The sequence below is a fragment of the Nesoenas mayeri genome (genome assembly GCF_963082525.1).
Source record: "Nesoenas mayeri genome assembly, chromosome: 6".
NCBI classification, from domain to species: Eukaryota; Metazoa; Chordata; class Aves; order Columbiformes; family Columbidae; genus Nesoenas; species Nesoenas mayeri.
Genome location: NC_137545.1, coordinates 38,622,178 through 39,775,610, shown reverse-complemented (window position 1 = coordinate 39,775,610; position 1,153,433 = coordinate 38,622,178). Strand labels below are relative to the sequence as shown.

The window sequence follows — 1,153,433 nt, the reverse complement described above, 5'->3', positions numbered from 1 at the left end:
TAATGGGTGGCATTGCAAAAAACAGTCCATCGGTCAATATATTTCAGTTTTTCACCGTCTAGATTCAGTGACTATAGATTTGTAAAATGGTGAGTGCGCAGCACAGTGTCTTACAGAAAGAACAAAACTACCTGGAATCTATAATTTCCACCTGTCAGAATTATGAAGTTGATTTTGCAGTGATTTTATACAATCATCTCTTTATCTGTAAGGAAAGTCACCAAACCAAAATGGGATAATTAGTCTCATTTTTACAGGTGCACATACACTCAGAGAGCTGGCATATTGTGTCATGCTGATTTTTAAAATGTCTGCTTATATTTTCTTGCAGGTTTAAGCATTTGTGTGCATGTGTGTGTTAAAGTGGAACAAAATGGAAGATAAATCCCTGTAAACTATAATTCCTTCAGTAATTTCTTACACATTGCCATAGAAACTAATTTGCAAACTACTTTCTACATAGCTCTAGAAATATCAAAATTTAAAAAATGCTCTGTATAAACATGAAATGTTCTAATGTCAGCATACCAAGGGCCATTCTCTTCCCAGCTCAAATATCCAAAATGCTTTAAATAGAGATCGACATTAAAAAAATCCTACTCCAGATTTTAAAATCATCAGATTTATTACACAAGCACACTCATGCACAGAGAGAGGTTGCTGTAAATGTTCAGAAAAATTAGTATAAAGGCACATGTAACTCTAATAGGTGCTTAAGTATAACCAGCGGGAAGTAGAAATGGTTGCTTGTGTATATATTACTGTGAGAATTCGTCTACTTATGGTGCAAATGCACACAGAAGAGTGTGATGTTGAATTTTCTCCCTAAACTTCATCGTTTTGCTAATTACCAAAAGATTAAGAGGTACTTAAATTGTATAGATGGACTTTCATTTCCTTAAAATTGCTCACATGTGCTTTGTAAGTGATATTTTTTCTGAGCCCAACACCCTCTGTTTTGTAGGTCACACGGATATCTACAGACTGTGCGGATACTGAAGGCGCTTGTCCTTTAGCCTTCTGCCTCACCACATGATTGAGCATCCATATACCTTACAACCATACACCCTGTCGAGTGTTATTCTCTTACATATCACAATTTACCTCGCTTGCTCCACTCAAACACGCAACCAAGCTGAGCAACAAGCTGCTTCAGCTGCCATGTCATTTCAGTTTTTACACATCTTCTCTTTTTATGTGTGCTCTACATCTCCTTGATGTCTCATCTCCCCGTTCTACCGCCATAGGCTACAAGTCAGGAACAAAGCTCAGGCTCAATGTCAAATAGAGTGAAAACGGGGAAAATATCATAGAAGATAAATTAATGGGCACAAACACAGCTCTAAAACTTCCATCCTTGTGGGCTTTGCAACTTTCCCCACATCTCTTGGTAAAAAATCTGAAGCAGAAGAGAGTAATAGTATTTCCGCAGAAAATGGCTTAAAATTATATTTAGCTAAGGAAAATACAAACCCAAAAATTCAAGGTGGAAGAGTTCTGTCTGCATATTAAGAAACAAATGATCCTGTGAAGCATGCAATCAGCCCTCCTCTATCTGAAGAATTAACCTTTTTCCACTCTCCACTGTTTTTCCTGATTTTTCCCTTTCCTTGCCTGACCACCGTGACTTGCAGACATCCACATTTCCAAAAACTCCTCAGCAATGGAGACTCCTGAGTCTAAGACACAGAATGGGACTCTGAGGCTGAAATCACAACTTCTCTGCCTATAATTCCTATAAGTCCCACGGCTTCCTGTAAGCGAGGCCTTTCTCTCATTTCAAACAGCAAAAATTCAAGATGAACCACATGTGAAATCTCCAGCCAACAGGTTCACTGGTTATGACTTTAAAATGAAAATGTTCAATTTCATCTTTTCTTATAGTTTTTTTTTCTGTAATAAAACATGGTTGATCCTATCCACACGGATGTGGCTGGCAAATACACAGATTTCCATCATATGGAGTCATGGTCTTGGATGTCATGAGCCATTCAGTTTACTATGAAATCTAATTAATGGCCTAAGACTTTTTAAAACATAAGGATTGTGTATTTCTATAAAAAAAAAACAGAGGTCCCAGGACCCACTAATATATAAGGAAAAGGGGATTACTTTGTTTTTATTCTCACACTATAGAATTCTCTGGTTCTAGAGAATATAACCTTGTTTAGAATCTCTCTCATCCCCAAATCAGTTTATTTTCAAAAAATAACACCACTCCTCTTTTTGTAGATCCTCAAAATCAAACACAAGAGTAAATACTAAGATGACAAATATTAACATTGCTATTTTATTTAAATCCAGATACTTGATTTATCAGTTGAATTATTTATTTAAGAGGTACTACCATTCTCGATGTGACTCGGTTTCTTATGGTGTGTAAACCTTACCTGAACACACTATATGTAAACCTAATACTCCCTTTCACTTTTAAATCTCAGTACTTCATCTTTTCGTGTTTCAAAACGTATAATTTATATTTTTGAACTAACATGACAGAAGTGAGTTAAATGCAAATCATATATATATATATATATATATTTTCAATGTTTTTCAGATGAGCAAACTAGAGTCGAAAAACATAATGCCTCCTTCTGGGGGTGTGTGCATTCATGATGCATTTTCAGTCTGTTTATTAAGTAATCATATCTGGGTACAAGTGTCAACACAATTTACGTTTTGAATAATGTGAAGCAGATAACCTCAATTAACAAGTAATTAGAGTCATTTTCCTATTAAGCAGTTCTGCTAATTGTTTTTGAAACCTGGAACTAAAATTGTAATAAATAATAAGCGGCCAAAACATGTCCCTGCATCAGCTTAATCCCAGCTCTTCCACTGGAGCCTGGGAAAAGCGAAGCAGGAGCAAGGATTGAATCCCCATGTGACACTGAGAGAAGAGGGACATGTTTTTAGCTGTGGACCTCTGCATAGTCTCCTCTTTTCTGATGTTGCTTTTGTTCGGGTTTTTTTGTTTGTTTAGATTTCTTTTTAGTGGTTTGTTTTTGTTTGGTTGATATTTTGTTATATTTTTTTCCTCAACATGATTCTCATTCCTTTCTCTTCCCTCTCACTTTTCACCCCCATGGGTTCTTATATGAACGTTTAACACATGAAGCATTTGACTTAATCATTACTGCAGATTGATTAGAGCTTATCAGGGAAAAGCCATCCCACAGTGAACACATAGGGTATCATCTTTGTTGAACTACAATTTACAACAATGCAAATTAATGTAATACCTTATATTCAACTTCGCCAGCATACTATACCTCTGTTTATGTAAAATAATAAACATGACCTGGTTTTCCCAGGGGTTTGCTGTTCGTCATCAAAAAAAAAAGTATCTATTCAAGACTTATATCAAAGCTAAGGGTATGTCAAGTATCAAGTATTCAGAGAACCTGAATTTTTGTATGTATTTCTCTGCTTACACTACATGACCTCATGGAAAACACCTATCTTACACTCTGCTGTAGACAAAAATGGGAGGGAAAAAAAAAAGTCTGGTTAAATAGAAAAAGAAATGCAGCAGCTGCTCTGCATCCTGGGCCAAAACAAACAAGCAAACTAAAAACTAACAGAAAACCCACCCAAAATCCCAGAAAAAAAGTGAAATAATATTCTCTTCACCCACAAACTCCAATCTAAGTCAAAGCCTCAGGTCTTGCAGACACATTTATCACAATTGCAACTGGAGAGCTGTACTGATAGGATATATCCATTTTGCCTTCAGGCAAGGAAAGAGAGATTTCTTATAGTCCATGAAGGAATCAAAGTACCTGTGACTAGTCAAAAAGGCTCTTAGTGTATCTAATTAGTCTTCCCCTTCCACCCTACAAATACACACTTTGCTGAGGTCCCTATGTGTACAGAAAATTTTGCCGGCCTTGGAAGAGTATAGGAATTATATTTTCTCAAAAAAAATCAATTAGGTAATAAATCAAAACCAGATCCCTGAAAATAAAAAGTGAAAACCCTACAAAGATACCCTGAGACATTCCAGGAAAGGCTCTGGCAGCTACAGGAGGACATGAGCTGTTCAGAAGAAATACAAACATTTAAATAATATATCTTGCTGGAAATGAGGCTTTGTGAGAAATCTCATTGATTTCTTTTAAGTCATTTTATTAAAAGGTCTATTAATGCTTGGCTTGCACTTTGTGGCTATGAGAGATGTCGGAACGAAGAGCTATCAAAGGTGGCTATCAAAGTTTTTTTTTCTTTTCCCTATTTAACTTTTTCTAACTATTAAGCTGCTCATTTTGTGGAGACAATCATTAGTGTCTTTAATGTGAAACAAAGCTTCTGGATAAGAGCTGCTAGCTGAAGATCAATATGAAAGATATCATTTCAGTTACAGCTTTAATAACTGTAACAAAAGGGAGCCTGGCATTGCCGGCTTTATGCATTAATGTAATTTAGAATCTACCAGGTACAAATCTTATCAAACATTAGCAGTGGCTGCACTGGGATTTTCTAGGTAAGGAAAATACATGATAAAGTATTTTAAAGGTAAACTTTCATGTAATCATGCTAATTTCCCATAAAACTGTTAAAGAATGTACATGAAAAAAATAAAATAAATTATTGTAAAACAGTGGTAGGTTTTAAGGAACTGATCATGCATGGACACATAATGTGCTCAGAGTATACTGGGATATCCCTCTTGTTTAGATCATTGTGAAAATCATCCAGCCCTCAAAGACTAAAGGATTAGGAGTTTCAGCCAAATTCAGTGTGATTAAAGATCATCTACAAACCACCATATGGAGAAGTCCACACCTACCTGGACGTGCATTGCGTAGCTTTGGGTTAAACCACAGAATTAATGAGGAGTCTTTTCCCAGGTCACCAACAAAGGACCAGCACTACAGACCAGGATTACAACCTTTTCTCCAGCCAGAGCCCACAGCCCCACACAGCTGCCCCAAATTCACCTCTCCCATCCCATTTCTCCCAGCCCACCTGCCTCCAAGTCCCACAGCTTCCTAATTATTCAATGTCTTTCACAATCACCAGCCTATTGCCCCCACCTTTCCCACGTTTTTGAGATTTGCACGGTAGTGTCAACCTTATTCTTCTGCAACAGTTTATCTGCAGTCATGTTATTTCTTTTCCCAGCTCTTCAGTTACTTGATTTAAAAAAAAAAAATCACTCAAAAAAAAAATCAGGCCTGGAAATGGTAAAACGCAATTTTTAGATCTTCCCTATTCTTAAAACCTGACGCAAGCAATTGGCAGTTTTTTAACAATTTGTTTAACTTGTGTCCAAATGTCTTCAGGTTTTAGTGCTTACAGGTGGCCACTTCAGATTTACACTTTAATTTTGAGAAAGACCTAAACTGGGAACACTGAATTTACAGTTTATCATTCGCTGATAAAAAATGGAAAGCTCAAAGTTGAAGTAGCCAACTACTGAAAAGAGTTGGCACCTGGCACTTTAATTTTTAAACATTGGTTTTCTGTGTGTGTAATGAGGTTATAAACTAAGAGTCTGACTTCAGGACCACAATCAAGAAGAATGAGCTCTTAAGGATGACAGAACTGCTGATGTGAAGCTCAGTTGCTCCAAACCTCAGGTTTGGTCCAAATAAACACACCAAAGTTTGGATGCTCATCTGGGTTTTCTACCTGCCTCAGGGCTAGAGATGTCATGAGAACAGATTCGCTCATCACAGCTGCAGCACTCCCAGTTCTGGCCATGGATGGAATATCCAGGAAGACAATTTTTCTTGCAGAGCTCTAGGGAGTGAGGGGAAGCAAGGGAAAATGGGATAGGGTATTTTACAATCTTTCAAATTTGATTCCAAAACTGCAGGAAGATTCAGACATTAGAAAAGAGAGCACTTTTTCTGGGTTTTTCTTTTGCTTTATATCTGGGTTTTGGCTGTACTCTTAAATGCAACTTTTTACTGTAACTGTCAGAATATGTGGCAGCTCAGGTGGTCAATAATCATGAAAAGAAAGGCATAATGGTTTCCAAAGTTCGGGCATATTCAGTCCTGTCCTAAAGTAAGAAAAATAAGTTAGTAGTGTTGCTCTCTGAAATACAAAGAAAAGGAAGATTGTTTTTTTCTACTGGCTGTATACTGAAAAATGAAGGTCCCTGTTTCTCCCAAATGTAGGGTCTTCGGCTCTTTGAAGGGGAAGGTTTGAATTCCAGTCTTGCCATGGCTGTGAGTTCATAGTGTGTGGATGCAAGGACACTCAGAAACACAGAATCATAGATGATCAAGACCTATTTCCATTAAGAAGTCAAACAGAGAACAAAATATTTCCATGTTAACATGACTGGATCAGATCCTGCACTTATTGCTCCTGCAAAAAAGAGAAAAAGCTGACTTCAAAGGGAATTTGATCTGATTTAGGGCAGGAGAATGCTGCTGTCAACTATTTGTCCAAGAACAGGCACATTGCCTAACAAGGACACTCTGCTGCTTGTTTTAAAATCTCTTCTCAGAGCGTTAAACAACATTAAGTAAGCATGTCCATATATAGTACAATAGCACATGTATTTAGGGCATGCACAAAATAATTTGTTTCCCATTTCACTGCATCGGTAGCATAATTATTTCACTGCAGCAATAAAACAAACAAAAACCACACTGGTTCTTTACCTCTCCTGTCAGGTTGCATTGGGTCACTCCACGTCACATGATGTGATATAATGCAACTCAATGCAAGGAGACACATGTCCCTTCTCATTGGAAATTTAAAGAAATGGAGCTTACTTTTCCCCTGTGGGAAACTATGCAGGTCAGGTGCCCAAGACTAGCTATGGGAAGTCTGCTATCATCTCAGTTTCAGTACCTACATATTTCACATCTTATGGCATTTTGAAAGGAAACGTGTTAGATGCCACAATTTAGCCGTAATGCAGTATTTAATAAAGATAACGTAAGAGGAATATAATTCTGCGGCTTATGTTCCTTGTCATGGTGTGCACTGACACATATTGCCACAAAGACTCTTTTAAACAATATTTTTAAGCATACTTTTTTGAAATATACACTATAAAGCATGAAAGCCCCCAGAGAAACCTAATGCCACTAAAAAGCACGTGGGTATAGAATCAAGGGAACAGAACTGATTAATGACAAAGCCAAAACAAGACTTTTTTTGATGAAAAATAGTGAAATAGTTAAGCATAGAGAATATAGATAAGGAAAATGTACAGGACCTGGGGCCAAGTTCCCCTCTCGGTTACACTAGCATAATTGTGGAATAATTCTATTTCAATTAATAGAGTTAATATGCTGAGAATAGAATTATCTACGTAATGAACATGATTGAAACATAACAGTCGACCCAGCTCTGAGGCAGAGTCTCTAGTGGGTGTGAATGAGATAGGCATCGTCCTCACTCCTTTTTTATGGGTAGAAAAACAGAAAAAAAGAATAAAAGTCTCTTGGCAGGCCAATGTCTAAGCTGGGACCAGGGAAACATGGCAAATTCCAGTCCAGCTCCTTCTCCACTTGGTTGCAATAAATAAATAGAACAGAAGGCTATCATGGGCGTCAAGTGAAATATTACATATATAAAATATTATCTCTGTAACACCTTGGCATGTCGCTGTCTCACTCATGAAGCAAAGAGGTGCAGCTTTACAGTGAGTTGGGACATTCAGCATCAGGGTGGTAACTTCAGTGTCATTAACATGTCTATATATTTCAGTGGCACCGTTTACGGCACAAAATAGCAGAAAAATTATAAGTCTGAGAAGCACATTCAGAACAGATGCAGGAAATATGTTTTTCATACAAGCAAAACAAAACACAAAGATGTGTGGAATGGACTAAGAAATAATGAAAATGTTACAAAGGGGCTGGGATCATATCAGTTTGAATTAGACATTAAAGAAAATGATACAATTCAAGGTGTTCTGTTTAGTTAAAATCTGATCCCTAAGTTTTCTTAGTCTGCTCAGTTTCCTTACCAGGACAGATCAAAGGTTTCATTTTGTAGAGTTTTAGAACAAGCATGTTGTGGGCAACAAGCACTTGATCCAACCCCGTGATTGTCCTTTAGCTTTGAATAACCTAAGGCAAAGGAGGGAAACTTTTGGAGTTCTTACAATTCACCTAATTTGCATTCAATTCATCATTTTTGTATGGTTTTGATTGAAAGAATGAAGGGCAGGTGTGTCTTTTTTTCCTTTCTCCTAAATTCTTGTTGGTTGCGGAGCCCCAGTCACCAGTTACCTCTGAGAAATGAAAACTCCTGTCTGCACCTGTACCCTGCTCTTAAACAAGCCACCACATCTTCTGTAATATGGCTAAAAAACTGATATAACTGTATGTTTTCACTGCTATTCCATAGATTACAATAAACCAAATAATTTCAAAAGAAACATGTACTTCTTGCATTTCCCTATGTTTTCTGAAGAACTACTAACACAACCCTAGCAGGTATTTTCTGAGCATTTCTTTATCTGCTTTTCTACCAGTTTGGAAATCCATGGTTTACTTCTCTAAATGTCTTGAGGAGATTCATTGGTGAAAAAAATGCAATAATATTTAGGCAGAAGAGCAGGGTCTGGACTGAACTGCCCAACATCACCTTTGCAGAAGGCACACATGCCTTGGTGTCACCAAATGAAGGTGAGAACTCTGGCCAGACAGCTGAAAGGGTGAGTACAGGGTTCCTGGTCCAGCCCAAAGGTCTCACACCTCTGGTGACACCCCAAAGCACTGGCCTCTCATGTCTCCACAGCTACTGCCAGCATCAGAGACAAAAAGGGCTGTTAAGAGGCAAGCACAGATGAAAAGCTGAAACAAAAGAAGTGGAGCATGGATTTTGGATGGTAAATTAAATAATATTTTCACGACCAAGTTTTCTTTTTTCCCCCTGAAGATATACATTACAACAGAGAGAACTGCCGCATCTGAAGATAAATAAAAACAACAAAAAAACACTTTTAATTTTTTACTCTTTTTTTAGTTTGTCCTATTAGCTTTAAAATAGTTTTTAAATATTTACACCATGCTTTCTATGAAACTCCAAGGGATTTGCAGGCTTTGATGAATGCACTGATCTCGTTAAGCACCCCCAAAATTGTAGACAACTCTGTTAATGATAATACAAACGTTTCATTCTTTCACTAAATACTGGGAAAACAACGAGGAGATATTCATAGAGAGGATGCAAAACTTCCTTAGCAATGCATTTGCTTAGGAAGGTATTTCAATATTAAGCATCGTTTCAAATAATTGTATTTTCAAGCGATGGGAGCGTCAACATTTTGGAGTCAGCGGCTCTTCTAGCTAGCGTCTCCTCTATTTTTAAAGGGGAAAATAAATAAAAAAATAATAATAATAAAACCAAAAGCCGAGCTGTTTGGCAGAGACTTGTGCTTGTGCAGCATCAGCTGCTCCACCTGTGATCTCCGGTGCTGCTCTGCCCCCTTGTGCTGCCGCTCCGCGGTGCGGGGACCGCAGCCTGCAGAGCCCCCGCTGTCACTTCTCACTTCTCCGGCAAGTTCAAGGTCAGTGCCTAGCTATTTTCAGCTCGTCTCTTCTTGATCCATGCAGAGAAATGACAAGGTAACGTGATTTGGGGGTCAGCTGTATTACAGGAACCGTTACATAAACGGAGAAAGTGGAAATCAATCCCAGCTGACAGTGTCTTCAGGATAATCAGCGCTCACTCCATGCCGCTGTCAGCTCTCCTGCATCAAACACCATGTTCCTTCTGTCAGATCTCTTTAACAAAACCGTATTCTCACTTTTGGCAAAGTAAATAAGTATTTCACTCGGGCTTGTATTTAATTCATTGTTTAGAGAACTTTAACACTTTGGACTTGCAAAGAGTCCCCGTTTATACAGGAAAAGACGTCTTAGCCTGTCATGTCCATTACTGCCTACAAAGGGCGTTGGCAAAGATACAGTCAAGTCTTACGAAATACTCCATTCTTCACATTTTGTGCTTGATTTCTTGCTGCACACGATTGTCCTCCAATTCTCCATTATTGAGCAGACTTCGGCTTCCCAAAATGCTTACCTAACCCACCGTCATCCTCATCTCAACCGGATCAAGGATTTTTCTCTAACGTTTCAGGACATCTTCCTCAATTTGTTTGATTATTATTACTTTATCTGAACCATTTCCTCCCCTAAGTAGACATCTTCCCTAACGCAGAATTATGAACATATCATTTCACAAGATGTGCCGCGTTAGCCGCGTCTTGATGACAGCACATGGTATGTCAGTTTAGGGAAAGAACAAGCAATTCTATCCCACCCACCTTGTGCTCCCATGAAACTGCCAAGCCCGCAGTACTCTGCCGAAGAACAATTTACCATAATATTAGCTGTCAGTAAATTCAAAGACGGAACTCCTAAAGCTATAAAATGGATTAGAAGCAATTTAAAAAAGAATTAACAAACTAGAGTAAGAGTATACTGTCAACAAACAAATGCTTCATCATAGCACTGTAATTTGGAATTTTAATTACCCCTCTGCTTCTGTAACAAAACAATGTCTGAACTGGCAGCCATTTGAATCTCTCACAGGTCATTGAGCATTCTAGTTAATTACTCTATGAATAGCCTGTTTTTCTCCCCTCTGGAAACACGTTTCTAATGGCAGTCAAGGTCTGACAAATGTGTCATCTACATAATTAGCTAGGAAGCAACACAAAACATTAAACATGCTTTGTGCCGACAACTATCAAAACATTTCATTTGTTGTCAATTATTCATTACTTTGTAGGTTCTGAAGGGGTTGTTATTATGGAAATAAGTCCAGATGCTAACAAGGTTAGAGTTTTTTATTCAAATTAGTAATCAGAGGACTAACTTTAAAAAATGTATCCCGTGTACGTTTATGGCAGCGTTCAATCAGTACTAAATTATAAACGAATTTAGTTAAGTTCACATTAAAATGGCCATGGCAGAGCACATACACTAATTTGTAGAGTTGCATCTCTCTTTGAAGTTTTAGGATCTAAGCTGAAGTAGCAAACTTTCAGAACCTTTGGCAAGACTAATTTGTGCTTGGTAAATAGAGTAAAGATTTTCACAGCATGAGATAATGTAAGACTGCAAAAAAACCTGGAGGTTTTTGAACCTTTTTTCTACCCTTCTGTCACACTGAGTAAAAGTCAAAATCAGCAATTCCGACTCATATAATATCTCTTCTGAACTTCAGTTTGGTTTAACAAGGAAGCCAAACCAGTTACATTCACCACTCCCTTAATAGAGCTGAAATGAATTTATCCTCGCTTTTAAGAAGAAATAGGTGCTGGTTATTTCTTTTTTCTACGACCTCATTATGATGCTGCCTATCAAGCTACGCAGCTGAAATGGTACAGTGAAAATGTTTGGAGGAGAAATAAATGGGGAGTTTAACAATAAAATTAACTTTCTACTTTTTAGCCAAGATTATTTCAGTTGAAGTGCTACAATACAAATATACGATAAAGAATACCTTCTCTCAGGACATATATAAGGAAAAAAACCAACAGGATGGGGGGGATGAATATTCAGAAAAACAAAAGGCTCATTCTGAGCCTGAAAAATGCCTTTACACTAAATGCCGATCCTGAGAAAAGGTTGGGAGGCAACTTGCGTTGAGCCATTGGGAAAAATTCTTTATTGAATGGGGTAAACTGAACCCTAAAATATTCTAACGCATTTATATTCTCCTTCCAGTCTCTAAGTCAAAGGGGTTTATGGTATATAGAACACTCAGGAGCATGTCGGGGCACGTCTGGGAGTGATGTCCAGCGCAGGCCGAGGTCTCTGTCCCGGAGCTGGAGCAGCACCTCAGGTGGGGACCAAGGGACACGTGTGTGAAACGCCAAGGGCCAAATGAGTCATTCTACAAACACAACACACACCAGAGATCCAGTGTAGGTTTTGAAAGCACAAAACTAGTTTGAATACAGTAAGGGGGCGTATGACACACTTCATTTTTCGTTCTCCTGCACTCAGAAGGAGAACTACTAATGCTACTCAACAGATTTTTTTATTTATCTTTGAGGGGGGACAATATTCATGTTCAAGAAGTAAAACTGGACTGTGTTTGTGCATTCACTGCTTTCATACCTACCTTGAAATATTTGGACCGAACAAGGTGTAAGCTCGCATTTATTAACAATTACCACATTTGTCATGGGAAGCTCCTATAGTTTTCTACTTCTGTCCCAATACTATTATATCTTCTGTGTAACACCTTGAAGGGAACACAGCTACTTCCTTACACTGATAGAAGTAGGTATAACTATAAAGGACTAGTATGTGATGATAAAATTTGCAGAGAATAAAGCCTAGGCAGTCACTATTAGGACACAATAAAGAGAATATTTTTCCCCTTCTGCCTCAAATGTACAAATCTAAGATAGAAGAAGGTTTTCTGCTTTTAGAAATGTTTTGTGAAGATTTGTTTTTACCTCCAGGAAAAAAAAGTAAACTGAGGAAAGAAAATGAACCCTCAACAACTTTCCCTAAATAAACTATACCATAAAAGAAGCTCTGATGATCTTTCAGAGATTGAAATAATCCATTTTCAGCTAAAACTACCCACAGCAATGAAACTGAAAATGCTCTAAAAGAGGGCTGGAGTCTGTCTTGTAATTAACATTAAACAGATAACATATTTATGAGGAAGTCAAAATATTTGGGAAGCCGATAATCCTGTAAGCCTTAACATGGTATAAAAACAACAAATAAATGCAAAGTGTTACTGTTACACATGCCTGCCTGATCAATGGTTTTCACATATTGATCTATAAATGGAGTTGACAGTCTGTGTTGGCTGCACATTTTCCAAGCAGCTCTATTTTTGTACAAAACCAATACGGGCAATTACCTTTGTTTGAGATGCCAAGTCTTATCAATTCAATGTGATTTAGTGTCATTTTAATTAAATATCAGGATCTACTTCAGGACAATCTATACAAACAAAGCCTCAAACTTGACTATAAGCTTGATTTGAAGTAAACATGTACAAGCCCTGCAATTTCAAAATATGGCTCAAAAACTCTGCTAAACAGAAGGCTTATATTTTTAGCAATTTTATTTCTGTCTTTTTGGCTAGCCATAACTTTGGCAAGTGTTCTATGATCACAGGAGTAAGAAACAAAAGAAGATTGCTTCCCATTTCCCTGATAATGTATTAGGGAGATAAATAAACATACCAGTTTGTTTAACCTAATCAGAAAAAGCTCTAATACATTAACATTTTGGAATGACTAAATAGGTTCTAATTCTTAATATAGACACCAATTAAAAAAAAAAATAATAATAATAAAAAAAAGACATTTCATTGTTTGAAGTTGTTCTGAATGAAGCAAAATGCACTTCCCTGGGGTCTAACAGACGAAAACAGCAAATATTCATTTACATTGCTAGTTCAGCCACTAACATTAAGCACAGAAAGAGCCCTTGCTTACCATAGTCTGTGTCCAGCTTCGTGATTTATGCTCTTTAAACTCTACATTTAATACCAATTTCAACCTTTGCACAAGCATTTCCACCCAAATAAATAATGTAAACCCCCAAGAATCTGTATTTAGCTTTTGCATCAATTAAGTTATGCATTCCATATTTGCATCTTCACTACTATAAAATGCACAAGTGCATACGGCCCCACTGATGTAATGATGCATCTCCTTTGTCACACTATAGAAAATAATCTGTCCACCTTCAAATGTATAGCCCCAGGTGTGCTTACAAGCATCACAGCAAATGCTTTGGAGTACAACATGTCCCTTAGAGAAAATTATGTATTTTCTTCTCTATCAATCACCAGTGATCTTTCTAGTTTTTTGCCTGGTTTTTGTCATTTATTGTTTGGAGTTGTTTGGGGTTTTTTTTCCAAATATGATTTAGAAAGATATATTTCTATTGATTATTCAGAATGTGCCAAATGCTGATTGCCTTAATCCACTGAATTCAGTAGGTTTTGCATAAGGTGGATAAAGAGAATTTGTCCCATTTATTAATAAAACATAAGGTATCAAGCACATGCCAAATATTGGCCACGGAAGAGTAGTATACAGTCCCTTATTCAGCTATTTCTAGTGTTTAAAAAGCTCTGATGATACAACAAAAATATTCAGTCAATGTAGGATAGAAAATAAAGATAATCAATGGACACCTTATAGATTTTATCTGTCATCTAACCAGAGGCAGACTGTGAAAAACAGAAAATTTCCAAACAGAGAAATCAGGATAGATCCTTTTTCTCTTCTAGCACAAAATAATTAGCTTTGCTTAACATACTGATAATATGTATTTTTTAGCAGGGCGCTGTGTGCCTTTAAAGGCAAAAGTGACAGCTGTGTATGTAAGGGCACTGGAATAGAGTGTCATGAATTTTAAAACACAATTACTGAATGTATATATATATATATATATATATACACACACATATATATGTATGTGCATGTACATCAGTTGGACCCAGCTTTTTCAAGACAGACAGAACCTCCTTGCCTCCATTACTTTCCCCAAAATCCTTCACAAGTCTCATGCACAGATTCAGGTATGTCAGGATGCATTGATATATGCAATTGATACTCCACTGGTCTTTTAACTTGAATCTTACCGCATTTCAAGCATGAATTATAAAATGATTGGATCCTTAGGAATTTTACTTTTGGTTTGGGTGTTAGCAAACAACTTTAAGAGGCTTATTGAAGGAAATACGCCAAAACACTTCCAGTCTGTCAATATCTAGTCAGAAAATTCTGCATGGCAGAAAGAGATGAAAAGAATCGAAATAGAAAGGAAATTAGTAGCATGGCAAGCTTTCAATCTATTATGTTGGAGCCAAGTTTGCTTGGTAAAATGACTTATACTCAGTAAAATTCCTCTTTTATATAATTAGCTACTAAACAAATGTAACACAAAGCAACTTTTCAGCTCTCAACCAATGAACATATATTGTACCTGCTACGATTATTGGAATACAGTGGTGCATATTTATGTCTAATTTAACTTTTTAGAGCCCTTGCCCTGTAACAGTCCAGCGTACTATCCCCAAAACTAAAGTTATGTAACAAGGTAATATCAACAATGAGAAACTGCATTATAAAATCCTGCCCAAAAGTGAAAAATGCTAATTTTGTCTCATTTAGCAGCTGGATACAGAAATGCTCATTAGTTTTAAGAGGGTTAATCCTTTTAACTTTTGCATATTGATATGCCAATTATGCCTAATTGTACAAGAGGCATCAGTCAAGGTAATAGTGCATAAACACATGAAAGTTATTAAGTACATCCCAACATGTAATAAAGTAGGTGTTAATTGGTAGCTGAGTTCTGCAGGCTATTGAGGTGGATAATTCATTGAGAGATGGATCACTTGTAATTTCTCTACATAATTCCTTTTGCAGGCTCATGCTGTGATGTTTTCATGCTTGTCAAAAACAACTGCAGCCTAGTGCCTTTTGTTAAACACAGCCAATAAAATATGTTAGGCATCATTAAATATACTTAACTTTTAAACTTTTTCAAAGGTACAGTTCTTCCTGATAATACATTATAGTATTCCCAGTAAATTACTGTAAGCATCATTTCAGGTTTGTAATGGAGAAACATTGCATGTCAGATAAAAAGGAAGAAACACGTACAGTTGTGTCTGAGGCAAACATTACCGTTTAAATGGAAGGTAAATTAGTATCTTATCAGCTGCTAAGATCTAAACAGATTTCTCTTCGCAGAAATAGAAGGTGAAATGAGTTAAGATATGCCAGACAAATTAATGATTAAAATAATGTATTTCTAAATAAGTTTGAATTTTGAGTTTGAATTTGGGTAAAAAGGGGATAAAATACAGCTGTTATTGTAGCCTTCCTCCATTTAATAACTTTGTTAGAAAGCTGCATATTTCATAGGAATCCATTACATCAACAAAACAAAAAAATGAATGGCTGGCATGGTTGTGTGAAGTGACTGAGACCTGGGACTCTGTCCCTAGCTAGCAGAGTTTTCACCCTCATTTGCATTCTCTGAGAACAAAATGGATCTGGAGTCCAAAAAGTGGCTAACATTGCATAAATAATTTTGTAACATCATATGGCCTCAGCTGCAACTTGCCACCATTATGGAAGAAAATTAACCAGGGGAGACTCATACCAATCAGTTTATTTAGTAGCTCAGAAGGAGTACAGGGGCAGGGATGCAACTGGCAATAGAGTTCATCACTAACTATTTAATTAAAAAAAAAAAATGTAATGGACGAAAAATGACTCAACTCTTTCAACTCTGTCAACTATTAAAATCATAAGATAACTTTAGTGCCTGAGTTTTACAATTAATTCATTCTTAGGGCAAGAATTATTTTTGTTACTGACAAAGTTGTCCTTTATTTACAGAGCTGTAATTTCAGTTTATTTTCTTTTGTCTGGTTTTAGCCTTTGCCTTTTGAGGAATCGTGGCATACATATGATACTATAAGTACTACTCTCTACAGCAGCCATACTTAAGTGCTGTAACGCTTGGTAGTTGCAATGCTGAGTAGATACTATGATCCTGGCCACCAAAGCCAAATTCCTTCACTTAAGGAAAATTGTTATTCCAGTGCTTAGGCATACTCCTAAAAATGTATATAGTGCAAATAAATCCCTCCCTGCAAGAGACGATCATGAAATTAATATCATAACCACACTTAAGTTAATTCTGTAGGCTTTAAAAAATGGGAAGAGTTAGAAAATATTAGTAGAACTTTACTTACAGGCTCAGTGACTTTCACATTCTCGGACAGAATCATGGATTTGCTTTGGCTCAATCTATCATGGTGACTGTTGGCATTTTTGATCCTCATTTGAACAGCCCCTGTACCGTGGTGGGAAGGATTAGGCTTTTCAGAGGCCGTATCAGGAGTTGTAGACCTTTCCATGGTTACTGGGTTGACCTGAAGAATATAAAATAAGAGTATTAATCTAGGGACCCTTCATACAAAAATGTATCAGTGCCAGCTATTTGCGGTCAGGAGAAGAAGCTGAGTTATCTTGCTGGCGAGATCTTGATCATCTTTGAACACCAGGATCAGCTGCGTCAGCCTGTAGTTTTGTTATTGTCCTTATCACTCACCCATCCAAACCGCCTTGGAAGAGTTAGTTTATGTAAAAGATTACCCTTATCTCAAAAGCCATTCTCCTCTACGGCGTAATCTCCCTGCAAGTCCCTGTCATGTCCAGCTGGCAGACACTACACTTTGTCTTTGGCCCTGCTCACACTACACATTTTTAAATCTTGCAAAGGAAAACGACAGGCTGTGAAGCCAATTAACATATCTTACCTCCACAGTCCCATATATGCATGTTACAAGTGCATTAGAGGACCACGCTGCAACCCTGCGGGTGTCTTAGACCCAAACCCAGGTCTAATAAAATTTCCCTGAATTTTTACAATTCTACTGACAGCACAGATGGGATTTTTATTTCTCTGTTAATTCTTAAAATTTGGAAATGGACAAATGGCTGAGCACGTCAGCTCTCGAACCCTTTGAAGGACCATGGGGAACTTGTACAGGGTGATCACCTTGTCTAGCGGTTCTGCTCTTCAACCTCCTGTCTTGGTGTTAGTGCAATTCAACAAACTCCTTTCTAGCTACTCAAATTCCCAAAACATTTTTCATCATCAGGACTTGCTCTATATTTCCTGTACAAAACATCAAGACAGTGATGTACAACACTTACTCTATTTTCCTCCTCCCTAGTTCACCCTGGTACTACTATATGTAGATTGTGGGTGAAGTAATATGGTAAGAATCACAAGGAAACTTGCTATTTATATTGCTATGTAACCGTATGAGAAAACGTTTGAGAAAGAGACACTGGAATTGCTCATTTCCCAGCTATGGAGCCAGGGAAGTGGAAATCCATTTAGGTGCAGTTATAATCTAAACTGCTGAAAATTAGCATTTTCAAAATGGTTTTGAAAAGCCCAGCTTTTTTTCTAGCAACATGTCCCCAGACTCTGAAGACACTAAAAGATTAAATTCCCAGATTTCAATAAGGTCTATTTCTCTGAAGGCATCAGAGCAGAGGGAGACACGGTACCAGTATGAAGGTGGGAGAGGGCGGTGAGAAGCCTTACTGCATATCTCTGGGCAGGACCGCAGCCATTGTGCTGGTAGAAGGACACAGCTCTTGTAATTTCACCCCCACCTGGCCCTGATAAATCAATTTGTTATGGGAAACTGCCTTAGATGTAGAGGATAATAACAAGAAGTCATGTAGTCACAGCGTGGCTGAGGTTGGAAGAGACCTCTAGAGATCATCTTGTTTAAACCCCCTGCTTAAGCAGGACCACCTAGAGGTGATTGCTCAGGACCACGTCCAGAAGGCTTTTGAATATTTTCAGGGAGTTTGAATATTTTCTCCCCCAAAATACCCCTCATCACCCTTGGCAGTAGTTGCCACTAAAACCCATGTCTCAGGGATGCTTTGCCATTTTGGCAGTAAGGTCTGCAGCAGCTCTAAGTAGGAAATGATTTTTTTCCTCCTTCTAAACTTGGAGAGTCAAACCATTTTGTATTCCATGTTGGTATCAAGTCAAAATTGCTTCTCAACAGATTTTCAGTAGGCTCCAGGCTGGAGAGCTGATCAGACTCGAGAGACGAGAGCAACACTGGCTCTGTCACCGATCCAAAGTTTGGCTGGAGAACATCTCTCACATTTTCTTCTGAAATCTCCCACCTATAAAACTCTGAAATATCTCTTCCCGGGAGTTTTAATCAGGTAGTCTCTGTCTGGTGTTGTCAGTTCATGACGTGGTTTAAAAAAGTTTAATGGTATGACAAAGCCATGTCCTGGATCTCAAGTAGGAATACAGTCAGTAAACGACAAGTCCCCAAAGACTTCTGGAAGTTTTTATTGCAATAGCTTTGAACGTTTGTTAATTTGCCCAAAAACTCGAACTATTTCACACATATCAGAGTATTACAAGGAGACTTTCTAAGGCAAAATTACAGGAACCTCCATAAAAGAAAAAAAAAACCCAAACCTCAACATTCGCACCATCAGATTTTATTTGTCTTAGTGCAGAGGATGGTGAGATCCTGCAGAATATGAAGGGAAAGAACAAGTCATAAAAGTTGCTCCCTTAGAATTTCCAGGTAGAAATCCTTTTCTGCACATAATCCATTAAGATTCCTGACAGCGTTATCAGCCGTACATGCCAGTAGATGGCACCCTGAATATGAGCTCCACAAACGTATCGGCCTCGCATTCGCTTTTGCAATAATTTTGTAATACTTATACCCTGCCCTCTTTTTTCCTTTGTTTTTAATTATTGTCTTAAACGTTTAAAAAACAGCAGAGGGGGAGACAGTCAGGAAACATATGAAATATTAACAGAAAAAGGATTGTATCTGATGCTTTTATGATTTGGTGCTTCCAAACTGTTATTGGCGGCATCAGGGCCAAGTTTGGGTTGGTTTTGCAGGGGAATTCATTTCCCTTACTTTGGAAGGCAGAGCTGCCAAGCCCTGTGCAACTGCTTGTGAGGCACGCCGTGTTCATTATATAATTAGCTAATTTGCCTTTTGGCAAATAGTTAGCATCTGGATATAAATTTCAGTTTTGAAACCTCCTATGGTTGATTTGCTGGAGAAAGGCATTAAACCAAGATAGACTTTCCAGCCGCCCCTCCCCTTCTAGTTGTTTATGGGGTTTCCGGACCAAAGGTGCAGCACAATTGTAAGGCGTTCAGCTACGAGAAGGGGGAAAGGGGAACACATTGAAAAATCCTCTTGGATGTACCTGTTTTGGGGCATTGCGGAACAGAAGCTGCCCGTTGGATAAGGGTGGGAAAAGTCAGGGAACGATGCGGTTACAAGAAAAATTCTTGACATAAGATTGGATGGATGATACAGGAAGGGAAAACTAATTCATAGAGTGGGGATAAATGGTTACAGTGGATATGAGAAAGGAGAATAATTCCTGGAGAGTGGGTAGATCAGCTTACTTATGGGGGAAGAAACACCCCTGAGCTGAAGGGACAAAACAATGTTTCTCTCTGGGACAGCAAAATCAATTCAGTCCTACATGGAGAGCCACTTTTGGAGACACCCTCAGGAGTTCCAAAGCTCTCACTGAAGGAAAAAGTGGTTCATACTTTAAATGAAATTTGCAGCCTAAATGGGTCAACACTTGCAATCATTTTTCCTACAAATCGGTCCATGACTTTGGGAACCTCGGAGAGGAGACAAACCTGCTCCAGCAAGTAGCACAGCATCACTGTGGTGAATCGAGTTGAATTGATGCCAGAGCTCGGGCACCAGCTACAGGTGTGAGGTGGCTGCTAAATAATCAAGTGGCATTTGACATGTCTGGCAGATCAAGTGTTGAGATCCTAAAACCCTGATTTCTACATAGTCCACTTTCAAACATGTGATGTTGAAGTAATGAGTATTATAAAGGTGAGAAATGGAAGGGTTATTATTTCGGATGCAAATCCACAGAGGGAGGAAAGCCATCCTGTTTCTGAGAATCAGGCCCAAGTTAAAAGAGTAACAGAACAAACTGCAGAGATCAGATCTTGGGCTTCGTCACAAGGCGCTGGGGCTTGGGAAAACTATTTTTAAGAACATTTTCTGTAACCTGCCTTTTAAAAACAGTGCTTTCACAAAACCTTGATGTTTGATAACAGCAGAAATACTTATCTCTCATTTTCCTTTGACGGGGAAATATTATTTTCTGCCTTTTCTCTTCAAAGAGAAAAAGGAGATGATAAAGGAAACAAAGTAACATTTTTAACTTCCCAATAAAAAACAAAACATAACAATCACTTCTTTTTGCTATTTATAATTTCCATGAAAAAAAAAAAATATATATATATATATATACTTCTTAGCTTTTTGAAAGAATTCAGAAAGTAAACTGTTCATCTCACTGCCATTCTTATATCTTTGGTAGCTTGATTATGGTTTCTGTCTCACAATGACAGTCAGAAAGTATTCCCTCCTACAGCAGCTGATGGAGCTAGAGGATGTTTCATACTGCATTTATCAGGTTTTTAATCCATATTGGCATGTCGCTTTGTCCAGAAAGTGATCAAATACTGAGAAGACTGACCAATATTACCCAAGAGCTTTATTTCATGAGTTTTGATACAGTACCAGAAAAGTTAGCATGTAGGTTTGCTACAATGCAAAGAGTTAGTTCTTCAAGAAACAAGAGGATAGCTGTATTCTTAAATTTTGACTTGAGCTATGCTTATGTCTCCTACAGCTACATACAGTGACAGGATGCAAATGTTAATTCATTAGCAACTTGCACCAAGCGGTTGTAACAAGTACTTTTATCCAAAAAAAAGGAAAAGCATCTATCCATTATTAATATAATTTATTGAATTTTTTATTCAGGATAATGAGATTTAAATGTTTTATATTTATTTTTGCTATTTATCAAAAAAGAAAGCTTTTTATTTTCACCAACTTCACTCTTGGTGACATATGCACCACTATCAAGTCAGAAGCATAATGAACATGAAAGTGCTCAACATAGTAGTGTGAAAACACTGCAAAATTAAAGCACATCATGTTACATTCACTAATTCCATTCTGCTAAAGAGCATACTGCACATGAAGAGGATCCACTAAAACCTAATGCAACAATATTAGAGAAGAATAAAACTCAGCACTAGATTCACCAGTAACACTTGATCTGTGAGCCTGAAGAACCATAAAAATGGAAGAGGAAGTGAAGAGTTAACAAATGAAAAACCAAGCTAATGCCACACACGTGGTGAGTCAGAACATTCTTGTAAAGGAGAAAACATATTGCTGTGTCTGTGAAGAAAAAAAAAAAAAGTGTTTAAAATCAACACACCTACGTAAATATTTCTGCTGTTGGGTTTTGCTCTTAGCCTTTGCTGCGGTGTTTGTTATCTCTGCTGAAGCACAGCACAGGGGCAGTAAGTGCTTAAACATACAACCGATGGAAATAAAGAGGGACAGAGGAAAAAACTATAGGTAAAGAGAGGGGATGACAAGTAAACTGCCACATGGCTTTTTTCAATTATTCTTATCTGCACTGTACTCTGCCTGTATTTTTTTTAACTGTCCCCACAGTGCTGCTCTCACAGCTGACACATCACACATCTGCACCCAGGGCATAGACACGAACAGCAAAGGCTGCTGAGGGATATGGTGTCCTGGGCTGGTGCCCAGAAGAGTCCTGAAGCCAGATTATCTGAGTACTAGAAAAACAGAGAAATCCATTGTAATGCGAATACAAAGCAGCTGTAACATTCCTATGCCTTTTCCTTTTCAGAAAGATGTCATCCAGCCTGGAATAATTTATACTTAGGAAGAAGCATTAATTTCAACCCTCAGTCATATTTCTAGTCAAAGCAGGAGATCAGAAATGACACTACATCACCACTGCCTGGATCCTTACTCCAGTTTTATCCTTTTATATCATACAGACAATAAAACAGAATTTTGTGCCAAGCTCAGCCTGCTGTAAAATGTTAAATGTCCTAAACTCAACAGTAGATTTTCCTTTATCAACCAAAGTTGCAATGTCACCAGTAAATATCACTGACTTAGTTGATACATCCTAAGTCCTACAAAAGCCATGCTCATCAGCCTTAATTATCACACCCCCTTTTAATTTTTTTACCTGTTGCAGGCATATTAGACTTTCAAAGGTGCCTCTCAGAACAGACAACACACTAATCAAGTATCATGGACGTCATCTTACCTCACCGGTCTAGTTGTTGGCTTTGTAGTCACTCTTTTCTAGCCCAGTATTTGAACTGTCTGCAAATAAAAGCAGAAATGGCCCACAGAGTTCTTCAGGCAACTGTAATTTACATGTAGAGTTACCCATGCCTCTCCTGTGGTCAAAGAGAAGACTAAATAGTCTTCTCTGTTTTCTTTGTAGAATTATCTCACTGCCCAGTATTTCTCTGTTACCACAGACAGAATATACTGCTCAGCATATTATTCATAATTTTATTTATGCTCTGAGATATATAACCCAGTCTTTGTGAGGGATGCACTTAAAGGTGAATTTCCTGACACCACTTGGCCTGAATCACAGCAGATTTCCAAGGCAGCAGTGCAATACAAGAAGTAAAGCATTTTCAGGCATTGTTATTAAACAGCTCTTAGACTACAGAATGTTTTATCCTTGAGATTTTAACTTGATCCTTGATATGATGGCCATTTCAACCTTTTTGGCTTATTCTATCAAGACAGGGTTGTATTTGACAAAAATTCTTGGTTAATAACTACTTAATTCTCATTATTAAAGTCTCACAGCTTAATGTCCCATAGGAACAAAGTGTGTTATGATTTAAAATAATGTCTTCCTAGTTTGTGCAGTACAGGACATGTGGTACAGACAAGTCCTAACAGCCTGATCCTGATCTCAGGTTCACAGTGAACCCACTGAAGTTAATGGGGTTACAAGCACACAAAAGTAACAGTAAGCACACCCAGGGAAGGAAGCCAAAGCATTTCCTGCATGGTGGAGTCAGGTATGGAAATATACTTTATAACAGGCTGCAAGAGGGAAGGACACATGGACTTGTACCATTGTACAGCAGTTACTGTGTTGTTTTAGTTGGGGTCTAAGAACACAGTCTAAGGTTGTTTTGATGACTGAGTTCCTAAGAATTAAATTGTTAAAATTCAGTACTTTATTTCTCATTCCCTATAGCCGCCACATGTATTAGGAATGTGATTCTCCACTTACAGTACGCCACAGACTCACATGGGTGCTGAGTCTACACCACACAATATCTTACTGACTACTACAGTTTAATACTTGGGTGATTTCCTGTGCATCTACCGCAGTGCTAAAAATATGCTTCATAGCTTATTGCTATGAAGATTGACTATAGGGTATTCTCTTCTATTTTTTCAACTAGTAATAGCACTTAACACAATTAAAAATTTAAAAGATAAAATAAAAGAATAGAAGGATGATAGGGTCCCACTTTCTAGCAGATGGCAGAAAAACATCTTAACTAAATACACAGTTTCAGTGGAAATAGTATTAACCTTTACAAACTATTGCTCTATTTGTCTGAAGGATTGGATAAAGAGAGACATGAAGACAGAAGATTCGAAGAGCTGTACAGTGGTTATCCATGAGCTAAGGTTCTCCTTTGTATCATTCTGAAATTTTGTAGAACAGCCCCAGGGTCTGTTCCCTGCAACACAAAAACCTTTAAAAATAGCAGAATCAGATGGCAAAGAAAAACAGGGATATGGAAAAGCTACTGGTACCCTATAGAGCAGAGATATGCCATCTCTGGAAATGTTTTCCTATTTGGATAGAAATGGTGTGAAAATTAGAAAGAGAGGAGAATGGGAGGCAGTTACTATTCCAAAGTTGGACATATACAATTACGAACTCTTCACATTCATATTTAATGACCACAGATCCAACTCTAATCCTGTAATCCTCCATGATCTGCTATCTACAGGACTTCCCTGCACAACTAAAAGCTTGCTAGGAAATACCCCTAGGATATTTCTGGAAATAAAAGCACATTCATCCAGGTAAAAGAGCTTCTTCCAATCAACAAGTGACTGCATATGGTCATGTCTCTTCTTGCATCACTTAAGTTTCTCAGATATATTACAAATGAAGGTCTCAGCAGAGGTAACAGTTGTTTCAAAAGTGTGTCTGTCCAAATGTATCATATGGAAGAGCATAATGGAATCTATTTTCACCTCCTATGCCAATTTAATATCTCAGTTTCAAGTAGACCTTGAAGCTAAAAGTATCCTTTGTGTACCGTTTGGCCTGTATGTATTCTAGGAACAGTTGTCCATAGTAGAAATTCAGTTGAATATATAAAAGAACATGCCTGGGAAAATTGCTACTTCTAGGTCTTCCTGCTGGCAGCACATCCCTTTTCTTTCTGGAGTGCATCTGATCTGCGACACCTGCCTCCATTTTCCATGTGTGCCAGCTAGACTACAATCTTTCAAATGATGAATATTGGTCATATATATATATATATAAACAAAACAGTATTTAAAAACAAACAAACAAACAAACTGTGAATATCATCCAATATGTAACACTTCTAATGCATCCTACAACACCGAGTAGCACAATGAGTATGGTTTAGTCATTAGACCAATGACAGCAAGTAGTTCCCAGCATCAAATAAATTCATAGCAATTTGATTGATTTAACACCAAATAAAACCCAAGGAGTTCTATAGGGCCTTCGTTATTCCTGTCCGACCCTCACCTACCCAGGTGAAGAAAAGATAATTTCCTTCCACCTCCTTCCTTTCTGCTATACATTTACATACTGTAAGTAAGTACAGATCAGATTCATGTCTTTCCAGCCACCACAGGTAAGACTGACCACCTGTAAATTCATTTTACACCTGTATATGATACCTGTCGCATATTAGCTTTTTAGTTTAAAGCTGTCTAATTCTGTATAAAAAGAATCCAATGTTTTCTCTAGGAAGATCACATAAGAATCACAAATTTTCTCTGGTGCTTGAAAGAAATCTGTTCCTATAGCCTAAATGTTCAGAAAAGTGTTGTTACTTTTAATGTTGCCAGATCTGAAGTGATGAGATACTATGGGAAAGGTTATTCTTGCAGTATTTACAGATACAAGCAGAAGTGACAGAAGCTTCAAAGTAAGACTGCTTGAAATACTTCCAGCTCAGTTTTGCAGAACTTCTCACAGAGATTCAGATATTCATCCAAAATTTACATGCTTACCTGAACTAGACATGTGGTGATGGTAATTTTGGAACAGCCCAAACTCTCTGGAAAAGTGGAAGAGTTAGTACCACAAGACAAGCTGATGTATTAGAAAAATATTTTTAAACGCCTGAAAGCTTGGTGCAAATAGACAAAGAAGCAAACTCCCTATAAGCTCTAAATTTGAGAGCTTTACCAACAGAAATTTTGGGTTCAATTTGACTGTGGCTGTAAAAAAAACTATCACAGGGCCAGCTTGGGTAGGATGTCAGAGTACGTTGGTGACCTTCAGCACATTCATGTACACGCAGGTGCTCCACTGACTGATCCACAACGGAGGAAACACCTCACACTCCTCAATGAGTAAGACTATACACTAGTTTTATTGCACTCTACCTCTAAATCAGTTATACACTACTGAACACTTGGAGCAGTTTTAAGTCATGCCTTGGTTTGCCTCCTGGTCCTTAGTTCCTGCAGCAGCAGCATCCCCTTCACTAGAAAAAATGCCTTCTAGAGCTCTCTTAAGCTTTTGGTGAAGCAGTGGCAGTTGTTTTAACTTCTGAAGAGTATCTTATGTTCCCTCAACTTAGTACTTTAAACGCACATTTCCCATGTCTTAATCCATTTTGCGGTTCCATGTATGCATCATCCTACAGAAGACATGTCTGTCAGAATGAAATGCTGAGATTATTGAATAGGAAAGGCTGTAAAACTTCTCAGACTTTGAAAACGAAGCAAAAGATAAAGTAAGCCTATAATAAAATTATTTCTTTCTGACACTATTCGCCTCAGTAGTGTCTACAAGAGGCTTGTCCCTTATTTGGACAGCAAGACCCCCTCCCTCCCAATTCCCTAGGATAATGTTTGGTTCCCTGCGCTGTGCATATGAAACAGTCCCTCCTACCCTCTCTCAATCTTCCTCCATATAAATCTGCAGCAGTTTCTGTGCTGTGATCCTGCAGCTGCTCCCTTACTTCTCACTGCTCCCACTTCCCATCTGAATGAGGGAAAAAAAAAAGCCCAGACGCTTTTAATCTGTTCCTACACGCCATCCCCACTTTCCTTTGCAGAGCTACCAGAGCTGCTCTTGTAAGCGACGCTGCTGTGAAATGCAGCAGAGCCAGCACCTACAGTTTTAGGAGAAAACTTTTAAGTTACAGCAGGAACTAGATGGGGAAATTCTTTGTGGCTTGCATCGAGCAAGCCCCTGTTCTGCATTTTGTGGGGCCCCTGGCTTGCTTTCTTCACCAGCCACCTCTGTTGTGGCCCGGACCGGAGCATAAGCCGATAGGAGAACCTGCCCCACCGTGCTGCTCCTCAGCACCACGAGGCAAAGCGGAGAGAAGACAAAGGCATTTGTTTTATGTGATTGTATCTGATACCACAGTTTGCAGCTAAGATGTCTGCTTTCAGCAATAGGGAAATACCAAGGGTGTCGTGGTGTCAAAATTGTAATTTCTTTGATTATGCAAGAAGTTTGAGCAGAGGCTCTGTTAATTATATCTAAAATTGTTACCACAAACGCACATTGTTTTGTAAAGGACCGATGAAAACTTTTTTTCACTAGGCTGGCTGAGGATAACTCCAGAAGCCTTGTACACACGCTTTCTGCAGGTTGGGAGACCAGAGCCCACCTGTACCACCTGTCCCACCACAGACATGCTGCATTTGGTAGGAGCAAAGTCAGCAGCAACAGCAAGAGTGCCATGGTACTGGATCCACCTGCGAACATCAGCAGTCATAGTGAGAAGAGTGGCAGCCATTCATCTGCCCTCAACATCATTAAGAGCAAAAATACTCAACAAGCATTACATCTGCTGTCGCTGTGGGTTTTTGAGGTAGCGAGGTAACAGGTGGTATGATGGACTCCTCAAATCCCTTGATGGGTGAAATTGCTGCACTCAGCTCAAGTGAGACCTTGCAGTCCTAAGTACTTGAGTTGAAATGTCCTTCCAGTGTATCAACACTATTTCCTATTGTCTGTATATTGGTGCATGATGTAAGTCTGGTAAGAAATCTCCGCATTTAATTTTTTCATTCTTTTATTTTATGCGCTTTTTGCTCCACATTTTAATAGATTTCCTCTCTTCACACTCCAGGAAAGATTTTACAAAAAGATTTAAACGTTAGATGAAAATTAAAACTAGAAAAGTTTTCTAGTTAAAATATCTGTGCAGCAATTCTGAACATCTCAGGTCAGTATAAATACATAATAATCCAGAACCAGTGCTAGACTGGCCAAAGGAAATTCCAAAATGGTTTGAAGAGGCCAGTTTCTCTAAACCTCTGCTAAGCCTGGAGATACTCCTTGGCTTTACCAGGACTTAGGCATTAATGAATGAGGAGGAAATGAGATGCTTTTGCTGGAGCTGTTTCTGCTTCCTTCGCCACTCCAAGAAGAGTAGATGGATTAGTGCCACCTCCTAGACCAAAAATCATCACATGAATTTGTTTACTCATTGTTACTAGTTGCTATACTTTGTTTTTTTGTTTTTTTGGCTGATAAAGTAACCAAGCATTCAATGTACTGCTGATAACAGAAACATTATCTTTCCAGATCAAGGCTCAGCACTACTCAGCCCAAAGTACAAAAAGCAGCACGTGTCAGAGCAACTCGGCCAGTTGGAAAGTCTGATGTAATGACTTCCTAGTGGAAAATATTTATTCATTTGAGTACAAAACCATTTACTAGAAATGCATTTTGTCTGAGAGAGCCCAGGAAGGCTTCTCTTGGCACTTGCTGTGGATGTTCATGGTGTTACTGGTCAGCATCACCATGTGGGCTGGGGATACCCCAACCAGTGGTACTTGCTGCCAGCATTGGGTCCGCTCCACCACCACGGCCTGCTCAGTTCCTCCAAATCCACCATCCCAAGGACACATCTGGGCACAGCTGCAGCAGACACCACCAGAAATGCTGAGAGCATCCTGACAGCCAGCAGGCTGGTGATGAACCCAACAGCCATGGAGGTGACTCTCTTGGAGAGAGAACTCCAGAGCTTCAGTTATCTTCACAAAAATTCTGTGTCATTTCCCTCCTCACCCACAAAGGAAGAGAGTTCAGTAACATCCTGAGCAGCAGACAAACAAGTCCAGGTGCTAAGCACAGCGCCTTGCCTAGGAGGAGCTTCGGTATCTGATTCAGCACCAAACACAGTGGTGGCTTTGCTCAGGGTGTGGCAGGAAAAGAAATAAGAAATAAAGAGCGAGTACATACTCAAAGCACATCCCTTCAGCTCTAAGCCACATTCACTTCTGTTTTTCCTTCCTCCCTTTCTCCCCTCGCTCCACCCCGCTCTTAACTTGTTGCAGTTGTACTGAAAATTGATGGATGTCTTGAAGGAATCAGAAGTCATTTTAAGTTCATTTGCTTGAGGACTGCACCTGTTTAGTATATCAGGCACAGGCTTTGGAAGGAGTATTCATGAAAAGCCACAGTACAAACCCACAATACCCAGCTTAACTACAAGTGAATGATTTAACACCTGTCAATCTCAAATGTCAGGAACTGTTGTATTGTCTCTTAAATAACCATTAACCACTAATCATGGCAATATCAAACTTGCTTAATTTATTGAAGAAATGTTTCAGTAGGTATCTGTGCACTGAGTTAGTATTTTACTATGTGACTTCCACATAACCCCATAAGTTTAGAAGCTAATTTGGAGAATACTGATATCTGTTAAATAATCCTTTGATATCTTTCCTACTTAATTACCAAAAACAGGTATTTCTCACGCTAAGTAAAGCAAACGAAAATATAGAGAAATTGAGAGAAAAAAACCAAAATTTTCAGGCATGAATGAATTTTATGCTATTAGTTTCTGGCAAACAGGACTCACTTTTACACATGCCAGACCTTGACACTTCTGGGTGACTTCAGCATGAACCAATAATGCACCAAAAATCTGTTCCAGAATGATCTGGCTGTGTCCACAGACTGAGCTCTAGCATGAGTAGATTTTCCCCATGGACAATTTGAAACACCCATCGCCAGAAAATAATTGTTTGCTTTTCTCATTCAGACAACCTTCTTAAAAATAAAAGTCCCAAACCATTTCTATTGCTTCTATTGCAGCAGACGGAGAAGTTTCTATGCAAAAGTTCTTCAAGTTCTAATAAAGATGATAGGAGTCCACAGACTCTGTAATAAGAGCTCTCACTCTTACGATGAAAATAGATCTGGATTGAGGAAGTCCATGTGCAAATGAGGAGCTAGCACTGTTTGTTTTGTAGTCAGTCTCCAAAACAACCTTCTTATAGTATTTCGCAAAGCTAGGAAGACTGATAGAGGCATGCAAAGTGTGTGAAGGCACAGTCTTGACATCCATCATAGCAAAAGAACAACCACCTCTGTCCTTCAGATGTCAGTAAGAGAGTTGTCAGCGAAATTAATTGTTGAAAGAGAGCAACCTTACGAGAACGTTTCAAAAGTAGGTAACATCAATGTCTCCTGACCTACACCAAGTTTCCAGGTACCCAAATGCACACCCAAATGTTTTGTGAAGCGAGCTGAAGACAGCAGGGCCTTCAGCCTCATCTGAAACTAAGAGGACATTACAGCAATTATTTTGATGCTGTCAAAAGCTGTTGGAAGCCACCAGAGGATGGAAGGAGGGACAGTTTTGTGCAGGTTGTGTAACCAGGTAAAGAAATCTGTTGTTTTGCTCTGAATGGTACTTGAATTATCAAGATGCACAGTCAAAAGCTGGGCCAAAATTTTATGCCATTTGTTTTCTTCAGGACTAATGCCATCAACAAATGAAACCAGGAAAACTATCAAAGCATCTTCATATAGATGGTATGCAGCATCTTTGTAGCACTAAGAAATAGGTTTGATGCATCCATGTGGAAGTCTTACTTAGGAGAAAAAAGAAACATAGAGACTTTAGCTAGAGCTCAGATGATGCTTTGTTTTGTCAGTTTTTTGCTTTAACAGCTCATTAAATTGCTAGCAGCTCACACTGTTTGAGCTGACATAGTAGAGGCATCTCAAAATAAAAAGGTTAAGCAAAATAGGCAACTAATAGAATTACACATTGTGAGCCCCCAAAAATTCAGAAGATGCTGCCTACGATGCACCAAGCCCCATGTGACTCAGTAGAAACAGGCCATGATACCACAGTTCCCATTGATAAAAGTCTGTGAGACTGCTTAGCAGAGAACCAAGCAGCACAGCAAAAGCCATCCCCACCACAGCACTAGAGACCACGATGGCTGCCCCGTCCCACTTGTGTGGGATGTTACTTTTTAGAGCCTGGTCTGAAACTCATCACTGCAAAGAAGTGATAACTTCTGGGGCGAGAAGTACAGAAATCCAAACCAGAGCCATTTCCAGCTGTTTCAGTGTGCCACTCAATTGGGAGAAGAATCAAACTGTGTCTCTGTCACCATTTTAGTTTGTGGTTCCTGCCTCGCTCCATGTGAGGAGGAACATGCCCGAGATCGTGGCCTGATACAGATCTCTCCTTTGCTGCCCTGCTCATCCCAGTCCTGGTGAGAGGGGCCACCAAGGGGGCCATACACACATGCTTGGTCAGAAGAAGAAGGAGTATCTCTTCCACACTAGGGCATCTCTTGTATCAAAGCAAAAGGCAGTTTCTACAACAAACGCTGCCAAAAAGGCAAAGGTTTTTTGTAAATTCAATAAAAATGTACAGCAGGAGCTTTAAAATACAGAGAGTGCTTCAGCTGTTCGCTCTATTTGGAAAAGAAAATGAACAAATGTACGTTACAGATGTAATTGGATTGAGAGGTAAAGTGAACAAGACATGCTGCTTTTAAATGAGTTTCCTTTGGACACAAAGAGGTAAGTTGTAGGGAAGGGAGAAAATAAAGAAAAATAACTCTGAGAATTCAAACTACTTTACCAAATCTCACAGCTCTGTGGAAAATGCATTTCAAACGACTTAAGACATTGCAGCAGTAACATAAAAACCACTACAAACACAGCCCAGGAAGAGAATATGTTCTTTTTATACAATTTCCCTGTCTGTGCTGATTTGTGTATGCAGGCAGGACAGCTTTATTTTCTCTAAAAAGTACTGAAAATTTGAAATGTAATCTTACAATGCTACACTAAAATCTGTCTGCAATTAGTATGCACAATTTCAAATGAGGTTCAAGCCACATGTGGTAACTTTCAACTCTGACCCATATTTCCAAAAGAAAAACAAGATGCTCCTGATACGGCTTTCAGTTACAAACACGAGTACATGTCACAAAGTTTGCAGCAAACTACATGTTACCAGGAAAACAAATCTTCACCAAAACAAACAAATCTTGCTAATTCTGGCCCACAGATTGTGGCCCACAAACAAAGCATTATATTGCATTATTTGGACATCTTCTTAAATTAGTAATTCCCTGTAAGGGTCTGAAGGCCAGAAAGAAGTGTTTGGCCACTGATGACAACATAAAGTGATTTTTTTCTGATAGAAAGCTTCAAGTGAGATAGGAACCCAGGGGACACAACCTTTTTCTGGCCAACTCCAAAGCAGAGGAGGAATAAGTCTGGATCGAAACCGTCTCATGCAGAAAACATGCTACCATGGCATCTCCCTTGAGCAGCTCCACGAGGAGCAGCACAGTGCCCGCAGACAAACCAAAGATAGTTTTTGTCCAATGTTCTTTATGCCACTCTGTTTCTTATTCCTATTAGCACCACTGATGAATAATGGAGTGGTACCAAACTTTTTGATACCGAGCAGAGCAAAGGATCCCTCTATCAATCTCTTCAGTCATTAGTGATATCGAGTATCACCGAGATAACTAGTCTTAGCACTCACTAAGTCTTAGACTGTCCACTGCTACTAATCATCTCAACACCAGCAAGGAAGCCAGTTAATCAAGCAATGCTAAATTACACCCAACAAAAGCAAATACTGCGAAATGTGATCTCATTTCCCAGCCGATGCCACCAGCCTTCTCTAACTTTTGGGGACAAATAGTTAGTACTGACAGAGATATGAGAAGTGATTGGTGGTTTGGGTCAGATACAGTTGCCTCTTGCATAGGATGCAACAGTTTTGCCAGATTCTGAATAGTAATTTTTCTTTTAAAACATCATTTCACATCTGTACTGTCTACGTTGCTACTCATTGCTTTCAAACACCAACAGAAAAAAATATTGAGTAGCTAACACAATCCGTATTGAATGCATATCGAATACATACAGTTATAATTATTTTTAAAATCATAGCAACAGGTTTCCTAAACTGCATTAAGATGAATTTAAGACTCCTTACCTACAGCCTCACAGATGTCGTTGTCTCATCTCAAACTGCCATCAACCAGCAACAGTGTTAACTATTTCAAAAAACGGAAAACATCTAGGTCACATGTCTATAGACAGCATTTGGGTTAATCTCCTGCAGCTCGTAAAGACAGAAAGAAAACAGGAAAAAAAAAGTAAAATAAAACCACTTCCTGCAACAGCAGAAGCCAACCATTTTACCAGTTAGAGACTTACACCCAGGTCTAATGCAAAACTCTTCCGCATTGGAGAAAAAAGCCAAATTTTAAGGTACGAAAGCAGTTCTGGTGTTAAAATTGCAACAAACAAGGAGGGTTAGTTTTTGCAGAAGGTAAACATGAGGTTTAAAAGGAAACGCTGAAAGGAATTACAATTCTAAGCCTCAAGACAACTTCCCTTTTCTTACCTACAATCAAACCCTCTGAGTACTGAAATAAATAGCTTGCAACAAATCTGCTTTGCTATTTTGAAATGTAGCTTTAGTAAACCTGAGACTTACCAAACTATGACTTTAGATTTATAAAAGAGCAAATTCTAGTCAGGGAGTTTGCTACTAAAGAAAAAAGAAAATCATTTGTGCCATTGCCTGGTGAAGGTCGCCCTGATAAACGTTTCTGTTTCTTTGATTTTCTGTTTCAACACTTCTCCATGAAGCAGCCCTTGGAGAAGCCTGGGCACACACAGCTGCTGCCTCACTTCCCTTCCCGCAGCATCTCTTACCGTATCGGTCCCTCTCAGGAAGGGGAACCCACCGAACCAGCAGGTCCAGACACAGATCTGTGCCTTCAGGCTCTAGAAAAGCCCCTTCCTTGCATACACTGTCACCAGCACCTTCCCTCATGGTCTATTTTTTCAGCAAGAAATTATATTATATTTCTGGTATTTCTAGATTGACTTACGAGGGCACATCTCCGCAGTGCAGCAGGGCAGGGTGGTTGTGCAAGGACCGCTACAGCGCTGGTCAGGCTACAGAGCCCTCTGTTGATGCTTTGGCAGAATTGGGGGAATTTGTCGTTGTTGTCTTCCAAAATAAAGTGAAGAACTGCCATACGACCTGAGAAAATCAAGACCATCCTGAAGTTTAAGGATTTGTTCTAACAGAGCAGTAGTACAAACACTACTGATGGGATTGCCACTGGAGCTCCTCAAGAAAATGTGCTACAACTGTGCAGATGTCCAGCAAGCAATTCATTGAGTGCCCTATAGAAGGATCAAGCAGAACATTCCAGTCTTTGAGGGGAGTTATCTGCCAGTTGGATTTGGGCAGAATATTATGTTGGCAGCTTAGTGTCAGTGGGAAAAGAGTGAGAAGGCACCGGGCTGGATCAGCAGTACAGGCTTCAGGGTGCAGCCCACGGGTACTTACTTCTAGTTTAACCTTTCCCATCATCTCCTCCTCCTTTTCAAGCAGGACTCATCCAGCAAGCTTTGTCACCCACCCTGTCTGTCCCCATTGTCTCCTTTGGTCTTTCTGGATCTTTTTGTCTCCATCTCCTTCTCTCCTTATGGAAAACTGGGACTGTGTCTATCTTACTTGGGAACCAAAAGAGAGGGACATGAAATGCCCAGGTGAATGGGGCAATTGCAAATTATCCTCAGCTGCACATCTTCTATCAGCACACTGGTAAATCTCCTATGCTGAGATGGCTTTTCTTAAGATGAAAGGAAGAAGCTTGAAGTGAAGAGCTAAATGCTTTCAAAGGCTGAATTAAGTATTTTGGATACAAAGATAACCAATGGCATTAAGAGGAAAGGTAGAGATAGTTAAGGAATGAAGGCTGAGGCTGGAGTAGAGCTTAGAAAGACCTAGAAAGGGATCATGACAAATTTTACAAGCATGCAAACACTGATTTGTAGGCAGATCATTTTGTATTGCAGAAAAACAAAAACCAAAAGGCAACAAACAAACAAACAAACAAAAGGCAGGAAAACTCCTGTAGAGAACAACCTTAGTGCATCATGCATTGAGCTTCAAGGATTCAAGAATACCAGAAAGAAAAAGGAGAAGCATAGGAATGTAGCACTGCTGAAGGAATGGCAAAGCTGTTAGGCTACAGACTGACCCTGACATTATTATTATTGATTTTGTAAGAACTTCTACAACCTTCATTTCATGGCCAAAGATCCAATTATGCTAAAGGCCGTACAAAGCCAGAACCAGGACTGTCCTCGTTCCCAAAAGCTTACAACATTGCCAAGAGGTATCACAGATGTACAGACAGGAGACTGAATTGAGCAGTGTGACAGCTTGTCTTTACTGTTCTAAACTAAAATATCATTTCTTTGTAGGCACTGCATTTTGGGGATTTTTTTTTATTTTAAAGGTGGACTTTTGGAAGGAAAACTTGGATGTTGCGTATGAATAACGATGAGGTGTTTCTGCCAGGTATGAGGAAGTGAGAAAGCAATACCATGCTTTCCTGTAAACTAACAACTGCTAGTGCTTGAAGAACCTGCAGCAGCACTAATTGCTAGCTCTTTTAAAAGCAGTATGTATTTCAACAAAATTTTTCATATAAAATACATTTTACAGAACCACGAATTGAAAAATCTATTGTAGCCATGTAAATCTTAGGATTTTCTTCAAACAAAACCATCAAAAGCATTGTTACAATTTGGAAATATTTATAAACAGTGTGGACAACAGAACTTCGTCACTACAATGTGAAAAAAACATTCATAAACTTGTAAGATGCTGCAGCAGAACTTCTCTATGTTACCCTGTCCAAAGCTGATTTACCGGGGACACAACATTTTTGATGAAAATGTCATTCACTGTACACCTAACATTTCAAGTCTAGTTGCATATTCGGTCTGATTTCCTTTGCATTTGACAGTATGTCAGTAGTGACAAAATTCTATAAAAGGATGGCAGCTTTGCATACTGCTTAAACTTATGCAGCACAAGTTTCCTGTGTGATCTCTGGAAGACTGAAAATACATCAGATGTGAAAAAAAAAAATAGCAAAATCTAAAAGCTCGCTCAATCTAAGTAAAACTAAACAGGAAACAGAAACTGCATAGATATTACCTGGAGCAGATTGCTGCTCGACAGGTTGGTCTTTGCGTGTTTGCTGTGCAAATTAAAGGTGGAGCATCATCGCCAAAGCTCAGATTTCTTGTCTCTATTTCAGTGATTCATGGCGTCATTGCTCATGAGACATGTCATCAAGCTGGTGAGCATCCAGTTTCCCACATCTCGTAACTGAGAGCACAGAACATTAGGGCTAAACCAGAAGTTTTAAAAATCACTATTGACTGAGGATGCTGAATACCAATTACCAACTCAGTTCTAGTAAGTTCAAAAAGTATCATAAATTTCATCAGGTGCTTGAAGGGTGATTCCAGGACTTGTTCTGAACCAGCAGACTCCTGATGGGGAAGAAAACTTGGATTTGTTTCTTTTCACCTAGTTCTCTGTTGAGATGACTGACAGGCAGCCCATAGTCCAGGTTGCATAGGAGAAATCCAGTGACAAATCTAATCCAGCAGGTAAATCAAGCCATAATAAACAATACAAGCCTGGAGAGCACGCAGGCACAGGAACAACTTGTGCATGCAATGGCTGGTTCCAGAAGAAAATCATTTTTTACTCATGAAGATGGAAAAAGTTCCAAAGCTTTGCAATTAACCAGGAAAAACCCTAGGAAACTATCAGACCACATGACAATGAAGAAAAAATGTATGATTTCCCATATTCTTCACCAGAGAAATGCTATCTTTAACAGCTGTAGTAGGTTTTAAAATATTTAAATTAAAAAGAACAAAGAATTATGTCTGTATGGACAATAATTCCTACTCTTGCTCACAACAGTTGTTTACTCAGAGAGATGATGTCCTTCAGTAGCCATTATTTTTTTTTGCTGTGAGAACTTTGAATGTTTAATCCCAGTAAAAACATTTCTAGGAACACATTCTTACATATCTAGAGAGCCATGCATATAGCCAGGCAACAGCTCCAATAATTTATATTCAAGTTAACAGCAGTCTCCAATACTACCTGATTGGGCAATAAATGCTTATTATGTAGGACCTTGTATGTAAATGTCAATGTAAATATACAGTAACGGTTAAACTCACACAACCCTCTCAACCATAACATGCATTAGAAAGATTCTGGTATCATCTTCCAAAATCTTTTACTCTGAGCTGATTTTTCCCCTAAACAATCCATGTTACTCACCCCAGTCTTAAAAGTGCAAAAGATATTTTTAAAAAAATTGTCACAGGTGGTAGAAAATAGATCTTGAAAGATTCTCCAGCAGTGTAACGTTGGCTATATGGAAGGAACATATGCACTGTGACTTCAGGTCTAAAACCCACACCACTCAAATTTTAGGAGACAAATGGTCTTGCTTTAAAACATGTCTTAATAACTAAGCTGCTAAGGTTTTGAAAACAGATATACATTACAAAGCAGCAGAGAAGTTTAGGACACAAGCCTCTGGACAGCTACTTCCTAATGAAGATCATTTTACATTATAATGAGGTTTTGATTTAGAAATATTAATAACTATGGAAATAACATATTTCTTCACTTTTACACTATTTTCCAAGCCCACCTAATGTAATTTTTCACTGTTTAAAAATAAATAAATAAATAAATAAATAACACTGAAGTTAATGAAAACTATTAGGTAAAAAAGTTCTATGTAAAACCAAGCTGGTCCTTTCCTCTCTCTTTCCCAGGTGTTTTACAGATTTTGACGCTTATTTTAAAGGCCAACCATGCCTAAAGCTATATTTAATAACACAGCAAAGCAACTCCAACCCATTGTATGTCTACACTGTACTGAAAAAGACATAAACCCAGCATATGTTGATGCATTATGTAAAGACTTGCCTTGACAGGATTTAGTTACATGCAAGCTTTAAATGCAGTGTAAATGCATTTTCTGGAGCGCTAGGCCTCTAAGCGTTTGAAGTGCTACAATACCAGACTGCCAAAAAGGTGGTTTTACACCACAGAATAACGGACCTTAAGAAGACAAATGACTCATGTATTTTGGGTGACAGTATCTTAATCTATGCACCTGTGATTGAGTCATTGTCACAAAGTGGTGCTGGCAAAATCTTCCACAAAGCCATTCTCTTCTTGGTGTTCACCACTGGCTCCAGGTGTGACCAAAACTCTCCACACCAAGAGCTTGTTGACTGGAGATGTTCAAAAAACTGTCTATGTCTCAACAGTGAAGGAAATATGAAGTGGCCATCCTTGATATAAAACTGATACTCTATGCCAGCCAATGTTGTTTCTATTAAAAAGCTTCAGCTGCATAGTGAATAACAGTGGGGAAAGTATCAAGCTCTGTAAATCATACATTGAGGATGAACGCAGAAGAAAGCTGAGATGTTCTGGGATATTCTCTTCTTTAGCTTCAGCCTTTGAGGAAGAAACAGCTCAAAAAATCTCACATTCACAAAAAGATAAAACACAAGCATACAGCAACTCGGAGCATTCACAAAAATAACGTGGCCCCCATCAAATCTAGCAGAAATAAGAATTGCTGAAGTCATCACTTGTCTCTTGCTAATACGGCTTCCTGTGATTTTATTTGCCCATTTAATACTAGGATGCTTCTAGTTTTTGTACATGTACTCTGCTGCCTTCTACCCCAGCTTCCTCCTGCTGAGAGGCAATTGCTCTTGTACATTATCATATGATCAGGGAGATGTCAGCAAATCTTACTGGTTATTGGTGAGCAGGGGTATCCAGATTTGGAAGAGGAAAAAGAAATAGTTGCACTGGTGGTGCATTTCTAAGAGCCGCCAGGTTGAGTATTAGGTATGTTGACTGTTTGCACTTCTTGGAAGACTTCTTCACAGCAGCCACCTAGAGAAAATAAGGAGGTCTTTACTCAGGCCACTCCAACACATCTTCACAAACAGATTTAATTTCAGCTTGCGTCAAGTAGGCGAAAATAGAAAACTGATAGCTTTAATTCTATAGCTTTTGAGATTGCTCCAGTTTTTCAGTTCCTTCTGGTCTCTATAGTCTGTGGTCTCTTAAGTCATACACTTCCTTTTCCCTTGTTTCTCAAGACCACTCTGTCCTTCCCTTTCCTCAGGTTCATGCTTGTACTCTTGCTGTTATGAGCCCCATTTCATTTTACATCTGCCAGATTTAACAGGGACTCTCCTAAAGCAGGTGCACAGCACTGTCATATTCCAATGCCGTAGTTACCCATGTAGGTTATCACAGAACAATCACCTTTACGCTGCAAGAGCAGGTGCCTCGTGCCACGTTTTACATCATCTCCACGCTTGCCTGATGTGGGGGTGTCTTTAGCAAAATGCTGATTTCTCATCAGCCAGAATTACACCTTCTGAGCAGTGAAAAGCATCCATTCAGATCCATTATTTCTATTAGTCCCGATAAGCTCTACAATAGGAGAAAGTGTAGCATTAGCAGTTCAAAAGGCACGTGGTATTTGGGGTTAAGGGAATGTTTTTAGGAGTATTTTGGATTTAGGAAAGAGGGAGAGAGGTAGTTAATTACATTAGTCATGGCACTGCGGGTAGCAGCCCCCACTCCTTGGTCATGTACACGGACAGGAGCATCAACAGAACCACATCTCTGCTACAGCCTCTATACATATAAATTATATAATTATAATTTAATTATAAATTATAATTATAAATACTCAATTAATTATAGTCCCTTTAGTCCACACCCTCACCTGTGTTATCAGTTCACCTTTATTTCAAGCTTCAGTTATCACCACCTTGCTAGTTCTTCTGAACAAAAAACTGATGAACATTAGGCCTGTTGGGAAAAACATATTCTCCATGAGACATTTTAATCCTGGTTTATTCTTTTCTTGGATGAGGGTCTGCAAAACCAACTTACACTTATTAGTCATTTATTCACAGAGCCAAGAGGGTGGGGTTTTTTATAACCTTTCATGGCAATAGTGTGATGGAGGTACCAGCCCTTCTCCTCTCATGCACAAGCTTGCAAATATAAAATAGGACCTTAATGAAAAAAAATTAAAGATTATAACTCTTCAGTGTATGCCATTAAGATAAGCTGAATACAAAACAGATGTTGCTAACAGATTTGGCATACAACAGGGGTAATGTAATTTTACACAAATCATTATGTTCACTATATTAAATTAATAGATCAAAAATAGTTAGAGATGTTTTTAAGACCATCTTACCCATAGATCCCTCTATCCTTATATTCTAAGGTTTTGAGTTTTTCCTTGATTTGTTTGTTTTGTTGTGTTTGTTGGTTGGCTGTCGTTTGTTTGTATGTCTCCTCAATATTTTGTGCAGAGAAGACAAATACTCAGATCTCTAGGAGCATAAACCACTATATTCATGGCTGTTGAGCCTCTTCCTGTATAAGCACCTGAAGGAAAGATATTTAAGGGAAATAGAAAATGACATAATTTTTTTTCCTGATCTTTTGAAGAATCAGGGGTTTTTTTCCCCATCCTACAGGAACAGATTCTGGACTAATTTTTCCCTACTAAAGGCTTTAAAGTCTAAAATTCATCAAACATCTTGTCCTCAGAGACAATGTCATCCAAGTTCAAAGGATCTACAGCCTCACAAAATCTATGTCTTATTTCAGAGCTAATGCCTTTGTTTTCCTTGAATGTTTGATTTCATCAAGTTAAACCACTTCTTTCACTTTCTATCTATGTGAAAAAAATAGAAGACAGAAGCAAACCTCTTGATGCTCTGAAGAGCACACATACACACACATGTAGATGTACATATACATATATAATATACATTGAAGTGGTATGTTTTTCTGTCTAATCTTTTTCCAAGATAGATTTATTGTAGATTATGGGTTATTTTCAGATGTTTTTGAAGAGCCTTTGAATTGAAAATAGTAGTCTTTCAGGGCATTTGTTTTAATGAACATCAGTATAATTAAGAACATGCTTTTCATAACTAAATGTAAAAGGGATTTTTTTTTTCAAGTAAAGTCTGGGTCTAATTACTGATGGAGGAGTTTCAAGATCTTTTTTTTTGCTAAGCTTTTCAATATTCATTCAGAAAAATGTCAAGATAACAGACTTTAGCATGTAATTTTGGTGATTCATACTTTTTCTGGTATTTTATCACTTCAATTTTAATATCTAGTTGAAGTAAGAAAGTTTGAATAAAATAAGAATTCTAATGAAAATGAAGCAGTCATATGCTACATCCATACTTCCACAGAATTTAGGATCTTCCAAAAATTGACTCATAGCATTATCTTTCATCCACATCTGATACAGAGCAATAGTCTTTGATTTACTAGTTAAATTTGAGAAGTTGAGAGTAATTTCTTTCCAAAATTCAGTGTACTTGCCACTCCTGCTTCAGCTGACAATGAGTTTACCTCATCTAACAAGTTCATTGCAAAACAGATGAAACTTTGGTGCTATAGAGAGGTTTATAAATTCATTGAATTAATCTGCCACTGAACTAAGTCCAAGCTAGAAGCCATAAACAATGGTAACAAATGGGATTTTCACATCAATTTAAGAGTCAAGTTCCACTACTTTTTAGTATGCCACTATACATGATATATGCTGTTATCTTAATAAGCCATTTTTGCACAAGTGTATATTAAACAGGACATGAACTAGGAAAGCAGGAAGCATAATCAACCATTAGATTCTAGAAACCAATGTGAAATCTCAAAACACACTTAACTAAGATTTTGTAATCAGTAAATCTGAGATACCTGACACCAGGATGGTGAACCATAGAAATCAAGTTGTGTCTTGAGGTTCTTTGCTGGGCTGGGAGGAGGTCAAGCATCCCAAAGGTGGCTGCACCACCAGTGAAGGGAAGTGGGTTTCAGCAGGGCTTCCCACAACCCCTGCACTGAGCAGAATTATCCTAAATTCAGCAGGGAAAAATGTCTCAATGTTTTTGCCAGTTCCTACTGGGCTCAATGGCTCTGGCACTCTTGGCAGCACACCTGGTTGAAGCTCATACGTTATCTGCCTGTCCTCGCTCACCACAGCTCTATGAAATGCTAAGACATTAAAACTGCTTCTATGTCCTATCTGAAGGATTAATATTTCTGAACATTTTCTTCCACCTCCCAGGTGGAAATTCATTTGGAACACTCACAGAATCACAGAACGTTAGGGATTGGAAGGGACCTGGAAAGCTCACCCAGTGCAATCCCCCCATGGAGCAGGAACACCCAGATGAGGTTACACAGGAAGGTGTCCAGGTGGGTTTGAATGTCTGCAGAGAAGGAGACTCCACAACCTCCCTGGGCAGCCTGGGCCAGGCTCTGGCACCCTCACTGAGAAGTTGTTTCTTCTCAAATTTAAGTGGAACCTTTTGCGTTCCAGTTTGAACCCATTGCCCCTTGTTCTACCATTGGTCGTCACTGAGAAGAACCTGGCTCCATCCTCCTCACACTCATCCATTACATATTTATAAACATTAATGAGGTCACCCCTCAGTCTCCTCTTCTCCAAGCTACAGAGCCCCAGCTCCCTCAGCCTTTCCTCACACGGGAGATGCTCCACTCCCTTCAGCATCTTTCTTGCCCTACGCTGGACTCTCTCCAGCAGTTCCCTGTCCTGCTGGAACTGAGGGGCTCAGAACTGGACACAATATTCCAGGTGTGGTCTCACTAGGGCAGAGTAGAGGGGCAGGAGAACCTCTCTTGACCTACTAACCACCCAAAAGCAGCACAGTATCAGTATACATGAAGTACATCAGACACACCTCTCTGCTAAAATAGAAAACATATTACAGACCTCTTCCTGTTGAGATTCATAAATGACATTTTAACAGCTCCCCATTCTTAGTACCTTGTACTCAATTATCACCATGAACTTCGCAGATGTTCACTCCCAGTTACACTTAAAATGACCACCTAACATCATGGTATCTACCAAGTAGTAAACCAAGCCATCAGGAAAATTTACCAAGGAGCAAAGTTGCAAGTTGGACCCATGAGGCTTAATTCGTACTCAATTACCACAAACACATGGTAACATCCACCTCACTAAAGACAATCTCCCCAGTAGCAGGGAACTTGCTCTGTGCTGCAATAGGTGAGACCATGAGCTGCACTCCAGTCTAGGGGGTTATCTACACAATCTATACTCCACCACACGGATGACATCCCAGAAGGCATCATTCCTTTCAAGCCGCAGTGGTATCTCACGCTCAGATGCTGTCTTTCATTCAGAACGGGCTTTGTTACCAATAAAAACCTGGAAAAGTTTTCATATATATTTTGATATTTATACCTGGTGCTGTGATGACAAGTTTGCCATCTGGTTTTATTTCAAATGAAGGGTTTTCAGTGCTGCTTGCCCCCCCCATGCTTATTTCAGAAGCCTGTATAAATCTTGTCCCACATGGGAGTCATTCTGAACGTATTAAATAATGATTTTTCTATGTCTCTCCCACTTTGATGTAGCCTCCTAGGAGAAAGAACTATCTTGGATATACCACTTGGTCATGTTTTAACAATTTGACGATCTCTTCAAAATCCTTCAATAAAATGTAAGTTAAAAAAAAAAAAAAGGACTGCATTTAGCTCAGTTGCTAAGAGGCCCTGTCTTCTGCAAATTATAATGTAGCAACTTTTTGAACATACGCTTTAAATTCACAATTCGTTTCTTATTTTTAAAGCTATTTTTTATCATTTGATTAATTGCTTAAAACTGTACATAAAGATAAAGGGAACTTTGAAATTCATACCTTGGAGTATTAACATGTACTCAGGACTAGATGTAAATGTCAGAGAGAAAAAAGATCTAATGAACTCTTTATTGGTGAAATACAGTATTGCAGCTGCCTAGAATGTTAAACGGTTTTGTAACCAGCTCCAAAGCAAAATAACTACAGAAGTTTACTTACAGCATGGACTCTCATTCAGCATTTCTAATGTCTTCTTCCATGGTAGATGGAAGCCATTTGTTTTGCTAGAAGTTGCAGCTACTTCATTTCGTTGAAGTTTGGTGTATCCTTTTAACATCAGTAAAATGTCAGGGGGGTGGGGAAGTGTAACCGCAGAAGTATTTTTCTGCCTAGAAAATTACATGACCATAAGTTTTTCTTTTCCCTGATGTCTTCTCTGCCATAATAATGGCTTCAGGATTTAAATCCTTTGCTGCTATTGTGACTTCAAAGCCTTTAAACTGCAATTGAATGAAGTAGTTCATCTGTCATTATTCAAATATGAAGCAATTATGATGAAATAAAGATAGAATTCCATTGAGAAATACCCCAATCAATTCTCACTTATATTTAACTAAAAAACTAAAATGGTGCTTAGAAGAGTAAGTTTAGGTAATAAAAACTTGGAATATAAAAAGTATGAATTACTGATCTGTAACTTATTCATTTCTGAATAAGCCTTCTAAATATATTTCATAAATATTGACAAAAGTTTAAACTTACAATGCAAAACTATCTCTCAGCCTGTCATAAAGAGTGACTTGCATTTCAGAAATGTATTTTCATCAGTTTGGGTGCCCGGAGGTTCAGATGGGAACCTGCTGAGATTTTTAAGGGTGTCTGAGCAGGTCAGCTCCCTCAGAAATATCTTAGATCATGACGTGTTCATCTCATCTAGAATTTAGAAGTGAGTATATGAAATAACACACCTACCTCGGCCACATCTTCATTAGATTGCTGTCAATGCTTTGATCCTGTAAGGCCCCTCTGGGGATTTAGCTCTAGATGCTTATTTCTGAACACAATCAAGACCCATCCCTACACCAGGGTTAGAATTCCACCTGGAATTCCCACCTGTACCCACTTTATTCGGGAACTTGATCACAACATAACGTGGCATCGCTTAAAAAGTTAATTATTTTCTTATCTTCCATGCTCTTTCTTTCTAGAACTGAACGTGCTACAGGGCTAGATTAGGTTGTGTCGTTTTCTCGCTTTCTTTCTCTTTTCATCTCTTTTTTCTTAATCTACTAATGTATAATATTCTTCTGATAAAACAAGAGCAAGGTGGATTCTGCAGTAGTCAAACCAAGGGCTCCCAAAGTTTTGTATCTTGAGTTCTTCAAATGGGTCATGTCCTTCCCATTCGCAATCAGGCAACCAGCAAAGGCGAGAGAATAACTATAAGTCATACCTTTCTTTTTCTTTTTCAACTTAGAGTGTACTATTTTTTTGGAAAAGATAAGCATCCTTTTATGCTTGTGGAAGAAGACTTCACCTGCTCTCTAAACTTTCCATGGCAAAACAGAATAAAAAATGCACCAATAGGTCCTATAGTGTTTTTCCCTCATGTTTCCAACAGTTGCAGTGAGTTTAAGAGACTTGTACAGTCTTAAATTGTCTTGCACTGAGCAAGATCACATACAATCAAGGATCTACATATTCATATTTATAGCCCTTCATTTTACAGGCATTTTATTACTCTACCTGGGTATCAATTTTCTGTCATCTACAGACACTCATGTCTTGCAGTTTAATTTGAAAAATGTAATTTCTTCAGACAATACAAGAACTAAATGTTATCACAATTAGAAAGCAGTAGTACTTAATACAGAATTTTAAATCAGAGATGTAACTAGCACGAAGCATTCGGGGTATATACAATTAATTATTTCACACATAATTATTCCTGATATTACTCTAACTGTGATAATTTAGAGCATTTGAAAAAGCAGACTGTAATACTATCTTTTATTTTTTTCACAGAAGCTCTTTCACTTGATATTCTCTCCCTAAATAATATGTAAAATACTGACACCTAATGTTAACTTTCAGTATTATTCATTTTGCAAAACTTACTACAAATAGGGAAAGAGCATGAAAAACTGGTGCTTATGCTGGACTTTTTTTCAGTAAACTGCAATATAGTCTTCCCTCACTTTTTAGAAATAGTTTTCTGACTATATATATATTTCTATAAGAGCAAGGAGCTTTCATGTTTATCTTCACCCCTTATAGGTTGAAGGTAGAGAGTAACACAGAAAAGTTGAAATAAGTGAAGTCTGACACACTGAATTTAATCAAATCCATCATATGGAACACAAATGCTTATTTATAAACTAAATACTTGTACCTGTAGCCTGAAGCGTTGCTGAATGACAAAATACTATTAAACGCGTATTATTAATCTATTATCTTTTGAAATCTGGACTGTATAGATTCAGTATCTACTTTACCTCCCCTATTTGGCTCACTTTCCCCAATCAGAAACACAAGGAATTGTTTTCACAATTTCTGAATTTAATGCAGATGCCAAACTGCCACCCCAAAATTCACCATTTACCTTCCTGTAACTTCCAAGACAGCTAATCCAAACCTGGTGTCCAGGAGCTATTTAATAAAAGATTTTGAGGTTTTTATTATTCCTGGGTTTGCCACATAACCAAGGTTCAGCTGATATCAAAATAAGGTATATTATAATATAAATCCAGATACTACACTAGGTTATAATAAGCTTGCCTAACTTTATAGGCAAGACATAAGTGACTGTTAGCCAGAGCTGTACAGCAACGCAAGTGCTTCAAAGGCACTGGCAGTGAATTAAAATCCTTTTCAGTTTTATATTCAGTGCTTTTTTCATCAACAGTCACTTTATAGAGAATGGTTCTTTTCTAAGACGGTGTCACTCAACAGATGAGAGTAGCTGCGCTGCAGACACAAGTATGAAAACAAAACCACAGCCACCAAAATACAGATAGCTGGTCTGCAATACAATGATACAGACTCAGCTGAATTAAAGAGCGATGATACCAACATAATCAAAACCTCTTGAGCAAGCCAGAGCTTTCCAGCTGCTCAAGACTCCTGTGCTACTCTTTATGACAATATTCTGCTTTAAGGAGCTGTTCTTACTCTTCACAGTTGTTAAAAATGCCAACAAATGCTTTATTGGTGGTTCTTCCAGCTTTCTCTTACACATTACAAGCAAAGAAATAGGTATTTCTGCAGAAGGCATTTTAAAACCACCCATTTTGGGAGAATTTTAGGGCACAAGTAAAAACTGCAAAGGCCCTTGGGTTTCCCTGTGCAGCAGGAGATGCTCAGAGAGTGTGAAAATTTCAACCAGCAAAAAATGCCCTTGAGCCAAAATGGAGTAGTCCTCACTTCTTCCCCGAAATCCTTTCCAACCCTTGAAGTGGAATAAAAAGAAGTACTACCAGAAGTAATTTTGTAAGTGTTTCATACAAAAAAATCAGACACATTGAGTATCATCAGAGATAAAGTTTCAGTTGGTTCCTGAAAAAAGGTGCCACTAAATAGCTACAGCCTTCACATCTTAGTTGCCATTTATGCCAAGGTGTTATTTATGTCTTAAAAGAACTCCAAGTAAAGTACTGGTTAAATGTAAGCAGTTTTTCTTCATTACTCTTAGCTGTCCTGGGCAAATCTCTGTAAAAATTTGGACCACACTAAGTTAACAATGAGATATTTTGCTGCTGCTTAAACAGTTCAGAGTTCATTTTGCCTAATCCAAAGCAAGTCTTGTTAAAACGGCAGTAAGTGCTCATACAGCCCTTCACATTGGCTTACACAAAATTAAAAATTGTCCTCAGCTTTCTCAAGCATATTATCTTCAAGATGACTACCTAGAAATATAAAAAGTATATGTTTTGTTTTAGCCAATTCTATCACACCAAGAAAGGTAACTGCAATGTAAATTCATTCTTCAATTAAATCATTAATTAAAGCAGAATTTCAAAATGTTGGGCCCTTTGAAGAAATCAGTATGCAGCAGATAACAGTTTTTAAAGAACTAATTGTTCAACTTCTACTTTTCAAGTATACCATGTACTTTAAATAGAATTGATAAATTAAAAATGTAAATTCAACTGTATCTTTTAACTGTTGGTGACTTGTCTATTTTCCACTTTTTATTATGCATCATTTTTATAATAAAGAAGGGATTCTTTTTTTCATTCCTGTTCTAGTTGACAGCAATTCTTCCATGCTTCTGAAAGCTAATGCAATAAAACTACATAAAATGTTTAAGAAAAGCCCCATTAAAATATACAAAGCATACTAATTCATGAAGTCAAAGTCAAAGCAGAGTGGAAATATGAGCTTTAATAAAACTATGTCTGTTGTAAATAACTATTCAAGCACAGTCATTTTTTTGCAAATTGCATGGGATATAGCTCAGTCTACTTGAAGCAAAGAATCGCTCGGCAGGATAAATGTATCTTAGTCAGGAATAGATTAAAAGATACAGCTGAGCCATCAATAAGAAGCAGATAGCGCAGTATTGTTTGCTGTTTGTTTTGAAGATGTAATTGCAGATCCCAGGATTTCAATAAATCTGTGCACATCACGGAAAGAATTGTAGAGAGGAACTGGGGCAACACGAAGAGCATTTGGTTCTCGCATGTCACACTGCAAAACAGAAAAGGGAACGCTTAGTAAATTCAGGTCACTCCATATTTATCTGTCAGGCTATATTTTTAAATTAATGTCATCCTTGTCTTCAAGGAAGAATGACCGGACCAACAAGGAGACACATGTAAAAACTTTGAGAGCCCCAATAAACTAGTGTGAGGAGCATTATTGCGAGGAACATAGCAAGAAGAGTAGTGTGTTGCCTAGAAAAGGATGTAAGCCTCGGGATGGGCAGGACTCTAGCAGCGCCACTGAGGGCCTCCAAACCAGCTACATATCCTCATAATTTACCTCAGTGACCCTAGCAACCTATAGTTGAAAAGACACATAGGTGATAAAAAAACCCACCACAAAACAGAATCATGGCAGTATGAAAGAGTCTCTTGTACTACAGGTACAGGTAACATCATAAGGCTTGCAGTACTTTTCTTCCTCCCCCTTGTGAATTTGAACTTTTTGCTGAATAGAATAATCTCTCATGTTTGAAGCATATTACTGCATCGGGAAGACAAGCCAACAGTGTAAGGCCCCGTGCCCTCTTAAAAGCAGCAGTTCCTGGAATTCCCTGGCAGCACCAAAACAGCAGCATATTTAGCCTAGAAGGGTTACCCTTTGGGGACACAAACCACCAGCAGAAATAAAACTCATCTATCATTTATATAGCATTACGCTATCAAACTCACCTCCCAGAACTTCTAAATCACCTAATGTATAGCCTTACTTTCAGCTTTTATTCTTTTTGAGCCATGTTCACTGGTAACCACATCGTTACACGGCACTGCCATTCAGTGCTGTCTTTTTGTGAGGGCTAAAACATATATCTAAGGAAATGACAGCATTTAATTCCTCACAAAGACCAAGGGCTTGGCCATTTGCAGGTCAAGAAAGGGACTGGTGGAGGTTCAGGTTTCCTATTGTTCCTGTTCAGACCATCAGCTTCAAAGCCCTAATGCCTCCCACTGTAATGCAGCTCTAATCTCAGTGGGGACTCCTGGGTGCTACTCTCAGAACTACTGGAAATAAATCAATCAGAAAGGACAATATGCAGACCTACAATTAATTTATAAAATAACTCTACTTATTTGATTATTGCATAAGTAAAGATGGAAGATGCTATGTAAACAATTTTCACCATTCTCAGTCTTTTTTGGCCCTATGTGCCACTATACTTGAATAAATGCAGAATCATTACTTTGTTATGGTATAGGCTTGCTAAACAGTGCATAAGATGATGAAGTTTGATTTACTCACAGCTACTCCTCTCTTCTCCAGCTCTTCAAACACAAATTTGATTGGAAGGGAAAAAGACAGTGTGAGTTGGCATCCTCTCTCCTCAATCTGAGATGGCGTGATTATTTTTACAAAGGGCTTCTCTGGATTTGTTTTATCCTCACTGAAGTAATGTTTTATCAGGTATTCCAAGTAACCAGTGAGTAGAACAGATTTCCTCCTCAATGCTTTCATTGTCGTTTGACCAAAAACCTATAATGATTTTAAATCGTTAGAAAGATAATGCATTACTACAGAAAATTAAAAGGAAGTAAAGACAACCAAAAGGGTAGCAGATTGCTCTACACATTATTGGTAGAATCAATTAGTAATATCAGACAGTCATTGAAAACACAGGTTAATGATATTACTTCAGATAATGAAAGACATTTCTGTCTACTCTTAGGAAGTTTTACACACATCCATGCCTGCGTAAATGAACTTGTGCACAAAAAGAGTTTGCTAAGAGAGCATTAATTTGCATATCTGAAAAAGGATCCATAAATACTCTATATAAGCAACAGGGCTGCATGAAACTCAAAATCTCATACATTTGTTTTCCTGGTATGTATATCAAGTAAGAAAAAACAAAGGTCAAGACTGAAACATCATGCCCCATCTACAAATTCTTGTATTCGAAAACACACAATTTATACTAACATATTGACTTTACTGCTTCAAGTCCTGTACAGGCTCTGTCCCTGCATGAAGAAAAGATATTCCCTTGATTCTGATTTAATAGATCTATGCTCTTACACAGCTACCAGGATTAATAAGCTGCAGAAATTCAAAAACACAATGAGATGTGCAAAAGTGATTGTTTAAAAATGGCAGCGCTACTTTGCTATACAAACAAGAACAAACAACGTGGCAGAATAGCTTGGGAGCAGGGAGACATGACAGCTTCTGCTTGTGCTCCGGAAAGGCTCAGTTACAAGGAATCATGGAAAATGTGACCCTAGAAACAACTTACCCCTGCCTTCCTCAAACCCTCCCTTTTCTTCTTCTCATGTAAGTAGCTCCAGGGAAAAATGACAAGATATAGACATGCAAGTACCCAATATAGTCACTTCAAATCATATTCTGGCACATAAATGCAATATTGCTGCTCGTGGACGATTATGCCTCCACAGACTGCAACTGCAAAATCAGAGGCAAGGTGGAGGTCCTGTATGAAAACCCATGATCTTTGCTCTCAAGAAATCACTGCTCCACACCGAAGGAGTAACACTTAACAACCTGGAAGAGTGTATAAAGAAGAAACAGAAATCCTACTCAAAATACAACAGTCTGGTTTCCAGCAGCACCTGGAAATCACTCTTTTGTAGAACATCCCAAGTATTGCGCCATGTTGATATCACAACCACGAGATGCTGCACAAACCTGAAAGCCTCTATGTTGGTTTTTTTTTTCCTATGAAACAAAACACAGCTGCTGTAGGACACACCTTGCACAGAGACAGCGCAGTCACAGAAATGAATGTGACAGGGGCCAGAGCCACCAGCACTCAGTACTTGCACAGGGCAACAAAAATCTGGAGGGGCTTCCCTCACCACGCAAGCGGGCAGAGCATGCACACGACTATATAGAACATGACTGGAGGTGAAACGGAGACCCACCTCCTGTTCCTCTGGGCTTTGCAGCAGCATGAGGGATGGATCTCCTCAGGCTGCATGCGAAAATCTGTTTGCTCAGGCTTTGCGCAAGGAATATTTGGCCTCCTGGGTGAAATTTTTGGAAAAGATCTTTTAAATGTGGCTGTAGAGCACTCTCCTTTTTTCCATAAAAGGGAGCAGCTACTGCCATAACAGCCACTTTAAGCATTATTGAGGAATAACGTGCATTAACACTTGCAGTTTTCATTGTTTCCATTGGAAACACTGCCTTCTGCTTAATGTGTCCCAGTGAAGGTGGCATGCAATTTCACTAGCCATCTCTTGCCAGACATGAAAACTATTCCGTTTCCCACTGTATTAGAGCAATTAGCACTGGGAAATCCTGGCTGTGCCAAAAGGTAATGCAGGCGCAGAAAGGGGAGGCGATGGAAACTGCTCAGCCCTCATTGTTCGAGGCTCCCTGCAGCGGACTAAATGACATCAACCCACACAAACCGGAGCACTGACAATCTGGGTCATAGCAGAATAGCTTTCAGCTTATCTCGAAGGTCATATAAAGTTTAAAAAAATATATTGGATGTTTAAGGGCTAACAAAATAAATTGTCAGGCGGAACAAGAAGCATTGCTGTGCCCTTTGCAGTCCTCCAGTGTTACATGTAAGCTGGAGAGAGCACAAATGGCAATTTTCTGACTTTGTTTGCTTAACATACTGTTTTTTCAGTAAATAAAGAGGGACTTAGAGTGTATGGACATTGCTCTTTGTTCCAGCATCAGCTTTGCCATTACGCTAACATTAATGGAATACTAGCAGAAATAAATTTCTCCCATTTATGCTAATGGCAAAACCTTACTAACCACGACTGGCTTGAAAATCAGCTTAGGAAAAAAAAGTAATATAGTAGCATATGTAGCATAAAGTAGGGAAATCTATGTAAAATGACCCTTTTCAGCTGCAAAGACCTAGAGTCTTGTATTTGAGGAGTGAACCATCCACAAGAGAAATGGAGCTATGTCTTTATATGAAAAGCAGTGTGATAAAAGGTGCTTGGAGAACAGCTGCACTCCTTCAGACAGGGCTGAACTACTTCAGACAGGGCTGAGCTGTGCTCTCCAAGGCTGACCAGAGGTCTTTTAGCACATGGGTCACCCCTTCCTAGCCAGGAAGGGATGAGCTGTGTACAGCAGGATGGCCCTTTCCACAGCAGTTCCTATAGGGATGGGGCTCTGCTCCTTTGCCTACCAAAAAACTAATGAAGAGATGAAACAAAACCCAGTCCAGAGCCATACCGCACTCACAAATTCCCTTATAAGAAAGGGACAAATACAACACTAGTAGTCAGGCTCGGAGGTGCAAACCTCATATATATCAAGTCCAATGGCAAAGTTTGTGAGAATGGTGAAGGGAGGAGTATATTTATTAAAAGCATTGGTCTCTCAGGGCTGTAAGGTTATTTTAGTTTTCATTCTTCCTCCCCTCCTTCACTTTTTAACTATTCTGCATTTTTTTTTAAGAGAGACAGCAATAATACACACAACATTCATTTAACATTTTTATACTCTTAAATTCAGGCTCAAAGTAAAGCAATTACTTACCTCTAAACTAGCTTGCAGAGCACAGACCAGTAAAATTGGAGGATTCGATAACCGAAATCCATTAATTCCTTTACTTAGTTGTAATTCTGGAAAATGAATGTTATATTAGTGTTTTTGATTTCTTCCTTTTAATGGATCAGACCTTATCTTGAAGTCCATCCTCACGCAATAAAATATTTCACTAATGTGGCCTGTAGGAATCAGTCATTAAAAAGCAATAGTAATCTACTCACAGCTAATACTTTTAACTTCGAGAGAAGCCCAATTTTATCCGGCAGAAGACCTCATTAGCAGCTTCATGGGAACTAGAGAAGTGCAATTAATTTGTTTAAATGGCGTGTGTTAAAACCACCTTTACACTTGAATCCCTTTTAACACTGGCACAAACCAGAAGAAATTCCAAGTCAGCAGAGGAACCGTCGTGCGGAGCCGCGACGCTGCCATGAGCAGAGAATCATGTTCCTTAACTTTATTAAACTGACGAGACACGTGGGAGGCTGCATATGCAGCTAAGTGTAGCTTCAGGCCACGCAGAGAAGTTGCATAGACTTTAGGCTGTGAAATTTCGCAAAAATCTATTTAATAAATCTATAAAGCCTCGCTGTACGTTCCGTGTCACCATTTATATTTCATGCTCCAGCACCAGAGCAAGAGGATGCTGCGGAGGAAAATGCTTTTCACACACAGACTGGCTAATTTCGTAAGGATTGTTGCTCAACTTCTCCCTTATCAACTGCTCATGGAAATGAATAAACCACGCTTTTCTTCTCCTAGCAGTATTTCAAGGCAATTTGTGTCTCCTTCTGGTTTGCCATAGTGCCATTCTTACATTTGATTGGAAAACAAAGAGCAGACTGAGGTTATTAGAGAGGCATTCTCCAGCCAAAGTCACATCGGTAGGGGCTGCCACAGAAAGTTAAAAATGTATTAAAAACAAAACAAAAAGCTTCTTTCACCTGCTGATCGCTCATAATACTCTCTCTGCCATACTTTAAAATGGAGCTGAACAGTTTATCTGTCAGATTTGGGAAGGAGACCTCATTTAATATTAGGACAATGAATATTTAGCTATTTCAGAGCAGGTTTGGTTTTGTCTTATAAATAGTCTTTTACTAGTGCAAGGGATTTGGAAAGGCTGAAACATTAGTGGCATTTCATGACTTATGTCAGGTTGCTGTACCTTCATTTATATAATTTTTCATTAATTCCAAGGAAACTAATCCTAAAGTAAGATTTCACCCAAATGAATGATAGCAGATCCTCGCTCCTCAGAGACTTATGAGTCTAATTCACTGAGATACTTTAAGAGTTTCATCCATATTCTACATCGGCACTTTGAAGGTATTTCAGCAAAGCAGAGTCAGACTCATATGCCCAGAGACCAAATTTATTCACACATTTATTTTAATTCCACTACCTTACATATTTGGACTGAGTTTAGCTTAATACCTTTAACATAAGTGAGGAAATGCTAAGTTCTATCTTTTGTACTCAAACTACTGTAAAAGAGGAAGTGGTTATATATAAATAAATCAAATAGGGTAACATTGAAAGTGTAAAATACGTACTGTTGTCCATGAGGAATCGTGTTTTGAATTCATGACCCCACCAGCCAATTAGCCTAAGATTTTGTAAAGAAAGTAAATTAACAGCAATGTTGGAATAATATCTTTTAATTTAGATTTGAGAGCTAAGAAATATATAAGATTAAGAAGTATATACATTTCTAATAACACTGTATTTCTTACAACGACATAAAAATGAACTAAATTCTATAAATAGCTAGCACTAAAAACTTATTATTACTAGAGAATTTCTTTTTAACTACTAATGATAAAATGTATCACATTTTTCCATCAACTAATGATTTCTCACAATACCTGTACTGTCTGAATTCATTTCATAAAACAAAAAATAGAATAGAAATATTTCCACTGTTTTTCTCAAGGCATTAAATTCTACCCCCTCTAAACTTAGTTTAATGAATATTGAAAGCTAAAAGATGTTATAAAATCTGACTTGGTTCCACTAAGCAAAGGAGTGGTGAAGGAAGGATTTCCTTTTCCTTACTGTGAGAAAGCAATGTGAATATGGAGTAAACTTTTCTTCTCCTAAACTGAGCTTATTATTAAAATAAACTTCCTTTAAAATAAAAACTAAACCAGTTTAATGAAAAAAAAAAAAAAACCACTTTTTTAGATCTAAACTTATCTAAGGCTTTAAATTAGGATTATATTACATTATTAACATTTTCATATGTGCTGAAAAAACATGGTCAAAGACATAGCTATAAAGAGTTTTCCACAGGAGCTAGGTGCACTGGATCACCTATCGTCCAAAGCACTGCACATAAAGTCAATATTAAGAAATCAAGGACCCTCTCCCCATCTCCCTTGGGTTCTGTACTTCTTAGTTCAATACATGGTAGTATCGGTGACTAACAATGTCAGTACTACTTTAAAATTCTCCTGTATCAATGCTATTATGATAGAATCATAGAATTATTTTGGTTGGAAGAGAACATTAAGATCAAGTCCAACCATAACCTAAATCTGGCACTAAACCATGTTCCTAAGAGCCTCATCTATACGTCTTCTAGTAAGAAGTCACCACGTTAGAAGGTCAGAAAAGAGCCTGTGGTTTCCAGGACTGGACATATTGGACACCATTTCTGCCAAGGCTTTGCTCAGCTTTCTCTGTGCCAGGTAGCAGAGCTGTTAGGAGCAAAGTCTAGCAAATATTCCAAATTTGTAATAGTGAAAAAAACCCTATAAGTAAACCTCATAGTGAACCAGCCTTCCTGGAAGTAAACAAGGAGAAAGAAAAGCATTGCCCCTCTCTAAAGAAGGGGCACTACTTTGCAGTACACTTAAAATAGCTTAGCTCTGCAGAATTAAGACCATATTTGTGTTAAGACTTGTTCTATTGGTACTATTACACCATGGTGTAAAATACAGTACTTCATATTCTTGTATAACAACATAGGTTTTATGTTTACTTCTGTGAAAGGCTCTGAGCTGCGTCCAAACACAGTGCATACGGAAAAAGCATGTTTTTTTCTTTATTGCTGTGTGATGTTTTTATTATTCTAAGACCTATGAAAATCAATAGTGCAATATATATGCATTTCAAATGAGATATTACATTGCTAAAATGAATATACCTCAAATAAAGTATAATGCATCTTCTGGCCAAGTGACTCCGTTACTGATGCTTTGAACCGTAAAAGATATTCCAGCTATTTAATATCAACTATATAATATATACAGAATGTTTTACTATAAACCCTGAATATTGTATGTTACTACTACAAACTACTAACGTCAGTGGCGCACACAATCCATGAATTCTGAAAGTTTTAAACAGAAAAAGATTCCACAGAAAACATACTATTTGTATGATTACTCTATAGCAAGGAAAAAAATAATACTATGTTTTATTTAGACCACAACTTAAAGCCAAAGGCAAAATAAACAACAATCAGAATATTACCCAGGAAGAGCCTGATGGAAGTTACTCTGGTTGAATTTTTGATGCTCAAACCTTGCTCACTCTGAAGCTGGCTGAAAACCAGGCCTCTGCTGCAGCGCCATGTTTGCAACTTGGAAACTGAAATTTCGGAACATTTCCAAAATGACAGAATGAAGGATTTTTTTTAAAAAAAAGACACTTTCAGCTATCTTTCCCTTCCCTACTATAACTTTGACAATTTGCTTTTTCCTTTTTTTATTTTTTGGCTGTTCTAGAACTTTAGAAGTGTCACTACAGGATGTGCACTTTGAGGCAGCTCTGGTCTTACACTCCCATTGATCTAATGGTCCATATGGATGTCATATTATCTGACATTTAAGTTGACAGGCTTCAAAGTGTGGAAATTCAAAAAAAAAAATCTTTACAAATTAGCAATTTGCTGTTTACAATTTTCTGTGAAAATTTTGAAGTGAGGGTTGCCACCGCTATGCCAAATTTCAACCTGTTATGATGGGAAATAGCTACGGTGTTAAACCTCAAACATAAGGCTTTATAAATGCTCACTAAAAATAATAGGCAATAAAACTGCACATTAAGATATCACAGTAAAATTTCTATTAAAGAGTTGTTACTCTGCATGCAAAATGAGTGTTTTGAAATGCAGTCACCATTTTGACTGTTCCTGCTTCAAAAAATAAGGCACCAAGATCTAAATTGATTTTGAATTACAAAGCATAATCTTTGCAAAATGCAGAACAGGGAAGGCTCTGAAAAGCCTTATATGATGTGCTTGTGTTTAAAAACACCTCAAACTTGTTAGTAACTGGACCTTGGATTTACATCCTTCTCAGTGCAAACAAAACCCATTTTGTGAAGAGTGTTAAAAAAATCTGTCTTGGGAGAAAAGGGTCTAATTTTGCAAGTCCCACTGTAAATCTTTGAGAACAATGTTTTACTGGTCGCTGTCCTTTACACATCAATGTATCCAACCTGAGCACTGCTCTTGTTTCCACACAGCACTAATCGAGCTGGTTACCCCAGAGATGGCCAGCTTGCAGTGTGTGCCCAGATGGCCTCATAGAATCGTTTTGGTTGGAAGAGACCCTCGTGATCATCAAGTCCAACTGTTAACCCAACACTGGCACTAAACCATGCCCCTAAGAACTTCATCTCTGCATCTGTTAAACCCCTCCAGGGATGGTGACTCCACCACTGCCCTGAGCAGCCTGTTCCAATATCCGACAGCCCCTTCCAGGAAGAAATTGTTCTCAATATCCAGTCTGAACCTTCCCTGGTGCAACTTAAGGCCATTTCTTCTCATCCTTTCACTTGTTTCTTGGGAGAAGACAACACCACCCTCTATGATACAACCTCCTTTCAGGCAGTTGCAGAGACTGATAAGTCTCCCCTCAGCTCCCCTTCTCCAGGCTGAACCCTCCCAGGTCCCTCAGCTGCTCCCATCACACTTGTGCTCCAGACCCCTCACCGGCTCCATTCCCTCCTCTGAGCTTGCGCCAGCACATCAAGGTCTTTCTTGTTGTGAGAGGCCCAGAACTGACCCCAGGATTCAAGGTGTTGCCGGTCCCAGAGACCAGCAGCCTCCCAGAGCTGCTCAGCAGAGATGCTCTTGGACCATCTCTATAGCCAACATCTCTCCATAAAGCAGCAAAATCAAACACAAAACTCATTGCCATGATGCCAAAAAGGGAGAGTAAATTAGTGCCGAATCAGCTATGTGTTTGTTTGTTTGTTTGTTTCTGTGAGATGCTCATGTTCTTACAAACCCACTTCTATAAGAATTTTTAAAATAGATAATGAATTGTTCTACTTCATACGTCAAATAAAACACGTGTCCTCGTGGTTTGATAACACTGAGACTTTCCCAGGGAATTCTGCAGCTTCACAGTCTATGCATAGAAGTAATTTTTAAACACGTCACACAAAATTTAAAGCAAACTGTTACCAGCTCAGTTTCATGAAACCAGTAGGCATATAATGAAATATTCCTGAAAGGTTTCCAAATTCCTTATTTTTACCTGAAAAAGTTCTCTTATTTTACAAATCAATAAACAAAGATTCACTGGGTTAGAAAGCAGCTCCATAAAGACAGTCTCCTCTCATTTAGTCATATTCTCTTTAAGTGCATTTACACCAGGGAACAATTCCTTCAATAAGTATTTTTACTTAGCTCATCTTCCACCTTCATATCTGCCTGCACTAGACTGAAGCGCTGATTGTTCATAACCTGAGTCATCTCGTTTGTAGTTACATTAACAATGCAAGAGTGCGGGATATAATGACCATGATGTATGTGCAGTGTAAACATCAAAGAAGAGTCAGTAAAAGAACAGAGGAAAAAATAAAATAGAAAAAATATAAATCCTTTGACCTTTGCTTCGAAGTTACAGATGATCATGCTACTAATTTATAACTTACAGCCTGAAGCAACATGAGTCTCTTTTCCCTTCTCGGCAAGAAAATAAGAATTATAAAAAAAAAAAGAACTCTTGAACAGTGACACAGAAAACATGGAAATACTAATAATGTGGCCCAATTTTTACAATCCGAGGCAATGCCCTGGAAATATCCTGTCATCATATTATGTGAGAAATCCTTTTACGTCTGTGAGAAAGTGTGTTGAAAAGCTACAATAAGAATGCAGTAAGAAATCAGTAATACTTTATATTACACTTGCCAACTTCACTGGGCATGGAACGGTTTGTCTTCTCTCAGTTATCAGGTCCCAATGCTATCTAGAAATTTCATGTTAATTACTTAGATTGTACCTATGTTAGGAGCTTATACCAGCAAAGTATGCTATGTTTACAAAACCATAGATTAAGCTAAATCATAAACAGGCAGTTTTGGGTCAGACTGTGCCTGCAAAGCAGCTGATGTAGCTGCTTGGTGGCAGCTAAGATCTTAATTCACACTTCACTTTATTTTTGCAAAAGCTACGAGATGTTGGCAAGGATTTGTTTGAGTTTTCATACTAGTGTTCTACCTATGAGGAAGAATCAGCTCTGAGAAATTAATGAGACTTCTCCCTGCTCCCAAAGTTTATTACACAGAACCGAAGCAGATATCACACTGTTTCTGCAAAGGCAACCTGGCACAGGAAAAGGAATGAAAGCGCCAACAATAATCATTAAGTTCAGTTTCTTGCAGTTGCATACATCCATGACATGACTGGTTGCTTGAAGAATACGTCCATAGCACATCCATTCCCTGTGTTTACATCTCACAAGAACCTTTAAGATCTTCAACAGACAACCAAAAAGCACAATGCGACGTGACACAAGCCTAGAGATCAGAGCTCAACTGTGTCTCCAGTATCACTCCATTAGCATGAAATGTGTTAAATGAACACACAAAGTTTTAGGAATTAGACTGCAAAAGAATACAGAAAGCCTGGAGGTTAGAGCCAGCTTGAAATTAGGGACAAACTACACCCGACGTTAGTCACTGTGGTTTGACCATGTTTGATCATCATCCTGCTGCCTAGGAGAACGTGGTGGTACCACATCACTGGTGCCACATCCAGAGTCCAGCTCCGATCAGCTTTCATGTTTCAAAAGGCAGCTTAAAACAATAATGCTACAGCCAGGTCCCAAAGACCAAAACTATTCCTTAACATACCTTACATCCATCTCCAAATCTCCAGCTCAACTGAGAATTCAGCTCCAAACCTAGAAGTGCACTTCTCAAGTGCCCTGAGCTCTACAAAGGACAACAGAGATAGAAACCGCAGCCAGGACTCAGGTTCTGAACAAGAATATCCCCTAATGCTGCTGCACTCAAAGGTCATTCACAGAAGCCAAACTCATATGAACAGTTGTATCACCTCCTCAAAGCCACCTTATCCTGACCCACACTTACTAACAGTTCCCCACAAACTGAGCAAAGGCTGCACAGCTAGGGCGCAGTCTTTGCATTCTACTCTGCATTAATTGTATTGTGGTTTTCTAATTGCAAGTTTTTGGTATGTTTTAATTTCATTTTTATTGCAAACACATAAACTGCTTTGGATTCCAAAATTCAGAATAAATATTAAAAATGACAACATCTTCCCCAGTGAGAAAATAGAAAAAAAATATTCATTGCTTTACATAGCATATTTTTGTCTCACTGACTAGAGTCCGAGAAGGAGTTTCAATTTTCTTTGCTATCACAAACTTGTCTGATCATGGATGAATCATTTAGTCTCTCCATGCCTCAAGCCCTCATGTCTAGAAAAGCTGTTCAGTACTGCCCTAACTCTCTGGTGAGTGGCGAGAATACATTTGTTAAAATATTTTCAGTTACTTAGTAATGAGGACCATGTTAGAATGGAGAAAAATATTTCCTTGGAGTATCTATACTGGATTTTTTTGAAATATAGGAAGGGAAAGGGGATTTGAAGGTAAAGGCTGATGCCATTTGCTCCTCTGAGCCTTTCCCCAAATCATCTTGTCAGGCTTAAAAGTCATTTCCAGTGTCAAGTTTCTGTTGAGATCAGAATTTGATATTTTCTTGATCCATGTCACCTAACCAGCTCTTAAGTCAAGAAAAAATAATAATAATAATAATAATAATTAAAAAAAAAAAAATATATATATATTCTTTAATTCCACACTGTGGTTTACAGCTGTGCTGAAAGAAAATTGAAGCCCAAGTGGATGGACAATGTTATTCCACTGCAACTCCATCCTCTCCATACTGGGCACCACATCAAGGTCCTGCCTGCCCCAGGGTTCCCCTGCTGACAGCTCACTGCAAGGGAGATAAAAATATGTATTTCAAACCATGGTCGGTGTGGTGATGAGGGGTCTGTTTAATCAAAACAAAGAATAATTGAAAAGTGACTCCCAGTTTCATCACGAACTGCAGAATTCAAAGATTTCAACCCTCCTGTGTAGGTGAAATTCTTCATATACAGTGAAGCTGTCAGTTATGAAGTGTACTTCATAGTGTATATATATGGCTAAGATTTACATGGGGGATTAAGGGTCTCAGTAGCCAGCTCTTGTTAGACTCTAGCAATATTTGAAAACCTAACTCTCAGTCTCCTTCAGAAAACCTTTCTAAGATTGCCAAAAGCTATATTTAAAGCCATTTTTTTCCCCTCCTTTATATCTTATTTAGATATCCTTTATCCCAAATGGTAACACTGGGCTTCTTTCATTATTTTCTTCTGTGCCATGTCTGTTATTAACTTTAAGTAGGATCTATTATTAGAATTTGAAAAGCTTTTGAAGCCCAGGTAATTATTAGCCTCAGACTTCTGTAGTTTTGGACTCTCCTTACCCTTTTCAGCTCGTTACAAATGTTTCCTAATTATTAAGCATATGTGACTTGTGAGCAATGCCATACATTATTAATGGACCAGTCTCTTAGAACTCAGTGGAAAAAAATCAAAACTCCTTATGAAAAGTTGCTACTGTGAAAGTAGAAACTTTTCATATTTAATATCAATGAGGCTTTACTTTGTCAAAAGACCAAAGTAATATGATTGTATTAGAGGCTAATAGCATGACATTTTTCTTCTGTTAAGTAGCTTGCATTTTCAGTACCATCTAAAGGGAGACATTTTTTCTCCTCTATTTTGAGAAGAAAGATAAATTCACTTTCTGCCTAGCAGCAAATTTTAGATGCAAAGACCAACATTCTGAAAAAGAGTTTCATAGTCTAAACAATGACACTTACTGAACTATGCAACTGTGGTGGGAGAAATTAAGAAATCTCTATATTTGAGTCATCATCCTTTCTCCAAAAGTGGCCAGGCAGCTCTCAGCTCCCTGAGCTTTGCTGTTCTTCAAGGTGGGAAATTTAACGTAACTGTTGCCACAATTAGAGAGACTGTAGGGTGAAAAACCGAGGCTGTTTGGTCAATCAAGTGCAAGGTGATTTACAGCTGATAGGTATCTGAAGATGGAAGGGTAGACACGCTTTTCTCGAATTGATTTTTTCCTTGTTACTCTTTTTAGACTCGACACAAGTGGGAATACACCAATTTCAACATGTCCCTCCATATTACCCCTCCAGGTCAAAACAAAAGGAGATTGAGTTCACTTCTGTAGCAGGAAACAAGTCGCTGTGATCGGGGCTTGAGGAAGAGAAATGGCTGCGATGCTGTGAATCCAATCAGGGCCTCTTGGAGCCACACAGAGCTCTCCAACAAACCTCTAAGGCGCTTGCAATGAGGAATGATAACTTCATTCACCACGATCGGGCAAAAGCAAGGTATGATCAAGCAGCAGACAAAATTGGAGGCTAAATTAAATCCTGGGAAAAGATCTTGCAAAACAACAATGCCTCTAAGGCTAATGAAGTTGAATTAAAAACTGTTAAATCAGCTTACGAACAGCTATTATCACAAAGTGCTCATATATCACTTCCACTAGCCAAATATCAACTATATGAAAAGGGGGAATATGGCCAACAGTATGTTAGCACATTTCGTAAAGGGAAATCAAATATGCTGCCTAGCACCAGAAATTAAAAATCAAGCAGGGAGCCAATTTACTGAGAGATATTAATAAATTTCTCAGTGATTTTTATGAAGTATTGAATAGTTCCCAAGCATATTACATTCTTTAAGAATTCAGTATTTTTTTCTAGGCTCTTTCAAACAGATTAAATTAAACAAGAAGCAAAAGCAACAGTCCCTCCTAGAGTTGCTTTTAAATGTGAATTCTGACTTAAAGGAGACTTGGATGGTTTTGATTATTATGATGCATTTACTGAACAGTACTGTCTCCTCAATCCCTTGAATTAAACTTTGAGGGGATGATATCTAGATAGATTTGTAAATAATACAATGAATGACTGAACTATAATATAAATTTTTTAAGATCTGGGAAGTTGCGCTTCCCCAGATCTTTGTTGTTTTTGAATACAGAAAACATAATAGTAATGCAAGATCTTTATCATACTAGAATCCTTATTTAGCTAAAATGTAAGAGTTATCACCTCTGCTCTTTGCCTGAAATAAGGAGTAAGCCACATAAGATGATTTTCTTTTTTAATGTCAGTGGCTGGAACTAATTGAATTAAAAGTTGTGTGAGCAGAGTTGCCACAGAATCCAGCAGCTGTGTTACGAAACATTTAGTGAAATTAAGTGATACTCAAGGAGAAAACACCTCAAACTGAGTTTGAGCTAAAGTCTAAGACATGTAATCATTAAGGGAAAACACCAAATTAGCATCTTTGGAGTTATCTTAAAGTGTCTCTCCTCAAAGAGCTGAAATTTCATGCATGACCAGAAAACGTGAGAGAAATTTGACTTGGGGAAACTTTCTTTAAAGAGCTGTAGATGCCCTAATTTCCAGCTGCATTTGAACTACCAGTATTTGGGGCCCTGAAATATGTTTGACACAAGGTCAAAAAGTTTGACAAGAGGTCAAATGTAATTATGTCAAATGTTTGACACTAGGTCCCACACTAGTTTTGGGAGGCCCCAAGATCCTCTCACTGCAGAAGCAGCTGAGAAGCCATCAGATAATTATGTTAATATGGGCAAGAAGATATATCATGAAGGTCTCTTAAGAAGTTCCTGACTCAAAGATCTGTGGTGACGAGCAAGAAGGACAGCAGGTTGTGGACTTACTTCACTGGACTTGCCAAGAAAGGAGCTGACATGGAGGCAAAATAGGTTATCTAGCTTACCCACAAAATTGGTGAAGATAATGGAGCCCAAGGAAAAAGAAAAATGTGAAGATGTATTCCCTGATGAGACCATCTTTTCATAGCTGAACACTAGAGACATGAAGGTTCAGCCAGGAGAAAGAGGGAGGACAAGGACCAGAAACCCCATGAAAAAGTGGAAACAAATAAGCACAGGTGGTACACCAAGCTAAAAAGAAAACCCCCATCAAATCCTCTCGGTGCGCACGCACACAGAATACCAACTTTGCAAGAAATAAAGAGGCTGAATTATTTCCTTAACCTGGGCAACGACCTTCCAATTACCTTTAAAAATGCTTATGGTTTGAATCAGGTTCTGGCTGTGATATGAATCATAATATGAGCTGTACGCATGATCCCAGAGCTGTGGCTAAAGCCAGAGAGCTATTCAGCCAGGACAGGAACAGGAATAGCTCTGGGAGACATCCAGTGCAGGAGAACCCATCTGAACCAGTAACTGACAGTTACAAGAATACACTCCAGAGGACACAAATGGGAAAAAAAGGTAACTGTATTAATGGCTCAAAAGCATAATGGCTATTGCTGGTACTTTCAGCTTAGAGCCATTTCGAGGCATACCATGATCTTGAAGCACATTCAGTAAGGAAGAAATAGAAAAAGTTCCCCACTGTGGGCTAATGAACTAATACAAAAGCATGAGCAACTCTCATTTTTAAAGGACATGTGTAGACTACAGCTTGAAATGAGAATCTTAAGAGGAAAGGGTCATAGAAAGTAACAAAAGTGGGAATCTGAAATGGGAAAAGTGAAAAACGATCAAATACCTAAAAGTGAGTCAACATCTCGTAGAAAATCCCAAATGCAAAATTGCATTAGTTCCAGCACATTTCTGCACAGATGTAGGAGAACCCTAGTGGAAACAGCAGATTTACTCGGTGCTTTTTGTTGCAAATAAAGTTTTTTTTTCCCTAAGAGAGAAAGATTCTGTGAGGTGGAAATGGAAATATACAAATTGGGGTAAACATAAGAGGGAAGACAACATCTCTGTGACTTATTAAAAAGGCAGGCGAAGAAGGTTTTCTTTCCATTTGGCTAGAGGTGCGTGACACCAGCTCAAATATCGCATCTCTGGAAGCTCATTCAGCAGGAAGGAAATAAACTCACTGTGTTTTCTTATTGGGGAAAAAACCAAGGCACAACAGGAAAGCGCTTTCAGAACTACTTGTCTCAAAGTGGAGAACTGAGGCACAAAGAGCAGGCAGCTAACAACACATGTCCTTTGAAGTAAGGGGTGAAAAAAAAAATCACAGTAACCATACAGACTCAGAGAAGAGCCTCAGGTTCTCTTCCTTGCTAGTTAATGGGGATGCAAGAGTTGCCCCCAGGCTACATTCACCTTTCCATCAGGCTAAGCCTGTTGGGTTCCTTTCATGTGTTCAAACAGTTGTGCCTTACACCATCTGAAGAGAAAAGCTAGAGGCAGCAGATGGGAAACTGCATTCACAAGGAACACATCCACCTCCCTCTGCTTCCCAGTGCTGGAAACAGGAAAGGGCTGCGTCCAACCAGACTGACTGGTGTATGTCCCAACAGCATCATCCAGAAGGTGGGATACATGAGAAATTTGGATCTGCTCAGATCTAACATGTAAACTCACTATTTTAATGACTGATTCCTGAAGAACAAATACAATTTAAGACCTGTTGCATTAAAACAAAAATAATATTTTTTAAAAAAACAAGGCTGTGACAAGCATCATGTTTTAAGTGACATTTCTTCATATTATTGGTGGAGTTTTGGACAAAAGAAAGAGCAAGTTTTCAGGTAGAGATTTAAATATACATAAAATCCACAAATCTGCCCCCAAGATATCTGCAGCCAAACACATCTATGCTATAAATACTATTTTGGGAAAGATATGATTCATAGAAGCCAAGTGCTTTTGTTTATTTGTTTATCTCCACTTATCCCAGTATTTTGATGCCTTGATATCAAGCACAAAAACTAGGAATCAGTTCAACACTATGCTTTTTAAAAACATTACTTTATATATTTGAGACGCTTTATAGGGACCATGCATCTGATTTTCCATATGCTCCACTTTAAGGTTTGAGTTTTCAAAACTGAAAGTGCATGCCTAGGTAGCATGGGAGTACACAAAGGGAATGAAAACAGCACATTACTTTCACACTCACTCCAACTATCCTATGAGGAATGCAAACTTGATATACAGCACATTTATTCGTACATAGTCCCCTGAGTTTACAAGGAGGCATTCAGCTCCTCTCCCAAACACCTTAAAATCTAGCAAGGGCAAAGACAACAAAACATAGGGGAGAACCTTCAGGGAGGAAAGAATGAGAAGATTATTTATAATGAGAAAAGAAGCAAGATTGCTTGAAGACATGGCTTAATTACAAGGGAGGATTTGAAGGAAGACAGAGTGAAAATGCTTGACAGAGAACAAGGAGACAATCATGGGAACCACATAAAAGGATGTACAGACCTGAAGAAATGAGAATGGGAATAGATTATGTGAATGTATGTTAACCTCTCTTACCTTTTTTTTTTTCCCCTCTTTTTTTTTTTTCTCCCCAAGACTCACTCCAAAGTTAAAAAATGCTCTTGGATATTTGCCACTCAGTTGGTGGATCAGAGAACACACCCCTGCAGGCCTATCATGGATCTAGATTGGCCTAATAAATCACTTGTCCCCAGACAACGCAATTAAGCCTAATTAGCCAATGCCTTTATTCCTAAACAGTCTCTTCCCAGGAGAGATTTTAACTTTTGGTTTCTAAATTAGCTCAAGGAGCTAAATTGCTCTCATCTCCTTGGCAAAGAAACAGCTCATCGCCACCTTAGTATGGGATACTTCATGCACTTGGGGGAGCACGTGTTGCACTCTATGAATAGTTTATCCATACGTTAAGTCCACAATTTGAGTCCACTAGGACCAGTGACAAACCCTTCTGCACAGGGCAGTGTGCACACTTCCATCTCTGACCACCAACATCCCACCTTGGAAAGCTGGAAATATCCTCCTGGAAATGTCTATATTGCTTCTCATTTTTTGGCCCGGACAGGCTGCTCTGTGCTGCTAAAACTTTCAGTAGTGCTTTGATGCTCAGAGCTGGTAGATTCCAAAGGTCAGTGAGAATCAGACCATCTTAGTCTATTATTCTTAGAAGCATTTTAAACAAGAGCAGCTTTAGGTCTTTCCACTGCAGAAGACACAATACAGACTTCCCAGCCTTTCTGCGACTCTCCTTTTCTCCCAACTCACATTGCTCCAAAGCTAGGTTATTTTACAGCATTTTCACTGAAGCTTCAGCTATTTCAGTTAAGGGTTATGTGGCTGTAATTCAAAAAGGAATGATGTGGTATCTCCTCATGTGTCAAGAAAATAACTAGAGAAAAACTCAGCTGGAGCTACCAACCCTGGAAGAGGTTGAGCAAACTCTTGCAAAACAGTTACTATGCAGAGAATATCTGCCCTGGAGCAGGATGGGGACACAGACCACTCGGGAAAAATGGGAAGGAGGAGATGTATGGAGCTGGAATAGCATATTTTTGTTTATCTTGTGCCAGGGTAAAAGTTCACATACTAAATAGCTGTGCAGGTCACCGTAAAGAAGTAGTGAGAAGCCATTTATGCTCTCACATTTTAGTTGGAATCAAGATGCTGAAAAGGAAAACAATCTAAGAGAAAAGGTTGATATCTCACCTCTGCCTATGAAGAAGTTGTCTGAAGATACCTTGTGTTTCTCAAAGCTGCTATGAAATAGTTACTTTTTTGTTTCTTGTTCTTTGATACTTTTTTATCCTATGGTAACAGCTGACATGTTCTTTGGGCATCGGCTGTTTCCTGCACATACAGCATTTCTTCACATCACACAAACTTTATATTTTGAAACTCTACCTGCTGCTAGTCTATGCTAAAGTTAAGTCTTGATAAATCCTTTCATTTTAAACACTAGAATGTGTACAATTTTCATTTAATCCTCTGCCAAGGCTTATCTATTATTCTCCTTGCTGCTTTACATACATTTATTTCCCTTTCATCTTTTAAATTGTGCCTTACTTTTTCTTACAGGGATTTGACTAGAACTTTTTTTTCTTCTCCTATCTTAGGACTCTGAATTTGTCTTCTCCTGTCCCTAATGCCAACTGACAACAGAGCTGAACTCACTGCACATTTACTTACAGTTGCAGATACTCTGCTGTGAACATGTCTCTTCTCCTGTACCTTCTACCCCAGGTCCTCACAAACATTCACATCTCCGCATACCTAACTTGCTTGGTAGATTTTAGTTATCCTTCTTTATCTAAATAAAGATTTATGGGGAAAAAAAAAAAAAATCTGAAGCCCAAAAAGCTAGTCAAGTGAAATCTCTGCATTAGTAGGTCACTCCATATCTTCGAAACCTCCCCTCCACAATATAACTGCATGTATGTGGAAACCTGATGGCACAGGATTAGCCTACACTAACCATACATTTTTGGTAGCATTTCATAGCTCTACTCTGTCCAGGTCTTGGTTTTATTTGAAACCTTCCCATAGAGAAATCACTCTAGCAGAATCGGCCAAGCGTATATTGCATTGTGATATATAGAGCAGGTATTAAAAAAAGCTATTTGAGCATTAAGAGAGACTTCAAAGGAGGTGAGATCATGAGAGAAGAGAGATATATTGGACCCATATATGTCAGACTGGTTCAGTTTTACTGCTCTGGGAAGAAAGGGGACTAGCAAAGGACTACCCAACACACTTGGGTACAGGTGTTAATTAGGATGGTTACAATATGTAACTTTTTAGACCCATGGCCCTTGCAGTGAATTAGAGAACTATGCCTAGCTATGCTAGGGAATGCAGGACTGTGTTTTCAGTGACACAAAACAAGAAGGGGACATACAAGTCCGTACTGTCCATAGGCTCTACCTGCAACCCATCAGACCTAAGGACCAAACCTTGCTCTTGGGCATAAACCTTTTGCCAAGCTAATGAATTGCCAACTTTTAAAACTCTTGCATAAACATAAAGGAGTGGGAATAACCTGATGAAATTTAACAAGGGAAAGTGTAGAGTCCTGCATCTGGGCAGGAACAACCCCAGGTTCCAGTATAGGTTGGGAAATTACATATTAGAGAGCAGTGTAGGGGAAAGGGACCTGGGGGTCCTGGTGGACAACAGGATGACCATGAGCCAGCACTGGGCCCTTGTGGCCAGGAAGGCCAATGGCATCCTGGGGCGTATTACAAGGGGGGTGGTTAGTAGATCGAGAGAGGTCCTCCTTCCCCTCTACTCTGCCCTGGTGAGACCACATCTGGAATATTCTGTCCAGTTCTGGGCCCCTCAGTTCCAGAAGGACAGGGAACTGCTGGAGAGGGTCCAGCGCAGGGCAACAAAGATGATTAAGAGAGTGGAGCACCTCCCTTATGAGGAAAGGCTGAGGGAGCTGGGTGTCTTTAGTTTGGAGAAGAGGCGACTGAGGGGTGACCTTATTAGTGTTTATAAATATATAAAGGGTGAGTGCCACGAGGATGGAGCCAGGCTCTTCTTGGTGACAAACAATGATAGGACAAGGGGTAGTGGGATCAAGCTGGAACACAAGAGATTCCACTTAAATTTGAGAAATAACTTCTTCTCAGTGAGGGTGGCAGAGCCTGGAACAGGCTGCCCAGGGGGGTTGTGGAGTCTCCTTCTCTGGAGACATTCAAAACCCACCTGGACATGTTCCTGTGCAACCTCACCTAGGTGTTCCTGCTCCAGCAGGGGGGTTGGACTAGATGATCTTTTGAGGTCCCTTCCAATCCCAAACATATCGTGATACTGTGATACTGTGACGTTGCCTTTGTCTGCCAGGATATGATGCAGCATTACTGAGTATCCCCAGTTCGGGGTTATGTGGGTTTGTGGTTGGGCTGCCACAACCTGGGTCTGCAGACTCCAAGCCGAAAGCAGTTTTGGCATGGCCCCAGCTGCTGGTGGTAAGGCTGTTAAATAAATTAATAGCTCCTTCTCAAGTTGTATTTTAAAAGAAAGCAGCAGCAAATCAGTGTTTTGTTGTCCAGAGGGCAGGCTCTGCATGGGGCAGCACCCATGGGGAGCAGCTGGAGGGGAACCCAGTTTCTATAACTATACATTGCTACAATGCAAGCGTCTATTTGCTTGCACTGCTCTTATTAACAAAACTCCAGGTATGGATAAAAGTATAGTCATGAAATTAAGGGAAGTTAAAACAAAATACCTAAATGCCTTAAATGATGGGAAATACCTGGTCTTGGGGGTTTTAAATTAAGATTTTGGACTGAGCTGTTTCAATAAGTACCTGAAGTCCTTTTTGCCCCAGTCTCAGTCAGGCAAGGGCACTTGGCAAATGTTCTGGGTGTGCCTCTCTGAATTACAGTCAGAACATAAACTTTTATATGAAAATACAACGCATGATTTCAATATAAAAATAACTACCTGGTCAATAGCTTGCAGAAAATATGAAGGATGTTAATTTAGGAAATCTATATAGGTGGTTAAAGTGACTTGCATAATATTGACCAAGAGTGAAAAACAATATTTCAGGCAGTTTAAATGACAAAAGGATATCAGCTGGATTGGAATTTAATTACCCGCTTATATGTGGGCTGAGGTGCCAAGTAACAAAAGCGTTTGATGCTTCTGTTTTTGAAAGAAGTTCTCTGGCCACTGGGTGTCATCCTTGATTCAGATGACAGCCAAAGACTTTTTAAATAGAACATAAAACTTGCAACTTCCAGAGCAGTTAAATTCCACTCTATTTGATTGTACAACATACAGCAAATTGCTCTGCATTTAAATCAGCTATAAAATTGAATACTTTGACATAGACAAATTCTCTTTTGTCTCACTGTCTTATTTAGAGACCAGAAATGGCTGGTTGATGTGGAAAAGAAAGAAAAGTAATGCAACCAGGGCATATTAACTACAAACAATTTGATGAGTGATTATCAAATCTCAGGAAATAAGAAATAACTATGATTGAATAATGTAAAGGGTCTATGCAGGAAGTTTGGAATTATATCCTTAATTGGGCCCCAGGCTGAAAAAGCCAATTTCATACAGGCAATTGTATTTAAGACATTCAGCATCCAGATTCAGTACACAAGTTAATGACTATGTATGAAGAAGCTGGTTCAGGAAAAACTAATTTAAGCTCTTACCTACAATATCAAGCTAGCACCCTCACAGAAGTTTCAAAATTTCATCAAGGAGGAAAAAACCTCGAAGTCCTTGAGATTTTATTCATTCTTCCTATTGCTATTCTGTGATTTTTAGCTGGCACACATTTTTTCACTGCTCAGCATCTCCCCAGCTCCCCATAACCAGAGTCGAGGGGTTTGGCCATGAGAGCAATGTCTGCACATGGTAAACGGGGCAGCGGAAAAAGAGCTTTCTGGAAGAAATACCCAGATATTCGGAATATTTTTGCCAGTGTTCACATGTGAGGATCAAATCAGCCCACAACAGGTCATATATCAGCCTAATGAGTTTTCTGTTATGGGTGACTGAGAAGAACTTATCAGCGTTATTTTGTTATCTCCTGAGAGTCTAGACAGTCTGAAACCAGCACATCGTGCAGTGAAGCTGCTTATTATGATATTATTTCTCTCCAAAACCTGATTCAGTTTGCCTTCTTCAAGCTAAAATAAAAATGCCAAAAATTTTTCCGAGCGTTATAGCTAGAAAGAAATGTTTACATTTGTCAGTGCATTGAAAGTATTAATCCTATTGTTCTTAGTATACATACATTTTAAATAACAGGTATTTTTTTTAATGCCTCTAACCTCAGTTGATAGCAGAGCTTTTCATGGATTATACAGTCTTTGAGAACACAGATCTCCATGTAATGCTTCCTAGCTTTACCAGTGGATATAATTTTAATGAAAACATGCCAGCATTAAAGAGCTATTAGAAACAGAGTTGAAATTGCCTTTGATTTTGTTCACCAATCAAAGACTTCAATGATTTCAAGTCTCCATTTTAAAAGGAATATGTTAAATATTCTCTTTACATTAAAGAATCTCATAGGCATGATTTAGGTTACTTGTTTTTAATATCATAATCATTCTCTTTTATGATAATATTTATTTTAGAAATGATAGCAGACTTCAAGGAGGAGATACATTTAAGATGTGCGCGTGTACATAAACAATTTCAAAATTTACTAAAATTAACATAAAACAATCCATCTGAGGTAAAAGACTCGGATAATCAAATTACCTAAAGTTGTGCTACAACTTTGAGCAATGCAATAAGTTAGTAACAAATATTAAACCAAGGAGGTTTTTTTGAAGCAGGGAATTTCTTCTGCATCTATATATACATATATACACGTCTGTAGTCCACAACTACAAATCTGTACACTTCCTCACTTTCAGATCTCAATTCAAAGGGAAGATATTTTCCCATTTAACATCCACAGCATCTTTAATTTGGGTATTAAAATATACTTACGCTGGTTTAATACTCTGGGAATGCTTCTCATGAATGTAGGCAGCAGCTAGGCCTCCTGCTCCAGAATTTAAATACTGCAAAGGATAAATCAACATATACATGCCATGCTCATTATCTGTATAGCTTTTCTCCCCTCCTCACTCTGTCAAACAGATCAATTTTAGTATTTCTGGAAGTTTCTAATTGGAGATCCTAGCATTTGTCTCAAAGTCCTGATGTAGGTAAAAGCAAATGTATTTTTTTTCAGATTAGTTCTAAAAATGTATTTCTTGGCTTACATATGATATTTTAAGTCTAGCAGACAAAAGGCTAGAAAATTGAAACACAGCTGAAACAGTCCCATGTCAAAATACATATGGCAAAGTCGTCAAACAATTCATCTAGCTGTGTCTGTCGATTCTTAATCTGAGGAGAAGTCATAGAAACTAAAGATACCTTGCTCTATGATTTGAAATTACTTAAGTTTAGGCAAGAATATTCTCTTATTTAGGGACCACTTAATAAAGTCCTGTAACTGCACGACTTTCTTGGTGTGGAAAATAAAAAAAACCCATCACTAGGATCCACCTCACATCCACAAGACCTTGCAGGTTGTTGCCATTATGATATTTTGGAACCTCACATAACGAAGCCACCGTCGAAGTCAGTGTCCATCTCCCTGTTGTGACTGGTTCAAAGATTAGCCAAGTCTTGACCAACAGTTCAGGTGCAGTTCTTATTCATCCAACCTGTTTGCTGACCCATCATATAAGTGGCATTATGAAAAACAGTCTCAACTAATAACTGTATTTTACCTTGTAGGAGCACCAGCAGGCAAAATCTACTCCCCAGTCATGCAAATGAAGCTCTACATTCCCAACAGCATGAGCCAAGTCAAATCCAACAAAGCAACCCTGCAAGAAAGAGATAATGAATATACTACTCATCAAGATAATCATCTCTACAAAATTATTCTGAAAAAACATATTTAGAGCTTTATTTGCTCTCTGTATAGGAATGTTATCAAGTCCCATCTGTTTTGAGTTACAACTAAGAACAAGTTTTCTACACAATAGATACATGTAGAACTCATTAATTGTTTCATGGGCTTGTCTTCAAGGACACTTGCATATGGTTCAGATTCTTAAGTTTTTTCTCATGTGGTAAGTTGGAATCACTTGAAATAAGTATTCAGAACAAATGCATCATTTCAAACTGTTGTATAGCATGACAAGCTCTAGGCATAGACAAAATAGCAATGCATATAATAATGTAACTCATAAACAATTACATTGCAGTATATACTTAAGGTGTGCCTGATACCTTGTTCTTTGGGAATCAAAATGGGCAAGATAGCAGCCTATTCAACACATTGACCTTTAAGAAATTTGATACTTGTCTTTAAAATTCACAAACGCCCTCTGTCATTTCTTTGTGAAGTGTGATGTATTTGTCATAACCACAATTTGCATAGGGCACTCAGGAAAAAGAAACCAAAAAAAAGACAGAAAGCAGCTTATAAGGACCTCAGATGTATAGATTGAAAAGGTAGCAGCTCTACACAAAATAACCACTGGATGGCAGCATTTTTAAACTAAAGAGTTCCACCAAGCTTCACTATTTATTTAACCGCAAAGAAATAAAACTGCTTTTTGTGCCTAGACTACAAATTAAATGGTGTTTTGCATTTTGCTTTTAAAACACTAACAGCCTGCTTGCAAGCAGCATGGTAGGAATAAGAGCGAGAGCATAGGCTTCAGAAAAATCAACGTCCAATAATAAAACAAAGGATTTTTTTAAGAATCTCTTGCTGTTTCTTGCACGAAGGGAGCCTCGGCTAAATTATTTAAACAGTACTTTGGTATATTTAATCTTCTGTATAAACTAGCTAACAATTTAAATGAAGCAGCATTTTAAGGAGATGTGACACACTAGTTCTAATGGAGGCACCAGTGAAGTTATCAGCTCGAGAAGTCGCTCCAAAATGATGGGAAGGAAACTTAGGGCTGTAGCATTTTCTCTTGAACAGAAACAGAGTTCCAATAAATAGTTTAGCTTTCACACCCTTGGTGGCTTCTCTTCACAGGGACACTCATAAGGGAGTTAAGACAAATAAGCTGAAATGGTGAAGGGAATGCAGAGAAGCTGCAGCACTTTGAATGCCCATGGGAATGCTCTCACAAATAAAATGGCCTTGGTTCAGTGAAATAACCTACAGCAAACTAAAGCAAACCTGCTCTTGAATGAGAAGGGTTTTATAGGGGTTTAAAGGCATGGACTTCAAAACTTCAGCTGACTGAGTTTAAGCATTTACAGGTATCCCTTCATACATACATCCCACACAAACTTTTTTGAAGAACTGCTATGAGAGATTCATCAGTTGCAGTGGAAACCAGGAACAACATGATACGCCGAGAGTCTTGAAGAATGTATGTGTCCAGCAGTAAATTAACAAAATTAAAACAAATGAAAGAATAGTAGTTGTCATTTTAAAAGCCTGTTAAACATTCAATTATATGTTAAGTCTTGTGTTAAACTCAGTTGTCCTTTCCCTGTCAATAAGAAGTAAACTCTATAAAAAAAATATATATTCAAATGCTAGATGACAAATTATGAAGAGACAGTAGATGGGAACAAGACTCCTTAGGACACCAGCAGAAGGGTGCCATCGCAGTCACAGTAGCATAACAAGGCTCTGTGGCCTTTCAGTACTTAAAAGGAGCCTATAAGATGGATGGGATAGACTTTTTAGAAGAGCATGTTATTACAGGATGAGAGGCAATGGTTTTAAACTAGAAGACTGGAAATTCAGGTTAGACATGGCAAAGAAATTGTTTACACTGAGGGTGCTGAGAGCCTGACCCAGGTTGGGCAGAGAGGTGGTGGATGAACCATCCCTGGAGACATCCCAGGCCAGGCTGGACGGGGCTCTGAGCAACCTGAGCTGGTGAAGATGTCCCTGCTCATGGCAGGAGGGGCATTGGATGAACATAGGAGGTCTCTTCCAACCCAAACTATTCTGTGATCTATACCTGTAACCTCAACATGCTCAAACTTCCTTGGGCACTGACACTGGATAGAACAGGTCAGGTTGCACCTACACCGTGTGCTCATAGCCCTCAAACAGGAGGGCCACTGGCATGCCACCCATGGGCCATCTTAATGAACTGCTTTAATTGCTCCCCAATGCTTTGAAATTGGTTGATAAATCCTACCGTGCACTATTTAACTTACTAATGAGTCACAGCCTGAAAATCTGGGTTTGATGCTGGCAGGTTTCTTGCATCATCTCGGAAACACCTACTCGTACCATTTTGTTCGAGTCGTCATCTGCGAGATGGGTGGTGCTGGTTTGCTTTCCCAGGGAGGCGTCTGGCACTCGAATCACACAAACAGCAAATGTTTAGCCACACAGATTTGCATGGGGAAAAAAAAAATTAAAATAAAACAAACTGAAGCAGCTCTCCTCGCACAAGAAGCCACGCAGAATGAGGACTGCGTGGGAACGTCGCTTCCCCATGCTGGGGGAAAACAGAGCTCTCCATCTGCTCTGGGAGACGAAGAGGACATGTGCTCTCCCCTGCCTCTTCTGCTTTATTCCGACATCTAAAAGTCATTTCTGCAAAGTGTCTGGGTAGCTGCTGATAACCAGCAGGTAACAACTCAGCATGGACAATGACATTTGGAGAGAGGGAGAGAAATGACAGCTTCACACCAGCAAAGCTGGGACATTCAGAAAGAGAGACAGGAAAAGAAATTAAGATGAAGGATCTTAAAGCTCTTCCTACTGGGACTCAAGAGATTAAAACACTTTACATATGGTACAGAGTCAGTGGAAAGTACGGTATAACTTATGAAATTAAAATTGTATTTGAAAGCTAGAGTGTCCTAAAAGTCAGCCGTTTCCTCACTTTTACAAGAATAAAACAACTCAACCTCCTCCATCCTCCAGAACAAGCACAAAAGTATGAAACAAGAAAAACTGTTACATCCTCTCCAGCCTGCTGATGAGTCTCTTGCACAATATGTAGTAATTTTGATTTATCTGAGAGACCTAAAATGGAAAAATAGCCTGAGGTAATTTTTCAAGCTTAATTTAGTTCATTTAATATTTAATGACTTAATGAAGCTGTCTATGTGCAGAGCTTTCACTCTGGGAGGAATCTTAACATACGTAGAGATCTTAGGAAATTGGCTTGAAAAAATGTAGAAGGAAATCAGTAACTTAATTCATAAATGATTGACCTCAAGGATCCTAGGACGCTTTCCAGACCTCATGAGCTTGCAGCTCAAATCTCCAGCCAAGCCCTGATAAGCTACAACACCGCAGGATTTTATTTAAATTGTACATTAAAAGAATTATAAAGACCATTCGCGTAGGACATTTCTCTCTGCTACACTGGCTGACAAGTGATATTTTTTCCTCCTCTTCTGAAATGACACTTCCTTCCACCTTGTATTTTCCCTTTCTGACTTTCTTGCTTGTCAGCTCTCCCCAACATATTTTCTATTCAAGAGCATGGGGTCATTCACCACCCTTCATCACCAGGACAAGAAGCCTTAGATTTTTGCTATGAACATATCTGCTCAGCCTTATCCTCTTTTAATGCATATTTTAAAGGACTTCCAGCCTTTCTGTGATATAATAATATGTTATGTATAAACCAATCATTCTAACCACTGCTGGTTTCATCAGGTCCAGAAGCTCTTGAAGGAAATACAGTCTTTTAAATCCACACACTGACTGTCCTGAAAGTTTCTCAGCCTGTGGACAGTGACTGGTCAGATGTCACCAAGCAGAAATTAAACCCACACCCATTACATAGATGCTAATGACTGGTTCAGTAGCTGTGAGTTTTGTTTCGGGTGTTGGGTTTTTTTCCCCCTCCCCTAGCCCAACAGCAGTTCCTGATGTCAATTCTGACCTGGGAACAGAAGAGAGGAGCCAATTGCTCTTGAAGATCCAAAATTTGAGGCTTTTTGGTAAGGAGAAGCCCTGAGACCAAGAGAAGCAGCGGGATGCAGGACTACCTCTTACCAATATTAAGACAGTAAACTCCTCAGAAATTCACTGATTTTGTAGCTGTTCAAGGAAATATTTGCCATATGCAGATATGTAAGTGTGGTATAACAGCATGTTAAATCATGTTTTTGTATAAACAGATACATATCACTTTGCCCAGGGGGTGGAATCCATAAGGACATTGAGCTGAGTGTATCTGACAGCAGGGAAACAAAAACAGGGCTGGCTCTTGCTCTTCAAGCATTATGGGTACTCTAGCACTTCTTCAGGCTGAATTGCTTTTTCTTTTTGAATACTCTAACAACATTTTTGATCATGAATTTACCTGGATCCCAATCCTATGTGCTCTAACCACAAAGAGGCTGATTTTTTAATTTTTTCTTTTTATCTTTTTCTCCTTTTGAAAGTTTTCTGGAAGAAGATATTCCCTTCTATGTCATGGCATTTCTAACAAGCATGCAGGTAGAAACGGGCCTTTGACATCTCTCTGTGCCTGCTGGAGTACTGAACTGCTGTCAGAAATTGCTCTCCTCTTCAGTAACAGGATATACAGTCTCTGTAAAAGTGTGCAGTGGTTTTGTGTATATCCACCATATGGAAGCATACACACCCGAGATAATATTATTATTTGCACTGCTTTATAGAAATGTTAAGCTCTCTCCACCAAGTCCTGGTTTTCTCCTCATATAATACAAACATCAAATCCATTTTTCTCCATATTATGAACTAGCGGTGAGTACTTTTCCCCAGAACACAGGTTCTCAGCCACTTTGGGGTAGTTTACAGCTTTTCAGTGAAACTCCATCACTTCTACCCATCCCAGCACATGTCCCACAGATCAGAGAGCATCTTTAGAGAGGCAGTAAAGGGGGAGGTTTTTCCCAGGTTGCTCATATTTACAGGAGAGAAGAAAGATTTCTCTCTCAGGCACCTTTCAGACACACCACAAAGCAGCTTTTGGGAAAGCAGCACTGTAGGCTCACGGGCATTGGCAGCTGAACAAAAGCTGTGCTGCCACCAAGAGTGAGAACGAGCAGAGCAGTGGGTGGCACCGTCCTGTTAATAACCCTCTCAAACATTTCAGCAGAGCCTTTTGATTATTTGTGGTCAGCAAAGTCCTGGAAGACCCTCAAGGAAGGCAGCGTGAAGGTGTTACTTTTAGAGCTGCATGGAGCTGATACACAGACCCATTTCCCCCTGCAGCAGACTCTCCCCATTTCTATTTTTCCTTGTTTTTACACCTCCACGTGACAAGTCAGTCTTGTTTTGTACTGCGTTCAGGACCAATTTTGTCGCCAGGTGCTGCTGTGTGAGAACATTCCCTTTTAATATCCCAGGGGCTCTGCACGAGCTCTCACACCTGCTGTGCTCTCCCAGGGGAGACTTTACCATCACTTTCCAGCAACATAACTTACTCCCTGACCTCCCGAAAAAATTCCACTGCCAAACCTACAGCAACAGAAGATGTAAAGCCTGTTGTGAGCCAGGAACCTCTCCAGAGAGTAAAAACATCAAATACAAATAGTTAGCTGGTTTGCCAAAATCCAGTGATACGAAATGAGTTTATCCTTGAGTGGTTTAATCTTAAATGAGATAAGGTACATCCAGTAAAAAACTGCCCCTACGGAAAAGTCTGGTGGCCTCCTGTTGATAAGAAGACTTAATTAAAAACTATTTTCTCCTGGATTCCTAAGGCAATTGAGATGGTTAAGGAAGTTTTGCAGCGATGTCCGCAGAGCACACTGTCTGCAAGCTCCGAAAGGCTGAGTCATCCCTAAAATACAGTCATCTTGTGATCTTGATGTGCTCCATGTTGTGCCTGTCTCTGGAAAACTGATCAGCCGAGTCCAAACGCTGCTGGCTCCATGGGGAGCTCACCTCACTGGGGGCAAAATCTGCCACAGCGTGGCTGCGGGAAAGGAGGAAAATAATGAAAGTCTGCCCAAAAAACCCAGAAATCTAATGCAAACTGACTTTTAAAGGGAGATTAGAGCTGTGATTACCTCCTCCTCTTTCCCCACTGAACCTCTTGAAATTCTGTCCTTCAAGACAAGCCCTGTAGAAGTTAATAGTTATGAATTATCTCACCGTATAGTTTAAGTCACACCTGCAAGATTGCTCTCGCAGGGCTATTTCTTCATGCAACACAAAGCCCCCAGAGGATCTGGGCACAGAGCGTTTTTACTTTTTATCGGAGCCCCACAGGTTTCCACATGTGCTCTGTTTTGTTCCACAAAAAGTAGAAATTAAAAACATTCCACAAGGAAAATTGATCTAAACTTGGTGTTAAAAAGATGGGTCTGGAGCAACCCTACCTTTTCTTGGCCAGCCTTCGTTATTCTAGGGATGTCAAACAGCTGCCCCGTGTAGTACTGCACCCCACTGAACAGAATGACAGCAACAGAGTCCCCTTCCTTCTCAATTACAGCAAGGATATCTTCAATCCTCAAGGTCTCCTCCCCCTAAAACAAAGTTAAAGCACACATTTTGTATCAACTTTGGCAGTAATGAAACTGTCATTTCTTATTTCATAATCTATACTTTACCATGAGCCGTGCTGCTTGCATAAGGAGATAAAAAGTAAATCCTTAGCACGGTAATGATATACAAAGGTAGTTCTATGAAGTAGCCTATAAGTAAGTTACTTCAAAAAAAAAAACCATTAGCAAACTGATCTTGAAAAAGTCTCTTCACTTCATATTCTAACATGCTTCATACTCTTCAATATTTCAGACAGTTTTAATTTACAGTAAAAAAGTCCTAGTGCAAACAGCATCTTTTTTATTTTTATGTGGCATCTGAAATTTGTGACACCCACAAGACCTGAAAGTTGTCTATCAGTTTTGCTCTGTACTTTTCTAATAAACTCCATATCCCACAGGAAGCTATTATAAACCTGCCATATTTATGTTTCAAAAACAATGAGCCTCACATCATCAAAAGTACAAAAATCCCCAAACTTGGGGTCATTAAATATAGAGGAATTTCAACCACAAAGAAAAAAAAACCCACACAACTGTTCTTGATTTTTTTTATAGGAAAATTGCTGCCCCATCCTCCTCCCATCTTCCTAGCAAGGGATCATGTAAAACATACCACCACCTAGGGATCAATTAAGCAGTGAAAACCTAGAATTAAATTAGACTCGTTACTGAAAAGAGTTTGGGCAAGATTGTTGAATTGCAAGTAACTGTTATTATCTCAACAATCTTTGCGAATCTATCAAGCGTTCAGGGTTGGGCTCTTTACTCACAAGATGACTCAGATTTCAGAAGCAAAAGGTCACCATCAGTTTATAGTTAGGAGGCAAAGTTCTTAATATCACAAAAGTGAAGCAAGGCAGTCTTTCAAATTAATCTGAATTGCATATTACTGAAAGCAGACTTTTCCCTTGGTCTGTGCTGATACAGACACAGTGTTGTTCGTGTTATGACAATCTTTTACCTTAGGACGTTAGAAGGACATTGGGGTTTATCAATGAGTTACTATATTTTGCAGTGGTCTGAGAGTGCTCTCAGTTTTTTGCCAATAGGAAAAATAGGGAAAATGACATCGCTTTGCTCTTCAAGGAAAATCAATTAACTGAATCAGACAATTATAAAATGGGTTCTAATACCAAAAAAATATATACAGAAACAGAACACATGCTTAAAAATTTTTACCTAGAGGTGTTAGTAGGAACATATCATAACTCCTGCAGGTAGATGCTAGAATATTTGAGAATATATGACTGCTTTCATATGAAATATGCTTCTGCCCTTAGCGACGGCAAGCAGAGCTAATGTATTTCTCACCAACCTCCCGTGGCTGTATCATGAGCATGGATTTCTCCACGTCGAGTCCGTGAAGTCGAAGTTGGGACTCAACTGCGTACTGGAAGATATATCCATGCAGAACATGTTAGTGCACTTGTATTATAAAAGAACTAAAAGAAAAATGGTCAAACGCACCAGAACTCCAGAAAAGGCATTCAGGTGCCTTGCCTTTCGCTAAAATTAACACTTGAAAGCCTAATCTAACTCCACGGAAAACTTCAGAGAATTCCTTTGATTTGAAAAAGATCAGAATTTAATTCACATCGTCAGACAGCAAGGATAAAGTCAAAGGCTAAATCCTACAGGATCAGTTCATGGAGGAGAATTAGGGTGAAAATGTGGTGGAGGATGGGTTTTAATAGATGTCAGCAAGCACAACCTGCATGAATAGCAGCCAAGGAGAAGACTGGACATTGCCTCTCCAGGGGCCCTGGATACCCGATTTGCTTTATAGAGCATGCTATTAATAAATCCCTGGCTATCTCATATGCACTGCTATCAATGCAAATGAGGTTTGACCAGCACATATGTGATGTCCCATGTTATTCTCACATCTTTGATTTGGTGCAGAACTAGGAGAGTTTAGAGTTCTCATTTCCTCAGGATATTTTGAAACTCCCACTCATTAATTTTATCAATAATTGGTCCGGAGATAGCATAAAAATAATCAAATAATAGCACAATATTGTTTAAAGTTATACCACAGGAACTAAAGTGATGGCAGTTGCACACATTATTACTCAAGGGCCATAGAAATCTAAGAAGATGGAGTCCAAATGCACCTGGAACAAACATGGGATTAATATGAACATTAATTAGAATAAAGATAATTTGAGGTTTATATATCTGTGCCGCCATCTTCATTACAAATAAGCCTGTCAGTAGCTTTAGTCATTTTTATTACACCTTAGAGATCAAATTTGTTATCAATTTCCACAAGTTTGCAGCACTGATGATGAAGCAGCAGTGGGCCACAAACCCAAAGATTAATATGGTCTAAGCTGTGATTCATGGGCTATTGTCTCCTATTTTATAGCAGACAAATTATGTTTGAACTAGTAATCTAAAGTGCTAAGAACAAACATTTCCATCTCTGTCTGGGGATATATAAGTGTTAATGTTGTGAGTTTGTATTGATTTGGTTTCATAAAGTAAAACAGCAACAAGAATTAATAAAACATTTACAGCTTCAGTTGATTTAGGCCAGTAGTTTGCTCAATGTCTTTAAAGAGACTAATGAATCAATGTACCCATTCAATCTTTTCCTCTTGTAACATTTTCTATTCGAACAAAAGGAATAAAGCTACGATCTGTAAAATATGCTGAGCTCAAAAGCTTCTGACAGATTTTTTTATTGTAACGTTACTTGGACAAGATGAGCTAATAAATATTCAAATCAGGCTAGTGATACTCTTTGGAAAAATATGATTAATAATACAAATACAGTGAAATATTAATTTCTTACATGGTCAGAGGGAAAGGGTCTGGCTTCTAGAAGAATTTTATAGCGTCTTGGAGTAGGCTTAAAGAAAGATAACTGTTAAGAACAAAATAAAAAAAAGTTGAAATGTAGCTAAGCAGAGATGAGAGAGATGCTCCCAGCATATAACTTAATAAAGACTGTTTTACTTTCATGCAGACTACAGAGAATTCCCCAGAAATTACAAATATTTCTTTGTCCATATAACATTTATCAAAGTAAGAAAGCGTTACCACACTGTATTTCATATATCCATAACAAAGGCCACGAAAATCCAGCAGTGAAAACTTGCACTTACAAGAATCAATGGCAAAGCTCTGACTGCAGCCAGGGAAGCCAGGATTTCTCCCAGCTCCATCCCACAAGCAAAAGCAGCAGTTGAAGAGCAAGTAGCAAACAGTGCAAATGAACTGGATTTCCATTCCTGCCCTCAAACATTGGTTATTAAGTCATCCCCACCTCTGAAACAAGCCTGATCAAAAGACTAAGCCTTCTGAAAAGACATCATCTCAGCACCTTTAGGTGAATGACCTTCTCAGCTCCTTGGGTGGAGGCAAGTTGGGCTTTTCACCATGCTGAGAGAATTAGGAGAAAACTTGCAAGTGCTCTTGCTCATATTGCCCCCAATTGGCTTGTATTCAGCCCCATCCTTCCCTGCCATAGATTTCTTAATTTAACAAAGGTCAGAGACATGTTACAGAGGAGCGGATCCAGGTGATAAATCTTTTTGTGGGAACTACACAAAAGGAAGCTTCGCATCTTCATTCAGTTAAACTGAATCTTCAGAAGTACTAGAGAACCAGAGACAGGCTGTATGTAACCACAGAAAGACTTGAGGAAACCACATTGATGGCCATTATGCCATAAGGATCAAATTTGGACACTTTTATCACATTTAAGGCATATATAACACAGCACAACTCAAAATGCCATCTCTTCTATGCAACTGCATTTTAACCTTGACTGAAACGACAGCTTTAACTTCCTCACAGTTGAGCTCTCATTTCTTAAACTTTGACATTTGCTGTGAAATTCAAATTTGAGAACTTATTTGTAAACATTTCTTAAATAATAACATTTCCTCTCTGAGGACAGACATGCAACACATGCAAGAACAGCTGAAGCTTCCCCCGCAGAGTCCTTGAAAATATTTATCTGCCTGGCTTTTCTGCGTAATATTAAGTGGAGCCAGGCCTTGCACAAGCCAAAGTATCATTCAAGTTACAACTCCCAATGCTGTCTTTGTGAGGTCCTCAGAAAGCACTTGCTTACATTTACAAAGAAAGGAAAATAAACATCATAAAGACGTACCATCAGGAGGTGCAAGTTAACAGTTAGCCCATTCATTAAAGCTACTTCATGCCTTTGAGCCCCTGGAATAAGAAAGAAATAAAAGTAAGTATTTTTGTAAAAACTGGTTAACGGTTTTCTTTATAATTTCAGAGAAATCTAGTACAGTGTTAAGAAGCAAAAGCATGCTTTCTGTCAAAATCTCTCTAAAGACTGGAAAGCAAACAAACGTTTGAGGTGTCATCACAGTGAAGTAAAAAGATTTCATGTCTGACTCACTACACCACAGTGGCAGGAAAATATTTATTTTTTCAGGTCAGCCACAGAAAACATAAACAATGAAGTATTTCTGTTTCCCTGCAAACCACCAGTGGATTTATTATCATTAATACCTCAGACAAAAATCAGGTCAGAAGACTGTGCATAAAGCAAGACTTGTAGGCTTATTTTTGTCATAAGTTTCTAAGTAAAGCCAGGCAGAAAACATACTGAGACAATCATCTATTTTAAGTGGTTACTGTAATGTGAAGCTAAATCTCATCCCTAATAAAAACCTAGCAAAAATGGACTATTGAATATAGCAGACTATTGTTAACGTTGCAATTTAGCAAGAAGCAGCCATACCAACATTGGTCCAAGGAGGCTTATAACAGATGCCTTTTGGCTACAGCTAATCACAGACCGAGCTAATGGAGTAAGAACTAATTGTTCTTACAAAGTATTTAGTAAGAAATTCCAGAGTCCTTATCAACCACTGGTGAAAGGTTCTAGGCAGGACGAGGGGCTATGCATTGGGCAGGGCACTACTGAGATATGGAAAATATCAATTCCTGTTTCTTTCCATTTTGCCTGATGTCTGTTGTTGAAAAGCAGTAATTCATCCTCGACACAAATCAGTGCTTTGAGTGTCTTCTTCAGCTGGAAGATGCGCTCGTGCACCTTGCCCTGGGCATCATCCCAGCAGTGGAGTTCTCCAAAGGTGGAAAGAGGCTGAAGACAGGGAGGAATGAAGACAATCGTAAGCAGACATGGGGAGTAATGGCCACCCTTGAGATCAATAAATAGGAAAGCAAAACAAGATGTTGGGGTAAAAAGGATGAGCCACAAGAAACAAGAGAGTGGAATCCTGGGCTTCTCCTGTTCTTGCCTTGGAGGGAACACAAGGTCCCAACCAACACAGGGGAAAGGCAGCAAGAGCACTTTTAATAAGAGAGGTTTATTCACGTATCCTGGCCAAGCAAGCGTCAGCTTCTGCCGCCAAAGGAAAAGCTAAGAACCATTCTGACAGAGGTATTTAAGGGTCTTTCTTTGTGTTGCTGAAATCTCCCTGTATCGGACAGAAAGATCTGTCAGTAACTGTCAGTGACGCAGGAGGACCTGTCCAGGGGGTGAGCCAGGAGGAAAAAGAGATGTCATGAATAAGTTCCATCCGTCAGACACCAGGAACATCATCAAGTTTGTGGGAAGAAATATAAACAGATCTAATTCTTCATAGTGGAAAATAAGCTCTTTTCCTCACTTAAACACCCCTCCTTTGCTCTCTTTTCTTCCGTCTGATAGCATTGCATCTGCAGGCTCCATGCTGCTCGAAGGGGTCACCTTGTGGTTGTTCTATTGCAGATACAGAAGACAGCTAGAGTGAGTGATTGCAGCTCAAAACAATATTATTTGCGGTCTTAATATTTCTATGGAATTCTTGAGGCTGAAAAAAGGGATAGCATCAAGAAATGGTATTGTTCTTATTTCTCCCTCTGCTCCTTCCGTGAAATCTGTGGCTTTCACAGCAAATTCTGCAGGAGCAATCCTCTGCCTGCTGTACCGATTCCGTATAGAACAAATGGTTAATCTGTAGATCACTTTTAGCTGCATGCTAGCATCCCAAATTAAATATGACACTACATTTGTCATGTAAGTCTTGGTCTTCCGTAAATTATATATTTATTAAAAGCATTCCATTATTGAATTTCATGCCCACAAAACAAACCTCATCCGTGTCATTGGAAAACTGTTATCCTTTATAACCTGCACTGCGTTTCAGAAAAACAACCTTTCTGTGATCCAATTAACCTATTACAATATTCAAAGACCCGGCACACAGGAGACAAAATTATGTTTGCTTTCTTTATTTCCTAACTTTATACCATATCTCCAAGACAGGCTAAAACCTGTATGTTCTGCTTGATAAATCTCCTCTTTAATAAAAGGAAGCAGCATTTGCAAAGTAGAACTTCAGAGACAATTATGATTGCGTTAGGCAGACACTGCCATCCTTCTCCTCTCTGACTGCAGTGGGAGCCTGATCCTCACCAGGGTAAGCAAAAAGCATTTTCTAAAATGATAGAAAAAAGGCCGAGGGCCTCGATTCTGAAAACAGTTTTGTTATTTCAAATAATCCTTATCACTCAACGTCACTGTAAATCTGCTCAGCATTCGGTCTTCCCTCAACAGAGACCATTGTACAGCAGCAGCCATATAGTTAATCTTGTTCCATCAGAAGGTGATCCTGCCAAGGTTGTAATGTTTTAATAAAGTCTGGTAGGAGAAGCCGAGGTTACCATCACCACATTATGCCCCTCGGTGTGAGCACAGAAAAAAAGGCTTTGGCCTCCACTGACCTTGACTTGGCATTTCACAATGTATTTACTACTGTAACTTTTATTGAACAAGAAAATGTGACAGCGTTTAATAAGCGAGGTGTTATAACACTATAAACCATTAAACAGACAATGATGTTTTACAGTCTTTAGTCCACTCCTGAATAAATCTCACTAAATAACTTTAACTTGCTATTACTAATTAGAATGAGAAACGACAACTCTTCCTCCTTTTCCACAACATATTAAGTATTGAATAAAAAACAGAGTAAAATTCTTTTGTGTTCTTACATCAAATTAACTAAAAAAGAAAATTCAGATTACACTCAACTCATGCATACTCAGTATTACACCTTGCTGGAAAACAGTGCTTAAAGATAAATAGCACGCTGCAAGAGAGCATTTTAGTATAACATTTTTCCTGCCTTTATTCTCTCAGCCTTTTCACTATTACCTACAATTTTAAAAATCATAATTATGATGCAGCCATTATTTGGGAAATATTAAATAGTTTGCACTCCAAGAATCCCACACTTGAGTCTTGAAAAATGCTATGAGGATACTGTATACATAAAACTCTGCTGGCATGCAAACCTGAGGGCCAGATTTGAGCCCAAACCCCATTTTACAGTTCAATTAAACAAAGTCCAAAAACTCTGGAGAACAAAACCCAAACTGATAATGTTGACATGCCTTTTACTGTTGAAGAAAATAGGGCTAAGAAACCCTTCCCCAAAAAATCTTAAAACCATAAGTAAGTTAATAGTAGGGTGACCTCAGTCATCATAATTGTTTTATTAAAAAGTTGAAAATATATGTTTAAAATTAACAAAGCAGTAGGTTCAGTGTAGTCTGGCCATTGTGATTAAGAAAGCACCAGTCTCATATGGAGATTGGAGAAGAAAAATAGAGAGACTGACAAGCAATTAGATGAAGTTTAAGCAAAGTTCTCATTTCTTTCTCCTTACAGCCAGAACACATCCTTTAGTTAAACAAATATTGTAATACACACAGAGCTGGCAGCCTCTACAAGACAGATGGCTAAGGGAAAAAAAAGTCTCAGTCTGAGTCCCTGCTTTCTGCAGTGAGTCTTAACCTAAGCCGAGACTAAACTAATCCCAGCACTGGCAGGAGGTCAGTGCTCAGCCTGCCCCATCACCCTGAGGATTGTTCATGGAGGCCCACGATTTGCGAACGTTCACCAGAAGATGATGCAGAGAAGGATGATAATTCAGGTGCTTCATCCTGCTCTTGCTTCTCTCTTATGGTTATATGAAGAGCATCAATGGTCTTACCTTGTTACTCAACTAATTTATGTGCATTAAAGTCTGTAGTGTGGCTATTCTCTCATTCCCATAAGACATAGGAGAAATTCTCCATCCTCCAGTTGATTAAATTCAAAGTTTCCAATTGAAAAGCCTTACTGGCCCACAGCTTACCAGTTATACCCTTCCAGAACAGGAACTTGCCAGAAACATTGGTCAACCCCTAAATCAGCTGCATTCAGCATTTCAACACCCTCCACCCCTTCATATTCTCAAATTTTTATATTATATGATAGTTAATGGATGGATGTATTGAACTTGCCCTTGAAGGTAATGAAAGCAAGAAAAGTTATTTCTTAACCTTCTGAGCAATACTGGGTACTACAGTATCAACTCTGAAAATCAAAACAACCAATCAGCATTTTGGTTTTTATTTCATTACACAGATGGGATCACCCCATCCAGCAATTCCCAGCATACCCACACTCCTGTTAACCTTGTGCTTACATCATGGATAGACCAACTATAACAATATTTTCTTATATTTGTTCTAGGCTATTTGGAAACTTCATGAAGAAGTCAGGAAGTAACTTTATTTATAAATATATAAATTAGCATTCCTTAATGTATGTTTCTAGTTGTTTGGACTCCACTTCTCTTGAAGGAGAAAAAAACCATAACTTTCTCCCTGAACACTTTATAGTTGGAGGAGAAATTACAAGACAATAGCTAGCATACAGTAGGTCAACTTATCTGCAGCGTTTTTCCTTAGTGAAGGTACAAATTAATATGTGATAATTCAGTTCAGACAGGCAGTATCGACAGCTGCCTTCAACAGCTAATTTGAAATACTGGCCAAATCCCACTAGCATCTACTAACCTAGCCTTGACAACAGCTGTAGGGTAGAAAAGGGGTCTGTGAGAAATCCTGCCAAGATCATTTCTCTTCCCCCTTCTTGCAGCAAGAACTCTGAAGAAAATCCCAGTGAAAGATTATTTCAGCAACTATACACAGGTTAGAGTAAGAGGCAATAGAGGACATTTGCATTCAGACTCAGACAACTGCTTTCATGGCTGGCAAACTCACCAGAAGTCTCCAGGGCCCCTTTTTAATCTCCAGAATAACCAGATGCATTTAGTGCTGAGGTCCCACAGCGCCGCAGGCTCCTCAAGGGGCACAGCAGGGTAATGGGAACCTACAAATAGCAGGTCCTGCCCCAATTATCTGCTTCATTGACATAAGCAGTTCTCAAATATGAGGCTGGATTTAGCGGCAGGGGAAGGAGGAAAAGCAGAAAACGTCTTGATAGAAATAGTTTTTCAAAGGGGAAAGTTCATTGGTTCGCTTCTAAGAGAGACTGAGAATCTGTAATGCCAAGTGCCCTTTAAAAGGGCTTCATACGTTGGACCAAGTGGTTTATGATGTTTCAAGAAACCTTTGCTGCAGTTAGTTTTGCGATATGCATATGCTTATACATTATCACATGCATTCATATCTTAAATCACTTGCAGCCTTAAAATAAAGTATTAGTCCACACACAGGGCATCCAGAGAAACTACTATTGAAACAAAAGAATACAAGAAACTAAATTCTGGTTACAGAGTTCTGGGACTTTCAGTCTTTAAAGAAACCAAATTTGTATTCATTTCTGGAGAAAGATTTTTTCCCCTCGCAGTTCACACCTACCAACCAGCTCAGCCATCAGGTCCACGAGGCACTCGTCTGCCAAAGCCCATGGGCGCTGACCATTGAAATGGCCGTGGACACCTCTGAAAAAAGAAGAAGTAAACAATTAAAACATCCACTATTCTCTTTGGATCAGTCCTAGGAAACATATCTGATTCGGAGATCCCACATTTGGAGGAGAAGGAAGAGAAAGGCACACCAGGAAAGGGCCCAGTGGTGGTGTTTTGCTAACCCTAGCTCACAAAAAACACACAGAAAGAAGAGACCACCCTGTAGAGCTACTCCATTTCTAGCTGAACATTGTACAGTGCAGAGGATGATAGACTTGAATACTGCCTTGCTCCCTGAAAGGAATATTTATTGTCAGAAACAATTTCTGTACTCCTGAATCTCCTGTCTGAACTCACCCTTCTGCATATACCAGCAGGTACTTAATGTATATGCAGGGAAGCACCTGCTCAAATATTGCTGCTTGCTAATTTTTATAGCTGCTCTTCTTCCTGCCAAATCATTCTAGATCTGAGTGTGCATAAAGCTTTTTAGTTTGACAGAGGACATTTAAAAACTTTATTTTGCAAAAGTGTTCCTGTCTGCAGTCGATCATACAGGCACCTTAAACCTGAATGTGTCACTACCCTGAAGTGACAGGTATGTACATTCAGTTCTGGATTAAGTGCTCTGCACTAATTTTTGCTTTAAATGTGACATAGAAGCAGATCTCTGAGGTAGTCACCGTGCGTACATAAAGTTGCAAAATTTCTCAAACATGCAAGATATAGCATACAGATTTAAATGCAAATTAAAGCAGATTGAGCAAAGTCATAATGGTGCTAATCCAGGGAAACATTGCTCTGGGCTTCCATCTCACACTGGATGATTTTCATATTTGCTGAGCACCACAGGGTACTTGTAGAGTCAGAAATGCCAGGCTGCATGTGGCTGAGGCAAACCAAGTATAAACCAGCTTCAAAACAGGGATAAAAACAATAGGATACTGGGTAGAGAAAAAAAATAAAATTTAAAAAAAAAAAGCGCCCTAAAAGCTGTGATGAGAGAAAAAAAAAAAAAGAAAAAAGAGCAAGTAATAAATCTGTCAAAGAAGAACAGGTACACAATGTCTACTCAAAATCATGAGAAGACCTGTGGCAGATTAATACATGAGAAAGGAGGGTGTACGAGACACTACCAGCTAGACCCCCATGCTTTAGGCTATTTAAAAGATTGGTTTTCCCTATCTACCTCCTACCTTCTCAAGTAGAATTTTGTTCTGTCTCCCACACAAATTACCTGGATGTTTTACACTCTGATCCTTTCTGATTGACGTGGGTCTAATCCACACCCCCTAGGAATATTTCCAAAAGAACCGTGGTCCTAAAGAAAAGAACTGCTGCATAAAGCACAATTTGTATTAACTATTTCAAGCCTCTTATCTTTACGAAATGCCATTTGCTTTTGGACTGGTTTAGGTCAACAGCTGAAAGAGGTCACGCTGGACTTCTCAGATAAAAATATCCTCCCTACGTTCAACAGGTCCAGCCCCACACAGACAATGAGATCCCCAATCTTTAGTTTACTTAAGGTCATGGTAGCCTATCTGACCACTTTTCTCCTCTTTAGAATTGCTCTCTGATGAGACCTTGATAGCAGAAAAGCGGGCAGTGTGAAATAGTACTCATTTTCAAGAACTATTCCTCATAGATGAGGAATAAAGGCAGTAGGTGGGTAGGGGAAAAGACGCAATAAGGGGCAGGATTAGTGCTAAAAGTTTCTTCCTTCTATCAGATCGTAACACAGCTGCTTTCCCTGAAGACAGTGGTAAGTGTTTCACAAACAGCAAGACATTTATTTCTAATTTTCCTTCTTATTCTTAACTGTAATATAGTCATCAAGAGACTTCTGGATAATACAGACTGTTAAAATAAATTAAAAAAAAAACCACAAAGATTTTCAGTGGCTCCCAGCCTGAGGGGATCTGTATTTCTGAAAGAGGACAGTGAGCGTAATAAGATGGGAAAAAGAAACCCTAACTACCTATGGGATTCTCTTTCATTAGCTTTTTCTGATTTTATAGCCATTAGTGTCCTTTCTAATGGGAATTTACTGATGAAAGCTTTCTCTACCAGCACACAGGACTAACAAAATTTCAGAATAAATTTCCAAGTTGTCATGAAAACAGATATGAGATTTTTGGGCACGAGAGTATTTTATTTTCAAAAGAAAACATAGAAATTTAAGCATATTGAAAGAGGGGAGAGCCAGTATTAATTATTATTCATATTATTATTATTATTATTATTATGGCACAGCTTACAGCTTGCCTCCCTCTTGATGGCCAATATAAATGCCAAGCGACAAAAATTATTGCTGCTAAAATGGTAGTTAAAGGCATATTCTTGGACCCTTTTTTTTAAATTTTAATCACATGAAACTCTGTAGCCTTTGCTGATGGCACAATACATCCTATTACACTTAGGTTGTAAAATTCTATGCTCTGCCTCAGAGAATTTATGTCTCTGTATATTATGCCACCCCTCTCTCAGCTCTGGTAGGCACGGGAGGTAATAAGCTTTAAGGACACAACTGCAGTGCTTCTGGCATTCCCCTCAGACACAGAGAACCTACGTCTCACTTTGTTTCCACTGCACCCTAGGTAGCAAGAGAGACTTAAATCAAGGCACCCAAATTAATGACTACAAAACATGGCCCATCAAATCATAAAGCATCATACAAACAGAACTACTTCTTAAACTACTGTGAGGCTTTCCCATCACACCAGCTAATTTCTTAGTCGGTTACCATTTTATTTTCAATTTGGCAAGAAATCACAATGCCACATTTTATTCACTGAGGTCTGGTTGATTTAAAGCTCACTAGGGGAGCTAGAAACACATTTTCCAATGTGATCCCAGGGTTTCAAAGGCGGTAACAAAAGGGATTTAAATTAATTGCCAGTTTCAGGAATCTTCTGCGCTCATCCAAATCTTCTTCAAGTAGAAATTTCCTTCTTGTTTCTTTGCCAAAAATGACGCAAGGTACTTAATGAGCCAATACAGACTCTTCAGTTTGATGATGGTTTCGAGCAAAGAAATAGCCAAAAGAAAGGGAGACATATTCAAAGAAAAAGAACTGTATAGAGCAGTAGATTGAAGGCAAAACTAAAAAACCCAGGGCATTAAACCAGACATTTACAGCTCTCACATACAACCTGCTGAAAGGCACAAATACTGAGATGACACCTGCCGAATGGCAGTAGAAGTGTGTCTGTCAAGCAGAATATAACCCAGCCTGCCAAGCTGCACTCCTGCTTACAGGACTGTTATATCTTGCAGGATTCGTTCAGCACATAGAACCAAAAGACACCTTTGGAATATCTGAAAACAGTCCTTTACTGCTGCAGGTGCCATATTATAAAGCCTGCCACAGACTTGGAATTTTTTGTCTACCACATTCATGTCAGAAGCTTTTTGTCACACTGCTTCAATGCTTAGAAGTTTCTATTTAGTATCTAGGCTAAGTTTATTCACTCCTTGTTTATATTTGCTGTGCCAACATGTTATTTCACATAAGTGGCTCCTTTTTTCCTCCCCTTTGTTTACCCCTTGACACACTCACAGAGAACAACCATGTTTCCTCTCTCAGTCTTCATTTTCCTCTACTCAACAGCTCTGATCCTCAAAACTTCCATCCAGCAGGTTCTCCACTCCCCAGTCACCCCACCAGCCTTTCAGCATAACAACTGGCTACATTAGACTCTCTTATGTTTTAATAGTTCCATTTTGATAAGTTACTTGGATGTGAGAGACATCACCCGCTGCAGCAAGTATGTTCACATGCAATAATGATTCTATAAAACACATTAACTGCTTAAATAGTTGTGGCAGGAGAAAGGGAAAACAAGACACTGCAAAACACCTATTGGCCTTTACCCAACCAAAAATTCACTTCAACCATGGTCTTCTAGATTCAAAAAAAAAAAGGATTATTGGCTACTCTAGGTTAAGCATAGAAGACATCACTCTTCATTCCTTTTGCCCCTTGTTCAATAAATATTGGATTTAGCTGAAAACAGAAAGAAAGATGAAGTCTCAAAGGCTCTTTTTTAATCCATGCAAAGAATGCCGGTGGCTTGAATTTGTAATTTTTATACATTAGCATAAAAAAAGAAGAACACGGAAGGAAAGAACACAAAGACAGAACAGGTATGTGGGAGGCAGATGTAAGAGCAGAAAACTGTAACCCACCATTTAAGTGAAGGAGTGAAAAGGGACAGTGACACTGTAAGAAGGAACACAACAAGAAAGAAATGCATGAAAAGAGTTCGTTCTCTCCAGGCCTTATAATGAGTTCCTGTCACCACACAGAGCTAAAGCTATGAGCTTCCCTGCCCTTGACAACAGACACTGTGTAATTGTCCTTTTCACTCTTGCCATCAGCTATATGCACTGAAAAACGTTTAAATAGACAAGTATAGCAGCTATTTGAGATGAGTCCCCAGATAGAGCAAACAGAAAATGCGATAAACCAATTTATAAGAGAGTCAGAATCTATATCATTGCTGACTTGAAGGATGTACCTAGTTTGCATGCCATTTCTTAGATTCTCGCTACTTATTTATCTAAGCCTTAGACACTAAATTCCAGACTGGCAACACATGAGCCATTGAACAGGCTTTGGCTGGTCATAACTACTACCTTAGACAGGATTTTGCTGAGCTGCCCTTGTTGACCGGAATAAAAGCATCTATTTGTGCATCTTCAATCATCTATTCCTTTGCAGCCACCAGCACCTTATATGTCAGCATCTTCAAACATGCATTACTCTGTTGAAAATTAACCTGACCTTATCCTGACTCTCAGTTGCCCGAGGCACATCCACAGCTAGCAGGATTTTGTGGTGGATTTTCATTGGGTTTAGTTTGGGGCTTGGGTTGTTTTGTTTTTAAACTTTCTGATTTATTCTGGGTAAGGTGTATGGGCCTGTGCTGTATTTTTAACAAACAGCCTTTCTAGATTTGCTACCTCTTTCCTCATGTCTTAAAAATCATGTTCAGCCACATTTTCCCCTTAGATACAGCTACTGAAGGCCGACTCCTTTCTTTTGGGTTTTTTATTATCATTGAGGAAAACAAACAAACAAACATCCTTCACTGTAGCAAAGACAAACGTAAGAATGGAAGTGAACCAGTGCAAAGGTACAGTGAAAGAGATGAGATATGTTTGCACTCCCAGTGCCTCACTCTAACAGATAAGAGCGCTATCTGACTTTTACCTTCTGAAAGAGCTCAGCTGTTTCCCTGATAAAGTACGATAATCAAACAGAAATGGACGGGGTTGCAATTTTTTCAAATGACTGGAGAAACTGTAGTGCCGTGCTGAATGAATAACCAGGAGGAACGAGTGCTTCCCAAAGTTCAGATTCATTCCCATTCATTCTCAACCTTCTCACTTTTAAAAATACGAGTAATAAATAGGAAACACTAAGCCATTTTTATTAACGCACAGCACTCATATATTAATAAGGGAATCAGCAGCTACAGAGTTTCCACATTTACATTGTGAAGCCTCCATCTAGACTGTTTCTACTGAAACAAGGCTGCCCAGTTAGCAGAATCAGTTTTGCCTCTTCTGCCTCCCTATATTTCCTCACAGCACATTATCACAGCTGGAAGTTTTCTGTTTGCTTTACTGCTCATACCTTTAAAGGAGATATAAATAGCAGTAGTGAAACACTGAACATGTTTTACTCTGGGGTTGTAGTGGTTTTAACACTCTATTCTTCTATTCCAGCATTTCCAAGATAGATCCCAAAATAAAATCAAAGCACAGGTTAGCATCTTGCATACCCTGCAGTGTACTCACGTTCGAGCCCATTTGTCCAGTTCTTCATCCAAGTAAGTTTTAACTTTTCTTGGCTGGAGCCCAAGAGAATTCCCAATGAAGTATATGCAGCTTTCCTCTCCATTCGCCAGGCTCAGATCAGCTGTGGAAGGAATCACAGAATCATTTTGGTTGGAAATGGCCCTCAAGATAATCGAGACCAGACATCAACCTAACACTGGCACTAACCCCTGTCCTTAAAAAGGCATCTATGCATCTTTGGAATACCTCCAGGGATAGTGACTCCACCGCTGCCCTGGGCAGCCTGTTCCAATGCCCAACAGCCCCTTCTGGGAAGAAATTGTTCCCAAGATCCAACCTGAACCTCCCCTGGCGCAACTTGAGGCCTGTTCTCCAGGCTGAACCCCCCAGTCTCTCCCTATCACACTTGTGCTCCAGACCCTTCAGCAGCTCCCTTCCCTTCTCTGAACTCACTCCAGCACATCAAGGTCTTTCTTGTCATGAAGGGTTCAAAACAGAACCCAGGATTTGAGCTGCAACCTCACCAGTGCCCAGTACAGTCTAAGGAGGAAGACATGCAATTTGCAAGTAGATATTTCCCCTTGCCCTCCTGCAATTTTTGGCTTAGCTCCTGTTCTGGAGCTAATGTGAGTTCAGGCATTATTAAATCTCCAGGTCTCTGGGGCTGTGTGTGAAGCAGCAGCTGGCACTGATTTTTGTCAGGTCTGTAACCAACAGTGAGTGAAGAGGAAGCATTTTCCTGACTAGGCTATCTACTTTTATTCCATCATTAATACATTCCTACTCTGAGTCATGAAACTACTTGAATCGCACATTTAATAAAAGCTAAGAATAAGTAAATCTGTGTCTTTCATATAAGGTCTTCCTGCATGGTTAAACCACTATTTAGAAAAAACGTAGTCATTGCAGTGAATATTTTAAGGCAGCCTCAAAAGTTCTTGTCTTGTCAGCATATATTGTGGGCTGCACTTCATGTCATCCTCTGAGGAGGGGTAAATCTATGTTGACAAATCCTTTCAATGATTAGGAGAAAAGCAAGGCAGTAGAAATTTATAAATAATAGCTCTAGTGAGGTTCTGAACAATCTAATTACCCCATGTCATCATCTATCAATCCAAATATTGCCTTTTTCTATTATTTTTCATGGTAGAGATTCTTGGAGGGACAAGTGATGGTGACCTTCTAGAAGTAGTAATATACAGTCATCTATACATATACTTACAATGTCCCAAAAGCTAACATTAAATATATTTTACTTAAATATAGTCAATATACCTCAGAAGACAGATCAAATTAATGAATATGTTAAGATACATCCTAGAAATGAATTATAAGATCGCATTGCCATCTGTGAAAATTTTCTGTTAGGGCTGTAGAAAAATAGATTAGATGCCTGGAAAAGGTCTCTTAATACCTTTTGCACTAACAATTGCCAACTTCATTGAACTTCATCAGAAACACATTTTTCAGACATATAGACAACGTGGGTAATTTCTTAATTAAAGTTTTAGAAGCTTTTAAAAAGCATAAGTCAAGAGAGCAATTTGAGCCTAATCTGTTTTACAGATACTATATCTGGTTTTCATCTCTATTCTAATATGAATGAAAACAGAGAGGCATAAATATTATCCATGCTCCTAAATTGGTTCTATTAACAGTTCTTTTCCTATCAAGAAACACAATAATACTGTCTCATTGGGAATAGCAAGTAGGACCTTTGTGCACAAATTTGAAAGCTCTAAATCTCACTAATACTCTTTATGCTCCAATCAAGCATTCATACAGGTAAGGAATTACAAGTTAGCTTTTTCTTGCACCACAATCCTCTCTAAATAAAAATGCCTCTTGGGTCACTCTTGGAGAGAGTGACATTACCTCTTCAATATGTTTTTTTTACCTTTACATGTGTTATTTTGGATATTTTTTTCTTTTTATTTTTGACGTGTTATCAACTCTGTATTGGGCTGTACTCTTGCCCTATTCACAAAAAGCCTTTTACTTCCCCCTCTCTGACATCAAGACTCATTTTGAACCACTGCTGCTTCAGAAAACAGGTTTGTTTCTTGCAGCATCTTTATCATTTCACAACTTCTGATCAGCACAACACATCCTTGTGCTCCAACACTTTCTCAGTCACAGTGATAATCTTTACAGTAAAGCCTTGGTCTTCTCTTCAGCCCTGCAATTGTCTTTCCCCAAATTACGCCACCTTCATCTCTCACAGTATTGGCCCTTTTTATTTCTGGAGGAGCTGCTGTTGACACTGAATACATATTGAAATATTCTAACAGGAAATAAGCACAATTGATGAAATAATGACTGGTGCAAAACAGGAGATAATTATTGAAAAGTATTCTTACAGTAGCCTGATTAAAAGCTTTAAAAAATATATTAAAAAAGGAACAACAATTTACATTAGGATTAATTAGATACATTATAATTTATTCTCACACCTACTCAGATTAGTCAGATCTTATAACATACATTAATTTGCATACTAAATATACCCATTCACCTACATTGAGGATGTATTTCTATACTTTTTAAACCTCAAAGAAAAAAGCAAGTTAATTTTAAGAAATATTCAGTCCAAACAGAAGGGAAAAACACAAAGTTTCTATTAACCAGAAAGGCAGGACTAAATCTGTTTATATGCTGAGTCCTATCCCTTGTTGAAGGATAAAAGTTCACCTCTTTCACACCTTCCTATGCCCCCTCACAAGCCCTCCAAACAAAGAACCAGATTCATGATTAACCACTACCTTTAACCATCTCTTCAGGGAAATACAGCTCAACACATTCAGTCTGGGACACCTTTTTATTCCCAAGAAACCCAAACAATGTTCTGTTCCTTTACAAGATGACAAAGCACAAGCCATAGCCTTAATCAGATTGGTGATTTGGTGCCCAGCTGCAATCCAGTCATTCCTAATTCCCCCCAGTGCACCAAAAAAGCATTAAAGCAGCTTTGTTGTCAGCGAGGAGATGCAAACACCTATTTAAATCTTCTGCTGTCATCTTTTCCTATTTGCTCACCTGAGCCTCGTCCCTCATGCTTGAACATAAAAATTCAAAGATTTACCAGAGAGTTAGTCTGCTAGTGGTTTCCACTTGATTGATATAACAAATAAACAGCTGTGACAGTTTATAACTTGATAACTAAATTAAACTATTATAATGACTTTCTAAATATTTTTATGTACGTCATCTTACAGTTGTCTCCTATGGATATTCACATCTGCTTCTTGTAAGGCTTCATTTTAAAACCTTATTGTAATGTTTCATGTAAATACATAAAGAATATTTGATGGCTAATATCTGTAATGACATTTATCTTCAGAAGCACGTTATCTGGGATCCGCTCCTGTGCTCAGATAAATGTCATGGGAGATCTGTCTCTACGGTATAGACACACAACGTAAATAAATATGTATATTTACACCCCTGCTGTGTTTCAGTGGGTAAGCTGTTCCTGATGACAGCTGAAGCACAGAGAACAGAGACAAGGGAAAAAGAGAAGGTAAAAAACCCTCAATTTGGCAACACAGGATTGATGGGTTCTCTGTGCTATTCAACTGGTACAACATTGTAGGCTGCTTATCTTCACTAAAACATATATATCCACAGTCTCAGCACTACATATTATAGTAACTGGGGGGAAAAAAAATAAATATCAGCAGTCTTTGGGTCTAAATATTATAGTTATGGAAAAACAAACAATAATGGAAGTTGGAAGGGAAGCAATGATAACTGCCACAGGGGTACCGCAACCTCTATATGCTTCTCAGAAGATAGATTCTTTAATCTGAAGCTGCTGGGACACCACACTGAAAAGTGACTTTTCCTATTCTTGAGAGACATTTGACACACTGGAACCACAGACACGGCTGGAGTCCAACTTCTCCCCAGCTTCTGAGAGATGTTCTGCATCTCCTGTACCTACACTGCACTGGGGATTGTGCACCAGCAACACAGTGGCAGCAGAACTGATTTTCAGGACAGAATAGTCATAAACAAACAGATGGGGTTTAAGAAACGCTTGTAAGCAACCAGGGAAAAAGAGAGAAAAAAAAACCCTTTTTTGGCAGACAGGCTGAGAAAACCTCCTTCGTGCAAAGGAAGCACCAATTTTAAATATTTGTAAAGTGTCCAGTTCCACTCTGAATAATATAAATAGCAAAACCCAAGGATTTAAATGCTAGGAAAGATAAGCCAATATCACTAGTCCATAGAGCACTAAGATTTATCACCCCCGTGTCCTAGGGGCATGAGCAGGCTGCGTTCCCAACATTCATCATTGCTAGGCAGAAACATATTGAAGACAAAGATACTTTCAAAAGATGTCCAGGAATTCAGACAATTGGTATCATTTTCTACCACAGATCTTTACTGGATATAACTTGGTCAATGTACCTGTAATTTTTCACGTACTACCACTACTGTTCTTTTCAGAAAAATATCTGCAAAAAATTGAATCTGCATTTATTAGAAGATGAAAACGTTTTGCAATAAGTTCTATGACTTTTTTTTTTCCCTTTAATTTTTAATAGATGCTTTCTCTCAAAGCAAAAAAAAAATATATATATAAAAGGAGAAAGACTATACATGCACCATCTAAGGCAATAATATGCCATTTCTTCAGCTTCCCGTGTGCTATGACCAGGGACTGCAGAGCAGGCACAGCTTTTGCTCCTCGTGTACTTGACATGTGAGCAGAAAATAAGCCCAGACAGGCCTTGGGAAGCTGGAGAAGATCCCAGGACCTTGCTGGCTCCACAGGTACTCCTAGCAGGTTTCTCTGCATAATTCTGACCAGACACACCAGCAGGTATAGAAAAAAACTACATGGAAATGTTTTGTAGTTTTTCTGGGCTGGGAGTGCACACCAGGTCCTCCCTAAATAAATCAAAGCTATCCCTGCACCTATGGCCAGACATGCCACCGCATCCTCAAAACAACCTACAGACCTTGAATGAGGGGGAAAATTTTGAGAGCCATTTCGCATGGCCACACTGAAGCTGTGTACAGTTATCTATTCATAGACAATTCATGAGGAAATTAGGAAAGATCTTCAACTAAAAGGTTTCAGTATTAATTACTTACTCAGATCAATTATTCATTCTAAGGCACAGTCTTCTATTCAGCCTCCAGAAGAAAATAAACTCTACTACTAACATTTATGCCTTATTACTAATATTGCGCATGTACCATCTCTTTCATTAACTAAAATAATTGTAACTAGATAGATAATATCAAACTATATTATACTGAGGAAGCAACTAGTTTGAACTATTGTAAGCTACATTGCTGTTTCACACCATTAGATAGAAAAGCTTCTGCCTGTAATTTTCAATCAGTCACTATATTGTTCAAAGCAGCTGACTGACAGCATAAGCACTGTGTAAGTACTGTATCCTCACATTTTATTCAGGATGGGAATGAGAGCATAAAGCTTCTGGTGCTAGAATAAGTTGATAGATTGATTTAGCAACATCAGGGACACACTGTGTTCAGATGCGACTGCAATTGCTCAATTATCTCATAAGTGACAATGATTTCCAAGGTTTTGTGATAAACACATGTGGAAGATGCAAAACCCCACCCTTTCTACCCACTTTCCCACTGTAATTACAATTCTTACTTGGAGGCAGATCCTTGACTTTTGGGATAAAGAAACATTGACGAAGATGCTTTAACTCATCTTCTTCATCTAAGTGAAAAGCAAGTTCCTTGTCTGTGGGACTGCATCCTAGCCGCAAGGCAGTTTGTTCTAAAATGTTTGCTGGTAACACAGGAGAAGATGGATCCATTTTCAGGTCGTTCAATTTCACCTTAAAAATGAAAAATGCCATAGTTCAGCTTCTGCAGTCTGCATATTCACCAGTGGCTGATAAACAGACACTAAAGCTGCATCATTCAAGACCCAAACTGACTTGATCTGAAGCTTTTAAAAAGTGAAGTATTTGAATAGAATGGCAAAACTGATCAATTCAAGTATTTCCAAGGCATCTTCCCCCCCACCCCCAGATACAATGCTGTTCCCATTTTAAGCTATATCAGCAGCTTTTAAGTTCTCCCACCAGCCCGGCAGCAGTTACAAACCCTGAAGTGTCATTCACAATTCTGAGATCTCAAAGCCAGAGGCGGCGCGATTGTTTCTGCAGTCTGTGCTCCTAAAACTAGCAGGTGCACAGATACACTGAAGTTGCTTGCAGGCTGTACAAGGTTCAGCATCTTTCAGCTTTTCTTTGAAATAGGATGAGTGTTTGTGTACAGCCATGCTCACATACCAGAGCAGAACAAACAAACATACCATTAAAATGGAGCTTTCAAGACCAGAACCTTGAATTAATATTTCCTTCTAGCTACAATGAATATCCTGGTGTTATAGCTCCATTTGTCTGGCAAAAAGAGAGAAGCCCAAGTCATGCAGCAAACACGACAGACCACAATTTCTAACAGAATATCCAAAAATGTATCTGCAAAATTTACAAGCTTGTTTATCTTTTTAAGAAGAATAGTCCTGTAACTGTAATGCTCAGAGACACAGGTACATTCAACACGGCATTTGTGCACCTGGCTTTACAGATCCATCAGCAAAGAAAATTTATGACACGTGCTCTGTACTTGAGGGCAAAACTTGGCCGGCACTGTCTGCTGCGATTTGTTGCAGGAGGCTCACCAGTCACTTGGTGGGAACCCTATAGTTAGACCACACAATATTATCTGCCTTTTTAACATCCCCAAGAGTTTTGGTGCAACAGAGAAACTCTAGGGTCATAGGTGGAAATAGGACAATTTAGCACATGATACACATAGAGTCACTAGAAAATATAGCGTTCTCCCTCTGAGAAAGAAAACTCTTAAAGTATGTACCCTCCATAAGTACCAGCTCTCTTTTCTTATAACCAATAGTATATTACTGATAGTTATCCAGAAATAAGCTGTGGAAAGAACAACACATGATTATGTGGGTTGCAGCCAGCTGAGCTTTACGTTCATTCCCACTTAACCAAGCTTATGCTTTTGTGGAAGAGCAGTTCTGAGAGTCAGCATCAGGGTATGTTCCCAGTTATAGACACTGTTAAAAATTAAATCCCTTATGACACTTTTGTCTTTATTCTTTATGGTACAAATGCATAAATACAGATTAGGTTTTTTTATCAATTTTTTTATACCAATGCCTGAAAACCATCCAGAAGAGCTTCGTCAACACATATGGGAAGGAAAAGTGATATTTAAATATAATCCCCTAGATAGCACAACCTCATTACAGCCAATTAATCCAAACCTGTTTATACTTTAGCCAAATGGCCAGCATGATGCTAGTTACCTGGTTTAATAGGCTGTCATTTAGTTTATGATAAGAACATTTTCTTTTTCCCTTTCAGACTTGATAGCTCACACAGTAACAATTTTTCCTCTCCCACCAGCATGTACAGGGGGTTTTTTTAAATAAATAAAATAAATAAATTGCCAGTAGGGCTTTTTAAGATACTTGTTCTCAATAGCTAATGTTCACCAACCCCTGGGAGGTACTGGAGATATCCTTGTTTTGTATTATCTCCACACAGAGTGGTCACACCTCCTCATTGTCACCAAATTTATCATTCCCACTCATTCATCCTAATCATCCCTTAGCTGGTAAAAAGGAAAATAAAAGGGCAAAAATAGTTGAAAAAATATACTTTAGCAGCTTGGTTCTCAGAGTGTTTTTCAAGGCTTCTAGAAGACAAAGGGCTTCACCTGGACAAGTAGTTGGGTGTGATGCTAAAGCAGCTGAGCTGGCTAGAATCATCACACCCAACTTAATCAGTAAATCAGGATTTATTTTCAAGCAGTACTGGGATCAACAGTTGAAAAGTGGAACACTTCTTGTTTCCAAAGGCTTATTTCTTTGATTTACAACACTAGCACAGGCGTCCCAATCCCAAAGGCGTTACCAAAGCATGTTCAGTACATACACACATAATCAAGATATAGTTCTCTATTGTTAATAATGAGCATTTAATGCAAATTATGGAAACAATCCTTGGAAAAGGAGTTGGAAATCAGGTCCTTATGACTGTCTCCTTCCAGATGTAAAGACGACAGGGTCTGTGTAATCTTTTCTACCCAGTCATGCTCCTTTCCTCTCACATTAATGCCTGGAATTTTTTTGCTCCCCAGTGACAAAGCTCCTGACCTAAGTGAAAGGGCCTTTTAATCTCTGTAAACAGATGACTCACTTGAGTCAGGGATATTTGTTCAGTGACGCTCAGCTCCCCCCGTCCCTAGAAGGGGGACAGTGCAGCATTTGGCATTGCCATCACCTGTGTTCTCTCCTGGATGCAGCCTGTGAGGAAGGTTTGGGAGCCTCTAGCCTTTGTCTCCTGTCACCCACTCAGGCAACACCAGCTAATTCCTTTGCAATTTATGATCAAGAGATGGATGACAAGGGTGCTTGAAGGACAGTTTGGTTTTATACACCAGATCCCTCTCATCTGGTCTGTAGCTTCTCTGCTTTATGCCAGACGAACGCAGTGCAGCATCCTCCCATTTGTCTTGCTAGTCACTATTTTTCAATAATGACACTGGGTTATTACAGTGGATTAATGGCTATGATATTCCAGGCCATTTTGTTTCCATTCAAGGCCTGACCCCAAATCCACTGAAGTCTATACTAGTCTCTATTACAGACAAAGACTTCTGGATCAGGCTTTTGGTTCCCTGTCATTGCTGTAGTTTGTTGTATATGATCAATGACTTACATTTATTGTGATTCTTATTTTTATTAAATTTTGACAGCAAATATAATATTAAATACAAAGATCTAGAAGCTAAAAATGATTAAGTGCTCAGAGGTATCTGATTTAATACAAACATTATGAAATAAGATAAAACTACTAAAATAGAATCAATCAAAATCCTATTGAGGAATGAAGTCCCAGAGATCCAATTCTGAGACCAGAATAAGAAAATACTTTTGTCCTTTGTATGGGAATTAGCATCATAGAGAGGGAACCCCAGAATTGCTTCACCTTTTTTTTTGGTTGGTTGGTTATCTTTTTGTGTTGTTTTTTTGTTTTGTTGTTGTTTTTTATTTGTTTGTGTTTGTTTTCTTTTTCTTTTCCACGCCAAGCGGCACTATTAAATTTTTTAATTGCTGGATAATAGAGTCCCATGCAATTACTTGACAATAATTTGTTACTTTCTATATGTATAAAAGAATACATTTGTATAAGAACAGCACATGTTTATTCCATTCAATTACCTTAATTTAACTCAAAACTATATTCTGTATCCTCTTCAAATTAAAATTCATGCCCATCAATGTAAAACGTAGTTCCCACTCCGATAAGCATGATTCCATACCAGGATTTTTTCATACAACTTAAAGTAAAAATAATCAGCATACCTAACAAATACTCTCTAATTAGAGTAAAAATAATGAAGATTTTAAGATAAATAACTTCCCTTCACCACCTACTCTGAAAAAAGCCTTCGGGTGTTTACTTCTACCCATCATTGAAACTTCCTTGCACTATTTGACTTCATTTGCCTCTACTGCATACTGTTTCAATGCAAAGAACTCACCATTGACTACTGGCAATCTTTCATTTTCAAAAAGAGCATATGCAACTTAAATTAAGAAAACAGTCATTATTACATATTTTATCAGCAGAGATATCAGCCCCACTACTTCATCTCCCATTTTAAAACTATAAAAGACAATGAATGAGAATTAAACACAAGTGACACAAATATCTGGGTGATTATTTCCGTTTTGTCCTTTATGCATAGTTACTGGCTAAATAGAAAAAGTTTTAACATTAACAAGCCATCTTATCAAACTTACACAGAAAGGTCCATTAGGCTTAATTATAGGAATGATAATTTATCCTATGTTTAGATCCACTTACAATATTTTTTTATAGATCTACCCTGCATCTATAGTTGTATCTTGATGTCTTTGTTAAAAAAAAAAAAGTCCCCTCGCCCCTTTAATCATTTTCTTAAAATATTCCAGGATGTTACTCACAAGTCTTTCTACCCAGCACAGTGCTGACAGGCACACAATGAATCGCTACTTTAAAAGCTGTATCAATATCCTCAGAAAAAAAAAGAGTTGAAGCATGGGAATAGCGTGTGCTGCACTTTTTGCCCTCCAATAGCTGTTTACCAGGTTGCTAAATGCTGCTCAACCCCTGGACCTTTGACGTTTCCAAGTTAGTGTCCAAATGAAATCTTTGGAAGGAAGGTTGAGTCAAAATACACCCACCCAAAGCACCAATAGCACTGTGAATTGAAGTTGTTTTAAAAACAAACAAAGAAAAAACTACAGAAATGCACAGCCTGTAAGGGCTGATTCTCCTTCCCGTCTTTACGCGAATGAAATTGCTTTTGTGAATATATTTTTGCAGAAGGAAGTTCCTAAAAAAAGCACAGCCCAAAGCAACACACGTTCTAGATTACTTCAGGTTAAATACACTTCAGTGAATTCGTTGAAATTACAGAACTGCAGAGAAAGAAAAATCTAAATATTCATAGCATTCCCAGCTACAGACACGCAGCAGCAAACACAAGTGTATAATTAAATAAGTTACACAGCACAGTGTCACAGCTGCAGCAAGGGAATGTGACAGAGAGGAATTATAATAAACTCAGTTACTTCAAGTAATTTAGGCACATATTGACCTCCATGTCAAGAAATGTTTCGGCGTTAAAAGTAATTTTACATATAAAACTCATCTCTTCCCCTCCAGAGTGAAACCACGTTACCCTGCGGTTGGCAGCTGCTCCTCAGGGGGGATGATGAAATTCTTGTGCAAATACTCGGTGTTGCATGAAGAAACAGCCACAGTCACGTGCTGGCTCCTCCAGACTCTGACCTGCACAGTGACTGAGCAAATGACCTCCCAGGGTTAACCAAAACCAGGTAGGTGTGTGTGTGTGTGTGTGTGTATATATATATATATCTATATATATAGATATGTTCACACACATATTCCCCCCTTTGCCACCATGGCAAAACTTAAAGCTCTGGCTCAATTAAGAAGGCACCTTTCTACCTTATAGGCAAAAAAAAAAATACACACATGATTACAATGAAAATGCTTTTAAACCAAACTTTTTACCAAAGGAGTAGATCAATAGCATAACAGGTAGAAGCCACCAATATCCACAGCCAGAGGGAGCGGTGGGGATTTACACAGAGCATGGATTTGCCAGGGTGGAAAGCAGAAGAATTAGAAGTGAAATTAGGGAAGAAAAGAGCTGATATCTCTCTTTGCTCTCCATAAACATTATCTCAGACCAGCCCACGTGTTAGCCCAGTCCTCTCCATTCAAGCTTGAACAACACCATCCCTACACATAGCTAGAACGTAGTCATCCGAAAGCAACAAAAATAGGTTCTTGCTGAAGTTTCAGGGGAAAAAAAACACCTGCAACACAACAACAACAACAGAACAGTGAGGAGAGACATAGGGACAAACAGTCAGAGCTGTGGACTAACAATATAATTTAGAAGTCCATCCCAATATTCTGTATGCACGACCCCTGCAGTAATGCATTTATTATCTAGATTTCCATTTTCAGTAAGCATCAATATATTTGACACTCTTGAACAGTAACACTTCATTTTCTTTGCTAGGAAGAACAAACAAAACCCCACAACCACACAAAGCACTTAATATTGACCCAAAAATAACACTAACCTCTATCCATCAGTTCTTACAGTATTTTTACCCTGTCAAATGATTTTTGGACTTCCCACTAAGCTGTCTCAATTACTCCACCAGCAAGACAACTGGACTGCCGTTCAAGAAATTTGCTCAGGAATTTGGGGCAAAAAGGAGAAGCAGGAGGTTGAGGCACTTCAGCTATTGAAGCAAGAGGGATCCCAGTGTTAAACTCACCCCCAAAAGGTACTTATTTCTGGTTTGGTTGGCCATTTATGTCAAATCAAGCTGAAATACACTGTAACTTTTCATCATGCTTTTGGAAATAAAACCATACGAATGGTACAGTGAAAATTTTCCCACTGTGTTTTCATTTGAAAAAAACATCTTTAGTTTTATCCTTGTCAATGGGGGTAGGAATGCAGCTGTGCTGGCAAAGACCATACATTTGTAGACTTTCATGAGAACAGGAATATTGACCCCTTCCCAACTCTTCAGTTGGAATGAAAAAAAAAATATACAAAAACCTTTGCCCTTAAATTCAAGGCTCAAAAATCAGCAAACATGTCTCCTTGGTACCTTTTTTAACTGTAGAACTAATCTAGTGGTCTGTATTTTTTTTATATAAAGGACATGCAGCTTTGTAGTAATACAAGCTCTGCCTGCCTGTAACTGAGCTATGGGGTACACAAGGCAGAGAAGAATTAAGGGGTGGACAGGCAAACGCATTTCTCATACCAGCAGCTTTCTCTGGCTTGTTCGGAGGTGCTTAAACTTGTTAAGCCGTGTGTCGCCAGACACATCTGTGAGCATGCTGATACTGCTTCATCTCATCCTTCACCCTAACCAGTTGCCATACCTGTCTGCCTTCCATCACTGCCAGCCCCAGGCTCACCAAAGCACGTTCAAGCCCTTGTCACAGGAGCTTTGTCCCTTGGCTGAAAGAAATGATGTAAGCTTTTCCACAGGAAGGCAAATAAAACATGTAATAAACACACAAAATGTGTGCCTTCTTCTCAAGACATATGACAACAACAAACAACCAAGGGTGCCTTGAAGCACACCAACCCCATGGCAGATGGAGTGCCAGGACACTTGGTCCATAAGGTCATTGCCTTGGTACTGCTAGCCCAGAGCAACCTCGATGTCAGAAGTGTAAAATGATCCAGCAAACAAAGGTTTCTGTCCAACAAAAAAAGGAAGGCAGGTCTTACCCAGGATGAGATGGCTTAGACGACCCTCGAGCAGGAAAACCCTGTGGTTTCTACATCCTGAAAAGGAGGAGCAAGGCCAAGCAGCACACACTGCAACTGCAGCAGAGCCCTGCTCAGCACACAGCTGCTTGGGAAAATCCAGCCTGGCTGTATTTACAAGGCTAGCCCCGCAGCTATTTTTTTAAAGCATGCCATCTGCACCTCACCATGGCATGATGCATTTCACCCCAGGCCCAACAGCAATGGCTTGGTAAACAACAGCATAAAACCTTCCTCTTTATTCTGCTGAGCTTGCTACACCAACTTTCTTATCAGTTTTGTTTTCTTTCCAACCCATCAACACTTTCAGGCTCTGCCTGAAAAGCTCAGGCCCTATTTAAACCCTCCTTGATGAGGATGCCCCACGCCTGCTCTTACCTTGATCTCCTCCGTCCCAAACACTAGAGAGTGATATTTTGCTTCTGAAATGATTTGGAGGCAAAAATGTACATTTGGTCTATTTGCAACATTGGATCACTCTGGCTGTGCAATTCTGAATTTCATCTCCTGGTCAAGACTGAAAAAACCCCTCACTCGGTCCATTAAGCTTTACGTTACAGAGAGTTAACCCTCTGTAATTATGATCTAGTTTTGTTGTGGAGCTTTGTTTTGTTTTGTTTGTCATTTTGGTTGTTTGTGGATTTTTTTTGTTTGGTTTGGGTTTTGTTGGTTTCTTTGGGTTGTGCTCTTGGTTTTGTTTTGGTGAGTTTTTTGATTGTTTTTCTTTTTTGTTTCCTTTTTGAATTAATGGACCAGTTATTAGTATTTCCTGCTAAATTGCTGGCTGCCTTTTGGGTGGACAAAGGAAGCTCCTGAAATCTTTTTGCTGATCTGAAGCACTTTCCCCCACTTTCTTTTCAGTTGATCTGTTAGGTATGCCTCCTTAAATACATATGGCTTTTTCCCTGTTATGTGACCTGCTCCTAATACTGGTTTTCTTCAGGCTCTGTATCAGCTATCACTTTCATTTCTTTCTTAGTCGTCGAACATAGTATTTGTACTTTGAAATCTATTCTTAAAATAGAGTCTCTGGGGGAAAAAAAGTTAAGAATAGAAATAAGACATTGTTTACTTTTTTGCAGTTACATTTAGGGAGAACTATTCCACAGCACTAATAATAGTAATTCCCAGAGAGGGACAATAAGGGAATCAGGGTCAAGTGGTCTCCATGTACAGAAAACCAAGAACAGTAACTGTCCCCACCTTTGATAATTCCATGGTAGTTGCAACAGCAAGAGAAAGTCTTTTGAATAGATGAAACTTCCTTGTATCTCTCCAAGTTAGCTCCTACTAAGAAAAATATTCTGATGCCCTCCCTCGTATTTCCAAGCACATACACGTATGTTTTAAAAGCCTCTTGCTATAAGGAATGGTTTATCGCTGTTGTTTATCTTAGTGTTTTCCAAAGGATAAGAGCTTTCCATCCCCCTGGTCAAATATTTGATGTTAACGTTTGCTTTGGACAGCGAGGACATTTTAAACTGTTTTTAACAAATGCAGGGACAGGAGGGGGGGATGTGTGTGTCCCTATCTGAGGGGTCACTATTAAAACAGCCAAGGGGGTATTTGAGAGACCTAAAGCAAAATGGGGGACATGGCACCCACTTCTCTCATGGCAGCTGCTTGCTATATTTTGCATAATCTTCTTAAAAATAAATGTGAGTGGTTTGGGAGTGGATTTATGGAAAATCGCCCAACTACTCTTTCTCCAAGGTCCTCCCAAAGAAAGGTAAAGGTGTTGGTATATCAGACACAGCATCTGTTCTCTATAGCGACCATTCCATCTGCAGGTCCTCACCTACCAAACGACCAGGTCTGTATATGGACTCTCACAGTATAGAACAGTTGCCAACTTCTTCATCTTCTAGTAGCGTGTTTCCTGCCTGTGGTCAAAGAGCTTCTGAGAAAGGAGGAATCAGAAACCAGCTACAGGCCAGATGCAAAGGGATTATAACAAGAAGACGTTATCAAGAGGCTTCCCACAATATGAGAGCTTTCCTTTTTTCTTAAATATTTGTGTACTATGTCTCTTATTATGCATTTCATACCATCACACAGCATAGTATTGATTAATAAGAAGCACCACAATGATCCAGACCCTCCAATAACTGAAACTGCAAAGGGCTATGCCTGATTTAAATAGCATAGCTGTTCTGGATGGCCTGGAAGCAGCAGAGGAAGCAATAGTACATAAAGGATCGTGACAGGCAGCAAAGCAGTGTGTGACACACCGGGGAGGCCACCATAAAGAACCAGCGGTGGCTTGGGAAGGGGATATATTCATGCACACTCTGTGATCAGAAGCCCATTCTGCAGCTTTCTATCAGAGGGGGTTTAGCAGCACGCATTCAAACAATGGTGGATATTTTGGCAAAGCTGAAAATTCCTGAAAAATACTCTAATATCTAATAACACAAGAAAACCACCAAGCTCCTGCATTAAGGCCACCGGGGCACAGCATCGCTCTTGCAAGAGGACAGGGGTGAGGACAAAACCTTGCCCTTTAGTCATAAGCCCAGCGGGTTCTGTGGGAATGACAGATAAGTACCAAACTCTTTCTAGAAGAACAAATACAAATTCTTGTGCCACTCAGAGCTTTTTAATATCCATACACCCACCCCTCCCCTCCCCGGCCCCAGATTTGAACCTACCAGTCCTTCCTAACCAAAGATTTTATCTTTCTTTGATTCACTAATAAACTGATAATGCAGCAAAACAGACCATGGACCAGACAGGCAAGCTCTAAATGAAGCTTTTGCCAATACCCGACTTCCTACAGCTATTTATAATCCCCAAATAACCCTTTGCTTGAACCCCTGGTTCCAGGCAGTGACTCAGCAGTCACAGGGCTCCTATTAGTATTCTCAGAGCATTTCCAGAGCGTTTTAAACTGACTGTCGCACTTGTGCTGTGATCAGACCTATCAGTTTGTGGTGAATTGCTCTGAGGAAGGTTACAAGTCTCCACAGGGACTGCACATGAACTTTGAAAAGTGCATTTCCCTCTGGCAAGTCGTAAATGCTCAGGAGAGTTGCTAAAGATCACTCAAAATATATTATTGCATACTTCGATGCCGTACGCTCATTCTGTGTTATCATATACTTAAAGTATATTAGAAAGTTCCCTAAATACCAAGCGCATTTGCGTGGAATACATTTGTGTTTTCCAAAGACAGAAGAAAATCGCTTGGTATCATTACAAGATATGTAACACTTTTTCTGCAATTTTGTAGAATGGATTATAAGCCTTTTATGGTGCCTTTTTTTCCTCCCAGCACCAATGAGTGTTGTGATAGACTTTAGTTAACTTCTTTGGATTGTTTTTTTCCTTGCTAACAGTCCACAGTCAAAATGAAAAATAAGAACCTTCTGGATCCTGTCTTGATAAGGTCAGATTGTAGAATTTTTCTTTCCAGCAAATTAGTCAGGATCTCTCCTTCCAGAATACATTTACTCAGTAATAAACATCTCCAGACAGCCGGGCTGTACAGACTGGAAACAATTAAGCCAAAATTGGAGAAAACAGCACACAAATAAACATTCCACTTTAATGAAATTAGTCTGAAAAATTCAGGAGTAAAGGGAAGAAAAAGCATTTTCAAACTGTATTAATTAGATATATTTATAAATATCTGTGCTCAAGCAAGCACCTTATGCATTTTTTCAATATCAAAATAGAAAATGTGCTGGGAAATTACAAGGCTTTGGTGCTGTAGTTCTATGGTCAAGCACCAAGCACACACCAATATCTGGGGTACATAATTTCATGTCTAGTAGGAAAAATTGAGAAGTTCAGACAAGCCTGCCAAGCAACAGATTAAAAGGTTTTGCCTTACTGAAATAGAATAAGGCTAAAAGCAGCTTATTACAGGAATGACTTAACAACTTGTGCTGTGAAGAAGCCTCATCTCTCAGTTAGGTAAGCAATTAAGTAAATATGTTTAGTTGTGCCAGCTTGTTAGAGATCCCAGTAAAATCCCTCTGAAACAAGCAGAAGTTTTCTATCATCACGAGCATTTCCCCAGATCCTAAATTCCGTACTTTTCCAATTTTTGCATAAATGCATTTACTACTTAGACAGCACACACTTAATTGCTAATCCATCAGCTGTTTACTTGCAGTAAGAGAACAAAAAACACCTGTGTCATTATTTTTAATTAAATTATCTTCCTACACCTGCTCTGTCCAGCATCTTCAAATAGTTTATAAATTCTGAAATAGTTTAGAATCGAATAATTACACATCATTTTTGTGACATCTCTTGGTGTGGTTTTCTCCAGAGACTCAAAACTGGTACAAAACAAAACTTGGTTTTATAAAGCATTATTTCAAATTGGAAAGTTCACAGCATTTTCAAGAGGAATTAATGAACATTGCTAATAGCTGTATCTGACTTATAAGGCATTAGGAGGACACAATCATGAGGAAAGGCAATATATAACCTTTAGATGGGACAATTAGAGATCAATTATTAGAGACAGAGAAGAGCATTCGAAAGCAGCTCCTTCATTAATCAAAGATTATCTCAAATTAGAATGTTTAATTATTCGCCAAGGTTCTTTGTATATTCTCCTGCACCACTAAAAAAAAAAAAAAGGGCTTCTGGAAAACTGATAGCTTTTTGGACATTTCATTTTAAAGTGGTTTTAGAGCTAAAATAGCAAATATTGTAAAGAACAGGTAACACAGTGAAGGTAAATTAAGTCAGAAAATTACATTGAAGCTGCCACAGCTGCTGTTTTTTAATATACTAAGGCTGGTGGGCATTGTTAACTATTTGGATGTTCATGGAAAAGGTGTTGTAGTAGAAATTGCAAGAAAGGAAAATATGTGAATAACCTACACACTGTAAGGATTTGGGGCAGGGTCCTAAGCTCTGATGTTAGATTTAGATCAAACTTGTAGGCACTTGAGTTTTAGGTCCCCGAACAATTGTGCTTATCTAGAATCTGGAGTGGGAGGCAGCATCACAACAGGCCCAGGAAGGGCGATTAGACCAGCTGGTGGGTAGAAAATGTTGGGCACCAGCACCTGCTACCCTGCCACCGTATGGAGAGCATCACCTTCTGTGTCAGAGGCAGGTCTCCAAACATGAGCTGAAAAACACACCAGAGGTTTGTTCAGCATTACCTTGTCTGGGCAAGAAGCCATCACTGACCAAATCATCATGTATATTTGTACATTCTGACAATTTAGATGATAGTGGGAGGAGATACACCTGGATTGCAGGAAAGGTCTTATGCAAACAGGAATTTTTGAGAAACACAAGGAGAGGAGAGCTTTACCGAAACCCATTTTGCATAGGCAGGTGCAAAGTACATGGCTTGGGAGGAATGGTAACACCTGCTCATCCTTGTAAGAGCTGAAGTGCTTGTGCAAGTCCCCTCTAAAACTGTCCTAAAAGCCACCAGCTTTAGGGAGCACATCTTGAGCCGTGACAACATGGACACAAGCAGGAGCAGCCAAGCTGTCCTGTGAAGGCATCGTGACCATCCCAGAGCACATTTCTCACGCACTAAGGAAATGCCATCTGTTCATGATGGAAAGCCTGTTAACCGGGGCTTGCACACTTGCCATTTGTCTCCTATGAAGGAGATAAATGTTTGGTGGGCACAACACGAGCTGTCCACAGGGCTGTGGGCATCTGAGTACCTGCCCATGGATCTTCTTAGGAAACAAGTCCCAGCACAGTGCCTGGGCAGTTATTCTTCGGTGACAGCAGAAACAGATATAGATGCACTCCGGGGAACCAAGCTGTTCCCATTGTGAGATACCTTTCTTACACAATAAAAGCCACAATAAAACTCTTTTATGTCTTTATTCCTCGGTAAGGTGTATCCTGAAAGTGGATACAGACTTTCTTCTTCTTGTAGGTGACATTCTCTCTTTGCAAGGCCTCATCCTTTGTGGGGTAGGTCAGGATGACCCCAGGCATGTTCAGATTCATTTGAACTAGATTTCCGCACAGGTTGCAGCCATAAACCTTTCGGTATAACTCTGCTTTAAACAGAAATGCCTCCTGCATAATAACTAACCCTGAGATATTCTGATTAAAACCTATCACTGCTTGTGAGAAAGTGTACTGGCAACCCGAGACAAACAAACAGCTCTAAGTCTTTTTCACCAACTCTGTCCCTTACTGTTCAGCAGTTTACCTGCTGTTATAATGACGACTTACCAAACATGCACACTTGGATGCAGCGATCTACTTCATCACCACTAAAGAATATGTCAGTGATACCTGTGGCACATGACAACCCCTGCTGGTTAGTGGATCTTGTGTAGTATGAACACAGCGAGGTGTGAATTTGGGCAATGGACTCCTACAGAGTGCTTAACAAGAGATCAGAGAGAGGTTTCCTCCACAGCTTGTCATAAGACAAGGCAATATGAGGGACACCAGGGTGATCCTCATTGATAGAAAGTGAGGTGAATGCAAAAAATGTAGGAAAATCCATGTGAGCACCTTGAACAGTCTAGAACTTGTGGAGACCAGAGCTGAGGGTCCTGCAACATGTGTTGGCACTGTCACCAGAACAAAACAAAATGTTTAACCCTTTCCGCACAAAATTGTGATGGGGAAGGGCTGCCAAGCATGCCATCACCCTTACATTTAATTGTTACCTTTCTTCCGCTTTGAATTTGTGACATTCTGCTGAATATAAATCAAAATGATGGATAACTAGTTATGCTGTGTGCTTTTTGCTGCAGTTAAAGTCAATTCTTGGAATTACTTCGTCTGCTTTTTCTGCAACACCAGGGAAAAGTTATTTTCACACTTCCCACAGTTTTCTTAATGTTTTAATCCTTACTGGTGTGAGGACATAACTGAACAGGGTGCTATTTAGAATTACTCAAATGTTTAGCTAATAACAGTGCATGACATAATTACTATATCGATTTTATCAGAAGATGTAGCCAAAATAGCTGTCTATGGGAATATCATGCAAACACATGTGAATATTCAGTGTAGTAAGTAGAATATTCCCACTTTGTTGTTGAGAATATTGTTTGGTTTGTCCCAGTTTTTCCCTCATTGTTCCTATTGTCTGCAGTAGGAAAAGCATTCAGGTCTGAGGAAATGGGACTGTGGCATGTCTTATACCTTCTCAATTCCTGGCTGCTTTCTCTGCCCTTTGAATCAACCACTAATTGACTCGGTGAGAGCAGATTTCAGGATGCTCAAGGTCAGTGCCATTCAACCCAACTGCGCCAGACTCAACTCCATTTGTTAATTATTTTTGCCTCTTTGCAGCAAAGTCACACCCACGATGGTGCCCTGCACTTCATTCACCATTCCATCAAGCATTATAGGTAAGATGCATCTCTCAGGTTGAAGAAAGGAGCTAAAAGGTGGAGGTTCCACAGTCACTTCCAATTGGTGCAAGACTTTGCTGCTGACAGGTCTGATCTCTGTCTAAACTGCATGTTAACGCTCACCCCATTTTTTTGCTAGCGCTAGCACTTCTACAACCAAATCACGAGCTGCAGCTATATATATTGAATTACTGGCTTAATTTTCAGCCATATATCTGCGGGGGTGCTAGAACTCACATGGAGAAAACTGCAAGAATGGATAGGTACTCTAAAGCAGGGTCATTCAGGTATCAGTTGTCTGTGGTATTGCAGCCTAAATTAAGCACTATAATGCCTAAGGGGTGGCTACCATCTCCATTTCTTGAACGCACAGACTTTAACCATGCAACACTAAGGCATAAGTAAATATCTGGCCTAATAAAGAGCAAATACAGCACAGTACAGGGACGTCCACATATTTAAAAATTCTTAAAAAAAACACCCTCATTTTTTTCACATGGTAAATTCCTATGGTTTTAGACTAGAGAAGCAAAATCTCAGGCTCCTTCATGGACTGTGGCAACTCAATGGAAGGAGTCTCAAGGAATGAGGCAGATTTAAGACACACACTGTTCTTAATGTTTTCTACAAGCAAATTTCATGGTGTTTCTTTCTCAGCATTCTGGATCTTAAAGAAAAACCTCTCACATATAATGTATAAAGACCTTAAAATTATTCTATAGACCAAATACTTACAGATGAAACATTTGGTGTGCTAAGTATATCCTCAATGGAAAAAACATTGGTATAGATTGAATTATGTAGCAATATCTCTGAAGTCTGAAAGAGTTTCTGATAGTAGATATCACTCAGTTCCCCAATACAGACTTAATTTTTGGCAGAAAAGCCAACTCTTAAAGCAGCCCTTTGACTTCAGACAGAATTTGAGCCAAAAGAGCAAAATCCAGTTGCAAGATTTTTGTTCTTATATCAGTGTGGGGAAAATTACTCGTCCCACACTTTAAGAAAGCACACAATTTACTGGTAAATTACAAAAAAGTACACCAATTCTACCATCTATTGCATGAAAATTGCTTGTTAACTTAAGGAAAATGCTAGAAATACTTTACATGAAATTACTGTGCTAAAACTAGAGTTTATAGCACTGAACTTTTGTGAAGAGTCATTAAAGGGAGGAGGTCAGTTTTATGATACAAAAGGATACAATAGGTTTTTAAAATGTTCTGCAGAAAAACTAAATGCAGAAGTTTGGGGGATTTTTAAATAAAACTATTTCTATGTAAGATATACAAATATAAAAAAGTATATATATTGCTGCTTCTAGCTCATTTTAATTCATATCAAAACAATGCTATCTGTATAGAAAAGCAGGGGTTTTTATTCAGAAAACACAATCACTCCTAACAATGTAATACATCAAATAAAACCATCGTAACAAACAGTTCAGAGGAAAGCATAAGCGCAAGTATTGCGTCTACGCTGTTGTACCACAGCAGTAGATCTCAACCCATTTAATCATTTCCATTCTCTGTAGCATAGAAATGTGTGAGAGGGGCCACAAGAGCCAGGAGGGAGCTGGTACTTGTGCACCAGTGTCCTCTCATCAGCGCTGAATGGAAGCGAGAGGCCTGCCTTGACTTTAAAGTCATTCTTCTAGGATTATTCACACACTTGAAAGACCCGCTTAAGCGTGGCTAGATCTAAGGCAGAGGTCCCACCAGTAACAAGCCTCTCCTGGTGGAAAATTTGTATTTCTGATTGAGCAAAGCACTTAAACACCCAGGCTGATCCATGTAAGTCCCTGTAAATCAACATAAATATACAAGCGCTTACAGTCAAGTATGTGCACAATTGCTTTGCTGGAACTAGACCTGTATCAACATGGGAGCTTCTTGCCTCTTTGTTAATCCTGGTTTATCGTATGTGAATCCTGCAGTGCCAAGACAGAGAGCAGGAAGGGAATTTGCAGATATTTGGGTTTTTAACAAAGCAAAGGCTTAACGTGCTTCCTACTGCTGTAAGCTGGAGAATTTTACACCAGCCAGAGATGGAGAAACAGAGCCCATAAAAATTATGTTACCTGACAGTGGTACAGGCTGCACATTTCTGACAGAAAACAAGTTTCACTTGACCTTGGAGGAAACAGTTCCCAAAAAATTTAGAACGAAGGATTCACCTACTTATGAGTTTCCACCAGCTTTATCTGTGAGCTCCCCACAATCCTTCTCCCATACAGTGTTGAAAAAATGAGGTCATGACTTCAGTCAGTTGCAAAACAAACTTTATCTTAAAGTTTTTGCAGCTGGGTGCATCTTTTCATTATGGATGTTCGGAGTGTGATATAAAAGGAACCCAATATCTGCCAGTAAGTAAGTAAGTAAGTAAGTAAGTAAATTAGTAAATATATATATATATATATGTATGTAAATAAATATATATATATATAAATATATATAAAAATATATATAAATATATAAAATTATTGTATTAACACAGGTGCTGGTGCTCTGGTCAGCATTTCAAACTGCCCCAGTCTGTTAAACATATTAACCTTTAAGAATAAAATACCTACCCAGAGCAATTCTCAATGCATTTCCCATTAAAAAGTAAAATCGCAGTTCAGCTACTTAAAAATTGATTGTATAGGTGCTGAAGTATTTCTACTGTATGTCAGACTTGACCCCAAAATGTCCCATTATTCCTCTACACTCTATTACAAATGCCTGGAAACAGGATTTAGTGCAGAAGAGCTTGATCACAGCTTTACAAAAGACAACGCCATAATTTTGATGTCTCAGAAACTGATTGGAAAAGCACCTCCTTGCAGGTTATCACGATTTCTTTTAGTCAATATCTAATTTTGTTGTGTATCACACATAAAATATTACTATTTTCAAGTCTCTCAGAGCAATGCTAAGACACAGGATCTGCCAGAGAAGGGCCAGTCCTCCCAGCCAAGCGCTCAGCCTCACTGCAGGTTTTTTCTATGGTTCCTATTGTGTAAAAGGTCTATAAATACCACCAATAAAACCTCTTACGCATCTTCCCACTGCAAGGCTTAGGGATTTCACTGCTGGAGTAGTAACCTTCCTCCCCTAGAAGGTTATCTTTATGGAAATAAAACAAATATACATATATATATACAGCTTAAAAACCTCAGTGCCATAACAAGCACTAGTCATGGAATCAGTCAGAAATTATGGAGAGCGATGGCAACACGGTTGGTGGTTGTGCTGAGGGTGAAGTGGCTGCTGAGCACAGAGCACGGCAGAGGTACAAAGCCAGGTGGCATCTCCTGCAGAAGATGGTGCCTTGCAGAGGGTCTGGTTCCCATCAGGAGTCAGCAGCACATCCAAAGCAATTGCAATCGTAACATGGGGTTCATTGGAAAATGAGTCCTGAAAAAGAATGCTAGCAATATCTAAGGAAATAGAAGAATTCTGGAAGGGTATTCATGGTAGGAACAGCCACATATATGTGCAGAGAAATAGAAGTTCTTGTTTCAAAATCAGTGTTTTAACACCATCACACTAACAAGTGGTGCTCAGTTTTAAAAGTCTGATATCACATGCTGGACTAATTAACAGCGTGTTGTAAAAAATGTCATTCCCTACTCCACTTTTTCCTCTGACTTTAGAAGGACAAATGTGATTAGCAGAGAACACATCCACCTGCATAAGAACATTTTCTAATTATTCATGTGGCTATAAATGACCTCTGGCAGCTCATAACATGATGAAAACTGAAGATGAACAGTACATGCCATTGGGAAAATAGTGCAGATCCTTCCACGTTTCCCTCAAAATGAAATTTTTGGCCTCACTATGGCAAAGAAATAAAATTGAACACACAGTTTTATTAAGGTTTAAGATCCTCAGTTGTCTCGGCCACACGCATCCAGCACCTCTCCTGTGCCAGCACCAATAATCATGTGGTTGAGAAATTATTTTCTTTATCCTTTTATTTTTTGCTTTTTAAAAAACGTATCTTAATTTTCAGCCACTGCAGCTCCTGATCCACGTCACTATAAGGTCATTCAACGGTAGGACCACTGGCTTATGTGGGAGGTGCCCAGATGTTTTGCACAGAACAAAGAGGGGATGAAGGGATGATATACTCAATGCTAACATGAATTGGACCTGTTCATACTAGTTGCAAACTTGCATCCTGATTCACCCGCATCTGAGGTAGCACAGATGTCCATATTACATTAAGACCTGTGCAATCTTTCATGTTGTGTTTGTAAGTGTTAACCGCAGCGCAAACACCGCACAACATAATAAAACAAATTGGTTCTGTCTGGAAAGGGGAGAGGCAAACTTGTTAGAGAAAATGAAAGTCTCTGCATTTCACTCAGAAACAAGCTTTACAGTTTACTCATAAATATCTAAAAATCTTGTTTTCTAATAGAAATGTGATACAAGTTAATATATTTCATTTCTGGGTGGCACACATAGTACTAGAAAACCCAATGTGTCTCCATGGCAAACCTATGATGCAATGTTAGTTTTTGGTACAGCTTACCTACAGCAACCAAGTTCAGTCTGGCCCTAGCAGAGAGGTAACTCACTCATAGTGTTTATTATAGCAGCTCAGAAAATAAATTACATCACACTTGTATTGCCATTAAATTTCAGCACATAGTTTTGAGGTAGCAATGCTAAATATTTATGAATTTCTTAGTGTACTGATCTTGAATAGTGCTTATTTCACAAGTTGTTTTGTCCAATAAGCAGATTAATTTGCAGATGGAAATATTAAACTTTTTTCCTATTATTTCTGTTTTCATAGAAGAATATCGTTATTGTCCTATTCTATTTCACAATAATTATGCTATGGTGAGAGAGCTTTAACAATTCAGTAGCTATTTAGAAAAAAAAATGCCAAAAAAGTATGCAGTTATTAAAGTAACATTAAGTGCTTTAATAATCATTTTTGGTCAGGGCACATACGTTATAAATAAATTCAAATGCCATATTAACCTTAAATTAAAAAATAGAAAAATTGCAGTCAGCAAGAAAATTAGATGTCTTACCAAACTTTGTATTGCAACTTTTAAATTCCCTGAGAAGATTTTACTGGAAGTGATACTTAACCTTTATAAGTCATGATCTTGGAATGGCAAGGTCTACACTTCTATGGCCAGGCCAATTATCTTCAATTAAGCAATAAATGTGCAAGACTTGTTCAGCACCAGTATAAATTCCCTAGTTTTATACTATACCTTCAGAAATATACTAACAGTTAAAAAACAGAATCACCTTCCAGTAACATTTTAATGAAACACACCTTTATATAACTTCGCCATTTAGTACCTTTCATTTAGATAAGGTTTTACCACAGCCTTAAAGAATAAAACTGCTTGGCTACTCTAATTTGAAATAGAAAGCATATTGACATAGTGTCTTATAGGGATCTCTTAACTATCTGACAGGGATATTTCTTCTGGACAATAACCATATAAAAGATTAACATGTTGAGTGTGTTCATTGTAAAGCGTGAAATTTACTGGAGCAGTTCATTTTTTAAAAATTTACTATAAAAGATTACAATCACCAACCCTGCAGGAACAATGGTAATATATCTGCAACACAGCTTACTCACATAGTCCTTCTGTTTTTTGGTATCGAAAAGGTATATCAAATACACCTATTGGAGACACATGCTGAGATGTTTTTTTCAAGATGCATCAAAAATGTTATTTAATTTTTCTCAGAAGTAACATGTTCTACTGAAGTGCTTTTATTAGACAAAATACATTAGTTACAAAGCTATAAAATAGAGTCAGAACAGGCTATTCTGGCATTACCAGGGCACAATAGAAGAGATCCAAATGGTAGGAGGAAAGTGAGATGCAGTGTTCCCCTGATTTTCACTGGATGTGTATGAGACACTTACATCACATTTTGCTTTATATCACAATCTCTGCTTGCACAGAACTTTTAGAATTCACAGAATGGCTGTTTTGCTTTCCCTGACCCCCAAAAATATCAGAGAATTTTTATTGTGTAAGAGAAAGCAATACAGTAAAAATAAACCACAAATGATTTTACAAAATGCAGCATGGCATTTACTACCATCTGATGTGCCTTTTAAGCACACTTATTCACCTATTCCTCCGATACGTGTTTCCCAAGGTGAGTTTTGCAAATAATAGTGAAATAAAAGGTCACAGTAACCATGTCCTTTCCTTACTAACTGATGAGACCACTCACTTTTTATACCACTTCTTATGCATAGCCAATTTTTTTTTCCCCCATCGATGCATTTCTTTACAAAATTACAGGACCAGATAAGTCTTACAACATTAATATCACATCCACTGGGCTTCACCTGGGTGATGCTTTCCAGCTCAAAGACACCAAGATAAATTACTAACAGGTTTGAGAGAAGAAGACTTTGAGGCAGGACTGGACACAACAGCACTGAGAAGGACACCAAGGACCCTCAGAGAAGCACAAAGAAGCTATTGGCTGCTAAATGATAAATATCTCCAACAAGGAGGCTGAGGATACCCTTGAGAAAATAAAAAGAGAAAAAGGAGAAGCAAAGCCCCAAGCAGGTCCAACCTCTGAGAAATTTCATCAGCTCTTGACAAGAGGCAGAGAAGAAATGCAAAACCACGACCCATGTACTGCTGGGATTCACTTGGTCACACTCAGAGCAAACTCATCTTTCTAAATTCACATTTCCAGTGCAATGGGTGGGTCTCACCAAAAGCGTGCTGAGAACTCCGATCTGCCAAATCTGCAGGAACCAAGGTTAAACTATCCAAAATATTTAATGCTACTCCTGCGTATAAGTCCTCTGCTGGTTCATACATTGTTTTCTGTGTTTTAAATTGCTATTTGTGTGTGAAATAAGTGCATGTTGGTTTACTGCACTGAGAAATCTGGGTTTAATCACGCCAAAAAGGCAGAAAGGACTCCAAAGTGCCAGACAGCTGGGCAAGGGATAACACAGATTGCTGGATGGAGCCTCTAGCCACGTTTCCCTACCCTCCAATTTACTGGCACAAGGGAACTCACTGGGCTTAACATTAACCAAAAAAAAAGCAAATAATAGCACCAGCTGCCAGGCAGCCTCAGAGAAAGTACTGAAAGTATTTACTGCAGCGAAATAATATTCAATTTGTCCTTAAGTATTTTCAAATGTTTTGGGATTCATTTTTTAAAATTTGTTAAATAAAGCTCCCAGGTTGTAAATCTTTGCTGTTCTGTATTTAAATAAAAACCTTTGCTGACATATATTTTTCTGCCAGGTTTCAAAGCGTATATGCATATTTCACATCTAGTATATTCATGTCGATTTATTATGATCATCCCACAGCACTGGGTTTTTAAATGACCCTAAAAGAGCCTATGTTTGTTAGCTGGATTCTCCATAACTCTTGTTTTCCCTCTGAGTCAGAATCCTGTCAGCAAATATTGAGAAGATGCTGTCAGATCCCTCACTTGCAATTGTCTCCCTGGTTTCCATGGGGAGAAGTGTTGTAATTCATACTCAAAGATACGCAGGGAAATGCACATATGAAGATGCAGCCTTCCCAGTGGATCATTGAAAAAGGAAGGGCTAACATCTCTACAACAGCTTTACTACACGGACTGTAACTCTCCTCCCACCTCCATTTCTGGCCAGTTCAGACGAGGAACCTGCGAGGCTGCTCTCCTCGGTGGAAACTTCTTGAAGAGTTTCAAAAGCAACTATTGAACGCATCTAAGAATCATCCTCCTCTCAGTGTCTTTGAATCCTTCTGATAAATTGCTTTGCCTGGCTCTCAGTAGAGATAAAAAGGATTCTGCTAAAGATCTATGATGTCTCACGCCTCCTCTTTCCTGTTGCTCTCTGTCTGCGGACTTCAAAAATGAAGTCAGTGCTGTAGCACGGGGCTGATTCTGGGATAGAAATGTGGTCGTTTACTTCCGAATGAAGGAAACGGAGGTGCTTCCTTTGGCATAACTTACGATCAATCACAATAGCTAATAAAGAAATCCCTTTCTCAGGTCTGCCCTTGTTTGGCTCTAGTCAAATTAATATGACGATATTTTTTCTTTAACTTTATAATGAGACTAGGACAGACATGCAAGAGAACGAAGATAAAATTGTACAGACAATTACACACTCGGAATTTCTTAATTCTAAAGTGCTTAAATTCACAATTAAAATACTGCTTAGCCAAGAGTTATTTTGTATGTATTATATGCTTTATGAATATATATGGAACTGCTGTACTAAAATCAATGCAAGCATCTCAAAAATACTTTTTGTTTTTCGTTAAATGAACCCAGTGGATCTGAGAATCCCTATGTGTAAATCCATTAATTTCAATGCTTATTTTTTATTTCTGTGTCCTGCTTTGATCAGGCTCATGACTGATCCCAAATTGTGAAAAGTGATGCCTGTGATGCGACGTACCGAGTCTATGTGTCTGAGAACAGTAATAAGGATTTGAAGTTTTTTGCACATATCCAAGGCAATCAAATCAGGATTATTTTCAGCAACTTGAAAACGAGTTTTTATTTCTGTGAGGAGCATCTATTTCTCTTTCAAGATGAGATTTCTTATAGAATACCTCAAACCGTAACACTTTTTATAAATATTATTGATGGCAAATTCCTATAAAATTCAAGGACATTTTAGAATTGTCAGCATGAGGCCACCAGTATTATATCACTCAAACTGAAGTCCTCCTTGACAACATAGCATTTTCCTCCAATATTACTGACAGATGTCTCAAGAGCAAGTCACCTGTTACCTTCAGCGGTCTGTAGCTGACACTTTTCTTATTTTACATGCTACAACATTACTGCACAATAATTTAAAATGATTTTGTTCTTCAATGGCTTTGAAATAGATAAAGCCATTCATAACACAAGCCAGACAATTTTTACACCGCAGCAGCACATCACACATCCCACATTTTTCTCTTCTGCAAGGGTTTCACTCACAGTGAGAACAAGGCACCTATTTAATATCATTCAGGGTAAAACTCACAATTTTTTTGTGTTCAATTTACCAAGAAATGCAATGAGGTTCTAAATATTTAAAGAAAAGGCACCCCATGTGGCTCCGTATCTTGCTGAACAGTCTGCCAATTCAAAGGGATGTCAGGAAAAAGCAACATTTAACCAGCTGAGATACACATTGATTTTATGAAAGATTAAGTTTTGCCAAATTGCAAGAAGAAAAAATTAGGCTGCAGAAATTTGCTTGACATAAAGGAATGAATGGGGGAGGTTCATTAATCTAAGTCTGTAAGGACTTTATTAATAAATTTACCTGTTAGTTATAAAGGAAAACAATTATATTCCAAAACATTTTAAACATTTAGGGTACCTGCAGGAATTGCCTTTGTTAGAAACTATGTTCATACTTAAGCTTCACTAATAAGATGAAAATTGCTGATTTCAGTTTGAGGAAAATATAAAAGAGTAATTTGAGCAAAGATGTGCTTGAAAGAATGCATAGTTAATGAAAGCATCTGAGAATAATTATTTGGAGCTTTCCCTGGGCTATAACTATTGACACAACAGCATCTCAACATACCAGACCACATTAAAAAGTTGTAAAAGTAAAAAAAGCAAAAGAGCCAATATTCATCTTGTTTGCTGTCTTCAATGACTTGGGGTTTAGTACATGGGGTGCAAACCAATTCTTTAGATTTTCTACAGCAAACCTGATAATTTTTGTAATTAGTCAATGAACTGTATGTAGTTAAGCCTGTCTGTCTCATCTGAACTAACCTTGACTCTGAACCAAATACTTCTGGGAGAATGACAGGTTTTCTGGGTAAAGATTAGTACTGGTCTAATTCTTAATGTACCAAAATGTTACTTAAAAAGCATTTGATAAAGGTCATTCCCAGCTATAAAAGGATTCAGGAAGAAAAAAGTCCAGAAGCAAATATACAACATCGATAATTGATTCATTCAGTTCCTCAATAACCTAAAGTTTGCATAGTAGAAGCCTCGTCCTGAACTTTGATGCATATAATCTAAAATTATTTTCACATTACATAAATAAAAAAATAAACAGACTTTTCATGAATGTTCAACAGAACTGAAAACATATGCTTTTCCAGTTTACATAATCCTTATTTTTTAGCTGCAAGATTATTCTGCACAGCATTTGATGATCTCCGCAAAGCATATCATCTAAAAACAAATAATATCCTCCATTTCAGTGCTTTTGTTCTAGTGAGTTTGTGTAGGTACCATTAACAAAATCTTGACTCTTTTTGGAAAGACCCTGATGTAGAACCACTGAATTACCTTTACTGTACTATAATACACCTCTATAACAGTATTCAATGAAAGCAATCAGGTCATATTTTCCACTCGTGTTTATTTAAATAACAAATATATCCTCATTTTTGGCTTCATTTCTTCAGGATTTAAGCTAAAATTTCCAACCCTGAGCAGCTTCAAACACCTGATCCTCTTTTCCACTGCATTTATCCCACTGTCTATCTCAGAGATGCCCTTTACGGACTGTCCCGTGAATCAGCAGGGCTGAGACAAAAGCCACAAGACATCATGCCACAGGGTTGAAGGGCAGCATCAAAAAACATCTTACATTTCTTGATGTCTTATTTATCTATTTGTAAAATATGGCAATCACACTCTGATATAAACTGTCTCTCCTTGTGGCTATTCTGAACATATTACATGACCAAGAAGAGACAAATAGACTGTCTGGGCTGGACAAGGGTAAAGTTTGTAGAGTTTTCCTACTTGGTGACAGTTAAATACACATTCATCCTTGTGCAGAGTGCATGCAAACATCAAAATCAAATTGAGTTTGTTCTCTATCAAATAAGACAGAGCATACTGTATTCTTCAAGCAATTAGTATTATCTACTCAAGCACTGATATTTCTGATCTCCTAAACTCTGTTAGCTTGGCCTTTGGAAGATCTTTCTCTGTGATTAGAGAGTGGATATAATGTGGTCAAATGAGCGGGTGTATCAGTTCACATACACAGCCGCCAGTGTCTGGGGATTGATACTGGGAAAACCAGATCCCTTCTGGTCTGCATCCCAAAAATCTAGGGAGAAGGCAGTGAGCTGTTAAAGTAACATCAAATTAGAGGGAACAGGCTTTGCTTTACCCCCTCTACTAAAATTACTCAGTACAAAAAGACATATGATATTGAATCTCACACATAAAATAAAATATTCCCCCCAGAACCTGCTGAATCATAGATTAATAGACGGAATTAAACCAAGTCATGTTTCCTTTTTTTTTCCTGTAGTATGGAACTTTCTGGGGAATAAAACACAATAGTTGTTTCAAAAAAGTATCTTCCAAAACTAATATTTCCTTTTAATAAAGCAGACGCATTAAGGTACCAAGGGCTTATTCAATCTAAGCAGTTAAATTACTTAATGGAATGTAAAACAGATGTAAGAAGATAAACGGATGGCTATCAGCAGTCCTGAGTCACCACAGGCTTAATCAGGTACTTTCTGGACACCATTCATCAGTCAAACCCAGCTTGCAGGGCTCCACACCTGAACTGCTGATGATAAATTCAATGCCCAGTGCAGAGCTGAGGTTCAGATCTAATGGTCCCACATAGCCTTCAGACCCTTTGCATTTAAGCACTTTATATGTTGCCCAGTGTAATTCCACACACTGTAACTGGTTTTGTGCTCCCTGTGCTGGATTCTGGTTTCCACAGATCACCTGTAAGCACATGGGAGCGTTTCACTGGACCTCGTGCAGAGCCAGGGCTTGACTGTCACTTCCACAACCATCAGCCTTTTCCTTTCACAAGTCTGGCTTAATTTAAAAGCCACCTCTTAGGGTCTACTGTCTGCCTTTATGATCAGATATTAGCATATTTGGTTTTTGTTATTAGACAGTAATATCTTCCAAAAAACAAACAAAAGCAACACCAAAAAACCAAAACTTTTCTAGGTTTCTTTATACAATTAATTATATTTTATTATATTTTTAAACAGATACAGCAGAGGCAAGCAATAGTGAGAGTTCAGCTATTCTTGAGTCCTGGAATCAGGAATCATTCAAGCAAGTAAACACAAAACAGCTGCAGTAATTGGCTGAAATTGCCACTTTTAATGACACAAATTATACCAGAGTGATGTTTAATGAAAGCTACAATTCCCAGCTTCTATATGCAAAATTTAAAACATTCTCCTAAATTGCATTGACCTCTCTTGTTTAATACCCTGCTAATCTTTGAAAATTGGAAACAAATGCTTCAATTAAGAGACAATTAATTGACAATTAATTCAACAATAAGCAGATGGCCAGAAAGAGCATCCTGCTATTAAATGAATCAAATGTGAGAGGGAGCATTTGACCTTTCTTGTGTAAAGCCTCCCCTGAAAAAAAAAGAACACAAAACAACACCTTCCTTAAAAAAAATTAAACTGTGTAGATTTTTTTTGTGTCACACTGTGCAGAGCTGTAACTTTGAAAAATGAAAATAAAAAGCTTATTTACATCAGTATTTTGGTCTAGGGGATAGGAAATGTGAATTAGGATATGACTAAAGAGAAATAGCATGCAAAAGTGCAAGAGGATTTACAATAGCTCTTGCACCCTAAGGCCTAATAGAAGAAAATAAAGCCACCATTATCATCAAAACTGCAGATGATCTCATAAAGGGCTCGTCTACACAGGGAGGTCAGCGCAGAACAAGCTCTGTTATGAATTTAAAATGCGGTTGCAAGTTCGCCTTACTTCCTGCACAGCTTTTCCATGGTTACAATGGATGAGGAGCACAAAGAGGCCCGGGGTAGAAGTGCCTGCTCTGATCCCCGTGCATTAACCAGAACTGGAGTAAAGGCACTGAAAGCACAAAGCCACGGTCAAGCATGTCACTTCCGCAGGGTGTAGCCAGGGAGGGAAAAGACTCTTTATATTCATGTTTCAACTCCTCCAATAACATCCCAATGTAGGCTAACCTAAGGCTTTATTTTCCTATTATATACACTCATAGAATAGTTCAGGTAGGAAGGGACCTCAAAGCTCATCCAGTTCAACCGCGCAACATCTTCACCAGCTCAGGGTGCTCAGAGCCCCGTCCAGCCTGGCCTGGGATGTCTCCAGGGATGGTTCATCCACCACCTCTCTGGCCAACCTGGGCCAGGCTCTCACCACCCTCAGTGTAAACAATTTCTTCCTTGTGTCTAACCTGAATCACCCTCCTTTGAGTTTAAAACCATGACCCCTTGTCCTGTCACAACAGGCCCTGCTAAAAAGTCCATCCCCATCTTTCTTGTAGGCCTCTTTTCAGTACTGAAAAGCTGCAATAAGGTCTTAGTACAGATCTAACCGTTTTGCAGGAGGTATGAAGAAAAGCCTTGAATTACATGGCAAACCCGTCTCAGCCAAGTCAGATCTCAAAAGACCAAATCCAGATTGATTCTCAGTGACACTGGGGATATTTTCAGATAAGTTCAGAAAGTGGTTCTTCTTCAGCACTTTGCTTCTTGTAGAAGATAAGTAAAATTCTCATTTTTCTCAGAACCGTCATATGTGCAAATATAAGATTAGGTTGAATTTGTAACGCAGCAGTGCATAAGACAAAGACACTCATCTCATGCAAAAAGAATTATGTTTACAGAACACTAAGAAATTAAATTTGTTAGAAAAAAACATATTTTCCTCAAATAAATTACAAAAGATAAATAAGTGAATAAAAGATGGGCTTGACCAAGGTGAGAGTTCCTGGCAAAGAACCTGACCTACTGATAAATCAATGTTGCTGTTCTCCACATTTTTATTTAACCTCTATGAAAAATATAATATGATTAATGATTGAGACACATAAATAAAACATTTCAGTCATCCTACACATACCACTGCAGGAGCTCTTATTATGTTTCATTTCTTAGTATGTTTTATGTAGTCTGGCTGTGATTCATGGGTAATTTATACTGCATAAACCTTGACATCTTGCACGGCAGAAGCAGTAAGCCTGGCTTTCTAGGGCGTTGGCATAGGGAAAGCAATTGGTGCTATCTGAATTATGTTAATATTAATCTGATACTCCTGCCCTTTTTTTTCAATGTATGTCTCTTAATCCCACCATGAGAACAACCTAATTCAAAAGGCGTAGCAGCAAGACCATTAAGCAAATTCATTAAGACTTTCCTCATAATACTCATCTTTCCTATGTCAACATAATACTGATGGTTTTTTTCCTTTAATATTAATAATACATTCATACGTAAAAAAAAATTATCTTGGATATTCTAGAAATTAAACAACCAAATAGAGATTACTGTATAAAATCAGATGTATTCTGTGACTTGGACACAGTGGTGTCTCCTGAAAAGTATGAAAAGTACCTTGTGAACTTGTGAGACTCTAGATAAAACTTTGTGTGCTTTAGGCAAGAAACGTGTAGACAAAAAATCATTAAGTTGTATTTCTCCAGGTAGTTCCTGAAAAGTACAAGAGATCAATGGAAATGTAAATGCATTTGAACAGAATCAGGGCAAATATGTTTGTATCTGTCGGAGATCTAGGGACTCCAAGTGCGTAATAACACAAGTACAATTTAGCACAAGTCAGACAGAAGCTTTGCTGACTATGATTGTACTGAGAGAATATTCCAACAGCATTTCCCCCTCTGTGGCCCTCGTGTCTCCCAAGTGATTGCAGAGACCCAGCCAAGATATTGTTTCAGGAAGAAGAAAGAGGTGAGCAAAAGCAATCATTTCAATGTAAAAGGAAAAAACACACTCCTTAAGTAGCTTGCTAACTGCCAAAATTCTGAGAAGGAATCAGACAGTCAAAAATGATACCAAGAAATGACTCTTGGTGGAGCCCACAGGAGTGGGAATCAAGAAGTTAAGTTGGAAACAGTTACAGTTTTTAGTTGAAAGGAATGTTCTTTTAGTTATTATAAACTCCTTAACCAGACCTCTCCAGTCTTGAATATTAATGGTTTTTAACCACCATAGATCTTTGATTCTAGTTCAGTTTTCTCCTGTTCAAGCTTAGGACTTGAGACTGGAAATAACAATGACAAATTTAAAAAAAAAAAAAATTATAGTGTTCAGAGCCATAGAGGAATATATTTTTTATAATTCTGTCTCACAGATTTATTTTTTTTTACACATGAATAGTGAAGATTTTGTTACCCAGTCATTACCTCGGTTGCTTTCTTTTTCAGAAAGAAAGGTCTTGTTACTGATTACTGAATTATCTTGACTTTTGCCAAACCTATCCACAAGCATTTAGTCAAAATTCACATTAGTGAACTCTACAAACTGGTTTAAAACTGCTTTAAAATTGTAGCATGGTTTCAGTTTCATTCCTCAATTCAACTTTTAAGTTGCCCAGCAGTTTTCCACCTGTGTTTCACTTGAAATATTTCCATCAGTTCCCAATCAGAATGCTGCAAAGTGCTGAGTCTGCACCCTCATTAGCAAATGCCAAATGAGGTGGAGAAAAGGCAAAACAAACCCTACAGAACGTGATTCAGGAAAATCCATACATAAGAATGCACTGAGTTTATCTTCACAGCTCATTAGAATTATTAAATACTTAAATTTTTTCTCCAATACGAGACATATCAAGGGGAAAACACTTATTGGAAATGAGTAAATTTTGATTAATTTCTTGATATAATTTACTATTAAACTTAAAATAAGGAAAAGAGTATATTTTTCCTCCTTACATTTACAGTTTTATATTTTCAAATGACTTGTCAAAATTTATGTTGTAACATGGGAATTTAAAAAGCCCAACTCACCCTCTCCCCAGAAAATCCCAAATAAATAGCTCAGAAGCATAACAGTAAAAAGTTTAGTTTAATAAGAAGTAAGTTTTCTTAACTCTTTTTAATTTTCATCTCAATGAGAAATGTGAAAAAATTATAGGTCAGCAAGAAAGAACAACCACTCATTAGTCATACTGTAGAACATGAATTTTAGGTAAACGCTCAAGTCCCATTTTCTGAAGTTCATGAAAATAACTTTTCTTCTGAGAGCTATTATTTTGTCTAATATTGCTAGGATAAAGATGTTCTTTAATTTCTTGAAAATTACACAGCAATGGTTTCATTTCTGTAGTAATCAAGATAATGTGAAAAAGAGGTGTTTTTATTAGTTCCACATTGGAATTTTTAAATGTCTGGCAAAGCAACTGACATAACCATTATGATATTAGTATAACATAGTATTAGAATAATCCAGAGATATTCCAAATGACCATAAGAAACCTGAACAAAAAACATCACGTCTATATTTTAGCAGAGTGCACAAGAGCATCTGTGTAATTCTGCTCCTTAGCCTTTGGTTCCAGGCTAAATCTACTTATCTAATACACCAAAATTGAGGGTTTAACTAATACAATACACCATCACTCTATAACAACCATTACCATGAGCAAAAAGTGCTCCTCAACACTACTCTGATAGCAAATAATTAGACTCATTAGACACTTAAACTGGGAAATTCAAGTATGTTTGATTTCCTTTGTCAGTGAGGGTATTTGAAATAATAAAATACAGAGATAAAGGGTTGTGTTTAATATTCCATCATTAGCAGTATCTAAAGGTGACTTATTTCACTACAGCTATTTCAAGAATTCACATAAAACTGGTACAATCCAAGGGTTAGACATAGGACCAGAGATCAAAAGGGACCCAACACTCGGTGATGGGCTGTGCTCAGTTTTGCAAGTTTAAAAAACAATAAAAGAAACAAATTAATAATTTTCTAGTCTTTTGCCCTCATTTTCTTTTCCTTTCCGTACTGGAACATAGGCTTAATGGGTTTTTGTAGCCCTTCATCAAGTTTTGGCAGCTTATCGCCAGCTCCAAGGCAGGATGCGGGTTAGCAGGGTATTAGCTCTGTGTAGTCTTCACTTGAGACCAAAAAAAACATCCAGTCAGCTAAGGAAAGATGTGGTAGACCTGGCAGTTTATTATAAATGCTGTGTGCTCATAAATGGTCCCAACAAGCAGGTACACTCCCGCAGCGCTCTGATCCTCAGTCAGGCATTTCAGGATAATGCTCCCTTTAGATCCAACCCTGTCCTTTGCTAATCTCCTGTCAGACAAATTCTCCTTGCTCCTCTCCATTTTGCATCCTCTTTCATTTTAGAAATCCTTAATTAGACGCCAAGGCAGGTTACAAAGGCATGACATCACTGCTGAGTCAGCATTTCAGCTAACAATTGACAAAGTTTTTGACTATTTATTTTTAAGTCCCAAACCCAAGAAGCGTTTGGCTCTGCAGCTCACTATCTGGGCCTTTGAAATGCAAATAAGTAAGGCCAATAGACTGAAACTCCATCTGAATTGCTCAGAAATGTCAGAACAAGAAAGGCTTTGCAAGTGCAATGCCCTATTTAACAAACCTTTTTAAAAAGATCATGGGGCAAATCGCGGTATTTGTCAGCTGAAAGCCTTTAAAGAGAGGTCTAATCACAGTTACCAGACCTTTCTGAGCGAAATTTTGAGCATACAGGTATAAAACTGTCTTTAACCAAAGTACACGGTTTACATCCAGTTCTTACTGGTTTCATATACCGTGTGGTGTAAGTGTGGTGGTGCAAAGGGTGATGAACCCAACAATCTAAGGGTGAAGTGCTCAAAAAGAGCTTTATTCAGCCTTAATTTCTGCAACTCACAATATGCTTCAGCGGTACCCCAGTTAAGTCCCACTTCTATGAGGACAAGTGAATAAATGCCAAAGAATTCCCTTGACTGGATGCTTCTCTGACAGACTGCTTCCTCCCATGCAATAATTAGTAGGAGTTAAGTCAACATAAGAATTTGTTGCTATAAGATTTTTTAGAAACATGGGCTTTCAAAGCCCACACCATCCAGAATTATCCTACACGGTCATTAACTGTATGATTCACCAGATTTAAATGTTACACAAAAATATCAACGTGGACAATCATTCCCAGACATGTGGCATCTGATCTCCTCCTCTTCCACAGTGTTTAAGCAGTAATATTAAGCAATAATTAATAATTGCTTAATAAGTAATAATTAAGCAATAATACCCTTATTTGCCATGCAGTTGCCTTGTTCCCTTGCAGATATGAGGCCACCTGCCCTTCTCCTGGTTGCTCCTGCTCATTCTCCCTCTCCAGCTCCCATATTCCTGAGCCTTCATGCAAGTTTGTCAGCTACAATGGTCTACAAATAAAACACACACAAGACAGACACCTTTCCTCAAGTGAACAGAAGAAAGGGGCAGAAAAGATGCACTGGTAACTGCATATAATTTACTCTTCTTTTACAAGGCAAATAGTCCAGATTGTGCTATGAAAGCTTTTCAGAACAGATATTGAGATTAAGCTCAAGGCGAATGCCTTGTAATACAACTGTAAAAGTCTGTATTTTAACTCACCAAATACTCCTGGAGAGTGAGGGTATGAAACATGGTGGTGAGTACCTTCAGGACTTGGAAGCTGCTTGCCAGAGCTCTGCATGACAGAGATGCCCCCCACCTAGAGAACACTACTCAGACAAAGAGCAGTTTGCTTTTCTAACAGGGCCCTTCTGTATTTCCATGTGGATTCACTCAAGAACACTCTATAAAAACCACCTGAAGGAGAACAGATGCAACACAAGCCCTGCAGTAGTTTCCTGCAGAGCCGAGTTGGTGTTGCCCACCAGGTTCTTCTACCTTACATGCCACAAATCAATAAAAGCTGATGGGTACCACCTAGTTTCCTACCTGATTGTACCCACTTGGGATCTCTAAACACAAGAATTTTCCTACTGACACAGCCAGGAACCCTTTTTCAGATTATGAGACCAACTCCCTGCTTTATGCTGAGGTGAAGTCTTAGGTCAGTGTTTTGTTGCTACGATACACAGATGAGCTCAGCAAAGGTCTTTAAGAAAACAGACCTTCCTGGACCTAATTTCAACCACCAGTGAGCAGTTTTGTGTCATCATTCTTTCTCACCAGTCAACACCTGTGATCTCAGCCATTTCGCATGACCCAGTAAGTTACTTCAGATCAGTGCTGTCAAGAATATAAATAACTTTTTTATTTCACCCCACTGGGGTTCCTCCTTCTTCAGCAGATTTGGAGACTGAGCATCCCACTGGAACAGCAGACAAGAAATTCATCCCCTTGAGTCCACACGCCTGTGCACCGTCTCACTTGCATTATGGTTGCTGCACTACTGCATTTTCTGTGTTATCTGACCATCTATAAACATAGCTGAGAAATTAATGCATGTATGTTGTATGGCTGCCTGTTTACGCCCAGCTTCTCTTTGGCATCTCCCATACATTTGAAGGAAAAAAAACACCAAACAAATTATAGGAATAATGAAAGACTATACAGTGAGATACCTGCCCAGAATAGAGTGATTAATTCAAATTAGCATAGGGACTTCAGTGGGCCACAGGGACACAATGATTAATGTGAAAAATACTTCATGCTAGAATAACGAAGTAGACTTACTCAGTTCAATATATTACAGCAATTAGAGGAAAAAAAAAATAGACTGTCCAATATTTCCACTGAGGTTAAGCTAAAGATACATCTATATCAGTCCTTAATGTGCATGTCTTTAGCCCAAAACCTTACCCTCTGTGCTTTCCAGCTCTTCCCAGTGGGGTCCCTGTCCTGCTGAACCCCCCAGTGCCTCATCCCTGCAGACACCAGCCAGCCTTCCCTCCATCCAGCAGTTGCACTTGGCTCTGTCTCACCTTTGTAAAGGAATGTAAAACAGCAGAGAAAAATGCAAACAAACAGGAGCTGCCACATATGTGCTCTGGAAGAGCTTATTCCTCTGTGGGAAGTGCTAGCGTGCACTAAAGAACTTTTGTATCTGTGCAAGCATTTCACCTTGGGATGGTGCCAGCAGTGCCAAAGGACAATTTCACATGCCTGGTTAATCGGACTATGAAAACTTTGGGCAGGGCAAAATTAGATTTTATAAACATTGTTAATTGCTTACAAAGCATGCCTGTGCATAACACCGAAATGGGAAGAAGAGTGTCCTATTCCCATTGCTTGAACTGATGAACAACTGAAATAGTAGTCTGCATGTGTGAATTTCCAGTTTTACCCTTCATGTGATGCATGAGAGTACCATGACCTGAGGTCTGGCGCTCCTTTATATCTGTAAAATGAATAAACACTCCACAAAAACTTCTGCTTTGGAAAGACTCTGATTTGAAGTACCATGTGCAATCTGTCTATTTTTCCATCCATTTTTAATCAATGGGGAAATGTTCTGACTAAAACCTATAAATTTATATTAGTAACGATCAATCAGTAAATAAAAGCATTTAAATGCAATGTTGTCCCCTGTGGTGAAAGACAATACCTTTTATTTGCCTTAATGTCATGAAGTCACTGAAGTGATAAATAAATGATAACAGCCACACTGAGGCCATCAATGATGTTATGCACCAAAAGAAAAAACACGCTACATTTGCCAAGAACAAAGACAAAAACAACACCTTGCATAATATGGTTTGCAAAGTAAAATTTAACTATGCTCTGAAGCAATTAGCAAATGCATGAAACATGTAAATGGAGAAAAAGGCTGTCAGCTACGGATTGGGAGTGTGGACCTGTTTGACAGTGACAAGGCAGCATCAGAAAGTGTGGCAGCGTTCGGCTGGCATGGTTTCCTAAAACCAGAGCTCTTTCAGAAGGGCAAATTAGCTGTTCTTGTTCTTCTTTCTGCTCCTCCTAAAATCTGCTGTCTGTGTCCAAATAGAGACATGGGGACTCAAGACAGCCAGGCTGCCAGGGATCCTGCTAACCCAGATCTGTCAAGGTGAACATGTGAAAGACTTCAATTTTCTGTAGACTGCTTGGAGCAGGGAAATGATGTGCTGTTTGTCTTAAGCTGCTGCCATCGGGGAGTCAGTACGGCTTTCAGCAACGCTCCATGGTGTTTGAATATATGAGATACTCAACTTTTTATGCACGGTGTGAGGACGCAGCCGTTCAGTGTCCACATGGAGGGGCTGCTGCTAACACAAGATATGGGGAAAATACCACGGCTTGGTTTATTTTGTTGACAGAAGAGCCAGGGTTGTTTTGAAGTTCACAGGTTTTCTTTACCTGTGGTTCAGGCATCCACCTTGATAGCAGCAGATTCCCCGAACTGAAATATTCCAGCAGCACTGACTCAGTTTTTACCTTTCTGTTGCAGAAATAACTTTAAGGCTGTGTGCTGTAAGTGCTGATGTCCTTTGGAGTGAAATGTTAAAATGGGGAATCACGTCTGTTCCCTTTGGATATTAAAAACCTGGTGGCATTTTGGTTACAAGCTGGAGGTCACCACAACCTTCCTGGCCTCTCCCATATGTGACTTCAAATTCTGCCAAAATTTTCTATGGTAAAACATTGAAATTAATTTTTTGCATAGTTTTCTAAGAATCAGGCACAGACAGAAGGACAGTGGTACATGCACCACCTTAGAAAATGTAATAATTTTACTAAATTAAGAATTACAGAACATCACTTGAAGAAAAGGCTACACTGGTAAAGTGGTATCCTGACAGCAGGCTCAGCAGATATCTTTTCCGGATAAACCTAGTCAATACTAGCATGAGTTAAGAGAATACTTAGAGAAAGCAATAGGTGTTTTCAAAATGGATGGGCCATTAACAGCAGATAATTGAATCCTTGTGGTTAAGAATTGCCACTGAATTCAATGGGAGCTGCACATACATCTGCAGCCAACACATGCTTTTGACAGACATCAAATAAGGTGACAGCGAAATAGCTCAATTCTGAGCAACAAAAAAAAGCATTAGGTTATAATAAAAATTGAAAATACAAATTGAGGCTCAAATACTTTTAGCATGGCCAAACTTTTCCCAAAGTAATAAAAAAGCTAGGGTGGAAATATGTGATTCTCTCCCTTTGTTGCTGCTTCATAAATAAACAAAATCTTCCTGCCCTCAGGTCTGGTCTGGGAAAAAACAAAGCACTAGGCTGTTTCTCCAGAGGTCTGCGATGGGGGAGTTGAAGTTGTGTGGGTCTGCCATAAATTTGCTTTGCCATCTACCACTTGTACTAAGGAATACATATACACAAAAACATATATACAGACACATATATATATATACTCACAAAGACTTCAGCATCCTTTAGGTCACTCAACTTGGCTACCCTACAGCAAGATATTCCTGCTTGTTCAAGAATTTTTACATTCTCCAGACCAATAAATGAGGTGTGTCAAGAGTTTTAAACCTATTAATAATATTCCATAGGGAAATACAATAATTCACGTGATAACCTGACTAAAGTAGTGGCTGGAAGACATACACCTCAGGCACATGCTGGCAGACAGATGGAGAAGATTACCTTCCAGCTGAATTTAAATCCAGCCAGGGTTATATGTCCTTTATTTATGCCTTGAGAGCATCTTATTGCATGTGAGCAACCTCCAGATAATGTCTTGATGGTATCTAAACACAGTAATTATCCATCTAGCTCTAATGAACCAGTACAGTGATGCATCACAGTAAACACAGAGCTTACATCAGACTCCCATTGATTTATAGGAAAACACTCAATTTGGTGGGTGCGTGTTTGTTCCTGTAAGATCACAGCAGTAGATAAAGTCAAAACCAAGACTTCATGGACTTCCTTCATATTTTGAGCCTTCACATCCCTATAACAGAGGTTCCAGAGGTGACCTGAACTCTTCGTCTGCTTCTCTTTGACCTTACCCTATCTGTTTGCTCTTTGCTACATTGCTAAATGCACATGATTATTTTCTTATTCTAGTTTTTTTCCTTGGGCTTCAGCTGCCATATGTTTGATTATCTCCCTGCTTAATTGTCCTGGAGGCAACCTCAAAGTCAATTTAGGCCAACAATATGCTCCAAACAAACTTTATTCTAATCTTTATTCTAATTCTGTTTAGTAGAAAACCAACTAGAAATGAGGATTATCCAGAATTATTCAGCGCTCCAACAATATTATAAAACACAGTTTCAGATACTGATTAGGAGATAATTACTACACAGCCGATCCAAACCCAAGAGATCAGATTCCAAAACTCCAGAATCATGAATCAAAATGTGAAAAGCGAGGACTTTCAAGGGTGCCCAGACCACGTACCAATTTGATGAGGTGCCTCAGTCCTCAAGGAACATTCCTGAGATGGTCAGTATAAAGAGGAGACTCTTAAACTGCAGACCCACAGCGCCATGAACACCAAATCCATGGGGATCTCTGGCAGCTTCATTTATACCCTGGTTGAATCTGAGCTGTGGTCACTTATGGTAGTGGTCTAACAAGGTCTCTCAACTGAGGCTTTTCATTGATCAAGAGCCCTGTCTGTCAACCAAGGGGCGTGTACATGAACGTAGTGGTCCATTGGTCTAGAAGCTTCGGTTGCATTTGGGGGGTCGGAAGGGAGGAGTGTATCTTCCATATCAATTAAAAATGACACTCCAAATATTCCTGGTGCCTCCGCTTTCACTTTGGAATTAATTATGCCCTGTTTTCATCTTTAATTTGGATTATGGCTGTACATTTGCAAAAACGCTTTGCTGGGAATGCATGCGGCAAATATTCCCAGCAACTTTTCTCAAAATAGGCCTTCTGAAGAAGCTTCTATGCCAGAAAAATATTTCAGAGATCAAAAGAGTTGCACAGAACTTATAAGACTTTCTCCTAGCTAAAACTTTACTATTTGTATTAAGAATTTGAAATACGAGGTGAAATTATGTAGCCTCAGAATATTATTTTCCTGTAAATTTTGTCAATCTGCAAAAGTGTTTCTGTGCTACTTCGCAGTATGTCTCTAGTATTTCCACTTATCTTTGTAGGCCTCTGTTGACTACAGTTGTAAAATACAAATTGGCTCACAATTCTCTTGAAGACAGTGTTAGGACTAAATCTATAATGCTCTTCCCCCTGCATTCGAAAAAGACAGAAATGAGGATATCAGAGACATAATGCATACTAATGCCTTCCTATGTGATACTTCACAGACATTTTTCCTGAAATAAAAGTGATTTAGTCAAATGTTGGATTTTGAATCTGGAATCACTTATGGGCGGATGTTCCCCTGATACAAAACTGCACTGTTCTATTGACATTGACGTAGAAGAAGCAAAAAGCTTTCTATTTCTTATCTTTGATTTTGCTTGAGCTATTTTGGTTTAAATAACTGCTTTCAAGAGCTAAAAAATCATAGATTGAGGCTGATTTTCAGTACATTTTTTAGATCAATCAGAAATCTTATATTTTTGCCAATGCATCTGGGACAGAAGAAGGGGGATTTATAGCTGGGCTCCAATGTACAAACTGTCACAGTAATATTAACAATTAAATATTTTGAGGCAATGCCAGAATGATGTATTGGTCTCCCAAAGGTGACTTAAGGTCATACTTTTATTTACAGATTATTCTTCTATAATTTATATTGTTTTATTACTAGTACTGTGCCCTAAAACTGGAGATGTGGTATTTTATCACTTGAAAGATGTTGAATATAAAATTGCAACCTGCATGGTTCTGCTTTTTGAGCAATCTACCAGCACCATGTATCTGTGGAAGGCTCTATTTTTATCTGATATTAAATGGGCAACAAGGAACATGATAACTTGAAAATAATTTGTCTCTCCCCCTCCCAGTCCTTTATTCACTCTTTTCCTAAAAAATCTTTAGCTATTGTGAAAAAATGCTCACAGAAATTCTGCACATTTTTTTAAAAAAAGAGAGAAAAGCACAGATTTTTGTCTTTGCAGCTGACAAGGAAGAAATTACTGTGAGCCATTATATTTTGGAGAATTGGGAATACCTTGTGCAAGGGTAATGGTGCCAGTGATGCTGCTGATCCTTTTGGGAGCAGTGACCTTTACGAAGAGCAGCAGCATACGACACCTTCCTCCCTCACCCAAAAGCACTAATCTGCAAAGCCAGAGGAGAGATGCACAGAGTCTATAAGCACCTGGGACTTGTGGCTAAGAAAGAAGCCCATGAATATGAAAATCCAGCACACAGAGCTCCAGGCCACTCTCTGGCAGGCAATGTCACCCAGAGCTATGCCCTTCCAGTACAGAGCATACATATATATATATATATATATATATATATATATATAATTTTTTGTTATTATTATTATTTTTCAGTCCATCAGAAACTTGTGCTTGTGCTCTGGGAATTCAGCAGCCAGCTATAAAGGCATAACAATAGCTGGTCAAGGACAGAGCATACAGTGCCTTTTCACACGGGGCAAAGGCAATCAAGAGATTTCACACATATTTGTGCTGCCTGAGAGACATCCTTAATGTGTGGGGACACAGACAAGGGTAAGAGCAAGAAAGATAAATTATCTTGCTCCTAGCTACAGTCAGCCTGCGGATAGAAGCAGATTGACACAGTTGAGTACAAGCAGCACGAGCCAGAGACTGTAAATACCTGTTAGAGTGCAAGCTGGGCTGAGCAAGGAAAAATGCCTTTCTCCTTCTTCCTAACCCTTCTGGTCATCTTTATCTGTCTCTCCTGGTAATTTTTAGCATCCTTCTCAGAGAGCAGAGAGGGGATGGAAAGGGTAAGTGGCATTTCTAACCCCGACTCTGGATATTAAGGGTGAGGTATTTAAATCTGTAAGATAGATTTAAGAGTCATCAGACCTTGGAGACAAGCTCTTAGATTAGCAGCTCTAAAAACTCCTTGGGAATTACAGCTAAAGCAACTCATACAAAGCCTCCCAGTAATCCCATTTTCGCACATTTGCAAAAATGGATTGAGGAGGCTGAGAAATATTCAGACCTTCTGAAATCTGGTAGCTTAAGTGGCTACTGCTGCAGACTTCAACTAATTACACTACCGGGTGCAGATCCTACAGAAAGATTAAGATCTGAGAAGAAATACATAAGAAAATGTTAAAAATTTCTTTGAAATATTGCTATCTGCCCTATTCCTAAATCCTTCCATATTCTGCATGTGTTTAAAACTGCTTTGTGATGGTAGAGCCCTTTATAGAGAATATTACATATTGGGACAACACCTCATTTGGTAGATTCAGGTCTGGCACTGCAGACATCGTTACTGAGAAGATTAAGGTACCAGGAACTGGCCAGATACAGCCCAGAAAATAAGGGCCAACCTTTAGGCTTTGTTTTATCCTTAGCATGTCTGTGTAGCATAAGTCTCTATTTTGGAGCTAACCTAGGACATAGCCCACCATGCTGCTTTTGGATGATGCAGATGACACCCCTTTATAGAGCACAGACAGCTTTAGCACTGGCTTGTGGGACCTCAGAACTAACAAAAGTCACTACCAAGGTGAGAGTGCTGCTGTGCCCTAGCATACCAGAAGATCTGTCTTTCCTCATCATTTAAACTATAGAGCAGGACACTCTTTTAATCGCCTCGTAAATGTGTGTGTAGGTTTCCCTCCATGGAAACTGGGTCAGGAGAAGGGAACCTGCTGAGTGTCTGAACCTTGTCCTACCATTTGTAGGACACAACTGGAAACTTGGGCACATTTCCACTGATTTATATGTCACTAGAGGTAGGTATAGCTGTAGCTATACCTAACCTAATCAGGGACTGTGCCTGGGAACATCTCAGAGGACTGTTGAGGAGAGAGCCTCAGCTCCACAAGAAGACATGGTCCAGAGCTCACCATAAATGTGTGTAACGGACAGGGAAAGTGGGAATCTTGCTCTAAGTCTTGCCTGTCACTTCATCTTCTTACCTTCCTGCACTGGAAAAGATAAAGGAGAGCAGTTCACACGGGGAAACTGATATCCTGAAATCCTGACTGTGTCCAAGCACAGCACAGAGATCATCTGGACATATGACCATATGGCAGGTCATATGTGCCAGGTGAAGGTCCCAGGAGAGGAGTTTCCACATTCAGAAGACGACTCTTAATAACTCTCCTCCAGATTGCGACAGGCGAAATGCACTGGACCCCATCAGACTCATACAGAGGTCTGTAAAAGAACTAACATGTTCTGTGCATAGAAAATTTAGTACAATATTGGAATACGGATAAAAGTAGAATACATTGGAATAATATTATCAATGTTTTTTTTTGAAATACAGTGGTAATACTGTTTGACGGTCTTCAATGTTTTTTGTTTCACTTCAACTTTCGCATTTGTTTTTCCGCTTTGATTTGGAGCTTATTTCATGTACAAAGAATTTACCACAAAACAGAAGAAAAAAAGTTGCTCATCAGTCAAAAGCAAACCCTTTGCATTTAACATGGAAACACAGCTCCTTAGAAGAGCATGAATCCCTGATCAAAAGAGAAACTTCATTGTTTTTCAAAATCAAATATTAGTGATTACTGTAAGGATCACTGTAAATACCATCTACATGAGTGCTCAAGGAGCCCATTAAACTCAGGATCTATTCACCAAAGCAGCTATGCTAATAAGCATAAATTAGACTAGAGTTTACTGAATGTTAAATTGCTGAATATTAAACAAGAAACTTGTAAATTCCAACACAGCTGATCATCCTCCAGACGAGCCAGTGAATAAAATCATCCCTGAAGTGTTCAAATTCATGTACTGTTGAACCACATTTTTCATCTCTGATTGAAAAGCAGAATGACTTCATGTTATCTTAGTTTTATCTCCATGGAGAGCTAAAGACAGCTACTGTCATCCTGTATGCCAGGTTTGTCACACTTGGGACATCTTGCATTGGGAGCCAAAGAGTATTGCAATTTTGACGTACAGTCTTCTCAAAAGCCAGCTACAAGCTCTAAAAAATTCTTAGCAAAAGAGGAAAGAATAAAATCATTCCTTAAGTTGCAAGTCAGATGGAAAGGCACACTTCTTTGCCTCTTCATTTCCAGAGAGAAGCAAAACAAAAACCGTAATCAAATGCAACAGTTCATGATTAAAAACACAATTCAACCAAAACATCACAAATAACGCCTGCTTTCTGCAATTAAAACGTAAGGCGCAGAACTGACTGCTTTTGAGGCAATTCTCATTGTCTGCTAGAATCCATATGCTTGCTTACATACTGTGTTGATAACTGCCTAAGAAACACTGGTAGATGTATATAGCTGAAATATTGGTGGCCTAACTGTAAAACAGCAATGTAAACATTTTACATATGAAAACAGATAAGTTAATGAATATACATATGTACACATGTATGTATATGGCTTTCGTTATTACAGTGAACTGCCACCTGGAGTCAAGGCCCATAAATGAGACAAATAAGAAATTCGTGGTATCGCAATCGCCCATCATCCCACCCTTCCTCTTCTTTTGTTGTCCTTTGTGAAGAGCAAAGTCCCCACAATCACCTTTAGGCTTTGAGAAAACAATTGCGTCAATTTAGGTGTAATTCCCCAGTAACCAGAATCTTCAGGATTTTCCCCAGCATCCAGGGACAGAGTTCAGGGTAGCTGGAGAAGGGCCATAAGGTGGCTTTTGTTTGTGTGATGTCCCAAAATAGCAAAACCACCAAAAATACCAAAATAAAGAGCTGGCAGCCTAACACAGAGCAAACTTGGGGGTACTGAATGAACCCATAAGCAAAAGGATTAGACCACTGAGATCTTCATTTTTATGCTGGAGGAGGTGTGAAAAAAACAATGCCTTTGCTATTAAAAATTAATTGCCTTAAGCAGTATATGATATTAAAATGTAAATTTAAAGCTCAATCTTTTAAGGTGCTGAACCATATGGCTTTAATCCACAGAGGCATTAATGCATGTACTTAAACTTTATACGTGTGTAGTCTTATTAATGTAAGAACTTCGCTAAAAGGGACCAGATTACAAAGCCTCTTTGAGGATCTAGCCCTCGACAGTGAAAAGAAGTAGTTTAGGCCAAAGACATCAGAGTGGGCTAGAGCCCACTTGTGTTATTTGCATTTTGAATGAAAGCGTTTTAATAATTTAATCACATTTGAAAACCTTTGTACAGAGACGATCCCTAGTCATTTTGAGGAACTAAGTCCTCTTAAATTCTAATTCTTACCCTTCCGCTTATTCACAAAATAGCTTTAAGAAATATCTTGCCGTGTCTCAGCTTTTCCATTTCTACAATACTTACCTCAAAGGGCTATTGTGCATGTCATTAAATAATGCTGGTAAAGCACTCCGAGGATCTGCACTGGTATATATATTCTAAGAGAAATCATTATTGTAGTGTTAGTACCATATGAAGTTTGATACAAATCCATGAACTATACCATTGGTTACAATTCTTTAAACACAATCTCCAGCATAAAGACATTAAGTGTAAGAAATAGTTGACTACTTCAGAACACAGTTCTGTAAAACCTTTATTCTTACAGCTATATTATATTCAAATGTCAGAATATATCCAAACCCTTATTTTTATTTTAAGCTTGGCTGATTTATTGATGGCTGTGCTTAATTTTTAAAATATTTTCTCCTTTAGAAATTAGTCTTCTGTCAACCTTTCTAATGTACACACAGTCTGGAGTCACAGCATTCATCTTAAGCAGCTTAGCATTAATGTTTAATTCTGCAGTCTTTACCCTGGCTGTGCAGAACAGCTTGATAGTTTATGTCTTTTACAATCAGTAGCTAACACGTATTCCTGTATTCTCAACTGTACTGATAGTAAGTTGCCCTTTTCTCCCACTCTATTTTGCCCATTTTTTTGGAAAGCCAGCAGTGGAAATGCTCTCTGCCTCCGCTTTGGATGTTGGAGTTCACAAGATGCTTTTGAATCAGATCGTCCAACACCTGTGGACACATTCTGCTTATTTGCTTCTGTGGGTTGTCCTTTGCCACCAAGGGCTTTAGTCCAATCAGTCCTGGGTGTTCTGAGCAGCTCCTTTCCCACAGAGCAGACCTTCACACAGGTATTGTTCTTGTTTTAACAAGCAGAAGCAATATGTTTACCCTTTCTCACGCTTCTTATAGGACAAAATAAAACATGGGTTGCCTTATGCACTGACTCACATTCCCCAGAATTTAATTTAGTTTAAATGCATCTCTTTTCTTTATTTTTCATATCCTCTAACTACATTTATATGTCACACACATACTTTTCTTATACACCCCAGGTTTTCCCACCTGCTGAAGCCCACACCTAAGCAAAAACCCTTTTTACTTGAGAAGAGTTTCAAGTCTGCTACTCTGAAGTATATGGAGACTGGGCAGGCCCTGATTCAGCAAAGTGTATGCTTAACATTAGTCCCTGCTTACCTTCTATTAAATCTAATAGGACTAGGCACTTGTTTAATGTTAATTATACACTTATGTGTTTTATGGATTGGGGCCTGGATTACTTATTTGATTACAATTAGGCCTGTGATTGCATGTTCACTGAGCTGAGACTATTCAGCAGAGAGCCTGAGTGCTTGCCTACTCCCCACCTACCCTCATTTTGAGTAACAGAACTTGCTATGTCTGCAGTGCTGAGGCTCTTCTATTAGGTTTATGGCAATGATGGATTCTGTTCTTTTCACGGATTCAACTAAAAAATAAATATAGATATAACTAAAAAATAAAAATACCATTACTTTTCTCAGAGCCTTGTGATAACGTACAGAGAACAAGCCTTCTCAACAAGAGGGTTAGCAAACTATCCTCAATATCCAAACCTTTTGCACCTTTAGTACATGAATATATACATACATTACTTTTATCCAGAGAAGCTGTAAACAAGATGAACTCTTCTAACCTTGCTCAAAGCTGTCAAAGTAACACCAAGAGAATAAATGCTCTAGGGGAAAAGAAGAGAGAAAGAAACCTTTAGCAAAGCAACAAGGAAATCTCACCCCTTCCACTGTAAAAGCAGAAACTTCAGGGGAGAAGCTGCTGCCCTGTGAAACACTAACAGGCTTAGAGCTTAGTGTGACTGCAGCGATTTAACAGCTGACCTTGCGGAGCCAAAAATGACCGTCAGCTGGAAACAATATTAATTACAGTGATACAAGAACGTTGCATTTAAAAATCATTTTATAGAGGGTAATGATTATAAAGTTTTTTAAATAGTTCATTTCTTTATGCAAAGTGTCTTCTCTAGACAAACACATTAAGAAAAGCTGATGTCCTCGTCAGAATGGTCTTGCGGTTGAGGTAACATATTGGGAGTCATTTCCAAGGTCTATGTCCTTTTCGTGTCTTATCTTGGAGAGACAGATTGTGAACCAGTTATTCTCATTGATGAGTAGCGCTCGCACTAGTTGTTCCATAGAAAATAATGATCCAGCTTGTGCAGGCAGTCATCCATCACTGCAAAAAAGAAATTCTCAATGTAACCTTTAGATTGCGTGAGGTGTTCAGGGAAGTTACTATCTCCTCCTGCATTTAGAACAAAGATCTCCATGCAGCTGGTGTGTCCAAGTATCTGAAATATAAGTAAAGACAGCCTCAACTGCAGGCAAAACGTATCTTTCTAGAACATTTAAGTAAAGATTATTACAGGCAAAATATTAAATTTTCAATGTTTTCCACTGTAAAATCATTATAGTCCACATCCCTACATCTATTTGAGGCCTCAAACCAAATTTGAGCCTGATGCTATAAAAGAAAAGGAATGGTTAAAGACGGATTCATATATAAAAGCTTGGTTTGTTTTTTTCATAAATGACAATCATTCAAACTATCAATCATCTGGAGAGGAAGAATCAGCAGGCAATCTAATTCAAGGAATTAGATTGTGATGCCTGATGTAGATCTTCCAGTTAATTTAAATAATGAGTCACCTGGTAGGCAATCAAATCTAGGTCAGGACATTTAGCAGGCTGAAAATAATGAGTCTAATAGCAACAGAGCTAACAAAACAATCCAGATAATAATGACAGCACAGAATGACAGTCCTAACATAATCAGACACTGTGCACAAACTGTAAATAGACAGAGTAAAGAGAATGAACTTGCATGGGGAAGCAAAACATCTTCTCCAGTGAAACTATTATAGAAGAATTATGTTTGGTTAAAGGGAAGCATAGTGACAATCACAGTGAGGACATACAATATTTATGCACTCTTACTGCATCTATGATATCTGTGAAAGCATTCTTTTCCAGCTATTTTTGATTTGGTTTGTTTGTTTGTTTTTACATAAAGCAAATATAGTTAAATTTGGTTGTTGTTTGTTTTAGAAAGTGAAGCAGAGAAGCAAAACTTTTCCTAGTGTCTTTTCCTGACTTTTGCTTGCATTGATTGATGATCTTGATTTTAGAGATTGCTTCTTGGTTCAAGAGACTAGTGGGCGAAAAGGAAGTAAATGTCCAAATGCAGGTCCCCCTGCAGTCCTCTTTGCCTCGGAGTGCAAATGGACAGGAATATTAGAAACACAGCTAATATAGACAGGCACCAGAAACAGTGAATTTCATGCCTGCATCCTCTGCTACCCCCTCACTAAACTGATGTCATGGAGCCTCCACTCTGCTCTCTGAGCAACCCAGAGCCTGTAACCAAATACAGACACTTCTGCTCCTTAATAGTATAAGCAGACAATTTGTTTAAGCAGAAAACACTAGATGTCAGCAGCCCTCCTCGCTCTCCAAAGTGTGCTCCCCGCTCAAGAACACAGCACTCATTTCAAGCTAACACAACGGTTCCTGGCCAGGGGCACAGTTACCATTTTATAGGGGTGTTTTCAATCTCCACATAGTCCTACCTGTGTCTGGCTGCCACAAGGCGTTATATTCTTCTGTTTGATTTCAGACATGTTCATTTGCAGGGACAGAGCGCAACTCATTTGGGGTTGGTGTGTCGGGATGCTGGGGTCTGAAAATTCTCTTACATATAGTCCACTGGGTAAAGCATCCCAGTCCTACCTTCCTTCCTTCCCCAGAGGCCTGGTGCAGCATTTTAAAATGCTTTTATTTTGTATTAAGAACAGCTTTGCCTTACCAATAGCATTACAAACTTACTCAGATAAAATGTGGAATGGTAACAGATTTACCTATTGAGAGGCATTTTATAATCCATTACCCATATGATGCTCCAGGCACCCGACGCTCTGTTGGCTTGTTACTAATGCTGGTCTGTTGAGTTTATTCAGCTTAAACTAATAGGGAAGCATATAGGAGATGACTACCAAATAAATATTCTTCAACTTTGGCATCTCATTATGCCTTCAACTTCGGCATCTCATTATGTCTTAGAATGAGCGATGGCACTTCTTTTCATGACTCCAGGTAGCTAGCTAATGTCGAACTGCACATTTCTTCCCCTTTGTGAGCTGGATTTTTTTAGTTTATGATTATAATTTCAATTTTAAAAGCATTGTTGAGCTACATCCAGAGATTTAAAAAAGGATAGGGCTTTGTAGCTCAGCATCCTGTTTCCAAAGTCGTCACTGACTTCTTTATTCCTTCAAGAGAACCTGTGGGAGCTCTGGTGATGCCTTACATTGTACGTTTTTTCTTTGCAAAGTCGAAAGGGAATGATCAGACTTTATTATATCAGTGTGAATTATATTTGCCTATGGACTGGATCTACTGTGGTGATAAAGCAATATCTAGTACTTCGTCAGGCTCCAGTAAAGCAAAATGGGGAGCACAGAACCTAAACTGGATTTTATAAAGATGTAAAAATTTCATCTTCTAAGGCAATCATTAGCTTAAGCATTAGCCTTAATATTTCAGTTTTGTTTACCTTTTCACTTCATTTTTACACACACAAAAACCAAGGAAAGCAATTTCTAAAGCATTCAGGATCAAAAGAGCAATAGCTCTGCATTCCTGCAGCAGCATAAGCTGAATCACGTCTGGGTCATAATATCCATGACCATGGGTGCCTGACAGTGCTCAGAGCAACAGATGCTGAATCAAGAGGTCCCAGCTATTCCTCCAGTTCTGCTAATGATCTATCCTTGCTGAAATAATTCTATGTTCTTGAGTTAATTCCTCTCTCACCCTCCATTTATATTTTAGATTTCCTTCAGGACTTCTGAGTTCTATTGCCATGCAAGCGGTAACGGGAGCAAGAGGTTGCAGGAACATAGTAGTCCATCTTCCCTGCTCTGTGCTAAAGTAATCTATTCACACTATTACAAACTCAGATGTCTTTGTAGTTGTTATTTAACTCTGTTTTGCATCAATCAGTTTAATGTGTTCTCGAAATTAACAAGAACTTCCTAATATATCAGAGAAGTAAGATCCATTGCACAAAGTGGTTCGTGGAGGGTTTTAAGGTCCACTTAAATGAAGGGAGCCTTGTAAATGAGGAATGATAACCAAAGAACAGGCTGAACATTTTAGAATATGCAAGAAGGCACCAGCCTGTCCATGGGCAAAAATCGAAATCACAACCTTATACCTAGTCCCTCTGTTTGATTTGTATGATTCTTGATTCACAAATACTGGAGCCTGTCACAACTAGAATGTTAGCCACAGTGTAGGAGAAGCACATTTAAGTTGTGTGTAATAAAAACATTTGTCTTGCTGACCTGCTAAAATGATAATCCTTGAAATACTGATTTTCCTCATTTCCCTCATATTTCACAGTTTATAGATGCCTGAAATAGTAATGCCATATGTAATTCTCTTTCTAGCCAAGCCTACTTAAAATGCTAGTTCAAAAGTAATAAGTGCAATATTTTTTCTAATCAGGTCCCCTTGGAGTGAAATCATGGAAAAAATGTTCCTGCCAGTTCATGCTGATTACCTGGGTGTCTTATTATTCTAAACCCTATCTGACAGCCACACAGTCATAACTGCCTTTCAACAAGAACTGCCACTGAATCTTTTAAAAATAGTTTTATTTCAATTTCTAGCTAGTCCTAGCTTAAACAGCACATATAATTGCCTAATAAGCAGTTCATAAGAGGAACATCATTTCAAAGTAAAATGTTGGACCTATCCGGTCTTTGACAGTAACAGAAATTAGAGATGCCTTTTAAGTTCTCTACTGCAAGTTATTCTGTAACAGAGGAATCAGCAACCTGGAAACTCATTAGAATACTGATTAAACTTTCAAATTGTGTACGGAACTTAAAAAAAAACAAAAACCAAAAAAAACCCAACAAGTTAATATTAAGCAACTACTGAACTTAAAATGTAAAATCTATCAACTGTTTCAGAAGTAGTAGTAAGCTCTAAAAAAAATTAAAAAACACAATAGGTTTTCTATGCGGACAAGGAAAACATTCCGCACTCCTGGAAAACATTGTTATTTCATTGTGGCATACAATATCTGTACAAATGTACAACAGACCACATACAGGGTTTAATTTTGTCTGATCTCCTGTGTAATAAAGGTCACATTGCTTAATCCATGTATTTTTAAATTTAGCTTGATTATGTGTGCCTGACTAACTCCCAGTTTCAAAAAGCTACATTACCTTGAAGACTCCAAGGAAATGATGGTCCAGACAAAGTCGTGTGAGGCCTTTGAGGTTCTTTGGGATATCACAGGTTGACTTGAGTCACCAGTGTCAGAATATTCCACCTCCGTTGCTTTGTCCATATGTGTGTCTGACTCTGTACATATGGAACGGATCCTCCTGGTCCTTCACTCCCCTCTTGACTTTTGCTATGTGTGGATTCCTCAAATAATTAAATGTTGAAGTCCAAAGCCTGAAACAGAGATAATGGCTAAGGAAGCCTCCCCTTACTTTTCCTTTGTGAACGATGGAGGTGCTGAGTAGTCTAGGTAATGCGTTTTTTGCCAGTGTGAATCATTCTAGGATGAATAAGAAATTTTGGCAGGTATCAAGAGATTCAAAGTGGCTAGAAGATCAGGTAGACTACCAACATGAGCATTTCTTGAACATCCAGGAGTGCTTTCTGCGTCCGAAATACAGTAAAACAGGTTAATACAGGGGATACACTATAAGAAGGCAGTAGAATCAGTTGAGATTTTTAATGAGAATGCTTTTGTGTTGAAAAAAGCTCAATTCTGGAAATTGTTACATTTTGTCAGAATGCCCAAATGTACAAACATAAGAAGAAAGAAAATAATTAAACCCCAGTGATGTTCATAAGGTCAAATGCACTGAAATATCTCTATCCATTATCTTATATAACTTTTTTTTTAATGATACCATTACAAATTGAATTCTAAGATTTCTTTTACATGAATCAAATGGGAGACTCTCAGCCTCATTTTAAAAGAATTGTGACGTTAAGATGCTGCAAATGTTTCATGAGATTACTCTTACTCTTAATTAAAAAAAAAAAATCAAGAAACTGTAGCTGTAAAGAACACGTGTCATACAAATTGAAATGAAATTGCATAATCAAAAAATAGAATACATTAGTTACTACAGGAAATACTTCCAAAGAAGAAATTTCCTTCTCTCATCAGCTCCAGATAGAACTGCTTGTGTTTTCACTGTCAGAAAATGAGAAAGTAATTTTGTCTATGAGAATGAAGAAAAAAACCAAACAAACAATAAATTAAAATTATAAACTATAAAATCATAAATCAAATAAAAGAAAAGTTTCAGAAGTGTTCAAATAATAATCTATTTTCTTCTATAGATCTGTCTGTAGCTATGTCTGTGAAATATTCCTTTAACTTGCTTTTTCCCATGATTTTGTGAAAGTATGGTATTTTCAGTTCCTCAACAAAATTCTTATTAGTTAAAGCATTAATCATTGGTTAATTGTAATTACTTGGCCTGTGGAAAATTTGGGAATGGAATTAGACTGTGACTACAAGTCAAATAAAGTTTGCTTTTACTATTGATTTAAACATTTTTGAGACAGATGTGCAATATGGTTTGCTTAGCATTTTTTTTGTAATTCTTAGTTAATGTGCTGAATAATAATTGAACTCAGTCTTTACACAAATATTTGTATCACATGTAAGTTACCTTGTAATCATCAGTATTCTTAATAGTAGACAACACATATATTGCTTTTCCAATATACCTGCACAAAATCACAAACCAAGATATTTTTGAACTTCTATACATTTTATTTTTTAATTGAATGTACCTGACAATGTTAAAAACTATTTAAAGCCTTCAGTATACACTTTGAGCACTTTCAAACATTTTCGGTGTCACTCTCCAATGTCCTGTTCTCAATCTCACAAAATTTTAGTTATGCTCAGAGGGCCAGATCCTCAAGAGGCTTTCAGTGTGGCAAAGCACCAGCTGAGGATGCGGCTGTGTCTGCATCTGACGCTGGATTTTCTTTAGTCATCCAGGGCAAGACTCTGAAAGTTAAGATCCAGGGCCTAAATTTTCCATCCTTGAAGTCAGTGTCTTTTTCTTTTTTTCCTCCTCTTTTTCTTATAATCTTTAGTGTTGATGACTTCAGCATTGAGTTTTTCACTAAATTTGTTGGGAACTGGATGAGGTTACATTCAGAGCGAGTCAATCTCCTCCCCTGTGTCCTTCCTTCTACACCACAGAGCTCCTGTTCAGCAAAAGGCTCCCATGGTTTCCTCTATCACTGGTAGATCATCCGTAGTGCAAGAAGGTCATGAGCACCTGAAGAAACAGATTTGTGTCTTGCAAGGAGTTGGCTTTGTAACTGAATTACATCAGTGGTTCACCTCTTGCTATGCCGGAGTCTGCAAGGGGAAAGACGTCAGGCTGCCTTACTGACAGACACAAATCAGTGCAAGTCACCAGGGAATGCAGGTGGGAAGAAATTGTAACTGAATGGTGGAGATGGTGTCTAAGAAGGTGTTTCACTATGTCTTTCTCCCTCATCCATCAGCCTATTTCACAAAACATGGGGGAAGTGCTTATTACTCAACACCTCTGTTGACATGGGATGAAATTACCCCAGTGGGTCTAAAAGTCTGTCCACTTGGAAAAATAAAGCAGCAAATGTGGATGTATATTTACCAAACGTATCATGATTTGAGCTGGCAAAGTTACACACACTTTCCAGGGGAAACTGGAATCCTCAAAAAGGTTAATTGACTTTCGCATGTAACAGAAAACTGAAATGTGTTACTTTTTAAAAGTGAGAAGTTTGAGATATTGATTCTTCCATTTTCTACTTCATTCCTTTTTTGTTGTTGCTGGTTTTTTAAAATATATTTATAAAAGGAAAAGGGAGAGGAATCAAGCTGAGGAAGGGAGAAATTGAAAAAGAAGAATTAAATCATCAATCAAAAGACATCAGCCTTCAGGGTAAAACTTTGCAAAGAAAATATTTTTTTGCAAACCTTTAAAATGACCCTTTCCTGTCATATCATAAGGTTATATATACATATGTATATATATATGTATGTATTTACAGCAAATAAGTAATTCATTAGTATTTAAAGTTACTAGGAAAATTTTTCATGGGCTTCTGAACCAATTACACATTTCCATTTCCAGTGCTAGATTATTTCACTTTCCTAAGTTCTATTTTCCTAAACTTAAGTCTGAATAATAACAGCATTAGTTTCTTTTTTCAATTCAGATTTCAAATATAAAGTTAATGACATCGTTATGACATATTACTTATTAATGCAGTTTGAATCTCTTGTAAAATACTTACCTTGAAAGGAGTATGTGAAAATATTCCCAAATGTGGGAAAAACATATTTATTTAGAATAATTTGTTTTATTTTAAATCCAATACTGAATTGATGCTGCTTCTTCAGTTCCCACCTTGACCGACCATAACAATAATTATATAAGATAGCTACATCTATTATTATGCAGCAAAAAGGTAGGAGGTGTTATTTTTCTCCAACACTTTTAGCTAACTTTTTCTACATTTCCAGAGAAAGCTAAGGTAATAATTTATTGTTTAGCAGAAAATTGCAAGAATTCCATAGTGTGTCATCTGTGTTGGTTGGGTTGCATGTGAAAACCAACGTACAGCTCATCTCTTTCCCACTCTTTTTAACCCACTTTATTCTCAGGTTTAAGATTTAGATACTTTTTAAATAACAAGATAGGTGACAAAATTAAAAGATTTTGACACATTAAAATTTTTAGGCTCTTCATCTCTGAGTTGTGACAGCAGGAACAGGCAAATAAAACGGGCTGAATTCCTGGCTTCACCCTCAACTCCACCTTCTCCAGAAACCTCTGCTGGCCATTGAGCTCAAGTCATATTTCCATTCCTTACACTGAAGAACCAGCATTTACAGCAACACCAAAAGACTGCATGCTTTTTCTTTCCTCCTTTTTTTTAATACAATGATAATACAGTGATAATGACACAATAATAATAATAATAATGATAATACAGTGATACAATAAAACTCACTAACAAGTAGGCAAAGTCCTTCTGATACTCAAAAAATTCTCTGTGTTATCCGAATCCCCAAGGAGGGGCTCAAATTCAAGTTGTGGTCCAAAATTCATCAAGCCATTCAGACCTTTACGTGTGAAGAAACACTCTTGTCATGAATAATATATGGATAAATAAAAATGTGTTGCCTTTCTCATGACCCTTTCCTACAAAAAGGGTAGTAATCATGAGTCAGTTCTTACTTACAAACATTTTTACATACACAAACTAAGTCAAAAATTCAAAGTAAAAACTTGAAGAGAGGATGAATACAGAGCAGCAGAAGTCAAGAGTTATAATATAATTATAAAGGGCAATATCAGCAAAACATTGCATTGACCTCTCTACATTTGGTCATGATATAATTAATCCAGTACAAATCCTTTTGTAAAAGAAATAACTAGTCAGATAATTTTAATGAGTTTTAAATTGCATGTTATGCTTCACATTCTCTCTAAATTTAAATATTGGCAATAATTCCTCCACCGAAATATTTTCTTCTATTATAATTTCAATAACTATAGGGTGTGTAAGCCAAGATATGTCTTAGTAGAAGCAAAAAAACTTTGGATAATATATCATTAACCTTAGACCATATTTTAATCTTCATTTCTAAAGGTTTCCCTTTCTGTACAGTTTGTTCATTACACATTGCCTGCTTACAACAAGCACATTCAGCAAACATTATTTATTGGGGTTCCTTTGTAGGCTAATGGCTGCCTGGGTTTCCTGTTGTTTTGTGAAGGACAAATCAAGGAGGCGGAGTCCACTGAAAATAAATGGTCGATGCCCAGGTTTGCACTCTATTTCTTTAAACATAGCGGGAACATCCTTCAGAGCTGCAAGGACACGAGGTAAAGTGTCCCAAAAGGAGACTAATTCATGCTCTGACCTTTTATACCAGTTTGGTTACAGCATATGTTCAATTACCCAACTTAAAAAAAAAAATAAAATAAAATTAAGAAAACAAGTATAATCCATAGCAATATCTTGATGCCTCTGATTCTTGATTTTTTTTCTGTTATATAATATCTGAATTTTCTGCCCGCTCCTTAAGTCCCCGTCTTCATAAACCTGGAAATAAAAAATAACTCCTTATTTGAAAGGAGGAGGAGATTCTTTACATCAAAGGGCAAACAAAACAGTGCACTTCTATCTTGGTAAATGAGGTCATCTTGTTATTACTCCACTGCTTTTTTCTTTCTTTCCCTGGATACTAAAGTCTGAACCCATATTATCTGTACTTCCTTTTCTGAGGAACTATAAAGGTAACTTTTGTGTACATCATAACATTTTTAATAACCACAGGGGTTTACATTTTTTAGTTTCTAGGCAAATGTAGCACTTCCTTTTCATTAAAAGAATATATTGTTCTTTTTCCAGTATTTCCTTGTGTTATTTAATTGCATTGTACATTCCATTTCTCAGATGTGTGAAAGTGGCAAAGCCACATGAATCATAACAAAATTTAATGAGTTTTTTCATTATACCCAAGGGATGTTGTCATAAACGTTAGCTACATACTAAGAACAATATATTAAAAATATCTACTTATTTTGGTTTATTTGGTCATTGAATGATTACTATAGCTGCTGGATCTGTGGAGGACATCCACAGGTCTTATTTAACATTCAAAGTGTTCATCAATTTTCAGAATCCAAACTCCTATAACAGGCTTTTTCTTGATGTCACTGATGTCAGTCTGAGTTCTGCTGATGGGTCAATGGTACCACGTTCACGTCTGTCAATTCCTGTGACATTGGGAAAGTTTAAGTTTCATCAATACCATCAATCATCAATACCGTGCAGTAACAAAAAGACTTTTCAAGGAGTTCTTATCCTGCCAGATTTTGTTGCAAAAGAAACACAAAAATCTTCATCAAATCCAAGACCAATGAGATATCGTCTCAAGAATTATTCATCTGACTAAAAAAAGTATGAAGAAGTGGCAGTAATATTTGTTACAATAATACCATTTCCTCCATAACTAAGAAAACATGGATCACTTTTATTTATGAAATAAATTATTGTATTTTTTCCAAAATTCCATCGTTAGTCTTTTTAAAGAATGGCTGAAGATAGAATAGAATTACAATACTCTTCTGTCAGGAAAAGAAAGATTAGATTACACCTCATATTTTATGTGAAGAAAATTGTGGCTATTTTGGCCATAAATATAGCCTGTAGGAAAAAAAAAAAACCTGAATTTGGATTGCCAGTGCAATGCGATTATGCCAGAGTAATATAATATCCACACAGATATGATAGGTGCTTTCAAAGAAGTAGAGATATGTAACATGATGCAGTACACTCTGTAGATGAAACATTCTCTCCTAATATATATCCTGCATAACGATTTCAGTATTATAAAAGGTGGGTGAGTTTCTTATTACTGATTTCACTGCCTCAGATGGTTAGAGGTCAGCATACATTTACACTGGACAAACTACAAATCCCAGTAGTCATAAGTACACTGTCTCAGCCTTTTTTTCTTTTTCTTCATATAGTTGGTACACCAGTAAACCAGTAATCCTTGGTGCTTAGCAATTTCTTTTATTGTCCTATATATTACATACAATCTTTTGGTGTGAAAGCCCTTAAGAGAAACAAAATCAATAGGACACTATGAAACTGTAATAGGAGTCCACAGAAATCACTCTAAGAACCATCAGATACAATAGAAAGTGATAATTTCTCCTTAGGTTTTTCTTTCTAGGGCACAGAAATTAATAATTATTTTTAAAAAGGTAAGAAGCTTGTTTGCTTTTTCCTAGTAGATTGTCTTATATCCTACAAGGGCTGATGGAGGAAAGCAATCGCTGCAGCTCTGAATGGAGCCTTCAAGGGTAAGTGCAGAGGAAAAGCTCAGCCCTCAGAGGAGGAATTCCCTCCTGAAGGACTCATTGAAGACGACTCTTCCAGAGTATCCATCACTCTTCAAAAGGGGAAATGATATCAAAATGATGGGAAAGACTAGAATGTTGAGGGGTTTATTTCTCCAGGTAGTTTGAGATCGTTGGGTGCTATATTTCCAAAGCAAGTTCTGAAAGTGCTATGCTGCCTCAAGCCCTTTCAGAGAATAAGCAGATGATACAGCTTCTTCATGGGGCCACCAGTGCTTCTCTATTTATTCCTTGGAAAGAAATCCCAGAGCAAAGTGGTTTAGGTTTTTCCACAACTTTTTTTTGCAGGTTTTCGGTATCAGACTGTACAATTCTATTACCATTTGAAACTTTAGCTGTGTAAGCTTCCTTCTGTAATGGCACATTCCGATGAGCTGATGACTCACAAAATATACAACACTAACAATGCTAAGAGCACCACAAAGTTATTCTTATTTAATTTCTATGTTTAGTGATATTCCTAAAACCTTTCAAGAAATGTGAGTGATGACGGCAGTGTAGGTCCTGATCCAGTCTTACCTACAATCAGTAAGAACCTAGACTTTGATTCATTTAATCCTGATTTAGCTAGATAATAAAGCCAGTGCTGAATTTTAAGTGTACAAATAGTTCTGTTAAATCTGATGAGCTTAACATTATGTACACAAATCCCTTTCCAGATTGGGGTATATGTTAATCTATAAAACACATATATAACTTCTCCAATAAGCTTCCTGTTTACTATTAATAAATTCACAATGGGAAGACTTGAAATGAGTACTTAGAAAATTATATTCAAAGATAAGTAAAAGCTTCGGCGATCTGCTGGGTTAGAGACTGGAATATTCACCGTCAGCTATGGTACTTTCGAAACCTGTAACTACGGTTTGACTTCTGGTATCTTGTGGAGGTATTTTGAAACACTATCTTCAGATAACTGTCTTTCATGTAGATCCTACTCAGGCTCCCAGCTTTGGGTTGCTAAAATATCTAAGTTCAATGCCTAGAGAATCTGAAATACATGGTGAATCCATTCTCAGTCAACAGCAAAACATCATGTCAAACTCCACACTCTTTCACATTGGTACAAATGTATTTAACTGAGTGGAGTTAAGACCCATTTGCACTACATCTCTATTTGTTTCTGTATTAATTCTCAAATCACTTGTGGAGCTATACAGTAATAGTAGAACCTTTTTTTGTGTGTGTGGCAGTATAGCTCTTTTTTTGTTGCTAAATACCTAAACTGATCCGGACCGAAGGCTGAGCTGATTCATAGCAAAGGTAATACCAAGCACATTAGGGTTCTATTTTTCCTCAGAAACACGAGTCAGCCCATATATTCATCAGAGTGTTTTAGCGTACCTTTTAAATTTTCATCATTCTCTTTGCTCCATTAATAGAACTATTTGCATGAAAGAAAGAACAAATTGTCTTCTAACTGGTCTATTACAAGGTACATTAATGAATATAGGGGAACTTTATTAGTACTTTTATGGTGTACTTGTTCACTTGAGATTGTCATTGGTGGTGTTGTTATAATGGGTTGCTTCACAGACATCTTAAAGTGCTTTTAGGTACAACAGTCTATTAGAAAACAACATTTCATTGTAAAACAAGTATTTCCAAAGCAGCATTTACAACCAGTCATTTGATGGCAACTGATACTTGGGCATCTGAAATGTATTTACCAAGCTAGGCACTTCAAATTTCATATGATTTTGTCCCTGCAAAGTGACTTTAAAAACAAAACAAAACCATTTGTATAATAAATTTTGAAGAGTAGAATATTAACTTAATGTTTTAACACATTAACTAAATGATGTCCTGTAAAACAACTTTACTATAAAATACTGCATTAAAGTAAATGCAAGAGTGAATATTATACATGAGCGTATTCAACTTAGATCCTCACTACGAGTAAGCTTCCATGGACACCTTTGAGAAACGGGCTTGACTGAACATGGGAAAATTAAACTTCACATTAAGGAGGAAAGTGACCTTCGAGCACATGAGTCATATATTTTTTTTAAGGTTGGCCATCACTATTGAATATTTGAAATGAAAAGGCAAATTTGAATGCATTGTTCCTTGTTACAGTTGTTATCCACAGATCAGCAAAGGCTATGGGCCACCATGGGACGGGCAGGATGTAAATGTTATATACAGAACATAAAAATGTGTTAATTCCATAGCAATTTCTCACAGTGTCCCAAAGCATCATCATAATAATTTCTTCTATTAGAAATACTTTTAGCCATTTCCTGATACGGGCAGCAAACTTTGTGCTTCAATAAAGTATTAGATAGAAGGTAAATATTATAAAAACACAATATTTACTTTGCAAATAAAAAAAGAAATTTGTTGTTGCTCACATGACTATTCTTTATATTTCCATGTTATAAATGCCATTTATATCTAAATTATACATATAGGTACATACCACATACCAAATAAAGCTGCAGTCATTTCATAAACAGTCCAAAATAAAGGGAACTGAAGTCAAAATCTTAAACTGATACTAAAGAGAGATAGTTTAAGGGGATTATATATATTTATATATATTAAAAACAATCTATTATTCACAATTCACATGTGACCTTTCTGTCATTTTAAATGGCACAATATCACTTTCCAATGACTTATGTTACACTTGTCACTACCGAAGTAATCCGAAGATATATTTTTCATAAATCACCACCTAAAACTCTAAATACTTTGTCCTCTTCTTTGTATCTGGAAGTAATACAGAAAGACTCATCTGTTGAAAAGGTGAAAAGACTTAACAAGATTATGTCCTGCACTTTATCTTGTTTAAAACAATGAACTGCAAGCGGAGGCAGGAAGACCTGGAGCCACTTTGTTCAGTGGGAGTTACCAGTGACAGTGCTGGGATTGTGATAAATATTTACAAATGTGCTTGGTACAGATATCTTTGACATGACCTATTTCACTCCATATTCATAATCTGTTCGTTCATAATAATTTATCAAATTGTGTGGTTTTTATTAGGTACTGTTTGTGAAAAAGGTTTGAAGACAACAACCTGGTAAAAGGGTTTAAATATCTAAGAAGTACAATGAGGTTGAATTTAGCATTAATGTTTATATTCATGAAAATCATTATTGCCTGAGCATTTTTATACTGCTTTTTTTCCAAGTTGGTAACATAGGCTGACATACCATGATGCATTTTTTATTAAGTGTTTGATTATTCAGTTTGATTTCCTGAAGGCTTTAGTATCTAATTTACCGAGGAGGGAGGGGATCAGCTTAAACTTTGTGCAGAAAAATGGGAATGACACATCTTATGCAAACCTGTTGTGGTTTGGCATGACTATACGAGACCAGTCTTGGCGAGGCTATAGAAATAATCTCACTTCATGATAAGAGCCAGCATGGCAAAGCATGTCAGGTTACAAGGAATATTTTAAAAATAATGAAAACTTTATGTAAAATCCTCAAAATTCAGAAAGTAGGAAAGAAGATATACTGCCACTAGATTTAGCCTTCCTTTTGGTGTTATTTTGCAACAACTACACTGTAAAGACTGAAATGTCTCCTAGTTGTAATGACGTAATTTTCTATTGCAGGGCTCAGCACTGTTCTACTGACATTTTCCAAGCTGGACAGAGGACTATGAATTAGTCCAATTTTACAACAGGTGAAATTGATCTAACTAACCCTTCTCTGATGCTGTTTAATATTTCTTTTAAAGGATTTTCCACCTTCTCAGGATTTATGAAGAGAAAATTTAGTCTAAGTGCTAGTGCCTAATGTTTCTCACTCTACTGCACCATACAGCACTGTAGACTGAATATAGTTTAAATGTTGCCTAGCATCATATTAAAATGTAAATGCAAAAACTGTAACAATGAAGTGCAGACCTGCCATTGAAAGATTCCTCCAGAAGTTAAGAGAAAGGTTATATAAAGGCAACAGCAGAAGCAAACCTTCAGGTGCTTTGACTAAATCTTGAATAATGTTCAGAAATTATGATATTCACTATCAGAAATGCAGAGACATCTTCCACTCAATTATTTTCTATCATTCACAGCATGGGTAAAATTCAACTTATCCAATTTTGGTTTTGAGGCGAGTAACCCATACACTGGAAGAGATGCAGCTAACTGCAGTGTCCATTCTCCTTTTTATTAATTTTTAAATATCAGGTATATTTGTTTTGATAGATAAACTTCTGGTTTTTTAGAGCTACTTAGAGTATCAAAGTGGAATGTACATTTCAAGTAGTGTATGTGTAAGAAAAAACAATACAATACAAAAGCAAAACTATCTGTATTCCAGTAGAAGGGTTTTATGGGGTTTTGAGTTGGAGTAACTTTTGTGCAAAGTAGCCAGAAATGAAGGTAAATTGCATCAACATAGATCAGTCTCTGTATTTAGCTCCAAGTTTTATAATACTGATAGAAATACTTTCACAGGTTATTTTGAAACACAAAGCACAGCAAACATGGACAGTAAGATAGAAAGACCTAAGCAATTTTTTTTCAGTTATTAAGCCTCTGACTTTCATAAATCACCAGGAAAGCTGACCAGATATTCTGAAGCCCATCCAATTTATCACTGAACTGATAGGTTATACTTTCTAAACTTCTTGTTCACTCTGATCATTATACTAATTTGAAATGGCAAGATAAATGCCTCTATTGATTTCATTAAGACAGTATTTTCTGCTATTAGAAGCACCGTTGAATTTTTTCTCCCTTCAGGTTTAGGCATCAGCTCAGGAAAGCATCTGTGCATAAGAGTTAAACACATACTTACCTTACTCTAAGTTTGAGCATCTACTGAAAGCATGAAAGCATTTAAATAATGCACTTAAATGCCTTCTGCTTAGAAACCCCAATATCAGCATTTTTTATAGAACTCTATCGATTGCAGCCGGCCTTGTTGTCACCCAGGGCTCCTGGCCAGGGTCAGCTCCCTCTTGCCTCATGAAAACACACATAATTTATGAAAAATGTATTTTTATTAGCTTCAATATTTTTCTTCATGCTATAGACTAAGATGCACTTGTAAAACAGAAGCTATATTTTGCAAAACAGAAAAATAATTGGAAAAATCCTAAACCTGATGTCAACTAAATGAACAGAATTTGTTGCTTTTGTGAAATCCACTAGTTTGTTGCATTTCACAAACACAGCAGAGCCTCTCCCCCAGGCTTAATGGATGGCATATGCCAGAAGCTATACATTAGAATAAATGGTGCTCCAAATGTTCTTTGTCTTAATTATACAGCTGTTCAAAGAATATATGGCATTTATAGAGATGTGACTTGTCAAAAGTTAGAAATGATGCCTCTTGGCAGGCTGGCACGCTCAGATGACACGTCAACCTACAGTGTACACCCATCTAAACATCACCATAAATAGCTGAGGGTAAGGGGAAAACTTTGCTGTTTACCAAGGGGTAAAGTTCGTTTAAATAATATTCTTGATTCACGCTGTTCTCCTTTCGGAGCTCTGCATTCTCTTTTTTACACTGTTCCTCTGGGATTCACAGACCTAACTGCTCCCAGTAAAATTCCTCAGCTAAGGAAAGGACTGCTCCAACAGTTCACCACCGAATTGGTGATAGCCCTCATTTTGATGTAACACTCTCTCTGCTTTTCCTGACTGAGCTCTGGAGTCAAAGTCATCACCATATCTTCACAGGTTTTCTTTTTTTCATAGTTGACTATGATTCCTGTCATTAAAATATTAAGGATGAATGGTCAGCATCCATCCAGTAGTGTTTCTAAGAGCCCTCTTGCCTTCCATTAGTAATGAAGAGATTGGAGCAAGTCTGACTAGGCTTGTGAAGAAGAAACTACAGGAAAACATGTCACAAGAGGGTTTAAATTGTTTATTTATAACCCAGGACTATCAGCCAAGAACCTGATTTTCATTGTGCTAGGAATTACACTGACACAAAATTAAGGATAGTTTTCCTACACAAAACTTTAAAGGTGGTTGGAAAAAATGAGTGAAATGCCTTTAAATAGCATTTAAGCATTTTTTCTGTGAGCTGATAGTTCGTTAATCATTTTGCTTTCCTAGGAAAATTCTTCAGCAAAAGCTTAATTTTAATATATTTGACTTGATTGGAATTAAGCTTGTACTTAATTACTTGAATCAGGTCCTATTAAATAGCTCTACAAATATTGATAAACTGTGTAATCTTGCTACGCAAGAAGTGTGATCATGGAAAACATACCAACAAATGAGAGACAACATTACACTGAGGCAAATACATTGGCTGTCCAGGTATCAGCTGCTCTCTAAACAGTGGTCCATCTAAAAGAGTCAGTATTTGAAAGACAGCGTCATTTAGTAAGTAAAGAGACAGTCCAAATACATTAATCTCAAAGGACTACAACCAGTACAAATGGAAACAAACTTTCTACCTCTTTCCTAAATTAAACAATTAACTCTAATATTCATATCCTCAGAGACATTCCAGTTGAGCTAGCATGTCTAATTTATAATCAATGATTAACAGAAGATGCAACTAATCTGTCTTTGTTATTTGATTTTGTCACAGTCAAATTTACTCAGTAAAATGGATTGAAACAATGTTCAAAAGACCAGTAAGCATTGAATTAGAAATCTGGTAGGTGGCTTCCTTGTAGACTAACATTTAACAGATGTAATACAGGACAATATCTCTTGCTTTAAGTAGTTTTAACAAATTAATTTTGACCCATGAGCTTAATAAAGTCTGTTAAGTAGGCCCAGCATTTCTGTTAAGTTAAATGGAGGCTTAATATTTAATTATTTTAATTGTCTGATAAATTTGAAATTGAGAAAGTAACAGCCCTGCAAATCTTAAAATATATTTTCAGCCCTGTGTGTCATTAAGCATTACTCTAGTGATTTTACTGCATTCAAGAGGTTACAAAGTCAAGCCCAGCCACCCCTGATTGAATGAGAATTGCACATTAGTTCAAGAAAAATAGTTTCCCAGAGGTTAAAGTACCAGTCCAAGCAAGCCAAGACACATTTGCACGAATATTTAGAGTGGCAATTAGGCAGTAGAAGAACTAACAAAGATGGGCAGCCTTAATTATGACAAAATACATTGCGCTAAAGTCAGTTGCAGTCATTCTTCTAGTAAAGGACAGGAAATGTTAGTAGTTTATGTGTGAAGAACTATCACTTTCATAGTCATCTTCTATGCTAAATATAGATATATAAACATTAAAAGAAGAGGCAGCTGCAGCAGAATTACTGTTAACCACATCAAAGCTGCATGTACCCTCTCAGCTCTCCCATTTCCAACTGACACACCATCTCTGCAGCAAGCTCCAGTCTGCTCCCACTTCTTTTTTTGGGTTTAAGAGCCCTTTTTAAGCAAACTTACCCTGATGTACATCAGTAAGTCATGCTTTCACTATGTCCTGCATCCCACATCCTTTGGTACCCAATTTGTGGCACCCACCCCCAAGGGATCCTGCTGAGCTGTGTCAGCAAATACCTGTATTGTTACAAAGCAAGAAGGTGCAAAGAATGGGGAAATATTGGGAGGCAGAAGTAAAGATGCACCTAAATCTTCAGATAGCAGTATCTGGGTATTTAACTACAGCTCAAATATTAAGTTTTTTAACAATCTGATTTCTGAGCAGCACCACTGAAGTCAGTAAGTCAGTGATAACTGAGACTCTGATATTTCCTAGAAAGAGCTCTGAGAGAACAAAAACCAACCAACCAAAAAAAAGTCTTAACAAGGGTCAGAAATGAACAGAAAAATGACTTTGCTATGGAATGTTGTATGGGATTTTTGTATGGAATTTTGTATGGAATTTTCAGAATGTAATATTTTGGAAGGCATTACTTTAGGAAGAAAAGTATTCCTTTCATGGGAAATAGCCTGTGCAAAGCTGTAGTTGTAGAGAGGAAGATTAACAGGACACCAAAGAGGAGGAATGTTGTGATGTGCTAGGATACACCATACATGCTGTACATGTACATCTGCATATTTCCAGAAATTATATGTCCAATACAACAGAATAACTCAAATATTATTACTGTGGAACATGCTAATCACAAAGAATTATTTATTCAGTTCACTGGCTCAACGTATTAACTCCTCCTTCAGATCAGTTGGTACATTGTTTTTCTCAAGCAGCTTTCTCACTTCTGTGAAGTATCTATCCTACAACCGGATATTTTCCAGTGAGATTTTTTTCAAAATGGTTTGAATTGAAATAATGTATAATTTATGGTCTCTTAGCGAAATCAGTATGTATATAATATCTTAATTTTCCATAACAATCCAGTGAGAACATAAGATGACTCAACTACAGTTATTATGTCCAATCTCTTCAAGTAATTATTTTACTAAAGAAAAAAGTGAAGTATTTCTGAAAGTGCTGTCTTCAAAGGATGGTTCTGCACTGGACATATAAGGACAGATACTAATCAGCAGCAGTAAAATAGAAAGGACAAAAAGCAATACAGTCAGTATGCTGAGAAGTCATCCACGTTAAAATCAATACTGTGATTAATGCTGAAACACAGGAGATCAGAATCCATCATGTAATATTTTTCCTGTCTGTACTGTTATTTTTATTGCTTTAACTTTGCTATACTGATCCGCTTTACCTCTGAATAATTGCTGGAAACCAGCTCCAGCCCTTTCATGAGAAAGAAAGTGATACTGAGGTTCATGCTTAGCAGAGAAGAAAGAGGAGGAAAAGGGAAAACAAAGTGAAAGGTGAAAGCAAATGTGTGCTATTTTTTTATTTCTCAGATGAACTTTGTAGAATAAACTAAACCATGCAATATGGTAGATATTTCCTGCTGAAATAGCTGCAAAAGTCTCTGAAGGGTTTCTGAGGGGGATTTAGTCCCTCCCTGCTGCAGATACCATCACTCCAGTGATCCTGGACCTCCCTGGTGAAGCGGTCACAGTATTTCTGCCCTTTCCCTTGCACTGGTCTTTTCTGGATTTATTTTCCACTGCAGGAAGAATCACATCCTCAATGTCTATCCCATGAAAAGCAAATACTGCAAACTATGATAAATTCGTATAGAATTTTAACAGAAACAATCGGGTTCATATAATTAAAAAGTATCTGTTCAGAATATTCCAGTCTTACGATTCTTTTTATTTGAAGTCTGATTGCTGCAATAAAGAATGACCTTGATACATAATAAATGTGTTGGTTGTCTGGTAGTTTAACAGGTAAGTTGCAATGTGGAGTGGAGTGCTTGAAAGAAAAGGCAGAAAATTATATTTGCCTGGATTCTTGACATAAAATAACCAGCAAAGTTTGTCTGGTGACATACCAATATTTACCGTGTGGAAACACACGACCAGGCATATCATGAAATAACACAACTTTTTCTACCGATAAAGCTGCAGTTTAGAAAGCAGTCATTAATTCCAGGTATTCCCTGTCCCCATACGCCTACAGAGCCTTAGCATGTCCTGGAATACCTTGAGAGCACGATGCTGGGGAGCAGACTGGTGAGTAACAGCAAACTCATAAGGAAGAAAAATTAACATTGGAACATCTTAGTTATGAACTTCAGAAATCCTGCCCAATACAGATAAACAGATTACTCGAGAGTCTAACAAGTACTAACATCCATTATCTATTAAAAAAATACCTATTAAATAGGTATTAAATATCTATTAAAAAATACTCTTCTACTCAAAACAAGTAATTTCACTGAAATTTACTGAATTACAGTGATATCAGGTGAACAGAATGAGACTGCTTGGCTGGACACTCTATAAATAGGCCCTAGAACCATGGCAGACTAATGCATTGTTCCCTTAATATTGTCCCTTTTCCACAATAGCCAATGATATGATTGGTTTCTAAACAATCTACATTTGCCTTATAACTGACATGGGCTGAACATGTTTTTAAAACCTGCACTGAACTTTTGGTCTCATAACACTAATATATGAAAACTGCAGAAGAGTTGTAAGTAAGTATTTCACAATTTTGCTGAAGATCATTATTTAACCATTTCTAATTATAACAATAAATGATTTAACATAATTATAAAGTCATATTGTAGAGAAAAGGTACATATATTTTATACACCTAGCAGATTTTATTAGACAGCTATATTGGGCTTTGCTTTTCATCATCTCACACAAGTTCTTACATCAAAGATTTTAGTTTGACACTTACTTTTTTTCCTCCTTCCATTTTATAGTATTATTGATGTATAATTTAATGATGGAAGATTCTGAATGTGTCTGTTGATAAATAGATGCAAAGCTTTGTTCTCCATAGGATCATTGCTTTTTATCTTTTCTTCATCGAATTGTCAAGACTGCATACTTAATCACAGGTAGGTGTTGGGCCTCATCTTGAGCGCCAGAAAGTCAACGAGAGTCTTGCAACTGATTTTTATTGGAATGGGACCGAGCACACTATTGGTAATGTGCAACTTATAAATGCCATTTGCACACATATCAATTTTATTAACTCTCTGAGTATGGAATTTTCAGAATGTAATAGTTTGAAAGGCATTACTTTAGATTTATAGTGCTCCAAGATGACACTATTAAGCCACATTGACACCTCTGAAAATTGCTATAGCAACAGGCTAGGACCAGTTCTGCCTCCACACTGGTGAGTGAGAATCATCTCAACAACTGAGGCTTCTTGCCATGTTTTGGGGATAGTCACTTAAGGAAAAGGTGCCTGTGTGAGATACATTCACCAACATATGTGCACACAAATAAATATAGACACTGATAGTACAAGCAGATGGCCACAAACTCAAAGGTAAACCACAGATAATATGGGAAGGCATGGGATGTGTGGGGCTATTTAATTTCTAGCTAAACTGGTACAATATAGTTCCCCTCTTTGGGAAGATGCCTTCTGAGTCCTTTTGTCTTCTATAGGCTTGGAACCTGGGACAACAACTAAAAAGAAATTTTGAGCATTTATTAAAATATCAGGAATTCCTTCAAAAAGAGAGATGACTGATTAGTCTGGTTCCCAGCACTGTCTCCAAAACTCTCTGCACAAAGCACGGTTGACCTTGCCAGATCCACTCTTTCTACCTTTGCAAAGGAAATATCCACCCACGTCATCCCTGTAAGGTTCCTGAAGGAAAAAGCAGTGAAATCATCAGGTTTCTGGGAACCCTCCAAGTCACTAACCATTGTATAGGACATGCAGAAGGGCTGAATAGGCAAGGAAAAGACCAAGTCAAGCTTCACTGAGGACACTGCTGGAGAGAAACCTCATGCCTGAAAACCCAGGTAGAAGAGCCAAGTCATCAGACTGATTTCTCTAGCAGAAGAATGGGGATTCTCCCTTTATCTGAAAGAGCAGTTAACAAAACCAAACCAACAACAAAATCAGGAGGAAAGGTCACCTCCTGTTGCTATTTCCTACACTTTGAGTTTAGCCTTGATCCTGGCTATGAAAATAACATCTTAAAATGTGAATTACTGATGGACTACTATTTGTCTATAATAATACTTTTAACTCTATCTTCGTACTGCTAGCTAAACCTTTACAATTTTATTTGACTGAAGAACAAAAAGTGGCTTTGACTCCAATGTCAGGTGAGGTTATTGCACATTTAAATGGTATTTCAGAGTTAGCATATGGGTCCATCTCCTCTGTAACTGGAATGCATGGTAGAGCCTGACTCATATATTTTGGCAATGGTGACACTCCTGACTAATGCTGATTCACGCTGGCAATGCTACTTAATAATTTTCTAGCAGAATAGCTACAAGCAGTCCCTTCACAAAACCATGAACTAAGATTAATTTTCTACAAAAAAAATAAACTCATTATATACTTGTGAGTTTGAGATGTTCTCTAAAGACTTACCTAATTTTGCATTAATGCCTTCTAAAGCATTTCTGAACAATGGCTTTTTGATAAGATTATAGAGATATAGGTAGTTAGCAGATAATCTTTTGAAATAAAGAGATTTAAAAGCCAGAAGAGTAATCTTCTCAGTGTCTGGAGATGGAGTATAACCATTGCAAAAAATCTCTTCACTTTTTGTTCTTTGAAAGATAAAAAGAACAAAACTGAGAATCAAATTAATGCAAAGGGGAAATGTTGGCAGAAAGCAGAGTAAGGAGGCTGTGGCTACTTCACAGGTCCAGCATTGGTGGGCAGGGAAGCAGTAGGAGATTCCCTCTTCCACAACAGCTCGTTGGAGGGCAGATGTCTGATTGCTTCAAACCAGATGCTTGAACATGGGTGGCCTGTATTCCCTCTGTTTTCTAACCACTGGGCAACAGATTCTCTATCTGCAGTAATATTAATTAGACAATACTCCAGCAGAAGACTCTTGTCCTCCAAGACATACAGAGATAAGAGCTGACGAAGGCATAAATCACATTATCTTAAATCAGCTGGGCTGAATCTGGCCCAAAACTCTTATGATTGATTGTGCTTAAAGGTTTTTACTAAAATGTCAAACCATTGCCATGGCCACTACCATTAGCTAAGTCACCCTTCTGGCTCCAGTGTGTTCTCTGGCTAGTCACTATGTCATGAGCACGGAATGGTGCCAGCAGACACTTCTTGAAGAGGACTTGAGAAGAAAAATAAAAGTAAAAAATTATTTCCCAATTAATAAGCAAAACAGTATTGTCCTTGCAAAACACCTGCTGCATCAAACCTGAGGATACAGCTGTTTCATCCCTACTTCACCGCATGTTTGCTTGTGCCTACACATCATTTGAATTCTCCTCCATGCACTAAGCTGCTGATACGTGGCTGTGCTTTCAATGGATGAATTTTGAAAAGGTGGTTTAGCTCATCAGCTAGGGAACTTATTCTTTCCTTTTTTTATTAAACTGAGCACTTCCTTATAGAGAATGCAGCCACTACACAACTTACATATACTTACATCTTCCTGAAAAATACATTATATTGATAATATGGTATAATTAGGTCTTATTTGTTAACAGGTCACTTGTGGTCCTGGAGGAGTAAAAGACTCCACACAGTAGAAACAGAAACAAAATCAGTCATTTTTAAAGACAGGGAAGCAACTTTTGAGGAGTATTTGAAAGTACTGAAAGTCTATGGGCAAAAATAGGAGCCTACCAACACTTTGTGAAAATAACTTTAAAACGCTTGCCATTTGGGGCAATAATTATCCATGCCAGTGTAAAGAATACACACTTTTCCAATGACCTTCAGCTCCTGCCAGCTCAGTTCTGCCTACCCATCTTCAACTTGCTTCGACTTGCCTATGGATCAAGGTCTCGAGCTTTACATGCCAGCTGTGCAAACTACATACTATAATCTGAGAAAACACTGTCAGTATGTTTTCTCATTTACCATTTCCTTTTCTTCTCTGATACATTGTTCAGACACACTTTCCCAAACTTGCTCACTGTTTTAGCTGGTCTCTGAAATCTTCTTGCTGTTTCCTGAAGACTGATCTCCTACAAAGCTCTTTCCTCTGACAGAACCTTTCCAAGGATTACTAAACTGCAAATTCCTATTGAAGGGAAACTAAGGTATTTCACACATAAAACTCGAAGTGTGCCAAACATGATTTATCTTTAAAAACTGAAAAAACAACAGTCTTAAGATAGACACAAGAAAACATTCAGCAAAAAGCACAATCATTCATTCAGAGGAAAGATAAATCTCTATTCAGATTATAAACACCAGATATTTGCACTTGAGTTTTCCCAGGCTGTATTGTTGGTGTTATTCATTTCATGCCTAAACTTAAGTCCCAACTCTTCAATGTGCAGACAGACTTGTAAAAATAGATGTTGTTAAATGCTACTGTCTTTATAAAGAGCTCTACAAAAAACACAAAGTAATGCAAGTGCAAAAGGTATTTATCTTTTCTATTTTTCTTCTAATGCATATCATCATCTGCTTTTCTCTCTTAGCAAACAGATTGCTTACTCAAAGGAAGGCTGAATATAAGCTATACTTTTTCACTCTAAAGTCAGAACCTGTTTCCTCATTTCTTTTAATCTATCTGTAAACTGTGAAGTCTGCCATGAAGTAGCTACGTGTTAGTTGTGGGAGTTGTAGCCTTTCGATCACAGAAGATTATTTAAATTGGTAGGTTTCTTAGACAGTGATTTTCTCCCAGATATCAAGTTCTTTCTTTCTTAAAATGATACAATAACTTCAAACACCAATGTGAAAAAGTCACATGACGCTCATGGAACTCGCGGATTTGCTCCCATGTATCATTTTGTGTCATTCTAAAATTCCACAAAAAGTCTTTATAAGAGTGATTTTCATCTTTGGTGATTAAAACTTCAAGACTACAGTTGCAGATTTTCTAGTAGAGAGAAAAGAATAAAAGAAGTGCATATACCACTCCATAATAAATTCTCTTCAACATGTGGAGTATAATCTCTGTTAATGGCAAAAAGAAGTTCCCTGCTCGGCGAGGTCCTTGGTCTGTCTACCCCAGCTGGGAGAGCCTGAATGACTTGCCATGATCCACAGCCTTCTCCAAGACCCACATTTCTCAGATTAGAGATATAAGTGCAGACATCTCTGCCTGAGCCCTTCCTTCAGTATATTTTCATGGGCTTGTTATCCATGGATTTATCTAATCCTTTTTTGAACAGATTGATGCTGTCTGTCTCCACAACCTCCTGAGACAGACAGTTCCAGAACTTCACTTCTACAGCAGAAAAGAAAAAAAGGTACTTTTCTCTGCTGGGTTTTGAACAGATTCTTCTACTTCCAATGAGTTTCAGAACGTGGCGGAGTTTGATATTAAAAAGCTCCTTTGGTCTATCCAAAGCTCAGACCTCAGAGAGCATAGAACAGCACATTTCTCTCTTTTCCCGTGGTTTTCCAGCACGCGACCGTGCCTGCAAAATCCACCATCCTGTGTCAGCGAGCACAGAGGTTCTTCCAGTCTTTTCAGCACTACCACATCACAGCTCACTGAATCCACAGATCTTTCCCTTTCAGTTAGTCGCTCCACTTCATTTACCTTCAGCCGCAGGGCAAAGAGTGTCCCTGTTGCACACTCTGCCCTCACTCCTTGCAGGGACATCAATGGCAGAGACCTGCGAAGCCACACGTGGTGTGGATCAGACTTTGGCACTTTGCCCTTGCTTGGATGCCAGCCGGGAGAATGGGACCCCCCCACAAAAGGAAAGGAAAACACAATTTCTGCAAATAGAGAGCAAACCTGGGGTGTGCTGTGTCAGTAAGCTTAATTTAGTCATAAAAATCAATCCAATGACCATTGCAAAGGTAGGAGGTAAAGACATTTCTCTAAGAACACTGATTTAGATTAAATACTCTTGTGGTTTCTTAATAACACACAGCACGTCCCATTAATTAGTAGACAAAATAAATGTGTATTATGGCATAAGGAATGAAATGGGTAAAGAGAAAAAAAAAAAAAAAAGGTAGAATTTGTCTAGCTTGTTTTTCCAAACTAATTCTGTAAGCATATTTCAACTTTTTCTTGGAAGTGGAATTTAGATAGGTGCCACTTGGAGGCACTCTTATACTATTATCACCCAAAGTTTGTTATAAGCATTTCAGGCAGGGAAACAGCTTTTTTTTTAAAAAAAAAAAAAAAATCCTCTTTTTTTTCTCCTAATAATCACCTAGAAATGGGTAATTAACAACGGTTTGGGTAGTTAAACTTGGACATTACTCCTATTTATTACCTTGTAATTTTGTCCGAGGTAAACAGTCCCTATGCTTTCAATAAAAGTGACTTGATTCCCTTGTGCAATGGATGATAAAACATTGTCTGTGATGCAATACTGCTTCAAAGAACTGGTTAGAAAGGATTGCAAACTCACACAAATTATTCACTTTAAAACTGTGTGGGGTTTTACCTCTTCAGATTTGAAATTAAACACCAAGCTTATAATTATATTCTATATATGTTAAATTATATATAATTATCTTTGAGTAGCAGAGAAAAGTATTTCTGTTTTATAGGCACATATAATCTCTTCAGTTTGATTGCATGTTAGATATGGAACTTTGGAATACATTTCATTGTATTTGGAGCACTATATTTCCTACACATATGCAAAACTCAAATAATTACTCTCAGACTAAGCAGAGATGACATTTTGCAAAGCATTTGTGCACCATAACAGTACTTTTAAATTTTAAATGTGATGCGTTAATTCTTCATAGACTACCAAAGAAAAAATTAATTGAGTCGAAAGAAGGCTTGTTCATCACTTGCAAGATAACATGTTGCACACCCAGGAAAGCCAAAAAAAAGGTGAAAAAAAAGGACTTGGACCATGGTGTTGTCCTTAGTAAAGCGTACACAAAGGGAACTGGTCTTATAACGGGGCGGGGGGAAAAACCCACATGATTCAGAACATCACAGTTTGGGCCCTTTTCACTCTAACCACTTTTGATCAACGCATATAATTCAGAGAGATGTACCTCATGCTCATCTTTACAAAGAAAACCTTGCATATGCTCCAGATATATATTAGGAATTCCTCAGAGTGCAGGAGATTAGCACGAACTATACTTGAGCTCAGTGTAAGTCTAAATACTGAGTGGTGAGAAATAATACCTGCCTAGGGAGCCATAAGGACAAAAGTGTACTTAAGGAGAGTGATGGGTTTCAGCAATGTCATAAAGGAGGTGACAAGTGGAAGCCACCTCACCGGGAGGAAGGGAAGGAGCTGAAAGCCAGAAAAGTCACATATCACAAGAAAAGCAAAGGGAAGATAGATATTAACCCTTTGGAAGTATTCTGGCTCTGCTTGCATCCTTTTTTTAGTCTGAAAACATTTCCTCACAGCATGCACTGATTGTCCCTTACTGCCAGCAGTGTTTTCTTTCCCCGCAGGGCCAGAGCAGCAGTGCCAGACCCCACGTCCTGCCTCTAACAGCAGGAAAAAGCCAAAGCCTGTACCTGCCCATCCCACTGCCCGCAGCTCAGCACCCACCAGACATGCTTTCCAAATAGCAACTTACCCCATTGGGGATTTTTTTTCTTCAATTAATGTGTCTAGCTTCCACCCAAACATAAAGTCTCTTTACTATGCCTTTCTATTCTCTCCACTAAAGACATCTAAGCTAAACATGTGCAGCATATTGAAGTAATATTGACTGCAAAAGCTATAGAGACAGAGTACAAATTTTCCCAGCATCCTGTGGCAGGGGTTTCAGAGCTTACCAACACACTTTATAGCTTGTTTGTTTTGAACTTGCCACCTCCTACTCATCCCTCTCTATCTTCAACCACTTGAAATATTTCTCTGTTTTGCCCTTTTCCCCCTCTCTTGTTATTTATTTACTGTTTCTCTTTTTTACTTTATCCTTGCTCTTTCCTTCTTGTTCTTCTCCCCGACTTTATTTTTCCCTCCAGTTTCTACAGCTCTTTCTTGTGTCAATCATGTATTATTGGCATAAAAGTATTCTCTGCAAAATTAAGCAGGAATTGGGAAACCACAACCCCTAAGACGCAGAATTTCTTATAGGTCTTATTCTGTTCAGAGAAGTCTTCTGGCACTATTCGCAATGCAGAATTGTACTGAGTAAATAAGCAAATAAATCTTTTTTTTTGCAGTGAACTGAAGTAGTTGGTTCACCACATCTTCCCCCACCACCCTCTCTACTAAAGACCTGCTACACACACAAAAAAAGAAGACCTAAACAGAACATCACCTAGGTCAAGCATTTTTTTTTACATGGAAGTCAAATTTCCTGAGAACGAAGTGATGGAGGCAGCACAAAGGATCTCATGTTTGTTAGACTTAATTAACTTATTCATACTTGACTACAAGATGTTATTTCACCACTCATGTCAGTTTAGTTAAACATGGCTTTCAGAACAGCCCTCCATTAAGGAGGGTCTGGACTCAACAACCCCAGCAGTAGTTGACTTATGGTATCATCAGACCCTGGCATTAAGGACCTGCAAACATCCTTTCTTAGCCCAGCCACTACTTCATGGTAAGAGCAGTAGGTGCCTCCATGACTTCAGCACAGAAGGACACAAGAGAGGTCAGCCCCAACTGATCAATCTCTGCTTGATGATGTTATCAGAGCAGAGCAAAGGCTTTTCTTCGAGTTAAAAGTTTCCATTTAGCTAATACTTCATCCACCCTCAGGTCACCCAATGATTTATGCTTGTGATTTTACACCCAAACTGGTCCCTGATGCTAATTTGACAAGCCAACTGGTGAATCCTTCGAACACTTTCCTGTTAAAGTGACTAGACAGAGTTGAAACTGTGCATTAGGGCGTCAATCACAGAAACCATCTGTTCTGACAGGGTTTTTTGTGCTTTCCAAATTCAAGCTTTCTGAATGAGATACTGACTGTTTTACAAAATACTGACAAGAATCAGTATACAAGAAATTAACTATTCAGCATCTCTTAAAGATGATAATTGACAGTAGTCACTTAACAAGTGAAGATGTTTTGAATGATTAGCATTAGGGAGGATGAGTTATATAGTCTCTTCATTAATTCTGTATTAAATTAACCTTCCTAACACTCAGAGTTTGAGAATCACTTTGCAAAACACCGCATACAAGCTTTAAGTGCAAGGTATTGTTTCCCATGACTAGTCACAACTGCCATAAAATAAATCTGTGATCTGGATGAGCTTTGTTGTCTTTCTTCAAGACAATATCTTCAGGTAATTTTATTTTTGGTCATGAATGACTCACTCTATCACCATCGTCTTTTCATTTATCACACAAATCTTTCAAAACTAAAGAAGAGTGATTCAGAGCAGATATGAGGAAAACCTTTTCCCCATGAGGGCAGTCAAGCAGGGCAGCAGCTTGCCAAGATATATCACAACATGTCCAGCCTCAGAGGTTTGCAGGACTCAAGTGGATCAGTCCCTGAGCAGATGGGTCAGACCTCAAAGCCAACCCTTCTGGGACAGGAGGTCTGATCAGAAACCTCCTGGGGCCCCTTCTCACCTGAGTTACTCTGCAACACTTGGATGCAAAAATAGTCCACTTGCACCCAATATTCCACCATTTAATTTTTTAGATGTTGGGCTGACTCTGCCTTGTCTTAGTTAGCCCAAGGCTCCCTGATCCTCAATAAGTTTAAGGCAGAGCTATATTCTTTGCATTCTCACCAAACTAACTACAACCCTGGCCTCTGCTCTCTCCCCCTCAGCACATCTTCTGATGACCTATCACACCAGGCTTTTCTAGAGAGAGAAAACAAATTTCCTAGAATTCCTTCTTTCCAGACATTCTACAAGTACTTTGATAGCAGAATGTCAGATGTGAAAATACACATATTTAAGATACAATTATTTCCAAATTGTATGCCCTTCTGCAGCTACATGGTCTTGCCATCCTGAACCTCTTACAACAAACTGTAACCAGTCTCTTTGTGGATATCTGCAGGTGGCTGGGGAGATACTTTCATATTCTGAGGACACAATTTATGAAGAAACGGGTAATACTGAGAATTCGAAAAGGACAGAACATAGTAACAGCAGGCTTGTGTCAATCTATAATAAAATTATGCTTCAGTTCATTTCGAAAGTAGCAGGCAAACTTCCTACAGGTCTTTCTCAAGACTCAATACAAATATATCCCTTTTGATATATTCCTTTTATTCTTCATGATTCCAGAACACTCTGCAAACAATACAACAATTCACCTGTTGATATGCAGCTACAGAAGGCACAATTCCTTGACAAGAAAAAAAATTACACGAGGGCCAAAGTGATTCTAAGAGAAAGCAATATATAAACTTTAGAAATGTCTACAAAGAGTGGGAAGAACCTCTTCATTAAGGTCTTCCTTTTATGTGCTGATATACAAAACAAGAAAACGGGAGAATGAACATGACGCTACATTTTTCTAAATTAAAAAAATAAAAAGGCCCAATATATATATATTACATTACAGCACAGCATTCCTTTCTGTCAGCAGCCTGTGAAGCTCACGATGCCCTAGGTGTTCTCGGTAGGGCTGCTGAACAGACTGCGGTGGTAGAACAGACCTTCGCTCTGTGAAATCCTGCTGACAGCTTGGAGCTGAACGCCGCAGTCTCTTGTACCCTTAAGATAACACAATCACTTGGATGCAGCAACATCTTACGCAGTTTATGAGGCAGTGATCAATCTCTGATTGACAATTCTAATTAGCAGCTCTGTTATGTGCAACATTATGGCATTTTATAGCAACTTTCTGTTGCCTATTAAATCTCCGCAGCCATCTTATATGAAATAGAGTACTTTATAGATCATTTGATACCCAACACTGTCAATTATGTTTGTTTATACTGAAAGGCTTTATTGGTATTGCAACATGCTGGTTTCCATATAAAAATTCATCTGTATAATACCTAGTGATATCTTCCAAGACTTCAGCATTTTTTCCTCTAAAGAGCTACTAGCATTTGAGGCCAACCCAGGAGGACTACAGTGTCCTGTTATTACGGTTTCCAGAACACAGTGTATTTCAGGTACAAGGTTTTGAACATTTAGAGATGGATTCTTTTCCCCCTCCAACAGAGGTGATTCATAATGGAATACAGTAATCATAAGAAAAATGACATCTGTTTAAAAATATGGTTCTCTGTTACAGTCACGATGACATATCACATTTTGCTTGGTTGAAAACACGCTAGAAAATGGTGTTCATTTGAGATGTGTTATGAAATGTCTAAACAGATTTTTCAGGGAATAACATCTTTCCCCAAAACCCACTGCAAACTAGGCAACAATTACACAGCAGGGTCATACCTTAGCATCCCCATTATAATTTGTAACTAGTAGACTGAGTTCCATCAGAAACACAGGAAATAATCTTGTCTCTCAGCCATGGAGTTTCTCACCTGTATTGAATATGAGTTTGTTTCAGGGTATTTTTTCTCCCTCATATTTCTTCGGGAAAACTAGGCTTTCCATCATACAGAAGGTGATAAATTACTGAGAAAAAACAGTATCTTTTCTTGTCATGTGTGTGGATTGTACCAGAGATCTTTTTTCCCTGGTGTTCTTGGAGGAAAAGGCAGTATATAAAATAAAGTTTTCCTCCCCACTGCCCAGAAATCCCAGAACAGCAATTTGAGCTTAAATGTTACCTTAAGCATACTCTAAATTAACCACTGAAGACTTCCAAAACTAAATCTAAAGATGAGTGATCAGCAAAAATTTTGTAACAACACTAAAAAAGAAAAAATAGATTGTAAAGTACAGATAAGGAGGTTGATGATATATGCACTTGAAATGCTAGATATCAGTCGACAGAATGTAAAGCACAGCAGGGCAGTTACAACTCGATGTGATTCATCTTTTAAATGATAAGGCTTTTCTAATTTTATGAAGTATGTGTCATATCAAATGCTTCCTAGTCGCATGAAAAATTTCTTTGTTTTCTATCCCTTAGGATTTTGGTGTACATTAGACTGCTGCTTTCATATAAGGATTAATGCTGGAATTATAAATAAACCACTCAATATTTAGGACTATTGATGGTGGTGACACCCTGAAAGTTGAATTCCCACACTTCACAGGAACTTTACACACAAAACTAGCTGTATAGGGAGGACATCTTCCATTTAGTTCAGAAGGGAGAGAGCCTGAAGATGCATCAAACTTATTTTGCAAGTTACCTTTTAAAAATATTATAAATCCTCCCTGGAAATTGAGAATTTTTTTTTTTCCTTGGGAAATGAGTCAGGAGGCAATATATATGCATACATCTAATACACAGGCACACATACATGTAAGAAATGTTAGAGAGTAAGATTGTATTGCATTGCATTAATAAAAGTGGGAGTTAAAGCATCCAAGATACCCCTGGCTTTCCCTGCCAGGTCACCCTCCTCCTGCATCCCAGGCACCTCCCATTTCTGGCACAGGGATTTTTCCTTTAGCTGCCAATCACTATTTGCATTGCCAGGTACTCTGTATATCCTCTGCTAACGAGTAATTTCTTCTGTTCTGCTGAAAAACTTTGTCTTTGGTTATTTTGGCAGGATTCCTTCTCTCCAAGCTCTTGCTTTGCACACTCATCCCCCTCCTTTCCTGCCAAAAACCACCTTCCTTGGACACTCTTTCTCCAGTTCACATCCATTGCCCAGTTGGGTCAATATAGGGCAATTCCCTGAACGAGTCGTCTAAATAACCCCAGTCCCCAAACATCAAAGAGGATCTTCTCTGTGGTGCAAACTCAGGGGTGGTATATTTTTGCTTTAAATTGAGTCTTCCCAAGACAGGAAAAAATTTGTGTCAAATATTTTCATGCAACCTATTAAAGAATGAGAGACCTTGTTAAAATTTAAATAGGACCCTCTCTCCTACACATTAAAAAACACTTACCAAATTTGTCTGGCATTTCAAACAACAATAATCAGAAGTGGTAAAGAATGTTAATACCAAATACCACTTGTACTTGGAGAGAGGGAAGAATCAGCATCAACCATCCCAAAACCACTGTTAGATTTGCCGTCACTAACCATGCCATAGACAAGGATAAATCTTCCTTCTCATCCATGTTCAAGTGCAGTTTGAATCTCTGCTATATGTTCTGCACCTCTGCTATTCTCTACAGATTTTCGGTAGAGAGATGCATAAAATATGCAACACAGACCTGTGGTGCAAGCTGAAGCATGTAAGTTTATTCCAGCTTTGATGAAGGGAAAATACACTTCTCTCTATTCCCCTTGGACCACATAGGCAGGAAAACGCAGTTCCATGGAACATCTTTGGAAAGCCCAAATAACTAAATCCAGTGGTAAAGTAAAGCCATAAAAAACTGCCGAAAAAACCCCAAAAACACTCAAACAAAAACTACCACAGTTCTAATAGTTGACTAAACTGTGTGATATGCCCAATGTAGTAGAAACATATCTTCAATTTTTAAGGTGTTGAACTTGTGGAGTTAGAGTTTACATTTTAACTGTATAATATAGCTAAGATCTCACCTAAGAATCAAATTTAATAAAAATGTATTTGAAAGCCTCAGGTATATTTTAAACAACATCCATTTTTTTTTATCCAGTATCTTGAGATCTATATCCAAAATGGAACTTCAATAATGTAGCATGTAAGCAACACTCATGCTGAGGATATTTACTTTCTTATAACTACCTTTTTTTGTAGATATTTTTCACACACACACACCATGAATCAACTTTTCTGGTATATCGCAATATTTTTCAACTTCTGCTCTTCGTTTTCTATTTTGTTTGTGTGGCTACCCAAAATAAAAGCATTTACATATAATGAACTATTAAGTATAAGATAATTTAGCAGTTTAAGATTAATTTTGTCTCAGATGCTTTATGCCACTATATAAAAGTTAAAGCTACTAGTTTTTAATTTAAAAGCTTAATTTATATTAAATTTTAGAGCTAGCCTTATTTAAAATTGACATTCTGTACAGTGGACTTTACCATTTAAAATGATGAAGCATATAGACAATGCAACTTGTGATATGCATGTCTCCTCTACCAGGTCAATCTACTGACGTGCTCTCAGAAATTGGTTTGCAAGGAAATTATTTTAAATGCTCCTTTATTTTTCTTTTTCATCATATTACTGGGAAATAGGTTAACAAAAAATTAACTTCCCCAAGATAGTCTAGACAATTATCTAGGTAAAGATGGGGTTTCAATATGCCTCTTTCAGTTCTTCTAATACCAATGCCTTCCCAACAGATTAAGTTATCTCCTATGTCATACACCTAAAAAAACCAAACATCTAGAAGATAAATAGCAGACAGGTCATACCACAACCCTGCCTGCTACTTTCCCTAGTTAGAAATGCAAACAATAATTGACCTGTACCACTTCTCCTGAGGTCAAACCAGATATCAGAGTGCATCTCCTCCAGAAGCCAGGCCAAGGGAACTCAAGTCAATGACCGTGGATAAAAGCTTTTCCGATAAACTCTCAAGACATTAAATCAAATGGAGACTTTAAATTGATGAAGATTATAATAAATTATTTCTTAATCCTGCTGTATCAATCTATCATACATGGTAGTACAATGCAATGAGAGGTAGCACTAAAAGCTTTATGAAAGTCATCTCATCTTTGCTCAGAGCCCAGTGGTGGCTGAGGGCAGGAGAGGAATTACAGTGGAGGGTGTAGGGAAGTGACAGGTCACAAATTCTGTGCAAGTGGGAAGGGAGGACCTCATGTGGGCATTCCACTGTGAAAAGTAGCACCCACAAACCAATGTCGGTATTCGTACAATCACAGAATAGAATCATAGGATGGTTTGGGTTGGAAGAGAATTTCAAAGCTCCCCCAGTGCCCCCCCTGCCATGAGCAGGGACATCTTTACCAGCTCAGGTTGCTCAGAGCCCCATCCAGCCTGGCCTGGGATGTTTCCAGGGATGGTTCACCCACCACTTTTCTGGGAAACCTGGGCCAGTGTTTTACCACCCTCATTGTAAAACACCTGTTCCTCATGTTCAGCCTCAGTCTACCCTCCTTTAGTTTAAAACCATCAGCCCTTGTCCTATCACAACAGGCCCTGCTAAAAAGTCTGTTCTCATCTTTCTCATAGTCCCCTTTCAAGTACTAGAAGACCACAATAAGGTCTCCATGGAGACTTCTCCAGGTTGAAGCGGCTTGCAAACCAGGCAAGCCACTTTTCTCCATGCACTTGTAGTGGCTTAAACACCTTTAATATTTACCAAAAGCTTCTCCTAAACTCTTCCCCACTCCCCAGCCAGGTTTCCAAGCCCTGTATTCATAAGGTCAACTCAGTGACAGTATTAAATATGCAGCAGGTAGACCAGCTAGTCCAGTAAGTCTAGAAGGAGTCCAACAAAGCCAAGTGAAGAATATCAGATTCACATGATGGTACAGAGGTTGACAGTGCCAGAGATCAGGCCAATCCATTCTGCTTGCTTTGGGGAGTGTAAGGAACAGGATGTTTTCCCCAAATTTAGGGAATATCTACAGTTATTAGCTATCCCTATACTATTATTATTAACAAGATTGTGAAGCCCAAAGCCTCATTAGTCTGCTGCTGACATATTAGTTGTTTTGAACTCTGTTTATGATTATCATATTAATTTAGGAAACTGCAATACTGTTAACTCATTTTTGATCATGCTAACAGATTTCTTTTTTTAAACAACAACTAAAAAATCCAAGTAGCAGCTGTTTTCAAAGCTCTTGGTACTAGTAAAATGAGGAAGCAGTAACTCTAAGGAAATTTTATTTATGTTTAAACAAAAACAGCTTGATCAAAGTCATATACCTTGAAAACACTCAGATATGGGCTATACTAATTGACTAACTCAACCTGGCTATTTTATTACTATTATACATTTCTATCTGAAGTATTTCTCACTTTGTACTTCTGGATTCAGAAGCTTGCCTCAACATCAACTAGTAAAATTCCATGTTGGCTTTGACCCGTTAAACTGGATGCTCATTATCTGAGATTGTTTTTCTACATCACCACCAGAAAGGAAAGAGTGCTAATGTCCCCAGGGAAGCACTTGAAGTGGGACAGCGTGAGGGGCTATACGGGTGGCCCTGTCCATATGTCTCAGGCTATGTCCTTGCTGCCTTTGGTTGGAAATGATAATGTGTGCTCATTAGGATGGTGGTCGCTCAGGGCTCTTGCACCCTATTGACTTTAACTCATGAGAACTTCCCAATGATTTGTATTTATCTGAGTACATATGGTTTTACATTAAGAGAAGGACATAATTACAAAACCCCCTTCCTTTCATTCTGAATGTTAGGTGCTTAAAAAGACCAAGAGTTTTCCTACGATTCTACAATTCCTGGTGAATTTGGTCCAATAAGTCCTCAGAAGATCTTTATAGTTCATGACTCACAGATCAGCTGAGTTCTCTATCTACCCGTCATATCTGCTCTGGGCTGCAATATCTGCAAGATTTAAAAACAAACCAAGTAATGTATGACTGAGTTACATTTCACTGCAGAAATTTTCTATGCACCACAGCACGCTAACAAAATGCAAATGTGATGAGAGTACTGCATGAAAGGGCATTGTCACTAGTTTGAGTCCAGTGTTGAAGACTCAAGACTTCAGACAAAAATCTGAAGTTTTGAAGTTCTCCTTGTAACAGTGTTTTATACTTACACATACAAGCAACTCAAAACATTTTATATTTCTTACAGTAATAAGCCTTACAACATCCCTGTGAGATAGAAATGTGGTACATTTTACAGATGAGGAAACCTAAGCACAGAGCAAAGTACATGACTATCAAATTGACATTTACTTTCAATAGCTAAAATGGACTTTCAGGCATCTAAATGATGCCTTAAGTATTCACATTGAGAAATGTGCATCTTATTCCAATTCAAAAACAGGAGTTTTCAAATATAGAATACTAAAAATAACTTACCATCTTAGGTTAATTAAAAGACTTCTAAATAGACAACAACTACTAGGTAGATTTTCAAACAGCAACCCTAGGGGAAAACTAGAGGTCTAGATATTAATAGCACTTCCTTTGCCACTGGAACTGGTAGTAGAGAAGCAATTATTTTTGGTTTAAGAGTGTGTGGTTGGGATGTTTATCACCTTGGTAAATTAAAAAAAAAAAAATAAATTAACAAATAGAAACACAGTTGGACAGTTAGCAACTCATATTGCCAAAAGTTGGTCCATCTTAATAGAAGAAAAAAATATGTCTCTCCTAGCTAAACACAGTTTTTGTAGTTTTCTGTAACAGGACATTCCTCAAGAAATTTTTCTATGTGAGGCAGCTTTATGTTTTCCCCAAAGTGTGAACCCAGGGCATGCATTTTATTTTGGGTGGTTTTTGTGCCTCCAGAGTGTGATGATGCCACCTTCACCCACCTGCCACTTCCCAAACCTTTTTTTTTTCTTCTCTATGAGCACAGAAGATGTCCCAGACAACACAGAAATCATTCGAATCACTTCACATCTCCAGCATCTGCTCTTCCGCACACACACTGGATCTGCTATGGCTTTCACTGCTTCTATCCCCTGCAATAAATTTTAATCAGATACTTTGTACCCAGTTGTACTCTTGTCTGAATCCATCCAAAGCGCTGTTGTTGCTAAGGAAACCACTTCCCCATTATCTTTGCACTCAGCTCTGCTGCCTCCATCCCTCCAACTCCCCTCCTTCTCCCTCTCCCCATTTTTCCTGGGCTCCAAGGGGCAACTCCGGTGCCACATTATGAGTGCTGAGCCACTTACCCCACTCCCTCTTGGAGCACAAACTCTCTTGAAACACAGAAGAAGTTGCTGCAAACAAAATTTGCAGTATTTAAATTATGACCATCCTTACCCAGGCCCATTATGTTTAATTAGTCCCCAAGCAGCAAGAGACAAGTTGATCCCAATGGGCTATGGGAGTGAGGAGCCATTCTAACCCTCTGAAAAAAAAGGCAAAAACTCCACTCTAGAGCAGAAATAAGAAATATATGGAAGAGAGCAGAGATGAGCTGGGTATGCGAGTGCTTGAGTATTTTTTCTTCCCTAAGCAATAAAGTTCCAGACCCCTTCACCCTCCTCTGCAGAGCATTCCCCTCCATGCCAGCACCACAGCAGGAAGAGTAGTTTATCTCTTCCAGAGAAACGAAGTCCCCTGAGCCATTTGCCTGCAGAATTGATTTCTGACCCTTTGCTTCCTCCCAGTCTCCTAATGTTTAAATTATGCAGCCGACAAGCAGACCACGGGAGCACCTCACATTTAGGGTATGTTTTCAAAGCTGTGAGCAGAGCACAGCTCCATCACCACAAGCACGTGGAAAATAAACAATAATAATAATAATAATAATAGGTAATTCAGCTTTCAACCATGTCTCTCCTGTGTGTCCAGACCCAGAAAAGAAAAATAAGCCAAGTTGTAACTGGAAAAGGCACAGTAAGGAAAGTCAACAAAACTAGAGCAATTTCTTCAATAGCAGTTTCTAAAAGAGCATTTGAATAAAACCTCAAGTTGAATTTTGTAGATTTTTTTTTTTTTAGCAAAAGGGGAATACATTGAACATACACAACTCCCTAATGAAAGGCCCTTTAACTGTCAGTTGTGCTTGTCAGTAATGGTAATTTTTACAAGTTTTAGTTTTTTTCTATGCTCATTACTCTTTTCCTCTGTTCGCTTCTGTTTTTTATTGCATTCACCTTTGTATAGTGGGATTTAGAAGGGACAAAATGCAAAATTCAAAACTGGAGTGCAAGTAAACTCTGATGTTAGAGAGGCTTCTCTGTGCTTTTGCTTTTCCAAACTAAGCCTTATTGCCATTAGTATTGAGTGTAAGGATCCTGCTGGGTCTGTTGCGGTTGTCCTATTGACTTTCTCTGGATGAATAAGTTCCTGTCAAGAGCACCACTAAATATCCACTTTAGAAAAGCACTTTTAGCCATAAAAAGCACATTTTCCCTTCCTTCCTAGAGTCAGAGCCAGTGCTGCAAAGCAAAATGAAAATGCAGTCTTTAGAGACAGATATAATTATAAGTAAATACTTCATAGGCATTAATTAGCAACATTTTTTCACCTGTGTTTTGTATGGGGAGTCAAACATCCCTTAACAGAATTTTCTTGTTGCTTCTGTACTTGCTGCTACCACATTACGAGTAATAATTACACCAAACACTTGTATTGCATCAAGATTCAGATACTTCATTAATATTAATCTAAATTCTTTAGTTTTAGATTTTTTTCTAGCCAAAAGAAGCTAGGGTACTGATTCAGAACCAGCTGTATGGCAGCTTTTTAGTGATCAAGAACCGAAGCAGGGATAGATCCATTGCACAAAACACTCACAAAACTCCATAATGTTTATTTGAGAATTCAGTTAATTATCTGAAAGTAAAAACTGAGAGGATCCAAGCAATGGGCTCATCTGCATTCAGCATCGGTGCCATAAGATGAAGGTTAAAGAAGAAAAAACAACCTACAGAAACAGGACAGCAGAAGAGACAAAAAAATAAAAGGTCACTTTATTATGCTTCAGACTTGTAGCAACAGCAGAGCAAATGCTCGCTAAGGAACATAAGCCATGGGTCTGCATTTGCCAGCAAAGAGAACAGCCAGTTTCCTTGGGCTGTTCATGTCCAAAGGCTATGCAGTTTTTTTTAATCAAAGGCTACTGCTCTCACTGACATAGGCAATAAATTAGCGATATTGTGAAGAGCCTTAAAGAACTTCTTAAATTATTTTCCGTGCAATAAGTTGAATAAGTCTTGACTCACTTAGAGTTCAGCCCTTTTCCTTATGCAGAAGGCACAAGAGGCGTCTGTTCCCTTGTTTTGTTGTGATGGTGTTCAGAGTTAGGGCTCCTATATCGAATGCAGAAGGACGAAAATCCCAGAGACACACATGTATTGCTAAATATCTACAAAGGTTTTATTCTGGTGAATATCATCATTAATAAACCTATGTGTTACAGAAAGTTCAGAGGCAGGGAGAAGAGAAAAGTCAATGTATTCAACTGAAAACTAACAAATACTAGAAAGACTGGAATTGTTTTGCAGAAGTCTCAAAATGCACGCCAGCAGTGTGTCCCTATGGCAGCTATAGGAAATGTTGGCATATAGAAAGCAGACTAAGGCAAAAACAGCACAGTCACTTATGGCTGTGACTCAGCATCAGGACCGTCTTCTGACATACAGTCTACTGCTATCACCTACCAAAGATGTCATTAACATCAAGTCACAGAACCTGGATTTTCATTCCTAAACACCTTTAGGTTTGCTTAACCTGGGGCTTGTGAATGCTCAGTTCACCTCATCCCTTAGCTGGGCAGAGGAGAATGTCCTTATAACTGTCTTCATATTTTAATCCAAGGTGTAGAATTTGCTGTTTGAACATATGAATATGCAGTTCGGAGCCAGCAGCTGTCAGAAAGTCATGCAGCTATTCACTGGAACAAACAAGAGAAGAGAAATGTCTTAATATCAGAGCTGCCTTGACCTTTCCCAGCATAACCAGATCTGGCTGTGGTCTGCAAGAAATCAATTCGCAGAGAAGCCACAAATATCAGCTAATGCCTTGATTCATAAACTTTTATCTGTGCTGGTATGAAAGTCCTATTAAAGTAAATAAGACTATAGTCTCATACACTCAGATTGCAGGAGCAGAGCAGATAAGAAGTCAAGCGGTTTGAAAGCTCCCTGGGGGTGAGGGTAGAGGTGGTGTTTGGAAACCAGCCCTCAACTTTTTTCCTTCATACGGATTCACGTTGTCCTCATTCTACCCACCCTGGACAGTCTAAGCTAATGAGATTGCTTAGCGCCTTCGTTTTGGTCAGGAGTACATAAATATTGATCACTGCTAGAAAGGTTCCAAAAACCTTTTATACTGACATTTTTGTTTCGCAGTAATTAATTATTATTCACATATTTTGGAAAGAAGAGTTCCTGGTTCCACTCACTTGACAAATGCTTTTATTGAGTATTGTGAATAAGAAGCTTTTATAGGACAAGGTAAATCGTTGGATGATTTTTGTTTTAAGGACTACAGTTCACTCCTTCCAATCTGTTATTTTTGACAAGAGGGAAGAAAGGTTAGAGTAGTGTACAGTATAGATAATTTTCAACTAATGACCTCAGACTTCAAGGTCAAGTCTTTTATGGGTTTATTATTAATCTCTTGACTTCAGATAACTTATGGTTTCATTTTAGGGAATTGTTTATATAGAAAATAAGGGTGTTTTTTTTTTTTTCTTATTTGAAAAAAATTGTTAGTTTTAGCTATTTTCTCTAAGTTTTCATTGATGGGTGTCTTATGATTTTCCCAAATGCATGGTGTGCTTCTGATGAAGAAGGGGACTTGAGGGTTATTTAGATGGTGACAGGATGTTAACATTAATTGGGGCTACACAAGGAATTATTCTTACAGGTATTACAATAGAATAGAAATAGCCAAGAGGACAGATACTTATTTAGTGGACAGATACATTAAATATAACTGTGCTCGCAATCATTAATATTTCAGAAACCTGTGAAAGTAAATTGGCAGTAAAGAGACGGAATTGCAGCTCAGATTTCCAAGTCTCTGCTCCAAAACTAAGCAAGGTCAGAGATGAAATTAATTTCTTCCACATAGCTTACAGTCTCCGTGGTTGTTTAAAAATTATACGAACATAAAAAAATACGACCGGTGCATGAGAAGAAGGTGGAAGGGTATTGTTTGTCCCCCAACTGATAAAAATCAAGGCCCATTGCAACTTTCTCCAAGGTTGTTGGATGAGGTATGGAGTACTGAGTTTCCAGGTAAGAAGAACTGTTTAAGCAATGGTCCTGAGATCCAGCAATGAGCCACACAAGTATATAGGTTACCTGTTACATGCATTTCAGTGCTCAATTACAAACACTGTACCAAGTGAGCTCTCAAAGTCCTGGTCCAGGATGGGGGTAATATCAATTCTAGGAGAAGTTCCTTCAGGAAAACCTCCTTTTATCTGTTTTTTTCTCTGAAGCACTACATAGAGTAGGTCAACTTTAGCTCTAACCTTTTTATTTTTTTTAATTTTTGGACAGTTCTTGATCAGCAGTCATACAAGCATGGACTGCAAAGCCTTACATCAGTGTTAAACATGCAACATCTAATCACAGAGCCAGTGTTTCTATACTAAACCAAAATATGACACTTTAGGAGACAAAGCCTTTTGAAAATAATGTCAGTAAAAGGTCTGACTTTGTAAAAGGTGCCCTTTACTTGTAATCCAGGTTAGTAAATAGCAGCAGTGGTTGAGAACAGCAAAGCTCCAGTTTCCAGACCAAGCGGGACCCCATCCCAAAGGGCAGAACGAACCAAGCTGAAGCAAGGGGCAACTCAGCAAGGAAAAAAAGCCATGTTCCCCCATCTGGTAGGAATCCAGGCCTGAAAAGCTGCACACACAGACCTCCAGCTTTTCTAACATCTCATCTGATGTTACCAGACTCACAGACATGTAATAGGAATTCCCATTCAGGTGAATAGCATTAATAACTGTTCTATATACATAGTTGAGGGGTTTTTTTAATATGCAGACAAGTTAAGCCATTCTGAAATCATCCTTTACAAATTTTGGGAAACACACACTCATGTGACTGCTGAAGCAACCATCTGGTTGGCTGAACTGGCCTGGATGTCCCCATAATGTTCTTTGCCACATGGAAAGAACCAGATGAACAAACCCCCCTGTACCCTGTAGGCAGAGTCTGCAGCTGATTACTCAGACACAAGCTTAAGCCTATTAATACATAGCTCTATTGCCATGGCAGCAGGTTAAAGTTAGAAGTAACTAGATTTGAATAATTTAAATATGCTAAAAATACCAACTTCTAGGCTTAAGTGGTTCTATTTGTCACTGCACTGTCACCCATAATGACAATTGCCACCTATGTTAGAAAGTCTCCTTAGAAAACTCAGTCACTGCACACGCATGCAGTTCGCCTGCCTCTGTATCCATACTCCAAAATTTATATTGTATAGTTCCACTTGCAGACACTGAACTCAGTAGTTTTGTTTACCACAGTGAATACATGCAGTTCAATTTCTATCATAAAGCAATAAACAGATACTGGAATAAGTCATAAGTTTCTTTTTTTCTACGTGTTTACTACTATGCAAAGACAAAAAATTTTAAAAAGTCATTTTGTAACGTAAATATATGATAAAAACATACAAAAGATGCAGAGAACACCAAACCATGTTGTCCTATAATATCAAAATATTATCCTTGCCTGAAGAAAAAAAAACATTAACACTGGATTTTAGAAGGGTGGTAGAAAATGTAGTTCCTCTACATCAGTTTGCCAAAGAGCAAACCCAATGTAAGCTAATATTTTTCCGGTTCCTAAGAACTCCTGAGTACTCCAGAGCCTCCAAATTAATCCAGTGCCAGTCCCAATCAATATAAACCACACTCACCTAGGTAAAATCATTCAGGTGCATTAGTGTTTCCAGGACAGTCTGTTTGACAGCAATGGGAAAGAGACACTGCTCACAGTTAACAAAAAATTCAAAAATAATTTCTATTTGAATCTCTACTTAGCACAGATGCGGTATTCAAGATCTTCCTGGCTTATCACATTCATTTCTTAATTTAAAAAAAATTAACAAGGAACATTAAACATATCCCCATTTCATCTTTCAATATGCAAATTATAGATAGAAGCCTACTAGTAGCAGCCTACTGAAAGATGTGGCTGTATGCCATGCAGGTGCAGAAAACAAGATAATTTCAACATCAAGTGATTGCATCTACAAATTTACCTATCAGTAACCCAGTTGGGAAGCTGGCCTAATGGACACTGGATTGAGGATTTTGAAAGAGAAGAGAAAAGAATGTATTGCATAATGCAGAAGAATATATGGTTTGCTCTATAATTTTATATACTTTGGGAAGAGAAGATTTTTTTTTTTGCCTTTCAAAGGAAGAAAAAAGTGGGTTTTTTTTTCCTTATTTCTGTGAAAAACCTATAGAGATTAAAACATTTTCACTCTCAATTTACAAGTGATTTCTCCTCCCCATCCATCTGGTCCAACTCTTCCCTGCTGGTCAGACCATAAAGCTATGGAAAGGCATAACTGCGTTTATTTCAATCTTGCACAGCTATTTTCTCCCCGTATACCAGCAGAATTGGCTACATGCTATTTGGACTGAGTTGTCTCTGAGTCAATGCACGCAAAGGTGGTCTTGCACAAGATGAGGAAGAGCATTTGTGCGCAAACACACGTGCGGAAATTGCTTTCATCTTCAGCACCTTCTCTTCCGTGAGACCCCAAAGACATAATAGCCCAGTATGACCAAAGGGAAATATGAGACTCCATCCACATTTCACTCCTGAGATAAAAAACGAGAGCCATGCAATCCATGCTGCCTTAGAAGAAGTTCTCCTTTCTGCATCTTGTGGAGCTCCACGCAAGTGAGGAAACAAAATATTTGTGTCGATTTGGTTTTTATGAAGGGAGAGAAAGGAAAGAGGCAGCATTATGACTTTGATGGAACAGAGCTGCTGGGAGACAACCTCAGCTAAGGACCAGTATGGAAGCATTTCTCCCAGATCCCCAGGGCAGAGCAACCCTATGGTGGTGGGATGACAAAGGACTGAGTGGCCCACAATGAAGTGACTGATTTGCCTCTGCCCGGCTGCCTGGAGTACAATTAGGGTGGGAAGCAGCTGAACTGTGGTCCTAGTAGGACAGAGAACATCCTTGACCATGACAAAAGTGGGGAAGCTCAGTCCCAGAGAGAGAAAAATAGAAAATGTGCTGAATTTTCCTAAAATGATGTTGCTGCACAGAACAAATTGGCAAATAGGGCTGCAGCAAGGAGCTTCTGGGAGGGATTTTAAAGAGGAAGAGAAGAGCCAGCTAAGCTTACAGAACAAGCTAATACTGATAACAGTGTGAAATGCAGATACAGGGAGACAGAAATGTTTTATATTCGAGCTGTTATTGCAACCGTGGGTTTCCAGCACTGCTTCAATTGCTGCCCCCACTAGACTGCCGCTCTGAATTTCTGTTAGATAAAACTATGCTGGGAGATCCTTCTCCAGGGATCATTAGGCATCTCTCAATTTAGTTTTCCAATAGAAATGTGAAAGTTACAATTTAGTGGCACAGCTGCAGTTACTGAAATAGCTCTGGCTGTGCTGGCTGAGGGCTCCGAGGTGGGGAAGAAAGGGATGAAGAACAGCTGCAGCATAAAGAACTTGTTTAGGGACAGGCAGAAAAGGCACAGGAAGGACTAGGACACTTCACATCAGCAGAAGCAGCCAGGAGAAGAGGTGGTGCATGTCAGCAGAGACTACTTCATTGTGCCCCTATTTCATACTTCAATGAATTAAGAAATCTTCTTCAGACCTGAGCCAAGAGTGAAAATTCACCTCCCTGTTTGATCTGTTCACAGTCCCCCACACATGTGCTGGGTATGACCTGCATATAACCAAGAGATTAAGTATCTTATTTACAAAAAAAAAAAACCAACATACATATATATATATATAAAAATCCATCCAATTCTACTCACAACTATATAGCATAACACCACACTGCACAGGCTGTCTTGTTTGCAGAACCCAAAGGGCAGCTTTTTATATGTTATTTATGCTGACCCATGTTAATATCTGTGTCAATTGTGGTTCTTGCACAGCCAGTTTAAACATCTGAAGTGATGCTTCTTTATTTATACCAATGAATAGGTATGACCAAACTGCAGATGGACTTGCCCATCAAAATAAGTCTTGAATGACACTGTTAGCACTCTCAGCTTCCACACTTTGAATTGGCAGCCCCAAGTCTTTTGGTTTTATTCATTTGCAGCAGCAAGAAAATGAAGGAACGAGAATAAGAGTTGTTGGCTGCAAATCTGAAGCAGAAGATGTAAACATTCACAGAACAATTACGTTCATAATTCCAACAGAACAGAAAAAGGAAAACATATATTGAAAGGAAATGTCAGCAAATTTGAAGGAATAATTAAGGTAGTTCTAAGGGTTTAAAAAGAAATATTAAAAAAAAATAATCAAAAAAACCCCACAACACACACAAAAGCACTCAAAGTGCAGGACAGCTGGTGTTAAAGCACAGCCTGTTAAGGACACAATACCAAATAATCCTGATGTAGAGAAAATGGAAGAAATAAAGACACAGAACATCTTCAACAATTCAAATAATCAAAAGTAAATTGTATTTAAAGTGGAATTATGCTGAAAATGGAAATATCATTAAGAATGAGTGTAAAAGGATACCACGCATATGTAGGCATAGAATTGAAAAGGCAAAGGCAAAGTAACTTATAACCTGCTATTAATGTGAATGAAAACAAGAAGGTCTATAAATGCATCATCCATAACAGAAGATAAAGAACCATCAATTTCCCTTATTTTAGTCAAACAAATAACAGCAAATGCAGGAAATCAAGTACCCAAAGTTTTCCTTTCTTTGGTTTTCACCGAGGTTAATTACAGCCAGATACTTGAACAATTAATTTTACCTGGGAGATAAAAGCATAGGACAGGAATACGAAAAGGACAGGTTGAAGAATATTTAAGTTAGACAAAGTCAAGTTTTAGGGACAAATGAAATGCACTTTCAGGTACTCAAGGAATTAATTTAAGCCATCTAAGAACCATTAGCAATTATCTTTGAGAACTCAGAGGACAGAGAAATCCTGGGAGACCGAGGAAGGGCAAACAGAGCACCAACTCTTAGAAGAGAAGACGGAAGAAGGTCCAAAGATTTAAAGATCAGTCAACCTTGCTTTTATACCTGGAAGTGTATTAGAACAGTGCTTAAAACGATGAGACAAAAACGTGAACAGAGACTGTATGAATATCTTGAGAACAAATTAACCCAGTCACCAAAAAGATACTCCTGATGTCTGATAAGCACATGGAAAGGTCCAGGCACATGGATAGCTAGAAGATTAGCTGTCACAAGATGAATAAGTAAACTTGGGAAATATAGCCTAAATTTTATTATTATGAAGTTTATAGACAGCTGGTTTAAAAACAGCACTTAAAGCTATTACCTTTGATCATCAGATAAAATGGAAGGATGTTTCCAGGGACTTTCCACAGGGGGCCTTTCCTGGACTTCATTCTGGTTTGTATTTTGTGAGGCGGTGGAATTGACTGCACTTCTTCATGGGTCTTTCTGAGAGATAATGTGCTCTTTAGCAAGAGAAGCATGTTTGCACAAATTTGATCATTTGAGTGGTCCTAAAGTAGTAAACAGATAACAGAGTAGCATTTTTGCTGGAGGACTGGGAACAGTTACATCATGTTGAAGATATTTCTGTAAAGACTGTCTTGCACGAAATGCTGTATGTAGTTACTGTGCTCAGCAAGTCTAAGATTGTCTCCTGTTTCTGAAAGAAATCTGGTAGCAGAGCCAAACACTCAAGTGACAGTGCTGAAGACAGATATAAGAGATGAGGATTTATCAGCCCAGATAAGGGGGTTTGGCTTCCTCATTAGTTACAGTCACTGTGGTTGAGCGACTGCACAGCCTCCTCCTCCAGACCAGAGGGGCAAAGCTACCTGCAAATTGCTTGGGATGCTGCTTTTATCATCAGCTCAAATCCACGTCCATTCTAAAAACTAACAATGCAGTTGCATTGATACCTCATTCGGGGGGGGAAGTAAAAAATAATCATAACAAGGAAACAACCGTTCTGCAGCAGTTGGATCCAAAACCCTGTTTCAGGCTTCGGGAATGCAAGCAGCTTACATTTCCCACCATAACTGACCAAGCAGTGCAACACTCCCCACACAAGGACATCTTTTCTTGAGAAACAGCCAACCTTTAGGACAAGTTAGCCCATCTTATCTAGGTAGCGCAATATTGCTCTTTGTACTTAAAACACACCTTGTTCAAGACTACAGAAATCAAAATATCGTAGCTTGTATTAGATTTCATTCACCATTTTCCACATAAAACAGATAAAGAACATGCTTTCCCTCGTGAAATCAAGGTGCCTCTTCAATATCTTAAACAAGTTTGAAAGTCACAAGTAGCAGATCATCAACCAGTCACAGTAACTGAAAAAAAGTACAGCAGACAAGCTCTACAACTGTCTTTTCTTGGGCAAACAAAACGAACGAATAAAAAAACCACCACACAACACTCTATGGTATTGACCTTTTTATAAAAAGAAATAAATAACACTGATGAACTCTGAATGGCTCAGTATTCAATATGATCTACAGAAAATTCTCCCTGTGGCTCTGTAGTGTTAAAGGCAGACTCTGCACCTCTTCATTCCAAAGTGCTTACAGATAGTTTTATGCATAATATGGCTTGACCCAGAAGAATACTCAATTCAAGGAATACATTCCTTGACAGCAGAACTGAAGATAAAACTAAGCATGATACAGTAAATTTAAATTGTTGATATGATAGTTGCATATCAAAAAGCTGCTGCAGTCTTGCATGTTGAGCTAAATGAGATTCAGATAGAGGGACATGAAGAACAGGATGAAAGGAATTCTTCCTCACCTGTGCGCTTGCAGATGCTTTGACTCTAAGCCTGAGGAACAGGAGTGATGCAACAGGACAACCAACCAAAAATAAAGTAACATAAAATAAATAATAAGGTTAAGGCTATTACTTTTCCACCTGTGGTCTTAGCAAGCCAGTGAGGGTATGAGCACATGATAGCTGGGAAAGAGAACAGCAATGGAGAAATCAGACTCTTGTCTCTTTGCTCCTCTGAAAGTATTTTCTGCAAGTTCTTTTCTTTATGTGGAATTAAGGTTAGTCTTCCCAAGTTTGACTGAATGATAAGGATATTTAGCATGAATGCTCTTGTCTTAAATAGATTGGTAGGTTAAGAGGTTAAAGTGTATTTTCCAGAAACTCATTGGATCTCTGACTCCACAGGAAAAGTTATTCCCCTAAAATACTCTATTTTTATGCCATCAGTGTTACCCCCTGAACTATTCATTTTGTCACTACAGGATCTTTTAACCTTAATAAGACCAGACTTATAATGTAAAACATAAGCAGAGTTCTACCCCACTTCTTCACAAATACTACAACTCTAATACAAAGTGGCAAGACAGGTCACCATCCTTTTTTGTCTAAGCAATAATGTGTTTCAAAGCCATGTCCCCCAGGCATTGTATACACAGACACACATGCACAGATCCCGCTGTGCACCAAGACTTGAAACTACAATACAGCATTAAAAGGAATATTTTTCCTTCAAAGTTCATTTATAATTCTCACCAACACTTATGGGAACTGTGCAAACCCATTAAGAAAAAGATGAATATACTTCCCTCCTGAGCACAGCCTTGAATTACAAACCAAGAAGAGCTACAGAGGTCTGATGCCTAAAAGAAAACCTTGAAAATCTATATTTCTAATGGAGATGCATCTGCTTCTCCACCAGTGCTACGGTACAGTGTGCTATACTCACCTCCGCTGCCATCATTATGCAGATATACTCTCAATGGTAAAAGTTAAAAAGTGCTAATGATATTTAAAATCCATTTCCAAATCAGCTTTCTGCATCTCCCTCCCCATCTGTATCTGTTTACTTGGCTGAAAATCTGGTTGCAGTACTCCGATATTTTTCTGTAGAAAAGTCATGTAGACATTTATTTATTCAGGGATCTTTAGTAGGTATTCAAGCTACTTTGGTATTTGTTATTTCCAAAGTGTTTTCTTGTTTTCCACTATAAACAATAGTCATAATGAAGCATACTTTGAAGGCAGGAAAATAAAAATCAGCTAACAGCTACATATTCCCTTCATCCACCTTCCCAGGAGCTCTCACTAGCTTTTTATAGATTCAAAGCTGTTATTAAAAGCACTTCTTGGTGGTCTTCCTCACCTTCAGAACTGCAGATCTCTCATCAAGGCCACATTTTGACACTCCTCAAACAGACTTTTAAAGCTCAGTCATGACAAACACCCACTGAAGCACAGGTGTGGGCACTCAATAGGATTAGTGATTTGTCCTTCACAGTTAATATGGGAAGAAATACATTGAAGTTGCTTTATACAGAAGGAGCATACGATTACATTGGTGTTCATATATGTGAGAAATGAATTTATCAACAGCAGCTCCCCATTTGTCTTTAATGGTGTAATAAACTAATTCTTGCCGCTGTCTCTTCCTGCACAATTTCATCCTATAGACTGAAACAAGCATAGATTGAATCAAATAGAGAATTAATTGTAATTTGTCCTACTCAAGGAAAAAAATATTTCCTGGACCAGCTCCAGAGAAACTCCAGTTCTTTTCCACCATGTTATTTACCCACTGACTGACTTGTTCATTATGTTTTGTCTCTGTATCTTATTTCTTTACTTGTAAGAGGAGGGTAATAACTTTAAACTTCAGTATTGCCAGATCGATTTGCCTTAAAAACAGTTGTATATGCATAACTACATAAGAATTTCCAAAATGCTAAAGACAATCTCCTGCCAACCTCCTGTTGCCCACCACTGAAGCTTCCCACTGGAAATCTTCCCCCTCTAAACTGGATTTAGTAACTAACCCCTAAGAAATTCCTTACACACAATAACTATTGTTTTCAGCACCTCACTGTCATTTATGGATAACTTCTCAAATTAACCCATTGCACAAGGCATGTCCACTTGCAGGTAGAAGATAATTGAAAACACACCCCGTAGTGATGGGGCTCATGCAATAATCAGAGAGGGTTGTGTCAGTCAAATGAGCCCAGGGTGCTCTCTGTTGTACAGCTGCCATAAGGATGGCTGGTGGCTGTTTCTGCCCTTTTGAAATATAGATTCTTTAGGTTCATCTGAGATGTCTGGACTGGGACTGCCCAGAAATCCTTTGCTTGCTCTCCACCATACACAGATCAGCCCCTCAGCACATGCTCACTGCCACTGAGGGGTGTCCAGCCTACTGCTTGCCTGCTTTAAAATTAATTTTTTAAATCCTGTAGTATTGAAAAGCCCCAATAGTACAGGATTTAGACATTTACATCACACCACAGATGCATTGGACACACTGCGCATGACTGACCATGCGTTTGAGCACATGCTTCTGTCCAGAAACTCTTAGAAATGCAACAGCTTCACCTTGCTACAAGTACATCCCAAGTACACTCCTGAATTTCTGCAGCTCTTCCTAGTCTGATGAGTCTGTTTTGCTCTTGCCACCAATGGATGCAGCAGCTGCAGTTCCAGTTCACGATAGTTTCAGATTTCATCCTAAATGTACTCAACTGCTAAAGGAAGAAGTGTTATCACTGGTGACTAGACACAGTAAGTTAAATACAAACAGGTGTCCTTTTCCACTGAAAAAATCTTCCAACAAATATGCCATGCCTGGGGTTTCAAGCCTTCTCATCAGAATTCAATGCAATCCCAGTACATCCAGATAGAACAAACATTGCACGGGAAAGCAAGCCTTGGTGAAGAAACTAGTGACACAAGGTGTTTTAGACACTGTACTGAATTCACTCTCCTTTTTTTCCCCTCTAACATACTTGCTTTCAACACCTCCACTCATTCCAGAGGAGCTCCTGCCCTATGGCTCTTCTGGAACAGGTTAAGCCATGCCTATGTACAGCTGTGCATGTCAGGGCACACGAGTCTCATGTTGTATTTGCTGGCAGCATTACAACAAAGTGGCTTTTTTAGAGGAAGACGGAAAAGAGTGAAGTGTGCTGGAACCTCATGGAATCACTCACAATTATTGCAAAGGAGAAACAAAGAGTTTACTGAAACAAATCCTGGTAGGTGCAGCAAACCGCTGCAGCCTGTTCGCAACTCCACTTGGGTTGATGAACCAGAAAAGTCTGTATATATAACGTCAGGAGAAAAGACCTTTTCAGCCAGCTCTCTTCTGCTATGTAGGAGTTCAACTTCTTGATTATTCCTGGTGGTTTAACGATGAACTTTGTTCTAAACTATTCATCCATGGCAATGGGGTAAGCAGGTGATCTTTCTAACAGGAAATTGATTACACAGCAGAGTTTGGTGCAAAACTGAAATAGTATGGATGTTAAATGGCTCTTAAGCAAGTGAAAATGATTGGTCATTGAAAGCTTTAACCAAGTTCTGATTTGAAATATAAGGTCAGTGTTTTCTAAAAAAATAATTTCAGCTTCATTGAAATATTGCTTTGACAGACACCTTTGAGGGTTTTGTGGGTTTTTTACAGAAAGGAAAAATTAGAAGTAAAAAGCATTTCCAAACGCACTTTAATCAAAGCACTGAAAATAAACCTTTCCTACTTTTTCTTAACATTTGCTTCACAAGAATTATGGAACACATATTCAAACATGCATGCTGTCAAAGCTGCAGTTTGTCAAAGACTCCATGGAGAAACCTCCGTAATAATGTTTTTAATCACCTTAATGGCTTTTACAGTATTTGAAGGGCTTAAAAAAAAAATTGAGGCTTACTCCTCAGCAGCATTCCAGGCCAATGCTGAAGTGTATGTGCCTTTACTCACATTGGCCACATTTCTGCTCTGGTCTGTTATCTTGGATAACTCCACTTCTCCAGGCTGACTCAGACACTTCTCTGTTACCTGAATTAAACCTGATATTGCTGCCAGTCAGGCTCCTCTGACAACATCCATCAGCACAGTTCAGTGAAACACTGCACTGAGTATGTGGAGTTTCCCTCCTGATCAGAGGTGCATAGAAAAATTTAGGTTTGTATCAGGTGTGAAACCTGCTCCACTTAGTGGCTGAATAAAAGGAGCTCAGTTTTCATCCATCTTATGTCTCACCTGGCCACTTCCACCAGTGAAAAGCAAAAAACCTGCCATTTAAGAAGATAGACTATACCTACTGCACACCTACTTTTCCCACATGTAATCATCCAGCAGAGACAGCTTTGCACACTCAACATCACTTAATTCAAAAGGGTCTCCAGTGGAGCTCAAAGGCAAGGTAGACTAATAGCTGAGGTGGGGAGAAAGTGAATAACAGGAAAGAGTAAGAAAGTATGTTGTTGAATATAACCTGGAAAAAGGAAAAGACTGAAAAAGGACTTCTCACAGATACTCATTCAATAAATGTAAATATAACAGCTATCCCAACATGCAAACAACATATCAGGTGGTAGCAAATATTTGCATCTTAAATATTCTTTAAGAGAGATTCATATTGTCCAATGCAGAGGGAAAAAACATCAAGCTCATGATGAAAACATTTCAGAGCTTTTGCTTGAAGAGACCGTAAAATTAAAAAACAATATGTACAAGCACATTCACACTCTGGGAGACAGGAGAAGATGAACTACATGGTAAGGCAACTTCCTGATCTTAGAGACAGAACTTCAATGTGTGTCATTTACTACAGGTAGCAGAGACCAGCAATGCCATCCAAAATACAACCTCATGTCCAACAGTATTTTGACACACTAAAGATATTTAATATTTGTCATTAAATTCATTATATCAGTGAAAGCCAGCTAAGCAACTGTAAACATTAGTAACTTTTGAGAATTACTGCATACCACAGAAATATGTGTTTTTTTCATTGGGGAAAACAAAGGGAAAACTAAAGAAATTCTGCAACCTATCAGCAGCTAAAACGAAAACAGCCTCCAAAACTCTCTTCATTAAGAGAGGAAGAAAAGAGCCAAGAGTGAGATGCAACCACTGGTCATTGGAGGAAAGTGAGCAAAACTGTTCAACTCATGTAGATGCGCCGAAGAACGAGCAACAACATCCTTCAAAGGAGACAAACTGAGCTCCCATTTTGTTTGAGAAGGTCTGACATGGCCAGCATTGGTAACAGGTTAAATAGCTGCATCTAAGGGCACTTTCCATCTGAATAAATGCAGTCTCAAAGAAGTCCCAATATCTCAGGAGGATCAACAAGTTCAAGAGGTACTGAAATACATCTCAAAAGAACTGAGTGCAACCAACTTGGCTAATGGTTTGGTAAGTGCTTGAAATGGTGCTCACTGTTGTTGTCATTAAGCTTAGATGCAAGAAGAGCAATCAAACAGCTTTATCTGGGAGAATTTGGGGGCAAATGGAACCAAGGCACTTTAGTGAATGCTAGTAAAACGTCTTTCCCAAACTACTCTGAAAATCCGTATGTACACCAGAAGTCCCTCTGAGCTTTTCTGCCTTGAAAAAGGAGCCAAGGAGTTAAAGTGTCATGAAATATATACTATTTATATTGAAAAAAAAACGTGAAACAGGGTCTAGGGAAAAGAGGAAAATATGTCCACTGCAAGACAGCTTCCAGACTTTGTGCTTAGGGGTTTGGAGAAGCAGAGACCACACACCTTTTTACAGACAAACAGGAGTGCCGAGAAGATTACTTGTTTCTGCAGCTTCAGAGACACTCTGCCTAATAGCTGTCAGTGTAGGTGAAAATGCCTTCTGAGGATGAGAAATCACTTCCACAGAAGTGCTTTTCCTCTTATTTCTGTCACCCCCGTATAAGACTTGTGTGCCCCCCCGAATGCTGGCTTTGGGAAACACAACCTGATGTGAACATTTTCCACATTCGCTCTTCCACCTGAGCTCACTAAATTGTGACTAATGACTCCAATACAACACCACAAATCTTAAGCCATGAAGAAAATGAGGAAAGCCTCACTTTGCTTGCCTTCGCCAGTATATTTCAGCCTCCTGCATAATCAGTGCTATACCTGGCTGTGGCCCAGGAGCCCTCTCGGAAAGGCCATACATTTCTGAAATCTCTGCCACCACCATTTAAAATGGGAAGTTTCAAACTGAGAAATAGTCAGTGTGGGTTTTATTTTTTTTTTAAGCATATTTACCTCCTACCATTAAACAGACAGTATCTTGGTAAAAATAGACTAAAATTACAGCCAATAATGTTCTTAAGCTTTCAGAAATCTTATAGAAGTCAAGGTGGAGAAACACTTAGTAAAAGGAGAAAAGGTAAGAAGTCATTTTTATATTCACCCTCACAGGTGGGGAAAAAATTTTATACACCTTGATCATTAGCAAACATATGTGTGCACTTAGTTACTTTTCTTATTCATAGGTCTCAAAGCCACACTGGTACAGGGAGAGTCAGTCATATTTTTAAAAAGACAATAGATTGTCCTATATAGCTTGGAAGGAGAAATTTTCATATGATATTATATGGTTAGTACCATGCAGTGAACATTATCCACTACTTCTTTATTGAGATAATAATACCTGCCAGCTTTTGTTATTGACTTTCCATTGCAGCCACAGTACTAAGCTGTCCAAGAGCTGTTTATTTTTTGTGCCACACAAGTTAAAGGGCCATCATCCACCACACGTTACTGGGACAAAAAAGTGCTTGAAGAAATAAAAAAAATATTAATTTTGCACTCTCACACGAATATAATTTTTATTTCACAATAAGTAAGTTGGTCTACTATTGCCTGTGTTCTCCTGAAAATAATTTGAGACAAACACAAGCTGCGACTCAATCACATATGGAGCTCAGGCACCTCACATTAGAGGTTCTTCAATGGTGTTTCTTCAGGTCTTGCTTTCTGATGTGTGACATTAATACAGCTCTCGATGTGCAAAAACTTTTAGCCTTTCACACATATGTAGATTGTCATGTCCTTTTATAGCTTGTGTATTCTCTCATTCAGAGGTTACCAGACAAACATTCCCTGTGGCTAAGTGCTTATAATTAAATACAGCACTGAAGAACCTAATTAAAAAAAGTGTTTTGATGATAGCTGCATGGTACTTAATAACCTTTGTAGTGGAACAGCTCTGCAGAAAATACTAGATTTGTTAACATTTTTAGGAGTGTCACATTAATGACACATTTACATGACTACAGGCACTAAGGACCAGGGGAAGACAAGCATTAGCTTGGGTGGCTTTGAGGCTAATTACAGAGGATAGGCATCACCACTGCTGAAGCATCATTTTAAATGCACATGTACCCTTATGGTAAACAGAGGCTTGGATAGCTTGGGTACAAAACTTACAGAAACACAGATATCCAGGCAAAATTCTGCTTACCATCTCCTGGTGAGAAGCTTCTCTTTTTAACAGGAGCGTTTTGGGGCTCACAGGAGTGTGTGCTCTCTCATATTTGCTCTATGGGAGACTTCAATGCAAAGTTCAGGATTTCTGCATGCCAGTCTGGGGCCAGGAACTAAGAGGTAGAGTATACAGCATATACAGTGAATTTTCTTACTCAAACTAGCTCACATACCCCAAATTCAGCTATTTTCTTTTGTACCAAATCATCACCCCTCAACTGGGACTCAGCTCACTGAAGTCAAGAGTGGTCTCATAATAAAAATTACTCTTTCCCGTGCCTCAACAGCACAATCAGCTTTCACAAAGCACAGAAGTCACAAACACATCACAGATTGCAAAGCAAATATTTCAACTCCGTATGCACATGGAAAAAAGGGGACAAAGCAGAATCGATAGCAATATGCTTACTAATATGCGCCTTCGCCACAGGCTGCAGCATGGAATGCAATATACATCAGGTAAACATTTTCAGTGTAACACAGTTCAATAAAATGATAGATATTCTAAAAATAAAGTGTCTTCAAAGAATAAGAAAACATAATATCTCCCCTAAAAAAATATAAATAAATAAAATCCTTGTAGGCTCAGCTATCAGTGTACAATAATATAGGCTAACTCTGCAGTGAAAAAACTTTTTGACAAAAAGTAAAGTTTCTCTTATGTTGCAGCCCTGCAGAGAGGCCAGGCAGCCCAGAAGGTGGTGATCAGCGGTGTTTGCACGGAGATATGTTTGTGTAGAGGGGCTGCGCTCAGGGCTGTGTTAGCCAGAGAGCTCAGAAGCCTCTGGTGCCCATAGGATCTGAACTGAGCCGCTCCTGTACTGTAGCAATGAGGTTTTGAAGGGGAATAAAGTCTTCCTCAAAGCACAATATCTTCCAAGAGTAAACAATGTGAGTGTAAAGTAAAAATTAACACTTAAAAAAAAAAAAAGCAGAATTTCCATTTCCAAGAACTTTAAGAGGTCCTTCTTCCTTCTGCACTTCTGACCTCTCATCACTGTCACTGGGGGGACTAGTTTCAAACAACACTGCCAAGGTTTCATCCCATTGCTGTACAGAAAGAAAATGCAAAACAATCTTCACTGTCTGTTTGGCAATCATCTGATTTTTAAAGCAATCCCCCAGTGCATGCGAATTGCAGGCAAGAATCAGAATTTAACAGCTGTGTCTCACAATATTGCACATAAATTAAAAACATATCATGGACTTAACAAACAAGATCCATGAAACACTTAGCTGGACTTGTTGCATAAGCAATGGTCAACTCCTTACCAAGTGTCTTCCTATCCAAAACTGATCTTCACCGGTTTTACAGCCATTTGGCAAGAGTCAGATATTGGGAGGATGACAGAGGAAGCACAGCTTTTTTTTTTTTCAACTATATAATTTATACTGAGCACCCTCAAAACATTGGGGTCCAGTTAAATGCAGGTGCTAACAGTTTGGTCTAATTGCTCCTTTTTTCATTTTGCTAGGTTATTTGCTTTAATCCCATCACCACAATCTAATAATTCTTTGGAGAACCAAGTAAAAAACCACTAAAAGAGAATGGTCAAGGCTTCTTGAACACTATCTTAAGTTATTCATAAAAATGAAAAATCATTTAAGGAAATAATAGCTCTCCAAGAAAAATGAAGAAATCTGATTCTTCATATGACTATTTCACAAGAATATTTTTGTGCCTGTAAGAGTGTTATTCCAAAATAATGTATTTTTGGATGGGAAAAGTTTCTTGAACCTTAAATGACTGAGTAACATTTTTCATTATGTTAATTTAAGTGGTAAAAGGGTTTCCTGACTGACACTAATTGATGGTCCCTCCTGGGGCTTAATTGACATGAGTTCGTCTCTATAAACCTGTACTGTTAATCAGCTCCTTACCCACTTTGAAAAATGTTTGCAGCTCAAGTGTCAGTGGGGGTTACAGACAGACAATATTGATTCTAAGTGAGGGTACTTTAGAGCACTCTCGTTGTGTTATTTCATTAAACTGATATTTTCCTAATCTCACTTTAAAGTAGAAAAATAGTGTCTTGGATTCATTTACTGCCGGAATTATTTTTTGTTGTTGTTTTGTAAGCATTTGATTTAGATGTTAAGTATCTATTGCAAATTGGTAGGTGTGGATAACTAGGTGTTAAAAAGTGTTTGAAAACATATAGAATTAGCTAAGGTATCAAGCCACGCTATTCCGCAGGGAAAGAGTTGGTTTATTTGATTGCTACACTCACAATATTCCCATAGGATACCATATTTAGGAGATGCAAGGAAAAAATTGTGTTACATTACAGTGTTTGGATAAATATCCTTTCTTCCATTACAAAACCAGCATGGAATATTTTCTGAAGTTTTAGCTACACTAAAAAAAAAAAAGAGCTATTGGAAGAATTAGTCTTCTTAAATCTTCCTGACATTATGAAAGTTATTTTTCCCAACATCTTAAAGGGATTTCTTCAAGGAAAGTTTGGTTTTGGAGTCTGTAATCCCCTGACACCACCATCATCACCATGCTTCATGCTCAGTTACCACAATCCTGTGCCGGTGCCTGTAGGCACAACAGTTCAGAGCATGAAAGATGTAAAATAACTTAAAAACATGCATTAATGTGTTCACATATTTGTGTCAGCTATTAAACTACACCGGTGTTGAATTAACCCAACAGCTCCGCCCTTTAGTTTAAGATCTTTCTATTTTGATTTAGAAAGTTCCTTTAAAAAAACATGTTTACTGTCCAAATTAGGCTATAGCCATAATCCTTTCTCTGATACCAGCTACCAGTGCTATTTTGAACTTCTTATTTTTAGAATATCTTTTACTCGCATCAGTTTTCTGATGTCATGAGAAATCCTATGTACTCGCAATATAACCCATTAGCCATTAATAGTAGGAGTACAGTTATCATAAGCATCTAAGATGGGTGATAAATCTCTAAGTCTGCATTTCTATCATGCATATAAATAAAAGAGGTGACTTCACAGTATTGTTTCTCAGTGTCAAGATACCACTCTGCATTTGATTTACTTTGCTGATTGCAGTCTTTGTTCACTAACAGCATCAGAAAAGTGGTTAAAACCAGTTTTGAATAATAAAAAAGGTGACTTATGAAGCATAACCAATTATTTTACTGCCCATTGCAGATGGTGGGGTGCTTGGCAGAAACAGGAACTGCTGAGCGATGGCATTGCAGGTCACTTACACAGAGAGCCCAGTATACATCTTAGAAGGAGTTTTTAAGAGTTTAATCCTCAAAAGATGTTTGAGAAGAGCTAATCCACAAGATATATTGGGGATGTGACTTCTCTTAAGGCCACAGTCCCAGCTCTTGGGCCTCAGGTACAGGCCCACCCTCCTGCAGCCCCAACAACAGCAATCCTGTTCCACTGACCTGCATTCACATCACTGATGTAAAGAGCATTTTACCAACTCAACATGCTGACTACACCGCTCCTTTTTCCTGATGCATCCCTCCCTAAAAGCACCAAACAAGCCATTTATCTATTTTCACAGCCCTTAGCAAGATAACATCTGCTCTAACATCCCTCCTCCATATCAACTCAGCCTTTCCCCATTCACTCCACAACACTGGTTTCCATCACTCAGGTTTTCCAAACAGGCTCCTTCATGCTGTCTCTTACTCTTGGGACAAACACTTATAGAAATACCTGTGAAGGTACTTCATTATTCCCCTTCAAAACTCTTCATAATTCATCTGCTATGAAGCACTTTGGAACAATAACTAGATTTTGCAGGGGGCTTTGCCATATTTTTGCACAATACTTGCTATAAGGTCATAGAAACTACAGACAAGCTGATAATAATGGTACTATTTGGTAGGTTCGCATAAATGCTGAACCACCTCCAATTTTATCATAGCTACCTGGGAGGAAACACACAGCAGTAAAGATGCTAAATCCATATTTATAGGCATATATTTAAATTATTGGGATAAACTCATCAGAAGCACAGCAGGTTAACTGGTATACCAAGTGAAAAAAATCTGATGATGTCCTAAAAACAGCAATACGAGTGTGGCCTTTAAATTGTTAAAATTTGAACAGGGAAAATTATGTACATAAAGATAAGCATAGGATGCATACTGAATAATTTATTTCAGTTCAGGTTTTTGTTTCCTAAGAAGTCAAAGCTTGTGGGTTGCTTTGAATTTACTAGTCATAATGGGCTGACCCAATTTAAATGAGCATATTGCAAATCTCCAGAACCATTTTTCACATCATTCATTTAACATCTTTTTCTTTTTGATGGCTGTATTATTCAACTGGTCAGATGTCAAAAGGTACTACATGCTGTCAGGATATTTCCTTCAAACTACACCAAGGAAAAGAACAATGAAAAAAAAGTTTAAGATGGGCTCATGAAAGCTTTCAGTCATATACTCTTCCACAATACATAAATCATACAGTTGTTCAGATACCAGCACTCAGTGCATTATTATGTACATCTGTTAGGCAAGTAACTATCAAAGTTATTACATATTCCTTTGGTTCTGCTACATTTGCCTGCTTGGTACTCTGTCCAGTGTGGTTTCTCTCTTCTCTTGCATGAAATGCAATGTATGAAATACAGAGATATGGTTCACTGGTACATTAACTCAATTTTGCGAATGTTAAACAACAAGCCTCTGAAAAATAGTCATTATTAATTGCTCTTAGGCACAAAACCAGTGGTTATAAAGCAAATTCCAGACTGGATACAGAAAGAGTGATGTGCTTACTCTAGCAAGTTGTAATCATATAGTGAAAGCTGACATTGTAACGTTTGCCTGGGAATAGCTTTTTTTTTAAAAAAGTTGTCTGTGTTTATTACTTACAATCCCCCAACACATTTTACCACAAAACAAACAACTTTTCCCTCCAAAGCATCCTCTGACATACCCTGCTCCTACTGCTCTCCAAGATGCTGAGTATCAATTTAACACCAGCCCACACTCATTGTATTTTACAGTAATTAAATACATTGATAGGCTCCAGCATAAACCTCTCTTGAAGAGGTCAGCAGGTGACTCCAGCCTTACAGAGTTGCACCTTGGCTGTGTTACCTGAGCTGAAACAGACATATCAAATCATTTAATCTAAAAATTCTGTGGCAAGCAGAACTGCCTGCAGCAACTGAGAATGTGTTATAGTTGAAAACAATGCTCTACAAGTCAACCCTGACAAATTCCATAATAAAATGCTTTTTCTAAGTAGATTATGTAAATTATTTATGGCTCTAGAAGAGTAGCTGTGTGGCATGTGTGTCAGCAATTAGCTTAGGAATTGAAGAGGGTTTTCTGAAGCCCCTTGGGAAGCTCAGAGCTCCAGCATTTTCCCCCTACTACCCTGATGCTCTTGAGTGTAAATATCTGTACACCAATCATTGGCAACCACTTCTTCCACTCCCACGTTTGTGCTTCCAGCTCCTGAAGCATCCTCACACTGAGAAGCAGCTCTTACAAGCCCTAGAGTTACACACTTGCCTCAGATATTTTGGTCCTTAATATCAAAATACTTGAACACTCCAAAATGTATTTGTTTCTACCTGAACAAGGCTGGGACAAAGGAAGACATCCTTTTTACAATATCCAAACAAAAACAAAGGCTTTGAAGGATGCGGATGGGGAATATGGCAAAGCTCATTTAATACACTTACCCAAAGGTTAAACATGAAAGACCTTTTCTGTTCTGAATCTAACAGCCAAGCTTTAGACTGATATTTAATCTAAGCAGGCAGAAATCTAGTTTTATCCACATCCTCAGGATCATTTTCACAGGCACAAATTTTGTGTTGAGGGTATAACCCTCAGCCAGATCTGCTGTCCACTTGTGGATTCACTCACACATCATCCGTTCTACCCTTGACTTGCTCAGACAGATATTTTTCCTTCAAAACTTCACCTATTTGGAAATATGAATTTGACTTTGGCAGGCCATTATTTTTTAGGTTTAAATGGCTGGAAAACTGAAAACCCATTGAGCCATAAGAGTCTCTTTCTCATCTGTTAACACCATATGCAAACTTAAGTGCTGAATGTTTCCAGACAGCCAGGGACATAATACATATTTATGTGCAAAAAGACTTTAGTATTTACTTACTATACTTTAAAACAGATTAACATTAATCCTGTTTATATAATAAATAATTCTTGATTAATCACTTTGGGGAAAAAAGGCTGATGTCTAACTCTTGTCTTTGGATGTTACCAAACCAAGTAATGTAATAGTTGTAAGAAAATCAGAATGTGTAAAAAAGTTCATGGCAGTAAGATATTAAGAATTTTGACAGAATGGGAGTGTTTGCTCATTTACATGCCATGAGCCACACTAGCGGGCTCCAGGGATCTTTTTATGCTAATAGCAATTGGGGCAGTCCACAATGGGATTCCAGATAAAAATATATATACAAGTCATAATCTAGTAACTGTCTGTAGTAAACATGACAAGGATAAAACTACATAGGTAAAGAGTAACACAAAATCCCTAAGCAAACTCTGGAGTATTACTACGGTATTTTATACAAAGCAAAAAACCCTGACTTCATGCATTTGTGTATTCATATCATAGGTCCTTCAAGCATGTATACAAGCTATTCCTTCTTGATACAGAATGGATTTCAGTAGGAAATTGAGCTCATTTCTGAAGACTCATGTTATCAAAACCAGAGAAATTGGTGGCTTAAATTTTAAGCAAGCCATTTCACCATGTAAGTCTAACATGAAATATGTTTTATTAAGCCTAGGAAAGTCTGCACATTGCCATTGGCTAATAGCTAGTTACAGATCTACTCTGCTTTTCTAGACATATTAGTTTCTGCTGGAAGAGTTAGTTTATCAGCTGGCTGGTTGAGTTAATTCGCTCTTTCTGCTCAGGTACAGTAGCTGTCACAGCTCAGTAATTAGGCATATGCAAACAGGCGTGTTCTAAGTCAGCGTTTTCTGAATCACAAGGAGTTGGTTCGACTATCAAAACTTTCTCAAGATGAACACTTAACACTTCTATCCAAGTTACTGGTCAAATATCCAGCCTTGTTTCACTGGGCATACTAGCAACTTGTAATTGTAGCCTTGTGGGGGCATTTCAAGCTTACCCTGACATAATCAATAAACTATTCTCCACAAAGAGCAAGTAGAGTATTGGAAATAAGCAGCTGTGTCACCAAGTCAGGTCCACGCTTTCTTCTCCATTTGCTGTGCTGCATACATTTCTACAAGGACTTACTGCCCCTGAAGTTACTCTAACAAGAGGCAAATAAACCCTTACTCTCCTGTCACCAACATGCTCAGAAAAAAACTTTGTTGTTCTGAAAAGGTGATGTTTTATTAGTCACAGACCGATGAAAAAAAAGTCAAGGAATGTTTTTCTCTATGCATTTTCCCAGGTACCCACTCAGGTTGTCCTTGTATCTCTTCTTCAAATTCCCCCTCACTGGATTTTCTTAGAATCAAACTAATAAATGGATTATTTAATAAAAATCAAATTAGATAATACTGCTCCTGATAAACTGTTTGACCCTTCAGAGTTAACATCTGTCTTCTTGTGGTCCTCTCTAGGAAACTGTCCTCGGTTTGGCTGGAGTAGAGTTAATTTTCTTCCTAGTAGCTAGTATAGGGCTGTATTTCAGATTTAATATGAGAATGATATTGATAACACACTGTTTTAGTCAAGGGCTTTTCAGCTTCTCATACTGGCCCAGGAACAAGAAGTCAGGGAGTGCACAAAATGTTGGGAGAGGGCACACAGCCAGGACAGCTGACCCCACCTGAAGGGACATTCCACACCATATGACATCATGCTCAGCATATAAAGCTGGGTGAAGAAGGAGGAAAAGGGGGAGACATCCCAAGTGATGGCATTTGTCTTCCCAAGCGACCCTTGATGGAGCCCTGTTTTCCTGAGGATGGCTGAACACCTGCCTGCCCATGGGAAGTGGCGGATGAATTTCTTGCTTTGCTTTGTGTGCACAACTTTTGCTTTACCTATTAAACTGTCTTTATCTCAACCCAGGAGGTTCCTCACTCTCACTCCTCTGCTTCTCTGCCCCATCCCACTGCAGGGGGAGTGAACGAGTGGCTGCATGGGACTTAGTTGCCAACTAGGGTTAAACCACAGCAGAAACTAATCTTTTGGGTAGAGTCAATGATAACGAGTAGGAACTCTTATCTATTTTGCCTCCTTCCTCCCTCTACGGTTTTATTTGCATTTACACACTGGTAAGGGAATGTTTAATACTTCAATAGGTATTGCATAGTTTCTGGTTGAAAAGAAATACCTTAAACTTAAAAACCAACAGAGAAAAGAAACAGAGGTAACATCAAGGGCTCTGCAGTAAGCTCTCCACACACAATTGCTATGAAGTGTTGTGGGAAAAAAAGAGAGCATCTTTGCTTTCAAACTGTCTCACTACATTATTTTACTATATTGCAGCTTTTAAAATATAAGGAGTAACCCTTAACCCCATATATTTTTGCCTTTCTCTTACACTTTTGAAAGTGACAGCTGCAATCAGCTGTCTTTTCTGATGACATTAGGAGTTGTCCATATAAAATGCTACCAAGGAAGATGCCTATACTTTATGGATTTTTTTTTTTTTGTTAAAGAAAGGGGCCCTTACTGTAGTTGAAAAAAAATAAATAGGAGAACTACTCCAAATGCACTAATAAAAGAAATACAACAGATCAAGGAGTTAAATTCTATCTGAGAGGGGAGTCTGTTTTCAACAAGAGTAGTTTATGAATCTGTCAAGTTTACACCAATGTGGATGGTTAGAGTAATTAAATCTACAAAAAAAAAAAAAGAACAGACACAGGGAAAGGAAGAAGGCATTTCTGACAATGCCATTCCATGCCTGTGCCTGGTAATCCAACTCTTCTCACCAGATATATTCAGCGCTTTTCTTATTCTGCATTGCTACATAGCAAGACTGACAACATAAATCAATCAAAAAACTAGTCCCCGCCCCCAAAGAAAAAAGTGTTATTTCTTCGTATCAGTGACATAAGCTAGTCTAGAACAGGCACAAGAGAAGACAGTGGTGGGTAGGAGTGCAGTCAATTCTTGACCCTTGTGGTAGACACACCGGCTGAGGTTGACCCCAGCTCTGCAAGAAACCACGTTCTGGTAAAAAAAACAGGTACAACTGTTCTGCAAAGTGGACATGAATAGATAGGCATTTTTTTTATTGTCAGACAGTTGAAAACCAAGAGAGGAAGGATCGCCTCTTGCAACCTGAAAGTTCACATGATGATATTTTGAAGCGAGCACTGAATAATACATTTTTGGACACATGGCAAAATGTACCTTAAATTAGCAATGATTCCTGTCATTACGTTTGCAGGAACCTCATTCATTAAAACATTATCCCTCTTTGGCACTATTGAAGAATGGATTAACATATTGGTTAATTATTGTTGCTTTTCCCCTATCTAAAAAAGTGGCTGCAAAGCCTTTTAAAACACAGATTAAAAACAAACCTAAAGAAACAGAGACTAGTTCACAAAACACACCAGGCTTGTGATTCCCATGGGAGGAGACCTTGGATGCTCTGTTTAAGCACGGAGTTGATTACATCTCACTCAAAAGGTGTTCACACTGGGGAAAAGTACTTCGCTTTAATATCAAGTTGCTGTTGGGCATCTCTATAATACCATACTGCATCTACAGTGCCTCCAATAAATATAATAAAAAGTAGCGATGCACTGCCATGCTACACTTTGGCCTCAGAAATGTAGCAAGTAGGTGCAAAAGCACCAAAATCTTAGAAATTGGGAAAGCAATGCAAGAAGAGGGGAAAAAATAAAGCAACTCTACTTTAAGCATGTCAAGGCAATGAAAGGAAATTACAGAGAGGAAAGGAAAAAAAAAAATCAATGTAGATTTAAAAAATACAAGAAGTTACTATTAGGGACACCTAGGCTGGGTGAAGAAAGGCAGGATTTAGGTGGCTGTTTTGAGCCCCCCTAAGGTGTTCTATATCTGGAAGGATATTGAAGAGCCAGAGCAGCTGAAATTAATCAATTGACTTTCAGTCACAAGCAGCCAGTGCAACGATGCTACAAGAGTGACATACGACCCAACTCTCTTAATCAAAGCTGGAGAAGTGACTCCTCATGCTGGGCAACATTACAAATTCTCCTCCCAAGTCTACCCAGTCCATTTTCCCACTTATTTAGTTTATGCTGTATTCATATGTGTATTAGCAGAGTGAGATTTTCATGGCACTAAGCTACAAATATTAGGGGGAAGAATTTCTGCCATATCTAAATAGGTGTCAAGGTTGCAATTTGAGTGAGTGTCAATAGCTGACACTGAATTGTGATAATAGAGGCAGAATTGCACAAGGGAAGTTCTCCTCACTCTTAAATTAGATTATTTCACCTTTGTCTTATCCAAGGTTTTCTTCTTTATGAAAAGGGAAAGCAAGCCTCAGCGTTCTGACTTGTTTGACAAGTGATGAGGAAAACATTAACATGTTGGACTGAGGAAAAGGCGGCTTGTAACTCTGGCTCTGTCCCAAAAACCTGTATGATCTGGAGTAGCCTCTGTTTCCCCTTGTGATTTTAGGGAGCTCACATGTGTCTCAGACCAAGCATCCATTAAAAAAGTATAGAAAAAAGCTTCAAACTCCTAGTCTGTAAATGCAGTATTTGGCAACACAAGTTATCACACATCACTATATTTTAAAAACAAACCAATACCAAACAAACAAAACTCATCGACAAACACCAACAACAACCAAGAATAAACCCCTGGGAGAGTATGAAAAATAGCGGCACTTATCTTAAAAAGGCACCAAACCTCTCAGAATAGAAACATCACTGGTGTTTTAAGTTCCCAGCATAAGACTTCTGCAGTTTAAAATGCTATTTTTTAAAAGTGATCAGACACTTTTTTTCCAGTAACAGCAACAGTAAAATACAACTTTCTGAAAAATAGGGAAATATTATAAAGTTTCTGTGTCTCCCCCCCCCCTTTTTTTTTTATGTGCACTTATAAAATATCACCCAGTAATTAAGCTTGTGGTGTTTCATATTTTCTATGTTGCTCAGCCTCCTTTGTATAAGCCAGGTGTCTACATGAAGGGAACAGATCTTCAAAGGCAGTTAAGACCTCCCAGCTTCACTTGATGAAGGTACTAGCATCTCTGAAAATCTGGTCTTCTTGTGGTTTAACTATTACTGTGTTAAAAAAGAAACCAATGCAAATACAAATAAAACATGCAGTCACAAGCTACTAAAACCAGCAGAAGACCCACTACTGTGACCAGGGACATCCTGGAGACTCTCCATGAAGAGAGACTCTCCTATTCTTCTTCAGCCCTGCCCCAAGCGGAATGTCACAGCTTATGAGAACCAGGCAGAAAACTCAGAAGAAAACCTGTGCCAAATGCTTTAAAGTGCCTCAGATCTTCTTAAGTGAGAGACCTGTAACTAAATGGATCGGCAAGAAAAAAAAAAAAAAAGAAATAGAAATATTCACGTTTCAGTTGGCAAGTTCATATCCATACACTAAGAAATAAATTTTGAACTCCTTAAAGGATTAATTGGGAATTCCAAAGGGTTCTTAAAGGGTTTAAGCATTCTTCCAGAACCACAAGAAAACCAATAATTAGCTTTTCTCGGCCAATCTGTACTTTTGAGCGCTGGAAAATGATGCAGTATGTTCCATGCACTTAACTCCACAGAGGAGGCAAAGTTTGTCCTTATCACTGTGAGCCAAGTCCAAGTTCAGCTGGCCAAGCTGCAAGTGGCTGGAGACTTCTGCTAATGTTAAGAAAGGAATAGGAATTCATTAGAGGAGAATTGACTGAGAGCCACGCAGACCAACTAATTCTTAAACTTGGATACTTTGCGGAACAATTAATTCATTCAAAATGACCTTATTATGTTGATCTAGCTAAACCAAGTTTTATAACAAGCAACCAGCTTCTCTGCTAAATAAAAACAATACATAGATGTACATTTTGAAAGATTTAAAAAAAAAAAAAAATAAATCTTTAAAAGTAATGACAGGTTCAGTGGGAGGCAACACAAGACACAAGCAAAGCAGTATCTGTAGAGGTTTGCTTGGGTGAACTCATAATCACTTGGCAAACTAAGCATTTTCCTCAGGAAAATTTTTGTCCTTTGGAGTTTTTGATTTAAACATACTTAGTTGATGCAGCTTCATCATAAGACTCTCTTTCTCAAAAGCACCTCTGGCAAAAAGTAGAGGATAAAGGCACAGCAGAGCCAAGTAACCAAGGATCTACATGCAGCTGATGCCTGTTTGCAACAGCCCAGTGAGTCCCAGCTGCACCCGGGAGCCAAGGACAGGATGAAGACAAACACAACCTTGACTGTAATGTCTTTGAGCAGCCACCATTTGGAGAAGAGCTTGCCTTACAGCAAAGGCAAAAACAATAAAGATGCTGTATAGCCAGTTTTCCTGAGTTAAAACAAAGTCTGTGCAGTTTTTCCAGGGGGGGGGCCCCCTATCCCGAACCCTGTGCATGGACCTACCTCCTGACCCCAGGTTTGTTCTGGTCTCTCCTCCCAGTAGCTTCCCCCATGTGTACTCCCTTGCTCATTTATGCTTTTTCTTGCAATTAGATATGTAATTTCTCCCACCTGTGCTACAAGGCAGCCTGGCCCACCCTCAGCCTCCATTATATGCTATGTTGCAAAAAGGTGGCATCTATCTCAGGCTGCCACTATTCACACACTGAGTACAGGCTCTATAGATGAGACAGACCAGATGAAAGCCATAAATATTTTCTATTATGAGTATCAAGTAATGAGTCTTGGGTCTTTTCTAAGAATATAGCTCACGGGGTAAGGAACCAAATACTGGAAATTTCTTAACTGTGTTACATAAATTGTGTAAATCCATCTTAGATGAAGAAGATGAGCTTTCTAACTTAGATATTTATGGAGCCAGGGTAGGCATGTAGGTGCCAGCACCTTATTAGTAGAGGAGACCTGGGTACTGGAGAAGAATAACTAGAATTATCCCAGCTGCCACATCGTGGGGTCCATCCAATGCACCAAGAAATTACGCAAATCATGGAGTTCCTGGCTGTTTGCCATGCAGTGTCTGAGTCTCTGTAGGTTTGCAAACAGAATCTGCATAGTAGGGGAAATCCCAGTGCTCCAAGTGGCACGTTCGAGGAACTTGGGCTCCTAATGGTGAAGGTCCTCAGGGCCATCCCTGCTGCCATCTATCCCTGCAGCTTCTCATGGGGATCTGGAGGAGCACCATGTCACCTTCCTGCTTATCAGGAGCAATTTTGAAGTCCACTGCAAGTCATGAATGGTATTTACATTGCCAAATCCTGGCAAGAGTCTCTGGAACATCCAATGTGCTCTTGGAGATGAAACAGGAGTTTTGTGCCAACTGTTGACTGTAAGAGCATCTTGCAGGTCACAGTCATGGGAAGTCCCTGTTCCTGGCCACTGCTTCAAGGGACAGAGAGCCTGAACCTCTGAACCCCATCGACTGAGAAAAAGCATGTTTGGTCCATCTGGACACCTGGCGCTGCAGCGCAGAACTACATAGGTCAGGTTGGGCAAAGAGCAGAGGAAAGAACAGAAAGGAAAAGAGTTTATGTGGCTTAGCTTAGTGTGAATACCAGAGAGGTTGAACCTAAATATCAATATAAGCTATTTCCTTCCAAGAATGTATTTCTTGGCTACCATCTGATCAGTTAAACCTCTTTTTTATTCTCCTCTCTTCAGTGAAACACCCATGCTATTACAGGTGGTGTCCAGGGACACAATATTCACAGTTCCACTGTAGTATATTTTACTGCTCCCAATAAAATTTGTGCAAACTTTACAGACTGAACTTGAATTCTGCCCTTACTGGAAGTAGTTTGAACCCCTGGGTTCTGCATTTTCTTCCCACAGGATGAAGATCATGGCCAGAACTATCTGAATGATAAATGAACCCTTTGCATCACTTCTCTTCCTTCTCCTTTTCATAACTTCTCTCTTATTTTTCTTCCTCAATGTCCTGAGCCTTGCTTTTTATCTATCTTTCGAAGTTCGTCATACATGTATATACCTCATTATGGGCCCATCTTGAATTGCTGATATCATATGGTAAACATGCTTCCCATCCTGCTGGAGTGAATGTGGTAAAAGAACAGAATGCGCTTTTCTGAGATGCCATGTAACATAAGCTATGCAAATTGTCTCTGATTGGGAAGAAGATATTATTTTTCCTGTCAAATACATATGCTTTATGTACACTGCTTGTTAGAACAACGTTCAACAAACATTCGATTTTTAAAAGCTAGAATGTTCCGAAAATGAGGTTTGCATGTGAAACCTTCATCTCTAAGAAGAAAAATGAAAGTACTACACAGCGCCTTCTGTTATCAGGACTAAACATGGGTAACTAAAAGGGTCTGAGGGAAAGCGAGCAATGGAGACTGCCAAGTTTGTCTACACAATGTTCGTTTTGTCCTTTTTTAAATTTCCTTGACCTGCATGATGGGGTAAGGCGGGGGAGGGAAAATGTACGGCCACGGTGCCAGCACTAAGAGGAGGGAGGAACCGTTGTCGGGACGCGGTGGCTCTGTGCAAGCTCTGTGATATCCATAGGATTTAGCCAATCTGTTCCTGCAGATGTCAGTTTTATGCATGATTTACCTGGCTTGATGTGGCTCCCGCTCCGGCGCCAGCGCTGCCAACTCGCGGGTTGCAAAAGCCACCGTCCTCAAAGCCATCACCATCTCAGCCCTCTGCTGCCCCGCCAAAGGGAGGATCTGTGGTTTTGATCTGCTTTGGTTTAGGGTTTTTCCTGAGCTTTTTTCTATAGCTCTAAATATTTACAGCAGAATTTTTGTCTTTTTTTTCCCCCCGCAGATGGGATTCTACTAAAGATTACAAGTAAACAAAGGAAAACAGATACACACACAAAATGCTTTTTGAGCCAGACACTGGGACAGCACATACACTTGTCATCCCTCCATAAAGTATTGCCTATTAAAGATGTAATATTTCCACTATATCTCTATTGCATTCTAACAAGACTGACTCTGAGCAAGTGTGTGCAGCTGACCTTCTGTGAGTGTTTTCAATACACTTCAAAATATCATATTATTTACCAGTTGTGGGAAAGTGTTCTTTAGTAAGTATTACAAAGCAATCACAGTGGCTTTGAAGATTTTAAAGATTTCCTAAGGAGCCACTAGTGTCAGTAAGATGCCCTTGGGGCGTCTGTTTTGCACTGTGATTGTGCGGTGGTTTATTTCTGTCATAAAATGCATACAACGGGAAAAGGGAAAGAAGTAATCTTCTGCAGTTGGAAACCAAATTACAGGACTCTCTTATAATAAGGAGAGATTTTCCCCAAAGTGACACAGTGGGACATTAAAGCTTTGAATTTGATCCTGCCTAAATGAACAGGAAAAAATTCCATTGACTTTAGAGGCAGAAAATCAAACTCCAAAGGAGCTGTTTAAAATGTTATGTAGGTGATTTATGCATGTGGTTCATTAAGGGTCTTTTTATCTCTACCCATCCCGGAAATACAGTAGAAATATTATCAAATTCTGTGATTAGAGCTGTGTGATGATGTGTCAATGGTATCTCTATGAACACAGATTCACAAATAAGGGTTTCTTATCTCTGCTGTCGGCAATTGTCAACAGAAACTAAAGCATTTATAACATTTGTGCAATCAGCAAATAAAATACTACACGTCAGTGCTGACCGTGTGTTGTTACATTCAGGATCCAAGCATTACGGGGAATTTGAGTTCCAGTTTCCTATCCAATCTACCTTTTAGCAGCACTAGCAGGAAAGAAAGAACAAAAACAGTGAGAACGCAGAATTTCTGAGGAGGAGTCTCTGGCATCGTAAATCCTCTAATTCTCTTTGGAGAAAAAAAATACATATGCATCAGTAAATTTAATGTTACATGCACAGTACTATACTGGTTTGGGTCACATTTAGGAAATACAGCTTCTGTGGCCAATTTTAGAGAAGTCAGTATGTCCTGTTTTGCTACTCCACAGATACTGTGTGGAACACCTAGAACTGGGTTTCACCTCAACTGGAGAGGAAATAGGAATTTTACAATGATCATTTTAAGTATGAAAATCAGTATATACAATATAATATAATGCTATGAGAAAGTAGTTGTAATCCGCCTAACTTAAGCTTTTTTGCCTGTGCTAAGCTGTGAAGTTGTTTGCAAGCCAGCTTCCCCTGCATTATTCTTAGAAGTCTATTGGAGGGAAGGAATTACAGCTTATGAGGTCCAGTATTTCAATCTCATTCCCATCAACCTCATGTCCTGAAAGGACTTGGATTTGGTTTTATATTTATTTATTAATAGGATAGTTAATAAATTGCTGAGTTCAGCTCCTTGGATTATTTTGGAAAGTCTCAACTGTTTCACTGCAAAGCCTGATCTAACAACTACTCATGTCCATCTTCCCATTCACTACAACAGACTTTAGAACAAGTTTAATAGAGTCATAAAGTGATATGAGAGCAATCATACATTTGGTTGTTAACTGCTGAAGAAGAAATAAGCTACAGCTGAGCTAGTGGCTTGCCTTGAGAGATTCTTATAGAATCAGATCATACTTAAATAAAAACTGTCAAAAATAGGTCTTCTAATTTTGTAGTAGTCACTCAAGTCAGTACACTAGCTTCACTTTTCCTGTAGAAAGTACTTTTATTTTTCAAACGTAGGGTATAAAATTGTAACATGGGGTAAAACAGGCAGCTTCAGGACAACAACAACTGATGAAGCTAACTAACTTTTGAAAGAAATTTTTAAAAACCTCTGCTTTTAAAAGCAGTGTATTGGACATTCAAAGAGGATAATGATTTTGCAATTCATTTTCTTAACAAAGTCCTTGCTAACACATTCCTGTAAGCTCAGAAGTGCAGCTTTCATATAGGCAAGCAAGTCCAGACTGCCCGAACTTGAGCTGAGTCTTCCCAAACACGAAGCAATTCAATAAAACCCATTAGGATCTGTAGTGAAAGCATCTGCAGTTACTGTTCATTTGACTCCTGGCAATTGCTTTATCACTCGCCTTGACTTTCTGTTGCTGCCTTTACGCTGCTGTGTGCACATCACTACCGGGTTGTGCTGGGCTCTCGGGTTTTTCCTCTCACTTATTTACCAATATTTTAGCTCAGTGCTTGGAATAACCATTTATGAGATCCTGTGTTATTTTTAAAAGAAACTAAGGGCTGCGGCTGCAGACAAACTAACACGCTGTGACGTTTTGCTGCTGCCAGGTGGGAGATCTTGTCTCCTCAGCCTTTCCTTCCTCAGTGGTCCCTCATCTCTTGCCAGCTCTGCCCTACCTGGGCTTCTCTGTGAGCCCGGTCATCTGTATCACCTAGCAGGAATGTATCTTTTTGCTGGGTGCATTTTCCACCAGCTTATGTAGTTGAATTAGCTCACGAAGGGGTCTGATGGGCAGCAAAGCTGGTGCAAAATACACAGTTGAAAAGCACGTAACAGGGATCATGGGGATGAGGAGAGTGGGGTCTCTCCCTTCCAGTGGAAATAAGCTCTTATGTCAGCTCACCACCTCATGGAAATGCACCCGCAGGCGTCTAATTGGTGCTGTAATAACTTTCAGGCTGCTCCTCTTTAAAGCAGTATTTTGTTAGGGTCGAAAACAGCCAGCACAAGAGAGCAGGCTAAAATTGATACCCTCAGACTAGAGCTGCCAAAAGGGAGAAGCGGCACATCCTGAGGGCTGGCACTCAGGGCTGCGTTCAGCAAGAGCCCCCTGTTTGGTATCATTAATGTCACACTTTTGCAGATGCCTCAGCTGGATTCCTTTGGGAACACAGCACAAAGCTCACATTATAATTTCCGTTAAAACCGCAGACTGAGGCTAGAATGACACATCGTCCTGAAGAGACCTGTGGCTACAGCACTTCCCCAAAATGTGGAAGACACATCCCGGTCCTGATGCCATTCAATCATTTTAATCACCTGCATGGCAGCATATTGCCAGGCCTCCACTTGGCTATTACAACTCTGTGTCCTAGTTTAGTTTTAGTCCTGACTGTGAATCTCTGCTTCAGGGGAACGATTATACAGTTTACATGCAACTCCACTGCACAAATAGCTGGTCTTTGAGGCAAGGACTACACTCCAAGGCCCGTTGCTCCTTAGCATCCAAACCACAAGCCTACAAAAGCTTTTTTGTGTGTTTTTTTTATCCTTCTCCCAGCATAATTTGAAGTACTTCATGCAGAGTGAGGCAGCTTGAGAAAGAGAGAAGAAAGGTGTCTTCAGCCTCCATAGTCTGTAGGCTGGTGGATGGTACGTGCTGCGCAAAGAGGCAGGTTCAGGTCTTCCCAGGCAAAGCTGGGAATTCAACAAGTTGCTTTCACCTCGGCCAAGTGGTCTCCATGATATGCAACAAGCAAGAAAGGACATATAGCCACCTACTCTGAAAGAAAACAGAGAATGTAGTCATATTTTGTGGGAAGTTCGGTTTTCCACGGGGCATTGCTGGCGATATTGAGGCACGAAGGGCACAAGCGAAGTCATAGCTCAGCTGAGATTAAAGAACTTTCTGCAGCCACTCCTGGTGTAAAAGGGGAAAGGGAAAAGGCTGTAAAGGTTGTACATTGCCACACGGTATTCTGGGGCAAATATCTTGCTGAAATAGCTACAGTGATTTCTGGAAAGCTACTGCATTCAGGTACTTTGTTAACAACTCCAGCTTTGATTGCCTGACATGTTTTCCATTCAGTAATTTGAAGCTGCGAATCACTGTTTAAGCCCCTAAAATTGAAGTGATCATTAAGTAATTAAGAGTATAGTACTCTGATCCTCTGAAACATGTGAAGAGTAACTTTCTTACATCACATAACATCTCTTTAACTGTCTCTTTGGAGACTGTAGGGAAGGAATTGACTGTTTTAAGCAGACCTTAGATTCAGAATTCCAGTAGTGCAAACTGGGAATACTGTGTTTACAAGAAGCGTGATGGTTTGCAATCCAAATAGCTTTTATCTAGAATTCCTATTTTATTTTATTTTATTTTATTTTATTTTATTTTATTTTATTTTATTTTATTTTTTATGAACACAAGCAGTATCAGTGGAAGTTTTCTGAATTGGACCACTGGTTTTATCCAGGAATGTTCAAAAAGCAGTCTTTTGAATATAAACAGCCTAGAAGTAGGAAGAGCAATCAATTGGTCAACAAGATTTGCCTGGACTAAGCAGTAGGTTAACCTTTCTGAAAAAGCATTATTTCAGTTTGAAAGCTGACTTCTCATCAGAGCAGACCAAGGTCTGTTTGCAAACAAGCTTTCTGATCCGAGTCAGATATCATAAGATGTAAGTTTAAAAAAAAAAAAAATAAAGAAATTAGCCTAAGAACACACTTTAAAACTAAAAAGAAGAATCAAAATGTGAGAGTTTATATATCTAAAGCACCTAAGAGTAATGCAATAAACTTTTGCATTGTGTGGGGCATTACTGGGAGCTAGCTATTAGGAAATGCTAAACACATAACTGTATTGGAAGTCTCAGTCCTCCCTGGAGATTAAATGCCAGGCTGAATCAGGTTGGAAAAAAGGAACTCCCGTTCCCTCCAGGCTCCACAGCCTGCAGTACATTCCCAAGGGTTTAAATCAAAAGTTTCAAAAGTTTAACTTTGCAAAAGTCTCAACTTGAGTGCAAAAGCCTAGTGTAAGTACCGTGACTCAATTCCCTGCTCTGGGTAAGCAGATAAAACATGCATTTTTCAGCTCAGGGAACATTACAGGTAGGCAGTGCTTGCACAGCTGTGGGGTCACTGCACAGCAAAGGATGCAGGAGTTCAGAAGTCAGAAAGAATTAGCAAGATGGGATGTAAAACTCGAGCTGTAGTGCATAGTCTGCCTGTCAAGGAGCAGGAAAACTGGGTTCAAGTCCACGCTTAGACAGTACTTTGTGCATTGCTCTTCATTATGATAACTGGATGCAGAAAGAAAACAATGCCGAGGGTTGGAGCACAGAATTGTCTCTGCTGAGCCTTTCTGCCTCTGAACATCTCTTCACGTCATGCATCATCTTACTGACTACAGAAACCAGGATTCAGAGCTAGAAGGTGCTTTGACCCAGATCAGCCCATAGTTTCAATTCTAGGTTGGGATTTCAGACATAAGGCATGTCTGAGAAATAAACTTAGTCTTCTAGAATGTCTTCTACAGCCAAGGATGTGGTCACCACCATCCACTGGTCACACTGGGGCCAGAAGACAAATGATGCTCAACAGACCACAGCAGGCCCAGCTCAAAGGTGTCTCACTTGGGGTCATAGGGTGGTACGGCAGCCCCTTTCCTGATAACCCAAACGTATTCCCTGGAACATGCAAATCTTCTATATTGCATTTCAGTCAACAAGGAAAAAAACAAAGAGGGGTGAGCGATTTTGATCTGGAAATGACATAAAAGCATAGTGGGATATTGTGTTTTGTTTTGTTTTTTACTTTAGGATGCCTTATTTAAATATATGGTCCTTGCTTTCTTTTTTGAAAGGGATGAGTTTCAGAACTCAGCTGTGCAGCTTTGAAGATTTGTCAGAAAACGGAAGATTTAGCTGGAAGCTTTTTTTCGGCTGTCCTTCGAAATTTTTAGTGAGGTTCGATTTCATGTATTCATAACAATTTTATTTGTTTCCTATTGAGTGACAGACTAGAGGTAAAAACATCTTTGAAGAACTGAGGTTTTTATTGGATATGAATGTAGGTCATTTTTTTCTTTGCGTTTCTTAGGCAGAGCCTAAAATTCAGACCATTCTAAGGTAAATTTCTAATGGTAGCATGATGAGATTGTGAGAGAACAACTATTCTTAAGGTAATTTCTGTTATGAACGACATGGACTTTTCCAGCAGAAAATGTACCTCTACTGTGTGCTGCAATTCTTGTGACAGATCTTGGATTTGCGCAAGTCAAAGGCACTATGAACATGGATGGTAAAGTACTAAACCCTCGTTAAGAAAGAACGTCTCAAAAATAGTTATCCAATGCTGCAAAAACTAAAAAATCATGGAAATGTAGCTACGTTTTTCCATATGTCCTATTGAATCAATCTCTGGTCTTATTAGGCAAGGAAAAAAAATGCACCTGTCTTTGATAAGGTGAAATGCTTCATCAGGAACAATTATCTCAGCTTTTTGGAATTGGCATGGAAGTTTTTAAGCAATGTGTTGCTTGATTTAATTTCTGGCACGGTAATCTCTCTCCCTTGGTGGATTTTCAGCTGCTTGAGAAGAAAGATGATGGATTTGATCTATGTGAGAAAACCTTCTCAACAAAGCAAAATGGCAATTTCATCTGAAGGAATGAACACCAGGGAGATGATAAGTAAAAGCAAAACAAAACAATGTTTCAATGGCATTTAAGTCTTACATTAATTTTCCTTGGCTAATAAAATACTTCACTGAAAAAGTATTAGGATCAGCAGACAGATTCATGTGCAGACTAGGGAGGAAATGCTTAGAAAACTTTCAGTTAGACTGAACCTTTAAGCTTATGTCTGCATATAGTTGGAGTCTGGACATACAGATGTTTAAGTCCTCCTCATTTATGGTTGAAACAACAAAATATTTTTTCTTAGAGCACAGCTCCACTAAGAGCATAGAGGAACTTCAAAATCTACCCGTGAGCCTGTTTTATATTCATTCTAGTTTCTCCTTGAACCTTCTGCTCCTTCACCTCTCTGCTACAGATTTGATCCATGGTTTTCTCTGCAACTCAAGTCCACAGGTCTGGGGGAGAAATTTGTATTTCTCTCAAGCCTTAGTGGATCTGCAGCCATTAATATGTGTATAAAACTTTCGTAACTTAAGACATACCCTGCTTTTCATCTTTGTCATTTGCACACAAGCTCTTTGGATAAACGGACAAGCCCCAAAACTACTCAGTTATCTAACTAAATATTAAATCAAGCTTTGGGCAAGCTGTGGCTGAAGAGGCTTAGCTGGCTGAAATGTCTGCCTCTTATACATATGGACTTTGAAAATTCTGTGCAAAAATTACAAATAGGGAGGGAGCGTAAATGGTGGGTTTGTCCATTAGGATGTACAACATGGAAAGCAAGTTTTTCTTTTTACCCCCTTCCATTTAGCAGCAAGATTGCTGCAGCTTATTATGTCTCAATATGTGTTTAGCAAAGTCAGCAAACAAGTTCAGCAACTGAATAACTACAGAGGAACACACACGTGTGAAACCATTCAGGAGGAATCAGAAGTACAGAATTACAAGCTAAAAATTTTTGTAGGAAGAAGCAGCTCTCAGTAAAGTTCTTCTGTGATCCTTAATCACGCAGACACAGCGACCGTCTGAATGAAGGAACTGCTATTCAGTAGGATAATTGAGTAATTATGGGAACAGTTGCCTCAATCTTCTACATGTTCTGCTGAATAAATTGGTGTCTCGACAGCTGAGCTTCTTGTGAAGCTGAGAGGCTGTGTCATCACAGGGCTGGGAGAGTGGCACCTTGGTGGCCTCAACGGTTCTCTTCTGCTTCAATAAACTTCTTGAAGATGCTAAAAAGTCAACTGAAAACAACGAATGAGCAGATAAAAGATAAATCTCTCCTCCCCTCACGCTGGATTCCAGGATTTCTGGTCTGTCTTTCACCTGTGATGCAAGTGCTGCCCATCCACCCAAACTCTTCTTGTTTTCATTCAAGCCATCCCGTATACGAAGAACAATTTCTCTCTTTTTACATTTTCAGCTGTTTTGCAGATAATTTTAAACATCAGTGTTTCATGCTTTCAAAGACAATATTTAGACATACTGTCTGTGGAAAATACTTTCCAGACAAATATCAATAAGGACAGGCAAGAAATAACAAAGATCAGTAAGTTGAATTTTGCTCTAAACTGATCTTTGTTCTATGTTGAACTTTAGCCAAAATCAAATGCCAAGTTCATTTCTTCCTTCCTCAGCTCCATTATCTGTACAGCTGGAATATCGGTCTGCAACTGATGGTTACAGTCTCTTTTCTAGACTGTTACAAAATCTTCCAATGCAAATATTAAAAATGTTTGATTACCAATCCATAAAAGTTCATGGAAACTCTTACTGGCTAAGTTGACTCTGCTGTTCAATGGCACCCCCAAGCGCTGCCCATCATTTGGCAGGATAGGCTGTGATACCAAACATCCCCAGGTGTCAAAGGTCGAGGTCACTCCTGGGGTGTTCTGTCTCTCTCTGCACTGCACTGAGACAGCACGCGATGCTTCAGGTATCATGCAACATTTTGGTACATGCTCCTTTAGATCCTTCTAGCCACTCTGCTGCAGGAGATCTTTCTGAACCGTGAAGAGTATGTGACCTACATCACCCCCTTTCCTCAAGAGACATGACATTAATGCTCTCCCTATTATGAGCTTCAGCATTAAATGAAGTCTCAGTTCCCAGATCCAATGTTTCTCTACATATTTGGAGGAGGAGATGAGGTGAGGTCAATGTGGCTTTTCCATAAGGTAAGTAAATGCACTTGAAACTGCAGATTGGGGTACTACTGGAGCAGCCACACTGCCACAGACACTGAGCAGGATTGTCCCTGGCCTACTGCACCTTGATTTGTCCACTTTGTCAGGTATTTTTCATTCACATATACAACATGATTGCTGAGGAGTCTTGCAAGTCAGTACACACCACATTCTTCTGCCTGGTATTCCCATCACCAGCCGGAGCACAAGCCACTGCAGAGCAATTCCCACTTGGGGAGCCCACGCTGCACCAGCTCAGCAGATGCTAATGCACATGCTCAGTGTGGTGGCCAGCATCTTCTCTGCCAGGGGAAGCCACACTAAATCACATCTGCACCAGGCTTGGGTACAGGAGACTCCCCAACCAGCAATGTGCTCCAGCAGCTTGTCTGCAGGTGGGCTCTTATGGAATCATAGAATAATTTTAGTTGGAAAAGACCCTCAAGATCATTGAGTCCAACAATGAACCCAACCCTGGGACTAAACCATGTCCCTGAGAACCTCATCTACACATCTTTTAAACACCTTCAGGGGTGGTGACTGTACCACTGCCCTTTCTCATACTTTACACCCCCGGCCTGGTGCCAAGTGGTGAGCAAGGAAGAACCAATATTGTTTACACTGACATGGTGCTGTGCAAAATATTCACAACTTGAAAGTATGTTTTCTCTCTCGTATTATGAGTGTGTACAGGTTATTTGTCATGAAAGAGCCATTATCAGCTTTATGGCCAGACTTCATGAAGCATATGGCATGGAAACACCCACCCAACCCATCTCCTGCCCTGGCAGCTGCAGAGGCCATGGTCCTTCCTGAAGCCCAGTGTGCTCGGGTCTGCTGGAGAACCCAAGGCTGATTTGTCTGGAGTGGCATGAGCAGGCCATGAGCAGTGTTACCCAGGCAGTAACACAAAAACGGGAGCAGGCTGTCAGCATTCAACAGCTGGATCTGGCAGTGATGTTCAGGCACTTACTGGGGCTTTTTCAGAAGATTTATTGCAAGCTTGTGCAGTTGGCAAAGATGGGTTTGGTAAGCCTTAGATCTCCCATGGTAGTTCCTGGCAGGCTTGAGGCACATCATATTTTAGGAGAACTCAATGTGTACATCTACTGGCACATCCTTGTGTTGGGTCCAGAGTTGCTCCTCTCAGCTGAAGGATGTGAATAATCTCTACCAACGCCATGGATGCCCTCACAAGTCAGGACAGGTACCTCATCTTAATGGTGTTAAAAATCTGTGGTTGTGTATGAACTGCAGAGGATACTTATTTACCTTAGGAACACCGGGTTATTAATGCACTTTTAGCATGTAAAGCATAGTTTCTACTAAGAAACCACAATGAATCTATAGAGCATCTGATAAAATCGATTATTGCATTAATGTTGGATTATCGCATTGAAAATGTGCAGCGGTTCCCCTCCAATTTTTAGGTGGTAAAAGCTCCCTAAGTTTTCAGAAAATAGGCAGAAATTTCCCTTGCTGTATGTTAGTTTTCAATGTATCATGATCCTACAATATTATGTTGAATGTAAGGTGGAAGATGCTTTTTCTTTTATCTATAATACTTTCTAAATTCTTTAGGACTGCTGTGTCTCATCTTGCATAACGCAGCAGATGGGAGAGAGAACAGAGTGGGGCAGAATCCAGTAACATCCTTTGGATGGTTGGACTGGCAGATTGCAGGAAACTGTGTTGATGGTACCTGCCAAGTCACCAATCAGTCTGAATCAATTAATTGTCAAACTGGCACAAAACTCCTAGCAGGAAGATCCGTGTCTCATTCCGGTTGGTCTTCTTTGTTTTTCTATTTTTATCAATCCAATGTCACATTTATTAAAAAAAAAAAAAAAAAAAAAAAAAAAAGCTTCATTCTTTTGCATGGAGGTTCATCTTTTTGTTTACTGACATCTTGAGTACCCATACTTTTTGTAAGTTTGTAGATAATGCATCAAAGTCAGTACAGGCTGATTTTGCAAGTGTTTAATGTTTTCTGGATGACAAATTGTTTTCAGAAAGTGAAAATATTATTCAAGGGAAGATATGTTTAAGATATCAGAAGTTAAAGCATCAGTGACAATACTGGAAAAGAAAATATGTTTTATTTCTTCATTAGCAACATCCTCTAGCCACTACACTTAAAGTTTTATTTTCCATTTTTGCATATGTCTTTCTCCAGCACTAATATTGCTGTTGGCTTCATATAAATGACCTTGTTTATATCTTCATATTTATTCATAGCACCAAGATATGATATAGTATACAAATGTATACTATACACATGACTAACAGCATTTAAAATAGATACGGTCTGTAGCAGAGGCAGCTCTTTATGTGGGGATAGTGAGGTCCACCCCCACCAAACTTATTCCTGTTGGTGGAATCTCTCTGAGTCTTGTTTCTCCCAGGGCAGAGGACACACCAGCCCCACACTGGCACTGGGTATTAGGAACTCATGGGGCAGGAGATGTCCCGTGCAGCCCTCCTGGACATCCCCATCACCTAGGAAGCATTATAGCTGCCCTTTATCTACATATTGTATTTTTCTGGTTTGTTTTCACACCAGATCTAGCTCTGTCTCATCTTGCTGCCTGCCCAAATGCCTGTAAAGATATGACGCTCCAACCCCAAAAACTCAGTGCTTTTTGTAAGTGGGTTGGGAGCTACAATGTGATATCTGTGCAAAGAACTGCTCCTCAATGGACTCACTTGGTAAAAAAAGTTTATTTTTCACAAGTGTAACTTTCTTTATGATGTTTTTTTGTCAGTGTGTGGAAGCGGGAGCCTGGTCTGTAGGAAGCAGGTGTTCCCTTCCAGTCCTGCATTGCCACCAACGGTCTCAAGACATATGTCATTGTGCAGGGAAAGGTAGTCTGAGCTGAATCAAAAATGCATATGTAACTAGATAAGTTTGTGTGGAATGAAAAAGAGTTGCAAATATTTCAGAAGAGAAATGAATGTGAAATTCTGCAGCCTGAGCAGCATCTAGGGGAACCTCATCACCTAAGATGGTCCCACAGGTTTGACTCTGGGTGGCAAGATAGATCCCTCAAGTGATGAAGGACTCTGAGTCCTGCCAAGCATAGACCTTCACCATTAATACCAGGTCTTTACACCAGATTTGACCTGCTGTCTCCATTTCTCTCCAAGTAACCAGTGCACACAAAAAGAATTTTATGTCAGTGTTATGACATTGAATCACAGAATCACAGGATGTCAGGGATTGGAAGGGACCTCGAAAGCTCATCCAGTCTAACCCCCCCACCGGAGCAGGAACACCCAGATGAGGTTACACAGGAAGGTGTCCAGGCGGGTTTGAATGTCTGCAGAGAAGGAGACCCCACAACCTCCCTGGGCAGCCTGGGCCAGGCTCTGCCACCCTCTCTGGGAAGAAGATTCTTCTCAAACTTATGTGGAATCTCTCGTGTTTCAGTTTGATCCCATTACCCCTTGTCTTATCATTGGTTGTTAAGAAAGACAAATATTGGATGTCCCAACATCCATTGATAATGATGAGCATGATGTCTCTTCAGACAAAGTTAACTCATCAAAAAACTCCTGAACACATTTGAATCAGTCGAGTAGGTTCAGACCAGGATTATGCTTTTTATCAGGTGGCCGCAGTGACTCTAGCCTGGTAGCAAAAGCCCTTCCAGATGATGACTGAGACGGTGGTTTGTCATATCCATGGTCTCAGCCTTCTCCTAGACTGCAAGCATTACTCCCATTCATGTCAGAATGGAACTGCGATGGGGCGATATCCACCCTGGATCTAGCAAGCCCCAGCACTAGGGAGATCGAATGGCCAAAAAGCAAGAATAATAGCTGACATGATCTTCAGAAATGCAGATCCTCCAAAAAGGATCAATGCAGAAGTGTACATCTGTCCTGGAGGTGAAATCACTGTCTGCACACACAACCAGAGAACTGAGTGCACAGCTTTTCCCAGAGCCAAACACTCACATGCCCGTATATAGAACTGAATATGAAATCTTAGTAATTTTTAATGGGTTTTAATCCAGCCCTTAGGGTTTATTTGGATACTTGCCACTCTCTTCCCACATCAATGCATAATTCAATAATAAGTTAAACCTATTAAAAAGTTGCTTTGTATTGGCTGAAGGATGGAGTTTGAATTGCTGTACAAAGGATTTTTCCACTGATGAACCCAGCGTATGGTGACTGACTCTTTCTCTCTCGACTTGTCCAATTAATTTTGTTTCTAAACTTGAAAAAAAACCAAACCAATATGTATCAGGATAGTTCCTGTTATACTTCAATGTGATTTTGATTACATTGCACTACAGAAGTAGCACTGGCCTTCCTTCAAGTCTAGGTGAGAAGCTAATTGGATTCAAACTGCTTTAAATATGCTGAAGTTATAGTTGTCAATTATTTTTCTGGAAAAATAATAATTTCTCAGATTGAACTCTGCTTTGTTAAAGAGCTTTAAAAGCTAAAATAATTACATAACTGACATTATTTTCCTTGTTTCCCTCTGGTTTCACATTTAGAATCCTTTGGTTTCTGACCTCCAGGCCCTGTTAATTTTGATCAGCTTTCATTCTGAATTTAAAGTGTGTGCTGTGTTCTCTTTTAAATTAGTATTGTGTTAATATATTTTACATTGCTTAAAGTTTCTTCAGCAACGGATGCCAAAGGAAATGTGGCAATATAATTTAATAAGCTTGATATTCATGCTTACTTTTAATGTCTTTTTACTGAACTAATCAATAATTTTAAAGCAGCATTGCACCATCTTTGTAGCCATCTCTCATCTAACCAGTTACAAATTATTTTTAATAGACATTCAAGGCTAACGTGTTGTTATAAAATTAAACTGTAGAGATGCAATAGTGCTGAATGCACACAGAACTGACTTCAATATTTCAGTTGAAAGTTAAACAAAATGATTATCTTGTTTCCAAAAAGAGAAATGCTTCTATAAGCATTGCATTAGATGTGTGTTTGTCGCAATACTGCATAAAACACGTCTGGTTACTCACAGATACAGCAGCCTTTTAGTATTCTCTGGTAGCATATTATTGTCACAGAACATTTGTCACTTTTGATACATAATTATTTGTAAAACAGGGATTAGGATTTTGTTGGGTAAGGCCCAGCCGTATGTGAAATCAGAACAAGGGTCATTACCTTTAATGTCTTTTTATCTCTTTGGATGCTGGAACAATTACTGTTTGAAAAGAGGGAGGAGCAGGAATGAGAGTGGGCATAGTCCAAGGTATTCGAGGCATCTGTTTGCCTGGATCAGTGTGCAAGAGAAAAAGGAAAATCAAGAGATTAGACCAAAATACCAGCTAAACCTTCTTCAAGGCACATAGCGAACCCCATTGCAGGGAGTGGAGCGTGTGCTAGAGACAGACGCGATGATGATGGAGCAGAGCATCTGGATTTCCTGATGGAAGAAGGAGGATTTCCTCAGCTGTGCATGGCCAGAGACATTTTGCCAGTTTTAGCATTCTGTTTTCAAACACAATTTAGGGATTAACAAATGGAAATGGATAGATTTCATATCGAAGCCTGAGGGAGTTCACTTTAGATTTAGAGGGTGTTTACATTAAAAGCCAATATTTATTTTATGAGTATTAGGAATATAGGCTTAGGAATATAGGATTCACCTTCCCAGATCACGTTAATCTAGCACAAGATCTCTCTATTAACAGTGGTCAATATTGATGTCTGATACCATTCAAACAGTTCCTGGATATGTCTATAGGACCTGTTCACCCTGACGCTGAGCAACCAGACAACTTCACCTGTGTGGGGATTTATGACCTTCATATATTTCCATTCTCTAAGTGTAACTGCAGATATTTTATTGGGGTATTTTTGTTTTATTTCAAATATTTTTTCTGATAGTCTTTGAATCTTACTAAGCTTACTACTTAGCAGCTGTAAGGCTGAGCTGGTGTCACTGCAGTTCAATATGTTTACCTAAAAGGATACATTAAAAAAGATGCTTATAAAGCATCTCTGAAAACTCCTCTGAAAACCTGGAGCACAGACATCTGATCCTGCTCCTGTTGACATCAGGGGAACTGCTGCCGGTGACATATGTGGGAAGAGGAGATCCTGCAGGTGTGGATTTTTACGGCTTTATACTAAGTGCCGTGAAGTCGTGATCAAAGCCGCGTACTCTGAGGTGTGCGCAGCAAGAGCAAGCGAGATCTGAGCGTTTGCTGGAGCCTCTCCGAGACAGCGGGCTGGAAACGGTGGGAACAGATGAGGAGAAGTTTTGCAGTAGCTCCAAATACCCTTTAAAGAACTGCTTGCTTCTCCTACCCGCTCCTGTTCGGTACGGCATGCTCGTCTTCCCACTTACCTGCCAGTTAAAGTGAAATAAGGCAGCAAGGAGACCCCCTGCTTGGCTCGTGGGAGAATGCTTTCTGGGGCACATGTAGAGAAAAGAGAATTCCATTTCCTTGTCCCCTGGTGACTTTATTCATGTAGAGAGACTCCTGTACAGTGTCATGGAGCCAGGATATATGTTATGAAAATGGACTAGGTGGTCACTGTAGGTCCCTTCCAACTGAAAATCTATTCTACACCTATTCTTCCCTTCCCTTCCCTTCCCTTCCCTTCCCTTCCCTTCCCTTCCCTTCCCTTCCCTTCCCCTATCCTATCCTATCCTATCCTATCCTATCCTATCCTATCCTACTCTATTCTAGTCTGGTCTAGTCTAGTCTGGTCTAGTCTAGTCTAGTCTAGTCTAGTCTAGTCTAGTCTGGTCTAATTACCAAACAACCCCAAAAGAACGATCTGACAGAAGGTACCCACTAACATAAGGTGTGCTGAACTTGGGTGGTGGGGGAAAGGCTGGTTTGGAACATATTTTCTGTTCAGTGGAAAATGAACTCAGTGACTTCAGAGATCAGGCTGCAAGACCCAGAAAACAATCCTTTCTCCAGATCGAAAGTACAAGCTGCAGCAGCAGGCTCTGCTTGTTCATTCTGCCAACGTGCCCCGTCTTGATGAGGAGCGGCCACATATTGAGAAGTGCAAGTAATTCGCTTTCCACACCAATTCATTTTTTGGCTCCTTCACTAAGATTAATTCTGCTCCTTTGTATTTAATAGCACCTTTAACTAGCACAATAAAAACAGCTTTATGAATATCAGCAAACAAATCTCGAGCCAGTTTGCCAGCTACTGCGGTGGGTTTGCAGGAGAGACATCTGTCCAATGGCAACGTGACCAAGGCCACCAGCAGAGCAGCGATCACGGTCCCATGTGCCGACTTCAAGCTGGTAACCTCCAAGGACTAAATGAAAAGTTGAGATTTTCTCAGTTCTGTTACCAGTGCTCTGAAACTTCCCGTCTGTTTCTAAAAAATGTTCTTTATTTTGTGCTTGGCGTAGGAAATGCCCCAGAATGCAGCACAAACCTTTAAAAGCAAAATAGCTTGCTCTACTTTCCATGGAGTCTATGCACAGGCTTTTCTCCAAGGCCTCGTTTTCATTATGCAAAAGGTACTCGGACAAATATCAGCCCTCATCATAGTCATAGACTGAATAAAATTTAAATTTAAATTTGTCTAAATAAAATAAAAACCCCGCTAAGTATATCCTAAAATTAGAACCTAGACCTGGCATGTAAATCCCTTGGATCAGAACACAACCACACTTCTAAGTCTAAAACCATGATGGACCTATTCCTCAGTTAAGGCATGGTCGTATTCACATGAGAAAAGCTATTTTTGTAAAACTTTGGCTTTTGATGGCAGGCACATTAGATCCAATTTCTACAATTGGAGGCTGAGCAGCTATGAAACATATGTTGTGAAATGCAGAACGGAGTGTCTGACCCTCCACTCCAGCACTTCTCAGCGTCCTGCTCCTTAGCAGGCTTTTCAAAGCCCCTGGGTCCTGGTTTGTGCACAAAGGGCCAGATTTTCCCTCCTTTCTGTGCCAACCCCAACCTCATGTCTGTTCTAAATTCATTTTTGGCAACGGTTTAAGCATTTGGTTGAAGCGTGTGTGTGTGTTTTAACCGGTACATTTTTTCCGCACAATTCCTTTACAGGAACACACCAGCCTGATTGGAAAGGGTTTGATACAGGAGTGCATTATTTGTCTTTCTACCAGGGAACTGGGATGCTCTTAAAAAGCACAGTTGCACTGGAATAACTGGACCTACACCAATATAGGTAAAGTGGTGCAACCTCTGGTCAATCCCAATGCTATTTTCCAGTTTGCAGCATCACTCCTTGCCATGACAACTCAATCTCTGCTTTTGCCACATTTAGCATCTCTCAGTCCCCATGTCACGCTGGACAGAGAACACTAATCCTCTGTTATAGTCTCCAGGGTTTTTTTAAAAGCAAATGTCATCGCTAGTCCAACTTTGAACTTCCAGCATGCCCTGAAGCTGGCTGAGCGCATTCTTCCATCTTCAGTTTCTAATGTGCTTGTGTTTGTCCTTGTTGTACAAGTAGTTCTTGGCTAGACATAACTGTCAACTTTGCTGGAGACACAGTGTAAATATTTTGCGCTTGTAGAGCGGTGCACTCACTGAAGGGATTGGTGCTGCATACCAGTCTGTGCTGGGTTAACAGAAAAAGCAAGTTTTCTCATCTCTTTGGAGCAGCTCAATCTGTAGTGTGGTGCATGATTTAGCAGCATTTGTGATGTTTCCCTGATTAATTCTTAAACAAGTCTCCTAGCAACAGATGAAGGGAGACCGCAATACTTTGCCATAGGAGAAACATCTCTGTGTTTTTGCGTGGTGTCAAGTATTAGGATTCTTACTTTCCCATTTATGAATGTGCACTGAGGTCTCTGGCATACAGTCACTTCACATCTATATTCCTGAGATAAGGCACCAGGTGACCAAGCTTCTGTAGTCATGATAGAAATAAGAAAAGTAAGTAATTTCTTGAAATTCTAGCAACTGGATTTGAAATTCACAGTAATTACTTGGTTAAAATATTTCTTAAAGGATGCCAGATTCAATTTTGGAGATTTTCAGGATATATTCTGTACCTTTCTAGGCAATTCACCAATGAAAATAGTGAGAAAAACAAGGTGAGACTCTTTTTTTAATGTATATTTCTGCACAGAGAACAGCTGTATATGCAATAATTTCCACTGTTAGAGAAAACTATGTGTAAATATGTGTTTGAGCTCCTGTCTGATATGATTAGAAATTTGAATACTAAAATGTCACCCTTATACTTTTTTTTTTTATATGTGAAACTGAAATAAGACCACAATGGAATAAATGCAACTTTTCATTGTACTTTCCATCATATAAAAGCCTATTTTTTTAAAAATAAGGCACAGTGCCTAACAAAGAAAGTATCGTTAGCAAAAAAGCAGCATATTTCCACGGAAACACAAGGTATCAGTAGAACTCATCTCTAATTTAAATTAAAATCATACCGAAAGACTGCAGCACTTGTGCATCCTTCTGGAAAAATAAAGGTGGGGCCCGAATGGCAGGTTTGTCTTTGCATCCAATGAAACGTCCCATTGGGTGTGCTAGGAGGACAAAAATGGGTATTTTCCTAAGGGAAACAAGACAACTAGTTAACTCAGGGAAAAGACAGTTGGATAATTGTAGGCTGTTAAATCCTTAATTAAAGGACAATAAAAGGAATCTCAGCAGACACACACATGGAAGGTATTTGTCTTCTCCTCATCATTGTTTCAATGGATTTATTAATTGACTTCAGGATCAAATGCTTTCCTTAGATGTGTCTTCATGATCTGGAAGTAAAATTAACATAACACCAGAATGTAGAAAAAGGAAAGGAGTTAAAGTGCTAAACAGTTTAGAAATAAGGATAAGAACTTAGTTGAGGGGCTAGACCTCTTTAGGAAGTGAAATCCAGCCAAACCAGTTTGTTTTCCTTTATGTGACTTTATGTGACATTGATCCCAATTTTAGAGTGAATATTCCACGCGGATGGATTATTGCTTGTGTAAAGATTTGCGTGATCGAGCTCTCGGCATACATTCCTGGGTCACTACCTTTAAATCAAGTCTTGAGAGATAAATATTGAGTTGCTATCGTTTCTGAAGACTGCACAGCGATTATTTGCACGAGTAGGAAGGTGGGATGGACAGCTGGACTGAGAGGTGGGTTTGGGTTCCCCTGTGCCAGGGAGGGATGGCGAGATCTGCAACCCCCAGATACTTTCAAAATCCCGCAGATACTTTCAAAAGTACGAAACCTCAGCTCCCCTATTTCCACTTCTCAGCTCTCCACACTGCAAGCAAACAGTTCTCTACATCGAGAAACAGCTTGACAATTTAAAGAAGCGGGTAAGACTATCCATCATTAACATGAAGCCTTAGAAGTATGTTTAATTTTGTTGTCTTCGGGGAAACAGCAGACTAAAATTCCAGCTGCTCAAAATATGTCAGCGTTAACTGCAACTGCAGGGCTCTGAGAGTAAATCATAGAACCATGTTGATTTAGACGTCTGCCTTCTTCCGCGGCGCAAAGCTCGCTCTTTCTTATCATTGGTTCATTACTGGTGCATCCCACTGTATTTGTTTGACTTTTATTCTCAAATTTTGCCTAGTTCAATATTCATGGCCAGTTCCTGAAGAAGCTACTGTCTTCAGAGAGGTTGAACTATGTCGGCACAACCCAGTTATGATTTTCTTTGTTGTGCTGGTAGGATACTCCCCACCAGAAACAGTGGGTGCAGGTTTTGCAGCCAAATCCATGTTGCAGCTTTAGCACCTCACTTCTCTCACAAAAAGATATTTCAGAAGATAAGCAGTAGCATAGTTTCCATATTATTTCAGTAGATGGCATCAATTAATCCACCTTGTAACTCAAAATGTTAATATTTTATAAGAAAGAGAGAACATTCATGTATTTTATTCCCCTTGCCACAGGCATATACTTTAAAAAATGATTCCTAACTTATCTTAATTCATATCTCCTATTTTGTAATTACCATTTTACTATGCTTCCTGCCCCTGCCATGGCGTAGTTGTGTTTTTTGAAATTTAATCAAATAATAATTAAATTCTGAGGGTAACACCTCTGGTTATCTCTCCATAATTAAACTTTACTTTTTTCTTCAGGAATACTTGAAAGGAAAAGGCAATTGCTTGTAAGAATGCATTCATATCATTTGTGTGCGAGTTTGATGACTGAAGTGACTTTGGCAGGGAATTTGGAGGAGATGTACTTACTGCATTCAGACACTTGGCTTTTTGGAATTTCTCTTTTCTTCATTTGGGATGGGTTCACTAGTTTCAAGAAGACCCAAAGACATGCCTAACACAAAACCCAAGAGGTTTGTAAGTCTGTGATCTTAAACCCTGCTTTTGCTCAGCAAGGTAGGCAACACAAATTGTTCTCTTTTTTACCTTCCCTCACAGGCAGACTAAATTACTCTACTGTTTAATGTAACTTGAAATGATTTTCTAGATGTGTTCGAGAAGGATCTGTCAGTATTTGCATAATAGGGCATTGGATTTTCCCTGAAAACCTAGGGCAAAACCTAAATCTCACTTTGCTGAAGAGGAGTGAGACAGAGTTAGGCCGTTATTAACACGGCAAGAGCCGTGTCTGGGCTACCATTCTGCTCTTTCTTCGCTTCAGGTAAGGGTTACTCGGCATTTGAGATTCACAATGGAAAAAAATATACCACACCATAACCCACTCAATATTTCAGAGTTTACACTGACAAAATAGTTCTTAATATTTTATTGGACTATCTCCTCACTAGATGGCTTGAGGCTATTTTCCTCAAAACAAATAATGGTCAAGAAGATCTAAAATAATAGGTTTTTATTCTCTGGTTATTTACAGTCCCATGATTAAGTCATGAAACTGCAGAATATGCAAAGAGGTGATTATAACACTGTCAGTGTCGAGCAAGGTGTCTGACAAGAGTTCGCTGGGCAAGTACATCCTCAGCTGTGACAGATGTGGCAGCCAGTGAGCAGAACATGGCTTTACTCTATCAGCAATAGAAAATGGGATTTGAAAAGCGCTGTCAGAGATTATGATGATAGAGAAAGGGAGGCAAGATTCCCCAAAGCTGAACTTACAGCATGGCAAAGAGGGGGAACAGTAAATAATAGCCAGTACATGTGCTGTGGGCAGAATTATGTTTGTTCTTGGTTAAGTGGAATAATTCTGCAGGTAAAATGGGCTGCTAAGTATTACACATCAGTGTTTCTTGCCTTATTAGATTACAAGGTTTTACCTCACTCCCTCAGAACCTGATAGCAGTTCCGAGTCCCTCTCCTTACACAAACCTTGACAACTACACAACGTTTTAAATTTAATTACTTTAGCTGAAGCTGTTCCTTGTACAAAGGTTGTTTTCAAAATTAATTAATCTGTTTCCTCCATATGTCGCAATTCTCTTTTGTATCCTTCATGATCTTTCAGACATGAACAAAACTCATCCAAGATCCATATGTCTATATATTTGCTGCTGTGCTGCATTTGTACCTCATTTTTTTGATTTAAACTTTCCTTGAAACGCTACTTTTAAAAATAATTTTAAAAAAAACTTTTCAGAATGTCAACTAATCATAGTATGCCTTTATTTTTTTTATTATGTGAGGACTGTTATCCCTTATACAAACACTAATCTTATTTATATAACAGCTACCTAAGGAAGCTACTGGGCATTTGGCCTTTTAATGCATTCCAAGAGCTGGAATAATTTAAGCCCATAGATAACCAGCAGGAATTCTGCAGATCACTGTCTAGTTATCCACAGACCATACAGCTAACTGCTAATATTCTAGAGCAGTTAGCACCTAATCTAATTAATTTCCTTGGGGAAAAAAAAAATAGAGAGCACTATCTCCCTGGGTTTATAACGTCTAGTTTTTAATCCTGTAATTAGCATTGCAGTGGCTTATCCTGGTAGCATGAGATATTCAAAGTTATCAGCTTTGCTACCCAAATTAGAACTCTTAGCCTCTCCCAGCTCAAACTATTTCAAAATAATTATTATAATTTTTTTTTTTTAAAGAAAAGGAATCTCATTGTTGTCTCATGTCCTCAAACGGTGCATTTGCTGACAAAAATGAGCACCTCATTATTTTCCAGTGGTTCTCTGAGGCTGGGCTGGCTGAGGACAATCCTCTGGTATCTTCACTTTTTTTTTGTACAAAATCACAATAAAAATGCTCTGGGTTTTGGAAACCTCTGCATCTCTTGATGGAGGAAGAGCTGCTGTGATCTCGGGAATGGGGATTATTTGAAGTACTGCAACTCCCAGCTGCAACAGTCCCAGCCATTCCCATTCTGGGAAGGTTTGGAGGTCACTGGACCAGCAAAATCTTCACTGCTAACAGTCACAAGTATTAGAAAACTATGAGTAGGTTCTCCCCAACTCTTCCCAATAGTGAGTTTTGGTTTTAGAAAGCTGAAAGAAAATGGATTATTTTCCTTCTTCTTAATTTTGTTACTCCTTAGGAATAAAAAAATTCCTTTGCCCAAATACTGACCTCTCATCTAGAGCCTTATGGAAATTTGGGGTTTTTTTAATTTTGTTTTTTATTTTATTTTTTTTTTAAAAAAGACTGGTAAAATCAGCAGTTAAGTGTGATGATTGTCATCATTGGTCCACCACAGGAAAGCCAAGAGATCTTAAACATTTTGCTGATCTTGTGCCTTCTGTGCCATCAATTCCCTTTATTTTTAGTGCAAAGCTGCATTTTGCTTCAGCTACATTTGCTAATATAATGGTGAAACTCTGGGAGTCAGCTGAAGTTTGAAAGGCTCTAGTTTTTAGAAGCTGGTGAGGAAGATAGAAGGGAGCTCTTATAATGACAATTTTGTAGGGGGTCAATACATGAAGTGTGGATTTTTCTGGATCCTGCTTAATCTTTTTCAGGGTTTGCCAAAACAGTGGAGCTCCATCTTCAGGGCATGCACTAGAGTATGGAAGAAGCTGAGTAGATATTAAGAGAAGATCTTGAGTTTAGTTAGATTGTTGAGAATCCACTGATAAAAAAATATTAATTGTGTAGATTAAAACAACATAGTAAACGCTATATAAAAGAAAGAATAAACCAGCAAATTTCTATGCCAACTTTTTTTTTTCACTTTTCATCTTTCTTTCGCCCTTTTTTCTTTCACCATAATAAAGACAGACCGAGAAAAGCACATGGTTTTCACTTCTGATTTTACAGTGTAATTCTGAGAACACCTTAAACCATGAAGGATGAGGCGTGGAATACCAAGAATTATCCATGCTGCAGGAAAAAAAAAGGCAAAGATACTAGCACAGTTTTGTCCACAGCTCTTCTTCACAATCGCCAGCAAACAGGGAGGAGGTTGGCAAAATGAGGAGACGGTGGTTTATTATTGGCTCCAAACCTGGAGAGCCTGACACAAGACTCAAAATGTGACAATTTAAATAGACGAAATTTCAGAGGATTAGGAGAACTACTCCAAATGTCTTATTGAAACACACTTCACAATCACCTGCCACTGAAGTGGAGCCATTTAATTTGAAGGCAATGTTAAAATCAGAGTGAACACATCTCTCACTTAAAGTGAGTGAGACTTGGCAGGTCCTTTACAGATGAGAAGAGTTAAGCCCTGGTGCAGACTGCAAAGTTCTGGTTCATAGATGCAGAAACTCCAGAAGGGAAGAAAAATCCTTAGCAACATCTATGATTGAGGGGAGAAGTGTGGTCCTGAAAATCAGGAGGGAAATCAGAAGAGTCATTATTGTGGGAATTTTTATCTCCAGATCAAAGGATTTGGAGCAATACAGGATGTTTATATAAGAAAAACATCTTTAGAGCAGGGAGAAGAAAAGAAGATAACAAGCACATGGGAGTATTTGCTCTAAGAAGTCAATGAAAAATAAGTATTCATTACTAGAGAAGAAACATTTGCACAGTTCAGCAAACAGCCGACGAGCAACAGAGGAAAAGGCAGAAAGCACAACAAATTTTGAGTGTGATCCCAAGAAATGAGTTTATTAATCTTAAACACACGTATGATTGAATGGGTTTGTAACTCGGTCTGGACCATCAATGTGAATGAGACAAATAATTTGATACACAGAAAGAAAACAGGCTAAACTCTGCAGAAGTGCCTAACAATCAAACCTATTAAGTTATTCAATTGACTAAACATGTACAGAACAATCAAAGTCGATTTTTCCACAGACCCTTGGCCCCAACTCAAGTTTTTGAAATGACCTAGGGTCAGCTTTGTGGAGTTATTCAACAGCCTAAAATATATACATAGGTACTAATGCGACCTACGTAATTGCTTAACGAATTCATTTTCTTGACTTCTGTTAAAAATTTCAATTAATATATTCCACTGGGCTTTGAAAAGAAATTATAAATGCTGAGAATTTATTCATTAAGTGTTCATCTTCATAATCCGGTGTGTAAAAATAACAATGTGAAATGCTCTTTGCTGGCATCAGTTCTATCATTTGACCACCAAAATCCAAGCAGTCTGAAGTTATTTTCTGTACTCCAGACTGCTCACTGTGAATTTATCAAACATGGCAAGGCAATTTCACTATTATTTCTCCTAGTATAGAAAGTCAAGCTTTATCTTCAGATGAATCGATGTGATTTTGGCTCCATCTGCACTTGCTAAGTAAAATTAATTGTAACCACACTTACCATGATCAAACTAAATTTAAGTAAGATATTAAACTGGAGATTTTTCTTTTCCTGGTTTTAGGTAGAGTTAAACAGAGACTTCCCTCATTCTCTCCTGGCTGTGCAATTTTTTCTGTTCACTCTTAAACTCAAAGAAACAGAAGAGAATTCAGCATAATACTCTGCTTTTTCTTTCCTTTATTACCATCTAGAAAACACTACCCATGCAGTCCTTTTCATTTTAGAACCCCAACAGGAGAATTATCGACTCTTCTATTTCTGAAAAAGGGTACAATTTTGAATATATACAGGGAAAATGATTAATAAAAACTGGAACACCAGCACTGATTGAACATTAGTGTATATGCTCAACCACTAAGCCCATCTGTGTAAGATGTACTTTATAATCAGAGCATTGTGTGCATTCAGAATGAGAAAATCAGTTTAAAACTATCCGAGAACTTCTGAACTGCAGATTAAGTTCCGTCATCCTCTACAGAAAGGGAAAGAAATTGTCATCCACTTGCTGCAAATACAATCCAGCAAAGAACTGCTTTGCCCTCTCTTCTTTATGTACATAGAAATGGCATGCAATTTTAACTTGTTTCTTGGTGAAGACCTGGGGGCTGTTTTCCCACATTACCTCTAACTGTTTATTTTGTGTCCACCGACAAGACAGGGAGAAGAAGAAAAATTGAGTAAGAAAACCTTAAAAATATGTCAACATTTAATCTGCAGATCATTTCTGCCCAGAGTGCCATTACCTAGCCTTTGATATCCTACTTTGAATTACACTTCTCATGGTTTTCTCTAACCTTGAGTTAAAGGTGCATCTCCACCCCTCCTCCTTTTAAGCAAATTTTTCAGGCTCAGCTCTCAAGACAGAACAAACAATTATTATTCTCCATTTAGGTTTTCAGAAGGCAATCATTTTCTGAAATACTTTCAATTAGTAGAACATGGCAAAGGGTGTCTAAGGCATATTTCATTTCTGAAAAGAACACAAGCTTTCATCACTAACTTGTCAATGAAATAAGTCATATTCTTGATCTGATGCATTTCTCCAAAGCACTACCCTTCTGTTTATTGTCAAGGACCACGTATCTATGACAAACCTTTCAAAATGAGTGAAAAGGTTAAAAACATCTCTGAGTTTGTGTTCAAATGTTCTGCACATTCCTAAACATCCCCCTCCCCAGCTGATTTTCTGAGGTCATGTTTTTCATTCTTACTCTGGTGCTGTGATTGTTATGCCTTCAGACATTGTGATACAGGATGAGAAAACCCTAAATAACAGTGCATTGTGAGTGCTGACTTAGTAACCAACAAAACAAGCACTTTACTGAACCACACAAAAGACCCATGTTTCCTTACATTTAACAAACTGCAGAAAGACCTGTAATTTAGATAGCAGAAACTAAGAAGTTCTGTGCTCTAAGTAGGGAAGAGATAAAGGGCTATAAGGCAGAGGAAGGGAAAAGATAAAGAGCACCATTGCAGGATCTATTTTTGATACTATCAATCCCTTTAAGCCATCCCTTTTAGCTAAAAGGTTTGTTTACGCCACCCTGGGTTTTTATTCCAAATGTCAAAGTGTCAGGAGTGATATGAAAAACATAGATTAGAAAGCAATTGTCCAAGTGCAATGTCCTCTGAGGCAGAGAGTTGCTTTGTGAAGCCTTGGACAGAGAGAACATGATGGTTCTTTCATACTCCAGATTGCAAGCCGGCTGACTACAACAGTAACACTAATACCCAGGATCTCCCTAAGTCTCTATTTGCATTAATCTGCAATTGCTGTCTATAATACACCACCCATGCTAGTTCCTGGAGTTCTCTTCAATGAAGGAAAAGGAAAATTACTTCTACCTGTCTTGGTAAACAATGTCAAGGACAGAGCCTTGACCTTCAGGTCAAAGCAGGTAGGTAACCTCATTCTAACAGTGTGCAGAGCTATTGCTCCTTGGAGCAGACTGGCCAGGTCTAAACTGTAGAGCACTTGGTTTGCATTCCCATGGATTGTGTATGTCTCCTATAGCTAGGGAGGGATCACGAGAAGAAACAAGGATGCTCATAATCTCTGTGCAGAGAGGAGGGCTTTGGAGTGAGTTGGGAAACAAGCCAACAAGTCAGTGTATGCTTGGATTTTTTGTAGGAGGGCAAATAAGTATTTGCATATGTTGTCCATATTGCCCAAAGCACCTGTACACACCGAACCAGTGTAAAACTGGGTCTGGTATATGGAATCATACAATCATTCCCGTTGCAAGAGACCTTCAGGATCATTGAGTCAAACCATAACCTAACCTAACTCTGGCACTAAACCATGTCCTTAAGAACCTTTTAAATGCCTTTTAAACCCCTCCAGGGATGGTGACTCCACCACTGCCCTGGGCAGCCTGTTCCAATGCCTGACAACCCATTCCATGAATAATTTTTTCCTAATATCCAATCTAAACCTCCCCTGGTGCAACTTGAGGCCATTTCCTCTTGTCCTATCACTTGCTACTTGGGAGAAGAGACCAACAACCTCCACGCTCCAAGCTTCTTTCAGTAGTTGTAGACAGCAATAAGGTCTCCCCTAATAATTATTTATACAAGGAAATGGGAGCTTGTTTCTTGATATGGAAATCCAATATTTAATGTTACTTTAAAATGAAAAAAAAAAAAAAAAGTAAAAAACAGCTTCTAAAATTTGTAGGACATTTTGAAGAAAGCAATAAAAACAGTACTTTGCATAGCTATATGACATATCTAAAATACACATAAAAACACCGACAAATTATTTTTCATTGTTTCAGTACTAGACTTTGCAGCAACCCTACCCACAAAATCCTGCTCACTTGGGAACACTAAACGATAATGATTGCATCTCTTTCAGAGGTGATGCTTGGCAACATATTGTTACAAATGGCTTTGACTGAGCCCCAAAAGAGTTCCTGCCTTATAGGAGGACTTAAGTGTCTATGAACCTTGACTGCTTCAGGGGGTGATTAAAGTAACCAAAGAGGTTGCATTCATAAGGCAAATTTAGCCGTGGCATGTCCACATAAGCATAGCGACCAGGTTTTATTGTGTCCAAGTCAGTACTTGACCTCACTGTGTGCATGTCTGCACAGTTCAAGAAATAACCTGAGCTGCAGAAGAGATGATAGGAGCAAAGCAGAGTGCTTGCAAGGTGGGTGATCAAGAGCCCAGGGCTTTGTGGTGAAATAGGAAGCCAGCAACTTCTAAGCTGTGTCTTGTATGCAAAAGAAAACATTGGACTGGATTATGAGGAGGAGGGTAATTAAGCTGGTCTCTATGTTGTTACATAGAGGGTCTAATGGCAGCTCTGAGATGTGTCCCAGTCTGGGCCGTGCCCTGAGCTCCCAAAGTTTCCAGCAGCAAAGCCATGATTGACTGTGTAAGTGACACTCAGTGCAAAGGTGAGCAGAGCAGTTTAAACCATTCTTCAGCCGTCATTTAAACTAAACTGGATTGAATTAGGAAGAGCCCTTTACAGTCTTGCCACCTACAGTTGAGGAGAGCTTTAAAAGGCTGTCCTTGACACCTCTTAGCTTTTAGGTATTCTTATCTCCTTGTTTCTTTATGACTCTGTCATTCAATCCGCTGTCCAAGCTGCATCTTGCTCAGAAACAGCTCAGGCCAATTCCCTGGTTTTTAAGAAAATAAAAGTGCAATAGCTAAAGAAGAGAGTCTGAGGGCAGGACCAAGGGGGAGCAAGGAGGGAGCAGGACCTCAAGAGTAGGAGCACAGCTGGATGAAATGCAGCTGTTCTTCTTCCTCCTGTCCCTCTGTACAGACAGGTGAGGTCTGAGCCTGATTCAGCATTGGAAAATGCCATCTCTTTGGTCCAAGACAGACAGACTAGTGCCTGGAGAGGGGTAGCAGCTGTGAAGAGTCTGATGTTACAGTGAAAATTATTAACAGCTCTCTTGGTAACAATTATAAGAATTAGATTGACACTTCTTCTAACTTTCGGTTGTTCACCCATTTTTGTATGAATTAAGCATCACGCAACCATCTTTTCTTTAGGAAACATCTACAACATTGTGGGTCTGCCTGAAATAGACTTTAGAATATTTTGCATGTATCCCGCCCCAAATTTAGATTTGGAGTTCTGTTTTAAATGTCTACAATCCCTTACACCCTTAATCAAGTTTTCACAAAACATAAATTCTTTCAAATATTTCACTGCAAATCACAGACACAATCCCTTGTTATCACTGCGGTGGATTACAAAAGGGCTTGGTCTGCTGGTCCCTGTTTTCCAGTGTCTCAGAAATGGTTCATGGGTGCCACGTTGCTGTCTACGGGTTGTGTTGGGTTTCTCTGTCTTCCGGTTACACACCGAGCATGTATATGCTTCACTACCTCCATGACCTACTCAGATTTACTCTGCAGTAATAAAATACAATTTTAAACAATTAAAATTTTGCCGTCACATATCATGAAGAATTGGATCCATTCTTGTCTCATCTTGGGCTGATTTGAGTGGAAGAGCGCTATATTTGGGACTGAAATAACTGTGTGGTGCCCATGTTCGTGCTCTTCTTGCTCAAGCAATGGCAAAGCACCATTGCAGCACAGATCAGAACAAGACCTGATGTTCCCAACGCACCCTCACACTGAAACATTCAAGAAACTGGAGTGGAATAAGTGAAAACAATACTCAAATACCCACTTTAATCAGGTGTTCCTCTCCAGCTTTCAAAGCCTGAATGGGGGAATACACAGCAGCACAAGGGATGCGGCCCGATGTGTGCATATAATTAAAAAACAGTAGCAGCATAATTAAAACGATAACGGAGGCAGAAAGGTAACCAATCTTCAGAGGTGATTTGAGAAAGCACCAAGACGAAATGGGATTTTTGCCATTAGCTTAACTAGGGCTGGGCTTTCCCTACAAATTTAATACCTTCCCAGGTGTCTGTCCTAATTTTTGTTATTATCATAGAATCATAGAATTAGGAGCTACAGGGCTAAAAATCAAGTAGATCATCTGCATTGCATCATACTTTCAAAAAATTGTAGTAGAAAGTTGTCCCCTAGAAAAATGATGTTTTAATGTTAGAGCATAATATTTACTTGATAGCTCAGTGCACTATTTCAGCATTTCCTTTTACATGAATTAATATGTATGCAGCACAGTGATACAGAATGGTATTATAAAAAACATCTCATAAAGTTCAATTGCATATAATGGTTTATATTGCCTATGCATATGTGCACACATAGTTTAAGTTTTATTTCAGGAAAAGAAAAAAAGAAGTGGAAATTTGCAGTATTTGTTACACTTATCAGACTAGAACACCTTTAAAACGTTTCTTTTGAAAGACGTTTCTTTGTGACAAAACGCAGTTAATAGTAGTTTCTTGCTGAAGACCTCAAGCTATCTTTCTATGAAAGATTGATACTGTAAAGTCCTGGATATCTCTTTGTGCTACAGTCTATGAAAATCCAGTTGCACCACTGCAAAAGCAGGAGCTGTACTCGTGCAGTTGGTTTTGTTCAGAAAGCCTATGCTATGCATCTTATCTGTGTTTTCACAACAATTCACTATTGCTTAACAACAATCCATAATGTTCTAAAAATAATAAGCCTAGGCGGTCTGGAAAAACAGAAAATGGAAATCCTGTCACGTTTTATCCAGGGGGAATGGATACATTTTGTTTTGCTCTGTTCCCTAAGGGACACAGCAGATGTACAGGTGCCAGGCTAGAAATTGTTATAATTACAAAACCTGTATTCAGGTCCTCGGAGAGCTTTGAAATTTTCAACATACAGTAGAAACTGGAGCTTTGAAGAGAAAGAAATAAAATCCATATGCCCAAAAAAACAATAGAGTACAGGATGATTTCCTGAATTATTTACTGCAGCAAGTCGATCATTGAGAAATACAGCACAACAAACAAAACTCACACGCAGCACTGTAAATCTAAACAATATCAAAACCACAATTGCTGGCCCACAAAGGGTATATGTATATGTATATATATCCACAACTTTTGTTTTACACTTTCTGCACCTACGGAGTGGTTATACAAGAATCTATAGAGACTGACTTCACTCTTCTCACATTGTCTCTGCCACCTGTGTGCTTGAATTGCAGCTATTTGTTTTCTATAAGGGGAAAAGTCCTTATTACTACTAAGCCAAGAAAATGAGTTGAATTCTGTACGTTCCTATACAGCTGCAAAAAAATGATGCTTCCTCTTTATTTGCAAAAGGTATATCATTGATGATGGCAATAAAGAAGGTCTTCAGGTCCTTGCTTATAGTTGTGTTGTGCTATCGGGTACCACATTTTTCTCAAGTCCAAGCAGCCGTGGGTGAACTTTCTGGTTTCTTGGGCAGCTCCAAAACTTACTGACATCAGTATGAGGCTCAGAGCCTTTCACCAGCACTGCTGGGACACTCACATGTTCCTTCTAAATCAAGATATATAATTTATGGATAACTTCTGGAGACTAGAACATTTTATGTAGATCTGGCCCAATTATTTGACTATCTGCATTGTTCAAATTTCATCCCTTCACTCATATCATTTGAAATTCATATGGAAATTGAAATGCACTGTAAGATGGTTTCAGATTTCTCCTGGGAGTTCGGCAAAAGTGGATTTTCCTGGTGTTTAGCATTTTAACCCGCTGTTATATTTACCTCCATCCAGTTTGCTGCAGGGGAATGCAGCAGCGATTTCGGGGATGAATGGGGAGAAGCTTCTTGTATTTGGCTCCTGGAGCATTTGGTGACTGGCACAGCATCAAATTATTAATACTGTGAGAACAGCTTTAAATCAGGTCCTATGATGAACATCCTTTTCCTTTTAATCACTGAGTGGTTTTCTGCTGGTCACTGTCACAGCTCTTATTTAACCTCTTATGTATAGGTTGTGCTTAGGTAGTAAGAGTGAGGTTATCATCACTAAAATGACTTTATAAGTAATCTGTTATACTAGATCTCCAGTTTCATTGGAAATCTGAAAGCTGTTATACAATGGATTTTTTACAGTCTCACCAGAGCTCACTAATAAAATCTATAGGCAAATCTCTCCCTGCATTGCTCTTCTTATTACATTGCTTTTTAAACAACAGGTTCGCTGTTGCTAAATAGAAAAGCTTTCCTGCTTTTCCTCCACACAAGAGCAAGTTTTTTCTTTGCTGTTTAAATAAAACAAAACCAAACACCAACTAATAAAGAAATTATCATTTAGCTATTGCTGTCACTTCTGAGGGACCTTATAGAGCAGGAACTTTCCATTCAGTCTCTGCAACCGAGAAGGAAAAGTCTTTGTTCTTCTGCTCACCTTAAAGATGTGTCATGTTGAGATGGACTTCACAAGCTCAGCTCCATCAGCAGACACAGAAGGAATGCAATGTCACAGTTATTTTTGTGTCTGTTTGTGTATAGCTGTTATGGAAATATGCCTTTCAAGTCTTCAAGATTTGTATTCTCCAATACAGAGTAGCATGAATTTAATAGCACTGATTGTTTCCTGAGATGCCGCAACTCGAGAAACAAAGCAGTAACCTGCCTCTTAGACTTTTACACACAAAATGTAGGAACTGGGAAACTGAAAAACTCCCTAAGTAGCATCATTCTATGAGCTTCATAGGTTTCTTAAGTATGTAGTAAATTGTGTCAGCATGGCTGATAAAAACATTTAAAAGAAGAGTATTTCATTTTTTTCAAACAAAAAAAATTTAAAACCAAACAACTGAAAAATAACCCTTAGAGAATATGCTGGCACTTACATTTCTTAAAATTAAGCTCCAAGCAAGGGATTTTTCTCTACTTTGAAGGAAACTTCTATAACAATCTTCCCAAATTTTAAAAAAAAATAAAGTGCTAGAATTGTATAGCATTTTATCTGGCATAGCTCTTCAATCTCTTCAATAATTTCTGGTGCCACAAAATGTCCCCACGTAACATAGCAACAGTTCCAGCAACTGTGCAGATTTAGAATCATCTAAAACATCATAGTTTTGTTTAAATCACACTGATCCCTTCCCTATTCTATACATTGCATAATGCGTAGGTATAATATTGACAAATAGCTGTCTCCCCTCCCAGAGCAAAAGAGAACAATGTGTGAAAGGATACTGCATCTGATGCTTGAAATCCCTACAAGGCACCTGAAACAGCTTGGAAAGGAAAAAACTTCCGACATAATGGAAAGATGCCTTGTTTCTTTCTGAATACTTAATAGCAACACACTGAAGACCACAATAACCGGATAGCAATTAATAAAATGCTAACACAAAGAAAGATCTATTGCTTGTGGAATGTGCTTTCTCATGCAATGCACTGAGCTTTAAAAGAGCTTTTAAATAAGATGCTCAGTGTACAACGTTATGTTAACAACAGGGTATGGACAAACCGATTGAATTCAGAGAATGTTGTGAAAAGTGCCAGAGCCTGGGACATCACAATTCATGGGCAATAACTTACATATCAAGTGTAGTTCAATCAGATTAAATAAACACTATAATAAGGCTTTAAGTATCATTGTAACATTACATAATCAAATAAGGAAATGTGTAGAATTAACTTGCTAAGGGTTTTCTGTTTGGGGTTTTGTTTTGTTTGTTGTTTTTTTGTTTTTCCTAAAGTCATAATACAGTGTTAGTATATTTTCCAGAAAGGAACACTGGAAATTAATATAAGATTTTTTTAAAACTAGATTGAATAAAATTCTAGGAACTCACGAGTTCCCCAGTAAGCCTAGAAAATACAGTTCTTCCACCAGTCAAAATGAAATGGCCTCCAATGATCTGGTAGATCTCTGAAAGTGTATAGGTTTATTCTTATTATACTGTGACTTATCAAGCATGGAATCACAACCCATATTTGCCTTGTGGAGCAGTGACAACTGGTGGTCAGTGAGGGATGTTAAGTGCTGTAGTTACACATATGTATATAAACACCTGAGTCAGGGGGTGTATAAAATATATGTGGATGAATATACCTTAAATATGGAAACTCTAATCTGAGGAGACTTCTTTCTCCCCATCTTTCTTGTCATCTTTCTGTTAATGTGCATGTAGGCTCCAAAATTATGACCACAGGGAGCTTTTCTTCATAGCAGACACTCCACAATCAGAGCCAGGGAAAGGAGCAGCTACATAGTGGGATGAGCCCCTCAGTGAGATGATGTGTTAAATGTCTTTTGATCAAATCAAGATTTCTAGAACATGAAATTAAGACCATGCTGGTCCGAAAACACTGAAGAATGTTATTAAAACACAAAACTCCCTCTTGCAATTGAGTTTAGTGGCCTGAAATTTAGAATGAGCACCCTTACATTCAATATATGAATAGCCACACATGTCTAGGTGGGACAGAGATGCCGCCAGGCTCTGCTCCCACTCCAGAGACAACACAACACCCAGCCAACGGGGAGGAAGAGCAGAGAGAACTGGTGCACTGCAAAAAACAACCTTTGATAACAACTGTGGAGCACTACACTGATGTTTTCACATAGCATCTCTGTCTGGAGCTGAGCTGCAGCTGAGATGGAACGTTTCACTCTTCAGTAGCCATTGAGATATTCAGAACATGAGCTGCTGGTTACCAGGTGAGCCCTGAGCTCATTCTTAATACACAGTTTCTGGAAATATCTCCATTTCCCTCTGGACAGTACATCCTAGCAAATAATGGTGAGCACAAAGATGGATATGAACATTACAAGAGTTACACACTGAACATTCACTGGTGGTGCCTGACTTCATCTTTAGCCATTAGCACACTTAAGAGTAGGAGAAAGTGTAACCCAAATAATCTCATTAAAAAACAAATATATAATATTAGGAGAAATCTTGTCTGTTAGGTCTTGCAATTAATCTCATTATAACCAGGATTTCATGCAAGCAGTTGCTAGCTCTATTAACACTGATAGTAACACTTGCCACAGCTGGAGGTCATAAGAACTTAAGGGCATTTTCCAGCCCTCTTCCCTGAGCACCACTTTCCCAAGGAATAATTATGCAGAGTGAAAGCTGATGGATTGTTCTGATATCAGTGAAGCCTTCATGTATTTTCACCAGATGTAAAGTGTAATCAGAATTTTACAGAAGTACTTCTGAATGTCATTTTTACAGTTTTCTTGGCAGCTTTTTAGAATCCATTTCCTGTCATAGACGGAGATAAAAAGAGGCAGAATTGTAAAAAAGCTGCATTTCTTTTCCTCCTTCTTCTTAAGCAGGGGAAAGCTAATGACAAGAAATAAAGGATCGAATCGATATCAGATGTGTAACACTGTGGGTACTTGAACAGTCCTGTAAGCAGACTGTCATTTTTTCCATAGTCTGATAGTGCCAGGTTGCCTATTATCTCAACTTTTGTTTTGTAATTAAAACCTCTTTAGTCAGAAGTATCGCAGGATTGCTTTGCTTACTGCCTGAAAATTTCAGATCATCAGCATCCCTTGCCAAACGCCTCGTGCACGCTGCGCCTTGCACCTGGAACGTGGGGTTTACAGCAGATTCCGATGCTGCAGAGAGGAAATATTTGGATTGTGATTTGGGACTTGAAATGGCAAAGCAGAGCCGATACCGGAGCATGGTGCTCTGCCAATGGCAACAGCAGATCGGAGCAGGGGAAGAGCTTAACAGAAGATTGCACAATTATTTTTATAGACAATCTACCTTCCCAGCCAAACGGTGGAGAAACCTGTGGCCAGTCACCAACTTGATATCATTACTGGACCTTTAACTAAAGTCTGTCACTTCTGATTGCTAATATTGCACAGCTAATTTAGTGTTGGTAGATCAACTGTATGGACTGTTGTCATGGGCACTTGGGAGTCCACAGTGCCAGGTCATAAAAAGACTGGCAGTGTGCAGCAATACTGAGAATCTTACATCTGTAAAGTTGTCAAACTGTAGATGATGTACATATTGTCTCACAAAACAAAGAGAAAAGGTTATCAACAGGAAAAGACTCTGACTGCCTGACTGCTGTATACTGAAAGGAAAGATCCATATTGGCAAGATCCTTATCAATTCAAGGCCGTTTTCTGGAATCAGCAAGGATAATTTTGCTTCTCAGTCTTCCTTCTGACTGCTGTCCTGAGAGATTCAGCTTAGTCTTTGCTTCTCTTCTCTGTTTTGCTTCTTGGTGAGCATGTGTACATTGTGAAATAGGCTCCTTCCCTTTAAACTGCACACATATGACAACTGGGGGCTGTTGCAGGAGACCTGAATGCATAGTGAGGGAACAAAACTTGAAAACTCTTATCATTCTTAGTGTTGTACAATAAGGTATATTGTAGTCCACATTTCTGAAAGATCAAGGGAGAAAATGTTGCCCAGAGAATAAAAAGTCCAGGCAGCTGATGTGAGACATCATGACTAGGTAGAGAAGGTACCTCTGGAAAACATTTTGGTTAAATGAGGCCAGGAAAGTTGTATTTGTTTTTTACTTGGATGGTATGACTTCAGTAGCAAGGATGTATTTGCAACTATGTTCGGTTTCCACCTTGTTAGAGGTTAAATCAAAGGGATGTTGACCAACTTCCAGGAGCTGTTCTGCTATGACATCTTTTACACAAGAACAAAAAAACCTGTTGTATTATGTATCGCTTGAGTAAACCCAGGAACAATGTAACTCAAAAACTGAACTACTGCACAATATCTTGACATATTATACTTGTTGGGCAGGAAAAGTTGGGCTTTGGTGAGGTCAATTAGCCCATTAAGGGCTTGCAAAGTTAGAGACTAAATGATGCTCTGCAGTTTTTGCTCAATCATCTGCATGATGTGGTTGGGCTGGGATATTATGCTTGAACTTGGAAACTAATGCAGTCTGAAACAGCTGTCTGCCTCTGCATCCCATACATAATGCAAGCTCCATGGGCTCTTTTCCATCACTAGTCACTTCTCTCCGAGCCTGCTGAATTGCCCTTCCTGTTCCTTCTCTCACTGCCCTGTTCTAAAACAGATTTGCCATTCCCTGAACCTTCTTATTTACCTTGTTCGGCTTTTCTCTCAGAGGCTTGGCAGCTTCCCACAGATAAGGTTGCTATTGAAGATGCAGTATTTCAATGACAATGTAGTCAGAAAGGAATTTAACTACTTACTATCCAAATATTAGTATCCATGCCAACAGCGATAATGTTGCTTTTATGACAAATTAGAATGCGTTTTCTAAATCTGCTTTCATATTTTCTTCAGAGTGGTGAGGTATCTTCCAATACACTGTGCCTTTGTACCAGACTGCTGCACCGGTGGCATGTGGCTGATGGGTAAACAGAGAATGTGTGAACAAGAAAGGTTAATAATTGAGCATAAATTACTGCAAGTTATATTTAACCTGTGAGATGTTGTAATCCCTGAGGCAAAGGACATATGACATAAGGGTCTTGTACCAGCTGACAATCGAGACATGAAATGCTGTTACCGGCATATAAGGAGGTTTACTTCTATTCCTGTAATTTCAAGTAGGTCTTAAGTAGAATGGAAGTATCTCTTATGTTTGTTATCTGCACAGCTGTGAATTTCATCGAGCTCTGATGTAGTTCTTATGCATTTAAAGAAAGAGCTTCTAAAACAACGAAGAGCTGGGCTCTATTCAGAAATACGGCAAAAACAGCTTCTCGAGGAATCACGTGTCTCTGACTCTGCTTCTTACAGCTTTGTGTGACACAGAGCATCATAACCTTTTCCCACACACGCAAAAGGGAGGATGGTTTCTTTTAAAGGAACCTTTTAACTTTTCTTTGCCATCCCCATGCTGCCTAAATATCACAGTCAAGTCATTCAACCTTGAAGCCTTGTTCAGCCTTGATTTTTCCAGACCCCCACACCGATATGAAAATAAATAGTCTCAAATTAAATAAGTTTATATATGAATTCTGTAAGATTTAAGTCTGTGTCAAACACAAGTATTTGCTTTCAGGTTTACCTGAGTTCACTCAAAACTCTTGTCAGATATGTCTTTAATTATTTTATTTTCTCCCCACGCTATTTCTACAGTAACATTTGTATACCCTGTGAGAACTGGTAATATCATTTTCCTCGCGGCATATTTACAATCCAACAAGCTTCTGCATCCGCAAATGCATCCAGAGACAGAGTGCATCAGTTGCCACCATTCCACTGCCAAGAGCCAAAACAGAAGAGAAAGGGCAAAGCTGTTAGTACATTTTTTTTCCAGCAAGCTGAAGAAAAAGAGTCAGTCATGAGAGCAAAATGATTACCTCTCTATGAGAGCGAAGGAGATTGCAGCTGCAGAATGCAAAAGAATTTCATTGACCGCTTGTTGGTTTGAAAAGATAAAAAGCTTTCTCTAGAAGTGCTTTAAAAATATACACACACACACACACATGCAAGGTTAATAGAAAGCTAAAAAATTTCAGCTGCAAAAAGTTATACCAGCGGGGCTATTATCTCTTTACATGACCACAGATGCACTGTAGCTGTCTCATTGCTTGTCAAGGAGTTTCTGAATGTCTGGAAAAAGAAGAGAAATCCCTGCTAATTAAAGCTGAGAATGGGAGAAATGAATCAGTAAGAAATAAAGGGATGGAGGTAATCAATGAGGAAGGAGGGTCCTGCTGGTAGGATGCAATTAGACTTCAAGGAAAAGGACGCAGTGCGATTGATCATGCAATAGCTCCATGGTTATTGGGAAATATTTTGCTCCACTCACTGTGAGGACACAAAAGTGGTAATTGTGTCAATCTTGCAGCCAAAGTTTTAAAACAATCGAAAGTTGATACAGATAATTGTATTGAATGAAAAACAAAAGCAAAATCAGAATGCTGACAAGTATTGAGAATCACAGCATCTTTCTGTTAGATATTGAGAAAGAGAGAAAAATAGAGTAACAAACTTATCGCACTGATGACAATTTGGTCTCAGTAATTTACCCTGATATGCAGAAATAAAAGCTGAATTTCTAGGGTGACCTCACAAAAAGCCCAGCAGCAGCATGGACAAATGCTTCTCTTTAGCAAGCCTGGTAGTAGCAGGAAGTGTTTTTGAATAAAAGAATGACTAACTATGTAAAATAAAGAAAATCTGATAAGGAGTGGAAAAGCAGGTGAGATTTCCTTTTCTGTAGGAACCACAAGACTGTAGGTGAGGTGGATGTCCCCCTTTGTGGCTGCGATCCTTTGAAACAGGTGTACCACGGAGTGAGGGGTGGACCACTCTGAAACTCTGCTTGAAGTATTTTGGACCCAAATCTCATTCTATTGTCCAAGTTCACATTTTAATATTGAATTCTATTTGGCTCTGGCAGGGGTCAGGACACCACTGTGGTAATGCATGTCAAATTCCTATTACATGGGATAGTCTCAGGAGCTCATAACTACTTGTCAGCTTAGTTGTTTATTAACAACTAATCCAAGTGTATATGTTTAATAGAAAATTGGATTCATCTTGTTTTCACCTTCCAACAGCCCAGTATGCTTTCTGGATTATTCTTCACATAGGCTCTAGATATTATTATTATTATTATTATTATTATTATTATTATTATTATTATTTCAAATCCTTCAACACCATGTGACAAACGACCCCAAAAGACAAACCATCAGGGGCACAGACTGGACTGGGGCAGGATATTAGAGGACATAAATAGAAAGAAGAAGCCGTAAATTCCTAATATGCTGATTGCCTTCCTTACCTTCACCACTGGGGCTCCCAGGATATATTGCTGCCATTGAGAAAGTCGCTTCTGAAACAGAACTGGAGAAATGGCAAGTGCTGTGTTCTTCCTGCAAGTTGTTTTCTCACAGGTGTTTATTTGTTTTCCCTTCCAGCCGGGAAGTCACAGACGTTCATCCTGCTTTTCTTCTTCTTGAAATTAATGTTGTGAGCAAATGAAAAAAGTCACACCTAAAATAATTTCCCATCTGTAAAAATGGGATTAATAACAGCTTCTTCACAGGGGTGTTGTGCATCCCAGGTAAGGGTTTGGCACTTTCTGAGCCATCTCCTCTCTGCATGGCTTGCTCAGCCCTTGGCTCCTTTCCCAAGCATCTGCCCATGAGCTGAACCTCAGCAACATCTTACATGCCTTGATTTTCTTTAAAATTAGTGGCCTGAAGCTCGTAGCTTACCCTCAAAATCTCTAGCCTAACCCATAGATCTTGAGCTTTCCTCTGATGCAGACTGCAGAAGAACACAATAAAATAAAATATAGGTTGGATGAAGACACTTTTTCTAATAATATGCTCTAAGCAATGTATAGCCTTTGGGTGCTGCTTGATATAATATCCCAGGACTGACCAAGCAGGAGGAGATGCGACTCGAACTGCTGGAGCTGAAAGACCACACGCAGGCCATGCCCTTCAACCTGTGCCGTCTGCGGGACTGCACTCGGAGAAACTTTATGGAAAATATTTGAAACTATACTTTTCTTTCCCTTCTACTTCCTCTAAGATTCAAGCTGATGTAAATTTGGATATGATTTGTTTTTTCAAGTTGGGCTCTTCCTTTCCTGCATGTAATGCGACATCTGTTGACAGCTGGGTGACAATGCTTTGACAGGAAGGGATTTTTTGGGGGGGGAGCTGGTGGGAATCAAATTTGGCAACCATGAAACGTTTAACAAATTTGCTTTGGTCTCTCTGAGGAGCTTGTGCTGAACAAATTTTATAAACAAGCAGTTAGATTTGTGTTGTACTTTGCAATGTAGAAACAATATCATAACATCTTAGTGAGCACTACTGTTGTGCAATGGAAGTGCACATGGCCAACAGATATTTAAAGAAAAGAGGTTTTAAGGTTTAAAAACCTTTCTTAAAGCACGCACCTGCTTCCCTAACAGAATTTTAATGTTAAAATATTCTCCGCCATCAAGGGCTAGAGTGAGCTGCAGTGCAGGTTGAAGACAATTGTTTTTCTTTAAAAATTAGAGGAGATTATTTCTCCTAAATTCACAAGCACATTGCAGCCATCCCAGGGCCCCACAGTGCAGGACAGGAGCGCTGCCTTCCGTCTGCCCTTCTATCCACGCAAGAAGGTAGAGACATGGGTTTCTTATTTTATAAACATCTTTCATTGGTGTGAATCACAGCTCAATACAAGGAGATGTTTTGGCATAAACCCAGTCTAAGAAAGAGAAGAATTAGACCCCTCTCTCTGAGGAGTTCCTGGTAACATGGTTGTGCCCGTAGCACAGTTTACTTTTGAGGTCACCTTTCTACAAAATATTCTTTCAACAACTTTATGCTGTTTTCCAAGTATTTGGAATATATTTGCAGCGGCTCAGGGGAGTCAGGAGTTTGAAACAGCAAGTGAGATACGCATACCGTCTTCGAACCTCACAGTTTAAATACTCTTTTTGTGCCCAACTGCAAGGGTACATGCACTTTAAACAGGATATAGTTATCACTAAACTTATGCAGTTTTCAAAAGGAAACATTAGACCCAGTTTCAGAATATACAGCCTAAAAGTGAGCAATATGAGCGTAAGGACATTTCACACTAGCCCACCATTCCCTCCCAGAAGGTCCCAGCTGCTGCCCCCCACAGCATTTCCTAATTGCTGCTACCAGCATCTCTTTGCTGCAGATTCCTCCTCCTAATAAATGCGAGAGCCTCAGTGAATGTCAGACCAGTCCTGTCGGGATGCAAATCCTGAGCAAAAAGATGATGATTACAGACTCATTAGGCAAACCTATAGCGAAAGTGCTGTGACCAAATGTTCAGTACTTACAGTGCCGTAAATTTTCCTAAATGGTAAAGCAGTGTTTTAAGCAGGCTCACACTTATTCTGGGTCAGGGGCACTAGAGAAGGATTTTCTCCTGCTTTAACTCATGTGGCAGAAACTGAGGTTGTATATTTTGGAATTGCTTCATTTTTACTTTTAAGAGATGGTCTCACGCCAAAAGCCTGGATCTGAACTCAAGCTCTGAATCCAGGTTGGCGTTATCAAAGCATCCCTGTAACAGGCAAGGGCAGTGGAACATGGAAAACGTTTCTTTTGGATTTGCTTTTCAAACTTCCATCTGAAAGATCCAGATCCTTGATTTTTGGTCCACTAAACATGAAAGTATTGGTATGCAAAGCAACAATTTTGGTGGTCAACTCTTTTATGTTTGGGGAGCACAGACTGTTTTATGAAGAAAAAGAAGGCTGATATATTCACAGCAGCAATTAATATTAAACATGCTGTGTATATAATTGATAGTGATGACGAATGAGTAAATTTGGGTTCTATTTTTCTTGGAGGACTTTGTGTGTTTCATCCAAAATTGATTAGTTGCCTTACTGTATCGCACCGTATTGAACTCACTGGCACTGAACCTGCTGCACCTGTGTCTTCGTGGGAATGAGTAATGCAACCTCCCCAAAGTGTCATATGAAGGAAATTGCAATCCGGACAGAGAAACAGAGATATTGATGTCTGTCTTGTAGTAAGCTAAAATGATACTCACTGCACCTTCCACTGGGTCCTCCAGTACTGGGGTGTGTTGAACATCACTCAGATATTTTATTGAAGGAACATGCAAATGGAAATTTTGGCTACCTACGAGTAATAAAAAAATTATAATTAGTGTTTGGGTGCAAGTCTACTTTGATTAATAGTAGAAATAGTGCAAGTATTTTTCCTAACAGTGTGACAATGTTACATTTGGCCCTGTTTTTTTCCTGTGTACTGCAGTTTTTTTCTGAGTTGTCTCAGGAGTTACGGTGTGGTCACTAAAGAGATAAGCAAAACAGCCAGATGAGCAATATTAGAGAAATTTATGTAATTTCAACCACTCTTGCATTTTCTTTTTTGAGTGACAAGTGGCAGGAAGCCAACTTTTAAGCTACTTGTTGGAAAGAAGGGACGAGGTCGTTGTACTCCTGCGCAAAGCATGCCCACAAGTAACCGAATGGAACAATTTATCACTGTTGAAAGGTTGAGAGGGGACATGATCTCCTTTCTGAATGCGGCATGGAGCTCAACACTGGGAAGGAAGAAGAGTTGCTTAATTTAAAAACAATATTGGCACAGAAGTGAAACAAAAAAAGGATAAAATGTTCATAAAGAAATGGAACTGGAAATTGGAAGGTTATTAACCATTACAGGAGCAAAGTTCCAGAAACATCTTGAGATTTAGGTCCATGTATCAGTAGAATCTCATTCCTAGAGATGATCCCACACTATTTATCTGAATTCTTTCATTCCTCTCTTGAAAATTAAGAACGACTCAAAGAAATGCTCTGTTGACATGATGTCATTCCCATGAGTCTGACGCATTCTGCAGAGAACCAGCTATAGCTCTACACTGATCCATCTGGACTTTACTCTTAGATCTGCACATTTGCTCTCTTTTTTTTTCCTTACTATATTCCTGTATGCAACATCTGCAACATCTTTCAAAGATTACATAAATTACTACTCAACATGCAACATTACAATTCTATTTATACTCCCAGGCTCTTCACTGAAAGTCAGTACTACAATGTAGTTTCTAAAATGAAAGAGTTTGGGTTTTTTGTAAAATATGTTAATATAGAAAGGCTTTTGAAGGAGAAGGAACTTGAAAGACTCTGTAATGCTCTGTTATTATCTAGTCCATAAAAAGGGCACCACTATAGCTTACCTTGCTGACAGTGCATACTATTTTTTAAGTTTAGGACATTTAGGGGGGGGAAGAATTAAACTATCAGTCATTACAAAAAATGGTTCTAGAGAAAGATGAAGCTTCACCTGAAAAGTTCACTGAAGTACAGTGATTTGTGTACATATGTGAAGCAAAATGCACTTCTATGATATCATCATATAGAACTGCTTTCCCTTAAATAAACACTCAGCAAACGGGCATTTTTGTACCTTTGCTGTGTGGTTCGTGGGGTTTTTTTACTGAAGGATCATCTTTGTCACTCTTCTTCATACCCTGTGAATTATTACTTGACTGAAGGACCTGGGAGGTTGCGTAGGCATTTCAGCTGGGGACGTTAAAAAGGAGTTCAGTGTCTTGCTGCTGCGTTGCTGTCACTACAGAGCTTTCTGAGTCTGCTTCAGTGAGCACAAAAGCCTAGAGCAGGATTTGGCCTCCCCAGTGGGTGCTGCTGGATTTATTAGACCCATACCCCTCCAGATTCTGGGCATCTCTGGGGGCTGGAGGAATAGGAGGGAGAGGAACCACAGAGAGGGGAGCAGTCTCAGCCCTCCCATATTTTGCCACTATATTCCCCTCAAAAAACAGAATATCTTTTACATACTTCAGTCACCAGGGATTTCTTCTTTAATGAACGACCTTTAAAGAAAAAGAGACTCAAACACATACACATATATATACTGATACCAATAGGGCAAAATACTGCATATGCTCCAAGCCATGGAAAGTTCTTAGTCTCCAAAGACAGTTATAGAAGCTGTAATCATCATTAAAGAAAAAAATAAAGAAAACAACAAGAATCTCAAACTGTCAAAATTTCAGAAGGAAGTTTATGAAGATTTCTGGAAGGCCATGAGGAGCACTGATTGAGAAAACCCAGAGCTCACGATGCTCCAATGGGGAGGTTACTCTGCGCCACGCTCATGGCAGCAAATGGCACCCAAAACCTTTTTCCACTGAATCTCAACTACTTCTTTGTTGTGAAATAAAGATATATGTTTAGAAATCTTTAGGGCTGCCTTTTCTCAGAGGGATATGGCACAATGCAGCCCTGGTGGATGCTCTCTGGTCTGTATTTAGTCTACAAGGCTGAAAGGAGTCAGTGTTTTGTACTGCAGGCGGTGCCTGATCTTCTTCATCTTGGGGCTCAGTCCTGGGCAGGAGAAGCATAAAACAAACTGAGGGGGAAAAAAGAATAAAAACAAAATCACCCCTTTTCAGTCCTCTCACTATGCCTTTATTTTAAGAAAACTGCACACTGCCAGAAATCAAAGTGTGAGAAACATCTGTTTCCTCATTTTTTGTAACAGTTGTTCTCTGATGCACATCCCACGCTTATTTTTTCATATTTTGCACGTTTTTTAATTAAAATATTTCTTCTATCATCTTTTAGGGTGTTAGAGGTTTTTTTTCCATTGTAACATTATTGAAATTTAGAGGAGAAAAAGCAGTAACCATGAGATCTTGAGGCAACTGGGTGAACTGAACCATAGAAAGAGCCTGTAACATGGTATTACAACAGGAGCAAGCGTCGGACAGGTGTATTATCCCTGCGAAGTCAGGGAAAGCAGAGAAATGACAGGACAAATTAGGTTCTATAAATTAAAATGTAAAGAAACTCTGACTAAGCATCTTGGATGTCTCACGAAACGAGAGGTCACTAAGAGATTGCTCTTGCTTGTGTCAACAATCCCTTCAAAAACAAGCGCCTGTCTTGTGCCACTATGATGATAGATCTATTCCTCCATTACCGACTTCCACATTTTTGCATCGCATCTCTGTCAAACATTGAACACAGCATCTTTACTCATTACCTTATAAATCTACTGAAGCAACCTAGAAGCCATAAAATTGCCAATGTGTATTTATGGAGGGGGTGTATTTTATTGGGGCTTTTTCTTCCATGTCTTTTAGTGGTAGTAGACTGATACCTATTGGAATTCAGAAACATTTCGTATAAATAGATGTTTATTTTGTTGTTATTTAAATATATGAGGCTGCGCTATATATGTGTGGCTCCTGATACTTACATGCAAATTTCTTTTAAAAAGATGACTAAGCCAATTTAAACTGCATGTAAAGAAAACATTTCTTTACCGAGACTTGCATGTCAAATTTCAGCCAAAGAGAATTTTAATACAGAACCTTAGACTTACAAAGCCCTCAGAAACAATATTTATAATGGAAATTTTGACAGCACCTCCAGTACAGCGGTGAAAATAACACCACCATAATGAAAAAGAAATGATGATAAATAGAATATATTATAAAGTAGGGTCTAACAAATTCATAGCCTTTACTTTTGTCAGCAAGCTGGCGACAGGCAGTGAAAAACAAAACAAGCCTTAGCTTTTAAATAAGAACAGCCTGAACAACAAAAGGGCTCCTCTAAAAAAAGATTAAAAAAATATAATACCATCCTTACTGCATGGAGTACTATTTTCATTAGGAACCATAATTTACAAATTAACACTAAGAGCACTTAGAACTGACGAGGTGAAAAATGTGACTATCTGTCATTTTGGTAGCATATTTTCTTCAAAAAGACATTCTTATTACATTTCCCAGGCAGGTTTGTTAATGCCTTTTGTTTAAATATTCATACGTGGGCTTTTGAGTCTGATTCCTGTGAGGAGAGACAGTGCCTGGGAGCTCCTGCTGAAGCTGCCCAGAGATGGGATCCACAGCACCATGGGGTGACAGGGTGACAGCCACGGGGAGACATTCTGTCCCACCTCAGAGCATCCATACATACCTACATACAAACAGGTTACTCAGGAGGTTGGCCCATAATAGAATCTGCAAAACGAGCACTGGGAACCTGTATTTTCCAACCACGTTTCTGCATCGCATCTTCCAAAGGCGGCAGCAGAGGGTCGGTTCCAGCACTGGTGTAACATCCTGGGGCTGGGGAAGATCTTCCCTTGCCTAATGTGACACCAAAGTGACATCTCCATATGGTTACAAGATGGTAACACTCCCATGGAAATAAACACGGCTTCTCATCCATTCTTTTTTTTGGCATGAAGACAACTATTAGCCTACACAATGAGCCTGCCTGTGCAATAATATGTTAAACATGGTATCAGCCATTCTTCTAGTGGTGGAAAAAGAAATATTTAGTAAAAATGTACATCTGCAAAAGAAGCTAGATTTTGTTAGAATGTTAAAAAGATACACCCAGACACTACATCGATTTCCATATTTAATCTAATGTAATGTAGTATTTAAGAAATAAAATGTTAGACAAGTATTTCAGAGCAATGATGCCCTACCTCTCTACTTGGCATGTTCTACGTACATCAGATACTCCTGAGTTTGCAGCGTGTTTCACTTTCCATTCAAGACAATTATCAAGATTAAACCACTAGAAATATATATTGTTTCAGCTCTATCACATCAATTCACTGCAAAGCATTAATATTTGTTGGCTAACGTGAGCTGAGTTCTTTAAAGCAAAGAAATCGGTAACAGCCTACACAATTTTCTTTGCAAGAAATGTGGTTCCTTACATGGGCACGCTCAGATACACAAGGATGTCTATTCATGCATATCTACTACTGCCCTTGATTCAATACACCATTCAAGAGGCCAAGGTGTCATTTATTCACTCTGCACAGGAGATGTCCTGCTTTTTAAAGGTTACCATGCACCGTCCCCACCTCCTCGCTAGTTTAGCCTTGTGTCTGTGCATCACTCCTTCCAGAATCGATCCAACAGATTTTCTTTCTGCACCCAGCACAGTCACATAGGGGAGATACTTACCACGTCACTTCACCTCCTAATGGGCACATGAGGATGACAATTACATGATAAAAACTATGATAATGAAATTACTTTATCCTGTGCATTACATGATTTCTCACAGTGAAAAGATTAAACTAGATGACAGGTTGTTTTCTTCTGTATCTGTCAAAGCTGGGCCTTAAGTCTTGACCGAGATCTTGGAACACTTTACATCCATTAAAAGAGTGATAAATGCTAATGGTTAATTAAATCTTGGTTTCTGCTGAGAAAGGATAGTATTTTGTGTTCTGTACTTGGAAAATCCTTTGCACAGCTATCCTGTGCAAGCCAGTTTTTTAGAAAATGGGATGCATAAGGTAAACTGAGAAACTTTATCACCCATGATTTTTACTTTGAAAAATAAAAAAATGACATTCACTTACCACTTGAAGTCAGACTATCTTGTATCTCAATTTCTACAGTGCCTCTCACAAGCAAGTTGGAAATATATATGGTAACCAGATAAGCCATCTTTACATCTCTCTGTTAATTTGCTTCTGAGAAACATCACTCAGAACTCTGTCCTTTGGATTATCTGCATTTCATGCATGCTACATACTATGTGGAATATCTGTGATCTATGGACTTGACCCCCAGTCTATAAGTCACTGCAACCTTGGCGAGGCACTCCTAGCTCTTCAAAGTGCTGCATCATCTGTCCTATCCATGGATTTAAATACGATCACCTGCATTGCTATTATTGGCCAAGACATGACAGCACAGAGGATGAGGCAACAGGGCAGTAATGCTGAGCCAATGTCACCTCCTGATTCCAGCCCCTCGACCGCTCTTACAGGGCAAGCAACCTCAACACCCAACAGAACAGGTGATAAACAGCAAAAACTGGGCTTATAAATTTCACTTTACACGCTCACCCTGTCAGCAGCTGCCAAATGCATCATCCATTCGTTAGGGTGTACCTGGAAAAAATACCACGCTCTTCGTATTTTGGTTGCTGACAATTTATTTTGGCATTAACCACATTAGCCACACATTATGTCCTGTCACTAATTTTCTATTAACACGTAACACTTTCTGGCCTCGTATGACCTACCCTGGACACACGCTTTGTTTTAATAAAAAGCTTTCTTCTCCATGAGCACCGTGCATGACACCACCATGCTGTCATTTCATCAGTTTCTAGCCCTTCTTCAGATAATATCTTGCAGATATTTTCTGCCCAGCCCATCTAGAACGCATAATTATAAATATCAAAACAGTCTGAAATTAACTCAGACTTTCTTCACTATTTCAGCTTCTGCAGTTCACTCCTCTTAAGGATTATCAATACACATTTGCCTCAAGCAGAACAGTGTTCTTAATACTCGTCTTGCTCATATTACTCCTCCTGCTCCCTCTGTCATGTCAAACACAAACTTCTTGTTTCCTTCTCCAAAGTCGTGTTGTATCCCCACCTCTGACCAGATTGTATTACTAAACTCCATTTTTAAAATGTTCATTTTTCAAGTTGGCACTTTCATGCCTTCTCCCATATTATCACTCCCTCTTTGCAGGAGCTTCCCATAAACATAAGAAAAAATAACTACTCCTCCTCCAGAACGCCCCTCAAAACTCTCTTTTCTTGAAATGACTTTGGTTTTCATTCGCTATGGGTACACTGAGATGTACTACATACCATGTTAATCAATATTACCTCATTGCTTTTTCATGTTCACTCATTCTTTTTTATTTATTTCTATATTCTTGCCTGTCTTACTTTGAGATTAGAAAATCATCTTTTAGTCCTGCATGCTCACCTTATTTAGACAGCTGCCCACCCCTATGATGAGGTTTCATAGGTAATACAGGGACAGTAAAAAGAAAGAGTTATAGGCATATAAATACGTGTGTGAATCGGAAGCATTCTCCTAAAGGGAGCAGAGTGGAAATTTACTGGTGAACATTAAATCTCAACCGTTCTTTGATTTTAAAAAGATGATGTACCCAGACTTGGATGAAGACATACTGGTGAGCAGCATGTGGTTCTTCATTAAGTACAGAGATATACTTTGAGTTACAGCCATGCCTTGGCTCATTTTTTTACAGGAGAAAAGTATAGATCCTTGATAAGATTTACCTCGAGGTAAATATGCCTGCTAGTCTCCATGATACCAGCATTTCACAGTCTGCCCCCAACAAGGGGTTGTGCTTCAATGCTTATTTCTGGAAGTACACAAGGAAACAAATTCCGACAATGATTTTTCTCCCTCTTCTTCAGGACACATGTATCCTGGTTCACTACTACATAAGGTGTAGCATATGTACTTGAATATGCAGGAACAAGTGATACAAGACTCCCCACCTTTTACCAGTCTCCGTCTGCAAACTTTATGATGAAAAATTGTAGTTGTTTTCCCATCTCACACCGTTCTTCATAATAACTAGCATTGGAGAAGTATGACAGGAGATGCGCAATACTTTTTAGAGACAAAACTTTACAATATATTATTGACTAAAATACTCTCGTTGAAACGATGATGGTATCACTTCTTCTTTTAAGGACAAAAAAGCAGTAAGCTCCAATATTTTTTAATACTTCTTTACATGTAGAGATGACAGAATGCCAAAGAAAATCATGCAAACAAAACCTTCATCAGCCTGTCCTGGAGGCCAGCCAGAGACTAGATAATTTGGACAAGATCATGATGGGGCAGATGAATGAGTGGGAACGAGGTGCCGCTTCCAGGCTTTGTAAAACTGCTGTAGACAGTCTGTCCCTGTTTAAAATGTGCTTCATTTCTTTTTTTTACAGAGTAAAAACAAAGCCCAATACTTTTGCCTTGTTCATTTGAAAATAAAAGTCCTGATAAGAAAAGGGAGAGAAACCACATTTTGCTGTAACCATGTTATTCGATTCAGTCATAATCTTACGGCACAAAACGTACAACACTTAAGAATCTACTTTTTAAGAGCTGCCAGAATTTTTAACCTCTTCTCAAAATACATGAAAGACCTCTTAAATGTATTGCCTTAGCACATTGCAAATCTATTCATTTAGCAGTTGTATCAGATATATTTCTTTGTCAGCTACCCATTTAAGAAGGGATCATCTTAAAAGGCACTGACATAAATTGTTGTGCAGAAGATCGATTAGTTTAAAAGGTTTTTCCTTTTAACAGATCAGATAGCTATTATATCTCACCATTTGCTATATGGAATTTTCATTGAACAATTTCAGTATTTAATCACTTCTTTAAACACATATTCATTTTAAATGATTTCACCCAAATTCCATAATCATGAGTTACTTAAATGAGATTTCCACTTGTGTGTTGTATTGACTGGATGTGACCAAACGGCCAGGAATTCTTCTGAAGAAACCAGTTTAATTAGCAAGGAGAGGTTTTTGGTGCATTGTTCAGCTGAGGCAAGTAAAAACAGCTTTTATGAGGTAGGTTATAAATTATCAACATTTTGCTAAGTATTAGGTGAACATTACACATCTCTAGCAGTCACAGCAGGGGCAGGTTGTTGGATCCCACCCTTCTCAGTGTAAATCGCTGAATTAATTCCTACAGGTGTGTAAAGGAGTGCACAGAAACTGTTGCTATTCACTGTTCTGGGGAAAAAAAAAATCACACTTTTTGACAGATATGTAATTGCTATTGTTTCTTGAAATTAGTTCATAAGCAAGATGCTGAAAACAGCAATCTGGTAAATAACTTTAATTGAATTCTAAGGGCAAAATTCTGCCAATCATTATTCCCATTGGGCAACACTTTTCTTTGCAATTAGTCTATCGATTTTGTTGAGATTACTGTTGAGGTTCACATTAGGTACCACACAAGTAAATGACAGAGCAGAACTTCACCTTAGCACTGAAATGGTGCAAGGTGTCTGTTTTCTTGGGGTCTCTCTATCTTGCTCAGGCTGATGGACTCCACCCCCTTTCCTGGGCCATCAGGTGTTTATTCTGTAGCCGAAATTAGGTTGGATGCAGTACTGTTGAGCATCTGTGCCAGTTGTTTTGTGCCCTTCCTATCTGGAGAGAGCCCACCAAGTAGAAGAAGAGTCCTCACATCCAGTGGTCATGGTCCATTTACCCTCTGGAAGATGAGCCTATAGTGTCCATACAGCATATAACAGAAACACGAAGTTTCAGTGAGAGACTTCAGTTATGTGGTTTCTTCTGTATGAATCCCAGCAATTTCTTTTTATCCTTGACCTGATTAAAAAAACATAAATTGACAGATCCACAAACTTCAGACTCGCTGAGAATTAAACAAACTAACTGTGGTAGAACTATGATCTCATCAGCCTCCCACACATTTACTTTTGTGTTGTACTCATTTATATCGCATGCCTAATTAATCGGGGGACTTGACAATTACAAAACTAAACTACCAATAGATTTTCTTATGTTCTTAAAGCTTTGGAAAAAGGAACTGAATCAAAAAGAAAGGATTATGAATCAGAAATTTGCTGGAAGTGCTATAACCACAATCCTTCATATTTAGAAACTGTTCAGCTATCTTTTCAAGCCCACCAATGACTCTTCAGGCAACGTCTCAGAGAAAACCCAGATTTATACCACTGCTGAGGGATTTTTTATTATTTATAGTTTGTTTTCTTGTGAAAGACATATAGAGGAAAAAAAAGGCATTCCCATCTTTATTCCTTTTTTTTAGCATACTTCCATTATCTCAACATGAACGAGAAGATGTCACGTTTCAGACGAGTTTATACAGATTCATAGGGGTTTGGAGGCAAGAATATCTCCATATGAATGGCATTTCAAAACCAAATTCAAACATTATGCTGTAATTCCCTCTGAAGATTCTCTTTCACATACTACACATTGAATAATAACCTGAAAAGACTCCATGTTTCTAAAACGAAATTATTTTTTTTATTGTGATCACTATTTACAGAGAAGCTGTGCACTCCACGTGCAACACAGAGTTTCCAGTTTTCCCTAAACCTCTTTTCTCTGCTAACTGATGCTTTTGCTAAAGCTCCCTGTTGGCTAATACAAATTTCTTGCTAATGTTTGCTGTTTGTATTTCACACAAAAGTTTGCTGGGGACAGAAGATCTATAACTCAACAAAGATTCATTTTCTAAAGCCACTGACCTCCCAGGTCACAGAAGGGACACCTGTGCCCAAGATTATTTGTTTCTTCACTCTTGAAAATTCATTTTTGTATCTCGTAACATTTTTCAGGTTGCATTATTACGTGCGTACAATTGTGTCTGTACCAAATCCATCTGGATAGTAGGAAGGAACCAGACTCCTTTCATGCTTTTGTCTATTTTCTAGATTCTCAGCACAGTCCTTTAGAAGTCAGTACATGTCCTGCATAGGAGACCTCTCTAAGAATTAAAGGAATTTGTTATTACATTTCTATGCTCTATTCTGTTCTCCTCGCAGGTAGAATGACACTAATTCTTAGACTACAAGGGAAGTAGAAGTCCTCCAAGGACAGAACTTCTGCAAGAGCTCCTGGACCCCACAGGCACACACGCCATAAGAGGCCTCTTCAAAGACACTGTCAAGTGGCTCCACGGCTCGAGAAGATCAATATGTCAGAAGTCACAAAGAGCAAATACATTTGTTCTGCGTAGGTCAGACAGTCTGCCCACCAAAACTGATAATGAATAATCATTTCTCTTTGCTCTTTGTTGAGCAATAGCGGATGAATTCAAAGACAACCTACCCAAAAAACTATAAGGTTTGCAAGACCTTCAATAGACATTTTACCTTGTCCTGAGGGTTTCCAGCTTCCCTCCTGCTGGATTTTACTAGAATTGGTAGAAATCTATACTTCAGTTGCGATTCAAGCTGCTCTTAGGATGTAAGTGAGGATGGAAGTTTGTTGAAGTCTTGCTTGGTCTCCAGGAGTCCTTACAATAGGTGTGTGCTTTAGGTAGGCTCAGCAAAGGGTGATGGTGCTCTCACATTGAGAGCTGTATGGTGTACATACGGTATATTCAATAAACCCCACAACTTCCATCATCCTACTGCCACACTGGTGAACGCAACAGCCACACGTTCAGATAAGCAATATATATTCCACTTGGATTTTTCTGAGTAGCCTCAATTTTCTCACTCATCTCAGAATATTTTTACTATACATCAGTACTACTTGCCTGTATTCACATTGCTTCTGGGTTTATATTGTTTCTTGCTCTCCAGTACAGCTGGAATTAAATTATTTGAGAATAAATAATTGCAGATAGTGCTTCCAAATGTCTAGCAACCTTTCTTCCTACATTGTACTTTCTACCTATGTCACTTATTACATTGTTTTTGTCAGTCATTGAATATGTTTTTTGGTTTTCATGTTGCTTTATGAAATGCATATACTTGACATGAGTATTTGTCAGTGTGTCTAGCTCTTCACTGAATATTCTAGCCATGAGCACAGAAACCAACTTGCTGAAATATTTTCTGAACATTCCCCTTCTGGTTTTCTCTTGAAGTACCACTTACAAAAAATTAGAAAGAAATGAAAGCAATCTGTCAGGAAAATGGACCAAATGTACTTGGACAAAAAAGCCTTACGATTGGAGACATTTGTGTCAGACTGTTGGGGCTTTAGTTATGTGCCCAGGCAGAGTACATGCCCTAATAAAGCAGACAAAGCAGTGAGAGTTTGAATTAGTTCATTCAGGTAACAATTCTTTATTGCCATGTGCAATGGGTTATGTGGCATTTCTTACGTACTAATGATGAACAGCACTTTCATGGATGTAAACAAGGTTCTTTTGCAAAAGACTCATGACACACATTGGGATTTGAGAATACAGTGTTAAGAGTTTCATCTCTAACCACACTAAATTTACATTTTAGGACACTTTTCCAAAATACGCATTAGTAGTGTGTCCTATATCCTCTCTGTGTACAAGCCGAAAGCAGGAAATAGTTCCCAGTCACATAGAAGGGAGAATCTCTTGAATAATCAAAGGATATGTGTGACTACTTAGTATTTCAGAGTTGTCTCTAACCTGGGGAGAGCACTAAGAGCCTCCCAGGAAAAGATGACAGATACACTGTAATACACAGGCAAGGTAAAGATTCATACCTGTTTTTAAGTATATATAAAAACAACTGCAGATAAAAAAATAATTCAAACATTCCATGTATTATGCTGGAGGGCATTCAAGCTCCCAGCCGATAGGTATAACGAGAAACTTCCCATTTAGCTATTGTATTGTTGTGCTGTATAGGTTTTTTCCACCTTTCTCTGAAGCATCTGCTATGGGTTGTCAAAACCCTACTTTAAGCATTGCTTTGGCTTAACATAATAATTTCTATGCTCCTGAAACTGGGACATTCTAATTATCTTTCAACATTACAGCACTGTGCTACTAAAACCACTTTATAATAATAACAGAAGAGAATTATAAGCCAAAAGACTGTTTACAAGTTGACACAAATGACCTAATCTTTGCGAAGAGCCATAGTGGAAAAAGTGTGAAAAATGTACTTCAGAGAAGCATCCTTGGCAGAGAAAGTGAATTCAGTGAAAAGGTTTAATACATTTCAACGAAAGCCTGAATTGGATGACAGAGCTATAAGTGTATCTTGTACCAAAAGAGTGGCCAGGAAAGATCTTGGAAAATATAGTACATATCTGCTATGTTATTGAACTCAGTTTAAAATAGCAAATATAATAAACAGACAAATGGCACAAAAACGCCTGAACACAACAAACTAGCCTCTGCAAGATTCTTCACATCTTTATCCCCTTGTATAAGACCTGTGATTTGAATGTATATCAATATTCTTCTAGCAGTTGTATGGATCCATTAGCCAAATGCTACTCTTCATAACAAAACCATTATAAATATATGGCCACAAAGTGCTCTTGGCCTGATTCCAGCTGATCCCATATTTCAGCGAGCCACTTCAACAGAAGGAAAAGAGAAAGAAAAAGGGAAATCTTTTTTTGAACATCTCATATCTCCAAATCTAATAACGTGTAGTGGGACAGATTGGGCAGATTTCTGCATTGTCCAAAAGTTACAAGAGAGACTGTTTAATGAAGCATGAGAGCTACCTGGCCTCAGCACAAGATGTTAACCTCAATACTGCTGTCTCAATGGCATTTAGTTTTCTCTATAGGAAGAGATTTGAAATTCCATACTTGGAGAAATGCTCAGTAATATTGCAAACTAGAAGAAGACAAAGAGCAATCATTATTCTATGAACTCTTATTGATAATATTATTTTATTTTTATTTTATTTAAGTAAGGGAACTGAGAAAAATTACTGTCATGTCACCCTGATGTAAACTGTGCTTACAACAGTGCTTAAAGCAAGCCAAACACAGTTCACCAGTGCTTTATCTCTTGAGAATTGATCTTTCCTAGTAAAATAAAGGGGAGGGTTGTCTCAGGCAGCAGCTCTTATGGCACAAGCATAACTTAAGTGCTGGAAGGAGAAAAGTTAATGTGGGTAAAGCAAAAGGCCAAGGCCACATTTTCTTGACTACCATTTCCCAGATTTATTGTTGAGCCCTGGTGCAGATTCCTTAATTTTTACTTTGTCTCAGCTTCCACATGTATAAACTGGGCATAATCTGCTTTAGCTGCCTTGTGTATCTATTCAGTCTAATTCACTTTCATCGAGTACCCAGGGTACAGAGACACAAATACTATCAGCAGAAGCCTTCTCTGCCTAGTTGACATTGGTTTGTCACTCACTGTTGACTTTTTTTTTCCCTCATTTCCATGGGAATTACATACAGTTGAGCTGATGAGCGAGTCTTCTCAGGAGCTGATCTGCAAGACAGAGTCAGCTTCTGCACACAGTGAGCAGGAGCCGACCACTTCTGGGGGCCCAATGGGTGTGAAAACCTTCTGCTACTTTGAAAGAAATCTGACAATCAGATCCGAGCAAGGGAAAACATTTATTTTCACGTGTTAGCTGACATATGTTAACATTCTATCACAAGCAGAATGCAATTCTAATTGCAGACTTGTGAAAGTAGAACAGATTTATATGGGTTTTGTTTGTTTGCTTGGTTTTTTTCTTAGAGCACAAGGTGCAATGTGAAATGAAGTCATTCCAGTAATGTTAATGGGATCATGAACAATTAGCTGATCAATATGATTTTCCCCACCCTGAGGGTGTCAGATGTAGTATGGATTAAGGCAGAAAAGTGCTAGCAAGATACAAGGTATAGGCAAAATGCATATAGACACCATGTAATATAACAATGAAGAGGTGTAAACAAACAATTCAAGATATGAGAAGATTAAAAATCAGGCATCCTTACATTTAGTGCAACAAAAAGAAGACTTCTAAAACCAGAGAAATTCTTGGAAACGTTTTGCCTTTCAAATTGCTTGAAAACTCCCTAATTCTTTGTCTCTTTCCTGAGCCCTATGTTTGCTGTCCCACCTCCCAAGAAAGCTGAAAAAAGACCAATACACTTATTTAAAAAGAATGAAAATCAAATAGCACATACAACAAAAATAACTCAAGGGATTGAAATTTATCTTAGATAGCTGGAGCAAAACACAAATTCCATGATTAAGTACAGCAACAACAGACAGGTATCAGCGGGGGCTTAGCTGCTCCATCCAAGACCAAGACACTTTAGCCAGAGGTCTCAGAATAATGAGAGATTCCACAAAAGCAATCACTGGGAGTAAACAGATATTTGAGCCGGTAGTAAAAGGGACTTTGCATACACACGTGACAAGAAATCCAATGAATAAACAAATTACATATAAACACTGCAAAAGCCCTCGGGTCTGCAGGAGAAGTTCTGAAGCAATTTGCTGTTACGAAACCATTTGGAGAGCAGAAGAAATTCAGGGCCAAGCCACCTTTGCCAGTCCCAGTTTGAAAGGTGGTTTGGTACTGGGAAATAAGGCTCAAGGGGGTTAATCACCCCCAGAGGCCACAGATCACTTTACAACTTGGTCACCTGCCAATTTAAGTTAACACCATGGAAAAACTAAACCACATAAGCCCTGAGTGTCAACACAGCAAGAAATTCCCTGGCACAGGCCCAAGCATGATGCTACTGGGCTTCATGCAATGGAGACCTGTCCCTTTCAAACCAAACACTGCAGCAAAAATAAAAATCAGGCATGCTGTCATAATTGTTCCAAACCACCCAGCACCAAACCCCCACCAAGCCTGAGAGGAAGCATCAGCGTTCCTGGTAAAAGCCTATTTTTGAATAATATATTTATTCCAAGTAAACCAAATTAAAAAACTCTGTTGCAAGTAAACCTAATCCACAAATAAACCCCAAGCAAGCTGAACGCCTTCTTAACTGTTCTGAGAATCACATATTTTAAAGAAAAGAGTACAATCTTAAGAAAAGTATCAGTCCTATTAAAAAAAAATACAGGGCTTTGGGACCCAAGTCCCACGCTCTGTTAGGGCATTAGGTACATTGGGAAATTGTATTAATGAACATAAGTTCAGGAAAGATACTGAAGTGCTGGAGCGGGTCCAGAGAAGAGCAACAATACTGGGGAAGGGACTTGAACACAAGCCCTATGGGGAGAGGCTGAGGAAGCTGGGCTTGTTTAGTCTGGAGAAGAGGAGGCTTAGAGGTGAGCTCAGCACTCTCTAGAACTGCCTGAAGGGCAGTTGTAGCCAGGTGGGGATTGGTCTCTTCTCCCAGGCAGTCAGCAATAGGACAAGGGGGCATGGGCTTCAACTCTGCCAGGGGAAATTTAGGCTGGAAATTAGAAAGCAATTCTGTGCAGAGAGAGTGGTCAGGCATTGGAATGGCTGCCCAGGGAGGTGATAGACTCACCAAACGGAGATTGGACGTGGCACTTAGTGCCATGATCTAGTCAATATGGACTGAAGTTGGACCAAGGGTTGGACTTGACGATCTCTGAGGTCTTTTCCAACCCAGTCGATTCTGTGATTCTGTGATTTATAGTGACTCAGCTGTGTTGCACCGAATGAGTGGACCTTTCCTCCAGCCGAAGATAAGGCTCAGTTCAAAAGACGTTTATTTTTTCCTTTAGAAACTCATGAAAACATGATACTTGATTGAGACACTCATCTTGAGAAACAGCTCTTTCTTTTCAAATCTGCAAAAGTTGTTTGGGCAGCATGTACTTTCTGGTCCTTCATACTTAATGGCCACAACACTTCCATTGTATGGTTGTCATGAAACATAACACAGCCCTACGACCTTTGAATCACCACTAGAAGCCACCATGAACAACTTATTTGCTAATCTTCATTCCCAAAGGAGGCTCAGGCACAATTTTTTGTAGCCTCTCCTTTTAAAATGTCCAGACACGCTTTGTATCAAAATAGAAAGTAATATACTTGCAAAGTATTTACCATCGATTACAAATATCTGTTGCAAAATTAAGCTGGTAGAAGGTTCTTGTATTCTCAGAAACTTTAAAGAATTGCCAAAAGCTGAGAGCTGTCAGATATTTTAAGTAGGTTTATAACAGAATACTGTATCTTTGACTTTGGTGCATAATGAGTATAAAGTTAAAATGACAGAATTAAAGCTATTCATACTGGAAAAACCTACAGCAGTTATCAGACTCCAGGAGTAAAATGCATAATGAAAAAAGTCTTAATAATCATAAGGGAATTAAAGAAAAAAGTTTGAGGAAAAACTCATTAAAGGACTGATCCTCAATGTTGATATGTTATTAGCACATGTGGCTGTTATGCACCTTCCCAGACCAAAGCCTAAAAGAATTAAATGCTTCAAATGCCTTCTGTAATCAGATAAGGGTATTCTGCATTTCACTATTGTGTATGAACCATTTGCTTTATGCAGGATTTTGATGGTGGCAATTGTTATGAATTATTTTAAATAATTAACCTTATTTTTTAAGCCTTTAAAATTGCTTTTGTACCATTTGTGAAGGGTTTTGTCTTTTTTCTTTTTTTTAGCATTTCTCCTCCCATCCACCTGCCAAACCACTTTAAATCCATTTATTCTAAAGAGCAAGGTAGTAATATCTTCTGTTTATATTAGCAAGCACGGATCTCTTGAGCATCCCAAGCTCTTGTACAGACTCCACATTTATTCACTGGGTACCAGAGAAGTGAGATGGGCATTGATGCATATACATTAACAACTACGTGCTGCTTGTAGGATCCCTTTCAAATTAGGGGACCAGGAGACAGTCCCCACGGGCCCGTGCTTTGAGAGAGCACTGCATATGAGCACGAGAATAAAGTAGTTAGAAGAGCCAAAATGCCACTGTGCTCTGCATATTTTATGTGGTTTAATTGTATTATATTGATTTGAGTCCATTATAGCCTGGTTTGTTACTCTAATAAATTACATTGTTCTTTGAAACAATGATGGCTGAAGATTGAAATATTATATTCAATCTTGAATGTGACTGGCATCCTTCAAATTTGATATTTACCACAAGTAATCCTTGAAAGGTTTTCACTTGTTGAATAAAACCTCTAAATAAGAAGTTTAAAAATGGTCCCCAAGCTTTGGTTAGAGTGGGAGGGGAACAGCGGCGGGAACAGCCATTTTGCAGGCTGAGATTTACTAACAGGATATGTAAGCAAAAGGAAAGGAATAATTTCTCATTTAGGCCTAAGGAACAGAAAAGTTTTAGCTTTTAAACCCCAAATAAAGCTTTATTATAACCATGGATCCCCAGTGCTAATGCCTTTTGGTATGTATCTTAAGCTGGAGCTTTGGAAGAGTTAATTAGTGAAAGAAAAACAAACTTATCTGAATTAAATATATCATTTATGATTGATTATATGCTTTACATGGCAGTTCATATGAAATCTGAAGCTAGAAGAATTTGTATAAGACAGCATAGAAAGATGAATGACTTTCATGACTGGGATTGATTTTTATTAAAAACAGAACCAAAAGTGAACATTTTCAAAGTAAATACCAAGACAAGACTGGGAATTCTTTCTTTTTCTTTTTTCTTTTTCTTTTTCTTTTTCTTTTTCTTTTTCTTTTTCTTTTTCTTTTTCTTTTTCTTTTTCTTTTTCTTTTTCTTTTTCTTTTTCTTTTTCTTTTTTCTTCTTTTTTCTTTTTCTTTTCTTCTTCTTCTTCTTCTTCTTCTTTTTCAAAAACCTGCTAGGTACCATACATTCTTCACATTCTATATGTTTAGCTGGAAGTACAGACTTATTCTAGGTGAAGTAAAAGGGAAATGGGGTAATGCTGGAATGATAAACAGTGTACACAAGATTTTAGAACAGATTGAAAAAAACCCACACAAATTTAATGACATCATAGGTACTGATACAGTGTGTTAAATAATGAAGGTGGGTCATCAACATGAGTACCTCATCTTTTAAACCCTGTGGGACTCCTCTTTGATGAGCAGTAGGTAGGTGCATGTTGAGAGGCAAAGTGCTGCACTGCGCTAATTTGCTTTGTCAGAAACACCCACCGCAGCACTGAGATGATTTTCTTGCGGATTTAGCTCCTGGGATGCAGCAAGTCTGGTGACGGGACCCTGCAGAAGTCGGTGTTCAGTGGCACAAGTGGAAGCTCTTACTGAACAAGGAAAGCACCTTCTTTCTATAACCCAGATAAATTACTGAACATGACCTTCAGACATACAGAATTTTAAACTTTATGTAAACTTATTCACAAAAATCAACTTCAGGCTGCCCAGGGAAGTGGTGGAGCCACCACCCCTGGGGATGTTTAAAGGGTGTTTAGACGAGGTTCTTAGGGACATGTTTTAGTGCTAGAGTTAGGTTATAGTTGGACTCAATGATCCTGAGGGTCTCTTCCAACTGAAATGATTCTATGGTTCTATGATTTAAAATACTCATACATTTTTTTTAAAAGTACCATGAAAAGGTGCAACTAAGAGAAATAGAATTTTTGTAATTGCGTTCAAATGTTTTCACATTTTGGTGCTTAGTTTGAAAATGCATATATTAATATAACCTACTTCACTGATGACTTATCTTGCCATCTGATGAGTCTGACAAATACCAGTATCACCTGATGGCAGGTGATAACAGCAGCTCAATGTGGTGTATGAGTTGAACAGAGGGACTGGATTCTTGCTCTTTGAACTGAAGCAGGACCAAAGCTGAGGAGTTCCAAGGAATTCCAATGATGTTCACAGTCCCTCCTGTCCCTCTCTCCAGCAAGTTCTGCAGACAACCAAGGATTTTGGGGGTTGTGCCGTTGCTGGAATTACCACTGGGACTGACATTACAGAATTGGTCATTCATCATGTTTGACACCGGGGCTATTTTGGAAAGTACTGCCTTGGCACATTCAGGAGTAATTATATCAAAGTTGGTGCTGTGTGTTGCTTCAGAGGGAGGTCATGCAGACGATAATAATGCATCACATTCTTTTTTCCCTCTATTGTAATGCTACCTATGTCTTGTACATGTCTCTTGCTATTCGTCTGTAGCCTTCCAGTGCTGTGTGCCAGAGCTATTTGCCTTCAGAGAGAGCCTGCATGCAGATATCAGTCAAACAGCAAAGCGGAGAACAATACAGATGAAAACAAGAAGAAACGAACAAAAAAATAGCATTTGGAAAAAAAGCAGCATTCTTATACCAAATAAAATATGTTAAATATATTCAAAAGAATCCATGAGAATAGTCAATGTGACTTACATAAATCTAAAACCTACAGAACAATATGCAAACTACCATTATGCGTTCAAAACAACATATTATGTTTCATTTATAAAGGCATATTTCACAGTCACAGGAATAGACACGACAAAATGATCTGATTTACACAAAGCAGAATACACACAAACTCAATTATAAATATAAACTAGAATATTTTAAATGTAATCAAAATGTCTATCTGTATAACTTTCGTACTAATAGCAAAATTGTGTTTCCAGTAGGCATAAGATTGCTTCATAATGGCCTAATCCCACCAATGTTACTTACCTTGGCATAGTCTGACGTCAGTCTTATGAATAATTCTACAGATGTCAGGAAAGATGCAGCTGCTAAAATGGTAAACCAGGCATGATCATTAGATTAGCCTGAAAACAGCGACTTAAAAAAAAATGGGAGTTCTCACAATTGACTTCTGTTGTCAAATCTTTAGGATCACAGAGATATCTTTCTCAAGCTTTTCTCCACCACAAGGTAAAATTAGGATTTCTACCTTTTTCTTTCTTATTCTCTTCCTTTTGAAGAGTTTCATCACTAGCCATAGCTCATAAGGGAGATTTAAGGGGAATATCAACTGAGACAAGATTAACAATAAACAGGAAAGGATCAGCAACATGGAGTTCGCAAGGGTTCTTTTCATTTACCCAGTACTGTCGTAAGGAGACACAAACTATTCAGTAATACAAAAATAAGAATATTACACCTTTTCATATTGGTACAAAGGAACTTTGTACTAATTAGTACTCAGGAAATTAGTACTCAGGAAATCTAGTTATATTATGTCCTGTTCACCAAGATTATTTACTTCACAATCCAACCAGAAGAATCGAGACGGTTCCAGTCCCTGCATGTTCTCAGCACCTTGGTTTTAACACTCAGTGTGAATCAGAACACCGTAAAACACAGTTAATTCTATCTACTGCTGCATACTACAGGTGACATCAAAATATAAATCTATTTATTGGGAAAGGCATTGGCACCTTGACCTACTGGCAGTTTATACTGAAAATAAAGGATCAAACAGCTCTCTAAACATTTAAAGACCAGTTTTTCTCATGTCAGGTAAGAGCAACATTGTAAGTGCTGGTTAATATTTATATTTTTACCTTCTTTATAATGATGATGAAAGCAGAATATGAAAGTAGTTCCAGAAGAAAACTTTAAGAAATATCCTTCTGCATTCTGATTTTACAGCTGTAGATCACATATTAAACATTTCAGCATTACTGTCCTGGATTTCTTATAAGCAAAGCACTCCGAGGAGTCAAACTGCATACAAAAACCTAATGACTGTACTTGCTTTCACTGCACTGGCAGGAATGCTTTAAGATTTTATTAAGGTTCTTTTTTTACCTTACAGAGTTACAGCTGAACATATCCCACTGCAGCATAAAGTTACGTTTTAACATTTTAACCGCAACCTGAATATTTCATTTCCGACAGAGGAGCCACACAAAACATCCCCCAAAAACACAGAGTAGCAGCAGATACTGAGGATAATTCTTTGAGTGGATCCAAAAGAGGAGTCACAAAGGAGCCAGGTGTGGGAGGAAGGATGATGTGTGAGGATGAGGAGAGAGGAGGTGATGCAGGAGGCCAGACAAGAACCAACCTCCAATATGCACACTCCTCCAGGACCCTATGGGCAAAAGGATAAGAGTTTGGTTTTAATATAATAGAATTGCCAAAAAAATCCAACATAGATAAAACATGACAATCTGTTTGAGACCCCGGTGAAGCTGAGCATGATTCAGTTTCCCAACTAGAAAACACAGGAAGTCAGAAGCATGACTCTACTTGGAGAAAACCATGAAGTTTAAACCAAGCATTTAAGACGAACAGAACAAGCTCTGTTCTACTTCTCAATTACTAACTGAAAAGTAATCTCATTTTTAAAAAGGCTCTTCTTCTCTGTTTCTGTTTCTGTTTCTATTTCTATTTCTGGTTTTGTTTGTTTGTTTGTTTTTCCTACCATTTCAATGCAAAATTTGAGGATAATTATCCTAGGATAAAGGAGATGTTAAATTCAAATCTGTTCTCCTGTTTTGAAACCTGATATATACTCTTGGGTATCAGCTGTGGAATCATCGCTACTGGGTGGCCACTCTAAAGTATATTATGCAATAAATGTTCAGCATAAGAGTGATTATACTTGGCAAGGATCAGATTTGCAGCTAAAGTTACACATCCCAGAGCTTCTTAGAACCATATAAAACTAAATCAGACAAAAGTCATTCAAGTGTTATGTAAAAACCCACCTAAATACTAAAACCCCTCCTGAAATGTTAAAAAATGTAGTATGCCAAATTTTCCTCTAAAATAATGATAATATTTTTGTCTCTTCGTACCTAGAGGGATAATCCAAAGTAGGCCCCAGATTTTCCCTTTTGAAAATAAGCCCATATCTTGAAGGGCAACTCTGAGGAAAATGTTAATTACTACTTAGCAAGACAAAGAGTCCCTTTTAGGTAAATTCTTTCTTCCCAATAGCTATTAAGAAAGGCAAATGAAAGCTTTTGCAACATAAAGGATACAAAACCTCATCACTTACACTACAAGTTTCCTTAGAACAGAAAATAATCTTTATGTTTGAAGATCACGAGGAGCTTCAATTTCTATATGGCATCATTATTTTCAACTCTCATGTCAAACAAACAAAAAAGAGGAGTTCTGGCATAAAATCCTGCAATAATTTAGTGTAACATTTTACACTTACTCAAGAGGTACCAGGTAGGGAACCAGTGACTTTGCTGAAACTAGAATAAATTAGTACATATATTGAGTGGTAATGCAAGAACTTCATTTGGACAAAATGCTAAAACTTTGATTAAACCCTGCCATATACAGAAAGGAATTTTTACAGATAGATTTGCTAACTTACACATTTGCCCAGAGTTACCATAAAGCACCCACAAAATTGCATCTGTAGCCTGGAATTACCCTGTTTTACCCATGATATTACACTTAAAATATTAGAATATAATTTAAGATTTCTTGCCCTTACACTAATTGAACTGACACAGCTCTATTAAAATGCATCCAATCTAATAATAGCATTTCAATGGACAGGAAATACATTTGCTTGTTTTTCTTAAAAGACAAGAAGGGATAAAAAGATATTTTTGGGTTGGCTAAGCATCTATTCCCAACCCATAATAAGGTTGTTATCAACCAGAAAAGCCTATTAAGCTGGAAAATGAATACTGAAAGCTTTCTAATTAAACACTTTCCACTTACATGATACTGGAAGAATAGAGTGGGAGATGGTGGTACTGATACGGTATTAGTCATTGTATCACTCGTATCATGATGTTGTAATCAGCTCTCGGGATAATGTACATGAACAACCCAGGTGCTCAAGCTGTGCTGCAAGTTGTAATTGGAAATATCTTTGGATAATAGGTGTCTCGTGAGCTGTTTTCTCTTCCTGTCATATTTTTTAATGTGATGTGACTTATAATTGAGTTTTTTATTAACTGTCATGGAATTGTTTTGGTTTTTTACTTAATGCTTCGAGTCTGATCCTGCCAAACTGCTCTGTGCAGATTTGTCCTGGACTGGAGTATCTCCATGGAAATGGAACAGTACAGGTCCTGGCCCTCTGAAACAGCTGCAGGATTACGGCTTGAAGCTTCTTTTTCATTATTTTCGTGTTTCTCCATAAAGATCCCTACAATTGGATGTATACTTAATATTGGTATTAAATTATTCTCGTAGTAACAGAGCTAAACCAACAGCAGCATTCCCCTTCTTCAGATGGACATCTCATACTTCTCTACCAAAATTTTATGCAGCAGGTGATGCGATGAGTTACAAAGATTTCATTACATTGAAAGAGTAATGCAATATTCCAAAATGTTACTAACAAGAAGTGTAACTTTCACCACAGCTGCCAATAAGTTAACGAGTCTATATATCTGGTTTGTTCAAAATGTAGTAATGGCTTTTGTTGTTACAAAACTTCCAAGAAAGGGGGATGATTTGGTGGCCATCCTGATTAAAGGAGCTCGAGAAATCCAGAAATTAAATTTGATCTGAATGGAAGGTTTAAAATCATACCATCTCGGCTACATGAAAACTGCTGGCACATTGCAGATTCAAAACAGCGTCACAGTGAAACCCATAATATTTCAATCTACATAATTTATTTCCTTCATATTTTTAATTAGGTATTTCCACAGATCTGCCACATACTCTTAATGGGCTTTACCAAGACACAGCACAAATCTGTGCAACAAATGATCTTGATTGAGACACAGAAATCATTTTTAGCTTTAAAGTTCTCAAGTGTAAACTGTTTCTAATAAAACTTCTTCCATGTAGTCTAGTTTAAAGTTTTTGAATTATGCAATAACAAGGGTACTGCAGGTACCACGATAACAGCGTGGTTGTGAGAGCCCTTAATGCAGTACTCTCACAGAGGCGAAACATTAAAAAGTTGGATATAAATACATAGTCCATCTATTAAATATATTAAACACTTAATGCTTAATGCTTTGTAAGAAGACCAGCACTCCTGCAGCACTATAAAGAGAGGATGATGTAGAGAAGTTCCTGTTTGTCGAGGTTCTTCCAGATCCCTTTCTGGGGCTGATTTTTCTCCAGTTTTAGGAACATGACTGTACTCGGTGGCTGTTTATTCTCTTGGCATTTCCCCATGGCCAGCGGTAATTCTCCAAGTACCCAGTGCAAGGATGAACAATAGTAGTGGCTCCTTTTTGGACACAGAAGAAGTGGACTTGGCTGTGGCAATATTGGATTATGGTGACTGTTGAAGTCTTTTCGAAATTTTAGGCTGCAGTTTGTTTCTGACCCAGGAGGAGAAGGCTGTTTATGTTTCCAGCCTCCCTTGGCTGATTCACTGCAGGGTGACATGTGAAAATTCAGTCCAGGTTTTAATTGTAATCTCCTTTGGAGGAGACGACTGCAGACAGTTGAATACAAGCCTCATGGCTTCCTCACCCATTTTGCCGGCCTGGCTCATTTGCTTCACACCCCTCTACGTCTGGTTACACACAGAGACACATCTAATACTGCCTTATGCTGTAGAGTGGCAGAGGCTGCCCAAAAAATTATCCTCACTAGCCAAATAATTTTTGCAAGGCAGTGTAACTAATTGTTCTTCTAAATCCTGTCATCATGACACCCAAGGTCACTTTCTCCATCCCTGTGTATCAATCTACAAGACAGGAACCGAAATATGTTGTGGTAGCCAAAAAGTTAAATTTAAATTGTAAATATGCAAGGAAAGCTCCAGCTCAGTTCTTTAGTTGTTGGTAAAATATAGAAACCTAAATTGTTTCCCTTAGATGCAAATTCTGCAGTGTTTGACAGTGCAAAAGGTTCCTTCCCCGGGAGTTTGGGAACTTAGTTAACCATGCAAACATGTGGTCATTTATTCTAATTAATGGGAATATATTTGCGTTTGCAGATCTATCAGCTTTTGCAAGCCCAGAAACAGCCCACAGTGGTTTTACACGGTGCACACAGATGTGCTAGTGGAGCACTGGACACACTGGTCAATGCAGAGTGGCTGTAGGTACCTGGTGCTGGAGGCCCCACATCTCCTCGCAGTGATTGTGGATCAGCTCTGATTCTACGGTACTGCAAAACAAATGGTCTTCAGATGCTTTGCAGTCATGTCATCTGGAGAATAGAAAAGTCTTGCACATGTGTAGTGCTCATCTGTTTGGTATACTGAAGAGCTTGGCAACACTATAGCTCACCGCTCATGCCAGTAGAGCGCTGGGCTGGGCATCTCACTGAAAATCACTAATCACAGCAGCAGAACTTGCATCTTTAGTGGCAATGAAACTGATGTGGCTTTTTACTAGTTCATTAATAGCTATATATATTTTGTTTCTGATCTGTTCATGGTGGAAAATAAAAATAAACAGATTTGAAGATGAGCTGAAAGAACAAATGATGGATTAAAAGGGTGGTGGAAGGACAAATGGTGGTGGATTTGAAGAGTGGCCATTGACTTGAAAGAAGCATTAGTGGGCAGAAGCTGTCGTCTCAGAAGTTGAGGGGGAAGATTTTGTGCAATGTAGAGGGTTGATATACCCTTCATAGGCAGCACACAAGAGCAACCATATGAACAGTCATCCTTAAAAATCACGAATCAGGACAGGCTGGTAGAAGAGGTGGTATGAATTTAGTAAAAAAATTAAATGTACTGTTATAGTATAGTGAGGCTTCCTATGTGCTTCTTATGTGCTCTGTTCTCAGGCTTTTTCCATCATCTTTGACCCATGAGAGCCTGAAGTAACTGCAGTAGTGGAAATATTCTATTCTGACAGAGACAGATATCAGAAACTTGAACTTAATTCTTCACATTAAAAAAGATCGAGCATGTAGATGAGCCTCCTTGAACCTGGATAAATTAAATCTGACCAATTCCTTTGTGCTTTGTTCACAATTCCTGTTACTTTCTTCTCCAGACAAGATTTTATTTTGGAAGTCACAAGTTCTTAGTTAAAACAGGTTTAACTATTTAGCATCAAATTCACCCACCTACATAAAACTCTCCAACTGTTGAAGTTGTTAAAGGGACACTGTCAATTTTAAAACTGCACGTCTGTTTAAAAATCTTTTACCTTCTGTTGTTAGGAGTGAGCCCTAAGGTTGTATACTTGAAAGGCATTAGAGAGAAAATGTGTCCTTTGACAGTATTTTGGGTATCATCCATTTCACTGGTTTTCTTCCTAACTCACCCAGGCCAGATCCCGCGATGACATGCACTGATGTCTCCACATGGGACTCAGGCTGCAGTGGAATCCTTTTAGCTTTAAACAGACTTTTTTTTCCCTAAGTGATTGCCTGTCAAGGTTCTACTCTTCTGCAATTTCGAATACAGGATAAACTATCGCACAGACATTCAATAGTGCCAGTTGAAAAGATCTAATTCAAGAGGCAAAGAGTTAACTTCAACATTGCACCCCTTGCCTGCCATCACATCCTCTCTGAGTCTCCATAGCTTGAACCCTACCCTTGATCAACAACTCCACACCTGCTGATACTTACCAGGAATTAATTCTTCCACTAGTACTGGGTGAGTTGCATTAGATATTAGAAAGGCAGACATCTAATGAGTGTTTGAGGTTATATGACAGTGTGAGAGGTGAGCAAATGTCCATGAGTTATTAGACGTGGTGAGACATGGGCTGTGGGATGGCAAGGTGGATGGAATGGAGATGGATGGGAGCATGGGAGAGGAGATTTTGGTGGTTTCAGGGATGTGGAAGAAATAAGGAGAGGAAAGTAGAGGTAAATGAAGAAGAAAGAAGATTTAAGGACAGGTGAGATAAGTCAAAGGGAGACATACTGTGAAGGAACGAGGGAGAGGTTTTGTGGAAAAAAGGTATAAAAAGCTGTTATTAAAGACGTGATTATTTTTTATATGCGGATGGAGGCTTAGTCTGAAGAGGAATGAGGTAGTGATGTTTTTTTATGGCATTTCCAAGCTTCTAAGTGTTTAATTTTGCTAACTTAACATTCTTCTAATGTATTTTTTATATGTAACATAGAGATTTGGGATGTTTTATTTTTTTGTGAATGTAATGTATAATTCTGACTGACTCAGCTCTTAATTCCATTTCCTCTTGATACATCAGATTAGAGGACTTCAACAGGGCTGCACAACACGGGCAAACTTCCTATACTTTAATGGCAAAGGCATGGGAGATTTGGGTAAGTAGAGCTTTTATACAGCTTTATATACAGAAAAATAACTGAAAGAAGTAGTGAGAAATGTTGAGGAGATGCTGGCAGGTGGTTGAGGAGCACCCCACACCCCTGATGCTGCAGCCTGTCTGGCCAGCACAGTGAGAAGCAGCCACTGGAGAAGCCAAAGGAACTCCCAGGATAAACTCACTCAATGGCTCATATCCATATTTTTGCAAACTAATGCAAGCTAAGGGGCAGAGAAAGTTTTGTTGCTGCCTTGAGAAGTAGAACTGGCTCCAAACGCATTTTAGATGTTGTGCAAACTACCTACATAAACCCACATTGTCCTCGTGTGATCCTTGGTGAGCTGCTAAAGAAGCAAATCAATGTGTCCCAACAGTGGCATTTTTTGGAGTCAAGTCTAAGTGGGCGCACCTCATTGTGCTCCTAATCTGTAAGGGAAGGCAGGATATGTATTCAATAGAAGGGGCAGAAGGAGAGTTTTGTTACTTTCTTATCTTTCTATGTGTTGTGTTTTTCTAAAATTTTAACCATTGTAAACTATAATAATGAAGACTAATGTCCTCTTCCACTTCCTAATTTTAAGTAAAGAATATATGAATAAACTAATATAGACTCTGATAGACAGATATAATGGCTATTTAGTAGGACAAGAGAAAGAAATAGACATAAATACATATTCACAATCACAGTTCACTATTTGTCAGTAAACAGCCTGAATAAATGCAAATATTGAATGGGACTCCTCTTCTGAGTAGAATTACTTTCTCTGTACAAATACCTGCAGAACAGGGATATCACTCACCTGATATTTCTCTTTAGGACCATAGCAAGGGATACTCATTCTGATTTCACTGTCCCGCTCTACAAGATAGTGGAATTTTTATCAATATCATGATGTTGTTCTAAAAGATTCGATTTTAAAGATGAACTATGCATACTAGAAATACAAGGAAAAGGAAGGTTTTATGTCTATGTGAAGAACTTTTGCTCAATTTGTAGCATAAGCAAGAACATTAACAAAATTTTTGAATAAAGGAAAGAAGTTCCGTATTAGATGGCATTCCTTTTTTCCAAAAGATATAACTTAATGCCTCATCTAAAGCCTTGTGAAATTTTACTCACTTCATTGTACTCCCATCTTCTCTGTGGAAGACATATTTGGTCAAACAGTAACCAATTAATTAAGTAAATTAAGTACTTTGGCCTCAACTTCTTTCCAGTAAGACCTGACTAATAATAATGATATCAGTGCGTGACATATATACAATGAAGTCAGCATTTGACATAATGCTTTTAAAGAAAATTTCAGTGAAGTATGTACCATTAATGATGATAAAGCTCACAGTAGGCTTAAAAATCACATCCTCTTACTTAGCAAATATGATCCCAATGATCACCAGGAGTCTGTCAGATATATGCTTGACTCCAAAACATATGTGCCTCAGAGCTGCTGAAAAGCAATAAAGAAAAATGCTTAATGCAATTTTTCATAGTATATTTTCTTAGAGACTTCAATGAGAATGAGGCAAGTTTATGGGAATGGGGAAGTAAAGGAGTTATTATCACTTAAATATGCTACAGTTTTAGTGCAAAGAGAAAAAAGAATCAAACAGAAAAAAATCCACAGAAGTCTCCAGGCATAACTGGAGTGACAGACATTGCAGATGAAAGAGGGAAAGAGATGGAGAAAAGTATCTTCTGAGCTGTAATATCAATGAGAAATATTCTAAATCGTCCAGAGATGCTTGGATAGAATTGTGTTGCTTTTGTCGTCGCTATTTTCACTCAAAGTAAGATTTGTGTATTTGTAAATTGAAATAGATTAAGTTAATTTGAACATTTTTCCCTGTTGTGGCTTTATGCTGTTAGCTGCTTTATTGGTGAAAAAACAGAACCTCCTCTGGAGGTTTGCTTAAGAGCCATTAGTGTATACAGTAATTTACAGCTACTCAAAGCTATACATTAAGTTACTAATTGATTGCTAATGTTGATGCACTTGATTGGATGTCAAGTTACGCATAAAATTTATTGAAAATAATTTTGTTTCTTTCCTCTCTTTCCAACTATAGTCATTAAATTGAGGTAGATATGGAGGGTAGTTACATCTGTCCCCTCTGGCCTCACCTCTTATAGAACCTCCAGCTACGTCCTTTCCAGACTATACAATCAGACTATCCTAAAATGTGTTACTAAAAATAAGCAAAATACAATATTCTCGTGACCTCTTTCCCCCGCACTGTTTCTCACAAAGAGATGCGAAATGTTGATAGCACCCAGTGCCAGAGAAACTATTCCAACATTTCAAATTATATTTGATTTAATAAAAGCATCATAATGAAAAGTCAACAGAATTATGAATTGTAGCATGACCATTTCATATTCATTTTCCTTTTTTTTTTTTTTTTTTTTTTTCTTTTTCTTCTTGGATTTTAAGTGAAAATAGAACAAATGTGCAGAGCATTTAATTCAAAGACCTGATGTGCCAGCAGGGATTAATGAAAGGTGTTTAAGGTCTCTGTGATAGGAGTTTCCACAGTGAAAAACCCAGCAAACAGTACAGCTTTTGATTTTCTAAACTTCCATTGACCTGTCTTCAAGCTGCTTCATTACCCATACAAGCAGGTTTAACCTCCTGTGCTTTGAAATCAGTTGGAACATTAACTGTGATACTTCTCCTTCCTCTGCGACCTGCTCCAAGTCCCCACGGTCTTTTAAACTGGGAGTTCCAGGTGCTGAATTACCTGTTGGAGGTTGAAGAGTGACAGGTCTGAACTCTGTCACCTGCTCAGGAGACAGAGAGGACGACACCCTCGGGAAAAAGCAAACCCAAGAAGTGTTGGCACTGGAGACATCACCATGTGCTACTGCCAGCGTCCTTCGCAATAGGATCTTGCACGATTTATTTTCTTCTCTTTTTTTCTCCTGGGTTTGTATGTGCTTCAGGACATGCTCAAAATGATCAACCGAGCAAAAGATTTTTCTAATCCCCAAAGAAATTGTAGCTATTAGTGCATATATATTGACTCAGCAGTTGGAAAGCTAGCTCAGGATCAAAACATCTGAAAGCTTCCTTTCTCTCTAACTGGAAGAGGGGATGAAAAGATCTTTTCAGACATTTTAGAATAATATTTGTTTCAGTTACTGAGCACTGAAATAGCAATAGTACCAGTCAAATAAAAGGAGTATTTCAAAAAAGGCTGGAATTCGTGCTCCCTGCCATGCTGAAAGGCGGGGAGGGTTGGAAGGGAGATAGGAAGGACCCAGTATGTGTGACAAAGTTGATGCATCAACAGCATCATTTGTGTTCAAGACCTTAGAAATACTTCCATGTTTGGATGCTTGTGGAACAGAGGAGGCAAAAGTAGAAGGAAAAATTGACAGTGTTTATAATACCTTTCTCCTTTCCTCTCCAAAGATGGACTAAACAGAAGAGAATGACTTGTAAGAAAGACAAGTTAGGAGGGGGAAGAACAGATTTGATCCAAGTGCCCTGTCTTGAAGAAGATGTGGGAAGATCTAATCAATACCTCTGTTTTAAAGATTAACTAAAAAAAACTTATTTTCAGAAGCATTAATATTACTAAGCAAAAAAATAAAGCATTTCTTCAAGTCTATGACCTGAAGATATTAATATTTCTATCAGGGACTTATTTACTGTCCCTCCTGAGACAGCATCAGGATTGGAGCACATATTCCCTGTTTTCAGAGTAATGTTACACTTTCCCATGCTGAAGGTCGTGCTAGATGTGCTGTGCAGATCTCTCCACAGCAGCGCAATGAGACAACAGCTCCATGGGGTAAATGGTGAAGAGGTCTTGGAACACCAACCTGCTTCCCAGGAGACCTCCCAAAGGAACAGCCAACCTAACCTTTGGAGCCCAATTCAAGACTTTCCATGAGTTTAAAACGTGTTTTGTTGAAGGGCTAAAAAATACACAATTCCATTGTGAAAGAGAGAAACTTTACAGAAGTAGGAGGTATGTCTGTAATTTATTCTTTTAAAACAAATCGCAATATTTCAGGTGGCTATTTTGAATGAAACATTTTACAGGTTATTGTTGCTGTGCTTTGCTGTCTAAACATCCTATTCTGTACTGTCATCCTATTCATTTTTCAGTTTTTAATGGCAAACACATGCAAATAGCAAAATAGCAGCACGTCCAAATTGGCTAGTATAATAATGAGTAGAGCAGACTAAATAATTTGATAGGAACTATGTATTTGGAAAATCTAACTTTATTTTCTTCTGTTAGGGGTACATTTGAAAGAAGTTTAGAATTTACATCAATTAATTCACATTCTGGTTTTGCATGGAGAATTTTCAGCTCACAGGCTCATCTTGAAGATCTTTTCATTAGGTTTTAATAACCCATGTCTGAAAAGACGTCTGTCCCAGCACCCAGTGCTGCTCATGGGAACTGGGAGAAGAGCATCACGTCTCGGAGGGATTTCACTTTAATTTCTCTGTACCTCTAATATCCACCTGAAACATGATGACGATTTCACAGTCTTTTCCAGAAGCACAAAGGAAACTTCTTCCCTTGCAAAACAAGGGAAAGCCTGTGAAAGTGACTGTCTATGCTTCATATTCTTGGGTACCACCTAGTGGCACCAATATGGTTAACAATGGATGTAACTAATGTATAGAGTTCTGGTTGCCATGATTCTGAGATGAAGTTCATATTCTTAATAACTGGTCTTTTTGGTGTATATAGAAAGTGACCAAAATAACTTCAGTGAGGTACTGAAAATAAACAGGGCAGGTATTTGCAGACATTACACAGCAATATTTATTTCAATCTAATCACAATGACCCATGTCCATCACTTCATCATAGTGGTTACTGTATTAGTCTAAGTCTTTTTCCTTAAATTGCAACTGATTTACTACCAGACAAATAACTTTAAGATAGTTTGTATTAGTTTGCCAGTGCAGACATATTATTATTCCCATGGAGAACAGCAGAAGAAGCTCACCAGACTCTTTCTGTGAGTTTGATGGTACATTCACCAGCAGTGTAAACTATTTGCAGACAATGCAAAACGCCTTCATTTTATAGATTCTCTCCCCAGTGTCCTGAATAAAATGCATATTGCTAACCTATTAAGTACAAATCACTTAAAGATGTAAATTTTTTATTACTTGCTAAATGTTAATGTATGACTTGTAAAATGTTAAAGTAGTAAATAGCTTCTTTGAGCTCATACACACTAAACTCCTTTTTGTAGCCCTAAGCATTTAAGGTAACAGTCACTGGGTATTAGTCAGAGGGATTTTCATAATCCTCATTGACATTAATTTATTATTGTGGAAAAAAAAAATATATATATATAATTAAGAGTTAATGTCAGTAGAATAGAAAAATAGGCCATTGTCAAAGGATAATGGTCTTCTACTAACATGAGACTGTTGAGACATTCACTGTGAATAAATGTTATGAAATATGAAACACACGATACAATACCACAATGTGGAATTATAGCCATTTTATGTCAGCTGTTCTGAATGACTCTAGAAGACGTTATCAAAGTCTGATTAATGTGCCCGCATTTGATACTTCTTGATTTATTGATGTAATAACCAGCTGAGAAGGACTCCTCACAAACCTGATTTATTTTAAGTTTGCCATAGAAGCTCATATACACCCTGCTTTCTACCTGCAAGAATATCTCCTATATTTAGTATAATATATGTATATAAATGAAAGCCACCAAGAAGAATTTGTTGTGGCTGAAAATATCAGAGGCTGATATGGTTATTTGTTGAGAAGGGACCAAGCCAGTTTCCAGAGAATATTGATGAATGGTCTCCAGATACACAGCAAAGAGCTAAATTCAGAGGTGTGAAATTAATGTGACTGCACCTGTGAAAAGTAGCCATGAATTTGATCTAAAATGATGTATTATGAATATGTGGAGATAGCAAAGAAATCCAGGGCCTCGGAAAAAATATTGTAGCAAATCATTAAGATCCTAGCATTAAAGTTATCTAGATATTTAATACCGAAGTTTGATTCTGTCATTCGTGGAATATTTTCATTTCCAGGGAATGTTTAGGAATTGATTCTTGCTATAAGTACAGGTTTTTTCCTTCAGGTCCCAAACGAGTAGCAGTGTTAAATACTTTCATCTTCTAGAATAAAGATCATTCTGTTTCAATTTTTAATAACATTTTTGAGATCTAATCCAAATGTGATTCATTTAAATAAAAATCAATAGGTTTAACCACTTCTTTTGAATCATTTAGGGCAACACTGTTTCCTTGGCTCTGCATCAGGGGCCAAATTCGGGCCTGATTTATGCTCTGATTTATACTGCAACCCATTGACTTTAGAGGATTTGCACATTGCACAAATTAGCACAGATTTGACTCCAGGGATCCTTGGTAAGTGGCATAAATTAAGAACGAGGAAATTCTGCTCTCTTTTAAAACCCCATAAAGGTCAATACAAAATTGAGAACAAGATACAGCCCCAAGTCTCCAAGTTAAAATGTATTAAAAGGTTTCACGGAGCCCTTTTATTCTCCCTGTCGCAATCTACCCTCATCCTCCTGTCCCATGATGTCTCATTTTGCACTCACCACGCAGGTACACCAAGAATAATATAAGCCAGATTTTGGCCCCCAGAGAAGCATATTTCACAGACTGTGTTGACTTCTAAATTGGATGATAGCACCTGGCATCAGCATAAGTAAAGGTGACTGTGGCTGGAACAATATTTTTAATCAGCTGCGATCCTGCCGGCTGAAACTTCCGTCTGTGGAAAAGATTCATGCAATTGTTAATCTGAGCATTTCATTACAAATATTAATATTTGAGGACATCTGCGACTTTTTCTGCAAGACAATTGAATAATAAATGTAGCAGTACCAAGGAGTCACATTCCTTTGGATTTTTTATTATTTTGTAGATAGACTCCCCTCTGGCAAGAGCACCTTCTCCCTCCTCTTCCCTATAGGAAAACAGATATTTGTGGCCAGTGCCTAATGTTGTGCTCTCTCTGGGTAATCAATCACATCCCCTTGGTCACCAGGATGGTCAGGGCAGTTTGCCCGCTGCCGTTTGCACTGACAGGGCATTTTGGCAGAGTCAGAAAGCTGCTAAAGTAGGTGAAATGTGGTCCTTCCAAACCACGCAGCACAGAAGCAGAACAAAAGAATTATTTAGGTTTTTCTTCGCAAGCTTCAGTGCTCTTTCCTTGTAAGACAATGGGTCTCTTTTACAAAGATCACCGATGGTCAAAGCGATGCTCAGCTGTAGACTATCCGCTATTTTTATGACAAAGACTGGCTAAAAGGATCACTCTGCAGTTGTAAATACACTGTAATCTCACACAGCCTGACTCACGACTGTGTCCCAAGTTTATGTGCCATTTGAAAATACGTCCTACTAGAACATCTAACACAAAGCTGTAGGTTGTGAATTACCTTCTTGTAAGATAAGCAATATCTTTCACCTTTTCTTTCTGAGTGTCGAAGCAGTGACTGCAGTGTATTTAATGAAATCCTGTCAATGGAATTAATGGGATGCAGCAAATATTTTGGCCATTGTAATCTACGACTCACATAAAACAAGAACTAGGGGTCCAGACATCGAATCTGAAATTAAAATCCAATTCACTCTCAAGGCTGCAGGAACCAGACTTGCTGGTGTGTGAACAAGCACAGCAAATAGTTCTGCCGGACCGGTCTGTTTAATGGATGGGGGCAGAGTTAATCAAAGTGAGGGGAGGATTTTTGTGCATGTGATGAATTCAGAGGCCGATGAATTCCTTTAAGTTTGCTAAGAGAACCCTAGTGTTGAGAGAAGTACAGGTCTTATTATTCACATGAGAAGTGATGCAAATTAATGCAAATATTTTGCATGGGCCTTTAATAGTGAGGATTTTACCCTTACAGAATAAGGTAAATTCCCGTTTAATCCCAGATATGCCGCTACGTTTAAGTATCCAAAACACTCAGTATATTGACAAGTTCACAAATGCGAGTCCACAGCAGTCCATGGAGTTCTCAAAAGCTATCTCCAAGCCTCCAAGGAAGGAAATTCTATTTTCAAATGGAATTGAGAATGTTGGTCCTCCCTGTCATGCTTAACATTTCACACTGTCTGGCTTTGCAGGATTTAGCCTTCAAAAATTATTGCCATGGGTGCAGAGACCCACTGTAGCTGTCGTTTCTAGCATTTGATACTCCAAGTACCTGGTTCTTCTGCAAAAAACTAGTTAACAGCAAGAACTGCAAACATTTTGCTGTAATACCTGAGTAGTGGATCTACGAAAACTGCATATTACATCTACATGTATAGCAAATGCATTTATAATGAGTGTTGTCATTGCAGTGAATAGTAAAACAACGAACTGTGATTAACCTCTTCTTGTGAAGTGTTGCCATTAATTTTGGCATTTACTGTGGAAATACTTTTGAAATTTTACAGGAGATTTGAATAATTCGATTGATATTTTCATGAGCTTTTTTGATTACTGAGAAATGAATTATCTGAACATTTTAAAGTCATTAATATACAAGAGATGAGAAAATATGACAATATATATCAAAATGTTCTATCTTCTTCATTAAAATCTACTTTAAGGCACAGGACATAGAAAATTAAAAAGCTAGTATATCTAAACTATTTGTGACTCTCTGATACTCCTTCTATCACTTCAGTTAACATTAGGCTGTTTTAACAAAGACATAAAATAAATCCTCATCACACTTAAATTCACTGACTTCAAAAGCATTAAGATTTCAACTATATTCTGATATCGTTAAGGAATAAAAATTGAGTGGAGGATAAATTAATTCATTCAAGTTCAACTATTCAAGTATAAAAAGACTTGTCTAGTTTCAGAAAGTTTCCCAAGCTTTCCATCTGGGTTCATTTTCTGAGGTGAAACTGGTTTCAATTGGAGTGGATTTTAGAAATCCCTCGCTTGGGTGAATTAGACATGCATAAAAATTGGCCAGTGGATGAACAGGATAAGGCTTGGGGCTCACATGTTTACAAAAGTCTGACAGCATTTCTTATCTGCACTTACAGATAGAATTAGGGGAAGAATTAATTGCTTACTTCTAATTTGGATCAGCACGAATTTCTAGAAAATTATTCCTTATGTATTTCAGAAAACAAAGAAGCAGTAAAAATAATCTTATCTAGTATAAAATTCAACGAAGACAGGAGATTCCAGTGTCAAAGAAGAATTTATTATAACACACAGCATTTTATTAAACTAAGGAAAATGCTGATTTGTTACTAGTACTTATAATTTATTTGTAAAAAGTAAAGGTCCTTTTGGCCTTATGAATTCAAACATATGTCAGATGGTTCAAATGGAGGGATGAGCCTTCTATCCTTCTGAGACAAAACACACAAAAAAAGACACTAAATAAATCACTTGGGAAGTAAAGAATCAAAAGCCATGAGCACATCTCCACAACACAAACAAAAATCAGGACAAAGTCATGCAGGAGGATTTCTGAACTGATTGCCAACACATTTTACAGTCAACTCGTGCTCTTCAGAGACCTGGTGACCTCTGTAGTTGAACTGGAGGTGTGGAAGGGACAAAGAGGTGACAGTTCCAGTGATGGGCCACCAGCCACAGTGCTACAGAGCAGGAGAAGGAGAGAGACCATCTCCACCAGGTTCTCAGAGACTCCAGTTTTTGGAGCTGTTCTGCCTCCAATTTGACAACCCAGAGCAGATCACCAGGGGGGTGGGAACAGCAGAGTAGGAGAATTCAGTTGATTCTCATAGATTAATCTCAGATTACATTTCTATATAAATTAAATGATAATATTAAAGATTAACTAGTTAAGGACAAGCAACTATTGATTTTGTCACTGAGTAACAGAAAGTCTAGTTGTACTGATGTACTAGCAACTTCTTTTAATAAATCATCCTAAATTTTATACAGTAGTTTTCAAATTAATATATAATATATAGAAAGTTGAGAAAAACTTTCTTTGAAGTTGCTAAAAGGGGAATCAAAGCCACAAAATATTTGCAGTAGACTGAGAGCATTAAAAAAAAAACAACCAAATAAACAAAACTCCACCTTTTTGATTTAAAGCAACCCCACAGCAAAAAACATCTTTAGACAGGTCAAAAAAAAATAGTAATCATACAGCTTAGTTAAAGAACACTGCACAGGAGTTAATTAGAAAGAATAAGAGATCCTTAATAAATAAAGGAAATAGAAAACAGTATGAGCTGTCAATTTAAATGTGAAAGCACGGTTGGGCAAACCTGAGCAACCTGAATGCTTTCTGCAAGGAAGGATTTCACAGTGCTGAGTAACAGAGCAATAAAATAGCTAAAGAAATCATAGGTGAATTACAGAATCACAGAATGGTTGGGGTTGGTAGGGACTTCTGGAGATCATCCAGTCCAACCCACCTGCTAAAGCAGGTTCACCAGAGCAGATCACACAGGAAGGTGTCCAGGTGGGTTTGAATGTCTCCAGAGAAGGAGACTCCACAGCCTCTCTGGGCAGGAAAGAAGAGAGGAAAGAAGAGATATGCAGCCAGACGAGGGGTTAGTGAGAGAGGATGGGACAGAGAACAGGATGGGAAGAAAATAAGGCAAGGCAAGGAGAGGTAAGGACAGGCAAGGCAAGGCTAGGCTGCAGGATGTTTTTTCCTTTATAGTTTCTAGCACATTCTTCTTCAGACAAAGAGGAAAGCCGTAAGACCTTATCGATTAGGTCCAAACAGAAACCCCAGCTAGTTGAGACACTTAGACTAAGCCTAAAAAACAATGATCTCTCCATAAGGATGGTTTTTATACTGTACTTTCACAATCTGCTGGCAGTACAAAAAAATAAGCTGCAGATCTCCTTAGGCTGAGTCATGGTGGTTTGGTGATGGGATCATGCATATCATGGGCATATTTCACCACTTCTGCTCTGGTTTTCAGTTTATTATAGCAATGTTCCAGGCTCTGGCACCTCACAGTAAAGAAGTTTCTCCTCATATTCAGATGGAACCTCCTGTGCTTCAGTCTGTGCCTGTTGCCCCTCATCCTGTCATCGGGCACCACTGACAGGAGTCTGGTCCATCCTCTTGACACCCACCCTTGAGATATTTATAAACATTGATGAGATCCCCTCTCAGCTTCTCCAGGCTGGACAGACCCAGCGCTCTCAGTACAAGTGTTATGGAAAGTCAGGATTCACTCAGAGACAGAAAAGCAAACAAAACACCAGGATGTGTCAGGGAAGGTGCAGAAAGTGAAACAGCAAAATCATGCAGCCTTGTGCAATGGCACAAATCCACAGTACACGCACATCCTGACCAAACACTGTAGCAGAATGGAAGAGTTCAAGGAAAATGACTAGAGATTTAAAAAAAAAAACGGGATGGTTCCTGTGGTCTGGCCAAAATTATTCTTTTGCTCTTCTTCTACTCATGGCAAAGGATGACAGCATGAGTCCAGTGTCATTTGGAGTATTGGCATTGTTAGTTAATATACTTATTTTTGTGTTTGTGATACAAATCAATTGATAACATATAAAGCAGATGTGATATGTGTGAATTTTCAGAAATCTATACCGTATCTTGAACAGAATTTAAATAGTCAGTTTGTCCGATTAATTATTTAAGGAGTGGCCTCTGTGGCCTGAATTTCTGTTTTTTCACACTTTCGCCTCACTAGTAAACAGGAAGATGTAGGTTTCCAACCTCTCTGCCTTGGTCACTTTGAGATTCGGTTCCCTTAAAGCAGGGGTGTCAAACTCATTTTTACGGGGGCCACATCAGCCTCACGGTTGCCTTCAAAGGGCCGAATGTAATTTTAGGACTGTGTAAATGTACCTATTCCTACATGAGTTTGACATCCCTGCCCTAAAGTGTTCCTCATGCAAATGCACCTTCAGTCTACTTGGTAATGGAGTTGTAGAAGGTACATGAGCTCCCAAATGATATAAGTGTTGTGCAAGATTTTCTAAGGGCTTCTGGCTTGGATCTGGGGTGGAATTTTGTCAGCGATGAATTCCTGAATTCCATCTAAAGGCTGCATTTCCTCCCAAGCAGCATCTCCTTGAGGGTAAAACCCTCCTCAAAAGTCACTTTAAGTGCTCACATTCAAATTAGAACATTCTAATAATTTCCATGTTTATTAACATTTAATGTACCTAGATATTACCCTTCGCAGGAAATAGCATGGCCTAACACTGATCCCCTTGATCGGTTTGTATTTGTCAAAGTAAGTGATGTCGATACCAGAAAGGTATTTTAGGGATGTTTAATTGTCTCCTTAATTTGCAAAGCAGGATAGTCATGACTAATGTAAATTAAATTGCAGGTTACTCTGAAAAGAAGATGAACGTCTAATAGACCAAATATTTTATTTAACACCATCTATTCACTGAAAGAATAAACTTTATAAAGCTAACCTCTAACCTGCCCTTTGCTTACACATTCCCAGGTCCCTGTCAGGCATTAATGAGAGTTACACTTGGACCGTATGTGACCCTTATACACAATATTGATGCACTGTCATTTCTTGCCATTTCAAACACAGAAGAGAAAAAAGCTGAATTTTAGCCTACCAGATAGTTATTTCGAACTAGCAAAAAATTAGTAAGCCCATCACTTTCTGAATAACATTAGGTAATCAAATGAGAAACAAAAATGATACAGTTTAGTCAGAGGAGGCAACACTTTGCAAGCCACAGGTTGTTTCATTTAATAGCTTTTAGAAGGCTTCACTTTAATTTTGTTTCCAAAAAGCAATAAAGCAGAAGTTGTTTTCACAAAGCAGACAGAAAATTGATTCACTAAATGTTCATTATTTTCCAGGGTTAGTTCAGAATTTCTAAAATATTGCATATTTAATAGTAGTTTTGTTTTTATTTTAAATAAAAATTTCAGTAAATAGATTAACAGTTAACTTGTTTACAATTTACACGTTGATATGTGTTATTGTTTCTGGTGCAATTATCCATTATGTTCTTCTGTTTGCTCATATTTAAACACCAGACTTGGAACATTTTTGTCCTTTTTTACATTGACTGCTCTTTTTGCTCACCTCAAGTAAACTACTGTATAGCTGAAAATAAGAATCTGAATATAAAAGCAAATTACAAGCAATTTACTGCTTGTGCTGCTCATTTCAACTTTTTGTTCAGTTCTTTGACGGGGATGCAATTTACATTTTCTTATTAATAAAAGCCGGACATTACAGTTATTGGAAACACAAGTCAATTTGCTTTGCCCTTCAAACAAAACACTCCTTTGTTACGAGATTTGGCAGCTCTGTGTTAAAAGATTGATAGGTCTGAATGCTGAAATCTTTGTAACCAAAAGGTTACCAGCAAAGACTATTTATACTAAACCTGAGATAGAACTTGATGCTCCCTGAAAGAAATGCTATATTTTACAAAGCTATGAATATGACTGCGTATTTTAATTCTAAGTATTTCTGAAACAAATGTGAATTTTAACCAGTGCACTCAGTGTGCAAGAGTGTCATCTCAAAGGACTTATTAGAGAGATGCTGAAACAGAAAGTATAAATGAATGAGCTACAAGAACAACACATAAAACCTGTTTAAGGGGATTTTTTTAATGCAGTTCAGATTATAGGTTTTTTATAGCCAAGGTCACATAACTTTATAGATAATGAAACTAGTGCCAAGCAGATAATAGGCTGCTGTGCTCAGAATGTTTGTTTTTCAGAAAAATTTAAAGAATAGTGGTTCTACTTCTCTTGCCAGGATACTGGATATTTTATTTGATCAATTTTGACAGAAAAGACCCTTTTTTTTCCCCTAAGAAGGCTTTCTTCTCAGTCCATATCTAAGGACATAACTTGATTCAGAAATAATAATTACTTATGCTTCTTAATGTTGTTCTTTTGGTTGTTTGGTTTTGTGTGTGTGTCTGTGGGGTTTTTGTTTGTTTTCTTTTAAATTGAAACTTTAAAGAATAATGTTTTTATGTCTAAAAAAAAAGCTGAAAGGGAAAAGGGAACAAAGAAAGGGATCACGAGAGAGAACAAGAGAAGAATGGAACTGACCACAAAAATAGTTTTCCTTTGTCCTCTCTTTTTATTTTCATTATGATTACTTCTCCCACCTCAAATTTAGATTCCTGAAATATTTACCTCAGAATAGAAGTCTCTTTGCCCTTTCAAAACAACCATCTGCTGCCCCATTCTCACTGCATGCTTTCCCTCCAGATACAAAAATGCACCCATTCTGCACTGTTTGTTCGTTGCGCTTTTTTCTGCTAACAAAGCAGGAGTAATAGAAACAGTGGTCTAAGCCCATTTCCACTAATAACACTGGGAGTTTTGCTGCTGAGTTTTCAGGATTCGTACTTTGCAAGACCATATGCACGAGCTGTTTTTCTCTCGGTTGGAAGTGTCACTCAGTGCAAGAGTCGGTGTGACAACTGAATCACTTGGGCTTTGCGCTTTCCTACAACTTATGAGCAGGTCGTCTGTTTGAGTTTAGCCTGGGCTGTACATCACCATACAGAGAATGCCTGTATTGATAAAGATATTCTTTGTATTTAGATGCATGCCCCTGGTGAATGACAAAACAAAAAGAGGAGACAGTACATAGTCCTTTGGTACTAAAATAGAGTTTGCTTCTCACTTTATAGAAACACATCAGGGCTTGGAGATCATATTACACCAATTTGATTTATATAAACTAGCTCCACTGTTTGCCTTTGTAGGTTGTACTAGACTTCAAGGACAGTTTTCATGTTGGAATGACAGAATAGCAGGATTCAAGTCAGGATTTTATTTTTCTTCTCCTATTTAATATAATTGCTAGTTTGTTTTTTTTTCCCTCATAGTGACCCTGAAAGTCACCCCAGTGGTAATGAAATCGAGCTGCATAAACAAAGCTGCCTGATTTGGAAAAAAAATAAGGTCCTGGTTTTTCACAGCTAAGGAGCCCTTCACAGACTGGCAATTTGTTTTTAAATTGACCATCTCCAACTGAATATATGCCTTTCTCACAAAAAGCACTTCTGTTTTCTTGATGAGTGGTTATAGAGGAGAGAAATATGTCTTGATCTACCATGTTAAGTTAATATATGATCTCTAACTCCACCACTCGCCCTCATTCTCCAAGCCAGGCAAATGTGCAGCTTCTCCCTCTCACAAAGTGGGGACTCTCAAGGGTACCAGGTCAGTGAGGTGTCTCAGTCCCTGAGGAACATTACCGAGATGGCCAGTCTGAGCAGGACAGTCTTCAACTGCAGACCCATTGCTCCGAGGACACCAAGAGGAGTCTCCAGCAGTTCCTTTTATATCCTGATTGATTCCAAGATGTGGTCCAGAAACTTCTCTCGACCAAGGCATTTCATTGGCCAAGGGTCCTCTCTGTTGACCAAGGGGTGCGTGCATGACCAGAGTGATCCGTCAACCCAGAAGTATCTGTTGCTTTCAGGGTGGGGGGCAGGAGGGAGTTCGTCTGCCACACGTATAAATGGTATAAGCTACTCATTACACCCCATTTTTCTGATTTTGGAAAGAAGGACTATATCTTCCCCCCACCTTGTCGCTGTTGACTCTTTATAACACCTCTGAACTATTCCTCATCTATTCTGACATTCTCATATCTGAAATGTAAGCAAAGAGAAAGTTTGATGCTGTTGATACTGAAGCCAAGGGATGCTTCGTCGAGACCATAAAAATCAGCAGTGGGTGAATTCGGCCAATTATTTGTAGATTTTTTTGCCTTGGCTCCCTTCTAGCATTAAGTTTTCATTAAGTTTTCTTAATGGAAGGCAGTCGAATTTAAGTAACAGCCAGTTTGGTTTTGGGCGACTTTTTCAAAATTCTGACAGTAGGTGCTACACATGCTGTCTCTTCAGCACAACACCATATCCACCAGTTACTTCTGCATTAAGTTTCATCTAGTAATGATTTTTTTCCAATATCAATCAGAACCATAAAGCAGAATGGATAGCTAGAAGTAGGAGTCAAGATTTTGATTGACAGTGAATAGCAAACAATATTTCCAGCTCAATAAATGTCAGTGAGCTTTTGATAAGCAAGATGAACTATAATAATCTCCAGAGTAGAACATGGTACAAGAATAGTAAAAAAAAAAAAGAAAGAATCTAAAAAATTTAGTTTAGGTGAAAGAAGCAAACCCAGCTATTTGAAATGTTGTGATCATTTCTTCAAAACGTGGTTCACAATTCCAATGAACAGATGTATTTGGAAAAAGGAAAAGTAAAGAGCTTGTTTTCATCAATTCTGTAGATATAATGAAATGACCTAAGAGAAAGGCAAGAATATAAAGGAAAAAAAGAGTTAGTTTTGTATTCGTGGAAATAATGGTCACTTCTTATACCCAAACTATTGAAAGAGTAAATTTAACCACTACATATAATACATCTAATATATTATACATCTAATAATATATCTAATATTATTTCTGATCTAAATAGAAGTGTAATAGAGAATGTAATAGGAATCTTTAAGGATCATTCTCAAAAGCAATACAGACAAAAACAAAATAAAAGAAAAAATAGAAAACATTAACAAACTTAGACTGAAAACCTTCTTTGTTTGTTTTGTGCAGTTGACTATGTTTATGGTTAAATATATTTGGGATCTCTGGCCATTTATTTCCATTGTGCATATATTATATGTCTCCAAAACTTGTTAGAGTTGAGTATTGTCATGTACATAATTTTCTTTCCTTTTGGGGCAGGAGAGAAGGGAAACAGAGAACATTGATTTCTTGTGCTTAGAAGTCATCATGACATCTTCTCATTAATCAGGGATATGTCCAATACTAGATGATTACAAATTTTGTAGTCCATCCTTATATTTTCAATCTCTAGAGATCTTTTTCAGGGAGCATGGCAAATCAGCAGTCAATATCTGGACTTAGGTAGACCTAGCTTAATAAACAGGATATCTCCTTGCTTTCAAAAACCTGTCATTCTGCACCATAACTTGCATCAATAATCCAGCACAAAAAATAGAACCACTTCAAAATTTTAAAGCAATTCTAAATCTTGAACTTCTACATGATTTTCCAAATTTATTTAGCAAATCCTTGATTTAAGTAGTGGATTCACACCTTATTCTCAGCTGAACAACTGTTTATATTTTTCCCCAACATGCCATTACAGATTGCAGACAGAATAGTTTTGGAGAAGGTTCTGTTCCTGTGAGGAGGTAAGAGGTAAAGTGCGTTTGACTGAGAACTAGTTTTTGATGTAGAGTAGCATGTATAGATGCTTTGGGAGTAAGAATACATTATTTATTTCCTGACAGAATCTTTTTGCACAGTGCAAATTATACTATGATTTATCTGCCTGGTCAAAGTCTAGTGGACATAAAAATCTATAATGAAACAATGTCGTTTAGGCTTCTAATGACATATTATTATTTTGGTAAATGCAGGATTGTGATGGATCTGGATCAAAGCTTAAAAAGGTGTTTTGGGTTTTTATGTGTGTGCCAAACATTTCATATTCTATAACAAAATGTCAGTACTTAGGAAGGAATTTTTTTCTGGGAGACACAGATTACAGCTATTTAGGAAGCTGAAGACATTCTGAGTCATGAATATCCTCCTAAAATCTCAGTACCTGTACATAATATTGACCCACGTAGGTTGATAATGTGCCTTAGAGTCATATCAGAGGCTCTTTGCAGCCTCATTTGATGCGTTGCTCTGGTCTGGTCCTTGTTTGTGTTTAATCCTGTCAGCATCTCTGTGAAACAATAGTGCATTAAAGCTTTTGTCAAAAAACAGACTACAAAAGAGAAGATATGCAACATTGCTAAGTGTTCACTGATTTGTAGTGCCTCCATTTTCTGGAAGGGGAGGGATAGGCACTCATCAGAGACATCTAAAACTTGTTCAGAGATATAAAAATTACTATAATCAGCCTCTACTTATAATCAGTTGCAGTGGGTAAGTATTCAGCTAATCTGAAAATTGATCTCAAGAGTGTCTCTGGCTACATGTTGCAATGGGACCCAGCAGGGGTGAGCACCCTGGGGACTCAGGGCTGGCCATGAGTCAGTAGCACTGGGATTAATCTGAACTAGTCCAGCCGCCTTCTGCACCAAACCCTCCACCTCAGTTTAGGTGGATTTACAGCTCCACTATGGAGACCTGCTCCTGGTCGTTGCTGCAGGTTAGCGTGGGTACAGCCACTAATGGAATGCATAAATCTGGGAGGGGTGCATTTACAATTGGGGTTCTGTGCCCAGCACCAGGTGTGTATCCTGTTCCTTTTTGTTTGGAGAGAATAGTATGAGCTAGAAGGTCTTTTCCTCAAATCAGCTCATAAGAGATCTGACAGTCTGACAAATGCCTGATATTTTTTTTCCCCACTTGTGGAAATGTCACAGTCTTAACATACATTTTTTACTAACCCAATTACCATATTTGGTCTCTTATTTATTCACTGTCACCAACTTACCTCAAAAGAAAATAAAGAAATCTGACAATTAGGATTCAGTGTCTGGGAACAATGTTGCCTTAACTGAGAGCCCTGGAAATGGCATTGTCACTTTACCACGAAGAATAGCAACAATTTGTTCAGTGACACTGAAAGGCCACCCAAACTCTTTTACCTCTCACAACATTGATTTGATGGGATCCATCTCAAAGAGAGAGAAAGTAATTTCAGCTATGAAATTCTTGCCTTTTCCCTTTCTGCAAGGCTGGACACCAGTGATTATTTGGTGTAAACACCTCTCCATCATAACACAGGCTGTGAACACCAGCAGTGAGCGTGGCGGATCAACTGGGATGGGGTAATGAAAGCTTCCTCTCAGCAACAGAGGTGACTAGATTTCAACAAGACCTTAAGTGAATTGTACCTATGTAGGATTGGACATGGGTATCCATTTGAGGCTACTATTAATTTTAAAAAGATAAGCATTGGAGTGACCAGAGTTTTGCCTTTCTTCTTGTAAGTCAGTCCAGTTGAGATTACCTAAAACCTTTCTCATAGCTGTCAATTTGGCAGATCTCGTCAATTTGGCAGATCTCTTCAATTTTAGGATATAGTCCATTGTAAATAAAAAGACGGGGACATCTGTTACAAGATTAAATACTACTTATCCTGTTACCTATCCCCTCAGCTACTAACTGCCTGCCCAGTTCCCTCACAAGTGTTTCATACTTGTGCTTTTCCCCTTACATACTGGATGACAGCCCTGTATTGATCTGGCAGAAAACCTCTCCTCATTTAAATCCCCTTCAAGCCTTTCCTCTGTTGAGACAACTTTGGGAAATCATCCAAAAAATAGAAAAGTATTTGGACGAGGAGAGGCATGAAAAAGTGTACCTTTAAAGATAAGAAGTGTATGTAAGCCCCGTGTTCCTCCTCTTTCCCAGCCTCATGCTGCAGCCAGCAGAACTGCACCGTTTTCAGAAGCCCGTTAGCCAAACGGGAGGGGAGGAGCTCTCTGGCCCCATCCACTGGGAAAAAAAGAAGAAATAGGGCTATGAACAGAATATAATTTTCATAGACTTTCTGCCCAGAGCCAGCAGTTCCCGCGCTGCAGTGCTGTGTCTGCTCCCTGGCCAGATGTTGCAACATCTGCAGCTCAGCACTGAGCCACAAGCTGCGGAGGGCACAGGGAGCAGAGTTCAGCTCATCAGCCATCCTCCTCTTCCCAGTAGCTGTTCCCTGGCTCCTGTCAGTCAAAAAGGGCAAGGTAAAAGGGATGTCCAGCCCGAGAACCCCAAGTGAGGCCAGCACTGGTACCCACAGTGCTAAACCTCTGAGCTGAATGCAATACGGTGCATTGATTGGACTGAATTAATAATTTCACAGATGCCTTCAGTGTCATCGTTCAATCAATTTGGAGTTTGTTTACATTTTTAATGACTCCTAAGTAATTGCCCAAGTTGTCTTGGGGACGGAGGTTCAGGTAAATAGGTTGGTGTGCATAGCTACTGGTGGGGGTGGGATGCTTCTCCTTTTCTGGAGCCTCTCACCATCTGGAGCTCTGAGAAAATGAAGATTCTTTGTTGTGCTGTAGAAGATATTTGGGTTCCACTGAAAAACACCCCCCAAAACAAAAAAAAAAGTGGGTTTTTTTCTTCTTTCTCCTCCTTCATTCTCTATCCCTGAAGATGCTGGAGGCATAGTTTTCTTAATAGAAAAGTTTTGGTTCCCTTGATCATAACATGCTTCTCTTGCTTTGCATGTTGTTGTTCTTAAGTAGACCATTAAGTGCTACTTTATTTTTCTTTTTCTTTTTTTATTGCTACCACAGTGACTCAAGCAAGACTCAGATTCTAGAGGAATTATTTTAAATCTGACTTTAAAGGACCTTGGAAATGATCCTGAATTTGAAGCACATCATTCTGCCATCTTAGAAGCACATTTTGGCACTCCCTGTGTGAAGATATCATAAACGGCATATATGATCTTTTATTCATAATCTACTGTTGCAGCTGATAGAGTTAGATCTAACTATGTTTTTTCTTCATAGATAAATGCATACTTTAAATCACTTTGAACCTTTTTAAAGTATGAATGTACTATACAATACGTTGTGACAACTGATTTCTCTTTTTTTGTTGTTATTTTGGAAGATTTCCTTTCATGTGCACATTAACCTGTGAATGATATTTACTTTCCAGCACCAGTGATACAAAAATCAGTTACCAAAAATTGCTGGTGATTTTTTTAATTGATTCTTGTGGGATTTTTTGTGGTATTTTGGTTTGTGGGGGGTGGTGTTTTGGTTGGTTGGTTGGTTGGTTGGGGAAGGGTGGTGTTTTGGCTTGGTTTGGTTTTTTAATTGGCTTGGCTACCGTTTCTGATATATTAAAGACAGAAATTTGTAACCGCACATAGCGAAGACATTCAACAAAACAGCTCGACTTGTGCTATCACATGTATTTGATCTTCCACGTGTATTTGATCTTCCACCTTTATTTGATCTTTGCTCTGCATTATGCAGCAAGTCAGGTCTCCCAGACTGGGGAAGTTGCCATCAATGCGACCCAGAGCTGAGCTGCTCAGCTCAAAGCCCGGTGGTGGATGGCAACAGCAGCCTGGGATCAGTATTTGTTGCTCCCTCCCTTCGCTGGTTTTCATGCTCTTTTCCATCCCCATATGTACATTCCTGCCCCTCTCAGACAATTTCTGGTGCTCACTGGAAACTACGATAAGGTCTGAGACGAGTTGCTGACTCTAAGTACAGCCGCAATAACATAGGCTGACGCTAAGTTGTTATGATAACTGTTATCCTTAAAATCTACGAGTTTGTGGGGAAAATTATGAGTTGTGAAAGGAGATACATGAATTAGACAATTCATTTGATCAATCCCAATTTTAGTGCTATTGACTGTGTATTCCTTTGGAACAAGAAAATCCATATATCAACAGTCGTAATCTCCAAAACCCACCAAATTGAATTAGTGTTAATTCACATTTCATTATAATACTGTTTTTATCTATCATCTAGAGCTTGTTATGTAACAAAGCCTACAGTGCACAAAAGAGTGCCAGGAAATTAAATCAGAAAAACGTACAAAATACATTATCTATATTAAAATTATGATTCTGCAGATATTTAAATTCAGCATAAAATCGTTCCACAATATTCCAGAAGGAAGAAGATTGCATCTTGGTCATAAAAGCACCCAGACTGGTCTCTTCTGTGTTATCACGCCAGCTCTTATCTTCCTCTCCTTGCAGGTGGGAGGCAGGAGAGATGACAGTAGATGTATATATACTTTCCATATCTTCCTGAATACCTTTCAAAAGCAGAAGTGTGTTACTCAAAATAATAAGGAATTTCATATATTCTCAGTACTTGTGTATTTTGAATACTAATTATATATCATTAAATCCTGAAGATCTTTGAGGTTTTCCTCAGTGTGTAGTCAAACTCCCACTCACTCAGCTCTCCACCAAGCCCAGGAACTAGTAGTTGCAATTTCTTGCCTTTGACATATGGATCCTGGAAAGGTCAATTGTAATCTGAATTTTTTAAAAAAGTTTCTATCTTCTTTTATGTATAGTGATTCCTATAGGTCAGAGTTACCACTTACACCTAAGATTAGCTCTCAAACGCTTCTGAAATTTTGAAAAATACGACCTTATGCACCTCGATTTTCTGAGAGTATATCAGCTATGAGTCATTTCACCCCTGGTAAACTTGAGGAGGACATGAGCAGTCCCCCATCTCCTCCTGTCTTCCTTGCTTCAGGAAAAAAACATATCTTGATGGGATTTCTGAGAACATCGTTTAGAGAGGTGGGTGTTGAACTCAGGTACCTCTAAATCCTGCTTTTATTTGAGTGGTCAGCTGTACAAATTAATTGTGCTCTTGAACGCTCCTTTTTAGGATGAAGTTTTGAGTTGGAAAACAAGCTCAGTGAATGCATTGGTGGATTCTGATGCCTTCATGCACCGAGCACCAGCCCTTAGGGGGATTCCATGTGCCGCCTCCATCTTGCAGGGATGCACATGTGGCAGCTTCATCTACCCACAAAAAGAGCTACAGAGAAGGAGGTTGCAAGGATATTTATTAATACTAAAAAAAATAGTCTTCTTCTTCTGTTTCCCCAAATATAATGAAATATTATTGTCTTGCTCAAATTATATTAAAAATCAAGCAGTTACAATGGGTTTTTTTCCTACAATACTGTTCTCTCAGCTCCCCACTGCATGCACACACATGCACACACACACACGTCCACTGCAAGGGATTTTTTTTGCTGAGAACTCCACCAGTTAAAAAGCATTAGAGCCACCACTGCTGTGCACACAATCGCACAAGGCTGAGTTATAGCAGTTGAACAGATTACACTTATTAGCTGAGTGACTGCGGCTGACTTTGTACATAGTTTGGGCTTTTTTTTTTACAATGACAAGCGTAACACTTTAGCTTAAATCTCTGTGGAGGTGATTTAAGTAAAGTCTACTGCTTTATGATTTCAGCTTTGAAAGTGCCTTTCTGTGGTCTTGGTCAAATAATTTAATTTTACCCCATGATGTCTCAACCACTTTCCTCTAAAACATGGTGAACACTTGCTTGACATAAAGGACCATAAAATTATTAAAGCTGTTTTGTTAACTGTTTGTTTAAAATGCTAAAAGGAGATCAATACAGTGATTTGTGTGAACAGATATTGATTTGCATGAGTAGATTTTTGAGAATGTGAGTAAAGTGTTAATGCTCTTTCCTAATTGATTAATACCTGCAGAATGCTAAAAAAAAGGGCCTACAATTCACTGAATATAGGAGTATTCAAGGCCTGAATTTCCCTGCAGTTTATTCAGGCAGTTACTGCCAAAAAGTTTTTCTAAAAAGGTATAAAAGCTTCATCACGATGGAGTCAATGCAGTTATCAGCCAGGACAACCTAAAAACTATTCAATAATGGTTCTCTGAATCCAATTTGAAAAGTAGCCCAAGACAGGAAGCAATTTCCTCATCCCATAAAACATTTTCAGATTACAAAAGTCCCATTCTGAGGTGAGGTATAACCAAGAGGTTTCAGAAGTTTTCACCATAAAGCAGAATTATAAAACCTCATTGTTGGAGGCATTCACTGAAGGTTTGTCCCAGCCAAGTTGAGCTGTCCCACCGTCTGGTTTGGGGACAGCAGTCTGGGGCTCCTCCTGGAGATGGTGCCTGCCAGCCCATTACATATCCCTGTGCTGTTCTTCTCCTGGATGAGCCTACTTTTCATGGATAAATAAATAGATTTTGAACAAGTAGATGTATAAGGGTGAGGAAAGGAGACCGACTAACTATTTGACTTGAAACAATGACATGATCCTTTTCCCAGGTGGGCACCATAACAAATTCTTCAGAATGTCTTTATCATAGTGGTTCCTCTTTGTATAAATGTTATTTTGGAATGGGAAAAAAACAGAACAAACCAGAGAATATACCCGAAGGATATCATATGATATTTGGGAGGTTCAAGTCTCTAGTTTGCATCAGACAAAAAGAGACAATATCTAGAGGTGTGTTTCTTTCTGTATTATCAGAATTTTCACCCTCATTCTCTAAAACATCTGAGGCAAAAGTTTTCTCAAAACTGGTACTTTCCCATGAAACACTTTACTAGAGTGAGTCAGAATTTCCTGATTAAAACATTCTGTTAAAAAAAAAAATCCTGTCTGACTATACTGTAAATTTTTCCTTCCATCAGTAATGCTGTTATTGGAATTTGGCACATGCTGGAATCAGGGTTAGAAGACTGTTGCCCATATGTAAAGTAAGGCATTAAAGTATAAATTCTGCTATACACTGAGGTCATGGTGGACTGACTTGACTTATCTTCACTGCAGAGAAGTAACAAACTATTGTTTTTCCCACCTTCTGCTCAGTCAGCCGTCTCAGTCCCTATTGATTTCAACAGAGATTCACTTCCTCTAAGCTTTGGTTTGTTAGTTATACATTTTGCATTTGACCTATTACCAAGATACATTTATACCCATTTTCTCCATTTCTATCCATGCATTTTAATCCAAACAAAATTTTACAAAGGAATCGAGACTCTCATTATTAAAAAAAAAAATCCTTCTCTTTGAAAGCCAAATTAGAAAACACGTAACTTTAAAATTGTTCATAAAGACCTCTCATTTTATTTGTCATATTCGTCTTTTCTGTATCACAGTCAGAAATAGAATGAAAATGGTTATCCTTGCCTTCGTAATTGAGGAGCATCTTTACAGAATGGTGTAGTCTTCTAATTTTCTTCTTTCACGTATGGCCTGATTTGGGAAATTATTCAGTGTGATTGTAGATGAGATGTAAAAACAATGCAAGTTCCTGAGGTGTGACTTAGGTGAAACTGGAGCATCTGTGTGAAAGGTTTTGCTTAAAATGTCTTCCTGGCTCCAGATACATTCCTGGGCATGTAGGGTTTGGCCTTCTCTGCTGCCCAAAGCTTCTCCCCTCTCGGCTGGGTGGTACCGACTTCAGGCTGATCCGGACTCTGAAATCAGCCTCTTTTTTCCCCTAAATCTCTTGAGGAATTTGATCTAATAGCTGTTCACAGATCACAGCCAACAAACATGTGAAGAATACAGATGAAGTCACTTTATTTTTAAAACTTGGCCCTCGAGAGCATGATTGGTAGTAGTGCTTATGTGTTATATATGCTGGCTGTTTCTTACAGCGTTCGCCTGAGAAATGGAGGATATATATTTAATTTCACCTTCTGCCAGGGGAAGTTCAAGCCCACATTTCCAGCCCCACAGTATAGTCCCTTAACCATTTCACTGCAAACTACTCGTGGGTTTCTGATCTCAGGACCAAAGATATTTTCCAAAGACAGTTTAATCTAGCAGCAGAGGAGTTTAATTGCTTCTGACGGGGAAGGGAGCTGCTCTCCAGGCTTCTGTGTCTGTACAAATGATCAACCCAGTTGGTTGTTTTGTTTGCTATCACCGGGCACCTCGTTGCCCTCACCAGCCTCCATTCCTGAGCAGCCTCTTGGAGACTTTCCACATGGTGTATTCACCATCCCAAAGATCTTTCATGCAAAACAAGTAGCCCTCAATACACTGTATTTGTGGAAACACTTCTCTCTGTTACTTTTTTTCTTAGTTATTTAAATAGTCCATTACTATAGCAACTAGTGCCTCACTATGTGTAATGTATTAAACTTCATTACACCCAATGAGGCAAAGGAACATTATTATTTTACTTCTCAAAGGTGGGAGCAAGATATAGATACTAAATGGGTGTTTACATGGGAAAGCTAAGTTAGGATTTCAGCAAAGAAGGTGTACTCAGGTTAACTCTATTTTAGCAGTCACTGGTGACAGGATCAAAGACAAACAATCCAGTGTGGATGAGTAACTGTTAGTCTGAACCTTCCAGTTCACACTGAAACCTACCCCACCATCTGCCCCTGCTGCCTGGCTGTGGGTCCACGTGTCAGACAGATGAAAAGCCAGAGGAAACCCACAGTCATGCAGATTTTGCACCCACAGATTATTTTACCTGAGCAATCAGGGGGCTGAGCATGATGGGCATGAGTTTTCCTTTCATGAGTCATTAATATGACATGTTGATCCATATATCTCTGCATATAGGAACTCGGTTCTGGACAAAGCCAGAGCGTCACTCAGCAAAGAGCCGCAGCCCCCATGCCTGGGTCAATACTGTATTGAGTAGGCAAGCACTATATCACACAGGGTTTTGTGTACATCGCGTATCATACAGCACTACACAATTTAAGACGTGTCACGTCTTGAAGTCAACAGTATTTAACCGAGAAAGCGCATGAATTGATAGCACTTTATTAGCATTGCTGGCACATCGTCCTGTAAAGCTGAGTGGCAAACGAGGTCGCTCCCTCATGTGAAGAAATGTGTTGTATTATTCCAATACTCATTTTGATCTTTAATTTATTTGCTTCATTTAAAAAATACCACTGACAGATATGTTGATTCAGAGCGTCTGCTAACACTAGTGCTCTGAGGCTTATCAAAGAAAGATATGTTTGAAAAGTAAGCTAAGAAAAGGAAAAATCAGAAATCAGATATAACACCATCATATTTTTTCTTAAAACCCTGTCTGAATATTAGCCTCAAAGTTTTAACAGCAGTTGTTGCTTCAAAGAGACCTTTTTTACTTTTTTGATGAAGGTGTTAGATGAAATAAGTTTAGACTTAGGTTTAACTTAACCAATGAGTCAATAATTATCAAATACTGCATATGATCAGGGGATCTAGGACTAACATGAGTAGGAGCTGGCCACTCATACATGTAGCTAATATATACATACTTGAGACACAGTCTGCAGAAGTCACCTGAAGTCTCCTTACTGACTTGAACAAGCTGCGAACACAAATATTGAGTAGAATACTGCAAAGCCTGACTGCACCCTGCACCAGAATTTGCATGGAAAACTGTTCTTTACTATGAAATAGTTTTCTGGAGTCTCACGTTATGGTTTTGAAATGCTCCACTGCTAACCGTGATGGTTACAAAGGATAGCTTGAAAAAGCTAGGCAAAGGTAAGATGCTACAGGAACATATCCCTGAGTTTTCAAAGTCTGAAATAGTGTTTGTGAAAAGCAGGAATGCAGCGTTCATCTGAAAGGCTTGTTAAATCCCAGACCCTGGAGTAAAAACAGGCAGAGAATTGAATGTGTGGGGACCTAAAGAAACAGTGAATTTCAAATCAATATAAAAATATATAACACAATTGTTACTGTAACTGAATGTTGTTCTTTTTTTCCCATTCAAACTCTGCTTCCCCTTTGGCCATATTCTGGTTATTATTAGACTAAACAGCAGTGATTTCATTAATTTCGCTACACCAGTAACTAATCTATAACCTGAACTGCTGTCACATACACGATGAAAACTTGTATTTAAAAATAAGTGCATATTACTGGGTTTACAAAAAAAAAATCAAATTATTATAATTTGCTTGAGCATTTCTTTCAGCACTGCGAAGGAAAAAAGAAAAACATAAGTAACAAGGGAGAGTCAATGCTGAATACGAGGAAAAGCCGACAGATGTGCCTTGCATTGCATCATGCCATAACACTGCCAGGGATTATTTGTCTTTCTAAGGATGCCTGTGTGTGTTTCCCTGAGAGACAAAATCTCCTTCCACAGGCATCAAGTCCTCTGCTGACAGCAAGGATGGAGGATGGAGGGGATTGCTGTGAGGTGGACAAATGCAGGGGGGTGTTCCCAACACTCGGCTGGGAGCTGAAAGAGATAAACCCTTGTACTGTTTCTCCTAAGGGAAAAACTCAACACTAGTGAGCCCTTATGTGAAAATACCTTAATTCTCTTCCGAAACCTGGGAATCATCTTGTGAGATGTCTGAGGGCAGCAGAAAAGAGCCCTGCTTGGAAGAAGCTCCTGAGGTTGCAAAAGTTGTTGCAGCTTTCTTCTTGTAATCTTAAAAGGTATAAGCTGAGGGTGTCTTATTGGTATGTTTGGGTTTTGGTTTGGTTTTGAGTTCTTAACACGATTTTTTTGAGTTTTTAACACATTCAGAAGATGTCTTGAAAATATAAATGGAATACAAAAACTCAGAACATCTGATTGCCAGGCTTGAAGTGGAATTGCTGTTGGCAGCGTGGTACAGCACAAGCAGAACCTGAGGAGCTGCCATCCTCCTCTCTCCTTCATTCACCTTATGACATGACCCAGCAGAGGCTGAGTGCTCGACCTTCCTCTCACACTCCTCTTCCTCTTCTTCCACCCTGCTCTGGCCCTTTGAAATAGTCCATTTACCTCTGTGCACTGCCTGGGTACACCTTGTCCACTATATCCATCTTTTGTTGCTTGTTATGAAAGTGATATGAACTCTCATAGTTGCTGGCTTAAAAGCCTCATTTTGGGGAAACATGTGGAAAGCATTTCTTTTAAAATGAAAAAAAGTGAACAAAACAGGTTTGGTTCATCATTTTTTCTTTTTTCTTTAGCATCAAGGCTATAGATAAGAGCATGGAAATATGAGAAAGTAACCAGCTTATTGGTTACTACTACTATTGATGTCTACTTTAAATGAATTATAAAATCCATCTTCAAATATTTCAAGGCACATTTTATAACTGACATTTGATGACTGAAATAATGGTAAAAGCAAAAATAATGGAATAACTTTTTTTAAAAAATCAAGTTCCTTCTTCAATCTGTAACAATATTCCAGTTAATGACTTGACCTTTTATATAGTTCTGTTACAGGTTAATAAATTTAATATAGTCCCATTTCAAAAGTGCTTTCTGAGATTATTGTATCAATTATTCTTATTAAAGTCTTCTGATGGTCCTGTTGGGTGGATTGTGCAAATTCAAGTGATGTTATTATTATGCCTCCCTAACCCTTTGAAACATGGCTAGCGTAGATGCTATGTTTTGAGCGTTATTACATCAACGTGTTGCTTTTGTGTATTAGCAAACCCTTTTGCAATAACACTGTCAAAGGAAAGTAATGCCCTGGTTAGCTGTACATTGAGCAAACTAATGGATCTGAAAGAAATCGCAATGTGGTAAATAATCTTCTGTCTACTATAATTAAGGATGCAGTTGAGGAGAGGAAGATTACTTATCTCCTAGCATGAAAGGAAAAGGCTGTGAATGAAAATAAATGGTGTGCAGCCCTCTCCAGCAAAGAGGACTGTCCCTTGGGGTGCACTCCGGGAGATTTACACATTTCTGTGATGTTCCTGTATCCGTCCCCTCTCCGGCCCGATCCTGCAGGGCTGGCAGGAGGATGGAGGGGAAACCTGCAACCCAATGGGTTCCACTTCTCCTCGTCCCCTCATGGTAGGAAAAGGTAACACCAACATCATTGTGGCACCAGCATCCTCACACTGCATGAGCGACCTACCACCTCATTACACGACATCAGCAAATTATTCTCCGTTCAGATGTTGCAAGTACTGACATGACATTTCTTTGGCGGATCTGACCTGGTGTATGCCAATGTATCGTGTCATATTGAACCACAGTAACTATGAGCTCCTGAAAACTAGGAAATCTTTAAATGATCCAATAGCAAGTGCCGTTTAACTACAACATGAACTATCCTACTCCTCCCCACCTTGCCTTTTAGGCGTGTTTATAGGATTTTCATTACGCAGACCTCTGCTCTCAGCACACATAAGGTTTGATAGCAAAACCAGCAGTCGGTGGAGAACTATTTCACCTGGGGATTATTTGCAGGGAATGTAGCATGATGTGTTCTGGAGAGCAGTGAATGACCCACCTACGCATCTGCAAGCCAAAGAGACTGTGTCGATACAGCACCACAACCAAACTCAAACAAACATCACATCATCTCCCCTTGATTTGTGGGTTTCCTCCTATCTGCAGAGAGAAGGTCCTGGCTACCTCCAGTGAGAGGTGAAACAGAAGACCTGAATTCCATGAAATACGAAATTATTAATATTCAAAGGGGTTCAGGGACACTGTGCAATTATGCTAATTACTTTAGATGTAGAAAAAAATCAAAATAACTGTTATTGTGCTGCAGGAGATGTTACAATCTCACTGTGGACCTTGGCATGATCAAAAAACCCGGAACTTTATCCTTCCTAGCACTTAAAGAAAGACTCAAGGACACCTCAGAAGGGACAACAAGGCTGCCCAGAGAGGTTTTTCCCTAACTCCAGTATGTGGTTGGCTGGTTCCATGAAGTGGAATGAGTTGTCACTACACATTTGATGGTGGATGCTCTTGATGTCTATACAAACCCTTATGACTAATATCGAGTTCCAGAGGTTAATAGTGTGAGAAGAAGGTGGCAGAGATGATGTATAATTTTATGTTTTCTTACTTGCTTTCAGTTTTATTGAATGTTTTATCCCTCTCACATTAGGAAAGTTTATATGATCTCAGAGTTTACTTACTGGTAAGTAATATAGAGCACTTAGTATTTTACTTACTGCTTCTTTTTTTATCATTTCTGCACAAGCTAAATCATCTTATTATTTTCCACCTATCCACATATAAAATCAAAATTATCTGAAGGTTTCTCTTTTTTACAGTTTGCATCTTAGCTCAGTGTATCCCTTTATTAGTGTTACACATTGTATGCAATAATCAAAATTGAAGACACAATTACAGGTGAGGCCACACCGTTGAGATGATTCGTTGATACTGTGACCTCTCCAGTAGTAAAAAATCCAGCAGAAAGATGTCCTAATATTTTGTTTGCCTTTCATTCTGCCATTATGGCCAAATAGAGTATTAGATATTCCACTACACTACTCAAAAATTCTGAGAGAATGAATTAAAATAGATACGTTTGCTTTCACCAGCAACTGTAATGCTTTTAAGAGGTACTTTATGGTTAAAAGGTGCAGACTTAGTGGTTCTTTTTGTTCTTTTGCAATCATAGAATCACCTAAGCTGATAAACATCCTGACTCTCACAGGCTGCAGGAGCAGAAATACTGGCTCATAATCATTGTGAAAGCTCCTGGAGCAATCCAGAGGCCACACTATATTACTCTGCATTGGTACGATATTGCTTCACAGGAGAATCTGGAGAAATGTAGTAATTTGAATGGATGGGAGTTCAAACGGAAGCTTTCATTGAACATATTTTATCCAGAAAAACCAAGTCTGTAAACTGTAAGTTTACTCCGTGAGCCTGTCTGGGGAACAAATGTTCTCTTTAATTGCAAAAGATAACTTCCAGCTTGGTTTTCTCAATATTGTATCTTCCTCTTCTCCTTACAGGTTTCCAGATGTCCTACAGAGTGTTCCCTCATGGCAACATTAAGAAAAACGAGGTGCAAGTTATTTTTCTGCCTCCAACTTCCCACATTAGTTTGGCCAAATTGGTCAAAAGTTGGATCTTGTTTCTTATTTAAGATAGCGCTGATAAGTTTTTCTGCAAAGCCCTGGCTGCACGAGGACCAAAAAGCTATATGTGTGTATATGTATATATATGTAGTGTCAGGTCCTCTGGTCACGCAAAAGCTACACAAATAGCCCAGAAAGTTTCCCAGGAAGGCGAGCTCTTATTTTATTGGAAGTATAAAACTTGAGTTTTCTGCCGTTATTTTTCTTTTCAGGGTAATTTCTAATTTTGTTTCCTTTCTTGATATGAGCACTGCCATCTGAGGAGACGAGATTGCTGACTGCAAACACACCTCTCTTTGGCAGAGTCATCCCAGTAATTTGTGCTGAGTGTATGAATATCTAGGTAGTTCATACAGCAAGGGAAGGTTTTATTTTTTCAAAGCGGGGAAAAAAGTATCTCTACATGAGTGTTGGGTGAAAATCTGGAATCTCCTCAAACAATTCAGTTGGGAAGTTCAAGTGAAAGATGCTTATTTTCAGTTACTCTAGTGTAGATTCGAAATTACTTTATTGAATGGAATTTATTTTTGCGATACCTTGAGCTAAATGCTCCGAATTTAGCCACGCTGCACCGGTATGCTCTTTTCCCCACTAAAAAGGCAGAATATCATAATTCACTTTGTAATGGTGAAGAAGGAGGCATTAGCGGCGTATTTGAAGGGGAAGTTTTTGCTCCTGGGTCACCCAGTTGCCAGGGAAATGTCACATATGAGCACAGGACTGCAGGCTGCCTACCTTGGGCAGTAATTACTTGCAGTAGTTTGCCTGTGGTGTATTTCATTTAAAAGAAAGTATTTTCCATATAAATTTGGAAATATATATATTACCTATACATATACATACATAAATGCATGTGTATGTATTCTTGCAATGAGAAAGAGCAGTGTAGGAGAAATGCAGCATAAGTCGTATCCCTCTAGTAAGGTCAAGAAGGAGATAGAAGTACATTGAAATAAACAAAAGCCCCCAAACAAACAAACAAAAAGCACCCCCAAAATCATTAGACTTTCAGTGTGTGAATTAATTAGCCTAAAGTCAGCGCAATTACTGCCTCTCCAGTGTTTATTCTAATTCCTTCTGGATATTTTTATTCATTTCCTTGAGCTTCCCTCAGGCTGATTTCTGAGGTTTTAAGCTAATTTTTAGATTTGGGGTTGTTTGTTTTGGAAACTTCAGAATATCTGTAGTTTTCATGTAGCAGACATCATGGCTTAATGGACTAGCTCCACAGCTCTCTATTTCACACTAAATGAAGGGAAAATAAAAATCTATTAACCACTTATTTTATGATAACTCCTAAATTGTGTGAATTATATTTTGGAGTAAAAATAGAAAGGCTTTAAAAATCAAAACTAAGGAAGCAATCTCCGTGTGTTGATAGTGGCTCTTAAATGATTGTTTTAGGTTTGCGTTTTTATTACTATTGTTAACATTTTCAAATAAAATGTTTGTAAAATAATCCAGTATTTCATTTCAAATTTGTTGAGTTTTATAGGAGGCAGCTTGTTACTGGAAATAAATTTGCTGTAATTCTGAATGTCCATGTGAACACAAAGTTATTAGCCTAGCTAGTATGATTATTTTGATTTGGAGTTTCTTCTAAACTCACTACAAACAGAAGGGAATGGTAAAAGAAAATGTCTTGAAATCTCTGCTTAATAGAGAGGAAAATCAAGAGGGGAAGAGGAAAGAAGAAGGATGAAGCTGATGGTAGATTAAAAACCCTATTGTCCTAACAGTCAACTTTTTAAAAGTTCAAAGAAACATAAAGCCTTTATAGAGAGAACTTTAAAGAGAAAGAGAACAAAAATGATCATTCTAAAATTGCTGATATATTCACTTGTGGCTCTATTACTCCAGCAAGACACCCACAGCTTCCCTTAATGCCAAATGGAATAGCGTACATGCATCAGCAGGTTGACAAGACAAACAACATTTTATGTAGGGAGCTATATTTGACATTGCTCAGTACCATCTTATAATTCAATAAAACCACAGTCATGGTTTCTCAAAATCACCGTTATTGTACCTATTTTTCCATTTGCACATATTCAACCTGTCCAGGGAAGTACTAAAAATGCGTGTAACAATTGTGGGTCATTTTTCCCTACCTCTAAATTTAACGTTTTTCTACCAATATAATCCCATAGTTTTGGTCTTGTCCTGAAACTCAGACTCATATGAATTTAATGTTACTATTAAGGGAAGACATCTATAAGGTCCATAGTAGCAAGACCTTGCATAAATTTAAAATATGTCAATAAAATTGAATCCATGCTAATGAAGTAATAATTTGCTAACCATTTTCAGGTTTTCTTAATGAGCAGAAGACAAAGGTGTAACTTGAATCATGACTGCATATCGCTTTTGCAATATTATTTCCTCTTACTCCTTTCAAAAATTTGAGCTACATGAGTCAAAATGAGATTGTATCAGAAATGGGATGGAAGGAGCAGCAGCAGCTATTTTTCTGCAGCATAATCTCTTGCAATATATTCTTGCTGATAACTTTGGGGTGGGTTCTTTTTGTGCCGATGCACACAGTTTAAGCTCTCACCTTGAAGTTAATTTTATACCGCAGTAGGCAGAGCAGCCATTATGTAGGAGCAGAATTAAATTCAGGGAAACTGGTTTCACATGCAAACACACAGGTCCTGTGAGTGCTCTTGAGCGCTGCCACAATGCAGAGGCCTGTTCTCCTGGGATGGAGAGGGCGGATGGACACCCCTCTACCACCTGTGGAAATGCAATTACATCTTGCTAAACATCCACAAGGTACTTAGGTCTAGAATTAAAATTGGTGAGAAACAGCAGAACCCAAGGTACCTGCCCATTGCTGCCCTTCCAGGTAGGGCCTTCTCCTTTTATAATCCAGTAGTGATGAGGTACTACTGACCCATGCACAACATCAGAGCTTCTGACCAAAAGACCCATTTCTAGACCAAACCTAAGGAGATGTGAACTCCTCTGCCCTTGTGTCAGAGGGTTCCTGGCTGCAGGGACACCCGCTAGGTCTCCTATTTCAATTTGCCAAAAGAGCAGAAGGGGGGTGGAACATGATTTTCTGAATTTAACATTTAGGACTCTCGGGTTAGACAATTTGACATTTAGGGTTCCATGTCTTGCTCCCATACGTCTTATTCTTCATACTATAAATAGCTATCGGATATACATTGAAATAACTCTGATTGACAGAGCGTTATCAGAAATAACAGAGGAGAACATAACCATAAGAGAAAAAAATACCAAAGATGACATTTTGAGATGTCTAGCAGACTTGTTTTCTTCAATAATACTTGGGTGCTTGCAAGGAAAGTCTATTAATTCTGCATGAATGGGCTAACTGATACCCGAGCACATTCTGCAGCACAGAACATACTGGATAAAATTGTGAGGAATTCAGATCTGAACTCGCAGTATTGGTTTTTTATTCTCCTCTCAATACTGTTATTTGTGAGGACAGGGAGGTGTTTAGGGGAGGGGAAAGTCAGGGCTGTGGTGACTCTAGTTTTTCACCTGGCGTTTCTCAGGTGAGAGGCAGGTGCTGGGAATAAATCAGAATTCCTATGCCAGGGTTGCCATTCTTCTTCAAATAAAGGTGCTTTTGCCAATATCCTCCTAACTCATGACGTTTACCTTCACCACAACCCACCTTCAGATCTAGTAATTCCTGGCTCATCAGGTCTAAAGAAACCTACCAAGCTAATTTGGACATATGCAAAGATGAACTCCAGTACTGGGCTTTAATAAGCCTTATCTGCAGGATCAGAGTTTTGACTGTAGAACCCGTGATTGGGATGTTCTTGGTACTTCTGGTAGGCAGAGCAGAAACCAGTATTTATGTATAGGTGCTTCCTGACTGTGTTCCCCCACCCACAGCCTTTTGCATAGTTTATTGCTTTTACTGGTATGGGAGTGAAGCAATACTATACTGGGTTGCTGCCAAGCTGAGGATGCTATTAAAACTGCATTTTAAGGTTTATATTTTGAGTGCTCTTTTATGCAACTTTAGATACTGGCTGAAATGTTGTAATGCTGAAGAAATGTCTAAAAATAATACTTTATAATTGCAATGTATAAATCTTATATAATGCTGCTTTTCGGCTGAGACAGGTACATTTGGGAAACCGAAGCCCTTGTTGCTTCTGGCTACAGCAGAGATTCAAATGGCAAAGTAAAAAAGAAAAAGCCTTGTTTTTTTGTTTTGTTTTGTTTTTCTGTAGACTGTTGTTCGTTATTACTGTCAGTATTTATGTCTACTACTACTGGCATCTGAAGACCTGAACAAGATGCTAACAGTGGCACAAATACAGAGTACATGAATTTACAGGAGGACATGGCAGACGAGACTGAGTAAGACATCAACGAATCTCTTAGGCTGCGATCTTTTTTCTCTAGGTTTGAGTAAGGGTTGATCTACGTGAATAATGGGGACAGGCTGGGGCAGCGATAGAAAAGTAGGAAAAGAGGTGCCAAGGTGAAGAGGCTGAAGGAAGTTGGCAGGATCCTTCAGTAGCAGGATGGGGTAAACAGGAAATTTGCACATCAGAGCAATATGCAATCAGTGCAAAGCATTTAGCAAGTGGCAGGTCCAAGTTTGGGACTCAGGATTTCTTTTTGCTCATATTTCTGTTCATACCTTCTATTAGTTCATTTGAATTGTAAAATATGTTTGAATAGAACTTAACTAATAATCATCAGACCCAAACTAAATAAGTTTTGCATGTAGGAAGCACAAAAATAAGCCAAGTATATCTCTGAATAGAAAAGAAATCTCAAAACACAGCTATTATTTAAGCATCTTTAGACTCTTAGCAGAAAAAACACTTTCCCTGTTTAATTTGGGTGAGGTGTGAGATCAAATTTTAGTCTTCTGGATCCACTTTTCAGGATATATGATTTTGTGGTTTGGTAAAGAAAAAGCATATAATTGGATCAGAACGTGCAAATTCTATCTTGACATTATTGCACATTTTAATCTTCTCATCTAAGGCCTTCAGTATATGATTGTACAGGTGTGTATTGAGTTCTTAGCACGGTCCAAAATGCAAATCCCTCTCAGTAAGCCATTTTTTATTCCGCAAAGAAGTAAAACACATAATTAAACCAATTTTTCTCTCACCATCAGTAGGTGGGAGAGGAGAGAACACTGGGCAACAATAAGACACCTGCTTATTGCATTGTAAGATATTTTCATATTCCCCTGTTGAGCACGTTATGAATAACGGCTTTTGATAAATTTCTCCAGCGTTATTCAAGGAAAAATTGTTGTCTTCATCAGTAGAGGCAAAAGAAATATATTTCTCTTTTTCCTTTAGCCCACATCTCATATTTCTGTGGTTGCTATAGAAAGCTATTACTGGAACTCATAACTAATAAGTTTTCTTCTCCATCACCAAATAACTCTCTAATACCCAGTATTCCTAGGTGTTTGGTTTAGATATTGCTCTCCATGATCTCTTTTCTTCCTTTTTTTCCAACCTGTAAAAGGGCCAAGGTTTTCATTTCTCTCCAGATACCTCCTACCTTCAAAATTTCTAAATTTAATGTAATCTCTCCATTGTCAAGCAACAGCCACCAATATATACAGCAAATCACTTGTGCTTGTTGTGCTTTTGTTTTCTTATAAGGCAGTGTTTCCAATGAGCACTGAGTGCTCATGGTTCCGACTGTAGGGGACAAGGACGAGCTTTGGTTGCCTGACATGTTCAGGTGGATTGATTTATGCAGGGTGGGAAATCTTTGCGTTCATCTTCCACAGCTGCAGGGATGCTGTTTGACTCTGCTGGGCCAGCGGGAGCCGGGATGGGAATGGGAAGTGGGGTAGGCAGGAAGAGCTAAAAGAAGCCAACCAACCAACCTACCAATCAAACAAAAAACCAAACAAAATAACTGGCAAAGCATGGAATTAGTGGTTTTTTTTCAATTTTCAGACAAAATAGCCATGTGTCCTGGTTTTGTTAAAAACAAGTTTCTCTTTCAGTGAATTTTTCCTGTCAGCTAAAGCCTTCATATTAGCTGCATTTTCCTGGAGAACCAGACACATGTTTTGGTAAACCGAGCAATGGAATGCAAACTTATTGATAAGCATGGATGGACATCTCGAGAGGCAACGAGAAACAAGTGACCAAGAAACTGACCAAGTGTGTATAACATTCCATTCACATGAATACTTCATATAAAACGGGAGATCACGAGGATCTCGCTCTCTTCTGCTTATGGCCGACATTAGGAGAGGACCTTGCTAGTCGTCCCTGCGAACTGAGGCCAGTGACAGACTGAATCCAGCTCTGGTTGGCTGTGGAGTCTAATCCAGGACTTTGGGTGACGGCTCTGCAGTTGCTGAGATTTTCAAGATTGGTTTTGTATATTTTGTATTATTTTCTCTATTCTTATTAGTAGCATTAGTAAAACATCTTTAATTTTTTCCAGCTCTCTTCTCTCTGTCCTTCTTTCCCTCCCAATCGCCTGTCCTTAGTGGAAAGGGGGGAGATGGAGGGGCAAAAGGGGGAAGTGGGGGGGAAGAGGGGGTTAACAATACATCTGCCAGGGTTTTATTGTCACCCCGCAATCTTACCTCTCAACACCATGGCAGCAGCCTTGCTTCTGAAAAGCAGATGTACGTGGGTGACAGGGAAAGGGTGAACTTAAAAAGTCTGGAGAGCAGCTCTTGCAAAACACACAGCGTCCATTTGCACGGGTGACTGGGAAAGCTGGAGTTCTGCCTGGGCCAGCAGAGCCCCTCCAGTCTGACCGTGTGGAGGGATGATTCAGGAAAGCTGCTTTTCCGTCAGTGTCAGGTATGTGCAGCAGAGGATGCATAACCTAACAATGCATCATTTATGCTATTGTCCTATGAGGGTTATGAATTCCATAATGTAAAAAGCACTGTATGACACACATCTACTTTTTTTTCCACATGCTTTAGTGGAATATAGGAATAAAGGCGTACTAAAAGCAGAAATGTTAGCTCAGTTATACCCCATCACGAGACTTTTATATATCAAACAAAAAAGATTCATACTTTTAATTACACAGAGCGAAATGCGATAGTAAACTCAAAGACTTCTTTTTTATCTTAATGCTTAAATGTTAAGCTAAATAAAAAAAAAAAAAGATGCATGAATAAATGATAAATTGTTGATTACTTTGAAAGCTTATTTGAAATTTGTGTCCTGCGTTACTGACAGTGAGTGTCCTGAATTGGCCTAATGGATACAACTTACTGTAGAAAATACCACCACAATATGTATACTTACCTGAGAGTGAAATGGGAGGATGGGTTGAGGTTCAAAGTCCTGAAGTAATTCTGTCCACGTGAAAATAAAGCCATTATGCAATCTGTTACAAGAAGTGTATGAGATTTCTCACAGAGGAACAGTGAAGGGAAAAAATAAGTCTGAATTCAGCCATTAAATGTAGCCTGGACTTGAAGAATGCATACAAAAAATAAGACCTTGATTTCCCTGTGTTAGGAATTTCAGTGTAGCATAAATCTATGTTTAGCTAGTTCCCCCACTCCCTGCTTTCATTTCTACCAAACGTTGCATTTGTACAGATGCATGCTCACACGCCACCATATGTACACTTATTCCACACCATGCCTGAAATTGGCGTAGCAAATGGCAGAGCATGGGTTTAATGGTTTGACTTCAAAATTATACCTATTCTTCATGCATTGTGCATTCACGCACTTCAGAAAGGGAGCTGCTACCCTTAATCAGTCCTTTTTTTTCAAGTTGTCATCATGTCTTCTTCAATCTGTCCTAGTGTTCTTGCTCAGGTGTTGGCATTTATAGGCTCCTGGCAAGCTCACAAATCCGCTCTCTACCACCCAGCGGGATGAGCATTGTCTTCAACAGTGGAGGGCATTGCAGGCAGGCGACAGCACGGTCCTTCTTTCTGCTGCCTGTGGACGGGTCATGTGTTTCTGAGAGTTAACACACCAAGGAGTGGGATGTGAAGCTGGCATCTGAATCTGTTTGCTTTTCTAACTCTCTCTGCTGTTTGATTAGAAAATCAGGGTTAGTCACTTCCCTTGGGAAACGTCGTTCTTCTCCAAGGAAATTGCTGTGCTCTGGAAGTTGACATGAATATTGGCTTGTGATGCCCTGCTGGGGGATATAGATATTGGGTAAAGTGGAAAAGGCTTTTGTGCATTGCACGGAAAAGCCAGAGGAACATACCACTGCAGCCCTTGCCCTCCACAGCTAATTTACAGAGCCACACAGGCACCAAAATCAGCTGCTCTTCAAGAAAGCTTGGACAAATGGAGAATATTTGATCCACTGATGCCTACTTTTCACTAGACTAATTTCATGCTATTTAGACCTCTCCTGGAGAAACTGGGAAATGAAGGGGGAAACCGAAGGCAATGCTTGGCGATTTTAGCATGAAACCAACATCCAGTGGAAGAGCAGGACCATGACCCATAGGTATCGCCCCATCTGCATGCCCTCTTGAATGACCTTATCACTGCCAGTTCAGTTCCATCTGTGCTACCGCCTTAGTGGGTTGTGTGCTTCCTATCAAGGCTCTGCAAAATTAGGAAGGCAGTTTTGCTTCTGTCTTGAACAGATGTAATTAAGACGCTTTTTGCATCCGATGCCTCTCTGTGTGCTGAACATAAACCTCGTTTCCTGGATTGTCCCCTCGCTTCTTCCCGTGCCATCCACCACCCACCTCTGCTTGTGCTGGCTGCAGTCCGCACAGCACAGGGAAACGCAACATATGCTCTGTCATCAGGAGCATCTCCCCTCCAAAATTTGGGATGGATGGGTGGCCAGCCACAGTATGACAAGTGACAGAACGCAGCTCATGCATAGGACCGAAGGGTGGGGAGAACAACACATGCCAAAATCTCCCGAGGTCTGGGTGTGATCCTGGTGGATTTTGCTGCTGGGCCAGACCTGTTTCCTACCTGTGGTCACTCCCCCAGGGAAAAATGCAATGGGGCTTTGTCTCTACAAAACTCAGATGAGCCTCAAAGCTGAGGGTTTCACCTTGCACCTCACCACCTCCTTGGACAGGAACACACGCTTCTTCCTGAGGTGGTAACGAGGAACATGGATCCCAGGAAAATGGGATCATGGTGCTGAATGCCAGGGCTGATGTCCTGCAGCCCTTGGGAGGAGGCCAGTGTGTCTCTTGAATCTGAATTTAAGGCTCTAGGCTGCCAGGATTTTGTTTAATAGATCTGATTCTCTATGCCCTGGACCAGATCTTACACTTTGAGCGTAACACTCGAGCTGCTGACAACAGGGTTCAGCGAGCTGAACCTGCAGGATCAGACTGCCCGGTATGTACAGTCTGAGCTCAGGCAGCAGGCTGGGCTTTAAAGGAAGGAAATCTCATATTTATTCATGATTTAATTATAAGAGATCAGGCTTTTCAGCCTGTTTGGAATATACATTAAAACAAATATATAGATAAGGCTATCATTCCTCACATCAGCCCGATGCTTCTAAACAAAACGTAGCAGTTCCAAGTGTTCTTGATAGAGTGATTTAATCCATCGCTGGGGTCAGACCCTTCTTTTCCTGTACAGGGATCTGGAGTGTGGTGCTACAGGTTTGAATCCTGAACCCCAAACAAAAGACACATGAAAAGCAAAAATCCCTCACTGAATTTTGTTCAAGCCTTGTTTGAACACAAACCTCCCTGTGCTCTAGGTTTTATTCATTAAAATAAAGCACACAAAATAACTCTCACCTGCTATTATTAATCATAAGGATTTGCTCAGGAAAACAAATATACTTGGGCTTTCAGAACAAATCAATTCGGAGAAAGGGAATATTTTGGCTGCCATGGCAGCCCAGAAGAGGGTAAAAACAAACATCTTTGCTGCTGCTAGTTCACAGCTGACTCTGAGACGGACTGTCGGTGATGTGTGATGCTATTTTTAAACAGCAATTGTTTAATCACTTCTGTTCCCCTGGGCTGAGACTAAAAATGATGCCTCCAGAGCACTTTGTCTACAAGCAGGTAGAAATAATTTGATCACGTCCTTTATGGCTGCAGAGGAGATGGAGCTGTATCAAGTATGGGCAACACGTTTCACGAAGAATCTAAATATTGAGCAGAAGTGAGAGTGTGTTGATCACGACATCTAAGTGGCATAATGTCACCAAGTGATCTGCTATGAAACATACCATAATCTCCAACAGAAAAGGGAATAGCTCTCTTTAAACTCTATATTCTTTCCTGGCTTGCTTTTTTTTTTGCTGCAGAGTTAACTCTTCCGGCCCATGTACCCACTTTACATGACAAGCATAGATTATTCTGAAGGACTTCTGTAATTTTACACAAGCATTTCAAGTGTGGCTATTTCTGAATTTGTTTATTGGACTTGCTGTTGTTTTGTAATAGTTGACAGCTCTATTGTGAACTTCTACCAGGGAAAGCAGAATTAGATACAGTTGGACTTGCCAGGAAGACAGTGTGACAGTGTCTCACCAACACAATCTGAACCGCAGGTTCCTCACAATTCATTAAAAAAACAAAGTGTTTCTGTATCTGGATTTTTACAGCGTACCTGGATCTTACTTGTAATACAGAAACAATTCCTATTATTACTGTTAGAAGCCGTGACTCCTGCAGAAAAACATTCATGTCAGCAAACTGGAGATATTTCCTTGGTCAAACTGTGATGTAACTCTGTAAATCAGCAGCATTATGCAAGCGAGAAACTTGACTTAATAGGTAGAGCAAACACTTAAACCTCGAGCACAGAGTAATAACCCGGCCTCAGAGATGTCAATGGGAATTTTAGTATTGACTTCCATAGGGCCAGGATCTCACCCACATCTGCATAGATGATTAATGGCTCCCCTGCCTTTCAATATCCTCTCTGGCTAACAATAAATTATCTTTGCCAGTGATTACTTTTAAGATGTAGCTCATAAAAATGCTTGTGAAAAGCAAATAGTTTTGCCTTTGGGACAGACTATATTAAAGTAAGTGTTGGATATTTCTGAAATCTTCCCCAGATGGATTGCCATAGGGCACTGTAAGATCTTCCTGCCTTCATTTCAAGTAATCCCAGCCACTCATCCTGCTATAGCATTGTCTTTGTAGACTTTTTCAGGAAGAAGGAATTAAGCTTTTTATCAAAGTGCATTTAATATGAGTGTTTTGCCTCTTGCCCTGTTTATGGTTTTGAAGAGATACTTATGTTTACTTCGAGAAAAGATACAAATACGGTCCCTGGCATCAGGTTTGTTGTTGTTGGGTTTTTTTGGTTGTTGGTTTGGTTTGGTTTGGAGTTTTTATTTCTGGTTTCATATGTGTGTGTGTTTGGTTTTTGTTTGTTTTTTTCACACACATATACCCCTAAGAAATACTGTTCAGTACAAGTTGATGGGGGAAATCTGTCATTGTAATTTTATTTTCATTGTCTTAAAGTATTGGCCAAGTGCCAGCCTCAGTATGCACAGTGCTACAAAGAAAAAGACTTACTGATAAAGAAGTAAGTAAGTTCTGATTTTGAAAGCTGCAGGACCCCTTCATTAAATATCTTCCTGCGGGTCACTGGCTGTTTAACAGTTCTTTCTGCCAGATAAGTCATTCCCATTCCTGCCTCTCCTTCCCTTTTTTCTTAATTTCAATAAGCTTTAACGATCAGCTGGAGAAGGCATCTAGCAGGCCCGCTACTCCCAACTGGTCCAGCTGCCAGCGAGTTTCTCTTTACTGTTCATTCTCTGGGTTACCCTTTCTGTCTTTTCTTGCTCCCTGTATCATTTACTCACTCTCCTTCAGTATCTCCCGCATTCTTATTCAGAGGAAGGGCACCGGGTCAGTGCTGTACACAAGGCTTCTGCATGTATTAAGATAGACAAAGTGTAAACCGCAATGTAAGTGATGTCTTCTCGGCTTGTACGTTTCGATATCACCTGCCCTCTTCTGCTGCTGTTCCAGTGTTGAACGAAAGTTTTGAAGCCCTTGAAGTTATTTTGCACACATAACCGGCATTAGATATTACCTAATATTGAGTGCCCTTTCATTTCTGTGTGAGCACACGGCCTGCTGCTGCTTTCTCTTTAGACAGGCATGTAGCACACGGCCATGAAAGGGCTTCTCCGGTTATTGAAGTGAGTACCAATATGAACCGGGATCACTGGAACAAGGGATCAGTTTGTCATAGCGGTCTTTCAGCTCTCTACTTGTCTCCTTTTCCTCTACTACCACTGCCTGTATCCTCAGGCCAGGTAAAGAACATGGCAGAGTTTGTACTGCCCGGAGGAGCAAGGTACCCACCCTTTATGGATTGAGGAAGAGGGGAAGAGGAGCAAATCAGCATTTTGAATTATGACCACATTTTTCAAGAGAAATTTATCTAAAGCCCTAAGCAGTGACTGGGAAACTCTTACCAATGAAGACCTACCTAGCAACTCATTTAAGGAACCTTCTTCCAGAACTACTCAGGGTTTGCTCCAGAGCTTGAGAAGGGAAATAAGCCATGTTCAAGTGAACACAAGTCCTCCCTGCGAGGGAAGGCTACCAGCAAATGAGTGGGCTTCAAACCCAGCAGAGTCAAAGCCATTCTATGCAAAGAGTCACTCTGCAGTTTTAGGACAGGGATTAAATGTAACAACCAGGACCATGCTATTCTCATTTGTGTGCTCGCACAGATAGCAGATCTATCTGCTTCTGCTCTAAGGAAGAAGAGTTACATAGAGATGAATGTGATCTTTGTTTAGAAGTTGAATTTGAATTTTCAATACCTTGTTGTTTCACTCAGCACCGCTCATTGTATTTTCTCATTTCGAACTCTCCTTCTTCTCCATGTAGCAATTTCTGAGTTTCATTGTTATTCTGTCTATTGACATGAAAGAGTAAATGCTGTGATTCCCTAACAGCAGTAGCCGAATAAGCCTGGGGGAGTTAACCCCTCGGAGGGTTTCCGTTCCATTGTGCAACGTTTCACACCACCTGCATCTCTTGAACTTCTTTGGCTTTATATCACAGTTGATTTCCCCCCCACCCCGGGACTTTTCTTTGTCCCTTCTGCCACCTTCCTTCTTCATGCTCTGTAAGTGCATTTATGCAGATGCAAGATGTTTCAAAGTTAGGCAGGTATTTGACAAGGAGTTATTTGACACCCCCAAGGTCATATCCGTGAAGTTTCATTAGCTACAAAGCGCAATTTTTAATATAACGTCAACCAGCACATAAAATGACAACATACAGGGTGTTTCAAAAAGATGGACACAATTTCAAAGTAATCTCTCTTTGAAATTGGGTCTGTCTTTTTGAAACACCCTGTATTTTAATATCCAGCCAAAGATAAGTGGAAGGCAGTTATAAAAAAGATAATATTAACATAACTTTAAAATTCCTACTTTTAAAGTACACATCATAATTAACTCTGTTTTTTTCTTGTCTAATAGGAAATATGAATTTATGTTAATTCTCTTATTTTGAGAACTTTATCATTGCAAGTTACATTATCTTTCTGCACTTTCTATTCTTATAAACCTTGAATTCTTTGTTAATGCTGTTGTAAAACTAACTATTCTGATTTTTAAAATACATCATAACTCTGAAGGAAGACAATTTGTCAATTTAAATAGCCACACTTCAATAGGTTATATTTAAAATTAACTGAAGTCTTAACTCCCCTGTACACACACAGCTCTCAAAAATAAAATATAGTGTAAAGAGTGACTGGCATTAGACCTACATCAGCCACTGTAGTTTTCCTTTGTGAGCTGTATCTTGACTGGGAGGAAGCTGTTTGCTTTTAAGATTTTAGGCTTCTTTTCCCCAAGATTGAAAGATTTTCCGTGTTATGCGTCGTTTAAAAGAATTATTCGAGCAGTAGCCTATGGGGGGCACTCAAGGACCGCAAACAGCTCCTGCTCCTCCCAAGCCAACGTGTGCTGCTCCGGAATGGGGCAGACCCGGGGGCACATTTTCCCATTACCTTTCTATATAGAGAACAAAAAGGAGTAAAATAAACCAAAACGTTTTTTTGTCGCAGCCTTCCTATTCCCTGATGAAAGACAAAGTGATATTAAAAGGTGCATTTAAATGACATTCAGAGCCTGATTGTGCTAAAAGCGTAAAAGCACGGTGAGCTTGTCTGCATTTTTAAAATTCTAAACAAAGTACCTTGTACATTATGTTTCAATGGTAGATACAATTATTATTCGCCTACTGAGTTTTTTGGGATTGCTTTAAACTTTAATGACAGTCACACACTCTGGTCTTGATTTTATGGAGCGAAACAATTATTTATTCAAATTACTTCTGAAAATATTAATTCTTTTTGCCGTGAAGGAAAATTTTGCCTACTGTTGTAGTTGTGGCTGTTTGCCACAGCAGTCATTTGGACTGCTACCGGAACGCCTTTATCTGATGGCAAAAACCTTGTACCAGATGTTCCTTTATTTGATCTGTTTTATGATTAATCAGATTTAGCCCAAAACCAGAATGAAACCCTCGCTATGGCACAATTTGCTTTGAAGCAGGGGAGGGGAGGCTCGTTTAGTCTTTAAAATGCTGCAGTGCAGACCCCTAAGTTTTTGTTCTGATAGATTCTGGGGGAAGATACTGTAAAAGTGAATATAATAGCTGTCGGCAGGGTAATTTTCCAAATATCTCGAACCAATAAATACAACTAATTTATCCTAAAGGAGACGTTAAAGGAAGTTTGGGTAGTAAACAGTTCTGCACATAAGCTCTCATGCCCGGCCAGGCGGCACTGACGCCGCTGCAAAGCAAGAGGTTGATACGATGCATCAGTAGCCATAGGGCAAAACCCCAGCTAAGTGGGAAAAATGCAGCTTTTCTGTAGAATAAAAAGTTGTGCTGGAAGGAAAGTGTTTACACAGGCTTCTTCAGTAATGCACATGCCCAACATTTATTAAGAAGGAGAAATTTTATGAGTATATAAAACTGATGAATCAGGCAATGTGGAGGTACGTTTGGGATGGAAGGGGAGCGCTTCCCCTGAGAAAAGCACCTGCTATATAAAATCAGGAAATGCAAAGTGATATCATTGCTTTGCTCCAAACTGAGATATTTTTTGCATGTGGAGCTGATATAGAACAGATGGCAGCAATGATATTTTTTAAATAATAAATGCATTTGTTATAATTGATCTTATTGTCATAAGGAGAAGTGATTTATGTATTTCCAGGGCATGTAAGATAACCATGAGCTTCCTAGGTTTTTCAGCAGAGACACATCTACTTGTGTGCTATACCAGCTTTGTCTTCCTGATATGCTGCATGATAGCGAACACACGATTGATATATGTCATAATGGAATCCATTTACAACTATTATTAAGTGGCACAAATTCTCTTTTACTTCAGTACCACCAGATGTAAGTCCTAAAAAACCCACTTGTTTTTCTGTAAATATTACTTCTAGTCTCTGCACTTCTGGCAAATAGCAAATATATGCTCCTGGAGAGCAGTAAAATATGGAAACCTAATAGAAGATTGTGGAAATGGATAATGACTTCTGTCGAATGACATTATGCATTATGTATTATTATTATTTTAATCATTCACTATCACTAAGAAAAGTCCCACTAGGCTATTCCTGATGCCGTCTTTAGGAAATAAAAGAGGTAGATAAAGCTCTACACTTTACTTCACAACATTTGCGGGATGAAATTGAAAATTTCATAAATTAGTTGCATTGAGATCTAATAAAAAAAAGATGAGTTCTCCCCTTGGGCAATTGTCCTGTAGATTCCTGAACAGGTCCTGCGTGAATGTTATAAAACTATGAAATTAATCCAAAGTTACTATTGGTAGGATCGGTTACCTCTGGCACCCCTTGTAGTACTGTAGAGGTACTTAAGTGTCCAAATCTCAACCATTTCAGTAACTGGACCTTCAGGACTAATGATGTAGAATAATTACATTTGTGCTTAACTTCAAGCATGTGCTCAAGGGTATTTGTGAGATGACCTCATAGTGTCCACAGTCTGCAAAATCACATTTTATTAAACAAAGGTAACTTTATTACGGCACTCAGAGCTACAGAGTATATTTATTTTGGGATAAACCGAAGAAAAAAGTAATTTGAACTGGTTAATATGCTCCGTGGTCTTGACGCAAATTTCACCATGGCAGTTTGAGACAGATTTAACCGGGTAATTTTCTCCCTTTTTTCTACTATTCATATTTTTTTTCTCAGCATTGGCCATAACCATTATTTTTTTTGACAAGTAGTTTCTGCTACAATTAATGGAAATAAATTTGACCTCTCCCTACATATTGGTGCAGCATCTCTGACCGCAGCAAGGTGTCAGATGAGAAAACTGGCCTGTTTTATAGAAGCAACTTAATTTATTGGTTAATAGAATAATTTGAAAGTTACTTTTGAAAGATTTTTTTTTTCTCAGAGTAGTCCTTTAAACAGGCTTCAAAAGGTGATGAGTCCTTTTCTGTTGTAATCACTTTTATGAGCCTATTTTTATCAGAAGCAAACATTGCAATTAGAATTAAGATCTCCCATTTACGTCTTTGCTAAAGTATATCCAGTTAACTGCGAAATGTCACTTGTCCCAAGCAGATGTCTGGGTACCAGAAGCTGACATTCAGCTGCCATGTCTGTAACAGACTTGTGTCAGTTCATTGCATTTCCCCCAAACTGGTGTATGGTCCAGCATCACCTCTCAAGTATTTACAAGCAAAATGATACAGCTGAATTTCTTTACCATAGTCAGAAGGTGGAGATTAGGGATAGCTCAAGATCTTGGTTTCCAGGTCTAGGACTTTGGGGTTTGCTTGCCCCATTTATTGTTGCAGTTGTGAGACAGATCTTCGCACTGATTCATTTTCATGTGTTTTTTGAATAGCTCGCAGTCTATGTATTAAAGCCATGCCAAAGCATCTCAAATGCCAGGCAGCAGTTTCCACCCGTGGCACTTGGTATGCAAATATACACATTACAGCTCACACATGAAGAACTTTTCCAGCTGCTGTCGAAGATGCACATTCAGAAAGTCTTTAATAATGAAACCACTGTTGCACTGCGGTAATGAAAAATTCCTTTAGGGATGTTTCCTCCAGGAGGGACAGCTTGTAATGCAAACCCCTGAATTCACATTACGGTGGGGTTTTTTTGTTCTTTTTTTTTTTTTAATCTTTGGTCTTTCTTCCTTTCTCGGTCCTCTCAAATATTTCCTTCCCTCTTTCTGCTCCTGTGTCAGCTGCTGCCTGGCAACTTTTCTCTATCTGGTGGGACAGGGCAGGGCACCCGACTGCCTTCAGACTGGCTGCCAGCACCATCCCCTAGCAACCCGGCCGGGTGCCCGCCATGCTCTCCAAAGGGCCGCACACATCGACAGAACCTTGGGACCTCCCGCCCCGCATCCAGAATGTCCCTTAACTCACCCCCTGTCACACTGGGCAGTGGGGGGAACCATCGATGTGACCATCCGTCCCTCCCTACGCGCCTACCTGAAGGCTATGCCTGATATATAACAAATAAGTAATGGCACAACCCAGCTTTCAGTGATGCAATCAAGGTGGTTTCACAGTCACTAATGACAGAATTACCTTTGGCTGATAATTAATATTCCTGTGTTGTGTTACACCAGCGAGTACAAATGATTGGTTCTCCTTTGTTTAATTTATCTCAATAAGAGATTTCATAATATTCTATAGCTTGATGAATTAATTTATTTAACCTGTCAGTGTTAATAACTCTGATTAGGAGGAAGAAGTTATAAAGCACCATAGGAGCAAAGCACAGCATTTTTAACTTTGAATTTTCTGTCCAGCGGTACTTACCTTAGTCTCCTACTTAATTACTTTTTTCTTTTCGTGTTGCAGTGAGGAAAAGATACTTCTATATGCTCAATTCTATATGCTCAGTTGTCTCTCTCTTCTGTATCCCCTCTCAGTTCAACACCCTGATGCTTCTGGCTCAGTTGTTTCCAATGGGAGTGGCTGGAGAATTCAGTAAATATTTGACAGACCGATCTGGTTCCTGATCTGTGAATCTGCCACCAGTTCTGCAGCTCTCGATGTTCACCCACCACACAGAAATGTGATGAAGTTGTGTGCACACCACAACAAAGTTGTGTGCACAAACAACAGCAGGGAGGCTGGAAGCACATTTTATATGACAGGAGATTGCTTAAAGAGTTTGAATTATAATATCCATATGGACGTCAGGTTGGCTTCCACTTCTGGTCACTCCAGCACACATTTTTAGGTTTATTCATAGCAGATGTACATTAAAACGTTCATACAGGTCTTGCCGCTGCCTTTCTTTGAGGTGGAAAGGAGATATGAGAACGCTGGTTACTCCTACATATTTTTACTGTATTGTTGAAGTCGTCCCATCCCATCATATAGAGACGTCCCATCATCCCATTACTTCATAGCAAGTGATGTTTAATGGAAATGAAGCTGACGTGAACGATGTATCAAAGGTCAACTTGTATTTGTTCAACAGCCTGTACTTTAAAACCAGGCTTCCATGGTAATTATCGCCTCATAGCGCTATCTTAAAGCCAGCTACATTTTTAGGCAGCAATTTGAGAAATGATTACTTACAGGTAATTGAATTTTTAGTCATAATTGTGACTGCGTACTTCATATTGACACTTTATTTCCTGTAAACAAGGAGGCCATCGACTTTTATTATAAATATTATTTAAGTATTTTAATAAGTTTAGGTGCACATGTGATCTGCAGTATTGAAAGCAAGATCAATTAATTCTTCAAAGACTCTTATAAATGCTAATGCTTAAAATGGGCAGCAAATTGCACCTTGTCATTAAAGGGAATTATTCAAGAGGAGCGATGAGGACTGTTGTTAAATAAGTATGGAATAAGACTGAAAAGGAGCAAATCAGAAATAAAGCATCAAATGGTTGAAAACAGGTGTTTTAGTCAAGGTGTTTTTGTGAGAAGGCATGAAAGGGCAGCACGCCAATTAACAGATAAATTTTGAGGGAAAAGCATGACCACGTGTCACCTTGCAGACCTTGAGGCTTTTGCAGAAGATGCAAGAAGTTGAAAGAAAACTATTCTGTAAAGATAGTTCCATGTCCCAGGAATACAGGGACCGCATGTTCACTTGCAAATGTGTGTTTCTTTATACCATGTGACAGTCCTGGCATGTGGGAAATGTCACTGATTTAAGCAGGAGTTCATCACAACTCGGAATTCCCTGGTTTTCCTTCACACATTTTCTCATTTGGCTTTGGCATCTACATATTTCCATATTGGAAATGTAAAAGGTTGCTCAAATAAAATGATAATTGATGTGTAAGAGGCATATAGTTGGCTCTGGTGGCTTGAGGAAAGACCCAAAGCGATCTCACCTGTACACGCGGTGGAATAATGTTTCAGTGTGACTTTCAGCATGACTTCATCTTGGTTATAAAAGCAACTGATTTCCAAGACAGTGGCCATGGCCAAATCTTTTCACCTTAATTCAGCTCTACCCATTTCTGTTTTCTACACTGGGATTTATAATTCTGCTCAGTTACGGCCACGTAAATAGGAATTGACTGCGGGAGAATTACATAGGTTTTATAGTCAGTAGGTGAATGCAGAATTTGATCCAACTGGATTTTTCCCCTCAGCTGTAAATTATTTGCAATAACAAAGCCACCAGCAACCTCCTGGGAGTCCTGCCAGCCCCCGACCACAGAGGAATCCTTGGGACCTTGACTGGGCTTTTCAGTTCATGGGCAAACCTTATTCCAGGATCTTTCTCCCACTTCAACAGAAATAACTAAATATTTCAGTTTTCTCCTAGGTTGTGAATTATTCTGTCCTTCAGCATCACCTGGTCCTTCTGCCCCTGGAAGTCTCTTGGCTGTAGCGCTTCAAATAAAAGGTATTGAGGTTTTGTGTTGGGGAATATAACCACGAACTTAAAAACGACTGAAGCTTTGCCCTTGAAATGTAAAGGTCTCAACAGTCAATTTTACCACCGTGCTGTCTCTGGGGAAAACCAATATCTGAGGGTGATGTAAAAGCGCTATCACCTTTTGTCTGCTAAAGGGCCTGGTTTTAAAAAATAACATGAAGATGAGACAAACACAAACCATGTTTGTGTTACGTGTCAATTTCAAGATAATGTTTATGTAAAAAAGTTACAATGTGTCTATGTAAAGTAAAAGTGACAATATGTTTATGTAAAGTAAAAGCAACAATTCAGCCACACAAGGCAGGAAACAAACACGAAACATGAGCCCGTTGCCTGCTTAGATGTACTTGAAGAAGCACCATTAACCCGAGCCAGGTTTGGCAGGGCGGTTTGGACGCCCGTGTTGTGTTTGCAGACACTAGCATTGTGTTGGTGTCTCATGGCACCTCCATCCCTGCACACTCATAACGTGTGAGGATTTGGTTTGTTTTTTTCATTTTAAGTCATTAATGTTAATAAATATGTAAAGGGTGAGTGTTAGGAGGATGGAGCCAGGCTCTTCTTGGTGACAACCAGTGGTAGGACAAGGGGCAATGGGTACAAACTGGAACACAGGAGGTTCCACTTAAATTTGAGAAGAATCTTCTTCTTGGTGAGGGTGGCAGAGCCTGGCCCAGGCTGCCCAGGGGGGTTGTGGAGTCTCCTACTCTGCAGACATTCCAACCCGCCTGGACACCTTCCTGTGTAACCCCATCTGGGTGTTCCTGCTCCATGGGGGGATTGCACTGGGTGAGCTTTTGAGGTCCCTTCCAACCCCTGACATTCTGTGAGGGATTTTGCTGACTCACCCACCGCACCACCCAAGCCTGCATGAGGTTTGCTTTACAATAATACCTAAAATTAAAAAACAAAACCAACCAAACCAAAAATCCCAAAAAACAAAAAGGCGCGCGCGGCGCGGAGGACACGGCCTCGCGCCTGTGGCGGGCCGGGGGCGGGGCGGGGCGGGCGGGGGGCGGAGCGCCGCTGTGCCGGCCGCCGGCGCCCCGCGCTGCCCGCTCGCTGCGTGAGCCGAGCGCAGCCGCGCTCCGCGTTGAAAAGTGAACGGCGCGGCGGCGGCTCCCGCAGAGGCTCCGCGCACACGGCGGCGCTGCCGCTCCGCATCCGCGGCCGGACCCACGCACGGACGGCAGACAGACAGACAAGCAGGCTCCTTCCGCGGCGCGTTCGCCGCGATGTCCGCGCTCCTCCTGGCCCTGGCGACGCTCTGGGGATTACCGCCCGTCGCGGAGGCGCTGGCAGCGGGAGCCCGCGGAGGTAAGGCGCGGCCGTGGAGCGTGGGGTGCCGGCGCTCGTCCTTGCGCGCCGCCCGCTGAACTTTCCACCGGTACCGGCTTCTCCCCGGGAAGTTTTGCGGTGCCTTACGCGCCTCCCTGCCCCTCCGCGCTGCGCGGCCGCGGAGCGCTCCCTGCGAACTTGGCTGCCGGGCGCGTCGCGCTGGGCTGCGGCGCTCGGCGGAACCAGAACGGGGCGAGCCCCGGAGCGGCGACAAGTCAGTCGGGGTGAGGGATGTGCCCTCCAAGTCAATGGGGATGTGGAGGGGGATGTGCCCCCGCCCCGGTGGTTCGCCTTGAACGACCCGGCTCTGAATTGCAGCTGCGCCCCAGGGAATTAACGCGGGCGGTAGTTGCGGGGTCCGGTGCCTCGGGCGCGTCCCGCGGAGCCGGGCGAGGGGTCTCCGAGCCAGCCCCGGCGATGTGCTGCAGGAACGGCGACCGCCCTCCGCTTTCCCGAGGATTGCAAAAGTTCCTTGGTTTAAATTTGCCTGAGTTGGCACCCGCTTAATAGCTGAACTTTGCATTTCGGCGGCGGGGTGGGTGCTGAGCTGGTGCAGCCGAGGAGGCAGCGGGAGCTCAGGACCCCTCAGCCAGGCTGTAGGAAACCTCACGAGTTGCAACTCTTTTCTTCTTAAAAAGTCTCTTATCAAAGAGGGCAGCGGTTCTTCTGCCGGAGTTAGTCTCGGCGTTTTTTTGTCGTGTTTTTTTGTGCGGTTGCCAGACCTCTTTCATTTCCCTGGGAAATCTTTAAATTGACTATTTCCTGAAGTATGGACCAAGCCTCCCTTCTGTTGTGCTCAGGTGCAGGGATGTCAGGGTGCTGCTCTGACTCAGGTTTTTACCGCTGTAGAAAACGCTGCTAGTCAGAAAATCGTCTGTCGGCTCGTCTGTAGCCCTTCAGTTTCAAAACTGCGTGGTCTCATGAATGAGACCGCACTGAATGTTGTTGTATCCAGTCTGCGAGGATTTTGCTAGATTTCAGTCGAAATGTAACTCTGTAAAGCATCAAATTTTCCTGTCTCCTCTCCATCACGTACCTGCTGCCTATTAAATTGTTTACTAACTGCTTACAACTCGTTTGGGTGAGGGCAGATGCCTCTAGGTTGTCTGGGGTACAGATTTCTGCTTCAGTCGAACTACCAAACCCCTCGGGTCCCTTTCCCACATAGCTGACAAAATTAGAGGTAATTCATGCTGTAAAAATGAGAAATAACTACCTATCAGGGAGAAAAGTATTGCTGCAGCATCACAAACTTACGTGTTTAAAACACTGTATCATAAGGTACAAGGATATTGCAAAGAAATGAGGGTAGTATTCAATGTAATGGCACCTGAACAGCCAGATGGGAAAGGTTCTTAGAAAAATTTTGCAGTTTTATGAAGGGTACATATGCTTTTACTTTGATACATGAACATTTGTGGTCGTGGTAGTGCTTGTTTGATGGAAAATATTTCAAGAACTTTCCATGGTATTCACAAAATGGTCAGATTACGTTTCAGCAGCTGTGGCGTGCATCTGATCTTACGAATCAAAATCAAACTTTCTAACATCTTGTGGAATTGTCTGGAAACTGATTTGTCACTCTGTCTCCCTTGATGGAGATAAGCAGATGCCAGTTATTAATGAATATTAATTTCTGGTGTTTAAATTTTGCTTCGTTTTCCCTTTGTTTTGTTTTCATAGTTACCTTGCTCTGATGTAGTGTTTCACACACAAAAAAATGTGCTGTCAGCTTACATTAAAATCAATCCCATCTTAAAAGGCAACATCCTTGTAAGTCATACCAGCCCAAAAAGTGGGATAAATCAAATTTACTTAGAATCAACTAACTCATCATATCATAATGTCATGTCTTATCAAAACCGAGCAGAGTACAAATTAGGACTTAAAAGGCATTTTGTTTAAAAAATGTCAAGTGGTCTGAAACTAAAAGGAATTCAGGATGAGGAATCTAGAAGGAGAATTACATTTGCACATCAGATAAACTTTATGATACACTGCAAAAATTATTGACCATACCAAGCTGATTTTCCTTTACAGGAGGAAAATTCTGAGTCACTGGAGCATGTTAAGCTTAATGTATGTGAAAAGGCACTGAAATTTGGAATGCACCGAGGCTCACCATTGGTAATAAGAGAATTGGGAAAATGTCATGGGTTGTGTTAATACCAGTGTTGTGGTAGCCATGTTAATATAAAATATTAGTAAGGTGCTGGAGGGAGAGTAACACCCTCTGTTAGACCAGTGGATAACATCAGGGGGGGAAAAAAGCCCAAGAGGGGTGGGGCGAACCTCCCTGAAGTTTGAGCTCTCTTAACCTTTTTACTGGGTTTGAAATACAGGGAAATTCTTCCAGTCTATCAAGTCTGCCCTCAGCCAGGTTACAACTCCTCTGATTGTATGTGTATATATAAAAAATGGGGAGGTTAAAATTGTATGGAGATGGTGAGGTGGAGAAGGGGATCCAGGCAGGAGGGTGGTGGATAAGGGAGGAGTCCTGTAGTTGAGGCTGTGCCATCAAACCCATGAAGAGGTACCGATTGCCTTTTCTTAGGCTTCAGTCTTCTGGTCCTGAGGATGCTCACAGACCCCAGTTCTCCTGTAGTTATCCTGTTGCAGTAAATGAATTTGGGAAACCTGAGGAAAACCTTGCTAACAGCTAAGAAGACCACATTTGTTACCTGCTCTCCCTGAAGATGTGCAGGGGAACTTCACAGGTCCTATTGCCACCTCCTGAGCGCTTGAGCAGAAGACGCTCTGCAGCCTCAAAACTCCACCTTGGCTTCATGCCTAAGCTCCTACACCCTTTTTTTTGTGATGCCTGTTTGTTTTTTGTGCCTCTGCTGCTGTGTACGTGAATGCACTGTACTAATTGGCATGGTTATCTAGTGGTTATCCAAATTACATGGATGCCCCAGATAACAGGAGCTGGATTTGGATAATCTTCACGGATGTGCGATGTTGTCAGTGCAATGTCTATTAGTGAGCTCACGGCTCGTTATTAATTGACTTGCTGTCCGCGGTGGGGCTGGCGGTGGGTTATGTTTGGCTTTGGCGGATCCCTCCTGTCGACAGCGCTGATATGCCGTCTCACTGCGGACTTTCACGTGTGGTTTTAGTGCTTTCGGGTTTGGTGTTCGATCGCTGGTGTGATGAAACAGCTTGTCAGCAAAGTCTTGCAAGGGGTCCTCCTGCAAAGGTAGATTTTATACCGAGTGAGAAGATGCTGTCAGGGAACTTAAAACTTGAGCTCCCTGAGTGATGGCACATCACATGTTTAATTTTTTTTTTATTTTTCCTGTAATTCTTAAGCCGTTGTAAAGACGGAAAGACAAATTTTCATGAACATTACTCTTCTCTGGAGTCACAAACACTTCAAAACTTCTGTCGTTATTCCACTTAGCAGATAATTTATTGTTTTCAGGGTCCTTTGACCATATTCAAGTGAAGGCTTGAAACAAATGACTTTGAAATAGAATTCTCAGGTTTAAGGTTCAGCTGATGAGAGTTTGGATTACTCACCCCAGTAGCAGAAACACAAACCAGGTGAAATAAATCAGTCTCCTTGTGATGACTGCTGGTGGCCTTCATTCCCTGGTAAGGCAGCCTAGCAGGTGACAGTGAGGAGGCTTTACAACTACCTCGTTATTAGCAGCTTAATGATTTGAAACCAGGTGTACTTGACCAGACTGAGCTCCAGCTTGGCCATTGTTGGAAAGTATTCTCAGAAAAAAAGGCAAACTATTTCTGTGATGTGCTACAGAGGTGTCTGTTCTTGTCCTTTACTCTGTTATGTCTCGGATAACAAATATTAGTGTCTTATATACAAAATAAATGCTTCTAAGGTCACAGTGGCATTGGCATTTATTTGTTTATTCCGAAGAACAATATTACTTAAGAACTTACCTATCATGGGAGTGGAAAAAATTACAGAGGAGGGTGGAATTTCAGACAGTAGTTAGAAGGATGCATGATAAGGGGTAATTAGAGACATATTGTGGGAGATGCCCACAAGTGCCATTTCAGTGGCTGGTTTTATAGGCAGTTGATATATGTGTGTCCTCAGTTCAGTATGTGATCCCGCGCACAAACCCCTGACACTTCTGGGGACTGAACAAACTGTGGTTTTTTTGTGGTGTGAGAAGACTGTATGTAAACTCGTTTTGTAGGAAACCTTTGGCTAATTTACCATAAAGTTTCTGCTGATACTCCTGCAGCTTGAGGTAGTTTTCCCCCAAGGACATGGAAAAAAGCTCTTAGTTCTGACAGTGGCTCTTTAAAGTGTTGACTGCTGCTATGTAAATCTGAGCGTATGTCATACTGTTAAGGTTCATATGGACCCAAGTTTTTTTTCCATTTGAAGGAAGTTGCAAAACTCACATTGACTTCTGTGAAACAAGTCTTGCTTGTTCCTCTAGTACCTTTTTACTGCTCCTTTTATCTGTTGTTTGGAGTTGAAGAAAATAGGTTTCTCTTTATCGTGTTGACTGTAAAGGATGTATGTAATTTGAATTTGTGAGTTTAGAATTATGGCTATCTGTAGAAATGCTACTAATTCCGATAGTGAATGTTGTTTTTGTTGCAGTGGCATACTTTGAATCCCAGCTTGTTGTTGCTTTTTTCCTAGTTTTTCTATATTAATCTGTTCTTTAATAGTCTCGATCCTTCAAATGCAATTAAATTTTTGCTTAGAGAACTCATTTTAATTGCACTTTCCCAAAACATTCTTAATGATGAACAGTGAAGATGAAAATATCACAACTTGGCTATTTTTATGCAAGTCATGCAGACTATTGAGTCTGTATTTAGTGTGAGTTTGGGCTAAGTGTAGACACTGCAGAACTAGATCCTAAATTTGTAAGTGCAATTAGGAACTAATTGGATTTTTAAAATATAATTACTCAAATAATGACTCTGCACCTTCTGTCCAACCTACTAGTTTGTTTTCTAATTAAAGTTGGGTGGGGGTTTTGTGCCCTTAAATTCTATCGAAAAGATCAAAATATTTGTAAATGTAGTTTTATTCCAGCTAGCTAGTCAGTTGTTGACTGTAATGCGAAGAATTCCCAAGATGTATCAAAGCTTCCCAGTGCTGGAAAGCGGAATGTTCCCATTTAGATACTTGGTAAAGTGAAGTAGATGAGCTATCGAACCTGTGTGTGATCCAAGGGCCCGGGATCCTTCTCTTTGTGCATCTGAGGATGCTCTGGGAAGGGCCGTTTCCCGCGGGTACCGGGTGTGTGAGAGCGAGACTGGACATTGGTAATGGAATTCCAATAAAACTCAGTCAATACCATTTAATTAGATTTAATGGGAACTGGGAAGGATCGTTAGAGAGACAAACACATAGTCTTACTAGTAATATGTATGCTATATTATTAATATGATTTGATTTGTAAGATCCTTGTAGCAAGAATAAGATCTCTCTGTGTACCTGGAAAGTGTTATGTGGGTCTATTATATTTTGTTATCTATGTCATTGCTTCCCAAGCAGTATGTAAATATAGATTTGGAATTGGGCTCTGTGTATGGTGTTTATAAACCCTACCCATCTGAGGATAGAATTGGATGCTAGAAATAAGGTTTGTATGTTTCTTTAGCAATCATGTTTTTATTGACCATTTTGTTGTAAACTTCAATTGTGTACTAATAACAAAACACTGCAATATATAGAGTGTACCACTGAGTAATTGGGCTTTTTAAAGATGCTGTAATGCCAGGCTGGAAGCAAGGTACACTTTGAGATTTTTATTCCCATTCAGTTAGAAATTCAGTGTAATTCTCCAAGGTGGAAAAATAGGGATTACAGTATTGAGTTCTGGATACAGTACATTGAATCATGAAATGTGCTTTCAACACCTGATGGATGTTCCTAAACATCTCGTGTACTGCTTGGAGTAGAATGATGTGGCCTTCCAGAGGAGCCAAGCTGTTGAAACTCTTCTTTCCTTCAGAAATACAAATGTATCTATTTCATTTTCTTCATAATATCAATGTATTTTGGACTATCTATTGCCTGATTGTCAGTAGGACATCCCTTGGTAGTTTTTGCTCATGACGCTATTAAGCAACTTGTGCTTCAGGTGTAATAGGACAAGTGCTGTAAGACAAAAGTTAAGCTTTGCGAATAAGAAGAATATGTGTAATTCCTCAAGGCTTTCACCACAATGGAGCTTTTTTTTTTTTAATAGCAGTTCATAAGCTACAAAATTGTTTTTCCTTGAATGAACAAAGGAAACTTGGAGAATGAGAAGGTGCAATATTGGTGTTTTTAGTGATAAATGTGCAGACAAATGCTGATGCAAAGCTTGGCAAGTGCCGTATTCTTTCATACGAAGTGTTCTGTCAAGGAGTTCTGTTTTGTTAACACACACTCCTGTAGGGAAAGAAAGATACCCATCCATCTTTTGTATAATGTTTTACCATTTTTATTCACCCACTTGCAAACTGCCAAAATACTCTTGTCACCAGTTTTTGACGTACAATTCTGATATTGTCAAATAGTTGGTGCTGCTACTTAACTATTCTCAGAGGTATGGTGGAGAGGATGGGTTTCTACCTGTAGGTCCCTTGACATGCAGGCAAGTATTTTTTCCTCAATCATGGACATTCTAATTAATTTCAAGGCACTGGAAGTACCACCATGTTACCATTTCTAATACATTCTTGTATAATATGCTTTTTTAGAGAAATGCTGTAATGTTGTGCAGTCATAAAAGTTTAAAGAAGTTGCACTAATGCAAGAAGATGGTGAAAAATCAGTGTCATTTTCTAGGTGATAGATAGATTTTTCCCAAACACCTGCTTCTTTTTCTTGCAAATACTGAGAAGAGAGAGGGATATGAGATCACAGCTACCTGCATGTTCTTTTTCTTACGCACACACTCTGATTTACCCAAAGTATATTGGTATTTCTGTCAAACCTTGTGTGCTTATGAAATAAAAGTATGTCATTTACCAATGAGACACTTCCTTCTCTGGAGAGGGATGGTTTTTGTTCATGTTTTACTGTGTTGACAGAATAGATCGGACCTGAGTCTACACCGCTGAAGTCAATGAGTTCTTCATTTTGTCCTTGGTGTTTATAGGGACAGTTTGTATATAAGTGTAAGGGACCTTTCGACCATTTTATTCAAATTTCACTGAGAAGTCTTAGAGGACCTTTTATTCAATTATGTTGTCTGTATTGTCCAGTGGCTTTTATGCAAGAGGTAGATATTTCTTGCAATACTTTTATTCCAAAGTTTGATTCAATTTTGCCTGACTTGTTTATATTGAATCTACTTTGATATTTCCGACATCTAATTTTAATATATATGGATCAAAGTCTTAGTTTCTTTTAGTTTCTCAGTTCGTAATAATCCTCTAGAAGATGAGCTGTTATATACATTGTTTATTTTTAACACATGATCAATTGATAATTTTTCATTTTCAAAAAATCAATTTGCTAAGATGTGTAGGGTCTACTACTTCCAAGTCCCTAGGTTAGCTAAACCTAGTTCTTTGTAATACAGATGAAGCTCCCAGCCTGTTTTCTAGATGAAGTATTGTATTTTTCATTGTGGAAAATTTGTCTTTCTTTTGGTGGGTTTTGGTGATTTGGAAGGGAAGTAAAGGTGATACCTTCTCATGCAGCACATTGGATCCCTGTGAATCTCTGCAGACATATCCAGGGATGAGTTCACTTGACTTTCTTTTGAGACCTATCTTAAAAGAACTGTTTTCCCCAGCTGTATTTTGTAAAGAATAACCAGGGCTGGGTCCAGCCTGTGTGTTTTACAGTACCGATGATACTCATTTACCACCTGGAGGGGAAACTGGGTTCACTTCCAAGTTCATCAGAAACACTTGGTTTACAATATGCTTATTTCATGTAACTCTATTGAAGTTGTTTTTTGCAGGGTGTTTGTAGGTAGCGGGAGTTAAGGACTGGAAGCAAGGGAAGAAGGCTGCAAAACTAAACTAATTATTCTTGGGTCCCACGTTCTAAGCCAAGTGGTTTATTGTTATATTCAGATTACAGAAGGAACAGGGAACAGTTTCTTCATAGTGTCTTGTTATCGTAGTCTTAGGCAAAACACTTGATGCTGCAGTATTAAATCATATACAAGGGAGATGAAGCAAGTCGAGCTACAAAAGTGTGAAAACTAAAGCACTGTCCCGTGCCTACAGCTTGTCAGGTTAAATTGCTTTTTATGCCTTGGATAGGAATGGAGCAAGGGTACATTGGAGCAAGAAGATATTTTGCGGGTGGTGTCTTGAAGGCTAAACCTAAGCTGCAGCAGCTGATGGTATAGGGCTGCTATAGGCCACTTCTATGAGAATGTATTGCACATACAGAGGTATATAAAACCCTGGATATGTATGGAGAGCCATGAAAAGTACTCTAAGTACAGCAAAGCCAGGAGTACTGGGGATTTTTTTAAGCAGACAAAATCTTACGCCCTGACCCAAGCGGCCCATTATCACATTTCTTCAAATTGGAGCGAGCTATTCAGGTCAGTGTGTGTCTGCAGACCCATCTGAATGAATTCCTGGGCTCACACTCACTATGTTACATTTCTTTCTGCGGGTTTTGAACGGCTGTGACTTGAACAGAGTTGACAGTACACAATATTACCCATTTACTCTGTAGATTATACTCCTCTGGAGAATTGGTGTCAGCTAATCTGCCACTTCTGTGTTTTCACAGAGACCTGCTAACTGCATCTCCGGTAATATCGCAGGAGAGTGTCAGATCTGGGTTTCTGTACTTTTCTTATTTATTTCCTTCAGATTTCCAGGCGTGTACATCCAGGTCTCCAGCCTTGGTCGTTTACTTTGTCCTGTGAATAGTTTCCTTTCTATGTAGAAATTCTGTCTGTCAATACCCAATTTTGGCCACTCTTAGGGCGGTGAGAAGTTTGAAGCAGGTGGTTGTCAACAGATGATGACAGAAATTGTGAAATTGTGCTCAAATGCAAACTGTGAGGTTCAGTATTTAAAGCACATTTGAGCATATAAAACCTGCTTATATTTCTACCTTGGCTGTGGAGTATTCTAGGTATAATTTATATGTTTCTGTGATAACAAATTGTTTCTTTTACTGGAAACGGCAGAACTCCCCTAACCAATTAGCGGTATTCAGTAATGAGTAAAACACTATCAATGATGTTATGATTTTTGTGTCAGTTAGAATTGTTAAATGCTCCTCGATGAAACCACGCTGATTTACATTAATTGATGGCTTGTCTTCTCACAGCAGCAAAAGTGCCTTGGAAATAGTTGCAATACACCTAAGCTGGCGGTGATTGCCTGTGATTGCCAATCTGTTGTTTGCTGGTGCTCCAAAGACCACCAGTGAAAGGCTTCAAAATTCAGGAGGATTTAATACATGGCTGTGAATTTTAGGAGTATAACTAAAAGCGTTCACATAAAATAAGGGCTAAAGAGCTGGTGGGTATGGCCCGGCTTGGGTTCTGCTTATGTATGATGCTTGACAATCCAGCAACTCAAGGTAATTTAAATGCGTTATAAACGGCTGTTTATGTGTCTATGAAAAGCATGATGCAAATATGCAAATTTAAGAGAGTGTCTTCTACAAGTTTATATATCTTAATGAAAAATGTCAAAGCGTAATAGATCAACAGGCTATTTAGCCCCACAGTAACCAGTTTTTTTCCTCCCTTTTTTTCTAAAGATAGCACATCACGTCCTTGGTGATCCTAGGAGTAAATTAACACTGCAGAGTGGTTGCTCCTGAAGCCAGCTAATGACTTTCTGATTTTTTGGGGGGGAAATACCTGTCTGTTGGGGTTGGTTGTATTGAAGTGGTCACCACTGCCTGATCGTGCACATGTACAAGTAATTTCCCTGTGCTGGTGTTAAAAATTCCTTTTATACTTTATTCCATTTGGTATCCTGTTCTGTGTTGTATGGAAAGGTTACCTGAGCTAAGTGGAAATCTTTGAATATCTGTATTTCATGTGACACCTGAGAAGCTTGTGCTGGCCATGGGCTTTGTGTTCGTACTGTGGGCAAGCAGAGCGGTAATCCTACTTTTGTTTGCTTCCGATTTCACATTGGCACCTCAAGTAGGATATCTTGGGTTTTTTTCTATCAAATATAAAGATCTCATGCCTGGAAAATCTTAGAACTTCAGGTGCTGCAGAGCTTATCAGGGAGTAGCAACTTTTAGTGTTATAGGTGCCTGTTCAATGTTGCTTTTGTTTGTGGTTGCAGCCTCAGGGAGACAAAGACTGGAAGTGGAAAATGGAAACAAAGAGAGATGGGGAGGGTTACTGGTTAAATTTTATTTGGTAGGGAGCAAGAAAGGCCATGTCCAGTACAAAAAAAAAAATAGAAAATCCCAACAGTTTCCACGGTTCTTCTGAACCAAAAAGAACTTGTATTTCTTAATAGGTGAAGAGATAAGTAGCAACACTTGGCATGTGCAAGTATTGTCTTTCATAAGCCATGGGGAAATCAACCTCCCTTCTTTCTTTCCTGAAAATACAGGAGCCTCCTTGAAGCGCTTGCTTTTGGGAATGGATGTATTAGTGAAGAATTCGTGGATGATCCCTATCTAATTTTTATAGAAATGAATGGTAGCATGCTGTGGGACTTCAGGTCTGCGTGGGTGTATTTTACATTCACCTGCCTCATTCTAGACTTAAAGAACTATATTTTTTTTGCAACTGATAAATAACTGGAGGTTTAAAGCAGCTCATCCCAATAGCAATTGCTGCCGCTGTAGGGAAAGAGAAAGTCAGCATAAGGCCGTGGTAATAACACAAAGTAATCTCCCTATACTTCAGTAATAAAGTTGCATGGGCTACAGTTTTCTTGTCAGCATCTTTCTGTTGACACCTTTCTGTCAAAGATGGAGTGAAGAGTAAAACCTAAGTCTGTTTTCTCTTATGTTAAATGTATTCTGCAAAGCTTTTGTAAAATACAAAGCATGTGGACTTTGCAGATAGTGTTTGCATTTGGGACTTGGGGGGAAGTTTATGTGAACTTTGTGCTTTGGAAATCATTGCCCTTTAAAATAACTGATCATATGAAATGTTAGTGCATCTCTCAAAACTGTGTTTTGTAGAGTAGTCTCATCTTTAGAGCTCTCTTGTGTGTGTGGTTCTTTATTTTAGGAGCAAGAGTGTATAATTATTGGTAAAAAATGAGTTTTCAAAATTGGCCATTTTGAATGCATACGACAACCTACCCTTTTTTTTGTCTGAGAAATCTGTTAGTGTTAAAAACCAACAGACAAAACCCAAACCCTGGCAAACTAAACCAGAATACTTTGCAGTTGTGGGCTGAAACTGTCTAATAACATAGTCCAAAAGCTCATTAATATTGATCTTCTTAATTCTCTCAATAACCTGAACATTAGTTCTAATTACAAGAGGAATAAAAAGCAGACTAATACGGTCTTAGCTGTCAAAGTCTGATGGACCACAAAACATCCAAAAGGATATCCTTCAAAAGCGGTTAGTAGGAGGTATGCACATGAATATCATTAGCTGGTAACAATATGCGTACCCATACTTGGGTGGGAAAAATAGCACTTAAAACATTTACTTTCTGCTAGACCAGTGGGGCTCATATACTTGCCAAGATTAGACCTTCTGCCTCCCCTTTCTGTTCTGCAGATGTGGCTGAGGCAAGCCCTTGCAAAATTAAATAGCATTTTTAAAGGAAAGCACCTGAACACTCGGGTAGATGAGGTTCTAGGGAACATGGTTTAGAGGTGAACTTGACAGTGCTAAGTGAGTGGTTGGACTCAATGTTAAAGGTCTTTCTCAGCCAAAACGATTCTATGACCAGGTAAATCATTGCAGGGAAGATCGGAGTTGGGCTTCTGCTGTGCTTGTGGTGGAACCTGGTTGCTCATGGGCATGTTCTTCAAGCTTATTGTGTTGAGTAGGCATCAGGAATGGCTTAGTTCTGTGTTCATCATCTGCATTTAAATACGTGCTCTTCAAGGAAGCATTTGCATTTTTCATGGCAGAGATAAGTGTTATAGAGTGGGGAAGAAAGTATCTCTCCCTTTTTCTTTCCCTTTTTGCTCTTAACAATGTTTTGATTGCCAGATAATCTGGTGCAGACTTGCCTTCTGTGCTAGTGATGCTGTGCCTGGAGTGTGTGGTCCGGGATGCGCCTCTGTGATGTCCCCACCTGGGCCATGTCCTGGCTCTTGCCCAGCAGAGGGTGCCCAACCTCAGACTTCTTGATCTGTCATGCCCAGGTGACCATCTTTGATTTATGTTTGCTTTGAACCAAACAATGAGTAAACCAGCGGAAACCTGAGCAGGCCTTGGAGGTGGTGATATAGCACTTGGGGCTGAGGATGCTCTTCTTTCCATGGTGGTGTTGGGTGGGCGATTGCAAAGCTTGAGATGGCTCTTAAATTTCAGTGGCAGAGATCTGGAGAGGGCTGGCTGGAATAGCCTGGGGAGGAGAAACTATGTCCCAGAAAAAGGCAAGTTGTTGCTGAAGAAGGAAAGAAAGCCCAAGGGATTTCCTTCCCTGGCTGCTCACAGCTGCGCTCTGCCCCATATAGAGGAACAAAAGGAAAGATTCCATCAATGTCCCCCTCATTAAATTGGCATGGCTAATATATTCTGCTAAGGTGCACCCATCATGCTGTTTAAAACAACCAGGTTAGAAATCTACTGACAATAAATGAAGATTTACTGCTTTTGATGTCACTGGGGCACCTAATGCAGGTTTGGAATACTAACTGGAATTTGTGAAAGGCGAAAAAAAATGTCCCAGTGCCATTTAATTAACTATCTGGCCAATATTTCTCTCTTTTTATTGAAAAATCTGTAAGTTGCAACTGGCTTCGAGCGCTCTCCTGTACAACTCTGCCAACAGTTAGCAAATAAACACTTTAAAATACAGAAAGCCTTGTTCAGCTCCATGTGCATCAGACAAAATCATACCTTAAACTGCAGAGATGGTTTGTTGTAACATTCCAGAATATAATAATTGCATTTTGTAATTAAAAGGAAGTGATTAGAAGAATGTTAGTATTTATTTTCTAACTATGTAGCACGGTAAGTGTGTCTGTGTGGGATAACTAGGACATCAGTGCAAATATAAGCAGTGTTTTCTTTTTAAGACATACTAGTAACCTGATGTAAATAACCTATTTTATGCAAGTAACACTGCACAGGGATTCTTATTACTTATTCTCTGGATTATCTTGTTATTCTAAGTGACTCCGCAAGCTGTGATCAAAATACAGGAGCTGCAAGTCTTAAAATTTCTACGAGAGTTTGGATCAAGTTTGTGGATTTAATGCCTTAGAATATTAATAAAAGAAATATACAGAGTTGTCCTGGTTTTATTAAAAAACAAGTTTCTCTTTTAGAGAATTTGCCTGTCAGCTAAAGCCTTCATATTAGCTGCATTTTCTTGGAGAACCAGATACATGTTTTGGTAAACATAGCAATGGAATGCAAAGTTATTGATAAGCATGGATGGACATCTCAAGAGAGGGGCAACGAGAAACAGGTGACCAAGAAACTGACCAACTGTGTATAACATTCCATTCACGTGAATACTTCATATAAAAGTGGGAGATCACGAGGATCTCGTCCCTTTTGCCCTCTTTACCCTTCTTCATCCCTTCTGCTTATGGCTGACATTAGGAGAGGATATTGCGTGTCCTCCCTGCGAACTGAGGCCTAGTGAGAGACTGAATCCAGCTCCAGTTGGCTGGAGTCCAGTCCAGGACTTAGGGTGCCAGCTCTGCAGTTGTTGAGACTTTCAAGATTGGTTTTGTATATTTTGTATTATTTTCTCTGTTCTTATTAGTAGCATTAGTAAAACATTTTTAATTTTCCAGCTCTCTTGTCTCTGTCCTTCTTTTCCTCCTGATCGCCTGTCCTGAGTGGGAAGTGGGGAGGAGAGGAGGTTAACAATATATCTGCCAGGGTTTTATTGTCACCCCACAATCCAAACCCTCGACAAGAGTGTACTGTCTTTTTGGAGACCTAATTTAAATAAGCTTTCATATAATTTGTCTAAGCAGTCCTGAAAGAGAACAGTATGAATTGAGTCCTCACTCCCTCTCTGGGATGCCCTAGAAGTTTAAACTAGGAGTTTCTGGTCTTTGCTGGGCATGGTCCCGCTACTGGGCTCTCTTGACTTCTGCCCCTTTTATAGATCCCACCCGCTGTTTGGAGAGCTGGTAGCATTAAAAAAACAAAATTGTGGGTTTGTCACTCAAGGTCAAAGCATCGGCATCAAGTGAACAGTTTGGTTTTTAGCTTAAAATGCTGCAGACAGCATTTTGTGGGCACAAAATTATGTCAAGCTCAGCTTTTCTGTAACATCTACCAAGCCGGGGGGGGGTAAATCTCGACCTGTCTGGTGACATATTAATGCCACGTCAAGTGATGTGTTTGAGAGATGGAGAAGGAGTTTGGAAGAGTTTAAAAGAAATGTAAAACTGCTGAGTTAACTTTGAGATGTGTTATATCTTGCTGGAGCTCTTGCAGTCCCTCTGGTCAGGCTTCCAGCAGTAGCTCTCGGGTTGAAAGGTTAACGACTCATTTACTAAGCGATGCAGTTTTCTTTCATTTCTCATTTACAGTTGTCTCTAGTCCTCTAAAAACTGAAAGAGCCTTCCAAAACATATTGTACTTATGTGCTATTGCTGTCAATTAAAGTTATTAAATCACAGATCCTTAAAAATGAAATCCAGATATACATTAATATATTCAGTTTCTGTGTAGCTGCTGTGTTACAGAAGTGACGAGTATAGTGTCAAGGCAGCTCTGGACATCAGCAAATATTTCTAAGGGCTGAAGTGTGCATTTGGATACCCCTTTTGTAAGGGTTCTGGGGGAAGGATGGACACCAAAGAAAGAACCTTGTGGATGGTGGAGTAGGGAGAGGAGCAGATCCAGCCCCATGGGATGTGGATTGGGGCTTGCTGGGGCAACACCTTGGTGTGAGAGCTGGAGAATATTGGGGTGAATAGATCAGATGCTGTTGCCTTGTATGTAGGGGTGATAAAAGAGCTGCATCTGTAGCCCTGGTCAGAGGGATGATGAGGAGGAAAGAGGAATTGCCAGGAACTTGCAAATCATGGGCCTAAAAGACTAAAATAGTGGTGGTGCTTTCAGGGAATGGAAGATGACGAGGGCAAAAGCCACGTTTTTCAGAGCCGTTTGATATGGTATTCATGTTCATGCTCCTTTGTGAATTCCTTAAATTAGCAATTTCACTTTTCCGTGAGTCTACTGTACTTTGACTCTTAAGTGAATTAAGTCCCATTATAAATGACATCTTTCCAACAGTTGGAATACAGGTTAGTGCTCCCGAGAGGGGAGCTTTAATGAGGTTGTTGCTATGACAGCTCAGCTTCAGGTGGCACATGTGCCATGTTGAAATACCCTCTCTCCCCTCAACTATTACAGTAACTTCTGTGAGCGGATTTTTAAAACTTCCCTTTTAATGGCATTTATGACCAGCACTTTGTATTTTTATTCTCCCAGTAGCGCAGCTGAGGTTTTGACAGTCTATGCTGTTTATTTTTACCTCTATTTCTGAAATGTTAATAGCAGTGCATGGTTTGACAAGTTAAAGAAACAATGAGTTAACTCCGTGACAGTTTCAAAGGATGCTCTAAGGACCGAGTCAAAAGATTTACAGAATGAACAAACACATACACTGCTGTGTTTACTGTGGAAATGTACAAGGCCTGTGTTTCTTAAGTTCACACCAGAGAACTTCTCAATGGGTAGACATAGTTTATACTGTGGGAACTGGTAGGAATATGAGTGTTCCCATGAAGATGCAGCTGAATAAGTGGGTGCAATGATTTGCCTCTTTGGAGGAGCTGACTGCAGTCTATGTGCCATGTATAACATCTATCTCAAAGATGTTAAATCATGCAGTGTTATTTTTCAGGGAGACTTCCAGTGTGAGCCTGAGAGGTCAATACAGAATCATGTCTCTTTCTTGTCTAATACCAACTTTTGCGTGGTTTAATGTGGGTAAGGTAGTCCCAAACCCAAGGTTCTGAACCTCAGTATGGTCCAGAATAATGCTGATGCTGGCATCTGTAGGAAGGATGGTGACAAAGCAAGCAGTCAGGATTGTTAATATTTTTTTTTCCTGTTATTGCTCACCTATGAAATAGTGAAATGTCATATTTAGACTCAAATGAGCAGCTCTGAAATGTATTTCTGCTGCCTCGGTGTTTTCTAGTTTCTTTGTGGACATGGGTAATGTCATTGTTCAATCTCCCCTTCCTGCCAGTCTTTGAAAGCGAGTTTCTAAATGTATGACTTTGACATACAGAAAGGAGTCGTACTCCCATCTAGCATGACCTATATAAATATTGCCTTAAACACTGGCCTGGATGAAAAGCCTTATTCCTTTCCCATAGGTGTTCAGTTTTGTTTGCTTGGCTGTGAATTGTTGCAGTCACTCGGCCACTTCACTACCTGATGGAAACAAATTCCTTTATCACCGTTCATCTCAGTGAAATTAAACCCAGGGAAATGCCCAGGAACTATCTATTCAACCCCAGAAAGCTTTGCCTTTTTAAAGCTAATTGGTTTAAAAGATTTTGTTTTTTTGTTTGCTGCTACTTTAGAAATGGTGTGCTATAAAGATCTGGATTTATTTTTTTGAGTGTTTTATTGTAAGCTAGAAAACCTTGGTACTAAAGAGTAAAAAGGCTGGCTATATAAATCAATGCTCCATTGTATTTATTGTGCTACTTACTAGGCCTCCAAGTATACTAAATTTTCATAAATGCAAAATCATTCAGCTGTATCCATATTGGTTCAAAAGATGCTGATGAGAACATTTAAGGTTTTTGCAGGTTCTGATAATACTGTTTGTTGTAAGTGTGCCTGTCCTGGTTTCTTTCTGTGACTGAATTGAAAGTGCAATTTCTGGATAATTTTAATGACCAGTAAATAGGTTCACATATTCCGCACTTTATTCATATTTTTGTTTGGCTTGCTTGGCCATTAGTGATGCTTATTCCCTGATATTGTGTTCAGTTCTGGGCCGCTCAGTTCAGGAAAGAGATTGAAGTGCTGGAGCAGGTTCAGAGAAGAGCAACAAGACTGGGGAAGGGACTTGAACACAAGAGCTATGGGGAGAGGCTGAGGGAGCTGGGCTTGTTTAGTCTGGAGAAGAGGAGGCTTAGAGGTGAGCTCAGCACTCTCTAGAACTGCCTGAAGGGCAGTTGTAGCCAGGTGGGGATTGGTCTCTTCTCCCAGGCATCAGCAATAGGACAAGGGGCCATGGGCTTCAACTCTGCCAGGGGAAATTTAGGCTGGCGATTAGAAAGCAATTCTGTGCAGAGAGAGTGGTCAGGCATTGGAATGGCTGCCCAGGGAGGTGCTGGACTCACCGGCCCTGGGGGTTTTTAAGCTGAGATTGGCCGTGGCACTTAGTGCCATGATCTAGTCAATGGACTGGAGTTGGACCAAGGGTTGGACTTGATGATCTCTGAGGTCTTTTCCAACCCAGTCAATTCTGTGATCATTTTGTCCCCTTTGTAACGAAGGTGAAACCAAAACTAAAAAGCTCCATCCCCCCCAAAATCAAAACAAACAAAAAAACCCCAAACAAAACATAAACTCCAAACGAACCAACCAACCAGAAATAACAGAAAACAAACAAGAAAAAACCAACCAAACAAAACCCCAAACAAAAACAAAGAAAAACCCCAACTTGTCAGAAAAAGCAAACTCAGCACCCAGGATGCATTGATAAAAGGAGACCAGATGCAGAGTGAAAGGCACATGGTGCAGATTCTGGTTTCTTGCTACAAAGATTGCTACAAGAACAGAAAACACGCTGTGATTTATTCTCGTGGCAAAAAAAACTCAACGAATGGAACAAGTAGTACAGAAATCTCAATATGTTGTTGCTAATACAATTTACATTTAGAACAGTGTGTCCTCCTTCGCCATTCTGCTCTGTTTAAACATGGCTAAATTAAACTAGTCTATAGGCAGAGCTTCTTGATCTGCACTCAGAACTTGCACTAAATGAACATCTAACACTTAATGGTAATTATACAGCTTCTCAAAAAATTTTTTTTCCCATGTATTATATTTGTTCAGTAGTTATCTCCATGTATAATAATATCAAATTATTATGCTGTCTCTCAAAGTTGTAAATCGTATCATTTTTACACAGACCAGAAAATTACTTGCACTTAAAGATATGTTTATCTGTATATATATGGTGGATTTTAAATTGAACAGTTCCAGACATAATTTTCCTAATATTGGTTAATCCATCTTTAATTAAAATGTTAATTGCTAATCCAGATATTACACATAGAAAATTCAGCCTACAGTAAACTGTGCTTTATTTGCACAAGGATGAAAAACGTGCAATTACATGGCAATCTGCTCATCTGAATTGTGATGTAGTCGTCTTGGATCTGTGATAACCACCCAGAAACATATTATTGAGTTCTTTTACCATGTACCCCCCCAGAAAAAGGCGAGGTGGGAAAAAAAGTTAATTTAGTGCTAGATAAAAGTTCCAACTTGTGTCAAAGTAGGGCCTGGAATATTCTTTTAGGGGAATTGTTGTGCATAATGGGTTTTGCCAGCGCTGCTGTGGCCAAAGTTGCCTCTGATGGTTCCTCGGCCGAAATCGTGTCTCTTACATCGTCCGGAACAAAACTCCCTCTGTGTTTGAGCAAAGGATTTCAGAAGTCAGACCCGGTCAGTCTTGTTTTCCAGCCAGGGGTTACAGAAGGTAAAGTCAGCTGGAGGAAGTTAGTTTTGTGCTTGTCATGTAAAAAGTGCATTAAGGCTGCAAACTTGCTGCAGAGAGGAAGACTTGCTTTTGCTTTTCATCATTCAGATACAGTTGTGTGTAGCTAAGTTTACAGATTATTTTTTTTATAATACTCTGTATTAAGCAAGTGAAGTTCCAGCCTTTCACACTTAGCAAATAATCCTATGATTCCTTGTGCAAAGTCACACATCTAAAAGTGGCCAATGAGTCTTTGTGGATGGGGCTTGAGTTAAATCATCTTGTTAACACAAGGTAATTACAATCCTAGTGGTTGAAAATTTGTTAATCGTGTAGAATATTAGGAAATACTTAATTGCTGAATGGAACGGCATATAGAGCTTGGTATCTCTGAAATTAGTTCATTCAGATCTCTTGGCTTGTATGTATTTTTTTCATCTGTCGTTAATGGCATTGTTAGAGACAACACAATTTAATAATGTTTCAGAGTAGTTATGTTCAAAGCACAGAAGATTTTTTTCAGTCAAAGCTGTGTATTAAATGTGGAAAACAGACTCATCTATAGAGTGCCATCTGTTGATTTTTATTTAATTAGAAAATAATTTCCATAAATCTGTCTCACTTATACAAAGTGTATACTAATAGCTAGGCTTTTAGAAACAGCCTCTTTTTTCCCTAAAACCTGAAAGGAAAACCAAAATACATGCAAAATATTAATTATCACTAAATAGTATTTAACAGAAAGCATGTCTCTTAATTCTAGAAGTCTTAACAATCTGTTCCTATTTGGAGTTCATCTGAAAACCATTGGAAAGGCTTGAGCTTTTGGGCTTTGGATGTTCTTTCTTCATGGTGTTTTTTTTTTTTTTAACCTGTTCATTTTTGCATCAAAGGAGGTCACCTCTTCACCTTTCTTTTAATCTTTCCTCCCTTTCATTCGCCTCATTCTAGTGTTCTTTCCAACTTGTGAAAGTCACTTAATCTCTGTTTGAAACTCTACCTGATTTGCTCCAGCAGCGCGGCTTCTCTTAGCGAGTTCATCCACGTGGATAAAGAGGACGATGCCTTTGACATTTCTGCTGCACCAGGAGGATGCAGCCGCTCCTTGGCTAAGAGCTACAAAAGAGACGTTATTTTAGGAGCAATATGGATTTGTATGTATCTTTTTTTGGCTTGGTTTACAGTCGCTCCGTCTTTGAGATGTGTTTGAGTATCTGCTATTGATGCATGAATAATACTGCTATTTATAACCTGTTTTTGGGCAAGAAAACTGGCCGGTGCCACCAGAAGAGGCATTCTGCCTGCTTGCCTGGAGATTGCGTTCGCTTTGGTTCCTTACAAGGCCAGAATAAATCTAAAAAAAAGTCCAAGCTTCACCATTTTTCAAGGTGAGGAGGTGTTCTTGATGTGTTACTGGGCCAAACAGAGCCTTCTTGGAAGAGCCTGGGCAAGCCCAAAGCCAGGCTCCTGGGGGAGCTCTTGCCTTTCCCTTTGAGTCCTTAAACAATCTCTAATAATAAATATGAACTTGTGCTTTCTGCTGAAAATGTGCCATCCTACCACCTTGTATCGTTATTTCTGCAACCTACTTGAAAGCTGCTGCTCTTGCCCATGGTCTCCTAATGTCTGGTCTACTCAACGCAGGTGGGGAGCTGGAGCTCTGCAGCAAGTTCACTTGTGCTTCAAATGTATTATTTTCTTCTTAGGTAGACAGAGCAGTTATTTTCTTTTCCTCTTGGATTTCACTCTAGGACTAACAAAATCTAAAGACATATCTGCTTTTTCAACATTTCTCCATGAGATAACAGGGTGAGTTGATAGGGTTCGGGATTGACAAGGGTGTATGAACTAATGGACATGTAAAACTGATCCTCACAAGATATTCCCGAAGTTGTTATTCAGTTGAATAATCTTACGAGGAGTTATATAATAATTGCTTTCTCAAGAATAGCAACATTTTTCATTTAATTTGGCTTTGCAAGCCTATTCTTCTTGAACCTGCAAAATTGAGTTCTTTCCAAAGTGGAGGATCAGTTACAAAAAATTATGAAATGCATATTGGATGTGTGTTGAGTCAAGGGTTATCTGGATGGGTTGAGGAAGAAAGTGTGCAGATAAATCCAAGTTTCTCTGCAAAATTGATCAGGGCATCCACTCCATGAGCCTGAGGAGCTGCCAGGCTTCAAATGCTACCTATTAGCTGGTGATGAAGTGGGAAGGGGGATAAAGGTGAACTGACTGGAAAACAGTTTGAGTAGGTGTTTTAAAAACAAAGGTGCTATTAGCATGATAAAAGGGAAGGATGGGCGATCTGACTCTGGTGCTTTTGCTGGGTAGAGTGATCATCAGAAGAATCCTTAAGATTTGAAGCAAAATAAAATTAGGGTGAGGTAGGTAGTTCAGTGGCAGAAAAGGACAAATGAAAGTAGGAGGTGTCCTTAATTTCTGAAGAATTGTTTTCTTTTTCCTTCTTTGTTCTACATAAGCAGATTCACTCTGGGCCTGGAACGCGCTCTCATTTATCTTGCAATAACCGTCCCCAGAGCTTCAACCTTTTCACTAAACTACCTTTAAAAAAAAACTAAGTGAAAGTTTAACAACCCCTCTCCTCCAATAAAGATCGTTCAATAAAATCATAACTGTGTATTTCTTGGCCCAAATCCACGTATCTGATTGTGCAGAGATGCAGGGCGCAGCCTGCTGCAAGACTGGGAAAACATCCATCGGATTTAGTCTATTTGTTTTTTCTTTGCTTATTTTATCTCTGCCTACCCCCTACTCCCCTCCACTTTTCCTTTATATGCTTTTGATACAGGAGAAGTTTGAGACAGTAAGAGATGTCTCAAGTATGAGCCCTATTTTCATGTTATCTTGCCATAGATATTTTAAAGTAGCTTTAAAAAGGATCCATTTCTAATTTAACATATATAGTTTTATGGCTGGAAAGCTCTGTGTGAACAAAACCCCATTTCTTACTGTTGTGCATTTGGTTCTGGACCATGGGGCTGTGTTGATGCACCTATTTTGTCCCATGTGGTTCTCTTTGTGCTTAGCTATTTATTTCCCATTATAAACCTTTATAATAATTTTGAATTGCCTTGCACAACCCTTGTTTTGCTCAGGCAGCACCTTAAGACCTAAAACTGAGTACAGTTGTAGGAAATCATATAGGAAAAAGGTCTCCCTTTAAAAATACATCTAATAACTGTGTTCCTGTTTCTTCAGTGGTATGGCAATAACTTCTAAGTGCCTTCCCACTGTGGTGATTTCTAGTTCACTTTCAGAAATTCAGTGTATTGAAAATGTCACTATTAATAGCCTTCTGCTGGTACAATAAAAGATAATTCAATAGGATATCCCAGTTAAGCAGGGTACCTTGTTTACGTTGAGTTTCTGCCCAGCAGCTGCTTAGGCTAAAGTTCTCCAAATAATACAGGAATTAATCAAGGTGTAACCATGGGGACAACTCTTGTGTTAATATTCACCCCATGCAAGTGTAGTCACTGTAATGTGACCTGTGAAGACAAATTACATAATTCATCTGCAATTTGGTATGATCATAGGTAATAAGGTACTGATTTCTTGACTGCCTTTGGGATATGGTAATGCTCTTGTTGCTGATGCTTCCCAAAAGAGTAGAAGAAAATGTGAAAGCGGTATTGAATTAGGACTCTGTTTTCTTAAAGATGTGTCTATAAGATGTGAAATTAGGTTCTAAATACACAGCAAATATACAAATATACAGCAGCAAATTACATGGTAACTTGTGTATGTTTTCTGAGTAAAACATGCAGGGAAAAACAACTGGTCAGTATTAGTTAGAATAAAGTAATTTAATTGGATTTTTTCATATTTATCTTTAGCTTGGAAGATAATTGCCTCATTATGGGTAGTAGATTCTGATTTTATTATATCAGTGTTTATCAGAACTCCACGCAGTTCCCGGAAGGCTGTAACCAGTCACCAAAGCCCTTTGGATGCTCAGAAATGGCTATTAAGAAAGGAAGAGTTCAAATATATAAAGATGGGATATCTAGTGAAACAGACATTTTTGGGGGGAGGGGGCAAGTATCATGATGTCGTTATGTTAAATTAGTAATACTATTTCAGTCGACTCGGTCCTACAATTAGAACACGTGAAGACACCCATGGGAATATAGAAAGTAGTTTTTTAACTGCATTATTTAATTTCATTGTTTAAATTGCCTTTCTATTTTTATATACAATCGTTTTCTAGCTGAAAACATTTTCTGCTTTGGCTTTGCGTGTGTGCTTGTTGTGTATGCTCACTACTTTGGTTCTCTTCCAAAGATCTTTTTCCCTTCAGAAAAATAGTGAGAATTAATGTGTTGGCAAAATCCAGCCATGACTTCAGAGAGAGTTGTGAATAATGAATGCAGGATCTTTCTCTTTCACTGCAATGGCAGTAAAACATTAGCCAGCTTTTTATTAAAAACGCTGCATTTGTTAATTATGGCCCAGAAGAGAACAATTCAAGTGCAGAAAGCTCTTAGGCCCTGATCTGCCAATATATCCTCTGTGAGCGGATAAATGGAGCCTGGTCTGGTGTAAACAGAGTTTTGTGCTGGTTTAAACAGTATGCACTGCTGGAGCCGGATTTAAATTTGCCTGAGGAAGAAGCAAAGTTGGGTTTTAACCAGCAAAATGTGGGGGGATGACCTGGGGAAACCTTTCTGGCTGCGTTTCCTTAGGCTTACAGTGCGATTCTTGATGCTGTTTTGTGTCAGTCTAAAACCCCAAATTTATCAGATGTAGCTGTTTAAACATCATTCTGGCAAAACCAGGTAAGAGTTTGGTTTGTGCAGCCCAAGGGAATTCCCCCTAAACCATCTTCTTGAAGTCAGTGGCAGCTTTGTCATTGACTTAATGATTAAAGGGTTCAGTTAGGTGAATTGACTTAAATCCAAGTGATTTAGCTCCGATTTAAACCAACAAGCAGAAAACTTCGACTTAAATAATTTATTTTAATCTTATTGTGAATTTATAGTGTTAGCTGTTTTCTTAGAGACAAATCAGTTTAAATGTACTGATTTGTGACCAAAGTGAAATTCAGCTGATATATTTTTGGCCAAACAGTGGAATGTGCCTCTCTTCCCATTTACATGGGTCTTTTCCTGACCAGGTCTGTATTCAACCTTAACTCTTCATAAATCTTTAGCTTCTGCTTGACATGTGAATGGATGAGATTTTATTCAGTGTCTGTTAATTCTCAAGCCATGTGTTAACTTCAACACGCTTTTATTTTAAAACTGGATATGACTTAGTACTGATTGCATCCACTTGAAGTGGATTTTTTGTGTGGACACTAGAGGGAGTACAGATTGTTCTAGGAACTTGGAAATTTTAGTTTTGTCAAACCAGGATGATCTAATCAGGCAACAATATTTAGCTATATATATATGTATGTATAAAAATACTATTAGTGTGTGTATATATATATATGACATTATTAGTGAAGTTTGCATATCTCAGGTCACTTTTCAAGGTGAAACAGAGGAAAAGATAAAGGCCATTTCTTTAAAAAAAACCCCTTCTCTAATAGAATATTTCTCACATTTTCTAGGATGCAAGAGTGGTACCTTGTCTTCTCCAGTGTAGTTCAAAATACAAATTGGGCACAAAGTGGCAAGGCAATACAGGCAGATTTGAGGCAAATACTGTTTTTCAGTCAGTATAGCCGTATGGTTGGATGTGGGAGAGAAGTACCAGCAACATCTGCCTGTTCTTGTGCTGAGCTGACGGTTCCCCCAGGGCTCAGTGTTTTCTTTGCCCCATCACAGAGAACCTCACAAACCCCACGGCATCCAGGCACTGCGGATAGGAACTGGAAGATTATTTCATGGAATTGCTAAAATACATAGTATTTTCTTAATTGATCTTTCTATTTTTTTTATGTTCTCCATCCTTTCTGTATTATTAAGGAAATCTATTGCCCGACTAAAATTAGATTGCTAAAATATCTTTTGGGCAGGGACATGGAGTTGTTGATGCTGCATTAAGTTGTATAAGTTGAATGAGGTTAAAGTGGTGATGAAGAAATAGAAATATTTTGTGTTTTCTGATACATAGCAAAGGTTGGAGCACTGGTACTATATTTTTTTTCCTCTTTAGTCTTTTAACCATGTTTATCTTAAAATTTCAAAGTCTCGATGTAGGTTTCAGTAATGTTACATACCTTGCAGGGGAAATGTATTGGTTACAATAAGAATATTTCATCTTAGATGTAATTTTATTGGCTTGTGTTAAAATGTATTGATTTTTTTGGCTGAAATATTTGGGCTTTGGGGTGGATGCATTTGTTCTGGTTAGGAGTGCGTTGGATTCAGCAGAGCTCTTGTGTTTCAGCAAATACATTTCTATTGAAAGGCAAATGTAACATTTGAAAAGATTCAATGGACATCAATGTGTCAGGCATCATACTTTCAAACATGTCGTTCTTTCTAATGTGTAAAACATTGTGATGCTTGAAGGAATGCTTTCTAATATTTCTCTATTAATCATATTTTTAGTGTATGTAGTTGTATATCTTTTGTGAAATGTGGTATTTGCCTTAATTGTGTTTGGTGATTTCTGTCTTAACTCGGAGATATTAAGGTTGGCTGCCTAATGCCTATTTAATTTCTTATCCCTGCGATGTGATTGAAGTGAGATGCAAACGCGGTGTCTTTAACCTATCATCAAACAAGAGCCTGCGAGTTCCTGGTCTGAAGCTGTGCTATCAGCATCATCCCTGATAGCAGGTAATCACTTGCACCTATTGATTTGACACGGATTTCCATCACTTCTACCAAGCGAGCTCTAACCCCTCCAAAGCCTCTGCTAGTCTGAAGTTATTGTTTTCTCTTCCGTGCCTCCTTTTCTGCATTTTAAAATGGGAATTCTTTCCCGTCTTGCATGCTGAAGAATAAATAGTCATGTTTTAAAAGCATTCCAAAGTTCTAGAGTAATTTGGTGCTGTGAGATTCTGAAACTTAGTCAACCAGTACACAGAGTGAAATTCACTGGTACCAGTACTGGAAACCAGTACCCCTTGCATGAGAAACCACCACCTTTGAACCACAATTGAGATCATATATAGAAGCTCACACCAATGACTGTGGTGCTTTTTCACGAAATTGATTTTCCTTGTATACCATTATGTAAACTGTTTACTGTGTTCCTTAGCAAATATATATACAGATATACAAAACCCATGTATATTAAATGCATGCGTAGACCCATATTTTTCCCTTCCCACTTTGAAATAAATGGAAAAGGCTTTGACTGATGTTTGGGGGGAGTCTTTCTCCCCCTGTTTTTTCCTTCTTTCCCCCCGTCCTTGTATTTCTCCACTGGTCATCTGCCATCAGGAAAAGTTTTAGTCCCTTCTCCATGACTAGTCACTAGCACAGATTTTTGACAGGTCCCTGCTAGAGATGAGAGATCCATGGCAATTATGGATGCGATAATTCCGGAGGAGCTTTGGCCGAGGTTGTTTGTCCGTGTCAGCAGATGGAGCTCCGATGGACCTCGGCTCCGTTGCCAACACAGAAATTGCGTCTCTGGCTGGGCAGCACGGTTGTTGCTCAACGCCTGGCAGTCTGGTCCCGGCTTCATAAAGAGAATGCATTATTTATGGGGGTTTTTGTGTTGTCCTTTTCCACAATGGGTGTGACCAGCTATAACACAGATGGAGCAAGCAGGGTATGGTGGAAATGGTTTATAAAGCCATTACTTCTGGAAGAGAAATCCACCTTTGTGGCTGTGGACTGTGCTGTCTGGCCAGGTTGAGGAGGGTCCTCCTGCCAAGTGCCCTTCCCCTGATAAATCTGTGCCTAGAGCATGAGAATGACATGACACTCAAAGGTTGCTTAAAATGCACATCATTAAGCCAACAACAATGTATTTATGAGAGTGTCTAATATTAAAGATGCAATGCCTGTGAATAACATGTGCAACATATACCTGTTATGGAATTGTTGTTTTACATATATCTGTTTCGTGAACTTAACTATTTTTCTTGCATCTGGCTGCTCAGCGATCCCTAAATCCTGTGCAAGTTAGATTTATACTCAAATTCTGTTAAGGCTGCCTTTAATTCATTTAAGAGTATCTTTTAAGTGCTGAAAGAATCTTGCTACATACAGAAGTCCTATCAACCGTAATGGTTGCTATTCCACATTAAACAGTCAAACAGACTTTTCTGTGTTTAAATCCAACTAGTAGGGCTATCGACAAATTAATGACTTACAAAACCAAAAGCAATTCCACTGCATTTAATATTCTGCAACTGCAACCCAGCATATTATATACATTAATCAATTTGTCATAAATGAACCCCTATTTTGTATACAAGCAAATAAAATAGGCATGCCACAACATATTTTATTCATAAACCAATATGTAACAAACAAATGGACCTAGGTTTAATCTATCACTTTTAAAATAAAATATGCATACATCAATCTGCTTGTTATACAAATTTATATAGCCTGTATGAATCAATAGGTGATACATATATAACGTACTTTTAACTCTGACGTGCTTGGTACTCCATAATTACCTCAATTTAATGAAAAGTTCCTGGTTTTAAGGCAGTCACAGAAGCAACTCAGATTTTAATTAAAAGTTTTACCTTGGTTTTAAAAAGGTCATTTTAGCCAAGGGGAGATAATGTCCTTTTATAGCAGCACATCATGCTTCTGTTCCTAACTGATGTTATTTGCTGTCTGCTGAAGAATAATTCATGCTGCTGGTAAGGAGAGGGGAAAAGAAAAAAAGCATAGAATTTCAGTTTCTTTAGAATGTTTTTCAGCATCAGAATATTTGTGCTTTTTCTTTGTCCTTGTAGGTAAATAGGGTTTAAAAAGAAATGCATAACGAAGTTCTTAATTGTTGGAAAAATGTGGTATTTTACTAATGAAGAAGTAGTGACTGCCAAGATGTGTTTACTGATGAGACAGCAGTGTGTGCTGTGGCCCGCTGGAAAACTCTATGTTGAAGCATGTACCTGTCCTTTAGCTTCCAGCCCAGTCCTGGCGTTTCTTATCTCATTTATTTTCATTTTGGTTGGGAAAGTCTGAGGTGTTCACTGCAGAGCGTTTGTTCCAACTCTGGATGTATGATTACAGAAAAAGGCTGCTAAGTACCTTTAAAAAAGTTATCAATTATGAAACTTAAAAAAAAATTGAACACAACATAACACTTCAAAGAGAATATGTAAAGCAAGAACTGAGAATCCTTCAGAAATAAAACTAGCTAGTCTTTAAATCCAATGCAATTCGTCTGACAAAAATCTTTGCAAAATAATTTGTTTAGAAGATTAAAAACTGAAGGGGCATGTGATGGGCGGTCAGTCAAACCAAGGGGAAGACAAATGATAGATTGATATAAGCAATCAAGGGAATGGTAAGCAAAATGAGAAAAATAAAGGGAGTGTTTTGACATCTTAATTGTGAAGAAGTCTCTTTCTAGTCATCCCAGTGCCTGTAAGAGCGGTCGGTTCTGTGGTTGTGGTGCCTGTTTAACTCAAGGGACCCCCAGGGCTGGAATGACCAGACTTGAAGCTGGAAGCTGATCCTGCTGATGCTGGACTCCACCAGCCGGACCAGAGCTGGCAAGAACTGAGATGTTATTTATCCTTTGCCATGTGCATGGTGATGTGATGCACAACCCAAAGATCCTGAGAAATATTTCAGTGTGATTCAAGGAGCTCATGCATATGGCTGAATTGATTTAATTTATTAACTCCATCATTGCTTCATTTAAATAAACTTCATGTTTAAGCCACTTCTTGGTCCTGAAATGATAAAAATAAAATTATTTTCATATTTATTGAAGAAATTGGGTGACTACCTAGCTATTTTCATGAGACTGCAATCAGAAGGATTGAGCACAACAGTGACAGATGTATGTGTAACTTTCTTGTATTTTGAAAACATAAGGGCTCAGACACCTTTTGTTAAGGCACTTACAGTTTAAGAGACAGATTTACAAATACTCGCTGTCTGCTTGCTTGGAGAATCAAGGATCCTGCTGAGCACTAAGAGTTATTGAAAATCAATGAATTCTTAGTATGCAGAAGGTCAGATGTGTTTCTAAAATACAGAGATGTACAATTAAAGTATTACAGTGCATATGCGCCTTGTTTAAAAGATTTCTGTACGACAGATTGCTACTCCCTTCAATCCATCAAGTGGTTAATTTTAAATCCTAAGGAAACACGTATCCTTATGTATGTTAGTGTGGAAAGTTATGATGCTTTGAGCATAATAATGCATATTTTTAATGTTGTTTGTGCTTCTGTTTTCATTTCAAATGGCTTTCAGAGCCATTGTTATCTTTTATGCTAATTGCAAAGTTATCTTTGCTGTTCTATAATATATCTCATGGAGTTTTAAATTTCAATTTTTTGTTTTCTAACCCTGGACAGAATAATGTTCTGTGTTTACACCCCAAGCCAGCCTGACTATTCCTGCATTAACCTAGATTACTTGATTTACTACCTGATTCACTAGTCCGGAGGCTGACCTGGAGCCTGGATTTTCAGAAAGCTATTCTAAAGCTTAGCATATGAATTCATGCTTGGGTACCAGAATAAGCAATTTGATCATCAGAGTTCCAAAGTTCTCTGGACAAAGTCAGATAAGAACTGCTTATTATTCAGGGAGATAGAATTTAGCAGCCTAGGGGTGGTTCTGATTTTAAAATCTTGGTCCAGATTCTCACTTAAGCCAAGTCAATAGAGTTAAGCAGTCTGTCTCTCTGGGAAGGTACCTGCAGTATCAGATGATGCTGCAGTATTTGGTCATGAATTGTCAATGTATCATGGACCCAACTGCTGGTACGAAGTACTAGAAATCCTGCAGAGTCTGTTCTTATTTTATGTTGGCATTGTTAACGGTCATTCTGCCACTGCATGTCAACACTCCTCAAATTATCTTCAGAAGTTCTGAATAATCAGTGTAATAATCAGTAAAAAGCTCATTAAAAAAAAAAAAAAAAGTATTAATTGAGTTAAGGGCTTTCCCAGTCTCCCTCAAAGAGAGCGGCAGGGGGAGATGGTTCATGCTGACCCTGGTATAACCACATTGGAGTTGGTAACATGTGCATGGTGTCATTTAGAAACAAACAAGCAAACCCCAGCCAACCAAACACAAAACTCCAAACCAACAAACCTTGTGAGATCTGTTCCAGCTTGTGGTGGTGTCTGATTTCCAAATTGGGAAGGTCCAAATAGGAATTTAGTCTTCCAAGATTTTGAGCCACCTTCCCAGTTAAGTACTTAAAAGGTGCCTTTATCATCACTTGGGGCTGTGGAAAACACCTTTAAAACTCACCTGAAATCTTTACCAAAATAGTAGGCTCCTTGAAGAGGCAGTCCCATAGGTGAGGCCATATATCCATGTATTTCCAGTTAGCTTCAATAATGGTTGATTTCAAAAAGATTTGTGAAAGCTGTGGTATTTGAGCAAGCCATTATTGTTAGCAGAACATATCAAAAGTTAAAGATGGAGCTCCTATGTAAATTTGCAAAGGAAATTTTCAGAATATAAAAGGCTTTTCTTTAGAAAAGATGTTTTGTCTGAGCAGGTGCTTCCAACCAGTGCAGTAACTGCTAAGGGATATGTAGGATACCTGATAATACAGTGATGGTGTTGTAGGTAATGTCAACCTCAGAGATGGGTTTTCAAGGAAAACCAGCTTTTGGATTGCAAAACTGGTTAAGATGGATATAATGAACAAGCTTGATAAAGCGCAGAAAGACAGGTTTTGCTTTGCACAGTGACACTGATCATACCTGGAAATCTCAGAAAGAACTCTGAGCCTTGCTGACATAAAACAGCTGGAAACAAGACTGACAGGGAAGGTTCAGCTTCAGAAAGTTGGCTTCAGCCTGACCGTGTCAAAAGTGGTGTCGATCCTTAGGTAAAGGCAGCCTTGACTTGGACTTGTCAAGACTGAATGTGAGGCAGAGGAGATGATGTTCTGGCTGCGTATTAAAGGCTTTGTAGCAGTCTTGTTGCGCTTGGACAACTGTTGAGTAGTTGAGCCAATGCAATAAAAGTCTTGTTTGGACAAGGCAACTGGAAATTTTCATACATAAGGGACCTCCTGAGTGGAAGATGGAGGTCTTCTGACTAATGCCAACTTGTGTTGGAAAGCCATCCTTCAGTATAAAAGTGCAAACAGCCTCTGAACTTATTCAGCAGCTCTGCAATGATTTGGAAGCCAGTGTTGGATGTGGTGGAGCAGAGCCAGTCCCAGAGGCTGCCCCCACACCAGCGGTCATTCCTCTGGGTGTTTGTCTTGCTCTGTGGGATGCAAACGTTCTGGGGAGAAACCTTTTTAAGTGGTGGCTTGTGTTTATGGAGCTCACTGGGTTAAGAAACAACCTCACTGGTTATGCTGCAGACAATATGTGCCATCAAATTTGTAAAACATCACTTCTAGAAGTTAGCCATGAGCAGAGCTGAGAGGCGTCGTGACTCTAGGTGGAATTTGAGGACTGAAATCCTCACCAAATGTTGTGGTGAGACGTAGAAATCCCTGTGTAGATGCACCGAAGAGACCATGTAAAGTCAAGTTACTCATGGGTTCCTTCTTACTTTAACTATGAAAGACACAGGTGTGGTGGGACAGAGTCTGTGAGGAGATAAAACTAGAATTAAAGTCAAGTCTCATAGATGCTGAGCTTTTGCAGTGGCTGTGAGTGATGAAGATTAAGAGAAGTATGAATTATGGTGGTTTAACACAGCAATGAGGTCAACAACCATGGGGGCTCGAATAGGTTCCGTGTCTGGATCCAGATGGCTTGTTTTAAAGGTTACAAATCCTGCCTGTTCTGGGGAAATCTGATTTACGGGTGTAGGACAAGGCTGTTTTGGTTACTATAGCAGTAATCAGAAACTGGTCAAAAAATGTGTGTTGGAGCTGCACAAGTACACCCAGTTTACATTGCTGGTGGAATAAATTATTGGAGTAACATGGAAAAATACAGGAAAAGTGAGTATTTAGAAGGCAGGAGTAGAAGGGAAAACTGAAAGGTCTCTCTGACTTTCTAGTTGGACCAGTGGTATTAATTGATTTGAGGTTTAATGGAGGGAAAATAAAAAGAGCAATTTGAGAGTAAAACCAAACTATTCTGAAATAGTGCTTGGGAGGCTCCATAAATCTTTGTAAGATACTGAAAAGCTGACAGGTGACAATTCTGCTTAGTTGCAGGGGCTGCTTTAGGAACCACAGGGTTTTGGAGGAGGAAACGCTTGTCTAGGAATGGAGAGTAATGTGGAAAAATGTCTGTAAATTACAGCACTCTTCCCAGGGCAAGACAGCTGGTAAGAGGGACAATTTTTAATGAATATTTCTTTCAAAGTCTGTAGAGGTTAAAGAATATCAGCTTTATGTTCTTCCCAAATAGCCTGGCTGTAGCAGCAACCTTGTTTTGACTTGTTTTCTTCTTTATGTTAAAAAGCAGTTGGGAATTCATTTATCTCCCAATTAATATTTCCAATCACAGAATTCATCCATTTGAAAGTGTTTTTCTTGCTTAGACATCCCTATCATAGTTATTCTAATAGCCACCGGAAAAATATTTAAATATAACCAGTAAATAGATAATCTTGGTAACATCTCTGATAATATAAAATAATTGTATTAAATTGTGCTGTTTAGTGAGTGATGGCCATACCCTGCCCATGGTTGCTCTGGTTTCCTCACTTTGGACCTGTGGTCTCCTATGAACAGGTTTTATTTTCTTTTTCTCTGTAAATGCGATACAGAAGCTCAGGAGAATGCTGCTTATCATTAAATTGGTATGTTCATCTAAAAGATCAAAGAAATTCAGGTTTTAAGTTTTTGACAGTATTTTAGGTCAATTCCTGTTTTTAGCTAAATTGGTTCAGTCTTCCCAAGCTACACTAATATGAATTCCTAGACGTAGAAAAAAGCTTTGTGAAGCATAACATGTCTATGGACTCTTCTATAAATGTAGCAAGGAAAGTCAGACAAGATGGGTACATCAAGGGGAAAAATACTGGCTACGCAGTCAAGTTGCAATAAAAATAAGAAAAGCGAAGACTGTGTAAATTGATTGCTGAAGTAGCACGGTATCCTTTTTGAAGGTGTAGAGGGAGAAGTGTGAAGGACAAGAGTCGCTCAGCTGAGATTTTATAAATTGCCAACTTTGGGCATTCAGTTTCTTTTCAGATTCTGACATGTGCAGTAATCCCAACCAAACCCCTGTTTGTTCAGTAGTCATGAATGAAAAGCCATTTTGTTCTTAAGTCTGCTTCAAAGAAAGCGTTCTTAGAACTGAGATAGCCTTTGGAAGCTGAAAATTTTGGATGAACCAGTGAGTTTTGAAAGATGGTAAAATAATAGAAAAATGAATAAATGTCAATGCCAAACAAACTGAAGCAGTTTCCATAGGAACACAAATGTGTGGTTCCTGTGTATGACATTATTGAGCAATTTGATTGCATGTTTATTCTGACTTTACAATTGAAAAAGGCCATTCAAGAATTGTAGCATTTGAGGATCCTAACAAGAGATTGTTACGCTAATGGCTCCTGAAATATCCCTAAACTCCTGTGTTAAAATTTGTAGCTGTAAATGGCTCACCAAGAATCTGAAGCATAAATCATTAAATGACTGAGTTCCGCTTTACCATCGGCAGAGTACTGACTGTTAGAAGGAAGAAAATGTACATGGAAATGCTCTTTAATGCTTGAAAGGGTTATCTTGAAAGCTTGAAGTAGAAGTAACGTTGAGCAGTAGCCTTTATCCAGTAAGTACCATGTTTTCGTAAGTTGCAATTAGGGTAATTTTACCTTAATGCTTGTGTTTTTTGGTAGCCCACCAGTAGTTGCACAAAGCCCATCTGGGGGTCTGCAGCCTCTCCTGCCTCTGATACACCTGTCCATACTGCACTGTACATTAAAATAAATCTCCCAAGGCAAAAGCTATATTTGCAGAGATGTGTAACTCTGCAGAGACCTTTAGAAATATAATTGATTACAGATAACTTGTTGATTAGTGTGAAACATTAAGTGTCCAATAACTTGGCCATTCAGGCTGAGCTTTGTAGAGCTTGCAAAATAAGTTGAGTCTACATTAAACTTCCTGCATAAATTTTTGCCTCTGCTGATTTGGATGCACAGAAATGTGAAAAGCTTTCGGTGTGAACTCATGTGCTTTGGCTTGTTTTTTTTTTGATGTGCAGATACGAAGTCCCAACCTGAGCGGTGGCCCCTCTGTTGTGGCACTGAGCCCCAGCAGGTGCCAGGGACACCAAATGGCCTTGAAGGCACCATGCCACAAATTCCTCGCTGGGAAACTCTGATTCCTGCTGTAGTTATAAGGGCTATCTAAATTGGAACATAAATTGTCTCTAGTTAATTATTCTATTAAATGAGCAATGTGGACTGCTAAGCATTATTATTCCCATTTTACAATTGTAAAAATGAAGTTAGCGATGTCTCAGCGATACGGATGTGAGTATTTAGTTGCATATCTGAACCCTCGTGAGTATCATAAATAAGATGAAAATCTGGCGTGTTTCAACTGTTCTGGTCATTGAAAGCAGACTGATAATGAAGACAAATTTGTGCATATGCTGTACTTGTTCTGAATGTACAATTGCTACTCATCTCTGCAAGAATCAAAGGCGAGGTCTGAACTCTGGCTACCGAGCGCTCCAGGATAATTAGCAAGCCCAAAAAATGAATCCCAGAATGGGATATAACATTACTGCCGATTTATTTGTTGTAGTAAACTCAGGTGCTCTAACAGCAATCTCTACAGTTAGATCCTCTCTTTCATCTGGCACTTGATTTTTCTGAAGATAAATATACACATTACAATCTGGTGGTATTTTTCACAGATTTTTCTATGATTTTTTTTTTTTTAACTCAAAAAAATGCTTTATTTTGTTGCAGATCACTTATTTTAGCAAGATGCATGCTACCTTTCCAAACAGTGAGAGTACGTGACCTGACTGGGTGCTTGTGAATATTTCCCAACATTCCCAGACATTTTCTTATTAAGTTTTGACAATATATGGGTTTCAGCACTTATTTCACTTAATCGGAGATGCCTGAATGGAGCATCAAGGTCACTTCCCCCTCAGGTGGGTCTGTGACTGCTCTTGGAGTACTTGAGTTTTTGAAGAAAGAAAATGATTCCCTGGCTTTAGCTTTCATGAGAAGACTTATTAAAATGCTTTATTTTGGCTCATCAAATCACCTTGCAGCGCAAAACCAGAATATGAATTACTAGTGCAAAATGAGACAGGTGTCAGCATTTTTTTTTGTGCCTAGTATGCCATAGTTTTCCAGCTCTGAATATTTTCTTAGGCGTATGAGGCTCGGATGGAACGGCGTTGCCAAAATGCCTACATGGGGTGTGCTTATCGTTTCCTTCTCTAGTACGGATGCAGCGAGCACAGGGTGTTGCATAGATTCAAATGACCATTTTCTCTCAAGGGTCATTGTCCATATAACATATTATTATTCACACCAAATATTATTATTCACACCAAATATTATTATTCACACCAAATATTATTATGCACCCAATGGTTATGTTATTACAATACTCAAGGAGTAAAGTATTTGCTTAGGGCTTTTAGGCATGTATAGACCTCAGTGTCGTAATGATGTAGCTGAGGGTTTCTTTATGTGACCTCATAGACAAATGTCAATGTGGTCGATTTGTGCAGAAGCGAGTTCCTGGGCAAGATGTATATTTGTGGGATCCTGCGGGGAGCCGAGGAAATCTGTGTTTCAAATACACCGTGCCCTGCAGAGAGAGTTTCCACATAGGCACTCGCCACACATCTCGGAGAAAACGCTGAACTTTTAAGTGCTCGCCAGTGTGTGTCTCATCTAACCCAAGGGAAATAATTGAGAAGTGTTTATAAAATACAGCCTTGCCATCAGCATTCAGGAGGGGATGGGAGAAAATGGGATCCTGTGTCGTGGCAACCGTACTCGGTGTTATAATAAAACAACTAAAAGGATTTGTTGTAGCTACAGAGGTCAGGAGCTGCCACGTCTGCAGGATTGTAGTGGAATGGATGAGGGATATTTTTATTTCTTATTTTATTATCATTATGTCAATCCTTTATGAACATTCCTGAAGAAGAGCAGCTCAGTCTCAGGAAGACTTACAACTTTTCTGTAGTCAGCTTGTAGGATGTTTATTTCACATTATTGAAATGTTTGTTGTTTTACCTTCAAATCAGATGCACCATGTATAGGTCTGCCTGATAACATATGACTTACAAAACAGCACATAAAACTGTGATGATTATTTTTCATAGTGAGGGTCACATTTGGTTACAGAAATCTGTCAGCACTTTGTGACCAGCGTGAGATGTTTTTGCTGTAAGGCAGTTGTGTTGTGTGGGGCAGATATAAATGAAAGCTCTCATTTAACTATCATTTGCAGGCACTGAATAAAGCTGCAAGCTCTGACTTTCAGCCTGGAAAGGAGGAGCAGGAGGCTAGAGGGGGTTGATCTGTGCCATTTTGGGGGGTGTTAATGCCAGAAGTAGCGTGAATCTTATATGTTCTTACACCTCTGATGTGAGAGCCAAGACAATTTCTACGGAGTGAATCCTGCTTCTTCCCTCAGTTCCCTAAGTGTAAATTAGGGGCAGCTCAAGGAAGCTGCGGGGTTTTACTGATGCAGAACGAGTGCTGCTTTCCTTGGAATCTTCAGAGTTCGCAGCTTCAGTAAAATTTTTCATGTAGCAATATTCACTTCTCTTCACGCTTCTGATATAGAAATAATCAGAGTCTGGTGCCCTTGGACCAGCTTTGCTGACCGTGCTCAGAGTTATGTTAATCACCGCGGGAAAGATGCTTTTCATGAGAGAATAGAAAACATTTTTTTCTTACCGTTTTTAGAACGCCTTTCAAGAAATACTTCTTCTTTTCAAGTGCTTGTGCTGTGTAATCTTGGGTATTGTTCAGTATCTGATGGATCCAAGAAGGGGTGCTGGGTGATGCCAAGAGCCTCAGAGGCGTCTGTATCTGAAATGTGCAGATCCCCACCCTGCCAGCCAAAGCCTGTGCTCTAGAAGCACCATTTCTAATGCAAAGTAAAGCAAACTCAGAAAAACAGCTTTCTGCTCTTGGCCTTGAACCGTGTGTCTAGCCTAAATAAGACACCTATGGTTAAGTGTATGCAGGTGAATGGTGGGATTTTTTTGGGTTTATGTTTCATCTGCAGCATCTATGGCCCACGCAAAAGTGTTTGACAATAAAAACATCCAAATGTACTATTGAGTTTCAAGGCCAGTTTGGTTAAACTCCATTACCAAAACAGCAGTGGCTTAATGCAACTCAAATTAGATGGGAAAAGGCAATTTTTAAATAACTGACTTTCACGTGCTCACACATTAGCAGTTTGATATACTGACCAAAATGGTCTTTCCAAGGCAGCTGAACCTCCTCTTGCTCATGGGATGTGAGGCGGAGGAGAAGGGGTCATGGCTGGTTTGGATGACATGAAGCATCTTTGGATTTCCCCAGGGCCAGAGGGACTGTCTTGCTGCTTCCCCAGATCTGTGATTGTCTGCTTCAATGTCAAACTTTGTATGAATAATATTTGAAAGTATTGTTCTCTAAAGAGAAAGGGTTGTGATGTATAAAAGGCAACAGTTTATGAACTCAAGAAGCTACATCTTAATCATAGCCTCAAAATCACTGACAGAAATGTGTTTGTTTTTTCTTTGCATACGGTTATGATAAGACAGAATTTCTTTGCAAGGTATTGGTATGAAATTCTGGAAAAGGAGGCAAAGGGGATTGTTCTGTGGCTCCATCAAAGTGTTTAAAGAACAGAAATTTGGCTTTCAGGGTGTTATCAACTCCTTGCTTTGGAGTTGTTGCTGCTACCCAAGTTTAAGTTTGAAGATGAAATCAGAAGGTCAAGATTTCACAGATGTTTCTCTTCAGGGCCCTTTTCTGTGCATATGGGTGTTTTTAATTCAAAGATGGATGGCTGGATTTTGAAAACTGTTTAGTACATAGCAACTGTGCATGATCTCCAAGGGAAGATTTTTAAAGCCCCAAACGGGCATGGAGCAGCTATACCCTGTAGCAGCTTTAAGAAAGTTAATTAAGCAAATGGGAATGGCTGTCTGGTCGGGTAACCTGCTACCCTGGGTATGTGCCTGGCTGTAAGCTAATGTGATTTCTTAATGTCGTGGCAAGAATAATGCTTTTGAAGTTAGTGAAACTCTCATTTGAGCATATTTGAAGTTATGAGCATGTGATAATTGTAAACATTTACCCATGTCATAGAAAGAAAAATCCACCTTTTTCAAAGAGAGAGCAGGGCACAGATTTTAAAAAAACACCCAAAACCAAACTTTTCTTTTCTCTGATGTCTCTTAGAGGTGCATTGTCATGGTGCTGTTCTTTATCCAGTTCCACATCCAGTTAAAAGGAATCTATTCTGTTTCATTATATTTTGTTTGAATGGCTTTTAGATCATTTATACTTTCGTCAACTCTTCAGTCTCGTAGTGAATGCAGTAGCAATATTTTTTTAAATTAATAGCATGGCATTAAATTGGCCTAGCGTAAACGAGTGCTCAGTTATTTATTGCTGTATTATGCAAAGTACTGCATGTTCCCAGAGTCATGGTTTGTACATGTCTAAAAAAAAGTGGATGTTATGCTACAATATCAACTGATACTTGACTGAAAATGCATTTGTTTTGTCTCAAATGAAATACCTTTCCTTCTGCAGCACAAAAGGATGATGATCTTCTCTTGCAGTCCCTTCCCATAACACTGGAATGTAAAACTCGCTCCCAGCTAATGCACAAAGCAGCTGGTACTGAACAGAAAAGACACAAAAGATTGACCAGAATTCAAACTATCACAAAATGAAATGGAAATAATCTCCTATCAGAAGTACCTCAGAGGTATAGTTTCCTTTGAACAATGGAAACTAGCGTTTAAATTACGTAACGGACCTGAACAGAACCACAGAGCATGAAAGGGAAATATATAACACTTGGGTCAGCTGAGCTCCTCTGAGCTTTTCTTGCCTGAAAGGAAGGCAATGAATGCACTCAAATTCTGTAAGAAATAATAATGCTTTCTGGTATTTAATGCCTCTCACCTGAAGATCTCCAGGTGTTTTTCCTTAAATAATTATTACACGTTGCAACTAATTATAATATTAAAGGAGGATTGATTATGTCCGTTTATGAGTGTTAGAAACAGGGTTCTGTCCTCATTTATCCCAGGCTAGAAACATGATGAATGGTTAAATCTAGGAATAAAATGGAGGTGTTGTAAGCAGAGCAACTGAATGTTTTCACTCTGATATGTGAAAATGGCAGAAATTAATTTTCTTTCCCTTCAAGTCCAAACACTGCAAATATCACAGACTGTCCGATATTAGATTTATCTTGTCATTTCCCAAAGGGGCTGTTGCCCTTCCCAGCAGGTTGGTGCCTGGGGGGCTGATCTTCATTTTGCAGAGGCCCAAATCACCCAAAGAGAAGTCATGCTGAAGTTTGCCCGAATATACAAATCAATGAGTTTGAAAAATGGCCGTAATCTGGGTAACCGGTACCTTTTAAAGTCATTAAACCACACAATAGGCAAAAGGAAATAAGAGCAAAATGAATTAGAAGTGGCGAAACTGGGTATTTTTTCACCTCTGATTTTTTAACAGGTGAATTTAATGCAGGATCAATATTGCTGGCTGGGGTCAGCTTTACTTGAGGAAGGTAATATATGCGGTTCTCAACACGGTCTTACACAGCATCTCAACCATGACCATCAATACCCTTTGCTTCCAGTAGTGCATCAGTTTGAAGCAAAAAAATGCCAATCATGCTGTCTTGTGCGCTGATGTATGAGGAAATCGATAATAATGGAATTTAGTCATCAAAGCATGTTACAAGATAGTATACAAACATTAATTAACCTTTAAAAATAAACACGAAAAAAGTAATGCTGTTACCATTCCAGAGCTTGGGCTAATTGGGATATAGGAAGATAAGCATGGTTGGGTTTTTCAAGAAATGCGAGGGTCTTGTTGAGGATGGAGGGGAGGACAAGTCCTCAGATCCTGGGGTGCAGTTTTTCCCTATAGGATGCCACTAGGAAATATCAAATTATCACTGAAGGCATTTTGCTTTCTCACTCCCGCTTAACACAGCACAAGTGGATGCAGAACCGGAGCTTTGGCTTCCCTGTGTTTGATGTTGGAGCAGATCTCAGCCAGCGGGCTCTACGTGAGGCGACGCGTTTTAAAGGTTTTGCTGGTAACGAGAGGGGGTTTTAGGTCATTTTGTATACACGTCGACAGTGTGGATTTATACTGGTGTCCAGTGAAAAAGCACAGTGATATAAATCCTGAAATAAACATTTTGGATGACCTATTAAAACGCGTTTTAAAAAACTGTGGGTGCGGATGCAACTTAGTTTGTCTGTCGCAGCGTCTCCTCTGGAACTGTGTGAACTCTTCCCTTTTTTTCCGAGTTTATAAAATGATATATCCTTGTGACATATTATAGGCTCTTTCATTAGATTTAATTTCTCCTCTTGTTTATTTTATTGCACTGACTTGAGAAAAATACGATATCATACTTGTCATTGCCTTAGGGTTTTTTTTTCTGTATAAATATTATCTTTTTGATGATTCCGAGAATTCTGAGGAAAAAAAATATTGATTTCTCTATGTCAAAAGGCTCTTCTGTATCTCATAAATATTCTTTTTGTCAAGATTTAATAATTCGTTGTCCAAGCCAGTGCTTAAGTGGAATAGATTTATGTTAATACAAACTTTCTTTGGTATTAAGGTGATCAATTTTTCAAGTGAGGAAAAAAGGGAAAGTGTCAGGAGCAACAAATGATCGCGTGTGCTACGGTTTACTTGTAACCTCAGGTTCAGACCAGATCATTTTGAGGAAGAGTTCATCGGGTAGATACTAAAATATGTATGGGGAAAGTAGTACTTTTTGCAGAGCTACCTATAGGGGAAACCACTAATGCTCATCCAAGTCAACAGGTATTGAATCAAAACGCTTGCCAAGATGGTTTTCCATGCTCATCTTGGGAATGTGAAAATTAGAGTTGATATTCAGATTTTGATTAAGCCTGAAAAACCCAATCCAGTGAGTTTAAGCAGCAGAGGAACGGTTTTCCTGTTGTTCGCTGGGCTCTTGTCCATGCAGGGCAGGAGGAGAATTCCCATGGTCTTCTCATTGCTACATGTAAGAGTAATCAGATTTTAAAGTATTTCATGTATCAGTGAAACCACAGTGATTCCAGTTAGAGTAGATGAAAATGAGACAAGATACTCAATTTTGCTAAGTGTGATAAAAGCCAGTTTGGGACTGAGGAAATAAAGGTGAGTGGTAGAGTATTAATCTTCGGGCTATTTGTGCCTGTTGAAGAAAAGCACTTGGTAAGTGATGACTACGTGCGTATTATGGCTGAAATGAACCCTACAACTTGTATAGGATCACCTCTGATTGGAAATGTTAAAAACCAACCAAATCGAAACAAGAAACCCCAAACAAACCAACAGAAACAAAATCCAAACAAGAAACTCCAAACAAACCAACAGAAACAAAATCCAAACAAGAAACTCCAAACAAACCAACAGAAACAAAATCCAAACAAGAAACTCCAAACAAACCAACAGAAACAAAATCCAAACAAGAAACTCCAAACAAACCAACAGAAACAAAATCCAAACAAGAAACTCCAAACAAACCAACAGAAACAAAATCCAAACAAGAAACCCCAAACAAACCAACAGAAACAAACAGAACAACAACCAATCAACCAAACCCACCAAAAAACCCCTCAGAACTGGGTCTATTGCCTACATTGACAGACCTGCTTTATTAATGTGCTTTTACTTATGGTCATTCCCTCTAAACATAGGCTGAGTTTTGTTGCTTTTAGTCATGAGGAATACAATTTAGAAAGAAATCCATTCTTAATTTAATTACCTGGGCTTTTTTAATTATGTGCTTCTACTGATTGAATAGCAAATTATGGAAAATTGGAAAGGGAAAAATAAATTTGCAGGATATTTTTCTTTGCAGTTCTGGTGAGTTACTATGTTATGAAATCATAACTTACCCACGAACTGAGTTGGGAAGGTAAACTAGAGCGTAGATATTTTGTTACCTGTGTATTGAGGTTTCATATTTTAATACAACTCAAAGTTTGACTTGCTGCCTGATAAAAATAAGAGGGTTATATTTCTTTCTGCTGCAGAGTTTCAGACCATTGAGTTTTCTGGCAGAGTGATCAAAGTTGAGTTTCAGCAATGGCTGTACAGATTGCCAGATTATATTGTATATAATTAGCATATGTTGTTCAGAATTCTTCTTGGTTATACCAGTGAGAAGCCAAAAGTACTCTCCTGAGATCAATGCATTTTCTCTGCTATTTACGCTGCTGAAATCACAGTTTAGCTCATTGTGTGTTTTTATAATATGTTGTACACAACTGTGAATACGTATTTGATGATAATAGAAATGTGATTAAATTTCAGCTTTGTTCGCTTCACCTGCTTTTGCTCGCTATCTCTCCGCTGACATTTATTCCATCGTTCAAAACTCTTGAACTGCTTCAGGTAGCTGCCAGGAAAATGAAAACAGCAAACAACAAACAAAATCCCTTCTGCCAAGACCTCTGTGCCTTTTCCTCCTACAAACAAGGGTTTCATCTCTGCCACTGTGGCAAATTTATATATTGGATATTTTCATTTTCTGTGACAAGAGAAACAAAGGCTTGCCCCCAAACTATAAAAAAGCAGGTCTTTGACTACTGACTTTAGCAATCTTTTTATGTAACAGATAAGCATAATTTTCTATATTTCATGTGCAGTGGCTTACTTTCCAAGAGGAAAACTTAGAATTATTCTGATAATTTCGCCAATGTTGCAATCTTTCCAAAGAGGCTGGTACTGGAGCATCTTATCGACACGTACACGGGCTGCTCGGCCCGCGTCTCAGCTTTGTCATTTATGAGACTTCTGCAATCCCAGCCACCGGTAGCTCTCAGGACAATAATACCAGTAAAGTTGTATTTATCATCTGTTTTTATACGTGAGAGGGAAGCTCTTGGGCTAAATCAGTGCTGCTGCTTTAATGCCTGTTGTCATAAGCCAGAGTTCTCTTGCTGCAATTTTTCCTTTACTACAACACCCAGTTCTATGAAGTAAGCTTGTGTGTATTATTGTCTTCTCTCCCTGCTTGAAGCAGAAAAATACAAGATATCTTTTCTGCAAAAGCAGGGCAGATGTGGTCATGGAACTTGCTTCTCTGTAGTGCCCTGAGTTTGCATGACATGGTTTTCCTTTTTTTTTGTTGGAAACAATGTGCCAGCCACTGACTGGATCAATGAAAATTGATTTTCGAATAGTGAGTAGAAGCAAACAATTGCATAAAAGGGATAATAATCTTGCACTGAAAGCAATTGGCTAATACACATTTTACCAGTAACTGATGGGTACATAGAGATAAAAAATAAAGCAGAGCATTTATGACCTGGGGGGGGAAAAAGTTAAATGAGGTTTTAATTCTGATTTATAATATTTTTATGACTGATATACAACACAGTATCTAATTTTATTCTAAGCAGGGTGGTTTGGGTTTTTTTGATTTCGTCTTTGCTGGCTTATTTCTGTTTAGTTGTGAGAGACGTGTGCTAAGTAGTCCCAGAAGGGCTTTCAAAGGATAGATTGCTATTGCTTTCTGTTGTACAAAAAGGTTAATTATGGAGGCTGGGAAAATGTTGCCTCTTTAATGATAAGAAACCTCTATACAGAAATGACTAAGTGAGCTAGTTTTCACGGTCATCTTAATTTTAAAATAAATGACAAAACATCAGGCTCCTTGATCATTCTGAGCGTTAAAAAGGAAAGGTCTGACACACAAGAGAAATACCTAATAACCAGAAAATCTAGGATAGGTAACAGAGGAAATCAACCAAAAAATAATTCATTAGAATTTCTATGTAACACGGTCTTTCTAAAAACTAATGAAAAAAAAAAATGTGCAAAAGCAAAGTTGTAGAATTTTTACCAGAGTTTATAGGCTGTTATAGAAAACAGACTTTTTAATAAATTAAACTGTAATTTACACCCCTATTTTTTATGCTTCTCTTCATGGATCTTATTTTGCCATTCAGGTCACTTAGGTACTACAGGATTTCAGAGGAGAACAGAATTTGAATTTTATTGTTGACATGCTGAAGTTGACATATTATCACTGTTTTTGCTGTAGTGCTGGTCTTCTCATAGGAATTTTGAAATAGAAAATGTGTGTTTCCCTGTTTTTGCACTAAGTGACCAAAAAAGGAAAAGGTCTATTTAAGGTTCGTGCAACATTTCTTTACCAAGAATATGAAGACCTGTGAATTACAGCATTTACTAAAAAATACAAGACAGACTGTACCTGTCAAATTAATGATTGCTTAAGAGCATCGTCCTTGAAAAGTGTTGAGACCAATGGTGGGTGAACCATAGGTACCAGAAGTTTACAAGTGTTCTTGTATGAATTCATTGAGTCAAAAAATCACTCTGAGCTGGGGAACCTCTATGAAATCTCTCAATAACTGGTCACCTTCTGAGGTTGTCCCAGCCTGGTGCCATTGAGTGTCACCTCTACCAAGCAGCTGTCTCATCAGTATTCCCCAGATACTTATTTAGGTTTTAATTCTTTGAAATCCATTACCCCAGTATTTAAAAAAATTATAAACTTAAGCTGTTGGTGTTGCAGTCAATGAAAAAATATATTCAAGTTAATGCAGAAGTGCTAATACAGTAGAAATTAGGAAAGGTAGATGTTTGGAAATCATTGCATTAATTTGTAATTCATAAAATTAATGAGTTTTGTGTAAAAGTTAATATCTAGAGATACTTAAAATGAAAACGGTTATTAGAAACATTATTAACACTGAAATGAAGAAACATTTTGCTTTTCATATTCATATTTTGTGCCTGTCTTTTGCAGTTCCAAAACATGTTTGTCTTCTAAATTGTGACAATGCGGGAAACGTAGTTGTGCAGTTTTAGTAGTACTGGGGCAGTGGTGATCTCAGCTTTATGAATTATTAATATTTGCATATTTTGCTGCTGTTTGTTCCTTTACAAACCCTAATCCTACAAAGAAAGAGCAAAACTGTTGCTTGTTACAGAGAGTTGTTACTGAGATCTTGGCAGAGGCATAATGTTGGGATGACGTGGAGTTAAAGAAAATAATTGCTGGTGAAATAATGGAGTAAAGTTGGTCAGAGAAGCTGATGCTCATTGTGAAGAGAGCAGGAGCTGGACCTGCATGGAGGAGCTGGGGTTGATAGAAAGGATAGAAGGGGCCATTGCAAACCAAAATAGATGGCATGGCAAACTAAAATAGCCAAAGGCCTGGAGGAGGAAAGCATTTAGTAGGAAAACAATGTGCTGAGCAGTGGTTTTAGTATCTTTTGGGTTTGTAGTTTATCCAAGAGAATCTTGGACGCTGAGAGCAATAAAAATTGCAGAGCATAGAAAATTAGAATTGCGGATATTGAGAGGCTAGAAAATGATGGGGATGAAAAAGACTGAAAGGAGAGATTGGGAGGAAAAGCAGTTTGGTGTGACCATGTTTGCAGTGAATAGATCGACCCATCGATGGAGACTCCCCAGGTTTGGTTGGGGCAGTGAATACCGGATAGCTCTGCGCTCAGGAGATCTCTTGGGCATTGGAGACCCCTGGCTTAAACTGGCACTTAGCTTCTTTCTCCTTGCCTACACTTAGCTTAATTTGTAAGTTTTTACACATGTAAAACGAAGTTTATACATGGCAAGTATAGAAAAAGTGTGTCTTTTACTGAGACACCTCCCCCAGTAAATCTATGAGCAGTTGGCTCTGTTTATTCTGAAACATGTAGTTTTGTTATGACAAATAACTCCATTTGCTTTTGTTTCACATAAATACAGGAAATAAATATTTTTATTTACGGTAGCTATTCATGACTAGTGTATGTTAGCTTGCAGCATAAGCAACATATATAGATTTGAGAGTTATCCAGGACTTAAGTGTAATTCCTTTTGAGCGTTTAGCTATTAACTTCATGCAAGTAAAACCACTGAGTTGCTTTTTAGTGGCTTATTTGTTTATATGGAAAATCAATTAGCACGGCCCCTGTAGTTTCCTTACCTTTTCTCTTCAAGGGTTCTCACCAGGAGAGGGACGGACGCAGCGTGATTTTGGCAGAGGCTCCCTTGGCACCAGGATGTGCCAAGTCAGCCCAGCAGAGCAGAGTAGGAGCTCGGGGAGTGAGACTTCAGGGCCTTTAAACCTCCTCTTAAGGCTGGAATTAATAAATACCAGCCTCAGGTGTTGGTTGGGAAGATGATGTTAATGCAAAGCGAAACACCATTGTGTTGTTTGAAGAACTGGTGGCTCAAGCAGTTCCAGCTTGTGCTGTGTGAGCAATTGCAGCTGGTTTTTATGCATGTATTTTCTTTCTTCTTTCTCCTCCTTTTGTTAAGAGCTGTATGTCCTTTAGGCCATGAAATTGTGTATGTACTGGGGAGGAACATGCTGGAATAGCACTATATGCATGTAGAAATGGAGATGAGACACGCTCGGCACATCTCTCTCATTTTCTGCCAATTCAGCTGGTTCTGGGCTGTGGTGGTTCCAGGTCTGGGTCTCCTTGGAGCAAGAGCTGCCAAGCTGTTTGCTGGGCCTTTCTGTCATTGCTTTGAAGCATCTCTCCCCTCAGGAGTCTCTCTGGAAGCTTTCAGCGTTTTTTACGGTGGTGACTATGCCCTAAATTGGCCCAGATTTATGAAGAGGTCCATATAGGCTTACTATGCTGAGATAAATGGGTCTTTTTTTCTTTCTTTTCATGGAAAGTTGATTGTATTCCCATTTAACTGCCTGCATGTGGTTATTTGATAGGAACCCTTGCACTCTAGGAGAACAAAAAGCAGGTGATGGGCAGTCAACCCCACAATTTTCCTCTGGCATTGAGATATTGAACAGGCACCAGCATGGACCATAATAGCATTGGAGAATGGGGCTGTTGACAGCAACACATACTTGTAACTACTAAATCCCGAATTAAAAGGAAATGGCAGTGACAACATGAGTGAGACATGCAATTAATAACATTATTTTGATATGTGAAGTAATGGCAGTTGGGTTCAGTGAATAAAACACATTCAAAGCACCCCCAAGGGCAGCGTTTTTCTGGTACAACGAACCCTCTTGGCCACATCACCCTGTTTTCAGTAGATATTCAAGAATGCTTGATTTTAATTGCAGGTTTCCCTAAATAATTACTGCAATTAATAAAGGGAACTCTGTAAATAAAACAGCAATACCTAATCTTCTAAACTCTTATTTTTTTTTAACCATTGGTATCACAGAGCTCCTTACAGACCAGCAGATATTTTAATGGTTCTATTTAGCTTATTTGGAGTCTATATCTGTATTCTTTTTTTTTAGTGTGCAAATGGAGAGAGAACACTGTTTTTTCAGAAGTCAGATGTTGAAATAGTCTGCTTTAGATAATTTCTAATAAGTTTGGTGACTTGGAAGACAAGTGAAAATTTAGGAATATTTTAACCTGGTTGGAAATACTACACCTCCAAGTGAATATTGATTTATTTAAATAATTGTGCTCAATCTCAAAACTAAGAATTTTAAAAGGCAAAGAGATTATTATTCATCTAAAGGATGTAATGAGTCATTTCACAGTTTATTAACCCATGCTGCTCAGCAGAGGGAAGGCGGAGGAAATATCGGGTCCCCGCTGAGTGGAGTTTGATCGTTGTGTTGGGTGTTGATGAACTGAAACCGCGACATCCAGCAAACAACTTTTAAGGCTTTTGTGGCAGATATGAAACGGAGAGTAAATATTCCTAGTGGACTGTATAAGCTTCTGCCATCAGCATCTCTGATTGCCTCAGTCAATCATAACCCTCCTGAGATAGCGCTGGAATGGGCCTTGTGTTACGCAGGCTCATTGGCTTTTATTGTGTAACGTATTTCATCCTCTGCAAGAAGAAGAGAGAGGGGCAGACATGGTCTTTGTGTTCAACTTTTTCTTAATTGCGAGTTTGTTGGGAAGGAAATGAGAACAGACGCTTGCTCTTGGTAGAGGAGGAGATGCTCAGACATATAGGAGATACCAGCCTGCAATCCAGTTAATTAATCATGTTTTTACAACACTTCACACATACTTTCAGGTGTTATATCTGTGCCCGGGGTGTCAACAATGTCATTTTTTTCCTACTTCTCTCAATTTTCACCTCTGCAGCTCCATGAGAGCCTGACACATGCAAAAGGCAGCCAGACTGAGACTTTGTTCCGCTGTCTGTCCTGATGGCAATATGAGCACAATGCCCATTAAAGTGAAGGGATTTCAGCACGGGAACAGTGGTTTGTGTGGACACAGCTGGAAAAACTGGAGCTTACAAATATTATTGCAGAGCAGCAACTGTGAAGCTGGTGGCTCACTGCAAAAAGTGCTGATGGTATCTTAGTATGCGTGTATTTTTAACATACATGGTAATACATGTATGAAATACAGTTAAAAATACAGAGCATTGGATTAGCGGGAAAAGAAAGTGCTGTAATTATGGAGCACAGAATTTCTCTAGGAAAATTTCAGGCTCTCAGAAGTCCCAGCAGACACATTCAATAGGTTTCATCACTAATTCATGTTTAAGCGGTGGAGATCGTGGGGTTGGAGATGGCTGCAAAAAGGTGAAGAAATAGACATTTTGAATGTACTTGAAAGGGGGAGATGGGACTAAGTGCTCAGATTTGGCACAGAATGGTCATTTGGAGTGCAAGACCAAGGGAAGCTGATGGGCTGGGGCAGAAGAAATTAATTATGGGGGAAGCCCTTTTTTAAGCGTTCTGTGAGAAGATTCTTTCTTTGTGGTGTTTGTTACAGAAAAGCAAAGTTACGCTTATAAACGAGTGTGTTTCACAGTGAAAATACCCAAATCTGTGTTCTCAGCCCCTATGCCAAATAGGAGCTAGACGTGCGAGGCCTGCTGGCTAAAGGATAACACATTTCCATTTAATGGAAATTAAATAATGCCACATTTAAGAAGTTGGGTACAGTTCGCCAAGAAGAGCAGAAGAAGTAAAAGATTATTTAGTGTTAAAGGCTATAAATCATCATGGTCAGATCTTGCCTCAGCTGGTTGGTTGTCATCCCTGGTGAGCAATAACCAAATAATGGCAGCTGTGGTAGGACAGATTGAACCCAAGGAGAATTTTGTAAGTGTTCCCACTTAATTAAGATATTATCAGTTCAGCAAAAAGAATAAAAACTTTAAAAATTGGAATGAGTGTAGATACAATTAGCACGTTATAATGGATTCATTCTTGGATCGTTTGTCTCCTGGTCAGCGTTACTTTCAAATACAATAAAAATGGAAGAGATGTGGAGTGTCAGTGGAAGAAGCGTGGTTGTGAACTTCTCTAGGAAAAGCTATAATGCTCTTGATTGCTACTCACACCTACACACTGACACCTAAACTGAAAACACTTGCAATTAAAAAAAAATGAACCCAGGTGCCTGTTGGTGTCAAGGAAAAGAGAGAGAGATGTTATATTTTCAAAATATCTGTAAACTTTAATATGACACATCTAGCAGCACATGGAAACGCTTGCTACTTGAATTGTAGGAAGAAAATCTGATTTATATTAACTCTCTTACCTTTCAGGTGGTTTTAACAAGGCTGAAATGTATAGCTCCAAGGAAAGGTTTCCTGCCTGAAGCTAGGAAAAAAACCCCAGGCCTGTTCCTCTTCGATCTTGCTACAATTAGAATAAACTGTAAACCATCTATTTCAAAAATTGTTTATGATTTGATAGGTCTGAACCAAATAACCATCTGTAAAATTTTAAAAATTAAAATCCCTTTAGGAGTGAGAGCTTAAATTGCTTATAAAATTCCAAAGGCTGAATTAGGATGGCGATGAACTAGATAAAAACTAGGTAAAAAAAAAATATATATATATACACACACACACATATATATATATATACACATACACACACACACATATATATATATATGTGTGTGTGTGTGTGTGTATATATATATATAAAAATTAAGCTGTTCTTCCCCATCAGTCCAAAGGACTTGAAGGAAAACCCAATTTCTTGCTGAGCTACCGGTCTGTGTTGTTTCTCCTGGTTTGCTTCTTATGGTATTTATGATCAGACCCCAGCAGCTTTAGCAAACGACTCGTGCAGTCAGTGCTGCCAATGGGATGGGGAAGGACAAATGTAAAATGGCATTTATACAACAGAAGAGTTTCTTGCAACCCGAAGGTCGAAGGCGGGTTACAGAAGTTGATCCATCCTGGTGAGCACTGGAGAGGTGCTGGGGCTCTTTGGTGTTTAGTTGTTTTCTGTGTAGAATTCAAGTCTAGATAAAAAGGAGGATGCTGAATGCAGAGTCTTGCAAACTCAGCTCCCTCAGAAGAGTGAAGGTGATGTTAAACCGACTCATCTGTGTGTTGCAGACCTTATACTCTTAGTAGTTACAGGGTGGTTGTCTTATCTCGGGTAGTGGTTATTTGCTGTGGTGAGAAAGGTCTCGCTCTGCTCTTTCTTCTCTACCTTCATGGCAAAGGTGATGGTCCCAAGGAAATTTTTGGTGGCAGTAGAAAAGTTCCCAGAGGCCTCTGGTTGTCAAATGTTATAGCTGTTTTATTACATGGTAAATAAGAAATGCTATGGAAGGAAAGGCATGAAGAGAGAGATCTTGGCCAAAACACCATGCTGCAAAACGGTCTATAAATTAACATGCTAGTTAAACACCAGCAGAAGCAAAGAAGTTTATACTGGCCATTATGGGGCACTTAGGGGTTTTTACAGCAGGCTGAACTTTCTGCCAGTTAATTTTTATGTTGTTTTTAAACTTGATCATCTTCAGTACTGTTGTCCAAATGCCATTAATTTAAAGAACTGTCAATCAAAGCTGATGATTAGTATGCAAGGGTTGAGTTTGCTGCCTGTATAGCAGAATTCATTGAAGGCTGAAATGCTTTGGTCCATTTTGCTTGTGTGCAGGATGGAGATCAAATATGACAGTGGCTGTTAACAAAATGATGGAGAATCTCACAAAGCGCGCAGTGTCTTTAAAAATAGTACTTTGAAGTTGGGTTTTAAAAATTCCGTTATTTAATGTTTAACCATTTAAAAAAAAAAGTACTTTCTAAAGACAAGGTAGTCAGCTTTTAAGAGCTCTTCTTTTAGATACAAACCAGAAGTTGCCAAATTAAGAGTTTAAATCTGAAATGGACAGATTTGTTGTTGTAGTGGTGCAAAAGGGAATAAAATGCTCTGTAGAAAACTGCAAATATAATGTTATTCTACTTGTTGAAAACTTTATCAGAGATCTGATGAATGACTGAATTGTGTTGGTTACAAGTTAGGCCTGTTGACTTTCTGCTCTTCATTATAGGAAGTGTCAGATTTGTACCTAAAACACGGCAAGAAACAGTAATAAAACTCGGATGTAACCAGCACAAAATCTCAATAGTGTACAAAATGTCACTTAGGAATCTCTTTGATGTTTGTGGAAACTGTGTATTAGCTTTATTTGTCAGTTCTTTCCATTTGCATTTCTGTGCTCTTTGCTTCCTGAGGAAATCTTTTTCCATTTAATTAGGAAGAAGAGCTAAGATACATACTTGTTAACAGGCTTAATTTGCAGTGCTATGCCAAAGGTTCTTTGCAAGTCTTTGTAGGGAGTGTGGAAAGAGAAGAGATTTTCATATTTTCCTACTAAGCCTGAACAATAATGGTTATTGCTGCTTTTGTTCCATTGTCTCCATCACATCTGCTGTCGAGTTCCACACTTCTTAATCAGATTTTTAAAAGATTGCATCTCACCTGCCTCACCACCTTATGCACTCGCAACTGTGTGTGTAACAACACTGATTCTGGGTACTGTTAAACCCGTGACTTTCAAGATCTTGTAACTTTAGTCAGGTACACGTATGATCAACATTTGGGCCATTATCTCATGAAAATGAAGTTTTAAGAAATTTTCTAAAATTATGGTCATCCTTTGCCTTTATTGGCTTTTATAACAACATAAAAAGTGTAAAATATTATTATATTAATTTCTCTTGTATGCAAAAATACGTACAATACAAACATCCTAATTTGCAGCTTTACGCACTTGGTATGTGGACTTTCTATACCAAATCATATAATGTTTGCAGTGTAATCTTTCATACCAAGTAGCTTTTTTGTTTTTGACAGTTCACATCTCCTGCCCTTTGCTGGTCTTTGTACAGATAGGTCACTTACTAGTATTTTGCAAATAAAGGTTAAAACATCCTTCTATCTATCAAGAAGGATTAGGGAAGATAGGGATTAACAATGACAAAGACAAAAGTGCATTCTCCTTTTTAAAAGACAAACAAAACAAACAAAAAACCCAAACCAAACCCAAAGAAAACCCCCAAACAGACACACACAACAAAACCCCCAGAAACAAGCAAAAAACCCAAACAAATTGAGTCCTGGACTTAATCAATGTATTGATTAATATTCTAAAAAATAGCAAATCATTGATGTAGAATGTTAATACCCATGGAGAAGCTGCCATATTGCTTTATATGTGCAGAATGTCTGAGCCTGAGGAAGCTGCCCCATGTAATTCACAATATTTTACCTAATGAAGGACTAACTCTCAAAAACCCCACAAATCTCCGCTATCACAGGCCTGACTGCCAGCAATGGTTATTCATAATGCCAAATACTGGTTGCCAAGCACATTTATTACTTTAAATTAATTACTATACTAAAACAACAGCAGTGTAATCCCAAAGGTAGCTTCCACATCATACAGATTTCGAAGCGCTGGCAAAAATGCAGCTGGGAATTTATTCACTTTGGGTGTTTTGTAATAGCAGAAGATGACTTAATTGTCAGAATGGAAACATGTAGCAGGAATAATTTGATTTCAACAAAACAGAGATGGAATTGAGACAGAATTGATTGTTTTCTGCTGGCTTGCTCACAGATTTCCTTGCAGATCAGCAGAAGAGCCCGGGCAGGTCCCCAGCATCACCCTTGATTTTTCTGGCTGCTGCATGTAGAGGTGCTTAGGAGAGGGAATAATTATTCAGATTTAGACAACAAGGTGATTAAATATCATAGTTTGTCTTCCAGCAAAAATTAATGGCTTGCCAACCTGTCTCTGAGTTTTCCTAAAACTTGTTTGTCATTGCCACACTAAAGGTTTGCAAAACAGCCCATTCCAAGTGTGAGGGTCAAGGCTGGTGGCTGTGGCAGCATCCAGCCCTGCAATTCTTGGTAGAATTAGCATCCAGGTGTAAATTAAGATGAACACATTTCTATTTTGCATAATCCCTGGCATTTTCAACACAATGGATACATGGGCTGTTTAGACTATATGTATAAGCTTGGAAGTGATGTACGTCTCTTTAATTGCACAATTCATGTAGTAGTGACTAAAGTATACGTAAGTGATTTACACATTGAGCATTATATTGCCCTCATCCACTCTTGTTTATAATTCTGTTCTTAAAACTGACATCTGCAAGTAACTTCTTTATAACCGAAATCCTCAGGTTTTCTAGGATTTCTTGCAAAACAAGATTTGTCTATTTTATTTAATCTCTTCAAGGGCTTACCACCATTTCATTCTCTTAAAGCAGTGATGTACACTACAATGCTAGAGACTAATTTCCCAATGGTCCACTGTACCCATGTTCCCACTGAAATTCCTTGCATTTGGTACATTTTTGCCCCTGGAAACAACTGCAAAATGGGGGGGGGCTTGGGTTTTCAGATCTTTAAATCATAGAATCATTTTGGCTGGAAAAAAACTTTAAAGTTTATCAAGTCCAACTGTCAACTCAACACTGCCAAGTTCACCTCTAACCCATGTCCCTGAGAACCTCACCTACATGTCTGTCCAACCCCTCCAGGGATGGTGACTCCACCACTGCCCTGGGCAGCCTGTTCCAATGCCCTACAGCCCTTTCCAGGAAGAAACCATTTCTAATATCCAATCTAAACCTCCTCTGGCACAACTTGAGGGCATTTCCTCTTGTCCTATCACTTGTTACTTGGGAGAAGAGACCAACACCCTCTATGTTCCAACCTCCTTTCAGGTGGTTGTAGACAGTGATCAGGTCTCCTCTCAGCCTCCTGTTCTCCAGGCTGAACCCCCCAGTTCCCTCAGCTGCTCCTCATCACACTTGTGCTCCAGACCTCTCACCAGGTAATAGTTTGTATATTGAAACACAGTGTATGTACACTTATAGTACTGTTTACATGGTACAGAACTTAGAATCCGTACTGCATGTCCTGGAATATGCTAAATGAGAAAAACTACCAAGCATTAAGAGCTGTAAAAAAATTAAACTCATATCCTGAATAATTGGTATAATTAATTCTACTTAATTTCACTCCACTGCTAAGAGCTACTCTGAAAGCAGGTTTTCTAGATACTAGGAGTGGAACAGTTGAATATATATATAGTGACCCTTGCACTGTGCACTGTTGTCTTGGGCAGCCTCAGCAAGACTTTAGGAAAGGTGCTCACACATGATTAACGTGCTGGTAGCTACAGAGAGAAGTTTAGGAGGCTGTTTCACAGCCAGGAGTTGTCATCTATTCCCTATAAAAAGCTAATGTAGCCTTCTTTTAGAAAAGGATTCTGGATTTTAATTTGAAATTATTCTTGTTAAGGGCTTTATTTTGCATTTACAAGATGAAATAACACAACAAGGACAGGCCTGATCTAAAATAAATTATTTTTTTTAGAATGTTCATTTATGGGCATTTTGAAAATTTATGGCTTGTCTAGAATTGGAACAAATGTAAGACTTCAAGGAACAAATGAAAGACTTCAGGTATCTAGGTTATTTAGGGTACTAGTTGAGTGCTTTGTATCTGATTTGGCTAAAATTAAACTATGCTGAATCCAAATGATACCATGCCCAAGCTATACCAAGGAAATCAATAAAACAATTTATTATATATTTGTAACATTGTACTGAATTTGCTATGTAAATTGAGTGGTTTTGATCAAGGAGAAAAATCATTGGTCATGTGTGACATACATCGACAGTCATTCTGTCATTTAGAGCTAGGATTGAATTACTACTTAATTGAAAAACTGAAATGGAGAGATCGTACATCTAACAACGTTTCTGAACCTTCCTGTATTTGAAGTAGGAATCAATTGTCTGCTTTATCAGGAAATATATGGTTTTAATTCCTACTGTCTTTTCAACCTATACTGTCACAAATTAGCTGTGATTTATGTGTGAAGCCACACATGATGAGTCATTGATGGTGGCAATAAATCCTATTATGTATGATATGTATACACTGTACATATAAAATACAAAAAAAATGCATATGTATACAAATGCACAGTTCTGATAGTGTATGCACAATGACTCCAGCTGGAAAAGAATGACCTTCTGCAGTACCAAATGAGCTACTACAAGTATATAGATCATATTCTTTGAGCACCCATAGAAGTCATAGTTAGTGTCAATTTGAGAAATTTTAGCTCAATGCTCCTGTTTCGCATTTGCTGTCACAGGGGAAGAGAAATCCTTCTTAGTGGAAGGACGGGATGTATGATGGGATCATACCTTGACAAATGACCTTTTCCTGGCTTTAATAGCCCTGGGAAGGGTTTCCTTGAAAAGAAATGGGTGTTTGCCATTGGAATGGAGGATCATTGCATGGTTTGCTTGGCCTCTTAGGCAACATGGGTGAAAACTGGCTTTTGATGTATTTATCCTATACATTTCTCCTGTGTTAAGGTGCAGCCTGAAACTTCTTATGCTGCTTTTGTTTAACTGAAGTCTTCAATTTCATTAAAATAGGTACTAAAAAATATCTTGAGGGTACGTATTCATGCAGTAATGCTTGTTGTAATATTGCATCGCTGCATTAAGTGGAAAAAGGGGCGTTATTGCGGCTTTTCACTAGGGAAGGACAAAATCCATCCTTCCCCATTCATTAGCCTCCTTCAGGCTGTGACCGTCCTGTCACTGCTGAGATGACAGGAGGCCCATCCATCACAGAGATGAGCATGTCAGCCCGTCCTCTTCTCAGCTGTCACCGTGTCATTATGTGTATGGCAGAGAAAACAATAAAAAAAAGGGTACAATTTGATGGATTTGTAAGGATCGTGGCTCAACAGATGTGATCCTTACATTTGAAATAGGAATGAAAATATGAATCAGCCTTTATTAAAATTTGCACAGCTGCCTCTTATTACCACTATGTTGGGTGAGAGGGGTTTTGTTTCTTCAGCTTTCCTGCACGAAACGCTTGCTTTCTGCTGCCATTCACTATTTGGTCACCCATAAAACAAGCTCCTCTGTTTTTGATAAGACTGCAGCTCTGTCTTACAGTGTTTGTAATGACAGATACAGCTCCTAGTCCTAACCCGCACAAATTGTAGTAGGAGTACTTAGTAAAGACTTTACTGAGCAGGTTGTCACCTGTCTGAAACTTCAGGGAGCAAAGCTTGGAGTTGGAGACGGTTGGAGGAATTGTGGTCTGGAAGGGGAACGCTGCTGTATGTCGTTGTGCTGAGCCCAATGTATAGCTTGCAGCAGGACCTTCAAGACTGAATCTTATGAATCTTTTAATAAGCACAGCCCAGATAAAGCAAATTTTATTTTTTTATGTAAATAATACAGAGCAGCTATACATTACAGTCTCTATTGCAGCTAGAAATCTATGTTATTCTTACAATTCTCTACATAGTGCTTTGGCCCAGATTGTTCATGTAGCTTCATAACTCTATGGCTGTCTAGAGAGAATAATGTAGATTTCACAACTGCCTGGTGTCTGAAGACATGATGTTGAAAGCCATTATATTTGAAGTCTGTTTCAGGAGGGGTTTTTGATGCAGCAAAATCATGCATTGAATATGCTGTTATTAAGTTATTTGAAAACATGATGATAATGTGACAGAAGAAGTAAATGTAAAAACATTGACTTGCGTAGAAAATAAACTGTTGAAGGGAAGTAAATCAGATGTAATGCCTCTGATGACCACATCAAACTATTTGACAATGTGATATATGAAGAGGAAACAACATCTAGATGAAGGGCAGAAGAAAGGAAGAACTGGAAGGAGTTTAGAAAATACTTATAATTCTGGCTTTACACTTTTAGATTAGAATGGTTAAGGAAATACAAAACCAAATCTATACTCATGACTCCTGAAAATCTCATAATGAATTTAGTCTGTTTTAAGATTCACTAGTGATAAAAAAAGCTTGCTGGAGGATCCAAGGGCTACCTGAGAAGAAGAAAAACAATGCAATTCAGTGTCCTGGCCTAAACTTGATCTCATTTACTCTAGTTACTGCAAATTAGCAGAAACTAATTTAAGCCTTACTTACTGCAGAGGTGCTACTCTGACCTAGAGAGTCAGGAGGGAAAAGTGAACTCTGCTATCAGCCATCTGTACGGTGCCTTTTGTTGAGGCCCTGAAAAAAAGCCCATACTCAGTACTTTTTAAACTTACATAATGTGTTCCAGTCCCAATTGCTCTATCTATTAACCTATATACATCTATACTGGGAAAAAAATATAGCAAATCTAAGATGCCATTTGCTATTTTGGTCTGTCCTTGAAACTTCAAATAAATTGGACAGAATAAGACCACTCTGATTTTCTACCAGCACCACACACAGGAGAGTTTCACAGGGAATAAGTAGCAGGGCTCTCACTGCAGTAACTCAATGTATTTACAGGCTTTTAAAAATTATTTTCAGATTAAAATGTAGCATTGGTGATAATGTACTTCCTTGTAACCGCAGTCTGGGCAATAACACATCTTTTGAAGTATGATCTGTATGCAAAGCTCCTTTTTTTTAAAAAGAGAAATAGAAATGCTGAATATCTATGAATAACTATGACATGCTTTTAAAATACTACCTTCCACTGTCACTAGACTTTAATAAGGGCAAACATCACACAATAAAATAAAAGGTCATTTATGACAAGAATGTAAATATATGGTAAATCCTTAGCAAAGATATGCCTTGAAGTTTGTTGGGCGAGTTTGTTCCAGTCTAGCTTTAGTAAGGGTAGAATATCTTAAGCTGTTTGTTTATCAACAAACATTTTTCTTCATAAATTTCATGCTATGTCTTAAGCCTTTCTTCCCTGTTTGCTTTGTCTGCAAAACCACACACAATCTGTGGCTTCTTTAAGCTGATCCTATGCAATCCCTAGCACAAGGGCAGCTGCTCTAGCTATGGGTTGTGTTTGAGGTGGGAGGTTGGGGTTTTATTATTATTTTTTTATAGGAACACTTATTTTGCTATATGAGCTATATTTGGGAAGGGAAAAAAATATACATATATATATATATATATATATATAAAAACTAGGATAACTTAAACTGCTGTGTAGAGGCTTTGCTATAATTGCTGCTGACAAGACTGAGTAGTGGGAGCTGGTCCAGCACAGGAGCTGCAAAGCCCTGAAAAGTTCCCTATAGAAAACTTCCCTATAGCTCCCTCCTGCTGCTGGGCTTGGGTACTTAGTGCTACCCCAGGAATTAATTACATAGATTGATAATTGACAGCACAAAACCAGATTGCAGATGTATTATTCCAGATTTAACAATTCCTGCCGTTAACTTAAAGGTCCATATTTCCTCTAAGGCTTGGAAAGTCATCTGAATCTCAGCTAAACAAGAGACAGGACTAAGAAAAACATTTGTCAAAAGTGAGAAAATCCTTGGCCTGAATCTGACCATTCAAAGATTTACTTTGTGCTTGATTTCTTACAGTTCCTATGTGCCCTGATTGAGGGCTTTGTTTTCTCTGTGCATGTTAATAACATCATGTAGGGACACTAATAAGATGCATTGAATTTTGGGGGGAAGCAGGTAGTGTTACTCTTTTAATACATTTCTACAGCAATTATTGTTTTCCTGCTTTTTTGGTTCTATTCTAAGACTCTTTTTATAGAAGCACTTAGATCTAGGTTTCATTTTTCACTTTTCTGCCATTCTCGTGAAATGATAGAGGTGTTTATTTAAGGACAAGTAAGAGGTGCTGGGAGGGGCGGGTGTCATGATTGAACTGTAGGCTCTATATTGAGAAGACTTTTAAAGTTGGGTGTTATTAAGGGCGCATTTAATCAGGGAAAGTGACAATTTGTTTTAAGACACATAAATACTAGTGGGAAACTAATTTCAGTGGCATAAAACCCAATCAACTCTTGCATATAAAGTAAATGGGAAAAGGGTACCCCTGCATGTTGTTGCTCCTGCTGTCTACCACGTTCATATACAACAATTACTTTCTTTTCGTGACCAAAAGAGCCCTTTTTTTAATCCACAGAATAATGTCAGGGCAGAAGAATATTCAGAAAACCCAGTAATATGCAAAACCATCTGCAGGATTTTCCTTTTTTCCTTCTTAGTTGGTCATATTTAATAATCATAAACTGCCTTGTTGCTTGAGAGCCTGACCTTCTCTGTTAGCAAAGCTCGCACCTAAAAATCCTGCAAAGTTTCAATTTCTAAATGTCACAAAATATCAAATGGGTGCAGAAGACAAGAAGCAAGTCAATAAATGTTTGTGTGCTTCTCTTGATGCTCTTTTGTATTTCATTTTATACGGAAAAAATTAACCCAAAGTTTAATCTCTCCTCCAAATAAAAGAAAGGAAGAGAGCAGAGCCTGCGGTAACAGTCAGTTAAAATATTGATTACAGTGCATAGCAATTTACTGAAAAATAAATAAATAAACCCCAAATGCCTTCAAACTCTTTAGGAGAAAGCGCGCTGTTTCCTATGGTGGGAAGAAGTATAATTAAAAAGCTATCAACAGTTTGGGATTGTCAAAAGTACTTTGTCACCTGAAGCACATTCCTTGTAATTATCTTTTGGGCTTTAAGCTAGATCACCATTAACCTCCAAAGAAGAAGGGTTACTATGCTTTCTGGTGTGAGAAATTGTATCATCATGTAAATTAAACCCTGTTAGGTAGTCAAATTGGATTTGGGAAACGATTGAGTATTAAACCTAGTCATGTATATTATCAAATGGCACAAAGCGTGAAATGCTAAGAGGGAAAGAAACAGAAAATTATTTTTTTTTCCTTCCTTAAAAATGTTAACATTGTGGTACATAAAATATTCTTCATGAAGGTAAAAGGAAAGCAGCATGTGCCTGTATTTACATTTTGATTACAGAAGAATTTTTCTTGCAATTCCCAAAGAATAGCAAACGAGACAAGCCAGTGCTAGCTGATAATAATATAGCAGTACTTGAAATCACACTTATCTCTTACTCAGGATCTCATGCATTGACACATAATTACTAGGGTTGATCAGCAACGGCTCCTTCTACCCATATGAATCCTGTTCCCCAAATTTCCTGTTGATGCATCTGTAGCAACGGTGGCTCAATGGACGGCAACTTTCTTCACGGCAACTCTGTCTGACTGGTATTATGGAACACATGAAAAAACTGTAACCACTGAAAAATTAATCATATTCTTTAGACCATAGAAAGTATATTTAGGAAAAAGTATAGCCAGTATATGCCTGAAGAGTTCATGTGTTGAATGCAAGTAGAATAATAAATGCCTTTTAAGTATAGATTTTTTTATTCTTATTAGGTTTTCTAGCTTTGTTTATGAAGCTGCAGTAATTCAGGTTAAAGGTTGTTTTCATCCTGCCTGATAACGAGTTCATACTTGGCAGTGCTAGAAGTGAGCCTGCAAAGATGCCAAGTCTGCGAAAAGGTTTAATGATTGCAGGTGTTTTAGATGGGAACTTCAAGGCCCATCCAGTGCCCCCCCTGCCATGAGCAGGGACATCTTCACCAGCTCAGGTTGCTCAGAGCCCCGTCCAGCCTGGCCTGGGATGTCTCCAGGGATGGTTCAGCCACCACCTCTCTGGCCAACCTGGGCCAGGCTCTCACCACCCCCAGTGCAAAGAAATTCTTCCTCATGTCTGGCCTGAATCTCCCCCACTTTAGTTTAAAACCATCACCCCTTGTCCTGTTGCAACAGGCCCTGCTCAAAAGTCTGTCCTCATCTTTCCATAGTCCCCTTTGAAGTACTAAAAGGCAGCAGGAATCTCAAGCTCCTCACAAACGTCTCTGAATTTCAATCCTCATGTGTCCATCACATCTCCCAGCTCCGGTGGCCAACGCCGTGTGTTCAACAAGCGCTGTTGAGCTGGGCTTGATGAGGCTCTGGCTTGACGTTGGCTTTTTAATATGCAAAAGAAAATCTTTTCCCTTTTGCAAAAACCAGTGTGCAGAAAGGAGAAGGCTGAACTTCAGGTACCAGCAAGGGGAGAGTGGATAATGTGTTTTTTGCAGAAACAGGAGTGAAACTGGGAGCTTTGCAAATTGCAGACACGCAGTTCCATCATCAAGGAGCACATGCTTCTTTGTAGTTGCTAAATATAAAAATAATTTGCCAACAATCTCCAAAGCTTTTCAATTTTTTTAATGTATTTTTTTAAATTTTATTTTGAAGAGAACTTTAAAAAAAATTCTGCCAAATTACTGCATGTTGACAATGGGCTGTATCCAGCTTTTATAGTCTCTCTGCTTTCAACGAGTGCAAAGTGGGTAATTGAAGTGGTGCGCACAATAAATGAGAACATCCATTGGTTCCATATAACCCTTTTAAAAGCCTCAGAATGGAAAGTAAGGCAGACTAATATGAATTGCAAAAGGACACAATTAATTTGTACATGAAAGAAGATTTTTAGTATGCCATTACCCTCTGTAACAGCCAAAAATAAAAGGGCAATCATGTATAACCTTGCCAAAAGTATGACAAACTGCTTGTCATGAAAAAGTTTTGTGTTTTAAGCAAATGCATAATGTTTTTATAAGAATTACTCTGTTAACTCTTACTTGTTGCCAATGAAATTAGATCTAAAAAATGATATTAAAAGGCACAACCATTTCAGAATAGTAAAAAGGAAAAAATAAGAGCACCTGCTAAAGCGAATGGAAGTGCTGTTGCTGTTTGGAAGACACTTGAATTTTCAGCAAACTGATTCTGTCTCTTTTCCTCTGAGTCCTTCCTCCTTTTCATCCGCCTTACTAATGAAGGCATCGATAAAAAAAAATCATAAGGAAATTATGAATCTCTATTCAACGTCCCATATCTTTAAGAAGCCAATCTTTTCCACTTTTTGTTTTTAAATCATAGTCTCTCCTCTTTGATTCCACTTTTTTCTCCGTAAGTTACTTAATCTTTTTCAGCATATATTATCTGCGTGTTATATAGCATATATTCTATTTTTAGAAAAAGCATGTAAATTCTAACAAATTATTAAGCAGTTTTATTCCTAGCTATAGCTAGCCAAGGTCATAAACTGCTCTTGAAGATACCTGTGAACAATGAAAGCTAAATTATGCTACAGATATTAAAAAGACAAGATTGTGTGACTGTTAAATTTTCTACATACTGTGAAAAAAATGAATCACGGGATTTCAGTTGCCTAATTTAATCAATAACTCTGTAATTCCTAGTCAATCATAGCTTACTTTTATCCGTCATTATAGGGATGCAGTAATTGTTAGTCCTCCATGAAAGTATCTGACAGCATTAAAAAATATATGTAGGATAGGATACTCTTAGGAAATGACAGGGAGCGGGTGTCTTCTCAGTGATTGTGAGCAACAATAATTTATGTTAGTATTTAAAATATCATTGTAGCCAGAGGAGAGAACCCTGAATCTTACAGCAAAAATAGGCATTACAAATTGTATCTACTGGAAAAAAGGTGGGGATTATTTGCTAGAAAAATGTATTACTCAAATATTGCACAGTTTGCAATGTTTAGTATGTATTTATTTGAAAAAAATCATTACGTTAATCCATGATACAATAAACTGTGGTATGAGTGAATTTTATAAGCCTTTTTCCTGTGCCCACTAAGGAAGAGTCTTATTGATTATCAGTCTGGCTTTTTCATCAGCAGAGCTCATTTGTAACTTCGTTCGGAAGGGTTTGGTGGAAGGAGAAGGGACAGAGGACAGTTCCTCAATGCCCACGGCAATTGAGACCATTTATCTCCAGACAGATGTCAGTGCCACACGCGTCGCAGGGCTCTGGTGGCAGCTCGGGAGCTCCTGGGCAATTGGATTCCCTTTCCCTGCCTCCTATTTACTCACTTTCATATTCTTCCTATGCAAAGGTTTTTTATATTTCTTTTGATATCTGTTTGGTTGCACATGTCTGCACAAAAGGCTTCTTAAAAAGATCCAATTTGTGTTGGGTAGATTTATGATTGCCTGGGATAATGCTTTAGTCTGGCATTTTTTTGCCATATACATATATACGTTTATATTAATCATATTACTCATGTCCTGGGTTTCCCTCTTTGTCTTTTCTACTTTGATGTTGTAAATCTGTGGAAAACAGAACTGATGCGAAACTTGGAGTTGGGGCGTGTTGTGTAGCAGAGAATCTGTTTCTCACCATCACACCCATGCTTTTCTTCTTCCTCTGTAATCCTTCTTTGTCATTTCTGACAAATTTCTCTGCTCCGCCGTGCTTTATTTCTCTCATTTTTCCTTCCTCTGGATAAATGCCGCCTTCTTCAGCCTCTCATATTTTCTCCGGTTCTGTACCACTCAAGGCTGTGCTTGGCCCTGGGCTGTATTTCTTCTGTCCCGCTCTCCACTACGATCCGCTCTCATCGCACCCGTGGTACAGATTTGCATTTTTACCTTTACAATAACTCACATTTTCTGCCGCTTTTCCAGCTGTGGAAAATTCTCCTCTTGATGAGCCAACCATTGCTATAAAGCAAGTAATGACGATTATAACCCCATTAAGGATTCCTGCTATACGTCGGCTCTGTATAGTGCTAACCCCAGGATGGGATCAAATGGCAAGGACAAAGATCTCCCAGCTGATCTGGTGTTGAAGTCAGCCCTTGTCCAGGCAGGAGGTTGGACTTCCTGAGCTCCTGACAAGCTAAATTATTGTATGGTTCCAAATATATTCTTTTCTTTTCCCCAAAGAATTTGTTAAAGAGGCGTGTAAGACTCCCTAAGGATGTGTGAAGCGTCTCCTCTTCTTCCCCATCTGGATTTCTGTGCTTCATTTTGTCTCCCAAAGAATCCGCACTTGAAAGCACAGCTGGGGTATTAGGCTTCATTCCAAAAGAGTTAATGAAATATCAAGTTTCAGTTAAAATTCTTGGATTTTTTTCTGCTTTAAGTTCCAAGATAAGGAAAATTAATGATGACTGCTCCCATATAGAAAACTGGGAATTCCATACAAAAGGGTGATGATGATGATGACAATAATAATAATAATAATAGTAATAATCCTGCATTTTATTTTACTGAATTTAGAACAAGAAGGTGAGGGATCGCAACATTTCCACTCTAACTTTTGAGAAGAAAGGTGGCATGGCAAAGAGTCAGACTCACCCTGACATAATGCGATCAGTTTTGGTGAAGTTACACCAGGGACTAATTTGGCCCGAGAAGCTGGTAATCATGTACCACAGATGTTAGAGTATTTGAAGGCAATGGTCCATAATAGCAGAAGGAACAATATTATGCCCCAAAGGACCTATCAAGTGAATGAGATGCTAGAGAGGTTTTTTACACAAACACTGAATCAATGCTGGTTGCAAGATCCAAGTGTGCCTAAGAAAATGAAACTTTACTTGATTTTAACATTTTAGATTAAACCTGCTGATGTTTGTTTTGAAGCAATAAGAGGGCATTTTGATATCATCTCCTAACTACCTCTATAGAAATGGACAGTTCAATATGCAAATGGTATTTTTGTTTCTTTACCAATAGTCTTAAAAATGTTGAAGTAATGTCTTCATGTATTGCTCAAAATCTTGCAAACACTTTCATCATAATACAAATGTTTAATGCAAGTTCTTACAGTATTTTCAAATATTTATTCTAAGTAAAAGTATGTGAAAATCTACAGACATTTATGTATTTTGAAAGCCAGTTGCGTGGTTTATCATCTGGAGGGCAGAGGTCAGAGACATATTCAAAGTAGAACAATTATGCTTTGTGCTCTGTGATTAAATATCAGAAGCATTAACCAGCCACAGCACTACAGTCATAATATTTGAATAAAAATGACAGTTACTCTTGTAAAAGGCTAATGAGGTTGTATGTGTATATAGCTCTTCTGTAATTTAAAATCTGATATAGACCTGTAGATACTGCTTCATTCCTCCCGCTCAAAATAAAAGAGGAGACTTTCCAAATCTTTTGTATGCCCCAAAGTTAATACTGAATCCTTTGTTATAGTCCAGCCAAACTCTGTATCACTGGTGGCTCGTTCCCAGCAAACCAGATATTTAGAACAGGCAGCCCAATAGCTCTGTATTTTTTGGGTTTCCTTCATTGGTCAAGTCAGAAGGGACAGGGATGATGAACCTCAAAAGAAACTTGGGGTTTCCTTACTGCTGCTTTACCTGACAGTGGAAAAAACTTCCCAGGTAGCTCCAAGTATCCAGTAGAGTCCATTTACTTCTCCTGGTGGCTGAATAACAAGGTGCTCTAGTCTGAGAAAACGTCTTATGCCCTTTCCAGTTTCTTAGGGTTTTATTTGCTGGTTTGTATGTTTTTTCAGAGTTGGTCCTGAAGGGTCACATGAATCTCAAACTCTGCTCGTCTTAGCATCAACTGTGGACTTCTCTGTTGTTTTGCTGTTTTGCTGAGCATGTGTTTTATTTAGATTAAAAGGCAAAGTACTTTCATTCAAGGCTTAGGCAGTTTAGCATAATTAATTGTACAGTACAAATAATTTAATTAAGTTTAGACATCGGTAAATTAAAGTCCTCAGAAACCACACTTGCTGGTTTTATACTGTCAGACATACGCTCTCCATCTTCACCGGAGATAAGTTTTTTCAGTGTGTTCAGTACAAGGAAGTGCCAGGGAGTAGGAACAGCCCCCCTTAAACCCCAAACCTCAGTGAGGGCCCCTTGTACTTATAAGAAGGGGTCGAGTGCTTTTACTGTAAGACAAGTGGTTGCCCTTAGCGGTTGGATGGCCATCACGTTGAAAAGGCTGAAATGATTCATGTCTCTCTCTACCTCTTCAATCCCTCTCCTGGAAAGGTTGCCCTTGCCCCATATAACAATGTGTGTTGTGATATTGCGTTTCGCACGTGTGTCCTACAAAAATGGGTTGAACGTGTCTGTGAGCCCCATGAGATCTCCAGACAGCTCTGATTTCTTCATTACTCTTCCCATGATTGCATGTCAATTAGAGACTTAAAAATAAAGTCTTCATCAAGGTCGCAATCCCTTGGGCTTGTGAGTCTCCCAACACCTCAGCTATTTTATCTAATTTGTTATACGTCTGGAAATGAAATGCTGCTCTCAGGTTGCACTGGGGAAAAGGAGCAATTGAGCTCCTGTGTCCTGAGAGGTCTTGGAGACCCAATCTCTGTCCAGAGGGACCGCAGTGCATCCTCCGAGAGACTCATGCTTAAACCACCTCACTCCTTTCTGCTTGGTGACTGTTTTCACCAGCGTAATATTAATATGAACCCTTCCAGATATGCCTAGCACTGCATATTTCTGCCTTTTTGCTACTCAAGAAAAAGGTTAAGAATGAAAATATCTGCCAACTAAGGTCTTTTCAGCTGATTTTTCAAGATAGAGTCCAGCCGAAAGATTTTTGTATTGACAGCTGTTAAAATGTTCATAGAAGTGACATCTGCCCATTAAAAATATCCCTCTTAGTTTTCCTTGTCCTCAGGGATCTCAAGACTGCAAATCATTGTCAGGAGAGATGTAACCTTAGATAAGTTATGTAAAAATATATCACTTCCATCAAGTGAAATAATCACGGTACGATACAGGAATACTAAACAACTGCCTTCCCGGATGGCGTTTTCAGAGATTTCCTCTAAGTGTCTTCGATTGTTATTTCGTATTGTGACACCTGTAATTGTATATAGCAATCTAGATTTTAAAAACCTGACAAGGCTTCTGTGAGTTCCACAGCATACATAAATCCATCACAGCATATCGGATAGATTTTAAATTGATGGTACCACACCAAGCACTGAAATAAAAGCACTGGCAGCACTTATCCTTGTAGACTAATAGCTGCAAATGATTTTATGAATCATTAGTTCAGATCCTATAGTCCTACCCATTTTAAACCATTTCTAGATTAATGCCTTTTTTGTCTGTGATACGATATTAATAGTCTGATGAAAAGCCTGTGGTTTCTAGCGGTGTGTCTCAGCAACATTTTAGTGATGGGAGTTTGTAGTATTGCAGTGACTGATGAATTGCTGTGATTTGGGTAGCCGCTGCTTTTTCTAAAGACTGTCTCCTGAGAGCTAGTATCCTGTGAACAGATCCAACTTCTGAGCACGGATTACCTGCTACTGAGTAGTTATGCTTGGATGATGATGTGGGACAGAACCTCAGATTTTATACCCCCAAAGTGCTTCCTTAAATAGCAATCTAGCAGGAGCCAGCACGTGGTATTTCAGTGTTCCTCTTATTTTGGGGTTATGTTGGCTTAGAAGCGAGCAATTTGAGCATCAAGTATTGCACGGGCTGTCATGGCTCCTCGTCCTCATGAGGTTCAGGGACATGGGGACAGCTTACGGCAAACACGGCATCCCAGAGCTGGGTTTTGGCTGTACCTGAGGGGTGGGAGCTGGGAAGGAGGGGCAGGACACGGACGGGTCTTGCTGCAGCAGGTCCCTGGGTTTTGCTCCTCTGCCCCCTCCAAAATGGGGTCATTCCCTTCTGACCATGTTCAGGACTTTCTGTAGGTGCCATGACAAAGAAGTGCCGAGAGACGTTTTCTTCTTCAGGTAGTAAATATGACCTTGAATTCTCAGTTCTGTGGAGGAAGCATCATCTCAGGCCTCTGCTCTTAAGTCTGTGAGCAAGATCCCATTATACAAAAGTGGACTTTTTTTCCTGTATGGTAACTGTGCGTTTGACCAGTCATTTTCTGGTTCAGTTTAACTAGTTTTTTTCCGGTATTTCTCTAAACATGGTGTGGTAAATGTCATCAGCGGTTTGCAGCAGTTAGCTGTGTAGCTCTCGCTAACGTGAGCTGTATCACATTGATAATCCTGATCCTGCTTTAAGTATCGAGCTCCTCTTTTCTCTCTTTTTCTCTCTCAAAGTGCAGTGAAATGTGCTTGCTCCGAGTAGTTTTTTTCACAACTGGTTTTTACTACTGATGACACAGACAAGATGTGTAGGGTTGTGCTGTAAGGATAAAATGAACGCGGGGAGGGCGTTGCATTCAGATGTCAGAGGTTCATTGCCTGGCTTTGGAAACCCTGGGTACATTTCCTTCCAGAGTGTTAGTTGCAAAATAATGGGTTAGACTTGAAAATTTAGAAAACCAGTGTTTACCACACTTTAATTTTTTCTGCTGATGAAGGGGATAGCTGGATGTCTTCCACCCTCCTTTTGGGTTTCCTTTCCTTGGCCAGAGCTGTGTGGGTTTATCTGCTTCCCATTATCATGGACAGTTTCAGCCCTTTAAGACAATGTGTGGAGTATGGAAAGGCTCCTTGTAAGCTTGATAATCACTGCAGTTTCAAATACAGCTCTGTAAGAGTAATTAAGAATTACACAGAATGAGCAAAACTTTGTAAGTGGTTGTTCTAAATGAAATGAGTCTCAGCTCCTACCGTTTAGTTTAATAGGTATTTATTATTAATGATACTAAAAAGGCGAAATGGAATTGGGTGGAAAAATAAAATCTGATCAGGTAGGTAGAACAACACTTGGATTTTCCACCTCCCTGTGATCCTCCCTGGAGGATTCGGTGTCACTGGCCTTTGGGGAAACTCTCTTCTCTCCAGTAAGCGTATAGGGCCAAGGAGATCAGATAATGATGGTGTGATGTCACGTCTTTAACGCGATGGCAGGGGAAAAAAAATCTATAGATCCGTTGTTACTTAATTGGCTTGATTTATTGTGCCGTTGAATCCTGGAGGATGAGAGGTTGGTAATAACAGGGTGATATAAGGACCTGGAGTGCTGGAGGGCTGACACTTGAAAGGAATGCACTTTCTGTAATGATAAGTTCTTGGAAACTGTTGCAGTTTTAATGTTGTTACTGCTGCATTTGATTTGCTTCTCCTCCTACAGTGGGTAGTAAATGATGTTGAATGTATCTTCTTCTGTACCCCAGATGAGAGACTGACATCCATCTGTACATCATTTAAAGCAAAAGTTAGAACTGTAACTTTTTTTTTCTTCTACTCTGTTCTAAATTCATAGGTTATAGTATCTGGTTTACCGTACTAAAAATAATTGTAGAAGTCTGTGCATTTTCCAGACATCTGTAAATAAAACGTGCAGGCATTGCCTGCATTTTTAAGTCGCAGCATGTAATGTTATCATTATAATAATAGGCGCAAAAGTCAGGTTCTGCTATCAACATGTTAACACTTATCTTTTTAGGTAGATAGATAGATAATTTCGTATTTAGATCATGTTAGCAGACACATTATTCAATCACTGCGCCGCAGACCTGGAACACACGCAGGCTGACATTGATAGCTACCGAACGTGCTGCGGAGGTTGCAGGAGAGTTATCTCTATCATTATGTGCCTCCGCGTTTTTTAAATAAGATGAAGGAATAAAAGAGGGAAGAAATTCAAGAGCAAGATTTCTAGAGGACGACTATGTAAACCTGAGAAGACAGATGGGTGTTAGATCCAACACACGCTCTCATGTAGGAGGCTCCTCCAGATCAATGCGACCCACGTTCTTGCTAGAGGAGGGGAGAACGGCCCAAAATCAATGTCACTCCTGCTCTTCCAAAGGTTTTGTTGTGTTTGCCCATTCAGGGTTAATCACAGAGGAGTCTCATGTTATATAAATTAGAATAACCCATCAACTTCATTAGCACTACCAGGATTTCTACCAGCTGAGGATCGGTCCTCCAGCCCTTCCAGAGGTTAACAGGGGGTGTCATGTACCTGCGGCCACATTATTCAGTTCCTGATCACTCTGCTCAAAAAATATCACGATATTAATCAAATTCCCTCTCCAAATAAGCGAGAAAAACTCCAGGAGGTTTTTCTGTCATTACTGATGTTCATAATGTTAGTGAGATTGATGGATTGCACTAAAATCCTCACTGTGGCAATGGCTCATTTTGAAATGCGTTGGAAAAGAAAACGGCTTTAGTGCAAAGTTATGCGAGAATATTTAAAGGTGTTTTGGTGAAATGTGCTGGATTTAGAACAGATATGGGAATATTAGGAAGAAGCATAAGTTTAAACAAATGTGTAGGTCATGGGATCAAAACTTGTTACTCAGCTTAAAAAAATATGCATTTTTGCAAAGGAATCCCTTTTACAGTTAAATTTTTGTAATTTTTAATTAAAAATGTGTTGTGGAACAGCGTTTTGGAAAAAACCTTAGTGGTTCTCTAACACAGAAAAGCGTTTGCAGGAGGTAGTTAAAGGGCTTGTAAGTAAATTTTAAAAAATAAGTTGCTTAGAAGTACATATAGTGAACATTATACATGCAGATGTTTTTGTAGGAAGGTAAATCAGTTTTCATGTACAATTTGTATCTAGAAATGAGAAAGGAACGAAGCACAGGATCAAAGTAAATGAGCTTTAGGTCATGCGGTATGTTGGCGGCAAATGTAACATTTACCAGTGTTATTGAGCTCCATCTATTAAGTAACATGTTTGTGAAAAATGTGCATGTAAACATATATTAAAAAAAAACCCTCAACATTTGATCCACAAATGACCCCTACGCAACTGTCTGGTTTGCCTATTTTTATCACTAAAAGCAAGCGTTTCTTCTACAGTAGATAAAAATCCTGTCTTTATGAAGATAGGAGGCATAGATACTAAACCCCAGCAAACATCACTTCCTAAAGTGACCTGCCACCTTCATCTGAGAAACAGCATTTCACCTTGAAAACTGTTTCTTGATCTTGAGCATGTGGCACTAATTCCAGATGGCTTGTGTGGTCGACAAAACCAAACTATCAGGGACTTTCATAGGAAAGGTCACACAAGGCTGTCAAGTCTGCTTTAGCCAAATCTGAACAATCGCAGCAAATCAAACTCCCGAATCTTGTATCAAAAACTTTAATTTCTGCCTCCAAGATCATATCTGCTGTATCTGATTTTTCTTCAAGAATGTATCAAGCTTCCTTTCAAATCAATTTGCCTTTACTGGCTTCTTTGGGAGGTCTGCAAATTGTCAGAAATCTCCTAAATTCCAGTCTAAATTTATTCATGAACAATTTATAGCCCCTTGGTCTTGTAGGAGTATCAGCCTTTAAAGTTAAATAATTCTTCTCTCTCCCTGCTGTTTACTTCCAAATGTACCTATAAAGAATAAATGTGTCCCCTCTCAGACTTCATTTTGCTAGGCTAAACAAACCAAGGTCTTTTTAATTTCCTCCTCCTTAATCATCCTACCAAGACTTAGCTGTACTTCTTCGAACCAAGGTATATAGAATGGTTCACAATATTCTGCATTGCCTCCTGCTAATGCTTTGTGTGGTGGTCCTGTCTCTCCTTAAAACTTAGCTTAACGAGTTATTTATTTTAATTCTGCAAATAAGCAAATGTACCCACAGTTAATTTCTTACTGGAGTCAGGAATGATCTGTTTGGCCATGGCTGTTACTGCCTAATTGCTTGGGTTGGACTCAGGCCTTTGCATTCAGACATGCAAAAGCTTCTCCAACCAGTTTTATTGTTATGTTTTCCAGGAAGAGGCATCTTCACGGTAGAGATGCGATTTTTAGGTTGAATCGTAACTGCTCTCAAGCCATCCTAAGCAGGCTTCCACTTGCTATAAACAGAATAAAAGCTCATGTCGCATCCTCCCTAATTTCATCAGCCATGGCACAGGACAAGTTTTTCAGCACGTGCTTCCAGTTTCACCTGGGTGTTGCTCATTTTGCAGTTTTGGCTCCTTTTGACACCTCCCCTGGTGCATCAAAGTAATTTAAATGCAATTTTTTGCTAATTGGGTGATTAGTCAACATGCACTGTAGTCCTGTCCTCTGAGGTTTTTGCCCAGTGCAAGGAAGCTCATCCTTTATGTTACTCCAAATTGTATAAATATTTGTGAATGTGTATTAAAAACCTTGGATGTCAAGTACAGTGCATAATATCAGAAATATGAATGACTGGACTCGTAAATCTCCCTCCGTGATCTCATTTTCTGGTCATTAGGTGACCTGCCAGATGGCCATTCCATGAGCTGATAATTTTATGTCTGCTCCGGAAAGACCGAGCAGATAAGAGTGGACTCTGTTCCCATGTCTGCCTTCCATGACCTGCCCAACCTCTCCATCACCATGGCCATAGATTTGGTAAATTACAGTGACCTGTCCCCTGGCAGGGACTGGGGACCTTGGTTATTAAGAATTATAAAGAGCAGAGAAATCTTGCAGGCAGTCAGTAGGAGAGCTGAGATGATAACTCAAGGTCTCTTCACCTGGACCTCGATGCCCTTTGTGATCAAGTCGAAGGTATTGTGGTGAGTGGCTTTTGGAGCGAATGTGTGGCGTTTTATCAGTTTCTGCAGAAGAACGTTCCAGGGTTATATAATTCATGTCACTCGCCTAGGACATGTGGCAGGTCTATAAATAAGTGTCTTCAGACTTCTAGCCCTGGCTATGCATCTTCTCGTGGCTCCATTCTGGCTAAGGTGAGGGTTTAAATGAGTGATTTCTGGGAGAAAAAGAGCAAGTTGGTACCTCTGTACACAGCATCATCCTGCCAAATGAGTGGGGTGATTATCTTTGTTAGAGATGGGCAGAGTTTTCTGTAAGGGTAGCACTCTTTTGTATTCACACTCTTACAGATAAGAAAACCTCTTGAAGTTGTTTGTATTTTTTCAAAGGCTAAATGCTGCTTTGTCAGAAATAAAATCTAAGGCCATTGCATTTCATATTGGACAAATACTTGTCAGTTAATGTCAATACAGTGAGTGGCCACAGAGGATTTTGTCCCTGGTCTGTCCACTGTTGGGAGCAGAGACATTCTCAACATCAGATCCGTGTTCCCCTTCTGCCTGGCTTGGACACCGGTGGCCACTTCTGTGTCTTTCCCCGTCGTCTCTGCTGTGCCCAGCGTTGGTGGAAGGATGCTCACTAATCTCAGGAGGCTTCAGCTCTTGTCTTAAATGATCAGAAAGCAGCCACTTGACTGTAATTCTTTTGTTGTAGGTGTTACGAAGAAATGGAATCCACTCTAGATTATGAATTTCCTCCCTAATTCACTAGCTGAACAGAAGATGTGAGGGTGCTTCTCTAAAACAGTGGATTTCTATTTTGATCGAGTTAGTTGTGCAGTGCATGCCTTAAAAATCCCCAAAACAGACATTCAAGAAGTCTGAATTTTGTAATGAATAATCAAACTAGTTTTGGGAACGCACACCTTGGTGGGTTTCTAAGATAGGAATTAGTATGTCCTGTGCCATGGCCCAGGGACTGACAGAGCAGTTCTGCTCTGGGGATGTTCTTTGTGCCCTTCGTGATGTGCTGCTGGGAGATTGTGACGTCCGTAGATGTCGAGATGATGTTCCCAGCTCTCATCCCACTGCACACTGGGCTTCTTCCCCAGGGTTTGTAAGAAGTTACCTGTGCAGGGATACCTGCTTTTCTATGTGCAGAAAACTTGACATTTGAAGACATTAGACGTCACCTCGTTTGCTATAAATGCTGTTTAGAATGGTGTTAGAGAAACATGCAGGGAATCAAGTGTTGGTTGAGCAAAGGCAGTTGGAAAGCTCCCTGTAAGAACACATACATGAAGGTGAAATACACAAGAGGTGGAAATTACCTTCTTCCAAAGTTGCCCCAGAGACTGGCAACTTGAGCCACTTGATGGGTCGCTCTGTTTTCTGCAATATGTGACATTCGTATGTGTGTGGGATACGAGAATAGCTATTGTAGGTAAACACGTGTCATTGTATTGTAGGTAAAGATTGTCATTTATTTAAAAAACAGTAAAATGTAGATTCCTACCCCCCAAGATCATAATTGTTGTCCCTTCCAGAAGGCAAGAGCTGGAATCAACTCCCCGCAGATGCGTGTAGATTAACGCGTGATTTATACGCGTGAAGGCTGCATTGTGGAACTATGATTGGAAAAAAATCTCCAGAAAAACACATACGCGTTAAGTGCCAGAGCCTTCAGTCTGAAAGCAGCCTTTGGAAGTGCTCTTTTGAAAGCCCATATTGACAGGCTGAGTTCTAAGCACAGTTACACTGATTATACGGAATTATAGCCTCCTTTGGACTAAAAAGCGTCGCTATTAGATGGATTTTTAGTCAGGTGTTATGCGAGCCTCAAAGAACGGCAACTGATATACTAGAGCAGTTAGGTTTTCTTTTCTATTATTAGTGGCAACTCGCTTTTGAATATTGGAAGAAGTGTGTGTTTTCCACTGAAAACCTCACAGATAAGTGACATCAGAAAGCAGGAGCTGGCGTGTCTGGATGATGACAGCCTGACAGCAGAGGAAAGTAGAGTCACCAGATACCAACTATTCATCTTTAAGGGGTTCTCCTACTGCCCATGTGCTGTTATTGTCTCTTTTTTGCCACCACCTATGTATTTAGTTATAGCTCATTACCTGGAAGGCTTACTCAGTTTTTCTTAAAGGAATTTTCCACTTATTTTGTGAGCTGTTCTGTAGAGCTTCTGCCACAGTGGGGCCTTCACACTCGGGTCCTTTCCTCACACTTGCCGCTGGTGCGGTATTTCCAGCCGTGGTTTGCCCGCTGTAGGTGCTGACTGTGGCATCCATCACCATTGTTTCACTGGCCTGGCGAGCGGCTTTGAGTTCTTGTTGTGCCCATCTGTTGTTTCTGCCTCACCTTATGCTTTGGTTGTGAAATGGGTGTTGTGGGGATTGTCTGTCTGGGATCATTGTTCATACAGCACTACGGTCCTAATCCTGAACCAGAGTTTTTAATTGTTGCTGCCATACAAATATATCGACAAGGTCAGGCTAGCTCTTATAACAATTAAAGCTCCCTTTTGACTGTCTTCCTCTATGCCTTTCACTTACAGAGAGAAACACTATTTCTGTGCCCTCCTCAGTTGCCCTCCATGTATCTCCAGTACTTCAGCTCTGTGGGCTTTTAACCACTTCTCTCTCCCATTTAGGTTATTCCTGTAGGTTATTTCTGGTCCCATGCATTGTGCAATGACATCTCAAAGCTGTGGAACATGGCTGAGATGAGGAGTGGTTCCCGCACAGCTCAGGAGACTCCTTGGGAACCACTTTGGGATTCTCATCCTAACTCTTCCATAGCTTTGGGAAGCCTCATGGAGATGTCTTGGGCAGGTACAGCTGTGATGATGGATAGTCCTTGAGCCAGTGATCATTCCCTTTCCCTTTGTGCGTCTGTGAGTACCTAGAGACTATTTTCCCCCGGGTTTTGAAGCATACTTTGCAGGCTACTGTAATTTAAAAGGTTAGTGAAATGGCTGGTGAATTTAAAGCTGATAGCATTGTCTCATGTAATTTCTTTATGCTTGTTAATGAGCCTTCATCTCCTTCTGTTCATGTTAGGGGGGTAAAACAGTAGTGGAAGTTGAGATACATAGAAAGGCTTTGACAAAAGCCAGTCTTCCATGAAATAGAATCTCAACTTTAGGGAAAAAATGACCCACTAATAAATTGTATTCCAAAATGTGTCTTCAAATAATGCATGAAGTCTGATTTACATAAAAAACATGTCTGGGAGCCCTTAAGCTCTTGTTGTTCTGCAGCGAGCCAGGATCTTTTTCAGAAAGACAAATGAGAAGTGTCCCCACTTGCCATCTTAGTGTAGAAAACGGATCATTTTCCTATGTTCCCCGTTCTGATGAAATTGTTTTTCTAAGCTTAGTCTGTTGACAGACCAATGCAGAGATTGCTTGGGAATGCTGGAGTCCAGACACTGTATTCGGCCCTCCAGTGCTTTAAAAAATCTTGTGCACCTCTTGATATATGTGATCACTGGTGGGGAGACTTCACCGGTGGGGACCACACAGGCAGGTTTGAGCCCTTCGAGAAAAGGAGATTTTCTTTTTCCCCAGAGGAAAAGACAGCAGAAGTAAGTAATGATGCTGACTAATGCTAATTGTGATTAGGGTTTGTAGGAGAGCACCCGTTATGGGATGAATCTCACCTCTCATCGGTGCTGCGAAGGACCTAGCCTGCCTTAAACCCCATGTCTTTTCACCCAATGTGTGCCTGGGTTTGGGCACACAGATGAACTCCGGGCGAGCTCATGAAGCCACCAATGGACAGAACAGTTGATTTTTGGAAAAGCAATAGTTTTGAGGATCTACAGGCAGTTCTGCTGAAGAGCAGCCTGGTACACGGCATTACGGATGCAATGAGAGGTCGTGTCCCACTTTCAGAGGGGCTCTTGTAGGGCTCTGCCTTGAGCAGGATTTCTCCCCGTGGGCTCCGTAATGTGTAAGCGGCACCGATTTCCCTCAAATCTCTGCTCCTGGCCAGGTTTCCATCAAGTCTGTATTTGCTGATTAGGGTCTATCTCCAGAAAAGAGTAGTTATAGCAGTTCTGCAAAACCATAACGTATGATAGTTAAGGAGTAATTAAATCAACAAAAATAAATGATTTCCTTTATTTTTCTTCATGATAGTGCTTTTTGGGGGAAAGATGCTTTAAGTGAGAGGAAGGACAGCAGCTTAAGCTGAGCAATTCAGATGAAACCTCAAACGAATTAGTATTCAGTCTTGGTATCAAGGATTTTTAAATCCTTTCTTAGCCCAACATCTCCCCAAAACAGCCTTATGAGAAAAGCAGACCAGGAAAAAAGGAGCTTTTAAAAGCCAGTTACAGGTTTTCTCGAAGGTTAATTAATTGCAATTAATTGTGAAGTACTGTGGCAATGAACAGTAGCTTTGAATTTGATAATGGAAACCAAAAAGTAAAAAAAAAAAAAAGGAAAGAAACAAGGAAAAACCCATATGGAACAATCCTGAGCTTGCAGATGTGTTTTTTAACTCCACTCTCGGTAGGTTCAGTTTGGAAACTTAACTCAGACAATTTACAGATATAATTGCAGCAGAGAATTAATTTAGGAGCTGTGTGGTGTGGTGGAAAGAACATAATGTTTTCATTAGGAAAGTTGAGGCCACCAATTCTGCAAAGGACATGGTGAATAAGACCGTACCCATGTGCTTCACAAAAAAAAAAACGTGACTTTAAATGAGTTTTTATCCTGATTTGGGGGAATTTCTCTTTAGGTTAAAATAGGTATTGAATCAGTGATAGAAAGAATGGAAGGCTCTTTTTTTAGCCTTCAGTTGCTCTAGAAGAAGTAGTATCTTGGAAAATGAGCTGGCTGGTTTGGGTGGTTCCTCAGAAGGGTCTGTGGTGTGGAGTACAGACACAGGACTGCGATAGTCACAGGGAGGGACTGGGATCACTTTTTTTGTCTTCTCTTCCTCTTTCCAACTCAGTCCTCTGAAGAGACTGTTGCTTATTAGCATTCAGGTAGCTCCAAGAAGCTCCAGCCACAACTGTTGTGGGCAAATGTTGAGATGGTTTCTAACCCGGGCCGCTCACCAGCATAAGAGGTGGGGGATGGAGATGATACGAGATGAGGAAACACTGAGAGCGCTCGGTCTGTTAAGCTGGAGAAGAGAAGCTGAGAGGAGATCTCATCAATGTTTATAGATATCTCCAGGGTGGATGTCAAGAGGATGGACCAGACTCCTGTCAGTGGTGCCCAATGACAGGATGAGGAGCAACAGGCACAGACTGAAGCACAGGAGGTTCCATCTGAATATGAGGAGAAATTTCTTTCCTATGAGGTGCCAGAGCCTGGACCAGGCTGCCCAGAGAGGCCGTTGAGTCTCCTTCTCTGGAAACATTCAAACCCACCTGGACACCTTCCTGTGTGATCTGCTCTGGTGGACCTGCTTTAGCAGGTGGGTTGGACTGGATGATCTCCAGAGGTCCATTCCAACCCCAACCAGTCTGTGATTCTGTGGTTTGTTCAAGGGTAAAGTCAGTGGCAGGACTAAAATCAAACCCAGAAGCCACTGCCTTCATATGGGTGTGCTGTTCTCTCCCTCATCTCTCTCTCCACCTCTTGTCTGGCATGATCAAAATGTTTGAGATGGTGGTTCAGCTCAAAGTCCTGACCTGGTTGCTTCAAAGCGGGTGGCCAGAAGCACCACGTCACTGTCACAGCCCCAGCGATGCCGCGGAGCCCATGTTGAACAGCTCTGGCACTGATGAGTCGGAGGAATTCACAGCACAGCCTCCCCGCTTACCTTGTCCCAAAACAAGAGTCTTGCCTTGCAGAGGAATTAATTTCACTTACTCTCTCATCTGCTGAACTAATAGGGTCAGATCAGTGAGGAAAGCAACAATGACTTCCAAGTTTCCCAGCTGCCGAAGAAGGCTGCACTCTGTATATGATGTAGTTACAGGTCCCAGACTGATAAAATTTACTTTGCAGCTGTAGCTCTGAGTGTGCAGGGCAGGGTTACAACCCAAAAAAATTTACAAAAATAGATACTAACCTAGAAAACCTCAAGCTAAAATAACAGCATGCAGGTACACCTGGAGATACGTGAGAGATAGCTGGTAGTGTTTGTTCCTAACAGACTCATCCTGTCATAATAAAGGATCCCTTGAGCCATCTCAAAGTCTTATTTCAAAATTTATTACGCTGTTTAGCATATACAAGGTTAAGAAAATCAGCGCCAGAGCCAGATGGCTGGGCAACTGTATCATCCCGTTGCTCTCTTCCCCACGGCCAATAAATCTGGTGGCCAAGGCAAGGCTCCAGATGTGAGATGCTGCCGGCAGGGCCAGCTGTGGGATCGAGGTCCTGGAGCTTCTCTGTTCTGCTGCCGGGCCCTGGGGACCACTGCTGTGGTTTGGCTGGATAATCCCAATCATGTATGAGGTTATTGCTGCAAGAGGAGAGCACAACACAGGGGAAGCCAGAGGAATTGCTGCTTTTTCCACCCATTAAGGAGAAGTAGTATTACCAGTGCCATGGGATTGTTATGAAATAAATTAGATAAAGAAGAAAAGTCATATTCAATTAAATCATGCCCTTTTTCCTCTTCTAGACAATGTGACACTGAGGCTATGCTTCACAGTTTATGGATTTGTATAGAAATTGGTGCTAATAGTTCAATTTTGTGTAATTATCGTGCTAGTAACATTGACAATAAAGAATCTGAGTAGAGAGAGGAGGAGACAATACTTCTATAAATAGTTAATATCCAACTGAGGTAGATGGGGTAAAATTACATTTAGAGATTAAACTGTCAGCAAAGAACCTTCACGATCTAATTCCAGCTCTGACCCAGAGTTTCTGTCCATCATGAGATGTCACTAAAGCTCTCTGGGTGTGGGTTTTTTAGTTTTGGGGTTTTTTTAATCTTTTACATGAAGATAATACCTTGCTGTCTCACTGGGGCTTTGTGACAATTCATGTCTGTGTAACGCTTTGAAGCAGAGCTTGTAAAGTGCCAAGTATTATTAAGATGAGATGAGGAGCATCTCTTATCTCAAACATCAGGTTTTTCGGGGATGGGGAAGGAGGCACTGATCTATTATCCCTAATACTTCTCTTCAGACTAAGTTTGATCAGCCTTAGTGTGATTCAACAAAACCCTGTTCAACTGTGGACAAATGGACATCTCTATTATAAGGGATGAAATGGAAAGGTGTATAAAGGCAGAAATCGCCTGACACCCTCTTTGATCATAATCTATCTGTGCCTCAAAGGAGAGCATAATAATACAAACATATTTGCAGGAGAAAGCCAAAAATAACTCCTACTGTTGTTCTGCCTACATAAAGCCATCAGGAACGTGTACAGACAGTTGTTGTTGTTGTCATCCTTGCGCGGTGTTACTGTGCCAGTTACAAACCCGCCAAGTCGCTCGCTGTCGGGACTGTGTTTTCTGATGTGATCCCTCTTTGCGAAATTTGTAAAGCGCTTACGCATCTTTCAGAAAGGAGATGAAGAATTATGATAAACTGTCACTTGTTAACGATGAACACCCGCTAGACCACCTCTGGGTTAATTTAGAAAAATAAATGAAGTCATGTTTTCAGGCAAAAGCTTATTGTAGAGAAAAAGAAGGGACAGACATGGCTATAGGGGCAGATGGTAGCAGGATGGATGTAAATAAGTATTAAGCAGTAGAACAAATTCTCATCAGGTCTTTGAGGAAGAACAAGAGGAACTAATTTTGCATGTAAAAATGCTCTTCTCTGTCAATAACTGTGTTATGAAGCAGCCCAGCGACATGCTCTAACATTCAGAGGTTATGCTTTGCTCTTTCAGCTATTTGAGCTTTCTGGACATTATTTCAAGGTCACACATCATTGTCGTCACTGTCGTCAATCACATAAGAAGCATCTGGCTTGCTCCTCCTCACTCTCTCTGCCTGATACTCCGTTCTGCATCCTCCTGCACAGGCTCAGCCTTTGCAGCCTTAATGCCTGTTACTTGAAGGATGTGGTGGTTCAAAATTAAATAAGACTTTGAATTCTGCTGATTTGCAACTCTTTGAGTGTTATGCTTCCCTTTTTAGAAAGAGTTTCCTTCAAGTAAAAGACATGGCAATAAACGCACATTCCTAAAGTAGCTGTTCTTCATTTGTTTTCCTTGTAGATCTGCAGCACTTTTCTGTGAGACATCACGCTTGATGAATATTGGCATGGAAATAATGACTGCCCATTGCTATGGTGCCACTTGTGTTATCTGTTGGAACTAAAGCCTTCACTTCTTAATAAAAATAAACTAATAAAATCTATTGTATCCATTTGCACAGTGACCTATGAATGTACCATGAATTCTTATCTGAAATAATCATGTATTTCAAAGAATGGATGTGCTGATGGGAATGGAGTTTTTAGAGTGTTTGTACTCCCTGAATGTCGTATTTCAACCAATTTTCATTAATAGTTAATCATGACATACTGGTTCTGGAAGGTTAACAAGAGCATAACAAGTATAATATTCCTAGAATTGCAAGCTTTGGGTGAACATGGCATGGTATCTTGGTATCCTTTTGCTGCTGTGGCCACTACTTGGGATGGGGATGAATAATGGACAAGTGTTTATTCTTTCTCCTTTCCTGCTGTGTGTCTCTTTCTTCCCAAAGACATTTTTCCATGTCACTAATGATGGACTCATGTATGTGTTCACTTGTGAATCTTTACTTTATAGATCAGTATATAGATATATATGGGAAATACTAGTAGGAGCATCTTTATTCGACTTTTTACTTTTAAAGTTTAATCTGCTCTCTTCAGAACCATCCATCTCTGCGAGAGATGGCATTTTTGTGTTTCCTACCAGCAAGTATTTATTCCAGGACTGTCCTAATTGTGTGTGTCAGGTTTTGCAGTGCAGCCTGCGCACTCCCCCATGCTCACTGCGTCATCCTTTCAGGATAGCGAGGATGCTCCTTGTTATTGATGTATTGTTTTTTCAATATGCACTTTGAACATTTCATCATGCTAGAAGGTAAAATTGTGTACCGTAGAAGCTCTTAAAAGTCAGATTTTGCCAACCATAGACTTGTCAAGCACAAGTATATAAGGCTAATGAAGGAAGAATAATGATACCTCGAATCTTAGTGCTTTATATTAATTGCTCACAAATGCTGACTACTGGCAACTATTCCACGCTCAAAGCATAATGGACTTGAGAGGCCAAACTTGCATTCCTGCAATGGAGCAAGTTTTCATAATGCAGTCAAAATAATTGCAGGGGATGTGGGTTGTGAGATCTGCATGGAGAGCAGCCTTCCTCCCAGGGCTGGAGGAGGAGGAGCAGGGGACGTTTAGCAGTTGTTCTGTGGGTGTCCTGCCGTGGTCTTGAAGACCAGCAATGGGATGCTCGCAGCTGGAGAAGCGGCTGGTTCTGCATGAGGTCCAAGGCTTTTTGTCCTGGTCCTCCCCTTGCTGCCGGTATTTTTCAGACACAACCGCACCAGCCGTCTCTCTCCTTTGGTACCCAGCAGCCACCGACTCCTACTTGTGCAGGTTTGGAGAGTGTGAATCCAATGTCGGCATGTGGTAGAGTCAAAAAGAGTTACATTCTTGGGAAGGTTTTAGTAGTTGAAGTTCCGAGCTGATAGAGTTTAGGTGAAGGAGAACCAGATAGACTGATGCTTTGTGCCAGATGGATAGACTAAGCAAACCCAGGTCCAGCTATTGCCCTATTGGCTTGCTATTCAAGACTTAAAACAGTGTTCGTGCTTATTTTCAAACAACAACTTAAAATAGTTCTGATGAGTAAAACAAATATTTCCCATGTTTTATATTTTTGGAAGAAGAGGAGGATTCATATGAAGAACATTTTTATTGCGTTAAAATTAAAGCTGTGTTACATTTATACAAACACAAGATCATACAGAGGGTACATTATAAAATCTAAAAAAACCCCCATTAAACAACAAATGCTTTTGATTTAATAATGATAGTAAAATACTTGTATAAAATGTAAATGCAACTTACCTAGCATGTTATGTACACTTAAATTACCTCTTGCCACATTTTCAGACGCACTCTGCAGAGACGCAGGATGTTGAAAAAGAAGGTCCAATATCCCAGCCCTTCTGTTGCCTGTTAAAGTAATTTGTCTCAATTTACCAGCATAGTCATAGATAATGCTCACACAAAATATATTAGTTCAAAAAACAGAGCAGACGAATGGAGTTAAAATTCTAGACTTTACCTACTCAAAATGTATCGTCTGTCTTTTTCAGAAGAAAAATAAAAGATATATTAAAGGCAGGGGAACATTGGTTATCTAGTCTGATAGATTAGAAATGGTTTGGAGATGTGGGAGGGAAAGGCATGGCTGGCACACAGAGTCTGTGAGAACAACAATTTAGCTTCATTTGCCTCCTTTTCTCTAAGATAGTTTCCTAATTTTCAACAGTCTTCATTAAACAGAGTTGTTTTATCTTGCTTTGCACATCCCACCCTACTTTAACTCTTTCTTACTCTTTTGTTTTGCCTTGAAAAGTGTGTTTTCTTGCCTGTATAAACAAAGTGAATATGCAGAAATGGAGTGGATGGCACAGTGTAACGTGTCTCTTTTGCCCTCCTGACTTCTTCCCAGCTCAAAATGTTTTAATGTTTTGTCTGCAGGGCCATGTTTGCAGTTTTTTTGCATATGAAGCCTCAGGAGTTTTTAAGAGCTGCTAATGGACAAGTTAAAAATAAAACAGCAAGCATTAAGACTTTAGGGAATATTCCATTTATGAAACATGCTTCCAGTATGTTCCTGTATTCACTGGGAAGCATTAGGACGTTGCTTATGCTTGTGTTCCGAAAAGCTGGTATTGTAGCCCTGCGCTGTGGAAATTATAATTACTGAACAATCGTGGCTTCTAATTAAAACACATGGGGAAAAAATATCAGGAGCAATGAGGTTTTAAGCAACAAAACTCCATTTTCTGGCATGTGTCGTTAGCAGCGGAAAAGAGGAGATGTTCATAATTACGATACATTACGTTAGGACCTCACGTCTCCCTTAGGTGTCAGCTCCCCATAATGGGGTGGGTTTGTTACTGAGATGACTCGCTGTGTTTTTGGGGTGCCAGCAGCACGTTGTTGGGGGATTGTCTGCGGTGTCCCTAGCGCAGGTCAACACAAGTTTTGCAGTTTGAACGGCGACTCGTTTGGCCAAAGCCGATCCCCTTTTGACCGGTGTCCTCTCCTGCAAATTGCGCTTGTGCGATGCGAGCATTTGATAACTCTGCACCCAGACTTGGGGAAGATGTACAGGCTTGGAGGCTGTTTGTGCAGCATTGCTCATGGCAGGTTTTCACCCATAAAAATCACTCTGTTGACATCAGAAGAGGTGTCCGTGTTAATCAGCTCATGCTCATCTTTACAGACGAGCTTGACAGAGCTGCGGGCTCAAGGTTCAAGGCACTGTTTCAATCAAAATAAGAGACCACAGTCATTTTTGTGGCCAGATCTGCACCCTGTGCTGTGACAGAGGAGCTGTCTCGACCTGTGGCATGGAGCATCCATAAAAGACCTTAAAAGCGTCCTGCAGACCAGGGCACAATGAATTGTGGCTCCTGCAGAACCAGCCAAAAGATGGATTGAGACAGTCCTGTGCTTTTCACTTTGCCCTGTGTATCCACACCATGGCGCTTAAATAACATGGGTGGACCCCAGGCCTACCTGAAATTTAAGTCTCCCCACAAATAACAGAAGCCTATTACAATAATCATTATTTTTTTAAACACTAGAGATGTTGCTTTCCAAAAATACTTAAAGGTTTTCTTAAAATTGCTAGAAAATCTATGTAAAGTTTTTTACTTATTTTAACAGTAAATCAGCTTGTAATTAACTTTGAAAAGACCTGAGCATTCCTAGAAACTTCCATGTTACTTTACCTCAAATACCTACACAAAAGCAAGAGTAAATGCCCCTTCCTTTTGTATTAGGATAGAAACCAGGTAGGCTTCCACGTTAGGCAGCAAAAAGTATAACTCTAGCAGAGCGATGGAGATAAGCTCATTCAACCCAACTAAAATGTCGTCATTTTCAATAACTTTTCTTATTCTGCATGAAGAAAATTATGTTGAAGTCTCAAAAAATTAAGCAAAATTACAGTTGCATAATGGAGCTAAGCGCTTTATGGCTGGTAATAGAGGAGCAAGAATTTAGAGTTTAGTAAATTCATAGTGGCTCAGAAATGTTATGACAGAAAGAGGGCAATGCAGATACAATAACAGAAGAACTTTCCATCCGATGACTTCATGCTTCCTGTGAGCAGATTGCGAGTCCTGGCACAATCTGTAGCAGAAAACATATCTATCTTTCATTTTGCAGTTATCAGAGAGATCAGCGGTTCCTATTTTTGTATGTTTTGCTGGGGGAATTTGGCCAAGTTGTTCAGAAGTGTTTTTATAAATCATGTGCACGTACGTGCACCTCGTCCTGGTAGCTCTTCGCTAATGCAGCCGCAGACTGAAATGCTCTGTGTTGATACTTATGCAGTCATTTCATCCCCTTTTTGTTCCAAATCAGGCTGGAAGGCATAAATAAAGATAATAACGTTAATAGGGCCTTTCTAAACAACAGGGTATATGTATGTTTGATTCTGGCAAAGAGTCATGGCTTGCGAGGTACAATTTGCCACGTTTATGTATTTGTTTCGATTTGCTTCTGCATAATCTTGTCAGACTGATTTTTTTTCCCTCTGTAAGGCTGTTGTACGAACGGGAGCTTCAACGTCAACAGTACAGAAAGTCAAACATGACTCGGTGTGTGCCAAGTCATCTATAAGCAGTAGCTCTTCCACACACAGAGGAGAGAACGAAAACAAATGAAAACATCCTTCAAAGACGGTGTTTCTTCTGCATCAAGATCACTGGCTGTGTGATGCAAGGGATGATTTCTGAGAGAAGTTCACAAAGAACAGCGAGAGCTTTGATACTGAATGTACATGGGCTACAGTGCTTTTAACACTGCAAGTGCGAAGGAAGCCATGTACTTGGATTGTTCTGTGTTGTTTTAAATTAAGGATTCATTATACTAATAAGCAAAACAGATGCATGGGAAAAGGTGCCTGTAATGCTTTGTTATACGTAACACAGCAGAGCATTAGAGATGCTCTTTGGCTTTCCCTTTGTGGATGCTCAGCTACTTAGTGTTGGGCATTTTTATACTCAGAAACCAAAGCGAGTTCTTCTGTGGTTCCTGTGGCGTTTAAGAGACTTGATGGAAGGTTTTACGCTTCTTACTTTTGTCTTAACCCATTTCTAGATGAACTAAGATTATCACAACTTGGGGACTACTCTTATTTGCATTGAGTGTCATCAGTCCCTGCTGAGAGGGCACCAGCCACTCCATCCATCTCCATCCTTTGTTCCACAAGCTCCACGGAGATGAGACAGCAGCTCCCGTATCCTCCCTCCGAGCAGAGGGAACAGGGGGTTGTCATAAGTATAAAGAGCACAGATCGTTTAGTTTTTAACATCTCAAGAACTTTTAATTTCATTTGGGCTTTTGGCAGAAATGATAATTGACCTTTCACCATTAGAAGAGTTTCCCTAAAAAGCTACACTATAGTTCAGGACAAGTAGGGAGAGGAAATTGCTTCACCTCCGTCAGTCCAAAAAGTATTTGTATTTGTGCTGAATGCAATGCACTATTTTTTTCATGTGCCCAGGCCTCTAGGTGGTTAAACTGTGGGAAGGATGTGGGGATTTTATTATTGCAAGGCACAGAGCATTTGCATGCAGCCTCTAGTAAGCAGATGATACCATCTCCAGTTACCTATCACCCATCCCTGGACCAAAATACCGAAGTGCAGTGTTGCTGATAGTCATTTCTCTTTTTTACTTTTTTCCTTTGTGCACGTTCAAACAGCATTTGCTGCTTCTCTGAAACAAGGTGCTTGTAGGAAATCTAAACCTCTGCTATGTTTTCTGCAGAGCATCAAACAATATCTGCAACAAACTTCAACGCTACCTGCCTGAAAGCTGGGAAACAAGTGGGCCTGGAGGCTGACAATACAATCACCACTCCTCCTGCCTGAAAATTTGTCTGTACCTGTTCTTCTGACTGGTCTGTGGTGGAGCTGCTCTCCAAGATTGCTTTTTCAGGTTAATTTTCAGCTCATGTCAGCTGGCGGATTCATAAGAAACAGCACAAGCAGTTCGGGAGTGAGCTGTTAACCCCACACAGGCAGGTAACCAGACAGAGGAAAACAGAAGGTGGCACGACACGATATTTCTCACCCAAAGCGTTCGATCATGCTACGTCTGACAGTCCCTTTCCTAATTCCCCCCATCCCAAAGCCAGAACCCTCACAGCCCTATGCTCCCACCCGTTTTGTGGTACCAACCTCTCTACCAACCTCACATTGCTGCCTATCGCAGCTCAGTGATGTTGAAGCACACCAAAGAGAAAAATGCTGTTATAAATATGAATGCCAAATATGACAAGGTATTTAAGAAATACATTACTTATGAGTAGAAGGTGTTGCAGCCCTGCATGATGCAGATAAAAACTGGTATTAGCGCCAAGCCCAGCTTGGAGCTTGTGACTTCTGAAAAAGTTTTGTCTAATGGGGAAAAAAGCTGAAGCAATCAGTGCTGCAAAGTGCTGACTGGAAGAATAAACATTAAAGAGATAGAGCAGACCAGAAGGCAAAAGCAATCAGATTTGTAGAAGAGAGCAGATTCTGATTTTATCTTATGGAAATAAATGCAATAAAAGCTTTCTAACTGGAGTTGTATAGAGTTGCAATTTTTTTTTATGCAATAGGAGAAAAATTTATGCTGGTGGTTGTTTTAATATTTTATGGAAATGCTTCAGCAAATAAATTGAAGTGTTTTTTATTTGCAAACAGAAGGTAAATTGCGGAATTGAAGCTTTTTGCTAAATATATTTTTTCTATTAGACGGTTTCACCCTATGGTTGGGTAGCTTTTGGAGATGGTTTTTAGATACCATTTAAACATCACGAACCAAACCATCTCTGAACGTCCAGAGCTGAAAGCATTAGGAGGTAGAAATACCTCTGTTTTACCACAATGCTGGATTTTTAGCCACAAAAGCCCATCCGGGCAGTTCACAAGGAGAGAAGTGCTGGGAAAATCAGGTGTTTTGCATGTTGGGTGCTGCACTCATGCTGGCACCCCGATAATTTCAGAGCCGCTCTGAGCACTCCGAGCACGGCTCATCAATCTGAGCTAATGGCCGGTGTTCAGCTCCTGTTGTGATGTTGCTGATGTAAAGCCTGTAGTATCATAAACCTGATGGCAAAACTGCAGCACATACAGACATATATGGCTTTTCCTTTGAAAAGTAAGGGAGCCAGCACAATGCATTAAAGCAGTCATTTCCTTTTATCTGATAGGAAGAAAAGAAAGAATTAGCCCGACTAAAAATAGTCAGGGTATTTTGCCCTATGATCTCTCTTCATCCTATGGATCAATATGTCCTGAGCTTGCATCCCATACATAAATAGTTTTCATAGGTGAGATGACCTTGGTATGAAATGGATGGATCTTTAATCAACAGAGCCGTGGTACGGTAGTGTTGAGTAGGGTGGAGGCTAACGTAGTTTATAAATAACTGAATTCAATTAAATTCAAACCAAGATAAATCAGAAAATATTCTCTTAAAACTTCAGGACTTAACGGTCATGGAGATGTCTTAATGCCATGGGGGACCTTGTTGATAGTAGCAGTGTATTACCAAAACCTGGCAGTGACTATGAAGTTTTTGGAGTTGGGGGCAACATAAAAACACACCCTCCTTTCCTAATTTACCTGTGACAGGTGGAGACAGGAGGGGCAGGAGGAGTGCATGGCACGCAGGGGTGCTGATGGAATAGGGATCTCAGGGCTGGTTGTGAAACGATCATCACACTAAATCCCTCTGTCATTTTAATGCACAAGGAAGGTTTGGTTTGCACGGTTTTCCTCACTAAATTTAGTAATACTTGATGACATCTTGATGACATGTCTTTCTTTTTGGAAAATGGTGGTTCTTTCATCAGTAGAGCGCTGAGCACAGTGGCCCTGATGAGCCACCAGAAGCACATTGAGGCTTACCTGTGTGATTTTGTACTTTGGTCATTTGATCGCATGCTAGGAGCACGGTATTTATTTTTAAAGTTAAATAATTATTTATTTTGAGTGTTTGTTACTAAAATGCAGGCTAGGCCCTAAATTAACAGAAAGAATAATGTCGTTTTAATATTATTTCTGTGTCATTTTTCTTTCTTTATAACTCGGAAATAATTTTCTTCGGCGACATAATTCAAGAAATTCATAGTAACTGTTAAGTTTTCTGTCTAAGAAGCACAGAGGGCAGACGGGATTGAAATGCTTGTGTGTGTGTGCAGCGTGTGAGGGTACAGACCGGGGACCTGCAGGAAAATAGCCCTTCATGCATTTATTCTTCCTCCCTGCAAGACTGCACCAAGTTAATGCGGCCGGCAGCGAGGCGAGTGAAAAAGCATTTCAAGTGGGGAAAACCTGAATGTAATAAATACAAAAACTCTGCAGCAAGTAATGTCAGACATGTTCAGTTCTAAATTACATCTGGAGTATGGCAGGGCTGCTCTGCGAGAAAATACAGCTGGTTTAAAGAGCATGATGTACTTCACACGTTCAGGCTGCAGCGAAGTGCGCTACAGAAATGGTCCAGGAGTCCGCAATTATGTTGGTGCTCTGGCATTCAGCACTGCCTTGAATTTTTATTATTTCCATGTGGTTTTTGAGTGTCAGACTTTTTGTTTCTGAGCATGGGAGCTGCCAGGGGACAGGGGGACCTGTCACTAAGCCGGGATAGGGGGACCCTTCACTAACCCAGGCCATGGGCACAGCCAAGTTCAGCCCCTCCTGACCTACGTTCTGTCACACCTGATTTATTTAATTTCTTCCTTGATTAATACGGACTTCTATTAAACCTTCAATTTACAATTTTCCTATCAGTTTTAAGCAAAGTTCAAGTAAAAGATGTAAAGAATTGGAACCAGGTGAAATCCTTCACGTCCTGATGTGATTTCTGCCAACAGGAGACTTGCAAAGGAGAAGGAACATCCGTGGAAGTACAGAATGCAAATTGCTCGGCACGCAGCGAGTCCTGACACAAGCTGGGTGTTAATTTATTTAAATCTCATGATATTGTAATGAATTCAGAGTTTGCTTGGCTTTGAGGGAGAAATCGTGCATATATCAGGTAGCAGTAGCATGTAATGCTCAGCCGGTTAATCTGGCCTGTGCTGATGGGGATAAAGCCCGAGCTGCCTCCTCCTTCACCCTTTGAAAGCAGCAGCACAGCTCCTTGGGAGTAGGATCAAATCCTTATAAAACCATGTCCTAGGAGAAAGGAAAGAAGGAAAAAAATTACATTACGTAGGTGGAACAACATCCTTTCAATGTCGGGCATACCATGTTTTTTTGTTCAGGTGAATCGCAAACTTGGAGGAGGAAGGGCTGGATCATTTAAATTTTATAGCCATATAAATTATAGATAGAAATCACTTCTGGAATAGGGTGAATTACAGTTGCCATGTTCAAACCGACCATTCAGATGGCAGCTGATGGTTAACTTTTGCGAGATGGTGATCATCGGTAATAGTCGCTAGTAATAATTTTATTTAAATCTCAGCAATGTCCAGAGACTTCAATTGAGCTCAGAGCCACTGTGGAAGTCTTTGCACAAACACCTGACAAGAGACCTTCACAGCGTTTCAGAGGAGGAGATAAGAATTATTATTATTCTCATTTTAGAGATTTAGAGAGATCGAGCAATTTGGGGAATGGCTCCCGGGCAGTCAGAGGCAGAGCTGTTAGCAAGCAAGGGAGAAATCCAGTCGATACTTTGTTGGTTGCAATTTAACTATTGTGCTTTTTTTAAGCTGTGCCTTTTCTGCCTTTGCCTTTTGGAAATATTTGGTGTTAGCATTCAACTAATGAAAAACTTTAAGTCCTTTGACTTTTTTTTTTCTCATTCCTTATATATTAGCCCTCAACCACTGTTCGAAGACAACTTTCTCTTACTGAATATGCCTGTATTATGGCTTTTATTCTAGTGTTATCTTTGAGTTCAGTACATCAATTTAGAAGTTTTCCACCCCAAGTCCATATAAGCAGAACAGGAGAATAATAAATGTAATGTTAAATTATGCATGGTGCAATAGCGTGTTAACCACTTTCATGTTCACCAAGTAAAATGGAGAAAAGCAATTTGTGTCTAAACAAGGGCAGCATTTTTGCGTTGTGGGGGTCACTGGAACACGTTGTACTCATTAGATGCAGAGCAACCTCAGTAAGAAGTGGAATCCTAGATAAGCACAAGCAAACCTCTAATGGATAGTGTGCGAATATATCAGCTGATTTGTAAAATGTAAATGTTTTATGAGTAATAGGGTTTTAAAGCTGATTTTGATTAATGAAATGCAATCTACTTATTCCTTCAGCAGTCAGCCTACAAGCATCTAACCAACTAATTAGTCTGTTTAGGTAAAGTATTAAATCTGCCTTTTGTTTAAAAACAGGAGAAAGAAAACCAAGTCAGACCTGCTCTGGAAGGTAGGTGCAGCAATGCAAAACTTCACTGGTGTGAAGAATCTAGTTTAAAAAGTACAATAATTACATAAAACTTTACAAGGCTTTGTAGTTATACATATAATGCCTATTTCAATCTCAAAAGTGAAATTTTTAAGTGGAAAAATGTGGGAAACAGAAATTACGTCCTAATTCTGGCAGACTTTTGCAGACTAAGGCCAAGATGGTTTTGTGAAATCAGAGGTGAGATCACAAATCTTCAGGCCATTAAGAAGGACAAATTCTGAAAGTCTAAGGAGCTTTTTCTCATGTATTATTTTAATTTCCGTCCATGCTGCAGAGGCCTGTAGTGCGATCAGTTGCGAGTATTGCACACTATGGCTTTTGTGAGTTGGATTCCATATATGATGCACTGGAGAAGACGCTTCCAAAAGCAACCTTGCTGAAAGCCATTGACACAGGTGTCATCTATGTGGTCCCCCTGGTTTTGGTGTTCATGATACTCCCAATGGGATGTATTAAAATGGATTTGGTGGATTTTGTTTGTTCCGGTTTTACCATTTGGACTAGTTTTGTTTGGCTGTTCCATGAAATTGAGATAACTAGTTGCAAATACCTTCAGTTCAAACGTATTCCTCTCATAGAGATCCAGTAACAAGACTGAAAACTGCAGCTGATTAACACCAGTGCCTGAATCAACCACCCACGCTGGGTTATATTGTTTATTTGCCCTAATAAAAAAAGTAGTCCAAGGCAAAAAGGTAGCACCAAACCTTCATCCTATAGCAATGTCCATCAGATATGGCAACTGGAGAGCAAAGACACTTCAAAAGGCAGCAAGATGACACTTGGACAGGGTAAGAGAAGAGAGAGTGGCAGAGACAGTTTGGAGAAGACAAATAAAGACTCATTCCCAAGAACTCTCTAGTTTTCTGACACAATGTGCTGGTTGGGCTCATCCATTGCAATTCATGATGATGTCCTTTCAAACAGAACTACTTCTAATGAAGGGTGAGATCAGGTGAGGCCAGATACCTGCATATTGCTGTTAATGTGATCATTACCTAACACTCAAACAGCATCAGAGCTGTTAAAACACTTCAGAAAGATTGTATTTTACTTTATACATGTTCGTCCAATAATGATAAGTAATCGCTCTCCTACTTCACTATCAGTCTTTGCATGATTCTTCTTTTACATTTATGTTTAGTTGCTACACCCACTGCTGCTAGGGAGAGATGTTAATTTTCAAGAGGCAATTAGAGTCATAGCAATATTAAACATCAATGAAATTGTGCTTTCTCGACTAACTAAAGTCTTGTTTGGGTGCAGCTTGAACAAATGTAAAAGCTCCGGTTTGTCTTCAGTCCGGTAAGTTTGTCTGTCTGAGTGACGGCTCCGCTGCTGCAGAAGGAAGGTTCCGTCCTTCATCAGTTCTTCATTTATTTCTGTTGCGAAATTCCTCTGATTCCATTTCACATCGTCTCAAAAATAATCAGATTTTCTTTTGTAACAGAATGTCTATTTTTTCTGTTAATATTTCTTTCAGATATATTTCAGATACATCTCCTTTCCTCTGCCTTCCCATTTCCCATTAGTTTTCACAATAACGTGCATTGATTCTTCTTTCCTTGTAGTGCCAAGATCACCCTGGCAGCACATCAGCTATTTCCCTTAGGAAATTCATTACTTCTTCCTGGAAGAGAGGAAAGTAGGAAAAAATTATATTTCCATTGTATTTCTAAACCAATCTAAATTATCTGCTTCAGTACGTGTGTAGACAGTACAGCAGGACAGTCAGTCAAACCTGTTTTCTCCTGTTGCAGAAATTTTCCATTGTTGCGTATCTTGATAATTTATTTAAGTGAAGGAACTTCTGCAAGAAACGTCACACAAAATCCCTCTATTTCTTCATTTTGTGCGATTGGAAAGATTTGATACACAAACACCATTTCATCCTGAAACTGTACTAATCCACATATTATTACTTTCAGTGTTTCCTCAATCCTACTTAGGATGACTTTGGTAAAGATCCTCTGGCTGTTATTCAACACGCTGATCCTACTAATATTTTCATGATTATTCCATTCTCTCTCTTTTGGATGAGAATTAGGATTTATTCCTCCACTACTCTGGAACCTTCTCACCCTTTCAGATCTCCCAGGGGGATCTTTCATAATACAGTTACTGTTACTCTGCAACTCTAGCTGTGAAATCTCAGGCAAAGCTGCTTAGCAAATAAGTGAGCTCACTTTAGGAAAAAAATGGCTGGATTCACCAGGCTTTAATGTTTGACATACCAATAACACGTGTGGTTTTACTGGCGTCTCCAGTTCCTTCACTTCTTTATAGCGTCTGCGTCAGCAAAAATGGGTCGTCAACCAAAAAGGGACGTCAGCTGCGTATCTTTGCTTTTTGTTAATATATTTGTGAAGTCTTTTAGTGCTCTTGTGTTGCATTTCCTGCAAATGCTTTTAGCACTTACCCTGTTTGGTATCCTCCAAGCATTCAGAATGCAACAACTTTACATCAGAAAAAGTTTATATCTAAGCCCGAGAAGTGAAATGTTGTGGTCTTTCCACAGCGGAGTGTCAAATCCTCGGACCAGGACGGTGTCTTGAAGTCGTTAGTGAGGATGGAAGTGGGAAAAGTGCTGGTTTTATTCTGAACTTTCTGTTACAATGATGTTTTATCCCTCTGACCGTTGCCCCAACAACCTACAGCATTTTGGTGATCTTTTAGTGTTTAAACAAGGCAGCTGATGCTGCCTGTGGAATCAGTGTCCTCCTCTGCAGATACAGAAGCAAAGGAATCCCAAGAATATCCGTGGAAACGCAGAACAGTTAAAGTCCATATGAAAACTGAATCCCGGCCAGCGCTCCTTGGTTGGTGGAGAGCCCGTCTGAAATGTGGGCATGAAAAAGCACTAAAAGGCCATCGTTAGTTCACGTCGCTGGTTCATCACTAAAATTACTAAACCCATTCGTCATCGGCGTACATTCTTTTTAAAAAAAGGGACAAATGCTTTTTGCCACGACGCCGATAGACCATTTACAAAAGTCAGGATGGTTGTACATTCTGTTAATGCGTTACTGGAATAAAATCATGCTGCACATTTAGCGCTGGATTACGTGGAGAGCAGCCAACACTTGCGGCATTGATTGCGAGGTCTATGCCTAAGTAGTTCTATCCCTGATTTATGAGCAATGCATTATCATTCATTGAGTGACAGAGTGAGCTACTAGATTGGTTAATTGGACAGTAAACCACACTTTCATTCTCATGTTCCAGCGTTTTTCATTAAAAAGCGACATATCTAACATTTAATGAAATGCTTAAATATATAAATGGATACCAAAGTGTTGAATGTAGACCGTGTGCTTGTTTCAGCAGATGGGAGTAGTGTACAGTGTATTTATTAATTAGTCTGGCAAAATGTAATTAAAGGGCTGTAAACTCTACAAGGAAGTTAACCAGCCTTGTAATAAACACCAATTTATAGGTACAGTAGGTCAGCTAGCATTAAGTAAAGAGGTAACCCGCATAGAAACTCGTTTTTAGCATGGAGATAGTATAAATAAGTTATCATCATGAAAAATACAGCTGACCTTGCAGATTCGAAGGCAGCAGATTGTGGTGTTTTCACAAGTTCATGTAGTTTTTTATCTCCTAGCAACTGTATGTCATTTACATATTTTACCACATCGAACATCCTAAAAGAGATTTTCTGATGACTGTTGTCGGAAAAAAGTCATTGTAGTGTAGTTCCTGGAAGACTGTTGTTTTTTATAACTGTGCCTAATGTCTTTATGGGAAGCTCTGAAGCTACATAAAAGATTTTGATGTAGGAATTTGATATTACAAGCACTTTCAGTTATTTTGTGGTGTTTACAAAAACACCGGGGTCTGAGTTCAAGAACTGGCACGGCTCCTGCCGTCATCAGTCTGAGATGCACCAGTATAAAGTATACATATATATATATATATAAAGTATATATTTATGTAGCTGTCTTTACACTTTATACACATATAATAATTTTGTTCATTCATATTTTTCTTCATTAGTTTATCAGCAGAGTTCTGCTCATTAATTACCTTGCAACTTTTGCAATAGCAGGGCTTTAATTAACACTGAGGGCTCCCAGCAATGGCAAGGGAAGGAGGCAAGGGCCATGGTCTGACACATGGAGTCGTGTTTCTGTCTGAAAGGTTAGACAGGAATTAGACTGTACATTTTTATTTGTGTAGGAAATCTTTCGTTCTTGACTTTCTGTTGGTAATAGATGGTGAAATTTCAGAAGACCGTGTAAAAATCTTGCTCTTTTCCATGCCGATGCTAGGAAAATTCCTGATCTAGATGCAGACTTCATCCGAAAACATGAGGAGAGCTGAAAGTTTGTTGCTGTATTGTCAATCCAGTCTTCTCATTCCTGTAACTGAGAAGCAGAAAGACTCTTTGCAGGGTTTGAGCTGCTGTGGGGAGATAATAAGGGCAGGATAGACCCTCTCTCAGTGTCGCATATGGAAAATCATTTGAGCTCATTTGAGCCTCATCACCTGAGCCCATGAAATCACAAGCACTCCGCTCAGTCTGAGACAAATCTGACAAGAGCGGAACTGGAAGGCTGAAAATCTCATGCACCCACAGGGAGCAATATTCGGGAATTTAAAAGCCAATCTTGAGTTTGCAGAAGTTTGTCCGATGATGGAGGGATGTTCCTCCCAAATGAAGTGGCATGGGGAGTTAAGAAGCTGGTATCAGGCCAGCATCGCTTGCAGAGGGCCGGGGAAGCATCTCGGATGCAGCTTCATGGCATGAAGTGCAGGAATTTCAGCACCAAGCTCCGACTTTTCCCTGCGATACACACTGGGGAGCTGTGCTGTCCCACTGGAAATCACCCTGGGCTGATCCGCTGGCACAGTGTATCCAGAATCAGTTCCAACGTGATCTGTAACTTAACAGGGAGCCCAGGACGTGAGTATTGTACCTGCCCCTGCCATTAGGAGTTTAGTTCTGGCTGCTGTAAATCGCTCTTCGGTCCCACCAATTTTCTATCAATGTAATTGATAGTGTGCTCATTTCTCTATGCTGGCAATTTTGTGTAATCAATTATAACACCCCAGTCAGAGCAGTTGCTTTGTGAGATTTGTGAGATGACACAGACCTCATGCAAGCTGTACAAAATTACCAATTATGGAACTACACAATCTTTTCTAGGATGCCATAAAGTGTCATTATTTACCCTAGAAAGAGAATGTCTAAACAGATCGGTTTCTCATCAGATGCCATTGCTCAGGGATCTGAAAAATATGGAAATGCCTGAGTTTAAATCATCTGTATGCCTGAAACAGCATAAGAAATTAGTTTCTTGAGCTATTTTTATGTTTTTCTAGCTTACAGCTAAATCATGTATTATGGTGAATCATTAACTACTGAATTTTATAGCTAATCCTTATATAGCCCATTTTTAGCTTCGATGATATTTTTGAAATACAAGTTTTTATAGACCACAAATATGCATCAGACAATGCAATTATCTGTTTTCAGCGTGTCTCCAAGTTTAGTGTTTCTCTGGAGAAGATATAGAGGGAGGCTGACCTTTATTTATAGTGTGCTTTGTACTGTACTTTGATTCCTTCTGCAGCCTCACCTTCATGGGGAGTGATTTTCCCATCATTTGGGAGAGATGTACAATTCAATTCCTGCAACACATAAAATCCCCGCCGATTTGCTGCGCAGACCGAAATAGCCGACATCTGCAATACCAAGTGCTCTGCATTCATTCCCTGTCACTAGGGAGGGGACAAATCAGTTCAAGCTGATTCCTGTCAGGATAAGATTGGAGGGACGTATCTGTTTGCCTGCTACATTTCAATTCAGAACAAGTCAGGCCTTTAAACTCAAATGCAAGTTCTCCCGTAATTTCTTTGTACGGAAATGCGGGTAATCAAATCTTTTTCTTGCCAGAGACAATGTAATTTTATGCTTTGATTTATTCTGAAGCATTTGATTTGTAGTTCTCCCTAGTCCCGAAGAGTCCTGTTGGAATTGAATAAAGCAGTGGGTAACATCCCAACGAGAGTTTTCTGCAGGGAAATAAATAAGGGAAGAGATCCTTGATGAAACCTGGGGCTCATAGGTGTCTTAGCACATGTAACTCTTGGTGACAGTGACAAAATACAGATAAAACGGAGGATGCAAATAGACAAAGTATGTGGATTTAACTCCATATGTGTTTAAACTCAAACTGTGGAGAGACGCAGGAGCCTTGGTCAGGTCCACATGAGGTCCATAGGGTGTGAGATCTGCTGCCAACAGAAAATACGTGGTGTGGCCAGAGGTTGAAGACCGGGTCTCCTGCTGAGAGCTGTTCTTTTACAAGGGTTAGTAAAATAAAATAGGAAAGGAATGTGGGAGAGCAGGAGCGAGACTGATGGTGTAGGTGACTTCTTCATCCCTGGGCATGGGGAGCAAGGACAGCTGGGGCACAACCTAGTCTGATGCTCCCAGAGCTCAGGGGACACTGAGACCTGTCTGAGCTGCAGGGGACACTTCATATCATATGAAAAATAATGGTAAGGTCCTTTGGGGAAAGAAGTTCATGCTAAAAATGGACAACGCAGCAATAGGGCAGGGAGCGAAAGCTGGCGGGGCCATCGGTACTTTGTGAGATACAGACATCAGAGAATTCAAGGGGATTTTAAAGAATTAATATTGGTCTGGCACATGTCAGACAGGTATCCAAATGCTGCTGAAATTTCTCTTTTGAATTTATCTTCCATATAAAAGAGTAAATGGACCTCTAGAAATATGCTGAAAAATGTAGCTGTGTTTTTAATTGCTCCCTTCTCAAGAACAGTATGACTCACACCTCAGTTCATTCTCTTCATCACATTTAGAAACGCTTCACAATATTTTATTTTTTAATGAAAATGGAAAGACCCCTTGGCGATTCAGGCAGGTGTACATTAATATTGAATGATTTGATTTAGATTGACAAATTGAGATGCTTTTGTTAAACTTGAGGCATCTGCAATGAAATTATTTGTTTCCATTTTTCAAGGAAAAGGTGGCAAAAAAATCGAACTCTATGTAAACTTTATTTACCTGGAAACTTCACAAGTAGCTCTGATTTGAGCTGAGTTTCTGGGGTTTGTTTAGGATTAATCTAAGTCTGTAGATAGATGAGATCTTTGTATCTCCTTCTCTGTGCCAGCACCACTATGGGCTCCTGAGGGGTGTTCAGGGAACTAAGGAATCAACCTGTTTGAATCAATCCAAAAAATAAAACGCATAAAAAAGAAAGGATCTACAGGGATCCAGGCTGGTGTGTGGTGAAGGTTAAACTGTGTCCCCAGCCTGGGAATGGGATGGTGGGCACAGGAGATGGGTGAGAGGTGCTGGATTCACACCACTCGTTGTGTGTGATGGTAGAGAAGTGTCAGCTCACCTGTGTGTTGGTGCCCAGCTCTCAAAAATGTAATAAATGGGCCCAGAAAAGAGAAAAAGATAAAGTGACTCATGCCGAAGCTGAGGTTTTAATCTTTTTTTGAGGCGGCGGATGTAAAACTAATAAAAAAGGAGAGTTTAGAGCTTAATTTAAAGATAAGCCTCATCATAAGCGCTTCTCTTGCCTCGTAAAGGTAAGGCAGGCGAATCGTTCTCATATGCAGATGCACCAGCAAGGCTGCGAGTATTATGCGGTAGACGGTGGGTAATGATGCTTTAAGGAAGAGAATATAACATTTCTGAATTTTTCACAGCTCTCTTATTTGTTCTCTGTGAATAGCAAAACAATTAGACATATAAAGCTCTCTGATTAGAAGGGGGATGTTTAATGGGTTGAGAGAGGTTCTCCTTGCCCTCTGCTCGGCCCTGGTGAGACCACACCTGGAATATTGTGTCCAGTTGTGGCCCCTCAGTTCCAGCAGGACAGGGAACTGCTGGAGAGAGTCCAGTGCAGCCACCAAGATGCTGAAGGGAGTGGAGCATCTCCTGTGTGAGGAAAGGCTGAGGGAGCTGGGGCTCTGGAGCTGGACAAGAGGAGACTGAGGGGGTGACCTTATTAATTGGTTATAAATCTGTAAAGGGTGAGTGTCAGGAGGATGGAGCCAGGCTCTTTTCAGTGACAACCAGTGATAGGACAAGGGGTAATGGGTTCAAACTGGAACACAGGAGATTTCACTTAAATTTGAGAAGAAACTTCTTCTCAGTGAGGGTGTCAGAGCCTGGCCCAGGCTGCCCAGGGGGGTTGTGGAGTCTCCTTCTCTGCAGACATTCCAACCCGCCTGGACACCTTCCTGTGTAACCGCATCTGGGTGTTCCTGCTCCAACCGGGGGATTGGACTGGATGAGCTTTCAAGGTCCCTTCTAATCCCTGACATTCTGGGATTCTGTGATTAGCACTGGGATAGGCAGCGACATATCGAATGCCTTTTCTCACGGGGAGGTTAAAGCATTGTGGGTAAACTTTTAAATAAACAGAAGATTTATTCACAGTAGTTGAGTGCCTTTCTGCCAAACTGAAGGCATCCTTGTAATAAAAAATATCCAGCTCCCTCTTCCCCCGTGGCCTCGGAGGGTGTCGCAGGCGCGGGGAGCGCGTCCCTGCTGCCTTTGGATGCCTCACAAGTCTTTCTGTGTGCGCCTTAATAGCCTTCCGAGGGAACTGAAGTCTCATTCTGTGCGACTGCGAATTTAAATCCAGGTCACAGAGATATTAAATAGCAAATGACACATTTGCTGTGCCACCCAGCTGCCTTTTGTAATGCAGCTTTCTGAGCGGGGACAGTGTGCCAATATTAACTTGCATACAGGTTGTTTTGTTGTGGATGTGAATGTTAAAAAATAAGGAAAAAAAAAAGAAAGAGATGCTGCTCACATTTAAATAGCTACTTATTCCATTTTCACCTTCACTCCTGAAGTGCTAATGCTCTTTCCTGACCGAAGAATTCCTAATACATTACTTCTTTTCAGTTCAGACCTTTACATTTATGTTTATTACACTAAAAAAACGATTCTGGTTTCCAGGTCACCAGAAATCAAGATGATACTGTCAATATGCTATTCTAACTCCCGTGCTTAGTTAAAAACCCGAATTACCTCTTTGGTTTATGATACTGTCCATAATATTCTCCTTTTGTAAAGGCACACACTTTATTTCTCAGGGAGGAAAGCGGTTTATCAGAGGCTGCTGCATTATTGCAGCCTTACGAGCAAATAATGAAGTTGGACACCTGCATTCTGTACAAAAAGGCTTTTATCAGGCAGATGGAGAATGTGCTCCAGGACATCAAAAAAGCTCATCACAAGATAAAAAAGATGGGGATATTGAGGTATTCGCTACACAGATGTCCTTTCTGCAGTACTTCTGCAAAATACATACCCAAACAGCAGCTAAATTGACTTTGGACCAAAATAGGTGGAGACGAAAAGTGGTTTTCTTCATTAACCTCTCTGGTTCATTCCTATTGAGCAGGTCACTTTACCTGCAGTTTCCCCTCTGGTAGCAATTGTGTTTGAAGCAGGTGGGTTTATATATATCTATCTATATATCTATATATCTATCTATATAGATGTGGTTTTATTTTTGTTTTTATTTTTTTCTCTTTTCCCCCCTCACAATAAATATGATGAGATGAGAGATTTAGCTCTGCTTCCTCGAGCACCACTGTTGGTTTTTCCTAAGTTTGTGATGATGTTCTGCTGCCATCGAACAGCTTTTCACATTCAGGATTTCACGTTTGCTCAAATTCTTTTCACCTCATCCAGACACCTACTGAAGTTCAAGTGTGGTAGTTTCTATCTTTGCTAACATTAGGAAATGTTCTTTTTGAACCCCAGGTCCCAAAGTGTGGATCTCTCTGAGAGAGGGGAACCCTTCAGTCTCTGGGACCTGCATGTGGCCTCCACAAATGTCACCCACCCTGGTGACATTTCCAGACCTCTGAGCTTTGGTCTCACAAGATGGATAGAAAACCATTTGATATGACTTTCATGGGTGTTTATTCCTAAATATGGAACAACTCAGCTGCTGAATCCAAGAACGTGCTTCTTGTTGTGGCTTAAGGCATTTCCAGTGACTGCAGTGGTGAAGCTCGGGTGGGCAGCTGGAAGCACAAATGTATAGATGTATGTGGTATGTGGATGTCTGTGTATTTATTTGTGAGATTTTAGCTGTTTCATATGACAGGGTTGAAGGTAGAAAATCTACTAGGTGCCAATCCAGCAGTATTGCCTGAGAAATGTGGCTTCATGATGGGACTGGGGAGAAGTACCGGCTGCAGCCTCGGCAGAGAGAGTTTTCTTCCAAAGATCTTTTCATTGTACACTTCTGCTACATTCCCTGAGTGAGGGAAGTGTGGACAAGAATCAGGCCTTGCTTCAGGTTTTTTCACTGTTTATTTGCCAGTGTTTTTAATTTGAAAGTCAGTCTCATATTGCGACATACCCTCTTCTGAATCTCCTGCCTGGGACTGAGTTACCCCCATATCTAAGAAGTTTCTTCTTCCAGTCACCATGTCCATGGGTTAACCTCTTTCTTCTTTCTTTTATGCTCTAATTGACACATTTTTAAACCACACACTTATTCATGAATCCTTATTAAGCTCTGACACTGTTGTCTTATAAATCTAATGTAGATAAATGTTAAGAAAAAAAACAACACAAAAACCCCCCAAACCCCAGTAGTGTTCTGCCATCTGTTGATTATGTTTTGATACGCTATAATGAATCCGTACATATTTCTGATCCATGAATCTATACATAATTTCAGTTTAGCTCTGATTTTCTTTAACTACAAACTACTATGTTTAATTTATAAATTGCTTCTTATATATTCTGCTCATGGCTGGTGAATATAATTAACATTTTCTTGCGAAAAACCTGTACCTATAAATATCAAGGCCGTGACACACATTATTAATTAAAAAAAATGATAGGGGTTGTTGGTTTTGCAAATATATAAATAGCTTTCCAAAAATGTATAATAAATGTTCGCATCCCCTTACTAATAAGTATAAATATATTTATTTTATGCTTATTAGGAAGGGGAGGTGAGAATACTGTAGTAGCATTTAAGTATCGCAACAGGATCAGATTAATAAGACCTGGAAACACTGTTGAGTATTGAACACCCTTTCCCATGCTTGCAGCTGACTTCAGTCTTGAAGCAGGTGTGTAAAAAGTTTGCATTAAAATATAATTTATAACATGGGATCAAGGTAATCTGACATCCACATCCTTTCACCATTGTTTATTCTCCTTTGCTCCGTTGCCCTTGATAAAATGTTTGTGTTTGGCGGCATTAGAAATATTCTTTAAACAAAGTTGGTCAGTGAAAAATTTGTTGGGAGTTTTGAATCTTTTGAATGACAGTTAAGTGTAAATCTTTTGGCCTTGGTCTATCTCAAACAAACCATCAGAAGATGGACTTTGATTAGAACTATACAAGCCAGAGTTTGAATTTCTGCGAAATCTTCTGGCTTTACACAGGTTGGAATATAAACCAAGTCACTTCAGTAAATTTGAGAAAGCCAGAAGTAACCTGTGCAAAATGTGTTGTAACCTGGACCATTTGAGTCAATTTGTCAAAAACTCTTTGCTGTCAGCACTGCTCTTCTCTTCCAGCTGCTCCTGGTTTCTTTGGGGTTTTTTTAGCATTATCTTCTTGCCCCTTTTTCAAATACTTTAATCTCACGGTCTATAGGAATTCCCTGGGCAGCTGATAGGGGAAGTTAAGCTCTTACTTCTCGTCTATTTTTAATGCAACAAACATATATGATTAAAGCGCAGAGACCCAATTTTGAAAACTTACGTACAGACAAGTGACAAAAGTCCCTTAAACACAACAGTGTTTTTAATTGCCCACTTACTGCTGATCTTCTCAGGCTTTGGTGGTGCTGCAGCATCATGGTTGCTCTTCTGCCACCTGAGGATGTAGGTTTGGGAGGATGAAACGGTATCAAGTGTCATTCAGACTCTTGCTCCTGGGGCTGCATTTTCCCCTTTCCTCCCTGGTGCAGAGACCTGAGAGATTTTCTTCTTTTCTTGGCTGGATGGCAGATCCTCGCGACCTTTATTTTCTGGCAGGCACAAATAAGGCTTTTCTTCTAGATGAAATATTCATGGAATAAAAGACCTAAGAAGATATTAAAGGACAAACAGCATCTAGTCCTGGTCCCAACCCTTCCACCAATTCATTTAACCCCATAAAGGTGAAATTCTGCTGGGACTTAACAGAGCTGTGACTCAGAAATCCGGTGATGCACTTCAGAACGGGTTGGAGCAACCACGCTGAGTATGAAGTTGCTTGTAATGTAGCACTAAGTATTTAAGGGGCTTATTTAAAAATGCATTTTGCTGCAGGTAAATGTGCTAAAGTAATGCAAAGTTTTAGCTCGTTTTCTAATGTACCCTGCACCCAATTTTCTGCGTGTTATTGTGCCAAACTATAATTTGGCCATGAACAAGCCCAGGTCAACTGGGGATTTGATTAGGACAACAAAATTAATTTTTACTGGGATTTAGAGTTTATTTGAGCCCACTAAAGAGAGGGTAGCCCTATATTTCACCTTGATTAAAGAAAAAAGAAAGTCTGGTATTATACAATTACAGCAGAAGTGACATTATGATTTATAGTGTCAAACCTTTCCTTCTTCTTACAGCACCACAAAGGTCAGTGACAGAACAAGGCTGCTGCAGAAGATTGAGAAAGAAACTGGTAGTGTGAATAAAAGCCAGGAATGTCATTTTTAATTTTCAATGTCCCTGCTTTTGTGGCAGGGAGCCAGACCATAAAATTTCACTTGCTTTTAAAAAAATTACACGCAATGCTTTTTTCAAAGGAGTCCAGTTGAGCTCCCTGGACAATTGGGGTCAATACTAGAAGTGTAGTTAAGGGGATGTTGGAAAAAATATTCACAAACTTTTTTTATGACATAACCTGCTGTGGTAGTATTCCTAGTGATTAATTTTTTATGTAGTTTTAGGGCAAAGGGGGAAAAGAGGTGGCTTAGAAAAACTTGCAGTGGAATACGTTGGCAGTGCCCTGTTATGTTATGCCAATTATTTCTAATTTTTCAGATTCATGCAATTAAAAAGTGGAAAGAACAGCAGGCACCTGAGCTGACAGATTTTGTAAATCAGTATTATTTATAAATTAAGAATATAAACAGCAGAGGAAATAAATGACAGTCATCCAGCAGTCCAAGATATTTGTGCATGCTGTGTAGGCTGCTGAGTTTCTTCTGAACTGAATTGCTCAGTCATTCTTAAGACTATCAGTAGTATGATTTTAATACAATCTTAGTGACACTTTACAAAGAATTACAGAAGACTTCTGATCATTAAATAAGTAACTCACTTTGATTGCTTTTTGCCCACCTGTAGCAGTAGATATTATTATCTTCAATGCAAAGACGCTGTCTTTGGGCTGGAGAGCAGCTCAGTTCTCGTACCTCTTTTTTTTCTAATCTTCCAAAGTGTTTTATAAAGTGACATCTTTACATGTCGGAAATTGGAACGCGGAGATCACACATGCAAAAGGTCACTGAGGTTAATAGCGATTTTTCAGCTGGCTACAATGGACTTTGATGAGGCTGGCAATATTTAACCATGTTTTCGAATGCTGTTGTTCCTGCAGGTTGGGTTCAGAAGCCGCAGTGCAGAAAGGCTGAAACCGGTCAAATAAACTGTTTGTTCTATAAAAATAAGCAATCAGCAAAGTGCTAGAAAATCCCATTTTGACAGCAAAACACTCCAGCTTTGTTCATCCGGTGTTGTGATGTTATGAAAAGTCCTCAACAGAGCTATAAATTCATAGTACATTAATGTTTATCTCATGACCTCTATGCATATAGTATATAATTTGCAACACTATCATGCTCTTTTCTTACCCATTTGTTGCTTTGCCTCTCCTGGTCTCTTTTTACAGGAGATCTCAATTGCATTCAGGCTTAGGTGATTCAGATAAATTAAAACAAGCGTCTCTACAGACAGTGTTATTTCAGTTTATATGACATATTCTACTTTACCGCAGATTGCCTGTGGTGCAGAAATGTGTTACTCATGGTAACGAGTTCCTATGTCCAAGACTTTAATCTTTTCTTAAAAAATTGATTTAAACCACAGTAAAAACGGTTTAAAAGGTTTACAAAGTCTTTTCACTAGTTTAGCTAGATTAATTTAAAATTGTGCTAAGTCAAATAACAACTTGGGGTAGATAAGCCCTCATTCTTTTCCTATCTTCCTCTTTCACATGTCCTTTGTTCTTATAATCTGTTATGACTATGTATATTATGGTACATGTTTTGGTATAATTTAACAAGAACTTTTGAGCTCTTTCCTGGGCACCTGCGGGAGATGACCAGGTTTTTGAAAGAAGATATTTGCAGTTTGCTGTAATAAAAATAGTTCTTATTATAATACCTAAAGATCATGGAAACTAACCACATGTCCCGTCAGCTAAAAGCCTAGGAAATACCTCAGTCTTTGGAATCCAAACTGCAGTGCTCTGAATTTTGTTCTTGTTTTGGTAACCGGCTGTAACTTGATTGTCTTCAGTAGTTACACATTTGGGAATGAAAATAGGTTGGCTCCATAATAATATTGCTGCACAGCTCCCATGGTCTGTGGATGGAAACTTGATATACAAAGTTCACATTTCTGGGGATATCTGCACATATATTTTATCAAGTCACTGCACGTGTGCTGGGAAAGAACATGACTGTGGTACAGATAATTATTGAATTGCTCATATAGTGAAAATAAATGGAGGGCCGCACCTCGAATTCTGTGTTCAGTTTTGGGCTGAATAATTAAGATTGGTGAACCTGCATTATATTAATTGTGTGTTAGGGGGAAGAGGGATGGATTAGTATCCCTGGATTAGCATCACTGGCTTCTTTTCGAGCTTCTAAAACTAAACTGTGATGCTCCTAGCAAAAATGAATACAGTGGTATTATTCAGACACTCCTGCTGGATCCAAACACTATTCAAGTTAATATCAAGAAAAAGAAGTTCAGAAGGATTCGGTTAAAAGAGTAGACTCTTTTCCAGAAAAAAAAAAGAAACAACAAAAACTTTTCAAAACTTCTTAAGGAGTGACTCAACTCCGGGCTCTTCTGGTGGGATTCAATACGAGACTAACTTAAATGTCAGTATCTACATGCAGCCAACGTGCCTCATCTGCCGTGCCAGCGGAGACCAGATCGATAAAGCCGATGAACCCTGGGGAGCAGCTCGGCTCTGGCTCCCATCGCCTGGCTCTGCAGATTCCTCTGCCTGCGTGAGCTGGGTCTCCAGTGGCGATGGGGTTTGAGGCATCTGCCTCGTACACAGACGTACGCATGCTGGTATGGAAATTTAATCTTCTTGTACTGCGGCTTTCTTAGCGTGACCTCAGACAGCCATGCTATTTTTGAGCTTATAAACTTTTAACTCGTCTTAATGAAGTTGAGCTAGTAGAAGGTCCCGTATAAATAATTTAATAATATGTCTGAATGAAATGACTGCTATCTAACTAGTAGAAATAACAGAAGTGATTAAATTAAATTCAATATACACATTAGCCACTGAACTACATGGCCATAAAAGAAAGAAGAGTGTGGTCTAAAGAGTTGTCTCTTTTCCTCCCACAGTTTTATAATTATATCTTCAGGGAAATGCCACAGCTCAGCATTTAACGATCTGCCATCAGGAGACATTTATGAGGAGATTTTCAGGGAAGGAGAGAGTTGACGGTATCTTTTTCACAAAAAAAGCAGTCGTTGAATAGTCTGGCAATCATCTGCTGAGAGGAGCAGTGATCTATGTATTTACATATCATGTGAAGTTAATAATTCTAAGTTTTTCCCCCAAGAAAATCAACAACAAGGTCATGATCTCCCAGGAATTGTTTGGAAAATAGAGCATAAATCTTGGACAATGTCGATCTATCACTCCCCTACAGCAGATTTGTGTGGTTTGAAAGGGCACAGCTGGTCAGTTCTGTGATTGAATGTTCTCCATAAGGGATGGCTCTGGCCAAACCCAGCCCCTCTGCAACGCCAAACCACGGGGCGTCCTGGAAAAGGGGGAGATACTTGCAATGTAGGAGGCAGTGGAATGAAGAATTCACGCAGAAGTAACAGACGGCACAGAGTAATTAAATGGAAAAATTAGTAAAGAACTTTTCCTGTTGCCAGGCTGTAAATCAAAGTGAAATACCCTTTGTAGCTGCAGCTGGTATGTATATGCAGATATTACTGTTACTTTTGAGGTGAAAACTAAAAGTCTGGTTGAAGACTGATCTATTAAGCGTGCAGCATGAGTAACTTCCTATTTAAATACATATGCAATTTCCCAAATAGGCAAGAAAAAGTCCAGGTTGTGGCTGTCAAGTGTTTCTTGGACATTCAAATATATGTCTTGTGTAACTGCTTATCTTGCTGAGCAGATTAGGTTGTCCAAAAAGATTCTGAGGTGCAGGAAAAGATCAAGTACCCTTAAGAAGACGAAGACAAACAGATCTGCGAGTGCATTTATTTGACTGACTGAAAGACTCAATAAGAGTTGAAGAAGGCTCTTTAATTAAGTTACATGTGCTCCTAATCTAGTGAGACAGGGATTTCCGAGACGAGATTGTCAGATTCCAAGTGAGGTGCTAACAACATGTACTGCTTTGTCATTTATAGTGGCCCTTTATCACTTGGATTTGCCCCAGCGTAGGCAGTCAAGTAGATAAATCACAAACATTTCTACTTAGAGCAGAAATCAAAATACTGTATACTATTAAGTTCTATCAATTTTTTAAGTGGTAGCTCCTACTGATCTCATTCATTGAGAGCCCATCATCAGTGCTGGGAATTTTCAAAGCAGCAAGTAACCAAAAAAGCCAGTTTAATTTCAGGCTTCATTAGACGTAATGTTTGCCAAATGAAAGAAGACCAAATTAGTTGGAAATCTTGTCCTGAGACCTCTTTGTTGGTATTAAAAATCAGAAAGAGTGGGTAGTAGTAAACAGAAATCGCATAATATATCATATGAATCATTTACTTCAAAATCACTTTCCCCCCCCTCATAGAAGTGTAAAATAATTACTCTGGGAATATTGATTGCGAAGATGTAGAATCAACCTGGGTTTCCCAGTACCAGGTTGTTGAGAGCAGTATTTGAATGACTTAATGATAATTAGACCATGTATATATATTTACATATATATATACAAACAACACCCTATACACACATACTTAAACTTTATCCTTCTTTTAAAATGTTGCAAATGTATGTGTAGCACTATATGAGTTGAACACTGTAATTAGAGGAAGAAAACAGTGTAAGTAATAAAGAGTAAAGCTGATTTGAATCCAATCTATTATTTTTTCAATGACGTTTAGTTTGAGTGGCGATATTTATTCCTTGTTCTGTATACTGAAGCGCTTGTTTTCATGCAGAACTTTTCCTGCAGGAAGCTATATGTTCAAGTCGCATTAGATGTGATGTTGGATTGTTGTTCTTCCACAAATGTTGTGTTATCTCATAGATAGAAGGGCTTGTGGGTTCCTGCCCTTGAATTGACATCCAGGTCTTGTTGAGGAGGGTGAATGCAAGCTTTTACAATTTCACATTTATGTTTAAAGGGTGAAGTCACACTCAAGTTTTTAAGGTCAAAGAAGCCACCAGAGTCCCCTAAAACAACATGTAGGAAAATACGGGCCACCGAAAGTCATCTGCACGTTTTGAGTCCAGTTCAGGTGTTTCTAGGGGAAGTTCAGTAATGTAAGAAATATCTCACTGACTTCTTGTTAAAGAAATGGGTCGTGCCTCTGCTCTGATGTATCGATTCAATTGATTCAGCAGCCAGAATGATTGATACAGAGGTATTCGAACCCGGTCCTGCAATTTAGGCTGACAGTCATTAGCCGGTGCCCGTGCCCTGACGGGTCATTTGTAGGCCTGCCAAGCCCACAAGTAGCTGTTGGGCATCTGAACTGTATGGCTCTAGTCTCCATTTTAAAATTTTTTCCCTTGAGAGCTATTTCCAGAGTTGCCAGCAGCAGGTGGTGTGAAATATTAAAGCTCTCCTTAGTTTGGAAAACAGGGACCCTCAAAAGATGCTGGCGATGCAGAATCTCAAGCCATGTCCCCATGACGGGGCTCAGGCTGGAGGTGCTGCCACAGGTTATGGCAGAAGAGCCGAGAAGCAGAATTAAACTAATTTGATGGAATTGATTGAAATTGAATCAGATTTAAAATGAGTGTATATTTGTGTGCTTGTTTGTTAGGAGGGATGGAATCGGTTCTCAAAGCCACCCTCAGGGGCTGTGTGCGGTGGCTCTGCTGGAGAGTCAATGTCAGCTCATTTTGTCTTTGTCAGCCTGCGCCTCCCTCGCTTCATCCTCTGAAAAGAAAGTTTAAAAGGATGCGTTTACATAAGCATTTTCGAGATTCGCTGGAGGAAGGAAAGTGTGCTTCTTGGTGTCTCCCTGGTTTAGTTTAACCTGTGACTCTCCAGACAAGTGATTTTAGAGTCGCCTCCAGTGCCAGTGCTGGAGTATTTAGTTCTTATTGAAGCTCATAACACAGTGATTGCTCTGTAACTGTGGAGGGAAATAGCTGTGTGTGTGCTGAGCACCGTTTATAAAGTTAGTGTTTACCAGGAGGTAGAAGATCCTGGGGCTTGCTGTAATTGGAGCTGGACCCATCCTTGTCTCTCACTCAAATATTATGTGTATATATATGTGTCCATGTGTATATATATACAGGGTGTTTCAAAAAGATGGGCCCAATTTCAAAGCAGTATATTTTATGATAGCAACATGTTACAATTACATAGAAATTTACAAATGGTGTCATGGTTTATCAAGGTTTAGTAACCTTTTTGTACATGCTCTAAGTTCCTTCCACCTGCTGTGTGGACAATATGGAGACAATAGCTGAATTCGTCCCAAACACCTCTTGAAGTTTCTTCCTCTGCTGAGATCTCCGCTGCTGTGGTTCTATCTTTGAGGTCATCCAGATTAGTCACTAATGGTGGCACAAAAACACAGTCTTTAACATATTTCCACAAAAAAAATTCGCAGAGTCTAATGTCTAGGGATATTGGAGGCCAAGAGTGTAGCACCAAGTCTTGGGGTCCTGTGCAACGTGTCCAACATTGAGGCAGCATGTCCATCTGTTTGAAACACGCGTTATATCTGTCTGTCTGTCTATCTATCTGTACGTATATATCAAGGTTGGTAAGGAAATAAATCAATATTGTCTCATATAAAGAACTATTTTAAATAAATCTTTTCACATCCAAGTTTCCTTTGAAGGAAGTGATTCTCTACACTTTCAGGCTCAGAGTTTTTTAAGATCTCGCTGGCCATTTTGAGAATGTGCTGAATACCTTGGCATGTTCGCTTTCATCGAATCCTTCGGATGCTCCTTGTCGCTGAGGGAGAACAGGAGACTTTTACAGCTGGGAAAGAGCAGCTCGTATAGTCTTTCCTACGAAGCCTCCTCTCCCATACCACGGATTTCAGCTTCCCAGGGAGCGGAAGACGACACACACTGCTTGGCTTTATTGCGAGGCACCGCACCAGCTGAAGAAATGGATCCACTCATTCAGGACAAGTAAGCAAATTCAGCTGGCTGATGAAAGGAAGCCCAGACAACGGTGTTCAAACACTGGCTCCCATTGCCTCCCAACCCCCCACCTCCCCCAGATGTCTGGTTTCAGTTTTAAAACATAATAACATTTCATTAAGGAGCCATAGCAACCCTTCACTAATTTGTGAAGAGTACATTGTGAGCTACATTCTGTACTTATCAACATTTGAGCACTTTAGATCTTGTTTCATCTCATTAGTGGATGTTTATGGGACCTGAGGGTTTCAGCACTCCCCGACTCATTAGTCAGCCTGTGGTGGTGCAGGTTATATACCACAGAAAATGATTTCACCAGCCTTTAAATGCTCACACAACCTTCAACAGAAGTTCACTTGGAAGCATTTTCTCACATTATACAGTCAGTTGGAAAGGAATGTGCAAAGGTGTGTTGCTTTATTTTGTTAAAGATACATATATATATATAGAAACACCACTTAGTATAACACCGTGTATATCAAAGTCATACTGTGCTTGGACACAGACAGCTGCATCCCAAAGAGATGTAATTTCAAAGGACTGGATAGTTAAATTGCTGCTCTGGAAAATTTAGCCACAGGATGGCATTTACAGGAAAGAGCAAATCAGACGAATGTGTTGCATTGGAAGGTGCTTGGTGTTAACATCAGAAAGAGTAGGAATCCTGTTTCCCCACTGGAATGGAGCCTGTTTTTTTTTCCCCAAACGCTGCAATTAATGTAGTTTCATTCATGATCTATGAGAATAAATGTTTTTTTTCCTCTACCAAATTTTTTAAGCAGTGTACCATTTAGTAAACTGTCAGTAGCATCTGTTGGAGAAAGACAAAGAAAATAGTGATGCAGGAGGAGGTAGTTTGTCCAGATTACAGGCAAGTAGTTCTGCATACTGTGAAAAACTCCCTGGGTGCATAATTTAATAGGAAATAATTCTCCAATCTGCTTTTTGTAGTTTCGTTTCGAATATTGCTTTTCTTCCCCATCACGATGTACAGTGTTCTCTGAAATGCACTAACAAATAGGAAAAACAAATACAAGTGTGAATTAACAGTGTGATGTAAATGATGGAGCAGGAAATGGCATCTTAAATTTGTTTATAATATGCTGCAAGTCAAAGCATAGGAAACTGCTTTATTAATAAAGAGCTGATAGTCATGTTAATTAGGAAATCACAGAAAAATGTGCTGCTTGCGTGATAATTGCCTTATTAACAGTGCATAGACTATCCATTTTTTCAAGAATTAATGTGGAAGTCAGAATCACATGTTGTGCTTTTGCAAGGATAGTAGGGATTTGCTTTGTTGTAGGTGGTGCTCTGGTACTGTAATTGGGAGAAGATAACTGGTGAGGTCCTTAAAAATATCTGCTATAATGGAAGTGTGGTGAAGATCAGTATCGGATCTTATCCGAATAAATATTTCTGAATTTTACAGTTTCTGCATGGCAAAATGTGCTTATGGAATAATAACTTTACAAATTGGAAATCTCTAGCCTCACTCATCAAGTATACCTACACAAGCGTTGCATGAGTTTACTACCCATCTTTTATGCATGAGTCACTGTGCACATTGTAGTTTCGATGGGAAATGAAGAACTAAGGGCTCATTGAGGTGACTTGTATTGAAAAGCAAAGAGGTGATATTTTATTTCAAAAGGCTGAAGTACAGATAGAAGCAACACCACAGAATCACAGAATGTCAGGGACTGGAAGGGACCTCAAAAGCTCATCCAGTCCAATCCCCCACTGGAGCAGGAACACCCAGATGAGGTTACACAGGAAGGTGTCCAGGGGGGTTGGAATGTCTGCACAGAAGGAGACTCCACAACCTCCCTGGGCAGCCTGGGCCAGTGTTCTGTTACCCTTACTGAGAAGTTTCTTCTCAAATTTAAGTGGAACCTCTTGTATTCCAGTTTGAACCCATTACCCCTTGTCCTACCATTGGTTGTCACTGAAAAGAGCCTGGCTCCATCCTCCTGACACTCCTCCTTTACATATTTATAACCATTAATAAGGTCACCCCTCAGTCTCCTCTTCTCCAGCTCCAGAGCCTCAGCTCCCTCAGCCTTTCCTCACACGGGAGATGCTCCACTCCCTTCAGCATCTTTGTTGCCCTGCGCTCGACTCTCTCCACCAGTTCCCTGTCCTGCTGGAACTGAGGGGCCCAGAACTGGATACCATTGCTTCTCCTTCACGCCAGCGATGCGGGCAAACATTTCGTATGACAACAAGCAGTTAAATTCCATTGCATCGTCCTCCGAGAGCCTGATGCTGCTGAACGTGTTGGAGAACCCGGCAGCTCGTCCACGGAACCCGCTGGTGCGGGGCAGAGGAGGCCGAGGCTGCAGCTCCAGCATTGGGGCAAAACGTGGGGGCAACACCAGCATTTGTGCACCTGCAGCCTCTCCCTCGCTTGTCTGGATCTGAACTATTTGGCAGCTGTGGGGTGATTTGCGAGAGGGTGAGAGGTAGTCTGCGTGTTACCGTTTTCAGCAATTTGTTGAAGATTATTCCGGTGGTTGTGAGGACCATGCAAATTGAAAACTGCCCAACGCGGTACCTGTGCACCCATCGGAGTGGCGGTGCTTAGAACCAGATGACACTCGAGAACATCTTCAACCTCTAGTGCTCATTCCATTTTATCCATATTTCTTCATTTATTTCTTCAGCTGCAGAAATTTCCATAATTACACAAAAGGTAAAAGCTGTGTTTGTAGAGCTGTCTGGTAGCACAGCTTTCCAAACTTTTTTTTCCCCTAATAATGTCACTTGAAGCAAAGTTCTTGCCTCTCTGCCATGCAAAACTGGTGCCTCTGTAGCAGGATGGCAATACCTGCACACACCTGAGCTCAGGCCATCACTATATCATCCATATACTGGTATCCAGGTGGTGGGCTTGAGATCAGTTTGAGAGGTCCATGAGGAGCCTTCTTGAATGGAAGCTGAAGGCTGAAGTCCTCTGGCAAGATTTGGGGATAAATGTGATTTTTTTTTATGGTCAGGATGTATGCTTGATAGGAGCAATTGCAGCTTTGCCTAAAAGCACAACCTCTTCTTCCCATGGCAGGCCTACAGCTTGATGGAGGGTCACAAGGCAAATGGGTCAAGGAAATAATGAGAGATAGGGTTGGCAGGCTAAGGAAGGTTTTGGGCACTGCTTTATCTTAAACGTTTGCCCTGGGTTGTTGCCTACAGATAGTGCTGTAGCGTTTTCTTCCAGCACAGGACAATTTTGTGACTCTGCCTTCATGGGCTGACATGAATCTTGTTTAGGTGATTGGCCTTGACGAGCCGAGGGAAGGTGCTCTTCTCTGAAGTGTTTAGGGGCAAGAGCATTTGCTGCAAGAACATGATTAAGCTGGAGGACTTAAAGGGACTCAACATTAAATGCTGTCTTGAGCTTGCTCTTGTCTTGTTAAGCTTCTTTCTCTGGGTCCTGATGACATAATCCTGGCTGTTTGTCAGGTATTTCCAGTAGTCCAGAACAAATTACTTCAGTTTTCTACTAACTTCTTATACGCCTTCGATTCCAGGGCACTGAGGCCCTGGAATTGCTGCTGTTTTGAGGCGTTTTCTATAGGCCAGTACCCTGTGTGAGTGGAGTCTTTAGTCCTGGGTAGCAGCCGCTCATTTTCGCTCTTCATGTTGATAAGTTGAGTCACCTGAAGGCTCAACAGGCATCTTCTCTCTTCATATGTGCTGGCTTCCTCATCTCCCCAAAATTATACCTGTCTCCCTCACCATCCTCTCCTGTGTTGCTCTTCTTGCTCTGCTGCTGGGCCTGCAGTGCTCTCCAGGGGCCAAGGAGATGTTGCCATCACATCCCTGGAGAATCACACTAGGAATGTGCGGGATGTTCTCCAGATCTGTCATCCTGGTGGCTGTTGGAAGGACAGGGGCTATCCTGTCACCTTGAGGTGTTCAGGCAGGAGAAGCCTTGGGCCATACTTGGCCATGCTGAACTGCACTGGACCATCCTGGTGGTCAGCACCATCTTCACAGAGAATTCCGCTGCTGGGCTTCCACTAGGAAAGATTCGTAACTCCTTCAAAAATATTATTAAGAAATTACCTTTGTAGGTAAATTTACAACAGATTTCCACAATAAAAGCATTACTTCTAATCTGAAATCAAATTTAAATGTGCTTTTGCGAACTCTGCCTTCTTATGGTGCACTTGTCCTTGGCCATGGTCCATTCAGATTTGATTAAGTAGATTATTTACATCTTCTTTACAATATAGTGATGCATCTGGACCAGAGCTCAGCAGACAAGGAAAAATTTTATTAAAGCCAGAGACATGTAAAAATGTGTCCCTGATCTGCCCCAGATAAGGTTCTTTGTTGAGCTGGAAGATGAAGAAGAAGAGTTTGCCGCAGGGGTCTGATTCACCGCTCCGCTATGACTCAGTGAAATTCCTGGAGTCATAGGGATGTCAGACCCGGTGTCACCAGGTGTCACGGCACTGAGACTGGTCCCGTGCTTTGCACTTAGAAACACGGGCTCTGCATTTTCCAGTTGCTTTATGATTTTACCATGTCAATGCTGAGCCAGGGGAACGGGCACAGATCTCATTTCCTGTTGTTATCAATAACGATGACAGTTCATAACTCCCCAGCGAGTTAGATAATATTTTTACTCATTTTTAACTTTTATATAAATGAAGAAAAAAGACTAGCAATAAGCACACGGTAATCAAGAGCATCCTGATGCTCACCACGTGCAAAATCTAGACAGCGATCACAGTGATAAAAACAAGTGAATATTCCAAATGCAATCCACTCTTTACTTTGGTCTGGTTCACCTACATTGCAAAAAATGCTTCTCCTAGCTATGAGACAGATGGCACTTTTTATAAAGACATGAGGAAAACCAGTAATTGTTCCAGTCAACAGTGACATTTGTCATATCCACTTTAGTGAACTCAATCTCTTTATGGTTCAAAGTGTTGTTTTGTGAAGCCCTGGATGTCTGACACATTGAATTGTTTGTGTAAAAACCAGAAATACTTCACATTTACCAAAGAACAAAGTTTCCCAGCAGTTGTCCAAGCTGGAGGTCATTATGGGCCACATGGTGAGAGTTTCTTTAACTGCAGCCCAGAGGATGCATTTTGGCCTCATCCTGCCACATCCATCCCAGAAACTGGGAACTGCTACCAGGCTCCTGCGTCTAAGCAAAACCTTGGAGATCATGTCTGCCGCTTTCAGCATCAGCTCCCACAGTCCCTTACTTACATAGACCATTGTTTATATAAGGCGCTGTCTCTCAGGTTAAACAAACAAACAAAAAGGCTAATATATAAATGTTGTTATTTTGATTTAATAACATAACTGACACATTTGCTGTTTAATATCCTATTCCACACTGAACAAAGACTCCAGACTCATCATGGACTGTTTATCTAAAGTAAAATAGATAGGTCTATAAAGCAGATATTAGCAGATTTTAAATACATGTACTTCATGCTGTTGTATAGAGAAATCATAGTCTTCCCAGTTCTGTTCAATTGCAATTCTACAGAACAATGTTTCTTTTGCTCAGATAATTTTTTTCCTGTGAATGTTGAATCTGGGGATGTGATTTGACTTCCTTCGCTGTTGAGGGCACTAGTACAAGTCATGCTGTGCAATGTGCATTTTACATGCTATTCTGCTCTCACAAAAAGCTAATGACCATGAGCATTTGGGATTTGTTGGAAACGGTCTGCTTAATGTGATGCTTCTGCAGCAGATATAGTACTTTCCAAAAGTTACTGCTTCTCCAGTCCTTGCAGCTATTCCTATCACATACACCAGGGACCACTAGCAAGGACACGGAGTACGCTAGCTTTTTTAGTGCCAGAATGACTCTAATCGATCTCAATTCTTATTTATTATTTGCACTAACATTCAACAGAAAGACAAGCTCCAAATTCTGACTTATGGCAGCGTCTTCATTGAGAGATGTGAGCAATTCAGGGAACTTCAGTGTTTGGGACACTTCTTAATAGACATTTCTGAGTATTTCCATGTCAACAGGAGTCTAACCCTGATCTTATTATTTCTGAAGCCACACAATGATTTTCTTATTAAATGCAGTGACTAAGCATTGGCTGGTAATAAAGGAAGAGGGTGATTGTCCTTAATAGTAAACCTTTCAGCCCAAATGATTGTAAAAGCAGTGTTAGTGTGATTAAGAAGGACCAGGCCAAGACTTTTTAACTGCTTAATCTTCGAAATGCGATAGCACAGATTGCAGTGCAAACACCTGGGCTGCAAGATCAGCACAAGATGTGCTTTTTAAAATATATATATATGTGAAATTGTCTGTCCGATCCATGAAAACACTGGATGGAGGTATTTGTCCCACCTCTGCTGCAAAGGCAGCAAGAACAATGGGAGCCTTATGCAGAGAGACCCAACCATCGGCTGGGAAGTTTTCTGGGTTCCTCTCAGAGGGGATTTAGGGAACAGGGGTGTAGCTCAGCAATTCTACAGCTGCTGTGCCATAGGAAGGGAGCCGAACACAAGCATTCCTCTGCCCTGTCAAACCCATCATTTGTGGAACCGGTTCAGATTTTAAGTTGGAGGCTTTGCTCACCCAGTCCCGATTTCCATCCACTTTAAATACCAAAGCTGTGTGCTGCCAGCTCCCTAGTGAGTCTCTTGTTCTTTAATGTATCAATCTGGATAATTCCTCTGTGAAGTTAGGAAAAGCACAGAAATTTTAATTGTGGCGTTAAAAGCCACCTAGATCCTTGTACTGAAATCCAAAGGTACCTGTGAGATTTTGAAAAAATCCCATTTTGGGAAATCTGACAGAGAACTGAATCTGCATCCTTTTCATTACAGACTGTTGCTGCAGTGATTCAAGCATCTTTTCCTCATCAGGGACTGCATATTTACTGTGCTATCCATTAGGGAGACAATCACTCCTGGAAGATAAGCCAAAATACCACTCTTTTTTTGGATGTGCGAATGTTCACAGTCACCTGTATAAATAGCAGTGGGCTGCTGGAGAAAACTGTATTGATGCTTTTGCCTTTACTTCTGGGATTTAGTTTATTTGCCTTTCATGATCAGTGAGAAATCTGTAGAATTGCTTCCTCAGAATAAGCCCTGTGTGGAATGGGGGGACAATGGGGCCTGGGGGGGCTGATCTGTCAATCAGAGCTGATATTTGTATGAAACTGGGAGCTTAATTTAAAAAATATTTGGCGTCTGCAACAGGTTTTGTTTGTACTTTGAGACAGAAGAGGGGCAAGGATCCGGGATCTGATAGGATTTATCTGTTATTGTTGCCTTGTGTGCTGCTGCACCAAAGCAGCAATAGATGCCAATAGATTTCTGGTAGATAATTCAAAGGTAACTTTCTTCTGAGTGCTGCAGTGTGGGAGCCTTTGAAAGAAAGAGGTTGAGACAAGTAAGTAGGACTGGAGTGCTATTATTACAGCTATTTTTTTTTCACTTCTATTGCACGTCGTCCTCTTTTATTAGGAACTGACTGTTGAACCAGGAAAATGGATGCCACGGTATAAAATGATACATAAGCAAGGAAGTATCATTGAGAAGTGATCTGAATGGTACTGACCTTTCAGAAAATTGAATAAAAATGTACATGCCTTGAGACTTTCAGAAGTAAAGGATCATCTGCATCTTCTCATTGTGAACAAGGAGCACGAATACTCTTGTACATTGTACACAGAGAGCAGGGACAAGGAAGACAAAGCCACTACCATCCCCACCGTCACCTCCCAGCTGCAGGAACCGGAACCTCAGGCACTGTGTATCACTCAAATCACAGCACTCATTGCACCAGGGAGCTGAAAAGAGAACTGAGAATACCGAAGATGTCAAATTTGAGTGAACGCTCCCTCAGTCCCACTTGTACAACTGTTACGCTCTCGGAATGCTATTCAAATATCAATTAATTAATGTTTGCTATTGTCTGTGATTTAACCATATATTCAAGGCTTCTTTGTTCACTTGGCAGCAATAAGATGTCACTGCAAGATCTACTGAAAGACGGAGGGGGAAAGTCAATTTTTAAGTGCAGCCTTGTGACCTTTCAGTGATTTCCTATAAATTTGTACTGGCGCTCTCCCAGATTCACACTCCCATCTTTCCTGTTTCTCTGTACCCACAGACACACACCCTTCCCGTTTCACATGAGATTACAGTGTTTGTCTTAAACATTAATTTTTCATAGGCTAGGTTTTGTGAATATCTTGCTTTATCTGCAAGCCTGCTTATTTATACACATTTGATGTGAAACTCGCCTACTTTGCTTTTCATCTCCATAAAGGAGGGTTGTGCATCCTGCCCTGCAGAGGCTGTTGCTGTCAGCCTTGCAGGACTCTGAACAAGGGCTTTTTGGCTAAGATGTCTTTTTGTGAGCTTCTGTTTGCCTGCAGCAAAGAAGTCTGGTGAAAAGGCATTAGCCAGCCAATAGCAACTCACTGCATCTCAGCTTTCTGGTACCTTATGAAAAAAATTATCTTTAGACAAGAACTTAGAGCAGTGGAGGCATCCTAGACCTGCTGAAAACAGCTTGGACAGAGGAGGTTTTAGTCATATGCATCCCATTCTCTGATGTACCCTAAACCTGTATATACAGAAAGAAAATGTAGGCAGTGAGTCTGGGGATGAGCACAACAAAGCTGCTTAAATTTCTTTGTGTGGACATTATGTGAGTATGCACTCAGAGATATATGGATCCATATAGACTGAGATGAGCCATACATGCTATTTGTGCTATTCCAGAACCACAAAACTTACATGAGTTGAGATCTTTTTTAGGAATGACAGGATGGTGCAGACTCTGGATTATGGACTATGGGTTGATCGCCAAACCTTTGTATGAAGCACAAGGGAATAAAACGTTCAAGTGGGGAAAGCCACAACGTGAGGCCTCCCAAAAGGCTGATTTGCTCAACCTCCGGAGATACTGCATGTACTTCTCCTCACTCTATGTGTATTTAGGCTAAGATAAAGCTAGGTTGTTAAGAGTATACTCGAACATGATGTGCTTGAACATCCTTTCAGGGACAGTTAACAAAACTGATTCATCCTTTCAGGAACATTTTGTAAAACTGGTTCTGTTACTAACAAACTCTCTCTTTGAAGGTGACCAGTTACTTTCTGCCCATGTGTTGGCACAGGGACACCTGCACCTCTGCTTGCATGGTGGAGACAAATAATTTACATGGGAAATGACATTCCTCAAGAAATAACAAAGTAATAATTAAAGAGCTCTGAATCATCCAAATATGGATTTTCTTCTTCTAGTGCTTGCTTAAGAACTTACAAAGAGCTGATTTCTAGAGAGTGTGCAATGTAGCATCCTGCCAGGTAACTTGGAGGTGCCTAATTGTTCTTAATTTCTTTTTTACACAAGTTACCCAAACAAATATTGAGATATGGGGAACGAGGAGAGAAAAAAATAGCCCCAGTATCACTTGTGAATTTGGCAATGCTATGGGCTTTGCGTTACGCTGATAAAAATATCAACCGACTGAAACGTTAAAAGATGGATTTTCTTTTAAATGAATTAGCTTGGATTTAGCTTGATGTTCCACATCGCAGAACTATCAGTCTTTCTTCTGTGAACCTGGAAGCTGTCGGTCATGTGGAAGTGAAGGCCATGTGTGTAAGGGTGGTGGTAATTTTCCCTTTGGACCTTCAGGAGTTGTCATCTGGATGACACAGAGGAGTGAGAGCATCCAGGCAGGTGCCTTATCTAGGTGTTCCAATAGCATGCTAAGAAATGGAGAGAAATAGTAAAACCCAGTTGTGTTTCTGGACACAGATGGTGTTATTTGGAATACAAAAGTTAGGAAAAATGTATATTTTTTGCTGGTATAGAGGAGACTATGTGACAGTTGGGACTGTTGCTCCAGTGCAAGTGCAAGATTTTGGTTCTCACCTCTTCCGAGTCAGCCACGCAAAAATGGGACTTGTTAATTCACTGTAGAGATCGTGGCGTAAAGCAGAGAAATCCAAGCCTTTAGGCCAAGTTTTAAAATATTCAGGTTCAATGGAAATTGTTGCTTAAAGTATGCAATGAAATAGTGTTACGTAAGTAATTAGCAAATTAATAGCTCACCACGTTGCGCAGAAATGTCAGCCCCTAGAAGTGTCATTGCTAGTTCTTTACTAGCTTAACTTTTCCTTTTTAGAGCAATAATTTTGTCTCTAGTGAGAACGTGCAGTCTTGCTGCTGAATAACGGAACAATATTTATAAGAAGGCTAGAATTTCAGCTTTTGAAAGCCGGCTTAATTGTGACGTTCTGTGCTCTGGGATGAAAAAACTGCTGATTGCTGTGGGAAACCAGTTGCAGGGCTGGAGCAAACTGGTGAGGGATGAGACCGTGGATCGTATCTTTCGTTTCTGTAGACATCTGCTTTAACTCTATTGCAAAACTCGCACTGGAATCTCGTAACTCAGCAAGGAATTCCACTCTGGTGCAAAAAAGCACAAGTGGGCAATGAAAATACTCTATTGTGTTGTATTATACCTACCAGAAAAAAATGCAACATGAGGTGTGATTTTCCATTTTGGTGCCTGCCGTTGAAAATCTGTCACCCCCGGTTAGCGTACATTTTTGTTTGGCTGGGTAATTAGATGGCTATTTTGTCTTGTTAGAGCAAGTGCAACAAATGGATCACATTATTTTCAAAATGTTTTGCTTTCTGAAAAGTAATTCAAAAGCTAGGACCAGAAAACCACCATCAATACCCTTATTTATCTGATTTAAAGTTTTACAGAAACTTTTCAGGAGGGGGAATATATATTAAGATGACTTTTTGAAGCTGATGGAAGTAAAACTAGAGTTTTGTGTGTTTTTTTTAAGCTAAACTTCTTTGTTACATGCTCTGCAGTAAGAAGTATTTGAAGGTTACTGTGAGATAAACATGAATGGTTGATAACTTCTTTTTCAGTTGTTTTATCCTAATTAAAATCCAGAATGTTGTTTACTGCATAATATTTATTTAATTGAGGTTTGCAAACCCCAAGTAACAATTTACTTTTATTGTTTCAGCAGTTCAGCTTAGTTTCATTGTGATCACAGAAGAGCTACCAAATAAACACTTCATCTGCATACCATAGATTATTTTCTTTTTTCTGGTGGGAATTTTTCCTAGTGGATTAACTCTTTCCACAGCGACTTTGACATTATTGTAATTACACCTCATGTATAACCTATCACATCAGTAGGAGGAAAAAATTAAGAGAAACAGCCATTAATTTTGTTCATTCAAATTGTGTTTGCTCGCAATAGGACAGGCTATTATTTCTTCTTACAAAAGCCATAATGAGAAATTTTCTGAGCTGATTGTTCGGATCAAGCAAAGGGCAATGTGCGTTTGATTAAAGTCTACCTTAACCCTCAAGCTCAGGCATATCAAATGGGAAAGCAAACTCGGTTTCTAAATCCTAGAATAGTTAGGTAGACCCCAGGCCAATGTCAATTTTATCAGAAAAAAAAAATATAGGGCTAGATTGGCTGGAAAGTTAAAAGCTAAGTGAGAAAAATAAACCCAAACCCAAGATCTATTGTGAGAACTTGATACCTTGAAAAGCGCTGTTGATAAGACCCAGTTAAAATCTTTTCTTGCCTGGGGTAAATGCCACTTAGTTTTCCTAAGTTCATTTTCTATTCACTTTTTAGAGATTATTTCCCTCCTGCTTTGTTAGTACCTCTGTTTCTCCACACGCAGCGCCAGGAAAATAACAAGCAATATGAAATTTGTAAAAATATCAGTCAGTCTGCTGCCCCGTACTTGGTTCTATCCATAATCTCCCCGGGCAGACATGCTGTTTCACAGGATCCAATCAATAAGGCGGCAGCAGCCGCCTGTGAGCTCCAGCCGTGTGTTAATAAATCCCACTTTTCCGGTGAGCTATAGATGAACTCGCGTTGAAGTCACTTGGAGTTTGGTGAGCTGATCAATGGTAGGATTGGAACTCAAAAGCCTAATGAAGAGGGAGAATAAAAGAAAGTGTTCTGCCGCTCCAAGTGTCGTCGCCACGAGGAAAATAAGAAACCTTATACTTGTGTCGTGTGACTTGCTGCATGAAGCAAAGTATTTAAGTACCAGCAGCAGAGTTTTGCTGATTCTGGGGACTATATGAAAGTTACAGAGAGGAAGTTAAGGTGACATCAATCCCAAATGTTTACTTCCAGTTACATTTGCAAAGAAAGGAGCAAAATGTTTCATGTACCAGTGTGCTCAGAGGAACCGCTTACCCCCGGTGTGTTACTGCCCGTGGTCCATCAAAGATGCTCTCACATGGATTTCTTCCCTAGGAAAGAGCTTTGCACAGAAGTTGAGGGAAAGGGGCAATAAGAACAGGACGGCTCTTCCATCCCACTCCTGTGGTCTCACAGTCTGCAGTTGTGTTATTAGTAAAACACCCTCCCTGCTCATCAATCTGGGCTGTCGGACAAGACTTGGGACGAAATCTCAAGAGGTAAATTGGTGCAACTCTGACAGCGGGATCGTGAGCACCATTAGCTGGCTTGGTACCCTTCTATTTCATTTGCTTTGCCGCCTTTGTCTTATCTGCCCCACTCAAGTTTACAATGATTAACCAATGTCATGATAAAAAAACAGTGTTGGAACTCACAGTAAGTGTGCTGGATGTGTTTCCTAAAGTAAAAAAAAAAGACGACCTTTGCAAGCCAGCTGAAGTATCAAATGGAGAACTGATAGGATTGTTCTGTTAGAAACTTCCCTGTCTATGAAAAAACTCAGAGGACTTTGCAAAATTTAGATTTCTGGTTTAAAAAGACGTTAGCATTCAGTGCGAGAAAAGCATCTATTGTAGCATCTGCTTCACCAGTGAGTACTTTATTTTTTGCGCCGGTTCCATTAGGTTAATCCATGTTGGGCCTGTTAGAGGTAAATCAGAAACCTCACCATGTTTTCTCTGCTCCTGAGCAGCATCTCAGATGGTTCGCAATTGCTCCGAGTCTCCGTATGAAAGCTGACAGCTGTTATTAGATCATGCAGTGCTGTAAAGGCTTAGGATCGAGCTACTGGGGTTGAAAAGGAACGATGGAAATGTCTCCTCTGAGGGACTCCTGTTGCAAAAAGAGGTGGGAGCGCTGAAGAGCTCAACTCAGTGGTTATAGTCACACAATGTGATGAATCTTGTTTTCTGGCTGGTCTGTATCCTGGTGGAAAAGTACATTCTTTTCAACCTGACCTGCCCGCAACTCTGGTATTTTGCTTGTGGTTAAATTAAAGGTGTTTTTTTAGCTGAGACTCTGTTTGGTGAAGACCAGAGTTTCATATTTCTGAAGCCAGCTGGATTCTTCTGGTACTTCCAGCTACTTCAGCACAAGCAATTTTGTGTGCATGAAAGGAAGTTTTAGAAATATTAATTAAAAAAGTGAAAATGTCAGGTTTCCTGACAATGTCTCTGGCCTGATCACCGAAGAAGAGGAAGGACACAAAGTGTTGTGTCTGGCTGTGATTTCAACACAGGGTTTTGCCTTCCAGCATTTGTTACCAACTTGGATATTTCCTTGTACACCACCAGAAAAGATGAGAATATATATGTGTAACTGCCTCATCTTTAATTTCTACCCTATGAGTTTAGTCATTAGTGTTCATTCCTGTATAGTCTTTTCCCAGGGATTTTTTGCAGAGGACAGGGAGTGTGTGAGAAATGTTGAGTGGTTTTGTAGCTTAATATTTGAAATATAAGCAGCGTTACTTGCATCATGGAATATGTTTTATTCTTTGGTTACGTGTCTACTGCCGTGCCCACTGAAGTCAATGAAAAGAACATCTATTGAACTGACAGACTTTATTATTAGGTTGAGATTATTATCAGGAGGTAGATGAGTGGAAAATAAATAATAATTATTTTTGCATAAACAAGATTATAAATTTAAAATTTTTGTCCTAATGATATTCCGTTCATGTTCTGGGATATTAATTTTAAATTCACTGCTCAATGATTAATCTTGCCTTAAACAAATGTGCTAGAATATTGAAAGCCAGGGAACACAAAAGGGCAAAAATGGAGTCAAAAGAAATTCTTTTAGCAACCTGGCTGTTTATAAAATGGTTACTGTTCTGGTACTTAGCACTGTGGTTTTTTCTTTGTAAGGTTTTGTTTTGGCTTGTCTTCATACTTGCTGGTTGATTCGTAAGTGAAGGCAATGGGAGTTTTTCCATTAACTGTTTGAATTATGAAACGGGCACCGCATGTCATTGCGTACATCAACCCATCGGTTTAGTCTTAGTGTCGTATTGTTTTTGAATGAAACAAAATAATAACTCTGCAGGGCAGCTGATCACCTTATTATTTTCCATAAATCTACATTACTGTCACACACAAGAAGTGCCTCTCTGCCAGGGAAGAGATTCAATTAAAAGGCTGCCAGAACTAATGTACCTGCCCTGCATCCCAAACTCAGACACATTTGGTTCCAGCCAAATGTCAGAACAGCGTTCTCAGATGAAGTCCCTCTGCTTGAAATGTATTACCTACGTTTTTACAGAGTTTACTTGAGGAATCAACAGCTGAATTGTCTTTTTACTGCCCTGGTGAATCTTAGCTCGCTTTTTCTCTATCTAGATGGACATCATATCATCATAAAATAGAGCTTTTCACTACAGGTGATAATGGGGCTTTTTCTTTGCCAAATTTGTTATCTCTTGTTGAGTGTAGAAGCTTTCTAGTCCCTCATTACAACCTATCTCAGTGCTAGACAGGATCATGGTAGAAGAATGCAATAATACCCCCCCAAAATATAGAAAGTAACTTAATTTTCAGGAGCCACCTTTAAATAGGGAGGACTTGTTCAAATGCCCTATGTCTTCAACAAGGGTCCATTTCCCATAAGTTTCTGGGTTTTTACTTGGAAATAGGACATCTAAATCAGAAATTCTCCTTAAGTGTTCCCTCTATTAGTGATGGGGGGATTTAGAATGTCCCCCATTTAGAGAGTCTTGTACATTGTAATTAGGTACTGGCAGTATAATAAAACTGTATCTAAGGCACATCTTTACAAGCTTGTATTTAAAAAGAATTTTTAACTTTCTATTTAATTACGTATATGAGTGTTAAATTTTTGCACTTCAAGTCAAAACTTAGAAGACTGACATGAGATCTGATCTTTTAAGTATTCTAGTTATTAATAATTTGGCTTTTCCAGGGTTACAGACACCGGTCACCTCTTTCAGCAGCCTTTTGTTTCTGATGTGCGGTATCTCACATTTCCTTTATCTCTTTGCTATTTTAGTAGGCTTTTCAATACCTAACTCTATTTTGCTGTCTTACAGCAACCAAGTCATCATCTGTCACCTACTTTTTCCACACTAAGAGCTCTCATAGTTTTAGATTCTACATCTTCTTGGCGATACGGATATGCACACGCGTTTTCTGCTAACATTTCTGTGATGCTATTAGCGACCTGCTTCACTCAGAGGTAGCATTATTATTCTCTTACTATTTCTTCTGGTATGAGTTCATTATTGATTCAAATTTGCTCATTTCTAAAGTTGTTGGTGACGTTGTCCAAGTAGTTTAGTTTCCTTTTGATACAATTACTTGTACTTCTCTTACTTTCCTGATTTAGTGAATGTTCTGGGTGCAGAGCCGTCACGTTTTTCCTGTTTGCTAGACGGTGTGGTTGGTAGGGAAATTAGTTGCATGCTGCTGTACCCTCCAGGTCATCAAATAAAGCTGCTGTTGAATAAGAAAATCTGCCTTTGCAGATTCATAGCAGATTCGTATCACTACAGAGCTCATTCTGCACCTGTTATTGGTGCAAGTGTCTGAGTACAAAAAATGACAGGGGCTGGGAGTGGTTGTGTAATTGAAATATAAAGAAAAACTGCAAGTAGATATTAAAAAAATATATATATATATTTGCATCAGATGCATCTAGAATTAAGATATTTAAAGGGAAAGTGTTCTGTAATGCCCTACTTTAAGGAAGAATTAAGCGAATCCTTCTGCAGCGATGCACATCAGCATACAACAGAGCTTAGCGTCGAGATGCCAGTAATTGTAACATCACCTGTGCGGCGTGACAGGCAATTTAAGAATAAGCCCACATATTGATGCGCTTTGCATGTGATATTCCCTTCTCTGGGTACCTTGGGGAGTGATGAAGATGTGAGAAATATCCCGTTGAGCTGCTTCCCTGAAAGACTCTCCTTCTTGGGAGCAGTTGAGTTTAGGGGGTGTAGGGAGGGGCAGGGACATTTCTGTCCCCTTGTCCACCCTCATGCACCCCCTGTATCCACGATTTCCCATTTGGAGACTGTATGTGCAGTGGAAGAATGATTTTGCCCTGATCAAAATAAGGAACCTGAGGAAGCCTGTGAGAGGTGGTGTTTCTAGCAGTGAAGTTGGCTTCAAGCCTTCCAGAAAGCCTGTGGACACAGCGGGTATTTTCTCATGTTTGCCAGTATCTCATTTCCAAAGTTACAGCGGAATTGGAGACACGGTTTGGGGGAAATCAGTTTGGTCCCAACAAGCCAATTTAAAATAATTTTAAGGATAAAAAGCAGTGAAGAGCCTGTATTGATCCTGTTGTAAAAAGGTGTATATGTCATACCTGCCATGAGCTCCACTAAGTTTTCATTTCTCTGAACTTTTGGAAGTAATTGTTATTACAGGTACAGTAAAAGAACAGAAAAGCTCCCCTCAAGCAATATGTTTTGTCACAGCAAATGACTAATGATATGAGGGTTTCTTTGATGACATGAAAGATTTATTTAAAACTGCTTTGTCTTTTGGTACCCCATCCAAAGAAAAGATACTGGTAGAGATATACTTCATTTGAAGTGGTTTTTTTTGTATCATAAATTACCATTGCTGGGTGTGTGCAGGGAGCTGTAGTGCTGCAACATGAGGTATGTGCTGGACCTCAGCTACAGGTAGAGGAGATGGGAGCAACCAGGGCGTAGTCCAGGAGTAAGTACTCCAAGTTCTCAGCTGTTTTTTACATCTTCCTATGATAATACAGAAAACAGGACGCTGTTATTTCAGAGAACAGCACAGAGTACACTAGGGTCTCTTTGGAGGATGATCTTCTTTATCGCTCTCTCTACAAGAAGACTGTGGAAAATAAGAATTCTGCATGAGCTTTGCCTCTACCCAAACTTCATCTCCTGCTCTGGGGTTTCTCAGCCAGCGAGCTGCAGCTCTGCCAACTGTGACAGAAACAAAAGCTCTTTCCAGTTTCACCCAGAAATAACCCGCTGTCTAAATCCCTCCCTAGCCCAGCTCTCTATTTTAACATCCCCCCATAATTCTGTGGGGAGGCTCATAAACCTTCAAGGTATTTTTTTTCGTGCAGGTCTGGCCTCGGATACCCCATGTGTTGGGCTGCAGGATGCTGGAGTTGGACTTGATGATCTAAAGGGTCTCTTCCAACCAAAATGATTCTGTGATGCTGTGCCACGGCCGCCTTTCAAGGCACAGGGCACAGAGGACGCTGCAGAGCGAGGTCAGAGCCCTTTGTGGCAGAAGATCCAAGGGAAATGCAGCTTCACACACTCTCAAAGACAAAACCTTGCAAAAGGCTATCAAGGAAACAGATATGTGATATCTCCATTCTGCTTTTAAAATAACACCGAATCCCTGGCCTGATAATCACATTCCAACTAGAAGGAGACTGAGGAAAAATGCTTTTATTTCTGGAGGAAAAAGTCTGATTATACTGATTGTACGCTGACATCCAGAAATCCTCAAAGAGCAGCCGATAGACACTAGAGGGCAAAATGTTAGATCACCCATTTAGTTTAGAAATAGCTGGATTTAGATCAAATAGTCATATGAAATTTTACACGCTGGTGTGCACACATAGCAGTGCACTGGCAGGTTTAACAAAGTGTATTTTGCAGCAAATAACTGGTGTGTATTATCATTGTCTTGTAGGCAGAACAGGGCGTCCCGTTCCTGGATTTCGATCAGTGAAATAGATGTAAGAGTTTTCTTTGTTCAGGCCCAAATTACTGGTGTAATCCCTATTATCTGCTTAAATTAGAGTTTGCAGAGCAGCTAATGGATTATTGATTGATAGGAAACAACAGATGAATTGCTGAAAGTTACTTGAAAGTTTGAAACATTAATTTATTTCAACCTCTCTGATCAGAAACAGAGCTTTGAGACTTTTTAATGCGTTTTCAAAGATACCTTTAAATCTTTTGGTTTAGCTTTAGCAACTAAACACATCAGTTCCACCAGCACAGAATATAGGTAGCGGATACACTGAACCTGAGCTCCCCTCCCTTGTACATTGCTGGGAAACTTCATGTCGGAAACTTGGAGATCACGTATGATGCTGTTCCAGCCACCTACATCAAAATTTCTTGATTGCTTTGCAGACTTGGCTTGCTTTGCAAATCCTGCAAGCACATTTCAATCAAGCCTGAATTTGACTTAAAAATAAAAATATTTCATCCAAGAAATTGGATTTTGCAATTTATTATAACTTTAAAAAAGATTCAGGCTGGTGTGGATGACCCAATATAGTATGACAAGGATGTTTTAAAAGTCATCAAAGCAATTCTTTCTTATCATGTGAATTTGCTTGCAAGTTTGACCTTACTTGCTACATTTTCCACATGTACTGCAGTGCTTTAACCACATGATTTCCAGTAATCTTTCATGGCTACAGCTCTGCCTAGAAAGTCAGATGGCTAATAGCATTTTAGTGATGTCACTTTTCCTTATATCAACTTAATCTGAAAATAAAATACATTGAAATTACAGGGGAATTGAGAGCGAAGCAGCAGCTCTTTTTTTCTTGTGGATATGATTTAAGATTTTTATGTAGTGCTCACAAGCCTCTTAAAAGCTGCACTAGGCAGAATGGCTTTCCTCCCTTCATCTGTGAAATTCAGGGAGCTAGAAATGATAGTTCTTGTGTGACAATGATTATTGCATGTGCTGTACATGTTGCCATTCTGCATTTCCCAGGCTGGTAAATCAAAATTAGGCTTTTCCCCACATTCAAATGAGACTTGGAAAAACAGATGACTGAACATATAAAGACTTGAATCAAGTTAGAAAGGGCTGTGATTCCACTGGCGTACAGAGGAGTGTTTTCTGAGGTTTCTAGGAAATTTTGCTGCTTGTTGATCAAAGCCCCAAAAACAAAGTAGAACAGACAAAAAAAATCTAATCTCCTATTTTTTTTTGCAAGTGTTTGAACTCCTTATCCTAAAATTATTCTTCTTAAGCTCCAGTCATTGTATAGGACCCCAACATGGTGGTGAGAATCCTCCACTGATCAAGGATCTTGCTTTTCAAAGCCAAAATAAAGAATAGTAAGGAGTGGGGCATCAGAAATTCAGTTTAACAAAGCCGTGATCACCTCCTCAGATATACTTCTCTCTTTTTCCTTTTACTGGCGCCGAGATACGAAAGTTTATGAATTGGGAAGCTTAAAACCATGAGCTCTAGCAACCAATCTCCTCTTCCTACAGTATTTTATACTTGCCGGTTTTACTTAATGCATAGTTTTGGTCTTCTGATTAGTTTTAAGTGTTATAATTACGACTCTGCCGAGTGCGTTGTGTTTAAGGCCACAGCCCTGGAGTCGTGGTACCTGTGAACCTGGTGTTTGCAGAGGGTTCGACCCCATGAGCTGGGCAAACCTGAGTGCGTTTGAGTCTCAGCCGTGCTTTGGGGAAATCTTCGTCTTATTCCAATATAATTAAGGAAATTCAGGCCACTGTGGTTCAATGTGGAGTGTTTTAGGCTCACTCAAGTAACATAACAGGGGACTGGTGAAGAGGTGTATGAAAATCTCCAGGATTCTGATCTGTGACTTCGATTGCCAAGCGAGACACTAAGAGGTATTTGTGAATGTTGCGTTTTTTCCGTTTGTAAAGATTATATTGTCAAACGAGTTAATTTAGGCTTCTGCAAAAGCAAGTTCTGTAAATGCAGTTTGTTTATAATATCTATTTAATGTATCAAATCTTCCTGTACTGCATTTTCTTGGCAGTATAGCTGGTGCTGCGTGTGATGTGCATGGGCATCCTGACTGGGAGAACACGCTGGTCTCAGTCCACATCATGAGCTGGAGTTTTTACTCTTTGGGTCTTTGTGCAGCAAGAAAAGAGTGAAATTTTGCATCGTTTGCATGTCTCAAAGGGCAGAATTGAGATTCCCGCTGGAACAAGGTCAGAATGATAAAAGCGACATGAAAGAGGGTCGTTTTAGAAGGATGCCATTGAAAAACTTGGGCTTTAGAAGGAAAAAATGTCTCAGGGAGTTGGTAATGGGGTGCGGATTGTATTTCCTATAGGCCACTGTCTCTGTTCCCGTATAGTTCAGAGGCAGTGGCTGAACATCATAACCAGCTAATAGCCGGGTTAGGCAGGCGATGTGAATGTACCAACTGTTTCGGGCTGTTTTCTTGTGTGATTATTCACATCTCAAAAATGCCGCCTTGACTCTGAGTGACTGCTGTCCCCATTAGCACTGTAAACAAGGAGGTCAAGGACCGAACTGCAACAAAGGCTGAGCTATTGCCTCTTTACAGGCTGGATTCAGCCTGGGAGCTCACAGGGAGGACACAGTCACTCTGTAGTGAGATTTCCATCTGCAAGAGGCTCTTAAAGTGCTAAAATGTCCAGCTGTATTTTTGCCCTGACATAAGGACTGGTTAGAAATGAAAACAATGCAATGAATAGTTTAAAATAGTTCAAAACAGAAAAATTTCGGCATTATTTTGAGGATGGTTTTCTGGCTCAGTCTTGTGAGTAACCTTTAAAAATTGTAATCGTATTTACGTTTCTAATTTTATACATTTCTAATCCCATGCATTTCAATGGACATTATGCACTGAAATATGTTTAATCCCATTCTCTCCTCCCCAAACAGAATCTCTGCTTCAGGGCCGAATGTTCCCCTGATGGAGAGTTGAGCAACACTTTGAGTGAGAACAAAAAAGAACCACCATCAATCTTCCAGTCTCTAAAGCTGTATTTTATTAGAACACAAACCTAATAATCTAGAGAAAGGTAAACTCTGGTTTGCTGGATGACACAAATTGCATGTTAAAATTTGGTAAAAAAGAAAAAAGTAGAGGGAATACCATCCCTTTTATTTCTAGCCCAGGGACACTCGTAGCCCTCCAGCCCATAGTGACTAAATGGAATGAGTAAGCAATAAGGGGCACCTCTTTTCTGCCCCCCAGTTTCACCCTGTTACTGGAACACAAAACAAATGCTGCTTATCCCCTCAGCTCCGAGCAAACAAATTAAATCCTTCTACTGTCCGTCCTGGACGTTAATATTATTTATCTCACGGGGATGCCGATGAAGACATTGAACACCACAAAGGACAAACTGTTAAGGGCTTTGAAAAGGACCTGAGAGCTGCAGAGCACCCCACCATCCTTCAGTATCCACAGTCCCCGGGAAAATGTTTAATGTCCTTATCGATTGCCCGAGGAGAGTTAAGAGCTGGAATGGAGCTGGTGATGCTCCCGCCTGCAGCTGCTGAGGAATAAATTGGTGCATGAAGGCGAAGGGGGCAGCAGGACCCTGCCATTTGCAGGTGTTTTACAGTAAAACAGGGCTGGGGGGCTGAGTGTGGGGATGCCCCCACCTCGCTCAGTAATGAATTCCACGATGGCAATTAGCGTTTTCTCTTCTTTACAGCAGATATCGCTTCTGTTCTCTGCTCTCCTCTCTGTGGGTTCCAGGCATTCTCTGAAAAGGCATGTCAGGTCTACCTCTGGAGACAAGAATTCAATTTTTTTAATGTGTGTAGCTATTTCTGATCATTTCTGTACTTACGCAGCTGCAGATATTTTGGGCAGTTTCATCGGAGAAATAAAAGGCTGGTTTAGGATTTATTCAGGCTCGTTTGTGTTGTGGTGATGGACAAAGCTGAGAGGGATGTGGGACAGGGGAGATCTACCTGGATCACGCCATGACCACATAATCTCTTTTATTAATTAATCAAACTCCTCTTTAAGCTGATTTGGTTTATGGTGTTGTTTTGTCTCTGCTCTCCTTCCTGGGAGGCTGTCCAAGATAACAGTGTCTTACAAGGACCTGTCAACTTCTTAACCTTTTCTACTCCTAGACAAAATATATAGTAACTTACTCCTTGGCAATGTCATCCTTAAACTTGAATATTTTTTTTCCTCCTGGTGTCTAGTCCTTTTTCTTCCTATCCCACCCAGCCTTACTTTGGTGTTTTGAGATAAACCTGTTTTGTTTTGTTTTGTTTTGTTTTGTTTTGTTTTGTTTTCCAGTGTAATTAGTAATATATTTGACCTATGTTTTTTAAAAGGAAACTTAGGTAAGGAGTGTAATATCAATATAAAGCCCAGTTTTTATGTCGGTGTTATTTTGGAGTGATCCAATGTATGTGTCTGCAATGTGACTAGAAGGTTGATAAAGTAATTACCGTTTTTATGAATCTTGAAGTTATTATTCCCCTAGTACAAGCCCTTGTAACTTGTCAGCTTCAGGGGGAACATTCATCACGATTTTTTTATGGTGACATGATATGAAAATGGCTTATGCAAGAAAATTCAGCTTACATGTTCTAATAACTGCTTTCAATTTGCTCTTCCCATCAGCACCATTAATATGGAAATATGATACAAAATTATGATGTCACATTGTAACCTATTCACTATGTTGTATATACACTACTTGCTATATGATGTTTGCTATTCGTCTGGAAAATTCAAAGTATATGGAAAAAATAACAATGACCCTAATCATTACTCACTGTAACCATGGCGAAAGAAAGATAGAGAAGGAAAAATGAATATTGGAAAAAGGAATTAGACCTCTGGGTCAGCCACTGCAGGCCTCCTATTTGGACAACTGAAATGTATCAGTAATGTCCCTGGAAAGCATTTGTTTATTGTATACTGGTTTTCTACTATATATTGCTTTTCTATCACGAGTGAGATCACGTTGACACTCAGATGTGTGAGTTTGTCTGATTTCCTCTGTTTTACTACTTCGCAATATATTTACATAAAATTGTTTTTAAGAGTAATATTCCCGTTTGCCTTCAGCGGTAGTACATAAATAGGCTGTTACGATATTTGTATTTATTTGTAAACTTTAACTTCTCAGTAAGTATGAAACTTTTAAGGTATTTAGATAGGTGCTAATTTAGAATCCATCTTTAATTAGTTAAAAGAAGTTTCAAGACAGCTGTACAGGATATTCACAGAATGAGTGTAGCCAGCACACAATTAGCGTGTGGAAGAAAACAGTATTTCCAACTCATCATTTGAGATGTGCATCCCTGGTCTCTATGAATCCACGGGCCGTGGTGTAAAAATAATGTGTTGGAAATACCAATAGCTGGTAAGTGGTGTTAAAAACAGTACTGGAAAACCAGTCTTTAACCAGGGGTTCTAGCAACCTGCTGCTCTTTAAATTTTCAGAACCATGCTACCCCATCCTGATGATGTGCAGCTTTGACATGTTACGTAAAAACGTTTTTCTTGGGGTAAGAAAAGCAGCACAGGAAGGACATTGCGTTAGGCAATGCTACACAAAAGTTGCATGGACTTAGAATCAATTTTGTTTTAAACCCATACATTAATATAATTTCCAGTTCTGTTTGTTTTGTTCTTTAACAGCCCCACTGGCAGGTGAGCCTGAACACATCTATCATTTTCTTGTAAGCTTCATCTGATGGCAGTGATTATAACTTTATAAACTCCATCACTGGATCCTCCCCACAAGACCTAGACACTAATGTGAGATTTATGAAGCATTTAAGTTCTCGGTCTAGAACCGAGATCCAACAGCCGCCCTTCATCTGCTGATTTTTTGGCTGAAGCTTCCCCAGACATCTAAAGATCTGCAGAAGCCTCTTACTATTCCTGAAAGATGTACCTGGCTTGAAGTGGAGATAAAACTCTCCCAACATTATGAAACACATAAAAATGGGATCACACCATTATAAAGCACACAGGTACTGGGATCTTGCCAGTAACTGTTTCATTTGCCCCTTCTCCTGCAAAAAGCAGTGATTTTCTCCAACAGTCCTGTAATCTAGAAACGGTTACATTTGAATTCATAGTTCAAGTTTTATTTATTCCATGTGTATCTATGTTATTTTACAGAGGTTTTAGGAGGCCATAGATAAAGCTGCATAGTCTCCTGCAGGATTGCAAAATTTTTTTAAGCTGGTAAAAATTCAGGTCAGGTGTGATTAAAGAGGAGCAGAGTTCAGGTCAGCTGTGATTAATCAGGTGCCTCCTTGTTGGACTTAATGGAAAACACCTGAGCCCTATAAGGATTCAGGAGGCAAAGGCTGAAAAGGCAAAGCAGCAGCTTTTGTGGTGTTATAAGAAGCAGCACATTCTGGGATCCAATGTGTGGGAAGAATGGATAATCAGAGATATGGAGCTGTGCAGAATGATCAGGGTGAGTAGCAGAAGCTTAATGATATTAGGTGAAAAGTGTAGATGAGGTTCTTAGGGATGTGTTTTAGTGACTGTGTTGGATTAGTGGTTGGACTTGATGTTCTTAAAGGTCTTTTCTAGCCAAAATGTTTCTGTGATTTAGATAAATATGTACAGTTTTGGGGGTGAAAGGAGCTGGCTGCTTTAACTAAGGGTAGCTTAGGGTCTGGTTAGAGAGTGTTGTTTTTTATGCTTGGTGAGGATCAGGCTGGTAAGTAAAAGTGGGAAAGGATACTTCTCTATGGAAGGATTGGGGCAGTGATTACACTGAAAAAACAGCATGTTTTTTGAAAATATGAAGGGTAAGAAAGGGAATGTTGTCTCTGGGGCAGGTCTCCAGCATTCCTGCCCTAGGGCCAAGGGGGCTCCGGTGATCTCAGGTGTGGAGGTTGTTCTGTGGAGAATTTAGTGTGCTGATACTGCCTATGTGATAAATTATTCTTGAAAATAGGTCCTGGGGAAGAACAAAGATTATTTTCAGTAGCTTGTTGTTCAGATCTGTGGGTAGGAGAAATTTGCTGACTCAAGGTCCAGAAGAGAGAAGATGCATGGAGGGGGTGAGATGGAGTGGAGGCACAAGGGAATGGTGTATTTTTATGGAAGACCTGTGCAAGCAAGTTTAGATACACAATGTGACTGTTTTGTAATATTAGCCATAGTTGATCTGTGACTTTTGAGTGCTGCACAGAAGCATAGCAGCACAGTAACAACTGGAGACACCTAAATATGCAAAAGGGAAAAGAAAAAGCCTGCCCAGATGTCATTGGGGAAACTTGGACTAGAGCTGGTGTTGATCCTGGCTTATGTAAGTGGCTTACAAAGCCTCGCAGAGCTGATTAGTTTTGCAACCTCAGAAATGCTTCTTGATGGTTCCTTTGAAGTCGGCTGTTAAAGCACGGTGGATTTTGTATGACATGGAACTGGCTCTGAAGTTTACTTGTGTATTGATAAGGCTGCTTATGGAAAAAAAAATGCTGTCTGTCACTTGAAACAAACTGTATAAAACATGATTTTTAGAGTGACTTATATTGAAAAATACCCGTGCGTGTTGTTCTGCTGTGTCAGAGCGTTTTTTCCAAGCCAGCCTATATCCCTGGTCAAAGCAGAGGAGAATCATTTATGTTCGTGGATGTAAATGGATAGAGAAATGTGATCGACTGTCTACTTGGGAGTGATTTGTGTGTCTGGGTTGTATCAATTCTCTGTTTCCTGAGGCTTCATGCAGCCGCTTTGAAAAGCAAAGATAGATTATTTCTTCAGGCACAGTACGCTGTATCTGCACACCTAGATAATAACTACACAAATTTCCAGCAAATGTCTAGCTCATATTTCCTTTTATTTTGGAGTAGAGGGAAAGTGGAAGGCAAAGAAGATGCTGAAATAGCATCATTTAGTCAATCTGGAACACACATTGGGCCTGATCCTGAATTTGGGAGTAAATCATGTTGACTCCCATGGCTGAATATTTTGGTTGACAGCTGAACTGCCTATATTTCCCTGCACTTCTGTGTATATCCCTGCATGCTGAGTCTATTTGTTGTGGAATTTTTTTTTTTTTCAAGGTCAAACTTAAATTTGCTCAGTTACTTACTCTGTTATATTAAAATAAACATCTTGGCAATGTCAACAAAACCAATCAGTCTAATCACCATCACGGGGTGGATCCCTTCTTAATACGAACAGAGAAGCACTGTCTGGTGTTTGGGGCTGACTGACAGCCACAGTGATAATGTGCAATTTAAAATCCCTGGGTTAATGTCTGAGGATGTTGTCACATTCCCTGGAGTCCCAGAACCGTCTAAATTGCTCTTCTCTTTTTCTACCTCTGCTATTCAGCGCTGAGCCTTGTAGGTTGGGGCTAATCAAAAATACGTTTGCCCAAGGGAGAAGGTGAGGTTTGTATTGAGCATTTCCTTCCTTTTAAGGAAGTTCAACTGTTTAAATATTGAGAGAGATATATATACACAGAAGTAATTGAGCGTTCCTTCACCAAAATATCTGAAAACCTGTAAACTGTTTTATTTTGTGCGCTGTTGACAAAGAAATATCCTTCAAATATAGTTGTATCTTTATTTCAAAAACAGAGTTAATTACACTTTCAAACCTCAGTTTTCAGTAGATGGAAACATAAATATTTAAATTTTAGTCAACCCCTCAATGTTTTCCATGTACTTTAGTTTGAAGTAGCCTGATTTCTTAGGCCACATCTGACTTTACTTAACTGATGTGATTAGTATAAGTGATGTGCCCAAGAAAACCAAGGTGGAGCACTAAAAGTGAAAAAGGATTGCTCCAATGTGTGCAAAAGCAGTTGTTGTGGAGGATGTCATAACCACCTTAGAGATACCTAGAGATTATTGGGAGTCTCCCAGAGAAGGCCCATGTCTCTAATTAGCTGTTAATTAAAATCCTGATTATCTGGTCTGTATCCAGTGGCATTTACAACCAGGATGATAACATGTAGTTCTGTTACGTTAGAAAGCTTTAACTAGATTTCCTACCAGCTAAACTGCTACAACAAGTTTTAAAAATTGGTTTTGTAAAAGACAGTTATGAAAAGGCCATGTGAGATATGGTTTAAAAAACCCCAAACAGAATGGGTAAAATGGTCCCAAGATCATTGTACCAATGCAATAGTTTTGCCTTTCCTTCTCTTGGAGTTGTTTCTTTCTTGTGTGTGTGCTAAGCCTATTAGCAAATGAAAAATATTAAGGTTTTGAATTCAGCATCCTGACACTTCAGCTGCAGAGCTCATGTAACAAGAGGCTGGTGGTGGGGAATAATCCAGACCTCCCTATACATTGGACTATATGATCTTGCTGTCATTTAAGATGCTGTTTCCCTCCTCAAAACCTTTGTCCCTGAGTTGCGGAGCTGTTGTGGAAGCTGCTTTAATTTTTTTTAATGTGCATACTGTATTTGTTGAGTTTTATTCTGTTACTGTTTGCTATTGCTAGTGTTTAACTCCTTTTAATGCCTGAAAGAACTAATCAAGTATCTCTTTTTGCAAAAAGTCCATAAATGTCATGCATAAGTGATTTGTTCCCTTCCATCTTTAACAGAAGATTATTTTTCGTGGCAATTAATTCTTGGTGATTTCTCCAGATAGGTTTCACAGGTTTATTAAACTTTTCCATTAACTTTTCTCAGGGAGGTGTGAGCATCCTCCTAGCAAGATGATAAAGAGGTGTAGCTGGAAAGCATGTGAGACTTTTCAATGTAGCTGTAGGGTCATTTTTATTGATATTCAGTAATTGTTCAAAGCAAAATTGTCTGAGCACCTCTAAACAGAGGCCAGAGCCCGGTCCTGGTAGTTGGTTTGGGGTCTGATGGGCTCCTTGGTGCATATGTTCCTTTTTCATACAGGGAAGCTGGTGTCACCAGTGATGTGGTTTCACAGGAGAGTTGAAGAGTCACTAGCCAAGAGTTGTAGTTTGGGTGCTGTCCTGGGAGATGGCAGTTTTGAGTTACGCATCCTCTTTAGTTGAAGAGTGTGAGATATGTCAGTGGCTTTGACACACCTCCCTTAGAGTATATACATCAAACTCATTTTCACCAGGGGCCACATTGGTTGCCTTCACAGGGCCTCCTCTAATTTTAGGACTGTAAGTACTCCTACATTTGCCAAGTAATTTTAGTCCTAAAATCACATATGGCAACCATGAGGCTGATGAAAAAGGTAATAGGTGGTGCTGGACAGAGCTACAACAGCTGATGTTTCCCCCAGTGAAAATGAGTTTGACAGTCCTGCTCTTGGTGTTTGACTTTATAGATATGTCCCTTCTGCGTGGTTTGAAAGAACAGCAGTAGAGCTTTTTTGTTACTTGTCTGATGGATATTGATATGTTGATGATGATGATCCTTGAGCAGAGGGCTCCATTCTGTGGCTCTTGTGCAGATGGAGGCCCATACCAGTGTGTTCAATCAGAAGGATTAGGACTTCAAGCCCACATGGGCAGTATTTCTCATGAACTGCCCTAGGCTGGTCTTTCTACAATGTGCAGACCTTTTGAGCACCAGTGTTGGAGCTGTTCTAGTGTCCCTGTATCTGGATCTCCACTGCTCTACACCCTTTTTGCAGTGCCCCTTGTATCACTAGCAGAGACTGAGATGGCAAAATGTCATCTTGAGCAAAGCTCTTTGCTTATTTTATGCTAATCCTATGCAAGTTTTATAAAAGTAATAACTCTGTGGTTCTTTTATGTGTAATTTTGCCAAGGGGAAGATCCCAGCCCTTTTGAAGTTGGTGGCAAAATGCCATTGACTTGTTCAGCCTTTAAATCTTCCGTGTATCAACAAGACCGTAGAAGTAAATAACCTTTTTCTGTGACTTTGACTAAACCTCACTACGCACACAAGTTTTGGGCAAAATGTAGCACATGTACTACTTATACGGTGAAGAATTCCAATTTTCTTCAGAGCCAGATCTTGTGCAGTATCATACAATTACTTTCACCTGCTTATACACTTTTACTTCCAGGACTTGCCTTAAATGTGTTTAAAAGATAGGAAGGAATTTCTACCAGGAGATAGCACGAAAGATCAAATGTTTTCCCTGTCTTCATTTTCTTTTATCTCTTTAGAAGGCTTAGAGACAGCAGCAGGTAATTTGGGGTCTACATTTTGAAGAACTTCAGCCCCTAGCTGTTCCCATTACCAAACTGAGCCTTCAGAAAAATGTGGTCACTTCATAAGGATGTCTAACAAGAGCTGGCTTTTTTGAAATAATAATAATAATAAAAACCCTTAGCCTCTATTTGAATAAAAACTGAAATAACCTAAAAAGAGGAAAAGCAAAAAGGGAATAATATTCAGCAAACATGGAATATGTATGATAAGGGAAGTAGCCCCTCTGGTAGGATTATATTAATAAAAGAGAGAGGAAAACATGTTTTTGCATGGCTTTGTCCTTGTGCACTTGAGTAATTAAAAGCGGGGGCAGGCTTGGGTTTGGCAAATGGGAGGAATGTGTGCTAGCAGCACTGTGGGGGTTTAATCCTTTTTTTATAGTTCATGAAAGTCCCTTCCTGAGTCTGCTCTGAGAAAATATTACGCGATCCCTTTGGTGGCTCATGACAAATGGCTGCAATCGCAAACAGGTCATCAGTTGTTTAAAAACAAGACATGAAGTTTGCGTGGGGCAAAAATAGCAAATGTCTGTTGGATTGTGAAAATTGAGTTTGGAAGGAAGTGAGGTTTTTCACTCTAAATGTGTTCTCACGCTGAATTTATCACATACCACGTTCCTCCTCTTCATCCTCCCCTTCGTCTTTTCTCTCAATGATGCTAAACAAAATGCCATCAACATTTCTTAGAACTAAAAATGTTTGCCACCACTCTAGCATTTTACTTAAACAAGAAAAGTGTTTTAATTTCTTTAGATGGAGGACTTGTTTCCTTGCATATAGCTCTTAAATTTTCTTGTATTTTTTTAAAACCTATTAAAAATTAAGTTGGCTTTTTAAAAAGGCAATTTAGCATTTCATAGCTGTGTTGCCTAAATCCATCCTCTTTGCTCAGCAGCCCCAGCCTTGCCTTGGTGGCCTCTGCTCCTGGGCTGTATGATGCTGTGTCCATTTGGAAAAGCAGAATAATAAATAGATTTAATTCTGATTCTCTCGCTTTGAGCTTATTTCTGTCTTTGTTATTTCCTCACATGGCTTTGCATAGTATCTGCCCCATGAAGTGTTGTCTAATAAAGCCATTATGTTCATTTATATTCACTGAGGATATTAAATGTCTAAGTTTGAAGCTGGTGAGAGGAAGAGTGAGTGAGGTTGAACTTTTCTCCTCTTCTTTCTGAAGTGGCACTGCTCACAATTTCCAGAAGGCTTAGGGAGGAAGTTAATGTTTTAATTGCCTTGTCTTTCTCCAGCTGAGATTAATAGTGCTGTCAGCGCATGAGATGATGCGAAGCTGAAATGTATGCAGTAAAATGCATGGCAAGAAATACAAAGCCTCACTGATTCACTCAAAAGGGCCAAATTCTGCTCCTTTGAGGACAACACTGGCTGTGCATCGCAGAGATTTAAGGCCAGCTGGTCGTGGTCTTGTTATGCTGCAGTTGGATGAGAGGATGTTTGTAGGTCCCTTCCAAATGAACTATGTCACCTCCCTCAGCTCTAATATAAATGTGTGTATATATGTAAATACAAGAACTTGCTCAGTAATTCCTAGTGGACAATCCATAACTCCTGTGGAAAGAAAACAGATTTATGAGTGGGTCTGTGTTGCTGAGTTGTCTGCCAGGGAACTGAGGAGATGGGGAGCTGCTGGCTCTGGAGCTTCACCTGGGGGTTTCAGGTGGATTTGGGGTGTCTTACTTGTAATCCTACAGCTGGTTTTAAAATCTGGTGCCTCCATTTCTTATAATGAATGGTTTCCCTGCCTCTAGTTGCTGGTCTGCACAGATATACATAGTTATGTTGTAAACCTGAAGGTCATCACAGCTAAATGGGAAGGTATGCTTAGGTATGCTTGCTTTCTTTTTCTCTGCTCTAATATGGGTACAAATTCTTCATGTTGACTCTTCAGCCTACACTGGGAATAAAAAAAACAAAACATAAACCTATTGTGAGGGAAGAAATATTAATAAGAGGGAAAGAAAGCATCAAAATTTGCTGTTTGCACCTCTGAGCATTTCTATGGTTTGTCAGCTGGGAGAGGGTGTTCAGCCCGAACAGATGTCCCTTTGCTCAACTGGAGACCGAAAGCGGAGGGACAAAATGGATTTTTTCATTGCTCATATTTCTCACGAGAGAGAAAGTGATGTGAAACTCAGTTTCTACATTACCAGGGAGAAAACAGCTGTTTCTGCGAGCTTTGAATGTGGCTTTCCAGCCTTTCTGCTTAGCGCTGGATCTGAGCCGTGCTGGTGGATTGTACAGCGCAGGGTACATGCAGAAGGACATGGCAGAGAAGTGAGGAGAAATGGCATTTGTGGGTCTCAACACAGGATATTAGACTTATTTGTGTAGTTAAGAGGTTTTGTAAATTGAACATACACTGGAGGCAGGGCTCATCTCCAGGTCTCTAGCAAATCTGTAAGAGTTGGAGGTTTTAATGATACATGCAATTAATTTGCATCTCTTATTCAAAGGGTTAAGCAGGCATAAGATATGGTACAAACATTTCCTATACTTGCTCTTGGAAATGGAATTTCTCAAAGATCTCTTGGAAAGAAAAGGAGGAAAACACAGGCTACTTAGAAATAATGAAATATAGCTATGTTTGTATTTTATTTGTCACTTTAAGAGATGAAAGGATGAATCTGCAGAATCATATACATTATTGTGAAGAAGTTCCAGTTACGATCTCTTGTTTTCTGCAGTAGGAAAGATGGATGTGAGCTCAGTCTCCCGGTTTTATTTACCCTGGTGAATTCCAGTTGTGATTCATTCTCTGATGAGATCAGAGCGTGAGAGTTCCTATTGCACTAACATGCTACCTCAAAGACATTAATTGCTTCTTCAAAAATATATACATATTTATGTGTTGGCAAACCCACGGAACTTAATTTTGTTTTTGCAGGTCCTTAACCAACCTTTGAGCTTGAAAAAAATACTATTTATTTTATTGCACTTCATACCAAATGAATGTATGAGAGATTACTCTCTGGCAATTACACTGGAGCAAACCCTGGCAGGAGATGGCTCTGCATGAGTGTAGCCAAAAATCAGTCCCAGGCTGGGCATATGAGCTGATATAGGAAATGCTGATAGAGATAAGGGTGAACTTTTATTTTCTATCTTGAGAAATCGATAGGGCAGTAGAGATGATGTTCTACGGGGGCTTAAATAGGATTGGCACTGAAAAAGTGTTGGCAACTTCTGGTGAATTCACATGTACCTTTGTGAGATGCCTTCCAGTTCATCTAAATTGGTTCTTGCTGTTACATAAATCAGAAGGGTTGACCTACAGGGCAATTATTTTCTTGAATTTAAGCAATCTGGATTGTGGATGATGTTGTACTCAAAATACAGAGGTGAAAAAAAAAGGCAGGCTGGTCTAGTTCATAATGCAAGTTAAATTCCAGCAGGTGTGTATTGCAGGTGTAGATGATCAGTGCTTTATGACAACCCTGTTTTTAATTTTCCTCTAATTTCCTTGATTACTTATGAGTTAATTGTGTGTGTGTAGTGAGAGAGACTTCAGAATGCTGCTTCATCAGTTAAGAATAAATAAACACATTTTTAAAAGGTGGTAAAATAGTTTTAGACTTCAGTTTTGTTGAGTGGTAACTGCTTTTTAGAATTTCTTCTGAACTCAGTACTCTGCTAACCTGATGTGTAATTGGCAATTGGCTACTGATTTGGAAGTTAGCATGCTAACAGTTGTTGAATCAGGTAATTAAGCGGTACTTTAATATTTTAAAATCCCTCAAACACCTTTGCACTACTTGTGTAAAGAATGCTGGGACTGAGTGATGCTCTGGTTTTAGTTCACTAAGGAATTTACATGAGTGTAAACATAATTGCACCTCTTTTTGCCAATTGCTTTTATTGCGGTGCTTAATGGTTTGTTGAATAGTTTATAGGATAATGAATGTCATTTCCTTGTATTATACTATAAATAACTTGGCAAATTTTTAATTAGGATAATCATGGTAGCTTTCTCTATTGCTGTAATCAAGCTTTGCTTTTTGCATCCAAGAACTAATGTACATCTATATCAAGTTAGACCAATTATGTTTTTCTAGAGAGTACAAGTTTTTGTTGACTGTATGTTTGGATTTTTTTAATAGCACTTTGCTTCTTGCATCTTGGCTCTGCTTCTGTTGAGATGATAATTACCTCCATTGGATGAGTTTTAATTACTTTAATATTCTGATCAGAAGGATGCAGAGGACAGAAATTTTGTCCCATGAAAGACTTTTGAAGTTTGACTTTCTGTACCACTTGAATAAAATCAGGCATTTCCTAGTTTAATGTATAAAGAAATATTTAAAAGCTCTGGTAAAGGTAAGTGCTTAGTTTGATTTCAGTTGTAGTCTTAAAGCCTATTAACAGTGCTAAAAAAAAATTATATATATATATATATAAAAAGAGAAGCAATTCAAGCAACAGTTTGCAACTTATTCAAGTACCGCATGGAGCCATCTCCTGCATGGGGGAACCCAATGACCAAGCCCATATCTCCAATACAGCTTAGGGATCCCTGAGAGTCCACAGCTCCAAAGGGTTGGCCAAACAGCATTCCAGGCCTACATGCCCCCCCACTTTGGGAAGCATTTCCATAGCCACAGCACTATATGTTGTAAGGGAATAGTTTTGTATGACCAGTCTTTACATAAAGGGTTTAGTACCAAGGTAGTTCTGAGGATCTTGACCTCAGGTTGAACCAGAGAAAGTTCATATTGGATATTAGGAAACATTTCTTGATGGAGAGGGTTGTCAGGCATTGGGACAGGCTGCCTAGGGAAGTGGTGGAGCCACTATCCCTGTGGAGGTTTAAAAGATGTACAGATGAGGTTCTTAGGGACATGGCTTAGTGCTAGAGTTAGGTTATGGTTGGACTTGGTGATCTTGAGGGTCTCTTCCAGCTGAAATGATTCTATGACCTTACACTGACATGAGAGTCACCCAGATGGGAGTCGTGCCCAAGTAAATTTTACTAATGTATACAGGCACTTCATTTTCATTACTTCATTTTTGTGTGGTATTGTGCACTGTTGGGTTCAGTGGGATCCCTCTTTGGTCAGGCCAGGATTTCAGCAGTGTGGCACCAGCAGATCTGAACTGAGCTGCTTCACGGGGAGTGGATGGAGCTTTGAAGTCAGTGGGAGATAATGTGCAGCTGCAGGAGAGGGTTTCACTTAGTGCCTCTGTTTTAGTTACTTTCTTCTGCTTTCATAGTTTGGAGATCAACCTGAAGAGGAAAGATGCTCAGGGTTTCTTCAGTGCCCTGAAAATACTAAATTTGCATCCTCAGCTGAGATTGTCAAGAGCAGAAATCTTTAGGAAGCTGTGTTGTGATTCAAGAGTGAAATATTGCCCTGTGTCTGACTTGTTATCTTCTGGAGCTCTTCTGAAGGGATGATTTAATGAGTTGCACATGAGACAGCAGGACAGATGCAGTTATTGTTAAATACCCCCTGCCCTGTGTCCATCTCATGCTGCTGCTCCTTGAGCATGTTCTCTTTTGAGTGTTTCAGAAATTGCTGCTTGGAAATCTTTTCAATTAAGTAGACTTAATCAGAAAAAAGCACTGTTGGTCAAAAAGTGAAATCTTGAATGTGTGTGGAAAGCTTACCACTTGTGGTGAAACTTTTAATGAAGAAGAGAGTCCTTGGGTTCATGGCGCAACTCTTAATGAGAAAAAAAGATTCTAACTCTGATTTCACTCTTTTGAGCAAGAAGTGGTTTTCTACCACCTACAACTTCATGAAACATTCATGAAGTTTCTCTTATCATATTGCTGTATTGTAAACGATGATAAGTCTACAGAAAGGCCAACTCGTCTTCTTTGCAGAAATCAGAATCTTAGATTCAAATTTACCATTTTCTCTAATACTTTTGTGAAAGTAATGGAGGGGGATCTTATATGAAGGGATGCCAGGTCTTAGGCTTCTACTGTAGCTAGCAATGTAAATACCCATTTTATTGCAAAGGTTTGGAAGTTGTTACTGTGGCTTTTACTGCATTGCAGAGGGTTTCTTCACCTCTGCGGCCACAGCACAGCGAACATGCAGAGCTCGAGCTGCTTGCTCGCTGCCGTTTTGCAATTATGTCATCAAATACAAATCTAAACATATGGTCATTTCTATAAAATACGGAGCCTGAGAAAACTGGAGAGAGCAATGATGAGTTGGAAAAAAGATCCAGTGGAAATACAGAGTTAAATGTCAATGTCTGCATTGTGCCTAGTTAGTATTTCACAGGAATGCCATCAACTTGTTATAGAGCCCAAAGGATTTCTACATTTTTCTGACAGATGATCATGATTCCCATCAGCACACTTAATGCCAACATCTGTAGGGCTCCACCTAATTTGTGAAACAAATATGTTCTGCCCTCGTCAGAAAAGAATACTTTGTGTGATCCAGGAAATGCTTATTACTTTGGGGTCATTGCACTTAAGTGTAGGACAGAGATTTTTAAAGGGGTACGGCATGGTAACATTACACTTTCTTTTTGGCTGCTGTTTTTACATGCCGGTTTATGGATATCAGCTTCTGGTGTTCATAACACTGAAAAAAAGCTATTGATAAAAGCTCTGAATAAACAAAATATAAATATGCTCACTAGTATGGACTATGGTGAGTATTGGTCATACTGTCTGGTTTATGGATTAATAATGTTGGGAATGTATCTTATATAACAGTGTTATATCCCATTCAGAACTTTCTTTAAGCTCTACTTTAAATTTTTTTTATATTTTTTACTTTTTACCTTTATTGGTCCCTATGGAAGGTCTCTCAAAATCTAGCTTTTCTAACCCTCTTTACATTAAATCATGTTCAGTCTAGATTCTAATGCAGAAGGACACCTGCATAAACATTCCTTTTTCCAGTGGTGGTTCTAACATCTTCATAGATGGTGAACGTATTCCCTCCAGCGTTTGTTTTGTTCTGCTGAATAAATACATTTCACTTGATCTCTTCTCTTGGTGATCTTTATTCCCCGGACTGTATTTCAGCAGGCTGGAATTCTTAATTATTTATGTGGGTGTACTAATACTCAAGGAGAAGGTTATACTTCATGTTGTGTATGAATTAGTTTTGTATATACGAATATATTTGTATGATACCAAACCAACATTACTGCACGGAGAAACAGAGCTTAGTGTTCTCATGTCCTTCTGTGGAAAGCACACCAGAAGACTCATGGAAAGTGTCTATCTAGGTTAATGATATAATTGCATGCCTAGAAGAGGAAAAGCCTGACCAAAAATTATAACCAAAGTTCTCATGAACTATTGAAAAATAATAAAAAATGCAGAAAGTAGAAGATGTTTGCTTGTATCCAGCAACACAAAAATAGAAATGTAACTTTATAGCAACAGGTTGTTACTTTTGGAACAGTCATAAAATGACTTCTCCTATGATCTGTGTAGTTCTGCAGATTTGTTTTATTCAGCACCTCTAAGTTATGTAAAGTAACTATCTAGGTTAAGTTCAGTGTTGTGTAATTTTAATTTATGCAGTGCTTAAAGCAGTTACCTTCAGGGATGGGGGGAAAATAGGAATTTTTCATGAAGTGGTCTCTTTTATGTTGGCGATGTTTGACCAAAAGATGACTAGAAAAACTTAAAAGGATTTTTACCTGCCATAGCATGCTAGTTGGGATATTTTTTTAAAGAAAATGTTTGCTTTTGAGTGATAAATGTTCTATTCTGTACTAAAATGTCAGCCTTGAGATTGTCTTTGTCCTGTGTTCTTTCGACAAGATGAGGAAGCACAACGGTGTCTATCAGTGAATCTGATTGGAATAAAAATGAGCTTGTAACCCAATAAAGTGAGTCTAAACCGCTTTATTAGAAGCAGCATTGAGTTAAACAACAGTGATACTGCATTTGGTTTTGAATGATGAACAGGACTTGAGTTTCAAAGGTTCTTTTTTCTGTCTATTTGATGCAAACTTTGTGTAGCACTGATGACAAGTTCCTTCTGACTCACCCAGTTCCTCTGTGGATTTTGGATGTACGGAGGTCCGGTTTCTAAGCGTACAGAAGATGTTTCACACAAATTAGTAACTCCTTGGGCTACCTTTTGTTTTGCCTTAATCCTGATGATGTTTTGTGTGTGTTTTTTGTTGTTGTTTGGTTGTGGTTTTTTTAGTTGTTTCTATTTTCATCTCTTTCTTGTCTTTGTCTCCAACATAATTTTATCTTGGTTTTGCTTCCTTAACAGCAGTCCCATGATACTGTTGGCCTTTTCTGTTTTCAAGTGAGACTCTTTTCCTCCTGGTGCCTTTTCTGGGGCATCATTAAGTCCCATCACTTGGTAGAAATGAGAGGGGAGATGGTGTCCAGTGACATGCTTGGGTCAATACAGAAAACCACAAGGACCAAACAGCATCTTTGTCCTTGCTGGGCTCAGGCATGGTGGAGGACTGAGAAGTGGTTCTCATCCAAGTGTCCAGTTAAAGCCTTAAAGAACTGTTTTTTCTGGGGTAAAATTAGCGGAGTTTGGAATCTCTGTGGAAGCATGGACTTGTAGCTTGTTCATCTTTGTGATAAGTGTGAGATTTAATTCTTCTTCCCTAGTTCTCATGAACACAAAAGTATTTCTGCTGCAGGCAGTGAAATACATTTGGAATGGCAAGTAAATCTCCGTGGGAGGTTAAACCCTCACATGTCTGCCAAAAGAGGGAAACCGTGGACCTGGCTCTACCTCCTTGTTCCTCAGACTGTGTTGTCGTGCCCCTTCTAGCTCAAATGGATTCTCAGTGTGATATTTCTGATTGAAGGAAGGTGAGGACAAGTGCTGCCCAAGCTCTGGGCTGAGGTAAACATACCAGGAGATGGAAAGAGGAGTGATCAGACTAGAAAATGTAGGCTCATGGCCAAGATGGTTTAAAGAACTATTTATTTTGTGAAGCCTAACATGGATAGTTAGCGTGATTGTGCATCGGTCTGTGAGGATTATGGGAATGGTGTGCAGAGATCTGAACAGAACCTTGAATCTTCAGGGACTTGGCTATGGGATGGAGATGACCTGGCACATCCTTGCTCTGTCCCCTCCAGCCACTGCTCAAAACACATTCATGTTCCCAGCTGAAGATTTTTGGGAAAGTCATGACCAATGATATTTGACTTACCATCTTCTCTGTTATATTCTAATAATAATGATTAAAGAAAATCCTAATTCTATATAATAAAGCATTGTACAACTAAGGCATTTTATCTTATTTTTAACCTGATTTTTATCCTGGGCTTCAAAATTATGTATGTTTTGATCAACTGTTTGCAGTATTATGGTGTCATCTTCTTTCTGCATCCTCCAATGGCAGATTTCCAAAATACTTCAGGTACCCAGTCATCTTAATGCATGTCTCAAGGGATCGTAAAAATAACTTTATACAGGTGGTGTGAGTTTAAAAAAATAACTTCCCTTGTGTATTCAGCTGCATTCATCATCTTAGGTCTTCAATATTCATGTCTCCTACCTGGAATACTGTTTTTATCCTTGGTGATAACATGTATTTTCTTCACAATGAAACATATGGTTTATTTCTCTTGTCAAATTGCCCTTAAAATCTCTTGGATTTTTTTTCTGATATTTGTACCTTCCAGGATTTGAACACTTGTTTTGGTTTCCTTATATTTGACAGTGATCATTACTAGGTAGCAAAAACCATAAAGAGTTTCTTTGTGCACTTGCACAAAGCAGCTTTCAAAGCATCCTGTGTATGTTATTGGATCTTACCTAATGTTTCCTGCTAATTTGTCATTTATTACTTCAGTCTCATAATGTGGTCTTCAGAAATATATTCAAAACCATTGCTTATTTTTTTCTTTAATACTGTTTTAAATGTGAAATTAAAAAAATTGCTTAAAAATGTGTGCTTGAAAGAGAGTGGGATTGGATGGAGGAAAAAAATAGTCCTGTATTGTTATCACTCAAATGGAAGGAAAAATATATATATATATATATAAAAGTTAATTTACTAATTCCTAAGACTCAGTTTAATTAGACTTGATTCAATCAATATCAGCCCTCTGGTATCTGAACTTGTTCGTATATAGTTTAAAGAAACTATTGCAATGTAATGATTGTTCTTTACACTAATCAGCCTACAGTGACTTAATGAGAAACATATTTGAATAACTTAAAACCGTCATTGGAACAAACATTGCAAGCCATGTGAGGGAAAGTATGGACTTCTGGTGAGAGGATTTAATTTCTCTACTGATATCATGGTGGAGATAGATGAAAATCGGGGCTGAGATGGGAAGGGAGGAGTTTGTTCCAGCCGTGATGGCCTGTAGGTGCCACCGTTCTGCTACAGGTGTGTTTGCTGTGAAATGACACTTTAAATCTACTTGAGCATCGTTATTGAGGAGACTCAAACAGTTTAGATCTTAATTGATATTAATAGGAATAACCCTCAATGATGTGAACTTGGCAAGCCAGGAATTGCAGCTGTTCTCAGCAGTAGTGGCAGTAACAAAGATAATTAATTGTTTTTCCCTGGGAGATATATTTAGATTGTACAATCTAAATATTCCATTCTATGAGCCCAAATTCAGGCTGGTATTTGTTCTGCAAATACAATAAGTGAAACTAAAACTAATATTTTTTGACTGCCGTACCATGATAGGAGCTATTGTGATTATTTTAAAGAAATAAATTATTTTAAATATTTATTACACAAGCCTTCAAATGATGGCTTAGAGCGTTAATACTGTACATGGTTTTATTAGCATAAAATGAGTACTGTTTAAAAAAATTTGTAAGAGCTGATTTATAAGAGCCAGTACTCGAACTGTCCCCAGTAGTAATGTACAAAGGGTGTCATACTGAATATATCAGAGCATGTGTACCTGAGCAGAGTTTTAGGCAAAAAAAGTGAACACACCTTAATTTGCTAAGAACTCTCAGTCAGTGTTATAATCCCTCTGGATTATTAAAGAACATGTCAAGGTTCAGTCCTGCAGCATCAAACTGTATAAGGATGCATTAATGGCCTTAAAATGGTGAGAACCATCGTGCAAGAGAGCTTTGCTTGGGATGTTGATTTCCAGGCTTCAAATTCTATATGTTTTGCCTAAAATGTTGTTCCGAGTGGTAAGGGATCTTCACGGATGCTTCCCCTGAAGATAACTCCAAACTCCAAGCCACTGAAGCTCCAGCAAACACCTCTTGTGTCCCCTTCATCATGGGTCTTCTTCTAGAATTGGTTGTGTGCTTGGGGGTGTTTACTTCTGGTCCTGGTTCTCAAAGCCATAACAGATACACCTGCAGGAGTGTATATTCGTGTGCTTTAAGTGTGTGGGTTTTATTAACGCTTATTTAATAGGGATTGTAAAACTCATGCATTTAGATGCTGCTCTGTATAGCGACATTGTTCTCAGTGAGGGTTTCTTTCACCAGTTATTTATTCCTGCAATACAAAGTCTCTAGTCTAGGTTTAATTTTGTCTACGCCAACAGCATCCAGCCTGAAAATGCAACATGCACAGGATGCTCTATTGCTTGCTACAACAGTAATTTCCTACTACAGGTTTAAAATCTTTATATCTTAAAAACTAGAGAGCAGCCCCTGGGTTGGAGCTGCCGTTGTCCTTGCTGGGTTGGTGCTGTGGTGGGTTCTTACTGAGGCAAAGCAGGTCCATAGACTTCTCCCTTCATAGTCAACATACAAGGCTTTATTTGCCCCATAACTAATACAGCACTAAACCACCAAACCAAACATTTACCTTTGTGATGTAAATATTTCCTAAGCTGAGGTTCTATCAGTTTCTGCATTTATTTGCACCGCTCAATGAGAGATACAGACTTTGCAGCAGGAAACTCTGTCATTTATAAATAAGATGAAGCTCTTTATTCACTTGCATTTAAACAAAATCGAAATTATACGTCATGCCTTGTGTACAGCAAAAGTGATAGGTATAATGAAAAAATGATCACGTGTGATCAATAGTAGTGGTGGTTTGAATGTTTTGTCCTGTATCTTTCCTTCAGCCTCATGCCCAGAAAAACTGCTTTGTTAGTGTATTGAATGAAGTTGAGTTCATCAGCCAAGATATTCCACATCCCCATTCATCTGGATCTCCCTGTGTTATTTTGACCACTATATGGCTGGAATATCAGTTGCTTAGGATGCTATTAAAAATATTGCACAATCAAGGTTGGCATTTAGTTCTGCATCTTTTCACAGCAGTGGATTCAAGAGGTAAAACTGCTTTTTCTGGTGTCCTGAAGTACCACGAGCTGCTCTTCGTGAATCTCCAGCTGGCAGAAACGTAGAAACATGTTGCACTGTTACTACTGTGATCATAGGTTAGGCCAAACCAGCTCTTTGTGCAGTGTGTGTAGATAGACATATGTTTCTGAGGAATCATAAGGATTGCGTCTACTTTGGTGGTTTAGCTCAATCGCTGAGGTTCTGTAGAGCATCTGCAAAGAGTAACTAGTGCAGCACCAGAAAAACAACCTTCTCAGTAATTCCCCGACTTGAAATCACTCGCAAGTGAAATTGTTCTGCTGTAAAGCTCCAAAGCGGCGTCTGTCTTCTGGGGAGAGTTGCCTGGTCGTACAGTTCTGCATCTCTTTCTTTCCTGCTGCTAGAATATAATTAAAGTTGCTAAAAATACATGCTTCCTAATATTGTTTATTTCTGTGTAGGCATCTGCTATTAATCTATCCTCAAGGGAGGAGATGGTCTAAAGGTGAATGCTGCTTAACTCTGTGAAGTGGTCCATGCTACACAACATAGGAGAGCTCCTGTTTAGGGCCTGATTCAAAGTCTCATGAAGTCTTTAAATAAATATATTCAGAGGAACCTGCTGGCTTTCTTAGTTTTACGGAGGTATTTGTACCCATCAGAGGAGAGGAGACTTCTGAACTGTGAATGACCAGTTTCATGTTGACCGGTGAGAGTTTACGTTTTTAGTGCTAAGGAAATTAGGAGAACAAATGGGGACGTAATTACTGTGCTTTTACAATCCTGACATCATACCTAATTATGGTTTAATCTACAGAACATACTGTTTGTTTAATAAGTCCCAGCAGAGAGAGTTCAAGCATATGTTTGCACATCACCTGGAGGTAGCTGGGAACGACTGTGGCGACACTGTCAAGAAAGTGGCAGGTTACAAGGCTTCAACTATTTTACAGTATACGGCACAGCTCCCCCTCGATATGCATTAAATCACTTAAGAAGTAATAAGGATCTAGAGCCGAAGTAGCTCAATGCAAAGGGAGTCTTTGTTCCCCATTCTGTGCAGTAAAACCAAGGCGTAATTTCCTTAGCGTGATCTCAGCAGCCAGCAAAGCTGGGAATAAAATCCTTGGCACCCCTCCTGCTGAAGCGAGATCTGATTGTTGCTAACAAAGGTTAAGCATTGATTGACCTGCTAAAATGATGAGGTTTCATCCTGTGCTTACTACCTGATCATGCATTTTGGTTTTTATATGAAGCTGCCCATGTTTTCCTGAATTTGAAGCTCTTGATTACTGCCTCCTCAGTCATCATTTGTATTGTAATTATTGTTCCCCACGTTTGGGAAGTCTCAAAAGTGACTTAAGGATTGTTTGGACAGAAGAGATTGGGGACAGAGAGGAGCTTGTGTTTATAATTGTGGTGGTTTCCTTGAGCCTGTTTTGTTGTTAGATCTTCCCCTGCAAAAGCTGTGGAATGTCGTATTTATTCAGGTGTCTACTAACTTCTTATTCAGCACATCACGTTTATGAGCCTGATTTCTGTGACTGCAGTGTAACTTCTTAAAGTTAGGATTGCCTTGGCCACCCTTCAGTCCTTAGATATCGGGACAGTTTGAATAAAGCAGTCATGTTAAAAATGAAATTATTTCATCCTTGGTTTTTGTACAACTAAAACCTTTTACATGTGTGTGGGATTCTGCATCCTGTTGTCATATTGATTCTTTTCTTGATGCTGTCTTTAGTTTTGTAGTTGACTGTTTCCATCCTCTTGACCATCTTGGGTGACACAAATAGCCCCAAGGATGGCAGGGATCTAAAAAAGCAAGAGCTGATGTGAGCCTTCACACAGGAACAGTGCCTTTGAGTTAGATGTTTCCTCCATAAGGATGGGGGGCTCTTTTTGCTCTTTTTGTTTGTGGAGTGTCTATATGTGGTGGCAACGAACTTTTAAAAAATTGTATCTCCAATGTTGCTTGATAATATTCTATCAAAAATTGTCTTTATATCCCCTTATATCTCTCTTGATATCTGTCTTTCTACATTTCTTTCTTTTTAATACAAACACTTAGGCATGACAATAGAATTTGACCTTAATAAGCTAACGAAATAATTATCTAGACTGATAGTTCTTTGGTTTTGGTTTGCCCTTAAATAATTCAATACTTATCTTATATAAACGATTGATGTAAAAAAAAAAAAAGTTAATATCCCAAAACATTCAATAAATAGATTCTTAGGAGTTTTTTTGGTATAACATAAGTAATTCAGAGTGACAGCACTTGTTTTTCCTTGCATGATTAACTGATGATGATCCTAGAATGCAACCCAAGACATGACCCTCTCGTCAGAGATGGGTGATTCTTTGCTTCCCTTTTATCCTGCTTAGATATTTACATTCAAGACATACTGACAGCAGCAGCCAAAGGCACAATATGTTGTTCTCTAGTGGTGTGAAAATTATTATTCAAAGAATACGTTTCAAAGTTATACCTTAAATTATCAGTCTTGGATCGTGCTATCAAGAAAAGTCAGACCTGAACTGCAGATGATCACAATTTGAACTACTTTCCAGACTGTTAAATTGCAATTAAGCCTATATAAGGTGACCCTTTGGTGTCCTATTGACTTAATTCTTACAGTTTAGCTTAGAACTGTTGATTGGATTTTATTTTAAATAAAGGCTGTGACTTCAGTGGGGTCTAGCATAAATATGGAGCCATTTGTAGAACTGGAGTCAATTTTATAATGATTTACATGTTGGTTTTTTAATTGTAAGTTGCTAGTGTTACTATCACATTTTTAGTATTTGTTTTGGGTTTTTTTTGGTATTGAAGTTATGCAGTATCCAATTTGAATTCAACACTTAACTCTGGTAATAAGACTCTCGCTCTAGCTGTTTATGTTGACTGTATTTAGAAAGGAGTTTTAGCTTGGTTTTCTCCAGTTCTTTCATCCTTCTAATCATTGAGTTTAGTATAAGGATTTCTTACAGTCTTTAACCCTGTTTCCCTGTAGATTAATTATTCCAATATAAAATGAACACATATTAAACATATGTAGTTGCTTACAGTAGCAGATTTAGCTGTTTCATTTCATATAAATCTCTCATTGCACAAAACAAAACCTTCGGGTTTTTTTAAGGCTTCTGTGGTCATTAAAGTTGAATTATGTAATAGACTTCCATCTGCTATGGAAACCTGTTCATCATCATTTCATGTCATTTTAAGCGGGATCGTTCTGAGATACGCTCAGTGACAGCAGGCTCGCCGCTCCTGATGATGGGAGCACGGCAGGACAAGGCTTCCTGCAAAAATACCTTAATGCTTATTGTCTTCTGATTAGATTTTCTCCAAGAGTTGGGTTCTCTCTCATGCCTTGTTGCCTTCTGTGTCATCAGGTACTTTATTTGTGAACTTAAATTGCGTGCAAGTCGTGGATTCTCCCTTAAGTCTTGCCCAGCCCGTCTCGTTAATCACCGTGTGATAGAAACCAGCTTTGTTATCCATCAGACTTGGCCCCATCTCCGTGACACCGATCGCGGTTTGCAGGGCAGTTAGTGCTAAATGATTGGCAATGTAACGATGGAGAAGATGCATAGCCCCATGTTCCTGCGCTCAAATGTGAGCCGTTTGGAGCTGGGTAAACATTATCTGGTTGCTGTAATGACAGCCGGGCTGCCTGTTAAGGGAAATATAAGAGGAGCTGAGGACTGGGATGGATGAGCTAAGGAGGACAGGAGTTTTGCTGCAGGATTTAAGAACTCCGTTGAGAACTCTGCTGGATGGGCATTGAGAACTCTGCTGGATGGGCACTGGGAAATGAGGCTGTGGTTTGCTGGGAAGGGGCTGGACGGGGTGATCTGGTGTGTTTGGAGGGTCTCCAAAGTCATTGGTGACTCCCCATTGCTCCTTAGGCTCATGGGTGGGAGGGGAGAAATGCCTACTAAATCCAGAAGTATATGAGTTCATGGGATTTCCCTTGAACAAACCATTTATTTGCTTGAAGACGGTACAGTTTCAGGATTAAACTTTCTGGTACAAGATTGTTCCTTTTGCCAAAAATTACGTTTTCACAATTTATCCTTGGTGGCTGATTTGTTTGATTTAAGACTCAATGATAATGTAGCCTTAACATCCTCCTCCAGGGAAATAAAAAGAAAGCAAAGATGATGGTTCAATCTAGTCCAGCTACTCTATAGTTTCTTCTGTACTGCTTCAGGTTTTTTTCATCCTTTAAGATAACTTATTGTTCTTCAAAGTATAACTTTCTTTTCCCGTTAGAGAGTCATCTGAATTAACTACATCTTACCTGGCCATAGCTTTCCTTCATGAAGGCACCTACTCTTTAAACGAAAATGTAAACTTTACTTTTATTCAAAGTGATGATAAACAGAGCAGGGGTTTTTTATTCCCACCATGTTCCCAGTATCATAAAATATTACCGCAGCTTAGTACGTGCTTTTCCTTCCTTGGTTGGGCAGATGTCATTCTATTAGAGTTTTAAAAATTGGAAGGAAATGGGTTTGTTATGGTAATAAAACTACTGAATTAAAACAATTATATCATTGATTACCCTTTGATATATTAAATTTATCTATATTAATCATCTTTCAGTATTTGCTAAAAATGTTAGCATGTGAAAATTCAGAGTCATAGAACATCTGTGCAACGGGGGACTTATCAGAGGTATTGTAATAAGCTAGGTAATGAATGTTTTCAGCTTTCAAAAGAGAAAACATTGTCTATGGCATTTATGTTAATAATTTGTCTCAAGTCAGGATCTCCATCCTACTTTAAGAAAAATAAGCAGTTTTGCCCTGAAAACATTACAATTTAATTTGGGAGCTTTACAGCTGGTGAAATTAGGAGTGCAACTTGGAAATGTATAAGTTGAAACAGCTAACACAGATAGTAGATGAAAAAGACTCATTTGAAGTCCTGCTTGGAGGCTCAGTAAGTGGCACATCGTGTCAAACTGGGTTTGAAATGGGCTCGGGGTGACTTATTCTCAGTCCCAATCCTTCTGCTCATTCCTTCTGATTTTCAGGAGTTTGTCTTTCAGACCTGTTTGAGATTTGATCCTGGGAGTAGCTGAAAGCCTTTGTCTTTGCTCCATTGATCTTCCTGAAGAAGCAGAAAGCATGAATGTGTACAGAAAATGTGTTCTGCAAGTTATCTCTCCTTGAATTTTTTTACATGTGAAAGTTTGTTGCTTATCAAGGCATATATTTGGACTAGGAAGGACATAGTGTATAAGGTGTCCTCTAAAGGTTCCTTCCAAGATCTTCACCATTACTTGTAAAGACCAATTTTTTATTTATGTACATTTTTAAAGTCTTCTCTTGCAACCGTTTCCTCTTGATGAGTAGATTTACACCAGAGCAAATTAAATGATAATATTATAAATACATTACAATAAACAGAACATGGTGGAGAGGCGCAGAGGTTTTCACATTCCATATAAATGGTTTCTTCAAAGATATTTTGTTCTGTAATGTGGCAAAGAGAGAAGACATGTTTCAGTGGAAACCTCTGAGGGTTTTCCACAATTGAGACTGGTTTTGCTCATGTTCACCCTGGTGCTGACTTGCTGTCAGCAGCTGAAAGAACACGATGTTGACTCTGTCACGGGGCTTGTCATTCCTCATCCATAGGGGAACAAGAGATGGTCACTTTGACCCTCCATCCTGACATTATCATTCAGTCGAAGACTGGCTGTTGGGAGAGAAGGACAGCTTCACCCTGCACAGCTTGGGTTGCATGTTCCCTCCAGTTTTCAAGGAGGTAAAAAAATAATTGTGAAGAACTAGCTCGTAGCAAGCTTGTTGGGACTTCAACTTGTGTTCTGTATAGGGCTACCAGGAGCAGGGGTTGGCAAATAACAAGATTACAGATAATGTTTTTCTATTAGGATATCTCTCTATTGTATTAGAGGCAGTACCTGGCTATTCTGTAGTATTTTTGTGTTATTAGAGAACATGGGTATCTGTGCAAACTATGAAATGACATGATACATATTATTGTATGACCCACCACTGATTAGGTAAAAATTCTCAGGAATATTTGGGTCTTTCTCATTATCTGAATATTTCTTAGACTTCTCTGTCCATAAAGTGTGGCAAATTAAGGCTGAATAACAATCTTCTCTGGTTCAAATCTACAGGAGAGGACTCCGGGTCAGCCCCCTTAATGGAAATACTTTTTTTGTCAAAGAACGAGTAAAAATGAAAAGAACAAGGCTGCCCCTGGACTTACCCCCTACCCACCTCCAAAAATACTTCTTAATTTGTACAAAGCATTGTGTGTTTCTAGTCTTCTTGTTAATATTCATCTCTAACAGTATTTACTCAGCCTAATCCATAAGTTATATTAGCGCTGAGGAAGTCTGAAAGATATGAAGAATTATTGTAGCTGTGTGATGTAAATAAGGAATTTGGCTGTGAATATTTATGGAGTGGATGATGGGCTGAGAAGTAGAATGTCTGATGTCAATCAAGAGACTGACCGGACTATAAACAAGTTGTCTGTGACCTTGCTGGGGAAAAGATGCGCAGACAGAGTGAAGATTTGCATGTGGTATTTAAGGATATGTAGCATAAACTGGACATATGGTGCTTTTAGTGACTGGTGCCTTTTCATGTGCTTTGTCTATGGATGAAGTAATTAGTTGATCAGTAACTGTGGAGTCAGCGATAATTAATACCCCAGGAACTGAATAAATGCACATAAACCATATAGATACCTGTTTAGGAATTCTATATACATTTGAACATATACACAACTGGTTAAGCCCCTTTGAACTGCAGAAGTGCAAATCAGGGTCTGGTAGATCTTGAAGAGAGATTATTGGATCCTGTGAAGAAAACTTTTCTCCCTGACTTAGAACACAGTGTTGTGTTGTACTAGGTAGGACAGAAAGAAAAGTTAGTTTATTTTTTATACTCTGAATGTAAAACTCTTGTTTTCTCTTTTCCAAGATGCGTTTCAAGGATTTTTGTCTGTAGTTTAGTGTGGCCAAAATGTAAATGTTATACGGTATGCTGGGCACTAAAAATGTAGATTTAACTCTAAACCTGTAAAAGATTGGAGAAGGATTATACGAAAGTCTGAAAAGTCATAAGTATGAAGAGCTGTGCGTGCTTTTTCTTCCCCATCTTCCTTTCAGTTACAGTAATTTAAATTTTAGCATATGATGAATTTTATCATAAGTTACTACTGGAATATATTTCTCAACTTTTGAGCAAATTTTGCAGACACTAATCTGCAAACCCTTCCATGTTTCAGTGAGAGATCAAAGAAAATCCCAAATGGGAAACATGCTTTTGAGAGGAGGGGGAAAAAAATTTCTGAATTTTTAAGCTCTTGTAATGAAGATAACTCAATTAAAATCAAAGCAAATCTAATTAAGAACTTTAAAGTAGAAGTTTTTAGTTGCATAATGTCCCTGAAACATGGCGGAATGGGTTTATCATTGCTAGAAGTTCCTGGTTGTGTGGACAGGTGATGCCATCACCAGTGGATCCAGATGGAAATGTTCAGCTCAATCACAGTTTTCTAATCACCTGTATTGGCCTTGCTGCTGTTTCTTAGTCTTCCTGCTATTTTGCTTTTGAGAAAATTGCAGTTTTGGCAGGAAATTCCCCTCTTTCCTGGGAGTTTTGCCTGGGTATGTAGTTGGGGACAAACCAGTTGAACATTTGTGTGTGTTTATATTTTCATGGTTCTTTCCTTGATCTTGCCATTCCCAAATTGAAAAGGAGAGCATATTTACACACCCCCACACTATTTTATGTATGCCTTTTCTTGCCCTTTTCCTTTCTTGAAAGGGGGAAGAAATTGAAAATTTCAAAGTTTTTGTTTCACTTGAACCATGGTAGTAATATCTCTTATTGAGTGCAAAGTTTAGTGAAATTGTGTAATGAAACATGATTTCTTCAAGTTATCTTAATCTACTTATAAGAGCTTTTAAAAATTGGTTGCAATGATCTTTTACCCCTAAACATTAATTCATATAGTGCTATATCACATTCAAAAGCCTCTGTTTGAATGAGTTTTTTTGCTTAGTTTGCACATGTGGTTTCTATGAATTTTTAGCGAAAGCCTAATGAGCACACTCCCTGCTACAACAGATCAAGACTTTATTAGACCAAGTTTTCTTCACTTTGAAGAGCATTGCCATATGGGAGGTTCATGTTTTGGGGCTCTCAGGTGCTCTCAGCAGATGGAGATGGAAGTTCTCTGAAGGTGGCACATGGAACAACTGCTGCGTGGGCCACTGGGTCACCTGGCAGATCCATTGAGAGCCCAAGCGATGGGCTTCTCAAAGTGAGGACAGTGCCCGTGTCTGCAGGTGAAAAACAAATCTAGAAGTACAACCGCTTCTCTGGGCACCTGGTTCCTTGATGAAGGCAGATATTAATTAGATTCACAGTGAATTATTTGCATTTTCATGATAGAACTGAAGAAGCACTCAGCTATATAAATGGCATCTCCTTTATCGTTCTTTTCAAGAACCCTGTTGACCTGCTTTTCATAACTGGCTTTGCTAAAATGGAGAGGGATTAGAAGGGATCTCATCAATGTTTATAAATATTTCAAGGGTGGGTGTCAAGAGGATGGACCAGATTCCTGTCAGTGGTGCCCAATGACAGGATGAGGGGCAACGGGCACAGACTGAAGCACAGGAGGTTCTATCTGAATATGAGGAGAAACTTCTTTACTTTGAGGTGCCAGAGCCTGGCCCAGGCTGCCGAGAGAGGCTGTGGAGTCTCCTTCTCTGGAGACATTCAAACCCGCCTGGACACCTTCCTGTGTGATCTGCTCTGGTGAACCTGCTTTAGCAGGTGGGTTGGACGGGATGATCTCCAGAGGTCCCTTCAACCCCAACCAGTCTGTGATTCTGTAAAAACAAGAAAGTTCCAGATACCTTTAGCCTCTACCCATCAATGTGGTGACGGACGGTCGCCTTTATCCCTCATCATTCAGGAGCTCGATGCGTGTTTGCAGTCACCTGCCTTATTAAACCAGGAGTATTCCTGTTGTAGGCGGACACTGATCACTGCCTTATACACCCTGGCTCCTTTCTTTTTTCTTGTTAGTAGTTTGCCTTTTATTTCTGCCTTGTCCTTTAACAGCAAAATGGAATTTTGTTTTTCCAAGTTCAGCATAGTTGCATAAATTATAATTGCATTTAGTTTTTTTAATGGAGATTTTGAGCTTTTTCCTCTTAAAAATATGCATTTTTGTTGTTGTTGTTGTTGGTTTTTTTTTTTTTTGAAAGAAAATAAAAAACCTTGGCTCTGGAAATGTTGCCTTTAAAACAAAGGCACCAGCTATTTTCTGAAACTTTCCTTCTAAGAGGCATTGCCAGGTGCTTGCAACACAGGGTGGGTTTGCTGTCCTTAGGGAGGCGAAGCTTTCATTTACCCATAGAGAGATGATTTCTAACTATCTGTTCTGTATCTCAAAGAACTGGTATGTTAAAAATGTGAGTTTTGTTATCTGCTGGGAGCCTGTGCAGCGCACATAATACAGAAGGAAGCAGCGTGTGGATAGGTGTCACTGGAATAAAAAACCCCACACTAATTAGTGTATGTTTATGATTAACTGGTCCAGTTCATTTTGTGGCGATAACAGCTGAAAATGAGAGATAATTCTATAGATACACAAAAGAAAACTGTTTGAAAAAGCAGTTTGAAGCAATAAAACCCTGAGCTAATATTAAGCTGCTTTATTCTGAACAAGATCTTTTTTCAAAGTGTTTTATAAGTAAGTGTTTTCTTCACTCTCTTAAGTTTTCCTTGAGAGAGGGGGTACAAAAAGCTTAGAGCTCCATAATTTCTGTATTGTTGCATAAAATAAAAATCAAGCTTTTAATTGCTTGGAAATAGGTAAATTATTTCACTTTAAAAAAAAAATGTAGTAGAAAACAAACCTGATATAGTGTGCTTGCTGCAGTACATCATTAGACTTGAAGCACTACATTTTAGCATAAATGGCAACATTGATTTCTCTTTTTATCCAATTATTGACAATACTTAGGAAAGAAACAAGATTTCTTTTTCTGTGGGTATTTTGCATGTAAGTGATTGAGTAGGTTCCTGTAGAACCAGTCACTTGTGTAAAATTGCCTGTGCAAGTGTTTTCACAACTTTACATTTTTATATTCAATTTTTATTTGCTTGATTGTCAGTTCAGAAATCTGTAAAAAAAAAAAATGACATTTAGAAAAAATCTAATTTGATACAGTTTAATCTTATGAACTTTAATTCAGGACATTAACCATTTCAACTGTTTTAATAATTCTTCAGTGTGATAAGTGGATGTGGTAGATAACTGGTTTTGTGCTCGTTTTAATATTCTCAAGTCTGTTACAAACATATGTCATACACAGAAAATCACAGTTCACACTGTTGTACAAGTTTTCCCTAAACAGCAATTTTTTTGTGGATTTCAAGAATGTTATAAAAACGAAGATTAAGCAGTTTTTGATGCAGCCTTTGCTCATCCTATTGTAGATATTTGAGATGCTGAAACTTGCCAAACTCCCTTGCTCTTTCTAACTTAAAGATGTTTTTGAGAAGCACTATCAAAGCAGGACCTTTAATCATCTCCATGAAAGATAAGAAAACCACTTGTGTGTGTGTGTCAACTTACACTTTAGGTTGCACAGTCACTCATTTTTTTACGAAGACAAACAGCTGAAATGACTGAGCGCTCTTGGCTGTTGTGGTAAATGCAAGGAATTGGAATATAACCAAAAGTGCTTTGATTCCTGCAATTATAGAAGCTGTGTTGTAGCTGCATTAAGCAATATGAAACATATCTACGTAATAGTTGTAACTTTGATTCATTAGGAACTTTAGTCATTAATAGCTTTAGCGGCTGATACTGAGGATGAGGTGTAAACATACAAAATGGTAGGTTAAATCATTTTAACAATGAGGTCCCATTGTTATATCCTAGATTAATAATTGTCACAAACTGTGCCATAAGAGTTTTGCTTGGAAACTCAAGTCAGCTTTACAAGCATGTCCAGAAACACATCTTAAAGTCGTTAAGCAATGCAATTTCTCTATAGTGTCTGTAAAACAGTTGTTTTGTTCAGAAGGGCAGTTGAGTTGTTTCAAGGGTCAGTGTGCTTTTGTTATAGTGCTAATTGCTTAAGGCTTATTTTTGACATATATGTTGCTCTCTTTCTCTGGTTCCAAGTACTTCCATTTTTAGATGTTTGTGCATTTGAATAATGAGAGTGACATTATTGGACCAAATTCAACCAATAAAAGCAGTTCTTTGAGGCTGTTGCCTCTGACGAGGTTTTTAGGGATGTGAGTTAATTCCTGTGTTAGGTTAGGGCTGGACTCGATCTGGAGGGTCTCTTCCAACCAAAGTGATTCTATGATTCCTATGATCGTATGACATATCAGACCAAGAAATTAATATTGTGCTTCTTGAAAAGCTCATGGTGATAAGGAAAAAAATTACAGTATCTGTTGGCTTTTGGTATGAACTAAACTGATGTGCAGGTCTACAAGTGCAACTGGGCTTAATTCTCTCCTTATTTATACCTGGTTTAATATCTTTGTGACAGTGTTGGCACCACTTATTTCTCACTTGTATCAGTGTAAAAATATTCAAGAAACTCAGCGATCTGCAGTGCAGCTTTATGGAAGGCACTAGTGTAATTTATATATTGATAAAATGAATCTAATATATTGCACAGAGGCTTTGTGAGCTTTAATTAATGCTAGAATAGTTTTACATTAATTAATGATGGAATAGTCTTGAGTTAATTAAGTCTGGATCTCAAGGACATCAGACTTTGGTAGTTGAATCCAGCAGATCATTGGGTGTGCCAGGCTTCAAAAATTGCCATAGTTTTAAGGCTGTTGTTTTCAAGGTACCTCACATAACAAAATAGTTTGTTTGCAACTTTGTCTCATGAAATATAAAAATTCTTAACCAAATCTTATCTCAGATTTATATACTTTTCTCTAGGCACATGTTTTTTTATATGTTTATTTAAAAAGACCTTTGACTGTTTATGAAAAGACATTCTTAGACAATCTAGTTACTTGAAACAACAATTTGAAAATACTTGCTGGGGCAGAAGAGGAGAATGGGGTATCTCCCTGCTGATAATATGAAATGAAAGCTTGTTCATTTCTATCTGGAAGATAAATTTACTTCATGGTCAAATAGTTGGACAAAACCAGAGTTTCTTAAAATTCTGTTTCGTAGAGGTAGTTAACGCTAATGCTGTTCATGTCTAGTTGGAACTGTTATGGGATGCTCCTGCTGAAACACAGCAGCTGTTGGGGCTTTAGGTATCATTAACTTATCACTTCTCATTGTTTCTATTGTTAGCTTTGATTCCGGATTTCAAAATCACTTTATTTCCCCATTTCATTTTCATTTTGCCACTTTATTTTCCTTCATTTTTTAATCACTTCATTCTAACCCATTCTCATTTTCAGAAGAACATCAGTTGTGTGATGTAGGAGAGTTTCTGTGCCGCAATGGCGTGAGTTGTGTCTCCCAGCGCTGGCTGTGCGATGGAGAGCCGGATTGTCCCGACGATTCAGATGAGTCCTTAGACACGTGTAAGTAAAGAAGGACACGTTCTTATTTTATCATCCTTTGAACTGTAACGTTTCTAGTTGTACTAACTATACAATCAAAAGGATGGAGTCTTGTCTTTTTTTAATATATATAAATCCTGAGTGAAACTTCATATCAAGGGAGACAGGTTATATTCCCTGCGTAGGTGAGAGACAAAAGAAATGGAAGAGATGGAAGGTGTTTTGTTCGTGTGCCACTTTGTAATGAACGCTGTCGCCAGAGCATCTGTTCCCTCTCTGGCGGAGCTGTCGATGAGCTGTGGAGGGCAGAGGCAAAGTCAGACGCAGGAAAAACTGTATTCCTCTGGAACAGGGGGAGGTGCGGTGGAAATGAATAGTGCGAAATGTGTTCAGTGGAAGTATGAAAAGCACACAAACATCAAAGGGAGCAAAGAAAGAAGATGTAAAAACTATGAGAGGGAAAGAAGCAAAGAAAGGAAAATGAGGGAAACCTTTAAAACATGTTCAAATATAATAAAAGACCTTGTTGGTGTGGTTTTTTTTTTTTTTGATGTGGCTAAGAGCTTCTGAAGACCAGAGTAGCAACCTTACAGACTTTTTCTTATCAGCCTTGCAGACTACTGATGAGGTGATATTAAATCTTAATGTTCCCTTGTTTCCTCCGTTCTGAGAAAAATGAGGGAATTTCCTGGTTTTTATCCCCGGGATAATCAATGTAAGAGAAGCACCATGTATTTTATATCAAAGCAATTCTGTCAATCAGAAGGCTAGAAATGTGGTTTACTGCTAATAGGAAATAAAATACCGAACATCAGACAGTATTTAGGAGTCTAATATTTAAAATGAGGGACAGAAAGTCGAGATGTCTGGAAAGCATTTCTGCCTGGGCAAACATTGCTCCGATGATTTCAGCTTTCCTGCTCCACTGTTTGTTCTCGGGAAGAGACAGGAAAGTTGCCTCCGGGGCTGTGGTGAGGGTGCTCTGATCAACCACCTTTGAAACACTTTAGGGTTCTCAAAAACAAAATACTGTAGTTGGGAAGCATCAAATACAGTAAAGATTTTATTATGGCACTAATGATTGATCACTGTCTTCTCTAATATAATATTTTCAAGCATATTGTTAGTATCTGCAGTTAAAAGTTTTTCGATTAACTAATGAATGTTGTGATAAGACCACAAAAAATGGTGACACCCAGAGGTTTTAATTTGCCTCCTGGTATTTAACACAGCAGCTTGCTGGATGCCTAGATATTTTCCTCCCAAGATCTCTGCATGTTTATGGTTCTGGACCAGACAATCTGTGTTCAGTAATGTCATTCAAAGTCACGGCATATTAAAAACATAACCTTTGAAATTGATCGATGGCTTGAAGAAAGAGGAATGGGGTGGGGAAGGAAGCCCATGCTTTTCTTGACATCAGCCAGCCTGGTCCTCTTGGAAACATCTTGCTCTATGCAAACGCAAATGGTTTCTGCAAGATGCATTGTTTAGGCTTGTCCTAAGTCAAAGGGATAAGCATTTTGTTGGGACTGATGTTGGGTCTGGTGCCCCATCTCATCCTTTCAGGTCAGCATGAAAACCAAGTGACAGTGCTGGGATGCTGGGTGCAACTTTCTTACGTATTTGCTTACGATTATGTTTTGATCTTGATGGTTCTGTGTATAGTCAACATAATGTGATGTCAAATATAGTATTTCTTGAAATATGTGTAGGAACTCCAGCTTCATCAGGTTGTGTCTTATTAGAGATGAATATAATGTTCCTGAATTTTCTTGCTGATGCTTTGCATCACAGTCTTTTTAAGGAATTATATATTGCCTTAAAAATACTCTTATGAAAGGAGTCTGTGGTTTTAATGTCAGGGATGCAGCACCTTCCAATTTTAGTGCACAGAATTGTCTGTAGATGAATGCAGCCTCTATTTGTGAGCTCTTTGCTGGACTTACGTAGGATGAATTATTTGGTGTAGCCTGACAGATATTGCCAGTTGTTCCTATAGCCATAAACAAATGAAGCTTGATTGATTTTTTTTCTGTGGATTTGTGCCTAGTAATAGGGTTTTCTGGGCTCTAATAACATGCAAGCATTGATCAAAACTTTTCCTGCAAGTAGAAGTTCTCTTCTGTGGGGAGTTCAAGGTGTGTAAAAGGAGAGAAACTCCCATTCTGCGGCTTTTCCCATGGTGAGAATATGGAAAGCGTTATTAGTCTCATCACTCAACCATCTGTTTGCAGAAAACTTCTAGGAACTTAAAATCTTTGTGGCCTCTCTCCTGGTGTCATTTTAACCAGGTTTTATGATAGAATTTGAAAGTTATTGACCTGTACAAACATGTATAATATGGCTGTTAGCAGCGAATTTCCTCAGGAATCCCCCTGAAACTGTACAGTCTAGGCCCTTTATTATGGAAGTGCCCTGTCACTGCCTGTTTTCTTCTGAGTGGACCAACAGCTTCCAGCACCAGCCTGTTCCCTTTTTACTTCCATCTTCCACTAAATGGTCTCACGAATCACTTTGTCAAACTAGAAGTGAATTCCTGTGGTGCCCATACCTGTGTTCTCTTGTTTCTTAGCAGCTGTAATTCTTTCTGCTCTCAGTGGAGCTGCTGCTTTTTATAGCACCAAAGAACTTGGCTTGGTAATTTGTGATGAATAATTTAGTGAACAAATTTTGTTGCTTTTCTGTTAGTGAGTTTTCTGAGAAAATTGATTTTTTTTTTATTTTTTTTATTTTTTTTTAATAAATAATAAACCCCTTGACCAAGTAATTTCTGCCCTTTCTTGGATTGTAAGTCTCTAGGTTGTTCATAAGGATTTGCAAATAGTCAGGATTCAAAAATCAATTTACTTAACCTAATCGGATGATGGTTGATTCTTCAGCAGGCTAAATCAGCAAGCTCACTTGGAATCAATAGAACTCTATTGGATGCCCCAAAATCTGGCCAGATATGTGTGACTTGTACAGATAGCTGCTGGTCAGGAGGTTGATGCAAATATTTAGAGGACTTCCTTATGTAAAAAGGAAAAAAAAAACCAACCAAACACAACTGTAGGCTCATCTGCCAAACTGTTTTGATGGGATAATTACAAAAGTTTAAACGTACTGCTGAAAAGCATAGAGTTTAAAAAACAAAAACAGTGGTAACCTTGTCTAACAACTAGTGTCTGTTCACTATTGCATGCTTTAGGGACTCAGTATTTGGAAGCATCTGATTAATACAGTTGTGTGTGTGGTGGATTTTTGTGTGTGTGTGTTGTTCTGGGTTTTTTGCTAATTTTGCCACTAGTATTGTTCTTGAGCTGTAAGCATTTACCTATCTCAGCAACTTTTATGGGTGTTTAAGTAGGGAATGTCACTAATTGTATCTCAAAGATCCAATTTAAAACGCTGTAATTTTGACATACCAGTGTGTGTTGTGTTCCACAGTTCTACCTCTGAATAACATATTCATCTAAATAAACCATGTGTTTGCCTAAGGAATATTGATGGCTTCTGGAATGTAGACATTTGATTTGATGTACTATTGTCCGGCTTCCTCCTCAACCTCCTCCTAAGAGGGTTGAGATCTAAAAGTTATATTGGCAAATGACTCCATCCATTTAGTACTTAGACTTCTTTTTTTCCATGTTTGCAGCCTCGGGATTTGTCTGGCTTGCATGTTGTTTGCTAATCTCAGTTGACAAACTCCTCTCTGTTGGAAAGGGTTGTGCTAAGGCAAGGTGAAACAGAGGAGGAGCAGGACAAGAAATGGCTTATTTTCTGTAGCTTCTTTCTGGACCTGCACACACTGATTCTGTTTGTTTTTTGCAATGCTTGGTGCAGCAGCACTTCCAGCAAGGGCTGATTTATTGTCTCTTTGCCACAAAATAGAGAAAGATGTGGTAACACTCCCTGATATTTCCCCTATGAAGAGACACTTGAGATCTGGCACAAGTAGACCCTGAGCTCTTTTTGTGCCATTCTGTGGGACATTGCAGGCAGCACAGCTTTGTCACAGCACACAGAACCATCTGTGACCATGAGTATTACTTGAATATCATAAATATCTTATGAAGGGAATAAAAAACGAAACCACAGTACGATTTGAGATCTCCTACAACCAAGATGTAAAAGCACTTGACATTTGGTTGTTTTAGCAGCATAAAGTTCTGAAAAGAAGTTACTTCACACTGCCAGGCTGCAGTTCTGTCTCATTGTCCACAACTGCACTTTTTGTGTTATCTTGGCGCTGTTTTTTCTTGTATTTGAACTTTCTTAAATGGCATCCAAACGACTGTTTGCTTACATGCCACACCACAATGTATTTGTAGCTGACTGGTCCTGAATGGAAAGAACTCTGGTTTCCCTTAGCAAATGATCAAATTTGCATGGTCCCTGTCTCTAAGTTTTAGTAGATGTCAGCTTATCATAACGTGCTGAAATTATCTCTGATGATAATATTTCTCTGGGATTTTGAGAGAATATTGTCTTCTAGAATCGTGATTAAATTCAAGTTGGAGGAGCAAAAGAAAGGCAGCAACCAGAAATAACTTGTTTAAAAGCTTGAGTCTCACTTTGTTTGCTAAAATAGCTTGTTTCATTCTGTGTGCTAATTATGTGAGACTAATTTCACAAGCTTAAAATTTGTTAATTGAGTACCTCAATTGTACTTCTTTTACCAGCAAAGGATAAGATAATTGGATGCTATCTTGCTCCTGTGTTATGAAACAATAAAGATAAAATTTTCTAAAGCTTGTAATTCTTTTAGGAGTAGATCCATTGAAATTCAGTAGAAGCTGGGTTTCCAAACACCTCCTAAGTATATTTGGAAAATCTCAGATCAATAAGTAACTTAGATACATCGAAGATGAGCTGCCATGAGGCTGTTGAAGGTGAATAATGAAAACTCTGGACATGAGGGAAAAATGTGGTCTCGTGTTTTCACTTGTTTATAATTTTGCTGTATGCAGTTACTAATGAATGAGGGATCTGCTAAAACAAAATAGCTCCTCACACCTATTCTTCAGCAAGACCTTGTTGGTGGTCATATTAATTTAAACTGATTTGAGGTGATGAATGTGTGGTCACTTTTTCTCTCTGAATCGGGATCTTTCACACCAGTGATGTAAAACTAACTTCTAAAGATCTAGTAGGAAATGAACCACAAGGAAATGATGAATGTCAAGAAATTTTATGAAACTGCTGCTGGTTTACATAATATTAAGTTAAATGCTTAATGCAGCAAAACAATATCGCCACACTTTTATGTTAGTTGGTGAAAAGAAGTGCCTTTGACAGAGCAAGATGTATATTTTGAAGGGGTTAATTTGCATGATATTGTTTTTTGCAGATGTGAAAGAAAACATGCTTCCCATTGAAGGATCTACTTGTGGTTTACCCTGGCTAAGATACTGTGTTTGGTAACGGCTGGTAAAGAAAAGATCTATAAATGTGTTTATTATACCTAGTGTTTTTGTTTTCTGGCTTATAGTCAGTCAGGTCTGCTGTGCTTGATCCCATTTTCTGTTCTCTGCCCTCTTTCCCCATGGAACATCTGCATGACTGCTACCTGGGCTTCACCTTCTCACCTCTGCTTTCTCCTTATGTCATTTGGGAAAACCACCATGGAAAGGTTGTTTTGCTCGGCTGATGGGCTTGCTGATGTTCTGGTAGTTAGCGGAATATTGGAGCAAACAGTCTGGAAAGGATGGATGTTGATGGTGCGCATACCCACCAAGCTGTTTGGAAAGGTTATGGAGTAGCACCCCATGGAGACCAACCCTGCGTTGCGGTTGATCTGGAGGAGTTCAGGTTGTTCCACTGTGGTGTTTGGAATGGGTATTGATGGGGCCCAGTTGTCTTCCTGAGCAGGTTTGTACTTTGGGGATGTTCCTGTGTTTCTCACCATTAATTCTGCTCTTCTACCTCTGGGCTGCCCCATCTTTGGGTGCAGGGGAGCATTTGTCTTGGAGCAGGGAATAACCTTTATGTTTTTGCACAGCCAGTAAATAAGCAACGTTATTGAGGCCCTAGAGAACATTTAGAGGCAATTCCTTTTTATAATTTCCCAACGGACAGTAATACTACTTCTGAGACATAAGCACATTGTCACATTACTGGAATACGTGCCTTATCCTTCTTTGAATAAAACTAGTCGGTTCATTTTGTGTGAATGACTTTTAATACGTGGTGTGATTAAACATCTGGCTGTGGCCCTGCCGTGAAGCTTCTTCCTAATGTTATTTGGACTTGTACGGGCTGGTGGTGATGCTGGTGGCACCTCTGGGAAAAGCATGTTTAAGGAAGGGTAAAACACTGCTGGGCATTGAGGAGTGAGGGGAGAAACAGCCCTCTGAACACCCAGGATGAAGGAGGAGGAGAAGCAGGTGGACATTTCCTGAGGGAACTGTGGCCCAAGCTGGAGCAGGTTCTTCTGACAGGTCCTGCAGTCTGGCTCTGAATTAGTCTGCCCAAATTGGAGTGTGTTTTGCCTGTAACTGGTGAGTCATCTTCTTGTGTTAATCTCGAGCGATGGGCTTTGCCATCTTATTTTGTCCCATGTGCTGTTGAGGAGGGCGAGCGGCTAGGTGGGCATCTGGCAACAGCCAACCCACCAAAGAACTGTATCTGACCCCAGTATTGTATGGGCTGTGTCTGTACAGCCCATATACAGCTCTAAGCTTGCAGGGGATGAAAACCAAGTAAAGTGCTGGTGTAACACTGAGTGCCGGTATAGTGCTGAACACAAGTCCCACCAGAAGGAGGTTCTAAGTCTCTTGCTTAGAGCTGCATTGCATTCTGTCATCTGAAATATGGAATGACTAAGCTTGGACCACCTTTTTAAAATTATTTTATATTTTTTTAGTAATAAAAGCTGACTCTGTGTCCATGATAACTGTGGGAACTGGAGTAAGACAGGAAGATCAGATCTACAAGAAGGAATAGAAAGGATAGGTAACAAAGTGCTTGAGCAATGCCATGGTACACAGAACACTTATTGTATGTTTTGTATACCCTGTCAGCTGGGTAACACTGCAGGAATTTAAAATCTGCACTGTACCGAACATAAGGATCTTGCAAGAGCAAGGTGTGAGTCTGTCCAGCTGTATCAGTGGTACAGTGAGTCTCATTCCTGGTGACTTTATCGGTGTTGCTGCTGGTCTATAAGGGGTTGGCAACAGGGGCTTGGCTTCCAGCACTGTTTGTTTTGTAGGGGGCTGCAATTTCAATTTTGTGAATAAAAAGTATGTTTTCCTAAGTGGTCAGTTATGCTACATGATGTGCTGCAGTCAGGTAAACATCAGAATTTGCTGGGGAATAGAATTATTTCTGCTATTTTTAAAAATTTTATTTAAATCATTTTAAAGATTTAAAAGCATTCAATAACTTGTGTTTGTTTTTAATAGTTTATTTTCTATTCTGTGTATTCATTTCTCCTCTGGGTTCTAGTCTGAATATTCTTTAACATTGTCCTTTAGATGGTCCATACACCCAATCCTGTTTGAGCCCAACATAATTGCCTTAAAAGGAACTTGAAGACTTTGTGATAGATTTTGATTATCATAATGAAGTCAGTGTAAGTATTATATATGCAGATATTTAAACAAGTATTTAGAAGTTACCAATATAAATAGTTACATTAACTTTTATTATAGATCAATAGGTTTTTGTAAGGCTCGCTCATTTCTGGTTTACTGGTAAAGATTCATTCCTTGTGCACAGAAAGTTTAAGAAAGTAGAATTACTTTGTTTTTTTAAAGTTGTAGAGCTCATAATATGAAAAGACATTTAGACAAGATTTTCCCTTTGCTCAGGAAAGCGCTACAGTGCATGTGACCATCTGAGTACATAAAAGGCAGCATTAAATTTCTTTTGCCTTTCCACATGGGGCAAAGTTTTCAAAATGTTTATTTATGAATTTGAGTTGGGGAGGGTGGTGTCAAAATTGCAGAGTTTCTGGTCTGTGTTGTTATTGGACAAACTCAGTATCCCTGGCAAGAGGTCCAGGTTCAAATTGGTGAAATATCCGTAGCTCTCTGGCTGTGTATTTTCTTTTGGAATAAAGTATGCAACAAGACATTCAGTATCAAAGGACTTAAAGGTCACTGTGTCTCTCAGTGACATGGTCATTAGAAATACTACCTTTTTTTTTTGGTCTATGACTGATCATCTTGTGCAGGATTTTTCCAAAAGTGGTTCATGGGGAATTCAATTAAATGATTGCTGACTAAATGACTCTTTTAAGGTCTGTGGAAACATGTAGGTATGATACAGGGCCAGGACAGAGCTTTTGAAGGATGATACCCAATACCTGAAACTCTGAAACAGCTCATTTATGGATTAATTGCTTGCTAAAATTGCATTTCCTACACAGAAGCAGATCTAATGGGATATATACTCATAAGACAAGAAAATGAAAAGATCAATCTTCTGAAAAACCTATAAGAGTAATTCATACTTTGACCAAGACTTTGTTTTCAAAACCCAAAGCAATTTTATTTTCATAGCTAAGCTATAAATTACTCTCAAAAAAAAAAAATGCACACGTGGCAAGAAGAGATGGAAGGACTTGGCACAGTTTCTCTTTCATGAGGTTTTGCTGCCTATTAAGCCTAACCTAATGACTTATTTTTTTCTAGCATTGACTTTCTTGATAGTATTTGACCACAAATAAGACACAGGTTTTTGTTTTGTTTTAGAAGCTCTTTATTTGGCTTGAGATGTACTTTATTTAGTTTGATGTATACTGATTTGAACGTTTTTCCATGATGTTTTTTGTTCTTATTTCCATGTGCATTTATTTGTAATCCATTTAATTTGCATTCTCTCTTACAACTTAGCAATTTTATTACTTATTCTATTTTCTTTCAAAGTCCTTTCAACTCTTTCAGGGCTTTCTGTACTTCAGTTGTCTCTTTCACTCCAGCTCTGCACTGTCACACTGTTTGTTTAGCCCTAATCCTCATTGTTGCTTTATTCATTATTTTCTCACTTTTTTTTTCTCTCGCCTTTTTCGTCTACTGACAAAACTAAAACTACTATGAAAAGTATTTTTCATCCCCTGTGTTCCTTTATTTTTTCCTCAGCCATCATCCTAAACAGATTCCCTTTCCCTTCTCATAGGTTTCATCCTTATCACTGATATCTGAATTCTTATTCCTTCATTTTCTCTCTTCTATTAATAGTCCTTGATCTCTTGCTGTCTTGTCATGCTACTGCTTTTCCATAGTCAACATCAGGGAAAGAGTATTTTGGGGAATGCACCTTAAGCAGGGTAATTCAGCTGAATATTAAGACGATTGTGAGAACAATTGTTAGGCTGTTGATGCACTTTCTACCAGGACTAGCTTTGCTAAAAGTGAGGAAATCACTGTATCTCAGCGTTGTGTATTGATTAGGCATTGATAAAAATTAAAAACATAATCAGAAAAAAGATGTGAGTACATAAAAGCATCGAAAGCCTCTTTGGCTTTGCTGGTATAAAAAGGTAAATTTTGATAATGCAGGTGTTTATAAATTACAGTGTTCTTATGTATGAAATTTCTTGTTAAAATATTTTTATCTGAGGTGATGCTACTTCACTGTCGGCCCAATTTCATGGAGACTCATTATGAATGTTTATAATTAGAATGTTACATCTGGCCTGTGGATCCTGTACGGTGAGAAACATAGTGTATTTCAATAGTGGGCTGGATGGTATTCTTTATTTGTCACTTAAAAAGTGCTAAAGTGTAATAACCATTTTTCTTCTCAAAATTACTGATGAAAACAACTCTCATTAGCAAGCAGATGGCTTTCTGGAGGAAAAGTAGAATTGCTCTTTTTGAAAGTAGGGCTGTGATTTAAAATAAGAATGTAGATGTATTATTAGCGATAAAATGCACGGTAGTTTTAGTCAGCAAAGAAGCCACTTTGCTATGGACGGAGAATTAACACAAGACAAAAACCACTGCTTGCAAAGAATAACGTGTGACTATGACAAAGGAGCGTAACTTGCCGGAGCCAGCAGTCTGGGTTCAGCTCTGCTACATTTGAGCCTTTTAATAAAGTAGAAAAGGAAATGATGGGAAAGATTTCATTTCCAAAAGTATCCTTCAGGATTTAGTTTAACTTACGGCTGTACAGATCTAATCTAGAAAGTCCATGTTTTGGCAGCTCTAACTCATGCCCGGTACTTCTGGGTGAACCTTCACTGTGCCCAATGAGACATTTTAAAGTCCGTGTTGCTCAACACCTTCATCTCGCATTACTCAAAGATGGATCAGCATCCGTGTGAGCTTTGTCCTCAAGAAGTAGGTCTTAAATTGTATGTAAAACTTGGATGTGCCCAGGATGAAATAATTCTGAGTCAGTTCTACTCATGAGAGCAGGCGTTTATAGGTTAGGACCCGAGTTTGTGTATATATTTCCTCACGGAGAATGCTAAATGAATTTTTACCATCTGACATTTATAACCTTATTAAAGGCACAGCATCTTGGAAGATATAGCTGTGAATGGTGTATTTGCAATAACATGAGTTACTTCAAAGTAAAGATGTGGTAAGCTGATTTTTCATTATGTAGGTGTTGAAACAAGATCTAGGTGGGTGGGGTTTTTTTTGTCATAATAAAATTACGCCTTCAGTGTTTCTTCTTTAGCATTCATAAGTATGTCAAGGCTACTAAGAGTGTCTCTTGCTGCCTTTACATTCAAGTTATAGAGAATATTGAGATGGCATTTTCTAACTCATTCGGACTTTTTCTGCTCTACTTCTATACTGGCCTATTTGATATTTTAGGGAGTTTTTTAAACTATTGCATATAAAGTTGTCTGAGGTAGATATCTGTGCTGCCGTCTCTGGTTTTCTAGCTTTTTGTTGTAAGAGGTAATTTAGTTTACAATTGTGCTTCATAACCTAAAGCCAACAGTAGATTCAAGTACAAAAACCGGGTACAAATAATGGATAGTATAAATAGATATGTGCTCGACTATTAAGAGAGAAGGATATGGTATAATACCTGTTCAGTACAATAACAAAGATACATTATTCTTACTGAACTCTATCTTCTAGGACTATATTTTCAGTAAAATAAATAGCATCTGTCTTGTCTTTCGTCTAAGTTGTCTCCACATTCCAGCAGCACACACGGTGAGCTGGGACCACAGAGACAGTGTAAAAAATTAATAAAGGAACCTCCACAGCCGTTGCTTTTTCCATAACAACAAAGACTTTGTTTCATTGCTTTGCAATTCCCTGTTCAAAATGAGACAGTTCAGGTTAATAACAGACTTACTTTCGCAGTTGGGTTTTTCTTCAGTAATGCAGTACTAAAATTCTCTATACAAGATAGTGAACTGTCTTCTCTCTTTCTACCTTACCTGAAGCTGGGTTTTTAGTTATTTTATTTATTTCCATGACCCACATGCAGATGTAAGTGTACTGAAGGCTGACAGTTTCACTCATTAGGCTCCTATAACATCAAATCTCATTTCACTTTGGCCACACCAGAGATGTCTCTGAGGTCAGCCAGGTCAAAGCCGCCGTTGCTGCAAGTAGCAATATAATTTCTTCCCTGCTAACAATCCTGGGGATTTGAGTGCATCTGAATAAGGTCAGTTGAACTGAACTGGTTTTGTATTTATGAAATTATTTAATTTGCCTTGTTCTTACCTTCCTTTGCAGTGACTTTGGCCTGGCCTTCCGCCCCAGTCACTTATTGGTGTGTAGTGGATTTCATGCATATCCTGACTATGGGACTTCATAGCAGGAGGAGGAAGTTACAAGATCATCATTACAGTGTGAAATTAAATTCTTAAAGATGAAACAACTAAAATAGCTAAAACATTACCCCCAAAACAAACAGTGCAATTGATCCTCCTTAATTACATGCCTAATAATTTTATACCCATGTAAAGCACATTGGTGATGTACTAATCCATTTCATATTCACTGCCGCCACAGATTTCCTCCTTCTTATTTGCTTTGGCTCTCATCATTATCATGCACATAAAACTAGTATTCTTAGAATTTTTATAGTATTATTTCCATATAAAATGAGGAAAAGTCTAATATGAGAATACTAAACAGCTCATTAACATGGTTTGTAATATATCTACTCATTATAAAAGCAGCTGAGAAACGCTGATATAAAATAGTACTTCAGTCCCTGAGTATATCTAAGATTAGAAGAATCATGCCTTGGATAATAAATACTTTGGGGAAAACAGGAAATCTTAAATACAAATAACATCAAAAAAAAACTTTGTATGCTTAATTAAACACATTAACAGATGCACTTATTTCATTTAAATAATTAATATATTACTAGTACTGTCAGCAAGGAATTTTTTGTGATTTAAAAAATAACCTGAAAAGGTTTTAATTTTGATAGAAAAAAATGCTGCCTTTAAAAGACATTAAGAACATTTTATCTGGGACTGCATGAAGGTTTGGTCCTTGAAGTTATTGTCTGTGGCACTTGAGCTGTGTAGGGGCCACAGGAACAGGCTGTTGTGAATTACCCATCCAAAACTGCCCCAAGGTTGTGTGAGACAGAAAAATTCTGCAATCATGGTGAGTGTTTGTTAGAGGTTGGAGCTGAAATTTTGGAGTGTATATTGCAGGATTAAATTATGTGTTTGGGGGTTAAGTTACCATTAATTTATACTTTGATATAGATTTAGTTATGTGCTTTGTCCCTTTCTGCAAGCTTTTTGTACTGACCAAAACCAGAGTTTTTTGCTACTGTTCTGTTGCACTTGTGCTGTAACAATTCAGCTTAAGTTTCATATTCAACCCCAGGATTCTAACTTATGAAGAAAAGTTGCTGACAGCTTAAAAAGGGGCCAGGCATGGTCTTTAACCTTTGTTCACATACCAAATCATACAAAATATAATTAAGATCAAGTAACAGCAATGTTTGGTCATCTGAGTTGTCAATAAATAACTATCCTACAAATTGTTTCTATTAGAAATGCTTCTACTATTGTTGGCAGAAAACATTATGCAGTGCATTTTCTACACTTTGAAATATTGACCCTCAAATTCTGTAAGTCCCACTGATTTTTTTAATTTTTTTTAAGATGAGAATTTCCCTTGCAGTTTCCAGCTTGGTTTATTGGGGACAAGTCACCAAAGCAGGAAAAATGGGAGATCGCTGAAAGGGAGAATGAATTCATATGTAAGCAAGGCAGAATGCATACTAGTGCAGAAGATGAGTACAAAGACCCTTCATAATGACTCTTTTGCTTGCGAAAGAACGAGCACAGTCCTGGTGCTGGGTTTGGGCACAGGGCTGCCTTCCAAGCATCACTTTCATTGTTCATGAGCATTGTTCACAATAATCGTACAGATAAGCAAGAATATTAAAAGAAGCTGTTTCATAGCACTATTATTTTCTGTCAGAAAAGGAGCTGAAAAGCGCTTAACAATATTCAGTGACTAAACATCTGGAAGAAGTGACTTGACTATTTCACTGTTTCTAAAAACTATGGTGATATTTGGTTCAAGTAAGTATATGGATTTAAACATTTTATTGAATATTTCCCTAGAAGTACTGGAAAGATGTGAATGAGATAAATGTTTCTCAATAAGTTAGAACAAGGTTAACTTCAACTAAGCTAAGCTTAAAGAAAAAAGGTTTTGGTTGTTGGCTTTTTTTTTGTTGTTGTTGAGCTGGTGATAGGTTGAAATGATTCATATAATATTCCTTGACCTTTAAGACCTGGTCTCTTTGGTTTTTGGCTTGTTGCTGTCAGAAATGGTTCCCAGAAAGATGAGATCACGCAGTAGCTGCACAGGCAGCATCTGTAACGCTCAGTACCATCGGCAGCACCGCTGATGCTGGTGCGAGGATCTGCTGCTGGTGTGAAAAATGGGACAAATGGCTGAGGAAAAGCCCTTGGCCTCGCGTGGGGAAGCTGTAGCTGGAGGAACAACAGGATCTAATCAGTTCCTGAGTCTTCCAGCAGCCTCCGCAGGTCAGGGCGAAGCGCCCGACCTTGACAGCTCAACCTGTATTTCGAAACAGTGACACACACACTTGTGATTCACCTGCCCTTACCCGATCTGCCAGACGCTTAGTCACTGAGTATTAAGCGCTTTTCAGCTCCTTTTCTTACGAAAAGCTTTATCTTGTGGTCCTGTTTGCATTGTACGCTTTTTTTAAGATTACTTTGTTTTTAAAGAAATAGCAATACTTTGTTCTAATTGGGAGCGATCCAAGCCTCGGAAAGAAGATAAAATTGCAGCGATCCAGGCAGCTCAGTTGCTTTTCTGTGGCAAATCATAAAACCATAAATCACGGCATGTTTATTCTGCTTTTCCATGACTCAGCTGTATTTGTGGCTGCATTTTAGTTGCCAGCAGGCTTAAAATTTTGAATGCATAAAAAGTACTCTGAGATTCTCTAAGAGAATTTGACTTTTTTTTTGAAATCTGATTTGTGTATGACAACAAATAGCTGAAGAACTTCATGCACAGTCAAGGGGAATATTCCTTTTCCATTGTGCAGAAGAATGCTGAGAGATGTATAAAACTGCAGCTGAAGAGTCAATTGTGTAGAAAAAGCAGTGAGGCAGCTCCCATAATTACCTCAAACTTATTTTTTTTAATCCAAATTTGGACTTCTTGTGTGTGTGATTCTCACTGGAAGGGCTTGGTAACTTACGAATAAAACTCCTAGTGCTTGAAAAAAATCAATGTAAAAGTTACTCAAAGCAGAAGGAGGTGTTGGATTCAAGGTGCTTCTCAATGGCTGTCTCTGCTGGGGACTGTTTTGTGATTGAACTCTTGTGTATTTCTCAGTGCGTGGGGGAGCACTACATCAGACATACTTTTATTTATGTTTGAATTGAAGTTTGCTTTCTGTTGGCAGAGCAGTGGGAAAGAACCTTCTCATAAATGTGTGTGTGGGTTGCGTGTTTATATAACATTCCTACTTTGTATATAGCACGTAAGCAGCTCTTTACTTGTAGATGCACAGTAAGCGCCTGGGTTCAGTCTAAGCCTGAAGAGCTGGACTGAAACTGAATCCCATCTCTCGGGAAGCACATCTTGGTTAAAGCTATATATGTACATGAACCATCTATAGCACTGCAGGTCAGTTGAGTACTAACCTGGTATGACTCTGATGTGGTGCTGTATGTACTTTTAAAGGCTTAGATCAGAGGGTTTGCTTGGGTAATGCTGTTTCAGTGCACAGGGGTGGGCAGGAATCCTTCTCGGGCACAGGCTTATTATTGGTATGATTTAATGACAGTGAGATGTTGAATGGATTTTGTCTTATACCAAATATATGCATCAAGTTGACAGTAAGATCTTTTTTAGCAACTGGAATTGCCAGAATGAAAAGTATATGCAAAACCACTAACCATTATCAGCATCAAAACAAGCCAAGCACCAAAGCTAATTCCCACCACCCTGTGATGGCCTTGGTAAACATATTACACCATGTGCCCCCTTTACTGTCACTTATTTATAATGAGAGATTAGTCTTAGCAAGATGTTTTTAGCTTGTTAAAACTGCATTAGTTAGTCTGCAGCTAGCAGTAATATTGGGACAATGATCCATGCCCACCCCAATGAAGTGCTCACAAGGTGTCGATCTTTGATGTGGGCCCCTGTGCACGACTGTGCTGACCCCATTAAGATGTCTTAGCCTTGTAGAAGGCATCATCTGTATTAAGTACGGAGTTCTGGCAATAAAACCAAATGCAGCATGGCATGGAAATACATTAACATCCCCTGGTTCACCGTAGCGTTGTGTTTTCAGGGAAACAAACAAAAGTGATGTAATAACCTGTGCTGGCATCAGCCCCAGTTACTCTCGGTGAGCTGTAATGGCTTTCACAGAGTTCAGGGTTGGGTCTTCTGCATCATTAATATTCCTCTAAAAGTGTGTGGGATCTTTGGTGTTGAAATAAGGGGTGAATAAAATAAAAATTAGAAATCCTTGAGGGCTGTCCAGGACCTTTTACTGGTGTATTTACTGAGAGATGTTTAAAGAAATAAAAAGCTCGGGAGCACCGGCAGCACAGCCTGTCACCGATGCCACCGCAGGGCTTACTGTGCTGCCGCTACTTGTTATTAATAACTGTTCAGACATGAGTTAAACCCAGTCACTTTTGCATGTCTGCTTTGCTCAATGCACAAGCTCCGAGTGCTCCCTGTGCCTCACTAATAAACTGTGTAGCAGTAGTTGTATGTGGCTGAAACATCCCAAATTAATAGTTCTTGGTCTCATATTTTGCTATGCAAATGCAGTGGTCATGGGACAAATGAGGAGCAGTGTGGCTTGTGCAAACTAATGATTTCTCATTAATCTACACGGCACCCTTCAGTGCCACCTGGGTGGCGGAACCATCCTCTGCAGCAGCTCCAGCCATCGCTGCCTGCTCTTCAGCTGGCATTGGAAAAGGTTTGGCATGAATGTGGACTCCATGAATCCTTTGTCCACAGAGCTCAAGTGCTCAATTTGGTGTTTTTGAAGTTAGGTTCCTAAATCTGCTGTGTCTTTGTTATTTTCCTCCCTCTCTCCTTTTCCAGAGGGGCTTTTGCAAGGCTGTTCTAGCACGGATGGTATGAGGCTGATTGTGAAGTGCAGCTAATTCTGGCATCTTGTAAATATCAAAACAACATATTTTGGTTTTTATGCTAATGTGCTGAGGTCAAAATTTCCTTTCTATTTGAAGAGATAAGCACTTCATCTTTGTTAATATCTGCAACTTAAAAGCTGCAGGAAGAAAACAGGAGTTTTTAATACTGATATGTTGATGTTTCAGCTTTCTCTCTGAGGAAAACTTCTGAAGACAAAAGTATAAAATGAAGATAGAGTATTCTGGTGTATGCCAGCTCAGTTCAACTGCTGTGTATGGAGGGATATATGCTGCTTTCTGCCTACGGTGCTGTATTAGGATGAGTCAGTGCTTTTTCTAGAGGTGTTCTCAGCTCTGTGCTTACTCTTGTTTCAGGATTGTTCTCTTTTAATTAAATCCCTTCAGTTTCCAAACTGTCTTTTGAGATTGGAGTCTGTCTGTTGGACGTTTCTGAACAGCAGCTTTTTCCCATTGCTGACTCAGTTGGCATTATTCCCCCAGCATCATCGTATCTTATTTACTTTGTGTGCATCTATTTAGATCTCCTGCTCCCTCAGGGCACACAAGACCACTAATCTAAGTCCTCAGTTGCAGCTCACTGTTCCTTATTCTTCCAGTTTGATGTGCAGTATAAATATCATTGTTGCTTGAGCACTAATGTACAATTTAAAAACAATAAATACCTCATTTGCTGAAGGCTAATAGTCTATTCATTTTGTGCTGTAATATCGTTACTTCTGTGAAGAATTTGTCTTCTGAGGAGGTGAGGCTGTGATCTTTACTGTGCCCTGCAAACTCCTGCAAAGCCAAACAATTTCAGTTATTTTCTTTTTTCTTTTTTAAACTATTTTTTGCAAAAAGGCTTTGGGCACACAGGCTTTGCCTTACGCTCAGCATAGCTTGATTTAACGTTATATCACCTCTAGTTAATCAGTGCTGTCTTAAATCATAAATAAATACAAAGAACTGTGAACTGTAGTCCCTAAGTTTGGCATAGTTTTATTTATATTTATTTGTTTATTTATGATTTAAGGGCTAATAAACTCATGAGGAGTGTGGTTCCTCATTTCAGTCGTGCATTACCTTGAATCTCTTCTATTCTAATACTTTCTTTTTGTATTCCACAAGACAGGAGAAATATAGCTCACTATTTTTTCATATCTAAGTAGAATGCAGCAGTCCTTGAGTTCCATGGTTTGTTTTTCTAATGTGAGTCACCTGGAAACTTTTTGCTGTTTTAACAGAATTTTCACGCTGTATTTGGAGACAGTATAGCCTGTAACAGACTCTATTTTAGCTCTCATTAAAAATAAGCAATACAGTGACAACTGTTGTTCTTTAATCACTCAGATGTTATGGTTCTGAAGAAAGGTTGGTCATGTGTGGCCATAAAAATGTGACCAGTATATTGCAATATTAGCTTTGGCAAAACATAACAACCACTTTCACACTCTTTCCAGAGACTTTCGAATACAGAGATTCTCACATGCTAAGGCCACTATGACACATGTTGTAACATGGGTAGGAAACAAGAAAGGTAAAAAGATGCAATAAAATAACTTTGGTTGATTTTAAAAATGCGAAGTGCACATCAAGAATACAAGTCTAGCTAGAAGGGAAATTTTTGAGAGATATGATAGTTTATTATTTCCAAGATTGTCTTCATTCAATCTTGTTGTTTGCATTTCTTGTTGGTTTTTCCTTGTTTTAAAGAGTAAGGTGAAATAAAGAATAACATCAGCTTTTGTGGGGAACAGTGAGATGATCAGTTTATCAGCATATCAACACTTGATAAATATCTATTGGAGAAGATACACATATATGAAAAGATTCTCACATTAAATAAAAACTATAGTTATATTAACCCCTGGAGTTCTGTCTGTCACAGATATCACATGGTAGATGTAGCTAAAAGGTAAAGAATTTTAACTGATTTTAAAGGCGATAATGCAGATGAAGATCAACATATATATGCACATATACACAGTGCTGTACATGTATATGTATATAAAAATAACTTTTGTAGTGGAAGGATGATTCTGCAGAAGGTTTATAATGGTACCACAAGTGAAGTACATAGTGTTGTGGGTAGAAGAATAAAATGTGCTTTGAGTGGTGTGAGAGCACAGTTGTGGTGGAACACCAGGAAGAAAGCGTGGAGTAAAACCCGTGCTGAGCTACCACTGAGGTTAAAGCAGCTCCTGAGCTTGAACCTGTGGACTAACAGCTTGGAGAACTCTATCTCTTGGTGAACAGTTATTTTGCAAGTAGGTCACAATCACTTAATTGTTTGAACAAATTAGATATTTGAGGATTTTAAGAGATGAAATTATTTGCCCATCCCCATAGCCTGGGTGAGCAGTGCAGCTCTGGGGGGAGCTCTGAGGGAACCCAGGCAGGGAAATCAGCAGTGAAAATGTGCCCTTGTCTCAACAAACAGGGATGATTTCCATTCCTTGTACAGGGTTCTTGTACAAAGGTATCTTGCTCCTATACTGTTGCTGTAAGCAGTGCCACCCTTTAAGGCTTTTTCCCTGAAAATTTAATAAATAGTCAATAAAACAGTTAGCCAGTGTTTTTCCTGTAAGTATTTTTATTTTACACTTTAATTTAAAAGGTTACAGTCATACCTTATAAAGTGTCCTATAAATCAGTATTCAAAATGTTCCAAACATGTGTAGGATGAGAACAAAGTATACTGAGTGCCAGAAGTAGTGGGCAGAAGTAGTGCCTGTGGTGAGTTCATATTTGTCAGGTGTCTATATCATCTATGTTTGTTTATAGGCTTATGTAAACATGTTGGGTTTCTTTTTCTGGGTATCAAATCTGTGTTGATTCTGGAACAGCAATTAGTTAGATGATGGCTTTGTGACTGCCAGGCTTCTGTCATGTTCATGACAGAATGATATGATGATTACACTTTTGATCATATTAGGAATTCAGTCACAATTTACTAGACTTTATTCACTAATATTCCAGTTAACATATTTCTTTTTCTTGTAATCGTTATGTACTTCAAGATTCACATGACAGTTCTTGGGATACGGGGTTGTTAAAACTGTCTACTAAGAATTGCTACTTTAATTAGATTGTTGGAAAACAGAGTCTGTACAAGGTAAGAAATTAGTTTCCCTACTAACCTGGACAACTCTTTCCTCTCTGTAAGAGAGCATGAGTGACCTACATGATATATTGTACAGACTCTATTGGAAGAGTTGACAAAACTTCTTTGTCATGATGCATGGTTGGTTAACATGGTATAGAGTATGAGGACCATTAATGATAATGATTTGATTGTAATGGTTATTACTGGTGCGCATAAATTGCTAATGAACCAGAGGGCACACACTTAAGCTTTCAGAAGCTCTTTAGAAAGTATTTTATTTACAAGGTAGCAAATATAGATGAATGCATTTTATGCTTCTGTGATCAGTGAAATTATTAAAAGAAGCTGTTGCAGTGTTTCTGGTGGCCTGCAGGCAAACTGATGCAAAAAGGTGCAAGACTCGTGCCGTAGTTATTGGCCAAAAGAGAAAGATGTGGAGGTGAGTTCTCATTTTGAAACCTACACAGGAAAAATATGATGGATTTGATTTTAGGAAAGGGAAGAGCAGACCAAAGCTTCGATGGTGTCCCTTGAATCTGACCATGGGACTCTTTGTGTTTGGGTATTTGGAGTGCTGGAGCAGCGTTGTGCAGGACACATTGAATTGGCTTTTTGGTACAGTTGTATATTTATCATAATTTCCCCTGGCATATGACAGCAAAGGACTTGTCTCCTCAGTGTCCCAGATGGAGACAGTAGTGTCCTTACTTGTGTGTTTCTCAGGTAGACAATCTATAAAAACATCTTCCAGAAAGGAAGCAAGGAAACTTTCGATAGTTATGGCATTACTTGGTGGTGGTAACAACACTGAGCTATCTTTAAAGGCTTTTCTAACACCTGAGATATTTTCCATGTAAAATACAGTTTTGCTGTTTGTTTGCCTTTTTTAATTGTGTTTTTCACACTAAACCTCTTAAGTGCCATTTTCAGCTTCTGTAAAATATAATGAATTAAGTTGGAGACTTAATCTACAAATCCCTTTATCATGTCGTGATAAAAAAGATGAGCAGAAGGTAGTTAAAGCTATTAATCACAGCATACTTGGCAAGTCTGGGATTTGTTAAGTTAGAAAAATTGGCAACTACTTTTTCTCCATTCTTTATCTTATAAGACAGAACAAAAGCCAACTGAAGCACAGAGCTTTCTTGCTGTAGGAAGATGCTGGAGGTTACTACTGTATTTTTTTACTATTATTTATTAAATTCAGGAACTATTAGAGAGAACATAGGAGATTATGGCTTTGCTTCTATCAAAAGTTATCTTCTGTATAGTACCTTTATTTAACAAGTATAATTTACCTTTCAAAGTGATTTTTTGTTTTTTTTTTTAACTGTCTGTAAGGAAATTAGTACTTAAACCTGGTCATTTCAACCACTTACAGTGTGTGCTAAATACACTCAACAAGCATTTCATTTAACATTAATGGAATAATTATTGTATATGAAATACTGATTTATGGTAAAAGACACATTTACCAGGATCTGACATTTGTTCAATTCGTTACTCCTGGTAGATAGCAATTAAACTTTACAAGGTTATTTTAAATTGATCGGTACAGAATTTTTGTAACAATAGTTACTATAATCCATGTGTAGTGATACATCATCTACAGCTACAGTGCCATGTTAACTAAACATTAATTTTGATTCATATCTAGACATTCATCTGCTAATTATAGCTTCTCATTGTTTACAATATGTTGTAGCATAGAAGGTGGTGTATTGTTATCAAGTATAATAGATACTTTGTCCAGTAATGGTTTTGAACTAAGTTCTATTGAAACCAGTGACATGGTGTGTTTGGATCTCTTAATTATGTAGCAAATTGTGCACAAAAGCTATGTAGTAGAATGGAAAATACACGAGAAATTTTGATTCTCTGAATAACTGTGCAGATAGACACAGAGCCTGCTGATTTTCCTGAAAGGCACCTTTAATACCTCCAGCTTTAGTCTTCTGTTTCCTCAATCTCCTCGACTTTTTGGAAGAGCCTTTAATTCTAAAATTCCTGTTAAATAATATGTCCCATGAAAAGTCAGAGGAAGTGAACACTAAGTTTCATTTCAAGAATAAGGATAGGAAGCTGACCTTGGTGTCCCATCACAGGGAATGTTCTCAGCATTCCCATAGAGAGGAGTAATATTGCATGGAGTGAGGGATATTGAGCTCGGACAAGGGAGGCAAATGCACAATTGTGTAGCTGGTATGTGGCTCCCCAGCTGCCTCTGTAGCTCCTGCCAAGCTTTAATGTCTGTGAGTGCCCTGTGGCTTCGAGCATCTCAAGAGAACGTGGAGCTTCGGGTTCCCCATCACCACCAGCTGCCCCGGCAAATTCTTGCTCTTCAAACCAACAGCAACAACAGTTGGTCCCGAGGAGCTGGGGAGCCAAATACTAAAACTCTTCCACTTTCAGCTTGTTGCTTGCTTTTTATTTCATGTGCTTAGTAACTGTTGAAGTTCCACTGCTGCCTTGCTTTATTTTTTTATTTTTCCTCCAAAAAATAGAGGTATTAAAAGAACAGGATGCTGAAATGGGAGGATATTCCGGAGCCTGGAAAAGAGAAAAAAGGGACCCAGCTTTGGGAGGGAGTTGAAAGAAAAAAATCTTCAGTGCAGCATGAAGTTAAGGCTGTGAATTCAGAAAACTGGTATTTCCAAGGCTTTGAAGTCTGTTTCCTACCAAGGATGACTTCCTTCTGCCAAGAGAATTGCTCTTTATTAGAGAATAAAAGCAGGAGGATTTACAGTATTTGGTTGAGGAGCCAAAAATGTATATTTGTGTGCAATGGTATGGATAACCTTTAGTTAGCTGGCAACTCTGGTATCTAAAGGAAATCACTCTTACATAAGCTGGTATTATGACTGATTAATAGCAATGGTATGAGCCTACAAATTGTTGCAGACTTGTGGAACACAGGAAAATAACAACAGGTACTTAACCATAATTAGCAGGTGATTTGAGGGGGGGAGAAGGTTTTTTTTGGGGCGACAGTAAATTGGAGGAATAAACTCGCCCATCAGCCCTGAGTATATAGAGAAGAACTGCGAAGTGCAGCATCTTTGTAAGAAGTGGGTCTGGTAGAGCATCTTTATGTAAAGCACCCAGATTAATTCTGCATGTGAAAAGGGAGGACTGGGAAGGAAAGTGGTTGTCATCAGAAAACTTGGATTTTGGGGTTAATTCCTTCAATCACGTTTCATTTTCAGATGTCCAATTAGAATAATTCAACAAAATACTTGGGACTAGATTCTTACATATGGTACGAATTCTTTACCATTACTATGGCTGACCCTTCATATTGCTGTGGGTCTTTAGTAACATTTGCCATCATACTTGGTGGCAATTTTTTTGTAGTCATGATGATATCTAATAGATTAAGATTAAAAAAGCCCAAACCAATCAAACAAACAAACAAACCAAAACAAAACAACAAACAAACAAACTGATCAAAATAAACCCTAAAAGGTGAAGGTGCATTTAACTCTGTGCACAATACATTCAAGGATAGTGCAAATAGTTACAAATTCTAAGCATTAGAAGGATTTTTTTAAGTGATGATTTTCTGAATGCTATGAAAGACTGTATGCCCATGGTTTAGTGTGCAATGGTGTGCTAACTTTCTTTTAATATTATAAGTTATTTGTCTTCTAAAATCTCCCGAGATTAAAAAAAGTCTTTAGTCAAAGGTGATTTCTCACAACTTTTATGTATTAGAAAACTCCATCTTTTCAAGCACTTGGCAATTGGGGAAAAAGTCTTGTAGAGAAGAACTCATCTCTTGCTCTGATTTATGTAACACATAAAATGTATCTGTTCTTTTTAAACTTCCAATTAAATAGATTCTCACTCATTGTTATGCTGTTCCAAGAAGGAAGAAATTGAAATCATATGGAAAAAGAAGAAAAACTTTTTTCAAAGAGAGACTTCTCACTGCTCTTAGAATTGGAAAGTTGGATTTCATGTAACAGCCAGTGACTGAAATGTCAATTCAGAAACTAAAACTCTTCTGTGTTTTTGAAATGTGTCATCAACTTCGCCATCATTTCTGGTTCAATGTTCTTGCAATTCCAGAAAGGGAAGAAAAGAGTTTATCACAAGAAGACCACTGTATATTTTTTTTTCTCTCTGATGCAAGCAGGCAACCCAAATTACCTGTGTTGATTAAGAAAATGAAACAAAGCACATTGTCAGCTTTTTATATTTGGTCCTTTTTTTAATGTTTAGTATGGAAAATGCTTAATGATACTTGAAAGTGACAACACAGAACACTTTGGATACAGCAACATGAAACATCTCAAGTGTTTGGAGCACCTGAAACCATTGAACTTGTGCATTGGATTCTACCTGGTGTTAACTCCAGACTGTGATTTTTTTCCTTTTTCCAAATAATTTTTGTCTGAAATTCCTTTCAGTTATCAAAGTAGAACTTGTTCTCATTATTTCTATCCCAGCAATATATTCTTCAGAAGAACAAGTATATGCAGGGTTTGTGCTGCTTAAGATTGGAAATAGGTGTCTGTCCTATGGCCATGTGATATCATAAGAGTAGATATATTTTGTTGTGGCTTTATATTAAGAATGAGCAGGTTTGGTGAACTAAAATGAAAAAAAAAACCAAGGCTGAGAAATCAGAGTAAAAAAGGGCAGATATCTACTTTTCTATCTTTTTTTTTCAGGTTTTCAGCACCTTGAGTAACTCTGTGTAGACCACATGATTCACTGGAATTTAAACGCAGCATTTCCTCCCTTATTTACATGTTTTTAGCTTTGAAATCTTATCTCGTATATCTGTAGAACTTTCTAACATAATATGCTCAGATGAATTTTTGTAGCTGTAGCATATTTGATTGCATAGTTACTTTTGGAATGATTAGACTCTAAGCAATTTCTAAAAAATGAAGCATTAGTTAAATTGGGAAAAAAAAGGGCGTAATTCTGACTTTCTATTAGCCAATCCATTTGTTTAACGAAGTGGAGAGAAATTAAATGCCCCAAAGTATGTCTTTTACAGAGGATTACTCCCACAACGTTATTTAATTTTGTCTGTTTGTATGTATCCTACTGAAATTGCCCTTTTTCTTTCTTTCTTTCTCTATTCATGTTCGCACATAAAGAATCATATTAGCACATCAGTAATTTGCAATCCAAATTCCCTTGAGGGACTGTATTTTTCCCTGCACTTTTTATCCAGATCTCCCAGGTGTTGGTGTTCAAAGTACAATGAAGAAACCTCAGGTTCACAAAATAAATTGGCCTGTATCATCAAGGCACTCACTCTTCTTCTACTGAAGAAAAACAAAGGCTAATGTAATTGAAAAGAAAGTTATTGCAGAAGTTGCCTTTTATTATGAGCTGTGTCCTGACTCCAGAATAGCAGATTGAAATGGGAAAAGCGATGTTTTGCTTGTAGCACGGGACCATAATGGGCTGTAGGATCAAGTGTCCTGACATGTTTGCATTCTGTACATTTACCTTCAGGTTTTTAGCACATTTCTCTTTCTTACACTGTGTTAATAAGTTCCTTATATCCCTAGCTATAAAAGGGGAGCAGTAGGGAGAGCATTATGTTCAGAGAAGAGCTGTTGGGTTTCTTTTCCTACCAGAATTGCAATTTGAGCTGTTCCCCTGCTTCTAGTAGAGACCATCCCACCTCCTGAGGGCACTGACAGGATTTGCTTTTTACGTTGTGTACAGCTTAACAATTGAAGCTGACACTGAAGTTCTCTGTTTCATGCTCGGCAAGCCGTGCTTCGCAATGTCATCCCTATCACCAGCTCCTCATGTACAGCTTGGCGTTTGGTGGCAACGTGCTGTGGTTGAGCAGGACGTTTACATGGCCCTTTTCGTGTCCGCTTGGGCTGCCAGGCAGCGGAACAATTAAAAGGCTGCATCCGCAGAGTTAAAACAGATGCCTGTCACTTAAGGAGCACAAGTCTGGGCTTTAGATGTTCAACAAGCAGCTCGGCTGCCACTCAATCTGGCAGCTTCCACCAGCCACTCATGCGTTCCAAGGAGTCTCGCTTTGCCGTGCGGGCTGTGTGTGACGGATCGGGTTAGGTGGGCAATCCTGGTGGCAGCTGTAGATTAAGTAGTTGGTGTTCGCTGGGGCAGGACTGCAAGTGAAGCAGTTTTTGTTGGCTCCACGTCCTGACCGGCTGGTTCTCGAATACAGTTTTTGACTCAAAATGTTCTTCTGACTCTGACCCAATGGATATTATATGTATAAAATGGAGCAGTGCTGGCCAGCAGAATGAGCTTGCCTGCTGCACCTGGCTCAAAGATGCTGTGTAAGGCAGTGCATGGAGTGGGAGAAATGGGAGATGCTTGTTTAGAGCCTTCTGAGATGGTCTGGGACCGTTTTTCAAAGAGAAGTCACTGTGGAGGTGTGGTTAGGGCACGGAATTGTGAATGAAAGCAGTAACACGATTTCATCTTAATCCCATAAAGTAAAGGACTGTATTTCATATCTGCTTTTTTTGTGTTTTAATTAACGACATAGAAAGATGAAAAATACAAGATCTTAATAATCGTAAATGGCCTTTCACCCGCTCCAGCACCTCGGTTCATTTTCTGTTGTTTTTCTTTCAGGCTATGACAGACTTAGCATCTTTTAACTTTAAATGAAGGTATTTTTTGATTCAGCCTTCCCCCTTCATCCTGCCAGGGTGAGGGGTTGGGAATGGACCAAAGGGAGATGTGAACTTCAGCTGCTCACAAATAGTTTGGGCAGCACAGCTGCCGCTTGGGGAGCCCCATGGAGGCTGCGGTGCTGCTGTGGACCCCGACAACATCTCTGCTGGGGGCAATTGCTGGTGGGCAGCAGGTCCCAGCAGCCTCTGAGCCTGAAAGCCCAATTCTGCTTTCCTAATGACTATGGGTCATATGGTTTGATTGTTGGATGTGGGAGGAAAAAAAAATGGAGAATAAAGTATAGCAGGTTCCACTTTCTGTTCTTTCTTAGCTGCTGTCCACAGAGGCCTGGGAAAGCTTTAATGCTGCTTGAAAACACTGGCTGCTGAAAGGCAAAGTAAAGCAGGGAAAGCTGTGGAATAGCAGTAGGAAGACTGATGCTGCTTTCAAACATAGAGATTTGATACACTGCACATTAGGAACAGCCACTCTCGTGTTGTAATGTATTCAGAATTTGTGATTCACTGAAGAGGAACACTGGAGAGACAGTGGTGGAAATAAGCAGATTGGAGTGAAATCTGTAAGATTTTTCTGGAAACAAAATCATTTTATTTGCCCCTTTGCCCTGGGGGTGAGACCAGCACCATGCTGGTTTGCTTGAGCCTTCCCAACCTGCTGCCAGTTGGCAACTCGTCTTGTGTTCAAGCGTCATTCAAGAGATGGTAGAATGGAATTGTTTTGCAAACAGTGGCTTTGCATGTGATGTTAATGATAAGTCTGCAACATCTGGCTGTGGTTTTGGAATCAGAGTTCATACATTTGCGTGCCTTGGTCCTTCTAGAAATTATTATGCTCTTGGAGGGTGAACAGTGGACCTTGTATAAACACGACATCCATGGTTCATATTTTCGCCTCTTTTGATTGTTCCGTAGCACCCCATACAGATATTTTGGAATTGCTTAGGAACATGTTAATTTTAAAATAGTTTGCTGGAAATTTCTTTACTTACTTGTGCATGAGGTTGGTGATTTTGCTGTTATTTTGCACCTGCTTCATCAGCTTCTTGTGATTGTTTCAATCAATTCTGTTCTACCAGCCCGTGGGGCACTGCAGTCTTTTCTGTGCAAACCTGGGATGCCAAGGGCTGTGCTGAACAGAGCTGACCTGAAATGTAGACACACACACACATCCCTTCCAACCCAAACTAGTCTATGATTCTATGATTGCACTTTTGGGAAGAGGCTGGAGACTGGTTGGGAATGGTTCAGCTTGGGATGGCTTTTGTGCAGTGCTGGCGTTTTATTGTTCGGTTGTTTGTCTTTTTCTTTTGAAATTGCACTTTCCCTGTTCTGAGTGTGGATCTGGAGTAGCCTTTATTGCAACTTCTTTCTGCAGTGACAGAAAATCAGAAACTGATAAAACACAATGATACAGTAAATATAATTTCCAAAGATGGATGGAGCACTGGTAGGTGTAGAACTCTCCTGTAATGACCAAGGGCTTCCAATGTCCCTTTGTGCAATGTGAAATACAGTTCTTGTCCAGTGCAGTGTTAACTTTATTGTCAGTGGGCAGTTCCTAAGAGTCTGTGCCCAGTTTGTTTCCCTTTGGAGTTTGAAATCTGGAGATGATCTTCTTTAGAAGTGCAAGGGCTGCCAGTCCTGTGGTGATGGTCCAAAACAGCTCCAGCTGCACCACTCAGGAATCAAGTAAGAGAATAAAGTGGATTCACTGAGAGAGGCAACAAAAGCAACAAGCTCATCCATATGGTTCATTTCAGTGGCAGCCATGTGTTCAGAAAATAACTGAGTCACAGTTGAACCAACACTTGTTCAAGGAAGGGCAAGAGATGGATTGTATAGTCATTATGCTGGGGGAAAAAAAGTGTAAGAGTTCTGGTAGTAGGGCTAGAAGGGACCAGTGGTTTCTTTATGAACAACACTAAACTAAGTCTTTCAAGAACATGCTAATGTATTGGAGATCCAGAATAAAAATAAATCCTCTAAAAGGCACTTCTTAAAATTGCCCATCTTGCATCAAAGATAACTTCTGAATTTTTGTGATAGATCATCAGATTGATGTCATTGATCACCGGGTCAATGAATCATTCCTTATTTACTGAATCACCTATTTTTATTTGTTTATGCTAGCACATGTAGTTTTGTTTTTAAATATTCTGTAGTTTCTTCATTTCAAACTACAACACGAGTGCCATATCCTGGATTTGACAGGACGTTTGCAGCTCACAGCTCTGTGATTTTTACTGAGTCAAACTACCAAGCATAAAGAACCACATGGTGTGATACATGAGGAGCATGTCATTTATGGTTGACTTTCCACCCCTGTCATCACTTCAGCCCTAAGAAACCCCCATTGCAGGCCTGGGAGCTTCGGTGTCTGACCAGCAGCTCCAACAGATAGATTTTGCAGTTTGCTGTCACTGTGATCCACGGTAGAGGGTTCATTGATTCCAGTGGACCAGCATCAATTAGTCTTCAATTAGAACATGACCTTCGTACTCCTCCTTTAATCAGCGTTTCCCTGTTATGCGGGTGCTGTTTGGCAGGGTCCTCACTCCAGCCTGAGTCATTTTTGTTTCGATGGATCCACATTGCTGCTTTTAGATTGAAGTCAAGTAAATTGAAGTGCATTTCTTCATTTGCTTTATGACTGTAGCAATGCAAATCTTTTATGTAAAGCAACCTTTTAGTTGTCGTTCTCATCTGTTATCCATGATTTTTTTTCTTTAATATAGAAGCTATAGATGTGTTTCATTAGTCTTTCAGTTTTGGTATAGCTCTGATAGTAATTCATTAAAGAAAAAAAAATATATATATATATATATAAAATGTACACAGGCAAATACACCAGTTGTTAATCCCATGAAATTTATTTATTGCCCTTTAAGAAGCAGAACTGCACATTTCCATAAACTCTTTAAATATTCTAGCTAATTGGTATGTGATCTTTCCTAAATGTGCCAGATCACTTAAGCCTGAGTGCCATTCACTGTTGTAAATTTTGTTTTCTGACTTTTAATCGTTAGCGGTTATTCCCCTGATGATCTTATTAGCCTTGAGTACAAATACTTCATATATCCCACTGAATAACTAAAAGTCTGTGGAACTCCTTAAATATGCATGTTTATCCAGAGATATTTTTGGTCGTCTTTGTTTTTTTCACAAGAAGGAAAATGAAGCGACACTGTCACTATATATTACATATATATTGTTTGTTACACTTTATAGATATTTTTATATACACGTGTAAACTATATATAAATATATAGTTTATTGCATTTCCCCCCCCAAATTATATTGACTAGTCCAGTAAAAGATACGGCATTTCCATACATATTTCGTGTCTCAAGTATTTAGAATGTACCACGTACCATTCCTTGTAAGTGCTGTTCTAGCACGGGCTGAGCATGGTCCAGGGACACTTTATTGATCTGTCATGACAGATAATGATACATAATAATGTATTATATAAAAATGATAAATTAGAACATGCAAGTGTTATGTGGATGGTGATACTTCTATATAGAGACTTGTCATTTGGAAAGCGAGGTGGCGAGCTAGAGTTTTGGTAGAACTTTTCTGTATTTCTTCTGTCTGCTCTCAGATGTTCATCATTTCTGTCTATGTGTGTGTATGTGAAAATGGTTTCATCCTCTAGTGATCTTTTTTTGTAGGTTTTTAATCCTAGTGTTCTAGATTCTGCCATTTACAGTGACTGTTAACTGCTAGTAACTTGATGGTAATGACAAATGTTAACTGACCTTAGAGTATGAGAGGAAATGTGAAATTTCTTTGGCATATCTATAAAAATATGGGGTTTTTAAAAATTTTATGAAGCTAGCCTATAAAGATTAAAGTATTTTCTGGCTTTAGATTTATGTTTTTCTTTTGCTGTTGTTTTGTGTTTTATTATTCCTCTATAACAGAGCAGAAAAATCACTGAATCTATGACCAATTTGAACACATCTGCTTCTAATGGGACGTGGGACAGAACGGAGGAGCTGGGACCTGAGACAAGAAAACAGCAGTAGGGATTTTATTAAAAGATTTAAGTGTAAGGTCACATCAGGGAAGGTGCCGGTTCCTGAGCTGTTTGTTTTAACTGCCAGCTGCTTTTTCTCTGGCTTTCTGAGGATTTCAAGGCACTGAAGTCTCCCAGTATACTTCAAAGTTTTATAAACACTTATTATCCTTGTTTTTTTCAGCTGATATGCTGAGGCACAACGGGGTTGTGTGGTTTCTCCAGTGAAAATGAGAATAATAGAGTATTGGAGTCTTGTTTTTTAGCGCTAAATAGATGTATAGTATGTATGTGTGTCTCTCTATATAGTGCTTATATATATGTATGGTAAAAATATATATTTTATACATATTATTTTTTCCCAATTGTCTTGTTTTCTTAATGACAAGTTTAAGTTGATTTCTTTTTAACCTACTTTAAACTCAGCCTTTCCTCAAATATTGCCAAATACTATGAAACATTTGTAGCTGTCCTAATTCTGACTCATAAGTCCTGCTAAAAATTCCTCCTTCAATTGACAGCTTTCTTTGCCAGATTACAGTATTCCCAGCTGATTAGTTATCTGAACCACAGGGCTTTTTCTGAAAAGTACAATTAGCAGGATTTGTTTCAAGCTACTCCGAGCAGTTTGCTGTAGAATGTAATTTCTTTAATGTTTTCTGAGCAATGGATGTTATTTATGTAATTTTTTTGGAAAAATCTCTTGCTAAGAATGTATTTTCATCCCTTTCATTTCTTTCTTCCTCCCCCAGTGCCAAGAAATAAAAATTGTGGGTAAATCCAGAATGAAGACCAACCCTGATATTTAACTGTGTGGGGTTCTGGATGCGCAGCAGCGCTTAGTGTTGAAATACAACTATTTGCAAAAATAACACCATGTGGAGAGGTAGCTGGGAGGGGAGGGGGAAAACAGGAGGATTAGGGGCTTTCAGGAGCATGGAGTTGGGGATTTCTGTGCCCTGAGCAGGTACTCACCGCTGGGATGGTTCAGAAGAGGTTTACACCTTGTAGTTGAGACAAGGGAGGTGAGAAGCGCAGGTTGTGCCCTTCGCCAACACGGCCATTTCATTTTCGTTCATTAGGAGATTCAGAGGCTGCGAGCAGTTGTTTTATACCTCTTTATTTATCAGCACTGATTGAAAAGGCAGACAGCAATCTGGGATGTAGCTTTTATAGAACTTTATGAAGATAAAAAGCCTATAATATATCCTTCAGTTCTCATACGGCAGCTGACATTTGCTGAATGTCTGCTGAAGTGTGATTAAATTCTTGGGGAAGAAAAAAAAAGTTACTGCAAAGAGCTGTTAAAAAAGCATAAAAAGAAATAAATGCTGAAGACTGGACGTGTCTGGTTGGCAGATAGAAGTAGAAAGAGGGTGCAGGATGAGAATAGAACTTGTCCCAAATTTCACACTGTTGTGGTCTGGCTCTTTTGCAAAGGTTTTTTTGGAAGTTGAACAAAAATTTGAAGAAGTGATATAAAAAACCCAACCAACCAAGCAAAACCCCACAAGTGTCTCAATGTGTATTATGCATCCCATGGGTTTTTAAATCAGAGCCATGGACTACTGTAGTGAGAAAGATACGGACAGGCTTTCTGCTGCTCAGAACTGGGAAAAACTGTCTACTTCTGTTTATATTTAATTCTTCTCACTTCTGTTTCATTCAAACAGTGCAAAGGCTGGAATTATACATGGGTACCTTGGAAAATGCTGTAGCTTACTCTTTTAGCTGCATAGAAAATCTAATTTTTTTAAAGATGTTGTTACATTATTAAGTTACATTATTAAAGGATCTGAATCTACTATTGTTGTAAACTTTCCATTTTACAAATCTCTTCCACAGGTTCATTGAATTTGAAGATATTGTAATAGACATTAAATGAGAAGCTGGGTTGAGTATTTACAAGACATAGATAGAATTTGCATAGAATAGGGAAATGTCAGTTGTGCACATAAGACCATTAATGATAATTTTCACCATTTTCACATTTACCAATTAGGGGAAGGCAATATAGCTATTTGAACTCAGGATACTATTTATATTCAGTTGAATGGTGATTTTCAAACTGAAGTAATAGGAGATTGCAGCCTGCTTCTCTCTTTGTTTCTTTCATTTCTTCCTTTTTGTTTGCTTTTAAAAAGAGATTTACATTGACCAGAGTTTAATTTGTATTGACATTTATATCTTACCTCTGAGGTTTAGAAAAAAAACGGAATCAAATTAGGTCAGACACATACAAATGAGAAGATATTGCTTAGAGCTGTGAGAGCACTGAAACACCTAAATCCGACTTAAACAAAAGTGAGCTGGAAACTCAGCCCAACGTGCGAGACGTGGTCTGGGCAGCTACAGAAATCGCTTTGTTTTACTGAGTTTTTACTGAAGGCATAAACCTCTGGGTTGGACAGAAAGAATTCAGAATAGCAAATGTCTTTTAATAATAATGTCATCAACAATATTTGCATAGAAAAAGAGTATCAGTTTGTCTGCCATCCTGTAGATGATAAGGAACATGCAAACTGGTTTGCAATAGCAGTTCTGCCGTTCTTGGTCATCCCACACAATTTAGCGCAGCATGTGATCACAGGGATTTTTTTATTACAAAAGAAACTTGGCTTTAGAGAGTTATAACTTGTATATAGGACAAACATGCTATATAAGGAAGTCGTAAGACCATACACTGAGTTCTTTACCTATTCTAAATTATGATTGATTTTTCTTCTTTAAGAAATTATTTGCATTTTATGAAAAATTAATCGTACTGGTCGATTATTATTGCAATTTATTTTGTAATGCTGCCTTACCTGATGTTTTGAACAGACCTTCATGAAACAAATGTTAAGGTAAAAGCAAAATGGATTTATTTATTTTGTTTGTAAAGTAGATGCATAGATATCCCAAGATTTCCTTTACTTTCACCTTGCTATCTGCTAGTTTATGGTATATGTTGAGTTTTCTCAAATGCTTTTTTATACTTGCTTTGTGATTGTGTATTTAGTACAGAAGCACTTATTTGCAGCATATGCTTAAAGTGGACCAAAGGGAGTATCAATTGAATTTTCAGTTATAGGGAGAAATTTCAGAACTCGGCTTTCTCTTAACTATAAATTTCCACATGGAGTCTTTTTATTCCTAAGAACTTTGTGTTCATATCAAGGGGGATAAGTGCTTTCCTGCTTACATATTAATAGTTCACTGATGCTTCGTGTTATTAACAAAAGCTGCATTTTAGATATTCTGTGGCAAGGATGTTGTTGATCATTGGGTAGCTGTTGTGATGATGCTACAGGGAACAGGGGAGTCATCTAGAGCCAAAGCAGCATAAGATGTTGGTCAAAGGAGATATTGTTGAAATAGCCCTGATGGTTGATGATGTTTTAAAATCACTATTGAAAAGCTGGTTGTGATAATAGGCGTTCTTGGCCAATGGACCCTGACCCTTCTGACCCAGGCTGTGCTACCTCCAGGTATTGGTTTTCTGTACAATGTACTGCTGGAAAATGTTGAATTTAGGTACAGTGTCGTTGAGATTTTTGGGACATGAAAAGGTGCTTAGAGATCTATTTAAATAACTTGGGCTTCTTTAATAGGATGTAGCTTGAATCAAATCCCTTACATTCCAGTATTAATGACCCTAAAAGTAAAATTACATTTTTTTTTATGAGCATTTATATCAATATAATAGAAAGCTCATCCAAAACTGCACAGCTGTGCAGTTTCCTGCACATCCAGGGAAACAACGTCAATGTAAAGCATCATAATGTGTGAGCATTTGTCCTCTCCCTCCTTCCAGTGATGTTTGAGTGTAATAAAATGTGGCAGTATGACAGATACCTTTTGGGAGCACTTAGCGCTTAAAATGGACTCTCTGCGTTGCAATGCTAAATTGTAGAGTTACTAGCATAAAACACCCCAATAGATTTACATTTAAATTGTAACAGAACAAGAGAGATAATGTCACAATGAGGCAACAAAATAGGAAAGCAAGTCCCAATGTACATCAGCTCCTTATTTCAGTCTCCAGTTAGTCGGGAAGTTAGGAACTTGGTTTTGAGTCGCACCTTGCCAAGAAATGAATAAATACATTAAATTGTTCATCCAACGCTCTTCAGCCTCACGGATCAACCATCTCTAATGGCAGCGTTGGCCCAGGGTCAGGGTTTAGGACAGATTTTGGTGGCTCAGTCTGGTCCCTCAAAGCTCTGTCTTCTCTGTTTCCACCTCATTTAGACTCTACTTTTTATAGTTTTCTATTATTCATTATTTCTTCAGGTTGCAGGAAGAATGCAAGTGCAGCCTGGCTCCCTTGGTACTGTGGGTGTATTAGTGTAAAAGTGGGGTGTAAAGAACTGGTTCTTGAGAATACGAAGTAGAAGATATCTAATTTTTCCTCTAGTCCATAGTACCACAGTGGATTAAGGCAACTCCTAATAGTGAATGGAGTGATAGTGATTTTTCGGCAGCTCATCATTGCGACGCAGCATAAATATTCAAAGGTATCAGTGGAACATTTTTTTGAGTTAACTGTATGAGTGGAGTGGGGGCTTGATCTCAGAAATGTGTTTTGTGGGGATGGATCTTCTCTTGCTTCTTAAACAACTTGTGTGTTAGTCAAACTTGTGCAGATAAATTCTGCTTTAGCAAAAAATCATGGCTTTCCTGCACTTGAAAAAACTCCCACATTTTCATTGCCTGAATCTGTGGGTTTTCCTGAAGTCTAGTTGATTCACTTAGAAAACTTCCTAGGTAGCTTGCGATTTATGAATGTACTGAATTTTGATTTTAATATAAGGGCTTTTTTTAATACTAAGAAAATAAAAGATATGTTTTAAAAGGAGCTAACCTGTAACAGTATTTTCTGTGACTTACATAAAAAGTATTTGTCTTAATAAAAACAACATTGATTTTTATAGCTCTTATAACTACAAAAATAATTAAGAGCATGTCACTGAACTAAAGACGGATGTTTCCTATTCACTTGAGAGTCAATTTAAATTACAAATGAAATAAGGAAAAAGTGCCCTAAAAACTGCTGTGTACATATTCGTAGCACAGTGAATAGCAATTAGTGATAAGTGATTTGCCTCAAAGTTGCTTTGAATAACAGATGATGCAAAGCTCAATACATAGCGAATAAGCTTAGTGTTGCTGGAGAGAAGACAGAGAAGTTAATCTTCCCCCCAGGGCAATAACGTTCCAGGTGATATATTTACAATGGATTTTGTCACATTGTGTTTTAACGCTCCCAAACAATAGGTTGTCACTTCTTTTATTCCTTAGGAGATTCTTTCACAGATGATACATTTAGCAAGGCTGAGACTTCCCTTGGAAGCGTGTGTGTTTTCTTTCCAAATGAGTCGATAGCATCAATTAGGATTGATTAGTAAGTCAAACTTGGTGTTGCACCAGAGGGAAATGTCACTAGAGAAGGTGGTGGCACCAGTGCCCGGTATTGACCTATTGAACTGTCTTAGTGGGCATTAAAAACAATTGCTGCATCCGGAGACAACCGAAATACACATTGCAGAGCGAAAATGTGTGGAAAAGCCAGGAAGTGACCCAGAATTCAGTCCATCTGAATTGGAGGCTCCTAAGAAAGAGTGTTCTTTTCACAGCTGATTGCTGATGAAATAAATAATTTTCTAACTGATAGCTGAAGGGCATTGTGGTGTCTGTAATGAAATCTCATTTATTTTGCTTCTCCTAGTATGTACAAATAACTAAATTTGTTTACTGACTATATACATTTTTTATATTGTTCTGTCAAATTAACCACCCTTAGTGGTGATAACTTAACTCTTTTAGGGATTAATATAGATGTCTAAACTTATACCACATTTTACTGAGCAACCTGTCTCAACTATATTTCATGGCAGAGAATTATTTCGTGTATATATATATTTTTTTCAATCTGTCGTGTTTTATCCTCTTTGGCGATTTCTTATTCTTGGTTTTGGTTTTGATTATTTGGTTTGCTTCCTGAAAATTACATAGTACAATTTGACATTACCCAGCAGAAATCTGTTTGAAGGCAGATCTTTTTTTCCTTTGCATTCTGGTTTGGCAGAAGTAGGAACACTGCACGTCTGAATTTCCCCGAATATGTTTATTTTCCTGATGAATATCTTCTCTGGCTGAGCTGGAAAACTTCAGACCAGACATCCTGTAGTGTTGTCAGAGCCAGTGCTTTGATTAGACTGGAAAAACCCAGGTCTGCTCTTGAACGACCGTGGGTCAACAGATCAGCTCTTGTGCTCCATGGTAAGCCCAGACAAATAAAATACACTCAATATGACATATGCAGGTGTGTATGTATTTGTGTTGAGGTAATCCAAGACAGAAATATGTGAGTCTTAATGACATGGTAAAAATAAAAATAGCCGGAGGCCTTAAAGGATTTATTTTCCACCAAGTCTCTCCTCAGGAGTAACTTTTATTCGCCCCATTATTTATATGACTGATTTCTTTGCTGCATTTCTTTCACACAGAGGAAGACAGGGTGGTGAAGATTCTTGGCAGGTGAATTTAAACGTTGTAGGTAATATAGGTGACTCTGTTGTGTGCCCTTAAATTGCTGGTTGCCTCTCAGAGGCTTCCATGTCTTCTCCAGTGTGGTTATGGCTTGGCGTTTTCAATCGATCCACCTGAAATCAATGGGGAAGTGCTGTGCAAAAAATCAGTGCCAAGGTCAGGTCTTCACACTGAATGGCAAATGTGAGAGAAACTTTACAAAAAGGCAGAAAACCAGAGTATGGCTTTATTCCAGTCTATGTCTTGGTACGGAAGGTCCTACAGGATGCTGAAGTAGTCACTTAGGCAGCCGCTGCCAGCTTGTTTGTAAATCAACACGGCAAATTTGGGCAACTTATAAATCCCCCTACCCCTTCAGGGTCTACCAACGGTATTTGCTGGATGCCAGATACGTACAGCCTCATTAAACCAGAAATTACTTGCGCTGATTGTTTATGATGTTGGGCTTCATTTCAAAAACTTGAGATGTTCCTCTGGTTTGGAAGTTGAATAAAAGGACTTCAAAATTATGAAGTAAAAACCCTGTAAAACTCCTGGAGTGCATTGGCAATCAGAAAATACTGGCAACTTTCCAGGATCTGTACTAGTATTGGAATAAATGCAAATCATCTTTGGGCTGAAATTTGCGCATGTGAAAATTTTTATTTTGTTAAAACGAATTACCTATAATTATCTATGTTAATACATAGAAGTAGACTGCTAAAATACATTGAATATTCACAGTAATTTGCCATTAATCAAGGAAAAAAAAAAACCACCTCGAAAGACAGGTTAAAATCGCATTACTGCAAAAACAGCTTACATCTTACATTAGTAATTTGTTGTGTAAAATTCAAAACAGAAATAGCAGTGTGTGAGACGTGTTTGTTGACAGGGTTTGTATGCAGGTGTTTCTTACAGCAATATGAGGTTAGAGAGGTACTTTGCGAGCAAGTGTAAGTCAAAAGAAATAATTGTCCCAAAATGTCCGTAATCCAACTGACGTATAAGAAAAATGGTTGTGCTAAGAGTTGTGCCCCTTCTCGGGGCTGCTCATTGTTCCCAAGGGGTTTGCAGGTTGTTTTTCCAGGAGGTTGATATAAATTACCTAGAGGTGCTGTGGCAAAAAGAGGGGCCCTGCATCCATCTTCCCTCTTTTTGGTGCCTTTCTTCCAAAAACAGGAGAGCAAACGTGAATCATGGGTGCATTACGGTATCATGGCCAACCGATCTTTCACTATAGGTTTAGTCTACACGTCATTTTTATTTACATTTCCCCCTTTCTTTGCCAGTGGATAGTCTGGACTTGGTCTGTGCTCTGCCTGGAGCTGCCTACTGGGAGCAATGTGGTGCTGGTGCTTTGAGTGTTGTTTGCTGCATATAATCAGGTTAACCTTGTTTTTTGAGCTATAATTATTACATAGAAGAGTGAAATTTTGCCAGAAAGGGTGACTTTATTCTAATGAGCACACTTCTGTAAATATTCTCATTATGTTTATATTCATTCTTGTGATTTATTAACAACACAAAGAGCAACTGTAGTAACCCTTACAGCTGTAATTACAACAAACATGTATCAAGTTTCCATGAAAAGCCAAAACTTCAGATTTGCTGTATTTCCAAACTGAGGCAACCTTTCCACTGGGTATCTTGAAAGTAACTCTGTCTTTACCTGCCTCTTTACATCTGTTTCTGCAAATGATGGTTGATACTGGTATTAACAGTAATCCCTTGGGAGTTACTTAGTGAACCCAGATGTACTTAAAGTTTTTCATGTGCTGAAATAGGTGTTTATTTTATTGTTTGTTTGTGTTGTTTTTTGGGTTTTGTTTTTTTTAATTAGGTTCACAGTGAAAAAGAGAAGCAAATTCTTTAAAGTCTGGTAAGCAAATTAAAACAACACGATGATCAGAGCACTGCTGCAGGAACGCAGGTGCATCCCATCATGGGTAGGTGTTCAATAAGCACATTAACACCGAAGATTTACCTGCTGGCATCACTAAAAAGCAAAGGCGTAGGCTCCTAAATCATTCTCGGGCTCCTATAGGCATTGCTGTATAAGCTGCTGTGACTTTTGATAGCCCCCTATCATTTTCCTCCACTTTATACGTTGCCGTTAAGCTTTGATGTTTGTATGAAGCTGACAAGCGATGAGAAGGTTTCTGGAGTCGTGGTCTATTACTGTGTGGTTTATCCTGTCAAGTTAGTAGCAAACCAACAAATACTCTGCTCAGTCGGATGGATTTCGCAGGTAGGATTTGGTTATTCTAGCAAATGCTGTTCTGTGATATCGCCGTAGCAGTTTCTCAAGTCCTTCAGTGTTTCTCATTGTGATTTTTTTTAAAAAAAACAACAAAAGCAGAAACACAGTTTTTAATCTGATAATGTGCAGGAATGTTTCATAAATTATATATGAATGTCAATGATATATGGATGTGCACACTAAACTGATGGAAGATCTTGAAATATTCCACATGTTAGCCTGTAACATTAATTTCTCATTTTTAGAGTTTCAGATTATGTGATCACTTATAATCAAAACTGATTTAAAAATATTGTCATGAAGATAACTTATGTTTTTATTCAGTATGAGTATATGGGAGCTGCCACTTACTATAACCTAATATATATGGGATTTCAGGTGCTGGCCTACTTCTCTTTCATCTGAAGTCATTAACATGTTTTCTTGTCAAACTCAGATCAATGCTGAGAGTTTATAAAAATTCTTACAATTTACAGTGTATCTAAAGGTAGACCATTGAAAAAATTCACTCATGGCAACTCTTTGGAAAGTGTTTCATCACTGTTACATGCCACTGCATTAGGGAGGGGCAATATCTACTAATTCACATACACATGCTCAAATTCGTTCACTCACACAGCCTGGTGTGTTATCTTTTCTGTCCATCAAAATGAAATATTTTGAGGCTTGATTAATCAAGTAAACTCATCCAAATGAGTTTAATTTACACAAAAATCTCTGTCAAGACGCATGTATCCATGTGATCTCACTGTTTTTTACCAGGAAGGGAAAATGTAGATGAAAATAGAAACTGCTGATTCTTGTCTTAAAGATCAGAACTGAAACCTAAATGTTTCTCTCTGTGGTCCCTGAAAGATGTGAAGCCAAATGGGTAACATGCTTCACAGTCAAAGGAGCAGAAGCGTTTTGGTTATTTATGCTCATTTTCCTTTTGCTTTCACTCTTCCAGATGTAATTTTTTCCCTCCAGGTTAGCATATTTCTCCTTATAAAAATACACTTTGTTAGAACATATGGGTTACGTGTACCACAGCATGGCCTAGGAAAATTCAAACGGACATAATTAATCAGAATGCTTGGAAACAGCATGTTCCCCAACCACAGTAAAATTTGATATAATCATTTTATCCTAATTTGTTTCAATGGTTTTGAAAGATAAAGTTGATTGTGAGAGCAGCTGGACCTTGAACTTTTATCCTTAAGACATTTTTGAGGATTTATTGTGGAAAATGAAAGAAGGAAAATATAAATCAGTTTTGTAGCTTAGGCTGTAGGAAATACATGCATCAAGGCTGAAAGCATTCACAGGTATTGCACTTTATATTCTGACTGCTTTATTGGCAAGCATTGAGTTGTGTTGCTTATACAGCTGACCATTCTGAGCAAACACACAGTTCAAATTTACTTCAAAGAACTTTATAATTATTTTATTATTTATTGTGCCACGTGGATATTTCATTTAAAATTTGCATTTCAATTAACTTTGTATTTAGATAGAGGAGAGGCCACACTCACACGGTGAAATTTGGTTGTGGGTTTTAAAACAGATTAATGTGGTGGTGTCTGTTTTATGCTAGCAGTGAATGTTTAGGAGTATCAGTGTTGTGTATCAATTTGGCTGGTTCTGAAGAATTTTCATTGTCTGTTCACAAATGTAATTGATGTTGAAGTACTTATTACCTTCTGTTGGACTCTGAATAAGAGGTTTATGTGAATCAGTGTATTGGTTCTGCTATTTTGCATCATGTTGCTAACCAGTAAGAAACAAACAGACAACAACAAAATTGCTCCACGTTTTTAAGGAGCAGTCTTCCAGGAAAGTTCGATCAAACTCCTCATTCTCAGAAATAATTCCTCTGATTCCTCACATCAGTCCAAATGAGATATGCCATGGTAGGGTAGATTTCCCCTTCCCTCAAATGCTGTTTCTTCTCTCTTTTACTGTCTCATCTTTAGTGCCAGAATTATCTGTTTCAAGGTAGAGGTCTTTTATTTCTTTTCACCATTCTTCTTGGTTTTGTTCTTTATCATTGATGCTGATAAAATGGTATCATTTTGTCCAAGTTGGAATAGTTACTCTCACCTGCAGGTTCACTTTATTGAAAGACATTTTTAGATCTAGACTATAAAACTTAACAATGCTGTTCTTAGATATTTATATGGAATACCATTAAAAAGAAAAGAAAAACAACAACAGAGAGTAATACCAGGGGCACAGGAAGAGGTTGTTTTTTTTCATAGGCTCTATCCTGCTCTAAAAGACTGACCTGTATTAAAAGTAGAAAAAAATTATATTTTGGATCTTGTATTCAGCTTAACACAACCGTTTTGTTCACAACATTTGATAGCTTGCAGCAAATAGAAAGGAAAGCTTTTGAAATGCATAAAAGGGGGAGTATTTTGAGTATCAGGAGTGCATTCCCTGAATGTCTTCAGTATTGGAATGTTTTTGAGTGGTATAAATCCAGTTCCTACACCTTTCTTACCAAACCTAATGGGAGAAGAGTTGAGTTTCGTGAGGGATTACAATGATTTACCCACATTCTTTTCTACAATGAGTCTTCAGCCTGCAGTAACATCTACGTTGACTAAATAAAGGGCTACAGGAAAGCTTCTACCACTCCTTTTTGGTCTGTTTTAACTAATTTTTTTTTTCCTTCAGTTGTAAGCAATGTCAAAAATTTTGTGTGATATAATGTCCATGAGCCAGGAACTGTTTCTACCATGCTGATGGTGACTCAGTGAGTTCTTAAAGTTGAGCTCTTAAAACTGACCTTTAAATCGGGAACCAGCTGGTATGAGAAAACGTGGCCCTAGGGTGACCTGCTCGCAAGACTGTGGAACTTTGACTGTCATAACTATATTTATAGTTATTGGTAACTTAATACGGGAAATGATTCACCTATCAAATCTATTAAGTAATTTCTTTGTGAGCTACTGGGTAGCGAGCTTGTTGGCATTAAAAAGCATCTGTTCCCATTCCTTAGTAATGTAAGTAAAAATGAGTTTGCCAAAACCTAATTTCTTTCTCTGTACTTTGTCATAATCCTTCTCAGGAGCCTTTTTGCTTTCTCAAGTAGAACTTTGAGAACCCTGAGCCCTTAGAGGGGTAAATGTGCCCCCTTCTCTGATCCTTGGAGGCTTAGGCAGTTTAGGACTTACATGTGTTAAAGCAAAATGCACCAGAGAATCATCAGGATTTCTAAGGCTTTTTTCATATGACTGATTTCTTGACTTTGACCATGACTCTGCCAAATGGCTTCAGAAATGGTATTTATTGTGTCAGCAAGTTTCCTATCTCAGTTCTCCACAAATGCTGCTTTTATTGCCTGGGAGAGTGCCATGCTGCTCATGAGCGCCCACGTGCCTGCATTTCAGAGCCCAACAGGACACGTCCTCCATGAACCTCCCATGGAAATCCACCAGACAGCAGCTTTTATCCAGAGCTGGACCCCACTCAGATTCCTTGGGACCAAAAGCCCCTTCTCCAAGCAAAGGTTGACCTACCCAGGACCATTTCCACCTTGTCCCTTGTTCACAATGCTGAGTTTCTTTTTACTTTTTCAGTAAAGATCTGGGACATAGCAACTCAAAGTAGCTACAGAGGAGGTGTGCTGGATCCTTTAATGGAAAAAAACAGCTCTCTTCTCAGTGAAGAAAACAGTTTGCTGAAAAGGATTATAAAATAAGGTTACTGGTTTCCTTACTCTCTCTGCCTTCTCCAGATTAAAATCTGATTAAAGGACTGAGGAGACATTGTCCCTTCATTACCTGGTCTGTGATGGGTTCAGGATGACTTTGGGATATGCCACTAGATAAAACTACTGCCACAGTACTTGGATAATGTTTCTTAAAGCAGCACAATTATGAGTAGGCAACAAGGCTTTCTGTCTAGAAAATATATTTTTGGTAAGCTATATATTATGAGCTGTTAAGTAAGAACAGTAGCTGGTGGCTGAGAAGTTGTTTTTCAGATGGTTATTGGCTAAAGCACAGTAACAGGCTCTGGCAGAAATGAGTGAACTCCCCACTTGAATTTCATTAGACCCAATTGAAATTAGAGACATTACAATTACCAACCTTGAATCAAGGGTTAGGAAAATGTCTACCTTTCTGGTCGTGCTTGTGAGGCAGGTTTTTGTAAACGTGAACTGTAGGTAGTAATGATGATTAATGAAGTCTTAGTTGGGGTAAAAGCAAGTACAAGGTGTCTTTCTGACCGCGGCTGACAAGCAGCCGAGGGCTCCGGAGTGATGAGGGATCTGTACGTTTAACTTCGTGCCAGGATGCTTAATCATGGGGTTAAGGGCTAACAGGGCAGGCCAGGCCCTTTGCAAGTGACTGATCTCACTTGGCAGCGGCTTTTCCTGCTGTTTTCTCCCTTCTCCAGAGCACAGGGTGTGCAGAAGGTCTTTTGATTTGCGGCTTTATCCATGGAGAGCTGCTGGTGAAGGGGGTCAGGGGGGCTCGGAGATGTCAGAGCAGCTGCTGCTCACTTGCTGCTCCTCTCTGCATTTTACTCTTGATGAGTGGGTGTATCAGACTCTATAAAATAGCAGCATATGCAAATGAACAAACAAGTCAATTATCAAGAACTATCAGTTGGGAACGGAAAAAAAATTCAAGTATCTTATCTTTCCTGGAGACATATGCTACGGCCAGATAAGCAGTTCATCTTCTCAGGTATGTTCCATAAAGTATATTATCCAATCAACTAGGATATATAAGACATATTGCAACTCTAATCTCCTCAGGCAAGTGGTATTCAATTATACTTACCATTTTAAAAAGAGAAATATCTTGAGTGTTTAGAGTGCTTGCATTTTTGGCACTTGGTCTTGTTATGTGAAGGCTAATAAAGGACATTCCAACTAAGAAGGCATAGGACAGGCAGATGAAATATTGAAGGAAGTAATATTATATAAGTTCTGAAGTGGAAACATTCACTGTTCCTCAAAGTGGTTTTCTGACATCTTATCTAATGTTTTGAAATTAGGTCAAGGATGGAGAATGAGAGAGAATTGCCATCCATTTATATGCCTATGGTGTATGTTTTGTGTATATAGTTATAATTAAAATAGACATGCTGCTGAATACTTTGTTTGCGAGTGCCCTTTCTGTTTTAAAAGTACATTCAATGATGTACTTTGTTTTGTTATGTAAATTGCTTTTTGGATGGAGTACTCTTCAGACAGACCAATTTTCCTGTTACTGTTCTAAGCAAAAATTAGAGATGTCAGAAGTGTCTGTCACAGCTCCTGCTCTGCTCTACCACATAAGATGCAGCACATCAGCAGATAAGTTCAGGCACAAACAGGTTCACAGTTTGCTAGGAGGCTACTACTTGTATTGGTTTGACTTTAAACTAATCTAACATAGTATATTGGGAGGGTTATGGGAAAAACTCTGCTTTGTTACTGGAAGAATTTGCAGTAGGGGTTACATTTGAGGTTGTTACTGCCTCCCCATATCAAAGCCGATTTTCAGTTGTTTATCTTCTGCTAAACTTTAAATGTATTGGCAGAAATTTCAATGTCAGTTATATAAGCTAAGCTAAATAATAGGATATTTCAGTCTACAAAATACGTCCAGTATTTAAGAGAAAGAGACTTTAAGGGAAAATAGATGGTTTGGCTGGGGGTTACATATAAATGGTATAGCCTTTCACTGGGATGCTCTAAAGACTCGATCAAGCAAAGACACATTTCCCAAATTCCTTTACCCTTCCATGGTTTTCTGAAGTGATCCGTGACCTTCTTTATTCAAGCTGCAATTAAGAAATGTTGTTGAGATGATATATATTCTTTTCTTGCTCCTGTCTATGAAATACACCAGTATCGTTGTTGTTCGTATCCGTATTTGGCGCAGCAGAAAAGGTGAGGCTGCTTGTGGCCAAACAGCTTCTCCCCAATGTCCCGTCCTCTAAATCCTTAATTTTGCTCCTTTCTGGGGATCTGAGCCAAATAAATTAGTTGAATTCTGGTCCAGCAGCAGCAATCTGAGATCCGATGTATTCAAGAGTATGGTGAGAAATCCAAGCAGAGTCTTATGTGTCATCCCAGGGAAGGTCACCTGGTAAATTGGTATTCTTAATCAAAATTGATATACATTAATCTGCTTATTAGATAAGCAGATTCTGCCTATAGATATGTAGTCTTCACATATGCCTTTCAGTGTAACTAGTCAGAGCTGAAACCTTGCAAAAGTAAAAAATCTTTAATTAGTCCTGCATGATTAGGAAGTGAGCAATGCACAATATATAGAAAAAGGTAATTGCACAAGAATTTCAGTGTTTGCAAGCATCGAGGGAAACTGAGATCTGTGGATATGCTCCAGAGGCTGAGTTTAGTTTTATAGACTCTTGAAATACCTGGTATAACATCCATTTACAGAAGAACTTAATTTGTTAAGATAAGTAGACAAGTTATTAAAGATATGTACTTATTAATGGGAAGAAATGTATGTACTTGAGCTGAAATTGGAAGTTTGTATCAGAGGAGTGATTTCCTTCTCCCTGCACCTCTCCATACCCTACACTTATTTTCTACTCCATTTATATTGTTCTCAGAGCAGTTCTAACCTAATCAAGTAGAATACTGCCCCCCCTGCGACTAGAGCAGAAGGCTATTTGTAAATTAAGGTTTTTGAACACTGACTTTTCCCTCTCGGTTAGTTTTTCAACACAAAACCAGAATGAAAGAAAAACCCTAATGAGGTAAATAGGGCTTATTACTTAGCAATGGTGCCTCCTGTTTCCAACCTCAGGTTCCCACTGGGTCTGTACACTTACCTCTCTCGCTAACTTTGCAATGAACTGTTCATCTCTTTCAAAGAGAAGCAGCTTTTCAGAAGATAAGCATTTAAGATAGCATTAATAAAAACCTCAGATGCAATACTTACCTTCTGGTGGCCGCTTGGGAAATGCCGCCTTCTTTTACATTACTTCTTTCCTGTGTTGTGCAGCGAAGAGAAGTGTTTGTCAGGTTGTCTCCATAGCTCTCGCAGTGTAAATCAGGCCAGTCACAGATACTTAGGTGATGCTACATGTTTCCTCCTGAATTCCAATTTTTAGAAAAGCTCAAGACTTCCAGTAGATCAGATTAATTGGGGAGTGAACTCTGAATCAGTTTCTTGACCTTCCTTCTCCCTTAGTCTTTGTTTCTTTTGTCCATACTGAAGAAATAGTTTGCAGCAATCCAAACATTCGGAATTTCAAGTTGCCAATTTATAAGTAAGCACCATACACTACCAGAAAACGCTATGCAAGGATTATTCCACTTTTTGTAGTAGTATGTTAGACCAAGAAACGTTAAAACCTCTAATCTGTCTGAAAGGGTTTTGTGGAAGAGTCTGTTAGGTTGCTTATAATGTGGCTGATGTTACTCAAACAAGAGAACTACTGAAGGAGCAGTGAGATTATTTGAAGTAAACAGATCTGATCTGGTTCTGTCACGATACCAAAAACTTTACTTAAATGTTCAGAACTCGATTTTGTTCTTTGTTTGCAGAATAGTATCTGTAATGATGAATCTCTAAGATGGAATCATTATTGAAAAATTACCTTACATTTTCTTTCTCCCTACATTTCTGTTGTAGCTTCATCATAAATACAGCAGAAAAAATACTGTATTGTATTGTTTGCCCTAGGGCTTTACTGACCAGAAAACATTTTCAGATGACCTATATATTATGTCGTTTGGTAAACGATTTCTGGTACTGAAGTAAAGCCCAGCTATTAATACGATATTCTGAATTTGACAGAGTTCGCACTTTGTACTAAGATCTGTGTGTTCAACAGATCCATACATTGTAGTGTGTAAGGAATATTGCTGTCAGGAAGAATAAACAGGCAGTAGCTAATAACGAGAGTCCAACACAAGCTTGGAGCTGAAGGAAACCATACTCTCTGCTGTGAGACTTGGTTACTTTATCAAGGGTATGTACCTGTCACTATTTTGGCTAATTACCGTGGCTGGAACTGAAGAAATGGCTGTTTTGCAGATAATAATGCCCCTTGATCACCTGCAGTACAGGTCTGGGGTTATCTTTGCCTGCCTGTGTAAAACCTCAGTATAATTGATTGTGACTAAATCTCCCATGACAAAATTTTCGAAATGATTTTTCATCTTGGCATTTCAGATGCATACTGTGCCTGCCAAATTTTCAAGCATTAGTTCAAAAATTGTCTAAGGATAGCTCATAGGGTCACTAATGCACCTGAATGACATTATTAGACATTTCATGAAAGATAAAAAATATCTTGATCTAATGAATATTTAACCAGAAGTACATGAAAGCTTTTTATTGTTTGTCGAAGTTCATCATCAAAGTAGTTTGTAAGATTAAATTGTACATAGAATGCAGTAAGCTACACTGTAGAGGCTTTTTGGTCAGTCACAGAATTTAGGAAATATTCAGTTACCTCTGCAGGAGATTTGCTGAGATTTGTTATTAACTGTCACTTTCAACTTGAATCTCTGGTCTTTGAGTTTAAGGAAAAGGGGCATGATCTTGCACAACACTTTTCTTCATTTCCATAGTGCCTTAGCTAAATATTACTGATGTGTGCCCTCAGCCTACCACTTGGTATTTTAAGGTCATGTAGGAAAATAAAGCATGGAATGGTTTTGATTTCACCAGCATCTGCTTTCTGCAGAGGGAGGTGCTGCTGTTGGTGGGTGATACCACATTCCTGTGCCACCAAACCAGCCTGTCGCACCTTCTTAGGTGTGATCAGTTCGAAGTTGCAGTTCCCTCCAAGTTTCTACCACTACTCAGAATGCAAATATGTGCCTAATTAAAGGTAGTGATAATGAGGATGTATTACCGATCAGTATTTAAAAAACAAAGTGGTAGCAGTGATAGTTTCAGGCTGATCACCGCTCCCAGCATTTCCATCATCTTAATGAAATCACCTTCTCAAGGACTGTCGCTCATTTTTGTATTCATATCTTACAGGCCCCCGAGGTGAAGGGAACAAATTGTAGTTTCTTGCTTTATGTAACTTCATACCAACAGCCTTCTCTTTCAGTTTTTATTGCATAAAAAATCAGGTGAATCTAATCCAGACTAAATACCTTTAATAGCAAAGGAAGAAAAATACAAAGGTGTCAAAAGTGTAATGTATATGAAAGCATTTGCTCTGTGTGGATTTTGCGTAGGTGCTCAGCAAGTGGAAGCTCCTAAACTTCTTGCCTAGGTTTCTCAGGTTCATGAAATAGATGTGGTTTGAAGAAGTAATGAAGAACACTGAGGAATGAAATTTGGTGTATTTTTTTCTCCTTTACTCTTTCAACAGCAGTTTTAATGAAACCAGCAAGCCTTTAGAAAATCTCTTTTTCTTTTTAGAGCAACAGAAAATCTTAACCTAAAGAATTCTGTGGAAATATTGCCTGGGGATATCAAATTTATTCTGCATTTTAATGAAGTCACAAATGAGTCAATTTAAAACTAGTATACCATAAACTATGCTTCCTTCCTACATCTGTTCATAAACATAGAAGGATGTCTACCTAGGGGAAACTTGGTTGCTCTTACATGCAAGGAGGAAAAACTCTAACTAGGAATACATCTTTCTTCATTCCCTGTGGGCAGACAACACAGAAGAAAACCTTGCTAAGTTTCATTTCTGAGACACAGAGCTTCTTGTCAATCATGGTTGTTAATAAGGTTTGGTGGAGACAGAAATGTGTTGCCATGTATATCTGTGTAGTGTTGCAATTTGTACTGGGTCAGTGGAGCGTTATTCTTGCCTAACAAACCATACAAACCATAATATCGAAATATAAGACTAAGAAAAGTCTTATTTACTAACAGCTTGTTTCAAAGAAAGTTTCCTGGATTCTGTAGCAAACAGCAGCTCTGTCTTTAGAGAAACCTTAAAAAGACCGAAACAAAGTTTGAAGATGTTTAGTTGTTACATGTAATTGAAATTTCTTGATCTTCTATATGGACATTTTTAGAAGTTAGAAGTGAAATGTGCAGAGAGATTTTAAACGAACTCTTGTGTAATTGTCTGCTTTTGGCAAAGCTGGATCCCCAAACCCTGCTGAATTGCATTGTGTATGTAAGTATTTCTAAAAGAGTATGTGTGCTAATTGACATAATCAGATAGCAGTGGTTCCAGCTGACATCTTGGTTGTCATCATTAGGTCACACAATGACATGCTGCTCAGCTTGACTCATTATCTTGATTAAAATGAGTGGGATATGAACAGGTGAATCCTCGTTTGGCAAAAACTTGGATCCTAAATCCATGTCTCTCTTGATAGCGATGACCTGTCATGGTTAGATTCAGTGAATAGAAAGTATGTTTTGACCTCTGACTTTTTTTGGTGACTCTTTGAGTACTATTGTTCTTACATTTCTCCTAAACCAACCATCCATGTGACTTCAGAGAAGTGAAACTTAGGGCAACAACTTCAGGTTTTTTGTTCAGGTTAAGCAGTTGCACCGTTAACTCTGTCAATTTAAATGGAACTGTAGGTGCATGTAATAGACGTGTATGGTATAACATGTGCTCTGAATAGTAGTTGAAAAATGTTCTTTTTATTCTCATTGATTCCAAACTGTTGCTTCATTGTATTATTAGGGGATTTCCTGGCTTTTTGTGCAGTTCTGGTCAGCATAGCAGGTAGTGCGTGGACTTCACATGCTCAAATTACATAAAGATGGTGCTTTATGAACCCGGCCACAAATAAAATACGCACTGGGGATTACGTTGCAGCAGCAATCTTGAATAATTCTTCATTTAGGTAATCAATCTTGAACAATCCTGAGTGATTCTTGAGTTAATTTTTGTTCCTAAATTGCTCAAAGGAGTGTAATTGTTTGAAGTGTAGAAGGAATATTCGGAGTATAAAGGTGGGCTTTAGTGCTTACTGTATTAATTGTGGAAGTTTTTTGTCCCGTGGACTTAATTGGCGCATGAAGATACTGCTGCATTTCTTGTTGCCATAAGTAGCAGCAGAGCAATTAAGAGATCTGCCATCTGAAGTGCTGACTCCACCACCATCACAATATGATCTCCAGAAGGTGTTTTACAAAAATTACCATGTAGTGGGAATGCTACAGTGATACATACTCTCCTTAGTTCCTGTAAATTAATATTTTCTTAGCATCTCTTAATTTGTGTACTGAATCAGTTAGAAATGGTCACAATATTTGAACAGCTTTTCTTCTAATATGGCGCTTCTGTTTGGAGGTGAAAGTTGTGCTCTCCTCCATCTCTAATTAATAGTGCCAGCAGCCATAACATTTTATTATGTGACTCATACAGCTTTTATTTGGCATGAAATAGAAGCAAGCTAGCTTTGGGGTATGAACTGTTTCAAGAACAGAGCCTTTTATTTAATTCTCTTTAACATCACCTCAGAAGATATTTAAAGATTCCTTTTAGTCTTGTTCAGGTATTTTTAGGGTTGTTGTTCTCTTCAGAAGTTGTTGGCTGGCGGTTCAAAGATCGGTGATCCTGGCTGCATCCATTTTCTTCTGCATTCTCTGTACATCTCCAGCCTTGCTGCATGGTTTTGCCAGTTGGTATCTGATCCCGGCTCACCACGGCATGATGCCTGCCAAAAGAGTTAAAAGTAAGTTTAAGCCCTAAACCAGTCACTTCTCATTCACCATTTCTCTTCTTTCAGCTCTAGGTGTATTCACATGTTGCAGACATTGGTTGTGGTCAAAATGCTTATCAAGGCATATAAACAGTAGAGAGGGAATAGCAGAGCATAGTGGAAGTGCCTCTGCCAGGCGTCACAGGAAAGAATATGTGCCAGATACAGATAAATAAAGAGCTTAAGGTTACACTCTGCTTTTTCCCTAGTGGTAGGAGAGTCATCATTAGTCAAACATAATCACACAACGCCTTAAATATTGGGTTTAATTTAGTTTAGTATTTTCCATGGCAGCAGCCTTTATCTCATCAGGATGGTAGAGTGAAGCGTTTTGGTTCTAGTGGTTGATTAGCAAAGGCTGGATCTATTTGGTTTGTACATTATATAAAGCAAGACAAAGGGGAGGAAAAAACTATTTACGATGGAATCATTTGATGTAGCTTCCTTATATATCTCTGCCTTCTACCGAATGTCACGTCAGTTCAATATTAAAACAATGAAAAGTTCACTGTAGTTGCTGAAACAAATGGACAAAAGTGGAATAGCAATGCAGCATTTTAGCATCCAGTAGAGCTGAGATCTTTCTGGTTCATGGCAAAGAATCAGGCAAAACCTGGGAGTCTGAGCTGGCAGTTTCAAGAACTCATCCGTCCTGCCCGTGCTCTTCTGTAGTAACCAAAGGGAAAGATTAATCTTTGGCTTCTGTGACATTTACACCTATATACAAAAAAATAATTTCATTGGAGAATAGTTACTATTCACCCCTGTGGCCATTACATGAGTATTTAGCATAAGATCAAAATGCTATAACCATGTTCTTGCTTCTGATTCAAAACACACTATCAGGAGTGATTTGCTGTTAATATTAGAGAGCCTCTAGGTGCCAACTGCCTCTCAGAAACCAGCCTTCATAAAATGGCATTCAAATGATTTGCAAATGCGTAACTCTCCAGGGTGTTCTATAGAATAACCTCGGATATTAAGTACGATTTTGTCTTCCCAGAAGTGGCTTTGTGAGATTGTGTGCTTGAAGTTGGTTTTACTTGTGTTTTGTGACTTACTGATGTAATTCTTCAAAGCAAGTTCCTTAGACTTTTTTATTTTTAAGATCTATTTATTTACCAAGAAAGAACTTCAGAGAAAAAAACCCACATCCAAAGTATTAAAAAATGGGTGGAAGACGGAAGAAAAGTCTGTTAAACATACTTTGGATCACAGTAAAACTTGCAAACTTATGAGCTTTGAGCCAAGCATAATCCAATTTATGTGTATACAATCAGTTTCTGATTCTTGTCTTTCTAGAAAGTTATGTAAAAAACCCCAAACCAAAATACAGACTTTACAGAAATCTTTGTCCTTCAGGAAATTCCAAAAGGTCAAAATTGTCATTTTGATATTTACAGGCTCCATTCACAACCATTAGCCAGACGTTGTGCTTGTTTTCCTCTCTTTGTATTTTCTCTTAAAAGCTGGTGATTATTGGGAGAATTAGGACTGACAGGACAACATGACTTCAATGTCAGTGTCTTTGGTAGGGGGCAGTAACTTTGTTTTGTTTTGTTTTTTCTAATCCAAACTTATTATCTCTCTAACATGCACACAAACATGTGAAGCAGAGTGTATCTTACAAGTTGCCTATTTTGCTTCAGGTGTTTCAGAGCCAAGAGAGTGAGTAGTGAATGCATTTAACCATTTAACTGATGGATGTTGAACCATATTCCAGTGAGGTTTGCGTTCTGGGATGGACTGCAGAAATAGAGCAAAATTCTAACGCTCCTTGTCAATCCAGAATATCTCATACTTTATGTTCTTCTGTGCACTTTCCTATCTGTATAGTTTATTTTCAAAGGTGCATGTGCTTTCAGGCTGATGCAGAAATGCGTAAGTGCTTTGTTGAATGGGGGTCAGTGGCCTGTGCTGAGTAGCGAAGGACTTGGGCACATCCTTAAATATAGTCATGCAGTTATGTGCTTTGCTCATTTGCTCTAAATACACTACATGGCTAAATATTACTTAGATTGCTAGGATAATGAGCCATAAATGGTGCCTTTCCCAAGGATATAATGTGCTTTATAAGATCTTTTAATGCATCTGTGTAAAGATACATAGCTTTTTGCTTATTACAGTACACTCACCTTTGCCTCTGACTTGAATGGAACGTGTGCTAAAGATGCGGTATATTTACACAGGGGTTAAAATAAGGGTGAAAATCTTGTCAGCAAACACTATAGATTGTTAAATGAACAATGAATGACTGCTGAAGTTTGTGGTCTATATAAAGGAATATGTAAACTCAAAAAAGAGTTATTCCACAGAACCAAGTATGATTTCTTATTCCAAATGAAGTATTACAAAACCTTCACTTTGGGTTGGGAATTGGTTTGGGTCAAAAGCTCACATTGAATTCTCTTTTCATACTAATTTCCAAAAAGACAGTTTCTAAGCACCCAAGGAGTTGGGTAAATGAACCCAGATTTCTGTACTATTTATTGTACTGAACTTGCCATTTTGGTTTGGAATAGAACCATGAATGAGAATCATAGAATCATTTTGGTTGGAAAAGACCTTTAAGGTCATGGAGTCCAACCATTAATCTAACACTGCCAAGTCCACCAGAAAGAGCTGAGATAGGCTCTTACCAGTATTTGTTTGCTTAATTTGTTTAGCAGCATTTTTGTTTACTTGTACTTGCACATGTTTAAGGTCAGCCTGTTCTTGTAAAAACTAAAATTCTTAAATATTTTTATTATAAGACAGATACCAAGAGTTGGGCCTCAATTTTTGTTCCGTTTCTTTTCCTCAGTACGAAATATCTATGTATTTGCTTTGTATCAGTCTTTTGTGATTCTATACATGGGCAGGTGACCTGCAGTCTGTTGTTATAAAGTAATGTAACTTACTGGTTTGTTGAGAGGACTTTTAAAATCAAAGTTATAATTAAATTACATGTAATTGATGTTTCAGTAAGAACACATTAAGTTTCTTAGTTAAAACTAAAAATTAATTATTTTCTAATTTTACCTAGTAGAATAATTTTAATATTATATCTTTTAGTTTCCAAAATAGAACTCGATTCCTTCCTCTGGACAAAATAAAGAGAGGAAGAAGCATAATGGTTCCTGATCTATTTTGATTTAAAAGCCCCAGTCATTTTCATTGGCAAACAAGTAGCTTAAAATAATCCTCCATATGCTTATTAGGGTGTTTGTCAATACTATATTGATACTACCATTTTTCAGATGTGCTTCAAATCTACTCTGTGGTGTGTTGGACTACGTACATGAAAATCTCAAAGAAGGATATCATAAAAGCAATTTGTGAAGGATGACTAGAGGATTGTTATGATCATGTAAAGCTTTAGTAATATTCTCTGCAGTATTTGGATTGCCAGCATCATGCTAGCGATATTGTGGTGGGATGCTTAGCAGTTGAAAAAATATAGAACTACAATTTCAGTGAAAGATGAACTTAAACAGAGACACATAATAAATACACATGTCAATACAGAGAAGCTTTATTTATATATTGGATCTGTAAGTGCTTTCTAACAGGTAATTAACCTTATTTCCAGCTAGATTGGCAAAGATAGATGTGAGCCCGCTGGCTCGCCATGGAGCCCGTTCAGAGGTTGGCCCCTTGTCACCTCTGTGTTATCCCTACAGCTGCACTTACCTATTGCAGCTTCTTTTATTTTCCAGCAATTCCTGACTAAACAGCAATTACCTTCAGTGCAGGACAGCAAGGGGTGTGCAGGGAAAGAAAGAGCATTTTATACTCCTTGTGTATTCTGTAGATTTGCGCTTTTATTTCACTTGACAGGGAGAAGCACAGAAGATCAAACAGGCAGCATTAGGTTTCGATTTTGGGTTTTTCTTCTTTTTTTAATGTCCTGAGACACTAACATGTTTCAGGCTGTGAGATTCAGATTTCAAACACTTTTATTTCAAGTGTCATTGCTTATCATTATGATAAAAAGACATTGCAACTGAGAGAAAGAAGATAGTCATCTGTGTGTATTTTCAGACCCTCTTTCCAGTGGATATTTTCAAACACAAGGTCCTGTTGAAATGGAAGTGCATGGAGGTTGATTGATGCTGTAATTGATTTAAAGCTGATTTCTCTCAGAACTGTCATAGGAAGACCAGAGGTGATAACACGGCTTTCATGATGAGCACTGCGTATGGTTTACTGATAAGGAAGTTGGAGGGGAAATACTATATTTAAAAACCTTCAGGATGGAAGGAAGAGAGAAGAAAAGTAAATATCTCTGACTATGTTAGTGTTTTTGCTGTATCCAAACCAGCACAGACTCCTGTATCAGGGCCAAAAGGATGCATACAAATCAAAGAACTGGAATCCAGGTCAAAGCAAAGCAGAAGACTTTTTCAGCAGCACTTATTTAAGGAAAAATATGTATAAAAAAGCCTCAACATAGTGATAGTTTTTATGACTTGAATATTCCTCAGAATACTGTGACAAATTCCTCTGATGTTACTCTCTAATTTACCTTCTGCGGTCACTTAAGCCCAGCTGACTTGAAACTGACGTACAGATTTATATCTACTTGTATGTGATTTTGCATTTTAAAAGGCTCATTATTTTAGACTTTGCTTTCTAGTTTTGATAGCTCTTCAGGTGCCTGAAAATGGCACTGTTCCCTAATTTTTTAATTCCTGTGGTTTGGAAGTTGCTCAAGCTCATTCACGCCTTGAGAACAGCTTGAAAAATTCTTACCAGTCTGTTCCTGAAATGTTTTTGATACCCAAAATGGAAAAAATGCAGTAAAACTGGCAGGTACTTTCAGAAATCTGAAGCCCATACATCATACCGTGATTAAGTGCAAAAAAAAGTAATAGTAAACAATTATGCAATTTGTTAATTTACTGTTATGATCTGTCTATGTGGAAGATGAATAACCGTCACAAGATTTGTGCCTTGATTCACAAATCTGTGTTTAAAAATGTGGTTTTAGCTGTGGCGTCTCTCTCTGAGGTGCATTTGGACATAAGTAATACCAGCAGGGGCTATTTGGCCTCCAAGGGTTTGGTTCTTTGTATGTCAGCCAATCCTTTGGAATCCATATATAGAAATACATGTGGTGAGCAAACGTTATTTATAGTATTTAATATGTGTGAGGGTTTTTCGTTACATTTTTTTAGTGCTGATATTTCTTGAATCTTCTTTGGCTATAAAATAAAAGAATAGTGATGATTAAGTCTATTTTATGCAAATGTAGGTGATGGTCCATTAATCCATGGTATCAAAGCTATTTTCACATTCATCATCCAGTGACCTTCTAATATGTGGAAAATAAATACAATTCCAGCCTGTTCTGTTGAACTGATTCATTTTCTAACAGTATAATAAGCTTGTAGTAAAATAACTTTGAATTACAGATGGGGAATGAGGAGCTTAGTGTTGGACACAGAACTTCCCCCCACCCAATGAAAAAACCCCACAACAACCAACAAAAAAGAAATTAACAAGGACCAACCAACAAAAAACAAACAAACAAACCCACAAACAAACCAAAATACCCAACAGCAACACTTTAGAAGTGAAATGTTTTACTTTTGGTTTTGGCACTTGGATGTCAGAGTGTAAAGAGCAGCAGTGAATAACAATTAACTGTAACAGTGATAAGAGAAAATCTGTTGCAAGCATAGTACATAGTATTAACAGGCAATTAAATCAGTTTTTTTGTTTTGTTTTTTAACATTTTCCTACCCATATGCCTATCTTCAGAATACTTGTGACTGAAAAAGGTACCTGTGTCTTCTGTTGTATCCATATGGTCCCATAGTAACAGATGCCTGAAGTGGCTTAGGAAAGGTGTGACTCATACTATCTGCTGGATTTTTCCTGGCATTTTTTCCCTTGATTTGTCAAAATATTGCACAAAAGAATGTTCATTTATAGGATTACAGACTAAAACCTACATTTAGAAATGCTGTCATAAATGCCTGCATGCAGTCTGGCTGTCTTTCTTGCCAAGGACTGTTAATGCTTAAATTAGCCACCTGATGGTCTGGTGCCTTGTTGTTCACAAATGTCAACTGCTCATGAAAGAAATAACAGGTTTTTTTCCATCAATTCACAGAATAACATTCGGAGCGAGTTCATAAACCTCACTAATTGCTGGCTGAAAGTTGTGTATACATCATTTTGCATGGTTTAGTGCTCCATTATAGGGTAAAAGGCAGCACGTGGAGCTGCCACCAAGACTGCAAGTAGTAGGTCTCTTCAAACTTTGTCTCTTTGAAAGAAAAAGTGGCTGAAGCAAGAGAACAGAAAACTTCATCTCAGCTTTGTTTCTCGTTTCTGGTTATAATTGTATATAATTATTAAGTAAAGAATTCAGATTACAGGCTTTTGCTCTACGCAGGGCTTATTCAGATAAAAGGCATATTAATTTTCTGTGATTTTCTTCCATTGAAGTGTACTTAGTGTTTAATAGGATTCATTTATGTTTTGTTTTCTCCATCTTGTCTTTGCTCTCTCCCCTCCAGCTCTGAATTCCCCAAAATACAGAACCTGTATCAGAGTCCAAATGAATAAGTACACCAACAAAACCCACCCATTTCTAATTTGGAAAGCAGTATTTAAGAAATTTCATTGTCTTAAAACTTTCTTCTTGGGTTGTCAAAAAAAACCTGAAATCAAACTGTGACGTGTTTCCTATAGTGCTATTTAATTACTAAAATCATGTTACCAAGTAGCTGTTTAATTTGTACTTTTTGTTAATTTTAAACTAGTCCTCTACTGTAGTCTTTAGCGACTGTTCCGTATAACACATTTTACTTCAGACATATAACTACCCTTTGAAACTCAGATGTCCTCAGTCTGATGGAAGATTTCTAAGAACCAATTAATCATTTTGGGTAGCTACAAATGTCCGGAATTCCCAGAGCTCACTAGCTGTTTATTTGGCAGTAAGTAAATGGAGATATTTTCGAAGAAATAGGGGCTTTAGTGGACAGACTGAGCAAACAGGGTGCCCAGATAGAACATTGTCACCATCAATGTGTTTGTAACAAGGTTGGCCTGTGCAGGTGTCTGGCAGAGCCTATGGAGATGTTCTTTACATCTCTCTACCTGTTCCAGAAAGGCTAGTCAGCATCTTCAGAAAATAACTTTCTTAGTTTAAAAGTTTAATATATCCAAACTTTCAAATAATCATAGCATGGTGAGAATATAGGCCTAAGAAAGAGGCAGCTGATGGGATGGAGGTGCTGAGGGGTCATGGTCACCTCGGAGCTGGGATGTGACCAACCTTGTCTTGGTTCCTACAGCACCTTCTCCTAATGGAGGGGAGGTAAAAGGGAAACTTTTCTTAAATCTCTGCTCTCTTGAACATCTTACCTTTCCAAAACTCGAGGCAAGTAAGAGAGTCTTCCTGATTCTTCCTCTCAGAGCACCATCCCTAGGTTTTGTTTTGTCCTGTTCTATTTACAGGTCACCAAGAAAGAGAAAGAACTGAGCGTGGCTGTTCCCAAGGTTTGTAGAGCAGGTGGCAATACAGTAAATTACTTGAGAAATAGCTATCTATATCTATATATTATATTTTTATTTATTTTATATATATATATATTTTTTTTTTCCTGTCAGTGATGGAGCATTAAAGAAGTTATTTTGGTTACCCAACCTCAATTTGACCGTGACAAACCATGCTTTTTAAAAAAGGGTAGGAGATCAATTAACAAAAGACAGCAATTAACTATTCTCTTTTATCTGCATGGCGGATGGTGAAGTATCTTGCTTTCAGGATGTGTGTGTGTGTGAGCCAGCATTTGGAAATGAAGATCAGGGCACAAAATGATCTGGTATTCACAGCAGGAACTTCAACCCTCACGTCTGGCACGCGCTACTTACTTTTAATAGCTTGTGCTCTGAAAATCTGTTACAAACCCGTTATGCTAGTTAAAACCAGGCAATAATGAGTCCACAAGTCACTGTTTGCTTTGGACCATAATGGAATATGGCCCTTGCCTGACTAGACTTGATGAAAATGTTCAAATATAGACGTTGTGAACACAGTGGGGTAGAAGCTGTGGGTTGGCAACGCGAGCGGTTCATCCATAGGAACCGGCCACAAAATGGCTGTAACAAAATGTGACCGATCAGAGAGGTTTGGAGCATCTTTAATGGGTGTTTGAGCTTTTTTTTCTTAAGCCGTATCAATTCCCAGAGCCTGTTAAAAGTTATAACTGATCATAATTAGCAGTAAGCTTCTAGGCTACTGTTGTAATAAGAGTACTTTCTTTTTAAAAAGCTACAGGATTTCATATATAAATTATATATAGGATTAGGTCAGGTAGGCTTGGTTAATTTAAACCACACCAATGTTTCTAAGGAATGTCTTATAGCTTTTTTGGCTTTATATGCATTCTACAAGAGGTTTTTGGAATAAGTCATTTTCTTCTCTTTTCACCCCTTTTTCTTTCCTGTATTTCTTTGTGGCTAAAAATCAATTGACTAGATGACTTTTTCTATTTCCCCCCCACCCCTTTTTTATTTTTTTTAAACCCCCAGCTCTACTTTCTAATCCTCTTAAATCATGTAATTGATTTTTTAAAAGAAGTATTATTTCTATGGGAGCAGTGTGGTCTAGACATGGCTTCAACTGGTCTCGGTTTGGAGGAAGGGTTGAGTTGTTCAAAAGATTTAGAAAGTATTTGTGGTTTGATATCACAGAGAAAAGAACTAATCCACTCCGTGTTGGCTTGTGAAAATCATCCTGTTTCTGGTACAGGACATGACTTTCCCTTTATTCAGATCAGCTGCTGTGCTCCAGCAAAGCACTCAGTGAGAAACCAGCCATTTTGTTGTGCATTAAGAATTAATAGAAAAAAACAGTTAACATGGGGTTTCTGTGGAGAATCTGGATATTGTGATCTTTTTTTATGTATTATTTATGTGTGTTTGTTGTAGCAGTGAGTGAAATGGACGAGCATTTGCCATTTTAACACCGCATGGAGCTCGCTAATGTAGAATTCATATGTTGTGCCACATATTCACTTAAATGCAAACATCTAATTGTCATTGTTAAATGGGGTGAATAAAAGGGTTGGAGACAATGCAGATTTTTCCGTTTTGGTAGACTACAGAGCATTTTTTAGAAAACAAACAGAGTGCTGTTACTTTGAAAGACATATCAGGGAGAGTTCCGACTCACTCGATGTTTCTTTGAGATTTTCTGAGGCAGAGTTGGAAAAAGTACAAGTTTCAAAGGTTCTATTTTTCTTGTGCGTTTTTTCACGTCGTTGAGAGTTATTATACTATTTTGCTACTGTTTTCAGTGAACTGTCAATAAAAGAATTAATTAAAAAATTAGACACAGATTAGCAGTAACTAAGAATATGGTTAAATTTAGTGGTGAAGTTAGAAAGGCAGTGAACAGAAACTGCTCCTGTGGGTATTGTGTACTCTGGTCTACTGGTGTTGCTGCTTCAAAAGGTTTGTAAAGAGAAAATCTGCTGGGTGCTATATAACAGAATGTCGTAAGCAAGTGATATTGCATATTTTGAACAACTTGCTGATAAAAGAATGATTGTAATTATGTCACTGATATTAACATTTTAGGGAAAAACAGTTTGATAACTTGCACTGATTTGAAATACTGTATTTTTTGTGGAAGGCAGCTTACCTCTCAGAAAGAAGTATTTTTGGGAAAAGAAAAAAGTAGCACAAGAGATATGAATAGTAAAGCAGTTACACCAATTTTCTTTACAATGTTTTTGACCTGAGTATGAACTTTTTTCAAGGTCTAAAACTAAATTATTAGCTCCTGTCTGTATCACTGATGTCTTCAGTTACAGTAGCTTTACGTATGCTCCTCATTTTGATTTGGTAGTGTCAAAACTTTTCATCTTGACATCTGCGACATTTCATTTCTTCTTCATAATTTTGATTCACTTATCCAGATGTATAAACTAAGCTAAATATATATTGTAACAACATCTGTTTTTTTAAAAAAGATACATGGGTGCTCATTCTGTGTAACACAGTGCAGTATAATATCCAGAAGGAAAATGAAATGACGTTTCATTTATTTTAGAATTTCCTACGCAATTTATGTTCTATAGGAATGTCAGTTTTTATTTCACTACAGTCTTTATTTTAAATATATAAATATATATGTGGGTTTGTGTATGAATATATGAATACATGAATATATATATATGAATGTAGGTATGCAAAAATAGTTTAAGAAATTCTAGGAACATTTTCCTTCTGGATGTTTTTAATTGATAGCTTTCTGTTGCTATGTGGTCTGCAATATTTTTTGGCAATATCTGACGCTGTGTTCCTCAATCAGTGCATGCCACCAAAACAGGGAATGGTGGGAGAAGCAGGAGATGCAGCCCTGCCCTCCACCCACGCTGCAGAGTCGGGTTTATTTTCCCCTCTTTTTAGCTCAGTGACTACAAACATAATCCTTGCAAAATTTGAGAGCAGAAACAGATGGAGTTCCATAATTCCCGACAGCGTAACAGTTGGGAACCCTCTGAGGAGGTGTGAAATGGGGATTAAAGTCTCCTCAGCTGGAGAAGGATATGGAGTGGGATCTCCCTGGGGAATGTTTTCTCAGCAGAGGAGACAGTAGTAGGCAAGGGGGCACCTTTTTTGTTTTGTTCTGGTTTTTTTTATTTCCTAAAATAATCAAGATTTACCTACACGATGAGCCCACAAAGTGAAAGAGCTGAATGTAGTCTTGCCCTGATGAGTCTTGACCGTAAAATTGAACATTTTCAGACCTTATTTTTGTGCTTGCTCTGTAAGAGAAGCTCTGGGTACCCATAAGTTCAAGAAAGTTTGATATAAGCTCTTTATGTGTTTAGATGCCTAAGGCTTCTTGAAAATGTATTCTAGAGTTTCATACCAAAAATGTCAAATTAAGTTACTTTGGCAATGGCATTTTTGTTGCTTTTATAGAACTGTTCCTTGCAATAACTAAAATAACTCATCTGGGGAAGATACAGATCCCAGACAGAAGGATAATGTTGTGCCAGTATTTAAAAAGACTAAATTCAGCAGTCCTGGTGATTGCTGGTCTGTTATCCTGATATTGATCTGGAGTAAAAGAATGTAGTAGTTAATACAAGATAGTGTAATAAAAATTTAAGGTAGGTAATGTAATTAATGGCTAACAACACCGGCTGATGGAAAATAGATCCTACCAAGCTACCTTGGTATTGGTTTTTACAAGATTAAAAGCTTGATGGATAAAACAAAGATGTTGAAATTAGTCCCGTGCCTTGGCAAAAATATCCATAGCAGATGATACCTTAAGAAGAACAGCAAAACAACATGGTGCAGTAAATTAAAAATAAGCAACGAGTGTATTTTAAAACAAATTTGTTAAAAACAATTTTGGTGTCACTGTTCAGATATGATTTGAGGTTCTTTTTCTGTGCTATTTAACATTTTTTATTGCATGTAATAAATATAAAAGGAGTAGTCATAAAATTTTCAGTTACACAGGGTTTGGGGATGCGGTTAATGATAATAGTGACTGGTCAGATTCAGAGGGACCACAATTTCTTGTGTACAAGCAAGCAGCATGCAAAAAGAGCCATACCTTTAATAAAGTCACACTTTCAGAAAGAAACATCCTACCTAGGAAGTCATTACTCTTGCAGGCTGTTATTTTGATGGAAATGAATTAAATATGAGTTCGTGCAATCTCCTCATGTGTGTACAAAAGATGTATCAGGTAGGAATGGAAAAAGGGTAACTCTGAATTTTGTTCATTTATAAACACTGTCAGAAAGTCATGTAGCTCTGTCTGCAGTTCAAGGCATGTGTTGACAACTTAAACAATACTCGTGAAAAGCTTATTTCCAGGAAAGATGACAAGTGTGTGTGCTTTCCCTGTTACGGAAAACTGGAAGAAACGAAAAGATCTTAATTTGTCCAAAATGTAGAAGTAAAAGTTAGAGCCTGTGTTTTTGCATGGAACAATAATTTGATAGGAAATTAGAGGGGAAGGGGTAGTTTTCATTCAAACCAATAACAATAGCTAAAGGCTGAAACCATAGGTGTATTCTTTTGGCTGAATTTTTAAGTTGTGGACAATTAAAACCTTTTTTTTTTAGCCTTAGTTACAGAACTATCTCACTGCAGCAATCCTTTCCATTTTACACTGAAGGATTGTCATCCTCCTCATCCTCCTCATCATCACAGTGTTGGTGTATTTGTGGGGCCAGCTGAGCTGTTGTCCAACAAAACATTCAAAAATGACAGAGCCAGGAGCTTTGTTCAGTGAGGACATTGGAACTGAATTGGAATTGGAATTTTGGTTCCACCAAAAATTTCCAAACACTGCAGTATGGGTAAATATGCAAGTCTCTCTTATAACATTTCTGTTGTAATTGTAATGATGTGGAATTTTCTGATAGCCAGAGACATATTACAAAGTTCCATGCGCAAATTTTGGCTGTGCTAGTGCTGCCTGTAAGATCAGGGAAAATCCTTATCAAGCTAAGGAAGTAGCAAGCGTCAAGAAAGACCAGTATATACCTTACTAGTGTATATATTTTCAGAAGCGTCAAGACAGAAATGACAGTAAGTGGATTTTGGGAAGGCAAGGAAGAGTAAAAGAAAGACAGAACAAGCCCTATTCCAGAGTTATGCAAGACAAATTCCCCATTTTATTTTTAGCAACGTAGAACAGTCATAGAGAAAAGAGCACTATGCTATAAATGAAGAGTGCTGACAACGCATATGTTGCTAAAAACTGAGGAAGGATAATGAAATAGGACAGAGAAGACTGAAATTTTGTCAGCATTCCATAATGCAAATGAAAAGAAGCCATTACAGTTGATCTTCCTTGAGGAAGTGGTCCATATATGTTCATTTCTTAAATCAAAAAGAGATTAAATGCTTCAATAAAAAATTCTCAACTTTCTACTTCAGTTTATTGTAAATATCCTGATAGAACTAGATTTAGAGTTCTACAGCTAGAAGAAATGAAATAGAAAATGATTCTCAAGGATTTTTTTTTTATTATTATTATTATCTTTTGTTATTTTTTGGTGTAGAATTAAGAGGTCCTTTTCAGTAAAGGGACGAATTAGTGGTTGATCATGTAGGGAGAAGATAAGAAACTGGCATTAGGAAATGAAGTGCTAATTTTGAATATAGAATTGACTTAGAAATTCTGTGCCAAATTTGGTTTTGTTTTAAGGGCTTAATTTATTAAAATACATATCTGAAAGGATCCTATACAATGTTCGAAGTCTAGTTTCTCAGCACATTTAAAATGTTATTTCTTCTCTGCTGCTGCCTTTGTGAGCACATAAAAATGAACAGAGTTTGCTCACTGTTCATATGCTTATAAATAATAAGTCTTATAAGTTTGATTTCAGATATGTGATCTTATGTCTAGTGCTCATCCTCAAGATGGTTGTGCTTTTGTTATATATGTTTTTAATTATCTTATTGTTTAGTGTGCATTACTCTATCAAACTAGATAAATTCTGATTGTCTGGAGAGTAGACAGGGTAGTAAAACAAGAGCATTAGTAAACCCCAGACTACAGTTTCAGGTAAGCCGGAAGCAAATACGGTTAAATGTTCCCAAATACCCATATGCTTAACATAGCGATAGTATATTTTGTTTATACAGACCCGTGTACTTTTGGTGCGTGACCTGATTTTAGGGTGAGGGGGAAATTGCTGAAAATAACATAAGGCAAGCTTTTCCTTGTGCTGTGCTTGGGAGTATGAGGAATGCTATAAATCTTTAATTTGAGGCAGTCTTCTGAGTTTCAAATCTCCTGTCTTAATAGAAGGTTCTGTCGAACATCTGAAACACCAAGGACCACCTCATAACTGAGCCTCAGGCTCAATTATCTTCATTTCTTAGTGCTATTGAACAAACATTCTTTTGAAAGCAGAAGTATTTTTCAATTTTTAACCATTCTTACTTAAAGAGATTTAAAAAAGTATGGAAAGTGCCTGGTGTTATCATACACTCCCTATATTAAATAGTTTTTTTTCCTATCCCTGTGGTGTAATTAATCATCAGTATGGCTTACACACAAACATGGATTCATCCTGCCTGGGCCTGGGATCCCTGTAATCCTCTGACCGAGGCTGGCTAGCTGAACAAAGGGAAACCTTAATTAAATTATTACATAAATTCCCTTTGGAGAAGTTAAATAGAATTCACTAGATGTAGGATATGAGCAGATGCAAAAGGAAATCTGGAAGCCTAGTGAACTGGCAAAGTAATCCCAAACCTCAGTTATTGAAATGTGATGCTTTGAGAGATGATTATTTTTTTTTAAAGAATTGCATCCTTTCTGAAGTGTTCTTGTTTTTTTTTTCCTCAGCCTCATTAGTATCTGGGAAGTGTTTTTTGGATTTGATTAATATATTGTATTTGTGACTGACAGTCTGGTTGATGCAAGAGAGGGGAGTATCTGGGTTTGCTGCCCTGTTGCTGTGCAGTGTACAGAAACAGATCTGCTGCTCTGCTACGACAGACAACAGCAAAGATTATACAGAGAACTTGCTGGCTTCATGAAGCCAAAATATTTTCAAGGGATCTGCCAGTTTGATATTTTGGGTGAAGAGGGGAATGGAAGGAGGGCTTTCCAAAATACTGTGTTAGCAAGAAGTGTGCTGATGACACTTAACTGTGTTTGAGTGTCCTGGATGAGCTGCTGGGAGAGGTGGAGAGCAGAACCCCAAGCATGGTCTGTCATGGATGTTTACTCCTCCCAAAGACTGTCTTAGATACACAGATGGTTCCTGAAAACAAGGGGTGCAAGTATAAGTTCGAAATGAGTCATTTCAGCCTCTTAGTACTGGGTAACCATTCAGGACACTTTTTATTTTACTCAACTTAGAACAACTGCAGGTTTTGAAATAGCAAAATTGCTGTGATAGGGTATTGCCACAGCCTTGCGAGAGTTTAACTGCCTGCCTGTGTTTGCAGCTTTCTGTAATTATTAAGTGAAGGGATTTAGGATGTTACTCTTCACTGTGGTATCCCATGGCTTGTCATGCATTTCAGTGAAGGGTCATCTCTTCCATTTCAGAATGGAGATCTATAGCTCAGTCTCAAATCGCTCAGTCTGAATCCCATCCCACCAAAACGTACCGTGGATGAAATGCATGAGGAGCAACCGCGTTACATCATATTTAGCTGTTGCATTGTATTTAGCTACCTAACAGCTGGGATGTTCCTTAACAAGAGGTAGTCTGGTAATAATGCTAACACTACAAAACCTGACGTGACACCTTCACAACAACGTGTTCCTGCGGTTCTCCTGTGCCCTCTTAATGCTGCTGCACAAGTAGCGGAGACAGTTGCTCGTTGACCAATTCAATCATTTTTATGTAGTTGAACATGTTGCTAATGCTAATCAGTTACGATCTCCGTGTACTACTGGAAGGTATTTTTTTACGGGACTGAAAGAATTTTAAATCTCTTCAGAAAAATATCTCTCTAGAGAGAAGCGAACAATCATCTGAAAAGATGAGGGGAAACTCCCACTTTTTCCTCTTTAGTAAGGACTTTTTTCATGGAAATGAGATGTTATGGAAGTACAGGCTCTTGTTTTCCACTGAACAATAATAATGATGATGATAAGAAACAGAGTGAATCAGACTATTTGCATATGGTTCCTCTAGCAGCCGTGTTTCTGTTGTTTCCTTCTTTGCTGTTCCTCTGCACAGTGAGCCCTGTTGGGAGCTGATCTGGCTGCAGAATATTCATTTTCTCGATCAACAGGGTGAGTTTTTGCACATTGCAGCTTTCTAAGCAGGGTTGGACTGTGCAGGCGCTGGTGTTGGTGCACAGGAGGGCACAGCTGAGCCCGGGTTAGAGCGGGAGATCAGGAGCAGGTATTTTAAACCACCACAGGACTGCAATCCTGATGTATTGTCTGACTGGTGCATGTCTCAAACGGGAGGAATTTAGCAATTTGTTGTTGTTTTAGAGAAAAATACTGGATAATACTCTCCAATGGCTCAGGCAGAATCTATTTCTGTTGATTTCAGTGCTTGACCTTTGCCATTAAGTTGTCTTCCACTTTTTGCAGCCCAGCAAATTTTGAGCAGATTTTCAGCTCTCGGTTAGCTAATAGTTGTGCATCAGTAGGATCGCACTGGGTTAAATGTTGTTTCACTCCTGACACTGCACAGGGTGCTCTCAGCACTCCTCCTTTGCACAGATACCAAGAGCCCAACCAATTCCATAAAGTCTTTTGAAAAGCGGCCACTAGGGAAACATAAAAGATAGAGGAAAAATGGGGACGTACCCAACCTTGGGATACCTCACAGGTTTTAACTGCTGACTTCAGGAGGAAAGAAAGGAACTTGGATTGGAAGCTGGAATTTGAATTGAATTTTAATTGCAGCTGGAATTTGTACCCGTGCCATCATAACTGATGATGGACTCTGCCCCTGACCTGGGTCTGAACCCACTGACTTCCATCAAATCCTACAACAGTGTGCTGCAAAACTGTGGTTTGAAATGGTGGCTTTACAACATTTTTTTTCTTTTAAAATTTATCTTCCTTGTTTTGTGTGATTTCTGTGATACACATGAAATAATATTGGTTGTTTTTTATTTTTTTTTCCAACTTCATAATATGATACATTATTTTATAGAATGTGGTCTTGTTTCTCTTCCTTTATCAGACTGAAATTTTACTCTGTGTTTTTTTTCAATTTATTTCTATTTAGAAACTTCTGTACAGTGTTTTGTGTTTGTTTTTTGGTTTTCTTTTTTTTTTTTTGTACTTTTCCATGGTTCTGGTCTAAGTCCTTTTTGAGGTAGCAAGTCTAGGATTGCATGGAAAATTTCTTGACATGGTATATATCATTAATTCATACAAAGGCATAACAGTGCTTTTGAGATATTCTTAATACTTTTCTATTTGCCTTTTTGAGTGCTAGTGAGCATTAAGCTGACACTCTTAGAGAACTGTCTGACATGACACAAGATGTCTTGTATACATGACAATGTGTTATCTGAGGCCTATTGTTGTGCTAGGCAGTGTTATTTTTACTGGTGTGCAGCTCATGGCCATTGGGCTCTATCTACCGTTTCATCACCAGACATTCTATATTGGCTGTGCCTTTTCAGTCAAACTTATGTACAAACACTCAAACTTCCCATGTGATTTACTTTAATGTTGAATATCACGGATCTGAGCATTGATCCTTGAAATAACCTACATCTCCTCTTATATCTAGGCATGGGTGTAAACTAATTTTACCATATCCTTTTTATCTTTTAGAGAATCTTTAATTCACAAGATGGCCCTCTCTCTTATGATGATATAGCGATTTTAAGATATTTAGGTAAAGGACACTAGCAGAAAACATTGTTGTATAGACAGAGTTTATATTAATTGTTGTTTTCCAGAAGCTTCTTGCTTTTACAATGGTCTCGTGTAGACTTGAGGGGTACTTAAACACTATTTTAACCATTTCTGTATGTATCCTATTAATTCTCTTATCTTATATGTCTCTTAGTTATTTTTTTTTATATACAATTTCTACCTGTTCTCTAAGATTAGAACTCTCATTTTGAATCTATACCAATTTATGTCTGGTTTATGTAGATACTAATAATATACTAATTGCTGTAATACTGCACCTACTAGTAATACTTCAAGGGACATGAGCGTGATCTGTCACATATAGGTTGTTCATCAGTCCAAAGAAGCAAAAGAAATGGAGTGAAATACTGTATTTTCTTATGGTGCGTTGATTTTGCTCTGAGAGTTGTAATTCCTTAGGAGGGATGGAGGAGTTTGTGTTTGCAATACAGGCACAGAGGTTTATTAAAGGCCAGTGGCATCCTGGGGTGGATTAGAATGGGCGTGGTCAGTAGGTCAGAGAGGTTCTCCTGCCCCTCTGCTCTGCCCTGGGGAGACCACACCTGGAATATTGTGTCCAGTTGTGGCCCCTCAGTTCCAGCAGGACAGGGAACTGCTGGAGAGAGTCCAGCGCAGGGCAACCAAGACGATGGAGTGGAGCATCTCCCGTGTGAGGAAAGGCGGAAGGAGCTGGGGCTCTGGAGCTGGAGAAGACTGAGGGGTGACTTTATTAATGTTTACAGATATATGAAGGGTGATTGTCATGAGGATGGAGCCAGGCTCTTCTTGGTGACAACTAATGATAGGACAAGGCGTAATGGGTACAAACTGGAACACAAAAGGTTCCACTTAAATTTGAGAAGAAACTTTTCAGTGAGGGTGGCAGAGCCTGGCCCAGGCTGCCCAGGGAGGTTGTGGAGTCTCCTTCTGTGCAGACATTCCAACCCGCCTGGACACCTTCCTGTGTAACCTCATCTGGGTGTTCCTGCTCCGATGAGGGGATTGCACTGGATGAGCTTTTGAGGTCCTTTCCAATCCCTGACATTCTGGGATTCTGTGACAGCTAAGAACAGATTAATGGTAGTATACAACATGAATATCTGAACAGTTTTATCTGCTCTTTCTATATATATATAATTTTATTTTTTTTTTTCCTCTTTTCTTAAGCAATAGTGACCAAGGTGATGATTCCTTTTAAGCACAAAACTAAGACAATTGAACTAAGACAATTATCTGTGCCTGAGCTGATGCTGTAAGAGTCTGTGTCCAAACCTGGATTCTCTGATTATTTTGATTATTCGTTTACATGAATGGGAAAAAAATAAAATAATTCCCTTAGCAATTTTTTTTAATCTGGATTTTTCCTAAGCTCACGTTATGAAATGACTTTCCTCTGAAGAGTTGTTCCATATAAATTTAGCCTTCATGATTAAATTTAGCAATATAGTCAAACAGAATTTTAACTCATTTAGAAAATCTCGATCCATCTCTTAATGAAGTTTCGATAATCAACTTATGTGGGGGGAAAGATGAAGAAAATTCAGTCTTTAGTAGTTAAATATAACACGTTGCAGACCTCATGAAAATGGGAAGAAGAAAGTCCTGCTGGGCTTTCCTTTAAAGAACTTTTTCCATTGGTGTTTCTAGGAGCTAATTTTCAAGTTTGCTTTCACCAGTGGAATAGTACCGTGTTTTGAATAGCAAAATTGGATGTTTTCTTTTATTACTGCTGGGAAACTTACTTAGCTTAAGCTAAAAAGTGTGTTTTGATACATTGTCTTTCTCAAATAAGTTCCCAGCAGTGAGAAATTACAGATTAGTGTCAAATGGTGACTTTCTGTCACTGAAACACATTCTAAAGCAGAAGCTCTGGTGACACAAACTGTCTGGAATGGCACCGTCTGCTTCCTCAAAGACACAGTTCTTTGTTCTTGAGTTGGTCATGGTGGGGGGAATTAAAAACCTGTACTGCTCTTGAAAATGTTTACATTTCCTCTTTTTTTATCCATGTAAGTTTTATAACGAATTAAAAAAAAAGATATTAATAATGTTTCTAACCTTCTGAATGATTAATATGTAGATGATGACTTAGTACAAATAAGATTTTTCAGTTCTTCTAATTATAAGACTTAATAGTGATAATGAACTCAAGGTTAAATAATGCTTATATAGCACTTTCCAGTGGGGGGAGTTCAAATGTTATATACACATAATTAATTATGCTTTCAAAGATTACTATTATAAGCTTATAAGTAATTTTAAGGAAAAGCTAAAGTTGGGAAAACCAGTATTTTATCTCAAGGTCATGTTGTGAGAGATGGGAGCAGCCCCAGGCAATCCTGAGTTTCAGGCCCTCCCTTAATCACTGGGCATATATACCTTATTAAAAACAAAGAAAATTACATTAAAAACATGGAAATAGCTACCTCTGCACTCAAATTACTCAAATTACTACTCTGTTAACTTCAGTTAGGTAAATGTTGGCGAGCAATGAGTAAATATGAGTAAAACTTTGGGGGATGCAGATTATTTTTATCAGGATGTCACTTTGGCCCTGTGCTGGGGTACATGCAATGGATACAGAGTCTAAGCAGCAGAGCACATGCAAGTGCCAACAAAAGGTGAGGTTGACATGCAGATAGGGCAAGGTGGCTGTTGAGGAGACCAAAACCAAGCTGCAACTTGGTGTTCCAGTACGGAAACAGGTCTCTTTGTTGGGCTCGGGTTCCCCTGCTGCCTTTGCAGTCAGCCAACCTTTAAATGTGAACAAAGAGGTAGGGTTTGGGGTTATTTTATTTTTATTTATTTTATTTTATTTTCCTCTTCAGAGCTTTGCTAGCAAACAGGATTTTCATTAGTCAAAACAGAAAAAATATAGGTGTAGAGTCCACAGTTTTCCGAAAAGCAACAATAAATCTGAATTATAAACTATTTTGAACTCTTTTACTATATGTTGACTTTTTGATTTGAATTTCCACCTTTTATTGTTGTGAGAAGTGGAATGGCGAAGGGTCAGGCATGGAAGACATTTGTCACCACACATTCCTGTGTGATCTGCTCTGGTGACCCTGCTTTAGCAGGTGGGTTGGACTGGATGATCTCCAGAGGTCCCTTCTAACCCCAACCATTCTGTGATTCTGGGACAATATCCAAAATAACGGAGAGTCCAGTCCCACTGCAGGTGTGTTTATGAAGCCAGTGCCACAAAATGTCACTTTTTACCATTTTTCCCCAGAAGGAGCTGTGAGGTGAGAAGTCATCCCCTGCCCATGCGGTCCTGGGACAGGATCTGTGAATCTATCAGGTTTTCCACCCTGGAGCTATGGGAGCTCCTGTCTCACATCTTCATGAATAGGTGACCTCAGGTGTGTCACGTCCAGAGGAGGATGGGGGATGTAGAAGGTCAAGGTCATGGTCACAGCAGCGCAGGAGGTCACCTGCTCTGGCCCCTCACCTCCCGGGGGCTCCATGGGGTGGGCAGGTTTTCTGCACTCCTGACTTAGCTGAGAAGCAGAACACGTTCTGCTCCGGCAATTCAAAATGAGCACAAATTAAGGTAAATTAGAAAATCATGAACTACTTAATATTCCTATTTCCACATTATTTATTCAGAAGGAATTTCTATTAACAGTGCATTGGACTCACAAAGCAATTAACTCCATCCCTTTCACAGATCCCTCTACAGATACACTGACAAGCTCTGCAAAACAAAGGATTTGCTCTTTGGGGACTAAGGTGCTTTTATTTTTATTCATTTGCTTATTGCCGTGTTTAACACGTGAGGGAAAATGACTAGTTACACCACTGCATTCTGCGAAGGTGTAGAAGGTCAGGAAGATGTATCTAGATCTACATCCACGTCAGAAATATTTTCCATTGCTAACACTCAGAGCATCCCTAATGATTGTCGCTTCTTCCTTCAACTCTACTTTGTCCTTGTCTCTGTGAGAAATAATGTCTGAGTACACAGGTTTTGATTTCTACATTTAGTCTGATGCCTGATGGAGACACAAACCACAGATAATGGTTCCTCTCAAAGAGGACAAGTGTTGTTAGATTAACTATCGAGTATTCATTAGTAGGAATGTACATTCTTTCTCAGTTCCATGGGGTTCAGGAGTCAGTTCTGGGATTGTGGATGCCTTTGGGCAAGATGGTTTATTTTCTACGTGGCTCTAGTAAGTACTGTAACACTGAAGTAAATGCACACTTTAATTATTCGAAAACATAATTTATACATTAGTTTCCATAGTAACTTGTCATTGCTGTGGCATGGTTGGAGCTAGGGGCATGTGTGAGTGTAGAAAGTCCATTTATGCAGTGATTTACAATGTAGCATTTGTTGTGGAGGGTTAAGATTGTGGGGTGACAATAAAACCCTGGCAGATGTATTGTTAACCCCCTCTCCCGCCCCACTTCCCCCTTTTGCCCCTCCCTCTCCCCTCTTCCCACTCAGGACAGGCGATCGGGAGGAAAAGAAGGACAGAGAGAAGAGAGTTGGAAAAATTAAAGATGTTTTACTAATGCTACTAATAGGAATAGAGAAAATAATACAAAATATACAAAACCAATCTTGAAAGTCTCAACAACTGCAGAGCCGGCACCCAAAGTCCTGGATTAGACTCCACAGCCAACCAGAGCTGGATTCAGTTTCTCACTGGCCTCAGTTTGCAGGGACGACTAGCAAGGTCCTCTCCTAATGTCGGCCATAGGGAAAAGGGCCGAGATCCTCGTGATCTCCCATTTTATATGAAGTATTCACGTGAATGGAATGTTATACACAGTTGGTCAGTTTCTTGGTCACTTGTTTCTCGTTGCCCCTCTCGTGAGATGTCCATCCGTGCTTATCAATAAGTTTGCATTCCATTGCTATGTTTACCAAAACATGTGTCTGATTCTCCAGGAAAATGCAGTTAATATGAAGGCTTTAGCTGACAGGCAAATTCACTAAAAAAGAAACTTGTTTTTAGCAAAACCAGGACACAAGTAAATAATGTTTTTGTTGGTTATGGCCAGCTGCATTTACATTGTCATTTTTGTATATTCTATAGATATAAACTAGATGAGAAAATTAGTCCATGAGGTCACTATTTTAAGCACTGAGAACTATAATTGAAATTTGGTTCTGCAGAAGGCTGTATTTTCAAAAATATACCACTTCGACACATGGGAATATTGTTCCTTTGGGGCTTGCTCCACTGTTAAATAAAGATTTAAGTGTTTAGCTCTGAAGGAATCATCACTTTCAACCAGGGACAATTTCACTGTGCCAATAAAAAGCTTGTGTACAATTTAGAAAGAGCAAGAAAACAATGTTCTTGACTTTAATTAGTTATCTTGATATATAAGGTAATATATTTTTCAGAAGGATACAAATGATACTAACGCTTTTATTTTGACATAATAAGCCTTCTAAAGAATTACTAAGTTCAAATGAAAAATACATACAGTACTTGCAACCCTGTTTTCCACTGTTAGGCTTGCAACTATTGTTGCGTGTATCTGTACATGGAGGAAGTCTGAACATGGATTAAACCATGAGCTATTGCTTCTGCAAACTTATTCTTTTTAATAGGCATCTTTAATAGATTATGGAAATCTGCAGCAGTAGAATGTCTTAGAGAAGAGCTAGTTCATCACAGAAGGTGTTTGCTAGTGTGGAAGAGAAGTGACATGCAAATCTTGCATATATTACATGTCTGATATCTGCAAAATCACAATTTACCCAAGAATGGTTTTACAAAGACCTCACGGTTGATGCAGATAAGGTTAGAATGCCAGATACCCATGATTTGATGCATATTTGACATTATTGTGAATATAACTTGAGCTTCTCTATACTGGTCTTAATGTCAAGGTACCATATGGTAATCAGTTTGATTCTTCAAAGTTTTAAAGGTTTCTTTTGTTAATAGGTTCACTAGGGTATATTGGAATAGTAGCTTCATACATGATTTTTTAATTATAATGTTAGTTTTAGAATGTAGATGACTAGTTATTCAGTTTGAGGCATAAGTACCAGATGAAGAATAAAGGCAAATGTGCCTTAAGAGCATTTAAGATAGATTAATACAAACTAAGGAGGGGATGAGTATTTCTCCTGTGCAGGCACCCTGCTGAAAAGGCCTCTGTGGAGTTACCAGTAATAGAGACAACACCATTGACACGTTAAAGGGTTTTGTGTGGTCCCAGAGGTGCCTTCACTCTTGTGTAGCTCCAGGCCTTGCATTTGCAGTTCTCCTGCCTGCATTTTGCTTTCAGCTGTACTGTCATGTGCAGCTTTTGTAACTGTTTCCTATCCCTTACTTTGTGCTTTCTGGCTTTCATTAGCAGAAAATAAAACTTTGCACATAATGAAGCAGATAGCAGCCATTTAAACAGCTGATAAGTAATACCTGTGCACAGAGGTGGGGTCCCTAATCACAAACCCAGGGTTGTGCCTGACCAAGCGCTCTGCAGTGGGCAGCAGCAGCATCGAAGCGGCAACAACTGTCAGGATGTTTGAGCCAGGTCTGGTGCAAAGTGCATCAAACGGGGGGAAAGCATAGCAAAAAGTCATTGCTACAATACAATCAGTACAATTAAATTGAACAGGATTCCCTGAAAGTAAAACAAACAGTTTCAGAGCATATATGAGGCCCTGGTGCTCATTATAAAAATGTTCTTTAAGCTTCAATGCTTGCTTGCTTGCTGCTGCCCTTACCTACAGTCATCACTTACCTGCTGCATTGCAGAAGCCCATCTAAGCATCTCTGTTGCATCTGTGCATCTGCATCTCTGCAACAGCTTAATGCTTAAACCAGCTCATCAGTAAGTTGCTACCTGAATTCCAGAGCGTAAGTATTGCAATTGTGATTGTGCCTGGGTCACAAACAGGTGCTGCATGTTACAGGTAGGTGGGAAGTGGGGATAGAGCAGAGCAGGTCACCAGAAAACATCCCTTTGCTCTCCAGCCTGCCTGAGAAACACTCAGTGTCCGCTAGGTCTGTTGTTGTTCTCCTTTTCCTTTGGAGGAGTAAGAAATAGATTTGTGCCTCTGAGGTCAGTTGGAACACTGATGGAGAAATAGATTTGGGTTGTGTTTCAGAGGAAGTTTTCCACAGCATTTGAATGTGGCTTTTCCTCCTTCATCCTTCCCTTCCCAAAAAAATAACTTGAAAAAGGCCAAGTATGGAAGACTATTGAAGACCGACCATATCTTGAAGTCTGTGGAAATAGAAAGGGCATATTAGAAATGAAGAAACTTTTTATCTATCATAATTTTGCTAATTTACTATAAAGTCTCAGTTATTTTATCTGTAAAATGAGTATAATAGGAAGTCTGGGTGGAGTGGTCAGAATAGGGACACGTAGAAAAATGGCAACAGTTCAGGAAGTTATTGCTTGTCAAATGAGCAGCAAAATATGTATGAGTATTCCATCTTGTTTCAAAATAAAATGTGATAACTTAACCCATGTGCATTATACTTGGGAAATGGAGTGTATTTTACATAGACACATACGTTCACACACAGAGGTAATGACTGTGACTTGATAGATAAACTATAATTTAACTGTCATCACGTGAACGTGACCAATGATTCGTATGCAGAGCTGTAATACTCCTCACCAGGTTTGTAATTCATGTTTTCTAAATATACAGACATACACCATATGTGGGTGTTCTTATGCCAGACGAGAGCGTATAGACCACAGTACACAGATGCCGTTGCTACTTAGTGGGTTTTATGCACATGCTTTTTTGCAATGGCAGTAATGCTGTTGGAATTGCAGCCATTTGTCTCAGTGACTAAAATGTTTTCACTTGTGGCTGGTTGCTTGGGATGTTTTACTCCTTTGCTTTGCTTTTGTTAATAGTGAACCTAAAGGAATCAAAATATTTTGCTAGTGTTTTGTCAATACTGCAAAAATACTTAGGTAAACTGATGCAATGTGCTTTTCCATACAGAAAATTCCTATCGGTGGCATGTATTTGAAGCAATAGGAGAAAAATTGCCATTTTCTGCACTAAAGCAAAGTTGATCATGCCATCATTAGCTGATCCCTGTGTGATCCGTTTCCAAGTGCCCCACTGAAGATGGAGGCCCTTGACATTTTTGGGGTTGTTCTCTTGTTAAGAGGAAAGCATACCAGGTTTTGCTTTTCTGTGCATCTGAAACACACCTTAGCTAGAGGAATTAGGGGCAAATTCTTATCTAAGCTTAGCAGATCTATTCCACAAGTAAGACATAGTGTGTTAATTAAAACTTCAGGGACACTTTTATTGACTTAGTGCTTGACGTACAAGAACTCGCGGTGTTCCTGCCATCCCACTCAGCTGTAATGGCCTAGAGGTCAGGGCACTTCTGTACCCTTTTCTTTCTGAAGGATTCAGACCCACCCCACAGGCTATGGACTAGGGGATTCAGTTTTGTTTCAGTCTTAGTTTCTGATTAAAAGATGTCTAGTACGTAGCCAATGTTGCTCCCTGTGCATGTGTTCAGAAAGTCCTTTGTGAGCATCATATTTTGCGTGATGGAGAGACTTCAGTGCTTAATTCTTGGTTGTGGATTCTGCTTTGCTGTTAGATTCAAGATTTGTTAGGAGGAGATTAAACTAAGCATGGCTGTAATGGGAGAGAAACAACCAGCACAGCTGGTATTGTCTCGTCTTCATCTCACTATCAGTGGGGAGAAGGACAATGAGAATTTCCTCTTTAGTTTCTCATCATTTCATATCCATGGTTGTAATATCTTACTCAGTTCCGAGTTGAACTCTGAATTGTTTGGGTTTGGACTTCATAAACTCTGGATTAGATTTTCATTTCAGTGAACTGCATTGGCATCAGTTTCCTTTACTGTGCAGTTCTGCTATATATACTTTGTCTCCATTTCTGTATAGGCAATGTGTTCTTCGAAGACATTATCTTTATCAAAAGCATCCATTTAGTTACTGAAAGACTTCTATATTTTAGACTTATATATTTCATTAATTTCTAGATATTATGTGAAATGCTGCACTATATAGCGTTCAGGGATCACTGGATACCATACAGAAGTTTGTAAAATATCTGTATTTCAGTTAATTATAGTGTTGTGAGTCTACATAGTTAGCTGAAAAAAGATGTAAAACAATGCATGGATGGTAGTTTAGCAAAGTATTTATTACACCGTGATCAATAAGATGAAAATAATATTAATACATGTTTAGATTTCCATTGAAAAATTGGTGCAGCTTTGAACTTTGAAATGTATGCACAACAGAAATTAGTAGGTCTTCATTCTTTTACATGATCTGTATATGCATTAAAAACATACGTAGTCATGAAAATCTATCAACTTTCACCATATATATCTTTACACTGCCATGCTTTGGTGGTTACTGCATCATTTTTTTTTTTTTTCGCTATGAAACAGTGTCATATGTAATTACAGGGGAAGGCACAATTACAAATTGCATGCAATTACAGCCAAACAAGTAAACAAAATAAAACTACATTCAGCAAGCTAAGGAATAGCTGAAAGCCTTTTAATGGAGATGCCAAAGATGAGCTTTTGCAGCTCTACAATTTGCCAGTCAAATTGTTGTCATTTGGGAGAACTTCCCCACAGAAGCTCAAAGTAGAGCAAATGATTGGCAAATTGTCTTTCTGAATTATTATATACTGTTCTGATTGGTTTCCCCCTACTATTCTTTGACAAGATCTTAATATTTTAAAAGTTGAAAACTTGCATGTTTTTCTTTAAAACTGAGCTTTATAATTCTGCATGTCTCATGAAGTGAGACACATTCACCATGAGGGACAAATCTCAGGGAAATCAGTAATATTTCAAAGGTGTGATTGTAATAAAAAAAGCTTTGATTTTGCAAAAAGATAGCACAAAATAGGATAAATACCACATCTGTATTGTTCAGAAGTTCATCACTGAAATAAGTTCTATCTTCTGGATCGAAATCAATTGGAAAAGCAAACAAAGCTGCAGAGATAAGGTCGTGTTCTTGAGTGTAGATAGATCCTACTCTAAAGAAACTCAAGTCTGGTTGTAACCGACTGCTGAGAGTTTCTTTGTTGTCTTATATACAGGAACTAGAAGCTGGGGTGTAATTAATGCTGGTTTGCACTGCAGGACACACTAATCAAATGAGTAGTTTCTCTCAGCTTTTGTACCGGGATATACAACTGCTGTTCATGTAGAGCTACAACTACTCCAGTGGAATTTGTTGTCCTTTCTTGTGAGAAGGGACAGATTCCCACATAGGGCACTTTTTGCTTCATCATTTTTTGAAAGATTAAAAGTTATTGAGGAGGTTGGATGAAAGGGAGAGCTGGCATAGTGATTCTTCCATATCCCTTTAATAAGAAAAGAATAATTTTTTTAAAAAGTGTTCCTCAACCTATCCAGACACAAATTATTTTATGGTTTCATGGAATGTTTACTGCAGCTGCATCCTCTTGACTAATACGACCCTCCTCTCCGCCCCCAGCGTACTTCAAAATAATTCGCTGGAATTTTCTTAGCGAATAATTATTTGACCAATTAAAGCTCTTAGTCTGCAATGTAATTAACTGTGAATGGATTGTTAATTCCTGGGAAATCCTGCATTTTTACAAATGGCGGGAAGATAAAGAATATCTTAAAGCTGTTGAACAAATAATTTTTTTGAGAACACTGACAAAGACGCAAAAGTTTTTCTTTCTGCAAACACTTATGGAAACCAAACACTATTTAGGTTAAGGGGAAAAAGTAATAAAATGAGGCATGAGTGCTGACATGTCAAATTTATAGAGTTTCTTTTAAATCTCTTTTTAATTCTATTGATCCAGAATGGTACAGTAAAGGTTTATCTGTAGAAGTCAAGACATATGTGCAAGGGCCTGTATTGTGAAGAATTTTCCATTGAACTCTTACGATGTTCAAGTTACTTTAAAATTTAATTCAATTAATAGATAATTAATAGAACTACATATCGCATATTTCTCCTGCACCCGTGTAACAAATAATAATGGAATTTATATCAATATTAGATTAACAGTCTGTGTTCAAGCTGTGGAGCGTGTCCCCAACTCAAAGCTTTGTCAACTCAGAAGAAACCAGCAATGGAGATTCTTTCAGATGGGAACATGTTTAAAAGGACCTTGTAATTAGACAGGGATAGCCCGATACCTGAAATATTTTCCTTTATGAGATTTAAGCTGAGTGTGCAAACTATTGTGATGACTTGGGTTAAAAATCGTACTGGATGCTAAGAAAAAGACAGTAAGAAGCAACCAGGAACTACAGTGAGAAATACAGCTTGCTTATGTATTAAAGAAAGCAGATAATTAATAAATGTAGGTGAAAAAAACCCATGAAATCTCAGAGTAGGTGACCAAACCAGGAAAATTTGAAACATAAATAAGGTAGTGGGCAAAAGAGTATTAGCAAAAGCATCAGGAGCTAAAGGCTGAGGCCAAAGTATTTTAAGTGCAAGAGTGGAAAAAGTAGCTGAAACATGAAACAACGGTACATTTGCACCATCATGTTCTGAAGTAATTTGCCTGTAGGACTGAAAAATATCTAGTTTTGAAATCTGATGGAAATTAAAATGCAGAACTGTATCCCAGGTTCTTGTTTTAGTTAAGCTTTTTGACAGCTACCGATGTCAGAAAGAGCTTCCTGTCTTAGTGTCTGTAATTTGGTTCCAGAAAAATAAGTGAGGCTTTGATGAATCTCATGTCAGTGTGTACATCTTTACCAATTTTGTTTTCCCTGTGTTAGTTTTCTGCCCACTTGGCTCAGTGGAGCCAGCAATGATTCTGCCAGGCTCTGTCTGCATTCATGTTTTAGTTCAGCCTTCAGTGAATAAAGGAGATCAAACGTCATTGATTAAATATTAGCAGTGTTTCAAAACTAGTTCTTTCAGTTCTGGGAAATTCATATCCTTCTCATGTGAGTTTGTTTAGATAGAGACAGACCATTTTGGAATAGTGCGAATTTTCTTATTTCCTCAATGATACTTTGTGATTATCATATGTAATACATTTTACAAAATTTAGGAGAAAAGAAAGGCAGCAGGGATGCAAGGAGGATAGATTTTTGTTGTTGTTGTTGTTCTTCTTTCATTTCTTCTGGTTAATTTGAATAGTAGTATATAGAATCTTTCTTCAGTCTCAAACTCAAGGTTAATGTTGGACTGGTTACCCCTGTTGTGGAATTACAGAGGTAAAAACAAACAGCACAGGGAAGTTTGAAAGCCAATTCATCCAGCAGTACAGTCTGTGTTTCACCCAGTTGGTACTCAGGGTTTACAGCTTTAATTAGAACTGCATGTAATCTTGATTTGATCTTTAGTTTAAGTAAAAATGTCATGATATATCAGCAATTAGACATAAGGAAATATTACAAATGGCCAGTCCAAGTTGCAAGAATATATATATTTTAAAAAAAATTCCTGAGACCTTTTTTCTCCTTGCAACATTAATAAAAAGGTACTTTTATTCATAACATTGTGCAAAGGAAGTGATACACCTGTGATACATCTATGGAATAGCTTTCGTAGCTGGCTTGGTTGAAGAGAAATCAAAGCAGGGAAGAAATGTCACTGGAATTCAGAAACCAAATGAGTAGTATCACAAGGTACATTAATAGTCGAATGGCTAGTAAGGAACTTATGCTGGCAAGTGTGTTGCATAAATGATTCATCTGATCTTGATTGATGACTAAATGTGATCATTCCTATCAGGTAAAGGGTTCTGTCTCTCTTGAGCATGGGGAATATTTCCCCCCATCATCAATCAATTCTTCCTACTTGAAAGGCAGCCATAATGAACATTTATTCTAATGGGGCAGGTCATCTTAACAGTCATCCACTTTATAGCCCTGTAATATCCTTGACTTCTGTGAACTTATTCTTGATTTATGTTGCTATAAACAAATAATGTAAAAATACTAACTAACATATCCACGCAATCTGCTTGTAATTATATAGATGTTAGCTGTGTTAGGCACTTAGAGTCATACTTGAAAGTCTGAAATAAAGAACATCAGCTGCCTTATTGAAAAGTCAGAGAGTATTACTATCTCCAAATAGAAGAAAAAGTTCAATTATAGGTCTAATAAACAAATTACTAAAAATGTATTGTGCTTACACTTAGCATGTAGTCAATTATGCATGATCTTGCATGCATTTTTTGCATTTCTTGTATATTTGATTACTTGAATTTGATAATTTACATACTGTCTCTCCATCAACATACCCTCGAGACCCTGATATGATGTTTTTCAAATTAAAGCCTCATTAGTTATTTTAAATGGAGCTAAATATGTCTTTCAGAAAAGTGAGGAGGACATATCAATATTGACAAATCTTCCTGGAATTCAGGGACTGGAATGAAAATCATCTTGAAATCTTGATCCAAACCTTTTTTGAAGATTTTATTTAAATCAATCTTTCACACTTTTACATTAATATTTCTTGATGATTTATATAAATATGTGTTTCTAGGGAATCACAGGGTCCCATAGTACAGTAAACCTTTTTTATTTGAAGTAAATGGTGACTGTGAAGATCATAATTATATTAGACTGCATTAATAGTTCTTATTTTTGTGTGAGGTTAGTATAGTGGGGTTATGTTATGTAGAGACTATTATAGGGTACCTGTTAGTTACACATACATACTACGCAATTAGTAGCAATATTTTATGTAAAGCTTTGTTTCTGTTAGTCTTCAGTACTTGTCTGTGTGTTCAACATGTGTACATTAATGCTTTGTCAAGTCATTAGGTATGTTTCTTCAAACTAGAGATTTTTAGATGTTTTTAAGTAGTTCTACTTGCAGCAGACCTGCATCAGATTATTGTGTAAGTTTTGGGGTTTTTTCCTATATTTTGTTGCCGTGTCTTCTCTTTGCTACCACTATGGCTTTTTTTGGATATTTCATCTGATTCTTCTTTTCCTTTCCCTTCTGCAGCTAGTGCCTCTTGTCAATTGATTACATTATCTACTTGCTCAGATTAAAGATTTTGTTTACTACCAAATACCCAGATCAGGGCATAAATATCTAACAAATATGTGAGGAGTGGCTTCTGCTGAGTGACTTGGTTTTCAGAAAGATTTCCTGACTAAAAGTTGGTAGCTCTTCATTAAAGGGTCAATAATATAAAAGCATCTGTTGCTCTTGAAGGTTGTATCCACTAAAAGAGTTATCAAACCCAGAGCTCGCAAAGCTTTTTTCTGTGATAAATGTAGTTACTGTTCTTCATCCTTCCTGCTTTTGCTGTTTGTCATCCTCTTAAAATGCTTTCACATCTATTATTTTATATCTTTTTTACTGACATTTGCCTTTTTCTTTTTGAAGGCTCTCTCTGTCACTGTAAAATGGTGTTTTCACATGCTTTCAGTTCGCCTCATCTAATGCAGGAAGAGAAAAATCAATGATGGGTACACTCCTCTATTCACTCTGTGCTCTCTCTTCCTTTCATAATGTCGGTTCTTCTGACATAAAATCAGATAATGTAACAAATAAGCAAAAATCTCCCATCTGTCTACCTACCTGCCTACCAATCTGCCCACCTATTTATCTGCTAACATAACGGAACGGACAAGATTCAGTCCATGTCCTGCAGACCAGTGCGACATCCTGGCCTTCACTTACACCCTGTAGTTTGGAAGGATTAACATTTGGTTTACTCATTTCATAGGAGGTGGAGAGACATTTTGATGACATTAGGATAATGAACTCAATCAGAATCAAACATTGTAGTTCTGGAGAGGATTACGACTTACTAAGAAGTTGGATAGAATGGGAGAATTGTGCCTTGCTGAGAAGTCAGATAGAATTTACTTTATCTATAGAGCTAATTTGTAGGTTTTTAGTTTACTTTTATTTATCTTTGTTTGGTCATTGATGAGAGTGTAGGTTTTAGATTGGAGAGGGGCAAGTATTTTTTTTCCCCTTTGCCTTTTCTTTTACATTTGTGTTTGTTTTAAGCACCAAAACAGGGTCAAACTCTGATTGCTGTGCTGGCCTAAAGAATAAATGTCAGTCAGCTCGTGTGCACTGAGGCACTTGTCCTCCTGAGATGATATCTCTGTTCAGCAGCTCACTGAAGCTCTACAAAAGGCCGATTACAGTCAGATCTGACAATCATTTGAATCTCTGTGCATCTCAACAACTGTCCTCAGATCAAGGGTGACAGAGAGATCTCTAGCTCTATGGAAACAGATGTCAAGTCGCTCAAGCAGTCTTCCTGGTTGTTGAATGTAGATAAGTTGAAAATCGCTTTAGGTCAAGGGGAAAAAAACACCAACACTTGGGAGAAAGCACAGGGAAGACGAGGTGAAAAAGTGAGATAACAGCTGGAAAAGCAGCTTGTAAAATCTTAAGTTCCTTCAAAGCATGAATGACTATAAAAACATTTGAATTTTCTACTTTAATTAATGCAGCTGCTTGTGACAACGCAGCCTTCAAACAAGCAGTCTGGCTTTAGAAAATTTCATCCGAGGGTTTAAACTAGTGGTTACAGCATTGCAACCAGAAAAAAGGTACAGGTAGGAAGGATGGCGTGCTTGGCTGAGTAGGTGACACTTACAAGAATCAGAAGTGATAATCCATTTCTACAACATGCAGCGCACTGTTGCGTTCAGGATGAACATGATCAAACTTTGCCACGCTCAAGGGATGAATGAGATTGCACTGACATCCCAGCAACACTAATGTTACTGGATTTTGGTCCTACAGAGTTTCTGGAAAATAAAACAGAAGGGTAGTCATAGTGCTTGCAAAATTGCAAACAGGAGGGAGAAGGGGGTTAATTATCTATGGCTTTCTACTGGGAAGCTCTTAGAAGACCTAAGGAGAAATGAGGTATTTGATTGCCAGCTCTGGGAGTGTGTACATGTGACTGTGCCTCCAACTTTCAAACAGTCTTTGATAGGAAGAACGATCCTTCCATAAAACCTGGAGGGATATGGCAGAATGAAAAAAAAAAAAAGGTGTTTTAAGTCATTTTCAAAACTTAAAAAAAAAAAATAATCTACTCCTTTCTTTATGAGGCAGTTTTGCCAAGTTCAATACAGGCACAAAATCAATTTTTCCCCACTGAAAACTGCTTTTCATTTCACTAAAGGTAACGTCTGCGTGACGAGCTGGGGGGTGGAGTTGTCTGTGAAGGCTGAAGTAGCTCTTGCTGCATCACTTGTGCTTGGTCTGAGTTGCCCACCTGGTGACACCACCCGCAGTCCAGATGAGAAGCGGTGGGAGGTAGCAGAAGGTTCTCAGCCTTTATGAAAACTGATGATTTGTTTTCTTCAGTTTGTGTTTAAAATAAATTGTAAAGTAGCCTGTTAAAAGAGGATAATTTCCTGCAAATATAAGTAAATATGGTTATGAACCAGGAAAGACTTGCAGTTTAAAAAAACCACAGAGGCAAGTGATGAATGTGGCAATAACAGCCGAGTCTCTTTCTGTAAGTGTTTGTCTGTCCATGGCATGTGTCCAGCACAAACCAGATGGTATTTGAAATGCTGAACAATTTAAGCTACAGGCTGAAGAAGTCTCAGCTTTCCCATTAAAAACAAAGCAAAGCAAAATTATTTTACTTACTGATCTCACTGATGTTGTTTGAGAGCTGCAGAAATAAACAGTGCAGACACTTGAGGTATCGTCACGAAAATATGAACTGATGCAAGACAATTATGCTGTTATGTGAAGAGGTATGTGGTTATGTTGGAATATATGGACTTGGTTGGTGAATGAGAGATGCTGAAAGTTGAAATACACTCACTGCATGAACAGTATCAGTTTTAAGTAGAAGTTATTGAGAAAGTTGTGAAATCAGAGAGCACAGAATTAATCCAGTGTTTTGAGTATTGATCAAAGATGTGGAAAACTTGAATTCATGTGTTTCTTCTGCTCCAGGTGAGAAATCTCAATGAGGTTACAACATTCTGGGGACCATTTTCAGAAAACAAAACCAATTTTCTTCTTCGTATTCCGTTTCTGTTCAGAAAGGAAAAAGTAAGCTGTAGCAAAACACCTAATGATTATTAACAATAGAAAACCTAGAGAAAATCTCTATTATAAAGGCAGATAAAGAAAAGCATAAACCTCTATAAGTGATGAAAGGGGTCATTCAAAAGTCTGCCTGCAGTTTTCAGAAATCTTTTTTGCTTTTATTGAGATCTGTTGGGAAATCTACTTCTCTAGAAGATAAAAGAAAGTTGGTAAAATATGGAGTCTCTATGGAATTGCTATGGCACAGGGACTAACTGAAACTAATGAAAACAAAAAAGATGCAAAAGCGTTCAGAAAAATCAAATCTTGGTGGTAAATACAGTTTTAGAAGTGAGATGAAATGCGAAGTCTGAAGGAAAAGAAAAAACCCTATTAGTAGTGTATGGCTGGTGGACTAATAAGACTGAGGTGCCATTGTGAAGGCACATCAAGAGGAAAAAATGCATTTAGTTAACATTAGGATTTCTTTCTTCAGATATAAAAGGACACTAATTGTATGAGTTGTAGTTGTGTTCAGAAAGGGAGGGGATTTCCTGTGAACTAAAAGTCGCTCTATGAACCGGCCGTGCAGGAGCATAATTGGCCCAATAGGCCAAGCGTGAATTCCATTCCCCCAATGGTTCTGACAGCAAAGCTCGCTGTACGCTGCACAAAAACTACAGGTTAAACTGTGGAACAGGAGAGAGGATGTTCTGTACAGCAATTAGTCATCAAATAATGGAACACCTCTGAAAAAGAAGCTGAATGATGAACGAAATGCTGCGCCTGACTCGAAATCTACTTGTTGAACCAGTTAAAATCCTGGCAGTGCGTGGACAGGATTACAATACTCTGATATTTTGTGCATGTAAAATTTAAACTTTGAATAATTCATTGAGAACAAAGGATTTTTGGAAACCCAGAATGTCTCAGACTTTAGGTATTAAAAAAAGAAACGGTTCCGGAGTTTAGGCACTAAAGTCTATGGACTTTGTTCAGAAACTGTGGCAATTTCTATATGAGCTTTCCTGGGGACTGAGTGGCTTCACTTAGAGCTCCAAGTGATAATCTTTCAGGTAATAGTTGTTTGTGTCTGCACACCAATAAATATTCCAGGGAAACAATGCAAGCAGTGATGAGGCTTTGGAACTCTTATGGAGCTCCACAAATGTTCCTCCTGTTTGTCTTTCTACACATAAAGGTTCCTCAATGAGAGTTAATAAAGTGAATATGTGTCTATTTGTAGACATGGAAATACATTTATTGAATCTATAGATACACACGTAAGACCTTATTTTTTCAACTCATTTAAATTAAGAAAAATTTATTTTCTTACTCATCAATTAAAGCTTTTCAGCAAACATTGTAGGTTTTGAAGTGCACAAAAATGTTATAGCAAATGTAGTTCTTGATTTTATTATTAATTTTGTTTCTTTCCCCATTTACTGCCTATTTCTGTTACCTAACTGATTGTCTCTGATCCTGGGTTATACTTCCAATGTTACTTTGACTATGCAGGTATATTTACACCAATACCATTTCTGTTGTTTATTTGTCTTCCATATCTATTTTTACTGCTGATTCTATAGCTGCTTTGTAGGCAGTGAGAGGGGAGAAACTTTTAAAACTAATATTCGTGTTCCAAGGCACACACTGGGAGCAAGGAGCCCCACAACTTCTTTTGGAGAATAAATGGGAAAAGCACTTCTGTTTAGCTGTTAAATAAAGTCCTTTAAATTTATTTGGATACTGCTGCACAGGCCAGGAGGTTTGTTGGGTATTTTTCTTGTGATAAAGGAGAATTACCTTCAAGCAAACCTGATACAAGTGAAGTTGAGGATTAAGATTCCAAAGAACAGATCTGAAAATTAGGCAGTATGTTTGCAAGGAAAAATGGGGCAAATATTTTTACATTGTGATCTCAGCTTCAATACCTTTCTTTTTTATGTGTAAAAAGGGTAAAACCAGAGAAAGGGAATCAGAGAAAGTAATGCGAATGGCAGAAAATGAGTCAGGTCTAAGAAAGCACTTGAAAGTGGTATTTTTTTAAAATAAAAACTCAAAACAAAGACCACCAGGAGGCAGAGATAACAAAAGATGGGAGAAAGGTCCCGCAAACAGCATGTTGAAATTTTTTTGCTTAAAAGCATCCACAGGACAATAGCAGAGAGAAAGGGAAACATCGCTTTTCAAGTATTTGTTGTACATAGTTAAGAAGTCCAGAGGCTGAGACTGGTCTTCGTGGTGTGGGCGTCTCTTTTTTTAATCATCTCTAGCATGAGAAAAAGCAAAAAGCTTCTGTGAGAAAGAGCAAGAATAGAAGTTACATTTAAAATACTTCCCTCCAACTCCATTGTTTACTTATACTCTTTATAATTGAGATGTAAAGGTCAAAGAGAAGGAAAAAAGAATTTTCCTCCATTCTTCTAAAATTGAACCAAATTTTAATAACGCAAGAATGAAACAACATTTTTTTTTTTTAAATAGCAAAATGGAAAACAGGGATAGAAAGTCATTCTAGCTACTGATCTTTATAACTGATCTTGGATTTAGAAGGACATCAACAAATTCTTGTGTAGAATGGGCAAGTCAACTACCACAAATTGACAGTAAAACAAACACCGTTGGATTTAATCTCTGCTTTTAGTCAGAGAACAAATGCAGGTTTCACCAGGGAGAGGTTCTGAAGTTCTTTTCTTTTTTTAAGCAAAACTAACAAAGTAAAAATGGGTAGTTTGGCACAATGTTGGATCCCTACAGGCTTTGTACTAAAATATTACGCGTGTTCAGACCGTGTACTCCTGCAGAGCATTTGTACAGTAAATGGACACCCCTCAAAAAGGCATCTAATGTACCTAACTCCATCTTTCTCCAGTAAAACACAAAAAGACAATACAAATTCTTCTGTCTACTATAGCAGCTCTAGTCCTTAACTTGCAATTCAGGTCTTTGGCTTGGAAATAAGAAAAAATATTCAGTTTGCCTTAGGGCTATAAGCACCAGCATTTGTTTAGTTGCAGCTCTGAAAGCCCAGGTTGATCCCAGCTGCAGTTAATCATCAAGGTAAATTAATTTAAATTGTTTTAAAGTTTGTTTTTCGCAGCTGAGCTTGCAACTCTATTGCCATGCTTCAGTGTGCTGTGCAAACACCCCTGCTTTGGGCTATCCCAGGTGTTTCTACATAGAGCTGCTTGGAAATGAAAATGGATATCAATGGATGGCACTCGCTGAAGTGACTTTTCCACTTAGTGGACTTTTCCAGTTCTCAAGATTGAATTTAGTTGTCTAAATTTTGCCTAATTTCACTCCACATGCCTTAGATGCTCTAGATGTAGACTTAGCACTTGTGGAGTCATAGGAGGTAGTGGACAGACAAAAAATTAAATGTTTGCAAAATGCTTTTAAAGCAAAATATCTGTGGACACCATTGATTGCTTTGCTTTGGAAGGAAATAGACACTGAGGTGTAAGAAACTGAAGATTAAAAATATGAATGCATGATAACTAAAATCCCATCCTGCTCTTGTGGAAGTTGATTAAGGTTAATAGGAGTTGAACAGGGATGAAAGCCAAGCAATGCTAAGAGAAGGAACACAATTATGGTACTTTTTTAGGTCCTAACCCAGAAATACACAGCACAAAGGGAAACTCTTGAGATTAATAGGATAACATTGTCATTGCAGCAGTCTGTAAATTAAAGCTTTAAGTATATATGTCCTAAATGTCCTTAGGAATGTATTCAGGTAAAATATGAATATCACGATCTTTTCTTTCTGAGCTGCTTTCATCAGAATAAAGTGACTTTTGTGCTTCACCAAATGCCAGAGGAAAGCAGACAAGTTCAGGAACCACAAAAGGAATTGCTTGAAATTGTGTTCCTGTAAATGAACTACTTCTTCAGTAATCTGACTGGAAAGAGTGTAAATAATTCTGACAGCACTCAAACTCACCCATACATCTTCTGTAGTTATCAGATATATACCTTCTTTCATTATTGTAGACTTAAACAAACAAAGAAACAAAACCCAACCATCCAAACAGGAACAGTGGTACCCCAACAATATCTGTTATGTGACATCACTTTCCTGGAAAATTTCCACTTTTTCTTTAAATTGAACAATAAATGTCCCTACTCAAAAGACACTTAAACTGCAGCACTTATTCAGAGCTGCAAGTCAACCTATTCATTTGATAGATACTGCTCATTCTCAGCCCAAATTACTGAACACTGATTCACTAGTAGTGTTAAAATGTTAAATGGTTAAAATGGTTTGTTTGTTTTTAATATAATAGAATAATAATTAATTTGATGTCATGAATATCACACCATTGTTCTTGAAGGGCAGGATTCTTTGCCTATGAATTTAAAGCTCAGTATAGACTTGAAAATACCATGTTTATACCAGAAAATGCATGCATACCAAAATGGCCTAGGTCTGTATTGTTGAAAGTAAATCAGTGGGAAGGATAATATTTCTCTACTCAAGACTTCATAAAGGATTTGCTATGTTTTTTTTAATCATCGTGAAATTACAAAGTCAATTGTATGCTTTCCTTGTCTAAGTGTGAAAGGATTTGTTTATAGATCTGTTCAAGAACTTTAGGTTGTTTGCTAAATATAGACCCAGTGTTAAATAATGTTTATTTCTATATTGAATCTTCCTGTAACTATTGAGTCACAATGTATTAAAGACAAAACAGTAAAAGAGTTCTGAACAAAAATTCCACATTGAATCTGATGGAGTAATAAGTTCTAAACTGTAGAAAATTATATATAACACCAGCATAACATTCATCATTACTACTAATTAAATGTTTCCTGTAAGTAATACAGGATTTCTTACCAGCTGTTCTAATTTTTGTGATATTTCTATATTTTTGTGATATTTTCTACATTTCTTTCTAAGAAAGTAAGGCCATGGATTTATTGTCAGAGATGGAAACTTTACTTTGATATCCACTAAAACATATATTGCTTTTTGTTTGGAATTGATAGCATTCCAAGTCAGTTTATAGTTACAGGCTAGTATGGAACCAAACAGGACCATCAGTGTCTATATGATACGAAACCTTGTGCTTTTTACCTTTTTGAAGCAGAGTGTACTCTAACAAACCTGATTAAATCTTTTGTAGTGTTAAATTTTGTACTTAGAACAATTAAAATTGGTTCTCAATCATTTCAGTGCATGACCGCGTAAGAAGAAACATGTCACAATTTATTTTAATTAGGTGTAGTTTACATTAATGTGTCTGTGTACAAAATAAAAATGAATAACTTTGTGATTGCAAAATACCTAGCTCAGTTTAAAAATGCATGAGATGTATTTCTAAGTTACTGCAGTAAAGTTGAATTAAACATATAAGTTAATCTTTAAAATAAGTAAGTAATGCAGATGTAATAACATTTTCTTTTTTTAAAAAAGCTCAAATATTTATAAAGTGTTGGCCCTCTAAGCTAAATTTTCATGGGGTTACAGAACACAGTTACGCATTTTAATGGTGAATTTCTACCCCAAACCCATAAATAACACATGATTTTAGTAGATGACGTTAGCATTGGAAAAGCTTTAATATATTGCAGACAAGCTGAAAACTTCATTTTTTTGCTATTTAAAATAAGAAGTCAAGGTATCAGTGTATGTTGTAGTCCTTTTTTGTTTTTAAAACACCTGTGTCTTACATTATGAATCTCATCAAACTCTGTGAACTTTCATGTTACTTGGGACTTTAGGACTATTTCTGGGTTTGAATTCCAGTTCTCCTGATGCAAACATGAACTGAGTAAATTCTGTCTCAACCCATAGTCATTTCTGAGGTTCTCTGTAGGTGCTACGGAAGGATTCCCATCAGAATGTCCGAAGCTTTCTTCAGATATGATCCAGTAAATAACTTCTTTATTCCCTTATTTTAATAGAATTTCTGCAGCCTAATGAAGAGCCAACTGGAAAATAATAGAATGAAATATACATAGATAGATGATGTGTGTAAATATAGTCAAATGCATTTTTATAATGTCTAATCGAGTGAACGTGCTGCAGAGATTCAGATCTCATTTTCTGTCTTCTATCCAGCCCCTTCTATTACACTACTTTTTTTTTTCTATAAAGAACTTCTACATGCATTTTTCCACTGACATTTATACACTTTGGATATGTAAGTACCTATAACATAAGTGTTGATGTGTTACGATATTGCTGGTATTAGATACTTTAATTGTGGAAGTAATTAACACTTCTTTTGTTCACCTAATTTATCATTTTTCTCACACTGAGAGTCTATTAGCAGCCCATTTTGTATTGCGTGTAGACATCGAGTCATTACAACAGTTGACACAAGACAGCCTTGAGATGTGTGACACTAATTAAGTAAAAATCTCCAAATTAAAAATAGGCTCCTTATAACTAATGAGGAACGGCCATCTACATGAGACAATATTCATGTTTTACTTCATTGATCGTGAAGTATTGCTATACTGTGTTATAGTAAATCACCAAAAAAAAACCATTAGCAAAGCTTTTCTCTCTCCGCAAGTACAAAGAATATTAATTATTTTTGCTTCCTGAAAACCAAGAGCTTTTTTTTTCCCTCTTCCTGTAGTATTCATTGACAAATGTTTGCAAATCCATTCTCCAAAAATAACCACGGAATATATATTTGCAAGTGTTTTGCTTGCGTATAAGTACATATAAGGATCTTCCTTTTTATTTTGATTTTCATACATCCTACAATGAAGAGATTAGTAAAACTGTGTTTTAGCTTTATAATTTTTAGGGACTGTAGCAAAGAACATAAATTCTCTTGTTGTCTATATAGTAAGTTTTGTTGCACAAGTTGAAACTGCGGTCATTGAGCACATGTATAAAAATACTACAAGTCATTGATGCGTAACTATATTATTCCGGGCAGTTGTGATGGAAGATTATAACGGTGAGAATTGTTTTATTGTTGTTTTTAATCAAACGCCACTGGCACATTGATTTTGTTTTTTCAAGATAAGAGGGAGACTTGATTTTTGAGAAAAGATCATGATATGTGTGTCCTCTTGTGGGATCTTAATTCTTCTTGCTTCCAAACACGAATCTGTTTTCTCTATAGCTATGTGTTTTATTAGTATTTTCTGACTGCAAAGAGGGGGATTTTGGTAGTTCATATGAGATAATGCATTTTTTTCTGTACTATATAATTTTGCAAGGTTAAGTTTCTCCATTTATGACAAACTTGAACCAAAACTCTAAGGGTGAAATTTAGGAATATTTAAGAAAAATCAGAGGTTTGAAAACTATGTGAGATCCATTTCCAATAATTATATTCACAACTCCAGGGTATTATAGAATGGGGAATTGGAAGTGTGATTTACCATATTAACACACTAGCTTATATATGTTCTTTTTAAGACATTATATGTATGTATGCATGTATTATAGAGTCCATAAAAAAAAGGAGAGTTATTAAATCTGAGACAGTGGAAGTCAGGTTATTTGTGCAGAAAAGATGAGATGGTAGCATCTAATGAAGCAGTGAGAGAATAGCAGATTTTAATTTAAGCAATAGGCAAAAATTAAGATATTTACCTTACCTTTAGTAAGGATCACAATTTTTTAATGTGATCTATAGGGATGGAAATGTCATAGAAATGTGTCATATGCAGAGTACACTCTTTTGCCTTCTTGCATAAAGATGCAGCCTTGCTGATGGTATCAGTAAAGACATTTTAACTGACATCTGAAAAAATGCAAATGCAAAGAAAAAAATCACATTAAAACATATCTGTCTTTTGGACTTTAGGTCCCTGTCAGTTCCTCTATAAAGTGCAGTTTTGTATCTGCGTTAACCCTCTGCCCTAAACTAATTTTCCTTTTGATACAGTGTGGCAGTCTTTAAGCACTATATATTTATTAATTGATTTATTACATCAATCTTCTGACACAGTGCATGAATTATTTGGAAAGAACATTGGAACACCTCAGGAAACTCTACTCTTGTTTCTTCTCTTTTCTTTGTGTCTGCCATCATTTGTACTTTGCTCTTTTTCTGTAACTAAAGAGGCTGCAGAAAAGTTGGTGGGCAAGTAAAATTTGGGTTTTCCTTTATGTCCATTGATGTCTTGGACCACCGTTGTTTAACAACAACAAATACATATATATATATATATATATATATATATATATATATATATATATATACACACACACACAGACAAAATCACGTTGTCATGCTGTTCAATCTAGAAATAGTTAAATTTAGATCCATTCAGTGAAAAATTACTCCAGTCTTGTAGAACTTTGACTGTGTGAATTAGAAAATTTGAGGTAATTTTTGGATGCAAAATGTCCAACTGCATTTAGGAATCTAGGTGGATTTTGCTGTTAGGAGCTGATTTTACTCTCATTAGCCTGATTACCGTAAGCTTTTACAACTTTAGTAAGTAGATTTATGTTGGATAAACCCCACTTTTAGTCCAGGTCCCCATCCTGGTGGCTGCTCTTGGGCTGATCACTCCAAGATCTGTGTCCTCACCCCAGCCTGTCTGTGCCCAGGGGGTTTTATTTTTGGATAATGATCCAAAACTGAGCTGTTTTAGAAAGGTTTGCTCTTTTTTTCCCTACCTTTTTTCTTCTCATTGGCAGCCTTTGTGCAACCATCAGCATAGTTTTTGTGCTTCTCTCCAGTGGCACCAGCTACATTACAATAGAAGAGATGAGTCCTGCGGCTCCGTTAATTATTTACATCTGTGTTGCGAAGATGAGCAAGTGTCTGACACACAGCAGCGATCGGGGAAAAAGATCGCCAAAGGGAGGGTGTTTGCTCAACCAGAGTCATTATAATGGTAGTATGCAAACAACTTTCATGCTTTTAAACAAAAAGAAGTATTTAAACAGTCAAAGTTATTGTATAATATTAGATTTGGGCTGTCTGCTGTTTGCTTTTCTCTAGTACTTATAAAAAACACGCGAAGAGGAATAGGCAGGCACCTGTGGAACATCAGACACCAATTTCCATATGCTCTGGTTTGCACCTGTGAGTTAATTTGGATATAGCGCTAGCGCCAATGCTAAAAACCTGGCACAGCAGCATAGAAATTGGAGTTTGTGTGACACTGTGAGGCCTGTTAAGCTGTACAGAGAGGTAACCTTGTGAACCATTTTGTCTGCAGTAACAGACAAAATTGGAAACCATCGTTCCGAAGTAAATCTCAATTTTCTTTATTTTTTTTAATTTTTAAGTTTCATTATGAGTTTTTGAGTGACTAAATTTACATATTGGCACTCTAAGCACCGACTTAGATCAATGCAAATACTTGGTTGGATTTGGGGAACTTTGGCTTGGAAAGCTGTGTTTCTTCTCCCTGTGCAGAGCCCAATGAGCCAAAGACTGTTCTAGGAAATGCAGGTAGATACCCCAGGGCTGATATTGTCTGCACTCCTCTGTTTATGAAAAGAGAGGAGAGATGAGACGCCAGACTCGTCAGGGCTGTGAATCAGTGCAGATGGCTGATTTTCAAACTGGTGACTCAAAGCCATATTTTGATTTCTAAAGTTCTTAATTTTCTCTTTTGTTTCTGTTTTTTTTTCAGTATTGTGTTCTTTAGCTCATCTCTTACATTTGCTCCTAAGTCACGAGGCCATACTAGAAGTATATTCCTTCATTCACATGCTCACAGACCTACTGGCTGCCATTAGTTTTATTCTTTCTAATGAAATAATATTTTGGAGACAATAAGCTGTGTCTTCATGGTCAGAGATTACAGCTTTTATTGTGCTGAGAACAGCACAATATCTCACCTGCTTTCTTTTTTTGCAGTTGACCACATCCTACCATGTTTATTATTCCTCTTCTTTCATGGGCAGGTGAATCCCTGATTTAATTGAAGGTGACTTCAAACTTACGTTCATTATCATTCCGTGTGGTGGAATAAAGCGTATGACTATAAGTAGCAATGAATAAGGGGTTACTTAAGACACATAAATCCTCATTAAATATGAAATCCTTTCTTTGCATATATATAAGATACCAAAGAGTAAAGATTTTAAGCAGTTTCCATAAATCTACCCAGTGATTAAAAGTCCTACTATTAAAAGTGTGCATCTAGTCTGTGTGGAAAAAATAGTTTTAAAGCAATTATGATACCATGAGATACCACATGTGCCTAGTTTACACTTTACATTAACCTGTAACTACAGAAATGAATATGTGGTATCCAACCTCATGGAAGTTTTTAAAGATTTAACATAAAAAGTATTAATCATAGAAGCATAATCTCTTATTTTTTTTACCATTAATCTCTCGTTTTCCCACATAAACAATCTATTCTAATGACCATAATTTAGTCCTAAAACTTAAATATCTTTATGGTACAGTATTACTCTGCTTGGCAGAGTCAGAAGCATTAAGATGTTGTGATTTCAAGTTTTATAAAAGATGAGCACTTTTAAAATCCCTGGTTATTGTCGATGAAATGGACAAAAAGTAAATTTCAAAAAACATATGTGAGTATGACTTCTCACACTTTAAAAACTGTATCAGCTATTTTTATGTTGCTTTGACTGCATGTGGCAGGTTGTTTCTTGTTGCCAGGAGCTATGTTAAAGAATAAATATTAAGTTCTTAAATCAGTTCTACAATCTTAAATATCCTATGCTGTGCTCTGAGTCTGCAGTGATGCTACAGGGCAGGGGGGGTTAATGGGGAGAAACAGGTCTCACAATCTTATATGTGATTTTGACAAGCCAGATACTGTATTGTACCGCAGTGGAATATTTTCATTTAAGCACATATTTATCCAGAGATATCCTAAAAGTTACATGGATTATTCTTTTTTAAACTATGGGCTATTTTGTCTTAGTTACAGTCATTAATGAATTTCATTGATAATACGACAGAGAAGACCTGGGTAGTTGCTGTACCAAACTTCTCTAGAGGAATTTGTGCTGCAGTCAGAACAGTAATACTTGTTTTTTGACAACACTGTTACTTGCATCAAAATTGCTGATTTTGGGTTAGATTCCATCCACTGCACTCTTGGTGCTTTTGTACCTGGTACAAAAAGGTACCAAATAACTTTTGCAGGTTTCTCACTCACGTGGAATTCAAAGTCCATTGAACCGGTGGAATGAGGTTTTGTTCAGGAAAACCACTCGCTGTGGCCAAGGTTGGGCACTTGGGAGAACAGACTCGATCTCTAAATCACTGATGTACAACACAAATGCGAATTTTGAAGGCATTTCAGAGTTTGGTATTATTGTTTCTTGTGCCTGGGGACAGCCCAGGATTAGGGCTGCTGGAAAATCGCTTGTCTTTGAGTAAATGGGATGCAGTGATGTAAAAGGGATGGTCCACGTTTCGCTGCCAAGTCTCTTATTTAAAAGTGCAAGCTACTGCCTTGCTTACCTGAGATGTTGAAAGAAAAACACTTTGCAAAAACAGCTGAGAAAGACAAAGGTGAAAAATGAACTCAGAAGTAGCAGCTTTGGAGTTTTTTTCGTAACAGTCATCAAATATGAGCATCTAAATGAATTTGCAAGAAGTAGGGGGGTGTGTTTTGCTGTACTTGAATAACTTTTTGTGTACCTTGGATTTATAGCATGTCTCCTTTTGTATGGCTATCTCCACAATCTTTGCAAATATTTTTATTTGTACTTTGTAACTCCTTAGTAAACTTAGCACACAAAGTTGTATCTTAATTTACATTAAATTAAGAGGAGTGTTTCTAGAAGAAGAAAACATACATAATGAAATAACATTGATCCACAAGTTTTGCTAATAAAGACTTATATATTGCTTATGATAACAAAACCTAATGGAAATAATGAGCTTGTGGAGTCTCAGTTGCATTCTGTAGTTAGAAATTTAGTATGGTATGAGCCTGAAGTGAGACAGGTACCATTTTGATTTAGTACAAATTTAAGACAGATAACGTTTCGAAAGTGCATGGTAAAATGTCTCTGCTAATTCTGAAAGTGGCCTTTAGTACTTTCTCATGACGTTCCTTTAGTGGGAAACCAGAGGTTGTGTTTGGATCCCATTGTCTCTTGCTGGAGGATATAATGAGGAATCTCTTTCCTCTTCTCAACCTCCACTCAAGTAAGGGCACTTTGGTTGAAGGGAGTTGAGCTGGATTAATTGCAAACTGCACGGCTATTGCTAAAACACGGTGAAGTTTTCTTCCATGCTTTCTCACATGCTGGGAAAGTCCAGTGAGTCTTGGCAGACACAGTGTGACCAAATCAGAAATGGCTGTCCTGGTCAGTTCAAAAACTAAAGAAATCTTCTGTCCTCCTGGTTTCAGCCTGTCTGCTCCTGGGCACAGCCTGTCTTCTGGAGGATTTGGTGAGATAATCATGGAACCATTTTGGTTGGAAGAGACCTTGAAGATCATACAGTCCAACCATGACCTGAGTCTAGCACTAAACCATGTCCCTAAGAGCCTAAGGAGCAGTGACCCATCCCTGTGGCCCTGCTTGGCCATCCCAGGGCTGCCTCTGACATTGGTACCCTCACCTGATCCTGACCCTCACCCATGGGTGGACATCAAGGCTCATCCCCATGGAGATGCCTGATGTCTCAGGCTGGGCCACCCATGTGGGCTGCCATCCCCAGGGGTTTCCCCCATGGCCTTTGCTCAGCTTTTTCTTCTTTTTTTTGTTTTTCCATTTCTCATTTATCCACCTGTTAGAGGTGCTTATCCCCAGGAGGTGCATAGAGACTCAGTTTCCTGAGCCAGTGTCTCTCGAGCCGCACAGTGCTTCATGAGCGACACTGCAGTGTCCCGGTGTGAGTGTTTGAAACATCAAGATGGTGTATTACCATAATTGCAACCAGCAGTTTTGACTATTTTTCCACCAACTGGCAAGGCTAGGAATTATTGTATCTTTTGAAGGGAAGAAAAGACACCATCCGTCTTCTATGTTCTTAGCATTCTTACGCTAAAGTAAAATACAGTGAGATTATTTTGAAAAGGAGGACTTTTAGAGTCCTTTTCCCAAAGTTCACTTGGTAGTGCTGCCAGAAGTGTCTCTCTGTTAAAGGGAGAAGGAGGAGGAATAAACAAGATAAGAAGCTCTTCATCTTTATTTGCATTAGACATTTCAGAAAGTGCAGCAGCTGGGTAGGATTCAGTGGGAAAAGCGTGTTCTGCTTCAAAGGCATCGTGACATGCAGCTTCATTTAGCTTAATTTTTTTATTTGATGAAGGAGGTAGCAACTGTGAGCAGGGAGTCTCTCACACATGCTGTCTTTTTCCACTGACATTGGATGATTGAGACCTGTTACCTTTTAGAATCATTTTGCAGTCAAAATAGGTCACAAGTCCTATAAAATAGGGCTTTTGTGGTCTGAAGTTCTTAAATTTCAAGTTGACTTCCAAAGCATCACGATAGTAAGGAAACAGAAAATACATATGAGTTTGTCTTAACCGTGTGAGTAAGTTAATTGCTTCTAATCATAACCCTTTTGTTTTCACAAGTGGTGCACAAAATTTCTCTTGAAAACAAAACAAAGTCATTAATATTTCTTGGAGAGTACTTCAGTTTTCCCTCATACACGGTTCCCAATCAAAGGAATCTAATTTATGAAGCTCCTCCACTAGTATTTTAAGTTAGATAACAAATTTAAAATTGAAGGATGTTTGTGTCCTGAAGCAGTCTTGCAATTTAAAAGCAAGAAGCATCAAATCAAAATTAAATCCCCAAATATTTAGACAGGAGTATATCAGACTAGTGCTATTGAGGTTGTAGATGTTAATCAAGAGAGTCAATCTTTTTGCTCATTGAATTTAGAAGGTGTATATATACATGCTTATATATTTTTAGTCACAGAGCTCCGTTTTCTGCTTGGCAAGTTGTGGATGCTGAAAGCTCTCTAGCAATCTTGGATTTATATGTAAGTAATGCAAGCACTGTCATTTACATGCTTCACAGATGTAAGGGTTTTTTTAATGTATGTCCTCTAATTTAGAAGAAAAATGCTTTTACTCTTCACACTCTATTCAGAGTTGTCCTAATGCAATGAATAAGCAAACTATAAATGGCAAGTCAGAAACTTAGCTTGGTTTTGTTAAATGTTAGGTGCTTTCAAGTTCTGATGCAACTGAAGTTGGAATCAAATGAATCCTCTCGGTTTTATATGGGCTACCTGACCCTGAGTGCTTGGCTATCCTAAGCTGCTTTATTTACATTCCTCTTTGGAAGCTCTTCAGAGTTAAACCCATCTTGGAGGAACACTTGGCACTCCCAGAGCTTTTAAGTACTGTTGTGAGCTTTGTGTGCATAGGACACTTCATGGGATGAAGTGTCTTACACCTCCCCCCCCAAAAAACACACCAAAAAACCACACACACTCACAAAAAAACACCACAAAACAAACAAACAAACAAAAAAAACCCCACACACAACAAAACAAAACAACCCCCCACCCAGTGCTCATGCTGTGTGGGAAGGGCATGGAGCCCCATTGCCCCCACCTCTGGTTTTCTTACATGGTGCAGTAACCTCTACAGGAGGTTACACTTCGCTGATTACCATTAGAATCATATAATTGTTTTAGTTAGAAAAGACCTTTAGGACTATTGAGTCCAACTGTTAACATGACACTGTCAAGTCAACCTCTAAACCATGTCCTTAAGAACCATTGTATTCAAATCCTAGTATCTAGGATAAGTTTTAACTATCTCTCAACTTCCTCTTGTTGATTTCCTTATATATTTTGCTGGAAAATACAGGAAAAATGTATTCTTTGTGAAGTGTTTGGGTGCCTTTACATTTGCTAAGCACTTATTTAATCTAGAGTATAGTGAGAAGAGTTGTTTCTTTTCTTTGAGTTCAAAGGTTATTTAGATCCTGCATCCTTAGCTTAGGAAATAAGTTTTCTTGAAAAACTGTATATACCATATCATCATAATAAAAAATGTGTTGTTTTTTTTTTTCTTATCCTGGAAGAACGTAAATTGTTTGAGACAGAATACATTTATCGCCATATTCATTGCCATTTTACCCCCATAGCACCAGTGTGCTATGTTTCTGTTATTTGGTGATACATCAAAGATATAATTGGTGTCACTCTATTGGTGCCAGGTGAGAAGCTGGAAGGGTCAGAGGTGGGACAAATACCTTCTACAGGCAGATGCATTGTGAACTGCTGAGAATTAGTAATTGTTGTGCCCATTCTGAGAGGTGGACAGTTCCCTGACATGTCTAATAACAAGGCAGTGGAAATTTGTAATTGAAGTTTTATAGTCAGGACAAGTTTTCTAAGTTAGTCGTTAGCACAGCCTGCTAAGTAAAAATACTATGTGTATTTGTTTAAAAGAGCCTTCCTGTGCTCTGTCCTGCTGACTTCAAGAGACAAGATCTTCCGAAGCGGAGATTTTCCCACTTATAAGGGAGCTACTGGTTGTGATTTCCATCCTTTGGCTTGGATTAGTGCCTTGAAGAAGGTGAAAGCAAGTCTCACATGAGCATAGTATGTCCTGGGGTGCGTCTCCCTTGAGGACTCTTACAAGCTGTCAGAGTTTAGCACAGACTCAGGCTCCAGTATGTGCAAACAAGGAGCTTCATGTACTGTCCATAAATTATCATTCATCCGCTAAATGAACTAAGCCCTTCAGACCTCTAGATGTTCTTAGCAGTGCATTAAAAATCTCAGTGTCTTTATCATGTGTATTATTTTTTTAATTTTTTATTGGTTAGAAATTTCTCTAAGAGAAACAAAAGTGATCCTCAAAAACCCCTAAACTTCCTCAAAAGTCCCTGTACGTGACACTTCAGAGATAAGGGGCCACAGAGCGATTGCAGCTGGGCTGGTACCCTAAAGGGAACAATCACAGCATCCTTGTCCGCTCCCTCCCATCATGTACTGCACAGATTCAGAGGCAGATTCCTGGGCTGGAGGAACAGTTTATCTGATCTTATGCAGCCCTACATATGTAATATTTATACGTAACCTCATAAATATCTAGAATTATCTACGTAGCACAACACTGAATGTAATATTGGTACTTGTTACTCTCAATATGTTATTCACAAGACAATTGAAAATCTTATGATAGCTTTTAATGTTTGCAAAGCTTAATTTTAACATCTGTAAAACACCTGTATTTTGGGGAAATAATCCTCTCTGCCCCATTGGTTTCCTTTTTATTGCACTAATAATTTCTTGATGATTTTAATTCTTCTAAATGCAATGACAATGCACTAAAAATCTGCAAAATGGACTAATACATGGAGTGTTGCTCTTAGCTTTGAAATGGAAATGCAACGTAGAACTTCCTTTGCCTTGTTGTAGATAGAAAAATACCTATAAGAAATTTTCTGTGTTTTTTAGGTCCTGAGGAAGTAGATGTCAAGTGCGCCCCGAATTACGTTAACTGCATCGGTACAAACAAGTGCATTCACTTGTCCCAGCTCTGCAATGGTGTTTATGACTGTTCTGATGGGTACGATGAAGGAGTTCATTGCCGGGGTAAGTCAATTTGCTTTAACCTGAAGTCTTTGGAGAGATATAGATAGATAGATATCTACATGTATATTTAGTTTAAAAAAACAGGGACTTTCTTATTCTTGGGAATACATATAAAACAAAAGTGGATTGATAGAGTCATATTTTTATGTGTGTTTCAAGTTCATTTTAAAAATGTTTTGTGTGAAGTGAATGGAAGTGAAAAGCCTGTACAGGTCTTTGGACTTTAACAATTACTAACCTTGTATGATGGAAAAGGTCATACCAAAAGATGAGAAAGCCTGTTCTTAGGGAGCAAAGATTGGGCAGCAGTGTGTAACAGAATATTTTTTATTTTTTCCTTATATCGTCTGTTTAAACAAAAAAGCCAAAGAATACCACTGAAAAATACATCAGATTTGCTATGAGCATTATTTTGCATTCGGGATTTGCATTTGTGAGGATTTTATTCTAGTAATTTACTCTTCAAGAGTGTAGTTACCACATTCTGGCCATGAGAAATCTTAGGCAGGAATTGGTGGTGGTGAAGGTTTTTAATATCTCAGCTGTACTACTCAGAAAATGTAACTATCCCCAAAGCAGAGGGTAATACAAGGTTGCCATAAGCCCAAGTCTTGGATACAATGAGTTATTAACATGTCAGTTAGTCTCAATTAGCAGACTATACTTGTAGGCAAATGATTGTTGATGATCCTCAACAGATCTCATGTTCAAAAGCAGAAACTCAGGAATAGCTCCTGGGGCTTCTGCTACAATCCAATTTGACAATATACAGTAAAAGATACAATTAATGGTAAGGTTCAGAAAGTAAAATTGGAATTTAAAAGTTCATGTGGACAGATTTCCAGACCTGTCATAGTCAAGTCTAAGCCCATACCAAAAATAAGCCATATGAAAAAAAAAATTAAATAAGGAAAAAAGTGCCAGCTGGAATTAATCAATGTTAATAGTGCTGACTTCACACAACTACAAATAGTTATTTTTATGTAACCAGGTGAGGATACAGGCTGTCTAAAATCTATGACAGTTGTTATTCACAGTGATAGGAATAATTTCTTTTCCTGAAGGCTCTACGTTTGTATAGCCCTTGTTCAGTGAGCATTACACAAAGTCAAAAATCGTGTCAGCAGATTGATTTTGATCCCAGCATCCAAAAAACCCCGAAAGTTCAACTGACCACAGCAGTTATTTGTCCCATACTGAAACTTCCTACAGTTGCAGAGGAGTCTTTTTCAGTGAATGATATGGATCCATTAAGCACTGTTTAAATGTATATTCCTCAATAATTAATAAATTTGGATAAATTACTCTGGAGTAAATGGCAGAGGATCAAAATTTTCAGTGCTGAATAATTATTGTATTATAACTCTCTTGTATTTTTATTTATTGTCATTTTAACTCTTTAAATGAGGAGATTTAATGGGATCAGAAAAAAACTAAATAGACTAAAAGTAAAATCGTATGTTAGTGTAAATTAAGTATGTTTGGTTTTCATCTGTAGCATTTTGTATATGTTGCCTGTACTTTGCAGTGTGATAGCACATGAAATACATGATCTTTATTCATGCCCATTTAATTTATACTCATATACACCTTGTAAGGCTCATGTTGATTCCAACTCCTTTATTATCATATATTAATATGAATATTCCCCTATGGTAAAATTAATGTCTAATCTAGTAAATTCCCATAGAATTTAGTAAAATATACTACAGCGAACATTTGGTCTAAACCACACAGGAAAAATGGATAATGAAGTTCTTCTATACTACAATAATAATTTATAGTTGTCTCCAAGTACCTCATCAAGTAAATGGTTAACAACTCATTAATATTGATTTTTGTAGCAATTGCATGTTCTGACTTGCTTATTAGAGGCAGTTCTTGATGTTATTATTGGGCACATTTCTATTAAGAAAGGAAAGAATATGAAAAAAAGTATCTTTGCATCACAATCATGTAGCTTCATACTAAGGTGTCATGATTAATTCATATGTATTGGATATTTGGTGTGAATGCAGTATAATTGTGATTATTCTCTCTATACATCTATATATCAGAGCAATGGATGGGTGACTGTGGAGTCATTTTGTTGTTGTCCTTTCTAAGTCCTGAATATACAGGTCCTGTATCTCCATCATCAGTGTGACCAAAAGCTGAAAAGTTGCTTCAGAAACCTATCCAAATAGCTACCTTTTTCTTGATATTAGTAATAAAAAGGGCATTCTAAGCATGTTCCTCTTTATACAACGTTTTTCAGATGAAATTTTTGATGGATCAAAGAGACAATATCAGTTTTCAATATTTAATTGTAAACAACTCAGTTGGTCACAGAGTTGACTGTGCTAAAATATCCCATTGCAAGCACCACTGGCAGCACTGTGTAAATAAGTCACTGTCTATGCACCAGGAAAATAAGTTGTGATATGAATTTTGGGGTGTGTGACCACATCAAAGAGCATTTCAGTGTATGGGTCACAACCTCACAGTGGTGAGAGCTTCTAATAATGCTTAAGAACTAATGGAGTATAAGCATTCAGTAACTGGAATTATTCTCATTTTAATTCTAAACCTCTAAATTTAACATTCTTATGTTACTTAATTGTATTATGATCTTTGAGAGATATATTCAGACCTCCACCTTTCCCTGGCAAGCAAAAATATGAGCACATCTGCAGTGTGAAATGGCACTATATGTGAGATTTCAAGGAAATAGTAGTAAATACAATGACATTCTTGTATCATCCTCTTTTATTTCAGGCACATATGCATATTTTGCTGGTGGATATAATGCATAAATTCAGGAGGGCTGTGACAATATGAAATAAAAAATTGTTTTATTATGTATGGTTGTTTCACATTATGTGTTTCAATGTCCTTCAGAGGAGAGGGGTGCATAGTTCACTGATTTGGAAACTCACAGTGTATAACAGTGATAAGACATCTGTATTTGGTCATTTTGGGTTCTTTGCTATTTTTTTTACTAAATAATGCTTTAGAGAGGCTGAATAAGCAAGGGATCAAAGTATATACTAACCTTTACAGGAAAGCATAGGCTAGGGCTGTTCAGCTTTTGGAGATTCATCAGATAATTTTGCCATGATCCAATCTTACTGAATAGGGCAGTTGGTGCCATCAACTATTTGGTGGCTTGATAAGGCTCAGGTAAGATTAACTAGTGCCAAAACTAAACCTAGCCTTGAGTAGTTCTGGTAGAAGACCAACACGGAGCTGCTCTGGACAGTTAAACTCCTTTCTTGAATGCAGTTCTTCAGGTTTGAGAGCCACGTCTTCCTTTCAGTTGCATTTTTGTAGCTCAGCCATGCGATAAGAAGTCTTCTGCCACAAGGCAGTTGATGAATTATTGCAAATTAAACTCTTTAGCTTTAAGTCTTTCCTTCCTGTAGTCCACCCCAGTCCCATATCGATGAGCATCACAGGTATAGGACTGGGATGGGCTGTGGTCAGTTAAAGCAGGTGCTCTGTGGCTACAGCCTGCTTCAGCTTCTGATCTTGTGGTCTTTTCAAGGTTAAAATACCTATTTTCTTTCTTTTTATTTTTTTTCTGGAGGGTTTAGGAACAGCTTACACAAATATCCGTCAAGGATTAGGTGGAGTAACCTGGCCTTGAGTAGGTAAAGGATTAGATATATCCTTAAGATAATTTCTGGAGAATTACAATCACATTCCCATGAATCTTAGAAAAGGTTGTTTTTTTATAGGGCTGCAGAGGTGATCTGCACAGTTTTGTAAATCAGAACTGTATATATATATATATATGGCAAAAATACAAATAGAATACTGAAAGAAAGTGCCAGTGCAAGTCCTCTGCATATCTTTGGCTTATCCTATTCTATCATAGAATGGAATATTTTTGGAATAATTACTGAGAAGCAAAACTGACACAGAATTAAAAGAGTCCCAGGTAAGAGCCCAGTGAAGCTGCTAATTATGCACTCATGCTCTGACTTTAAAGCTGGAGTATATTTTACATTATACGGCAGTATCCGTTGCATTGCTAAGGACTGTGTTGTATTATGCAGTGAGAATACAGCAGCAAGTTTATCCATCCTAGCTGACAAGGCAAAATCATATTATTAGTCTGCATGTACTCATCTTGAATGCACACATTAATGATAGGGTATGTTGAGGTCTTATTCCATAGTCTTCTGTACTAGCCTTGAGGTGGATTGTGCTTTGTGTTTCTTTGATTTGGGGTGAGACAAGCCACTGTGTTGGGAAGGGAAAACAGGAATGCCGTAGGGATTCTCTGGATGTCTGTACATGTGCTAAACTCCTGAAGTGCAAAGGAGCAAGCAGGTTTTTGAGGATGGTGTCTCTAATTCCAGTCGCTGCTACTATCAGTAGTATCTCACCAACATTCTGTCTCAGGAACGTGCAGGAGATGCAGGATGAGGCTCAGGGGAGCTCCAGGTGATGCTGTTCCTGGCTCTGAATCACAGCAGCCCCCAACTGAGGTCAGAGTTGCATGAAAAACATGACTCTTATCTTTTCCTATCTGAAAAACTGATTATTCAGATTGCTTATACTGTCTCATATTGCAATTAATAACAATAGCAAGGCTGCAACAGCAACTAAAGCCCTTTGCTATTAGGCGAGTCCCCATGCAGAAGGTAATTAAGTGCCTGTGTGTCTACCTGTCTGCTGATGTAGCGCTGGTGACAGGATGAGCCTGGATATACTGGAACATCTGCATTACCTTCAGAAGACTAAATATCTTAGGAAACCAACCTCAAATTTTTGATTGATGTATTAACCAGATGTAACCCAACATATTTTTAGGTTATGACTAAGAAAATCTAGGAGAGATCACAGAGGTTACTTGAGATATATATATATAGAGAGAGACTTTTTTTTTTTTAAATTAATATTAAAAGTTTCACTGAGTTCAACAAATATCATAGTAACCTGCCGAGCCTTTTGATTATGTGGATCTTTGTGAACCATGATCAGAGACATAATCTCTAGTCAATATAATATATAAAGGCAAATTTGGATGATTTAATATTAAAAAGCTGCAAAACACATGGAAGAGTTGACTGAATAGTTGTTATGTTTGTAGCAGCCTATAATCAGAGTATTATTTTTCTGTTTAGGCTTTTTGAATGAATTGTTATCATAAGGCAAAAATAAATGCTGGTACTACTCAATCATGTTTTTGTTCTGGCACTTCTACAGATGGAACACTGAGAAGTTTTAAGTAGTATTTACCAAGAGGGAAAATACAAATTTTGGAGTTATATGGAAACTTCAGGCCTTTCAAGAATGAGACAAAATTATAAAACTAAGAGTTATGGAGCTACATTTACATTCTAGTCTTAACTTCTTGTATTTCTTCCTCTCTTTTTCATGAAGTCATGTAACAAGGTAACAAAGGAAATAAAAAATAGTATAGAATTATACCTGTTCCCACCTTTTTCACACGAGACTGTTCCTGGAAGTAGTACCTACTTGCAAAAGAAATTGCTGTAAACTCATTTAGTTTATCCTGACTAGCTTTAAATTAGTCATTCTCTAAGCCTGTGATATGCAAAGTGTCACATCAGGTTATGGAAATCTCGAACCCCCAGGAAATATCACAGTGCTCCTGACGTACCAGTGGAGCTGCTGAAACCGTCAAGTAACATGGAAAATTATTCCCTCTGCAGCCGCTCTGTGTTCTGCATCAGGCTTTTTACTTAAAAGACACAAAAGAGAAAAAAGTGAGGGCACTAAAATAAGGGGATCATAGGTATTTTTGCTTTGGAACGGAACTGCTAGTAAATAACTATGTTTGTCTGGGTGAAGGCTTACTTTGGTTGTTTGTATTATTTATTATTATTATTATCATCATTATTATTATTATTCTATCTCCATCTCATTTCACCATCCAAATATCCAATTGCTTGTCTGTTATTCTCTTTCCTATCTTTTTGCCTTAATAGAACATGATGTGGCTCACTGAAATTAGCCAAGGTCATTTAGTCTATTCTGCTGTCAAGACGAAGAAGTCTTGGGCTTGGTGATTTAATAACTTTCTATCACAAAATCCTCTCGCAGTGAAGCAAATTAAAGGTGTCTGGCAGGGGGATAGAGCAGTGGAAGACGTTTGAGTGATGTGATTTCATCCCACCTTTTATGGGCTGTCGCTGAAGAGATTTTTTTAGGCCAGAATGCACAAAATGAACACCATTGTTAAGGTGTCAGCATTGTCTGCATGGCAAATTAAATGGAGAACTGTAATGTTTGACCATAGATGATGATAATATTTGATAACAGATCATTATGTAGTACATGGTTTGTATAGAGTGTTGTGATCTTATCCACTGCTGGGGCAATGTCTTGTCTGCTCCCAATCAGTGCTTCCATTTTGAGTTCATTTTCCTGAGAGAAAATGGTGAATAATGTTCCTTACTGGCAAAATCAAGTATTGGTCAGTTATGGCCTTCCCAAATACAAATACTGATTAGTTTTCCTATTTAGTGCAAGTGTTTTAAATAGATTCACTTTCTTCAAGGTCATGGAAACCATGTTTACTGTAGGAAGTGTAGTGTTGAATGGTTACACCATGGAGTTCTTTGCAGTCTTCCTGATGAGATAGAGGATTAAAGATTGTAACTCCAATATTTCATTTTTTCTATGATCCTGTTACCTAATAAAATGCAGAAAGTGTACCAGACATACTAGTATGTAATATTGAGAACAAGGTTATGGTAGTTAAGTGAGCCAGTTAGTCATGGTGATGGTTGAACTGGCTCCTGTTCAGGGCTACACAAAACTGATGGAAACAGCCACAGTCTGTGTGGTAGAGGGATGTGATGGAACGATCTGAGAAAGCTTTGTTGTACTTTCCAGGGATTTAGGTTAAATGGTATTTAATGTTGCCTGCTGTTGTTGTTGCCTGCTGTTACTGCTTTGAGACTGCCCTCTATTGAGAAAAGAAAACAAACATTTAAGCTCTTCCTGTGAACGTCCCCTCTTCAGTTTTATTCAACATTTTTTGTTCTCTTTCTGTTGATTAGGGTGTACAGTTACCTGATTATTTTTCCCTGTTACAGACAATAAAACTCCCTGAGGAATTTTATTATGTAAGAAATGAAAGATTATTTTTGACAAATAAATTTCGAAGTACTTTTATGAAGATAAATATTCTGGGCATAATCTCTGTGGCAGGAGTTCCAGATATATTCACTTGGCAAAAAACCCGACACTCATAAACTCACCCCACAAGCAGGAATTGTATCTGCTGCCTGAGTCTCATTAGTTCACATCACAGAGTATCTCTTAACTGCATTTTCAATATACAGGCATCGGAGGCAGCTTTTCAGTGAGGAGAGACCAGGGCCTGACACCAAATGCTTATGAAACACTTGTAACCTTGAGGAGTAGGGAGAACGACAGCACAAAGTTTATCTTCGGCTGTTGTCACTGATATTCAGGTGCAGGGGATCGCTTAGGTTTACTGAAGTCTTATTTAGGAGTAGTAATGCTCTTTGCAGTTTCCTTTTGAGCATTTTTTCCTTTTCAGACTATACAGGAACTTTCAAACTTAGACCTACAGGGTAAGAATTGAATTATTTCTTACGTTAACTAATAGTAAAATTATATACGATGAGGAAGAATGCATCCGAGGCACTTGTCCATCAGTAAAACACATGATTATTAGATTTCCATGGCCTCTTATTCCAGTGACGTTATTAGCATATTCATTGCTCATATCAACAGAGTTTTAAAATAACTAAGCAACCTGTTGTTTGAAGTGAGGCAGAAAATTATGTGAAAAGCATACATACAGAAAAACATGGTTTTGGTCCTTCTAAACCTATTTATAAGGTCGATGTAAATTATCAGAATGGCATCAAATTGAAGATGGAAAAGAAGAAAGAAAAGAGCAAATTCCAGGGCTAGCAGCACATAATTTGTCAGATGCGCAGTTGTCAGTTTTCTGCCCCAGGAGTCCTCAGCCAAGCTGAATTATGAGACTCGGTTTCAAGTTCTTTCACTCCCTGCCTGAGGGATTTGTCTTCCCCGCTCCTTCTCTTCCCAAGGTGAAAAAACAAACGAGCAAACTACCACATGTTCTGCTTGGGGGGTGCTTTTGCTCCTCCTGGTCCTCTTCTCTGTGGAATAAATAGCTAAACATTTATTAGAGCAAAAACTTGAAGCTCCAGGAGTGTTCATTGTAATCCTCATGGCAAAGAGTCAATTCTGGTCTCTCACTTGTTCCCATCTCAACAATTAATTTGTGTATTGTTAACTAAACTGGGTAAATTCTGGGAGTTGGGGAAGGTGTCATCCCTTCTGGAATACTTATATCTCTATACAACCTGGCCATGTAGTTAAGGGATAAACCTTATTCTGCCTTTTCACACAATATCCTTTATAGCCAGAAAAAAGAGAACTCCTAATTTTTTTCTTCTTGACCAGGACCTAAATTCCTCACCAACATCTCACTTCTTGCATTTTGCAGTTTTAAGTTCATGGAACTACACAATCAAAAGGTCTAAGTCATTTCTAGCCATGTAATATAATTTAAAAATTATAAATTACCATCATTTCTTAGACTATGATAAACAAGTCAAGATGTCACTGGCAATCTTAAGTGAGATTGATAATATTCAGTGGTGTGAAGAAGTTCACCTTGACATTTTGAGAAATAACTTTTGGTCTTCCACTCAGAAGCCAGAAGATGCACAGAGCATTTAAAAACTGATTTCCAGAATTCATTATATCGCCTCTGGAAGATTTCCATCATCTTTTCTTCCACAAAAATCTGTGCCAAGAAAGTGTGACTTAATCTTTAATTCACTGAAGTAATTCCTATAATTTGAGTTATCTGTGAAATGTACAGATTAAAATATCGTGAGGTGAAATGGAAAGAGTTAAAACTTGCAGGAGAAAGAAAAGAAGTGGTGCCATGGGAAAGTACAGACAGTAAATAGCAAGTAAAAAAAATGACTGGAAGCAATCAAGTAAGAATAAAAACTGGGAAAATATAGAAACCAGACAACAAAAATGTTTAGTATAATCCTTTATATGAGGGCTAGTGAAGCATACTTAATTTAAATCAGAGCCCTCTCTTTGGAAATACGCGTGTCAAAGTGTAGGAGTGTGTTTCCCCTGCACTGATTCATTTAAGAAAACAAGAGTCTACCAGGAGATTCCATAATCTAAGAATATTTTCTCTTTAGTGGAAACAGGTGTATTGAAAGGGTCGTTGCTGTGCATGCAGTAGGATCAGTTTTTATGGTTTATCATCATTTCTTAGTGGTGGTTACACCCTCGGCCCTTTTGTGTCTCTGACAGTTGGTCCTGGTCCTCCAGAACACCCCAGATTTTACCATAGTTGCTCCACATACCACTTGTCTTACCAGTATGCAAGATAATATACAACATAGGTTTAAATGGTCAGAAGTTCTGATTTGTCATTATGTTCTTGCAGATTTTGAATTGAAGAAACCCTGTACTTTCATACTACATACGACAAACTTCCATTCTCTAAAATTCGAAAAGGCCAAAAATCACCTGAAACTGAAGCTCAGAAAAGTTGCAATTGATATAAAATGATGCTGATATATACTTCAGTACTGATTGCTAAGTAAATGTAGTAAAATTGTAATTCATGTGAATAACATACTCTGCATTGTTGGCATGTAGCAGAATAGACAGATTAATAATTTCTAATAATATTGTTTTTTAAACCAAACACATGCCAAGGAAATATAGACCTAATTTTCTGTTCTCTGTGTAGTTAATGCCCTCTGAAGTTGAGTTCATTAACAACTTTTTCAAGTGTGAAGACACTTTTTAAAAAAAAGCAAAATAAAATAAGAAATGTGTAAGCATAAAAAAAATAGTTCAGATAAGACCTGAATCTTACTGGAATCAATTACAACATCCCCAGTATTGTAGACTTTTGGACTGGGCCTATCCAAACAAAAAATGCACTTAATTTTGTTAATCATTTGTATGCAGGTGCTCTTTGAGCATTTACATATGCAAAAGGACTTGGTTTGGGGTTGTGGGTTTGTTTGTTTGTTTCATTGTTGGTTGTGGTTTTTGTTGCTTGATTGGAGTTTTTTTAGAAACTCTAGGAAAAAATGGTGCCTTTGGAGAAGTGTGAGTCATATTTAAAGTTCAGGATGTGACCACGATCCACTATGTGCAAAACAATGGTTGCTGGTGTCTGAGCATCTCTGTGGGATATCATGTGGTAGAACATATTCTATGAAATCAAAATTTCTGAGACTGTATGTAACATCTTTCTAAAACATTTTTTGTCTATCCAGTCATCCTTAAAATCCATTTGCATGTAGTAAAGTATTAAAAATGCTGTTTGGAAAATATCTGATACATGGGATGGATTAATGGAACAACGGAGCATTGTCAGCCTTCCCATTTTCTCAAAGACGTGATGACCACTAAGATTAAAAAAGAGGAGAAATTAACGGCAGATCAGATTATGATTCCAAAAATAGGTTCATCTGAAGCACAGTGACACATTTCTGACCCCTTTGTGGTGCAGCTTGTTTTCCACACTCATGTGAGGTTCCAGAGGAGCTGATGTCACATTCCCAGAGCCAGATCAGCCAGAGAGAACATGTCTGTGTTTTAAAATAAAAGACTCATTTATAGTAATTTGAGCCCCAAACACATCTCTTCACCCTGCTATGGAAGGTCAGAATCCTTGCTCTCTGAGAACTAGATATGGTCTTTTAAACAAATGAACTTTTTAATTACCAGCAGCCAGTTCAGCACAATTTGTTGCTGTCTAAGTCACTTTTTTATTTTCTAATGGTCTTGCATATTTGATAACCTCTTTCAAAATTATGCATCAGGTATAGGACTTGCCACTTGTTTAATTGGCTTTTTCCTTCTTTTAATGATGTGCATCTCTTAGACTTTCAGCAGAAGTGAAGGCAGCTCTTTGTATCAGTTACGTACATTTGTAACACAACTACAGAGGTGGTGGGGTCCCAGTGGATTTTTTGGAGGGGGGACACTGGAGCTGTGACCTATGTGCTTTTCTGAAAGGCGTATTTTAGAGAAGAAATGCCCTCAGCTTGAAGGACAGGAGCTGTTGGTTGCTCTACCCCCTTTTTCTGGGAATCTGAACCATACTCTTCCTATCCAGAAACTCTTCCTTGCAGGTTTGTGTTTGGTTGGTTTTAGGTTTGTTTGTTTTTTTTTCCCTGTTTTTAGGGTAGAGCTCTAGTCATCATTTTTTTAATAGCTTGTTTAGTTGTGTTCTTTGTTATTGGCCCTTACAATTTATTGATTAAAAACAAGTATCTTCATTTAATGAGCATTCAGATCTTGATTTACTTGCTAAACTAAATTCTTGAACAAAGATAAAAATGATGTGTAGTCATTCTTATTTTCCATTTTAAAATATTTATGGGAGAACAGTTCCATCTGGGATCAAGGAATTATTGTTGAAGGTGACATAGACTTGTAGCTTAAAAAGAGAAGCAGCAAATTTAGTTTTTAGCGAATTTGAGCTTCTTTACTTCATTGAAAGACAAAGAAGTGATAGAAGGATGGCATGAAACATTTATGTGCAGATAATTTTTAGATGTAAGAGTTGTTTTTTACAGGAAAGCCGTGGATATAGTTTTAAATTCTCCAACTAATGGCACATGGTGGCATCAGGAGGATCCGACAGGATGGGAATAATTTCTGTTTTGCAAATCGTCACATAAAATGTGAAAAGTTGCATAAAACCAAAACTTTTCTGCCATCCTAAGTACCTGCATTTAAAGTATATTGCAATTAAAAATACTCTTACAAAGCACAACTGTTCTGCTTTCTGCCATGAACTGACACTAATGTTTTATGTTATAAAATAATCAGAGAATTACAAATTTAAGCTAACATGGTGTGGGGCCCATACTTATGCATTCCGGTAAATTGGAATGACCTGTGATGCATAAACATGTAAAGTTCCATTCTTGCCCTTCAGGAAAACCTGAGTTTTCTTCCTGCCCTTAACATGGGAGCTGGATGTTTCGATTTTTATAGAAGGGAAGAATACACATATTCAAACTGAATCTCATGTTGGTCATAATGCCTGGTGTTAGAGGAGAGGTTAAAACACAGTGATCTTCAAACTGTTAATTCCTCCACTTGAGCTTGATGGGAACATGCTTTAGATAGCAACCTATCTTTTAATGACAACATGGATTACTATTTGGATGAAGTAAATGGATGCTTCCTCTCCTACTGAAAAGGTTACTGGTTTCCACATATGTGTTCTGCTTGGGTTTACAAAAAAGAATGAGATGAAAGACAAAAAAATGCCATTACATGATCCTCACAGAAAATCAGGCTTTCTACTATTTGAAAACTTTTTGAAGTCCACCAACATGTGCCAAGTTTCTTGATGAAACTGTTGCAAAAACATGAATCATTCTAGTGCTAAAACTGCTGCATTTGTGGGATGTGAGGACTAACAAACATTTCCTGTTAAATGCAGAAATTTGCAGTCTTATGATTTACGTACCTTAAAAAGTCCATACATTATATTTAACTTTAAAAAAAATCATTCTGGCACTGTATGAAATCTTTCCCTCCTGCTGCCAAAGGTGTCTACAGCTGGGAGGAGCCACTTGCAAAATGCTTCAGATCTTCTAAGGCTCATCACAAAGTCAGAAAGAACCTTTGCTACATACGTATGGGTATCCATAATGCATATGACACCCACCTAAGGCTGGATGTAAAACACAGTTCCCAGCATACAGCAAGGGAGAGAACCTGTGTCTAATGTAAATTCACATAGGACTGCCCAGCACCTGGGCATTTTTGAATCGCAGCTCTATAAGTGTCAGTGTCAACCCCAACATGGTTGTAAAAGGAACTGTAGTACTTTCTAAGTATTTAGTTCTCCAGTACTTGCATAAAGTCGGTCTGTTGGTCTCAATAAAGCCACGATCGGTGTTCACCAGAAGATTCAGCAAGTTGTCCTCAATGTATGGACTGTAAATGAAAGTAGAAATTGCTGTTGGCTCACGTTGCAACCATCTTCCAAGTAAAAAGTGATGTGAATGAAATACAGTTCTTGTTAATGGAGACATCTGCAGAGCTTCGCTTCTGACTTCAGCTGTGAAAGTGCTTCTCACATCTTTCTTTTTCCCCCGTAATGAAGGCACAGCTGTGTGTTTAGGGACTTGACAAAGAGGGTGATTAGGAGTTCTAGACTTCCACAATTTATCTGCTGTCAAAAAAGAGTTGTTATTAACAACTAATTCTTGGTGAGATTTATTATTGTCTCATGTTGTGGGCGTTTTTGGTCATATAAGCACAGAAAAGGTGTAGCAATTTAGTAAATATTTGCACCTTCCAGAATTTATGTGACATTTCGATTTGATTTTGACGTCTGGATGAACAAGTCACAGACTCTGTAAAATGTGAAAACATTTAGTTCAACTAGGAATTACTGAAGTGTTTGTTTGTTTTTTGTCATTCCTCGTTCATTGCCACAAGTTTTAGTGCTCTCCGATTGCCATTACTGCCTCTTGCGGGACACATTTTTGGGGCTGGCTGGATGATTTCTGCAACTGAGAGAACATGAGCAGCTTTTAACTCTGCTCGTTCTCTCCCACTTTGTACACATCCAGCTGGAGCTTTCTCAGGGTCATTCCCTACTCCTGAAGATGGGGAAAGGTGAGGAGCCAGCACAGGCCAAATAGCTTTTCCCTCACCAGCTCTTCTTTAGCCCTGATACACGTTCTGTCCTGACTTTCTGTTCAAGAGCTTGTCTCCCTGTGTGAAAGGATTATTAATGTCGATGAGAAGTCTATTTTGGCTCCGTAAAATATGTCAGAGGTTTCCAGGGAGCTGACGATGCTGATGTTCAGCGCTATGAGTTCTGCTGGCAGGCAGCTAGCTCGGAAGTGTTGGTTGTAGTGCTGAACGTATATCGGGAACTTGTTTCATACTTTTCTATCCTTCACTGACCTGTGCATTAAAATGTAGTTTTAATTTTAAAAAGCCTCTAATCATTGCCTCTCACTCTGGGAAGTCCTGTCACACCTGAAAGTGTGGCCATTACTAAACCCAGTGTATTTAAAAGATGCATAGATGAGGGTCTCAGGGATATGGTTTAGAGGTGGACTTGGTGGTGTTAGGTTAACGATTGGTCTCAATAATATTAGCTTTTTAGTAAAATATCACAGAAACTCTGTCCTTTTAAATATTAAGACTATGGGGCTATTTTTTTCCCCATACGGATGCATTTTAAGAAGAGAGTTGAAGAAGCCTCCAATAACTCCATGCTGTTGTTTACTTCAGAGAGAGATCACACTATATATTATACAATTAGAACCTAGAAGTTTTGAAAAATAGATTCTGTTCATTGTGACAAAAATTTAAAATAGTCACTGGAAATTAAGATCTCACAAAATTCCAAGTATTTTAAGAATTCGAAGATTTCCTGAATTTGGATCAGGGATGTCTTGACTCTCTGAATTTATCACAGAACTTGCAAAGCACGGTTTGTTAATGAACTTGGGAAAACGTAACAGTTGATCAAGTACCTCAAATCCCTGGGTTCACATGAGGAATCTTCTACCTGGGGTATCATTGTTGTTCCTGGGGCATCTTCCCCTTGTTTGTTTTGGACATTCCATCCCATGGACAGGAAGGAGCCCCTAATGCTGATATATGAGCGTGGCTGGTAGGAATGTTTGAGAGCACATCTGATGCACCTGAAATAAATAGCCATGCCCTTGTAAAGAGGCTTGCAAATTCTTTTTACCTCAGTCTATATATGCTATTTTCAAAGAGATGTGTGTCACCAGCTGCAGTGTAATTTACTTTTAGAATATAGTGCTAAAATTTCTCTAGGCTCCTCAGAGAGTCATCTGGAGATGGATGTTTTCAGGGAGAAAAGAGGTACAAAATCCAAAACACCGCAGCATGAAGCTTTTATTACTCTTTAGAAGATAATTGGAATTCATAATGTTCATTCATATTTCTTGTCAAAATGGTTTACAAAAATAAAATGTGTTAATTATGGGAACTTGACATGTTTGAGAAAATCAAGAAATGTATTGATGTTCTGGAAAGATACAAAAAGGTCTAATCAGTCTGTATGAAATGGAGTCCTTGGCACATTAGATTATTGCCTCTCATACTGACCATTGTATTTTCTGTCAGTTATTGTTTCCCTTCGTATTTCCCTGCATAGCTGATTTGTCAAAGATTAGTTTTCTGTCACAGAGAAAACTCTGACTTGAAAGACAGTGTCTGCTCTGTGGCTTGAGCTCCGCGGTACTAAGGTAATAATTATTACCTTTTAATAATTATAACTAGTCACTCCAAATACAATTATCACATGCATAAGAACGCATATAAGGGAAAACCAGTTGGTTATTACATAGAGTCAGGATCAATGAGCCTGTAGGATACTATAGCATAAAATCCAAACAGTTTAACTGCTGTATTCAGAACACTCAACAGGCCCTTGTAATGAAAAGTACGTTAATAAGAGTAGAGAAAATGTTGGATGCTGTACCTCAATGAAACAAATAAACACACAAATCAGAAGAGTTTCTATGCAATTTGATTGATTTGCAAACTAAAAGAAAGCTAAAAGGGGAAAACATAGCACAGACTTCACAAAATTGCTAACAGTAGTTAGCATTTAAGTAAGAAGAATCACAAGTCAAGGAAGAGATTTTTAAGGAACAGTATAAATGTTTGCTTTTTTTCCTTCTTTTAACAGTTTGTGTAATAAGAATCAATGACTGTGTGCCTTTTAAGTTCCCGTAATCTCCTCATGGAATGAAAATTTCAGAATATGTTTCCCTGGTACAGTCAAATGCTTTGTGGATTTATATTGATGGAGATCTGTAGCCTATTTGCAGCACTGATATGTGCGCCTTTTAATCCATCCATCTTTCAACAGTCACAAAAGGTGGCTGTTCTCTTTTTAGTCATAAAGTTAACTTCAAAAAAGGAGATGTCAGTGAGTAAAAGAAAGTGATTTTCATCTTTTAATATCGCCACAAACCCATTTTTTATTGATAGGTGCCAAAAAAGGTTGCAATCATTTTGCATGGCTTTAAAGCAGTGATAGCTGTACTTTGAGCACATTAAATTGGTGCTGGTGACTTAAAGAAGGCAGCAATTACCATGTGGCTGGTACAGAGAAAAAATGAAGAAGTTTAAAAGTACGAGAGTTAGGTATTTTAATCATTGACAGGAATACTTGAATCTATTAATCATGTTGTTGTTGTTTGGCTAATGTTCTATTGTTCGGCTTGATTTGCCAATGCATTCATTTGTTGCTTGTTATTTTGTTGCTGAATTATAATTTCATTATTCGCTGACCTTCTTTGTCCTTTGCTCACGCAATTGCAATGTAAGGGCGGTTGAAACCATTTGGATAAAATACAGAAACAATCCAAACTTTTGTGGCACATAAATCTCAGTTAAGTTTAGCTGATTTTCTGCTGTGTTTGCAGCCGTGACTTCTGGCAAGGGACCAAACACAATGAGACAGTCCAACCTGGAGAGCTACCTGGGTAGGCCAGGAACATGGGGAACTAGACATCTCCAAAATGTCCATCATAAATCTGGGACTCTTGAATTTGAATTGTTTTAAAAGTAGTAAGCCAGGTATGTTGCATATCTGTATATATTATCGCTTCACGAGTTATTTACAGCAAAATGAATTGGCCTTTGTTTAACTGCAAAATTTCTGCAACACATTTCCTCTTCTAATTTGGTGCTACAGGTTCGAAGTACAAGATTATTTTTCTTTTAGAGCATTCCATGCACTAAAAAAAAAAAATAATACTATAAATTAGGTATTCACTGGGGGGATGGGAACATTTTTATGCCCTAGTTTCCAGTACTTAGGGAAAATGATGATGTAATGTTCTGAAAACAAGAATTTGGTGCACTCAAAAATGTTTGGATTCTAATCTTACACAGTGCTCAGGGTTACTCTGGTGAATTGATGTAATTTTCACCCACTATTCATATTTTACACTAGCGTGGAGCCAGAAGTACTGGAAAGCCTGCCTCGGAGGACTGCATCTTAGGTTGAAAATTCAATTTCCTAAGCATTTGTATATTAGCATGTGTTTCTAAACCGAGACCAAACTGATCAGTCTTTCTACCCCAAACTAATATTATGATAATGGTAGTGATAATAAGATAACGGGTCTAAATCTTGTGTGATTAACTTTTCTTTGGGATAATGCGACTGTAGGGGGGAAAAAAAAAAACAAAACAACAAAACCTTTTATTTCTGAGGGATTTTGTATCATTTAAACTGGAATCACATGAGGGGTAGGAGATGAGACTGTCCTTCCCTGTGCTGCGATAACATGTTTTTATGATGACAGAATTGACCTGCTCACCACAGTTAATAGCTCTTTGAAACAGTGGCTTCTCTTTGGTTTGTGTCCTGTACTGCCTGTTAATAAATGGTTCTGTCTAATAGCTCTGTCTGGGCTTAAAGGAGAGTCCATCCCCAACCGAAACATCTTGCATCGTGTGCTGAGGTTCTCATAGTATCACAGTATATTTGGGATTGGAAGGGACCTCAAAAGATCATCTAGTCCAATCCCCCTGCTGGAGCAGGAACGCCTGGGTGAGGTTGCACAGGAACATGTCCAGGTGGGTTTTGAATGTCTCCAGAGAAGGAGACTCCACAACCCCCCTGGGCAGCCTGTTCCAGTGTCTGTCACCCTCACCGAGAAGAAGTTTCTTCTCAAATTTAAGTGGAACCTCTTGTGTTCCAGCTTGATCCCATTACCCCCTGTCCTATCATTGTTTGCCACCGAGAAGAGCCTGGCTTCATCCTCGTGGCACTCACCCTTTATATATTTATAAACATTAATAAGGTCACCCCTCAGTCTCCTCTTCTCCAAACTAAAGAGACCCAGCTCCCTCAGCCTTTCATCACACAGGAGATGCTTCACTCTCTTAATCATCTTTGTTGCCCTACGCTGGACCCTCTCCAGCAGTTCCCTGTCCTGCTGGAACTGAGGGGCCCAGAAATGGACAGAATATTCCAGATGTGGTCTCACCAACTGTCAGGGCATGGATTCCATGCCTTAAATCTCTCACAGCTCCTCACCTTATATTTGGATTCAGCTCCAAGCCTGTCATGGAGGATGATTATTATTGTTGCTAGTTAACTGCCTTTTCCATCTGTGCATCAATTGAGGGGATATCCTCCCAAATGAAAACAGATCTGGTGGCTGCCTGGGAATTTCAAGCAGCTGTGTCCTATATAGGTGCGGTTTTGTGTGCGACTGCTGGGAGAGCTGCAAAATGCACCACTGCTGAGACGATTGCCTCGCTCGGGGTGGACTGGGAATGTGATCTGTTAAAGAGAAAATTAATTGCACAATGGAAGAAGAATGCTTGTTTTTAACAGCTTTTCTTTTATCTTCTTTTCGGAGCTTGTTTGTGCTTTATCTCCTTCATGTTATGGCAGAAGTGATGAATGTTGATGAGCCAATGCAGATCCTCGTGTGCTTAGTCTGGGAGCCATTTACCTATTTATACAGTGGAAGCTTTAGCCAGATTCAGTCCATTTTATACAATCTATTTCTAACTCTACGGAGAGTTTTGTGTCACACTGAGGGCAGTTTGCCTGGCACACGATCATGCATGTTCCAGTTTTAGCCTTGTGTAACTTGCATCAATGTCCTTGGTTTTCAAAAGGGGAACAAAATGCATGTGTTCCTGCACAGCCATGGGCTAAAAGTGAAAATGAAGGACAAATGAGTCAAACCAGAGAAGAATGGTCGTGCCAAAGGCCTCGGGAATAACCAAGTGATGGGCCTGGCACCCCTCCTGCCTCACAGGTACTCTGGATGTGTCGAAAACAGAACTAGACCTACATGTCTCAGGTTAGGAAAGCACTTGGTTCCTGGGGTATTTTATTCCAAAGTTCAGGTGTGTTGACTTTGTTATCTTGACTATATTCGTTCTCTGAGGTCTGTATAGGCTTAACTTTAAGTAGACCCTGTGTTTTATTTTATCCTGAGTTATCACTCTTAGAAGGACTAGGGCTGCTGTAACACATTCCTTGCCTTCCATCCCAGACGTGGATGAGTTCCACTTTGAGGTGGACTCTCAGTTTGCAATTACTTTATGATCCTTTTGCATGGAAGATTATTACTGTTCAGCACTGACCTGAATATTTTTCTTATGCATTAATAGAAGTGCTTGGCACTTTGAAGCAAAACAGGGAAAAAAAGCATAACCTCCCACACCAAAGTGCTGTGGTATGAAGTGGTTATGAGAAGGGGTTATGAAATCCTAATGTCCTGCTCATGCTTTGATTTTTGGGAGGCTGATACAGTGCTCCTGTGGATTTCTGTGTCATGAAGGTTGTTGTTCTCCTGCAGATCTCAGAGGTTGCTGTACATTTCCTTCTCAATGTCTGTTCAGTCCTTTTTCTCAAACCACATTTAAATCTTCCACATGGAAATGAAATAAATTACTTCCATTATGGTGGTTTTATTTGTTTTCTGACTTAGTCTAGTGCACAGGATTATTCTTGCCAAAATAAAGCAGTACAACAAAGGTATGTACTGTTTCAGTGGAAATAAGTTGATGTTGGCAAAAATGCATAAATACGAGAGAAGTCCAACTGTGCATGTTAAGAAGACAATGAATGAAAGTAGGCCGTTTTTACACAATTTTTAGACAAAATCGTTATTCATTACTGCGCTGTCTGTGCTTCTGTCCCTTCTCCTGCGTTCTCCTCCTCCTTGGTATTGACTTGTGGAAGAATAATAATGTTCTACGACAGAGGGGTTTGCAGTTTGTGGTTACAGTTCACGCGGTTCCCTAAGAACACTGCACCCTGCTAGAGTTTTGCCGCCCTGGCCTGGAGGTGGAATCGGACTTTCTTCTCTTGCACCCCATGGAGCTGCGTAATGAAGGCCGTGGAGAGCAGCCAAGGCATCAGAAGCAGCCACCGTCCACTCTGCTGTCAGATTGCCTGATTTTGTATTGTTTTTTTTTTTTTTAACTCCTTTTTAATGCAATACTCAGAAATAATCAAGTGTATTGTTGTAAATATCAGCGTGTTATTGCCATGGATAAGTTGCACTGAAGAAAATGTATATTTCATAGTCTAAATTGTGCTGAATATCCAGAGGTATTCACTAGCTACTTCTGGTGTTCCTGCTGGTTTTTTATGTACTTCAGGGAAGTCATTTATGCTGCTTGACTCACCAAAATTTAAGGTGACACGACAAACCGTAAAAACATTTCAGTCTCCCAGAGACACTTGCGTGCCATAAGAAAAGCCGTTAAGCAACTGAGGATCTTGATATTGATTTTGTCAATCTTCCTTGCTGTTTGCTTTCCAAAGGAAATTCTTAAATATTTCACACTGACTCCTCTTTGCCCCTGAGTGACCAACATACTTGTGGTGTTTGCCCTGGCGTGGTGACACCAGCCAGCAGCCACCGCCTGTCCTGCACAGGACCATTAACCTTGGGAGTGACCCCTCCAGCACAAAGGCAAGAACAAATGGAGAACGTGCTGCTCTAATATTCCATACTGCACAAAATTAGAATCAGTTTTAATGATGTTCCATTTTTCTTGCGTTCACCCCAACGCTTACTCATATCAGATGTTCTTTCTTTAAGGACAAGCTGCAGGGTCTTTTCTGTTACAGATTCTAACAGGTTAGTCGATAAAGCTGGAACTCTAGAAAGAAAATTATAACTGTTTTGCTACTGATTTTCCTCCTACATGGGAAGAATTGCAATCTGTTATCCATGCTAAGGGAAACCCATGGGAGGATGGACACTATCAAGAACGCTCATATGCCCATCTTCTTGAAGAGAGAACTATTCTGTTACTAGGCTATATATGTTGGGTTCATTGTCCAAAAGGAAGAGGTTTTCTTATTGCATGATCTCTAGTCTGAAACTGATTCTAGGTGTTACTTTCACATGTCCAGGTGGTGCCTGCTGGCTGCTGCCTATCCAGAAATTCTGATTTGAAGATTTTTGGCCATCCTGCCAAACAATGGCGGATAATGTGTTTCCTCACAGTGAAACATGCTTTGTAATACACTTTTTAAACTTTTCCAATTGCTTACAAGGCAGATTTGTGTACTTAAATCATAAGCAAATGCCAGTCTCTCTCCTAGTCATGCATTTGATCTGTGCTTTCTTGTCATGTTCAGAAGTGACTTGCTTTAGCCAGGTAGTGTAAGTGCATGTGTGGGAGTGCATACAACAACCTATAGAGCTGTTTTTAACTGGAGGTTGTAGTAGTTTCCTCAGCACTACCACTTAGGCACGTACACTGCCCTGAAACAGATAACTACTTTAAAGCATAATTTTTATTGTCAGTTAAATCCAAGTCCACATAAGACTCCTGATGTTCCCCTCAGTCTCTTAAACCCTTGAACTCCAAAGTGAATTTGAGTAAACAGAGACCATCTATATATACTCTCATTTAGTCCTGACTGCATCGCAGATAAACAGTCTGCCCTATCCTTTTTAGCATCATCTTAATTGCACTTCATGGCACTTGGAGTGTTCTTCAATGCTATAGTCACTGTGCTATACTTTTTTTTTTTTTTTTTAAAATAAGTTTTCTAACCTCTTACTGCAGCATCCTAAGACTCTGAGTGCTTCTTTTTACTTCTCATACATGAATTTTACCTCTCATACATTGGGTCTGTTCCTTTATCCAGTGTATTACCCATGCAATTACTGGTTCTGTAATCAGTCCTATTGCAAATATTAATACTTTACCTCTCCTTTTTGTTTATAGTGGTACTATTTGCTATGTATTGTTAAAAAAGAAAAAAGATAAGTCTGTATGACCCTTGCAGTATGTTCAAGCTGGCACTGAAATGGTATGTTTTCTAAAGAATGTCCCAACTTCAATACCTGCTAACCTGTTCTGTTCACTTTCTCCTCTTTTAAGTGTATCATCCTCTTATCTTACCACATTTTAAGTTGTCCTGTCTCTTTCCTGGTGAGCTCTAATGTTTCACAGTTTAGAAGCTTCCAGACTGTAATCCACTGAGGGTTAATGTAGATACATCTCTCTCCATTTAAACCTGTTTAGAGTCTTACTACTTCTTAGACCGTTCCTGGTAAGTCTCTCATTAACTACCACTGAAAACAGCAGAGTACTTGCTATAAACTGACCTTTAATGTCATGGCAATTTCTGAGTCTTTTCCTTTTGTCCGCTTTGCTCCATTCTCTAAAATCACCAATGGCCAGAAGTAGAATTCCAGTCATGTGAGACTTGTGATGATGTAAAGATGGAATTGAGAGACTTCTCATATTTTTTGTCTTTTCTCCTGGTCCTACCCAATGGTCTGGTTGCAAATTGCTTTTCCGAGTTGTGTGAATTAGGGGATAAAGTAGGTAAGCATCAAACAAGTCCCTGGAAAGGATGTGTTTCTTCTGTTCTTGTCATACATATGACAAGAGGACGTGTCACGTTAGTTTGTTGTGATAAACATCACCAGAAGCACCCAAGCACGTAGTTGCTCACAGGTATGGTTCTCAGCTCTTAAGCCTCCAGACGGTCAGTCAATGGGAAATCTGCTGGCTTGTGTGTGCACCTGTGTTCTGTAGTTTCTTATATCTGAGATCTGCTCAAAGAACTTCTGATCTTACTGCTGGGTAGATCAGACGGACCTGAAGAAAAGGCCATGGCTGTGTGCAGGGGTGCTGTGTCACGCCAAACCTTCAGTCTGGAAAAGCTGCTGGGTCCTGGCTCAGCTGTGCTCGCTTGAGCTGGGGGTAGGAGGAAGACATGGTGCTTTACCTTCCCATTTGAAATAAGTGATATTTTCAAGCTTGGCACAAAATTTCAAAGTCAAAGTTGTATTTGCTAGTGGTCTGTGTGTATATGAAGCGTGGGCATGATGCCTTGGCTAATAACCACCACTTGGGACACTTTTCCTACTGTTACTCTCAATTAAATTCAGGGTGTGAGAAAGACAAACATTTTCTTGCAGATTTGCCTTTTCCCTTATATTCCAGTGCCATTTTGTTCTTCTCGGTCTTCCTCCTCATATATTTAGAGTTTTGTTTTAATCAGCTTTCCTTCGTGTGCCAGAATTTTTCCTGTTCCACGATAACCAGTTTCTGACACTGGAAGGAGATAAGAGCCAATAGTAGCAGTAAATTCATTTAAGGGAGGCGACAAATATGTGTGTAATGCAGTTATTAACGTGAAATAACAGACTGCACAACTTTGGTTGTGGAACTAAGGCTGAGAGACCTGCAAAGTTTTCCATTTGAATTATTTTTTCATTCCCATTAGTGTGCAATAAATAAATACCACACGTGACAGTAAGGAAGCTCACTGAAGAAGAACAACAAAAGAATCCTGCATAGAAATTTTCTATTTTAGTATCTGAGGTTTCGGGTGTGTATGGGTTTTTGTTGGTTGGTTGGGTTTTTTGTTGCTGTTTTGTTTTGGTTGTTTGGTTGATTTTTTTCCCCCTAAATACCATTTACAGGCATACAAGCTAAATTTAGTTCATTTCCACAGCTTTAAGAGATGTTACACTTTTGACAAGTATTCCCCAGCCAAAAGTCTCTGCATTTTAGTTATTATAATGTCATTTAACTGACTAAAGATGCAGAGGAAAATAATACAGACATCTCCTTTGAATCAACAGATTAAAATAATATTCTGTCTTCCCAAGCTCCTCCTGCTTTCCTTTCCTTAGGTGTTAGTGTTTAGCCATGCATTGATTAAAATCAATCATACACAGGGAGACTGCAAGGGATAAAAGTTGAAGTGTAATGGTCTCAGTGATTCTTAAATTTTATCAGAATTTAAATTTGAATCAGTGTAGTACAATTGATATCAGTGAGATTATTTCAATTATCATTGTCAGAACTGGCTTCCGAACACAACCAAACAAGCTTTGGATGAGTTCTTTGGTAAAATACAATCCAGTATACAAACTTGTGTCCCCGGTTATGCAAAGAGAGAGGGACAGCAGGTACAACATGACCTACGGTATGCAAGATAGCAGGTATTTAGAAAATAAATGTGTAAATGTTTCAGACTGACAGCAGAGGCCTCTGAGCACCTTTAGTTTAAAGAACTGGACTTAAATGTTGTTCTTTTTCTGGACCAATTTCTGAAGCTTTATTTTGTGGTCAAATGTACTGTAATATTCAGTTGATTGTATTTGCTGTTTTTCTTCAAAGTATAATTCCAAACATAGGTAGACTAATTGTTCTAACAAATTTAAGTTTACAATGAAGGAAATATACTTTTTTTTTTTTCCCCCTGTTTTTCCCCAAAGAACGTCTGTGTTTTTATATAAAAGGAGACAGCAAGTTCCAGAATACGGAAGGTATTATGGTAATGTTATTTACTAATTCTATAGTCTAGAGGCATCAACAGTGCAAGAGGTCATGTTAATGTTCTGATGGTATTTTTAGAGATTTCAGAAGGGTTTCTGCTTTATGTTAGAAGGGATTAGAGGCTCTCAGTTCCTCTTCCCCACAAAAGACAGGAAAATAGTGCTACCCTAAAGACTCAAATGCCTGAATTATTCTCACTGGTATTGTGGTAAACTAGAATGAGATAATAGTCAGACTATAGTTTCAAAAGACAGCTAAAAAGGTGTCAGACAATATTGTTATTTCTATTTTACAGGTAAGGAGGAAAAGCAAAAGAGTTGAAGTGACTTATCAGGAAGTCTATTGCCTCACAAGAAAATAAAATTAAATTTCAAAGCACCTAAAATACATGGTTATAGGTCCTCTCTGTATTATTATGGTTCTGTAAAGTAGTGTGTTTGCTGACTTTCTTTTCAATTGGTGCCAATGAAATTAATCACTGGGTTAATTCTAAATACAATTTTGCTGACTCGCACAAACTGTGCTGTCATATATTATTATAACAATTTATACATGCTGACAGTTTTATACTCCTGAGGATGAAGTTTTAAAAATACGGTATTATTTATACTAACATGTTAAGTGACAAGAAAATTCACTAAATATAAAAGCGTGGTCTAAAATTCCTCAGAGCTTTCCCTGCCTGAGTGACCAGCCAGTGAGATTTTATGTATCGTTTTGGGTCCAGTTAGAGAACTTGTCTTCATAAATCTCTTCAGCTTCTAGCCAGATGATAAAATTCATGTCAAACATGACTATACTGTTTATCATTTCACGTGCAATTTTGTACACATTCCCACTCCTTCCACTGCTATTAGATCTAAGTAGACAATTATGATATATATATATCCTGTGCAGAATGCTGATCAATATATCTTCGAGTTCTTGAAAATAAAGATTTTAGGTTGACAAATTGATGGAACTCCACTGATCTTTGGGAAGAAGAAATCTTCATTGTTGAGTAGACTGTGAATTTCCCATGAGAGCAGGGTAATCCTGAGAGATTATGACTGTGTTTTTTCAGTATCAATTAGTAGAAACCATTGCGAAGAAGTTTCTGTCAGCCGTTATTACAAGAGATTCCCTAGTCACTCCAGAAAAAAATATGAGGACTTGTAAGTATGGAGAAAAGCAGAAGGCAATTTGTATTACGAACTGAGGGGACCTTCCCCACCTCCCCTTTCCAAAGTAAATAATAGTTTTCCCCTTCTTGACAATAGGTACCAAATATCAAAATTTTGTGGCTTGCTTCCAACCAAAAAGAATGAGTGCTCCACAACCAGAGCTTTATGCTTTTTGTGTGATTTTACCCTCTGTATGTTGGTCCTCAGAACAAAGAAGCCAGAAGCAGCCACATGGACAATTGCCTGTGGTCAGAGAACTTGGACCAGAGATCCCAGGAGGTCACTCGTCCTCCGTTATTGATTCTAGTCAGAGGAATCAAGATGGACGGAAAACTTCCTAATTAATTGTCAGAGCTTCCTCAACGATTCCCTGTCCCAGCAACAGCACAACAGCATTTTCTTTTAAGACTAAAACCTTGCTCATCTAAAAATAAATCTTTATCAGTTAAATCTTTAAATGTTTAACAGTGCCATCTGGTGACCTTTGCCATAACAACAGCAGAACGTTTCACAGCATCTTTCTGCTGAGGAGCTTGAAAGGGCAGCAGAAACAACTGTGTATTACCAATTGAAAGCCCTACTTAGGCAAAACTCGAGACATTTGTTATTTCTATTAGTCTTCTTTTACTCTCTTCAGCTTCCAAATTGGAGGTAAGCTGACTCATAAACTCATATTTTCTTCTTAATGATAACACAACTGCAATAATATATATGTAATATTTTATAGTTATAGACCTACCTGTAGAAAGACACATCTGATTATTGCTGGGTAACCAGACATCAACACAATTAGTTATCTCTTATTGAAAGATTCCTATGAACTATAGTAGGATTGCAGTCAGATCACTTAAATCACTGATGAGGACCCCATATCCACTGATGGACCTTAACTGCAACAGCTTCCCTTCTTTTCTTATTTATAAAATTATGGTTTATTGTACAACCCTTAAATATTCAATGCACTTTTCCCTCCACTGGCAAGATAGAAGTAATGTATATTCTTAATTCTTGCCTGTTTTATGCATTGAAATTTTAAGTGTTGCAGGACAGGGACTCTCTAAATGTGAGTTGGGGAATCCAGCTATTGATCTCTCTCTCTTACTACCAGTAAAATAAGCTGTTAGAGATATAATAATAATTTAAAAATAAGTTTTACTTTTGAGTTTAAATTTTGAAAATATCTGGGAAGAACAGTAATTGAAAATGCCACTAAATGCTGTTTTTCCTTCATGGTTACAAAATTACTGCAAGAATATTCCTCCTGTCAGAAGAGGAAATAAGGAAATTAAGTAATTTAAGTGGTTTAGAGAGTTGTCCTCAAGGATCTACAAACCGTGACATAAGGAAACTGTTCACTGGCTGTGGAGACCATGGGAATACCTTTCTCAGACAGACCTGGAACACCTGCTGAGCTCTGGGACTTTCCTCATCCATTTGCATGCAGCATGTTTGACATGCAGAATAGATACAGGTAAATGAACAGAAACCTACAGCTTAAAACTGATACACTTGTCTTCTGCCTTATAAAGATGCACTTGTCAGTTTGCTATTAACCTAATTAGAGGAAAAGTGAAAAATTGAAAACTCAGACCTATGCAATGGGAGACTTGGCGCTCCATGCTTGCCTTGATGCAAACCCTTTTTTTACCTCTATTTTAGTGATAATATTTCTTCATTTCCTTATTTCAGTTGACTCATCACTAAGTAATTGCCGCCTAACCTGCTCACTCCAACCATCAGTTCTTTGACACACGTTATTAAAAAATCAACTTTGACGTTTTATTCCCTTTCTGAATTTTGGATTGAATGTGTTGTTCGGGTTGCAGGCGTGTGTTTGTTTGCATACTCTATACTTGGCGGCTGCCTTGCAAAATGCACCATGTGAAAACATTACGTTCCTGCACACAAAGAGAAATGCTGTACGTTACTGAGTTGTGTAAAGGTCTGAAATGTTGTAGGGAATAAATCTACTGAGTTGATTTGAATTTGAAAAGATAGTGGGTTTTTTTCTGGAAAATAATGACTGGTAGTAGACTGGGATTCAGTGAATATTTTTTTAGGATTCAATGAATATTTTTGGTGACTTTTTAGTTACATTTTCAGGTTTTATGGAAAAATATGAAAGTGATGGTGAATTTTAAGCACATTTTCAGAACATATTATAATGAGAGAAACAGAATTTGGGGGGAAAGGCCCTTACTCTAACTAAAATATCTGTGTTTAAATCATTTCATCGAGAAGCAAGAGACACTTTGAAAGTCTGTCTGCTTGGGTCAACCCAAACTTCTCCCTGCTTGACTTAACACAGTTTACTCTGGATCAACATGCTGCAAGTTATTTTATGTGGGCAGCTCTCAATCTCTGTTGACACTTATTTATCATTAAATTACTGAGATATGCTTTAGTAAAAAAAAAGGAACCTAGGTGTATACTTTGGGAGGATGAACTCTGAATTCTAGAGTAATTTTATTTATTTATTTATTTAATATATATTTAACTTCTTAAAATGAAACATCCTAATCAAGATTTTTTTCCTGGGAAGACATAATTTCAAGTCAGGCAAGCGGGATCTCTGTTTCCGTCTCCCACAAACTGGTTATCAACAAGACTAGTTAGGGAATGAAAGACAGCTTCTTCATGTGTGGTTAATAATAAATGTCTAAATTTGTCCTTAAGTTTTGTTGGTTCATTTTGTTAAAAATGCCCAAGATAGAAATAAAATACTTGTAGGACTGGAGAGAAATTAGTGAAGGGCAACAAGTTGTTTTTTTTAATGAGAACGATGGAGTAACTCTTTAATTAGGAATAATGGAGCAAGCTAAGACTCTTCATCCTCAAAAATTATTGTCCATGTGGGAATATTTTAGGGGTCTATTGAAGCATGAGTGGTATGGATAGGGATTTTTGTTCAGAATGTCTTGTAGAACAAAAAATTATGGGGGTTCAGAGTAAAGCAATGGTTGGCAGGTTTCTGAACAATGAGTAGAAGGTATTTCTTCAACATGTTGGATAAGAAGCCTATGAAATTCTTCACCAAAGCATGTTGTAGATGAGTGAGTTTAGCTGGCTGGAAGGGCAAACTGGAGAAGTGTATTGAAGAAAAATCCACTGAGGGTTATTGAATATGTAACAAATAAAGATTCCTTAGAAAATCCCTGTCCTGAATATAGTTGAAGTCTGAGAGGCTGCTAAGGGGAGATGTCACATAAGTGACCTGTTCTTACTCTGCCCTGGACATCAGTTATGGTCATTGTTAGTGACTGAGCTGGAGCCACCACTGGCCAAATGCTTTGTTAATTCTGTATCAGAAATTATCTTGAGGAAAGCTGGTTCTGCCAAAAACAAGTGAATGAATACTTGAGAATATACATTTTTGGCTGACTCAGACATGTTTTTAATTCCTGTGTTTCAGTTTGCTCAAGGGATTAGGTGAAGGAAATACAGTTAAAATGTTATAGTCAGTTGCCTCATTTAAACTTGTTTACAGTCTTATTGATTCCACACACAGATGTGTATTAATGAATAAATAAGACATGTTGGTCACAAGAAAGACACATAATTTCCTATGTATTTTCTTTTAAGAGTGGTCAGATCTAGGCCTTATTCCAGCTGCTATACTGCTAGGTTCTATTGTGATTATTTTTGTATGTGTGGTTATTTCTTTGTTGTTGTGGGGGTTTTGTTTTCTTTTTGGTTTGTTTGTTTGTTTTATCATCCTTATTTTATCCTCAGATTAGCAATAAATCTCATTTCTAGAAAGAAAATAGAGCGTACTCCACCATTTATCATTCCTAAGCCACAAATGAAAAGATCTCTCATCTTCGAAGCTCAAAAACCCCACGCAGCGGAGCCAGAGTTTGATACAGACCTGTAGGAGCAATTATCTGTGTCCCAGAGGATCCCTCAGCTTGTGCACACACTGATGCCTGTTTTGCACACAGGTCATGAATGATCTAATGGCCACAACTCGTGTTGCCATCTAGAGACCAGGAGAACATGCTGTGCCCCCCCCTTGCTTTTACAAGACTTACTGACACAAATCAATCAGGGCAAAATCACAGGATGCATGAAGTTGTTTTTATCATATCAGCACACCTAATAATGCAATAATTAAACATGTGTATGCATTTTCACTGTAACTACAATGCTTGGCATTCAAGATCTCAGCTCTTAAAAATCCCAGTAGATAAAATATAGTGATTTCCACCTTGGTGAAAAAAATAAATAAAATCAACATCTATTTAAAATAGTAAATGTTAGTCTAACTTTCTTTCAAATGGGATAATGGAAAGTTTTAAATGTGCTAAGACACCTGATCAATGATCTTAAATGGTGAAGGTGTGTTATGTACTAATTTACACTGAAACATAAAAGCACACTTAGGACATCAGTTAGTTCAGCTTGAGCCAGGGGGTTTTGCTTGTAGAGTCGCTCTGGTTCCTGTTCAGGGAAGCTCTAACACACATGTCAAACATGATATAATCCATGGTTTTATGTGTCGATATATGCCTTGCTCTCTTCTTTTTTTTTCTGTATTTCCTGTAATTGCAGTGTTAGTGACAAAATTAGTGCTGAACTTGAGAGTAGTTTTAAATCTTCTCATTATAATACTGTTGTGTATTTTATCCCAAAATAAAGCACTGGGACCGTAATTATAACCATTATAGATTCTTCCTTCTTATTCATCCAAGCAGAATGAGTGTGTAGCTACTCTTTGCCAAGTGTGTAGCTACGTTAACTGCTTAGAGGATTGTGTGAGACTCTTACTAACAAATTAGAAAACAGCTCATAGGAAAGATTCCTATGAGCTGGTCATCATAAAGTGTGTTTTCCAGTCAATAATATTTATGTAAATGTACTTGCTCGATCTGAGCTTTGTAAAGCTTTGATAAAGTATAATGCAAAACACTAATTACTGAATATATCAAGAGTAGAACTGGGAAAGACTTCAGTGGATGAAGCTATTGATGACAGATGGGTCTTCTGAGGCGAGATAGTGACTGAAAGGATGTCTTCAGACAATGTGGTTTTCTTTTCTGCATTTAATTCCTAAAGAGAACAATGCATTGTGATGCTGAAGTTTGCTGAAGACATTAAACAGTTGGGAGAAGCCAGTTCAAAGGAAATGATAATGTTCCAAATTACACAGCGAGATTAAGGGAATACACAGAGATGTAATCAAGATACAGAAGAAAATTAATTCTGAAAATAAAACAATAGTCAAGCTCCAGCCAGAGTGTACAGTTATCCTATAAATATCTACATGCTGTAGCAACAAATTCGTGAGCTTGAGTGATTAGTTGGCTTCTTTCTTCTTATCCAGACTCCTCTAGAAACCTAACAATCTTAGATATTTAAAATACTGAGACAGGCTAAAGACTCAGACCTTGCAACTGCTTCTGCAGCTCTGAGAGTTTTGCTCGAGAAATGTTCCTTTGAGCCCAGAGCGTTGGCTCCTTTGCTCTTTTGAGCTGAAGTGGATCAGCTTCAGCTGTAGTATCAACCCCAGCCTGAGCATCAGCCGTACTGATGGAAATGAGCAGGAACCGAGTCATCAGTGCTAAGGAAACTTAATAAAATAAACGCTCTGTTAAAGCATAAGCTGCGAAGGAACTGAGATCGCCACCAGTTATTTTTCTTCTTAGCCATTTATTTATCCCTATGGATGACTGCGGGAATTCTAGAATAGGATTTTTCAAACATCTGGAAAAATGGTAAGGAATGTACAGCTTGTAGTGCACAGAGTTGATGAGACAACTACTAAGTTAGTTTTGTTCCTCTTTATTTGTTTTGCTTTTGATCATGAAAGATCTTGACCAGATCTTACATGATTATTAAGTCTCATATATATATATATATATAAAATTTGACAGAAATTCAGATTAAAACAGATTACACTAACATACTGTACCTGTTGCTTTGCCTAAATTGCAATGAAATAATAAATACTAATTCTGTGGTGTAGATTTGCATAGATGAGTTTGCCTTTTAACTAAAGTTATGCAAGACTGGAGTATTAGACCACTTTATTAAAGGCAAAACTCTATATCATTTTATGTGTATACACTGTGAACATTCTGTGGGCTCCCAGAGAATCCACACACCATTAAGAGAGAGACTTAAGGATTAAACGTGAGTATCTGACAGTTTTTACATGCTGTAGGAGACCCAGTCTTGAGCTGTTATTCCACATGGGCAGGAGCATCCCACAGATCCCTTGTCAGCTGTGCCCGCCCTACGCAAAGGCTGCAATTTGTTTTGGAGATATGTTGTTATTACAGGAATCATTTACCGTAAGGACCTGAAGTGCTTTATCTCTGTTGATCTGTAGCTTGTCTCTGTGGGATACTCATGTCCCTTCATCCGCTCATTAGTGTGTGTACCTCATTTATTTGTCGAAATATTTTTATATTTGTGATATTGCATGATTTATGTAATCCCCATTCAATTATATACATGCTATTTCTTTTTCTAAGAAAGAATAAACCTAAAAAAATAGGATACTAGGTGCTGGCACAAGCTATTTGAATAACTTGAACATATACAATATCCCTTGACTGGCTTCTGATTTTGGCAGATAAGGAGTTGAGTCTTCTTGTATTGGTAGCCCTTCTCCACCCTGAAAAATGCAAAGTATGTAAAATGAAGTAAGCTACACCTAAATATGTCACCACATCAAGAAAGTTAAGTGGGAGCAAGATTTTCTGTCTATCTTTTCCCCACATTTTCAATTTTTTTTGTAAATATCAAAATATGTGAAATATTTTTCTCTGCGGTATTCCTTAAAATCTTTAACAAAAATACTGGTCTGTTGTGACTGCACCTATTACGTTTTAGTGTTCCATCAATTTTTTGTCACAATAGATGACACATATGCATCGTAGATCACACAATTGATATATGGTCCCATTCATCTGATGTGCCACATAAATCACTCCAGAGAGTGATATAGTATTTTAAAGAATTGACAGAACCCATTCAGCCAGAATTGTTTTTCTTTTCTCTTGCTGAGATGATTTGATGGAAATAAGGAGTGGGAAGGTTCTTGGTAGGTCAAAATGGTATGGTTCTTAAGAGAAGAAAAAGGTGCAAGTAATCAGTGACCCTGCACTTAATTGACCTTGACATTAAAATCAGTGTACATACATAATCTATCAATAGAATCAATATAGAAAGACATGTTCATAGCACTGAAACAGAGAAACAAAGCTTAACCTAAAACTTCTGATGGCAAACAAAATAAGAATCACATAAATTGCATTATTGAGAACATTGTATGATTAAGTTGGGCAGGACTTATCACCAGTCTGAAGATACCTGAGAGATCCTATGAAATAACCAGCCAAACCTTTAAATAGACATTGAATAAGAAAGCATCAGACAACTGTCTGACTCTGAATGCAGAAATTTTCTAGGCTGATGATTTGACCTTTATGTTGTGTGAGAGAAGCACATAATTTTTCAAGAGTGCACAATATAAATGAAATGTGATCTCCTTTATAAAGTAGTATTTAGTCACCGGAACTCTCTTGAGAGCGTCACTGTATTAAATACATATTATAGGCCAGATATAACTGAACTTTGGGAGTAGATGTGTATGTGGTTAAGCATTTTGTTTTCTTTGTCCCGATGGAGCATATAACATCTGAACTTAATGCTTTCAACAGGTAGAATATCACCCACTAAATTAAATATCCATTGCAGGTGCTCACTGGCTTTGAATACTTACAGGGTCTACTGAGTCCTCCAAGGGAAACAAATACTATGTTTACTAGTAATAAATTTCCATCAGCTGTATTTTTTATTAATTTTTCATTTCTCCTTTTATTTGCCTTTTAAATATACTACACCTTTGCCTATTTTATTTTAAGATCCCAGCCTTTCTTAATTGACCTTTTCATCATGTTTGGATTTGGCAAGTGAGGCACTACTCATCATCCGAGTAGCGCTGGGAATATCATTGCGTTCAGCTGTTGCTGTGTATTTCTTAAAATTATTGAATATGGTCTTTTGGAAGAAAAAAAGTTTGGAATTTATAACCTTGCTGCATAACTTAGGAAAATAGTTGTAATAAACGCTGGGTATTGCTAAGCAATTCCCAGTTCAGCTTTACAATAGATGTTGAAATGGGTGAGATTTATGATGATCAGATCTTAGCTAAAAGATGTAGTTTAGTTGACCTCATCTTCCATTCACAGAGGTCTATGGAAACTGTCTTACCTGTGTAGTTTTAAAAATTTGCACTACTGTTGTACTGTACTCCATTGGGAATTATGATTCTGACAAAGCTTTGTATAGTTTTATGGCAAATTTTGTCATATTGTCAAAACTTTGCAGATTTTAAAATATAATTATTTTCAGCACGCATAATATATATATTATCTTAACCAAAACCACCAATAAATTGACAATATTTTCCTTTTTTTTTTTTTTGAAGAACAGAGTTGTTAACACTACCTCAGTGTCTGACCATGCACACCTCTACAGTGCCTCCATTTTCATTAATTGAGAGGAAATTCTCACTCATGGCTTATGCTCGCTGTGTAAATTATCCTTCTGCATAATTATTTGCCCATCTTTTCATACATTTCAAAGGTCTTAGCATGCAACAGAAAATAATCTCTCACCTAGTGTAACAGACGAACTGATGAGGCAGGTCAATGGCCTGTCACCACTATTGGCCTTTTCAACATGGTTCAAGGACCATGTTGTTAAGTTACGACAGGCCTTGGCTTTCTCTGCAAATAATCTCTCCCTCTCCTTCCGATCCACTTCCAGTTGCCAATTCCTTCCTTTTATGTTGTGTGGAAACACCAGTTGAACTTTCTATTGCATCTGGGATGTTAATGAATAAGAATCCTTTACAATGATGTTGACCCTATTGAGATTTTTAGCTCTGCAGAAATTCAAGCAGAGCAATTTGGGTGCTTGAGAGACATAGTTAATTAGGAGTTTTCCTGCGTGGTCTAAGTGGAACGAACTGCGGGAATGCTGATATAAACAAGTTATTGTATAACTCAGAAATGTTATTTAAACTTTTGGTCAGGAAATAAAACAAGTGTAAGAATTTATGCAGATAAATTAATAATACAAGAAGCATTGATTCTGATTTGGGACAGACTTTTTAGAAGGGCATGTTATGACAGGACAAGGGGTGATGGTTTTAAACTAGAAGAGGGGAGATTCAGGCTGGACATAAGGAAGGAATTTTTTACAATGAGAGTGATAAAACCCTGGCCTAGGTTGACCAAAGAGGTGGTAGATGAACCAACCCTGGAGACATCCCAGGCCAGGCTGGATGGGGCTCTGAGCACCCTGAGCTGGTGAAGATGTCCCTGCTCATGGCAGGGGTGGCACTCAATAGGATTCTAAGGTCTCTTCCAACCCAGACTATAAATGATATATATATATATGATATATAAATCATATATAAATGAATGACTCTTATACCAAATAAAAATTAGACACCATAATACATCAGTAAGTATAGGTAAAAGGTATTTAGATACATACAATTATTGAGATCAACGTATAACGTCTGCTCCCTTGGAGTGTATCCTGAGTGAGGACTGGGAGGGTTTTTGGAACCTGGTGGAAATTACAAAATGGTCCAAGCCTCTGTTATACCTTTGATAAATGGCCAAAGGGCCTGGAACGTTTCTTCCTTCTTTACTAATGGCTCAGGTAGAGCCCAATGGAATTACTTCTTCTGGTTTCTTCATGTTTCAGATTTTGATCGGACCAGTTAAGGTTGTTTTTATTGAACAGAGCGAATGCTATCCCGAATGGGAAAGTGTCCTGTAAATGGAGTTGCCCATTTGAAGGGAAGCGCTGCTGCCCTGTAATTTCTTCTATCTCAGTTCTTATTAGTGCTTCTGCTTCAGGTTTGCCCCAGTGTTTCTTTCTCTACCATTTTCTGCCATTTAGAGCATTCATCAGGCAAGGGTGGGTATGGCGTTCCTCCTCCACATCCACAAGAACTAGTAGCTAGTATTCCCCAGGCTATCTCAGCATGTCTGATCTGATAACTATTAAGACTCAGTAAATATCTACTATTCATGTGCATAATTGCATTACTAATGTTATTATTACTTTGCAGTAAGCAAAGAAAAACAGAGGTCCAGAGGTAAACAACACTTAGAGAGTGGAGCCTACAGGTTGTGTTGCCTCTTCTGGCAACAGGAAAGTGACTTTTAACTAATGTTTACTTTATTATTTTATGTTTGTTACATGGTCTGCAGTGTAACTGAGCTTCTTAATAGTTGTGGGGCATGTTGGGTTTTGTGATGATTCTCTTCACACCTTTTTTCCTCAGGACATAGTTAAATTATCCCAACAACTCAAAAAAAAAAAAATAGGTGAAGAAAAGAGATTATTCACATTCTTGGTACTAATATTGATCAGTCGCTAGTGTACCTGATACAGCCATCCATTTGAGATGTTCACTGGCCATTGGCTGTCAGTACTGGGAAGATAAACCAGAGGAAGGATGACTTTTCACATGTCTTGGTAGTTTATTTCCTTAAGCATTTGCTTCTGGCAATTTTCAGAAACAGGACAGTGAGCTGATGGATTTTGTGACTGAGCCAATATGGTATTACATGTATCTCCCTGAGCTACTTTCCTCCATTTTTTCCACTACTTTTTGTTTTTCTTATTTTACAAACTGATCATATTTGTTCAGGAATGTCATGGAGCAGATGAGAACCCTCTGTCCCATGGATATCGTAGACACCAGGATGTATTGGGGACAATTGCGAACAGCTTTCTCTCTCTGCCCTGGTAGATGCTTCAGCTCCTGTTTATCACTGCAAGTTCCATGACAAATTTCATAGGAGCTACAAAACAGATCATTTCTGGTTTATCCTAGGAGCAGTTAATTTGTTATGCCAAGAAGGCAAGTCTTCCATGGTCCTCGGTCAACTTGGGTAGAGTTTCTTTATATCTCCTTCAGCTTTCAGCTGTACCTTGCCCGTCTCTGACTAATGGCTGGAACAAAACCTTTTAAAAGGACCAGACACTAAACTGGGATAACCAAGTCACCTTAGTGAGTTAAGTTCTAAGTTCTTGAGCACCCTTGGTTGGTTGCTGGAAATAGGGTTGGGCTTTTTTCTCTGTCAGTATTCCAAACATTAGCAAATAAGGCCTCTGCAGTCTTTCCAGTCCTCTCTCAGGTGCTGAAGTCCTTGCTGTGGTTCTTTTCTGTTTAGAAATTGCAAGTTTCCTTTAACTTCTCTACCCTTTTACCATGAAAAATATTTTTGTCAGTAGTAATTGCATTACTAGTCACTTCGTCCTGATTTGTCTTACCATTGGGAGACAAATGGACTTCATAATCTGTCTAGACAGTCTGGTTGTTACTTTAACAGATGTTTGATCTCCAAAAGCAAGACATCCCTCAGCTGTTTTCTAGAAACCTCTCAGACACTACTTTAATTCATTTCTATGTGTCCAGCCCTTGTTTTAAATCATATTTTTCATTTTCTGAGACATCAACGAGCTATGAAAGTACCTACACTGTTCCATCATGGATCGTCATGAGGATCAATTCCTAGCTACTGTCCTGGGAAACTGAAGTCTATATGTAACATTTACATAGCAACATTTTCTTGAAGAAGTTAGCCAGATTCTGGCTCTTGCAGGGTTTTTCTTTATAGGAAGGAAGAAAAAAATGATGGTGTAAGTTTGTTTGTTTGTTTTTACACAATCCTATTTAGCCACAAAGAATATCTAGAGCTCTTTTCCATTGTCCAGGAGCTGTGACACAGATATCTCTGGTTCTCCAGCATTCCGCGCAGTAGCTTTCCTTCTTAGTTTTGGGGTTTGTGTGTTTGTTTGGGTTTTTTTTTAAGATAGAGCTTCCAGAACCTCTTTGGCAGTGCCCCAGGCTTATTTGCAGCCTTTTCTTTCTCTGCTTCACTGTCCTTCCTACTTGTCTCTCATTAACAGAAAAACGGTCACAGAATAATCCTCAGTGAAACTCTTGTTCCCAAGCGTCCTGTGCGTATCCTATAAAGGTGAATAGTGACGGTTGCCAGAGTCTTCAGGAAATCTCAAATTGTTTCAGCTACCTGGTTCCACAAAGGAACTTACGAGCTTCTCACCGGTATCTTTAATGACTTCACACAGCTAATTCTAAGATCTATCATCCACTCAAGAAGCAGAGCATAGAAAGCTTTTAATCAAAGCAGCTCACTTTTGGATTATGGAGTATTTAACTCCACTATAAATAGGCTGCAGAAGAGGAATTGTTCAAAGAAATTAGAGAATTCTTTAAAACAGAGTTATTTTTGAATGTTGAGAAGCCGAAAGAATTGCTGAGTTTCATTCTTAATGTATATTTACCACAGATTTTGTTCCCCTCTAATTTTAGCTGTAGAAATGGGGGGAAAAAAGCTTGTCTTAAAAAGGAAGACTTTTTTTGCTGTGCCTTTCTTTCTTAACACTGTTTATTCTCCAGAAGGATTTCAGTGTTTTTCCTTTGATGTCTTAGTATATCTTTTTATTTCTTGGTATTTTTCCCCTATGAAAAAATTGTATGCCTCCACATTTCTTTAGCGGGAGCTGTGTACGTGAATATTTTCCTAATTCTTTTCATAAGTGAATAGTTTTGTACAATTTCAGTTCTCTAGCAATATTCATAACATTTTATGTTAGAGAGAAATATGGTTTTTGGCAGTATTAGGATGAGTTCAGTATTGTTGAATTTGTAATTATACAGTTTGGAAAGAAGGATAGTCTCCAGGCAGCTGTTCTTTTAGCTATAGTTGCGATGTTTTAATAATTAAATATTGAGTTAATTAAGTATGGGTTAAATCTATTCATTAAATGTCTTGCTTTCTAAGTTGAAACCTCTCTGAATTTATATATGTGCATATTTTCGAACTTATACATGCCTTCATATCCACACCTTTATTTCCCTCTTATCTTCCTTGGTTTCTGGACAGACTGAAGGCTGGTGAAAAATATTAAAACCAGGAAGAATAATGTTTGAAACAGAGAGGTGCATGTTTTATTCATGTAGAGAGCTGTTTAGGTCCTGCAACAGAAACATTAAACATTCTACACTATGTTAGCAGAGGATATTTTCTTTCATTCCTTGTCAGTTCTATATCTTTCTTCTGTTCTTAACGTAGTTCCTCGCTCCTCCCTGCCAATTCCATCTCCGGTTACTTGCGTATTGAGATTTTTCCCCTTTTCCTTCCATTCCAGCTCCAGATCTGAGGCTGGTGTTTGACTCTCTTGCCCCTGAGGCTGGAGGAGTACAGAACAGACCCAACCCTCAGTAAGGCAGCAATACATCTATTTCACATCTTACTCTCCAATGGCATTGCAGAAAGATTTGCAAACCACCGTTACACACGTGATTTTAGTAGCTCAAATGGAACATGTTTATAGGTAGATTCAAACCGTCTAGTGGTTGTAGTGACAAAAATGCTAATAGAAACTCAGTTTTAAAAATAATATTGCATAAAATTTTGCTTTAGATGAGGGAATTTAATATTCACATCAGAAAATAATTATAGTTATTGCAGTCATCCCAATGCACGACAGAAACATAATATGTGGTCTGTGGTTTCAGACAATTATTTCAGCTTGTAAATGCTGAATGACAAATGCCCCAGAGGATCCCTAACAGACATAGAAATGACAGACCAAGAATTATTTGCAGAAATAATTCACAGGGTATTTCCAAAGGCAATAATAAAAATATTTGCAAAAAAAAATTGACCATCTACTTATGAGTAAAAGTCAAATCTTAAATCATCTAGTAAATTGTTAATTATTTATCTATCTCTGCTTGAGAGTTCAAGTAAGTGTAATTGGTTGGTCCCTAATGAGGCAGGATGAAGATTCACATTTTCCCTGTTGAGTTGATAAAAATCGAATTAGAAGCTCTAAAGATGTCTGTGGATGTTGTGTATATCTGTGGATACAGATGGGCTAATTTCAGCTGTGCTCGGCAAAGGTCTGTAAGGGCAGCAGGAGAGGAGAAGGAGGCTGGGAGCAGGAGGATCTGCTAAATTGCTGGCAGTGTTCTTGTCTTTTTGTATTTTGATAGAAATGCAAATTGGATGCTTACTATCTGAATTAATGGCTGGTCTCCAAACAAAGTGCCATTGATGTGTACTATCCAGTTTTCCAAAGTATCAGTAAGAAAAACAAAACAAAGCAAACTAGAGTTACTCATTTGTGGAATTGGGAATACAAAAGTGCATTTGTACAGAAAAATAAAATGTGACATGAAGTGGGAGCTATAATCCAAAGTCATCCGTAAGAATTCAGTGTTATATTCGTGCATACTCTTCTTTACGTTGCTGTGCTTTGAGTCAGTGCAAGTTATTTGCATGCTGTGCTATAGGAAAAACAAACAAAACAACTAGGATTTGAGGAGCCTCAGACGCATTCACTTTTTATTGCATTTGTATGTTTTTCATTGTAGCAAAATAGTGCAGTTTTAATGAATTTTAAAACCCCAAACTTTAAGGGCCTCGTGCCATTAATATTTTGCATTGTGTGCTAGACAAGTGCTATTTCATAGGGCAATGGTATCTGTATGTTTTCTTTACCTTCATTGATTTATTTCTCTGCCTTTATCTCTTAGTTTGTATTTCAGTGGCTGTTGCAGCCACAGTGACTACATAGCCTTTAGCGATACTTTCCTGTTTCAAGTTTGTACGTTTTTATTTCAAATGGAGATTAAAATAAGATATTCACGTAACCCCAAAGAAGTGAGATACGCATTTCTAAAAAGGCATTGCTGCAACGTACAGTATTGGGGTTGTACCGTGTCAGTTTGATGCCACAGACAGAAGTGGGGAGGAAGGGCTGGCCGTGCCTTTAAAATGTCTTTTAAAAAGATGTTCACAAAACCCAGCAGGTGTGATGACAGACTCATGGTGAAGTGGGAGGTAAAGCCTTTCTGTTCTTGAATCTGCTTGTAGGTTCTCCAGACCTGCCTCCATGCCCTGGGGTTACCTGGCCTGGGGTTACCTCCCCTGCTTGCCCACAGCCTGGGGTTACCTGCCCACCTGCTGCCCACTGTCTCTCGCTGCCCCTGCACCCACTGGAAATGCACCTCTAAGGGGTATTGGAGTGAACTGCCTAAAAATCCCATTTTTGGAACAGGGAGTAGCACCTTGAGCCACATTAACAGTGGAGTCAGGGGGAGCAGCACATCTCCTCACCTTTGCCCAGCTAGAACCGTCCTCAGCAAATTTTCACAATACTGATAGCATTAGTATTATTAGTATTATTAGTATTATTGTCATTATTATCATTATCATAATCATTATTATCATGATATTAAATAATTAATAATTATAATATAATTATAAAATTACTATATTATAGTATTTTATTTAAATAGTATAATAATAATAATAATAATATCATCATCATCATCATCTCTGCATTTGTAACATTATTTAAACTTTAGTTCAAGCAGCATGTCCTAGCGCAGATTCTCTGCCCTAAACACCCAGACAGAGCAGTTCAAGGGGGTGTGAAAATCTCGCTCCAGAGGTTTCGATTCCACTGGTGATGGGAGCTGCCAGATGTGAGAGATGGAACAGCCCGTTGTGATCAGACTGTTCCCTATGAAAAGCTTCTGTCCCAAACGCTGCCGGCTTGTGTATCTCAGCACACCTGGTGGCCATCTGACGAGGAGAGGGTTGAGCAATGCCAGATTGTTATCAGCACATTCAGCTAAAAATCTGAGTGTTTCATACAATTGCATAAGCTTTCTTCATTTTTTTTGTTACAGATCTATTAGCTGTACTTAACCATGCCATTTTCAAAAGACATTTTGAAGCATTCGGTAACAAACAATAAGGACCTTGATTTCCTTATTGTTTCATGGAAATGTTTTGTTCTGGAGATGTGTGTGGAAATGCTTATTAGCTCTGTACTAAATAATATAAATGACACGTAAAAGACTTGGACATGTACAATGGAGTCTAAATTAACTTCATTCAAGAGGCACATCATCAAAATATAAAGTATAAAACATATTTTTTTCTCTGTATTATGGTATAAATTCAAAGAATTAATCTTTATTTATATCAGCCTAAATTAATAGAATTTGACCCAAAGTCAGTGTCTTATTACAGTATTTGTTATTTTGTCCTTACTAAATGTTTTAGAAGATATTATCACTATGAAAGCTCTACTGTAACTAGTGTCAGATCCAAGTAAATAAAAGATTATCATTAACTGGCAATAACGAGATTTATTTAGTTTACCATGGCCTTAAATTAAAGCTGTATTAGCTCCCTGGCCTTGTAGAAAACAGCGATCAGATCTGCTGCATCTCAGAAAGATCACAGTCTACCTCATACATTTCTTTTAAAAAACAGATAAAATACAATCCTCAGAGAATAAATAGGATATCTATGGATGGAGAATTTGTCACTAAATTTTATTCTTTAACACAAACAGTTTTTTACTGAGGGCAAGAATATAGAGAGCAGATAATCATGTACCCAGCTATAGCTTCTCCTAAACCACACTCTTCTTCTTACATGATTGTTGAACGTAAAAATTACTAGCAATTCCTGCTGCTTTGTGTAATTAGTATAACTATACTTTTGGCTAGAAAAATAGGTTGTACTTAGGAATTTGTAACATGGTCAGTTCAAATCTGGATACTCATTCAATGGATCAAAATCCCAGTGCAAGTGGGGTGGGTGGTTGGTGGGTTGGTTTTGGTTGGTTTTTTCTTTGCACTTCATGTTTCATAGCATCTTTTCATCAAGTTGTCTGCTGTTGCATTATTTATTGTAGCATCAAAACTAGTGGAAATCAAGGCTTCAGAAGCTTTTAGGGAGAAATGTATGGTATTTTCCCCAAGTATTGCGAGTCGAAGTGGGTCGAATCCTGCACAACAGTAACTGTAATTTCCACTGATGAAAGCAGCTGGAAGAGCAAAGGGAACTTTGGTGAATTTTAAGAAGGTGCTGCAAGGCCTTTCAAAAGAGCTCTCATAGAGGAAAGGCATCTGGATGAAGTTATATTAAAGAAGAAAGGAAAATAGTTAGAAATTAGCTTTTTCTCTTCTGGAAAAGTCAGCAAAGGTCCACTTTTCCCCCCCCCTATATTCAAGAGAAATCCCTTCATTCTGCTAACCACTGAACAGGAAAATATCCCTCGAGTCTTTCCATCTGTAACTGCTAGCAGTCTAACAAAAGTCAGATGGAGATTCCATCTTATTCAGAATTTCCTTTCATTTTTGTAAAACTTCTACCTAACTGTGCTAATGTGTTTTGTTTTGTTTTGGTTTTTTTTGCAAGATAGCCATGCAGTTTTAATAGTCATAAGATAGTTATGTGAGATGCCAATTTAATAGTCATATAAGATACCAGTTTAATTAGTAGTGAAAGTATTCAGCTATGTCTCCTTTTACCCTGTGACTACAAGATCCACTGGCGATAACCTTTCTCTTCTTTGTTAGAACCAATCCTATATTGATACCTCTATTTCCTACTTTACTTTGGCAGTAAAGCATTTTCATCAGCTATTTTAAAGGGTACTAATGGTAGAGTCAACCTCATTCTCATCAAATCATGGGATTTTCGAAATATTGCTCAACAGTTCATCCATTAATAGTTCATCCATACGAAAAATGAATCTTGACCCTGCTCTGTATCAGAGATATCGGATACTTAATGCTTCCATTGTGTGACTGAGAGCTACAGATGGGAACATTATTTCCTCTCTTCTATAACCTCCAATTAGTTGTTTAGATACAACCCTTTCAGCTTCAAGAGATACCAGGCTACTGTCCATCTGTCAAGGCAGAGATTTATTTAACTGAAAATGCAGAAGATCTGAGCAACCAAATCATAATTACCCACATGACTTCCTTATCAATTAGCCACTCCTTTGATCAGCTGGGTGATCAGTTCTCTCTGTGCCACAGCCTTTCTGCTGCAATGCAGACAGACCCTGAGACCCCATCTTCATCTTCTTCATGTATAAACTCACTGGATGCACAGGATTATCTCTTTCCACTACTTGGCTGCTAACTTTGTTTGCTAATTTTGCTAAATATATGCTTATACATAGGCTGTAGCAGTCTGATTGCTAAATTCAAACAAAACAAAAAGCTTATTATTGTATTCCTCGATTAACGTACTAATTGATATAAGCAGCACCTTGACTGCTTCCCTGTTTCTTTTTTTCCTACCAGCTTTTTCAGATAGAGTTTCCATGGCTAAGACATAAGCCTGTACATCAGTTAGACAAAGATTCGGGTCTACATTTCGCATCGATTTAACATCTCTTGGGAATAAAATTCACTCTTTCTTGATTCAATTCAGCAGGTTTTTGCTGATCTGCGTTCTGCTATCTGGTATGCAATGAAGCTGAAATCTCTAATTGTTCTGTGTGCCTCAGAGGGAGATTTATGTTAGTTTTTAGTTGTTTGTGAAATATCATAGATGCATGTGATCAGAGAAGGGAGGTTTGGTTGGGCAGTGCGATTAGTATGTATGTAATGTTTTGTTATAGTTTGTTACTCTGCTTTTACATCTTCTTATTATGTGTTTTTAAACTACAACGAAAATACAATTCAAATAGGCAAATGGGCCAAAATGCTGTATTATGTAGTTTTAACTGCCATAAGAGGAATTCCCTACATTTAAGACTCTGCGAGTTAATAAAAAAATTAGTTATCAGATGTGAAACCTCTGCGGAGCCACAACACAAGAACTATGTGTTCTGATTGCTGAAGCCTCTGAAATACCACCAGCTGTAAAACCAGAACCATTTATTGGACTAACATGCTGGTTTAAGTGGTGGGGTGATGAGGTTATTTTGTTTAGTGCTGAAGATACGAGATGTCTTTCCTTGATGTGGTTTTGGATGCTGAAGATTGATCAGAAGTTGTTGGCTCTTAGGGAAGGTGCTGTGTTAGGAACAGCTCCTCAGAGATGAAAAATACTGTTTCTTATGGATGGCAATGCTGAAGCGAGGTGGCCACCAAGACAGGTTTTATATATTATCACAGCTAACTTTAGGGGTGATCGTACTTTGTCTTAATACATCAGGATTCTAACAAGACCTCACCATGTGAAACAACAACGTTCATAGCACACTATAAATCATTCTTAGCAGTACAATACGTTTTTGTAGGGCGTCCTGACGGGTGTCAGATCTCAGCAGAATACTTCATACATCTGAGAGGGAAAGACTTGACTACTCGGTTTCTTCTTGTCTGTTTATGTGAAATGATAAACGAAATGTAATATCGCTTTTTACCAGCTTATGTCACGCAGGATCCATGTGCTGAGTTTCAGCTTAAAGGCCTAGAATTAGCATTTTAATTGTAAACAATATTTGTACTTTGTAGTTATTTCTGAGTATTTTTTTGCCTTTAAAAATGTTGATAATAATCTCTCAACACAATTACCTTTTTTCTTTTAATTGGGGTTTGGATTTGTGCAGTACAACATGAGAGAGATAAGAATTAGCAGTTTTAAATAGGGAAAACCAGAAGCATTTGCTAAGAAGATTTTGTTAAAAGGGAGCTGGCAAATGGATAATAGGCTATCACAAGCAAGAAGTGATTGTAACTCTTTTATAGAAGATAATCTATGGGAGAAATTATGAATAGCTGAAAAGGAGGTTTTTGGCATAATTCCCACTGATTTTCATGATAGCAAGGTTAATTCTTAGCATTTCATTTTCAGAATTTTTACAAATGTTAATCGAGCTTCACAACATCCTGCTGGAGTATCTGGAAGTTAATAGCTTGTGCGAGCAGATATTGCAGGACTGCAGTTTAATCTCTGACATTCCTGATCTCATCTTGGACTAGAAAAACAGACTTTCTCCCTCACAGCTTGTATCTTCCCCAGGAGCACAGAGCCATTACCCTTCTACAAACTTCTCCTCACCTGTGTAGTTCGTTTAGTTTGATTTGCAGTTAATCTTTCTGCTCTGCTTCCCCTGTACATCGTGGCCATGGCGCTGCAAGAGGCAGCCGTCTAAGGTCTGTACAATTCGGCAACCTGACAGTCGTAATGGAAACGCAACAAACTGTCACTCTGTAATAGCACCGGGCCTATTACTACGATTGCAGCAGAGCCTGTTCATAAAACAAGCTGATTTTCTTTATATACTCATGGTTAATGCTGAGATATAAGTGCTGCCAGTTGAAACGCGGCTAATATTTTTAATGCTTCTTAGGTTTTTATCATGCTGCAACAGTCTACAAGCAGAGACATATAGATCCCTGAACAAAGACAGCCATCACAGACATCAAATACACATTTGCCTTTTGGTATAGAAGAGAAATAACTGATTCCAAGCCATCCAGGCTGAAGCACATTGTATTCACTTTAACACCTCCAGACATTTGTAAAAGCAGTTGAAAAACAGCCGCAGGGTATTCAAGAAGTTTGATGACCGGCAAAATGCTAGAGGTGGCTCTAAACTGCGGTTAGACAAAGAGATGGGGGCTCCATGTTGCTTCTGTCTTTATTTTCGTGCTATGGAAATAGAAAATAGATGGTGGGGAAGAGGCTGGAAAAGTGGATGCCTGGGCTTGGCGGCAGGTGAATGGGAAACACCTGGGCTGGGTATTGCAGGAGGATGGGGAGCCAGGACTCTGAAAACCAGGGAGAGGAGCATGGGATGTGAATCAAGGCTCTGTAGGAGGATTGGAGGGTTGCAAAGCTGGAGGCAGTGAGAAGAAATACAGGGTTCAACTGTTGGAAACAGTGCAAAGGTCAAGAAAGTAGTGAATCAGAGAGTGAAAAGATCCTTATTGACCAAGAGAAAAAGACTTAATTCATAAGCATAAATTATATGAAAAAAATGGAATAGTGTGTTGCATCTTAGAATAGTAGCATCACTTTGGTTGGAGGAGACCCTCAAGATCATTGAGTTTTCACCCATTCCCCTAAATGCTTCCCTGAAACACCCAAGTATATCATTCCCCATCCTACACCAACCCCAGCTTTCCTTCTAGACCTCCTTCTGCTGCTGTCCTTGTGTCCTCACCTCTGCTCTCCAGCTCCCTGCAGTGTCCCCAAACCCCCCCACATGTCCCCTCGCTGGTCACTCCATTGCCACCCCTGTGTGCTGTCCCTCCTCCGTGCTGTCCCACTTAGGGGAGGCAAGGAAATAAGTTTATTACCTGCTAAGCTATGGATTTTCACAGATCTTGTCAGAATTTAATACCTCTAAAATTCCCAACCTTCATTTTGGTTGAAAGAGGCCAACAGCTTCAAAAACTGTAAGCGGACTGTTCAAGTGGAAAAACACTTGAAAAATGTAGCTGTGTTTTGAAGAGGAATGCTCTTCTTTTTTAACTTTATTCCTAAATTCTTCATTATTGTGAGTGCATAACTTGCACATACAATGTGTTCCTTTGAGGTTGAATTCCCACTTTGAATTATACATGAACAAAAATGAGTGTCTGATGGCTTTGCCGTAAAACGATGTCATGCCAAGTCCCAGCATTTCTCTTGCATATTTTTATATATGCTTTCTGATTCTGGAGATTGTGAGACACACAACATTTGCTCTGATAGCTGTATTTTTAGAGAAGACAAGAGCATCTCTGCGGGACTCAGGGACGGGAGGTTGACCTGGACACATGGATGCAGACAAAGCTGATTTTATATCCAGTAGAGATCAGTGCAAGGTATAGGGCATATTTTTATATGAACCTATGTGTGTGTGTATGTGAATATGAATATATATTAATTCACTTACCACATAAAAGCTTGCCCAGCTGGACAATGCAGCTGGAGCCAATAAGCAAATTGAAGTCTGCATAGACTTTCTGTCTATTGACAGGTTATTTTTAAACCACCCCCTGTATTCCCACAGTGCAGTTTAATTTCACGGATACTTGCTGCACATGCTGACAGACACAGAGGAGCTGGGTGCCAGTTGTTTTGTTGCTCCTTCTCTTAAGCACCACAAATAATTATATTTTGGGGTTTTTTTTGTGGCTCCCATATCCTTTATCAGCACTGCTGCTGCTTTCTATGACGTGTTGGTGCCACCTGTTCCCGTGGCGAGGTGATAGACCTGCCTGACAGGAAAGGCAGGATGGAGAAGGTGATTGTGAAATAATATGGGGAAAAAAAAAAAGGCAGGAAGATAGCCACACATATATTTACAGTCTTATGGAGCATATTTGCATTACAGCCCAAAAGGATAATATAACCACTTTTCTCCTCTCTTGCTCCTTCTCAGGCAGTTTCTCCGGTGTCTTTCAAACCTGGTAAGAAGGGCAGGGAACAAGGTCACTTTTTCCTTGGCCGAGAGAAAAGCTGATGCACAGAACTTCTGGCTGGCTCTCGCCTGCAGACAGAGAGCTCCAAATCTGCAATGCATGCACTTTCCCAGGGACGGGAAACTTAACAGCTGCTTTGCATTTGCGGACTGTAATACAGGGCTTTAGCAAGATACACTGAATGTGACAATTCCAGAGCCCCGAATTATACAAAGGCATCTCAATTCCACATTCAGATCTATGTGTAAATGGAACTATACACTGAATTACTGCTGCCTACCTGTTTCCATACAGAATGACTAATGGAAAACAAAACAACAAAACCAAAAACAACAAAAGAACCACAAAAACAACAACCAACCAACCAACAAACCAAACACCACAATAATGTACTGAAGTACTGCTGCTTTATCTCAGAAAACATTGAAAAAACCTATTACTTTAAGTAGTCATTCCTGTTCAGCTGTTACAGAGAATGGATGGTCCTGGGGTTCTCTGCTGAAGGTGTTATTCCCTTGGGTGTAGATTCTGATACTGTACTATTTTATTTAGTTTATACTAGAAGAAAATAACATCCAGCACCCTGATCAACTGTAAATATGCAAAAGAAAAATGTTAAATTCCGAGTAATTGTTGTACAGAAAAACGTAAACCTTGTGCTAATAATGTCCCTGGGGCCCTTCTGTTTAGAAAGGCTCAGGGTGGGAATGGTTTAAGCCAAAGGTTGGGTTGTTTCTTTACTTTTGAAGAGCATGGACCAGAACTGAAACTGGAGACTTACAGTGACATTGCTGCTCTGTGAAGTTTTAGGATGTTTGTATTTCAAGTATCCTTCATGCTCTTCTGTTATGTTACTGGAAAAAAAAAGTGCTACTGAAAGGCATATGGGTTTTCCATGCATAGAAATGGATTTTTACTTTCACAGAGGACAGCATAAGTAACATTTGCTGTGCTTGAGCATCCCGGAATAAGCAATGGAAGAGCCTTTTTTCTCAACTCTGTGGTTTTGCAGTTGATATTACTTCATATTATTTTCTTCTGTTGCTGCACAACATGTTTTTGTTTATTAAGAATCAAGTGAGATAGCTGTTATGTTGCTGCTAATTGCAACCCACAGCTATTTATGTATTTATGTTTATGTCCTGTTTGGCTTTTATTCAGTCTTTCTAAGAACAAGCTTAATTATTCCTATAAGGAGATAAACATAAAAAGCAGTTTGCAAATACAAAACACATCTCTATGATAATCATTGTCATTCTGTTTTAATCCTTCGCACTGTGAATTTCCACCAGCACAGTCTGTAATGATATTGTTCTGAATTAGGTCTGTATTACTCACTAGATTATTAACAAAAATAGTGCTAGGTTAGGCCCATTGAGCTCTACATAGTATGAATCTGCAGTAGAATTTGAGAAACAAGAGTTAAGGTAATTTTCACTGTGTGATAAGGCATTTTAAGGGATGGCGGTAACACAGTTCGGGATAGCAGGGTTGTTAGATTACAAATTGCAGCATGCTGATGACTTTTTCAGATCATCAATAAAATATTGCACTTTCTCTCTGCTTCTCTGTCACACAAATATAAGTTATTTTGGTCTTTATAAGCCACCTGGGAGAATTGCTTGTAGATGAAAGAATTAAAATATACCTCATTTGTTAAGGTTTATAAGCCACAGTGCTCTTGTTAGAGAAGGTACTACCATGTGATGGTTGTATAGCCCTGTGCAGAAAGAAATCTGTGTTCAAATTGGCTGTAAACTTGCACAGAAAGCAGGACTGTAACCGTTTGTCATTCATGTGTCATTCTGTTGTCTTCCCCAGTATTGGAATTCAGCCGAAATTCTTGTACACGTGTTCTAAGGGCACATTAGGGAATTGCATGCACTAACTTGGCCTACTAGTGCAAATTATTTGGTGCAGAATAACCATTTTCAAATGTGAATTGTGACATCGGAAGCTCATTTAATGAATATAAGAATTTACTAGAAGAATAAAAGAAATACATAGTTACTGGTAAAACTAGAGAAGCCTTCCGTGTTCATGATTCTCTGAAAAATCCTACACAAGTCATTCAGTTATTTTAAGATTTTTTTTTTTCCCTAATAATTTTATTTACTTATGAATAAATGCATTTCTTAGATTGAAAATTTCAGAAGCATTTTAATACTGTGTTCACATATTGCATGTTATCTATTTTTGCTGAAGAAAGTATTACTATTTTTTTTTAAGCTGGTATGGTTGGTGTCTTTTCATCTAGGTACATCTGTTACTTTTTATAAATAAGCCTTTTCTCCCCTAAGAATTGAACAGAACTTCTTCCAAGCCTTCTATTCTCAAGTGTAACTTCAAAAGTGCAGAAATAATAGCTTTAATACTTGGCCTTTATTGGCTAATTCAATAGTTTTATGTACTGTGACTGAGAAAGGTAAATGTAAGGGGGATTAGAAGGTAAAGGAGAAACTTTTTCTTGTAATTCTGACCCCAAAATAACTTTTCTGCAGAGGTCCATCTGGCCTCTGCCAGGAGTCAGTGCTTGGGAAAAATATTAGAAGTAAAGAGACCAGGTGTGTGTGCCCTCAGTTTTGGGGAGAGGAGCATCTTCCCGAGTCATGTTGCATCTGGATCACCCTTTTCTGCCTGGGTTTATGAATTTATTTCACCTATTTTGAAATCGTTTATACTTTTCCCTTCGTAACAGTGTGGCCGTGATCTTGTCACTTAGCTCTTAGTTCCTTGTGATACAATCAATGATTATAACAAGAAGAGGCGTGGAGGAGATGAGTATTACAGGTCTTAAACTTCTTTGCAGCTGAAGAATCCAGCCTCCATCAGACTTTGTGTGTTAAGACTCAAGACCGCTCAACCTGATAGATGGAGTTTGGTGGGAGAGATCAACCGCTGGGCTCTGCCCTGGTGTCATCTCAGAAGTTGGGGACAATTTGTGGAAGGTGCAGAGGAGCCGAGAGCATCTCGCTCCAAACTCTCCTCCTCTGTTGGCCTTGGCTTTATGCGGGGTTGCTTGTGAAAAAGTGGATTTTAGCCGTCTTCAGAAGGTTATATCATAACTTATTGCCACTGTCTAATTCAGGGACTGACACAGGGTAGATCTGATTCTTTCCAATAAAGTAAGCAATAACTGACAGCTTTTTTTGACAAAGTCATCTATTTTGCTATATTTTTGTGAGTCTTAGCAATAATTAAAGCCTTCCTATGATAGCTTAACATACAGAAAAGTACATAGTTTATTAATTTTAATTTTCCACTTACTAATTACTCCTGAAGGCCATAAATTTCATTTATTTAGTGGCACACAACTGGAGTGTAGAGTAGATAGCAATATAAGTTCACTAGGATTACATTAAAAAAACATCTTTCATGAGTGAATGGTGGTTATTATCAGTGACCTGAATTCTATTATGATTTCAAACATAAACGTGTAATCTAACAAAACAATCATGTGCTAATAAATGCCAATGTATCAACATTTATTGCCTTCTTCAACAAGCGCATTTACTCTTCCTGAGTGCTGTTGATGACATCTACATAATGTAAAAGTTTTACGGTGAGATCATTGAAATTCGTCCGTCAAATTCAAGTCTTACTAACACAACATTCTGCAACGTACAAGTTTTGTTATTGGTTGTCAAAATCATTTTTCTCTAACTTCAGATAAAGTAATTTATTGAATGAAATAATCTAAGTCAGTTTTGAAAATACCTCTCTGCATTTCAAACTGCACAGAAAATATCTTTCTCTTGAAATATAAAGATAAATCAAAGAATAAAATATTCTAAGGAAAATCGATCTCCCATTCACCCTACAACTTGCTTTTTTCCTCAGCTGCTGTCGAATAACTCAATCACTCACGTGGGTAATGTAATCCTGGATTTGGAATATGCTGGTGGTTGGACATAGGTACAGCAATGGTGGGAGTCGTGCTACTGCTCTTGGCCCAAGAATTTGTTGTCTCTTTCTCGTCTTTGTTATTTTGCTTTCCTTTAAGATGGTGTGAGATGATGCTGATAGCAAATAAGCGTGAGCTTTTGAAGGAGTGTTTTATTTTTACCCAATAGAATCTTATGTAACCAGAGCTATGAAAGTGGCTGCAAAATGGGAGAGATTGTCACAACTAGAACAATACACTAAATTCTTGTGTGCATAAGAAGCCTCATATCAATAAGGAAAAATATAATTCTAACACCTGTGCATGCATTCTAAGGAGAAATCTACAGATTAGGAGGATTTTCCAAATCATGTGGTATGAAAAGTTAGAGTAAAAATCACATAATCACATTGGAGGGCAAATTTGCAAAATGTTTTGATTTTGGTTAGATCAATCCAAAAAGCTTCTATCATTAACTGCTAATAAAACTATGCTATTTTCTTGCAAATTATGCAGGGGAAGGAAAGTGTAAGTTGATATTGTGCATTAAAACAGATCTGTAAGGCTTTTAATTTATGATGATATATATATATTGATCTAAGAAATTTCTAATAGCTATCTTTCCTACACAAATCCCAACTTTGATCTGTACAGGTTTAGATAAGTCTGGCTTTTTTGAGGTTGTCTTTCATATTCCAAGTGAGTTCAAAAGGTGTATTTTTTATTAAAGTAGTACATCCTGTGCTTTGAAACTCCAGATGTATACTGAGCAACAGAGATAGCTATGTATTAATGGTTGCTTTCTTTATTAGTTGAAGCTTGATAGAATTTCAGAGAGCCAAAACAAAAATGGAGAATTAATATGCATAGAAGTTGTAAATTTAATTAGATGTTATTATCAATTAGGCACAGTCAGTGGAATTCCAGCATGAATTCCAATATAGTATATGTGCTGCAGACTTGGGCAAAATGCAAAATGAATATTCAATTAAAAATAAAATGGATCAAGTATTCTTTTTTTGTTTTTCATCCAGTAATTTCCTAGAACCAGTACAGAGGTCAATATTTATTCACTGGAACACTCTTAAGTGTTAATGACCAGTTTTGAACAAGTAGGATGTGATTCTGGAGTTCTCTCTATTAATTGCTATTAAGTGTAAACTAATTTCTAGGTTTTGATCTAAGGGTGGAGAGATTTTTACTCTTATATTATGGACACAATGCTAGTGAGCAGTCTATTTATCAATTTTAAAGCGCTCTTCTAGTAATTATTGTGATCAACTCACAGAGTTATCAGTGAATCTAAGAATGAGAGATGAAATATTATATCTTCTGGTCATCCCTGTTTTAGTTTAGGATTGCTCCCTGTATTACAGTTTTGATGAGCCTTCCACCACTTCCCTTTGAAAATGAAGTAACCGTCAATGGTATATTAAAAAATAAACACCACCACTTTTCCTTTAGATGGTAAAATATGAGCAGGAATTGTAGCAGTTGGAAAAATGAACTTGCTGAAATGGTTTCGCTTTCCACTGTTTATTATGGGCCAAAGGAAAAAACAAGATTATATATGTATTTCTACAATCTTTAGCAAAGTGTTTGGGTTTTGTGAGTTTGTTTGGTTTGGTTGGGATTTTGTTTGTTTTGGTTTTGTTTTGTGTTTTTGTTTGTGCATTTCTTTGTTTGTTTTGTGGTTTTCTTTGTTTATTTTTTAACATAAGACCTTCCTAAAGAGTGGCATTAGCCAGTCCTCTTCCAATACAATGAAACGAAATTGAAATGCAGTACATTTGCTTGTTTGACACAACTTTGTCTTATTACTCAGCAGTAATTAGTACTCTTTTCTTTGTTGTTATGATTTCTTTTTATGTCACAATGTTTTTTTGTGTGAATGGTAAGAAAGAAGAAAAGAAGGAAAAGATGCACCTTGGCCCCTTTCCTACTGGGTTTTCTTCTAGTTGTGTTTCTTTCTGTTTTACTCACTCATCTTTAGTTGTAATCATTTGGGGCTTTGGCCAAAGTTCTCAGTTTCCAGGGTCCAAACAGCAAATTAGGAAAGAACATTTAATGTAAGTAATGTTTCAAAGAATGTGAGTAAGAAGAGGATAAGAAATTGTTTTCTCACTGTAAGCTACTAATTAAGCTAGGATCAGACATCTAGGCAAGCGGAAGGGCAATTTTACAGTGTAGTTCTATGTAGTCCTGTCAAGCATGATCCAAAATTGATCTGAAAGTAATTTCCTTTATCACTAAGCCACTAGAATATTTATTTTTTCATTAACATTGCCTTTCTTAATTAACATTCTAATACTTCAGTTTTTGGCAGATCCAATATGCATCATCAGATAGCACCGACTTAAAAAGAGGGTTTGTTCTCAAATCTCAGTGTGTAAAAGTAGAATCTGATTACACATTAAATCTGCCACCTACCTGTGTTCAATACAGGCAAGAAAAAAATGGCTGCAGCTTTTTTTAATAGAGGCACATCTCTCCTATTTGTTCAGTGCGAACCAGAAAGAGAAACTGAGCTGTTCATGCATCACCAAGAAAATGGGTAAATTACAGTTATAAGGAATTCTCCCGTCAGTTACTGGCAAAAAATAATAATTTGTATAATAATGTTATATTTATGTTGAGTAGCCACAGGGTAGCACAGATTACACATTTTAAAATATTTACTCTACAGAATTAATTTTTGAAAGTGTTCATTAGTATCCAAGTGCAAACTAAAATCCAGAGAAATGTGGAAAACAAGTTAATAATATTCTTTGGTAGGAAAATACATTTTGTGCTGGTGCGGTTCCTACACTAACCACTACAGTATCTCAGACCTTAATGTGAGACCTTTGAACTCTATGACCAGCGTATCTCACATTTTATTAATTATTGAGTTTCAAACCAAAATACCATCTCATAACAAAAGGTAGTTGTCTCATTAGAAGATAATTCTAGTGACACTAGCAGGGAAAATATTCTACTGCGCGGAAAAATATAAGCAAAATATTTTGTAGTGAGAAAGAGTTCTAACATGATATAGTAGTGTTTTAAAGAATATTAAGAATATTTTTGTGGGGTTTTTTTAAGCTTAAATGCTATTTTAACACAGGGCTGTACAAAGCAAATATCACCTGACCTGGCTTAGCTTTGAAGTTCCCTATTATTATTGAGGCTTTTCTGTGTTAAATTATGTAATTTGGGCTAGCGGACTTCTATTCTACAAGTAAGAATTGGACCAACAGTCCATTTTTTGTTCCATCTGTATGGTGTGGTCCCTTTTTGTTCAGAGGAAGATTTTGAGCATGACCTTGGAAACGCTTTGGTCTAATTCCTGGTCCACTCTCTCAGGACGGCTGGTAGGACTAATCTCTTTGACTTACTGCTCTTAAACCCTGCAAACTGATTTCCAAATCCTACAAATTGTAGAGACAGAATTAAATAATCTGGAGATATATTTCCTAGTTTTATTATCCTCTAATTTTCTTATGTGTATCAAAATTAGACTTGAAAGAAACTGTTCTCCCTCTTCCCTGGATCAAAACATATATTTTGAACAACCTAGGAATAATAGGTGTGTTCAACCTGCTGCTTCTTGGGTAGGGCAGGTGTTTTTTGTTTGTTCCAGGATTTCATGTATCAAGCTGTGAAGTATGAATGTTCATATTTAAGAATTGTTACTCTGCAGAAAAAGGCACCAAATCAAAACTAAGCAAGTTGTTGGAAAAACAGGGCATGAGTCTGTGCTAGAGCCAGTTGCATCAATGAAGAAATGATGAAATGGGCAGAAAAACATAAAGTTTGGATAAGATCCTTAAAACAGCAGCTAGGCAGTAAAAGACTTGGCATTCAGCATGCTTGAAATACACAGCGAAAAAACAATAACAGCAATAACAGCTTGCAATGAAGAGCGTAGCAGTTCTCATCAGGATGAGTGACAATCAGCAGCAAGATACAGAAAAGAGCGACTCTGCAGGAATTGTGGGTTTTAGTTTAATTTGCATTATGCAACTTGTGTAGCTTTGCAGGTGGGCTCAGCACCAGGCTCCTGGCCATGCCAATTTGCTCGTCTCTCAAGGTTTTCCTTTTGCACAGCTCCCGGAGGAACAAAGCTGTCACACAGAGCACCCCTACTGTCCCAAACCTGAACATCAAAAGAATGGAGATTCCTGCGATCATTCTCAATGTTCTTTATGATACGCTCATATAATCGAGGCATTCGAACAACTATCAGTACAGCATAGTGTACACAGCCCTTACATCTACATATAAAATGTGTCCTTTGCCAGCTGCATTTTTTTTTAATTGTACAAGTTGACCTTTCTATCCCCTAAGTCCCTTTTTCTCCCAGTCCTAATCCATCTCTACCTCAGCCTCTTATTCCCATGTGTTTTCCATAGGCTTGTTCAACTTCTCATTTTTTTAGTGTTAACAATATTCTGACTCGCACGTGCAGCTGGATGGTAGCGTGTTCTGATAGAGAACAAAAAAAACCTACTGAAATCTCATTCTCATAATGAGAATGTTGAATTTACAGGTGTTTTGGAAAATACATGAGCTGTCTGCTTTGACTCATGAGATATTTTACAATGCAGGACCTTCAAAATCTCTGGTGTTAAAAGCTCAGGAGCCTGCAAACTTCCAAACAGAGGGAAGCTGCTGGCTGTGAAATTGGACCTTTTATACTTCTGATTTAAAAACTGCTCAATACTGGTCCTAGTTTGACTTTAATGAGTGAGTTGGACAAATATGATCAATTTACTTAAAAGTTTTCCTTGATTTAGATGCTTTTTTTTTTACCAGGTGCAGACATATTCTTCATCTTTAAAAGTATGTTCAAACCTATGTATCAGAGCTTGCATTTTTTTCCTCTAAATACTTTTCTTCATGTTGGCTTTCTCTACAATTTTTTCCTGATTTTCTTTGCTACTCACACAAAATTGTATGTGGATTGTTTGCAGTGAGATTCAGATGTTAGAGAACGTAAGTTCTTAACATTTAAAAGATATGGGTGTGCCAAGAGAGTTTCTTAGAGTTATCTAGTACCCTTAAAGATTTTTTATGAGCAATTATATCTCATTTTCAAAAAGACATTTTAACCTTGCAACCTGATAGTATATGTGGGTTTAGTTTGTTTTATTTACTCGTTCAGTTAAGGAAGAAGTTGTTGCAAATAGTTTAGAGCTGGCAATTAAATATTGAAGCACAGGTTGGAAGAGGTGAGGGTTTTTTTCTTTGTTTGATTTGTTGTTGTTTGTTGTTGTTTTTTTTTCTTTGAGGGTGAAATATGGATCATGGTAGTTCTGCTATCAAAGTGTTAGATATAAGTACCAGGTGTCTGCACCTTATCCATGCCCAGGTACCATAAATACTTTACCACCAGAGACTCAGGGATTCAGTTTAATCATAGCATTTTAATATAACACATTGCTTATATCAAGAAGAAATATTTTGCAGGTAGACTTTGTGTGATGACGTAGAAATATGCAGTAAGTAATATCCAACATTTAGTAGGTGAAATGGTGACTGTCAGTGAACTGTAGGACTCTACCAGTCAACCTGGGAATCGGTGATCTGGGGGCTGCTCTGGAGACTGAAAAGTACATGATAGAAATCTCACCATTTATATAGAAGCAAAAATTTTGAACCAGGTGAAAACTGGGTTGAAGTGGAAAAAAAAATACAGATTATTGCCCACAAAAATTCATCACAAAAAAATTAGAGGATATTAAAAGAAGGGGCATGCACAGAAGACAGCAGAATGTAATTCATGATACTGAAAAGAACAGTGGAACATAAAACCTATTTCTTCCACCTTGTTCTGTTGTGAGTCCATTGCTCAGGAAGCCTCTCGTGTGCTTTCTGTCTGAGATCTTACTGTGCCTGATCTCATCTGTTCTTGTTTGTTCTCTCCGCTTGCTTTTCTTTTCATAGATACTCAGTGGTGTTCTCCACTCAGTCTCTCATTCTCTTTTAATAGCTCATTTTGTTATTTCTTGGTCTTACTTAAGTGGATTTTGTTCATGTAACAGTTTGGTGTAGATTAACTCTGTAATTATTACAGCTCTTATTTGTTTGACATGTTGGGTTTTGGTTGTGTTTGCTTTGAGATGCACAAAACACTGAGTTGTAGATTTGTCAAGGCAGCATATTCAGTTAAAAAAAATATGTGAAAAAGCTTTAAAAAGCTTTAAAAACTCAGAAAAAAGACTTGACAATAAAAGACTAGTAGAAAGGCAAAAGACCAAGAAGACCTAGAAGTTATGTTAGTAACTACAAAGCACTGAAGGTTAAAAGGAAAGGGAAAAAAAGTACTGGAAGACAGAATTATGAAAGAAAGAAGCACTGAATTATAAAGCTGGAGAGAGAGGACATAGAAACTGGCCACAGGATTTTTATATTCCATTGGAAGTGGGAATAGAAAAGAAAATTAAGTTATTTAAGGCTAATATAACTAATTCTGAAAGCAGTTTTGTTTGGTTTGGGGTTTGGGTTTTGTTTGTTTATTAAAAAGAAAAGGCAGAAGATGTTCAGAGCTAAGAAAAAAGTGTCGCGGGGGGAAGTGAGTGGGAGATGTATTGGAAAGAGATAAAGACTCTGAAGTTGGAGACAGAAGCTTCCTTGGTGACATTGAAAACATTCCGTTAGGCATTTGGAAGTAATTCACTGTATTGATTCTGTGCTCGGTGTGGAAATGATTATCGTGTTTGTGCACCAGCTACTGAACATGCTAAGCTGTTTTATCAGCATCTTTTAGTTTTAATATTCGGAACGATGGCCTTTTGCCACCGTAGTCCCATGCAGAGAAAGGAATTCTAATCCTCGCTTGTACCTGCTTTGATTTTATTAACACATTTCCTCTCTGACAGGCTCCATCCATTAAATTATGAAATTCAAATTAACCCCAGGCTATGTGTTCTGTATTATTACTTGCCAGGGTCAAGGAAATGAGCTCAAATTATACCACTGGCTTTTTTTTTTTAATTTGCAAAAAAAAATTTAGAAAAAACAACACAAAACCGAACACTTTTGTTATTTAAAATATGGATTGCACTGCATCTCTCATCTGTTATGAAAGACTTCAGTTGTTTATTATAAACACCTTAACAGATTAAAATACAGGTCTATGAATACTCGCTGTAGAATTAGGAATGCCGGCCGGTTTGAGAAGAGCCTGTGGATATCCACGAGTATTTATTTCCCACAGAAGAGCTATCGAGTTCTCCTTCTTTTGCACAATAAAACCAATGTGGCTGTGAAGAGCATTAGTCAGCCCATTTTGCAGCCTTTTCTATTCATGAAGCAGGGGGTGGGGGGGAGGAAGAAAGCATCCAACTTCTAAATTCTCTAAATGAGGTCTAGCGGCCTTTCTTTGAGAGAAAATAGCGAGCTTGTTGCCAGGTAGAGCTCAGCTGGGGCCTGTTACCTGCGAGTGATTAGGAGAACATACTTTCTGCCCACTCTTTTCTCGGTCAGGGAGCTCTTCTCTCCTTTGGCAAAAAAAAAGACGAGAAAAAGAGATGGGACAAAGCTATTGTTGCTGACCAGCATTTTTCAATCGGGTCATCTTCTCCCTTTTAAAAAATCTAAAGGAGATATTGCAGCTGCTGCCAGTTGTTCTTCTTGAAGGGCTTTTTGAATGTCGTTTCATTAAAGAAAAGATTTTTATCTAGGGATGTAGTCATTCTTGCAAGAAATGGGAGATCATAAAAATACATTAGCTTTTTATTTTTCAGCTGTAATTGTCATCCCACTAGGTCTCTTAACTTGGGGTTTTTGGTGTTCTACTGTTAATTTTTTTCTGGTGATTTTTGGTGTTCTACTATTAATTTTTTTCTAGTTTTCAGTCGCTTTTCCACGGATTTTTATCGATATCCAGCTTTTATATTTTCTGTCTCCGTCTTTGAAGAATTAAATTAAATAATTTCATCTGAACTTAAATCACTTAAATACGGATTTAAATGGTAAATGTAGCTGATAGAGACCTGATTATCAATGTACACAGTACATGTCCAAGTAAATGTGGAAAATACACCCAAATGTGAAGTGACTGCCGAAAGTCCAGGAGACATTGGTATCTTAGATACAGACTTCATAAATTTCTGGATTATTTTTTCAGTTTTGAATCACGTTTTGCATATAAATAGATGTATTTTTATAGTCCATATGGTCCTGTAGTCCATTATATTAGTCCCTTGACCTGCCTGACGCAGCAATACTTGGAATGTTCTGCCTCCTGTCTTATTCTTTCAATTAAAACAGGAATATTGAGTTCAATATAGCCTTTCCTATATGATTATGCCCCCTTTGGTTAATTTACTCTGTGTGTGCCATTTTAAGTCAGTCATTTGCCATTTTTGGGAGCCCTGCTTTCCGACGCCCAGCACTAATGTGTCAGTGCCACTGAGAAGAGATGTTTTATGTGAGCTGCTTTATACAGAAAGTTGATAGTGAGTTCCTTGAATTTTTCAGAAACATTTTCGAGAGCGACTATAAATTTTTGATATGTAGAAGATAAACTACACAGCAGACAAGCATCCTGTAACAAATGGTACCATCTGAAAATGTGACATTATGATTGCCATGTTTTGAAGTGTGTGATTTTATGCCGAGTTGGAAGCTGCAGAAATCACGTGGATGCGGATACATGTTTGTGTGTGTGTGTGTGATATCTCAGGTTGCTCACGAAAAGTGGTGACACATTTTTTTCAGTTTCATTGCAATGGCTGCGGAATATACTGGAATATACTGCAGCTGCCTGGGTGGAGTGCGGGAGCGTTCAGGTTGTTTTAATAGTCTCCTACGCTCAATATATATTCTGCTAATGCAAAGACAGGGCGTTTGCGTGCTCGCTGCTTTCTAAACAATCTTTCTTCTTCTGATTTTACCCATGTGCCTAATGCTGCACAGACTTTGTGACCTTCCTGCGCCGCTTTCTTGATGTTTGACGACTGCCGGAATCGTGGAGCTGTGGTAGCAAAAGAACAACTCGACGCAGCGGTATCAGCCTCATTAGCAGCAATAATGGGCTCTTAGTGCACTCTTGATTCTTGTATGATTTTAATGGCACAGCTTTCTCACTCCGTTTTTTTTGTATGGAGAAAGCATGGAGTCAGAGAACTTTTGTAGCCAATAAAATATGGAGGGTTGCAGGTATGCATTTCTTATTCTCAAGGTGTAGCTCTCTTTGTTCTGAAGAGCAGGCCATTGTCAATAAAAAAATGTTTGATGGGAGATTTTCATTAGGAAACTCTGAATTTGAAATATTCAGGTCAGGAAGAGCACACTGTGATAGTCAGCATTTGGTTTGAACTTCTGAACGTTGGAAGGGTTTTTGGAGGTACTGCTTGAAAGAAAGTAAATCTCTGATCCTGGATGGTCTCTCAATTTATTAAAACCCTGAACGAACTAATAAAAGCACTTCAGAGAGCATTATACATTGTGAAAAGTCAGTAAAGATAATACTGGTCCCTTAAAAGTTCTCCATACGAATTTTTGGAAATAGTTTTGGATGTACTTGTATTTTTCTGATAGTTAAGCCTGGTAGACAGCTGGGGTCTGCAGAACAATTGGATTTCTTACTGGTTGATACGTTGCTGGATTTGGCTGGTATGATTTTAATTGGGAGTCTTCTAAGTAGTCCTTACATCAGAGTATAATCCCAGTTTTGTTCTCTTTTGTATTGAAATAAATATCTGGTTTTGCCTTTAAGGACAAAGTCTGAATTTTGGCACAGCTCTGCTGGATACTGCGCCTCATTCTCACAAGGAAATTGACTTTCTTTTCCATTTTATCCTTACTCCAAGGAGACAATATTGTTATAGTGATTAGCAATTTGTTTAAAATATATTCGAGTGAATCCTAGAAGCCAAGCAAGGTCCTTCCCTTATCAACCGAGCGGGTCAGAGCAGCACAGTAACAAGTTGTAGTAGGGATATAGTACTTCCCAAAGCCAGTTTCCGTGCTTGTGTAGTTATCAAACAACTTGCTATACTAATTAGAGACAGGGAGACCTCTATGAATAGAGAACTGTCGAAATATGTGAATATGTGCCTCTTCTCTAAAAATGGTGGGAACCCAAACCTTACATGTCCTTTACTGATCCTTCAGTAAACTGATGAAAGTGATAGTCTGTTCCTATATATATTTTCCAATAGAGAGTAGCTAACAACATCACATCCCCACACATACAAAGCATATAAACCATCGCAATCTAAGCTCAGGGTGAACAGAAATAATTTTAATACTGTAGCATATCAATAAAGTATAAGGACATATTAATTTGCTCAGTCAGCGGGTTGTTTCTCCCTTCATCACTGCAGTGCTTGGGTCCCCTCAGAACAATCCATACATTTTGTTTTTACACCAACCATGGCAAAAAACAAAGAGCTTGATTGTTTTTAATTAACTTTAATGTCAGAGTCAAGAGGATGTGGATAAATCCTCCTTCAGTCCTAGGTTATGAAGATATTGTTTTTATGCAAAAGGTAGCCATTCTGAACTTCACTGAACTTAAATCAGTGTAGGACAAAAAACTTGCTAGGTTTGACATTTTTAATCAATGTCCCATTATCTCAGAAAAAAAGAGAAAGAACTGTTTATTGGGGAGGGGAACTTCTAGGAGTATCGTAGTTATGTTGTATTGATACAGCAAATTGTTTGAAGGAAAGCTAGAATTTCTGTTTCTTCAGTATTTTGTTCAAGCTTCTTTTCTTAAATGTAATTTTTCTTAGGTTATAGTAAAAGCTATTAAAAAATCCTATTTCCCTCCCCACAAAAAGAGCAGGGTATGCTGATACTGCTTAATGTATACAACTCCTTTCTTATTGATTTAACAATTCAGGGTTGTTGTTTTTCCATGTTTTATAGTAATGATCATGAACATGAAATTAGTCTAAAGCATTATAGTAAAACCATGGAAATATTTCTCATACCAGTAGCTGAGATCCTGCAGCTCATCTGCATCCTGTGGCTGAATCATCTACTGCAGAGACAAGTAGAGCAAATGGAAGCGAAAGAAAATACAAAATGAAAGAAGCTATTTACTATAGTTGACAATATGACCTAAAATGAGCATCACTTCTAGGTCCCACACCAACCTTTAAGTCACCTGAATAGAATTATTATTTTTTCTATTCAACTATTCCATAGGATTTTACTGTTTTACCGCTGTCCAGATATGATAAGCCAAACTCTAAGCCAGGTCTAGAGCCTAAGTGGTACTAGGAAGAGCACAAATCGGTGCAGCAGCAGATGGTCTCTGTAGGGAAAAGCCTGTTCTCAGAAGATGCTGCACTGAAGTCTTGCAATGGGCTTGAGACTTTAAAAAAAACCCGCATTTCTAAGCTGCTTTCCAATGAGCTCGCTAATATGCTGATATTTGTGTTCCTGGGCAGGTTGTGGTGCTGGAGATGGGCTTTGCTTGGGCTGGGACAACCAGCAACCCCTGGGGAGTTTTCAAAAGGATTTGTCCTGGTCTGTGTTCACTTGCTCTTCTCTTTCAGCCAGTGCCTGGATGGTTTGGGGGAAGGCAGGCAGCTGGAGGGAGGTCAGTTCTGCACTCACCATCCAGTGACTATGTGCATGAGAACACATATAAATAGTCCTATGTATTGTTGACCTGTAAAACGTTCATAGAGGTGAAACCCTGTGCGTGAGCAGATGTGCTAACATCTGTTTTTACCTGCTATGTGGGAAATGGTTATATTTTTACTTCTTGTGTTAAATTATATTCTTGGTTAGAATATTTCCTTTCTTTGCCTTGTAATTTGTTTTTTTCTATGAAATAACAGTGTGATGTGCAACACTGGTCTCTTGCTCTTTGATTTCCAGATTCCCTTTTTTTTTGGATCAAAACCACTATTTTATAAATATGTTTCACAACCCTGTAATAATGAGATTTTTCAAGCATGCTCGATGCATAACTGCATGTACTTAAAAACATTCTCCCAACCCAAAAACACCTCATGTAAAATTGGAAAAGGAATATCAAATAGGAAAACATGCAATAAATGTGCAAATCGTAGTAGCACTGTAAATATGGCTTATATACTGATGCATCTTTCATGGAAGTGTCACCTTTAGGGGGCTATTTTTGGCAATGATGTTTCAGCACGGGATTTTAAGGGTAACAGTGGGTATTGGATATATTCTCAAGAGATCACCTTCACGTTTCCCTCAAAGATTTCTAGGCACATTAAAAAAGTGAGTAGCATATATTGCTGAATAGCTATGTACACTGTTTTTATTCTTTCTCATAAAACCAGATTCAGTAAAAACTTTGCCAATATTACGGTATATTTTTCGACAGGGTTCAAAGCCATTACTTCCTTTGGATAAACAGCAGTTAGTACAAATCTTAAAAATACATTTAGGAAAATCTTAGAGCTCTATAACACTTGTCACTTGCAGAACAGCTAAAGCAACAGAGATGCACAGCCTGAGCTAGAAACATGTTAATGTAAAGCTTTATACCCAGAGAGTCTGGAATTAGCCACCTTTTGATTTCTTTGGCCACAAATAGGCAGAAGAGCAGAAATTCATGAAACTGAACTGACTCTCAGTTTTTCTTGTTTCTTCAAAGGGTCGGAAAGCATTAGATGGCTTAGGAACCCCCACATTCTTAAGGGTTTGCTGCCTATGAGCTGCTCATCATTGCTCTGCAAACTTTGCCGGCAAGGCCTGGGCATTTTTGTGCCTTGAAGAGCGATCAGTCGTTACACAGAGGCTGCTAAATTACACAGGCAATTCCATGCTTACATTTCTTTCCTAATATTGCTTCCTGTAAACTTCAGGGACATTACAGTTGTTCATTTTGAGGCTGTTCACACATTTCTTACATTTCTGCACCGTTTTTGGCCACACCAGCTGATGGGTTGATCTCCAGCTCACTTAACAGCCAGTTCTAGGAGGATGCAGAGAAGAAAAACCCCTTCTTTTGTCTTTCCTCATGTCAAACCCATTTTTAGGCTTCCTTTCTGAGCTCGGCTGTCGTTGCAGTGCTCTCTGCACAGCCTCCAGTCATGGAGCAGATGAGAAAAGGAGGGGAGACAGAAAGAATTTTTTAAAATAGGGAGCAAATACTGTGACTTTCTGCTTTGCTGCTTGCTTGGTATGTTCCCCGTCGGAATTTGACTTAGTAAATAACTCTTTGAATCTCTATTTGGAATGGGAAATATTTGAGGGAGAAATAAGACTCAGCACAACCAAATCTATTTAAATGCAGTGTAATTGAAATGTCAACATAGTCAGGAAATGCCTCGAGGTGTTTCTTTGCTTGGAGCTCCTGTCCTGCTTTGCAGTACAGATCTTACACCTTCCCAGTGAGCCAGCGGGACGTGTTTTGGGGACCTTGTTTTTCTCAAAGGGATGGTTTATTTTCCATTCAACTGTTTGAAAGAAGACAGCACCATTCTAGACAAGCTCCCATCCTTCCCTTTTGGGAAGGAGCAGTTGTCCACTAAGAATGGAGAGTATAAAGTACCATTAGAGTACTCTAATTAATAGACCCCTGGATCAGCACATGCATTATTAACACATACTAAAGAAATTACGATTATGAATCCTTTATATATTAGGTACTTAAGTCTGCTTTATGGAGTAAGGTGCATTGGGATAAAGTGAAAACCCAAATACATTTAGAAATCCATTCAGTGATAGATAAACATATAGTGTTAAGAGACACTCAAGAACTGTGAGGAAAACACTTTGGAAAACAACAAAAAATACCTTTAAGTCTCTTTTTTTTCTTATGGATATTATGATATCAATAGATGTTTATGATCTATATCTAGATGTTATGAATCTTTAGATTATTGGCTATGAAATTATTGTGCTTCTTTTCTGACATAGTAGCATTTTTTCCATTCCTGAAATAGTCTCAGAGTTTGGTGGCCTTACAAAGTTCGGCACAGACAATCATTTCTTTGATGTCACAGGTTCTATAAATATATGCTCTGTATTACTCTACAATTTTCATATAAGTCACTTGGAACAAGACTTTTCATACTTTCACTTTCAAAAAATGAAGATTAGAGTACCATTAGAGTATAAAGTACCATAAAGTATAAAGCATTGTTTCGTCTTTCAATGGGCCACAGGCGCGGGGCTGTTGTCATTGTCATCCTACAGTGTTTCAATTGTCTGTCTGTCCTGGCCAGCATGCTGGCTTTAGGTTTCAGTCTGTCCGTGCGACATGTCTTTTTTTAGCATTTGATAGGCAGAGAAGACTAATCCATGCAACTCCTGCTTTATGAGGCAATACGGTTTCGTTTTGTTTTGTTTTTTAAAGAGGTTAAGTTCAGCAATATCTTTATCAGCAAACTGTGATTTCAGAAGGAAAATGAGCTTGACAACTGTTTTAACAACCTGCATGTTTATGTATGCCTTTGGTTAATGCCTAAAGTCAATATTTGTTAAGTCTGATTGATAAAAATATGTTGCTTTCATCAAGGTCAAATTAATTTGTGGAAATTTGCCTTTGCTTACCATGCTGCTTCTGCACAGAATCCCTGTCAGACTTTGTTAAAACTATGTAGGCATTTTCTCATTTAAATTATGATTATCTTCACTGCGAAGTTCCCTGTGAACACTGCTTCATTTCAATGTGTCTTTTTCTAAAGGATGCCTCAGATTGGATTCCAGTTCAGTCAGGTGATGAATTACCTGGCTTGACCTAATTCATTAATTTTAATGGTATTTGAAGTCTCTATTTTATTTGGGGCTCATCTGATAGACCCGTCTTATAGACCTCTTTATAATAATGTCCATTCATCAGCTACTTAAAGGACATAACTTGAAACTGGTTGTGACTGCCAGAGTGTTCACTGTCGTCTTGTTTGGGTCATGCTCTGCTTTAGGTTTTCTATGGACGTTGCAGGTTACATCAGGCAAACGTGAGGATGAGTTTGCGTTAGATGGTAAGGCTTGGAAAGGAGTTCTGAAACTGTGTGTTAAATATGTATGGATGAATATATGTATATTCAAATCTTCGTAAAATTAAACTCTGTTTAAACAGCTGTTTTTACACAGTACAACCAGACCATATGTTATACCACAGTTCTTAAATTACACCGTGTAGTGTAGGGCGAAGTAAACGGCATGATTTTGTAACTGGGATCGTCGAAGTATAGCTTTATGTTATACAGAGATGGAGATTGTTTTGTGATATTTTAGGCATTATTACAAATATAAAAGCCAAGGAAAAAAACAAACAAACAAAAAACCACATAACATTCTATTGCTGTCCTCTTAGTGCAAATTAATCTCATCATCTACTGTATTCTCCTGACGTTTGTGTCTGTTATCAGATGGCTCCTGTGGTATGTTTCTGGAGATGGTACGTGCCTGGATTCTAGGCATACAACTTACTTGTGTTTGCATGTAACTAACTGTGGGGAAAAAAGCAGGAAGGATGGAAGGTTCAGGGATGGGAAACGACAAGCTAAGTTGAAAATGTTAACATCAGGACTAGAGAAGAAAACCCTTTCGTTACCACCCAGAGAATTATTTTTCTCTTATTAAAAGAAAGACGCATCCAACAAATAGTTATCTCCTTCTGAGTTTGGTGAGAGAGTTCTGAAAACTCTTTTAAATGTGATAGTAGAAGTTGTTTTAGCAGTTGTATAAGTATTGCATATTATTTTTTGAGTTGGAGAGACTGTGTATGTCAGAGTCAATTGGACAGAAAAGCCTTTTGTTTCCAGTGTCTTTTGTTCTATATGTTGGGCTGAGGATGGTTAATCAGTTCAGGAGAAGTAGAAAATGGTGCTTTTTGGAGAACTATTGAATGTGATCAGAATGGAGAACCTTTGGTAGAGCACTGGGGAGACAGAACCCGGGGTCATGCAGCAAAATTAAGAACTTGGGAGATATCAGAAAGAGAGCAGGACTCGTTCTGTGCAAGGACAAGACCTGGTAGTCAGGGAAAATTATTGAAAAAACATATTCAGGTCCCTCAGTTAGGCCTGCAAGTTTTATTTTGCGTCTCGTTTGGCAACTAGCAGGTTGTTGCTGAACACAAGTAATAGCTGACTCCATATTAGAAATTGTGTTTGTAAGTTTTTAGACTCCATCTCCAATCCTTGGCTGAAAACAAGGCCTGTCTATTGTAACACACGCAGAAAAAGATTCAGCTGTGGTTCTAGAAAATCAATATATAATAGATAAAAGATTATAAATGTATGATAGTTGTATTATTTATATATATGTTATATATGTTACATATAATATTTGTCATGCAGTACTGCACTATCATGTTATTTAATGTTACTAATACAGACATAATCAAGCCATAATAACTCAATTACAAACACGTCTTCAGCAGCTGTCATGTGTAGGTGAAGGAAAATTTGACCCATAGCCAAAATAAACTGAAAGCAAAGGAGTCCAGGAGATACAAATGCACAGCAGGAATAATGAATTCAAGGAGCAGGGTTGAAACTCAAACTGCTTCAGAGCCAGTCTCCTACTCAGAAGCAGCATTATAAGGTCATGTTTCCTAGACATAAGAAACATCACGTTATCCAAATAAACTGGGTGTGTTTGGGGTTTCTTTGCTAAGCAAGCAAGCACAGAAATGCTGCTTTGCTGTTGACATAGAGCATCCCCTTCAGTTACCTGGCAGCAATGATGGACCGATGAATTCTAGTACTTTCTATATAGTATTAGGGCAGCCCAGCACTTCAGAACGGAAAAAAAAATACTTTGTGCAAATAGGCTTTACAAAATAAAGCAACACTTTTTCTCTATTTTAATAGAATTGTTATATCCTGTTTGTTAGGAAAAAATGGAGGTGAACTGTACACACTGAAATTAAGCTGCTGCTGAAAATGCTTTCCCAATTTAATTTTCATTTTCTGTTTTCTTCATGAAAAATTTAATTATACGGCAACTATTTTAAATCATCTCCTCTTTAATTGCCTTTTTATTTTCCTAGTCTTCATCTATTCAGGTTTTCTACTGTACAGATTGTACTGAAATTCATATACTTAATGGCTTCTATTAAAAGTCACTAAAATTTTCTGCTCATCCACTCCAATCTCATCTTTAACTTTGAGTAAAACCACTTTTGCACTATGCTTGGTAACAGGGAATAGCAAGACAGTACTTAGGAGCCATGTGTAATGGATCACATTTGTTTCACTGATATTTTATAAATACATTTGTGCATGTCTCTTCAGATACAGGCATAAGGACATAGCTGTCACCTATATGTAAACAGTAGAACTTTAAAGGCACAAGTAGTAATAACACAAATATATTGTGGGCAAGATGCTTGTTTCCCGTTTTGATTTTAATATTACTTTTCAAGTTAAAAAAAAAATAGGTGATTCTATAACGGTGAATTTCTTGTAATTGCTGTTGAAACTTATGGCGTGATGAGATTTTCTAGAAATTACGAGAGTAGTTATCTCTGTGTTGAAAAAGCTCTTGGGAAGTCTGAGCATCCTCTAAGAAGTTCTGCTACTAAGTCAAGCAAAAAAGACATCTAATCCCAACTAAAGACGTTCCACGGCTGTAAAAGGCTTCCTGCCTTCAGACAGCTCTGCCAGGAAGAGGATTTTGTTACTCTTGACAGTGATAAAAGCTGCTATATATTTCTTTGACCGCACAACTAGTAACCTACCAACAAACAACCAGGGTCCAGTAGAAAAGTTTGCTTCTTGTTGCTCAATCTGGGGAGGAATACAGAAAATGCATTAATAATGAGACATTTTGTCCAATTTCAAAACCGTATTTGATTACACCACTTGATCATATTACTCGAAATTAACCATATTACTCCTTATGAAAGTCTTCAAATGACATGCAGAATTTACAGCATGCTCAAAACAATCTCCTGTGAGAAGCATTTACAGAGAAGTAAATGAATATCTTCTTCATTTTTCCAAATGATAAAATGTTTTTCTTCTGATGTGTAACTTCCGATGATAATATTAGGTAGGAGAAACTTCTAAATTAGGTCTTCCAAAAATACTGTTACCTGTATATTATACAGTATTTATTCTGTATTTCATATGTGGAATATAATTAGATATATACATAATTAACAGTATTTTAGCAATATTTTACATTAAAAATTTGTTACAAATAGTTACTTAGAATGATTGACTGCAAATGTTAGTTTTACTTATATACAATACAGAGAGAATAGTATTGCAGTAATGCTAATGTTATACTGTCATGTTGAATAATTTTATTTCTGAGTAATCCAGTCTTGCAAAAACCCATTCTTACGATGTTGAGATGCAGAAAATAGCTACAAACATAAACCAAGGTCACGGATTTATTTATGAACTTCCTAATTTGGGTGTAGGTGGCTCTGCTTACTGAGTCCTCCATAGCTGGAGCATAATAGTTCTCTAATGAGAAAACAGTCAGGTTCTCTGCCAAGCTTGGAACGAGCCAAGAGCAACTGGAGTTACATCCATCTCCTGTGTTTCTACTTGAAGACGTTGTGAAAAGCTACACTGAGAGATACTAGAATTTTGCTGTGCTTTGTGGAGGGAATATATCAAAACAGAGTATGAGAAAAGCAGCAGTCCCCACCAAACCTGTCACAATATTCATTGTCTCAAGCCAAGCACTTGGCACAGGTTGGACTGTTCTCTGAAATAAAAAAATCAGACACTTTAGACAAGGAAACCGGAGGAAAAAATAAACAGATGCTTCTTTTTCTCCTCCTTTTTGCTTTCTTCCCTCCCTCCAGAAGCCAGGGAAGCGCCAGGTTAATTTCTGACGTGCCAGAATGTGGTAGCCAAATGTTGAAGTAATACCTGCAGCCCTCGTGTAAATACCATGGCAATTCTTTATTTGTTCTCGGCAGCTCGAAATAGGGCTGATCTTTGTAGTAGGGTTTGACCTCTAAAGCACATCACCTGAGTCGCTCATTTTCGGTGTTATCCTTTGCAGCTGTGCCCTTTATAACCTCAGGCTCTGGCACGCTGAGAGTGGCATTGAGGATTTTTACATCATGTTTTATTAACTTATTTATCAGCCTTTTTTGCTTATGCCCTAGAGAATGAAGTTAAAGGGGCAGGGTACAAGGATGACATTTATTCACACTATCCCCGCTAATAAAATGTGACAGTGACATCTCCTGTGAAAAACTGCATTTTTTTAATACATGCAAAGGTACATAGAGCTGCACAAATATATAACTGTTACCAAGCCATAAAAACTACGTGTGGTTGAAAATATTAATCACTGGAGTATGCGACTTACCAGTTGTTTGATTTATAGGATGGACTCAGGGAAGGGGTTTTTTTTGGGATCTAGAACCTCGAAGTGCTTTTAATAAAAATACTGAATCAACAGCTGGGGAACTCACAATGAGAAATAATGTCATTGTTCTATGGAAAATATTCAGTGAAAATTAAGCTTTCCTTTGTGTTATTTGTGCCTGTGACAATAGCACGTATGGGCATTAACAATGCTGCTGCTCTGGATAGGTCACTGACTTACAACTAAATGCAGCAATGACTGAAAAGCGATTCTTGTGCTTCTGACGCTTTCAAACTCAGCAATACTGAATCAGTTACACATTGCCAAAGGCTAAAGTTTCCTTATTTTGGTAAAATAGAAGAAAAGCAATGAGGAAAGATGAGTCATGGTAAAATGGCAGCAAATATTACCAGTCTTCACAGTGTTACTGCTGATCATGTTTTCAGCTGGTGCTCTAAGTGTATTTAGTTCTGCCAGCAAAGTCGCTGCTGGATGCAAGGTGGGATGGCGACAAATCACCAAGTGTACAGTCAGGTGCGTCCTCCCAGACATCAGGAGAGAATCACAGTGATGTTCTAGGCTTTGGGATTTGAAGGGTCATATTTTTTAGCTGCTCTGAACGCCTGCATTCACACACACTGACATCTGAGACAACGCTCTGATTCCCTAACACACTGATAAGCGAGCTGTTAAGAAAATCACTTGCAACAGTAGTTTAAGAATTGGCAATTGTGAGTCTTCTGAGGCACCAGCAGCAATATACAACTCTAAGTGGAATTTGTCATGAATTGTGCACCCCCAATGGGGCAAACATGCTGCAGAAGCCAACTTGCAATCCAGCCCATGTTGCTGCAGGGAATGATTTAAACGTTCAGCCTCTTTAGTCTGCAGACACTGTAAATGCTGCTTGTGAAAAAATGTATCACCTGGTTTAGACCCTGCCACAGTTCAGAAGTCTTACATGTCTGTCTACCAGGAAAAAAACTCAAGCAATTGAATAATAATTTTATTTCTCCAGTATAATTTTTCCTTTTTACCAGTTTTTAATTCTCTTCTACTGTAAAGTCCTTTCTCTTATCCTTCACTGGGTTTAGTTGCAGATGTGAAAAAAGTTCAATTACTGAATCACACGTTTGGTTCTCTGCGATCCCTTGTTATTCAAACCCTTTTATATAATTGATTCCAAGTTGTTGGCTGAGTTTCCAGGAAGGCACTGCCTTGTGAGCCTGAGGTTTCTGCTTGGCAATTTTTTAGAGGATTTTTATCTGTCAAGTGAAGTTGTATTCATGAAGAGAAGCAATTTCTGAGGTACTATTTCCATGAAGAGGCATGAAATTGGACGTTGGAAAAAGCTATTATCGGTATCTTTTATGATTTCAAAATGATTTAATTATGTTTTTCCCACATAACTGAGAACTAAGCAAAGTAAATAAAGATGCTAGTTCTTTTTATTATTTGTTTATTTATTTTCCCAATATCAGGAAAAGGAAAGTAGACATCATTTGGCCTCTGTGGAATGTTTTAAAACTCTTGCATCTTTCCCAGCTCTATTGGGATTGAGAGTGGCCCTGCAGAGAATGACTTGGGGGTCCTGGTGGATGAGAGGTTGGCCATGAGCTGGCAATGGGCAAATCATATCTTGGGCTGCATCACAAGGAGCATGGCCAGCAGGTGGTGGGAGGTGATCCTGCCCCCCTGCTCCGCTTTGGTGAGACCCCACCTGGAGTCCTGTGTCCAGCTCTGGTGTCCTCAGCACAGGACAGACATGGACCTGCTGGAGAGGGGCCAGAGGAGCCACCAAGATGATCACCTGTTCTATGAGAGAGAGTTGGGGTTGTTCAGCCTGGAGATGAGAAGGCTCTGAGGAGACCTTTCTGTACTTAAAAGGAACCTGTAAGAAAGATGGGGACAAACTTTATAGAAGGGCTTGTTACGACAGGACAAGGGGTGATGATTTTAAACTACAAGAGAGGAGATTCAGGCTGGACGCAAGGAACAAGTTTTTTACAATTAGTGATGAAACCCTGGCCCAGGTTGGCCAGAGAGGTGGTGGATGAACCAACCCTTGAGACATCCCAGGCCAGGCTGGATGGGGCTCTGAGCAACCTGAGCTGGTGAAGATGTCACTGCTCATGGCAGGGGTGGCACTGGGGGAGCTTTGAAGGTCCCTTACAACCCAAACTGTTCTATGGTTCTATTGTGCCAATAGCCATGTAGCACTAGTTGAGGCAGCAAAACAAAGACAGAGGCTAAACTTGTCATTTATCTCTGCAAACTGTCATTCCAGAAGAGGACCAAGACATCTTGCTGTGCTGCATAAGGGAACATGACATTGCAGCTGCCAGGCTGGAGCTGCCTGAGGCACAACAGAGTTTATCAGATGAACGTCCTGGGCCCTTGGTCTGGACACTTGGCATACATCACTGTATGAAAACACACAAATTCTTTGCTTTACATTGTCAGATGGCCCAGGGGCTTCTGCATGTGCCAGCTCCTACACTCCACACAGCACTTGTGACCACGCACTATGTTCCCCAACATTATTAAAGCCGGTGTGAAATGTCCTTTGGATCCTGCTTTGCTCATGTAAGAGTCAGTCTGGCAGAACTGCCATCACTTTCTTGCAGTAGTGGATTTAAGTGCCAAGTAATAGCCCTCTACTCCTTGCATGCACCTTCTCCCAAATCCGGGACTCTTACCGAGAAGGAGCGCAGGTCAATACCACCATTTCACAGCAGTCTGTGTTCTGGAGCAGTCTCACTGTTTGTATTTTTAATAGAGGCTTGATATTTTATAATATTTTTATTCTGATTCAGAATATAAAGACTGAACGGCAATTTACTGTGAACAGAGAACAGAGGTTTAGGAGATGGGAGCAGAATATCTCCTCTTGTCCAGATGGATTTATTGCATGATCATATCTGAACTGGACATATATGTTTGTAAGAGCTGATTCAGAGCTCTTGGGCTCCGCTGTTCAAAAGCACATGGATGCAGAATAACCTGGGGTATTAGCATTTTTTGCATTTCTGAATTATCTTGGTCACTTAGAAGCCAGTACACTGTAGTTAGATTTAAAAAAATATATATATATATTTTTTTTTTTTCCTTAAAATATGTTGCTTAATGGATACTTAATCTTTTTGCTTAAGCTGAGTACCCAAGCCAACTAAGTGCCCCATAGCATGAATATGTAACAGTCTTCAAGACATGCCACTATTATCCATATAGACTGTACTTCTGTAAATTGTATCCATGTAAAATAATATACGACCTAGTCTACCACTGTCTCCCAGTGTCTTGGCACAGGTGATCAAAATGTGATCAGTGGTGGCTGAAAGGCTAAAAAGAAGCCAAGGAGTATGAAGCAATTACCTGTGCCTGATTTGGGGGAAATCGATATGCATTAATGACCACTAATGATGATGTTTCTATAATGTAGGCAAAGATGAGCCAATTGAAACCTAAGAAGATTCGTGTGACTTATAGTGACCTCATACGGGGCTCCCAGGTTGTAGAAAATGAAATGTTAATGCCTGTAGAGATGGTGTAAGGTCCAGGCCTAACAGCCACTAGGACTGAAAGAAGCACTTTGAATTGCTTTGATTAGATATAGATTGCAATACTGAAAATTGCATTCTTAATAGTTTCAGCTGAAGCATTTTATGCAAGTAAATGGGCTGAGGCTGGACTGAGCACTCTCGTGATGGTCTGGGCCTGTGGTGTAGCAGGTATAATATGTCATTTTATACAACAGATTCATGTGAACTTTATATTGCTTGATGTAGATAGACTTTAATTGCAAATGTCTTTGAATGAGAAGATCTGCATGAAGCAGTCAGATGTTTCAGTCGTCTACAAGAGCCTCTTTTAAGAGAGACATTGAACAGTGATGATGACATACTGTGAGCTGGCTTCCCATTAAATAGAGCTGGAAAACATGTCTAAAACTATGGTAACAGTCACACTTCTTCCCCAAGAAGTCCTTGATGTCCAGTGGCTGAATGAGCTGTGGAGTCATATACAAGAGGGTGCATCACGGGTGAATTTACACTAATTATGTGGTGGGTAACTCTTACAACAGAACACTCTGGGGCTTCAGTTATGACTTAATGTTTCCAGAGCACTCGGAGATTCAGTAGCTTTTAGTTGGAGGTTGTTGTATTAAAAAATGCTTAAAGTGTTACTTCTGAGATGACTTCAGTAAATGTTTGAAGTTACTGACATGTAGGTATGTGTGCACATGCGCATATCTTTTTACAAACAAAAAAGCCCAAAGTATAAAGCATTAATAAAAAATGAATGTTGTAGAGGTTCAACGGCGATACATTTGAGCACATTTAAAAATACTGTCAGCAGAATGTGTAATAAGGCTGACTATATAAATATGAGAGTGAACAAGGTCATTGAAATACTTGATGGTCAAAGTAAGGGATATTTAAGAAGCTGAAGTGGAAGATGTTGTTTCCTCAGAGAGAAAGCTTATGTGTTACCTCTTCTAAAATTCATAACTTCACTTTTTTAGACAGAAGTCTCTGGAACTTAATTTGGTTGACCTCTCACCAAAGCACATGAGGAGCACTTGTACAGCCCATTACGATGTCCAGACCTTCCAATTACTTTCAGTTTTAAAAAACAGCCAGTGCAAGGGCTGTCCTGTCAGTGTGTTATTTCTCCTCCACAACTGCTTGCTATTTTTCACATCCAAAGGTTAACCGTACAGAGTCTTACAACAGCACTTGTCCGATAGTGTAGAACAGCAGCAGATGGGAATTTACATTCGTGTGCCTGTCAATGATGAAATTTCAATCCCTTTTTCCCTTCATTTGGTGAACATAGCATGCGGTTCCTATTCCCTACTGTGTGACTTTGCTTTTTGTTGAATTAAGATACAGGAGCTGGCTTTATTTATTGCCTAAGTAGATAGCTGACTAGTGCAAAAGTCTCGAAGGTGACATGCTGTATGCTTTGCCTGAAGAAATGGAGATTTACTGTGCAAGGAGGAGCAGCCTCCTGTGTCCTGCCAGCCCTCTGCAGCTTTCACTGATGGAGTTAGAAGAGATGTGAGAGAGGGAGGCGCTAGCAGCTTCCACAGGGAGCAGTCACTGCCTGATCTACCTTCCCACCAGTGTCTTGCCTGCAGGAGAAGGGAGAGACATCTATTCCCCAGATCTCCATCTTGACCTTATTATCTTCCTGTCGCCACCTGCCCTCTGCAGATGACATTTAATTGTGCCCCTTCCCCATCATGCATTTCCAGGTGCTATGGGATGAAGTGATGGTGGCAGGTCTTTGCAAGGAAGGGACAGCGTAGGGTCCACAGATTCCCTGAAGCTGGCAGGGACATATGGAGACTATCTAGCTGATGAACTCTCTGCTGAAAGTATGGTCACCTAGATCAAGTTGCCCAGTACCGTGTCCAGTCAGGTTTTGAGTATCTCCAAGGATGGAGGCTCCACACCCTCCCTGGGCAACCGTCACAGAATCATAGGCTGGTTGGGGTTGAAGGGACCTCTGGAGATCATCCAGTCCAACCCACCTGCTAAAGCAGGTTCACCAGAGCAGATCACACAGGAAGGTGTCCAGGCGGGTTTGAATGTCTCCAGAGAGGGAGACTCCACAGCCTCTCTGGGCAGCCTGGTCCAGGGCTCTGGCACCTCAAAGTAGTTTCTCCTCATATTCAGATGGAACCTCCTGTGCTTCAGTCTGTGTCCGTTGCCCCTCATCCTGTCATTGGGCACCACTGACAGGAGTCTGGTTCCATGCTCTTGATATCCACCCTTCAGGTATTTGTAAGCATTGATAAGATCCTCATGGTGAAAAAGTGTTGTCTTCTGTTCAGGTGGAAGTCCCAGGAAGATTTTTTTGGTGGGGTGGGATAATGGAGTTCATACCTCTGGAATGTGACTAATTAAGGACAAGTCTTAGTAAAAGGACAGCCCAGAAGAGAAGACAGACTCCTCAGCTCCTCAACTGTATTTAGATTTCCAGAGCTCTACCTGAGAGTCTTCCCAACATCCTTTACCCCCTCACCAAAACATGACTGAACCTTATTCATACCAGACCCTGCTCTGCTCCTGCCACCACATTACATTTTTCCTCTCTAATCATTCCTCAGGCACTGAAATGCAATTTACTTATGAGCCTGAGAAATCATGAGCTAACTCTGCAGATGCATTTTGTATTACTAGATCCAGGCTACTCAGCAGCCCAGGTGTTCTATTCCTGTTGACTGCCGGTCTTCTCTCTAGTTTATCCATTCTGCCAGTCTTCATCACCATTCACAGACTTTATTAGTCACTGATCTCACTTCTGGATTATTAAAAACATGTTCAGCATTGTCAGGCTTCATATTTCATTAGACACAATTTAACGCTGACTCCCTCTGACTCAGTGAACCTGCTTCAGGATGGATTCTATACTGTGAAAATACCTAAAACTATAAACTGGTTAATATAAAGTTGAATAAACATGTGCGTTCTTCTCATATGAAGGATATTTGTTCTTTTAAATCTATATCTTGTATCCAGATTAATAACCAGATAAATGACTCTCTTCAGCCATGAAATCACTTACTCAGTTTAAATTTTCCCATGTGAACCTCTCTTTAGTTTATGCTTATGCTTGTATATGGCAGCCAGGGTATAACTAAAACAGCTAAAGGTCAAAATAATGAGCCATTTCCACTGGTGAAGCTAATATTTTACTACATGCCTACTACCTGCTGATCTCGTCTTTTTAAGTGTTTTGTGATGCTATGGTTGAGGACACCACATAAAACAAATTGTTTTGAAGCTCAGCCAAATATTGTAGGTCAAGATTTGGGCAGGAAGAAATTTCAATAGTACATCCTTGAAAAATAAATTTATCCATGAACATGTTAGGGAGATACTGTTATGTAATATCTTGAAAATGGATATGCTTGCATCTGAAAAGGAGTGCTGACTGGGGTGTGGATTTGGAATATTTGGTTTGCTTATTTAAGCTTGTTTTTCCTGCAACATTAATTCTTTCTGACTTCATTAGATTGAACAGGGAAAAAAAAAGATAGAAAACCACACAGAACACACATAGGAAAAAAAAAAAAAAGTCTTTTTAAAAATAATATCTTGTTAATCACAGCCAGCCTGAACTTACTCAGCAAGACGTGCCCATATTCACTGAACAGTAATCACAGTGAGACACTTCTGGTTCTGAGCAGACTGACAGGTACATTAAACAAGATGTGTAATTTCCTTGTAATCATAAAATAGACAAATACATTTTAATGTCTGTTTAAAATATTAAGTTGTTCAGTAACTGATTGCCAACACATAGACAGTGATGTTTAGAAAGATCCAGCAGAGGGTTGAGATACATGGGGTGTAATTTATGAAGTACAATCCGTGTGCCTTTGTGCTGAGAAGTGCTTACCTCGAGAAGACACTTTTACTATTGCAAATAAAACTTGGTGTTAGGGATCCAGGTTTCCCAGTGTGGAAACACCTACTTTATTGCTTGTTGTTTTTGTTTTAAAATTTGACTCCTGCTTCTCTGCTGAATTTTGACAGAGGTCACCCATAGCAGGAGTATGCAGTTATGAATCTGGTCTCTGATTTCCATATCTCCTTTTTTGGGGGGTATATCTACCATAACAGAGTTATGGTCCGAGGTGTGTGACAAAGATAATTAGATTTTTTATCTTTTTTTATGGTATGATAGTCAAAACTGATCAAATGACCAACAAATGTAAGATAAAATCATGCTGCAGTATTTCAATCCAGCAATTGAATTTTGTCCATCAAGCTACCCTTTTCTATCATAGAAGCAAACCGTAGAGCTTTATATTGCGGATGTAACATCGACGATAACAAACAAACAAAAAACTTAGGGTAGATTACATTAAGGAGTCTAATCTGTAAAATAATTGTACTTCAAAAAGTCAGAAAATGAACTAGAAAAGAAAAATAAGGCTTACAGCATATGTGTGATAAGAGTAGTCTAGACATCAGTGTATGAATATTGAATCACAAAAACTAAATGAATAATACAGTGATAAGATCAAGTAAATTCATGACACACAAAGATCCCAGAAAGAATACAAATATTTAAGGGAAATAAGAATATGTATGGAGTACAATTAGAAAACTAGTTCAGTAACAAGCCCCCCCAAGTTTTCCTTTGAGTATGTTCCAGAGACAAGGAAAAACTATTAATCTTATTTCCATAATGAAAAATTATGTGTTTTAGCATAAGAGAGTGTGTTGCTTGAGGAATATAGTAGTAGAAGGAACCTTGTGGGTCATGAACACAGTTTCTGGTATTTTAGGGACCTTTCCATATGCTGTCGAATGTGAATATATCATGATCCATGTCAAAAGCATTTATTTATTTTCTGTCCCTACTGTTGCCATTCAAAGAAGAGTTCCAGAACCTGATTACTGTAATAGCTAAGAACCTTCTCATTTTCAGCCAGAATTTATTAATGGGCAATTTATACCCATTTGTACTTCTGCCAATAGCCCTTTAGCTTAAATTGTCTCTCTCTTTGCTGTTGATCCTCTGATATATTCATAGACAGCGGTCATAATTCCTCTTAATTTGCCTCTCCTGGCACTAATCAACACAAAAACTTACAGTGTCCCCTCCAATTGCAGCTTTCTGTTCCCCTGCTAATCCGAGGCCATTCTTTGATCCTGGAAGACAAGGACTCCCGAGCATCTTGGGCCTTGATACCAACACTTTCTGCGTTGGAAATACTTATCCCAGTGCTCCCAGTGATGCATTTCCCTATTTCCCAGGCAACGTTACACTGGTAGCTCATGGGCATTCTCTGATGAACTATTTGACAAGGAACTTTTGTTGTTTCAAATTGTGAAATCCCAAGCTGCCAGCAGAAGCTTTGCTATTATTCCCTATTATCTTGCACTCTGAACAGTTAAACTTCATCCAGTTTCTTTTATTTATGCCAGCTTTCTATCATTGGTGATTATGTATTCTGTAAATTTTACTTTACAGAGTACCATAAAGTTGTCTGTACTCTCCAGCATATAGTATCATTACAAAAAGAACTGTATGGGGTTTACAGATGTACTTAAGAAACATAATTGGGAACTCACTGTGGCCAAAAGGCCTTCTTGTCATCCAAGTGGCTCAAACAGAATTGCACCTAAATGCTTTTTGCTGAGTGGGAATCTATTCCTCTTTCATCCTCTCAGGAAAGGTGAAGCAAACTGAGGTATCTTCATAAATCCACTCGACAGCTCAACAGTCCCCAAGAGCAAAAAAAAATTATGATATTAAGAAACTGCAAGCTGAACTGCTTTTTTTGTTAAGAGAAATAGGCAAAACATCTGAGCTTGAGAACCTGTGTGAACCTTTGATGAACTTCATGTCAGCTCAGGAGGAACTGACAAAAAAGATAGTCAGATCAATTGGTTAATCCTTTCATTAAAAAGCCATTCAAGAGATGATAATTCCTTATATCGTTCATCTTGGATGAACTATGATAAGCATTGTATTTCCTTGAACACAGCAGGAATAAATGAAGTCAGGATTTTATGGCTATGAAGTCCTGTGGGAGCAGTTTGTCCAAGAAGCTTACAACTCCTCCGAGGCCCTGTTGAAGGTATATCAGTGTAGGGGAGATGAGATCAGCAGCATCTTTGCCTGATGGACAACCCTCCTTTGGGACCACACACCTGGGAGTTAGAGGCACAGGAAAGTCGGGAAGCATAAGATTGCCATGTGTGTCTTGGAGAAGGCAGGGGGCTTTTGTGGCAGAGCTAGAACACAACTTTAGAGAGGCTGATTCATCGGGGTATAGGGGAGAAAAAACCATTACCCCTCCTGTCTCCTGTGGTGGAAAGAAAACACTGAACAAAATGACCTAAATCAGAGCTGGATGAATTGTTAGTACTCCCTGGGCTTGGAGAAAATAGATCATCCTAAAGGCACTCACAGCTACTTCTGCTGCCCTGTATTTCTGCAGATCTCATGGCTTGCTCAGCAACTCTGTGTCTTCAATTGTGACTTTCCTTGTGAGCTATAAAGCCCTCTCCTGTTGCTTTCCCTCAATGCAGCTTCTTTCTTTAAATCTTGCAGCAGAAATACCACGCTTTGGCAAATTCAGAGGTTCTGTAGCTGTGATAAAAGTGGAAAGCTGAGTGATGCTCATTCCTCACTGCCTATGTACTTTGTAAACCCATTCATGCTGAGAAAGGGAGACTAAAGTGGGTGCAGCATTTTACTCCAAAAGCAAGGTAGGAAGGAGAATAAATGAGGGTCGCTGACTTCCATCTCTTTAAATTTCCCATCTGCAGCATAACAAATATTAGTGTTCATTCCTTGATGATTCTTCTTCTTCGCTTCTTCCCACGTAGCCTGTTATAAATCTAATCAATCCATAAATGTATACACTGCTTTCCATAGTGTGTCCTGCGATATGTCAAACATTTCCAGAGACAAGCAAACTCGATTTTCTTCCAAAGGTTTTCAGGATCTGTTACTGAAAAATAAAGAAAACAATATAGCTTAGTAAAATAGAAAATACGTTTTCTATTTTAATATTTTTCTATTTATTAAGGGTATCTGACAATGCCCTTAATAACATGCTTTAACTTTTGTTCAGCCCTGAAGTGTCCAGGGAGTTGGACTAGATGGTCATTGTAGGTCCCTTCTAACTGAATAACTGAACTATTCTATTCTATTCTGTTCTGTTCTGTTCTATTCTATAATTCTAATTCTATCCTATCCTATCCTGTCCTATCCTATCCTATTCATTTGCTTACCCTCAACATTGTTGCTGTATTTTGTGCTTTTCCACCTGTGGATTCCCCTGACAGGTTTAGCAGATCAGCAACAGAGCAAAAATGGTCTGGGGCATGAAGGTGTCTCTCTCGCAGGCAATAACAAAGCTCTTCACTGGTGCTGTGAATGGAGCCAATTACTGTTGTGATTATCTAACGGATAATTTAGTGGGGGGAAATGGTTAGTTTGAAGTCAGAAGCATATGGCGGGCAGCAGTGCTGCTTAAATGGATTTGTGGGACAGGCTGGTGTGTTTGAAGGATTCCCAGCTGGCTGCCTGGCCAGCCATCTCCTCAAGGGAAACGGGGAAAAGTACTTTTAGTGTAAATCTTGAGGCAAGCAGTAAGTTACTTCTTTACCTAACTGGCTAGAATAAGAGAAGATATTTTTGTTTTTCTCACTGGTCCAGTTTTAACTGTCTCAAACCATTCTTGACAGTGGACCATAAAATATGTCTTTTGAGAAAACAAATTTGAAATTAATTCTTTAATTGATCAACAGGATAGGACTATTCATAATGAACTTAGTGTATGGACATGCATAAGAGAAGGAAGTATAAGTAGAATACCTCCTCGGAGAGGCCCTTCCTAAAAGCGTAGCAGATGGGATGAGAACACCAACAAAGTTGTATGAGTTGTATGAGACAGCGTAAAAAAATAAGGAACTGTGGAAAGAATAAGGGTTGAGATGTGTGGCAAGAAATATTTTTGGCAGAAATGGTCTGTCCGCATCACTTCAGTTGTACTCACTGTAAGGAAAATGCAACCGTTTAGTTGTTGAAAGCCACCCACACGATACTGCAATGATTTAAAATCAATGCACACAACACTTCTTGTAAAAAATATGAGCAGATAGGCTTCTTTTATTAATTTTCCCTTGGATCTCACTTGCTAATTTATTGTTGCTGTTCTCCAGCAGCCTTTCCTGGCTGTGTGCAGGTCCCGCTATTCTGGTTTGAGCTGCTGGCTGCTCCATTAGGGAAAGTGTGCGAATAAGCCAAATCCTGCTTGAGAGTCAAATAGTTACCACCCGGTGAAAGCTCCTGGCTCTATAGCATCAGACAAATATTTGAGGAAGGAAATTAGGGGTTGTAAAGGATGGTTGATCCATGTTTGCCTAGAAAATGAAATGTATATGTTGGTTTTGTTTAGAGAGAAGTATTAAATAAACGGATAACACCTAATGAGTGGGACTTGTTCTTGTAAAGGTGTAATAGATTTAAGGACTGGACTAGGGACAAGAAACCAAAAAAGCAAGATATGGCCAAAAAATGTGTTATTTTCCTATTCACAAGGGTACAAAAGCAGATAAATAACTCACAAACCACTCAGAAAATGGGCAGATTCAGACAGTGGGTGGTTAATCAGCCTCTAGTCAGTCTGTAGACTGTGTGGATTACAGAGTTCTAGGAAATGCCCTGAGGTAATTGTGTAACGTCTTTCACTTTAAAATGGTTTCACTATAGCAAGTAGTAAGTTTGGATGCCAACCACATCCACTTTTCTCCCAGAATTTCAGTTTTGACACTGGCAAACATTCCAGAATTGGATCTCCAGTGCTCTGATGCTGATACAGACTCTTCTTCATTTTCATTTTCGTTCTACCCCAGACACTTTCAGCCGGCCCTGTAACAGAACCTTTCTCTGTCCATTTGTGGTTTATTTTCTGATCCTTCTGCATATAGGTTTGAAAAATAGCCTCATATCAACACTTCAGGCTGTTTTCCTCGCTCCTTTTCTTATTTTCCTGGAGGAAAAAAGTCATGTTGTTCATTAAAATACTAATTTTTGGATCAGCAAAATTATTGATACACGTCATACAGCTTGAGGCTGGGAAGTGTTTGAGAGTTTTTAGTTTGTTTTCATGCTGAAAATCGTTGCAGTGTATGCTTCTACAATATTTCCTCTCGTTGTTAGCATCATATGTTGTACTGATGGTATGTATTCAAACAGTAGATTCTATGAGGGACTTCAGTAGTAATGATACATACTATGTCCACTGTTTATCCAACATAATGTGTCTAACATTAAATTATTGAGGCAGAATGTATTCCCATTGATTGCTGAGAAGGTTAAATGTGTATCAGTAAATCAAAACAAGCTTTAAAAGATAGAAACTCAACTGTTATGAGGAATAGGAAAGACATAGAGGTTGAAATCTTCCTCATAACCTTGGCTGCTTTTTATAACTATGTTCTAACTGAGATTTTTTTTTTCCCCCAAAACCATTGCTTTGACTGAAAATGACTGATGTGCAAAGAATGGATGGCGAAGCAGAGCAATAGTATACCGTGATAATAAACTTCTGAACAACGTTTGATAGAAATAAAATGCTGATTTCTGTTTATTAACTTGCTGAAATGCAATTTTCAAAGCAAGCTTTTTGCAATGTATTACAAGTCATAAGTGTATTTCCAAAACCAGCTCACGTAAATAGTGGTGGTGTTTCCTTCCTGAGACATGCATTTACAAATATATATTAGTTTCTAAAGTTTGCAATTCGGGAATAATACAGATATTTAGTGACATTTTGCTCTAACTAATATCATTTTCAGAATTGCTCCCCAAATGCCAACAGATGAGTTGCCACTACAAATGCGCCATTACCAGGAACGGCACCAGGTGTTACTGCGGCGATGGGTACGAAACCAGCAGCGACGGAAGGAGCTGCACAGGTAAACAAGAAAAATGCTGTAACGCTACAAGCCAGATATCCTGCTGGTTCCCTAGTGGATGGTGGGGCTGGTGTTGGGCTCGCTGTCGTGTTCCCCAGCAGTGACCATTGGTCAGATACTGGAAGGGATCAGATACTGGGATACAGCAGCATCCTTAGCCAGACTGGAGCAGGTGGGAGCGTTTCGCGGTGCTCAGAACAGCTCACAGCCCATTCCTGTGGCCGTTCTCCAGACCTCGCTGCCAGGAGACCCTGGAGAACTTGTGGCGTGTTGCCTCATGCTCATAAGGATAAGAATTTGATAAATGAACACTCCAGATCACACAACTTAGCTGGGAATGTTATTTCGGATTAATTAATTGCCGACTGAAATTGGTGTTCTTTTCCATTTTTGAAGTAGATGCCTTGTTATTCTCTGTCCAGGTATTTGTTTCTTGTTTTATTTTTTCTCTTTTTACAAGCGGATTGAAGTTCTGTTGCCTCACGTATGTGTTCAGTACTCCTCTCTCAATATAATAGTGCTAAGTCAGATTCTTTGTAAATATAATTTAAGTTCTTTTGCTCTATGGTTGTCATGTTTTGTGATTGAATATATATCTGAGGAAATAATTTCAATAGCAATTTTTTAAAATGTCAATTTATTACTTAAACTCTCTACCACTGTTAAATAGCATATCTTGGCTTTATGGTATTATGCCTATATACCCTAGCTGAGAAAATTGTTCTTTAAATTTATTAGAGAAATACATAGGTTTTGATGTAGTGGATGATGGTTTAATGTAGAAGATGTGACAGTTCATTTAAGGAGCCGTAAGACATTGCCACCATAAATAGGTTGAGGATAATCAGGATAATCAGTTAGTTCCTGTCTTGAAATGTTGCTTCCTTCATCGAACCTGATAACTAGTGGTCTCTGGTACTAACAAGAACCCAAATGTCCCCCTAACGTCATGTAGACATTGGATACTACTTGAAAAAATGAACGCGTCATCTTTCAAAATGAATAGCTATTAAACTTGAAAACTCCTGGCCTTCTCTGTGGTTATTGGAGTAACTTCAACATCCAACTTGTATGATAAGGTCATGGCTTGAGAAGGGAGAAAACATAAAGCATCATACCATAATGACTTTGGGCCTTTAATTTTTCTCTTAGAATTCTGATTTTTGTTTAATTTCTTTGTTGTTTTTTTTTTTTTTCCTAATCCTTAACCATGCTCTCATTTATCTCCCTTCAGATTTGAATGAATGTAATACGTATGGAAGCTGTAGCCAGATGTGTGTAAATACAGATGGATCATACACATGCAGCTGCGTGGAGGGTTATGTGCTGCAGTCTGATAACAAGTCCTGCAAGGCCAAAAATGGTAAGTTTTAACATCTTTTAACCTTAATTTAAATATCTTGTGTTTTGGTCACGTATAGAGGGTAGATACAAAGAGATAGGCAGAGACAAACACAAGAGAGATGGTTTTTCCTTCACTTTACTGAAAAAAAAACCCAGAACAATCATAGAACAACTTTTCACGTATTACAACAATACTCCAAGGAAAATATTAGAAGTTATTATATTATTATTATTAATTAAAGTGAAATACTCAGTTCAACCAAGATGAGAACAGTTCCCAGTTTCCCTTTTCATAAATAAATCAAAGATTTTCCTCACACAAACAAAACAGGCTGAATACTCAGGGAAGACAAATGGAGATGGTGAGAAGACAGAGGAAATAATCGTGAGGTAATTGTACCCTTAGGATAAAAAAAGACATGAGATTGCTTTGTCCTTGCAATATCCCAAGAGGTGGATTTTATTATGCACATATTCACACTAGGCTTTTGTTACTTAGTGCATGTTTTCATTAGTACTAGTAAATTGGGTATTTGAGGAAATTAGTGAATTGTGTTTAATGAAGCGATATTGTACACAGTATTTTCCTACTCAGCGTATTAAATTAACAATGCTTTTATATGAAAAAAATCCCCAAAGTTTCTTAAGCAATTAGTCAACATCCACAATGGCTCAACACCCAAGTATAAAGCTGTGTTTGTTATATATTTTTGATCCTTCCTTTTAGTAGTTATTTTGCCATCAGAAAACAGGAAGGTCTGCTATTTTTTTTTTGTGACTTCCTCACATAAAAGAACATTGCTAAATATGTTCTGACTTAAGCACCAGTAAGAGTTACAGGGTTTTTGCTGCTTGTACCAGGTTTTTTATTGATCCACACAACAGAGATGAGCAATTTTTAAAAAATCCACAGCAAAATATTGTGAGACAAGAAAGTCCATACACAGTAAAAATATTTTAATATTCTTCTTCCTCCACTACAGGAAAATCAATAATGCAATTTTAGATCAGAAAATCCTCATATTGCCAGTACTGGGCTTGAGATAAGCCTTTGAGTTTCTCTTCTTGGATCCAGCAGACTGTGTAACAACTGTGTTGTAGTGAGCTGCCAGTGTCCTGGAGGTGGTGAAGAGATGAATCAGATTAACGGAGAAGAAATACTCTTCCATGTTTCTTAACACTTCATCATGTTTATTGTACAGTAGTTTTCATCTTTTCTGTTATTTTCAGAAGGGAATCAGTAGTCATTAATCAGAGATGTCACTGCAGGACAGTACAAGTCAAGATCATGGTGCTGCAAATAAATCAGTGTTGCTCATTACATTTTCTTCTGTGTAAACACAATTTTACTGGAATTAATGCTGGAATTAAATTATCAATATGATGAATATTTGCGCCAAATACTTCATAGAGCACAGAGGTCGAAAAGATGCCTGGCAGAGAAATGAAGGTGCTTTTATGGCAGCGCTCTGCGAGAGCTGCAGTGACCTGCAATGGCTTTTGTTGCTTCACTGAATCTGACTTACAGTGTGGAAAATAGTGACGTTTCCCCATACCAGCAAGTTGCTTTCCTGCACCCTTACCTTTACGTTCGTAGCTTCACTGATAATACAAGCTGCTTTTCACAGGCTTCTGCCTCGTAGGATAAGGTTTGAGCATGGAGAAAAGCAAAGTGTGGCCCTGCACATATAGACTGGTGAAAAGCATCTAAAATGTGTAGTGGGTCACAAGTCAAAAATGAGTCCATGTCATCCCGTTGCACAGGAGGAGAGGTACTACCCTGGTACGCATAGGTAGGATTGTTACTTCCAAAACACATTAAGTAGTCCTGGTACTTAGTCTACACTGGAAAGTTTTCAGATGGGATACAACATCCAGTGAGGGGCATCACACAAGGCAGATGTGGAGCAGTAGAACAGAATCCAGGATAAACAGGGGCCTTCAAGGAAAAAACTTAGAAAAATTATCAACAATTTTTACCTTGAAAAGTGTAAAGAAAATGAGGATGCAAAGAGTGAGCTCACCGCTTTGTCTACATTTGACAAAAGTAGTCATCAAATAAATAAAGAAAGTGATCTAAGGAATATTCTATTCTATGTGTAAAAGCTATGAAAGAAAGAAGCAGCAGTAGAGGTTTAGGTTAGGTTAGGCATTATGTAAATCTTTGAATGTTAATAACAGGAGATCTGCTGAGACTATGAATTGCTGTCCACGTAGAGATCCTAGATAGGGTACAGTATGCAAGACCAACATCTTAGTTGTCTCTGCCAATTGAGTGAGAGGTTTCTGAATATTTACAAGTTTAGCAGCGCCTGTTGCGATAGGACAAGGGGTGATGGTTTATAAATGAAAGAGGGAAGATTCAGACTGGACATGAAAAAGACATTTTTTACAGTGAGGGTGGTGAGAGCCTGGCCCAGGTTGGCCAGAGAGGTGGTGGATGCCCCATGCCTGGAGACATCCCAGGCCAGGCTGGACGGGGCTCTGAGCAACCTGATCTGGTGAAGATGTCCCTGTTTATGGCAGAGGTGGCACTGGATGAGCTTTGAAGGTCCCTTCAACCCAAACTGTTCTATGATTCTATTAAGTAGAGGACATGATGGAGGCCCCAGCTATGAAAGGGTCCGAGCAGGTGACATGTCTTTGAGCAGGGTGTGGAGGAGCCCTCCCATGGGGCAGGGGATGTGTGTGGTGACCGCTGGAGATGACCAGAAGCTCTTGTACAGCCTCGGAGCCCATCACACACAACCAGCTTTCCGCACATGGAATGGTACAATTAGCAGAGAAGTTCACAGAAGCGACTCTTTTCCCGCCCTTCAGGCAGGCACATGCTTGGCTGTGAAGGTGCTAAGGTGGATCCCTCATTAAATCCTGCATTTTCTTCCACAGCTCATTTAAATACCTTTGGAGCTGGAAACTTTGAGCTGCACAGCACCTTCGGGAGGGATGTTAAAATAAGTATCAAAACAGCTGGGGGCACAGCATGGGGTTTTTTAACTCACTTTTTAACCACACTTTCTTCTGTGAGTAAAGCAGCAGTTAATGCCTTCTTCTGAGGTGAAAATGAAACAAAATACTCCTCTGCTGAACAGAGTTTAGAACTTTGTTTACCAGCTTGCTATGCCTATATTGCAAGGCCTGCATTTGATGAAAAGAATATTTAAGGAAATGAAATGACAGCATTGGAAATCTTTAGCTGAGGAATAAACAAGCGTCCGGTATGTTTTATATCTGCATAGCCTCTCTGGAGAGAAATGCCACGTGACAAGAAACATTTGTCATGTAGATCAAGCAGGATAAACTGATAATGATTAAAGCAAAAAGCTTTTTCTGATATTTATAAAACATTCATCACTCTTAAATTGATTTCACAACACGGTTTTCTTGCAAAAATCTCACAGAAATAAATTTTGAGGCTTTAGCAATAAAGCAGCGAATTTCTGGGGTGTATTGTGGACAAACATCAACAAATAATTTTCAAAATAAAATTAGACTACATTTTATTCAATACTACTAAATATTGTTCAGACTGTTCCACAATACATGTATCAGTAAGAGCAAAATACTTGTAATTTACAATTCATACTGTAGGAGAAGGTTGTTTAAACTGCTTGTAAACACTGAATTCGGTTTTTTATCCTTTTTATATCATTGCTGAAGCGTTTGTTCCAGAGGAGGAGCAGAGCAAAACACCTTCGTTTCTGATTTGTTGTGACATCCCTTATTGATCTGTATTTTAGACAAGATCAGGGAGGGGGGAAGTGCACAAGCCTTTCATCTTTTCCACTCCTCTAGCTTAAACATAATTCAAAGGAAGATGCTTTCGTTTTAGTCAAGAGGGATGAATCATAAAACTTTCCTGGATTAGAGAGCTCTTCACTTCCTATCTTTCCTATAAAATGAGGGAAAAAAAAAATGGAAAAAGAAAGAAAACTCCTGAAAAAATAACACATGTGATGTCCAGCTATTTGAAAAGCTGCTGTCAGCTCGCTGTAATTCATCTTAGATCTGCCCACTAAACTTTGAAGCTTTGTAGATTTTTTTCTTGAGAAACAGAAGCAGTTTTTGTGAGGGAGTAAGTGTGATTTTTTTTTTCAGCATCTTCTTTGTTTTTCATCTGCATTATACAATACAGTAAGATGCTTTAAGTATATTTTTATAGGAACTTTTTTTATAGTTTTATCATTAAAATACTAATAATAATTTTACTTTTTTTTTTTTAATAAGTAGTTAAGAAATCAGCCTTTGTCTGAGCCACACTGAACTAAGCAGGTTACCTACACTACTGTGAAAAAACATGATTAACTAATTCAATCCATTGAATTATTTCATGTATGGGCTGCTTGAAAAATACAATTTCAAGCTCAGTAATCTAATTTCTGGATAAATTCTGCCAGAACACAGACATATTTTTAATGTTTAATTGTGCCTGCTGAGCAGAACCTCTTAGCGGTGCCGCGGGTCCCTCCTGTGTTTGCAGCCAGGTTTGATTACAACTGCTGCTCAGGAGGTTCGACACTAATTCTTTTTCAGAATTCCCTTATGTCTATTAGATATTAATACTGAAATACCACCTTTCTCCAGAGCTTAGTGAGGTATTAAATCCTCATTACAGTTTTCAATAGGTCAGTTCAAAGCAGTGCAAGAAAGCATTTGGTTCTCTATTGCAACCTGGGACAATGGAACAACCGTGGTAGGTTTGGAACTGCAAACATCTCCTGTTGAGCTGCCTCCTCTTGAAGGCTTTATAGATTGCAGAGAGTAGAAATATCTTGCTTAACACAAAATATAAGAGTAGAAATAACAATAAAGGATTTTTCACACTGCTGCTGTTTGGGAAAGAAGGGTTGAATCCTGATTTAAGCAGTGATATTATTTTGTGGGAAGGGAGAAGCTGAGCACAGAGCTGTTATTAATAGATGGAAGAAAAAAATCCCCAAACTGAGGAGGATGCAGATGGAAACACCTTTTGTACCAGTCTGGAAACTCTCTGGGGTGAGAGAGTGATAGAGGTAGAAGTTCTCAGTCTGGCTCTGTTCTCAGAAGTTTATAAGAAAGGGAGGAAAGGGTTATTTACATACACCAGCCACTTATTGACTGCGAGTGAACCTACCCAGCAGATTTCAAATAAAATCGCCTAGTAAGAGCCTCACCACCTTCTCTTTTGGAGAAAGCAAGACTAGGAAGCTTCACTCATGGCTTACACACAAGAGGATGTTTCACAAATAAGTTCAATCCCTTCAGTTGTTAGATATCTTCTGAAACTGATGTATTGGTGGAAGAGAAGATGGGGATAGTCAGTGAGTCAGGAAAGTGATGTTACAGAAGCGTAGGTTTGCAGATGTCAGAATGGGGTGTATTGAGGAGGGAAAAAGTATGTTACAAGGTAGAATATACACTATGGAATAAGAAACAATGGGAAAAGAATAAACAAAATCAATTTTAGAAAGAATACATGATGATCCTTTTTTTTTTTAGCAGCATCCACTCCTCAGGTTTTGTCCTATTTTACACACTGTAATATGAAAAGTACTTCACCATTTCATCTGTATTCATAAGTTTTGCAGGTTTTCCTAGCCTTCATTCTTTTAGAAATGGATAGAAATAATTTGCATAACTTGTATTTCATTTTATGACTTAGGCATGAAAAATGTTGCAATAATGATACTTGGAATTAAACAGAAGCTGTGGGGCTAGGGTAATTAATTTTCTTTAATGATGTGAACCATTAGAACAGCAGGATAAAATAGACTAGTAATTTGGAATATATGATAGTTATGAAAATAAAAACAAAACCAATTTATTATATCTCTTAAAACAGGCAGGTGAAAATGTTAAAAACTACATTAAAAATGAGCAGATAAATATGGTATACACAGTCTGTTAAGCATTTAAATTTTCTTTACTTTGTTTTTAGAGCCTGCTGACAGACCTCCTGTTCTTCTGGTTGCAAGCTCTGAAACAATTGAGGTATTATATCTTAATGGAAGCAGAATGTCTACCCGAACTCCTGTAAAGGGATCTTCAATCTTGACGCTGGACTACAGCTACAAAGAGGACACAGTTTGTTGGATCGAATCAAGAGATCTTTCGAGTCAGCTCAAGTGTACCAAGATAACGAAAACTGGGGAGTTAACAGATGAGTGGATAATCAACATTGCTCAGTACCTTCACAGTAAGTGTTTGACAGGGTTTCAGCAAAACACTGGTGTCTGGAGCCTTCAGAAGTATTTTGGGGCTAAGTGTTGAAAACAGTCTTAAGGCATTAAATATTGCAACTCATACTGGAGCACTTTTATGTTTCTCACTCCTATCTATCTAATCTATCTATCTATCTATCTTCAGTATGAATTACAATATTTATATCTATGCAAATTTTTAAAAGTTGTGCATGTTTATAGACTAAATATAAGTGTGGAAGTTACAAAAACAGAGTAGTGCAGCCGAAGAAGGGATGTAAAATGCTTCTTTTCTCTGTCATAGTGCTACATAAAACTCAAAGATGGTTCTCTGGTACTGGAACAATATTAGTGATTAATTAAAGAGACAGACACTTAACCACATTTGAGGGTTTTTTTGAATGTTCTGTTTTAGAGGACTTTTCATACTTTGGATATCTAAGAGCTCTAAAAATCTTCGTGGCAGTATTTGATTGTGGTTTTTTAATTCATTCTGTTATTGATATTTTATTTTCTTTTCCTTTTAGTAAGACCAATCAAATTAACTACAGCCCTTAGCAAAATTTCTTTTGTATCGAACTGTATGTGTGATTGTTCTGTCACTTATCTTCATCATCAGAGTGGATCTTAGCACTGCGTTTTGTAGTTCTCCACCAGTTCTCTCTCGCGTTCCTTTCCCTCTGGTCTCTGCATGTGATGAGAATTGCCAATCTCTGTGGTGTTCTGATCTTCATTAGTTCATCTGTTTGCAAAATTAAGGCTTGTGTGATGGGTTTGAAATGAAAACGGGGCCTGGAATTAATAAGCTACCCATTTTTCATAGTGCTAGTACACCTCGGCCTGTTGGTCTCTAATATTCTTCACTGTAATCATTCAGTCTTGTCTAAATGAAGAATAGAAATTCCCATGGACGTGAATCAACTGTTTACACTCGTTCCAACTTCTTGTTTAGTTTTCATTTTGGAAATAGTGCTTGAAGACTTTAGAAACATTGCTTGGAGTCATGTTTGGAGCTCTGACTAACACAGTCTAGCAGATTTAGCTCTGGGGATGGTTTTTCCAGACACACACATCAACAGACGCTCTCCTTGGGTTGCTGCAGTGGAGCAGTGGCCATCACCATTGACCGAGTGTCACAGCTCAGATTGGATATTAGGAAGAATTTCTTCACGGAAAGGGTTGTCAGGCATTGGAACAGGCTGCCCAGGGCAGTGATGGAGTCACCATCCCTGAAGGGGTTTAAAAGACTTGTAGATGATATTCTTAAGAATATGGTTTAGTGCCAGAGTTGGGTTATAGTTGGACTTGATGATGTTAACCATCTCTTCCAACCAAAATAATTCTATGATTCTGTGATTCCAGACATATATCTGGAGTTAGGTCTGCAAGGTCATGGCAGAAGTCTGGTGTATCTAGTATATATGCCTGCACACATGTACAGGTCATTTTGTGGCTATTGCAAAACTGAGTCAATTCTTTCTTCCCTCGACCTTCTGTTAACTCTCTGGTGACTTCTGCTATCTCTCTTCATTATATCACACCTACATGTGATGAGGCAAATGCATTTGTTTTAAATCTCTGTCAGGAATTTCAGCCTGAGCATTTTCAAGTGTGCAAGTGCATTCTCTGGCAGCTCAAGCCAAATAAATGGTTGTGTAATGGAGTTATTCACATAAAAATGGAATATTCCTAAAAGAATTAGGGGGGGAAAAAAAAAGTTTTCTTAGCAGTGTTTGTGTAATTTTCAATTTTTCCATCCCAGTCTTTTAATCTGTTCTTTTTTGTTAGTTACTTGAAGTGTTTGTTTTAGTGAAGGCAAGTTTTGTCTTTAGAAACAAAGAATGTTGATTGTATTTTAAGATGAAAGATTACATTTAGGAAAGCAGGTACTATGAAGATTACATCAGACCAACTCTACATAGTGAGCATAAGCTTTGGATTCGCACGGGAAAATAAATTACAGTCATAGAATTATAGAAACATAGAATATCTATTTGGAAAGGGCCACAGGATCATCTGGTCCAACCTTTCTTGGCAAAACCACAGCCTAGACAAGATGACCCAGTACCCAGTCCAGCTGAACCTTTGAAAGTGTCCAATGTTGGTGAATCTGCCACTTCCCTGGATTTTTTTTTTACTTCAGTATCTAGCATTCTCCCTCAAAAGACAGTTCAATATTCCTTCATTTTGGGGTGTATGTGTCCCAGGTGGCTCCAAGCCAGATGCCTTTGAGGAGCATCCCTGCCTTCTTCTGCCGAATGGTGAAGAAGGTGGAGAGGCTGATCCTGCACTCAGGTGTTGCTTGCCACAGAAGAACAGGGTGCAACTCCAGTTATGGCATTCCATGTGCTTAGTTCTTAAGCTAGTTTCAGGTTCATAATATTTATTGTATCATGGACAGTTTTTTGTTTGATGGGTTTATCATTTAAGGGAAGGATGGGTTTCTGTAGGCACGGAAATGTCAACACAAGCATTCTTGTCTTAGCCAAGGCCAGGCATAGGCATGTTGTTTAATCATTGTCTTTATAAGACCAGGAAGTTTTTGGAAGAGCAGCTGGAAAATTTCCTTTTGGAAAGATTTATGCAGACAGTGTCAGAGCCAAATAGGCTTTCAGGGAAGATTCTCATGTAAGGCAGGTTTGTGTAATCACTGCCCGTAATAACAGGCATGTGCCTTGACACTTCATAGCGGCTCACGGTTCACTTCCAGTTAGTACAGCAAGACTTCCAGGAACCGTAATTTATGTAAAGTGCTACCTCTGGGAACAAACCGGCAAAAATTCTCTTTAATGGCATGAAGGTGGAAAATATCCAACAATTTTCTGCCCTTCCAAAGCCATGATGTGCAATCCTATACTACTGCTTTTGTGTGCTGGACTGAGGAGTTGGCAAGAGCAGCATCTTCTGGATGACAGAATCTCCTTCTTCCTCATTTTAATAAACATTTTGCATCTTCATCACTACAAGTACCAAGCACCTTATGTGCTCTCCAAACAAGCACCAGGCAGCACAGCCGGGGTTTTAGCCACTAGTCTTCTGCAGAATATAACAAAATCTCTTTTGGGATGATGCTTCACAGCATGATATTTTCTGCTTGGCTGGTATTTGAGTCAGGTTCTCTTGGCATTCAGTTATCACAGTACACCAGTACAAATCCTGCCATGCTTGTGTTTGGCTTTGCCACCTCGTGGTGTTTCATACCTCCAGACAGTCAATCACACCTCACCTTGGAAGGCACACAGGCTTTTCTGTTGGCAGACGTACGAGACCGATCTGGATGAAAAGAAACATGTTGCTTCCCCTGTACTGATTCAATTTTAAACTCCCTGCCCTACCATAGCACGGGCGACAGTCACCCCAAGGTTGGAAATAGGTGATGGACATGTATGGTTGATACTCTCCAGTGGGGAGACGTATTGGCCTCTCTGCTCATGGAACCCAACACCATTCTACTTGCCCTCACAAGCATGAGCTAAAGCCGACGTTTTGGCTCTCTCACTTTTTGGATATGGTTGGTGTGAAGATCATCAGACAGGGAGCCTAGGGAATTTGGCCAAGATCATACAATGTCTGCTTACATTCCAGTTTTCCCCTGTTTTTTGTCCACTTAATTGCCCCCGCACTACATCTCCTTGAACTAAAACACTTCCTAGCAGTGATTAACCACAACTGCTGGTGCTCTGCCCTTCAGAATAGCTACAGCCATTTAGCTTGGCATTGGTGAGGCTCAATGACTGAGGGAAACACTAAGCACTGGGGATGAGGCTTCTGTCAGCAACCTTTCTGTGAAGTTCTGGTGAATATTCATGAGAAATCAAAGCACCATTTGGCTTACTCAGGAGGAGAGCAACTGTGAAGTTCTGGGGGAAGGCATTTATTCCTGCATAGAGTCTGCCCCAAGCTTGTCTCCAGACAGGCGTTATAAGCTGTCATATAGTTGTAGAATGTGATTTTTGTTTTTATTCTGTGACAGGCAGCTCATGCTTACAGACCTAGAAGATGAACAGAAATGAGAAGGTTTCATGACAAAGGCTTTTTACACCTCAAATGCCACTTTAGGAGCATTCAGAGCATCTGATACAGGAATGGGAGCCAGAATAAGATGTGAGAAAAGTATCCTAAGGAAATATCACAGGATACTTGTCCTGTACCTGGAATCTTGGCAGTCTTAGAGCCTGGCTGATCTTACATTGCTGTTCTTGCATTTCTGAGAAGGCTGGAAAATACTGTTTCTGGGATAGTGACCTTTCTTTGTCCAAAGGTGGGGGTTTTTATAGTCTCAATATCTCGTTCTTAAGTGCTCTAGACAAAGCCATCATTAAATACACAAAACTAGGACACTTTTCTCATAAATTTCATGTTTATTCATTTTGAATTTCCTATCTCCTTTTAGGGCACAGTCACTCAGTCTCCTGAGATCCCGCAGTTCTTCACATCTGACCATTCTCTTTACTGTTCTGGAAACTTTAATTTTATAACTGGACTTTATCGCCTTGTTATTTTTGTCACCTTCCAGGTGACTTGTGAACATTATCTTGTAGAGCTTCCAGCTCAGAGCAGTGCTGTGGGACTTGGTGATGCCTAACGGGGAACCAGATTTGGCCCCCATCATAGGTGGTTACTTGAGTCTGTCACTGTCATCTTTCCTGAGTCTTCCCTCATGACTTCCTGAACGGCTCTTGGGATTTTCATGTTTTTCCATGTTTCTATTTTGTTTTAATTTCCATGTGCTTTAAGATATTCCTCTTCAGAGCAAGCACAAGCCACAAGATGTGCTTCATACACCATGGCCTGGTATGGGAAATGTTTTATTTGCATTATCTTTGCATCAGCCCATACATTCATTCCTCGTTCTGGTGTAGCTGGACGTACAGAACTTTTTATTCAGTATATGATACAGCCTTGATAATGTGTTTTCTTGGGGAAGTATGGACTTTTTTTTAGTGCAGAAAACAACTCTATCTGATAATTGTACAGTTTTTCTGCCCCCTGTAATGACAAGACTCCTTTGGAGACTCAAGGCTGAACAGAAACTTCTTTTTATTAGTATGGTCCTATTTTTAGCTCCTGGATACTCTTTTCTGATTACTATTTATGCACAGCCTTGTTGATGATTATCAGGTTTACTAAGAATAAGGGTCATATCTTTCCATTCAACCTTTCTGTTCCAACAAGCATGATCAGCTGGACCTCATCCTTTGACCATGGTGAGTATTGCAAATCCATTATCTTTTTTTATGAATAGTATTCATATATTTGGGTGTATATCTCCATGCTTGATGTTATCTACACAAAAATTAAGATATAATCTTTATATCAGAGATCCTAAGAGGACCTTCGCTATAGTAGAAGCTTCTAAATGTTACCCGTGGAGGATCTGTCTGCTTTTGGTGCATCTTGTGGATACAGTCCATTCAATCTGACTTGGAGGATTGTGCTACTGCCTTGAGTAGCATCCCTGTAATGCCGCATTATGGCATTTTGAGGCACAAGCCTCCAAGGCAGATGCTCTGAATTGGTGGCATTTCCCTTCAAAGTGAGGTTACCTGCACTTAATAATCTCTGACACGAGAGCTATTTATTAACTACTTGTTAATTGCCGAGAGTAGAATTTTTCAGTCATTCAAAGATACAATACTCTTGTTTCTTCAAGCTCTGTTACTCATCCACTCTCCACAACTGATCTTTAATTGACATCCGTCAAAGCCCTGCTTCAGTTCTTTGCAAAGCTGGCGTGCTATTTTCTTCTTATATGCTTTCCAGTAGTCATGCCTGGGCCAGTTAATTCTCAGACTGAGTACAGAAAATAAAATGTCTTATCTCAGCAGCATTTCTTAGTGCAAATTTTTGGTTGCCCCCCTCTGCCTGGGGCAGAATTCCCGAATGTTCTCTCTGCAAAGCTGATGCCTCTTCACATCCTCACTGTTCCGCATTGTCGGATTCCCAGTTTGTCAGCTTCCTAACTGACCATTTTTAGACTTCCATCTTAATTAGCTTCATTATTGTCCGAACAGTGGGGCATGACGTTATCTTTTGTGCATCTTCCTTACATTCCAGCCCCTCCAAAGCTAATGTAGCAGGGAGGAAACCCAAGAGCAAACAGGGAACCTCCCACAGCAGCAGCAGCATTTTGTAACTAAAAACATGGGCACTTTGCCATAGTATCAGTAACAATGTAAATTTATCTTCCTCAGGCATAATGCTGAGGGACTCTTCCTCTCTGTTAAATTAAATTACTATACCCCTTGTAAAACAGTAACATTTGCGTTTCGTTAACAAGATTTTGAAGATAGAATAAAGTAATCGTGGGGGCTGTAAAGATCTAATGTATAGATAACTAGGTGGCTGCAAATATAAAATTTACAGGTTTGTAGTGAATATTTTACAAATGCGTTTACATCCCCAGATAGGGGAATAAGGAAATATTAGCCAAAAAAAAAAAAATAATTTCTTATTTTTTTTTCTGAAACATGGAATTAACTAATGCATGTTTTATGGGGTTAGATACACATTTTCCCATAAGACTTTGACATCCAAATGCACCATGTTGGCTTCATTTCCAGCACCCGCTGGAACTGTTCTTGTAATATGGTTTTAGTTTTAGATACCACCAACTAATGATATATGTATGGTTTTTATTTTCTACTGTATTATTTATAACTGTCACGTTTGTTATGATGTAGCTAATGGTTTTCTTCCTAAGTGGAGGTATTTCTTTGCAAATTCATGTCACATACAATGCTAATCGAGTTTGCTTCAATTAGACTAATTGACAGCCACTTACTTCCAGATATTACTTTATTGATGCAAAGATTTCATTCAGACTTCATCCGAAAAACATGGGGATGTCAAGTGAAGGCAACCTTTCTTTTTGCACAATTTACTTTGAATTGTGTTATTAAAATTAAGACTAAAGACTCTTCTCTGAGATCATAGAACGCAAGTTGCATCAATATTGCGATAAAATTTAAAAAGTCTGTGGATTCTTGAAAAGTGGTTTTGTCTTTATAGGAAAGAAGGGAACATAAGAAAAACTATAAAGCCAAAATACTGTTCATCCGATAGTGAATTAGCACAACCCCTTTAGATTAGCAGGCACTTAATCACATCCTCTGTGACTTTGTATCAGATGCACAGTAATGCAAAAACTGCCTGTTGTCTGGTGTTGAGGAAGCAGCAGGAATAAAAACAAACCTGCTTACATATCTTATGCAAGGAAAAGAGTACTGTAATAAAAAACACAAGTATTGCAAGTTGCGATCTTGCCAGCGGCCTTTACTAATTGTGTTTCGCAACACGTATTCTGATCTAATTCCTTGTACAGGGTAAAGGGCAAATGAAGGTAATGCTTTTTATAAATGTCTAAGAAACTGCATCAATCCACATAAAGCTGAAATCAGAAGTTATGTACCTGTTAAAATAGAAAAAAACAAACTATTTCAGTATCTTTATCAGCGCTTTTTAAGCAATTGGATGAGCTGTGTCCTGTGGGCTCTGAGCTGGTCTGCTCTCGGTGCTCACTGTTCCCCGCGTGTTTCTGTGCTGTGTCAGTGATGGGGACACACTTAAAAGAGTTTGTCTGCATCAGAATAAAAGAAGAGGCTTGTTCTGCACTTGGTACTTTGTCAGCAGCTCTTATGGAAAGAGGAATTGCATGTTTGCAGTAGCTGGTGAAATCGTGATTATTATTTGCACTGCGGTGGATGTGGCAAATTAAAACCACCATCTGATTTAGGAGTTTAACATATTGTCGAGGGTTTAGATTGCGAGGTGACAATAAAACCCTGGCAGATGTATTGTTAACCTCCTCTCCCCCCTACTTCCCCCATTTGCCCCTCCCTCTCCCCCCTTCCCACTCAGGACAGGTGATTGGGAAGGAAAGAAGGATGGAGAGAAGAGAGTTGGAAAAAATTAAAGATGTTTTACTAATGCTACTAATAAGAATAGAGAAAATAATACAAAATATACAAAACCAATCTTGAAAGTCTCAGCAACGGCAGAGCTGGCAACCAAAGTCCTGGATTAGACTCCACAGCCAACTGGAGCTGGATTCAGTCTGTCACTGGCCTCAGTTCGCAGGGACGACTAGCAAGGTCCTCTCCTAATGTCGGCCATAAGCAGAAGGGAAAAGGCAAAAAGGGACGAGATCCTCGTGATCTCCCACTTTTATATGAAGTATTCACATGAATGGAATGTTATACACAGTTGGTCAGTTTCTTGGTCACTTGTTTCTCGTCGCCCCTCTCACGAGATGTCCATCCATGCTTATCAATAAGTTTGCATTCCATTGCTAGGTTTTACCAAAACATGTGTCTGGCTCTCCAGGAAAATGCAGTTAATATGAAGGCTTTAGCTGACAGGCAAATTCACTGAAAGAGAAACTTGTTTTTTAACAAAACCAGGACACATATAATTACTCTTTTCAGTTTTTAACTTCTTTGAATGGCAGGAGCAATGGCCAGCTTGAAAAGTATTATCTCCAGTTCATAGGAATACTTTTGTCTTCTCAAAACACAAAATTTGATTGTGGATTTCTATTCAGAATGAAGCAAATTTGATTTAAAACTTTCTTTTGACTTCAGCTTTGGAGCAGAACTTTAAATGCTCAAAACCTTGTGGATCCTGTCAGTCTTATGAAATAAATAAAATGGAAGAACAAATCCTGTGCTTCTCACTATTTGTCAGTTAGCTGCAAGAAAATAAAATCTTGGGTTTGCTTTACAATTTTTGATGGTTCTAGTGACGCACTTATTCTGAAATTGAAAAATTACATGTGTCAAATCGTTTAAGCAGTGCAACTCACTTTTGCTAAAGTCAGGCTTAGGGTATATCAATTTCTTAGTTCTGGAAAAAAAGCATTTTAATCATATGAGGAGAGAATATGCAAAAAGCGTTGGTCTGTTTGCGCAAAGCTGAAGCCCTGCATTTTATCAACATGTCACAGAACAGCTGCGGTTTGATGTGTTGGGTTCAGCATTCAGCATGACAGCTCTTGAGCTGATGATAAAGTTTGGATACTCTTTGCATGTGTAATTGCCTAAAATCTCTGTCACACTATATAAGCAAAAATAATGAGCTGATTGGAGAGTGTGTGGGGATACCAGCCACAATGTGCAGTTCCAGAGACCCTCGGTCTTTTTGTTGTTTTTGGACTTGCTTGCATGTCATTTGTTTTTATTTTATATAAGTATATTATTCCATTTTTTAATGTGAGGTAATTTTATATTTATATATAAGGACATAAGTATAATGTGTTTAAAAAGGTCGGTGCTGTTTCTCTCCTAATTATGAATATACTGAAAATATGTGGTTTCATTTTAAGACTTTGAAGGATAGGTTGGTTATTCATTGAGTCTCTTCAACGGGTTGCAAAATGCAGATTTGTTTCAAGCAGTCATAAACACCACATTAGCTTCAGAAATGAACCCGTGGGGAAAAGGCGCCTCAAGTAAGATGGAAGCAGTGGGAAAACATGTTTTATAACAGTCTGCGAATCCATACACTGCAATCCACGTTCTGTATCTTCCAAAATAATGGGTCACAGTTGGAGTTTTTTGGGTTTTTCCTTTTGCAAACAGATGCTTGGACATACAGTTATTCTTTTATAAAGTAGACTGAGAAGAAAAATACTTGAAGATAACTGCCATGAAAAGAATCGAGATACACTTCTGTGTGAGCTGTCAGATTATCTGGGAGCCTCATGCGGGTCAGAGTCAATCGCGGGCTGGAGAGATCAACACATTGTGTCTTGCTGCCTGTGATCCACACAGAAGTATTATAATTTAACATTAGGGTAGGCAAAAAGTATTACTACAAGGAAAAGAAGAGCATACATAGCAGAGGGGACATGGAGGAGGAATCCCATGCATCTCTCCTGTATTTCTTTGCAAGTGTTGGGACAAATTCTTTTTCCTGTTTACATGAAAGCAGGAGTGGTTTTGGAAGGAAGGCGAGGTGCTGGTAGTCAGGAGACCACTGCTTTTCCCGAGACTTACAGGGTGACATTTAGCAAGTAATCTCATCTTTTCCCCTCTAAATGTAAAATGAGAATAACAGTATTTTCATGCAGCGCAGGGATGCTGTGAGGTTTATAAAACAAAATGTTAAGGTGATGGGGGATACACAAGGTAGGGTTAGTTAGTGCAAAGTACACGAGACTTCTGTAGTTGGCAAGAGCTGGGATTATGGCCTCATATCTTTCTGAAGTGGCTGGTTTTAGAAAGGGACGGAAGCTTTCTGAAAGCAAAGTGCAAGTTCTGCAAATACAACAGCATTGCAACAGATGTTTGGCAGGTTTATGAGAATTTTTAATGGTGGTATTTCATTTTAAGATACTACTCGTGTAGAACAATATCTGGATCCCACCACTCTAGTGATGGGAATAAATAAACAAAAAGACAACCAGTGTCCTGATACCTGATCACAAATGGGTAGAGAAATAATTAATGCATAACTCTAAACCCATGTTTTATTGTTATTTCTTGCTTTACTGGATGTAAGTTCACAAGAAAAAATAACTTTTGTTTAAAGTGCATCAATGATGTTTGTATTTTAACTCTGGGCAGTTATCTGCTTTGTTGATCTGGTTAAATATAATAAATAGTGGTCTTCTCAAACACTATTTTGATACTGAAAAGATGTCATAAATGGTTAAAAAAACAGGAGAGAGAGGAAGAAAGGGAGGATGAAGCAATGATTATATGGGAATGCATTTGTTATAGTCAGTCGGCTGTCAGCATTCGTAGATGTGAAGGGTTTTGTTTGTTTGTTTTGCTCAAACTACAATACGAGGCGTGTGACATTAGTGGGTGCTGAGCGGTGGGTTGGAGTGTTTTGCAGAAGTGGGAGCATGATGATGGCATCAGGTGGTGACAGTGATTCCTCTGTTAGAGGCAGGGAAAACATGAAGAAAACATCTTCATATCCTTTAATATAAGAAGCAATTCATTTTTCTTTCCTTAGCAACCCTAAAAACAAGCTATCTCATTGAGTAAGGAACATGATACGGTTCTGTTTTACAGATATTATGTGGAACAATGAGGTGTATTTTTTCTAGCTGTGGAGATTATATTTTTTATAATTGAAAATATTTTTTTCAATTTTCTAGTGTTCTCTAAGTCCCGATTTTCAAAGTGGGTTTAATTTAGACTCCTTATGCAGATTTTAATTACAGTATAAACAAGTTCTGTAATAAAACCTATTTTAGTAAGTGTTTTGGGTTTTTTTTTTGAAAAGCATAATGTCTTCTCCTTTTCCCCTAATATGTTTGAGATGAAGATAAAGATTTTTGTGACCAGTATGAATATATCTATATATCAGGATGAAATATTCAATGGTCAGTATTGCCATCTGATTAAAACTGAATGAAATAATGCCCTTTGGGGAAAAGAAACTGATTGATTTATAGCACTAGGTCATGTCATGTACTGCATATTCATATTGTCTAGAACATATATTGCTAATAGCAACTACAGTGGGCTCAAAATTAAATTATCCTACAAAATTACGACCTGCATTTTACCTGCAAGAAACTGCAGTATACAGAGCTGACAAAGATAATTTACTTCTACATTATCCCCCAAAAATTGTTCCTTTAAGCACCACTGCCTACCTCTGGTATTAAACTGTTCAAAATTTCTCTGGAAGTCATTTTCCTTAATTATTTTTTATTGCAAAAGTAACTCCATATTTTTTTGATGCATCTTGAAAACTCTAATAATCTACTACTTGGTGTCTTTGTGGGTAAATGTTTAACTGTCCTTATTTTTGTGCAATGATGGTTTATCAAGTTTATAATACATGCGTCAGGCAGTCTGAGGAAGGTGGAAGCTTGTAGACTTTTGCTTTTGATGGAAAGTGGTTACACGAGGCAAGTGTTGGAGCCTTATAGAGCCACCTCGTTTTCCCCATTCTCTCAGTCCACTTGCGTGATGGGAGACGCCTATTGTGGCTGAATTATGCTTTAATTTTAACAGTGGATGGCTTAACTGCTTTGAAGTAAATAACTGGGCTTGATTTACAGTCTCAACTGATTTATAAGAAGCTTTTGAACGTGCAGATAAAAAAAAATAAATAGGCTGTTAAGCTATGTACCTCTATAAATCTGTCCGTATTGTTCAAGATGTATGCAGGCTACTGGGACCCCATTACAAGTTTACAATCACTGGGCAATGTGTTTGAAACTCAGTAATGCAGGAATTAGAAACTTTATGGTTTTCAACTCTTCCTACTGGTTTCTGACATGAGATTGATGTCAGAAAAATCCCTCCTTACAAAAATCTTAACACTCAGGATTAAAAGATAGGGCCATTCATAAGGCCGTTATTTCATTGTTTCACACTGTTTCCTTCTTTGTTTAATCTGTTGTCATCCCAGCTGTGACTCAAGGCCCGGTAACAGAAAATTTCATTCATTTTACTAATTCCAGAAACTCAGGTGGTAGATGCATCGTGTGGTAGAATCATTAACATGAGTAAAAGACAAAGTACGCTAAAAAAATTAGGACCAGATCTTGCTACCCTGCTTTAAAACCCCTGGAAAAGGCACAGACCCAAGCATACCTGGGCTCCACCATCATCACCTTTCCTCTGAACGCCCTGTAAATTTTTTTAGGAGAGGAAGATGTGGGGTTTTTTTAATTATTATTGATCTATAGATCCCAAGGTTCTCAGTGGGACAAAGAAGTTCATCCTTAAATCTCCATTTCTCTTGTAGTCCCTGCTCAATGTCCAATCTCAGCCGAGGTGCTATGGCATCTCTGGCTTAAAAATACAGCTCATAACGGCCTAAGAAACTAAGCCATGAAAAACTTGAAAAAGTCTTGCTAAGGTTGTATTTTGAGCTGAGCAGCAGACTTAGTTGGCTGTCTGCTGAGCAGAGCTTTAGAGGCCCCAGAACCAGCCTGTGTGACCAGATCTTATGGTCAGTGCTGACATATCAATTCATAGATGTGGGGACTGGCAGGGATCTTGTAGGCCAGACTGTGTCATGGTCTTTCTGGAGTCCTTTGAAGTGTGTGGAACTGCTCATTTCAGAAGTTCCTAAATGGCATGATGTTTCAGATGGTGGATCTTCTCTTGTTCTTCTTGTTCTTGTTCTTCTTGCCCTTGTTCTTCTTCTTCTTGTTCTTCCTCTTGTTATCCTTCTTCTCCTTCTCCTTCCTCCTCTTCTCCTTCTCTCCTCCTTCTTCTCTTCTTCTCCATAAGCTGGCTGCATCCAATTGAAGGATAAAAATCTGTCTTTAAACAGAACAATGAATACCCATAAAGGATAAATGTCTAGAGGAATTCTCTTCTGTATCTAGTTGGAAGCTGAATTCTTGAATCTCTGAGTGATTGGATAGAAAACGTCTTTGAGAGACTGGGTGTCTTCGTGAGCCTTCAGGATGCTTTCATTAAGTATTAATAATATGTAGATTAGGCTCATATTTTTGAAAACTCCTCAGCTTGGGGAAACTGCTATTGGTGAAATGTTCACAGTTACGGGTTTTTAAAGCAGTATCTTCTAACAGCCTGTAGGGTTGGAAGAATACCAACTGTATTTTCGACAGTAACCCATTTTATGGAAATTTAGATTACGTTACTCAGCAAACAAGAGGAAAAGCTTTCTTTTCTTTTGAGGAACTTGAAGTCTGGATGCTTTAAAGTACTTATTTAAATTTAGTATGTTTTAGGCTTTCCATTATTCTCTTTACAAACAGTATCTGAGAAGGCTGTTTTAATTCAAAGTAATATAGGTATCTGAGTATGAGTCATTTGGAAAAGATAGATGGATAGTTTTCATTTGATTTTCCACTTTTAAACATATGCAATAATCACTCAGGACACGGCTCTTCAAAGTTTAGACAGCAGCGTATCCAACATATGGAATGCTGACATTTTTAATAAAAATCATGTTTTACAAATGGCATTGCAGACATAATTAAGGCAAATTGCTATCAGTAGAAGGGGCACAGGAAAATCTATGGCAGCTTAACTTTCTCAGGCCACAGTGTTAGTATCTGGTTGTCTGGGCTGCTAATTAGGACCATGACTCTCAGAAGTGATGCACAGCAAAGGCCATGCGGCTGCAGCATCTCAGAGCCTGACACTTAAGCAAGTTTTACCCACTGTTTACCTGGTCTCACTATTATTGGCTATTTTAGAAAAAAACGGCTTGCTGCCGTTTGTCTTGTTATTCAAAACTTGGCTGTTTACTCAAGTGGAGGCAAAATGCCTATGCCCAAGCTGCTTGTTCTTGTTCTTTGGAATAAAATTCATTGTTTTCTTTGCAAATACATATTTTTTCTTTTTAAACCCTAAATAGATAATAAAATAAACTAATCAGGACTATCCATTCCTGGCACTTTTACCCTTTACCTGTCTTCCACAATCCCCAAAGCCTCACTGACTAAAATCTCAGCTTTCAGCCAAAAAATTAAAGAAGCTTTCTAGTCATGCAGAAGTAAAGTGCCTATCTAGGGAAAAAAATACAACTTCAACATTGAGAAAACTTTGGGAAAAACAGTACGTCTCCACTATATTATCCTATTTTTACTTATTTTTCATTATATCCCATTTTTCCTTTCTGTCTCACCTCTTTTGACTCGGCAAGAAGCAGGAGCTGCTTTCTTGGCCAAAATACAGAGAAGCAAACTCTTATTTACTGCAGGGTGGTTTGCGAACGCGATCCCTGGAGACAAACACTTTCATAGAAGGCTGAGGAGTAAGCGGGTATGAACATGCCCAGGAGATGTGCAGATCTGTTCTCCTGGCCTCTGCAGGCAGAGGGACCAGAAGGTGACGTGTCCTGACACGGGGCACTTGGGCAGTGCCACACTTGTCCTTTTGTATCGTGCTGCCGGCGGGGACTTTGCTAACACCTTCCATGTGTTAGGATGCTCATGACAGAAGAGTGAAGCTCCTGAAAGTTTTATTACAACGATCCTCTCTTGCTTCTCCAAAGTGTTTATTCCCTCAGCATATGGCCAACTGTTGCACAATCCTCAAAACCACCGTGCTGGTGTAATCAAATAAATTAAGCAAGTGCCTCTCAGCAGACCTGACTGCATGTGACGATGCTGAGCTGCTCTTTGCAAAGTGGAAATATTTCTATAAAATAAGCACTTGATGATTTGATGCAGTAAAAGGAGAAAACACTTCAAGGTTTCGAGGCTGAAATCGTGGGGTATCAGGGCACTACTTTGTAAATCATTTCCATTTCTCTCAGCTCCCCAAGGAAGCCCAGAAGACATTCTGTGTGGAGGTCTGGATGTTGTAGTCATTCAGAAGAGATGCATATGGGCTATGGAAGAAAAATGAGTACCAAAAGAGCGAGAACGAGTCATGGTTCTGATTTCTGATACTAATTGCCGATGGAATTGTTGGTCCTTGAATCTTGAGTGGATTTCCAAGTCCATTTGCTCATTGCAATCATGTTCAGTGCAAGGAAAATTTTAAGCATGTAAGGCACGAGAAGCTAAGTTATTTCCCTTAAAATAGAGAGAGGTTTTTTCTTTCTTTCATTATTAACTAGAAGCATATGGAGAGTGCACTGAGCATTTTTAATTTTAATTATATTTCATCTGAAATCATTCTCCAGTTCACTCAGAAGTTTCTAAAAGACTCCAACTACCATGAGTTTCACTGAGTAATTTGCTTAGATCATTTCTCACATTAAAAACAAGGGATGCTTTTACTGAAGTGGATAAATGGAGAAAGCTTGCTATTTTTTCTGTTTCTAATATTTCTTCAATATCTGGAAGAAAGGAAATCTGTTAATATAATGTTGATTTTCATAGGCAGTGCATGTGCTGAATCCTCGATTGTAACAGTAGTATAAACAAGAATATGGCACTGCTTGTCCCTCTCTTCTGTGAACCGAAATCTTATTGCAAGTCTTGATTTGAAGTTCAAATAAATATAGTGATGCATACAGCACAAGATAGGTGTTTGAAAATTAAAGTGAAAGAAGGCAGTCATACAAAATGGCACTGATTTTTATAGGCTATGTTTTAGCCACAAGACATATGTTTCCAGTATCCTTTGAAGGTTTATCCACCCTCATATAAAATTTATATTTTCTCTAAAAGTATAATAATATTTGTATGCTTAAAGAAATAGAAAAAGTATGCTTCTAGCCACACTTTTGCTAGTCCCCGTGGTCTACATAATATCATTAACTACAGGAGAATTTAGACTATATGATGTCTTAACTATTCTTTATGAAGTCCTTAAGAGGAAATCCTAGTTTTGAGAAAGTAATAAAGGAAAGATGATCACATTTGGCAGAAATGCTCCAAGGAAACTGTTATTAAAATAGGAAAAACCTTCAAAAATATATACGAGATAGCTCAGAGTAAATATATGTGTTTTCAAGGGAAGTCCTAGAGACTTCAGAGACTTGAGAAAGTGTGTGAATGAAAGAAAAAAGAGATTAATTACTTTAGAGATGTAAGTGGAGTAGACATCTATACATACTGGGTTTTAATATATGAATCCAGAAATAGGCATGAAATGAATTCAGTAACTTCTTGAGTACAATAATATATATTTTAGAAGTCCCCAGTGCAACCGAACCCTTATCTCTGTGGTATACAGTGCATTCCATTGTGTGATAACTGGGGAGCCATTCAGAACAGCTTAATTAATAGCTGCTAGTGAAACCATGGAGATTAAAAATTTGATTCATAAAAACTGTTATCTGCTAGCTAAGTGTATTTTTTTCATGTAGAATATAATTTTATGGAGGAGTAGACGTGAACAATTCTTTATAAACTACTTCTCTTGTGAGAAATGGGATGTGTCCAATTCACTGCAGAGCGCACGGTGCAAAGTAGACACAACTCAAACCAGATCAATGGTATCTACAGTACACAACGTGTTTGCAACTGTTAACTGCAAATGCTACTGTGGGTTAATTGTCCAGGCTAATTACAAGATTACAGTGAGGTACAGCCCTATTTTTGCGAGAAGTGTTCTTTGCATCGTGGGAGATCTCTCCTCCATTTCACGCAGTAGCTTGTGAGGAGAGATGTGAATTAATGTGCCTCTTTTTCTGGAAGTGTGATTAAGTCTGCTATGCTTTGTAGTGACTAGCTTTACAAGGAACCACTGTAATGAGACTCCTCTTGCCAACAGCCTCTGCCCTTCCCAAATACAACCTACCTGTGAATGGCAATCAGGCAAATAGGAGTTAAGAGCTATCAGTGCTTTTTGAAGCCTTTGACACAATGGTCATGGTGTGAAATCACTTCGCAATGTCTCGCTTTTGCTGAGCAACCTCAGTTTTAACTGTTTGATGCAAATGATTATCTCTAATATGCTCTTCAACTATCCTTGTTTTCCGTATAAAATAACCTATTTAGTGCCATTTCTTGTGATCTCTTAATGAATAACTAAGGAAAAAAAATATTAATGCAAGTATTGTTATGTCAACAGATCTAATAATCCCTATGTGTCGTGCCTTTCAGGTATATATTGCATTTATATAAAAATAGATACTTTTCCCACAGGTAAAGAACAAACCAGCACCTTCTTCCAGCAGGTCTCTACTTAAGCTTGTTCCCTTTCCTGCACTTCCCAATGTGTAGCAGATTTCCAGAGCTCTCACTGCAGGAATTTAATTACTGGTTTCATTTCTACATTTATTTAAAATTGAATCCCTTTTGCAACTTCCATTCTTTATGAATAATATTTTGAGCGATGCTTTTCTTCCATGGAAGCCTGTTTTCCATTTTCAAAGGGCTCATTGAATCAGTGAGCTGTAAACGTTTGATTTCATTAATCCGACTGAAAATGGAAAGCAGACACATTGAAAATGCTTGAACTGATTTCCAGAGAGACAGAGTTTTTTCTGATATATTTTTAAAAAGACGTCCTATATTTTGTTTGGATGATGAAGAAAACCTCATTTTCCTGCTTGTTTATTGTCTAGAAACCATTAGTGCTTTCATATGGCTCGTAGTGCACCTGACATTGACCTCCTTGGGAGGTTGGACACTGGACTAAATGGAGTATTTCTTTATCCTGGCTCAGCGTATCTTTGTAACAGGAGCTATTGGAAAAGAAGAGGCATAATATTCACTTTGAATTAAAAGGAAAATAAGTAGCGGAAGGGGAGAAACCTGGGACAGAGGCGATGGCAGTGAACTGTGTAATAGCAATAGCTGGTAGCTATTCCTGATGTGTTATGGAGTAAATCTTGTTTATGATACCTGCACTTTGAAGGGTGACGCATGAGTCTCGATGTCTGTTTTAAGTATTTAACAAATGCATGAGCCCTCAGTTATTTTAAAAAACTTAAATGAATTCAACGACCCCAGTTTTTTTCTGAATCACTTTTACTTTACTTGCAGTTCTGAATCAGGTTTACTTTACTTAAAGTTCTTTAATTGGGTTTACTCTACTTACAGTTTGAACCAGGTTTACTTTACTTTACAGGTTTTTTTCTGAATCAGGAACGTGGAAAAAAAACCCTAAAAATGCAAATTCTGAAGCATGATAGAAATGCAGAAAACTGAAAGTAACCAAAAAAACCCTACTGTGTGAAGTATCACATCTGGCTTCTCTCATCATGAAAGAATTGCAACTCATGTTAGGAGTATTTTGAAACCACTGTAATACAATGAATACATATTGAAAAATATTTAACATTGAAAACATTTGACATGAAATATTGCAACAGAAATTGAGTTATTCTTACTTTAAGAATATTTAATACTGTCTTTCAGGGTGGTATCATGACACTTCTGTCAAAATGAATAGGAAATAAAGAAATCTTTGTTAAATTAAATTGATAAACTTACGTTCTTTGCACTTTATACTTTTGCTCACTGTAACTGTAAGACTGTGTATGGACAGGTGGGTTGACTTATAAGAAAAATGCAGGATATAGAAGACAATAACAAAAAGGGGCTCCAGGGTCCCACAACAAAAAGAACGGACTGTTTTAGAACAGCTGTGTTACGTAGTTGTGAAGCTACCTTAGCATCCCGAGAAGGAAAACTCCCATCATCATTGTAAGAAACGCATCTATATAAAGTATTACAGAGACAGGTACTTCAGTGCTGCTTATTGTGGCAGTTGAGTCAGAAATCGAATTTTCCAGAACTATGAGAAAAAAAGTAATTTAAATATAAATGAATGCGTGCACATGCGTGTTTTTTCTATTACATACAGTGGTTTTGGACATGCATATCTACACAGAGTTCTAAACATTTCTGTGAAGTGTTTATTACCTGGTTTTAGTCCCCTGTAAACGTAGCTAATAAACTTTTATGAGCTTTATCCATATAGCATCCCCACAGTGTGACAGGCATCCCAGAGCAGGAACTGCAGAGGCTGTGGTCCCCCCGCCATCTGCCACCCCCAGCTCACAGATGCCCCAACATCCAGTGATACTGCTTCGGAATATACAACTTAAAAAGTTCACAGTGACGGTATTTAAGAGAACCACAAACGTGTATCTTTCACACCCTTGAAGTTGCAATCGGACTTCTGTACTTAAAAAGGAAAAATTCCCTCCAACTAGTATTGTTGTGTTGAGAATTGGATTCCTTATTTTGTACCACATTATACATATAAAACCAGCTTCAGCTCTTTAACTGGGTAGAGCATCTGCTTGGTGAAGCAGCTCGCAGGTCAGTTATTTGTATTACAATTCAACTTCTGTGATTTTGTTGTTCTTTCCTTTTTTGGCAGACGTGCAGCAAATAGCAATTGATTGGATCACCGGGAATTTTTACTTTGTGGATCACGTCAGTGACAGGATCTTCGTTTGCAGCCAGAACGGATCAGTGTGCATTACCCTCATCGAGCTGGATCTTAACAACCCTAAGGCCATAGCTGTTGATCCAACATCAGGGTAAGATTATTTATCTGCATTAGGATTTATTTTATATGATGTGTGCTTGTCTGTGACTCCATATTATACATCTGCTTCATTCAAGTGATCAAAAAACTACTTTTTCAAGGCTGAATTGAGTTGTTTGCATAGTCTCCATAACAAAACAGTAACGGGTAATGAACTTGTGGTGACCAGTTAACTATATTAATTGCAACATGTGCCTTGTAACTTCTCGAAATGGAACCAGAAATGAAAAAAACACAATTTTATCCTTACTTGTCATAAGGTTTTCTTTTGCCTCTGCTTTTCTGTAAGCTGTGGAAAAGGAACTTCTGAGGTGTTTTGTAATTCTGTGTCCCCTCAGTTGCGGGAGCATTGGAAATGGCTTTAACAAGTTTAATTACACAAAAAAAGTGGAAGAAATTTTACTCTGCCTTAAAGGGTCAGCTATAATGGTCAAATTACATTGTATTTGCATTTTCTTTTCCATATATACATTCAGTGTCACTTGGGAATAAAGCCTTGCTTAAAATACTGGGTACTAAAGCTCTGCATTCTATAACAGCCACCAGCTGGGAAAAGTCTTCAAGTAAATGATGAAGTTAAAACTTAATTAAATAGAAACAGGAATAGGATCAAGTTAACTTAAAATCTAAATTTTGGTGAGGATTTTGAACGGGGTTTTTATCTTGTTTTCGTTAGCATGTAAGTAGTTTAGACTGAAATGCCTAGTGGAAACTGCCATAAGCCCCTTCTCAAAAAATACAAAAATATTTACCGTAGAACAGATTGCCATCCATATGTGGACTTTTGTCACTCTTTATTTAAAGCCTGGTTGAATATTAAGATGCATTATCACTATGACTTTAATTCTGACAAGAACAGCTTGCATGTAAAGTTTACAAGAAGTTTTATAATGTGATTCTTGAATATAGCTGTATTTCTGTCTGCAGCAGATGGTAAGCTTAACTTGATCTGACTGAAGAGTTGTTTTAAAAGAAAAATAAGAATTCTTGCATAAATTGATTTTCTGCAAGCTCTGATCTGAAACAACTTGAAGCTTTCAAACTTGCCAACAGCAGCCTTTTTTTCTATGCCTCTGCTTGTGTATTCTTTGCTGGATTTACTAGATGAATCCAAAGCTTGTTGTGAGCAAATCCTCTCTGTTGGGGATGGAAGAGTTGTACCCAACCCTTGATTCCCTGGGGGGAGGTAGAACAGAAAAAGAGAGGTTGATTTTCCTTCGGTTGGGATCTGCTGCCTACAAACTGTTCTCATTGAGACAGTCGCTGTTTCCAGTGCGTCTGTGAGAGGAACATTGTCTGGTTTAGTGGAGCTCTAAGTGCAGGAGAGACCACAAGTGTTTATGGTATTTCAGAGTGTGATTCTTCACAGCAATACCAATTTATTTCAGGATTGGAATTTTTCTCAGAATGCGTGCTTTGCATTTCATCAGTTATTTCTTGACTGGGTTTATTGGCAATTTTATTAATAATCTGACATATGTTGTTTTGTTAAAAGGATATCTAGCGTACATTTGAACTGATAAGCCCCCCCCTTATATATTAGTTCTTCTTGTTTGTGCCTGGGTTGTAGTACAGAATGCAAACAGATAATCAAAACACATTCTGGCTGCTTCAAAATGGTTTGTTCTTTTTTTTTGGTGTTGTGTTTTGTTTTGTTTTTTTCCATTTCTTGCTCATACTAGTTGAGACATATTTCTAAGTCGAAGTATGATATTGCTTTCTAGGTAACTTGCTGGTTTTATGTTATTTAAAGAATCACAAAAAACAGTTGGACTCTATCTTAAGGGTCTTTTTCCAACTGAAACAGTTCGATGACTCTCTGATTCTGTATAAAGAAAATGTTGCCAGTTGAGCACTGAATGAGTTGCACAAAAGTCAGTGTGCAATGCTTCTTAAGTAGCTTAAGTCAGTGATGTTTATATACTGTAAGCATATGATTATAAATCACATTTTGAATTTTGCTGTGGTTTTAGTTTTGTTTGGTTGGCAGTTTTTTTTTTTGGGGGGGTGGGTTTGGTTGGTTGTTTTTTCTTAGGGTTTTGTTTTGTTGATTTGGTTTTTGTTTTTTGGTTGTTGTTGTTGTTGTTCTTAATATAAATATGAAACCCAGACTGCTCTTGGAGGTTTTATCTCCTGTAAGAATTAGATATTCAGGCATTAAATGTAATTACATTGTAAGGTATTTGCTCCTGTTGTGTGTTGCTGTGGTAGTATGTTCCTCGGCCCCAGCGTTCTCCAAGCTGAAGTTACAGTCTCCCAGAGTAGACCATTCCCTGTGCTACAGAATTCTGAGCTTGATCACAAGTCCTCAGTGTCTATGATAAAGTTCCTGTATGAGCACAGGGTCAAGCCCTGTTATTCTTGCATGTTCATGTCTGTGCTGTTATACGTTTAGTTCTTCTGTGAACCAGAACTTCTGCATTTATCAATAGAACAACTAAAAGCACCAGTGGAAAATTTCTTAATTCTCAATGGTTCCCCTCACTGCACTCAGGAATATATTTTGAGTGTGATTAATTTTACATCTCTGTGCCTGCAAGTTTTATTAGGTGTTTAGTGGTGATGTTTTATGTTTTCTTCTATGAGCTGACAATGGAATGTGAATGACTAAGTTTGTTTTGTATCATACAATGAACAGAAGAACTTTGGTTATGTTTTTAAAACTGAACTTGAAATTGAGCGGAGAAAGATTCTGCTATTCAAAACCCGCTTGATCAAGCATGCTTTTTATGTTTCTAATCTAATCATGTTACTTTGGTTTAGGATTTCAGCACTTTTATCAATCTGACCTGAGTTTCAATTTCTAAGTATTCCAGACTATGTCTAATAGAAGCCCACCTTAAAATCAGTGAAAAAATCAAACTCACATCCGCTGCAAAAAAATTAACTAATAATTTGCCTAGTTAGAGGTCTTGCAGTACTAATCCTCATTCCTTACGTCAAATAGTTTTCAGTGAGGAGGAGCCCAGTGTAAGTATTGGAGCTGTGGTAGGGAGTCATTGCCAGCAGGACTAACTATGTCTCCTCTGATGCTTTGAGTACTTCAGAGTCCAGACGTGTTAGCGAAGCATCTATTGAAGATAAAGCTAGAACAGTGTTAGTAGGAAATAAAATGTCAATCAGAAACAGAGGGAGATTGAATAGTTTTGCCATAATATATTACCTATCAAATCCCTTTGAAGTGAGATGTTTGGCTTCTCATGTCTGCAGTTCATTGTTTTGATAAATTTTTGTATGGGACTTCTTTTCTCCAGTGGTCAAGAAGCAGAACGTATTAGTCCTACTGGTCCTTGAAACTGGTGTAAAATTGATGACGGCGCTGGGGACTGTTACAGGAAACAAATACGGGCTGAGTTAGAATGATTTTCTCTCTGCTGCACTCGTGGGGAATGACTTTTTAAAGGATTCCAACCAGTTTGGAAACCAGCACACATATTCATGAGACTTTGATCACCATACATATATAATAGGGAAGGCAATACATTTAAAACTCACAGGAGAATAGATCTGCCACAAACCAGCTAAATGTCCATAGACAAAGCATTTTATTTTCTTTGTGTCTCCGCATCCTCTTGTATTTACTAGGGAGCATAAAATGCGTGTTGTTTCAGTTATCTGATACTTGGATGCGTTCAGGAACATTAGGAATTGATATTGTAGAATGCACTGCTAACTGTATACATCTGCATATTTATATTCTAAATATCTATACTTAATTACCTCCAGTGTTGAAGGTAAATTGTTGCCTTCCACTGTGCCACAGTGGGAACGGAGAATGTATAGTGACATTGTACAAAGGAAAAATGCGTGGGAGTAGGGAGATACTGCAGTTCCCTCCCAACAGGAGCACTGGAAACGTTCAATCCTGACCATGCTGCTTAGACACCTTCCATGCATTGAGTAATATAAATATCAGAGTGTCTTAATTTCTCCTGGAACCCATTTTCCAGTTTCTTTGGGAACACCAGGAAGTGAGGAAAGGCAGGAACAGCAGGTAGGGCTGTTGGCTCAGGGCTGCTCCTGGTTCCTGTGATGTGTGACTTGGAACGATGGCTCTGATCCCAGTTGGGCTGCCGATCGTAATTCTCTACTGCCTTTCATAGACTTATGGAAAGAGATGAATTCTAAGGTGTTTGTAACGCAGCGGGTACTGAACTAGAACCCACTTTAAAAATTCTTCCAAACGTAAGGAGAAGTGGAGAAAAAGGGTGTGTAGAGCGGGATTATAAAAAGGATGCGCAGAGCAAAGGGAGGCTGCGCGGAGAAGAGGGCAGAGAAGTCCTGGAGCGAGGAGATGGGTTGGACACGTCCTCCCTGGATCACCAGCCAGGCCAGGATGGGGAGAAAAGGAGGAAGGAGAGCAGAATTGGAGAAGGTGCCCAATTAGAGGCTGAAGTCGTCAAAACAGGAGCTTGTAACTACCATTGAAAGTTGTATTAGTAACAATGGGGAGAAAAGATTTCCCGCTGAAGAGATTTGTAAAAGGAGCAAGCTCACACTTTCATACTGCAACAGTGTGTGTCATGTAAATATTTGAATAAATCTTTTAATCGGCTTTTCTTTCTACTATGTTATAGAAATTTAAAAAGAAAGGAAAAACACAAGCTCTGCTTTTTCCTTTCACACAATACTTGTAAAAGCGTATAGGAAGAGATTGTGGTATGAAAATGTTAAAAGAACAATATCTGTTAATGTGTTATGGTGTTATGTACCATTTCTCGGCAATGTTAATAAGATAGGGGGAAAAAAAGGTGTCAACTGCACAACAGCAAAAAAAGTACAAAATTTTCTATTGCATTTTAAGTCTGTAATAACAGTCAGTTGATCCCTTTCTGATCCCCAGAGGTGAACAAGGGAAGAATTAATAGCCTAACTTACCTCCTTCCTTATCTCAGAAATTTATTCTGAGGAAAAAATAGAAAAATATTATTCCATTAAATTTCTCTTTGATTCTAAGGATTCTAAGCACAGCTTTTTCTCTGGCTAAAATCAAAGCCACAGTATGAAAATAATAATAATTAAAACCACATAATGATATTTTCGAAACACAGCAGGGAAATTTGCCTCAGTTCAAAATTTCAGAAAACCAGAGAAAGCAAACGGGAAGATGACGCATTGAAATGCCGTCTTCTCTATAAGGACAGAGCTAAACAGCATCTTTAAAACACCATTATTCATGAGAAAATATAGAAAAATAATAAGAATCAAGTGCTTCTGCCTCTTGAAGTTTTCATTTCTTTTTTACTTTATTTGATATATGTAATAATTCTGATAGGTGCAAGCAGAAGAAGTTGGAGTTTGGTGATGAGAACCCAGTTATCACCCAGAGCTGCTGTTTCTTACATTCTCAGTCAGGCTGCGGATGATTATCCTCCTGGGATATTCACGTTTGCTGGCCAGACTGAAATGCATCGTCAGATCCATGGAGCAGTTCACATTAAAAAGCCAAGGGAATGGGAAAGGTTTTACACATCATTGAACCAAAATTTTTCGTTTCTAGAGAGCTGTGCGCAGGAGAGGGTGCCTGGGGTATGGAAAAGCCATCCCTGAGCATGGAAAACAACCTTTGAGAGGTTATATAGACAATTCAAACTGTTTGACAGCATGGGCAGCCTTGTAAGCCAGCCAGAGCTATCCTGCTTGGCAGGATCTTAGAAAAAGGCAAAGAGAAACTTTTACATTGTAAAGTCTTTGATGGAACATCTGACTAGACAGAGCCTGAGGCCAAGCCTAAAATCCTTTATTTTTAAACCTGCGGTAGCCAGAAAAGAGCGAGTCAGCTCACGGGGAGGTAGAGGGAGACCTTTCCCAATCAGCTTTACTGGAAGTAATTTAGTTTTTCTTCTTTCTGTACCTGTGTCTTGAAAAAAGATGATAAAAAGCCAAACAAAAACAAAACACAAAACCAAAATCAAAAACTGTCTTTTAGACATGAAGAATAGTGGGGGTTTTGACTTTTTATTTGCCTTGAGCTAAGCATGACAGTAAGTGAATGGATGGGTTACAAAACACAGGTACAGAGTAAAGCGCGATCCTGGGCTGCACCAGGAGATGTTTTGGCTTCCTTATAGATCCCCATCCCATCTAGACAGCAAGAGATTGTATTTTAAACCTTTTTTTTTAAATTATTTTTTTAATTAGAACCACTTTGATTAGAATTGTTTCTCCCATTCATCCTGACTAGTGAAAGGGTTGGAGGGGGACGTGGCCTTTTGCATCTTTGACAGGAGCTGGAGACATCGTGATGCCCGAGGGGCTGCTCCGTAGGCACAGAGAAAGAAAAAACATCTTCAGCCTAACCTGCCAGCCTTCCCTGACACTGCAGTAAATGGCAATTGGATTTTGAGTGATTTCTTGGACAACGAAAAGGGAGAGGAAGTCGAGGGATTTGTTATCAGCAAGGAGGTCGAATTTCTTACAGGGGAGGAAAAGAGCAGAAACCCAAAAAGCAAGGGAGGTCAAACCAGTATATATTTTTCTTTATTTGCTTCATTGTTATTTAGGCAGGGAAGTCTTTCAGGATAAAAATAAAACATCTGCACTTGTTGTCTGCTGCTTTTTTTATCTTCTTTTTTACTCTCTTGTTTCTGAGCTTTTACAGCAGTCACAAGGCTTGGGAGAGATCTCTGAGTCTTCAGCCTTTGGTTTTGTTTCCTCTCAGATTAGCCACCAATTTCTGCTGATCAAAGAGGAGTGTTATAATCATTAAAGCTCACTTTTAAACAACAAAATCATTAGTACTTTAATAACATGCCATTATTAAAAGAGCTCAGTTCCTTTTTGTGTCGCAAAGCAGTTTCAAAGAGCCGTAAGATACATATAAGACACACTTCTAGAAAGTTTTAAAGGTAACCCCAAAAAGAATCTTCTTCATTAAAAAAGAAAAAAAAGCATTTCATGAAAAAATTTGTAATAACTCATCATAATATGGAAGTTTGCATTAAGAATTCAGATTTTGTTATTAATCCTTCCCCTCCACAGCCTCTTTCATTGTGTACAGTTGGAAATGTTGTAACAGTAGAGCCAAAACAACTCAGAGGAGAAAAGGTACTTAATCAGACCAAAATATTCCTTATTTTAATTGTTACTAACTAAACAGAGACATAAAACTTTGTCACCTTTATGTTTTCCCCTGGAACTAATCTCCTTTGAAACCTTATTTCTCATGTAGCAGGACAGAGCTGCTCACTAGGAACCCTTGATACTGCTGCTGCTTATAAACTAAACAGATGTAAAGATCCCTTCATCTGCTCTGTCTCTCCTAAAATAACATGATATGGGTCACTGATAAAATTGAAGGAATCAAAATATCAAGAATTTGCTTAATTTGTGTTAATAGGGAACTCATTACCACCATCAGGTTATAGAGTTGGATCAAAGTGTCTAGTAAAATAAAGACAATAAAACAGAATAGACTTGAACAGGCTTGGTACACACATGTTTTCAAGTAGTTCCATGAATGCATTTGCTGCTGTGCATGCCTTTTTATTAATCAAACATTCCTGAAATTAATAATAGATAACTACCGTTAATATCCAATCTATTGTGTATATGTGAAGATGGACTGTACTGAGTACCCAAAGGAAAAAAAAAACAACTAATAGCAATGATAATCTGTGAGTGATGAGGAATATTTTCTTCCAATGATCATAAAACTTTGTGAAAGAGTTGGTGAAACAAACACTGGCAGCGTTACTAGAATAGGCCGCTGATGTTCTTGGTGATTATATTACCTAATAATCAGGGCTACTGTCCAGAGAATAAAAAGCTAACTAGTGTAATACTGATGAAATGCCTCTCACAACACGAACTTAAATAAGCTTTTTTCCATTGTAGCGTGTGCCCAGTAATGGATTTTTTGCTATGTTGCTACTAGTGGGAAGAATATTTGAGTAGCCTCAATAATTGTAGAAAAAAATTCCGTGGAAATACAATGCTTCAATAGATGAGCTCTTTAAAAAGCACTTATGAAATTACAAAATAGCTGTAGTTTGTAACAAACTTGCAAAAATTAAAATAGCTGATAAGTCAGTAAAAATCTTTTCACTTGTGATTTAGTTACAGAATCACAGAATGTCAAGGGTTGGAAGGGACCTGGAAAGCTCATCCAGTGCAATCCCCCCATGGAGCAGGAACACCCAGATGAGGTTACACAGGAAGGTGTCCAGGCGGGTCTTGAATGCCTGCAGAGTCGGAGACTCCACAACCCCCTGGGCAGCCTGTTCCAGGCTCTGTCACCCTTACTGAGAGGATTGGTCCAGAGGACGTTAAATGCAGCATCATAGGTCCCTCACCGGGGCAGGTTCTCTGAACCCACCTGAAGAGCTCAGCTGGTATCTGACTAGAGACTCTTCCTTACCCAAATCTGCTTTTCGATGGTGCTTTTGGTTTGTAACTGTTTGAACTGTCTCCACAAACCAAGCTGAGCACATGCACAGCAGCAACACTAATAAAACTCTATGAGTTTGATTGCTCGGAGCAGTTCACAGCTGATGCATCACGTGTCCTCACACTTGCTTTTCAACTCTCTCTCTACGTAATTAGTGTAGTTACTCCTATGCCTGTCCTCAAATCCCTGCCCGTCAGTCCACAGCTCATTAAGCCTGTGATCAAAACACTCATCTTTTACTGAAATTTCTCTGAATCTGAGAATTACAGTTTGTAATTTGTGAAGGACATGGAAAATCGGCATGTTATTCTGCCTAGTTTGGAAGTCTTGATGTATTCTTTTTTTAAATAACTGAAATGTCCAGGCAAAAGCAACGTGATTTAAATGACTCTATGATTTTCTTCAAGATGAAAGCAATTAAGCTAGAGAGAATTGAGGCCACTTTGTTTCTGAATGAGAATATAAATGGGATTTTAAAGGTCTATAATGCATGTACATTATGTTAATGTCCATCTGAATTCCCCTTTTATTTTATTTTTTATTACCTGATTGTCTTATTATCTAATGAGCTTCTGTAAGGTCATTTATGTTGAAGACAGGTTGTAATATGAATTAGAGTATGGCATGAGTAGAAACACAGAAAAATACCTTAAAACATAGCTGTTTAGAACCCATCTTTTTAAAGTTGTACTTGCATTATTATGGACTTAGAGACTGTGTCTATATATGTCTGCATATTTATTTAGTGAGAGAGAAAGGGTTTAAGGGTTTTTTTTTCCTATAAAATGAACAAAATTTCTTTAACACAGATATTGTATTATTTTACAAAGTTCCCCAAACCTTTTTTTCTAGTGATGACTACACATTTTTTGTGTTTTGTTTGGTTTTTTTTACATCAGTCTTTATATTGTAGCAGTACAAAATTCTGTAAGCCACAGGTTTTCTGATAAGCTATGGTCATACTACTCATTTCCTTCCTCACTGACAGTAGACCAGGGTTTGAAGTATAAAGCTTTGGCTTTACTCTTCTGGATTAACCAGAACCAGCCAAACTCACACAAATGATGAAACCCATTCAGTTAATTCCTTGGCAGTAGGATGATCTCATCCTGATAGAAACTCCTGTTCTCTTGGGGCTGCTTACATGGGAACACCAGAGGAAATCTAGAGATAATAATAAAAATTAAAGATGTAAAAAAACCATGGCCTGTGTAAAATTTGCAGGAGCTGTGGTTGTCTCATCTAGAAAAGAGAAGGTTGAGAAAATCTGTATCTATTTCCTATAAAAGACCGGTTAAATTGAAAGGTGGTTTATTATTCTCCTTGTTAAAGAAAGGACAGGAAAAATGATTTTAATTAGTAGAGGCTTTGATAGATACAGGAAAAATTTACAAGGCTGAGATGTTAGCACATGATCCATGTAAAATTTTAAACTCCATCATTAGGAACTCTTAAGGCTGAGTCTATCTGGTAGAGGCTGTATATTTATACAGGTCTACAAGCTTATAATGTCAAAGAATGAGATACTAGACGAATGAAGGTGAATTCATTTATTAAATAACATTTCAGTGTTGCTATTTAAAAAGTACGGCTGAAACATTACCCAAGTAATGATTTATTTCTCCACTTGAAGGGATTGGGGAGATTTTAAGGAAAAAGGAAAAACAAATACGTTTTTTTAAATTTTATTTTTCTTTTAGAGATGGTAGGATTTACTGCAAATGAAACCAAAAAGTGGGTCTTAAGAGTATTTTGATACCCAAATAAAAAATATACAGTGGAACATCTGCAAAAGTTCCTGTCCACAGGCTGCATCCTTGCCTTTTAAGTATTGCCTTATTTTAACAGAGACTGTGATTGAATTGTAAGTCTAAAACTTTATTTAAAACTTTATTTTTGCATCCATAAAACAGTTTGAACAGGTTTCTCCTGCTGTGGCTGAGAAGGCCAATTACAGCCTTGGGCAGAAGGTTTTGGATGTGATGGGTGATGAGCAGCTTTTCTTTAAAGATCGGTATTTCCAATTTGCCGACAAGTTTCTCTTTCTCCCATTTGATCAGTTAAATAAATTATCTGAAGTTATCTATCAAAATTCACAACTATGTCAACCCGTGGTGGAAGGAGAATCAATCACTGCTTTATCATATTGAAAAATACAGGAAAATAACTGAAAGTCAGGGAGCACTTGTTTTCTTTAGGTTTTGAAATGAACATGGTCTGCCGCTATAAATGTGGGGTTTTTTGGTTTTAAGTTTGCTTATTACCGTTACTTTGAGCTATTTAATTCATTTTTGGAGGTAAGATGACACGCACACACACAAACACACAGAAAATGTGGCCCAAGTTTGCAGTTGGCCTCAGGCTCAGTTTCTAAGCTACAGAATTTATGAGTTTGGACAGTGTCCAGACTGGCACTTGAAAACAGGTTTACCTTCAATCAATGGGTAATTAGCTCATTGAAGATGTAAACTTTTAACGCAGAGGAGTCTAGAAGAAGGCTATCAAGAAGAAAAGTGGTCTCATTGACTCTGCTTCAGCTTGATTTAGATCATTTTTATTCATTAGGATTTGACAGCAGATCTACAAACCTCAAACCAAAATACTCAGGGATTCATATTTAACAGGTTTTAAATGATAACATTATATTAATAGTAGGTTGTTTGTGAATCGCTGTCTTTTTTTACCTGCTGAAAAAGAACCACTTAATATCTGACAGTTTTCTAAGTTTTAAAAATGTACAATTTTGCTTATAGACTCCTTCAGAGACAAAAATTGTACAGCCCCAGCTCTTGGCTGATTTTACGCAGCAAAATGATGATAAATGGGACTTTCTGCTGTCTCGGCTCATTTGTCTGAGCATAAGGAGAAGAGAATAAGCAAACGGCTTTTCCAAGAGGGATTATACTGACTTCAACAGAAAATCAGACCTCTAACCAAAATATTTAAATTGGAACAGAAATTGGTTGACTACACCAAGCCAAGCTCTCGTTTGTATTCCTGAGTGCTTGACGTGGTTTACTGATGTGAAAGCGTTACATCTTCTGAAAGTTCAAGGATTTGTTTGTTTCTTTGTTTGCTTATGTATTACTTTCCCTATAAAATTATTGTTTTGTTATTTGTCATGCAGACAGTTTTCTGAACATAGTAGTATTTTAGTGTATCACAATACCGTAGCGTATGCAGCTCACACTGCAAAAATTGATACACATTCTAACATTTCCAGAAGTGAAGTCTTAATATTGGCACTTAAATGCATGTTTAAGCATTCAATACACTTTGTTTTGAAATATTTGAATGCCAGCAGGTCATACCCAAGTCTGTTCTCAGCAGAGACTGTTCAGAGTCATTACAGATAAGTTGGTGATGTAGGATGTGTGTGTATGATGTACATGTACAACCCACATGCATGGACATTCATTGTTCTCCCTGCAGATTTCTTGCGCATTGAAGACCACAGTAACTCTCAGATTTAACGAAGCTTTCCTCATTTGTTCTCTCTGTTTCATAGGAAGGACGTGAATTAAGTAGGGACAGGCTGATTTCTCCTTAGGACTTTGTCCAATGTTTTAGGAGAGGATTCCTCCTGTTGCTGGTGATTTATTTTAGCCAAATGTTCTACAAAGCACTACTGATTATGTATATTATCTGATATGAATAGCCAGTGTGAGCCACCTGCATCCTTGGAATGCAGCAATTTTAACTGTGTTCAACTGTCTGTGATTTGGAATAAGGTTTAGAGAAAATAATGTCTCCATATCAAAGACAAAAATCAGACTGTACAATATCCAGCATAACATGTTTTAAGTTGAGCAGTCGTAATTAGTGGATAGGCTTGAAATTCTGGGTTTAAGTTTTATGGGAGATTATTTCATTTAAGCTTGGGAGGATTTTGTGAAGACGAATTCATTAATATATGGGAAGCGGTAGGAGATAGAGGTGCGAACGCTGGTAAAGTGCCCATTTGGAAATGAACAGCTTTGTATTCAGAGCAGGGTTTCAACAAAATGCATTTGTGTCGTAGGGCACGAGGCTGCACATAATGAGAGAAAGCAACAGTCACTCTTCAGGGCATGAGGTAGGGTATTTTGAAAGAATAATAAGCACGGATGTAATCAAAGAATTTTGATTGAGCATATCGTGGGATAATTTAAGACTACGCAGGAATTGTAATACTTGCCAACATTTGAATGCGTGAATTTGTGCTTGTAACACTTTTGATGCAAGTCCTTATTTTGTTCTTACTTATCTCACAGTGTGGAGAGAAGTTACATAAATCCACACCTGCTCTACCTTTTCCTGTTTGAGAGGAAAAAGAACAGAGATTAGAGTTAGGGGTTAAGGGGTCACGTATTTTATCACCTTCTTTGGAGGCAGAACAAACTAGTGTGCAACATTCCTTGAGGAGGTTTTGTCTAACAGTTTTGTAATATTCAGAGAAGAGATTCCATGAGCCTATGTGTTCATCCCTCTTACAACTCCAGCCTTTAATCGTGCTGTGAGCTGACATGAGCAGCAGTTTGTTTCTCTCCTCTTGTAGTGACTTTTTAGATACTTTGGAACAATTAACAGACCCTCTTTTAATCTAGACCAAGAAAAGTCACTTCTTGAAAGACTCTTCCATATATTCCCCACCACTAGCACCTCCTTCATCCATACTTCTGATTATTTAATGGCTGTTCTTTGTACAGTGTCTGTTCGGTCTCCATTTTCCTAGGAAGTGAATGTTTCCTCTTGAAAACACTTCAGTATAATACATGCTATTTTTTTATTGAGTTTTTCCGTAGCACTGTCTTGGGGCTGGATTCTGGGTTAGGTGTTACCTTGGTAGAAGTGATTTAGTCATTCTGATTTCCCTCTTCCAGCTACACTTTTCTGCTCTTACTTGTTTATTCCACCCCCTTCCAGCTGTCACTCCCTCAGCCGAGGGAAGTAGAGCAGAGAGCAGTTTGTGTTGCCACACTCTAAACCAGAGCTGTGAAAGAATCCAGATAAACAAAAAACAGTTTAAAAACAGTGTTTGAACGTAGTCAAAGCAGGAAGTGACTTTGCAAACAGAGTGGGAAGGCATCTGCCAGAGAAGATGCAATGGGCTCAGTGTGGGAGCGACACCAACTCAAGCTGTATCTGCTGCTGTCAAGACCAACAGGACTGGGAGCTTTGGGTTTGCCTTGAGATCCAAGGTTCCAGTATAAGCTGGGAAATGACCTATTAGAGAGCAGCACAGGGGAAAGGGACCTGGGGGTCCTGGGGGACAGCAGGGTGACCATGAGCCAGCACTGTGTCTTTGTGGCCAGGAAGCCAATGGCATCCTGGGGTGGATTAGAAAGGGGGTGGTCAGTAGGTCAGAGAGGTTCTCCTGCCCCTCTGCTCTGCCCTGGGGAGACAACACCTGGAATATTGTGTCCAGTTCTGGGCCCCTCAGTTCCAGCAGGACAGGGAACTGCTGGAGAGAGTCCAGCGCAGGGCAGCAAAGATCCTGAAGGGAGTGGAGCATCTCCCGTGTGAGGAAAGGCTGAGGGAGCTGGGGCTCTGGAGCTGGACAAGAGGAGACTGAGGGGTGACCTCTTTAATGATTACAAATATGTAAAGGGTGAGTGTCAGGAGGATGGAGCCAGGCTCTTCTCGGTGACAACCAACGGTAGGACAAGGGGCAATGGGTGCAAACGGGAACATAGGAGGTTCCACTTAAATATGAGAAGAAACTTATTCTCAATGAGGGTGGCAGAGCCTGGACCGGGATGCCCAGGGGGGTTGTGGAGTCTCCTTCTCTGCAGACATTCCAACCTGCCTGGACACCTTCCTGTGTAACCTCATCTGGGTGTTCCTGCTCCATGGGGAGATTGCACTGGATGAGCTTTTGAGGTCCTTTCCAATCCCTGACATTCTGTGACTTTCCTACCCTTTAGATCCTTTCCTGCAGACCTCTTGCTGAGCTTGGTGCTCCATAGTGTGTACCTGTGCAGATGATTCACTAATCATTGAAAAGAGAGTCTAGGGGATTTTGCACAGTGTGAGCCCTTGGGTTGGTGCAGCTTCTCTTGAAATCGAAGTGGATGTGCAGATTTTCCTACACATCATTACTCAACTCTATCCTGTTTCAGTTGGAACAGTCTGATGTCTAATTCTCTTCTCTGTATTGCTTGTCATCTCTTCCATTTTCATGCTGGTTTTTGTTTTTTAAACAAGATATATTCTATAGTCTGTTCTCTACTGTTCATTATTCTTAAAGACAAGTTTTCTTCTGCCCAGCAGAACTTCAGAAAATTATTTCTACCTTCTTTTCACTTCCATTTTTGTAACTGATGTTGGAAGGTACAGAGAGGCACAGCTGCCAGTGTGGGGAGTGAGAACTCTTGCTTGTCATCACCTTAACGTTCCACGGCTTACAGAAGAGCGGAGTTGGCAGCGGTTGCTGATGAGCACGATGGTGTGTGAGCCGGCTTTTGACCCTTCTGTGAAAAGGAAAAAAATAAATGCAGCATACAGGATAATGCTGGTTTTAGTAGGAGTATGGATGCTGAGAGATACAATGCAAAAGCTTTTCGACAAGAGATTTGTTACTGTGAATATCCACACATAAACCAGGAGACTGGATAAGGATATTCATATCTTTCATCTCATGTACTCCTTAGAGATATGGCTGTATTATCTCCTTCCCTGTTGCCTGTTAGTAGCAGGAAATATTACTTGACTAAATTCTGTTAATAGTTTTCAGAAACATTAGCTTGGGAAATATTTCCATTTAGTCTGTAGCTAGTTAATCAAGTCTGTGTTCATCTGTCCATACAAGCTATAAAGTTCTGCAATGAACATCTAATTGTAATTAACATCATTGACCAGTTACAGCGCGTAAGCAGTAATGAATCCACGAGTGAGTGCTCTGTGCTTGCTGACAATACAAGTTACAGCAGATGGGGCCCTCGGTGCCTCCTGTGCCCCATGGCGGTTTCTGTGCTGGCTGTGTCAGATGGTGCTTTTGCTTTCTGTGAGATCATTATTTCAAAATGTTTTGGGGTTTTTTATTTTCCAAAGACCAACTAGCTATATCACCTTGAAGGCATCAGCTTTAACAGATGAAGGCAGTAAGTGATACTGCATATGAAATACTTTAATGGAAAGTTTTGCTTGCATTCTAGGATAGCAAGAATATAATTAAAAATGGCAGCAGCAAAGAGACTTGTGCACTCACTGCAGGCACCCATAGGCAAGCCCCAGTCATCTCTCAGAATGTACTGGGGTCTTTTTCTCAATTTCATTGAAAAAGTATGCCAAATCATTAACATCACTTTAAATATGGAGTGAATAGATGTTGTGGTATTAATTTTAAGGCATATTGTTTAGCCCTAACAAACTCCTGAGTTAATAGGGTTGCAGGAGACTGTAAGACCTGAAGCCAGGGGCTGAAGTACCGCAGCTGTGTTTGAGTCACTGACATCAAGGCAGCGATCTTGTGGGGCAAACATTGTCATGGAGACCACAAACATGTCTGGTGCTGCCTGAATTTGTACATATATCACATCTCCAGTATACATTCTGCTCCACTTTTGCATCCAGAGGTTTGACCTTTAGGCTCCTGCAAAACAGAGCTCTCAGTTCCATAAAGTTTAGGTACCCTTAGCCACACACAAGGTCAAACTGCTGTTTCAATAAGCTGACAGTTTTCTTTCTTTTTCTTTAGAGAAATGCAATACTGATGTGTATATTAACACTTCTTTTACTTTTGCCTCAGTTGCGTCCAACATCAGCTAGTTAAAAAAATGCACACAAACAAGTTTGGGCATTTGCATTCAAGTAAATGTATGGATAAAGGAGCTGTAGAACTGACTGTAATGCATAATAAGCTACATAAAGCAAAACAGAGAAACAGCTGCAGTCAAAATCTCCAGAAAATTCTGCTGTCGGCTTCTGCAACCGATTGAGAACATTGCAGAATAAACATTCCTGGGTTTTTATGTTCCAAGTAGCACAACTAAACAAATACAATGTGGATTATCCTCTAATATATTAGTGGCGAACATTATCTTGCAGAAAGTTTGGGTATCCTGCAGAGAAGGATTAGAATTCAAGGCAGAAATACAAACTTCCTTGCTTACACATACAAAAGGTAGTATACCTGTGCAGCTGTTCAACATCTGTCCCCTGAAGATAATGATATATGATAAATAACATGTAAATATCTGGCAGTTGAATCATAGGGTGAGAGGGGACAAATCTGAAGGCACGTCACTGGAGCTGGGCCACAGGTACCTGACAGTATAAAGCTGCAAAAATGACTAAAAAATTTAAATGTGTAGTATAATCACAAATATATTCTGAGTCAGTGCCTGACCTTGGGGGTTTGTGTTTGTTGCACTGGCTTTCAACCAGTGATCTGCAGACATTTTTTTATTGCCTCTCAGGGTTTGTAAAAGGTGAATAAGCAAGCTCCTATATAGACTATTGTACCAAACATAGATGGGATTTCGTAAGACAGCTGCCTTAGAGCTCCAGTTTTCTAGTGGGAGAAGAAAATATTATACCTACACATAAAACCCTAGAGCTATTGCTATTAGTATCCTTCATAATAACACCCCCTCTCCCCCCAATTCTCTTTGTATTAAATTTCATTTTAATAATTCCTAGCCCTAGAATAGCATGCAGTTTGATTGCAGTTTGTGTAACTCCTTTCTATTTATCATTCACACATTTAAATGCACCCTCAATGCTCAACTGAATAAATACAATGCAGATTACCACTTAATATATTAAATGCCAAATATTATCTTGCCAAAAGCCAAATAAGCTATCTATTTCTGTTTTGGCTTACCTCCATATTCACGCATCCTGGGGCTTAATGATGGGTACTTTATTCTATCATGTTATTTCTTTGCAGAGATGTTTCAGGGGAAAACAGGCTGTAATAAAGATGTGAGCTACACAATTACAGTGTCTTCTCCATGATCAAGTTTAAATGTATGGTTTTTAGTGTCTCTAGGCCATTGATTCTTCAGTTTTGAAACATCACTTTTGAAAGCTCCAATTCCTTTCTTTTATCATGTATTGTAGAAAAGAAAGGAAAATTTAGTGCATAAAATGAGTATGGACAGATGTGGAAAAGACAACACAAAATGACAGGTTGTAGGCAGTGCAGTAAAAATAATCTGAGATCAGGCAGACTGATACAAGCGAAAATGGGAAAGGAGCAAACTGGGTGAGATGGGACAAAAGTATTTGAGGAACCTTATTTGGAGAAGAAAATAAGGGCAACAGTCAAAGGAAAGAAGGAAGAAAGTGAAGAAATCTTGAGGATGAGTGCTAGGATGGTGCAGATGGAAGCGACGCGGGTAGGTATTAGAAAAAAGAACAAAACATGATCCCACACATTCATACAAAATCATGCAATTTGCGCATTGTTCCCAGGGCACAGGTTTTGGGTTGATTTGCAGGTTTTTAGGATGAGTCGGCCACAGTTTGAACCCAGACTGTCTGCTGTGGAGAGTCCCACTCTTGGGATGGCTGCCCGGTCACCTCCCAGGGTGAACAATTTTATTTCTCTGTGCTTTTTTTACTCGGATTTTACTCATTAACCGTAAAGTACCACTGTAAAATCAGATAATGAAGTCTTACAGACCTCTTAGAAGGAAAAACCATGACAGCTAGTAATAACCGGGGCACCTGGGCTGTATTTTTTCCTCAGCATGTGGTGGGTTTGAGAGCTCATATTAACAGTTCGCCGTGGATGAGAAAGGTAATTTGGCCATTTTTTACCTGCTGAAAGAGAATATGGTAGATACAAAAGCTATGACAGTAACTTTCCTACGTTTATGAAGTTGTAAGTTCTGCCTTACTGTCATGTAATTACATGTAGTTATAAAACGTGCGTGTATTAAATAATCCTTGGTGATATTTTCAGTCTTCCAAGCAGCTAGAAAGCAACTGTGATCTTACGTAAATGACACGTTTACCTGATGTCTTCCTAGATACGGTCACGCAGACAGTTTATATGTTCCTAAATGGGTGCCTATCCATACCCCCAAAGGAAAATGACAGAAATATATTTCTCTGGTGGGAAAATATCTTATCTAGTGCTGTGACAGAAATATCCATTTGTTAATAATTTTGATTGAACTACATATAAATTTAACCAATTTCTGTTAAAGAGATAATAAGAACGTTGAATGGGCCCCTTCATGTAAAACCGAGTTTAAAAAACTGTAGAAGCTCTGTTTTTCCCTCACCCTTGGATGGGACTCAAATCTTTTTTGATGAGCCAAATCCCAGCTTTTTCACATCTGGTGTCCTGCTGGTATTTTATTTTGCTGCTGTGATACCACAGAGAAATAGAGCTCCTAATTTGCAATTTGAAATCCACAGGTGTTGATAGGAAGCTTTTGCCACTGTAATATAGTGTAGATTTCTCCAAGTGGTAAGAAAACCTCGAGATGGAGATTGCAGAAAGTGGCTTTTCTAAGTGGAGATCTTATGAGTTTTGGAGATGATACTGTATTTCAGTATTAAGTGTAATGACTGTCGCTGTCAGTGCCAAATGTCTGGGAAAATATATTTCTATTTGGGCTAGGAAAGATTGGGGAGAAAAGCAAGCATACGTATCGCTTCTCAGTCACACTTGTTTGCAGCCAAAATGAATAAAATGAGAGCTGTTCAAGCACTTTTTTTTAACAATAAAATGCTTTACCTGACTCCTGGAATTGGTACCATCACGGAATAGGTTTTTTTCTGGGAAGCTGCAAGCTGGGTAATGCCAGCGACTGAGAATTATGGAAGAGAAGGGAAGGTAAATGAGCTCTTTTTGTGTTCAGCAACCCCTTTAGCCTGGGTAGAACTGGCACTTAGGCTGGCTCTAATGGCATTATGTATACATTGCCAAACTCATTCTGATAGTTTCCATCTTTTGTTTGCCTCTCTGTGAAAGTAAATAGTATCATTATAAACCCGGTACCATCGCGTCCAATCTATTGAAGTGCTAAACAGACGTAGTGCTGCAAATGTTAGAGCTCACCCTCGAGCTTTGAGATATATGGATAGACCATATTTTCTGCTTCTTCCATTCCCCTAATCTAATTGCCAGGCAAACTGTACTTCAAATTTCAGATTCTCTGTAGAATTAGGTGTTCTTGGAAGCTGCTTTGACAGGAATTAAGCTATAAAACCAGGGAAAAAAGGTAAGACGCTAAATTTTTATCTGGGAGGTCACACTTACTAACCTTTCTGATATCCTGGAGATACATATTTTATCTTGTCTGTGGCTACAAATATAATTTCTTAACTGGGAAATGTCATGAAATTCAGACATCCGTTCATAGCCCTATTACTTCATTTGTTTATAGCAAAAAGTAGACTTGAAGAAACCTGGACAATTCACTGTGGAGAAGCCTGCAGGTGTTGCTGCTGGGTCTAGACATGACCGAGAAGGTTGTTCCAGTTCTGATTTATGTTATTTTTTACTACTATTTTCTGTTTCTAACACCGTTCTCCCGAATGAGATACATAAAGCAAAGGTCAGGCTGCAGTTCTGTTATAACCGGGGATGTTTTGCAGAGCATTTGTCAGAGGTCATTGCCTGACCATGCCCTGGCCTCTATAGGTGAAATTCTCTATGTGACATGTGTATTTGCATATATAGTGTAGTTTAAAGAAAAAAATTAATCCATGGAATTTGTTATAAGATTGACATCTTCTCTAATTGTATTTTAAATCATAAGATTGGTGACATTTACCTTTCACTGTGTCATTTTATTTTTCATTTTGTGCTTCAAGCCAGTGTTCTGCAAACTCAGTGCTGCTTAAAAGTGCTTAATCGAATAAAAATGCTTATTTTCCATCAGTGGATTTATAGCTACAGTCATGATAGATTAAAGAAAAAAAAATTAAACAGCTTTGTGACAGAAATGAAGAAATATTATTAATCATTATATGCATTTTAAAATTCATTGTGTGTTTAAAATACAGTGAATTTATCTATGTGCAACATGAGCTCCTTTCAAGAATATGCAATTACTCTATGTTGAATGCCAAACTCAAAATCTTAAAAACAAGCTGGAAGAATTGAGCCTTTTATCTCCCAAATGGAGACAGCTGAGGCTGCTCAACCTTCATGGCTTTCAGTACTTTAAAACAGCCTGTTAAGGACCAGAGTAAGTCAGTGTTAGTAGGAAAGTATAGGTGGATAGAGAGACTTTGAAAGAGTTGGGAATTTGGGCCAAAAGAAAAATTAAGTGCATCTCATTTTATACTGGGAGTAGATATAAAGAGATAATATAAAGAAACCCCATGATTTTGAAAAGGAGCCTCAGGTAGGTGATGTAATCTCAGTCTTTAAGTTAAGCCTACAAGTGTTCAGCACTCAGGTGGGAGCTGTGGTACCCCTGAATATTTATTGTTGGCAGTGATGGAAAAATTGATTAGTGGGAGAACCCACAGAGAGTATGTGCATCTTTTGTTTTGTTAGGTGCATGTCCTTGAAAGCTGAGCTATGAATCCAGCATGCAAAATGCAACTGGATCTCAGCAAAAATGAATTTAGGGGCTGGTGAGTATGAGGTAGTTTAGCTGCAAAATCTCAGTCCCTTGAAGTGAATCTTCTGCACAGAAATAACGTCTGGGAAATGAGGAAACCGAAGAACATACATTCCCCTTTTTGATAAAACTGAGCATCTTGTTGTAATTACAGCAGCTGCCATTGTGATTATGCAGTGTTGCTTGTGGAAGAGGCTGAAAACCTTTACCAAAAAGGTAGAGAAGATCTTAGTGAAACCTTAGCAAAACTGAGTTGTTACCAAGTTTTGTAGCTGTGTGTTCAAGGGAAGGCAGAACTGAGCACTTAGTTTATGTTGATAAATTTTTGGCATGTGTCATGGCCATGAAGAGTCCTCTCTTCTTCTGTAGCACATCAAATTAATTTTGCATGAGCCAAATCATACAATTCTGAGGTTTTATACACAATAGATTTATAAATTATTTTACAGCAATGCAGGGATGGGGAAATGAAAGCAAATATTTGCTATAGCTAGCAAACAAGGTAATGTGAATACATCTCTGTCATTGATGATGTATTTAAGGTCTAGGCAGGCTGCCTGATCGGTGTTTTGTAAAGACTGAACTGTAAACAGATGGATAAAGCTAAAAAAGAAAAAAGCCCTGAGTTTTTTCGCTGTTTTAATACTTGCCGATTGTGTGAGCACACTGCTGTACACCTCAACCTTGCCACTTCTAAAAATACCTTAGTTTCTCTAAGTGCTCTGGGAAGGATGAAAATTAATGAGTATTTGTTATGAATGACTGATTAGGGGCAGTATTTTTATTAGGAAGACTTGAAAAGAGGCTTAATAAATATCATCCTTTTCAGTCCTTTTATACTGTGATTTTTCTTAGTTTTCTTGGATCACTGACTTCATTATATGACATTAGAGGATGCATTCCGAAAACAACTGCTAATAAAACACATGTGTATTCTGCTCTTATTGCTTCCATTTCTACACTTCAAACAGAATACATTCCCATTCCAATTGAAACAGAGATTAATGAATACCTCACTAATGTCCAGTGATCTGTTATGAGCATTGAACAGCTTTATGTCTAATTATTTTTTTCTATAAATAGCTAATGTTTTCATAAATCCGTGGTGGTGGTGTGCAGTCTTAAGAACACCGAGCATTGATTTGGAACAGCTTATGTCTTCCAGTATATGAGAATTGTTGGATACCCTTAACAGAGCAGGGAAACAAAATGTGTCAAGCAGCACACCTGCCCTTCTGAGCTTCTTTGTTCAGTTTAGGCTATAAGTATGATTCCACGGAGAGTATTTAAGAATACCTTGGTATCTGATTTCTAGCATCAAGATGGTTTGGAATTTCTTGTGTGTTTGTGTTTTTTATTTTACATTTTAATTGTATTAACTGCTTCCATGGCACTTGCTGTGAAATGGATGAGAAAATATAAAACGTGATTTCATTACTTCTTCAGACACATGATTGTAAAGATTTAAACTTCTATACTTTGATACATTTTGGTTTTCAGTAATGTAAACATATGTAAAGAAAGCCTAATGATTTTTATAGTTTAGTGTTTCAAAAGTAGAGCTACTGCGGAAAACTTTTTCTGTGCTGTGTTCTATATTGAGGTGAATCTGTGAACTTCTAAAGTTCCTTTGAAAGAGGAAACATCTTGGGACAGCCACAGCCACAGGAGATACTTGTATAATGGCTGGGACTTCCAGGTTCAGGTATCTCAACTCCTCTAATACACCAGACAAGTGTTCAGTCACCAGATATTCTCTCATTGAAGCTTTTTTTATCAATGCATAATTAAATAGTTTGAATGAGAGGATAGATGAGAATTATTTTTGTCTCTCATGCACGTTCTCATTGTGTTTGCTCTCTGTGTTTAATTAGCAATAGCACAAAAGCTTCATGAGGAGGTGTTGGTATGCGTTCTCAGGTATTGAAATAGGTGCATACAAATTTGAAAAACCCATCTAGTCAGCAGCAGATTTAATGCAGCCTGTGGGGTATCTGTTACACTGCGGTGCATCTTAAGCAGAAAATTTGTGTGATGCCAAAATCACTGCTTGATAAAACGTTAAGCAAAAATTCCTAATGAGGAATAATGTAACAAATAAACAAAAGACATGTCCTGCCCTCCCCGATGTCCACTTTCTTTTGATTGAATTTTTCCTCATCCTTGGAATTGTTCTCAGATTCTCAACTGTTATGTAGATACTGAAATGAGTGCTGCTTTTTCCAAAACGTATTTAACAGCATGATGCTCAGGTGGTAATCTCTTTCGTGTTTACAGCTGTCTGATGCTTGCAGATTAGATGTTCAAGGTTGGATTTTGAGTGGCAGAGTTTCGAGAGCATGTTTTCAACATACCCTGGCATATTTAATTGAGTTCAGCATATAGGACAGCCTCAATTACCAGTTTAATTAAAAAAAAAATATACACAACAATAACAGAAAGGATGTGGTTTTGCATTGTAATTGAATAGTGCTACTGTGCATGCTAGTTCAAGTGCTTCACTCCTTCAGTCGCTGTGCAGGGACTTGGGGTTCATAACTCGTGTTGTGAATGCTTGTTTGAATTTGACCTCCCAGGGATGAAGACTAGATTTTAGAGATGTTTAGACATGAGAAGAAAGCAATTGGAATTCTCAAAATCGTCTGTACAACTAAGTCTTATCCTTTATGTTGTGCGTTTCATTGGGATTTGAGCACCGTATGCTCTGTGCTGGTTGTCACTGCTGCTCCCTCTCCATTATGCCTTGGCAAGTAAGCACATCCCTTGCCAGGTCCCATCAAGCAATTACTGGTTGCTGAACACAGGAACACCTTTAAAGAATATAAAGTAGTATCTTTACTGCTCTTCTCTTTTCCCTCTTTTGGAATAAAAAGTGAAAAGACCAGCAACACATCTTTTAATAAGATAAGAAATGAAATAACTGTTCTGCAGCAGGAGGTGTCTTGTACATCCCAACCCAGGCTATCTTCCGCCTTGTCACAGAGAACAGTGAAGAACTTGAGTGATTAAAATACTGCTGGAGATTGTAAGATTATTCATGTCAGAGAAGGACAATTATGTTGAAACCAAGTGGGGGAAAAAAAAGCCTCAAGTTAATCTGTGCTCCCTTCACCTCAGGCTGATTAGAGTAAATTAACTGCTATTGCAATTAATATGCAAAGTAGATATTCATTATTTTTCTGACAGCAAATAGAATAATGTATAACAAAAATAGTCTTGAAATATATTTTGTTAATTTAGCCTGTAGACAATTCAATTCATTTTGTAAAGCAAACAAACATCCCCCTGCCCCCCCACTCCAAAACCCACAAGGCTGTGTTCTGATCAACACTCAGTGTGTATCAATTTTCTTTTAAAATAAAGAAGTTAAACCTTCCTAACACATAGACACACCATGAAATGCTTTCAGGCTGGAAGGGTTGTCTATCAGAAAGATTATCTTCTCCTCAAACAGTATCAGTTGCTTTAATAAGAGATATCTCCATTGATAAATCTTGTTCTGGTGCATGTGGCTCCTTGCGCAGCGTGAGGTGTTTACCTCCTTTTCTGCTGCCACCGCTGCACATGTGACGTGATGTGGTGTACTCAGCATTATTGTTTTGCTTTAATATCGTTTCTTCTTTTCCTAAAATTAAATAGTTGATCAGTTAATAAAACTAATTAATTAGCTTTAAAATGCAATGCTGCTTGGAGAGGGGGAAGAGTGACTTAGTGACCACTTACACATGTTGGGCATATGAAAACCTGTCAGACTAGGTGAGGGGCATCATAAATGGAATCCCATTTTTCATCTGTTTTTAATGACATGAGCCATATCTAACTTCCTTGGGTGTGAAAATTGTCCTGGAACTGATATTAAAAATTGTGAGGTATCTTGTAGAGCTCAGCTGTCAATGCATCAGTTCATACTGGCATAATCTAATTATTTGCACATAAGTATGATCCTGTCCTTGGCCAGCCAGAAAAGTATTTTGTTTCCTTTTTCTACAATTCTTTCATTTTGGTCATTTTCAGAAATTGTCTTCCTATCTAATTCTACATAGGTAGGTTTGTGTTTAAAAGAATTGTTACAGGAGTGGTGTAGGCAGGTATCACTGGGATGTACTGAGGTCCTCCAGACCTCCTGCCTTTTTCTCTTTGTTCTCGGGAGTCAGGGCTGCAGATCCATCTCTACATTTTTGGTGTTTCAGAAGTAATGGAAAAGTAGATTTGTGTGCTCGCTTCAGACTTGCTTCTGAGATTTCTTACTTGAGTTGGCAATCTGGGGACTGGATCACTGCAGATTAGGAGGTGAAATGTGGGATGAAGAGGGACCACGTAGCCCCATTCCTGGGTAACGTGCTCAGCCTGGGGCAGACCCCTCAGTTGGGTGATTTTTAACCTGTGGCTGTGGTTAAAATGGGGGCAGGTCCTCCATTTCCCTCACTACAAGACAGGCAGTGAATTGCTGGAGTGTGTCCAAGGAACAGCAATGGAGCTGGTGAAGGGTCTGGAGCACAAGTGTGATGAGGAGCAGCTGAGGGACCTGGGGGATTCAGCCTGGAGAAAAGGAGGCTGAAGGGAGACCTGACCACTGTCTACAACTACCTGAAAGGAGGTTGTAGCATGAAGGGGGTTGGTCACTTCTCCCATGTAGCAAGTGATAGAGGAAATGGCCTCAGGTTGTGCCACAGGAGGTTAAATGGGATATTAGGAAAAATTTCTTTCCAGAAGAGGTTGTGAGGCATTGGAACAGGCTGTCCAGGGCAGCAGTGGAGTCACCGTCCCTGGTGGGGTTTAAAAGACACGTAGATGAGGTTCTTAGAGACATGGTTAGAGGTGGACGTGGCAGTGTTAGGTTAACCATTGGGACTCGATTATCTTAAAGGTCTTTCCCAACCTAAATGATTCTATGATTCTCCATGAGGCCTTCTGGGTGTGGGCAGGGGCCAGGCCCAGCAGTGGACAAGATCAAGAGGAGAAGGGAAGCAGTAAAATGGCCTTTAGTTTTCTGTTTCATTAGGTCTGTAATTGTTTGTGACTTTCTGTTGTTCTTTCCATGCCGAACATGTTATCACACACTGTGCTTTGCCCCCAAAGAACAAGCAGGTGTGGAGCAGGAGTCACAGCCTCATAGCTGAAAGTGTCTGCCAGATATAAATAGATAGTAGTGCTCTCGTTACTTCTCCCAATATTCCCCTGAAATAGTCTTTTTTCGGTCATTACATAACTTGGGGAAAATTATTTGGCTGATTGTTTCATGCATTCTTTAGGGGAGAGAGGGAGGAGGGCTCTTTTTGTGAGTCTTTGTTTATTTCTTGAATCATTTCTGTGAACAAAGAAAATGTATAACTTTGCACTAATGCTTTTTGCCCACATCTTAGAAATAAATTAAATGGTGTGTTTGGGCAGAAGTGGATGTTGTGCCTCTGGATCAGCTGATCAAGCCTCTTTAATCCTGTGATTTCCAGGTTGCTTCCCATAGTGTCTTGTTTAATTCAGTGCTTATGTTCAAAATTCTCTAACAGGTATCTAACAGCTATGGCTTTTCTATAAAGAACATTTTCCTGACAAGACAGGTTTTCAGTGTTCTTGAAACAAGACCAGCTTTGTGTGGAAAATAGCAGCAGATGATTTAGTAAATATATATTAGTGTGATCCACTCAAGTGAAATGGGAAATTTCAACTACCAAAGTGTACATATAAGCAAAATTTCAGTCGTCTTACAGATCTTTGAAGTTTTGGACATGCCTTGCGTTCATGGCAATTAACAGCTCCCAGAAAATCTCAAACCAAATTCATTAATACTGGATACTAATTGTTTGTCAAGCAAAATATACAAGGAAAAAGGCAGTATTTGTAATCCTTATGAAGGGCGAGATAAAACAGGATTAGAAGTTCCCTATGAATACTATGGGAATAGAAGCCACCAATCTGCTTTGCCGATATTGTAAAACCACAGTATGTATTTCTTAGCAATATCTTAAGTTGTAGATTGTGATTGAAGTTAGTTTTGCACGAATTATTTTGGAGTAATTGCTAAGACTGTATATTTCAAGACTATTTTAAGATAGAAGTACTGTTACAGCAGTTTGTAAAACATTCATCTTTGGAACAGTTGTGAATGTTTTTGAATAAATAGGAGATAGGAAAGGCCAGTAAAAGATGTAAAATGGGTTAATCCGTGTCCCTGTTTGTCACAAACAGTAACAGTTCTTTATCAGTTTTCAAACTACTATAACAATACAATTTGATTGTCCACATGCTGTTCATTGAACAGCTATGAACACCAACAAAAATATATTAAAAAAAAAAATGGAGTTGACTGTCAGGTTCTATGCCTGTGGTTTGTCAATATTGGATCTTAATCAGCATTGTACTAAGAAAAGTCAGATTTTGTTTTCTTCCAGAGGGGAAATCACCTTATTAAGCTTCTCATACTTTCCGTTGATTCTCTGAGTGAATTAAATTTAACTCTAATTGACGTTAATACGAGTCTTGTGATAAGGTGTAATTTTGGATAAGGATTTAATACCCCCTGACCATATTTTACTTATAGATAAATAAAGTTTATATAAATGAGGGATAATAACTGTTTGTCATTCTTCCTATGATATAATAAGAATTCTGCAGGACTGGAAGCTGTTATACTTTTCAAACGCTAAGGTAAACATCACAGCTTAGTATTTACAAATCTATGAGTGAAACATGAATATTCAAATCTTTGTTTATCAAATCTTTGTTCACACTAAAAAGAATGAAAAGCAGTTCCCCTGATGTGTCTAATTCATGTAAGGGGTCATTAGGGAAAGAGCCTTGCTGTAGAGTCCTTCAATAACACGTGCCAGAATACAGTTTATGTAATTGGTACCAACATACTAGCGTTCTGAATATGGGACTCAACAAATATTAATCAAGAATCAATTAATGTCTACTGAAAATTATCAGGGAAGACAAGGCAGTACGCTGTTGAAAGCAAACTTTATGTGTCCGTAGACTTCCAGGAAAAAGTACTTTTGATGGTCACTGGCATAGGCAAAAAAGTTCTTTTTAATAAGAGGATAATGCAGCTTTAAGAAGTTATGTCTATTTAGTCATTGCTATGAATTCAAAAGTATCAGAAAGCCTCAGAACCAAAAAATAACATCTTAAAAATAACCTCCTATCATAGCTTGGCTGAGCAAAACTGACAATATCCCAGATTCCAAACAGCTGTGTGAACTGCTGACTTATGCCTTAAATTTATGATTACATGATGGTAAGTGGTAGTGAAACAAAAAGATGTCACAATATGTTCAATTTCCCCCTTAGAAGCACCATAACCGCTTCCTTTCTGATCTCCTGAGCCAGGGAATCCACCTTGGTGTCGATTCTCAACCAGGGGAAGCTGTTATTTTATATCTTATCACTTGCCATAAAAAATGTCAGAGTAACGTGATTGTTCCATCATTTCACTAATGTAGGTGCATGAGGGTGTTGGTCTCTTCTCCCAAGTAGAAAGTGATAGGACAAGAGTAAATGGCCTCAAGTTGCACCAGGGAAGGTTCCGATTGAATATTAGGAAAAAAATCTTCATGGAAAGGGCTGTCAGGTGTTGGAACAGGCTGCCCAGGGCAGTGGTGGAGTCACCATCCCTGGAGGGGTTCAAAAGACATAAAGATGAGGCTCTTAGGGACATGGTTTAGTGCCAGAATTAGGTTATGATTGGACTTGATGATCATGAGAGTCTCTTCCAACCAAAATGATTCTATGATTTTATGTGTGATACCAAGTTTCCATGTCTCAGCTCAATTAAAATCACTTTGAGCATCAAAAGTCAGAACCTCCACTGTTGCACTTCCATCGGTATCTGCTTATTATTAGATACCACCATGTATAGAAATGTTGTTTTTCTGCTCTTGACAACGTTCACTAAACCAGACAATATTTGCTAACTAAAGCAGCACGCATGAATGTTTTTGAGTGATTACTATTTGTATAAATTCTCTGCCACAGTGGAACTATAACCAGTAATGTCACAAGTCATCAGTGGAGTCTCAGTTGTGGCAACTTTTAGAAGTAAAAATTGAAATTCCATTGTTGATATGTTTGTGGGTTGTTTTGGTTTGTTTGTTTTTCCAAATCTGCTTTCATTTGCTTTAAATTCTGCATAGATACACAGTTTTCCAGCAGTTTCTTATTAGGCACTAATTATTAGTAGTATTGTGAATAATTCTGTCTTCCCATGGGGACTAGCTGCTGGAAATTAAAGGTTAGAAGATCAAGGACAGAATAGCAACAGCAAAACCACTAAGGCCTTCTCAGTGTTGGAATACAACCAATTTAGTTGTCACTTTAGTTGAGTTCTGTTTTGCAACACCTTAAGAAAAAATATCACGAAGATTTAAAGTCTTTGATCTCAGAAGAGCTAAAATACTGCAAGTACAATACTTCAAATCTAATTCTAAATATTATGATTCTGTACAAGCATACTTTTTTTTTTTCTATTAACATGATAATTCATTGTCTATGATATTTTTGTTTGTTTGTTTCTTAATTTAACTTGCAAGTACAATTGGGCAGCTGAAGGGTCTGGTTTTCTTTACTTGTTGTCAAATGCCAAAGTGAGGCATGGCATCAAATAATTCAGCTGTTGCTGAGATTGGCTGGGCAGATGATGGGCTCTACAGACCTGCATGAAGATGTGCCATTAACAAGCCCTGCACGGAGCAGCAGCATCTGAACTGATCTCCCTAGCAGGAGATATTTGATCAGAAGCTCAGGATGTAGGGCAAGTTCTAGTATTCACGTCGGAATTTATTACCTTACAAAAAAAACATTAAAGAAAGAAGGTTTCTAAAGAGGAACATGGAAGCATTGCGTGAGAATCTGGTTTTATTTCATTTTGCACAGTTGTTATAGTTTGAGTAGATACATTCTTTTTATTTTTTTCCTTGGTGAGCCCTGAGTAGCTCCTTGTTGCATTTCACAGATGCGAATCATCAATGAGATTGTAGTAATTCCCAACCTGCGGAGTTTACCGCTTCATACCAAAGGAAAGCCGCGTGTTGAGATGAAGATCAGCTGTGTCCATTGCTGTCAAATACAGGCTGTCCCTTTTCTGTTCTACACTGCGCTTAATAGTCATATGCACAATTTAAACTAGAGTAAGGATTTATTGTGTTAGCAGTGTTTGCTTGTGTGGATCAAAATGAAATGGATTTGCTCCTCTTTGGCATATGGGAAAATCATAAGCATGTGTAAATTTTTCTTTAAAGTATATTTTTGTATAAATGAAAATTATATATATTAAATATAAATATAAACTGTAATTTTTGACAAATTAATTATTGTGCAGCAGAGCCTTTGTCTTCATACAAGTAAGGGTATCAGAACACTGGCCCAGGCTGCCCAGGGAGGTTGTGGAGTCTCCTTCTCTGCAGACATTCAAACCCACCTGGACACCTTCCTGTGTAACCTCATCTGGGTGTTCCTGCTCCATGGGGGGATTGCACTGGATGAGCTTTCAAGGTCCCTTCCAATCCCTGACATTCTGTGATTCTGTGAATGCACTAACACAGTCTCTTGGCATAGCAACCCATATGGGACTTCTCATAGCTGTGGCAAAATTCAACACTTAGATGAGAAAGTAAGAACAAAAATGATACTACAGGAGTGGTTCCCACAGCAAACCAGCTTCCAGTGGTATACAGTATTGTCATTTTCCAAGTTAGACACCTTGTTGCTTTTAATGGCCACTGATATATTCTTCTTCTATGAATCCGCTGGAGAGGAGAAATCCCTGTCTGTGCTGTCCACTGCTAATTCATCCTGACTTTAAATCATCATTTCTCAGAATAGGGGGCTGAAGCTTTGGGGAATTAAAGAGTACACCTCTAATTGTAATCCTAGCTTTTCATCAGGTCAACCGGCGAAGGAGGAGCCCTGAGATTCCTCAAGCTTCCAAACTGTGGATTTTAGATTAATTTAATATAATCCTATATAATGATGAGTATTGTAGCATTTTCTGTGTAAGATGGATGAGACAGGTTCTCAAATGCCAGCTATTACTGACATTTAATCTGGTATAGGTCGTAAAATACCAAGGCGGAAGAACTGTTATAATTTATTTTTCACGTTAACAATAAATTTTAAATAAATTAATATGGCAAAAATGCTTCCGTTTTCATTCTCTGTAACTCTAAATAGAAAAAGCTGATCAACAAATCATAAATTTCAAGATAAAACATACATCTTTTAAAGTTGATGTCTGTATAGTGGTAGATGTAGGTGATGTAGAAAACATAATTTTAAATCTGAAAACTGAGCGGGTAGAATTTTTGCATTTCATAGAGCCAAAACAGTCCATAAAGCTGCTGTGTCTCAGGCTGGTTTGAAAGGACCATGTCTCACATTCTGGGAAAGAAAAGCCACTGGAGAAGTGGGATTTTGTTTGGGAAATAAAAGCCTTCTGTGTTTAGACAGTCATTTGTAAAAAAGCCACTTAGTGCTGGTGCCGTCCTGATTTGCTCCGGAGCTGAACTTGGCTTTAGGACAGAAGTTAAACCCACCAAGTTCTGGGCTTTTTCCTCATCAGGCTGCAAGTCAGACACACTTTCAGGGGTTGTTTTTTTTCCTTACAGGTGCTAAACAATAATGAAAACTTCCCCTCTGCCCCCAGAATCCTATTCTTAAAAAGTAATTTCAGAAATTGTCTCTGTTCAACTAAAGGAAAAGGTTGTTTATTAAGTAGAAGAAAAAAATAGGGTCTGACTGCATATAATAATATATTGTGAAAATTAAATAGCTTCAGGAAAAGTACTGTGTTTATTTTTTCTGTGAAAGAGCTTCAGTACAATTCTAATTAAATCTTTGAAAATAAGTATTTGGGTATGCTTATTCTGCTATGTACTTTGGTTTCTGTAAATATTATAAAGGGTCAAGTGGCACCATCTTGTTGTTTCAGAAATAATTCAAAACAGAATAATACAAAAAAAATTACATGAAAAATACAGATGTCTAGTTGAGTTTGACAGATGTCAGACCTGTTTTCCAATGATTGCATCTTGTATATTGATAAAATATACAGCAGTTGAAATTAGCCATCTAATCCTCAGAAATAATTACTCAGGATAATCTAAGAACTCTATTCATCATCATGTTCTCTCCAGGCTCAGAGTTATATATAAAGTGTAGCTAAAAGCAATATGTGTGGTTTCCATGTAAACACACATTTTATAAATATATAAATGTCTGTTTAGGTAATAGTTTGGGGTTTATATATATTACTTTTAAAATATTACAAAGAGTTCTTGCTACTATTTAACTGTCATGTTAAAAGTCTACTTAAGTGACGGTATAAACCATTTTACATGCCAGTTTGAGAGTCTTTAAAACACTTGAGTTTTATCTGTGCATCATCACAGTGATTTGACGCAGCTGGTTTGTGATAAACTGGGAATAATCAATGTTTCTTCATTCTTATTTGAACTGATGAGCTGGTAGTAACACATGGGCAAGTACATGTACAGTCTGAAAGGACTCCCAGATTTCTGCATCTGATTTAAATCCGAATCTACGCAGTTTCAGATGAATGGCAATAACTTGACAAATGAAATACTAATGATCAGGGCCCGTAATGAATCCATGAATACATCTGCAATGCCTTTCAATTAAAAATAGCAGCTATTAAAACTGTGCATGTATTTATGGAAAAGTGACATAAAAGGTAAAGTTTGACTTAGTAAAATTCTATATTGAGAATAAATTTCCAAAACTGAGGCATTTGTTTGTTCAGAAGAGATACAATGAAAATGTGTAATTGCTGCACAAAATTAGTGAAGGTAATTATATGGCTTTAATGAAAGGATATGGAATTGTATTCAGATAGAAAGCAGATTAAGCAAATATAAATCTTATATATATTAAGGGATGCATTTTTTCCAAGTGTACATCTCACAGCTGTAATCTTCTTGTGCAATAGGGGAAAAAATACAGACTTCACTATGACAAGAATGAGTGCAAGGCAAACTTTTAAATCTTTTTAAGAATATTTTTCTTTGTTATTAATATGTTCTGGCAAAACCTGTGAATTGAATTTTCATTTCTGTGGGTGTCCATCTTTGATTTATTGGTGTTATATTCCAGCCGTGCATTTTTTTAGCATGTACAGAAACTCGCACCTATTCATAAGTGAAGCAAGACAGACAATATGGTAGGGCTGATATGGGTTTTCTGCATGTTTACTCGGAGTGTGAAGAAGTTTAGATTGCGAGAGAAAATTGAAACTGTGAAAAGACATCATAAGACAGAAAGTTTGCCGTACATCTCACTATCATATATCATTTCTGCTGCACCCAGTGATGGTAGATGGGCGCTCTGGAGAGTCATTTGCAGTTCCCTCCCTGCAGAGAAAGCAGATTTGGGTGGAAAACAGAAGGGACAGAATATTTCAAGGTTCATTATGACCTTTAAAAAGCTTTATTTTGTATGTATTTGGTTGCCATTCCTCAGCCAAAAGAAAGTGAAGGCTTTATCCCCTCAGGATTAATCCTGAAAAACTCTACGAGGGTTTTAGTTTTAATAAGCTAAAACAATAGTAGAACATTGTAACAATGTAACAAATCACAGTCTTGTATTATCATATTACATTCACTTTAACATCTCTGAAAATATGTATTTCTGTGTGTGTAAGGAAATTATTTTTGGGGGGTCCTGTTGATGGCAAGCTGAGCTTTATACTATGTATATTTTTGTACAGGGACAGTTTTAGTAGGAAGAAAAAAGAAGAAAAACAGTTGCAGGATTTTTCTCTTTTTCCCCCATATTGTGCTGTTCCATTCAATAAGAACACCACAAATCATGACAATTTATAGCTACTTTACCAGTGAACCAGATTTGCTCTTTTTTTAAATTCGTCCCCAAATTCACAGCCGCTCGCCCTGTTTGCTGCCCAGGCTGCCATCCCCGGTACTGCAAATAACAAAACCTTTGTCTGAGCTGGTGGTTTCTGTGTACAGAGAAAGATATTTCATTGCAGATGTCCTCCCTGAGGCATTTGAGTTGAGCTTTTGCTGATTTTTGCCTGTGTTCTGTTGTGCAACCAGCAGCGATTTGCGCTCGGCTGAAAATGAGTTGTCTAACTGGGTTTTACTTTACTTGCAGCTCAGCTCTGTGCTGCTTCCCGTGTGGCACTAAATCTGCAGCTCTCTCTGGGGAGAAACCATTATTACTTTACTTTTACGTACTCATTGCTAGGGTTCCAACATACCGGGAACATTGGGAACATCTGCCCTCCCTTACATTGCAGAAATCACGGAGGAGCTTTTATGCAATTTTACTCCTATGTAGTACAAAAAATGTCTGTCCAGTATTTCCTTCCAAAATCGGTTACAATTAAGACATGTTACTAGAGAGCCTGATGTTTTCTATATGCCCTAAAATGTTGTGAATTGCAATGGGAAATTATCCTCAAGGTGATGGATGCTGCATTGTGCGAGAAAGAAGGTGGGGGGAACCCAAATGCCCAAATCCAATGACTTTTATGTTCCTGCCCTGAGGAGAATTTTCCCTTTGCCCCAAATGTGCCAATTGCTTTACAGCAAGTAGTGCTGTTCATGTACCTAAAATCTGTCTGGTTCACTAAGGGCCGTGGCTCATTTAGTACCAACAATGGGCTTGGTCCAAGTGTGGCTGATTTTTTTTATTTGTTTGTTTTTTGTTTTGCTTTAGATGAAGATGAAAAAGAAAAATATTGAACCTAGAAATCAACTTAGAAGTCAATAGAGGGGAAAATCTTCCAGGACTAGGCTATAAAGCATACTGTTAATTAAAGGCAGTGTAAATTAAATTAAATCAAATGACGTTCATTTTGATTAAATGTGGTAGAAATCAGATACAGAACTGCATGGCAGTCTCCTTTTGGTAATCCAATATGTAGATCACCTGATACTATAATCTTTAATTTTACAAGTGAAGAATCTCACAGGTATTTTCACATAGTCCTTTTAATTAGGTCTTTTGATCACCTCTGAAGAAGGTTCCCCATTTGCCACAGTGCCCATGATTTTAGTTATTCTGCCGTGCATCTTTCTGTGATCACAGTTTGTCCTATAGCCCATCTGGCTGGTGCCACTCAGTGCCAATGGTCTTCTTGTTAGGTTTTAAAGTGATTGAATTGCACCCCATTTCTGTTACTGCAATTCAGAAATTTTTTTTTCTCACAGTGTATTATTCCCTCTTCCAAATTAGAAAAAAAGCTCTAACTTGTTGTCACTCATCCATTTTCCAAAGATCAGCAGAACAGTTTTAGTAGATTTCTGTCTTGATAATGATCATTTCAGTGTAATTTCTGAAAATTAATCACTGCTCTTTCTACTCTTAGCTCCTGTTACTTAAATCTGGATAGGTCTTGTCCATGGCAGTAACTTTATCTAAGCCTTCTTTCTATATGTACTATAATAATTTATCTCGGATAATATTGCGTTGCAGTTGACTCTGCTCTAAGAACTGCCAAGTTCTGTCATTCTTCCCTTCAAAATCTGCCCCAGCAGTTCCCACCTTCTCGAGATGAAGCTACTGGACTTGTGGTTGCGCCAGAAGAACATCTCTTCTGGTTCTTCAGCTTAAGTAGAAGGTGCTACCCTTTAAATGTCTCTGCGTTTGTAATCTTTATCTTTTTCCTACCAAGTAGTGCTTACACTAACTCATCTTTATCTCTGATAAGAGAAGACCAGAGGCATTGCCTGGCATTGCCGTTTCATTACTGTGTGGCAGCTGGCACTGGTTGGGACACATTGACAGTAGTGTTAACATATGAGCTTTAGGTAAGTCTATAGGATTCTACATCTTCCCTCCCATAGAATGGGGGGAGGGTGTGTAATTTGGACACACCTGTGATTGAAGTGTTTTGATACCTGAGTCCATTTAGCCTTCACTTTTGCATTTGGACTCACATCACACGACACTGTCAGATGTATGAAGGTTTATTTTTCTGTACCTCTCTTCTATTTGGGCATCCCTGACACTGGGTTTTGCTTTTCCTCATAAGGGATTGAGGTTACTGTGCAATAACATTCCTCTTCCATAGCTCCACTGAAGGAGCACTTGATTTCATGATACCTTATAATACTGTTCCATACATGAGTGGTGGGATTTTTTTTGGCAGAGAGTTGTGAAATTTGCTCCCCTAAACATCTGAGTGTGCTATATAGTATTTGGCTTCTTAGGTGCATTAGAAGTTAACAGTTTTCAGTTGCCCAAATGCCAAACATAGCTTTACAAAGAAAGCGTATTTCTTTCTTTGCTAGTTAAATAAGTGGATTATGAGTGCGGTGACAAGAGGCTTGAAAAACTAAAGCAAGTGATGAGAGAGAAGTTGCTGGACAAAACCAATGTTGATAAGGGAGGTGTATAGTGTTTGGCAGCTGAACTATGACAGTAACTGCAATATCTGAGTCAGAAAGGAAGTGTCTATCCAGGACAGATGTCATTGCTGGGGATGAACAGCAGACCTTTTGAGGCCCTCCTGTCTTTTGGGGGCCTAATAATAAAGGAAAGATCATCTCTGACCACTGATACGAGAACAGGGACTGGGAAGTTCACTGTCACTTCTGTCTCGTGATGGCATTCTTCTCTGGAATTAGTTCTATTTGGAAACATGACTTTATTGGTATTTGTAGTCAGTAGGTTCGTCAGTGAGGGTGTCTTAAAATGTTATAGAGATTTTTGTTGCTCAGATGCGGAGGGAATGTTTCCTCTGTTTTCCTAGCTGAAACCAAACTCCTGTTGGAAAAACTCCAAGTGTAACTTTTGAAGTCTTAAGTTGGTAAGTTATGAAGCGGGTTGTATTTTGTAGACTGGAGAAAGTCAGCTAAACCCTGGGAAACCAGCAGAGGGAGGAGGATGTGTGTAATAGCTGTTGAGAGGGTGGCTGTAAATCAGGAGTGTAATAGAGCTGTGAAAATAGCCAATGTCATCCAGTGATGGCTGAATCGCCAGCTGATGCGGGGAAGTTACAGTGTTGTTGTACAGACACCGGCGAACTCCTCTCTGGAACAGCGCGTCCAGTGCTGACCACACATGTTCAATAACATGACCTAAAATTGGAATAGCTGCACGGAAGGGCAACATAAAGAGCCTGTGTTATCAGGTGAGAAAGATTGACTTTCTTTGCCTATCCTTAGCTACGAGGAAGAGTGAACGAATTTGATTGCCATCGAGAAATACTTTTGGGGTGAAGACAGGTGAAAAGAACTATTGAATACAAAGAAGTGTGCTGCAGAGTTCGCTAGATATACTTTAGCCTTAACGATACCATCATTAGTTATTAGATGTAGATTCCTAACTGTTGGGACAATAAAGACATTCTGGGAGAGCTTCTCTATGAACATAAGATCAAAACAATGAAGTACTTTTGTGAGTTTAAGAAGCTGGAAAAAAAGAGCAGTACAGGATGCCTGCAAAGCACCTGAACTTGATGAAGAAGATGGTCCTTGGTTAGCAATGGGCAGAACATGAGGTTTGTAGAGTTTCGAAGACCTAAAAGAATATTCAGGATTTCTATGCATGAAGAAGTCTATAGTGCCAAATTTTTCCTCTTATAGCAGCCTCAGTGTACCTCCTCATCGATAGTCTCATTAAATAAATGCTGTGATGAGCACAGCTCTGTCCCTGACCGAGCTGGTCCCTCGAGGTCAATACTAATGCACAGTGCTTGGGCTGGTCAGGGAATGCACGTGGCCACTATTCCTCAGAAAACTGCTCTGTGAATTGAGAAAATATTTCACTATTCTCTGCTTAAAATGGATAGGCAAATTCAGCACCATTTGTGAGCAGGAATATTAATCTTGAGCTGAAATGAATACTACTGCAGTGTATCCTTGAGAACTCCCAAAGCAAAGGAAATACAGCTTAATTGTGGGTCAGCTTCATGTGTTATAAATGCATTTCTGATTTAAACCTCATTCTAAGAAATCTGCATTAGTCGTTAAATGCAGAATTGCATTTCAAGATTACATGGCAGAGCATTTAATTTTCTTGATTTAATTTCCAGAATGCTTTGATCATATGGCAGCCGTTAGGCAACTACTTTCTTGTTCTGTCTCTTACCTCTACATTAAAAGATAAAATTTTATTATTGTCAGGAGAAGGGTAATGATTTTTAAAATGAAAAGAATCATTTGCAGGTGAAGACATGCTATCTTCCTAGCACAAATGATGTTAATATAAAACAGATATTAAGAAAACAAAGAATTGATGCCATATCCCTGAAAGCTGGAGAAGCATTTTAAATTAGATTCTCTTTACTGTATCTGTTTGTTATTGGCATACAGAATTATTTTTTAGTCTTTTTTTGTGATTGCGTAGAAATCTTGAATCTTGTATAAGAAAAGTGCATTAAGGAATGAAGTAAAGAGTCAGTATGAAGTCAAGCATCAGGCCTTTGTAGTCACTGTATGTATATTTATATAAACACACACGTGTGCATGTGCCTGATCACAGGAAACCCACTTGGTTCTGTGACTGCAAAATCAGCTTTATTGGAATTATTTGAATTAATGAGTATTGAGATACAAAATTCCATTAAATAACCTAATTCAAATATCCAGGAGTACAGATAGTAGACTAGAGTATATGTAATATTTCAACAACCTACAGGTGTTGTCATTGTTTTTGCTGATGAAATACATATATACACATATGTATATGTGTATATTGTATATATGTGTATATATATGTATGTATATATGTATATATGTGTACACATATGTATATGTGTATATACATATATATACACACAGTTTGTGTATCTTTTCATTCCAAATTAAACATTTGCTTTGCAGACATTTGTGCATCATCTGTAGTGTGAACATTTTGATTTATATGGACCTGAATGTCAAGCATGTGCTTTTTTAAAATGTTCTTAAAGTACAGCTGGGATGCAGAGTTACAATAAAGGACAAGACAGGAATTCAAAATGATTTTGATAAATAGAAATCCCTGTCAGGAATGGAGTTATCCCTCAGGAATGTTATAGGTAAAGTTTATTCTGCCTTATGGCCTGATGATGGATTACATGACCTTTCAAATTCTCCTCAAGTCCTGTTTTATGATTCTGTGATCAATTCATTTTGGCATTTGACAGCTGCTGTACATATACTATCGATAATTCTACTGTCTTTAATACTTTTAATGCATTTTAATTTACATATTTGGCACATGAAACACTTTAACTACATGTAAAATATATTCTTATTTATTTGAAGGTGGTAATAATAAAGCATATGGGTCTCATTTGGCTCTTTAGCAAATATTTATTCTTTCCAGCCTAGAACATACTACAATGCTGAATTTCTATGAGAGGTTACAAGGCTATAAATTATTACTGGTTAACACAAAGATATCTTAAAGTTTATATGCTGTTGATCCAATGTTATTCCTATTAGTGGTAATAACCAGGAGATAATTCACTTCATTTAGAAAATGAAATCCTGATTCTCGGAGTAGTTGTAGTAATATTCAGTCTGGAATCAGATTATTCTTTACAGCATGTTAAAGTCATGGCAAGGCGGTCTTCAGCTTGCAAGTATAATTTAGTCTCTCAAATAGGTAATCTTGTTAAAATATTGTCAGGTTAATCAAAATTGATTTGTGTGTATTAAACCTGGTGAATGCTAATCAAGTATCAGGTTAGGAAGCTTAAGTAGCAATTTGAAGTCTTTGATAGTTTCCCATTATTCTTGGATGGAATGACTCCTTGGATTTGTGGAAACATAGCCTGGGTACCAATGCACTACAGACTAAAGCATCTCCTTTAGAAATGTATTTTCCAAAAACCTGACAGTGTGGGTCATGGTATTTATTATACCTTATGTGCAATGAACTATTCTCGAAACCGTGTAAGTGCTTTGTGGTTTGGCCACTCTGCTTTTTGTAACTATCTTGCCATTTTGTACAAATAATACTTAAAGAGATATTTGAGATTGCAGTGTATTCTCTGGATGTATGAATACCATCCATTTAAAAGGCAATTATTAAATTATGTATCTGTGGTGTAAGGAAATATATTTAGAACTTCTGTACGTTCTGTTTGAAAGAAAATTCTGTGTAATTGCAAATTTGGTAGAAGATATAGTGATTGTTTTTTTTTTCTAGTTATATGATTATCAATATGGGTTTTATGGGTCATTGAGAGATGAACACTCTGAAATTATGAAAAACACAAAGTTACTTTGCCCAGAGCCACCAGGAGCTTTACACTCTGCTCACACCCTTTGCAACTTACATCATCTTGTTTTCTTTCAACAGAAAGCTTTTCTTTACAGACTACGGGAATGCTGCCAAGATTGAGAGATGTGACATGGATGGAATGAACAGGACGTGGATAGTAGACTCTAAAATTGAACAGCCGACTGCTCTTGCACTAGACCTCATCAATAAATATGTGTACTGGGTTGACGTATATCTGGATAGTGTGGAAGTTGTTGACTATCAAGGGAGGAAGAGGCACACAATAATTAAAGGCAGACAAGTAGGTATTTATTTGAAAATTAGTAAAAGTAATTATATCAATAAATGAATGTGTGGAATGCTGTACATGATGCCAACAGTTACAGTAATTTCAGATTTTTTTTTAGTCTTTTTAGTTCAAATGCATTAGACATTAAAAGGTCCATCTGCATGTTTTGCTTTATTTGCAATTTAGCCCGTTTTGCAACCTATGGACAAGGTTCCATGCAGTGTCTCATGGACAATGCGACACCTGAGTCACATTCCCACTGTAAAAGACTTCAGGAGAGAAAATAGGGGGTGATGGAAAGATAACCGGGGAATAAATTATTAGTGACAAGAATTATTATTTGGTGACCAATAAATTATTAGTGACATGGCCTTGCCAATTCATGAAGAAAAGACTAACAGGTGCAAGAATGTTAAAGAAACAGAGTAGCAAAAGCTATTCACCTGTTCAGACCAACCTGGATGCCCTTAAATCATATTTTGTTGATGCTTTTCTACGTTGATGCAGATGTTTGGAGTCATAAATACAAATGCTGAGACTGTATGAGCCTTGTGGCAGGAGTATATAAATCAATTATTGTTGCTGTGACTTGGAGAGCCGGGTAGTGGGTAGCGGGAAAGGAATAATTCCCTGACAGTTTTGGGGCTTATGTAAATAGACAGAAAATTAGCAACCTGTTCTGGTTGCTACTTGGACTCTGCGAGCTCGTGTGGGTACCATGTGCACATCTGCATCTGCCTGGGGTTAAACAGTGTGTAAAAAATGTACAGAGAGAACAAACATTTTACCTGTTCTGCTGGGATACAAAATTATATTTTAGTCTTTTTTTCCTTGCTTCCAAGTATTACCAAGAGACAGGTGGTTAGCATAACCTACCATTTAAAAATAGACGGAAAATGTGACAACAAACAGTCTAGGTCAACTGGCTAAGTAGCAAACACCCTCAGGTTTTTTACCAAATTACTGTCAGTCTTTAGCCACTTGTTCTGGAATAACAGATCTTGTAAACTTTGTAAACAGGTAACATTTTGGAATAGATACTTTAAAAAAGAAAGCCATTTTCAGAAGTGGCTAGCAGATACTTTTGCAGGCTTGTAACTCAGTTATGCTGGTGTCATAGGAGACACATTCTTGTTCGTTCTCTTCTTTCTGAAATTTAGATGCAAAAGATCACAGGGTTTCTTTTTCTCTAAACTTGCTAAGGAAGGAGAAGGATGTTTCTTTCTTTCAATGTAGGTGATGAGTATTAAAAAGTTTGGCCTCTGAATGTCTCGCTGCCATCACGAAAGGAGCAGCACACTGGTTGTCTTTCCACTCACATGAAAAGTTAGTAATTACACTGGGTTTTGTGCCAGCATTTGCCAGGATTTAGAATGGCTGTTACTCCAGGTTACTCCTCATTAGTCCAAGGAAACAGTAGACAAGAAAACTATTTTAAACAAATTTTAAGGATTGAAGTTTATTTCATTAGTGCAAGTATATCAAAAGACCTGCTTTCCAAGTGACACATACAGGCTTCTATGATCGATAGTCTTCGTTGTAGAAAGCAACATTTCCATTTGTGTATAGGATAGCAGTAAAGCTTCATGAGACACAAAAACCAACACATGCATGAATTAAATGCAAAGAATTAAGTCATTATAAAACACATTGTAAAATAGTCACATAGCTTTAATAGTGTAAATACAGAAAAGCTCTTACAGGAGTTGAATAATAAAGCTTTAAACTGAGTGCAAATGGAAATAGACAATAAAGGATTATAATGCAGAGGAGAATTCAACAATTTGCTACAGATGCATCATTATTTTCGAAGCTCTTTTATTTTCTGTCTTAATATAATTGGATTGAATTTCTGTGGGGTCTTAAATACTTCCATTGTTCTCAAGTTATGGTTTTTTTCCCTGGGTAAGGGCAGAACACAATGTCAAAATTTGGCCACCCGCAGGGTCATTTCCAAAAAGGACTGAAATATTGTTTGATTTATGACAGGCTTTGCCTATGGTTTTTTTTTTTTGGTTGTTTTGTTGGTTTTATGTCTGAATTTGTGCATAAAAAAACCTAAGTAAATACTTTGTGGTGAACAGTTTATTGATTAAACTAGTGAGACATTCAGCCTGTGGGTATCTGAACATCTGCCAACAGATTCTCCCTAATTTGTTCAGCTTTCAAAATCATCTGTGAGATATTTTATGTTTTCTCAGTGTATAAATCAAGTACAACCACTAGATTATTGAACACATCATGTTTGAGCTGTGATTCGCTGACTAAGTTACATTGGGTAATTTTTGCTTAATGTACCCAGACACACCACAGATTAATGCAGTTTCAGAATTCACTTTTTGAGAAACAAGTCGCAAGTGTTTTTTGACCATAAACATATTCAGAGACTTGAACACAAATATAGCTGAGATAATTTGTTTATTTATTCCTTTATTTACTTAATAAAATATTCAGTGATTATATCCTGCACTATTCGCCTTGTTTTGATTATAGCATAATCAAAAATATGTCAATTCCACCTATAAACTGTGTTTTTAAAATCTATATTTCTAGTTAATGCTAGTTAATATTAATTTATCTTATTATGAGTTAATACTAAAATAAGTTGTTGCACATAACAAAATATGCAGGAGTTTTTGTTTTAAAAGATAGAGAAACGGGGAAATTAAGAGGATAAATTAATTTGGATTGCTAAATATTGTGAATTTTCTGCCTTTCTTTTACAAAGGTATTCTAATTATACACTTCCAACTACAGGAATGTGAACGATATTTGTGGTGTAGTTTGTGTTAATATGTACAAATATGTATGGACATATTCAGAAATCCTTTTGTACAGTTTAGTATGTACACAGTGGTGTTTGATATTTACAAATCATAGATACATCTAAAATATTCCGCTAAAATAATATAATTTTTTTCTGTTCCAGATTAGGCATCTTCGTGGTTTGGCGGTATTTGAAAACTATTTATATACTGTTAATTCAGATAACTTCAGCATTTTACAAATAAACAGATATAATGGAACTGACGTTCAGTCTCTGGCGAGACTGGACAATGCTAAAGAGATCCGCGTGTACCAGAAGAGAACTCAAACAGCGGGTAAGATCCAAATTCCTCTTTCTAGGAAACATAAGACTAGCTCTTAGGTGGATATCTAGTTAAAAAGGTTCTTCCACAACGATGTATTGGAAAATGCAGTGAAAATTTGTCGTTGTGGCAAAACTCTGTTGCTTCTTCACCTGGTTTGGGACGTGCTTTCTGACAGTTCTCCTGCATCTCCTGAGCATTCAGCTTGGAGAACCACCAAGGAGCCCTGGTCTGCAGGTGTTCTGGCTCCGCGCACTCAATGCATTCAGAATTTAACACCCTCTGAAATTGCGAGACGCTCAGTACCATCCACATGCTCAGGTCTCTGACCTCAGAGATTCCTGGTTTCTCTGGGCGTCATTTAAGACAGAAGACAAACTCCCAGAGAGGCTCCTCCGTCTGCGAGGTTTCCAAAAAGGCACTGAGATGTGGGCAGCTGGCCTTGCCTGGCTGCCACACCGCAATCGCTGAAGTTTTCCTTGATTTGTTTAAATACCATTTTCTACTTCTGCGAATGAAATCTTCATTTTTGTGTAGAATGAAAAACCGTTTTATCAGTTCAGAATTTTTGGTAAAATAGCAATTTTTGAGGTCTGTAGAGCTGTGTGACTCTGATCATGGCTCTGATCGGATACTTTCTGCATTCAGAACAGCCGTGTGATTGGTGGAACTTTATGCAAAGATGGCAAGATCCTAAATGATTACAACAATACTCTATGGGATTTTGTTTATATGGCTGATAGCAATGAATTGTTGCAGTGACTGCTTGGACAGAGGAGCTAACGCATCAATTCTACTGATCAACGTCAGTGTTATTAAACAGACAGGCTGCTTTTAGAGAAGTTTCTGAAGTGGGAACAAACTCGAGCTTGATGTAGAACTAATTTTTCACCTTATAGCTGAAGGCGTTGATTTGCAGGTGTCGGTGTCAGGAGGAGGCTGCAAAGCCTCTTTCCTTGCTCTGGGCTCCCTCTTGTACCCCTGAGGGAGTTGTAGAGGTGTAGTAGAGGAGAGACATGAGCACAGTGTAATCTTTTATTACATCCTGTGATTACTCTGTTCTTCTTGCCCTTTGTTCGCTCCGCTACTACTTTTGTTTTGAATGGACATGTTTGCTGCTTGTCAATATTCGCTGTAATAGTTGTCTCAGCTTGGTTGAGCTTCTGTATACCTTTAACAATATCGACCTTCAACCACTTGATTACTTTCTTTTTTGACACAACTGAGAAGCTTAAGGGAAAAGAGAAAGAAGAGAAAAACCTTTTTAGAGCTAAAATACTGCTGGCCTGTTGTAAGCCAGCTTAGTAAATGTAGGATAGCAAGGTAGATTTTGTTTTCTCATCAGATATAAGTTAAAGAGAATTAAAAGTTGAATCTGCTATATTAGTCTGCTAATCTACAATGGTGCATTTGAAAATATGAAGTCAAGGGAAAGGAATTATTTGGTCTCTGCAGCTGGATTTATGTCCCAACTGTGCAAATATGGAAAAAATACTACAAGGCTTGTTCTGTTTTTTAGTTTCTGCACAGGTATCTGCCCCAGAAATGTGCCGTCTAATGGAGTTGAATAAATAGCAAACTGTGTTGCCACAGGCTTCACTCAGTTCTCAAAAAGCCAACAAACCAAATGAACCAAAGACATAAGTAAAGGGGAAAAGCACCAGCTACCCCAGGGCAGTGCTGCCCGGCAGACCATGTGCACAAACGTGTTTAAAAAGGGGCGATTACATATAACAATGTGTATGGCTTGATAGCCACAAAATGGCTTTTTTCTCCTATCTAAGCTTTATACATGCTGATGCATCTAATTATCTTGTTTTAAATGGATTTCAATCGTGCTGTTTTTTCACTGGCCGTAGTCAGAAGCCACGCGTGTGAAGTGGACCCGTATGGAATGCCGGGGGGATGTTCGCACATCTGTCTGCTCAGCAGCAACTACAAAGCACGGACTTGTCGCTGCAGGACTGGCTTCATCTTGGGGAGTGATGGCAGGTCATGCAAAAGTATGTTATTTAAATCAAAGAGTTTGCCAGCCGATAATATTTTAGGGTATGGTTCTAGGTGTTTTTTGACATGCTCATCTATAACAATAAAGAACACGTGGACTGTTTGGGGGTAATAGTTGCCTGCAACATGTACCTGACACTTTGTATATTCCTTTCATTCCCTTAAAATGATTTGATTTGGCTTAATTCATAGAAGTGAGAAATTCAACCTGGGATGATGATGAAAGAATTCTAAAAATCATCACAAGTTTTAAGTTAATCATTCTTACTCTTTCTTCATATACTATGCATTCTCTTGTACATAGATACTGAAATGCCGTTAAATAATTTGTCACATCTAATTTCTACCCCCTCAATCAACTTGTAAGTTGGAAGCGGACCATTCATATGCATTGAGCAAGGTATTTCTCAAAATAGTTTGTGAGACCACGTTTGATTTGTATAATTATGGCTATACCTAACAGTAGGTATGCACAATCTGTTGGTCATCTACAGCCCACAGGACAGTCCTGAAAGTTTGGGAGAACACCTGTTTTTGTCTGGTTTCTTGATCAAACAATGAAAAACATGCAATTAGATGGATATATGTGACCTCAGTCAAACCTCACATGGTTTTCACTAACAATTCCAAGAAAAAACCCTGAGAGGCATTAGCGAAAGTCTGTATCTTACAGAATTTTTGGAGGTATAGTGACAGTATTAAGGTTCTAAGGATATTTATAAGTATCTTTAAGGAAACAAAATCACCTTATTAAGCTTTTTTATTCATAATTAACCTCTTGGATTAAATTGTAAAAATCTCCTCAGAAATAGGAAATATTGGTATCCATGTTTTGTATCTCAGTATGAAAGAACAGTGTGTGTTGTTTTGTTGTTTTTCTTCCCATTTGAAATAAATTTATTGTAATGTTTCATCTTGTTTGTTTCTTGGAAACTTCAGGTGAAAAAAAACCTGGTGTTTTTTTGTCTGCTGGAGTTTATGGTCATGTTGGATTTAATGATTACTTCAGTCATGGTCTGCATTACCCTGATAGATCCTAATGAATTGTAAAATTAAATGTCTATGAAGCTATATATGTCCATTTGACAGTAGGTGCAAAGTTATTGTGTGATGTAGGATTGCTTTTCAGCGTGGACTTTTATGGAAAAAAAATAATTAGATGTAAGCAGTTCACTGAAGTAATTCGTGTTTTAATTAAGGTAATATAATTAGCTGGATTTCTTGAGTTTAGATACCTTTGGAATATGTGAAAGTTTAATTTTTGGTATTGAGTAACACTCCCACTCCACCACTAATTGTGCTAGTTAATTAAACAGTGACATTATGCACTGTAAAGAAGATTAGGCAGCATCAGGTGTTTATGTTTGTAATCTTTCTTTTGCAGGACCAAAGAATGAATTGTTTCTTTTTTATGGGAAGGGACGCCCAGGAATAATACGGGGAATGGACCTGAATACCAAAGTATCTGATGAATACATGATCCCTATAGAAAACCTGGTGAATCCTCGTGCTCTGGACTTCCACGCCGAAACCAATTACATTTACTTTGCTGATACTACCAGTTTCCTAATTGGACGACAGAAAATTGATGGCACAGAGCGAGAAACAATCCTCAAAGATGGTAGGCAATGCTAACTGATAGTGACAATCAGAGAATCTCAGTAAGGAGCAGTTGAACTGACATTTACAGATGATATAAAGCTTTATTTAAATCGCCCATGGAAAATAATCCCAAGCTAGACCTTGAACAGAGTTGGAAAAATTTCTTTTTGTACAACTTCATGTTTATTTTTATTTTCACTGCAGAAAGTTAAAGTTTGGTTTAGTTGCTCTGTTGTGAATTCTTCCTTTGTCCGTTGAAGGTTATACCCACCAGTAACTCTACATCTCCACTCTATTCTTTCAGTAGTTTGTTACAAGTATCCATAATGTGGTTGGGTTTTAATCATTCACTGAGCCATCCCATATCCTTGTGGACTCTATATTCTCCACTCCAGCCTGTATCACAATGTGGATTCTGGAGCTTCTTTAAGAAGTTTGGCAGAGTGAGATTTCCTGTAGCACTTGCAAATACGTTAGAAAAAAACTTTGTGTTTCCTGATACATTTTCCATTGTATATGTGCGAGTAACAGGAAGACTTAAACGTTTTTTAGAACCTGAATTGAGATGTTTGTACCATTTATTATAACAATGAGAGAAAATACCAGCAGTTCTCTGGTTTCCACCTCTCCCACCACACTTCATAGAATCTCCCTGGTCTACAGTCGTCTCTCGTATTAGATGCTGTTTCAATGATAAAACCTCCAGTTTGTCAACGCATATTTTCTTTTATGGGCCCTTTTCATGAGGACAGGGGGTAACAACTGCCTCAGTTGTAATCCATTCTATAGTAATTATTTTCTAGTACTCAAGAAAATAAGCAGTGTGAATATTCATCTTGGCCTTCAGAGAGCTTAATACCTTTACTTGTAAATGGAAACTCAAGACAATGAAAATAACTACCTTTGGTTAAGCACAGGGTTAAGCACTCCCTGTCATTCATAACCCATGTTTTAATCCACCTGTCTCAGAGAAGTTATCTCCAGTTTGCAGTGATACAGTGATGTTTTGGTACAAGGTCTCTCCACTGACCTCAGATTCTGCACAAAGATCCCTTCAGCAGGATTGCAAGCAATAGGTGTATCAGTGATTGCTTAATAAAAGACAGCTGTCTGAGTAAATAACGAATACTCAGCTGTCAATCTGGTAATTCTTGGTTTCACTGCTAATATGGAAATGGATAAAATACATTAGGGAACTTCCATTGCTGACCTTCTTTTACTAAACATCACGTTTTATTTTACAAAGAAGTAATCCAAATGGGCAGTAGAGGAAGGGACAGGACAATATGCAGATTTAAAAATTGTAATACTAAGGAGCATCCTTGGTGAAAGCTGTCAAACGGGAGCAGTCTAATCAAACATGAACAAACTTTGTATACCAAACTAGCAAATTGAATACACTCTTTTAAATCATATTCAACTGGAATTCCTACTCTTTATAAATACAACATAGCAAAAATACCAATGCAATAACAAAAGAGTTATGGATTATCAGATGATGTAATATTAGTGGTCCTAATACTTACAAAGACCAAAAAAAAAGTCACTGCCATTCTCCCCCCCACTACTTCCCCAGGAGTTTACATTACTAGTTAGAACTTGGTGTAGTTTCATAACTTTAAAGTGTGCCTAAAGAACACTTGTAAATGTATTTTTCATGATTTAAAAAATTAATATGGCCTCCAGCCATACCACCTTAGCTTTTATTCTTGTCAGCTCTCAGGAACTCAGCAGGGACAGATTAAATCATTCCGTGGTGGAAGGCTACTGGAGAAAATCAGGTGTGTCAGGAGGTGGTGTAATATTTGCTCTGAACAGCATGGTGCTGAGGAATTCTGTCTGTGGTAGGTGTCACTTCTCAGATTAGAAGTTGTCATTTTTTGTGACTGTCAGGTTTTGCGAGAACAGATATGCTGGCTCAAACAACACTGTAACTCAGATAATTACAGTTTGCCTACACGAGAGCCTGATCCTACAAGCTGTTGACTGTGAGTTGAGAACGCTGAGCACCTCACACTGCTGGAGGTTGATTTTCCCATATAGTTTCAGCTGTGATTTCTTATTCTTCACTTTGGGAAACAAACTGCTGGGTAGTATTGATAACTATTTGACAGCCCGCAGCACAGCCAAACCTAGAGCTGGCGGCACAAATGCAATAGTAGCATACTTACACCAGCAAAAGAAATTGCTGTAATTACAGTTTCAAACTTGCATTTGAGATCAGCTTTTTAAATAAAAAAATTGAACAAGCCAGGCATTTTAAAGGTACTTGAATATTGTTCAGTTGAAGTAACATAAACACAAACTCTGGGTTTGTTTGTTTGGTTTGGTTTGGTTTTTACTTGGCTTTGTCCCCTCATGTTGTTTGAGGTTGCTGTGAGCCTTAAAGTCTTATATTATTCAGTTGTAAATGTTAGCAAAGATGGATAAGGGCTAACATTGTGCTTAAACAATGTCAAAGTAAGTCTGTAAATATGTTTGGAAGCTGTTTAGCTGGTTGGTATTTAGAAGAATGGGGTTTTTTTAAATTAATTTTCATGTTAATCTAGTATTTTAGCCACTATTAGTGTACATTACTGTACTATTATATATTGGTGTACTATTGGTGTACTATTAGTGTATTAACTGATGTTAAGCTGGGCCATTCTGTACCAAATTACACACTGTGCTTAGTATCTCTTGCATACTTAAAACCAGTATGGCAAATTATTGCCTCTTGAAAGATGAGTTTTTAAAAATCTTATACCTATATTCAGTATAGTTGGAGCCCACATACTCCTGTTGATTGTAAAATGCTGGTAATATTTCTAGAATTACAGATGTTAATTTTTCAATTATCAAGTGAACTATGATCAAAACGGTATTTTATTCACCTCATCCTTCTTATGTTGAATGGGCTTCATTGAAAAAAGCCTCACTGTAGTCATATCATTCTTCTTAACCAGAATGGCCATTATTTTGTTCCTGTTTACTTCCTGATGTGAAGCTCATCTAAAAAGTGAGGAATGTATTTAAAGCTTTAAGACAGTCAGATGAAAGTGAACTTTAAATGATAACTTTTCAAAAAGAATATAAACTGTGTCTACAGGATTGTGCTGTAGAATTCTCCTTTATTTTAAAACTTTCAGATATATTTAATATCTAATTACTGTGGGGTATTTTGACTTAAATTGTATTTGATTTACCTCTGGGCAGTGAATTTTGATACCATTGGTTCCTTCAAGCTTCTTAGATCACAAGTTAAAATAAGTCCATAAAACTATAGTGATGTTTACGTTGATCAGAAATATGGATAAAAATGTTAAACAGAAAACCCCTCAGCATATGCCACTTTTGGTTTTTTTGGTAGGTGTCCTGATGTTACAAATGTTAGTAAGACCTTTCCATTAGTACCTAGTGATTGTATTATGGGGAGGCATGTTGGTAGAGAAATCAGAAGGAAGGATTAGATGATGGCAACACAGCACAACTGCATAATGCTGTTTCAGTAAAAATGATTCTGGTAACAACCTGAAACGTCCCAAAACAGCTCTTCAGGAGTTCATGTGAAGTTGTTGTCTGGAAAGCTGACAGTTGAATTACATGTAGATGGCATTACCAATGTGAATGTGAACATAAAAAGCAATTTGCTTTCTTTTTTTTCAAGTCTTGATGATTCATGTCATTGGCATTGTACTGTAGAATTGTATATCCAGTTATGACATGTAATACAATACATATTGTCAAGAAGCATCATAGTAAGGAGAGGGTTTCTTTAGTGTTTTTGGTTGTGTTTTTTTGTGGTGGTGGTGTTGTTTGGGTTGTGTTTTTTTGTTATAGTGGTGGTGGTGGTTGTTTCTTACCTTTTCAGCTGTACTAACCTCATTTTTATCACAGCAAAGGGATGCACCAGTTTGGTGCTGTGAATTCTCAGGCTCTGTGAACTCTGCTGGAGTCACAGCTATTATGCTGTTACCCCATTGTCTTTTTTAATCCAGGTGACAAGATAAACAAGGTAATACTAAAATTCATGTTTCCACCCCACATTTGATCTCAGAAAGGATACTAAAGCAAGCAAAGGCAGTAGGAGGCAGCAGCCACCTGCTCCTCAGCCCTGTCAGGCGCTGCCACCGGGCGCCATGTTTTGGCGCCAACCAGTCAGGGTCATGGCCGCCTCTGAGGAAAGAGCCAAAGGGCTGGTGAATGTGTCAGGGAGGTTTATGGGCACCGTGGGGCTGCCTGGGAAGTGGAATGGAGAAGTGGCCAAAACAGGCTCTCCAGGAACGGTTGGGGCCGCTGAGCTGAGCTGGGGGGTCAACCCAGAGGGCTCAGCCATGGTAATGGCCGCCTCAGAGGGGGCTCGGGGTGATTTGGGCATGTCTCACTTGCAAACTCTGCCCTGCCTCAGGATGGCTCCTGTGTTGTCTGGTGGAGGAGTCAATGGAGCAGCAGCTCCGTTCTGCCCAGCAAAATGTGCTGTGGAGGGACGGAGGAAACGGGGGTAGCAAGTAGCAGGTGCTTGGGCAACTGGAGAGGGAGCAGAAGAGGTGGTGGTCACTGATGTTGAGACCATCGCTCCCCTCAGTATTGACGAGGCTCTGGTATCACCTGAGAAATGGCGGGATCGTCCTGTAGATGGGGAGTGACCACACCAGGAGGAACATGCCAGAGGGCTGGTGTGAGATCAGCTCTGTTATTAAAGTCGGGTAGTGCCTCAACCTTCACAACACTACAAGGGACAGGAAAGAATAACTGGAAATCCTCCATATCCCACCCCGCCCACTCAGACTTTGAGATCTGTCTGAAAGAAAAGAGAAAGGGTATCATGAAGAGAGATGGGAAAGCTTTTAGAGACCTTACGGTGTCAGTTAAGGAATTGGGATCACATGGGAGAGAGCAGGGCTCAGTTACTGTGTGGGGTAAGTTTAGGCGGAAAACTTGCTGCTCGGGGAATTGTTTCACTACTTCTCAAATTGGGAAACCTCCACACTGTACTGACTCATTTTGTTTCTGGACGGAGCCCATTTTGCTTATTTTTTAATAAGAATGAGACTTATTATTTCAGTAAAAGATAATTTAGACTATTAGAGCTGATTCTGGAAGCTTTCCTTGACTTGAGTGATATTGCTATTTAGGATTAAAGTTAAGTAGGGTTTTGTTAAATGATGATTTGCCCAGGGCCAGCTATGGTTAACATATGATGGCTTATGGTTTAATACACAAGTTTTATAACCCGTCTTTGTCTTTTGTAGGGTGTTTTCAGCAAATACTAATTCAGAAAGATACATATAATTCAGGTTTAAGGAAATAAACTAATTTAGCTATTATATATGGGCCATATATTGTCTATTGGTTATACTAATGGATAGTGTTAAAACATGAGTGTATAATATTAATCTCTTATTATCGTCTTTTCTCTCTCAACAGATCTTGATAATGTAGAAGGCATAGCAGTGGACTGGATTGGAAATAATCTTTATTGGACAAACGATGGCCACAGGAAAACCATTGCTGTAGCCAGACTGGAAAAAGCTGCTCAGACCAGAAAAACTTTGTTGGAGGGAGACATGTCCCACCCTAGAGGAATTGTTGTTGATCCTGTCAATGGGTATGAAGTAAACTAACTCATGTTGTTTAACAGTTGTCTTTTACAGTATAAATATGGGATTGAATTTTTCTTAGGATTGGCTTTGTAGAGTCATGTGCTCATCTCTAATTCTACAGTAGCCTATAATATCTGTAATTCCTGGCCAGTATTCTTGCCTGAAGCCTTCAGAAGAATATGTATGCCCAGTCACTGCTGAACCTCTATCTGGTTAATCTGAATATGATTCACCTTTTTTCTCAAACAAATTGAGTTTATCAAACCTGTATGTATTTTTAATAGTAAGTGAACTTTATAATACTCTCCTTTATTTCTCTCTTTGTAAGTCTCAATTTCTGTAGGTAATTATGACCACAGCCTTGTACACATTCGTGTACAAAACTAAATGAGACAGATGCTTTTATTACTTAGTAGCAGAATTAATTTTGATAGGCTGCATACTAAAAAGAACATTACTTTAGTGTGGTATAGATGTCGTTTATGTAAAAATCCACTGTTACATTTATTCAGGGAATTGTTGCTAGAGAATGATGTAGGCAGGTAATTCTAGTGTGGCTGGATTGATGGCTGTTTTTCTCATACTAGAATGTATTTACACTATCAGGTTTTCACTTCTGAGCTTGTCCTTTGAGGAATGGCAGTGACTACGGAAAGGCTACAATTAATTAAGGTCAGATAGTGAAGATGTAAAATCAGACTACAAACCATAACCATACCTACAATTACTTTGCTAAATTTTCCAGCTCAGTAAATGCATGACACAGGAAATAGTGTATGAAGATGTATTGTCTTAAAAGGGCTATTATATAAAACACTTTTCTAATAAAATAGCATGTCCTTCATGATTATTCTTCTCATGGAAGCTTTTCCTGAGGGATAGCATTTATTATAGCATTTTGTGTTCATTTATACATAAACATATTGTGTAATTATGTTTAGAAAATATTAGTCTTGATTTAACCCATACAGGAGCATTAACTGCATTTTGAGATACAATTAAAGCACATTAATGTAAATGTCTGTTCCTGCAAGCATGTTTTAGCTTATGACATGATAACTAGAATAAGTTCAGACAAAAAGTTAATGGAGAAAAGCTCAGTAATTGCTATCGAACAGTCATGTAAATATTTGTAACATATGTTTTATCTTCCAGTAAAATATATACCACACTGACCTGCATCTCTGTCTGAGCTTTAGGATGTTAGCAGGTTTTATAATTCTGTGGTTAAACCTAGTCTTGTTTGACTCAAATGTGCAATGAAGTTTATAAGCCTCATGGATCAAAAATTAGTTTATTTTCTTAGCATGTATTTACAAAACATGTTAAAAGAACCCTAAACAACCTTCTGGCAAGTGACTTGAAAGTGACAGAAAAGAAACAAAAAAGGTACATTTGGATATCTGTAAACCTCTGTAATGATGGTGCAATTTTTTTCTTTCTCTTTTCCAATTTCTTATATTAAAAAATCAAATTATGCTTATACTTGAAAGTGGTTTTGAATAAAATTTTTGACCAGTAGATTTGGCATCATTTACATAGATTTGATAACAAAACTGTTTTTCACTTCAGTGCTTCATTCCTTTGTCAATTCAGAGTTTAAATTCCAGGGCTTTATTCTTAAAGTACAGACAGGTTAAATGGGTTTGGTGACACAAGTTATCCCAGAAACATAAATCTAGTGAAATCAAAAGTGAGGCACATAAATATAAATTACATCATGGCAGCTTTAACTGGTAGGATCCATTTAAGATCCATATAATGTTTTTCCTCTCTATTTAATACTTAATAATTGAAATTCTATATTTGAATTTAAAAGTAAACATCTACTATCTAGTAAATGTTTTCAGCATATTGATGTCACTGTGCATCATGTGATCTGAACTATGGTTTAGACGCTTCATAAATTACATACAGGCTTCTATGTATTTCTTCCCATGAATGTGTTTTTCCTTTGAGGAAATTAAAAAAGGAAAAAGGAGCGAGAGAAAAAAGTGATGGCATAAGTACTACCCCCTGCTTTTGTATAAGTTCAAGTTGTATAGTTTAAATTGTTGAAATCAGAGTTGTCACCAGCAAATTCTGTAACATAATATGATAATTAGATTTATTGAATGAGGAAAAAAAAAAAACCTGCATAGGTTGTGTTCTGTAGTATCCAATAGAGAACAGTACAAAGAACTCAGATGAGCTGATGCTTTTAGATGACTTATTACAATGCTTGCTTAATTTTTCTACAGTAGCATAAGTACTTATTTTTTCAGCATTATTATGGTTACATTGCTATACTATAAACCATAAAACTAAGCTAAAATTGCCTATGAGCTATTTTTCAAATAATATTTATGACCGTCTAGCTTTCTGAACATTTATGTGAAGTACAGAGTAGTCATAATAGTTTTTTGAGTAATTTAGCTGCTTTCATGGGGGGTGTGAAGTTCACAGAATGTCAAGGTTATCCTGTAGCTGTTAGATTAGAGTGCAATTAATTAATGCATTGCAGCTTTTTGGATAGTATTAAGCATAATGAAGAGATTTGCATCATGAAGGCAAAGTAGACATGGCCAAAACAAACAAACAAAGTTTGAACTTTGTGATGAAATTACTGGTTTAAAAAGTTAATCATAATTCTGCTGTGATTAACTATAGTCTTAATTCTTTCACTTCTCATGTCAGCCCATCTGGTATTCATGTAATTCATTTCAATATAAGCAAAACACCCTAAAACCGTCATTTCAGCAGCGTCCAGTACTCAGGGAATGTAAATACAGTCGTAGAAATAGCAGCAGAAAGAAACGGGCAAAAGCCAAATCACTCTGGCTTGTGGATATACCATTGTGAACTGCTGCTAGAAGTCTACAGTATAATTCACGTGATAAAAATGTTATCTGAATGTTCATTTTTCTAATTTCGTAGCTGGATGTATTGGACAGACTGGGAAGAAGATGAAATAGATGACAGTGTGGGAAGAATTGAGAAGGCCTGGATGGATGGCTACAGTCGGCAGATTTTTGTCACTTCAAAGATGCTCTGGCCAAATGGTTTAACTCTGGACTATCATGCCAATGTATTATATTGGTGTGACGCCTATTATGATCATATTGAAAGGATATTTTTGAATGGAACTGACAGAAAGGTAAAAGAAAAATACTGCTGTTTTGCCACAGGCATGCTCTTTCTCTGGATTTCAATGTGTTATGTTTAAAAAGCTTGAAAAGTGTTTTTAAGTCTGCATAACCCTGCAGCATGTCCAGTGTAATCCCTGTTGAAACAAGCGATTTTGGCAGCCTCCTGTGGGAGACTATAATACAGCTTAAAATTTTTATCTTTAGCAAGTGACACAAAAGCTGATTCTTAATTTTTTTTTACATCCATTTTTCTCATGTGACTGCGAGTTACATTTTGCTTGAGCCACAAAGCTACAAAGAGATTTTCGGGAGGGAAAAAAAAATGGTTATTCCAGAGAGAGGCTTTTATTTAACTTCACTAGAAAAGCAACTGTTGATGGATCTCAGTGCCCCATTTAAGCATCTGTGTTAACATGCAGAGGGTGAGCACTCAACAAGTGCTAAGATGGAGAGAGATTGTTTTAGTTGTTACTAATGGCTATACTAGCTAGATACGCAGTCCTCCCTGGAACTCATCCCTGTGCAAGCTCATATTGCTTTAATATTGCTTTTAAAAGCCTTTATATTGAGGAATCTGTTTTTAAGCCTATACTAATGCTGTAGTGTTGCAGTTTCTCATAGTGGTTAAGTCAGGCTTTACATTTAGTGCTTCTGCTTTTGCTCCAAACCCATTATGGCCCCATAATGGAGGGAGGAGGAAGCCAAATGCATTGGCAGAAAGACATTTTTTAATTAGAGATCCTTGTCTACTAGCAATGCTAGACATCCTGTGAATTCCTGGACAGAACATATCTAGGAAAGTTAAATGTCATGGATTACTAGTGAGAATTGCTGGTTTTGCCTCCCATTAGAACTGGTGAATAATAAGCAGCACCTGTCTTTACAGGTTTTATTTCGAAGTGTGTCACAGAATGATTCTGGCTTTTTTGAAAAGTGTTTCTCAATAATCCTGTAACTAAATAAAATGCATAACTATTTGAGTAAAATGAATGTAGCCAGAAATAACTGGAAGGCACTTTTGATGTTGAATTATTTGTTGTTAATTGTAGGATATTTTGGCCAAAATGTAACTGGGTCAATAGTGTCATTAATTCCACGTCAATATAGGAAAGATTTTGTAGGGTGAGCAAATCCTACAAGAATTCCATCAGTAACTGATGGATAACTGACTGATGGATTAGTTTTGCTCAAAAGCAATTAATTGTGATGAGGAGTTTTGACCAAAAAAATTCCAAGCCCAAGTAGAAAATTTTAAGAGCAAAAGGGGGTGATGTTTGTCACCTCAAAGTAGTTGCATTTTAATGGGCTTTATCTACCTGCTCTCTTGGGTTTGTATCTCTAAACAGAGATACAGTAGGACATCTGATAGACCGCTTCCTTCTTTCAAGGCAAGATGGAAATATAGCATTGGGTGTAATTTGTAGTTTTATGTTTGAGTCAATAAACCAGAAGTAGAAGGTGCGTGGAAGAAAGTTTGTATTATTTGGGGAACAAACTATGGCATGTTTTGTTTTTTAGAGTTATCACAACCTAAAGTAGAGAGGAATCTCACAGAAATAAATAAGCAATCTCTGCACACACTTCACACTTCAACTGAAATAAGCAACTCATACACACTTATTATTTGCTTTAAAAGAAGCAGATATTTGATATACTTGACAGATACTCAAAGTTATGTAAACAACCACGCTTCCTTGGTAGGGAATAAGGTAGATATTTACTGAACAAAATGGTTGCATGGTTACCTGCATTCCTCTGCGTTGTCTGACAGGGGACACTTAAAATGAATTTATATGAAGTTTTGAAGTTAGATATTGATCCTGGTGTATAGAACGGCTTTATGTTCTTTGTTTGATTTTATTGCATTGTTACGTTTGGGCCAGTACTTACGTCAGTTTTTCCATTTCCTCTCTTATGTTCTCTGCAGTGTTCGCTAAGAAAAATTAGGAATTATTTTAACCTTGCTAATGCTCATCTACCACTAATTAATTGCAGGTAGTGTATAATGGAAAAGATTTGAATCATCCTTTTGGACTATCGCATCACGGAAACTATATTTACTGGACAGATTATATGAATGGTTCGATTTTCCAGTTGGATCTGGTTACAAGAAATGTGACACTGTTAAGAAGTGAGAGACCACCTTTGTTTGGGCTCCAGATTTATGATCCACGTAAACAGCAAGGTATTCATAACATACTATTTCTCCAAAGGTTTGTTATAAAAGGATATTTACAGTCTCCTGGTATTTCCGAGGTGACTAGGTGAACAAAAATAGAAAAGAGAATATGACTTGTGGCCTGAGAAGGATACTTTCCAAAGTTTCAAACCATTGATGTTGAGATTGATCATCTCATAGTTACTTAACAGTGAATCATGGTATTATACCTGGCTGAATTTCTTCTGTGTATTTACACTACCTTTATTGACACTGTGTGAGCATAAAATATAATAAATAATATATACACATTGGCTCATAGACATAAAATAGAACAGGTAATATATACACATTGGCTCACAGACATGGATGGAGTTTAGAAAATGCAATTGCTACTATACAGGTAAGTTTACAAATGTGTTTTACTGAAGAAAACTTTGGGATCCATTTAGTGCTTACAGCATTCAGATGAGTTGTTGAATACTTACTCTCTTTAATTAAAACATAGTTCTGGTTAACGTCTGCTACTAAACATAAAACTGAACATCAGGAATTTTTGTAAATAAAATACTACTCAGAAGATGACCATATGAAATATGGATGTCTGTAGATCTTGCTGATATCTATAGGTCATAATTTTTGACAGGTAGAAGTAGAATGTTTACAGTTCAACAGTTCCTATACAAAACCAGAGACACTAAGGGGCTGGCAGTCCTGCTACATTTGATTCTGTACCTAAACTAAAAAAGTAACAGAATGTAAATTTCACCATTTATCTGAATGCTACTTAGTACAGATACAACATTAAAATGTGCTTGTTGAAATGTTGATTTAAAGTTTACAGGACCTATTATGAGTACGTTGTGCATAAAGCCCAATTTTATTTTCACGGTATCGTCACCTTGAGATCTGGAAGTGGGTACAGTGTGTTGCCCGTAGCGCTTGGAAAATTTGGCTGTGTCTGTCATTTGTAGTCAATGAATGGCTTAGAGAGCAACTGATAAAACTAGTACAGAGTAGATAAAATCAAAATATTCGAAAAAATATTTGACACTCAAAGATACAGAGAAATATTTAGCCCCTATATTTGTTATAGTCATGTATTTATATGCCAAATGTGTAGATATATATTTCTCTGTGTGTATACAAAAATGATAGATGTATATATGAAAATAAAGTATAGTGAATATTTTGCATATATATACTGGGTTAATATTTTGCATAGGTTTATTTCAGAGTACGTATATACCATACATACTAAATATTTTTTATTGCTTTTCTTCCATCTAGTCTTACCTTTTTTTTTTTTTCCATGCAGCAAAAAGCAACTGGTGATTTACAAAGGGAAGAAGCAGTTTAGTTTTCAAAATGGTGCTAAAGTATAAAACAGGAAGGGCATATGCGTATAGGCAAGATACTTGGCATGTAGCATCTGCATGTATAGAACTGTTTTATTTTAAAATATATTTGAGGAGTTAGATATGTACTTAATATTCTTTGGCGAAGACAAACACTTCTCTATCTAAAAGTTGATTTTCCAATTTGTTTTTCCTTGGGAAAACCAGTTTTTACCATGTCTCACTCAGCCATCAGAGACCCTACTGAAAAGTGTAGTGATTTTCTTTACACCAGGTTAATACAAAGTCTTCTCTTTCCTGCTGAATAATATTTTTATATGTCCATCTTGGCTTTCTTAGGGAAAGCTTTTGAGATTAATACTTGATTATGGAGTGCTGAGGTCCAGGCAGCCAACTTATTATTGCTTTCATGAGTATGGAGGCAATGCTGGAATTTTCTGCTTTCTCATGTTTTAACATCTAAATTTTCAATACTTGAACCAAGCTGCAATATGTGGAGGTCATTGTAATAGCACGTCTCTTATTGCAGATGATTTTCAGGTACTCTCTCATACTTCACAAATAATGGAAAAACAGTGTGTTTAGAGTTAGTTGTTGTGGTTTGGGTTTTTTTAGGCCAAAAATCTGTCCCCAAATCTACCCTCAAGTTGGTCCAATTTCAGAATACTTCGAGCTGGGTCTGCTAAGAGAGGGATGTGGTGATCGCCTTAAACACTCCTGCTGCGTTATTTGGTACTCAGAGAAGAAATTTGAATGCAAGTGCTATTAGGTTCCAAGTAAATTAACAGCAGAGGCATAAAACTAAAATATTACCTTTTAGACATTTTTAGCTGAATGAGCTTAAATCTTGAGAAAGATAGTATGGCTTATCAATGCATTCTTTGTTTAAAATTGCGATTGGGATTTTGTAAGCTAACTGTATCCTTCTGCATCTTCACTTTTTGTCATGCTCAGTGAGGCTGATCTTGCATTGTCCCCAAAAGAGCATAAGCATTTATTTTAAAGAAAGTGAAGCTACTGTTTTGTTTTAGTTTTTGATGTGTTTCTTCTAAAAGAACAAGATCAAGACTGAATCACTTGGTACAGAGAAAACCAGAGTAGTTTGTTTTGTGGTATGAGTGATATTGTATAGATTATGCACACATACATTGGAAACATTTGTCTCTGGTATTTTGAGATTACTGTTTCAATGCTGCTGTTATTGTCCATGTCTACACAAGCAGAAACCATGTCAATTCATGTTGGCATAGTTGAGTTAGGACTGGCACTTTTTAGGAGGTCTTTTACAGGATACTTGGCTGTGCCAATCCTGCTTGGTTTAGTACTATGGGTAGTGACATTAAGCTTCTTTGGGTGTCTCCCTAATAAGAGGTGATTTTCACTGTCTTTGTATCCCACGGGGCATGATATTTTTGTGGAAGTATTTTTTTTCTTACTTTCAGATATTAGAATTCATCTTTCTTAGGTTAATCTTTGAGTCTCTATGTACCAGGAATACCTTAAAAATGGGGAGGTGATGGGAAACATGGTAATGATAGGAGTTGGATCTTTAGTTGGCATATGAACCTGCCGATGCCCGCAGGTGTTTCCACTGCTATGTAAGGGAAGATTGCTATTCATGTGGAAGTAATTCTTGTGTAAGTCCATTTACAGCAACTAAAAATCACCTCGTTTGAAATCAGTTGATATTTTAACCCCTCAGATTGTTCTAGAATAATTATTGAGGGGGTAGATTATTGAAACTAATTGTTGTAGGTACACTTATTGAGAATAAAGTTATATCCACAGCCTCGCCATGTAAGGCAGCTGCTCGTCATGCAAGGAATCTGCTCTGCATGGTTCCTCCCACCCAACCTGGCCTGTATTCTTGGATTTTAGTGCATGGGGGGAGCTTGGTGTGCTGGAACCAAGGAGAAAAGAGGCTAGAGCAGCATGGAAATACCATGGCCAGGCTCTGTGTATGAGGCCGGTACAGAACTAGATGGTACTGTGCACAAGGCTGCTGTCAAATAAGAGAGAAATACTCCATTCCATCCAAAATGCTGGTTGTTAAGCTAGCAGTTGCGGCAAAATTTGTCCTGCGGATGAACTTTGCTCATTATAATCTCATTATATTACCAAAACACATCTCCATCCCAAAAGTTACCCGCCTCCGTACTCCCTTGATCATACTCTCTGAACTCTTTTAAGTCTATACCTTTAAAACCAAGCAAGAGGATTTTACACCAATCAATAAGAATGGTATGGTATAACTAGAGTCACTCAAGATCCATCTAAACATAGAAAATAGTATGAAATACCCTAAGAATAGAGGAACATTAGGGAAGACACCATCACTGAGAAATTGAGGAAACAGCATTGCAGACTTCTGAGATCAGTCAATGAGCTGAGCCCATCTTCTCCCCCAAAAGGATGCTTTTGGGTAAGATTTGCACACTTGGTTATACCAATTGTTCCCCCAGGAAACATAGACTTCAAGCTTGTATTTGTAATCGCATTAGAAGCGCTATAGTTGTCTTAGAATATGTATATTTGGTAAAAAAGTGTCAAGTAAAATGTATTTTTACAACTAAAGTGTGTTTTTTCAGGCAGCGTATTTTATCAATGGCAAGCTAAAGAACTTGTACCTGTTGTTTTAATAAACCTCATTATTTGTGAATCTTGTAGCAAGAATTTCTCATTGGATGCACTCAGGCATATATTATACTATTTGTGAATCTGTGCAAGCGCATAAATTCAATGACCACGACCTGACCATGCACTATTAGCAGATCCATGGTTGTGTGAGTTCAACGTAATGCCGGACTGGCTGTTGAGCATGATCGGACTTATAGTTCCGACTTAAGGTCGTTGGGGTGTAATTCTCATTGGGCATCATTCAGAAGCCACGCTCAGCCACCCCTGGCCCCCAGCAATATACTGAGGACAAGCTGGAGCACAGGAGGGGGTAGTTTCTGCCAAATTAAACTTTCTAATGCAACAATTGTAAAGAAGAGCTGCTCAAGCCCCAGGCTACTACTCTTCATATGTGTAGTATGATCCTAGAAGGAGGCTTACGCAGCTTTAGCAGGACTTGAGGTCAGGTTTCCGGGTATTTACAAACATAAATGAATACACATGAAAACGTGTGTACACTGATGGCTAAGCAGCAATAAATAGAGTATATTTTAAATTACAAGATTAAAGCAGTGTATATGGTTGCCTTATTTTGGTGGTGGTGTGTTTGTTTTGGTTTGTTTTTTTTTTCTGAGAATGATGACAGATGCAGATACATTGTTGTTTTAGCTCTGGCTTAATTTTTTGAGCAAATTAAAATGGAATCAGCCTAATATAATCATTTGCAAGTGGCAGGGCAGCAGCTGTTTTAAAAATTGGCAAAATATGAAAAATGCGATTGTATCTTTGCAAGTAGTTTTAGAATAATGGCAATATTTTAAGAGCACTCATATAAAATAGCTGTTATGAACAGCAGTCGAGGAAATTTAATTTCATAAATGCTTGGTAGCTAAATGAGTTCCACAGCTTACTCAATAAAAAGACTTAACCTGTTTGTTGTACTGCATTTCAGGGACATTTTAGCCTTGGAGTCTCTTCAGCAAGACTGATGGGACTGAAGGTTTCATTGCACCTTCAGGTTGAAGGCTCCCTTAAAGCATACTTCATAAACATTTTTATCTGGAATCTTGTTGCCTTAAGTCTGGGTACTTGTATTTTCCTTGTCGTCATCCTCTCACTTACTTAGCGAGTAACCTACTGTGCTGTTGTTTGTCATCCCAATTATGAGGTTAAGTAACTTTATGAGTTAAGTTAACTTTTCATCTTCAAGATGGACCAGTTGACTTTGATCTAGTATTTTAATTTTGATTTTATTTATTTTAAGCTTGCACTGGGCTTCAGAATCATTGCAGGGTTTCAAAGTGTTTTCTATAGTTGTCTTAAATAGTCTTTTATTCTAAAGCCTGATTATTTTATTAGTGATCTGACAAACTCACATATATTCTTTAATTAAATCACTGCAAATTTCCTTGACCTTGTGGTCTATAATTTCGGATTCACTTTTTAAGATTATATTTTGGTTTGTTTGTTTTGGCAGTTTCTGGTATCTTCTCGAATGTCTTCTGTGTTACTGACATCCTTTCATTTGTATAATGGGTAGCCCTGTAAAGATACAGCGAGTTTCAAGGCCAGTTTTTCTGAGGTAGTGTTGTACTTGAGTTTTTCCAGTATTACAGATGCAAATGCATCTCTTATTCTTTTGATGTTTCATTCATATTATTTGGGTTTTGGTGAGCAAAGATGTAAAAAAGGAGTTGATTTTTGTACAGTGTTTTAGGTCATAGTCTAAAATATGAAGTCAAGATCCAATGAAGTAGTTTAAATGGCCAGTCCAAGCTGGAGCTGCTCTATCTAAACTTGTGATCCAGCCCTCATGCTTTGTAGAGATTTCCACTTTTCCCTGTTTATACAACTCTGTTCTTGTCATCTCCCTCACACACTGCCTATTGAAAGTACAATTACCACAGCATTCTGTATTAATTGTTTTACACAAATTCATTTGAAAGTACAGTGGAGTTTTAATGGACTGTAGACACATTTGCTTCTAAGAAATGATGTATGGTGTGTCAAAAAACAGTCTGTGAGTAGACTATTATGAAACTCTCAAGATCTATATTGTAAGATGTATGACCTATGTCTTAAAATTTGAAAAGTTTCAAAATCTTAATTTATTTGCTAGTTATCTGATGTTCATTTGATAATTTCAAAATGTTTCCTCGCTAATGCAAGTATGACTCTGGCAGGACAGTTTAATATATATGTTTGCAGCTACATCTATGGGAACTTAATATATTTTCTATGAAAGAGATGTAGTAGTGCTTTGAGGAGAGGGAATTGGGTGGAGCCTGTTTTAAGCCAGGAACGTGATGAATATTTTGTACACCTAAGAAGGAGGAGCAGAGGAAAGAACACCTGCTTGAAAAAAGGAGTTTTAATCTAAAGTTTCAGCAGACATGAAGTTTGATAGCTTGCCTGATGGTAGTCAGTTACCACCAACACCTGAAATTAAGAGAGTTTTTATCATGAGAAGTTAGATGTCCTCAGCAGGGCATATCTACACAATTGGGTCGTGACCAAAGTGACACAAACAGAAATGGTAAAATTTGCTTCTAGTTGGCTTTTAAGGCTGCTTGCCTAAGGAATGAGGTAGTGAGGGTGCAGCAGCCCTTGGGAGGTGGTTTAAAACTCCTGACAGCTGTCGGTATCTTCAGTGAACAGCGTGCGGCTTCTAGAAGGAAACTGTAACACAGAAAAGAAGGTAGAGGAACAGCAGATGTGTTCAGAAAAGAGCAGTGGAATATCTGCCTTGTAATCTATCTGCCACAGATCTCATTGTACTTCTAATTTGTTTCCTTTCTCTTCTTACTTAGTCTGTGTTTGTAGTCACATTGTTTTAACGCCTATATACTTTGGAACTTTCCTTTATATATGGTTTAATTTCTTAAAACTACTGCATGCACATAGCTGAGTCCTATTAAATATTTTGTAGTATTTGTAGTATTTGTTTCCTTCATAAAAAAGAGAGAGACAAAGTTGGGAGGTGATGGTGTAGTTGTTTTTTTTTATTCTTACAGGTTATTACAACCTATAACAAAAATTGTTTACGTATTATAACCAGTAGTGGCCAAAGTAATAAGAATAACGTGTCCCTAAAATGAGAGGAAATTCATCACAAAAAATTCTTCATGTGCTTACGTTCTAAATATAATGTTCTAGTTGTAGCATGGCTGTTAGTTTTAAAGTTGCTCTTTTTTTATCTTCACAGGTGATAATGCATGCCGTGTTAATAACGGAGGCTGCAGCACTCTTTGTTTAGCCATTCCTGGAGGCAGAGTTTGTGCCTGTGCTGATAATCAGCTTTTGGAGGAAAACAGTACAACCTGCATGAGTAAGACTTTTCTTAAAGAATATCTGAGTTGGTGCTACTGTTAAGGGATCAAGTCAAATCTGAAAATAAAACAAGATAGTGTGGTCTCCTAGAGGCTTTTTGTAGTTCTATAAGACAAATAAATATTCCTTGAATAGAGATTGTAATGAAATACAGTTTATTAATCATGATAAAGATTTTCAAAAAAGACAAAATACTAAGTACACAATATTTGAGGATAAAATGCATTGGGAAAGATTTCAGAATGTCCGATATGATAAAGCACTTAAATATTTCACTAACCTCTTTTAAAGAATATCAGAAATACCAGAAGTTAATCTATAAAATTATTATATTACATCTATTAGAAACTGGTTGAAGATGGTTGTATGAACTAATTACCTTAAATTGAAATCTGGCATAGAAAATGTCAAGCAGATATAATTATATATAATAATAGGTCATGACAGACTTTTTCTGCTGCCTTTCTTTTCATCTCTTCCTTGGATATCTTCATTGAAACATCAATGAAACAAATAGTGTTAATAATAAATTGTGGAATTTTCAATTAAAAATTATAACTCATCAGATAATACAGGTATTTTTTATGTTTAGACCTGATATTTGCAACTTACTCAAAATTCTCTTTTAATTTTTTTAATCTCATCAATCTATTTCTTGCCATGTCGTCTGTTAAACTTTACATAGATCTCCAGCAATAACCCTTGTAGAGATGAGTAACACAAAAGGATTATTTAGTAATGTAATGAACATTTTGGAGCATGCAGTTACCTTGAATTTGACCCAAACGCATGGCTGGCAAAGCCATCACTGTTGCTAAAGAAAACTAGTTTTCTTTTCAGCAGAAAATACTGGAAGGTGTGCTTCTCCCTGGTAAGATGGAATGTAAGCATTGGGAAGAGAGATCAGACACTTTCAGAGCCAAACGAAGCAGATTTCCTGCTTTTTTCCCCCAACACATTTCATTGCCCGGCTTTTCCAAGGACTTTGGTGATCCTCAGAGGGTCACAGAGTGATGTGTGGTGCTGACACATTCAGCATTCTGAACCTTATGTTGGGAAATGTATCTGTCTGGATTTGTCAATAACCTTGTAGCTTGCTATGTAATTCTACCTCAGCAGAATTTTATCCTTTCTTCTTTGCCAAGTCTGTACCAGTGCATAATGCAGGTGTTTGAGTTGTTGCTTGGATACAAGGATCAGCTTTTCAGTAATCATTTTCCAGCCCCTTAATGTGCACCAGAATTTGGTCTGTGCCTGTAAGAATATTTTCTTTTCACTGTTCATGAGGCATAGCAATATTTTAAACTGATATTTTTACACCATCATCTAAGCACCAATTGAAAAACCAGTCTGAGTGCCATTCTGTTCTGAATTCTTTCATTTATTAAAAATATGTTACCTCAACCATATGCATGCTACTACAGGCTTCAGGTGGAATCAGCTCTGATAAGCAAAGTTTACTTAAAATGTTCTGAAGAGTGACAAAAAGGCTTCATATCTATTTATGTAGAGTTAGGATTGTGTTCTGTATGTATCAAGCTGATAAAATAGATGTGCTGCTTTGAAATATTTCCTAGTTAAACATGGAGAAGTGCTCCCGCAGTTGTGCAAAGCTGAACAGTTTCAGTGTAACAACAAGCGCTGTATCCAGGATCGCTGGCGCTGTGATGGGGACGATGACTGTCTGGACGGCAGCGATGAGCACTCTGAAATTTGCTGTATGTATGCTCTTACATTTTAACCCACAATTCATACTTTATTTTTAAAATTGGAATCAAAATTATGTAAGTCTGAGGGGAGCTGGTGGGAGGGGATGGAGAACAGGGACCCAGGTTCTTCTTAGTAGTGCGCACTAGCAGGACATGAGGAAATGGACACAAACTGGAGAGCGTGAAATTTTATCTGAACACAAGAAAACACTTTTCCTTTTTTCCTTTTCTTTTTCTTTTTTTCTCCTTTTCCTCTGTTCTTTTCTCTCCTCTGTTCTTTTCTCTCCTCTGTTCTTTTCTCTCCTCTGTTCTTTTCTCTCCTCTGTTCTTTTCTTTTCTCTCCTCTTTCTGTTTTCTCTCCTTTCTTTTCTCTCCTCTTTCTTTTCTTTTCTCTCCTCTTTCTTTTCTTTTCTCTCCTCTTTCTTTTCTTTTCTTTTCTCTCTTCTTTCTTTTCTTTTTTTCTGTGAGTGTAGTCAAACACTGGAGTAGATTGTCCAGAGAGGCTATGGCAGAGTTGGCTTGATTCTCATTGAAATTAGTGTAATATAGACCAATTCATTGATAAAAGCTTGTAATTCTCGGATGGTTTATACAGATATAAATGAAATCATGGTCTGGTCCTGAATCTGTATGTGATAAACAGTTTAGGTGACCAGTGTAACATTAATCTTTTTAGCAGTCACTGTTGTAACTTCAATAGTTCTTTTTTAGCTAGTCTGAAATATTTGCAATTACAAACAGAGTATGTTAGTAAATACATATGAGCAAATGCTTTACTGCCATTTGAAACAGTATCTGTCTCTAGTAGATTTATTTTAAATAAAGTCTTCAATTCTTTATTTTATTATGTCGATGATAACAGTTTTTCTTCACTAGTCACATTGCAAACCAGGTTGTTTCATAAGTATTATGAGACTTGGAATAGCTTTCTGATCAGATCATTAATTAATCTTTACTTCCAATGTTCTTGCGCCCTCCACACAAACTACTCATGAAGGGTTCATGTACTATTGATATCACACTCGCTCTATGTTGTTTTCAATAGAAGAATAGGTAGAAAGGTCAAAGATAAAAGCTACTGAAATGTCAAGGATAAGCCTGCAAGACATCCTTTCATTTTAAATACCATTTGTTTCCAGATATATGTTAAACTTTAAAAAAGAGACCATGGATGGCTGAGGAGGTGGAAAACAGCTTGAGATTATTTTTAACCAAGCATTTGAAACTGTGTATAGTTTCCTGCTGTTGTATAGATAGAGTAGCAAAATCGGCTAATAATAGATTATGTTATTATCATAAAAGTAGCAGAACACATATACTTAACTACAGCTCTAAGAGGAGGCCAATAGGATTTACATCTTTTCTGTGCATTCAGTCTTCATTCTTTCCATGAGACTTGGAAGCCAGCAAAACCACATTTGTGAGATGCCTTGTTCGCTCTTGAATACCAGTTCTTTTTGTCAGTTTTACAGTGTTGCATATTTCACTTTTTGACACCTAAAATTTCATGGTAAGTAAACAACAGATCTATATGTGGCCACCGACAATAATGTGCATCATTTTAGAAGCATTTTATAACATGCCCAAATCCCTGCTCACTGTGTATAATATTTTGGATATGCACCTAGCAACTTGCATCTGTTCCCTGTGGTGTTTTGTTTTGTTTATGTGCACTTCAGTTTTTAAACCTCATCACGTTGATAGAATGTGATCGAGGACATTTTTCTTCAAGGAAATAGCAACATTGTAAAATGCTGCTACCTTTTATCACTTAGTTAACAGAAGAGGATCTCATTGACACTAGTATAATAGGAGAATTTATGTATTGTTTAATTTATGATTTAAGTACAGCAATATTTAAAAATTGAGTTGTTTGCTGAGCAGTTTTTATATTGTGTTGATTATATACACAGGATAACCATGCTAACCGCATCATCAGGAAATACCATTTAATGTATTATTTTCATTATTTTCAATGTATTGTTTTGGTTTGGTTTTGTTTTTTTCTCTTCAGTCAACCACAGTTGTCCTGATGATCAGTTTAAGTGCCAAAACAATCGGTGCATTCCCAAGAGGTGGCTTTGTGATGGAGCTAATGATTGTGGTAATAATGAAGATGAATCAAACAAAACCTGTGCAGGTAAAAGTTTTACTTGATTGTGCATACAGTTCTCTAACTCACGTTCCATCAAAAGTTCAAGGCTGCTCGGAACTGAACCACTCTGCTACTAGTAATCTGATTATTGACACTTCAAAAATTAATTCAAATTTTGATGCCACTAAGGCTGGAATACAAATTAAGTTTTACTTAATCCTTATGCTTGGCTGTGCTTTCCAAAGCAATCCAGCACTTAATCTATCCATATGGGTTGACTGTCAAAGCACTGCTTAGGTACAAACTTCTCCCTGCTAAATCTTTTTTGGCAGTTTGAATTTTGTTTGTGCTGTGATGAGTGCCAAGTCACTAGTGAATTTTATTTTATGCTGATAAAAGCATAATTATTTATTCAGTTTCCCTTTGCTGCCTTGAAATTGTTTTCACTTGTAAGTTATTAACTGTAGAGTGGAATTTTAAAGAAATATCAAGATGAAGATTCTTTACTGATTCCACTGCTGTAAATCATGGAGTTCCATATCTGTCCTTTGCTTCTATGAAAATGATATTTAGTGCTTGTCAGCAGAGTACACTAAACAAGCGTTTAGTGATTAGACATTTTAATGCTCTGTTTTTTCTCTAGCACTAATGTTATTTTATTAAACATTAATGCTCTTCCAACTACCTGGTTTTGTATAATCACATATAAAGTTCCACGTTCTCATATATTGAAGAAACCACTAAGAATTCTATGTAACAGAGGTACAACACAGTCCTACAGATGATCTCAGTTTTCACTGAAATCACAGGAGGTGGAGGGTGTTTAGTCTGATCAAGTAAAACGTGCAGCAGGCGAGGACATGGCCCCCAAACTTGCAATGTCTGCATGTAGACACGCACCAAAAGACCTACAGATTCAGTCCATTTCCCTGGCATTTTTGGAGTGTTTTGTCTTGACAGCAAGAACGTGTCAGGCTGACCAATTTTCTTGTGGGAATGGGCGCTGTATTCCGACATCATGGCTGTGCGACAGGGAGGATGACTGCGGAGATGCAACCGATGAAATGACATCCTGTGGTAAGTGTATTTTATTTGGGAAAAGACGTAAAATTGTTTTATAAAAAGGCAAACATATTAGGATCTCTTTTCTTGTGAGCCGATGGATAGAAAAAGTATGAGGGTCCTTTTTGTTTTTATGTGAACTGATAACAGTTTCTGAAATGGCAAATGTAGTTTATTTGATTAAGAGATAAACCCAAAGCCTGCGTTCTCTATTAATGAGTTTTAACTACAATACGAACTATGCAGAACAATCAAGTTAACACTTTTCTAATTCACACCCCATTATCAAACACTGTCAACCCCAAAAATTGTTTTTCATCTGGGACGCTTACCTCTTCACATGGGCCCTCTCAGCGTATTCCAGATGTTAATGAAATCAGATGGTTTCAAGTCTGAACTGAAGGTGTTGTATTTTGCAGAAAAAAATTGTCTTTCTTGGGCATATGATGAATACCAGCAGCTGTGCTGACTGGTGCTTTACCGGGGGATTGCAGAGCCAGGTGCACTCTCTTTAATCAACTCCTTCCAAACAATTAAGGTTTTGCTGAGTTCACCTGTTGGGCAGGTCACAGGGAACCGCCGGGAGTCTGAGAGCAACAGGGTCTCAGTGAGCTGCCTGCAGATTATTGTCAGGGCGTTTCTTGTTCACAAGGTAATATTTGTGATATTTGACTTACTAATATGAATTGCTAAGTGTGTCACAATATAATAGAATATGTTTCTGAAATGATTTTTCAAGAAAGAATGCTGACTGATGATTTTATTAGTATCAATTGTGTAAACATGAGGTGAGAGGTTGTGCACAAAGAAATTAAAATGTCAAGTGTACTTTTTAAGATACTTAGTAGTTAGTCTGTATTCTTCTCAGATATAGCTGATATTCTAACTTGATTCACTGTTATAAAAATATACAGCTGCTTAAACGAAGTCAGACTATATAAGTGTAGTCGGTAAAACATTGCTTTTTCTTTTTTGAAGCTTTTTACTGCTGTAAACCTTTTCAGTAGAGTTATTAGAGTTCTATTACTGAGAACAGTGGGGGTTTTTTTCTGCAAAATCTCAATACCTCCATATGTGAGTCTCAGCATCTCCTTTTTCCATAACTGCATTCAAGATTTTTTCACATTTTTTTAGAAATTTGTCATGTAAATAGTTGTTATGTTTCCTAGAATAATCACCTGCTTTCTCTTGCCTTATTTCTTACTACTTTCCTCCTTTTTTTCTTTTAATAGTGATATAAACCAGAAGAAAAGCAAGCTAATTTTATATTGACAGTAATTGATATCTGAGCAGTTAGTTCAAAATAGATGACACTTGATAAAGTAAAAATAAAATCATTGTGAGTAAAAGTATTAGTAAGGTAGATTTCTAATTGTCATGTTTCAAGTCAAGTAAGTTCTGTTGTGCACAGAGATAGAACAGGTGATCCCTGTTTATCTGATTAGCTGCACCTTGTGTTCTCAGACACTTCAATGATACACAGATGTTAATGTCATCTTTGTAATTTCTTCCCATGTGTTTTGTTTGGTTCCCTGTCAGCTGATCTGGAATATTTATTCAGATAATTTAATCAGTATTTATCTCACCTGCTGTTTTTCAGTTTGGCCAGACTTTACATATGTGCAGCGTTTTTAGAATCTTGTTTCTTTCTCCTCAAGCACTATAATTGTACAGATGTGTCAAGTATTTAATTTTTAATTCTGCCTTATAATTTGATGTCTAATGGTCATGCTAATGGCATTTATTTAGCTATGCAATTTACTGGTAGATTTTTTTTTTTCTATGAAACAGTTTAAAAGTGCTCTCGTATTCACAAGATTTTATATTAAAAGTAAAATCATGGTTTGTTTTTTGTTACTATCCAATATTGCTGATTGTTAACTGTACCAGTCTTCAGCAATTAATAACTTTTGGCTCCTATTGATTGAAGAACTTAAACATAGCTATATAGGCATATAGCTGGGGTGAGCAGAACTGGAAGGTTGATGCCAGTATCATAATGAATCCGCTTTTTCTTAAGATGCGTACCACCAGATTACCAGATTTCCAAAGAACCATGGCATTCCTGAAGAAAATTCAAAGAGACCCTCCTTATTTTTCCCCTGGTTTTCTAAAGGAAACAAGATTTGTCAGTTTTTGTGTCCATCTGTTTATAAATTTACTTTCATACCATTTACACTCAATAAGAGAAGAATGAAAGAAGTATCAAAGACCTGGAGGATAATCACAGTCCAATTTGCTTCTCTCTATATAGATCTTGGGTAGAGAGAAGAACATAAAGAAAATGAAGTCATGAAGGCATTCATGTGTGGAAAGGGGGGAAATACATTTAATATATGAGTTAAATTTGTGGAAAAATTATTGAACAGCTAAAAAGCAAAATTAAAAATTGCTTTCTGCTTTGCTTGAAGCACATAAGGCAAATATTGTACCTAGGTACCATCATAGTTGCACATCTCCATTATTTGTCTTGGAACAGTTTTTTGTTGTCACTGTAATGTTTCCTCCCCAAGGAAAACAGCTTTGCTTTATTTATTTATTAAACCCACCTTTCTAGGAGTAATTGACTAAGTGGTTTATCAGTGTTATCTTCTTCCCACCCTTTCTGTGTTGAAGCCAAATAATCACTTCAGTCTTATGATGTTCTTGGTTAACTCTTCCATACTAATTGCATTGCCATTTGTGAAGTTTAGCATTGTCATATCAGTTGTAACGACATTAGAACAACCCAATGAATTAGTAGCTAGAGCAATGTAATGAGAATGCCCTTGGAGATTTCTTCAGCTCTTGGGCAGCTTTGCTGCTGACAGGACAATGCACCATTTTGGACGTTTCTTTCTGTTGCATTTAGGATCTACTATGGAGGAACTTCCCACCAGAAAGTGGACAAAGTGACCTTCAAATAGCAGTTCAGGCAGATTGGTCACGTTGTCATCTTTGGTTTGCATTAGGTCCCAGTTACTGAGAAGTGCCGTCTTCTCTCGATGGTCTGGATGGAGAATTTAGGTTCCTCTGTATTTGTTTTGAATCAAGTTAGATTTTCAGATTGTTTCCTATGAATTGCCAGGTATTGTAAAATAGATCTTGTATTTTCCAAACCAAATGGGTCAAAGCGCTGTTTAACATGTCAATGGTATGAATGCATGTAGTTGGGTTCAGAGGAAAAATGAGTCTGAAAAAATTCAAGTTGCTCTGTGCAGAAGCATATTAGAAAATTCTAGAAACAAATCTCTGTATGTACTCTAGATGAGTCTCTATAAATGATATTGCCTCTGTTTTCTACTACTTTTACTGGAATGCTTGGGGAAATTATTGTAAATACATTTTAATTTTGGATTTTATTATGTCAGTGAACGGTAACTATTTCTTGACTAGTCTTTTGCTTGGTACTTAACCATCTAATTTTATAGTCTTCCATTTCTTGTCTTTTACTGGCAGTGCTGTTGCAATTCAACAACCCTTTTATATCAATAAATACACAGAATAAAACAGTTTATATCAGTCATCAAGCTATAATTAGTCGTAAATATTAGCATGCTTGGTGGCAAAGACAGCCCTGGTCCAATGGGAATATGGGGCCATGTTATATGACACAGAATAATGCATTTCACTGGTCCATGTTGAGGAGTGACAGGATTTGGTCCAGCATTTACAGTTAAAAGCCTCGTTATCCTCTGGTTTTGGTGTTTCACCTTTTTCTCCTCTCCATATTAAGTACCTATCAGGTGCAAATATCTGATACAATACATTTATGTAATTTATGCATACAGGAAGGTGGAAGAATATTACAAAAGAGGATATACCTGAAATATTTTTTATTTCTTTTTGAACACTTTCACAGAATTCCCAACGTGTGAGCCACTGACTCAATTTATATGCAGAAATGGAAGATGCATTAGCAGCAAATGGCTCTGTGATTCAGGCAAGTATCAAGTGTTCTATATCTGAAATGAAGATGGTAGGTAATACATAAATATTGCTTTGATATCCACTCTTTTGAGACTGATTTTGCCAGTTTGGCTTGTAAATGGTCAGAGGATAAATCTAGTACTTTTAAATTACTGACCTGACCTGGAAAGCAGCAATATTGAACCTTCGTATAACAAATAATGCAGTGGATATTGTGATAGTTACAAATAGTATATTTGGTAGAATGAAGTGTGATGTCAACATTCATTATTAAAAAAAAAAGAGCTAAGCTGTCACTTATGAAGGTATTTTCTGCTTTTAGAAAACCAAATAGTTCCAGTGACCAAAATATCTAAATTTTTGTTGCTTGTGGGTAAGTTCATTTTAATAAATAGCAATACTTAACAGGGAAGACTAGGAAGACATTACAATGTAGTTATTTATTTTGTCTGAAAGAGCAAATATTTGAATGACAACTGTTGAAATGAATCTTCTCTCAGAACTTGGGGCGGTGGAGCGTTGTCATCCTGTCCTAATGCCATTGGGTTGGTTCTTCATCCTCCATAGCATTGTATATTACTACAGCTGGCAGGGATTCATAGCTGTAAATGGACAGATTCCCCAAATTTTCACAGTGTGCTTACTGAAGTTCTGTGCAAAGACACCCTTTAGTGCTTACCTAATATATTTACCATTTCCCTCCCTTGGCAATCATATTATGGGAATTGCCTTAAGATCACTGTAATGACTACAGCATCAAATTAATGAGAAAAATCATTCCACCCTTGTTTATGTGCTGTTGTCTTTCTCCACCTTGCAATGTTGCAAGTACATGGAAAAGCATCGGTAATGCTATTGAGAAGAAATTCTACCATCAGATTTTCGTTTGTGTTTTTTTTTTTAAACTCCTTGTGAGTGTGCTTAACTGTATAACTTAACAAATCGCTTGGAATAAAGTAAAACCGCTGTGTTTGAAAGCCTGTGTAGTTACACACAACTAAAGAAAGGAAGAAAATCTGCATCCTTCTCATGCTTGCTGGTGTTTGGAGTAGCTGTAAGTGTAAGGGGTTAGACTCTCCAAAATGATGGAGAGTCAAATACTGTTGCTAAATTAGATTTAAGGAGTTACTCACATTAGAAATAATTTTGTCATATGCCTGTGGGCAGTAAACATACTGTTTTATTTGCTGCATGTCATTTTTTTCTTGACTTTCTGGAAATAGTTTTTTTTTTCATCACATCTCTTATTCACATTATTTTTATCTTCTAATAATAATAACAAAATAAATTAATATTTGCAGATGACGACTGTGGTGATGGAAGTGATGAACTAGGCTGTGTTCACTCGTGTTCTTCTGATCAGTTCAGATGTTACAATGGCAGATGTATCCCAAGTCATTGGGCGTGCGATGGTGACAATGACTGTGGCGATTTCAGTGACGAAACCAAAACAAACTGCAGCAAAGAAGGTTAGTTTGTTTTATTTTTTTCTTCCCACATTTTAATGCTGATAAACACAGAGAATACTTCATGATAAACACAGAGGACCTGTCTTCAGTCAGTGGAAAAAGAGAAGATGCTTTTAACCTTGGTACAGCTTGGAATGGAAAATATGTCAAGTGTAATATGATAATACAGAAATGTACCACAGAAGAAGAATGCGTTTAAAAACAGAATGGGCATTACACTGAGATAAGTTTTGTAGTTTTACTTTACTGAATTATGCTAAATGTGATGTTTGTCCTTTTACAGAGATACATGCTGCCTAGATAAGAGGCAGTAAGCAGCATTCCTTAAGTTACCATCAATATTTTCTGGGTTTTTAATGCAGTAGCACTCTCATTTTTGCATGATCCAAGTTGGGTTTGTTGTTTTGATTTGTCATTTGTGTGACTTGGGGTTTTTTTGTTTGGTTGGTTTTGGTTTTTTTTTGGTGGGGTGAGGAGGTGGTGGTTTGCTTTTTTTGATTTCCCCCCCCCAAATAGTGTTTCTGAAGCATAACATGGTTTTAAGAAACTACAGTCCCATTTAAATCACATACATTGTATTTTTTGGATGGGGACTGCAAGGGAGCCTGCTTGTAGCAAAGAATGAAGAACAATGAGATAAGGATGGGGTAATATTTTTCTCTCATATTTTTCTCATAGTGACTTTTCCACAACAAAGTGTAGACCATTTTATTTATTCACTTTCATGAGTTTATATTCTAAATCTAGATGCAGACCTAATACAAATGGATGAATTAGCAGAATGCGCTGCATAACTAGTGTACAGTCCTTAATTTTTATATATTTATAAAAATAATAATTATTTATCTTTATCAAAAGAATTGGTCTGGATCTGAACTACTCACTTTCCCCTCTGTTTACATCTCAGAGCTTAAAGTCCTACTCTACTTTTTTATACAGTACCATGTCAGTTGGAAATCGTGCTGTAATTATGTAATTACACATCTGCTCTGTGATGCAAGAATGCAGATTACTTAGGTAAAAACAAGGAAACTTTTAATAAAGTAAACCACATATTTATAGACAGTGCTTTAAGAATGTGTTCAAATAATGCTTTTGTGTACAAACAGTAATGTATAATTTATCTTGTCACTGTCTTTAGTATGTTGTGAAATACTAGCAATATTCACAGTGGTAAGAGTTTGTGAAAAAGAGGGCAAGGATAAAATTGACAAAGCTATACTTGAGAATTAAGTATATGCTGAATAATTAAAATCACATATTTATTATGCTTTGAAGTATTCAAGATTGGTTCTGAACTGAAGTTCATTGACGTGGAATTCGGAAAGGCTACAACCTATCTGGCAGTGCTGTGATAGCAGGAGCCGGGCAGGTGTCAGAGCAGAGCTGTGACCTTCGTGTTTTGGGAACTCGGAGATGGACCTTGTTGGAAAAAAGAGAAGAATGAAGGAGGAGGAGGGAACGTAGCTTGAGGATGAGAGGCAGGGCTTGTGAAGCACCCAGAAAACTTCATCAGCCTTGGCGTTCCTTACATCTCCAAATTTGTTCTTGCCTGACAGCTGTGCAAAAAAAGGCTTATATTTACCTTGAGTGCTGAATGGGGGGTGAAGGAAGTGGGCAGGATAAGAGCGAACTTGTCTGAAGCTTGAGCTAGGAAGGAATAGTGAGTTTTGAGTTTTAACTTAGGGACTCTGATTTTGGCTTTGGTTGGGAAGGGGAAGTCTAAGTCATCATAGAATTGGTGCAGAAAAAGCTTAGGAGACCAAGTCCTTCAATGTAATTCTTATTTTTCTAAGAAACTCCCTCTCTTGGAAGATGCAATGGGAAGGAATTCCAGTGCAGTCCTGATGGGAATTGTGTTCCTGAGTTGTGGCGCTGTGATGGAGAAAAAGACTGTGAAGATGGTAGTGATGAAAAGGGCTGTAATGGAACTATACGACTATGTGATGAAAAAACAAAGTTCTCCTGCAAGACTACAGGTATGTGCCTGCAGATATGTTTTACTCTCATTTACTCATTGTGTGTCTGTCTGTGTGATTTGATCACGTATCTACTATTTGAATATTGTTTTTAATGTTTTTTACTACCAAGGTGTTTTTACTTATCATACTCATACCAGGAAAACAATATTAACATACTTCTCCTAACCTGTTTTCTGATTTACAATATAAAATGGATGGATTTTGAGATTACTTAAAGCTGAAAATGTTCTGTATGATAGTACATCAAACCAAATATTTAAACATAGCATTTAATAATTCTTCAAAGTCCATGTATTTTCTTCTATTTTTCGTCTTTGGCCCTAGAAGTAAGTTGATTTAATTGTCTAGAAGACTTAAAAGAATTAGAAGTACAGCAATGGAAATTTGAACCCCAATATTGGAAGAAAAGCACAGTCTCTGAGAATGTTTAAAATCCAGTTTGGCTAAGTATCCTTCATTAAAAAATGAATCTGACAATCTTCACATGAGGATATTTTGCAAAATAATGCTTAGGTGGAACATTTTCTTAAGGGACAGTCCTGTTAAGGAAGAAATTAATATATGTCGGCATTGTATTATTCTTTTTAAATTTGTCTTTCAAAGCCTAATGAAATATTGGGAATAAAGTAACTTTTAAAAGCAAAATTCAATTGAGGATATAATAAGTAACAATATTTTTGCCAATAGGCAACTATAATTATTACAGAAAAGGAGAACCCATTCTAATGCCTGTATTATAGCTAAGCATGATAAATGTTGCAGTCTAGTTGTGTGAGCTCTGTCCAAAAGTATTTGTGAATGTGTATGGATGCAGCGAGATAATTTAATCAATTCTACAGTGTGAAGAGAGAGTTTATTTTGAATATGTGAACTACTGTAGGAAGTCTTAGAAATGCTTGGAGGTTTGCTGCTACTTGGATTTTAAACTTACAGAAATCTTAATATCTGGGTAAATAAATATAAAAAATACTAAATTTTGTCAAAAAACAAACATTTCATTTTGTGTTCTTGCAGTTTCCATAAAGATGTCTAGAACAAGTACCTGTTAAATGAAATAGCTTCGATAAGTTAAAAAAAAAAGATTGTTCACTTTAAATAGAATGGTCTGCTCCCTGAACGAGGCTGATAGAAACCCTGGCACAGGAAATACGCTTAATCCTGATTCTGTCTTTTTCCTAATGCTTAAATGGGGAAAAGTTCTCTCACTACACTGCACTTACCTGTGTTTGCAGTCATGCAAAAGGAAGGCAACATCTCAGTCACTTTGCAGAGTGATGGATGAAATGTGACTTCTCCACCTGTCACATAGAAATACAGCAAAAAAATACTTACCTCGAACATTTGCTAAATTCAAGGGTACATGCTTTTGATTTAGAGGAAAATGCAATCATGCTTGTTGGTTGTGTGGAAATATCACTTTAAGAGTCAGTTGTGACAGTTTCATCCTTATTTTTTTTTTATTTCATCATTTTCCTTCCATCCATCCTGGAAGAAGCAAAACTGCTGTTGTGGAGGAGACATGGAACACAAAATGGGAAAAGCAAATTTTTGTTTAGTTCCATATCGGGGGACAAATGAGTAGTAAAGGTTTTATGAGAAATAGTATATCAGATTTCAGAATAAACATCATTTTCTCTGTAGATTACTGGAAAGAAATAATAATCTGGCTTCCACCTTTATAAGGATTGTTTGTATGAGGAGAAACTGCCTAATTCTTCCCTTACAGGCTGCGAGGTGGTGGCATCTGATTTCCTAATACAGAATATGATGGATCTGGGTAGGAACATGTGTGGAGGGGGACGTGACACAGCCAAGGCATTCTGAGCAAAATGATGTTTGGGGGAAAACAGTGATAGTGAAATGTTACTGCTCACTTTTTTGCTTATATCTGTTTTGGTTTATGGCTGTAAATAGTAGCTTCAGAGTCTTTCATACTGTAGTTTTTGTTGGCTCTGGTTAATTTGACACAACACCACAGGCATGAGAATCGCGTTGTGATTGCAGCGTTTGTCAGCCTTCAGCCAAATGTGATTTTTATGCTTGGAGTAATGGTGGTCACAAGACCCCATCATGCCCAGTCCCTTTTCTGATATGCACTTAAAACTATCCAATAAAGGGTATTCAGACTTATATAGATAGCCTTTAATTAATATACCTCTAATAGTTAAGCATTTTTTCTTAATATGACTTCTGGATATTTGCTGCAAGCTTAGTTGTCTTAATGTTTTCTCTAGTGTAAAACTTTTCTGAATATTGAAAGACTTCTGTCATATGTCTCCTTTAAACACAACTTTTGTTGAATAAACAAATAGTTTTTCACACCCCCCCTTGCATGACTTCTGTTTTTATGTGTGTATATGTATATTTCTATAAACTTTTATGATTTTTGTTGCTGTCCCTGGAATTGTCCTATCTGTGCAGTTCTTGAGCTGCAGTATCCAAAGTCAGCCACAATGCTGCAGGGCACCTGAGTTCACAGACTTCAGAATGATTTTTCAGAGTTTTTCAAGAATATCACGTGGGTTTTTTTGTGATGATATGTGATGAAAAATATACTAGCATTTGCACAGCAGTAGGATGCGAGATTCAGTAACTACCTGATTTGAGATCAACTACTATTGGGCTGCTTCTAGCCAGTTATTTTCTCCTTTTAAATAAGATCAGATTTCTTTTATAATTAGACTAGACTAAATTAGATTAGATCCAACTTCCAAATTTAAATTCTGATTCTGTCTTCCAAAAATTACAATGTACTTCATAAATCTCTGCTTTTTATTCCATCTTCCTACATTACACTTAGTAGTACTGGACCAAGAGCAAAATCTGTGCAATCTTACTTAAAAATCCATGTAATTACTCTAATTATCATAATCAAGTACTTCTTGGTTTGCAAGACAGCCATGAATACTTTAGTTTAGTAAGCTGTAGATCGTAACTGTATTGTATATTTGTCATACTTATTGCTTTTTATATTTCTTTCAAGAAGCTGTTTGTTTTGTATCATACCATTTTTAATGCTGCTCTGTGGGCTATTATTTTGTACCTTTTTTCTCACATGTTAATAATATACTAGAGGAAAACAAAACAATATGAGAACAAGTAGGATTTCTTTGAAATGGAAAGTAATGTGCATAGGAAATAAAGTCAAGGGACAATCATCACAGTGATGTGTGAGCAACAGGGATAGTACTGTCTGAATAGGGAGTGTTAGGCAAGATATGAGTATGTGAGGTAATAAGCTTTTTGAACATAATGATGGTTCAGAATGATGAAATTTCTGACTGGAGGGATGGATTCAGTTGACATTAAGAATTTAAATAGAAACCACCACAGCAAGTAAACTATAAAATTATATATGTTGTTCCAATACTGGTTTTATGCTCAGTTTAAGGTATCATTGTTTTCTGTGATAACAGCTGTCTTCTTCGGGGCCTGAATTTTCTTCTTCTGTCTCATTCAGGAGACATTTATCAACATCTGCTTTCTACAAAAAGCTTTTAAATACCAGAAAGGACCATATTCTTGAAACAAAGTAGTTCAGTCTAAGTTTCAGGTGTGTTCTACAAGACAAGCGAGGTCATTGACTGTCACAACATTTTGGTAAATATGTCAGATTAGAACATTCTTTAATTTTGATGGGAATGAGATTGAGTCCATTCTGTGGGTTAGCAATGCATTACAGCTTTAGGCAGTAAGAAGTAACTGTAAGAGGAAACCGAACGCAATTAATGTTCCACCAAAGTAGTTTTCCTAATGCTGAATATGTAAACGGTTTAGAAGCTTCATGGGCTCAGTATCCCAACAAAGACTGAATGGTATATAGACCCTTAATTCTGAAGAGTTTACTAATAGTGGTAGGAAATAAAAAATATTGGAGAATTATTTGGATTGGACTTTCTCACATATCTATTGCTTCACAACTGCTGATTGACTAGTTCACATGTGTTTCTTCTGTATTACACAAAAGAGCTATGGAAAAGAACAGATATATCCATTGAGGCAATTAATTTATGATGGACTTTTACTAAAAAGGTTCCTGGAAACCAAAAATGTAAATTTCAATAAGGGGCAATAAAGCAAAAATACTTCAGTGAATTTCAAGTAGTGATTTCAAGGTAGTCATAATACTTCATTAAGTCTGTCTCTTTAGAATTCTGCCATAGATTAATTCCTTGGAAAGTATATTCTACTTAACAACATGTCGTAGCTATCATAGTGAAAGATGAATCTTTCATTATGAAATATATCTTCATTAAGGTAAGAGAAAGGCAGGAAAACTAATTTGCTCTCTAAACATTTGTATGTATAAAGCATTAAAAAACAGATTAGAACCTCCACTGAAAGCAACGTCAATTTATTCTGGGATCTGGTTAGTTTGCCTGAGGTTGATATTTTCCATTAACTTTCATTCTACTGCTGTGTCGTATATAAAATCAATGATCATTTGAAGATAGTAATGAATATGGACACTTTTAAAAACACTTGTGATTGCATTTAACAGTAAGCTGCATACATATCATGCACACAAGTTTGGTTTTTGTGCGGTCCTGTCTTATCAGTGTAGGACATCTGGGACTTGGACCACTATAGAAAATGGTGGAAGCTTTTCATTCTAATGGACACCACTCCCTGTTTGAGTTTTTCGGGTGATTTAGCACTGGTAAAATTATGTTCTGTTGTTTGAAACCACACTCACTGTGTATGATCCTGAAGTTTCATCTTTTGCTTTTCTTCACCAAAAGTTAAAACAGTCTCACACTTGCCCTGTGAGGTGCTGCAGAAACATACTGTATCTGTTGTTCTATTTTCACCATGTTTTATGCCATTGTCATTCTGTGGGAACGATGGCACCCTTCCCATAAAAGAAGTTAAAAATATCAAATGGGAAGCATTGTGCTAATCTTAAGCCTTATATTTTTTCTTTTTTTAAGGATATTGAATCTGCTACTGTACTGTGGCAGTTACATTTAGGGACAGTTGCTCTAATACGTTGTGTGGATCTTCCTTTCACATTCCAGCCTGATTTTCTCTAGCTAAATAGTTTGTGGGCAGAAACACAGTGCAAGATCAGCTTCCTAACCCATAGTTCTACCTCTTGTGTCTTTATCAATTGGCAGATAAAATGCATGCCACTTCTGTTCAGTCTGGATGTTATCAAAATTTATAACTGGTGCCTACTAGTTGTAGCTAACAAGTCACAAGTTTATGCTTGGAGGTTGAAATATAGTTTCAGATATAAGCATGCACACACACACACACACCAGTGGTTGCATTCACAATCTTAGTTAACTTTTTTCCCTGTTAAAATCTCTGGCTTAAAATCCCTGGCTTGGGCAATTCTAATTTAATGCGTGCATGGTGATTTTAAAGCTCACAACTGCTTTCTCAATCAAGAGACTCTCTTGAATCTCTAAATGTTGATGATCAGCCCAAAAGTGGGATTTCCCCTCCCCCTTTTGAGAACTGAAGGACTCTGTACCCTGGTTTGGTAAAACCAAAATAACGTAAGAAATTTCATCTGCTAGATTTATTTTGCCTAAAAAAATAGTCATATATCTGACATAATCTGCAAATATAGTGTGTATACTTCCTAGAAAGACATTTGTTTCTCAAAACCATGCCAATAGCATGTCTTACTTTGAAAACATTGGTCCTGTGGAAGGCTGTTGGAGTAGAAAATAAAGGAGGTGATGAAGTGAAATAAGAGTTAAAAAAAAATAGTATAATTTGGTATATTCAACTTAGATTCTAAAGACGTGTCCTGCCTTTATGTGGTTCTGTTCAGCATAAAAATAATTGGAATTGGTTGTGTTTGGAAAATTAGGCTGTCAACAGTGATTTGGACGATGCTTCAGAGCGTAAGTTCAAGTTGGTTTCTTTCTGCTCATCTAAAAAAGTCCTATTAATAGAAAAGCATAATTTAAAAAGAAAAAAAATCTGTGTAATGTTGCTGAAGGTTTTTTTCCCAAGTTTGCTTCCAGTCTGATTTCCTTTGTTTATTGTCTCTTCTCTCCAAGGGAGATGCATTAGCAAAGCGTGGCTATGTGATGGCGATATTGATTGTGAGGATCAGTCTGATGAGGATAATTGCGAGGGCTATATGTGTGGACCACCAAAATACCCTTGTGCTAATGATACCTCCATCTGCCTACAGCCTGAGAAGCTCTGCAATGGGAGAAGAGATTGTCCTGATGGATCTGATGAAGGCGATCTTTGTGGTACTTCTTTTAGACACATTTTCCTGCTTATTCTTGCTGTTGTGTGTCACAATACTTGCTGTTGAAAAGTCATTCTTGCGTTAATTTTACTGAAATTTTGTCATAGTACCCTGTGTGAGGATTTATTTATATTTTAAATGACACTGGGTTGGTGCTTGAAGTATTAGTTTTCTTCAAATAAGGGAAAATATAGTTGCTTAGGCATGTCTTTAATTTCATGACCCCTTAAAATACTCCTGGCGGTAAACAGGTTAAAAGGCTCTGGTATATATGAAAGCATTTAAGCTAATTTGCAGTTCTCAAATTACAATAGCTTGAGTTGATAGAGTCCTGTCAGTAGCTGTGTTCATGAAGAAATGCACTGGAATGACTAGGAGGGGTTAACATGTCTCCTTGATGGTGGCGGTGAAAGGATTTCATGGCACATCATACAGTGTGGATTATATTCAGTGAAAAATGTATGGAAATAATCTTATAAATCTGACAGAAGTATAACAGATAATCTAATTGCATTCTTATAAAATATATGCAAAGATAAAATTAGTAGATTTTAAAAGAACTTACAATACTAGAGCGGTAGTGTTGTACTATAGGGATGGTTTAGGGATACAAAATGAAACATGGTTTATAGGAAAAACTTAGTTAATTAACCAAGTTAATTAGCCAAGTCACCTGCATTGCTGAGCGCAGGAGGTCACTGCTGCAGGATGTGGCAAAGAGATCTTTACACTGTGGTCCTCTTGAATTCAGTGTTCCTCTGGAATGTGTTATAAGTTGTAGCTCAAAGACAGAGGACCCCCTCTGAGAGCTACCTGTGGATCCCATGCTGTCTAGACTCTAGGTGAAAGAAATTATAGCATAAGGTAATTTATTGTATTTCTATGCTATTTCTGTGTATGGACAATGAGCTTCCTACTAGTAGTAGCCCATTGTGACACCTGTATCCTGTTGGATACTGTGTAGGGCCAAGCTTGGTTTTTAACAGTTTTTACAACTTTTAGATCGTGTGTTATTACTCAACAGGTATTTCAGCAGTCATTAATTTGTTTAGTTTTAAAATATGCCTAAGCATAAAGCGAAGGAAAAATATGGGATGTTGGGCAACACATTTGCATGTTAGAGGGGAGGAAATAATTCTGCTGTAGAAAAGTATTGTTTTATAAATCTTATCATAAATGAGCAGGTCAAACAAAACAACTAAAAGACACAAATAGATTAAAAAAAAGTGAAGCCTAGTTTCCAGTGCAATGGACTAGTTTGGCCTTCCCAGTGATATCAATAGTACTATGAGGTAAGAAGTAGTTCTGTGCTTTTTTTGCCCCGAGGTCACAGAATTTCTTAGACACAATTATCATGTTTTAATTCAGCTGCTTTAAAGGTTTCACGAATCACCTTCAGTTCATTTAGCCAGAGCTTTGCAAATCCTCCGTTGCCTGCAGAATATAATGTAGGAGCAGTAACACAGAGAATGCAGAAGCAGTATTCTATGGTAACTGTTATTGGGAAAGGAGGAGAAATAAATCCTAATTTTTAGATCTTTATTTGTGCCTGTTTGTTTGGCAAGTTGCTTGGGGTATACATACAAAATCTCAAGTGGCTGGATGCAAAGGAAGTATTTTGGTCGCCACTCGAGGTGGTTGATATACCATGGTCTTTGGGCTATGGACACTCTTTAATTCTTAAGTGAATGAAATAACATGCATCAAAGTCTGTAAAAACATATATACATTGTACGTCTGGCATTCTAAAATCCTGAGAGATTGGCATAAAGCTACCATGCTGAATACTAACAAATGAGATAATTCTAAAAATAACTACAGAAAGCTGTTTAACAAATGTAAGATTTAGTTTCTGCTTCTTAGGGACCTGTTGTGTGTTTTAGTTGACCTGGTGACTTTAAGAATATGCAACATGACTGACAGCCCTTGTGGCCCTTAATGTTGTTGGTTTTGTTTCATTTTGTTTTCCTGTGTTATTTCAGATGAATGTTCACTTAACAATGGTGGATGTAGCCATCAATGTTCAGTGGTTCCTGGAGGAAGAATTATGTGCTCTTGCCCAGCAGGATTCAGTCTGAGTATAGACAACAAAACTTGTGAGATTATGGATTACTGTACCAAGCACCTTAAGTGTAGTCAAGTATGTGAACAGCATAAAAATACCATCAAGTGCTCATGTTATGAAGGCTGGAAGCTCAGTAAGGATGGAGAAAATTGCGTTAGTACTGGTAAGCTGAAATTCAGTGTATTTTCCATACTCCAGATGTTAATAGTTGTTATGTCCAGTTAGTAAAAGGTTATTTCTGTTTTTTGTAATTAGTATAGACTTGGATTATCCAAACGTGGTGCTGATAGCAATCTGAAGAACTTACTAAAGCTGTCCCTATTCTTGGTGCAGGATGAAGGGGTATTGCAGGATTAGTTTTTTACTTGTAAGACTTTCTAAGAACGTAAATACCAAATAATTTATAAGTTATTTGAATATATAGAGCACATGCATTATATATATATATGGAATATGAGAGATTTGCTATGTATTTTGAAGAAGTGGATCAATCTGTGACATCATGATACTCATCAGTATTACTTAAGGGTTCAGAAGTTGAATTCTGGATGTGGATGCACGCACATGTAGTCAATTATCTGCTGACTGTTAGAATTCACACTTTAAGCTGTTTTTTCACCTATGACATTCTGGTACTTGTTTTTTGACATCAGTGAATCCCGTTCAGCTCACTAATCAAGAAGAAAACAAACACAAGCCAAAAGGGGAGAGAGGAATCCCCTCGTTGTTCCCTATTGATAAGTACTGAAGCATGTTTTAGAAACTGTGTTAGGGGTGTCTTTGTCAAGTGCAGCATGAACATGTGTGTGAAATACAAACACGTATGTGCAATATAAACTGTCATAGCGCCTTTAACCCTCCTGTAGGGAGTTAAAAATAGCATTGCTTTTGCTGTCTTAGATTTTCAAACTTTCTGTTTGGGATTATTGATATTTTTATTCTTTATTATCTGTATTCTTTGAATAGTATCTTATAAATTCTGAATAGAAATATCTCCTGAACTGTCTATTATTTATTTGGATATTTCATAATTCCACAGATATAATTATTAAGATAGTCTTCATTTATTCCTGATACTCAGCATTTCCTGACTTGGATCACATGAAAAAAAGTCTGAATCAGTAAGGTGGAAATAAAAGCCCAGGTTTGCTGTTGCTAGTCACCTGAAGTAATTTAGTAGTTAGCCAACTTAATGGTCCATCTTTTAGAAAAGGCAAATTCTAATCCTTCCGCTTTGACAATGTTTGATCTCGTTTACACAGAATTTTAACACTTTGTTCCAATAGTAATTGAGCCCGTGATTTACTTATGGCCAAAATATCTATTGTGTGTAATAAAAAAATGATGTTTCTTTTTGCCAAAATAATGAATAATTAAGATGTAGTTTCATGTCATAGATGTTATCTTAATTTACATTTCTTGCCTTTTTTTTTTAAATTCATTAAGAATATGCTGTGCATTCATCAGGCTGGAATAACTCGAATATCTCCAGATTGAGTCTTTGTGTCTCCATGATTGTTACTGTCATATGTGAATAGTTACTGCTACAGTATGAGATCAGGAGCGTATGTTGTTCATATGTTCCTGAGCTACGCTGATAGTAGACTCAAAACGTGCTTCACTTGCATATCACTCTAGTTCTGTATATCTGAATGGTATTTTATTGCTGTTAAAATTCTTACTTTATGACACTACCTTGGTCTTACTCTCATGGACTTTTGATCAATCAAATTTGTTTTAGTATGGACATTTCCAATAACTGAAAAACTGTATTCCTACTGGGTTGCAGAAGTGAAAGGATTAAAAGCATTTAAGACAGTGTTAGTAACTTTGTGGAGGAAAGCTTGAAACAAACTTTAAATTAAAGCAAATAGAAATGGATAGTATTTGGAAGCTAAGGGAGAAAACCCCAAAGTGAAATATATTCCTGATGAGAAGTAAGAAAAGTGACACTGTGGTTTCTCATTTTTTCCAAAGTCCACGAGCTATTTCTAAGTGTTTACTGGTGTTGATGAGAGTCTGAAGTTACAAATTGAACTTCACGGATTTCCTCAAATAATGTAATATTAAATATATGATCTCATACATGTGATTTCAGCTGGTATAAAGAAAAAGGATAACTCTCTTTATAAGTTGTGAAGATACCATCCTAATGCCTAAAGCAGCAACAAAATTATTCCATATTAAATATGACATATGCTTTTATAGTCAATAATAATCTTGGCCCCTTTCAGTTTATTTCATTTGAAAGGCATGATAAATAGTCTGAAAGACAGATCCCCTGATACTTGAGTTGTTGACTGTGTGAACAGCATTTTAGTCAAGTGAGCACAATTTTAGTCTCATTTGTGAATCTTTTAGCCTCAAAATGTCCACAGCATTTACATCTCTGTGCATGAGATCTTAAATTAACATAAAGAAAAAGCTTTCAGATAATACTATTACAAGTAGAGTTCAAATTGATCTTGCAAAGATAAATAGTCCCCCAAATGCCAAACTACTTCTATACCAGTTGGTATAAAGTAATTCTTAAAATAGCCATAGTGATTTAAAATGCCTTGAACCAGAGGTAGATATGTATTATATTAGAGCAGTAATTCATAATCCCTTTTCCAGGAGAGAAAAATTAGTCAGATGATAATTATTACCTTGCCCTTAGCTACATCTTTTTGCACTTTCCCATATATAGTCAAACGCTTTACTAGTACATAGCAATAACGTGTAAAGTTAGTACACAGGACTTCACTTTTTCAAAATATTATAAAAACATTTACATGAGTCTCCATCAGAAATCTAATGGGAATATGAATACTGAAAATGTAATATATGTGATTTTTTTTCTTGTGGATCGCATATCAGAATCAGTGTTTTTGTCAGAGGAATCTAATGAATTACCAGAGAAGTATGAGTCATGGAATAATAAATATATAGAAATACATTTCTTGAATTGAACAGTTCTTTTCTTCTTAGTTTCTCTTCCCATGTCCCTTTCAATGTCTTCCCTTAGTTTCTCCTGTTTGCCCTTATTTCTCTTCATTTCTTGAAGGTTTTAAGTGTCATGTTTTTCTCCTTCAGAGTTTCTCCACTTTCCATATCTCTTGTTTTCATCTAGTTTGCTTTTTGCTCTTTCGACATATTTATTGTTACATTACTGACTTCCCAAAGACTAAATGTTGCATTCACGTTTAAATTTATATTGATTGAACTGAACGTATGCTACAGAGCTCTGTTATTCAGATAGAAAGTCAATATAAATTGTATATTTTCGTACTCTTCTTCATAGTTTCTCTTGAAAGACATTTCAAAATAATTTGTGCTGATATATTGCACTTGAAGTCTTTTAGATTATAGTAAGCATACAGAAGAATTTGTTCTTGTAAGATATTTAGATTTCATGTTTATGTTCAGCCTTTCGGAATTCAGAAAGTTTAATTCTATGCAAAACAAAAACCTCTGTATTGCTTGTGTTTCAGTCTAGGAGAAAGAACTGAGTGTGTGTGGGGGAACCAAAACAGTTTCTTTCCCACAAAAAAGAACTGGTGTGAAAAAATTTCTTTATTAAAGTAGATATAATGAGTTGATTCAACAGTTTACACAATCCAATTTTTGTCTTTCTTTTTTGCTTTATTAGCAGAGCTACTTGTTTGAAAAACTTTTCCTAATCTAGAATATGTAAGAATTATAATAAAAAAGCCAGTATTGTTGACCTATGTAGAGAACACTTACAGTTATTTATATACAACTTATATACAATTTGATATAACATCACGGGCACAGATAATCTAGCATTAATTGAATAAGGAAAAAGAACTTTTAGTGGTAGTTGGATTTGTGATGGGGTCTATCAATAAGCATATAAAATGTTAATTTTCTTGCTTAGTAGTTTGGGGTGAGGTATTTTTGTTCACTTCAATTGAAAACAAGAGATACATTATATATGTTCAAAAGGTACATAGTTAATTGTTTCAACTAACTGGCATTTGGAAAAACATAATTTAATTGATTCATGCTGAAACTTTCGAGAACACATTTTAATTTTGATAACACGAGACCATTTAAAGCTCTAATTATGTACTCCTTGTGGTGGAACTACAAAATACGGTTCAATAGTTAAGTCTGGTATTCTCGACTTTAATGTTTAATATCTCTAGTTATGATCAAAGATAATGCTGGAAGGGAGAAGTGAGAGGTCTGTGGGACTAAAAGTATATTTGAAAGACTACTTATCAGAAAATGGATTGTTTCAATCATCTGTTTCTCCTGACAGAGTCTTCTGTTGTTCTTATTCCACCTGCCATTTATATCAATATGTAACAATATCTTTTTTTAATGTATAATCTTCTCCAGATCCATTTGAGGCATTCATAATTTTTTCTATTCGACATGAGATCAGAAAAATTGACCTTCACAAACGTGACTACAGCCTCTTAGTTCCTGGTTTAAGAAACACAATAGCACTTGATTTTCACTTCAGTCAGAGTTTACTGTACTGGACGGATGTGGTAGAGGACAAAATTTTCAGAGGCAAGCTCTCTGATACTGGAGGTATGAATTTCATCTTCAATTTCCTAACAATAAGAACAACTGCGGTTGCAAGTGTTAGACCCGATAAATTATAACATATCATTCACAGAAACAGAAGTTAGGGTGGCATTCTGCTTTTGATACGGTGCCATGTCTAGTTTGTACATGTTGTAGAGCTAGAAAAATACTTTTAATTGTAGAAGTTTCCTTTTGCAACAGGCTACAGAGGGAGGAAGATGGCAAATGCAAAGGGCTGTTATTTCTTCCTGGTCCAATGACTGCAATATTATTTTTTTCATTTTGTTGTAATTTACCTTAACCTTATTAAAAAAAGAATTTATCAGGCATCTGATAAATTATCTGCTATCACTAGGTGAAAGATTTTTCACCATAATTGTATAGCGTTTAGGTGCTTTCATTCCTGTATGAGCTAACAGTCATAAGCATGTATAATTTACTTTTTGTAAAAGTTGACATGCATTTGTGTATATGTTCCCCAATGTGTTTTTTTGGTTCGTTTTCTGGATTTTTTTCTTCTCCTTCGTAGATGGCATTTGTGAGTAATTTTATATCCACAGATCTAGAGCAGGAAAGAAATATCCTACACTGCTAAGTATATAAAGACAGCCAAAGACTTGCTACTTTTCATTAATGGTTGTGGTGTTTGCAAGAAACTAGTAAGACAGTGCTTTGTGGTCATGTTGTGTTGTAAGCACACTGTACCAGAATCCGAGTTCTGTACTGTATTAAAAAGAGAAATAATTTACTCCCTCAGTCTTGTAGCTGTCAAGAACTGATGAGCATCTGCAAAAAGCACCATGCCTTCCTGGAAGTCCTGAGGGCTAACAGGGTATTTTTGTAGTTGCCATTTGTGTGAAAAATGTGTAGTTGCCATTTGTGTCCCTCCAGAGGAAGTATTAGCTAGGGGAGAACTGTTTGTAGACAGTGATGATATAAATTATCCATGTGAATTTGAAGAAATGAAGTAAGGCTATTTACTATAGAGCTTTTCAAAATGTGGAGTCCAAACAGATTCTCCCTGCCATTTCTGTCTTTTGATTTTTCTCTTTTTCTGATTGAGAAAGAACTGAGATAGAGCTGCGTGGGTTTTCTGTATTATTTCTAGTCACTGTGAGGTGAAGAATGCTGCAGAAGAGGTTCCTGGTATTAGGGCACATGTACATCTCCTGTGTTACTCTGCGTGTCATGTCTGACCTTTAGTGAAGGTTTCAGAGCTTAACTTACTAAAGGATCAGAGAACTGTAAATTTCTGTTACTGTGGAATGAAGTTTATCAGTACATTGCTGAAAGTATACTTACTTACAGCAATTCTGTTGCATTTGTAAAGAAAAAATGTCATGTGGAACGAAGTATTATCATCCATTAGATTAACCAAAAACTCACTGCAAGAGCATATGGTTAGGGTTGGAAGGGACCTCTGGAGGTCATCTATGATAGACCATTATATCCAGGTTCATTATATCAGACTATATTAGTTCTTTAAGAATCTTTTTTTTTCCTTATTTCTTATTTTCAAGGTGTTAGTGCCATTGAGGTGGTGGTACAACATGGCCTGGCCACGCCTGAGGGCCTTACTGTGGATTGGATTGCAGGAAACATATACTGGATAGACAGTAATTTGGACCAAATTGAAGTAGCAAAACTGGATGGCACTTTGAGAGCAACGCTAATAGCAGGAGCTATGGAACATCCAAGGGCTATTGCGTTGGATCCCAGATATGGGTAATTATGAAAACATAACGTGTTTTGTTGCAAAGTATTTTAAAGTGCATGTTTCAGTGTGAGATTGATTTCCTTTGTTGTGAACTATAGTTCCTAACTTATTTTTAGTAGTTCTTGAAAATAGGCTTTGTGTGAAATACAATCTGTTATTAATGTGTTTTGCCCCAACAAACAGGATTAAGAAAAAGTGAGTTGGGGGGAGTCTGTTTGTTGCCAAATTGTGATTGTTCCATTTGATTTTTCTATTAATGTGGATGATAGTAACTGGAACCTTTGGTCTAACCCTCCTGTGTGGTTAATGGACAAGTTTACCTAGTGCCAGGGTGATTCATCTCAATTAGAGACAGAGTTTCTGGTGGGACTATAAAAATATACCTTACATGTTACTGGAAGACTAAAAGCTGAGTGAGGTATACCCATCTTTTGTGTTCGGTTCTCCATCTGAAAATAGAGCTAATGCTTGCCAACTTCAGCCAGTATTTTTTCTACCCATTTGTAAGGCATATTCTATAAACTGGAATATTATTAATCACAATTGAGTTGTAGGAGATTCAGCTTACTACCATGAATATGTGTTTTATCTAATGTAACTTGTCAAAAGTTTTGTCGCAGTCTGACTCTCTTCTGTTAGCTCTTCACAATTAATTAAAAGTTTTCATATCACTGGTATTCTTTTGCTTTAACAAATAATAATAATAAAAAAGTGTATTATCAAAAACTTAGTAAGCTAAGAGCAGTTAGAGTATATTTTTGGCCCTTTGGTGACACTGCTTTTATTACTTAATAAAAAGGTGTTTAGACGAGGCTCTTAGGGACATGGTTTAGTGTTAGAGTTAGGTTAGGTTAAGGTTGGACTCGATCCTAAGAGTCTCTTCCAACTGAAATGATTCTATGATTCTATAACTGAGAGAACGTATCATACATCACAACTTTTCTATTTCTTAGCAAGATTAGTCTGTATAGGATTTGTTAGTGGGGTACCAAAATCTAGGGGTCTTCACTGGACCACTCTTAATTAGAAATGGAAATCTCTAGTTCAGCACATTCCTTAATCCTTGCTACCTCAAAACACATTTCTTCCTTTTCTCCCTCCCCATCCTCCTCATCTGTAGATTGCTTTCAAAGGCTTTCATTATATATTTTTTTTAATGAGCTGTGTTTCTAATTATAGAAGGAAGACAAGAGAAGCTGCTATTAGTATTAATGGACGTGAAAAAAGGGATGCTACTTAACTTCTAGTTTTTAAAAAGCTTAGTATGTCTCCTGATTGCTCTAAGACTAAAAACGAAGTATTACCTCCATGTTATCCTGTTATTTCGAGGAATTTATATAGTTACCCAAATTCATCTATGTTTTTTCCTATGTGAATTTATTAACTTTTTCCCAACTATTGTCTTATTGAACCACTTGAAATTATTTGCATGCTTTAATGTTTTCTTATAATTATTTTCCTTTCCTCTCACCAGAATTCTGTTTTGGACAGACTGGGATGCGAATTTTCCTCGCATTGAATCTGCTTCCATGAGTGGAGCAGAAAGAAAGATCATATATAAAGATATGGATACTGGAGCCTGGCCTAATGGCCTTACTGTAGATCACTTTGAAAAAAGAATAGTATGGACAGATGCCAGGTAAAGTGTTCACACTATTCTTTTCACCTGTTTATAAATCCTTGTTCTTATGTACAGAAATGTCAACTACATTGTAAGTGGAATGTAGTTATGTACACTACATACATAGAGAGTCTTATGTACATAGTCTTGTGTGCAAATGTAAAGTATGGATATTTCTTTTATTGCATTACTGTTACACATAGTTTTTCATGGTACGTACCAGCAGATTGTAATGGCCCTGACCAGACTTCTCAGGGAGCTTTCCCATCCTGCCCTTGGTCACAGGAGCCCAGTTCACTGTTTTTGCCATAAATTCATCTGAATGGAAACTGATTTTCCTGCTGTATTTCCTGCTGGAGGTAAATTTGAATTTAAAAACAGTATAGAAACAAAACAGTATTTCATATCCCTAGGTAAATTAATAATGTGAACTAAATCATCTTTGAACATAATGATGGCACTGTAAACATCTTTTAGTCTTACCAGTATGTAAGAGTAATGTTTTTATACATTTTACACCGATGTTGTAATACTTGTAAGATTTTTTTATTGTATTTTTGTGTAATCATAAAATTGGGGTTATCTTGTAGATCAGATGCCATTTATTCTGCGTTATATGATGGAACCAGCATGATAGAGATTATACGTGGTCATGAATATCTTTCACACCCTTTTGCTGTTTCTTTGTATGGGAGTGAAGTATATTGGACAGACTGGCGGACCAATACACTTGCAAAAGCCAATAAATGGACTGGACAAAATGTCAGTGTAATACAAAAAACAAGTGCTCAGCCATTTGATCTTCAGATATATCATCCAAGCCGTCAACCACAAGGTAACTATAGAATAATATAACAGAAGACGGTGACTTTATTTGTACGTATAATATAGGAAAGTAACGAATACCACTGGAGAATCACGACCAAGTAGTTGCAGAATGTTCTGTGATCTCTGGCAGAAAAGCGGAAATTTATTCAAAAAGCTGATGGTAATGGAAACGGCTTTAAAATTTGTATCATGTGTGCTTTTTAAAAATATATATTAAGAAATGTTATTTTATTTTTCTTCTCACATAGGCTTTTTAGTGCACAGTATGTTAGTAGGTCCTGAGCAATCTTTACTTGAAAACATTAAATCCTGACAATTCGGTGCGGCTTTGTAAATATCTCAGAACCCAGTTCTGCATTAGTTATACATAGAAGACTATGGATATAGCTTTAATGTAAATGAGTACCAGCAAGTAAAACTCACCCTGTCACCACATTTGAAGAATGCTCTCAATAGCGTGCGTTGGAAAAGGCAGAGTAATGAATGCAACTCACTGTTAGTTTGGGAGTCTAAACATGATGACAACTGTGATAAGGACTCACGGTGAACATCTCCTAATCTGCCTTGCAGTATGTGACATGCTGTCAGGATACATTTTTATTAAAAAAATAATTAACTTACTTTAAAGAAGAATGTTGCTGGTTTGCAGTGGATGTCAAGTTCCTTGGGCTTCTTCTGTACATTTACGTTTTAGGCCACTGCACTATTCTAAAAAAAAAAAGCACCTGTCTGACTTCTGGACAAAAGAAGGATCTTAAAATACAGGCGAAGTAAATATGCATTTCTGAACAACTGTTTCAAGTAACAGGGTTTGGGTGGTTTTGTTTAGTTTTCTTTTTTTGTTATTTTATTTTTATAATTAGTCACTTCCTGAACTTTGGGATTTGAGGAGCTGTGTTTGGTACTTGGTGTTTCACAGGAGCAGCGGAGTTCTCATTAGCCGTTTCTTGCTGTCAGAAAACACAACTATTTTCTGTTTTGACTGGGGCCAGGCAACATCTTTAGAGGGAAACTGTAGCCTAGGGAGACAGGAATCAGTGTTCCATACTCACAGATACCTTGGCCTCAAGACACGGGATAAGTTGTAAAAGAATTTTCAGTACTTATTTGCCACAATCAAGAAGTTCAAATATCAAGTTGTGTAATTGCAGCTTTTGTTTTATGATGTGGAAAACACCAAAATCCGACTTAGGACTGGCTTTCTGGGTTTGCTTTAAATTATTCTCTTCCAATGGAAGCAATTTCTTTCTACAAATGTCCCTTATGTAGCTTTATTGGAACTAGAGAAAAATGGCGATACTATGTAATTTCTTCTTAATTTTTCCTTTGATTTTGTAGCAATTTTGCAATAAGTGAAACAAGATAAAATATAGTTTAGAATCCCGAGGTGAAGTTAATGGTAGATTTCCACTGCAAAATGTCAGTATAAATACAGTACCAAAGGACAAACATTGTGTAGTCTCGGCTCTGTAGGTGTACATCTGGGTCACCTATGTAGGTGAAAGGCTATTAGCTTTTGAAGTATTTTATGCAACTCATCTTGATTGAAATAAAGTAGAGCAGAGCTAAATAAATACCTGCAGCCTAAAGCAACGTCATTTCAGTTAATCTAGGACAGATGCTAATTTAAGGTAGTAAAGATACAGCAAGGTGTGCTTGTGGATGGTAGGTTCTTCTGTTAGTAAAGCACAGGGGATTTTTGACGGCTTCATGATCTAATGCCACATCTCAGGAATGTGAGTTTGACACCTACTCATCTTCACAGAATCAAAGCTGTGTGTCGGGAGTGCTATTAACATAGCAAACACAGGTTTTCTAGGGAGAATATTTTCTCAACTACCGTTATATTTTAGAATTCCACTTGCTGCAAAGAATAAGGTCTTCTGTTGTAGGCACAAGAAGTTGTACTACTGAGGACAGTGATGAGAGGAGTAAATATAGTGCATTGGAAGGATCACAGTTAGAAGCTGTGAATTCCTCACACATTCCTCAGTTTTTTGTGTATGTCAAGTATATTACTTTGAATTTAAAAAAAGAAAAAAAACAAACACACAGATGGTCATGGCATTATTTTGCTTTTTGCAGATTGAATTTTTATAGACTGAAAATTAGGACAAGAAGTATGACTGCTGAATGTAAAGTATATTGGTACCACTGGGCTCTTTTCTAAGTAAAACATGAAAAGATATTAACTTCATGGCACTGTTTGGTTGCAGTATTCTGCTGAGGCCTGGATAGCTGGCTGTTAAAAATAAGTAACTTTTTATGGAAATGTAGCTTAAAGATGCACATGAGCAAAGTTTTGGATGTTTTATTTTGATTAGATTGGATTTTTTTAAAAAATATTACTTTGAGATTTTATCACAAGCTGCTTGTGTACTTCAAAACCAACAGCAAGATTGGTATATGTATTGTAAATTATGCAAAATATATACAGCCTCTCTGAACTTTAAATTGGATTCCTTTATGCCTTATGAAGGTTCTGGGTTTGTTTCAGGAATTAGAAAAGCAGCCTTTCCTACCTTTTCTTAACTCAACAACCTGTCTCTGACAATGGAATACATTGTCAGAGGGTGCCTACAGGGATATATGGCCATGGGGGAAGATAAAACAGCCATGCTCCTCCTGGATAGACCGTCAGCTTCCAGGAACCTGGAACTCGATGATTTTTGAATCTGAAATAATGTCTTTGTGCTTCAAAGGCTTTGAAGCCTTTGACTGAATCTTTTTGCATGGACTTTTCTAGTTGACTTTTGAACTTAGACAAACTCTCCATGTCTACAGCCTCTTGGGCAGATGCCTCTGGTGCGTAACTCTGCCCTGTGTGCCAAAGTACCTCGTCGTGCTTGGTTTTGACCGTAACACTTGATAGTTCTGTTCAGTGTTTCCTGGCTTTTGTAGTAAGAGGAGTATTAGACAGTGATTTCATAAGTATAATCTGTTCCTTTAGAAAAGGATCTTTTAGATATGGATATTATTTCAGTGCTTATCCTTGTGTATGTAACTTGAGATTGTTTATTTTCTCGTATATTACTACACATGTATTGAATTTTATCAGATGTTTTATTTCTTAGCCCCTCATGTACCTCTTGTGTAGCTTTTCAAGCTTCAATTTAATTTAATCCTTTATTACTGTTTTTTTGCTACTTACTTCAAGAGTAAATTCCTGATTTTTTTGCCAGTTTCCTATGAAGTATAGCACCCATTCCTAAAAGTACTATTGCCTTTGGCCTTTCCTCATGGCAATAACCTAGCATTACAACATCTGTTATTCTTTCACATCTGTGTTTGTTATCTGCCTGTTGTGTAAGTATGCTTTTTTAAGGTCAGTCATTCCAGGTAGTACCTTCTTAGTTTCGGGTTTATATCATTAATTACATTTTTCTTACCTTTTTCTCACATTTTTCTCAGTTGTTTTTTTGTGGGTGTTTGTTTTGTGGTTGTATTTGTGTGTGTGTTTGTTGTTGTGGTTTGTTGGTTTTGGGGGGGGATTTTTTTAGCATCCTTTCCTCTCAAACTGTACACTGGAAGGGGTGGGAAACAGAGACATTCATTAAAAAGAGGTGAAGATGGGAAATAGATATTTATTTTAGGACTAATGCATTATCTGACCAGTCTTAGCTTGCAAATTTCAAAGATTAATGGTAAAATAATCAGATATCATCAGGTAGCATCAAGGTTTTAACTTGACTGAGATGACGGAAGGATCTTTGGCCTTACGAAAAGCGATACTACAGAAAGTATTGACAGCGAGCAGAGGATTAGATCTATAACTGGGTTTAAATAGGAGTGGGAGTAGATCATCAGCAATTTAAAGGTATCCTTTTGATTTAACTGCAGTGCATATATTTGAAGGTGTAGGCAGAGTTTAATCATGGTGCATGGCATTAAAGTGTGAAATTAAAATTTTGCCTAGCTAAACCTGATACCGAGAAGGGACAGGTTCAATATGAAGCTACTATGAAGGGGAAAGATGGTCCATAGTGAGAGCATATTCTGAGATTGTAAGAGTAACTGCTCATTTATCAACTGGTGAGAGAATGTCTATGGGTTGTTTTATTTAAGGGTTACTGGTCCAGAAAAATAAACATTTTGTTTAAATACTGTCTTAGAGAGCAGTCAAGAAGAAATATGATGACAAAGAGTGACATGTGTGTCTGTGCTCAGTACTGGAAGAGAAATAGATTGACAGGCAATCAGCAGTGGAAATCAATTAAATAATGCGAAAGGCTGGCCAGTTGGTGAAAATGCCGGTTCTGTGGGTTGTTGTGATCAAGGGGAAAATAGATTGGTGGAAATGATTAGGAAAGAAATAAATAACCAAAGCTCATGAACTGTGCTGTATAAATCCATATCACCCCTGTATCTTGAATGCTGCACCGGATCATATAAAAGATAGTGAGAAACCTTGACAGGCCGATCAAGAGTATGGGGAGAGTTTTTTGAAGGCAGACAGGTAAGCTGGTGCTTATTGAAGTACAGCTTATAGACAGACGTCTGTGTGATGGCAATCTGTGAAATCAGAAGTGGCACGGAAAGGTGAATAAGGAAACGTTCTGTGGTTATTCACAGTAGAAATAAAGCATTAGAACTAGTACAAGTAAATTTAAAAACCCAAATTTTTGAGAGTCAAAGCAATAGCATATTTATTTGCCTTTGAGGGAATTATTAGGAATTAAAGAATGGGATTAGCTGTTATTCAGTGAAATCAGTGTGAATATGGAAGGAATATATACGCAAGTGCTGGTATAAGTAATTTTTAGATTATGGTAGTTTACTCCTCCAGTTGTGCATACACATGGAAATGAATGTGTCTGCTTTGTCACACTTCTTTTTTCACTAATTTTGTATTCCATGATATATGAAGGGAATTGAGATGTGTACAGATAGTACAGAACTTGTACCATCTCCTCTTTGTAGCACACTTTAACCACAACTCTCTCTTTAACGTGATCATTAACCAGTACACCTTTTATTTTTGCTTCTCTATGTTCTTCTCTTTGAATTCTACACTGAAGCAGCAGCTTTGGTAGGGAAAAACATAATGTGCCACTTGCACAGAAAGAAAAGTTGGGGGTTATTATTCTTAGGCCCTACGTAGATCCTTGCCACAGATGGTTTTATGCATGCGAAGAAGTTGAGGTTCCACTGAAGTTACTGCTTTTGATTAACAAATAAATTAAAGGAGATGCTGTTTTAGAAAACATATATGATTGAATTTGAAATCTTTGCAGCAGTGTTAAGAATGCTAAAAAATGTGGGAAGTTGAATCACTAGATTTCAGCACATCTTGTTCAATCCGTGATCTATAGGAAGCTACTTGAAAAAAAGCTATAATATACTTAGGAAATACTTTGGCATGTATTTCCAAATTATTTTTGCATGTGAGATTTCCAACTAATATTCAAGTAGGTAGATAAAATTGAGAGGGAACTTTGATTTTGCCAAAATTCATTGCGTAATCCAAGCTTTAATTCTTCACAACTACAATTTGCTTGTCGGGTCCTCATCATATTAACATTTTTGTGCCGTTTGTCCTGGTTATAACTGTTCAATTCTTCAGAAATTGTTGGGAAAATTTTGTTCAGTGGCTTCATGAAGTTGCAATGATAAAATTTGTGGCTGTACTAACAACAACAAAATCTATTAAAAAATAGGTGCTTGGACAAGAGTTGAATATTAGCCTAGAAAAAGTGATTAGAATTCAAGCTCAATCAATGAGGCACTAGGTTTGTCTTCAAACAGAATTTTCACCACTCTCTCCCCAGTATAGTTTGCAATAGTTCAACAACCCTTAGTTCCAAAAGGTGGTTTGATATTTTGTGTATTTCATTACTCATTTTTAGCTTCTAATCCGTGCGCTGCTAATGAAGGCCGAGGTCCATGTTCTCACATGTGTCTGATCAATCACAACAGAAGTGCTGCGTGTGCCTGTCCACATCTGATGAAATTGGCTTTAGACAAGAAAACATGTTATGGTAAGTTTTCCTCCTAAAGCTTGACAGTTGTATTTGGTTTAGGATTTTGAACCGGACACATTAAAATACATAATCTTCAAACCAGTCTCTAAAGTGCATTTTAATGATACGTTTTAAAGGAGAATCTATTTTTTGAGAATTGAAAAATTGTTCTACTATACAATATGTGGGATATTTATTACTACGCCCATTTTTTCCTGTTGTTTATGTGCATGATATGTTAGTAAAGCATCTCTACAAAACAGAAAGATTTACAATGTACAGTGTGTCATCAGAAAATGATTAGTCTGGGCAGCTGAATAACAAAAAGGTACTTAATAGTTTAAATCTCTACCTGTGCTTCTAAAATTGTCTTAGTTTCATTTTCAAGGATTAAGAAAATGAAATGAAGAGCAAATATTAGGCATGCATTCTCAAAGGCAAGTTTTATAAAAAATAAAATAAAACTTTTTAAGCTAGAATAGCCCTCAAAATGTCAAATACTTGTCTGTTGTCTGTAAAACCTTGTAATACATTAATCTTTTCAGTGTTGATTAATAATGTTTAAGAAATAAAAAAATAATGGTTTTTTGTAGCAAGGATATTGCATGGAAAAAGTTACCTTTACTGTTCATTCACAGATGTTCGCTCCCACAATTTGGACTTTTGAGTTAAAAAAATAGAGTTCCGGTTTGCTTTTATCACCCCATTTTAGCTATGATTTTCTAAATTAGAACAATCAATAGGTTATTTTTCTTCTGCCTGTTTCGCTTTCACCACTTACACATACATTGTGAAATTCCTCCTGGCTTTTATTTGCAAAACAAACCCTGTTACAGTGATACCCTGTTGCCCTGAGACACCAATGTTAACTTCTGTTATGATGTACAAATGAAACAATATTTTTTAAGCTGAGATTAGTAATTTTTTTTTTAAATATCATTTAACTGTCTTCCTTAGACTTGCACAAGATCAGATTGTTATAGTGGTGTAGTCACTTATTGTCCAGTGTCCAGAAGGAATGTCTTTTCCCCGTGATCTTCTTGCTCTGTAACATACTTTATTTCTCGGTGTCACTACGCTGCAGATTTTCTGGAGATGTTAATTCACTCATACAAACTTTATTTACACATTTGTAAAGTGATCTCAAATGAATGACTTGGATTTCTATTACCAATATTGTGAAGAGGATGTGGAGTGATGTTTTCCTTTTTTGTAACAGAAAGGAAGAAATTTCTTCTGTATGCAAGGCGTTCAGAAATAAGAGGGGTGGACATAGAAAACCCGTACTTCAACTTCATCACAGCCTTCACTGTTCCTGACATTGACGATGTGACCGTCATAGATTTTGATGCTGTTGAAGAACGCTTATACTGGACCGATGTGAAAACACAGACCATCAAGCGTGCCTTCATTAATGGGACTGGCTTAGAAACCATTATTTCAAGAGGTAAATAGCATAACATTGAAGTAAAAATACTTCTTGTAGGTAAATGTGTGTTATAATAAAGTATGAGTGTTGCAAGTTGTTACATATACACAGAATCATAGAATGTTAGAGATTGGAAGGGACCTCAAAAGCTCATCCAGTCCAATCTCCCTGCCAGGGCAGGAACACCCAGATGAGGTTACACAGGAAGGTGTCCAGGCAGGTTTTGAATGTCTCCAGAGTAGGAGACTCCACAACCCCCCTGGGCAGCCTGTTCCAGTGTTCTGTTACCCTTACTGAAAAGAAGTTTCTTCTCAAATTTAAGTGGAACCTCTTCTGTGCCAGTTTGGACCCATTGCCCCTTGTCCTACCATTGGTTGTCACCGAGAAGAGCCTGGCTCCAACCTCGTGACACTCACCCTTTATATATCTGTAAACATTAATGAGGTCACCTCTCAGTCTCCTCTTCTCCAGCTCCACACCCCCAGCTCCCTCAGCCTTTCCTCATACGGAAGATGCTCCACTCCCTTCAGCATCTTTGTTGCCCTGCGCTGGACTCTCTCCAGCAGTCCCCTGTCCTGCTGGAACTGAGGGGCCACAACTGGACACAATATTCCAGGTGTGGTCTCACCAAGGCAGAGTAGAGGGGAAGGAGATCCTCTCTCAACCTACTAACCACCCCCCTTCTAATGCACCTCAGGTACCATTGGCCTTCCTGGCCACAAGGGCCCAGTGCTGGCTCGTGGTCATCCTGCTGTCCACCAGGACCCCCAGGTCCCTTTCCCCTATGCTGCTAATAGGTCATTCCCCAACTTATACTGGAATCTGGGGTTTTCTTTCACTGGTGTTGATATAAACAATAAGAAAGCACAATTTTGTTTAGGTTTCTAGTTAATTTTACAGATTCATAATTCATTTTTATTTAAGTGAATTTGGATGTCATTGGTACATTGCTTTTATACAAAAAGATGAAAAGAAGAAAAACAACAGCATCTTGACATATCTTGGCATTGAAAAATTTCATGTAGGTTTCCTGTCCTTTGGCTATCTCTGTTGACCTCACAAAGTAATTAGGTCCATCGGAGTTGTTTTTCCTTTCCAGTCCATGTAGCACTTTTGGCTTTGGCACCACTGGTGAAACACACAGTGTTTGTAATTTTGGTGATACCAGTGTTATGCGTTTAGCTGGTGTCTTCTTGCAAGTTGTGTCGTGTTCAAACTGATTGTGGTCAGGATGTTTATTGTACTTGAATGCCATGAAGAAGTGGAATCTTGATTCTGTGTCTTTGAATCGTTTATAGGTTTGTTCTGTCATTGCTTCTTCAGTTACTTAAAATACTAAAATTCAGCTTTTCCTTTTTACTGAGCTTTTTCGTTGTAGGTATGTCACTTAGAGCAATAAAAGGAAACTTAAAATATTGCAAATGGAAAATCATGACTGGCAGTTTTTTCTGCCATTAACATCTTCATTGTTTTGACATTTTTGCTCTGCACTTTGAACACAGAAACTTAATGCACTGTAAAGTCTGTACCTGATTGCTTTAACTCTATGGCAGTAGCTCTGGTATTCAAGTGATATTGATACCATTTGTTGTCCTTGCTAGTGGTGGGGTTTTTGTGTTTGTTGTTTTTTTTCCTGACCGCTGTCAGTCCCTCTCCTGCCAGCACATGATGTTCTTCTGTTTCGTAATAAAACTATCTGCTTGGAAAGAGGAAAACTGTTAGGGACTATGTGGAGGAATGGCTGCCCAGGGAGGTGCTGGACTCACTGTCCCTGGAGGTTTTTAAACTGAGATTGGACATGGCACTTAGTGCCATGATCTAGTCAATGGACTGAAGTTGGACCAAGGGTTGGACTTGATGATCTCTGAGGTCTTTTCCAACCCCATCAATTCTGCGTGTGATACTGTGTGAGGCATATTTTGAAAACTCTAGTTCCTCACCTGTTAAATATATGTTTGGAGGGAAAGAGGAGAAAATAAATAACTCATTTCTGTAAGGTCAGACCTTTTCTGATCTTGAAAAGAAATTTTTAAAAACCTGAGAATACTTCTGTAGTTGATTATTTTGGAACTCCAGAAAACGAATTAAAGCTCTGCCCCAGGTGTCACTATAGAATAAATTTGTTCTGGAGTACCATGTTTTGGGAAGTCATTGCACAAATATGGCAATATCTCCACTTGGCTGTTCATGGTGATAAAGTAGTTTATTTTATGTGGTTATCTATTTATTTTCCCTACTATCTCAGAGATAACTTCATTAAAAATTGGAGAAGTTTATCAATATCAGTAACGATGAGTACCTCTTAGAGCTGCTCTTTACATCATGAATTTATATATACGTCATGAATTGAGATGCCCAAAAAAGAAAGAGTTGGGGTTTTTTTTAATGGTAGTAGAAATAAAACCCATTGTTTTAATATATAAAATATGTATTGAAAAATGGCAAAACTTGTCAAGAAACTTAATGAAACATAGTATATGTGAGTGCTCCTGTTTTTCAGGCATTCTTTCATATCCTTTTTATTACGATAGCTTCTGTGGTGAGAGGTTGATTGGTTATTGTTGATCTGTTGTTTTTTTTTTCTGCTGATTACATATAAAATTTACAAAATTACCATGTTCTGTCACATCAAAACATTATAAAGACTACTTATTATGTGTAAATGATTCCATTTGTTCACAGTTATATTTTTAAACTCTTTGTAAGAACATAAGAAGCTTTGTAAGCACATACTAGTGGGATTCTCACTGAATGAAGTCTTATACCAATGTCACAAATATGCCAAAGTCATACGTTAATCTTTTTAAGAGTATGAAGTGCTTGTTTTCTAGTTCCTCCAACCAAAAAGACAGGGGATCCGTTTAAAATGGGTCAAGGCTGTGTATTCAGTGTCCTTTGTTACGTTCTCGAAAGCTGGAAAATTCCTAATGCCCAGTCATTGTTAGATCTTATGTATATGCAAGAAAGTCCACAACCATATCCATGTTCATTTGTCAATGACAATAATTCTGTCAGTGGAAGTAAGCACATTAAGTTGACAAAGAGGTAGTGTACAAACTAGGAACTAAAATGGAATCATTAAAACACCCTTGGCCTGTTTCCTCATCTACAAAGGTGCTGGCTGGTATGAACCATTGCTGTGCCAAGGCAGAGTGGAATGTTGGTGCTTAGATTGTGAGCAGTGACTTTATACTCTGCATTTAAGTCAGATATAAATGTATACTAACTTTTTGTTTAGTCAGTACCTTGCTACAGAAGGCTATCACACACAAAGATGCTGGTGAAGCTACCAAATTAATCATATCTTACTGTTAGTTTGGTACCTTAAGTAATACTGGTGGTATGGGTTAACCCCAAAAGGCAGCTAAGCCCCATGCAGCCTCACTCATTCACTCCCCACCTGGGGAAGAGACTCAGAAGGGTAAAAGTGTTACAGCTCCTGAGTTGATACAAATAAAGAGGATTGTAAGCAAAACAGAGGATTCATTCGCTACTTCCCACCGGCTGACAGATGTATAACCATTTCCAGGAAAGCAGGGGATTAACTTGCAGTCTTCAAATTCTTCAGAAATAAAACCAAAAAAGTGCTTCAATGATGTTGCTACTTACCTACTTCTGTGCTATAGAACGATGCTGTAGACCAGTGGTTTTAATTCAGCTATTCTGTACTGAGTCTTTCCAGTGCTGAAGAAGGAAGTGGGCTTTTAAACTCAGCATAGTTTTGTTTCTGAAAGCCACTTAATATTCAATATGTACACTGTAACTCACAACTAAAAAAGTATGAACTTTCCTCTTATGTCATGAGTAATGTTAATGATTATTAAAAGTTATTGTTAAACTTCCTAGAGGAGGGTAACTCGTTCTAAATCTTCATCTCAAAGAAAAAAAAACACACAACAAACCACACTTTTTAACAGTGCCCTGAGTAATAAATGCTTGCCTAAGTAGAAAAATACACTCCAAAAACACAGCATCTGTCTGATTATTATATTTGGCCAATGGATTTTATGCTAATTTTTAAAGAAGTATTTATGGAGTATTTCCTGAATATTCAGTGCAGTTTTCATTTTCTTATTGCAAGCGTATCAGGCTCAAGAATAAAAATAATGATTGGTAATTCTTGACAACTAGTCTATAAATATATCTCAATATAATATTGAACTATATTTAACAAACTGTAGAAAAAATTGGTTTTTTTTCAGAATAACTGAGGGTAATCTATAAATAAAAATCAAAGGAACAATTGCTTTCATTTCTTGCAGATATTCAGAGTATCAGAGGTCTTGCAGTGGATTGGATATCACGTAATTTATATTGGATTAGCTCAGAATTTGATGAAACGCAAATTAATGTGGCACATTTGGACGGTTCATTGAAAACCTCAGTCATCCATGGAATAGATAGACCCCAATGTCTTGCAGTCCACCCAGTGAAAGGGTAAGATATTTGCAGTTTTGATAAATAAACTATAATAAAGCTTATCACAAGATTTCTTCTTTGTTCAGATTTTGAGTTTGCTCATTCTGTTTTCTTTCAAACTTCAAGTAAATGCATGGATTTGAAATATTTTATTGAGAGTTTCTTAACTGAGTTCTGCTTCTTTACCAAAGTTACTATCAATTTTTATAATATAATTGTTAGTTGTGTATTTTGCCTGCTTCTAAACTTACTAATGTTTTCACAACTGATGCATTAAAAATACTATGTTCACAAAGCAACATTACAAATATAATTGTTTTCTTCTTCAGTAAGCTCTACTGGACGGATGGAAACACGATTAACATGGCAAACATGGATGGCAGCAACAGCAAAATACTCTTTCAGAATCAAAAAGATCCTGTTGGTAAATACATTTTTCCTGTTTCTTTTTTATTTGGTAGTGGTTTAATATGGGTATTATCTTGACATGCTATTTAGGTATACCATGATGGGTTTTTTTAATATCCTATACAACTGTGATAAGAACATGTATTAAGACATTAAAAACACTGATGCACTTTTGTGTTTCATATTTTAAGATATTTTTAGCCCAATCTAATTGGAATCTACTGTAGTGGGTTAAGCAGAGTAGCATTAACTTCCAGGGTTACAGTAGCTGTGAAGACTGAAGGTGAAGAAGAACCCATCTGTACTTTGCAAGATTTAGAATGGGTAAAAAAAACATAGAGAGCAGGGTTTTATTAAGTTCTGGATATATGTGAGAGGATACTTGTGAGAGCATATATGTGAGAGGACTAGAAATGCAGAACTTCCTCACCAGATTCTCAGCTGCATGATCAAAAAATAATTTGGGTCTTGACTTTTTGTGTAAAGAAAAGAGCAACACTCAAAGAATGTTTTGTATAATGACTTAGCCTTAGTTTTAGTATTTGATAAGTAATTAGTTGATGATAAGTTATGCCACTTCCTAGGGTAAAAAAAACCCCTCTCAGTATATGAACTGTTTATATATTTTTAGTTCAGATCTCTTTGTAGTTTCACTTTTTAGAGAGTTAAACTGGTTGTGTCAATTGTTGTTACCTTATTAATGTCCTATCAATAATGTGATTACATTTTTAAAGCATTTATGAGTTTTCCTAACTGTAGGTGTTAAGCAAGCCAAAGCAAAATGACTTAGGTAACTAGTTCAATAAAATGGACATTAGAGCATTTTGGACCCTAAATTTCAAAGGGTGGTTTTTTTTGTTTTTTGGGTCTTTTTTTTAGAAATTATTTGGTAGCTGGTTTATTGTTGATTTGATTTTCTGTCTATCCACTTGGAGAGTTATCTGGTGAAAACAGAGTAGTAAATGCACTAATTTTAAGGTGAAGCATAAATACATTTAACCATATTACAAAAATATGAAGAAGTAAGGCTGTGTGCAACATTTTTCACTGAATATCCTGTGGTCATAGGGCACAAGGTCCTAAATTGCAGTCATTATGTTTTCTGTCATTGAGTTTGCTCTGAGCAGCAGCAAAGCCACTGAACCAAATACATGGTAAAACAGTAAGTATTCCTTGTTTTGTTTCTCCTCTAAGTCTATCAGTTCTCTCAGAGGCTACATGTGCAAATCTATGTGGGTTTTGTGGCATTTTACTTCCTGGACATGTGTGGTCTCACTGGTATCAGATGGACTGTTCATGCAGTTAAACATTCCTGTAACCCTTCCAGGAATGACAGTTGTGACTTAAGTTTTTTTACTTCACTACAGAGCTGCAAATTAGATAATTTGTTTTCTTTCCATAGTATTGGATTAATTTTTAACATCTTTGAGATCAGGTAAGAATAACTTGAAATAAGTTATATTCCAGATTGAACATGCTTACTCGATAATAATGAGGCATATCACATAATAAGATGACCATGGAGATTTAATTGGTTTCTCTTCTTGGCAGTCTGAAAGTATGCTAAATCATCAGCTATGTGAAGCATAGGATATGTAACATGTAAGGAGTGTAGTTATATATGTATGTGTATATAAGGCAAAATAAAGCTTGCAGCTGTCTATTGCTGAAAAAAATTTTAATTGGTAGATATCTTCACAGAATGTCAGGGATTGGAAGGGACCTCAAAAGCTCATCTAGTACAATCCCCCTGCTGGAGCAGGAACACCCAGATGAGGTTACACAGGAAGGTGTCCAGACGGGATTTGAATGTCTGCAGAGAAGGACACTCCACAACCTCCTTGGGCAGCCTGTTCCAGGCTCTGGCACCCTCACTGAGAAGAAGTTTCTTCTCAAATTTAAGTGGAACCTCTTGTGTTCTAGTTTGAACCCATTACCCCTTGTCCTACCATTGGTTGTCACCAAGAAGAGCCTGGCTCCATCCTCATGACACTCACCCTTTATATATTTATAAACATTAAAGAGGTCACCCCTCAGTCTCCTCTTCTCCAAGCTCCAGAGCCCCAGCTCCCTCAGCCTTTCCTCACACGGGAGATGCTCCACTCCCTTCATCAACTTTCTTGCCCTGTGCTGGACTCTCTCCAGCAGTTCCCTGTCCTTCTGGAACTGAGGGGCCACAACTGGATAGAGTAGAGGGGCAGGAGAACCTCTCTGACCTACTGACCACCCCCTTCTAATCCACCCCAGGTACCATTGGCCTTCCTGGCCACAAGGCCCCAGTGCTGGCTCATGGTCATCGTGCTGTCCCCAGGACCCCCAGGTCCCTTTCCCCTACGCTGCTCTCTAATAGGTCATTCCCCAACTTACACTGGAACCTGGGGTTGTTCCTATCCAGATACAAGACTCTACAGTTTCCCTTGTTATATTTAATTAGATTTTTCCCTGCCCAACTCTCCAGCCTGTCCAGGTCTCTGGATGGCAGCACAGCTTCCAGTGTCAGCCACTCCTCCCAGCTTGGTGTCATCAGCAGACTTGCTGATAGTACACTCTATTCCCTTATCCAAATCATTGATGAATATATTGAATAATACCAGCCCCAGTACTGGCCCCTGAGGCACCCCACTAGATACTGGACTCTGCCCCATTGACCACGACTCTCTGGCTTCTTTCCTTCAGCCAGTTCGCAGTCCACCTTGGCTCAACTTTATTGTCAGTTAGGGTGGACATGAAAACAGATTCTCTTGCATGTCTAAGGAAAAATGATCAGATACACTGTAGAAAAAAACAAGTATTGAATTCCCAATATCAAACTCTAAATTAAAATATACGCAAACCACCTGTTTTAATGGTTTAAATTATTCTTGGCATTAGCATAAGACCTTCTCATGCTAAGAACAAGAAATCAGTGCTGATGAACCAGAGAGCAGCAGTCTTAAGACCTTAATTTAATATTTCATTTCTAACTGAGAACCTGTCTTTCTCCGTAAGTGAAACTCTAGTTCAAGCAGTGCTAATTTTGAGCATTTGGGGAGTGAGGTGAATGATCTAATAAGTGACTTCACAGGTGGATTACTGGAAAAGACAAATATATGGCTTGTTAGAGTTGGATGTCATGATAATTGATGGGGTTTTCTTAGTTTTCTTGAGACATAATTTCAGAATATGAAGAATGAGGGAAAGTTGGGCTTTTTTTTTGGTCAATTTGAGTTCTATCAAAAGGAGGAGACTATTCCAATTAAAATATTTTGTATTAAAACGAAGACTATGTAATTTGATTATTTTGGAAACTGATAATATTGGGATGACAGATTGTGTCTGTTATTTTAATCTTAGGTATTGTTAGTCCATTCTGCAGTTCTAAAAAACTCAAAGACTGACACATATAGATCAGTCGAAAAAAAGGACTAGTCACTGGAATTGCATTAAACTGCGCTCTTAGGGATTCAGAATTAGTGCTTAACTTGATACTTTGTGAGGCAGATCACTTGATTATTGGTGTCTTGAACTTATTTTCAGTTAAGCAGTTGTTTGTTATAATACTATAAAAATACAGACCATGCATCTGTGTTTTTAAGGAAATGGCTATTCAGTTGTAGAGTATTGTATTCTGAGTAAGTGTTTAAAAACTTTCTGGATCACTCTCTCAGCTGTATTCAAATGACTCCATAATTACAGGTAGGGGAGGTGTTGTTTAGGGTTTTTTTTTGGTTTTCCTTTGGCTTTTTGTGGGTTTGTTGGTTTGGTTTTGTTTGTTTTTAATAAGTTTCAATCCTTTCTTCTGAACAAACTTGGAGTTTCTGCTTTGCTCATGATTATAGTGTAGCCCTATTTACTGTTTTACCTGTTCTTGTTTCATTTTCTTGGCTGACTCTACTTGAATATCACTTGCCAATTTGTTCTTTCTTTTGAATATATAACAGCCTACAAACAACATTGTTGTAGATGAGAACCAAGTATCTTGAGACTGGCTCTTGAAATTTTTATCTTAAATTTATTTTGTTTTGTTTAAAAAAGTCATTTCTTAAGCATGCATGTGCTTTTAGCAAACAAATAAAATTTAGGTTTTTCTAATTTTAGGCACTGTTTTTTCACCTGAAATGTAATCAGCTGTAAACAGTTAAAGGCTGTTCCTATAATTCATCTGAGCTTTAATAGAGTGTCCAACATTTAATTGATCTCGCTAGTAAGAATTAAACCCATTTTAATGTTCTCGGAACACACTGTTTCCTTAAGCTTCCACTGCTTTTTAAAGAACAAGTCCACAGGTAAAAAACAAATGTAGAGGAAAATACATCATTTAAACAGTAAGTATACAAAAAATGCTGTCAAGAGTCAGTTCCTTGAACTTCAGGAATGTACCAAGTTAAAATATCTAACTCGATTTTTCTGGTAGTGGAAGCTAAGATCTCATTACATATATAACTTAAAAATTGGAACCTCTGTGTATGCATTGCTGGAATAACCTTTGTGATATACTTTTTAAATTGTAGCGTATTTCTGGAATTTAAGTAAGGAAATTGGAAAATGCATATCAAAACAGTGATAGCCCAAGTCATGGTAATATTTGTTTTTAAAAAACACAACAGAATTCACAGAAACCAATATTTTACAATCCACACGTTCAGGTTGACTTTGGCAACTGAGTGCATTATGGTTACCTGTGATATTTATGGCTAGTGAATCATCTCTTTTTATTCGTAAAAACAGAACAATTCCTTAAAAAAAATCAAAATAAACATGGCCTGTGTACTTTAGAAATAATATCTTTTCATAAAGGTTAGTAATAGGTGAAATAACACAACAGGGAAATACTTAGGGAAGAAAAATGTGCTTGACTTGGGTAGAAGGAGATGGAATGTTATTTGTTTCAGTTGCTGCTGTGTAATTGGAATACCCACGTGTAGAAACACCAGTTTAATATCTGAAGAAGTAGGAAACCTGACAAGATAACATTGAAATTGCCGTGCAGATTGCATTCACAGCAACCTCATAAATAGATCTGTAGGTGGAATGGGTGAGCAGCTGACTGGCAGCAGTGGAGAGCTACGGGGAATAGCAAACGCTCATGTGCTTCACACTTGTGTGTTACCTTTGGAACCCATAGCAAGGTGCAGCCATATTCCTGGTTTCCCATGGAAGGTCTGTTAATACATCCTACAAGTTCTGCTTGTCTCCTAGATCAGGGGAGTTCTCTTTTTGCTCTGAGCAATGCTTGTTGTACAAGCATGAAAATCCATATGTGCAGAAATTCTGCGAGATCAATCTCTCCTGAAGCAACTACTCAGTATCCTGATCCTCTCTTGAGCTTGAAAGTTGTTTTTCTTCTGGGTGATACACTTGCAGAGAGGGGAATAAAGTATCATAACTGCAAAGGAACAGGAAAGCTCGTTTTGAAAAGCTTAGAAAGTGGCCGCATTTTGGCCTACTATGTCAAATGTGGGTGAAGAAGTGGTGGCACGAAGTGTGGCAGCACATGGCTCTGCTCGCCTGTCAGGACCATGAAAATAGATCTGACTGTCCGCAGAGAAGCAGTTTACAGGATGGAATAACATTACTGTACGATACCAAGAGGTTGACCTATGGAGTGAAGTGTAGTGATTTTTGGCAGCTTGCTGCTGGATACAGAGTATGAGTTCTGAGAAAAAGTCTGTTACCGAAGCAAATTATTATGGCATGTGTCGTCACCATGCCAAGCGTATTTCACTGGGGAAAATATCCTGCTATGATTACTTGGGAATTTTAAAAGGATTTTAGAAGTCTGAAATACATTATGTCTTTGCTCTTACTTCCAGAAAATTATATACTTTGTTAATTTAGTAGGTTATTTTGCAAGTATTTTTATTTCTGCAGTTCTCTTGCTTCTAACTCCAACGAACTGATCATGAGGTCAGTTCATTATGAAGTGAGTTTAAAATTAATACTATAAATTTATTGAATTACTGCTAGGGTTTGGTATTTCAGCATTCTAAGCAGAGGGCTGTGCATGTAGGAAGAGAACGGGCTTTCTGTAGTTCTGAATCACAGAAAGTAGCTTGTTCTCTGTGTCTTTGTGTATTCATAATTTTATAATGTAAATGATAGCTTCCGATTTGCATTTACTAGTAGTTAATGACCTTACTTAGGACCTTAGTTCATTCAAATAATTGTTCCTTGCTAGAAAAAGCTTTTTCATCAGTCAGACACTGATTTCTGTAGATGTTGGGAGAAATAAAAGGTCAAAGTCTATTTAAAAGTATGGTTTTCTTTCAATGTGAATGGCCAGGTTTGTTTGGTTTTCCTGATTTTTTTAAGTTTGAGTGGATAGATAACATAATTGTGTGTGTATATATATTTCTGAAGTATGGTCTTATTATGACAATATCTTAACACAAAATGTATATTCTCTATTCAAGCCACAGCTGAAGTTGTATGCATTAATTACAGGTTTATCAATAGATTATGGAGAGAACAAACTTTACTGGATCAGCTCAGGCAATGGAACCATAAATAGATGCAACTTGGATGGTGGTAATCTTGAAATAATAGAGTCAATGAAGGAAGACTTAACTAAAGCCACAGCTTTAACCATCATGGGTAAGTCCAGGGCTAATAACTTAGTTATTTAAATGATTGCAAGCTAGTTAATTATGAAATAGCAAAAGTTTGGAGAAGCTATTGTTGTTTTAATGTAAATAATAGATATGGTACCTTCACTAGTGAGACGGTTTTATTTGTGAAAAACATTTGTATATTTCATTGAACAGAGAATTTACAATCTGTAATGCAAGCGTATGTTTCTAGATGTAGTCTTGCATTTATGTACACAGGATGAAGGTAACAGACTTAGTTTGTTGGATTGGCTTGCACTTTCTGAAGGCTTCTTATGAAGTGATGCAATGATTTGGATAAATTGATGATTTGGATTTTCAGATGTCTGCTAATATTTTGTGTATTAAATTGGTTTTAAAAAAAAAAGTTCTGTTTGTTATACTTGGCATATAAGAAATGTTTAGAATGTTTAAAAGCATCTAAATTCTTTTTAAAAAATTAAAAAGAAAGGTAACATAAGGAAAAAATCCTTGAAACAAAAATCAACAAGTCTTTAAGTTGCAGATTGTTTAATATCATGAGAATACTATTTCAAATTTACTGTTTCTCATATACATCTTAATTTCTTGGCCCTTGATAGAGGGCTGCCACATTTTTTTTATAAAGGATTGTGTTTGAGTAAAGAATTACATAATGTTGGTTTAAATGGCGTGCTTGTGAAAATTATGCTAAATGAAGTCCGAACACTTTATGCACATGGTGTAAATTAAGTCCTATTTTAAAGTAGTAGGTGCTACGGTAGTTTATTATATGTGTTTTTGACCAGTATCGTGTCTGAAGGAGTCATGAATGTTAATATAGAAAAATTGCCTTTTATTGATTTGGTTGTGACTAGAAATAGAACGAATAGATGACCTTTGCTTCAGGAAGCTCTTGGAAGTGTTTAATGAGAGATGTTGTAAAGAGTATTTGTCCATAGTGTCACTGAGATCTCTGTGGAATCGAGTCTTCGTCTGTGATTCACAGAAGCTACAGTGGTGATGCATCTGGGATATGGAATAAAGAGTTCATCTCTATCATTTAAAGAAGGGTGTTCTTTGCTTGTTTGCATGACAGTAGTTGAACCTTTGCAGATGTGGAGATGCGAGTATTTCTGCTGTGTAGTTTTTAAATATATATACATCTAATATTGCTAGTTGGGGATGCTTTGTTTTTATGAGCAATGACAATTCTTCCTACTCAAATTTGTAAACAAAACTTAGTGTGTTTGGGTTTCTGTGCTTGTTTTACTTTTGGGATTTGTCTTTGTTTTGGAGCCATGATTGTGATAAACTGCAACATGACATTGCGGTATGATTCTGTATATAAATAAATCTGTTGGAGAAAAATGCAAACATACAGTTTTATAAACAGTAATGTGCTGACTGAAAAACATGCAAGTTTCTCTGTTCATTTCTCCTGTATGTTTTTATATTGTGGAACATAAATGTCATCTATTTTCCTCAAGTGCTGATGGCTTTACATCAGGCTTCCGTGTGTATAAAATGGATCCAAACAGATAATCCAATGTGATAAAAAAACAAAATAAGAGATGTGTAATTGAGAAATGATCATAACAAATAACACATAGAAGGAGAATTAATAATTTGTTCTAATGTAAGATTTTACATGATAATATGTGAAAATTTAGTTACCCTTTTTGATCTGTTTGCCTACAGGTTTATAAGGAAATTTTAGCAGGTGAATCACAGTAATTACGACGTTTATTGCATTACTTTTGGTCCATTTCATAAATTTCCTTGACTGCTTTTATCTAAAAAGGTGGTAAGCATATTAAAACCAGCATAAGCTGGATTGTTTCTTCTCTGTGTATATACTAAGCTAACTTTTTTTAGCCTTTGATTTCATCATTACTGAAACAAATATATGACATCTGTTCCGATACTCTTAACTCTTTTGTAGCATTTGGGTTCCACTCAGTGTTAGTGTCCTGTAGGCTTTTGCTGTCTTTACATTTAGTATCTCCACAGGTAAAAGCAGTTTTTTTGGATACTTTATAACCTTTTTTAAAGTATATGATCATGTTATATTTTGGGGTTGTGTTTCCACAGAGGCAGAAAGAGGAGACGGACCTGGGTATTTTGAGACTCCCTTTGTACAGGAGTCTCACCAGGTCACACACTGGTCAGTTGTTGTTGATCATCAGAACCTTTCTAGGTCTAAAGAGCTAAAACATTGGAGAGAATCTCAGTGGGTTGAGTGGGTTGCTAAATAGTGGAGTTTTGTAGTTATTGTTTACTACTATAAAACAGAGTAACTTCATATAGTGAATGATTCTGTGTGAAGTGCTATTTCTGTTGAAATACATGTCCAAAAATTTCAATCACCAATACAACAAAATCGGACAGATACAATAGCATTTCAATGGGAGTGCAGATATTAGAACAATGTCTCTTGCACACAATCTGTATATAACAAAGACACCAAGGTGTATTATCAAACAATCAAAATAGACAGTAATAATTACAGTATTTCATTTTAGACAGAGAATATGGGTTCATATTACCAAAATGTAATCATGCTGCCATTTACTTTCATTGTGTGGTTAAATGATGTTTTATTGGTGATTTGATTTTTGGTTTATCCTAGATAAAGTTTCAAAAATAACACTGGAATACATTTCTGGTGACTCAAGTGGTGGGAGCTGTGACTTTCGATGTAATTGCAAAGTGAAAGAGGCTGCTTAGATCAGGAAACTTCAAATACACACACCTTAATTTTCCAAGTCATCAGTCTTCTAATTGCCATAACACCATTCATTACATTAGCATTAATATATGAAATATATCTAGGCAATTTGCCCAGTACTAAGTACAGTGCATAGTTGTCTTCCATAAATACTCAAACCACCATTAATGAAAACTAATGGCCCATCAAAATTTGCATTCAGAGTACTGCTTGAAATCTCCAAAGGACTGTCCACAATGCTAGTGTAGCAATTTTTGGCATTTGAAATTGCTGTTTTCCAATACGTTGCTGTGTTTAATGCTAATTATCCAGCAGAAAGGGTAAATACAACAATTTTAATGTATATTATAACCCAGTTTCAGCAACAAGGTTGCAATTAGTGATCAAACAACACTCTTGTTAGCATAATCAAGTAAATAAATCATTTCACCTTAGTTTGATATTTAAACGTTTCAAATAGTGTTGTTTCTTCCCTAGCTTGTGAAAGAAGTTGCCTTTATGCTGAAGTCAAGTGGGTTTTTTAAATAATTTTGTTTATTTTAAATTGAGTATAGAAATAGATAAATTCATCCTAATGCTAAAAATCACAGATGAGTTATCTACGGAGAGAATATATTCATAACGCAGAGATGCATAATCCAAACTTCTGCTTAGAATCATAGTCAAAAATACCTGTGTAACATGTTGGGGTTTTTTTGGTTTGAGACTGTGTTGTGATGTATATCGGTCACCCAGTAGTTTCTGAGCAATTAGGGTGTAGCTCTTAGGGTGTAACTGGCCAGCTGTGACCAGTTCATGGTTTTTGGCAGTTCGGCATGAGAAGTTTCCCCTCAAGATGTTTCTACTTTAGAATTCGTGATTTTGTTGGTTTTGTTTCATTTTGGGGTTGTTTGTTTTCTGTTTGGGGTTGGTTTTGTGTTGGGTTTTGGTTGATTTTTGTTGTTGTTGTTTGTTTTATTTGGTTTAGTTTTATATATATATATATATATGTACCTTAAATGTCAGGATTTTCATGAGCCTCACCTTACTGAAGTTTTCAGGTTGTCTTTCTCATTTAACTCCCCATTCTATATCCGTACATCTTCCTAAAACTTGTAGTACACCACATAAAGCCTCCACGTAAAAGGAAAATAAATACTAGTTCAGTAAGGTTTTTTAAAGTTATATTTTTAATTAAATGTTTATCCAGGTGTCATGTTAGCGAAGATGGAAGAGGAAGACAAAAGAGCTATTATGAAGTGTATTTTGAGTTTTCACTTGTGATTTGTTCTTTTTTTTAATGGAATGGATGGCATAGGAGACTACTCAAACTCTGTGTTCACAGTCAGGTACTCAAGGGCTACTAATGAGTTTATGCTCTGATGATTCTTGTGTCGTGGAGGGAGGGAAAGAAGAACTCGGTGATCTGATGTGTCTGACACCACTGATGGAAATTCTCTAGATACCGTTAACCGTACGTGAAAGCAGCACCAGTATCATTCAGTAGCTTGGTGCGCAAAAGAGGCACGATGGAGCATTCTGTTGTTGATGTAGAAATGGTTTGGCCCTACACTGACACTGAATGGGAGAAGGGAAACTATTCGTGGTCTAAGTAATTATTGGTAATTGATATTCTTGATTAAGCACGTGCCATGCTTTCATCTCTCAGTAAGAGAATATGCAAAGTTGGTTATTTGTTTGTTATTTTTTATTTATTTCCTTTCCCTAAAGAGACAGGCAAGTCCTGAAACCATAGCCAAGCGTGAATTTTTACACAAAATACTGAAGAAATGCCTTAATGAGTTTAATTGCTGCTTTGAAGTAAATGATGCAAAACAACAAAGCTCTGTGCTTTGCATCTTCCTGTACTCCAGTCTTTAACATATATAGATATATATATATATTTGATGGATGGGTATGGGTAAGTTCTCGTACACTAGAACTAGATGGCCATCATTACCAAAATTATTTAATGGACCATTCTGATTCGTGGTCAAATAGAGGATTTCAAGACTGAAATCACTTCTTCACAACAGATTGCTTCATTGAAAAAGTTAGCCTAAACCTTTAGGATAGATAATTCGTTATTGTGGGTTTCACAGAAAAAATAAAAAAATCAAATTTCCATTATTTCACATATGGATTGTATCACATAATGACTTTTATGTTTTGATCTCTGATCTATCTTTTTGTTACAATTCACACTACCAAAATTGAGCACAAAGATGTTGTGTTCTAAGGATGGTCTGATAAAATAATAATCAGATTCAAGCTGCTATTAATTTGACAGGCTGGTATCACAGGACGATCTTTTCATTCAGTCAATTCTAGCAGTTTTAAATGCATGAGATGGTAGATTTCCTTTAAATTTTACTCGGATTTCACTGGAGAACTTCATTTGTGTCTCTGAGTCTTCAGAATATTTCCATTCTGTATATTGTTGTCTTGTTACTGTAAAGACTGAGTAACTGCCTTTTTTCCTTGATATTTTCACAGCTTCTTTTCTTTTTTTGCAGTAACTTTCTACAGTTACCACAATGGAAATTATTTTTAAAATCTGCAGCTTTCATCATGAAACACTCAACTGTCTCTATAAATTAGTTATTTAAATATTAAAATTGCAGCGTAGGCAACAATTCATTTAACTGAAAAGAAAATGAACTAGAAATGAAGTTAATACACAGTATTTGTTGAAAAGGCAGTGTTCCTCAAGTTTTAAAGTTTTTTTTCTATCTAGGGTTTTACTTCTGGTTCATCTACACTAATAACTTTTTCTGTGCGAAATTAAATGAAAATGCTGATGATGTTAAACTCGCCATTATAAAGACTTGCCCCATTTAATTATTTCATTTAAGATGTTTAAAAGATACAGAACTGTTTGAAGAAGAAAAGGAAATGTTTGTACTTTTTTCTTCTTCATATAGAACATTGCTGCGAGATTGTATTTCACAGTAATTAATACTTTAAATGCGGTCATGAGTGAGAAGTTAACTCACTGCAGAGCAGTGGTGTTAGTAACCTCAGCAAGTGGCACTGTCCACACACTGTCATTTGAATTGTTCCAGTTTAAAAAAACACTTGACAAACTGAAGATAAAGTTGAATTCAAATTGCCACTGTAATTTCTTTTCTTTTTTCTGTTTTCCCTTTCATGGTTAAATTTAACATTCACATGGAAACTGTGTTGCCTTTGAGATTGTTGGTCAAGTCTAAGTCTGAGATAATATGGTATTAAAATGTTAACTAGTTCTGTTTGTTAAAAATAGCTACTTTGAGGGAATAGAGTGTACTATCAGCAAGTTTGCTGCTGACACCAAGCTGGGAGGAGTGGCTGACACGCCAGAGGCTGTGCTGCCATCAGAGACCTGGACAGACTGGAGAGTTGGGTGGGGAAAAATTTAATGAAATAGAACAAGGGCAAGTGTAGAGTCTTGAATCTGGGTAGGAACAACCCCAAGTTCCAGTATAAGTTGGGGAATGACCAATTAGAGAAAAGTGTAGGGGAAAGGGACCTGGGGGTCCTGGGGACAGCAGGGTGACCATGAGCCAGCACTGGGCCCTTGTGGCCAGGAAGGCCAATGGTACCTGGTGCGGATTAGAAAGGGGATGGTCAGTAGGTCCACAGAGAGGTTCTTCTTCCCCTCTGCTCTGCCCTGGTGAGACCACACCTGGAATATTGTGTCCAGTTGTGGCCCCTCAGTTCCAGCAGGACAGGGAACTGCTGGAGAGAGTCCAGCGCAGCCACCAAGATGCTGAAGGGAGTGGAGCATCTCCCGTGTGAGGAAAGGCTGAGGGAGCTGGGGCTCTGGAGCTTGGAGAAGAGGAGACTGAGGGGTGACCTCGTTCATGTTTACAGATATTTAAAGGGTGAGTGTCAGGAGGATGGAGCCAGGCTCTTCTCAGTGACAACCAGTGGAAAGACAAGGGATAGTGGGTTCAAACTGGAACACAAAAGGTTCCATTTAAATTTGAGAAGAAACTTCTTCTCAGTGAGGGTGGCAGAGCCTGGAACAGGCTGCCCAGGGGGGCTGTGGAGTCTCCTTCTCTGCAGACATTCAAACCTGCCTGGACGCCTTCCTGTGTAACCTCATCTGGGTGTTCCTGCTCCAGCAGGGGGATTGCACTGGATGAGCTTTTGAGGTCCCTTCCAAACCCTGACATTCTGTGATTCCAAAAAGCTGAGAGCAGAGGGGAGTTGCTTGCACTTATTTTTGTACTGTTTCGTTAGCTCAGAGAGTGCAGCAGAGATGGGACAATGAAACTTTGTTTCTTTGCTGAGACTTCCTGGAAAACTAGTACCAGAACTACATTTTATTTGGTTGATTAAATTTTACTAACAAAATAGCTTAAGTTATTTATAATGTAGGACAAATATAGGTTCTGGATCTTCAGAAGTACAATTTTAAATTTAAATTAAATTTAAAATCCGTAACTTCTTTTCTGAAGGTGTGAGCCACAGGGTGTTTAGCTGGTCCCTGAGGTGAACGACTTGACTAAATTGGGAGCAACTGAACCCACAATGAGCTGGAAAGAGGTCGTCATACTATTTAAGTCTTGTGAAGGGAGTACGGGCTCAGGGTGTTCTGCCTGGGACACTGAGGTCATCTCATCATACATCTGTGTGTCCTCCAGAGCCAGGGAGAACTCGTGTTAAGGACTTGAAATCGGAAGATTGGCTGTGACTTCAGTGTTAAAGTTTGGTATCAAAGTGGTTTAAAATTATATTCTGATGCACTGGGAGGTAGAGCCTGCTTTTCATTTTTTGATGATTTCTTAGTTGTTGATTGTAATTAGTTTTTAATGAAGAGTGCATTTTAGCATTACAAGCAATTTTTTTTTTCACTTGTGAGAATGAATTTCTTTCCTAAAGTGAGTAGAATTTCCATATATAACTAGGCATTTTCAATTTAGGACTTTCTATGGAAGTAGCCTCAAATCAGAAGTTGTTGCAGCAAAAGTGTAACTGGTGAAGATGGTTGTTATGTCTCCTGAATCTTAATGATGCGGTACCTTCAGCTTCTCTCTGTAGCCTCCTCTCCATAATATTCCACTGCAACACTCCACGTCTTTTATCCTGAGACCTCATCCCAGTTTCTCTCCTGCTCTCCTGCACAGCAGACGTCTCTGCTGAAGACATTGTAGAGCCTTTCCCCATTCACAATTCCACAATTTGCTATCACGATACGCCATTTTTCTCATGTATTCCTTAAATTTTTGCCCTTTTTTCTCTCAATTCCCCACAAAGCACAGGCTGCTACCTCTCTGGTTTTAAATAGTTACCAAAACCAAGCAGAAATATCTCATGCCTCTACTGTGAAAAGTAAAATACAGGATGTTGTGGTTGTTACACTTGATGGAAGGAGCTGACGATGCTTTTGCATTGGATTTGTTTGTCTCCAGCTTGAATTGTCAGGAAGTCCTTCACTGAAACAACATTTTATGCAGTGTCTGAAGGATGACATGAAGCGTTAGCATTGGCCACGTGGTTTCTGTATGTTTGTTATGCTCTGTGTTGCAGTCTAACCCAGACAGGAAAGGCTCATTTGCTTTGCTTCCAGGAAGCATTGAGACTGATGAATAATGGGAATAATCTGTCTGAAATTAATTATGATAAAAATGAAAATCTTAGAAACAGCTGAAGGACTTGGTATTGGTTGGGTAAGAAGCTCTTCACTGTGAACATTCAGTCACTATGAGTTGGCTGAGTCCTTGATTTGGAAGCTCATTTAAGTTCTCAAGTGTTTAGTCTGTTAAAATTAGACAATAAACATCATGACTACATTTATTTTCTTTTGAAGCTAACAAAAGTTTGTTTGCCTTTCAGAAATACGCTTTCAAAATGTCAGTGCATTCTTTAGTTTGTTCTAAGCTCAACTGTCACCATGTACCTCATGGAAGATATTTATGCACAATATGTTAGTTTGCATTAAACAAATGATTCTGCCCTGGGTGTGCGGTGCTGGTGCCTGCATATGTGGAATTTAAGTGTTGGGGTTCCTTCTCACTTGGCACATGGCAAGTCACAAGTACGGAGCTTTTCCAGCATCAACCCAGTGTCTTCCCTGAACTGGTATAGAAAGCAATGCTATGGTCTTAATGTTATTGTTCAGAGCTACAATAAAGTTAATAAGTGTGTGCATGAGGTATAAAGAAATACAAAGAGTGAAGGGCATTTCTGGCTTTCTTCTGATTTCCCCTAATTTTAACCTATTCTTTCTTCCAAGCCTTAGCGGTAAAAAACAGAAATTTTCTATGAAAGCTGCTGGGAAGGTTTTCAAAAATATATATAAATCATATTATTTTCTTCTGCTTGCATTATTTGTTCTTGCTTTGTTTCCTGATAGGTTGTCTCTGTTTTTTTCTTCATGCTTGTTGTGACTGACTTTATAGCCCATTTGCATGGTTTCAAGCGATGGTGTGAAACATGAAATATTCAAAACTTGGTAGGAATACCACCCCAATACTGGTTTGAGGAATAGTAGTAAAGTTTATTGCCTTAAAGAAATTAGATTGACATTGAGGCACCTTACTCGCTTTTGCTAGATGAATAAAAGACTAACAAGCTCTTTAACTGAACAGGCTCTTTCATTAATTCCTGCAGGTAATGGTCAAAGTCTCAAAATTATGAACTGGTAACACTGAACAAAACTAAAGCAATTTCTACTGTTGCTATTTAAATTATGTGAATAGGTCTTCAAAAATAACATTTTCCTGGAAGTGGAGGATATACATCTCATGTATACCTTTCAGTTTATTGAAATTTCTTTTAAATTGCTTGTCATCATACACCGTTGTTTAAATGGTTATGAAGAGTGTCTTTCCATTGATGCTGGTATTTGTATCTCAATTTCTTTTTAAATTAGAATTTACATTCTACAGTAACCAATATGGCCACAGCATAACAATCAAACTTAGTGTTTATATTCTCCTGTCAGTTAGAATTCTGTCTGGATTTAAGTGAAATCTTCATGACTAAAGTCACCTGAAATCCAGCCCTTGAAAAACAGTTATTTACACTACAATTCAGCATCAAGTGAGAATTCTCTGTCATAAATTTGTGACAAATCCTGCATGCTATGATTCAAGTATTCTACATGTATGGATTGATGAGGATGGTTTGAAGTTTTATGCTAGTATGTGCATAATATGCCTTATTTTTCTGTTATTTTAAAATCTTGTGTAAATTGTGATGAAAAAGTTACTGTCAATGTAGGTTTGTAATTTCAATAATTTCTTTAAGACAGTAACAAGAATCTTAGTTAATGTTATGGTAATTGTCATAGTTATTTTAACATTCAGGTCAAGAAATAGAAACTTAGAGCCCGAATTCCTGTCATCTTCACCTACATAATGAATGGATATAGCAAAGCTCGAGAACAAACCCTGTGTTATAGTAGTATATGATATATCATTCAAGTTTTGTAACTTTCAGTTATAACTTTCATTTTTTTCCACTTAATAATATGTGAAAACCTCTCACCTAAAGAGAGAAAAGTCAATTTATAAATCCAAAAAATTTTTTAAAATTTAAAAAAATATATTATTTATTATTTTCCTTAAAATTGATCTGAGAAATCAGAGAATTAATCTCAAAAGCTTTTTTCCACCTTAAGTTTTAAACATATATAATACGCTAATGGCCCTCTTAATTTTTAAACTTGAAAATTTTGCAGATAAAAAGCTTTGGTGGGCAGACCAGAACTTAGCTCAGATTGGTACCTGTAACAAGAAAGACGGAAGAAACCCAACTGTCCTGCGAAACAAAACTTCAGGTGTTGTACATATGAAAGTGTATGATAAAGCAGCACAGCAAGGTATGTTAAATTTTAGGCACGTTTAACCAGCTTTTAGACTTTTCCCATGTTAGAGCAAAATAATATGTACTTCATTGTAATTCGGTGATAAAATACTATAAAATGTTTTATTATTTAATAAATTACTGAATAGAATAGGATAATTTATTTAGAATATCTGCTTGATATAATTTATCAGATGTTTTCTGAAGTTTGACGTTTGCACCGGAGTGAAGTTTGAAGTTCTTTTAGAGAATCTACAATTAACATGTCAAGTCAAGTCAAGAAAAAACACTTCATGTATGAATGTCATCTCAACTGAAATTTTAAGTGAAGTATTATGGGAGAATTCATTAATATCCTTAATTATCTATTTGTTTTGAGACAGTTTAATTCATGAAAAGTCACAGAAGTGATGGTAGCATAAATCAAGTGAGGCAGCAGAAAAATGGGGAGAATATTGCTAACACTGCTAAAACTTAGTTGCCAAAGGGGGAAGTAAGATAAAATGAAGAAGTGCAGTTTGGGATCCTGCACACAGTTTTATGAATTGGGAGATCAGAGATTAAAAACTTGGGAGATTCTTTAGAAAGAGATTATTTCTGATTCCAGCTACTTTCAAAGTGTCGATGGTCTCACTGAAAAGGATAAGGATGAGATATACATTAAACAAGTATTTTGTTTTGCGGAGAAGCTTCCAGAAGAACCCAGGATGGAGCTGAGCTGCCTGATATCTGATGGACAATAAGTAGTTCTTGTGCAAAGGACATTAATTCAGTTCCATACTGAGCGCTTCTGGGAACACTTCCCTTTTTACCTAATCTAGGAAAAAACCAAAGGTGTTTTCCAGTCATGCCCTTAGTTTTAAATGTGGTGGAACAGTAACTAATAAAAATTTAGGCACTCAGTAATGTCTCTGACTTTTTAAAATGCTTGAACTCCCTGCCATGGAGAAATACAGATAGCATCCTGAGTGCCCAAATTTCCACGATATCTGGTGTCTGTGGCATTAATATACATCTTGCTTTGTATACAAGTCAAGAAAAGTAACAGTTTTGTCATTCTATACTATGAACTTTAACCACAACAAGAGCAATGAAGTTGTATAGTCGTATATGCTGGTCTATATTTTGACATGAATGTCAGGGTTTTGCATACAATAATTAAATAGTGTAGATGGGATACAGCTTTACATTTGTTTTTTTGTTTGTTTTTAAAAGAATCTCGGCATATTTTGTATGCATCTTACATTTCATTAAATCAAAGTCACATGAGAGCAGATGTGATGTGAGGGCGCTTAGAGATTTCAGAAAACATCTGTGATTTTAGATGAAGTACTTTCTACTTCCAAATTAGGAATGCAAGAATGAATGTGACAAGTAGCTCTCTGATTCATAGGTGCTTGGTAACTCATAATCAACTAATTCCTTGAATGTCTTAGTAGACTCATATGTTTCTTCATGAAGCTTCACATTTCGGAGATGTGTTTACTGTACTGTGCATAATGTTTATAATTTATCTTATTAAGAAAATTTCATCTAGTACTTAAAAGTAAATATTGTTTTAATTAAGTAGGAGCATAGATCTGTGAGATCAAATTGGAATGTATCTTACATACACGAAATAAATAGTGGTTTATGAAGATATGAGGTTAATATAACATCTGATGAATGACTAAACTATGATTGGTGATGTGCTCATGGTCTAGAATAAGATATACCTTTTAGAATAATGTCAATGATATTTCAGCATTACTACTCACAAACTCAATGTATTATAGTATTTTCAGTTTTGTCATATGCTTTTTCTTTAAAACAGGCAAATTCTTTTTCAGAAAACTATTATTTAAAAAAATTCTAAGGAAAAAAATATTTTAAGTGTGCAGGTAAAATACTGTAAGAGTGAAGCATAGAGTAGTATATCAATAGTAGCATAGCTTGAAATATTTTATGCATATCTCAATTTTTCTATGAAGCTAGCTGAACACAATTTGGTTTTGGCAATATTAATAAATCAATGTCAGGATTGCACTGTTCAGATTTTGTTTCCTCTTCTCTCATCATGCTATAGGTAGCAATTCCTGCCAGTTAAACAACGGTGGGTGCTCCCAGCTCTGTTTGCCAACATCAGAAACCACCAGAACTTGTGTGTGTACAGTAGGCTACAACCTTCAAAAAAACCGCATGGCGTGCAAGGGTAAAATGGATTTCAATATTTATTTTAACTAACTTCAGGGTCATGAGAACACTGTGATGATTAAATAAACTTTCTTATTAATTTTACGTTAAATAACAATATTTAATATGCATGAACAAAGCAGTAAGAGAGAAATGTCTATTGTGGTAAGGACAGAATTTCAATTTAGCTTTTAATTTCTTTATTTAGTTCTGCATAGTAATTTGTGGAAACTCTCTTTTTTTTTTTTTTTTTAGTTTCTTTTTAAATCTAGGCAGAAAAACAGTCTATTTGAGCCACATTAATAGCAGTATGTATATTTCCAGGGTCATGTACCTTACCTTATAGGCTACAGTATTGAAAGGCTAAGTATCTCATCTTACTGTGTTGTCGTTAATATAAAGTAAGGCCTGATTTTTATTTTATTTTTAAAATTTTTTTGTCTATTCGAGCAGGAATGAATTCAAAGCCTAGCTTACATCCAAAGTTTTAATTTTTCCCTGAATAATATGGAACAACCAGATGCCTTATAGTCATATAAACTTAATATTATTTATTCCTATGAGGAACTGTTACCTCCTCTAGTTAGCAGAGTATACATAAAAGTAGAATTAAGCAACATAAATGTGTTTTTTCTGCTTCTTCAGTGTTTTCTGTATGTGACAACACTGCGTTCTTAACTTTTTTTTTACGTAGTATTTTTTACTTTTACGATTACTTCTTCAGACATTTATAATTTTCAGTTATGCGTCAGGGTAAGACCGGTGGATGTTGTGTATTTGAGATGTATTCCTCCTTCATGCTAGATATACTGTTTTCTGGATCATAACAGCTTGTCATTATTAAATTTTTCTTCACTTAAAAAGATCACGAGTAAAAACATTTTTATTCTGTCTTGAATATTCATGGAGAAAATTTGACAGATACTGTTCTGTGCACATATACTTGTTTAGCATTGCTCTTTTCATCTGCCAGCTTGCTTAGAAGAAAATTTTGTAATGATCTAAAAATGTTTAGTCCACATTTTCAGGGTCTTCTACTAGCTAGCTATTTACAAAGAAAGAAGTTTTCAAAGAACTGATGTGAAGAAAAAGGAACTTTTTGTTTATAGTAGTTAATATACTTCAAGAATATGAGTTATGTGTCATCATGCTGCATGATTTCCTTTAACTTATAAGTGATCTGATATATTAAGGCAACAAAATATTTGTTCTGGTTTTGGTTGTCAACACTTAGTCATGATTCATCTTAGCTGCAAATGACTACCTAACGAGACCCCTACACAGTCAAATTTCTTCCTTCTTAGTAGAAATAGGTTTATTTGGAGTGTGATTAACACAAAAGTAGACATTTCAAATGCATCAGCTGCATTATTCACTAAAACTATGTATTTCTCTCCACTGTCTAAAGCAGGTGTGCGTGACTAAATGAGGCGAGATGAATCCCTGCCTCAGACAGATAATTGAGAGTCTTGAGTCCTGCTTTCTACAAGTTCTTTAAAATTATCTGTTGCTGGATATATACAGAAAGTGCAGATATGCACTGAAAATATTCTTAAATTCTTCATGATTCTAAAACATTTTCTTCTTAAGTTTCCATTTTAATTACTGCTAATTACTTTAAGGTGATGCTTGAAATGGATATTGATTCCTTTCTCTTTATAAGACTGTATTTGCCATTTTCTAGAAATATACCATAACAATTCATGTATGTTTTTTTCAGAGAGATGGAGTTATCATTCTGGAAGACAATGGAGCAGTACTGGAAAACTGTCTATTCTTGTTAATTCCTGAAGTGTTGTTAATTGTGAAAGTCTCCACTTTGCTCTCATTGGTTGTTTTATTTTTACCATAGGTATTGAATCATTTCTTATGTATTCTGTTCATGAAGGAATTAGAGGAATTCCTCTTGATCCAAATGATAAAATGGATGCTCTAATGCCTATATCTGGAACTTCGTTTGCTGTGGGCATAGACTTCCATGCAGGTGAATATTATGTATAGTTTATTGTAAGTATGGTAAATATTGTATACTATTCTTATAAATGAAATAAGAACCCAGTTTTTAAACCTTCTAAATAAATACATCTATAGCTGAAGGAATTGGTAGTTGATTGTTTGTTACAGTGTTAACCTCTAGCTATTTATTTTTTATAATAAATATAAAAACATGTATTATGTATATGTAGATTTCACTAGCAATACTGCTGGTTTTTAGTAGACATCACTGAGAACTTGAATAGGACACTGTTGGTTTTAGAGCAAGTGGTCATAAATCTGTAGGAAAGCAAGTGCCTCTCCACCACAGTGTATAAATAGAAAACAATTTTTAGTTAAGTTATCCTCATAGATTTCCTGTGAAATTAGGTTTCGCATTTGCCTACATGCGAAAGAAGGTGGGAAGACTTTAAGGATCAGATCCTGAAAAGTAGTTGGATCCATATCCCGCTGATAGTAAAAAGTGTCTGAAGATCTTCAAAGGCATTAGGAAGTTCTAGTTAATTTACAGACAGTAAGAAATCTGTGACCAAGTAATGACCTGAAAATATCTCATGTCTCCACATTTTTAACTCATTAACTCTTTGACCAACCTTCCTTCTAAACCAATTTTCTCATGAGCTATTCCTGTTACTCATTGAGTTTACAAGCTATCAGTCTAGAAATAAAATTTGAAGTTACCTATGTTATATATTGGCTTCCTGAAACATACAATTATTTTGTCATACTCCATTGATTTTCATTTTTAAATAAATTCTACCTGGGAATCCATTAAGAGACCCTAAGTTATGGCTTTAGTATATGTTAATATATGCCTTCATATTAAAACTGAATTTTTTTCTGCTTGTTCTATTTGACTACTTCATCACACAAATATCACTAATCTTTTGTTAACAGATTAGGAGTTAAATGCATTAAATCCTTCTCTTCTGGCCTGCCTTCTTCACTGATGCTCTTGTACCTCTTCCTAGTAAAAATCCAAGTTCACTTGACATTTTACAGTGCCCTCATAATTTGCTTTCATATCAGTTCACAGCTAATGTTCAGAGCTTGCGTTGTATCATAGGTGTAGTATGGTTGCAGTGTACTGGGACAGAAAAATCACTTAAAAGACAGTGCCTTTATACACATATCTTAGACGGGAAATACTATGATACAGCTGATTTCATCTATTTCTGGAAAGATACAGGATGATAGAGAAGTGGTATCAATGCATGTGCTTGACAGAGGGGACTAAGACAATGCAATTGGGTTGTCCGAGAATTATATTTTTTATTGCAGTAAACGTACCTTACAAAATACCATTTTTGAATTGCGGTCTTACAAGCTTTACAAAACTATGTTGTGTAATACAGGAATCTGGCCTTTGATCTTTTCATTCTAAAATACTGATACTGGGATTTTATTGAGGATTTTGCATCTTGTGTTTTCTTTGGTTTGGGTATTATTTTTTAGCATAGTCTGCTTACAAGATACGCTAGCTCCTGCTTTAGAGAGCTTTGTTTCGACTTCCCTAGTCAATATCTAATTAATATTTTGGAAGAATAAGGTGCATGTACTGAATTTTAGCTTTTTGGAAAAATTGAGATTTGATAAAATTGAGTGATGTTCTCCAGTTTCTGTGATGATCAGTTACAGCACGGGGAACGTAAATACGATTGACAGTGACAAATGCATTGCTAAATATAAATGTAAATCTTCTGTAGCAGTGAAATCACAAGGGGAAACTCTCTCATAAAAAGTTACAGTAGGGCTTTCAATGTTTTTTTTCAGCTTAAAAACCAATTGCTTCTCTCATTTTCCTATCTTACCTTGAATTTTCTGATTTCCTTCCTAAAAACTTTGTACATCACATATGATTCAGAAGGCAAGTGGACGTACTTTCAGATTTCATCTTGTTTTGTTTTTCCACTCAGTGACTATGGCTTGTATTTCATTCTAAATCATGAAACATTCCCAAATTCTGATCTATTCTCAGTAATGTTTAGGTATTCAGAGTGACAAAAAGATATTAACATATGCTAGCAGTATAGCATATTATAGTTAAAAGACTTATGGCAATATTTTTTGTAGGGATAAAAGGGATAGAAGATAAATACACCTTTTTTGTCCCTATGTCTTGATACTTCCAAATTTTCATGAAAGAACTGAAAGAGTACTTTTGACCTTTGGACTTCTTTAGAGGTCATTGGGGAGTGGGATTCCATTGTTGTTTAAGACATAGGTTTACCAAACTGAATGTGAGCTGTTTTTATTCCTCTTGATGTTATTCAGTTCACTGTATTTTTACCTTAGTATCTGGTTTTCATTAGTTGAAAATATGATTTCACATGGTGGGAGGTACGCTGTACTTAAGCTTGGTCTGGTTGGAGGAGAATCTGCAGGGCAGAGAATCGCTACTGTATTTGAGATATCAAGGGCATTCTAGGAATTGAAGAAGTGAGAACATGATGTTTATTGGCAGAATTATGGTCTTGAAGTTGATGGGTAGAACTATGTCTCCAAGAAATGATCCTGTTCCCCAGGAGACACTATCTTAATTCCCACTGACTTAGAGGGCATAAACTACTTCATGAGTAGTAGCATTTCTGGTTTTTTAAAGCACAACACTGCAGAGTGGTTAAATTAATATTTTCATTAATGCTGAAAAGCCTCTGTAAAGGCAAAGTAATAGTTAAAATTGTTGATAGTTTTGAAAGAATACAGTGTTATTGTCGAACCTCTTTCAACTCTGCAGTACTTCATCTCAGAAACAGTTTAAGATTTGCGAGTTTTTGCCTCTTTGAAAAGCAGAGTCTTCCCAGTCCCTTGTTGAGTTTTGCTGAACTTAGTGGGAGTTGGGAACCCAGAGGCATTGTCACATGTTTTTCCCCACTTTTATGTTCATTTTCTGTCCCGCTCTTACTCATGCTATCATTGTGCTTCCAGGCATTTGTATCTGTAATGTACACACAGGTGTGTGTAGGTAGCAGGAGAATAGATTTTATTCTCTGTTCAGATAAGCATTTTGAACATTCATGGGCTAAACTGACAAGGCCTAGCAAAAGGGCTGATATTCAACAAATACTTTGTAAGTGAATTTTGAGTTACAGTATTTTATTGGCAGAATACTAATGCGTTAAATGGAATTAATTTTCAGTGTTTGCTGATAAGCTGCCTGTGGACTGTAGGAGTCAATGGGAGGCCATGGTTACTAATGTTCACCACTTAGCAAAATGCTTGTACCGGCTGTGTAAAGCTGCAGATAGTCATTTCCCATTTTGTGGTGCCTGTCATTTTCAGGTAGTAATTCTCTTCAGATAGTTAAATAGATACTGAAGGTCCCAAATTGAGTACAGGCCTTCTTTCCGTGTGTCTGAAGCCAGAACTGACTTTAGGCCAGACATGAGGGAGGGTAGTGAGAGCCTGGCCCAGGTTGCCCAGAGAGGTGGTGGATGAACCATCCCTGGAGACATCTCAGGCCAGGCTGGACAGGGCTCTGAGCAACCTGAGCTGGTGAAGATGTCCCTGCTCATGGCAGGGGTGGCACTGGGGGAGCTGTGAAAGGTCCCTTCCCACCCAAACTATTCTGTGATTCAGGAAGCAGATGCTGAAGGGAGTTTTCATCTCTGTTATTTATCAGAACACTAGGGAAAATAATAAAGGTTTGTGCAATTATAATATTAATAGTGCTACTTGGCAGAGACACCATTGAGACACAGATCTGTGAAAACTTCATCTACTTTTATAAGTGAACAGGCTACAACAAAATAAAGGCCAGTTGTTTAATGTGAGTTCCTATTAGCTTGTTCTGCATGGCATGGGTCTTCAGTGGTTGAGTCCTACAGAGAATATTACATTTTATTGAGATGTAGGGAACTTTATTAGCAGTAAGGAAACCATAAAAATTGCTTTCTCTGTAAAATGAGAGGGATTTGTCACGTGCATCATACCATCTGTATCCAAATGCAAGCTGAAACTCAGCAAATGTTGTAGTATTATCAGTATTTAAAACCCACAGGGATCTTTAAGAGTTTAATGAAAATTAATTCCATGGATATTTTCACACCACAGAGCATGAGAGTATAGCTTGCTTCTTTTCTTAAGCTGTCATGAAATACCTGAAAATTAAAAAATATTCTCCAATGTAATCTATAGAAGATAGAGACTGAAAAGTTTTGTATTATTATGAATAAATGCCTTGAAGCATCTTTGAACAGTTATATCAAAATGTTACAGTGAATGCATTTTACAGCTATATTTATTGGAGGTTTAATTTAGGATACATAATGTAGGCAAGTAAGGTGAAGGACTGTAATAGAATATGAGAATTTTAAAGCAAGTATGTGTCAGCCGAGATTCAATATCATTGTATGGTTGAGCAATTATTATTTTTGTGTACTCAAGCTGTTAGCATTTACATGTAAGGATACTTTCTAGAAGCATTGAACTGCATGTGCTTCCTGAACTTCCTCCAACACAGCAAATATTACTTGAGTTTCCCTGATTAGTTCTAGTCCCAAAACTACTTACGTAATTTTTGTTTGTAGAACAGATTCGTTCTGTTTAAAATTTCTGATCACTTTACAGGAACTCTACCAACTAAATGAAAATCCAGTTTGACAGATGTTAAATAGTATTCTCTATAATATTTATCTTGGGAATGTGTTTTCCTTTATTACTGGAAAGTATTTTTATATCCCTGAAGTTACATTTACAAACCTCTGTGATTCTGCATGTCCTTACCCTCCCTGTTTGTACATGTACAGTAACCATTAGTTGTTTCTGTCTCTTTATATTCTGGTCAGGTATATTGTGTATTAAGGAAATACGTTGATCATTAACAATACAAAGCTGTGTCGTAAAATGCTGCATTTTACAGGAAGTAATTTTGTAATTCAGGGAGACTTTTAATGGTTTTGTGTAATGATATTTTAAAGAGAAGTATGATTTTGTTTTTAATTAGTTTTCTCTCTTTAACATGTTGTTATCTGGAAGCAAATCCAGGTAATTCAGTTGTTTAGGTTTTTGGATTACTGAAAAACACTGTTTTAAGAAATAGTCATTTCAAGTCTTTTCTATGGGAAAACAGCGCTACTAAGTCACTTGTGCTGTACACGTTAACATTTATTCATGGAATTGAAACCACAGAGATCTCAGTTTTCTCATAACTGAGCTTTGTAGAAGTTCTGTGGGTAGAGTTGCTCACATGGCCGACTTAAATGGCCATAGTATGAACATAAAGTGGTGTGTTTTTATGCAGAGGAATTAAACTAGAATATGAAATGCATCAGTTTCCATTGTAGAATGTCTTATCCAGTTACTAAATACAGTATATAGTTGCTTTTTTTTTTTTTTGTTAAACTATGAGCTTTCAGATAAGACTTCATATTAATTCTGTATATCTCACACTCCACTCAAGGGCATTTGGCATATCCCTGCACATAATTGTAGACCAGTATCTCATTGCTGAATCTGTGTGCAGTTAGTATTAAGATCTGTGTAATTTTCTTACTCGTTTGAAATAGCTAGCAAGAACATGGCCCCTGGATGTGATTGTCAAATGATATGTTTGGGATACTTGAAGTTAGAATTTGTCATTTGTTTTATTGCATACCATTTCGCCCAGATATAATTTGCCAAAATATGAAGCGGTGTGGTTAGAGTTCTTGAGCATACCAAAGTGGTTTGTTCTTGGAATTGGCTGTTATCTGTGTAAATTTTGCCTTCTTTTTCCTTTCTTTGAGATATATATGGATATATATAAAAAGTTGTCTATCTTCTATTTATATATATATATGTATTATATTAAAATATATATGCAAGCACACTAGAAAACTTAGAACTCTGATTTATTTTTTTAAATATTGTTTTTAAGGGAAAAGGAATGAGGAATTAAAGATGACAGTTTTCATACCATTCTTCTTTTTATTCCGAGACATATTAATTAAATTACAGGTGGCAGTTTTTTTACTGTTACTGATGTAGGTAGTTGAACTGCAGGAACTAAAATAATCCAAGAATGTTTTGCCATGTATTTTATAGGAAATGATACAATCTACTGGACAGACATGGGTTTCAACAAAATTAGCAGATCTAAACGAGACCAAACGTGGAAGGAAGACATTGTTACAAATGGTTTGGGAAGAGTTGAAGGCATTGCAGTGGACTGGATAGCAGGTAGGTCTCCACCTGCCTCAGGAATTGTCACGTTTTCTGACACTATCCTCTTGCATCTTCAGCTCAAGACTGAATAACTTGGTTTGCTTTCAGCTCTTAATTCTAATATTCCAAATGTCTAGATCTTCTTGGAAGATACCACCACTGCTTTTTTTCAGTTTTGCTACAGACAGAAAAATTGTTTAAATATCTTGGATATATCTTAGATGGACAGTCTCAGTGGTGACAACCACTAATACAAGTTTATACTTTAAAATGGAAGGCTGAATAGGACTAGAAATTACAAATATATGATACATATAAGTTAAAATGCAGCCGTTATTTTCTAGTCCTAACTTAAGATCTAAACTCTTTTCAAGCAGTCTTTTCTTTTTCCAGTAACCTCAAGGTATTTTTCCTAGGTAACATATATTGGACGGATCATGGCTTCAACTTAATTGAAGTTGCCAGGCTCAACGGCTCATTCCGATATGTAATTATATCCCAGGGTTTGGACCAGCCAAGATCTATTGCGGTACACCCAGAAAAAGGGTAACATGACCATGGCTACTTGCGTTTCTTTGAAAGCTTGCATGTTAGCACTGAAGCTCGAGGCCTTTGTTCTACTAGAGAACCATTTAATAAAACCCAAAAGAACTGTATTGGAACCTGTTGTACTGTAACTAAACACAGGTGAAAGGAAGTGTTATCATATGCTGAGTTTTTTCACTCGTCTCCGTATACGTCATTACAGTCGTGTTCATACTTTACTTTCTTTGCAAACCAGTTTTTATTTTCTAAGACAACTGTTTCAGCTGAAGTTTAGACTTTGCTTGGATCTTTGGACCATCTTTGCTCCATCTTTGGACCGACTCTTACAACGGTGTATAATGTGTTTGCTGTACACATATATGGATAAGTTTTCACCCCTTACATCAAAGGAAAAGCTCCCATTAATTCTGTGGGGACTAAGTGCAGCAGATTCAGTTTCTCTGGAGTATCCTTAGATGTTACAATTAATTATATAAATAAAATCCATGATATTTTTTTTTAATTTTAATGACAATATTCTCACACGATGCTTTCTGACTCAACACTTCATAGTTTTATTTTACAAAAATAACGTGTGCATATAAGCCAACAATATTAACAGGAATCTTTGGAAATAAACAGTTCCTGTTTTTAAGTTAATCAGTATCTAGAGATACTACTGAACAATCTTCTTAGATTTTAAAATAGAAGCTTCTCTTGAAGCTTCAGTTGACAGCTATAAGAACAGAGAGGAAAATAGCAGTTATTATACCTCTTTGAATCTGCCAGTTATTCCAAGACTTAAAGCGGCCAGCATTCAGCTGGGTGGTAACGTTATTTATTATTACTAGGGAAAAATTTAAGAATGTGTAACCCTACAAAGAAATGTCTTTGTCCTTCGTCAGGTATATTGTTTTTCCCAGTTAAACAGTGTTTTCTGATCAAGCTCAGAATTTTGAGTTAAGCTCATACTAAAATAATTCCTAGACTTTGAAGATACATCCTTCAAATTAATTTGGGGAATTTCATTTGTGTTGAAAGGAGAAGGGGGAACTTAAACTCTGATTTAATTTTTTTCAAAGAAGTTTTTTAGAAAGTTGATTCTAGACCAGCATCAAATTTCTGTCACTTGTATCTTCTTGTCGGCTGTGTAAGTTATATATTGGATAGTTCTATAATAAGTTGTCATAGTAATTCTAACATTGCAGTATATACTCCAAATGCATTGGTAGTGTATTGCTACCTACAGAAGTCCAGGAAACAAGTATTTTAGATGGTGCTTCCAAGAACTTTGTGGAAGACATGGGAAGATCAGTGTTTTCTGTACTAGATAATAGTTTATTTACGTTTATATACCAACATATTCATAATCATTAATGCTAAAAGAGACTATTAAGTATTGGCAGCTTGTCAGGATTTTCTTTGGAGGATTCTAGATTCATTTAACATATTGTTATGGTTTGGGTTAGTGTTTGGTTTTTTGTTTGGATTTTTTTGGTGGGTTTTTGTTTTTCCTCAGAGTGACTAATCTAAGGAAAGAGCAGGGAATGTTTAATTCAGGTAGACTGAATGCCCACCTTTCTGTAGTCAACATTTAGTTGATGTCCTGGGTTAAGACAGTACCTCTGACTTAGAAGAGCTGTAAGTAATCTAGTTAAAGTTCTAGTAAAGCTTAAGTAGTGTTTGTTGGTATCCAGCTGCTTAGTACTATCTATTTTAAAAGTTCTAAAACATATATTTAATTTAGCTAATGTAGAAGTTCATTTTCCTAATGCAGTATAAGTGCTACAGTTGCTGTTCATATTACTATTTGTTATGTAAAGAAGTATGAGAACAAATGCATTTTTTTTATAGCCAGAAAGCCCTACAATTAGAGCTGAAGTAAGGTGGACATTGTTTCAGAAGCTAAACTTGATGAGCTCGTTATAGGACTCTTTCCTGTTTTTATCCATCTTTATTTCTTGTATCTGCAGTCATCCAAATATAGCTTTATAACAACAGGTTAGTATAATCACATCACCAGACTCAGACTCATGGGTAGAATTGTTTAGTAATGGTACAGAACAATTCTGTAATCTTTAGAAACAGACTGATACATACATTCCACACAGAAAAAAATGATGCAGAATCGTTTTATATGTTCTGTTTATTTTGTGTACAGAATATTACCAAACAATGTTTTAGTGTGTTCTTATGAATATTTGCTATGAAAAATGCTTATTTTCAGGCAATTAGTGACATACTGGACCTCAGCTAGGTTATCTTAGGTTTCTTGCTCAGAATATGTATTTTTTTACGTGTGTATTTATAATATGTTTTAACACAAATACATATATATTTTTCTAGACACATAGATATTTACTTAAAACTGTTCCGTAGGTTACTGTTCAATAAAGGAGTAGTTTTGTATAGATTAACTGACCTCATTTTGCTATACCTAAAGCAACAGACTGAAAAATAGGAGGTCAAGGCAGAAGTTTAACCTAGAATTTTATTCTGAAACAGTGATGTTATTGGACCAGTAAGCGTACAGTATATAAAAATAGGTAAGAAAGATGCAGATTCTTCCTGTGAGCATTAGGGAGAATATGAAAAATATTTTCTTCTGCAATAAAATCCCTTTGCTCTACATTTCCCACAGTGCTCCTCATTGCTTCATATTTAAGGCATTTCTAATTAGAAATACATCTCTTGCATTATCACAACATTTATTAGTAATTAGATGTGAAAGCTTCTGTACCAGTAGCTTGGTTTTTTTTGTAATTTACTTTTATTTTCCCAAACACAGAGCTAAATTACTTTAGGCACAGAGTTGCATATGGATCAATTACAGTTTTAAGAATTGCTTCATATATATCATTTGAAAAAAATCTCTGAAGTGTTCTGTGAAAAAAGTATTATGATATGTTTAACCTCTTAAGATTATTTAGAGACATCAGCCTTATGTTTTTTAAATATTTAACGGTAATGATGCCTTTTGTTTTCAGCTAAAGTACAGTATTATGTATTTTCAACTCTTATTGTGATGCTAAATTTTAATTGGTAATTTTTACACCATTTTAGGTATTTGTTTTGGACAGAGTGGGGACAGACTCCTTGCATAGGCAAGGCACATTTAGATGGGTCTGAGAAAGTTGTTCTTGTGAGCCTGGGGATTGCATGGCCTAATGGGATTTCCATCGACTATGAGGTTAGTTCCTCTGTCTTCCAGTATATATTAAAATCTACAGTATTTATTATGTTTCATTAAAGCCACTGGTTTTCCACTTTGATGTGATCTTAATACGACTTAATTAAATACTTGGACAAGACTGTTGATATTTCCTTTAAAATTAATCTTTAGGAAAATAAATTATATTGGTGTGATGCTCGTACCGACAAGATAGAAAGAATTGACCTTGAGAGTGGAGGGAATCGGGAGATTGTGCTGTCAGGGAGCAATGTGGATATGTTTTCAGTCGCGGTGTTCGGAGCTTACATCTACTGGTCTGACAGGTAATTTATTTTTCATAAGTATTTGAGTCTCAAAAGTGTTATTTCAGTGCCAGGTGCTTCACCTTTGTAGGATTAGCCATTCCTTAGCAAGGTCACCGAATAGATGGCAGAAACATATGCAATTTCCAAAGAAAGGGCGTTTCTGATGCTGAAAGCTCAAGCGTATCAGTGTCATAGATGAGAACAGGTTTCTTCACCCTCTGTTGGGTGAACTCTCCACTGCCCTTCAGTCATTGGTTTGGTGTGGATTAGTTGAGGATTGTTGATGAGACATCTTCAACTTTTTTGGCAGAGCACATGCAAATGGCTCTATTAGAAGAGGCCACAAGAATGAGGCCACGGATGCTGTGACCATGAGGACTGGCCTGGGAATAAACCTGAAGGAAGTGAAAATCTTTAATAGAGCACGAGAGAAAGGTTGGCTGTTCTTAAGGATGCTATTAATTGTTTTAATATCACCTGCTGCTTTTTATGTATATTAAAGCATACCAAAATTAAGTAATCGCTGATTTTATCTCCAGTTTTTGCTCTTGAAGTAGTCTTAGGAATGAGAAGGACCTTGAACTGTGCTTTAAAGAGCAGTAATCTCAGGCAGTTTCAGATTTCTATTGGAAAGCAAACCAGAATTTTTTTTCACAAATAGAAAATTCCCAGTCTGTGTCTCAAATATTTATTTCCTGAAATTACTTGGTTTTGAGTCCTAGTTTTATTGTGTGGGAAAAGACCTTGCGCATAATTGGATTTCCTTTAAATTCAATTTTTTTACTGAATTCAGAAGACAAAAGTTATCATATACTCCTTGTGATTTATGGTATCAATGGTTAAATTTTATCCTCCACTAAATGACTAAGAATAATCTTGCTTTTAGTTGTCTTTACCCCCCTAAAATTATGGTTTGGAAGAGACCTTGAAAAACTTGTTTCAGTGAGCAATGGTGCTTATAAGTCTACAAAAAATGATGATGATTTCCTCAGAACAAACTACCAGCAGGCAATCCAGAATAAATTTTCTACAAATATATTCAAAGAGAAAGAGAGAGAGAAAAATGTTACTATAATACAATATAAACTTTTTAATACAAATGTTATCTGTTGTGTTTGTAGCTCACAAGACTTGGGTAAATCACAGCATTATGTATCCAAAGACCCTTTTACTTTTATGTACATCTTTCCTAAATAACTGCATTAAATATGACGTGTAAAACACATCTTCATTTTGAAAGAAAACATATTTTACAGTCAATAAGAAAAACTGTCTTTTTCTTTTTCCAAAGGGAATTTTAAATAACCATGACTTTGCAAACTTGAACATATTAATTTTACCAAGAATTTCTGCATGTAATTTCAGAATAAAGTGGGCATCATATTTTGTGGATAAAAATAAAAACCACAGAAAAAAATATCATTTTTTTAATCTAGGCTAAAAATAGTTAATGTCTGCTTGCTTGGAAGGGCCGCTTTATCTTATAGTCTTAGGAAAACAAAACAGTTGGATTTTAAAAATGCTTCTTTACATGTAATAATTTTTGTTGATAGCTTTAAAGACTTGATTATATTAGGAATAGGAAAAGTGGTTACTGAGGCTAAAAATCTTTTGTTATTAGTTTGAAAAACATAACTGAATGATTTTTTTTTTTTTTAATACATTTTTCAAATTTTACTAGGGTACAAATGGTTAATGTCTTTGGGAGGGGCTGTCAGTGAGCCAGGAGGACAAAAGGGAAAAAACAGGTGAAAAATGTTTTTCAAATGTTGTTCTGTATCACACTATTACATATAACTTTTAAGTTCATTGAACTAGAAATAGTTAACGCTATTAAAAAATAATTAAAGAAATAAAAATAATTAGCTAGCTTCCTGACCTTCTATTATTAAAACAAAAACACCAAATGAACCAGAAGATAACACCAGACCCCCACCACCACCAACAAATTGTCCCTTTCCAATGAGCCAGTCATGCAGTTCCGTTCACAAGCAGATTCCGATCCTTCAGTGCTGTTTTCCATGTGTGCAAGGACATGCCTGAACTACACTGATTTCAGAATTGGCCATTTTTTAAAAGACTTTGTAGCCAGTGAACTGTGGGAGCATTGAAGTTTTCAAAGAGAGGTTTTAGAAGCCTCAGGATCTTTTTCTTTTAGTTTCCTTTCTCTTCTCAACTTCTCATCCTTCCAAACAGATATTAACTTTTCTAGCCTAGTAAAACTTTAAAAGAATATTTAAAACAAACCAAATGTAAAAACGTGTACAGCTAAATCTCCAAATGTTTTTAGATAACTATAGAGAAGTACGTCTCATGTAATTTTGCCTAGGAACACAAAATTCAATGCTTCTAATTTTAGGAGAAAATAAACTCTCTTCCTCCGTTATTTTTTTTAAAGTATCTTCAGTTAAAATGTAGCAGTTAGATAAAACAATCAACAGCACTTTGAGACATTACGTATTCCCTGACAATTATTATAGTTGTCTATCTGAAAACAGTCTATTTAAAATGTTTTCTTCTCTTCACCATGCAGAAAACCTTCAGAAATGGGAAAATGACTATATTGAAGGAGTTGAGTTGTTATATGGAAAGTACTGTCGGAAACAGAAACTGAATTATCTAAACTAACTATAACAGTAATTCATACATAGTCCAAAAAAGACAAAGGAAAAGAGCTCCTAATTATTGACAATTACTGTAATCTTAAATATTGCTTGCAACACATGTAGTTAAAGTCATTGAAGCTACTAATTTGACAATGATTTCTTAATGGTATGCATCTGTCAGAAAGTAAGTTTTTAAAGTCAAAAGGAGATTAGAACAAAATGTTAGGAAATGTCTTTATTTAAAACAGGAAACTGGATTGACACAGTTTAGCACCTGTCAATATATATGGTTTCATTTTGGCAGCAATTGGCTAAAAATAGTACTACACTGCTGTATTCTGATGGTATCTCCATTTGACTTTTTGCCGGTAACAGGTGTTTTAAAAAAAATAAAAGAGACATCTTTCAAAGCACTTGAAAGAGTCTATAAGTCTTCAGCTGATTATGGAGGAATAACCCATTTTATCATTGTCTATTAATAAAATATATATTCTTGTGAATTGAAAAGAACATAAATTATATTTTATTAATTCTATTATCTAAAGTTGTCTTGAGGTTGTGATTAAAGTTACTTTCTTTAATATTTTGACCTGTGACTATTTTGACTTGCGAATATTGTAGAACCTATTTTAAGAGAAGAATTCTTAAAATACAGTACATTTGATTTCAGTATTTCAGGTTGCTAATTGTAATATTATAAAGGATAGATTTCTAATATATATACATATATATTTATTTTTATTTTTTACAGGTACTAATGTTTGTGCCAAGAACAATGGTGGATGCCATCAACTTTGCCTTTACCGGGGAAATGCACGAAGAACATGTGCTTGTGCGCATGGCTATCTTGCAGAAGATGGAATTACGTGCCTGAGACATGAAGGTTACTTGTTGTATTCAGGAAGAACAATATTAAAAAGTATACATCTTTCAGATGAAACCAACCTAAATTCACCAGTAAGGCCATATGAAAATCCAGAGTACTTCAAAAATGTGATAGCTCTTGCGTTTGACTATAGCCTGAAAGGAAGAGGTACAAATCGCATATTCTTCAGTGATGCACACTTTGGAAATATACAAGTTATTAAAGACAACTGGTCTGGCAGAAAAGTGCTAATTGAAAGTAAGTAAAAAACTATTTCCTAAAAATACGTATTTTATTTCAATAAACTTGATTAAATGAAAAGTTGATAATCACTTGGCTTTACAGAGTAAAAATACTCAACGATGTTCTACCATACTGAAGGATATAACACAGTTATTGTAGTTTTTCCCTATAAGATACATTTAAATCTTTAGAATTACAACTTATTCTATTATTCATTCTATAACAGTCTTACAACACATGAAGCATTTTACTGGAAAACAGAAGTGGTAATGACAGAGCTTAATTTGTATTACTGAGATTTTAAGGAGCTTTACTGTTGAAACAAAACCTCATTGTGCAATACTTGGAAATGAAAGAATTCCACTTACCACAGGAACCTATTGGTTGGTTGTTTATTTTTCTAGGTAGTGGGGGTGAAGTACTGTAAGATACCTCTTCCCCAGTATAAAATACTAGGACCAGTGTGTCGAGTTGACTCACCCTTCTTGTAGTGAGCCCCAAAACAGTGACTTGTGTCAGTGAGAATCAGAGGCAAATTCCAACCTGCAAATTTTTTCCTTTTTCAGTAGAGGCTTACTCAGTAGCTTTGCATGTTTACTATGCCTTTGCTCACCACACTAGTAGGAGTTGTATGAAACCTGGCACTTTTTTAGCCTCTGAATACTTGAAGCCTGACACTGCTATCAAGGAATTGACACCATCATCAAAGTCTTCACAACAAGACAGAAAACATAATTTTCAGCCAAGATCTCAGTAAAATCTTCCGAGCAACTGGCACTGAACTATTTATCAACAAAGTCTAATGTAACTTTAATACAAGGTGTACATAAAAAGTTATTGTGGTTTGTCCAAATGCGGCTGTGTAAGAAATATATCCTTAATGCTAAATGCCTATGCTGGTTTGACCAAAAGCAAGTTAATTTTCTTCATGCACTTATTAATTTCTCTTTTTCGTAGCTAGTACAGTCGTTGTTTGGATTTAGTTTGAGAACAAGAAGATAAAAGCCGGGACAGAATTAATATTTTTCTTCAAGTAACTTTTTAAAGTGATTTTGAGTTGGAATGGAGAGAATGTCAGAACTTACTGATATCTCAGCCTTTGTCTGGGAACCAAGGTCCTTCTGGGCTTTCTGTCTGCAGATGCAAAACATTGAGGAGGGGGGGACATGTGTGGGACAAACCCTGACTGACAGCCATCCTGATCAATATACGTATTCCATACCATTAGTGTCATGCCTCGTACTTAATGGGATTGGGGCTCTCTGGCTTGGGGAAACCCATTTTAGTTGAGTTTCGTTAGGGAGTTCCTTTAGTTCTGGTTTTTGCCATCCCGCCATTTTTCAAAGGCCTCTGGGCCTTTGTGCCTTTTTCTCCGATTTAATTGTTCTAAAATATGCAGGAAACCTCATTCATCTGTAGTCAGTTATCAGATACGTATATTTACTGTGTTTCTTCTCTTCCTTGTCATTTTTGAGTACTGCCTGGTTTTTTGTAGGCCTTAGTTCATTTTGCTAAGCATTTTCTAAAATGTCTCAAACGTTGCATAGTTTTTGCTACTTATTTTGTGGATAATTCCCATCTGAATTTTGTGATGTCATATGTTACGTTGCCTGTGGTGCTGCTACGTTTAGCTGTTTGTTTAGGTCAGGCGGTTTAATAACAAGAAAGCGATTAGGAAAAATGAAAGTACATTTGATGTGGAACATATTGCCCTTTGCTGATGGATATTAATGAAACTATTTTTAGAAAACAAAGAAATTAAACAGTTCTAATTTGATGAAATATTATTCTGCAACTGCTATTGGATATTCTATCACCATGTACCTCTTCACTGAACTTGTGTTCATGAAAACTGTTGACCCTAGTGAACGGAAAAGTATCTTTCAAATATAACACAAAGCCTTCTTTTTACTTTGAGTTTTTACGTCTGCATGTTTTAAAGGAATTAATGATATCTATATTAAGATATGATAAAGAGAAACTAAGAAATATTGTCGGGCTGTTCTTGTTACTCCCAGGAAAGCGTTAAAACCTATGGATTCAGAGGTGGGGTTAACTATACAAGAGACATGAACAGATCACAGAAATGTGCAGTGGTGACATAGAAGGACTGTTTTAACTCTGGTATTATAGGAAGAGATTGAAAGTATTACATGAAAAGCAACTGCAAGTTATACATTTAAAACAGACAAAGAGGAGAAAAAGATACTGGTGCAGCACCGATGCTGGTACAAATTGGGTTTTTTTTAAAGAACAATAACATATTCCACATTACTTTATAATAGGTTGTTGTACAAGAGATAAAGATGTTTCATAAAGCATAGCTGAGAATTATAGTTTTAAGAAATTGTTAGGAAGTGTTTCTACTTGTAATCTTAATATGCCTGATTTCATTTTTCATTAGCAGAGTCAGCACTCTGAATAATTGAATGTCGGATGAAATTTTGTATTCTTGCAAAATATTTACTGTATATGCTTGGGATGTATTTGTGAACTGTGGTGTTTGTTTTCTAGAAACGTTTCAGTTATTTTTTCATTGAAAATTAGTAGAGATATCACATCTCTGTATATGTTAGTTTGTTGTTCTCCTTCATGTATTTTCAACTCATTTTGTTGAGTCATTCATTGGTATTTTTGTACCACGTAGCCTTCCTTTCCACAGTCTGTGCGTGCTTTTTTCTTGCTGTGAAAAGAAAACAGTTCATGAGGCTGCTTTATATAGTGGAAGCATTTGACCAACAGTGATACCTATGTAGAAAAAAGCAGTGGTTAAGACCAGTTGATACCAGTGGTTCCCTTCATGGGAAGACATAAAAATCTAAAATTTACCAATTTCCCTGTTATCTGAATGTGAATACTTAGAACTTACTAAATCGAATCCAGCTGAGAGATGTTAGTAATGATATTTCAGTGCAGGATTAAAAAATAACATATTTGACATTCATTTTGCTGTCTTTTTGCTCCAAACTTACTAGTACACATCTCTAGCAAATTTTACTTTATTAGTAAGAGATTCAGAACCACATTGGAAATTTCTAGTGCGGTGCTAACAACCCCTTTCTACCTCGTTAAATTGAAGTCTACAAATCATGCAAACCTTTACTCAGTATTTGACTTAAATAGAGAAAATAAAGTACATTATATACAAGATACTGTTGTCCCAGATTTTTAGTTCACTGAATGCAGATCTGCTCATAAAGAGTCCATTAGGTGATGGTTTTCTACCTCACGGAAATCAGATACGCCACTCAAATTTAACACATTCCTGAACTTTTCTGCACACTAAAACTGGAGTTAAGATATATAAAGAGCCCTTTATTAAACAGGTTTCCAGCTCACTAAAAACAGATTTACTACTCACGAGCAACCCATTATCTAATATGTTTTTAGCTCACTAGAACAGATTTACTACCCAGAAACAACCCATTATCTAACATGTTTCCAGTTCACTGAAAACAGATTTACAACCCTTACGCAAGCTATTATCTAACATAGTTCCGACTCACTGAATATTGATTTAGAATTCATAAACAACCCATTATCTGACAAATTTTCACCTCGCTGAACAGATTTGCAACTCATAAACAACCCATTAGCTAACACATTTTCGGCTTGGGGAAAGTAGATTTACAGCATATAAACAACTTTATCTAACTTGTTCCGGTTCACTAAAATCAGATTCAAAACTCACCGAGAACCCAGCACCTCATAGGGTTCTGTCTTCAGCAGGAAGAAACAACGGTGTAGCACGTGCATAGTATGCCATACCCTAACACGTTGATTTTTTTGTGCAGCATAGGTTTTTGGAGCAGATTCTTTCCTATCTCTGAGCTCTTCTGACAAAATGAGCATTATTTCCTTTGGTCAGTCAGTAGGGACTTTTTGTTTCTTATTTTTATAACTAACTTTATAGGTTGAGTGTGTGTTGATTGCCAGTTTTAAAAAATTTGACTGTGATTTCCTACAATTACTCTTTTGGGTGATGATTTATCTAACGATTCAGCATCACTCATGCTTTCATTCCAGTGGCATCATGTACAGTTTAAATGCACACAACACCACAAATTGCATTTGGAAAATCTATGCCAATGTATACTTTCATAGTTCTTCCAGTTTGAGGAATCGTGCAGGATTCATTCTGCAAAAAAGGAGTATTTTTTCATTTCGTGTACACTTTCTGAAGCTTTTGATTGTGAAAACCAGTGCCTCAGCAAATCAAATCCTAACTCAGCTGGTAGTCAGACAAGATCCAACTTTGAAAGTTGTTTTTCATTTAATTTTAACCACCAATGGACTGTATGCTTTGTAGAAAATTGAAAGAAGGCATTAAATACAAAAGGAGGTAGAAAAGCTAACAAATTTACCCGAAAGTGACAATGAGTTTAAATCCATATATTGGAGTAGCCATCTCTGAATAAAATTTAAAAAAGGTTTCTGTTCTGTCATATCAGAAGCAGACCTTCGAGCTGTTGCCCGTCTCTCTGGGACGATTTGTTACTGAAAATCTAAGTTAAACTGAGGTAATGGAGCAGTTTGCAGAAAGGAAGAACAGAAATCAGTAGCAGTTAAAGGCACAGAGTTATGTTAGAGGGTATTTGGAAATCTGACTTGTTCAAAATTGCTGCATGTTATCAGTTTCATTTGGAGCAATAAGGTCTATTCTCCTCTCAAAGGGAGCCCAGTGAAGAGTTTTACTCTTATTTTCTTTGTCGTTAATCAATTCTAGACAGAACTACTGTATTATTTCAAACTTCTGAACCAGTTTCTGTAGCATTCAAACTGGAAGCCATTTCAAAAGCACTCCAATAAACATATATGAAGTACTTTAAATCTTTATACATCTAAATAGACTTATCTTCCATGCAGGTAGATTGAAATGACTAAAGATGAAAATGTTTCAACAGAAGCAAGCATCTATTTGATATATAAAGTTTTTGGTAGCATGTGCTTATCCCCTCTCATAGCACATCTCCATTGACTGTTGTTTCTTCTGTCAACCAATAAACAGAAAGTTGACTTTATTTTTAGTGATGCGATGGTCTGAATAGAAATTTCTTCTATATGGAATTAGAGGTCTCATTCTGACCCAGAGAAAGTCAGGGAAAGACAGTATATTGTTCACAAAGTAGATTCTTTGAACTGGGGAGAAAACACCTAATGGGAGCCTTAATTAAATAAGAATCATGAGGATCAGCGTGATGAACTTTTTCTCTCATATTACGCATAAGATGACTACCACTGTGGATTGACCCATTAAGCCAAAAAATACATTCTATTGAATGAGATAAACATATGTGTGGGGTTTTTTTCTTTTATCATATCCACGATTAAGCCCTGATTTGCAAACCATCTGCTAAACTTCTCTACTTCGCCATCCGTCCTACTCTGCCTGCCTAGCAGCAGAGTGCCAGAGAAGCGTCTGTTTGCCGTCTTCTGTCCCTGGTGAACACGACATCGCGTATCATCAGCTCTGAAAAAGTCTGAAATATCTAGCAACTGAGAACAGTGAAGAGACCACCTTAAACCGTCTCTCTGATAAACCGTCTGTGTGAGCCAACTTCCAGTAAAAACAGAGATTAAGAATTAAGATTTAGACAGTAGGTGACATGTTGCTTAATGACTAAGTTGAGAAGCTCCCTCATAGCATTTCTGGAGACTGCTTTTGGTTGCTTTAAGTTGTTTATACAAGGAATACCTTTATTTATTTGTTTATTTTAAATTCATAGGTAGAGATAATATTTTCATTAACCAAAGCCTGCCTCAATGCGTCTGTAGAAAAGCAGTGCAGCATTCAAGTAGGTTAAATGTAGTGGTACAACATTAGACAGAAGACCAATGAAAAAAGCTAAAGAGAGAGGAGAAAAGGTGAAGGAAAGGCAAAAAAAAAAGCAAATGAAAAAGAGGAAAAAGTATGAAGATGAGCTGAATGAGCTGTGTAAACAACGGCACTGAGACTTTTGCCGGTGTAACATCTTTCACAGCATAAAAGGAAGTGTTATGTGAAAAAAAAATGGTGCTTCTGTTTTGAACTTGAGGCACTAGTGTCTGTAAAGGCAAAAGTCTTTTCACTGCTAACATAAAGTGTCAGATCCTGTGATGTATTGTAAGGCTTTTTACAATCTGAATCTTTTAAAGGTGTTCCAATGTGTGCTACTATTCTTTCTAACTAAATGGGTCCAATTTAACTGTCAAAAAGGCATTTATGTTCCCATTTCTCTTACAGAGCATTAAATTTGGTACATTGTATGACGTCTCTTTAGTTTTGGAGCTTTCTTCTCCAGGAAAGAAGTTTTTTGTCTGTTAAAAATTAATACTTTAATAGTTTTGCTTTTCATTACATGAATGAATTGGATTCCTAATTGTATACATTGGAATATAGGTCTAGTGATTTTCACTTTTTAAAGGAGTAAAAGTGAGAGGTGGCTGTTAAGTCTAGGACACTTATATGGCAAAACCTAAAATCTGTTATTAACACTGCAGCCTTGTTAGTGAAAACCATAGTGTCTAGATTCTGACTACATATTGTTTCTGGATGTATCTTGATACTGTCATTAATGGTAAGGTCTATGAGCTGTACAGTAAATAACTTACTGGAGGTGGATAAAGTTTACTGACTCTTTTTTAAGAAGTTGTTATTCTAGAAATACGTATTTCTGCACATTTCCTGCTTTGTTGAGCTGTTCCTGGTCTGAAACTCTGAAATGTATTTGTGATGGACGCTGCCATACACGGATCTTTGAGTTCCACGTGTCCCAACTGTTCCCTACCTCGGTATTCTAAAAGGTGCTTCTGCGTATTAAACTTGAGGTTATTTGTGAAGAATTGATATTTTTTGTGATTGCTTCAACTTTCCATATTGCCTTTCGTTTTTTATTGATGGAAATATTTGCTGATAGAAACTTTTACATAACAGCCGTGGCTTAGTTGCATAAAATGCAAAACTGTATTTGGTGAATTGTCAGAAAAAGCTCTACAGAGGAACAGCTCTTGACATTTCTCCTTTGTTTTATTCTAAGGAGCAATGGGATCCAGCAAATATTATTAAGTTATTAGGCTATTCGGCTGTTAATGTTTCTAATATCCTGCACTGTTTGGTTTTACTTCAACAGTAACAAGAAAGATCTGTGATTATGTGTATTTATTAGGAGACTTATTAGTCTTAGGGTAGTCATTCTCATGGAAATGTTAATTTTTATTGATTTGAAGGTGGTGAGGCTGAGTGGTATAAAAAGATAATGTGAGCTCTCGTAATTAGGAACAAAAATCTTCCATAACAATCATGGATTTTTTAAAAAACTAAGTAAAATACTTCATATCTATATCTTAGCTTTCCACTGCTTTTAAAGCCTCTTTTACATGGATACTTCAACTATTTTGAAGTTACGATGTAATTTTTTTACCTAGTAATGACATATTGAACTATTAATATACTGGAAGGGTTATATTTTACAGTTATACAAAATACTATTGTATTTCTAAATTGAGTTCTGTATATTTCCTTAAGCATGTGATGCATCCTTATTCCTTTGCTACATATTTCCTGCTGACCCTGAGACAGTCCCTAAACATAATCAAGGAGTAAGTTATATGTAGGATAACGGAGGACAGAATTTTGCAGGTTTACATCTTTGTTGACGTGGTTTTTGTCAGTAAGCTGGCAGGGAACAACTATGGAATGGTTATATCCATTGCTTGTGCGGAGTTCTTTTCACCTCAGATCAAATGATGACCACCTGTTATCTAGTACCGTAATCTTAACAAACAAGCTGAGACCAGAAAGCAGCAGCATCTCCTGTGACCAGTCTGGTATCACAATTGTCAGGCTGGATCCTGAAAGGTAAATTGTGAAAACCGATTCAGAGAATAAAGTTCGAGCAGATGTTTCATGTTAAGTACTGAACATTAAAGCCTTCTCCAAAGTTCTGATATTAAAGTGCTGTTTTTTCTCAATTTTATTACGATGATGGCTTTTCAGTATTCAAAATTTGATGTTGACAGTTGTTTTTGTTTTACGACTTCACTAAAGAAAAGGAGTTGGTAAAAATATGAGATTAAAGGAAAAATGTAATTGAACTGGTACAACTGGAAAAGTTTTGACTGTAAACTTTCTGGAGAATTTTAAAAGTTGAAGGTAGGAGATAAAAATCTAGGAAACTGAGAAATAGTATATACATTACCAAAAGTCAGTGGCAAAAACTATTGGATAATTAAAGCTTTGTGTCCTTTAGTATTTTTATTTTCTGTTTGCAATAATGAGGGAGCTTTAATCTGGATTCTTCAGTTATTGATTTGTTGCTTGTCTGTTCCCTGGGAAAGTCAGATGAAGATCAGCGTGACAATATTTATAGGCTGCGTCTCAGCTGTGGGATGCAATCCATCTTCGTTAAGCTCAGTAAAAGTGATAGATAGCGTTTGGCAACGTAATGATGTGATCACTCTACCATTGCCTTTGTAAATCATAAGCTGTTGCATTCTCTTGTGTAGATATTTAATCAGTTATACACCCCATTACTGATTTAATTCAGAATGTCAGTGGCAGGTGAATAATGTGAGTATTTGTATATTAATATCATATTGTATTAATGTTCCTTTCATTTAAGTATGCTATTCATGTGAAAATCACAAACTGTTGCTTCATGGCTAGAATAAATTTAATCAGTGCTGTAGGCATCTAATGCCATCAGTGTTTTAATTCAATATGTCAGTGAAACAAATGTGTTTCTTTTCATTTCCAGTTTCTTTATGCTTTACTAATTCAGAATATTACATGATGCTGTGAAAATATGCGGCTGAGAGTAAACAAATTGCTGATTTTGGTTATTTCAGTAGATTTTGGAACTGAATCCCCCAACTGTAGCACCAGATAGGAGGAGTACATTTTTCTCATACATTTATAGTAACTGAATATCCAATGATAGATTAACTTCTTTTTAAAAAAAGGCACTGTTCTTTAAGGAAGTCTGAAATAAGTACGAATTAATATCAGTGCAAACTGCTGGTAGTGATATAATACTAGAATGCAGTTGCTTGGGAATCTTCTGTGGAAATATGGAGTTGTGAGGACGTTTTAGTTTTAAGGAACCACCTGAAAGTGGCTACAGCACCGTTTCTAGGTCTGTTTCTCTCCTCAGTTCCCACCGGTTTTATCATTGGGAAAAGGATTTATAGGAATTTGGGGATTCTTCACTAACCAATATAAAATCAAAACATATAGTATTAGCACAAATAACTTATTACGCTGAAGATTTGCCTGAGTAGCGTACTGATGATATTTCGTCCAACTTGTACTACGTACAAGAGAACCATGGAACCATTTCAGTTGGAAGAGACCCTCAGGATCATCGAGTCCAACCATAACCTAACTCTAGCACTAAACCTTGTCCCTAAGAACCTCATCTAAACGCCCTTTAAAAGCCTGCAGGGACGGTGACTCCTTAGTACATGCTAATAGGAACAAACTTAGTTGTATTTTCTGTTGTAAGAATTTACGTAAATCTTGGATTGCTTTAGCACCTACTCTCTAGGTGTTACGCCATTGACTTTCAAACCACGTTACTTACAGGTTTCTAAAAATTTTCATTTATTCTCTTCCGCATTAGTAGAGTTTTCAATTCCATAGGTAAGGATCATGATCAAAGCTTATTGGCAAAAAGAGAGTGCTTGGTATAAATCCTTCAAAATGGATACTTTGGGTGGAGCAAAGCAAATTCACACAGCATGTGTTTGCAGCAGACAGTTTTATACTTAATTAGTGGGTTTTTTTCTTGTCATATAAGGCAATTGACGTCCTCTGAATGATTTTTTTTTTTTTTTTCCTGTTTTAGTAAAAAAAAGTTACTGTGATCTTTTTCTGTGTGTGGTATTTATGAAGGCCTTCTCATCCACAGGCTAGGCAGCTGAACTTTTCTGATAGTTTCAGACTTAATTTGCTCAAAGATGTGATCATCTATTAAGGAGCCCTCTCTTCTTCTTTAAAAGCACATGTACATATACCAGGTCCTGAAGTTTTATTTGTGATAAAACGTTTTGGTAAACGGATATCAGATATATGATTTTAGGCAGCTTTCACAACCTGATTCTGTTGCTGGGTTATTTTCAGATTTATCTATTTTTTTCAGTCACAGTGTTTATAATTGAAATTCCCATTATGATCGAGATTTCTTGTGGTTTCATTTTTTTAGGGTCTTTTTGTTTATTTGGTTTTTTTTTAACCTTTGCTTCTTTCTTTTCTTTTAAAGTTGTTGCTGCTGTTCTATTTCAAATAATATGCTTTGTTGAATGCTTTGGTTTAGTTCTGCTTCAGTCAGAACATATATATATATATGGCAAGGTTTTTCAAAACTGCACATTTTAGATATTTTATTAAAACAAGAGGAAGATGCATTTTTTTGATCCATATGCTAGAAGTTTGCTTGCCTCCATATATGGCATAATTTTCAATGATTCTGTTTTCTGAAAATTTATAAATTACTATTTATAAATAGTAATGTTGAATTAAACGTTCTTCTGTCACTATTTACAGACCTCGATTTGGAGTTTGCAGTGTGATGTGTTGGTCCAGTTTAGGTACATGAAGCTGTATTTTCTGATTACTGCAGAAAAATGGAGTTCTTGCGAGCATAGAAATTACGAGTAAACCTATGCATCTTGTATTAATATTTGAAGAGCACAGTTATCATTCTAGTTGTGTTCTAGTTCCTCACATTTAGCTGTGGCAGGAACAACATCATTATCTGTCGTCTACTACAGAAGAGTTTTAGGCTATGTTTTATAAACAGTTTGCTTTCAAATTTCTTGACAGATTCAGACAAGGAACAAAGCTCAAGTTCATAGAAATTCATGAGATTACATAATAAAGATGAGGCAATACTTGCCATTCACAGCTGTGAAAGGTAAAAGTAGTGCTATAAACGCTCTGATGATTTGTTCATTAGAAATAAAGTGCAGAATTGCTCAGAAAATGTCCATACATCTTCTGTAATTTTTTTTCTGTCATTAATCCAGAATATCCCAAGTTGGGAGGGACCCACAAGGATTGTTGAGACCAAATCCTGACTCCACACAGAGAAACTTAAGGGTTAAACCATCTATCTAAGAGCGTCATCCAAATTATACCTAAGAGTGTGATTTTTAATTTAGAGAATTTTAAGTAGTGGTAGATTGGGATTTAGAATATCATTTTAGTGGAAATTAGTAGATTAAGTTAGAATTGTATTCCTCGTTTATCACACTAAACTTTCATTTCAGTTAGTGAAGATTTGCAAGAGGTGACCAATATTATTTGTTTAGTTTTTCTGGCTTATGCTACCTAAAGTTGTGTGCTGGCTGTATATCAGTCCTAAGATGGATATTTTGATATTATGATGTAAGGAATATTTTTTACATGTCCTGAAGCTTAGCGTGAGAAAGTTAAGGTGTGTTTGACGTGTAGAGATTGTAGAGTGTCTGTAGGCAAAAGGAACAAAACCTGGTGTGGTCTTGTTTATACTCCCAAAAGAGATTTTGTTTTTCAGAAGGAGAAGCGAATTTTTGCCAGAAGAATTACTTGGGTTATGTTTTGGAAGGAATTAGTTGTTTCATTTCAGAAGGTTCCCCTGGTATAAAGTGATGTGGGGGCTGAGGGGTGCGAGACCCAAGACTGAAGCAACTGAGTCTCAGTTCACAATACAGACAGACATACCCAGAAACGACATAAACCATAGTTCCTAATAAACCTGCATTCAGACGTATTCCAAACAGTTTTAAACTACTTCAGTAGGTGTTTGCACATCTCTGTCATGATGTTTGAAATAACTGATTATCTTTGACTTCAGTAGGTGATTTCTGGAGCAAAAATTAAAACCATTGCGGCATCTCATGTTCTTAATGTTTAAAATTGACAGTAAATTAATAAGACAACTAAATATTGTATTTGAAGAATGAATACTTGTAACCTCCTTATATTTCAGAAAACCAGAATTCTTATCTAAAGGTTGTCTCTGCAATGATCAGAAGTGTTTTTTGTAATTTTCAAGTTGCCTTCAATACAGTTTTTAAAGTTACACTCGGTCACTCTTTTGAGTTACTCGGAAGTGTGCTGAATATATCTTCTCATAAATTCTCCTTCATAAGTAGGAAAGCTGTTTTTATGTATATTCACCTCCCTTTAAGGAGCGTCATTCATTTTTTCTATTCTTTCTTCTTTAAGACAAGTCACTGACACTTCAGATAAGTCATGAAAATGTAGTCGGAGATTAACCAAGTGTTTTAGGATGAGAAACATAAAAGAACTGATATGTAATTGTTTGTTCCACAGTTTTGATTTATTTGCCTCATAGTTTTGATTTAGGGTTAGCACTTCCAGTGTGATCAAGCTTATTTTGGGACTTTCTGTGCTGTGTATATGAATTGCATGGTAAAAGTTATATCTCCCAGCAAACCGAATGTAAGTTGTAGTAACCAGCATAATTTAATCCTTATTATATTTCTAGATTTTTGCCTTCTGTAGCTCATTAATAAGCTGTATGAACCTTCTGATCTAAAATTATTTTTTTTTCTAACAAAATAATAAGTGAAGTAATCAACGAACGTTTCTGTAGTAATTCAAAAGTAATGGTAGGAAATAATTATTCCTATTTCTCACAGCCTGTCACTTTTATATATTGGAAGCAGATACAATTTATCTTTTCTGGACATTAAATATATGCTTTACCTGCTTATTAATATTTGCTTTTGTTTCTAGCTCACAGGGTTTTTTATGTAGAATGAATGTGTTAGTGTGGCTTATTGAAATGATGTATTGCTGCTCAGACTTTCAGAGTTGGTCTTTTTTCAGTATTTTTCAGGTGGTTCAAAAAAGCTTCTACAGTTAATAACAACAGGATACTTTGATCCCTATTAATGTAATGTGTATCTGTGTTAGAAAATACATAGAATGATAATGCTAAATAATACAAGTAATTAATGGACAAGATTTGGCTTAAATGATGTTTGAAGTTGTGACTAAATTAATACTGTCTTGAATAAATGCTTATTACTTCTAATGTACTATCTGGGGACACTGTACTAATATTAATTTAATGAGTGTTAGAATTGAGAAATATATTACAGGGATATTAATAGTGATTTTGTACACTATGTTTGTTTATTTAAATTTATTAGTAAAGTAAAAATACTTTGATTCCAATAAAAAAATAAACAGGTGAAACGATAAAAGAATTGACAGTCAATAGGCTGAAATAGTTGAACTCTGTGATTCTACAGGATCATCTTCAAGGAAAAAGAAAAACGTCTTGTTAGAAGGAGTTTTATTTGCTCTGTCTGTAACTATGTTTGCAGATGTTGGGTCAGTGGAGGGACTTGCGTATCACAGGGCTTGGGACACTCTCTATTGGACCAGTTCAACCACATCCTCCATCACAAGACACACTGTTGATCAAAGACGTCGAGGAGCTTTCAACCGGGAAGCAGTGATTACAATGTCTGAAGATGATCATCCGCACGTATTAGCTCTAGACGAATGTCAAAAGTATGTATTATATCTTTCTTACCAGGTTTAAATTTTTGCCTAATGTCAAGGACACAGAAATGCTTCTCTGCTTCATAGTCAGCTAATACTGCTGAACCCTATGAAGGTTAAGTAGATTTTTGAGTTTAGGAGACAGATGTTCGTATTATTTTTTGTTAAAGCAACTGCATAGTTAAGATGCAACATTTTCTCTGTTTTTATGTTTCAGAGCAAATGTTACATTTTCTTGGAATATTAAAAAAATTCAAGCTGTTTTTAAGGAAAGTGAACTAAATGCAAATTATCAAGACTGATCATTTTACTGATTTATTTTGTAAGATGTTACTTTCATTGCTTAAATAAGAAAAAAAATAAGCATTTACCAAAAGGAATCTGAGTTTCTTGTGTGGCACATTGATAGGCCCATGTGTATATTTTGAAGATCAGTGTTGTATAACATCGTATGACAAGAGATGTACATTTACAGTGCTTGTGGACAACATCCTGGAAAGAGGTCTAACTTAGTTCCCTTCCTGCCACTTTCAGGAAGACTTTGTTTCCTAGTAAGATAATAGGAGGCTTTGTATTTGTACTTCACCCTTTTGCTAATAAGTGTCTTAAAAATCTTGAGTTGCTTTCATCTTCCTTGTTAATTCTGGAAGAAAGGCAAACTGTTTTTTTCTGTTTCTTGTAACTGACTCCCCTTTGGGGAGGCTCAGCTACATTTCTGCTTTATTATGTTCTATTTTTAATTTGTGATAGCTGAAAGTACAGTGTTGCGTGGGGTAGTTAAGGAGGTTATTTCCATGTGTGACTTCACGTAGTGTTCAAACAAATTAAGAGTTTATGCTGTATTGTAAGATACAATTTATTTAGGTATCATAAATAAACCAACTAAATATCGATGGAGATTAAAATGAGAAGATGCACAGGTTCTGATTAGCGTATAAATTACATCCACATGTCTTTCCGTAACATTTTGTCCAACACTATTTTAACAGGAGCAAGAGCTGATTGTGTCTCCTGCAGAGCAGATTAAGGTCACTTGATTGCCCATTATCAACTTTCTGCGTACCAGTCCTTCAGTCTGTATGACAGTTTTAATATGGAAAAAGCTGCAGATTAATTTCACTGTTAGAAATTACTAATATATACATTAGCAGAATTAAGTTTATATTGTTAAACAGCTTATATCTATCTGTAGTGGTATATTAGCATAGAGATGTGATCAGAATTGAATAGACCCATGAAGAGAAAAAAAATCTGTACTCGTAAACAAGTTAATGAACTAGGAAACTACTATAATTTCTAGGATATTGGCAATCATGTTTCCTTATTCACCTTATCACAATTATTTATAGATACCATTCATAATTGTCTATGAAAGTATATGTTTTTTCTGTTGCTCATTTCATAGAGAATTAAATTATAAAATGTATCTTATGGTTTTATTTGTTATTTTGATTTTAATACAGCTTAATGTTTTGGACTAACTGGAATGAGCAGCTCCCAAGCATCATGAGATCTACCCTCTCAGGCAAAAATGCACAGGTTATCATTAGTACAGATATTCTGACACCAAATGGACTTACCATTGATCATAGGGCAGAGAAACTTTACTTTTCAGATGGAAGCTTGGGAAAAATTGAGAGGTGTGAATATGATGGATCGCAAAGATATGTAAGTAAAACAAAACTCCCAAACATACTCATTGTAAATCTATTTGTTTGCATTTGTTAGCATCTTTAAAATGGAAATGTTACAGAAAGGTCACTAGTTGCTTAAGTTTCTCTTAATATTAGTTGTATATTAGATTTAAAACTGAAAATGCTTCTGTACTACAAGTAATGCTCTGTTTACTCAACACATTCCAGTTTCTGGATGACCTTCTGGAGATGCAGAACCTCACCACAAAATCTATTTGCTTTGGTATTGAGCTTGAAACATCACTGTCCTAAAAGATCTGTATCAGCTTGAAAAAAAATAAGTAGAAGTAACTTCAGTAGAAGAGGTAGAGATATGATCAGCTTTACGGAGGATGGTTATGATTGTCCTTCCACTGCCAAACTTTCCTGAATGCACTAGAATTTCTTTTGCCTAATGCTTGAGTTTTAGTCTATAAATATTTTTTTTATTTATTTTTTATCTCTTCATTTTCAGATATATTCAACCACAGTCCATTACTCTTTTATTATAATACATTTTGGTCCTTCAACAATCTATTAGTTTCAGCTCAAGTAGACCTTTTACTTGGACTATACTGGTGGTAGTTGATTTGTGCTCACAATTTTGTTGCATGTTTAGCTCTACATTTCTTGTATTTCATGAAGTCTTCCTTTCAGAAACCGTGACCAAATCCTACCATTTTATCAAACCTCTGGCTTTCACTTTGCATCACGAGGACAAACTGGTTACTCAATTTTCTCAGCCGTTGAACATTGAACTTTCTAGCTTTCTTAGTATATTGTCTCTTGGTTTGGCTTTGTCACGTAAACTCTCTTCCCCAATATATTAAAGAAAAAAAGTTCCTGAAAACAATAAGCTGAGCCCAGTGTGTTCTTCTGAAGGCTTTTTGGGACCTTGAGCATGTTACCTATACAAGGCTGTACTGCTCTTAGTTTTCCTACACCAATACCTGTAGAGGGAGAACCAAGTAACTCTGTTGTCAAAAATACTGATCTGAGTTGAGTTCTCACCTGCTGTGAGCTTTGAAACAGAATTGTGTGTGTTTCTGGGGTTCTGAAGGCACTTTTTTTCTTGCATTAGTTAGATGGGGATTGTCGTACTAAAAAAATGAAGTTGCTCTGGTTTCTGTAACATTAGAATAAAACAAGTAATAATCATTCCAATGTTTTGGTGATCGGAGATTCTTTAGGGTGTTTCAGCAATGTCCATCAAACACCTCTCAAAAACAGTTTAAATAGATGAACCTTTTCCTCACTGTCTATGCTCCCTTGTTTTCAACAAAAGTAGAAATTGTATAGTAGAAAATGAATTGCTAATGTAATATAATGTATTTTATTCCAGGTGGCAGCTTCTTTCTTTGTTCTACTCACTGCAATAATGTAGTACAATGAATGGGTAGAAAATAATTTAGCAATATTGAATTGACTCGCTTAAGTGGATTGTAAGAGTTTATTGATTTTGTGTTAAGCTGGTATTTTAATACTAGCATTTAGTTGTTGGAGTACTCTTTTCGGTTTGGAATAAAGTTTTTGTTACTTTTGTTAAGATATAGTCTTTGTTCTGCTCTGTGAGATCTTCCTGTTGGTTTTTGTTTTTTGGTTTTTTAATAGGCAATTGTTAATTCACAATCCATCCCTCTTTTTCTTCCATTTTTCCTCCTGCCCTTAGTTGGACTTAATATTTTGGGTACAGCTGGTTCTAGCTGCTGAGTGCTTTTGTTATAATATTTTGCTCATGAACACAGAGTCTGGGTCATCATCAAATGAAGCTGATTTTGTGTTTTGGATTTATTTTTCCAATAAATGGTGAGCTATTTATTTATTTTTTTTCCCTTTTCTTCTTCAGTGTTGGAGTGTTCTGTAACATTTTGCTTGTGGAGAAGCCAGAAATATAGTTAATTTCCTGTAAACAGAAGTCCAGTAATTTTCTAACATCAAGGTTGGAATGTTTTGGTGTCAGTTACAGTTTTGTGAGCCTACAGGTTAAAATGAGTATAGGTTTAGGGGTGTCTCCAGTAATTATATTATTTGAGTAATTGCAACTTTCCAGTAGTTATAACTTTCCATTTCTAGAATACATGACTTGATTCTGTTGGAATTCTGTATTTAAGCAATCAAACAAGTTCCGGAGTTGGTGTTCAGCTTGTGTTATCATTTTATCGGATCTGTTCTTCAGTCTAGTAAATGCAGAAGTGGAAGTTAAAAGGTTTGGCTGTGCATATATGATCGCATATATGATTGACACCTAAAATTACTTTTCAGACATATCATTATTTTATTTGTAGTACAAGTATGACTGAGGACAGCAAACTGATTTTTGGTCTATTCTTGGATAATATTAATGATTACATCATTTTACCTTGAGAAGTGCCTGAATAACTCACTATGGCAGGATAGAAGTGAGATTGGCCATGGTAACCAGAAGAGAGAGAAATCGTGCAAGATATTAACAATTAGAAATGTTGCATGTCTAACCCCATTAAAATCAGAATGTACTAATAAGTTTTAGAAAAGATTCTCACTAAGGTCTGAACATGAGTGGTTACAAAAAGATGCAGGTCCCGAATGCAATTCTGAGTTGACGAACCAAATTGCTGTACTCTCTATATGTTAATACTAATAAATAATCAGATGTGAAAACTGACCCGAAGGAAAATACTGTCAGCTAGAAGACAGATGTTTTAGTAAGCTTGGATGGTTGTCTACAAATAAAACAAAATTGAGCCTACTCTCCATACAGATATTATTTCATCAGTTTCTACTGCTTCCCTGTGATGTTGTTAAATAAGACTAGAAGAAGTAGTAGTAGAGAAACAAGAAATGCTAGTAAAAATTGATATTGTTAGCACAACACACACAGTTTACCACCTAAACATTTAATTTAATCATGTTTTGCCTCTTCTGTTCCCCCTATTATGATATTAACTGTGACAATAGTTTAATTTTAGGTTCAAGGCTTTTAACCAATTCATTCTTTCTGTGTTTAAAAAGCAGATAGAATAGTGTGGATAATCTTGGAAATTAATGATACTAAAAGGGAAGTTGTGGTGGATTTTTTAATTTTCTCTGTTCAGCAATACAAATACGTTAGTTGTAGCAGGAGCGTTCTGGTTTTTGTTGTGGGGTTTTGTTTGTTTGTTTTCTTCTTGCAAGTCTGATCAAAAAGAATCTTTGTTTCCTGTGAACATTTGCCTGGAAAAGACCAGAACCAGAAGAGTGAAATATCCCTCTGCATAATCATTGTATTTTCTAAGGAGTTCACTCCATTGACATTGAGTGGCTTTCTTTTTAGGATTTCCCAAATCAGTGAAAATAATATCCTCACATTTGTGTGAGCTGAGCAGGTAACTGACACTGATACAACACGTGGTTTGGGACTGTTTGCTGAGTTATTTTGGTGTCCGGCCTTGGTTGCCTAGGTGGAACTTATTCTTGGTGCCATATCAAGTTGGCAGGGAAAAAATTAATGAAATATAACAAGTGTAGAGTCTTGTATCTGGGTAGGAACAACCCCAGGTTCTAGTATAAGTTGGGGAATGACCTATTAGAGAGCAGTGTAGGGGAAAGGGACCTGGGGGTCCTGGTGGACAGCAGGATGACCATGGCACTGTGCCCTTGTGGCACAATGATACCGGGGGTGGATTAGAAGCGAGGTGGTTATTAGGTCCAGAGAGGTTCTCCTGCCCCTCTACTCTGCCCTGGTGAGACCACACCTGGAATATTGTGTCCAGTTGTGGCCCCTCAGTTCCAGAAGGACAGGGAACTGCTGGAGAGGGTCCAGTGCAGCCATGAAGATGATGGAGTGAAGCATCTCTCGTGTGAGGAAAGGCTGAGGGAGCTGGGTCTCTTGAGCTTGGAGGAGACTGAGGGGTGACCTTATTAATGTTTATAAATATGTAAAGGGTGAGTGTCAGGAGGATGGAGCCAGGCAGATGTTTTAGTAAGCTTGGATGGTTGTAATGGGGTTCAAGGGGTAATGGGTTCAGACTGGAACACAAGAGGTTCCACTTAAATTTGAGAAGAAACTTCTTGCCAGTGAGGGTGACAGACACTGGCCCAGGCTGCCCAGGGGGGTTATGGAGTCTCCTACTCTGGAGACATTCCAACCCGCCTGGACACCTTCCTGTGTAACCTCATCTGGGTGTTCCTGCTCCGGCAGGGGGACTGGACTGAATGAGCTTTCGAGGTCCATTCCAATCCCTGACATTCTGTGATTCTGTGAATTGAAAGAAGGAATTAATGAAAAGATAAAAATTATCTCCAAGGCTGTGGAGAACAAGATTATTTATAAATTCTCAAGATCCCACGAAATTCTAGGAGATGGACATAAATGTAACATTAGCTGAAGTTGGTCATCATCATTTATGATGTTGAAAATAAGTATTGTGCAATTAATAGACATGTAGTTGCAAAGAACCTGGTTAATATACTCATAATTTACAGAGATGCATGCTTTCCGTTTGAGTGGCACTGAAAAGTACAGGCCTGTTAAGAAGTTGCTTAATACATTATTCAGCTGAACTGCAAATCTTAGTAGCAGCTGGAACACTGCAAATTTAGCATTGCAATTTGATTTTCAATATCTTAATGGAGAAATAAAAATGAAATCTTGACGAGGAAGCACTTCTGATTTTGTTGCATCTCACTTTGACAGTTCTCTGGAAATAGGAACTTACTGTTCTCTGTAACTATGGTATTCTTGTATGTCCTTGGTATCTTTTGCTATGTGATTGCAATCCAAGTTATTCTGAAGGTATTTTTGAAAGATACAGTAAACAAAAAGCAAATTCATGCATTAGTGATATGACAGTGATGGAAAAACAGTCTTTATTCAGGATAATTGTGACATTTAATATCAACCAAAAAAAAGCATTATTATTTTTAGTAGGGTATAGCAGTAATTGTCATTGTTCTTCCACAAAACCCAACTTAAAACTAGACTAGAAATTATTGTCATTTATTTTGTAGAAACAGCAATGGGGAATCAGTAAACTCACAAGTGTCCTCAAGGACCCAATTTATTTCTTCTTCTGTCTTTAACCTCTTCCCCTGCCCCCAATTGTTTTTTCTAGTTGTCATAAGATTTTTCTCTTAATAACACCACATTGTTGGAAGGGTAAAATTTGAATACTCCGGATCAAGGTTGATAGATTTGTTTATGAAAAAAGAAATGCATTTTTGCTTTTTATTAAAGCAGCCACATCAATGACGAGCAGAACTTAGAGCACATGCCATAACTGAATGTTGGTATCATTCAGTGTTAAAACAAGTCTGACTTCTACTGGTTCAGGCAGAAGGGATGGTAGAGATATCTTCTTCAGATTTCCTTAATTTTTTAAAATTTTTACATATATTCTTAAAATTTTTGTATCAGTTTAGACATGATAAAATAGGTCAAGACAGGGTCTTTATATGGTTGCTTTTGTTTCACACCAAATGCTCTTCAGTTCAGAAACATGCTTCTTACTTTGATTCACAAAGACAGAATTTTTAGACTTTCAGCCACGCTACAGTCAGTACCTCTTGTTCTCTTTTCTGTTCAGGCTATTAGGAAGGTACTGTGTTGAGTCAGTATTTTCACAAGCACATTTAGATAAACCCTGCTTTTTTACTTACAGATTTTTGAAATTTGGAGCCTTCTAGCATCCTTTTAACCAATTTAAATGCTGTTATCTCATTTTTTTCAGATGGTGTAAGTATAGCAGAATTAAATGTTTTGTCTCAAACTATGAAGCGATGCAAGTCACAGTTTGTGTTACACTTTTAAACTTCTTATTCAGCAGCAACATTCCTTCTCATGTTGCTCTTCTGTACTTACGTATTTTAGGTAATTGTTAAATCTGGACCAGGTACGTTTCTCAGCCTGGCTGTATATGATGATTATATCTTCTGGTCGGATGGAGTGAGGAGAGCTATTCTGCGTTCCAGTAAATACACAGGAGGAGATACCAAAGTTCTTCGTTCTGATATCCCGCATCAGCCAATGGGCATTATTGCTGTTGCCAATGATACTAACAGTTGTAAGTTAAAAAGAAAGATACACTATTTTATTAACTCCAGTATCATTCATTTCAAGAGTTTTACTTGCTTTTACATAAGTTTAAAACATTTTATGGTGTTTCATAAGTTATTTTTATTGTAGGAACTGTTAACAAAAGATGGGATATAACCTCTTCCACAAGTATATAAATGTTATTGAATTGTCATTTTCTGCTATGGACTTGATGCATATTTGATAGGAGTTAAATCGTTTCCTGTAAAGTATCAGCAGTTTAGAGTGTTGTGGGGTTTAAAAATTATTATATTCAAGGTAACTCCATTTGTTTATCTTCAGTGTGCTAACATCTGAGGCATGCTGACATTTTCATCTGACTGATAAAACTTGAATCAATTGCCCATGAATCCAAGATACGGTGATCTTTGCTCTCTCAAAGACATCGTCCATTGAAGCAAATTTAATAAAGCAGAGTTCATCTTTTATCATTTGTTTTTCAGGCGAGTTATCTCCTTGTGCACAAATGAATGGAGGTTGTCATGATTTATGCCTTCTGACTCCTGACGGACGAGTGAACTGTTCATGTCGAGGGGACAGAGTGCTGATAGATGATAACAGATGTGTGAGTAAGTAATACTAGCTGAGACAGTGCTTTTCTATGGTGCGATGCAGTTGGCTATCATAAGCAAAGAAAATTGGCTCAAGCCATTAATTTTATTGCTTCTATATACTGTAAAAATTGATCTGGCGATTCAGCACATACCAGGCTTTTAATTATTTTATGTCTTATATGGCTTTTGGGGGGATTAAAAAGCATTAATACTTATATTCTTCTTAAATTCCAGCTTGGATAGTTGTGTTCTAGTGAGCACGTTGTATTTGCAGTTTGTTGAGTACAAATATTTTCATTTCATGTCCTTAGACATACAAAACAATTGTAACTTAGTAACCAGCTTTTGTGTTTAATCATGTAAAGCTGGTGTTTTAGTAACTGGGGCATGTATCACTTTAAGTTGGTAGACTCCTTGGAGACTGGTTTTGTTGGAGAATGTTCTGTATTACATTATGATAAGTTGTCATGTCACAGGACATGATAAAAAAAATGAGAACTATTTCTTCATAGTTCAAAAGTGGTTCAGAATGTATGATCACCCATTGCAGCCCCTTTAGATCACAGTGTCCCTGTGCAGAATTGACATTTACAAACATGTGAATATGTGTTGGTATTTTGGAAAGATGTGATATATAAACACACCCTGCACATCTCCAGCTTTTCTAATAATTTCAGTAAATCTCAGTTGCTTTGCTAATGCTGCACCTTAGCGGGAGAGAATTAACTGGAAAGTTTTGGGCTGTTTCCCCAGAGATGACCCACATTCATAGTGTGGAATGGGACTTTGTGCTCCTCCCCTCAACAAGTGTAGCTGGCTGGATTTGGAATGGAAGGAAAGCTGGGGAGGAAGCTTGTGGTTCCTTATGTCTTTGTTAACATGTCTTGTGGCTCTTCTGTAACAGCTAGAGAGCCCTTCCAAACTCCAGTGGTTTATTGGACCTTTACCCCTGTGGGGCAGAAATCCCATCTTTCAGATGTTTTCCACTTCCATATCTATCTGGCAACTATGCTTGTTCTGCTGCTTTAGTTTCATAGCTTTGACCCACCTGCCTTGTTTAAATCAAAATTTTTGATCATAAGAGTAGAGTCACTGTAACGTTCAAGAAAAATTGTATTTAAGTTTTGGATATGATTTAGCAAGATTTACCATCCTGCTAGAAGCTTAGACAGTTTGCCCGCTTCAGGCTCTTCTGCAGCACTCTGTTGCTCCTGGACAGCCTAACAAGTCTTTTCTCTCCTACTGATAGAGTCACTTTTAAACCACTGGGCTGTATTGGCAGGGCTGTGTTGGTGTGGGATATGAAGACATGTAGTCCTTCACTGATACACCTGTACTGCTTATTTTGCAAACCTACTTCTGTGCTAACAGAGCTTATTCTGGTCGTGCTACTGTTTTTTTCATGCTAGAATGATATTAGACTTTCCTGGGACATCTGAGTCAATAGTAATTTCATATCAGTATTTTTCATAACAGGAAAAAGTACTGTTGTTTAGTGATCAGTTGAAGAGGACCAAGGAGCGTACTTCTGCTAAGGACAGTCTTATTCTCCCTTCTGCCGAATGCCTTTCATCAGCAATGGCAGCTGTGTGGCTGAATGATGGCTTAACTAACTTGACTGCAGTCGGGATTTTGGGAGGTTTTAGACCTAGTTTTAGTTGGATCAGTGAGCAGATCTCACTCAGCTTGACACTACGAGATCACTAGAGCCAGTTTACTAGGTCACCAATCTATAGAAGGTTTTATGTTCTGATATTGTGGTGTGGTTTTTTTGTACTTAGGTTTTCAAAAATGGTGTAGGAGATATTGTAAATACACTAAAAGTCAAAACTATTAAAAATTACATGTTAATACGGTTTATTTTCAGCTAAAAATTCTACTTGCAACATTTATTCTGAATTTGAATGTGGAAATGGTGAATGCATTGATTATCAGCTGACTTGTGATGGCATCGCTCATTGTAAGGACAAGTCTGATGAGAAACTTTTCTACTGTGGTAAGTATTTCCAGACATTTCACCTTCATGTTGTTATTTTGGTTATAAAGGCTTATATTGGTTGCTTTGTGACTTTTCTGCTTATGCATACAAACTGCTTGCCAAGATTCACAAGAAAATGGCAACTTGTATGTTAAAAAAAAACCCTGACAGTATAGATGGAATTATTTAAACCTATTTTCCTCACAAACTTCATGTATTTGCTTAATTATATTTTTAAAAAGAATCTCAAATGCTTTCATATTTCTGTCTCTAAAACAAAAATAAGGAAAACCACAGCTAGATAATTTTTTGAAGATGAAAAATGAAGTATTTTCAGCTTTAATTTAGAAATTTTTATTTAGTTTTCCATATTTAATGGGATTTTCTCTGATTGCGAATAGAAAACACTAAAATGTAAGTATTATAAAATACAAAAACAGTTGTGTAAGAAATCTTTCCACCCAATTTCTGTTTAAGTTCATAATACCATTATTCTTCACACTAATCAGTTTTCATCTTGCAACAAGTTAGATGCCAGGCTGTCTACACTTTACTTTCATAATTTTCCCGAGGGATTCTGTCTTTCTCTCTTTTATCTTTTTTCCTCTTGTAAACACTAACTGAATCACTTTCAGGTGTTTTGTGTCCAACTGAGCTGGCCTGCTGCAGTGTCTAAAACACAACTGTTGCAATAACTCTCATAAATCACTGCTGCCTTAGTGAATTCCTGTATCCTGCATGTTCAGTGAAATCTCCTTGTTACCTGTGTGCCTGTGACTCTTGGCTTTTACCTTGTTCGGTTTATCTATTATCACAGCCTTGGTATTCCTTCTATTTCCCATATGAACAATCCCACGTTGTTTCAAACCCACCCATTGTGTTTATACATTCCATATCTATAGTTTTATTAAAATATCTGCTTTAATTCCTGGAGTTCATCTCTGCTATTTTCATAGAATCATAGAATATCTCAAGTTGGAAGAGACCCATAAGGATCCATGAGTCCAGCTCCAAGACTGATACTGGAATAATAGCCAAGGGTGATACTGGAATAAAAAAGAAATGGAATAGCTTTCTTCTCATTTTTTTACCTTAAAAAAATCAACACCAACATCCGAGAATAGCAACTGCTACTACGTATTCTTTTTTCTTCTTTCATCTTCAGTTTGTGCCCCGATAGCTTTCACACTTCTATGTGATAATTGCTTTGATCATGACATGTAAAACGAATAGAAACATTCCATTAAATCATCTACATGAAGATAACTAACGAGGTTTGAATCTGAAAAAGAAGAAAACACATCCGACAAGGAAATAAGTATCTGGAATACACAAAACGCTTCTAGTTACCAGGGGAAATCGCCCTTGAATTATAAGTGACAGCTTCAGATTACTGAAAAGGAAAGGACCTATGTCTGTGAATGCCTTCTTAGGTTTTCTTGCTAAGTGTTTGTATATATATTTGTATTTATGTATGCATCTTGCTTAGACATAAGAAGTAATTAAAAAAAAAATTACACCACCACCAAAAAACGCAATCAATTAATATTGTTATATGGATTAAACCTCTTTGGCTCTACTATTAACTGCAGTCATTCATTTCATTCACAGTTCATGGAAGAACCATTAAAGTTTCATAGTTTCTTACTTTGTTAGGAGAGTAGGTTGAAAGAATAGAGAGAAGATCACCTGGGAATAAATAAGAAAGTTGTAGCTGGTGAGGAATCTCAAAATACTCTTTCTTATCATTCCGGAGAAGTTTTCTTGTATGTCAGTAGTCTGAGGTTTACTGAGCTGCTGAAACTATTCTATACTCTGCAATACTGAAAAAAATGGAAATGCAACATCCAATTTGTCTTTACATCGATTTGCTTCATTATATTAATTTGTAGTGTGACAACATACATTTTGCCTCAGTTAAACCAGCCATACTGAACTTTTTGCTACACATTGGAAAAAGGAGGAAGAACTGTGGTTCTGTCATGGACTAGGTCATTTATTTATTACTGTGGCATGATTTCTGCAATGATTAGGGCTTTAGTAAATAATTCCTGATTTTTCAAACATATCAACATACGTAAAATTCATATGTTCTTCAATAGTGTACCTACTTGAGCAGAGCACTTGCAGTATCGGTGTTCATAAATCCAGAAACTTTTCTACTAATATTTATTTGTGATGTTTTACTCTCCATTTGTTCCCAGTTTGGTTTAGGGCAGTTTTTTTTATGTTCCATTCTCTTATGATAGAATTACTGATGCTATATGCAAACGTTGTCACATGCCTGACAAAAGTGTGTCTAAACAAATGCATTTAAGGCAGATGGGCTTTTTATACCACGAGATAATAAAAATTTGGAATCAGGCTTTCCTTTTTCCTTTTTTTATCATTCTTTCATTCTTCCTCATTGTGCTTTCCTTTATTATTCCTTATCTGTTTATCAGTCTATGTTCTTTTGCTGGACGATAAATGAACAATTTCTGAAATTTTTCCAGTAGTTTCAAATGCATTTTAATTTAAAATATTTTTCTGAAAAGTTTTTCTGGTATGAATGTAAGGCTATTTTTATTATATATTGTGTCTAAATAAAATTATGTGTTTGTACTTAACTTTGCAGAAAACAGAGGCTGTCGGAAAGGTTTCACGCCATGTTCTAATCGTCGCTGTGTTCCAAGTAACAAAGTATGTGATGGTGCAAATAACTGTGGTGACAACTCTGATGAATTTGACTGTAAAGGTAAATGACAGTTACTTTCAAGGTGATTTCAGAATATTCACAGAATCACAGAATGTCAGGGATTGGAAGAGACCTCGAAAGCTCATCCAGTCCAATCCCCCCATGGAGCAGGAACACCCAGATGAGGTTACACAGGAAGGTGTCCAGGCGGGTTGGAATGTCTGCAGAGAAGGAGACTTCACAACCCCCCTGGGCAGCCTGTTCCAGTGTTCTGATACCCTCACCATGAAGAAAATTCTTCTCAAATTTAAGTGGAACCTCTTGTGTTCCAGGTTGAACCCATTACCCCTTGTCCTATCACTGGTTGTCACTGAGAAGAGCCTGGCTCCATCCTCCTGACACTCACCCTTTATATATTTATAAACATTAATGAGGTCACCCCTCAGTCTCCTCTTCTCCAAGCTCTAGAGCCCCAGCTCCCTCAGCCTTTCCTCATAAGGGAGATGCTCCACTCCCTTCAGCATCTTTGTTGCCCTATGCTGGCCTGCTCTGTAAATACTCAGTATGTACACAAAAGTAGCTAGAAAATGCACATAACTTTATTGGAACTACAAGTGCATTTTGTTAGAATTCCAAACTGCGCAGCACATTGGTGTGTTTGAAACAGCACCTGTTGGGACTGATACGAAGATCGACTTTGGTTTACACCTGCAGTCCTCTAGAAGGAGAGTGGGTTTTGGCACTAGAAAACTCAGAACACACAGCTGCTGCTGCTGCTTCTGTGAAGTAATAAATGAGAGTGACTTTACCACAGGCGAAAACGTTGGAAGATGAGTGATTTCTTCTCTGCATCTGCTGCGCTGATTCTTCTTTGAAGTTGCTAGTGTTCTATTTCTTTGCTTCTCAGATGCACAATGATATCTATGTCCTTTGCAAAATTGCCAGAATTTTTCTCCTTTTTATATCAGAATTGTTTTTCTTTTTGTCTTAAAACATGAATATTTATATCTGTGCATCTGCCAATTAATACAGACTAGCTACCAGACAATACAAATCCTTAGATACCATTCAGAAAGATTGGAGTGGAAATTATATCAGAATATATGGCTAAAACCTGGGTAGCTGTACTAAAAAGCAATTTTTTTGAAAGCACTGCATGGTTTTTAATCATTTAGCTGAATATGAGTAGGGAGAAAAGCACACAGGCAAAAACACCAACCTGGCATTACCTGAAAGAATTCTGAGAGGTTGATAGATAGTCCTCAAAATGCTTCTTCCTTCCTCACATGGTGATTATCTCAAATTGAGTCAAACTATCTAGAGAGACAGACTTTTAGGCTCAAAAATAAACTTAAAAATTAGAAACTTATGCTTTCAAGGTTAGTAGACCTTACATTTCTACTGAATTTTTGGCTATGCAAGGTACAGTCTGAATGCCTCATCCTAAAAGGTAGAAGGTTTGAACACAATACATATAATATGCACCTCAAGAGTCTGTTTAGCACCGCAATTTACATCTTTTATCAACATATGTTACAGATTCAACGTGTGCTTCAACAGAATTCCGTTGTTCAGATGGGATTTGCATTGGAAAATCAGCGCAGTGCAACCAGATCATTGATTGTGCAGATGCTTCAGATGAAAAGAACTGTAGTAAGTTTGTGTTTCTCTGTGTTTTGTAGCATCTGTTCCATGGTTATTCCTTGTTACGTAGCAGTTAATTCATAGTCATTTCTAGTTGGATACCAGCAGCTGCATGGTCTGAGCAAACTTGAGTAAACCTGGAAACCAAACTATAAGGCTTTCAATCTCTATTAGGTGTGATATAGTAATTTGCTCTCTTTGCAGATAATACAAACTGTGCTTACTTCTATAAACTTGGAATAAAATCTTCAGGATTTATTAGCTGTAATTCAACTTCACTTTGTATACTGCCAGAATGGATATGTGATGGATCTAATGACTGTGGAGATTATACAGATGAACTAAAATGTCCAGGTAACTGTAAATAAGAAAAAAATTATTTACATTTTGAAAAATATTTTCCTATACATATATAATATATATATTCCTATATTTTTTCTAATTGTATTGCAAAATGTTTATTCAGTCAATACTTTTAGCTAATACCAAGATTAATATAATGCTGAATGCAGTTTTTTCACCAGTCTTTATTTTGTGTTTCATTAGATTATGCAAATTATTACATATTACTAATGCATTTCTCTGAAGAAATCTCTAACGTCTGTTTTTCTATTTCCTCAAGGTTACGTCTGTCATTAATCATTTTTGTTTAAGTAAAACATCAGTCATTAAAATGTCAGACTCATCAAGCTTCAACACGATCACTCAGGAACTTTTATTAGCTACTACTTTCGTTGATGATATTTCTTTTATTATTTACTTTTTAAACTTTCTCCTTTATTTTACTGAGGTATTTTGGCTTGGCTGCCAGGGTAGATTCCAGGGTTATTGCTTTTGTGGTTGCTCTGCTTTTCAGCCCGTACAAAGAGATCATGGTACACTTGAGGCCCAGTCCCAGAGCTGAGATTGCAGTTTGCAGAAGAGCTATTTACAGCTGGAGATTGTGTTACTTCTCTAGGGTTTTCCTGTCTTTTTCTGCTCTCCTAGGGAAAGACATTGCACCCTATGACATGTAGGGGAAAAAAAAAAATCATATACTTAGTGTCTTGGGAAGTGAATCATATGAAAAACTTATTAATAGAGATGAGCAAAGAACCAATAACAACGAGAACTGAGGTAAATATCGTGTGTGGAAGAAACAAGAAGCAAACTTGATGTTTTGAAGCAGGGGCAACATCATCCTCACGGTTGCCTTCAAAGGGCCAAATGTAATTTTAAGACTGTATGAATGTAGGGGCAATGTGGCCTCTGGTGAAAATTAGTTTGACACCCCCATTTTGAAGTCTTATTTTTTTCTCATCTGACAGTTTTTCATGAGAAGACAGAATACTAACACAATAGAAACACATTTTTCAAGATATATGCTTATACAAATTTGAAGGAAAGACTCTACTTCCATGAGACTTTATGATGCAGTCTTCATCAGAATGACTGGAGTGTTAATGAACTTCAGAAATTAGCATGAAGTTTTTAATGTTTATATAGTGTTGCCCTCTGAGCCTATCTAATAGCGATGGAGGGAAAGATCCCTCGTGCAGGAGTATAATAGTTTTGTGTAAGTCTCTTCTACAGTCTTGAGAAATTCTCATTATCCCATAATCACAGTTTTAGCATCTGCTTTCTATTCTTTCTTAGGTTATTTGGATTATCCTAAATTCTGAAGTGTTGTACAAATGAAATTCTTAATGATGAATAAGTATAAATATCTAGCTATCAATTCTTAACCGCGAGTGTTGAGACATTTAATACTATATTTAATGCTAACCAGTGAATTATTCACAATATTTAATTAACCTAATGAAGGATAGCATTGATATGTTCGCTCCTTTATTATTCAGAAGCCCTCATTTAAGTTTGAGAATATTAAATACAATATGAAACACACCGATAAATAAATAAGTGATAATCTGTATTTAGAGTGAGAATACTTTAAGGGACACAGGCTTGTTGATACATACTTGTAGGATTAGGCCCATCCTAAGAAATTCTGATCAAACTGAAGACAGTGCTCTGGCAAAAAAACTCTTGGGATGTGAAGTCTATGTCTCTTCTTCTGCACCTTGAGCTTTTGTACAAAGATCTATAGAATTAAAAATAAGTAGAGCTTTTTGCTCGTAGTACTCTATTACTATCATCTTCCAGAAGCTCATTCACTTTTTAATTTCTAGTCTACACGTATTCCGGTTTATAGCTGTTGTAATGCTGAGAAGGATCTTGTAGTCCTTCAGTTTTCATATTCTTACTCTTTATATGCAATGACAAATAAGCCAAAGCATTTAGAATTCCTGCTTTCACAACAGGGATATGTGTCTGTGTCATCTTAGTCATCTCAACCTGCATCTCCCTAGCATATACCAGACCAGCATCCGGTAGAGCAAATGAAGTCCAACTTTTGCCTTGTATCAACAAAAACACATTTTAAATTTTTGTTTGTTTGTTTTCATAATTGACTCATGCCAGATTGTAATTGTCTTCCTTTGACCATTACTTCTCTTTCTTTGAAGAATTATTATTTAGTAAAAATACTTACTATTTAATAAATGTTATTAGTTAGTAAAGACAAAACGTTTGATTTTATGTTGTTAATTAGAATCCAAATTTGCTGGACTATCAATTAACATCATTTGATTATTCCCATTTAATATTCTGGTTTTCTGCGTGTTGAGCCCATTTGGTCACCAAGTCTCTGTCAGAATTCTCATATATTTTGTGCTAACTTTATTGCTGAAAGTATTACCAAGATGTAGAAGGAACCTAGACCTTCATCACTAATGTCAATTAACCTGATATTAAGAACTTTCATCCTCCCTATAAAACCAGATGCATATTAAATTATAGATTTTGTTCTAATCTCCATAGTCCCCAGATCATCTAATAATTCTTTAGAATTTGCTGTATGTCTGTTTCACTGAGTTTGAATTATCTTAGTTTTACTTTATTTCCTTTGTGTATATTATTTTTTGCATACCAAAGAAGATTTTGAAGGAAGTATGCTATGGCTTCAGTAAACTAATATCACATAAGTGAACTAATGTTGCATTTTATTCCATCGTCTGTTTATTTGTATTACTTTTCTTCTGACTTTCAAATGTGTGCCAAGTGTTCCATCATTTTAGTGTGTGGCTAATTGCCTGAATCCTTCTTCCCTTTACTTGGAAGCAATACCATTCCAGTTCAACCTACCTGTTATTTCCTTTGCCATTTCATTCTAAACTGACCAACTTTTTGGGCACATTAAGTTTTTGAGTGTTGTTTCTATTGCAAATATGATAATTCCCATTAACAGTCTTTGCTCAGTGTCATTGTTCTTACAGAAAATTAAGGCAAAATATTCATTTAGGGGTGGATATACTTAGAAAATCTTTAATATTTACCCAGTCACCACAGGCATCCCTTTTCTTTCTTTATCATTTTTTTTAATTTTCTATCCGTATAGCTGTAGAAGCCATAAATATGATAACTTTAACTTTCTTATTGAGAGAGAAAAGAGGGGGAAAAATAAAATCAGTATCAATAGCTCAAATACTTTAAAGGAGTAATAGGAACCTTGGCAGAGCTTCAGTGATCTCCAGTATTGGAACTAGTGTATATTGACTGGATTTTCCCAGGCAAAGACCTTGCTTGAGATTTTGCAAAAAGCTTGCGCCATTCATTAGACTAGTATTTGTGCTTACATCATGAAACTAAATATATGGTATGTTTTCTTTTCTCATATCTGTTTTCTAAGCATGCATAAATGTAGAACTTTAAATGACTTTCATATTCTACAATGAAAAAAGGCTAAGAAGAACTTTTTAATATGTGACAAAGTACCTCTCTGGCTCCAACATCAGTGATACAACTCCAGTCAGCGCATGCATCAGATCTGTAGCATATCACAGTGAATGTGACAAAAATACTGCCACAATTAGGTTACCTTGTTGATGCTGGCAGACAGATCAGAAGGACAGTTTCTTCAGTTGATGTAAAAGAATAAGCCGTGTTGATCTACCTGGGCTCAAAACGCAGAAACTGAACTACTTTCCTCTATAGGTCCTTTTAATTTAGGTTGAAGCTGTGCTTTGATTCTTTTCTACATAAATAATTTCAGCTCACTAAACTATTTAGCTATCACTATTTTCTAGTTTGTTTAAATAAAATTAAAATAAATAGATCTTTCTTCATTTTTAGACATAAACACTTTGTCCATTAGTATTCAGAAATTTAGCAGAAATGTGTTAGGCTCCTAATCATACTAGTAGAGACCATTTTACATTACATTCTTTATTTTATCACAGTTCAAAACAAACCCACATGTGAAGAAAATTATTTTGGTTGTCCTAGTGGAAGATGTATTCTGACCACCTGGCTTTGTGATGGGCAGAAAGACTGTGAGGATGGAGTAGATGAACTGCACTGTGGTGAGCATTTTCTCTTATTTGTAGTTCTGTAATCAGTAATGCACTTTGAAAACAGAAAGAAGTACGCGTTTTTATCTTAGAGATTGAATCCAGAGCTATACAAAAAGGTCTTCAATACTACATTTTCAGATTCAACTCTTTAATACTTCATGCTGCCAATATTTTTAACCCTATCTCATGCGAGAATGAGAACCCTATCAAATGATTTGTTCTCCTAAAGGTGTATCTGTATACAGACTTTTCTCTTGCTTTAGTATATCACAATTTAATTAATTCTTCATAATTCCTTATTAGGACAATTTTATAGATATAACCAGTTCATATCAACATCTTGTGACTCCCAACAGTGAGTAACAAAAGTAGACCTTTATGAAACAATAATACGCATTTATTTGCCTCAGAAGCTATAGAAATATAATTATTTAAAGTAAAAAGAAAACTGATGTGAATAAAATACAGAATAAACTGTGACTTGGGTTAATGGTCTGTTTTGTCTTGGATCTTTCAAGATTCTTCGACACTACCTCATTGTGGAGCAGTGCAAGTTGATTTGCCATATGAGAGCTGTCTTTTAACTTAAATTTGTACAGATTACCTGAACAGAGTATTCTATAATTGAATTGTAGCAGCAACCAGCAAAAGCAGTGTCAACTTTTCTCATTCCCCACTTAAATAAAAAATTGTGGGTTTTTTTTTTTATTTTATTTTAATTTTTTTTGCTCTGGTACCTACCATGACTGAATTATATGTTACTGTCTTCGTGACCCAGTTCGCACTAATGTGCTTCCATGTTTGGTTTGCAGTTTACATGGTATATATAATTCTGATAACTTCAAAATTAGGGACTCTGTGCAGTTTTGGGTTGACCACATTCTTCAGGTGTAACACTATGTTCACGTTTCCAGGTTTTATTACACATACATACTTATATGCAATACTTTAAAACATATTAGTCAATTTTTGTGGGAGAGAGGGAAGGGGCTTTAGTACATTCTTTTTCTCCTTATTGCTTTTACCCCTTTTGAGGTAGTTGTTACTCTACTTCTAAATTCAGACTGTATTACCTAAAATTATTTTACTGTTAATATTGATTTATTTTGTCATCAAATAAAACAAAATAAATTTTATTCTTAAAGAAAGAAGTCTGGGAAAAGCGGATGATTTGAAGTTTTCAGGAAAGGTCATAATAGCAGCATTTATTAAGAACAGTTGTGCAGACTGATTTTGAAATGCAGAAGCATGCTGTTATTTTCAGTGTCTACAAAAGTGTCAATGGGACAACAGAATACAAATACACAGCAGTTTTCTTGTGAGAGAAAAGAACATGAAATCTTTTAAAGATGCATTTAAATACCGCAGTACCAAGAGGAAGGCAGTGTCATCTCTGCCCTACTACCACAATAAAGCAATTAATTATAGTTATAACATCCGAATATGCAATCAAGACTAATGTTTTTAAAGTGTTTGTCCTCATCCAACTAGCAAAATGGTTAAAAATATTTGAATGTAAACATTTTGAATGTTTTACTATTTATTTGTTATTTATTTTTATATTGATGAATGCAAACTCTTAGACAAACTGATAGCATCCTGAATACCAAGATTATGATTATACCATGTTTCAATACATTAAAGTTGGGAGGACAGAGAGGAGCGGTGTGGAGATTCCTAAACTTTGCTAGAAAATACAGGGGTGTCATTGGGACCCTGACAAATGCAGTGACTGATGTCATTCCTAGATTCGTCTTGTTCATGGAATCAATTTGCTTGCTCTGCAAACAAATGCATCTCTAAGCAATGGACTTGTGATGGTGAGGATGACTGTGGAGATGGTTTAGATGAGAGCGATGCTGTTTGTGGTAAGTAGAATAATTTTTGTTCTGTATTGTGTGTCAGATCAAGGGTACGGAAAGAGACCAAGTGATCCAAGAAAGTGGTGGAAGGGGAGCAAGTACAGCATCTCCAAAGAGAATATGCTTTAAGGACAGGATATTAGAGGATATCTTCCATCAGCCCCCTCCAAACAACAGCTAGATACCTTTTTACAGGGACTCTATGATTTGTGTGTGGTCTGTCAGTGAAGATGTGAATGACACACCAGCATGGGCAAAAGGAGAACCAAACTTTTCTCCAGTTCCCATCCTTGAGGTAAAACCCCTGCTGTTTGAGTTTTACATTTCAGTAGTAGGTGCCTGAACACTCTGAAGTTGCTTTTTTTCCTCTTTTTTTTTTTCTCCAGTTCCCTTTAAATTTTTTGTATATAAAGCCATAAGCATTATTGTAAAATATTCCTCTCAAATTCCCAAACCCTTCAAATTGCATAAGGGATTGAAAATTTTACTTTCATTCTGGGGTTCAGTTGAATGGAAATGTGTCAGTGAATTCTTTCTAAAAGAAAAATCACATTGTTTCAAGGCATACTGTCACGATTTAATGATATTTTATTCTTTGATTCCAACCCTTCCTGTGCTGTATTTTAAGATTTTCTATTTAGAAATTTCAGATTTTACCTCTTAAATATTTGTTCCTTTTCAAAAATGCTCTTACTTAAAGTCCATTAAACAGAGAGTATTTTATTCAATATTTCATGTGTGATACCACAGGAAAAATGTTGTTGATAACTTAACTGGAAGTGTCAAGTAGACTGAGAAGAAATCTCCTCAACTGATGTTCAGCATTGTGGTTTGTTAAAGTAGTTTCTTAATCCAACACAGATGTGGAAATGCCAACCAATGAAATGGATGAGGGTCAAAATTATACTGTTCTAATATAGCAAACTATGAATGAATTACTACATCAACCTCGAGCTGACATCAATCTACAAATTATTTTGTCCTAGTATTCAAGTCATGCTGAGGACTGGGGAGTTGGAGGCAAAGTCTGTTTGAAAGGGAAGATTTCTCTCTGCTTCCCTCCCCTAGGAGAAGGTGTGAAATGAGAAGAAAAGCACCTCGTCTGGGACTATTAAAGAGCAACGTCAAATCTTAAGAAACATCAAGGCCTGAAGCTTATTAGGAAACTTAGGGCAGAAAGTAGAAAAAGAGAGGGGAAAACAAAGGCCAGTAAATTGCAAAGTGTTGCGACAGCATATTTATTTACTTACTTACTTATTGATTGATTGATTGATTGTTCAGGATTACTTATTTTGATATCTTGACTTGCAATACATTGTAGATCTCTTATTACAAGAAGGTCCACCCATTAAATTGTAGGCCTGAAGAGGGAAAATTCCATCCTAGGTAAAAAGAGGGGGGAGTTAGGGCTGTATTTCTCCTTAGGAGCAGGAGGCAGACTTGATTTGCAAGAATAAGAGAGGTCAAGATGACTTCAGATTTTTCAGTCTCACAAGATGAGTGTTTATTGAACATGAGTTTAACCCCGGAAGTATCAAAAAATAGCAAATAAGGATAAGTGAACAGAGTTGTCTTTCTCCTGCATAAATAGTACCAAAAAAAAGAATTTGTTATACTGTTTTATTAATTTCTAATTAAATTACTAGAAAATACAATGTCTGCTTTTTTAACTTATCTAGGAGAATACATTAAGTGATGTATAGCACCAAAGTTTACTTCCAAACAGAGTAAAAGTAATCCTAGCATATAATATTCTTAACTGGAGAAAAGCCTGTTGAAAAAGAAATCATGGTCAAATAGACAGTGAGTTCCTTGCATTAGAACTGTCAGATATTTTCTTACTCCCACTACTGTTGTACTTGGTACACATTGTTCTCTTCTACATGGGGCTGACACATGCAAGTTTTGAATACCTTTAGCTTCCTGAGATAGAATATAGTGATGAGAGGATTATGTCGTTTACAAGATAAGTTCCTTTGTTTGGTCACTCCAAACACGCAGCCAAACATAAAGACCAAATTGGTTTGAAAAGTTATTCTGTTTATTTCTTCCTTGCAGAAAATGAGGAAGCTGAAAAAATTGACAGAACAGAAGAAATAGTAGATTGTAAAAATTGTATGGTATATAATACAGTCTTAGCCAGCAGGTTTTTCATACTGCGAAGAACAAAATCTTCTTTCAGCTTTATTTTAATATAAAAAAAACCTACCCAGTCATTACCCATTACCTTGAAGAGATCAGTTAGAACACCTTCAAGGCTCACATATTGTTTTTTCAGGTTCAGTGACCTGTGCAGCAGACACGTTCAGTTGTTTGGGCTCCCACGCCTGCGTTCCCCGGCACTGGCTTTGTGATGGTGAGAGAGACTGTCCGAATGGCAGCGATGAGCTCTCCACAGCAGGCTGCGGTATGCTGACATGTTAAAAATGTATAATATTTCTTTTACTGGAAGTTTTCCCTTTGCAGTATCCAGATGTTTTTTATGGCTGTAATATTTTACCTTTATACTGTCAAGATTATCAGTAAAGATGGATAGGTGACATGTGAGTACACATACCAGGATCCTTAGATGTTTTAACCAGACTAACATCTTCAGGTTTTGTTTATATATACCGAGGCACACCAGCTGAAGATCGGTGTCTGTGTCACATCACAGACATTATACAACTTATCTACTGATGAAAATTAGCATGTTATTGACTATGTAGGTTTATTCCTTTACCCAAAGAAAAGGTTACTGTGTGACAGGGAGGTTATGTATCAAAAATCACAGAATGGATTGGAGTGGACCTCAAAAGATCAATCCCCCTGCCAGAACATGAACACCCAGATGAGGTTACACAGGAAGGTGTCCAGGTGGGATTTGAATGTCTGCAGAGTAGGAGACTCCACAACCTCCCTGGGCAGCCTGTTCCAGTGTTCTGATACCCTCACCGTGAAGAAGTTTCTTCTCAAATTTAAGTGGAACCTCTTGTGTTCCAGTTTGTACCCGTTGCCCCTTGTCCTACCATTGGTTGTCACCGAGAAGAGCCTGGCTCCATCCTCCTGACACTCACCCTTTATATATCTGTAAACATTAATGAGGTCACCTCTCGGTCTCCTCCAGCTCCAGAGCCCCAGCTCCCTCAGCCTTTCCTCACACGGGAGATGCTCCACTCCCTTCAGCATCTTTGTTGCCCTACGCTGGACTCTCTCCAGCAGTTCCCTGTCCTGCTGGAACTGAGGGGCCACAACTGGACACAATATTTCAGGTGTGGTCTCACCAGGGCAGAGTAGAGGGGCAGGAGAATCTCTCTGACCTACTAACCACCCCCCTTGTAATCCACCTCAGGTACCATTGGCTTCCTGGCCACAAGGGCACAGTGCTGTCTCATGGTCATCCTGCTGTCCACCAGGACCCCCAGGTCCCTTTCCCCTACGCTGCTCTCTAATAGGTCATTCCCCAACTTATACTGGAACCTGGGGTTGTTCCTGCCCAGATGCCCTTGTTATATTTAATTAGATTTTTCCCTACCCAACTCTCCAGCCTGTCCAGGTCTCTGGATGGCAGCACAGCCTTCTGGTGTGTCAGCCACTCCTCCCAGCTTGGTGTCATCAGCAAACTTGCTGATAGTACACTCTATTCCCTCATCCAAATCATTGATGAATATATTGAATAATACCAGCCCCAGTACTGATCTCTGAGGCACCCCACTAGATACTGGACTCTGCCCCATTGACCACGACTCTCTGGCTTCTTTCCTTCAGCCAGTTTGCAGTTCACCTCACTACCCGATCGTCCAGACCGCACTCCCTCGGTTTACTTGTAAAGATGCTGTGGGAGACTGTGTCAAGTGCCTTACTGAAGTCAAGGGAGATATACTTCTGTTTTCGATTTATTCCAGCTAATTGTTCAGATCTTGACATCTCTTTCCCTATGAACTATTACTTCCAGTCTTCTGAGATACATTTCTTTTAAAAGTGTTGGGAGTTCAATAGTAGTTTCATTAGGGGGTTTATTTTATACTATTATTATATATAATAATGTTATATGTTAAAAATATTGAAATCTATTCTCTCCACTGAATGCATGTTCTATCACTTAGCATTTCTAGACTGAGTTATATATATTGAGTATTTATGGATTTTAAAGAACCTTTCTTCAAGGCATAGTGACATAGTAAGCACACCTGTACTTCGCAAATGTTCTTGTCCTCAGAGGCAGACCTTCAGCTGGTTGTAGACAGTGTCAGCTTCTGAGGCCTTTCTGTCCTGGATTACCTGAGATTTTAGCTATCCTTACTTTTTTAGCTATCTTTGTCGTGATGAGTAGCTTTTTCTGCTATTGAATTTTGTGGTGATCTTTGTATGACTCAAAATCTATGGTTATTTCCATTGAATCCCACTGTTCTCAATTTCATTTATTTTTATGTGCTGTATTTTCCTTAGCTCCTAATAACACTTGTGATGAGAATGCTTTCATGTGCCATAACAAAGTCTGCATTCCCAAACAGTTTGTGTGTGACCATGATGATGACTGTGGAGATGGATCAGATGAATCTCTGGAATGTGGCAAGTATAACAAAAGTAGAGTAAACCGAAAAATTTCAGACTGTTAACTCTAAGGCACTTACTTTCAGTCACTATTGAAAAAGAAAGCCCTTCAATTTTTAGCATAGTTGTAATGTTAACTTTTAAATAATGCATTAATGAATACAACTTGGTATTAACTTGGAACTGGAGCTACAATGACAAATTATTTGCTATAGTAGTGACTTAAAGTTGATTGCTTACAACATGTAATAGAATTTAAGATGCACAGTCTATGATTTCTAGTTTTTTACATATGTATTTTCCCAAGAAACAAGCAGTAGGATGAGAGGAAATGGCCTCAAGTTGTGCCAGGAGAGGTTTATATTAGCTATTAGGAAAAATTCCTGACAGAAAAGGTTGTCAGGCATTGGAACAGGTTGCCCAGGGCAGTGGTGGAGTCACCATCCCTGGAGGGGTTGAACAGGCATTTAGACGAGGTTCTTAGGGACATGGTTTAGTGCTAGAGTTAGGTTATGGTTGGACTCCATGATCTTAAGGGTCTCTTCCAACCAAAATGATTCTATGATACACTTCAGCCAGTAGCGGGCGTGAAGTCCACAAGAGCAGAGGAATGCTCGTGTGAAACAAAATTCTGAAGTGCATCTACTGAGGGTGTTGGGTTCTCCTTACCAGCCACTTCATTCTACTGCTCCTCCCTCGTCACACCGCTCACCAGCATAGACTTCTAGATCCTTGAAGAAAGATGGGAACAAACACACCTTCCATTTGCTTTTGGGTTATGTAAATGGTATGGAGTTTTGAAAGGGGCAGTTTGTTACAATAAGCTGTTGTAGGGAAAAACTGCTTAGTTCAAGTGGTTTAAACCAAGACAGGATCAAAGCAAGTTATTGATTTATTAATGACAGATAACCAATTGGAAACCGGTGAACTACACATTCAGTATCAATAGCAGCAATGCAATGGGTCAGTCACACCTGCAAAATATTGATATATACATGCATGGTCCCTTAAAATACTGACAGATAAATAGTGATGGTTTAACAGAGTTTAAAAGAGACAGAAGGAAGAAACTCCCAACAGAAGCAGAGGATGCACAAATTCCTGATCTAATTGTAGTATGGACCTGCCTTTTGGGCACTGGCTCTATTTAATTTCTACTGAGTAAACTGAAATCTACAGCAACATTTGTGTGTTGCACAGCTGCAATGCAATTTTCTGTTAGCTTGTAATCAAATACACACCTTAATGTGTAACTAGTATGGTAAAGTTGTTATAGCATAATTTTAGGAAAGGGTTACATTCTTTTCTGAGAAAGGGAACTGCTCCTAGAGAGTAGGAATCAAATTCCAAACCAGACTTTTCAAGGTGTTGTCAGGATGTTAAAATTAATGGCCTAATTCATCAAGATTTCAAACGTGAGATTTCTTATTTGACTGCAAACTTTACTTTTATCTTTTTTTATATCTTTTAAAAAATATTTTATTTTTGATTATAATAATACTTTATTTTTTATTTTACTTACATTGCCTTGCATATGGAAAATTTTATGTTTGAATTATGAAGCTAAGTATGAAGTTATTGGTTGCTGTGTCTCTAGGGTATCGTCACTGTCGTCCTGGAGAGTTCACTTGTGCTGATGGAAGATGCCTGTTAAATTCCCAGTGGCAATGTGATGGTGATTTTGACTGCCCAGACCATTCTGATGAAGCACCTATAAACATAAAATGCAAAAGTTCAGGTTTGTGTTTAATTTTTTTGGTAACATGTGGCCTTTCCTTTTGGAAGGCAATGGATTAGAATTGTAGACTAGCAGATGTAAAACCTCATAGCTTAAATCTCCAGTGCTTTCATGGTGATATTCCTTATGTCTGCAAGGAGAATGTCTGTCAGTTCTCAGCATCCAAAACCTCAGCTGACAAAATTCAAGCTATCAGTTCCTCTGGCATAAGATGGCTGCTAATTCATGAATGCATAAATGTTCAATATACTCATCACACTGAAGTAGATCATACAAAAGTGGATGTTAGGTTGTTCTTTGTATATTAAAAAATGGTCTGTTTTTATTAGCAAATTACTGACCAAATGTGATTTGTTGATATTGGTATTTTCTAATGGCATAACTTAGCTGAGCCCTGGCTCATCTTTGAGTGGAAAATGAGTCATGGTGTGGATATCATGTGCTATTCTGTGGCTTTTTGAAAGACCAGTTCTTCTGTCTAGATCTTACCACTTTATTGTACAGTAGCCCAGTCCTTTATACCAATCTTGATGGAAATCACTCATTTGCTTTGAGGTAAGGCAACGATCTTCCTTTAACAATAAATGCTCTGATTCTGATATGAAGAACCTGAAAGTAGCTGGGCTGACATAATCAAGTTTTTCCCAACAGGAAAAAAAAAAGACATGTATGCGTGTCCTCAGACAAGGAATGTGTCAGAATTCAGTCAGTCACGTTACTAAACACCCAAGCGGCCACAGGGGAGAGAAGCCACAATTTGCAAGTTTTGCAAACTATAGAACTGTATTTTGTGTAGAGATAAGGTAGAAGATTCTCAATTAAATGAAAACAAATGTGTGGGAAGGAGTAAGTTGAAGTATTCATACATTTTCCAGGAGAGGAATAAACCTTTAAAGAGACTGAAATATAAAAGGTATAATTAAACTATCAATAAAAAATGAATACTCAATTGTTTCATCTCCCATGCACGCATTGCAGCCGGTCCATGAGAAAATCCATTCCCAGTACTAACAGACTACACAAAGTTGTGTTCTCTTTTTCTGTTTTTCAGAGCAGTCATGTAACAGCTCTTTTTTCATGTGCAAAAATGGCAAGTGTGTTCCTCAGACTGCTGTTTGTGATAACAAAGAAGATTGTAGTGACGGATCTGATGAGAAAAGCTGCCACATTAATGAATGCCTCAGTAAGAAAGTTAGTGGCTGTTCTCAAGATTGTCAGGATCTTCCTGTTGGATACAAGGTGAATAATTACAAAATGTGGTGTAATGTAATGCAAATTCTTAATTATTAACTACTGTGTGGTTATAATAGAACTCGTGCTGTACTTCATTGTAATGAAACAGCTTACCTGTCATAGTAAGGACATTCAGATTTTTTTTTCCAGTAAGCAAATAATTGCCAATTGTATTAAAAAAAAAAAAGTAAAATACATATTTTATACCTATGGAAAAGAACGTACAATGTTTTAAATACAGCAAATCATACTGATGTGTACAGAGCACTGAAAACCAGATGTGAAAAAGAAAAAGACATAGGAGTGAATAGTTGTCTCCATATTTTTTCTAAGCCGAAGACACAGAAATGTATAAACAAAGTATAATCGCCTAAGTCGCAGAATAAAATCATTAGTTGTCTGCATGTGATGGTGTTTTCTGAATCGCCTACATCTGCTCTTTGGTCTGGAGGCGTGCAGAGGAATACTTGTGGGTGGTAGGTAAACTCTGGCCACTGACTGCACTAAGCTGTAAGTGGAAGCCGAGAGTAGACAAGAGATTTTTTCACAGTTGTAACTCTGAAGTAACCCTGACTTCACCCCTAATCATTTCATCTTTTTAATAGAATGTTGACCTGCTGAGAAGTAAATAACATTTGTCCAACATGAGTTAGCTCTGAAGGTGTTCAAACCTCTGAAGCCATGTCAGGAGGCCATAGACTACAGAGCTGAAGGCTTGGTTAGGTACAGCAAAAACCTTGTTGAAGTAGCATCATCGGAGAGAAAACATCATGGGTCTCTGCGGAGAATTATGTAGAGGATACAGGGAGGAATATGACACAAAGTTTTCTGTGGTTGAAAATATGCCCCTGTTTCCAAACCTCTCTACCCATTTGTATTTTCCATCACTCACGTTGCATGTGACAAGCTTTGCCATGGTGATCAGCAGACCTCATAAAAATCACCTTCAAGATTCTCATTCATACTACTGTACCTGTTACACAGAATGCTAGATGTTATCAGTACTTCAAGAAAAATTATTAAAACTTGTATATCTTTACCAAAAAGCACGTGTATACTTGAAAAGAAAGAACTGCAGAGGGTTCATCCATCATTATTTTCATGAAAGAATCCTTTCCACATTTGTCAGATGTTATTTTACTTTTTCTTCATTTAAAGAAGAAAGAATAATTACTCATTTTGCAGGGTTATTTTGGAAGGATTGGTACTTAGGATCACACCAGCAATAGCTGAAAAGAAATATAGGTATGTCTGCCTGTAAGCAGGATAAAAAGCAATGTAAGAAAGATGTTACTTGAAAAACCGAGGCTACATGAAAAAAGTTATAATGCTATCATATTCAGAAGAAAGTCCTTAAGAAAACAAGCAGAATCAATCAGTAATTCAAAATGAATCTATTTGTATTTGTTTCCCAGTGCAAATGCTGGCCTGGATTTCGGCTGAAGGATGATGGCAAAACCTGCGTAGATATTGATGAGTGTTCATCGGGATTTCCCTGTAGCCAGCAATGCATCAATACATACGGGACTTACAAATGCTTGTGTGCGGATGGGTATGAAATACAGCCTGATAACCTACATGGCTGCAAATCCCTTTCAGGTATCGCTTTTTTTTTTAATTCATTGCTGTATCCAAAATAATTTGTGTATTACCTTATCCTCAAGGTCTGTGTTACCCTTTATGAAAGGTAAACTGAGTTATTTCGAAGCACACTACTTTAATGAACAATAAGAATGTGATTCAATGTCTGAATGTAATAACAAGTTCTATTTTTAGCATGTATTATGCTCAAATAATTTTCAGTGAAGAGTCACAGTGGATTATGGAAGTTTGAATTAGTAACTTTATTAGAAAAAGTATTAGAAAAGTTAAAATACATCACTTAATTTTACTTCTGAGTCATATGATAATAGTATGTTTATGATAAGTGTTTAAAAGACTTCTGCTGGTTTATGTCTTCAACATTAGATAATTAGAATATACGTCAAGCTCCCTGGTATGAAAAAGAAGAACAGGAAAAAAATAATAGAAATTGCAAAATCCATTATTCCTATAACATATGAAATCCTGCAGTCTTACATGTAATACACAGTAAAGTTCAAGATATATAAGAACACTGGTTATTTCCTCACACCCACGTCCATGGCACTGATGTTATTTTTATGTGCTTCAGTGAGTAGGGTTCACTAGATGAGTGAAAGGAAGAGTAAAATGTCAACGGGGGGGAAAAACATTAAAAAAACATTTTAAAAACCCACATTTCTACATTCTGCTGGATTTCCTTCAACCTTCATATTGAGCAGACTCCTTATTCCAGTCTTGCACAAAGTCCTTTGTGTTTTGTTTTTTAAATATCAATGAACTTCTATTTTCTTTCTAAATGACGAGAAACCTGGAAACTCTGTCTGCCTCATGTTCCTGTCTCAGGGGCTTCCCTGGGGAAGCACAGGAGAGGGCAGAAAATACAGTCTGGATTTTGCTTTACTCCTGCCTCACGCCTTGCAAGCTACTCATCTATTTAGAAGCCATAGATCACTCAAACGAGGAGGGGAGCTGGAGCACATCACAGTGCACTTTATTGGACTTGTCATATATCAAACCTCAACAGTTGGAGTTGTTGTATATCAAACTTCAAAAGTGATCATGACAAAGCTGTTTGTGCTGTGGCGAGGATGGTTGTGCTGTGAGGAGGTGCCAACACACCTGATGCTTGATTTCTTGCAAAATTTGCCTTGAACTCTTTACAACAGAGCCCAGCATCACAACCATTCTCCACAAACCACGGACAGCCGGTGCTGAGGATGATGCTCAGGTCATTTCAGAACTGGAGAACGTCTTAGAGTTGAACATAAAATGCAAGCAAGGTGGTACAAGGTATTCAGTACAAGAGTAGGTTGGACAACACATTACATTCCAGAGCATATGAGCAGTAGATACAAATCTTAAATACATTTTTAAATATTAGCGAGGTTTTTTATTTATTTTAGCTAAAGTCCCTCTTAATAGAGCTAAAATAAAGACAACTTTAAATATATATTATATATAATTTATTTTTTTTTTTTTACTATTATGTATATCAGCATCAGAGATCTTACAAAGTAAGTTGTGGCATGAATGATTATCTGAAGGAACATTTTTTGATAAACTGGAAAGCCAAGGGTAAAAAAGCCAAATGTGGCTTCAGTTCAGAATTAGAGAATCAAGCTTTGTCCGAATAGCTGTTTCTTTATCTGTAATTTTCAGAGGATTGAAATCTCAAAAAGCAATGGTCAAAGCAAGCTGGATTTGCAACTGTGACAAATAATAGTCTTAGTAATTTGAAAGTGGATGTTGAAATTAAAACAAGTCATATTTCAAATTTAATCTCTGACAATAAATTAGCATAAAATACAGTATGGTTCCCATATTACAAAGGCAAAAAATTAAATTACATTGAAAGATATACTAATTAATTGTTTTGTTCATTTTTATACTGCATCATTGATCTTTCTTGGAACATTTGAATGTCTTAAATATTTCTTTCATCCATAACATTGATCAGAGCATGTAACATTTATTTTTCAAGCCATCTGTATTTCAGCATTGTATTCCTGATTTTCCATAAATTAACGTAAAAGCTAGTCTAATATATTCTTTCTCCCGGGGTTTAGATGAGGAACCTTTCTTAATTCTGGCTGATCATCATGAAATAAGAAAAATTAGCACTGATGGATCCAACTACACTTTGTTGAAACAGGTATAATCATAGTACCGTGCTCTAAGTTTAACTCAATACTTTTATTCTTTTCTAAAGTGTGCAGCTGACAGACACATCATCCTACAATTGGCATTGTATGCACCGCAGAACAACTGCAGTACCTCCACAGTTTTTAGAATATCTAAAATTGCCTAATTTATCTGAGTTTGACATGACTAAAGCTCAGGCAGTTGTTTTGTCAGTCATTCTGATGTACTAAAAAAATACATTTGTGATCTTCTTCCATCACAATATGTCTTGAACAACATGTATATTTCAGTTTGCAAAAAGAACCCCAAAAAGTATTTGGCCATGTATTATTTGAGCTACTTACTGTCATAACCCAAATATATTTTTATTGATGTAGACACAGAAGTTCAAGATTTATGGTATTAAAATACATGAACAAATATCTTCAGTTAAATCTAACTTTTTACGTAATTACTGCAAATTATTTTGAAGGAATAACACTTTATTTGAAAAACTACAAAAGTAGAAAGTCACCCAGTAAGTACAGAGCTATAATTGTAGCAGTTTCTGCTCTGCTTCTATGCTTCACCTAAGTGTAGTTACTTACCATAGATTAGACTTTCAAAATATGTTTTAATAAAAACATCTTTTACCTTGAGTACTAATTAGAAAGACGAGAAAAATCTGTTATGCCAGTCAATAGCATTAGGCTTTTTCTGACTTCTTGTGTCAGTACTCTGTGCATCTTAATGTCACGCGAGAGGTGTTCAGGTCTTCACAACAGTAATTACAAAATTAACCATCTTGCATTAAACATTGATTTTATTTAAGCATAGCAAGCATTGCATTCAAGTCTGTTATTTCTTCTGAAATCCTTCTGACTGCCTCTTGTTTACATCTCACTGCCTCTCTCCTCTTTTGCTGGTATATTTAGTAATAGCAGCCTGTTAAAAGAGGGGAGCAACAGTTAATTTTCTTTATGGTTGGTGAGGACAGATTGGCTCAGAGCTTCGTCAGTCTTGAATTTAATGGACTTCAGTGCTTTACAGACTGTGTAGCTCCAGCCGTTGAAGAGAATCTGTGTTTTCCATATCACATTAATCAACTAGGCTACTAAATATCCCTGTTACTGAACCTACTGGCCTTTGATCCTATAAATATGGCATTTTTAAAAGCATCCAGATTTGAAAGCAGAAGAGGGAGCTATACCAGCAGAAGAGGTGGGCTGTCTTCCTCATAAGGACACCTTTTTCTCCTCATCGTGTTATGATGGATCGACTCTTCCTTACACATCTACCAAATGAAGGCAAATACCAGAGCTGCTCTGGCAAAGGAGCAAAACCACCCTTCTCTGTGTATTTGATCTGTGCTTTGCCATTCTAACACCTGTTCACATAAACTCAGAGTAAAGGAGCTGAAAGTAGGAGCTCGTTCGGTGTTCTCTGAGTTGTTACATGCCAGCTCTTTTGTCTCTATTTTTGTTGTTTGGTTTGTTTGGGTTTTTTTGGTTTTGGTTGATTGGTTTTTTTTGCATACAGTGCAACTCTTCAAATTGTGTCTCATGTATGTTCTTTGCCTATCATTTCGTTCACTCCTACTCATCAAAATCCTTAGGGTTTCCATAGACAGAGCAGACAGAGAGAACAGAACCTTCCTCCTCATTATTTGTGGGGTTTACCTGCATTCTTTTAATTGGGGCACCAAGGGACAGCAATTGATGGCCTAGGACACCATGTGCTATGTGTAACAGCAGCAACCAAAACCATGGGAGACTAATGCAGCTGATGCCATCTGAAAGCGACCCTGTTCCTTCTAAAAGCAGATTACATGAGAAGTGACAAAGAATTATGCTAGGGGGACCTAAAAGGGACATGTAGATTACAGAAACCATAGTGGAAAAGAACAGAAATAATTTTACCTGTTGATCTTCTGATAAATATTGGAACTAAACTGACCCAAAATAAAACACTTGAAGCCAAAAACTTACAGTGAGTCAATTCTATTTATTAGTCTGGATACTTAAAAAACATACAGTGTTATAGAATATGTCGGTGTATGGCTAATTTTTATACAAATTACTGACCTTGATTTCTAGAACATTATAAATTTGTCGTAGTCTTTTATATTCATGCACTTGTCTCCTTTGTTAAGAATTTGGGGTGGGGATTTATCTGCAGATGCGTTTACACTACTAGTAGAAAAAAGAGACAGGAAAAATGTTTTGCGGCACAGTTATGACTGTGAGAACTGCAGCTGGTTTTGTTAAAAACCTGTGTGCATGGATATGGGATTTTTGAAAATAAGAGTGGCCCTCCAACACTGGATTGTTTAAGGCTTTCTTTAATGATGGTTTATGCAGCTTTCTACATTTTGATTAAAAGATAGATTTACAGTATTATACTCTAGTAGCTGGCAGAAATGCCATGTATCACTTTCTGTACAATTAAATATTGTTGCTCTTAGTATTTTAGAGTTGGTTAGTCCAGCACATCCCCTCCACAACTCTGAATTACATTAACAAGGGAGGTTGCTGATCTACCTGAGAGTAGAATGTCGTTGGGCTGATAACAGAACTGATTATCCGATCCTGCGATTTTGCACGGAGTGCAAATTGCATTCATTCCTTTTACCACTGCTGCTCCGTATTTGATTGATAACAACATCTTTGTATTAATATATTAAGAATAATTGTTATTTTGCTACGTGGCAGAATGTTCAGCAGATTATGGGACAAGGCTTTCCTGTTCTCAGATAAGGAAATAAAAGCCATCATCTGAATGGAATCCCTCTCTTATCTGCCATTTGGGATGAAAAGCCATTATTATATGACTGTTCTTTCCAGCCTATAGGAGTATGTCGAATTTGATCAGTGCTCCTTCTTACAATGTATTGGCTTAGTAATTGGAGACATAGGAGACTTCCAGATGCCTACTACATCTCTTCACTTTCACACTTAATGTTTATACTACCTATGTGTGTATACACATACATATCCACACAGTACCTATAATATCTGAGAATTGAAAACCTTCTTATTCAGGAATTAAAATTAATGCTTTTTTGAACATCACAGTTTTGGATTCCTGCTTAAGTCATATTAATAATGAAATTATTTCATTAAATAAAGAGAATAAATTTTATGCTATTTCCAAGTTTACTGTTATAAAATGAATATTAAAGTGATGCCAAAGGTAGTAATTAGCAGAGGAATTGAGCAAGAGGATTGAGCAAGAGTTATAATACTTACTGTTAAAGTTCATTGTAGTAATAGGAATGAAAAAAGCAGAAGCATCATTTAGTTTTATATGTCACCTGCATTTTTGAAGTGAGATAGTTCTTTTTTACCAGGTTTATTTCTGTTACAATTTTTATCTTATTCTGATTGCTTACAAGTAGTGTATGGAAAAATGAGAGAAATAGTGCAAATATATGCAGTTGGTAAAATAAAACATCTTGAATATTATATGCAATGTATTTAGCATTCTGAATGCTATCAAATGGTTTGTGTTCAAACACTTGAATAAACAAACTTTTTTCTTCCATTTTTAGGGGCTGAACAATGTGATTGCAATAGACTTTGACTATAGGGAAGAGTTCATCTATTGGATTGATTCCAGCAGACCAAATGGTAGTCGCATAAACAGAATGTGTTTAAATGGAAGTGACATCAAGGTAAGTGGGATGAATGGTGTCACTACCGGAATTACATTTTTGAGTGTCTTGGGAAATGCTCCTTCATGGATTTAACCCAGATTTTGCTATAAGAATAGTAACACAGAAAGATGTAGCAAGTCCTAGTAAAATGTAATTGCATTTCGATCTTATTTGACATAGAGGTAGGAACTAAGAGGACTATATTTATGAGCTGTATTCCTTTTGACTTAATTGCCAGTTGACTGAATTGGCAGCTGAGTATGGTGTACAGGAGGCCAAAGGAAAAATGAGGTATAATTCTGTGTAAGTTGTGTAAATAGACTGGTATACTCTTTCTTCATATACAGTGTTCTGTGGTCTTCAGTTTGTTTTTTGTCGCACCTCCACTACACCGATAATGAAAATAACTCAGTGTCTTTGCTGTGAATAATCCAGGGTAAAAGTTCACTCCCATTTCTGCACGTTCTGTTTTGCCTCTTTAGTGGAATAAGTTCACAAATCCACTATTAAGGACATTTGTTGACTTACCTGAACGTTTTTCCAGAATTTTTGATAAGCAGTAAAGAATTCTTCTTTGCTTATTCTCTTATGTGTGCCAGGCAGGAGAGTACAGAAAAAAATCCTATTGCTTTCTGGGAATGTAATAGTTATTCCAGTTTTTAAGTAAAATTTCAGGAATTTGAACAAACATTAGAAGGAAATTAGGTTGGGGGCATGGTGGGTATTTCTTCTTTTCTTCATTAATATTGTGCAAATTAAAGAATAAGTGTCATCTTGATTGAGATTTTACTCAAATAATATGTCAAATTCAAAATAAAAATTGTGAAAATAAACTCATTAGATTTTTGTAATATTTTTCACTTAAAAACTTGGCCCAGATTTGGCCTTTGAAAGCTGAAAATGTGTGCAAGAGATTGTCAAGAATGATATATTGTAGTTGTCTCTCTGTAATCTTTTATCCAGTGCCAAATGGTAACTTTGTCTCCTTGACTTAGATTTTAATACCTTACGCATTTAATAATTGATGTTAAAAATAATTAGTTTCCCAGTAAACCTGTGTAAGTTTTTATTATGAGTTTTTATGGTTGACACCCTTTTCCCTTGAAGTATGCATTTCTTCTTTTATTTGCTTCATACTTCTTGTTTTATTATTTACTATAGATTAATATACTCATAGTGTAAATGATATTGTTTGATATATTACCCAGGATTTCTGATATAGGACGTAGCATCTTTCTAGCATGCCAGCTCTAGCTTTCTTGATTGGAGAAATCTGATGGCATCTCATTTTTCTTTTGCATCTGATCTTGGAAGAGATATTTATACAATGCAACTTTTTCACATGAAGGTGTTCAAACATTAGCACAGAGTTTTATGTATAGTATTGTAAATTCAAATGAAATTTGTTATAGGAAAATGCTGTAGTGAGCTGGATTGTGTCCTTTAAATGTCACATTGATGATCTCAGTGACTGGAATAAGCTTAAAGTGACCCTCCAAAGGACAAGTAATCAGAAAAGAGCCTAATTATTTGGGCTGATGTGTAGCTAAACCATTATATAAAGTTTGCAGGCTATCCATTTCTGCATGAAATGTCCCATGTTACAGTGCAACTGTTGCTGCTGTTACACATTTATAAAACAGTGAAGCTGGTAGTGCTAAGATATTAGAAAATAAAGTATTTTATTAGTGTTTAAAAAAAATGGTGCATGCCTGGATTTAATTTTAAAAAGATTTTATGAGGTGATAAATAAGGTAATAACCTGGAAGAGTACTTTTACATATTCATAACCATAATATTGGTTTAAATTATCTTGCAGTATTCCTTATCTTGAAGGCTTTTCAGTATCTTCAAATGGTAAATAAATAAAAAATAATACATTCAGTTATACATAATCTGGTTTATGTGTAAAGTTTATATTCTAGTGCACATGCTTTTAGTGATGAAGTTGGCAATAAATTAGAATGCACACTATAGTAATAAACCCATTATTAGTACTTAGAAATCTCGATTATTTTGAAGTATTGCTCCATCTGATTTTTTTTTTTTCCTTAAGTTCAGTTGCACAGACCTAATCAGGACCTAATCAGGAATAGAATAGGTCAGAATAGACCTTATCAGGAATAGAATTTATAAACCTAGAAGAAGTTGGACTCTGATGACTGGGAATATTCAAATGTCACTGAACACTTAACATGAAGTACTCCCAGTGAAGCAAGATTGAGTCCTACAATCATGATGAATTTGTAATCATGTATTTCTAGAGACGTTTGTTCAAGTCTCAGAAATATTCAAGTCATCAAAAACTTTGAGTATAACATGTCCCTGTCAGTAGAACACAGATTTTCTAGTAGGTCAGTAAATTGCTTATGTCTCTTATTTTATTCCTTAATAATTTAGTCCTTTTGAAATTTAACTAGTTCTTAGAAAGTTCCTCTCTTTTTCTGCCACATGAATATTGGAAATAAGAGCCCGGTGTTTGCTTTCCAACTAAGTAATCTTTTTCTGTTTGCCTGAGTTGGGTGCCCTTATGGTCTCTCTCTCATGATGACACATGGCACCGCTGCAATATTAAAATGAAATATATGCTGATGTAGACTGGAGAGAGAGCTGGTGAGCTAATCAGCAGACGTGTTTGAGGGCACACTATGAGGAGAGGGCCTCATCTCCATCCTGTGGAAAATAAACAGAGTAGGAAAGGGGAAAGAGTCTCCTCTTTTTTAAGTAAGACAAACAGAATATTAGAATCTTACGATGAAAAATTCTTAAAGGCAGTGCATAATACAGGGAAGTTGGAAATTTGGTATTTACTATATCAGGGCATTTTCCATTCTCCCTTACTATAAGGAAAGCGTCACATTATCTTAGTCACCTAAAAAGTGTCATTACTTCAGAAGTGCCATTGTTTAACAGGGAATGCCTATTTTTCACGTGTTATATGTCATTGTGTCATACATACACCCTCTTAATAGTCTGGTACTGTTAACTCTTGAATTGTCGTTCCTTTTCCCAGTATTTAGATGAATAATTTATGTGATTTTTTATTTTCTAGGTAGTCCATAATACAGCTGTTCCCAATGCGCTGGCTGTTGATTGGATTGGGAAGAATCTCTATTGGTCTGATACGGAAAAGCGAGTTATCGAGGTGTCTAAACTCAGTGGCTTATACCCTACGGTCCTCGTGAGCAAAAGAGTGAAGTTTCCTAGAGATCTCTCCGTAGATCCTCAAGCTGGGTATGAAGCAACCATTTTGCAGTAATTCATTTTTAATTCTAATTTTATATTTAAATATTTTCTATGAATAAAAGATAGGAAGCACTAATTAGTTTTTTATTATCTGACTTTCAGCTACAGTGGATATCAGTAGTCTAAAATGCATTACCAATGCTTATTATATCATCGTTACATGTCAAATTGGTATAATAGAAAGATGAATGAAGGTACTAAACCATGTTTTGTTATATTTACTACTCCATAAATGTTATTCTAGTAGGAGAAAAGCAGATATTTGAAGAAATATCCCTATTTTTCTTAAAGAAGTATGTTGCAAAATAGCAAAAAGTTCATATTTATATGAAAGATAATTCTTACATTTTGCTTCATTTATTCACTGAAGTGAACTGTGCTGTTAGCGCTTTTCTGTGTTTACCAGTTTTGAAAATAGGTTGGGCCATTCAGTTGCCACATATTTGAAGCCTTTTTTTCTGATAGTTTTTGCATGTTCATCAAACAGAGAAAAAATTTAATCCTGCATAATTTGAAGATAGCTTTTGCCTTTTATATCTATACAATTAAGGCTTTTATTTTCACACCATTCTAATAACTGGACTTATTACTTACTAGGATACATTCAGTTAAGGAGTTTATTTAAGGAGACTTAGTTTGTAACTTTAATTTTCTTTTTTTTTAATGTATTTATTTTCTCATTCATTTATTTTAATGTTTGTTTTAATATGAAAAGCTGCTTGAAAGAAAACCTGTGTTTTGCAATTCAAATTCAGACTTATTGTTTGAAGTTGTATTCATCATAGTTTTTTTTCTCACAAATGAGAAATGCTAAATCAATTATAATGTTGATGCCATACAATAGTAATGATATGTTTCCAAAGAGAAAGTTTTCTGTTGGAATCAATGCAGAAACTTCCCTTTCTCTACTACTTCTTTCGAGCAGGCTCTGTGCCAATGTATCGCACCTGTGTTTTTCGGATACCTGTAGCTGGTTTTAGGGCCACCATTTTCTCTTGCACACAAATACTACACAAGGTGGCTATTAAGAATATGAACTGCATCTGGGTTTTTGAGAGCCAGTCCAAAGCCTGTAGAGAGATATCAGTTACCCAGCTGGAAAGATGTGTCCTGAGGTTCTAAGTGATGGCACTTCTTTTTCTTTCTTTTTTTAAAAACAAAACAAAATAAAACAAACAAAAATAAAACATGCTCTGTATTTTGGCAAAATAGCATATGGAGGAGAAAATTGCTACTCAGCTTTCTAACAGTCTTTCTCATTGCTTTAGCCATTTTTAAGCCCTTTATGTCAAACTATTTTAATGTAGCATAGTATTTGCCATAAGTTTAGTAGAGATGGCGTTTTTGTAGGCTGTGAGGTTCATGAAGTCCAACCTGGCTGGTATTTCAAATTCTAAGGGATCCAACCTAAGCAATTTAAATGCATTTTTTACTAATCTATAACGAATTAGATAAAATCACAACATGAAGACTCTGCTGTTCAACCTCTTTACATTTCCCTCTCATTTACAGACAGGTCTGGACGAATCCGAAAAGCCGTCTGAAAGATGTAAACTTTAAAGGATAATTACTGATTTATTCTTGAGATCAACTAAACACATGAATTATTTATTGTTATTATTTTTGCATCTCCAAATGAAGCAATCATTGTATTTTGTTTTATAGATACTTGTACTGGATTGATTGCTGTGAGTATCCTCACATTGGCCGTGTTGGTATGGATGGCTCCAGTCAAACAGTTGTCATAGAAACACAGATATCCAGACCTATGGCTCTGACGATAGATTATGTCAACCACAGACTGTATTGGGCTGATGAAAATCACATTGAGTTCTCCAACATGGATGGATCTCATAGACATAAAGGTTAGCCAACAGCTTTTTGAATTTTTTTCTTATTTTTGGAAAATTTTCAAATTGAATGTGCTTTACATGTTATGTGTTATTGTGTGAAAACTGTACTTTGAAACGTTTTTTGCAACTTTGATACATTTTTTCCTTTTTATCAGAATTTTAAAAGATGCTTTTCACATTCCTTTTCTGTTATGAATAGGAGTACTTTTTAAACATGCAGTAAGATGCATGGAAAAACTGTCAAATGAAAACAGAAGCTCTAGGAACAGACTCAGCCCCTTTAATTCTATACTCGAGTGTATATTTGCCACACACATTCTTGACCAAGTTACAAAGCCAGGGTAACATGGCTGTTAAAAGCGGAAGGGATACGTCCTTTGTGCCCTGAGTCAGGATGTGGCTAAAAGTGGCATTTTTTCTGGGCTAAGAAAGCCTGGAAATGCCCATTAGTCTGCTCAGCATGAGTCAATAAGGACACCAGTATTGTGAATGTAATTTGGGTCTTTCCTGATAGACGCAAAGTAATAACTTTTGAAATACTTATATAACGAAGTAATCTTTATCCCCATGTCCTGCCTCTCACCTGACAGATAATTAAAATGCTAATATCTTTTATCTATTAAGCATTAAAAAAAAAAGTTTTACACTATGATGAATAGTTCTCATATTCCAAAAGGTATAATTAAAGATCTTTCACTTTAATTCAAATATATGAAATACTCAGTATTGGTGTGCTGTTGTTGTTTTTTGGGGTGTTTTTTGAGATGAAATAGTTATACTTGAGCTCGCCTCCAGAAGCTTTACCCAAACCTCAGAACTGCTGCTCTCCTGGTGAAACTTCATGCCTTTGGGCTTTTTCTCATACTAGATGCCTTCAGGTTTTCTCCAAACCAGAGTTCATGAAATAACTACTTTATTTTTAGACTGAAGCTTCACCATAAAAGAAAACAAACAAAAAAGTTTTCGAACCTTTGTATTCATGAATAGTAAGTTATAGATAGATAATGAACAATACAGTGACATTTATTTGACGTGGCAGATTGGAGAGACAACAGCAATAGTTGTGAGAGCTGTAAACATCCCTGTTAATCTCAGCATTAACTTCCATAGATTTTGTAATGACCACAGGACAATTGTAACCTGCTTGCCTAAGCAATGCTTGCCCAGACAGACCCCCCCAGTGCCCGCTGGATTCCTGCTGATGCTCTATTTTTTTTACAGAAGAAGCAAAGCTCCATATTCCTCTTGATGTTATTCCCGGTGCTATTTTGTTCTCCTATAATTATCCTCTTAAACTTCTTTATGAATCTTTCAAAGGAAAGAAGTAAATAACAGCCAGCATGTCTCTCTTAGCCCTAACCTGACGGAAACGGTCAAACCTTTCTCAGTTTTCTCTTTCAACCTGAAAGCTGCAGAATCGATCTTTCTCAGCAAGTGTCCTACTGCCGCTCAATTTCAGAAGATATCTGTGAAATTCCAATCATTCTGTCTTTGGTGTCCATTGCCTCAGTCTCCAGCCTGTGGATTTCTCATGCTCAAGTGGGTAAAATCAGCTTCAAATGCTTTTATCTTCCTGAAGCTAATGTCTTCCCCTGAGCATATGTGAACCTAGAGAAGAAGGAAATTTGTCACACAACCACAGCTGGAACCAGTGAGGAGCAGGTTTTCATGGAACAAAATTCACAGAATCACACAGAATCACAGAATTGACTGGGTTGGAGAAGACCTCAGAGATCATCAAGTCCAACCCTTGGTTCAACTCCAGTCCATTGACTAGATCATGGCACTAAGTGCCATGGCCAATCTCAGTTTAAAAACCTCCAGGGATGGTGAGTCCAGCACCTCCCTGGGCAGCCATTCTAATGCCTGACCACTCTGTCTGCAAAGAATTGCTTTCTAATCTCCAGCCTAAATTTCCCCTGGCAGAGTTGAAGCCCATGGCCCCTTGTCCTATTGCTGACTGCCTGGGAGAAGAGACCAGTCCCCACTGGGCTACAACTGCCCTTCAGGTAGTTCTAGAGAGTGCTGAGCTCAGCTCTAAGCCTCCTCTTCTCCAGACTAAACAAGCCCAGCTCCCTCAGCCTCTCCCCGTAAGGCTTGTGTTCAAGTCCCTTCACCAGTCTTGTTGCTCTTCTCTGGACCTGCTCCAGCACTTCAATCTCTTTCCTGAACTGAGGGGCCCAGAACTGAACTCCTTCTCATTCAACAGAGCACCACCACTGCTGGCTTTAGACAGCTGAATGTGTTCGTGGCTGTTCAAGGAACACATGTGACTCTCCAGCTATTACAGTGAAAGTATTAAAGTCAAATGTTACTCGCCATTCTGTAAGGTTTCATGCCTGATATTAATAGCTTTACTATTTCCATTTGTTAATGAAATATCCTAAAAATTTGCTACCAGTCAAGTATTTGATCCAAGTGCCAAAAGTTGCCAGTGACTTTGTATGATACCACCTGGTATCATACTACTTTTGAGGACATGTCTGTTTTAAGTAGAGGTGACATATAAATATTGAAGCAATAAGAAACATGCTTTGGAAGAAAGATCCTGAGGTACTTAAATTATGGGGAAGGAAGATTTTCTCCTTAGCTAATACTGTTTGTCACTTTCTGTTGTCAGGAGCCTCACTCAAAATGTGATTATCAAACCAAAATCAAGTTGTAGAAAAGTTTCTGTGGATTTAACAAAGAAGAGATAGGATTTGTGGTGTCTGAAACAGATGAAACATGCCTCTAGGTGCTCCAAAGGGTGCTTTGAGAATTTTGCAAAGCTCCTACATAGTGATCAATTTGTCTTCAATCAGAACCTTTTCCCTGCATCCCTCCTTCTCCTGGAGCAAACTACAAAATAAATTCTGCATGTCTTCATGTTTCAGCACAAGACTAGAAATACTTCTGGAAGATAAAATGTAGCTATTGCAAATTAATTGTCTTAATAAGGGAAACTCAGGGAAATTCAGTGATGGGGGTTTAGAGGAGGTGAAACTGTGATCACTTGTAGCTTTCGGATATAAGAAACTGTAATCCATGTTGATAAGCACTTAAATGAGAAAGGTCTGTTTTATATCTTGTGATAACTGTGTTTCTTGAAGACGTATTGTTCACGTGGATTTCATGGACACTTTATGTTGTCAAAGTTAACTAAGGGATGGTTGATTTTATTCTATCCTTTGTGTTTTCCAATGGCAAAGGATAAAGGCACAGATATGATGACAATAAAAAAGATACTAATGGGAAAAAGCCCAATTGGCATCGTGTGATTGACGCAATCTGAAGTGCCCGTTATTGTAAGCTAAGTATTTGTTCACCTGTTCTGTGACCTTTGAGGACAAGGGTAGCTTGCTGTGTGCTTTTTCTGAGAATACGTTTTTTGTATCTTAAAATGACATGTTGCAAAAGGTATCAGAAAACGCCACAGAGATTTCACAAGACCCAGCAAATTAGTATTTTGTCAGAAGGGGCAGATTTTCTATCATAAAGAGATAATGTTGTATGAGATGGACTGCAGTGTTCTGTTCTTTGCACTAAATATTTCTTGAGGACAGACAGAACAATCTTAGGCTAATTATTGACATGCTGTGTGTTAAACCAACGAGTGTTTATTCCATGCAATGGAAGTTTACAAGAGTTCAGATCTTAGTGTTAACACTTTTTGTAAGGAGGGTTTTGTTATGGTGGTTGTTGTTGTTTTTTCTTTCTTAACACGTCTTAAAGATTTTTCAGGAAATGAGAACAACTGCTTTTCTCTTGCAAAGTTCATGCACATTTCAATACAGAAACGGGCTTTTATAATTATCAAGAGAGTCCTAGAAAGAACTTTGAAAACATTCTAATGAGGCCAGAAATCTTACAGTACTTGGGAGCTCTTCTTGGCACTAGGGGCAGCAATGACCTTGCTTATCTACTTGAAGTTTAACGCTTGATTATGTAAACTGTCTTTAGAGCTTAGCCAGTTTAGCACTGCAGCATTCACAAATGTTATGCATAGTAAATGATTAAGCAAGCATTGAAGCACTAATCTGGCTAAGCACTAAGCTGGTTTACTTCTGTGAGCTTTAAAAAAAATACATTTAAGAATTTGTCAGACTTAACTGCTGCTTTTGGTTCCTGTTGCCCAGAGGAGATGCAAGCTTCGCAGTTCCCCAGGTATCTGCTTGTCTTATGCAGATTTTCCTGTCCTTCAGAGCTCTTAAAACCCAGAGCTACCCACCATTTCCTATTTCGCTCTTTGAAGATGAGAATTTCAGCATAATGAAACTATGAAAGTGGAATCTTGATAGTCCAGTTTAGGAAGTACAGAAGCTTCTCTGAGCTGAGATTAGTCCTTAACTCTGTCGAGGTCTTTGATGTTTTATACTGTAGAAACAAAAGTTGGGCACTTCGTTGGTTCATCTTACAGGGGCATGAAAATGAAGCAATGAAAAAGTGTTGAACCTTAAATATATTACGTCAGGATTAGTGTACATATATGCAAGTTTTAAAGTATCAACTATAAGATTTTTGGAGATTATAACCTTTTTTTTTATTTATTTTAGCACTTGTAATTTCAAAATTTGCTAATTGTAAAGGCTTCGTAGGTAGAAAGTGTGTCTAATTCTGATTCTAGTACCAGAGTTTTATAAAAGGGTCAATACAATTATTTATGAAAATGTCCTAATGTAAAAGTAACCTAGGAGATGACAGAAACCAATTCCTTCCAGATTTGTGCTGCTGTTTTCATAGCTCAAAAATCAGAGAAATCTGAAAAGAGGGTTTCTCAAAGCACATGAATAATAAACAGTAGGTCTAATATTAGAGTAATTTTTGCCCAACTTTGGAGGAGTCTATAGAATTACTCATTATAACCACAACTGATAGCAAAAACTGATAATTCCTTCAGCTCCACTCTTGCATCCTACATTTAGTTTTCATAATTGTTCAGATAAAATTCTCCAATTCATATGTCTTCCTAAATCTGATTATTTTATTATATTGTATTCTGTCTCTTTTAAAGGATAATATTCAGGAAAAATACAAAGATTCATGTCTATTAAAGGCAATTCACACACTTTATTTTAAGGTTCTACAGTGTCCAACTTAATGGAGCTCAGTTTATGAAGCTTGCCAACAGGTTCGTTTCTGTATCTTCCACTGTTCTTGTGATGAGATTATAAACTTCTGAACATAATTTTCCTACATACTCGTTCAGAACTTAGCAGACATTCACTGTATATTAGCAGACATTCACTATATATTTCTGTGTGAGCTGGACATGCGCCATCACAAATTTCAAAGAACAGACATTGCTTTCTGTGAAGTTGTTCCTGTCAGAAAGCAACCAAACAGATAACATAAAATACAGGATTTTTTGTGTCACCGAGTCTCCCTTGTTCATATCAACACAATCAAAAATGGGAGATTTTTAATGAAGAAAGTTGCAGTACAATAAACAGCTCCTCTTGCTGTGGTAGAAGATAAAGGAAATAATGCATTTTTAAACAAAGTGCCATTTTAATAGAAGTAATAGTGATTATAAAATATATTTTAAAAATCAGTGTTTTAATGTAACATACTTAAATTTAATTACATCCGTCAAAATTACATACTTTTTCACAAGCTTAATAGACATAATCTTGTTGTCATTATTCATTATAATTTCATTGACTAAGCTCTTCAAATTCTTTATCAAAAGGAGCAAGTACCAGTAGGAAGTACTATAAAGAAATAAAGTACTGGCTGTGTTTCAAAGAGGGTATAAGTTGAATGTAAAATGAGGCAAAAAAGGTTACGAGGGAGTTCAAATGGAAAGAGGAAAATATGGGCCAGTGGTTGCAGCACAAGTGAACATCAGCAATTTCAAAGTTTATTTGGGTTTTTATGTATAATGGCTATTTGCTTGTTAAGTGGTGTTCTTGCGTGATGCAGTTTGTCTTTGGAGGATTGTTTCTTCTTGCTAAGAATGTATCATTGGTTCCATTTGGGTCAAGATGTCGATAGGCTTTTTGGTTTTATTTTATCGCAGTTCAGAAAATCAAGAGTTTCAGAGAGTGGAAGGCAAAATATCATAACCGTTTTTAAAAGTTTGATCCCCAATGTAGATTTTATGTCTTTTCAGTGCCAAAATTCTTAAAAAGAAGCTGCTCTAATGCCACTGGAGTTTATTGGTTAGAAGAAGTCAGCATTTGTCCTTTTTAAGGACACTTTTTCTTGGCACATGGAATTTACCAGCTGACAGTGAGACTTTGTTGTAGTTGTAATTCATTTTCATTAGAGTATTTGTTTTGCTTTTGAAAATAGTTGCATTTCAGTAAGAGCTGAGTGACACTGAGCTTCGGGTCTTCGATAGGGATATTTTGTAGTTAAGAAATCCTACACAGTGTGATTTTTATCCCTGAAATCAAATGAATATTTTTTTATGCTTAAGTAGACGTATACAGAAAATATAAGGGAAACAGAGTTCACACAAGAGAAAAGTAGAAATTTTTATCACAGATATGACTTACAGCATGTGAATTTATATTCTTGGATCAAAATTAGTACAAAAAGCAGGAAAGAGATGTACATTTTAAGTCTGCATACATTTCTCTTGTCTACATAATCATGTTCCCTCTTATGGAGATATGTGGCTCTTCTTCCCTCTTCATGCAGCACTTTATCTCCCTTTAGCATGTTATGTACTGTCATTTGTATTTGCGTTCAAGTATCTAATAATTTATATATTCCACTGATCTATTGCAAGCCTCCCCTTTTTTCCCTTTTACTACCCATTGTATTTATTCCTCCTGTTTTCTGCAGCTTTCTGAAATAGAATCACAGAAAGTCAGCTATTGGAAGGGACCTGGAAAGCTCATCCAGTGCAATCCCCCCATGGAGCAGGAACACCCAGATGAGGTTACACAGGAAGGTGTCCAGGCGGGTTGGAATGTCTGCAGAGAAGAGACTCCACAACCCCCCTGGGCAGCCTGTTCCAGGCTCTGCCACCCTCACTGAGAAGAAGTTTCTTCTCAAATTTAAGTGGAACCTTTTGTGTTCCAGTTTGTACCCATTTCCCCTTGTCCTGTCATTGGTTGTCACCGAGAAGAGCCTGGCTCCATCCTCCTGACACTCACCCTTTATATATTTATAACCATTAATGAGGTCACCCCTCAGTCTCCTCTTCTCCAAGCTCCAGAGCCCCAGCTCCCTCAGCCTTTCCTCACACGGGAGATGCTCCACTCCCTTCAGCATCTTTGTTGCCCTGCGCTGGACTCTCTGCAGCAGTTCCCTGTCCTGCTGGAACTGAGGGGCCGCAACTGGACACAATATTCCAGGTGTGGTCTCACCAGGGTAGAGTAGAGGGGCAGGAAACCTCTCTGACCTACTGACCACCCACCTTCTAGTACACCCCAGGGTGATAGAACTATTGATCAAACAGTAAACAAAATGAGAGTTAGCTGCCATTGAATGCCTGTTTTTGGAAACTTCACTCAGTTTTTACACTTGTACCAGCTGGAAGAAAATATGTTGAGTTGTATGGTCAGTTTAGCATAATTTTTATGATAAATACTTGCATCCATTGACATTATACATATTTTCTCTGTGTGTTAATTTATGTATATTGATTTACATGTACTTATTTCTACTACTCTGTTTAACACAGTCTATTCATTGCTTCCTTGATTGATTTTTTTGTTTGTTTTAGTATAACTTTCTCTAAGTTTCATAGTCACAACAGAATACCTTTAACTTTTACAGCTTTAAATGATGGAAACACCTGAAAGAATTTTGCTCAAATTTGCATTGAAAATTACTTAATGATAAGTTTACTGTGACTCAGAAGCCTATTACAATTGTAAAGTTACTGAAACGTCATTCTGGAGAATGAACTTTATCTAGAGGTCAGAAATAGTGGCAAAACAAACTACAGCCCTAATCTGCGACTGTTTTAATCACTGACATTTTCAATTTTTGACCAATACATGGCAATAATGGAAAATCCACTTTTTAGAAACAGATACACTCTGTCATAGTTAAAAAAGATGATGTAATATAATATTTGTTACATTGTGTTGTATATTGTAGTTTTGCTTTTAAGGTAGTTGGAAGAAGTAAGATTCTAAACCTGGTGCTTACAAAAGTAGCTTTAAAAAAAAGATGTACTTGATGAGTCATCAGCTGTTTCCTGAAACACAGCTCTCTAAGTGCAGTATTTAACGTTTTAAGCCACGCATTAAACTGAACTTCCTTATTAATAAGGTGTGATGAGAGAACCCAGACAGTACATGTTATTCTTCTGAATAATTTTTAGTTAATGAATATAAAGTTTCATCTGGAATCTGGTATATGCATGATCCGTCAAAGCTGTGATGAATTTTATGACAACCCACAAACATACATAGAAACAAAAGTGAACAGTTACTCATACATCTGTATGCAGGATTTGGTGTTTACTTGTAAGCCCTGGATGGCCAAAAAGTGACAGCTGGGCATATTTTTCATTGGTGGGGAAGAATAAAAACAAACAAATCAAAATATTTTTCCTCTGTAAATAATCTTCATGTCCATTAAGGCTTTTACAAGCCCATTTATTCTGATTTTAATCTTACCTGCGATCAGAATAAGAAAAAAGAAAAAAAGAAAAAAGCACATTTAGTTTATTTAGAAAGTAGTGTCTTTGACATCTTTAATTTGATGTCAAAAGTTAGCAGCAAGGGTCATAATTTACATTAATTTACATAATTTACATAATTTACATTAGCGGTTATTTTTCAGAACTCAAGCAAAAATAAAACAAATAGCTTTATGGGTAGGTTCAGGGTTTCATTCAGAGTAGCAGTTTCTCTTTCTGCTGTTTTTGCTGCTTCTGTCAGTGCAGTTTGTATTTCTCATTAGAAACTGCCCTTTAAGATCAGTGGGGAATTTCCTGGAGTTTTGCAGATGTACCTAAAATTCCTGCTTGTCTTTTAATTTTTGTGCTATGACACAATCACATGACATAGAAGTTACAAGAAAACTTTCAATAGCAAATGTTTATAATCTATCTAAAATAAAAAGTTAATTCAATATGCCTAAATCTCAGTATGTAAAGCGAGCACAATGGATTCTGCCCAGATGTACACAAAACTCCATGGTAAATATAACAGCACAGCAAAGTAATTCAGTGGCTTAAATTCAGTGAAGCCATGAACTAGGGAGAGTGACAACAGTGGAAGTCTGAGAGAGTCCAGTTTTTGAGGGATCTGCTGAAATATTGAATAATGATTCAGACCAAAAGTGTTTCTTTTACAGAGCGCATGCTCACTCATTTAAATGAACTAACGTTTCTGAAATAATTCAGAATTATAATTTCCTTCTTTCTGAATGACATGAATGTGTAAGTTCTATGCCTCCTTAATTAATTTCAGAAATCTGGTAGTAAGCATAGGATATGATTATTAGTATTCCCAATTAATAATTACGCTAAAGCATTTTAAAGATCGTTGACTCCTTAAAATTAAAATCAGAGGTACATGCCTTTTCTGAAGCAGTACTGTTGAATTCATCATTATCAAAGATCTATGCAGAACTTAAGGAAATATCTCAAGAAGATTCATGGAAAATCACACATGTTAAATAAAAGAATATTAAAAAAAGAAGAAAAGACATAATAAGTGGGATTTGACAGCTTAAGCTCAGTTGTGACGAGATACAGGGTTCATTTCACTGTTTGCAGGACCAGATACCCCCTACACTCCATAGAACATCCAGGGTGAGGATGGGTACTATTGTATCATCTACAGCTTATTTTCCCCACCAAGGGAATTATTTACCTCCCTCCAGAGCAGAGTCGGGATAAAATTAATGTGCAAGTAGATGATCTAGTTAGGTGATAAGGCATATAGGTCTTCCAGTGGACAGACAAACCCTGCTCTAGCATTTGGGTGTTTTCCCATACCTGTGAAGTTTTTCTTGAAATTTATTCTGATAAAACCAGTGGTGAGAAAATAAGAAAAAAAAACAGGAAAAAGAATCAGTAGAATGGAAATTCTTGTAATTGTAGTTAGGGTATTCTTGTTTTGTTACACTTGGTTTGTTATTTTGACGGCAAAGCTAAAAGAGATGGTACTTCAAGAACTCTTCCCTTCATTGCTCAGAGGAACAGGATGGGAACCATCGCTGTCGGGAGCGATTCAGTTGTAGTTTGTAGACCCTCTTTTCATTAAGTGATTCTACCAATAGGGGAAATTATAAGCTTTTCCTGGGGCTACACGCCAAAGTTACCTGTGTAATAAGTGCCAAAATCAAGACTTCTTTACCCTTTGATTAATTTTTCAGAAATGTTACGAAGCTCTTCAAAACAATATCATCCTGTTATTTCAGTCTGGTGGCTATGGCATATGTAAACATAAGGGAAAATAATTTCAGGTCTAAGAAGCAAGGTTCCCTTGGCCAGAAGGCAACACAGGCTGCACTGGAGTTCACTAATGGCAAGACTATTGTATATGGAAGTGCATTTGCTATGTTGTCATTTCATGTTCTCAGTATTGGTCATGAGTGTCAATAAACTGTTAAATGTTCCAAGATTTCCCAACTCTATTTAAGTATATTCCACATAGCAAGATGAAGCTATTTCTATCTAAGAAATCAAGATAAAGATTAAAAATGGCAGACTTAGCTGCTCTGATCTGCCTTTTCAGCTCTATCAGTAATTAGAGTGATTCAGAGATGAAAGATGGTAATTTAGAAATTGAACATTGTGGTCATATATTCTCCTGTGACATGATAACAGCTGCATACATTAAAAACAAACAAACAAAACCCTAGAGTTCAGTTTATGCTTATCAAGAACAAATAGTTCAAGATTAAAGAGTGTACAACACAATCATAGTGTGTCCTGAGTTGGAAGGGACACGCAAGGATCGTCGAGTCCAACTCCTGAATAGGATAAAGGAGATTACAAAGCTTTTTCTCCCTTTTGTCCTTCCATCATTTTTAAATGATGCTGATTCATAAGCTTGTGATATTATAACAATGGAGTATTATCATCACTTGGTGTATTTTTTTTTTAATTGTATGATTGCTTATGCTAGCAATAAGCCCTCATACTGTTATGTTTATTTTAATGAAAAACTTTGTTTGCCTGTCTCATCAGTATATTTTGCCAAAATAAAATACTAGTAATTGCCCTAAAGGTTGTTAATACAGTGCATCTGAACATGTATAGCTTGCATTTTGGATATTTTCTAATAACCTTTATTCCCCTAAGACAGCAAATTAATATTGGCCTTCTGTAAAGAGTAGTTTAAGTTATATTTACGCTATATACTGCTTTAAAACTTAACATGTCATTGGTTTACAACGTGGAGGTGATTTTTGTGAACAGAAGTTCTTTCATTTCCTTGACAATGATTGGACCAACTAATTCTAGGCAAGCAAAGCTCATACCCCATCCATCTTTATCATAACTGGTAATAAAGAACCCTCTAGACTTGACATATTGTCATGACAATTATTCTCAAGACATTATATAGCAGTTGTATCTGTCAGCCCTTGCAGTATGGAATATTTTAACTGGCAGTCTTTCAAGAATGAGCGTTAATCCCAGCATCTCTTTTTACAGTCCCTAATCAAGATATTCCAGGGGTGATTGCACTGACGTTGTTTGAAGACTATATCTACTGGACAGACGGGAAAACCAAATCTCTCAGCCGTGCCCACAAAACCTCTGGATCAGACAGACTGTCGCTGATTAACTCATGGCACACCATAACGGACATCCAGGTGTACCATTCCTACAGGCAACCTGATGGTAATTATTCTGCCTGTGCTTTCCCTACAACACATTGATGTATTTCACTTGGTAGCCAGTTGCTGAGTTAATAGGAGCTCGTCCATCTGCAGTGATTTGGTTTTATTTCTGTTTTGTTATAAATTGTGGAAGTTTTCAAATTAGTGTTTTTAAACATAAATCCGTGATTAATGTTGTAAGTATATCTGGTATTAAAGATAACGTGTCTTGTTCAGTGGCAAAATATCAATTTGGGTGCTTAAAAATTAACCCAAAATACTGACTTGAAGCACAGAACCGTTACGTTGCATTACAGTCCAATTTTCCACTTATCAAGATAGGAACAATAATATGTTATGAAAATATTTAATCTTCTTATGTGAAAAGAGAGTGTTAATTTTACAGAAGTGTACTGTTGTTTAGGAACTTGTTTGGCTGAGGGAATATCTGAAAACGTAGGTGTTACAATTGTGTCTGATCTCCCTGTGTCTGAATTGTAACTGAATGCAATTTGGCACTTGACCTAGAAAAGCTAATTTTTTGTCTCATTTTAAAACAGACAAACAAAAATCCACTAGTGCTTTTTTCTTCCTCTCATCCTTGCAGTTTTTAATCTACATCCATAGCAATAATTCATTTTCGCATACAACAGATAATAGCTTAAAGGCAAAAGAAAAGGTGGCCTCTTACAGGTTTTTCATTTGAGACATTCCGTTGTAAAAATACTGTGTGTACGTTTTTCTTCCTCTATAAAGCAGATATCCTGAAGTATATTGAAATAATAGGCTCTGATATTCTTTTCCTATTCTGCCCACAGTGTCTAAACATCAATGTACACTAAACAATGGTGGTTGCAGTCATTTATGCCTTCTGGCCCCTGACAAGATGTTCACCTGTGCCTGTCCCACGAACTTCTACCTCGCTGCAGACAACAAGACGTGCTTATCCAACTGTACTGCCAGTCAGGTAAGTGCAGACGTATGGGAGAAGGGGGAGTGGAGAGTATATTTTACTGTGTTTCCACCAGCTTTTAAATAGTGAATGCTGGTGCCCATGAAATGTGGGAGCATCAGTCAAAGGAGCTGAAGACTGGGTTACTCAGGGGTGCACTTGAAGTGTTTCATCTTCCAGACAATTAGTTGAAAATAGACTTGCAAATGCCTTTTTCCAGAGAATGGAAAAGTTGTTCCCTTTCAAATGTGGATGTTTCTGCCAGTCACTAGAACAAATAGAGCTACTAAACCCATAGAAATGCTTGGAAAAAAGCATTTCTATAAAATATGAAACGCAAAAATACAAAGCATATATAACAAAGATTTGAGGGTATTAATGCATGAATGAACTTAACATTGATTCAAGAAAATGAACCCAGTCCTGTTAGCTAGATGAGGTTACATTAAAAACAATCAAGTAGCTGAAATGCAACTCATAGAATCATTTAGGTTGGAAAAGACCTTTAAGATCAATGAGTCCAACTGTAAACCTAACACTGCCAAGTCCACCTCTAAACCGTGTCCCTAAGTGCCACATCTACACGTCTTTTAAACCCCTCCAGGGATGGTGACTCCACCACTGCCCTGGGCAGCCTGTTCCAATGCCCAACAACCCTTTGCATGAATGCACAACTAATTAATACAATTAATTAACAATTGCATCAGTTAAAACATTGGATTCATTATGGGAGTTGGATTCTGCAGTACTTGAAATAAATACTTGGTGATTATTTTCTTAAAATATAAAATAGATTGAGTAGCACATATTGATTTCTTATAGGAGAACCACTTTGATAAAAGTCTTTGGACTGTTCTAGCCTGACAATAAGTCAGTTGAGAGTAAAAATGCATATGGCCTTAAAATCTTTCTAGTAGTTCAGTTTTTCTCAAAGGCTGTCTATTATGTGTGTGCTAATGACCTCTTACAGAGTTCTACATCATGATGCATTTTGTCTATTCTCATTAAGGAACCGGTTTTACTCTTAATTTTTAGGGAACAGTGGTCATTTTAATAAATGATGTACAGTTTTGTTTAAGTAATACTGTTACTTAAGCAACTGTCCCACTGTCTTCCTCTGTTCCCTTGAGGTAGTGTTTGGTGTGATATTGCTTCGTTCATCAAATCTTTTCTGTTTAGATTGTTTACTTGTTACTTCCCATTAAGTGATGAACAAAAAGAAAGTGAAAAGCACTTGTGAAATGTGGAATTTCTTACCTATATTCTGCCATATCTAACTGCTCAATTTTGTTTGGTTTAAGAAAAAAACAACTTTTTCTTTCTAAAAATTTTCGTTATATGGCAGTACAAACTTATTCATGGTGAATGTATATGCTGACAGTTGATTGAATGGCTCTGTTCCTTTCCAAATAATTCTTCAGTAGCCTGAACTGAAGGATAGCATCACATCTTGGATCCTCCAGGAGCAATATTTTGTCATTTCTGGATAGTTCTGTAGGAGGGAGAGCTGGGTTAAATCGAAGCTGCTTCAGACAGTTACAAGTTGACATTAGTCGCTAGTCATTTTCTTCCAATTTTGAAATCTGTTTATTGTTTGATAATTTGTCAGTCTGATGGCATAAGATGCAGAGCTCGGTGCCAAAAATATACTTTGCTACTTCAGATTCTTCTGTGAAATCTTAACTGTTCCTACGATGCTTTTGACAACACTTTGACTGTTAACCATTTCAGAAGAAAAACAGTTGCTGGTAGCCTGTCCAAATTTTTTGCCTACCTTCAACCACATAATGAAGCCTGATTTTATATTTAGACCTGGAAAATTATATCAGATCATTTCTACCCGTTGTTTTGTTTGCATTCCTCTTTCAGTGAGAACAAAGGTACAGTGTTGCCTGAGCTCTGAGAAGGGCACTGCCAAGGTCTTACAAAGGATTTTCCTTTTTTTTGTACAAATGTTTTATCCCTTTGAAAGGTTGGAAGACCTAGCTTCTGTTTTTCTCATTTAATTCAAACAATAGAAGCAATGCTGTACAGAAGTACAACTGCACATTAAGGCCCTTTTCTGAAACTGGGTGTTTTAATTTACATGGAAAAATGATCCAAAGTCTGCTTTAGCAGCCTACAAAGACTGTTTAAGAATTGAGGTGGTTGTTCTGAATAAGATCTCAAAGGATCAAATTATAGAATGCAGCAAAATACAATGAGTGCTACATATCGTAGAGTCTTGCATCTGGGTAGGAACAACCCCAGGTTCCAGTATAAGTTGGGGAATGACCTATTAGAGAGCAGTGTAGGGGAAAGGGACCTGGGGGTCCTGGGGACAGCAGGGTGACCGTGAGACAGCACCGTCCCTTGTGGCCAGGAAAGGCCACACGATTATTAGAAGGGGATGGTTTGTAGGTCAGAGAAGTTCTCCTGCCCCTCTAGTCTGCCCCGGTGAGACCACACCTGGAATATTGTGTCCAGTTGTGGCCCCTCAGTTCCAGCAGGACAGGGAACTGCTGGAGAGAGTCCAGCGCAGCCACCAAGATGCTGAAGGGAGCGGAGCATCTCCCGTGTGAGGAAAGGCTGAGGGAGCTGGGGCTCTGGAGCTTGGAGAAGACTGAGTGGTGACCTCATTCATGTTTACAAATATACCAAGGGTGACTGTTAGGAGGATGGAGCCAGGCTCTTCTCAGTGACAACCAATGATAGAACAAGGGGCAGTGGGTTCAAACTGGAACACAAGAGGTTCCACTTAAATTTGAGAAGAAACTTCTTCTCAGTGAGGGTGTCAGAGCCTGGCCCAGGCTGCCCAGGGAGGTTGTGGAGTCTCATACTCTGGAGACATTCAAAACCCGCCTGGACACCTTCCTGTGTAACCTCATCTGGGTGTTCCTGCTCCAGTGGGGGACTGGACTGGATGAGCTTTCGAGGTCCCTTCCAATCCCTGCCTGACTTTCTGTGATTCTGTGATACCAGGGCACTGTAACGTGGTGTAGCAATGTCGTTGAAACTACAATGATTTGTATCAGTAGAAGTCTCAGTGCAAAACGTCTCCAAAAAAAGAATATTTTAAAAATAAATTTTATAAAAAATAACAGTCGGAGTAGGTTAATGGAATAATGACTTAAGCAGTGAATCTAATTTTTCATATACTGTACGATTTCTGTTTAAAGTTAAATATAGAAATATTAATATCAAAGTTTTTCTTCTGTCTTTCCTTTCTTTTACAGTTCCGTTGCAAAACTGACAAATGTATTCCGTTTTGGTGGAAATGTGACACTGTCGATGACTGTGGAGATGGCTCTGACGAGCCTGAAGAATGCCGTAAGTGCTTTCTAATTTTGGAACTTGGTTTTGTCAGTAGATCCCAGGTCAAATATAATGTTTTGTAGTTGTTAGGAAGAGGTGTTGTTGGTTGGTTGGTTGTTTTTTTAAAGCTTTTGTTTGCAGCACTGTTTTCTTTGGTTGTTGGCAGATTTACAATGGGTGCAGGCTCTTGTTTGTAAGCCTGTAAAATATTTTTATTAACTCCTGTGTACTGAGGGTCTTTTAAGGCCTTTGGAAAAACATAAGAACATGTTTTTCAAGTTTTAAACCTTTATTTGATGCCAGTTACTTTTTTTTTTTTTGGCTAGAGATTTTTTATTTTATACCTAATTTCTGAGGTTTCTGATTTTTATACATAAATAAAAAATTCTGCCAGTTTAGCATACTTTTGTATATAATAGAAATGTGAAATTCTAATCTCTTTCTTACGTATCATTGCAATTATACAAGTTTAGCTGCACATTATTATTCATGCAATTTTCTGAACAACGAGAATGGTCTCCATGTGATTCCTACTAAAATTCTGTGTATTTTTCACGATACGTTTTATATAAATATTTTTGTTTTATAAATATTGTCAAAGGAAAGTTTGGAGAGCTAAATCTCACCTCTCCAGCATGAACAATTTTATGCAATGAACATTTTTGTCACATCCTATGTAACTTCGACACACTATCCCAAATCTCACCTCTCCAGCATGAACAATTTTATGCAATGAACATTTTTGTCACATCCTATGTAACTTTGACATACTATCCCAAAGGTGATGCATATAAGCATGTTTCTCCATAGCCTCCCTTTGCCCACGTAGTAGGTTACTGTAGTAGCTTACTGTAGTATTCCCCTATTGAATTGTAGACAACTGGAAGTCAGTTATGATGATGCTTTCAGCATCCCAAAGGATGGCGTCTGTGGTAGCTGACTGTAAGTTTATTTACGTAGAAAAGTACTGGATTCGTAAGCAGTAAATCTGTTCATGATACTATTTTTCAGTCTTAGTCACTAATACTATTATATTAATCTACATAAATCAAATGGTTCTTGTCTTCTTCCCTCAAACTTATAAAATGCATCCACTGTCTGTTTTACAATCTTCCAGTTAAGTAGCTGTTCATTTGATTCTTTTTTAATTGAAATCTCTCACCCATGTGTTTACAATTTTGTAATTAGTTCTCTTTTTCTGCTGCAGAGGCCTTTGAAGCAAGCTTTAACATACACAATCATTCTACATAAGAGTATATGTTAAGCTACACTATGTTTATATAAAATATTACTATAGAGGTGCATAATTGCTCATTCACTCAAATGGCAGGAACATTGTTGGGCCTTTCATGGGAAACAGAATTAGGGTGGGGTAGTGAGTTTCTTAAATGCAGACTCCAGCTCTAGTGTTTAGATCATAAATTGTAAGTCTCTGAGCTAACAGTAAGCATCAGCCTGTGGAGCGTTGCACTCTGTATCATTAATAAAGTAGAACTATAGTTATACAATTTTTAAATCTCAGATTTTGAAATTGATCTTGCAGCAGTACGTGCACGTTTTAGCTACTCATATCTACTCAGATTGAGACTCTATATAGGCAGATAGAAGGGTTTCTAATCAAAATATGTTTGATTAGTCCATAGAGGAAGAACAACACTATAGATACTTTAACCATTCCTCTAATAATAGTGATAAGCAGTTTGTTTTGGTTTGTATTTTTTCCTCAGCTGAATTCAGATGTCAACCAGGACGTTTTCAGTGCGGAACTGGACTTTGTGCACTTCCAGCCTTTATCTGTGATGGAGAGAATGATTGTGGAGACAATTCTGATGAACTGAACTGTGGTAGGTGATTATATGTATTGTAGACTTCAGAAACATGCTGAACTGACTTAAATGTCATCCTTTAAATTTTGACATATTTTTAAATGTTTTAGTCTTTTAATCTTTTCACCTTATGTTTTTTTTTCTTTTAACATACAGACACACATGTGTGTCTGTCAGGTCAGTTCAAGTGCACAAAGAATCAGAAGTGTATTCCAATAAATCTGAGATGCAATGGACAGGATGACTGTGGTGATGAAGAAGATGAAAGAGACTGTCGTAAGTTATATTTAGAGAAGTTAGATTTTTCTGGTTTTAAAAAAGGAACTGAAGTAATATATTTGTAATACTGTAAATGTCCTTTCTGTAAGATAATTTGAGGAACATGTAAACCACTTAATTCACAAGATAGTTTGATGTACCTTGCTTTGTTTATAAGAGCACAAATTAAAATGTCATTTACTAACTTCATTTTTTAAAGTCATTGCAAAGAAGAGGGGTGTGTAAGCAATTAATTTCAAGCATTTAATTGGGTTTCTGATTTAGACTGAAATTTTACTCTTAACCACCTCACAAATGACTCATCCTGATGCTTTCATCTGCCATGCCTTGCAGCAATGCATTTCAATGGGAAAATATATTTTTCTGTGTCTTTTATTTGAAATTATGTAGATCCAAAGCTCATTCTATATATTTTTTTCTTGGATTGAGTTTTCTACCTTTGCTATTCCCTTTCGTCTGGAGACTTCTTCATTGATTTGTATATGTGACTAGATTTCCGTTTACTCGGCTTTTAATACATCTTTTCATAAATTTATTTTCACTCCATATTTCTTAGATATATGCAGAGAAAACGTTTTCAGATTTAGAATGAAAATGTATTGAATATCTTGTTTCTTTGGTCATTTTGTAATTAAAATGATGACGTCTTGAAATACATCTCTGTCCTTCACTCAGTTCATTATTCAGATCTACTGCTGATCTAAAGTGCTTATTCCTATTTTCTGAATTGGCTTTCTCAGGGTTTGCATATGCTGCATTTTTGCAAAGAACGTGACCTTCTCCAAGGGAAGGGTTGCTAAGGATACAAAGGCTTTGTTCATGATCATGTTTAATGGCCATCTTCCAAACAGCTCAGCAGAGTTGTAGCCTCTGACAAACAGTATTACATGTTGGCTTGCTGTTGCATGTATTGAAAAACTGATTAAGTAGGGTCAAGTAAACTCCTGCGCAAGATAGGGGAGATGGCTTTTATTGTTCTAAAGAATTGCACGTGGTATATGGAAGGTTCCCAGAACCTTGAGGTGTAGCTGACAGAAATTAAATCAGAGCAGCAGAGTCTACAGCGCAGCTGCGCTCAGGGACTGTGGGAAGAACAGGGTCAGGATCAGCGGTGACAGAGTTGAAAACATCCTAGGGATTAGTGGGAAGAGGACAGTCTGCTGTGACATCCAGCAAGCTTTTGAGTTGGCTGAAACTCAGACGTCAACCCACCCGCAAAGACACAGCAGGGACTGGGGGACATTAATTATATACATTATTAATTCCTGTTGTGTTTTACCTGGACTTTATTAGCTTCTCTCTTCAGAAAGTTAAGTGTGCTAGTTTATAGTTTAATTTAAAAAAAATAATAAATAAAAAAAACAACTAGCTTATGGCTTCTGAAAACTCTTCAGTTGCCTTTGTGGAGCTTATGAAAAGGGGAGGTTTTAAGCAGGTCTACCATGAAGTTCATATTGATTTGGCCCTGTCACAAGACAGATAACAGATGACAATATCTATTTCATTCTAATTGCACGGGACTAGGATTTGTAAAATAAAGACCTTTTTTCAGCTTTACCACCATTTTGTTTTATGTATCAGGTGACCTTGAAAAGGTCGTATTTCATACTGAAGGCTTTCCATAAGTAAAACAGAGGCAATTATGCTGGTGTTCTTTGTAAAGCACTTTGAAATCCCCTGGTGATGTGTCCTAGCTGAGAATCAGTATTATTTTTTTATAAATATAGTTAGAAGCATAGCACTGTAAATTTATATATGGAAACATGACACTGAAAGAAATAACACACCAGCTTTTAACAAACTTGAAATATTTCATCTTGCCAAACCCAAGAAACAAGAATTATATCAAGGAGCAAATTGCTTTTCAACAGGGACAGGAAAGTTTGTTAAAAACCTTATGGAGTTCCCCAGGTAAACTGGGACAAACATTAATACGGGAAAACATTATCAGAGAACAGATCAAACTGTTCTCTACCTATGTTCAGTTCAGTTTTGAAGAATCTGAAGGTTCTCATACATATACTTATCTCTAAAGAAATCCTTAAGCTTCTGATCACAAACAGATTGCTCACAGACCAGGTAGAAATTCTGTATTGATCTTGCCTCTATGCTCTCAGTTATAAGAGTTTAAGAAATAATAAGATCTGGCATAGATGGTTGGGGGGGAGTCGATGTAGAATCACCTGAGTCCACTGAGGATCTTTCTTGTTGTCAAGTGGCTGTTCTAAAACTGAAGCAGTTAAAGCTTTAACTTCAAGCATCCTGAAAGAACAGGATGAAAGTTAGCTGCGTCTTTACATCTTTATCATGCTGCAGGATTCATTAAATTATTTTTCTGCTAAACTGATAAAGTGAAATAATTTTCAAACTTTTCTCACCATTTCCCCATGGTCTCTTTTAACACAGAGCACAGAATCTCACCAAAATTCTTACATAATTTTGATTACCTTTTTGATCAAAGCATAGAAAGCTCTCTTAGTCCTTCAAACTAGCTGATTTTCAGAACGGATAACATGTTTTAAGAAGTTAGAAACAAAAATTAAAAATCTGACTGCTTTTCACTGAAGTGGTTTATCGCATCGATGTTAAGTCTCTTTGTTGTTAAAAGAATATCACAATGACCACTTCATTTATTAGAGTTGTTCAACCTTGCTGTTATATAAAAAATTATGTAAAACAGAAGACAAAATGATAAACAATATAAATCCGAATGCCATTTTCTTGGAGATGTTACGTAAGTGATGCTAGAGATATCCGATTTCCGAATTTTGAGTCCTTTTTTTTTCTTTAAAACAGATGTTTTTAATATCAGCAGAAATTTCTAGTTTTAATTTGGAATCCTTTTATTTAAAGCTGAAAACAGTTGTTCTCCAGACCATTTCCAGTGTAAAACAACGAAACACTGCATTTCGAAACTGTGGGTATGCGATGAAGACCCAGATTGTGCTGATGGATCAGATGAAGCCAACTGTGGTGAGTATGCCAGTGCTTTTCAGTATATTACTGTAGCTGGACATTTTTGAGAAAAGTAGCAAAAGGAAATAATCCCACTTAATATGGCCTCTTTCAATGTATGACAATACGTATCTGATAGGGTAGCTGTCTGTAGCTCATGCCGTTCTTGATGAATCGTGATCTTTATATGGGTAGTCTATAAACTTCATATTATACTACTACTTTATTGGCAGAAACTGTAATGAGTATTGGAATAATGAGTAAATGAGAATATAGTGACATTCTTGATTTTTCTCATACTATTAGCCAGTTTCCCTCAATGTATTCTGTGTCCTTTTTGCTGCTGTAGTTAATAAATAGTGGAAAATATAATAATTTGCAAATCATGTTAGTTAAGAATCCAGAGCAGATTCCAACTTGACATGACCAACCTCTGCCTGAGAGCTCCAGGGGTTGTGCCCTAACACACCACTCCACAAACTTGGCAGCCCCTTAGGTTCTTCTCCAAGAACCCTTGATACTTATGAAATGTTTGTATTTAAATCTGATGGTTTGAGGAGGCAGATCCTCTAGAGGATCAAGGATAGAATAGCACTATTGCCAAACCAAACCCTAATTTCTGTTAGATTTTACACAGTATCCAGAACCATGCTGTTCTCCCCCGCTGAGGCAGATTTTTTAGAACATAAGTACTAGCTTTGAATTCAAGAATTTTTAATTACTTTTTTTAAGATATGTTTTTGGATCACAACTATAACTCTACAGTTTTTAGCATGTTTTTCACTGACAGAATAGATTGATTGTTTGTATTTCTGCAGAAACAGTTAAAATTATTAAGACAATACTCATAGAAAGTCAAAAATATCTAAGCAGTTTTCACATTGGTGTGTATGTGATATTGTTGTGTATGCCTGCTATTCATTATCACTTGGAAAAAAAATTCACACTATATATTAATAGTAGTTGTTCTCAGTCATTGCTTCCATTGTTGGAAAGTACCGAGTCAACTCTTCTGTTTTAAATGAAAGAAAGTAATCACTACGTTATTCCACGAGAAATGGATTACAAATAATCAAAGTCAAAATAAGTGGATCAGAATTATTGGAAAATCCTTGGACATGGATGTCAATTGAAGAGCTACACTAGCCAAGTGCAGAAAAACTTGTGGAAATCTCGAGACAGGTCTACAAAGGAAAAGGTGAAAGAATGTTCTGAGATGGAAGAAAACAGGACAAAGATTTTTACAGAACATTCAAAGCTGACTATTACTCATCAACACATCAGTAAATGTTTTGATGAATTGCATGAGTCTGGACACTATGTGAAAATATTGGAGCTGGTGAATATGTCTAGGAAATTGAATTCTTCCTTCACACTGAAAATGCAAGACCATCATTTGAATTGTCAAGAAGGGGAAACTAATTAATCGTATCAAGTGAAGTTACAGTCCAAAAGCTTGAAGAAACTGTGCCTGCAAAGCTTAGAAGAAGAGATGAATCACCGCCATCGAGACTCTATATCCTGTTCTGAGCTCTTCTGGGAATGTCCCTGCACTGCTCACCTTCTGTTCCACTTCATAAGTGTTTTCTCCTGCACTGTCCCTCATCACCTTGATCTCCAACAAGACGTTGTCTTCCAATCTGGACAGCATGCCACTCTTCCAGACTGTGGATTCATATTCTGAGTAACCCATGCAAGGCCAACTTATATAACACAAAGGGTCTTAGAACAATTCATCTAATAATATTCTCAAGACACGAAGTTTAAAAGCAAAGGGGGAAAATAAAACCTTGACACTGAACAGGAAAAAATGGATTTATGAAGGGAGGAATTGGATTTATAAAAGGTACTTCACTGTGATTCATCATTCTAGTGAACAGAAAGAACAAAGTCCAAATTGCTCAAGTAATTAAATAGTATAGAGGTGCAATGCATGCAATCCCAAATTAAATTGTTGTTTTCAGGCACAATATATATAACTGATTAGGCTGGTTCATACCTAAGACTCATCTTACCTTTTATTCTGTCTCTGGCAGTAACTGAAAGGCAGTGTCTAGGGAAGAATATGTGATCGAAGCAAGGTGTAATGAACCTTCCCTGGGGTACTCTTCCAGCCTCTAACAATTTGAGGCTCGGAGATATTGTGAGTCAAATATGTCTCTGTGTGCAATAGCCCTTGATGGGTTTCAGTCTCCTTTAACCTTTGTAAATCTTTCACAACATGCTGCAACAATGAGTTCCACAGCTTAACTACACGCCTCCCTGAAAAAACACTTAGTTCTTATTTTAAACCTGCTGGCTGAGTATAATGCTCTTAGTGTTTGTGTTGGAGGAGACAGAACAATCTCTATACCACGTGTAGTACGAACACTCAGAGAACAATTAAACCTTAAGAACAGGATGGGTTTAATCACATCTCAAAGTTATCCATAATTTTAGCATTTGAAATGACCTTATTATAGCAGTAGTTTGAACACAGTTTGGTTTTCCGCGTTGTTCTGTTTTTAATTTAAACATGGTTATTTTTATGAACAAAATTTAGTAGAATTAAAGTATAAAGTTGAAAGCCAAGTATAATAAAGATCTGCATATGTTGATACTAAGACTAACATGTTATCATTTATAGTTCATATCTAAAATGCTTACAATGCAAAACTTGTGTAAAGGATAATCCCTTTCTTGCTGAAGTGCTCCATAATCATATGTTTTTGCTTAGTCAACATTTGTTACTATATGTTATTGGAGATATATTGAGTAAATGTGTTAGAAGTAGTCTGAATGTATTTAGTTTCAGACTCAGACAATTGAAGCAGAACTAGGAAATGTACACTTATTAATGAGCGTATGGTGTTTTTCAAAGAACAGGAGGTAGAGTTAATTCATGCTTTCTGTCCAGGCAATTAAAAGAACACATTAGATTATGGAAATCCTTGCTCACAACTGTAATACTTAACATCACAAAGGGCCTGTTCAAGTTAGAATCTGAAGAAAGCTGTGTGCTGTTTTGGAAAATTATTAAAATCTGCTTTAAAGGTCATATGTATTTCAGGTGTTTGTGAATATAATGTGTCAACAGTAGTTTGACTGCTTTCTGCTTCCTCACTTTCTTTAATATTAATGTCATTTTTAGCCTAGAGTCAAAATGTTTGGGTTTTTTTTCTGATGACTGTGTTTCTGGAGGCATTTGAAGGATGCACATGCACACACAAATGCACAAAAATGTACATATATGGAATTAAAATCCCCAAACAGCAATGTAGTAGAATTAGTGGCAAAATAGTGTTTTGCTTCATAGGGATTGATGCTTGAATGAAAATGCTTTTAGGGTGCATATGTAGTATTTTGGGGTTTCTTTTGTTTTGTTTTCCATTTATGACTTCATCCTATTTTCTTCATGCTCATTTAGACTTCTAAAATAAAATCCTAGTTTGCTGTGCATCAGAGAGGAACCCCAACAACCAGCTGCTACCTCAAATGGCCCTTTGCCTGTTACAGAAGACCAATGGATCTCTTAATAAGAATTTGAGGAGAGAAAAATGATGATGGAGTTGTCATTACTAACTTTTTTGTCTTTGTACGATTCTTATCTGAACTTTTACATTTTAACGTGGTCTCATTTTAATAAAAATGGAAAGCAAATTAGTGCTGAAAACAGCAATGACAAATGTGTGTGGGTCCATGCATTGTTTTCTTAGTTTCAAAAATTAAGGCCTTGCACTATTTTCTTTGAGTAAATCAATCTTTCTCAAAGATCAGATATTTGTTACACAACTTCCCCAAACCTTCATCTGTTATACCTCAGTTCTAGTATCCTAATGTTTTCTTCATCTCTCATTAACGTGAAGAAGGAAATACAAGACAAGCAAATCTGGTTTCAAAAGGCATTGTCAGCTATAAGCTGCTGTGAGAGATCAGAGTCAACCCAAGGGAAAAGTAAAGATTTCAGAAGTGGAGTGAACAAGAGCGAGCCTTACAAACATGCAAAATATTTTATATAAAGAATTCACTGCTTCGATGTGTTTGGTAAAAATAAAGTAAGAAGATAAAGGTTAATATTCAAATGGTAATCATAAGGTTAGACTATACATGGATAAATTATAAAAAAAAATCCAACCTTTCTTCACAACTATAAAGAAGCAATGCTAGAAAATGGATTTAGCATCCCTGAGAAGTAGATAATCCTTCATGAAGAATAAGAAGTTCTCTTCATCCTAGCAGGTAGCTGAAATGAAGGGATGTCAACTCTGGTGTTTATGTATTACTGATTAGATCTTGGTATGTCTATTGAATAGGATAAATAGAATGTAATCTGTCATTATTCTTTAGGTCTTATTTTGTGGGCAAATATGTTAATGGAGATTGGAGACTTTAGTAGAAGCACTTCAATAAACATAGGATGAATTTCTGATTTGAATCTTCGCCTTTTGCAAAGATACAGAAACAAAATACAAGAGCATCTTTGTTTTCAGGGGAGGGAGTTATTTTTAAATGCTTTTAAGTGCTTGCAAGTGCAATTATTTGAAATGTCATGATTGAAATGTCATACACTGTCATCTTGAGAAATATTGTAGGAAAAAGTGTTTGGGGAGAAAACTACTTACAATCATATTGACAGAGAATAAAGAACAAATGCAAAAGGCAGTATCGTATAATAATTACCAAATTTTTGAGTGTATGCAACTGAGCTGCAACACCATCTAACTTTGCTGTCTTGGTATTCAAATGTAGTTTTGATTTATCACTCTAGTTCCAGAACCACACCTAAAACAAAGCACAAAAAGCAGCAGTTTGGCTGTAGCATCCAATCTAATACCTCTAATTTGTCAGCCTTTCCATTTTACAGGCAAAGTGGATTGATTTAAGCTAGTGTTTCAGTCCTTCTTCATTCTGTCAGTTATTAGAAATCAGAGAGTTGTCATGATAGCAATATGAAGTCTGAACTGACATGCTATGAAATAGCCTAATGGAAATTTTAAAAATTTCTATTGAAATATCATCGCAGTGACATGTAATTTTAAATATGTCATTGAAGCTTTCACAAAGCAAACTTCATTTTTTTCTCAAAGAAAATGTCACTGATATCTTTTTAATTTACTTCATTTCATCTCAGTCCTTAGAACCTGAAAAAATTACTTGAGAAATAAAAGACAGAAAGGAAACACAGAGGCAGCTCCTTCCTGCTGGAGTTCAGGATGTTCGTGCATCTCCAAGAGGCTTTGCCTAAGATGCTACTCTGTAAACAGAAACGCTCACTGAATGTCTACTGTATGAAGAAAACAAATCTCAGTTTAGCATTATATGCTTAATACTGTTTCACTTTGTATAAGTAAAATTCCAGTCCAAGACATCAGAATGTGAAAATATAAATCAAAATGTATGTTTTCTGTCAAGTATTAGTCATAAGTTATTCTATGCAAACATAGCTTTTGAGAAATATATGTTTTGTACATTTGACAATAGATTCTTGTGATATGATCTCTTGTAAAGCAACCTTACAGTTACATTCAAGGAAAAGTCAATGCAGTTTTTGAGATTATGTGCAATAACCTTTACTCAAGCTAATTCATGATCACTTCTGAATTCCACATATTTTACTTTGAATGACAGTATTTACAGTCTGTATTTTAATTTTTCATTTTATCAGCGTTATTTGTTTTGATGTGTTTGGTGACAGTTTTCCAGGTTTGCCTCTTTGTCTCCAATGATATAAATTATATTTGTCTTAATTGCAGATAAAAAAACTTGTGGGCCTCATGAATTCCAGTGCAAAAACAACAACTGTATTCCAGACCATTGGAAATGTGACAGCCAAAACGACTGTGGTGACAACTCTGATGAAGAAAACTGTAGTAAGTAACTTTTACCTAAGTATGTGTTACAAGGAGTGGAGTCAGTTTAGCAACATGTAAGAGGAAACCTTTTAGTTCTGTTAAATTGCATGTGTATGTTTTTATACAGCACCATCTGATCTGTTGAAAATCAGCTGGACCAGAATTTAAATTGTTCCTTGCTGAAATTCTCCAGTTTTATTGATTCTTATAAAGTGCTGTAATTCTGTATCAGCTATGCAAAAATGCCTGACCTATGAATTCTCAATATTCTGATGGATTAAAAAAATATTACAATTAGTTTACCTTTACCAATAAGTTACATATTGTGTTTCTTATCTCTAGATAAGAGTCATAAAAGCTACTCGGTGATAAAGCGATAAGCATTTGTTAACAAAGAATCAAACACTGTCTGCCCATTATATTCAGTATATTCCTGAGATGATTTTCCTTGTTTGGTATCTTGAAAAGTCTATTCCTATAATAATTAATCACATTAAAAAGTATAAGTTGTTATTGGAATTAGCTCAGTTAACCTTGTACTCCTCTACCTATGAGGAACCTGAATGCCTAATAAATCTCTATAAACCACTTTCAGTGAGTTAATGTAGGTCTGGTTCTCAGGAAGAAATGACAAATTCTTAATGATTTTATCTCATAATCATTCTCTTTATATAATACTTCAAGAGGGAAACTCCACAAATAGTTCTGAAGTGCTTTCTCATCAGTTGGCAATTTCTGTTCTTTTTTTTTCTTAGAAATCTAATAAATTAATACCTTGTTGTGTACATGATCTTGAATGCATATTCCTGACTTTGTATCATGAACATATATTTAGTATCTTCAAGCTAATACCTTAGAAAGCTTAATAAGTTAAGCATTCTCATGCTACATAAGTGCTGTCTTTCTCCCATTTGAGACGTGGTGTCCATAGGAACAGGATGTCTGGATTTGGCTGCCTTTAGGTTACTATCTACATTTGAAAATGTGAGTTACTGCAAGCAGGAGTGCTGTCATTTTCATATGCAAGTGTCCCATCTAAAGGGGAAAATGTCATGAGCTCAGTAATCCCTAAGAGCTGTTTATTGTTATACCTTGGGGTGAAGGGTCAACACACAAAAGCTTTCTTAACTTTTTGGGTGAATTTAGCGAAAAATTGATTCTCGGTGCCAGTGAGACTTTTTCCACATACATTTATATTAAAAATAACAAGAAATTAATTATGTTGTTATCCTCATGTAAAAATCAAAGAAAGACATACCGTTTCCATAAAACATTATTGCTATTTATGAAATGTGTCAAGCATCGTATATGGAATTTGCCATGTGTGAAGTGGGATCTTTTTATCACCTAGTATTCAGAAATTTGTTCCCTGAAGTTTAGGTTATCATAGTACAAAGTGATAAAGAAATCAAAAAAAATCTAGGAGCAATCATCCATCAGGTTTTTCTTTTAATTATTTATTAAGCTTGCCATCTTTGTGTTCACATCAATAATTGATTTATATATTCCATTCTTGGCATTTCTCTAGACTTTCAGATAAAGAAATATGTACTTAATTGTAACAGATGGAATTAGTGAGTTGAGAATATCCAGACACAACCAGTGCATCCAATGTAAGGCTGGAGGGGTGAACTGTAGTTGGTGATTCCTTTTTGTTTTCATCTTCCTTTGCTTGTCAAATGTCTGTTTCACTCCTAACTGTTGAGTTCCATATTCTGCTGTTTAAATTAAATACAGCAGGCTGACACAGTTGTGAAATTCAAAATCTTGGAAGCACTGGGAAAATATAGAATATTGCGCAGTTGTTTGAAATAGATGTGTAAAATTCTTTGTAGACTGTCAAGCCACTTACAGAATAAAGTGTAATGAAACAAATATACACGAAATTAGAACTTCAAAAGCATTTGACAAAATATATTACATTGCACGTTATGATAAGTTGTTCATAGCACACATGAATTTACAAAGGGCCTGTCAGGCAACTGTATCAGAAAATGAGATGTTTCTCAAGAATGCAGAATGGATTCATTGAATTACAGAAATGCAGCTCAGGTATTCACATTTCTCTAGGTAGTTTCTTTGCATTCACACTCAGCATCCTGGTGAAGTTATCAGAAGTGAAGCAGAATGTGTGTTAGAAAATACCATATATGGATGTGAAAAATCATTAGTGGTACAATACAAATAGTTGTGCCTGTTATAACTATGTTATTTAACTGTGTTTGTCTTACAATCTATTGTTCTTTAACTGTATTTGGACCCTTCCAAATAAGTAAGAGTTATTATGAAGATTATAGGTCTGTACTGAGATAGCACTAAGCAAATCAAATGCATTTTTAACTCTTCTGAGTTAATATCTCTTGGGAGGGGTAATTTGCTTTCAGAGTTTATTTGGATTTTTAAAAACAAATTTGAGCAAAATAGTATTTTCTCTTTCAGGGAATTTCAAAAAAAGGAAAATTTCATAGTAATGACTGTCTTATTCCTGCTGAAAAGAAGGCACCAGTGATGTTTTATTGAATGTAATTAAAGAAAATTTAATACACTGTAAACATTGAAGCAAAGCAAATGTAATAATGCTGTAGAAAGACATGAATTCAATCAGTGTAAAAAATATTACTGTTGCTAGACAATCTTTTCAAAGCTGTTTTATTGCTCTTACAAGTTGTCAAGAAAACAAATTAGTTAATTTTGTGCTGGGATAAGTTTGTATCCCAAATGCAGTGAGAACTACCAGTTATTTAATATTTAAGTGAAAACGTTTTAAACCAGTCTATCGAAAGAAATTAAGCTTGAGTAAGTTTGGAGTGGACAGTGCTGTAAATTCACATCCTTTCTATTGCTTAAGTCTCAGCTGATGTGGTGCATGTCAGACAATGCCCAGGTGTCAATACCAGCCAAAGGCAACTATGCTACTTGGTCTGGTAAAGTGACTTGTACCAAAGGTTTCTGCTCTTATGTATACCTACCAGTCCTGTGCCTGGAGTAACAAGGAACAAGTGTCTTCTTTGCTAAAATACAATGCTAGGTTATTGGAAATAAATAAGAAAATTTGCATTTAATGCCACATAAAATATGTTAGAAAGACTCCCAACTATGACCAGTTTAATTATCTCACGCTCACAGGCATTCGTTCTTCAGGATTGCCCATGTCATTGGTTTTAGCAGTATTGTAATGGAGAATTATAGGAAGGGTGGGGTTTTTTTTCATCCTCTTCCATTTTCTCAAGTGAACTTATTTGGTTGGGCTAGATTTAATTTTCTTCACAGTTGCTTATATGGTGCTGTGTTCTGGATTTGTGACCAAGACAGGGTTGGTGGCACGCTGATGTTGAGCTGTTGCTGAGCGGTGCTGGCACATTGTTCAAGCCTCTCCTGTTCCTCATGCTGCCCCAGCAGCCAGAAGGGGACACAGTGGGGACAACTGACCCCAGCTGACCAAAGGGGGTATCTCTTACCATTGATGTCATGCTCAGCATGTAAAAAGCTGGGGAGAAGGTGGGGTTCAGAGTTATGGTGTTTGTCTTCCCAAGGCTGTCACATGTGATGGAAGCAGCCAAGCACCAGTTTGCCAATGGGAGGTAGTGAATGAATTATTATTTTGCTTTGCTGTACATGCAGCTTTTCCTTTACCTATTTAACTGTCTTTATCTCAACCCACAAGTTTTCAAACTTTTACCCTTCTGAGTACAAATATATGAAAAAGAACACTTTAAGTTTGAACTTCATATCCTATTTTAAGAAAAAAGCTATGGTTCTTCCTTCTGACTTCAAAGAATCACCGAATGGTTGGGGTTGGAAGGGACCTCTGGAGATCATCCAGTCCAACCCACCTGCTAAAGCAGGTTCACCAGAGCAGATCACACAGGAAGGTGTCCAGGTGGGTTTGAATGTCTTCAGAGAAGGAGACTCCACAGCCTCTCTGGGCAGCCTGGTCCAGGCTCTGGCACCTCAAAGTAAAGAAGTTTCTCCTCATATTCAGATGGAACCTCCTGTGCTTCAGTCTGTGCCCGTTGCCCCATATCCTGTCATTGGGCACCACTGACAGGAGTCTGGTCCATCCTCTTGACACCCACCCTGGAGTTATTTATAAACATTGATGAGATCCCCTCTCAGCTTCTCTTCTCCAGGCTGAACAGACCCAGCTCTCTGTCTCTCCTCCTCTCTCTTTGTGTATAAGTAATCGGTCTCCCAAAAAATCTTCATGACTTAGTACAGTATCTATGATAATTAAACGTAAAAATGAACCCAAATATGAAATAATTTTAAATGTTTCTCATTGCATCCTTTCCTTGCTACCATTTATGTTGATGACAAATGATGACTCTACAGATTATTTTCAGAGAAATATATGAAAGAAGTAGATCATCTTACGTGCTGTGTTTCAAATAAAATTCTTTCTAATAATTCAGAAATCCTTTTCTCCATTGTTTTTGTAAAGCAGAAGCTGAAAGCTGCTGTCCTTCATTGGTTATACAGAAGTCTATTAATACTTACTCCTTTCACTAGCAGTCTGAGCACTGATGGGAAAGTACTCTCCTCTGTTCAAATGTAAATCAAAGCAATATATTCCAGCAACAGAAGAAATATTTCTTGCAAACAGAGAATTGATAAGTTAGCTTATTGTGTACATTTTGCAGAATTGAATCTCTACTTATAAATAATTCATTAGCAGTATAGAAAATATATTTGCTTATATTTTGCAAATCAATATGGAAACATGACAAACGTTTATTTGCATGTGAATTATTTTTTCCACAAATTATTTCCTTTATGTAATTATCATATCTTGAACTTCCTCTTCCTGACCTGTTTCCAAAAAAAAAAGAATCAAATGTCAGTGATTTGCTAACATTTTCTCAATGTGCTTATACTTTGAAAAAAATGCAAACTAGTATGTGTATAATCTAAGAATCTATATAAATGCTAACCTATTGTTTGCTTAAATATAGCATAGCTGGAGAACTGATGCAATTGCTGTAGATCTGCTTTTATTATAACTTTCCTACAGCTTCAAAATGAAAAGTTATGCCTATCTGAAAAAACAAAATTTCTCTTAAAAACTTTCAAACAGGATCATTTTGACTTTTTTTTTTTTTTGTCAAAAACAGCTAAAAGGTTCATTAAAACTATTCATTTCTTGAAAGAGTTTTTGATTTTTATAAATCCAGGGAGAAAAACTAAGTTAAACTTTACCTTAGACCTGTGCAACTCATGTATTGTCATGCTGGTATTTGACCGATTTCTTGTCAATTGGACGCCTCTAATTTTGTGTTTGCTTTCCTTGATCACTATGGAATGTTTTTAAAGGCATTCATGCTTCCACGTTCTGTAACTAGCTAAAGGACCCTTTATCATTACGCAGTCCATTACTCTCCATTGCTACGTTCTGCTCTCAGTCTCTCCTTTTTCTTTTTGACCCTTTGTTGATTTATGCACTGTCATTTACCATTTGCCTGAATTCTTTTCCCATCTCTCTGTTGAAAAGCTCTTACTAATTAATCTTTATTTTTTTATTTTACATTATTTACATAATGCAATGTTTATTGTGATGGAAATAATCCCACAAATAATCCTTGTTTGTTTTTTCAGTTCTACTTTCCCAATGCTCTCTGACTGGCAGTCTAAATTGCATGGAAAGCCTTGCTTAAATTCCCCTCAACACCCTTCTCTACCTTTGTTTGTGTCCAAAGTCCAGGCACTAACTTTTTTTCCATCCAATCTCCTTTGTATTGGTCCTGCTTTTCAGGAGGAAAGCACATAGTGTTCTGCTGGGGAATCTTCCAGTCTGGTCCCCCGGCCAGGGTTTTTGCAGCAGCAATAGGGGAAACACAGAGCTGTGCAGACAGTGAAGTAAATAGGCTGGAACAGCCAATCTCACCTTCTCAGGATTACTCCATCACTCCCTGTTTCCCCTCTTTGCTTTACCTGTGCCTTGAATTAATTTTGTGTCTACTCTTCTCCTTTATTGTGTCCACCTTTAATAATGATTTCAGACCTCTCTGCGTTTTTGTTTCTTCCCAGAGAGTAGAGCAACATACCCATTTATCACAAAACATCCCACTTACCTTCCGACCATTCCTGTCTCCTATCTGTAAGCTCCTTAGATTCTTTTTATCTAACGTCTCCCTTTGTTTTCCTTAAAATTACTTGAAAATTCTATCCCTGTCCTTCTCTTTTATTTTCTGTGTTTTCCAGCAAATTGACAATTTTGTCAGTATTTAAGTTGGTGGATTATTATCATACTTCCATATTTAATTTCTGGAAAAATTGATTTTTCTTGAAACACCAAACCTTGCCTCATAGGCATTCCATTTACCATCTCAATACTGTTTCCTTGAATGCTTTACCCCCCTTAGTGCAGGGTGAGCTGACTCTTGATGTGCACACGTTAAAAGGTGTGTGATAAATGGTATGCTACTGTGTGATGGAAAGTCAAAGATCTGGTTAGTTCTAATTACATTGGCTATTAACAGGTGGAAAAGTGATTTTTAGTCTGTGGTACATAGCTCATAAAACTTGTAAGAACATATGTGCATTGAGATAAATAATATTTATATAGTCAGCATCACCTAATTTTGTAAAGAAATTTGATAGAACTGAAATTATTTTCATTACTATCTTGCTGTATGTAAATGAAATATAGTTATAAAATGTCATGAAACAAAATCTTACAGAAAAAAAAATCTATAGTTTACAAGTTAGTGGTTTTGACTCTGTTACAGTCATTCACTGATTGATTGGAGGGGTTTATGTGTAAAATATTTTATGGAAATGCTAATAATCCCAGGGCTGCTACTTTTCTTTATTCAGAGCCTCAGACGTGCACTTTGAAAGACTTTCTTTGTGCAAACGGAGACTGTGTTTCAGCAAGATTCTGGTGTGATGGAGACTATGACTGTGCAGATGGCTCAGACGAGGTAGGCTTCTTCCAGAAAAAAATATTTCTTTAGGAAATTGATAGTTTTATATTGCTGGAGAATGGATTCCCATATAGCAATATTTTTGAAAAGCAGCAATGGGAATTCTACATGTTAATGCACATATGAAAATATATTTACCAAATTAAAGCTAAACCGATTAAAATTGTTATCTTAAAAGGAGAACATGCATATAAAATCAAGCCATGTTTAACAATAGTCTATGTCTTTTTGTCCCAGCAATGATCTGGACCTCTTCCCATTCTGGAAATATGTTGTGTCCTGGTTGGGGAATCACTCTTTCTAAACACAAGAGTGGTTTGCATTGGTTTGTGGTTTTTTTGAGAAAACAATATAGACTGTTGCATAGCAAAGGCTCATTGAATGATGCTTTGCTCTTTTTCTGTTCTTTCGGGTCCCTTTTGTCCCTTCTCCTTTCTTGCCAGTGCGGGACCTCAGGTGCTTCCACCTACTAAGAGGGTACCAGCCACCTTTCATGAATCGTATCTATAAATATATTCTATTTCACAAGGCATTGCTGTATTTCATAGTGTGCAGGAGTACAGCCTGTAACTTCTGTGATCAGCTGTGTATTTATCACTGTTTACATTAATCTCTTAATCTCGTTTATGCATTGTTTTTATTGCACCAGAGGTATTGTGAAACAGACTGTTCAAGAGATCAGTTCCAGTGTTCCAATGGTCAGTGCATATCAGCAAAATGGAAATGTGATGGTCATGAAGATTGCAAACTTGGGGATGATGAGAAAAATTGTGAACCAGGTATTGTTTTAAATAATGCTGAGAAATAAAGTGACGCTTGTTAGAGGAATTGTATTTAATTTTAATTTATTGAAGTATAATTTGATAATACATACTCAGTTTATAAAATTCTTTTCTGAAAAAAGCTGTAATTCTTGGCATTTTACTAAAGTGTCTCTAAGGCTTTTTGGCTTTGTGGTATTCATTCAATTTTTATTAGACCTTATGCAAAGTTTTTCTCTAGCAAATTATTATTTTTGTTGTTATTATTTCCATATTGCTGTCTTGGAAAATACAGTTATTTATTTTTGCAGGAATTTTGTTAATTTTTTGTAAGCTTCATCTAGATGGGTGCAACTGATAGATGCCTATGACAAAAATCCCCTGATTTCAAGTGTGACAATAATATCCATCAGTATTTTAACTGAAACGGATTAATATGTATTTTTTTAAAGTGTAATAACTTATACTTTCTAAAACCATGGTTTCTTATAGATTTAGCTTATTTAATTATAGGTACTTACATAGCTTTAGCTAAACTCTAAGCCTATTTTAAAGAAAACAATTTTTTAAATATACTTGTTCTATGAATATTTGTATAAGTGTATTTACCATTGTAACCAAGCATGAGGAAAACACAAGAAGAAATTTCTCAGAGGTAAAACACAAATATCCTTTCACTGTCATTATACAATTCACTTAGGATGCAACATTTCTGTTTTGTCAAATATTTCATCAAAGGTTACAAACGTTGGGAAAAGCTCTGATCAGCTTCAAATACATGTTCGCTCACAATGTTAACCAGGTGAAAACATTAAATTATAAAGCAACTTATTTATAAATTGTCTCTTTTTTTATGCTAAAATATGTGTTTGTAACCAGCATCACCAACCTGCTCTTCAAGTGAGTACGTGTGTGCAAGTGGAGGATGCATTTCAGCATCTTTGAGATGTAATGGAGAGTATGACTGTGCTGATGGATCTGATGAGGTAGCCAACAAATTTCTGTTGTTTTTGTGTTTTTTTTTCTTTTCCCAGTGTCTGACATGAAATTCGTAACAGTTTTAGATCTGAAAATAATTAAAAGAGCAAATGTTTGGGGGTTTTTGCATCCATTGAACACTGGCAGATAATTAGCCCACATGATTTCGGTTCCCTGGTAGTTACACTGCGTTATGTTTGTTTGCTCCATGGCCACCTTTTGGAGTAGACAAACTTGTGTCCCGTAAGTCAAAACCTGAGCATGGTTCTGGTGGAATTTCCTTCAGGAACCGCTCCATACTGTCAGTGTGGGCAAGTTTGTGTCACATTTGGCTCCCTTTGTCCTCTAGATTCACCTAATACAATCCTAGTAGGCACCTCACCATCTGTGGGCCTTCATGCCATGATCTTTTATGTGTTGCACTGTTGGTATCTTTTTAAAAAAATATTAACCTTCATGTATAACTTCAAGAAAAAAGACTGAAAATAAGTGTTATTTCTCAGAGCGATGAAGGTGCCAGTTAGAGCCTGAAGGCTCCCTGAGCCAAATGCCACCATCCACTCTGGAGGTTTCCAGGGCTGGTTCTCTTAGGGCAGTTGACTTCAGAATGTCAGTCTAGTCATTGTTTCCATTGTTAATACTAAATGACATAAAGAAGTAACATCAGAATATATGTACCGTGTATTTACGATTTCATTTAGACTTCAGAAACTATTTAATTGCGCATCGTCAGGAACAACTTTATTGTATTAAATACTCAGGGCAATGAAAAACAGTGTTGGTAAATTTTGTTAGGTTTGTATTTAAGTGTGTTGTTATTCTCTTTCAGTAATACTTAGTTCATATCTCTATCTGCACAGATGGATTGTGTAACAGAATGTAAAGAAGATCAGTTTCGATGCAAAAATAAGGCCTACTGTATCCCGGTCAGATGGCTTTGTGATGGCATCCATGACTGCGTGGATGGCAGTGACGAAGAAAACTGTGACCAAGGCAAGAGATGCTTTTCTTTAAAAGTCTTCCTTTATTGTTTTTTTTTTGTATCAACACACATTGTAAGTTAGTGATACCCTGGCAATGCATTCTGAGTGATGAAATGAAAGCTCTATGACCTTTTTTGATGAAGACAGTACAGTAGCTTCACAAGCAATTTGCAGGATGAAACAAAACATATTGTTTGTATGAAAGTTTGTATTATTACTGGAAGCAAATTCTGTCTCATCAGAGGAATCTGTAATAAGTCTACTTAATTTACAGTTTTATAAGCAACAAGAAATTACAAAGCTATAGCCTATAATGAAAAATTCCTAAATAATTAATCCTAAAACCCCAGTTTTCTATTTATTTTTCTGGACCTGAAATGTTGCAACTAACCAGAACCTACGAAAAGGTATTTTGAATTCATGCTCTCCTTAGAGAGCATAACTGTGCACATTAGTTGATTCACATGAAGCTAAACACTGTGCTCAGACTTTCATGCTTATGATTAAGCTTCCAAATGTGTTTTTGAGAAATACATCTCTTGATCGTATTCTCATAGTTGCTGAGGATTTTTTTGAACTGAACGTGTCTTCAGCTACCAGGCAGTAGCAGTGTAACTGTACAAAATTCTTAGAAGTGAAGTAATTCCATAATTGTGACAAACGCAGATATTCTCACTCAAATTAAATAATATTTTCTCAACTTCTTGGGTTTTTTTCCTATTTTCCTCCTTTCCTTTTCTTTAAAATGAGTCGTTCTGTATATTAGTCATCTACAGCCACCTGATACGTGTGCAACTTCAGAAGTAAAATACGGTACAGTAAGAAATAATAATAATCAGAGATGAAGCAAGCGATTATGGGGTAAAATCTCCTTCCCTTACTTTGTTGTAACTCTACTGATCAACACTTACCACTATGGAAAAGAAAAAGAAGAAGTTATGTGGGCTGATTAAGTTTGAAATAGAGACAAGAATATGAAGAAAACGGGAAAATGTTCCAGATATTTAGATGCAAAGAGAAAAAACCCATCATATTTGGAAGTGTTGAAGAATGACTTAAGAGGACTGAGATAACAAAGTTTTTAAGAACTCCTAGTCCATTTTACAACTGCTTTTAAAATAGCTGGACTGTGTCTCTTTAAAACCCGATGAAGTGTAAGTAAGAAGTAACACGCTTTTTTATCTGAAGCCCACATTATTCTTTGGATAGTGTAATGGAGCTTCTGTGAACTGCAAATTGCTTATAATGCAATAAGAAGCCTTTTGCCTAGTTTGTTATTGCTATAATACTTCGTATTTATGTCACAATTATGATTTCTGTTATAAAAATCTACTCTGTAAAGGAATTACGACAGGCAGAGCAATCACATGAAACAAATACCGGTTTATCTCACTGAGAACTAATATTTTCCTCTTTGAAAATCTGGCAAACACAAATGGAGTTTTATTTTACAGCATTCTAAAACAATCTCTGTAATATTTATCTGTATCCCACTGCGCATATTTATAAACATAGCTCTTTTCAATCTTATTGTACAACTAGAATTATGGTTATATTGTGATTACACACACAATTATTTATATTCACGTCTTTCATAATGAAGAATACTTGAATTTTATGTCCTTTTCCTTGGATAATAAAAAAGAATATTTCTGTTAATGTTCACAAGTTATATTTGCAATGAGAGAGAATTTTAGTTGATAACATAGTGTGAGAGTTCCCAATATCCTCTTACACAGTGGGTATTTCATGCAAGTTAATTTTCTGGAAAAAAATAAATTCAAACCATTCAGAACCCTTTATAGCAAAAGAAAACCTTCTGTTGATTTTAATGTGGTGTGAACAGGGCACTGAATAATCAGTAAAAAGCCATTGGAGCCTGACCTAACTCTTAGGGTGGGTGTAATGCACTGAGGGAAGCCACAGTGAGAGTTCTGGTGTTATCATATAAAATTTCATTGTTTCCTCCTCTGCAGGTACACAGCTTTGTTTATTTTACACTCTACTCCTCTCAGGAAACTGAGAAACCAGTTACCATAAAAATGTGTTATGTTAATTTCAAGAAGTTTCCATAACTTTGTTGATTGGTAAAATTTAGTCATAATTTTGAAACAAAATACATTCTTACTGCCACGCATGTTAAAACTGTATCCAACTTGAACCACTTTTTAAAACTTGAGCACTCCAGCTTAAAACGTTTTCTCTCACCCTCTGTTCCATTTTGTTAAATGATTCAGAGCTCAATCAATACTGAAGTTACATGGAAGGATTTGTTCTTGCTGCATTCTGCGTTCAGTAAACAGCCTAATGAGAAATTTCAGGAGTTACAACAAGAGAGAGACTGTTAGAGGTCACCTAGTCTCATCTACTCTGTGCCTACATGGCATGATCTGCCCTAATTACTGAGTTTATAGTTGATGTGGAAGTTACAAGCCTGGCTCAGCCTATTACTCCTCAGGAGAAGACGTAGATGTTACCTCATGGTGAAGGGACTGCAATCGCTTTGTCTGTTCTGATCATGATGTGGCTCAGAGTGGGAGTAGGAAGAGGTGGAAGATCAGACATGTATGTGAAGCAAACCTGAAGCAAAGATGCCTTTCACAAGTCTGACTGTATTTCTGTCGGCTGGTTTGTACCGGTCTCTGAGAGCACAAATTACTGGTTTTCCCAGCCAGGTCTGTTCTGAACGGCAGCATCATCAAAGCAGGTTACGGACAGAAAGGTAGTTTAGGCGTCTCCTGGCTAAATGCAAGGGGAACATATCTAGATGGTGAGTTTTCAGTGTCTTTCCTTGATAACCACTCTTTCTAATCAGGCCAAATAGCTAACAAATGGCTAACAGTCATGAAAAGGAAGTGAAAAAAGTGTATGGGCAAGGAAGGGATGTTTAAATGAATATTTCCCTCTGCCTTTCCAACCTTTTCATTTGTTTTTTTCTCATTTAGTTGTACTACCTCTGTCATTCTCTTCAGATAGTGTGTGATAAGTGGTTGTACTGGTTTTATCAAGAATTGACATTCATTCTTTTGTCTTTCTGTTTTCCTTCTTTCGGTTTTTCTTCATCCTCCCAGGGGGAAATATATGTAGAGCTGATGAATTTTTGTGCAACAATTCCCTCTGCAAACTACATTTTTGGGTTTGTGATGGCGAGGATGACTGTGGAGATAACTCTGATGAAGTTGCCGAAATGTGCGGTATGACGTGAATTTTTTTCAGTGCTCATGTAGTAAAGCAAGAAATTACGTGTAACATACAGAAATGTATTAAGGACAAGTGCATCGAAGTTTTCTTTGAGTTTTAAAATATTAGCATGAAACATGGCATATAGTTTTCTGTTATTACTGCCAGTCACGTAATTTCAGATAACATACGGTGAGAAATTAATAGGAAATGCACAGATGGGAAAAAGTCCCTTCTACATTGAAATACTGATTATCATTAAATTTGCTACTTCCTTTCTTTTATTTCTGTCATATTTACTGATTCTCAAACAGAACTGTAATTACCCTTATCACACAAAATAATTTTGTTCCCTAAATGAAGAACTTCTACTGTAAATGTTGTTGAAGTGTTGTTCTATTAGGTACCAGAAGTTAAAATAATGTACCATTTATATGTCAACTACAGCTGTCTCCCCATGCCTGCTTATTGCTTGGATAAGGAGACGTTAAAGAAAGTTTGAGAATACTAGCTGGGTAATAGCCAATTCTTTTTTTAATACACAGTAAAGTTTCCGTGCCCTCCAACAAGGCCGTACAGATGTAGAAACAACAGGGTTTGTCTGCGACCCGAGCAGATTTGCAATGAGGTTGATGACTGTGGTGATAACTCGGATGAAGATCACTGCGGTAGGTGATATTACCTTTCAAGGCATTCAGATCAAAGAAAACAACTTGAAGGCAAACTTTGTTACAGAAATCTGCTTGGCCTTCAGTAAAGCTTAACTGGAGGTTAGTAGATCAGAATTTGAAACTGAAAGAAATTAAGCTTGAAATGATTTCCAGTTGCTTAATGCTTCATGGTCACTCCAATTTGTATGTGTCTAAAATAATCTAAGAATCTTAAATACTGATTTATTTTTCTCTTATTGATTTGTAATTATACAGATAAAATCACATATAAAGCAAGACCGTGTAAAAAAGATGAGTTTGCTTGTAATGATAAGAAATGTATTCCAATGGAGCTCCAGTGTGATTGGTTTGATGACTGTGGAGATGGTTCGGATGAGCAAGACTGCAAAATAAGTGAGTTTGGCTGACAAGATATGCTTTTATGATTGTAGCAGAAAAGAAATAATTGAGACTTTCATCCATGCAAAACCTACTGAGCAACACAGAATTTAATTAAACAAGGGTGTTTTTTTTAGTTAAAATAAGTTAATTCTATTTGATGTACCACAGGACAAAGGCAGATTTTGTAGCAATTCAGCTTGTAGTAGCTTTTAGAGTAGTTCTTGAGTTTTTGAAGTAGTTTAGCTATATGTTGATTGCATTTTATTTCATATTTGCAACAAGATAAATTTTAGTATTAAATTCTTGATATGAAATGAAGTATCTCAGTTAAATATTGTCAGTTTATATGCATATGTAGGTAAATACTGCAATGTCATATGTTTGTTTAAAATGTACCTGTTACTCTTTTAACATTAGGATGAATCTGTTATTTGTTATTATTTTAGATCTCATTTTTAACAGTTCAAACATATTTTGTCAGCAGTTTTTAGACATTTTGTTTATATTTAGGTGTCACCGAATATACATGTGAAGATAGTGTGAATCCTTGTGGAGATGATGCATACTGTAATCAAACAAAAACATCCATACTGTGTCAGTGTAAACCTGGATTTCAGAGGAACAGGAGGAATAGGCAGTGTGAAGGTACAGATCTTCTCCATCATCCCTTGCTAGAAAGTGTTAAAAGTCAACTGTGTAGTCAGTTTTCTGTGCTGGAGAGATACGTATTACATATATACATTACATATTGCATAGTTTCTTCTGCAGAATAAAAACTGTTTCATAGCTATGGGATTAGGAAATCAAGAAAAGAAACTGAAAGGATTTACAGGATGTAGATTTATGCATTTTACCTGGAGAGGGTATCAAAGATTAACATTGATTGTGAATGTCAAAACTTCCAGGTCAGAGCATTCAGTCATTTTGTAATTTAAGGGATAAATGGGTGACTTAAGGTCTAGTAGATTATTTAACTGAGCAATTGAGATTGGTGTTTAGATTGAGATATGAGAATATTTTGGGATGCTTAAAGTAACGAAGATGAATAAAGCGACAAATTGAAATTAAAATAAACAGATTGAAAATAAAATATCTTAGAAAATGTAGTCTTAATATATACAATGCCACACAGGTCAAGAAAAAAAAAAAGGATGACATAGTTGTTAGAATGAAAGAGTTGATGAGAAAGATAAATCTAGTTTCCCAAAGAATAGGTTGTGAATTCATTTTCTTACTGGTGAGCAGTAACTTACAGAAAAAGTGGAGATCACATCAGTGGGACTATCAAAGTGAATAGATAGTTGCACACAAAAACTTCATTGTTCAGCTCTTAAGCAAAAGGTTTACACAGGAGCCTTTCCAGTAAGGGGTAATGACGTAGTTTTGGCTGTAACAGGAGTAGGAATGTTGGAGATCACTGTAAGGAACATTTGCATTCTTAAAGCTCTATTTCAAGCTCTGATTATAATAGTTTGATATAAGAAAGATGGAGAAATAATTTCCAGCAGAAATAACAGTAGCGATAATTGCAGGAGGCTTCCTTTTGCTGTTGCGAGATATATCAATGCTTGCGAGTTCCTTTTGTTCATCTGCATTGTTCCATGACGTTCTGAACATGTTAAATAATAGTGTATTAAGCTCCAGGTATATAAATTACCATTCTCTTCCTCCTAGATATCAATGAGTGTATGGTATTTGGTGCCTGCTCCCAACACTGCAATAATATTAAGGGGTCATACAAATGTGCATGTGAGAAAAATTATAAGGAGAGGAATAACAGTTGCATAGCAAAAGGTAAGGCTATAAAAATCGAAATAGACTGGCAGTACAAAATCGTTTGTTATGTGCGTGGTTGGCACCACAAATGTGTTCCATATACAGTTTATTTTTAGATAAATGTTTCTTGAATAGTGCACGGAACTAATTCCCCAAACTGCTCAGATTTACCATTCGTTCCCTTTAGCAGGAAATTCTTATCACTTCCATGTAAATGAATGTACTTAATATGAAAGTCCATTTCTAGCTCCAGCTTTCTCTATTTACAAACAGAGACACACAAATAAGAAAAACAGAGATTCTATATAAAGTAGCATGTAAGCATTCTGGTGAAGCTATAGAAGCTTGAGGGAAGAATTAACTCTTTCATAGAAGCACGGTTTAGACCTCTAGGAGAAATTAAGTAATATCTGGAGTTAACATGTTTTGCTTTGTCTTGTTGAGAAATCTTACGTAAGTCATTTAAGTGAAGTTTTTCTTAGTTACCTAAGAATATACTCCTCATATAAATCAGCTGCCTAGATCATGGTCCAGTGAAGGTAAAGAAACATGCACGTATAGATGTTATTTCTGTCTTGTCTGATCCTAGAATCACCCCTGTGATTTTGTGAGATTTTAGTGTGAATTTGACTTACACCTATACTTGGAGTCTTCAGTGCAGACCCAGGGTTGAAGTTACAAAGTGTGGCTCCTTCTACATCTCTGTGTGTATCTGATGCCCAAGAATGAGCAGTACCCGATCTGAACCGTATGGCCAGCAGGCACATGTTGTGGACATACATCCTAGAACCATAACGGCTTCTATCACGTTGATCTCAATTCTTCCTTCTTTGTAGCACATCAGTCAGTAATGCAGGTACACGTGTGCTGGGTAGCTAGATGGTCATAGTCGGGTATCTACACATTTCTTTCATATTTTGAAGCAAACTTACAGAAAGGTCATATTAATGACTCATTAGTAATGTCCTCTATAAGTAATGTGGACTCTACCAAGATTTAGCATCATTACCTATTACTGAAGAAACAATCAGATTATGACATGGGAAAGAACAAGGTTCTTAATTGTGGATAGTGGCTCGTTATTATAGAAACAGACACAATTCTGAGGGCTTATAATTCAAAAATGTGGGAATTGTTATTCTACATCTGAATTTTCCACGAACTTCATTTCCATTGTAATACATGTAATGGTTCCTTCTTTCCTCATTGATATGTGCTTTAATAGAACTCCTCTTTCTTCTTGTATTTAGCAGGAGTGAGGGAACAAATTATTTTTGGTATTTCATACTCATAAGGAGGAAATATATTGGACAGATGGTATTTTAAGTTGGTTCTCTATGAAAAATTGGATATAAATTGGAAATCTAAACAATTTCACGTGCCTTCTATTGTATCCAACAAATCTGAAACTTTCTCAGAACTTAACGAATAGATACCAGACACATTTTCTTATAAGTAATATATTTTACAACTGTAACGAGGTATCCCTAAGTATCACCCATTCACAGGTATCCATAAATGTTAACTATCTGAAATGCGGAGATAGAAGGCACAACTGCACATATTCTGTAGCAGCTTTGTTCTAGTTTGCTGGTGTCGTAACTTCAAATCTTCACTGCCTTCAATAAAGATAGGATCATTCCACTTCTAATTTCCAATTAAGCAATTTGAAATAATGCATATTGGCAGTTTGCATTCCTTTAATATATACATTTAGGACCCTCTAGACACAACACACATATAAAAATACGCACAGTGATTCATATGTCTTTAATACATAATATAATCTATTTTTATGTACTCCTTTAAGTTTTCACATTCTTCTATTACATACTCCTGAATTATAGTCCCCCGTGTCATAATGTGAGCTTGGAGAGGATTGAAGTAATATATATTGGTATCAGAGCATGAAGAGTTGCGTTTATTGCCTGGAGTGTGTGTGTTTTTGCAGTCTTCAACAATCAGAAAACATTTTCAATATAAGAAATTATATCAGATAAACACCAAAAAGCTACTTGAGTGAAAAATGCTGATTTTTGCATTAGTTGACATTTACCTTATTTTTGTTTCATTATAATAATCCCTAGGCTCTGAAGATCAAGTTCTCTATGTTGCTAATGACACTGACATCCTGGGTTTTGCATATCCATTCAACTACAGTGATGTTCATCATCAAGTATCACATATCGAACATAATTCAAGGATAACTGGATTGGATGCGTATTTTCAAGGGGACATGATTGTTTGGAGCACTCAATTTAATCCAGGAGGGATTTTCTACAGAAAACTTAATGACAGAGAGAGAAGGCAAAGTAACAGCGGCTTGATAGTAAGTGAGCAAAATTAAAGATTATAAGATCCAAGTTTCTTTCAAGATACTTTCCTATTCTGATTGTCTATAATGTGCTGATTTAGTAAATTAAAAGCTCTAGCTGGTAATGATTTTATTCAAATGGTATGTATGTCTATTAATGCCTTTCCATTCAAGGCTGTGGCAGACTTGGTTGAGTGTCCACAAGTTTAAAATTATAGTATTTTAAAAAATTTTCCACAGAGAAATAAGCAGTACACTGGAGGCTTGGAAAAGACTATGTACTATGAAGATTTTTTTATTTTAAGAGATAAGAGAGGATATAATAGACATATATAAGCAACACCTAGTTTAAAGTAAAGCATGAACTTCAAATACTTGCAAAACAGGAAGAGTAGGTAGGCCAAAGACCGGCCTAATTTCTATAATGACCATGTAAACAATAATACTAGCAATGTTCTGACAAAGATTTTAAAATTAGAATAATAAATATTTATTCCTCTGTATGTTGAACTGCATGGTATCTTCTTTTGAATAAACATAAATGTCATTTTGCACTTTACAGCAAACATGGATTTTTATAGCCTTGAGTAATTTCAAGTAGTCTTTACTTGAAAATAAAATAAATGCCGTTTGATAGTCATTTTGCCTAATATATGTCTACAAAATTCTCAAGGAAGCGTTAGTGCTGAAGATAGCAATGTGATCTTTACACTGATTTTTCTATTATCCTGTAAATTTACTTTTTTATTTTCTTTTTATTAAATGATGTGGCTGAGGAGAGCTTTTTATGTTTTCTTGGCCAATAATAGATCAGGCTAGAAATAACAGCTCTCTGGCTGTTTTCTTAAACTTTGGAGAGGTAACAAGGGTGACCTTACCTCACATGAATGCTTTTATATACCCAGTAGAATAAACAGCCTTAGCAACAATAGACTCATCTCTCATTTATCATTCAACTCTTACACATCTGTGACCACTTCTAAGTACCTTTCATCCAAGGATACTTCCTTTGCAAACAAGTGACATTCCTGACCTTTGATGCCAGCAGGGCAAAAAGCCTGGGGATGTAGACACCAATGGACACTAAGTATACCTTGTGTCTGTCATGGCATATATATGGGAAAAGGCGGTAAAAAACACCACTTCCATCTGCACCGCAGAACGGAGTCATCTAGATTTTGTTGACAGAAAGTGTATGTAAAGTAGATCTAAAGTAGAAGATTATTCCTAGCATTTCTAGCAGGTCAGGTGTGTCATGTTTTGGGGAAGGATACTTTGAGAACCAAAGTATGTCTTGAAGATGCGGAGTCATTCTTCTGTGACTTTTTTTCTCATTGAAATGTGGCAGGTACCTGTGCCTAAGAAATCCTGATAGACACATCTCTGTACCATCATTACAAAATAACAAATCTGTAAAGTCTTGTGAATTTAAAGTATGGAGGCTTTTTTCACAGAATCACAAAATGTCAGGGATTGGAAGGGACCTCTAAAGATCATCCAGTCCAGTCCCCCCATTGGAACAGGAACAGCCAGATGAGGTTACACAGGAAGGTGTCCAGGCAGGTGATGAGGTTGGTCAAGCACGACTTCCCCTTGGTGAAGCCAAGTTGACTGCCCCTAATGAGCGTTTTAGCCTTGATATGTCGTAATTTCTCTATTTTATTTCTTTTTGGTTAATATGCAGATGCCTTCTGTAAGGAATAAGTGTAGTCTGCTGACCCACAACATCTCTGATGGATATATACATTCTTACAGGTCCATAAAACTGAATATAAGCTTCCTTGAGACCTCTTCAAAGTCCAGGGTTGAAAATTTCCTGGCTGATTTGATGTTGTCTCCCTATTTTAACTAAAATGAAAAGATGTTATTAGAATTACTGTTATGTTTTCTGAAGTACTGAAGTATTTTTACCTTCTTATATCTCTGTTTCACCTTTATGCAAGAATACTTTCTAGTCACTTCCTCTTAATTCAAGGTTGTTGAAAAACTCGTATTTTTCTTTATACATCATTTTCCTCTCACTCTTCAGTGCAGGTCGGTGCTCATGAAGATGCTTGAGCCAAGCCTTACAAAGCTATTTTATAAATCTGTATGTGGAAAATGCAGATTGTATCTGAATATATCTTAGGCACATTTCATTTATATTTGTAAAGCATTTACTTCTCACTGTGCTAAACTACTCAGAATATTTTCCCAGCATTACCTCATTAATACTCAAATATTATTGCCTTATATGTAACTGGTGAGTAGGTTAATTGGTTTTATAGTGTTGCTTTAATATTGTCACTTAAATTTGGTTTTGAAAACCTTGAGAATTCCTTAATTTTAACCTAAGTTTTTTAACGGATAAGTTTTCGAAAGTTACATTATAAGTTTTGTATCTAGACTTTGATATGTAAATCAAGACAGTAAACTTGAACAAAGTCACCTGCATTTTCAGGTAATTACATTAATGCAAAAATCTATCTCAACTAAAATTGCTCCATGGAATTAGCATATCAAGAGCCTTCCTCAGAGAATAGTGTTAAGTATCTCTTGTATTTTTCTGCAAAAGGAGTTTTAAGCTTGGTACAGATTGAAGCATTAAAGGAAATAGTAAATATCAACTCTTCAGAGTGTATTGACAGATGCAGAAGAGGATTGCTTTCTACTGAGTTGAGACCGTGTAAGTGAATTGGTGATAACGGGGCAGCTGTTTACTGGCATAATCCTTTGAGAGCGATGTAGAAGTTGTCTGAGGTGAATATTCAACACAGAGTGACTTGCCACTCAAACTCATGTTTTTCATGGAAGAGGAAACAAAGCTGAACATTTAAAATAATTGTACGATATAACAGGAAGAAAAAAACCCACAGGTTTTACGAGTATATTTGCAGCTTGCTCCAGCCCCACTGTTCTGATAGCTTAACAAGGGCCCTTAACCAATTGTGTGATTTATCCAGGAATATACTCCAAATGTTTGCCCCCCAGGGCCCAGTGAAATTCAGTGTTTTGCTGTGAATAGAAACAATTTCTAGATTGTTTTCTTTAAATATGCCTTTTTTGCAACAATGTCTGTAATTTACTAAAAATATGAGGTTTCATATTTGAAAACCATGCCTTATAAGAGGTGACCAAACTTAAAATTTCTACAAACTTCAGGTAAAAGAGATCATAGCCTAAATGTGTTCTGTTAATACACATTATATGAATTAGGTAGGTAATTTAGTATTTAACTGATGTTGTAGACACTAATTTGAAATCTATAAAATGTAAGGTGTGGTTTACAAACTTTTTCCAGCTTACTCTTAGAAATGTTTTGTGTCACTCCCCTGTTCTGTTAATCTAACCAACCTGGGTATTTTTTGCCTCGTGCTGTTAATTATAGAGAAGATTTTTTCCAAGGGCAATGAGTTATTATTTGTAAGAATTTCCTGCTCAGTTCCAAACTTTGGGATGTCTAGATACACCCCATGATTCCATTATCACAGGAGAGCTCCTCTATAGTGCTCAGTGATGATAACAGGTATTCAGGCCCAGGAATATTTAAGGAACATCTGTACTGCTCCTTTCAGCTGTTCACTGATTTAAACATTTAGGCTTCCAAAAGGTTAAGCGCTCTGTATGGATAAGGTTTAATTATGTACTTAGGAGACTCTCTCGGTCTCAATCATCTAGCTGGAATTTTTAAATGTCCCTATGTATGTAATAGAAACGATGGTTTGGTGAATCATTGCACCTACTGGGGTTCTTGTCTATCAATGAAAAATTTCTGTTTCTGAGAGTAGAAGTCTAGAAGTCTTTTAGTATTTTTGTTTCTCATTTATTTTTACTGTTATAATAATATATCATTAGACAACGTATTATTTTTAATGAAGGTATTTTAAGGAACACCAAATTATTGGTTTACAGTATTCCACAGCAATGTTACACCAAAACCATCTGTAAAATAAATAGAGAAAATATTGCTTCCCATGTGCTTATGATATAAATTAGATTTGTAATTTAGTTTTCCTGTGTTAAAACGCTGTGTATTGCAAGATGATAGGTGCCTGCTGTGCATTTGTAACATATTTTCTCCGAACTCAACTCTAGGGATTGAAAATCTTTTCTGAAATGTACCCTTATATCAAAATGATTTCCAAATCCAACTTGTTACTGCAGCTCTCCTCTTCTCCTCTTCTCCTCTTCTCCTCTTCTCCTCTTCTCCTCTTCTCCTCTTCTCCTCTTCTCCTCTTCTCCTCTTCTCCTCTTCTCCTCTTCTCCTCTTCTCCTCTTCTCCTCTCTCTCTCCTTTTATTTTCTTCTTATTTAATTGTGTGTGGTTTGTTTGATTTTGTTTGGGTTTTTTTTTTTTGTGTGGTGGTGCCAGTGCCTTTTGTTTGGTTGGGTTTTTTTCTTAATTCTTTACCTTATAAACAGATTTTACAGCAGGCAGCTGTTCTGATCAAAAGTTGGCGGCTGACGTGGTCAGTAGTTGTGCAGAAACTATCACACGCTAGAAAGCGATTAGGCTTCAAAGCTCATTTTTTCTACTAAGTTGTACATATTTAGCATCAAAGTGGGCTAAAATAACTGTAGAAAATATTGATGTGATTTTGTTCCTGTATTTTCATGCTTATTCTGTATGCAAAATTATTCTTTAAAATTAGCATAATCCAAATAAGCTATTAGGTAAAAGCTCATTTACAGTAAGTAAATTTCTTAGACAGTATGAGGAGGTGCATAAGACATCAGAAATATGATGTACCTAGGCTGGAACTTAATGAACATGAGAATTACATGGCCATGGCATCAGCTAGTGTTTTTTTATTCTCTTTTTTTAATCTCTCACTCTACACAGCTGCTTTTCATTTCTTCTGGTAATGTCCTTGTGTCTTTGATCTTTAACATGGTGGAATCTCACTTCTTTTAATTCTTCTCAACTATAGAGGAGAAGTTTGGATTAAAAATACAATGATGCCTATCAGCAAATACCCACATTTTAGGGTATCATGTCCTTTACATGAATGTTGCTTGGATAATGTAACAAAGGAAAAAAACATTGCATGCAAAAGCTGCCAATATCATCATTTTATAACAAAGAATTATGATACATTATTTTGTTTAACTTTTAAAAAATTACTATCACCTAGTTTTAAAGAAATACTGTTTTGTAAATGCAGTGATTGATTTTGCTGCTTTAATACTCATCAAAATAGAAAGTCAGGGTTCTGTATATTTCTAGAACATGCATTCCATGATATTTTTTCAGAATTAAAGGTTTGTGAGCAATGAATTGTCTAAATTCACCCTTACAGTCCTATTATTTCACCTAGAGAATGAAATGACCTTCATTTTATGATGAAAATAGCCTACAAATGTCTTGTGGTATTAGGGAACTCAGACACCTGAGGAAAACAAGTTATTTTAGCATTTTCTTTCCTGATTTTTAGTTATGTAGTTTGTTAGCATTTTGTTACTGCATTCGTCACAGAACAGACTTTTTTGTTCATAATTTAACTTGCTATCATTATAGGTAAACAAACAAACTATTGTATATGTATTTAGCTCATGCAAGTCTTGCATTTTTCATTATATGCTAAATTAAGGCAAGAAATAGTTGAGTCGCCCTTATTTACAAATTTTAATCCTTTCTGCACTCATTACAGTAAAATTTAGTGAAACATTTTCATCTCCTATATGCAATGTGAACTTCTATCCCTAAGACCATTTTTGGGGATCTAGGCCTTAATGATAACTGTGAAATTGTAATAGAGATGTTATAGTTTATAATTTTGAACTTGTAATCAGACAAACCTCATATATATGAAGCTGAATATTGGACAAATTCTGTTTTTAATCAGTGATGGAACACAGTAGCAGGTAACAGCATGGGATGAGGAACACTGAAAATTTCCCTACCATTGCATACTAGTATTGGTCAGAATACAGTGGCAATTTTATGTATTTTTCTAAATGCAGTGACTTTATTTATCCTTGGCAGACTGCAGAGCAGGCATAAACATATGGATGGTCTCAAACACTGTTTTCAATGAGGGCTTTGGGATGGGCCATCATACCAGAGTTCTGTGTATTCTGCATAGAGTATAAGAGCTGTATAATGACTCTTCCTTCTCCTTTCCCTTTTCATTACAGTGTGTAACATTTATTTGCTTCAGTATCAATAGTTGAAGTAATTCATGCCTAAGAGCCTATTTTTTAACGTAGGTAACCTTAGGCTTGAGTTTTGAAGCACTGACTTGTTCTTCTACATTGAATAGAACTGTCAGCAAATCACTTAGAGTTTACCCCCTACAGGTGGAATTTGTCTTCCTAATGCAGTCTTTTTACATGTTTCACTGTATTACAGGTGAAAGTTACTTAACTCTAAAAAGTTACATCAATGATCTGTGAAGAAACTTGCATAAATCTGCTATGAGAGTTCATTTCCATAAAATCTAACTTGAACATCTGTTCTTTTTAGTGTCCAGAATTCAAAAGACCAAGAGGCATTGCTGTTGACTGGGTTGCTGGGAATATTTACTGGACTGATCATTCCAGGATGCACTGGTTCAGCTACTATACAACTCATTGGACTAGTCTGAGATACTCCATTAATGTAGGTCAATTGAACGGACCAAACTGTACACGACTCCTTACAAGCATGGCAGGAGAACCATATGCAATTGCTGTAAATCCTAAAAAGGGGTGTGTATGTTTCAACATTACTCTGTTTTGGTAATTCAAACAAAAATACAAAGTAGAGTAAGAGAAGTAAAATTATATCTACAGATGTCTAACTTTTTCCAAGTCACTTGCTTAACTTCCATGCTCGCTTTATCTGTATGTAAATCAGGATCAGTTATATGCCATCTTTCATGCAGGCTGAAAGCCCCATAATAATTTAATATCCGTGAAGTGTTTTGAGGTTCTTTATAGGCATCCAGTTTATGTTTTATGTTTAATACTTTTAGGATGATGTACTGGACAGTTATTGGAGATCGCTCTCACATAGAGGAATCATCTATGGATGGTACTCTGAGAAGGATATTGGTTCAAAAGAATTTACAAAGACCTACAGGTATACAGCTTATCCATTTTTCCTCAGTGTAGATTTATTGGTGAATTCCAGTTTCTCAGTTTGGAAAACAAATAAAATATGTATTCTGGTTATTCATATGCAGTTACTAAACAAAATTCTTAGTCCTTTTTTCAAATTATACATCTTAATTCGACTTCTGTACAAAGCTTAACATGATGATTTGACAAAGCAGTACCAAAGGACTATATATAATCAGTTAAAATGTGATTTGTCCAATAGCACTGAACAAGCAAAATCAATTAAGGGAACACCAGTTAGTGGTGAGATACATTTTTTTATTAAGAACACATATGAAATCTCACAGCCTATTCAAGTTACTTTGCTTAATACACTGCAAAATAGTGTAAAACAAGGTTTAGGTATTCAAAGAAGCAACAACTTATTTATCTCAGTATTTTACAGAACTATTTTGAAGCTCGATAGTACATGTTGAGGTCTTATGAATTACCATTACGACTCCATTGCCAGGATAAAAGTAATTTTTATGACAAAAGAAACTGTAAATCCAGGATGAAATGTGTCTCTCTTAAATAGCAGCATCCTGTCTTGAAACCACAGATGATTTGTTTATGGCCCCTTTTCTCATGCAATATTTGATGTTTCTCGAGGCTTACAATGATGATTTGTTACTATTGCATTGCAAATTAGGGGTGGTCCAACTTTGGTACGCCGATCTATTGAAACAGAGGCTTCTTCCAAGAGGATGCTGTCTCAAAATCTGAGTGTCTCAGAATCCACCACTATCGCAGACACAAGTAATAATATTTTACTGTTAAGTCCCACACTAAGGTGGGCTTATGGTGTTGTGTATGCAGATTTACGCTCATCCCTTAGAGGAAACACTCTTTGTTGACATGATTAGATTGAAATACAGCAACTTAAGCAATTATATACGTGATAAGGAAAGCTTTGAGGAGAGGAAGCTTATGCACCGTAGGTAAGAACAGCAAAGATAATACATACAAAGGTAAATACATAGTAAATAGTAAATTAAGTAAGAAGCTTCTGATTATTCAGGCTGAAAGAGAACAGATATCAGAATTCTTTCATATTCTTTGCTGAACTTCTTATGTAAAATAGGATGGACATACTGAATATACAAATAATTATATTTAGTTCTAATTGCCTGAATTATGCTTTTTTGTCTCTTATTGTCAGTCTGTCTGCCACGTTTATGTCCTGTTCCGCCAGTCACCACTTCCTTGGTCATTAAAGGGAATTTAAACCCTGTTTTTTCCCCATCAGTATTAGATTATTGAATTAATTGAATTTTATGGGTAATAATGATATAAAATTTAGCTGAAAATGCAAGTATTTACTTCTTCCCTGGCCAGAAGCACAACTGCAAGAGCTTTTCTTAATAAAATTTTCCTTGATATGTTTTATATAGAAAAGTTTCATGTAAACATTTAAGCAGATCTCTGTCTCCTTACAAGGATATGAATCAAATGAAAATTAAGAAAAATAGCAGAATTACCAGTAACAAGAAGGAATTTCCCAAATGCCTTGCCACAGTATTGCATTCTCCTTTACGTGTATTGCATTCTCCTTTACGTGCTGCCTGAAAACACTTCTATGGCATCTTTCAGTGCTTCTCTTCCTTTGCTTCATGCTAGAAAGTAGGCAACTTTGGAGTCTTTTAATTTTTTGCCAGATATTTCATACAGATCCATGTCTTTGTAGAGGAAACGCAAAAGAAGACTCTGAGCCATTTTTCCTGTTTTCTCCCACGTGATGCTTTATGACTGTTCTTTAGATGAAGTTTAAGATTTTGCTGAACATCTGTGTTCACTGCTCTTAAATTTATTACTAAATATACCTTTCCTATTTCAAGCAAAGGAGAGTGAGAATTTGGGCATTTGGGCTTGACTTCACAGGATTTGCATACAAATGACTACCACAGGAGGGCTATGTGTATAAAACAAAACCAAGTACCTTTTCACATTGTGTTATCTCTGATACCACGGAAGATACATTGAGAATGTAATTTATTTATTATTTGATATTTAAATATTCTTATTCAAATGCAAATAATTTAAAACTTGAGACTGGGGACTGTTTCTAGAATATTCCCCCTTTCAGGCACTACGTAGCACACAAGGTTGACACATTGCGATTATATTTTACCAGAATTCATTCTCTTTAGCTGTATGCCTGCACGCCAATGTTTCTTTACAGGAAGTTCTTTTCTTTAATGGAGTTGCAAATGTAAACATATTTCACCGGTCTGTGCGTCAGACTTCCTCCACTTCCTCTCATCTATCTGTAGCTGATTAATTTATGACCTTAAGAGGAGAATTTCTTCTGTTATGTATAATTTCTTTTGATGTATTTTTTTTTCTGGCTTACCTACTTACATAAATAGGAAGAAAAATACTTTTTCCCATTCTTATTAAAAACACACCACTACTTCAAAAGCTCAGAATTAAATTATTTCATGGTTCAAATATTTTTTTCAGGCTGAAGATTTTGACATGACCTAAAATGGCATATTAATAATTTAATCATCCACTAGTGAAACATGGACTGCTTGATTTAACTATTTAGTTATTGCCTGCAGGCTGGGTAGTCACAATGTTATCTATTTCTTATTCCCATTTATGCTCTTAGTCACTCACTTGTGCTTTCTTTTCATATATATGCAAATACATACATGTGTCAGTGTTGTTGTTTAAGTCTTGCAACACTACTTGAAAATAATCTGATTTTTAATTCTGTAATAATTACTACATGTGAAGTATTGATGATTAAAAAAAAGAATACAGTTATATTCTTGTGGAAACAGGATGACTTGGGAAAACTTTCTGAAACCTGAGTGCCCTGTTTTTAACACTTGGTCACGCTGGTGGAACCGCTTAGAAATCTATTGACATAATAGATTTTTTGTTGATAGAGCAAATTAAGGGATTAGCTTCTATATTTAATTCCCACCTAGTATATATCCCTACCTGCTGAGGATAATGGGTTTGAAAAGGTACTGACCTTGGAAGAGTAAGTTTAAAAAAGTGAAAAACGACATTTGCCTCAAGGGGAAGGTTTAAGCAGAAGGTTTTATATTTTATTCTCCTTGGTTTCCAGTCTTGTGTTTTTGTTGTCACCATATTTTGTGTACACAAGAATACAGACGGTATTAAATTGTACAGTAAAATGAAAAGATTAATTTTCTTCAGGTTTTATATACATTTGAACTTTATTTTCTTTGTAGGTCTCGTAGTTGATCAGTTCAGTCAGCGCTTGTTCTGGGCGGATTTTGAATTATCTGTTATTGGCAGCGTTCTTTTTGATGGTTCCGATTCAGTTGTGTCTGTGAGCACTAAACAAGGTACGAAGAGCTTTTCTATAACATGTTTTCTATTTTAGTTTATTTGGCTGAAGCTTCATTATTCAGAGAAACTAAATAAGCAAAAAGCAGTGATTATTAACTAATATTCATTGCTTTGTTTGATATTGTTCAGATATTATCTAAACAAACAGATATTTAAGCTTCAAGATAATCTGATAAAGCTACTTTTGGGGGAACAAAGATTCAGTGATATGTGCAAATCTCCAAGATCATTATCTAATAATTAGCTTAGGTATTATCAAATAACATTGTGATTAATGTTTATGCTTGGCCTTATTTCGACTTACTGAGCAACAAGAGGACCTTGAGTAGTTAGAAATTAGAGCTGTCTGCACAGCACAGGAATTGTATGGCTTCTAGAACAGTTGACCTGAATCATTTCAGGGAAAAATAATGGGTTTGGCTTTCAGGTCAGTAAGTAATCACAGAATTCTGCTAACAGAATGTGAATGAGGAAAGTTCCTTTCATAGGAAAAGAGATTGTGGTTAAGCTAACTTTGTTTTTATGGAATTGTGTGTTGGCTCTTTAACAATTTGGTAATATATGTAGCAATTTATGAGATTTGATTAGAAAATAGAGGAAACATTAAATATTTGGAAGCAGGATTTTGCGGGGATTGCTTAACGGGCAGTTGGTAGTGGAGTTTCATCAGGATGATATTGCATTTAAAGCTACTGAGGGTTTTAACCAGTGATCTGGAATTCACCAGGGGACTCTAGAAGATACTAGGAAATATCTCCCAAAATCCAAATGGAACAGGACCAGATTTAAATAATCTTATTCTGCTTTAAGAGCATTTTATTTCACAATGTGGATCAATACACATAGAAGTAGTCATCTCAAGAAGGATCACTTTGTTGAGTGTAGGGATCTGGCTACAACCTCTTGTAACACTGAACCATACCGAGCAGACACCTGACCAAAAGTTATAGAAAACAGTAACTCCTCCTTGTAACTTTGCTTGCACTTCCTTTGCTTATAGTATTTTGTGGTGTCTAGATTGTAATGTATCACAAAATACATACTTAGTGCTTGTGCCTGTGGCTGGTATGAAAACTGACAGTATCCTAGATGGTGTTTTTATGTGTCTCAATAGTCATTCGTACTTTAAGAATAAATGTGAGGTTATTCTTCAAGGGGAAAAAAGACACAGCAGTGCTACAGAATAGTAGGCATGTAAGTTGATGACTTTCAAAAAATTTGACAGCGTGGAAAGGCTATACTACATTGTGCCAAACCAAGCACTTTTGGGGTTTATAAACGGAAGAGCAGAATGGAAAGACTTTTTTGCCTCCATACTTAGCATTTAATACTGAAATACAAGATCAGTAAAGCGATGTCAGCTTTTGTCTCCTGTTGACATTTTTAGTAACTATGGAAAAATTAGAGAAAAAGGATCAAAGGAAGATTGGGGGAGTTTAGAAATTACTTTGCAATGAGACTAAGACTTCAACCCATGTAATTAAACAAGCATAAAATAACAAATTAGAAATCATGTTTTTATTGAAATAAATACTGAGTACCAAGTATTGATAGAGTGAGAATACAGTAGGAACAAATAAATGCCGATAATTGAAAACATTTTTACAGTAAATGGGGATCATAGTAGAAACACAGTATCACAGTATCATAAGTTGTGTTTCGTTATGGCTTCAAATCAAGAAGAGATGCATCTCTGTCAAAGAAGTTTGAGTAAGATGGTATCACCATGTTGCATGGTAGCTCATGGCCTGGATTAGTGAACTTTGTGATGGATGAAGAACTGGCTGGAGGGCTGGGCCCGAAGAGTTGTGGTGAACCGAACCAAATCCAGTTGGTGGCCAGTCACGAGTTGTGTTCCCCAGGGCTCAGTATTGAGGCCAGTTCTGTTTAATCTCTTTATCAATCATCTGGATGAGGGGATTAAGCACAGCCTTAGTCAGTTTGCAGGTGACACCAAATTGGGTGGAAGTGCTGATCTGCTGGAGGGTAGGGTGGCAATACAGAGGGAACTAGACCAGCTGGATCTTTGGGCTGAGGCCAATTGTATGAGGTTCAACAAGGCCAAGTGCCGGGTGCTGTGCTTGGGTCATAACAACCCAACGCAATGCTACAGACTTGGGGAAGAGTGGCTGGAAAGCTGATGGCAGACAGGAATCTGGGGGCTTGTATCAGAACTAGTGTGGCCGGCAGGACTAAAGAAGTGATTGTGCCACTGTACTCGGCTCTGGTAAGGCTGCATCTTCAATTCTGTGTTCAGTTTGGGGCTGCTCATCATAAGAAGGACATCGAAATATTAAAAGAGTGCAGAGGAGGCGACGAAGTTGGTGAGGAGTCTGGAACACAAGTGCGATGAGCAGCAGCTGTTGGAACTGGGGCTGTTCAGCCTGGAGAACAGCAGGTTGACGAGAGACCTTATCACTGTCTACAACCACCTGAAAGGAGGTTGGAGCATGGAGGGGGTTGGTCTCTTCTCCCAAGTAGCATGTGATAGGACAAGAGGAAATGACCTCAAGTTACACCAGGGGAGGTTTAGATTGGATATTAGGAAAAAATTCTTCACAGAAAGGGTTGTCAGGCATTGGAACAGGCTGCCCAGGGAAGTGGTGGAGTCACCATCCCTGGTGGTGTTTAAAAGGTAGGTAGATTAGGTTCTTAGGGACATGGTTTAGTGCCAGAGTTAGGTTACAGTTGGACTCGATGATCCTGAGGATCTCTTCCAACCAAACTGATTCTGTGGGTAAATGTGTGAAATTCGACAGCCAGTTGTGCATAGGAAATCCAAGTATGTGATTTAATCAACAACTTTTAAAAATTAGGAATTGGTAGAGTCTTAGTGTTTTGTCATGAATTAAAATAAGTATAGTATAAAAACTAGCATTTCAAATGTGTTAAGGAACTGAAGAAATGTTTTGGCAAAATAGTTTCTTTATGTTCAGCAAAATAATCTGTTTCTTCTTTGTCTCATACTTCTGCTTACTACATACAGCACTACAGTGCTGTACCTAAGTATTTTCTGATTAGCTAGTTTTTACTTTGGGTTTTCCCTAATTTTCAATATTCAACCAGTTTCTGAGGCTGCATTGTGTGGAAAGCTAGTACAAGACTTGAGATTTTAATTGCTTGTAGTAGGGAAGAGTTCCTGTTAAGAAGGTGCTTTTTAAAAGTTAGTCTTTGTGGTTATAAAACAGTCTCGACAATAATGTCTTTACGTGGTAATTGCAGTAATGCAGTGGAAGTGGTTATTTTAAAAAGTTGTTTATTATTTGAAAATGAATATATGTGTGTGTTTATTCATTCCTTTTTATTTAAGGTCTACTACATCCACATAGAATTGACGTTTTTGAGGATTACATATACGGAGCAGGTCCCAAAAATGGTGCATTTAGAGTACACAAATTTGGCAGGAGCCTTGTAGAATATTTAAGTGTGGATGTTGATAAAGCAAAAAGTGCCTTGGTTTTTCACCGCTACAAACAAATGGACTGTGAGTAAGCATAATTACTTTAAATTCAATATTGAAGAAGTTCACTTCGGGGTGGGGAAGGGCGAGCGGGAAGAAGTAACCAAGTTGTATACATATAAAACAGAGCCTGATGGTACAAACTGAAAATAGATCTAGTCATATTTCTTTATATAAGTTTAATTTAGATTTTTTGGTACCTTTTCTCTCATTTGAAAGGACATTGAACAATTGATTGCCTTGTGTACCCACACTGTAAATGAAGCATGAAAAAGTTGGATGAGACCTGAATACAAATAGCTTTAGCCACAACCAGTTGAGGTTTTTTACTGCACATTACTAATACATTTTTTTCTAACTGCAATAAATTCTGTCCTGGTGTGAGTCTTGCACTGCCATTTAAGTGAGTGTGTTCACTGACTTCAGGCTTTTGATATCCAGGAAACTGGAATTATATCAGAATTTTTATATTTGATTATTTTTTCCCAGTTCTAGAATACAGTGTTATTCTAAAAAAAAATATATATAAAAAAAAAAAGAAATAATATTTCAAATATTTTGTCTTTTTAAACAGTGCCTAATCCATGCTTGGACCTGACATGTGAATTCATTTGTTTACTCAACCCTTTTGGTGCAACATGTGCTTGTCCAGAAGGAAAATCGTTGGTGAATGGAACATGCATTGATCAAAGCCTCTTGGGTAGGTATTGAAAACCCTATGAGAATTAGAAAATAAGCAACTGGTCAGTTTTTGTCATCGGAAGAGGCTGTCTGCGAGTCAAGAAGTCAGCAGGATGACCATGAGCTAGCACTGTGCCCTTGTGGCCAAGAGGGCCAATGTCATCCTGGGGTGTATTAGAAGCGGGGTGGTTAGTAGGTCAGAGAGGTTCTCCTGCCCCTCTACTCTGCCCTGGTGAGACCACACCTGGAATATTGTGTCCAGTTGTGGCCCCTCAGTTCCAGCAGGACAGGGAACTGCTGGAGAGAGTCCAGCACAGGGCAACAAAGATGCTGAAGGGAGTGGAGCATCTCCCGTGTGAGGAAAGGCTGAGGGAGCTGGGGCTCTGGAGCTGGACAAGAGGAGACTGAGGGGTGACCTTATTAACATTCACAAATATATAAAGAGTGAGTGTCAGGAGGATGGATCCAGGCTTTTCTCAGTGACAACCAACGGTAGGACAAGGGGTAATGGGTTTAAGCTGGAACATAAGAGGTTCCACTTAAACTTGAGAAGAAACTTCATCTCAGTGAGGGTGGCAGAGCCTGTCCCAGGCTGCCCAGGGAGATTGTGGAGTCTCCTACTCTGCAGACATTCCAACCCGCCTGGACACCTTCCTGTGTAACCTCATCTGGGTGTTCCTGCTCCAACGGGTGGATTGGACTGGATGAGCTTTCAAGGTCCCTTCCAATCCCTAGCATTCTATGATTCTATGAAGTTTGTGATGTTGTTCAATATACGTATCATTTATCTAAAATGGAAACAAAATATGAAGAAGCAAAATCCCTGATTCAATAAAACCTGTTTATATTCATCAGAATGTAAAATGAGCTCTCAGCTGAACTGATATGAGATGATATTTAAAAGCAAATGTGTATACATATTGACCAAAAGAAGTTTGAAAAGCTCTGAAGTATTTTGGATTCCAGATTAAAGAGAGAAAAATAACCTTAAAAACCATCATGAAACACCTCTGCTTAGACTGCAGCAATAGTCAAAAGGCAGTAAGTGCAACACAGCAAATAATAATTACTTTGAAATAACAGGCCAAAAAGAAAAAAACAGCTGAAATATTTTTATCTAAAATTATATCTTTCAGTAACATAATGACTAATATCAAGGCACAGTAGCTCTTTCACCATGAAGTCTGGTTTTCTAAGTTTTTGGCTGTACTTTAGGGGAAGAAAATCTTTTCCATAGAAAATTATTAGTACTCTAAAACTTTCCCCTCTAATTGAGGCCAGACAGCTGGAAAGAAAGCTTGAATTTTAAAAGGTTCTAGAAATCAGAATAGGTTTTCATATGTGTATGAGAAGTCGGAATGTATTAAGATATTTTTCCAAATGTTTAATTCCAGGCTCAGAAATCTGAGTTATGCATATTTTGATGAGATCCTCAGTACTTAAAAGCTCAGTTTAGCAATTAAATTAATTTACCTGAAATGTCATCATTCTGTGGAGAAAATCTCACCTGTTTATGCTGCCTAGTCCTTAAAAATTGAATTAATACAACTCTGGTTTAGTGCTATATGATATGTTATTAATAAAGCTGTCCTGTCTGGTAGTATTTCTCTTTCTGTATTAAGAAATCTAAGAAAAAATTAGAGCGTAAAACAGTGTTAGAAAACTTGTGCTAGATAACAAACCCAGTCATGTTTTTTGCTTACGTAGGAGTACTTTTTATGCAGTGCATTTACAGCACCAACTTTTATATGTACTACACTATGCTCTAGCAACAAAACAGCTAATGAATGCTTTCTTACTCTACCCCCTCAGTGTGTATTTGTATAATAGTTATACAACTATAAAGTAGTTTACAGCTGTTTTACATCAGTTTTCACTGTTAGGGGTGAAGTGATGACACTGAACCAGACGTAATAAAAAGAGCGGTGTACTCTGTAAGGTTTGTGACTCTTGAGAGAAATCAGAATAAATGCCCTTTGTCTTCAGAGATCATCTCATCTCCCCCCCTGACCACTGAGTGTCAGCTCTGTGTTCATCTCAGATGGGTCCTTGGCTGCCCGGCTACCTCACACTTGGCATCAGGAGCCAGAAATGCAGCAATACCTTTAAAAGATTTTCTGCTGATACAGTGCCACCTAAAAATTATTTCAAATGACCCATAGTTACTACTTCTGTGTTGAAGAAAGGACAAATAAAATAATATTGGTTTTCACTGGTGACTGGTTGTAAGTTGAACCTGTAATTTCAGTAATGCCACAGTTTTATTAGTGGGGGAGAGTTTTCAGGAAAGCATGTTTTTATTAGAGAAAGATCTGAAGAGGCTTTAAAGTTATTTCACTGCTGGTTGTAAATTTTTATGAATAGACAAAAAATGCCTAGAGAAGTATTTTTAATATATTGATTATTTTCAGTATCTTTCCACAACTGCAGTATCTGTTATGCCTTTTTAAAGGGCTGCTGAATAAGTGTTTCTTAACTTGAAACATAACTGTAATCAGAAAACTATGTCTAGCAATAGGCTTTTTTTGTACATTTTTTTTCTTGTATGTTATTTTTGTAATAGTAGATTGCAGGTTTTGTAGCCTCACGGGTTATAAATTATTAATCAAAACAAACGTCAGTATCATAGCATGCTGACAAGTTTACGTTTTTACACTATTTTGACTTTTTAAACAAAGTATGAAATGGAAGTTAAATGTTTGCCTGATGCTGACACTGCACTTAGGCTTCCAAGGATCATCCAAGATTCCTGGAAAGCTTGGAGTTGACCTGAAGATCAACATCTTTAATTAATACAAGTTTATAACTCGTGACTGTCTGACTATCCACTTAATAGGTCACTAAGAGGCTGCAAACAAAGACATCATGTAGATTATCAGTAAATATCTTTTCTTATTGGAAGTCAAGTTCTAAACCAGGTTCTTTTCCTTTAGGAAGTTATATGGTTACTTTTCTAATTAAGAGCTAGAAAATTAAAATGAAATGCACTGCATGCATTCAACTTGTTTAAATCTAGCATTGTCTTCGATGTCTCAGGGCATTTTTGGCATAGTTATGGATGTCAGTAACCTCAGACAGCAATTCCTGCCTTATGTAACTGTCAAAACCTATATATTGTGGTAGGTTGGCCTGACATTAATCCAAAGGGAGGTTATATAGTCAGATTTTCTTTGTTGGTATGCAATAAAATTCTGATTCAAAGTCAATTGAAATATTCCTGTTGATTTTGGTTGTCTTCTGGTTTGTCCCTAAAAGAATGAAATTCAGAAGATTTGAATGTGAGACAAGAGTGTGAAACGCTTTTTAACGGATGTATTCTTTTTGGTTTGTTACCGGTTTGATCACAGCGCAGTACTTGTACAGTATATAGGTTATGGTGATTTATGTAGATTATATTTTATATGTTCAAAAATACACTACCACTAATGTACAGATCTTGAAATGCAACTTTTAAAGTCTATTTTTAGCAGACATCATTAAAGTAGCAACAGAAGTGAGGTGTGCTGGTTGTTTTATACTTGCATGGTAACTATTTCAAGTGATGTACGTGGTCTTTAGTTTCACAAATTAGTAGTAATTGTGGATATCAAGAACTAGTGTGACTAAACTGTTCTTTTTGAAGAATATATAATTTAAATTATAATATTAAAGAGCAGTATATTGAATATTCATAATACTTTTTAGTGTCTTTAAGTATTTTGGGTCTTTTAAAATGTAGTTAGGAGCCTAGTGGTAGATTTCCATGGTTTGGCAAAGTCAAAATGGGACAAGTGTCTCCAGTTCTGGTCCATCTTGAATGGTGCCCACAGGAGAGCCTGTTTTTGAAGATTATATTTTGATACTGCCTATGTCTCTAATTCTTGTGAAAAATACCTTCCAAAAAATAATTATTATTTTCAACATTATTATGACATTCTTCATTTTGGTAGTTTTTTGCATGACTATTGCAAAGGCACCTTGTACAATTGCTTATTCATCAGTCTGCCTTAAGGTTGGTGACTGGGAGGTAATCTCTGTCCTGCTCTTTTTCTTGTGACTATATCCCAAAACAGGCTCAGGTTCTGGCTCATTGGATTGTTGGAGATCTTGAAATTCTGCATAATACTGCTACTGGCTTGATTCATTTAATTGATTTTTCTTCTAAGTCGTGTGTGAGGAATTCTAAGTTTTGAATCCTCCATGGTTTTCTGTAAGACTGAATCCAGATTGCTTCAGACAGCTGCTTCATCAGCGTCTCAGACAAGTGATGAGAAACAGCTTTTGGGTTTGATTTGGCTTTTTCAAGCCAAAGTTACAACAACATATGTGTGTCATGTCATTCAGAATGTTTTTATAACAACATGAAAGCGAGCTCCTGTGTGTTCTTAGATAAGCTTCCATCTCATTTCTCCCTGGATGACTATGATTGACAGACCCTAGTTCTCTTGTGGTTTATTTATTGCCTATGGCAGGCCTGACGTTTTCAGTTTAGAAGCTACTCTTTAGTTTTCAAATGGATAGAATACCACTTCATTTTCCTAAAAGAGACCACTGGATTTGCATCTATTAGGTTTATTGTATCTAATTGTCTGTAGCACAATGATGCTAAAAACATACAAAGAGGATGAAAATACAGAGACTTGCACTGGAGGAAGACAGTGTATACCACAGCTGAATGAGCAAGAGTAATGAACAATTCCAAGAGTTCCATATTCTGGAGCTGCACATTTATCACTTTCATTTTAAGAAGGGAATATTTGTGCTCTCTTGGCTGGATGAAAAGCCTGAGAAAAATGACAAAGACTCAGATCTGACGTTGCTTCTGAACAGAGATGAAACATTTAATTTATCATGGTGTTTTCCTTCAGCACATTTCTGTGGGGACATGCCTGCTGCACACATATATTACATGCAGAGCAAGTGCTTTGGCTGGGGATGTGGAGGTTAATCCCTATATACCTGTGTTTCACCCACAAATTCTACCTCAGGGAGCTATGGCAGTTCAGCCCATGGTGTGTTCTTGGGGTTGTCCTGCTCTCAGTCTTTTTAGATATGAAATAGAACAGGGATCACACAGAATGTGCTTCTGGTTTGAAAAGTAATCTTTTGTTTACCGCAGTATCTTCTGTATTTGCAAAGGGGTTACCATTGGGACTGGTGTTTACTGGAACAGAAGAAAATGGGTTATGTTATTAGCAGGTGTCAAGTTTTTTCCCACTGGGCATCCTTTTCTTAGCCTTTCTCTTCCATTTAAAATTGTAAAGCAAGCAGATTTAAAAATTAAAAAAAAAAAAATGAGAAGGGAAAACCAAGATGATGATTTTACAGCATTCAGTCAAAATCTGGGGATTACAATTTGTTTTGATACATTTCAGCCAATGGAAAACTGGCAGATAGTAAGACCCTTGTCTGAAGGGGCAGGAAGACTTATACAACCTTACCAGAAGATTAGAACTCTGCACTCTGTCTTTAATATGAGCATTCAACTCTGTAAAGAATCAGCTACACCAAGAACAAATACCTTTCTGCCCCATGAGATGAGTCTATTCCACTATGGGGAGTGAACTGTTCTTTTCCCAAAGAATGTGTGTAGCTCGTTAACTTTGTGCTCCATAGCATCGTCTCTCCATTTAACTGCCTAGTCCAGAAATCAGTGGATATTTCAAAGGGGGAAAAATAGCAAAAAGTAAGTTGTGTTTTTATCAAGAAAGAAAGAGTTGTTCTAGAAATGCCCATGTAAGATATGTGTGTGATTGAGAGAGAGGGATAGGATGCGAAAGAAATGAACGAGTGAAGGAAAAATACCAGTAGAGTTCACAAAGCTTTGTTTTGCTGCTTTATCAGTGTTTCTTCTATGTTAGATATTCCTTCTACTTTCAGGTAAAGGAGTCAAATATGGAGCAAATAAGCTGTAAGTGTATTAATGTTTCTGTCAAACAGTCAAGCCTGAAAGAAAAACATAAGAAAAACTGCAAAGCAAAGTTATTTGATTCTTTATTAAATATATATTAATATTGAAATAGACAAGTCAAGGCAGCAGAAGACTAAATAACCAGGATAGGAGAGAATATGTAAAATTACATGACCTGTAACCCTTTCCTTTCTTTCATGTTAGAGAGAGACGGTATCTAGACTAGAAGAAGTATAACAAGTGAAATTATTTACTTCTGTCATTTCAGAAGCGAAAAGAGCAGCTGAGAGGTCTTTGAGGGCGAGTTCCAGCAAGCTCAGAGCACTATTGAATTGACTCCAGATAGAAACTTTTCTGACTTTTTTTTTTTAAACTTTGTTCCAATAGTGGGTACTTACTGGAGCTGTTCCCAGCTGTTCTTTCAGAGGTCTTTATTCAGTAATTTGAATGCATAGTGTTCACCTTTTTATAACAATTCTTCTTTGTTTCTCTTCTGTGTTCTTTTTCTTCCTGTCTTGTCCTATGGGACCGTTCTGCTCCTGTCTCCCACACAAAGGCGTCTGATCCTCTTTTGTACTCAGTTGATGTGAATCAGCAGAAGTAATTTGAATCTAGTGTTTACCTTCAGACAACAAAGCAGCAACATTAAAACACCTATATTGTTAAAGTCTCACGTGGTATTTTAAAACTGGCTTATCCATTACATCTTTGAAATCTATTTCTTAGCTTATTTAAAGTCCAAAATTGTTGTAGTAACTTTTCTCGGTTTCATATTGGTGGTGAAACTCCTGAATTTAAAATGTTTTATGGAGAAAAAAAAATCAGTGTGGATATTAATAATCCTATGATGATACAAAATATTACAAATGTTTGGGGTTTTTTGTCAGGAACCTTGCATTTTAAAAGTATGAGTCATGAGTGTTCCAGTCTTTGAAAGCCAATTAGATTAGAAAATCATTAGTGTGGGCAATTTTTGGCTCAGTGTATTTTCTTGAAAATACAAAGGCAGGTATTTCTTGGTGTGGTTAGGGTAACATCCAAGTTTGTAGTTCATGTTTTATAGTTCTAAATATGCCTTTCGATACTCTATTTTTCTCTTGGATTCATAGTCTGTCTTAATTTCCATATTTTCTTTTCAAATTTTATAACTTCTGTATAACTGCTCTAGGAGAGAAACATAACATGTTCTTAATGTGTCATCAGAAAGGTTCATAAAAATGAGCACTTGTCTGTACTTCAGTGTTATGTATTCTGTTTTAACTAGTTCTGCTCTATAAACTCATGACTAATGATAAGTAAAACAGATAAGCAAAACAAAAATAGACCTTCTCCCCAATAAGATATGCTACATTATTCCTTTAAACAACTTCTATAATGAGTAACTGAAGAATGGTTCATGGAACATCAAAGGATTTAATGAACCACCCAAATAAATAAAATACTGAGGCATCCTCAAACTCCCAAATACAAAGAAGCTTTGTTACAGCAGATGGATGTATCCAGGGTGGATACCAAAAAATTAAACGCATGTGGTATTTCATATTTTTATTGTTAAACGCTCAAAATAATGATGTGCCTGTCAGCCCGCCACAATAACTTATAGGTTCATTGTCTAGTTTTAGCTTAATTTGAGAGAGATGCAATTGCCTGATAGATGATCAGTTCCCAGATGTTGTATTTAAATAGGTTTGGTCCCAGGTTATATGTCAGCACCAGCTCAAGAGGAGCGGACATGGGCAGGGAAGACTCAGGTACATCCAAAGAAAAGGCTGCTGCAGAAGCACAGTTTATTAGTGAACTACGCAGAGTCTGTGCTGGAGCTAGAGGATACCCACCATTCCTAAATTCTGCACTAATAACGCAATGGATTTCTTTAAACATCAAAAGAAAGGTGTTGGCTTGCCTGTGTCAGTGTTAGACCTCAGTAGGACAAACAGGAACATTAAACTCTTTTTCATTAGCTGTTTAACTAAAACAGATTAATCCAGCAAAGCTTCTGCAGCTAGTGGATATATTATTGAAGAATTCTCAGGGTTTGTGGTAACCCTTTTGTTAAAAGCCATGTAGGTTCAAATGCTGGATTAGTTAGGCAGCAGGTCTGGCTTTGCAGGATTGGTTTTAGTATGTGAAAAATGAAAGGTCTTATTGCTGAAAGCACGAAAGATGCTACTCTGTTTCTTTAGGATTACAGTCATTTGGATGTTTGAGCATTGTATGTGTGCTACTCTAGAATTAATTTCTTGTTGGTGTCATTGAATGATTTTATATCTTGTTCACTGATATGAATAGATGTTTATTTTTCAAAGTATTTCCAAGACAGGAAAGCAAAACAACTTTATAGAAGGACTGAATCTGGCTTAATCAGAATTGGTGTCACCTCGTACCTCACTAAGACAGTGGCACTACTGCCATAAGCATTTGGTGAATGCAGCACAGTGGGCACTGTGGAAACAGAAGTCATAGTTTACTTTCTCTATTTTGAAAAGTGATTTTTTCCTCCTCATTGATGGGGATCTGTGGTTCTATTTAAGATGCAAGGTTCTCTTTTGCCAGTTACATGAAATGGGGTTGTTAAAACCGGCTCTGTGTGTGTGTTCTTGCTGCAGATGATACCTGTAAATTAACCTGTGAAAATGGAGGAAAGTGCATTATAAATGAGAAGGGGGATCCCCGATGTCACTGCTGGCCAAGTTACTCTGGTGAAAGGTGTGAAAAGAACCATTGCTACAATTACTGCCAGAACGGAGGAACCTGTGGAGCCTCTCTCCTTGGTAAATATTTCTGAGCAGCTGTATCTTACTATTACTCCTGCCTTAATTTCAATGTTTCTGTTTATTCCTTGTTTGCGATATTTTGTTCTCCTTGTAACTTACTTGCTTTGTCCATACTATGTGCAATATAGCAGTATAAACCATACATATATTTTAAAGTGCTTTTCGTCCATGTGCCTTTGTGTTTCAGCAGAATGAAGCTGCATCCCACAAAAGGTAGCATGGGAGTCGGTATTCAGTATAAAGACGCATGTGTAGAGACGTAGAAATAGAATTCTAAAGCGTAAGATCCAGTCAAACTGCATCTGGAAGAACACCAGACATCTGGCTCTCTCTTTATCTTACTTCTCCCTTTAAATTTTTAGGTGATGTGACCTCAGTCTTTCACCTTTGTCTTACTGGAATTCACGAAGTAGGCATTTTACTTATCTAGTTCTCAGGAAGATTTGTTTGATCAGAATTAAGATCCTTTGTTTTTGTGAAGGAATTTGAAATCACTTCTCATCTTGAGGAATATTTTCCTGTCAAAATGCAGGTGTTTGGGAGTTGGAAAAAATGTGATAAGAAATACTCTAAAATTTAGTAATTATGTGAGAAAGGAGAAGTTGAATTATATTTTCTGTTCCAAGGAATATTTAACTATTTGATTCAAAGTAGAAGACCTGGAGAAGAGTTTGCTATCTCATCTCTTCTCAGAAGTCTATGAGCTGCTGAAGATGATGTGGATCATCTTCTATGTGATGAAATGACCAACACCCTGGTCAGTGAAACAGAAGCACAGTATCTGACTTTAGAAGAAGTTTGTGACTGTTTGGCACTGAGAGCTCCCTGTAATACAGCATTATGCATCTTCGTCTCTGTGACAGAGGGGGCTTAGATCTTGATGTTTTTGTCAGCGCTCCTTACTAACTTAAGCTGATATAGTTTAGTAATTTAGCTTCTCTTACTATGCTAGTTTCTCTGGAGCCTCATTTTATTTACTGAGATGTGATGTCAAAAATCCAAGTGAATGAAAATCTAGCAATCTGTTGTGTGCCAAACAGAGGATTTTTTTTTGTTGTTCTGAATATTTGAGGGTTAATAATGTTGTTCATAGTTAATATTGTTAATAATGACTAAATATTAGAAAATGAGAATACTTCAGGTTGATTGATCATACTTGAAACTGCTTCTAACAGCTGATGGAAATACTGACACAAATGATAAGCAGGGATTTTTCTCAGTGTAGTGAGATCAATATGTGTTTAGTGAGGACATACAAGAGAATGGAAATAAGTAATGGGTGATTTAAATGATGTGTAGAACCTCCTTGTCATCTGAAGAGAGGATGTTTACTGCCACATCTTTACATGTCTGGCATTTATTTGATATTTTGTGGGGTTAAAGGGCATCATAAAATTAATAACTCGGCTCCTAGAACTCATCTCGGTTCTGAATCCTGCAGAGACCCCAGGGTTTTATTTAATCCTTTTCTTTTGGCAGGAGCTGTAGTGTTCACTCAACTACAGCAGCTCTTGTTTTCCTTTACCAGGCAGCTGACACTTGCTGTGCTCACACAGCTCTGCTATCACCTGCGTACCTTTTCTTCTTTTTCCTTGCTAAATCCAGCCGCTGAAATCTCTCAGCCTTGCTGAAATATTAGTGTGGTAGAGTTGATTGCCAGTGAGTAACGGAGAGATACGGGCAGATTCTACAATATACTTCTGCTAAGTTGCTCATTGTGGCCCCAGCTGCCGCAGAGGGCCTAGAGATACAGACATGAGCTCTATTTCTGTTTGGTCTCAAACAGGATAATGTGTCTGCAGCAAAAATGCATCAGGAGGGCCAGCGTGGATGTCACTACAGTCTACATTCCATTGTTCAGTTGCCTAATAATTGGGAATCCAGGCCTTTAACTGCAGCTGAAGTTTGCTGTACCACATATGGCCAAAGTGAGCCAAGACCAACACAGAGCTGGTTTCGATGACTCTTACTGGGCATACTCACTAACAGGAATATTCTTCTGCTGTGCCGTGTCCACTTTCCCAGTTTCATCGAATTTTTTATAATCGTATTTCAAGTTAGCCAGATTCCCTTTCTGCCATTTCCAATTCATGAGGGTAGCCATGCCTTGAAGGCGGTGCCATAACTTTTGTGTGCCGGAGATGTGGAAGAATGACCATATATCTTTTTAGATCAAGGTGACTCCATCCGGCATTCCAGATAAAATTTTCGAATTGATCCACATCTCCTCTTACTTGCATGCCTAGCCCCTGAACCCTGTAAATATTCTATTAAGAAGAAATCTCTATTTCTTATCAGACTATATTTCTTATCTATATCAGGCCATAAATCGTGTGTTAGTGAAACAAACTAGCATGTCAGTGAGATGTCCCCTTATCCTACTTCAATCTAATCCAGGATATAGTAAAGCCATTAAATATCTTACAGAGAGAAGCTAAACGGGGCACCCCAAAAGCATTGAAAACTCTAATGAAGTCAGTAAAGCTTAATTCCTCAAGTGTTTTTGCAACAACCATTTCCTCCTTCCAGTCAAATATACCGCTGTGCAAAGCGTGTCATTCAGTCCTTGCATCGGTGGGTACACATTTCGCTGCAGGGCGTCCCAGTTTGGACAGAGGGTGTGAAATCCAGACCAGAACAGTGTTCACTCACCTCCTCGTTCTCTCAGCCCTCAGGGCAGAGCTGATCTGCTTTGTCAGGCTCGTATAAGTGTTATTAGTGTATGTGTTCCTTTATTCTTGCACATCACTACATGTAGGAATAAAAAGGTTCCTTATTACCAGGAATTGCTCAGTTTTTCCTTAATGGTTGTAGACCTTAAGCGTTATCGTGTCTAGATTTATTTTACATCCTACCAGGTTGACCTGTCCACTAGCAATAAGTATATATTGCACACTTTTTTTTTTAGAGAATTCTCTAACATTTCTGGAAAGTATAAAATTACCATTTCAAAATAAAGTCAGCTCAATAGCACCTTAATTTCTTCTACTGTGGTGTTACTACCTGTGCGTACCACGCACCACACTACAATGCTCACAACCAGTTCCTCAAAAAGCAGCATTTATGCTTTTGATCCATTATACAATTGGCTCATCAAACTGTCCTGCTTAACTGATGCAATCAAGTTGCACATATCTCCCCAATTTTGTCTTTTTTATTTTTTTAATTTATATTTCTTCAAAATTATGAAGCTTTTTCCTCTGGAAGCTGCGGTAGCCACATGTGTGCTACTGCAATCCAAATCCTACCTACAAAATATATAAATGACCTGTGATAATTTCAGCTTGCTTGACTTCTTAGAAGCTCTGATTGCCCTTATCAATTCTCGCATATCATCCAACTCAAACAGTCAATCTAATGAGTGTCATTTCACACATGTGCCCTTTGGAAAGCTTAGGGACCACCAGTAAAATCAGCCTCATGGGGGATGAGCTGATGCTGGGAGGCTCCTCTGGAATTCAGGGCATTTCCTTACTGTTGGCTACTGGCCCAAAAACGGGGAAGAGGCATCCCAAAAACAAGCCTTTCATCATATCCCAATATAAAGAAAATGACACAGTATATAAAATACTCTTCTAGTGAATGTGTGTGCTGTAGTGAATGTGCAAATCCCATTCTCTTTCACCACCTAATATATAATAGAAATGTGATAACCAATTAAGTAAATTGCAGAGTATTACCCATTTTTTTCAAACATGATTGTGCTAAATCGTTGGTGGATGTGGTAAGTTGTAGAACCTCATTATCTGCACACAAATGTTAATTTGTTAAACAAATCCCACTGGCAATTCAGGGATTATTCACTGTTGGTTTACTTACTGCTAAGCCTTTTGGCAAATTCCTATGTGAACATTATATAGCTAGAGATTGGGGCAGCTTTAATTAAAATTTATAAGTTTATGACAGTTGTATTGAACTACAATAATTGAACAAAGAAAATGTCATCAGTTAATTAAAAGTACACATCTGAGACGTGTAATTAAAAGTTTGGGTATAATAATGAACACTTTCCAGTAAGGCAAATTGAGGGGAATTTGGAAAAATAATGTTACCATAAAAGTGCACTTCCTTTCTTCTTACAGTTTAAAGTAAAAATGTTGGAGCAATAATTTACTAAATGTCCTGAACACATTAACTAGACCTAACTAGTTCCCAAAATTAGATAAATAAATATTTGTACTATACTTAAGGTACAAAGAGTAAGTCTAACCATGTAGAATTAGGATGCTTGGATCAATATGAGCTTAAAATAATATCTGTAGAGATTGTTCTTTTCTTTCACAATATAGAGAACGTGTATCTGTTGGGACTGATCCCAATCAGCTCACCTACTAATTATGTACAATAATACAGCTTCTCTCCACCGCTGTTGGTTTAGTAAAGCTAATTATGGTTCATCAGCCACACAGAAGTGAGTTGTTGTGATTCCCACAGACTGTGATAACTACTCTAGAAGACGTGATATTACTTACAGTAGGCTGCTGTAGGGCCACATTGTTTTCTATAATAATGACAGCGAGTGAAATATGCTAATTAAATATGCATATTCATACAGAACAACTTAAAACCACACATTGCTGGTAGTGAATTTACCACTGACTGGAAGAAATAAATTATCGATGTCTTGGTGCAGGCATTCATCTGGATGATCTCTTTTTTTTTTAACTTTCAGAAAGTTTACAAAATAGTTTTATTTTCCTAAAATAATTGAAATTGCAAAATAACTTCTGTGGTCACACTAAATACATAACGTTTTTCTGTTGTTTAGGCAATAGCATGAATCAAAGTTGATCTCCTTAGCGTTCTGGTTATTGAAAAAAAAAGTAAAGAAGGAGTTTAAGATATATTACTATTTTTCCAAAAGAAATAATTTTTATGTTATAGAGTCAATATACTAAAATATCCAGTAGCTATTTTCAAAGGTGATTTGAAAAGTTATTTGCATTAAATTGGCAAAATAAATTGGCAAATTAACAGTAACTACATCCTGTAATCAAACCGTAATTGAACATTTCAGGATTTTCATCTCTGCCATCCTCTTATGGATAATTTTTCTTTGCAAGAGGGGAGGAAACTGCATTTTAACTTCATGCCAAAAACTTCATGTATTTTTCTCATGTCCTGCTGCCACAAAGAACTTGATATGTCCTAGGATCACCATAAAATACTGTCCTTTAACTTACTAAGCTCTGTGCAAAACATTTGAAAAATAGAGGTGAGAATTTTATAAGGTTGCTTCAAGTTCTATCAGGTTTAGAATTAAGACCAGAAAAACCCCAAAATCTGTATTTTTGTAAGAGACAGGCTACAAAGCGAATCTTCAGAGAAGAGTAACTTGGAAGTACATAATTTCCCCGGAGACTTTTCATTATAATTTTTATTACAGTTTTATGTATTTTACTAGATGCCCTTCAGTGTATTCTCTGAAATTAATTTCTTTAGAATTGTCATTTAGAATTATTTTAAATACAAGATACTCTCCTCCGTATGGGGACTATATGCATCATGTCTCCCATTGCATATTAATAAAGTGAGAAACTCTGTATCCAAGAATTAGATTAGAGATAGTGAACAGCAAAGTGCATCCACGTTTATTATAAATCACTGAGAATGGAGAAATCCCTGTTAAAAAAGATGTACCTCGATATTGTTAGTGTGGTTTTGAAACTGGATCATTTACAGATGAGATGCTGAGAATGTGCTGCCACCTTGTCCTCTTTGCCACTTTTGACATTTTTCAACATAGGTAACCAAAACAGGAGTATTTTGATGGGATTATTACGTTACGGAAGAGACTAAATAAGAAAGCAGGTAAAAGGTAGAATGCTAATCTGCAACAGGCAGAGGAAAATGAGACAATATTCTCGTGTGGTATATCCATGCGAGGACTGCACTGAAGAGGGAAGAGCTCAAAACAGGGAACTTATTTTGTGTTTTCTTTCAGCAACTTTTTTTCCATTTTTGCATAAAATGCACAGAAAGATGGTTTGCTGAATTTAAAGCAGTTTTTAGCATTCTATAAACCACTTTCCTTATTCATATTTTCTACACTGTCATGTGAACATTTCTGTGGTGGTGAAGATCTGGAATTAAGAGACCATTTTGCTTCTGTGTCTGTACAGCTCTAATCCTGAAACTTCATGACCAGTGTAAATGCAGAACTTACGTAACGTAAATGTAAATGCTCGAGATACCATGCAATGTTTGTTAGTCAGGATATGTGACATCTTGGCTAATGTGACTATTTTCTTTGCAAACATAAATCTATATTCCGACTCTATGATACAAAATATTTTGGCATTGTTTGGCATTGTTTGTCATGGTTTAATACTGCAGTCTTTGGAACCATTTTGTATCAGCAATAATGTATGAAATAGGGCAGATAAAAATGTCATTATTAGTATTATTTTAGTTGCCAGTAGTCTGTGTATAAATAGGCAATGAACTATTAACATTTCTGGAAGTCATGTTAAATTGAGTGACAAAAATGGGGTTTAGGCTATGTGGAATTAAATTTTCATACAACTGTCAGCAGTTTGGCATATTTATAAGCCTACATTAGCAAAGAATAGAATAATCTTTTCTATAAACTAGGAAAATATCATTGTCCCATCATTTAAAAAAACAGAGAAATATTAATAATAAAAAACTTATTTCAGACCTCTAGATCTATGTTCTATGACTATTTTATTTTCCCATTTATCGAAACGCTGATTCAGATGAAGGATTATGTGAAACCCCCTGGCTTAGGGGGATAAATTTAAATATAAGTGTGTACATGGGGAAAAACAAGAAGAATCTGTGCTAACATCTGAGTTCAACATCTTTGATTTGATGTTTAGATCGCAGGGGACAGATACGAATAACCAGGCTGATGCATATTAAAATAGTTGGAGCTATTTTTAAGTCAATGGTTTTGTTCCTGCTGTACTCATTAGAGGAAGAGACTAACTGATCTCATGGTCTTTAGGATGATTGGCAAAACACTTTAAATTAGCATAGCTTAAAATAGAAAAATGCAGCAAAGAATTATGTGAAGGGTTTCATGGAAGAAGAGTAAGAAGTAAGTGAAGGAAAAAGAATGAATAAATTGTTCTACATGGATCAGAGAAAGTAGAAAAAATGAGAGCGCTTCACTTGCACTGAAAAATTCTCCAATGAATACGATATTAAAAGATTGTGTAGTATTAAAAGAAAGGCACAGAGTTGTGGAGTTTATGGAATGTTTAGTTTAATCTACATTACTTCAGTGAGACAGCCAACTAAATAGAGGATAAGTTTTTAAAAAGGTAAGAAGGTTTCCACATTTCAGAGTTTTAGATGCAGCCATGGTAAGAGACATCAGAAGGCAAATGTGAAAGTAGTTGTGGATGCCTGCACCAGACATGGTATTAAAATGAGGAAACAATGAGACAAAAGACAGCAAGGGAGGGACCTGGTTATAACGCATCAGGAAATCAGGCAGCGGTAAGGATTTTTGGTAGATCAGTATGAAGGTGAGCAATAATTAATATAGAAAAGTAACTCTTAAATGTTATTTCATTTGACTACTTAGGATATTGAGAGGATATTAAAACGTACCCTTCTGTAACTTTTAAACAAAGTCAGGCCCAAGTCAAGCAAAGCTTCTGTTGTGTGCTCATTAACCCACCTATCCATGAAGTAGGATTGTTTATATGTTAGTAGTTTTTTTTCTGCTTTATGCTCTGATGTGAAGTTTTTCAAGTATAAATGCAGGGATAATTGGAGTTTCTCATTATTCATGTATTCCCTGACTTGCTCTGACTTCTTTCAGATTCCATAGTCATATCATTATTGTGATTGGGATATCACTAATAAAATCTAATAGGCAAATTTTCCTGTTTATGCCTGCAATTCCATTCTGAAGAAATTCTGCATTGCACATGCAGTACACTGTGTAGCTAACTTGCTAATCTGAATGACTTAGCACTTAACCTGTAGCCTTATTCTGTCACCAGCAAAGTCTAGATACCAAGGAAATGTGCACTAGTTTTACAACAGCCCATTAGTTGTTTTCCTTTTCCACATTTACTATAGCCAATGATATTTATGTTCCCATTCAAGGCCAAACACTTTGGTTCTCAAATCTTAATTCTTAGACTTTTACCATTTATGTAAAGCACATGTGTTACTGTTTTGGTTTTCTGTTTTCCTGCTCACAAGGCATTCCTTTTGTTCTGCCTGATTCCTGTTTACTCTTTGACTATAACTAGCCCACGTGTGGTCCTTACTCAGACATATGGTATTTCTGTGACTTTACTCAAAGGGGTGAGCCTTTGCTTTATAATTCAAATTAACACCACCCTGTCTGCCTCTTTGAATGAAAACAAAGGGAAAGGAGCATGGAAGAAAAATAAAGTTACTAAGAGATAAACAAGGATGAGAATAGAGTATTAGGAAGTGAGAAGGGGGTGGGTAGTTGGACACATCACGTCATTTACTTGAAGAGAAGATTACAAATGAGATATAAAAGCGAAGTCAGGAGATGGAAAAACATTTATGGGATCTAGAGGTTTATTTTAAAGAAGTTAAGCCTTAAGAAAAAAGTCAGGGAAAGTGGAAGATTTTAATAAAACAGTGGAATTGTAACAAAGCTATAACTCCTTTAGACATGAGATTTAGATAAGGAAAATAAGTGGGAAAATTACAATAAGGAAGAATCGTAGGAGGAAAATGCATCAGGTTTTAAACACTCTTTTAAAACTGTTTAAAAAGAAGCTATAGCCTAGGAGTTCATTTTGTGCAGATGTTGATCCCTACGTGTTCACTGCTTTTCCAATATTGAATATTGACCTGACAGTCATTTTTGGTCTGATGCAAGACAGCAAGTTTTATATTACAGCATTTATTAGATGAGAGGAGTAGGATAACAAAATAGGCACAAACATTTGTGTTTTAGTAAAGATTGTTATGTAAAGTTGACTATTAGCACATTAAATATTTCTGTATTCTTGTAATTATATGTAAAGGTTTGTAGATTCGAGAATAATGGAGTGTATTCAAAAAGGCATGGGTGTTGATTATACAAACATTTTTCCTCTGCAACTGGAGGAACCCAGCCTGGCAGGATGATTTAAGATCTTAGTCATATCTTAAATTCCTACTTAAGACCATCTTTAAAAAGAATTTCCAAATAAAGAGTCCATGACCATACATGCACAAATGTCAAATGCGTAGATGCAGTTTTTGCAGTGTCCATATCTGCTGACTTGCTTTTCAAAAAGTTCTGAATTCAAGCAGTGTTTGCAAGGGCGTGTTTTATTAGTGTCTAGAAAAATGGAGTTGGGTTCATATATTAAAACTTGGTACTGGTACGATAAATGTATCTATCTTTAAAGTGCTAATTGTTTTGATGTTTGTTTATTTTTATCATAAAATAGTTCGTTGTTTTGGTTTTTTGTTTTAAATAGGAAGGCCAACCTGCAACTGTGCGCTGGGTTTTACAGGACCAAACTGCAATCAGACAGTCTGCCATCATTTCTGCCAAAACGGAGGGACCTGCAGTGTCACTGCTGGGAATCAACCCTTTTGCAACTGCTTGGCTGAGTATACGGGAGACAGGTGTCAGTATTGTAAGTAATCTTCACAGACTCTTAAATCGGGATTGATAAGCCTCTTAAATATGGTTTTACAATAGAAGTTCTACAAAACGGAAGTTTGACATGATTTGAGTGATTTTTCTTCAACACATGTTGCTAAACGTAGCTCCAAAAATATTCATACTGCTAAGTTAATGGAATTTGATGTATTCAAGTCATCTTTGAACATATTACTGCAGTATCCATCTATGTGTTTAGGCGAAGAAAGATCTTTCTTAGGAATTAGTTATTTTAGTATTTTCGTGAATTAATATGTACAATGCAGCTCTAAAAGGCAGCTGACTGAGTCAGTAGAAATGAGATACTTGCGTTAATAGTTTCTAGTCCATCTTCTCATATATGTTGTCTCATGCTAGTGGAATATCTAAACATAGCGAACTGAAGTAGTTGATTAAATTAATTCTCTGGTGTCCCTTATCTTTGCCCACCAACACGTGTCTTGAACTTCTGCCTTACCTTTCAGTTTTATTTCTAACCCCAGTAAGTGGTGTTTTGACAGCTCCCTTGAGTTTCACGCCTCTACATGCCTTCATCTTGCTTAGTCTAAGATCACCTTGAGAACAGTTTCTGGCCCCTCCTGGTATTGAAAATCAGGATTTCTAAGTATATACTCTTTGTTCATTCTCAGGACTTAGGTTGTCCATAGTTCTTCATTCCACTGATCCATCAGTCTCTGTTTTCCAAAGATTGCCATGCTTTTAGAAAGGCTCTTCTTGCTTTTTAGAACTTTCTCTGATTTTTTTTTTACTTCTTTTACAGAGGAGAGGGAAAAGAGCATTATCAAGCTATAGGCCTTCTGTTCTTAGTCTCTTTTCTCTCCATGCTTTCTCTTAGCATGAATCACTATTATCTGTTTTGCAGTGACTCAAGACATTTAAATGCAATCTTGAATTTCTCCTTTTGGTCACTCATTTCAAAATTATAGTTTATCTTCGTGTCTCTTCAAACTGATGACTCACTAGCAACCCTAACCAAAAACTGGATATTTTCCTGAGATCAGAATTATTTGTTTAATCTCCTTTTTAATTTCCTTTTTTTCTACTGCTTTGCTTTGCCTATAAGACTCTAAAATAGAGGACTGTCACAGTGCTCCTGGCAGACAAGCTTAATATAGAACATTAAATGTGAAAGCCATCATCTCTTTTGTACGTAATTCAGTGAATTTGCTGTAGAAGGCTAGATTTAAATAAAATTGAAAGGAAATTAGCTGTTTTAAAGGTCTGGTTCAGAATTGTCTACAAGATTAAAAAAAGTATGTAGTTTTAGTGAGAGGTCTGTCAAGCAAGGGAAGGGTTAGTGTGTATCTATCTTAAACAGGATTTATACTGAAGTAAGCTGAATGTATTTCCAGTTGGGAGACTATGAAATAAATTGAAACCTTTGAATGGAAAACCAGCAGTAATTGTGATTCTCTCCCACTTGGTATTAAACAAACTGCATGGATCCACAAATAACTATCTGCAAACACAATTGGGTATTTGAAAACAGTATAGTACATAAATCATTCACAGACAGACACACAGATTAAGAAAAAATATTTACTTGAGGCTTACCCAAAACCAAACAAATTGTTTCTAGTTGAATGGTTCTGCAAACATTCTTTTTTTAAAAAAAGAATTAATTTAAATGTAAATTTCGGAGTACTTCTTAAATAGTGCTCATTATCAGATTTGGATTGTCTGCTGACACTGGAAAAATGCCACAATAGGGTGACTCAAACACATATAAAATACAAAATAAAATGAAGCTTTTGTTTATTTAAACCTTAATTAAAATAAAAAAGTCTACAATCTTTTCGAGTATTTTTTGTGGCTAATAACAGTTCTATGAAATTATACAAGTTCACAGTTAGTAGTGTGTATATAAATTCACATCTATGATTTTTTTTGCTTTATTCACATATATGTATGATTTTTTGCTTTAGATTGATAGAGTATTATTGCAAAGATCGTTTGCCTTTAAAATATCTTTGTCAGTCTTTCTATGATGTGATTGAAACTAGTTCATATGCAAAGGATGATACGTGAATGAGCAGAGGTATTTTACTCATGCTCCCAAGATGAAAATATTATTAGTGGTTTTTATGGCAGAGAGAAGACATTTACTCACAGTATTGCCAGATTGAAAAGACCTTATTTTCCTCATACTTATCGTCTCCAATTACCCAATGCAGAGTTTCTCCTGTGATTAATTCACATAAGGACTAAATAACTAAAATGTGTGCTCCATGTCAAGGCACTGCCACTGCTGAAATAAATTTAGGTGAATGAATTTACATAGAATTCCACTAACATTGTGCATGTTATTATATACACGTGTATTTGAATATAACTCCCTATTTTAAATTCCTGAAAAAAGACATATAGACTAGTTAAAGTTCATTTCTTGTATCATTTAAGGCCCAAACAACCTAAAAAATAGAAAACGTTTTCATGCAGTTACAATCATTCAAAGCGGTTATAGTGATCTCACAAGGTGTTACTTTCCCTGAAACTGAAATTCCTTTCTTTAGCAGAAAGGAATATATATATATATATATATATATATATATATATATATTTGTGTCATTTCAGCCCAAATGTACAAATGTAGCATACACATTTTAGATATAGCAGAAGATTAAAGGTGGTTGTGACTACCATCAATACTGAAAACCAATAATTGTTTTAGAATGTGAGCTTCCTATGCCTAAGTGTTGGGTTGGGTTTGTTTTGTGTTGCTTTGGGTTTACATGGAAATATTTCCCCCTTGCAATGTTTTTTTTGTAAAACATCTCTCAAAATTATCTTTCCAACTAAGGCAAGTTTTGCTCAAAAAACAGACCCCTTGCTGCAAATTCCCGTTCTGTACCCTGAACTGGGGAATGGCAAACAATGAACTACTTCATTTAGTGTCTTTAAGCCTCTCTGGTTGCTCAGTAGTGATTCCACAAGCAGATGAGTCTAGAGCCTGCATAGGTAGGTGGAGACATAGAGTCAATAATCAAACAGAAATAACTCCTCCAACAGTCCGGCAAAACTGAGCACCATAAGTAAAATGTTTCCCACTTTATGAGATATCCCACAAATCGTCCATCTTGAGTATGGTCAGTAAAATATATCCATTTTAGTAGTCTCCAATTTGCCGCATGCAACGTGCCCCTAGTCAAACACCAGCTGGAGAGTTCACATTCCAGGCTCAAGGCTGAAGTTGCCACTTGGTTTAGTGGCAGAATTATGTTATGGTTGGACTTGGTGATCTTAAGGGTCTCTTCCAACCAAAATGATTCTATGATTTGGCCAAAGTTCTGCTCTCTAGTGAACAATTTGATAATCCCTTACTCCCAGCTGCTACTGACTCACCCTCAGCAGTATCCTGACCTTCAAAGGATTTGAATTTATTAGTTTTGACAGAAAGGTAATATTTAATTAATATGGAATAGGTTACCTCTAAGCTAATACAGGTGCATAGTTCACAGTTGATTCCTGTAGAGGAATCATATATCACTTATTTTGTCTGTCCATCAAGAACACCACCAAAAGCTTAATGCAACATGTTCGCTGCATAGAACGGGAGAAAGTATTAGAAACAGGGAGAACTAGAGACTTTGAATGAAAAAAAGTTGTCACTACCATGTAAATAAAAATGAACCTAAATGTTAAGATACCAGTATATTGCAGCTCTGGAAGCTCCTTCAGCCAAGTAACTTGGGGTATTTTTAAAGGGATGTGGAAAAAACTGAGACAGTTCATGGTGCTTCTAAAGAGTTAAAGAATGAACTACTTGAAATTTTAGTCCTACTGACATTTAAGCAGTTAAATAAGATAATGGGGTCTTGCACAGTCTATAAAGATAAGCATGTATGCAGTTTTTTGTAGAACTTATGGATTATGTCTTTATGTATTATTATTATTAAAACTTCATGAAATTTTAGTATGTGGATAAAGGAAAAATAAAACTTAATTACTTCAAAATACTGTTTCCATTTCAGTTTACCATAATGCTGTTAATGCTAATGTGAATATATCAAAAGATTTTTATTCAACCAATGTCCCATTAAATACATTAACATTACTCCGCTTTTCTCATCAGTAGTCTTTATATTATGTGGAATGATGCCATAAATGGTCAGACATCTAGAAGGAAAAAGAAGAAACTCTTTATGAGTTTATTCTTCTATTTCACTTCTCAAGAGTACATCATTAATATGTTATGTGTCTGCTTATGGGGTAGTCTTGATTCCTGTAGTTACCTGTGAGGCACCAGCTTCCTTTACAATTTCATTTTTATTATAGTACCTTTTAAAACAGAGAAAAGCAAGGTATTATTTTTACGTGATACTCTGTAATGTCTTTTAGTAATTAGCTTTCCTGTTGCTTGCAGATGTTTGCCACCATTATTGTGTGAATTCTGAATCATGTACTATTTCTGATGATGGAAGCGTAGAATGTGTCTGTCCAGTACAATTTGAAGGGCCAAAATGTGAAGTGGACAAGTGTATCAGATGTCATGGGGGACAGTGCATAATAAACAAGGACAGTAATGACATAGTATGCAAGTAAGTTGGGGGGGGAACTGCATTCAGAATCGTATATTTAATAGCAATTATTTTGCATTATCCTTTAAATCTCTTATACAGTGGCTAGGACCTGAACCTGTCACATCAGAACAATTCCTTTGCATGGCTGCTGCCTTTTTAAATCAACTCTTGGAGCACTCCTCACTGGGGGAAGCACAATGCAGCAGGAGAGTGAATGAGTCTTCACTTGGAAAAATTGGAATATTTCATGAAGTTAACAGTCGAGTTTTACCACTGTTGAAATTTGTTCCTTCTGCAGTATCTGTGACAGTGATAGGGAGATATTGTCTACTAAGAAAAAAAGCATATGTAGTAAGATGTGCTGCTATATTGCTGAGTGATTATTTTCACAGAATCACAGAATGTCAGGGATTGGAAGGGACCTCGAAAGCTCATCCAGTGCAATCCCCCACTGGAGCAGGAACACCCAGATGAGGTTACACAGGAAGGTGTCCAGGCGGGTTGGAATGTCTGCAGAGAAGGAGACTCCACAACCTCCCTGGGCAGCCTGGGCCAGGCTCTGCCACCCTCACTGAGAAGAAGTTTCTTCTCAAATTTAAGTGGAACTTTTTGTGTTCCAGTTTGAACCCATTACCCCTTGTCCTACCATTGGTTGTCACCGAGAAGAGCCTGGCTCCATCCTCCTGACACTCACCCTTTATATATCTGTAAACATGAACGAGGTCACCCCTCAGTGTCCTCTTGTCCAGCTCCAGAGCCCCAGCTCCCTCAGCCTTTCCTCACACGGGAGATGCTCCACTCCCTTCAGCATCTTTGTTGCCCTACGCTGGACTCTCTCCAGCAGTTCCCTGTCCTTCCTGAACTGAGGATATAATAATAGGTTATTTTAACAAAAGGAAAGATTAAAAACATTTTGTGTAATAAGCTCACTGCCTAGGCTGGCTTTTCAAAGTGGAAACCTAGAATTCTTGCTATCAGTAGAACTTATACAGATCATAAAATCAATATTTTAATATGTAGATAATTATAAGGGAATTCACCAGATTTAATAAAATACTGATTGCTATTTGTATTTCTTTTTAACCATGACAGTTGCACTAATGGAAAGATTGCCTCTACCTGTCAGTTATGTGATGGATACTGTTACAATGGTGGTACCTGTCAACTGGACCCAGAAACAAATATACCTGTCTGTCTGTGAGTATCCTGCACTGTTTAGATCATTAAAATATCTGTGTGACAACAAATAATAAAAATATTTTGCATGTGTCTATATTTTTGCTCTCTCTAGGATGTACAATGTGCTGGTTGCGATTGTAACTTAGAGGATTTTTCTAAGTATTTCTGTAACCCAATACTTTGTCTACCTTTTTGCAATATGTGTATTGAAAGATATAACTAAGATACATATTGTGAATGTATATCTATACAAAGATGTATTTTTTGAGATGTCTAATAATTTCAGGCCAGATTTAAAGCCCGTTTGGGCTTTTTTCTGAGATGGATTCCAGATGTACAGGTTGGTTGCCTGCCCTGCTTCTCAAAAGGGGTTTAGTCTTTTCTCCCAGAAAGATGGTCGGAGTCGAGGGTGCTACAGTCCTGTAAGGAACCTGATGGCTAGACAATAGGAGGAAGAGTGTCAGCATTTATTTCCTTTATGGGTCTGAGGATATGCTCATTTATCTCTTGTTTCTGCCCTTACCTTCACACTGCCCACAGTAGCTTGGCTGTTCTGTGTTGAGATCACTCCCTCCTGCACTGTTGTTGAGGGGATGCTTTTCTTCAGCCCAGACACCAAATACCAAAGGAAATGTGATTCTGTAGTCTAGACAGTGAAGTACTCTCTTAAGAGTCAGACCAACCTACATTTCTAGTCCTTTCTTGAGAGCTATGGTGTATCTTCTTTTTCACCTGCTAAATATAAAATACAGAAGTAGTCATGGTAGCAATAAATTAATTTCTTTCCTGCTCTCAGTCATACTCTGGGTTGTTTTTTCTTAGTTCTGCCTAATAAATGATCTTTCTGGATAGTCTTCCACTTCTCAGGGCAATCTGGAGGTCAGAGCATCCTCCAGGAACATATGAGTTGCTGGCAGAGAGAATTGGACTTGAGTGGCTTATTTCCAGGGTGACATAAGTAAGTTATTTTCCAAAGGGATTTGGCATTGCAACTTGGTAAATACAGATACAGCCGTCCCTTCATTTTGTTGATGTGTATGAGGTAGATGATCTTAAAAGAGAGTGCCTGTTGTACTCAGACTCTCAAGGAAGTTACACAGCACAATGCCTGGATATTGTAGCCTGACCAGTGTAAGAGATGGACCAGCTGTTCCTCCCTGTGAGAGCTCAAGCACTTCTGGATGTGCAAACGGGCAAAGCTGTAGTTATGTTTTGGTATGGAAAAGCAGTTATCAACAGATGTTTGCAGCTTTGAGGTTAGAGGCAGTGGAATGCAGTTGTGCACTGTAGTCCTTATTTAGCTGTAAGTGCTTTAGGTGCCTATGTCACTTTTTCCTCTAGCCCTTTTTACCTGTTCTTTGTACCTCCTTAAATGTCTTTTTTTGTGGATTGGAGAGACTCATAAATCTCAGCTGTAATATGTAAGGCCCAAATATGATGACTAAGTCTGGTGATTCACAGCTAGAATGGCTATTTTGGAAGCTTGTGATTTTTCCTTTCTTTTTCCTTCTAAAAATGGCTTATTCTTTTTCAAATTCCTGTGGAACACCATAGCATCTCAAGGAAAAAAAAGGTTTCATACCTTAATTTCTTTATGGATTTACAATGCATAAATACTGCAGCATACACCAACACTCTTAACAAGGCTAAGAAAATAGCTATGAGAATTTTTAAGACCATTGCAATCTGGATCAATCAACACAAATGTATAATACATTTGACAACAATACTTCATTAAGAATGCTAGGTTCCTGAACCCATCAGTTAATATAGGCCCAAGTGTTTGATCAATGCCAATGAGCAAACTTTTCAGTATAGTCAGATTGGACCTTCCATGAAAAAAGAGTATTAATTTTGTTATCTGTGAGTGTGTGCCTGTGTGTGTGTGTCTTGCCATCATTATATATAATGCGTTTAAAATCTGTTCAGCAAAAGGCAGAATATTTACATAGGTCTATTTTACTGAAATTCTGCAGATGCTCTGTGGGGTTTAAAAGTCAGCGCTGTGACCAGAAAGTGAACCCTTGTGATTACTACTGTCAGAATGAGGGAATTTGCACTTTAACCGCGTTTAATGAACCGAGATGCAAGTAGGTTTAACCTTCCACTTAATGCTGCACATTCTGTGACATCATTTCAGGCCACAGTTCATTGGTTCAAGTCATGCACATTCACATACATTTCACAATATCTACTCAATCTGGGGGCTCGTTTCTATAATACACACTTACCCTTTGATAGTTGCACTGATGAGTATATTTAAACATACTGTTGGAGTGTCTGTATCACTGGAGGAAGAAATTAAAACTTTACTTTTAGTAAATGAGTTGAAGATACTGAAAATGCCTCTTGGCTATTATTGTCTACATTTCGAGGTATTTTGCCAAGTTAATCCTACAGAGCATAAAGTTTAGCAAACAGTGATGTTGCACATGTTCTGTAGTCCAAACGTGACTTCCTGTTTCTTATCTGTACAGGGAAAGGAGTAGAAGAGCTATTTGGGTACCAAAGCAGGAGTTAAGCTTGTATTCTTAAGCCCAATTGTTAACTTTATAGAAATAATGTTGTAAAATAGAAACGGTTAAACAAAAAGATGTGAGCTACATGAGCCAAAGACCTAGGCTTGGGATAAAATATGAAACTTGAACACCTTTAATCTTATCTAAATGCGTGGTTTATAAAAACATAAAATGCTGTGGGCATGTGATGTGGTTGTCTGGTGGTTAGCAATGACAGTGACTAGGTATGGTGAATAATCTAATTTTCTCGAAAAATATGATCACAATTCCTTTGTCAGCATTCTCAAGCAATGAAACTCTATGACCTAAGCTATCCTAAATCCATTGGAAACTGGCTTAGTGGTCTGACTACCACTTCTTAAACTTTGAAGAGTATGGAGTGGGTCTGGTGATCAGCATTTGAATAGGACATGGTTGTTTGGAACATTTTGTATCTCCCTGTATCATAGTTGGGTTTTCAGAATAATGCAGCCCTACGAACAACGTGTTGCTGACTTTAAGGTCATGTATTGCAAGTACCTTTCTTCTTTTTCTATCTAAAATGGTCTCAAGAAGGTAACAGTGAAAAAATTCTTGTGAAACATTCTGAAAGGTTAAATACTCTAAAAATACAGCATTGAGAGTCACTTATGATTTACATACTCTTTTCGCAATTCTTAAGACTGAGTTTAACAATTAAACTGTGAAGGTTGGGGGTTTTTTTTTGCTATTTGGGGTTTGTTGAGGTTTTGTTTGATTGTTTGTTTTAATTTCTTTAGTGATGGATTTTTACAGAAAAAATAGGTAAAATAATTGTGTGGTGGGTTTTTTTATTATAAAATTTTGTAGCCAATAAGGATTAATTTCTGTTTCCACTGGAATCAAAACTGACATATACTGACAGTGGGATTTCAGCAAAGTTAATTGAATTAGGAATATTCTCAGTAGCATTGATATTTATTTTCGTGGCATTGCCTGTTCTCATGATCTTTTGGTCTAGTTTAACCATATTTACTGTCAAAATGAGAAAAAGTATTAAAACCAAGGATTTAAAGTCATGTTTGAATCTCTGACTTAGCCTTTGAGTTGATAACGTGAATTTCAGCCTCTTAGAGCTTCTGTGTGAGGCCAAATGCCAACAATGGCAAGAATCCATGTTACCAAAAAAAGGTATGGTAGGATCTAGAGGCCCACAGATCCTTTCTTCAACCTTCTCTAACTGCGTAATTGAAAGAAATGTGGAGATGGATTGCTAGAATAGGAGCTATGCTGAAAAGCTGTGCTGCCAAACACTTCTTCCAGGCAGGTGAAGATACTTTCTTCCTTCAGCTACATTTGAAGCCCCTACTGAGGACAAGCATGCATCAAAGTTTGGACTAGCCTGTAGAACAAAATGAAACAGGCTTCAGAAATCCAAGGAAAAGTATTAGTTTCTAGGACAAAGTGAGACTCTTTCTTTCTGAAAGACATAATTACGAAAAAGCGGAAAACAAAGGCTTAAAGACAGAATAAAAAGGAAAAGCTGGACTTGTGCAAAAGTGGTATTAATGTTAGTCTTCATTTTCTTCCTTCCAGAAAGTGAAATGTTGATGCCCAAAGGACTATTATGTTGATGAAAGCTGTGGTTTCTCCTTTCGAGAAGGTTGTCTTCCAGAGAAAATATGTGGAAGGATTTGCAACATTTTGAACATTAACTTATTTTGTTTATTTACTCTTGCTGTGACAGTATTCCCAAGATTGCTTTTATTAGGCATTTGTGTTATACAGTAGCATGAATAATCCTACCTCAAATACAAAGAAAAGCAGTAAAGCACATCAGTAATATGACTTTTAGCAGAACTGAACTGTCCTCTTGCTTTCACCTTGCAAGGGTTATTTGTGTACAGTTGTGGAATTTCCTTTATTAAACATATTGTAAGGTGGAGAAGGGGAAACATGGAAGAAAAAAGATGGTAGAGAAAATTCAAGTTTTTCTTCAATGTGAGGAAGCGTATCAGAAGAACAGGTAATCAGAAGAAGAGGAAGTTTAAACAAAAGTAGGTAATTCACTTTTTCAGATTCAGACTATAAACAGAGATGGAATTAATGTTCTTGTTGTCTTTTCAGACCGATTGTTGGGTTAGTAGGGCCACCATTGTCTGCATCCAGGGATTGTTAGAATCTTCTAAATTATTTCTTTACAAAGCCAAAGAGGCTTAGATTAAATGGAAAAAAAGCAAACAGAAGTTGTTTGATGGAGTTGAAGACAGTGATAGAGAGGAAAAAGTGTAACTCCGTATGTCTCAGTTCTCGCCAACCTCAGTTCAAGGTCCAGTTGTTCCCAGTATCTGGTGTTGATTTGGCACCACATTAGTTCTTAACTGGAGCTTCTTTATAATTTTACCAACCTGATAGTGGTGAGCAGAAGACATGAGGGAGGGAGGAAGTAATCCCGTCCTTCACAAGAGTCATTGTGTCAGGAATGGGAGTCTCAAAGATTTTCTCTCCGAGTTCTGCTCCGTTGTTAGGGGAAATAGTTTATCCCTCCAACCTGCACATCTGGCCACGCTGTCTGACATCTGTCCCTGGTCTCTGAGAGACACTTACCTAAGGGCTAATGTTTTTATTAACCAGTCTCCAATTCATGGGTGGGTGATTTTTAGGAGAAGTAGCTAATGGCTGGGTTTATTGTCATTCAGCAGGAACTCCTCTCTCTCTCACAGCCAGATCAGTTGAGAATGCAAACTTTATCTATAATCAAGCCCTTATTATCATTCAATAAAGACAACTGAGAACAAGATCTGTCTGTTCTAAAGGGCAATCCTAAAGCTGTAATTATACAGAGGAACTATAAGCTTGGAAGAATATACTTTCCCTTTATCAGCCTGGACTGTTAGGGTACATTTTTATTTCATCTTCCTACTTCAAGATTTTTAAACCTGAATGCAATAAACATTGGGTGTGCACTGGAAGCAGAAGTTGTGCTTTTCACCTGACCAGTTTAGGAAGAAATTAAGGCCTCATTGTGGCTGCATATATGCCACCAAAAAGGGTTTTGTGAACTTGGTTTCCAGTTTCAATGTCAGATTCTAAAAGATGCAGAATATACTGTGATTTCCCTTTGGAAATAAGGTCCTCCTCAATCTGAAATATTAATTCTTAGAATTATTTTAGGAATATAAAGAACATTCACACCCCACCCCCATTATTGTCCTTATTGCTAAATAAAAAAGGCTTTGAGAGAATTTACTATCGGAATGGTAATATTTGAGGCAATGACCTTTCTGAAAAAGGTACCGCTGAGGGTGTCTTTTAAAGAAGTGTTATCTTAGGTATAGTTACTGTCTTTTTCATATTCACATTCATATTCTTTAAGTATCTCTTCAGTACTACTCACTAATGGCTGGGGGGTGTGATGTGTGTAACACTAGAAGCATATGAGATATGTCTGAATTGCTCCAGTAACTTCAAAAATCCACTGAAAACAAAAATAACAGGAAATCAGATTCACATAATCTATTTATTTCCTAAACTGTCAGCTCCATCTGTTCTAACAGTCTGTTTTAATAATTACCTTTATTTACCTTTCTGTTTCTTTCTCACTAGTTATCTAACTGTATATACATTCATGCAAGAGAAGCAAGGTTTAGGAGAAGATTATATCTTGTGTGATACCAATGAAGAGGATGATCATTGGTTGTTACATATGCAGTGCTCTATCAATTTCTTTAGTACAGAATATCAGTCTCACACCTTTTCTTTTATATCTTTGCTGTAACTATATGTTGCTATAATTCCATCTTTTTATTTGTATTACTATTATTATTTGCATCTGCACATAGATGTGGTCTATTTGTATAGTTATTATTAGCATGTGTGCGTGTGTTTGTGTTATGAAAATTGGAAAGAAGAGAGTACATTCTTCTTGATGGAAGACCTTCCTTGCAACTCACATTTCTGTGATGCTATACCTTCCTCTTGACATTCCTTTCATGTTGAGAAATCTTCAGTTTTGAACAGTTTTTGTGTAAGTGTGTGTATGACTTGCACAAATGCTGTTAAGTACTTGCAATTTCACAGAATCCCAGAATGTCAGGGATTGGAAGGGACCTCGAAAGCTCATCCAGTGCAATCCCCCCATGGAGCAGGAACACCCAGATGAGGTTACACAGGAAGGTGTCCAGGCGGGTTGGAATGTCTGCAGAGAAGGAGACTCCACAACCCCCCTGGGCAACCTGGGCCAGGCTCTGCCACCCTCATTGAGAAGAAGTTTCTTCTCAAATTTAAGTGGAACCTCTTGTGTTCCAGTTTGAACCCATTACCCCTTGTCCTACCATTGGTTGTCACCAAGAAGAGCCTGGCTCCATCCTCCTGACACTCACCTTTTATATACGTATTTCATACGTAAATGTAAAAATCAGAACTACTGCAGAGCTCTGTTCAAAAAAAGATTCGGATACACCCATAGTCCAATTGCAGCATTGAGAAGACTGCCCAAGAGTAGAAGGCAACTGGAACCATAACAGGCAGTAGAAGTCAGAGAACAGAACATTTTATCAAGTATCTTGTGATAAATATTTTCCATATGATTTCCTAGGGTGTATTTAGTGAGCTACCCAATTACTATGACAACAGGAATTTCACAGTTTTATGCTAGTTCTTTGAGAGCTTTCTTTTTTAAACTAAAAGTGCCTTTGTTTTAAATGTCTTGAATTTGAACACAATCAGCAGGTTATAGTTTTATATTATAGAAGGTCTTTCAGTTTGTAGTGCTAACTAGTGCTAGTTCAAGGATTAAACACAAATAGATGTTTGAAGAGTGTTTGTCAAAGGAAGAAATGACACGACCTTGGAAAAGAGGAGTATGTATATTTTCCATTGAACATTTACTAGCTAGGCTGTAATGGAGATATCCTTTATCCATGAGTTTAAAATTGTTTGAATAAAACTTCCTTGGTAGCTGCTGCTATACATCACTGCTTATTTTGCCTCTACAAGGAGAAGAAAACGGGATTTGTCATATACCTATTGATCCAGTTATTTCTCATTCTTTTCTTATTCTTACCACCTCAGTCTATTCTTTTCCTTTTGCTTTATTGCTCAGTGTAACTTCAGCTATAGTAGTAGTCATCTAGACATGCTTAATTTTTATATGTTTGCTCCGTTAATATTGATACTTGTATAGCATATATACTGTATGCATATTGCTAATAGCATGGTGTTTAATGTCCCTCAGTTACTTCTTTTTCTTACCTTGGGATGACAGAGGCCGAGTTGCATCTGGAGGTTTGTTCCTTTGCAGTGAACACCATTCAGCAACTGTGAATGATGTTTTGCATATAGTACTGTCATGCACAAACTAAATTAATATTTAAAGTCACATTTTATTTTTCATGTATGTTGTTAGTAAATTTCAGATTCCTTGGGTTCCTCCAAAGTAATTTTCTGTTGTTTTGCTTGCTTTTGGATTGTACAATTTTCCTAATCTTAATGACTTTCAGAGTAATCTGTATTAAATTTTCAAGTAACGTTGTAGAGCTTCTATCCCTTACCTTTTGCATCAAATTCTTTCCCTTTGTGTTCCTTATAAAGGTACCAAGAGATGTTCATTACACAGAAGTACTAAAATGTGGTCTGTTCTTACACAAAATATTAAGGAAAAAGTAATATTTGAAAATAATTAAATCCTACAAAATAGGAGAATCTACAAGATGTGCTGTTGATCAAAGTTGGGGTGGGTTTTTTGGTCTTTCATTGTTAAGAAAGTTCTTTGTAGCTTTGAGCATTTATCTGAGGGTATAATTTTATCGTATCAGCTCCCTGTATGAAGAAAGCCTGCTTCCAAAACTATTGCTAAATATATTATAAGAAATAATTTCATTATTTAGTCATACTACAGAGACTGGAGATTAAAAGGGGATTATTTTGATTTCTGTCTTTCAATGCAATTTAATACAGATAGTAACTAACTATAATCCAGATGTCTTCTCATCTTACAAATAGTTCTAATAGTAATAAGTTCCAGTGAAATCTTAATTTAACTGTTCTTAAAATAGTGAGACTGGGTATTTTCATAAGGATGTTTAACTATGCATTCCTATTATATTTATGCCATGACCGAAAAGAAAAGCAAAGTTAAAAAATCACTTTGTTTAATGAAGAAATGTCATTAATTGGCAAGAAACATTTTGATTTCTCCTTCAACCTCTGTTTTGTAATGACTCTCTCACTGATTCTGATATACTTGTAGACTAATCTTTCAGTGCCGCTTTCTATCATTTTTTGGATACATACTGGTATACTGAGTTGGAAAGCAGTTGCCTACAAAAGTACTTTTAACTGCATGTTATGTCTGCTGTATTATATTTTTATGACACTGCCTGTGGCACGAAAAAGAAAAAAGATAGAGAAACAAAACAAAACAAAATGCATGCTACCACCAAATTAGCCTTTTTTCTAGCTTTTTCTATTTGCTTAGCCATTTCATAGTCAAATGGTTCCTTTTGGTCAAGTGCCCGTATAATTGAGTTTAGAGTGTTTCGGTGCACTGACCTATAAGGGTTATACAAAAATAGAGGAAAGAGACAATTTCTCTCATGAATAGATTCTGTAACTGCAGCATAATCAATCTCTGAAATATAAATATCTTAATTTTAAATGTGACTTATTACAAGTGGGTTGCCTTTATAGTTTCACTTTAAAGTTTAAACATCTCTCTTCTGTAATACTGTTTCCTCAAAATAAATAATTCCTATCACGGTGGCAGTACGTATCTCGGAACATGTTTCCCAAGCAGTCATCTCTTTATAAGTGTAGATCTGAATTGTAACAGAGAGAGCTGTAGCATAGTTTTATTAATGACTGTGGCAGCAGACCATGGACAGCCTTTATTACATTTACTTTCAGTTTTTATATTGGAATTCTCTATGGTAATGTTGCTCTTTGATCTGTTAACCAATTTGGTTGGGAACTGGAGATTCACACCTCTAGATGTTCACTGTAGCACCTCAGCTGACTCCAACCTGCCCTGCACTCCCCATCTGTTTCCATCTGTATTTGTTTATGTGTAGCTCAGATTAGGCATTACCGCTGTTCTTTCTTCACAGTTCTTGATATTATGAACGTCTTCAATGAAAACAGTGGCTTTATATAGATCTGCTTTGTTAACGCCTTTTTGTTTGCCTCTACTGCAGATGTCTTTTCTCTGACCATACAACTGGCAACACTATAGAACAAAAGCTGCTGGTACCAAATGATTTCATAGAATCATAGAATCATTTTGGTTGGAAGAGACCCCCAAGGTCATCGAGTCCAACCATAACCTAACTCCAGCACTAAGCCATGTCCCTAGGAGCCTCACCTACATGTCTTTTAAACCCCTTCAGGGATGGTGACTCCACCACTGCCCTGGGCAGCCTGTTCCAATGGCTCACAACCCTTTTTGGGAAGAAATTTCTCCTGCTATCTAATCTAAACCTTTCCGTGGCACGACTTGAGGCCATTTCCTCTTGTCCTATCACTTGCTACATGGGAGAAGAGACCAATTCCCTCCATGCTACAACCTCCTTTCAGGTAGCTATAGACAGTGATAAGGTCTCCCCTCAACCTCCTGTTCTCCAGGCTGAACCCCCCAGCTCCCTCAGCTGCTCCTCATCACACTTGTTCTCTAGACCCTTCACCAAAATACTGTGTATCAAATTGAACCAGGACTCAGTTCCCATGCTAGGTACTGAGGAGGCTGAGTTTAAATGTCCTAATACCAGAAAATAATGTTATTATGAACATTTTCTGTTTATAGTATATAAAGAAAATTGTAACTGGTTAAGACCTGCTCATTGCCCATCTTGCCTACATGAACAGTCATGCATGTCCCAACCCCTTCATTATTTATGTGCCTGCTCATGGCTAATTTTCTGTGTCAAATTCCCTTGCAGACAATATACCTTTCCCCGGGGCATTCTTTTCCTCTTCTGTCAGCCCAAGACAAGTCTTTTCTAGCTTGCAGAACCAGAAAAGGGCAATGATTTTACCTTTGAGTAGTGAAGGAAATGACCGCTATCCTGTCAGCTTCACGCCCATTGAAGTTTATTGGAGACAGCAAGCATTTGGAAAAAATGAAGTGACAACTAGCTGTCGTGTTTTTACAACGTTTTTATCAAATACCTCAGAAATGTTTCAGTATTGCTGACTTTTCCAATTAAGATGCCAGCATAGATAAATAACTGCTAATATTCTTACCTTAATTTATTCCTCTGTTTACTACATATATAGCTGTAGGATTCCTTTCTTCAACAGCTGTTGTGGTGTCATATCTGCTGTAAGGTTTCGAAGAGCATAATTATTCATTATAGACAATTTTCTCATAAGCTTACACTTGCACTCTTCATAGTGACTCTTTTGCTAGTTTCACTATCTTATATTGTTTAAACTGTTTTAAGGCAGATTTATAGTGATGTTTCTCTTATACAGCAGAAGCACTTGAAACCTTCAATGTAAGGATTTAGGTACAAAGTTAAGATATGTCTGGCTCTCAAAGAAATCTTTCCCTTTGAAGAGTGTAGTATGAAATGAAAATTGCCTCCCATAACAAACTTTAATCACATGAGCTAAATTCCCAACAGCAATGATGCAAAACTTGCACCAAGACATTGAAAAACTTTATTTCATGGTTGTCACATGCCAGCAGTTTAGATCCACATAAGATATTCTAAGCACAAAAATTTCTTGTGTTTCTTTACAAGAGTGGATCCACTTATTTTGCCGTCATTTGTTGAATATTGATCTTTTGAAAAAACATGTTCCCTGAATAGTATCTTAGTAAGGTAGACTGTCAGTGTAATCATTTTGATTCGACATAATTGCTAAAAAGATATCTGTATAAAATGGAACAGACACATCTTTTAAAAGATTAAAATTGTGTGTTCCATGTGGCTTACGTTGTGCTAAAGTGGTAGTAAGCAGGAGTGGGAATGTCAGTTGAGTTCAGGTATAAAGTATGTCGTTGTGAACCATAATGTGTGTATTTAATTAGTGACTGGAGGTTCCTTTGCAGTGAGGAAATTTAAGTGTCTTTTTACCATGTTTATTTAAGCAAACAAACTTATTTCAATAAAAATTAAGAACTTACCAAATTGTAATGCAATTTACTATTGTGTCAAAATTTTTGAATCAACTATCATTTAATAAGCATGTTTTTAAAGACCACCTGTGCGTTATCTCTATAAAGTTTGAGTTAAGCACCTTTGTAACATATCCTACCAAAAAATAAAATTAGATCCCAAAAAAGTGCGAACTTAATATCAAGTCCAGTAAAGAGATTTATCTGAATGTGGGATTGTGCTGGAATAGGCTTAGGAGCAAAGAGAGAAAGAAGTCGTTCTTCTGCATCGACCTGCAAAGACAAAAGAGAGTCCAAAGCGTCACCCGCAAAGCTGGCTAAGGCTGGAATACTTTGTACCTTTCCAGAGCTTTTTGTGTTATAGAACAATGTCAGTTGTTAAGTCTAAATTCTACAGTTTGTTAAGTCCTCAGAAACCTTCAGATAACAATAGTTCTTAGAACTGTGTGCAATGTAATGCTCTATCTTTTTTCCTAAAGATAACCCACGTTAAAATTCATAAGTAATTCAGAAATACAGAAAATATGATATATCGCACAGTATACAAGGTAGATGAAAAGTGTCTGCTTCCTGCTGTTTCCACAAGGAGGGTTTGAAGATCTGTAGTAAAGTTAATCACATTTACAGCAGGATGAATAATTTCATTCAGGTATTTGTTTCCATTTTTGATGGATTTGCTGAGTCTGCTTACATGGGCTCTTTGTGTTGGCTGTATGTATGGAGGGCATTCTGAATCCCAACTGAAGAATTATTTGCATATTGTTATTAACTCAAGGAAATTATAGCAGGATGACTGTGTACTCATGCAGGCACCTGGCTCATGAAGCATATATTGTGAACATAAACAGTATTCAGGGCCCTTTGAAGCCAGTAGATATTCCTGTCCCTCAGGACAGTTCTTTATGCTTTAACTCTCACACCTGCTTACACACACGAACACGTATATATTTCTACAAATACATATCTAGTTATATAGTTCAAATTTTAAAAATATAAAGCCATTCAATTGTAGAATTTTCAGGAAAACATTTAAATCTGAAAGCGGAGGGGAACTTCAGTTAATTTGTGAATATTAGCCAGATAGGCCGTAATTGTTCAAGTAAGTTATTACATCCAGGTCTGTAAGAACTATCCTACAGTAAACTTTGTATTACTGAGCAATGGGGGACAGCAGAACTGTGGAAGGAGTTGGTATGGACACTGTGTGTTAGTGGATGCATGTAGCAGTTTATGGCCAGTCAGATGCTTTGTGCGATACAAGTGTGACTGTTAGAGCTTCTAGATCAAAGGTGACCCTAAAACAATGTTGTGCAAATAAAGTACTTTAGCAAATAAGCCTTGCTGGACTAAGTCAGATCCAGCTGGAGTCTTCCTTCACTATTGCATTGTAGGCAGCTGTTGGTTTAATAGGATATTAATATACCGTTGGTTATGCCTATTGCTTTATTATTCAAGAATTCTAGAGAAGGACTCTGGCATGAAGATTTCAGTAATAATAACAGGAATTAAAGGTACAAAGCTGTAGTTTTTAAATTAAAAACTTACTCAAAATATTGTGTCATGGCAGAATCCTGTTGACTCCTTCCATGAAGCTTATTGTTTATTTTCTAAAATCACTGTTGTCATTCATGTAGCTCTTGAGAAGATGCTGGTGGTCTCTTTAATAGGTTAGTGTGTTAACAGCTGACATCTATTAATTTTACCATCTTAATTGGATCCTTTTAGATGTTCAGCCAACTGGTCAGGCACACAGTGTGAGAGGCCAGCTCCCAAAAGCAGCAAGTCTGACAATATCAGTACAAGTAAGTACTTCAAATAACTGCTATCGCTTGTCGAATTTGGCTCAGTTTAGAAATTTCATCCTAGTGATATTTTAGAATGTGTGTTTGTGTCATGAAATGTGTTTACCTGGATTTGTTTTTTTTTTTAAAAAAAAAAAAAGCAAATATATATCTCTTTCAACTTTTTGATGGATGTTTGGTGTTTCATGAGGTGGTTTGGATACAGGCAATTTGCTATATGCTCACTGCTTCAAGGCTAGCCTGCACTTTTCTTAAAGAAAGTGTATCAAGTGGCAAGTCTTTGGTGATACCACTGCTGTGCAGACAACTAGTATGAGACCTCTGACCATTTAAGTCCTACTGAAAGCATCAAAAATAGAGTTGTAAGTAGTTCATAACTTTTGCATTGGCCGTCTGCAGAGGTTTGAATTTTACCTACTGTGAAAATCATCCTGAAAGTAAGAGTAGCTCCTGTCGTATTTTCTTAAACACGTCTGTAAGCATAAAAGGATGGTATCACTACACTATTGGCAGTTTAAACTGGACAAGGTTCCCTGCAGTGCATTGAGTATGCTGATGATTCCCCGCTGTACATCTCTCAAGAACATTTAACCCAACTGGAGCAGCAGAATGAATTGCCCGCTATTCAGGTCAGCTTGATGCTTAGATGAAATCTTCCGATATTCCAGACAAGTGTAATAATACTTACAAGCTGAAAACGGGCAAAAAAAAAGCAGCCCAGAACCTAGATTGGTATTTCTTTTTGAGGGAATACCTGCTACGATTTGGAAAATGGGTGTTTGTCTTGTGGATGCTGCTGCACTCCCGGTTGCACCATGGGCACCCGATGGCAACTCATGCTTGGTGGGCTGTTTTCCAGGCTTTTTCTTGAATGTTTACCTGCCAAGACAAAATGGACCTTTTTCTTTAATTATTTTTTTTTAAATCCCTGCTAAGTAGAACTTCATCCAGTTATTTCTCAAATGTTTACCTTAAAATAGCTTCATTGTAATGCTGAATCTTCATGAGCTGAGGTGAACTCGGGATGCTTCAAGTTTTTCTTCATTAGTACTTCATTTTGAGCTTTTAACAACCTGTCTTGACTTTTCAGTAAGCCTTCAGGCAGAATTCAAGATGTCTTTTTAGTTCTTTATTTGAACTGTGCTTAATGTAAAGCAGAGACTGCCAACAGCTTATTTTTTTTTTTTAATAAAACAATAAATGTAACCAGTGAAACAACCAGCAATCTTTTTGCTATCCACCAGTTAAGGATTGTGATGTTAAAGGAAATGCATGTCATCCCACATTGGCTTTATACCAGAATTTTGTAATTTGTCAGGCTAGTTTTTTATAGCATAAAATCATTTGTTGCATGTATTTCTTTTATTGCAAGATACCTTAAAGTTGAGAGATATTCTTATATAAGGCTATAATTGCTGACCTTATCTTTGCAGGTAGTCTCAGTTAAGTTATCTGCCAAAATAACGTTGAGCCCATTTTCTTCTTCCCTGTTCCCATCCCTCCTTTAACATCGCTGTCTGATCTGCACACTGTTTTTCTGCGGCATTAAGCATTATTGTCGTTTCCTTGATTGCCTGTATCAACATAACAAAATTATTGGCTCTTGAGTACAATGCAGTAAAATGCAGGAATGCACCAACCATCTAGAAATGAATATTTCTGACTACTTCTATTTTTCCCCACAAATAGAAGTAATAAATACATATAAACGCTAATAATGGGATTCTTCAATCAGAGCCAAGCCTACTCAGTACTTTAAGTTAATGGTTGTGTGCCTTAAATAAACTGCTAAGATGATGGTGGCAGTTAAAGGCAGCGGCCATGCAACTCCAGTCCACGTTGTTCAGCAATTCCACACACCTACATGTGGTATCGCTGCATATGAGGGCAGGGAGTTTATCGAGGTATATTGGTATCCAGAAGGAAGAAGCTCATGATTTGTTGATAAAAGTCCTTGTGTGTTACATCATTACCTGTAATGATATATATCTATTTTTTTTATTGATCAACATTCAAATCAATGAAGCTCATCACATGAAATTGCATTTGTTGGTGAGGGAAATTGTTTCTTAAATTAAATTTAACTGTTTTACAGCTGTGAAGAAATTACTGGATGTATCTGTGAGTATTTAATAAAATTTCCTTTTCCTGTTTTAGGAAGTATTGCAATCATTGTTCCTCTTGTTTTACTGGTGACTTTGATCACTACTCTGGTAATTGGACTATTTCTTTGCAAAAGAAAACGAAGGTAAGTAATTTTATGTTGGCGTATGGAGTAAAAAGATAAATCTTTAAAGTATTTGTAGCTTTTTGATATTAAAAAAAAAATCACTTAATGTATGTTGAGCAGATTTTTTTTAAAAAAAAAAACATTTCTGGATACAGGGCGTTAGTTACATTTTGATTTTTTGAAAAAATCATGTCTATTACTTGTACTTTTATTCCACATACAGTAGATAAGAAAGTGTAGTTCTTATCAAGATTGCTCAATCCTACCAAAACTGTATAGAGTTAACACTTTTATCCAGATACTTAGGGAACTTAGTAAACAGAATTAATGTATTTCATTGGAACCATGTAATTAATATTGTTCCTGTCTACGAATACTTTCAAATAGAGCCTGAGCAGAATTTCCAGTTTCTAGTTACAGTTCACTTCAATTTATTTATTTACTTTGAATAGTTCTTTTCAATTTTATGTTACAGTGAAGTTGTAAATAATGTTCAAAGTATCTACTGTAGCGTCCCAAGCCTTGTCATCATTACTGTATTTCTATAGTATTTTCTGTAGGAAGCTGAGTTCCAGCACTGAACAGTGAATCTTTTGTTCTCTCGAATTTATCTGCCTTATCACTGATGATGACATTAGAGAGTGTAGTAGACATTTGGGCTTTGGCCATTCTTCAAAGGCCGTGTTGGAGGGCAAGGGAAGCAAGAGTGTTTCTATGGGATGCAGACACATCAGGGAGCTGCCAACTTTCTCATGTTCAGAGAAAAAAGAAAGTTATGTTAGTGGTGATGAAGATTTAACAAAGAAAGATTCCTGGTAATAAGGACACGGCCAGTTAGGGAAGACCTGGAGAGGGAATCAGACACAAACCATTTACTTCAGGCCTGTAGTTGGCCTGCTCATTGGTCTTGAACAGCTGTCTTCCTTTCTTCTGGGGCTTGTTACCCCACCTCTGAAACCAAAATAATGTCATCTTTTGTAAAGTCCTTTAGAAACATGTGATAAATGTATTGTGTTTGCAAATATGACATTTATGAGACTATTTCAGTCATCTAGACTAAAAGAATCTTCTAAGTTACCATCATCTAGCACCATACATAGCATCTCCCCTGCGGATTCTGGTGCTAGCTAGTAAGCATTCATTTTTAAATCCTTTTTGAACATAAATCCATTCCCTGACCATACCGTTAGGAACAATGACCTTGGCAGGCTCTGTGGGTGTCATTACGTGCTGCAGTACCTAAAGAACAAGTTTAGTAATAGCCAAATCCTGAAAAACAGTTGCTGGTCTGTAAATTGTTTAAGTGATTGAGAATAACTTGTTAAATTATAGATCTTCAGTAAAGAAATAGAACTAACCTCAATAAAAGCCTTTTTTTTTTTTCTTAAAATTATATTTGAAAATGTATTTTAGGGTTTTGTTATTTCTTCAAAGAAGATTGTCAAGTATTAAACTAGGTGTAGATGTTCAACACTTGTACGCTACAGATAAGTGCTTATTTTAGGAAATATTTTTTCCGTGCCATTTCTAAAAAATACAGATCCTTTAGTGTATTGGATTTCAGACACTGACTGCATCTTTCTCAACCAAACAAGAGGAGTCTACTATTATCATCCTGACCGTGACCTCCCTATTATTCCCTTGTAATTCTAGAGAACATATTGCATTGGGAAAAATTACCCTCTTGAGGTTGTTTCAATCGCTCAAACTAAAATCACCTCTTTAGCTAAAAGAAATGAATTCAGCAACTGAAACAATTCACCTCAATCACTTATCTTTGCTGATATCTAATTCAAGGTTAAAAATAAGACTCTGTTTTATTCAAGTTTGAAAAAATTCAAGTTGAACTTCAGCTTTCCCGTAACCACTGGCAAGGAATACAAACGGGAACTGTGAGAAGTTCATACATTTTTAATGCATCGTAATGAAACCATTTGCTTGTCCTCAGATTACAACTGACTTTGGAGGACTGATTTGAAATGGAAGTGAAATAAGTGAGCGAGGGAATATGAGTCATGTTGGCTCCATCTTCATTACTGCAGGGAATCTGCAGTGAATTTGCAAGGTGTTCCTTGGGAAGTAAGGGAATTCTGGAAATAATAGGTGGAACTCGGGGTTATAGACAGAGAGCAAGCACTTGGTATGAATTCATGCTATGACAGTCAAACTGAGAAAAACAATAAAAAGCTACTTCCAGTTTATGTGAGATCTATACATATATTGCTACTTTGTTTGAAAAATTGAAGTATTTTCTGATTGTCCCTGCAGGAAACAATTTTTCATCCTCTCGGTCTTAATGATTAAAGAGAAATAAAATACTGGTTTAGGATGTACTATTTTAGGATGAAGCATCCAAGAAATGACTTGAAAAGTCACTAGCTTTTTTGTGTGTGTTTATTCATTATAGGACAAAAACTATCAGAAGACAACCCATTATTAATGGAGGGATCAATGTAGAAATCGGCAATCCATCATATAACATGTATGAGGTGGGCCATGATCACAGTGAAGGTGGTCTTTTAGCCTCAGATTTTACCGTAAATGCAGAAAAGGTAATTTTTTTCTTTTTCTAGTGGCAAAACAACTACTTATTTTATGTCTTACAAAGGTTTTGACTTTAAATGTAATTAATAGAAACATAAAAAATGGCATTTAGACTTAATGAATATAAAGGCAAATTAGATTTCATTAGAGAAAATGTCATGTATATGTTAACAGCTGTTGTGCAGTGTGATGCTTACTGATGGACATTTTTCCTAGTGCCTTCTTTTTAGCAAAACAGAGCTAGAACTAAACAACAGAATGAGTTTTTTGTCATAGACTCGTCTGCTTTAAGTTGCCAAATCGCAACAAGTCATTTTAGTCTAGTCACAAATACTGAATGGAAATACATTACTGCACAGTCTACTCTTTGAAGCATGAAAGAGTGTATGCATACATGTGGGGCTAACTCATTTCACATATGAAAACTTCCAAAAGCGTAAAGAATTGGGTGTTCTGTCTGGATAGATAGATTAAATGTCTACACAAAGCTAGTGAGTATTATCATTTTCTTGTAAAAGATGCTGTCGCTTCTGCAGCACCACTCGTCAGTGATTGAACTCCCCGAGTGATGTGACATGGGATGAGCGGGGTAATGCCACGATATCTTTCCTAGAGCTCCGTAATCAGACATACACCAAAGGGCAGCCATCACTCTGTGGCATTTCTGACAAAGCAATAACCGGATTACTCTGAGCTCTAGGAATGTCATCGCTGAATCGCGTAGTCAGTGGGCTGAATACAAGAGGTAAAGCTGAAAATGGAGTTACTCACTGGAGGAAGAGTAACTGAGCCAATGCTTATTGTGAAGTCTGGCTCTAATCCTTAATGGAAAAATGACTTTAAAATGCTGGATTTGATTCTCTTATTGAATACAAGAATTTTTCTTGCTGAAGAATACCTCTAAGTAGATTTTTTTTAATTGTGGATCATTCTAAAATAATGTTTTTAGTCAGCGCACTGTTTATTTAACAGTGGTGATAAGTGCATGTGGAAAATGCTTATTAGCACAGAAACTAAAATTTTTTGTTTATACAGGCCAGATACATAGGGGGAGGGCCCACTGCATTCAAGCTTCCCCACACAGCTCCATCAATCTACCTAAACTCTGACTTGAAAGGACCACTATCAACAGGGGTGAGAAATGACGATTCAAATCCATTTCATTCCACCACAGCCCCTTTCTGAAGAAAGTTTGTCTGTCATTTTAGAATAGAGGCATTTTTTTCTGTTTGCTTTTAATTTTGTTTTTGTTTATTTTTGGTTTTTGTCTTTTACTGGCAAGAAGAATGACAGTAAATAATACATTTTCTATTTGGAATAAAGGGTCCCTCTCTGCATACAAAATTTCATCTGTACCCATTATGGTGACATGATCTAAAACTGCAACTGTGTCTTTGCAAAGGAATGCAAAACCAGTAAGCAATATGATGCTTTTCTATAGTATTATATAAGCGTAGGGTAGTATTCACAGCCATATATCTTGATTTATTTGCAATTTATATGTATTTACAGTCATTTAATGAAGTTTATCAAACTGAAAGAAGTTCCCAAGTAAATGGAAACAAGTCCTTTTATTAATGAACTATTCCTCTTAATATTTGCAATGCATTATTTGCTTGTTTGGCTTTCGATCCATTTTGATCATAAAATAGTTACTTTTAAAACATCAGATTTTGACTCCAATTTAGCATGATGTTTGCAAACATTAAAATTTAAAGTGTTAAAAAGGGACATCACATATGACATTCATTTCATGTGCCTCAGTATATATATTCATTTTTTGTGCCGTTTGCATTGTTGCATTATTGTAATACATTGTATTTGGAAGTTTAACAATTTGTATAGGGTATAATATTTCTGATGGAGCACAAAACCATGGATCAGGAAAGGTAGAATATATGCCCATCTCTGACATTAACTCTTTCTGTTATTCAAGTCACTCCAGTTACTTTCTGTACATCACTGTACTGCATTATACTATCAGTACCCACTCCAAGAGGTATAAATGAGGCAGAGCCTACTATTTTATATAATTTAGATAACGCCAGAAGGCACCATGTAGCTGCCAAATGTCTCTGTTCTGTTGTGATTATCATCCTTAATAATGATGGTCAATGAAATAAAAAGTCCTGTCAATTGAAATAGAACTAAATTTCTGTTCTCCTAAATTTCTGATTACCATCATTATGACAAATGCAAAGACAGACAGTTTGCTTTCATAAATTACTACTGCAGTCGATTGCATATTTATGTTATGTTAATATAGAAAAGTAGCTGCTTCTTTCTTATTTTTTTAAATAAATGTGACCTTTTTCTGCCTTCATTCCAGAAAAGTATGAAACGCCAGGCAGTCACTTTGTTGTGTGCACTAGATGGAATAGGCAGCTTTTAACTAACTAAATGAATAGCTGCCGTAGCCAGCCTAAGGAAAATCTGAATCCTGGGCTAAGAAAAGGTATTGATCAACAGGGAAAGCAAGAACTAAGATCCTAGACATCTTTTATTCCTTGTTACACAGGGCGTACTCAGGGTATTTGCAAGTAAAGAAAATCTACCTTTTTCTGGTTTGGGTAATTTAAAGTTGAACTACTTCTTAGATACACCAGACTAATTAATTTACCTATTTTATAACTTACTGGTGTTCCACTCATAATTTCTGTAAGGAAGGGGAAGATTTTGACCCTGAGGTTCCCTTTCCAATTATTATAGTTAAAAAGCTGAACGTCTAGTTGGATAGCAAAGGTCTTCTAGGAGATAATAAAGGTACAAAGTCTAAATGCATTATTGGAGGTGTTTACATGACAACTCTTGGAGAGTGCTTCATCCTCAGCATGAGTGATAGGAGAGTAAGTTTTCATCCATCTTACACATCGGTCTCTGCTGTCAGTCTCAGGAGATTTCTCATATACTAAAGTGATTTGCAGAATTAAAAATGGACTTGTCCTGTACTGAAGTACCACTCATTTCAGTAGATTTTTTTAGTACAGTCAAAACTACCAAAATTGTTGAGAAAATACTTCTCAATTTGTAACTACTATGATATATTAAGAGTTTTGCTGGTTTATGATTAAAGTTTAATTTACATAACAAAAGTATTGAATTTTTGGTCAAATCATGTTGTATATTTGGGCCACAGAATTCGAAAACATGGTCAGCTATTGATGGGATGCTGATGTCTTAGAACAGGTAATATATGGAAACTGTTGGTTGCAGTTTTCTACTGTTAAATTTGTCACATGGTCTCACAGTGCACCTTCCCTATAAACTTCTTCATACCTATTCTGAAATCTTCCAGTGTAATAAGGTGGACAAGTCAACTTCAGAGACATTTTTCAAGGTTTTTATTTTAATTGTCATCATTGTTTTTATGGTTTTAATATCATAAAATGCTGCATGTCACATCATTGATTATTTTAATAGCATGTCTCATCATGAATTTAATTTTTAACTAAATAATTAACTCATTATCAGGTTTGCAGAAACACAGGTATCTATTTAGTGTGTCCAATTATATTTTATGTGTCCTTGTTCTTGCTTCAGCAAAACCATTTCCATTTCCATAAACGTTTATTTTGGTTCAGTCCAAGTGATCTAATGTATGCTTAATTTCTCTGCAGCCAACAAATTACGCCAATCCAGTATATGCAAAGTTATACATGGATGGACAAATCTGTCGAAACTCCTTAGCAAGTGTTGATGAAAGAAGAGAACTCCTTCCAAAGAAAATAGATATTGGGATAAGGGAGACTGTGGCATAATCTGCTGTTACCTTTTATACTCTGTATAAATGTATAAAATATAAGGATTACTTTTCTATGTACCAACAGTATTATAATTGTTTTGGCATCAGCATTACCTCTGTTTTTTGTTTAGTTGATTGTTTTCTGGGTTTTTCTTTTGCTGATGACTTTTGACTGACCATTTGTAAGGTATTTTTATGAAAAAGAAACTGCACTACGGTACAATTTAAAACAATGCTGCTGAAATAACACACCTTTAAATTTGTTAAAATTGCAAACAGCATATTCGTTTGTAGCGTGAAAATGAGCAATCTATTTTCTATGAACTTTTTTGGTTCTACTTAATCAATGAAGATGGTATCTGCACTTTTTCATTATGTAGTCTGGAAGCTGTAGTACAGTGTGTAATTTTGTTTATTTTAAATGGTGAAAGAATGATTGAATGGTCTACTCTCTTCTTTGTGCCCATTAGAATTTCTCTTCAGATCCTGATGAAGCTAGATAACTTTTCACAAACATAACTTGCTTTTAAATTAGCTTTAGGTTGCCAAGAAGTAAACGAGACTATAGAAATGAAACATCTAATGATCTGCATGAACACAATGATTATGTTTCAGAAATTCAGTGACTGTACATGATATACTAAACATATATACCATGTAAACAAGCTTTGTATTTATTAAAACCTTATAGAACATAGTAACAATATATCTTGGAAGCTGAAACCTTACTTGCTGTGGGACAAAGCATATGAACTCCAACAGTCGTGTAGGACAGTAGCCACCCTAGAGCACAAGAGGGCATTGCCTACACATGCATTATGTGTTTATTTACTTAATCACATGCATTACTCATGGATTAATAATTCCCCAACACATACCGAGCAGTAGGGAGAAAAACAAACCCCAAACTTTAAGCACATGCAGATGATCACAGCATCCAGTTTTGACAATCACAACAAGGTCATACCTGTCCTGAGATACTGAAGAACAGAAAACACAGCAGTTTCTTTAAACGCAGGTGAAGTGTGATATTGCTGAGGTAAAACGTAACCAAATTGCATATTAGTGAAATCTTACCTAAGCCCGCGTTTCAGTATTCTGGGTTAAATATCAAAATCCAATTGTCGAAAGTGAAAAGCATCAGTATCAGTTTCCAGCACTTGCTCTGACCTTCTCTGCTTTCTGTTGTTGCTAAGAGGAAAAATCTGACTCACCTTTTTTTAATTTTGATGGAAATAAAGAATATAATTTCTTTCAGGTTTGAACTGAATCGAAATATTTTATACATAACTTTAAAGGCACAAAAGACTTATTCACACATATACTGTGGAGGACTCTTCCTTCCTCTGCTAGACATGACTGACTTTTAGCTGTCATAATATATTATCCTAACAGATTAAATATGTTTGTGGTTGCTCTTTATTCCCTTTGTACAAGCATTACAAAAATAACTGCTGTTTTATAAAAGGTTTTTGTTGTACTATTGTGCATGCATACTACCTATTTCTAAACTTTGCCATATTGGGGCCTTTATACAACTCCTGATTTCTGTAATACTAGTGCAATTTTGCTTGAACAATGTTATGCATATCATAAACTTTTTCAGGTTCTTGTTTAAGTACATTTTTTTAAATTGAACAGTATTTTTCATTTTGGTTATAATAGTCATTTTGCCTATGTTTCTACAATGAAGTGTTAAATACTTTATAAAAAAATTGTTGACTGTTTTATTTAAATGAAAATCTACATACTTAATTCAGTGTGTTGACTAATTTTTAAATTTAACTTATAAAATGAAAACTAAAGAGCAAATGGAAGGGAAAGAACATTGTACAAATGGCTAAATTCCTTTTCTTAGTGACAGTTTTTGCTTTTTATACAACTACTATTCAGATGTTTTTGCAGCTCTGCACATGTTTGGATAACTTAGGTGTATAGCTGTATATTATGTCAATAGATTTTTTTAAATGATTTTATTTTCTATAAAAATACTGAATTAAATAGTTTCGTACCATACAGCTATGATGCCACAGGTTCTGCCTTTATTCTGCTGACATCATCAGAGATGGATTTGGCCCTCAATTTTTTCATTATTCTAGGTGTTATGAGGCATACGTAGTTGGTCTTTTCAGAAACGTCATTTGTTTTTTGGCAGAACTTAATGTTAACTAGTGGGTATAAACCTAATATGAGTTTGAAATCATGAACTCTTATAAGGGCTTGATGAAATTTACTTATTGTGATGTCTCATGTTTCCCTTCAGTGAGACATTTTTCTTTAATTTACACTTGCTGAAGGATAAATTACTTTTTTTTTTAAAAAAATGAATTTATTGTTATAGAAATACATAGTTGATGTCAATGGAGCCATTAGATATTAGGTATTAGATCAGAATCTGGTCTTAAGTTTATAGGCAGAGTTTTGATGCAGCTATTGAGCTCTACCACTGCCATGCCTTAAAGATGTTTAAATTACACATTGGTGTAATAATTCCCGGTGGATTTTGTTTCTCTGTTTTCCAGTTTACCAAGGTTCTCCATAGGAACTGTTTCTCCCTATCTTTTAACAGCCCCAGAATCCCCAGGCTCTGTTGCTGTGCAAAACACATGGGGAGCTGAAGGGTGAAAGATTGAGAACCTGATCAGTAACCGATACGTGCATCCTCATAGCTTTAGTAAAACAAGTTTGGGCAGGAAATTCTATAGATATAAGAAACAACAAAAATTTTTAACTTTCTACATTCCTACAACCTTCTTCCTGTTATTAGTGCTACAGATTTATGTGTGTTTTGAGTTGACATAAGCTTAGAAGAAAAGGATTTGGATAAATGTGCCTGTATAACTGATTAAAATATCTGTCTCTTCAGGGTATAATTGCAAGGGTTTTTGTGGTTGCTTTCCTGGAGATACTAATGACATTTCATGTGAAATGCTAGTACTGCATTATTTCACTGAATTCATCAGGGTAAAATTTTTCTTCCATAGTACTAATAATTTTTCTTAGCAAAGTGAAGCAGTTTGTGGGTTCCATAAATATCAGGTATTAATATTATTCGGGGAAATTGAACTTCTGATAAATCTAACCATGAAATACACTTTTTACTCTTAAGCGAAGGAGTGGTTCCAGGTTCCTGGGTGACCATGATACAGCTCTATGTATATTTTTTTACTTTCATTACCCACGTTTTCATTCAACAGAAAAGAAGAAAATACATGTGAGCATGAAGGGTGACATGATGTGCTCTGTCATGAAGTAGGTTCTCTAATTATTTGCTGAATGCAGAGGCTATACACAAAACATATGGGGGGAAAAAAGAAAAAGCGCAGCATTTTTGTCCAACTTTATGGAACCGTGTCTAATGGATCTTTCTTTCCACAGAGGCTGGACTGTTTTTTTTACCCAGTGGAGTCTCTGCCTTGTGATGGGCCCCTTGTTCTATGCAAGAGTTTGCATAAATGCTAAATAAGTACAACAATAGTTTAAAATGCTGAAATGAGATGGATGATGCTCTTGCTGCTTTGATTGGTTGTTCCACACAACTAAGATTGCCAACATGAATATAGTCCTGTTGATAAACACACTAGGAAGAACAGTTGAGAATAATTTTGTTTGCTCATTTTCAAGACAGTCACTGCGTTCAGTGTTTGCAGAAGGAAAGCTCTGTAGTGGAATGCCTTTTAAACTTCTAAGTTTGTTTTCTGTCAGTGAAATTGTGGAGAAGGTTCTAATATAACAGTAATTATTTTCTTTTTTATCGAACTCGTAATGACCAGAATTGGTGTGGTCACATATGTAAGAATCGTAAACGCATTTCAGAAAATTCGTTTCACATAGAAGTGCATAATGTATCAGAATATAAAAGTGCCTTCTCATGCATCCCCCTTTTTGGAGAATGAGAAGATGATAAAGGAAAGACATTTCAATGATCATAAAAGGTCCTCAAGGTAATCAGCCTTAAAACCAGACATTTTTCATGTGGAAGAAGCAGACCAACACTGAATCTTGTTTGTCTAGCCCTGGGCATCTCTGCAAAGATATTGAGACATTTGGAATTTTTCAGGTCTTAGCTGGGTAGAAGTATGGCTGTCAGAGAAAATGGTGATTTAGCGTCTTAGTTCTCTAATTTATCATGCTTGCCATCTCCACGTGTGTGAAATACAGATCTGATGAAAATAAGAGTTTCTAATTTAGTGCCTGTATTGTAAGATGACAAAAAGGAGCGGAGAAGCATAAAGCATCTTTTTGCTTTCCTATGCCAGCTGCACATCACATAGAGCATGTTGTGATTCTTGTGACCTCTGACAGTGGTCTTCAAAGTCGCCCTTGAATAGAGGGAACTGTCTGCTCTGTTGCCGCTAGAGGCTGTTAAATGGGTTTTTCCTGGAAAAAAGATAATGATGCTACTACCTCTAGTACTGCTACTAAACCTAATAATGATCCATTTTTTTTTTTTGGGGGGGGGGGAAGGTACTTTTAAAATATCAAGGTATATACACGTACACAATATGTATAATATCAGAACTGACATAGTTCCTCTGAGTAAAATGTCATTTTCACAGGTGAGTAAAAAAGGAAGGTCTGAAAGTGCCATGGAAACTCAAGGGATATATTAAGACAGGGTAACTGTTAATCTCTTTTAAAGTGAGTGTTCAACATGGAGGAAAAAAATCTGAATCTTAAATAAACAAATCTGATCATTGCAAGAGTTGGCACCTCCAGATATTTCAGAAAAAAAAAGACTCTGTAGTAGAATGTTTTCTCCCTTGTGTTTTATGTTGGTAACGCCCAAGCAGCAATCTTGTGTCACAAAAGTAGGGGTTTGATGATTTGTAGAAGATTACCAGGATGAGATAAGCACATGCAGATTCACAGCAGTGCTGGCTGAAGAGATGGCCTGCTCCAGAGACCAGTGTCCAGCCACCCGAACAGCTCAAGCGGTTGGGAAGGGATTGCACTTGAGCCTTGGGGGAATGGATTTCCATTTGCATCGACAAACCCAGATGTGCTGGTGTCCAAATCTGGTGACCTGTGTCTCGGTCCTCATGCCCCAGTGGTGGACGTTGTCATCCACAGCCTTTCTTTCATGGTGCTCAGAAAGAACCAAGCGTCCGTACCTCTGACTGAGCTGTCAGCTCAGCGGCTGGTTCCTGGCTAATTGACCGTCTGTGGGCTTGTGTGTCAGACTCGAGCAAAATGTTGCTGTTCTTGTGATGGTTAGAAGAGCAGCTTGGAGCTCTCTTCACACTTGCAATGGGTTTTACTCCAACCAGAGGTGGGAAGGGATGCTGCTGCTTTTGAGAGGCTGCTCTTCCCTTTCGTGCAGGTGAGCAGCTTGCACCTTGCCCTGAGGGACTCATAACAATATGTGAAATGCTGGTTTTCTTCTGGGACTTGTTTGTATGTAATTTGCATCACCATCCTGTTTTTCACTGCCAAGGAGCAGGGTACAGAAAACATTTAGTAAAAGAGAAGAAGGTTTACTTCCATTTGCTTTCATGAGATCTTAAAAAAATACATTGAAAGCTTAGACGTGTCCCTATGGATACTGTGGCTCCAGTGTTTGCATATAGACATTCTTCCCATGTGAGTGTACATATAGGCAAACCACCTTTAAGAAGAGCAGTGCCAGGTATATGACCTTTTGTTCCAGAGAGGAATTATGTTGTTGTTCGGATGCAATGAGTGTGTCCCATCCTGTGTTGTGCTGGAGCAAGTCTCTAAAGTGGTTTTCTGCCTGCGTATCTGAGGAGATCTTGATGATTTAATGGAGAGAGTTTTACCTGTGATACCACGGTGATCGCTGTTGTGTGGTGTCTGACAGCAGCATGCTGATAACTCAGTTTAAGTGGCCTCTAAGGTTGGCAAATGGCATTACATGGGTCATAGGTGGCCCTTTTTTACAGTGATACATCGTTCCTGGTGACTCGCCTGAGTCCTGAATTTCAAACAGTAGTTACCCATGTTGGCAAGCGTGAATCGCAGCAAATATACTAAAATCATACACTGACACCGTAAGAGCTTAGAATGAAAAGAAAAACTTATTTGTTGATGCTGAAGCCTGGGTCTTTTACAAGCTTTGGTGTTAGTTGTGTAGCTGACGTCCTTGTGCAGAACTTGCTGCAATATAGTCAGCAAAGCTCATCTCCTGTGGGAGCCAGATCCCGTAACACACGGGAATTAACCAAATATTCCAGAAGCTCTGAAAAAGGTGGGAGATAGTAGCTCAATAGCAGTTTGATTGCTGGCCAACAGAAATTCTGTGCGCTTGGTGAAATGCAATATGAAAAATAAGTATTTTGTAAGTCAGGTGCTTCAAACTTGCAGAAGTATAGCAGCTAGAGCCACATTGGTAATTTGAGCTGACAGAGGTCCACAACCAAGTTTCTTTTGAAAAGGAAAAGCAAGCAATGTGAAAAATGCTCAAGTAATGTTCCTACATGGTGCAGGAGGGTCTTTTTGTGCAGGCTTGTAAATGCTCTGCTTTAAAACTCTGATTGTATTTGCAGCTTTTCATAGTAGGAGGAAAGTAGCACCCAGTTAGTGTTAAGATGGCCAGTGCATCCTCCTCTGATCAGAACCAACTTGTTGAAATAGCATAAGGTATGAAAGTGTGCAGTGTTGCACTGCTGTCCTTATTGCATGAGTCACAATATTCCAATTATAAAACCTTGATAGTTACTTGAACTTCTTTTGTATAGTAAGACTATACCAGGGTGCTTTGTACAGATTAATGGGAGTTGCTGTGCAGTAAAAGCCTGTGGGCTGGTGTGCAGCCCGTGCTTCCCCTGGTTGGAGATCCCACGGCCTCTCAACTGGCTGTGATGAGCTACTGAGGTTCAAAAACCTGTGTCTACCCTGTAGGGTTTTGTAGTTCAATAGGCAGTCTGAAAAGAGGACTGTCAGGAAAAGAGAGTGACCTTATTCAGGTTTTGTCTGTGTGTGATTGGGTTCATACATTGTACTGCCTTGATGTCTCTTATCTGACACTTGTCAGAAGATGTTAAGTCTTTGTTAGAGATGTGTGATGAATTTCTGCATACATTTAGCTATTGTAATCATCTTGAAATTCCTGAAGTTCTAATAGTTCATTGACCTGAAGAGTATTTTAATGTAACTCATTCTACAATTCTAGCTTTAATTCATTTTTTCAGTTTGTTTCCTATATTGCAGAATCAGATATCTTTTTTCCCTATTCCTAATGAACGTGAATAGTATGAAACATAATAAAACGGCTAATTTGAGACTGCTATTATATATACTACCAAAGCTGTGTCTGACAGTATTAGCTTGTCTTTTTTTCTGCTTAAAATTAAAACATTAATGTAGCTTTCAGTGATAGGTACTAAAACATCTTTATAAATATTTGAAAAGATGCTGTTCACTGAACTGTGCAAGACAGGAGGCTGACCTCACACAACTAATTAATTATCACAATCAGAGGAACTCCAGACAAAGTACCCTCTCCAGCAATTTGAAAGCTAATTAACAGTCATGTCTCGTAAAAGTCACTTGACTTCCAATTATGATTAAATATGCAAGGTCACGGGGACACAGCAAGTGGAAGAGCTGAAAGCAATCCTCTCATATTGTGGCGACAGCTAAAAAGTAATGTCATGCGCTGAAGGACTGTGCAAGAAACACAGATCTTGGGTCGTCATGTCCCCTTCTGCCATGTGAAGGACCAATGGGGACGCCACCACCACCAGTGTTTCTGGCCCCATTTCTGTAGACCAGCAAAATGCTTAACTTGTTATTTCCAAAACTGAATCATGCTGTTGTCCATAGACAGTTGTCCATAGACCTAATGAAAATATTGTCCACCCAGTTTTAAGAACATCTGTCAAACTATATGACTGCTCTCATCATGAGTTTACTGTAAAATTAATAAGTGTTAAAGGATTGAAAAGCATTTCTTGTCAGTGAATAGTCCTAATTAATCACATTTGACTAGACAATAGTGCCCTTTATTAAGCAAAATCAAAATTGAAACCAAGAATGTCACACCACTTTTAAGAGACTATAATCAGTAGGACAAACCCCTTTTTTCATCCTAAGAAGTTCGTACATCCATTGGCATTTATGTCTACTGCTAAGAGTATTTTAAAATATGAATAACAAATTTTAATATTTGAAAATAACTTGTTTTTCTTCTTCATGTCTTATAAACTTTAAATAGAAAAATCGAAAAATATTTTAATGAAGGTATAAAATATTTTAGGTTAACAAGCACGTTAACACTAAATGAAATGGCAAAACATTGACCATAATGACAGTGTAATCAAAAAGCAGCAATTATATTGCCTGTTTAAATAGCATATCCAATAAATACAGTATGATGGCCTGAATCTTGTCACATATTACTGTATCACATCATGGACATCATTATTATCAGAACAATTGTTTCAGTCTAACAAAGAGAAAAATGTTGAGGTCAGTGACCCCGCACTCGTCGTCACTCCAGTGTGGTTAATTGCTATCGCAGCAGCCAGGAACGAGCAATAACCTGCGAACACTGAAACTCCATTAAGATGCTGCATCAAATGTGTTTATTTATACAACGCAATGTAAAATGCAGAAGTTCACTGAAGAGGACACTTCACACTGAGATGTGCTCCGTGACTCTCCAAAGGGGAGGGAGTAGGAAGCGTTACCCTTCGCTGGGACAAGGAGCAGTTAATTAGTCCATCAGGAAAGGAGACGGCTCTTGACCTAATAAGGCAACAGTTGTGTCTCCGAGGAAGTGAAATGATGCGCTGCTTAATTAAGAACACCACCTACGCAATCTTATAAGAGCAAGTTTCAGAGAGCAAGATTAAATCTGGGACAAGCCTGTGGGGGACTTGCAAAATATGCTTGGCTACATGAAAAAGTGTTGTTCACCGAGAAGAGGCTGTCTCCAAAGGAGCCACTTCAGAGGTGTGCAAAGGGATGGAGACTCTAGGAGGTGCATGGAAGGCTACATGCAAGTTACCTAAAATTAAAAGAGGACAAAGAATGAGACTATGTTTTTTGGGTTTCGTTCATTTGCAACTACATGGTCTATTTTGAATGTCAATGTTACGAAGAAACACTTCTGCTCAGATTCTCCCTTTGCTGGCTGGAGCTTTGAGGGAGGTCAACACAGAAGGTAACAACGAGGCACTTCACACAGGAAGGTATGGCAAAACTGTGAATTGGACCATTCATACCTCTTAACTGTTGCCTTGGCTTCACACAGTATCCTTGAGAGGATCCACAGAACAACCAAATGAACCTCCACTGGTGACACGTGAGCCCTGTGAAGAGGCTCAATGCACACATCAAGAGACGACAAAGTCTCCGCCACTTTGCTGGCAATACAGAAGGTTTCACCAGCAGGCTGAGCAATACTGAGGAACGCACTTGAACCCTAAAGACCTCCAAGGGCTCTCGTTACAATGATTTTGTGATGTGCCACTTTCTGTGCAAGGATTGCAATCAGAACTTGTAGTGATGGGCTACACAAGGGAGGCTGAGTCCAGAGCTGGGTGTCCTGGATTCTGCTGCTTGCAGATCGAAAATACTCACAGCATGCCAGTGCAGCAAGTGGAAAGAGTTAATCCCCAGTATTTGCCTATTTACTAACCTGTTTTGGGTAACTCTGTAGTCTATTTCAATTTCATTGGACTATTTAAACACAAAAAGGAGTCCAGCCAGTCAATCATGTTATATATCACATATATTAAAATAATTGGATGAGATTCATTTAATTCTTGTTTTCAGCTCTTTTAGAGAGTACGTTTATCGAAGGTCTATAGGACTCAGTGACCAGCAGCATCTATATTTGCTGAATTATTTTCAACCTTTCTGATTGATTATCCAACGTATTCAAATGCCTTTCCAATTCTTTGTCTTTTTAGGGTTTTTTACTTCCAGCTTTCTATGAAGCAGTTCACTGGCAGGTTGAAAAATATCAGGGAAATTAACTGGATTTCCATGGATACAGATAATATGAAATAGAGTTCTTTGTACTGAACCGTTCTTTTTATTTGTACTTATTGTATTTTTAGAGTTTGAGTTACAATTTAAAAACTTGTGAGTCTTTTTGCAAGATTTGAATGACAGAAAGAGTCACACTCATTACAGATGACAGCATCCCTGTAGACAGCACTGAGGGAGGGAACTATTTAATTAAGAATAACAAATGCAGAATCACGGAGCATGAGAGAACCTCGAGGGGCTACCTTGCCTCTCCGTGTTTTCCAAATAGCATCAGCTGTAGCTAAAACAGCCTCTATAGACATCTCACAAGTGTTTTTGAAGAGTGACAACGATGTCCTTAAACAACCAATTCCAGCACTTGCTGTCCTTGTTTTGTTTATTTTTTTGGTGATGCACACATCTCAATTTCTGTTGCTGAAGTTTAAAGCTGCCCGTCCTATCCATCATGGACAAACCATCTTTCTTTCTCCAGCCTTTAAGAAAGTGAAGATTTGAAATGAAGCAGAGGAGGTGAACTTGTTGTGGTGTGCACATCTCAGTCCTGCTCCACATCTCATGAGCACGGAGGAGCCCGCTGGAACAGCATCTCCAACCAGACTATGGTTGGCAGCATGAAGACCAGAAGTGTCATTCACTGCAGCTCATGGACCATCTGAAGATGTCCATGAGCGGCATGGGACTCACGGAGTCACTTTCCTTCCTGTCTCCTCCTTACTGCAGTCCAAACGAACACAGAACTCTAAACTGTCACTTCTTTGCTTATAAATCTTACTCTTGAAATGAAGACAAGCATTGATCCCTTGCTGATGCTAGGCACAATCTCTAAGAAAATAATCCTCAAACAGAGGTGGCACTGTGAGCAAATATCTTTGTATTTTGGCAGATTGAAAAAAAAGGCTATATCCATATCTGAAAAAAGCAAGAGGTAATTCCTCTGCAAAGCTCTGGACATCAGAGAATCACGTAGACAGTATCTAATATATCTAATTTCATTCTTTCTATAGCTTTAAAAACAATTCTTGGTTCTGGAAATAATTCCTAATCATATCTGTCACAGAAACCTCTCAGCCTCGTTAGCTTCAGGGATGGTCTCTGCTGACGCCCCTGTCCTGCCTTGTTCCACGGTAGCAGCCTGACCCTATTGAAGCATCAGGTCAGTAACGCAGATAATCAATCAGTAATGCCAATAGTGCAATGAAACTCCTAAGTGTCATAAATTGGAATACCAACCCTATGAAATTTTAGAGTATCTTGAGCAGGGTTGCTGAAGGAAGGGCATAGCTAAGCTGTGAGACTGGAATGGGTCATTGATAAATACCAATGGCCTTGCAAAGTTCTTACTACAAGGAACTGCTTAAGGGGCCATTTGATCAGAGTCTACAGAACCATCCATGAGACAGAATAGAGGACTACAGACAAGCGTGGAATCCATGGGATTAATTTAGAATCAGATGAGTGAAATTTGATGATGTTCAGGATAGAATTGTATTTTTGTTTAGTTCTGAGGTTTTGTTTTCAATCAGTGAGGATATTTACCATTTAATAAAATTACTGAGGATCTCACCAGACATCTTTAAATCAAAACTTGTTTGTTTTTTTTTTTTCTAAACAGATAATTCTGTAATTCAGACAAGATTTAATTAAAGTAGGTCTTATGTTATATATGTTATATTTAGGGGTCATGTTGTTAAGGCCATGGGGACTGTGATTCTGTGGGCTTAATACAAAAGTAGTTAGTACATGGTTGGAAACTTCCTGAGAGGTGCAGCATTCATCACACACCCTCCCGCCGCACCAAACACCAGTAAAGTTCACTTTCATGTTTTATTTAAAAACAATACCATTTTATTTTCTACAATAAAAACTACAGTAGTAAGCTGCAAGTCACATATTTTACACATGTAACATACTGCGCTTAATGGGCACAACGTTTTTCAACCTTATTTTAAATGAAGAGCCACAAGTACGTGTGTGATTAAGTTGGCTGATGATACTCATCAGCAAGAAAGCAATGATGTGCTCCATTTGTAGTTCCTGACATGAGAGAGTCCATTAATAGTTTAGCACTAACGACTGATGGCAAGAACTACAATGGTAGATCCACCAACAGAGAACCGAGGAACACCGCTATGAATGGAGGTACGTACCCAGGTCCCACCTCTACGTGCACTTTGGTTCCAAATCATGGGTTTCCCCTTCAGCTGCCACCTCCCTCTGCTACAATTAAGCCAAGAGATGAAAGAAAAGGAAAGCATCATTAAAGCCCATGCTGATGTAGATTATTTTGGTGGGGATACATAGTTAGGGAGCGATCTGTGGTATTTACTGAGCACACTGGGGCTGCTCGTGGTGGGAAGTCAACAAATACCCCAGGGGTTTGCTGTGCCACTGAACTGTGCTTAGAGATGTATTTTGGAACTGGCTGAATGCTGTTAACCTTCAGGAAATAAAAAATAGTGTTGTATTCGTACCATTAACAACAACAAGAAGTGGTTTTATTACCTTTACGGTACAACTGATAATGACTGAATTTTTCAGCAGCTTCAGAGACTCAGGATATAGGGTAGCTGGAATAAAGGCCTTTTTTTTTCTTTAACAGGCAGAGATTTTCTCTGGATGATGGTTCAAATAGCTAGTGTCTTGTCATGTTCCCAGGTCTCCTAGTGAGGTGTAGGGTTTTTGTTGTTTGGGGTTCCCCTCACTCGCCCCCTCAGCATTTCGACACACACGCTCTCTGCTAACAAGAGGATTTCAGAGACCAGAAAAGGAGGCAGGAGAAGTGAACATGGGTGTGCAGAGCAACCCCAGAAAGGACCCAAGCACACGTTCCCTTCATGAAGGTTGGAAAATGCTTCTGTGTAAATGCTACAGCTGTGTAAAGCATTAGGTCTTCATGTAATCGCAACAATCACGCTTTTTCTCTCCAGCTGGTTTTAGAGGCTCTTAACTTGCACTCCAGTCCCCTCCTCTCCCTCTTTGCCCTCAGCACCACACTCACTGTTTCCTGCCCACAAGGAATTGAAATTCTGCCATTTCTCTTCCCAATCCCTTTTGCATTTGCTCTTGTTTCTACTTTGTGCATCGGACGTGAGCCACAAAGGACAGCTGGCTCGGCTGAACGGGCTATCTGTGTGTTTTGTGTAAGGATACATATTTGCTTTGAGGTGATTAGGGGATCATGACAACCTCAGAAAGTACTGTAGTCCCTGAAAAGTTATATTTCTAAAGAATACGTAGGAAAATTGAAGTTTACTGTAATAACAGCATCTTGCATTTTCGTTTTCATTGTTATGATTTCACATAAATTGTTTATTTCCATTGAAAATACTATCTGGCCTAACCTACAGCAGTCTTGCAAAGCAAAGTGCTCCATTATCCTGCCTTTTCTCCTGCAATTTCAGTTTTGAATGCTGTTAAGCATTCTCTGTGTGCATTCTGCACACCAGGCTGGGGGAACTCAGCAGCGATCACCACGGCGATGGACCCGCTTTGCTCAATCCTGCTCACGGTGCTGCTTACCTTCAAATCGGAGTATCAAAATGCACTTCGGTAAGTATTTCTTGTGTCATTATGAGACATGGTGGCACTCACCTTTTAAGGTATTTTTTAGGAATATTTGGGGCTATCATGCCAAAGAAACACATGGATGACTTCTGAAGTCTAGGCAAATTCTGGGTTTTCATAGCCTGGTCTCGCATAATTACATTTCTAATAGGAAATGGATATGTGCATAACCTGCTTTTTATGAGTACTCTGAATTCCGAGTTTGCCAAGAACTGAGCAGTTATTATGATATAAGTAACATGTATTCAGTGTACATAAACGCAGCTGTTTGTGGTGCTTTCCTTAGACTACAGCAAAGAAAAATGCCACCCATAGGACTGAACAGCTTTGCTCATAAAACATGATGTGTCAAATTTTAATCTAGTCTACTTAACTATTTTATCAACATGCACTGAGGTGATTATATCGGTTTCTCTATGCTCTAGGATTTAAATCCTGTCTCTAGATGTTTCATATGTGAGCTTGGAGTTCACCATCTAGTGTGCGTGAGAATGCACAGCAGAAATTAAAGACTGCTCAAAATTCTGTGTAGCAAATCCGCTTCTTAATGATAGAAATTTTATTTTTAGGTTCACTGTGCAGTCAGGGCACAACCACAGGGTTGGTTTTTTATGTGAATCAAGTTTACTGCTGCAGGTAGCAGTGTACTTCTCACTAAAGCATCAATCTGCAGGCTGAAACCCTTGTAAGAACACACAATACTGCTATTGAGAGTACTCAAGTGAAAAAATTGAAAAACTATGTATTTTAAAGTGCTTGTAAAACCTGTTGCCCTATGATTTGCTGTTATGAACACGCATCTTGTTTGCTTTCATTTTTCAAAAACAATAATAATAATGTCATTGTAATGAACATTATTTGGACACTGCTGATGGGCATCTCGATGTGAAATGATACTCATAGGCCAAAAGCCAAAAAAGAGAGTGGGTCTCTTATCACCCTGCTAGAGCAGCACCATCTTCTCCACAAAGCCAGGAGAAAAACTTGTTTTTCCCGTGCTTGTATACGTTGGGACTCCCTGTGATTTAATGCTGCAAGTAACAGTTTGGTCAATCCCACTCCTTTGTGCATTGATGGAGCTTTTTGCTGTCCCATAATTAGTGTTATCCAAAGGGGAGAGACTGGCAGTAGCGCATCTCCCCAAGTACAGGTTTGACTTGGGCAGGAGCGCTCCTATACATACACCAAAATTTCAACAGAATTTCAAAGTGATTCACACTCTCCCTGCTTTCCCATCTTCTTCATTCTCAGTAGTGTATTTTATACATTCAAAGTCTATTCAGAATATTTTCACTAGGAAAACACATTGAAGTAAAGTGGATGCCTAGATTTAACAAAGACTACAATACCTAGGGTATATTGCTGGAAGAAGGAGAAGTCTACTTCTTGAGAGACAGAGAGAATTCAATTAATTTGAATTACATCACTTACCACTATATTCATGGATCCAAATTCAATTCTCTTTGACATACCTTTAAAAAAATCTGTTGTTATGAAAGTAAAGAGCAGCTTCATTACTAAAACTCATTTTGAGTTGCTTTTTTCTCTACTTTTAAGTTCCGTACAGATGTGCCAGGTAGCCCTGCTTGGTTCCCAAGCCCGGAGAGCTTGGGCTGTTCGCTGAGAGCAGCACAACATCATTAAAACTGTGTCACTTCCTTTCTACTCATCCTGCCTCTTTGCTCCTCCTGGAACAACAAGATGGTTTTTGTCATCCTTCAGCAATCCAGATCCTATACAAATAGTAATGTTTTATATATATTACCCAGTCATGAGGGTGATCAGCTTTGTCAATTAGCCGTCTATCTAGCAACTTCTCTCGTCTTTGCCATCAATAGTCTGACGCCAGTATGCAGTTTGCATTGCATGTATTATGTTATGTTGTTATGTTATATATTTGCATTTCTCAGCTGATATTTTGAATAGAAGTTCTCTCACGTGATTTCTTACAATGCTTACCATGTAGATACAGCTGGGAAACAGGACATTGTCACTTAGAAAGAAAATGCATAAAGAAAATTTCACCCTTTTTTGTCTGATCTGTGTGTCCTATCCATGCAAATATTCTATAAGTGTGGGAGTCCCAATGAGCAATATAAACTATGCTCACAAAATCTGGGCTACTGGTGTTAAAGTGCCATTGGCTGTGGCATAGCAGACTATAGACCAAAGGCACAGCAGGTGGCACTCTCTCATAGAGGGTTAATTATGGTTAATGAACCCAGTGAGGTGGAAAGTAAAAATTCACCCATTACCAGCGTTAGTTCTCGGTGGCCCCAGTCAACTGTTCAATAAAACTATTTGCTGAGGAATAAAGGCTGCAGGGGGCGGCTGTTAAGGGCTGGGTATTGTGAAATGCATATAATGCTCCTCTTGCTTTTCTATTGTTCTTTGTCTATAAACCCAAGCTGGGGTAAGGCACTTTGCTGTTGTGTATCCAGATTATCACACAGCACATCTGGCTGTTGCTGAGGGCGAGGGCTGAAAGCTCTGAACTACAAAAGCCAGATGCTCTAAGAATGAGGCTCTGCACTCCCAAAATCTTTTTCTTTTCAGCTCTGGTATGGTTTTTCTCTGTCTATAAAACAATAGGATTGTTTGTGAAATGAAAGAGGAAAAGCCAAACAACTGCAAGGAAATGAATGCCCGTTTCAAACCCCTTTTCCCTGCTTTCAGATGCTCGCATGTGCTCCACACACCAGCCACCTCCCAACCTCCCCCATGCCCATGGCCACCCTTGCCAAGGCCTCGCTGCGGTGATAATTTATTTGCCCGTGCACTCGAAGCTCCTGGTTTGGGAAAGGTAAGCTGAACAAACCTTCCTATTTGGAGCAATAATACCTGTGACTCTGAGGTGTACTTACAGCAAATATCTCCTGTGCCAATTTAAAAGCCCCAGCCCACGCTGTTTAATCAACTGCGAAAGCTGTTTATTGCTTTCTATACATGAGTGTCTCAACGCCGCGCTTTAATTAACTGCATCAGGCTTGGCTGTCATTCGACACAGGTTTTATTGGAATAGATATTAAATCCCATCTTTCATAACTGTGTCTTGAACACATCTGTACTGAACTCTTAAGTAATAATTTGTTTCTGTCACCTGTCTTTTATTCATTTCGCATTTGCTCACAGGCATCCTCATTAAAGTCCATCACAGCTTTCTCACACGGCGATTGTTCCCATCTCCTCGGCCAGGGTGAGGGAAGCTCTGGCTTAAACTTCTCTGCTTCTATTCTGGAGAGCATGCCTGGGGCCAAGCTGCACAAAACCAAGCTTCTTCTGGGGTTACTGTACCTGTCTGAAAGTCCTCACGTGCAGGGAAGCTCCCCACAGTGATACCCATGATTGCTGCACAACCCTGAGGGCTTGCACATTTTTGGAAGTCTGTCTAAGTCTTGCAAAGCCATTTCTTCCTCCTCGCCTTGCCTGGAGGTCTATAGCCATGTTCTCTGCTCCTTTCTCCCTTCCATCCATGGTGCGGGTGCATCACTGGAGCGTATAAGAAGCCTCAGCATCCCAGACAAGAGTGCCTTTTCCCTCTTGGCCACCTCAGGGCTCCTCTTCCTGCCACTGCTATGTCCTCCCAGCAGCGTTTCATCACACACCATATCAGTTTTCTGCCTTTCCAAACTGATTTAACCAACCGCTTACCCACCAGCACAACATTTGATATTCCTCTTTATAAACATTAGGTTAGGGCTTTCTGATTTTACTCTTGTGGATCCTTGGGGAGTTTTCGGAAGGGAAGAGGGTGTATTTCTCTGTTGCTTTAACTGGGGTTTTCAGAAGCAGCTAGAAAACTTGAGGTGACATATCTGAGTCACTTTCCTCTTCCCCAGCCTTGTCCTGAGGACAGGCGGTACTCTCTGAAGTCAGATGGTAGGTCGTAAGGAGAATATTTAATGTGCAGAAATGTATATTCCTATGCATTCCTATATATCCTACCACTGTTGTAATTGTACTTGAAGTGTTCCCATCATTTTTTGTTTTTTTCAGGAGATGCTATGAGACTCGTCATTCCATAAAATTATATTTCTTGATGAAGCTGGTTTGAACTACCGTGAAAGTGTCATGCATTTATATTTAATATTTAATCATTGCTACTTTCTGAGGCCTTTAGGGAATTATTTAAGTATTCCTGTGATGTCTACTGGGAAGTTAGTTACTATTGCTTGTAATATGAAAAACAACAACAACAAAAAAATCAGTCTTTCCTTTTTGTCTTTATTATTCTAGAAGCGACCAAAACCACATAGCTGGTGACTGTCTGTGCTGAGGAGCCATAATACCAGAGTGCTCCTAAGAGTTCACCTAGAAAGATGGTCGAGAAGCTGTCAAAATGGCTCATTTATTGAGGAGACAAACTACTTGTGGGAAATCCTTGCCACTAAATGGCTTCCTGTAAAATCCTAATGGCAGATGTGTGGTGTGCAGCCTTACTCCAAGGGGTACACATCCTACAGCAGGGTTCAGATATATTTTGAGGCAACACATTAATGCCAATGGGAGCATAGGGATGATACATTTCATATCCTTTCTGAAAAAAAAGAATGCCTAGCCTAGGTGCAGGCTACTATTGAGAAAGCAGATTTTTTTTTTTTCCTTCTTTATATTAATATAGGATGTTTGTCCTCTGTTCCAGAGAAAGCAGAGCAAAATTTGTAGGTACCACCTATAACACCCTCATGGAGATGCAGCCATCACCACTACCTGCCATCCCTTCACACAGTCTTCACTCGACAGGTGTGTACCAAGGAAAAATAATAGCTCTGAATGTTGTCCTCACTCTCACAGCTGAAATACATCGGTTTTGTGAGCTCTTCCTCCCTTGCCAGCATACACCATGTTTTCTTCCCCCAGGCTTACGCTTCACTAATGCTATCAATAACATTCTCCTTCTTCCATATATATATATATTTTTTTTTTTTTTTCACTTTTTCTGCTGCTTTCCTGGTATCTTGTGAGCACTTGCTCCATATTCACCTCCCTTCACCCCCAGCTTCCTTCTCCAGCCCAAGCACACTATAAAACCTGTATAACCAGTAGCTCCCCACCATATTCCCAAATGCATCTGGGATCTAAGGGTGCTGAGTAGTGTTGCTGTGGAGGCTGGCTCTGCCCTGGATGCTGCCTTTGCCCTTCTTGCCCCCAGCTTTGTCTCAAGAGCGGTTCCTCAAGGCCACCCTTGCACCCTCCGTGGGGACTGCGCCAGGGAAAAGGTCAGCAAGGAATGGGAAACCACCTCCTCCTCCAGCCATGGCATCCCTTCATTTGTCCATTCTGTGCTTCATCCGACAGCAGGAAGCTCTTAAAAGTCCAAAAGAGAAATGTCTCCATTGAAAAAAGGGTAGAGTTCAGTTGTTAATGGAAGAAGCTCATCTCTCCATCAGCTGGAAAGTGCACAGAGAGATGTAGCGACTCTTCTTGAAGGTAAAGGTGGAGGGAAGTGATGCTTCATTTCCATAAAATTGTGCCTATTTCCCAGTTGGGTGAGGTTTGTCACACACATATCTTGGCAGTGGTCATCGGAGTACAGGGTGCGCTGCCATCAAAGCTCACCTGTGCCAATGGCATTATGTTCAAAGCCACTTTTGCCTTCCTACCCTGACTTCTACCTTCATTCCTACTCACCCTACAAGTCCTACCCAGGTGGAAAGAGCCAGCTGTGAGTCCAAATCTGAGTGTTTCGCTCTATATTCAGCAACTTTGGTGTAAGATGTAAATGTCCTTTTGTTGCACAACGCAGCATATTAAGCAGCACCAAGCACTGTAAAAGCTCAAAATTCACTTTGATCTAATCCCTCAACAAAAATAGGTCCCTACCTGCATGGATAACTCTCTCTTTAATCCTGTATGGGGCTAGAACCCAGATCTGTCCTACCTCTTGCAGCGTGGATGGAGGTGAGTTGCCCCATGCCAAACTGCATTGCCCACCTTGCGTGCCCACGTTTTGGCAAGGCTGTCACATTTCACTGGTGGGGACACACCAAGCCATGGAGCAGGTTATCAGTTTTTCAAAGCAGGAGATGGTGGATGGAGGCCAGAAATCTCACAAAACCATTTGCTGCCGTCTGGGCTGGGCCCGTTTCTCCTCACCCAGCAGCGCTGGCCGGTGCCTCAGCTCAGCCTCTCCATGCTGCTGCTGTGCTGCTATTTTTGGGGGGGGGTGTGCAGTTATTTCAGTTCTCTTTCTGCATCAGCCCAGCTGGAGACATAAGATAATATCAAAAATAATTAAGCACTGCTCACAATACAGCTCCTGCTCCAAGACATCTTCAAGGGGAGGTGTGCAAATGGGAGACTCGAGTGTCAGAAAGCTGACAGCCGAGGCGGACTCGAGAAGAATTATAGGCATTCAACAAACATTAAAAGGACAATAACACATTGGCTTATGGCTATTTATTTTTTATGAGTGACTTTGGCAGCATTTTGTTTGAAGTTTTGATGGCCATATGTTTTCCAGGGAGGCACAGCGCTGTTTGTAAACTGTGCTATAATTGAAATTGAATTTTTATGAAATCTATGTGAAATATGATAACACATTAAAATACTCTCCTTTGGAGAGTTTCCTCATTGATTTTTGTTGCATTAAATCTGTTTACACATCAAAGGAAAATATTGCATTCTGCCCGTCTTCATTTCAGTCACATCCTTCCTTTTGTTTCCCAGGGACTACACATGGCAAAGCAAAATCCCCTCTGTTCAGAGCTCTTCCAGCACTCACACTTCTTTTGGTGAAATGATGCTTTATGCTATAACTGGTCTTCTTTTTCCCATCTGCTTAGCAAACTAGGAGCTTTACGATGTCTTTTTCTTCCTTCAGCTTTTTGGCAATTCAACTATATCTATATGCTGGGACCAATCCTACCCTATTGAAAATATATGGGATTTGATAGCTGACTTCACTAGGATCAGACCAGCCTGCAGAGGTATCTGCTGTGGACAAAAGTCTGTAGCTGGAGTACGCACAGTCACGGCTCAGTTCACTTCAGAGGAGCTGTGCTGATTTATCTGAGCATCTGTCCCTGGAAGTTTTTTTTGTTAGAGCAGAAAACATTTTAAATTCAACCAGCATATTTTATCTCAGGCTTCTCAGATGTTGCTGTAAAAAAAAAAAAAAAAAAAGAGTTTTCTTTAATATTTGTGTGTGAAAATGCCATTTTGTATATATGTGTGTGCGTCGATCTATTTTGTATGCTCTTGAAAAGTGTGTGCAAAGAACAGAAATGTTGTGGGTGAAGGGAAAGCATCAGCTTATTTCTAGCCTGGCACTAAGGAAAGACTTGCAGAGTGAATCCATCTTAATGACCAAACTAAAATGGAAAGTATTCTTAGGACCGATAACCAGATCCATGAAGATAAACCTGCCCTTGCTTTACTCACAAAGCTCCTTGTCAGAGCATCAGCGCCTCGATAAGGCTGGTTGTATTATCCAGCCCAGGTTGTACGTGTGAGGAGCTGGGACAAAGGCCTGTTTCAGACACAAAGGAAATGATCTATTTGGATGTTTTTCTCTGTCACTGTAGGAATAATAACTAAATGCTATCACTAGGGCCTGTTGGATTTGCCTCCGAGTTAAATCTGATCTCCAGCCAAACCTTATTTTCGTTTCTCCTCTGCTAGTTGCAAGATTGCCTTGTTTTTAATTCTCCTCTTTGCACTTGCCAACTTTCATTTTCTTCTGTTTTCAGAACGTAAGATGAGCTGTACTTGGGCTGTAGCCTGGGCCTCCCAAAGCTGACCCTGCACCCCACCACGGAGCCTCCCACCACTTTCAGGTGTCCACCCTGCAGAGGTCCATGGGGCAGCAGGAGGCACCTGTAGCTCTCGGCACTGCCTGGAGATTGGGGTTACATCACCTTTAGTATCTTCGCTTCCATGGTTTGTCTGTGTCTTTGCTTTGCTTAATTTTTTTAGGTGTAAAGACATTTTGGTTAATATGAAGAGCATTCAGAGAAGAGGGAGCTGAGACCTAGATAGGGGACTCCTTCTCTGACTGAGATGGAGGAACATCAGCTTGTGATTCTACAATGATGGCTTGTAAGGACAGAATGTGAAATAAAACCATAACAACTGTGTGTTATTAGTATTTAGAGGCTGCACCCGGATGCTGAGGTCACCTCTAAAATGGTTGTCCAGGCACTGAGAGAATAGTTCTTACTTGAAGTATCAGGTATATTTGCAATGAGAATAATCTCTCAATACATTAGGGATAGTTACTGCTGTGAAAGCTCCTTTAAGGAACAGGAAAATTAAAGCAGACACTTAATTGCTTTCTTTATATAAAAAAGATAGAGTTCTAGAAAAAGCTTGTAAGTCGGCAAGGTAAACTGAGATTATTTTCAACTCACTCTGTCTTGGAAGCCTAAATTTGAACACCATGGTGCACCAGCCCAAACAGTTTCTTCTTCTCCTGCCCATGTGTCTGAGGTAAGAAAATTCAAGATTTCAGGGTGCCAAATACTGTAAAATCTACTGCAAAGCCTGATGGAGACCGTAGCAGCAGCTGCTGACCACTGATTCTCTCCCCACAGGCTGCTGATCCAAAGGGGACAACTTGGCTGAACAACTTGTGAGAGAGACACAGGGGTGATTGTTCCACACCTTACAAAGAGCAGGTGAGATCTACTGTGCCCGGTTCACTGCTTGCAGCAGAGAATGAAAAGAGGGAGTGTATTTTAAAGCTAAGCCATAGTTTTCACTACATACAAGTTGTAACACAATGCCCAAGCAGGTACCTGAGTATGTGGAACTTTGAGGAATTTATACCCTTAGCTCTTACAGGTATTAAAAAGATAAAAAAGAAAAAGAGAGAGAAATTGTAGGTATAAAGTATTTTCTGATCTGACAAAATTGGATGTCTTGCATTGCCCTGTGTGCCAACCGGGGGACCAGCTCTGTCTCTGTCTCCCATGGCAGATGTGATGGGACCCCAAACCAGCTCAATTTGAGATGGGTCTGAATAAAATACAACACACAAACAAACAAACAAACAACACTCACACAGAAAAAAACAACCTCAAAGACATGAGCTGAGCAGCAGGGTTTCTGAGCATCTTCTCCTCCCTTCCCTGCCATGCACTTGCATGTCAGTGCTGGCTCATGGGATTTGCTTTGGCTAATTCAGATTTCTCAAGCTGCAGCAAGCTGCGCAGTCCTCTCTCTCATCCCCAGGCAGGTTTATCTGTTCATCTCCTCCAAGGCCAGGCTGTGGCTCCCCATGTTTTACTGCAGCTTCTCTCCTGGAGCTACAGGCTCCCTGTCTGTAATTTTTCTCTGCCAAGCAGCACGGGAGGCAGGAGGCTCCAACACACCAGCCCTTGTGCTGCCTCCCTGCTGCTCTGCTCCCCATTCTATCAGCCTCCAAACAAAATGGGAAAGAAACAAATAAAAACTGCAGCCGCTCAGAGTAGGTGGAAGGAAATACAGTGAGTTAAAACTCACAGGGTGTTATAGACAAAAGGAAAAGTGATAAAAATGAGATAATGAAAAAGAATAAAAAGCAAGAGAAAGTTGTGGGAAGAAAGAGCAGAGAAAACCCATAAAACAGAATAGAAAGGTAAATTCAGAACAAGAGGTGATGCCCCAGCTGTTGTGAGACCAGGTAGACAGGTGGCTTGCAACAAGGAGGAAATAACAATTCGTGTGTGGTGCGACCAGAACTTTTAAACAGGTTATCCTAGTGAAATGGCATGCTCGTTTTGTATTAAAAATTAATAATAGCAGCTCCTCCTATGACAAATTATTAAATAAAACATTAAAAAGTGCTGGGGCTGAATATACAGCGCACTCCTTCCCCCTTCTGTGTGTCAAACCTCATCTTGCAGGGGATCAGGCTGCAAACCCTGTTGCTATTGAATCACATGGTGCCTTCGACATGTAGACACCTGTGGATTAACAGAGATTGTCTTGGCATGGACACCCTCTGTGCCAAGCAGCACTGCAAACTCCTCTTTCTTCCACAAATTGTGATCATGCCCTCCAGAAATAAGAATAAACTGTATTTCTGGTGTGGGAGGAGGTTGGAGGCTTTGTTTCTGTATAGATTGTGTGTGTATGCACATACAGACAGGCATATGTGCATATGAATATATATATATATGTATGTTCTGCATATACATATTTTAAAAATTGTATAGATATGAGTCAGTACCTGGATTAACTACGTTAAATGTAAATTAGAGGGTGGTGAGAGCCTGGCCCCGGTTGGCCAGAGAGGTGGTGGATGAACCATCCCTGGAGACATCCCAGGCCAGGCTGGACGGGGCTCTGAGCAACCTGAGCTGGTGAAGATGTCCCTGCTCATGGCAGGGGTGGCATTGGGGGAGCTGGGAAGGGCCCTTCAACCCAAACTGTTCTGTGATTCTGAAGACAGACCTCCCATTTACAAAAACCCATCACTATTTTTTTCAGAGTAGCCTCTCTAGCACTGACTCCCAATCAGAAGGAGATGCCAACCCGGGGAATGACTCGTTCTGCACGTTTTTATGGGGCCCCCAGCACATGGCTCTGGATGCTCTTCCTATCCTATGCTCACCTGGAAGCCAGGTACGTGCTTGGAGACCCTTTCTGGGTATTGAACATTGGCCACATTAGATGCATAAAGTATTTATTTTCATGCGTCCATCAATTATGTAGTGTTAGACTGAAGAGCCATGTAAAAAAAAAACAGCAATAGCATACAATTTAGGAAACAGTATTTCACAAGTGGATTAATTAGCTAGTCACACTGTGGATGATAGTAAATATATGGCTGGTTAGTCTGGGCATAATACAAAGTAAATGTAGACACTAATAAATAGTTATGCATTTCTGCCAAAACTTTGATGTTAATTGTAGTCTATGTGATACACTTGTTAAAATGAAATCTATAATGCACGAGCTGTTTTTCTATTAATTAAACATATTGTGCCAAGTATTTATTATGTTATCTCTCTACCTCTGAAGAGAATAAAATGCAATAGCTGACTAAAATATTTCAATTTTTTAAGCAAAATGGAAACACTGGTCTATACTATGAATACATATTATCAAAATATTTTTTAATACTTGTTCCTCTTCTGTTTCTAGGCGTCTCTTAAGCTTTCAAATCTTTCTAGAACTATGTTCAAAATAATATTTAGCATAGAGAAAAATACTAAATATTTAATGATGTAATTAAATCTTATTAATGTAATTGTCTGTATTGTTTATATTAAAAATTTAGAAGGACTCTTTTCCTTTTCGTTAGAAGTTATAATTTCTTATGAATTACCATAAATGTTCTGAGCTTAATCCTCAGCTGTGGGAAGCACTGGAAGCTTTTTCATGATTTGATGTTGAATCTGAGTTGCTTTACTCATATTTTTCTTTTAGCCCAGCCAGAGACACTTTATCATGGAATTAGCACTCATGTAATTAAGGTACAAAAGATTAGGTATTTGCTTTAGCAATTGTGGATCTAGACTCTGGCATTTAATGTTTTCCAGCTTTCAACATTCTATTTATTGTTTTTCTTGACTTTTTAAAGGACTGCATACTTAATTTCTTATGTGCTTTGTGCAAAGCATGTACAGAACTATATGCGATTTTAACTTCAAACCAAATCTCTCTAAACAACTAACACAATTTTATAACATGAGCAACTCCACACAACTCCATGTTACTGCTCACTTGTAACACCAAAGAAATTCTATGGTAGTCTATGGATACAGATGAATAGTATGTAGTTACCATTCACGATGCATAGCTTTCCTACTAGTATGTTGGAAAACTTTTTCTACCTCAAGCCCTCTGCCCCAAATGTCCCTTCTGCTCCAGTCAGAATCAATATTTCAGTCCTTCCCTGAAGACTGACGTTTCTATAGAGACTGCAAACTCACTAGTCCTTGTCTTTAAAAATTTCCTATTGTTCGACTGAAAAAATCCACCGCAATTACCTTTAAGCAGCATGAAAAGAACGCTTCCATCTTTCTCTAGTTTCCAAGACCTTTTAAATGAAATTGAAATCCTTATGAAGTTGTTCCGAATCCATCAAATATTCATCCGAGTGGTTCTGTTTATTGTCATCTCCACATTAGCATATTAGTCTGTTAAAATTCATGTAACCATCCATCTGCCTAGTGGCCCCACTTCTAAGCAGACTTCTACTCAGCTGCTACTACCATTAAAATCAGCTTTTTCACTTGAACTTGCTTTCATTTAAGCCACTGCTAACGTGGAAAGGAGCTCATTTAGTGATGCTTTTTCACCTTTTAGGTTAACTCTGAATGCATCATTAACAGAAAGATGTTGACTAATTTGGAGGGAGTTTAGAGAAAAGCTATGAAAATGGTTAGCGGGTCAGCAAAGCATGCACTGTGCAGAAAGATAAAATGAGCTATCTATGCCTAAACTGGCTGGAAAACCATGATTAGAAATTTTTAAAGGATATAAACATGGGCAGCAGAAGAATTCAGTGTGTTAACACTATAATGAAGAGCCAACACAGTGATGTGGGGACAAAGTGGAAAATCCCTCTTCAGATGTTTACGGAGGCCAGTTAGGGGGGTCAGGACATCACAGTGCCAGGGGACGGACCAAAGGATCTCATGAACTCTTGCTTAGTGTATGTTTGTGTGTTTTAGTAGTTAAAGATGGGAAAATGTCATGAAAAAGCATGAATACAAGGAGAGAATCACCATTTATTGGTGGCAGCATTTTTTTCTGGCAGGACACATATTAAGTGGTGGACATCTCACTTCTGAACTGCTGAGGGGCTTTGGCACACGGGGCTTTTGAAATCACAAAACAGTCATATGAAATAAGGAACAATACAGAAATTTTTGACCCAATTCCGCACAGTGAGGTAGCTCAAATAATAACCATGACCACTTGACAGCATTACTCGATCAGAGGGACTCTGGGTGGTCTGAGCTAGCATCCACTTGCAATTTGTTGCCTGTTTTATTCAGATTTGACTCACAGCTGTGTGAGTTGTGGACTACTGAATTTGCAATTTCAGCATCACTGCACAGCAATGCACAACTTAACCTTGCACATCAAACTGGCTTTGGGTTACCTCCACTTTGCTCCATCTGGCCTTCAGCCTCACAGAGAGCAGGTTACAAAACAGGGCCAAAACTATAATAAACAGCAGAATCCCACACAGGAACTACTTTGCACAGTCAGAAAATAATATTTAATTTGTGATAGACTGCATGAGATTGGGTGATGCAGTTTAAAAAATAAATTAAAAGTTGGGAAGAATCCAAATGAAATATCTTCCTCAGAGAGTAAACTCATTTGTATTCCAAAATGCAATTTTAAACTGGCCTCAGGAAACTTGGTACTCCTGGTCAGCAGAACCAGCAATACCTTTGCACAAGATCATGGACAGGTTTAATTTCTAAAGAGGAAACTCACTGAGAGGAACCAAAAACCACTGTAAAGTTAAACATTTTAAAAGTCAATTGACAACCACCCTAGAAATATTAAACAAGCTTAGAAAACATTACTGAGTTCACCTACAAATTGTAATGTGCTTGGAGAGAAAAATGTTACCTGACTGCATCACAGGATCCAGTAATTAGGAACCGAATGAGACCTAAAGACCATATATTTCAGTAATCTGTCTCTGTCAGCGGTGAGATGCCTGAAAAAAGCTAATGAAGCTCTTTCCCTAAACTCAGGATTCAAAGATACAAAACGTAATCCAGGCCACTATTATCTGAAACATAAATGTTTAAATTCCCTTCCAGCTTCTTTTGGAGCTACTAATTATGTCTCTGGATACCTGGGACGTCCATAGGATTATCTATGCCCTTTGAAAATTCTTGTTCTCTGGCAAATTTAATCTACATGTAAGGCTATAATGTAGGGACCACTTCTGCAAAAGGATTATGTTCTTGCTTGACTTCAAGTAGGGATGTATTTTAAACACTACTGCTTGTTTTATTACAGCTAAGTTGCTGTGTAACCTTACCCAACATCATAGATGGGCAAAATTTTTAATGATCATTATAAAAACCAAACAAACCAAAACCAAAAAGCCAAAAAAACCCCCAAAACAGAGAAGAAACTTTGTTGCTCTGTACTTAGAGATTTGGAAGTTGGACACCCCTCCAACCTTGCTCCATGAGAAGGAGGAGAAGGGTGGCTCGCTCCCCTGACTACATGATGGATCAGGAGAGTAAATTACAGCCGTTACTCATAGCAGATGTTCATGCTGCATGTGCTGCCAGGATTCTTGTTTGGCTGTAGCTTTCCATCGCCAGCACATTACATAACAGAGGAAAGAAGCTGTTGAGTTTGGCTTGACCTCCATATCCAGCCATCCCAAGCCAAAACCAGACACCTTCCTTCAGGTGATATTTAAAAAGGAATAAAGTGCAGTAGCTTTGTCCACTCTAGTGGTTGTCAATGTGTCCATCTGTGGTTTATTGGATTTTTTTTCCGGAACCACTGACCACCATATAAGGAAAATGTCCATAATGTAGTGGATTTTGCAGCAAACCCGTAACACACTCTGTTCCAATGGGTATTGCAAGTGACATTTGATCCAAAGGCCAAGGCTTCCCTTATTAAACAGCAGAAAGGAGCATGTACTTTCAAGGGAGTGATGTGCACAGGATAGACAGCGTGATGTAATATCCTTTCCTGCAAGCTCGATTGACTCTGCTATGAGATGGCAACCCTGAGATTGCTTGTTGTGCTTAAAAAACTGGTGAAGCATGAATTTAGCTTGAGGGAAATGCTGATGTAAAGGATACTCCAAGAGAAAGATGATGGGTAGAAAATGGCATTTATCTTGACCTTCCAACCTAGTCGTTGCAATGCAAAAACCAAAAAAACCCCAGCCACCTGAAAAACCTCTGAAAAGCCACCCCCTGAAACCAGATAGAAGTAAAAATGTAAGAGAAAAAGATAACACCTAAAAATGGCAATAGGTATATAGCTCCTTCTGATTTGTACAATAACAGAAAAAAAATAAAGAGTTTCAGGAGGGATTTTTAAAAATTGTTTTTAAAAAGTTGTAGATACTTTGTAGCATTGTTCTCATGTAAAATTCTTGTTCTAAGTGCGATCAGGATGAAAACCAGGCCTTTTTTCCTCAGTTTTGTTTTTCTTTGTTTTTTAATTTGTAAACAATGCACTTGAGTCAAACCATTTCATAACATGGACTGTCTATAAAAAGCTTCAGTATTTTCTCAAGATGGGTGGTAAATTGAGATTACAAAAAATTACTGAAAATTAGGCTGTGTCTCTTCACTATACCAAAGTTCAGTGAAATCCAATGAATGAACAAGTTATGTCAGAGGTAAAAAAATGTTATTTCACTATTAAAGTCCTGAAGTCTTATCGCTCACAGAGGTGAGAAGATAAGACATGTTTATTCTTTCCAGTGCCTGTAGCTCTCTGCATTCAGCAACACGTATCACCATAATTAGTTTTTATATGCAGTGCAAAGGAAGTGTGCTCTTGCAAGGAAATTTAAGCACATGTGATTAAATCTGCTTGATATTTCTTGGCTGGAAATCAACAGAAATATGTTGCAAACATTTGATCTACACCTGTGGAAGATCTGTCTGGAATCAAGTGAATCACAAAACACCATCCTCCATTTCTCCTTATCCCTGTCTCGTTTGCCTTTCAGATAACACCAGCAATGAGCAATTTTGCTGCCCCAATTAGTGAATTTACTGACAGCTCGTGGTAAGAGGGAGAACACAAGCACTGTTCTCTTAGCAGGCTTTTTAAACTTGACAATGCTGGTATCTAAACAGGTCCTGAAGCTTCCCTGAGCACTTCAGAAACAAGCCATCATTCAGTGCATAGCTTTGTTTCATCTTTACATCCCAACTGCTTTTGGGGAGATCACGTCATCACCTATTGATACATATCCAGGTAGCCATCAATAGTAACACAGCGCATAGGAAGGAAAAGAGAAAAAAACACCTTATTTTTCTGAAAGCAGTGAAGGATTTAGATTACGTCTACTTGCTGGGAATTTCCTGCACTAGCTCTAAGTGGAAAGGCTTTATTTTTGAGCTCCGCTTGGATTAGCCGATGTGCCTGAGAAATGGGGAAATCTGGGGGGAGCTGGGTGCTGCCATGCTGTGACTGCTATCTGGCATAGCTCATGTTATTGTAATGCTATTATAACATTAAAGAGGATGATACTATGAGCAGGCCTCTTTTTCTGCCAGAAAAGATGGTTTTATTCAGGCGCTCCAGTGTTACACTACTGCCAATATAAACATCTAAATCAGATGGGATTAGCATCTGTTTTTCAAAGATTAACAGCATATGATGTAGGAACAGAATGATTAAGATTTGAAATGAAAAATTCAGTTGAAAGACAGACATGCAAAATCCCTTCTTCAAGTACCATGCCTTAAACTGAAGTAATGGGGACTTGGAGGGAAAGCATCTGACCTCCAGGACCATGTGTCACAAAATCATCAATCCCCAGCACTGCTGCCCCCAAGTAACGTCTCTAAAGAGTTAAGAACTCAATGCAGTATCATGTAGGCAACACTTGGAGCTGCTAATGTTATTAATAAGGATATTGTGACTTCTGGCAAACCTAAAACACGATGTCAACGAACCCAACTGATGTTTGAAACTAAATATAGTTCACACTAAATTTTAAAGCTTTGAATTACACGAAGAGCTTCACAAAGTTCTAGTTCAATCGACAGTAATTGCAATTTGCCTTCAGCTACTGTGTCTCTGTGTTATTTTTCCTTGTTGGTGTGGGAGATAACAAATGTGTGAATGGCATTTCAGCCTGGTAATTGGGCCATTTATAGTTCCTTGTTAGTTCTTGCTGGATAAGGGCTGTGGTGCTGATTTTACATACGGATCAAGCACCTCATTAAAACCCCGGCGCTGAAAGCATGCCTGTGATACCTGACTGCAAGACAAGTGTTGCCATGTAATACATGAAAAATGACTTTGTGCTTGCCATTTTCATTAAAATGTAGCATTTTTGACAACTAAGGCAATCCCTTAGTCATTTTCTATATCAACCTCTCCTTCAGGGAGGCTTTGTTAGTTCAAGTGGTGTTACCCCATCCTGGTCCTGGCTTTGTTTTTGCAGGAGCTGAGCCCGGGTGACTGGCTCATGGTCCCTCACCAGCCCTGCTCCTGTTTGCTGGGAACAAGGCTGGTGCAAGGGGCCAGGACATGTCCACGGTTCCTCTGTGCAAAGCTCTGACCGCATCTATCTCAGCCTGGGTCTGCACGTTGGTGCGGAGATTGCACAGTGCATCATCTTTCTTGGGTTTTTTCAAGATCTCCTATGGTATGGTTTACTCCTCATTATGTCTCATCTACCTCCATGGACAGGTAAGCCAGAACAGAGGTTGCCTGTTTTCCTCGCCATCTTTTCTTAGACAATTTTCACCCCAAAGGTTGTGGAGAAGCTCTGGATGTCACTTTATAGTGAGATCTTTATTGTCTGTCTGTGGCAGTGCCAGAGATAGTGAGGGTTATAGGATTCCCAGGCATTGCTGGTGTGAATTAGTTATTAGTGGCTGTAGGAAGAAGACCAATTGCTCTCAGTAGAGGAAAACAAACAAACCAGCAGGTATTTTCAGACACAAAAGTTCTGCCAGGGGCACAGAGTTGTCATTCTTCTAGCTACATCAGCTGGTTTAATCAAAGGTATTGCCTTTCCCCCTGAAATCCTTGTTTCTCCTATATTGTAAGACCACTACAGCTATTACAATGCTACTATCTTAATATTAGCAGGAAAATGTTAGAAGTATCTATTCAGCTGCAAGCCATCCCCTGATACCATCAGGGAATATGAATTTTTACGTGGATATATATAAAAGCAAGATGCTCAAGTTATCAATACAGTTTTTGTAGAAAAAGAAAGGTATTTTCCCCCAACTATTGACTGAAGGCTTGTAGCACGGTTTTCTGTTTGGTTTTGGCTGCACTGTTTCACTGTAGCAGCTGCTGGAATTTTTCAGTCTCAAAATGGGAAGAATTCACTGAATGTGTGAGAGAAAAAGTCTGTCTAGACTTGTCGAGATTGCCACTTAGGAAAAAAACCTATGAGAAATAGAGGTTGCATTTAGCGCTACAGTAGCAGTGACTTGGAGCCCTTTTTATTACTACATTCATGGTGCTCACAGTGCTCAAAAGTGAGTGCAAAATGTGCCTGACTTCTCTAATGGATTTTAGAATCAGAAAAACATGTAAATGCTTGAAGATTTTTCCAGTGATGGTGTCATCATCCATCCACATTCCATTTTTGCCTTACACTGGAAGAATCCTTTAGGGTGAATAGGATGCCTCAAGGGAAGGCTTCTATTGCGTCTTTTATTGATTATTAATGAAACTACAGTACCCTCAGTCTGTTAAAGCCACGGCGCTAAAATAAGGCTTGGCAGTGATAATTGCATCTCTTAAATCATGAATGTATTAAGAAAGGGAGGTTTTCTGCAATATTTTCTGATTTGGGAAAATGGTATAATAATAATAATTGCCTGATTTGCTGGCAATTTCAAGAAGTATTTGAAGCTTCTTAGGAGAATCAAGTAGATTTCATGTTTCTTGAATTTCCAGGCATTAGGTCAGGAGGAGTAGCTGAAAAAAACCCAATGATGAAAAATGTGACTACACAGAAGACTCGTAATAAAAGGACACTCTAGAAAACCATTGTCTGTCTTAGTAGCTAAGAAAGCAGAAAAGAAATTATTATAATGAAGTAATAAATGTTTTTTTACTGTTTCTCAGTGAGCACTGATGTGCCAAATAGTAAATAAATTCACCATGTGAAACATGAAGGCAAACTGATGGAAGAAATACATGTCTAGGTTGTGACAGCACAGGGGACACAGCCCCTCCAGCTGTTTCCTCTCGTGACCCCACAGCTGGAGTACACCCTGCACAGCTGCACCAAAGCATCTTGTGTGCAATGGGTACCTTGGTCTCTGCACATTTTAGTAATAAAAAGAAGGAAAGTGGAACTTGCATCAGTTACCACCTCTTTGGTAAGAATCTTATTGCAGAGTTTTTGCTGAAGATTACAGATTTCCTAGTGGATCGGTGCTTGAAGAGCCATGTGTCCTTAGAGAGACAAGGCTACGATGTCTTATGCCCTGGAGTGTCTTGTCCTGATGTTACAGATAAAACTGGAGTTGGTTATAAAGGGATAGAAAAATTTCTTGTAAAAATACAGGAACCATGCTACATATAGTAAACCGCTTCAAGTAAACACTTTTAGAACTGGTCAAAACTGATTATTCAGCTAAGCCCTGTGGGATGAAAGAAAATAATGAAAACAATTATTCAGAGTTATTGGAGGAAGTGTTTTGGGACAGCCATATAGGTTAAAATTTAGAATTTTAAATTGCAAATGGCATAGCATTGTTTCTTAGCATTTATCAAGATTAACTGCCACCACCTTTCTGGTTGCATAGCCCCGCCTCAAGTGGAGAGAAGTGTATGGTAGTGAAGCTGATGGTATTTTGTCTTACATCCTCCTCTAATTATTCCATAAAAGCATTACAAGACTTTGGCAGAGCTTTGGTCCACTCCGGCTCCTCCAAACCAGCAAAAAGCAGCAGCCAAAGCCGCAGGGTGGGCTGTGCAAGGCTGCCTCCCAGCACCGCTGCCGCGGTGGAGCCAGGGCTGGGATATCACCATGTATCACACAGCATGAGGCACCCACCACCTCTGCTGATAAAAATCCTCATTCCCTTCCTTTTTGTCTTTTCCCCAGTGTTTCCATGGAATTGCCATGCCAGCAGGAGCAGCTCCTGACTGCTTAATATGCTGCAACATGTGCAGCTGAGTTATAATTTTTACTGAGCTTGATGGCTGCGTGTCCTTTGTCTGAGCAGAAATTAATGCATATTTTTAAAATTCATCTTTCTTTTTTTTTTTTTTTTCATGCAGGACGTTTCTTGTGCTGCACCTTTAAGGTTTTGAGGGTTTGAAAAGGAATCAAAATGCTGTTTCAGGTCAGTTCATTCTTACTTGAACAAAAACAGACTTCCACTGTTAAGTATGTCTTCTTAAATTCATTTCTCACAAAGGCTTTGCATGGAGTAATCACCAAAGCAGGTATTGTCTCTTTTTAAGTATCTTTGTAGGGATATTTCTTTCTAGTTTTGGCCAGGAAATTGCTTAAGAATTGCCAGATAATGACTGGCTAAAGAATATTAATGTTTTAGCTTTTTGACTCTGTATTCAGTTGAAGGAAGAACAAAATGACATTAAAATATTATTTCAGAGCTATCATTTTTAAAAGTTTTCTAATCTTGGTTGCAGCAAAACACAAAAAATCTGAAAACAAACACATCAGAAGAGTATATCATTTGGGGGCTGCTAAGAAATGCATGTAAGTTTTCACCTTTAAGCAGGCAGATGGATTTAGCACTAAGAAACTATTTTTCTATAAAACATATCTCAGCAGTAAATGTTCTTAACATTTAAGGAATTAAGAGTTTAGAACGCTTATAAAAAGGATTAATTTTACTAAGAATTTTACAAGCCCACACAAAGGCTTCTAGAAATGAGTATTCTCCTGCAAATGGAGATGAGGATGTGCCACAGATGTGCCATTTAGGGGGTTTGCTGTTCTCCTGCTATGGGAGCAGGAGGGCATCTCAAGCTCCCTGCCACAGGCTGCTGGTGGCCAGGTTGTGGTGGGTTAGAAGACACTGAGATAAGACTGGGGTAGCTGAGGAGCTGCAAGATCTTCTTTGAACAGCATAGATAAGACTCCCAGAGTCTGATTTTTCATGATGCACAGTGGAAGAATGAAGTATGTTAATCGGAGACTCACCTGCCTGTGCAACTTCAGCTTTACATCTGCTCTTCTCTGAGGTAGCAACATCATCATTAGTGTTCTCGGCCAGAGGCAGAAGCTCAGCATATCTCACACAGTGCTATTTACATTTTACCCTTAAGATCTTAAGAAGTTTGGGGAGTTTTGTTTGGTTGGGTTTTTTTTTCTCAAACCTTCTTTCTCAAAGCTTCCACCATTCCCACCCAGCAAAACAGGTCTGTCCAGTGATGAATGATTTTTACGGATCCAATTTACATCCAAAACCAATGGAAAGGCCATGTGCCTTCTTCACCTAGCTGGTGGAAATAAAAGGCAAACAAAACCAGTTCCCCAAAGCCATACCTAGTTGTCCATGTCTTCGACTCTCAGATGAGGAGCTCCACCTCTGTGTCTCCTGCCAGGTCTCACAGACATCATGTTCTCCCATCTCCTCCCCCTCAAAAACAGCTCCCAGAACTTCTGACTATGCCCATGCTACATCCTAAGTACCAGACTGATGGCGGGCAACTGGCCAGGCCAGGCTTTGGTCTTTCCCACCTTCCTGTCCCCTCCTTCTGCTCATCACTAGTGCTGGGTGCATCTAATCACCCTCTGATCTCCTGTGGTCTCCTATCCCAGGCCAAGGCACTTCTGGTGGCAGTCTGGCGTAAAAAGGAGAGAAAGCAGAAAGCAATGCAGGTGCCTAAAGCCCATCTCACACTGCAAGGACATGGGTAAAGAGCCCACTCCCTTGCTTTATTTTTACAGTTCTCATCTTTACAGGTCACCTTGAGCTTTGTCTGGATAATTGTGTGCCTTTCCAGAGAGAAGGGTAGAAGTCTGCAGATTTTTTGCTTTCCTGTGTTTGCATAGTCTTTTATAACTTGGAGTTTGCTAAGTTACTATCGAATGTAGTATTCCAAGAGTATCACGTTGCAATATTTGTCTTGTATATGTAATGCTTCTTTTAATGGAATTTTTACAAGGATATGTAGAGTTAAGTATGCTTATAGATAATCACAGTCTCTGTGTGTTTGTTAAAGATTGCTATCATTTAATTTAAGTACATACAGTTCTGTTTCTAAAGCAAAACAAGATTTTCTAATTGATAAAAGGGATATACACATTTGTGCATTCTCTATATTTTACAGTATCTTTCAGCAGTAGTCTTCGAACTCAAGCAGTTATTACAATCAAATATTAAAAAAGTACAATAGATGTTGTCTGAGTCATACAGACTGTGATTTAATAAGTACTAAGCTATTCAGGTTTCCAACTCTACTAAACTATAGTTCTCTGAGAGCCAAATCCTTCAGGTTCCCTTGAAAATTTCTGGCCTTTTAGAATGAGTTTTTGTCAGAGTGAAGTTAATGCTTCATCTTTTCTAGGTTATTAAGTTTTAGTCTTACACTACCAGTAAGAACAGCGATAGGTACATAGAGAGGGCAATTGACTGTCTCAAAAGGTTAACCGTCTTCTGGCTGAAAATGAGTACAATTACTCACCAAAAAGTAAATGACTAAAGCCCTCATCTGAGGAGTTTTCAAATGCAAGTGGAATAGACACTGTTCAGCCAAAGAAGGATGGAATTTGTAGAAAGAAATAAAAAATGTCTCAAGAAAGGAAAGATTACAGTGATTCATGGTAGTGTTCCACAATAAATGTAGATTATTTTGGCTTTGAGAAGAGAATACACCATCTACTTTCCTTTCCGAACTTAGTTGCCTTGAAGTTGTATTAGTTTGTTTAGCTGCATGGTGGGAAGGTAAGGGAATGAGAGAAGGACACAGGGCACCACATGGATCAGTTCATTGTTGTTTGCAGTATCACAATAAAAGATCATTTACCAGTTGAACAGAGCATTAGACATTGTTCTTTTCGGGCCAAGCCTGCATCTGTTACAAAAATTAGTAGGGCACTGTTAAGAGAATTTATGGGATTTTTTCACCTTTTGTTTTCTTTAATTTCTTCCTGTTAATGAAGAATTCAGAGTTTCATCCTTCTCTAACAGGCCATCCCATCCCCACCTGAGCACAAGGGATGATAATTTCAGAAGTGGATGAGTCTTCTGGCTTTCTGGAATGGTCCAGCAAGAGAGGGATGAGAAGGAAAGTCTGAATAGCATGAAAGAGTTACAAAATGGAAACATAATTTGGACATTCAAGAGTGTTTAATTCAACCTATTGTCGTAAGTGTTGAAGCATTTCAAGTTGTTATTATTTTACTCTTTGGTCTTCTTTTTAAAATTTTTTTTTATTTTTTTATTGGAAAGAAAAATGGGGCCTTGTCCAAAACAAATGTTTTCTTCCTGAAGTATTAAAATATTTTCAAATTTTCAAAATATTCCACTACATCTATTAAAACAAAACAACAACAAAAAAAGGCAAAACCCCAACTAATTAAATGTGAGTAAAAATTACAGAGGACATTTCTGCCCCAACATCTGTGCCTCTTCCCCCATATCTCATATTCATAATTGTGGGGATGCTGCATAACACCGCTGCTTGTCCTACAGCATTTGATTTTTCTTGCTTAAAAGCAAATAAAGCGGACAAATAATTCAGGTAGTTCTTCTGTCTTTTTGCCAGTCAAAGGCAGAAGATGACTCAAAAATATTTTAAGTCATACTAGTTGCTGGCCCTATTCAGTAGCAACATTTTCTGGGTATGCAGCTCAACACCCTCATGTGTGATGTGCAGAAATGCTGAGTACTTGCAATCAGATGGGTGCACTGCACATACCTAATGTCACATAATGCTAAGCACTTTAAAAAATTCAGATCTCAGAGGTCCCAGACTGGACATCCAAAATTAGCAAACCGTTTTGACCTTCATCTGTTTGCCCCACAGTTTCCTACCATTAAATTAGGAGGTTACCATCCTGTCGTTGTGGTGTTGATGTGAAGACCAAATGGTCGCTCCACACAAAAGTGGGAAAATAATGAATGTGGTTTAAAAGTCGGTGAGGATTTTAGCAGGTCTGTCCTCAGCACGATGTTTAAATAGTGCTGGTAAATGTGATACGACGACACAATTAACAGTGAGGCTGAAATAAAATATTGATTAGTGGTACTCATTAAAGGAGCCCTGGCTGATCCGTGCACCATGTAAGTCAAGGGTCCTAAGGAAATAATAGCATGTCATGGTGTAATTCCAAATCACATCAATATAGTGCACGAGAGAGCAAAAAAGAAGGTTGCCCAGGCAACCTGACTTATGAATGCTTGACTTTGCAATATTAATGACAAGTGTTAATAAATTATTAACATTGGTATTTTGTCTGTGGTGGGTATGAAATGTAACAGAAAGCTTATCTAACCTCTCTGGCAGGTGCGGGCTGGCAAGACACAGACCTGGTTCAATAGCTAAAACACACACAAGCAGCATTCACCCAAGCTTTCTGGGGATCCTAAACTCCCCCACCCGACCTCCTACTAGGAACAGTATTTCTCCTGCCACAGAAAACAAACTGAGGTGTTCAAAGCAAAGGAATTCCAAAGAAATGGTAAGTTTAGGGGGAAAAAAAATGAATAAGATGTTGATAGTGGATAAACCTATCCTGCCCTCAGGGACCTGGGTACCAATGCTGAATGCTGTGTTCTTCCTCATCTGGGGCTGTAAAAGTTAACAAGTTATAAGTTAATGATCCTGGTTTCTCTAGTCTTGCAGTTAATAAAATTGCCAGCAATGCCTTACAGAGAATCAAGAAAATTAAATGCTAACATCATGAAAAAATAGAAGATCATGTCATGATATTGAAGGACAATAGGATATGTGGCTTCATCTCATGAAAGCGTGCTGCCACTCTGGGGGTTGGTGTCCAGAAATGCATTTTGCAGGGATAATCAGCCTGAAAACTAAGCAGAGAAGTTTTCCTCAAATTCCCCAAAAATGCAACAGACAACCACGAGTTTTGTAGTGACACAGGTCTGATGAATTTGGAGACCAGATACCTGTGTTACTTGCAAAGCTTCGTGCACTATCAGAGACGACACATCATGATAGCAGTGGGTAACACCAACAATTTGGACAATCCACTGTGTAGCAAGCTGCTGTGCTCCAAGAGGTAGGGAATTGCTCATCCAGCTGGCTAGCATGAAATTAGAAAGGCCTAAGATCAGTTTTCATACTGATAACTGTGTTTTCCAGTGAGCTGGAAAACTGAAGTTGAACATATTCTAGTACTCCAGTGGCAGCAGATAAAGTTTGCTGGTTTTTCTCCATGGAAAAGAGGCTTTGACGGTTGCACTGAGAAAAGGCACAGGCTAATTTCTCTCTTAGTTTTCAAACAAAATTCTGAAATTTTAGTGCTGTTTGCTTAAACAACCATTGGCTGCTGGTACAACATCCCTAAGTTTTTTGCTAGGGTTAAGTGATTTCACTTATTTAGGCATAAACAGTGATAGTGAGCTCTGGTACATACCTGCCAGCTTCAATTCCCTTCCACTGAGACATACACAACCTATTCTGTCCACCAGAGCCAGTGGGGGGCACCATCTGGGTGAACAAAACTTGCACCCGCTTTGGAGCTATGTCTTTGTATCTTTTGGCTTTTAATAACAACAACAACAAAAGTTATGAATTTTATTTTCGTTTTCCTTTCTACTTTTCATTGATCTTAACTGACCCACACCCATTTCATATGAAATGCAAGCTTTTTCTTAAAGCTCTCTGAGCGTATGCCGTGTTGTTTCCTAAACTCGTTAACAGCTCCATCTGTTTCATAATCTTCATTTTCAAACATCATAAGATATTCAGGAATAGTAAAAGGTCATTTAGGCCTTGCAGCTTTGTTCTCGCTATCTCTGAGAGTTTTGTACCCAGCCATTTTACATCCTTTCTGGTCTCTTGGGCAATATATTTTAATAAGCCTCTAACGCAGAACTTAATTATCTGAATCTGAAATTCCAAGCTCCTAAGCATCCTTTTCCTCCTTCAGAGAGCCTCAAAAATACAGCAAAGTACATAATTTTCTTAATTACAGTTTGTTTTCTTTCGGCCATTAGCTGAACTTCAGTAATGTGTTTAGGAGTAAGTCATTTTATGGATTACGTGACCAGTTTTAATTATTGCTGGGCGGTTGCTGCTTGCTCAGTGCTGCACGATGGGGTTTTTGCTGGTGGGATGCGAGTGTCCTCTCCTGCTCTGGAGCAGCCAAGGTCGGAGCCACCTGCTGAGAGGCCTCTGTGTACAGGGCAATCTCAGAATATAGAACATGAAGCTGGCTGTGCTGCCTATAGACATCCAGTTCAGTGTTTCATCTCTGGCAGGGGCTATTAGCAAACACCTAAGGAATAAGAGTCCCCTTGCAGTCTGGCACTTCTGCTCTCACCTTTGCAGCTTACCAGGGTCTGAACTGCAGGTTGTACCTGTATCTTATGTGTATTAGCCCCAGAAGTATGTTTCTTCCCTGTATTAGTTTAATTGCTTTTTGAACCTTTTTTATTATTTTAGCATTTGTAACACCCTCTAATAATCAGTTTCACAGTTTAATTGTGAATGTGTGAAAATAAAAACACTGCCCTTTGCCTGCTCTTAAATTACATAAATTAATTTAGTGTACCCTCCTAAACTCTTCTGTGGTAAGAAATACCAAATAATTGCTCCCTATTAACTTTTTCTCTGTTGTTCATAACTTTCCCTGTGACATCCCACCTCAGCCATCTATTTCCTAAGCAGATTACATACCAACTGATTTAATCTCTCCCCACATGGAGACTGCTCCCTATACCTACCAGTCCTTCCCTTTTTGCTATTCGCCTTTCCTAGCACTACTATGTATCTCACATTAAAATAACTACCTACTTGGTTTCTAGTCTGAGTTGTGTCAGTTGAATTGTATAAAGCCAACTCTATGTAATACATGTGAGAAAAACTGTTCAAAAATCATACTTTGATGTTACTTCAGATACAACTTTGGACTAGAGATCAAACTAAAGCACTAAATAGGGTCCCAGTGTGAATACGTACATTTCCATGGAGCAGTACTTAGGTTTCTTTTACAGAAGACAGTTCCACAATTCCTGTTTCAAATAAATCTGAGACACGCAAGGTGTGAGTGAAATGAGAGCAAGACCCTTGAATTCTGTATTTGTTCCCTTTATATGAGAAAATACAGTTCTTTCTCTCCTTCGCTGCTCATTGTTATGGATTAGAAACAGGCCTGGCTGTTGCAAGAGCAGGAAACCCCAGATCTATGTAACCAGAACCATGTCACCAGATTGCCCACGAAGCAGGAAGGGGAGTGACTCCTAAATTGCTTGTGCAGAAACTAATTTCTGAGGAAGGCTTCTGAAGATTTGTACTAATTATATTTGAAACATTTACTTATGCTTAAAAATAGTTCAGAATCTGATCTTATAAACCAATCATCCCTTGGCACTAGGATTTTAATTTAAAATGGATTATACCTCTTATGCAGCCCACTGAGAAGATGCTCTCAGGCTGTTCCTCTGGTACATTTACAGCTGGTGGAACAATGCCATGAGGAATGATGCTCAAAGGCACAAACCATGTGCTTGCAGATCTGACTTAGAAAATCGGTGGGATTGGTTAAAAGCTCATCCCCACACACACTCGAAGGGGTCCAGGGCACAACAGCACAAGACACATTATGGGATGTTTAGGGATGGAGTCAAAGATGGGGGAAGTCATAAGCCAGGGCTGGGTCTAGAGACCAGCAACTCTGTGGGACGGCTGCTGAAGCAATGGGGTATTGCAAAAGCAACGCAAAAATCTATTTAGGCAGGTGATATGCTCAAAACAGACTTTAATCTAACCAGAATTGTTTAGCAGAGAACCAGCGAGAAATCATTCAGCACTCCAACAACATTGTACACCACAGATCCAGATACCAATTGGGAATTCAAACACTACACAGCCGATTCAGACTCAGGGGATCCCAAAACGTTAGAATGATGATGCAAAATGCATATTTATCCACTCACAAAAGATGAGGATATGCAAGGGTAACCCAGAAGATATAATCACTCACCAACAAAGCAAGGTGTCTTAGTCTTCGAGGAAGTTTCCTTAGATAGCATCCCTGACCTAAGGAGGGGAGTCTTCAACTGCTGACCTCCTGTTCCAAGAAAGGCCAACTCAATGGCGATCTCCAGCAGAGTATTTATAACCTAGTTGAATTTGAGCTGGTGGTCCCTTATGGTAGTGGTCTAGAAACTTCTCTCAACTCAACCATTTCATTGGTCAAGGTCCTTGTCTGTCAACCAAGTGGTTGTGCATACGACCATAGTGGTCCATCCGTCTGGAAGCATCTGGTGCTTTAAGGCCACGGGTGCCTGTCACCTGAGGGTCCACAGTGGCTATGGGGAAGACCATAAGGTCTGAATGTTGGCTGGGAGACCTGCTTGTACATGTGTGTGAAGCAGCATGTGATGGGAACATCCAGGGCTGGCTACTGGGTGGACTAGGTGTCTAAGTCCAGCTCGTGGAGGGATCCATACTGCATATACATCTGTACTTCCCATGCATGTACCTTCATCCAGATCAGCCAAAGACAGAAAGAGGCCATTGGTACCATCTATATTAATGTGTTTTTGGCTGCGTCAACCTGTATATGTGTGTTTGTGGTGTGTCTGTGAGGAATATGTGCTCAGTCTCACCACTGGTTAGGTCTCAGGGCATGGAGCTGCAGCAGCCTCTCCGCTGGGCTACTGGATTAGGGAACCTGTAAGATTTTTAAGGAGGACTTAGGGAAAATAGTTTGTAAACAGAAAATTTGCTAATTGGCCCAATGAGTATTCCTTTCTTCTGTGTGTGTATCCTGCTTTTAGCTGTTGGAATCTGCTTGGTTAAATCAAAGCATCTAGTTAATGCAGGTTCTTCAAGGGAGTGCTGATGGTTCAGGCTTCAGATTTCTGGTGCATTTACTCAAGATTAAAGAAAATTCAGTGATTTACTGAAGATGCATTAGAAGTTAGGTCAGGTCTACTGAATTCATGCAGCTTTGATGGAATTTTCTATGATCGATCAGTTGGCCCAGATACCAAAAATACATTTCAAATGCAAGCAAGTTTTTCTTCGGCTATCTTAACATCTACAGCTGTATGTTTAAATGCACTAACCAATGTGTCCCCTAATCTCTCTCTGCACATTCCCAGCTAACCTCCTTTAGGAGAATGATCCGGCTTGCTGTGATTATGTCAGATATGATAGGTAAATTAAAGGCTTGCATGTTACCTTTTATTTTAACCAAGTAAGAAACCTACAAGCGAGTGGTAATTACCAAACCAACTATTTCTACATTTTTGCTGCCTTAAGGGGGGTTAAATAATGCATTGTATTTTCTTGTGATTAGTAATAACTTCCTGTACTATATTGGTCATTCACCTTAAGATCTGTCTCAGGGGAATCACTAGCCAAAGTCAGACTTTCTGGTGAAGATCTGGCTGGGTAGGACATCAGACACCAATGCCAATAGCTCTCTGTTGAGAAAATTACTCTGTAAATGTGAAGGAAGATGCATTTCAGATAATCTTAGGAAATGAAGGAGGAATAAACAAGCCAGCTGGGACTCAGTGGCATTTTCTGATTTGTGTAGGTCCTGTTCCCCTCTTGTTACCAGCATGTGTGCAAACAGTGGCCATGCATTTTGTACTGATTAGCCTGACGCTTTGAAAGATTAGCTTGGTTTGACGTGTAACAGTGAATGCAATTAGCAAAATAGGACCATATGTTATAAGGACCTTAGCTGGATAATGAGAATGGAGAGAGATGAAAAGTGTGTTCCAAAGTCTCAGTGAAGTGATACGTTTAGCAAACAGAGGCTGTCAAATCTCAACTGGCTAGACAGAAGGGCTGCTGCATGTAGTTATTACTGCAGAGGATTTGCAGAACGTGATGAGTTAATGGCAGATAATTTCACAAAGCAAAGACAAATAAGTTAACAAAGACAAAGTCATTCAAAAGTCTACTTGAACTGAAAATGACATTGTCACGGGCACTAATTCTCCTTAGCTATAACATTTATAGTTACAAATAGCACATTTAAAGTGAGAGTCAAACTGCAAGATGATGGCAATTTATAAGTTGTTTTGAAAATGAGGATCAAACTGATCTGAACTTTGCACAACAATTTTTCTATGGTGGGTTTTTTCTTATACAAGACACGTGGTTCCTGCACCCTTAACTAGGCAGTCTTCACCATTCTGTATTTGTGCAGCTGATTGCTCCTGTTTAAACTTGAAATTTGTTCCTGTTGAACAGCACCTTTTTTTTCCCCCCACATGTTCCTTTCTGCTTCATGTTAAGTGTAAATTTTATAAGTCTGACCCCTGACCTTGGCCAGTCACTGGTGACACATGGATTTGCAGGAGAATGAGGATGCAGCAGCTCTCTCGGAGCTGTTTGCTGGGTCCTTCCTTTCTGACACTCCCGCCTTCCTCCCCGGGTTGGGTTTTCTGACTGTTCTTTACTAATCACCGTAGTCATGTCATCTAAACCATGTCAGCATCAGAAAATTTCATGAAAGTAGCACAAGTCTCTTGCCTTGTGATAGAAGAAAATAGTTGATGCCATTCTCAATGAAGAATTTTGTCACAATTCTTGATGAACTTGTGTTGGCTGTTACCCATTTTCCTCCTATTGTCTGGGTATTTGCAACTAGTTAATTTAACCACTTGTTCCTATATTTTCCTGGTAAGAGGGGTTAGTTTGACTGGTTTGTAAATCTCTGGCTTTTTTGTGTGTGTACCCCCCCTTCAAGGTGGTTTTGGCTCTTTCTATGTTTTAAAGATCTTTGACATTTCCCAGGCTTCCTTTTCCTCCGCCCTTTTCAATGCATTCTAGTTGACAAGTCAGACACAGCCACCCTTCATAAAAGATTGTGCTGTAAAACATTTTCTAAAAGTGCACAATATATTTACAAATGTTCTTCAAAACCTACATGATTCGTTTTTCAAAACATCAACAAAAAAGACCCTCTGAGAAAAGAGAAATGCAAACACTGAGAGAACAGATGAAACCCACGGAAAATATTGGTGTGTTACAGTATTAACCTGGTGATCTTACCAAAGGTTATCAGTCGTTTTAAAGAGACTTTTTCCCTATTCTGAGTGATTGTGCTTTTTCTCCCATGATGCTCTCATTCCTCTTACACACAGAGAAGACAGGATTTTTTTTCTAATCTTTGCCTAATTAAAAACAAAACAAAAATATCTCTAATAAAATAATGACTACTACTTGGGGCCATCAGCTCTCCCAGCTAGTCATTAATCCCGAGCAAATGAGCCAGACTTGATTGTTATTACTAAAATATATTGCTAATGTAATTTAGAGCTTCCTAGAAGCAGATTTCTTGAATGTATTCTAGTCCTCCTGGTACACCTAAGAAAGCATGAGTGAATTTATCCATATACAAATTAAAATCATTGCAATAAAGAAGCGTATGTTGATACTCAGAAAAGTAAGATAGCATTTAAAACAGCAATGGAAATGACGTTTAATTTTAACAAGTTTATATCAAGATTGTCTTTGTGCAAGACAAGTGTTCAGTATATGTTATGGAAGGTTGGATGCATCGATCCAGAGTCCTTTCTGGTCCCAAAGAAAGGGAAAAAAAGAAGGAAAACAGTCATTAGGTAGCATTAGGTAGTAGTGATGTGTGGGTGGCCAGGGCTGTAAGGAAGGACTCTTTCCAACCAGTATGGATCTCCAGAGAATGGGGACAAGTAGAAGCACCATGCTGAAGCCGTCTGTCTGTTTAACTCCAGCTTCCAGCTGTGTTTTTTTCATGTGTCTGGAAGTTTGTCTCTCTCTCTCTTTTTTTTTAACCCTCCTGATGTGTTTCTTAATTGCTAAATCATGTTAATGCAGATGGCTAAAAAAAAATCTAGTTATATAATGATATTGAGAGTAGCTAATTACATAATGAATTTGAACCATTTATCCATTATTTCTAAAAGATACAGAAAGAAGTCCATCACAATCAGTGAGACTTCTTATATGTGAATGGCTATTTAACTTGGAGAGTTTAGTCTAAGATGAAATGAGAAAGAATTTTTAAAATCCATATATGCAAAAAAATGTGCTCAGAACTGATTTTGTCAATGCCTTAGAGGTAGTGCAGGCTTCTAAGTGTTTCCCCATTTGCAAAGGATAATATGAATGTCTGCAAAGACAAGAACACCAAAACTGCCTCTTTGTAATCATTTGAACACAGATGAAAAGTTGGAGTATTGAAAACCTGGTAAGATTCTCAGTTTGAAACTGTAAAGACAGTGGGAGCCAACACCGGTTCCAGCCTCAGTTTAAATAGTGTCAGTGCAGAACTCAGCCTGGTCTAGTGGAAGGTGACCCTGCCCTGGGAAGGGTTCGGAATTAGAGGACCTTTGAGGTCCCTTCCAACCCAAACCATTCTATGATTCTGTAACTGAGACTGTAATAGGCTGCACAAATGGTAAATAAAAAGATAACAGCAAACCATGATGTAAAAATTATTTATTTCAGTCTTCTGGGTGATTAGAAGATGCCTCTGTCTTCTTAGAGCTTTATTTTGTCAAGTTGGAAATAGGTCTAAAGAGATTAAGATTCAACAGATGGTCTATGGAACTGATAATGTATGTACTGTACCTCTAGTGGACTCTTTATTTCATAATTGTCACCTCCTAAATACATGTGACAGCAGTAACCCTGAATTTGGCCTGTGTTTTGCAGCTGGAAGCGCTGTGTTGAGAACAAGCTTCACAGCTTGGTGGAAACCCTGACCTCGCTGTCAACCATGGTTATGTGCTAAGTGACTTCACCAGCTCTCACTCTTAGAGAGATTTTTAAAAATCCCCCAGGTTAACCAGGGTACAGGTATGTCCTCCATCTGGTTGGCTTCTGAAGTAGCACTTTTAGATCAGCAATATGTTTATAGCAGCGTAAGTGCCTCCATAAACAACAGTGCTGTGTTGACAAGGTCCAAGGATTCCCACAAATATTGGTTTTACTCTATCCTTGATGCATTTCATACACTGTAGTTCTTTTATTATTTTTCCTCTCTCCAAAATGATAGCTTTTGGGTTGTTGTGATACATATTTGATGATGTTGGCTGATTAGTTTGAACTTCTGTTGCTGACGTTCCCACGGATGTGCGATGGAGCTGATGCCTCCCCTGAGCTCTCCCTCCGGCAAACAGCAAGGATATTTGACTACCAAGTCACCAAAATGATGAATGCAAAGTGTCAGCCAGGGAAACCTTAATATTACAATGGGAAAACTGTGAATACAAGCTCACATCGCCGTTACCTTAGGTTGAATGGAACAGACTGACTGGTGATTAGCAATAAGGAAATAAGGAGAATACCTGTTTCTGTGCCAAAAACCCCACTGCCTCTGAGTTGTCATCTACAAGCAATGCAAAAATTATCCTTTCTATGCTGTCTTAAATCAGTGTTTCTTGTTTATTTTACAGAAGTAAGTTTAAAACATGTTGGTGTAGCTGTTCCCAATGCACATTTGAGTGCAGAAGGAGGTGGAGCTCAGGGTGAAGGGGAGGACAAGCAACCACCCTCCCCTTCACTCCTGCTTTTTGTGAACGCCACTGCAAATGTCTGACCCAAAAATCTACTGAAGTCAAAGGAAGCTCTTCTATGGGATTCACTCTACTTGGTCCCCCAACCATAAAAGAAAAGGTTTTCCATTGAGGAAGGATGAGTTTTAGTTGGCGAACTAAAATATGCTTTCTTACATTTGGTTTATTTATTGTGTTACTTTGAAGACAAAGTCAGAAATTGGTAGGTCACATTGTCTGCAGGGCCTCAATGAAAAGCAAACAGCTTAGAGAAATTCTGGTTTGATGGACGGAGTAATTGCTGGACGCTTCAGGCTACTGATGTACCCAGCACCTAGATCACACGTGAGACAGGGGATCTTTATACAGCACAGTCCCATCTGTAATTAGCTAGTGACAGGGTATTGTTTTCTGCCTTTCTGGTATGTGCAGAGTGATTTCTGCCTCGTTGATGACTGTAAACATTGTTCTAAGTACTGTTTTATGATCCCTGTAGGAATAGAAATGTAAACAGCGTAATTATATTCACCTTTGAGGCATATCTAGAAACTTTGCTCTTCCAGAAGAGTGATAACAGAAATGAATACTGCTGACAAGGTAAACACAGAGACACCACAACCTGCTTGTTAGAGACAGCTAACGCTTGAGGGAACTACACATTCAACACCATAAAAAAATAGTGTTATATGTTTATCTTATGAGTATGTTGAGATTTGTTCATAAATGTATTATGACATGGGAAAAAAATATTAAAAGCAATACCTTGTAAGAAGCATGAAGACTTACTATTAGTGTAACCGTATTTCTGTATATAGTTATTACGGGTACCATAGATCACATGCATATTGATGTCCATTTTTACCCACACTTTCACAGCCCTAGCAGGGTTCCTCCAGGGTAGGTAGGTGTTTGGAAGACATGAACTAGCTTCAAACTTCAGCTTTTCTTTGTCTGAATAAAGTATAGCAAAGCCTCCTGCTTTAGCCTCTCGGGTTGTTAGCTCTTCACAGCAAGGAAACCTCAGGAATATTTCCTATCCCTGGGACTCCTCAGTGTAACACAAATAGATCCTTTTTTTCACAACTGCAAGGGGTTTTGATACTTAAGATAAACACATAGATGTAGTTAGGGGTTACAGAGCATAGTTTAAGCTGTTGGTTTGGAATTAGATACCATAAACCAGTAAGAACTGAGGGGAAATAAAGGAAAACTGTAGCCAGCTCAAGCCTCCTGCAAGGTTGGTTAATTTTTTTGTTTTAAAGCTGTCCTTTTCTCCTCTGGGTTTTGGGAGAAGGTGTAACACCTGCCTTCTTTTTACATGTGAGTCTGATCCACTCTGCAAACCCGAGCGCTTTGGAAAATAAATTGGGACGGATTAGTTTCTGAGTGTTTTGCACTGAGTTATCATCCTGATTGGAATAGGAATCCTAATCTCCTAATGACCCTCCATTGTTATATTAATTTTGGTTAATTGCATTTGGGTGACATGTCCCTGTGTACAGACCTGAGAACAAATGCTGGATGCTCAGAACAACGAGGCATTCGTGATACAGTAGTTTCATAGCACTGGAGACAGTTTCATAACAGAAGACAAATTCTACAAATAGGTGCACCTCCTTATCTGCAGATGGAGAATATAAAGTGTGTTATTACTGTGGAACTTCTAAATGCGATTTATGTATTTGACTTATTCATAAATTATATTTGCAGTTTTAGAATAAATATATTCAGCTTCCCACTGCAGAGAGAATTATTCTCAGCTTTTAAGTACTGCTTTTCAGCAGATTAGTCCTGGTTTTAAGATATCGTAAGGTAATAAAGGTACTTTTTTCACCTAACTGCATTTGGGGATGGAAAATACCTAACAATAACAATAACAGCAATTCTTGGCATTACTATAGCAACTTTCATCCAAAGATCTCCAAATGCTTTCCTATAAGTAATTAATTAGGCCTCACAGTGCCCTGGAGAGTTAATTACAAATTATCAAGCATAATCTCAAACTGTTTCCATTGAAACTATTCTTGTACTCTTTCCAGAGGAAAACAAAATATGCTGGCTATAATACTATGACCTTTGTCTCCCCTGCCTCATTTGGAAACCATAATTAGATGAGAGTTTGAATGTATCCAGTTTTAAGGAAAGCTAATAGAATTACTACCTGACCACAAGACTCATTACAACTCTCAGTTTCATTGGTGAGATGATACTTTTTAATCTGTTTAATAAAACAACAACAACAAAAGAAAAACCGCTAAGTATTCCAGGGGAATTCTAGAGAGATTTTAAATTGTGGATGTCCATCTGTTCTTCTGTCGCAAGGGTGTTTGGTTTTGAGGATGTTTGATCCAGAGTTTAGTTCTGATGCAGCAAGAAGAGGAGGACGTGTCTGTGTTGCCTTCAGAGTGTCCCTCCTGGGATACCACAAGTTCTGCTAATCCAAATAGTGGAGTCTGGGCTTGAGAAGGTCTTTGTCTCAGAGAATTGTCTCCTGGGGAATATCAGAAGAGAACAATAGTATTTCATGTCATATTTTCAAAGCGCCCCAGAGTATATGAACTCAAACACATATGTAGAGATGCTCTAAGCTGGTCTTATAAAGAAATTAAACTGTAGCTCTTAGTAAAATAGAAATAAAAAATGGGAGTAGGGAAAGGAAGGAAAAGATTGAAATCTAAAGCAATACCCCAAACCAGCATAACTGGAAACATCCTAGATTTCCACAAACATTGTAGAAGACGAGAAGATGTAGCTTCTGCGCATCAGAGACCTGAAGTTTTAATTTTACCTTCATCTCATGTAACGATAGGGGTAATTAAAATCCCTTTCACTTATGCTAGCTTACATCTTTGGATGCAACACAGTTATTGGCTTGCTTTTTATATAAGATGAAACTTGGTAATTATCTGAGGGCAGACATTTCTTTCTTTTCATATATATAATATATATATATTTTTAAAGGAAGATAATGATGCTCTTGTTTGCAAAGATAAAGCTTGAGGATGATTTGCCATCTGAAAAATTTCCAATATTTTAGCAGTGAAAAATATGGTACACATTAGTGTTCATAGCAAATATGTACAAAAATAATATAGATGTTTCAAAGGCTATTCTGCTTAATATGTGAAATTAACAGTGAAGACCTTTTCTCTAGCATAGGAGTCTAAAGTAGTGATGAAAGAATATCTGGTACTGTGGAAGTTAACTGGAAGTTTTCCTTCCCTATTTGCTACAGATGTGTAAGTAGTAAGTATTTAAATATGCTTGTGACATATCAAAGTAGTAAAAAGGTCATGAGGTGCCTCCCCTTTTTATCAAATGTTAGAGGGAAATCATTAATAAGAAAATAAAAGGTTTATGAAATTTCATAAGCTATCAGAGAGATCTACCAGTAAATTTACAGACAAATAAAGATAACCTTTGGGAAAATAATCGAGGGCTCAGAACTGTAAATATGTGTTTATGGTTGATTTTGTGCCACTGTGTTATCCCAGCAGAAAGGAGAGCTCATCTTCTGAAAGCAGTATGTTATTATGCATCCAATGATCCTGTTGTATTCTGTTTTCATATCTGTGCATACAATCCCAGCGAAGTCAACAGCTTCATCCAGGTGTGAAAGATAATTTGATCCCAGGAGCAATTCCAAAGTATAATAGAAATGAATGCTATTCGTCTCTACAGTTTTTAAAGTGTAACCAAACTAATGAGAAAGGATGTGGAATCTGAATTCAGTTTGATTAAAGCTCTAAACACTGATTAGGCCAGGAAGATAATTTAGAGGCACACACAGAGAAGTTTAGCGCTGGTGAAGACATAATGAGAAGGAGAAGAAAGCCCTAGGAAAAAGCTGAACTGACATAATTACATAAGGGAACAGGGTGCTTGGTGTGTGCTGTAAAATGCCTATATGCAAATCAGCATATTAACTGTTCAGGCATTCTGTTTTTCAAACAAAACAAGATGTATGGTAAGAAACTGGAATTTGTAACTGCACTGTGCGACAGAATGGAACTGAAGAATCTTATAAACACTTACAAGAAACCATGGCTCTTCAGCAGCTCTTCCTCGCACAGATTCATCCGTCTCCTTAAAATGAATGCTTGATTGGCAGCCCTTCCTATCGAAATATTGAGTGAATAAAATCCATCCGCTGAGCTGCAGGTACAAGTCAGCAGAAGCTGCACAGGAAGAACAAGGGTGATTTTTATCTGCTGTTCTGGGCGAAACAGCAGTTTTGTGTTTATATCTTTTCAATGAATCAAGCCAATTAGAGCATCTTGAAGAAAGTTTTTCTGGCTTATGTTTACTATTAGGAAGAGTAGCAATATTTTTCTATATCGGAGATGGGCTAATGCTCCGTATTTAGGGGAAGTTTAGATGCTGAATTCTGCTTTAATGTTAGTCTTGAAAAGAACACTAAAGGGGGTCAATACAAGGTGAATCTTTTGCCAGCAAATCTCTTAATTTCTTTCTAGAATTTAAGCCACTCTTCTTCCCTTTCCTGGAAGTTACCAGATAAAAAGGGACAATTACTAATAATACAATAGAGATTCAATACAAAGCTAAATATCTAATATGTGCGCTCAAAAAGGAAGCTAAAAGTCTTACATGTGCACTTTCATGCAATCTAATGAAACTAAAAAATTATACATCCTGTCAAGTTGAAATTAAAATAATAGTCAGCACGTAACCCTTCTGGTTTATTTTTAACATATACATCAGCAGCATGAATTTATGTGAGGCTATTTATGCACTATCTATCATTAAAATGCTCAACTGTGGCTGTATCTCAAGTCCAAAGGGGTTCCACCTCTCTTTTAGGTGCTCCAGAAATAATAACTATCCATATCTTATTCACAGCACACAGACGACCGGCCCAGGGGAAGGCAGAGGGCTCTGGACCGGTCCCCAACTTCAGAAGGACAGAGGGACCTGTGGGTTGGCTGGAAGAAGAGCACTTGACCTCAAAGGAGGGCCCCAAAAGAGCAAAGAAACTCTCTTGGTGCTGCGGACAGAGAGTAAAGCAAAATCTGGATAACGTAAAAAAATCTGAGCCTCAAAGACCCAGGGGGATAAAGGGTAAAAGTCAGTGACTTGTTGCAACTAGCGTCATGGTAATTTGAGATGTTTTAATATTATAATTAACAATGCCAATAAGGGCTCACAGAAAACATGTTTCTGCGGCCAAATCAATCTAGTTTTCTTCTGCACTCTTGGTTGGTTGGTTGGTTGGTGTTGGTTTTTTGTGTGGTTTTGATTCGTGGTGGGGTTTTGTTTGTTTTGGTTGGTTTGTTCGTGTTGCTTGGTTGGTTGGTTTCGTGGTGTTTTTGGTTTTGCGGTGGTTTTGGTTTTGCTTGTTTGGGTGGGGGAATCGAGGAGAGGCCAAGAAAGCTTTTGCGGGCATTCTGTGAATGTTAGGGTGTTAGGGTACCACATGAGTGTTAAGCCTTTAGTTGCTTCAGGAGTGCTGCTGTCAAGGAAGGAGGTTGGACTGGTGACATTTTCCAGAATGTGACTCTTCCTGGGTAAGGTGGTGATCACATTCAGGGAAGTTTTACACTGTAAACCCCATGACATCAGTGAAAAGGGTAAATAGATCAGTCTAGGTGTGTTTCTGCATTTGTGTCAGTACTATATTTCCTCCCTGAGTCCTCGTGTGAACCCCAAATCACATTAAGCCAGCTTTCAGCAAAGTTATGTTCCTAAATAATAGAATAAGCTTATTAAAAAGTTAACCCAGGGACCATAGACTGTGAATTATTTTTAAATGGAGAAAAGTTGAATGATTGTAGCTATAACAGAAAAAGATGCTTCACATATATAACACAACAGAGTCTTTCCTTGAGCTTGACCATGGCCAGGCAGAGGCAGAAGTGTGAAACTATGAGCAGAATTTATCTCTGCTGAACTTGAGTGACAGCACAAGGGATCTCTTTCTTTTACTTTTGCTTTCTATGGGGATGGAATACTGGGTATTTCTGAACATACAGTATTTGACAGTGGTCACTGAAACCTGGATGATGTGAAATATTGCTCTTTTTTTTTCCTGAAATATTTCACATGGTCAAAGACACATGGAGAATGGAAGCTGGCTTTGCTGTTAATGTGATTATATGAGAAGAAAGGTAATCAGCTGTTGTCATGCAATCTGATAACGAACTACAAGCTGTGCAAAATCTGCTCATATAGTAATAAGAAAGATGTACAATAAGAACTGAATGTGATTAATTATCTGAGTACATTTGTATCCAATTTGGCATCAAAGAGTGACACAATTAGAATATTTGATCTGTCTAGAGACCAGAACAGAAGTATGAATGAAACTCAAGAGCATTTTGGCAAATGCTGCACTTAATGTATTTGGTTTAGAATAAAAAATCCTTGGAGGTATTTAGTAAACGTAGTCCTGATAGCAGTAAGTGGATGACTCCCGTTATTGTTAATGGTGAACATGTGCTTAACACCCTGAGCACTCTACCAAAACTTTATGAAATAGTTTGAATAGTCCAAAATGCTGCAAGGCTGAAGTAAAACAGACTTCTGGTGCCAACTAGTGTGTGCAATAAAACCCATGGCAAGAGAGCACACTGATTAGGTGATGTTTTTCAGAATGTCATCATTTGGAGCCTACTTACTAACCTTGGAAAACCAGTCAGCAGACACTGCGCTATATAGAGTACATCCTGTTCTATATATAATCGAATAAACCTAAAGTACCTTTATACGAGTCAGATTTCTACAACCATGAGAGAACAGACTTCAATCATTTCTCAGAACAGTAACATATTCAAGCATTCTTGTCTCTGTAATTTGCATGCAATCAAAGTTTAAAATTCATCATCCTGTGATTTCTGCTTAGTGCTATGGGCAAATCTTTTTAAAATCTAACACACACTGTTGCAGCAGGGTAAAGTTCAGAGATGGCTGAGCTCAGAGTGAAAATTCTGAAATTTGGGGGGAAAAGGTCAAAGATTTTGCAATAATAACTGTAAAGAAATGAGTCTTTACATACCTATCTGTTGATTTTCCTGGCTTTCCAAGGATGTTGTTTTTGTTGTTGCTGTTGTTTAAAATTTCTGATGTCATATCTTTTTGGAACATAAATTGGAACATAAATAATGATTGTGACTGCTTACACAGTAGCAATTACCCTCTAATTTACTCTGCTACCTTAGGAGCCCCTGAGCTGCTCCCCTGTCCTGGCAGGGGCTCAATCCTTCAGCTTCTGTCTTTGGGACTGAAGCTCAACCCATGAGTAGCTCTCAGAGCCCTGAGGTGGTAACCATGGTGAACAGGCACCTGAGGGAAGTTACAACCATTACTCTCTATCCTTGAAAGCAAAACCCCACTGAAACTATTTATTAGGTTCTACTGAAAATAGCAAGCAGCAGAAGGAAGTTAGGATAAAAGAGGAATTATAACCAGAGTGGCTATCATAAAGGAAGCATTTGATACTTGGAAGCACAGGTGAAAAAAACCAACCAACCTCTCTGTTGCTCCTATTTATTTGCCCAGAACCCTACTATTCCAGAGTTGCTCCTTGTGGTCAATAAATACCAGCTTAAAGACCCACAGAGTAAATCCAGATGACTGGTGCTCAGAGCCTTGTTAAATGGTGGGTAATTTTTTTCCAAGACTGGCTCATCCTAAGCTTGCAAGCCAGGCTTTGCAGAGGCTGTGGTAGGAAGAGGGGTGATATATGCAGGGAGTGACGGGGGCTCTGCATGCTATTGAACGGGAGAAGAATGAGCAGAAAGCACAAAGAAAGGAAATTGGTTGTGCATGGATGTAATGAATATGTGGCACGAAGAGGTAATTAAATGAAGAATGGTTTAGTGAAGGAATAAGGGTATAGTATATATCTTCACAGAATAAACAGGCAGGGGATTTGTGTGAAGTTCACATCCCCCTGGACATCTGCTTGTTAATTCTATGGAGAAATACGCACTAGAGTAAAATAGCAAGTATTAGAAGTACGATTTGTGAAAGCTCTCACCTGTGGCCTCTGTGTTTTCAAAAGTAGAATAGCCTGCATGTTTATCTCATATGAGAGTATCTAAGAGCTGCCTAAAGTAGGTAATGTGACTGAATAAAAATATTTCCAGGTTATAAAGCTGAAGTTTGTTCTAAATGCTGAAACACAGCTAGTTAAGGAAAAAAACAGTCTCTATGTGCAAGAGGAAAGAAATGGTTGCAGTAAAGACACAGCTCTGCAAGATGCTTATCAATTGTTTATTATCGTTATAGGTGATGTGCATACAGAAAAGTAAATGCTGCCAGAAAACATTCATCTGAAGTATTCACACACACACAATACACACAGACTAGGCTCACAAAGCAAAATATTTACTGAAAGTGCAAAGAGACTTTATAACTCCGACGAGTTTCAGCATATTAACATTCAAAGAAAAGGTGTTTATTTTAGTTGGAGGACTGAGTATTTCAATAATGATGATTTATCCAATACTTATGCAACACTTCTGTGCATGTATCTTATTATGAATGGTTTATTAAACTGGTTAAAGTGGCCAACAGGCACTGCAAATGCATTTGCTTTAACTTTAATGTTGCATGTTACATTAGAAATGGCTGGATAAACATACCTAAGACATTTAGCAGTTTGAAGCGCAACCTTAAAATTCAAGTAAATGTGTTTTTAATAGTGGTTGATGTGTTACAGCTATCCTGTGCCATAAATGTTATGCATACTATTTTTGAGATATTTACACATTGCTAGATTCCATCTATAGTACTCCTGTGTTTATTAAATTATATAAACAAACATTAAAACAAGTGTAACAGTCAAGTGTAAAGTTCCCTCTCAGATCTACACAGCAGATACCAGTTGGGATATTCCAGCACTGTTAAGTGTTCAGGACTCTCACTGAAAGCAATAACATCAAAACTACAGTTCACGTGAGCAGTTAAGTGTTGGCATGTCTATCTGAGTTTTGTTGATATGGAAATCAGAAATGGCAGATTCGCTGGTTTCTACACATTCTCAGTGAAATCAGATAAGCTAGAACTTCAAATGTTAAGGTCAATTCATGAGGACTGCAAAACCGCTTATGCGGGAGTATTTCGTTAGATCTAGGCTTCTTTGGAAGCTGTAAGAGAACCATATCTGTAGTGAGAAATATGATATGTTTAAGTTAAGGCTTCCTAACAGTTCCTGTAATCAATCTCTAATTTTCAATTGCTCGGAACTCTTTCCACACTTATGCATTCTTTTGGATACATAACTTAAGCCCCATTATTTTGTATTTCATTTCCAGCTTTACCTACAGGAACATATTGACAGCAGAGCCCTCTTGCATCAAAGAGTTGCTTTTTTTCTGACTTTGTAATAAAAATTTCTCCAAAGGGGGAACATTTCCAAACCTGGCTCGCCCCAGGCTTGGCAGAGAGTTGTTGCAGAGCTTTTGCGTTTGGTGTGCAGGGTCTGTGCTCCCACTGCCCCTGCTGAGGGGTGACTCAGATCACTCATGGTGGGTCTCCAGCTGCTGGACCAGACGTATCTTCTTGCATTTTGGGGTTTCTGTCACAAGAAGGCTCAAACTGACAACAAAAATCCTGTCTCACCTTTGCTTTTAGCCATACAGGTGCCAGAAGCAGGTAGGGGATAAGAAAGCTGGTCTGACTGAAATGATGATGGGTAAGGACCAATGTGAATGAAAAGGAGGGACGTGAAGGAGGGGGACAGAATGAGGTCGCAGGAAATGGATGGGATATTAGGTGAAAGTAATAATAAGAAAGCCGACAAGAATATTAGGAGCCATAAAGAAGAAGGGACAGGAATGATGGTGATGGTAAAGGGGGACTTGAATCAATGCAAGGGCACTACTCAGAGCAGAAGTGGGGCAGGAGGTGGGAAAATACCAGCAAGCAGAACTGCGGAAATTGAAAATGAGAAGCGACTTACAGCCACATAAGAACATCAGCCAGCCAACCACTAACACACCCGGCTCAGCTGAGTTTGTCAAATGGACCGTTTACTACCCGGCGCACTGCTAGTAATGGCCCTTCTGGTAAAATGTGGTCCTGTACCTATATATTGAGTACAGCTATGCACTGTGTTGTAAAGCAAGTGCACAGAGAGGACACGGCAGTTCATAACTCCTTTAGTGTTTGACACTCAATCTAAACGTGCTCTCGAGACACAGAAACAAACACACTTAGGAAGGTCAGTCACAAGATGTCCCTCTCAGATGTGTCCCAGTGGCTGTGTGCCTGTGCTTGTCTGTGATGAAGAAGATGAATCTTGCAATTCAGTTCTGGAACAGATACGAGTCAGAAAAAGGTCTATGTGTATGTGAGGCAGAGAAGCTACAGTGACCCCTGGAGGGATGTCACTTTTGGGGAAGCAGGCTGGGCCAGAGGAAAGGACCCACCAGGTATCACCTGTGGACCAACAAGGCTTATTTCACCTTATGTTTTGTTTGTTTGTTTGGGGGGAGAGGGGTGTTGGTCATGGGGCAGTATTTAGAAGCTCCCCCCTTTCCATTCCCATCTTGGCAGAGGTTGGGAAATGCAGAAATCACCAAAGCCATCAATCTAGAAGCTCACGCACAAAGGAGCGTGCAGCCCATCAGATGAGATGGGGAGGGTCTATGCCTATAACTGGGAGTGTCCACAATCCTCCATTGCATAAATGACAGATCTCCTTCTCTGGACAGAGCGTAATAATTTTCAAGACTTTACACACCATAAAAGTTCTTATTACTTTGTCTACAGTCTGACTTTCCTTAAATGAAACTTCTACCTCACAGTTTGTACAATTTGCAACCTGGGAGGAGACCCATTGAATAATTAGTATTAGAGCATTTCAAGGCAATCCACAGCTCTCTTTAGCTCTAGATTATACAATTCTTGAATTAGCTACTGTCTGTTTTCAGTAGTTTTCCATTACAAGGGGTCAAGCACCAGAGGAAATAGTTTTCTAAATCAGAAAGGAATATTAAATGACACAGCTGATAAGTATGAACAGTGGTGCAGAAGATTTATTGAGTAATGTGTTAGGTTGATAAATGATAACATTTATTTGCAATTTGAGGATGTGACCCGAATGACACTCATTAGCTCAGCTTGTGTAGAACCGATTAGTTTTGTAAATTTATTATTTGTCTGGTGTTATTGGAAGAAGAGTCTGTTTTAATTGATTGGAAATCTGTTTTATTTCAGCAAATATTAAATATTCTGTTTTTAATTGTATTCTGTTGTTTCCTCCTGAATGTCAGGGATATTATAGTTTATTACTTGAGCAGGGGAGCGCTTGGCGTCTTGCTAAAAGGCTTTAGTGAATTCATTAATCCATACATAGAAGGGTGGTAACAAAGCAAGATTTCTATTACCCACTGGGCTTCTTAGGAGTACGCTGGGAGTGAGATGAGGAAGCAGCTGGCTCATGGACAGGTTGCTCTCATTCGGTTTGTGGAGTCTGAATGACATGTATTTGGTTTCTCAAAAAGGTTGACAGATTTGAGAGCAGGATTCCAATGATATGGAGCTTTTTGCCTGTGCCCACCACCAGTGCTGGATGAAGGACACTAGGGGTCTCTGCCTCTCTTCTAGACCCCCAACAGTATAGTGCAGGGGTTTGGAGAACTTGGGGAGAAACTGTTGTGTTTGGAGCTTTGCCGCAAAATTCCAAGGAAGGTCAAAAAACTGCAATTCTCCATAGGTTTCTCTATACCAGGAAATTCAATAGAAAATGGTACCTTTGTTTCAGGAGGGTACAAAAAGCCTAAAGAAAGTGAGAGGGTTTCTGGGAATCGAGGTCTGTGCAGAAGTCTGACTAGGCAAGAATGCTGAAAGGTATTTTAATGAGAAACACTGGCCTAGTGAAATCAGGAAAATGTTTGTTTCCACAAAGCCATTGATGTAAAATACTTCAGAGAGGAAGGCTTGCACATTACTGAAGTGTTCCACTCCCTATTCTAAACCCGTTTTTATTTTTTTCTGAAGACTGAAAATGAGTTTTGATGCTTTTGTTACCTCTCACTGAATTGTAAACATTACAAGATCAAAACTGAAGTGGAACCTGAGAAAAGTAAAAACTTTGGACCCAAAGGGCTCCCTCAGCCTCAGAGCCCTCTCACAACCAGGAGTGAGACTCTTGTTCCTCGCCCCACAAGTGCCCAAAACTGCAACAATTCTGGTGAGACCAGAAAACTATTTCATGCCCAGTTGTCACAAAGGTTGGGGGCATCGTGGATAGTTGTTTCATTTAGTTTCAGCTAATTCCTTCTTCCTGCAAAGAAGCTGTAACATATTGGAGAGGTTTTTTAGGATACTGTAGACTAACTTTAGAGTCAGGAAAGCCTGCAAACACACATGGCTAAAGCGGTTCTGCTGGGAGATGTCAATGCAACGCTGCGTGGATGTTGTGCTGGTTTGACTGAAAACAAGTTAATTTTCTTCCTGCAGTTAGAAACTTTAATTTTTTTGTAAGCTAGCATGGTCATTGTTTGGATTTAGTTTGAGAACAAGAAGATAACGCTCTGGGACAGAGTTAATATTTTTCTTCAAATAACTTCACGGGGATTTTGAGTTGGAACAAAGAGAATGTAAGAACTTGCTGTTATCTTAGTTGTTGTCTGGGAGCCAAGGTCTCCGAGCTCTGCACACAGATGTGAGGCAGCTGGAGAGGGGGCAGAGATGGGGCAGAGCTTCACTGACATCCAGACTGATCAATGAGAATATTCCGTGCCATTAACATCACGCTTCATATATAAGGAGAGTCGGATTTTGCAGCTAGGAGGGGGACAGAAATGGAGAGCTATTTTGGTTCTGCTCCGTTTCGGTTGAGTTCCGTTCAGGAGTTTCTTTAGTTCAGCCTTTTGCCATCCTGCCATTTTACAGAGACCTCTGAGCATTTCTGCCTTTTTCTCTCTCTCTGGGTTTGGCTGTTCAGGACCAGGGTGCTTTCTATCTTCCCAGGACTTGCCGCTTGGTGTGGACAGAGTTCATGATGAATTGCATTGTTTATCACTTATTTTATATTCTATTTTCCATTTTATATATATTAGAAGTGGTGGTGGTATACTAGTATCATTTTGGTTTTTATTAAACTGTGTTTATCTCAGTTCATGAGTTTCTCCCTTCTCTTTCGATTCTCTCCCAATTTGGGGGTGGGCGTGAGGGGAGTGAGTGAGTGGCGGTCGTGGTTATGTTGCTAGTTCAGTGATGCTCTTGTTCAAAGAAAGCATAAAGGAACAAGCACTTCCTTCCTAAAAAGAAGCCTTTCCCTCATGAGGAGAATTTTCTTTACCTAGGAAATACTGAGATTTATGTAATTTTCCTGGGGAAAGCGGAGGTCTGGCATTTGGAGGCACAGGACACACACTCGTGTCCTTGCACTGCCATTCCTCCACCTTCCAAGGGCAAGTCCTTGACCATTGCGTGGAGAGAGGGATTATGGTCTTTTGGTTGAGCCATACAGGTTGTACTCATTGGAAAAAGGGCCTTTCCTCCCACATCCCCATTGTCTGTCCTGGTTATCAGTTTGCTGGTTACTTTGGTGGAGGCATTTTCCATCCTGAACAGAACTTGCAGCTGAAAAGTATTTCCTGACAAAAGGGTTTGCTCAACCAGTGTTTCCTACAAAAAAAAAAAAAACCAAAAAGTTCAGCTGTGATAAATTATTCTCCACTGATGGCAATTCATTTTGTCAAAAAAGCTCTCAAATGTGGCCAGTACTGACATGGCCTCCTTGCTTGTTTGTCTGAAGGCAGACAAACGGCTCCTGCTGTATTACCGAGGGAGCTGGTGCATGCACATGGCACAGTCGTTTTTTTGCTAATGTGTAACAAATAACACAAACAGCCTGCTTTGTTTTTACACTATAGCTATATAAATATCAAACTGCATTGTAACTTTCTTTGGATGCATTTGCTTCCTTCAGAATGGGTTTCATACCCATCTTAGGGAGAGATTCTAACATTTCCTGTCTCTTCAAATTCTCACATTATTCTTGGAGACATTTTAGATCTTCTTTCCCTGGATGTGATTTTTCTTTCTTTTAAAAATCATGTAGTTGTGAGCTAGTAAAACCATGGAGCTCGCTGACAAACCGATTCTATTCCATGTGCTGCAAAAGGCAGCTGCATGGAGCCCCAGGGTGTTCCACGCTTATTGATATACACCCCAACAACAGGGTTTGTGCCAACGCTTTGCTCAAGTAAAGCATCCAAAGTCAAAACACACATCGTCTCAGGAAATCCGGCCAGCGTTGCCATCTCCAGGGTGGGCTGCTTAAATTATATCTCTTGCTGTTTTGGCTCCTGGAGCAGAGACAGATAAGGCTTAAAGTCCATCTCTGCCCTAGTTATTTTCTTGGATGTGGGAGATGCGTATAAAAGCACAGCACAACATGATACTTAAATGATGTTTTATTAATTAGCACAGAAATGTGTTTAATCCGGATTTATAATTCCTGAAACAATTTTTTCATCTGCTGTTTTAAGCAAACACATCATTTACTGCAGTCTTTGGAGCAGAAAAGGCTGTATGGCTTTGAATGGAAGTGTAAACCTGCTCATAACTACAGAGCTGATACTTGCACTTCCATAATCATCCCTTGTGTTGTTCACACATTACCATTTGCAATGTTTAAAAAAAAAAAAGCACGGTAAAATTGTTAACAAATAGCACTTGGATACAATTTCCGAAATAGATCTTAGGCATGATTTGACGGATGTGAGAAAGTATAGCTCTATGCTCGTGTGATCAACCAGACTTGAGCAAATCAAGCCATTTTTTTCCTGATAACTACCATCTTTGGCTAGTTCCAATCTGCCAGTATTAAAAAAAATGTCTGTGGTGCTTTATCTATTATATGGTCCTTTTTTGCTTAGAATTTTTTACCGTTTTTATACAAACACACACACAAAAAAAGGACATACAGCAGCCAAGCAAAGCAGCTGCAGCTCATACACAAAATTACAGTGAGGAACAAATATTTTAAAGTGCTACATGGTGCATGTCTATTGTGCTAGCCTTGCAGCAAATTGCAGCAATACAGACATTAGCCCACTATCCTGCACTTGTGTGACCTTGTCCTGAGTGCGGCTGCTGCCTGTCCTGGCTACTGAGCATCAGCTCCATGACTCTTTTATATGCCTGACAATTCCTATCACATCTACCTCCAAAATCAACATCAAAATGTTCGTATTTATACAGATACAGCAAATATCGCTCCCCCCCCCCCAATTATTTTTTCCTTCCTTGCAAGCAGAACGAATTATTATGTTTCCATGGTAGAAACCATGCCAGCCCCATGAGACAGTGCTGCAGAATAAATGCAGCATTTCCTCTGGGTTCTCTGCTTGTGCTTTCCACATAACTCAGGGCCATAGGAATTAATATTGCTAAACACTGCGAGGAACGACACAGTCATTTCATTACTAGCCCACAGATAACACAAGAAGAACTGGTTATTATTATTTTATGCTGTAGCACAATCCATAGGCTTGGTGTTTCAGTTTTGCCTCATTAATAAGCCTGTAAAAGAAAAATACCTTCATAAGAGGGCACCCTGTGTATGCCAGGCTAGACCTTGGGTTGTTTTGCTGAGGATTTACTCCATTTCCTATCAAAGCTCTGGTCAGTGTGGTTTGTAATAAAGGGGCAAGAACACTTTGAGCCTTTATCTTTCCCTCTATCTGGTGGGCTGGATGCTAGTAAGGATAACCATCAGGCCCCAGTATAACCAGCAGAAATAGCCAACATAGAGAGATGAGCAGTTATTTTTTGGTTTTGGTTTGGTTTGGGTTTGTTTTTAACTAGTGCTCCCGAATGGCAGCTTCTGTAACACTCAGTATTGTTCTGGAGACAGATCTTTCTGCTTCAGAAAGCTGTAAGAACTATACCTAAGCTGGACCCACTGTATTTTTAAAATCATGCCTAAACTCAAAATTACAAAGACTGAAATACCACCTAGAGCTTCGACATTTTTGTCAGTTTTTAGAATAGCACAGGAAATGGAAGGAGTTAAATTTATTCCATAGAGGAGAAAAATACTCAAGAATTGTAGCATATTTAGCCTGAAAGAAAAAGTAGACTGGATGATGATCTCATTACAATCTCTAAATATATAAAAAGATTATAGAAGAATCTGGCCATGACCTACCTGGCTGGACTCTGTGAAAATTAAGGCAAGATATATTGACCATGACGGACAATGAAATCTGCACAGAAATGGAACGGCCGAGTCTTAATAATGTCTTTTGAGCTGGGCTGGAGCACAAAGTCTCCAAATGGAAAATGCATACAAGAGAGTTTTACAAATAACCCAAGCTGAGGTGTGAAGAGTAGAGGTGAACATACTATTCTTGTGACTGCTTCTGAAAGTTTATTAATATACTAAGCATTGCAAAAATTATCAGGACAGCCTGGGAATAGTGTTTATGTAGAAGCTATGTTCTCATCTGTTGATGGCTGACATAGTAGCAGAGGATGGTTTAAAATATACAGTCCATAGAAAATGGGAGAAGACTAGTTATGTTGGGAAGAAACTTGCCAAAGCTAGCTGCTCAGCTGAGGGCTGTGTTTATCTGGCCCATACCCAACCCTGGTAATAGGCCTCTGCTATATGTATAGTAGATATATGTATGTTGTTCTCGTGGTTTAATCTCAGCTGGCAACCAAGCCCCACACAGCCTCTCTCACCCCTGCTCCCTCTTCCCCATGGGATGACAGTTTATAGGACAGCAAATGGAGAATAATAATAATAATAGAATATTCAAAAACAAGTGATGCACAATGCAATTGCTCACCACCTGCTGACCAATGCCCAGCTTGTCCCCCAGCAGTGACTGGCCCTGGCCACTTCCCCCAGGTTTATATACTGATCAGGACATCCTATGGTGTGGAATATCCCTTTAGACAGTCGGGCTCAGCTGTTTTGGTTGTGCCCCCTCCCAGCTTCTTGTGCACTCCCCACCTCCCCATTGGCAGTAAGAGAAGCTGAGAAGTCCTTGATTGCTTAGCAATTACTAAAACATCAGTGTGTTATCAACATTATTCTTATTCTAAACCAAAAATAGCACCATAACAGCTACTAGGAAGAAAATTATACCAGCCAAAACCAGGGCAGGTGTAAATGTAAGGTTTCTTAAAACTTTTTCCAAACTTAGAGCCGGCATAAAAATGTGAAAAAGGCTGACCACAGATCTTTTACTAGATTAACTACCATTTAAAAAACAAAACAACCATTTTTTTAATACTACTGAGAAAAAATAAACATCCATTAAAATAATGCTCATATTGGTGATGAATTGAATAACCAGGGCAGACCTCCACACAACCTCAAAATTAGGAAATAAAGAGCAATGAGGGAATTCACTCAGGCAGGGCTTTTTACTCAGGATGGAAAACACAAAGAGTAAGTTATCAAGTAAGGTCATAAAAGGCAATGACATAAATGAATTTAAGAGACAGCTAGACATTTTTATGGAGAGAAGGGATTGAAGAATTCAGAACCAGTGACAAATCAGGGAGATGGGGCTGAGATAAAATTAACGAGGACAGGCTTGCTTGTGGCCAGAGGCATTTTACTGTCCAGCAATACCTTATGTCCTCTGTCATCACATCCTAATCTGATGCTGACATCTGAAGGCAGCACGAAATCTTTTACACCTCTTGGTATATTAAAGAGGTAAAAGTGCTTTCAGAGTTTCCCCCAAAGGGACAAACATCATTTTGCTTATTCAGTTTTCGACACAGCAGATGCTGGAAGGACTCACTCTCGGGCAGTACACGGTGGCCTGCCTATAAACTCAGAGTATGGTCCCTTGGTTGCTTTCAAATTTTCCATAGAAGGGCTTCAATCATATCTCAATCATATTTTCTGTAGTTACTCCTTTAGATCATGGAGAGCATCTGGAGATTCTCACAGCAGTGTCCTGCTCTGCCAGTGTTGGGTTAATTGGTCCTGCTGTAGCATCATCTCCGCTTGTTGGTACATTGCCATGTGCTGACGAGGCTGTGGCAGATGCTGACAAGGTCCCTGGATCACCAGCACCCAGGCACAGCATCCAGAGGTGTCTGATGACTTTTTTAGTCTCCAGACAACAAGGGCTTGGTGCAAAAATCTGACCTTGAATAAAATGAAGAGCAGCTCACGCTGTTAATTTTATCCAGAACTGGAAGACAGAGCTGCGTGCCAGTCAGGAAAACGTACGTATCCCGCACTGTTTGGGAGTTAATGCTCACAAAAGGAAGATTGAAGGAAATGGGCCTTGACGTTTTGGAGAATATAGATTTACATTAGTTCTGGCTTAAAAGTATAGAGGGCAAGTAGAAGGCATGGATAAGGCCAACCAGGATAACAGGACACCTTCACAGATTGACACGAACAGCAATGCTATTGCGAGCAGGACGTGGGGTAGAAGGACTTTTCCAGGCATTAGACAAACTTAATGTAACTCAGAAACCTTTTGGAGAGCCTGTTAGCCACCCCTCTGGGACATCAGATCCGCCTGGCAGCCCAAACCTTTCCCTGGGTCCAGGAGTGCTTTCCAAGACCAGAGGGATCCTGCACCAAATAATATATACGCCATCCTCAAAAATCCATGCAGGTCTCTCGTAGCTGTGCTGTGAGGGAAATGTGTGTCTGTTTTTCCAGTGTTTTCTCTCAGCCTATATGCAGGAAGGGCAGGAAAATGAGCCCAGTTTTTCCAGGGTGCCCACATTGAGAGGAGCACATGGCGGTAAGGAATGTGTCCCTCTGGATATGGGAGGCACTGAGCCCAGACTCCAGGGCAGCATCAGGGCTGATGAGCTTTGCAATCCGCACATTCTGAAAAAAATACTCGGCTACAAAACATTTCCATCCTGCTGATGAAATGCAGTGAAGCTTCTTTAATGGCAGAATTTTTTTCTTTCCTCCTAATAGCTTCATCTTACGTGGGTTTTTGTCTGTTTGATTGGTTGGTTTTGTCTTGGTTTGGGTTAGGTTTGTTTGTTTTTTCCTTTCTCATCCTTTTCATGGTTCTCTATAAGTATATATATAGCCCTTATGCCCATTTGTACATAAGCTTAAGAGATTTTTATATTATGGCATTTAAAACAAAGCATGTCATTGTTTGTGTAGTGTTTACTGTAACCGACTACTTAATCTAAACTGTGCTAATGAAGGCTAAACACAAATAATGCTAATTCAAAAAAAAATGCCTGATGTGATTAGACTTCTGTTGAACACAACAGCAAGACTGGAACATATTTTCCTTTCTCTTCAGCTACTTCCACTATAATCTGAATATCAAGTTCTTAAATCCATCAGGAGCCCAGCAGGCAGCCCACCTTTATGAAGAACTTTACCCTTAAAAATAGAATGAAAATGGCTATTACGAGCCATCAGGGGATGGGCAGCCCTGCAGGCTCAGTGTGTTTAACTAATATGGAACAGGAGGAGGTGGAAGTTCTTGGATTTGTTTTGTTTTAAACGGCGCCTCTGCTTCACAAGGAGCTCTATTGATGAACTCCGAAAGAAAGCTGAGGTCAACTCTTTGTCTTGATGAGTTAGTGGAGAAATATTTAACTGGGGCCTTATGAAAACTACTTAGCTGTAATAATAACATCAAATAGCTGTTAAATGTGTTTCAGGAACTGTCATTAGCAACACAGCTATACAACCTAATTCTATTTGTTTAAATAAAGATCTCCTGAGCTCACATTATTCTAGTATGTATTTGAAAAGCTCGGCTGCTGAGAACAGAAAACAGGAGACAGAAAGCAGGGTTTGGATGATATCCAAGCTTTATCGTATCCATTCTTTAGCATGGGCATGTGGGGACAGAGATCTCGATAGGGCTTTATGAGCTCTGTAAGCAGTAACACCACACAATTCCTTTTTGCCATTCTGTAATGCAGCTGCAAAATGAAATCACCAGCTCCATCTTATCATGGGGCTCCTGGCAGGAAATATTTATGACAGCTCAAGGGAAACTGTCTGTTTCTCTCTTCTTTCCTGGCGATCAGAGAATCGCTCTGCAGTGAAGACAGGGTACTTAAAAAAGCTGTTGCCCAAAGACGAGATGGGGAGCTACTAGTGCAAATGATGCTTAGGAATGAACCCATTAAAAAGAACAGAATAGAGAATAAAGTATTTTCAGTTGGAAGGGCCCTACAATGATCATCTAGTCCAACTGAAAGAAAGAAGCAAAATAAAAATTTCAGCTCTTAGCATCCTAATCTTTCCCTAAAATAGGGATTCAAAACTGTACAATGAGGAGGCACCTCAGCTATTTGGATCCTCAACCATATATTTAAGAAGACATACATTTAAAAGAAGTGGAAGACATCAGAAGAGGGAAGTCCCTTCCATGGTGTCCCCACTGGGGGATGCTGTCACCGTCCCTGTGTGTTCCACATTTCAGACGTGATACAAGGTTCATTAGTCCAGGAAAATTGAACATGCAACCCCAAAAAAGCAAGGCCAGCTGCAAAGGAATCATTGTAAAGAAGATGCAGGAGAGAGACTTTATAAAGAAACGCAATTAAGACTGGTATTGATGGTCTAATCTTAAAGTGAGGACATGAAATTGTAGTTGATAACACGGGAAAAAAAACAGGTCAAAAGTGTCTTAAGGACCCACTTCCAGCCAACACTGGCTGGAGTGCCTGTCAGTGCACTCAAAAGCCCTGCAAGAAACACTTTAGACCAATATATTCAAAAAGCACTTTTATAGAACCACTGAGAGGAGGAGATAAAAATGGCAAATAGTGTAGCTATTATCTGGAATAATATACTTGAAGTGGAGAGATGAAAACCCAAAGGATCTTGAATGAACTGTCAGGAACCAAATGAAATGCTTAGCTAGGAAAATATTTCTTTTCAGTCTGGAAATTATATTAGCCAGATACGCCTCTCCTTCTGTGGGTGAAACTGGAAGCAGGCATTCTTAGCACCCATTAAAAAAAAATTAATGTGTGGATTTTTGCTTTGAGTAAAATTCTTTAGCTAACCAATATTACATTTATTTATCGAGTTTCCAAATTCCTTCACTGCGCTCAGAATGACAACATATTGCAGATGACTGATGGTCCCTGAACCTCCATTCGGAGCAGGACTGACCCATCCAAACAGGTCTCTGAGTAGGGAAGGAGATATTGCCCAAAAACACTGCCAGAGCAGGACATGGACAAGATCTGCTTCCAGCCAAACCAGTCTTAAAGTCAAAGATATTACTATGGCTTTATCTGAAAGCAGAATTTGGTCTCAAATCTTCACTATATGCAAATTCCACCAGGATATTGCATAGTTAAGGTCTCTGAACACATTTAAAATAATCCTCTTTTGCTTTGTGTAATGAATAGAAGCGATGGAATTGCTTTCCCAGACTTTCTGAGGAAATTGAAGTGATGTGTTAAAGATTTAACAGCTTTTATTTCTCTTTTCAGATCTTAACCCAATATCAAATATTAAAGTACTAATATATTTAAGGAAACCAGAAGTTGCTGTTATAATTAATTTCCTTTCTGAGAAAAAGTATTGCCAACTTCTTTTGGTAAGAATGTGAGTAATCCTTTAAAAGAAAACCAGAGCACATGTGTGTGCATGTATGAAGGCCTTTTTCTTCTTTTCCCTAAATCTCAACTATAAAGGTACATCGTTTATGTTGTACCTAAAGGCAAAGACACATCATCTGAAATGAGCATGTCATGCCACATCAGTAACATAAAAATGTAATTTCTGAAATGTCTACCAAATTTATATGATTTCTACCAAATCTGTACCTTCCTAAATAGGAGTGCAATTTCAGCACAGGGAACTACGTGTTACGAAATGAGCAATGGATTGGGAAGTACAGAGAAAGGGAGAGAAGCCCAGCACCAAAATATCCACACAACTATTTCACTTTTCTTTCAAGGACACTGTTAAAGTTACAGGCTTGTATTAATCCCCTGGAAAAGCATGCAGTGGCTTCACAAAGCGGTACTCGTTATAGTCCATGCATATGTCTTTATGTCTTCATTACCCCTGCGGACATGCCAAATGGCTTCTGTTTTCTTTCGAGCTGGAGACAAAACAAAATGAGTCTTGCCAAGTATCTAAAATGACCTTTTTTTTTTTTTTTAAGTCTAACTTCAATATTCTAAACAGCCATTTGTTTATGTTTTATTTATGGATTACTCTAAAAGACTAGTCATGCATTTAAATAATATCTGGTAGCTGCAGATTATAGAAAGAACTGTAAAACTACATTGGCTCCCTCAGAAACTCTCATGTAAAACCTGTGAACAAGGAAGGAAGAAAAAAGAAAATTTAAAGCAACTATTTTTCCATACTGTTGTTTTTAATCACCAGAAGTGTTGCCATTTGTAAAGAGGGTTCATCTCCCTGCAGATAACCCTGGAAAAATGGACACACATTTGACACAAGGCTCATGCTGCAGTAAAGGATGAAGAGCAGAAAAAAATTTATGCAAAAACATTTTTTTTCAGCAAAAAATTTATTGTGTGATGTCCTGGGGGAAGGTGCCGGCTTGGGCTGGGCTGGTTTGGCCTCAGAGACACCCAGCAGGATGGAGGGAACGTGTTGGCCTCACTCCTTCTGCATAAGGGATCTTCAGTCCAGTGGATCCACACTTGACATCGGCTGCAACAAGGTACTGCTATGGGGGTTGTTTTGTTTGGGTGGGTTGGGGTGGTGTTTATTTCTTTGCAGTATAACATTTTGGAGTGGGAAACAAATCCCAAAGAGCAGGAGCAGCCTTTGTGTGTGTTCAATATATGAAGGGGTTTAAAATTATTATTTTCTAGTTTGCTTGTTCATTCAAAAAGTCAATGGAGACATCTGGCGCTTTTGCAACTAGATGAATATGCCAAAAATACAGTAATAATAATTAAAAAAAACCCAAACAAACCCTGAACAAAAACCTCCTCAGGGCCACAGCTGGAAGCAAAATGATGTCTGACATAAAAGTGACTAACCATGTCACCTGTTTTCATTTACCCTTTAGTATGCTGCAAAATAAGTATGTGACAAAGTAAACTCATCTAGTAAAAAACAATGTATCTGGAATATATTGGTTAGCTTATTTTTTTCCTCTCTCTTGTTCAACTTCATCAAAGATTCATTTAAAATACTAATGTTCTTCAGTCTATTATTTGAAGTTAAAAGAAGCATATGGTGCTTTGCGACTAAGGAAATTAGATTTCTTGTCTGCCTTCAGTATTATAGTTTGTTAATGCACTTTAATGGAGTTTACAAACAGAATAGGCAGAATAAATGGTAGGGTAGATTAAGAGGTTTAAAGTGATGAGGTTTGATTTTCTAGATTTGTGTTTTGGAATATCACAACTGTTCTGTGGTCCATCTACTGCAGTATCCTTTGCCACTTTAGGCATTGCTTGATGTTTCAGAAGAAATTAGAATAATCCCACTGGTGATGGGAAGACCCGGCCATAACAGTATTTTCCTGCTAAGCACCGCAGTTAACTGTTGTGGCCTGAAGCACAAGGGTTTGTAGCCCCTTCGTTATGCCTCTGTTTAATGTTCAGTCAACATTCACTCCATCCGTACCAATTGCTAATAATTCCTTTTAAATACTTTTAAACTGCTCCCCTGTATATTATCTGAGAGCAATGAGTTCAACAATTTGCATATGCACGGTCTAAAACCCTGTTCTTAGCCTAATTTTGTTTTGAATTTTTCAAGCTGAAATGGGTGCTAAACTATGTAAGTAATTAGTAAGTTAAAGACTTAAAAATCTTAAATAATCCTATCTATTGACATGCAACTCCACACTAACATTGCATAGACATTTGATGTATCCTTTTCAACTCTTAAGCGGCCTTGAGAACAAAAGGTTTGAGGCAAGATGTGAAACCACTGCTGTACATTTGCTGGGCTCATCTCCATCTCATCTGGAATGAAAAAAAATAATGCGTATGAGGAAATGCAGTAAAATGCTCCATAAATTTACTATACCTAAATCAAAATGATTTTTTTTTTTGGCATCACATATTTTTGAAAAAAAAAGGAAATGTAAATTGATATATTGGGTTTTGGCTTTCAGCAAAACACCTGATTTGGTACAATGTGGAAAATTGTTAGTTCAGGTAGAGAAGATGATGATGAAGCCATCAGTTTGACATGGAAAAATATAACGAGGTATTCAGTTGCATACTGCATATGGGCGGCTCTGTATGGTATTAGAATAAGAGCAACTGCAGCCTTTTTCTAGTGAAGATAACGAAATATTTAGATTACTGAATAAGTCTCAGAAGTGAGTTGCTGCATAGATTGCTTGTTGTCCATGTCCAGATAAGGTGAACTCAGACTGGAATATGTAAAGAGAAGGTGTAAAAGACCAGCAGATGAGGAGAGCTTGTTTACAAAATCATATTTGTTTCTGCTAAAACATTTGGCAGTGTTAGGTTAACAGCTGGACTCGATGATCTTAAAGGTCTCTTCCAACCAAAACGAGTCTATGATTCTATGATTAAATGGGGAGATATGCTTGCCCTTGATAATTTCATTTGCGGAGGTGACGAGCAGTGTAGCCTTTTCAAATAATCAGAACTCAACGCATGGGTCGCAGTAGCAAGGCTTGCATTCAAGAGGAACAGCTTTCATTTCCTACTAAAATGAGAGTGAAAGATAACATTCCACTGCGATACATGTATTGCTAAGATACGGGAGTCAAATAAACTTCGGTCCTCTCTAAAGGAAGGGAAAATAGAGTCCTGCCTATACAGTGTCTTCCCTTATTGCAGCATCACCCCAGCCTACACTGATTTAATCATTCAAATAGTATTGTATCATTTCCCTTATTTCTTGCCTAATTTCATTTTATGCTAAGAGTTTTGCATGCAGCCATTATTTTTGCATTGGCATACTTTGCAAAGACAGTCTATTCTTAAAATAAATTTATAAGATAAAACATTAGACCTCGGCCTGCTTGGCTAACAGGACATAGGCAAAGTAATTTTTTTATACTTTGCTGGTAATTTAGAATATTAGTAAGACATTGGCTATAAAGTCTTATGCATCTTCTTATTTATATGCAGATCCACAGCTGATACACTTACAATGCAGCATACTCTGGGTTATTTGATATTGTTATCCTCCTCTTCTGACATACGAAATACACAATTTTTTTTGACTCACTAAGGTTTAGATAAATGCTTGCTACAGGGTCTTTGATTTTTAGTCATTAATGAAGTCTAGGTATGAGGCAGTGTAAGTAAACAGCCACTCATAAATGATAAAACTGCAGGATTTCATCCCTTCCTTGGAGAATACAGCAAAATTTCAAAGCTGTCTGTGGCCCATCTTATCCATCTGGTCTTCTTCATTTAGGATGGAAAATAACAAGATTGGTTCAAAAAACTTCAGAAATGGGTAAAGTGAGAAGCACACTGAGAAGAAACTAATAATAACTCTGCCGTTAAGCATTATACTGGTATTATACAAGCATCAATAGAAGCAGCTGCTGCATTCAGCGAGTCCTGAACTATATGTATAAGCTGAGCTCTCCAGAACAGATGTAGGGATACATCTATCCAATATTCTTCTTCTTCTATACAATAATACTAACAATACGTAGGATTTTAATTTCCTGATGTTTACACGAATACTTGCATTGAGTATTTCTTCTGCTAGTCACTAATGATTCCCCAAGTCCTCCCCAGACAGACACACGGACCCTTCAGCAGAGGGGTGCCCTTGAATTTCCCCTCAGAAAACAAAGAAGAAACCAGAAGTTGTCAGGAAAAATGAAACAAAACCAAACAAATGCAAAATAACCCCAAACTCAGAGCTTATAACGGCTGTTGTTGAAACCTGGCAACGAAGATTTTTAAAACTCAATTGAAAAAAAAAAAAAAAAAAGGAGAAAATAAAATAAATGTATCCATCTTTTGCCAGCTCAGCAGCATGGAGGCCAGGTTTGTTTAAGCTGAGGAATGGGCATGTTTGCCTTCAACTGTGTTGAAACAGGTGACAGATATTGTGCCAGAAATAATTTACTGACACAATTATTGCTTCTCTGAGTCAATGTTTGACCTAGACCTAGGGCTAAGTGTGTTTGCTCCCCTAACATAATCTCCAGCTATTTTTTTCCCCAAAGGTGAGGAAGTTTACAGTAAGAAAAAGAATTAATGTGCACAGGCACACAGAAAGTTTACAAGTTGGTGGCAATCCAAAGCTAAAAATACTTGAAGCACTGTGCAAGCACATGCACATACCTACTTGAGAGTCAGAGCCTGTTTGCACAGCCAAAAACTTGTGGCTTAGCAGTTTAGTCTAGAAAAATCCTTCCTTCTTCTTCAGCTCCTTTCCAGCTGAGAGGCTGCATATAAATGTACCGTGGCTGTCAAAACTGATCAGGGTCTTTGACAACAATTAACATTAACAAAATAGATACTGAGGATATTTTTTTAAATATCTTTTGAAATTGTGGAAGGAAGATGTGTAGATCTACAGGAATGCACAGATTGATTTGAGGATTTGACCAAATAGACCTGTCCTATGTAAAAAGGTTTATAACTTCTTTTCAAATGATTTCTGTATTTGCAGAAGCTGCTAAATATCCCAGTGCCTCTCTTTGTAATTCTCTCTTTTAACATCTTCTTTCTCATTGTCTGTTATTTTTGTTTGCTAACTGTCCCTTCTTTTCCTATATACTTACTATATACCTTCCCACATACTTACTAAACCTCTGACCTCCTTTCACCCACCCATCTAGAATAAATGTAGTTAGAGAAGTATGTGGAATCCATTAAATTTGAGTAAAAATTATGACTGATACATACTCTCCAAGGGAAGGGACACTGCAGTTCTTGATATATTTTGTACTTAACTGAGTAATGCTAAATCTTCTTGCCACGCATCTTGTGTGATTTCACTATGTATTAATAATTTAATATATCATTTGCAGTTCTGTTTCTGTTAGTTTACTTCTTAGTAAACTACTTGAGGATTTTCATCCCAATGCCCTGGTTCTTCTTTGTACTAATACCATTACTCCCTCCTTCACTTTTTCCCCTTTCCTTTGGTGGCTTTTTTCCCCTTTTATATATCAAAAAGAATAGACTTAAGTATCCTCTTAGAAGACACTGCTTATGCAGAAAATAGATATTCATTACACATCTTTCTGATGTCAAAGATATACTATAGTATATTTTACTGTAATTGTTTTTGGCCTCTGTAAAGCAGCTTTCTTCCTGTAATAGAAGTAGTACCTTCAGTTCAGTTAGATCAAAATTTACACCAACAATTTCTCCATGTCTGCTTGTTTCTTTCCAGCAGTGCTCTTGAGAGAATTACAGGAGTCTGCTGAATACCTGGAGTAGATGTAGATTATATGTACTTATCTGGATACTTTGAAGTGTGCTGGAATAGTCAGACCTTTGGTCAGAAACACATTTACATTATGACTCAGCCTTCTGACAACTGCTCCATTAGTAGATATTTGAAAGAAAAAAAGAATAAAGATTCTCATCTGACCCGCTCATTTATATTCATCTGAAGAAGTGAGGCAAAAACAGGCCATGCTTTTGCACTCAGAAAAATATGTTAGATTCTCCGTCACGCAAAGGTTCTTCTACGATCCAGATGTGTCCACTCTTACTGAAATTGTTGCAGTGAAATGCAAACAAAAACAAATTTTAAATTATATTATTTTATTTCAAGGTAGTCAGAAAAACCTGAGTCCGTAATACATAAAAGAGTAATCAAAACTTAGTGAGGAGCAGTATAACTGACAGATTTTCTGCCAAGATGCAATGAAACTTTCTGCTGTAGCTGTTTATCTCACGTAGGTAGGAAACAACTTTCTTGGGAGAAAGCTCTGTGCCAAGCACAAAACCATAACAAACTCCAGAAGGAAATAAGAACAATAATTAACTAAATCACCACTTTGCAAGGGAAATATGAATGGTTTCAACCTGGTTGCCTCAAATACAAATGCAAGCTAACATGAAAAATATGTGACTTTATGCAATGAGTTGAAGCCTATATAGGACAAACAACTCTAAGTAATAGTTGAGGTCGCTGATGATGAGAGAAGCAATGAGAGTCTTTAGAAGTCTGTATAAGTCTATATAAGACCTTCCAACAAGAGATATACAGCACCAAGAATTCACAGTCACTTAGAAAACTCTTCTTGTGCCATCTGAATCTGTCAGTCATAGTGATGGGCTGGTTTGTTGTGGATTTCTTTTCCAAAACCACCCCTTACTGGGCACCATGACATCGCTCTGTGGGCAGGATTGGACCCTGCTGTGTTGCAGATGGTTAATATTTAATCTCTATATGAAGCAAATTTGTGAAACTTCTTGAAAATGTGACTGTCAAGGGCACCCAGCTGATTTCGCGGTGGGAAGATCTGAATAGCAAAACCCAACTTGTCTCGGAAGAGCAATTATGATTCATTGGTACAAGCGTTTAAGAGAAGCTCAGTCGTAAATCCTAGCTGTAGTCAATGATGGTGAGCCTAGATTTAAAGCTTGACTTCTCGGTTGTCAGGGTGGATAATCTGAGGGCCTGAGTTCATGGCAGCAACCTCAGCTGGACAGTCTTGATGTATTAGCGGGCGATTCTGGAGGTAAGGCTGAGCTTCTATCTGACCTCAGAGCTGGCAGAATTAAGTTGCTCCCTAAAAGTGTGACTGTTTGAGAACTGAACACAGATCATAGACATACATATATTTGATGTTTTTCAGAAGGTGAGGAAGGAGACTGTTTTACGGGCTCAAACTCCAGATTTGTGAACCCAAAAGCTGTAGGACAGGGAAACTTTAAAAAAAAAACATAGTAAAATTGGAGGTGCAGAGTTCAGCATCTTCCACTTGTGAGACCTGCCAGTTCCAGAGGTAGCACAAAAAGATGCAGAGAAGGCATTTTTTTGAGACCTGGATGGAGCAGGGACTTTTAAACATCATGTCTGATGTTAAACATGAAACAAAAGAGAGAATTCGGATTACAATGAGACATATTGTGTCTGCGCCAAAGTAGGATCAAAGGAAGAACTATATTATCTTGGAAAGCTTTAGACCTGGCAGTTGAATAAAGTGGATATTCTTCAAAAAATTTCTTGGGAAAAAAAAATAATGCAGAATTTAAGCTTTATCTCTCATGCAACCCAAGAATGTAGGTCTTTTACTTCTTTTTCTAGATTAAATCCTGTTACATGGCTGCCTTTGGAAGGATTTAATTGCTCCAAAGATTCATGCTTATACAGCATTCTTCACCTCCTAAAATCAGCCCAAGACCTAGTTTAGCAGTGTTACCCTTTGACAGGAATATTTCATGCCCTGTGTAAAGTGAGTGAGGACTTTGCTCACTCACTTGTCAACACATAGGAATCCTGGCCAAAATAAATGTCCTGTCTTATTGGCAGGGACCGCTAAAAAAATCTCAGTCTTATTGAGGGGATTGCGAATGAAGGGCTTTTCCAGCTCCAGCAATTGTTTTATTCCAAAGGCTGGAATATTTTGGAGCAAAATGTGGAGATCATGACAACAGTTATTGGCTGTTGCTGCCTATATTATGTCTCTTTTATGGGTAAATAATAGCTCCAAATCTCTGCTTTGAAATAAGAAGATAAGTGTTGTCTTCTGCACTGGTGGACGGTTAAGAGAATAGAGCCAGAAATGTGTCCATGAAAAATAAGCTGAAGGTTTCTGAGGGCTCACAGAGGTAATAACAAGAGAAAAAGGACAAAAGAAAAAGTATTTTCAGTTTTCAAGGTCTTAATTTTTGCAGTGCCACATTTTTCACAAAGTGCTTCATACTAGTCCAGTGAGGGATTTTTTTGGTTTGCTATGGACTTTGGCAGAGCTGAGACCACACTGCAAAAGTTGACAATGTAGTGGAAAACAGAAAAACAGGAATTCACATGTATTGCTCCTACTATTACTAAATATTTTTTAAGTGAAAAATATGTATTTTTTGTTGGTTAGGTTTACTCTAATTATTTCTGCAAATTTATTACTTCTCTGTTCTGCTTTGGTTAACAAGTGATTCTACTTGCAGATCAGCCCGAAACGCATGAAATAAATGTGAGCATCCAATTTTCTAAATTAACATTTTGAAAACATTCCATACTTCTTCTTGATAAAGTTAGAACCCGTTATTTATTTTATTTCGTAAGACAAAGCTAATCTGTTATTTACTGTGAACTGAGCAGATTCAGATAGTTCCATCTCAAACTGCCATTGAAAACAAAATTCAGTCATTACAATTTCCATATTCTGAATATAATCATCCATGACACAAATGAAGAACAAGCAAAAATGGAGAGATACAGTGAATTCTTTCTCTGGAAATCAAACTCTACCGAAAAGGTCCATTTTTTTTCCATGAAAAAAAGATGTACTTGTGGTTCCATAGAAGTAACTGCATGATTAATAGAAATACATTTTGATATCATTATTTGGATATTGTCAGGGTGCAGTTACAAAGCTTTTGTAATATTTATGAGTCAGTGACTGTACAGACCAGCGCTTCCTGTTGATTAATTGTATTAGACAATGATGTGAGCAGAGGTGAGAAAGCTGCTGCCAAGAAAGACACAAGATAGCAATGAGAACTACAAAATAAATACCTAAGGATGCACTGATGCACCTAAAATGATGTAGATGCCAATATATTTTGTATCACCTATGCCAATTTCAATGAGAATGCATCAAAGAATAAAGCATGATTCTATGTTTAATGACTGGGGTGAGAAAATGAAGATATTTTGTTGGTTGACAGATACTGACATCAAAATCTCTCCCTGTAAAAATAACACAAAGATTATAAAGAAAGTATAAAATTTGGCTGGTTTTGAACTTTCATAGGATATATCCTTTAAATCTAATATAAAATATACAGTAATAGATTTCTTTTGGTAGAATATTTTTAATCTTGCAGCTGACTCCAGTTGCATCCAAAACCCTCCCAAAGTCAAGTTCATAGTTCATTGCAGAGCAGGGCCTGATATTTTCAATGTGGCTGGTGTGCTGCTGCAAACAGGGACAATACATATTTTTCTACTGTGCACTGTCAACATGCTTAAAGGTTTTTGGACATCTTAGGCCAAATTCTGTCTTCAGATAAATGTGTACTAAATCCAATTTTTACTTTGAAGATTTATTTTAGTGTTGCTAAACATATAATGTCTTCTGCTGCTTTGTTTATTTTACTTACATAAGCACTTGCACTTACCCACACATATTCACAGTTGCCTTAGCAGTGTTGGTTATGCAGAATTTATGAATTCTGGGTAGAGGGCTAAAATTGTTTGTTAATTGGATGCTTCAATAGATACTTAGTCCCGTGTAGTCTGTCATTTGCACCATTTTCTCTAGAGATAAGCGAAAATAGTTGAAGCTTGATAACCGTACTGGCACATGGATCTCCATCAGATCTGAAACATGCCCGCTGTTTTGGGCACAGAACCACAGGGGAACACTTAACTGACCTCCTGAGGATGATCTGGGAATAATTTTTAAATGGTCTTTGAAATGATAAAGGATCCCTGTGTGAGGCATTTAAAAAAAAAAAAGCTTTAGGTTGGAGGAAAGAACTAAAAAGGAGAAGCGATATTTTAATTATAGATAGCTCCCGATCAACCATGAGACCAGTAAGAGAAGGAAACTCACAGGTGAGGTGAGATAATGGATACTTGCTTAACAGAAAAGAAACAAGATACAGGAGAGACTGTTAAGATCAAGGTCTATGTGTAAAAGTAATGGAGAAAATGAAGAAATACCTACATGTCTTTATTATGAAATCCAGATTGATGTCTTCGTTATCGCAGCCAAAGCAAGAGCAACTAATGAGCATCTCCAGCCAGATGGTGACTTCTTTTGAAGTGCTGTATGTCTGTCTTCAGCCATTCGTTCTAGAGGAATGACTTTGAAAACAAAAAAAAATCTAGTTTAAATATTCACCCTAAAGAAAGGTATCAATGCAAAGAGGGTTTGCAGGCTGAGGTCCCAGGTGCACTGATGGGACCCCCTGCAACAGCCATGTGTATCCTGGTTTCCAAGGATGGGGGGCCAACAGCAAAGTATTCAGTAAGGAAACGTCTTCAAAGCAAAAGGAAGCTGCTCATCCACCTTGTTTTTGATATAGAGAGGTTTGAAGACATTCATATTTGATGGGGTGAGACCCCAACGCTGCAACTTAGTTATTGTCTATCTGTCCAAGTCCTGGCAGTGCAATTGGAGACCCGAAATTGCCAGAAAGATTTCTTCTGGGCAGGACAAGAGGGGGAAAGGTGTCAAAAGCTTCCTACTAATGCTTTGTTAATTATAATTATTATCACCACTGTTGGTATTATTAAACTGAGCTTTAATCTACATAGAATCCTATAACAATAAATGACACTTTTGGTATATTGCCTGCTTAATACTACAGTAATTGCTTGTGATTAGATATAACTAATAAAAAGACTTCTTGCTAACATGATCTTTTTAATTAAGTATTTCACAGCTTCCAGTAAAAGCAAAATATGTTCTGAGTGGGTAATATATTAGTGTGGGACACCAGCCCTGATGTAGTTTTTTTCTACTTTTCTCGAAAGTTATCTTTTAATTTTGCTCCTATCAAGATCTAAAAGCTACTGACGTCAATTTCTTCAAATGACTCCCTTTTACTTTAGATGTAATCATCCAGATTTTGGTGCTTTACATGTTTCCCTTTCTGTTCCTTCTAAGGGTGTCCCCAAAGGAGCTTGGGGTTCAACCAAGTGACTCCCACCGATTTCATGAGCAGTAGCGTCAGACTTGCTTTTCTTTCAAATTCATCAGGAAATGAGCTTGAAAGCTCATTGAAGAATTTTGAAAAATCTAGTCTTTCTCCACTTCTGAATTGCAATCTACAATTACTAACATACACATTCGATACTAAAGCAATTAACACCAGGGCTCTGACTGGATTATTGGCTTGTTTAGAGGTTAAGGACATAGGCAGAAAGTCCAACGCTTCTTCCCACCCTCCATAGTCTTCTGATACATGTGAGCTCTTATAGAAATTGTCATAATTTGCTTAACAAAACCCCAAGTTTCTCATTTCAAGTATGTTCACACAAATCAGATCCTGATATTCAGATCTTTGTCAAATATTAATACCTACTTGAATAAGGTTTTTCCTTAATGACCTTCCTAGCATTTATGAGGAGAATTTTCGAGGGCAGTGGTTCCCATTTCTGCTTCATTTGAGTGCTCTCAGTTTTTACTCCCTCACTCTGTGTCTACACTCTCTGCCCATGTTTTTTAGGGAATAAAAAACCCCAAAACTTTCTGCTACTGCCTGTTCAGAGACTCCTATTTCCTATCACAACCCACCCTCATCCAGAGATGTGATCTTGCCTGCAGCAAAACCAGCTATGAGCAGTATAACCCAACCTGCGTCTGTAAGTATTAATTCCTTGTATGTTTTAGTGTGTCCCAGAGCTGGAATAGGGAATTGTGATTTATTTTTTTAAAAGGAAAAGGGCTGATGATGGCAGCCTACCAAGAACCACCCATCTCAAGAAGATGTCAGCAGCAGGACATGCTCCCCAGCTATCTCGTCAGCCTACGTGGTCTAATCAATCATCAGATTTAACCCGTAGCTTGGGTGCTTGATCAAAATTTACAGATGTTCCATGGCTGCAAAGGAACTACAGGTTGGGTTTCAGCCTATTTCTTGTATTTGTTTTGATTGTGCTGATTTTTCCAAGCTAAGGTGAACGAAATGAGCAAATCTTCCCTCATTTGTAGCAGTGGGAAGAAAACAAAGTACATGGGTATCTTCTAAAAACTGCTTTTTTTCACAGTTCTTAGGCCACAGCTTTCAGTTCCTCAGATGATTCATTTCAAAGTTATGTTAACATGGAAAGCTGAGCAGAAGGGAAAAAACAGTATTAGTAAAAATGCTTGTTTTCCCAAGGTCACTTTATATACTTTTACAGTAGGGTTTTGGCCTCATGCTGGCCAGCAGACTCCTTCAAGGAGATATTTAGGATATTTGTTGATTATATGAGAGAAAAGATGCAAAATATGTAATAGAAATACTCTTTCAATTAGATTGTTTATTATTTTTAGCTGTAGACTGGTAGTAAATATGGCTTTTCTGGGATTGCTCCTGGCAAGCAAACTAACTATAGAAATGCAAAGTTGTGGAATTTCCATTTCATTTCTTGCCTCATTAATTTCATTAACGTACAAATAGATGAATACATAAAATTAAAAAGTAATTTCCTTTTAATATTTTTAAATTACTCTCTCCAAGTATTCAAACCTTTTAATATGTTCTTTTAAGTTCTCCATCTAATTGCTTTTACAGAGGCACAAATGAGCTTTTGTGAATCAGATAACAGTGTGATTGATTATAAGAGAGCTAATCAGAGGGTGCCATTCACAAGACAAATGCAATTGTTTCTAAAATATTTGCTTGCAGTCCATGGCATTTCACTAACTTGGTAGTGTGTATGAAATGATGTGTGGGTGGGGTGTGTGAAGGTGTGGATTTATGTGGGGAAATCAAATCTAGTCATGGAGGAAAGGCTATTTCTTCCTTTTTCTTCTTATACAAGGACAGATTGCATGGGAATTATAGTGTTTCCCATTTAATAGAAGTAGCCTTCCTTCTGATGTTTTTCACAACAGTGACAAATGGCAGCCAAAAAGAAAGGAGGAGAATGTAATCAATCTTTATGCCTTCAAAAATACTTGAAAACTAAGATGAAAACTAAAGCATTTCAGGAAAAAAAAACCCAAACATAGTTCGAAAGGAACAATTATCTGGAAGATAAGCAAAGTGCAGAGGATGATTTGGGGCTAAGTGCTGGCTCTTGGAGGAGGCAAAAAACTGCTGTTCTGGTTTTCTTGCCTGTTTGGGACTCCAGTTTCCATGGACACAGCACTGAAATGTGTATGTCCAGAAAGGAAAATATTCCCCCAAAAGGCCACAGAGTTGAGTCTGAGAGTAGAAAATGTGTAAGGGAGAAATTAGGAAGAAAAACTGAACTGTCTCCCAAGAACCCCCAGGTATTGATGGCTGTTCCATAGCAACAGTGCCGAAGGCTGCAGGTGTAGTTCAGACTAGAAATCATCGAGCCGTTTAATATTAGTATTTTAATTATGCATTAACATAATGTTAATTTTTTTTATTAATATTACTGGAAAAGGCATAAAAATAAAACTTCATCTGGCGATATTTGAGTGAGATTTCGTAGATATTCAAATAAGCTACAAAAACACACAGAGCAAAAACTTCTGCTGTGAAATCCATTCTAAAATCTCGTATTATAAATGAAAGATGAAAATAGGGAGTCTTGAACGTTTTGCTCAGCTCAATGGAAATTAACTCCTGGGAGGATTAGATCAGACTCTGCTGGGTGCACTTTTGATGATGGAAGATTTGGAAGGGAAAACTCGGCACTTCGCAAATTATGTGATTTGAGAAATGAACAGGTCAGAGTCAGAAAGTGGTCACTTATTTATTCTGCTATTCAAATGACCCTCATACAGTTGTGGGCCTCAGCTGGATTTACAGATTTTATGTTAAGGTATTATTTATCGGGCTTGGTTTTGTGCCTGTAGAAAATGCCAACCAAATGTTTTCTCGGTGACACAGCTGAGGGTAGAAATTCTGTTATTGCAATGCACGGTAATTGGAAGAAAGACACATACAGGTGCTGACACCTCTAGAGTCTTACAGAACTCACCATTCCTCCTTTTTAAATCAAGTATCGATTTAGCCTGAGTTCAATGTGTGCTTTAAACTAATGCACCATAATGAAAAGTCATGGCAAGATTACTTAGGGGTAAGTTTTTTAGATTTAGCTGAACTGCACTGTTTTCATAATTTTAATGAAGACACTTAGGAGCATATTTTTCATGTAATGCCTGGCAGTAGTCCAGTCTGATTCTCATTAAAATCACCTGGTCAGAAATTTAAGGCCTCAGTGCTTGAAAACTAATTTTCAAATAACACGTTATTTTTTCTAACATGAAATTTAAAAAAACCCAAACATATTTGTATGGTTTTTGTATTTATTATAACAGAGTAGAATGTCGTTCTTTAAACGGGTGATAGAATACAAGAATAGGATAAGAATACATAGAATACAAGAATAGGATAAGTTCATTTTAAATTTTTACTGTAGGTGGCAAAGAACAAGTTGGAACTGAAATTTTTGGATAACCACACAAAAAGTAAGTGACAACTAAAATACATATTGATTTTAAGAAACTAGTTTTCATAATACAGTAAGTAATTGTTTTGAGCTTTAAAAGGTTTTTTGCATGTTGGGACAGTATACCTCACTTTTCATTATAATCTCATAATATAATTTTAAGTCATTTCCTAAGATCCTTTTATGATGGTCTCTTGGTATACCAGGTTGCAACTTAATGTCTTACCACTCTCACCAATTTCAAAATGTAATTCCAGCTCTGACTCGTTATGCTCCCTTACTTCTGACATCTTAATTTACTGCCCCACCTCTTTGGTCCACTTTTCACTCTATGTTTTGTCTGTGCTCTTGTACAGATTATTCAAAAGGAGATAAAATCCATAGTTGCTGATCTTCTTAATGGTGTTTCTTCTATTGGTCCTTTCCCCTGCAGACCTTTCGTAAGTTGATTCCCTCAAAACACTGTTTTTCTACCTCCCAGTTCCTGAACAGTGCTCAGTAATGGTGATCCAAATTTCACGGGACTACATCTTTGAAACAGAATGTAAATACCTTCAAAGACCTAGCTTGCTCCTGGAGACATCAGGAATTCAGATGAGTCACAAGAAAATACGAGCAGAGAGACAATGCCCAGAGCAAAGTTTAAAGGATGGATGTTTCCTTCCCTGCTCCCTGATCTGCCTGGCTGAGATAAGAAAGGCGGCACAAGGTGACATTGGCAGCCAAGAAAACATCTGCGAGCGAGACGGAAATTCAGTTTGCTGGGAACGTCTTTGTCAACACTGAGACTCCCAAAATAAAGGTAACCTTCAGTGAGGGGCTGGGAGAACAAGGAGGAAAATGCCAGCAAAAGTGGGAAACACTTCTAGAACACTGGACCAGGCTGCCCAGGGGGGTTGTGGAGTCTCCTACTCTGGAGACATTCAAACCCGCCTGGGCACCTTCCTGTGTAACCTCATCTGGGTGTTCCTGCTCCATGGGGGATTGGACTGCATGAGCTTTTGAGGTCCCTTCCAATCCCTGACACTCTGTGATTCTGTGAAATGCTGTTGAGGCATCTGGCAAGCTCAGCAAATACCAGAATTGCCTCCCCCGTGAAGTTTAATTAAAAAGTCTATTGTTTCCATTATTGCTTAATGATTCCTCCAAAAGGAGGGCAAAATTTTATTCTAGAGGTTAATTATTCCTGGATATTTTAAAGGGATATGAGACTATTTTCCTCTATCTCATTTGGTAACTGAACCATTAAGGGGAGTGAAGCAAATGGTGGCGTAAGAAATGGTGAAAACAATTTAAGGCATAGAAGCAAGCATACCGTGTCAGATGTCATGGTGCTTTTGCATGAAAACCAGTCTACTAGCAAATTAAATTAACTTTCCCCACTGGAAAAAACTTGTCAGTGGCTTCTCCACATTTGCCTCTGAATTCTGAGACACAGTGTGAGGAACTGGTGTGGTTGTTTTTGCAAGAAAATGAGAAAATGCTGCCCAGAAAGCTCCATTCTGCTCCCTTGTACTTGTGTATGCTAATTACCATGCTGGGTTTTGTCATCTATCCAATAAGCCATGCAGCAAAACTCAAGATTCAACATTAAAACCTCATACTAATGGGAAAAAAAGAGGTATAAATTAATAATTTTTCAACCCACTGAATGGTGGAATAGATTATTGCATGTAGGGATCACATATTATTTAACATTACAAAAAGAGAAGAGCTTAAGAAGTATTGTTACACACGGGCCCCTATATCACCTTAATTTTCTACCAACTGCATGTGTTCCAGAAATACATTACTCGGTGTACTAACACCTGACACGTGAAGTTTATTCTTTCTCAATCCTCTCCCAAACTATTAACATGTCAACAATTATAAATGCCATAAAAGGCAAAATTTTCAAAACCACAGAAGAGAAAGTGAGTAAGATTACTGTTTTCCAGTTGTGTAGACCCTAGATATTTAATTATAATTAGGCATCTTAACTCCTTCTTAAGCAATGTGCCATGACTTGCTCCACCCAGACTGATGCAGGTCATAGACATGATTCAGGGCATATTCAAAGTTCCTCTGAGATGCCGAGAATGCTTCAGTAACAATTTTTCCAAGCAGCAGTCCAAGCAGTGCAGAAAATGTAGCAATCCCAGTCAATTCAAAAGTCAACATTACAACCTACCTCACAACTAAACATATTCTGAATGTTGCGGTGTAAACTTTGAGTAGAAGAGAAAGAGACAGAAAAAGCACCATATTTTAATTTTCCAGGATTTTAAGTGGGTACCTGTGCAGGTTTTTTCATGTATATGGTCAGTGGCATTTCTGAAAAGTGTTAATATTTCTGAGGCTGATATTTTTGGTAGATAATCGCTCATTGTCATCTCTACTCCAGTCCGAGTGCCAACGAGGTCTGAATGTTTTGGCAAGTGTGTGGTGCAACTGATGTGCTGGCTGGGTGACCTCGCAGTATATACTATCTTTATATCATGAAAGTTCATTTGATTTACATCTACCACTCCCCTATCCTTTTCTCACATCATCTTCTAGAGTGCGGATCAACAGAACTTCTCCCACTTACTTATTATTACCACCACATTTTACATATTGTTGTTACTATGAGCAGTGTTCATTTTCCCGCTCAACATTTGTATCCCTCATTTCCTGTGATAATGTGGCTATATGTGTCATTAGAAGTAGTTTCCTCGAGCATACGAGAAATATATTAACTCTATTTTTCTGTATTTTGAAAAGGACATTTTTTGTGTTTCACTGAAAATTTTACCAGGTACTCAGGTGTTGCTGCTTATTTATCTTTTCTTTTTAAGTAAGTACATAGAGAAGACAGGGACACTCTTTTAAAGCCTTGGGCTCCCGGTAACTTCAATCCTTTAACCTTTCTCATTCTTGCAGCTTTTGAATGGGTTTGAACCAATGACCTGGTGGTGAAAGATCATTTTCTACCAGGAACATTTGTCTTTCTGATATTGCCTTTACGATTTTGTTCTATGTGGCATTTTCCTTCGCTTGGGCCCATCTGTGTATGTGTGAAGGTTAAATGTAGGAATCACTCACCACCTTCCTTCCTCTTGTTAGCGTGAACTACCAGAAACCAGCGATGATTTTTGACACAGAGGTGTCTTCATTCGTTCATTTACTGGCATCAAGGAAATTGATCTCTTCAGGAGAAGACGACAGCATCCGACCTGCTAGAAGAGCAGAGATTTAATGTTCTGGGATGGGAATCGGAGCAGAGAGCCGGGGAGCCGCACATAATTTGGTGAGTCCTCCGCAATGACCTGTCAAAACCAATCGTGTCTTTCCTAAACGAGTGAAATTGTCAGTATTGATAACCGAGGGAAAATGATTCCTGGGTGAAAAAATTGAGGCGACTCTTACGTAAAGTGTAGTCCAGAAAGCGGAAAGAAAATACCTTCTCATTTTTTTCCGCTTTTCTGTCATTTTCTGTGATTCTCTTCTGGGGACACTAGATACCATAAAAGAACCAGAAATGAGGAGACCTCCTGAGAAAACACCAAAGCAATACAACTATTTTTCTTTAACTAATTCCCCAGTGGAGGAAGATACAGAGCGATACTTTTGTAGTAAAAATATATTATACCAAGGTTCTTGCCAAAACCCAAACATTTAAGCTCTATTTTAAATTAATTCTACAATAAGTTTTTTTCAAGGAATGGATTTATTTTCTTTCCGGTTTAATCTTGAATTACTAGAAGCAGTAGAACTAGTAATAAAAGAAACACTCTTGTAGGTGTGTCTGAAAGTCCCAATAATTTAGTTTATTCAGACACTCATGTTTGGTTTATTATTTGCAATCTAATAATCTTCATGCTCAACCTAAAACCTTTAATTTTCTCTCTGATGTACATCTCCATGAAAATGAACAGCTCAGAAGACTTAGAAGCTACAGGCGTGATAGAAGACAATTAGTCTTCAGCAATGCCTTTTTAAAAGCTCAATATATCAGCCTTTTAAAATGTTTTTAAGGTTTCACTTGAAAAGGAAATTATGTCAATGGGCATTAATCATTTTGGAGGCTTCATATTGCCTCACAGTCGTTTATACTGTTAACAAGATCAACGATGTTGTTAGGAGCTGGAGTGTGTATCAAAAAGCTTATCTTACCCAATAATAGCAGAAAACAGAACCTGTTTTCATGTGAGGACATTGCGGCATCTTCTGTAGACAATCTTGTGGGTGTCAAGACGTTCAGGTATGTCTGGCAAGGTGTGTTCTCTCACAAAGCACAGTATCAGGTGGAAAACAGAGAAAAGTGAGATGTGCATGTGTTTCCTTACATTGTAAATTATGCAACAGCAGTTTTTCTGCTTCCATCCACACTTTTCATGTGTTTGTGCTTTGCTTAAGTAAATTGGGCGGCGATATTTTAAAGCTTCTCATGTTTTTATGCTTTTGGTGTTTTGGTACATTCTGGGGATAAAATAAAACAATGATTTCTGCCTTATTTATCATTCTTTTCTAATGTAGGCAATTTAATGCCCAACTGTTTATAATGATAAATTACGCAAACCTTAAAAAAAAACCACACTAAAGAATAATGATTTTAAACTATCCAGATTTTTGCTGTAGGGTTATATGCTCTGTCTGTGATGTTGAAATTATTGGTTGTAACCATTGTTGACAAAGTGGTTGAATACGGGCTTATTTATATTACCCCGTTTCCCCTAAAATAAGACAGGTCTTATATTAAGTTTTGCTCCAAAAGATACCTTTTTTAAACATGTATAGCTGCCTGGACACTATTTAATTTGACTTTTTAAAATGAGACCTAACTAGGGCTTATCTTTGGAGTAGGGCTTATATTTTGAGCATCCTTAAAAATTCTGAAAAATCATGCTAGGGCTTATTTTCAGGGTAGGTCTTATTTTCGGGAAAACAGGGTACTAGACACCTCCTGTGTAATACCGTTGCTGTTGAGGGTGATACAAATGTAGACTCCATTTCAAAGTCTGCAGTCCCAGCAAATGGAGCCCAGCTACAAATAACTGATTTTCAACTACATAATTTCCTATTTTATTTTGTTGCGAGAACCCTGATGCCAAAGCACTTTGGTACGTCCTTGTCATGTTACCTAAGCAGACCCTAAATACAATTATCCACAATCAAAACCCAAACACACTTTTAGAAAGTGTTTGTATTACAGACTTTAAGAAATCACAAGAGGAGTGAATTTTATGTTTTCAGTATGTCACCATTCACTTCAAATATTTGTTAAAGTTTTCTAGACATAACTTAATAAAAGAAAAAAGAACAAACACTGAAAAAGTTTTGAAAAGGGGACAGAGTGTGTGTGTGTGCAAGAGAGAAGAAAACAAGGTAGAAAGAAAAAGAAATGGAGAAATAAAGATTCAGAGGAAAGAAAAAGAGCAAAAACCCCAAATACATAGAGTATTTGATAGCTGTAATTGCTGTGCTCTTTAAAGGCTTTGTTTTTTGATTAGAGACTTTAAGATAGTTTCTACTGAAAGCAGTATTTAAAATTCATTCTCTCCCTCCTTTTTCTTTGAATTCTTCATTATGTAAAACATGTGCCCTAGTGCTCGTGAAATGTTTTGTTCTCTTCGTTAAATTGCTCCATTTTAATTTTAATTTTAATTTTAATGCCCTTGTAGTCTGGATACTCTCTAAAACTGCCTAGCTGCTAAGAAAAAATGGTATTTCAGAGCCTGTTTCCCATTTCCTTTTAAAATTCCTTTTCTAAGTGAAAATGTAGTTTTGTTTGCTTGCTTCTGTCTTTTAAATACCTGCCTGCTTTTGTTTCTTACACAGATTTCTTGCACCTGCACGGTGCTCATTACTCAGGTCCATGCTCACTTTACTTGGCCAAATCTGGCCAAAGATGAGGCAGCACATGATTCCTAGATATGACAGATGAAAAATTAAGTAATTGTGATTTTTCTTTCAGAAGTATTAATTTTTATGCCCTTGCCTAAAGATCTAAGAATGAGCATTTACAAGTTACCAAAGTAAACTTCATTCCTGTTTGAAAAAACAGTTTACTTAATGAGGATAATACAAACATACGAGTTTATGTGTCCATTTATCAAGCATTACCTACTTTTGCATTTATTTTTGGTAGGACAGCAAAGGAAAGAAAGCCAGAGAAGCAGGTCAGACCACTGACACTTGTGCCTTTCTGCTCCCCAAAGCATGTTGAGCAAATGGCTATTTAGTTAAACTAGTTCTTTTGATACAGGCTTATAGGTCTTCACTTAAGGAAATGTTTTTATTGAGGGAGAAAAGCCTCATGATGGTACTTGTCTTTAGTGCGGGTTTCAGCATTGCAAGAGTTATGGACACCATCTAAGCAGTGCTAATGTGCAGAGGCAGCATCAGGCTGATATACTGAGCATCATTATTTACTGTGGACTTCTTAAGAAGTCAGAAAATGAAGGCTGAAATCTCAAGACAGTCCTCTCAGCAGTCCAACGACTTGGGTTTAGAGTTACCCATAAATTTTGTTTATGTTTACCCTATAAGAACTTAGGCAGTGAATGCTACGAAGAACCATTTACTTAAACATAAATGGGAATTAATTAGTCTATCTAACGAAAGTAAAGAGAATTCTGAGCCAGGGATGCACTCACAGACACAGTAACACATCATCTCTGCTGGATGTGCCTAAAATTTCTTTTAAGGGTGGCTGCCAAATAATCTCATTTCTTTTGTTTATTAGCCAATTTATACAAACATCTCACTCCATATGGGAAAACTTCCAGCCTTTTTGTGTTCCCTATGACAGCCATTTTAGCGGGTGATTTCTTATTGGAAAATATTCCTCTGAAAAAAACCACATTTTGCTGTTTATTGATTAACGAACATTTTCACTGGAGCTGTTTTGCAAAGGTTCAGTATCAGGTGCATTTCTAACCTCCCAGCCCCCTATTCAGCCCATCAATTGGCTCACTTATCAGTCCTACACTAAAAGGAGTTAATGGACTATCCCACCTCATTTCATGGCGTTCGGCTGATGGAATACAGAAGCTGCTATAAAAAACAGTGTTCGGTGGGACTGCTGGCATGAGCAAGGTGTACAGCATTTGGCCAGTATTTTGCATCATCTTTGACCAGCCAGAGAGAGTTAAAATTATCCCAGCAGCCTGTCTCGGGTGAAGCAGAATGAGTGGTACATGCTGTACAACCTTCTGACTATTAAACTGACCCATTTTCTCTTTCATTTTTTTCCTTTAACTTAATTTTGTGCTGTATAAATGGGGCTACTTATACTGTAAGAGGAAGGACTGGTTAATCTGGCCAATATAGCATATTAAAATTATACATATTTGACAGTTTATAATCAAATATGATGCTCTTCCTGAAATAAGCACTATCTGGCTGTAGTGATAATCACTAATGGGTCAACTGGGTACAAGAGCACTGTAAATTCAGATTATGACTACATGGGGATGCTGTAGATTTATTTTTTTTGCTTCTGTGTTATTTTAATAGAAGAATCAGGCAAATCAGGGAGAATATCCTCTAAGTTATAGCAATAAAATCCCATTTATTTGTATCTTACAAATCTCATTCTAGTTAATGTTTTCTTAATGCTTCAACACAGAATCATGTTCTTTAAAAAAAGAATTTCCCTGAATGAGAAAAACGGCATTTTTCATATATGGGAAAATAATCTTGAAAATGACACCTGAAGCTGAAAAAGCAGATGGAAAACACAGAGCAAAGTAGAATCTTTCGCTGCTGAAGCCTGGCTCACAAATACACAACAGGAAGGTCATCACTGCTGTTATAATATATAGTCCCCATACTTCAGTGAGGGCCATCAGGACCCTCATAGCCACAAGGAATAGGAGGACAGGGTGAAAACAAGTATTCTCTGAATGACATCTATATTTTTAGAGATATTGGGTGCTCATAGAGTATTTATTTACAAGCCTAAGGATAGACATGAATACTTTTCCCTGTTGTTTTGGTGGTTTGTTTTTTTTTTCAGATGAAGCAAATGCAGCAGATCCAATAATATTCCACTGCAGGAAGATCCATCATTACAACTCATTTACAGTCCAAACCTTGTGAAAAAGAACGGAGGGATGGGGTGAAGTCACAGGCTGAGCGATGTCAATGGTAGAACGTCCTTTGGAATTCAGGCCAAAAATCATCAGCAGACAGATTTCCAAGATTTCCTGAGTTCTCGATCGTCAACAGCTTTTGTTAATTCAGTAAAAATTACAGGTGGGCACTTGATATTTTGAAACTCCCTTAGTACACTCAGTACTTTGAAAGTCCCTTGGCATGTTTTCCGTCCTGTTCTATTTCTGTCTCGTTTTTATTCCTCTATTGATTTTAATGGACTTCAATTACCGTCTCTTGTCTCTGAATCTTCAGAGTTTATTTATACAGAGCACAGACTGCTAGATCACTATTCTCATTTTTTTCCCCTCAGACTCCTTAAACCACTATTTTTTTACACTGGTCTATTATTTTAATTGGGCTAAATTTAGAAACGTTTAGATACCTTTCAAACCATCTGCAGTTTCACTGCTGTTTAATGACTGTCTTTATAGATATATTGCGATAATTGACAATTCCGTCTTATTGCGTGCCATCCAACTCTGATGTTCTGAAATTGGTTAAATCTGTATTTTAGTCACAAAGTAAATTCACAAACCTTTCCATCATTAGCTACAGCAAACGGTAAGAGAGTTTTAGAGGAGGAGAACATTATTCCCTCTTCATAAATTCAAATCACTTCTTCATCCTCATATTTCATGTTTATGGAAATGTAGCTTGAATTTTAAGTTTAGTAGCTGTGGCTATTGAAGTGTGAACTGCCAGCTCCTCCCCTCATCTTTCCAACCACTGTAAATCTTCAGTACCTACTGTCAATGAGACAAATTATCAAATATATACAAACAAAACCATAGCACAATTTCCTTCTTGGGGTATGACAAAGCAAGGGTGATCAAATTCAGTGTCAGAAACCAGAACTCTTTAGAAGTGGATCTGTTAACTCAGGTTTATGCTCTCACTAATTGGCCAATGTCATTCTAATAAGTTATGTACATTTGAGGGCTGGAATTGCCCTTAGAGGCTCTGAGAGTAGCTCTCGGGGAGGAGAAATCAGTGAAGCAGAGTCTGGCTATAGTCTGAGTTTAACTTACTTTGTACGTATACACATCCATCTCATAATAGGAAGGAGTCATATGCAGGCAATCCATAATGCATTCTTCTGAAAACTTTAACCCACGTACCACGGTTCAGTTCCCAGAAAGCTGCTCTGTCCTGGGAACTGCCTTGAAAGACAGAAGACAAAAATCAAAGAACAAGTTCTCAACCATCTGACAATTTCTCTTGAAGGACGAGCCTTTTGAAGAACAGCAAACAATGCTGCGGTGTTTTCCAGACAGAAAATCTACTTTACCTTCTCTAAGAGAAGAAAAAAAAAGGGCAAAAAAATCTTAAGACGGTCATTAACAAAATTGTCTGGTGACTCCTGCTACAACATGATTGATCAGCAGAGCTTTTCACAAAAATGACAGTCATAACCCCTATTTCTATAAACGAACTCCTGCTTAGTAGTTAAAGTCTACTCTCTGACATGCATATCCAATTAAAACTGGGTAACCTATTCTTCATTATACCCCAAATGACTGGTTTGATACATACATTAAGGGAGTGGAGCATCACCCTTATGAAGAAAGGCTGAGGGAGCTGGGGCTCTTTAGCTTGGAGAAGACTGAGGGGTGACCTCATTCATGGTTACAGATATATAAAGGGTGAGTGTCAGGAGGATGGAGCCAGGCTCTTCTCGGTGACAACCAACGATAGAACAAGGGGTAATGGGTACAAACTGGAACACAAGAGGTTCCACTTAATTTTGAGAAGAAACTTCTTCATGGTGAGGGTGGCAGAGCCTGGAACAGGCTGCCCAGGGGGGTTGTGGAGTCTCCTTCTCTGCAGACATTCCAACCCGCCTGGACACCTTCCTGTGTAACCTCATCTGGGTGTTCCTGCTCCATGGGGGGATTGCACTGGATGAGCTTTTGAGATCCCTTCCAACCCCTGACATTCTGTGATTCTGTGAAACAAGTTCGTCTTCTTCTGTCACAGAAGGGAATTTCCTTTCAGTGAGCTATGTAGGAAAACAACCCAAATAAATTTTAACTGTGTGCTTTTCACCCCACCCAGCAAAATAATATTTTGAGGTACAATCGGCCTCATTAATCTGTATTCTTATATTCTTAGTTATGATGATCCAGTCTCAACTCCACATCAAGCAGAGCGAGCTCCACACCAGCAAAGCGAAGGACACTGTTGGACCTGGGTCATCAGCACAGGTTGGACACCACCTTTCAGAGACTATTTTTGCATTTTGGACACTGCAGCTGCTTGCTTTGGCCAGTAAAGGTAGCTTTAAAGAGCAGCATAATATATTTCCAGGAGCAATACCTCACATCTTTATTCATGATGTGAACGATGATCCGAGTAGTAATAATGAACAGGGTCATAAACATTTTCCATTGTGAACTAGCATTAATCTAGTTTTCTAAAGGATGTTTGTCTAAGTCAGAAAAAAGCAAGCGGTTCAAAATACTCTGGCAAGTCTCTGCTGAAAAGAAGCCTGGGAAGTGCTAAGGATTGCTGGAGGATGCTAAATAGCGTTCACTCAGCTCTGCTGAGAGGGCTAAGCTGGTTCTGGCAGGGTTTTGCTAGGATCAGTCCACTACAAATTGGCTTCTTATTTTTATGAATGTTAAGAATCATCAACATTTAAAAAAAAGAAAAAAGCCAACAGTGAGTATTCAGGATTTTACCCGTGAATAACGACAGTTTTAACATACTGCAGATTTTGCATAAATATTGCAAAAAATAAATAGTAAAATGTAGCATTATTAATATAGGCACTTTCCAACTTTGTATGTCCAACACAGTTCTGTGCTTCCTTTTAACCACAGATCATTCCCAACATACAAAACTGCATCGGTTACCCCTCTCCCATTAACACCCTTTCAGGCTGTCAGTACAGCTGTATTTTTCTGCAACTCCAGCTCCATTGGAATGAATGCAATTTCCCTGCCTTGTCAGTGTGAAACAAAAACACTGCTGGTCACAGGCTGTCTTTAACGATTTGGAGACTTTCAGAGATGAGGGAACCCAGCATTTCACTGGTGCCACTTCCATATAGGTAGACTTGAGTCTTTGCAGGAGAAACTCCATCCATTTCTCATTTCTATTCCATGCAACTTTTTTGACTATTTCTCCTGCTGATTGCTTGCCTTCTTGAGATGTGATCCAAAGTCTTTTTTCCCCTTTTTTTTTAGGATTTAAAAACAGGAGTGACCCCAGTGAGTTGTGCCACGTTTGCTGTACCAGCACAGATGCGGCTGGAAAGCCTCTGGGAACCGGAGCTTCCACTTGAGAAGCAATTCCCTAAATCACAGCATGGGAATGTCTTACATGTCGTGCGAAATGGCTTGGGTGAATCAGCGTATCTGACAGGCACGGAGTTTCACCAGCATTCAACCTCGTACTTAATGAATAGTCCATATGTCCAGAGAAGCAGGTAATTTATAGTCTAGCATTTTCTTTTGATCTGTCGTTTGCTCTTTCTCTTTACAATTAAATCACTTCAAAATGCACAAGGGAAGAAGGCAAAGGGAAGAAGTCTTTTTAATTAGAATGTGCTAAATGGTAATAAAGTAATGTGAATACAGTGGAGACCTCTTAAATCCATAACAGTAAATCTATTGCTGCAACAGGTCCATCCTTTATCTGGTGTTCATTTAAGAAGGTTTCACCTGAAGTGTTACAGTGACATGAACTGAGGCTAATAGAGTAATATATTTAAAGAATTCAATAAAGCATCTGTTGTAGATTGCAATATGCCTTGTAATTTTATTGACAGGGGTTTGTTTTGTCCTGAGACGTATAAAATGCTTGGTTAAATGGTTTGATTATATAGTACTTTTAACAAATATGCACTCAACTGAATTCTTGTACTGTGCAGCCTGTCAGTGATTAGCCAAGATGATTTTTAAAATACAAATAATTGGGTAGGCTCTTAAAAATTAGGATTTTACTCACCTGGGAAGGAATTCTAATGTGTGGCAGAAGCAGTAATTTGAAAATTACATTTCTTTTTATGCAAGTGTTAAGGTATTAGGTAAAACAACATTAAAAAAAAAAAAAAAAGGTTTAAAGCCATATATGTAGAACAAAAGATCATTTCCAAAAATCTAAATGAAACAAAAAAGTTATTATTTTTTTCTTTATTAGTTAGGGAACATATGCAAGAGTTTAGACATATTTCCATGAAGCTTTTTTTTCCTCCATATATATATGTAGAGAGCTTGCTTCTACTTGAGTACAAGTGGATATTGGATGTGACTGTATGCTTCTTTCACCTGAAAGCAATTATCCCCATTTTGTGTATGCAATAGCCCCTTCATTCAATCCTCTCCGGTTCCAAGACGCTGAAAAACACCCCAGTGCCATAGGCTGCTACCTGTACCATTTACAGCTGAGGGGACTCGTGCGGTGCTTGGACACGGTACAGATGAATATGAGAAGATTACTTTATTTCCAGGTTAGCAGGAGGCCTGGTTTTGGAAGCACTACTAATTTGTGCTATGTAGGATGGCTGCTTGGTTTGAAATGGGGTTATTTTCCTAAAACAACTGTCTTTGCTGTGCTTGATCCCACGCCAGGGACTCCAGCAGCTCTCCCTGCCCAGACTCGACGCTGCTTTATGTCCTGGGTTTTCTTTACCATTCCTGTCCCCTGCTTCTCTCACTTCCAGAGCAGGTTCGGTTTTCTCTTGTCAGAAGGAGAATTTATGATTTCATGTTTCAGCACGCTTTGCGAAAAGGAAAGCAAATGATTTCTTGGAGCCAATATTGGTCCTTGAAGACAGGGCTTTGAGGTGCTTATAGGATGTATGTGTGGACGTATTGTCCTACTCCGTGTCTTGATTTATTTATTGGTGGTGCACTTGGGTTTTTTTAACTTTTTAACTGAAATATTTTAAGAGATGTTGCCACTTTTGCTTTGGTAGAAACAAGTGTGATTGCACATATCATAAGGTTTTTTTTACTGCTGTTTTTTTGCTTTAATCCTAAATGACAGCTACATCTGTTGGAAGTTTGTTCCTATCTCCCGTGGTTTTTTTAAACCTGACAGGTTGAAGGGGCCCTTGTAATGACAGTATTGGTAGCTGCAGATAGTTTTTGCGATGCTCTGTGAGCTGCTCAACCCTGGTTTTGCTCTGCAGTAGAAGTTCAGGTGACTCCAGTGCTTTTGCACCAGCAGCCCCTGGAGGGGAAAGGCAGAAGCAGCTTTATTTAACTTACCCTCATTGTTCTTTTGTATTCTGCAGGCTGGGGTTTGGATCTCGTTACAATAGGGTTAAACTCAGTGGACAGGCATATGACTTTTGGTGGTGGATTATGGTCAAAGATCGTCACAAATTTCAGCTGATATGGTTCCATTTTCCTTCTTCGGGAGCCAGGTTTTGTTCCACTGTTGTAATGTGATGTCAAATTTTCAATGATTCTTCACTGATGTTCACAACATCATGGGCCATGATACCGCAGATATTACAGACACCGTAGCTAAAGGTCATTGATATGATTAATTCTGTACATCATGTTTTTTTGGAAGGACGTGGAATAGTTTTCCAGGTTAGAAAGCATAAGAAGGCGCTCCAAGTTTTGGTACTTTGAAGCACTTGAGGTTTGCAGTGACAGGTAAAACATCCCAGAGAAAAGAGGAAAACAAACTGTTGGAAAGTGTGTTCTCCTTGTGAAAACAGAGTGAAGGTGCTGGGTGCTGCCAAAGGTGCTTGGGACACAAACCCACCTTGGGTACACAGGTCCCCAAGGGCCATGCTGAACGCCCAAAAAACACATCACCAGTCAGCTAAAAGCCCACAATCCTGTGTGAAAAACAACACTTGCTGCACCTCCTTCAGTTCCCATAATTTTAAAAAGCTAGTAATAATTTAGCTTTTTTTTAATTGTATTTTCTGCACTGTACAGCTCAATATTTCCATCATGGCGTTCTTATTTACTATTAGTTTAGTCAACTGGAGCTGTAATGGAAGCTACTTGTACAATTATCTTGAATTTTTCTAGGTTTATTCATGTTGACACATTCATTTTTAGTACAACACTCTTGATACGACAACCGAGACATCGCCTGGTGTTTACATCAAGCAGCAGAGAAACTCAACATTACAAGATACATGAGTACAAACAGTATAAATAAACCAAATCAAAAGAGTGCTTTAGGTAGGAAAAAAAATCCACACATTTAATTTTTAGCTCAAAAATTGGTATTTTGAGCTCACTTAAAATGTTAAAAAAATATATCTCTTATACCTTCTTTTCTCTGGACTCTGCTGTGGCCATTTGGTTTGCTGCAAAGACTGCTCAGAATCATTACAGACTTGCCTCCAGGTATCCAAAGCATTTCCCTCCCAGCTCATGGCATTGATCTAACAGGTTTTGGGGAAGATACTTTCACCATCTTCAAGATGTTCTCCATGTCCCAAGCACCCTCCCTGCCATAGGTTTGCTTGGCAGCTCCAGTTCTCACCTTGCATACCAGGTGGTGGCTACAAGGCAGGACCTCAGGGCAGAAACATCTCCTGAAACTGTGCAAGCTAACGAGTTATATTTCTGCCCCTTAACCTCTTCTATAGATTTTTCTAATTCCAAAATGTTTTCAGATGATACAGTAAAAATCAAAGTGCTATTGCAATAAATGCATTATAATTGTTGCACAATCAGGTCATCAGCTCTACATGGAGAACATTCCATTTCTCTTCAGCTTCTGCTCTTAGGATCCAGCTAAGTGTGATTAAACCCAGGGCATCGAAGAATCCAGAACAGCACCATAGATCCAATTCACAGACTTATTTAACCATTAGCTATGATTACTCTAATTATATCACTTTATTAGTCTTTCTTCTTCCCCATTTAAAAGTAATACGGAATCTTTAAGCAATTACAGTGACTAACTAGCATTGTCCAGCAGTAACACCAAACCACTAAAATACTTTAAATAGTATCGGATAGTCATTTGATGTGAAACTGTCTACAAATATTGCCACTGAAATACTGCTTTTAGTGAAAATGTTACCAAAGATGCTGCAATATTAACCTATATTCAGCTAAAATGTAGTTAGCTGTGGGCAAATGTCGATCTTATTGCACTAATTTCTTTGTGCCCTACTCACCATGTGTGCCTTCACTAAAACACTGTATTTTACATACCAGAAACTCTTTGTGTTACTTCTGTATTAACAGTTACCTGAGTAACCATGTAAACAACCGCAGAAATTTTTGAAATATTGTTAGTTATATTTTACTTACTCATTTCTTACACACAAAACGTTTTTGCAAATATCTATATTGATATATATCTATATTGGTATCAATATTGATAACTACTTATGTCTACCAATATAGATATATGACTTTATATGTACACATATGTATACATATGCGGTACATAGAAGTAGGATAACAATATTATATTTTGTAACAAAAATATGTACCAAACACTGTTTTGTTTGTACTCTTTCTTTACAAAATATTTTATGAACTAAAGCAAGGAAAAATACATCACAATACTAGCAATAAGCCATAGTCGTAGTCTGCTGCCAAGTAACATTAGACCAGTGTGCTGATCTCCAAGATAATACAGTTCTCTCCAAGTGAAAAAGCAACTTAGAAATATCTGCATCCACCTACCTCCTTCCCAGAGCACATGGCTGCATATACGATGGGAAGAATTATAACATTTCCTAATCCCTTTTGTTGGAAGGAGGTTGGATTTGCAGTTGAAAACACGTGAAAGGCAACTGGTTTCTGACCTGTCCCACGACTCCAGTTTTCATGTCACTTCAGCTCCTGGTACCTGATCCGCACAGTGCAAAACGCCTTGTTTCTGGTCCAGCTCAGGGCAGCTAAAGAAGCACTGGCAGTGGGGCTTCTTCCAGCTCCTCCTCAAGCTTTTCTCCCTCCCGTAGTCATTTTGCTTCTTGTCCAGGCCATTTCAAGCTTCTCTGCTCTTTCAAGGAGCTCAACATGCAAATATATTAGAAATGCAATCCTCTTTCGCAGTCGTATTACGTTTGTTTCCCAACCACTTCACAAAGCAGAAAAAAGCTCTCCTACTTGCGTGTGGCCGTTAAATTATGCAACATCCAAGCCACAAAACCTTAACCGACATTTCCTGCCGAGTTTTATTTTTTTATTTCTTATTTTGGCAAGGTTTCCCAGCTGTGGTGAACAAGCGATGTCTCTGTGCATGGCACGCTCGAGTGCAGGTGGAATCAAGAAGCGTAACCGTAAACAAGGTACGAGGCTGGAAGTAGCAGATTTGATCACAGCAGATTTGGTGTTGGTTTTTTTTTCAGTTTATCTCTGTTTATAGAGTTTAAACCAGGCTTGTTTTTAAGCACAGGCAGGTGCTGAACACAGGAGGCAGTGTCAGCAAAGCGTTCTCTTTTGGGATCCTGTACATGCAAGATGCACCCAAGTGTTGCCTTCACCTCGGTATCTGTTCTTGTCTATGCTGGAGAGGTGAGAGCAGAGCAGAGCTGATCTTGCACCACCACCACACAATACTGGAGCCTTCCCTTAAATGCTGAGCTGGGGAAGGAGGGAAGAAATTATCTTCCAAACCATTGCACGGATCCTGATCGACCAGACCATCCAGAGAAGATTAAACCCAAAGCAGGAGGGATGGAGGGTTTTTACTTGTTCCTGGTGAAGTGAAAGTTCTGCTGGTTATGGTCAGGGAGAAGACATGGGAAAAATGTCCCGATTACCTTTTAAATGAACAAAAAAATAGAATTACAATTAATTTATCAAAGACAATTTACACAGAGATGCATATGCTTGTTTATGTACATTCTGGCTATACTACTACTTAACAGCACTATGCCATTTAATCAAATCACTATTGCAGCGAACTTGGTGATACCCTTTAATGACGGTGCCAACATCAGATCCTTGAACATAAGAGAAGCGACAATAGCCCAACTATTTTCACAAGCTGGTTTGGACAACCAGATGACCAGATGGAGGAGAGCAGCAAACACTTCACTGCTGGCAGACACCCAAAGCTTCTTGAACCTCATATACTCCTCTTCCCTAATAAATATGTCTTTTCAACACCAGCCATGGTAATGTAGTGATAACAGCAGGAGAATAACTCTCCTTATAATTGTGTGAGACATCCAGATATATTCCCCTGTCTCCTTGACTAATGTTTCCAACATGACTTGTTAGCTTCTGCAATGATCAAGCAGCTATTAAAGATAAAACTGTGTTAACCTTTTCAAAAATTAGAAGAGCATGACTGGAACTGGAACTACAATGGCTTCCTGGAGATTAGAGCAAAAGGGTGAAAGATCATCCTGCTGAGACATTAGTAATGCGTGTATTATTTATTTAGTATGTCTGAAATGCTTATGAAGGATGTGGCCCCACCCAGGCGCCGCCTCCTCACCGTGCGATTGCTCTAACCAATGCAGGTAGGTAAGTAGAAAGATCCCGGACCAGTTTTTATACGTGAGGTAAATTATCTTGTTTAGTTTCCCTCCCTCGCATATAGTCCATAGAAAAAGAACTCTTGAAACTCTGAAATCAGCCACGTTTTTCTTAAAGTTGTGTTTAAATTGGACCCCAAACCATCTTAATCCAAAGCAACTTCAGAGAATCATAGAATGATTTGGGTTAGAAGGGACCTGAAACATCATCTAGTTCCAACCCCTGCCATGGGCAGGGACACCTTCCACTAGCCCAGGTCACTCAAAGCCCCATCCAACCGGCCTTGGACACTTCCATGGATGGGACATCCACAGCTGCTCTGGGCAGCCTGTGCCGGGGCCTCAGCACCCTCATGGGGAAGAATTTCTTCTTGTATCTCATCTAAATTTCCCCTCTTTCAGTCTAAAACCATTAACCCTTGTCCTATCACTACATGCCCTTGTAAAAAGTCCCTCTCCAGCCTTCCTGTAGGTCCCCTTTAGGTACTGGAAGGTTGGTACGAGGTCTGCCCAGAGCCTTCTCTTCTCCAGACAGAACAACCCCAACTCTGCCTGTCCTTGCAGCAGAGGTGCTCCAGCCCTCTGATTGTGTTTATGGCCTTTTCAAAACCAATCCACCCATCAGTTTGTTCACATTTGTACCTTCAGCCACAGACCCAAGAATTAGACAGTAAATAATAAGTAATATAGCTAGACACTCAACAATGACAATGGGGGTGTCATGTCATCCCATGAACTGACAAACTAGAGGTGCAGGATACTCAGAAACTGGCTTGTCTGATGTGGAAGGTAAGTACAAAAATCATCCTTGACATGCATAAGCTATAATAAAAGACAGGTCTTTGTTTACTGATAAGTATAATCTGTAGCTTGCAAGTGACAAACAGGCAATAAATCCAGATTAGAAATAAGAATGACTGACAGTCCAAAAAACCCACTAACTTAGTCTACAATGAAAACCTTTTTGGATTTGTTTTCTTAAATAAAGTTTTTACTGAAGTTATCAGACCTGCTGATAGAATAAAGCTCATAATAAAAACAGATAACAGTGGTATGAAAATTGCAGGAATGCAATATACAATCCCAGGCACATGGAATATTTATAAGTTTTGACATCTATTAAACTAGCATCTCAGTCGCATTTTTGAGATTTTTAATATCTGCAAGTAATTTATTGTTTTCCCACAAGGACCGGTAAAAAGATCATCTAAATGAGCATGTCCAAATTAACTGCTTCCCTCTCTCAAGTCAGGTTAGCAAACACTGTGAACCATCCCTTTTGGAAGCTGGGTCTGCTGCCTGTTTTTGTACAACAAAATGGAAAAAGTGAACTCCGTAAGAAAATACATGAAGGGCTAAGCTGCCCTGCATGAAAATGTTTCATAATGTAGGAGCTGCTGTTCTCCCAACAGAGCTAAAATATAGCCCATAAAAATTCAGGCAAGGGAAGAGCGGAGTAGGGAATGATGAAAAGTGTCTTACTTAGAGATAAAAGAGATTTTTCCCCCATCTTGAGTGCTGGTGGTAATTTCCAATATCAGAAACATGCCCCAGTGGACAGTTCAGCAATTGTTGACCTCCTCGCCTTGATGCCTACCAGCAAAAAACAATCAGCCCCAGAAGTCATAGAAAACTTGGGCAGTCACTAAAGAAGGGGTGGATCTCACAGAGGCTCCTCCAGTGACCACGCAGCAAAGAATGAGCAGTGTGAGTAATTTCTCATAATTTCTCATCATTTCTCAATTCATTCTTTTTAATTTATTAAGAAACTTTAACACATAATAATCCTAAACTGTTAAACGCATTTTGAGCTCTAGGCAAGAGTATAGTTTTCTTATAGCACCTCTTCTTACTTCAGCTGCTGTTCCCACACATAGTCATGAGATAAATACATGCGCGTCTGCCTTGTTACCCACCTTTCTCATCTTCTACTTCTTGCAAGGCTTCAAAACTGTGCGATGAAATAGGCTCCTCTCATATCAGCATCAACAAGGCAGCCAGGAATATTGTATTTTATGTACGCTATACGATACTGGAGCATCAGAGTTCCGCCTGCTCACTGAAGTATTTACCTATGAAAAGGCAACAGAGGATAACTATTAACATGGTATCAATGAGTTAATGTTTATTCTGAACTACACCAATACAGAACGATGCTGTTTGCCCAAAGGAGGACACGTACGGGTCATTCTCTTCCTTCATTCAGTTTATGTATCTGAGAGGGATGCACAAAACCTAATCAACACCCAGCCCATGCTCTAGATTTAATACCAGAAAGAGATGGAAAGGTAAAGTTTGCTGGAAAAGGAACCTGAATCTAATAATAAACAAACACTTGACAGCAAAAAGAAGTTACCAGAGCATCTTTCCTCAGTAAGGCGCCTGGTTCCACCTCTAATGTGAGCAGAGCTGTGAGAAGTTGGTGCCGTACCTGGGAAACTCCGACCGTGTCTCAGCTGAGGGCTGAAATATTGCAGGCATAAAATTTCTATTAACTGGGACAAAAATGGAGTACTGTAATACTCATATGTAAATTATTAGAGAACAAGTGGCCAATACTAAAGCTATCATCAACTAGAAAATTACTTCAGTACTGTAGCATATAATTTTTTTAAACCATAAACTTCGTGAAGTCAGAGATATTAAGAAAAAAAAATCTATAAATCCCTCTAGTAATAAGCACTGGAACTAAAATCCAGGCAAAATTAAATTCAAGAAGATTAATGTTCCTTTTTATATTTTGATGACAACTATAAACATAATGTAATTTTGTGAATTTACAGCTTTAAAATGCAAGCTGATACCCCACAATGGTGCAATTTAAGTAACAAAGCAAATAAGTACTTTTTATTCTAATATCCCCACAGATAAATTTCGCAGTAGTAATGAAATGGCCTTGAACTTCTTAACTAGCATTTGAAATAATAGAGAAACAAGTTTTAATTGAAGTCTTGTCTTATTTAAAATATATGTAGCAGTGCGTTGACGATATTTGCATATCATCAAGGTAGATGTCCCAGATGCTTAAATACAAAGTCTGAAGGGTTCTTCTCCAAGAAGATCTTGTAAAGTTCTGTGGCTTAAACTGCACATTTCTTTTCCTCAGTCCTCTGAGATATAAGCACTTTAGCGGCAATAACCTTGTTAAGTCTTTTGAAAAAATCTTTACATAACCTACGAAGACTCTTGAGTTCACCGGAGGGTGGAAGAAAACAGGAAAGCTGGTAGACCAGCTGTAAGCAATGGGATGTCCTGGAGCAAACTGGAGGGCTCCTCCACAGAAATAAGAATATCTTGCATTATCTGATTTGTATACTGTGCACATCCCACCAACACCACATGCATAAACAAGAGGGAAAATTCCAAAAGAAGTGAGGGGAACAGGCCAGCTACCATAACCAGGAGACAATTTTAAGAGAAGATGAAATGTGAAGGAGCTGCTTAGACACTTTACAGAATGTAAACGGGAAGCCAAGTGGCAAGATACAACTAACGCTGTTTTCCTCAGTTCCATACCTGTAGTCACAGCACCCGGGTTCTTCACAGCAAGATTAAGTTGTACCCTTGTTTAACAAAAACAAGAATTCTGTACAAATAATAGAAAAGATGTCCCAGCAAGCTTTCACACTTAGAAATTATGCTAGGTTTTCCCTAGCTGAAATTTACTCTTCGGATTTCCTCTGCAGAGTGTTTGGGGAAAATGGACACCTTATCTCTATCGTGCCTCTAATTCTTTTAAAAATTCTAATTATGCTTTAAAAAAGAACCTTAACGATTGGATCTCCCCATTCCTGAAGTCATAATTCTTCTGCTATTATTAAATAAAACACAAAAAAAGGATTGCCTAACTCTTTTCCATACGTATTTGGCCTATCTGCAAAATGTAATTCCTAAAAGGACATTTTAAACCTATTTTCCTCACCAGTATTTTTTTCAGAAATCAGTTCTTGCAAAGCACAAATGTGCATAATAATCCACTCGGATGAATAAGCAGTCAAAACAATTAGGAGTGAACAATGTCATGCCGTTGCCATAGAAGTGACATAGTCATGTTGCAGACTAACAGGTTCCTTTAGGGGATTTCACAATTTAAGGTCCTATTTCCACTGAAATGACAGCAAAACCTCCATTAACTTCGCAGGAACAGGTCTGACCCTCTGCCAGCGGCAGCGCGGGTACGACAAGGAGAAGGGAGGAGACCAGGACATCACGAGCTACCAAGGGCAGGGAGAAGAAAGAGCCTTGGCGCTCACCACTTGCTTTCAATTAAATCCATAGATTCTTGCTGGCGAAAGCGGGATTTTGCCACATCTTGCAAAGAGAGATAATGGGTTGGAAGACACTTTGAATTGCGGCTCCAGCATCCCCAGCCCCCTAGGGTTTGCCTCAAGCACAGGGATCAGCCAAGGGATGATGTAGAAGACTTGGGCCTCACCCAAAAGCACTGAGTCTCAGCTCTGCTGGGGCTTGTTCATGCCTGAGTTGGTTGCCCTTTGCTTTGGCAACTGCATCCCAGACAGCTCCAGGGCACGCTCACCGCCACGCTGGTTTCCAAATTATTGAATATACCGCTCGTCCTATCAAGAAGAAACACAGGCAGTGCCCACCACTGACATCCCTGCAAAAATATTTTTACATGCAGAATTATCACAGCCGTTAAATATTAAGTAACCTGCGGGAATTTTAATGTATTATACTTGAAGGGAATATGTAAGATAATACTAAAAAGGTGAAAAGAATTGCAATAGCTGTTCATCTGAAAGCATACAGCAATTTCAACTTCTATGTAAGAACCTGTAAAATTTATACGGAAGAAATTAAATGTATAAAATGATTTATAGGTGGATTTAAAAGGCTTGCATTTTTTTTAGTTTCATACATCTTCATGAAAACAGTTATAAATCTCTGTAACTTAAACTGTTTATCCAAGTTCTACAGCAACAGCATAAACAGAGCAAGTAATTATCTGTAATAAACTTTTTCTTTAGTATTGTGCCATTCACCCTTTAGTAAAACTCCATATCATAATTTATCTTGTACTGTATTAGAAAAATCAGAGTTTATTTGCTACACTCACTTTTTCTTTTTTGCAGTTGTGCAGAAACTGTCATCTTCCCATTAGGGTGATTCAGTCATTAAGTATTAATAAAATAATAATGCAATATAATCTGTATTTCTGCAAGAATGTGTGTGTGTATATGTATATATGTATTTATATATATTATATATATTATAGCAATTATATATTATAATATATATATATATTATGTGTGTATATATATATATACACACATAATGATGTTTTCTCCCTCATACAGCACAAAATCTTCAAAAGTCTAAACAAACCCCTTTGTAAGTGTGCTTCTCAGAGTAGTACAAAATTCAGTCTTCATCATAGCTAGTGCTGACATTCTAAATCATAATTTGAGCAGTGTTTCCTGGGGTTCAGGCATTGACTTTTACACACAAGAGCCTGATTTGTTTTTGTGGCAGCCACGTAAAAAATGTTCAATTTGAATTGGTGTCAGCTATGTTGAAGAAAAGCTCCACAATGGTGGAACATGTTGGATTTTCTTTTTCAGAAAAACAATTTTAGCCCACAGTCTACATCCCCAAATATAAGTAAAGCATCATCATTTGCTTGGAGTAATGCTTAGAATGGGAAATCAGGGCTCTGTGAAGCACAAAACTAAACTCAGACATGATCCAGGAGCAGAACGAGATCAACACTCACCTGGTTTGGAGAGCAACACCACTCATTAATTGCGATAGTTGCAGAGCATATTATGGTTTAAAAAAAGCCCTCAAAGTCTGCTTTGAATAAAGAGAAAAACAAGCCACAGAAAATAAGGTTGATCTCAATGTACAAAGAGTTGTACTTAGGCTGTATGATGGTTTTAGAAGAGAGGACACTTGTAAGTGGGATGGAGAAGTGCCAGCTCTGTGGGTCAAGCTGTGAGGTGTGCAACCCTGGTTTCCACCCAAGGACATGACAGCCAAAAATACCATTTCAGTTCAGGGTAACGCTCTCTTGGCATATTAACACATGCAGTGGCTTGTCTATGCAGTGCTTGCTTGCTGTCATATTCCACAGCCTGACCCGTGTGTGTTAAACTTCATGCAAATTGCTCGGATTTTGAGGTTGTGGTGCAGAGTTCCGCCTTGGGTAACCACAGCTTTGAGTCGGCTGCTTCATGGACACACACCAAGTCACTGCTGGCGTGGATGGTATCAGAGACATACCCTGGAGTCTGCAGACTCCAAAAGGCAGCTGGTAAATGAGGTTGTCTGATAGTGTTATCGGGAGTTGTAGACAGCTTTTAATCTCCATGGGCCTTCAGCAGCTCAGACGCACACATCCTGACTGCAGCCCACACGATGCTTCACCTTAGCATGAAATCAATGTCAGCTCTTGACACGAAGATGTCGGCATAACCCATGGCACAAATTCGTATGTCTAACACCCTGCATATCGGATAAATCAGAACAAACCACACATGTATTCGGTGTAGTGTTCTGCTTTGCAAACAGGGAAATCAAGATTATAGATTACATATATATATATATATATATATAAATTCGCTGGTTGCAATTCGTATGTTTAGGCAACCTAAGCTGCAGAGACTGGATGAGTCTGAGTTTATTAGCAGCTGAACCCCAGAGAGCAGCTGGTTACACTCAGTGCTGTCATTCTTGTGCTTCATCCAAGCCCCAGGCTGGGGAACCTGCCTTGCAAGGGCCTAATTCTTCCAGGAGCCCTGGGCTCTTCCCTTTACCTTCATTATCTGTGGCACAAGAACCTGTCTGTCACCATCCCAGTTTGTATCACAAATGAAAAAAACACAACATAAATTGTCTCCATTTGATACTAAAAGAGCAGTCTCTTCTATTTAAAAGATCCTATTGGTTCCCTGTGCTCATTTCTGCCTCCTACCCATGCCAAGAAAACTCAGAGCAGTGGCAACTTTCCATCATGTTTCTTGAAAACATAAGAATCAGATGGACAGTCAGAAAAATTCACTTTTATTACTCTAGAAAAAGAAAAGTACATAATTTTTATTAAAAGTATCTTCCACGCCTACTTGCCTTTAGATTTAATCTTTCAAGTCCTACTGTTAGCAGCAAGGATCAGATTCAAATAGCAAGCTTATCTCTTTAAAAGAAAACTACCTCTGGCTTGAGCAGCTTCTGTGAATTCCTGGGATTCATAGTATTTTGCTAAACCCTATCTACAAACAGTGATATAATTCCACTGAGCTTGGGATGGCTGCACAGGTGGAAGCTTCTTACCCTGGTACCCTATGTTTCATCACCTAACCCATCTTAAAATCTATCTGAAACACAAGAGCAGGTTAGGTTGGGTAACCTTGGTGGTTTCTATCCCCAATTGGGGCTTCCCAGAGTCACTGCCCCTTTGTAGAATTCAGTTGAATTACCAATAGCTATTGAATGACCAATGTTTTTTGTCAAATGCATTACGTTATTCCAATATCAGACCGCCTGAAGGTAAGTGAGCTGAATTCTTCCCCGAAGGAATGTATTTGCCCTGACTGATTGGGTGATGGCTCTCTCATACAAGGCAGTTAAATTTCAATTACATAAATCCCACCCTGAGTCTGGGTACAAAACAAGCAAAACTTATAGGGGTAAAAAAGAGTGAACAGTCCTACTAGAAGACAGCAATGCCATATGAATCACAATTCCTACTTCTCCAGTAGTGGAATATTTCCTCCAAACAAGAACTCTGATCTCTCAGAACTGATCCTCACAGGAGTCCCAGGAAAATACCTTCAAAAGACAAGCTGGGAACAAAAAGCTTAGAAGGCAACCAATTAATATAAATCTGTAAAAGCTCTGGTTTTACAGTACATTGCAATCTTCCTCTCAATTCACTCTACAACCCTGAGAACCTTCTTACTGCTCCCAAACGAAGATGTCAGTCCCTGTCTCCTGCTGACAGCCCTCGCCGTGCTGAGGTGCCGGCTCCCTCCGCTGCCACAGTGATTAACACAATTAGACTGAATTAAGAGCTGTTGGGTCTGACCTACATTAGGTTGAATTTTGCTCTTCTTGTCAGACTGACAAAGGGACTCTGGCTTGAAAGCCTATCTGTTTTCTAATTATATTACTTGGTTTAATATAATGTGTTACTTGGTTTAAAATGAATGTGTTTAATAAGGGATATTACCTTTCCTTACAAATGTTATTTCTCTTAATGTTAGGTAATGTATTCACTCAGAGAAACATTGTCAGTATTTCATTAACTCAATTGCCCCAGACAAAGTAAAGAGCATGTGGAAAAATGTCACTTTGGATATCGCGTTCCCCCCTCTCCTTCTTCCTTGGCTAAGTTACGTCCCTGCATTGCTGCCAGGGAATATTATAATATCAGAGATAGTGTGCAACCAGCTTGACCTGCCTTCCAGTTCATTTGCCAGGCATGGAACTCCCTTGAGGCACCTTAATCCAGCTCTAAAGACATGAGTTACATGCAGGAGTTGGTGAGATCTTCCCAACACTGGTTCATCTCCACCATCCCCTCCTGTAGAAGGGCTTGTAAAGCATCTCAGTGAGACACAGATTCTCACCGCTTCCATCAAAGCATCCTCCCACCAGCACAGAGGGACCTCCTTGACATAAAAAAGCAGCAGCTCTTTTTGCTCCACTCCTCAGTCTATTCCGCACTTCCAGGCAGGGAAAGTCCTGCCGTTTCATGGCAAATTCTCTGTATATAAAGTATATGTACATTAAACTGTCTCTGTGACCATGTTTGACTTCCACTGCACAAATAAATGGGAGTAGATAGCTCCTTTCCCTCAGGAACCTCTGTCTGCTGAAAAATGAGGATCGCTGGGATATGCAGATGGAATGGCTCATTCTCTCCACCCAGATCTGAAAGCAGAGAGCTCCTCACCCTGCGAGTTTCAGACCAAGGGGCTCTGACACACACAGAGCAAACGGGAAGATCCGCGATTAGGTAACTTCCAAACTTCAGAAACATTTTCGTTTCAAACTCTGACTTCCTGCCATGCACATATTCTTCTGAAACCAGACTCGGAGGCAATTTATTAACAACTCCAGGGGAGTCATATCTGCAGAATCTGTTTTTCAGCTTTTGACAGCAGAGCAGGGCTAATGTTACTGTTTCAGAGTGCTGTCACTAGAGTAATGTTTATTCCGTATATTCAATGAAGGAGTGTCCTTTGAAGGTGCAAATGAAATAGCTTATCTAAGGTAAAAAGCTAAAAAAACCCCAACTTAATATTTTAGATCATTTATCAGCACATAGGAAAAAAAATCGGAGGAAATAAAGCCTAGCCTATGTTCTCCAAAGACAATTTTAAACCACAAACTATTAGAAGTTCTAAGCCGCATTTCTTTTTAACTCAAGAAAATAACTTAATAGAATGCATTGCATTTCATCAGCAAAAAAAAAAAAAACCCTAAGTTAAACACTTCCAGTATTTTAATTTTCTAAAATAAAAAGTCCAGTGAAGACACTTTTGCAGCCCTGAAATCTAATAAAAACCCCCACATTCAGACCCAAGTTCTGAAATGAGGGGTTTTAAAAAATACTTGAAATACTCTAAGTATCATATAAGGAAAACGTAGAGCTGTTCAGGGAAGGAATAAAGAGAATTTTGATCACATTAGAGATTTAAAATGAATGTGAAATCATGGAAGTCTTAACATTGTTCTTGAACATAGCCAGAACAGAGGTCTTCCTTGGATGAATGTTACATGGAGGGCGGAAGAAGGAGTTTGACTAAAGTAGGATTGACGTGCATGATGAATTACAGTTCATTAATCCAATTAATGAGTAATTCCAGAAGCTTTAATCCCAGATAAAGCTCTTTATTATAGCTCTGTTGGCTAGTGCTGCACTAAGAGCCCGTCAGAAAATCCATTGTAAACCTCTATTATATAAAGCCTGCCACACACTGCCATAGCTTTTTTGGTAACATTTTGTCAAAAAAAAATCATGTGAAAAACAGGAAGGAGTGGTCCCTACCCTTATTTGACTGAACTCATACTGCAAAAGAATTCAAGGTACATTTAAAAGGACACAGGCCAGATGAATGTAACTTCAAGTATTTATAAGCATTCTTAGTTTAGAAGGCAAATATATGTTCCATCTGCATGCATGACTTCTTCATGCACATCCTATTGACTGATGGCAGCCAATAAAGTATACCTAGCTGGTTTTGGAAATAATCTCTGTTCCATTTTTATTCAATTTAGTTTTTGGTAGCACTACCTACAAGCGTGATGCCTTCTGAACACAATTACAATCCCTCCTCTGCAAAACTCACAGGCAAAGAGGGATAAAGTGAGAGAATGAGTTTACATACTGGTTACAGACAGCATGGCAGAATAGAGTGTGTAAGAGAGAGTTAAACGTGAGACAAGCATCTGAACTTCTACTGTGTGCCTAAGAAGAGCAAACCACGAAATACAAGCTATATAGCAGAAAGGACAGTATTTCAGGACATCTCAGAAAACCAGGTGGACTCCTCTCTCAAGAAACCAGTTCAAATACCCATCTGACTGGTCTCCACCCAATATCCCTTTCCTGGCATCCCCTTTTCTCCCAACAGCTGGGCAGCTCAAATATTTGTTCACCCACTGGGATGGGACAAACAAGAGCTGGACCTTCACCAAGACCCTTCTGAAAACTGGAAAGTTGGCAGCTCTGAGTACTGTGCTGTGATCTCAACATGGTGAGTACTTGCCTGCTCAACACTACAACCATAAATTCATCTATTTTAATAACAGAGAAAACTTGCAGTGCCGTGAGAGCCTGTGCAATACACTGAAATGCTGCTCTTAACTTTTTTGAACAGCTACGTCAAATTATCTTCCGCAATCTCAGTTAGTAAAAGCTGTATTACCAAGACGACAAGATCCTGCTATGATGACTATTTAAGTAAAAGTGCATCCTTTCTGATGTTGCCAAAGTGCCTGTTGTGGAAGGATGACAGTTCACACCCAATTACACATTGTGATGGATTCATATTTCTTGATCAATGACTTTGAAGCCTCTGGAACAACACTGCACAATGACCCTTCATTTTAAAGACCAGATAAGATGATTAGTGACACGCAGAAAAAAAACCCAAATTATGTGCATATCAGAATTATTTTTAACCAGTCTCTGTCTGCAGCAATGCTCCTGAACTGGAAGAAACTTCAAATCACTCCAGCACAGAGAAAGTTCTGCGATGGAAACAAGCAACTGCATTGACTATTGGAGGAGGAACACAATTGTCTCAAAATGACTTCCATTTAGCGAGAGCAACATCACAATTTGAAATCAAAGGCTAAATACCTGTGCGCCTGTTGATAGAACTTCAGATTTCTGAAGCTTGAAAAGACAATGGAAAACGTGAACTTTGATGAAGTCTTGGTGTACTTCAGCGTGGCAAGGCTTATTATTGCAGCTGACAGGTTTTTACCTGCCTGTTTGAATCAGGGTCACAAAAAAGTGTGGCAATTAAAATGGTCTTTTATACTACTAGAACTATAAAAGCCTCTTGGTTAGACCCCTAAAAGTTTCTCTTAGATCATCCAAAGAAAATGTTACATCCTTCAGAAAACTAAACAGCCTGTAGAATGGAAACGGACTTGATCCACGTGTCTTGGTCTTGTTGTGTAAATGTAATCATGACTGTACCGTGTCTATCCAGAAGAAACAGCACTTGAATCAATATTTGATGAATGAGAACAATAATTCCTATATTTGTTTTAATAACAACCATGGCTGTGAGTGTTCAGAAGCACCAGCCAGGTCACGTTGAAGATTGTTCAGCAGATTAGAAAACAAATTACAATGGAAGTCGCAGTGAACTTCAGGGCCACTCGCTCCAGCGCTGGCTGCAAATCACTGCTCATGGGGTTCACACCAGATCCTCAGCGCATTTACACACAATCACTTCAACTCTCAAACGCCAGATCTGCCAGGTAATTTGGTTAAGCAAAACCCATAGGTTGGGCTGTGCATTGGGGCACCGGTGCTGGCTCAATCTGTTTGGAAAAGAAGGAGGGAGATGATGCTCCCACAGCTCTGCAAAGCCACCAGAAGACCAGATGCTCCCTGGGAGCATTTCTGTGGGGTAGGAGCTACAAATTTGCGGTGGTGAATTTGCCGCGTCCCACCTTTTGCCCTCTTTCTGGGGGTACATGGGACACTTCTGCTGCTATCTAGGCTTTCGCACCCACAGCTCGTGTCCTACTGGTGTAGCAGCAGCATTTTCAGGGACACAGGAGGAATCGCAAAATACATGGCAAGCCACAGGAACTGCAAGACTTTGACCTTGAGCAACACAAGAGCTGTGCCACTGAACAGCTCATACCTCGAGAGGCAGCTGGGAAGCGAGAGCCGGTAAGTGTGTGCGCTTAGAGGGGGACAAATCAAAGAGAGGGTGAAAAACTAAAACCGATAAAAGCGCAAGATTAAGATAGAAATGGGAAGAAGAAAAGTCACCCAAAACGACCAGGCTCTTTAATGTGGGCTAACAGAATCATGCTATAGCCTTCCAACAGCTTTTAACGCTGAATAGGTGTTTCTTTTCTTGCGCTTTTGAAAATTCAATGGTAAAAGTTGTAAACAGTTAATCTGAAAGCAGCAAAAAAAAAAATCCACTCTGTTCAGATCTTTTGATACATTACTGCTTGTAAACTTCCTTAAAAATGTCTTTTGTAACTAAGAAACTTGCCACATGTGCACTGAATTGTAAATGGGAAATTAAAGATAAGAACACCTGAATAAAGTAAGGCCAGTTGATATTTGCAGTCAAAGCGCTTTGCAAGTATCAGTCAATTACCTCAACACGCTTTCCTACCGTCCCCAATCTGGCTGAAAAATGCAAGCTCACAACCTCCCTGCAAGATGGGTGTTATTAACCCATTTTTCATAGCCGGAACCAGAGACACAGGAGAGGTGGGTGGCTCACCCTGGGTCACAGGGGTTCTAGTGGCAGCGCTGCAAATAGACCTTTGGTCTGCGTTATAAGACAAGATACAGGGCAGTTCATTTCAACAGATGTTTCCATGATAGAATTTTATAAGCCTCCATCACATGGATTAATTGAAATTTCAATGTCTCCAGTCACAAAAAGCCACTCGCTATGCGCATAACTCATTTTTCTTCTTATGCTAATTATAATTAAAGAATATTTCTCCTTTATGAAATCGTACGTTTAGCTGAGTGTTTTCCCCCATCACTGACTCTCCAGCGTCTCAAGATGAGAATCTCTGTTCTCGTAACTAATCTACCATTTTTTTTAGGCAGGATTAAGATGAGCAGAGAGAGGACAGAGGTATGATCTGATGGTATTTATCAGTATCAGTTGTCAGTTTATGAAGCATTATGAGATGCAATGTGTTCAGCTTTCACTGTTTGCACTGCTGGCAGACCGTATGATTCCTTTTTATTGCCTTTTGGCTTTTTCCCTTAAAAACAAACAAACAAACAAACAAACAATCTACTGTTCCCTGGAGAAGGTCAGGTAGTGTTTTTTACATCCAATAACAAGCCAAAAAGGAATCCATTTTGAGACACTCATTTCTACCCTGATGCTGATCATAACAACTGTACTTGTCTTCTATGAGCAGTCACTCAGCCTGCTGTTGCTCCTAAAGCATTATATGTTATTTGCTGTGTATAGTTAAATCATATTTTATGTTTTTTTTTCCTTATGACAGTTTACTTTGTGCCCAGGCAAAACTATTTTGGAGCCAGAGGAAGACTGATGGTGTTGCATTCACCATCAGAGGGAACTACACACTTATTTCTCCCCATCTAGGCAGGGAACAGTATCCAAGGAATATTTAGATTCCCCCGCCCAATTCCCAGGCAAGTCTCTGCTGAAGACACTTCTAATGAGGGCTTTCGAACAGTTAACTAAAATGGATTTAGATTTTTCAGTTGTTAAGGCAGTTTCTAATATATGGCACATTTTTTTTTCTTGAATGCCATGGTGATGTGAGTTTCCTGTTAAAGACTAAGGATGGAATAATTAAAAATGGCTAAAGGACCTTGAAAGTCGTGTCTTTCTGAGAGTCAATAGGGGCTGTGCACATTAATTAGCGCTTTTCAAATTCTGCTCTTAATATTTACCACAGCAGAAAAGCTTTCCCTCAGTCAATCAAGGGCAGGAGTGGTGAGCCCATGACTGCTGACATAGTTGCCTTTAGCATGCTTTTCTTTATACATTATTTAACTAACAATATATTAAATGCATTTTTGCAAAAGAAAGATCAGTTGAAAATAATGTGTTGATTACAGCTTCATTTGAAAGCATGCCTATGAAAAACAGATTTGATTGCTAGCATTATAGGGTAGCTACTTCTTATCAATATGAAATATGAGACAGAGGACACAAAAATATGATTCATTAGAGGGGACAAAGATTCGAAGATTGCAAATGCAACTAGTTAAATTCTAATGAACATGCTCATAACCAAATCCTGTTTAGTATGACTTTAAAAAACAATACATGTTTTCATTGTACTTAGTAAAGAAGCCCTGCGAAGAGTATTTATTCACTCCTTGTGAGAAGAGTGAAATCTCTGGCACATAGCAACACAGAGAAAGGAGAAAAATTTAACAGTAGGATCTATTTTGTTACTAAATTATTTCAGAAGTCTCAAAGTCAGGAACACTGGACACTAGAGGAGACAAGACACTACGGAAACAAAAGGCAAAACAGTATTGTGGTAACAGAAAAGTGAACAGGATTGTTTTCCACTCTCCTTAGTGTTTTTATACGAGGCCGGCAAGTTAATGTAATCAAACTACAGAGAAAATCTCTTGAGCTTTTGCTGTTACATTTTACCTACCTGCCATGGGTCTTTCAATATTATTTTGTTAGAGTAAATGACGTCCTGACTAGACTTTTATGAATGATAAAGTAAATAATTTTAAATAAGTAACTTTAATATATTTGTTCTTTACCTAGACGAAGGTCAATCACACTGTATTTTTTGACTCTGAAGATAAATAACCTTGTCAGGGGATGTCTAATTGCCAACAAATACCATATGTGCTCACCGAGTTTGAAATATGCACCTGTTTTCATAAAGGTAACTCAAGCCCAGAGTCGAGTCTCCACTCACAGCCACATTTCGACTCTCTGGTAGAATTTGCCTGCCTGGCTCTTCTATGGGCTTGAATTATTGCTTGGATTAAATGAACTGATTCAGTTTCAACACAGGAAATAGAAATTCCAGCTGTGAAGGACTTCTGAAAGGTAACCAACCATTTTCTGACGCAGCAGACTCCGAGTGCTCAGATGCTCTCCCCATACGGGGCAATGAGCTTTCACGAGCCACTGAACGAGCTCCAGTAGAGGCTGAGCAAAGGACACGATTTTGCTTCCATCATACTGAAGATGTTGAGTAGAACATGCTGAATGGCAGATGGTCCATAACCAGATTAGTGTGTGGCAATGCCTACACGGGCTAGGAATGCATCCAGGACAGATATAACTTGTTTATAGATGTACTTCAGCTTGGGACACTACTTTCTGCTGTTTCACTTGATCGACACTGATTTTCAACATGTCATCATCAGCAATCCAAGATGAAGTGTAACAGGTAACATTGTGCAAGTGGAAGTATATTCAGTAAATATTTTAAAGCACTAATCACAGACTGGTTGGGGTTGAAGGGACCTCTGGAGATCATCCAGTCCAACCCACCTGCTCAAGCAGGTTCACCAGAGCAGATCACACAGGAAAGTGTCCAGGTGGGTTTGAATGTCTCCAGAGAAGGAGACTCCACAGCCTCTCTGGGCAGCCTGTTCCAGGCTCTGGCACCTCAAAGAAAAGAAGTTTCTCCTCATATTCAGATGGAATATTTTATCTTATATCACTAAGATTATTTTAAATTAAATATTCTTCTACATAGCAAGAGTTCCAGCACAAAGCTGGTCCAAAGGCCACTTACATGCAAATGACATTTCCTCATCTCATTATTTAAGGCAGCTAATAGTTTCTGAAGATTTTTAATGGGCAACAGTCGAGTTGTGATCTTGCTTAACTTTATGGGTAGAAGGTGCAGTTACACAGGAACTGCACGAAAACAAGGCTGTAAATTCAAGTACATGCATTTGGTCACCCTTTCATGTCCATAAATTTACTTTAATCTTGACAGTTCTTAACAGTATTAAGTTAAGGATCACCAGCTTGTATGGGGGCTGGTTCTCAAAATGCCATCAGGGAATAAAGATACAAATCTTTGCTTTAGATTGCAGTATAATACCAGGGCACCGCTTTCCCACCACAGTAGGAGTATCTAAGCCATTCCTTGTAATTACTTTTTCTTTGGTGTTACGCACATGCACATGGTATTACTGGTATCTTCATACATTATTTCAGTTATCACCAGCCACTCTGACATATTTATTTGTTGCACTTGATGTTTAAAACAAATATTTACATAATTATGAATGGAGTAGCAACATACAGACTACATGTAGACTGAAAATGAAATCATATTTATCTGGTAAAGGTAGATCTCAGTGCTAATATTATCCTGCTGCTGCATTTTTGACAACTGAAAGAGTTTTACTGAAAAGGAAAACAAAACCACTCTCAAGCTGCTACTCTTGCATTGGCAGCAGCTCAGCAACAGTTACTTGAGACAGAAAAGTTTATTAAAAGTCAACTATCATCCTACATTGAAAATATCTTTTATAGTATCCACAATTCTTTTTATAAACATGTTCTACCATCTCCCTTTTACAACAGTTGCAGATTTTGGATGAAAGGTAATTAGAGAGGAGGTAGGACTAAGACCTGGATCCAGACTTGAACAACTGGAAGAGTTCATGGGCAAATGCAAATTGAAGAGAACTGCTGAGGATCTCCACATCCCCACGACAGCCTCTTAAAAAGGTTAACGAGACACCTACAATCCAGCTGCTGCCCACGCTCAGAGATGATTCCATCAAAGCTAAACTGGTTTTGCACTACCGAGCAGGTAAGACCAGTGCAGCCGAGATATGCTGGTTGAAGGAATATCTGAAGGTTATCTACTCCAGCCTGCGTGAAGCAGGATGACCATCAAGAACACATCAGGTCAGCCAGGGCCAAGTAAGATGGCTGGACATGAGAATGAAGAGAAATGTATTTCCAAGGGCTCCTGAGCCTGCTCAGAGGTGGTACACAGAGCTTGGCTCTGGAGGATATCAGCCACATTAATGCAAGAACACGCACAAAGTGCCCAAAGGGCTCCACTTACGCCAAGGAAATGCGAAGAAATCATTTTAGTCCCCACTTCAGGCTGAAAACACTTACATGTCCCAGTTGGGATCTCTCAGCAGAGCCTTAATGACCTGACCAGCACATTAGCTGTGGTCTAACGCAAATGACTCTATCCCCTCCTGGGGAGACTGTGCATTCAACACTGGATTAATGAGAGCTACCATACAGGAGAGAAAAACCCCAGGCTTCCAAGCCTATTCCACTCCTATGTGCAAGACCTCAGTGTTACAGAAGACAGCTTAAGCCCCTTCCAATGAGCTAAGTGCAGCCTTTATGTAAATCCTGCATTTTGCCCACTAACCAGCTACATTAAAACTTTAAAAAATGTAACGAGAAGGTGTTAGATTAATTAGCAATTGCATATGGACTGCACTTTTATTAGCTGTACATCTTAGTCACAAGAAGATCTCTAGTGTACAACACACAGCCAAAACCTGAAAGCATACATTTATACATGTTTATATTGTACTGTGTATATATAGAATCACTGTTTGCATGTACCACGTGCATTACAGCACTGAACAGAACTGCTATTACAAAATTCTGGTTTTGTAATTTACTTTTCTAGAAAATGCTGCTATAAGTGATGTCCAGTTTTCACTCTGACTCTATGTTACCTCTGATTCTCCAGTTGTCTTAAGAAAGTCAAGCGACTGGTCCAAAATGACACAGCCGCTCAGAGGCTCAGCTGGTGACCAGGGCTTGCTTCATCCCTTTATACCACACATCCCCTTCCACCACACAGCCTCCCACAGGGCAATGACAGAAGATGACAGGGAGACTGTCAGTTATTGTTCTCTATTAAAGCTTTATGATGTAGTATGTCTTATATTCTAGTCTTAATTTAGAAACCTTCTAGCCTGAGGCTGCCACACAGACTTAAGAGAGGAAATAACGCAGAAGTATTTGAAGTACCTAACCCTTTGTCACAGTGCTGGTTTCGGCTGGGGTATAGTTAATTTTCTTCCTAGTAGTGGGTAGAGTGCTGGGTTTTGGATGTAGTACCAGAAGAATGTTGATAACACACTGATGTTTTGGTTCTTGCCAAGCAATGTTTATACCAACTCAAGGACTTTTCAGCCAGGAGGCTGCAGGTGCACAAGAACGTGGGAGATGGCAAAGCCAGGACAGCTGACCCACAATGGCCAAAGGTATATTCCATACCATGTGATGTCATGTTCAGTATATAATCTGGCGTTGGCCGGGGGGCAAATGCTGCTGCTCTGGAACCACAGGCTATTGATGTCAAAGGCAGCGAGCAGTTACATTATACATCACTTGTTTTGTATATTCCATTATTATTTTCTCTTCCTTTGCTGTTCTATTAAACTGTTCTTATCTCAATCCTTGAGGTTGTTTTTTCTTCCTTCCCCTGTTTTGATTCACTCCCCCATCCTACTTGGATGCATGGTCCTAGTTGCCAGCTGGGGTTAAACCATGATAATCATGCCCTACTTGTTACAGATGTATTCGTTTTGTAGTCTTCCTGGTCTGAATTTTTAAAACTGAGTTATTGAGTTGGATGAAGCACTGCTGAAGGGGCTTTGAAAGCATACTGACAAAAAGATGTAGGGTTGGAGTGTGTCTCCACAAAATCAGCAATAAAATCCTCACTGACTTCACTAAGTGCAGGAATAACCCACTGCAGCAGCACACCGCCCACTGCCGTGACCCTTCTTCGGTGGGTTTGAAAGCCATTTTTTGAGGATGACAACTCTATCCTGGTTTTGCCATCAAACTAAGGTCAGAGCCAATGGAGGTTAGAAGATATGACACCGAGAACATCTAAATTTTTTGTAGGCTCATCACATTTTTCAAGTGCAAACACTGGGGCACTTTAAAAGTGAATTGCATATAAGCAGTTGAAATAAATTAAGACCTGTAGCTTATTGGTATCTATCTCGGTATTTTTTAATGTAATTAATAGCATATCAAATGGATCGCTCTTTCTAAGACAGGTGAATTATCAGAAAGAAGGTTGTTATCTACTACGAATCCTTTTTCTGTAACATGCTAGGTTTTCTGAAGGTCAACCATGCAGTGATGTGACTGTTGCAAATATACATATTTCTACAATGTACTGTTATTATAAGGATTCTATAAACACTCAACCTTTGGCTTTAAGTTTTGAAAAAAGTATTGTGTGTTCTCTGCACTGATACAGCAACTGTTCTATGTGGGATTTTTTGTTCATTGAAACTATAGGGTGAAATGACTTGTTTGGGAGGTTAAATCCCAGTTTGAGCTGCAAATCAAATGAAACAAGGAAAAATTTTTCTTTGATGAGTCAGATTTAAGAATGTTGCTGTAATGAAGGATAATTACGATGACAGAAATTAAGGACAGAATTACAATAATTGAGAACTCTGTTGTGGCAGATATTAAGAGACCCCATATTTCCGTGGCTGTTAAATATTGCCATTAAAATCCTGATAATTACAAATACTTAACAAAGGAAAGGTGAGCATTTAGTAGAGCCTTAACTTTTACTTTGTGATAACCCTGTTCAATTGCACACTGTATTACATGTTTAAGTCTTCTGTGACTCAGACTGCTTGATGGCATAGTTGGTTTCCAACATCTCCATCTTATTGCTTAAGAAACAGATTTAACTGAAGAAATAAAAGAAAGAACTTGAAAAGAGAGAATACTAAAATACTAGAAAATCTCTTGCACTTCAGCCCACTGCTCTAATCAAGCACAGGCCAGATATTTAAAGGTCTAATTCCCATAAAAGTTAAGCTTGTGACCCTGTTCTTTGCATTTTATGAGTTAAATTTCCCAGTTTCTGTATAGGCATCAAAAGTTGATTTCCAGCTGAGCTTGTGGCTGTATGGTGGGCACCAATTCCACTCTCTTTAATGGATGATTTTAGTTTGGGTGATTTTTCTCTAAGCAAAGGAATTGCTTATGCTTTTCACTTTCAGAGAACTGCTTAGTTTCTTTTCCCTTGGATTACATGAAAAGCTGCTTTCTGATCATCCATGCAGAAATCAAGTGCAGTGGAAGGTCATCCAAAAGACCAGAGACATGTGTCATCCAAAGGCTATTTTCATACTGGGGTACCCCAAGGTAATTAGGTAAGACTTGTTTAGTTTATTATTTAAGACAATTTGGAAGCGAAGTGATTTGGGTCCTGGAACACAAAGAAGAAATATAATAAATAGCTAGAATATATCTATTAGAGCCAATTTAATGGAATTTACCACTTGACCAGCAAGTAGCTCCCATCATTTTAGGCACAGTATGGGCTCTGACCCTGTAAACACACAATCCTGGCAGCCCCGGCGAAGAAGTTGTTGTGTCCATAACAACACGCTGCAGCGTGAAGCGTTTCGGCACCTCCTCAGCTCATCCTGGCGCTGCTGGGGACACAGACCAGCTGTGTGTGACTGTTCCTGTTTGTGTCACCACTATTTTAACTTCACATTACAAACCTTGTTTCCCCCGCAAAGAGCATCTGGTCTCGGAGTGGCATGTTTTTAATGTGCTGATTTATCATTGTCAGATACGGGGTTTTTATTGCTGAAATTTGAATATTGTATTTAAGGCACTTTTGTGATCACAGATGTTTTACATATAAATGGCCTTATATTACAAAAAATATATATTCTGTACTTCTCAAGCAGGCTCATTCTCATGTGTTTTCCATTTTTATACCTTACTCTGCGTGGCTAAGTGGATGTGAATGGCTGTCTGCTCGGGATAACTGCAACCCAGGCTACAATGCTGCATAACAACCGATTCTTGATCACATACGGTCTGTGGTGCTTGAGGAAACACGCTGGAAACAGAAAGTTCCGTCCTGCCTATAGATTTCAGCTGTATGTGCATTTTGGGTGCCCCAGAAGTCCGAGATTTCTGGGAGCTCCAACTAGGGACAGAAATGCCAGAGGCTGGAAATGCACCAACCTCTCCATGTGGCCGCAGGCAAAGCACATTGAGAGTGAGCTGCTGACCCAGGGCTATCTCTGCGCTCCTCGAGATCCCATAGGTTTGCCTGGCTGGTGGGCACTATCGAAGTGAAAACTGCAGCAGCTCAATTCATGATCAAACAGTGGAAAAAAGCAGTATTATACCTGCATTGAACTCTGTTTTACTATAGATGGTTAAGGGCACTCACGTCAAAAGCAACCCTTCCCTCCCCCTTGGTCTTGTTAAAGGTTTTGCCATATCTAATCAACAGGTTCGGTCCTAAAATTTTCTAGTTATTGTATAATATTTATAATCAGTGATTGCTTTCTTAGCATCATAATACAGGAACACAGACCTAAGCAAGTATTACAAATTTTCACTTTCGTTGGCATCAGAAAAATTGCTCGCATCATGTTTCAGACTTTGAGTTTGTATAAAGTATTCATGAAGATACACACCAGCTAACTCAATACCTGGCGCAACTCAGAAGTATGCACTGAAATGCGTTGTACTCAAATACAAGCGAGTCTCCAGGTATTGTCTCAGACAGTAATTGACTGAATATCATCAATTGAACAAACAGATTTCTCAAACTGCCTTTGGATGATCATTTCCAGCTGGTGAATGACTGCATCACACTGCAATGGCCATCATAATTGTTCAATAAAGAAAAAGATTAAGTACAACTTTATTTAGAGTTTGTAGAGAGAGACTCCATGCTAAAAATGCTGTTTCCCCCTCTAGCTCCCATCCAGAAACACCATCAAATCTGCGATGGGTTTACTGCTCCTTCCTTTCCATGACAGCCAAACGGGCAGGAACTGAGCTGCTGCATTCCTCGGGGTGGCCAATAGCTTGAGAAGGAAAAGGATGCAATACAGACCACAAAAGAGAGATGGAGGAGTGTCAGCAAATCTAATGAAGTATCTGCTCAAGAGGGGACAGGAACACAGAAGAGTACAAATGTTAAAAGAAAGGAATAAGGTATTGCTGGTAAAGAGCATGAGTAATTAGGTTATCTATCCCATGTAAGCTTCAGAGAACACTGGAAATCCCGGAAGGAGGTAATTACACTACCAGACCAAGACGGGAGCGAGATTGCAGCAGACTGAGATATCTGCAAAAAAGATTCTTCAACAACATATTTATTCCTGCTTGCGAGACAGGGCACTTCCTCCTGTCACCAGTATTTTCAATGAGACAATTGTAAAAATGTTAAATTAAATATATATCTATCAGCAACATTTATTTCTACAAGAAGAGGTATCAAGATGATGCAGGAAATAACCTGTAAATGCAATTCTAGGAGTTGCAAAATCCTAAAGCAACTTTTCGCAGAGCTGTTCCGCGCAGCCTGGCTGCTTCCCAGAGCAAAGTAGTTGAAATAACACCACCATCTACTGGGCACCAGTTAATACAGCGAACACAGATGTACGGAGACGAAAGTGTGTGCAACTCCCAGACACAGCTTCTTTGTACATACCAGAACATGCCTGGTAAGCCCTCATCATGTAATTCTTCATAGTTTTTTATTATTAATGTTGACTGGTGCTTTTCTAGGCTGCTTTCTATGTAGGTACAGGATACAAAACCAACTGCCTTGCATGGATGTACCTGAGTAGGGAAGCGGGGAATATTTTTCATAGCCTTTCTGTGCAGGTAGCAGCACCAGTACAGCAGCTGTGCCCCGTAAAAGATGTATTAATTTAATTTCCCTTGGGACTGATATTATTTGTTCTTTCTGTTGCTAAGGTCACATGCGGTTGCACACATCAACCTGCAAAGCACAAACCCAGAAATAGCAACGTCCGCTGCCAGGTTGAGACACCTGCCATGGGCAGATGTGGGGAACAGCGTGTGACAAACAGCCAGAAATTACTCCTGCACTAAGTACAACCACTGCAGAATTTCTTGCTGTTGGGGGGTATTAGACTTACTGTAGCCTCCTTCCAAGCTTATTCCTGATACAAATCATTTCCAGTAACAATGTGGGGTGTCTGTGATGCATAGGTGATATTCTGCAAGAAACAGCTGAAAAGTCACAAGCCTATGTAGTCAGCTAACGTGGTTAAGGCACATCATTTTCTATAGCCCGAGGCACAAACAAGGATGATGTAGCTGGTATCGCATTGAGCATTTTTGTCTGTGTTCCCCCCGCCCCGCCCCCCCCCCTCCCAACTTCCCTGCCCAAATGACCAGAGACTTGCTAACAATTGGATCAGCAGGAAACAGCTTTCATAGGAGTCAGAAACAGGGCTAAAACATGCGTACATTTATGCGGGGAGACAATCTCTTACTGTCCCTTAAATCAAGATGAGTCAGAACCCTCATGAGAAAAAACAATGAGATTTCTTCCTTCTGCAGAGGAAGAATCACTGGAGTTACGCAAGACCCCCTCATTCCACCAGCCCTTTGAGTTTTTACAAAGGTATGAAAACTGTGAATGCCTTTAGCTATTTCAGACCCCTATAGGATAAAAGGGAAAAAAAAGGGATGAAGTCATTAAATCTTGTGCTCCTGGTAGGTGCTACTGAAATTTAAAATGCTTTTCCTTTTGGGAAGAAACGTCCAGAGGAGATGCGCTGTAAAGATGTGCCTGGAGGCAGGACAGTGCCACATGCCATGGAATGCTGCTGGGTGAGGATCGTGAGGCTGGATGAAGAACTTGGCCACTTTGTTATACATGGAGACTAGGTAATAGTGCAAGTGCAAGACTAAGGACAGGTACCAGCTTCAGCCAGGTCCTAGAATGGTATTGGCACAGGTATGGCTGCAGCATCCCTGCAGGGGTCTAGCCAGGGCTTTCTCACATAAAAATCAGTGCAACCACAGCTGAAAAGACTTACTGGGAATATTTAAGGGTTTTTTTTCCAGGTGGCTATTAGATTAGATTAATATTAATGTATATATATATTTTTTTTACAGCTGAATGGTGGTAAATCCCTAGCCTCAGAAACCTACTTTCCCTCTCCCACAAAAAAGTATCCTTCCTTCTAATCTATTCACTTATATTTACATATAAATGAAAATTAATAGCATCAGATAGCCAAGGTGCATTTTCTCCAACAGCCGCAGAAGCAACAGGTCTTGTGCATTTATTATGATTAAATATTATCGGTGTCTGTCACACATGACTGAAGCCATACCAGGATTTGATTATCTATCTCGTACAGAAAGAACTTGGAAGACAATTTTTTACGCCTTTTTTTTAAAAAAACACGCTGTTAGCTATCCCCGAGCTATCCACTGGTTTATGTCAAGGTATCTCTATTGTCCCTGAGATCTATCTGCCTCAGCACAGTTTTTAATACTATGCAGACAATGTACCCAGCAAGCTGGCATGAAATTTAGAAGTTCAGCAGAACTATGTAGGAATCATTTTCAAGAGGACACCTGAGAGTAATCACATTACCTAATATAATGGCAAACAAGAGATTATTGTAGTATTTCCAAAATATTTATCAAATAATGTAGGGAGAGCCTATTTTTCCCTTCAGTTGTGTAATAGACACATCTGAACACCTGGGATCCTGTAAGTTTTTTTGACCTGAATTACCTTCAAGCTGTGTTGACTCTGCACACTCTCTATGTGTAAGTCAAGTCAGGGTCTTGCTTCAAAGAACATCACATGGAGGAAAGAGATGTATTAATGCAGTATTACAACTGGATCATCTTAAATAGTTCTGTATGCTTTGCAATTGCTTCCTTTCAAATAGCAAGTGCCAGACTTTTTTCTTGCATATTTTCCTTCAACAATTTTGTTTATTTGAAGTCTGCTGTTTATTTGGAAGTGTCAATTTAGCTTTGCCATCCTGCGTATATCATCAAGGCAAGATGCTTTAGTTAATCCAGGAGAATATTCTTTATTGGGAATATAAACATGAATAGAGTTATTGGTGTAATAAATTGTTTTCTTTTGTATAGAGTTCAAGTAATTCAGCGCTTACTCCAGAAAAGACAAAACAACCTATATTGTGAGTCCATTAGCAGCAACAACACATCTTTTCTGGCTCCGGAGAAAGAATTAATTATTTACATGTTTCTCATTAACTTTTTACCTACTGTTAACAGTAGGTTTTTAGAAGAATTCCTTTCTGTCTTTGATCAAAGTTCTCAACAAGCCCATTTACAAGCAGTATATTTAGCCATTTTAAATTATTTGCAGTCTTTCACAAAGTGACATTTGCAATTTGTAAGCATTGCTGAAACGCCACAGGTATTCCAGAAACTCCTGACGAGTCTTTTTGAGCGGCCAACGCTTTTTCTCACTGCCCTTGATGTGCCATTGGATCTTGTGCTGATGGATCAGATACCGTGTATTAATGTGTGTTGTCTTCACCTTACAAAATAATAGCAAACGTCATGAAAGGCTTGAAACTGTCTGTACACTCGCCCATGGAGCTGATGGGCACGTATTTCTCTGGAGTTGTATCTTGGTAGCACTGCCAGTTGATTTGCGGCAACAGAACATGGATCCATACTGCTATTTTAGGACAAAATGCCAAGATTTGTCCCACTAAACATGGACTCAGTTTTGGCAAGACAGTCTCAGAGAAACTTGTGATAAAATGGTCTTCATATTTCATCTGAAAATCTTATAAAATCAGGAAAATTCTCAATAATTTTAACAAAAATAGGCAAAAAAATCACTGTCTTTTGGTACCATTTTGGCTCACATAGATCTTAAAACCTAAAGAAAGCCATAACATATCCAAAGATATTTCCTTTTATTGTTCGACTTATTGAACCACTTGGACTTCCATGTCTCTGTGAGCTTGTGAAACCGAATCCTTTACTAATCAATTCACCTTCCAAAAGGTGAAGGGCAGTATAGTAGGAATTAGATTCTTAGATTTATTGAGTCATGCTACCATACCTTCCCCAAATGACTGCCGAGTGTTCCTTGCATCACTAATGTGCCTCATTGCCCATTTGTTCATCCTCAGCACCTGTCTCTCTAGGGCCAGGATCCTCACTCAAGGGCAGTAACGTGTTTTTTTAATCCAAAGGATGAAAATATGAGTAATGCAACAGCTCCTGCACCACAAAACAGCCCGTTTCTGTTCTGTGACCCGCTCCGAACTTGACTTATTTGCGATGCAACAAGCCCGAGTGTTGTTCATCTTGTTGAGCGCTGCCCAGCACCAGCTGCTTCTGAGGAACGTTCAGCAAACTTGATAATGAGCACTGGGGGAATAATAGAAGTTCCTCCTTCAGCTGAACAGTAGTTGGCTTATGTCTTAAATATTTTATGTCTGTTACACACTCGAAAATGCTGTAAAAGGTCTATGTAAGCTCTTGGCTTTCGTATGGGTATTTAGCCTACATTTAAACACATATAGTAATTTCAGTGTTGTGTAATGGTATTGAATATCACAGATTTAAGATTTATTACCAAAGAAAAGTGCACTGAAACAATTTATTGGAAACAAAACTCGTGACTTGATGATGGATGACTTCGTTCTCTAGTCTTAGACCAATTATTTAACAAAGCATTTGTTATATTTGACTTTAGGCCAAGCAACTATGTAAGTTGACATATTCTAGAATAATTAAAAACATGTGCAATTCATAATGCATTAGAGAGCCTACAAAAGAGAAAAGCACATTTAGATAGAGTTATAAAATCAGCTACCTCGGTAACTTAGCCAGTGGTATTCAGTCAGAATTTTGCCATTGATATTTAGTCAGTTCTGCTAAGCGTATAACAAAATGAATTATAAGCTCCATGTCCCTTAATACTACCTACTGAGTTAACTCTTGAACGAGAAGCCATTAACTGCAGTGATTACAGGTTCACAGCATGGAAGTCAAAAGCAAATTTGGCAGGTGCAAACACCTGCTTTTTTTTTTGTTACAGTTGAAGAGGAAAAGCGTCCTGTAATCTAGTCTGCTTCAACTTGGTCCAGAGTTTTATGAAGCTCTTTACAAACTGGTTGAAAAAAGAACAGCTTTCTGAGAACTTACTTAGCTTCCTCTACTCTGCCCAGCTGGATAGGCGAAGAGTTTGGTCCAAATTTTCCTAACTTTGAATGCTGAAAAAGGATGTGCAGACCATTATTTAAGGCTAATAAATAATATTAGACTGAGATATGTGCTAACAAGAAAGAGAGGATTGTTTTGTTGTGGATATTGTGCACAGAGCAGGTCTTTCTGATGCAATGAAGAGACAACAAAGTGCTTTGTGCTGCTCGGGCACTGAACTCGATCCGAAAGGGCCTGGGCAGCCCCATCAAACCGCTCAGCCAGAGGATGAGGAGAAGTATCAGTCAGGATGAAACAACAACAAACACCACCTTTTCTGCACAGCTATTAGAGAAATAGCTGCTTTAATGGGCTTTCAACCATTAAAAGGTAAAATTAGAGACTGAATTAGAGTATTCAATTAACAGGCAGTCAGCTGTGTAAAACCTACTATGTGACACTGATGCTCTAAAATCCAAACAGGTAAATGTGATTAAAGTCCCTAATAAAGCAAAAATGTTTGTCTTGGTTTTATATAAACAGATACTATAATGCTTGTATGAGATTTGCTGTGACAGATTACTAATTTCAAGTACTCGCACTGCAACAGTTTGAGCCAAGATAAAAAATAAAAGTAGAAAATCAAATATTTTCTTTGCTGCATTTGTATTGTTTCTATGAACCTTCAGAAGCAGCAATTGTGGAATTGTTGGGTGGCTAACAGCAAATCTCACATTGCCAGTAAAACTAAAAAGATAAAAAAGCAACTGTGGAAGGGAACAATAGGAATAACAGTTTGTAGGCAAGATATGAATTTTCTGAATATTAGAAGCCAAGAGCTGTTATACTCAAGGTGAAGTGTCCCTTAGAAAAAGTATCTAAGAACAGCTAATCCAAAATGAGGTCATAAAAATGTCCATGCTTGTTGAAATGGATGATAGCAGAGAAGCTGGGTCAAAAGAAAGGAAACATTTAAAAAATAGCCCGAGAGAGGTCTATGTATGGTGTGAGACAGCAACACAATTATTTAAGAGCAGCCCATTATCTTTTGCCCAGAGAGCCAATGTAGAGTTACGATTTCAACGTATGTGATATTTAGAATGCACGCCCACCTTAGTAAAAAAAAAAATATATTAAAAATGCACAAAATAAAACCTATTCTAGAATCTTGATTCCCTCTTAAGTGTTACTGACCTATAACAATAAATATTATTCCATTGATTTTTTATTACTGGGTTTTCATAGGTAGGTGAATTAGACGAGATCTCTTCACAAGAGATGAATTTATGCGAGAACTATTATTTGTAAGAGCTGAAATAATGTGTTTGGAGTGTTTTTGGTTTTACTCAACACCTGATATTCCCTTCACACCATTTTCTTCAGAAAAAAATCAGTAATGAATTTATTTTTCCCATCTCAAAAGATGAAACCATGGAACTTTCAAAATATCTGGTTGAGATTAATGAATGGAGCAAGCCTTGTGCAAAATAAATTATTGGGCTGGCTATAAATTGGCCCTTAGCTCCCGCGAGGTCTGAGCTATATTGGAAACCTGCGGTTCCCATGGGGTGATGCATGTAAATCAGATTAACTCCACTGAGAGCAATGGAGTAAATATAGCTGAGAGAACCCACCCCTGTTATCACTGAGGTTTCTGACAATATTAGGAGTTAAAAAGCTGAGATTTTTTAAAAAACACTTTCTTTTTAGAGGTGAAGGAGAGTCTCCCAGCCATGGCTGGCAGGTCGCTCTTTATGACCTGCATTTCAGCAGCTCCTGTTCCACCATCCAAGGCACCCTAACCACCAACATGCGATAGTCCCCGTATGACCTTCCTAATACAAAAAGTTGATAATTATTGTTTAACATAGAAAAGAGGAGCTCATGAGATGTACCACCACCCATTTGTTCTTGAAATGGATGTATTCTGTAAAATCCCTAGAGAAGCGCGGGGAGCAGCAGGTCCCTGGGGATGAGGGTTGAGCTGTCACGGCTGATTAACAGGTCTGGAAAATATTTGCAATGCCCATATTATGCTTGTTCTGGGGATAAAGAGAAGATTTAATTCACTAGTACTGTCAATCTGTTACCTTTCAAGGCAGTAAATTCACTAAAAAAAAGGCAATTCAGCTTCATGGAGTTGTTGTTGTAATATATCATTTGTCGTTTACTGTATATAAGTACCAATAGCACAAACATTTAAAATCATCAACAGAACTATAAAGAGATGAAAGAAAAATGTTTCAGAATAAATCTCTGTCTTTTCCAAGGCAACCTACTCTGTGATAAGGTTATAGAGTGAAACATGTGTTACTGGGAGCTTGAAATAAAATTCCTATTTGTTCCATTGCAAATGTTTTAGCAAAATCTTTAAAATTCATTTTCTATTTGTGTACGATACTGATGGCAGGAAGAAGAGGGAGAATTTTAAAAGCAGACTGATATGCCTTGGTTTCCTCTACTGTGATGCAGTGAGGTTTCTCCAGTGGTTTTCTCAGAGACCCTAAAACTATTTACAATGGGGAGAGCCTATGGAGGCATCTAACCGTCCCTATTAAATCTGCTGGGATGCCTGTCTCTTAAAGCTCATCTTTATAGTCAGGCTGAGAGCAATTAATATCCCCATTAATACTTACATTAACCTATCATCTCTAAAAATAAATAATATTTTCAATGTTTTTCTTTCTTGCATGAATGTAGAAAGGCGATCTACATGTCATCTACATGTAATGTAGAGGAGTGATCTACATTGTAATACTCCCATTTCTCCGCCACTTACTTTCATTCACCTATTAACTAGCCATATTTCACATTTTTATACCATTTACATCATATTTTCATTACAGCTTGCCTAAAAGCCTTGAAGAGACAATATCTGTGTTGAAGAAGTAGAACAAGCACCATGTCCTCTGGAGAGGAGCCCCACCAAGGCCCCGCACAGCAATCGAGCTTTCTTTGAACACAACATCTGCTTACGGAGACTTTCTTACAAGATCAAATTGTAACGGCCAAGATGGAAAAGGAGGATGAAAGAAGAGATGACAGATATATGGAGAGTCAGTTTTAATACCGGTTTTATGCTGGTTTTAACCCAAGCCATATTCCCACCTTTTGTTATTAAACCTGTTGGTTCTGGTCTGATTCTCATTATTACTCCTGGCTGGAGGATCTGGGGGGGAGCGGCACACCATTGGTTGCCCTCTATGATTTTGATTTCTTCAAAAAGAAAAGTTCCAGAAAAAAAGCTGAATGAAATGGTTCGAGGTAGGAGCAACACCTTTCCACTTCCTGCCTTTCCACTGCTAATGCTGATGAAAAACTCCTGTGAAATGCCTTTCTGCTGTCATTTCAAAGGAAACCGTTTCCTAAAAGGAAAGTTCCCTCAATGAGAATATTCAGCCTGCGATTTTTCTGAGTAATGGCCATTTTTGTATTGGTGTTATCCGTCCATAATCATGGCCACGAGTAGCCATTTTTCTTACTCTTTCTTGTTACTATCCCATCAAGTCAAGATTTAGGGAGAACAAGCAAAGAAGTTTTTCAGAAAAAGTCCAATTTCTTTTCCATACTCTATCCTGTCTTATTGGGCTCATCCACCAATGTAAAAGTTTCTCATGAATTTCCAGTCTGTGAGAGTATTGTGATACTTCCATACTTACTAATTTTGCAGAAGAACAATAAAAATGCAGGGTTTTTTAAATCAAGTAATCCATTTCAGCTAAGTTGCACAATAACTGATGTTCGCAGAGGCTGAAGCAGTGCCTTGTGGAAGACAAGGTGATGACTGATCCAGGCACCTCACAAAAAATGGAAAGAAATACTTATCTGAAAACAAAAAATATTTAGTCCTACTGATTTTTTTGAAGTCATATGCTTTTCTGAAAATGGATTCTGAAGAGAAATCCCCAGCCAGCTCCAATATACACAGTGTGGACATGGGTGTCCTCTTTTGTTTACTATTTGCTAATTGCTGATCTCTTCACATAGAAAAGTAACTTTTGGTTTTGAGCTGCGGAGCAGTGATGACCATTCTTTTAGATACGTCTTCGGGCACTCTGGAGCAGAGGTGAATTGCAGATGTGATTTATACTGACATCTCTGCAATAGTTTGGTGTTTTCCAGTAAAATAAGGAAAGAATGAAGAACGCACAGCTTGGTTGTGACTGTGCCACAGCACCCACCAGTTCACAAGGTGCTGGGCTCACCTGTAGCTCACATGCCCTGGCAGAGGGACCATCTGAGAAGGGGACTGATGGTGCACACTGCAAATTTAATGAGAACGTGCTGCATCCTGCTGAAGTTCAGAGAGTCAGTGCAACCCATGTGCCAAAACAGTGAAAAGAGCAACATAGAGACTCATCCACCTGCATAACTATGTCACGTCAGGATTATATCCAACCTTGATCCACACCAAGGGGCAGAGAAGTTACAAGGAACTGATTTAGTTTTGTCTAACAGATGGATTTATGCTGTCTCAGAACCCAAGTGCTTATGCTCTGTATATCCTCAAAAATCCTACATATAATTAATATGTTTCTTCAGTTTATCTCTGCTTTAGAGTTTGAAGTCCTATAGTTTCGCCCACTGGGTAATAAGGAGTGATGCTCTGAAAACCATCAGGCTTCTCCCATGGGAAGCTGACATATAAACACAACAAATGATCAAATGTACAAATCAACTGCCATACTCCCAGAGTGATGCAAAAGGGGATACGCTTTTGTATAATGAATTATTAACCTGAAGATCACCACTAGTCCTCACTTAAATGAAGAGTTTGGGCCGGCAAATTACATGTACCTCTTCTCATATTATTTTCTGAGGAATCAGAAATACTGTGTTCTACACACTAAAACAGAGGACAACACAAGCTCTAATCACTGTGCAACCACTGGTTTTTTCCCCAAACAAGACACAAGCTGAGATGAAGTTCTTTACATTTAATGTCATTCACCTGTGCAGTCTTGAAGTAAGAGTGGTGAGATAAAGAGTCTCACTGGGGCTAATGAGGTGTGTGAATACTGCACCTTGGTTATAATAACTGTGCTTGGCATACCGGTAAAATATATGGACACAGATTACCACAACAAATAGGAAACAACAGCAGAGAGACAGAGAATCCCAGGCCTGAATCCATTCTCAACCCTCTTAGGAAAATCCTTTGTGAGGACTGGTTCCTGGAAACTGCTGAAACTCAGTTAAAATCCATCATTCCAACCTTTCCACCCGCTCTGAAGCTGCAGAAAGGATTGCAGGAGTCGACAGACACAGCCAGCCCCTATATACAGAGAAGGGACTGTCCTGGGAGCACAGCAAATTTATTCCTTGTCACTGGTCTTGCAGGTATTTTTGATCAGATAAAACAAGCAAACATAAATGCGCAGAGGGGTGCTCTGGCCAATGTAAATGTGTAAATTCACTCACAAAAACATTGATACTATCCAATGAAGATGTTGTTTTCCCTCTGAAGAATTACGTCCTACCAGGAAATTGGGTATACAGGTAAGGCCATGTTCACTTTGTCACAAATCTCTGCTATGCCTAGAAAGCCACCCCAGGGGACAGACTCATAGTAAGGGTATTCCTCATAGGAAGCAGAAGGAAATAAACCTGGACTGTCATTTTTACATGAGTTTTTACTGAGTGTGTTGGTGCTTAAAAGGACTCCACTGTCTGCTGGCTCAACTGCAAAAGGAAAGTGCTGGCCACACTCAATTTTTGAGAAGCGGAACACAGTATGACCCTCTCTTCTTGCTGGGGGATCCAGGCAGAGATTCCATGTGACCTTCAGAAGACACCTGAGTGATGGGATTCACCCATCAAAACTTCACTATTGCCCAGGACTCTCGACTTGGGAGCCTGAACATTTCATACTTGGAACGAAGCGTCAAAAAGTCACGCCTTTGGAGGCCTTCAAGATATTTGCATCTTTATCGCCATGTTATCATTCAGTCCAAACCTGAGTTTTAGTTCTGCATCTGAAGAAGATTCCCACAGCCTTCCTCCTACCCCTGCTACCTCCCCATGGGCTGCCTGGTCCTTCCATCCCCAGTGAGCCCAGCTCCTCCAGTCCATCCCCAGCATCCCAGCACCAACTTGTTTGTGTGAAATATCCCACTCAGCACAGTCTCTTTCTCATAAAGTGTAGAGATCTCAATACTTAACATGCGTGTCCATCAAACAATTTCTGGCCAAGTCTGAAATACCGCTGCCAGCTCCCAGCTGTGATTTTTGGCTTGGTTTAACTCCCCGTATCCACCCCTACCATTAAAAATGAATTTAATGCAAGATGGACTGGTGTCAGGCCTTCAGTGTCGGGTTGGGTTTTTTTGTACAGACCGTGAAGATAACTGTTGCAAGTCTTCACTACTCACACTTGACAACACCAGCTTTTGGGGGAGTTTCAGTGTCTCCTGTTACTGAGCTTAATGGTCTGGAGACCAAGAGTATTTTGCAAGATTCTTATGCAGGTTCTCCATGGTTTTAGATTCCCGTGACTTTTTAAATTAATGTTTGGGGAGAGAAGGTGGTGTTTGCTATTTTCCTGACATGTAGAAGGTCTTGTATTGGTCTGGGAGGATGGAATGGGAGGTATTGTCTGACATGGAGCTGGTTGTCCAGCCAAACTGAAGGGAACCACTTCCAACGCAGGGAAACTCCTTGGCTGAGACAACGGGAAGTTTCATTTCATCTTTACCAGCAGTAACCACCTTCAAAGGCTCCCCTTGATTAAAACCTGCTTAGAGAGGCAACAGGTCAGAGGATAATCAAATCTACAAAACTATCCCTTTTCTGCTCTTGTAGGAGGTCCTGAATACCAAAAAAATGGTATTTTTTTGAATTATGCTTCTTGCCTGGTTACTCTTGCTTTCTGTGTCCAAAAGACAAACAAAGGCTGGACTGTTTGTGGAAAGCTCTCTGCCTTTTCTTTTTTTTTTTGTTGTAAATTCTTTTGGCTGCCAGTATTTTGGCAAAGATAAACCTCAACCCACAACAGATTTCAGCCTTTTTTTTGTGTTAAAAGTTAAACATTAGAGCTATGCCTTTTAGGCCTCCATCAGTGTGTAGAAACTGCCACAAATAAATTCAAGCATTAACTGAGAAAGTCACATAAAGGCAGAAATTATGTCCTGTTTAAAATAAACTGGAATTTTGTCATTTGTTGTACATTTGTACTCAAGAAATGGATGGAGATCTCTTAAGGAAAAAAACCAAACCAAACCAAACCCAACCAAACAAGCCCAAACCAAAGCAATACTGGGCTTGGAGTCTTAGTGAGCTTGAAGGAATTCAATCTACACATCAATAAAACCAATGGACTCACAAAGACTCCCAAAGGGCTACAAACCAGGCCTATGAGATAGCCAATCCAATGGCACTGTTAAAAGCAGTTATTTCACAACACTGAAATCCAAAATCAAAATTAAGAAAAAACGTTTTAGAAGTTTCTTCTTAAATATCCTATATTTCCCTAAAAGAAACCAGCGGTAAAACTCCTGAAGGGATGCAGCTAAGCCAAATAACATTTGAAACTCCTTGGCTGTACTGCAAAATACCTTTTGGTCATGCTTTTAGATGAAATGTTCTTCACAGTGATTTGCATGAAAAGTTTACAGACTTGTGTATTACTCTTATCAGATAATTCACAATATCCTCACTTAAACAAGCAGACAGAAAATAATCAAACTTGTCAAATCAAAGAAAAGAAGTGCTGGCAGGTATGGAAAACACTGAACAGTGGGTGGGGATACAATATTTTCTAAATAAAATGCCATGAATATCAGAGTATAGCATGCGATTTAATAGCAAATTCTTCATATTGCACTTTAAGCTGGCAATATGCATTCTCATACAATACACATTGCTCACACCAACTAGAAGTAGCAGTAAAGTCCCATGAGGAAGCAACAGGGCACCTTCCAACGAGACAAAACTTAAGAAAAATGTAACTCAGCAACATGAGTGATCGAATTATTTTGCTGCTGTTTGCTTGTTTTCTACTTCTGTTATTATCGCTGGTGAGCTGACCCTCTGAAACACACATATCGTTCTTTAGGATGGGTTGGCAGAGAAAATGTTGCCACACTTGATTTCAGCAGCAAAGGACTATTCTCTAACATACCAAAGAATGACATATCGACCCAAGACACAAACCTTCAGGACTGCTATTTGCACTGCACAGACACCTCCGTAACAGCTTTGCCTAAGTGCAACCCCTAGCCATCTGAAGCGAAAAACTATTTGCAAGCTTATATTTAG

General features: G+C 38.1%; 3 protein-coding genes across 3 annotated transcripts in view; 1 reads left to right on the top strand and 2 right to left on the bottom strand.

The window, feature by feature from the left end:
• Positions 1 to 33,072, bottom strand: part of ARHGAP15 (Rho GTPase activating protein 15) — a 324,795-nt gene extending 291,723 nt beyond the window's left edge. Inside the window, exons 1-2 of the mRNA XM_080346977.1 lie at positions 32,901 to 33,072; positions 16,684 to 16,863 (exon numbers count right to left, since the gene is read on the bottom strand). Coding sequence (XP_080203103.1) covers positions 16,684 to 16,848 — 165 coding nt within the window. The 5' untranslated portion in view covers positions 16,849 to 16,863; positions 32,901 to 33,072. The remainder of the gene's footprint in view (positions 1 to 16,683; positions 16,864 to 32,900) is intronic.
• Positions 33,073 to 48,070: 14,998 nt separating this feature from the next.
• On the bottom strand, positions 48,071 to 105,349 carry KYNU (kynureninase; the record flags this gene model as incomplete). The annotated part of the gene is made up of 14 exons (XM_080346942.1): positions 105,305 to 105,349; positions 100,924 to 101,113; positions 95,283 to 95,403; positions 89,425 to 89,507; positions 83,900 to 83,961; positions 82,574 to 82,645; positions 81,092 to 81,166; positions 79,609 to 79,755; positions 73,086 to 73,184; positions 72,292 to 72,365; positions 54,274 to 54,326; positions 52,706 to 52,791; positions 49,478 to 49,708; positions 48,071 to 48,223 (listed from the first exon to the last, which is right to left on the bottom strand). Exons 2-14 carry the CDS (start codon positions 101,090 to 101,092, stop codon positions 48,071 to 48,073), a joined length of 1,425 nt encoding a protein of 474 aa, XP_080203068.1. The 5' UTR covers positions 101,093 to 101,113; positions 105,305 to 105,349.
• Positions 105,350 to 338,755: 233,406 nt separating this feature from the next.
• LRP1B (LDL receptor related protein 1B) lies at positions 338,756 to 1,017,588 on the top strand (the record flags this gene model as incomplete). Its single annotated transcript, XM_080346793.1, has 91 exons — positions 338,756 to 338,837; positions 502,998 to 503,123; positions 604,441 to 604,578; positions 688,774 to 688,893; positions 690,128 to 690,256; positions 696,155 to 696,412; positions 716,096 to 716,258; positions 756,437 to 756,659; positions 759,577 to 759,748; positions 761,596 to 761,739; positions 763,128 to 763,364; positions 768,752 to 768,932; positions 771,844 to 772,063; positions 774,051 to 774,240; positions 781,393 to 781,515; positions 783,095 to 783,235; positions 785,241 to 785,366; positions 786,282 to 786,398; positions 790,225 to 790,305; positions 791,594 to 791,761; positions 793,558 to 793,744; positions 799,765 to 799,961; positions 801,943 to 802,188; positions 806,373 to 806,570; positions 808,088 to 808,292; positions 809,759 to 809,923; positions 810,496 to 810,740; positions 816,580 to 816,711; positions 817,913 to 818,140; positions 822,385 to 822,559; positions 822,871 to 822,965; positions 829,373 to 829,522; positions 839,877 to 840,017; positions 842,067 to 842,192; positions 844,026 to 844,157; positions 850,193 to 850,327; positions 850,729 to 850,858; positions 853,901 to 854,027; positions 854,181 to 854,332; positions 854,625 to 854,749; positions 857,672 to 858,043; positions 871,346 to 871,535; positions 872,990 to 873,194; positions 879,027 to 879,219; positions 879,695 to 879,820; positions 881,673 to 881,801; positions 884,401 to 884,520; positions 886,000 to 886,113; positions 886,309 to 886,458; positions 890,382 to 890,504; positions 892,244 to 892,363; positions 894,636 to 894,764; positions 896,786 to 896,908; positions 898,488 to 898,628; positions 899,680 to 899,867; positions 901,277 to 901,460; positions 903,512 to 903,597; positions 907,117 to 907,239; positions 910,274 to 910,455; positions 912,133 to 912,332; positions 923,878 to 924,066; positions 924,863 to 925,011; positions 928,212 to 928,305; positions 930,018 to 930,134; positions 930,273 to 930,392; positions 933,249 to 933,368; positions 939,083 to 939,199; positions 945,995 to 946,101; positions 946,754 to 946,883; positions 947,745 to 947,851; positions 948,704 to 948,836; positions 951,898 to 952,020; positions 952,552 to 952,674; positions 952,933 to 953,070; positions 953,569 to 953,703; positions 954,733 to 954,852; positions 956,922 to 957,163; positions 963,593 to 963,816; positions 964,083 to 964,189; positions 967,416 to 967,532; positions 970,847 to 971,020; positions 971,571 to 971,696; positions 980,174 to 980,338; positions 989,773 to 989,934; positions 994,324 to 994,498; positions 995,573 to 995,677; positions 1,008,980 to 1,009,056; positions 1,011,214 to 1,011,304; positions 1,013,694 to 1,013,838; positions 1,014,866 to 1,014,964; positions 1,017,448 to 1,017,588. The coding sequence occupies 91 exons, from the start codon at positions 338,756 to 338,758 to the stop codon at positions 1,017,586 to 1,017,588; spliced, it is 13,800 nt and encodes a 4,599-aa protein (XP_080202919.1).
• Positions 1,017,589 to 1,153,433: the final 135,845 nt, after the last annotated feature.